At 39.9% G+C, this 1,153,433-nt stretch overlaps 1 protein-coding gene, 2 non-coding genes and 3 pseudogenes across 5 annotated transcripts; 5 read left to right on the top strand and 1 right to left on the bottom strand.

The window, feature by feature from the left end:
- Window positions 1-399,116: 399,116 nt before the first annotated feature.
- UNC5D (unc-5 netrin receptor D) lies at window positions 399,117-1,002,481 on the top strand. Of its 3 annotated transcripts, XM_060001379.1 has the most exons (17): window positions 399,117-399,515; window positions 731,792-732,010; window positions 745,755-745,898; window positions 777,650-777,753; window positions 880,797-880,977; window positions 881,816-881,983; window positions 883,756-883,920; window positions 901,817-901,849; window positions 919,221-919,406; window positions 923,480-923,857; window positions 928,936-929,020; window positions 952,077-952,245; window positions 953,901-954,128; window positions 962,874-963,023; window positions 970,251-970,415; window positions 983,815-983,993; window positions 996,196-1,002,481. In XM_060001379.1, the coding sequence occupies exons 1-17, from the start codon at window positions 399,413-399,415 to the stop codon at window positions 996,398-996,400; spliced, it is 2,862 nt and encodes a 953-aa protein (XP_059857362.1). In that variant the 5' UTR covers window positions 399,117-399,412; the 3' UTR covers window positions 996,401-1,002,481. The 3 variants fall into 3 exon arrangements, with proteins under 3 accessions (XP_059857362.1, XP_059857363.1, XP_059857364.1); XM_060001380.1 differs by lacking the exon at window positions 901,817-901,849; XM_060001381.1 differs by lacking the exons at window positions 883,756-883,920; window positions 901,817-901,849.
- Window positions 608,292-608,386, top strand: LOC132417776 (U6 spliceosomal RNA; annotated as a pseudogene).
- Window positions 619,670-619,798, top strand: LOC132417784 (small nucleolar RNA SNORA18). The gene has a single exon (XR_009517934.1). It is a non-coding gene; the product is annotated as a small nucleolar RNA SNORA18 (small nucleolar RNA).
- LOC132417709 (transcription factor BTF3 pseudogene) lies at window positions 696,872-697,510 on the top strand (annotated as a pseudogene).
- Window positions 787,519-787,591, bottom strand: TRNAE-CUC (transfer RNA glutamic acid (anticodon CUC)). Its single transcript has one exon. It is a non-coding gene; the product is annotated as a tRNA-Glu (tRNA).
- Window positions 793,410-794,024, top strand: LOC132417708 (C-Jun-amino-terminal kinase-interacting protein 3 pseudogene; annotated as a pseudogene).
- Window positions 1,002,482-1,153,433: the final 150,952 nt, after the last annotated feature.

Genomic DNA, 1,153,433 nt, shown 5'->3' with positions numbered 1-1,153,433 from the left:
AAGCACTCTGAAAGGCATTTGGAGAGTATACCGGAAGTTTTTGCTTACTTGAATTCAACTGAAGAGAAAAGGAGAAGTTTTCAGATGGTGTCCGTCAGGCCAGCCTTTCTGGGCACCTTTAGCCTGATTATCAGCTCTGGGTAGGCAGGATGTATGGAAACAGAAAAGTCAGATTACATCCGGGGGTCTGTCTTACTGTGTTTACCCTCCTTACAACTCTCTCTCAGCGCCCTTTTGTCTCTGTGTCTGGAAGTGAAAATGGCACATCAACCTCTACAGAATTACTGGCAATAAGTTGGATGACGCACTAGGCAGACGTCTAAGGTGACCCCCGATGATCTCTGCTTCCTGGTAATGAGTGTGGGCTGGACTAAGTAACCTTCTTCTAACAAATACAGTACAACAGAAGTGGCAAAAGTGACTTCTGAGATTAGGTTGTAAAAGCCTGTTACTTCCGGACTTCCCTGGTGGCGCAGTGGTTGAGAGTCCGCCTGCCGATGCAGGCGACACGGGTTCGTGCCCGGGTCGGGGAATTCCCACATGCTGCGGAGCGGTTAGGCCCGTGATCCATGGCCGCTGAGCCTGCGCGTCCAGAGCCTGTGGTCCGCAACGGGAGAGGCCACAGCAGTGAGGGGCCTGCGTACCGCAAAAAAAAAAAAACCCTGTTACTTCCATTTGCTTACTCTCTCCGGCTCTTCTCGCTTGCTCTGATGAAGAAAGCTGCAGTCTCGTGAGCTGCCCTATGGAGGGGTCCACTTGGGAGGGACCTGAGACTGGTCTCCAGGCAACAGCCAGTGAAAACAGAGGCTGTAGTCCAACTGCAACAACCATATGAAGGAGCATGGACCCTCCCCAGTTGATCTTTGCAGTGACCGCTCAACCAGATGTCATCTTGATCACGGCCTGTAAAGTCCCTGAACGGAGGACCCACCTAAGCTATGTTGGAGTCCTGACCCATAGAAACTATAACAAAATAAAGGTTGTTGTTTTAAGCCACTGAGTTGTAGGATAATGTGCTACTTGTATGGACTTTGCCTTAGGCGATTAATGAGCTTCCTCCAATTAGTTTGTAAATCTCTTTTCGGAAACTGAAGTAGGCACAACACAATCCTTAGGTGTGAAAGATGTTTTTGCCAGTCTTCCACAAGGCATTTGCGAAGGAGAGGATGTGGAAGAAGTATTTGTCTTTAGTTTCCACCTCTACTACTGGGCGTGATGGGAAATATATAGGTGGTTTTTGTCTCAGGTTCCTGGCAAATAGCTCCTAATCCTAAAACACATATATACAATGGAATATTACTCAGCCATAAAAAGAAACGAAATTGAGCTATTTGTAAAGAGGTCGATAGACCTAGAGTCTGTCATACAGAGTGAAGTAAGTCAGAAAGAGAAAAACAAATACCGTATGCTAACACATATATATGGAATTTAAGAAAAAGAAATGTCATGAAGAAACTGGGGGTAAGACAGGAATAAAGACACAGACCTACTAGAGAATGGACTTGAGGATATGGGGAGGGGGAAGGGTAAGCTGTGACAAAGCGAGAGAGTGGCATGGACATATATACACTACCAAACGTAAGGTAGATAGCTAGTGGGAAGCAGCTGCATAGCACAGGGAGATCAGCTCGGTGCTTTGTGACCGCCTGGAGGGGTGGGAGGGAGGGAGATGCAAGAGGGAAGAGATATGGGAACATATGTATATGTATAACTGATTCACTTTGTTATAAAGCAGAAACTAACACACCATTGTAAAGCAATTATACGCCAATAAAGATGTGAAACAAACAAACAAACAAAACCTTTGGAATTTCCTCAGTCATAGGAGGGATAGAAGCAACTTTTGTTATTCATAACAAACAACTTTCAACCATACCAGAGTTTATGCTAATGAGATGACTCTTACCAGGGTCCCAAGATAGCTTCAGGATGGAGCAGGTCACCAGAAAAAAACCAACCCTGATTAAAAGAACTTTCAGCCCCACCGCCTGACCTCTGAGAAGGAAAGAGTAGCTGAAGACTGAGTTCAATCCCCAATGGCCACTAATGTAATCAATCATGCCTACATAATGAAACCTCCATAAAACCCCTTAAATGACCGGGTTCGGAAAGCCTTCGGGTTGGTGAGCACAGTGGGGTGCCTGGAGGGTGGCACAGCCAGAGAGGACAGGGAAGCACCCTTCCCTCACCCCCAACTCCCCATCTTGCCCGACGCATTTCTTTCATTTGGCTGTTTTTGAGTTGTATTGTATCCTTTAGAATAAACTAGTATTAATAATTAAAGTTCTTTCTTGAGTTCTATGAATTCCACAACAAAGACAAGCCACCACAATGAGAAGCCCGCAGACCACACAAAGTGCAGCCCCCGCTCACCACAACTAGAGAAAGCCCGTGTGCAGCAACAAACACCCAATGTGGCCAAAAATTGATTAATTAATTAATTAATTAAAAACAAAAAAGGGGAAAAAATCTTAAAAATAAAAAGAATTTACCCACCCCTATATAAACTGACAACCCCATACCCTGGGGCCACTCTCACCTTCTGAGATGGCCCACATCTGCCTGTGGAGTGTGTTTCTCTCTAAATAAATCCACTTCTTACTTATCAATTAGTCTCTCACTGAATTCTTTCTGTCATGAGACATCAGGAACCTGAGCTTCCTTAAGTCCTGAGAACAGGTGTGTGATCTCAGTTAAAAGGCCATGGGTTCAAGGCCCCATCTGAGTTGCACAATTTCAATGGGAAACCCCACATTTGTAGTCAGCTGAGCAGAAGTGTGGGGTAGCCTGGGCAACCCATTTGTGGCTGGTATCTGAAGTAGGGCAGCCTGGTGGGACAGAGGGGTATGAGGTAACTCTGATAGGATCAGAGTTGAATTGAATTTTTGGATACCTAGATGAGGCCGGAGAATTGGAGAATTGGCTGTTGATGTTGGAAAAGACACCAAGGAGGATACAAACTTCAAAACTGCCTACTGTGTGGAACTGGGCAAACCACAAAATTGTTCTTAACCTCAATTTCCTCATTTATGAGCTGTGCATAATTAAAGTTCTTTCCTGAGTTCTATGAATCCTTTGCAAGGTTATTGTACAACTCAGAAAAGTTATATAGCAAACTCAAATAAACCTTGACTTTCACACGTAGTCAATAAATTGTAGCTGTAATTTTTTTTTTTTATCATTTTCGGTATTCTCGTTTCCAAGTGTGTGTTTTCCAGTTTCCTTTATTTACTGAGGGACTTTGTGTTATTACCAATAAAATAAGTATATCATGAGAAAATATTTCTAAAATCCCTTCACACTATTTTTCTTTATTTGGGTAAATGATTTAGTGAACGATAATTAAATGCCAGGAAATGAATTATACATGAGTTACCAATGTTTGATAGTGTTTTGTAAATAAGGTAAATGAGTCCAGGGAGAGGTAGAGACTATTGATGTTTCCATAAAATTTCCATAGGGTCTCTGGGAGGTGACTATATTATTCACTGAAAATTCATGAGCATAAATAGTGACTGTGGAAGACTTCCCAGACTCTCCAGTATAACAACATCTGCCTTATTTTCTATCCTAATACTTAGGTTTATTTTCTTATAATTAGCATTGTTTAATATTATTTGCTTATCTTTTTATTTCTTTGCTTAATGTCTATTTCCTCACTATCAGTATGTAAGTTTTACAAAAGCATGAATGCTATCTTTTATGTCCATCACTCTGTAAGTACCACCCAGAACAATGTCCAGGTGACATTTCTAAATCCAGTGGTCTAGACAAGAGTGAGACTGAGGAATGCAGCCAGCCTGATCACGCTGAATCCAAAGCCCATGCTTTGCCCACCGTTCTAAAGCCACTTAGCGACCGCTTATCAGAAAGATGAACAGAAACAACTCTGCTACCCAGATCCAAGACACCCCAAGTTTTACCTCTGCAACCACTTCTATATCTGCCACCAGATAATTCCTAAAGTGTCCCATTATTATCCACTGAAAGCGGGCACTACATTTTTTTCAAGTTTTTCTTTTTTAGGGAGTATTGGTGTAATTTCATATTTATGCCTTCTTTACCAACTATATTCAATTTAACACAGTTACTGTACGTTTTTACTCCTTCTCTAGATCTGGTTGAGACAGAAGGGTTTTCTCTAATTACTTTATATATTAGAGTTTATGTTTCATTCTGGAACTGCCTGGAGATTCACTGGCGCTTAGGTACAATACAAATGTTAGTCGTTATCGTGATAAAAACCTCAATAAACACTTAAGCAATGTAACATTATGATTTGGGGAGTTTATGAAAGAATCTGAAATAATTCAAATCATGAAAGATTCCATTATTAGAGGTTGCTGGGCTGGTATCAGTAATACATAGTGCCTCATTCATTTTTACCCTAGCTGTCCTGCCACGTAACTCTATTTTACAGGCAAAAGCAATTAAAGTCACCGTTTTGGAACTTAGTTCATCTTCTTCGCCATTCCTCCTTCTGATCTTCTCTCTCATCCAATCTGTCATTAGCACACACAGTGTTCCGGCCTTGAGCTGGCCTCAGCAGAGCTGAAGAAAGAGAAAAATAATTTCTAGGAAAGAGGAAGACGTATCACAGAATGTGCAGGGCTTCGCATGAGGATTCAAGGGCCCTAGAGGCTGCCTGTGCTTTCTGGTACTTGATGGTGTGTGTAGCAGCAAATTAACCACAAGTATAAGTGTGCATATCCTCGTAAGGGCCAAGATCAACAGAGAAGTAGAAATCTGGCCTGTGGTCAAAGGAGGGAACCTTATGAAATGCTGGAAAAGACTACTTCCAGCTCTCAATAAATGCTGACAGCCTGGGCACAGGCAAATGGAAAGGAAGGTCTTTCAAGGCTATATCGTGGCTTTTTCTGAAGTATACAGAGTGATACTTTGCACACACACAGAGAGATAGGCTTCTACAGCAAGAACCCTGTAATGCTGAAGTGATCATTGGAGGGGAGAACTTGGTATAACTCATTTGAGCCCCAGAATCTTAACTCTAATAGGTAAGTTCTAATAAGTCAAGCTAACTAGCTATACATTCAATACCTAGAGGGAGTGATCTTGTTTAAAATTTATTCTCGGGGGGGACTTTCAAGATAGCAGAGTAGTAAGACGTGGAGAACACCTTCCTCCCCACAAAAAACTGCTACAGAACACCTACTGAACACTGGCAGAAGACCTCAGACTTCCCAAAAGGCAAGAAACTCCCCACGTACCTGGGTAAGGCAAAGGAAGAAAGGAAAAACAATACAATAAAATGGCCTAATACAATAAAATATCTTTGATTTCCCCATGTAGCTAAGTACTCCACAGTTGATTCATTGTTCTGTTAAAATTCCTTTATTTTTTTATGAAGGTTTCAAGGAATTATTTTTTGCCCATTCTAAATGTAATAAAATCTTTTACATGTGCTCCTTGTAGACAACCCTCAGAGGGGGATTCTTATGTGTTAGTGTCACCTTGGGATTAAGATAGGCACATCACCACTGTTGACCTTGATCTCCCCACCTGTGAGAAAAGCATGGATTCTATGATATCCTCAGGTCCTTTCTAATCTAGCATTATGCGGTGCTAGAAAATTGAAAGATTCTTGAAATCTAATGATGGGGTCATCCAGGTGGTAGGATGAGGAGAAACCCCACCACCACCCACCACGGTTTGGGTGGAAGAGAATTCGTCTTCTGTCTAGAAGCAATGACCTACAGGTTTTTTTGTTTTGTTTTGTTTTGTTTTGTTTGTTTGTTTTTTGCAGTACCCGGGCCTCTCACTGTTGTGGCCTCTCCCGTTGCGGAGCACAGGCTCCAGACGCGCAGGCTCAGCGGCCATGGCTCACGGGCCCAGCCGCTCCGCGGCACGTGGGATCTTCCTGGACCAGGGCACAAACCCGTGTCCCCTGTATCGGCAGGCGGACTCTCAACCACTGCGCTACCAGGGAATCCCCATGACCTACAGTTTTGATATGTGTATGAAGGTTGTGTATTCCTAGGTAGAATACCTAGGTACCTAGGATTACCTAGATGCTGTGGAGTAGAGATTCTTTTTCTATTTTATTTTTGCTTGGGTCTTAGTGTTGGAGGAAGGGTACAGAAAAAGAAAATCCCCACATTGTTGAGAGGCATATACTTAGAACTCACTCCTGTTTTTCCAAATGTCCTGAAATTCATGTCATATGTATGAAGAAAAAGTTCGATACCAGTTTCCTTTGATACTTAAATGCAAAATCCTGAGATACTGCCTTCAGGGCAATAGAAAACAGTTAAGTTTTATGTGCAGACAGTCAGAGTTGAAGCTCTAGATATTTACAGAGATATAAAAGGTCCATGACTTTACTTTTCTAATATTGCAGTTGCTGACTTTATGCATGAATAAACTCTTAATTACAGTTTTGAAAATACTTTTATCATCTTGTCAATGCTATTTAAAGCAGTGAATGCTTTCTCAGTAAAAGTTTTTTTTTAAAGCTCTGCCTGTGTGCTGCATGCATTTCTTTTCACACCTGTGTCTGTCATCTACCTTCCCTCTTTCATGCTTTGAATAGTTCTCTCTCTCTCTCTCTCTCTCTCTCTCTCGTACCTTCTGTGTATTGTATTAATATCTGTCACTTACTCGCCTCTTTTATCCTTTTTATCTCCATCTTCTCGGTTCCTCTGTGGGCTGAACTTTAAATTATTTTTCCTCTTTTATTTTCCTCACTCTGCTGTGTCTGTCTGACGCTTTCCTCTCACAGCGCGGTAATGTATCTATTGTTCCTTGCAGAACCCTTCTTGTTGCCATGTTCCTTTATTTTCCAATAATCTTTATTAGATCTATTACTTTGTAATTTTTTTCAATTCTTTTTAATCCCCTTTTATGCAAATTCTTTTCTATTTAACATCCTTAGTTTGCCTGTCTCTGATCTTCCTTTGACAATTTTATTACAGTTTCCTCTCATCTTTCCTTTTTTTTCTTGATGTCTCTGAAATAGGATCTCCCTACTTTCTTTTTACTGTTCTTATGATTCTACCCCTCTGTCCCATCCCCCATTCTTGACCTTAGAGTTTTAAATAATTTATTCTCTTAGCTAATTTCTGTCTCTTCTACCTTCCTGGGGGTTTTTAATGGTTTTTTGGTTTTGGTTTTGGTGTTTTTGGAATCCATCCCTCCAAAAGAATTGGTTCCCCAGAATGGCTCTCTTAGTTATTTAAAGGAGGATCAAACTGATACCCCTCAGCACCTAAAGCAACAAGCGAGGCCTGAGAGATGACAAATTGAGAGTCAGAGCTGGGGGCCACCTATGGGTTGAAAGAAGTTCAAGTTAGGTTAAGGTATAGGATTTTATACGTCACTTGTACCGTATACATTCAATGTTTTTCTGTGTTGGCCCAAGAAAATATAGCTGCCTGGTAGGTTCCTGGTGTCTTTTACTTTCTCTCTCTCCACTAGAAATTAAAGTCCAAGTTTCTGAGTTAGACATAAGGCCTGTACTTAAAATGAAGACAGTCCTTTCTTTGACCTCTGTATGAGCTAACTTGGGATGGGAAAAAAAAAATAGGAATAGACAAGTTGTTACATTCTGGCTTTTTCATCTATCCTTTTAAGGGTTGGCTGCTGCTTCTGTGTGATGTAAAATAAATATAAAGACAACTCATCCCCTCCTGTGACAGAATGCTCCCTGAATAATGCATAACTGTTCAATGGTAGTTGATGAGTGAGTATCCTCCACGTAAAGTATTTACCATTTTCCTCACCACTTCTCGATGCAAAGTATTAATGTACTTTAGAACGGAATGCCCAGGAAAGGGCACCACCCCTGGGTCCTAGGGGCCAGGAAGCTGATCCAGCTGCTGTTAGATATGAGTGTTGGATAGAAACGACAGGAAACCTTTATTGTTGATGGTAAGGTAGCTCCTAAGCCTCCGCGCAGGGCACTTGCCACTTCAAGCGTAGCAGCCTGTTTTGAGTCTGATAACCTGAGTTTCTGCCTGAATTATGAACCGGGGACTCTTGGGTGACACCTGTCATTTCTCTCTCCTAAGTTTTCTCATCTATAAGATGAACTGGTTGCACTCAGTGAAATCTAAAATCCCTTTTAGCTCTTCTCCCTGTCATAATGTTTCAGATTCCACCATTAAACATTGCTTTCTTTTGGTTTTTAAGGCTTTCAGGTTTTTAAGGATTGCCATTAAAGTGCATACCTTGGGGGAGGAATAACACGTTAGAGTGTTTTTAGCCCATATATTTGAGGTGGTTTGCTTGATATCCTAAGGGGAGGGTCATTTGGGAATATGCCATGCATTGATCCACCAGAAAAAAGGAGGGCTACTAGAATCAGCCAGAGGCACAAATGGGGTGACAGAGCACCAATGACACACAAAAAGAATAACCAAATGCTAGTTTATTTTACATATATTTCTTAATTTCTACAGACAATCTGGGAAGTAGTCATTACCAAACCCATTTTTCTTATGGAAACAACTGAAGTTCAAAGATATGCAATGATTTACCTACAGTCACATGGGGAAGAAGGAAAGCATGGGACCCAAGGTTCTAGGTCACCAGAGTCCATGCCCACATTTTTCCCACCAAAGTGCGTTGCTTTTTGTTTTGCTGCTTATTTTTCACAATGTTACCTAAAATGAGTTCTAAAAACATAAAAGTACTACACATGGATTATCACATTTAGCCCTAACTAGTAGATCTCTTTATTTTCCCCAATTTTTGATGAAGATCCGGAAGTTTAAATATTTAGTTGTCTGACTAACAACTCTTAAGGGAGAGATAAAGTGGGAACATATGCATACATGGAAAGTATGTTTTGTTTATTTTTCTTTGGCTGTGTTGGGTCTTCGTTGCTGCCCAAGGGCTTTCTCTAGTTGCGGAGGGCAGGGGTTACTCTTCGTTGTGGTGCTCGGGTTTCTCATTGTGGTGGCTTCCCTTGTTGCGGAATACGGGCTCTAGGCGCATGGGCTTCAGTAGCTGTGGCGTGCAGGCTTCATTAGTTGTGGTGCATGGGCTTAGTTGCTCTGCAGTATGCGGGATCTCCCAGGACCAGGGATGGAACCTGTGTCCCCTGCATTGGCAGGTGGATTCTTAACCACTGAGCCACCAGGGAAGCCTGGAAAGTATCTTTTGTAGCTTATAACAAAGACCCTAGTTTAGTACCACACTGAATCACCACTGCCAAAAATGCTTTCCTTCCATCTCTACGAAGTTTATATCGCATTACTAATTTTTAATCCTCCAAATTTAATAAATTAATTGTGTTAATTGTTCTTCTTGTGTAGAATGGTACAAATAATTTATCTCCTTCCCATCCTTTTTTTTTTTTTTTTTTTTTTTTTTTGCGGTACGCGGGCCTCTCACTGTTGTGGCCTCTCCCGTCGCGGAACACAGGCTCCGGACGCACAGGCTCAGCGGCCATGGCTCACGGGCCCAGCCGCTCAGCAGCATGTGGGATCTTCCCAGACCGGGGCACGAACCCCTGTCCCCTGCATCAGCTGGCGGACTCTCAACCACTGCGCCACCAGGGAAGCCCCCCATCCTTTTTTTTTTTAATCAACAAACTAATTCCTTGTGGACTTCTCACTGTTGTGGCCTCTCCCATTGCGGAGCACAGGCTCTGGATGCGCAGGCTCAGCGGCCATGGCTCACGGGCCCAGCCGCTTCGCGGCACGTGGGATCTTCCTGGACCGGGGCACGAACCCATGTCCCCTGCATCGGCAGGCGGACTCTCAACCACTGCGCCACCAGGGAAGCCCTCGTGCCTCTTTTAATTCAAACTGCTCTAGTCTTTGATCTGAAAGTCAGGTTACGCATACTGATTGGTTCATTTTGAATTTTATCAATTTAAAATTTAAACAGATACTTTTTCAAATGTCACATTAAATTTCAATTCTTCTAATACTTGTTGATGAATACCTGATCCGTCTCTGGAGCTACAATTTTTATAAAAATTTGTTTGCTTTTAATACCACCAGATGTAGTACACATAAAACTAACATAACATTATAGTATGTCAACTATATTTCGATAAAAATATCTAGTTTTTCCCATACTATGTCGTCTTTCTGAGACCTATTTTCTGTGACTATAAGACAGAGGAGTTGTGCTAGTCTTTAAGATGCTCTCCAGCTCCAAAATGGCATGCTTCTTACCAAGCCAAAGCTACCATTAGTTTATTTATTTGAAAGATATTCATTGAGAGCCTATGGTATGCCAAATACTGTATAACGCATTTTAAACACAGTCATTAATTAGCTCTCGTGTTCAGGAACTGAGAGTCTGCTGGAGAGCTCATTGCTGTAGAATAACAGTCTATTTATGTTTGTATGTTTCTTTACATAAGAAACATACAATGTTTAATGTGTTTAATGTGTTTAATGTACCTTTTCTACGTCCCCTCCCTTGCCTCTCACATTATTCATCCCATAGGATAAGGCATCCCTGCTGTTCTTCTTTCCTATCATCAATGGATTTTAAATCTGTCCAGCTTTCAGAGTTTTCCAGCTCTTCCATTCCATACATGAAACCATAGTTAGAGGTAGACTTTATCACAAATTGAGTAGGTACCTGACTTCCTAATATGATTTGAGGGGCTTTCTGCTTGAATTTTATTTATATTATTCTTAAAGTGCTTAAAGAAATATAGAGATAACAGAGGTTTCAGTTTGAGAGAAGATAAGCTAGGGGAAAAGTAACAGATAAGAGTTGTAGTGATGAATGAGGTGTTCTGGTATGACAGACATGCCCATTCAAGGTCTTTGGTTTATCCCAATTATTTCTAAGCCCATCACGCTTTTGAGTTAAGTCTGATAGCCATAATAAATTTGGATGTAGTTGTCTGTTAGCTTAGAAATCTATTAATGCCTTGGACAAGAAAGTGGAGAGTCCTGTTCTACCATGATCATTATGTTCACATTGGGGCACCGATTTTTTAGCGTGATAAAAAATAGAGGCCATTTAAAATAGAAGATCTGAATACTGGACAAGTTCAAAGGAACACATATGAGATGCAATAGTTGGAATGAATTGTAGTTGTGTCATTTTTAAGGATTGTTATTTTAAAAAATACATTTCTATATAGTCTTAAATATTAGAACAAAATATTAATGGGGATCTGTATTAACTCTTTCTCCCATTTTAAAATATATTTTTTTCTTTTTTCAACAGCTTTATTCATATGCAATCCATAGAATTCACTCATATAAAAAAATGGGAGTAAACGTAGGCAAATTATGTATTGAATAAGGGGTTAATATCTAAATATATAAAGAATTCATACAAGTCAATAGAAAAACATCCAGTTACAAAATGGGCAGAGGATCTGAATAGACATTTTTCCAAAGATGACATACAAATGGTCAGCATATATATGAAACATCACTAATTATCGGGGAAATGCAAATCAAAACCACAATGAAATATCACCTTACACCTATTAGGATAGTAAATTGTCAAATTCTCCCTTCATTTTTGTAAGGCTTTTGCTTCATGTATTTTGATGTTTTGTTATTTGGTGCCAACCTGTTTGTAATTGTTCTATCTTTCCGGGTTGATCCTTTTACTATTATAAATATCCCTATTTATCTCAAGTTACAGTCTTTGTTTTAAAGTCTATTTCATGCTAGTATAACCACTTCTTTCTGTGGTAACTGTTTGCATGGTATAATTTTTCTGCCTTTTTACATTCATCTACTTTTATCTTTGAATCTAAAGCATGATAACATATAGTTGGATTATTTTTTAGTCCAGTCTGAAAAACTCTGACTTTTGAATGAAATTTGTTTAATTCATTCAAACTTCATGTTATTTTTTATATAAAATTGACCCTTGAACAACACAGGGGCGAGGGGTGCTAACCCCTCAACGCAGTTGAAAATTCATGTATGTCTTTTGACGCCCTCGAAACTTAATTACTAATGGACTACTATTGACCAGAATCCTTACCAATACCGTAAACAGTTGATTAACACATTTTGTATGTTATATGTATACGGTATTCTTACAATAAACTAAAAAAAAAAGGAAAATGTTAAGAAAATCATAAGGAAGAGAAAATACATTTACAGTACTGTACTGTATTTAACAATACCATAAGTTTACATATTCCATTTACAGGATTTACAATATTGTCTTACACAGTACAAAACACTGTGGATGTTGTATGTACTATTAACATTAGACACCAAAGATGAAAAAATAATTTGAAAAAGAAATTCATATATATTTACAGTTATAATAACTCATGCATTGGTAACAAAGGAGCAGCGATATGATTGCTTCATGGTAACCTAGTATTATTAATACAACTGACATGATCGTTTCATGGTAACCTAATGAATGAATCATAAAATTTTTATGGCATACAATATTATAATCATATTTATAATACAGTACTAGAAACACTGTTATCTTGTTTCTAAAAACCACTTACCTGTGGTTATAGGCTGATACACAGTTTCTCCAATTACAAGAGAGAAAGACATACTATACAGTAATGTAATTCTTTGAAAGCAAAATTATAAAACAGTAAGAAAACTAACAAATTATTAATTTTATCTGAAATATGACTCATTCCCATTTAAGGATAGAATATCCACTTCAATACAATTCTTGCATGTAATGTTCTACATTATGAATACGTAGGTAACGATGATGGTGACACAAAAATGTCCCATACAGTTCTTGCCATACAGTTATTAGGTTTTCACAGGAAAACACACACATACGCAACAGACAAGTTTCTTAACTGTATGGCATGATTGTTGTTTACTATCTATTTAAGTGGAACTGGATCGTCCAAAAGGTCTTCACTGTCATCATCTTCACGTTGAGTAGACTCAGAAGAAAGAGGCGGAGGAGGGCTTGGTCTTGCGTCTCAGAGGTGACAGAGGCAGAATAGCTGAACCAGGTGGTGGGAGGCAGGAGAGGTTGGCACACTCAGTGCAACTTCATGGAAATATATTGTAATTTCTTCCTGATGTTTTTGTCTTTTCATTTCCCTAAACATGTTTCTCTAGAGTACTAATCCTTCTTCCATCATTTGCTTTCGTTTCGGCCCACATCATAGAAGGGTCCATGTTGTAAAAGAAATCGAAAGCAGTCTTGAATAACCGGAGCGCTTCTGCTAGATTTTCTAACGTTAGTTTGTTTGCTGGTACTGCTTCTTCTATATCTTCTTCCTCATTGTCTGGCACTCATTTGGAAGCACTCAGTTTGTTGCAGTCATATTCTGTTAATTCCTTGGGTGTGGTGTCTATTAGTCCTTGAATTTCTCTAAGATCCATATCTTGAAACCCTTCACTCCCCATCTTTTTTGCCATATCCACAATCTCTTTTATGATTTTCTTGATTGACGTTATCATAAATCCCGCGAAGTCATGCACAACATCTGGACACATTTTACTCCAGCAGGAATTTATTGTTTCAGGCTTGATGGCTTTCACAGCATTTTCTTTAACAACAATGGCATCTTCAATGGTGTAATCCTTCTAGACTTTCACGACGTTCTCTCCATCAGGATTCTCTTCCATAACATCGACATTTCTTTCCATAGAGTACTGTGTATAATGAGTCTTAAAAGTCCTTATGATGCCCTGATCTAGAGACTGAATTAAAAACGTTGTGTTTGGGGTAAGAACACCACTTTGGCGCCTTTGGTGTTGAACTCATGGGGTTCTGGGGAGCCAGGGGCATTGTTCAATATTGAAAGAACTTTAAAAGGCAGTCCTTCACCAACAAGGTGCTTCTGACTTCAGAGACAAAGCATCAATGGAAACAATCCATCTTGTACAAACAAAAGGCTGACAGCTGCTGTTTCTATTATTCTCTTCAAGGCTCAGGGGTTAGCAGCTTTTTAGATAAGGACAGTCTTGATTGTAAACCCGACTGAATTTATACAAAACAGTAGAGTTAGTCTATCCCTTCTAGTCTTAAACCCTGGTGCTCGCTTCTCGTCCTTACTAATAAATGTTCTTTGTGGCATTTTTTTTTTCCAGAATAGGGCACTTTCATCTGCATTAAAAACATGTTTAAGCAGATATCCTTTCTCTTCAAAGATTTTCTTAATGATATCTGTGAATTCCTCTGCTGTCTCTTGGCTGGCAGTAACTTCTTCTTCTGTTATCTTGACATTTTTTTGAAGCCAAACCTCTGTCTAAAATTATCAAACCATACTTTGCTGCCACTAAATTCTCTAGCTGTACACCCTTCACCTTTCCTTTGCTTTAAGTTGTCATACAATGACTTCACTTTTTCTTGAATAATGTTGGAGTCTATAGGTATGCCTTTCTTATAGCAACCTTGCAGCCACATACAAGCTGCATTTTCAATATGAGATAAAAAAAAAAGTCATCCACAAAAAGTGTCTTCTGGTGTAGCTGCAGGGACAGCTTCACAAATTTTTTCTTTTTCTTTTTCTTTTTTACAATGTCTCATGCTGGATTTATCTTGAAATGGTGGGCAACAGCAACTGCAGACCTCAGTCTATGGTGCATATCAAGCCATTCTACTTTTTCTTGTAATGTCATGACTTTTCTCTGCTTCTTGGGAGCATTTTCAACATTACTAGTGGCACTCTGTATGAGTTCAGTGGATTTATTCAAGGTTTACCGTATTGCACTCAACAGAATAAAAAATACAGGAGAGCCATGAGAGATCACTTTTTGCTGTGATGCTCTTTACTGGAAAGATGAACTGCTCATGTTGAGAGATGTTTAGTGTCACATGGCACTGTACATGAATATTCAGAGCACTTGTGGTCACCCAATAGCAACCGGTGGCTATGAAATTATTTCAGTAGTACGGTATGTACTACAGTTAGTTTTATACAGTTATAATATAATACGGCACCTTCATGTTTGTTTACATTACCCTGGACTGTGATCTGTGTTTGTAAGTTTTGATACATTTTAACTTTTTATTATGGATTTGTGTATATTTTATGGTAGTAAGTGATACAATAGATGGGTATCTACATATATTTTATGCATTCAGAACACACCTTTTTCTTAATTTTTAAATTTTTTTGATATTTCTAGGCTACATGATCTGTCTATGAGTTTTTTCCAACTTCACAAACCTCCAAAAATTTTTTTCTGACATATTTATTGAAAAAGACCTGTGTATATGTGGACCTGTGTTGTTCCAGGGTCAACTGTACTTAGATTTATATCTGCCATTTCACTTTTTTCTTTATGCATGTCTCATGTCTATTTTGTTCCTCTCTTCCACCTTCTTATTTTCTTTGACATTAAGCAAATATTTTCTAGTGAAGCATTAAATTTCTGATTTTTTTTGCACTTTTTTAATTTAGTTTTTTAGTGGTTACTTTACAGCTTGTAACACACATCATAACTAATCAGAATCAACTACAAGTTTATACTAGCTTAACTTCAGTAAGATATATAAACACTACTCCTGTATAGCTCTATCATTTTCCCTCTCTTTGTGGTATGATTTTATGCATATCTCATCTACTAATGTTACAAATCCCAAAATACATTATTATAATTATTACTTCACATAGTTTTCTGTCTTTTAAAGCAGCTGAGAGAAGAAAAGAGATCAAGTATACGTTTATAGGTTTTGATGTATTAATCTTCTTTTTTAACATTTCTGATGGATTCAAGTTACTATCGTTGTCACTTCCTTCCAGCACAACTTTGCTTTTCTTCATTAATTACAGTTTTCTTTAGTTCTTTAAACATATTTATAACAGCTACCTTGAAGTCTTTTTCTCTGAAATCCAACATCTGGTCACTTTCACAGACAGTTTCTGTTGCATACTTTTTTCTTTCTTTTTCTTTTTTTCCTTATAAATGGGTCATACTTTCCTGTTTCTTTGCATGTGTCATTATTCTGTTGTTGGAAATTGGACATTTTAGATAAGAGAGTGTAGCAATTTGGGGTACCGTTTCCCCTTCTAGGGCTTGTTATTGTTACTTGCTTACTTATTTCTTTAGTTATTAGTTATATTACTTCAGTGACATACATTTCTTTCTTTCGGTGTTTAGCTTCTGATAGGGTACCCAGGGAGACTCAGCTTTGTATATGCACCAGAGCCTCCAGAGGCCACCTTAGCCAACACTTGCTTTCACCTTGGTGAGATCCTACGCTACAAACCCAGCCAAGCTCACTCAGACTTCTTTATCTATACAACTGTCAGTTAGTAAAAGAGTTTTGTTTAAACTACTACATTTGTGGTAATTTGTTACGCATTAATAGAAGACTAATACAATGGTTAACCAGTGTGCAATATTATCCCACTCTAATCCATTCTCCAGAGAATCTTTTCTAAAACGGAAATCAGATTGTCATTCTTCTTTGCTTCCCGGTAACTTCAGAAGAAAATTTAAACTTAGCATAGTGTCCAAAGCTTTACCTAAATATATCTCCTGTGCTGAAATCAAATGGTGAATTTGTACCCCTTTAATAAGCTGGGCTCAGGCTTCCCTGGTGGCGCAGTGGTTGGGAGTCCGCCTGCCGATGCAGGGGACACGTGTTCGTGCCCCGGTCCGGGAAGATCCCACATGCTGCGGAGCGGCTGGGCTTGTGAGCCATGGCTGCTGAGCCTGCGCGTCCAGAGCCTGTGCTCCGCGACGGGAGAGGCCACAACAGTGAGAGGCCCGCGTATCGCAAAAAAAAAAAAAAAAATGCTGGGCTCTCCTTCACCTCCGTGTGATTTCACAAAACACCCTGGTCCCTCATGCCCCATTTAAAATGAAATCTGAACTCTTTACTCCTGTCATTTTTTATCTACACAACCTGGTCCTCCTTTCTTTATTTCCCTGGTTTTATCTATAGTTAACACTGTCCTCTTGCTTACTACACTCCAGTCACATGTGTTCTCTTCGTACATACAGCCTTTGGACTTTCTCTTTTCTCTGCCTTAAATGTTCTTTTCCAGCTCATTGCTTGGCTCGATAATTCTTATCATTCAGATCTTAGCTTAAATGTCACATCTTCAGAAATGCCCTTCCCGACCACTTATTCTAAAAGAGTCTACAAGTCACTCTCACAATACCCCATTTTATTTTAATCACACACATATCTATATCAATTCATCAGAAAGATAGAGCAATTACAAACATGAAGGCACCTAATATTTGTTATTGTTTGCATCAAAATATATGAAGCAAAAGTCTTAGAGAAGGGAAGGGAAGAAACTGACTATTTTCCATTCTAACAGGAGTGAGGTAATATCTCATTGTCATGTGTTTTCTTGGTTATTTATTTGCATTGCCACTCCCCACATACACTAAAATACTAGTTCTATAAAGCAGATAACTAGATCACCTTTTTAACTGCATCTTCATTTTTTAGAAAAAGGCACACAATTAGCACTCAATGTTTGAATGAAATAATAACCTCATCAGTGTGGGTGCAAGGTCGTTAAATATGATTGCACAGTGCACAACTGACTCAACCATCCACAGGAGGCAGCCACTGAGGGATAAAGCACAAAAAACACATTATGCTATGATTTAATCTTCATAAGAGAGTTATAGAGTTATAAGGGGTAAGTGGGAAGTTTTTATTTAAACCAATTTCCCCCAGTACTCAAGATTACATGATGTATTACCTTGGCAAAAGTCTTGATCACTCTAATATCAGAACTGTGGCAAGTATTATATCTGCAGAAAGGCAGGTCAGGGGATAGCGGTTGATTTATTCAGTAGGAGAATATAATTACACTAATTATTGTTTTATAATAAATTCGCAGTGATCAAATTCTGTAATGAAGCTGTCCAGCACTTTTAGCCTGGGAACCAGCAGGCTGAAATTCACTGGGCAATTTATAAAACAGACCTATTAAGGAGTATATTTTTCTAAAACCTTACCTGGCCAAGTTGGCATAGGATTCTTTATTAAAAACAAGTATGAATTAGTCAAATCATACAATGTGAACTCTAAAACAAATGAAATTCCAATAGTCATAGAATACTGATTGCCAAGAAAACCCATATTCAAAAAGAAAAGATATTTAATGAATCGGGAGTTTGAGATTCATTGGCAAAGGAATGAAAGATTTTCTATGGAAAATATTTTGGAGATATATGTCAGCAAAAATGTAACTAACCTCAATTGCCATTGAATAATATTTTCTAGAAGAAGGCATCTCGAGACCTGGTATTCAGCAATCATTGTTGCCTGCATAGTTTTGTACAAATCGATTAAATTCTACAAGCCTTAATTTTTACTGCTAAACAGAGATAAAATAGCAATAACAACAGCAATGTGCCTTTCCATCACATACGGCAGTTTGGGGCTCAACTGCAAAAACTATATGATATAATTTCATAAACTGCAAGGCAATATTAAAAGTGAGCTATGCATTTTAGTAACAATGATACTAGATTTGCTAGGCATTGAATACTCAAATACATAGCAACACTCCAACTCACCTATTTTTTATTTTCACAGCACAAATTGCTATGACCATTGAATAAAAATTAAATAGAATAAGAGATACATTAGCAATATGCTGAACCTGCTGACTTTCTTCTTGTACACCCCAGGAACACTGAGGCCCTGGGATCAAAAAGGCCAAGGTGAATTTCTATAGCTAGGTTCACATAGCAGATCTCAAGGTTGTAATCGTTCACACCCCCATGTTCAAATTTCAAGAGTACTGTGTGACTTAAGACTTCCTTCCTGCCCCTGAAAGGGTCTCTAGTCATAAGCTTATATGTGTCCTGTGGCCTTGTGCTTTTCCTCTCTCCATGCCCCCTCCATATGGCATTTCTGTTGCTGCGTTAAGTCCCTGGGGGCTTCAGCATCAGCAGTCACAGCTGGCAGGAGTGATTTCTATAAAACATTTCAGGGTGAAAGGGGCTTCATCCCCCTACGGTGCTATCACTATCAGTCATCTCAGCAGTAGCAGAGTTGAGCCTCCTTCCAGTGTGACAGCAGCTGCAAACTGCTGATATCCTCTTGATATGGATTTCTTGACTGATAACCTAGAATAAAATGTATATTGCTTTGTAAAAAATACATGCAGAAAAGCTTCTTACTTGAAGGATTAAAAGTAAAATCAGTTTTTGTTCTAATTTCCTTCTGTTCTATTGGAACAGCAGAAATACAGACTTATTTTGACTATCCTTCTGCTCAAGGCAATGGTATTTTTATACTAAACAAAAGAGGGGATTTACTGCAAATATCCAGGCCTCGACTCAGGAACCAGGGCTACAAGTCAGCTACAGGAAAATTGGATTTTGTTACGAGATGCAACTCTAGATATTTTTTCCTTAATTGACTCAGTGACTGCAGAAAAGTTCATTTACTGTAATCAATATTACTTTACATTGTGCCTCAATCAAAAACTACTTTCTGTGGTCAATAGCAATTAGACAGGTGTTCAGAAGTAATGAAACTCAAGATTTATACCTGCCGTTCTTCTCAAAAAAAAAAAAAAAAAGCTAGGGAAACAGATAATTGCATTATATTGAATTCGCCACCTTGCAGGGAAGATCTAGAATGGGCTTTGGAAGAAAGTCAGAAATATCACAGGTCAGGAAGCTGAGATGAAAAATCTTGCTAAACTTTTATTTCTGATGTCTTTCTAAGTTAACTGAGATCTAATAAACAACAGGAAAAACTCTGAAGCAGAAAACCCACAAAGGACACAAGAGGGATATAAAGTGTTGCATCATAGGAATGTTCAAAGAAGCAGAATAATTTCACTGGAGAAGAAATTTATAGACAGTTGTCTTTGGTGTTAATGAAGAGCAATGGTTGGTGAACATTGCAAAGACAATAAGGATGAAAAGAAATCAGAGCGGGAGGCATACTAAACAGAAATGATGAGACATGAATGAGCACCTGTAAAGAACTGAATGGTTTGCCTGAATCAACTCACTTTGCCCCCAACAAGGTATTTTTTTTTTTTAGACAGAAGTGGATAGCTGGGAGCAGAAGACATACCCATGTGAGATCGGAATCCACAGCAGGTAGTGAAAAGCCCACCGGACGCTGGACTCGAACCGAAGACCCTGAGATCAAGGGTCTCATGCCTTACTGACTGAGCTAGCCAGGCAGCCACTACCTGAACGAACATAGGAAAGTATTTACCTTCTGCCAGAGTGTGTTAACCCAACTCTTCTCATCATACAATAGCTGAAACATCTGCTACTTGGTTTTCTATTTTTTTGCTTTGATTTTTTTTTAACCTTATTAAATGGTTTGGACCAATATTTCCAGGAGGACAAAATTGCAGTGACACAGAAAGAAAGGTCACTAAGTGTGGTTTGAATCAAGATGGGATGAGTTAAGTCAAACTGGGGGTAGGACTGGCACTGGAAGCCAGGGAAGCTGTAGCAATGGTGCCTGTGTGGCTCTAGCAGAGAGAGGTAGAGGCTGAGGAAGAGGCTTCTTACAACAAAAGAAGCTACAGTGGGTGAAGGCAGTCAACAGGTACTACAAACTTCCACTTATAAGATAAATAAGTACCAGAGATGTAATGTACAACATGATGACTATAGTTAACCCTGCTCTACGTTATATATGAACATTGTTGAGAGTAAATCCTAAGAGTTCTCATCACACAAAAGAATTATTTCTTTAATGTTGTATCTACATGAGATGATGGAGCTTCACTAAACTTACTGTGATAATCATTTCTTGATGTACGTAAGTCAAATCATTATGCTGTATACCTTAAACTTATACAGAGCTGTATGTCAATTATATCTAAATAAAAGTGGAAGAAAAAAAAGAAGCTACATTTGATCAAAGCAAATTTAAAAATGAAACAATGTGATGAAATCTAAGATACTGAAGGGGAACAGAATAGGCCACCCCGAAATGTGCCACTTTGGCCTGTGGATTGTTTTGAGCTGAAGGCAATCGAGACCCAGCAGACGCAGGAAGAACTTTTACCTCTCCCTTAACTCCCTAAAATAATTTAGCTAGGGAGATAGGGGGCCTGGCTCAGAAAGAGGGCTGTTACCAGAGATAACCTTTTAATTTGAAAGACTTACCTGCATGGCAGGGCAAACATCTAATGACCAAACATTTGCTCTTCTTATCATCCCGTGAATTCTCTTTCTCTCCTTTGAAGCTCCAGCTCCAATCCCATTCCTTAGCTCAGGATGGCATATAAACCCCAATTGCCTGACGTGCCCTTGAGTCCCATAGTTTTATGATTCTCCTAAACATATGAAATTAAACGTGTTTTTCTCCTATTAATCTGTCTTCCATAAATTTAATTATTAAACCAGACAAAGAACTTAGAAGGGTAGAAGGAATATTTTTTCCCCCTATAATACAAGGACACAGCAGTTAATAAAGTAGCAAGATCCTAGAACTGGCAATCTAGATGAAGTCTGGTAGGAAGGATGCTTATAACCCAAGTTACTGCAGGACACCAAGCCTTGGGAAACACAAAAAGAGACATACTTGTACCACAACCATTGTAACTTCCTGATTTTTCTGGAGATTTTGCTCTCTCAAAAATAGCAATTTCTCCAGAATAAAAAAAAAATCTAGAAACACCAATCTCATATTTTTGCTTTCTGGTTTGAAGAAGTTATTGAACTGTATTACAGATGCCTACAAATATTCATGAACAGACTCTCCTTTCATTGCTCAGGTGACTCAACTTTCTTTGACCATCTTGTCTTTTGGCTTCTATCCTTCTCATCTCTCTTTATCCACTTTCCTCAAGACACTCAGAAGAATCTTTTGATAAATGGAGTTAATTGAGTAATATCATTTTCCTAACTCAACCCTTTCAATAACTTCCTGTTATGCTCTGAATACATTCAAAACTTCTAATGGCCTGGAAGGGACCTGCAAGATACGCCCCCCTCACCTCTATAGCTGTATCCTGTGTTACTCTCCCCAGCTGGTGATGGTCAGTACCCCAAGCACCTCTTCACCTGAGGAACCTAATATCTCTTTCTCCCTTCCTCTCCCTTCAGTTGAGAACTTTCCCTCATGCCTAAGGTTTTGAAACTGATTTTTCTTACGGGATGATGTATGGACGTTTGTCCTGGAGAGAGAGAGGGAATTAGCCAGAAGTCCTGATGATCTCCCATCATATTCTTTTATTATATTTAAAAGGGGTCTTCCCTGGTGGCACAGTGGTTGAGAGTCCGCCTGCCGATGCAAGGGACATGGGTTTGTGCCCCGGTCTGGGAAGATCCCACATGCCACAGAGCGCATGGGCCCGGGAGCCATGGCTGCTGAGCCTGCGCATCCGGAGCCTGTGCTCCGCAATGGGAGAGGCCACAACAGTGAGAGGCCTGCGTACCGCAAAAAAAAAAAAGGAAAAAAAAAAAAAAAAAGGCATTGATGGGCATTTCACCTTAATTCTTAGTGGTGTGGACTCAGGAATGAGCAACACAGGGAATTATAGGAAGACCTGAGGGGAAGGAAAGAAGGGAGACAGATGGAAAACCAACTATTAGATGAATAATGCTAAGTATAGAAAATTATCAGGGATTCAGGCTAAGGAAAGAGCCTGTTGTCTACAGGAGAAACCTAAGGAAGGAATAGATATGAAATTACAAAAGGAAAGTACCAATGGACCTAAAATGTCAAATAGGAATTATTGAACATGATACAGTCACAGAGAGCCTGGCAATGTAAACAACGGAGTGAGAATAAATATTGAGAAATACAGTTTATATTTTGAGTTGATTTGTATAAGAATAGGAGAATGAGAAAAAAACAAATTTGAATCTTTCAAAAATTATGATTCTTAAAATGTTGACCTGATATAAAATTAGCATAGAGGCCAAGATGTCATTGGTCCAAAACTCAGCTGCATTAACATTCTTCCTATATCCCAAAGGGGCTAAATAGACATTAGTACCTCAGACCGATTTGCTTTCCTTCACTTGGTCTATTTACTTTCTGCAATGCAGTGCCTTTTATGAATGATCTTTTGTCAAAAAATATGCTCTAGGTACAATGCACACACATGTTGTTGAAAACAGGACTGGGCTTTTACTGTTCTAGCTTCATTCAGGCATCTAGTACAAGTCTGCTGTTATCTTAAGCTGTATTGTGTCCCTACCTTCTCACTTAACAATGACACAAAGATGCAATTTATAACCATCTGATAGGAGGGGTATTTATCTCTTGTGAGGACATACAGAAGTGTAGGAGGCACAAATGGGGTTTGCAGCACTTGTCACAGTCCGTTGGAAGTTGAAGATGAATCAACAACAAAGAGGACATTTTAAATTATCATTTTGATTTCAATTTGCTGCTATACCCACAAGTACAAGAGCAAATAAATGATCATTCTATAACAGGAAAAACCACCCATCCTTTACACCAACCAAAAGGGCTGTAATAATTACAGGGAACTTAAGTGGGGTGAAATTGTGAACTAAAAACCAGAATAAGCAGCAATAATACTCTGAATCCAAAACGGAGCTCAGAAGACTTTTTATTTTGCTTTATTTTGCTTTATTCTGCTACTGAACCATGAACCAAACAAAAGTTTTAGGGTTTTGTTTCTTTGTTTTTAATGTTTTAGAGAAACAAGATGAACAAAATAGAATATATATATATGTACACTATATATAGTTTCTATGTATATAATATATAGTCATATATAGTTTCTAAAATGATTCACTTTGAACAAAACTAGAATATTAAAATATTAACTAAAGTAGCATAATATTTTCATTTCAGTAGTTCCAATTATATACTATATAACCAGGATATATATCCCTAAACATATATGTGTAGATATCTGTGTGTGAATGGTGTGTACATGTGTGTATACATACCACATGAGTATTAGCTATTTGAGGATTAATTTGGGGGGAGTACAGATTGTCCATATTTTTCTCTTTTTAAAACAACATAATGCCATAACATGTATAAACAGTTTCTTTTTTTAATCAGATACTTCTTTTTATTTGGCTTTCATTCGTAGCATCTAATTTTCACATTTGGCACATGGAAGACACACCTACAGTGCAAAAGAGGCACATTTTCTGGCTTCTTTCTGAACAGTTTTGCAGGGGCACAGTTAAAGAGCTGAGAGAACAAAAGCACTCTGACTTGATGGAGGTGGATTTGTTGTAGCCAACTCTTGGTTCAGCCATTAAACTTGAGCTTGAAGTCAATGCCTCTTCCTTCTCCCCTGCCCCCATCCCCCATGTAAGGCCAATTCGGCCTTAACCTTGTTTTAAAAGGGTTAAAAGCATTCCATCCATCCCAGAACAAGTAGGTTAATTTCACCGAGGAATAATTTTCAGTGTTTTGTGTGGGTCAGTTTGCGTGGTGTGCTGAGTCAGCAAAACTCTTAAATGGAGAATAAAATGAGGTTTTAAACAAAACAAAACAAAAAAACTGGTAAGAGTGTAGAACTTTCTATCTGCTTTCATTCGCCACCTCTGCATTGAACAGCACAGCCTCTTAGAGGTGGCAAGGTGACAAAGGCCTTGGAGGATGGCAAAGAAAAGCCCAGCTTGCCATTCTTAGCCTTGGACTCCATGCCTTTGAACACAGTGTCACAAAAAACTAAAAAGAAAAGGTCATTAGAGATTCTGCCCCCTTCTTCCTGTGTTTCCTTTTGATTATTTAACTGAATCTATCCAAGTAAAGCTGATCCAGGGAGATCTCCGCTCGCCGGCTCACCCGCATCCTCGCCCTCTGCACCGTATCGCTGTTGTGCTTGGCTGCGCCTCGTCCGCAAAGCCGCCCCGAAAACGGCTGGGTTTGGCCGCGCGCAGGCCTCCCGGCTTCCGTCACCGCAGGGAAGCGGCCCCTCCGACGCCCCGTAGAGCGCCGTCAGCTTCCGGTCCGTCCGGAAGTCTAAGTTCTGGTCGGAGTCTGACGTGGCAGACTTCAGGGAGCTCCGCGACCCGTCCGAACCGAACCACTCCCCTTGAAAATGTAAGTGTGCAGACGGTCGAAGGGCGGGGCCTGCCGGTCCAAGGCGTTCTCATAGATCTTGGCCGGCTCGTAGCCGTGGAGATTCTGTGAACGGACGTCTGAGGTAGCAGGAGAGACTGTCGGTCTCGGGCCGCGTGTCCGGCCGCGTCTTGGGGGCGCCGCCTGCCTGCGCCTCCCTGGTCTTCCACGTGGCTGCAGTGTCGGTGGCCGCGGTGTCGAAGGCCTCGGTGTCCTCCTCGCCGCCGCCCTCGTCGTCGATTTCTCGGTGGATCTAAGTAGTTTCTTAAAGGGCCTGGTACATGTAGGTCCTGAATTCATGGTAGTTCTTTTCCCCTTTGTTTTTTTTAACCTTTTTTTTTTTTTTTTTTACATAAGGTACTTGCTGTTATACATTTTAAATATAGCAGTGTGTACATGTCAATCCCAAACTCCCACTCTGTCCCTCCCCCCACCCATCCCGCCTGGTAACCAGTCTGTTTCTGTTTGGGAAACAAGTTCATTTGTAGCACTTTTTCTTTTTTAGATTCTGCATATAAGCAACGTCATATATTTGTCTTTGTCTGACTTACTTCACTTAGTGTAATAACCTCGAGGTCCCTTCATCAACAGATGAATGGACAAAGATGTGTACATATATACAAAGGAATATTACTCTGCCTTAAAAAGAATGAAATAATGCCATTTGCAGCAACGTGGATGGACCTGGAGATTCTTTTCCACTTTGGATAATGGTTAAGAAAGGAATCTTTTAAAAGATTATTTTGGCTAATTCTGTGGGCATAACAGTTTTGTCATGTTAGGTAATAGAAACCTCTAAGTAAAGCACTTCCTTGGCTCTTTACAACAAACTGGTTAAATTGGCAGAGTGTAATTCCTAATTTAGAAGAGAAAGAAGGAAAACCTAGTAAAAATAACTTGTCTGAATGCGCACAGTTAAATAGCAGTGAAGGTGGTAGGGGTCAAAATTTCTACCCAGGAATTCTGACTCCTGTTATGGGTTGAATTGGGTCTTCCCCCAAAGTTTTGTTGAAGTCTTACTGCCAGGATTTCAGGCTGTGACTCTCTCAAGAAATAGGGTGGTTGAAGATGTAATTGGTTAAGACGAAGTCATACTATAGTAGGATGAGCCTTCAACCCGGCGTGACTGGTGTCCTCAAAAAGAGGGTAGAGACACACAAGGACAAAGTGTCTCTGTGACAAAATATTGGAATGATGCATCCTCAAGCAGGGAACTTCAGGGTTGGCAGGAAACACCAGAAGCCAGAAGCAGCAAAGATGGAGTCACCCTCTACAGGTTTCAGAGGAAGCAGGGAGCTCTCGACACCTTGATTTCAGAGTTTTGGCCTCCAGAACTGTGTGGTTTTCCAAAGGACATGATATTTAATCCAGAACCTTAAGAAAGAATAAGGATGTTGCAGGTGAAGTAAGTTTAAAGTCAGATTACTGTTTTATTTCTGTTGTTGGAGATGAAGTTGGTAGTGATGGTGATGTTTGAATAGCAATAAGCTCAACAGGGTTACGTTAAATTATGGAGTGTATTCTAAGGATACATGTGAGAATAAGTAAACAAGGATCTCAGCCATATGGCTGAGGCTGGAGAGAACCTAGGCAAAGCCAAATATCCAGGCAGAGGAGGAGTGGGAACCAAGCAAAACTAAGGCCCCTGAGCTTGGACAAGGGAGGTCATTTATAGTTCACAGCAGATCTAGGAATCTTGGAAGCAAAACTTCTGAGGTTTCACTCTACTTTTCTACCATTAATTCAAATCTGCCTCTGTGTCCACTTACTTTTCTGTTAATAATTTGCTAATTTCTCCCCATATTTTCTAGCACAAACTCCAAGAAGGGAATCAGATTGGCTCACCTCATAATCATCATTTACATTTGGGCAGTATTTTTCCCACCAAGCCATGTCATAGGCTACTGGTCATCCTGTTCCATCTTTCCAAGTCTGTCCCTCAGGAGGAGATAACAGGTGGGACAACCCTAGGAGAGGCTGTATAGGGACATTTGTAATAACAGTTGTGAAGGGCTTTCCAAAGGACATTTGTAATAACACTTGTGAAGGGCTTTCCGTGTCTATCTAAGGAATTCTAATTTTATTATTTGGATTGTAATTAAAAGATGCTTTTACACAGGGAAGTGTCATGATTAGCTTTGCTTTTTAGCAAGACGTTTTAGAAGAAAAGACAAATGCAGTGAGAGCAGTGGATAAGATGTTAGTGAGAAGCTTTGCAAGGGTCCAAGGTAGTTAAGGGCAGAGGCATAACTAGAACCCAGGGTTTTTCTACCTTCTGCTTCTTGGTGGTTTCACATAGAAAGTTGACTCAAATATCTTGCACACAGATCACTTGAGATAGTCTGCCTTGATCTTTGCTTTTTATCCAGCTTTATTTAGCAACAGTTCAGTAGAAGGGGTGTGTGGACTTAGGGTTCTGGACAGTGATATACCATGCCTCTACACTGGGGGAAAAACCACAAATCATGCTGTTCTACCCATGATTTTAACAGCTTGAGTTATATAAATGCTTTTTGCTTCAGAAAAGCAAAGCATCAACCAGAACACCTTCCATGAAATGGCACTGTAAAAAGATTAAGGATGGAGAGATCCATTTTGCTTTAGGTAAAAGAAAACCTCGCATATTTATTATTGCCATCCTCCTTCTGCTTTACTTTTCTTCTTTTAATTAAGTTACAACTTTGTTTGAGTTCCAAGGATTCTAATCACGTCATTATCAAGCCACTTTAGAGAGGGAGGGAGGTTTGACAGGAGTGTGTCTGAGTCCCCACATACAATAGACACAGAGCAGAAAACAAAGACTAATGTCACTCAGCCATCTTCTGTCTTACATTTCAAACGGTTGTTCTAAACCAAAAAAATATAAATATTCCTGAGCAGTGGGAAAAGCAGAGCAGGCTGTTGTTTGTTTCCACTTTGTATCTCTCAGTGAGTTTCCTAATAGTGCCTTTGACAAGTAATACGCTTTTCCACTTGTGATCAAAATCCTTAAAGAATAGGCAGCTCTTCTCTCCTTTATCAGCTTGCTCTATCACTGCTGCCCCAGGAGATTTTTTTGTTTTTATTCCCAAATAAAATCATCTAGGGCCACAACTGAAAGGAAGATGTTTTATAATGCGTAATTACACCAAGATCATTTCATTAACCCTTCATTGCCCTCAAATCTGATTTAACCTTCCCCAAAAAGAGCATAATTGGAAATACCGGAAATCTGTCACAGCAAATGACAGAGCTGGAAGAGTTATGCTTGCATGGTGTGTGATGGAAAAATGCACCTTGAGGGGCACTGCCTGACCTTTTCAAGAAATCAGCAGTTGCAATTATGTACTGGAAACACACTGAGTTTCCAAAGGAGGAAGAGATGGGGATAGCATATTACAGTCCAATGCACTTCTCCATTTACATGGAACATGTTGTGTAGTTCGTAAGAGCAAGTCAGGTGGAAAGCCTGGATTCAGATTTTGCAAGTTGTCTATGCCATTCCAAGTTCTCCTGTGATAATGGAGGTTATGCTAGTTACTAATCCGTAAAGGATTGTGAAGATGTGATGCAGTAGTGTACATAAAACTCTAAGCAAAGGGGTTGGCACATAGTAGACCCCTAAGAAACATTAGCTTTTCAAGGTAAGATAGATAAGCCACTTCCCTTGAACTAAAGGAATTGGTCATCTAATGTAAAACATAAAGATTCTGGGAGATAATACTGGTTTTGATTAATTTGGTTAGTTGATTTTGATTCCAGGTAAATTTGGAAACAATTGTTTCCTCAATCACTGTCCATTTGGTTGTAATATTACAGAACTATTCCTAGCCTCTGTTGTCCTCTGAAGTAAGAATACATTATTATTATTGTCCATTGCATGTTGGGACGTGAGTAAAAGAGATGATGCTTGTCTCATTCAATTTTAGAATTCATCAACCATGGAAAGAAGTTTAGCATATTGGGAAAACCTGTTCATAGTAGTCAGATAGATTTTGGTCTAACATTATTTGTTTAGTAATATTAACGTATGTACTTTCTATTTGTCTTTTTTAAATCCATTGTCAGATGGGTTTTATTTATTTTTATTTTTTGGCCGCTCTGTGCGGCATGCAGGATCTAGTTCCCCAAGTGGGGATCTAACCTGCACCCCCTGCGGTGGAAGCGCAGAGTCTTAACCACTGGACCACCAGGGAAGTCCCTGTCTTACTTTTTTTTTCCCCCGGTACGCGGGCCTCTCACTGTTGTGGCCTTTCCTGTTGCGGAACACAGGCTCTGGACGCGCAGGCTCAGCGGCCATGGGACCTAGCCGCTCCGCGGCATGTGGGATCCTCCTGGACCGGGGCACAAACCCGTGTCCCCTGCATCGGCAGGCGGACTCTCAACCACTGCACCACTAGGGAAGCCCCCCGTCTCACTTTCTTCATTCTTTCCTACAACAGTTATTAATGTGCTGAGTACTTAATGGTGATTTTTTTTTTCATTCCATTATTCCTGCTTTTTAGTTGGAATTTTACTATGAGGAAGAGCTGTTCTTTCTTCCTTATTTATTTATTCATTTATTTACTTACATCAGTATGGATTCATGTATCTTTAGTTTATTCTGTGGGTTATAATCCTTTACTACTATTATTTATTTTGTTGCTCAGATTGTCCAAGAGTTGGCCTTTGGGAGTACATCCTTAGCCCCTGTACTATTTGAACATGATCCTATCTTCTTTTGAACCTTAATTTACTTCCTGGCACCACAAAGAATTATCCCAAGCTCTGTTTGTATTTTCTGCCCCAGCCTTGGAATCAGCTATTTCTCCAAGGAGCCCTGGTTCCTTTTATTGAAGAATGGAATTTAGAAGTCAAGATCTGGATGCAAGGTGTGCTAATTGCTATCACGACATCGTTGCTTCTAGGTCCTTTCAGACAGGGCTAGGAAATTCTACCTATAAATTCCTACATTCACAGATCTACATTTTTATATCTATCCGTCTGTATATATATCTAGAAAAACACAAATTCATGCTGATTCCTGTTGTTCTCTAAATTAGGAATTCTAATCCAGTACCACAGAGTTCAATCTAACATTCCTCCTTTCCTTATTCATAACTCCTTTTTCCAACAATGAGAAATGTGACTCTCGTTACTTACAATATATTTACTTATTTGTTCACTCTTTGTATGTGCACAAAGTTGTTTCAGAATTGCTTAACCATACTCCTGTGAAAACCAAACTTACGAAATGGAGGACCGCGAAATAGAGGACAATACCTGTGGATAGTTCTTTTTGTCTTTTTGCCTTACAAAACATATAATCAAAAAGTTATATTCCAGTTATTTAAAGTTATTTAAATTAGTTATTTTCTTCCCTCACTGATTTCAATTGACTTATATCACTTATTGGTACTACAGTTGGATTCATTTGTTTCTATTCCCTTTTGGATTCCCCCAGCAATTCAGTTGATTTCATTGATTCATTCATTCTTTCATTTTAGGTAGAGTCTAAAGGTCAGAACTGTAACAAAAGCTATCCTCAGAGAGGTGTTCTCCTCCCTCATCTTATTATCTCATTCCCATTCTCACAGTGTTTTCACCCCAATCCCACTTTTCCCCTTTAAGTAACCAGTCTCATTCGTTTCTAGTTTATCCTTCCCATATTTTTGCACAAATAACCAGACATATATAGTTTCTTATATCCCTTTTTTTTCTTACATAAAAGTAGCAAACTGTAGACACTTGTATGTGCTTTTTTGTTTTCACTTAACAATATATCCAAGAAATTTCCCCGTATCACTTTATAGAGATCTTTCTCATTTTTGGTAGCTGCATAGTTCTATATTGTGAGGATATACCATAGTTTATTCAGTCCCTCTTCTGTGCATGGGCATTGGGGATATTTCCAATATTTTGCCTTTAATAAAGAATGCTGCAATTAATAACCTTGTGCAGATGTATATTTGTATGTTGAAGGTATTATATGTTTATAGTTTCTGGTGCATAGTAAATGTTAGTTGCCAATCCTTCCAAGCATGAGAGGGCCTGAGCTACGTTCTAGGAGGTTGTTATTGGCTGTTCTTATCCAGTGTATAAAGAGGAAAAAAAGAAATGTCCCAGGTTGAGGAAGCTTGGAAAACAGGAGACAGTACAAAAGACAAAATCTACTGGGGAGAAATAGGAGAGTTAAACTTAATGTGACATAAAGAATCTGCAAATCTAGTTGAACCAAGGTGTTTGGGAAGAAGAAAATCAGAAGAAAGAGTCTGAGGCCACAGTGAGTGGAATCCTTTACAGGGAATGGAGAGCAAAGTATTGTTAAAGCCACAAAGGAAGTAAATGACTCATTGCAGAAGGCCTGGCAAGTGTGCTCTTTTTGGGGAGAAAAAAAATTCTCCAAGCTATTATTGATGGAAATGTAATAGAGGCTACAGGAAGTGAAATGATGACTTGCTCTCTTTTGACATTTCTTGTAAATGAATCTAGGGCTTCCTGAACCACGTCCCTCCATTTGAGAATTCTCCCCTAAGACAATTCTCCAATTTTTATAACTTCAAATTGATGCATATTTAAAAAAATTAATTTCTGGCTCTGTGACTGTTCTTTTATCTTTATCCTGGTTTGCCTTAAGCCAAAAAGATATTACAAAGGAAAAGAGAAAATTGTTGAAGTTCTCCCACTAGGTGAAAGAGGTGTTTGAGGCACCAATAAATACATTCATCCTTATTGTCCAAATTCTAAAATAATTGAAAGAACAGTGTAGACATCAGAGAGATAGAAGGCAAAACAGCAGCTTTCATACAAACAAAACAAAAAACGAAGTAAACAAAAAAAATCAGTTTGGAGAATGTGATTTAATATCTGTGATACAATGATCTTGTTAATGCTACGTCTCCATCACAGGAGAAACAGGAAAATCAAAGGCTTCCCTTGTGGGGGGGTCTGTCTAGCAGAAAATAGAAGCTTCCTGCCAACAGGTTCAGTCCGAAAGTGGAAAGCAGGAGGGGTGGAACTGGGCACATTCAAGTACACTTTCCAAATTCATCCATCAAATAAGTTATTTCTGTTAACATGTGCAGACTGATTAAAGATGGGGGAAGAGGCTAGGGCCCCTCTCTGTGTATAAATTAATAGTGAGGAATGGTTGTTCTTCTCTAATACTGCAGATGCATCCACACCACTGGAAAATAACTCCCAATATACACACTTGCGAAGGTGAGATAGCAGAGCTACTTTTATACTCCAGGTGCATTTTTCAAAGCCACACTTTTGCCTTCTGATGTGGCCATATGTTAAGACTCTGGGTTTTATTATATATATTTTGGTGGATCAGCACCCTGCTGGGTCCTGACCTTAGAGGAATGCTTGGTGGCAAAGCCCTTAGCAAGGGTCCTGAGGCTCCTAATCGATGATAATTAAATGCTCCAGACTCCTACTGCTTTTGTCTCTTATTTTGGGGGTTTTTATTTCTTTAAAAAAATTTTTTTTAGAGTCTGATGCTGCTTTTACATCTTGAACTAATTATTCTTCCAAAGCTCCTTGATTTGTTTGTCTCATGCAGGGAGAGATAGGTACGAGAGTTAATTAAATATCCTCTCATCAGACAGCTGATGAAATCTTCAGTGCCCCTGGTTCTGGTGTGTGTGTGTGGCTGTATGTGTTTATGTTCTTAACTTACTCTTCTGTGAGGAGACTGAAAGGCAGTATCGGTCTCCTTATTTATTTTAATAGCTGGGTGGACTTTGCTTTGGAAAAGATCAGACTACGGCGTCACAGAAGCAAGGTAGCAGCAGGAGTCTAGGTGGGTTATTTAGCTGACAGTGCTCGTAAGTAATTGGGACTGTGTCATAGCCAAAACCTCTTTCCTTGGCTCTGCACTAGACACTGAACCCCCAGATCTATTTCATTGTGTCCTTCGTGCTGATAGGGATGGATACAGCCCATTGCCTGTAAGGATATAGGAGGCTGTTGGAGAGAATTGTGTTACTACAAGAAGAACAAGATTATTACAAGAGCAGATATCTGGGTGAGGGACAGGGAGTGAGTGATTGGGATACTGGCAGGGCTTAAATGTCATCTGGGAAGAGAGAGCACTTTTTTTTTTTCAACTTTATGTGCAACGAAGAATCATTTCTAGGCTTTTTATATCTGTGGTCACAGATACTGTTTCTTTTAGTTAGTTTGTTTATTTTAAAATGAATACATATGTTGTCTTTGGGTAGAGGATAGGTGAGAGGAAGAAATATCAGATATAAGAGTCTTTGAAATTTATCTCTAGTACTATTTAAGAGACAAGCTGGTTTCTGGGAAGTTAAGTCATGGTTTATCACAGATAGCCAGAAGATATATATAAGCTATGTGCATTTATTTTTTTTTTAACAGAAGGAAATAATCTCTTTATTTTAAATAAATTTATTTATTTTATTTATTTATTTTTGGCTGCATTGGGTCTTCGTTGCTGTGTGCAGGCTTTCTCTAGTTGTGGTGAGCGGGGGCTACTCTTCCTTGCGTTGTGGTGCGTGGGCCTCTCATTGTGATGGCTTCTCTTGTTGTGGAGCACGGGCTCTAGGCACACAGGCTTCTGTAGTTGTGGCTCGCAGGCTATAGAGCGCAGGCTCAGTAGTTGTGGCACACGGGCTCAGTTGCTCTGCAGCATGTGGGATCTTCCTGGACCAGGGCTGGAACCCATGACCCCTGCATTGGCAGGTGGATTTTTTTTTTTTGATACACAGGTTTTTTTTGGGTTTTTTTGTTTTTGTTTTTTTTTGCAGTATGTGGGCCTCTCACTGTTGTGGCCTCTCCCATTGCGGAGCACAGGCTCCGGACTCGCAGGCTCAGCGGCCATGGCTCATGGGCCCAGCCGCTCCGTGGCATGTGGGATCTTCCTGGACCGGGGCACGAACCCGTGTTCCCTGCATCGGCAGGCGGACTCTCAACCACTGTGCCACCAGGGAAGCCTCTAGATACACAGTTTTTAATCATAATTTTTACCCTTTTAACAGGATAGCATGAGTATAAATGCTTCAGAAACATCATTTTAATAGATTTACAATAGGCTCATATGCTATAAATTATTTAACCATTTTCCCTTTGGTGAGTCTTTCTTTTTTTTAATTTATTTTTTTATATAGCAGGTTCTTATTAGTTATCCATTTCATACATATCAGTGTATACATGTCAATCCCAATCTCCCAGTTCATCCCACCACAGAAGGATATAATTTCTTAAAATAAGTTATTTATTTCCCATTTTGAAATATCCAGAAAAAGTGCCACACATTTCTTCATTTGAATAATGAGGAAGATTTTTTTTCCACATAATAAAAAAAATAACCAAATCCTTGGAAGGGGCATGGCTGCCTTGTCTGGCGTCGCATCCCTAATTCATGCAAAGGTATTTTGGGTTCATCATCCACGTGTCTTGAAAAATATCTACCTATACTTCCTCTCAAGGAGCATATTTCGGGGGACTTCCCTGGTGGTGCAGTGCTTACGAATCCGCCTGCCAATGCAGGGGACACGGGTTTGATCCTTGGTCTAGGAAGATCCCACATGCTGCAGAGCAACTAAGCCCATGTGCCGCAACTACTGAGCCCCACATGCTGCAACTACTGAAGCCTGTGTGCCTAGAGCCTGCGCACTGCAACAAAGAATAGCCCCCGCTCACCGTAGCTAGAGAAAGCCTGTGTGCAGTAACAAAGACCCAATGCAACCAAAGATAGATAAATAAATAAATAAATAAATAAGGAGCATATTTCTCTAAAACCAGATTTCAGACCCTTCATCAATTAACTAAAAGACCACTAGCATCACAGAGTTTTCCATATTCATTCCAGCTACAAGCCAGCTTTTCTTGAACTCCTTTACTCTGTGGCCTCACCTCATTTATAATACTTTTCAGACATTGTCTTTAATAGCTATTTTGTTCTGCTCCCTATTTTCTTTAGTACGTATATTTCTTACAAGACGGGACTGTGTCTTAAGTGGGCTGATGTATGAAGTCAGCATTCATTCAACAAGGCCCTGATCTCATGGAACTTATTTCTAATTGGAGATGGGGGTAGGGAAGATAGAAAAATTAGCACGTACATAACTGTATGAACACACAGTAATAATTTCTGAAAAAAATAAAACAGTAAGATGGTATAGAGTGAGCTAAGGAGGGGGGTTCTATGCAAGCAGAAGTAGGCAGTAGGTAGGTTGAATAGTCAGGGAAGACCTCTCTGTTCTGCAAACTGAAAAGAAGCCTGAATGAAAAGACAGGACAGAAGGTGCCAGTATCTGGGATCAGGTGGTTTTAGGGAAAAGAAATAGAATGAGCAAGACTCTTAGACAGTCATGAGCTTGGAATGCACAGCAAAGGGGAAAAAAAGCTGGTGTGTGTAGAAGGAGAGTGGAAAATGGAAGAAGTTGCAGGTGAAGTTGGAAGGGCCATCAGGATCAAATCCTGTAAGATCTTGTGGGCTCTGAAAAGGAGACTCTTAGGCCCAAGGGTTAAACAGACTGATTTTCATTATTAGAGGTCATTCTAGATGCCATGTAGGTCAGGATTGTGAGGGAGCCACAAAACAGGAGGAAGACCAGTTAGGAGGATAAAGCATTAGTCCAGGTGAGAATGGATGGGGCTTGGACTGGGGTGGACTGTAGCATTTAGTGCTGAGCTTTGTTGAGCAATAGTAAGTTTATGGGTGATTAAATAAATGAATTGAAAAGGAAGATTTTCCTGGAGTGAGAATATCTCCGTTTTGGAAACCTCCTTTCAAAAATCAGAAAAAATCTGAGGCAATCCTAACTCAAACCCTTACCCTAACCCAAACCCTAACCCTAATATAAACTAAAGGGATTATACTGGGAAAAGCCTTATTCTCCTTTGGACATTTTGATATAGGTTTGATAAAATTGTACATTTTTAGAGATGGACCAAAGACTCGAATTTATTAGAGCAGAAAGCACAAACTCGACGTCTAAACTAGTACTCCCCCAATAAGGGGCTCTCCTCTCTTTTTGTCTGAGCAGAACTGAATCAGTTATTGGGAATCTAGGCAGATGCAGTGCTAAATAAATTAGGCCAAAAATTATAGGAATCGAGAGAATTTATGTCTCATTATCCTATAGTGCCCCTAATTATATCAGTTGTAGACCCTTGAAATACCCACCTCAGTACTCTAGGAGGATTCTGTTAACCCTGTTTCCTTGAAATTTTGTGCCCCCTTGAAAATCATTTCTCTGTTTGCTCATGAATTTTGCCTCCGCAAATCAAGTGAAACATTCAGAAAAGCATAGATGGAGCCTTATATTATCAATATATTCTCAGTGCCTATGAAGTCATGTATGTAGCTAGTGTTCAGTAAATGTTTGGGGTGCTACTAATGCGAAAATCATTCCACCACCCCTAAAATGATCTCTGTACTTTGATATGGGGGTGGGGGGGATTTACCTGATGAAGAAATTCTTACCAGGTAATCTCAAGTCACACCCAGGTGGGTAGTTCTCCCTAGAGGATTATGACAGCGCCCTCCTGCTCAGGAATCTTGACCCTGGCCCATTGATCTTATTTACATTGAGGGTTTTTTTTTTAATTTTAATTTTTTTTTTGTTTATTTATTTTTGGCTGTGTTGGGTCTTCATTTCTGTGTGAGGGCTTTCTTTAGTTGTGGCGAGCTGGGGCCACTCTTCATCGCGGTGCACAGGCCTCTCACTGTAGCTGCCTCTCTTGTTGCGGAGCACAGGCTCCAGACGCGCAAGCTCAGTAGTTGTGGCTCATGGGCCCAGTTGCCCCGTGGCATGTGGGATCTTCCCAGACCAGGGCTCGAACCCGTGTCCACTTCATTGGCAGGCAGATTCTCAACCACTGCGCCACCAGGGAAGCCCCTACATTGAGGTTTTTGACAATCCCTTCTCTGTCCAAGGGCAGTGACAACCTGGTATGCTAATAGCTGGTTCTTTCTTGTGCCTGCAGTACTCTTCAATCTTAAGAAAAAAGATGCCATGTCAATAAAATACATTTTTATTTCTTTTGCATTATCCAGTGAGAATAAGATGAGCTAAGCCACTTAACTGCCTTGAGGCTGTGGCACTTTGCGGCTCTGCCCACTCCCTTAGCCTGAGCTAAACGCGCAGTGACCTCAAGGTGAAGATTTTCATTGGCCCTTCCTAAATCCCTAACACTCCATTCCTCCAGCATCTTAAATGTTTGCTTTGTGAATAGAAATGTCAGAAGGTTTATTTATAAATTGGTATCCCTAAAGTGACCCAGCAGAAAAATTTAGGCCCAAAAAAATTTATTTATTGAGGAATGGTTCATAAGCTCTGAATTAGCTGGAGGGGTGTGGGTAAAAGTAAAAGATGATCATGGTTTCCTAAAAGGTATTGCCCTCCACCCTCTGTGTCGCCTTGTCAGACGTGCTGGCCCCTGCTTTGAGCTGGAGGATGAGCTGCCCGTTAACTCTGCTTTGGGACAGTTTGACGAGAGTCAGCACAGAGATGGAGATTTTTAAAGATGTTTTATTAATGTGTCCCTTGACTGTTCATTTGCTAAGGGTTTACACATGCTTTGTCAATTATTAATGGTTTTGATACCTAGCTTTAAGGGAAAAAAATCCTTAAAGTTGGGAAGGATATGGGCATTGAATAATTCACACCCAGTGCCATTTCTACTAAACTAATGCCGTTTAACAGGTAAGGCCAGAGTAATCTGGATTAAATTTGTTTATCTCTGGGTTTGTTACCTTTCCATTTCTTTAAATAGGGACTATACCTTCAAAAACAAGGCATGTCATCTAGTTGTTAAAATTGGAACCTGGGAGCCAGGACTTTAATGGTTTCAAGCTTATGTTTCTCCTGACCTTGGGTAACAGTTGGAAAGTCATTTAATAGGTCTCTCTTCTTGACATTTTCAAATTTCTCTGGCTTTATTCTGCTACTCATTTCTAGATGAATTATTGAAGATGAATTTAACCAGCCACCATTAGTTTGCACTTTTCTCACTCTTCACATACCACTTTTGGCCTGTTTTTTTTTCTCCTTGCAAAGATTGAAAGCATGACTAGTTCCACATTCTCTCAGTAGAGGCTTTTTCTGATTTCGCACTTCTTCACACTTCCATTTTGTTGCTTTTATCCAAATGCAGTCAGAAATCAAAGGGCATTTTGCATTCTCTGTGTGCGTGTGTGTGTGTGTGTGTGTGTGTGTGTGTGTGTAAATGTATGGATTTTTCAAGGTCAAGAAGCACAATGCGTTTTCAGGTACATCACCTTCAAGATAGTAGGCATTTAGAGTGGGAAAGTATTTAGGATGAGCATCCTGCAGTGAATCAAGATGAAACCTCTTGGTCAGAGCCACTTCTCTGAGTTGTGGATATAAGCCTGGGAAAACTAACTTGGCTATAGAACTTGGTCTAGGCAAGCACATCTGGGAAGCCGTGCTTATTTTTGTAAATAAAGTTTTAAAGTTTTATTGGAACACATTCAAGCCTATTTGTTTATGTATTGTTTTTGGCTGCTTTCATAATATATTTCCAGATGGATAGTTGCAACAGAAGTCATGTGACCAGCAAAACTGAATATACATATTCTCTTGATTTTTATGGAAAAAGTTTGCTGACTTCTGCTATAAATTACTCTGCAAAAATAGAGCATGTAAAGTGCCCTGTATTGTGTGTAGGGGTAGTTGTGCTGAGGAAGGGGTAAGTAGTAGTTTTCTTGTGCTGAGAAAGGGGTAAGTGGTAGTTTTCTATCCCTAATCCCCTGTATGCCTTTCTAATACGTGCTTCTGTGACCCTTAAACAATGTTTGCTTTATAGTCAAATAAAGACATTACAATGGCTCAACCATGTTTGATTCCACTGTAGTTCTCTACTTTCTGTATCTGGACATCTTTTAATTAGTGAGTATGTTGAAAGATGACAATGGTAAGACAATATGGGATCTTTCAGAAGCCTATAAGAACCACAATGGAAATAATAATAGCAATAATAAAAAAAACCTACAAAATTACCTGTGCGCTGGGCTCTATCCTAAATGCTTTAACATAAATTGTTCAAAACTTAAAATAACGTTATGAGTGGTTACTTTTATTATCATCACCACCATTTTATAGATATAGACAGAGGGGTTAAGTAATGAGTCCAAGCTCAAGAAGCCAGTGAGTGACAGAGCTGGGATTTATTTTTATTTTATTTTTATAAATTTATTATTTATTTTAGTTTCAGTTATGTTGAGTCTTCATTGCTGCACGCAGGCTTTCTCTAGTTGCAGCGAGCAGGGGCTGCTCTTTGTTGTGGTGCGTGGGCTTCTCATTGCGGTGACTTCTCTTGTTGCGGAGCACGGGCTCTAGGTGCACGGGCTACAGTAGTTGTGACACCTGGGCTCAGTAGTTGTGGCTCGCGGGCTCTAGAGCACAGGCTCAGTAGTTGTGGCACATGGGCTTAGTTGCTCCACGGCATGTGGGATCTTCCCGGACCAGGGCTCGAACCCGTGTCTCCTGCATTGGCAGGCGGACTCTCAACCACGGCGCCACCAGGGAAGCCCCAGAGCTGGGATTTAAATCCAGGTAGTCTGCCTCCGAAGGTTCTGTTCATATCCCCTATAAAATGTACTTAAGCGTTTGAAGTCTGTGATATCCAGAAGTATCATGAAATAGTATGTTCTAATGATGGACATGTTGTAGCTAATAGGAAGTAGAACATACCAAATGAGAATTACCATGCTAAACTATCTTTATGTCAATAATAGAATTAACCCCAAAACTCTACCAACTATCTAAACTAATGATTTAAGAGGTATATCTAGAGTTCACAGCTCTGAATTATAAAAATCAGCTGCTTACTTGGCAAAGAGTGAAGGCTTGGCTAATAAAAGGTTTCTAAGAAGAAAAATAAAGCCTTAAAATAGGGAACATGCTGAATGTTTTTTATCGAATTCCCTTAATACAGTTGGGTAGAAGGAAATATATATGGACAGATGACTAAATGGCTGATTAGTTATGTGACATAAGATGGAGAAGGCTGTCCTGGAAATTTACAAGCATATCCCAGATCAAGGCATTGGGCTAGTTCATGACTTGGTTCTTGCAGTATTCTTGTCAAGTCTCTTTTTTTCTAGTCTTATTTACATTGAAACAAATGATGTACGTGCATCAGTTTCCCTGAAGCCCTCTCAGAAATGTCTGTCACAAAGCAGTTGCCAAACTTTTCTTTCCAGTCTCTGATTTTAATTGGTTCACCTCTTGTCACTGAGAAATCACTTTGTTTGGAATTTTCAAGATACCTTTTATTCAGCTCACACAAATACATTAATGTGTTTTGTGCTATGGCGGCAACATAAAATAAAACTTTTTTCTTGCTGTTCTGAAATTACCAGCTTAGTACTGAGAATAATGATGTGCCTTTAAAATGCCTGCAGTTAAAAAAGGAAATGCTTTCTGGATGAATTGAATTCTTATTTGTTTTTACTCCTGTGATCTTTAGCGTTCCCCACTCCCATGTCATCACTGAATTATAAAAGCGTCAGAAATAATTCCCTAAGTACTGTTCCAGGCCCCTTCCTGCATTCAGAAAGCACTTCATGTAAACTGTCTTGGAGAGATCCATTCATTCTTTTATTCTTTCAGTAGTTATTGAATGCTTGCCGTGCACCGAAAACCTTCTCCAGCCCAGGTGACACAAAGATGAAAAGACAGTGCCTCTTCCCTTGATGAGCTCTCTGTCTGGAAGAGAAGACATATACAAAGAAAACAAAGACAGACGTACATTATGATGAGTACTTGCCTACATAGTAGCTGGGGAAACTCTCAGAGGACACAGTAGTCTATTTTGCCTCAGGGAGGGAGAAGCACCCTCACCAGGGAGCTGATATTTAAAGATGCCCAAGTAAGGCCACTCACAAGTCTCTTTTAATTTAAAATGATAGATTTAAAATCAAATGAGGAAATAGTTAAAATTATTTTTAAATTTAAAAAATTAAAAATATACATTTAAGAAAAGGTTGGCTAAATTAATGACATCTACATCCTTGACGTTCACTGGAGAGTGGGCCCCATAATGAAGCAGATTCATTTTCGCTAGCAAAGGACTTATATCTTTTTTTAAAAAAAGTTACTTTGAAATCAGGGTTTTGTCCCAAATTAACTTTATATTCTCTCTCTCACATGAACTCTGAAAGATGTGGATTGGATCTCAGCTGTCCAGTCTGTTTATCCCTGGATTCCCAACTCTTCTTTATTACTACAGCTTTAAAAATCAATCCTGATATCTGGTAAGGCAAGAACGCTCCCCATTTCTTCAGAAGTTCCGGGCTCTTCTTGGCCTTTGTTCTTGCAAATGAATTTTATGATTGTATTACATTGTCCATATCAATTCCATAAAATACTTTGGGGAATTATTTGGAATTGGATTGAATGCATAGGTAAACTTAGTTAGAATTTATGCTATCACAGTCTTCTCCATGAAAATGATATACATTTCCATTCATTTAGATCTTTTAAAATATCTCTTAATACAATTTGTACTTCTCTTCCTTCTTCTTCTTTCCTCTTGCTGTCTCCTCTGTAGAATTCTCAAAGTAACCTCAAGACACCAGAGATATTGCAACCACATCAACACACCTGTTCTCCCAGGGCCCAGATTTCTAAAAATGTCTAAATCCAGTTTAAGTTCAATGCCTTATTATTTTCCTCTGAAGCCTTTGCTGGTAAATTTTATCCCACTGTGATCACTTTCTTGCTCTTTTTCCCTTCCACACATATTTTTGCTGGACCTCAGTCTGCAATTGTAATAAGGCCTTTTCACTGGTCTTTGGTTGTGTGTTCTTCTGTTGTTTTCTCCTCCTCATAAGAGCCTATGACTGCTCTACTTTGTCATTCCTCCACTGGATTTAGTAAAGGGCTTGACATGAGTTAGGCTGGCGTTCAAAATTGTTTATTAAAGGAACAAAAAGCTTCAGCAAATGGTTCTTTTATCCAGAGTCTTTCATTTTTAGAGTCAACCCCACTTGGTGATGGATCATGAGAAAAGAAAGCTTTCCCCTTGTCACTTTACTTCTTTCAGACTTGTCAACATGGCTTTCTTCACACTGAAGAAAAATAATGTATCACTTAGTATCAAACTATTTGCTTTTCAAATTGAATATCTTAGAATAATAAATCATAAGAGAAAGGCCATGAATCAAAAATGCCACCTGAACACATCCTGTGTTTTTTTTCCCTCAGTACAGCCCAAAGTGTCTGCTCCGTTAGAATGAATCATCAGATAATCAACACAAAAGGCCTCATTTCAGTTCATTATTCACAGCGAAAGGCTGGCTTTGAGCCCTGATACACTTCAGAACTTTGGTTTACAGAGATAATAAAAACATTCAAAGATATGTGACGCCAACCTGAGTGTTTCCATCTCTGTAGACACGGCATGAGTCCAACGCGGGCCTTAGCCTCGAGGGGCAGCCTTTTCCTCAGCACACACCCTGTAAACAGCCTCCTTCCCTGGCAGTGTCTCCTGACCGTGGTCATCCTGAGCCTTGGTTAAGCGGCAGCGCTCCCTACTCAGATGTTCTTTATTCACCCCTCTGTCAGACCAAATAAACACTTTTTTAAAGATCCCAATCCCACTCTGAAGAAAGGGGGCAGATTTATTTGGTCATATATTCATTTGGCACACATTATTGAAGGTCCACTGTGTCTGGGACAGTGTGCTTGGTGTGGAGGGAAGAGGGGCGGACCAGACCAGATGTTCCCACAACTTATACTGAAGATGAAAAGTAAGAGGAAGGACATCTTTATGCACATAGATGGTAAAATGCAGACACAAGAGATGTCACAAAGCAGTACAGAGGGTTGCTGCCTGAACAGACCCTCAGAGCAGTATGTACTCAGAGGGTAACAAAAAGTGGAGAATAGGTTGGTGTTATTCGGGGTTGGGGTTGGGGAATGGGATTGATTGTAAAGGATGGAAATGTTCTATATCTTGATTGTAGTGGTGGTTACATGACAGTATACATTAGTCAAGTCTTAGATTTGTATGCTTAAAATAGGTTAATTTTATTGGATGTAAATTATACCTCAATAAAGCTAATTAAACATTAAAAAAGTGCTCTGAAAGCAAGGGGTTGGGAAGAAGGACATTGTCTTCGTAGACAGGAGACCTCTATTCTATTACCTGCATATGTAACAACGTTCTTCAAGGCTTTGAGATCAATACTGCCGTCATCCCATCAGAGTCAGAAGTCTACTGGCCTTTAAGCCCAGTGTCCATTCACATCAAAGTGACTGCAGAAATAGCGTGCGCTGTCCCCTCCTCCCTGTTTTTATAAGGTATTCTCATTAGCCCTCTTCCCAGTGATCATCTCCATATTTCTCTGAAGCCCTCCCCCATCCTGTCCTCCAGCAAACCTCCCAAACTCTCCCTCTGTGAAATTGCAGCTCATTGACCAACAAACTCTTCTCAATTTTTAAACTTCTTTTCTCATTACTTCAGCTGACACCTGCCAATCTTTTGAGGGTCCTACTTCCTTTGTACCCTCTGAGGTGGTGGCTGTTTATTTTCTCAAATCTCCTATCTTCAAACTAGAGATGGAACTAGAGTCATCCTTGCTACCTGTTGCTGCTTTCAGATCATTATCCTACCAGTATAATTTTAACAGCCTATCCCTTTGAGGCCCATGACATTCAGTTATGTCATCCTTTTCTGCTCTCCACTATTATCATTTATCATGCCTCAGATAACTCCTTGCCATTCATCAAAAACTTTGGTACCTGGGACAAGCTTCCTCCCTACTTCAAGGGCTGCTCTCAGTTGGAACAACATTAACATCCATTTCCCTGACTCATCCAAACATGCCTCTCACTTCCTCACCTCATTTCCAAGGACATTCTCCCCCCTGCCTTGGCTCTTTCATTATTGATAACTGCTCCACCTCCCAAACTTCAGTTTAAACATCTCATCAACCACAGCCTTTTTCGTTATCCAGGTTGCTTCTTTTGTAACTATCACTACCACTCACTTTGAAAAATTATCTTTCTGGTTTAGTCTTAGAAAGATTTCTAGTTTCCTTCTACTGTCTAGGCTTCCCCTCTTCCTCGGTAACAGAATACTTGTATGTTGTCTTGGTACATGGACATCTGGAGGAAATACCAAATTTAATCTTATTCTCTGACCAACCAACAGTCCCAAGAGGGGGTGGGCTGAATTTCTTTACCTTGAAATGGAAAATGCCAGGAGTTGCCAGGCTGGGAAATCTTAGGATCTGAATTAGGATGTTGGAGAGTGAGCAGCAAACACCCAGTGTTCTCTCAGCACAATCTCAATCAGTCTAATACCAGGAGATATCCCAGCCCCTGCAGATGTCCTGGGAGTTCCAGACAGAGGATCCAGGATCATCCCTGTCTATATTTGATCAGGAGTGAACAACCACTGTGTAGTGGAAAAGTGCAGCCAGGACTTGGAAAGATGTAGCTGGACCCTTGGAACTACCAGCATGATGGTTAGGTCATTTCCTTAACCTTGAAATAATGGCTCTCCACATTTTGTACAATTGAAATTTTTGGACTCTGTGCATTGGATTGTGGTAGAGTTTTCTGAAATCATGCTTTGTTTCCATTACCCTTTGACCCTCTGTAATCTGGTTTTACTGTCTCACTTCATTGAAACTGTTTTTGTCAAGGTAACTGATGTTAACCATAGTGCTGAATTGACTGTACAAATTATTTGTCTTTATTTTACTTGACCTGCATTCAGCATACCTGACCACATCCCCTTTTTTTCTAACACTCTCTTAACTTGGATTCCATGACAACATCCTCTATTTGCTTTTTCCCTTACCTTTAGGGCCATTCTTTCTCAAATTTCTTTGATGTCTTAGCTTCTTCCATCTGACCTCTTCACTACTGAAGCCCTTCAGGGCTCCATCCTAAATCATTCTCTGTGTCTAGACGATCTCATTCACTTCCATGGACTTAAGCGGCATATTGATGTTGATTATTCTCAAATTTATATTTCTACTGTACAGTTCTCTTTTGCATTTTAAGATTGCATATCCAATGGCCATCTGCGCCTGATTTTCTCAAATTTTATTAGAACAAAATTTTGTTATAATCAGTCTTGTTTTCCCACTCTTCCTACGTGACCCCAGAAATAACCCCCATTTCTAAATTTTCCATCTAAGCACTCTCGAAGGGTGCTATATTCAGAAACTAAGGAATCATCCTTGATTCTTTTCTCTCCCATTGCCCTCTCTTTAGTCCATTTTTATTTCCTGTTAATTATGTAAGTTATATTTCAGAGTCATCCGCTTCCTCTGTTTGCAAAATTATGCCCTCAGACCACCACCATCTCTTACCTGGACTACTGCAGTCAACTACTACTGACTGGTCTCTCAGTGACTCCCATTTCCCTCCACCTCTTCTCCACATATTGGGAAAAGGGATCCTCTTAGGGGTAAATTAAATAATGTTTTCCTGCACGAAATCCCTCAGTGGCTTCCCTTTTAACTCAGAAGAAAACCCAATTTTTTAATCCATCCTTGCATGATATGGCCTCAGAACCAAACCACTGTCCCCATTTCTCACTGAAAGTTGGCCCCACCAGTTTTGTCTAAGCTCCTCTGACGTGCAAGGCCTTTGTTATCTCAGAACTTTTGAATTTGCTCTTCTTCCTCTGAGATGATTTCCCTCTGTTCTCCTTTCTGTAGGTCTCAGCATAAATGCCACCTCGTCTCAAGGAAGACTTCCTTGATCATACTAATTAAAATTGATCCCTCCGAGGATTTTTGTACCTCAGCCTTTCATGGGTTTCCTTATTAGCAATTGGTATCATATGGAAATGTTTATATTTGCTTATTTGAGTGCATGGACTTAACTGTTACCTGTCAGTATCCTTAACATTATCACAGTGCCTGGTACATAGTGGACATTCACTATGGGTACATAGACCTTTTCTAAAAAGGAGTTATCAGAAGGAGCATTCATGGAGGAAAAACTTATAATTTTACTTGGCAGTTTCTGGTATATGTTAAGGACTCAATAAATGTTAACTATTAGCCACTGTTACTGTATTTGTAATTTAAGCCTCACTTATAAATTAATCTAGCTCCTCCCCAGGTGACAGATCCAGCCTCAGCTAAGGTCCAAACTGTCTCAACTCTCTCATTATCAAACCATAGAACTCTCAAGCTGTAGTATGCATCAGAATCACATGGGGAGACTGTTCAACATGCGCGTTCCTGGGATGCATCCCCAGAGATTCCTTCATAGTAAGTCTGGGGAAAAACCCAGAAACATGTGCTTATAATGAACACTCCAGGCTATTATTTATGAAGATGGGGGTTCCAGGACCTCATCTGGGGATACGTTGGCATGGGATCCATCTGTTTCTTCCTTGCAGATAGCTAATCTTGTAGGATTGAGAAGAAATGTATTTTGCTGGTTGGATTTTTAGAACAAACAAACAGGAAGGAGGTTTGTTAAAGAGAAACTTTTAAAGAAATGTATTAAAAGAGGATTTGTCCTAGAGGGCCATTAGATAGGGAAACTCACTGGGGAAAGTCATTGAGCATCAGAGCCTTAGAGCTTTGTCAGAACAAACTAACACACGCCCTTACTCCCTCACACTCACACACACTCTCTCTCTCTCTCTCTCTCTCTCTTTCTTTCTGTTTCTATCTCTGTCCCTCTATAATCTCTCTCCCAGTTTTTGGTCGCTCATGGATCTTTCTACTCATATTTGGGCGGGTGCAAAATAACTACATCAGTAACACCATCACCAAACACAAAAATCTATAAAGCTTTGAAAGATAGCTGAAGGGATCCTTAGTTCTTCTGTTGAGGCTAAGTCTGCTATATAGGGTTCTTAGTCCTGGTGGGAGCAGCAGCTATAGAAATCATGAATATGCTACATGGCAGATTGATCTTGCTAACGTCCAGAATGTCTGTTTAACTGTTCTATCAATGCAGTCTGTATTCTGCCAGTTACTTCTCTGCACTTCTGGTAAATAGAGCCAAGTAAATGACAATGGAGAAAAATAATTCTCATATTGATATATCAAAATATTTTCTTACAAACATATTTCTTACAAAAACCTGTTTAAATCATAACGTTTTGTTATGTGAATCAGTGCCTTTTCTCCTCAAGGTCATTTTCTTCTATTTATCCACAGACAAATTAAATTGAATAATTAGGGTTGAATGTCATTTTTCTGGATTGACTTTATTAAAAAAAAAGATCAGATTTTTTGAGCATTTCTCCATGTGGTTGGGTGTCAAAATACTAAACCTTTAATTTGAAACTGGACTAATACAGGAAATCCTTTGTTCTCTAGGTCTTTCTTAAAAAAGGAGATGTACATGTTGATACATCTTTAATAATCACACATTGCCTATTATCACAAAGGTGTTTGTGGGGGACAGTAGCAGCCCATCAAATTCTAACCTTACACTTTCAGTATGAATTTCTGCCATCTCTTGTGTGTGATAGTGATGAATGCTTTCGTTTTAAGTGCAATAGAATAAGCATCCTCAGTAAAGATCAGAGTTTCTTTGTTCTGTTTACATCAAATCTTCCCTCAATTGTTGCCATTTATCTGCCAGTGTAATTGCAGATGATACCCTGTGTCTGGATGCCACAGAATCAAAAATGATTTAGCAGAAGCAGTTGCTACCTATCCTTACTTACCTTGCTAGAAAGTTGACAATAAATTGAGAAGAGGGCACTCAAGTGAAAGTACTTCAAAGAAGGTGTACTCTGAGGGGTGTCAACCTTTATTGCCTGCAGTAAGTACTGGAGGACTCGAGTCCCTCAACAATTTATCCTCAAATTATCTTCCTAATGTCCTCACTACTGACATTTCCCATAGATCTATGACTCAAAACACATCAGCCTAACCTGTCCCTGATGGTACTGAGCCACTGGGTCGTTGCAGTGCAGCTAACCAATGCTTTAATGGTGTAATTGTTTAGTTGATGAATATTTATTGGCTCCATCATGTTCCAAGTATTATGCTAAGCACCGGAGATACAAGAATGAATAAGACATCTGTGATCACTACTGCATGAACTTTTCAGTCTAGTAGAAATGAGACAGTAATTAAACAATGAATTATAATAAATTCTGAAAACACTATGTAGTGAGCATATAAGAAAGAATTAGAAAATGAAAAGGGCAATCTCCTTTATCTACTGGATTAGTATAGGCATTCTGAGGGGAGTGATGTGAAGTTTGAAGCTGGATTGGGGAATTGGGAAAAGAAAGAAGTATCAGAACCTTAGGAAGAGAAAACCACATATTCAAGTGACCTAAGATGAAAAGGATAGCACATTTGAATATCTAAAAGAAGCATAATATACGTAGAGCCTAGAATTTCAGAGAGCATGGAGCTTGATAAGAGACTCTGGAGATGGTTGTGAGCTAAATGATGGAGGAATGACTCAAGAAGTTTGGGTTACATACCAAGAGCAATGGACAGTAGAAGGTTTTTAAGCAGGACAAGTGAAATCATTGTATCTTTGCTGTTAAAAGGTTCACTCTGAGAAGAACCTAGGGGATGACTAGGAAGAGAAAAACTAAAGAGGAGAGAGGAGAAGTATGCTTGATATGTGAAGCTTAGCAATTTAGAGTATGTTAGACATTTAATTTCCCAGGATAATTGGAGGGAGGACTTGGCATGGAGGGAGAGAGACAGTGAACCAGCAACTAAATTCTTAATGGGTGAGATAGCAAATGATAGCAGTGAGGAGTAGCAGTAGAAGATTCAGTATATCGCCCATTCTTCTGAGCTGCCAGAATCACATTTTTTCACAGAAATGGCAGAAGCACATGAGAGCTGTCTCTAATGCAGAAATACATTTCATGCCTTTGCTTGGATCATGACTTACAACACCTTTTAGCCAGATCAAGTCCATGGCACATCTCACCATCAATGATACAGGAAAGTATACTTCACCCACAGGGTGGGTAGGACTATTTGCTGAATCCAAACCCCAATAGGGATTATATTCCTCAAATTAAAAGTCATGGTAACCTGCAGGACTCTGAGATTGCTTTGTGAGAACTGGGAAGGAAACTGCCTGGCATACATTGGTGTCCAGTAAATATTTGTTGAACTACTGAATTTTTTTCCTACCCTCACTGTATATACAACCTGTGATACTCAGTTGGATTTTAGAGATTTGCTAGACTTTGATCCAGTTGAGATTTCCAGATTCTGTATCCATTTCACTCTCTCATCTTAGGCAAGTTCAGAAATGCTTCTCCTCATTGATCTTGCAGTCAGGTTACAGATCGCAGACACATTATTTCTTAGAGAATGTTTGGGGGTTCTGTGATATATATTATGTAAGCTATTCCAAATATTCAGTTTTAGCTTCTAATCAGACCTCAGCAATCATTGTGTGGAAAATATCACCTGTTAAATTACTAATTTTTGATTTTAAGTAAAAACCACTTTCCACTTCAGGGAGTACAGTTAACTTTCCAACCTTTCAGGCATCAATTTTTGTAACACATGAGTCCCAAATTCAAAATCTTTGGCTTTGAAGCTTCATATTTTTTTATAAATATAAATAAGTTCTTGTGAAGTATTAGTGCATCCTCTCCAAGCCACAAGGAAAGAAAGGTTGTAATGAATAAATGAATGAATAAAGAGACTCAAAATATCTTTAAAACCATAATGAAAGAGCACATTCTAAAAGCAATAATCAGAAAATTAAATTACTAGTAATACATCATATTGATAAATATTTGTTCACTGATTTACTCATATTTTTCACATTTGGGGGGGTAAATGTCTATATATTCTGTGCCAGGGAAAATAATAGTGAAGATTAATATTGTACTTAGTATGTATCAGACACTCTTCTAAATGTGTTACGTATATTTTGTAACAACCTTAGGGGTCGATTCTATTATTATCCCCATTTTACAGATGAAAACATGGAGGCACAGAGGATAAGTACCTTACTGAAAGTCACAAAGCTAGTTAAGTGTCAGTGAGTGGAATTTGAACTCAGGCTTTCTAGGTCCCCCAGTCTATGCTCTTAACCATTAAGTGACCACATCAACTTGGAAGATGCACACTTCTTTAGGAAGGCATCATAGCATAGTGATTAAGGATATTGGTTTTAGAACAAACAGGTTTCAATTAAAATCCCATTTCTACTCTTTATTAGCTCTGTACCTTCAGCAGTTTTCTCACATCTTTAAACTTCAGTGTTGTTTGTTTTTTGCGGTACACGGGCCTCTCACTGTTGCGGCCTCTCCAGTTGCGGCGCACAGGCTCCAGACGCGCAGGCTCAGCGGCCATGGCTCACGGGCCTAGCTGCTCCGCGGCACGTGGAATCTTCCCGGACCGGGGCACGAACCCACGTCCCCTGCATCGGCAGGCGGACTCTCAACCACTGCGCCACCAGGGAAGCCCTAAACCGCAGTTTTTTCTGTGTGTCAATGAAGAGTATATTTACTTAGAAGGGTTATTAATGAGATAAGAAAGTATTGGCATATAATAAACTAGGATTATTAATACTATTTTGTCTGAGTACCCAGGGAAATTAAATGACTTGCCCAAGGTCATATATCTAGTTATGGAAAAGTAAAGTCTAATCTATGGATTTCTTGGTTCAAAGTCCAAAACCTTACACTCTGGCAATGGCCACTCCCCAGGGATTTCTTACATTACTTGATAAGGTGAGATGATCCAGAAAGGAAACATGTCCCCTAACAATGTGGTTACAAACTACACAGCGTGGCCAGGCTTTACAAACATGTTACATCACTTCCATCAGCCTGCATGCTATTGTCATCCTGTTTTCTTCAACAAATCAGAAACAATAAGTAACAGGATATTCACAACAAAGCCCGTTTTCTTCATGAGGATTTTCCAATAAAAATTTGAGGCTGCAGTTAAGTTTACATCATCAATATCTCCATCCCCATACTTAGTGCTGCTCTATTTCTCACTCTACACCCTAACATTTATCATCACTCGGTTAAGAAGTTCACACATTTATAGATTTCTATACCTGAGCATTCAACTGCTAGTTTCTTGCATAATATAAGGTTATGTCAAGAATGTTTAAAAATCTACTTGTTCCCAAATCATCAAGTTATCTTTTACCCTTCTAAGTCTAATAGGAAGAGATGTACATATAAGGGACATATTCTATTTGCCTGGTATTTTGGATGTTTTAAAGCTATTCATAGACATTGTAGCACATAAGCTGTTCTGTGTCCTTCATATATATTACATTAATAAAATTATTTAGGTTGCATTTAATTTCTAGGAATTCAATTAATGCAGTCACACTCAAAGTGGTTTTAAATGTCTTTGTGGTCTGCATAGCATTCTTCCAGGAAGGCCCTAAACGTTGTTCGTTCAAGTCAGTTTTGATGACCCCCTGTGCTTTCTGCAGATATTTTCTTTACATTCTCCAAGTCTGATTTGATTTAGCCCCATAGCTTTATAACTGTCCCTGAAACACATGGGGTATAACTATAATCGATGATTCAGCAGATTTCCATCACATAAAAATCAAATTTCCGGTGGCACCACTTACTCTTTATTGTGCTGAGATCAATAGTTGGAGGGACCCTTAACCCAGCCGTGTACCTGTCTACCCAACATGTACTCGTAATATCAGTCTATAAATTCAATAGAAATATTAGGTTACAGGGGCATTCATGCTCAGAATAGCAAGATTTCTTGAGTTTTCAGTGTGCTTCAGACAAATTGCGCTACTAACTAACCACGGTTTTCCAGAGTGAAAGCACACCACAGGGCAGGACTCTGAGCTGCTCAACTGTGTGTGGTGAGTAGCGAGGCAGAGTGAGTTCTAGGATATTTTTAGGATTTATAAGAAGTCAGTCCTTCCATCTACTTGGTTGATTATAAGAACTGACATCCTTGGATACGTTCATATTTCTTTTTTGCTGGACTTTTTCAAATAACTCGAGACCCTTCTTTTTCTGGGTCAGAGTGGGAGTTCTTAGCATCATTCCATAGAGAGTTGCTCCTCACTGAATACATATTCAAAGCTACTTATTCACCTAGTCCTGCTTTTCTTCTTGTCCATGCCTTTCTTTTATATTTATAGTAAATGCAACTATACATCTTTTTAATGTCACACCTAAACTCTAATAAAATATTTAATTGGACAAGAGGCATTGACACAAGCTTTCAAAACACACAACGTTCAGAAGCACCTTTGAAACGATTCTTAAACCAAGAGTGAAGCACTTTTAAATAGGTTTCTCTAGTAGATTTTAATGCTTTCTAGTTTACATTGTTTTAAAAAGCATGAAATAAAACAGACACTATTTTCTTATACTTTGCTCAAGCTAGCTCATCGGTAACTGATCTAAATCTAAGCTGTTACCTCCTCCCACACAAAAGTTGACTTTGAATGGGTTTTTTTTTTTTTTTGAGGTAAGAAACTTATAACAAAATATAATTAATTGTATATTAGTAATTACATAATTATTACAATTCTTATTTTTAATATAACTGACTAAGGGCTTAAGAAGATCCTCTTACCAGCTAGAGGAAAATTCACAGACTACTGTTCTTCTATCTTCATCTATATATATATTTTTTTAAATTTATTATTTATTTATTTATTTAGTTTCTGCTTTATAACAAAGTGAATCAGTTATACATATACATATGTTCCCATATCTCTTCCTTCTTGTGTCTCCCTCCCACCCTCCCTATCCCACCCCTCTAGGTGGTCACAAAGCACCGAGCTGGTCTCCCTGTGCTATGCGGCTGCTTCCCACTAGCTATCTATTTTACGTTTGGAAGTGTGTATATATGTCCATGCCACTCTCTCACAGCTTACCCTTCCCTCTCCCCATATCCTCAAGTCCATTCTCTAGTAGGTCTGTGTCTTTATTCCCATCTTGTCCCTAGGTTCTTCATAACCTTTTTTTTTTTTCCTTAGGTTCCATATATATGTGTTAGCATACAACAAAAAATCTAGAAACAATAAATGCTGGAGAGGGTGTGGAGAAAAGGGAACACTCTTGTACTGTTGGTGGGAATGTAAATTGATACAGCCACTATGGAGAACAGTATGGAGGTTCCTTAAAAAACTACAACTAGAACTACCATACGACCCAGCAATCCCCACTACTGGGCATATACCCTGAGAAAACCATAATCCAAAGAATCATGTACCACAATGTTCATTGCAGCTCTATTTACAATAGCCAGGACATGGAAGCAACCTAAGTGTCCATCAACAGATGAATGGATAAAGAAGATGTGGCACACATGTACAATGGAATATTACTCAGCCATAAAAAGAAACGAAATTGAGTTATTTGTAGTGAGGTGGATGGACCTAGAGTCTGTCATACAGAGTGAAGTAAGTCAGAAAGAGAAAAACAAATACCATATGAATGGGCTTTTGCTGAGTTGTATCCCAACTAAGATTCCACCATAAGACTTTGCTATTTTAAGGCAGGAAAATTAGTTTGAAAAGTGAGCTATCTTTTGTTTACCAAAAAGATTTGATGAGTTATTTTGCTGTTAAATTTCAGAGAATAGACAGGAGGAGTAAGACAAAGAGAAAGCTATATTGCTATGCATAATAAAATAAAGAAAACAATGGAGTTTCTAGGGGTAGCTTGGGAAGACAGGATGGGAGGGCCCAGGGATGGGGAGCAGAAAAGACATGAAAACAGTGACAGAGACCAGGGGTGGTCCTACAGCAGGAGACCTGGTGTCTGAAGGGATAAAGCCGTCAGGAGATGATGGTAAAGATGCCTGAACATTTTATGAGAAGAGGCATGCTAATGTTCGGGTTCAAGTATTGATTCCACTGTGATTCTGTGTAATCCCATTCACTCTCTTGAACTTTATCAAAAAGTCTGCTGCACACAACTGCTTTATGTGAGTGGCATTTTTTTTAAGTTAAGAAAACAGTATTTGTACCAAAGTGTGGCTTACAGAAGAGCTAAGGGGTGTGGAAGTATATTTATACTTCCATATCTTAATACATATAGAAATAGATACAGGTATGTATATATCTTAAAAATCTAGATTATTTGGTGTCTTCTAGCTTATTTTTTTAAGATTTGGAGATTTTTATGTGTCAAGCATTGAAATGAGTCTTTCCACATTGAAGGATCACTGCCTTGAGGTAGAACAGAAACAATTCAAGAAAGGCATGGCATGATGTTCCTAAGTGTCAGAGCAGGAGCGCAGTTCTCACTCCTCCACGAACACTGTATGATTATGAGATGGAAGAAGAATGTGATAGGGGTGACTTCATTTATATGAGCCCATGGCTTGCCTTTGTTTCTTTTTGAGAAGTGATCAGTATCTTAACAAATTTTTCACAACAAATGTACACATCAACTGAAAAATGTTTCTATCAGAACATCCCTAAAGCAGAATCAGGGGTGACCACCTAAATGAATATTGTGACCAGGAAGGTCGAATGGTACATTTTAGTTTATTTTAACTTCTGTTTGGAGAACCTACTGTTTAATCTTTCTCACGATCAACTAGACGTCTGTCCCCCACCTCCAGTAACATAAAACCTCAGACACACACTTTACATGCAGTAAGATATTTAGGAATGTGTGAAGGAGAACATGGATACCAAAGACGTTCCACCATTTCTTTATGGTGAAATTTGGGGCAGATCAGTTAACATATCTGAAACCTCCATTTCCCATGTGGAAAACAATAGAATAATCATACCCAGGAATGTTTTGTGAAGTACATTTCAAGTCTCTGTTTAGGTTATGCTTGCTATTGTCCCATCAGCCAAAGTAAGTCACAAGGCCAGCCCAGAGTCAGGGCAGGAGGCCATATCGAAGGGCATGGACAGAGGGAGGCCATCTTTGCAAGATTACCACACTTTTTCTTAAGATTGGGAGAAGGAAGATGTCCTTCCTGGTTCCAGACGGCCTGACAACATTCTCAAAGAAAGAAAATCTTGCTGTTTCTCACCTCACCTCTCGTGTTCGCTGAGTATTTGATTCAGTGCTATTCTTCCATTGACAGTCTTCTACACAGCCTCCTTTTGACAAGGACTTGTATATCTCTGACTCCTGGCATAGTGCTGGGCAGGTAGCAAATTCTCAATAAATAGTTTTGAATGAAGAAAAGAATGTTTTGTGAGAGTTAAAGTGTAACATTTTAAAAGTGCTTTTTAACAAATAGGTAAAGGGCTTAGAATGCCTGTTAGTTTTTAGCCTTCTGGGCTACCTCTCGCAGGCTGCTGCCTCTTCTTCCCTAGCACACTATGGCTTCTGCCATTTGTAATCATCAGCAAAGCCAAACTGCCTCATAGGCTAGATACATTTTTATTGCTCCAAGTCAGGAGTCTTGCTGGTGACTGCATTGAGAGAGATTTTTGGCCCTGCTTAACTGTAGCAATTACATTCAGAAGAATGGAAGGGCTGAAAGCCAGTGTGTCAGCCAAGCAAATGCTACAAATGCCTGCCTCTTTTAAAAAGAGTTAAAAGCTGTATTTTGAAAGGAAATACACACACACACACACACACACACACACACACACACACACACACACACACACACACACACACACACACACACACACACACACACACACCCTAGTACAACACACCTCCGCTACCACCACGAAAGCATTAGCCGTTTGCTTCCCAAAGCCAAAATAAACTATTTACATTTTACTCTCATTTTTGCTTTCTTGGGACATTTTTCTAGAGGAGGTAAATGTATCTAATTTCCTACCTAACCCATATAACTCATGATTCACTCCTCCTCTTCAGTGACTGTCAAAGAATAGATAACTTCATTGAGAATTTTGCGTCTTGGCTGTGCCAACTCGCAATTATTGTCCTCAATTTACAGCCCCAGAGAAATAGCTCCCTCAATGCTCTATGAGTGTTGAGTGCAAAATGCTGCTACAAGACTCCTGAGTCCAGGAGATTAATCGTCATTTCACATTGCCTTCCAAGTTCTTCATTATTAACATTACACATATTAGTTATGCATATTAATACAGCTATACATATTAACATATTATTTATACATATTTTTAACCTTATTTAGTACACTGCTGTGTGACAGGCAGTGCTCTTAGTTCTTTAGATATATCATTTAATTTGATCCTTTAAATCATACAATGAGGTTGGAAATGCTTTATTATTCCCAACTTACAGATGAGAAGACTGAAGCATGGATGGGGTGGTAACTTGCTAAAGATCTGTCATGAAATTGGAGAGACAGGATGCACATTCAGACCTCTAATCCTGCACCCCACACCTCGTCCCCGGGGCCACACTCAGGATTGAGAACCACTGAAACGTGGTCACAGGCTACCTTTTCTTTCTTTCGTTTTAATTGAAGTATAGTTGATCTATAATATTATATAAGTTACTGGTATACAGTATAGTGATTCACAGTTTTTAAAGGTTATACTCCATTTGTAGTTACTATAAAATATTGGCTGTATTCTCTGTGTTGTATAATATATGCTTGTAGCTTATTTTATACTTAACAGTCTGTACCTCTTAATCCCCTATATTGCCCCTCCCTGCTTCCCTTTCCCCACTGGTAACCACTAGTTTAATCTCTGTATCTGTGAGTATGCTTCTTTTTGTTATATTCACTAATCTGTTGTGTTTTTTAGATTTCACATATAAGTGATATCATACTGTAATTGTCTTTCTCTGTCTGACTTCTATTTCACTTAGCATAATGCCGTTTCAACCCCATGCATGGTGCATTGTCACCCCACTAGACTGCCCGCTGTTTGGGATGTGTACGTACTCTGTGTTTCCCCAAGCACTGGTCGCCAAACCTGGGATTTTCATCTCCTTCCCTCTTCCCTGTGCTCACCTGGAGAAACTCCATCCCCAAGGCGTCCAGTGTCAATTTCATCCTGTGGATTTCTGTGCCCACCTCCCGTCCCTAGACAACATTTAATTATCTCCACAGCACTATGATCTGTCTTCCATCATGCCAGAGTTTATATGTCACTGTTAACTGTTTACTGTTGTTTCTTTCCTTCTAGCTCTTTAAAGCAGGGATGGTATTGGAGGAGGTCACTGAGAGGCTGTGACTACAGGTTGACTCTTGAGCTGGACCTGGGCAGTTAGGTCTCCTCACCTGGAATGTGCATCCCACCTACTGTTCCCACGCTAGGAACCATGTTCAAGGATGCAGCTTTGAGAGAGCATGTGTTGTTGAGACCATCTGGACACTATATGTGACTTAACCCCTTTAAGGCCTCTGCAGAAACTCTCTTAAGATTCTGGAGGTCAGTACAGAGACCTGCTCGTCTTGTGGTGCCCAAGACAAGCCTTGTATGAAAATTCCCTTGCTTAGTAAACCTGCCGCCCACCAATCTGAGTGGCTTGCCTCTTTCTTTGATCTCTCCATGCTCTCCGAGTATGAGGACCAGTTTCAGATTTCACCCAGGGACGCTCCCAGGTTTCAAACGAACAGATGGCATTTTATTGTTCTGCATTCTCTGTCTATCGAAGTGACTGGCCTATAGCAGATACACATGCATTTAATTATATTTTGAATTGATTTGATACAACTGCTTTAGCTGTCCTTTTGATTCTGTACCCAGTAAGGATTAGAACTAAATAAAATCAGAGACCCTTTCACCTAATTTTGCTCTCATTGGACATTTTTAAGTGAGTCAATCAGAGGTTTAGTCCTTTTTCAGAATGTTTCAGTCTGTGATTTTTGTTTCTGTGAGGTAATTTTAGTCCAATAAAAATAGCTGTTAGGTGTGTCAGGTCACTCTATGAATGTGGTGGCCAGGGTTTGCAGTTTGCTTTGTTTCTGCCCTCTGACATTTCTCTAGCTCTCATTTCCTTTCCATTAATTGTTGGCTTACAGGCCTTTTATAAATTACTTTTAGCTATTAGTGAGATTTACCTGTTCTTCTTGAAAGTACCATGTGTTCAGATGAAGGCACCCATTTTAGAATCATCTTGTATAAAATCTTATACTTTTTTGTATGATAATATTAGTTTTTTCATGAGTTCTAAAATTTCTCTCTTAATATTGTTTCATTGTAAGAAGTCAAGAGAGATCAAATATGATGTTTGATGTGATAAAATGTAACTTAATATACTAGTCCTGCAACAGTCTTTCAAGTTGATGTCCGAAGCTTTTCCAGGCCCCTTAAAGAATAGAGAGGGGAGGTGGGAAATGGGAGCCCTGCCCTCCTCACAAGCACATACAAAGGCCAAGTGGAGCAGTAGTGCCCACCCTCTGGAATTTTGCCATAAGGCCATTGCTTGCAGGTCTTGGTTTTCTACTCCTTGATGCTCCCTACAGCATCTTGTGTCTCTCTGTTGGCTTGGCTTCCACCTCTGTGTCTACTCTCCGGGGATGATCAGCATCTGGTTATTGTTCTCAGTAGGCTGTGATTGTACCTGCTGCTTCAACTCTCTTCCAGAGTCTTCCCTTATTTCTGTTCCTCTGAACTTTGCCACCCCTACTATCCACCTCGAGTCCCATTCTTTCCCAGACCCACACAATTCACTCCCGTTTAGATCCTTTCACTCCCAGAGCTGCCCACATCTAGATTGTCTCACATGGTGCACAGGTCTTTACCTTTGTATTAATTTCTCATCCTCAGAGTACGGCAGTAGAGGAGAAATGACTATATTTATATTTTTTCCTTAGATGGCATAATAGAAATGTTTTTAACATCTTTATTGGAGTATAATTGCTTTACAATGGTGTGTTAGTTTCTTCTGTATAACAAAGTGAATCAGCTGTACATATACATATATCTCCAGGCATAATAAAAATATTACTGAAATATATTATAACTTGTTTGTGGTCCAGTTTCTGTTCTTAGTGAGCTGTGTAACATTAGGCAAACAATCGATGAGGAGTCTGCATCAGAATAACCTGTACAACCTTTTCAATACACAAATTCTTGTGTTCAGTCGTGGACCTATTGAATCTGAATCTCAGGAATGTGCATATTTCAGATCTACATGATGGTCTTGATTTTGTTATCTCAGATTTCCATCCAGGAATAAAATTTTTGTATATCAAAACTGTTTATCTTTAAGAATTCAGGAGAATGAGACAGAAATATTAAACACTTGAATTTATCTAAACACAAATAATTTTTTCTTTAATGTTTATTCTACTTAGCCTTGTTTTAGCATATAGTTTCAGGCGATTATCATGACCCAGGCTGCATTTTTAGTTTTTATTATTTTATTTTGTTTTATTTTATTTTTTTGAATTTTTGAATTTTATTTTACTTATTTTTTTATACAGCAGGTTCTTATTAGTTACCTATTTTACACATATTAGTGTTTATATGTCAATCCAAATCTCCTAATTCATCCCACTGCCACCCCCACCCACTGCTGCTTTCCCCCCTTGGTGTCCATACGTTTGTTCTCTATGTCTTGTCTCAACATCTGCCCTGCAAACCGGTTCATCTGTACCATTTGTCTAGGTTCCACATATATGCATTAGTATACGATATTTGTTTTTCACTTTCTGACTTACTTCACTCTGTATGACAGTCTCTAGATCCATCCATGTCTCTACAAATGACCCGATTTCGTTCCTTTTTATGCCTGAGTAATATTCCATTATATATATATGTACCACAACTTCTTTATCCATTTGTCTGTCGATAGGCATTTAGGTTGCTTCCACAACCTGGCTATTGTCAGCAGTGCTGCAGTGAACATTGGGGTGCATGTCTCTTTCTGAATTATGGTTTTCTCTGGGTATATGTGCAATAGTGGGATTGCTGGGTCATATGGTAATTCTGTTTTTAGTTTGTTAAGGAACCTCCATAGTGGCTGTATCAATTTACATTCCCATCAACAGTGCAAGAGAGTTCCCTTTTCTCCACACCCTCTCAAATATTTGTTGTTTGTAGATTTTTTGATGATGTCCGTTCTAACTGGTGTGAGGTGATACCTCATTGTAGTTTTGATTTGCATTTCTCTAATAGTGATTTTGAGCAGCTGTTCATGTGCCTCTTGGCCATCTGTATGTCTTCTTTGGAGAAATGTCTATTTAGGTCTTCTGCCCATTTTTGGATTGGGTTGTTTTTTTAATATTGAGCTGTTTATATATTTTGGAGATTAATCCTTTGTCTGTTGATTCGTTTGCAAATACTTTCTCCCATTTTGAGGATTGTCTTTTCATCTTGTTTATGGTTTCCTTTCCTGTGCAAAAGCTTTTAAGTTTCATTAGGTCCCATTTGTTTATTTTTGTTTTTATTTCCATTACTCTAGGAGGTGGATCAAAAAAGATCTTGCTGTGATTTATGTCAGAGTGTTCTTCCTATGTTTTCCTCTAAGAGTTTCATAGTGTCCGGTCTTACATTTAGGTCTCTAATCCATTTTGAGTTTATTTTAGTGTATGGTGTTAGGGAGTATTCTAATTTCATTCTTTTACATCTAGCTGTCCAGTTCTCCCAGCACCACTTATTGAAGAGACTGTCTTTTCTCCATTGTATATCCTTGCCTCCTTTGTCATAGATTAGTTGACTGTAGATGCATGGGTTTATCTTTGGGCTTTCTACCTTGTTCCATTGATCTATATTTCTGTTTTTGTGCCAGTACCATATTGTCTTGATTACTGTAGCTTTGTAATATAGTGTGAAGTCAGGGAGCCTGATTCCCCCACCTCCGTTTTTTTCCCTCAAGACTGCTTTGGCTATTCAGGGTCTTTTTTGTGTCTCCATACAAATTTTAAGATTGTTTGTTCTACTTCCGTGAAAAATGCTATTGGTAATTTGATAGGGATTGCATTGAATCTGTAGATTGCTTTGGGTAGTATAGTCATTTTCGTAATATTGATTCTTCCAATCCAAGAACATGGTATATCTCTCCATCTGTTGGTATCATCTTTAATTTCTTTCATCAGTGTCTTACAGTTTTCTGCATACAGGTCTTTTGTCTCCCTAGGTAGGTTTATTCCTAGGTATTTTATTCTTTTTGTTGCAATGGTAAATGGGAGTGTTTCCTTAATTTCTCTTTCAGATTTTTCATCATTAGTGTATAGGAATGCAAGAGATTTCTGTGCATTAATTTTGTGTCCTGCAACTTTACCAAATTCATTGATTAGCTCTAGTAGTTTTCTGGTGGCATCTTTAGGATTCTCTATGTATAATATCATGTCATCTGCAAACAGTGACAGCTTTACTTCTTCTTTTCCAATTTTATTCCTTTTATTTCCTTTTCTTCTCTGATTGCTGTGGCTAGGACTTCCAAATCTATGTTGAATAATAGTGGTGAGAGTGGACATCCTTGTTTCTGATCTTAGAGGAAGTGCTTTCAGTTTTTCACCATTGAGACTGATGTTTGCTGTGGGTTTGTTGTATATGCCCTTTATTATGTTGAGGTAGAGTCCCTCTATGCCCACTTTCTAGAGAATTCTTATCATATAAGGGTGTTGAATTTTGTCAAAAGCTTTTTCTGCATCTATTGAGATGGTTATATGTTTTTTATTCTTCAGTTTGTTTATATGGTGTATCACATTGATTGATTTGTGTATATTGAAGAATCCTTGCATCCCTATGATAAATCCCACTTCATCATTGTGTATGATCCTTTTAATGTGTTGTTGGATTCTGTTTGCTAGTATTCTGTTGAGGATCTTTGCATCTATATTCATCAGTGATATTGGTCTGTAATTTTTTTTGTAATATCTTTGTCTGATTTTGGTATCAGGGTGATGGTGTCCTCATAGAATGAGTTTGGGAGTGTTCCTTTCTCTGCAGTTTTTTGGACGAGTTTGAGAAGGATGGGTGTTAGCTCTTCTCTAAATGTTGGATAAATTCACCTGTGAAGCCATCTGGTCCTGGACTTTTGTTTGTTGGAAGATTTTTAATCACAGTTTCAATTTCAATACTTGTGGTTGGTCTGTTCATATTTTCTATTTCCTCCTGGTTCAGTCTTGGAAAGTTATACCTTTCTAAGAATTTGTCCATTTCTTCCAGGTTGTCCATTTTGTTGGCATAGAGTTGCTTGTAGTAGTCTCTTAGGATGCTTTGCATTTCTGTGATGTCTGTTGTAACTTCTCCTTTTTCATTTCTAATTTTATTGATTTGAGTCCTCTCCCTCTTTTTCTTGATGAGTCTGGCTACTGGCTTATCAATTTTGTTTATCTTCTCAAAGAACCAGTTTTTAGTTTTATTGATCTTCGCTATTGTTTTCTTTGTTTCTATTTCATTTATTTCTGCTCTCATCTTTATGATTTCTTTCCTTCTGCTGACTTTGGGTTTTGTTTGTTCTTCTTTCTCTAGTTTCTTCAGGTGTAAGGTTAGATTGTTTATTTGAGATTTTTCTTGTTTCTTGAGGTAGGCTTGTATAGCTGTAAACTTCCCTCTTAGAACTGCTTTTGCTGCATCCCGTAGGTTTTAGATCGTCGTGTTTTCATTGTCGCTTGTCTCTAGGTAGTTTTTGATTTCCTCTTTGATTTCTTCAGTGATCTCTTGGTTATTTAATAATGTATCGTTTAGCCTCTGTGTGTTTGTGTTTTTTACGTTTTTTTTCCATGTAATTGATTTCTAATCTTATAGCATTGTGGTCAGAAAAGATGCTTGATATAATTTCAGTTTTCATAAATTTACTGAGGCTTGTTTGTGACCCAAGATGTGATCTATCCTGGAGCATGTTCCGTGTGCACTTGAGAAGAAAATGTAACCTGCTGTTTTTGGATGGAGTGTCCTGTAAATATCAATTAAATCTCTCTGGTCTGTTGTGTCATTTAAAGCTTGTGTTTCCTTAGTAATTTTCTGTTTGGATGATCTGTCCATTGGTGTAAGTGAGGTGTTCCAAGTCCCCCAGTATTACTGTGTTACTGTGGATTTCCTCTTTTATAGCTGTTAGCAGTTGCCTTATGTATTGAGGTGCTCCTATGTTGGATGCTTATATATTTATAATTGTTATATCTTCTTGGATTGATCCCTTGATCATTAGGTAGTGTCCTTCCTTGTCTCTTGTAACATTTTTTATTTTAAAGTCTATTTTATCTGATATGAGAATTGCTACTCAAGCTTTCTTTTGATTTCCATTTGCATGGAATATTATTTTCCATCCCCTTACTTTCAGTCTGTTTGTGTCCCTAGGTCTGAAGTGGGTCTGCTGTAGACAGCATATATATGGGTCTTGTTTTTGTATCCGTTCAGCAAGCCTGTGTCTTTTGGTTGGAGCATTTTAATCCATTCACGTTTAAGGTAATTATCGATATGTATGTTCCTATTACTATTTTCTTAATTGTTTTGGGTTTGTTTTTGTATGTCCTTTTCTTCTCTTGTGTTTCCCACTTAGAGAAGTTCCTTTAGCATTTGTTGTAGCTGGTTTGGTAGTGCTGAATTCTCATAGCTTTTGCTTGTCTGTAAAGCTTTTGATTTCTCAATCGAATCTGAATGAGATTCTTGCTGGGTAGAGTAATCTTGGTTATAGCTTCTTCTCTTTCATCACTTTGAGTATATCATGCCACTCCCTTCTGGCTTGTAGCGTTTCTGCTGAGAAATCAGCTGTTAACCTTATGGGAGTTCCCGTTGTATGTTATTTGTCGTTTTTCCCTTGCTGCTTATAATAATTTTTCTTAGTCTTTAATTTTTGCCAATTTGATTACTATGTGTCTCAGTGTGTTTCTTCTTGGGTTTATCCTGTATGGGACTCTCTGCACTTCCTGGACTTGGGTGGCTGTTTCCTTTCCCATGTTAGGGAAGTTTTCGACTATAATCTCTTCACATATTTTCTCGGGTCCTTTCTCTTCTCCTTCTGGGACCCCTGTAATGTGAATGTTGTTGCATTTAATGTTGTCCCAGAGGTCTCTTAGGCTGTCTTCATTTCTTTTCATTCGTTTTTCTTTATTCTGTTCTGCAGCAGTGAATTCCACCATTCTGTCTTCCACGTAACTTATCCGTTCTTCTGCCTCAGTTATTCTGCTATTGATTCCTTCTAGTGTATTTTTCATTTCAGTTATTGTATTGTTCATCTCTCTTTGTTTGTTCTTTAATTCTTCCAGGTCTTTGTTAAACATTTCTTGCATCTTCTCAATCTTTGCCTGCATTCTTTTTCCGAGGTCCTGGATCATTTTCACTATCATTATTCTGAATTCTTCTTCTGGAAGGTTACCTCTCTTCACTTCATTTAGTTGTTTTTCTTGGGTTTTATCTTGTTCCTTCATCTGTTACATAGCCCTCTGCCTTTTCATCTTGTGTATCTCTCTGTGAATGTGGTTTTTTTTCCATAGGCTGCAGGATTGTAGTTCTTGCTTCTGCTGTCTGCCCTCTGATGGGTGAGGCTATCTAAGGGGCTTGTGCAAGTTTCCTGATGGTAGGGACTGGTGGTGGGTAGAGCTGGCTGTTGTTCTGGTGTGCAGAGCTCAGTAAAACTTTAATCCACTTGTGTGCTGATGGGTGGGGCTGGGTCCCCTCCCTGTTGGTTGTTTGGCCTGAGGTGACCCAACACTGGAGACTACCCGGGCTCTTTGGTGGGGCTAATGGTGGACTCTGGGAGGGCTCACGCCAAGAACTTCCCATAAATTCTGTTGCCAGTGTCCTTGTCCTCACGGTGAGACAGAGCCACCCCCCACCTCTGCAGGAGACCCTCCAACACTAGTAGGTAGGTCTGATTCAGTCTCTGTGGGGTCACTGCTACTTCTCCTGGGTCCCAATGCACACACTACTTTGTGTGTGCCCTCCAAGAGTGGAGTCCTTGTTTCCCCCAGTCCTGCCCAAGTCCTGCAGTCAAATCCCACTAGCCTTCAAAGTCTGATTCTCTAGGAATTCCTCCTCCCGTTGCCGGACCCCCAGGTTCGGAAGCCTGATGTGGGGCTCAGAACCTTCACTCCAGTGGGTGGACTTCTGTGGTGTAAGTGTTCTCCGATTTGTGAGTCACTTACCCAGCAGTTATGGGATTTGATTTTATTGTGATTGCGCCCCTCCAACTGTCTCATTGTGGCTTCTCCTTTGTCTTTGGATGTAGGGTATCTTTTTTGGTGAGTTCCAATGTCTTCCCGTTGCTGATTGTTCCTCAGTTAGTTGATTCCGGTGTTCTCGCAAGAGGGAGTGAGAGCACGTCCTTGTACTCCGCCATCTTGAATCAATCCTCCATTTTTATTTTTTAAATAAAATGCACAGAATTTGAGTCATATGGAAGATTAACCACAAATAGTACTTTTAAAATTCTGAGTCGCTGTTGCACAGATTTCTCAAAATCTCTGAAAGTCATTGTTAATTGTCATTCATGATAATTAACGTCACATAATATGACTTCTGAGGAACTGATTTTCCCATAAAAGACCAATGGGATTGCACCTAACATCATGCCTTATACATGCAATAATTATTGTCCCGTGACAATATAGTCTGTACTTTGGAGCATGAAAATTCTAAATAGAAAAAAAATCACTGGTGCCAGTTGAGCTGCTTGCTGGAGGTGAAAAGATAGCATTAAAGGGAAAGGAGAAGAATTAATTTATAACATAGCAGGGGAAGTTGTATCAAGCATTGGCTTCTGCTTAACAGGGTAGATTTTTTCACTTTATAGCCATGTTGAAAACCTTTTCTTCCTCCAAAAAGTCAGGGCAATTTACACAGTCTCTTCAACCACCACATCCAAAGGCAGAGCAGAGAGAGTTTTCATTTGAGGGTAACTGTTGACAGTCGCCTTGTAGTGAAGGCTGAATGAAACAGAGCTTTTAACGTAAAATAGGAAATCAGAAGAGAGATAAATAGGGCTATGAATTTACAGCTGATGAAGAATATCTGTCTTGAAATCCTGGTATTTTTGCAGTTGTAGAGAGAGACTGAGAATTCTACTCATTATTTTAAAAGCCACAATCATGAAAAAAGTCCATTTTGGCCAAGATTAAGAACAGCACAGACAATTAACACATGGCATGGAATCAGAATATAAGGTCTGGAGTGTGCTAAAGCAAAGAGAATTCATTACAGACATCCCTGACTGTAGATTTACCGTGTTCTTAGTAGGCAGGAGTCAACACCAACGTTGCACACTGTACATATAGTGTGCATTCATTTTCTCTCTCTGCATATTTAAGTTAATCGTTTGGTAAACTCCATGTTACTAATTTCATGATGTTTTTCAATCAGTTTTTTCAATCAATTTGGTTGTTTTCTGTATCCAATTTGAGTAAGAGAAGCATTTAAAAGATTGTTCTACTCAACTGGGTGGACCTAATTAGCCATTAAGTAGAACAGAGAATTTAAAAGTTCCAACATTTGGGCTTCTCTGGTGGCGCAGTGGTTAAGAATCCACCTGCCAGTGCAGGAGGCATGGGTTCGAGCCCTGGTCCGGTAAAATCCCACATGCTGCGGAGCAGCTAAGCCCACATGCCACAGCTACTGAGCCGCGCGTAGAACCTGTGCTCCGAAACAAGAGAAGCCACTGCAAGGAGAAGTCTGTGCACTGCGACGAAGAGTAGCCCCTGCTTGCGGCAACTAGAGAAAGCCTGTGTGCAGCAACGAAGACTCAATGCATCCCAAAAGAAAAATAAATAAATGTATTTAAAAAAAAAGTTCCAGCATTTACAGAATGGTGATTGAGCGTTGTCAAGCTTTGCTTTGCTTTCTTTTGGGGAGGGTAAGTTCTCCAAGAAGGTGAAGTCTTTTTTTTTTTTTTTTTTTTTAAGCACGTGGGCTCAGTAGTTGTGGCTCACGGGCTCTAGAGCACAGGCTCAGTAGTTGTGGTGCACGGACTTAGTTGCTCCGTGGCATGTGGGATCTTCCCAGACCAGGGCTCAAACCTGTGTCCCCTGCATTGGCAGGCGGATTCTTAACCACTGCACCACAAGGAAAGCCCCCCGTGAAGTCTTAAATGAGAAATAAAGTCAAGTTTCTTTCTATAAATCTGTTCCATCTTCTCTCATTTCCTGTTCCCCACTAATCACCTCACTTGCTTTCTTCCTCTCTTCCTTAATTCCTTCCTTCTCTTCTTCCCTTTTCACTTTCTATACCCTTCCATTCCACTTTCTATACCCTTCCATTCCTACCATAAACATATCTTGAGTAGCAAACACAGTGCATATTTTACTTTCCTTTATTTTCCTCTGTGCCTAATGAAAAATGCCCCAGAGGATCATTCTCACTGGGTTCCTGCTACAGAGTCAAGTCTTGCAGCCCTGAAATGGTGCATAGCTTTTCTGAGTTGGGCACACACAGCAGCACTAAAATAACAGGATACTCAAACAATGCTGTCTTGTGAACTGAAGTGTGGCAGCTGCAAGTAAGAAGGGTGAAGAAACACTTTAAAGATGTACCAAAGCATGGAGATAAGCAATCTGGCATAGCAGGAGCTCCTAGGTAACAGCTGAAGAAGACAGAGAGAATGGCCTGGTATTTAGAAATTGAAAACTAAATTTTACCTGAATATGAGGATACTGCAACTACCTAGGATTGATGTTTTTCTTAAGGTGGAATGCTTTCTTAATTGTCGATATGTTTAGCCATACCAGGATTGCCATAAGTAGTGTTAATCTTGAAAAAAGTCCAACAATTAGAAAGGTAGCTAAGTATATTACCCAAGTGACTTAATAAAAAGTATGAGCTACAGTGCTGTGGAAAATGGAGAAGCAGCTGACTAATCCTATGAAGAGTACTTTCATTTTTTTATTTGTTACATAGGATACGCCAGGCTGTACCTGACATTCAATTACTGATAGATTGATGACTGATCAATAGATCAAAAGGTAGGTATGGGAGGAACATATGTAGAAAACTGGGGATTATAGCCAGGTATTCTGAAAATTCAGGCAGAGTGATGGGCTCTCCATTGCAATGTACTTGGAGGAAAGTTTTGTAGAGGATAAGAAAGTACACGGGGGCTTACCTGGTGGAGCAGTGGTTAAGAATCTGCCTGCCAATGCAAGGGACTTGGGTTCTATCCCTGGTCCAGGAAGATCCCACATGCTGTGGAGGAGCTAAGCCCGTGCGCCACAACTACTGAGCCAGCTCTCTAGAGTCCACGAGCCACAACTACTGAATCTGCATGCCACTACTGAAGCCCGCATGCCTAGAGCCTGTGCTCTGCAACAAGAGAAGCCACTGCAATGAGAAGCCCACACACCACAACAAAGAGTAGCTCCCGCTCGCAGCAACTAGAGAAAGCACACGTGCAGCAACGAAGACCCAACACGGCCAAAAATAAAAATAAATAAAATAAATAATAAATAAATTTATTTATTTAAAAAAAAGAATTTAAATTATTTAAAAAAAAAGAAAGTACATGGAACTCAGGGTCAGCCAATGAATTTGTGTCATATCTAAGGGCAGACAACCTGGAGCATCATAGTATGTGGTATATGTTGACTTGCTTTATAAAGCACAGTTAGAGGAGTTTGAACAACTTCCTTACAGCTTCTTTATCTCTGAAGAGGTGTGAAATATTATTGCCTTCACATGAGTGTTCCTTAGAGACAGTATTCTCTCTCTCCCTTATGTGTTTGAGTAGATGATGGATACCAAGAATTCTTTTTTCTTTAACTGTAGTATAGAACAAGAGTATAAAACAACACGTTTTAAAGAACAAGGACGTTTACCATATCACCTCAATAACATGGTCATAGTGGATACAATTAGTAATCCCCTAACGTTATCTCTATTCTGCCCATATTCAAATTCCTTTCATTGTTCACAAAATGTCTTTGCAGTCAGGTGTCCAAACCAGAATCAATCCAGGGCCAAACATCACATATGATTACACATCCTATCATTGTCTCTTGCTTTAGAAGAGCGTTTTTGTTTGTTTTCTTTCCTTCTTCAACAGCAGAGTCTTACTGAAAAAACAAAACCCTACTCTGTTATCCTGCAGAGGACTTTCTTTCTTTCTGGATTTGGCTCTTTATTTTCTCCTAGTGTCATTTTTTTCTCATTTCTCTGTTTTCTGAATTTCCAATATTTTGGAAATTAGCTCTAAACCTTGAGTTAAAATTAAGCATTAATAATTAGAATGTCCAGCACATTAAATAAATCACGTTTTGTATCATAACAACACTATGAGGGGGATCCTTATTGCCCCCTATTTTTAGCTGAGAAAAGTGTGGTTCAGATAAAGTAATTTGCCTATCTCCTACGCTTAGGAATTGTACAATTTTATTGAGGTACAATGGAAATATAATAAAATATAAGGTACATATTAAAAGTGTACAACGTGATACATTTTAACATATGCCCACATTCATGATACCACCACCACAAGCAAAGTGACAAACATTTTCATAACCCCCCAAAGTTTCCTCATGCCGTTTTTGTAATCCAGCCCTTCCTCACCACTGTTTCCAGGTAATCACTGGCCTTTCTGTCATTATGAACCTGTTTTTGTTTTAAAGAATATTCTATGAATAGAATAATTTAGTAAGTAGTCTTTCTGACTGCTTTAATCTACTGAACATAATTTTTGCGAGTCATCCATTTTTTTTAATAACCATGATTTGTACCTCTTTTATTGCTGAGTAGTCTTCCACTGTATGAATACACCACAATTGGTTTAATCATTTCAGGTTTTGGCTGTAGATAAAGATGCTATAAGCATTTGTGTATAAGTCTTTTTGTGAAAAAATGTGTTCATTTCTCTTGGGTAAATACTTAAGAGTGGAATTATCTTGATCGTATGATAGGTTTGTGGTTTAACTTTTAAAGAAACAGTCAAACTGTCTTCCTAAGTGGTTGACCATTTTACTTTCTCAGTAGTCATGTTGAAGAGTTTCAGTTATATCATACTCTTTTCAACACTTGATGTTCTGTCTTTTTAATTTTAGCTATTCTAATGGGAGTGTAGTAGAATATAATTGTGTTTCAATTTGCATTTTTTTTGCTAACTAAAGATGTTAAGCATTTTCCTGTGTGTTTATTACTCATTCATATATCTTCTTTTGTTAAGCATCTGTTCAAATCTTTTGCCTATTTTTTTTGCCTATTTTTTTTTTTTCGGTACGCGGACCTCTCACTGTTGTGGCCTCTCCAGCTGCGGAGCACAGGCTCCGGACGCACAGGCCCAGCGGCCACGGCTCACGGGCCCAGCCGCTCCACGGCATGTGGGATCCTCCCGGACGGGGGCACGAACCCGTGTCCCCTGCATCGGCAGGCAGACCCTCAACCAGCACACCACCAGGGAAGCCCTTTTTTTGCCTATTTTTAAAATGAGTTGTCTGTCTTATTGAATTCAAAGAGTTTTAAATATTATATATTATATATATATATATATATCTCCTTTATCTGAAATATATGTGGTAAATGTTTTCTCCCAGTCTATGTCTTTTGTTTGGGTTTTTTAAATGATGTCTTTTAAATAGCAAACATTTCTAATTTTAATTTTGATCCAAAATGTCAAGTTTTTCTTTTACGATTCATACTTCTGTGTTTTATTTAATAAATCTTTTTCTGCCACAAGGCCATAACAGATTTTCTCTTATGTTTTCCTCTAGTAGTTTTATAGTTTTAGGTTTCTCATTTAGGCCTATGATCCATTTTAAATTCATCTTTGTGTATGAGGTGGTATAAGGTATACTTTTTTTTCCGTATGGATATCAAATTGATCCAGCACCACTTACTGAAAACACTTTCCTTTCTCTCACTGAATCATGTTTGCAGTTTGTCCAAAAATATGTTGACCATATACGTTTGGGTATGTTTCTGGAGTATCTATTGTTCATTGGATCTACATGTCTATCTTTTTGCCAAAACCAAACTATCTTGATTATTTATTGTAGCTTCATGGTATAAGTGTTGAAATTAGGTAGAATGAGAATTCCAATTTTGTTATTCTTTTTAAAAATTCTTTGGCTATTCTAGGCCTTTTGCATTTTCTTATAAATATTAAGCTTGTCGATTTCTACAGAAGTGTCCACTAGGATTTGTTTGGGATTTGCATTGAAAGTCCTGGCTTTTTAAGCAGTCCTATCAATCCCTGACAGGTAAACAAGTTTCTTATACTTAAGTTTTGCATGAACTCCGACTTACACTGAGACATGGCTTTGAAAGCCTCTGGCAAATGCTGGCCCTAGCAGGTGGAGGCACAGGCTTTAGCTGTCAGTGTTTAGCTGCAAACTCACTAGGATACATTTTCAACTACTTTGAAACTCTGGCAGTTAAAGTCACTTCTTTAAAGGAGAGAGTGATACATTGGAAGTTAAGATCATTATCACTGCACATTAATTTTTTTTTTTTTTGGTATAAATCCACTTCTTCAAGACTTTAAGAACTCAGTTTTCATAATTATTCAATAAATATAAACTGAAAGAAATAATTCCACCAGAATCCCAGAAGTGGAAATAGCATTACAATGCTAATATAGTCAGTAGGAGGCCGCAGTAATCCAGATTATCATACATAACTGTCTCATGGAAACTAATTTGACTTTTATTGTGCTGCTAAATGAAATTATTACATGATCTATAGATTATTGAGCCCTGCGGCAGTGCTGGAAGATGAGGCACCGTGCTGCATCTTTTACTTTGATGGTTGCAAGGTTTTTAAAACACTTTACACATTGAGTGAGTAAAGAAGACTATAGTGCTCAGAAACAACACAGTGACTAAATAAATTACTTGCCAGAAACCATAAGTATGGCAGAAATAATGTAGCAAACAAAGCATTTTCTCATTAACCATGTGCGTCCAGTGAAGTCAAGGCTTTGAAAAGAACTTGCACGTGAGAGCTAAATATCTTTGTTTTCTTCCTGCCTCTCTGATTACTCTCTTTATGCTTCATAGAAAATTCTGCTTCCTCTACCCAGGCATTGAATAATGTGTTGTCTTAAAGTTCAGAATCTCCCCTTCCTTTCACTCTACAATACCACTTAGGAATTTTATCCTACCCTGTGCTTTTAAGTAGTATTAATATGCCAGTGACCTTCAGCCCAGGCCTCCCTTCTGAGCTCCAGAACCTTGTGTATAACTAACTGCTTACCCAGGACCTCTACCTGGATACCTTAAATATACTTTACATACAACATAATCAAAACTGATTCTATGATGCACTGTCCATGTACAGGGGGAAAACATCTGGTTCTTGTTCAGTGCCTTTGATCTCAGTAGAATAGCATTATCATTCACCCAGTTATATAAACCAGACTCCTTGGGGCAAAACTTGACTCTCCCTCTTCACCAACCTACATTTCCCTTCATTGCCACGGTCCCTTCAGAGCCTTTTTTTACTGTGAATATCTTTCAAATTCCATGCCTTCTTTCCATCTTAATGGTTGCTAACATAGCCCAAGCTACCATCTTCTCTCACCTGGAGTCCTATAATAGCCTATTACTGGGTCCTCCAAATCTATAATTTTTTTTCCAAAATGAAGCTACATTGAGTATATGACTGTGTTCCCTCAAGCCGTTCCTGTCAAAAACGTTTAGTGTTTCCCACTCCTCTAAGGATAAGGAAAACAAAGTCTTTATGGGACTGTGGCCCAGCTCCTGACCATCGTTGACTACTCTTTCTCCATATTCTTTGCCTCACTCTCTGGAATCTTGCCACACTAGCCCTTTTGAAATTCCTCCAATGTGCCACATTCCCTCTGTAACAGGAACTTGACTTGTGCAGGTCCCTATGTGTGCATACCCTTCCTTTGTTATTAAATAAATTCATAATCACCCCAGACCTCTACTCAGATACCACTTCCTGAGACAAGCTTTTCCTGACCCACAGGCTAAACTAGATTCCTTTTCTTCAAAGCACCCATCTCCTTTTTACATGTACACTTCGGCCTTCTCACATGTTACTTCGGTCTGTGCCTGTCTCATCTCCACTGCCTCACAAGGTCGGATTTTCCATGAAACTTGGACAGAGTCTGTTGGGAACTTCCCTTTAGTAAGAACTCAACATATATTTTTGTTATTGTTGAATGGATGGAAGTGTGAATGGATGGATGGATAGGAAAACTTAAAGAATATAACATCAGATTCAAAATATGAACAATAAACTAGAACATACATTTTTTATATTTTCTTTATTTTTCATGTTTCTTATTTCAATCAAGCAACATCTTTTAGTGACTTTTTGGTCTCTTAATTTTTTTCTAGTTAAGAAAAAAAGTGAACTTTTTGATTTTTTTTTCTTTTACCTTAATCATTGGGCTTTTTATATAAATTCAGTATTCTGGAATAACCTTTCATCTCCCAAACCACCTACTTTTCAATTCAAAATTTATAATATCCCACAGCAGGGAAGAAACCTTATTATTTAGTCTAACGAGAATAGTTTCCTTTTACTCAAATCTTTGATGTTCAGTAATGGCCATGCTCTTGAAAAGGGAATTGTGATAATTTATTTTAATTCATTTTAATAAATATCACACGCCTACCATGTGTCACAGGGCTTGATTGTGAGAATATGGAAATGAACAGGACCAGATACTTGTTCTGGTATGAAGTTAACAGAAAAGCTGGTGGTCTAGAGATAACAGTTATGTTTGGAGTTATGATAATCATTTATTGTAACATTTAGTTACTTTGTTGCTTGAGTTTCCTGGCCTTTCAAAACACTTAATTCAATAAATAATATTGACCAAGAGTGGCCCCTTGTTAGGACCGTTCACACTCCCAATAATGATTTTTTTAATAAATTTGGGAGTCCTCAGAAACAGACAAATAGACAAATGGTTATACATGACTAGAGGAAGAGAAACATGACTTTAATTAATGAACATTTCTAGTAGTCAGTCACTCTTTATGATAAGTCTTTAACCTAAAGTCTGTATCACAGCCACAAAATCTTAAAAATAATAATAATTTATGTTACTATTATTATTATAAAGAACCCTGGGAGGGACAGAAAATATAAATAATATCCATAATACCCTAAGCATGAAACATAGTGTCTATCTGTACGTTCAAGCAAATTAAATTTTAGCAAGACTAGGAAATTAAAGAACAAATAGTTTAAAAATATCAGTATCAGAAGGCTTGAAATACATTACCTATTGAATGTCTCTTTCTCCTAACATTTGCTTCTTGAACACCATATTCCTTAAAGCAGTGATTCCTGTTTCTCCAGTTTTTACCCATTATTACTTTTAATATTGACTGAGACCTTGGTATATGCGAGAGAGAGACTACACTAAGAACTTTCTATAAATCATCTCATTTAACTCTACAGAAAACTAATGAGCCAGACAGTTATTATCCCATTTCATTAATGAAGAAAATTGAGGTGCAGATAAATTTAAAAACTTTTCTAGATCATATAGCTAGTAAGCGATAGAGCCAAGATTTAAAACCATGCTGACTCCAGTGCCCTTAGTCATTTTAGTATACTCTCCTCCAACAAAATGTTCTCAAACTGAATTAAAATTCAAAGAAGTGAATAAAGCACGGATTTTAGAAGGAGGGAGACATGTGGCTTAAGAATCAAATGATAGATTTCAAAATCTGAAATGTTGGAGGAATCACTGCCTTCCTCCTTCCCCATGAAAAGCGAATGGCCATCTTGGTAAGATCAAAATGAACAGTCTCTATTTTAAATGGCTCAGTGGATCAGAAGCCTCCAACTGGGTTTTAGTACTTTTTCTATTTCTTATGGTTTTCTTTCCCAAAGATCTAACTGAATTTGTGGGGAGAATAAATCAAACTTTATGGGCCTTCCCTATTTCTTGGGAGGTTTTTTTTGGTTGTTTTTTTGTTTGTTTGTTTTTGTTTGCTTTATAAAAATGTTTGCTACCTTTAGCTATAAATCTAAAATTGAAATCTTGCAACGGAGTCAGAGGCAAGCATCTTGAGTGGGTGGAGTTGCACAGGGCTGAAAACTATAAAATGGAGTAAATCACAGACCAAAGAGTGTGAACTTTAACAGCTTGGTTGGGCCTGTATTCAAGGGCAAATTCACATGTCACAGAGAGTGTTTTCATCACTCAGAGAGGCAGTTCTGAAAAGGACAGCTTGCTAGAAATGAGGAGGGGTAGGTGAGACCCAGGTCATCTGCTACAGTTAACTACTTACTCATTGTAGCTACCTCAGGGGCATGCGCTAAGGTTTTCAGATTAACCAATTTTGACTTTCCCTTTTTATTTCGTTATGGTCAACAGTGAACTCTGGTCCTTATCAGGCATGGTGGAACATGCTAATTGAAGATTAACCTAACTAACCTATCCAGGCATCTGTGTGAGTAATCTTAACTACTTGCTCATTTTTGGCAAAGCACCAAGCGTGCACACACACACACACACACACACACACACACACACACACACAGGTGTACTTTCTACTGTGGTCCTCTTGGGAGTTGGGGACTGCAATTTGAGGGAGGAAGGGAGAGAGTGACACGTGGTATTTACAGTGCAGCATATGTATAACTTCATATTAAATATTTGGCTTCCTCTTTTAAAAATGTCCTTTATTGACCTCACTATGGGGACACTTTGATAACACATTAAGTCCCAGACTCACTCTATCCCATCATTGTTCTCTTTCTGTTTCTCCTCTGCCCTTTCTTCTTTCTCCTTTTCCTCTCCCTCTCAGGAGCCAGAAAAACAAAACCAGAAACAAACACTAGGAAGGAAAAGGGAGGGGGGATGGATGGAAGGAGAGAACAGAGAGAGGGAGGATAAGTATACAAATGGACAATGGCCAGACCTTATATAAAAATAGACTTCTGACCCACAACTTGCAACAACCTGCCCAGAAACCAAACTCCTCATCCACAAGAACCAGCTCAGGATGCTAACCTGCTACAAGTAAGACTTACAGGAAGTAGGATTGCTATCTCTAGTAACAATCCAGGAAGCTAACCAGTAATTTCTCTAATGATCCACCCCAAATGACCAGGGTTTGGTTAATAACTGACAGCTTCTGTCATTTTTGTCCTCACTTCCAACTTAGCACCAACCAGCGAAAGTCAAATATGCACCCCTACCAACTGCATAGGATGCCCTACTTCTAGTTGGTCCACCTAGTTTCCTCATGCCGACAGCCTCCAATTGTAGCATACCTGAGCCCTTCGCTTCCTTCCACTGTAAAGCTCTCCCACTCCTCTGCCTGCCCTTGAGTCTCTGCCAAATGCAAGTGACAGTGTCTGGCTCCCTTGCTGTAGCAGCTCTGAATAAATAGCCTCTGCTTTTCTCATTTCGTTATAGTCTTTGTTTATTTCCACAGAGAAAAGAAAGAAAGGGAGAAAGGAAAAGAAAGAAAATTCAAAAATCCCATTACTGTTAACTTTTTATTTAAACTTTCTACATATCCAAAAAAATTATGAATTTATTGTGGGTGAGAATTATATTTCATATATATATATCTGCATCCCTCAACATTCCTAGCTAAAGGTTGTTTTTTTTTTTTTTGCGGTACACGGGCCTCTCACTGTTGCGGCCTCTCCCGTTGCGGAGCACAGGCTCCGGACACGCAGGCTCAGTGGCCATGGCTCATGGGCCCAGCCGCTCTGCGGCATGTGGGATCCTCCCGGACCGGGGCACGAACCCGTGTCCCCTGCATCGGCAGGCGGACTCTCAACCACTGCGCCAGCAGGGAAGCCCCTAGCTAAAGGTTTTTAATGTAGTAGATGATAACTTTTTAAATTTATTACTAAATGAAATGAAGCAGCATAGTAATGTGCAGACCAAAAGAACCTTCTAGGAACTTTGATGTGACTTCCATTTCAAATGGGAGAGCTGAATCACAAAAATATAAAGTTGGAGCTCAAAACACACAGCTAAACAGTAACTTTTTAAAACTCCTGGATTTTGTTTTTTTCCTACTACATCATGCTTTTTTCTGCACTTAATCTCTGACCATACATATAGAAATTATATTAAAGGATGTATCTATATCTTTATCTCTCATATGTATCAATTAATTCTTTCATAAAATGAATGATTCTTTCAAAAATCACACCCCAGTTTATATATTTGATCTAAAAAGTAATATTTTAGACGTTATGATTTATTTTAAATAGGATAGCTTTTTTGACTCCATGGTTAAACTCCTGTTTCACTCCAAATTCTACTGAAATAACAATGATGATGGTAGTAATAATAATAACACTTTATTATATAACTATAGTATTACTTTTATTCTTTATACTTCTAGTATATAAAAGTATTAAAAGGGAATAACACCACAAGAGTGCTGAAAGTAGTAGAAAAAACGAAGTGTTTGGGCAGGAGATTTTGACCCATTTGTATAAGACAGAAAGCTAATGGGACCAAGTAGAAAATTCCTGAGCATACCAAAGAGCTTTTGTTTATAAAGTTATATTTATTTATCTATATCTTATTAGAAATTAACAGTGAAAGAAATAAATATTATTGATTTATTTTAAAATGGCAATCATAAGGCCATTAAATTAACATGGAGAGTAACTCTGAAAAATAACGAAAAAACAATGAAAAGAATGACACTGGTTTTACATTTTTGTAAATCTCTTTTATGGCCTAAATAGAAGACAACCAGATTCTCATATTTGCTTCTGAATTTAATCTGTTAGGACTTGGGTGTTTTTGGTTGCTATATATGCAGAAAATCTGCCCTCACACAGACACGCAACTGGAGAAGGGAGGAGTAATTTAATAGCCATTTTAGATCATTGTAGATCGTCTTCTTTGGTACTACATCAAAATAATTGTAAAAGTCGAGCATGGGGACCACTGCTATGGATCTACCTCAGAATGTCTAGATTCTTTACAAAGCTTTCTTGCAATCAATTGTGAATGAATAAAAATAAGAAAACTAATGACACTCATGTTAACATGTGTAATGGTATAAAGTGTTTCTATAACTCACTGTAAAATGCATCAACAAAATAAGATGGACTGCTGTAGAGCGAGAAGGATGGTTGGTGGATGTATTTAATAAGTTGAGTAAAATGTGAATTGTAAAATCTAGTAGAGAGTACATGGATGTTCATCCTACAAGCCTTTCAACTTCTCAATATATTTAAAATTTTTTCATTAATAAAATGTTGGGAAATTTTTTGAAAAGTTGCACACAAATAAAAAACATAGTAAAAATAAAATAAATGAAATAAAAATCACCCTGTCCTTGCTATTGACAGAGTCTTACTTTAGTGTCAGCTGTAGGCTCTCTTTTCAACAAAAGGCTCAAAAACTGCCTCTCTTTGGGTTGGCAAAGGAGCAATTTCAGTTCTGAGCAAAGATCTGAGAGGAGGAAAACAGACCTTTCAAAGGCTGGCTCCCTTTTCCAGTGGTGATTTTGCTACAGGGACTTTTTCAACATTTCCATTTTAGAAACTTGCCTTAGAGGTTCTTACAGTTTGCCTCCAAAATTGATTCTTGGTCTAAACACTACATAAAGTTCTTTGGCCTCAGGGAATAAATATTTAATTTTTCTATAAAATTGAACATACCTATTTGATCTTTGTTGTCACTATTGTTGTTTTTATGAGAAACCTTAAAATTTAAGACCTGCTTATGAAACAATTACAAAGAGACCTCTATAGGATCTCAGGTTTGGGGGCCAAGAGGGAGGTGTTAGAAATTGGTGTCAGCAACAAAAAGTAGATTATTCAGAAACGTTAAAGGTCATCACGTGGATTCACGTCAAGATATTCCTTCTGCTTTCAATTCTTGATTTCCACTACTAGCACTGAGAGACCTTAGGCAAACCATTCCACCAAGAGTAACTGAAACTTCCCTGCATTTTGTATCTAGTTTTCCAGAAAGGCTAAATAAGAAGAAAGGAAATGAATGTAATCATTTTCCAAGTATCCTCCATATTTTAGGGTTCAAACATCCAGGGATTCTCCTCAGGGCTGTACCTGGGTAAGGACTTCATATATTTTTTTTCTTCAGTCCTGCTCGCTCTGACATCTATTTTCACAAAATGAGAAGAGAAATGTGGGTTCTAGATACGCCACAGTTTTACTATGGCCAGCATTCTTTGTACCCACTAAGCAAGACCACAGTAAAAAATCCTGCAACACCTCAGCCTTTATCACTGTCCTCATTCAGAGAACTGGGTGCTGAGAGATTTGTTGTCGTTCCTTTTGTCTCTTAACAAGTATAAAGTTACAAAACAGCTCAACAGCTCTTCAACTTTTCCCTTAGTAGTGGAGATCTAAAGTTTTATCTGTTAAGATTAAAATTAAAATTTAGGAAATGCAGCCAGAACCTGCCAAATGATGAGTTTGGCTTTCCTAAGCAGTGCTAAAATATGAGATACATGTTTTGATCTAAGAGAGACTTGGCAGACCCTTTACTTCACTCCAGATATTGTGGACAAGAGTGACTCAGTATCAGGACTAAAGGATCTCAGAAGCTAATAGCTTGTTAATACCCAAAGCTCCTCACAAGCCTGTGCAAATCTCCTCAATTAACCTCCATCTTAAAACCCAAAAAGTAAATAGATAAGTAAATAAAAACCAACTGAACAGCATCTCCAAGGCATTAAGGAAACAAATGCAACATGTCATTTTGTTTTATAAAAAAATTGGGAGGGGGAAGAGGGGGGAAAGGGAAAAGGTTTAGACAAGGGTATGGATGGGGAGAGAGGTTTAAGGGTGTTAAGTCAGTAATGTGTATCAACTTACATCAAGAACCTTATTTATGTTTTCTGTTATAGATCTCACTGATCCCATAGCATAAGGATCCAGTCCACTGTGGCCCTATTGAATGTGTAATGCCTAGTGTTTATTTCACCCTTGCTATAGGATGGGTTGGATTGAGTATCCAGGGAACAGAAATTCCTTGAAGATTTTGTCTCACATTCTAACTGAGATCATATCACTTCTCATGGTTTCTCAGTTTTGGTATCTACCAAGTGGAAGGAGCAAGATTCTCAGATTTAATGCAGAGTTCCAATACTTTGTGAAAGCTTTTGGAACAGGCTTTGGACAGACACTCATGAGGTTTAGTTTTGCCTGTAACACTATCTCATTTGTCTAGAGTAGAGTTTTTCCCTTCCTGGGTAAAAATTCCAAAATTGGTAAGATGGGAAACTCAATAATGAACTATAAAGTTCTATCCTCTCTCTTCAGAAAGGATGTTATAAAGGGACTGGGAGGGATGATGATGGTGTCAGCTAACATTGATCAGACACTAATTATATTTGAACACTACCTTAAATATTTTACAAATAATATTTCACTTCATTCTCACAGAATCCCTATAGATGAGAAATCTAAGGCATATTCTTACATTGGAGAGACGGGGGTATTACAGGACTTTGACTGATTCTTACAAATCTAATATTTTTTTTACCTCCTTCACCCCAGATCTATTGAGATGTCAAAATACGTCAATGTATATAAAAATTCTTTAGAAATTGTAAAACAAAATGTAAATGTGAATTACTATTTGAATCACCAGTCAGCACTGCATGCAAAATCTGGGGCCAGCCATCTGCCTCTTTCCCTGATACATTTCAATCTTGATTTCATCCGCTCTCTAGTCATTTGAACTATTCTCTCACTTCTTTCCTTTCATCTATCTTTTTTATTTCATTCTGTTCCAACAAAACCTTAGACATTGCTTGGACCCACCACTGAAACTATATTTAATTTCCAGTTGTAAACAAAGTGTAAGTACATTGTCACAGATTATTTCCCATTATAATGGGATGAGTTTTTCAACAATAAAAATAGCAGCTTTTACCAGCTGTCTCGTGTGTCTGCCTGCAAAAAGTTTATTTGGGAGGACTCTTAGGAAAAACAACCATGGAAGAAAAGGGTAGGAAGCAGAATTGGTCAGAGGGAGAAGTTGAACTGCAATGTAGACTTGATAGAAGTGGCAACCAACTCTGCAGAGAATTCTGAAGCTGCAGAGCTGTTCCAAGTTGATGTGAGAGGGCCAGTCGGTTCTCCTCGCACACAGATCAGTCATTTATGTGGGCAGTCCCTCAGGAGGGGTAGGATAATTGGCTCTTTTCAGCAGAGGCAAGCCCCAAACCGAGCTGACTCCTGAGAGCTGGCTCTCCCAGCAGCTGTGCTCAAACATGCATTTCTAAAGAAGAGTTAGATCCGACCACACATTGCAGGGTACCCCACCTAGATTTAGAGGGATACACAGATTCACCTCAGAGCAAATCTTTGTTTAGAGAGCAGTCCTTGAGTAACCCCCTTTAGTTATACAAATGTAATTTTAGTAGTCACCCACTGCCCTGGAAATGGGCAAGAGGACCTTTTGTGACCTGGAAGGCCTCTTTTCCAAATATACTTTGATAAGCAAAACTGGTCACTGATAAATTTGCTAAAGACTATACTGGAGGGAAAAATTAGAGACCCCGACCTCTTCCCTTTTGAGATTTAATACTATAAGGAGACAATCTTCTGTCTACTCTGATACTCCTAATTGAGATTTGTCAGCAGGAAAGAACCAGCAAGAAAACTAAGGGATAACTTAGCTGGACAGATATAGGAAACTGGCCCAATAACCCAAGGGTTTCTTGGACTCTGAAAGGTCGTACTCAAGATGAGGTAGACACATTTTCTCTTGTTAATCTGTCTTTTGTTATAGGAGCCCCAGCCAAGAATTTAGAAGGGTAGAAGGAAAATTATTTTTTCCTCCCTTACAAGTGCAAAAGCTGAGAATGCGATTAGGAAATAAAATTGGCTGCTACTTAGCAAATGTAAGTGTGCAGCATCACTGCAAATGTACAGATGTCTGGACTAATAAAGCCAACGCAGCAGTGGGCACGGATGCTTAGAACTAGATGAGACTTCTTTTCACTAGTGATATTGCCTTGACAGTTCAAATATTCATTTAATAAATATTTATTGAGTGACTACAGTGTAATGAGATCTCATCTCATCTCCAGGCACTGGGGATATAGCAACAAACAAAACAGACATAATCTCTGCCTTTAAGGAGCTTAAATTCTAGTAGCAGAGGCATAAAATAAACAAGCAACTAAGGAAATTCGATAATTTAAGATGGGATCAAAATGAGGAAAATAAAGCAGAATAGTAGTATAGAGAGTGGATGGAGAATGCTGGCTCCTGACAAGGACTGTCGTCCCCACGGAGATTCTTGGATTATTTGTGATGATGGAAAGCATTAGGAGACAGGTGCTGAATATTCCCTTATTTATACTAGGAGGTGGTATTTTAAGTAATTAATTGGAAAAACTAAAAGTGACCTTACTTGTACCCCAAATGGTGAAGCCGACATAGCTCTTACACCAACAAAAAACTATGAGCTGGAGGGCTTGAGTCTCTGAGAAACATAGTTTCTCAGTTAAGAGGTCCAACTACATCTTCCCTGCTTCCTTTCTCACTCCAAACTTAGATTAATATACCTAGGAGAAATGATACTGAACCACTGAATATTTTATAGACCCGTGAAGGTTAGTCATTATGTATGTTCCTGGATGTGCCTTATTCACAGCCATTTGCAGCTAATTATGAAAGAGCCTTAGAGCTCGGTCTGTGGTGGATGGGAGGTGGGGAAATGGAGGGAGCCTTTAATTGCAATTGAGAGCAAACCTTGAAAATATATATATAAATATTTCAGAAGACAGGATTAGAAGAAATATCTTCTATAGCGTGAGTCCAATCTCATAGAACATCTAGCATAATCATTTGTATATAATAGGTACTCAATGACCATTTGTTGAGCAAAGACTTAAAAGCCAAGAATAAGCAATAAATATCATGGGGTTCTACCCTGTGAATTATTGTTTCCTGATTTTCCATCCAGGAAGCATATGTTCTTGACAGACTCTGCTTTCAGTTTCTCTCATATCCTTTCCCGTTTGGTCTTTCATTGCTTACTATATAGCTCCTCCTTAGATGGAAAAAGAAAACTTGTATCTCTCTTTTTTGCGGGGGAGTTGTTATGGTAGGTTCAGACATATAAGAAACTGATATAACAAAATAAAATGAGGGGTTGATTTTTATCTGTCTTGCTTTAGCAATATAATTTCAAGGTGGCCCAAGCAATATAATTCGAAGAGAAAAAATTGCTTCAAATTATGCTGTTTCAAGCTGACTTAAACTGCATTCCATGGTTAGCTAGTTGCTATATGGAAGTAAATACTTTGTAGTTACTTTAATCTTCTTGCTGTGTCTTCATGCAAGAGAAGAGATAATTTATCAAGCTATGGAATATCATCAAAAAAGATCCAGGAAAGTTATATCTTGTCTTTAGGAAAAGTGGTACTTTATGTTAGTGTTTTACAACTACTTTTAGATCATTCTTTCCTTGCCTGAGACCTGACCAGAAGTGTTGGAGTCCTTTATCAGTGTAACTTTTTCTTTCCCTCAGGTAATTTTCCATCCAACGCTTTGTCCAACCGACTGGCAGTGTTCCCATTATCCAGCGAAAAAGACATTTGTGTTGGAAACTGGCTTTATGATGGGTATCTATCTATATTCCAGAGAATGTCAATCAGTCTATTTCTCATGAAATTGACAAGCTGGAAGGAAGCTCATCTTTCTAGGGTTTGCATAATTATCATGGCCCTTTCATGATTGCAGGGAATAATTTGTTATTGTAGGGAGGAAACATTTTTCTTCTCCACCCTCTTAGGGTCCCTGGCTGGGTGTGAAAATTAAACTGACAGACAGATTGACAGGAGAAAACCATACAAATTTATTTAATATAAGCTTTACGTGACACAGGAGCCTTCATAAGGAAATGAAGACTTGAAGAAATGGTTAATCCCAAGTATTTTCATGCTAGGTTTGATGAAGAGTGGACAGTCATGGAGAAAGGTGATAGGTCAAAGGGTATGGAGTGAGTATAATAAACCAAGGGAAACAGTAAGGCCTGTTTGTTCAAATTATGCTCTGTGGCCCTTTGTCTTTGGGAATAAGGATGTTCCTTTCCTCCAGATGTAGGGAGGGTGCTGCTTACATGAGGGTTTATGACCAGTTTCAGGGGAGAAGGGTAGAGGAAAAGTCAGACTAACCTTCCTGCTTCTGCTGTTTTTTCAAACTCTTTCAGCTTAAAATATTCAGTATGCAAAGTTACCATATTTTGGAGTAGTTTGTCCTGAACCCCATCACTATCTTTGTGTTAATATATGCCCCTAAAAGCATCCCCTTCTAAGGGTAGCCATGAATAGAATTGACCTCAGAAGTCAAGAACATGAAATTGTAATTAAAATGCAGATGGGTTCACAGCATAGACTTGTGATCGTACACAAAAGTTTGTAGGCTAACTTCCCAGTTGATGGTATGCTTTCTGAGCTCAGTCAAGAAATCTGAGGATGTGGAAGCTAGTGTTTTGGATTTGTTGTTGTTATTTTTTGAGAGAGAAGCTTTGTGTAGGTAGAGTTGAAAATGATCCTGAGACATGTTTCTTTAGATCATATGTTCTCAAAAGAGGTAATATCACTCCCTGAGGGACAAAAATTGATTCTTGTGTGGTGAAGAAAGTTACATCTATGTAATGTCGACCAGAAAAACACAGAAGGCTGCAAATCAGAAAAGAGTTTATTTGGGGTCTTAGGTATTGCAATTCAGGAGACACAGTAAAACTCAAAGAGTGTTCCAAGGAAGAGAAAAATTCAGGGATTTACAAAGGCAAAAGCACAAGTTGTTAAAGTTGTCTGGTAGGAATTATGATTGCCTCTGATGCAAGAAAGGAAATATTTGTCCTTAAGGGATAGGCTGACAGGAGTTATTTTAGGATAAGGGTCTGATAAGTATCTTGAATTTCTGGAACACTGGGCAGATGTTTTTGGATGCCTGCGTTAAGACAATAAGCGGTCAAAGTTCAGATGCTCTCCAGGCTGAGACGTGCATAAGTCCCCCTGCCTCAATGGCCCCCCAGCTCCATTTTGGGGAGCTCTCCCTGCAAACTGGGCCCCATTTTGATTTTCCTTTTACACTGTATACACACATATCCATATATATGTATACACACACCTATACATATACATATATATTTATATATGAGTACCTTTTTTCACCACAAAGGAATCAATTTTTGTTGATACACATATAAAATAGTATATATTATATGTATATGTATATATGTTATATGCTATAGTGTATCTGTAGTAGTAAAATTTCATAGAGGGTGCAATTAGGAAAAAGTTATCCAAAAACGTTCCATAGGGGGAAAATAAAGTTTCAAAAGGGGGGAAAGGGGTTGAGAAACACTGAAAATGAGAAAGAGTGTTTAAAAGAACCGAATTAAAATCGAGAAGGGATGAACCTGGTATCAGACAAGACAAGACATTGTTTGTCTAGGGAGTGAAAATAATGGAACATCTTCAGTTTAGGGACATAAGTAGGACAGACTAGCAGGTTAAACCAGTAACTCCAAAACTTAAGGTTAGAGATGGACCCTGCCAACAGAAAAAGGAGTGAAAGCCAAGAGGGCTCATTTAATGAATTAAGCCTATGCCAAATTAATAAATAACATGAAATTACATTTTAAAATTATTTCAGTTCTAGGTAATGTGTTCTCTAAAGTACCTCCCCACTCTTGTGACAATAAGTTGTGCATTTAAATTGACCAAGAATGCTGGACTTTAGGGGATGACGGGACAGAAAAGAATATAATGTAGTCAGAGCTAGGTTCCTAGATGTGAGACTTGTGCAATAAAGGGGAGCAGAATTTGCCCACAAATATGCCTCTTTGGTGTAAGGCTGACTATTTTTAAGAAACAGCAGAAGCAGGAGAAGCTCTGAAAACTGAGTAGGAGTTAGCCTTTTGTAAGAGACATTGACATTTATAAGGGAAATCTCCATTTGTAAGGGTGTCCCCTCTCTGTACCTGGAAGAGGAGGATGACTAAATCTCTGGAAACTCTTATTGTTGGAGAAGGTAAGGACTTAAATATGCATAACGAGTTTGCCCTTGTTTTTTATACTTTTCCTCGTCACCTCCCATAACTGGATACCACCCACCTCCCCACCCCCCCCACCCCCAGCACACACACCTCTTCTTTTATCTTTCTTTAGCTGTAGATGGTGTTTAAGGTGGTGGCTGGAACCATTTCAGAGTTACTTAGTTTTACAGGGTATCTCCCATGTATATAGGTGGTATACATATTATTGTTTGTTTTTCTCGGGTTAATCTGTTCTTTATTATGGAAGGGGGAGGTCTCAGGCAAGCACCTAGAAGGGTAGAGGAAAAATTATGTTTTCTCCCCAACAGCAGTCACACGGGGGCCCATGCTTAGAAGGACCCTGTCTTTGGTTGATGACTCTTCTGTCTTGAAATTCTTAATAATTTTGAACAAGGGGACTTATATCTTCATTTTGCACCAGGTCTTACAAATTATGTAGCTGATACTGAGTGTAGTGATAAAATAAGGGTGATCCCAGAGGAACAGGTAGGTCTAGTCTTTGGAGGAGACATTTCTCTTTCCCGATATAATTTCTCAATATGTTACAAGAAGAAAGCTTCCCAAGGGAAGCAGTGGGCCAGTGCTTCCTATTCGGGTGCTCTAGGGGCAATGCATCACTGAACATTCACAGAAGCAAGATGCTACCCTATCTTCAAATGCCAAAATATTATCGCACTTTTGGAAGAGCAGTGCTGCCACCAACTTGAGCCTCACACTGTGTCTAGACTGTGGCCGGTTTCCACCACCTTTATTACATTGGCCATGAAGAGTTGCTGGGGTTGACTTAAAAAAATATATATGCACAGTGTGAGAGTTGTGAGTTAAGTTTTATTTGGGGCAAAATAAGGACTGCATTCCGGGAGACAGCATCTCAGATAACGCTGAGAAACTGCTCGGAGGAGGCGAGGGGAGGAGCCGGGATATAGAGGAGTTTTGCCGCAAAGGATAGGTAACTGGGAACATCAAAAGATTATTGTTAAATATAGAAAACCAGGTATCTCAAGTTAAGGAATTTAGCACTTCTCTTTGTATGGGAAGATGCAAGAGTCTGGGCTCACTGAAATCATTCCTTTGATATGCACCTTAGCCATCTGGGGCCTGTATTTTCACATCCTGAGTTTCCTCTGTGCTCACCGCAGGGAGTGGCTGCAGTCTGATGGTGGCAGATGGCAGGTGTTCTTTACAGCCCGGAGTTTCCTCAGGGCTGACCAGCTTACGTTGGAGGGCTGCAATCATTGGTGACTGTGACATCCTTTGTTTATTGATATGGCAGGAAATATTCCATTTATAAATATTCCGTTTATCACTGGATAGAAGTTAAAGGAAATAATCTACTAAATCAAATACAGCATATGCTCAGTTGGCCTTATTCTTTGCATCTTCAATCACATGAGGTTATATTTTGAAACCAAGGGACAGTCATCAATTAGAATCTTTGAGCTATAACTTGCTTAGCAAATAATATTCTATAACCTGCCTTCACCAATCAAGCTTGCCTTAATTGTTCTGCAAATTACATACCCGCCTTAATCGTTCTGCAAATTACATACCCTCCAAGTGTCACATAACTTAGACAATATGTCACAAGACTCCTTTAACGGCCCCTCTGTAGCTAAGACCTTTGATATGAGTCGCTATACTAACAGTTGCTGAAATTGTTTTTCAGGAACTTAGAGTCAGCTCTTGTCCAGTTCGAGTTCAAGCCAGTTAATTAATTTATTTATTTAAATTTATTTTATTTATTTATTTTTGGCTGCATTGGGTCTTTGTTGCTGCACGCGGGCTTTCTCTAGTTGCGGTGAGTGGGAGCTACTCTTCGTTGCGGTACGCGGGCTTCTCATTTCGGTGGCTTCTCTTGTTGCGGAGCACGGTCTCTAGGCACGCGGGCTTCAGTAGTTATGGCACGCGGGCTCAGTAGTTGTGGCTCACGGGCTCTAGAGCGCAGGCTCAGTTGTGGTGCACGGGCTTAGTTGCTCCACGGCATGTGGGATCTTCCCGGACCAGGGCTCGAACCCGTGTCTCCTTCATTGGCAGGCGGATTATTAACCACTGCACCACCAGGGAAGTCCCTCAAGCCAGTTTATAGACCGGGTGGAACCACCACCCCTCTAACGGGCCTGGGCAGGTGTCCGATGGATGACCTTTTGTTGTCAGAGGGACAAAAACCCCAACCTCAGATCATGCTAATGCCGCCATTTTCTGAACATGCCTCCCATGAAGAAGCATGTAACTCAGAGCACCAATTACTCACCTTTTTCCTGCCTCCGATCACCTTCCCCTGCACTTCCGACCGCCCTATACTCTTTACTCATAAATATCTGAAGCTCCTTGCCTTTGGGCAGGCGGATCTGAGACTTGTTCTCCTGTCTCCTTGCTTGGCTGCCTTATGAATAAACCCTTTCTCTGTTGCAAACCTCGATGTCTCAGCTTTTGGATTGCTGCCTGTTGGGCAAACAAACCTGGTTTGGTAACAATTTTATTGTTGCTATCATAAATAAATAAATTCCATGAAAGTAAGGCTATTCCAAAAACTTCACTCCCGCCAATTCTAAAATTCTATCATGTTATGATATAAAGAATGGGAGAAATTATGGATAATTATGAGAGATTTGCTTCAGCCAGTGTGAGAGATACAAATGAAGATTTGTGGGTGGGCTAAGAAGAAGTTTTTGCCTGAAATGTTTTGAAAACTGTCTGCAAAATCAAGCTGGAGCAGCTGTTTGCAAGACAATTGTATTTCAGAAGTGGAGGAACTTTTCATTGCTGGAAGTGTAACCCTGGCAGTGGCAGGGATGAATGCTCACAGAAAATGTTCTCTTTCCTTCCATGTGAATGCTTCCTGTCCTGAGGCCTCTCAAGAGTAGAAACAAGATCCTTTTCCTGGCATCAGCCCTATTGAAAGATGTCAGCAGGGAGTTAGGAAAGAGGCGCTCAGCCAGTGGAGCTGTCATTCTCCCTCAGGGAGCCTGCAGCTCTTTGCAGGTGATAAGAAGAAGGTGTGATTCTCACATTTAATGAAATCCCTGAGATTTGAGGCTTTCGGTTAACATCTGGCTGTGATAGAGAACCTCTTGGCGGGCTGTATTCCTACTGCTGGCTGGCTGAATGGGTCATGCAGACTTCCTGCCCTCCTTTCCAGTCAAGGTAGCATCAGCGAATGGTTCAGTTCCAATCGCCGCAGCAGGGGCAGAGCAGGCAGAGGGAGCCACTCAAAGTGCGGGAGACTCTCCTGTCAGCGGCTCCTGCCGTCCTCAGCCTGTGCCCTCTAATCAGGTAGCTGTTCAGTTATATGCAAGGAACCCTAGCTGAGCAGTTAAAAAAGCAAACACTTCCCGAGAGCGACATGGCCGGGAAAATTGATAAATTTACCTTTGCTTGTGACTCAAGACATAGTGTAAGCTGTTTAAATGTTACGTTGGAGCCTGCCTTAGTTGAGCTTTGAAGAGGGCTTACCCTTCCCACACAGAAGGGGCTGAAATCTACAAAGGACTGTGGGAAATTCCAGTCAACAATCCTCACAGCTCTCTCACCCTCTCATTTTCCACTCCCAGTAAAAATTGTATCTTTCTGGTACTGATGGCAGATAACATTGCAGTTGCTCTGATTGGCCCGTCTTCCTGTAATATTGCATACCCCACCATATCTCTTTTTTTCCCTTTAGTAATTGGGGTTGCTGTGATTGCAGTACTGATAACAAGGAGGGTTATTTCCATGGTCTTTCTTCTGTTCTCAGTCCTTTTCCTCTCCCCTCTTCTGTCTGATTTCTGTCCACTTCAGATGGCCCTCAGGCTTTTCAAAACAAGAATGTCAAAAAGAAACTGCAAGCGGGACACAGAGGGACAGAAGGGAGCCTGAGATTGCCATCCTCTTACTGGCAGTGGCTGTGCATTGAAGTAGTGATGGATCTCTGAGAATAGTTTTTCCTACCAGTGGAGCTGGTATAGATATACTTTCATAAAGAAATGCTGTTATATTGTATCAGATCTTTAAAATAATAGTTAGCTTTGACTTAAGAGATATCATGTGCAAAACCATATTCTTAGGAAAGAACCAAAGATGTGTATAAATATTGTACAGCAAGGGAATATAGCCAATGTTTTATAATAACTTTAAATGGAGGACAATCTATAAAAATATTGAATCACTGTGTTGTACACCTAAAACTCATATAATGTTTTAAATCAACTACACTTCAATTTTAAAAAAAGGTGTGTGTAAAATACTACATCTTGGGAATCTGAAAACTTTGAAAAATATAAGTGTCATGTGTAAAGGTAAAAAAATAGGGTACAACCTAAGTATTAACTAATAGCATTGGCTAAATAAATCATGATATGTTCATGCCGTGGATTACTAATGGGGTCATTAAAAAGAATTATGTAGATGTATAGTTATTAATATTGGATACAGTATGCTGAAGTTATACATATACATGTAAGAAATTATATATATACATATATGCTACCTTTAGATGGTAGATTAATGAATAAGAGAAGAGAAGGGTCTTCCTCCCTTGAGGCCACCCTTTTAGCTCTGTTACGGGATCCTATGCCTTCATGAAGCTTCTTGCATTAATATCTCTCAGAAACTCCTATACCCAAGATCCCCGTTCTTTACTTGCTGACACACAATAATCATGAAGTGACTGGAAAAAAATGTGGACTAATTACCTTACCTCTAGCCCTCATATTCTCCTTTGTATAATGAGGGGGTTTGACCAGGTGATTTTTCAAAATCTTTCTTCCTCTAATAGCCTATGATTCTATATGTCATAATTATTAATGAATGACCCTGCCGCAGTTTTGTTTTGTCTTTTGGTCACTGAGACAGGCATATGATGAATCTATTTTTGGTGAAAGGCTGTCAGCAGCCCTCAAATCACAGGGTACAGGTAGTGCCCTCCCACCTAGTCAGCCCACACCCAGAACTAACCTTGCCTGTGTAGGGAAGAGAGAGCAACCCCAGCAAACAGGTATCTTGAAATCCAGAAACTGTTTATATATAGCATACATAGAGAGTGTTTCTTTGATATTTAGATGATTATGAGCCGAGTTAAAAGGTATCATCAACTCTATCTCATTGGTGGCAGCCCAAAAGTTTGCTTCTCTTCCAGACAGAGGGAGGCATGAAGCCCAGGGAAAGGTTAACCAACGTGTACAGGGTGTGTGGTGGACATGTATCTGTATCTGCATGTGTGTGTGAGAACTATGTTGTCTTTGCCCAGATACACTGCGCTCACCTTTCCTTCAGAAAAGCTTTCGTTCTCTGGAATTCAATGCTTACATTCCCCGTCTCAAGAAATACAAGGTTTCCCCTTTCTCAACCATAAACATTATTTCCTTCAGAAATTACGCTTTGTTGATGTCATGGCCCACTCTGAGCTCCATAGGTGATGCCGCAAGAATAGTCAGAGCTTTAGTTATTGTTCCACCTTGAGGCATTGGCTCCCCTCTTTCTCCAGCTGTTTTGGCTTTCTAGTAGATTGTAGGTGATAGAATAGACTTTCAGGTAAGCAAATTGCAGAGACTTTTATCTGTGAAAAAAAAGTGATGGGCTTTTTATTATTTTCAATTTCCTCCAAATCTCCAAATATTTATTTCTCTAATGACTTTCTGTATTTTTCTTTTCAAACGGGAGGGGGGAAAAAGTGTTCTTTTTTTGTTTTGTTTTTAATCTTTTTTTTAAACCACCAAGTCTACCTATTTTTTTGGCTAGAAGGCAGTGACCGTCCACATACTAATATAAATGTTAATTCTCATTTCTTTAACACTTTACCCAGTTGGAAAATAGACAGTCTGGAAACATGCTTTACTCCTCCCCCTAGACTAGGGAGACGTGGCTAAATTTTCTTCAATACTTTAAAGTTCTGTAACTATTTTTGTTGTTGTTGTTTTGGTTTGGTTTGTTTCTCTCTAGAAACCAAGCATTTTTTCCTTCCCTAAACACTTAATATATATGATCAGAGTTAAACTGTTTTTAGCAAAGATTTACATTACTTACTAATTCACATGTGCCAAGCTCATGGTTAACAAGCTCTTTCATCATTCAGTCCATGAGTAGGCCACTGATCATTCAACTTCTGAGCAGACCTAGTCTTAGACATCTGTTACCCACGGCCTTGAGCTATAACAGCTAAGACACAATAGTATTTAAATTAGCACAACCTATAAGATCTCATGTAAAATGTACCATTTGAGGTAAGCCCTGAGTCCATATTCAAAGACCATCACAGATCTAGAAATAAAGTTTTTTAAAAGCGTAGCTCTTGAGTAGCTTATAAATTGAATGCAGAAATGCAGATGTCAGTGAACATAAATAAATGTATAAGTAATACAAAAACATTAACCTTCTGTTATCTAGTACTGTTTAAAATGGAATATTCTGGTTAAATGCTGATATTTACCAAAGAATTATCTTTCACTGGCTTCTAAACAATAACTTCAAAATCCATTCTCTTAATTATTAAGCTATTTGACATTATTATAAACATGATAGTACTGTATACCTTCTGAAATGCCAGTTAAAAGAAAGTTATGAGTAGCAGAATATCAGATAATCAAGATTATAGGTTTTGGTATAGAATCATTTAAAGCTGTGCTAAGCCTTATATGAGGAGTTTATATGTATAATTACGCTTGTATCTATATATAAATATGTTCACCAACATACATGCAAATACACTTGTAAAATGGCAACCATATGGTATGTTTGTATATATGTCAGTACAGGAAATTAGTCCTTTCAAAGTACTACAGCTGCTTTCTTTCCACAAAAGTGTATCATCTCTGTGACACGTTGACTTATCTTCAGTTTGGTGTTGCAATGTTTCTGACAACTCTATTCCTTTACTGTGGTTCTTTCCCAGTTACCATGTTGTACTGTGTTTCTTGAGTCTGAAAAATTAGTAGTTGCCTTTCCTACATGAATGTCATACTACTCCCCTTTATTTTTCGTGTCATTCTTGACATAATTATATTGTGATAAGCACCTGAGATATATAACCATTAATCATTAAAATAATATGCTAATTTCAGTTGATATAGAAATTCAGAAAACTCTTAATCCATTTTCTCTGTAGTATAGGACTTTAATGACCATGAAGTGGTCTTATAGTTGTGGATATAAATAAGTGCCCTGAACTTCCAATATTCTGTGCATTATCACCTTGAATGTCTGTGGAAAACTATCATTCTCTGCACTGCAGTGCCTGACAATAATATATTAAACGGCTGCTATTATATAGATACAATGAGTATCTCTTTTCCATCATCAAAAAAGAGCTCTGAAATATTATTTGTAGCTTCTCATATATCTTGATAACTTACAAAGATGAATAAACTTATTCAGGGTGTTTTGGTTTCAGTCTGAACCAGGTCCAGGAGGTAATTGGTCAGAGAGTGAGAAGCTGGCGTCACTGGTTTTGGCATATTATTACTTTAGTGCCTGAGCTCTAATGAATGCCATTCAAGGAGGCCAGATGCATCAGCCGAGGAAAGAGTCTGAAGAGGGACATTATTATCATTGATATTCATTGCTGATGTTGATGCAATTATTATGAGGAATAAGGAAATCTGCCAAGTGTGTGGTGAGATCACAAACCGCCATCTACTACAAGAGAAAATGTCTTAACAACGAAAAAAAATTAGGAAAAGGATTTTCCTTTTTCTCTGGAAAAGAATAGAGTCTCATCCAAAGGCAGAACTAATAATATAGAGTCAATATGAATGAAACAAACACATTGGTTGAATGGTGGTGAGCATACTTTTGGAGAAAATGACATAACCCAGGATTATAAAATAACAATGCATACTTATAATAGGTTTCTTTCCCTTTCTTATGGAATAAAACTCAGATCCACAAGGCTAAACCATATAATTCAAAGAATACTATTAGGAGAGGGCATTGGCTTCTGGATTCCAAAACCAAAATTCTGATGAAGAAAACTTCTGATTATGATGATGATGGCTGGGAGGCTGGAACCTATAATGTAAAGAAGAAAATATTTTCATTCGTTTCATTTTTTTCAATCATTTTGTATGTAAAAGGATACAGCAAGTTTGTTCCTGGAGCATGGTTAGTCCTTTAAAATGGTAATACATGGGGCTTCCCTGGTGGCGCAGTGGTTGAGAGTCCACCTGACAATGCAGGGGACACGGGTTCGTGCCCCGGTCTGGGAAGATCCCACATGCCCCGGAGCAGCTGGGCCCGTGAGCCATGGCCGCCGAGCCTGTGCGTCCAGAGCCTGTGCTCCAAAACGGGAGAGACCACAACAGTGAGAGGCCCGCGTACCGGAAAAAAAAAAAAAAAAAAAAAAAATGGTAATACATGAAGAAGCAAACTTAGGTGACATTCTTATCCTTTACTACCTGTGCAACAGGTGGTTTCATTAAAATTTGAATTTGGCATTGCTTTGTCTTCACTGTCCTATGTTTACTTGGCAATTTTCTAGTTTTCTCTATCCCCAGGGGAAACTACTAGGTCTCCTGTTGAGTTCATTAGGATTGCCCAGTAAATTAAAATGTAGGAGACAGTTTGAAAGGAACAAAAGAACACTATTTGTTAATGAAGCATCTTACCTGAACAAGTTTTTACTAATCAGCCTAGGGAAAACAAAGCTATGTTTAACAAAAAGTGCCCATGCAGGAGAAGGGAAAGAATCACTGATTATGTAAGTGAGAAAGTGGCTGATATTCAGCCTAACCAGCGGGGATGGCACTTCAGCTGCATTTGTGTAGGTATCCCTGGCATATTTGGTGGACTGCAGTGTCACTGTAGCCTAGTCCATGAGGAGGTGTTATTCAGTCTGCTTAAATGCAGACTTACTGAGACATATTAGGGAAAGCGGATTTTAAGGAACCATCTTTTAGTGGTGACCAAGGGCAAAGTGAGGGGGTTGCATACTCACATGGATCTTAGTTCAGTCTTTCCTCATTTTTTACATGTAATACTGCATCAGCCATCTAATCAGTATCTGATGTTCCTGCCTCCTAGCTGTAGGCTCCCACCCCATGCAAACTCCTCAGAGTGATTGTCTTAAAAGTCTGCTCGTGTCACTCATCTGCTGAAAAACCTTCAGTTTCCCATAACCTAAAGGATAAAGATCAAAATCCTCAGTCAGTCAGAGAAATCCCTGTTAGACTTGGCACCAGATGACCTTTTCAGTTTTATCTCCTGCTGCTCTTTACCTAGTGCACAGTTGAGCATCATCTGTACCAAACCTCCTTAATTCTCCAAACTTGCCATACCTCATCCTACATCAGGTCATTGTACATGCAGTTCATCTGTCTGTGATGACCATTATATTATAAACCTCCCCACCTCTTTTATCACTGGTGAGCAATTACCCTTCCTTTAAGACTGGGATCCAATACCGTCTTTTCTATGTATAGATATATGTATTGTCAACTGGGAAAAAATTGCACAACATAAGAGCTGTGAGCTGAGTTTATTCACTGTCTTACTGAGGACTGTATCCTGGAGACAGCCCCTCAGATAACTCTAAGTAACTGCTCTGAAGAGGTGGGGGGAGAGGTCAGTACATGTGATTTTGGCAAAGGGGTACCTGGACTCAAGCACACATCTCAGTAGAAGGTTACTGCTAGTCATGAGGAACAATATCTCAGTTTATCATTTTAGTGCTTTTCTAAATACAGGAAGATGCTAGAATCTGGGTTCATAAAAAATTTCTCCTGGAATATTTCTAACCATCTGAGGACTTGTTGTGCCTGTTTTCCCAGAGCACAGAGTACCTCATTCCTGATCTTCACCCTGAATTCCTTTCAGGGTATATTGTACATTAGTGACTGCAGCGGCTGACTCAATCCTTGTAGGAGAAGATAACGGGCAACATTCTTTGTTTTACATCTGTATATATACATATGTGTATACGTATATACACAGAGAGAGAGAGAGAGAGACAGTCCTCATTTTGAACAATAGTGCAGGACCATAAGATGACGGTGCAAGCTAAAACAAAACAACGTTATCTTACTAATCTGTGGGAAAAATTATAATTGTTTCATGAACTTTGAAATTTTTTTTGTCAAAACATTAAAACGCCTCAGTGTCAGTTATAAATGTATAGAGAAGTAAAAAAAAATAAAACATATGTATTTAACACACTATGATTAAAAACATTAGAAATTGAACTTGAAAATATTTTCTTTGTAAAGAAGGTAACAGTGCTTTCCTCCTCCTTCTCATGCTGTAACTTTCAGTACAGAGCAAGCATGTTTTCTATGCCTTGGCAAGTTGTCATATCCTTTCTAATTTGGGATCAGCTTCCAACATTTTGTTCTTTGAACTTTCAAGGTCATGAAGTACCTCAAAGGTTCTCTTTAACAGGAAGTTTCTTTGCCAGGGAGGGTCACTTGCTCTGGTATATCTTCATCCTTTTTGTTACAATCTCTTTTCTCATTTATGTCGGCAAGTTTGCCTTTATTGAGTTCTTCTGGCTACATAGCTAGGGTCGCTCAAATGGCAGCCGTGTCAACATTCCCTCAGCCAGCTATTTCTTCTGTAATTCTATTTAACTTCAATTCAGTTGTCACTTCCAATGTCATCACTTTTTATTTCTTTGTTGAGATTTTATCTTTGTTAGCCACTTTCCTCTTTTAATTACTCATACTTATAAAATAACACGTGGATTTATAACTAGGAGACAAAAAACAACACAACTGCACACTTTTTTGTCTGTGCCTAAGGGTGCACAGTGAGGAGTCACTGACAGAACGTAAAAAGAATTGATGCCTTAGTCACTGACCATGATCACATCTTCACATCTGTTATCTACATTATGATTTGTGAATGGAAGAGCTAGCAGTGGAGTTTGTACTTTTTGCAATTACTCATAGTTAATATACTGTGGAAGTTAAATTTAAACCGTGTTGTTGAGGGAGTAGTGTTATTTGAGTAAACTATGTATCATGGTAACTAAAATTCCCATATATTGGAATGGTGCAAAGCAAGGACTGCCTCTGTGTGTATGTGTGTGTGTGTGTGAGAGAGAGAGAGAGAGAAAGAAAGAGAGAATTTATTTGCACTCTATCTTTCCATCTATAATGTAAATCCCTGTGTATCAGACACCTCTTATGTATCACTTCTGAGGTTTTTGGCTACTTCCTTTACGCCAGCTGGTCTGTGACTGATTTCAAATGAAAAAATTCAGTTGTGCCTAGCCTTATGCTCACATCAGGCACTTCTCACCCCAAGTTTTCCTGTTTATATGGAGGTATGAGATGTCAGAGGATCTGCTTGATACCTATACACGTGCACCCCAGTAGGTGAACCATAGAGAAATTTTTATTTCTTCCTTTAATTTAGATACACTGTTTTCAGACTCAGGAATTTGTGTAGCCTCACAGGTCATTCTTGTAAGATCAAGCAATCTCTTGTGCTGAACCAAAGGCCAAGATTTGGTTCTGAGTCTTCAAATGTTAACACACATGGATCTGGGAACCATGAGAAATAACATTGCCCTTTCACCATCATCTCAGAGACCTACTTCTAGAACTTTGCTTGCTGTCTTAACAAACTTGGCTTCTGCTAGGTTACAATTTCTCATTCCAAAAAGAGGAATAATTCTTTTCAGAGTAGGGTAAGTATTCCAATGAACTGGATTGTACCACTACCATGTGGTTACTTTGGGCTGTTCATGCCAAAAGATCAATAGGCAAGGGAAGTGTTTAATGTACTCATGGGGTAATGAACCCAGAAAAATTAAAAACATATATCGAATTGGAACTAACTACTGTAGGAAATTAGGAGTATATTTGGATCTTGGGATTTACTGAGAAACATCTCATGATGTTTTCCTGACCGCTAATAACAATAGAGAATTACTGGAACCATGACCCAAGAAAAACAAGTCTATAAGGGCTGAGACCCTTTAGGGATGTGATTTTGGTCATTCCACTAGGCAAGTTACCAGAACAGTCAAAGCACAAAATGCTGGCAAAGGTTGAATACCCATTTTTTGGAGGGTATAGGAGGGAGGATGAAAATCAGCTACATCCTCAGAACAAATTGCAACAGCAGAGAGTACAGCTTGTTTAGAGAAACTTCTTGCACCACCCTCCTTGAGAAAAAGTTGAGGATTATCTTTTTCTCTTGAAAATGGAGGCCACTATTGTAGAGTGTAAGCCAGACGGATTGCTCTTCTGTACCATCAGTTGTGGTAGCCTGCTCAATGATGTACCAGTCATATTGGCTCCTTCCTGCCCTATTTCACAAGTTTTCCCCTTATTTGGTGGGATATTGTGCTTCCTGATAAAGTAAGGGTGTGTGATTTTTTTGGTTTCTAGCTCTGCTTGCTGGGGAGACCTGGTTAAGATACCCTATAAGGCAGAGAATGTGCTTCCTTGGCGTTTCTTGCCTTTTAGTATGTATTTAGTGCCTACCTATGAGGTGCCAGCTACTGTAGTAAGTATTTAAGCTATGAAAACATACAGACACAGTCCCTTCCTTGAAGGAGGTACAATTCAGTGGGGAGCTGGGGGGATTTGGTATAAGAGGAAATAGAAAGTAAGAACTATCCAAGTTTGCCTGGCAGTCAGTGAAGACTTAGAGATAAAGTAATCCTGCAGGTGAAATTTGAGGATGACTAGCAGATTTCCAAGCAGACAAGATGGATGAAGTTCTTCCAGGCAGAAAGAGTAGAGCTGCAAAGGCATGAAGGCATGCTAGAACATGGCATATTCAGAATAGCCAGTAACTCAGAAAGACTGGCCTGTGTGAAGGATAAAGGTGAGAACTGAGATAATCCAGCAGTGGGGGCCTTGGGTTATGCAAAGAAATTAAAACATTATCACATGAGCAATAGGTGGCCATTAAGAAATTTTCATCAGGAGACCAACACAAACTGATTTTCTAGTTTGAAGGGTTGTTGGAAGGTAGGGAGAAGGATGGATTGGAAGTAGGAATCAATTGTAATTGTCTAGCTAAGCGATCATGAAAAGCCTAAAGTAGGCAGTGCCAGTGGGTAAGAAGAATGAAGATGTTGAAGAGATTTTCAAAAGGTAAAACCAATAGTGCTTGTTAATGTTTGGGATGGTAGGAAAGGGGATAAAGAAGAAGAAATAATCTACGATGATTTCCACCTTTATGGCTTAAGCAATACACCGAATTATAAAATTCCCAAAAAGAACTAAGTTATTCTACCCTCGAGATCTAGCAGCAGTGTTTGGCAAGGAATTGATGTTTGGTAAATTTTAAATTGATTTCTAAATGATCCAGCTTCCTCTAGTACTACTGCCTATCCTACCAACCCTGCAAGCTGATTCCCATTGAGAAAGTCGTCATGAACTAATATTGGTTTTTTAAGGAATAATTTAAATGTTTCTCTCTTAAATAAAAGTGATTAAAAATGTTCAGCAATAAGTAAGTAAAATGTTTTGACTGTATTCAGGCCTTGAAGCTTAGTTTCCACATTGAGGAGTTGCGTGTTCGGCCATCTGGATTTTCCACATGGATCCATTTGAAAAGGAAACTCCAAAGGTTTATAACGCTAAATTAACTTGTTTGAAGGGCCAAGCAACATATTTCCTTCTTCTTGACTATCTTGACAGCTTACTTCTTTGCATTTCATCTGTGCACATATTTGGGGAGAAATACATCTTTCAGTGTGATACCCGACAGCCATATTATTTAAGATTCAAAGTGTTTTGCCTCCTGAGAATGCAAGTCACATTTGTTAATTTTGATTTATAGCTAATGTTTGGTACTCCTCTCATGATTTTCACTTAACACACTTAATGAGCATCAGTTCTCACAGTGCCCCATATGTAGTCTGAAAATGTTATTTACAGCCTCTCGAGGAGGGAAATGTCACAACAAGAACTTAGATCTCAGCAGGCAGCAGAATAAGGCAGACTGGGATGAGCTGGGATCCAGGAACTTCACATATGCAATTTCAGTGGGTCACATGCTCAGAGATGAACCTTCCTATAGACAGGATGTGTCTATTTAGCCAGAAAGGATTAGTATAATTACAAAGTTTCAAAATCCCAAATGTCACATGCAATCAAAATGCCATGTTGATGTCTTACAGATTGGGAAGTTAAAGGGCATTTGAATTTAACAAGTAGGTCATGGGTGATCACCACACAGATATTTTTAATAGGTTACAGAGGAAGAGGCCAGAGTGCAATAGATTGAGGTAAGAATAAAAGTGAAAGAGGATGGACAGTGGTTGTAACTTCTCTTATAAGAACTTAGTGGTAAAGGATAGAAGAGACATAAGACTGGATTTTGATTATGAGATTAAGGCAATGGTGGAAAGGTAGGGTTTAACACTGTTTTTGTAATGGGAAATTCTTGAATCAGTTTCTTAGTTTGAAAGGAAAAGAGCCAGTAAAGAGAGAAAGTTCAAAGAACAAAGAGAGAAGGGGATTTGAATAGTGCTGGAGAAATGAGGAAAAATTAAGTCACGTAAAGGGAAAATAACTGCTTGTGTTTACCTATAATATTGAAGCAGGGCTGTGGCTTATTAGGTTACACATGACTAAGGAAACCGACTTCAAAGGAGATTTATGGTGAAGCTAATATATATTATCTTCAGGAACTTTGACTTGGCACGGGCTTCTCCTATTAGAGGGACCCTAATAATGTTATGCTTGGTCATATGTGTTTGTACAATTTCAAAAACATATGATATTTTATAAGTAACTGGTAAAGACTACTATGTGTTTCTACTCCAGCTTCATTCTCATCATGCCTCTCCTTGTCTCGGGTGGCCAAAGAATGGCTATGGGCATTTAAGGGATCTATCTAAGTGGAGTTTAATTTAGTTTGCTTTTAGTGAGATAGAGATGTGGCTTATAAGATGTGGCTTACTCCCATGTACAAATTAATTTTTGTCCATCATTTCAACATAGAAATGTCCTCTAGGAATATTCTTATCATCCACTTGTCTGTTCACTGGGAACCATCACATTCAAGTGCATGACCACAGGTTGTCCAGCCACATAAAGGTAACACTATGTGTCTGGTGTACCAAAAGATGTGGACAATAGAGCAAAAACAAAATGAGAAATGCATGAAGCCAGAAGTCAATCTTTGGCAAAATTCTCCAAACTATACAGCTTATTTATGAAAAAAAAAAACTCAAAAGAAGTTCTAAAAGTTGACAGTATTTTAAAAGTTTTATATGACTTTATTAATGAGTTGTAAAGCTGATACTTTTTTAAACTATCAGTCATTAAAACATAACAAGTTTAGTCAGTCATAGCCAATTCAGTTACCTTTTTTTCTGTAGGAAATTGTATTTTAAAACCCTTATAAGAAGGGGCTTTCAAAGAGTGTGTAGCTAAAACATGTAGAATAAAAAGGAGTTTAGAAGTGTCAAGCAGTTAATTAGTAAAGATTATGCTGTTTTTCTGAATTTTCTGATGATTGTGCTATTTATCATATTTTAAATATATAATTTATTGCCATAGCTTTCTCTTTATAAATATTCGTTTTTGCACTCAATTTTGTATTTGTAACTTTGTAGTCTTTTTTCTCAGAGAGGGCTCCCCAAATTGTACACATTTTGGGTTGCACAGAACCTGGATCTACTGTGGCATGGGGGCTGAGTGTCCAGCTAGGAGTCAGGGGACTCCAAATTTGAGAATAGAAGGGATAAGAGGGAGCCTGGTGGTTCACTACAGAAAGTGGAAACCTGGGTAATATTTGTAGAGCATTGCAACTTTCCAGACACTATGGTAGACACTTCGTTCATGTTAATTCATTTAGTCCTCTCAATACTAATATCTGACCCCTAGTGAGCATTTACCCACTTACCATATGGCAGGAACTATTCTATGCATTTTACATACATTAACCCGTTCAGCCGTCACAACAAGCCTAGGAGATGAGTGCTGTTATTATTCCTCATTTTACTGGTGGGGAAGTTGGAAGGACTCTAATCAGTAGTAGAGCCATGATCATGCCTGGGCTCTTTGTCTTCAAAACTACAACCTTAGCCTCTATCGTATGCTTGTGACGTAAGTAAATTTTTTTTTTTTCCTCTGTTAACTCTAAGGACATACAAGATCAGATAATTGAAATAACTTGTTCAAGGTCACATAGTCCGTGATGGAACTAAGATTTGAAATTCTTTTGAGTGGTTTCAGAACCAATACACGTTTCTGCTGCACCAAACTGTCGCTCATTAAGACTAGTTATTCTATGTTGTGTACTCAACAGAAAATCTCCAAATATGGAAATTCGGAAAGAGCCCTTTTCTTGTCTGGTACTCAGTCCTCAGACTGCAGCTGGTTGAGGAGGTTTGAGAGGAAATCCTGAAGCATTTGGTCTGTGCCTGGTAGGACAGTGCTCTTGGGCGAGACAGAGAAGGTCAACTAGATCAGAACTGCCAGTAGACATAACAGAAAAGCAAGCAGAGGATTAAGAGAGGAGTCAGTACAGGTTACGGCTCAGTGCAGGTGTGGTTTCACAAATGCTAAGTGACCCGTTATCTGACTACCAGAAAATAGTGCCATAGATGAATTCTTGTCACCTTTATTTTCAAAATTACTTTCTGTTTTGGGAGGATTCTTTTGTTTGCTTTTTTTTAACTCAGAGAGAAGTCCGTCTCATTATATTTGTCATTGCAAATCACTTAGTAAACTATTAAGTGTCTGTGACATGACACAAAATGACAAAGTCAATTCTTGTTCCTTGAGCTTTTATCACACAGGACAGCCAGCGCTGGCTAAGGCAAACGGGAGAAAGAATTTTTAAAGTATATTTGTCATGAGTTATCAATAAAATGTATTCATTGCTGTGGCCATACTAATTTGGTATAAATTAACTAGATTGTAAATCACCTAGGAATTGTATTCTAGTTCTGGGAACAGACATCCATAAATATAAATTCTGAACAAGCACAAGTGCTCATGACATGACATAGAAAGTCAGAAAATGGAGTTAACTAACAATGACACTTAATCTAGTTCTGGATAATAGTGATTTTGAAAAAAATAGAGCAAAATGAGACTAATATTATCAAGAAAGGGGTAAAGTGAAAACAAAATGATATGATGGAAGACCGAGGGAACAGAGGTTTGCTTTTGTTGGAGACTGTGGTGAGTGATATTTGATAGGTAGGTTGGGTCTAGATTGTCAAGACCAAACTGAGGAATCTGGACTGCATAAAACAGAGAACTATCAAACTTAAAAGAGGTCAATTGCTGAGTGAAGTCTGTTGTTTTGGGAAAATTGATTAGGTGTCAATATGCAGAATTATTTGGGAAGTTCAAGAGTTCCAGAAGAGAGATTGAATGCAGGGAAATCTTATAAGATATTAAAAATTTCCAACAGGCGATGTTCAGAAGCAGAAGTAAGGTGAGAAGTACTGGAATTCACATGTTTTAAAGATGAGACAGGACTTGATGACTCTACAACATAGCTGGTTGTGTGAAGAAGGATGAAAGCATTTACTAGGTAGATGCTATGTGGGCAGGATATGGTGTCCTACAAGTAGTGAGAGACAGAGACGGAGGGCAGGAGGGAGGAAGGGAGGGAGGAGACTTAATGTAGTGAATTTCGGTGTTCATGGTAGAGATTGGCTATCTGTGGATGTAAAAGAAGAGACTGTCTGCAAACGTGTATCCTGTATGCTTAGGACACTCAAATCTCTAAAACATTATCCACCTCCCTTTATTCTGTACCCAAGCTCACCAATCAAATTTCTAATTGTTTATTTGGTTTCCCATATATATGTGTGTGTATACACACACACACATACACACACACACACACACATATATCAGGAAAGTACTCTAGAAAGTACTTTCCCCATGGTACAAGAAGCCTTGGCATTCTGGTTTACACATATGTTCCCTGTAGATTCGATTAGATGCATGTGTCTCACTGGGTCTGATTAACTCTGGGGCTTGGACAAGATAGAGGTTCTGAGACCAGTTCTGCGCTGTGCCCAATTAACCAAGATCACGCTTCCTTTTAGGGTCTGCCTTGGTGCTAGTTACACTAACTTTGCAGTTTCCTTATGTGATACGCATTTCACAGTGCTCCAAACTGCAATCCTCTACAGAGACAGGACTATCCCTATTCTAAGATGTAACTTCTCTGTTTCATCCTTGGAGGCTCATTCAAGGAATTGAAATTTCACATAAATGAATTGATATGATTTGATCATTTTGGAAGGTATGAAAGAGAAAATTATCCTGACATATGCTCACATTTTGATTGTGATTAAGTAGTCATAAGTGGATGTCACTTTTCAAAGAGGAAGTCTAACAGAATAACTGAAAGAGTCCCAAGGTCTCAGTTCACGCGGTCTTGGGTGACCCTTACTGAACTACCACATCTTCCTTGTCTTCCAGACGATAAAGCAGTTGTGAGAAGTCATCAAATATGTTCCTATTGATTTAAGTTTCCCTTATGAAAGGTGCTTGCATAAGGAAAACAAATACTATAAGAAACATTTTATGATTATAGACACGTTCCTAAATGACCTACAGGTTTATAGTTTAATGAAGTACAAACGAACATACTTTGGACTTTAATCCAATATGCAGCAGACCATTAATCTATGACCATATAAAAGGCTAAACATTTCTTTTTCTTTTTTTCTCTCCTTTTCCTTTCCTTTCCTTTCTTTCTCTCTCTTTCTTTATTTCTTGCTTTCTCTGTGTTGGAGTCTATGATGTGCTTCATCATTTCTGTATCTCGATTACATTTTAAAATAAGAATCAGAAATCCCATATGATCTATGAACGTAGAGAAGATAAGATAGAAAAGAAAGGGTAGGAATGTCTGTACATATTTGTGAGATTAAAAAGAAAACAGAACAGTGTATCTGAGGAATATAGGCAATATTTTAAAAAACCCAAGATGTAACCAGATTTCCATTCAATCTAGCATCTTTGCAAATACTTTGCATCTAATAACAGCAGAAATGGGAGTGTATTACATCAAAATGACATATAGAAGGGGCTCACCCAGCTAGCAGACAGAGGCTCTTAGTGCTTGGGATGGTGTTATTTAATGTGTTTATGACTATTGCTTAAGCATGTTCAGAATTTTATATACAGAGATATGAATGGTACTTACTGTATCTCAGTATAACCACATCTGCATAAAAGGCATATGGAGATGAATTCCCTCTGTACACTTTACCCCAAATTACCAGTGTTAATGATGTCCAGAAATTTTATTGGAAAAACAAATACTGGATATAAAAGCAAAGGTGTAGTTTTCAGGAAGATTGATCCTCAGATTTATTAGTAAGGAATATTTCCAATAAATGTCTTATTAATTGCCAATTGATGACCTCATGATGAAACATGCTTCTAACATGGCTTCATTTCTCCCAGGCATCAAATGGATATAAAGATCCGTTCCCATGAAATGGGTCAGTTCGAAGTAGGAACAGAGTAGAAGAAATTCCCACTCTTCAATTTAGCCAGCAAAGCCAAGAAGGGACTCAAGTGAAGAATGAATTCCAGGGAAAGCTAGGTGACCACATACTTAATGGCAGAATGCTGAGAGATTTTCTAAAGTATATTATAAACACAAGTAATTCTTACCTGTGTAAATGGCTAGGTGGGCGTACCCACAAACTCCTTGGACTGTGTGGAACGGTTTCATTTCTCAGTATTTCTTAGCTTCTGAATTTAGTAGGTTCCCTGTTTTGCCATAACTCTTTTTCCCATGGCAGCAATTTTCATGTCTTTATAGCATTTTTATGACCCATTGAAAAGCCTCTTGGCACGATGTTTGGCAGTGTTTCACCTCAGATGCTGCCACAAAAGAATTCACAACAGTAGGGAGCAGAGCTTCATCAAGGAATCCAACCTACACTTGCCCCAGCTATAATGGATGTCAGCCCCCAGGTATCTCCCATTACCCTACAACTAACTCAGTTCTACTCAGTTCCCCAAATCGATGAGAGCTAACTCTGGACAGAAATCAGGAGAGCCTTTCTCATGAGTAGGTGAGTCCATAGCTTTAAGCCTCTATGTGAGGGCACCCATATGAGAACCAAACTGCTGTGTTAAGTCCCGATCAATCTAATTTGTCCTCTTACATAGTTTCAGTGGAAAATTTAGTTCCCTACCAAGGCTAGAACCTTGGAGTAAACTGTAGATCAGTTGACTGAGGAACTTAACTTCCTACTCATTTCTTTCCATCTAGTTTATACCAGTGTCGAATGCCCCATATTCTGGATCTGAGCCCTGTAGTCTCAGAGGGCGAATGGAGCCCCGCTGGAACGTATCCAAATGCTGATGCCCATCCCTAAGACTGCGGAGACACTGCTGATGCTATCTGCACCCCATGCTGACTCAGTCCTGATTTCCACCCCCTACCCTTCATCCTCACCTCTGGCTAACAACAGCAGGATAAGCAAGAACAGATTCATTAGCTTGCACTTGGACTACTGATGTGGATTTCTGAGCCTTCCTTATGAGACACCCAGTACCCTCAGTCTTAGCACACCCCAAATATCATGCCCAGAGCATTACCCTGTTTGGCCGCTCAGGCAGCTGGAAGAGAAAGGTAGACCCATTTTTCAAGAGGAGAAGGAGGCCATAGGGAACAAAAGTCCAAGGCATCTCTAACAAATGGGGAGCTGGAATAGGGGAAATAATTCTGCTTTCTCCATCCAGCCCCATTATCTAAAAGGGCCTAAATAGTATTGGTCTATTAAGAAGGAAGGAAGGGAGGGAGGGAGAAGGAATGATACTAGTAAACCAACAGATTAATTCAAAGCCTAGATAAGAAGCAGAGTAGATATGGAGAGCTCCATTTTCCCTTCATCCCTCCTCATTTCTTACTATTTAGTTGACTGTAAATTGGAAGTTGGGAGTGAATCTCTTGCTTTTGAACCTGATGTAGTCTGAGTTAAAATCAACCTGAGAAGCCTGCTAAGTCTAGCCAAAGTTGAGTCAACATTTATCCTGAGGATGCCAAGGAGATTGTATTGTTCTACTTTTTCAGATTCCTCCTCTTTCTCCCCCAACACTGTGCTTTAGTTATACCAAACCATTTTCTTTGTGTGTTCCCTACAGTCTATTTTATATCTCTGTGCTGTTTAATGATAATGTTCTCTATCCCTAAAATTCTCTAGCCTTCTTCCTATGCAGGGAGCTTGGATTGATTTTCCAAAGCCAACATTAGATGTCACTTCCTCTCTGAGGCATTTTTTAAGGCACCCATCCCTGTTTCTGTTGGCAGAGTGAACCATCTTCCCCTCAGAGTGTGGTACCAATTGGTATTATTTCACAGTATGGTGGGAGAGGGAAATATACAAGTGAATAAGTAGATTGCAGTTGGTAAAGTAGATATAAATGGTAATCAATAATTATAATAGATTATGGTGATTGTAAAAATACAGTACAAATATAGATGAGGTGGTGATTGATGGGTCATATTCAAAAGTATTATTAAATCAATGAGCATTTTTCTGGATGACATTTTCATATGGCTTTCCCAAAGGCTCTAACCATACTTCACTTCACTTAACATTTTTGTAGTTGTTGTCTTGAATGAGGTAGATCTCATGCTTATTTTGATTCCCCAATCCATTAAGATTGCTAATGCAGTGGATAACAAAATAAAAATTCAAAAATGTTTCAACAGACTGGATTTGGTGGATGAAATTTAACTTGTGGAATGGGCGCTGGGTCTTCTCATACACTATTGATGAAATTGGAAATTGACTGATACAGTTTTTTTGGAAACTTGGCAACACATATCAAAAACATAAATGTAACCTTTAAACCAGACATTTCACATCTAGGGATATTTTCAAAGAAATAACCAGACATGCTGTTTAATTTTTGTGTTTTATATACTCGAATGTTCATTACATTCTTTGAAATAATAAAAATGAGAAATTGAGCACATCAGTCATATAGCTACATATACATACATACATACATATAGAATGTATGTCAAAAACAACACACTTCAAAAATCACATTAAATGCAACTAGAGATGATCATACTAAGTGATGTAAGTCAGAAAGAGAAAGACAAATACCATATGATATTACTTATATGTGGAATCTAGAATATGACACAAATGAACCTATCTATGAAACAGAAACAGAATGAGGGACAGAGAGAATAAACTGGTGGTTGCCAAAGGAGGGGTGGGTGGGAGAGGATAGTAATGGGAGTTCGGGATTAGCAGATGCAAACTGGTATATATAGAATGGATAAACAACAAGGTCCTACTGTATAGCACAGGGAACTATATTCAATATCCTGTGATAAACCATAATGGAAAAGAATATGGAAAAGAATGTATATATATGTATAACTGAGTCACTTTGCTGTACAGTAGTAATTAACACATTGTAATTCAACTATACTTCAATAAAAAATAAATCTGAAAAATCACATTATAAATAGTATGTAATTACAAGATAAATAATATTGTGCAAAACTGAAAGACAAAAGCAAAATACAAGATCATTTGAACAGCATTGTATAAAGTCACATTACAAATGCATATACAACTCAGAGGTCTTTCAGGAGCACACTGACTCTCAGAGAACCATTAAGGCTTGATTTCCATCCTTTAGTCATGATTTCTGCTCATTCCCAAGGGCTCAAGCACTCCTGATCCAGTACCTAAATTTATGGATGATGTCTTTTTCAGGCTTCATCACCTTGGGTAAAATGTTCCCCCCTTTTATCAGTTTCCATAAAATATCCACTCACACTAAGCAATGGATGAATTCTTATTGAATTCACTGAAGATAAGAGGCTGGGGGTTACAGGGAGGAGCTACACCGCAGTACCCTTGAGTTTCCACCACTTCTTTTGGCCTCCACACTTCCTACTCATCCACCCTTTCCCCTCCTCTCACCCCTGGTCCTCACTCCCTCCCTCTTGGTGCCTTGGTGTCATTTGATAACCAGGCCCTGCCTAGGGATCAACTTCTGCCTCAAGGATCAACAAATACAGTGTTGGGGAGGAAAAAAACTTCCCTCTACCCTTCAGGTTCTTCTGGCTGGTCTAAGAATTAAATTGATATAAAACAGATTAACAGGAGAAAATCAAATTTCATTACGTACGTACAAGAATCCCGCATACATGAGAGGGTTAGAGACAGGTAAAATGAGGTTTGTATGCTATCCTGAGCTAAGGGATGGACTAGGGCCCTGGGGCTTCCAAGGACAGGAGGGTCATTCACAGGACAATAAGAAGAAGAGCAGAAGTTGGAGATTAGATGTTGTTTGCCCTACCATAGAGATGGAGCCACTTACATAAAATTTTTCTCTGATAATAACTCTTCTCTGGGGAAAATCCCCAATTTAAATTCTTCTAGGTAGCTAAGAGAGGGCAGTAGTTTCTCTTGAACCTGCAGGGTCTCGATTGCCTTTCGCTCAAAGTAATCCTAATCCTCATGCAAAAGTGCCACATTTAAGGGGAGGCTCATTCTGAACGCCTGCAACAGTTATATGTATGTTGGCTGTTACAGTGATAATATTCCCAACTAATTATATATATTTGTATAGATGAAAGCATGGGGGTCTACCAAAATATTAATAGCAGTTAATTCTTGGTGGTAGAAATGAAAGTGATTTTTATTGTTATTCTGTAATTCTTAAACTTTTAAAACTGAACAAGTGCTACTTTTTATTACAAAGAAAAAAGTATTTTTTTTTAAGTGGAATTGTTTGTTTCATGATATAGTGAATTCTCCAAAATTAGAGACGAGACCATAGTTTGGGGGACTATTTTAGAGGTAATATTATAGGAGGATCCTTCTAAGTATACAATTTTATGATTCAGGGGTGTTGTTAAGATAAAATGATATAATGAAAATGAGAGTACTTTGAAAAGTATGAATCTCCATAAAAATACGCTATTATTTTGATGTTTTGTAGTGTAGTGATAAGTACAATTGCTGGCACTGAATAGGATCTAAACTTCTAGAATAGGATGGAACAGATGATTTTAGGGTAGACATATGCTATAGTTGTTCAAATCCCAAAATTCACGTTTGAAAAGACATCCTATCTCTTCATTTCTTTCCTTCCCTTAATTCCTGAGTCTCTCCTTTATTTTACCTAGGGCAATAGGAAGGAAAGAAGGAACAAAGTTTTACTTCATTATCATGGTAAATGTAAGAATTTAAATAAGTAACTGTTGTCCTATGATGTTATGTTTACACCTATAAAACACAGATATCTAATCCTTTTTTATGTCTTCCGGAATTTTTAATCCAATCCTGTAATTGTTCACAGCAGTCAATAAAAAGCAAGCTGATTCATGAATAAAAATTAAAGAAAGCAAAGTTCATAGGTAGGAAGATTGGTAAATATTTGGGGTTAGAAAAATAGTCAGGTCTTTTCCGAATGGTCTAAGGAGGGTTAAAATCAAACAAACGTATTCCTTGCTTGTTGGACCTGAAAGTATCAGGAAAACTTTTCAGTCATGATGGGCTCTTGCTTGTTTTGTTTCATTTTGTTTTATTTTTTGCTTGTTTTAAATTTTGCTTGTTTTCATTTTTTTTAATTTTTGCTTGTTTTAAATTTTGCTTTATTTTATTTTGTCTTTTACAGTTGTCTAAGAAAGTTTAAACAGGGGTTAGGATGTAGGAAAAAAATTTTAAAAACCTTTAGAAATATGAGGTCCTTGTCATCATTTTCAATGAGTGTCATCCATGAATATAAAGCATACTTGAAGCTCCATGAAACCTTAGCATTAAGATTATGGCACATGTTATTGGCCTTTCCTAGGTTCTGAAACTAGAAATTCATCTGCCTCTAACCTTTCCACCCAAGTCGACTTCATATATAAGTAAAGAGCAAGTTGAAATTACAGGGAGCTGTAAAGAAATGGAAGTTCTCTGCTTTCTTCTTTGAAAACCAATATTAAAATATATGAGGTGCAATTGTCAAACTAAAAAATTGTCATATGGTTCATAAGGAATGAGTGGCCGGCAGGCTGGCCTGACTGATCCCTTACATTACTGATTTTTAATGGGTCTTTGGGAAAGAAGATGGTGATTTCCCATCCAAGTCAGACAGCAATGAAGGCGGGGGCTGGCGGGCAGAGGGAGGCAGAATGGCCAGAAACTGAGCACAAAGGGACGAGGATGCCACCCAGCACGGTATGTTCAGATGTTAAATTTTTCAGTAAACAGCTTGTAAATTAAATCCCAAAGGACTCAATTTCCCCTCCTCCCATGCTTTCTCTCTCCCACCTGCCCCCCTCTTATCATCTCCCCAGGGAGGACCAAGCATACATGTCAGGCATCCTTTTAACTTGTCAGGGACTTAACTCTAGCTGAGGCAGCCAGATACTACAGCTAAGTGGATTTATACATTTGAGGGTGACTATCTGCTCTGTTCTCTGAGCTATGGCATTGATGTCTAATTTGTTGCTTACCTGTCACAGCGGCATTGATTATTGTAACCAGTCTGTGAAGGAGGCAGGGGTTTGGGGCAAACATGAGATGCTGTCCCCCTCATTTGGCCAGGGGACTGCTTCTCCCTGAAAGGTCCTGGACCAGCATCTGCTTGATCTGTGTGATAGGGATAGAGTAAATATGTAGACAGGGACGGAGTATGTGCTGAACTTGGGAAGGGAGCAAAAGGGATATGAAATTGTGCTCCTGTTCTTCAAAACTCCCAACTCCGCTTCTATGAGCATCGCGAGCAATAATGTTTGAGGCTTTCACTTGCTGGTTGCCTTTTACTGGACACTGTTCACTGACTTCATTCATTCATCCAACGTTTATTGAGATTGTTTATAGGTTTCTAGCAACTGTCCTTTAAGACCTTGATTCTTACCAACATGAAATCTGAACTGAACAAATTCCTATGGATCTGTACATCTAGATCCCAGGGGAGAGGGAAAGGGGTTATTCTGCTGGAATTGGGCATCGTGGAGGTAAATTGTTGGAGAGTCTCCTTATACAAAGACCCGATAAACCTAATGCGAGGGCTTCCCTGGGGGCGCAGTGGTTAAGAATCCGCCTGCCAATGCAGGGGACACAGGTTCGAGCCCTGGTCCGGGAAGATCCCACATGCCGCGGAGCAACTAAGCCTGTGCGCCACAACTACTGAGCCTGCGCTCTAGAGCCCGCGAGCCACAACTACTGAGCCCACGTGCCACAACTGCTGAAGCCGACGTGCCTAGAGCCCGTGCTCTGCAATGAGAGAAGCCACCACAGTGAGAAGCCCACGTACCACAACGAAGAGTAGCCCCTGCTCGCCGCAACTAGAGAAAGCCCGCGTGCAGCAATGAAGACCCAATGCAGCCAAAAATAAAATAAAATAAAATTTAAAAAACAAAAACCTAATGCGAGAAACAGTTAAGGTATATGGTGGTAAATGGCCAATGCCAGAGTTAGAGCAGTGGAATAACCGTATGTAGTAATAGTCCTTTAAACTCTGGGGAAGTTTATTAGTAGAGAGAATCACTTCAAAGGAAAATAAAGTTGGTGTGTATCTTATGATCTTGAATATCTTAAGAGCTTGTGATCTTATCGTAAATATCAGTATAAGAAATGATTTGACAGGCCAGGAGGATGCCTTCACCAACTTGCTGTGTCCTCTCCTCCTGTTTCCCGTGCCCTGTCTCCACTGGTTCAATCTGGAGGAATAAACCAGACTGTGTCATTCCTCCCACGGTCACGTGCTCCTGGGAGCAGGCCGTGCTGGGGCCTGTGTGATGTTAATTAAAGCATTTTGTGACCTAGTCCTTCAGGGAAGACATGCACAGGTGCTGTCTCAATAAACTGAACAAGCAGTATTAAATAACAGAAGTAATACCGTGAGTGATTTTAAAACAAGCAATGGACGTCCAAGCCCCTACTGTTTGCGGTTTAATAAGTAATCCTAACACAGAGGGGATAGAGTCCTTCTCCATTCCATCATGGTGACTGTTGAAGTGAGACTAGACATTAGTAACTAGAGCAACACTGGAGGTGACACATGAAATGATACCTACAACCCCTAAACTCAACTTCAGGACCAGCTGAGAGTAACAGGCCCTACAACAGGGAGCAGGAGAGTACCCCGTTGGGCAGAGAACGCTTCACAGAGATCGTAGCTCAGGACGGCAACAGGGCTCAAGTCTTTTCCTGTAAAGGAGTGTTTCTCAGCCCTGGCTGTGGGGTAGAATCACCTAGGGAACTTTTTTAAAAACACTGATGCCTGACTCCTACCCTCAGGGATCCAGATTCAAATGGTCTGGCATGAAACCTTGTGATCAGTGATTAGGATCCTTAGGAGGTCTAATATGCAGCAGGGGTTAAGAACCACTGCCATACAGAAAAGGAGGGACAGGATAGGCTGATTCAAACAGCTAAGCCATTACGCCCTGGAGCTAAAGACTAAGGCTCTGATGAGCCACACCCACTCATTTGAGGGTACTCCTCCAGGTAGCTGTGGCTTGAGAAATGTAATTTACACGTAAAAGATCAAACAGATACACATAGTGTGTCTCCAGCAAGTATGTTGGCTGAAATCAAATCATGTTTGTCCTATAACCCAAAACAAGTCTTAGGAGATACCTATATATATCTATATGATTAATACAATGTATAAATGTATATAACAAGTAATAACGTTATGAATATATGTATATTCTTGAAACATTCTTAGTAAATTCATCAATAAATTGCCTATTTCTTTGCAATAAGGCTAAAACATTCATGATAAAGAAAGATTTCAAGAGAATTTTTAACAGCAAGTGAGAGTCTGTGAGTAAAGAAACAGAAAATATTTCGGACACAGGGCACAGACGTCTGATAATGAGGGTCTGAATGACTAAAGAAAATATTTAATAGTTTGTTTTCAAATTAATCTTTTGGAAATAATCTCTCTTGCAAGGTGATTTTTTTCACCATTTATTTAGAACCTGTGTATCTCTTAAGATGATGCCTCATTTGTAAGGTGGAAAACACAAAAACCGCAAACAAGTATAACATGGAACCCCTCTGTAGGGTTAAATTAATACTTTTCGTTCTTTTTTTACATTAATTTATTTTATCATTATCAAGAATTGAAAATTATTGAGCCTTCTCTGCACATGCAGGATCACCCTAAGTATAGTCAAAATTCTGTCTCTTTTCTGTTATTTGATCTCTAAAATAACTTCTAAAAGATGGTTGGGAATCCATTCAGAATCAAAGTCAGGATGGGCAGTGTTACAATAAAGAAAACTTGGTTGTGGTTACCAAAGGGGAAGGGTGTGGGGGAGGGATAAATTAGGAGGTTGGGATTAACATACACACACTACTATATATAAAATAATCAACAAGGACCTACTGTATAGCACAGGGAACTCTACTCATAGTCTGTAATAACCTAGATGGGAAAAGAATCTGAAAAAGAATGGATATATGTATATGTATAACTAAATCACTTTGCTGTACACCTGAGACTAACACAACACTGTAAATCAACTTCACTCCAATATAAAATTAAAATTTTTAAAAAATAAAATAGGGCTTCCCTGGTGGCTCAGTGGTTGAGAGTCTACCTGCCGGTGCAGGGGACATGGGTTCGTGCCCCGGTCCGGGAGGATCCCACATGCTGCGGAGCGGCTGGGCCCGTAAGCCATGGCCGCTGAGCCTGCGCGTCCGGAGCCTGCACTCTGCAATGGGAGAGGCCACAACAGTGAGAGGCCCGCGTACCGCAAAAAAAATAAATAAATAAAAAATAAAATAAAATAAAGACAACTTGGCAGTATCTATGATTGAAGTCTGCTTGTTGTGTCACATATTACCTTCACAGTGTCCGTGTGAGGTTTACATGAACTTCAGTGTTCCTGTTTCAAAGAAAGAAAAACTAAAGATGCACAGTAGATCAAGAATAAGACATTCACACGTTGGCTTTCATGTGAATGTTGCTGTTGAATTTAGATGACTGTTAGATAACAGAAAGACCCATCAAAGGAGCCATCTGGAAGGAGATGTGCTTACCACCCGTCTGATTTGACCATGTTAACTTCAGGGTCCTCATCTCAAACACGGTAATAGTGCCTATTTTACAGCATTGTTGTGAAGTTTTAGTGAGATAAGAATGTTAAGTGTGGAGTATAATAAGTGCTCAATAAATGGAAGTTACTATCAATCTTAATAATTGTATTTTTTGTTATCAACAGGATCCAGTTGATGTTCAAATTGACAGGCTCCTGGATCAGAACTAACCTTTAAATGGTAGCAATAAAAGAAGCTTTGTGAAGGTAGGTGCCATATTTTTTATTGTGAATGATTGAATGGATTATAATATATTTTCTGCTGGAGAGGGCAATTCTTTCAGTTTCCACATAAGCTTATCTGGAGGTTGGAATATGAGAGACAAAGAGGAAGCTGCTGTTATGATAGCATGGTGGCTGTCCTGGGAACTAGAGCCTTGAGGAGAGGGGCAGAATCAGAGAGTTAGTGCTAGGAAGTTTCTTAAAGATCTTCTGGTACGGACATCTTCATTATTTTTTAAACAGATGAAAACTCTGAATCTGAGCTAAAAAATGTACCTAAAATCCTAGTGCTATTTCATGGTATAGACAGGGTTAGAACCCAGATCTCTAGATTTTTTCCATCATTCATTCAACTAAATCATTCTTTTCTTTTTATAAATTTTTGTCTATAATTAATTGCTTTCCAAGCTTAGCATTTCTAGGTTAAATTATTTACAGTCTTGCAGCTTTACTTTCTGTCTTTAATATACCTTATCTATCCTATGAAAACTTGGGTCCTCTCTGTGGGTATCAGTTTATCACCACAAGAGGTGCTGAGATAATAGGATCAAACCAGTCCCACTAAAAGAAATATGGAATGGGGAGACCTCATGTCCTTGGTATGAAACTTCCAGGTAATATTTTAATTGTAAATTCCAATGAAATTACATTATATATTTTCATATACAAGAGGACATTGGGAAACACCTAGACCAGATATGCTTAGAGGTTTCAGTGTGTCTATTCACTATCCAACACCAAGGATATAAGAGATTATAATTTTGATTTAATGTGAAAATGGAAAGTGGTAGATAGGTAGACTACAAATCAAGTACCATTTATTTAGGAAATTTATTTATTTAGGAAATGAAGAAAAATTTAATACACTATGATATTCATTGACAGCTTACAAATTAATTTTCCAAATCCAATATCATCTGTTCCTCAGTTCCATTAAGGTAGGCAGTGCAATTTTCGTCAGAGAAGTTCAGTGATTTACCTAAAGTAACACAGCTCCAAGCTAGGACTCTAGCACCTTAAGAGTGGTTTGACTCCAGCACAGTGTTCTTGCTAACATACTACTACGTAAGTGCTCCAAAATTGTTTGGAGCACTTTGATTTCTGTAATAAAAATGAAATTTAAAAAAATGAAATAAGTGTAGCGCTTTGAGGTTTTAAGAAATGATTTCCTTTTGCACTTTCAACAGAAACTGTGTAGGCAGAGTGCAAAGAGGAAACCAAAACTGGAAAAAGAATCTTAAAAGGTCGAATGGTTTGATAGGGCAGCCAAGGAAGCCATCTCAATTTTAGTATGTTCTTGATATATGGATCTAAACACAATCTGAAAAGACTAACCTAATATATTTTTGACCCAGAGTTGACCCAAACCCAATCTTAACTTGCAAAAGGAGGAAAGCTGAAGTTGAAGGTTTGAGGCCATCAATCTTGTGGCATATCTTAGGTGGAAAACATCAGCAAACTAGCCAAGAAAAGGATTACTGACCAAAAGTGAAGGAAAACAGCTAACAGGTAGGAGACGTACATAAAAGAGTGTGAGTTTAAATATAATGAAGATCCTTTACATTGGAAAAATTCTCTGTATATGAACTGTGTTTACATGCACACACACAGTAATATCTTTTTTTTTCCAACCAAGATAGTCTGAAATTTACATGGAAAACCAGTGCAGGAAACACTGGAAGATGGAAAACAATGGAATATTGAGGAATGGCCTACCTTCTCTCATAAGGAATCTAAAAATACAAAATGTAACTGCCTGTATTCTTCAGCGTTCTCCAGAGAAACAGAACTAAACGGATGTGTGTACGTAAAACTATATTACATATATACACATATACCTATATCTATATATAGAGAGAGATTGATTTTTTTATTGGGGTTATAATTAACATATAACATTATATTAGTTTCAGGTGTACAACACGAGTCAATATTTGTATATATTGTATATATTTGTATATATTGTTAATAAATCTAATTAACATCCAGCCACACCTAGTTACAAATTGTTTTTCCTTGTGATGATTAACTTTCAAGATTTCCTCTCTTAGAAATATACAATAGAGTATTATTAACTATAGTCACCATGCTGTACGTTACATCCCCAGGACTTATGTGAGATTGATTCGTTATAAGGAATTGGCTGACTGGCTCATGCAACTGCGGAGGCTAACAAATCCCAAGATCTGTAAGGTGAGTTGCCAAACTGGAGACTCAGAAGAGTTGATGGTTTATTTTGAGTGCTTGGGGGAGGGTCAGCCTTTTGGTTCTATTCTGGCCTTCAGCTGACTTGAAAGGCCCACCCACAGTAGGGAGGGTAATCTGCTTCACTCAGTTCACCAACTTAAATGCTAATTCATCCAAAAACACCCTCCAGAAACACCAAGTGGAATGTGGACCTTCAGTGTTATTTCCTTTTGGAAAAAAAATGTTCATAACAATAATGTGGCAAAAATACTTATATGATGCCCTTAAGTCAAGTGTCTTTGCAAAGGACAAGGACATCCAAGAAGAGAAATCCAAAACTAAGTTTAGGTTACATGAAAAACCAAACAGGTACGTAATCCAGTTGTCTTGAACTGAGAGTAAAAGAAACACAGAGTAGACTTTTTACTCCTGCCGTGGCTTGGGGCATATATATGGGAGGGTTTGTATTGCCATAGAAATATATGTGAGTGTATCAAAATTGACTCTTGCATTTTTTCTTGATTATTCCTCCACTGGCAGATGAGGCACACATAAAGTAGAATCAAGGCTTTCTTTACCTTTAGAATAGTTCTGACGATTGCCGTTTTCTTGGGAAAAGCACTGAAAAGCATTGTCTGTAATTAGCACTTTTTAAAAGAAGCTGAGCAGGTAAAAATCAAAACAAACAAAAATGTAAGAAGGCTTTAGAAGTAGTTACCTAAGTGTGATTTTCAAGAGCTCATTTTTAGGGCTTCCCTGGTGGCGCAGTGGTTGAGAGTCTGCCTGCCGATGCAGGGGACACAGGTTCGTGCCCCGGTCTGGGAAGATCCCACATGCCGCGGAGCGGCTGGGCCCGTGAAAAAAAAAAAAAAAGCTCATATTTAAACTCCTGACACAATACACGTAAGAGTTTTCTGATATTTTCTCCTATGTATTAATGCAGTCAGAAACTGAATATGCTTTACCATCAAATTCCTAAAATGAATACAATAATATATAGGTACATTTCAAAACACTTTCAGATCCATTAATGTATTTGATTCTTACAAAATGGCTCTGATGTTGATAGAATAAGTGTCTTATCTCCAATTTACAGATAAAAAAACTGAGACACAGTTCTGGATAATGTATTTCTTAATGTTACACAAAAACAGAGTGGCAGGCAGATCTAAAAAGGGATTAGACTTTCTAACTTTCCTACCACAATCCCATAAATAACTCCATGGTTTTCACGTGATTTCTGTATAGATCATTCTGAGGGTTTTTTTTTTGTTTTATAAGAGGAGGTGATATATTTTTTCCCCCTTCTGATTTTGCATGGGCTGAACAACTCAATTATATCTGGATCACAGGGATCTACCATTTTGTAGCTGTCTGGCATCCTCTTGTCCCCCCCATGCCTGAGAGGAAAGCCTGATGCATTAGCTCTGCTCTTTCCTTCTGTTGCTTAAGCAATGAAGAAAACATTACCCTAACCACACTCAGTGTGTGCTATCTCCAGGCACAGCTGTTGTGTAGTCTTTCCAAGCTCAGCCATTAAGGAGTCTTACCAATGACAGAGCCCAGTGAGAGCTGCAACGCCAGACACTTGCCCTCTAATAACATACATTTCTGCTTTCCTAGCTAATTCCCGGGAAAGAGAGCCTGTCGGGCAAGGTTTCACAGTCCATAGCTCTCCTTTTATTGTCACTTTCCCTCCTCCCTTTGAGGGGCAGTTTGTGAGCCAACTCCCAAGCATAGCCCATGGAGCAAAACATTAAGCATGGCTTGGAGTCAGCCTCTTTATCATATGAGCCCATAGAGTTTGAGCAAAAGCAAGCCTCAAAGAGACAGATCTGCTTTGGCAACTGGCGCACCAGTGAAGATGACCGTAGGAGAAGCAATTGGTATCGGAGGCTAAAAATGGCAAACGGTTATGGCTGCCGCGGAATACAACAGTGTCAAGGTGTCTCCTCCTGCCTAGTAAAGTAATTGGAACTGATTGTTCCTGGGCTTTGAAGATCATGCTACCTACCTGCTATGGGTAGGAATGGAGTTTTCTGGAAGTGGGAATCGGTGATGAGATTATGAGATATTTATTAAAAACTTGGTTTACAAAACACACTCACTTCTATGAACTTCTTTGAAGATATAATGGCAAAAATATGGGTTTTCAGTCAGAGATCTCAATTCAAATCCCAGCTCTGCTCTTTACTAGTTGTGTTACCTAGAACTAATTATTAATGCTCTTTTAACACAAAAGTTTCTCTGTCTATAAACTGGAGGATAATCATGCCCACCTTCCTAAAGTCATTGTTTGGATTAAAATCCATATGTAATTTAAGTGTTATATCTAAATCCCACGCTTATTAGAATATAGAGCTTCTCATTAAATGGCGACTCTTATGACTTAGCAAGAGCCATGTGATTTAGGATGATTGTCATTTTATCAGTGAGAAGATGGAGGCTCAGATTTCAGTGATTTGCCCAGGATCCAGAGCTGGAAGAAAAAAAAACCAAGACCCAAACACATCACTCAAATATATAAACAATTAGTTCCATCTCTCCAGAACTCAGAAATTGGACAAATAACCAAAAATTTTTAAAAGCCTCCAGTTCTTTGCCTTGGCTTTTTTCTCTGAATTGCATGAGATTTTAGTCCTTAATTGAATGTGCTTACTATTAAAGAGGTATCAATACATTGGAGGGATGATGATGTAATTGGCCATGAGTAGTAGAAGAAGGAAGGGGAGGGGGGATGACATAGGAATCAAATATATCCTGCACTCACTTAAATTATTTCATAGAACAAGCTTAAGATAAATGAATAGAGACATAGTTCTTAGATTGAGAAAAAGTATAAGGAAGGACTGAACACATCATCTATAGAGAGGGGGTGTGGACATAATATGTGGTTCATCTACCTGAATCAGGAGGAGAAGAATTATATGGAAAAGGGTTAGAAATAGTTATTCACCTCTGTACCTTAGACCTAGTTAGCTTTTGTACAGCCTTGTTACCATCCATTGACAAGCTGAGATAGGACAGACTGTAATTAAACTATTAAACTCTTGTGATACACTTTTTGAATGGTTAGATCCCTTGAGCATATCAGAAGTCTCTTTCTGGAGAGAATCACTGCGGGATCCATTAGGCTGACAGAACCTTTTTCCTAGATTCCGCCCTCCTGAGTTCTTGTCATGGCTGAACTACCTTGCCACAGCCTTGTCCCCTTAGTGTCCGAGGACAATAGGAGCCTCACAATGTACCAGACTCTGTTTAAAGCACTTTAGATTCTCAGATAATCCTAGGTGGTAATACTAATGATATCCCATAATGAAACAATAAAAGTGGAGCACAGAGAAGTTAAGCAATTTGCCTAGTGTCTCACCACCAGAAAACAATGGAATTGGCACTTGAACTCATGAACTCTACCTCTAAGGCACGTGCTTATACCCAGGACAATGTATCTCATGCCAGTTCTTCTCGTACTATCTATGGTCAGAGGTTTATTTTGTTTTATAACATATTGTGAGCAAATACTTTTATAAACTACACTAAAAATCAGTAGAAAAATGAAGTTAAAAGATATCCAGACTGGAACTCAAATTCTTAAATTACCATTAGATTCAACATGCATGCAGTTACTCTGTAAATTGCTATAAAAATTTCTAAGTGCTTTCTCAATGCTTACTGTCACTTTCTTTATGTACCATGGACCATTAGTGCCCTCCCCTCCCCCCCCCGAAAAAAAAACCCAACACACTTTGAGTGGCACTGCTGTAGGCTTAGGGGACAGGGGATGGGCATATTTTGTATCACTGAAATGAGTGAAGTTGGCAACAAGGTCAACTCTGAAGCCACAAACCCCTAGGCCTGTGTTCTCTAATCACCTAAGTTAACCAGTCATCTACCCTGATTGAGAAATTACAGATGGAGGGGCCCTTCAGAATGGAAATTAGGACTTACCCCATGCCATACTGAAGGGAGCTGAATGGTCCATGCATTAACTTACAAAACAACTCTTGAAAAATTTCTTTCTTTAAGAACTAGCAATCTTCTTTCCCCCAATTGCTCTTGTATCTTAATATGAATTTCCTATTTCCTTATGTTTTCTCATGGCCAAAAGTGTTTGACACATTTCCTGAAAAATGAAAGATATCCAATCAATGTTTGTGATTGAAAATTCACATTTATTTCAATAAATACTATTTATATTAAAACTCCAGGGAAGAATGATACCATATGTATACTACACAAGTCTGAAATGATGACACACTCCCTATCTGGAGCTGTAGTACTAAAAGGAAAATATTATAGACAAACATTTTTTTCATTATTGAAGTATAATTGACCTACAGTACTGTGTTAGTTCCAGGTACACAACAAAGTGACTCAATATTTCTACACTTTACAAAATGATCACCACTATAGACAAACATTTAAAGTGACAATTTATTCAAATGAAGTTGGGGGGAGTAAGAAGAAAAGAGTTAAATTCAAAAGTGTTTACTACTTTGCATTATGAAAGAATTCACATATTTTAATATTCATGCTATAAACCTAATGTTCTTGTTATTATAACTTGGAGGCTTTAAGCCGTGCATGATTGCTCACATAATAAAGACTGCCTTCATAATAAAGTTTTGTATAAATGTCTTTAAATCAAGAGCACCACGTTTCATGTTAGTCTTCAAAAATACAATTAGTCATTATTTTTCTAACAATTCATAAATGTGACTCACATAATGAGAGCATGCAGTTCGTCACTTGTGGAGACCAATAAATCAATCTCAGCACCTATTAAATACTGAAAGCTTTCCTAGGTACGACTGGGTAGGGATGGTAAGCGGTTAAAAAAGGAATATAAAATTGAATTCTGCTCAAGTAGGGTATAGGTTAGTTGGGAACACATGAAACAATGAGGCAGTAGTCATCCTCTCTTTGTAGAGTGGGGCTCTGTTCCAACGCCGGCACCCACCCATCCTGAAAGCAGACAATGAGAGAAGAATGCCTAGGCTTCATTAAATGTTACATCACTCAGTCCAGGCCACAAGGCTTGAGGCGATGGAGCATAAGCAAATGCTGCATTACCATTGTCAGTATCTCTTCTGTTTCTTAACTATCGGAGTTTTAAACTTATCAGAAATTTTAGAGATCTTTAGCCTAACTTCCCTCCCAGAGAAGACAGGACTTTGAAGCAGCTTCTGGAAGGTAAGGTACATTGACCCCTCTTCTCCCTCTTCCTTGCTTTTCCTGCTAATATAAGCTGACCGGCAGAGTTTAGGAAACCTTTGGGTCTATAAAACACTGCAGTCTACATTGCCCTCTCCCACCCACACCAGATTCAAACCATAAAATTCACCTCCTTTTAGAGTTAGACTTTAACCTAGTCTATGTATCAGAGTCATAACAGTCTCACCCTATTTCTCATAACCACTAAAACAATTGGGGACTTGCCTGGTGGTCCAGTGGTTAAGAGTGTGCTTCCAATGCAGGGAGCCTAGGTTTGATCCCTGGTCAAGGAACTAGATCCCGTATGCCTCAACTAACGGTCCCACATGCCACACTGAAAGATTACATGTGCCGCAGCTAAGACCTGGCACAGCCAAATAAATGAATGAATATTAAAAAAAAAAAATTGAAAAAACTCACGGTTTCTTGGAACAATAGGCACTTTTTTTTGGCTGCGTTGGGTCTTTGTTGCTGCACACAGGCTTTCTCTACTTGCGGCAAGCAGGAGCTACTCTTTGTTGTGGTGCACGGGCTTCTCATTGTGGTGGCTTCTCTTGTTGCAGAGCACGGGCTCTAGTTTATCTCACAACAGGCACACTTTAATGGTGGGCATACTTTGAAGAAGAGAGGAGAAATACTCCTACTGATAAAGCTGGTTGGGAGATGAATTATCCAGTAGGCTAGGCTATTCTGTTAAATACTCAAACTCCCAAGTCTTAAAGAGTGTGCGCGAAAGTAGCTTACTTTTCCCTTCTGTGAAGTTAAGTGTGAAACCTGGCAATTCCCTGCCAAGTAGCGACTCTGGGATTTGGGATCTTTCCACTTTATGGCACTGTTAGCACCCAGGGGAGACTTCCTCAGGGTCCAGGAAAAACTTAAGACCTCATGACTTAAGGCATCCTTGAATGTAATGAATTAACTTCTCTCCTATGCACCTAGAATACATCTACTAACTAGAATACATCTACTAAATAACCATCCTGGGAATAACTAAGGAAATAGTCACACAAATAATTTTCTGTGGATTTAACTTGCTCATGAAGCCGAATCCAGCCTCTGTACCCTGACACTGAATTAATTTTCAGAGACAAGAGTTTTGGATGAAGTAGGAAAGAATAGCTTATTGCTTTGCCAGGTAAAAGGGGCCACAGCAGGCTAATGCCCTCAAAACTGTGTCCTGACCTGGAGAGGGTAGTGAGGAGTTTTATAGTAACGGTTCAAAGAGGGCGTGATCAGCTCGTGGACGTTCTTCTGATTGGCTGGTGGTGAGGTAAGTGGGAGTCGGCATCCTCAACCTGGTTCCAACCCATCTGGGGTCTCTGTGTTTGTGGGCAGCACACAGTTAACTTCTCCCACCTGGTGGGAGATTCAGTATCTGCAAAACAGCTCAAGATATTGTGTGTATCCCTTGAGGGGGAACCAGGACCCTGCCCCAAGGCTGCACTATTGTTTCTTGACTCTTCCTCCCTTGTATCTGCATCCCCTCCCTTCCCTAATTAGCAACTGTTTGAACCTGCTCCTTGTAACTGAGGAAAGATCCCGGAGGCTGAATGAAGCCTATTTCCCGCAATCAAGAAACGGGGACGCAGAAAGGCTTTTGTGCCCAGGAGCCCCACAGGGCCCTGCTCAGTGTCAGTACCATTGCACCATAGGAGGTGCTCTAGCAGCTCGAAGCCTTAAGTAGCCGTGACAGTAGAGGTGCCAGCCCAGAGTCTTAACAGAAGAGAGGGGACACCAGACAGGAAGAGTAGGGTCCTCCAGACCAGGGTTTGGGTGTAGGCACTTGGTCTGGTCTGGTCTGGGTTCAGGCAGACCATAGCAGAAAGGAGAGAGCTGCTCCCTTCTGTGACACATTATACAGTATCTTCCCCTGCATCACAGTTCTCCCAAGTGCTCTTTCCACTTCCCAGAACCTTTGGTAAAAGGTTTTGTTTATCCCTTCTCAGTCGATGAAATTTCATTGTCCCACTAAAGCATCTAATTCCCCAAGGGAGCCTTTCCTCCAAGCTTTAGTGCACTCTGGTTAACTCCCCAAACCCTCAATCTCAGGTGCCAGCCATGTGCTACTAACCACTGAACAGAGACTTCCCAGAGCAACACAGAATAGGTTTTTATTGCTCCACACCTCCCACCCCTTCCCCAAGAAAGAAAAAAAAAATTCTACATCTTTACTGCTAAAAGGCTGAAAAGATTGGAGAGGTTAGAGACAGAAAGATCACCTCACCTTACTGGATTTATCTTGCACTTTTTTGTCCTCTAAGAGTTCCAGTTACTCTGTAGTCATGGATTTAGTTAACATTTAAAATGCCCCTTTGTTGTCATGTATACACTACTATGTATAAAATAGATAACTAATGAGAAACTACTGTATAGCACGGGGAACTCCACTCAGTGCTCTGTGGTGACTAAATGGGAAGGAAATCTATAAAAGAGGAGGTATATGTATAACTGATTCACTTTGCTGCACAGCACAAGCTAACACAACATCGTAAAAGCAACTATACTTCAATAAAAATTAATAAAAAATAAAGTGTCCCCTTTGACAGGAGAATGAAGTCGATGAAGAAATTTATAATCCACCTTCCATGGAGGAAAGATGACGTGGACCCAGTTTTAGAGAGCAGGCATCCTCCTGGACACATTCAGGTATGTTTCTGCCTGGGAGACAAATATGAGAGTCCTTTGCCTATGACAGCTGCTACTTCCTCAATGGACCATTCTTTCCCCTTCTCTTATAAAAGTGTACCCATCCTTCAGGACTCAAGGCAAATGCCTCCTCCACCTTCTCCCCCCATCCTCTTGCAACTTTCATGGCACTTAACTCTTTCTTCAAGCAGACTTGAGCCCCTACCACCTTAGGAAGCCTTCAGGAATAACATTTGTGTCTGATTCATTTCTGTACACTTTGTAGGGACTGGCACAAATTGAAAGCTTAATAAATATTTTGAGATGATTCAAGCCCGTGTCAGCCTGAAATGAGAGTGAGCAATCAGATCCACAACATAGATGTATCGCAGGAGAAAAGGTGAATTTGAAAAAGACAGTTCTAGGACGTACATGAAATTCAAATGGAATTATATATCTTGATCCTTACTGTGAATGCTTTTTTTCCCAAAGAGAAAAGTTACACGTTTCTACAGTAATATATTTGCTTAAGTATCAAAATGTATAGAGAAGTATTTATTTTTATCTCCTGGTCCATAACGTATCCAAAATATCTTACTAGTCCTATTCTATAGATTATTAGTAATAGCTGAGGGCCTTCACTACAGTGGGTACCTAAGGATTATCAAGTGGATGAATCTAGACACAGGTAAGAGATAGGATGATGGTACACATGATCTTCCAGGTGTGCGTTTAAAGCCAAGTCTTTTCCTCCACATTTACAAATGTCACAACAAAATTTTACTGACTCCTGACTAGATGCAGGTATTTGATGATAAACAGTTCAGGATTCACGATGATGAATAAGCCCTACTTTAAAGATCTTCTATTCTATTGAAGAGTGAACAAATAGAAAAATAATAACAATGTACAGTGGGATATAATACATTTCATATGAATCATTGAAACAAAATAATTGAGGGGTCAAAGGAGAAATCACATCTGTTCGGATGAATCAGATAAAAGATCATAGAGGTGGCTTTTGAGAAAGACCTTGAAACAATAGAATTTGATGGCAAAGTAAAGTGATTAGAAATAGGAAACAGTTAACAAAGGGACCAGCAACAGAGAATTCAGGCACGTGATGAAAGGGTTTTCATCCTCCCAAGGAATTTTTGTGGCAAAAGAATGTCATTTTGTTGAATATACTTGGATGGGTGGTTTTTCCTCAACTTTATTCGGATATTATTTTCTTTAATTGACTCAGTGTAAGTGAGACTGTGTGAGGGATGTTGTGTGTGTGTGTGCACGCGCACACACGCGTGTTCCTGTGGGTAGGTATGAGCTGAATTGCAGTGCCTTTTATGATTTTAATCTAAGAGCAACTCTGCCCAAGAATCACTGGCTTCAGGAACATGACTGTGTGTTTGCTTCCTTTGCTAGTTTCCACCATCTCTATCTTGATATTTTCCTTCTCCTTGAAAAACGATTGTTGTCTCTGCCTCTTATTTCTCTGCAATTTGGGAGGTTAACATCTGTTTGGTTTCTCCCAAACTTCACTTCCAGCCTTTCCTTTGGATTTTCACTCTTCATCTTATCTCCCTACATTCACTGTCATCCTGAACTGGGAAACCAGGAATGCAGTTATCACACAAAAATCAAATACCAGTTGATGTGGCAAAAGATAACTTTTGGCACGTGTAAATTGGGGGACTAAATTTATTTTCTTGATTGAATGGAAAAATTTCCTGTATCAAACATTTTTATTATACAACTAGATGTATCTTCCACACATAAGCAAAACTTTCCTGTGCTGACCCTGTTATATTTAAGATATGGAACAAAAATAAACTAACAGATAATAATTTGTGCTTTGGAAGTATAAACGGAACCATAGTTTGTTATTATTTCCCAGTTTATTCTCAGTTCTCTAATCTCTGGTAGTATAAATACGGATGCATTATGAAATCATTCCTAATAAACTGTGATATGTTTTAAATCCATACCAGTCCTGCCCTCTGTCACAGCTGTGCTTTTTAGCATGCATAAAAGAAAAAAAAATCAATGTTTGATTCATTCCTGTTTGGTCTCTTTTGCAGCCTGAACTTACATATTAATTAATCATGATGATGATGGTACATTATACTTATTTTAAAATACAGAAAACACAGCAACCAGCTACAGGAATTCTTCTACAGGAATTTCTTCTGCAACTGCTCCTTCCCTCAGGCCATATAGCCTACTGCCTCACCATCTGTTACCATCCCTTTTCTTCATTGCCTCATTCCCCTGTCCTTTTTCCAGCCTCCTCTGCCTTCATTCTTTGCCAGGCATTTAACATGAGGCCCTCACAAAGAAAACAAGTTTAAGAGAGAAGGAGATAAATCCTGCAGTTTCATAAAGGTGGTGGTGGTTTGCTGCACTTAGGTAAAAAAATTAATTTTCTCTGTGCACTCACACCACTGTTGTCTGTTTTAGCAGATAAGCTTCTTGTGAGCAGGGACCATGTTTTTCTTAATTAGGTATAGACTTCTTAAAAGCTTTTCATCCTGGACCAAGGTCTCAAGGTCCCTGTTGGTGCTCAATAAATATTAAACACAGACAGTCATTGTCTAATGGCATTTATTAAACTTCGCTTTGCACATATTTCTGTTCAGAGAAAGGTTCAGCAGCCAAAAGTCCTGCCTGCTAGGAATTTATGCTGAAAAACAGACAGCACTGATGCAGCATGGCATTAAACCAATAAAATGAAGGAAACATTTTACATTGTGTTTATATACACAAATAACTGACAGAGTTTTCTCAAGTAAATATTCATATTCTTTGTTTTGATTGGCTTTCAATCAAATCAGCTATCATTTGAGTGCTGAGTCTCAAGTCCTCTGTCAAGTTCAGAGAAATATGGAACAGACTCCTTCCATAAGAGACATCACAACTTATTCATAATTACTTAAATTTCTATATTTATAAATAAGTTAACCGCTTGCATAAATGCTCTGACATGATGTAGTAAAAATCACTTGAGTAGATGGTTTAAGTGGGGGCTAGGGTTTGAGTATTCTAAGGAAGTGTCCGGTGGATTTCTGCAGCTGTCCCTTATTAGACCTAAACATATTTTTAAAAAATATGAGTTATAATTCCTCTAATCTGTAACTGAGAATGTCAGTCAGATATCTACCATCTCTCCACCACCATCTATAGCATCCTTTTAAACCATAACTATCAAAGAAGGTAATTCCTGATCATTTTCTTTAAAAGATAGAAAGTATACCTTGATATGGCCCAGACTGGCATTCGATCCTGAGATGACTTTGGCACTTTATGAATGAAAAAACTGTTTACGTGGTACCATAGCCTTTAAATCATTCAGTAACCAAAAAGTCACTAATATATTAACAGCAACTCATATCCAAAAAACATTTCCTATTGGGTAATGATCATATATATATATATATATATATATATATATATATATATGTATATATGATAAGTGAGGGCATCTTGCTCAGATATTTTTCTAAGGCTTTAATGTATTCATTGATTCCTAGAAATTAACAAAAAGCATTCACTCATTTATTCACCTATTCAGTTATTTCTTGAATACAGATTATATGCCATGCACTGTCCTTTGTACTATGTATACATTATTGAGCAAAACAGACACAATTTTTACCCTTATGAAGCTTTCATTCTAATTAGAGAAGCAAATGAAGCAGGAAAGGGGTGATAAGGAAGCTGGAACTGGGATTGCAATTTTAAAGAGAGTGTCAGAGAAGGCCCCACTGAGAAAGTGACATCTGAGCATTGATTTGAAGACAGGGAGCTAGCCACATGAGTATTTGAGAGAAAAATGTTCCAGGATGAGGCAAATGCATGTGGTAGGGGACCCTGCCTGGCGCATTTGAAGGACTCACTGCAAGAAACCAGTGAGACCAGAACAGAGTAAGTACAAGTATAAATAGCAGGAGTCTATAGAAGGGGTTAGCAATATGAGGGGGGAGGGAAGGATGTGAAAGGATGGGTACACGTTCCATAACCTCCGCAGGACTTTGGCTTTTACTCTGGTGGAAGGGGAAGCCTTTGGAAGGTTTTGATTAGAGGTGGGATATAAGCTGACTTGGGTTTTAACACAGTCACTCAGGCTGTTTTGATATTGACATGAACAAGGGTAGGGACGGTGGAGGTAGTAAGAGGTAAGGACTATTTGTATCTACTTTCCAGGTAGAGCTAATAGTATTTGCTTATGAGAGGGAGAGAGAGAGTCATCAAGGATGACTGCACATTTTGTGTTGCAGAGAACTAGAAGAATGAATTGCCATTCAGTGAAATGGGGCAGACGGAGAGGGGCGGTCTTTGATGGGAAGTTCAGGGCCTCCGTATTGGATATAATCAACTTGAGATGCCTAGTATACGTCACAAAGAAGATGCCCAGTAGACAGGTGGACATCTGAGTCCGGAGTTCAGGGAGGAGGTACAGCCTGGAAATATAAACTTGGGTGCTAGTAGCATACGTATGACATTTAAGGCCATGAGGTTTGACGAAATCACCAGAGGAGCAGGTATCAACAGAGAGTACGTTCATCATTCTAAAAATGTATGTGGTTGAATAACATATTACTTAGACTAAACTCAATTTCCTCAACTAGTACAGAAGCTGACTTCTACAAATTATAACACGTTATAGTCTGATCTATTTTAAGTATTGGCAGTTTACTATCAAAATTATTTATACAATTATTTTGTTTTATGGCATTTTCTTTATTTGGGGGGAAATTCTACAATATTTTTGAGGTAGGCACACAAAGTTTTAGTCTAAAAAAAATGAGACATTAACATGAAGTTTCAAATTAAACACCAAAATTAGAGAAGGCCCTCATTGCATCTGGAAGGCACATGATAACTTTAATCATCCTCAGAAAAAGCTCCATCATATTTTCTACAGGCAAATTAAGATATAAAAGTAGATGTACGGTTAGATTTTGTAATAGGTATGGGTTGACCAGAAAGTTAAATAAAGCAGCAGCTAACTGGTTGGAAAAATGGTTCCTTAACTCTAGCTGACATGTCACCCTAAATTGCTAAGGTGTCTCTGTGGAATTTCATCCTTATTTGAATCATGCAGTCTCCCTGTAGAGAGTCCCTTTAATTAAAACCTATTTTATTTAAGTAACTGGAGAGAAATCCTGGGGATGGAGGCAACAGAATGAAAGTTCTTTCTTTGTTACACATGTGCTTCTATGAGCAAGTGCATTACATCTAGCACTTCCTGGCTCACACGTGCAGATTTTTTTTAGGCACAACAGCATCTCATCTGTAAGATGTTCAAAGACAATATCTTCCATCAACAACCAGCATTTTGGATACTTTTTTGAGTTATAGTGGGTGAAATTAATTATTTTCTAGAAAACTCTTAGATTTCCCTGCTGGTAATCACTTTGACATTTCTTTTTTCACCACTCTCTGAAACCAAAGCTAGAACAGCTTTTTAAAATGAAAAGGTGTGAAGTTTTATCCAGAAAGGCTTGCACACAGAGTGTGAGTTCAGTTACAGAGTGATTATGCAGACGGCAGCAGGAGTATAGATCCTTTTCCATTTCCCAAGCTGAAAGCAAACAGAATTTGTTCTCACTGATACTGCTAAAGACTACAGTAAAATCAATAAGATCATTTGAGAAGCAGCAGTGTGTGCTAGAATGAGCACAATATTTGAAGGGGAAAAATGAGAATTAAATTCTGAGTGGCTTTCTTACCTCTTACGTGCCTGAACATGCCTCCTCATTTGGAAGCCAAAAGGGCTGTTGGTAAGCTTAAAGAAAGGATTACGCGAAAGTGCTCCTTATGGGGTAGGCAGTCACTATATTACTCCCTCAATTTACAACATATTTTATTAAAATTTTAACATTCTTAAAAGAAGAACATCTTGATAGAACTGTTGTTTGTATTTATAAACTTATACAAGGATAGAATGTATCTATTTACCTAATGATCATCTTACTGTAATATTTGCACTAATAGTACCGAAGAATTACTGAGTTTTACATTTGGATTTCTACATTTAGCTTAAAATGTTTTCAGAGAAATGGCACATTGGATGTGCCAGTGATGCTGCATTAAAATGAAAAGTCATTGTATATGCAAACGAGCAGAGAAACAGATCTTCATGGCATAAATTCATGATATAAAAGTGTACCTGACAGGAAAAACAAAGGGAAGATACCCACAAGTAGGCAAAACTCTATGCCCTTGTCATTGAGACACATGCAAAAAGATTGCCTGTCCCGGGACTTCCCTGGTGGCACAGCGGTTAAGAATCCGCCTGCTAATGCAGGGGACACGGGTTCGAGCCCTGGTCCGGAAGATCCCACGTGGCGCGGAGCAACTAAGCCTGTGTGCCACAACTACTGAGCCTGCGCTCTAGAGCCCACGAGCCACAACTACTGAAGCCCGTGTGCCTCGAGCCCGTGCTCCGCAACAAGAGAAGCCACTGCAATAATAAGCCCGCACACTGCAATGAAGAGTAGCCCCTGCTTGCCACAACTAGAGAAAGACCCCGTGCAGCAACGAAGACCCAACAAAGCCAAAAATAAATAAATAAATGTGTATTTAAAAAAAAAGATTGCCTGTCCCATGTCAGGCAAAACAATTAAAAGCTATAGAAATTACCAAATGTCTTGGAGTAGACCAAAGAATTTTTAGGAGAGGTTATATGAACAAGTCATGACTCATGAAAAATTATCACTTGACTGCTGAACAACATCTGTCTTCAGATGCTTTCCAGCTGACTTTCAAGAGTGTTTAAATTCTATAAATGTTTACTTCAATCAAGGCAAAAACAAAACTAATTTGACACTAAGTCTTGAGGTATCCCATCAGGACTAAAGGTTGTCTAGAAATGAAGGCCTGTGATAAGTAAAGTACCCTATTAATACTCTTCTTTCTTGCAAAGGACCAAATGTAATTAAAGTCTGAATATGAAGAGATCTGAGACACAAGTTTGTTGTGCCCCTGTGGGAGGAAGTAAAATATAATTGCATTGGTAAATGCATATACTATTTTTGTTGGTTGACTATAAAAAAAATGGCGAAGTTTCTTCAACAGACAAATGTTATGATGGTGTCAAACGTGATAATTTAAAAATTAATTAAAAGGCTTCTATTTGGAATGGTAAAAATTTAGATTTAAAGAATATTTTTCTTTCTAAATGGTTAAGTATTCTGAATACAGTTTATTATTATAATTTTATTTAGAAGCTATTTCTGTGAGGTAGGTAAAAGTATGTCATATTATTTTATAGGTAGGAAAGTGGACACAGAGGTGTTCCATGGCTTTGTTCGTGTGTTAGTTATCTGTCACATAACAAATCATCCCAAAGTGTACCAGCTTAAAGCAACACATATTTATTATCTCACAGAGCTTTTAAGGGCCAGGAATCTGAGCATGGTTTAGCTGGGTGATTCTGGTTCATAGTTTCTCATGAAGTTGTAGCAAGCTGTTGGCCAAGAGTGCTGTCTCTGAAGACTTGACTGAGGCCACACAATTGACTTTCAAGCCCACTCACATGCCCATGTGACTGTTAGCAAAAGGCACCAGTTCTTTCCCACGTGGGCTTCTCCAAAACACTGCAACACAATATGGCTTCCCCCAGAGCAAGTGAGAGAGACAGAGCGGTCAAAACAGAAACTGTGATGTCTTTTATAATCTCAGAAATGACATACCATCACTTTTTCCTTATTGTATTGCTCACACAGGCCTAATCTGGTAGAATGTAAGAGGGGACTATACCAAGCAGTTGACCACTAAGAGGCAGGACCATCTCTGGGGCCATCTTGGAGAATGGTCTCCACAGTTATGGTACCATGACTGGTGACAAAGCTAGTTCCAGTGCTGCCAATCTTACTCTAAGGTGTTAGAAGAAAATAATTCTATTTAGAAACTAAATAACTGCCCTGCATCCTAGAAGGTTAAAAGATTTGGAATCAGTTTATTTCTTTTTTCATGGCAATAGAGTTAATAACTTGATAATATTCACCAAGAGTTTTCTGAAAGAATGATATGATAATTCAAGCCATGTGGATGTCCATGTGCATGCAAATTGGGGACAGGTCAGACAGTGCTTGTCAAATCACGCTAAGCTGAAAGCATGCTCACTAACTCCTCCTAGCCTTGCAGTGCAGGGCAGGAGGTAGAGGGAGAGCCCTAGAATTGCTGGCATGGAGGATGCTAAATGGATTCAGAAAGTCCATTTCCAGCCTGTGATTTTATGAGCTCCAAACTATATAATACCTAGAGAAAATTCTGGTGGGCAGTTGTCTAATTTGCAGAGAAACTTGCAGAATAATATGAATATCTACAGCTTAGAGTAAAAGGTCTCAGGAGCAACAGCTACTAAAAATAGCAGTGTATTTATAAGAATTCTTAATGGCATCTGGTCCTCCATGCTATTAGACTCCTTCAAGAACTTCTCTCTGGCTCTTACAGCTCCTGGCATATTTTGGCCTCAATTTATTCAGGATAAATTTCCTAAGGATTCTTCTTTTATATCTTAAATTGTTTCATCAATTCATAGTGAAAACATGTGCCTTAACTAGTGCATAGGACCTATTATATTTGGCTGTAATCTCATATTTCATCAACTCTATCAAACCACTTGGATTTTAGAGCATCTGTATCAGAGAATTTTTGTTTGGGGTCCGTGGACTACTGTGGGGTTATTAGAGAAATACTATGGGTCCATGGTGCCCCCACCCCCCCAAAACATATACATTCTCTCAAGTATTTTTGACACTGCCTCCAGTTAAAATACCACTTTATCAAGGCTTGTAAACCTTCACAAGAGTTGTCCCCCTAATCTAGCAAACCTCCTTATGGTACACATTTTTAATGCCAGTGGGATTAAAGAGAATCTAATCAGATGGACTTGGTCCAACTAAATTTACAAGTTATTCCTTCCTCTTAAAATTCCATTGAAAAGGCAGAATAAATGAAAATATAAGAATAAACTCACAGTAACATTGGAAGAATGAAAGAATGCTACCCCCAGGCTGAAAGAGTGATTTCTGAAAGATATAAATATATTACGTAAAATTCAACAGAAAGGAGGAACTTACAAACATATACAAATGAACAGAAGATTCTCCAAAATAAGGTGAGTCTTCCTGGCAGAAACTTGTAATAAGGACTTAGTTACTGGAATCCAGTTCAAAGAATGGGCCATGGGCTAGTAGGCTGGTGTGTTAATCAGCTTTTGCTGTGGCAACAAACACATCCCAAATCTCATTGGCTTGCAACAGTTAACACCAGTTTCTTTCTCTTGTATATGAAGGTTGGCTAGGGAATCTTAGCTTAGTATGTGGGTCAGGTTCAAGTCCTCTCTAAACACTTTTAAATTCCAGGACCCAGGCCGGAGCGCATCATGTATGAATACATAGCACATCCCATCCGGGGTGTCCTATTTTCATGACCAAAGAATAGAGCACAACAAGGTGAGTGCAGACATGTGATACCTCCAAAGCTTGTGCTAAGAACTGGGACACATTCCATTTATCAAAGATAGTCACAAGACCAAGCCTCAAATCAGTGGGATGGGAAATATACTCCAATCCACACAAGATAGGAAGAAAACAGTGTAAGTAGTTGAATAATAAAATCTACCACAGTCTTCCCCTTTAGTCACAAATAGTCCCTTGATTCAAAATATAAAATGCATTCACCTTATCCTCAATAAAGAAACTCCAAAATTCTACTCGAACATGCCATCAGGCTCGAAATCCAGGACCTCAGGATAGTCCTTTTATTGGTTCCAGATATAGGTCCTCTTGATCCAGAGACCTCTGACCTAAAATGTCAAGTTATCTGCTCTCATAGCAAACAGCATACAATGTTGGAACAGGAACAAGATAACCACAAGAGCCATTCATATTCAGAAGGGTAAGAATGGGAGGCACGTAGTATTCACTGATCCACAGTAATTCTGAAATCTAGCAGGACAAACTTTGCAAGTTTCCCCTTTCAGCTGGTAGAGCACTGACTGGACACCATTCTTACTCCCTGGGAGTGACGATTATTCCGTTCTGCTCCATTAGCTCTTGACTCTGCCCTTGGAAATTTCTTCCATTTTCATTTTTCTCCCTGGACACATCTGAAAAGGGCATCAGAGAATATTATGTCTACTGTGGCTGAACATCATCTCAGCCTGCTTTCTTCTGGTCTGAAATTTGAGTGCCCAAGGGTCATTTTACATCTCAAAGAGTCATGGTACCTTTTAGTCCAGATTGGAAATGCATTTATCAAATCTTGTTGTTTTTGTTTGTTTTTGGTTGGTTGGTTTGGTTGGGTTTGGCTTATTCTTACCTATTTTATTTCATCAGCTCCATATGCAAATGTCCTTAACAAGAATTCTTTGCAAAATATGACTCTGAGTTTCTGATATGACTTTGAGTTTCTTGGGTGTCTGTGGGAACGTGGTCTAAAAACCCATTATGAGTCACTTTGACCAGCTGAAAGGATAATCTTGGGTCAGATTAATCCAATCTGTGGGTCCTTTAAAAGATGCTACTGTCATGCCCTTGTTATTTCTTTGCTCTCAGCTCCAGTGTTGAACTTGATCTCACTAGATCTTTCTCAGTCAAGATGTTCTCAATTTGATCTTTGAGTGGTTGACCAGGAGAGGTAATTGTATCATTCAGCCCTGCAAGTGACAACATTTATAGATTTTCTCTCTTTCTTCTCACTCCTAATTTCAAACAGGTTAAACCTTTTTTGTTTGTTTGTTTTCCTTTGAGTTAATATCATTTTCTTACCCTACCAGTAACAATCAACTCATCTACCAACATTCTCCCTTCCTACTGCATCAACCAAAGACGGGAGTTCATCAGATATTTTGAGTACGTTAAAGATACTGCAACAGGCAGTTAAATCAATTGTCTGTCTCTATAATAGCATGGATTGGTTTTTTTCCCCAACTTTCTATAATAGTTTCCTTGCCATTCACTGTTGTGCCCTAAAGCCAATGACATATATTTTAGTTTAGTTTTATTGGTGTTTGCTGTTGTTAACAGCATCACCCCATTCCTCGTACCAAATTTCATATTAGTTAACTTTGTTACAGTACACACAATCAGTGCCTTACAGTAACATACATTTACTTCATGCTCATAGATCTGCAGTGGCTTTTTTCTAAGCTTTGGGGTGGGGAGGGAGGAGTTCAGGTCTGTTATATATGCTTGTTTTCCAAGATCCAGGCTAAAGGAGCAGCATTTGCCTGGGGCATTCTCTTCTCATGCTTGAATGGGGGAGTAAAAGAGCATAAGCAAACAGCGCAGATACATTTAGAAGGCCTCTGTACCAATGCGACATATCTTTGCAATAGCCAAAGATGTGGCCAAGCCCAACATTACTAGGGTAGGTGAGTATAATTCTCCCACAGTTAGGGTAAGACAGAAATGGATAGATACTAAATAATATTTCAGTTTGCCATACCCAGGCAGTAATTAATAGCCGTTGTTGAGAAATTGTGTCAAGGATGCATTTTCATATTTGTACCAGTATTGCCCTTAGGATAAAACTACAAGTCAAGTTTACTTCTCACAAAATAATTAGGAATTCTGCCAGGAGGCTCTCAAAGCAGGTTCTAGTGCTGTAGAATTAGAATATTGTCCTGCATAAATTATAGGGACAGGAAAATCCTACACTGGGAAACCCACGCAGACCACAAAGTAGGATTCATAAATGAGACAAGAGAGGGTCAGTCCTTATCAATACAGGAGACTTTTTCATTTGACCAAAAAAAAAAAAGTTAAAATTTTTTTTTTAATTTGAAAGAATGTGGGCATAATACACTTTACAATTCTCCCCAGTAGCCAATAATCCTTACTATATAAGATGCTCAACATCACTGGTCATCAGGGAAAGAAAGACAGATGTTGTATGTTTTCACTTATATGTGGAATCTGAAGAATAAAAGAAACAACTAAACAAAACAGAAAGAAACTCACAGATGCCAAGAACAGACTCGTGGTTGCCAGAGGGGAGAGGGGTAAGGGGAGGGGCAAAATGAGTGAGGGGGATTAAGAGGTATAAAGTACTAGATATAAAGTATTAGATAAATTACAAGGATATAATATACAGCACAGGGAATATAGCCAGTACTTTATAATAACTTTATATGGAATATAAACTACAAAAAGATGAAATTACTGTGTTGTAAACCTGAAACTAATATAAGTCAACTAAACTTCAGTTTTAAAAAATCAGCTTAGAATATTCACTTTACCTACTTGGCCTCTAAAGGCAATGTACTTTCTCCAATTCTGCAAGGACAGTCTGTCTGACACAAATCTCCTCACTCTGCCCTCCATTATGCCAGAGGCAAAGACCACATAACTGGAATCCTTGTTGACCGCCACAAAAACTGAGATTTTCCCCAAAGTTGAGGAAATTCTCTCTAGTGACAAAAATTGGTCAAACATAGGGACTTCCCTGGCAGTCCAGTGGTTAAGAGTTCACCTTCCATTGCAGGGGGTGTGGGTTCAATCCCTGGTCAGGGAACTAAGATCTCACATGCCTTGCAGCCAAAATGCCAGAACATAAAAAAAACAAAAAACAAAAAACAAGCAATATTGTAACAAATTCAATTTTAAAAAGACTTAAGAAAAAATTGGTCAGACAACCTCACTCACAAAAAGTTTGAGAAAAAAATTATTATGAATATAGAGCTTAGAAATTAATACACAAGAAATAGTCATTAAGGAAACAGTTATCCTGTTAAGAAACATTTTAAGTTATTGCATTGTATTTTACACATATATATTACATTATATTATTATATTACATTTAAGTTTTAAATATAAACTAAGTAGACCTTTAATTCTTAGATAGAAGGTAATGTAATAAGAAGAAAAGGAAAGAGAAAAGGAGTGAGAGAGGAGAGGGAGAAAGGGTGGAAATGCTGTGAAAGCAGTAATCAATTATTAGAAATGAAATTCTGAAATGATGCTGCAACAATAAAATAAATAGAACTAACTAGCAGAAGGGTCACAGGTTAGAAACATTGAAATATGTAAATTTGAGTTAGTTTGCAGAAAGATCGAGCCAAAGTTTTCTTTCAGATTGCCAAGACAAGAGTAAAAAATAAAAATTCTGAGATTTAAAAAAAATTCAGAGGTATGGAGTAACTGTGTTGAACATTCAATAACCACTGAAAAGGGAAGATGTTTGCAATATTTGGCAAACCATATGGCAAAGGTACCAGACAATCATAACAGATACCAGGCCAGTCAGAATGGAAGTCACCTTATACATCACGCTGAGACTTAGCCCACAATTAGCACAGCCTTAATAGGAGACCCTGGAGTAGAAAACAGAAAGAGCAAATGGGTAAACATACTCAAAGTTCTTAGAAAATAAAATTTTAATTTAGTAAGGAATAAATTGGCTTCAGAGTTCTATACTGCAGTGTGCTTGCTGGAATACAATATATCAATATTGTGAAAATTCTGAAGAAGAGGAAGAATGGTGATGATTATGATGATAATTACTATTCCTTATAAGTATTTTATTCCTTAATTCTGTACTCATGCAATACCTCCAGTTACTTGCATCTTCAAGATGCAAGTAATATAATCCTAAAATTATGTTACAGATAATCTTAGGATTTTCACAAGGAAGCCCTTGGTGTTTCCTAATACTGAATTTTCTTTCTCTCCTGCCCCTCAGATAGATCCAGCTGGCCTTCCTGTCTGGCATTTGATTCTTTTCTTGGCCCTAAGCACCGTCTCATGTTGCTCTGTGGGGTGATAATCACATCCTGTTCCCATTGTAGCCCATGCCAGGCTCTCAGAATATCACAGTAATTGAAAAACCCTAATTTGAAACTTGTGGCAGAGAGGAATTTGCTGTTTCCTTGTGATCAGAAATTAAGACACTTTCTTCTTAAGATACATAATGTCAAGCAAGTAGGAGATGATTCATTAAACCATGTTCAGAAAAACCCAAACCATCAAACCAACTTCTCCCATCATAAACACCAGAAGTTTCTTTCTTAGACTTCATATTGTTTACAACTTCATTTTCACAGCAGAAGATAAGGGAACCATGTGATTCAATAGACAGAGCCTCTCCTTTCAAACAATAAAGACCTAAATTTGAGCATGACTTTCTTCATTTACAGGTTGTATAACTTAAAAATTGTATTAACGTCTCAGAGTTTGTCTCCTTCACGTATAAAATGTGACTAACTGCTAACTTGCAGAATTGCTGGAAGAATATATAAAAACAATACCTGGTACTTTAAAAAATCACATCTGTTTTTACTTTTTTAATTATTATTTTACTCCCAAAGGACTCTGATTTTCCATACAATTAGCATAGTTATAGAGGAAGCTTTCTACAGAAGGGAATGCCTTTCCTGTTTTGGCAGCCTGGTCAACAGATTTGTGAACTGAGTGATGGGCCAATTTGTTGCCTGGATGAATTATACTCAAATAACTTCACTACATCTCCCCAGAGGACTGTTGATAAGGTTACAAGCTCATCAAGATCCTGCCCTGTGTAATAGAAGCTAATTGGATTTGAACTGTGGTCCCTTAAAGCAAAAACCAGGCTGCCAGGGGTCTCACAAAGCTGATTGGAGTTCTGCCCTCCTTTGCCCTCTGCTACCTTCTACTTTTGACAACTTAAGGTGGCACGAAATGTTTCTGGGCATCTAATGCTTTGGGGGCTGTGATCAAGTCTGGGAAAGAAATTTGTCAAGTGGCAAGTTTTCTCCCTCCTAGGAATTAGCATTCTCACTTGCCCCCTAGTGCCATATCAAATGTATATAGAGGTGTTAAAGATGGGGCTGAGACCACACCATGCCTTCTGTGTAGTTTCTGCTAACTCTGATTCTAACATTAGACTTTGAATAGGGAGCTTGTTAGAGTAGTTGCTTACCTTGGTAAATAAATGTTAATTAATAAAATATTACCTAGAAAAAACTTGCATGCATCATGTTTCATAAACACTTCCTGTTTTGTTTCTTCATGAAATGGTGGGGAACAATTACTTCCATTTTTCTTTTTGAGGAAAGGTATATTGTGTGTGTTTCTGTTCATTCCTTAAATTGTTTCACATGGAGCACCTCTTCTTGGCGCCAACTTTCCAGGGTGACCTCTTGCTGTAAGTCATGCAGGAGCGGTGGTGCTGGTAGAGTACAGTCTGCCCAGCAGGATTTGTCTCATGCAGCCTTGGGTTTCCAGGGGGTTATTCTAATCATATCTATTTTCTGTAAGCTCTTTAATCAGCCCTTAATCCTCCCTCCTTCCTTTGCCAGAGCTAATTAAATCCTTTATGGGAGTGGGCAGTCTCCATGATGTCTGCAGGATGGGACCCTTGGGAATTAGGCCTGGGCTCTTCTGGTGGTGATGACCAGAGAGCCCAGTGCAGAGGTGGTGAAGACTGTTTCATTGATCCCAGCAGGATGGCTGAGCTACCATAATCTTTTGAGAAGGTGTGTGATTTCTCCATCAGGAAAAAGGGTCCTTTCTGGAAGAGTATTCAATACTGGGAGTTACACAGGAAGCAGGGAAGGACTCAGACGTCTAGCCTGAAGATCTCTGAAATCTTGCTTAGTGAAAGGGATACTGATGGTGGTGTACCCAGATCACCTCCACATCTGTCACCACAACTGGAAGGTGTTGATGACATCATTCACACTAAAATGATGTACAGGGCTTTGGTTCTTTCAGTGATCACCCACACATTCATCCTCTCATTCTTCAGACTTCTTATATAACAATTACAATCCATCCAGCAATTAATCATGTGCTTCCTGATGGCATTTCTTATTTCACTGGCTTGAAGTATTATTTAGTTATTGGCATGTATCTGAATGGTTATTGGCATGAATCTCTCATTTCTCAGTAACCAGGTCATTTATTTTCTTCCTTACATTGTTTTGCTAATTACATATAATTTCTCAAGATCTCTATAGGTGGGAGGAATGTTTCCTAACTAGAAAATCCCAATGAGTTGCAATTCAGATTGCCAGGACATCAGTTCCATTCCTCTGCCATTCATGTATCAGATGGACTTCTTTTTTCTTTTTTAGTTATTTTTAAATTGAAGTATAGTTGATTTACAGTGTTGTGTTATTTTCTGCTGTACAGCAAAATGATTCAGTTATACACGTATACATTCTTTTTATATTCTTTCCCATTATGGTTTATCACAGCATATTGAATATAGTTCCCTGTGCTATACAGTAGGACCTTGTTGTTTATCCATTCTATATATAATAGTTTGCATCTGCTAACCCCAAACTCCCAATCCATCCCTCCCCTTGGCAACCACGAATCTGTGCGAATGAACTTTTATTAAAGTAGGTTTACTTTTTTCACAAAGTTCCTACAGTATACTAGGCTAGGCTGTAAGGATGCTCTTATTTAAAAGGATTTGACTTTTCAGTAGAACAGAGCAGTGCCATCCAGTAGAACTTCCTGTGACAATGGAAATGTTCTATAATCCATATTGTCCAATTAGGTAGCAATGAATCCATTACAATTGGGTACTTGAAATGTGGCCAGTGTGACTGAGGAACAAACTATCCAATTTTGTTTCATTTTAATTAATTTAAATTTAAATAGCTCTAGTATAGTGGCCTCTAAAACCTACCATTAATTCCTCCCCATCAAAAAAAATAAGAATTGCAGAATGCAGTTTTGCTTGCAAATAAAAACGAGGTCTCCATCTTTTTTATCCCCACTTGGAATTTACAACATAAACAGAAAAAGAAGTCATGAGGAGAAGGGAGCCCAAACCAAGACCATTCTGGAGTTGTAGAGCCTGCTAGAAAAGGGGGAGCCCTGACTGTAAACAGCTAATGAACTAGCACAGAATCCCACAGTGTGTGAGAGGTGGGGAGATGAAAGAACACAGATTGAGTTGTTCAGCGGTGCGGAGCGCCTGTCTAGAAAATAATTTAACCTTTGATCGTTCACTCTAGGGAACAGGGAAGAATGGATTTTACTTTACAAAGAGAAGTGCTTTCTTATAATGGATCTCCATGTAGAAATGGATAAACTAGTAGCTTTTAACTAGATAGCAGATAAATGGAAATGATTATAGAAAGCCACGCAAATTAGGCAGTAACGATGACATCCCCACAGACACCTTTGCACATACATTACCGCCTGAGACAGCTCTGCTCGTTTATTACCGTCTTATTTGTATGTCTCTCCTCTCAGGATAAGTCACACAGGATGCTTATGTTAAAGAAGCAGGGCGAGATGATCTGGAGAACTTCGGGGCTCCTGCTGTTCACACTGTAGCACAGAACAGGCACTGCGGTGGGCTTCCTGCAGGCAGGCTGGGGACAGCTAGTCAGTCATGCCTCTCAGAGAAGTTCCTGTTGGCAGGAGTTGAGGAAGCTGACAGATTACTCTCCTGCTTGGGTGCTCCCTTTCTGTCATCTCTCTGCTCCTCTAGGATTGGGGTTTTGCCCAGCTTGTGGCTGATGAATTAGAATCTTACGTTGTACTCTGGGTCTCTGCAAAGATGAAGGCATTGATGATGGGGATGACTTAAATTGTAAAGCTCAGAAATTCAGGTACGGAATCAGCATTGTGAAACTGTACACATTACCAAATGTAAAAACAGAAGTCAAACACAACAGTGAATGAAGTAGTACAAAAAAACCCCTACAGTTGTTCCTACAACATTAATGGGTAATGTTGACGCTTCCCTGAGCACATGAAGAGAAGCACTTTGGGGAAATTTTACTCAGGTTTCAGTTCTCAAAAGACAGGTAGCCTATTTTGCACTAAACCATCTAAACGTATTGTAATGTAATTAGAGCTGTTCAGAGTTCTAGGGAACAGTCTGTCAGTTCTTCCTGGATTTCATTTTTAATTTGCTTCGGGAGCATAGGACCTATTTCAGAGTCTATTTAAATAGAGACAATTTTGCACAGGTAGAAATGTAAATATCCCTCCAGGGCTAAGTGGTGATGCTAAAATAAGCTGCCACAGGTATTTGCCAGCTAGTTTGAGCTATACACTTGAGAAAATCTGTTCTCTGGGGATACCATTTTGAATCTTGTAATTGCCTAGTAATTTTTCCTCATTCCTAAATATGCTTTCAGTTCTGTTATTTTTAAATTTGTATAATTTTGGAGCTTTTGACTAAGCAGTTCCATTCCCAGGTATATACTCAACAGATATGTGTGTGTGTGTGTGTGTGTGTGTGTGTGTGTGTGTGTGTGTGTGTCCTCACCAAAAGACATGTACAAGAATGTTCATATGAGCACCATTTGGAAACAGCCCAAATATCTACCAGAAGTAGAATAGACAGTACATTGTGTGGTATAATGATATAAAGGAATACTACACAGCAATGGAAAAGAACAATTATGGCTTCACACAAATAGATGAATAGCATTATATCACTAATATAATGTTGACAAAGGGAACAAATACAAAATAATATGTATTAATGATATATATGTCATTATATATATCTTAAAAACAGACAATTTTTGGAGTTTCAAGTCAGGATAGTACAAGGGGACACAAGGAACTGTTTGAAGTTGTAAGGTGTTGGGAATATTTTATTTCTTGATCTATGGGTGTGTTTGGTTTAGAAAATTTCATTGAACTGTATACTTAAAACTTATGCAACTATACTATCTGATAATTATACTCAATAAAAACATAGGAAAATAAAACAAGCTTGTTCTACATTTTAATTTTTTACTAAAAAAGAAATAAACTCATTTTAGGTTCTCATTGTTTTACTGAAGTTCAAGTGATATAAAAGCTTCTTTTATATAATTTATTAAAATTTTATTAGTATAAAACAAAAACAAAATTGAATAAATCATAAACATGAAGTTTAATAAATTTTTAAATAAGATAATCCCGTGTAACCAGAACCTGTGTTTAAAAATAAAACAAACAAAAAATAGTGTAATTTTATACCATTGAGAAATACCCTATCCTTCCTTAAATATGGCTCTATGATAATTAATGAATAATACAGGGTGCTTATTTTATCATATTCATTGGTTCACAATCTTTGACTGTGGGTCCATATGAAAGGGTAGTCAAAATGAAGAAGAAATAAAATATAAATTTAGTTTTGCTTTTTATGATTAGATATATGTCAATAATTAATATTTCAAGCTGATGAATTTGGTTTTAAAAAACTGCAAAAATAGAAACTGTCTATTATGCTCACTGCCTGGACATTTCAGTAATCTCAATCATTTTTGTCTTGTATGTATAACAGTGAACTTCACTGAACTTTATTCATTAGAGATTTGTGTCCTGCATCAAACTGCCTGGCTCTGTCATTCACTAGATAAATGATTAGTGTATCACATAGCCTTTGTATGTTTTAATTTCATGAAGCAAAATGATGTCTGACATCTATTTTGTTTGGTATTATAAGACTCTGCCTCTTATCTGTCTAACTTCTCTTTCCGAATAATTAGTTTATTCAACAATTTGTGAATGCCTATTTTACTCTTAGCACTATGATAACAAAAACACATATATAATGTAATTTTTCCCAAAGAGTTTATGTGAGTTAGGCAAAAAAATAGACATGTGATAAACATTAATATAAATCAACAAAGATTTCACAAGCAGTATATGAATGAGGTCGGAAAAGTACAAATTCCAAAGACAGGATGCCCAACGCTAAGACGATTATCTCCTTGACTGGAAAAATATTGCTAAAGCAAAAAGAGCAAGGTTCTCCATGAGATGATCTTTTCTTCAGGATTCTGTAAAGAGTTCCCATCATTAAATGGGTTCAATTAATAATACTCTAGTAATCATTTTAAAGTAAGTTTCTTGGTCCAAACAATATGCAAAACAAGAGTAAAATAAAACCCCCAAAATGTGTTTTATACAAATTATAAGTGAAGCCAGCTTCAACTCTTCACTGCTTAACTGAGCTGGAATTGTGTTTCTTTTATATTCCTGCACTTAACTTCAATTCAGGTGTTATGCTTTGGTTTCATATAGGAGACACCAACTCTTACTCTTTTAAGAAAAGAAAAAACACAAGTTTTCTTCTCACAGCAGAAGAAGCACAAGTTATCAACACATACATGAAAAACCTGGCTACTTACTATTAAAATTAAAAATAAAGCAAATATAAGACTGTTTGATTCCCTGGAATCTAGAGCAGATCTGGGTATATACAGTGTTTATGCAATAACTGTTCCATTAATGAGTATTACTGAATGAGTAAATGAATGACATAATTCCACTCTCAGTCATAAAATGGGCAGAGAATAAATTTTCATAAGTAATATTTCAAATTTGTGGTGGGAGGATAAATAGGTACAACTTTTCAGAGAAACAATTTGGAAAAATGTACTAAAAACTTTAAGAAGTTCAACTATTCATTTTTTAATAGTTTCTCTATGAAATTAGTGTTTAAAAGTAAACAAAACTGTACATAAAGATTTACATACAAGGATATTCACTTTTGTGTTATTGATAATAGTAATAAATTGAAGATAATTTAAATGTTGAGAGATTTGGGGATGAAGATATTAAATACACAGGATAAAATATTATGCAGCTATTAAAATGTTATCAAATTATATATTTCACAGTATAATTATTAGTAGAATAATGTTTACAGTGTAATATTTAGCAGGATACAAATCCAGGTATAAATATTATCCTAATTCTATAATATAGACACAGATACACTCAAAAATTAGTAGAAAAATATATCAGTTATTAAACAGTGGTTATTTATGAATATCTAGGCTTAACTTGGCTATTATTCCCTTCTTATTTTCTATATTTTTAATAATGTGCATATATTAAAAATTAACAAAACAACGTATTTTACTTCATTCTATTTGCTTTCAAATTTCAGAACTTAAACTGACTTTACAGTTTTTCTTTCACATCTTTCGTATCATACCCTTTGTTTCTGATAAACTGATCTATGCTTGTATTCTGTTCTTTAAAAGGAACAATTTAGGAAGATCATCTCCAATATTCTAAGGCACAAAAAAATAAGTCACAGTTATCTCTTTAATGAATTCTGTTCCTATTCATCAGTATCCGTAACTGAGCTATGCCTTGGATCCTCAATAACTGACTTATCCATTGACAACTGGTCGATCCCTTTGATCTCCATGTATCACCAGCTGCTGAATTGCTATGCCCAGGACCCCCTATTCATTACTAACATCCTTCCATAATGTCACCCACAACACACAACCACACTTCCTCAGAGTTGACACATATACTCTCTAGAAACCATGTTCTACCTGCTGGAATGGCTGTTAGAACCGAGACCATCTCTCAGCATCTCTCCCACTATGGAGCATAGCGATAGCTCTGCATTCTGTTGCTCCCAGGATGCTCCAGACAGCTGCAATGGACAAAGCAATGGTAAACATGGCTTGAGACTGAGAAGGCTCTGAAAAGTCACAATTCTTTTTATTAAATTTGAGCTTGGGTAAAGATCATTTTTTCTTTTAAAAAAATGTGGACATTTAATAATTTTCTATAGCAGTGTGCTCTATGAGCCCTTTACAAAGTAAAGTAATAACTTTGACTTTGGATTCAGACTGTCTACGTCTGAATCCCAGCTCTACCAGTCACCATTTGAGTAATGTCTTGAGCGATTAATTTAACCATCCAGTGTCTCTGTTTTCCCGTTAGTGCTATGGACATAATCAACGCTAACTACTTCATTGGGTTGTTAAAAGGATAAAAGACATTATTATATGTAAACTGCTCTGAACAGTACATGGGAAGTAGTGAATATCACAGGAGCTGTAGCTCTTCAACAGATAGAATTACACAGCCCTGCTTCAGTACAACTCCATAGCTTTAAATAATGATTTTAAAAAAATGAGGCGTAAAGGAGCTTTGAATAATGTCAAGTTATCAGAAAAAGACTGAATAGGAATGTGCTACTATTGGAGAAGTTAGAACCCTGGAATAACATGGGTTGTAGGCAATCTCCAGAAAGGGAAGAATCATTATTGAGTGTCTCAACTAGTAAATGAGGGTATTTTCCTGATCTGTGTTCTCATTTCAGCTACGATGAAATGATTGTATTCTCTACTCTCCAACAGGAGGGTCTTATTATGGGCTTGATAACCTGGAAACTGGTTGAGATCGTGGGGCTTTAGAGACCTTAACAGCGAAGAGGCTTTTGATTCACAAACTCCGGGAAGGTCTTTGAGTTATACCCAAAGCAGCCACAGGTGGTGATAAATGAAGTTGTGACTCAAGAGTGGTGAAATTACCATTGTGCAAAATGGTAATTCACTTCTGTTCTTCCCTCAGCTCAAGTACTGCTGCTCCCAACATGGAGATATTACTGAGACTGATTCACACTTCCCCTAACTTTTCCTTCTTCCACTGCTTGTTCTGTAACCTGTAAGCAATGTATTTCTCAATTCCTGGCTTTTATTAAATCCATCATCCTTTAATTCAGTTTATTTTGCTCATCACCTGCTACAATATCACTGATATTCAGTGGCAATTTGAATAGAGGTAAAATAATTTTCCTATGCAGATTTTACCTGATAAAGCAATAACAAAAATTCTTCTCTTAGTTTCAGCCTATAGGGACACTATTAGTTATGGCCTACTGCAAGGAAAAAATAAAACGAAGACTCTAAAAACTAAACATCTGGTAATTCTGACATTTTTATGAATTATAAGGCAGTTTGCTTATTTTTTGAAGTAAGATGAAAAATGCAAGACAATGGGATAGAAATTCCCTGAATGTGTATATCAGTGGACCCCAGATACCAGTAGTTTGAGGAACTGAGAAAGAGTTGGCTATATTAGAGTCAAAGCATTGAAAAGGCAAACTGGAGAAAAGGCTCCTGTAAATCATCCTTTTCTCTTTTTTTCTTTACATTACTCACAAATTTAGGATGAATTCTCACATTCAGTCTCTCACTTTTTTCCTGTTCTTTCAAATAGTGCTTTCAAAGAAGAGCATTTTTAAGAATATGCAATGGAGAAAAGATAGCCTCTTCAATAAGTAGTGCTGGGAAAACTGGACAGCTACATGTAAAAGAATGAAATTAGAACACTCCCTAACACCATGCACAAAAACTCAAAGTGGATTAAAGACCTAAATGTAAGGCCAGACACTATCAAACTCTTAGAGGAAAACATAGGCAGAACACTCTATGACATAAATCACAGCAAGAGCCTTTTAGACCCACCTCTTAGAGAAATGGAAATAAAACCAAAAATAAACATGGGACCTAATGAAACTTAAAAGCTTTTGCACAGCAAAGGAAACCATAAACAAGACGAAAAGACAACCCTCAGAATTGGAGAAAATATTTGCAAACGAAGCAACTGACAAAGGATTAATCTCCAAAATTTACAAGTAGATCATGCAGCTCAATATCAAAAAAACAACCCAATCCAAAAATGGGCAGAAAACCTAAATAGACATTTTTCCAAAGAAGATAGATTGCCAACAAACACATGAAAGAATGTTCAACATCACTGGTCATTAGAGAAATACAAATCAAAACTACAATGAGATGTCATGTCACACCAGTCAGAATGGCCATCAAAAAATCTACAATAAATGCTGGAGAGGGTGTGGAGAAAAGGGAACCCTCTTGCACTGTTGGTGGGAATGTAAATTGATACAGCCACTATGGAGAACAGTTTGGAGGTTCCTTAAAAAACCAAAAATAGAACTACCATACAACCCAACAATCCCACTACTGGGCATATACCCTGAGAAAACCATAATTCAAAAAGAGTCATGTACTACAATGTTTATTGCAGCTCTATTTACAATAGCCAGGACATGGAAGCAACCTGAGTGTCCATTGACAGATGAATGGATAAAGAAGATGTGGCACATATATACAATGGAATATTACTCCGCCACAAAAACAAACGAAATTGAGTTATTTGTAGTGAGGTGGATGGACCTAGAGCCTGTCATACAGAGTGAAGTAAGTCAGAAAGAGAAAAATACCATATGCTAACATATATATGGAATCTTAAAAAAAAATGGTTCTGAAGAACCTAGGGGCAGGACAGGAATAAAGATGCAGATGTAGAGAATGGGCTTGAGGACACGGGGAGGGGGAAGGGCAAGATGGGACGAAGTGAGAGAGTGTCATGGACATATATACACTACCAAATGTAAAATAGATAGTGGGAAGCAGCCACATAGCACAGGGAGATCAGCTCAGTGCTTTGTGTCCACCTAGAGGGGTGAGATAGCGAGGGTGGGAGGGAGACGCAAGAGAGAGATACGGGGATATATGTATATGTATAGCTGATTCACTATGTTATAAAGCAGAAACTAACACACCATTGTAAAGCAATTATACTCCAATAAAGATGTGAAAAAAAATTTTTTTTTTAATAGGAGAATTTCTGGTACATTAAAGATGGCCGTTCATACTTTGCTACACCTCCCATTAAGAGGTAGAATCTAACTCCTCTCCCGTTGAGTCTGGCTGCTCTCCTTAGTGACTTGGCTGACCAATAATAATTCCAGTTTTTCTGAAATTAGGTCCCCTTCAAAAAAGCCCTGTGGTTTTCACCCAGGCCTGGGAACATTCCCGCTTGGACCCCTGAGTCAGCTTTTCTGGCCTCAAGCCATTGGATCAGCCATTCCAAGGCCCCAGAAACCACGAAACAGAGGTGAGTCAGCACACGTCTTGACCAAATTACAGATCTGTAAGAAACATAAAGCCCCATTGTTCTCTTAAACCATCAAGTTTCAAGATTGTTTGTTATACAGCGTTAGATAACATGAACGTGATTAAATGGTGTATTACCAACTAGCTTGGTCAAGAAACAGGGACACATCTGGGGCATGTACTGCACGCCAGTGGCAATGACCTGAATAATATAGGGACAGTATTTTTTTTTGATTGAAGTATACTTGATTTACAATATTAATTAGTTAATATTAGGTGTACAACATAGTGATGCAACATATTTTATAGATTATACTCCACTTAAAGTTATTACAAAATAATGGCTATATTAGTATGTGCTATACAATATATCCTTGTTGCTTATCTATAGGGGTATGGGGTCTCGAGGGATGGTATTTTTGAAGCAGTAAAGTGAAAGGGACATTCCAGCTTAGGTCAAACATTCCTTTATAATGAAATTCTTTATTTGGAGCAGACTGCAGAATAATAAGAGTTGCACATACAGCTCAGGTTGTCTTTCGCTAGATGCATATTTCCAGGGTGATCTGCAGTTAAGTGATTCTACCAGGGGCTGATTATGAGTTTCACAGCGAAGCTGGTCTCTAAAATGATGGTCAAGGTTTGGTGTCTGCATTCTTCAGCCATTCATCGAGTTACAGAATTAGCTTTTTTCTTTGTTAATAAGACTTTGTTTATATTTTATTTTATTTTTACAGTAAGCAGGTATTCTAGACCTCAATGCCTAATAACATATTTTAAATCCTCATTACCTTCCTGTCATCTTTACTACATAGCAAGGAGTTCTGTTTTATTTTTTCTCCCTACAGGTTTTTTTCATTCCCATATTGACTTTTGCTTTGAATATATTTTTTTCAACCTTTTATTCACAATCCTTGGCTAAAATAACAAAATCCCAGCAGCTAGTAGTAACTGCTTACCAACAATTCCTTTAAAAATATTTTTATTATAAAAGTCCGCTCTGATTCATTTATTGGGATTAAATCAACATTATCTCCCTTTCCCTTATTTAGAAATGAGATATTCAAGAATATGGAAAAATGCTGTTAGATAAAAAGAAAAAATAGGACTGTCTAGTGTATACTATATGATCCTAGTTGGAATACAGACACACATAAATATATACCAACACAGTGGAAAAAATTTGCCAATCATTTTTTTTTAACATTTTGAGTAGTGAGCTTAACTGTAACTTTTTAATTTTCTCTTTCAAGATATAGATTTTTAAAAATTTCTTTAGTTAACTTTTATAATTTGGAAAAAAACATTTTTCTTTTCATTTCATTTGGCATACATAAAATAATGAGTAATACTTGTGTAATTCCTTACAGTTACAGAACACTTTCACATAATTTCATGCACACAGTCCTCACAAGAATCCTGTGAGATAAAATACTAGAATCTTTGGATGTGGTTTTTCTGGTCCTCTCACTTCAGCTCTCTGGCATAAGTTTTAGATTGACTTTCCATTTTACCGATAAAGGAAACGGGGCTCAGAAATGCCTTCTATAAAGTCCCACAGCTTGGAAGTGGCAGACACCAAAAACTAATGCACACCTCATTCCAAAAGCAGGATTGCAGTATTCTACTGCACTGTCTCCCTGCCTGCAGCTCATGCCTGTGTTCTCTGCGGCTGCATTTCCTTGTCTCTTTTGGGAGACGTCTTGCCGTTCCTCTCTGAGGCATTCATTTGTCCAGATCAGTTTTCCTTGACACCACGTGCTCTGAATGTCCGATTCTGGCAGCTTGGAGGTCGTTCCACCATTCCCCATACTCCAGCTCTGGCTCACACACTCACTCCAGATCTCAGCCTCATCCTAACTACTGTAACAGTAGTTAGGTCCATGCTGTGAAAGACTGGCCCTGCTGGCTGAAGACGTTCCTGCAACTTACAGATTTGAGTTGTATCACGTCAAATGAGAACTATGGACCCGCTTCCCATTTTTGTGAAAGCTTCATGGGCCCTTTACCAGAAAACTCTAAATAATTGAGTAACACCTTGTTAATTCTATATTAAGGGAGCTATGAAAAAAAGAACTTTAAGTATATATTATCAGATATTTTATTTAAAAGCAGTAAGACGTTTAAGTCATCTAGGGAGAAATAGCTACTTCAAATTCATGCTGTTTTGAATAAAACTATATCAATTTAACAAGATTTCACTACACCAAGAAATGCTGTTAGTACATTGTTGCATACATTATGGGAAGGTGTATGGAATTATGTCAGCTCAGGCTACATTTTCATTTTTGTGTTAATCAAAGGTTCTGTGACATTTGCCATCACTTGATAAGTTTTGGGGGTTCTTCCCCCCCACACCCCAAGCTAGGCCTCCCTTACTTTGTGTTTCTGTTTCCCTACTTGCTGTCTGTCCTAAATGTGATCCTTAAGCCAGTCTACACTGCATAACACCACATACCACAGCCCGTGAAGGCAAATTGAAAAGTTACTTGGAATCACAGCAGTTGTCTTGGAAAGCCCACTTCAAAGATTCCTCCCACTGATGAAGAAATCTGGAGCTCTGAAACACTCTGCATTGCTCTTCTGCATTCCCTGCATCTTAAATTTGACGTCTCGGGTTGGTCTATCCAGTGCCCAACCCTTGAATTCCTCCTGGGCACTTTGACTTATACATACCTCGTTCCCTCTTTGTCTTATGTTGTCACCTGCTATCTTGGAGGGAGGAGATGAGACGGATACATCTGCTCAAGCTTCATGAAACCACACCTCTACCCTGGCACTCAGGCTTCTAACCCTGTGAGATTGACTGTGGTCCCTCCATATCCCACCTTCCCATGGAGCATTGAAATGTCTGTAGTCCAAGTGGGGCCATGGAGTGATTTTTGGGGCCTGGGGTACTGGATCAAATCCTACAAGTAAGTTCTCCCATGGAGGAAGGGGAGGAAGTGGCTGATGGCCTTGAGAATTTAACCACATTCCTCCAGTACATTGGATTTCCACACTTTACAGCTTATGATACTCTCCCTCATTGATCAGATGAGTATTCCTGTCATGTGGGAAGCATTGGTGATCTGTTTTATAGATGGAAAAAATTGAAATTTTGAAGTTTGGCTTACCTAAGGCCCAATGGATATTCATAGAGTCAAAATGTCTTGAAGGCTGTCTTTACACTGTTGCAAACTTTTGGACTTAGGCTTTAGGGTCTGGGCTAGGGTTAAGATAGAGCCCAAATATCAAGATTCCTGAATCCAGACTTCCTGTGAAAGAAGGTGAAAGACAAAAAAAAAAAAAGATCTGAACCAGTGGGTGTGTTACTGAAAGCACATGCCATTTCAGAAGGGAGGAATCATGCAGTAAATCAGAAACAAGAGCAGAAAAAAAAAAGAAAGAAAAAGAAACAAGAACAAAGAAGGAGAGTTCATGCAGATGATCATACAGGAATGAGCTGAATAGATGGGAGGTTAGGAACACAAGACAAAGATGGAAATGAAGTAGGCAGAAAATATTAACGTGCAATATGTTTTGTTAAAGAATGAAGGGAGACCAGTCTTCAATTTTGGGTGCTTGCTGTGAACTTCACTCTGTGGTCAGTGTTGGTACAGTTTCTTGGGCTGGAGAACTATCCAAGACGCTGCAATCACTGTGATGCAGTTCTCTCCCCAGCTTCACTTTGTTTCTTAGCTTGAGGCTCCTCTGCTTTTTCACTCCTTGTCATTTATACTTCTGTGTTTTCTCTTTACCACTTGATGGTTTCTGGAGACTAAGATTTATGAGACTTTTGACAAGAAAAACAATGACAATTCTGAGTCTAAAGCCCGTTTATTGGTCTTGTTTAAATTTTTGAAGTACAGGCTGACAGAACACCACCTGACACTCCTTGAGACCAAATCCTAATACATGACAATAAGGACTTGCTAAAATTTTAGACTTCCTTCTCCACTCCCCTTATGAATACCTATCAACTATCTGAAGGGTCTCTCATCAAGCTCAGTGAGTTTGTTCAGTTTATTATAACCATTTATCTGCTAACCCTTCACCATTATAACTCATAGGTGATTTTACAAAGAGACCCAGTTTTCTTGTTTTTGTCCGATTCTTTCCTACCACTTTGGTGCCACTGACCGCAGGAGTGCCAAAAGATCAATTGTTGATGATTCAGAAAAAAGCCGTGGACTTGCACAGTCCTCAGAGCTCTATGGCTTCAACTGTGCATGACTTTAGGTATTTGTCTCAATCCAAAGTATTATAGACAGCTATTGATTTTGCTTGGCCACAGGGCCATGGACAACGTGAATAACTCCAATGTCCACATCATGCCTCAACTGCTTCTTAACCAAGAACTCACTCCAAGCTCCTCCCACACAGATGTTTCCCACCTGAGTAGCAAACACTTGCCCCACTCCAGAGTTTCTCTTTTACTCTCACACTGCTATTACACTCACAGCACTTTTGACACCAGATGTGTGGATTTTCCCCCCTGCACAAAACAGTTCTGCAATGCCAGCTGGTATACTATGATTTAACTAAATTCTGACACTGTCTACCTGGATATAGTGTCAGATCCCACAGGTGAACGGCTCAGTGCCACAAGCCTGCCCCCTCCCACTTCAGATGCCAGTCGTAAGTTTAGGTTGTTACTTGTGCTTCAGACTGATGGGCTATAAACCAGGGGTTCCCACTACCCCCTCTTCTAGGTTCAGTTGATTTGCTAGAGGGTCTCACAGAACTCAGGAAAACAGTTGACTTACTGTTTGCCAGTTTTATAAAAATATATGATAAAGGATACAGATGAATATGTAGATGTAAGAGATGTGTAGGACAGGCATGTGGGAAGGGGCACAGAGCTTCCATGCTCTCTCTGGGCGTCCCCATCCCCATGTGTTCAGTGACACGGAAACTCTTGCAGCTCCATTCTTTGGGATTTTTATAGGGGCTTCATCACATAGGCATGACTGATTATTAACTCCATTTGTCCTCCCTCTCCCCTCTCTGGAGGATGGGAGGTGGGACCTAAAATTCCAAGCTTCTGATCACGGCTGGGTGTTTCTGGTGACCAACCCCCACCCAGGAACCCCTCCAGAGTCACCTTATTAGAACAAAAGGCATTCCTATCACCCAGGAAATTCCAAGGGTGTCAGTTTGGTGTCAGGAACTGGGATCAAAGACCAAATATTAGAACAAAAGATGTTCCTAGTTCTTTAATCACTTAGGAAATTACAAGAGTTTTAAGAGTTCTGTGCCAGAACAGAGGAGATACAGATATATTTTTTAATCATCTCACACTTCCTTCATGGAAGAGCCCCTCTGCCTCACCTTCTGGTGGAAGTATCGGCGGGTATAACCAGAGCTTGAAAGGAAGCTACAAAAATAACTCTAGGGCTTCCCTGGTGGCGCGGTGGTTGAGAGTCCGCCTGCCGATGCAGGGGACACGGGTTCGTGCCCCGGTCCGGGAAGATCCCACATGCCGCGGAGCGGCTGGGCCCGTGAGCCATGGCCGCTGAGCCTGCGCGTCTGGAGCCTGTGCTCCGCAACGGGAGAGGCCACAACAGTGAGAGGCCCGCGTACAGCAAAAAAAAAAAAAAATATATATATATATATATATATATAAAATGAGCAAAATTCCTGGAAAATTTATGATCACTAATTCTTCCCTAAATGATGATGAGCTTAACCAAACATACATATAAAACTCTACATATTCAGATGCATATGTCACGGAAGTTGGTGCTATTTTTCTCCTCATTTTACCCCTTGATTTACTGTGGTCTCTGATTTGGCGGATTTGGACTGCAATCATCTATACATAAGTGTCTGGTTTACTTTCACCGATGTATCCAAAAGTGTAACGTTTGTTTCATCTTTTACTTTTGCAAACAAAACCTCTCAAATTTACTGCAGGGATTTACTGTATTTTTTCTGCCCTTTGTTTCTGTATTTTTCCTTCTATCCTGGCTGGTTAGAATTGGCAGCTGCTTTGCCCATTCCCGGGAGAAAATCCTGCAAAGCTAATGATGCTGGTAGGGGTTCCATTCATTGCAGGAAAATGTCAAACAAGGTACTTAGGAAGTGGAATTGGCTAGAGAATGTGGCTGTACCTTATTATTTAGAGTGGAGAGGGAAAGGTAGGTCTGTCAATTCTTTGCATTTAAATGTCATTCTTGTCTGTTTCATAGAGTTTTATGTCAGATTGAATATAACTGAGATTCAGCTAGTATGAATAAATGGAGCTACTTCTGCTACTAAGTACCTTTTTCCCTCTTGTTTTAGGAGGTTATATGAAAATCTGGGCAGTCTGATGTGAAATCAAAGTGTTTTTATGCCTTATACACACACACACACACACACACACACATACACAGAATCACAAACTCCATGTACTCTTGTGTCACTAACTGTATGATTTATGTGAGAATCAAATTGTGGGTACTGCCCTATAAGTATTCATCCAGAAGACATGCTTTTATCCACCATATCATCTTACACTGAAGAGTCTTTCTTCTGTCTTCTCATCTTCCTCCTTGTTATCTCCCTTCACCTATAGAAAATGTCCATCAATATAGTCACTGTCTTTTTTTTAACATATGAAGATAATGAATCTAGTTGGTCCTTGATGTGGAGTGAATCTTGTTACCCCAAACAGCATATGTTGAAGCCCAAGCCCCATTGTGACTTTGGAGATAGGACCTTTAAGGAATTAATTAAGGTTAAATGAGGTCATAGGGTGGGGCCCTAATTCAATAAGACTAGTGTCCTTGTAAGAATAGGAAGAGATAGCAGAGATTTCTCACTCTCAGCATGCACAGAAGAATGGCCATGTGAGGACACAGCAAGAAGGCCGCTATCTACAAGCCAGGAAGATAGGTCCCACTAGAGATCAACTCTGCTGGCACCTTGATCTTGGACTTCAAGGCTCCAGAACTGTGAGAAATATATTTCTATTGTTTAAGCCACCCAATCTGTGACATTCCGTATGGCAATTTAAACAAATGAATATAGTGCTCAATAGAATTGGTGTTCTAAATTATCTTCTCTCTTCTTGGAGATGAATATATTTCATGTAAACGGACTCTCTCATAGAGAGTCCTCTTAGAATTATTTTCAAATGTTTTTATATTTTTAAACTCGATTTTCAGAATACTAGTCTTACAGAAATTGCAAAAATAGGACACAGAATTTCTGTATAACTCTTCACCCAGCATCTCCTAAGGTTTACGTCATATATAACCATAGTATAATTATTGAATCCAGAAAATTAACATTGGGATATATGGGTTATTAGTAAATAATCTATAGACTCTGTTCTGGTTTCACCAGTTTTTCAACTAATGTTTATTTCATAGTTCTGATTCTAATTCAGGATTCCATATTGTATTTCATTATTATGTCCCCTTTTCCTCCAATTTGTGACAGTTCCAGGTACTTGACACATTTGAAGAATACTGGTCAGTTGTCTTCTACAATATTTTAAAATTTAGATTTCCCTATTGTCTCAGGATTTGATTGAGGTTCTGCATTTTTGGCAAAAATAGCACAGAAATGATGCTGTGGGCTTCTCACTTTATAACAGGGGGCACATGATGTTGATACGTCTTGTTATTGGTGATGTTGATTTTGACCACCTTGTTAAGGTAGTATCTGTCACGTATCTCCACTTTACAGTTACCGTTTTTCCTTTAAAACTGCTAAGTGTCTTGTGGGGAGATACTCTGAGATTATGAAAATGTCCTTTTTTCTCATATTTTTGTCCACTAATCCATCAGTGATTCTTGTCTGCAACTGTTATGACTGTTTTCCTAGTGATAATTTTTCATTTCCATTATTCTTCCACATTGTATAATTGGAATTTTTCTAGAGAAGGGGCTTTCCCTTCTCTCTAAATTACTTATTCATTCAATTATTTATTTATATCAGTACGGTCTCATGAATATTTCCTTTATTCTTTGTGTTATAATCAGTTAGTGTCATATTTTGTCATTGTTCAAGTTGTCACACATTTGGCCATTGAAGGATCCTTCAGGTGCCTCCTTAATTTAAAAATACTTTATTGCTAAAAAGTGCTAACCTTCTTGTGAGCTTTCAGTGAGTTGTAATCTTTTTGCTGGTGGAGTCTTGTGTCAGTGTTGATGGCGGCTGACTGATCAGGGTGGTGGGTACTGAAGGTTAGGGTGGCCATGGCAGTTTCTTTAAATAAGAGAGCAGTGAAGTTGGCCACATCTTCAGACTCCACTTCTAACTCTAGTTCTCTTGCTATTTCCACCACATCTGCAGTTTTTTCTTCCACTAAAGACTTGAACCCTTCAAAATCCATGAAGTTCGGAATCAGCTTCTTCCAAACTCCTCTTAATGTTTGTCCTCTTCCCATGAATCACGAATGTCCTTCGTGGCATCTGGAATGGTGATTCCTTTTCAGAATATTTTCAATTCACTTTGCCCAGATTCATCAGAGGAATCACTATCTATGGCAGCTATGGCCTTAGGAAATATATTTCTTAAATGATAAGACTTGAAAGTTGAAATTAGTCCTTGATCAATGGGCTGCAGAATGAATGTTGTGCTAGCAGCATGAAAACATTAATGTCCTTGAACATCTCCATCAGAGCTCTTGGGTGACCATGTGTATTGTCAGTAAGCAGAAATATTTTGGAAGTGATCTTTTCTGAGCAGTAGGTTTCTACAGTTGGCTTAACAGTAAACCATGTTGTAAACAGATGTGCTGTCATCTAGGCTTTATTGTTCCACTTATAGAGCACAAATAGAATAGATTTAGCATCATTCCTAAGGGCGCTAGGATTTTCAGAATGGTAAATGAGCACTGGCTTCAACTTAAAGTTGCCAGCTGCATTAGCTCCTAACAAGAGAGTCAGCCAGTTTTGTTTGTTTGTCTGTTTTTGTTTTTGTTTTTTGCTGTACTCAGGCCTCTACTGTTGTGGCCTTTCCCGTTGCGGAGCACAGGCTCCGGACGCACAAGCTCAGCGGCCATGGCTCACGGGCCTAGCCACTCTGCGGCATGTGGGATTTTCCCGGACCGGGGCACGAACCCATGTCCCCTGCATTGGCAGGCAGACTCTCAACCACTGTGCCACCAGGGAAGCCCCTCAGCCAGTTTTTTGAAGCTTTGAAGTCAGACATTAACTTCTCCTCTCTAGCTATGAAAGTCCTAGATGGCATCTTCTTCCAACAGAAGGCTGTTTCATTTACATTGAAAATCTGATGTTCATTGTAGCCACCTTCATTAATTATCTCAGCTAGATCTTCTGGATAACTTGCTGCAGCTTCTACATCAGTGCTTGCTGCTTCATTTTGCACTTTATATTATGGAGATGGCTTCTTTCCTTAAACCTCATGAACCAACTTCTGCTAGCTTCAAACTTTTCTTCTGGGGCGTCCTCACCTCCCTCAGCCTTCATAGAACTGAAGAAAGTTAGGACCTTGCTCTGGATTAGGTTTTGGCTTTAAGAAATGTTGTAGCTGATTTGATCTTCTATCCAGACCACTCAAATTTTCTCCGTATCATCAGTAAGGCTGTTTTGCTTTTTTTTTTTTTTATCGTTTGTGTGTTCACAGGAGGAGCACTTTTAATTTCCTTCAAGAACTTTTCCGTTGCTTTTATAACTTGGTTAGCAAGAGACCTAGCTTTTGGCCTATCTCAGCTTTGGACATGTCTTCTTCACTAAACTTAATCATTTCTAGATTTTGATTTAAAGTGAGAGATGTACAATTCTTCCTTTCACTTGCACACTTAGAGGCCATTGTAGGATTATTAATTGACCTAATTTCAATATTGTGTCTTAGGCAATACAGAGGCTGAAGGACATGGAGAGAGATAGGGGAAAGGCCAGCTGGTGGAGCAATCAGAACACACATAACATTTATCATTTAAGTTCATAATCTTGTACGGGCATGATTCCTGGCACCTCAAAACAACTACAGTAGTAACATCAAAGATCACAGATCACCATAACAAATGCAATAATAAAAAAAAAGTTTGAAATATTGTGACAGTTATCAAAATGTGACATAGAAACACAAAGTGAGCAAATGCTGCTGGGAAAAAAAAATGGTGCCATAGACTTGCCGGATGCAGAGTTGCCACAAACCCTCAATTTGTAAAGAATGCAACATCTGCAAAATACAGTAAAGTAAAGTGCAATAACACGAGGCCTGCCTGTTTATTCACATACACAGAGATACGGCCTTGTCCATTTTCTCATCTGTAACTTCTTTTTCCAACTTTGAGAAACGTGGCTTTCATTACCTACTATATATTTACTTATCTTCTCAATCCTAATATATACATAAATTAGTTTTAGAGCCATATCCCCATGAAAATCAGATTTACTAACAAGAATGCCATGTCAGTGTACAGTTCTTTTTGTTGTAATCTTTATAGCATATAATCACAGTCTTCTTTTCCAAAGTTATGTAGGTCAGTTCTTCTCTTTCCCTTGCCTTTCAATGTAATTACCTTATTCAAGTTATTCAGGCATAACACAGTCAAAGTCATTTGTTACAGTTTGAATTCCATTTGGGATCTCCCCAGCATCCTGGTTGGTTTCGATTATTTATTTATTTTGGAGGAAGGGGATCCCATCACCAAATTCTGATGTGGTGGTAGTAAGGCAGAGGAAGCCTCCCCTCAGATCTAGCAGCAGCTCTTGGACAGCAGCTGGATGTCCTACAGTGTAACTCAGCTCTGACACTGTCTACCTCGGGGTAGCATCAGATACCCCAGTTTAAGGACTCAGTCCTACAAGACTGCCCCCCACACAGTTCAGACACCAATCTCAAGTCTAGGCTGTTACCTATACTTCTGACCAACTGGCTATAAATCAGAGATTCCCAGGACCCCCTTCTTAGGTTCAATTAATTTGCTAGACTGGCTCACAGAGCTCAGGAAACCTGTTTACTCATTATGTTATCAATTTATTACAAAGGATTTTAAAGGATGCAAATCAAGAACCAGATGAAGAGATACATAGGGCAAGGTATAGGAAAAGAATACAGAGCTTCATTGCCCTCTCTGAGAGCAGCACTCTTCCCAAATCTGAGTGTTCATCAGCCCAGAAGCTTTTCAAACCTCGTCCTTTTGGGGTTTTGTGGAGGCTTCATTATGTAGGCATGATTGACTAAATCATTGGCCACTGGCGATCAGTTCAACCTCTAGCCCCTTTTTCCTCCCCAGAGGTGGGGTTGGAGGCGAGGACTGAAAGTTGCAACCTTCTAATCACAAGGTTGGTTCTCCTGGCAACCAGCCCCCATCCTTAGGCACTTTCCAAAAGTCACCTCATTAACACAACAAAAGGCACTTTTATGGCTCTTATCACTTAGGAAATTTCAAGGGTTTTCAGAGCTCTGTCAGAAACTACACGAAGACCAAATTTTATATATATGTATATCTTATTATAAATCACATGGAGTGTGTTAAACTTTACCAGAAACAAACCAAAAAGTATATTTAAACAAGTTTCACTCTCTCCTCATCCCTTCTACCCTATTACCATCCTCCCATTTTTTCTCACCCACTCTTGTTAGGTAACTTGTCTCATTAGTTTCTGGTTTATTCATTCTCCTTTTTTTTTTTTTTTTTTTTTTTTGCATAAGTTAGCAGATACACTCATGGTTTCTTAAATCTCTTTCTTACATAAAGAATAGTATACTTTAGATTATCTTTTATAATAAAGAATAGTATACTTTAGATTATCTTTTATAATTAAGTCGCATATATTTTGATGAGAAAACAGGGTACATTCCCCCAGTCGTGTAAATGACTAGAGCTTATAAAACAGGACACTAATACCCTGGACTTTGAGGCCAGAAGGACCTAGTTTTGAACCCAAGTTCAATCAAGTACTAATTGTGGTCTTAGAAAGCTAACATATCTAGATATTAATTCCTTTGTCTATAAAATAGAGATGATATTAGTATCCACATTACAAGTCTGCTTAAGGATTAAATAAGCATTACATCTAAAGCTCTCAACATAGTGCTTGACATTGGGTGAAGTACTCAAGAAATGTTAGAAGTATAGTAATATTAGTGTATTAGTACAGTAAGTATGAATTTGTAATTAGCTAATTGCTTATGGCTAGAAATTTTTTTCTGTCATAATTTCTTTCTTTAAATGAAGACCATCAGTAACTTTGCACACAGATTTTTCCCTAGAGAATTATAAAAGAGTTGATAATACTATTAATTTGGAAGAAAATCATCAACTCTGCCCTGCTAAAATTGCAGTATTTTTTAAAAGTTCAAATATCCTATTTGTACTAATCTTAATCTCTTTAAGTTTGTACTATAAGAGTCCTAACGCCTCTCTGCACCAACTTCCTGTGCTATTTGTGACAATGGAATTTGTAAAAGACAAGATCTTTATGATTAATATAATTTTTGTACTGGAAAAGGTAATGGTGAAAGTAGTTAATCTGTTGTAGGTATGCTGTTGCAGTAATTTTGATATGTTATCATATTTAAATATGAATTTAAAGTCTGTGGATCTTTTGCAAACTGAGCAGTACTGGTTTGAAAGAATCGCACCCTGTGTTGACAGATTTTTAATTTATTAACATTTATTAAGTCCCTGGTATGGGTCATGCCTACATTAGGTGCTGGAGGTAAAACAACAAAAAAGAGGTAGTTCTTCCTTCAAAGACCTCACAGTCTAGTCAGTTCCCAGAAGTTATTTGAGTTGGTGGGAAAGTGTGTGAAAATTGGGCTTCACATCTTAGATCTTTTTTGACGCAGCCAGAATCTGTTTGGACCGTTCAGAATGAGTTGGGGCCATTCAGAATGAATTTAACCCGTTATAATGCATTAGAATAATCTTTTCAATCCTCCTTCATTCTATGAATATGTATTGAGTGACTATTTAGATGGAAGGCACTGTTCTAGATGCAGGATCTACTGCAGTGAAGTCCTCATTCTCAGGGAGCTAGACGAAGAAGGCAGCTTGGCCATCTATCAATGCAAATCAGTCAAGTGATCATAAATACTAGGGACAAAGTAGATGAAGCATATGGAAAATGGATGAGCTTGACATTTTGTTCAAATTGGTTAGGAAAGGCCTCTCTAATAACGGAATATCTGACCAAAGATTTAAGAAATGGGGAGTGTATGCTATGTGGTAATCTGGAGGAAGAGGTTCCCTGAAGCAAATTCAGAGGTCCAGAGTTGGAAGTGTGCCAGACATATTTCATAATGAGCAGAAAGTCAGTAGGGAGAGAGAAAGGAAATGAGAGTGAGAGAAATAACGACAGTACGGTAGTGAAGGCCAATTTCCTATAGGAGAAGCTATCGGAGGAATTTGAGCAGATAAATGGCATGATCTGCCTTACAATTGTAAAAAATTAATCAACAGAAACCTTAATTATTGGTAAATAGAGTTGGGAGACCAGAAGGGGGAGCTCTCAGTAGCAGAGCCCAACAGGAAGAGGAAAGACTCTGCTTCTTTCCTGGCAGAAACTCAGCTAATGAAAAGCCATGGACTTTGTTTACTATAACCCTCCCGACTTCTTTTTCCTCTCTTTAAAAATGTTCTCCTTCCCTTGCTGTATGGAGACTTAACCATGGCTCGCCATGTTGCAGACCCTGAATTGCAATTCTCTGCTGATCTCTAAGAAATCCATCTTTGCTGGAGAAATATCTGGCAGTCTGTTTGCTTCAGGTCAACACAGTTTAGAAGGATCCCGTTGGTCCTTGTGCTGAGAGTAGGCTGTCAGGGCACATGGGTGAAAGTGGGGAAATCTGTTGGAGAAGAGATCCAGCAACTGAAATCCAGTTGAGAAGTAGAGTCTCAGACGAATGTGGGTGCAGTGGAGTGTTGAGGTGGTGGTGTTCTTAAAGTATTTTGAACTTATATTCATTAAGGATGAATCCAAAGTTTGGACCTTAGCTTCCATAAAAATCAAGTCTGAATCATTAATTATCCATTAAGGGCCCTATGTGGAAGCCATTCTCTCATTCCTTGTGGAGAAGCTGTATTCCATTTCATGAGAGAAAAAAAAAAAGATGAGCTTAAATTAAACCACAGGGAAATGTACAATGTTTCAAATGGACAGAGGCCCATCCCCTGAAGTGCTTGTGTATCACCTCGCATAGGAGGGCTGAGAAATCGCGCGGTCTCATTCACTTGCATAGAGGCATCCAGAGCTGCAGGGACATTTTTTGATGCTCAGGAATGGGGAAAAAGCTGAGGCTAGTTCAGTGCCGTGAAGTCCAGTTCAAACCTGAGTCGGTGTGTCCACATCCTCTATAAGCTGATCCACAGACCGTGTCCTCTTCAGGGCCAGAAATATGCTCTACCCTCTAACCACTTTAAAATTTTTACTTTATTGGACTCCATATCTTGGGATTTATTTGCAGCTTAAGAATTACCGTGCCTGAAATTGTCAGGCATTTACCCCCAAATGAGCTGGGGTCTAATGTCCATGAGATTATAGCACTTTTTTTCCTTCTAATTATAGAGAAGAAAGGCGCTTTTTATACCCAGATAGCTTGTCACATTCTAGAAAAATCAGATGTTTCTTCGCCAAGGGTGGAGAAATACTAGGCATATAATGTTCTATTTTACTTCTGGCTGTGAAAGTTTCCTGTATTCTTTTGATTTTTGAAGGCCATGGTGGATTTATTTATTGTTAGGAACTGTTTTGTTTTGGTTTTTTATTTGAGCCTCAGATATTGTATTTTTCTTTTCCCTCCACAGTGTCAGGTTGCCTATGTTTATCTTAGAAAAATAATAGGACTGACTTGAGAAAATGAATTTATGTTGGCTTGGCCCCTACTGCACTGCCATATGCATTTTAAATGACCCAGAGGAATTACCTGTATTAATAAAAATGAATTATTAATTGGGTCTTATAATTTAATTGTTGAGGGCTGATTCCTTTATTTTAGAAAGAGATTTCATTTAGCACTATACTAATCTCTATTTCAAACCCTGCTTTTGGAGAAGGCCGCTCTAGTTGCAAATCTTACAGCAGAACCAAAGGAGGAAGCAATAGATTCAAAGGAGAATGGGTTTATCCATCTAATGTGACACCTGAGCTATGTTTTGGAAAGCAGAGAGCAACCCTAAACGTTATTCCTGGCCATTTTGGCAATGAACCCTACTGGTGTAAACCTGATGAGCTTCTTAGGGTCTAATGGAAATGATTGTGCTTATTTACACATGGGCTTTATTTGTTCATTAAAAGCTGCAGGTAAGCAGTGCTCCCACAAGGATTTGGGGCTGGATTCACAAGAGACCATATGCGCTCCTTCTGTTTCCAGGAGTGATTCAGTTAATTCAGCGCAGTTGAATCCAGTGATGTTTCAGGCGAGAGCATTGGAAAGAGTCCTGGAGTTAAGAGTGAGGAAACATAAATTAAATGGTATGACAAGTGTCAGGGCACCACCAATTTTCTGAACTTCAGTTTCCTGAGGCTGAAAAAAAGAGCGGGGGCGTTGGAGTAGGTACATTTTAAAACAATTTCCAAATATGAGCTGGAAAACATCTTTGTAATGTTTTTGTCCTTCAGGAGGCCATCAACATTTAAATGACTGTGTTAGTAATGAAAAAAAAAAAGATTATTCATGGCCCAGTGATCATGCACACATCTGTGGCCACTTTCCCCTTCAGTGTGATGTAGGGAAGGTTGTGTAATGTGTTGAGGACCAATGTCAGCCCTCCAGCTTTCCACCACATCTGAACTGGGACATGGTTAGCAGCTGCTAGGGATCTAGTCCCCCGAACTTACACCAGGAGGGTGCATTACCTGTGTCTGATTTATATTTGACTCAGGAGCAAATGCCTTTTAACTCTAGGCCCTAATAATTTAAAACAAGCTCTGAAGCCATTTCTTGGAATAGGATGAAAGTGGGCAGTTAGAATAATCTGTGTGAATCTCCTTCTGGGAAAAAAAGAAAGAATGAAAACATGCTTACTTCAAATTGTATCATCTAGGAGCATAAATCCTAGATTTATGGGAACCCTTTCGATACTAAGAGATTTCTTTTATAATTTTAATGCTGCGGCTTTGTGGGGTTTGAAATGATTCCATAATCATTGGAGAACTCCCCCCAAGCCCTAGTTATAACTGGGGTTCGTCTGTTGATGTTAGGAAAGTTAAAGGGGTAGCTGACTAACAGTTCTTTAACACCTAACCACATAGCAAACATTGTTCTGGTTCTTTTATATAATCATTCCTGGAACTGTTATGTGCCAGGAACTGTAATAATAATAGCAAACATAGACGTGGCACTCTCTACGTCAAGTGTAAAAAGTGCTTTATATATAATAGTTTACTCCTCACTGTAAGGGAGGTATTATTATCACCACTTACAGATGAGAAAACTGAGGCATCAGATAACTTTTCCAAGGTCACACAAGCTGATTTTTGAAACCAGCAACCTAGCACTGTAGTCTCTGCACTTGACTGGGCAAACAGCATATGTGTTAGTTTCCTCAATCCTTACAGCATCCTAATTTAGCAGTACTTATCATTCTCCTTTTCATATGAAGAAATAGAGGAACAGAGAGGTTAAGTAACGTGAACACAGTTACATAGACAGTGATTCAGCCAGGTCTATAAAGTGCTTGATTTTTTTACTACTGCATCCAAAAAAAAAACAGAAGTATGCTTAGTTTTTTTTTGTTTGCTTGTTTTTCGTTATTGTTGTTGTTCCTGGAATTTGATGGCTACGATTTCAGAATATGTATTTCTAAATAGAATTTCAAAGAGGGGAGTAAATGAGAGTCATGAATTTCTGAGCATTAGAGATATGGCCAACAATAGAAAAAAAATCTCAAGGTTATCAGAGCTTTGTAAGTAATAGTTCAGGCCCTGAAGTCAAACAGCTCTGGATGAATTCAGCTCCATCGCTGATGAGTATGGACTCTTGGGTGAGTGACTTACACTATGGAAATTCTAAAAATACTTGAATACAGGTCAAGTTAGCAATTCAGGAGCCAAGAGAAATGGAGATCTAGTTACAGGAGTCAGAGTGTAAGGTGAGGATTTGGTCTAAAATCCATATTGGAAGGCCTGGTGCTTAAATGTTACTGAAAAAGGAAAGAGGATATTAGACTAAGGTTGGCTCGACACTGAACTGAGTCACTTCAGTTTTTCACTAGGGCTCCCTAAGGCCATCCCTAGCTTTGGACACATTTGAATCAAGAGCTCATAGTCAGAGATACCTGGTATTAACATTATGGCTCCAACATTGAGAAGAGGACAGAGAACCAATTAGATATCAAGTCCCCCCATAACAAAGAGGGAAATGCACTGAGGTTGGCTCTGGAGTGGTGTTTAACCATGCTTCTTTTTATAGTTTGCTTGTCTGTTTGCTAATACTTTTACCTTCCTAGCTAGAAAACTGGAGCAGGTAAATAACTGCCTATTTTCCCCACTGGAAGCAAATAATCACCGAAGATTGGCCTTGTCTCACAAATCCTTTCTCATAAGCATTCATCATACTGAGAAGTACCAAACAGTTAGCTACTTATACCTTTCCACCCCAGAATGAATGTTCATATGCCCATAATCAGATTAAGGAAGGTCTAGGTCAATCACAGAGTGTTAATCTAGGGCCCTCCTCATAGTAATAACATGAAGCTCTATCTATCATTTGTTCCTCTAAGATCTTCAACTTGCTGAGAATCCCATGGAAACATTGGTGGAAGCTAGACCACCACCACCAGAAAAGAAAAGGTATGAAATTCAAAATGTATATGTGTATATCAATGACCAGCAAGTAGCAATTGCCGTTTGATAGATACACTGGCGTTCAAACAAATAAATGATCATGAAAGACAAATACACCGTCGGAGAGTGGGCTTTCTGCAACTCAAGGCAACTCACTTGCTCACCAGCCTCAAGGCAGAAACTGATTCGTTTTATTCTTTCCTAACTTTTTCTCTAAATTGAGTAAAACCTGATTGTCAACTGTGATATGTCCACGACATGCCTCAGCAAGAAAGATAAGTTCACCCCTCTGTTTCTACACTGCTCTGAAGTTTTGGGCTTATCCACTGACACTTAGCAGGAAACAGAGGTGATAGGCTGGCTGCTTGGTGGTACTGAGACACATCCAAATATGGAGACTCATGGGGACCATCCCCCAACCTGCACCACATGACAATCAAAATGCTTGGAAATAACGTGACGTGGGCTGTTCCATCGTGTTTGCTGGGAACAGAGACCAACTCAATGTGAGAGCAACTTGGCTTACCCTAATAGGAGTTACAGAGTAATTAAATTCTTCCACATCACATGTAAGTATAATGTGTTAATAAAAAAGTAATCACACCTCCATTGTTTCTGCAGGTTCAGCTTAATTACATGGCAGTTAGAACTCTCTCTCCTTATTCATACTCAGCGAGGACTCCCTTTACCATCTGCTGATATTTAATTAATATACATTCAACACCCTGCTCTATTATTAAATGTAATGACTTCCTCTGAGCTCTAAATTCAGAGCAACATGAATGGAAGATGTAATGAAAGAAAATAGCATCTGCTTCCCTTATTAAAATACTATATACATATTTATCTACACATTATTTAATCCAATTTAGGAAAGATATTTTTCAGCTCTAAGCATGCAAGGACTCTTGGAAGCTTCAGGAGTTCATGGATTACTGAGAGCCAAGATAGAATTTTCTTGGTTAGCAGAGTTATGTGATTTGAAAGTAGTCCCCTGTTGACCCTATTGCAAAAGCTTGGAAATTTGAAGAATTGGTCGATGATTAGAAGAAAAACAGGGCTTCCCTGGTGGCACAGTGGTTAAGAATCCACCTGCCAATGCAGGGGACACTGGTTCAAGCCCTGGTCCAGGAAGATCCCACATGCCATGGAGCAACTAAGCCCGTGCGCCACAACTACTGAGCCTGCACTCTAGAGCCAGCAAGCCACAACCACTGAGCCCACGCACTGCATCTTCTGAAGCCTGGGCGCTCTAGAGCCTGTGCTCCGCAACGAGAGAAGCCACTGCAATGAGAAGCCTGCGCAACACAACAAAGACCCAACACAGCCAAAAACAATAAATAAAAATAAATAAATTTATATTAAAAAAAGAAGGAAAACAGTGTGTGTTTCTTCCTAGCTAATATTTTCAGTAAATGTTTAATACTAAAATGCCATCATGTATAGACTTCAGAGGTAAAAGAATGATGACAGGGCTTAGAGAATACAGCTGCCCCCGTTACAGAAATTTAGGTGATGTCAAGGCTTCCAGCTTAACTTATATGTACTTGGCATTATAAACCAAAGAGTATTAAACTTGCAAGTTTCTAAATGTTATGAATGGGGAAACAGACTCAGGTATTGACATGCCTAAGATTAGAACATCGCAAAAAATGGAAACCCAAGCCAATGATGTAGGAGGTGGGGCAGTTGGGGTGGTCTGCCTCCTGCCCCAGGGGCAGGCAACGAGGAAATAGTGTGTGGTCTAAAGAGAAAGTATAAACAATTATAAAACTAATTAAAAGTCAGTCTGCTTTTTATGAACACCATGCAGTGGCAATCTCGTGATAAAATATCAGTACCTCTCCCCGAGGGGTGGACTGCTCCTCCCAAATCCCCCTCACGTCCCGTTGATAAACCACTGCCCAAGCTCCGAATTCAATAATCCAGTCACACTTTACAACCCTGTGCCATCTGATCTCAACTCACTTTCTGAGAAAGGTTTATACTGACAATATTTCAAATGGGAGGCAGAAATCCATTTTAGTTATATCTGAGCTAATCCAAATACTGCAGATACCAGATCCTGCTTTGAGGAATTCTGGCATGATACCACTGTCTCTGAAAATACAACTCTCAACGAACCTCCCTGCTTACTGAGATACTAAGAAGTAGGAGGGGGACTTGTATCAGGAATCCCTGCTCTGAACTGTGCATTCCTAACAACTGAAAAACCCTCCTGTCACAGTAGCAAGAGAAAGCATTCATATTTGAACTTAACATGTGCCCAAATGGCAATAGCCTGGATGGTTTTGGGGGACAATGAGAGGCAACAATGAGAGATGGGCTTGGTTAGCATGCGGTAGACCCTCCCTTAGGGGTCAAGGATGGTCTCCTGGTTTGTATGCACCCTCACAGCCCTGTTCAACAGGTCTTGGGGCTCCCATCGTCTGTGATGTGGGCAACACACCCTATAATGCCTTATACTAAGGTTCACTGTTTCCCTGTTGAGCTCACAAGGTGATGAGTCCTGGTAATTCTTCTTCTTTATGCCCCTAGTACTATGTTCAGTGTCTTTCATGTAAGTAACTCTAAGTTCATGTGTATTAAATTGAAATTATTAATTCAGGACCCCTCTTCTACCAGGTGTTAAAGAAAACGTTAATTGGGATTAAATTGTTTGTATAAGGTCCCATGGCAAAAGAGCAAAAGTCTTCCTTTGTACCTCTGAGATTCTCTTTCCAATGTTCAAACAGTATCCATCTCTCTAGTTCAGTGAGGGTTAAAGATTCGATTTTTTTCTCTCAGGGACTATCTTTCAAGAACTCCCTCTTCCCTGCATCTCCAGCAAAATCAAAATCCCCTTAGGATGAGTAATTTAAAATATATGGTGCCTATAAATCCCAGTTACCTTTGCAGAGATGCTAAACGGAAGATGCTTTCTTCATCATGGTAGGTGAAGCAACCTGTCTGTCATTATTGACAAAAAGGAGCCAGCCAAAGATATCCTTGGGACCAGCTATGTCCTGCTCCACGGGACATGCTCAGTGAACTTTCTGTCCCTGACAGCCAGTGCATGCCCAGAAGTCATACAAATGCCTGAGTCAAGGTATTGTTATCATTTCGGGGGTGCTTTTACGTTTTATTCAGTTATTTTATTTAAATGATTGGAGGGGAAATACAAAAGGAGGAAAAAACCCAAAGGAAACATTTAACTATAGTTTCTGATCATAGATAACAGCTCTAGGCGGGCCCTTTTCTGTGTTTGATTTTCTTTTAATTAACTTACTTACTTTTGGCTGCGTTGGGTCTCCGTTGCTGCATGCTGGCTCTCTGTAGCTGCGGCGACCTGGGGCCACTCTTTGCTGCGGTGTGCGGGGGCCTCCCATTGTTGGGTCTCTCCCGCTGCGGAGCATGGGCTCCAGACACGCGGGCTTCAACAGTTGTGGCTCACGGGCTCTAGAGCGCAGGCTCAGTAGCTGTGGCTCATCGGCCCAGCCGCTCTGCGGCATGTGGGATCCCCCCGGACCAGGGCTCGAACCCACGTCCCCTGCATTGGCAGGCGGACTCTTAACCACTGCGCCACCAGGGAAGCACTGTGTTTGATTTTACAAGGGTGAAATTGAATGCATTCACTCTTCCATCCTCAGAGGGCTATCAGCAGTCTCACCCTGCTGCCTGCACAGTGATCGTTTTCAGAACAGAGAAGACCAGACACTGGTGTGGTCCAGCCTGGGGTGCTCCCACTGTGATGAGGTGATGGCATTTTTTGAGGCTGGATATAGTTATTGCCTTGCCCTATGTTTTTCTACCTGTATGTACATGGCTGACCTCTAAAGAGTGTGTCCTGTTAACTTCTAAGGTTAACATTTTCTCTTTCTTTAGTAAAATTTCTTACCTCTTACAGTAGCATTCAAACTTTTGAAACATAACCTAGAGTAGGAAATACATTTTACATCGCAATCCTGTAAATACAGTAGATTTTTTTGCATTTAAGTACGTATCAGTGAAACAAATGTTTTATAAAACAATACTGAACCATATCGTGAGACATTTTTAATGTCCTATCCATTTTCTTTTCTTTCTTCCCCTTTTCTCTCTTTTCTTTCTTTCAGTCCTTTCTTTTTAACATGGCATGACCAACTAATGAGTCCCACTTCTTAGCCTGAGAAGCACTGCCTTATGCCACATTAGCAAAATTATTCCTGGATATAACAATCCGTTTTATAACTGGAACTGATTATCTTTTCAATAAAGAAAATAAACGTAGCCATCATTTTGGACTGTTTTCGGATGGCTCTTGTCAAATATATTTCTGTGGCCAAAAGATCAATACAGTTTTTACACCAGACGAGAATATGGGTCATAAAACAAGAAAAAAATTTACGAAGTACTGGTTAGGTCACACTTGGGCTAGTATGTGTACTTCTGGTTAAACTACGTCAAGAAAGAGAATGAAACGAGAGAGAGATTCCAGGGAAGGCAAATGACAGGGCTGAAGTCCCCTGAGATTCAGGGTAAAGGACATTGTGAACACAGAAGCTTCCTGCAAAGGGTCCGATTTGCATCTGCCTTGTGACATCATCACTCTGCTTTGCATGCAGCAGTGAGCCTGGGATTCTTCTTTTTTTCTTTTTTTAACATCTTTATTGGAGTATAATTACTTCACAATGTTGTGTTAGTTTCTGCTGTATAATAAAGTGAATCAGCTGTACGTACACATATATCCCCATATCCCCTCCCTCTTGTGTCTCCCTCCCACCCTCCCTATCCCACCACTCTAGATGGTCACAAGAGCCTGGGATTATTTTAATCTGATTTTTTTTCAGATTGATATCAAAGAGTTGCTTTGGAAATGAGTGAGTTCTTTTTTTGGACCTAAACAGTATGAATATATCTATATCCTTCAACTATGCAACCATGTTGCTGCCTTTAAATTCCAGGACTTGTCTTCTCAATATTTCTGTCCTGAGAATGGTGTCCTTGGCATCTCATGATAGGGTTGCAAGTGAAGAGACCTCACAAAGAGGTTCACTTACTTTATTAAACACCTTCAGGTGCCCAGAGACAAAGATAAAGACAGATCCACTATTTAGATATGCAGTGTGTAAGCCATGAGCCATTTTAGAAACCACACAATTCTTCCCCCTTCTTAACTCTCATTTTTCATGACTTGAGCAAGGGTACCAAACATATTTTGTCAACATTAAGATTCAAATTCAGTTTCACTGGTTCTTAAGCCAGTCTGTGTTTGTTTTCATTTTTTGTTTGTTTTTGTTGTTTTATTAAACCACTACATCTGATACCTCAAATGTGACCAGAGAATACTGCTATGGACTGGATGTATGTGCCATCCCAAAATTAATACCTGGAAGCCTTAATCTCCTATGTGATGGTGTTTGTAGGTAAGGTCTTTCACAGTTAATTGGGTTTAGACAAAGTCCTCAAGGTGGAGCCCCCCCCCCCCATGATGGGATCAGTGCCCTGATAACGAGATGAAGGAATCAAAACTCTCTCTCTATCATATGAGCCTCATGTGAGCAAGAAGGCTGCTGTCTACAAGCCAGGAAGTGGGCTCTCACCAGACACTGAATCTATTGGCTCTTTGATCTTAGATGTCCCAGACTCCAGACTTTGGGGAATCAATGTTTGTTGCTTAAGCCACCCAGTCTATGGTATTTTTTCTATAGTAGCCTGAACTACTGAATAAGACAAATATTGTTTTAATTTAATCACTAGCTGGAGAAGAGGAAAAATATCACTTCACCCTCCATAGATTGCTTTCACTTCTTTGTCTTATTCCCTGATTCCAATCTCTGCAACAAAACACCAGCAAGTCAAACACATGGATATGAGCAGGGCCATCTGACTGCTGCCCAGCACAGGCAGGCAGAGGCAAAGCAGGACAAGATTATGTCTGAGATCTCTTGCCATCTACCATCAAAATGATCATTGTGGGCTTGAGCAAATATTTGGGTCAAGGTAATTGTCTGGAGAATTTATTAATTGCACTGGTTAATGGATAATTATCAAACCATGCCCAGATGCTCTCTCCTTCCTTTTGTCCCCCACTGGTACACATAATACAGCAACAATTTTTCCATTTAATATACTAATAGGTTTGCCTTATCTTGTGTTTCGCTGGGAATTTGTTTAACCAAGACTTCACTGATGTGAACTGTTGTTTAAATTGAAAAATCTCAGTGCCTTCCCCAATGACCTTGATACAAATCTTATCTGTGCATGAAAGTGACAAAAACATATCTTTTTGTTGAGGCAGTGAGGGGATGAGCTAAGCTACATAGAGAAGTTACTTTAAATCTAGGACTGGAAATAAAGAGAAGGCTTGGTCCTTTCTTAGGGTTTACCTGATTCTCGACACAAACTTGATATGAATGTGTGACCCTGTCACTTCCCTCTGGAACTGTGTCAGCAGTTTGAAGGGGAAGGGCACCATACTTTTGTAGGAAAAGGTGTAGGTTTGACATTCAGGTTTAAGAAGGGAGAAGATGGTGGAGTCTGGAGAATTTTTATGTAGGCCTTGAAACTGTTCATTTCTTATTGGATCAACTACGCCTTTATAGGAGCATTTCTGATGCATTTTATGAGTTAGTAGACTCTGTTTTGTGGTAGCCTGAGTTAAGCATCAGGATAATGAAAGGATATATTCAGAAGGGCCATTGGCAATGTCACCGGGTGGACGTGCGTTGTAACAAAATAGCTTCCACTGAAGGCCCGGACCAGCGATCTTGGTTCCATGATAGTAAGCAAAGAATTGCAAGCTACCACGTTAAGCTTAAGCACATTAAGCTTAAGCACAAAGCAAAGCTTATTTAAGCATAGGTACGCTCTCAGAGAGGGAGAAGGAGAGCGGGCTGTTTCTGAGAGCGGGCTGTTTCAGTGAAGTGAAGCAGGCCCAAAGCAAAGTTTATCAAAGCAAAGGTACACTCTCAGAGACACAGTGGGCTGTTTCTGCGAATTGAAAGCAGCATTCCTGTACAGGCTTAAGGGCGCTTTTAAGGAGCATTTTGCAGGGAGGTGGGGGGAGGAGTGAGAGGTGATCATTATTTGATCAGCAGTCCCTGAGCTCTGTAACAAGTTTACTGCTGCGCATGCTGTCACCCTTGAATTGCTAAGAAACGCCCACTGGGGGGGTGGGGGGCAAAACCACCTATGGATTTTATTATATGAGTTTGGGTTTACTGTAGGTTATACGCCTCTCTGATAAGGGCATGCGCAGTCCTGGGAAGTCCCCTCGTGTTACTGTGCCCCTCTTTACCACCCACCACATGACCATACTTTCACCCGTTCTGGGCGGGGTCAAGGGAGAGTCCCCAGGAGGCTCTGGGTGTGTGACTTTATTTCTTCTAGTCTTTCTCGCCACTCTCACCTCCTTGCTGCTCAAGTCTGGGAGGGTCCCCAGATGGTTGGGTGTGTGACTTGATTTCTTGTTTTTCTCACCACTGTCACCTCCTTGCTGCTAGTGCCTGACTAACTACCTGACAAAACTGAGCAGGACCCTGTGGGGCTCCTGGGCACAAAAGCCTTTCTGTGTCCCCCATTTCTTTCTTTCTTTTTCTTTCTTTCTTTCTCCCTTCCATCCTTCCTTCCTTCCTTCCTTCCTTCCTTCCTTCCTTCCTTCCTTCCTTCCTTCCTTTCTATGTACTGGAGTATAATTGCTTTACAATGGTGTGTTAGTTTCTGCTTTATAACAAAGTGAATCAGATCTACATAAACATATGTCCCCATATCTCTTCCTTCCTGCGTCTCCCTCCCTCCCACCCTCCCTATCCCACCCCTCTAGGTGGTCACAAAGAACCGAGCTGATCTCCCTGTGCTATGCGGCTATTTCCCACTAGCTATCTATTTTACGTTTGGTAGTGTATATATGTACATGCTACACTCTCACTTTCTCCCATCTTACCCTTCCCCCTCCCCGTGTCCTCAAGTGCATTGTCTACGTCTGCGTCTTGATTCCTTTCTTGCCCCTAGATCCTTCATGGATCTAGGGAGGTTGTGCATTTCTAAGAATTTGTCCGTTTCTCCCAGGTTGTCCATTTTATTGGCATGGAGTTGCTTGTAGTAATCTCTCATGATCCTTTGTGTTTCTGCAGTGTCAGTTGTTACTTCTCCTTTTTCATTTCTAATTCTATTGATTTGAGTCTTCTCCCTTTTTTTCTTGATGAGACTGGCTAATGCTTTATCAATTTTGTTTATCTTCTCAAAGAACCAGCTTTTAGTGGTTTTGACCTTTGCTATCGTTTCCTTCATTTCTTTTTAATTTCTTTTTAATTTATTTCTGATCTGATCTTTATAATTTCTTTCCTTCTGCTAACTTTGGGGTTTTTTTTTGTTCTTCTTTCTCTAATTGTTTTAGTTGTAAGGTTAGGTTGTTTATTTGAGATGTTTCTTATTTGTTAAGGTAAGATTGTATTGATATAAACTTCCCTCTTAGAACTGCTTTTGCTGCACCCCATAGGTTTTGGGTCGTCTTGTTTTCGTTGTCATTTGTTTCTAGGTATTTTTTGATTTCCTCTTTCACTTCTTCAGTGATCTCTTAGTTATTAAGTAGTGTATTGTTTAGCCTCCATTTGTTTGTATTTTTTACAGATTTTTCCTTTAATTGATATCTAGTCTCATAGCGTTATGGTCGGAAAAGATACTTGATACAATTTCAATTTTCTTAAATTTACCAAGGCTTGATTTGTGACCCAAGATATGATCTATCCTGGAGAATGTTCCATGAGCACTTGAGAAGAATGTGTATTCTGTTGTTTTTGGATGGAATGTCCTATAAATATCAATAAAGTCCATCTTGCTTAATGTGTCATTTAAAGCTTGTGTTTCCTTATTTATGACCATTTTGGATGATCTGTCCATTGGTGAAAGCAGGGTGTTAAAGTACCCTACTTTTGTCGTATTACTGTCGATTTCCCCTTTTATGGCTGTTAGTATTTGCCTTATGTATTGAGGTGCTCCTATGTTGGGTGCATAAATATTTACAATTGTTATATCTTTGTCGTGGATTGATCCCTTGATCATTATGTAGTGTCCTTCTTTGTCTTTTGTAATAGTCTTTGTTTTAAAGTCTATTTTGTCTGATATGAGAATTGCTACTCCAACTTTCTTTTGATTTCCATTTGCATGGAATATCTTTTTCCATCCCCTCACCTTCAGTCTGTATGTGTCCCTAAGTCTGAAGTGGGTCTCTTGTAGACAGCATATATATGGGTCTTGTTTTTGTATCCATTCAGCCAGGCTACGTCTTTTGGTTGGAGCATTTATTCCATTTACATTTAAGGTAATTATCGATAGGTAGGTTCCTATTACCATTTTCTTAATTGTTTTGGGTTTGTTATTGTAAGTCTTTTTCTTCTCTTGTGCTTCCTGCCTAGAGAAGTTCCTTTAGCATTTGTTGTAAAGCTGGTTTGGTGATGTTGAATTCTCTTAGCTTTTGCTTGTCTGTAAAGGTTTTAATTTCTCCATCAAATCTGAATGAGATCCTTGCTGGGTAATATTGGTTGTAAGTTTTTCTCCTTCATCACTTTAAATATGTCCTGCCACTCCCTTCTGGCTTGCAGAGTTTCTGCTGAAAGATCAGCTGTTAACCTTATGGGGATTCCCTTGTGTGTTATTTGTTGTTTTTCCCTTGCTGCTCTTAATATGTTTTCTTTGTAGTTAATATTTGATAGTTTGATTAATATGTGTCTTGGCATGTTTCTCCTTGGATTTATCCTGTATGGGACTCTCTGTGCTTCGTGGACTTAATTGACTATTTCCTTTCCCATATTAGGGAAGTTTTCAGCTGTACTCTCTTCAAATATTTTCTCAGTCCATTTCTTTTTCTCTTCTTCTTCTGGGACCCCTATAGTTCGAATGTTGGTGCATTTAATGTTGTCCCAGAGGTCTCTGAGACTGTCCTCAATTCATTTCAGTCTTTTTTCTTTATTCTGCTCTGCGGTAGTTATTTCCACTATTTTATCTTCCAGGTCAGTTATCCGTTCTTCTGCCTCAGTTATTCTGCTATTGATCCTTTCTAGAGAATTTTTAATTTCATTTATTGTGGTGTTCATCACTGTTTGTTTGCCCTTTAGTTCTTCTAGGTGCTTGTCAAACGTTTCTTGTATTTTCTCCATTCTATTTCCAAGATTTTGGATCATCTTTACTATCATTATTCTGAATTGTTTTTCAGGTAGACTGCTTATTTCTTCTTCATTTGTTAGGTCTGGTTGGTTTTTATCTTGCTCCTTCACCTGTGGTGTGTTTCTCTGTTTTCTCATTTTGCTTATCTTACTGTGTTTGGGGTCTCCTTTTCGCAGGCTGCTGATTCGTAGTTCCCGTTGTTTTTAGTGTCTGTCCCCAGTGGCTAAGGTTGGTTCAGTGGGTTGTGTAGGCTTCCTGGTGGAGGGGACTAGTGCCTGTGTTCTGGTGGATGAGGCTGGATCTTGTCTTTCTGGTGGGCAGGTCCATGTCTGCTGGTGTGTTTTGGGGGGTGTCTGTGGCCTTATTATGATTTTAGGCAGCCTGTCTGCTAATGGATAGGGTTGTGTTCCTGTCTTGATAGTTGTTTGGCATGGGGTGTCCAGCACTGTAGCTTGCTGGTCATTGAGTGGAGCTGGGTCTTGGCATTGAGATGCAGATCTCTGGGAGATTTTCATTGTTTGATATTACGTGGCGCTGGGAGGTTTCTTGTTGACCAGTGTCCTGAACTTGGCTCTCCCACCTTAGAGGCACAGCTCTGATACCTGGCTGGAGCACCAAGAGCCTGTCATCCACACGGCTCAGAATAAAAGGAAGAAAAGAAAGAAAGAAAGAAAGAAAAAGATAAAATAAAATGAAATAAAATAAAGTTATTAAAATAAAAAATATTTATTAAAAAAAATGTTAAGTAATGAAAGAAAAAAAGAAGAGAGCAATCAAACCAAAAAACAAATCCAGTGATAACAAGTGCTAAAAACTATACTAAAAAAAAAAAACAAAAAAAACGGACAGACAGAACCCTAGGAGAAATGGTAAAAGCAAAGCTATACAGACAAAATCACACACAGATGCATACACATACACACTCACAAAAACAGAAAAAGGGAAAAAATATGTATATATCGTTGCTCCCAAAGTCCATCTTGTCAATTTGGCATGATTCATCGTCTCTTCAGGTATTCCAGCGATGCAGGGTACATCAAGTTGATTGTAGAGATTTAATCCTCTGCTCCCGAGGCTGCTGGGGGAGATTTCCCTTTCTCTTCTTTGTTCGCACAGCTCCCGGGGTTCAGCTTTGGATTTTGGACCCGCCTCTGCGTGTAGGTTGCCTGAGGGCGTCTGTTCTTCACTCAGGACGGGGTTAAAGGATCAGCTGATTCGGGGGCTCTGGCTCACTCAGGCCGGGGGGAGGGAAGGGTACAGAATGCGGGGCGAGCCTGTAGCGGCAGAGGCCGGCGTGACGTTGCACCACCCTGGGCCGCGCTGTGTGTTCTCCCGGGGAAGTTGTCCTTGGATCACAGGACCCTGGCAGTGGTGGGCTGCACAGGCTCCCGAGAGGGGAGGTGTGGAGAGTGACCTGTGCTCGCACACAGGCTTCTTGGTGGCGGCAGCAGCAGCCTTAGCATCTCATGCCCGTTTCTGGGGTCCGTGCTGATAGCCGCAGCTCGCGCCCGTCTCTAGAGCTCCTTTAAGCGGCGCTCTTAATCCCCTCTCCTTACACACTGTGAAACAAAGAGGCAAGAAAAAGTCTCTTGCCTCTTTGCCAGCTCCAGACTTTTTCCCGGACTCTGTCTTGGCTAGCTGTGGTGCACTAGCTCCCTTCAGGCTGTGTTCACGCAGCCAACCCCAGTCCTCTCCCTGGGATCCGACCTCCGAAGCCTGAGCCTCAGCTTCCAGCCCCACCCGCCCCGGCAGGTGAGCAGACAAGCCTCTCGGGCTGGTGAGTGCCAGTCGGCACCGATCCTCTGTGTGGGAATCTCTCCACTTTGCCCTCCGCACCCCTGTTGCTGTGCTCTCCTCCGTGGCTCCGAAACTTCCCGCATCCACCACCCGCAGTCTCTGCCCGTGAAGGGGCTTCTAGTGTGTGGAAACCTTTCCTCCTTCACAGCTCCCTCACACTGGTGCAGGTCCCATCCCCATTCTTTTGTCTCTGTTTTTTCTTTTGCCCTGCCCAGGTACATGGGGGAGTTTCTTGCCTTTTGGGAGGTCTGAGGTCTTCTGCCAGCGTTCAGTAGATGTTCTGTAGGAGTTGTTCCACGTGTAGATGTATTTCTGGTGTATCTGTGGGGAGGAAGGTGATCTCCGAGTCTTACTCTTCCACCATCTTGAAGCTCCTCCTCTGTTCCCCTTTTCTTGATTGCAGGAAATAGGCTTCATTCAGCCTCCATGCCCTTCCCTGAGCTCCAATGGGCAGGTTCAAACAGTTGCTAGTTAGGGAAGGGAGGGGATGATGCAGAGACAATGGAGGAGCAGTCAAGAAACAATAGTGCAGCCTTGGGGCAGGTCCTGGTTCTCCCTCAAGGGATACAGACAAGAACATCTTTGAGCTGTTTTGCAGATACTGAATCCCCCACCAGGTGGGAGAAGTTAACTGTGTGCTGCCCACAAGCACAGAGACCCCAGATGGGTTGGAACCAGAAGGTTGAGGATGCCGACTCCCACTTACCTCACCACCAGCCAATCAGAAGAACGTAGGAGCTGATCACGCCCTCTTTGAACCATTACTATAAAACTCCTCACTACCCTCTCCAGGTCAGGACACAGTTTTGAGGGCATTAGGCTGCTGTGGCCCCCTTTGCCTGGCAAAGCAACAAAGCTGTTCTTTTCTACTTCACCCAGACTCTGCCTCAGAGATTTAATTCGGTGTCAGGGTACAGAGGCTAGATTCAGCTTCGCCATCTTGTTCAGTTAAACAGAAGTTCCAAGTATTAAATTTCTTAGTATCAATTAACACAACACCCTAGGCCGAAACACATCACACAGATGAGTATTTGTTCTGAAGGAGAAGACATTCCTTCAGTTTAAGAAAATGCCTGGCCATGTCATAACTTGTTTTCCATTGTTATGTTAATGTTTTTCCTTATTATATGTAATTGGAGAAATGGTAAGGCCCCCCCAGTGTGGAGAAAGAGAACCGCCGTGCCTGTGTCAGTATGTGTTTGTGTGAGCGAGTGTGCGTGAGGGTAAGAGAGGGAGAGAAGGAGGAATGGTATGGTTGGATATTAAAGGGTATACACGGCCACATTTCTAGACCACAGGATATCTACAATTGGATGAGAAATGCTCCTCAGAGAACTACAGCTGCTTCACAGGAATGCCACTTGCTGCTAGACGCACCTGGAGCACACCATTTCCTGACAAATCATTTCACAGAAGCCTATTCCCTAGGTGGGCTAGTAAGAGTAGATTACTAGAACTTAAAAAAAAAAAAAAGAGAGAAAGATCATATGATATATTTTAGGGTCTTACACAGTCTCTCAGCCTCATAAAGATAAAATATAAAAATTTTTTTAAATTTAAAACGTTTGATCTCTCCGACTCAGGAAATGTAGTGCCATGTATAGGTAGTTTGCCTCATTCACATGGAGTGGGCTGGGCTGGGAATAAGAAATTCATTATTATGAGATACTTTGAGATGTCTTTAATCTGTTAAAAAAAAAAAGTACACACACATGTATACTGTTGTTTTGCTGTACTTCTTTTCAGCAGCCAAGTCATCCCCAAGAGGGTTGGCTCACTGGTTTATTTCTATGTACGTGGATGAAATTTATCTATGTATAAGAGAATATAGTCGCTGACCTTTACATGGTATAAGGAAACAGTGTGAATCTTAGTTCCTAATCACTCACCCTTCAGCTAGTCTTCAGCCCGCAAGGCATTGGTAAAACACCAGCCAAAGGAAAGGAAATTTTAAGAAGTCAGGTAAGGGAATGACAGTAACTAAAGACACCAGGTGTGTATTGGCAAAGTTAAGGGATTTCACACACAGCTGTTCATGGTGGCAGAATTAAATGCTCTTACAGCTTCAGAGCCTTGTCTTTGCTGAATTTCCTTCCATTTTTTTGCCTCCTGAGATTCAATTCATAGCCTGTCAGCATAACATTGTTTTTAAGTTATCATGAGAAATGGTAAAGCTCTTTTGAAGGAATCAGTATTAAAGAAGATGGTCTTGACTCAGACATAGAGAGAATGAAGGCGAGTAAATCCCACACATCTTCCCGGGGCTCAGGACTGAAGTAGGTGCAGACATGATGTCCACTCTGGAGAGTCACAATCCTCATGACAGGGACGCGAAGTGAGGGAGTGAAACAGTGGCAAAACAGCCACGTTAATCAGACACGTATTGTTTGGTTTACTAGCGTTATCTTTAACCCACACAATAATCTTTGCAAGTAAATATTCCACCCATTGTGCACGTGACTAACCTGAGGCTTTGAGAGGTTACTTTACCTTCTCAGGGTCACCCAGTTTGTGAATAATGGCAGAGTCGGGATTTGGTCAGTGGTTAATTGATTCTAAATTTCCCCCTAACTTCACCAAGCCTCTCAGAGGTCAAGCTTGAGCGGGGAGCTGTTTTCATCTCAAGTCATTTGGCAAGAGCTTTCCTCCTAGTACCTAGTGTGTGCTGACCTAGTGTAGGAAAGTGTGCTGAGTATTATGGGCTCACCGTACCAGCACATAGTCATGGAAGAGAAAGAAACAGACAGCCCAAGGAAATTGTAATATGTATACAGTAGACACACACACACGCACAAGAAAAAAAAAGCCAGCGGACGAACAGGAAGGAAATTAACTCTGCTTTGGATGATTAAGAACACTCATGAGAAAGGTTTAAATTTAGTTATACCTTGAAGGTTAGCCACACACGGGAAGAGGAACATTATGGCTGAAACAGGTGAAGATGAACGCTGAGCGAAAGTGTAGGGTAAAGTCTGGGAGTTCATGACTCAGCTGGATGAAAGAGTACATAAGGATGAAAGGATACTAATTCCAAAATTAGGAAATTTATAGTTGATTCTGCATACAAAGGGGGCATTTGAATTTTTCTTAAAAAATATGGTATGATTGTTTTACAGATTATGAAGATAATCTGGCCCCAGGTTGCAGAAGGTAGAATTTAATAAAAGTCTTTAGGCTCTGGGGGGAGTACGTAGAGTGTGATAGAAATAAGAATATCTGGAAAAAATATTTCTGTCTGAAAGCACAGATTTGAAAAGAGTAGCTGAGGGTGCAGCCCAGGAGCTTGACCCTAAGTGCTAATAAATAATGACCCCAGGTGACACCAATTCAGTTAGCGTCTCCATTCCTTGCTCTGAAAAGGTGCTCAGTGTTACAAGAGGAATGGATTGGATGTACCTGCTCCAGAGAGTGAAGAATAAACATTGCCCCCACTAAGCAAGCTGTGGATAAGCCTTAAGGGCAGTGAACTTCCTGACAAGAGTCTGGAGAACAGTGAAGTGGAGCCTTAGCTCTTAACTGCTAAGGTAAGCTTTGGGCTGACATCCTCTTATAAAAGGTGAGAATCTGGAAAAGACACATCCATACTCTTAAGCGCTCTCTCTCTTGCTTCACAGAGACCTCCTAAACACACTCGGCACAAAGACCACCATTCTCTCTGAAAAGTAGCTTCCTGTGGCCACAGTCAAACACCAGATAAACTGCATATTTGCCTCTAAATCCTATGACTATGATCATTTAGGTCTGAAACTATTTAAAGCAGACAAACCCACGTGCTGCATCATTATTCTTATTTTTTTCGATAAAGCTCCCAGGGATGCAGGTGGCTATACCAAGAAGCTAATGAGTATTAAGTCTCACTGCTCCTGATTTGCAGGATCCTTTAAGGCTCTAGAAAGAGCCTGAAAACGTGTAAAGCCTGTGGAATTTGCTGGCCTTTTTTATTCTGAATTGTAATTTGTTGCGACTTTTTTTTCTTGTCTAAGTAAACGTTCACACTTACACCTAATTTTTTATACTATTTTATAAAGAGGGCCTCCCCAAATATTATAAGCTGCCCCTCCATGGTTTCTTTACCTTGGGCCATATAACTTCCTGATGTACTCTCTAAGCTATATTGGTTGAAAATATAAGCCTAGCTAACGAAATGAATTCACTCACTAAATACAATTACAGTTTTTCCCTGCTATTGGAAGGCAGAGTGTTCCTATGAAACCTCTCCTAAGCTGAAATGGTGCAAAGTAAAGAAGCAATTACCTTAGGACACGTCTTGCTAATGACACACAAAATAAATCAAGACAAAGCACAGATGCCCACAGACACCTTTCAAAGCTACGGCGGCTGGATGCTGGGATGCTGAGTGTAGTTCCCTGGGAAGGAGCTTGGTGAGGCCACCCTCCCTACCTGGGGTGCCCGCTGCCTCTGTATAACAAGTTTGCCGCAAAACAAATACTGAACGCTATTTTCAATTTTCACCTTTTTTCATAAAAGCGCAAATCCTCTTCTGATTTCTTTCAGTTAGAGAAAACAGGTACTGATGCTGGTCTTTGGTGAAAGCAAAGTGGTGAAAAGTGAACTTTCGAAAAGAGAAGGAAACCTATATTGATTTCCAGTCACTTGAATATCAGGGATCATATACCCATCATTAAATTGGTTTGTAATATTTATTTTGCAGCCATTTGTGTCAGCAGTTGACAAAAAAAGCCAGTTGTCTGTTAAGGCCAATCCCTCCTGACAAAAATCTGTATAATCTGCATAGAAGAGAAGGTAACATCTTTTTCTTCTCTGTGGTAAGTGACGTACACCCATGTTTTTTTTCCTTTGAGTTTTTTTTTTTTTACATCTTTATTGGTGTATAATTGCTTTACAATGGTGTGTTAGTTTCTGCTGTATAACAAAGTGAATCAGCTACATGCATACATATATTCCTATATCCCCACCCTGGCTTGAGCCTCCCTCCCACCCTCCCCATCCCACCCCTCTAGGTGGTCACAAAGCACTGAGCTGATCTCCCTGTGCTATGCAGCTGCTTCCCACTAGCTATCTATTCTACATCTGGTAGTGTATATATGTCATGCCACTCTCTCACTTCGTCTCAGCTTCCCCTTCCCCACGCTGTGCCCTCAAGCCCGTTCTCTACGTCTGTGTCGACATACATCCATTTTATTCAAGAGCGATTTCTAGTTATTGAGGAACAGATTAAAGAATGGAGGTGCAAAACACATCTCCATTTTTTTAATTGCTAAATATTGAATGGTTATCTGATATAGCTCGTCTAATATTATGATAAAGGTTTTGTATGAACAATGATAATTCGTAACTAGAGTTTATATTGAGCTGCAGCAGTTTACCTGGCAACAATTGATGTCAACAGAGACGAAGAAAGTGGAAATGTCAGTAACAGCTATAGCCTGGTTTCTTCCAGCGGATTTCTACGTAGGGTGATAAATAGTGCCATTACTTGGGGGTCAACAGCAATATAACTGTACATCAAGCTTGTTTCCCTCTTGTGCAGAATATCAGCCTTAGAATGAACAACGCAAGGATCAGTAAGAGAATTGGCAAATGTTTTATATGGAATACTTAACGAGCTATGGCAGCCAATTAGGAGGAATAAGGTTGGCTTATTACAAAATTGATAAATTCTTATTTAAAAACAAAATTGATAAGTTCTACAATGGATTCTAGCAAACCAGATGATGTTTGTGGAGTTTTTTAAGGTAAATAAATTGGCGAGGATGTGTGTCCATCAACCGTGAAGAGTGGTATTTAGACAGGTGTAAGAGCAGGAAATCAACTCCATATTTTTTTTAAGTTTGTTGAGTTTTCTTCCAATCATGTAAATAAACAAATACTGTCAGCACCTAGTCAGAAGGTGGCTTTAGCTTTATGAAGTTCGGGGCAGTCGGCCTGCTTTGTGAAGCTTGGGAAAACCATCTCCTCTGTGTCACTAGGATCTGTACTTTTACATCACTCCCATCCCAGATCTGTTGTCCAACCAAAGTCTTGGATTTTACTGCATATTGTGATTGCACCTGAGGTTTTATGTTTTTGAGATTTACAATAAAATTTAAGTAGAATAAAAATCCTAGAGGCGTTCTTAGTATTTTGCAGTGTTAATATATTTTTTTTTTTTTTCTTTTTTTTTCTGGTATGCGGGCCTCTCACTGTTGTGGCCTCTCCCGTTGCGGAGCACAGGCTCCGGACGCGCAGGCTCAGCGGCCATGGCTCACAGGCCCAGCCGCTCCGCGACATGTGGGATCCTCCCTGACCGGGGCATGAACCCGCGTCCCCTGCATCGGCAGGCGGACTCTCAACCACTGCGCCACCAGGGAAGCCCAATATATATTGTTTTATTTTATTACCTGCTAGTTCTTAAACTTAACTCTGTCTAGAACAAAAGTCTCCTGTTGACTGATGTGTTCTGAGGACAGGACTGATGTTAGAGCATCAGCAATCTGTTGATAATGAGTTGGAAGGGAAACCTTGTTTTCAAGGGCCAGAATACCAAATGAGATTTACTGCATTTTTCCTGATTATAAAAGCACTGTGTTCCTCTTAAAAACATGTGGTTTTTTTACTGTAATTGTCCATATTCCTACTTCACAGTTAACTTCAGATTCTGATTCAGTAGGTATGGGATGGGACCGGGACGTCTGTGATTTTAATAAATTCTCCAGGTGATCCTGATCTATACCAATTTTGAGAACCAATTATGAATTACACATGCTGTCTTGTTTTTGTTATATCATTGTTAACAAAGTTGTTACATTGTTAACAAAATATTTTATGAGTGTGTATTTCTTTCATTAATACCTCTTTGAAAGTATGATTTTCGATGGTCTCATGGTTTCCCATCATAGAAATGGACCGTAGGGAATTCCCTGGCGGTCCAGTGGTTAGAACTCCATGGTTCCACTGAAGGGGGCATGGGTTCAATCCCTGGTTAGGTCACTAAGATCCCGCATGCCAGGTGGCCGCAGCCAAAAGAAATGGGCCATAAAGTTTAAAATTTTTTTTAATTTTTAATTTATATATTTATTCTAATTTAACTCTTACAAATTATGTAGAAGGAAACATTTCTATATTATAAACATTTCAAACCTTCTGATAAATTTCTTCAGATAGATTTTTAGAAGTAATATTAGTAGACCAAAAGATGTGCATTCTTTAAGTGTTTAAAATTTATTTTATTTATTTTTGGCTGCTTTGGGTCTTCATTGCGGTGTGTGGGCTTTCTCTAGTTGCAGCGAGCAGAGGCTCCTCTTCGTTGTGGTGTGCGGGTTTCTCATTGCAGTGGCTTCTCTTGTCGCGGATCACGGTCTCTAGGCATGTGGGCTCAGTAGTTGTGGCTCACGGGCTCTAGAGCACTGGCTCAGTAGTTGCGGCGCACGGGCTTAGTTGCTCTGCGGCATGTGGGATCTTTCCGGACCAGGGCTGAAACCCGTGTCCCCTGCATTGGCAGGCGGATTCTTAACCACTGTGCCACCACGGAAGCCCTAAGGCTTAAAAGAATGTTGCTATTTTCCAAAAAAGTTACAATAATTTATACTGGTAGCTATAATATTGCTCTTGTGACCTTACTCCACCAGTTTTAAATGTTATAATTATTTTTATCACTGCTAATTTGACAGCTGAAAACCATTATCTCCTTGTATTCTTAATTTGCATGTGTTTGAGTATAGAGAGGTTAAACTTTTTTTTTTCTATGTTTATGGGCTCTTGGTCGTCTTTCTTTAGTGGATTGTCTATTCATATCCTTTTTCAAGGCAGAGTTAAAGGTCCTCGGTTAACCACAGAACAGGGAAAGAGTTTGAAATTCCCCCAGGACATCTGAATCTTCTCCTTCCTCTAACCTCTCAAGTCTTAACTAATGAGCGCTGATGGATTCCAGGCAGCCATACCAACGTTACAACTTAACGGGTGGTCTCTAATCCAGACTATTTGTTCTCAGGGTGAAGGAAGACCTGGGAGGGGGGCGGGGATCTCCTCCCACTGTCAATACCCTTCCCTTGACCTCAAGTTGCCATAGGCAGGAGGGAAGTCAGGGCCGCCTGGCTCTGTGCAGGGCTCCGTTCAGTCTCCTGGGACACTCCCTGCCCCCGCCGCCACCAGAAGAGGAACCCCTTCAGTCCCTCTGACCCTGTCTGCTACCATCACCCACTGCTACCAAGAAACTCAGCACTCATAGCTTTTCGCTCACGCTCTGGACTCTGGTCCCGCAACATCCCCAAATCTGAACGCATCTTCCACCCTCTCTCAATGCCTGCCACCTTTCCACGGTGCCCTCTGAAACTCAGGATCCCTCATCAGCTACATCTCCTTTATTTTCAGACCCTTCTCTGAATGCCTCGGTTCCATATTGTTCTTTTTGGCTCAGGGAGGAGAGTGCTGTTTGTCTCCGGCAGCTCTCTCTGCTGGCAGCTGGTCTGTCTCCCACCCATTTTCTCACCCTGGGCTAGGATGTGTACTTGTGTCCTCCTTGCCCTTCAAGATCTTCTCGGGCCATAGTCCTCCAGATGCTGTAAAGGCTTTTAGCTTTGAAGCTAATGCGAACTCTGCTGGTCTCCATGCCTCCTAGTTGAGGTCACCTCTACACCCCAGTTTTCTCACTCTCATTCCCTGACTCTTTCAGCTCATGGCTCATGCTGTCAACCACTAGTCACAGGACGATTTTGGGTGATTTTTAATAGCCTCAATTCTGACCCTTCAAAATCTTTATTGTCTCAGACCCTGACCTTCCTCTCTTCTAGTGACCTTGCACTTCACCCAACCTCAGCCACTTTCTCAGATAGTTATACCTTATATCTTGACTTTACCAATCACCACACTCCCTCCATCTCCTCAGTTTCAAGCATCCCACCTTCTGATTTCCACATTCTGTCTTTTGAGCTCACTTCATCTAAGCACCCTGACTCTTATAATTCTTTGACCCTACTGGGATCTTCAGTCCATTGAACGTATTAAATTTTCACAGCAACCCATTCCTTTAATGTCATTGGTTCCTTCCTTACCCAGCTTAAATTCCATGTTCCATGCATGTGTCCTTAACTCCCTTCTTGTTTCTACTCACTTGTTTCTACTCCCCGGCAAAATCCCAAACCTGGCTAAGTGCAGCCATCAGGCTAATCATTTGCAGCATCCGCCCAGCTGATGAGCCTCGGAGGAAACACGTCCATGCCGAGCTGTCTCACTTTGAACTTGTCCATGTGTTCAGCTCAGTAGTTGTATTATATTTCTGGTCCATGGATTCTCCCCTTTCCTGGGACCATTGGTATCTTCTCTTTCTACAAGCATTTAAAACATTCTCAATCTTTGCTCATGACTTTGATTTTTATTTTTCTGAGGAAATAGAAACAATGAGAAAATAACATCTACTTCATTTCACTTACCTTAATCTGTGCCTGCCTACTCTGCCTTCACTCTTGTTACTATACATGGACGATTGCATTAATGAATTCTTCATCCCTCCCTCTAGACATCTTATTTGATGGTTCCTGTCACTAAGAAGTGAAATGTATTTCCTCACCTTTTGACTCTGGGTTTGACATTGTGACTTGCTTTGGCTGATTGAATGAAGAAAAAGTGACAGTGCCAGTTCCAAGCTTAGGTTGCAAGTGGCCTTAAACTTTTCCACTGGTGTTTGTATGCCTCAGCCATTACCGTGGGCCCAGGCTCCAGAATGGGAAACGTCAATTAGACCTGAGCCCAATCCGTGAAGACAAAGCTGATTCACCAAACTCCAGCATAGAAATGTTTTTGAATACTTAACTTATGTACATCTAGTACCACTAAATTGTATTCATCACTGAGTACATATTTACTTTTTTAATTAATTTTATTTTGAGATCATCATAGATTCACATACAGTTATGAGAAATAGTACAGAGAGTTTCTATGTACCCTTTACCCAGTTCTTCCCAGTTGAAATATTTGGCAAAACTAAATTATAGTATCACAGTTAGGATATTGGCATTGATCCAGTCAACGTACAGAACATTTCCATCATCACAGGGAGCCCTCACACTGCCCTCAGTAGTGCATTCTTTTTCATTGCTGAGTAGTCTTCCATGGTCTGGCTGTACCACAGTTTGTTTGACCAGTTGCCTACTGAAGGACATGTGGGTTGTTTCCAGTTTACAGCTGTTATGAACAAAGCTGCTGTAAACATTTGTGTACAGGATTTGGTGTGAACATAACTTTTCATTTCTCTGGGATAAATGCATAGGAGTGCCATTGCTGAGTGGTATGGGAATTCCATATTTAGTTTTTTGAAGAAACTTCCAAACTGCTTTCCTGAGTGGCTGCACCATTTTTTTAAATTTTTTTTTTACTGAAGTATAGTTGATTTACAAAGTTGTGTTAGTTTGAGGTGTACAGCAAAGTGATTCAGCCATAAACACACACACACACACACACGTTTTTTAGATTCTTTTCTGTTATAGACTATTATAAAACATTGAGTATAGTTCCCTGTGCTATACAGTAGGTCCTTGTTGGCTATCTATTTTATACATAGTAGTGTCTTTATGTCAATCCCAAACTCCTAATTTATCTCCCTCTCCTCCCCACAACATAACCATAAATTTGTCCTCTATGTCTGAGGGTCTATCTCTGTTCTGTATACAAGTTCATCGGCATCTTTTTTTTTTTTTTTTTAGATTCCACATATAAGCAATATTGTACGATATTTGTCTTTCTCTGTCTGCCTTACTTCTGAGTGGCTGCACCATTTTACATTCCCACCAGCAATGTATGAATGATCCAGTTTCTCTGCATCCTTGCCGGCATTTGGTGTTATCATTTCTTAATTTTAGCTTTTCTGATGAGTGATATCTCATCGTGGTTTAATTTGTATTTCCCTAATGACTTATGATACTGAAGTTCATGACTGACTTTGATGAGAGATTTTATATTGAAAGCATATCTGTAACTCTCAAATAATGGCTTTTGGGAAATTTACCACTTCTCCTCATCAATCCCCAGTGGCTTCCAAAGCAGAAGTTATTAACTCTACCATGGATTATGTTGGCTAAGTAGTAAAAGATTATCAAAAATCATATGTTTCACCAGTGCTAAGATCCTTAAAAGAATAATATAACTGTTATGAAAAAATCACCTCTTCATTTGTAGGAAACCAGTTAAGGAAGGGATGAACAGATTCAGGTCATATGACATGGGCCATTCAATGGTAGGATCCTTAAGGATGACAGAGATGTCATAGTTTTTTTTCCCTTGATAGCCGATGAGATAATAAATTCTAAAGTCAGGAGAGCAGAATATTAACTGTTCTAAAATCTCACCTCTTGGACACAAATAATATCAGATTTATTGAGAAAATGACACCTATAGATCTTTATCTTTCATCTCTCAACCAGTCATCATCTGAGAGAGATAATAAATGCTCTAGGGAGTCTCCTAAATTTTAGAAAATAGAGCTCTTGGGCTTGCTCTGCATCTTAGGTCTTTGAAACCAGCTATTCCCAGCAGAGTACATTGCTCCATCTCTATCTCTGTTCATCTGACCCAAAGTGGGTTTAATACTGGAAATGGGGAAGATTATAGGGTTGTGGTCTGGGTTTGGGTCTTCCAGGTAAGTCAGCCAAAAAAAGTTTTATTCTTAGGGATTATGAGCACACCAAAACTCATGTAGGCACTGGAGGGATCAGTGGCGGGAAGCAACATCCCTTGGGTAAATCATATGTACTGATGTGAAAAGAGAAGGCTCAGCCTCCAGCTCTCTTGATTTTCTGTGTAAGCTGTGTGACTAACTCAGCCTAACCAGTGAAACACCTCTAAGGGAGCCTTGAGAAACAGTTCAGAGGAAATCACAGGTTCAGATTCTCATTTATGCCACCTCACCTTCAGCCATCCTCCTGGCCAGTCATTATAAAAACAAATTTAAAAATAAGAATAAATCTTAAAGGAGAAAGACTTACTTTTTTACTCTTTAAGAATAATGACTGTATGGTAAATGGTCCAGTGGAAATTAAAACTGAAATACTGAGAGTATAAAAAGAATCAAGTCAAAGTTAAAAATAAAAAAATTCAAATTCCAATAAAATTAAAAGGTTAAAAGTTAAAAATAATAAGATAAAATAGATGAGATGTAAAATAAAAGATAAAGAGCAAGAAGCCAATGAGATAAAAGAAACACATGAAAGTCAAGAAAATAAAAAAATTAAGATAAGAGGCTAAAGTCCAAGAGATAAAAAGTTAAATATGTAAAAGAAAAATGGATTAAGGATGGAGAATAGAATGAGGAACTTAAAATGTAAAGTTGAAAAATGTGAAACTGAAAAAGAAGCATTAGGAGGAAAATGTTTTTAAAGGAAAATGGAAAAGAGGGCTTGAATATTAGAGAAACAGGCAATTTTAAAAGCTTGAGAAAATCCTCCATCCGTTGACCAGGAGCAAGAATTTGCTGTAACTTATTTCTTAGGGGTATTGTAGCTTTCCTCTTCGTCCAGTGAAATTTGTCCTTTGAAGTAGTAGTTCTGCTCAGGAACTCTACATAGAGAGAACTTTTCAGTCAAGTAGCTTTCATGGTAGGGCCTGGGTCTCATTTGTGTAAATTAGGATCGAGCCCCAGGTTGATACCAGCAGCATCCAGTTTGGCCTTTGAAAAATTCTAGGGGAAAAAAAAATGTGACACATAGAATCAATACTCATCACATACATTTGCCCTTTGTGTAGATTTGGAAAGCACCCCCCCCCCATTTATTATTTCCTTTTGACATTTACACCAACTTCATGAGGTGAGCAGAGATCATCTGCACCTTCAGGAAGAAACAGGTTCCTAGAGATTGGAGGTTCACAGAGCTGACAAGCGTGGAGTAGAGAGCATTACACTCTGAGGAAAGAGCACTGTTCTTCTGAAACCAAGAGGTAAAACCACATGTTTACACACTCCTAAAACAGTAGGCAGAACCAAGGGTGGATAAGGGAAAAGCTTTCAGAATTTTGCAAAGAAGCCCATTTGCTTGACCTGTGCTGAAGGACCTCTGTGAATTGCCGTAGTAAGAAGGAAGTCTCTATAAGGGCCTCGATGCCATTTCGATATAATCCCTTTCCTGTTTTCTGCCTGTCCTGCCATATGCAGTCTATCCCACAGCCATTTGCGTGGCCACCTAGTGACCTTGCCATGGCAGGAAAGAAATGAGAAATTTTGAGGACGGCTGCACTCCCTGGATTTTCATGGCCTTGGCATAAAAATATTTAGTGCAGGTGCTGTCTGAGCAGTGAACTGGTGAGGAAGGGTTGCAGAGAACTGTGAGCCTCAAAAGTCACCCTTCTGCCTACAAGGGGCTGCCCCCAGCCTCGGGGCCGTAGGAGTCTGTAAATACCAAGACCAGTAGAAGGGGAACTATTGTTTCCTGTCATCATTAGAGAATTTCCACCTTTGGGTGGGGGCATGGGGAGTGGGGGGGAGTGCTTTTCCAGATCTCAGTATAAAAAAAGAGTGGTGTTTTTGTTTTGGATTTTTGCTTTCTGCTGACCCTTGAAGGAGAGCACTTTATAATCAAGGATTAACATGAATTTGGATGCCTCTTTGAGTTTAAAAGAAGCATCCTTGTGTGTTGATAAAGCAGGATATTTGACGTTGGAACATCTCTGAAAGGAGTGGGCAAGGACAACCCTTTCCTCTCTGCTCTCTTCTTCCTGCAATTCTGAATGTCCTTAATATGCTTCCTTGATTTTCCTTGCTCTTGAGCTGTTGAAAGATAAAAGCAACTAGGCATGAAAGGGAAAATTTAACAAGGGCAACAAAATAAAGAGAGCAAGACATAGGTAATAGAGGAAGAATCATAAGACATTTTTATAGAGAGAGCCAAAGCTTTCTAAGAATAATAAGTAAACCGTGAATGTCATAGAAAAATCTGAAAAATTTCTCCTTTAGCTCCTGTGTTATGGAGTCATGTTTCTTCTCTGCTCTGATTTTCATGCCCTTTTCCCTCTCTTCCTTCATTTTCTAAAATGTTCTTGACTTTTTATTTTTTATTTATTTTTATCTTTTATTGAAGTATAGTTGATTTACAATATTGTGTTAGTTTCAGGTGTACAGCAAAGTGATTTAGTTTAAAATAATATATATTTTTTATTTTTTTCCATTATAGTTTATTACAAGATATTGAACACAGCTCCCTGTGCTATACAGTAAATCCTCATTTTTTATCTATTTTATATATAGTAGTATGTATCTGTTAATCCTATACTCCCAATTTTCCCTTCACCTCCTTGCCCTTTGGTAACTATAAGTTTGTTTTCTATGTCTGTCAGTCTGTTTCTGTCTTGTAAATAAGTTCATTTGTGCTATTTTTAGATTCCACATATAAGTGATATCATATGATATTTGTCTTTCTCTGTCTGACTTAACTTCACTTAGTATGATAATGTCTAGGTCCATCCATTTTCCTGACTTCTGAAAAAGCTGAACTCAAAGGCTTCATTCTAGCATCTTCACCTCCAGGTAGAAACAGCGTGATGACTATCCATTCATTCGTTTGTCTCTTGTTTGACAAATATTATTGAGTTCCTTTTATGTGCCAGGCACTGTACTAGGCACTGAGAGTGTTAATTACAATAAAGGCTTAAACTGAATATCTGCTATGTGCAAAAATATATACAAGTATTATAGAAAAATAGCCTGGACCTTCTTAAAGAAATGCTGACCCAAACTTGCTTCACTAAGACATTAATTTCCAGGGCAATCAGTTGGCTGCAAAGTTGCTTCAAGTACCATCCCCCTTCCCTGGACTCATGTTTTTCATTTGCAGGAAGGAAAAGTGGCTGATACTTCTTGTTTATCACTTTGTGCCAATTTCTTATTCACCCAAATATCGGCTCTATTGGCAGAAAAGTTATGCCTGGCATCTGTTCTGTATCTAATGTCAAAATATTAATGACGCCTTCATTTAAAGCAGAAGACAATGCATAGAAAGGGGTAACCATGTGAAGCAGCTCAAGATTTACATACAGCTAAGATCGGTAAACAAAAATAATTTCTTAAAATCTTCTTCAGTGTCTTTAATGAAACCCATCCTGCTACTGGACCCCATTATAAAGGCTTGGAATGAAGATTAGAAGTCATTACGTTGTGAGGTATTTTGACAGCAGAAAATGTGTCGTGGCTGTTTGAGCCTGGAATAAGCAGCAAGTGCTAATAAGAAACCCAAAGGAAACCCGTGGAACCACCACGTCTCAGAAGACGTCAGCAAAGAACACCGAGGGATGCAGAGACCCAGCAAGGTGACGGATGCCTCCAGAGATGTAGGGAGGACCGCGTGTGCGAGAGAAGACCAAAGGCCATTCTCCCCACGGTTTCCCCTGCATTTGGTCTCCATAATGGGAAGGGATGTGGAGTTGGTAGAGAATTTACATGCTGAGTTGCCTAATGGGAGCCTTAGTTACTATGACTTAACAAGATTATTTTTCTCAAGAGTAAGATGCGATCATGTAAAATATAGAGAAAGCTACAATGTTTTGTACATGAGGGTCATTGTGTTTCAAAGACTCTGGTCTCCATACATTGACCTTCCTGGCCCTAACTGGGATGCTTTTGAGGAAGGAGAGTTACAAATGTAGATTTGGTGCCAGTTGAGCTGTTACCAGAATGCCAGAGAAGAAAACAGACCAATGAGTTATGTCTACTTTAGAATGAACTTAACTTTACCCTTCAAAAGGCATTCTAATCATGTCTTCTTGGTGAGAATCTGGGCTCACACTGTGAACACATGGCAGGAAAGCCAATGTTAGAGGGAATAATTTTTTTCCTTTATAACTCAAATAAAAGACTGATCAAATTCTCTCATATGTGAAATATACTTTTGTCTTCTACTCCTAATCTCAGCACTCCAAAAATAAAAGTCAAAATTAATAAAGAAAATAAGTTTGTTCTAATAAGTATATCACCTTTATACCCTGTATTGAAGCAAAGGCAACTGATGTATCACCTAAGAATTAAAGGAGGAAAGAAAAAGGTTCATAATAGTGTTTCTCACCAACTTAGAAAAAAAAAATGTAATGGCATTGGAAATACATTCTGGCCTAATCAGGAAACTTTCGTAGTTCTTTCAGTTGTTCTTCAGTCAAGTGTTCATTACAAGGACAGTATCTGGAGGTTTAATTAGGGGAGGAGCTCCGCATGGGACATTTGTGTCTTAGTTGGATGCAAAATCTCATCTGATTTCCAACATTGTTTGATAATAAATATTTAATAGGAAGACATGCAGAGATGGAAAGTGCTCAACTCAGAGGAAGATGTAGCACACCAGGCCAGTGGTTAAACCAAATTACTACATTTTGCAACTGGAAGCAGCAGATTTATAAACGAACCGATAGAAAAATTGAACCACCTCCTAAAAAGCATTGAGTCTGGATGGTGTTAATCCATCTGTCGGCCTCAATTATTTTCACATGTATTTCCATTTCATCATGTGTTTTCGTTTAACTGTATATTTTCATTTAAACATGTATAAACATTTTATTTAAATATACATAACATTAAGGGAGAAAATTTATAAGTCCAGGTAATAGGGCTCAGAGAAAAGTGATCTTTAGAAGGGCTGTGTCTCACTTCACCACAAGTAAAAACCCCTGAAATGATTGTCTAGTTGGGTCTACACTGTAAATCATACAGGATGAACCCTCCATCAGGGATGAACAAGCTCTTGGTGAGTTTCCTGCTCGTTTTCAAAATCTTTTCAAATGCTGGTATCACCTGTTTCCCTGAATCTCTTCATCATTGCTCATTCAGAAATTTGAAGGTAAGGATTCAGGATGTAACAGGGTTTCCAGAGGATTTAGTTATCATTTGATAAGATGACAATGAAATAAATTAATAAATAAAGGAGAGATCTGGAAAGCTGTTTGCAAACTGATTTTCCTGCAATTTGAGTTCGCTTTTAAATACACCTAAGGAACTTTTGCCTAAAAGGCAGCCCTGTGTTGAATCCTATAAAAAGCAAAGATTGCCTTGTATTTGTTTTGTATGCCAGATTTCTACCCATTGAATTCCCTAGAGAATGGAAATCATAAATAAATACCAATTATAAAACTCATTATGAAGTTTTTAAGTGATTCAGGCTATTCCTTTTCCTTCTAGCTTTCTTTCATCCCTCTGCTCTGTCTCTCCACACCTTTCTCCTTAAAAGGAGACTAAGTCTGATCTCTTGGGGCCATTATTTTTTCTGAAGACAAAAGAAAAAGCTGCATCCATCCTCCTTCCCATTCCATCCCCCACCTCCTTTTTGTCCATACCCCATGAGGGACCTAATTGTCCAACATGGACCAGATATAAATATACTAAAGGTAGATTCATGGGAGGTGGCCTCTTTCCACTTAAAATTCTGAAGCTACATACGTATCCTGGCAGGGTCTTATGAAATAGAATAGCTTCGATTCATTTAAATTAAAATCCTTCTCTTTTCCTCCTGTTAAAAAAAAAAGTCACTCAATTCAAGTGACATTTTGCTCATAGTGATCATATCATTCAGTGAATATTTAAACCTCTGTAAGCTATGACACTATTCTTTTTAGTTTTAAATACTGATTTATTGAGCAGTAGGTACACACATTAAATATGCATTGAAAGATGCAATACTTTTCAAAGCATCTAAATAATGAAAGGGAAAAGGAACAATAAGAATAACAATAACTAACATTTATTAAAAGAAAACTCTGTGTCAGATACTGTTGTAAGTACTTTACATGTATTAACTCAATTAATATTCACAACAGTCCTATGAGATGAGTCCTGGTATCCCCATTTAACACAGAAGGAAACTCAGAGAGATTGAGTTTCTTGCCTAGGGACCCACGAACAGGAAAAAGCCAGCATTTGAACCTTGATAGTCTTCAGAGCCTGTGTTCTTAATGAAATGAGGAAATGAAAACACGTGTTAAAAGGAAAACAGGAACGCTATCCGGAGGTGGTGTAGTGATCAAGAGAGTAAGAGACGCACAGTTACCCACCTTTTGATGACTGAAGAAGAGACGGCCAGGAATAAATATCATCCAGCACGCAAGAGTCTCCCTCAGGTCTCTTCCAGACCAAGTGGAGCCTGGGGCTGCGGAGCGCAGGTGCTAAGACATGATTCCAAAATCCAAGGATAAGAAAAGGAATGGAGAGTAAAACAAGATAGCTTCCTGGGGTAAAAATGAGCTTAGGGAGAGAAGAGTCCATTTTATCCGAGAGTCACATCCATAAAGAGCCTTTCAAAGGGGTAGAAGGGTAGGTGCAAAGCTATGAGATCTGGAAGATTCTAGAGAGGAAAAAGAATACAATGCCTGGGAATCTTTAAAATGTGCCTTTAAGTGAGAGAAACGGCCTCTTCCACAGGGAACACTTACTTTAATGGGGAGGATTAGGGAAAAGTGGCATTAAGTTGAAGAGCCAGTTTCAGCTGTTTTCACAATTGACTGCTACCAAGATTCAGCCTCAACTACTCTCAGAGCAATCTATCAATAAATAGGTTGTTTCTCTACCATCTATTCTCAATAAAGCCAGAGTAATCCTAATGACATATAAATGGAAACATGTGACTTTTCTGCTCAAACTCTTCCATTGACTTCCCATCTGCTGCTGGAAACAAAATCCAAACCTTTGCCATAGCCCGCAGGCCCTTCCACACTGGTCCCCACTCACTGTGCTCTGGCCTCCTAGCTGTTCTTCAGTTCTGCTAAGTGATCCATCTGCCTCAGGGCCTTTGCACCTTCTGTACCAATCACCTGGAATTCTAGTACCTGAAACATCAGTAAGTTTCCTTTCGTCTCTTCTTTATGTCTCTGTTCAAATGGCTTTCTCTTTTGAGGCCTCCCACAGAAGGCACTCTATATATTGTCTCTTTGCACAAGAATGCAAGCTTCATAATGCAGGCATTTTGCGTTCTTCGTTGCTGTATCCCTAGCACATAAAATAGCACTGGATCCACAGCAGACATTCAGTAGTAATTGTTGAATGAATAAATGCAATCGACAGTGCTGAGAATTTTGAGTAATGATAATGAGATTGAAAGGTAGGAAAAAGTCCTTGTTTTATTAGAGACAGTAGCATTTAGTCCTCAGCCATGTTTTGTTTTATCCACAGAACAATTTTTCAACAATATAAGCCAATATTTAAATATCAAGAGAGTTCACATAAGAATCCAGAATTGTGGCCCTTGCCAAAAAGTGAAACGATTTGGCATCCACTGGACCTGTATTCCCGTATTTCGACAATTGTCCAAACTTGAATAGCGGCTGCCCTTTCAAGGCCGCCTTCTTCAGTTGGCACACATACCCTACAACTATCTCCCCAGCATTGCAGCCAAGTGTTACTTGCCATTTATGATTTTTATTGTAATGTTGGATGGATTATGGGAGAGAAATATTTCTCTGTATCCATGTCTCTGTCAACACCAGGGAAACAAAAGAGCCACATGATTCAAGAAAAATGGGAGAGAGTTTATCTCTTTGTAGAAGTGGAGACAGTCCTATGTGTTAAAATGCCAACATTAGGCCACCTGTGCCATGTATTTTACCTGTCTGGCCCCTGTAATCACTTGAATTTGCCACACCTGTGCTCTACACAAACTGAGACAAGGAAAACAGTAAGCTGGGTCTAGCAGGCCTTTTGATTGGGCTTCATGGTCTTAGGGTAAGGAATTGTGACTCAGTATGTGTGTCTACTTGTGTGCTTTTGCGTTCAGTTTTTGTTTGTTTTATTTTTGCCTGCATTTCCTAGAAAAGTTTCTTTGGGAAAATCACAGTAATGCTAATTATTACTCTATTTAACAGATAAGAAAATTGAGACATAGATAGGAAAATTGAGACACAGATAGGAAAACTATCTTGCCAATAACATCAGAGCCAGTAAATGGAAGAGCCAGACTCTGTCTGGCCCTAAAATTCACGCTTTTAACCATCTCACTGCACTGCCTTCACCGTAACACTACAGAGAGTCTCACAACCCCCTCACTGTTGACCTTTGTGGGTGGAGGTGCTGTCCTGTGCATTGGAGGATGTATAGCAGAATCCTTGGCCTCTACCCACTGGTTGCCAGTAGCACTCGCCCTCCACCCATGTGACACAACCAAAATTTCTCCAGACATAGCTGAATGTTTTCTGAAGGACAAAGTGGCCTTGGTTGAAAACCACTTCACTAAAGGGAAGCTAAGGTTTGCTTGTCCCTCCTTGGTCACGCTAGTTAGGAGGCTCAGAGAGGCAAAAGAAAAGGTGGCAGCAACATTTTGAACTTGAAAGTTTAGATACAAAAGAAAACTGTAGATACAGCCCCAAATGTGGCATGTAAAGAATGAACCATGAGACGGAGAGAGATGTATGGGCACTAGTGATCGTCAGTCCCTCCTCATCATGAACTTCCCCCTCTTGAGCAACCTTGGTATAATCAAAAGTAAAGGCGCAACTAGAGATTCCCATACTAAGACAAATAAGTCAGAAAGAGAAAGACAAATACCGTATGATATCACTTACATGTGGAATCTAAAATATGACACAAATGAACCTATCTATGAAACAGAAACAGACTCATAGACATAGAGAACAGACTTGTGGTTGCCAAGGAGGGGATGAGGGAAGGATGGATTGGGAGTTTGGGGTTAGCAGATGCAAACTATTACATATAGAATGGATAAACAAGGTCCTACTGTATAGCACAGGGAACTGTATTCACATTCCTGGGATAAACCATAATGGAAAAGAATATTAAAAAAGAATGTATATATGTGTATAACTGAGTCAGTTTGCTGTACAGCAGAAATTAACACAACATTGTAAGTCAGCTATACTTCAATTAAAAAGAAAAGTAAAGGCACTCACAGTACTGATCTTTGCTGATTTCAGTGTGAGCAATGGGCAAAGATAAATTGGAAAGTTAAAAGAGCCAAAAAAGAATAGAAATACTAAAATAGCCTAGTATTGCACCCGGCACCTAATTAATTTCTTAAACATAGGTATTAATTGATAAGCTGATTGGTTTGAATTTTAAATCAAATGAAACATGCATTTCAAAATTTCACTTTATGAGATAAATGTGTTTTTCTTCTGTTAAAGTACAAAATGGCATAAGAGTGGAATTATGATCTTCCCTGCTCAGCTTTGCTTTAGTACTACTGCTACTCTTGCTAAGTGCCTCTACTCACAACTGTCATTGTCTGTGCCCTTCGCTATGGAATGGGTGCACCATGGTTTAGAAGGGTTTGCCTCAGTAATATCTCAAGGCAATAAGTGTTATTTCAGTTTGATTGAGCAATGATGCCTTCTGGATTTAGTTATAAGATTTAGATTCCATAGTATATTTATATTTCATAAAAGTAAATATGTGTTGAAATACCTAAAGGAAATGTCTAGCTATAAAATAAGAAAACAATTGATAGAAAAAAAGTGAAATATGGCTAAAGCTCCTTTTGTGGTGTGTATTGGAGCATGCCTTCCCTTTACTGAGGGAAGAATAATAGCATGTGAGTGGCTTAGCAAAATAATATTTATCCCTGGAGAAGTCTTTGACAGGTAGGCTGTGTGCACAATGCCAGTGGGAGGCATGATGTCCTACATAAGATCCTTGCTTACAAGTCACAGAGCCCACCTCAGACTGGATTATTTTTTTTTGGCTGTGCCGCGTTGCACATGGGATCTTAGTTCCCCAGCCAGGGATCAAACCCATGCCCCCTGCCTTGGAAGCATGGAGTCTTAACCACTGGACTGCCAGGGAAGCCCCCAAACTGGCTTATTCATAAAGGAAATCTATTAGAAAGAGTCTCAGGGGCCACACAAAATCCAAGGACATTATTAATATTCAGGACTCAGGAAGATGGGAACCAGAGCAGCCTGGGAATCTTAACAGCAGGAGTTCACGAACCTTCCCTGAATTTGTGCTGTTTCCACTGTTCGCTGTCAGTTCCCAGCTCTGAGAATCTTGTTGGCCTTTCTTAGGTCAGGTTCCAGTCCCTGGTGAAAGCAAATGTGTCCAAGCGGTCAGAATCCCATGGTAGGAAGATGCTGTGAGGGGCACATATCTTGCGGGGAGGATGGGCAGTTCTCAATGAATAAAGCCTAAGCAGTCATGCCAGTAGGTGTCTGGGATTATGTTTCTGAGATGGAGAAAAAACAAGTGTAATACAGCAGTAATAGGACTTCAGAAATCATGGGAGTACAGCATAGTGGTAAACAGCATGGTCTCCAAAACAAGTGAGGTTCAAATTCTTGCTCTGCTGCACCCTAACTGTGACCTGGAGCAAGCACGTAACTTCTCTGTGCCTCAGTTTCTCCATCTGTAAAAGGAAGCTGGTAATAATCTGGCTTACAGAGTTATTGTGAAGGTTAAGTAAGTTAATAAATCTAAAATATTTAGATAGTGGCTGACTCATAATCAATGCTAGATAAATGTTAGCTCATACTAAGATGTTGACAGCGTAACCCAGATGTGGCTGGTGACCTGGGTAGCCTTGGCTCTTGACTTAGCCCAACTTGAACCCAAACTTTGCATGCCCCCCCTGAAAATTTCCAACTCCAATATATTAGTGTGGTGTGGGGGGAGAGGGAGAGGATGGATAAATGGATAAATAGATAGAGAGACAGACAGACAGACAGATAGGTAGATAAAGCTTTCATGGGCAGGCAAAGAGAAAGGTTTTCATGTATATCAAAATTTAATAAAATATCTCTGATCTTTCCTTAAATTCCTCTACTGCTGCATGTTTCTTCTTTTTCCCCATGCAGACTTTGAAGACCGCTCTAATGGCTCCAACAAGTCAACCTGACTCCAAATTGGCACTCTACTGAGGAGGTAAAAAAAAAGTGCTGCAGTTAAGCAAACTTACACTCCACGCCAAGGGGCCTCTCCGAGGACCCATACACGAATCATGCAGGCCCCGTCCTGTGCTGGATGCAGTGAGAGGGAAAGAGCAGGAAACTGAAGCAGAGGGATTACACTGCTAAGAAATCTAGGTTTTACGCCAAGTTTTTAAAATTTCAAAAGTGGAGATATAGAAATATCATTTGAAACAGGGCGTAGGTCAGATAGAGAAACAGTATTTTAACTTATCAAAGGCAAAACAAGGGCAACAGGCCTGAACTAAGGAGAGTGCTAGTCAGATGATCTCATTTTAATGGAAACGTAAAGCATGCGGTGGGGAATACTAGTGGAACTGTGTGTGGAGGACCACAGGGGACGCCAGGATGCCCTGCAGGGTGGGCTCAAGGGAGCCAGGAAAGTGTATGGCCCGTAAGGCTTTGGCAAATTACTTGATTCTCTTCCATCATAGTTTTTTTCATCTGTAAAGTTGGGATAAAAATAACACATACCTCGTACGGTTGTTTTGTGCATTTAAATAATGTCGTATATGTGCAGTACTTAGAACAGTGCCTGTACCTCACAAGAGCAAGCTATCACTAAAATGACTGATTATATTGACTGACTGACCTTGAGGATTGATACTATTATCATGATGCGTTGTGATTAAGTTGTCTTTCCATGAGGCAGAAGATGTGATGGGGAGGGGGACGTTGAGAGGGGGGATTCTGGTATAAAATTCCAAAATGGTTTAAACAATGGGCACTTTTACCTGATATTTGAAGTTATGAAATTACATACTTGTATATTGTTTTTTACCTGTGACTGCAACAAACTATCCTAAAGTAATTTTTCACCCTAGAGGATGAGGGGATGAAAAGGAAGTAAAAGACGTAGGTCACGATCCAGTAAACTGTGGTTTGAAAAGAAGAGTCCCCTCACTTACCTGCTCGTGCCCACTGCTCTCACTGTGCTGGGAGCCCTGACCTCAAACTCTGTCGCAAAATCACGTGTGGGACCTGGCGCAGGTGAGTCACAGGTTGTAGCCGCACCTGACGCCTCCCACGCATAGTCCTCAGGCTTCATCATCATCATGATCCACTACCTAGTTGAGTGCACAGCTCCAGGCATACTTCTTTAAGAAAAGACTAGATACTACCGACGGCATTTCATCCTCTTAACCTTGTGAAGGATGTATTGTCATCCACCTTTACCAACAATGAAGCTGAAGCCCAGAGAGCTACGTACTTGTGCTGTGTTCTAGTGCTGTGCAGCTGAGCACATACCGTACAGCTGAGCAGTAGAAACAGGGTTTCAGCTCTGACCTTTCTTCTGCTGTAATATGCTGCAACAGTTTTTTTTTTCTGGAAGAAAACAAACAAACAGAAAACGCTCCTACTGCCTCTCATGACAGGAAGAAGTCATTAGACAGATATGCCTGTTCCTACAACAACCTCATACCTATTTGCCTTTCAAACTTCCTTTCCCACCTGTTTCTTACACTTGTTTTATCTCCATCCAAGTCAGCCTGCTCTTCCTGAGTTCCTGAAATTGCTGCCTGTTTTGCCTTTGCTCTTGTTTCCACTGCCTGGAACAACTCCTCACGTCCACGTTTCTTCTCCATGCAGGCTTATCTGACCTCCAAAATGGAAGTGACTTTTTTTTCCTCCTTCTTAACCAGTAGAGTATATTCTTTGTGCCTCTGTTAAAGCATCTTTAATTTCTTAATTATGAAATGATGATTGATGTGACTGTTTTATCCCTGGAAACTTCTTAAGAGAAGGGAACCACATCTTCTACATCTCTGTGGTGCTTCAGATGTATAGTTTCTGCAGCCTCTAACCAATGGTCTGAAACGTGGGGCATCCTTGGTCACCATGAACTGAGAGAATGAGTACAGGAGGTCACTTTCAGAGGTGGTCTGGTAGAAGAGTGAAGTGCTCAGTTGTGGCACCACCTGGGTTACAGTACTTTCACAGGACTAGATAATGTCCTTCGGGTATGGTGTGTGATTTGAGCCAACATGTAGCTAGGATGCATGAGTCTGGGAACCCAAGGGTGGAAATGAGAATGGATTGTCTCACTATGACGTATAGTGACCCAGTAAAAGTTTTTTGCTTCTCATCTGCCAAACTGGGTTCCTTTTGATTAGAGGTCTTAGTTTCCAAAACTGTTAAGCTTCCAGGTGACACAGTCAGTAAGAGTTTCATTGACCTAAAAATTGAGACTGACAGCTGGTCACTTTGGATGCCTCAAACAAACAAAGGAGTTTATATGTTGGCTGGGTGACTAATCCTGATTTTCAAGGGGAAACAGAGCTAGTATTACTCAGTGGGGCATAAAGGAGCATGCCTGGGATCCAAGGGATTCTCTGGGGAACCTCTTGGTATCCCCATATTCCATAGTAAACATTACTGAGAAACTGAATAACAAAATACAAGCAAAACTACTGAAAGCACAGATCCGTGAGGATAAGAACCATACATCTGGGGTACTGGCTGAGTGCAAAGGAAAAATGAAATGAGCAATGGAGGAAGAAAGTTACACGTTGAAGTTATAGCCTATGGCCAGTTTCAAAAATGAGAACTGGATTACTTATGCATATTTTTCATTGTTTTTTGTATATATAACAGCATTTATTTTTTCCTTCTCCAATTCACTTTCTATCTAAGATGTGTTAATACTGGTTAACTCTATAACTCAGTGTTTAAGTTAAAGGATATCAAAAGGATTGTGACTTATTAGAAGAGTGATAAATATCACCCAGGGTAAATAAAGTAGCAGCCACAACGTGATGTCTCCATTTTTGTGAGAAGATGAGGGTGTGTTTGGTTGTAGTCAGAAGAGCTACATCATGTCAGCCAGATGTTGTTCTGGTCTTTCTTCAGAAGTTAAACATGGGTGACAGGGCTATTATGGATGCGAAGTTGACAAAAGAGTGGACTGTGCTAGACTGTTAGATGCCAGCCTTTCACTAGCCCCTCCATGCAATGTCCATGAGAACAGGTTTCACAAACGTCCAGCTGCAGACAGCTTCTTGAGGAAGGGCCCCTGCTGTGTGCTCTGAGATTCATCGCCACGTTTTCATTGAGACCACACTTGCCATGAGCTACTTCCAGTCAGTCAGTGACTGAGTGTGACAGGGATATAAGGTAGACGTCTTTCTGGGAGACCTGGGATTCCTCTAGTGACCTCCTTTGGCTTGGAGACTCTCTGACACCTTGGCGAACCTTCATTAGACTGCACAGTGGCCTATGTCATTTCCACTCAACTTTCCTTCCCTCTTTATATACTAATCATAATAGCATCATGGTCTGACATCTCTCCCGGCTTTCCCTAGCTCCCAATTCATTTTTCTCTGACAGGCATTTCCCCTAATAAAAACTGCACATTTAACTCCATCTTGGAGTCAACTGCATGGAGGACCTGTACTAACACACCCCTACTCTAAGGCTGCCTCTGTAATGCGGAGTGGAAGCCAGGAGCTACATTCCAAGATACTCCTTTCCTGTGTGGCTTTGGGATAGAGTTTACCTATAAAAGTCACTTGCATGACATTCAGAAGGCAGAATGGAGGAGTCATCATTATCCTTTGGGACTCACTGTGAGCAAATGTAGTGGTTTCTCTGATTTCTCTGTGAGCTATCTCTTTACTACAGTAAGCTGGAAAAATATCTTTCCCAAAGACTAAAAACTTGCAGTGGTTTATCACAGTGCTTTTGAAAAACACCCACTCTCATGTTTCTAGTTTCTAGTTTTCAATGACTCTTTTCCCAATCTTCTAACTGCAGCCTTCCAGAATGTCATTGTTCGAGATGTGTAAACCCTAACTCCTATAGTGAACCCTTTTATTCCAGGAATATTTGAAATAGCTCAATTTTCCTAACCATATCCAAACCGATACGAGAAGAAATTGAGGCTTAATGATGCTTAAAATACATGTCCCCTCACGGGCCCCACCAGTATTTGAACATGAAACATGCTCAATAACTACCAATTAAAAGAATGAAGAGAGTGGTTCACATTTATCCCGTTTTAAAACTAGGTAAAATACCAAGATACTTGACCTTTTGGGTTTCTCTTGCCCTGTTCCACCATCTCTATAGACTTTTCTAGTTGTACTCCTACCCCCTCTCCTACCCATCTAGTTTTTATCCCACTCTTTCCCGCTCCCCTCACTCACATTGGAACCACAAGCATTCACTGGAACCCTTCCATTCTGGAGTGGACCACAACCTCCCGTTGGCTCATTTTGGCTTCTCTATTAATGATCTACTATTTCCATAGAAAATACCATGCATTCTCACACAGAGGCCAGTATGATCTTTCCAAATAACAAATCTGATTACGTCCAGTTCCATGCTTAACATGCTTAAATGTCTTCCCCTTGCTTTTAGAATCCAGTCCAATCCAATCCAATCCAGAATCCTTGCATTGCCTTTCATGGTCCTGTATGAAATTTCTCTTCTCATTTAAAACACTTTCCCCCTTGCTCTCTATGCTTTCACTACTCCAGCCTTTTTTTTGATTTCTCTAATATATATCAAGTTACTTTCCATTTCACATCTTTTTTTTTTTTTTTTTTACATTATGTCACTCTCCCTGAAATACTTTCCTCCTGAAAAACACTCACTGGCATGTGCGTGCATGACACACACATCTTTCACTTTACTAATCTTAGTCATGCGGCAGGTTTCAGTTTAAAGCTCACTTTATTAGAAAAAGACTTCTCTGACACCCTGTGTAGGTCAAGTCTTGTGTTACACATTCTCAGAAGGGCTTCTCCGGTAAAACACTCATCACAATTGTATTTAGTTCATTTTTCTGAGATGTTTTACCTCTTTCCCTTTTTACATTTAAAAGTTCTGTGGGAAGAGACCGCTACTCTTATATTTGCCATCATATTCGTGCATGTTAGGCATTTAGTAAATATTTTTGAATAGATACATATTCTTCATGTCAACAGGCAAAGTTCACAATCTGTGTTTTGTCAGTATGCCTATTTTCTGTGTTGGGGACCAAGAGTGAACTAGTGACAGTTCGTCATCTTCAAGACAGATTATTGGAATTGGAGAGAATGTTAACACTCTTTATTTTATTTAATTATTATTTAACCCATCCTTATTTCACTAGAAATCACTATAACTTACTGGTTTATCAAGAGCCCAGATCATACAAGATAGAGTGACAAAATCATAAGACAAATAAAGGATGTTAATATCCCTAGATAACTTAACCCAATGTTATTTGGAAAAAAACCACTTTATGTTCATAAAAGCAAATAAAGTTTTAAAACGAAGAGATAAAATTAGTAGTCTATATTGAATTTATTATAAACTTCCTATAAGAAGAGCACCACCTATAAATAAGTTCTGATGAAACAATATTCGAAGAATTGCCCAGATTTGTCTTAGGCCACTAGCATAGCATCATCAGACAAAAAAATGTGCCCCTCCAAATTATCCTCCAGATGCATATTTGCCTCTTTAATATTTTATGAAACAAGCATACATACCCATTAAGACAAGACCCATTAAGACGAGACTTTCTTGTCTTAAGACAAGACTCTCACTCTTCCTACTGACTTTGAGATGAGCCGTTTTATTGTGTACAAAGAAAAATACCACATATATTCCATTACTAATTTTGAGAAAGAGGCAGTATCTGGGAAAAAAACAATATTTCTGGCTATACTGAAAATCCAAACAAGCAAAAAGTCACCCTTGGAAACCTCCATGGCTGGTAAATGGATTGTATTTATGTTTCATGCTTCATTTTTTTTCCCTCTCAACTGAAACTTTAAGAGTTTCTCCAAACAATCTGACCTATTTGTCTAACAACACTTCAGTGGTTATATATCATTCTTTTGGACCTTGACCTTAGAGAAATCTTTTCTTTTCCCTTAATCTTTTTTTTTTTTTAACTTTTCACTTCAAAGTAGGTTAATATCACTGGAGAATGCTGTTCAAGCTTAACACTAAGATAGACTCTAACAAGCTTGGTGAATCATATTACATGCAGTCCTGGGCATCCACTACTTTTGGATGAATAAAGCCAGAACTCAGATGCCTGGAAAGCTAGGAACTGCTGCATTCACATCCTCCAGGATCGTAACTCCGGAGCATGATCCCTTCACTGGGAAGATTGCAGTGACTCTTAGTGCCACCATCAAGGGCTTCAGAGGTTTAGAAGTAGGTGGTTTCTGCCTCATTTAACTCACCTGTTTGCCAGGTACAAATCTCAGATGCACCATAAAGAGTGACTATAGATTGTTATGAATTTAATCGGGTGGTGATCTGTGGGGGCTATAGTTTCAGAGGTGGGCTCTACTAGCTCAAATCAACCCAGCTCCTGGTACTGGATAATGCAGGTATTGACTCAACAAATGCTTTCTTTTCAGTCCACATCAACAAAGATAATCAAAAGCAGCTTGCCTTCAGAAGGCAAAGACTGCAGTTCAGCTTCATAGCTATGCTCAGAGATAATGAACTCTTCAGTCAATTGTCTGGAGGACCTTGAAAATCTTGATATCCCATAGGAGGCTGTACTGGTTCATTACATTAAGGGTAATTTTCCTAAATTGTCCTAGTTATTTCTAGCCATTGTTGTAAATGCTTAAGTAACACACATTCACATCAGAAGGCAAAAACTAAACCCCAAAAGTGCAGGACCTGCCACATTGTCGAAGTTTCCAATGGCCCACTAAGAGGGGGCAGGTCAGTTGGCCCCTTTTAAAGTGGGAGACAAGTCTCTACCCATGTACTACCCATCCAATACACAATACAAAGAGGCACAAAATTTGGGGGCGTCTCTTTGGATTCTGGGAGGTAACATATGCCACATTTGGATGTGTTGTGCTGTCCATTTTGTGAGTGACTTAAAAGTCTACCTAGTTTGAATGGAGTCTGGAGGAAGCGGAGGCTCTGTACCAAGAGCAGGCTGCAGTGCAGTTTGCCCTGCCACTTCTCATGATCCAGGAGACCCAATGGTGCTGGAAGTTATCTGTGGAACAGCAGTGACTTACAGAGCTTCTGGCAGAACTTCCTAGGGTTTTGGAGTAAAACAATGCTTGATCCTACAGATATATCTTCTTTTGTTAAGCAAATTTTAGGTTACTATTGAGCCTTGGTAGAGACTAAACACCTGACCATGAGGACAACTAGTAACTTTGCAACCCAAACTGGGCATTATTTGATACACTGAATCATAAAATCGGATGGTGAAGCTGTTTTCAAATGGAAAATCTAAGAAGCCCCCAAAGTTACAAATCTAAGAAGCTCCCAAAGGTCCCACCTGATAAAGTTGCATTATCAGGTGATCAGATTTCCTAAGTATTCTCTGTTACCACCTCTCCCTCAGCCCACACATATGATCAGTTAACAGAGGAGGAAAAAAACATGGTCCTGGTTTATGAACAGGTATGAATAGTATGCTGGTACCAGTAGAAGTGGATAGTTGGTGAATTACAGCCTTACTGAACATTGGCTCTGAAAAAACAATGCTGAAAGGAAATCCTCCCAGTATAAAGAACTTCAAGCAGAACGATCTGGTTGTCCACTTTCATTGAAGAAGATTTGATCTGAGGTATAGATAAACATTGATTGATGGACAGTGGCTAATTTAGTGGTCAGGGACTTGGAACAAGACTGAAAGATGGATGATATGGGAGACTTGAGGAGACGTATGTAGTTGGGTTTCTTAGAATGGGAAGAGTATGTAAAGATATTAGTAAATGCCCACCAGAAGGCATCTGTTTCAGAGGAGGTGGACAAAATGGCCCATTTGCTAAATGTCAGTCAGCCTCTTTCCCTAATGACCCCTTTTTGCTCAAGGCATCTATTTTAAAAGTGGTCATGACGACAGAGATGGAGACTAATCTTGAGCTCAACAACACAGACTTTGTTTTACTAGCGTTGATCACATTATGGCCATTTAGTGAGTGCCCCAGTTTGAGTGCCCGAACTGCTAACAGTAGAATCCAACACTAAGCCTCAGTAGAGCATTATTACCTAGGAAAAGCAGACATCTACCTGGTGGCAGATTGATTACATTCGATCTTTTCCCATCATGGAATAGGCAGTTATTTATTCCTAATAGGATCCAGGGTTAGAGAGTTGTTTTACAAGGCACCGCATATGCCTTACATATGTGGGCTATATATATATATATATATGTCTACCCACTGGCAAAGTGAATTAGTCCTGGAATTGAGGGCTGCGGATGGAAGAGGTCACTCTCACGATAACACCTCACACTGAAAAGATTTCTATTTCCCTTACCCATTAGCTTGTGGACAGTGGCTTTGGAGAGTCTAGTACTCAAGAAAGAAGTGTTCCACTGGGGAATACAGTTATCTTTCTGTTAAACTGAAGCTGAGGCTGGCCCCTGGCCATTTGGGAATTCTCGTGCTGCTTAACCAATAGGCAGAAAAGATAATCATTCAACCAAAAGGTATAAAAGTCTGTGATGATTCATCCACATTACTAAAAGAGAAATTGATAAATCAGGGACTTCACTGAAATGTAGCAAATTAATTTAGATTCCTCTTAATCAAGGAGGTCAATCAGTAGACAGTGAGGCACTAATAAAATCAGGATCACCAAGGACTCAGTTGCTGTGCAAATTATGCTTTGGTTCATTCCACCCAGTAAAGAACTTCCTCCAAAGGAAGTGTTAGCAGAGAGCAAGAGGATTATGAAATGGATGACAGAAAAAGAAAACTTTGATTTTTAATTTAGGCATTATGAACAGCTATGGAGCAGAGATTGTTGCAGCTATATAGTATTTTAATTAATTGCTTTTTCAATAACTCCTCTTTTCCCCATTTTTTACATAATACAGAATGTATTAGTGAGGGCTAATATTTGGGGCTTCATGTGGAAATATGACTGAAATTACACCACTCTGTGATATAGGATCGCCGATGGGACTCTGTCCCCTCTGTGGGGGACACACATTGTTATCTATATAAAGAAACAAGAATAGATTCTGAGGGGAAAAAAATGAATGGACTACCCCACATACTCTCAATTTCTACCACATTCATCCCCACCAGTTTCACCCTTCATCTTCTCTACCCTGTTTTTTTGCTCAAGAAGGCTAGACTCTATGGACTGCCTGAACCCTTTTGCCTCTGCTTGCGTTCAACCAAGGATAGGCAACTATGGGACATCATAAGGCAGAAGATTTATGCCCTTGGACCTTTGCCTGTCAAGCCAGGATTGGTAGAAGCTCCATTCCTCAGCTGAGGGTCATATCTCTTTAGCAAGCTTCTCCTACAGTTATATCTTTCTGGTGGCTTCAGTAACCATTCCCTTCCCATAACCCTTTAGGTGGGGTGATAACTACTTTATCATCTCCTGATAGTTTCCAGTAACCTTGTCAACATCTTTGCAAACAGTTCCTTCCTTAAATTATCTTCAATTATACCTTCTAAATGTGCCATTTATTTTCTGCTGTGACTCTGACTTGAACAAATTCCGTGCTCCCTCAATTCTGGAATTCTTTGTTTCTTTTCAGTTCTTCTCTCTTACCTCCAGGGTTTACTTAGGCTTTTGATCTTGCCTGGAAGATTATCCTCCAACCATACTATTAAATGTACTGTAATAGTGTATCCATCCCCAAACTTTAAGCTCAGTATGTACAATGAATACATCCTTCCTACCCTCCTCTAACCCCCAGCACCTGTCATAGAGCTTGGCATATGATAGGTATTTAATCAGTACCTGGAATAAATGATCCATGCTCTCAACATTTCCATCCAGAAAAATGTTACCTTTGAACTTTTTTTTTCATAAAAGGGTTTTGCATAGCAGAAGATTGACAATTCATTTACATTCTCTGTCCTGCTTTCATTCAGCATATTCCCGCATTTTCTCAATTAAATTCAAATTACCCCATTTGCTCCAGAGGTAAATGCTTCTTTATTTTCATGACCAACAGAAGCTTACAGGATAAATAGAATACATGATGATACATGGAATACAAACCAGAATCTAAAGCTTTTGCGCTCCCAAATTAAAAGATAAAAAGCGATACATTGACTTAGGTTTCAACTGCAACATGTAAAGAGCTTGGAAGTTGTCACTCCCCTCTTTACAAGAAAAACTGAACAAACTAAAAATCAGTGAATTTTCTTGGACCCATCAGAGAACTGAGTTTACAGGACAGATTTCCAGGGTGAAATCTGGAGAGATGGGGAAGGCAAGAGGGTCTCTGCTTACCTAGAGCAGAGGTCATTGGAGTCAAAACCTTGTCGAAACATTTAAAGCCAGAACCTCCTGGGTGCTGCACTCTTAAGGGACCCCACCCCCACCCCAGACTTCTGTGGGTTTTACCTCCAGGAGCCTACTAGCTTCTCAAGGTGAAGATGCAAGAAAGATACTCTTGCCATGCCAGGGGCAGAGTAGTCATTGTGAAACATACCTAAGAGTGTTCTCTAACAAAGCCTACTCTCCAGTGAAAAAGACTTCAGCAAAGCCTTATCCAAAATGAGGGAAGGGACTGTTGCCACTCCAGGACCTCTAGCTTTCCTGTCTCATCTAAGGGGAACAAAGCTACAAAAATGAAGAAATACTTAAGGAGGTCACAGCCCAGAGACCCAGGTCCTTGAAAGACTGAGATTAAATTATAAAATTGTAAAATGCTTTCTCTTTGCTACTTACCACCACACTCCATCATGATAAAAACTCTCAGCAAACTAGCAATAGAAGGAAACTTCCTCAAGTTGATAAAGAACATCCACAAAAAACCTACATCTAACCTCATCCTTAATGGTGAGATAAGAAAAAGAAATCAAGGATTCACAGATTGACAAGGAAGAAATAAAACTATCTTTGTTCCCAGATGACAGGATTGTTGATGTAGAAAATCCCAAAGAGTCAACAAGAATACTCCTGGCGCTTAATAAGCAAGTAGAGCGAGGTTGCAGGGTGCAGTGTTGATTAATACTTAAGTCAATTGCTTTACTGTATACCACCAATAAACAATTCGATTTTTTTTTTTTTTTTTTTTTTGGCTGCACTGGGTCTTCGTTGCTGCACACCAGCTTTCTCTTCTTGCGGCGAGCAGGAGCTACTCTTCGTTGCATTGCGCGGGCTTCTCATTGTGATGGCTTCTCTTGTTGCAGAGCACGGGCTCTAGGTGCATGGGCTTCAGTAGTTGTGTCATGTGGGCTCAGTAGTTGTGGCTCGCAGGCTCTAGAGCACGGGCTCTAGATCGCAGGCTCAGTAGTTGTGGTGCACGGACTTAGTTGCTCTGCCGCATGTGGGATCTTCCCGGACCAGGGCTCGAACCTGTGTTGCCTGCATTGGCAGGCAGAGTCTTAACCACTGCACCACCAGGGAAGCCTAACGATTAGATTTTTAAATAAAAGAAAAATACCATTTATAAAGCACCCAAAAAATTAAATTGTTAAGTACAAATCTAACAAAATATGTAGAGGATCTGTATGTAGAAAACTACAAAACTGTGATGGGAAAAAAATCAAAGACTATCTGATAATAAATGGCGAGATATTTTGTGTTCATATTGGAAGACTCAGTATTATTAGGATCTTGATTTTTCCCAACTTGATCCAGAGATTTAATGCAATCCCAAACAAAGTCCCTATATTTTACAAATATTAACATAAACTGATTTTGCATTTATGTGGAAAAGCAGGTGACCTAGAATAGCCAACACAATATTGAAGAAGACATAGTTGGAGAACTCACACTGTCTTTAAGAATTAACCATAAAAGTAGAGTAATCAACAGAGTATAATATTAGTGAAAGAACAGACATACAGAGCAATGGAACAGGATAGAGATCCAGTTGAATATAGTCAAACTAATGTTTGACAAAGGAGCATGGGACAGTCAATGGAGAAAGGAGAGTTTTTTCAACAAATTATGCTGGAAAAACTGGATGCCCAAATATAAAAGAAAAAAAATAGCCTAAAGAAATATCTTACACCTTTCACAAAAATTAACTCAAAATGGATCATAGGCTTAAATATAAAATGCAATATTATATAATCTCTAAAAGAAAACACAGGAGAATATTTAAGTGACCTTAGAATTGGCAATGAGTTTTTAGGTACAACACAAAAAATGAGATTGAAGAAAAAGTAAGTGGGACTTTATTAAAATAAAAAGAAAACTTTTGCTGTGTGAAAGACACTGTTAAGAGAATAAAAAGATGAGCCACTGACTGGCAGAAAATATTTGCAAGACACGTATGTAACAAAGGACTGTTATCCAAAATATAGAAAGACCTCATAAAACTCAACAGTAAGAAAACAAACAGCCCAATTAAAAAATGGGCAAAAGTCCTGAGCAGAGACATCACCAAAGAAGATATACAGTTGGAAAATAAACATATGAAAAGAAGTTCATCATCATTTTCATTAGGGAATTGCAAATTAAAACAGCAAATGAAATACCGCTAATACCTACTAGAATGGCTAAAATTTTTCAAAAAAAAATTTTTTTAAAGGACAGTACCAAATGTTGGCAAGGATGTGGAGCAACGGTAATTCTCAGTCACTACTCGTGGAAATGCAAAATGGTACGATCACTTTCGACGATAGTTTGATAATTTCTTACAAAGCTAAACATAATCTTACTATACAGTCCCACAATCAGGCTCCTAGATATTTACCGAACTGATCAGAACTGATGTCCACGCTAAAACCTGTGCTTGAATGTTTATAGCAGCTTTATTTGTAATTACCAAAAACTGGAAGCAACCAAAATGTGCTTCCATATGTGTATAGATAAGCAAACTGTGATATATATCTATATAATTGAATATTATTCAGCAATAATAAAAAATGAACTATCAAGCCACAAAAAGACATGAATGAATCTTAAGTACATACTATTAAGTGAAAGAAGCTAGTGTGAAAAGCTACATGTTGTATAACTCCAATTATTTGACATTCTGGAAAAGGCAAACCAAAAAAGGATGCAAAAACAATAAAAAAGATCAGTGGTTCCAGAGATTTGGGAACAGGGGAGAGAAAGTTCAATAAGTGAAACATGGGAATTTTTAGGGTGGAGAAACTATCCTGTGTGATACTGTAATGGTGAATACATGGCAATATACATCTGTCACAACCCGTAGAACTTTACAGGATTTAATGGATGCAACTTACATAAACAACATTTAGGAGGTCAGGAGAATCCCAGGATGGAATGCAGAAAGTGACAAAACAATCTAACACTATTACAAATGTATAAAACAACTTCATTATAGGGGATGGGGGAAAATTGCTGATTTAACTAACTTTGGAAATGAGTGGAATCTGTTAAGCTAAAGGCAAAAGAAACTCTACATAAGAATTGTGTTCTAGTTGATAAAATTGTCCCACAGGGATATGGACTAATAATTCTGATACTTCTTCTTGTATACTAGAATTGAACAAATAAGTAAATGGGCAATGAATAATGGAAGCCAGGTTTCTCATTGCTTGAGAAGTGATGACAGGTAAGGAAGGGGAGGAGACTGGAATGATTCATGTGAAAATGGATTTGAATTGGAGATATCAGTATGCACTCATGTTTAGCTTAATATAGATACAGATTGTTACATATAGAAATATTTTTAGATATGTGTCTAGACATGGGTTAGCATACACACATATATTCCCTTGCTCTATCAGTTAAGAGGACCTGGAAGCAAGGAGACACCAGCAGCAGCGAGCACTCCTAATACCTTGACCTTGGTTTCTAATACCATTCTCCATTAAAGGAATGAGGGCAACTTTGAGAAATGACTGAATCTAGAACTAGGCTAGGAAATAAACAAGATGAGCCCAGAGTATCATGAAGTGACCAAAAATAAGGAACTGTTAAAAACAAACAAACTAACTAAAAACCAAAAACACAAGGGATATGGGAAAGGGAAGTAGTGGCCAACTGATAGAGCTCCCAATGGCCAAAGCTGGAACAATTTGAGTAACAAAATAATTGAGAAGCATTGGATTATAACCAAAAGTATAAAATCAAGACCCATGGGTGCATACAGATTTAGCTAAATGATAAATTGAACAAATAAGTAAATGAGGCGAAAGAATTCCAAATAATTTATGTAGATACTCTGCCCTCAAGGAAGTGGAGTATAATTCTCCTTAAATTTAGGTTGCATATGGTGACATCGTTTTAAAGAACACCATATGGAAAGTGGGGGTGGGAGTAGGACATTAACTTTACAGTGAAGAAAGCTGATGAACACTACCTCAGCCCGGTGATCAAGGTTCACATCAACAGTGATGTCATGTTGCTGTGTGTACCCTTGATGTGATGTGATGAAAATGACACTTTAGTTCTGTGGTCTTCCTCTCAAGAACCTATACCCAAGTCTAATGAGACAAATTCCAGACAAATCTCAGCTGAGGTACATTCTACAAAATACCTGATCAATCCTTCTCCAAGCTATCAAGATTGTCAAAAACAAGGAAGTCTGAAAAACTCTCACAAGACAGGAAGACATGATGACCAAATAGAATGTGGTATACTGGTTGGAATCCTGGAACGAAAGAGGACATTCAGATAAGACTAAAGAAATCTGAATAATGTATGGACTTTGGTTAATTAATGCAAAGCAAGCAAATGATTAATCTTATCAAAAAATGTTATAGTAAATTCCACTTTTAAGTCTTTATTCATGTAATCTCCCAAGGTGAATGCTATAGCCTCCTCCCTTGCTTGTTTGAATTCATTCATTCTTCGAAGTTAAGCTACCTTTTCCACCGATCCTGGGACTACTATTCTAAATTCCAGTGATCTCTCCCACTAAAGGCTTAGTGTGAGAGTAGGTGTCATACAATGTAGCCCTTATTTATATGTTATGACTTTCCTCCTTATTCTCTTTGTATCCTTAGCTTCTTGAATGATCTCAAGGTAAGCAGATATGTCTTTGTAAACTTCCTTTATATGGTAATCAACTTTGAGTATAATTCTAGGCTTAATGTATGTGGCAGTTAAATTTTAAAAATCATAAGTGATGTGCCCCGAGATGTGTTTTCAGGCCCAAGAGTATGTCTATCACTAGTACCAGTTTCTGGAGTGTATAACCAATTACAATCGTGACATTTATAGGAATGGCAAAGGCTAACTGATCTTTTTTTCCAAAGGGACTCCAAACTCCCTAATGACTAAAATATAAAATCCCAACTCTTCAATTCCTTCACAAAGTGAATTCTGCCAACAGCTTCAGTCTTATCCCCTGATGTTCTTGCATCCCAAATAGGAGAAATAATTCAGTTTATTTGGGGGAAAAGGGGCGGGGTATGGATTTCCATGCTCTTCCCTACTTCTCCATATTTAGAAGTGCTCAAAGCACTTCAGCCGGTCACTCCTAACACCCCAGCTAGTAAGACTTAGGTACTTTTCCCCTGTTCTTCCGTATCATTTCAAAGTATTGAATCGCATTATTTAAATGTAACTGTTGCAATACTGTATTGAAGTAATTATGTTTACTTATCCATCTTTGTGACCATACTGTGAGACTCACAGTAATAAGGGCTGTATTTTCTTCATCTTTATAGCTACCATAATTCATAGTGTAGTTGGCACTTAATATGTCTTCAAATGAAAACTTATTGAGTAAATGAATGAATGAATATGAATACAGTGTGAAAGAAAAGAAAGTGCTCTAGCAGGTGTGATTCTCAATGGCCTAAAAATCCACAGAAAGTTAGCATCATTGATATTATTTCCTGCAATATTCCAGAAAATGCAAACTCTTGTAAGAAATGCCTTGTAGAAGCACCCACTGACCACCTCGGTGAAGGGTCTGAAGCTTTAAAGCACATATTCTATGTATGCTAAGCTGTAGATATGACCCTTTATTACTTTATATTGTGTATTCCTTATTATTTTATACTTTATATGGATACTTTATATTCTATAACTCACCTATACTGTTTACTATAAACCTGTCCTATTCCTGGCACAAATCTTGAACCAACTGTCTTTCAGTTGCAAGCTCCCTTTGAAATTTCTCTATAAGAATTTGAACTACCCAAGAATGTGGCCCCATCTTCTGTAAGTTTCCAACCAAGCAAATGGAATTTGTAAGCACATTGGTCAAGTGGGTGATCCAAGCCAAGGCAGACACATCAGTAGATCGTCGCTTTAAGATGTGAACTGGTGTCATAGAATGATAAGGCTGGAAGTAGTTTCCCTTCATTCATTTAGCACACATTTAGAAAGCACACCTACTGTGTGCAGGTGTAATGCTGGGCTCTGGGACATTATGGCTCCAGACTTTCATTTTATGCAAGTGAAGAAAGAGGTCTAGATGGGTGAGTCAGTTCTCCTCAGTCACTAAGCTAATTATCACCAGAGTAAAGATGAGAAGTTAGGTCTCCGAGATAACCCCTTCATTACATTGTCGAGCTGTGAAGAGTCTGGTGAAATTTTCTAAAAGGAAAAGTTTACCCTTTCCAGAGCATCCTCAGTACTAAAATTCCACCATCCATTCCTTCTGGGCCCTTCTCTTTCAAATTCTCCTGTGAGAAGTAAGATACTAGTATTAAAATCTGTAGTACTATAGAATAAATTATTTTTTAAGTGTGGAAAAAATGGGAGCGGCATGGAAATTCTAGGCACCTAGCAGGGAAATAGATAATAAAAAGCAAGAATAAGGAGCAAGAAGGAAGGAAAAATCTAGGTGATGCCCCGAGGCACACAGATGCCAGCTACCTCACGACTTCACCTCAGGCCAACGTGGCCTGTTTCAGAGTGGAGTAATTAGCTTGCTGAAGTCTGAGCCCTTGGTTCCTCTGCCAGAAGTTCTCCCTGTGGTTTATGAACATCCTTCTGCCCATGAGTAGGCAGACCTACTGAAAAATCACCATGACACAGAAGTTTGCTGCTGATTAACACAGTGACTGCAGGAGTGTCCACTCTGGAGCCCAAAGAACAAAGAGTTTCCAGTGTTGATTGCAATGCTCTTCCCTGTTTTGGGTCAGAAACATCAGCAGGAAGAAAGGGCACTTAAGAAAGGATTTTTTTTTTAATTGTTAAGACCAGAAGAAATTCTAACAAGAGCACAAGCTCTCTCATAAGAGACAGCCCCAGAATGGCTTAGCTTGGCTGCCTGAATTTTTCACCCATAAATTGATTAGGAACACTAGGTTAGACCCTGGGTGAAAGTAGAAAAGAATCATTCTGGACAGCCCAAAGGGAAAGCTTAATAAGGCCATGCCTGGGCAGGTGGCCAGTTGGGTGAGTGCATGCTGTTTAGAAAAGAATATCAAAGAGAAGGGACCAGGAAGGCTGATGCGTTGCATCTAAGTAAGAAACCATTTTCCTCCAAGTTTCGTATAAATTCCAGCCAGTGAAATCTAGGACCACAGATGACGAGAGTAAACCTATTCATTCTGCTTATGGAAGATCCCATGAGCATCACTGCATGCAGCTGCTGCTGCCAATGACCCTCTAATTGAATCATTTGGTTGCAGAAAAGGCACCCTCCGTGTGAGGACTTTGACAAGTCGATCTTGTGCGTGCCTGGCCTGCCATTCTCACTCAGAGTCCCCGTTTCATCACCACTAACAGCTCCTCAGAAAGAGTCTAGATACATTTACAAACTCTGTCTCAAAGAGGACAAAAAGAAAGATGGATTTGGGTACATTTTGGTGCCATTTCATTTAGAATTGAGAACTTGTGTCTCTCAAGGGAGAATCACTTGTCAAAAAGGAGAGAAGATGTAGTCTTTGGAGTCTGTGTTTGCTGGGGGATTTCATCAGAAATATAATGCCAGACAACTCTGATATACAAAGCTGCAAGGTGTTTGGTATTCTGCTGGTGCTAAACTTATACTTCCTTTCTTTTGCCTGTTTCTTTCTTTCTTTTGGCTTTTAACTGTGGAAGAATTCAAACATAAATGTAAAGAAAAGAGTGCATATGGGTACATTCAGGTACCCATCACTGAGATGCAAAATAACAATTATCTGCCAATCTTGTTTCATCTCAGCCTCTTGTAGTTCCACTGTGTTATTTTAAAGCAAATCTCAGACATCATATCATTTTGTCATGAATAGGCCAGTGTGCCTTGCCTTTGTATAACCTGTATTTCTTGAGATGTATTTAACTGGTACAGAATAAGTCGGGGGGCTCTGCTGGAGATTAGATGCTGCATTCTTAGCACACCCTCTTCTCTGTGCCAAGAATGCTTTCCTCCACTGACGATGAAATCTAAGAGTGTCTGATTTGGGAGCTCAGGAGGTACAATTAGAGACAAGAGACATGGTGATGGTATGGTAACTGTTTTTTGCCTGGCCCCTCGGGCTGAGTTTAATCTCTATGATTTGGAAAAGGACAGAAAGCAGATGGAACAATTTCCACGTAAGGCTGAGAGTCTGAGTGTGGGGTTAGGGCTAGTGTCTGGAGGAGTCGTTTTCGGAAACTTTGAGAACACTGATCAAAATAAATACAGTTTAGGAGCCCATGTGTGAGATGGGGGTTGGCAGAAAGTCACTCTTCTGCCTTCTGCATGGAACTCAGCAACACTCTGACATGGCGAGGTTTATAGAGTGATTGGAAATAACTTCATTGGCAGAGTCTTAGGCATTTACACGAGGGGCAATTTCAGCTCTGGCAAGAGCAAATTCCCACCGTACATTCATTGATTGTTTCTTTTATTTATTCAAAAATGTATTAAGCCTGTACTGTGTGCTAGCTATTGCTCATGTTACTGGGATCAATAACAGAGATCAAGATAAGAAAAATTTGCTCACATTTTAGAGGGAAAAAGAAACGATATGCCCTAAATATACAATGTAATGTCAAGGTAGATAAATATGATAACAAGGAAAGTAAACCAAATGAAAAGGAGACTAACTTCAGGGCTGTCTTTTACACACATGGGCATGGAAGGCCTCTATGAGGAGATAACTTCTGAAAAGAAATCTGAATAAATTATGCGGACAAGACGTGACAGGTGTGGGTGAAGGAAGGCTGGGTTAAAGGAACAACAATTGCAGATTCTCTGAGATTTAAATAAGGTGGACATGTCTAAGAAGACAAGGCCAGTGTGACTATAGTGTGGTGATCAAGGGGACAGGAAAGCAAGAGGCAGTCGGATCAACCTCATAGGGCTCTGGAGAATGAGTTTGTTTGCTTGTGTTCTTTGCAGGGCCTCTGCGTTGCTTAATGACAGAGGCATGAGTTTGGGCTGTGGGCCTGAGGCTAAACATTTAAAACAAGGGAATAACAAGATCTGTTTAGATTTTATTTTTAAGGACCCTGGCTTCTATGTAGGCAAGGGATTGCAAGCAATACAATGAAAGCAGAGACCTTATAAGAAGCCATTGGAGTAATCTGGCAATGGATGACGAGGTTAAGCCTAACAAAGAGATAGTGAGATGTGATTGGATTTAAGCTACATTATCACATAAAGCTAATAGGACTTGCTGATGGATCAGATGGATGTGGGTGTGAGGTAAAGAGACTCAAGTATTTGGGGACCAGGCAATGAGATGTATGTTGGTACCTTTACCAAGGTGGAAAAGAGTAGATCTGGAGTGGTGTAGACACCTTTAGTTGCTAATAAGCCATATTTGCTCCTTGTTCTCTTTCTTCTGCATCATCAATTTGTCCTTTTTTACTGGTCATTCCTGGAAGTAAAGAAATGTACAGTAACATTTCCCGTATGCTATCTACTGCTTCGACCTCCCTGGATTTGCAGGGTCTGGCCCTGATGGGCTGTGTTTCCTGCTGGGTTTGGCCAATGAGAGAAAATGGGTGGAAGAGTGGAGGACAAGAGGAATGAAAACCAAGATGCTTCTCCCAGGCCCTCTGTCTCAGGTGGCATCACTGGTAGAATCAAGGACTGATCCCTTTGGCGCTTTGACTCTACTTAGAGTTTAGAAGTTCAAGAGGATCCAGAAAAAGGGACTAAGGTGGAGTGACCAATAGAAAAAGAGGAACCCCATAAACCAAGTGATAAAAGCCTTTCAAAAAGAGAGAGTAATCAACTTTTGTCCAGTGCTGCTGAGAAGTCAAGTGACATGTGACAGAGTATCTATTACATTTCGTAATTGATTCTATGAGAAGAACAGCTTGGTTGGATTGAAGATAAAAGATTGATCAGGAAAGATTAAGGCAAAATATGAGAAGAGGAAATAAAAACAAATATTGATGAATTGTAATGGGAATAAGGAAATGTGATTGCAGCTTGAGAGGAATGTAGTGTTTGGGGCAGAATGTTCTAAAGATGGGAGATATAGCCATCAGAGGCCATCCAGTAAAAAGGAATCTCTCTAAGTATTTAAAATAAAGGTAATTTAACCAGAGCTGAGATGAGACACCAACAGGGGCAGATGAAGGAGCCCAGGATTAGCACCTGTAGGCCACCAATTCCTTCTGGCCAAAGGAACAATGTTGTGTGGGGGGAAGATGTTACTAGAGTCCAAAATTTAGGATCACCTGCAGAAGGTGAGGTCACATGTCCATTTGAAGCTGGAGCCAAGGAGAAAGTTCAGCTTCCATCAGAGATGTTCCCCATTCAATATTCTTCTTCCTCATGGCTCAACATTGACTTGGAAAATCTTACAGTGTGCAGTGATTCTCAACAATGTCTATTCATACGAATCATCTGGGGAGCCTTTAAGACACACCAGTGCCCAGACTATACCTCAGACTGATTACATCAGAATCTATGTGGTGGGGAGCAAAGCTTTGGTATTTTTTATTTTATTTTATTTATTTTTTTAAATTTATTTTTATTTAATTAATTTAGTTTTGGCTGCGTTTGGTCTTCGTTGCTGCGGGTGGGCTTTTCTCTTGTTGCGGCGAGTGGGGGCTACCCTTCGTTGCGGTGCACGGGCTTCTCATTGTGGTGGCTGCTCTTGTTGTGGAGCATGGGCTCTAGGTGCGCGGGGTTCAGTAGCTGTGGCACGCAGGCTTCAGTAGTTGTGGCTCATGGGCTCTAGAGCGCAGGCTCAGTAGTTGTGGCACACGGGCTCAGTTGCTCCACGGCATGTGGGATCTTCCCGGACCAGGGCTCGAAAGCATGTACCCTGCATTGGCAGGCGGATTCTTAACCACTCTGCCACCAGGGAAGTCCCGCTTTGGTATTTTTTAAAAGATCCCCAAGAATTCTAACGTATAACCAGATTTGACAACCACCGCTCAAAATTCCACATGGTAAAACAGTACCGAATGCTTCCTTGTGGGAAACTGCCTCCAGTGCTTGCATCCAGATCTGAGGAATCCATCGTAGCAACGAATGGTGAAAGCCCCAAACCTCTCTGTTGAATTAATTTCCTTAATGAAATAGGCTGCCTGGAAGCTCCATCCCTTTAATGCTGTTTTGAAGTTATGAGAGCAAAAGATGAAAAGCCCAGAAGCAACATTCTGTGTTTCCTTTCACCAGAACAGAATAATTAAGCAGTGTGGTTACCCACATGGCACTGAGAGATACATTTTCCAGGATGCTATAGGTCACAGCTGATAGAGGTTTGTGCTAGCCACGTGGAGGGAGGAATTAATACATCTGATCTCTTCAAACCACTAAAATGCCTTTCAAAGTGGGTCCTGTTTGTGCTTCTCTAATTTGGAATATATTATGTACCTCATAATTAGGGCTTCTCTCCTTCTTGGAGCCTGAAACGTTTGTCACTTTTAGAGAATCAAAATCTTGAGTCTGTGGATCAGAAATAAGCTCCTGGCCTTTTACTGAGAATCCTGCATTTTGGGTAAGTAATTTCCCCAAGCAGCTGGGATTTAGTCAGTGTTCTTAGTTATAATTAAATGATAAATCTTCACGTGGAAGGCATCCAACAGCAAGTACTACGTCAGTTCCATCAAAGTGGAATAGATCACAAATACATTTACCTAGGAAAATGATTCCACTTTGGAAAACTATACTCTCTTGTCAGAAGCCAGATGACAAGCCTGTGAATAGTCAGTAACAAAAGGTGCTTTAGTGGCTCGTGATGCATCTTTCACACTCTGCATCCATGCAGTTTTCTGGAAATGATGAGTGCCTCCCTCTCTGCCTGACATTTCCTTATTGGCATCAGCATCCCCAATGTCCAGATAGGCTTAACGCTCAGCATTAATTTAGGGATGCTGTACTGCTCAGCTGGGGCGTGAAGCACATCCCAGGCAGCTCTTCCTGTGGCACTCAGATCATTCTACCTTTCAGGACTGCTACTTTCAGATCTCTTCACTAAACAAACATTTATTAAATACCTACTGGGACTGGGCTTGTACTAGGCAATGTGGGAAGTACAACCCTGACTATGACACTTTTGAGTCATTTGTGCAGTCAGGCATTGAGAGTTCATTAAGATGAGGGGAAGCGAAGAGCTTGGAGTTGGTAATTCAAATTGTGTTTTCCAAATTAAAAATTATATGGCTCTCTTTACATATGTGTGTATACATTTATATTTCTATGTTTATATATAGTATAATTCATGTTTATATCTCACGTGTCCTAGCACACGGCACTATAACTATGAAGAATTCAGTAAGCTTTTGTTAACAATGCATTGCATGAATGAGATAATTATGATTATTGAAAATGCATGGCATAAAAATTTTAAATGCTAACGCATAAATTTATTATTGTATGAAGAACATTATTATAAATTATTTAATCCTCATGATAACCATTGGAGTTAAGTATTATTATTATTTTCACTTTTCAGATAAAAAACAGGAAACACGTAGAGATCAAGGAACTCAGGTTAAGCACACACAGCAGGGAAGCGGCAGAGATAGGGTGCATGTTCAGGCTCTCTGGTGTCAGTTTTACACCAATAAAACTACAGTCTAGAGAAGTGTGGTAAGTTAGGGTTTGACGTGTGCTAGGATTATTTGCAGAGGTAAAGCAACATGGGGTCCTGGAAGGGACTTTGTCTTTGGTCTGATATAGCCAGCTCCACATTTGATAGCTCTGTGACCCTGGGCAAGTTCATGGACCTATCTGAGCCTCAATTTCCTGATCAAAATTATAAGTGCATCTATCTTGTTAGTGAACAGAGTCTGGAATCATACTGTCTAACTGCATAACTGAGCAAGCTACATAACCTCTCTGTGCCTTAATTTCCTTGTTTGTAAAAGGGGCATAGGAATTGCAACTATCTCATATCCTCATTATTGTTATCAGGGAAACATGTATTTATGTATGAAATGCTTTGAATAACACCTGACACCCAGTATGTGCTAAATCTGTCAGTTATTATTATATTGCTCTAGATATTACTACTATTATATGGCTCTAAATAGTAAATATTTTTATTGCTACCTAAGGCCAGCCTTTCCACTTTGCAATAAACTCTCTCACCTACTCAAGTGTTCATTCCCAGAATTCCTCCCTCTTTGTCCTATACCATCCTCTCTACTGGATCATTCCAATCAGTATTCAAACATAATTTCTCCCATATAAAAATGTAACTCTTTATCCTCTTTCCATCCCAGCTGTCAGGCCCTTGTTTCTGCTCTTTGTTATAGCAACATTCCTTTTAAAAGGTGTTATTGCCAGTTTTTCTCCTCTCAGTCTTTTTATTTTTAATTCTTTTGTGGTATATACAACATAAAATGTATCAACTTAATCATCTTTATTTGTACACGTCAGTGGCATTAAGTACATACATATTGTTGTGCAGCCATCATCACCATCCATCTCCAGATCTCTTTTCATCTTTCAAAATTGAAACTCTATACCCAGTAAGTAATAACTCCCCTGTTTACCACTCCCCCTGGCCGCGGCAGCTCCCATTCTACATGCTGTCTTTATGATGTTGGCTACTCTAGTTGTGACTGGCTTATTTCACTTAGAATATTGTCCTCGTTCCTCCATTTGCCAGCTTCATATATTTTGGTGGTCTGCTATTAGGTGCATAAATATTTATAATTGTTATATCATCTTGCTGTACTAAACCTTTTAATAATATATAAAGTCTTTCTTTTCCACTTGAAAGTTTGATTATAATGTGTCTGGGTAATGGTCTCTTTAAGTTCATCCTACTTGGAATTCATTGAGCTTCTTCAATGTATATTCATGCATCCAATTTGTGGATGTATATTTAGGTATTTCATCAAACTTGGGAAGTTTATGACTATTCTTCAAATAATCTCTTTACTCCTTTTCTCCCTTCTCCTTCGGGGACTCCCACAATGTATACGTTAGTTTCCTCGATGGTGTCCCACAGGTCCTTAGGCTGTGTTCACTTTTTTTTCTTCTTTTTTTTCTGTTCCTCGGACTCAGTAGTTTAAATTGTACTATTTTCAAGTTCACTGATTCTTTCTTCTGCCTGCTCAAATCTGTCTTTATATCCTTTTAGTAAATTTTTTATTTCAGTTATAATTTTCAACCCCAGAATTTCTTTTTGGTTTCTTTCTAGGTTTTCTAATTCATCATTGATATTTGCATTTGTTCTTATATTGTTTTCATGACTTTCTACACAACTTTCTTCAGTTCTTTGAGCATCTTTAAGAAAATTGCCATCTGGTCTTACTCTGGGACAGTTTCTGTTGGCTTATTTTTTTCTTTTGAATGGGCCATACTTTCCTGATTTTGTTTTTGGTACGGCTTGTGATTTTTTTGTTGAAAATTTGACATTCATATATAATGATATGATAACTCTGGAAATAATATTCTCCCCATTTTCTGGGGTTTGCTGTTTTTTGGTTTTGTTTTGTTTTGTTTTAATTTTAGGCTGTCTACATGCTGAGGATCAGCCTGAGGTGTAAACTTAAGGCCTTCTCAGGTCTCTTCTGATTCTATGCCTTCCCCTGAGCATGTATGGTGACTTCCTAATTTCCCCTATATATATGGTTGCTTTTGAATGTACTAGCCTTTAATATCTGGTTCCAAAAAGGAGAAAAAGAGTAAATGATGAAGAGACAAAAAACGCACACTAGCCCTTTAATTCCACTGGAAGTCACTTTAGCTGGAAAAGGAGGGGCTTGCAACAAGGTTGGGAGAACAAAAATATCTGCTCACCTCATTGTCTGCACCTCTGTGATCAGAAGCAGTCAGAACATGGATCCCCAATACTGGAGGACAGGGTCCTTATTGCCCACCCTGGCTCTCTCAAGCTTTGTGCAAGCTTCTCCAGGAACAAGTGCACAGCTGCCTGTCACAGGGCAGCAAGTAATGAGCTAAACACTAAAATTGACCAAAATTAACTGCAGTTTACTGTCTAAGCCTTACCCTGCAAGTTGTAAGCCTTCAGTAGAGTTCCAATATAGTTACATCAGACAGATTCTGCCAATGCAATTGTTGTTTCCATTCTCTTCTTTTTAAAAGTCAGGTTCAGGGGTGGGATAGGGAGGGTGGGAGGGAGGGAGACACAAGAGGGAAGACATATGGGAACATATGTATATGTATAACTGATTCACTTTGTTATAAAGCAGAAACTAACACACCATTGTAAAGCAATTATACCCCAATAAAGATGTTAAAAAAAATTAAAAAAAAAAATAAAAGTCAGGTTCATTGATGTATAATTCATTAACATAAAAATTTTCCCACTTTTAGGTACACAATTCTGTGAATTTGAGCAAATGCATAGCTGAGTAATGACTATCATATTCAAAACATAAAAAATTTTCACCATCCCAAATGTTCCCTTCAGCCCATTTTCAGTCAATTCCCTCACACACTCTTAGTCCCAGAAAATCACTGATCTTTTCTTCTGTCCTTTTTGATTTTTTCAGGTTGTAATATAACTAGAAACAAGCAGTAGGTAACCTTTTGAATCTGACTTTTGTCACTTAAAATAATGCAAATGGGATTGCTGAGTACTAATATAGTGTGATATTCTATTGTATGAGTGTACCACAGATTGTTTACCATACACAAAATGATAAATATTTGAGTTATTTCTAGCTTGAGGTAATTATAAATAAAGCTGCTATAATCTTTCATGTAGAAGATTGTGTGTGAACATAAATTCTCATTTTTTCTTGGGATTAGGAATGGGGTTGATGAGTAGTATAGTAAGTATTTGATTAACTTTAGAAGTTTTCTGCAGTCCCTTTTCCATTTTGCTTACCTAACAACAGTGTATGAGTCCCAGTTTCTCTCTTTCTTCACCAGCACTTGATATTGTCCATTTTTTAAAAAAGCATTCTAAGAGGAAAGGACTAGTGCAATAGGCTGAATGTCTGTGCCCCCCCACCCCCTGCCCCAATTTCCTATATTGAAATTCAAGCTTCTCATGATGGTATCAGAAGATGGGGACTTTGAGAAGTAATAAGATCATAAAAGTGGAGCTCTCAGGAATGGAATTAATTTCCTTATAAAAGAGACCCCAGAGAGCTTCCTTGTCCTCCCACCATGGGGAGACACAGCAAGGAGATGACCATCCATGAACCAGGAAGTGGACTCTCACCAGATATCTAATCTGCTGGCACCTTGATCTTGGACCTTACAGCCTCTAAAACTGTGAGAATAGGGACTTCCCTGGTGGTACAGTGGTTAGGAATTTGCCTGCCAATGCAGGGGACAAGGGTTCGAGCCCTGGTCCGGGAAGATCCCACACGCCACAGAGCAACTAAGCCTACGAGCCACAACTACTGAGCCTGCGCTCTAGAGCCTGCGAGCCACAACTACTGAGCCCATGTGCCACAACTACTGAAGTCCGTGCGCCTAGAGCCCATGCTCTGCAACAAGAGAAGCCACCGCAATGAGAAGCCCACGCACCGCAACAAAGAGTAGCCCCCGCTCACTGCAACTAGAGAAAGGCTGCACACAACAACAAAGACCCAACACCACCAAAAATAAATAATAAATTAATTTTAAAATTAAAAAATAAAACTGTGAGAATAAATGTTTGTTTTTCAGGCCACCCAGTCTACTGGTATTTTTGTTACAGCAACCCGAATGAGCTCAGAAAGAAAAGAGGAGAGCTACAGAGATAGCCTCCATCTTCTTAGAGAATACTTAAGTAATCCTAAACAGAATGTCAGTGAAAACATGGATGATAAAGGTCTTTCTGATGAGGTACCAGTCAAAAATGATGAACATGCTATTGGACACTGGAGGAAGGATGATCCTTATGATAAAGTAGTAAATAGTTTTGCTGAATTGTGTTCATGTTCTACTATTTTGTGCGAGCGAGGAAGTTGGATATTAGCTGCAGGAAGCCAGCAGCTATTCTCCAAGACAACAGAAGAATTCCCAGAAGGCAATTCAGAGATCAATAGGCCCATCACAGGTCCAGAGTGCAAGGCCTAGAGCCATTTCAAAGGAGGGACAGCTGGCAATTGTGGACCTGAATATAGGCTGCCCAGTGCCACCTCCCATCATGGGCCACTCTCTACCCACTACAGTGCCACTCTGTATAGGGGTGATGTCGCCACCTTTGTAGGCCTGGAAGGCAGAGCATTGAGCCAAAGAGGATTAATCTTGAGCCTTAAGGTTTAAGGTATTATTCTCCCACTTAGGTTCTGGACTTATCTGGGACCTGCCTTTCCTTTCTTCTTTGGTATTTCTCTTTATGGAAATGGGAATGTCTTTCCTATGCTTGTCTCACCATTGTATTTAAGGAGCACGTAACATGTTTGGTTTACAGGTTCAGTGTTGGAGAATTATTTGCCTCGGAATGAATCATTCCTTGGGTCTCATGCTTATCTGATTTCGATATCTAGCTGAGACTTTGAACTAAGACTGGAATGAGTTATGACTTTTAGTGTATTGTGCGTGTGAGAAGGACATGAATTTGGGGGATCAGGGGCAGAATGCTATACACTGAATGTTTGTGTACTTCCAAAATTCATGTTGAAATCCTAACCCCCAATTTGATAGTGTTAGGAGATGGGACCTTTGGAGGGGTAATTAGGTCTTGAAGGTAGAGCCCTCATGAACTGGATTAGTGTCCTTATATAGGAGACCCCCCAAATTTCCCTCTCCCTTGTGCCATGTGAAGACAAAGCAAGAAGATAGTTGTCATTGAGATAGAAAGTGGGCTTGCACCAGACACCAAATCTGCCAGTGTTTTGATCTTGGACTTTCCAGCCTCCATAACTGTGAGAAATAAACATCTGTTTTTCAGACCACCCAGTCTGTGGTATTTTTCTCATAGCAACCTGAACTGACCAAGACAAGCGGTACCACTTTGTAGTTTAAATATGTATTTCCTTGATTAATGATGTTGAACACCTTTTCATGTGTTTATTTGCCTTTTGAATATTTTCTTTGGTGAAGTGTATATTAAAACTTTTTGGCTATTTTTATTGGGTTTATTATTAATGAGTTGTAAGAGGTCTTTGTATATTTGGGACAGTAGCCCTTTAGCAGATAGGTATTTTGCAGATATTTTCTCCCAGACTTGTGTTTTCATTTTCTTAATGTCTTTTGAAAAGCAGAAGTTTTAATTTTGATCAAGTCCAATTTATTAATTTTTTCTTTTATGATTCATGATATTCCTATTTTATTTGAGATTTTTTTCCCTAAACCAAAATAACAATGTTCTTCTGTGTTTCCTTCTAGAAATTTTAACATGTTAAGTTTTATATTTAGATCTGTGATACATTTAAAATTCATTTTTGTTTATGTTGTGAGATTTGGGTGATTCCTTCACATATGGATGTCCAATTATTCCAGCACCAATGTTGTCATATAACACAACATATTCTTGGGAGTAATATCCCATTGTATTTATAGGTCTTGCCTACACTAGAAGTGTGGGATTATACAAGGGTGTAGGTGATTGGAGGTCCTCTTAGAATTCTGCCTACCACAGTACCCTTGCCAAAACTCAGTGATTATATAAGTTTGGATCAACTGCTGAATAATTGTGTTGTATTAATCTATATGTCTATATTTTCACCAATACCATGCTGATTGTAGCTTTCTGAAAAGCCTTGATATCAAGTAGTATATGAGTCCTCCATTTTTTTCTTCTTTTTAAAACAATTATTTCCTGATATTCTAGCTCCTTTGCTTTTCCATATAAGAAAATATTAGAATCAATTTGTCACTTTCTGCAAAAGAAACGTGCTGAGATTGTGTAAATTTATAGATGAATTTGGGGATAGTTGACATTATAACAATGCTGAGCCTTCTGATCCATTAGGATAGTATACCTCTCCATTTATTTAGATCTCATTTAAGTCCTCTCAGCAATGCTTTGTAGTTTTCAACTACAAACCTTGCACATAATTTACTAGATTCATCTCTTAGCATTTAATGTTTTTTAGTGGTATTGTAATAATAATTTTTTAATTTCCAGTTTTTATTGCTTAATGCATAAAAATGCAAGTGATTTTTATACATTAGTCTACAATCCTGCAACTTTGAAACATTTACTGACTAGTAGGTTTTGGTGCATATTTGGGGATAGTTTTTTTTTTAATTTATCATCTGTATGGCCTTTATTTCTCTTTCTTACCAATACTGTGCTGGATATGACCTCCAATGTAATGTAGAATAGGATTGCTGAAGGCATCCTTGTTGTACCCAGTGTTAAGGGAAAAGCATTGAATCTTACACTATTAAGAATTCACCTATAGGGACTTCCCTAGTGGTCCGGTGTTTAAGACTGCACTTCCACTACAGGGGGTGCGGGTTCGATCCCTGGTTTGGAAACTAAGATCCCATATGCCTGCCGCACAGTGCGGGCAAAAAAAAAGAATTTACCTATAGATTTTTCATGAGGAAGTTATCTTTACTTCCTAGTTTTCTGAGACCTGTTATCTTTTTAATTTGTTTGTTAGTTTGTTTATTTATTTATTTATTTGGCTGCACTGAGTCTTAGCTGCGCACGCAGGATCTTCATTGCTGCTTGCAGGATCTTTAGTTGCAGCATGCAGAATCTTTAGTTGCAGCGTGCGGGAGCTTTAGTTGCGGCATGTGGAATCGTTAGTTGCGACATGTGAACTCTTAGTTGTGGTATGTGAGATCCAGTTTCCTGACCAGGGATCAAACCTGGGCCCCCTGCATTGGGGGTGTGGAGTCTTAGCCACTGGACCACCAGGGAAGTCCCAAGATCTGTTATCTTGAATGAATGTTGTTTTGTTAAATGCTTTTTTTCCCTTGCATTCACTGACATGATCATATTAATTTTCTTCTCCAGCCTGTCAATAAAGTGAATTATATCCATTGATTTTCAAATGTTGAATCATCTTTGCCATCCTAGGGTAAACCCCAATTGGTCATAATATATTATCCTTTCTATATATTGCTGGATTCCATGGCTAATATTTTGTTGAGAATTTTTGTGTTTATGTTTTAGAGGGAAATTGAGTTGTAGTTTTCTTTTCTTTTAATGTTTTTGTCTAGTTTTGACATTAGGGAAATGGTGGCCTCATAAAATGAGTTCTGATGTGTTCCATTTTCTTCCGTTGTGTGGAAGAAATTATATAAAATTGATATTATTTACTTCCTAAAAGTTTACTGGAATTTATGAATGAAACCATCAGGATCTGGAGTTTAAATTGTTTCAATTATCTAAATAGATATATGACTGTTCTTTTCTATATTACTTCTTAGGTGAGTTGGGCAATTTGTATCTTTCCTGATTTATTCATCTAAATTGTTAAATATATTGGCATAAAATATTTGTAATTTTCCCTTTTTAGCCCTTTAATGTCTGTTGAACCTCTAGTATGCTTCTCCTTTTATTTCTAATATTGCTAATTAATGTTCCTCCACTCTTTTTTAGAAGATTCTAAATTTTATTGCTCTTTACCATTATTGATCATTGTTTCATTGATTATAATCAATTATATGGTTGCAATTGCTTTCCTATTTGTTCCATTGATTCCTTGTTCCTTTTTCTTCTTTTTCTATTTGCTTTTGAATTAATTGTTTTTATGATTCTATCTTAACTCCACTATTAGCATATTAGGTATACATCTTTCCAAAAATATTGTAGTTGGTTACCCTTACAGTTATAACATACAGCTTTAGTTTATCACAGTTTACCTTCATATAATATTATACCACTTCATGTAGAGTGTAAGAGTCTTAAATCAGTGTAATTATAATTCCTCTTTCTCTTGGTTTTTGCTATTGTTGTCATACATTTTGCTTTTACATATGTTGTAAACCCCAAGATATGTCATTACTGTTTCTGTTTTCGTCAGTTGTATTTTCAAGTAATTAAAGATAAGGAACAAAATGACTCTTTAAAGTTACCTTTATTTTTGTTATTTATAGGTTTTCTAGATCCATGTTCCTGTCTAGTATCATATATCTACTACCTGAAGAACTTCCTTTAATATTTCTTATAGTACAGATATATCTCCTACTTTTTTTTTCTAATAGTCTTTTACTATCACTTTACAAATACTTTATCCCTGGTATAAAATTATATGCTGACACTTTTTCAGTCTTTTTAAATATGTCACTCCACTGTCTTGCTTAAAAAGATTTTGATCTGAAGTCTACTGTAATGTTTATCTTTGTTCATTTGTATCTTTATGAATTTTTCTATAGCTTTGCTTTTCAGAAATTGGAAAATGGGTATATCTAATTACATATGTGTGCATTTTGGTTGTTTTTTTATTTATTTTTATTTTTTTATTATTATTATTTTTTGTGTGTGTGGTACACGGGTCTCTCACTGTTGTGGCCTCTCCTGTTGCGGAGCACAGGCTCCGGACGCGCAGGCTCAGCGGCCATGGCTCATGGGCTAACCGCTCCGCGGCATGTGGGATCTTCCTGGACCGGGGCACAAACCCGCATCCCCTGCATCGGCAGGCGGACTCTCAACCACTGCACCACCAGGGAAGCTCCGCATTTTGGTTTTTTGTTCTTTGTTTTGTACTCCGTTTGGGGATCTCCACTCTTCGTTCAGTGGTTTGATGTCTTTTATTATCTTTGGAAAATTCCCATCCTTTATTTCTTCAAATACTTATTCTTTTCTGTTATCTCTCTCTTCTGAGATTCCAAGCATTATTATGTTAGATAACTTGCTACTAGTTAGATCTCTTGGGTGCTCAGTTATGTTTTTTCTCTTTCTGCGATTTGAGTGATTTCTATTGATCTATTTTTAACTTCGCTAATTGTCAGCTATGCCAAGTCTACTAATCAGCACTTTGAAAGAATTCTTACTTCTGATATCATTCTTAATTTCTACACTTTTCATTTATCTCTTTCCTATAGTATATGTCTCTGCTAAAATTCCTCATCTGTTTATGAATATTGTTCATATTTTCTACTAGATAGACACTTTAAGATATTAGTCACAGTTATTTTTTTAAATTGCTGTCTTTTTTTTTTTTTTTTTTTTTTTTTGCAGTACGCGGGCCTCTCACTGTTGTGGCCTCTCCTGTTGCGGAGCACAGGCTCTGGACGCACAGACTCAGTGGCCATGGCTCATGGGCCTAGCCGCTCCACAGCATGTGGGATCTTCCTGGACCGGGGCATGAACCCATATCGCCTGCATCGGCAGGCGGACTCTCAACCACTGCACCACCAGGGAAGCCCAAATTGCTGTCTTATAGTTCCAAAATCTGAAACAACTCTGAGTCTGGTTCTGTTGATTGCTTTTTATCTTGACAGTGCATTGTGTCTTGTTTTGTTTTGCTTTTTTGTGTGTGTGTCATAATTTTTTATTGAATCTTAGGCATTTTATGTAGAGCAGTAGATACAGGGATAAATAATATTTATGCCTGAAAGTAGGATTGTTTGTTTCTCTATTAGGCCATTAGAGAAAAGGGTGAGTCAATCTAGTCAGGAATTGATCTGTTTGGGTTTCGTTGTTGCTATGGTTACCCTAAGTGTACCATTAGCTCAAATCCCTCTAATTAAGGACTGTCACTGACTTCTGCTGAGAGTCTGGCCCAGGGTACTGAAGAGTTCTTCTCCGTGTTCCCAATTAGCCCAAATATTTGGCCTTCCTTTCATGACTGGATAACAGGGGGACTCTCTCCACACTCTTCCCCCACCTTAGTGGGGCAGGTGCTTTCTGACTGTCACTCTATGCTTCCTATACATGAGGCAGGGACAGGGAAGATGCTTTGTTGTTCTGTTGTAGGCAGGTCTTCTAATAATGGGCCTCAGATATAGAGCTTTCTTAGGATTTCTGTTTCTCCTCCATGTGACAGCCAAATTTGCCCTATGTCTGTGATGGATCTTATGCAAAAGAGTTTCTTGCTTCTATCTCAGTAGTAGGAAACCTCCAGTATAGGTTCTTGAACTAAAACTCGTTACTGTTCTTCCTTCAGAAATAGAGGAATTTTTCTTCTATTCATTCCTCAGAAAAATAGGATTCACCGCCTCTTCCCAGGAACCTTAAAGCATTTATACTTTGTATGAGAAAAGGGATTCTAACCACTTTAATTATTGCAACTAAATTATCATCATCCGTTGCCTGGCTTACTGTAAGAATTTTTTCACCAGTCATCTTCATTCCACTTTTGCCCCAGTACATTGTCATCATGGCATTAAGAGTGAATTTTGAAAATACAGGTCGGATCATGTCACTTTCCTACCCCAAACCCTCCAATGATCCCTATTTAAGTCAGAATGAAAACCAAAAGGATTACAACAAACTACAAGCTCTTTCTCTGCACCTCCCTTTTTTTAACGTCATCTTTTACTGCTTTCCCCCTCACTCCCTGAGATGAATAATAATCTAGCCTACTAAAATAACAAACTTCAGCTGCATTTGCCCCTTCACTGTTCTTCAAAAATGCCAGGCATATTCCCACCTCAGGGCCTTTGCACTGGATTTTCCTTTTCACTGGAACTCTCTTCTCCGAGATATCTATAGAGCTCACTCCTTCACCTTCAAATATTAGCTCAAATGTCAGCTTTTCAAAATAATAACCCACCCACTTCCAGTAAGCACTCTTTGTCCTTCTTACTTTGCTTAATTTTCCTTCATAGTACTTTCTCCCAGAGTATATAATTATCACCTCTACCATAGTACATATTTTACTTATTTACTCTGCTTATTGTTATCATTCCTCCCATTAAAGAAGAAAACAAGAATTTTTGTCTCTCTTTTTCATTGCTCTATCCCCAGTGCTTCAAAAAGCATCTAGCAAATAGTAAACAGTCATTAAATATTTCTTGAATGAGTTGTCAATTCAGAGTTGATTGTATGAATTAAATTAGTAACATGTAAAACACCTGATATTCAAGAGGATCTCAGTAAATACTTTTCATGAGTACAACAAGCAGTGATGGGCACATATTATAAATATTCTATAATGAATTAGTGTACATTTAAAATTTTTAAACTTTATATTTCCTATTCTAAGTGGAAAAAATGAGAAAGTACATATTTAAAAACTAAATCCCCATAAGTGAGAAGGTCAAGGTAGTAGAGGACAATGTGCATTTTACAATTTTTGTGAAGTTTTTAAAGTATGAATAGAGTATTTCTCTCAAAGACACAAAACTATGTGTAAAAGTAGTTGTCTATAAAAGGGACCCTAGAGCACCAGTGAGGATCAGCATTATATAAGGACTTATTTTCCAGTGAATATACTTTGTTCCTGTTGATTTTTTAAAAATCATATGCATGTATAGCCTATTAAAAGTAAATAAAATCCATTAATTACACTTACAGATGAATTTGAATTCTCCAGAGACACAGGGGAAAAAAGTGTGTGTGTGTGTGTGTGTGTGTGTGTGTGTGTGTGTGTAGAGAGAGAGAGAGCAAGAGAATTACTATAAGGAATCAACTCACATGATTATAGAAGCTGGCAAGTCTAAACCTGCAATGTAGCCCAGCAGGCTGCAACTCCAGAGGAATTGATGATGCAGGTGAAATCCAAAGGCTATCTGTTGGAGAATTTCTTATTGCTTGGAGAGGCCAGTCTTTTGTTCTATTCAGGTCTTCAACTGATTAGATGAGGTCCACCCAGATTTTGAAGGGCAATCTGCTTATTCAAAGTTAACCAATTTAAATGTTAAATTCATCCTAAAATACTCCTCCATGTTGACACATAAAATTAACCATCATAATAGGTATTTGCCCAAGACGAATTAAACACACATCCAAAAAATGTCTTGTACAAAAATTCATAGCAGTTTTTATTAATAAATTTATTTAATTAATTTATTTATGTACTTTGGCTGCATTGGGTCTTCATTGCTGCATGCAGGCTTTCTCTAGTTGCAGCAAGCAGGGGCTACTCTTCATTGCGGTGCACGGGCTTCTCATCGCAGTGGCTTCTCTTGTTTTGGAGCATGGGCTCTAGGCATGCAGGCTTCAGGAGTTGCGGCAGGCGGGCTCAGTAGTTGTGGCTAATGGGCTTAGTTGCTCCACGGCATGTGGGATCTTCCCAGACCAGGGCTCAAACCCATGTCCCCTGCGTTGGCAGGTCGATTCTTAACCACTGGGCTACCAGGGAAGCCCTCATAGTTTTATTCAGAATAGACAAGTCCATCAGTAAGAGAATGGATAAATAGTCATATACTTATAAAGTAAAATACTACTCATGTATAAAAAGGAATAATTTCCTGATACACTCCAACATAGATTAATCTCGAAAGCATTAATCTGAATGAAGAAAGAGTTACATAAAACAACATACAGTACGTCCCCTCCATACAAACAAGTTCCATTCCGAGAGCGCATTCAGAAGTCCAATTTGTTCGTAAATCCAACAAAGTTAGCCTAGGCACCCAACTAACACAATTGGCTATATACTGCTGCTGCTTTTACGCTTGCTTCCAGACATCCTAGGCTTGAAATAAAGGTACTGTACTATTGTACTCTATACAGTAAAGTACACAAAAGCACAACCACTTGTAGAGGATGCACACACGTGACAGTGTACGCCAGACACGTGATATGATTGGATGTGCGAATGCACGCTCGTGTGTTTGAAAGTTTGCAACTTGAAGGTTTGTATGTAGGGAACTTACTGTATAAGGTGTAATTCAATTTATATAAAGTTCTAGAACAGGCAAAACTAATCTATAGTGGAAAAAATCAGAATGGTGGTGAATCTAGGGGCAGGTATCGATGAGGAAAAAGCATGAAGAAACTTTCCAGGGTATTAGAGATGTTCTGTATCTTAAGAGGGATTTGGTTTTCACAGATATATGCAGATGCCAGACCTATCAAATGGTACACTAAAAATTTTTGCATATACTTAATAAAAATTTTAACTTACAATAAACAAATGCTGAATACTATTTTATAGTGTGTATGCTCAAGTGTTTAGAGGTACTTAATTCAGCATGCATATTATGAAATAGAGTTTAGTATTTGTTTATAGTCTACAACCTACTTTAAAATGCATCAGAAACTTAAGTGGATTTGTGGATAAACAATGAGAAAGAGATAGTTGTGTGAGAAAGAAAGCATAGTAAAGTTAATCATGTAAGCCATGTGGTAGATATATGGGTATTCATTGTACACTTCTATGTTTTTCTATGTTTGAAACTTTTTCTAATAAAATGTTGGGAAAAAAGAAAACATAAATAAAAATTTTTAGAAGTTATCTCTCAATACATTCAGCATACTTGACCCCTTTTTGGTAAAAATGAAAACACACTTTTCTAATTAATTTACATTTAAATAGAAAATCTCTACAGAGAAAAGCTATAATAAATTTTTCATGTACCTCTTTCAATTCCATTTCTTAATGTAGAGCAGAAGCAAACTATAATAAAAACTAAAGCATTGCTTGTGAGGAAATCCACGTGATTATTCCCTTCAACCAGGCATGAAAGGGAGAATTTTAAAAGAAGGTTCATGAAGCTTTTATCTCCCTGCCTAAAATGTATTGTTACTATTGCTGTTGCTGTTAGAACTCTAGACCTAGGAGCCATGGCACATTATACTGAAGCTTTGATAACAAAGCATCCTTTGCATCAGTAGAATTCTCTAGGTGAAGGGCTCAGAGTTCTTCAGGTAGAAGAGGAGTGATACCTATCAACCCTTTGGTCTTATCCCTGATAGGAAAATGAAGGTCTGACTTCTACCAGAAGTTTAATAGCAACTTGTACCAACCAGGCAGTGATTTTGCAAACTAAGTTTTTGGGAAAATAAATAGTAAAATTTCTTCTAACTTTGCAATGGCAATTTCAGATATGAAATAAAAACATTGCCTATGTCAGAATGACTTAAACTATGTTAATAACTGTACTAATTATGGTGAACTTGACCATAGACACTCCCTATTATCATCAAACAAGGACTCGATTATCTCTTCTAAATTGGAAGCCTTCTGGAACCCCTTCCCATTTTTGCTTCTCTGTTATTCCACTTCCATGGTGTCCTCAGTGAAATACACACACACACTAATGCACACAGACATAGCCTGGTAATGTTGAAGAAGTATTTTCCAATAATAATACATCAGTGCCCTTTCATTCACCTAGTGCCTTACATTTCAATATGGTTTAGTAATTTAAAGCCCACTAAGACTCAGTAAGGTAATGTCTGCAGCACTAGTTCTCAAATACTTGTTCAAATAGAGCTGCATGAAAATCACCTAGGAGGCTTATTTTAAAAGCAGGTTTATGGAACCTGCACTATTCAAACAGAATTCTGTGTGATGGTGCCCAGAATCTTTTATATAGATACAGGTATAGATATTTTCAGTCAACAAAATTTAAGAATCACAGTGTTCATACCAATTATGCTTATTCTTGGCATGAGAATCTTGATTGCAATTATGAGCTGGGGTCCAGCTAGTTGAGGTAGCTGTTCATAAGAACACGTGTGGACCTTTTTTTTTTTTTTAAAACCTGTGGACCTTTTGAACTTGGGAGTTAAAAAGAAACAAAAGGATTAATTGAAAATGCCTTCATGTCCACGATGGAATAACTTTAGAATATATGTGTATGGATAAGAAAGAGATAGAAGTGAAGATGTTGAAATAGACAATAATTAGAGTGATATTTAACATGGTTCTGGTTGTAAGACCTAATCCCTTCTTTCTAGAAATTACTAATAATCCTAACCAAATGAGTCTAAAATATATCTTTGCTTGGTCATCTTCTTTCTTTTCTTTCTTTGTCATCCTGGGTCACTCTTCTTTATCTCTGATTTTCAGTGCAATGGTGGCTTCATTACGGCAGCTATGACATTTCAAAGTTGGGAGACAATTCTCCATTTGTTTCTCATATTTCTGCCTGTCTTCTAAGCAGAGGCACTGGCTGCCTTTGTTCTGAGCTATATTTTCAAGGCTGTGTGCATGCAAACAGCCTTGGAAGATAGAGATGGTGTCTTCCTTCAGAGCAACAGGAGGGTTGGCTTAATGGTCAGTATAAAGATTCAGGTTTTCTAAGCCCAAGGGTTCTCTCCTGTAATACAGCCGATCACATGTACAGGCATCACCTGTCCCTCTTCACATCACCTTGGGGAATTGGGGCTTGGGACTCCAGTGTAAGAAAAGACTGATTCTCTGGCTACTGTAAGTAATTATTTGTCCTTTGTGTCTAATCTAGAGGTTGTGTATCTTCTGTCAGCATCCTCTTCCATAATCTATGGTGGGGTAATTTACTAGCTTGAAGGTAAAGTAAAATCCCAGAGGCTTTACAGTTTTGATAGTTAATTGCATAACGTTTTCGATTTCTCTCTACTTCCTAAAAGTTCAGACTAAGCAACAAGTCCTCGAAAACTTTGTGCAGTTCTAATTATCTCTGTTGGTAATATAAGATTTCAGGAGGTTTTTTCATCTTCAAAGCAACACTGAAAACACTTCCACACACAGGATCACTCTTTTTACCAGGTCTACACTGGCCTACATTGTCTCTCTTGAGAATTCTGAAATGCATTCTTCTGGAGGGAAGGGTTGGCATTTTACCCCACAATGGCCTCTGCATATGCAGCAGCTTCCCAGTTGAATCTGAACGAAAACATACTCTCCCATTGATTTTATGATTGATTTTCTCAATGTCTCTCATCAACTTCACCACAGCTGCCTAGGCAGTTGTAGAGGAAGGAGGATGGTAGTGATTCCTTACCAATTACATCTCTATGGTCATATATAGACTTCAAATTATTTTACTTTATTTCGTTTTATGTGAGCATAGTATTATAGACTTAAATAATTTTAAAGATCAAAAAGGTCTTAGAAGTCATCTCTATGCAACCTCCCACACAAAGCAGATACACAAGTGTAAGCAGACGTTGCTTAGTAACCTACAGTGATGGGAGCTGATGGAATTCACAGTCAATGCTTATCATGATAGAGTTTATTTAATATTTAGAAATGTCTGCTTATACAATCATAAATCAGTTATCTTAATCATCTCTAACCATTAGTCCTAGACCCATCCCCTGGAGCCACCACTGACTTTATCTGTCCTCTCTCAGATATCATAAGCGATCTCCTCCCCAAACTAAACTTAGCAAATTACCACAATTATGTTTTAAATGGCATGGCTTCAAAATCTTTGGATATTCTGGCAAAATCCATACTAAAATGCATTCATATGTGCTTTTCCACACAACAACCTAATGGTAAAACTCAACACTGTATTGGTCTTTTCTGTGCAGATGCATCATATTGTTGATTTATATTATATTGACAGTTAACTGGAAGCATCAGGTCTTTTTCATATGAATTCCTGACAAATCAGGTTCATCACATTTTAAATTCCAGCAATTGATTTTTTCCTTTTATCTAAAGTAATCTATATGCACTGTGCTAAATTAGTTTGGTGGATTTTAATCCATTGCCGTCCTCTTAGGATTCTTTTTGACTTTTTTCTGCAATCAAAACCATTGGTAACTTTTCCAAGATTCATCATTTAAAAACCGTGAAACAAATGCCTTTATCCTTTATTTAAGTTATTGATTAAAACATCAGATAGAACAGGACCAGTAACAGAACTCTGTGATCTTTAACTTTAGCACCCTCTCATAATTGACATAATTCTAAAGATCTGTATTTTTTATGTGTGATTATTTAAAAGGCTTTAAATTTACCTTACTATATTGTCAGCTAGGATTCATATATTATTCCCAAAGTTACAATGACTTGAGAAAATTTAATGTGTCTTGCTGAAATTTGAAAAAAAATTTTGATTAAGCTTTTGTTATAAAATGCATAACTATTTATTGTAGAAAATTTCAAAATCACACAGAAAATTTAGAGAGTTCAGTTGACCCTAGTGTGAGGGTGACTGTCAAAATCAGAATTGGTGCACATAGCTTGCAAAAAAACATACATATAAACAGAGAAGTGAAGATGAAAACACACAGAACACACATCTTTAGTACTATTAAAAAACAGATAATCCTACAAGCTTTAAATCACCTGTACCTAGAGAAATCAACCTTACAGGCCAACATAGCTACTATTAGACTTCTCACTGTCACTTCAAGACATTGTGTGTGCACAGTAGGGCTAAGTCTGAGGAGAACACATGGAAAATGGGAAAAGAGAAAAGGAGACACAGACAAAGCCAACATAAAATCACCAAAGAAAAATCCAACACTGAACACAGGTCTGAAACCTAATTGTTGTAAGTACTAGGTGCGAGTAAAGGATTCAAAAATATATAGGTGGCGGTCTTGTACAGACATTATTTCTGGGGGAGAAGAAGATAATTAGAAAGGGAGAGACATTCTTTTAACTTGTAGTTGTGGAGGCAGAGAAGCAATTAAGAGAAAACATTGGGCTCTTGAAAAAATAAAAATAAACAACAAGACATAAGAATTATTTCCTCCCACTATCATCACCAACATTAAAGATATACATTAAAAGAAGTAACTTCATTAAATTAACAAAAAATGTACTTTTGAAATAGAAACTTTGTTTATGAAATGGATTGAATAAAATTAGCCTATTTCCATATAAAGCTCCTGTAAGATAAAGACAGAAAACGATAAATGGTATATGTGATAAAAATTCCCCTAAAAGAACCAACCGTGAAGCGGAAAAAACTATAAGACAACAATCAACTGAATAAAATATCCTAAAACAAGTGTTTGAAGATAACATTTATATAACAAATGCAAAATTTAAGAACAAAAATAGATAGGACAGCAAGAAAGGAAGTAAGAGTTGATTGAAATCAGGAAAGAAATTGAAGAAAAGGTCATAAAGGAAGATTAAGGGAAAAGATAATTAAGTGAGAATGGATGAAAATGTAACAAGGGGAATTGAATAGGGACAGATTAACAAACAAAACAACAAGAAAAAGAAAAAAAAGAGAAAGAAAGTGATTAAAATGGAATATAGGCAAAGAAGATCTAACATAAAAATAAATAAAACCCCTGAAGACGATTATCAAACAATGTAATGTAATGGACCTTGTATATAAAACTATAATCCAGAGAGTTCTGCTTTTGGCCACATGAAGTAAACAAGGTCCAGGCTTATATTCCTGTCTCAACAACTAGAAAACTGGAGAAAAATTATGTAACCTGTTTTTCAACATTGAAGATTACACAGTGAAGGACTGCGGTCCATGAGAGAAGAAAAGCAAATGCAGTGAGCCGTATGATTAACCTTATGATTAGACGTGTTGGGATGTTTCTAGTAGAGTGCTATGGCCTCAGCTGAGCTGAGGCGGCAGAGATTTTAACACTTGCCTAATTTCTTGGCTGACCACAAATTTAGGAGACACGCCCAAGATCACCAAAGGAACCTAGCTTAAAAGCAGCAGATGGGAGTTTTAGGAGCAACACTGAGATACCCACTTTTTCATGTCAGGAAGTCATTTTTTCAGTTTGAATCCAAGCAGGTTAACCAACACTCTTCAGAAAGACACAACGGAATCCATAGTCACTGTAACATATTATCTATAATGTGTGCTTAACAAGAAAAAGCTACAACACATGCGAAAAAATCAAACTAAGAAAACAAAAGACTAGGAAAGAAAAAGGGAAAGTGTGACCCCATACACAGGAAAAGGGAGTCACTTCAAGCATATTCTATGCAGGAGCAGCTGTTGGATGTAGCCGACAAAGACTTCAAATCATCTATTATAAATATGTTCAATGAATTAAAAGAAAAACGTTCAAAGAGAGGAAAAATTATAAAAGTGAGTGAACAAATAAGGAATATAAATAGAGAAACAAAAACTTCAACAAAATGCATATTATGTAACTGAAAGCTACAATAACAAAGTTAAAACCCAGTAGATGGAGAGTAACAGTTGATTGGTGCACTTGATCTTGAGATATGCGAAAGCAATAAAAGAGTGAAGTTTTAACTTAAGAAAAGATATTTACGTCAATGGAAAAGAAAAGGGGGTCCAGAAGTAAACCCATAGATTTATGAGCAATTGATTTTTAAATTTTTTATTTATTTTTTGCAGCCAAAATAAATAAATAATTAATTAAAAAAATTTTAAAAGAACAATTGAGTTTTGACAAAGGCACACAGGTATTTCCAAGAGGGAAAGAATTAACTTTCCAGCCAGTAGTGCTTGGACCACTTGATATCCATCAGTAAAATAGTAGATCTCAAGCTTTACCTCGTATCATACACAATATTCATTCAAAATAATGCATAATAGATGCATAGACCTATTATAAAGATTAAAACTATAAAAATTCTAGAAGATAGTATGGAAGACAATCTTTGTGATCTTGGGTTAGGCAGGATTCAGATTCTTTAGACAAGACCTAGAAAACTAGAAGCATAAAACAAAATAAAAAGTAGATAAAGTGAACTTCATCAAATTTTAAAATGCCTTTCAAAAGATACTTCTAGGGAAAACTAATAGGCTGCCACACACGGGGAGAAAATATTCACAATACATACATCTGATAAAGGAGTTGTATGGAGAAAACATTAAAAACGTTTACAATTCAATAACATGAAGACAAACAGCTTCCAAAAACCTGGCAAAAGATTTGAACAGAAACTTTACAAAAGAAGCTATATGAGTATCCAGTAATCACAAAAATAGGTGTTCAATATCATTAGTCATCAGGGAAATGCAAATTAGAGCAACGATTAAATACCACTACATGCCCACTAGAATGGCTAAAATAAAAAACGAACAACAAAAAAGTGAAACTACAAAGTATTGACAAGCAGGTAGAGCGCCCAGAACACCAACACACTGTTGGTGGTGACGTGAAATGGTTCAGAAACTTTGCAAAACAGTAGGGTAGTTTCTTATAAAATTAAATGTACATGTACACTTATGTGATGTGGCAATTTCACTCCTATTTACACAAGAGAAGCAAAAATGTATGTTCACACAAAGACTTGTACACAAATGTTCATATACGGCTTATTCTTAATAGCTCAAAAGTGAATCAACACAAATGTGTGTCAATGGGTAAACTCATAAACAAATAGTGATATATACATACAGCAGCATGCTACTCATCAATAAAAAGGAATAAACTAGTGACACATGCAGTAGTATGGATAAATTCCAAAATGATGCTGAGAAAGGGAAGCAAGACAAAACCGAAGCCAGACATATTATAGTTCATAATGTGTGATTGCATTTGTGTGAATTCTAGAAAAGCCTAATCTGTAGTGATAGGAATCAAATCTGTGCTTCCTTAGAGCCAAGAAATGGATTTTGGAGGTAGTGCAAGTGTATTGGAGGAAAGGCATTGAATAAAAGGGGTCTCAAGGGAACTTCCTTGAGTTATGAAAAAGTCCTGTATCTTGATTGTCATGGTGGCTACATGGGTTATATAAGCATACATTTAACCAAAGTCATCAAGCTCTACATTTAAAATGGTTGACTCAATGTATGTTAATTACATATTAGTAAAACCGAATCAGGAAAAAAAAATTGTAATCAAAGAAAACTCGAAATAAAAGAAGAACTGCATCTACCTAATAAAAAGATCCACTGGGTCCCTCTGGAATAATCGACTTGAAATTCTGACTCTACAACATACACTTCTAAAGCTATTCCAAGTTAAAGATTAAGACAAAAATTCTCAGAACGTAGATACTAAAAGATCAAAGTAAGAAAATAATATTGGCATCAGACCTTTCAAAGTCAGCATACAAAGCGAGGCAAGAATGCAGCAGCAGTTTTAAGAAACTCAAGAAAAGAAGGTATGATCCAAGGATAGTATATTCAACTAAGCTACTGTTCAGCTGTCAAGACCACAGGTAATAAGTTTACACCTGAAAAGACTCAGGCTGTTCTCATGAGTCTTTCTGGAGGAAGCTGCCAGGGAATGGTCTTCATCCAACTAAGAGATAATGTGAAATTTTTGGTGAAAGGACTGATGGTGAGCATTCAGTATGTTTACTTATAGATATAAGACTAAAACAAAGATGAAGAAAAGGTTGAAAGAGTAGTGTGTAAGTATGATCTCACAAAGTACAAAGAATTCAACTTTTAAAATGGAGGAAAAAAGGGGATTAAAAATGGGAAAGTAAAATAAGTTCATTTATTGTTCAAGTGGGAAAAAAAAGATAATCATTTAAAACTGACAAACCAACTAATAAAAGGGAAAGTAAAAAAGGGGGATTAGGGTGCTTACCAAAGGAAAATATAAAAAGACATTTTCTAGGACAAACAAAACAAAATAAAACCCATTTTTTTTTAAAAAAAAGCAAAGAAATTTGTGTGGAAAAAAACACACTTATTTTAACTTCCCAGAAATAGTCAATGTTAACTAAAATCCTTTCCAGTCTCTCCCTCCCAACCCTGTCTCTCTCCTTCTCTTTCTCCCATCCATTCCTTCTCTCTCCAGGTGTATTTTCTGGAAACTTGGACTGTCGGATTGTATTTTCATTTAATATTTCATCATGAGCATTATCCATGCCAACAAACGTTCACCAAAAACTATGACTTTTAATAGATTCGTATATATTTCATGTAATGATTGAATTAATACATGTTTTCTTCTGAAATCTTGCTGGCTCATTCTGTATTTATTATCAAGCACACGTCCATTTATTCAACATGTTTATAAGCTGTCTATTGTGTGTAATACATCTGTGGGCAGGATGAAAGTATTCTCTGCCCTCCCTAGGAGGGCAGTTAAATAATTATATGTGTGATTAATTTTAATAATGTTGAAGTTCAGAGAGATAAAGGAGTGTAGTTTAAGAGAATTTATCTCAATCTTGAGATAAACTCGAGGTCTGGTTTAGGCATCACTGTGGAAGGAAGTGAAGTTTAAAATGAAGCATAGCAATGTGAAGTGGGCCTGGGATCAGGAGATGGGGACCGTTTAGTTATACTTTCTCATCATCTCCATTTTTCTGTCACTTCTAAAGGTAACATCTTTCTTTGACTTTTTTCCTCTCTCTAAATAGACTGTATCCTTACTTTTTAATTCCAGAAGACTTTAAGTTTTTATAAAACATGTTGAACCTATTTTTTTCCCTCTAATTATGGTGCCTTAACTCTTCCTAACTCTTCTTTTTGTTAAGATGAGAAAGTACTTTTTCCTTCCTTCTCTGTTGCCCCGTCTTTATCAAATTTGTTGCTGTTTTGAACTGATTCAGATTTTATGAATTATAATGTATTTTTCATCATATATATTCTTTAAAGAATTAGCTTAGACATTTGCTATATTTTATAAACATTTTAATGACTGTTAACTCTATGTGTAAATGATTGTTGAGATATTTTATACCACGACTTGTCCATTTTTGAGTTTCTTATCTTGACTAGTTTCTTTTTGGTGGACTGGAATGTTTCAAATGTTCATTCTTCCAGAAAAGTGAGATCCTTGTTGATATTTACATATATCTTGTGCTTAACTTTTTTTTTTTTTTTTTTTTTTTTTGCGGTACACGGGCCTCTTACTGTTGTGGCCTCTCCCGTTGCGGAGCACAGGCTCTGGATGCGCAGGCTCAGTGGCCAGGGCTCACGGGCCCAGCCGCTCCGCGGCATGTGGGATCTTCCCGGACCGGGGCATGAACCTATGTCCCCTGCATCGGCAGACGGACTCTCGACCACTGCGCCACCAGGGAAGCCCGTGCTTAACATTTTTAAGGGAGATTAGAGCAATTTAATCAACAAAGAATTCACTATGTTTGGGCAAGATTTATTCTTAAAAAATAAAATGCTGATCATTAAGAATCAGTTTAAATTCCATTTAAAGTCCAGAATAGGCAAATGTATAGAGACAGAGAATAGATCAGTGGTTGCCTGGGGCTCTGGGGCTGAGGAGATCAGATGTGAGGCTAAGTGATACGGTGTGGAGTTTCCTTTGGGGATAAGAAAAATGTTATAAAATACATTGTAGCAATGGAGGCACAACTTTATAAAGACATCAAGTCATTAAATTATACAGTTTAAATGGGTTAATTATGTGGTTTGTGAATTATATCTCAATAAAGCTGTAAAAACTGAATGAGCTTATTATTTTCACTGTTCGGTTGTCTATATGCTGAAATTCCTCTTCTTTTCCTGAAACCGGAGGCATCACCTGATCACCTCCAGGCTTTTGGCATCTCTTCTCTTTGCCATGGTTTCAAACTCAAAGTGTGAACTAGATAAAAATCGCAGCGTCATAAGCATTTCACGCAGACCCAGCTGGATATAATACTATGGAGTTAAAAATCATTTCTAATATTGACTCTTAGTTCTACTTTGCTTTTATTTGTCTCACTGAAGTCTGATGTTATGCCCTACACACTTTCACCCCTTAGCCAAATAAGCTATTATGAATGGATCTTATCAACTAATTCATGTTCTTGTATAAAGCCTTCCTTATGCTATGACCCCTAGGAAACATCACGTTCTGCAGAAACTTCATCACAATGGCAAAAACCTCAAGCAAAAGAGCAAAAGTTCTAATGGTGGAATTTAAGGCAATGGAAGAGATTGGAGAAGCATTTGTCAATGTAAAGAGATTTTCAAGTACCCTGAAATCAGGACACGTGTGGGGGGGCTGGTCATGCCTCCCTCTGAGGCTGGCTCTTGAGTGCCCCTGGTTTACACTTCCATCCTCTGCATTATAATTCTGGGGCCATTAAGGCTGGCATTTCTCCAAGAAGTTCCTCTTGCCTAACCTGGGTAGGTTTAATGACACTTTCACATTTAGTTTGCTTTTTTCTCTCCCTCATAGATGAAAGACGTTTAAGGCCACTGTTATGAGGAAAGTAATAAGTTCAAATAATTATTTTTTTCATTTATGTTACTTTATTCAAACCTTTTATGAACTTTGGCAATTTTTCTTCTCTTCATCTAAAATAATGCTGAAGATACTTAAAATTTCAGACAAGACATTTGTGAAGCCTTAGAAAAAGCAATAAGAAAAACACAACCAGAGAAAACATGCTTTTAAAAGCTTACCTATATTCTTCTGGGAATTTTTTGTAGTGACTAGAGAGGGAGAACAAAACGCCATACGGGGATGTTTTTAAATTAACTCAGCACCACTCAGGAGTATCTGGAGGTCTGTGGAATGAAACCAGCATGGATGACCCTTACCAGTGACCATCAGCTAAAAGAGAAATGTAGCATCCTTGGGAGCCAAAAGAATGAAGATAGATAGACCGTAGGGCTTTAGAAGAGATTTCCAAGACCCCACCATCCACTGCTCCCCCCACCCCCAATTCAATAATAATTGATAAAGCCCTCACTGGCAATAGTCAGATCCTTTTTTGGAGAAAGATGCTACTTCAATCCCAGGTAATCTGCTGCTGTTTCACACACTATCAGTTAAATCTTTAGCTATTTTTTTTGGACTATCTTAACGTTCCTCTGCTCAGTATAACCTCCCTTCTTTCTCTTGTGTACAGTGGAAATGAAAGTTTATCATCTTTTTCTGGGTTTCAGTGTTGTTCACTGTGGATTTTCAAATTAAATACTGTATTTTCCTTTATCTGCTTTGTCATTTTTGTAGGTGGGTCATCAGAAACTTCCCTTAGAATTTTATCTCTAACTCAAGCTGCACAGTTTAAAACTTTCTGTCCTCTCCCGGCAGCAAATACTGTGACAGGGTGATCTCCCAGAACGTCTGTGGTTATACACCCTCACTCACATCAGGCTTACTGTTTAATGGACCCTTTGCATTTCTGGTTCACATTAGGCTAACAGTCTACCATGCCGCCTCAGTCTTTCTCCCTTTCATTTACACATAACTCTTCCTGTTTTGATGATTTTTGGTTTGACCTCATAAGAAGAAACCTTTCTAGGGAACCCTCTCCTACAGTGTTGGTGGGAATGTAAATTGGTGCAGCCTCTATGGAAAACAGTATGGAGGTTCATCAAAAAACTAAAAATAGGGCTCCCCTGGTGGCGCAGTGGTTGAGAGTCCGCCTGCCGATGCAGGGGACACGGGTTCGTGCCTTGGTCCGGGAAGATCCCACATGCCGCGGAGCGGCTGGGCCCGTGAGCCATGGCCACCGAGCCTGCGCGTCCAGAGCCTGTGCTCCGCAACGGGAGAGGCCACAACAGTGAGAGGCCCGTGTACTGCAAAAAATAATAATAATAATTTAAAAAATAAAAAAATAAAAATAGAGTTGCCATATGATTCAGCAATCCCATTCCTGGGCATATATCCTGACAAAATTATAATTCAAAAAGACACATGCACCCCAGTGTTCATTGCAGCACTATTTACAATAGGCAAGACATGGAAGCAACCTAAATGTCCATCAACATATGAATGGAGAAAGAAGATGTGGTACATATATACAATGGAATACCACTCAGCCATAAAAAAGAACGAAATAATGCCATTCGCAGCAACATGGATGGACCTAGAGATTATCATGCTGAGTGACGTAAGTCAGAAAGAGAAAGACAAATACCATATGATATCTCATATATGTGGAATCTAAAATATGATGCAAATGAACTTGTCTATGAAATAGAAAGAGACTCACAGACATAGAGACCACACTTGTGGTTGCCAAGGGGGAGAGAGTGTTGGGGAGGGATGAAGTGGGAGTTTGGGGTTAGCAAATGCAAGCTATTATATATAGAATGGATAAACAACAAGGTCCTACTGTATAGCACAGGGGACTATATTCAATGTCCTATGATAAACCATAAGGGAAAAGAATATTAAAAAGAATATACATATAATATATATGACTGAATATATTATATATATAACTGAATCACTTTGCTGTATAGCAGAAATTAACACAACATTGTAAATCAACTATACTTCAGTTAAAAAAAATAATAATAACAAAGAAAGTCCCTTGGCCATAGGACTTTCCTACCGTAATAAAAAATTATTCACAAGAAATTTTTGAAAAGAAAAAAAAGAAGAACCTTTTCTTCGTTTCCCCTGCCCTTTTGCAGCTTCTCAGAGAGGCACAAGTGTCAGCTGTTGAGGCAGTTTTTAATTATTGACTCATCAGCCTTGGCCTTCCCCAGGGAAAAGGAATCTGCTTTTTCACATTTGTGTTATTGAGGGCAGTGTCTAAGATATGATAAATAAATAACAGCGCGTGATGAATGTCTGATCCTCTGTAGGCCACAAGAGAAAACTTCTGTCAAAGCAGCCATGCTTCTTTCTCCTTTTAACAAGGCATCCTCACTGAAGCAGCCACAGCTGCTGCTGTGGAACAATAAGCAAGTGCTTCAAGCACCCATTTTTCCTATGTTTGGAAAAAAAAGGCGGCAGCCTTCATAAATCCTAAATTGTGGGGCTTGTCTGTTTTCATCCTTTCTCTGGTTCATTTTAAAGGAAGAACAGAAGTGAGATTTCCTCTCTGGAGACCTAGATGCCTGTCCTTGATTCATCATTGTGGGACTTTTAGCAACCCACTGTCTTTCTGATCTTCAGTTTCCTTTAACTACAAAATAGGAATATTACTTTACTCTGCTTACACTGCATCAGTGTTATGAGACCCTGATGAAATGATATGCATGGAATATGTAAAAATATGAATGTTTATTGGCATCATTATTAGGAGGTGTTTTTCTCTTTCACTCATTCTTTCATTTGACAGGTGTTTAAGGTCTATGAAAGCTGGGTTTTTGTTTTGCTCACTGCCATATCCCGGTACCTAAGACACCATGTGACACATGGTGAACACTCATTAAATATTCAAGAAATAAATGGATGAAGGAATGAAGAAATGAGCTAAGCGTCCACCGTGTAGTTTCTGAGCCCAATACTGGCTAATATAAAAGTGAATAAAACAGGCATGACCTCTTTAAAAGTACCCCCTCTCCTTCATGATTAATGATTTTGCCTCCCAATTTAGCCTCTCTTCTCCATTCATAATCTCATTTCCACTTTCCTTTTATCTTCTCTGACTTGCTTTGTTTCCTCCCACGATTTTATCTTGGCATTTCTGAAAAATGTTGATTTAAAGTTTAGAAAGCTGTTTAATTCAGTGTGAAATTTGATTTTAGTTTTTGATGCAATCTAATTTTTCTAGTTAAATGTATTTAATTTATGTATATATTATCAAAACATTTTTATTTTATATTTTTGTTCTCTGTTATAAAAAGTCGTAAAGATTTCTACATGGAAAAAAAAAACAGGCATGACCTCTGCCCTTATGGAATTTATTCAATGATTTATCCTTAAGTATGATGTTAGTTGTGGGCTTTTTATAGATGCCCTTTGTCAGAATGAGGAAGCGTTCTTCTATTTCCAGTTTGCCAAAGGTTTTTACTGGAATGAGTGATGGCTTGTGCCAAAGACTTCTCTGCATCTAATGAGATGGCAATGTGAGTTTTCTTTATTCTGTTAATATGTCAAATTACATTCATTGTTTTGGTTTTTTTTTATTTCTTGATGTATAGTTGATTTACAATATTGTGCTAGTTTCAGGTGTACAGCAAAGTGATTCAGTTATACATATATATTTTTTTTCTTTTTCAAATTCTTTTTCATTATAGGTTATTACAAGATATTGAATATCATTTCCTGTGCTTTATAGTAAATCCGTGTTGTTTATCTATTTTATATATGGTAGTGTGCATCTATTAATCCCATACTCCCAATTTATCCCTCCCCCTTTCCCCTTTTCTAACCATAGGTTTGTTTTCTATATCTATGAATCTGGTTTTTTTTGTAAATAAGTTCATTTGTACTATTTTTTAGATTCCACATGTAAGTGGCATCTTACAATATTTGTCTTTGTCTGACTTACTTCACTTAGTGTGACAATCTCTAGGTCCATCCATGTTGCTGCAAATGGCTTTATTTCATTCTTTTTTATGGCTGAATAGTATTCCCAATTTTGCTTTTCTGGAGTAAGCCCCACTTGTTCGTAAAATATTATCATTTTATATGTTGCTGGATTTTATTTGCAAATACATATTTTTAAAGTTTGGCATCTGTGTTCATGAGACATATTTGTGTGTAACATATTTATTGCCAGAATATCTTTGTCAGGCTTTGAAATCAGTATTTTGCTATCCTAATAAAACAACTTGGTATGTATTTCCTTCCCTCCTTTCTCAAAATATTTGTGTAGGATTAATAGTATTACCTTCTTACATGTTTGGTAAAATTCATCACTGAAGCAATATGGTCCTGAAATTTTCTTCATGGGAGGATTTTTGATAAATAACTAAAGTATTTTAATGAGTATATGACTCTCAGATTTTATCTTTATCACTTTGCGTAGGTTTTAAATCTCAAGGGAATTTATCCATTTTGTCCAAGTTGTCAAATTTGGTGGCATAAAATTGTTCATAACATTCCCTTAATACCATTTAATATCTGTACATCTATTCTGATATACCATTTTTCATTGCTGATACAATATTGATAATTTATGTCTCTCCTCTCTTTGAAAAAATGCCTATTCAGGTCTTCTGCCCATTTTTTAATCAAATTATTTGTTTTGATATTGAATTATATGAGTTCTTTATATATTTTGGATATTAACCCCTTATCAGATATATCATTTGCAAATATCTCTCCCAATCAGTGGTTTGCCTTTTAGTTTTGTTGATGGTTTCCTTTGCTGTTCAAAAACTTTTTAGTTTGATGCGGTCCCATTTGTTTATTTTTGCTTTGTTGTTGTTGCTGATGAAACAGATCCTATAGATATATGATGCTAAGACTGATGTTAAAGAGCATACTATGCTTTTTTCTAGGAGTTTTATTGTTTCAAGTCTTACATTTAAGTCTTTAATCCATTTTGACTTTATTTTTGTACAGTTTTTGAGAAAATGATCTAGTTTTATTCTTTTACATGTAGCTGTCCAGTTTTCCCAACACCACTTGTTGAAGAGACTGTATTTTCTCCATTGTTTATTCTTGCCTCCTTTGTTGTAGATTAATTGACCAGAAGTGTGTGGGTTTCTTTCTGGGTTCTCTTTTATGTTTCATTGATCTATGTGTTTGTTTTTGTGCCAGCACTGTACTTTTTGATTATTATAGCTTTAAGTTATAGTTTGAAGTTAGAGAGTGTGCTGCTGGTGCCAGCAGCGGTTTCTGCTTGTGACTCCCTTTTCCAGTAAGGTGTTATTCTCTGTATTTTCCTGTTTGTCTCACCAGTGTGGGGCCAGTGGTTTGCCCTGTGTTCTCATTTCACTTATGGAGCCTAGAAGAGCTGTTGAGTTTTGTAGTCTGTTCAGCTTTTTACTTGCTGTTAGAAAGGAGTGGCAACTTTCAAGCTCCTTATATGTGGAACCAGAAACCATGACTCATAATTTTCTTAATGCATCATCCCTGCTCACATACACACATTCTGTCATCCTGTTAACCCCAAATCCATTTCAGCTATCATTTCTGTTCCCATTTACAAGAAAACGTGTTTAAAGTAACATATGCATTGCCTTCAAATTAGGTTCCTTTCTTTTCCCTTGTGTCCACTCCAATAGAGTTTTTGCCTATAACACTTTACTGAAATTGCTCTTATCCAATTCACATAAGCACTCCACGTTGGTAAACCTACTGGTCAATTATTAGTTATCTTACTTAATGTAACAGTAACGCTTAACATAATTATTTACTCCTTCCCCTTGGAACTATTTCCTTTACTTGAGTCTCAGGGTATCACACTCTCTTCTTTCTTCTCCTTCTCTGGTTGCTGCTTGTTCATTTCCTCATCTGGTTTTTCCTCATGTCCTTGTCTTCTAGGACTCAGTCTTTAGACCTCCACCCTTTTGTATTTACTCTTATTATTTAGTGATCTTATCAAAGAACCTAGCTTTAAATAGCAGCTCTATGCTGATGTCTCTCACATTTATACGTCAAGACTGGTCCTTTCTCATGAATTCCTATGTATTTACAACTCCCCAACTCTGTTATACTCAGCACATCCTTCAGGAAATAGACATTTCAAACTTAACCTAAACCAAACTGAATCTATGATTTTCCGCCCTAAACGTATTCCATCCAGTCTTCTCCATCTCAGTTAATGGCAAGTGCATGCATCTGGTTGCTTAGGGAAATCTGTCGGGAAATTGGTTAAGAAAGCTTCTTACTTCCACTAAATATATATTCAGAATCCTCTGTTATCAAAATCCCTACTATAACCTTCTTGCCCAAGCAGCCATTTTCTCTTCTGTGAATTATTGCCATAGTCTCATAACTTTTTCTATCTTTGCCAAACCTGAATCTACTCACAACATGCAACCAAGTAGGTCAGATCCTATTACTTCTCTGCACCAAACCTTCTAATGGCTTTTCTCCCAACTCAAAGTAAAGGTCAAAAAGCTTTCAAGAGCCTGGAAGGTCCAGCACAATCAGTCTCACCCATTATCTCTCAAATGTCATCTCCTGCTACCTCTGCTCACTTATTCTGTTCTAGCCACACTCACCTGCTTGCTTTTTATTTTTCCACATTTTATACACATTTAGGACTTTTGCATGCCATGTTTTTATTTCCTGAAATGCCTTCCTCAGATAGTTGTGTGCCTTGTTCCCTTTCCTCCATCAGATCTTTACTTAAATATATTATCAGTGAGGTCTCCCATGATCATCTTATAATTGGAATCTTCCAACTTCTCTAACTCCCTTCCCTTCCTTATTTTTCTTTTAAGAGTTTATCACCTCTCACCATGCTACATTTGTCTATTTATCAGTCTATCTATCTATCTTTCCATTTTTTGTTTCCCCCTCACTCAGCTCTATTTGTGGATAGATTTTTGCTTGTTCTATTTACACATTTAAAATTAATATACATTATGGCAAAGTATTACTTTCTGTATGCAATGGAAAATGGATCTGAAATGTAAATAATAAAATGGCCGTTGTTTGTTGAGGCTTTAGAATATGCCAGCCTCTAGATTAGGAGTTCTACATGTCCTCTCGCTCTCATTAAATCTTCACAACAATCCATTTGGGTAAAACTGGTCTTCCCCAATTTTTCAGGTGAGGACACTAAAGCAAGAGAGAAGAAATAAATTCCCCAAAGTCAAACAACATGTTGGCAATGTCAGTTAGTATCTCAGCCTAGGCATTCTGATTCTAGAGCCCGTACTCTTAGCCACCACACTAACATTTGATCAATAAAACTATAATTGTGCAGATTAAGACCTTCATAACTAATTAATTGATACCAATACACTCTTCTAGGTTTGTGAGATATAAAAAGATGATATAAATAAATTGTCTTTCAATTAACTTTTAAAGATGCCAATAAAATGGTTTTCTTGGGAATTCCCTGGTGGTCCAGTGGTTAGGACTCCACGCTTCCACTGTAGGGGGCACAGGTTCAATCCCTGATCGGAGACAGCACAACCAAAAAAAAAAAAAAAAAGTTGGTTATCTCTTTTTAAACACAAACTTTCTTTAAATATTTTTAATCAGGAAAATAAAAGCTTCTAAAATGTTTTTGAATTAAAAATATAGAACCATCATACTTTTCTTTGGTAGATGCCCCATTATGTATTATGCAGTTGATAAAGTAACATTTTTTCTGTCTTGGGTAGCTTCGAATTTATAGCTCTTAAAAACTGCTAAAAGGACACAACTAAAAATTTAATGGGCATTTCAGCTAAGTCTTTTTAAATTTTGTATTAGATTTCCCTTTAGCCTTGGGTAAAGCCATAAAAAAAATTGCCTGCTTAAAAATGTAATGATCACACAGGAACCTTCCTAAAGTCAGCATCAAATAGAATAAAGTATATTTTATTAATGATACAATTCACAAAATTACCAGCCCTGCCACTCTCTGCCCTCCGGGGACACCTCCTCCTCCTATTACATGTACACCAGTCACTGGTGTTTGTTCTGTGTAATTTAACTTTCTGATTGCCTTGAATGCTTAATGAACTAGATTAAGTGAAATGCTGATGAGAATTGTTGAATTCTGTTGGCAAAGCGGACCACTGAAATCCTTGTCTTGAGACAGAGCCCAAGGAATGCAAAGTCCTGATTTGAGGAACTAGAATCAAGAAGGGACATGAGGGCTTCCCTGGTGGCGCAGTGGTTGAGAGTCCGCCTGCCGATGCAGGGAACACGGGTTCGTGCCCCGGTGTGGGAAGATCCCACATGCCGCGGAGCGGCTGGGCCTGTGAGCCATGGCCACTGAGCCTGCGCGTCTGGAGCCTGTGCTCCACAACGGGAGAAGCCACAACAGTGAGAGGCCCACGTACCGCAAAAAAAAAAAAAAAAAAAAAAAAAAAGGACATGAGAACTGTTTGTTTTCACTTCTGAAGTGAAGTTTCATGAATGAATGGAGTCAATTTTCAAAGATCCAGTTAGGCCTGGGAATCTGGGCTCCTCTCATGGAATGATGGCCCTGTCTCTACTTAAATGCCTTTTTCTTCCTCAAAATGTAAGTCTAGGATGCATACTAAATTATAATTATAGCCTCTTCCCTCCTGCCTCAATTTGATTGGTTTATTCTTGTCTCAAAACTATGTAAGTTTCTTCCTCAAATTTGTCTCAAAGAAGGAGGAAGTGTATCTCCCTGGGAGAGACTACACAATGATGTAATAACTAAGAAATACCAAGTACTACTTGATATGTTCAACCTTGAGAATTGAGATGCAAAAGATAAAGCCAGGGCAATTTATAATAACAGTTTTCCAATATCTAACATGGATTTCCCTATTGAACTAGAAGAAATGGTCAAAATGGCATGCTGATTGCTTGATAGTAAATTTCTTCTAGCTAACCAAACTTATGCAGAAAAATAATTAGATTTTTTTAAACTTATTTATTCCCCATTGAAAATATGACTCCACTCAGAGGACATAAGCCAATGAGGAGGTAAGTTCTTGTTTCTGAGGTGTCTTAGCATGGAAGAAGAAGCAAATTGTTTTCACAAAAAGGAGCTTTTTGTGTGTATGTGTATGTGATGGCTGCTAAGGGATGTACACAGCAGCAAATCCATACTTATACACTGGAGCTTGTGGGATTATCATTATTTCCATCCTGTTCAGAAGCTACCCTAAAGATCTAACTCTGCACAGAGCCAAACCACATGAGTTTCAGAAGGAGCTTTTAACAAGCATCACATCTGCTGTAAGATACATACTTCACTAGTGCAGAATGCCCTTACCCTGAGATAATTCTACCCCTGATACAGGGTGGGAAATTAGGGAGTGATTCACACTAATTTCAACTGTTCCTTTATTCTAATGTTCCCAATAAGGTGGCTCTTTCTTTCCTTTCATTTATGTTTTCAGTGTCTGGAGTTAAGAGTACTTAATTGGGCTGAATCATGTACTTGGGCTTTAAAAGAATTAAATAGGCTCTTTGTAAATTGCTCCAGCTGGCCCCAAAACCATTTTGAAACACTGCATTAGATAAAGCAACAATTAAATACATGTCAGGAGGCAAAATACAAGTAGAGAAAGACAGATTTTTCTACTCTACTTCTTTATGACCTCTGATAGAATTTTTTAACAAATTGTTTAATCTCCAGTACCTAAATATATATGTTCAGTAGAACATAAATTTGTTCAATAAATTAATTCAAAGGATGGAAGAAAATATCAAAAAATGCACATAAGAGAGAAGATAATCTTATGACTGTGTTTTGATTTTTTAATAATATTTTATTAATAGATGCAAAGAACTCTGATTATTCCAAAAAATTAGAGAGGATACAATTATCTGTACTTTATAAAGCTGTCTATTTTATAGTTGTGCTCAGTGTTTAAGAGCAATAAGATACAAAGTCATATTCAGTCATACTTATGATTCATATTCACTCAAGTTATTATCCTAAGCAATTCTTTATCACTAATACAAAGAAAGGTCCAGTTTCAAAGATGGGTGAAAGATGGCTGCAGGTGATTACTTATGATGGCAAGGTTGAAATGTTTTCTGAAAAGGTGAAGAAAAACTTAATGATAGGATGTCTAACATAGATGGAGGTAAACTTCAAGAAAAACCTTCACCTAGTTGCAGTTTCAGGAATAGTAGAGTAGTTTGTAACAATTGTAAAATGATATGTAACTATATATACATGAGTATATACACTCATACACATGTGCACATTCATATACATACATTTATTGGATCACACTGGGGAATGACCCAAAACAGGCGAACTTGAGAAGATTTAACCCTTGAAAGAAGTCTGAGAAGAGATTTCAGCTGATGCCCTTTGCATCAGGCAGCGTTTGGAGTTTGAATTGTGCCAAAAGGAGCTTAGAAAAGACCTCATAGTTATGTAGAAGCCCACTAGGTTCATATCTTAAGAGTAAACACTACATCCCAGGGCTAAGGATATACCTAAAAAGAATGGCAAAGCATTAGATCCCCCACACAAAGTATAACCCATCTGTCAAAAGCAGGTAATCAACCAGTAATTTCACTGCTACTAGAATAAAAATGACTACTTTTCAGAGGAAGATAACTGAATTCAGAGTCTCTACAGTGTATCATCAACAAAATTAAGTATTGACAAACCCACAGCCAACATCATTCTCAGTGGTGAAAAACTGAAAGCATTTCCACTAAGATCAGGCACAAGACAAGGTTGCCCACTCTCACCACTATTATTCAGCAGTTTTGGAAGTTTTAGCCACAGCAGTCAGAGAAGAAAAAGAAATAAAAGGAATCCAAATTGGAAAAAAAGAAGTAAAATTGTCACTGTTTGAAGATGACATGATACTATACATAGAGAATCCTAAAGATGCCACCAGAAAACTACTAGAACTAATCAATGAATTTGGTAAAGTTGCACGATACAAAATTAATGCACAGAAATCTCTTGCATTCCTATACACTAATGGTGAAAAATCTGAAAGAGAAATTAAAGAAACACTCCCATTTACCATTGCAACAAAAAGAATAAAATACCAGGAATAAACCTACCTAAGGAGACAAAAGACCTGTATGCAGAAAACTATAGGACACTGATGAAAGAAATTAAAGATGATACAAACAGATGGAGAGATATACCATGTTCTTGGGTTGGAAGAACCAACATTGTGAAAATGATTCTACTACCCAAAGCAATCTACAGATTCAATGCAATTCCTATGAAACTACCAGTGGCATTTTTCACAGAACTAGAGCAAAAAATTTCACAATTTGAATGGAAACACAAAAGACCCCAAATAGCCAAAGCAATTGTGAGAAAGAAAAACAAAGCTGGAGGAATCAGGCTCCCTGACTTCAGACTATACTACAAAGCAACAGTAATCAAGACAGTATGGTATTGGCACAAAAACAGAAATATAGATCAATGGAACAGGATAGGAAGTCCAGAGATAAACCCATGCACCTATGACCACCTTATCTTTGATAAAGGAAGCAAGAATATACAAAGGAGAAAAGACAGCCTCTTCAATAAGTGGTGCTGGGAAAACTGGACAGCTACACGTAAAGGAATGAAATTAGAACACTTCCTAACACAAAATAAACCCAAAATGGATTAAAAACCTAAATGTAAGGGCAGACACTATAAAACTCTTAGAGGAAAACATAGGCAGAACACTCTATGACATAAATCACAGCAAGATCCTTTTTGACCCACCTCTTAGAGAAATGGAAATAAAAATAAAAACAAGCAAATGGGACCTAATGAAACTTAAAAACTTTTGCATAGCAAAGGAAACCATAAACTAGATGAAAAGACAACCCTCAGAATGGGAGAAAATATTTGCAAGTGTATCAACTGACAGTGGATTAATTTTCAAAATATACAAGCGACTCATGCAGCTCAATATCAAAAACACAAACAACCCAAACCAAAAATGGGTGGAATACCTAAATAGACATTTCCCCAAAGAAGATATACAGATTGCCAACAAACACATGAAAGGCTCTTCAACATCACTAATCATTAGAGCAATGCAAATCAAAACCCAATGAGGTATCACCTCACACTGGTCAGAATGGCCATCATCAAAAAATCTAGAAACAGTAAATGCAGGAGGGGGTGTGGAGAAAAGGGAACCCTCCTGCACTGTTGGTGGGAATGTAAATTAATACAGCCACTGTGGAGAACAGTTTGGAGGTTCCTTAAAAAGCTAAAAATAGAACTACCATACAACTCAGCAATCCCACTACTGGGCATATACCCTGAGAAAACCATAATTCAAAAAGAGTCATGTACCACAATGTTCATTGCAGCTCTGTTTACAATAGCCAGGACATGGAAGCAACCTAAGTGTCCATCGACAGATGAATGGATAAAGAAGATGTGGCACACATATACAATGGAGTATTACTCAGCCATAAAATGAAATGAAATTGAGTTATTTGTAGTGAGGTAAATGGACCTAGAGTCTGTCATACAGATTGAAGTAAGTCAGAAAGAGAAAAACAAATACCATATGCTAACACATATGTATGGAATCCAAAAAACAAAAAAAAGTTTCTGAAAAACTTAGGGGCAGGAGAGGAATAACGACACAGACACAGAGAGTGGACTTGAGGACACGGGGAGGGGGAAGGGTAAGCTGGGACGAAGTGAGAGAGTAGCATGGACATATATACACTACCAAATGTAAAATAGATAGCTAGTGGGAAGCAGCCGCATAGCACAGGGAGATCAGCTGGGTGCTTTGTGACCACCTAGAGGGGTGGGATAGGGAGGGTGGGAGGGAGATGCAAGAGGGAGGGGATATGGTGATATATGTATATGTATAGCTGATTCACTTGTTATACAGCAGAAACTAACCCAACATTGTAAAGCAACTATAGTCCAATAAAGATGTTAAAAAAAAAAAGGGACTCTGAGGTGACATAGTTATTGGGTTTAGCACAAAAGTGTTTTAAAGAAGCTGTTATAATTGTATTAAAATGGTGTTAATAATGAGAGAGGCTATACATGTTTGGGACCAAGGGATAGACGGGAAGTCTCTCTACCTTCCTCTCAGTTTTGCTGTGAACCTAAACTGCTCTAAAATAAGTCTGTAAAAAATAAAATAAAATAGAAAGAATTACTAATGATGTTGGGTGAAGGTGACTTACTATAGTTATGTCCTTGAGGAGATGGAATAAATTCTAATCCTGAGAGTGCCCAGGATAGTAAATGAGGTAGCTGGACATTGTGGAAGCTTTATTCTGATTATTTCTATTTTCTAAGATAATTAGGAAATAAATTATGCACTGAGAGAATTTAAGAGAGAGGAGAAGCTATGAAACATTTTATAGGAGGGTGTTACTTTTTTCTAATACTCTAGTAATTATAATGAGCTATGTTGTGTATAGGAACTGTCTACCAAGCTAGCTGATTATCTGGTTATCTCAAAATATTTTCTCTGTTGCTAAGGTGACTCAAAGACTCAGTTTTGCCACTGTACCGTTTATGGAGAACAAAAAATATTTGTATCTCTGGCACCTATTTCAGTGTCTGGCACACAGTGGACATTTAAGCAATATTTACTAAATCAATAAATATTTTAGAACCTTACTGTATTTGTGTATATTGCTGATTTTTTACATATATATGTGTTGAATGTGTATCATGTTAGTCCTTGAACCCTTTCCAGCCCCAATTATCTACCTATATCCAGAATACTCTTCCTTCTAAAATTAAAAAAGAAATATACTGTCTTTTAGAGAGTGTTTAACAGCTCACACCCTGTAAATATTCAGATTTGGAAATAGTCTTTTCACTGATCTGTATCTTAGGGCAGATATTTCAACTGTTTCTAATGTACTGTCGGCACGAATAATTCTGACACGGAAGACAACACTGTTTGAAATCAGAGAAATTGTCATTAGAAATTACAGTCCTGGCCTCCCCTGGTGGCTCAGTGGTTAAGAATCCGTCTGCCAATGCAGGGGACACGGGTTCGAGCCCTGGTCTGGGAAGATCTCACATGCCGCAGAACAACTAAGCTCGTTTGCCACAACTACTGAGCCTGTGCTCTAGAGCCCACGAGCCACAACTACTGAGCCCATGTGCCGCAACTACTGAAGACCACACGCCTAGAGCCCGTGCTCCACAACAAGAGAAGCCACCACAATGAGAAGCCCGCGCACCACAACAAAGAATAGCCCCCGTTCGCCGCAACTAGAGAAAGCCTGCGTGCAGCACCGAAGACCCAATGCAGCCAAAAATTTAAAAAATAAATAAATAAATTTATAAAAAAGAGAAAGAATCAGGATTCCTATTTAAAAAGAAAAAAAAGAAAGAAATTACAGTCCTATTTGGAATGTTGTTTTAACAGTCACATGTCTTATGTCTGTACACTGGGATCACATGTTAAATAAAATATTATTGTCCAGATCAAAGTTAATATATAGTGGGCATTCGATAAATTGTAGCTAGGGAGCCCAGTACATATATATTATATTCCTAATTTTAAGTCAAGTTGATGTTGAAATTTGTCTAGTTGAAGACCACAAGTTACCTTGGGCTATATTTTGATCATGGAAGAATTAGTTGAATGGAATTCCATTATAATATAAATGTGAGACTCATAGGTACCCACGGACCCAGGGGAAAAGACTGTGATCAAAAGGTTTATGTAGGCTGAAGAAGGCCAGTCACATTCACTGGATGAGTTTTGAACGAGGAGACAAACTGAAAAACAACAGTGGGTGAGTGGACCCACCACTGAAAAACCAGTGAGGCTTCTGTAAGTGTTTGGAACAGAAAGAACAGCAGCATATCAGTGAAGGAGATAGCTGTAAACTGCTTGGCCCAGTACTTTACCGATTGGCAAGAGTATGAGAAGCAGCAGTAGAGGAAGCCCTCTAGGGGACTCATTATGCCTTTGTTATGATGCATAATGAGCAGACTAGGCCTCCATCATTTCACAGACAATTCTGCCCAACTGTCAAGTAGGCATTGAAGTCACTTTTAATTTGAAACTTTAAAATATATGTAACCTCTAAATGACAAGGTCGTACTGTATAGCACAGAGAACTATATTCGGTATCCTATGATAAACCATAATGGAAAAGAATATATTTTTTTAAATGTATAGGTATGTGTGTATGTATGTATATATATATGTATAACTGAATCACTTTGGTGTACACAACACAACATTGTAAATCAACTATACTTCAGTAAAAAATAAAGTTAAATTAAAAGTAACCTCATTTGATATTAACCAGCAAATTAGATCATAACAATTAGATTACTGTTACTAATAATAGTAAAACCAACAGCAGGTGACAGTTTCATAGAGGAACTCCAAGGGGAAAACAGAATGGGCCACTATTTCCATCTTATATGATTACCTTGAGTGCCAAGTGTTTCTCTGAAGCTTTTTTTATCTCAGGCATCCAACTAAGACCAAGTTTAATCTTCTAACTTCCAAATTCTGAACGCAAGTTCCTACTAGTTTTCAGTTAACTCTTCTTCCCTGCTTTTCCAGAATACTCCATGAGCAACAACAAAAAAGCAGCTGGGGATTTTTGCTCCCTTTTGGAAAAAATGCCAGCATGTCTTTCCTTCCTAGAAAAGCCATAAGCTCCTAGTGGGTAAGTACTATCTGATGCTTGATTTACGGTTCTCTGTAACATCCAACACAATGAGTAGATTTATAATTGATGGATTGGTTAGTTGTAAAAACACATTTTATAGTGGGCAGAGAACCCAGGAATGGAGAAAGCTCTCTGTCACAGCTGGAATTTCCAATATCCCTGCGGTGCTAAACATGAGTTCCCTGTTGCTTTACTTATCTGACATCTATTTCTCATCCGCCATCACCAACTGCTACCACTGGTGTTTTACTGTTTTTTACGTTGACTTTCTTTGCTGTCTCCCAACCCCCCCCAAAAAAAAATCACCCTGAAGACAATTTTGTGTTGCTTTTTGGTGTAAAATGCCAAGTCTGTAAAAATGTAGTTTATACAAAAACCAAAAGGGAAAACTAAAGGCAGTTGGCCTAAAAACTTCACTTGACATGTCCTAACATCACCTCTTTTGAACCTTTCTTCTTGCTTTTGTTATTCTGTTCTATGACAGCAGCTATATTTAGTACCTTGTGCTATCTCCATTCTTAAAAGTGAAGAAAATGTTAATTGTGTCAAAGGCTAAGCATCATTTAATTACCCTTTTTAAAGAATGTTAAAGGCATTGAAAATATTTAACCACCAGGTGAATTTCAGAAAAGTAGCAAGATTAGGCAGTACATTGTTCCAATTCAATGAGCAGCAGACTGGGTTTAAAGAATGTAAGTGAATGGAAGAGAAAATGTGATTAAAATGTCAGCCCTGCCAGTGGTCGATTACTTTTCCCAAAATATACTAATAGAGTTCCTCAAGCAGTTTATTGTGTCTCTTATCTCCACCATCACCTTTCTTTTTGGGGCAAGTAAGGCCTCCAATACAGTTTCCCAAATAGTTTCTCACTATTGAAACAGAGGTAAGTCTTCAAAAATTACGTAATTACGATTTGACAATGAAACACTTGAATGTTCCGTCCCGGTTTATCTTTCTAATAGGAATTTTAGCCCTAAGAGTTTTCAGCCACCTAATTCTCTGCCTCACATTCTTAATGGACTGAAAAAAATGGTGTGGGTGATTGGGTAAATGGGGTAGAAATGACTCAAAAGTGTTAGATCGATAGTAGGGTAGGGTAAAACTTGATATGCAGATTAAGTTCGAGGTTTGAAGAGCAGGTGCTCCCCATCATACCTCTTACTCTGAAGGAGCTCCTCTGATGTCAGGCCCCCCAGCATAACGCACTACCACCATCTGTGCTTTTCTAATTCACCGTCTCTAAGTTAGTACTTTGAAGTATTTGATTTAATTATCTATTCACTTCAACCACACATGTGTGTGTGTGTGTGTGTGTGTGTGTGTGTGTGTGTGTGTTGGGGAAAGAGGATTAAAAAAATGAAATAGCATATTGTCCTTTTCCTAAAAGGTTCAGTCTTCCTAAGACACATTTATATAAACAAACTAAAGCCTGCACCAAATGCACTGGAACATAGAAGAAATAATACCCAGCTCTACATGGGGAAACCAGCAAAAGCATCACAGACACAAAAAGTTTGAGTTTGATACAATAAATGATAAGTAAAACACCCCACTAGAGAGACCAGCAAGAACAAATGCACAACGGCATCAGAGTCAATGGTACAGCCAAGAAAACGCACCGAGTTGGGATGGTGGTAGTGCAGGGTACATGGGGGAAGGGCAGGGATTGCAACAATTGAAACTATTAAAAAATTAAGGTTGGGCACAGACCATGAGAAAAGATTGTTATCACTGATAGAAAGCTCCTGAAGAAGGATTTGGTAAAGAAAATTATGTAATTGCTTATTCTGATGGGCAAGTGTCGGTAAGATTAGAGTCAAGGAAACTAATTAGAAGGTCATCTCAAGGGTTCGAAAAAAAGAAGACAAAAACCTTTTGTGAAGTCAATAGCACTGGTTATGAAAAAGAGTAAACAGTTTGAGACATTTGAAATTGAAATTCACATAATAGAGTTGTACAGAAAGATGAAAAAGTGTAGTAGAGGGACTTCCTGGTTCTTGACTTGGGCTTCTGTATCAGTTACAGTGCCGTCAATAAAATTGAGAATATAGGAGGAGGAGCAAGCTTGAGTGAAAGAGATACTGTTCAGATTTGAACATGTTGATTTTGAGGTATTTGTGGGATTCCTCAGGCGTTGAACCTATCAGGCACTTAAGTATATGTTTGCAATTCAGGAAAGAGTTCTGGTCTGGAAACTTGGATGCAAGGATCATCAGCAGAGAGGCGTTAATGGAAGCTGTGTCTTGGTATGAGAAAGTATTCAGGATCCTTACCAACCCACCTCAACATACAATTCCAGAATCCCCTATCATTGTTTCTCTAAGCAATTCCTTTCCTACAGAGAGCATATTCTTGTCATTATCTTGACACAAACTGTATGCATTTTTACCCCCATGCCGTTGTTCATACTATTGGTAGTTCCTAAAAAGTCCTCTTCCTCCTTCTTGACTTTCAATATGCTATTTTTCCTTTAAAATAAACCCAAGTCTCTCTTAGTCTAGGAATCGTTTCATGGCTAATTTAGTTACACTAAATATTATCACTACTTGTTTTGAATTCCTAAAGGATATACTATCTGTCTCAACTATTAGTTACTTATATCCTGGTTAGTATTAATTTATAATTTTATAACAGTTTGTACAAATGTATAATTTAATGCACATATTCATAATATATGTGCAAGTATTTTTTATGTCTTTTGTAAGTTATTATTTTTGAAGACTATAGATTATACCCTATGAAGGTATACGTAATATACTATATCACATATGTCATAGGTATACCACAATTTTACTATCAGTCTTGTGATATACATATTATAATAATTATACTACTAATGCTGCTTACACAACCTCTTTAAAAAATGGTTGTAAGGGTCAAATGAAACAATTTGTAAAAAGTACTTCGTAATTGTGAAGAATTTTATAAATTTAAGAAAAATTATATTATTTAAATGATAAATATATGAGATTTATATACATTGTCACATCCTATATGCACAATGAATGATCATTAGAAATAAAAGTTTTGGATCAACTGATGTAATATTACAGACCAGACCTTGTGAAACATGGCTTCAGAGACTTAGACTGTTGGCCTTTAGAAGTAGGATCCTCATTTTGGGATGAGGGAAACTTTTGTATTCTGAACTAAATCAGAACAAAAGAAAAGAATTCCAGATTCTCAGTTGTTCTGGAGAATGTCATGTTAGTTATTTCCTCCTTGTACTCTTTTAGAATTACATTAAAAAAATAGTGTTCACTTATACACATTCTTTAGAAAATAGAAATGACCATAGTAAACAACTTTTTAAAATAAGAAGAAACTTGGAAATCCTCTCTACCTGTCTTGTAGACTTATAAAATTTTAGTAATAAAGACAGTGTAGGGCTTCCCTGGTGGTGCAGTGGTTAAGAATCCGCCTGCCAATGCAGGGGACATGGGTTTGAGCCCTGGTCTGGGAAGATCCCACATGCCATGGAGCAACTAAGCCCATGTGTCCCAACTACTGAGCCTGCGCTCTAGAGCCCGTGAGCCACAACTACTGAAGCCTACGCACCACAACTACTGAAGTCTGCGTGCATAGAGCCCGTGCTCTGCAACAAGAGAAGCCACTGCAATGAGAAGCCTGTGCACTGCAACAAAGAGTAGCCCCCGCTCGCCGCAACTAGAGAAAGCCCACGCACAGCAACAAAGACCCAACGCAGCCAAAAATAATAAGTAAGTAAAATAAATAAATTTTTAAAAAATTGTCAAGGTGAGGGAACACAGAAGACTTTGGTAAGGAATGCAGGAACAGTAAACCTTTGGAGAAAGCCAATTTTCAATGAAAATTAAGAGATAGAAAGAGCACTAATGGAAAAGTTTCAATCATAGGGAAATTTCATTGCTTAAAGTACCACAAGATTTCCCTATAGCACAACTAAAAGGAGCTAGGAGGAGAGATGGAAAATGTGGAGAGCTCTGAAGGCAGGAAGTCTAACCCGAAAAAAAAGTGGGAGTGGACAGGAAGGAAAGGATTTGCTCCTACAATAGTTAAGTATTGATAATTGGCATGAAGGAAGTGTTGTATAAGAACTAGATATCTTAGCTCTATTCAGCTCTTCTTTGCTAAATTCATTTCACATCACTACTCATAGATAATACTTTAATATTGAAAACTAAATCACTGAGGGTTGGTAGAGAAAAAAGATTATAAAGGAAAGTGAGGAAGAAATTTAGATTTCAACCAATTTTTACAATAAGGAAAATGAATTTAATGAAGTTAAATAACCTGTCTAAACTTCCTCAGCTTGGGAATAGAACTCATGTCTTTTAACTGTACTGCTCCTAATTAACTATCAATCAAAAGACTCATATTTTTGCCCCATCTGTGCTATGAGCTAGCTTTCTTTGATTTATTTTTAATCACTACATGCTTTTTTCCTTTTATTATTATTTTACATATAAGTCACACAGAAAGGCAGTGTTTGCCTCTCTCTGTGTCTCCTGGTGGTAGTGTAAATTCAACCTGGGAGCTTATGCTAGCAATACTGCGTGGAGTTTCATTTCTTTTCTCAAGTAGAACGGTGAGGTTAACCTTTGATTTTGAATTCAGTATTCTCACATTTCCACTAAATTTTTGATCAACACATTATTTTATTAAAATTGCAAACAGCTGTGGGGTTTTCTTTCTGGCCTGCTATTTTTCTTTTATTTCTCATATTCTTCCCCTGAGGAATAGCATGTAACACATTAATAGACTTTGCCACTGACAAATGTTGAAACTTAATAAAGTCAGTTCCTCTTTCTGGTCTGTAAGTCATTTACATGTGAAGTGAGGAAATTGTACTACACTATTCCTCAAGTCATAAAAGAAGATGTAAGAATTTGCTGTGAAAACCTTCATCTATCCTATTTACTGTTCCTTTTCCCCACCAAAGCTCAAAGTGTTAGATTTTCCCCAACTTCCAGGGATTCAGAATTCTGTTTAGTTCTGAAATGTATAGCAGACAGTGTCTACCCTAAGGTCATGCTGCAGTAACAAATAGCCCCCAAATTGCAATCTGTATCCAAAGGAGCACAACGTTTGAGTTATGCAGGATAAATAAGTCCTGCAGATCTAAAGTACAGCAATGTGACTATACAGTTGACAATACTGTATTGTATACCTGAAATTTAGTAAGAGAGTAGATCTAAAGTGTTCTTACCACAAAAGAAAAGAAAAAAAGTTGAAAAAAGGTCACTAAATGAGGTAATGGATATGTTAGTTTGTAGTTTGACAACATACATATATATCAAAACATCAGGTTGTATACCTCAAATGTATACCATTTTTACTTGTCAATTAAAGGTGAAGGTAAAGGTTACCATTCATACAACGTCCGCTGTGAGTCTGAATGAATTCCAAGTTAATTTTCTTCCACATGAAAACTCAGCATTCCAGTCTGTTCTAATCTCATGACACCTCCACAGCAGCACATGCTATCAAGATCTCTGGGTGAACTAGAGAGTCAAGCATTGAAAACAAAGTGCTTTGCAAGAAAGTGACATGTAGTGCTTTTGCTCACATTTTATAGGACAAACAAGTCCTATGGCCCTGCAGAAATTCAAGGGATAGGGAAATGCAACTCTCCTAATGTTTCCTGATGAAAGAATGGGCTAATGGGGGATAGTTGAAATACCCACATGAAATAGAAAAGTAGCATTTAAATTCCATTTTTCCCTAGTTTAAGTGCTCACAATAGCCAGTAATAATTCAATATTCTAGGTGTTCTTGTATTAACGTGCTATTAAAATGTTTATAGTAATATACAGGTACTCTTGTCTTAGTTTAAACACTAGCTTAAGGAAATTGGTTGCTTTCAAAATGGTTATAAACAAAAATTATTTGAGATTTATGAACTTTAAACCATTAGTGCCCATGAATTTAATTCTCTGTGTACATTTTCAAATTCTGGGTGTTTTATTATTTTCTGAGTTGGTTTTTTTTTTTAATAAATTTATTTATTTTATTTATTTATTTTTGGCTACGTTGGGTCTTCATTGCTGAGCGTGGGCATTCTCTAGTTGCGGTGAGCAGGAACTACTCTTTGCTGCAGTGTGCGGGCTTCTCATTGCGGTGGCTTGTCTTGTTGCAGAGCACGGGCTCTAGGTGCACGGGCTTCAATAGTTGTGGCACGTGGGCTCAGTAGCTGTGGCTCGTGGGCTCTAGAGCACAGGCTCAGTAGTTGTGGCGCACAGGCTTAGTTGCTTTACGGCATGTAGGATCTTCCTGGACCAGGGCTCAAACCCGTGTACCCTGCATTGGCAGGTGGATTCTTAACCACTGCGCCACCAGGGAAGCCCCTGAGTTGGGTTTTTCTGTTTGCTTTATTTGTCTTGTTTTGTTTTAGTCTGTAAAAATATGTAGGATCTAAAAGTCACTTATCCAATCTGGAAATCTTTTGTATTAAAATTATAATTATTGGGTGGCCAAAAGGTTCATTCGTTTTTTTCCGTAACATGGCTCTAGTAGCACTTAGTTGTCTTTAACTTCATTCAAAACAATTTTGTTAGATTGTATGTGACAGCTGTCATATCAGCGTGCATTAAAAAAAGACATCAAAATTGGTGAATTTTTATGTAGCCATTTTAATATTGAAGATGGAAGGAAAAAATCAACATTTTCAGCATATTATGCTTTATTATTTCAAGCAAGGTAAAAACGCAACTGAAACACAAAAAAAGATTTGTGCAGTATATGGAGAAGGTGCTGTGACTGATTGGACGTGTCAAAACTGGTTTGTGCAGTTTCATGCTGGAGATTTCCTGCTGGATGATGCTCCTAGTCTGGTAGACCAGTTGAAGTTGATAGCGATCAAATTTATGCAATAACTGAGAACAGTCAGTGTTATACCACGTGAGAGATAGCCGACATACTCAAAATATCCAAATCAAGCATTGAAAATCATTTGCACCAGCTTGGTTATGTAAATCACTTTGCTGTTTGGGTTCCACGTAAGTTAAGTGAGAAAACTTTCTTGACTATATTTCTGCATGCGATTCTCTACTGAAATGTAATGAAAACGTTCCATTTTTAAAACAAATTGTGACGGGTGATGAAAAGTGGATACTGTACAAAAATGTGGAACAGAAGAGATCATCGGGCAAGTGAAATGAACCAACCACACCAAAGTCCGGTCTTCATCTAAAGAAGATGATGTTGTGTATATGGTTGGATTGGAAGGGAGTCCTCTATTATGAACTCCTTCTGGAAAACCAAACGATTAATTCCAACAAGTACTGCTCCGAGTTAGACCAACTGAAAGTGGCACTTGACAAAAAGCGTCCAGAATTAGTCAACAGAAAATGCATAATCTTCCATCAGGATAATGCAAGACCACATGTTTCTTTGATGACCAGGCAAAAACTATTACAGCTTGGCTGGGAAGTTCTGATTCATCCGCCATATTCACCAGACATTGCACCTTCGGATTTCCATTTATTTCAGTCTTTACAAAATTCTCTTAATGGAAAAAATTTCAGTTCTCTGGAAGACTGTAAAAGGCACCTGGAACAGTTCTTTGCTCAAAAAGATAAAAAGTTTTGGGAAGATGGAATTATGAAGTTGCCTGAAAGATGGCAGAAGGTAGTGGAACAAAAGGGTGAATACGTTGTTTAATAAAGTTCTTGGTGAAAATGAAAAATGTGTCTTTTATTTTTATTTAAAAAACTGAAGGCATTTTTGGCCTACCCAGTACAATAATTTAAGGATGAAATTCTTAGCCTGTTTTTCCAGTCCTATATTAAAAGAAAATGTTCCTAGCAGTACTCTTCAAAAAGGGAATTAGGGGGCTTCCCTGGTGGCGCAGTGGTTGAGAGTCCGCCTGCCGATGCAGGGGACATGGGTTCGTGCCCCGGTCCGGGAGGATCCCGCATGCCGCGGAGCAGCTGGGCCCGTGAGCCGTGGCCGCTGAGCCTGCGCATCTGGAGCCTGTATTCCGCAATGGGAGAGGCCACAATGGTGAGAGGCCCGCGTACTGCAAAAACAAACAAACAAAAAGTAATTAAAAAGGAATTAGGAAGGAATTGCAAGATAAATATCACATGTGAAAAGTTTGGAGTTCTCACCACCTATGTGACAAAATTGCCCCAAATTTACTCAATTAGGCTGAAATGAAATAGGATGTCTGGATCTATGCTTTGGGATTTTCCTGAAGATGTATCTTACCACTGGCCTCTTTATTTTCCTTGATTTGCACTTTATCTATGGAGAGTGGAGCCCTAACCAGGAGCCTGCCAAGACACAATGGGTATTTTCCCAGAATGCTTCATGGTGAAGTTAGTAGACTAAACAATCAATTTATATGCCTTTCCCAGGCCCTTTCTCATATACTATGTTCCCACAATGATTGGTAAGTGGACAAGTGGGACTCATGATTCAGGTCCTTTACCCACAGTTGATTGGACCAGGCACAAGGAATCATGTGACCCCCCAAGAAAGTAAGAGGTAGAGTCTATGCCTTGGAGCTCCTGAGGGCTTTCCAAGTCTGGCTCAGGAATACCCTGAAAACCAACTATACTGCCATCTCTGGGTTCCTTAAGATATTGCTTTAACTTTGAAAAAAAAAATGTAGCTTTTCAGGTGTTTGTTTTGCTTAAAGTAGTTTCCATACCTTTATGTCCCTTTAAAACCAAATTATCCCTGATGAAGACACTAGGCATATGCCAGATAATAGCAGGTAACAATTTTGAGCACTTACTATGTTTCAGACACTATTCTAAGCACTTTATATCTATCAATTCTTCAATCCTCACCACTGCCTAAGAGAGTTGCTAGTATTATCCCAATTTACAAATAAAGAAACCAAGGCACAGGAAGGTTAAATCACCTGCCAAAATCACAGAGCTAATAAGTGGCACAGCCAGGATTCAAACCATTATTGAGTCCAAGTTTGTACTGCTCACCACACGACAGGCCAATAAATCGAGAGATGAGGTGTTGGGGCAGGGAATAGTGACTTTATTTGGAAAGCCAGCAGACCAAGATGATGGACTAGTGTCCCAAAGAGCCATCTCACCTGGGTTGGAATTCAGGCTTCTTTTATCCTAAAAGGGAAGGGGTGTGGCTGGTTGTTGTGAACTTCTTGGTGCTGGAATCCTGGTGCCGGAATCCTTTGTTTTTCCAGCTGTCCATGTGGCTCTGGTCACAATGTTCTATAAACCTCCAACAAGATAAATGTTATTCTCTGTTCTGCAACTTTTTAATCTCTGTATGAATGGAAAAGTGTTACACATTTAAAGGTCAGGGTCTTGAGAATGGGCTCTCCTGTATATTTCAGGCTACAGGCAACATTCTTTTACACAAAGTGCAGAGCCAGCATGACTCAGCACAGGCAAGAGAGCATAAGGGTTAGGGCTAAATGAATAGATCCAATATGGAGTCAGGCTTGTTCTTCTCTGTTACAAAACCTATGAAGTCTGATTCTAGAGCATGTGCTTTAGCCTTTGGAGGTAATAGCTCTTGGTGTCTCTCTGCTTGGGTTTATATTCACTAATGCCGAAAGCAGAATATGGTAGGTCTGAGAAGTTCCAAAGTAGAGAGCCTCCAGAATAAGACATCTGGGAAAGCATTGGGGTGATGGGAGAGTATGAGATCCGGCGATGCCAGGAACTAGCATACAGTGATCAGAACACTCCATTGAATGCCTGAGAAGTTTGCTGACATTCTTACTTGGAGCAATGGTGTGGAGTGGAGTATGAAAGCTGGGCCCGGTGGAGGTAAGAGCGTTGCTTTTGCTTTTGCTCTTGCCTTTTAGCGTCTCAAGAGTTTATAAATTAAGCCACCAGCTTATAAACATGAATCATTTGCTGAGTGACTAGGTTCTGCAAGGTTTTACTTTCCCCAGAACATAACTGATTCAAATGTTTTGAACTATATCCTTTCTATTGCTAATAAACTTTGAGTACTGACTGGCGAAGATTAAACAAATAAATAATAGAGAGGTTTTTTTTATAATTTTATAATCAGGTAACTCCAACAGTTGAATTAGTCTCCAGCACTTCATTACCAGACTCGGTACAGACTAAACATTGTGCTACCTAACAAATTTCTGCACAGATACTGCCACAAGTCATGCTTCTGATTTCCTCCCCCTTGACAAGAGACATCGGATATTTTGTGAAGTGGGGCTGATTTTTATCCCCTGCATTAAACAGAGCACCTTTTTTTTTTTTTTACCTCCATCATACTCCGTTCCTTCATGGGAAACACTCAGCATGACTCATGGTACCTGCCGGTGCTTATTACCTTGGGCTGTGTAAGAGGTAAAATAAAAATGATCAGATTTAAAGGGCCAGAAGTAATGAGAATGCGGAAAGAAAATCACCTGGAATAAATTGTTACATGAGGACATGGTAAATGCCCCGTAGCAAAGTGCTGAGGCTTGACAGTGCTTTCAGGCCCCCACTTCACGTGGAGGTAAAACAACATTTCTTGTATTCTAGGCAGTGGGAAACAAGTCAGTGACCCGGCAGGGAGAAATGCTTGTGATTGCTCCAATCCTTACATCTAGAAGTAATCTCGTCAGAATCATTGCAGGATATAGAGAATACCTTACTAGTAACAGGTGAACACAAAGTTTAGTACCCAGGTTGGGATAAAGGACATAATGTTGATGAATGTGTCTATAAGATGTTCACAAATGGAGGCCACTGAGAATACGATTCACTTTGCCTTTTACCAGTAAAGTCAACATGCTTTTTAAAAATTTGAAGACTGAAATTATGGACAAGCTTCTTGTGCAACATTGTGTCACCCTTTCCGTACCTTAGAGGTACGGACTCCATGAGTCTACACTTTGGGCTCTCATTTGAGAAGTTACAAAGTACTACAGCCCTTGTTGTGAGCCTTTAACTACTGCAGTAATGGCCCCTTTTCATCAACTTACGGGTTTTTTTTTTTATTTTTTGTGTTTTTGGGTTTTTTGGCAATTTTAGAGAATTATCCATCAATTTCATGGGGAAAAAGGAGATATTTCATATCAATCGGTTTTATAATCTACAATTTTCTTATCTGTTAGGCTCTTCTGTCATTGGTCTGACTAGGGATTCCCAAACATTAATGAATATGAAAATTACTTGGTGAGATAAAGCATTTATACAGATTCCTGGGATTGTCCCCAGTAGCTCTGGGTGAGGTCTTGAAAACTAATTTTTTTAACAATGACTCAGCTGATTCCTATGTAGGTGCTCCAAGGACCAGCCTTTGGGAAACATGCTCCCAGAATGACCCAGTTTGCAGGGCACGTTGCTTAGGAATAACCCTAGCCTGTACTCTGCCAAATACCAATGTGGGCTTAGGTTCCGAGAAGAGCTGGAGAACAAAAGAGGATGGAACATGAGAGACCACCACAGGCCCATGATGCCTCCATCTCCGTGCCGGGGCTGGCTGCCCTGCAGTGGGAAGTCTCATTTTTAATGAGTAGAGAGGGACTTAAAAGCAAGTTCCCAGGAAGGTGAAGTTTCCTAACATCTTAGATCTATCCATTCTAGTGGTCAAAATCTCACACATCTCCAATGAGATCACCAAGATTATTCAAGGTGATAAGATGAGCCATCTCCTGCTGGTGATCTGCAGACTCAAAACAGTACCCTTCTCCTCTCTATTTTTTTATGGCCTGAAAATCCCAGGGAAGAATGTCTCTCATTGATGCTGTTCTTTACTTAAGGTTACAAGGCATACCAACACATTTTGATATAGTTTTGTTGTCACTGCTATCAAGTCCCCCAAAGTTCCACTTTTGATCAGTAGAAGACCTAAATCCCAAGAGGAAACCAGTGATCGTTCAGTCAGTGGCCAAACAGCTGTATATCACATGGCTAACTTTGCTCCGTATGCCACGTACCCTATTTGTGATCAGAATTGCACCTTAGTGCATATGAAAAAAATAGACCTACTGCAAAAATCAAATCCAAAATTTGTATTTTGTAAACATTTTGTGGGGGAACTGTTACATTATGTACAGTATTTCACTTAAAAAAATTTAAAAATCTATTTTGCCAAACAATTTAATGAACCCCCCAGTATACACAGTCCACTAAACAAAGCCCTCTAATACTAGTATCTAAGGGAACCAAGTATGAAAGCCCAGTGGAATGAGGACCTTGTAATTCGTTAAATTCAACCCCCAACTGCCTGTGTGAATTAACAGGAAGATGTTTCCCTTCTTAATAACCACCAGCTCCTATATGTTCCTTTCCTCTGAAATCTAAAATAAAAATGGGAAATATTTTTGGCTCCTGAATTGATTAACTGCTTGACCAACATTTACAGAAGGTATCCGTTAGGACCTATGAGAGCAATTTCTTAAAATAATTACTTACAATTTGTCTTCTACTTGCCTAAAGTGATCCTTTCCCTTAAGTGCAGTGAGGTAACTGAATGTCAGGGCTATTTCTTTCATGGCCAACGACGAGCCTTGCTCTAAGGGCAGTGGCCTCGTCCATTTTAGGTGACATTCCCTGGTAACATGTCATGTCTGACACTTAAGCCTTTTACAACTCGGTGAAAATTCAGGCCGCTGCTGTTTTAATGCCTATGGGAGAATCAAATGTGCTCAAGAATGTAATCACTCCTTGTTAAGAGAAATCTTAGCCTTCAAGTAGCCTGTTTTTAATGTTTTTGGAAGCTCACAGCTGAGAGTAGATAAATCTGTCAGTATATTTCTCACGTTAAAGTTTAATTGTATTACTTTTGCAGAATAGTGGGCTAGTTCATGCAGATGACTTGCTTTTACACCAAATATGGGAATATGAGAAGAAGTCAAAGACACAAAAACAGAATCTTGGAAGAGTAAAGTATAATAGGGATTTAGAGACGATAGTGTGGAATCTCCTCATTTTACAGATGAGGAAAATGAGGTTCAGAGAAAAGTGTCCCTGCTCTCCAAATACACCACACTTTCCAGCGACTATTTGTCCTACCTCTACCTGGAACTTTCAGCTCTCGTTCTTCCATTTGATCAGCTTCTACATACTCTAAATTCTCAACTCAAGGCTGCAAGTCCATATCACTTTTTTCTTGTGATGTACGTCTACTGTAGTCTAATAATATTTTATTAAATAATTGTCTGCATGTTTATCTCTTTGGGGCAGTGTCTTAATTATCTTTTTATTCTCAGTTCCAACTACAATGGATTGTACAGAGAAGCTACTGAAAAGAAGTCATCTGAGTGACTTGCTTGAGGTCACACAAGTAGCCATTAAGAAGCACCACTGATTCATTGTGTATGTGTTAACTCTATTCTGCTAAGTACTATTTCTATTATACTTTGTTATATTGACTCAAAGATTGTAGAAGCATTGGCTATGTCTGTTATGTTTCTCATTTTATCAGGATACATCTGGAAAAGGTATAAAGTGTTGAAAAGACTTAGGTGCTTTTTTTTTTAATGACACTGGATCTCATCTTTATAGAAATGAGAAACAAACAGAACAAGATCTTGGAATTTAAACAGCATAGGATTAAAATTCTGGTTCTCCCACTATTTGTGGAATTATTCAGCTAATATGAACTGTCTGCCTGAGCTGCTGTTCAACTCATCTGGATCTCCCTTTCTAAAAGGGATATTGTAAAAGGTAAATGAGATTTATGGGATTATGTTTGTAAAGCATTGAAAAACAGTAGGCATTCTATAGAGGTTACTTCTCTCCTGTCTTCCCTCGTAATTTGACACTTTATTATTTCCAGGGATTTTTTTAATATACATTATCTCATTTGAGTCTTATTATAGCTCTGTGAGGTGGGCAAAATCGCATACGGTTACGCTCTAATTATAGACAAAGAAGATGACATATTTGGGATATGTTTCTGAGAAAATAAAATCAGGCATTTTTTGCATCAATCAACACAGTGTGTATCCAGCATCACAAATCAATGCTAAATCTTTCCACGTGCTAGAGCAGGGGTGCCCAACCCCCTGGGCCATGGACCAGTACCGGTACCCGGCCTGTTAGGAACCGGGCTGCACAGCAGGCAGTGAGCAGCCAGAGAGCAGAGCTTCATCTGCCGCTCCCCATCGCTCGCATTGCCGCCTGAACCATTCCCCGCACCCCGCTACCGGTCCGTATAAAACTTGTCTTCCACGAAACCGGTCCCTGGTGCCAAAAAGATTGGTGACTGCTGTGCTAGAGTATAAGATAAACACAAGCTCTCCTGTTCAGGGATACCTGTGCTTCCCTAGCAAATTCCAAGGGAATCCATGATGAGCCATGATGGGGTCTCAGAAATAACCACAATCCAATCTGACAAGAACTAATTTAAGTCAGGTATACTATTGATATAATAGGATTATGAAGAAATGCAACTGCAAAATATAAATGAAACAGAGGCGATTATTGTCATTAATTTGTAAACGAAGTATACAGAGATATCTTTCTTCATACCACTGAGATGCTTAAGGTTACCTACAGTCAATGTTTTCCCTGGGTAGGTCAATGTCTTTATTATATCCCGTCTTACTGATGGTTTCAAAAGCATGTGGATGGCTGGTGGCTCGGTCCATGAAGCTCTAGTCATCCCTTGTATAATATAGAAGACGGAAGTCAGATTGCTGAAGTACAGTGTTGCCTGTGATTCCTTTAAGCAAGGGTGGAAGGGTAGGGTGTGAATTTACATTCCCCTTTAAATAAGACATGCAGCTAGTAAGTGACCACAGGCCTTTAATTGAGCTGTTATGTAAGAGGGGATGTGAATAAATATATGTTTGCCTAAAGCTGGGACAGGACAGTGGCTGCAGTTTCATAGCCCAGTTGTCATGCATATATAGGGCACTCACATAGAATAGAGTGGACTCATACTGAGTGCATGAGGTGGACGCCATTGTCCACACCCTCACTGGCTGTGTGCAGCTCATCTCATTTCCAAGCATTCTCTATTTCAGCCAGATATGGTCAATAAACACATGAAGGTGATTCTAGAGTTGAACACATGGTGGCCCTCTGTTGGCCAAGCAGGATATTATATAAGGCTCCTGAATGTCCCTCTGTACACCTGCTCTTTGACTTTCCCCGGGCACTGCCAACAGGAAGAGTGCCCTAGTAAAATCTTTATTCTCTTTTAAGGTATAACATGGCTTTTCTTGTAACCCCTGGTTAAACTCTCTCCTCTTCAACTTCACCTTTCTTTGGATTACATCCTACAGTTCTTCTTTCCAAGTCCTGGAATAAAATATAATTGGCATTGAAAATATATTTATTTAGACATGGAGTTGGAAAGATGTGGTAACCTTTGAAATGATCCTGGAAATCCTGAAGTCTTCTGAATGTGCTCAGTTTCATAGAAACCAGCTAGTTACCATTTTTCTTTCATTGCCACTCTTCCGTGTATTGCCTGCACCCAGATACTTTTGGACATTTGGAGTAAAAACGGAAGAGTAGGTGACCAGGAGCTTCTGGCCTTGGGGAGATAGACATCTGATATTTGGAAAGGAATCATGAAAACAAATCAACTTAGAGGCATGACTTCGTCATATAATTTCTTTAAATAAACTTCTTCTTTTTTTTTTTTTGCGGTACGCGGGCCTCTCACTGCTGTGGCCTCTCCCGTTGCGGAGCACAGGCTCCGGATGCGCAGGCTCAGCGGCCATGGCTCACGGGCCCAGCCGCTCCACGGCACGTGGGAATCCTCCCGGACCGGAGCACGAACCCGCGTCCCCTGCATCGGCAGGCAGACCCTCAACCACTGCGCCACCAGGGAAGCCCAACTTCCTATTTTTTAATAGTTGTAGGTCTACAGAAAAATGGCTAAAATAATATAGTGAGTTCCCTTATACTCCACACCCGGTTTCCCCCATTATTAACATCTTACATCAGTGTGGCATATTTGTCACTCAAACCAATGTTGATACATTATTATTAAATAAATATTAATATAAATTATATTAAATCAATGTAAGTTTATTAATATTAAATATATATAATTATTAAGGTTTATACTTTATTAACATTTTCTCAGTTTTCCCTAATGTATTCTGTCCATTCAGTATCCTATCTAGGTTATCACGTTACATTTAGTAGTCCTGTCTCCTTAGGCTCCTCTTGGCTGGCACAGTTTCTCATATTTTTCTTTGTTTTTGATAACCTTGACCATTTGTAATTTGTAGGATGTCCATCAGTTGGGATTTGCCTAGTGTTTTTCTCATGGAGTTATTCGTTTGGAGGATAAGACCACTGGGGTAAATTGACATTTTCATCATATCATATCAAGGATAATACTGTCAACGTGACTTATCACTATTGATTTTGACCTTGATTACCTGGTTGAAGTAGTGATTGTCAGGTTTTCTACTGTAAAATTACTCTTTTTCACTCTTCCCATACTGCTTGCTTTAGAAACAAGTCACTATATGCAGCCCATATTTAAGGAATGGGGGGCTATGCTCCTCTCCCTGAGGGTTAAGTATTTGCATAAATTATTTTAAATTTTGCATGAGAGATTTTTTTATACTGCTCCATTTATTTATTTATTAAATCATGTCTTTTTAGCAGTATGGACTCGTGGATATTATGGGATATTTATGGAGCTTGAGATATTATCCAAAACTACTTTCTGCGTTTTGTTGCTCAATTGTTCTGGCTTTGGCCATTCCTCAGGTTTTAAAATAATATTTTCAGTAAATATTTACTGAACATCTATTATGTAGTCCCACTTATTTATTTTTGCTTTTGTTGCTTGTGCCTCTGATGTCATATCCAGAAAAACTTTTGCCAAGATCAACATCAAGGATATCTTTCCCTGTTTTCTTCTAGGAGTTATATGATTTCAGGTTTTATGTTTAAGTCTGTAATTCATTCCAATTTATTTTTTGCGAGTGATGTAAGATAGGGGTCCAATTTCATTCTTCTGCATGTGGTTATCCAGTTTTCCCAACACCATTTATTGAAGGGACTATCTTTTCTTCATTGAGTATTCTTGGCTCCCTTTTCAAAAAGTAATTGACCATATATGTGAGGGTTTATTTTTAGGCACTGGATTCTGTTCCATTGGTCTATGTGTCTATTTTTATGCCAGAACCATACTATTTTGGCTACTGTAACTTTGTAGTATGGTTTGAAATCAGGAAATGTGATGCCTCCAGGTTTGTGATTCTTTCTCAGGATTGCTTTAGCTATTCAGGGTCTTTTGTGGCTTAACACAAATTTGAGGAGTTTTTTCTGTTTTTTAAAAAATGCAATTGGAATTTTCTATGGATCACATTGATTCTATAGATGGTTTAGGGTACTATGGACATTTTAACAATAATCTTCTAATCCATGAACACAGGATATCTTTCCATTTGTTTGTGTCTTCTTCATTTTCTTTCAACAAAGTCTTGTAGTTTTTAGTGTACAGAGTTTTCACTTCCTTAGTTAAATTTATTCCTAAGTATGTTATTATCTTGTTGCTATTGTGAATGGAATTGTTTTCTTTCTTTATTTTTCAGATGTTTTGTTAACATATAGAAACACAACTGACTTCTGTATGTTGTTATTGTATACTACAACTTTACTAAATTTGTTGATTAGTTTTAACAGGGTTTTTTTTGTTTTGTTTTTGGTAGAGTCATGAGAATTTTCTATATATATCAACTGCAAACAAGAACAGTTTTACTTCTTCCTTTCCATTTTGGATGGCTTTTATTTCTTTTTTCTTGCCTGATTGCCCTAGCTAGGATTTTCGGTACTATGTTGAATAGAAGTGGTGAAAATGGGCACCCTTGTCTTGTTCCTGATCTTTGAGGAAAAGCTTTCAAGCTTTCACCATTGGCTGTGGGTTTATCATATCTGGCCTCTACTGTGTTCAGGTATGTTCCTTCTGTACTCAATTTGTTAAGCATTTTTATCACGAAAGGATGTTTTAGTTTGTCAGATGCTTTTTCTGCATCTATTAAGATGATCATATGATTTGTATCTTTTATTCTATTAATGTAGTGTGTCACATTTGTTGATTTGCATATGTTGAACCATGCTTGCATCCCAGGAATAAATCCCACTTGACCCTGATACCAAAGCCATATAAGGACACCACAAGTAAACTAAATTACAGAACAATAACCCTGATGAATATACATGTAAAAATTCCCAACAAAATATTAGCAAATTGAATTCAGTGATACATTAAAAGGATCATACACCATGAATATTTACTGTGCATAAAAAATATTTTAGGAGATAGAAGTCAAATGAAGTACAAATAATGAAGTAATAATTAATGAAATATTCAAGGAACTTGAATCAAGGAACTAGAATCAGTGAGAGAGAGGAAATAACACATAAATAACCTTCATGCAGGCAAGACAAAGGCAGACAATCCCAAGCTTGAATCCTAGATCTACAAATTATTAGCCTGTGTCACTGAGCGAGTCACTTAATCTTTCTGAAATTAGGAATATTCTGACAAAAACTTTACATTTTAGAAGATAAAATGTAAATCACTTTAAATTGAAAAGAAGGTAGTAGATCATTGTGGTTAAGAACTCAGCCTCCGGAACCCTACTGCCTTGGTTCATACTTTGCCTGTCCCACTACTAGTTCTGAGACAAGTTAGGCAACTTATGTAATTGAACAAGTTAGTTACTCTCCTAGTGCTCAGCTTTAATCACCTGTGAAATAGGAAAATGGGAAAAGCAGAAGATTGGGCAAGTTTGAGGGGTTACCAAGAACTTGGATTTATTTACTCTGAGTTTTTTATTCCTTTAAGAGGCAGTGGGGCTATTCCAAAGATAATTTATGACTGGAGATAATAGATGAAGGAGTGACAGGCATACAGGTGATATTGAGAGTCAGTATTAGGGATGGAGCAGAAGGTCAGATAAATAAGTGGGAACTAGAAAGAGCATACACTTCTAAGGCTCTGTAGCTCTGCCAACTGACCAATGGCTGCTTAAGCCCAACCAGGGTCAGATTCCACTTGTAGCATGAAATCTTTCCTTCTGTGACTCCAAAAGTAACAGTGCAGAAACAGCAAACAGGATGTAGGAAACTCTGTTTTTTGTGGTTTTTTTCAGCTACCAGATCACTGAATTAACATGAAATAGTTTTTGATTTAAATATCTGTCTTTCCACTGGAATCTAGGCTTCTTGAGGGCAAGGTTTGTATTGTCATCGCCCTAGCTTCCAGCACTGAGGAAAATAGACACAAAGTAAATATTTGTTTTAAAAAATGAAAGATCCATACAGGTTTCTTAGTGTTTGCTGAAATTTAACTTCCAGTGCATAGGTGTTCAGCAGTGGAAAAACACAAATGTTGACATCAAATGAATTCCATTTATTATTAAAAGAATCAGAGGTGTAGCATGAAATAGTCAAAAAACAAACTGCCTAGAAATGAGACATCATGCCTGTTTCTCTGGATTCCAGCCTCATCACCTGCTTGTCTTACAAGAGTTAGAACTCTTTGATCCTTGTTTAAGCCCAGTCCTGTCTGAAGTTCTAGGTGAGATGAATGTGATCCCTACTGGAGGGAATTTAAAGAGGCAGGAGTCAGATGACTCAGGTCACCTTTTCACCTGAGGACTAGAACTTCTCTGAACCTGATGCCTAACTTTCAAAATAGGACTTCTGCCTAGTTCTTGAAGCCCAAACCCCAACTCACTCTCTGGCTTTGGACACAGGGCCCCTGTTTTGTGGCGTATTCCTTACCCAGTTGTAAATTTACTTTAGGACCAGGACTGCTTCAATCCTGTAAATCTCTAGAACTGGCAACAACATGTTCAAGTCTTGTTGTCACCTTTGAAAAGTAGACTTGAGTCTGAGGTCTGCATGCCTACATTTCACGTCTTTGATGGTGACCAGTCATCTGTCAGGCAGCCCGTATCCACAGCCTATAGCCATCTGTCAGACAGGAGGCTACATCCAGCCTGTATCCACACGGACCACTCCACGATTCCCGGACACCAATTTTGGGTCTCAGTACACAAGTTTTACGTGCTCATTGTCTCTGATTACAATGTCCCACCTGGATGAGCTTCCTTAGACCTCATAGCCAGGGAAGCCTAATGTGCCTGCCCCATCATGGAGCTGCAGGTGTTATTTTATCCCTTCTCTTGCAGTTTGCTGTAGCCTGCTGCAAACCCCAGGAGGTCAAGATCCTGGCCCTAACACTCCCTGGCTTTGCAACACTGGACACAGAACCTCTCTCTCCTTTTTGCGCCTCATTTTACTCATCTCTAAAATGAAGCAGATGGACTGTTTTACCTTGAGTTTATCAGGCTTTAACCTTCTTGAGACTGTTTGTTCCAAAACACTGATTATATATTTTATTATTATATAGTTCCAAAACACTGATATAATATTAATACAAATAAGCCATCTTGACCTTCATCCCATCTTTCCTTGTGCTGCAGCTACTTCCTGTGCAGACCAGCACATCCACCCGAATCCTAAGTAGTCAAATTTGAAAAAGGTTCTTCGTTTCAAAAAGCCATTGGTTGACTGTGCATTCTGATATCGAATAGAAGTCTCTTCTCAAAACAGGAATTTGGCTGCCAAATAGACTTTCTTTCATTTATCATCTCCATTTAAAACTAGTCTCTTCTCCACCTCTCCACTGGAAAAAAGCTATTTTTTTCTATTCAAATATAATCTGAATCCTACTGCTAACTTCAAGGCAAGGTCTTTGTATCCACGAGAAACCAAATGTAGAGGTGAGAATCTTTCCACTACCAAGATTTCCCTTCTTTGCCACAGCATTGACTTTTTATATCTGAAGTGATTCAAAGGCCTAATAGGAAGTCAAAGTAGCAATAGAGACCATTCCTTTAGGAGAGTATTAATGTCAATCTTGACCAAAAAAAAAAAAAAGATTGATTTAAAATGCTAAAAACTATTCTGATATTTTTGCTATTATGAATCCCGTTCAAAATTTGAATACCATTAGCATGAACTTTTAGAGAGATGATCTTTTCATCAGCTCTCTAAAAAGAACTTTTAGAGAGTTCTTTTCAAGACCACATGGATTCTGCTTTATATTAAAATTTAGTTACATAAATTATTAAGAGGCTGAGGTAAATGACATTGTAAAAGGAAACTGAACTTGGTAACCTCATTTCCATGACCACATTTCTGAGAGGTTGAGCATATGTGGGGATTGTGGAATTGGGAATGATATGGCAGGGATTCTTCCCCTTTTTTTTGGTTTTTGTTTTATTTATTCTTTTTTTAAAAATATATAAATTTATTTATTTATTTTTGGCTGTGTTGGGTCTTCGTTGCTGCATAGGCTTTCTGTAGTTGTGGTGAGCAGGGGCTACTCTTCATTGTGGTGCACGGGCTTCTCATTGCAGTGGCTTCTCTTGTTGCGGAGCATGGGCTCTAGGCGTGTGGGCTTCAGCAGTTGTGGCACATGGGCTTCAGTATTTGTGGCTTATGGGCTCTAGAGCTCAGGCTCAGTAGTTGTGGTGCATGGGCTTAGTTGCTCCGTGGCTTGTGGGATCTTCCCAGACCAGGACTCGAACCCATGTCCCCTGCATCGGCAGGCGGATTCTTAACCACTGTGCCACCAAGGAAGTCCCTATTTATTCATTTTCTATAAACCTCCTTTTCCTTTTCCTCCTTTTCCTTTACCTCCTTTTCATCCTTCCTTTTTGTCTTCTCTTCCTCTTCCTTTTTCCCTTTCTTTATTTGTCCTGTCAAAATAAATGAAGACCATCAAATGAGAGAGTCAAAGGAGACCAATTCAGAGCTCGCTACAGCCAGGGAGTCAGCCACTGTCATTTGTGTTCTGACGGAAACTTAAAGGCAGGCAGAGAGAAGGAAAGTTTTATAGTGGGAAAGAGGGAAAGCTCAGGTGTGCCTGACTAGAGGCTGTTAGCATGGGAAGCTGTAGGCAGGCTAAGTAGAAGTGGGACATCTCATGTGATTGGTTATGGGTTTATATTTGACTTCCTCTGCTTGGTGCTAAGTTGGAACCAAAGACAAAAATTAGGGATGCTGTCAGTTATTAATCAATTCCTGGCCATTAAGAGACAATTGTTACGGAAGTTATTGTTCATTCTTTCCAGATTGTTACTAGAGATAGCAATCTGACTTTGTACCATTCTGACTTACAACAGGCTCGGTTCCTGGGCTGTTCATGATAGAGAGAGGGCCTGCTTTACTGAGCAAGTTGCTGTAGGTTGTGGGTCAGATTTCTGTTTTTCTATATGGTCTGGCTATTGTCCATTCATATATTGGGTTTCTCACTCCTCTTAACCTTTTCATCTCCTTCTCTCCAAATCTTTTTCTCATTTTTCCTTATTTCTTCTTAATATTTTTATTTATTTATTTTATTTGTATTATTTATTTTTTGGCTTCGTTGCTGCATGCGGGCTTTCTTTAGGCGAGCAGGGGCTACTCTTCGTTGTCGTTCACGGGCTTCTCATTGCGGTGGCTTCTCTTGTTGCGGAGCACGGGCTCTAGGCACGCGGGCTTCAGTGGTTGTGGTGCGCGGGCTCAGTAGTTGTGGCTTGTGGGCTCTAGAGCACAGGCTCAGTAGTTGTGGAAAACGAGCTTAGTTGCTCTGCGGCATGTGGGATCTTCCTGGACCAGGGCTCGAACCCGTGTCCGCTGCATTGGTAGGCGGATCCTTAACCACTGCACCACCAGGGAAGTCCCTCTTGATATTTGCCTTTTCTCGTTGCTCAATAAAGATTGGAAAAGAGGAATGTGAAATGTGGCCAAGGTTCAATGTGTAAGGAAATGTTTTCTTCATTCACATCAAACTCTCAATAACTCTTGTCTTAAATAAAGGATGGAGAATTGGGGAAATTTTGTGATCCAGAATGTGCAATAAAGTTTGTTCTCATGAACAAATATTAAATGCCATGTTATTATTTGGCTATGAACACACATAACATTGAAATGCTTCTCTGTATAAGTTTCCCAGAAAATAGAAACTTAAAATCTGAAAACATTACTTATTATCTTCTGGAAGTGATGTTGAAATGAACATACTTCAATTTCTCTGCTCTGGACTCGCGAACATATATGGAACCATTTTGAGATGAGTCAGCAGAAAAAATAACATAGCCTTCAATATATACCTCCAAAATATTTCACCTTTTTCATTTTAGAGACTCTGAATGGATCTTAAATGTGGCCATTTGGCCTAACAGTGCTTCCTGTTTGAGATGCATTCAAATAAAAAAGTAGGCTTTAAAGAAAGTAGGTGTTTGTTGTCCTCTTGGCATATTACTCACTGGAGCAGTAAACCTAAGTGAATCAGTGAGCATTACGAGAGAGAAACTCATTTAAATTAAGAGCTAGAACTGATATTTTTATAGGACACCTGTTCCTGTATGCTGCAGATCTATGATCAAAGTGCTAGGAATATAGACGATTTTCATATTCATTGCAGATTTGCTGAGTTTGTGGATCACACTTTATTATGTGAAATTTATTTTTAATGGAATTATTCCTCTCTTCTGGATTTGTAAAGCTAATTAGGCATTGATACCTTTAGCTGTGAACACCTGCAGTGTTTTCTGTGATCCACTCTTTACCTAGGGTAACACTGGGTCTTTCCAAGGGAAATGAATGTTGCCATATGTCTTCAAATCCAAAGAGAAGAGAGTCAGGTTAAGCACCAGATGACAGCAACCTCCTACTGAAAAAAACGTGCCCAAACCAGCATTTTTGAAGGTGATCCAGCTGTGCAAGCTGAACCATTGCTCACAGTAATTTTACTAATGCATTCCATTCTGAATTTTAAAAGCCTGGTGAGTCACGCTATATGGTCAACTGCTTACATTATTAAGCAGAACATAAATCCATTTACATACATTGGCATAATTCATTGCTGGATCAACCAAATTAACTCCTACTTTTGTAACCCTTCAGACTTCACATGGACAAAATACATGGTCCTTTAACCAATGAAATGTGCTGGCAAATATAGAATTAAAATGTCAGCTGTTTTAGTCCATCTTATATTTTGTCTATGTTGTTCTTCCATGAAAGTAGTTAACCAGTACAGGTGAATCTGAAGGAGAACAGAAGATTAGGTTAGGTTGTCTTATATGCTAAAATAATACCCATGTGAGGATACAGGACATTTTCCTGGCTTGACTTATCCAGAGAGTCAATTAATTTAAGAGAGGCAGAGAGTGGACTAAATGCTCTCTGGATAGTACATTGAGTCTACACCATTTCCAGCTTTATGAGAACCAGATTTATATGAGGTTTCTTAAAGTCCTTTATAAAGAAATAACAATGTTACTGTGTTTGAAAAGAGGAAGCAACTTCTGCTAGGTAGCAATAGTGTCTCTTCCTGTGGCCATTCTCTACAGTTATGACCATCACTTATCATTTATGGTGCCTGGCACTTTTTATCTTCAGAACATTTGAGGCATTTTATCAAATTTTCCACACATCACCAGGAGGCACAGCTGCCTATAACATTCTGGATATCACACTGTACTTTTGAAGATTATCTGGGGATTTTATTTATTGAGTCATTAATGATAGGAACAGAACATCTATATTTATGATCATCTCAGAAGAACACAGTCAGTCATTGGTGCAAGACTGGAAAGTATTTGCTTATAGTAATCTCCAAGGAAAAGATGTGATTCTTTCCTATGTTGCACGTAGACTTTGGTCATGCAGTACTTTCTCGTTTTGCCTTCTGTATACTTGCTCTGTAACCATATCATGTTATCATGCCGTGTCATCAAACATCAAGTATGATCTCTAAACATTTTACATGCATTGTTCATTAGATAATTGTCTCATACAAACAGCACAAATGATACAGTGTTAGATACTATTTATGCAGTTTTTGATCGTCTTAAAGTTAAAAGAATCTTGAGGAATCACCATACCACTTTCAAAGATGCTTGAATATCTCCAGCATTAGGTAACTCACTAACTTAAGCCAGTTTCTGAAGCTGTACAGGAACTAGAATATTAACATGCATGAAAAGGCTAGAAATAAAGCTTGGCCTTTTCAAGGTGGAAAGGTGAAACTGAGATTCCCATATAAAACCAGAACCTCTGTAGAACTACAGACTTAGCAAATAGGTACAATAGAAAAAAGTCTAGACATCACAATAGGAAGAATCACAGAAGTTTGTTTGGGGTCTTCTTTTGTTTGTTTACTTTATTATGGCCTACCTTCTGTTCTTGGAAAAGGTCCCTTTCACTAAGAATTTATAATGTGCATTTGAGGTTTAAATTTATCATACCTGAATGGTTAAGAACACCTATCCCCAAATTAATAAAAAATGTTAGGATAAAACACATAACCTCTCATAATATCAAAGGAAGCCACCTAGAAATTACCCCCCCAAATCTTAATAATTCATTTCATGAACCAAAATATAAAACATATAAGGAAATAATCTACTGTAAGTGAGAGAGAGAGAGCTTTTGAAAGTAAAGAACTCTAAGATCTTTGTATCTTCCTAGAGGAAAGTGAGGTATACGTGAACTGTTGAATCTGAAAGGTCAAGTATGTGTGTTAAAAATTTAAGGATATTTATTAAAAAAATAGAGACGGTATAATGTTAAATCAGTGGTGGTATGTGGGAAAAAGAAATAAACTCCAGAGGATAGGAAAAAAAAAGAGAAACAAGAAGCACCAAAAAGCAGGGAAAATAGCAACAAATAAGATGGAAGAAATAAATCCATGTATATTATAAAATCAGTATTGGAAATTACATTTCTAAGAAGATGGAGTATTTGTTTTCCCTATTCCTCCCACTAAGTACAATTTAAACTTGGACATTATAAATAAAAATTTTCATAAGAACACTCTGAAAGCTGGAGAGAAGGCAGATTGGCTGAGGATCTCAGAACATGAGGAACAGTTACAGTGATGACTTCCCTGAGTTTTCCTTTTTACTTTGCATAGTCCACTTTGCTTAGAGTTGAAGTAGATACCAACCTAGAAATACCACAAGTACAGAGAAAAGGAGCCCCCCAAAAGCCTGTTCTGTCTTCTCAAAGGACCAGGAGAGTGACAAGCTAGAAAGACAGAACATTGTTAGATAATAACCATTCTACTCCAGTCAAACACAACAGAAAAAACTGTGAGCAAACCCTCACCCACATCAGAAAAGGCCAAGATGGGAACCTAGTGCTCCATCCTCATGACACTGTAGGGAGGTGACATAATTGCCTATGTAGTGCCTCACGAGAAACTTAGCAAAATCTCCTAGAATTAATGTGAGCTCAGTAATTTTTCAGGATATAAGATAAACATACAATACCCAATTATATTTCCAGATCCTAGCAATGAACTTGTGGACACCAATATTATAAATCCAATATCACTTATAATCAGATATGAAATATAAGATATGAATATATATAAGAATAATATAAGAATAATTAATAATATAATATATATATTATATATTATATACATTATATATAATATATTATATATTATACATTATATTATATATGATATATATTATATATAATATATTTTATATTGTATAATATATTATATATCATATATAATGTATATGATATGTAATATATAATATATATTATATATAATGTATTACATATATTGTATATATTATATGATATATATTATATATAATATATATTAAATATATTATATAATATATTATATATAATGTATTACATATATTTTATATATTGTATATTATATATTATTATATAATATATTTTATATATAATGTATATAATACATATTATATATTATATTTTATATATTGTATATTATATATTATTATATAATATATAATATACTATAATATAATGAATAATATAAGATATGAAATAGCTAGGTGTAAACAAGGAGAAAATGGACATGATGAGTATTCTAAAAAAGTACCAAACACAGGTGAAAAAACTTAAAGATCTAAATAAATGGGGAGATATACCAGGTTCAGTGATTGGAAGCTCAACAACATAATGATGTTATTTCTCCCCAGATTGATATATAGGTATAACACAATGTGTATGAAAATCCCAGCAAATTGTTTTTGGAAATATAAACTGGATTATTCTAAAATTTAATGAAGATGCAAATAAACTAAAAATAATTTGGTAAAGAAGACCGAAGTAGGAGGAATCAACCTACCTGATTTCAAGATCTTTCAGATATTTATAATAATCCAGACTCTGTGGTATTGGTGGAAGGGCATAATCGACCAGTGGAACAAAATATAGAAGTCAGGAATAGACACACGCAAATATGCCCAAGTGATTTTTGAAAAAAGTGCAAAAACAGTTCAATGGAGGAAAGGTGGGCTCTTCAACCAATGGTGCTAAAGCAACTGGACATCCATAGACCAAAACACACACACACACACACACACACACACAACACCCTTGATCTAAATCTCACTCCTTATTTAAAAATTAATTTAAAAAATAAAAATTAACTCAAAATGGATCATGGACTTATATGTAAAATGTAAAATAAAACATTCTAGAAAAAATAGATATCCTTAATACTTAGAGCTAGGCAAAGAGTTCTTAAACTTGACATCACATGCCTGACAACAAAAGGAAAAAATTGACAAACTGGACTTCATCAAAATTTTTTTCTCTGTGAAAGATCCTGTTAAAAGGATTTTTTAAAAAGTTACAGGGGGGAATAGATATTTGCAAACCACACCTCTGGCACAGGATTGTTTCCTAAAATATATGAGTTCTCACAAGTCAACTATTTAAAACAAAAATCTATTTAGAAAATGGGCCAAAGCCCCTGAAGGGAAATTTCACTAAAGAATATATTTAAATGACAAATATGTATATGAAAATATGCAAATTTAAGCCATAATGAGATATCACTACACATCTATCAGAACATTTAATATATATATATTTTTTATATGCATATATACAATGACAGCACTATATGCTGGTGAGGATGCAGAGAAAGTAGATCACTCAACCGTTCTTGGTGGAAATGTAAAATGGTATAGCTAGTCTAGGAAATGGTTTGGAAGTTCCTTTTAAAAACTAAGCATTCAACTACTATATCCAGAAATTCCATTCCTAGGTATTTATTTCAGAGAAACGAAGATTTGTGTTCACACAAAAACCTATAGGTGAATGTTTGTAGCAGCTGTATTCATAGTAGCCAAAACCTGGAAACGTCCCTCAGTGGTTGAATACTTAAGCTGTTGTAATACATACACAATATCGAATACAACGCAGTAATTAAAAAGGAACAAGCTATTGACACACACAACCTGGATGCATCTCCACATAATTATGCATATGGAAACAAAATCTCAATGCTTACTTAGTTCCATTTATATAACATTCTTGGAATGACAAAATGATGGCTTTCTTACAGTTTATCTTTTCATGATATATCTTTCCCCATCATTTTATTTTCAACTTATGTGTGTATTTGTCCATTGAAACCTGGGTATTTTTCTATTGTTATGAAACTTTTGATCCTATTTACAACTTCTTCTTTATCTGGCTTTCTATGACACACTCTGGCAAGGAAAAGTGGGGTGGGACGGCACTGCATTGTTACTGCCAGATTGGATAAAAATCTGCATCCCTCTCTTGGCGTTCATTGACCTCTAACTGGGGGTGGAGGCTTCTCATTACTGCTGGGCAGGGCTGGGAGTTCCAGCTCCCTAGTACTCCGTTATTATACCACTCCTGCTGGGATGGAAGGGGTGCTTTATTTTTTTTTTAATATTTTAATTTTATTATAGTTGATTTACAATGTTGTGTTAGTTTCAGGTGTACAGCAGAGTGATTCAGTTATACATATACATACATTCATTCTTTTTCAGATTCTTTTCTCATGTAGGTTATCACAGAATATTGGGTAGAGTTCTCTGTGCTATACAGTAGGTCCCCGTCAGTCATCTATCCTATATATAGTAGTTTGTGTCCGTTCATCCCAAGCTCCTGATTTGTCCCTCCCGCTGACATTTCCCCTTTGGTAACCGTAAATTTGTTTTCGATATCTGTAAGTCTGCTTCTGTTTTGTAAATAAGTTCACTTGTATCTTTTTAAAATTAGATTCCACATAATAAGTGATATCACATGATATTTGTCTTTGTCTGACTTACTTCACTTAGTATGATAATCTCTTGGTCCATCCATGTTGCTGAAAATAGCATTATTTCATTCATTTTTATGGCTGAGTACTGTTTACAATAGCCAAGACACAGAAGCAAACTAAATGTCCATCAACAGGAATGGATAAAGAAGTTGTGGTGTGTATATACAATAGAATATTACTCAGCCATAAAAAAGGAGTGCTTTAATATTGCTCCCCATGTAGCTTCCACTGATACCACAAGGGGGTGACTTAGCTATCACTGAATGGTGGTGAAAGTCCTGAGTCTCCACTAGGACTCGTCTGATACCATCCCAGAAGGAATGAGTGGGGTTCCTTATTACTGCTGGGTGTGTAGGTGGGGGGAAATGTGAGACTTTCCATATGGTCTCAGGTGACACTGTGGGATGGCGGGGGGATAACATTACCATCTAGAGGGATAGTAGTCTCAGCTTGCTATTCAACACCACAGTGGTAAGGGGTTGGGGTGCCTCATTTTACCCTGGTGAGAGTGGAAGTCTAGGCTTCTGATTTGGCTGTTGTTGGATTGGATGGGGATGGAGTGTTCTCTGTGGTGTTTGGCTGGAGAAGAGTGATTATTGTCCACAATGTTTTCATCTTGTAGTAGTCCTTCTTTCCTGGACCTTTGGCTAGGGAAAGCAGACTTTGATTACTTCCAGTCTGGGATGTATGAGGCAAAATGAAAATCCAGGGAACTCACACATGTTCTTTCTCAAGTTGAGGACCCTAGACATTCTGCCTTCTTCTTTCCAGCCTATCAGAGTCTTCCTGTTTGTTTATACATACTCTCCAACATGTTTAGTTGTACTCAGTGGAAAGAATAGGGAAAAGTTCATCTACTCCATCTTCCTCAAAGTGGAAGTTTCCTAGTTTCCTTTTGAGTCTTCTTGCCCCAGGAATAAAATATATGTTTATAAAATATATTACGTATATAATATATTATATAGCCAAGAGAATTTAATAGTTGCACAGCAGCTTTATATGCTCTCATAGTTTGTTTACTAAACTTGGATTTCTGTTCTCCTGTTTCTACTATAGCATATTTAGTCCAGAAGAGCAATATCCAAAGTAGCGAAGGTTAGAGAAAAAAATTAAAGTTAAATTGTACTTTCTTTATCATACATCAACATTACATTATTGACAACTTCCCTCGCCCCTCTGGGCAGCAGGTTTATTCCTTTTTTGGTCTTATGGTTGTTAATGTAATTTTAAATACCTATACTTATTGTTAGAATTTTCAGAGGTTTGCATATTTTCATCCTACCTAGTATGATGCTTAATTTTTTAAAATAAGTTCTCATTTTGCAATACCATTTATTTAGTGTTCACTAAGTGTTTTACAGGTGACATGTTTTACTAAGTGACTCTACAATTATTAATTTTTAAATGATATGAAAATGGATTTTTTTCTTTTTTTTTTAACATCTTTATTGGAGTATAATTGCTTTACAATGGTGTGTTAGTTTCTGCTGTATAACAAAGTGAATCAGCTATACATATACATACATCCCCATATCCCCTCCCTCTTGCATCTCCCTCCCACCCTCCCTATCCCACCCCTCTAGGTGATCACAAAGCACCAAGCTGATCTCCCTGTGCTATGCGGCTGCTTCCCACTAGCTATCTATTTTACATTTGGTAGTGTATATATGTCAATGCCACTCTCTCACTTCATCCCAGCTAAGCCTTGCACCTCCCTGTGTCCTTAGGTCCACTCTCTCTGTCTGCGTCTTTACTCCTGTCCTGCTGCTAGGCTCTTCAGAACCAGAAAACGGATTTTAGAGTTACTTCTTCATAAAACATATTTATTCATAAATCATACTGATTACACAGAAAAATAAACAGACATGGCCTCTGCCTTCATGGATTTTGCAGTCTAGTAAGAGAGAGACTAATATGGAAGCAAACAAAAATATCCAGTAATTGCATGGTGGATGCTTATAAATGGCTTGGAAACATAAAACAGTGGAGAAAAATAGGGTAAATCAACCTAGGAGGGTCACCAAGGAAGGCTGTACTGAGGAGGAAAGACTCGAAGGAACAGAAAGAAGTCAGTTCTACAAAGAGTGAAATAAAGAGTGTTCTAGGCAATGAAGAGCAAAAGAGAAAGAAGACTACATCACCAACTGACACAAGAGGTATAGAGAATGGCCCTGTCACATTCTGAAAGTCCATTCCAGGGACCATTTTCCATTTGGCCTTCTTCAGCTTTTCAAGATGCTGCTTCTGCCTACCATCTGCTCGAGCAGAAGGTGGTCAAGCCTCAAGGACACTTGGCAACACCATTTCCCCTGACACTGCAGAAGCCTCTGGTCACTAGCTGACTACCCATTCCATCTGAATTCAAAAATCTAAAAACAATAATATTTTCTACTTCGTCCAGTCTCCAAAGCACAAGTCACAAGGGCAGGAACTAAATGAAAAGGAGCATTTTGATGAAACAATTGCAGGCTGGGAATAAAATGCCAGGGTTCCAATCCTAACTCTGCCATGCCTCATTTTTTATGTGTGTGGGCTATTGCCTTTACTTGAGAAGCTATTCTTTTCTCCCCTGAAGAATAAAAATCTTGGAGGTAGAAAAGACCTTAGAGATTCAGTGGCACAACTCTCTTAGCAGAAAACCGGGTATACACCAATTTCCAACCTCCACTCGCCAGTGATCCACTCACAGCTGTTATACATAAACCTGCCCTGTCTTAGCTGCCAGGAATTTAAACTAGAATAAACGCTAAGTAATCAGTCAACATGTGTGATACAGTATTTGTAAACATAATCTATATACATTTTTAAACACATGTACAAAAATAGTTGCATAAGTGTTTTGAGTTCCTCAGAATAACAACTATACGTATCCAAGGAAATGTTAATGTTACAGAAGATGAAGCCAAGCACTGTAAGTACTTTTCTACCTCCATAAGTATTCCTACCTCTGCTGAAGGCAGAGATGGTTAACTAGTAATTGCCTTGGGAAAATGAGACACATAGAGCATTTTCTTTTTCAGATAATTGTGAGCACCTTTCCAGAGAAGAATAAGACTTGACAAGTGGGAAAAGCATGGAAGAGATTTGTTTTTAAGTGATCCAAACACCAACTGTCAGCCTCAAAGGAAAAGAATATGCAAGAGAGAAATAAAAATAAATGATGAGTTAATTGGGACATTATTGGAAAGGGCACTGAGAATTTTAACTATGCCACTTATAAATTTTTCTCCTTCCCAGAATCAAGGCATAATCTATGGCCAAACATAGGAATCTAGCAAGAATTCAGATAGAATTCACATTTCTGAGATTTAAAAAAAATTTTCTACTTTGGCCATAAGTAATTTTAAATAAACATATTCTGAGTCCAGTGATATCCCCCACCTTGTTCATTGCCTAATGAGCTCACTTGACCTGACAATCCCCAGTCTACCTTTCCCAGGACCAACATCTTCCAAAGTATCTTCTGTGAGTTCCATTATAATTTCAAAATATATCTCAGAAAAAACGATTCCGTATTAAGTTAAATTTGAGAAATGTTGAATGAAACAAAGCTACATGTACATCTTCTTGAGAGCTCTACGAAAATGAGCTACATTTCCCACATCTGTTTGAGCAAAGAACACCTTTATGCACCAAGAGAGATACGAGTGTTCCTCAAAACATAACTAGGGAACCAAAATCCTAGGCACTCTAGTCAAGCTGCAATATCAAAGCATAATTCATGGAATCCTTGTGTGAAACAAAAAAGTATTGCTTTCATTTCTCCTTTCACATTGCAAAAATGCTCCACCAAATATGAGTCTGATATGATTTGTCACTTAGGGTGCATATCTTTGTGCAGAAACAAGAAGTGTGCATTCTTTTTGCCTCCTCGTCTGCCTCAAAGCTTGTATTGTACAACATGATTATGTAATCTTGCTTTCATATAGCCCAGAGCAGACACCACGAACCTCACCCTCAATACTCTTACCCTTGTTTTTCTTTCTTCTTTTATATACCATGTATCTTTTGCTAGTGATAAATGACAAATTCATGCTCACTGTGGGAAATTCACCAGAGTATAAGAACATTAAAATCATCTGATTTAATATTGTATAAAATTATCTACAAATGTATATTTAGTAATAAATGCTTGAGAATAGCCAAAAAATGATGATTCAAAAAAATGGAAAGATATCCCATGCTCTTGGATTGCAAGAATTAATATTGTGAAAATGGACATACTACCCAAAGCAGTCTACAAATTTAATGCAACTCCTATCAAAATACCCATAACATTTTTCACAGAACTAGAAAATGTAATCCTAAAATGTATATGGAACCACAAAAGACCCAGAATTGCCGAAGCAATCCTGAGGAAAAAAGAACAAAGCTGGAGGCATAACCCTTCCAGACTTCAGACAATACTACAAAGCTACAGTAATCAAAACAGCATGGTGTTGGCACAAAACCAGACATATGGATCAGTGGAACAGAATAGAGAGCCCGGAAATAAACCCACACACCGAGGCAAGAATATACAATGGGGAAAAGACAGTCTCTTCAGCAAGTCGTGTTGGGAAAGCTGGACAGCTGCATGTAAATCAATGAAGTTAGAGCACTCCCTCATACCATACACAAAAATAAACTCAAAATGGCTTAAAGACTTAAATATAAGACATGACACAATAAAACTAGAAGAGAACATAGGCAAAATATACTGTGACATGAATTGAAGCAATATTTCTTAGCTCAGTCTCCCAAGGCAATAATAATAATAATAAAAGCAAAAATAAACAAATGGGACCTAATCAAACTTAAAAAGCTTTTGCACAGCAAAGGAAACCATAAACAAGATGAAAAGACAACCCTCAGAATGGGAGAAAATATTTGCAAATGAAGCAACTGACAAAGGATTAATCGCCAAAATTTATAAGCAGCTCATGCAGCTCAATAACAAAAAAACAAACAACACAATCCAAAAATGGGCAGAAGACCTAAATAGATATTTCTCCAAAGAAGACACACAGATGGCCAAGAAGCACATGAAAAGCTGCTCAACATCACTAATTATTAGAGAAATGCAAATCGAAACTACAATGAGGTATCACCTCACACCAGTCAGAAGGGCTATCTAAAAAAGTCTATAAATAATAAATGCTGGATAGGGTGTGGAGAAAAGGGAACCCTCGTATACTGTTGGTGGGAATGTAAATTGGTGCAGCCACTATGGAGAACAGTATGGAGGTTCCTTAAAAAGGTAAAAATAGAGTTGCCGTATGATCCAGCAATCCCACTTCTGGGCGCATATCCAGACAAAAATATAATTCAAAAAGATACATGCACCCCAGTGTTCATAGCCGCACAATTTACAATAGCCAAAACATAGAAACAACCCAAGAGCCCATTAAGAGACAGTTGGCTTAAGAAAATACACACACACACACACACACACACCATGGAATATTACTAATCCATAAGAAATGAAATATTGCCATTTGCAGCAACAGTTATACTTAATCAAGTATATTATACTTAGCTAAGTAAGCCAGACAAAGACAAATATTACATGATATCACTTATATGTGGAATATAAAAAAATAACACAAATGAATCTATATACAAAACAGAAACAGACTCACAAAGAAAACAAACTTACGGTTACCCAGGGGGAGAGGGAGAGGGGTAGGGACAAACTGGGAGTATGGGATTAACAGATACTAACTGCTATATGTAAAATAGATAGGCAACAAGGATTTCCTGTATAGCACAGGGAATTATATTCAGTATCTTTTAACAACCTATAATGGAAAATAATCTGAAATGTATATATAAATCACTTTGCTGTACACCTAAAACTGACACAATATTGTAAACCAAATATTGTAAACTTAAATTAAAATTCAATAGGTAAATATTTGGCTTTGGAAAACCATGCAGATGACAAACAAAGTGCTTATAATTGTGATGCACAGGGATTCATTATGAATACAAGATAAATACAAGCAACTCTAGAGAAAAATTGGCAAAAATAGAAAAAGGCAATTCACAGGATAAAAATTCCAATGTGAATTCCAATTCACAGGATAAAAATTCCAATTTATAGATAAATTCAAATATAAAGTTATAACTTTATATTTTATGGTTACCTTGATTAGCACATATTTTTTAAAAAACTATTTATTGCTGGAAGAAATATGAGATTGAAACATTAGTTGATACTGTCATTGTAGAATGTGGAAAGAAATCTGGCAAGAGCAAGTAAAGTAAATATACACTATTTAATACTTAATTCCTGCTCCTGGTAATATTTCCCATTGAAAAAATATCCTCAGTGTGTACAAATGTATGCACGTAGATGATTATTGCAGAATTATTTGTGGAGACAAAAAACGAAATGAGTTTCTCCTCCATTGAGAAGAAGAAAGATGCGAAAAGCATGGATCCCACACTAGCAATGAGAAAAACCTGGATCAGCTAAAAAAGTCACAACTTTTCTTGACATCATCAGGGTAGCTTGAATAATCAGAGATGGACAGGCCCCTTCCAGGAGAGACAAGATAGGCAGACGGACTTGGTTGTGACAGAACAGAGCAAGAGGAGCTGGTTATTCAAGCTACTCAGATGGGTTCACCTAGAGGCTCTTTTTCATGGAACCTCATCAGATGCTTACAAGAAATATTGGTGACAGGACAGGAGAACAGACGCACCCCCCATACACAGTGCTTTTTAGGCAGGAGGAGATTAGGAGCCACAGAGGAAAAGGCACAGAGCCTCACCACCCCCAGTCCCCTACCACAGACATTTTTCTCATTTGAAACCAAAGCCTTAAGCTTCTAAGAAGGGCTGAAAAAATGCTGTTACCTGCAGGATGCACATCAAGACTCATGATGGCTGATGGAGAGATAGAAGGAAAAATAAAATAAAACAACCCTACTAAAAAGTAAAAAAGCAACATTGGGTCCTAGACCCTATATCAACGCCATGGGAGGTCACTTGCTACTGGGGAATAGGGTGGAAACTTTCCTCCAAACAATATTTTCCACAAAGAAGGCTTTGGTTGCCGTGGAGAGGAGAGACAAGAAGGCTGAGAAAGCCCTACCTTTAAGGCCTGCCTAAGAGTGAGGCTGGGCCAGAACCACCACCAGCAGCCTGGCAGAGCACTGAATAATAAGAACCATAGCCTAGCAGCGGCAGAGGGGAAAGAACTTGGAGCAGCCCTTCGTCTGTGCATGTGTGGACAGGCATGAAAGACTGAATGTAGGAATATAACACAAACACTAAGAAAAGCCCTCTGATGTAAACTTTTATATATAGGATGGATAAACAACAGGTCCTACTGTATAAGCACAGGGAACTATATTCAATATCCTGTGATAAACCATAATGGCAAAGAATATTAAAAAAAAGAATGTTTATATGTGTATAACTGAGTCACTTTGCTGTACAGGAGAGATTGGCCCAACATTGTAAATTAACTATACTTAAATTTAAAAAATAAAATTAAAAAATAACATAGGACTTCCCTGGTGGTCCAGTGGTAAAGAATCCGCCTTACAATGCAGGGGATGTGGGTTCAATCCCTGGTCAGGGAACTAAGATCCCACATGCCACGGGGCAACTAAGTGCGCGTGCCACAACTACCGAGCTCGCGTGCCTCAGCTAGAGAGCCTGTGTGCCACAAACTACAGGGCCCACGTGCTCTGGAACCCGTGCACCACAACTACAGAGCCCACATGCCCTGGAGCCTGTGCGCCACAACTAGAAAGCAAAAACCCGCACACCATGACTAGAGAGAAGCCTGTGCGCCCCAACGAAAGATCCCACGTGCCACAACTAAGACCCGACGTGGCCAAAAATAAATAAAATTAAATAATAAAAATAAAATGCACTTTAAAAAAAAAAGAAAGAAAAGCTGTCTGACATGACATCCCTCTCCCTAAACACAAGGGAACAGCAGATTAATGCTGGAATTTTTTTTTTGTTGTTAGCAGCTTTATTGAGATATAGCTCACACAACATGTAATTCATCAATTTAAAGTGTACAATTCATGATTTTTAGTACATTCACAGAGTTGTGCAGCCATCACCACAATTTTAGAAAATTATCACCACCCCCAAAAAAACTCTGTACCACATATATTATCCCCAATCCTTCTATTGCCCCCCTTTCCGGTTCTAAGGCAAGTAGACAGCTCTAGTCTACTCTCTGCCTCTGTAGATTTATCTGTTCTGGACATTTCCTATAAACGGAATCATATAATTTGTGACTGATTTCTTTCACTCAGCATAATGTTTTATGTTGTAGCATGTATCAGTACTTGCTATTTATGTCCAAATAATATACCACATTTTGTTTATTAATTTATCAGTTGGTGAACAGGTGAGTTGTTTCCACTTTGGGGCTATTAGGAATAATGCAGCTGTTCTTTTGTAGAGGTATACACTTAGGAGTGGAATAACTGGGTCAAACGATAATTCTCTGTTTAACTTTTTGAGGAACTGCCAAACTGTTTTCCAAAGTGGCTGCAGCATTTCCATTCCCACCAGCAGTGTATGAAAATTCTAACTTATCCACAAACTTGCCAAACCTTGTTATCTGTGTTTTAGGTTACAGCTATCCTAACTGATGAGAAATGGCGTCTCATCATGGTTTTGATTTGCATTTCTCTCATGGCTGATGATGTTGAATATCTTTACGTATGCTTATTGTCCATTTCTATGTCTTCATTGGAAAAAAAATGTCTGAATAGGTCTTTGCCCATCTTTAATGGGGTTATTTGCCTTTTTTATTATTGAATTGTAAGAGTATCTTGTATATTCTATATACAACACGGTTATCAGATATATGATTTGCAAACATTTTCTGCCACTCTATGGGTTATCTTTTCATTGTCTTTTGTTCCCAGGTTTCTTGAGATATAATTGACGTATCACATAAGTTTAAGGTGTACACTGTCATAATCTGATACATGTATACATTGTGCAAGGTTTACCAAAATAAACTTAGTTAACACATCTTCGCCTCACATAATTACAATTTTTTTGGTGGTGGTGTTATAGTGAGAACATTAAAGCTCTACTCACATAGCAACTTTCAACTATGCGATACAGTATTGTTCACTACAGTCACCATGCTGTACCTTATATCCCTGGAATTTACTCATATAACTGAAAGTTTGTACCCATACAAACATCTCCCCATTTCCCCCACTCCTTAGCCCCTGGAAACAATCATTATAGTCTCTATTTCTATGAGTTTGATGTTTTTAGATTCCACGTAAAAGCGAGGTCATACAATACTTACCTTTCTCTGTCTGACTTATTTCACTTAGCATAACATCCTCAAGGATCACCCGTGTTGTTGTAGATGGCAGGATTTCCTTCTTTATTATGGCTGAATAACACCGCATCACAGATAAATATAATTAGATGGGTAGGTAAGTAGGTAGGTAGGTAAATAGATAGATCATATTTTTTAACCCAAATGTCAGTGGACATTTAGGTTGCTTCCATGTCTTAGCTATTGTAAATAATGCTGCAATAAACATGGGGGTCTGGATATCTCTTTGAGACGGTAAATTTATTGTCTTTGAATGTATACCGAGAAATGGGTTTGCTGGGTCATATGTAATTCTAGTTTTAATTTTTTGAGGCGCCTCCATACTGTTTTCCATAGTGGCTGCACTCGTTTGCATTCCTGAGAGCAATGTCATGGTTTCCTTTTCTCTACAACCTCACCAACGTTTTTAATCTCACGTTTCTATGATGATAACCATTTTAACAGGTGTGAGGTAATAGCTTATTGTGGTTTTGATTCGCATTACCTGCACTGATTAGTGATTTTGAGTGCCTTTTCATGTACTTGTTGGCCAGTTGTATATCTATTTAAGTCCTCTGCCATGATTTAATCAGATTATCTGGGTTTTTTGCTATTGAGTTGTATGAGTTCCTTATACGTTTTAGATGTTAATGTTTATCAGATATATAGTCTACATATATTTTTTCCCCGCTTTGTAGGTTACATTTTCATTTCTTTGATGCAGAAAGTGTGCAGAAGCTTTTAAGTTTGATGTAGTTTTAAGTTTGTTGATTTTGCTTTTGTGGCTTGTGCTTTTGGTGTTATATCCAAAAAAAAAATTACAAAGACCAGTGTCAAATAGCTTTTTACATGTTTTCTTCTAGGAGTTTTATGGTTATGGGTTTTACATTCAAATCTTTAATCCATTGCAAATTCTTTTTTTTGAGTGGTGTAATATAGGGAGCCAATTTAATTATTTTGCATGTGAATATCCAGTTTTCCCAACACCATTTCTTAAAGAGACTATCCTTTCCCCATTGAGTATTCTTGGCTCCCTTGTCAAATATTAGTTGACCGTATATGTATGAGTTTATTTCTCACAACTCAATTCTGTTCTGTTGGTCTGTGTGTCCGTTTTTATGCCAGTAGCACACTGTTTCATTACTATAGCTTTGTAATATAGTTTAGAATCAGAAAGAGTGATACCTCTAGCTTTGTTCTTTCTCAGGATTGATTTATTTATTCAGGGTCTTTAATAATTCCATATGAATTTTAGGATTTTTTAAAAATTTCTGTAAAAAATGCCATTGGAATTTTGATAGGGATTGCCTTGAATGTATAGATGGCTTTGGGTAGTATGGACATTTTAACAATATTCATTCTTTGGATTCATGAGCATGGAATATCTTTCCATTCATTTGTGTCTTCTTCAGTATCTTTCATCAATGTTGTATAGTTTTCAGTGTGGTTTTTCTCATCTTTGGTTAAATTTATTCCTAAGTATTTATTTTTGATGCTATCATAAATGGATTTTTAAAAATTCTCTTTTTCAGACAGTTCATTGTTAGTGTATAGAAACACAGCTGATTTTGTTTGTTGATTTTGTATCTTTTTTTTTTTTTTTTTGCGGTATGCGGGCCTCTCACTGTTGTGGCCTTTCCCGTTGCAGAGCACAGGCTCTGGACGCGCAGGCTCAGCAGCCATGGCTCACGGGCCCAACCACTCCGTGGCATGTGGGATCTTCCCGGACCAGGGCACAAACCCGCATCCCCTGCATTGGCAGGCAGACTCTCAACCACTGTGCCACCAGGGAAACCCTTGATTTTGTATCTTGAAACTTTACTGAATTAATTTATTAGGTCTAACACTTTTTTGATGGAATCATTATGATTTTCTATATACAATGTTATATCACCAGCAAACAGACAACTTTATTTCTTCCTTTCCAATTTGGATGCCTTTTATTTCTTTTCCTTGCCTAATTCCTCCAGCTAGGACTTCCAGTACTATGTTGAATAGAAGTAGTAAGTGGGTACCGTTGTCTTGTTCTTGATCTTGGACGGAAAGCATTAAACTTTTCTCTGTTGAGTATGATGTTAGCTAAGTTTGCAACCTTTGTTGAGTTATGTTCCTTCTATACCCTCTTTATTTAGCATTTTTATCATGAAATAATGTTTTATTTTGTCAAATGCTTTTTCTGCATCTATTAAGATGATCTTATAATTTTTATCTTTCATGTGATATATTAATATGGTATATCACATTTGTTGATTTTCATATTTTGTAGCATCCTTGCATCTCAGGGATAAATTCCACTTGATCATGGTGTATTATCACTTTAATGTGCTGTTGAATTTGGTTTGCTAGTATTTTGTTAAGAACTTTTGCATCTGTGTTCATCAGGGATATTGACCTATATTTTCTTTTCTTATAGTATCTTATCTGGCTTTGATATCAGAGTAATGCTAACCTCATAAAATCAGTTTGTGAGTGGCCCCTTCTCTTCAATATTTTGGAATAGTTTGAGAAAAATTGGTGTTAATTCTTTAAATACCTCCTAGAATTCCCCAGTGAAGCCATCTCTTCCTGGGCTCTTCTTTGTTGAGAGTTCTTAAATTAATCATGCAACCATTTTACTAGTAATTTGTTTGTTCATGTTTTCTATTTCATGATTCAGACATGGTAGATTTTATGTTTTACAGAATTTATCCATTTCTTCTAGTTTGTCTAATTTGTTGTCATATAATTATAGTAATCTCTTATAATCCTTTGTATTTCTGTGATATCAGTTGTAATGTCTCCACTTTCATCTGTAATTTTATTTATTTCAGTCCTCTTTTTTTCTTGGTAAGTCTAGAAAAAGGTTTGCCTATTTTGTTTATCTTTTCAAAAAACTATGATTTTTGTTGAACTTTTCTATTGTTTTTTTTATTCTCTATTTCATTTATTTTCATTGTGATCTTTGTTATTTCCTTCCTTCTGCTAACTTTGGACTTAGTTTATTGTTTTTCTAGTTCCTTGAGGTGTAAAGTTAGATTGTTTATTTGAGATCTTTCCTTTTTTAATGTGGGCATTTATCATTCTAAACTTCCCTTTTAGCCCTGCTTTTGCTGCATCCCATAATTTGTTGTATGTTGTGTTTTCATTTTTATTTATTTCATGATTTTCTTCCTTTTGATTGTTTTTGACTCATTTGTTGTTCAGGACTGTGTTGTTTAATTTCCATATCTTTGTGAATTTTCCAGCTTTCTACCTGTTATTGATGTCTTGTTTCATACCATTGTGGTCAGATTTCTACCTAAGCATTTAAATTTGGAAGTCCTAATGTAAATGATATTGTGTTTTTATTTTTTAATTTTTTTACATATCTTTATTGGAGTATAATTGCTTTACATTGTTGTGTTAATATCTGCTGTATAACAAAGTGAATCAGCTATACGTATACTTATATCCCCATATCCCCACCCACCTGCATCTCCCTCCCACCCTCCCTATCCCTCCCTTCTAGATAGTCACAGAGCACCGGGCTGATCTCCCCGTGCTATGCAACTGCTTCCCACTAGCTATCTATTTTACATTTGGTAGTGTGTATATGTCAATGCTACTCTTTCACTTCATCCCAGCTTACCCTTCCCCTCCCTCATGTCCTTAAGTCCGTTCTCTATGTCTGCGTCTTTATTCCTGTCCTGCCCTAGGTTCTTCAGGACCATTTTTTTAAAGATTCCATATATATGTGTTAGCATATGGTATTTGTTTTTCCCTTTCTGACTTACTTCACTCTGTTTGATAGACTCTAGGTCCATCCACCTCACTACAAATAACTCAATTTCGTTTCCTTTTATGGCTGAGTAATATTCCATTGTATATATGTGACACATCTTCTTTATCCATTCATCTGTCGATGGACACTTAGGTTGCTTCCATGTCCTGGTTATTGTAATTAGTGCTGCAGTGAGCATTGTGGTACATGACTCTTTTTGAGTTATGGTTTTCTCAGGGTATATGCCCAGTAGTGGGATTGCTGGGTTGTATGGAAGTTCTATTTTTAGTTTTTTAAGGAACCTCCATACTGTTCTCCATAGTGGCTGTATCAATTTACATTCCCACCAACAGTGCAAGAGGGTTCCCTTTTCTCCACACCCTTTCCATTATTTATTATTTGTAGATTTTTTGATGATGGCCATTCTTACTGGTGTGAGGTGATACCTCATTGTGGTTTTGATTTGCATTTCTCTAACAGTTAGTGATGTTGAGCATCCTTTCACGTGTCTGTTGGCAATCTATATATCTTCTTTGGAGAAATGTCTATTTAGGTCTTCTGCACATTTTTGGGTTGGGTTTTTGTTTTTTGTTTTTTTGTCTTTTTTGATATTGAGCTTCATGAGCTACTTGTATATTTTGGAGATTAATCCTTTGTCAGTTGCTTCATTTGCAAACATTTTCTCCCATTCTGAGGGTTGTCTTTTCGTCTTGTTTATGGTTTCCTTTACTGTGCAAAAGCTTTTAAGTTTCATTAGGTCCCACTTGTCTAGGATCTTGCTGTGATTTATGTCATAGAGTGTTCTGCATATGTTTTCCTCTGTTTTACAGTGTCTGGCCTTACATTTAGGTCTTTAATCCATTTTGAGTTTATTATTGTGTATGGAGTTACCGAGTCTTATAATTTCATTCTTTTACATGTAGCTGTCCAGTTTTCCCAGCACCGTTTATTGAAGAGGCTGTCTTTTCTCCATTGTATATTCTTGCTTCCTTTATCAAAGATAAGATGACCATATGTGCATGGGTTGATCTCTGGGCTTTCTCTCCTGTTCCATTGATCTATATTTCTGTTTTTGTGCCAGTACCATACTGTCTTGATTACTGTAGCTTTGTAGTATAGTCTGAAGTCAGGGAGCCTGATTGCTCCAGCTCCGTTTTTCTTTCTCAAGGTTGCTTTGGCTATGCAAGGTGCTTGTGATTGGTCTGTTTATATTTTCTCTTTCTTCCTGGTTCAGTCTCAGAAGGTTGTGCTTATCTAAGAATTTGTCCATTTCTTCCAGGTTGTCCATTTGAGTCTTCTCCCCTTTTTTGATTTGAGTCTTCTCCTCTTTTTTCTTGATGAGTCTGGCTAATGGTTTATCAATTTTGTTTATCTTCTCAAAGAACCAACTTTTAGTTTTATTGATCTTTGCTATCATTTCCTTCATTTTTTTTTTCATTTATTTCTGGTCTGATCTTTATGATTTCTTTCCTTCTGCTAACTTTGAGGTTTTTTTGTTCTTCTTTCTCTAATTGCTTTAGGTGTAAGGTTAGGTTGTTTATTTGAGATTTTTCTTATTTCTTGAGGTAGGATTGTATTGCTATAAGCTTTCCTCTTAGAACTGCTTTTACTGCATTCCATAGGTTTTGGGTTGTCATGTTTTCATGGTCATTTTTTTCTGGGTATTTTTTGATTTCCTCTTTGATTTCTTCAGTGATCTCTTGGTTATTTAGTAGTGTATTGTTTAGCCTCCATGTATTTGTATTGTTTACCCTTTTTTTCCTGTAATTGATATCTAGTCTATAGCCTTGTGGTCAGAAAAGATACTTGATATGATTTCAGTTTTCTTAAATTTACCATGGCTTGATTTGTGACCCAAGATATGATCTATCCTGGAGAATGTTCCATGAGCACTTGAGAACAAAATGTATTCTGTAGTTTTTGGATGGAATGTCCTATAAATATCAATTAAATCCATCTTGTTTAATATGTCATTTAAATCTTGTGTTTCCTTATTTATTTAACTTTGATTGATCTGTCCATTGGTGAAAGTGGAGTGTTAAAGTTCCCTACTGTTATTGTGTTACTGTCGATTTCCCCTTTTATGGCTGTTAGCATTTGCCTTATGTATTGAGGTGCTCCTATGTTGGGTGCATAAATATTTACAATTGTTGTATCATCTTCTTGGATTGATCCCTTGATCATTATGTAGTGTCCTTCTTTGTCTCTTGTAATAGTCTTTATTTTAAAGTCTATATTGTCTGATATGAGAATTGCTACTCCAGCTTCCTTTTGATTTCCATTTGCATGGAATATCTTCCATCCCCTCACTTTCAGTCTTTACGTGTACCTAAGTCTGAAGTGGGTCTCTTGTAGACAGCATATATATGGTTCTTGTCTTTGCATCCATTCAGTCAGTCTATGTCTTTTGGTTGGAGCATTTAATCCATTTACATTTAAGGTAATTATTGATATGTATGTTCCTATTACCATTTTCTTAATTGTTTTGGGTTTTTTATTGTAGGTGTTTTACTTCTTTTGTGTTTCCTGCCTAGAGAAGTTCCTTTAGCATTTGTTGTAAAGCTGGTTTGGTGGTGCTGACTTCTCTTAGTTTTTGCTTGTCTGTAAAGGTTTTAATTTCTCCGTCATCTCTGAATGAGATCCTTGCTGGGTAGAGTAATCTTGGTTGTAGGTTTTTCCCTTTCATCACTTTCAATATGTCCTGCCACCTCCTTCTGGCTTTCAGATTTTCTGCTGAAAGATCAGCTGTTAAGCTTATGGGGATTCCCTTGTATGTTATTTGTTGCTTTTGCCTTGCTGCTTTTAATATTTTTTCTTTGTATTTAATTTTTGATAGTTTGATTAATATGTGTCTTGGTGTGTTTCTCCTTGGGTTTATCCTGTATGGGACTCTCTGCACTTCCTGGACTTGATTGACTATTTCCTTTCCCATGTTAGGGAAGTTTTCAACTATAATCTCTTCAAATATTTTCTGAGGCCCTTTCTTTTTCTCTTCTTCTTCTGAAACCCCTATAATTCAAATGTTGGTGCATTTAATTTTGTCACAGAGGTCTCTGAGACTGTCCTCAATTCTCTTCATTCTCTTTTCTTTATTCCTCTCTGTGGTAGTTATTTCTACTATTTTATCTTCCAGGTCACTTATCCATTCTTCTGCCTAAGTTATTCTGCTATTGATTCCTTCTAGAGAATTTTTAATTTCATTTATTGTGTTGTTCATCATTGTTTGTTTGCTCTTTAGTTCTTCTAGGTCCTTGTTAAACCTTTCTTGTATTTTCTCCATTCTGTTTCCAAGATTTTGGATCATCTTTACTATCATTACTCTGAATTCTTTTTCAGGTAGACTGCCTATTTCCTCTTCATTTGTTTGGTCTGGTGGGTTTTTACCTTGCTCCTTCATCTGCTGTGTATTTCTTTGTCTTCTCATTTTGCTTAACTTACTGTGTTTGGCATCTCCTTTTCGCAGGCTGTAGGTTCATAGTTCCTGTTGTTTTTGGTGTCTGCCCCCAGTGGGTAAGTTTAGTTCAATGGGTCGTGTAGGCTTCCTGGTGGAGGGGACTGGTGCCTGTGTTCTGGTAGATGAGGCTTTATCTTGTCTTTCTGGTGGGTAGGAACGCATCTGGTGGTGTGTTTTGGGGTGTCTGTGAACTTATTATGATTTTAGGCAGTCTCTCTGCTAATGGGTGGGGTTGTGTTCCTGTCTTGCTAGTTGTTTGGCATGGGGTGTCCAGCACTGGATCTTGCTGGTCGTTGAGTGGAGCTGGGTCTTAGCATTGAGACAGAGATGTCTGGGAGAGCTCTCGCCAATTGATATTATGTGGGGCCAGGAGGTCTCTGGTGGACCAGTGTCCTGAACTCGGCTCTCTCACCTCAGAGGCTCACACCTGATAGCCGGCTGGAGCATCAAGACCCATGCTCTGACCGTGCTGCTCCCGGAAGAAGTAATCCATGTTTCTGTTTTGCAGGCTGTCAAGGTAATGCTGAAAGCGAGTGTATGTATATGCATAGCAGTAAGCAAACTGCTAAATATCTTCTTCTCCATCAAAACAAAATGCAAAGGGCATCACATAATTCTTCCTATGGTCTGGGCAGCGGTAGTAGTAAACATTTTTACGTGGCAGTCTTTGCCTTTTTTTTCTTTTCCTTGTGCGTAGGCCAGTTTCACTCGCTCAGAAGGTGCCCAGTTCAGAGGCCTTGCACCCGGCCCTTCAGACCAGATTTCCTGGTGTTAAACAGCAGTGCAGATACCTCAGTTTGGTGGGCCTATGAAGAGCTCTGTGCACAACACTGCTATTCAAGTTGGCATAGTGGGGGCAGGCCCATGTGCAGAGATGCTGCCCTGGCACTGGATCTGGAGCGTGAGCAGCACAGCTGTGCCCAACCCCCCAGAACTCCCATAAATATTTTTAAAAACCAGTTTGTTCTCTGCTTTTCCGTTTTCGAGGTGGTTTCTCCACTGTGCCAGTCAGTCTGGGGGGCCAGGTGACACCGTGGCTGCTGGGGCTTCTGGGTTCCTCTGACCATCCGGCTCCTGCTCCGCCGCAGGAGCTGCTCCAGCAGCCGCAGGGCTTGCTTGGGAAGCTGAGGTGGTGGAGCGGTATTGTGTTTTAAATTTCTAATCCCACTTGTCCAAAATTGACTTTGTGTATTATCCTTGTATCCCGCAATCTTGCTATAATCACTTATTATTAGCAAGAGTTTTTTTTGTTGATTCTTTCAGATTTTAAACATAGATGATCGTGAAATCTGCAAACACAGTATTATTTTTTCCCTTCCAACATGTACCTCTTCCGATATTTGTCCTTTTGTTGTCTTGTTGCATTAACTGAGACTTCCAACACAGTGTTGAAAAGGAGTGGTGAGAGGTACATTCTTGCCTTGCTCCTGATCTTAGTGGAAAAGCTTCAAGTTTCTCACCACTAAGTATGATGTTAGCTGTCAGTATTTTGCATATATTCTTTATCAAACTGAGGAAGTTCTTCTCTATTCCTGGATTACTAAGAGTTTATCATGAGCAGGTGTTAGATTTTGTCAACTACATTTTCTGCATCTATTGATATGATTATGTGATTTTTCTTCTTTAGCCTATTGATGTGATGGATTACATTAATTGATTTTGGAATGTTGGAACACCCTTGCGTTCCTGGTATAAATCCCATATGTTCATGGTGTATCATTTGTTTTATACATTGTTGGATTTAATTTGCTAATATTTTGTTGTGAATTTTTCATCTATGTTTATGAGAGATATTGGTCCATAGTGTTCCTCTCTTGTAATGTCTTATTTGGTTTTGGTATTAGGGTAAATTTAACTCATAGGATGAATTAGGAACTGTTCTCTCTGCTTCTGTCTTCTGAAAGAGGTTGTAGACAATTGGTATAATTTCTTCCTTAAACGACTGGTAGAGTTCAACATTAAATCTATCAGCCTGCTGCCTTCTCCTTTGGAAGTTTAATTATAGACTCAGTTTCTTTAGTGGGTAGAGACCTATTCAGATTGTGTACTTCTTCTTGTGTTAGTTGTGACAGATTGTATCTCTCAAGGAATTCACCTAGGTTATCAAATTTGTGGGCATGGAGTTGTTCATAGTATACCTTTATTATCCTTTTAATATCCATGGGCTCTGTAGCGATATCTTTCTTTTCATTTCTGATATTAGTCATCTGTGTTCTCTCTCTTTTTTCCTAGTTAGCCTAACTTATCAATTTTATGGATATTTTTAAAGATCTAGCATATCAATTTTTATGGATCTTTTTAAAGATTGAGTTTTTGGTTTCATTCGTTTTCTCTGTTGGTTTCCTTTTTTTTTTTTTTTTTTTTTTTTCCCGGCACGCGGGCCTCTCACTGTTGTGGCCTCTCCCGTTGCGGAGCACAGGCTCCGGACGCACAGGCTCAGCGGCCATGGCTCACGGGCCCAGCCGCTCCGTGGCATGTGGGATCTTCCCGGACCGGGGCACAAACCCGTGTCCTCTGCATCGGCAGGCGGACTCTCAACCACTGCACCACCAGGGAAGCCCTGGTTTCCTATTTTTAATTTTGTTAATTTCTCCTTTCACTTTTACTATTTCTCTTCCTCTGCCTACTTTCGACTTAATTTGCTCTTCTTTTTCTAGTTTTCTAAGGTCAAAGCATAGATGTTTGATTTTAGACCTCTCTTCTTTTATAATATATGCACTCAATGCTATGAATTTGATTCTAAGCACTGCTTTCCCTGCATTTCACGAGTTTTGGTAAGCTGTGCTTTCATCTTCACTAAGTGAAGGTAAAGTTCAAAATAGTTTTGAATTTCCCTTGAAATTTCTTCTTTGGTATATGTGTTATTAAGGGGTGTGTTGTTTAATATTCATATATTTTCTGTTTGTTGTTCTTTTTTTTTTTTTGGTTTCTCCCTTTTTCTGTGTTTTAGTCGAGCATTTTGTGTGTCTCTCCTCTCTTAGCATATTATTCATACTTACTTTATTACTTTTTAAAGTATTTTTATATCTCCCTAGAGTTTGCAATATACATTTACAACTTATACAACTCCACTTTCAAATAATACTGTGTCACTTCATACATAGTGTTAAAATGATCCTAAATCCTCCCTACTGTTCCTGTATGATTGCTGTTATTAATTTCACTTATACATAAACATATTTATATACACACATGTACATACATATAATTAAATATATCATTGCTATTATTATTTTAAATAAATGGCTGTCTGTTAATCAAGAATAAAAAAAATAGAAGTTTTTATTTTACTTTTACTTATTCCTTCTTTGATGCTCTTGTTTTCTTTTTGTAGATCCAAGTATCTGACCTACATCATATTCCTTTGCTGTAAAGTGCAGTTGGCCCTTGAACAACAGGGGTTTGAACTGTGCAGGTCCACTTATATGCAGATTTTTTTTCAATAGTAAATATTATATTACTACATGATCTGTGGTAGGTTGAATCCTTAGATGTGGAACCTCAATACAGAGGAACCACAGATATGGAGGGCTGACTATAAGTTATACCTGGATTTTCAACTGCACGAAAGTTTGGCACCCTAACACCCATGTTATTCAAAAGTTAACTGTACTTTTAAAACATTTTTTGCAAGGCAGATCTACTAGCAACACAGTCCCTTAATTTTTTCTGAGAAAATCTCTATTTCTCTATCACTTTTGAGGGATAATTTTTGAGGGTACAGTATTCTAGGTTGGTGAGTTTCTTCCTCTCAATACTTCAGATATGTCACTCCACTCTCATCTTGTTTGCATGGTTCTTCAGGAGAAGTCAGATATAATTCTTATATTTTTTCCTCTATAATTGAAGTGGATTTTCTTTTCCTCTGACTTCTTTCAAGATTTTTTCTTTATCTTTTACCTTCTGTACTTTGAATATGGTAAGCCTAGGTGTATATTTTTCTGGCATTTACACTGCTTAGTGCTCTCTGAGTTTCCTGAATCTGTGGTTCAGTGTCTGACATTGATCTTGGAGAATTATCAGTTATTATTGTTTCAAATATTTCTTCTGTTTCTTTCTCTCTCTCTTTTCCTTCTGGTATTCTCATTAAGCAGGTTATACCTTTTGAAACCCATAGTTCTAGGATAGCCTGTTATGGCCTTTCAGTCTATTTTCTCTTTGCTTTTCAGTTTTTCAGAGTTGTATTGATATATCTGCAAGCTCAGAAATTCTTTCCTCAGCCATGTGCAGTCTACTAATAAGCCCATTAAAGTTAAGCATTCATTTCTGTTACAGGGCTTTTGATCTTCAGTATTTATTTTTTTAGTATTTAGTTTTCTTATAATTTTCACCTCTTTGCGTCCGTTTCCCATCTGTTCTTATATGCTGTCTCCTTTATGCATGAAAACCCCCAGCATTTTATTCATGGTTGTTTTAATTCCTTGTCTGACAATTCCAATATCCCTGCCATATCCAGGTTTGGTGTTGATGTTGGCCCTGTCTCTTTAAAATGTGGGTTTTTTTGCATTTCAGTATGTCTTATAATTTTTTTGATAGCCAGTTATGATGTACTGGGTAGAAGGAACTGTTGTGTTACATATAATTTGTAATATATATTACCACAATTTAAGAAAATAATGTGATATACCAAATACCAAATACTGTTGTATACTTTACATAGGTGAATTGCATGATATGTGAATTATATCCAAATAAAGCTGTTAAAAAATTAAAATGGCAAAATTATAGAGATGCAGAACAGATTAACGGTTATCAGGGGATAGTGATGAAGGGAGGGTGACTGTAAAAGGAAAGGCACAAGGGGTCCCTTTGTGGTGATGGAACGGTTCTGCATCTTGATCGTGATGGTGGTTACATGCATCTGCACATGGAATAAAACTGCACAGAACTACAGACACACACACACACACACACACACACACACACACACATATGCACAGACACAAATTTCCTGGTTTTAGTATTTTACTACAGTTATTTAAAAAAATAAGTACCATCTGGGGAAGCTAGATGAAGAATACACAGGACTATGTTTACAACTTCTTGTGGGTTTGTAACTCATAAACTAGGGGTGGGAATGGGGTGAGAGAAAAGGGAATAACTTAATCTATAAAAAAGAGAGAAATAAAAAGAAATAAAGAAATAGACTAGTATAGCACAGGGAACTCTACTCAATACTCTGTAATGACCTGTATGGGAAAAGAATCTAAAAAGGGTGGATATATGTATATGTATAACTGATTCACTTTGCTGTACACCCAAAACTAACACAACATTGTAAATCAACTACACTCCAATAAAATTTTTTTAAAAAGAAATAAACTAAAATACACAAAATAAGAAATGATACAGCAGAAATAAGCCAAAAAACAACATAGATTCAGGAAAAACTCAAATTCTGAGAGTTGTTTTTTCCATCTTAGGGAAGTGATTTTTGAGTGAGATTGATAATTGGAATTAGGGGTGTAATTTACTGATTAACATCTGAAATCTACACTTTCCTTCCATCAGAAGTTGCTACCTTCATGCAAGGCCCCATCATTTCTCACCTGAACATTGCAATAGCCTCCCAACTCACCTCTCTGATTCCATCTTACATTTCCCAATCACTCTTCCCACAACAGCCAGAGTAACCTTTTTAAAATGTCAATCCTGTCAGGTTGCTGAAAATGTCCCTTTCCTATATTAAAATACAAAAAAATGTAATTCTTTTGGGATACCTTCTATTTCCTATGGTTTACTTTTTACAATTAACTTTTTAAATTTTCATTTTTATATAAGTTATGGAGTTTATTTTTCTTCCAAACAATTAACTATTTGTCCTAGATTCAGTTATTAATTAAGACTTTCTAAACATCTTTATTTGTGATGTCAGTTTTATCATTCAATAAATCCAATATGCTCTTGCCTATTTCTGAGTTATTTACTTTGTTTAACTGGTCTTTCTGTTAATTCATGGGCCATTACCACATTATTCTATTGGTTTTTTTTTAAGTTATACTATATTGCAATACCTGGTAATATAAATCCCTCATTATGATTTTTAATATTCAGATTTTTGAATATTAATTTTGGAATAATGAACCAAAATTTTTGCAGGATTCTCATTTTATTTTCACAGAATTCTTTACTTATGCTTGCAAGTTCCAAAAAAGAACTTTTGTGATTTTCAATGCATTTGCATTTAAACACATAGAGTAAGTTGGCATCCTTAAAATATTCAGTTGTCTTGTGCAAGAATGAAATGAGCCTACTGGATTAATTCTCGATCATTTCAGTATCTGCACTGATGATACTTCCAGTATGAAGGCTCTCAGTTACTTAACCTTTTCTCCTCCAGTGATCTCATCTTCTCCCTGGCCTCATTCACCCACTACTATAGTCATATCCTAGGCCTCCTATGTCAATAACCACATCTCTCCTACATTCTCAATTTCAAGTACCACCTCCTACCTTTCCAGTTCACTGCATTTAGGACTCCAACTCCAAAGTCCTTAAGTCCTTAGAACGTATAATTGTTTCACTTTCCTCTCACGCTCCCTACATCCTTGCTGAATTTCTTAACACACCTTAGATACGATGGTCTCATTATATTAATGATTATTCTCTTCTATAGATACACTCAACTCAGTTGCTTTTCTCTCCATTGATCCTATTCACCTTGAAAACTTTAACCCTGAGTAAATTCATTTCCCCTCCAACTCATACCAGCACACATGCAGCAGAATGTGGCTGGAGAAAAGCATAAACCCTGCAATTATCCTCACTTTAGATTCATGACCATCCTCCTCAAAAGGGCCTTTAGTGCCCCTTGGCAATCCTACCGCATTTCCCTATTCCATTCTATCTCCAAATCACCTAGTAACTGTTTCTTACCTTTGTTACAGTCTCTAATCATCTTGCCCTTCCTCCTGATTTTCAACTGATGATTTTGCTTTTTTTTCCATTAAGAAAGTAGAAACAATTGAAAAAGGACTTTCACATGCTCCTGTCAGAGAACTTTCAATTCATCTGTGTTTGTGCCCATATTTCCATTCCATTTCTAGAGTTCAGCTGTTTGTGTGGTTTTCTAAGACCACACAATGGCAATATAAATCTAAATGTAAGCTGAATTCCATTCCCTCTTGCCTACCCAAAGACACTGCTTCAGTAAATGTCCCCTATCTTCCCCACATCACAAAATTTCCCCTCTCTATAGACTCATTCCAATCAGTATACAAACTTTTCCCATATTAAGAACATATTACGTTCTTTTATAACCTAAGGTTATGTGAAGGCCACTTTCACCAAACACCCCATTTATCAGCTCCTCTTTGTGACAAAGGAGTTGCCTGCATATATGATTGCCAATTCTCCTCCCACCCATTCTGTTTGGAACTACTCCAGTTATGCTTTAACCCCCACGTTCCAGCAAGAAAAGATCTTATCGATGTCACTGATGACCTCTATGTTGTCGTCTGCATCTGACTCAATGATTACATCCTCTGCTTTGATTCTTTTTTTTTTTTTTTTTAGGTTGGCTTGTTAGCACAGTTTCTTTCTTCCTCTCCACTGCCCTGCTTCAGTCTCCTCTGCTAGTTCTTCATCTTTCCTCTACCTGCTAATGTAAGACTGTCTTAAGTCCCCATCCTTGGTTCTCTTCTCTATCTGTGCTATCAACCTTGGTGATCTCTTCCAGTTCCAGAGATTTTTATTAGGTTGAATCATATGAAACTGCTATTATTTCCCATCAAAAAAATCATCAAGTCTTGTCAGTTGTGTATGGTTTAGCCTGTATTCCATCTATATGGTGCCACTCTCAATGCAGATGTGTCCTCTCCATCCCAATCAGTGTAGTTAGATGCTACTCAGCATGTCCCAAAGCTAACAGATATAACAAACCTTGAGTGTTTATAACTGACCTCCTGCTCATTTCCACCAAACCATTCCGTCTTCTGCATAGCCCATCTAAATTGATGGCAACTCCATCCTTCCAGTGACCCTAATCAAAAGTCTTTGAGTTCTTCCCTCTCTTTCTTTTTTTCCCCATATCCAGGCTGCCAAAAATCCCATTGGCTCTACCTTCAAAAATACATCTAGAATTTCAAGTCCCCTATTGCTCTCATCTTGAGACCAGTCACCATCATTCCTTTCCTGGCTTATTGCAGTTACTTCCTATGTCTCCCTGCTTCTACCTCTACCCTCTGTAAGACTCTATTCTCAGCACAGCAGCCACAGTCATCTTTTTAGAACATATGTCAGATTATCTCACTTCCCTTCTCAAAACCACCCATCTTCCCATGTCACTTAAAATAAAAGCTAAATTCAATGCACTGATCTTTAGAAAACCCTACCAACCTGGCTTCCTCTGACTTTATAACCTCACATTGCTCCCCCTCCCTCATGGGGCTCCAGCCTTGACATTCCTTCTGCTTGGAGTGCTCTCCCCCAGTCAGCCAAGTGGTGCGAACTCCTACACCCACCCTATATCCTGTCTCCATCATCGCATTCTCAGTGAGAGTTGCCTGAGAAACCAGCCCTTCCCACCCCCACTAAGGTGCTCCCAATCTCTGCAGTCCTGATGAATTTTTTTCATGATTCCTCAGCATTAATCACCTTAGAGCACACTACACAATTTACTTCTTTTTTATATTTATGGCTGATTTTTATCTGCTCCTGCAAAAATACAACCTCCAAGATTGTCTGCTTTGTTCATTGATTGAATTCTAGGTCCATAGAAGAGTGTCTGGTACATAGTAGGTAACAGATACTGGTTCACACCATAAGTGCTTTTATTCTTTAATTTTAAAAATATTACCTAAATATTAGAAAAATCCACACAATCTTAATTTCTTTATTGATTGAGCTGAACTATCTGCCGTATAAAATTGTTGCAGTTTTACTTCTCCAGTTAATAGCACCCAGATACTCTTCTCTTAAACTATACGCCATCTTCACGTTTCCCCCCACCCCCCTTATATCCACCACTTGCCATTCACGCTTCCTTGCTTTTCCCTTTGGACTCCAAAATGCTGTCCAACATCTCAGCCACTGATTGTGTTGCCATCCAAATTTAAACAGAAATATCACCATATTTACAGGCTTTAAAACCTCTGAGCCAATTCACAATATAAAGTTTCTTTAATAACCACAGGTTTCCTAAACCAGGTTTGCCAGAGATAAAATTTCTTTAACTGATTTTTTCCCCTCTCCTTAAACTTTTCAGCTAACGCACATCATGTGATGTACTGGAATATGAATCTGCCATCCCTCTTGATACATCCCAATTCCGTGTGTCAGCTGAATTCATTTTCAAAAGCCCTGCAGCTCCACAGAAGTGCAGCTTTTTAAAGTCACATAAAGATAATAAAAGATTGCAGGTTGGGCGTTAACTTTCTAAAACACCACAAGTAATGAAAGGACCTCCTCAACAGGAAGTGCTCTATACCCATCCCTTACAATGGCTCTAGAGTGATATCCATCTTGGACCTCTTCCATGTTCTGCTTCTACAACGAGCAACAATATTTATTTAAAGGGATCTCATATAGGCTGCAGTCCCACAGACAGGCCTCAAATCTGGCATAGAATGTAGCCTTCAAGTGTAACAAGAAACTCTTGTTCTCTTCTACTTTGAGTAACAGCATTCTCTCTCGTCACCCAAGCTGAGAGATATGTAATTGACAAATGTACCTTGCTATGTGTAATAGAAATAAATGGTGAAATCAGACATTATACCTTAAATGTTTATCTACTGGCACTGAATTTAGATACAGAAGTTAAGCATCACTTTGCCAAAGGGGGAAAAATCCTTAGAAGGAATTTTTTCGTCGTTTGATGTTTAATTTTATGTGTAAATTTGGCTACGTCATGGTACCCACATATTTGAGCAAACACTAGTCCAGATGTTACAGTGAAGGTATTTTTAGGTGAGATTGACATTTAAATCAATAGACTTTAAGCAGATTACCCTTCATAATATAGGTGGGCCTCATCTAATTAGTTGAGGACCTTAAGAGAAAAAAAGACTGTTGTCCCCAAGGAAGAGCAAATTCTGCCTTCTGTCTGCTTTCACCAGCAACATCAGCTCTTCCCTGGGTCTCCAGCCTGCTGGCCTGCCCTGAAGATTTTGGACTTGCCAGCCTCCACAATCGTGTGAGACTACTGGTTCTGCTTATCTGGAGAACCCTGACAAATACACATGATGTTTAAGACCACTAAGGAAAAAGTTCCAAATTAATAGGAAGGAACGTTAAAATTTGTTATTGTTTTCCATTCCCCTTTTTTCTTAAGGTGAACTAAATTTGGTATCAGTAAACCAAGAAGCTTATTTATTTGGTTATTTTTAAATATCAGTGCTTCTAAGAAGGAAAATATTTCCTAATTTTGAATTACAAAAGGGTAGTATATAACTCTTTCCATGGTGTTATATTTCATAGATTTAAAAGTTTCTCTTTACTGGTATAGGCTATTAAGTATCTTTTTATCAGAATAGTTATAAAGAACACAACCCTTGGTTGACAGTAGAAAACTTTTCTCAGTCAAAATGTTTGAGAAGTTGGGCTTAAAATTTATTCTCAAAAGGCCTTTTTTTTCCAAGTAACGTAAGAAAAATAGATAGTTTTATGTCAACACATGTTTAATGTGCTTGAACCGAAGGGGTGGGGAGAAGTGAACTGCTTATTTGGGTGAAATACTGTCTTTTACACCATTGGGGATCAAACTTGGCTATCCCCTGCTTTGCTGTCAGCCGAACTATAAAATAAAAAAATAATGTGTAAAATATTTTAAATTCCTTTTTGAGTCACAGTTTCACACAAAACACAACCCATCAGTATAGCATCATGGTTACAAAGGTCTGAGTTTGAATCCTAATTTTACCATTTCATAGCCGTGTAATGTGGGGCAAGTTTTAATATCTCTGGGCCTGTTTCTCATCCACAAAGAAAGAAAATAGTTGTATCTTTCCTTTTGCTGTTGTGTCACCTAAATCAATTTAATGCATGTAGAACCCTTAAGATGTAAGAAACTCTCAATCCATTTGGTCTTTATGTATAATTAGAGGTTCTAGTTTATATTTCTGATTTGTGTCTACACATAAAACTAGTTGAGACTAAGAGACACATCTGAGGCCAGTGTAACAACAGGAACTAGTTACTCATTATTTGGTTTCAAAACTTTTGTTCGCTACATATATTTGTGCTTTTCAGCTAATTGAAATATGAGCTCTGTGCGTCCATGCAACAGAGTTATCCCTGTTACGACCTCATCTGTGGACGCAGCCCTTCGATGGGAGGCCTCAGATTTTTGATGATGGTGGCAATCATCAGCTCTTCTAGATACTGGAGGCCCTTCTGAGAAATTTTCTGAAAACCATGCCCCTGGGCTTTAGTCTCATTTTCTGCTGTTTTAGCAACCACTTGTAGGCAAGTAATTTATCTTCAAATTCATTTCGGAAAACTTTTCCATGGATTATTTGAATTATTTTTCTTTGTTCCTCCACCTCCAGTCCCTCTCCTTTGTTGTATCCCTGATGAGTTGCGTTCTTCCTTTGCTGTAGATTACGTCTCTTTTTTGGTTTATGCCTTGACTTCAAAATGTCCTATTGTGTAGAAGAATGGGCATTAAATGCTTTACTGTCATTTTACTCTGATTTAACTTTAATTTTTCATTTTGTTGTGTTGTTTTCTCTTTTGTCTAGGGGCAGAAGATAAAACTAAAACCCACATTCAGATGCCATAATATGAGCATATAAAACATAATTATCCATTAAACAATTCCCTCGTAAATAAATTAATTGGATCTCAGTTCTTTTTTTTAGTCTATATTTTCTCTGTTGTCTTTTTAATTCATAAAATCAAACTAAATTTAGATCCTCCCCCACCTACAAGAGAAAAATAAACCTTCACCTCTTCCCCCACTTGTATCACTTTTACATAAGGTAGTTGCCATATGGACGTGTAAAAATCACATCTAAAATTATATGTATGCAGATGTTGCACAAATACTGGTTTTAGAGAAATAGATTTTTTTCTAAAAATCTGGAACACCAGACATGTTCCATCTTTATTTAATGGAACGGTCTAAACCTTGCGAAAATTATAACTGTCGTGATTGATTACATCGTTGATCAAACCAAAGCTATTCTGGCATTAACATCTGTTAATCAACCAGATGTTCTCTATGGTTTCAGTGCCTGAAGAAGGCTCTTTCCCTGCTAGTTAAGGACTAATGGGGAAGTGCTTTCTGCAAGGGACTCTTCTCGGTACTGAAGGAGAAACAATATAAATTCTAAAACTGCAAAAATGTGTGATGAGCCTCTTTTGATTTGTACTTGGTACACTGGAGTTGTACACAATCTGTGTTCCTCTTTGGGTTAATAAGTCTGACTCACTTTCTGACATCAATTCCAGTCTTATTTTAAGGGAGCGTATTTTGACTCCCTTTCAGTGAAACATCTGCAATCCACAAAAAAATAAGCTACTTGTAAATCAAAGATCTTTACCTGTTTTATAACTCAATCTCTTACTAACCCTTGGCTTGTCCAAGTACAATGTCAATGTGGAAATTTACCTACCAACAGTAATGCCAAACTCTCAGTGAGTAGTTCACAATCAGAATCTCTTTAGTTACATCAATGCCAAAATTTTAAAAACTTGCTCCCATTAACTTAGCCTTATTGCTTATATATACTTATAACTGAATCACTTTGTTATACACCAGAAACTAACACAACATTGTAAATCAACTATACCTCAATAAAAATTAAAACAAAAAAATAAAGAGAAAAGAAAGAAGGAAGAAAGGAAGGAAGGAAGGAGGGAAAGAAGGAAGGAAAACAATGGTCATAATCTTTATCTTATCCCTAAGGATGTCTTAAGTTGATTTAGGGCCCAGAGATTTCCCTAGGAAGTATGAGGTCAGAGGAAATTTTTAACTTTTCTTGCATCTCCCCTTACACTTCATTCCATCCCTAACATTTATATAAGTTATGTTTTAAATAAACCCAAAGAACATTAGAAGTTATAATAAGTTGCAGAACATTTTAGCTTTAGAGATCTAAAGGGAAAAGGGCCCAATATCAAGGCTTGGCCTTCAGGTTGTGGGAAAGCTAAGGAAATATTTGCACAGTTTTGAGCCCTGGCTTGTTTTAGCTGCAGTTAACAGATCAGCCTTGGCTCTCTCCTCTCCCCTCCATCTCCTTGCCCATCACTTGCATCTAATCCCTGTCCAGGTAACCCGGCCATAGCAAGGGAAAAGCAGGACTGATCACACCTACCCAGAACAGTGCTATTAATACCACAAGCAGCTGCGTGATGCCCTTCCCGTCACAACACTATTTTCCTTACATCATCTCGTTTTCATCCTCACAACAAACCTGTAACACAAGCATTATAGCATTGATTTCATAGCCCAGGGAACTAAGGTTCAGACTTGTCAAGTGAGTACCCAGTGCATACACGTTCTGTGCGGGAACTGGAATTCTAACTCGGTCTTCAATCTCCAGTTCGAGGAGTTCTTTGTCTCCAGAGTAAAGGATGTGGCTCACTGAAATGACAGTGAAGGGTCAGAAAGGATCAGGGTTGAACAAACTGCCATTTCTCCTTCCTCTGTATCACAAATTCTCTCCAGATAACGTACACAGACCCAGAGATACACACTCAAACACACTCACAAATCCTAGGTGCTGGATCTCAAAAGGGAGGAGGGCAGGACATCTCCAGAGACAGTAGCCTGGGTATGTGACAGTTGTCTCTTGTATCCATGGAGAATGAGGAACGGTGATGAATTTATGCCCACAAACAACCGTTCAAAAAAACAAAGAGTCAAAACCGTTCCTATTTGTGAGTGATCTTTGCTGGGTGGGACGATGACTGACTTTTCTGAAGCCACACACAGCGCTGAGCTGTATGCATGTGTGTTTCACCTTAGAAAAGTCACAGTGAGAATTCATAACAGCTTTCTTTACAGCGGGGATGGGGGGGAAGGGACTTTGATTTTACAACAGGGAGTTGGCCAGGCCGTGGCCGTTTCTGAGCTTCTCATGCATTATGCTAGTGACACAGTATTCCAGAGCCAGGAAAAGCTGGCTTTCCAGGTGAAAGTACCTGGGAGAGAAATGTTTTGCTTTCCCAGCTGAGGGAGTTTCCAGGTGCAGCCAAACCCAACCGGGACCATCTCTCTTCCTCTTTTTCACAAGCTGACAACAGACTCAGAAGGTATAAAGGAGAAAGGAACTCCACACCCTCATCTGGTCCATCCCACAGCTGAGAAGTAAAAAGAATTTCTTCTAGTTCACAATCAGGCCCCTATTCTTCTTCCAATCTTTTATCCATCATGCATAAGAATTCTCCAGCCAAGTTGCCGCATGAAAAAATCATTATTCTAACTCCCTTGAAACTTTAGAAGAAGCTGTTCTGGATGGATCCTACAGAAGTTTCCAAAGACAAGCTCAGCTAATTGTTGACACATGATACAGCCCATCCTGAGTCTAAATCCCTTTAAGAGTAATCCTTTTTTGGGCCTTTTCTTTTTTTTTTAAATCATTTTTTTAAACATTTATTTATTTATTATCTACGTATTTATTTGGCTGTGTCGAGCCTTAGTTGCAGCACGCAGGATTTTTTGTTGCAGCGTGACGGCTTCTCTAGTTGTGGTGTGGGCTCCAGAGCGCGTGGGCTTGATAGTTGCTGCGTGCGGGCTTAGTTGTCCCACCTCATGTGGGATATTAGTTCCCCGACCAGGGATCAAACCTGTGTCCTTTGCATTGGAAGGCGGATTCTTAACCACTTGACCACCAGGGAAGTCCCTGGGCCTTTTCTTTAAGTCTCCTAATATGTGGTCACTGGTAGGCTCTATAGCCTGGTGATTATAAAATGTGTTGGCTTGGGATGTAAGTTTGTGTTCGAATTCCAGCTCTGCTAGTTCTTAGCCTCATTTTATCCATGTTTAGTGGGGATCATAATAACTACCTTCTAGAGTGATTGTGAAGATGACAAGAGTAATATATGCAAAGCACTTATCATGTTCCCTAGCACTTAAATTTAATAAATAGTAACTATACAGATAGCATAGGAATGTATGTATACCACAGAGAAAATTAAGGAATACATCATGCATTTAATAAAATGAGCTAAAGAAAAAAATCCTTAAAAAAAGATTGGCACCACTGAACTCTAATTTTTTTAATGTCCTTCTGAAAAGCTTTAATAACTTTAGAAATCTGCATATAGCTATAATAGTTATCGTACTGTATTTCTAGTCCTCCTTACATCTCTTCAGTCTGCTCAGTCCTTATCCCGGACTCCCACTTAGCTCTGCTAATTGAACTTGCTAATGCTGTTGGCTCAGAGGAACAAGGTAGCAGCCAATGAGGACATGGAAGGCAAGGTTCTCTTCACATTGTCCTTTATCATTTAAAGAACTTGAGTGTCTTGTATACTCAATGCGCAATTCAGAGCAATGTCAGGTTGATTTCCCGAAGGATGGAATTCAGTGTTATAATCATCGCACACGGATTACAGCTTCACATACTTGAAAAAGAGAGCAAAGCTAGAATGTATTCCTTGTTTGAAGTTAATTAAAGTGGTAGTGAAACAGCCCATAAAACACTGTCTGTAGCCAACTAATTCTACTATAGTGAGGACGTTGATTTATCTTGCTGCTGGCGCATATATTTTTTTCAGTTCTCCTACTCAGATAAACAAGAGTGTCTTTTTTGTGTGTGAAAAATTACCAGGGATGCTTAAAAGTGGATATTTCAAGTGCTTCCTGCTGGTCTTTTACAGGGTGCCCATTTAAGGTTACAGAAAAAAGGAACAAAACTTTTTTCCCATTTTATTTCCTCTCTATTTTAGTAAGTCTTTGGCCTTTAAACGCTCACACAGTCATTTAGAGAACAAGATCATTCTCCATTGTTTTAAGGACATCTAGGAAACAAACTAGATGCAAGTTAGGCATTTATACAAGATAAATATGGAAAATAGATTTTTTTTCTATTTATCTACTTCTCTTTTCCTCCCTGCACCAAAAACAGAGTCCAGATAGATTATAAATCCTCATGAATTTTTTTGAGGGAATACACAAATTTCCATTCTTGTTTTCTAATCTGTTTAAGCCTACACATGTTCTTTTTTGTGTAATCAGTAAGAATCAAGCAACTCCTAGATACTACAAGCTGATTCTTCTTTTTCCAAAATTTCACATCAAAAACCTTCTCTGAATTCACTCTCTGTCATATGCATCCCAATGGCCTAACTGCTCTTCTTTTGTCTTACTAGCACTCACACTTAGAATTATTTACTAAATATCTGGCATTGTGCTCTGTGTTTTATAATCAATAACTTAAAAATCTTAAAACAAGGAGGTAAATTCTATCATTGTCATTTTTACTGAAGCATAGTTGATTTAAAATATTGTGTTAATTTTAGGTATACAACAAAGTGATTCAGTTATACACTTTTTAAAATTCTTTTCCATTATAGGTTATTACAAGCTGTTGAATATAGTTCCCTGTGCTATACAGTAAATCCTTGTTGTTTATTTTATATATGGTGGTATGTATCTGTTAGTCCCATACTCCTAATTTATCCCTCCCCCACTTGCCCCTTTGGTAACCGTAAGTTTGTTTTCTAAGTCTGTGAGTCTGTTTCTAAGTCTGTAAATTAGTTAATTTGTGCTATTTTTTAGATTCCACATATAAGTGATATCATATTTGTCTTTGTCTGACTTACTTCACTTAGTGTGAAAATCTTGAGGTCCATCATGTTGCTACAAATGGCATTATTTCATTCTTTTTTATGGCTGAGTAATATTCCATGGTGTGTATATGTGTGTGTGTGTGTGTATATATGACATCTTTATCCATCCGTCTGTTGATGGACATTCAGGTTGCTTCCATTTCTTGGCTGTTGTGAATAGTGCTGCTGTGAACAGAACTATCAGTATCATTTTACAGAAAAGAAATGAACTTTAGAGAATTTTAATGATTTGATCAAAGCTGCATCATAGGAATGAAACTAAGAAGAGTTCATTTCTTCACCTTCACAGTAATACCTTATTGCCTTCACTAACAATATGACTCATATTTGTGAAGAGAGAAGGAACTTGAAAAACACGGAGTCCAATTGCTTCATTTCACATATGGGAAGCCTAAGTGAGATTAAATGTTTAGCCCCAGGTTTCAAGGCTAAGCAGATCTGAATTAGAAATCTTAATCCAAACTCATCTATTGCTCTTTTCACATTTCTAGAATTTACAATCTACTATATAATTCAATTTGACAAGAAAATACTCCTTGCCAATGCTTATATTCATTGCTAATTGATTCCATCCTTTCCCTGTTTTCCTGTCCTTTTACCTCTCCTGCACTTCTCAGCAAATGTTTCTATCTTCACTCATCCTCATTTCTCCACCTTTCCTCTCCTCAGCCTCTCTCCTGAAGTACATGATGGTTTTCAAGTCCTCCTCCTCCTTGCCCTAGTCCGCTTTGGCTACCTTGACTGCCTTTTCTCCATATTTTCTCTCCACACACCTGACTGGTTTTTTCAGTCTCCTTTGCTTGCTTCCTCTCCTCGACCATGCCTTATCACGCATGGTCCCTAATGCTTCATCTAGGGTTTTCCCTTCTTTATCTCAATCACAACGTTGTTTATACCATCACCTATATACTCATGATTTCCACAACAGCAATTCCACCCTGATATTCAAACTCAAACTGAACACTCTCTGCAGAATATTTCAACCATCATGAAGTTACACATACAACACTAACTCAAGATGTCCAACTTTGAACTCACGTTCTTTGCTTCCCATCAGACTGGTTTTGTCATTTTCTTTTTTGGTTCATGGCATTACCATCCACTGACCATTTTAACAGAAACTGGCCAATTGTTCACCAGTATCCATGTCCTATTCCTTAATATCACACTGCTAGACTACATTTCCTGGCTCCCTTGTGGTTCAGTGGATCATGTGACTGAGACGTGTCTAATGGGATAGAAGTGGAACTGATGGCACCCTCTCTGGGCGTGATGCTAAACCTTGTGAAATAGTCCTTTCTGTCTTTGTCTCTTACCTCACCTGTTGGCGAGATGCAGAGGCTCTGGGGTAGGAATTCAAGATCCTACAGGGTCGTGGAGCTCACAATGGAAGGAGCCTGGGTCCCTGAGTTACCTCACAGAACAGAGCTGGTCAGTCCTCTGTCAGATCTCATTAGAATGTCACTGAGTGTAAAATACATCCTTGTTGTGTTCAGCCACAGTTTATTGGAGTTAGTTGTCACAGAAATTAGCTTACCCTGACCAACATTATCACCTACGTGAATAATGTTTTCACAAGTGACCCTCTTGTCTTTATTTTCTCTGCATACCCAGTCATTCACAATGCCCAGGATTCTCCCTGTGTATCTTTTTTTTTAATCTCTCCATTTTTACCACTCTTATCCCCATGTAATTGTACCCATTTAGTCTCATGTTTTCATAGCTTTTATTAGACCTAATGTAATTTATTCTCAATTATACTTTGCTTCAAATATCCTGTAAAATTCAGCCCTCTCTTCTGCTGCCTTACTTCTTAAGCACAGCCAATATCTAAAATATCAGTGCCTAGAATGATGTCATGGCCTGAGGATCATTGCTATGTGGGTAAAGTCCAAATTTCCTATTATGGTACCCAAGTCTCTCTCTCTCTTTTTTTTTTTTTTTTGCGGAACGCAGGCCTCTCACTGTTGTGGCCTCTCCCGTTGCGGAGCACAGGCTCCGGACACGCAGGCTCGGTGGCCATGGCTCACGGGCCCAGCCGCTCCGCGACATGTGGGATCTTCCCGGACCGGGACACGAACCCGTGTCTTCTGCATCGGCAGGCAGACTCTCAACCACTGTGCCACCAGGGAAGCCCCCCAAGTCTCTTTGACAATTTTCTTCTCTATACTTTTGCCACTCCAACGTTTCACATTTTACTCAAAACTATTCACTTCCTTCTTCCCTCACTTTACTTATTCTATTTATAAGTATATAATTATAATGGTAGAGAATTATATATTTTTTCTCTGCTGTAAAAATTCTACTTACTCTTCAAGGCCCAAAGACTTTGTGGTACTGTGGTAGTTTCTCTAATCCCAAGGTCAGACTTAATTTCTGTACCCTTTGTGTATATAACTATTCCATCACAGTGTTAACCTTGGCTCTAAAAACCCTTTGCCTCCTCATTATTTTGAGGGATTCTAAAAGCCAAGTATCAATGTCTTTTTCCAGTGTTTATTTCCTATTTCATGAGAGCAAGCTTTGTTCTTCAAGGAAGGAGCCAGTAAAGATTTGGCAAATGGGGACTTCCCTGGTGGCACAGTGGTTAAGAATCCGCCTGCCAATGCAGGGGACATGGTTTGAGCCCTGGTCCGGGAAGATCCCACATGCCACAGAGCAGCTAAACCCGTGTGCCACAACTACTGAGCCTGCGCTCTAGAGCCCACGAGCCACAACTACTGAGCCCGCATACCACAACTACTGAAGCTCGCGCACCTAGAGCCCGTGCTCTGCAACAAGAGAAGCCACCGCAATAAGCCCGCACACCACAACGAAGAGTAGCCCCTGCTCACCGCACCTAGAGAAAGCCTGTGCGCAGCAATGAAGACCCAGTGCAGCCAAAAATTAATTAATTAATTTTAAAAAAAAGATTTGGCAAATGACTGAGAAAATGAATGGAAGTACAAATGCAAGGGCAAACTATTTCATTTATGAAACATGTTGCTAGGTACTGGTGTTTAGATAAATGGCTCATGTCCACTCTGCTTTCAGATCAAAGTCTTACAGTTTCTCTCTCTATATTCCAGCTCATCAAAGGGTTGTTGTTGTTGTTTTCTCTGGTTGTTCATTTATCTCAACTCTTTGAAGAGGTTGGAGTTCAAAGCTGCCTTTTAACTTTTTCTTATATTTTATGACATATTTTAGGCTTTTCTTGGATTAAGAAGCATAAACCACTTACCCTAGAAAATGCATAAGAGATTCAAAGTAAGGTACCTCTGAAGAGTACACTTAAGAACTAAGAAAGGGTAGTAATATTACCATATAGTTATTTCAATTTATCTTTCAAAGCCCAAAGAATCCTTCTTTGCTTTTCCAGACCATTAGAGATCACTCCCTCTTATAAACTCATAGAAGATGGTATAGAACTGATTTACTAATTAATTAATCACTGCCTTATGTAATGTTCCATGTTGTAGCTTATGCTTCTCTTATTTAATTTTAATATACACACACCTTTATCTCTTTGCTGGATTTTAAAGTCTTTAGGCATAAAATATCCCTTGGAAATTAATGCTCTGTTTCATATTATCCAAATAATCACTCCAGTTTTGTTTTGACTTGTTTTAACCCTTAGAATACACAGTGAAATATTCATGCTTATTGTGTTTCATTTGGGGTAAGGGGTGCATTTCTTTTGCTTAATTTGTTTAATTTAACTGTAGATTATATATTCATCCTTTGCTGTCCCTTACTTTTGTGATGATGATCAAGGCACTTAAGTCCAGCAAGGCTCACCTGGTGTATTTTAATTGAACAGTGACTGTTTGGTGGGATGCTATTAAAAGGAATCATCTTGCCATTCACATCATTTTGCTCAGGACTTGAGTGTTGAAGCATACAAGGTTCTAGAATTGGTTCTGAGAAATGACAAGACAGAGAGGACAAGATTTACTCTGTGTTAATAACAATGGAGTTTAAATGCCAAGTCTGATTTTAACTCACAATCTTTACTCTTTCATGCCCTGGTATAGTTGCTATGGTTTCACCCATTTCATTGTTTGTGTTTACTATATATATACTGTTGGGAAGGAATTTGCTTCCTTCATGACTGTACACCCACTTCAGATTCTTAGATTCATATATTATTTCAAGGAGGAAGAACTGGAATCAAATGAGGGCCTGAGGCTGGATCCTTGAGGCTATTTAGTCAACATAAAAAAATGATCATGGGAGTCATGGTTATATGGCAGCAATAAACCTGCTCCAACTTAGGGTTTGAAAGCACATAAAAAAGAAATGGTGTCTCTGCGCCTAACCTTCAACCCTGACTGTATCCTGCTTGAAACCAAAATGACCCATCTGTCTCTCTTCACCTCTCATTTTGAATTTGGAGGGGAAAACAAGAGAAAGTGATCAATCAGTAGCAGAGGGTATAATTAAAGCTGTTCATAAGAAAAGTAGAACACGGGTGTTCTTTCATTTCTAGGAATCCTTCTTTCTCTTCTCCCCATAAGAACAACAACAACAAAAATTACAAGTGATTCCAATTACATTTGGAATGAAGAATTAAGGAAATATTGGTATTCAGTGTTCTTCTGAATTTCTGCGAAGTAGCTCGTTTCTACCATCAACATGGCCATAATGCCTTCCCAAGCAACCACCAAAGCAACCATTTAACAGACTGGCATCACCCTGCCCAGGATGCAGAGGATGGACGGTTTTATATCTTGAACGTCAGTGCAGCCCTCTCTCCAAGGCCTCTGAAACCCCTAAGCCAGAAAGTCTGCTTGTGGAATGGAATTCCTTAATCGAATATTCAAAGCTCATTACCTCTGAGGAGCTCCCAACTTCCTGCCCCACAGCCATCTGACAGATGGAAAAAGGAGAAAGCTCCTCCTGCTAGGGCTTCCAAGGGATGAAAATCTTTATTCATATTTGTTAGTAATGCGAGGTTGGAATCCTCAGACAGCATTTCCCTTCACTGAGTCCGCAAATCCCCTCCCTGTCCTTTTATGTGTAACAGAGTTAATTCCCAGAGCCAGCACTAAACTGACACGCGATGACAGATTCTCCCTCAGCTCAGTCTGGGGAACATGCAGCGTCAGGCTGAAAATGAAAGTCCCAGGTCCTTCTGCCTGTTCCCTCGCAGTGAGGAAACAATACAGGCCGAGCGGAATGAAATCTGCCTTGAGGTTGATTTGCACTGGTCCGTCCCCTGCCCGGCGTTACCGACAGGTGGCGCTGCTGCAAAGCGGATCAGTAGGCTGGGAGTGCCTGCAGGATTGTATCCAGCGGCTTTGGGGGCCGGGTGTCACCGCAGCAGACAGCAGAGGGGCCAGCCCTCGTTCTCTCACCAGAAATGATATTTACTCATCACTAGGCAAGTGATTCATTCACAAATTAAAATAGCATATTTGCACAGGACCCAAACTTTGACCTACATTTAAATAAATCTAGGCTTTTATTTAATCACTGTCAGATTATTTTCCTTAAATGAGCTTAACTCTAGTTTACCTCATTAAAATATTTTATATATTCATTACATTACAATTCCCTCGGTAAGCCCCGAGAGTATTGTTGTTGTCTGTTTTAATATATGAGAATCCAGACTTCATTTCCCGCCTTTTCTTCCCTTAACCTCGTGCTGTCTTTCTTGGCTTTGAGAGAAATAGTATCTAAGGGTGGCAGGGACCACGGACAAGAACAGAAGCTCTAACTTCAGAAATCTGTCCATCAGAGACAAGGAAGAAAATCAAAACTGGATCAAGAAGAGATATACACATATACACATATATATGTGTATGTGTATGTATTTATCTTCCCTACAGAATTCATCCATGTTTTATTCATTAATGTCTTTTCATATCTTGACTGAAGAAATGTAGTTATTTCATTGAAAGGATGTGCATGAAGATAAAGTGAGGTTAAAACAACAGCAACAAGTTGAAAATCACTCCTATCCATCTGAAATGAGTTGCTGATGAGCTAAAGAGACGCTGCAAGGAAATAAATGCTAAACAAGGCCAAGAGTCCTGCCCACCCTATGCCTGTCCATCTCTTCTTCACAGCTCTGGGGATCATTAGCCAGTGAGTGATTTCAGAGCTCAGCTTCCTGGAATTATGATGCCACAGAGAATGTAATAGGGAACTGTACAAACTCTTCCAAATTCACAAGACATTTCTGAATTTTTTGCTTCACAGAAAAATAACTCTAAGCCTTCTAAAACGGCTTCTGAACGTTTTTGCTCATAATTCTGGCAAAGCATCGATTTCCAGTGACACCCAACACAACTTCCCGCACAAATGATTCCCTTCCCCAAGAACCTACTAAACCGAATAGTCTCCGGAAGCCAGCTACATACTCCCTACCTGACTGAGAACCGGCAATTGTTAGTTTCCTGAGCTTAGAGGAACTGGGTAGCACGGTAGTAATCAGAATGTCTGCAGAGCAGACATCAGTAGCAATAGTCCATATTACAGTTACTGGAACTCAGTTGGTTTTAACTCCATGTTCATCACCAGTGAAGCTCATTTATCCCTGTCAAGCTCAGCCTTTCTAAGGGGGGGCTAACCCCCCAGAAACACATTTATCACACCCAGTGTTCAGTGCATCTAGAACCTTAGTTGGGCACCATCATAGATTTCTGGACATTCTCAAGTTATATTATTGGCCAAAGTTCCATGATTAACATTTTAAAATGTCTAGTTTCAGGAAGTTTGTCTCTTCCTAGGTTAGATAAATAATGCATTTCTACATAAGAGAAGTTTGATGGTATCAGGAAAACTGCTCTGACACCCTGGCCTCCATCCAAATGGAAAATTATTAAATCATAAATTTGATTTTATAAAAATCCATTTCTAAACCCCCTACAGCTAAACATTAAGTTCTTTCCTGCTTCCATGCACGATACTCCAAAGGATGTCTTTAAACTAATTCATAGTTTTCTTTTAAAAAAACATTGTATCATCCATTTCTAAAGACAAGAATACTCATAACCCAATTGAATTATTTTTCCTTAATAATACAAATAGTATTTAAGTCACCTTTCAGTCAATGCAGAGTCTGTCTTAGATGACAGTCGAGAAATTCCCTCTACTTCTGATATCCCTCCTCCTCTGGCCCTCTACTCTTTATTCTCCAAATTACATTTAAAAAACAGACAAATAAACATAAAACAGATGCTCAAGCCCACTTCAAGAGATCCTTGTTCACTTGCATGCAAAGAAGAGATTTTAGAGCCAGAGATCCAGTGAAAGATTTAGTTTATTGAATTTTCTTTGAACAGCACATTTCCAAAGCATCATGTCAGAACACCCATGACATATCCATTGGTCTCAGTGAATTTTTAAATTCTTAGTCAGTGGGGCAAATGAAATTTTAATTCTGTAATTCTTCAGAGTGGTTCATCTCAATCACAGAACAATCGTCTTAATAGTATTCATCACTCTCCAAAATTATTTATTTGTATACCCATTTATTTTTCTCTTCCAATTGAGTGACTCTTTATTAAAGTACACTGGAATACTGGTTGATCCATAGGGACTCAATAAGTAATTGTCATGAGTAAATAATGTCCCACACCTTCTGGTGTTACAGGTGGAAACAATATAAAAACTTAATTCTCCTTCATTCAGTGTTGGTAGGAATGCAGAGTGGTTTAGCCACTTTTGAGATCAGTTTGTTGGTTTCTTATGAAATTAAACATACCCTTACTGTATGACTCAGCATCTGTGGGACTCAGCAATCCCACTTCTAGTTCTTACCTAAATGAATTGAAAATTTACATTCACCAAAAAACTGCACAAAATGTTTATAGCCACTTTGTCCATAATTGCTGATAATTAGAGACAACCAAGATGTCCTTCAACAGGTGAATGCATAAGTGAACCATGGTGCATCCATACAATGGAATGTTATTCAGCAATAAAAAGGAATGAGTCATCGGGCTTCCCTGGTGGCGCAGTGGTTGAGAATCCGCCTGCTAATGCAGGGGACATGGGTTCGAGCCCTGGTCTGGGAAGATCCCACACGCCGCAGAGCAACTAGGCCCGTGAGCCACAACTGCTGAGCCTGCGCGTCTGGAGCCTGTGCGCCGCAGCAAGAGAGGCCGTGATAGTGAGAGGGCCCGCACACCACGATGAAGAGTGGCCCCCGCTTGCCACAACTAGAGAAAGCCCTCACACAGAAACGAAGATCCAACACAGCAAAAATTAATTAATAAACTGCAAAAAAAAAAAAACCCCACACACAAACCAACTACCAAATAAATAAAAGCTTCACAGTCATTTGTCCCTAAGTAAGCACCCCAACTTTGCTATATCCAACTTTTCTATATCCCTCAGTTAATATTTAAAAAAAAAAAAAGTAATGAGTCATTGATGAAACAAATTCATTTTTGCTAAGTATAGGAAACCAAAACAAAAGACTACATATACCCTGGTCCATTTATGTGACATTCTTGAGAAGGCAAAACTATAAGAGTGAAAAAGAGATAAGTATTTGTTTGAGGGATTTGAGGAGGGGGAGTGATTGACTCAGGGGAGACACAGAGGAAATCGTAGGGTGATAGAACAATTCTGTACGGTGCGGTGATGGGGTATACACGACTCTGTACCTTTGTCAAAACCCACAAAACTATACACCACAAGGAGTGAACTTCATTACACACAAATTAAAACAAACAAACAGAAAATGTTGGAGGATCCCAGATAAAATGCAGACTCGGACAAATGAATCTAACTGTATTACAAATATGGGAGAAAACCTCACTGGAGAGAATGGGGCAAAAAATGAGGTGACCTAAGTTAATGGAGTAAGCAGTGGTGACTAGAAAATAGGATACTAAAGACAAAAAAACCTATACCTAGGGCTTCCCTGGTGGGGCAATGGTTAAGAATCTGCCTGCCAACGCAGGGGACACAGGTTCGAACCCTGGTCTGGGAAGATCCCACGTGCTGCGGAGCAACTAAGCCCATGCGCCACAACTAGTGAGCCCACATGCCACAACTACTGAAGCCCATGCGCCTAGAGTCCGTGCTCTGCAACAAGAGAAGCCACCACAGTGAGAAACCCGCGCACCGCAACGAAGAGTAGCCCTCTCTCGCCGCAACTAGAAAAAGCCTGCGCACAGCAACAAAGACCCAATGCAGCCAAAAATAAATTAAATTTTAAAAACCCCAAAACCTATACCTAAACATTGTACTGTAGTTGGTAAGTGTGTTTTTCAGGGGTACAGGTTAGCAATTCTGAAACTGCTTTACATGTATACTAGAGTTGAACAAGTCAGTCAGTGGGTTGTGAATAGGGAGCCAGGTGTCTCACTGCTAAAGAGAGAAGTGACAAAAGCAAATGAAAGGTGGGCTTGAGTAAGAGCTGTAGTATCTGAGAGAGAAAGAGAGAAGAGAGGGGTGGTACTGAAATACAGAAGGAATATATAGTATCCATACATATATATTACCTAGTTCTCTGCAGTCAGAGCACCTAAAAGCAGTGACAGGCCAGCAGCAACAAGCACAACTGGTGCCCAAATCTTTGTTTCTAAAAGCCATTCATTGATAATAGAAACCAGGGCTCCTTGGGGAAATAGTTGATTCTAGGATCCAGGAAATACAAAATGACTCTGGAGCATCTTGAAGTGCCAGAAATTAAAGAAGTGCCCCCTCCCCAAAGCAGAGGCCTGTCGAAAAGACACATGAGCTTCCATGGCCAACACTGGAGCAGAATAAAGAGAGAGGGTGTTGGATTATAACATAAATAATAATATAAAAGTCCATGAAATTAAAGAAGTGCCCCCTCCCCAAAGCAGAGGCCTGTCGAAAAGACACATGAGCTTCCATGGCCAACACTGGAGCAGAATAAAGAGAGAGGGTGTTGGATTATAACATAAATAATAATATAAAAGTCCATGAAATTAAAGAAGTGCCCCCTCCCCAAAGCAGAGGCCTGTCGAAAAGACACATGAGCTTCCATGGCCAACACTGGAGCAGAATAAAGAGAGAGGGTGTTGGATTATAACACAACTAACAATATAAAAGTCCATGAAATTAAAGAAGTGCCCCCTCCCCAAGCAGAGGCCTGTCAGAAAGACACATGAGCTTCCATGGCCAACACTGGAGCAGAATAAAGAGAGAGGGTGTTGGATCATAACACAAATAACAATATAAAAGTCCATGAAATGATGATATAAATAGATGATTAAGTAAATGAATAAACGGGGACATGGGCAAATATTCCTTACAGAAGAATCCCAAATAATAAATATAGAAGGAATGAAGGAGATAGAAAAGCACCACTGGACCACCATAGTAATAATTGCTTCTTGAGGAATCCACTGATAGATGCTAAAATTTAGTGAGCAAAATGTGAAGGAGAAATAGGATAAATGAATAGCCTGAAAGCATCTCTCCCATAACTTATTAATTGCCATTGTGGTTTTTAATATGTTCCCAGAAAGTCTTTGGTATTCCTCCCTACAGGAGGTGGACCTTAATTCCCCTCTCCTGAAATGTGGACTGACCTTAGTGACTAGCTTCTAATGAATAGAATCTGAAAAGAAAAATAAAAAAATAACAGAAAAACGTGGTGGCAGACAATAGCTTAATAAAGTGTTTGAGGCTAACATCACCACTAATAAGTCACAATGATGTCATGTGCCCTCTGGTATAATGTGATAATTAAGGGCATTTCATCTCCTTAATATTTTTCCCCTGAATTTATAACCTCTCTCTAACCATGAGAAAACCCAAGACAAACACAAACAGAGGTACATTCTACAGAATACTTGTACAGCACCCTTCAAAAGTGGCAAGGTTACACACCAAAAAAAAAAAAAAAGAAACAGATTGGTGGAAATCAAGGCGATATGATGACTAAATGCAACGTGGGATCCTGGATTGGATCCTGGAACAGAAAAAGGTCATATTTTCATATTTGAAAAGCTGGAGAAATCCAAAGAAACTCTGCAGTTTGGCTAATAGTAGTATTGAACCAATGTGGATTTCTTAGTTTGGATAAACATGCCATGATTATATAGATGTTAACGTAAAGGGAAAATGGATGGAGGATATACAGGACTCTGTACTATATTTACAACACTGTAAATCTGAAATCATTTCAAAATAAAACTTCAGAAAGAAAACAAGTTAGCTAGTAACGTATGTCAAATGAGTAATAAAGACCAAAACTGATAAAGGATAGCGCTGTTGAGTATGGACCTTATCAACAAGGGAACAGATTAGAAATTGGGTGTTGGAGGAGTAGTTACGATTCAGAGATCTAGAAAGTAAGAGGAAGGTGTAACAACAGAATTGCAGCAGCAGAAGTTCACAGCTGGTTAAGAAAGTCCTGAGTGAACAAGTCCAGCTGAATCTTGGGCTGGAGAATAACGGAGGGCAGAGTTAGCAGGACTCTCTTATTGTATAAATAATGGCTTTGCAATGTAGGTACATGATTTAATTACTTGCAACATTTATTTTTTTAAATGAAAATATCTTTGCCTTTATTCCTAGATAAAAGGATGAGTTCGTTACTATCATCCAGACATTGTCTCATCAACTTGTGTGACTAGTAAAAGTGCGCCTGTGATGATTTGGTTTGGGGCATTTTTTTCAGCTGTCAGTTAACCTGTTACTGCCCCAGACAGTTGATGAAACATCTATTTGAGTCAGTGTCTCAGAGGGAGTTTAGGAGGAGACGTTAGGTCACGGCATCTGATTGAACTCTTATGAGTGGGTTAGAACACTGAGAAATGATGTAGGCTTCCTGGATCACTATTTTTTTTTTTTTTTTTTTCTTTAACAATTGTCAAAGTCTCTCCCAAGTGCTCCTGAGTCGCTATACTCAGATACTGGCTATTTCCCACCACAAGGCGGCCCCTATCCAAAAGTCTTGTCATCTTTGTGCTTGAGGGATTTGAGCCATCTTTACTGGAAATGTTAGTAGTGTTTCTATATGATTTAACATTTATTTTAGTTAAGGAGTCTGCCTGGAATGACTGTGGTATTGTGTATTGTCACATCCCCTATAATCCCCATCTAGAAAGCTTTCTATGGCATTCAACAGCCCTCTGTGGTCTTCATTGATGGGCAACATCTTTTCCACTTCATTTTATGGGAGACATTTTATGGGAGAAATACGAAGCCAAGTCCTCTAGGACGTCGGCATGCTATTTAGCTGAAGTTCGACTAATGATAGGAACTGCAGATGAAGCACCGAAGCTAATTCCCTTCACTCTCTTTGTTTCATTGACGATCATTAAATGCCACTGGCCATGTGTTTTGAAGTATCAATCCCGCCAGCCACACACACACCCCATAGATTCACACACATACTTAGCTTTCATTACAACAGAGAATCAAGCCTGGAAACAACGGTCTGCTTTGGGAGAGGAAAATTCTGTCTTTTCTGCTGGTAATGAAAAGTGTAAAAAGGTACCCATAAAAACCTCTGTCTCCTAGGAATTTATTGCTGCTCAATCCAAGATTTCTCTGATAACAAATTCTGGGTAGGGGTTAGGGGTCGCATGGCTGGAGGTGTCTTCATCCAATTCCATGCAAAATCTGGACAGCATGTGACACAGTAACCCTGGAAAGTGAGCATATATTTTGCACCTCCCGACAACATGATCAAACATAGATAACTCTTAATAATTCTCCTTTTGTTCTTAAAATTAATTATGGGCTGGTCCAGAGAGCACTGAGGATCAGCTCTTGCCTGACAAGAGTGTCTCACTGTAGAGGTTGGCAGGAAAGCATTTCCTAGGATACGAACTTAATTAAACTGAAAATATAGAATGTTGAGGTTAAAACCTTAGATTCACAGTGTGGTTTGATTCAGCGAGGAAAAAAAAGGGGGGAGAGCTTTAATTCAGGCAGAAGATGATGGTGCAAAAGACTGTGAATTTGATGGCAATGAGGGACCCCAGCCAGAGTCCCAGAGGCCAAGAGAAAGCCCAGGTAATTGTAATCAAGGGCTCTCACCATTTTTTCCCTACCTGCCTGGCACCTTGGCCATGGCCCAGAGGGGCTCCATTCATTTTATAGAGCAGTATGATGCTCATGCAGACTTCGACATCACTGTGGAAATTCAAAGGCTTCTTTGCAGAAGTGGTTTTCATCCCATGGACACCCCATACTCTGAAGGGAAAAAGGCCTGTGCCCCAGTCCTGATTTTTCCTGGCTCTGCCCTGCTTATGAATTTGCCTGCACTAATTCCCTTAGCTCTCCCCAAGCGCCCAAATCCTTTTTCCCTGGTGCGCGCGCGCGCACACAAACACACACACACACACAAAAAAACTCTTTGGAACTGAGTCCCTAAGAAAACGGAGACACAGGCCTCGTTTTTATGCACAGTGCCAAACAGGAGCGAAAGCTGTCTGCCCCTACTCATAAATTCTGTTTCATTGCAACAAGAAAGCCTGCTCTTTCTCTGGCTCTCTCGCACACACACTCACACACATCCACTCCCAGAAATGTTCCGACTTTCAGCACATGATCAATAGGAGGATACCCACTCAGGAAAGCTGCAGTTGCTGGTTGTATCTAGCAGGCGATGGAAACTGGCAAAGCTTCGTTCTGGAAGAGCCATCAGTGATCAGCATGAAGCCTGGTTTCAGTCCCCAAGAGAGAAAACATGTGAGTACTGACCAGGGTTAGTTGGTCCCCATGCGGTCACATCATCAGCCCAACTTGTCACAGGGTGTCCTGACGTGCTAGCTTGACATTAGATAAATAGATACACAGGATGAGAAATCGCGGAGGAAAATAACTGTACCCAGCAGAGAGGGACAGGGAGACATTTCTGGATCCCTAACCTTCTTTACTAAGAAAATCATTCTCTGGCATCCCCAAATGCCAAAGTGAAAGTCTGATAAGGTTAAGGGATTTGATTATCTCTAAAGAAAAAGATAGTCAAACAAAAAAATTGTTTAATAGGAAAACAATACCCTGGTCTTTTTCACACCTCAGATGAGGAACTCAAAAATCAATTTACAAAGAAAGTTCTTGCTTTTCTTGTGAATTAGGAACTCTGCAGATGAAAAATTCCTGTCTTTGACTTCAATTTCTGCCGCAAAACTGAGAAGCAGCTCAGTTGCTGTTCTCGAAAGCTCCCCCTGTCAAGTTGAGGGCATATGATGTCCAATTTGTTTTTTGATAAGATGGTATCTTCCTACCTCATGCATACCCCTTCCATTCTCCTGGGTGCCTCAGCAAATACATGCAAGACCATGCAAGCGGATTTTGTCATCTGTCTCTCTCTAAACATCATGCCCAAGGCCAACCTGAACAATTTTGAATATTCCTTAATGAAGTCATTTTCTTTGCTTAAAAAAAAGCAGTGTCAGGCTTTGAAATGCGATCGTTCTGTTATCTCGGCTCATTACAATTACCCTCTAAATAATAAGTAATTACCTTCTTTGAACCTTTAGTTCTATCTTGGGTTACAGCTAAAGGATTCAGGTCAGAGGAATGAGGGTTCTCATGTTCCATGAAGATATTTGTTCTCAAACATGTCTTTCAGTATGCAACCTCTCATCCTTTTCTGCTTTGTTTTCTGTACTTGGGTGATGTTCTCTTCACTAGCACTCTCATTTTCAAAGAATGGTGTTTGTTTTAAAATGAAAAAGGGACTTCCAGAAGGAGGAAGACACCAGTTTTTAAAAGGAAGAGAAGAGATACATACCCCACTCACACTCCATCGTGTTTTATTTTGCTTTTTCCTCATCATTGATCTCAAGTCAGTGGTGAGGACACTGAGGTACACAAAGTTTTATAATTCAGGCACAGCTCAGCTAAGAGGTGCAACTCCAATCTAAGCATCTGAGATTCTGACTTCCCTGTCCTACACTGTGAAGCTTCCCAAGGTCATGAAATGGGTGTGTGCGAACTAGCAGAAAAGATCTAGGATGTCTGAAACTAGGCATTTTTTATTTGCCTTCCTTTCCAATGAAATATTAAATCCTTAAAAACAGCATTTGAATTGTTTAAGCTTCAGTATTGAATATTAGTGTTGTAAGAGTTTTTGTTATTGTTTTTGTTTTTTTTGAACAGTAGTAAGAATCAGTTAATGTAAAATAATCTAAAATATTAGCAACAAGGACTTCCCTGGTGGTTCAGTGGGTAAGATTCCGTGCTCCCAGTGCAGGGGGCCCAGGTTCAATCCCTGGTCGGGGAACTAGATCCCATATGCATGCCACAACTAAGAGTTTGCATACCGCAAGGAAGATCCCACAGCTAAGACCCGGCCCAGCCAAAGTAAATAAATTAATTCATTAAATAAATATAAAATATTAGCAACAAGTAAATGTATGTTTTTTAATGCCAAGAAAAATAGAATTTCACCCTTTTAAGCATCTTCTGGATCTTTATAAAAAAGTGCCAAGAAAAGACAAATGGCAGTGCTGAAAGCCAGAAACGTAATAGAAAGAATCTGACCCTTTAATTACTCAAGCTAAGTGGAATTTAGAAGCACATCATGAATGATGAAAAATCTTCCTTTTCCTGTTGGGAAAAGAAATTTTATATTTTGTATTATTAACAACAGCAAGAAATATTTTTAAAATCTAAACTCTTTGTGTAAGGCATCTACAAATAGATCAAAAGGCAAAGAGTCACTTACTACCTACAAATATAAGAATAATCTCAGTATCTTTCCCTTAAAAGTCCAACTCATCCAACTTAATTTACTGACAGTGTGAATTAAAACTTCATTTATTGAGGAAGAAACCTCAGTAATTGTATACAATAAAATCTATACAATAATGAATACATAATATTTAACTGAATTCTCATTTATTATTTTTTAAATTATAATACTTGTCATAGAGAGTGAATATCAGAGTACTGTTACAAAAACCAGCTGAATATCATACCTGTGTGAGAAATAAACTATATAAAAAGAAAGGAAGTAGTAATATATTGCATATATCTGGTTATAATGTACGTGTATGTATATTGCTTCTATATCAGGGGTTGGTAAACTAAACTCAAGGGCTAAATCGTGCCCCACTGCTTGTTTTTGTCAATAAAGTTTTATTGGAACACAGCCCTGCTCATTTGTTTACATACTGTCTCTGGCTGCTTTCACGCCCACACAATGGCAGAATTGAGTAGTTGCAGCAGAAACAGTCTAGCCTGCAAAGCCTGAAATATTTATTTTGGGGCCCTTTACGGAAAATCCTTTGCCAGTCACTGATCTACATCTCATACATAACTACTTAGTTTTTGTGGAATTAATTTTCATTAAGGATCTTTCCTGGATTTACTGCAGTGACAAATTCTGAAGTTAATTGATGAACACATAAATTTATATACTTGGATAAACTCTGTGATTATGTTTCTGTTCAGCATGATAAAACTAAGTACATGTATAAACATGTATAAATATATAATATATACCGACATATATAAATCCTAGAAGTATACATAGAGATGTGTCATATAAGCAGATATTCACACATGCAGGCAAATGTTCATATAAACTCTCCAAAAGACTTGAAGTTGCTCTTTGCTACCTGTGAGGCCTTGGCCTTTCTTTTTTTTTTTTTGCGGTACGCGGGCCTCTGGCTGTTGTGGCCTCTCCCGTTGCAGAGCACAGGCTCCGGACGCGCAGGCTCAGCGGCCATGGCTCACAGGCCCAGCCGCTCCGCGGCATGTGGGATCTTCCCAGACCGGGACACGAACCCACGTCCCCTGCATCGGCAGGTGGACCCTCAACCACTGCACCACCAGGGAACCCCGCCTTGGCCTTTCTTGGCCTCAGTTTCCCCATTGGTAAAATGGTGATAATAATTGTTATATTATTGTGTACTAGCATAATATTACCATAATGATTAAAGAAATGAGTGCTGAACGGAGTGCCAAGCACAGAGTAAACACTTAATAAATGTAAGTTACTAATATTTGAAGTTGCTTTATTGACAATCCTTGCCCACAAGGAGGCACCTCTATCTCTGAGAGAAGCTATGTGACCTTTCATAAGGGAAGATTACAAGTCGTTATCAGAATGTTAGCTTTGCCATCAACCGTATGAAAACCAAAAGATGTGCCTTATCAAGGTGCCGACAGTCTGAACTCCAGATTCTTGTCAGAGCTTAATCTAGATTAGCTCTTCTTCTACTCATGCAAAAGGAAAACTCAGGATGATTGGAACATACCTAGGGCAGTATAAGGCAAACACTAACCGTCCATTCTTCTAGGCTTTTTAAAGTTTATTTAGCATCAAGTTTGCTAGTGAAGAGAAAACATCATCTAGGATATGTTTCCTTCACCTGGCATCAATTTATCAGGTGCTAGGGAGGACCGCTGGGGCATCACAAACAGTAGCCTAGCTCTATATGAAATTGCTGTAATTGGGCATTTTGTCCGTCCAATGTCATTTGGAGTCTGTTTTTTCCTTGTACCTCTTTCTCTCATCAGCTCCACCTGATTTTTGAGTTCCTGATGCCCGGTGTTAATTTCTTGGCTCTATCTCTGTTTTCTCTCTTATATGGCTTTTGTCACCTTCTATATATTTCATGATCTCAGTGTTCAACTCTGTTTTTCCTTCACCACAGGGAATGACTAAGATTAATTTGCTGCTTCTCCAGCAAAGCCCTCACCACCAGCTCCCACCAACCTTCATCCCTTTGCTGGTATCACACCAGATAGAATAAAATACTTTCACTGAATTAAAATCTAACCTTACATCCTTATTTTTGTTCAGGGTCACTATAAGAAATGCCTACATGAAGTATGTTTTTGCATCTTCTAACAAGTTTTCTTTTGAAGGATTCGTCCATTATTAATCAGGAACTCTGATGGCAGGATTTGTATTAGACTGTTTTGCACACAATTTAACGCCAGACACTTTCTCTTCTAAATAACTGAAATGTGTGGTTTTTTCAGACTATGAAGGCACTGTAAACTTTTCTTTCTATTAACTGTCTATCTGTTGGCTTAATAACTGGAAGCTCAGGCTAAATATGACATTTGAATGTAATTACTGCCTAATCGAAGTTTCTCTGAGAATTTTTGTGATTTTCTATGAAGTCACAGATCTCTTTTGGGAACCTAGGAGAAATATGAAAACAACCCCCCAAAATACAGTTTTTAAAAAATTTTGCATGCCATGATTTCTGAACAGAATCCTAGAATTAATCATTACACTTAAACTTTTAGTGAAGTGATGAAGGTATATCTGTGGCTATTAGCCATCCTGAATTTTCCTGGAATGTTAGTTGAACAGATTGTCCAAAACTTTGACAGTAGGAAGAGGGGAGGCATATACATTTACGAACAAACTAAGCACCATTTACAGAGTGGAGTTAGGTATTATTAAATACCATGGCTACTGAAGTTCCTCAAGGTGAGGCAGTTTCATTTCACTGTGACCAGGGATCTCTAGAAGCTATGGAATCTCTCAATTTTGAGCAGACACATTTTAATTGAGGTATAATTGACATATTACGTTATATTAGTTGCAGGTGTACCATATAATATTTCAACATTTGTGTATGTTGTGAAATGATCACCACGAAAAGACTAGTTAACATCCGTTGCCATATGTAGTTACAAATTTTTTATTGTGATGATGACTTTTAAGATCTACTCTCTACCAACTTTAAAATATGAAACCCAGTACAGCTATCCCCCTTATCATCCATGGTTTTGTTTTCCACTGCTTCAGTTTCCCATGGTCAACAGCAGTCCAAAAATATTAAATAGAAAATTCCAAAAAGAAACTCTTTGTAAGTTTTAATTTGTGCACAGTTCTGATAAAACCTCATGCCATCCTGTTAGTCACTTGATAGTCCTCTAGGTTATCAGATTGACTGTCGAGGTATCACAGTGCCTGTGCTCAAGTACCCATATTTTACTTACTAATAGCCCCAAAGTGCAAGCGTAAGGAGGCTGGCAATTCGAATATGCCCAAGAGAAGTCATATCTCTAATGATTAGTGATGTTGAGCATCCTTTCATGTGTTTGTTGGCAATCTGTATATCTTCTTTGGAGAAATGTCTATTTAGGTCTTCTGCCCATTTTTGGATTGTTTGTTTTTCTGATGTTGAGCTGCATGAGCTGCTTGTAAATTTTAGAGATTAATCCTTTGTCAGTTGCTTCATCTGCAAATATTTTCTCCCATTCTGAGGGTTGTCTTTTTGTCTTGTTTATGGTTTCCTTTGCTGTGCAAAAGCTTTTAAGTTTCATTAGGTCCCATTTGTTTATTTTTGTTTTTATTTCCATTTCTCTAGGAGGTGGATCAAAAAGGATCTTGCTGTGATTTATGTCATACAGTGTTCTGCCTATGTTTTCCTCTAAGAGATTAATAGTGTCCGGCCTTACATTTAGGCCTTTAATCCATTTTGAGTTTATTTTTGTGTATGGTGTTAGGGATGGACTTGAGGACACGGGGAGGGGGAAGGGTAAGCTGGGATGAAGTGAGAGTGGCATGGACTTATGTATACTACCAAAAGTAAAATAGATAGCTAGTGGGAAGCAGCCGCATAGCACAGGGAGATCAGCTCGGTGCTTTGTGTCCCCCTAGAGGGGTGGGATAGGGAGGGTGGGAGGGAGAAGCAAGAGGGAGGAGATGTGGGGGTATATGTATACGTATAGCTGATTCACTTTGTTATAAAGCAGAAACTAAAACACCATTGTAAAGCAATTATACTCCAATAAAGATGTTTTAAAAAAAAAGAGAAGTCATGAAGTGCTTCCTTTAAGTAAAAAGGTGAAAGTCCAGCTTTGCCTTCACACCTCAAACTGCAAAAGATACAGCCACAGTGCATGATAAATGTTTCGTTAGGATAGAAAAGACATTAAATATATACAATAAGATATTTTGAGAGAGAGAGACAACACTCACATAACTTTTAATATAGTATATTGTTACAATTATTCTGTTTCATTATTAGTTATTGTTGCTAATCTCTGTGCCTAATTTATAAATTAAACTTTATCATAAGTATGTATGCATGGAGAAAAACATATGTAGGGTTCACTACTATCCAAGGTTTCAGGCATCCACTGGGGTCATAGAATATATACCCCCATAGATGAGGGGGAACTACTGTATTTCTAACTATAGTTAATACTGTACATTACATTCCCGTGACTTATTTATTTTATAGCTGAAGTCAGTTCTTTTTGACTCCCTTCACCTATTTCACCTACCCACACCACCTCCCACCCCTGGCAACCCACCAGTCTCTTCTCTGTATCTATGGGCTTGGTCTACATATATATAAGACCATACAGTGTTTGTCTTTCTCTGTCTGACTTATTTCACTCAGCATAATGCCCTCAGGATCTATCCATGTTGTCACAAGAGGCAAGATTTCATTCTTTTTTATGGCTTAATAGTATTCCATTGTCTGTGTGTACATTTCACATCTTCTTTATCCATTCATCCATCAATGGACACTTAGGTTGTTTCGTTATCTTGGCTATAGTAAATAATGCTCTAGTGAACATTGGGGTGCATGTATCCTTTCAAATTAGTGTTTTTGCTTTCTTCAGATAAATACCCAGTAGTGGAATTGCTGGATCATGTATCTGGTAGTTCTAGTTTTAAATTTTGAGGCACCTCCATGCTGTTTTCCATAGCGGCTGCGCCAGTTTACATTCCCTTCTCTCCATATACTCACCAACACTTGTTACTTCTTGTCTTTTTGATGATAGCCATTCTAACAGGCATGAGGTGATAATCTCATTGTGGTTTTAATTTGCATTTCCCCGATAATTAGTGATGTTGAGCATCTTTTCATGTACCTGTTGGCCATCTGTAAGTGCTCTCTGAAAAATGTCTATTCAGATCCTTTGTCCATTTTTTAATCAGATTGTTTGGTTTTTTTGCTATTGAGTTGTATGAGCTCTTTATATATTTTGGATATTAGCCCCTTATCAGATATATGATTTGCAAATATTTTTTTCCCATTCCATAGGTTGCCTTTTCATTTTGTTAATTATTTCCTTCGATGTAGTTTCATTTGTTGATTTTCGCTTTTGTTGCCTTTGCTTTTGGAGTCAGACTCAAAAAATCATCACCAAGACTGATACATATTTTTTATCATGAGATTTTTCTGATTTTTTTATTCTTATGTTTCGTAGATGAATTGGTCATAGTATTAACATACCATACATTCTCAATAAGTAATCACAACTTTAAAATGTATGTGATTATGCCTCTACACGTGTTGAAAAAAAAGAAGCCCTTGGTGAAAATGCACGGAGAGAAAATCAAGCATTTCAAAATCTGTATATTGTTGTAGAGATCCATTGATATGGTATATTGGTATTTAGTTTAATAAAAATATAAAAGGGAAATAATAGTCCACCTGTAAATAGTGATTTTTGCATAAGGTAGGGGGCTAGATCTTGGGAAGTGCAAAACATGTAATAAGTAACACTTACTTAAAGGAAATCACCATCCTTTTTGTGGCTTAAAACAAACATTTATTATCGTCCCTCTAGGTTGTGGGAATTGACTGGGCCCACCTGGATGGTTTTTCTTTTGGTCTCCCATGCTGTTGCAGTCAGATGGCAACAAGGCTGGAGTCATCTGGAGGCTCTTTCCCTCATATGTCATGTCTGGGCTGGGTCGGCTGGAGTAGCTGGGGGCTGGCTGGGCATTTCTTCTCATTCTCATGCTCTCCCCATGCAGCCTTTCCACGTGGCTTCCTTCATTACATGGCAGTCTCAGCATAGCTGAACTTCTCACATGGCAACTGGCTTCCCCCAAGCAAGTGGACCAAGAGCTTAAAATCATTTTCAATGGATAAAATAAAATAAAATAATAGTTTAATGAACACTGATCCCCATGCCAGATACTATGAATATATTTTATTTCATTCTGATAACAACCCAGGAAAGTGAGTATCACTATTCCTATATTAAAGATGAGGGACTTCCCTGGTGGTCCAGTGGTAAAGACTCCACCTTACAATGCAGGGCATGCGGGTTTGATCCCTGGTCAGGAGACTAAGATCCTGCATGCCGCAGGGCAACTAAGGCCCGCGTGCCACAACTACAGAGCCCAGGCGCCCTGGAGCCTGTGCGTCACAACTAGAGAAGAGAAAACTCACACGCCACAACTAGAGAGAAGCCCATGCGCAACAACGGAGAGCCCGCGCGTGGACAAAAGAGTCCATGTGCCGCAACTAAGACCTGACACAGCCAAACTAAATAATAAAATCATTTAAAAAAATAAAAAATAAAGTAAAGATGAGGGAACTGAGGGTCCAAATTGGTACCTAATTGCACCACTCCACATAGCTGTAAAATGGGCGATCCAGGTTGCTTTATCCCATTCGAATCCAGATTTGCTGTCTCTAAAACCCGCACCCTTCCTCCTCGGCTAGCCACCTCTTATCAAACCGTGAAAAGTTAAATGGCAATACAAGAGACAAGTATCAGTTCAGTACACGGAATGTCATGAATCATATGGGATTAGTAGCCAAATTAAAGTATGGTCTGCAAGTTCTCTAGGACTTCAGCAGAGGCAAGATTCCCTGTGAAGTAGGATTTCTGAGGCGCTTTCCTTGAAGGGGTTAAGTGATCTAAGTGCTACAAAGTTTAGTCCACAAACTGAAGATAATTTGACAAGGTTTACATTTTATTTTCATCAGATATTTTTGCTTACCTCAAACATTCTGTAACTATTTTTCCCTTACATAGATATTAAAATTCCAGATCTGTAGAAGGCGGAGCAGATACGGTTTTCTTTAAGTGGCTTGGATAATAACTCTTGGTCATCTAGATATTTTTGCTGATTTCCTTTTTACTGTATTAGACTATAAGACCATTATTATTTAAGCCTAAAAGGGAGTCCAATCCACTAACTAAAGCAGGAAGAAAGGTCTATTTCATTAGAAGAGGCAGTTGTACTTTTCTTTATGGGAAGAATGATGATCATGATACTAAATTGATGGGATATTTTCTCTGCTGGTTGCAGACAGAGAGAGACTGGCCTTGTGAAATCCTAAAATGCACTTCACACTTCGCCTTATGCCCACTAAATATGTTACCACCAAGTTTAGAGCTTCGTGTCTATGTTGGCTCTTATCTCCTACTGTACCCCCATCCCAAGTGAGAGCCCCGTTGAGAGACTGTTCAAGCAAATACCGGTTCCAGAGAGGGAGAGAAATGACACATACCCAGATGGGACATGCAGGAGATTCATCTTCATGCTGATTAAATTGCCCAAATCAAGTCAAGTGGATCCCTGGCAAATTGGGCAGTGGAACCTTTTGTTGAGTTTGTAAGAGCTGACACCATTTGCTAGAGCTGGGGGAATCAAGTTGCCTGGATAAAGGCTACATACAAGTTGTCCCAATCATTTTATTTTTTCTCATTATTCTTTCTAATCCTAGGCTTACAAGTGTTTTAAGACTTCTGTGCCACCATCCAGAGTCTTTGGGTTTGGTAAAAAGCGGAATCCAATGAAACTATCAGGCATCTAGACTAAGACACTGGAGGCAGGGATGTAGACAAGACAACCAGATTCTTCTAGGCATCTAAGGTAGTGCCTGTACACATTGTATTTCCTTTAGAAACAATTACCTTCTGAATGTTTGCCTGCTGCACACTTTACACTCAAGTGATACCAAACTCTTGCAGTTGGCTTCATACCAAAGTTGGGCTCTGGAACTTGGTTCAGTTCTTTGCTCTGTCATCCTTCACTTCTCTTACTACTGCTTAGCTTCAAGTTCTAGCTCAAATATCTTCTCCTCCAGGAAAATTTCCAAAGCCCCATTCCATGTCATGAACATTTCTGTCATGTCCTGGAAATAGTCCGCTGGAGGCATCTGTATATCATGTCTGTCTCCATAAACTTATGGAGAATAAAGATCATTTCTTATTCATCTTTGCACCTCCGTGCCCAGCTCCATGCTTGACTTGTACTTGGACCTCAGTAGTATTTGTTGAAGTAAAGAATGGATGAGACAGGTACTCAACAAGGCAAACCAGGGAGCTGGATGTCCCAGGCACCAGCAGTGTCCTCTGCATCCCTTAGAAAGGGTCGCTTGTACAGGAATTTTGTTCAAATTAACTCCATGTTACCTCACAGAGGCATAACTCCAATTTTTAAGTTTCTAAAGTTCAAAATTGCTATGGAAAACACAATTGGAAGGTCCTAAAAATTAATTGACTCTATCCTGCTTCCCTTAGGAGTCATGGGAAGAGCCAAGAGGAAAGAGGTAGAAACTGATGTAACCAGAGGGGTTCAAATGGTCTCAGAGCTAGAGTGGGAGTTTCTGATTCTCCCCAGAGAGGCACTAAATCCAGGAAAGCAGACAGAATGGAGTGATACCAAAGTAAAGTGGTATGCTGTCCTGGCACAGGAGAAAAGGCAGCAAGCCAAAGGGGTCAAGCATAAATGGAAAGGAATTCAAGTTAATTTCCTAGAAGAACTGACACTATTTGAGACGTGGCTCTGGCTTGGACGTGCCAGATTTTCAATAGCCACAGGCTGAATGGATAGTAATGCTGACTGCCTGGCTGTGCTTTCCAGAGACGGCAGCATACGCTGGCTGGCTCCATGGCAGATCAGAAATGAGGAACCCTGCGATGTCAGCTGTGAATGATCCCAGCGCCCACCAGCAGATCACAAATTTATTTAAGACCAGCAGGAAGTGAAGTGGGTGTCATGGCCCCCTAAGGCTTTCTGATCAGCTTGGAAGCCAAGAAGGCAATGAGATACCATAGACAGTCTTCCAAAATCAGTGAACCTTTATTTGCATCTCCTTAGGAAATAGGAGGTGGTGCCGACATGGAAGGACAGGAGGTCATTTCCTTCACTGTCACACTGGAAAGCCCCTAGGAGCTTAGTCCCAGCCTTCCTTGCGCCAATGCTGCTATTGGAATTAGATCTTCTGCAAAAGGCTGCTTTTGCAAAAGATGCTACTAGTGTTTCCCCTTGAGTTTAAAGAAGAAAGAATCAAAGAATTGTTTCATCTTCCGTAGCCTCATCATCAGCGAATAGGATTCATGACCCTGGAGTGAGTGAGGTTTTAGTTTCTTCAGGTCAAATACTGTCCATGAGAACAAGGCATGGAGGTTGCCCTGAGCTATTTAGAGATTCTTGTGAACAGAAGTGATGAATTGCGGTTCCTAGCTGCATACTGAATGTTTCCTATTAGCTCACTATCCTTTGCAGTAAATCAGCTTACTCTCCATTACAATAGATGGCAATAGTGCATTACTTGTCAGCAACAAGCTGCCATAATAAGGCTCTTTCAGACAGCCTCTCAAATACAGATTGTGATGTCTGGAGGAATAGAGCTGCTTTTAAAAAATTATGAGCCATGGCTCTGTAATAAGGTCAGATCCAGTATTTCAACAGGAGGGTCCCTGAATTTTCTTACATCATGACAAGACATTTATTGCACAGAGTGTGATGAAAAGTCATTATTTAATTGAAAACTATTTATGAAATTGAGGTTCCATTAATTCAGCCACAAAAATATAGCCTCCAAGATGTTCAAAGCCTACAGAAGCCACAAATTATCTGGTGGACTCTAGAAACAGCCAGAAGGCTTGGATTCACAGCTTGCCTCTACAGCTTACCAGCTATGTGACCACAGGGAGGTTACTTAGACCCTGTCCTTATGTCCCAGGTCTAACGAAGGCGACAGTCATCCCTCCTATACGGAATACACGATTGTGGATTAAATGAGATAACATCTGTAATGTGCCTCAAAAACACCTATAACACAAGTATCTGATCAATGTTATATAGTATTATCTTATGCCCAATGTTTTTAAGTCTGCAACATTGTAGGGCCAGAAGTTCCGTTTAATTCAAGGGATCAGGGAATGCCTGTTCCTATCTCTTGCCCTTCCCCTCAAGCCAGTGTTGATCTGAATTCTCAGGAAATATTCCAGAGGGGTTGAATTTTGAGCTTCCCAAAGGAACAAATAAAGAGACCAAAGTCAGCTTGTCCCCACTGGGTTGGCATCTGACAAACATTTGAAATGTCTCTGAGGCATCACAGAGAACAGCTGAAAATCACATTGTCAGCCCGAAATGCATCAAAGCCGTCGCTGGCTTGAGCCACCCCCGGGAGCATCCCCATCCGGTGTCATTTGTGCAGGATCACGCTTGGCCCTGGCAGGATGGGGAGGAACTCACCATCCCATGTGGTGTCTAGTTTGTAGTAAGCACTTGACGAGAAAGAGATAATGACAGGAATAACCCTTCTTCACCCTCAAACAGGACCCCGTTAGGGACATCTTGTCACCATTGTCACCCCGACACAAATTCTGATATTACTTTGTGCTGTGGAAAACGTGAGGAAACTCATTGTGTAGCTAATGGGAGGCTATCTTGCCTTAGCAGTGAACATGAAGGATGTCCACTGTTGGTGACAAGCACACCGCCCCAGCTCTCTGTAGGTGTGTTGCTAATACGGAGAAAGAACTGATACATCCACTTCAAGTTATTTTGCTTGTGCTTAATTCCTCTTCTCTAGCCAGAAGCTTCCCTGTACCTTAGTATAATCCAGATTCAGTGGTACTCTTATTTTTCCACTCGGCTGGGTGATGGATGTGTCCCCCCCTATCAAAAAGTTCTCTGCAAACTTTGGGAGGAATTTCCATCTAGGAGAACCATGACTGGTCCCTCCCTGCTCTCTGGCTGTAAAAAGCCCCTCCTGTTACACGTCACATGAGCCTTGAATAAGTCAGCTTCTTTTTTTTTTAATTAGTTAATTTTATTTTATTTATTTTTAGCTGTGTTGGGTCTTCGTTGCTGCACGCGGGCTTCTCTCTAGTTGCGGCGAGCGGGGGCTACTCTTCATTGTGGTGCGGTGGCTTCTCTTGTTGCAGAGCACGGGCTCTAGGTGCATGGGATTCAGTAGTTGTGGCTCGTGGGCTCTAGAGCTCAGGCTCAGTAGTTGTGGCACACGGGCTTAGTTCCTCCACAGCATGTGGGATCTTCCTGGACCAGGGCTCAAACGTGTGTCCCCTGCACTGGCAGGCAGATTCTTAACCACTGCACCACCAGGGAAGCCCAAGTCAGCTTCTTAGTGACCAGGGTAGACAGGGTCTCTGGATCAGTGGTTTGTAAGAAATATAAAATTGCTTTCAGTTTCCTCATAGGTTTAAGGCTGTGCTATTTCTTTGCGGAAGAAAGCAGGTTAATGATGGAGGAGGCACGTTTCCAAACTCTTGAGAATTTTACAAAGGTCAGCCCAAAATGTAGCTTTTTCTTTCTCGTGATTTCTTAGCAAGTGTCAATATTCTGGTTAGCTAGGATGAAATAAAATGTTCATGCCTGATTCCTCCAAAGCAATGAGCAAGACCGAGTCCAGTAAAGTGTCTTCAAGCAGGACCAACACGTTCCACAATGTACGTGATGCGTGATGAACCACATCTTCTGTTGCTTTGACACTGATGTCTTTGGGTTGTACTTGGTAGTGTCTCCAGTTTGACACTCACACATTTTCCTGATAGCCTCCTCATTCTGCATAAAAGACTGGGTTAGTGGTAAAATGTTCTGAATCACAAAACCAGCTAAAAAAGTTCTGAGTTAGGTCTTTTGGCTTGTCACTTCAAATTGTTAGCCTACATGAACCCAATTCCATAAAAAACTGCCTGATGCATAGGTAACATATTATACTTTACATATGTTCTAAAGGGATCTAAAGACAAATCTTCTAAAGTCCTGAAAATAATAGCTGAGCCTTAGATGAGTAGGTAGTTATTGTTGACTAGTAAGAGACTGAGGTTCCATACTCTGCCTGTTATTCAGGTGTGTCCTGCCATCCACCCCTCAACTGACCCAACCCCTCTAAGCCTCCTTTCTCATCTTCAAATGAGAATAATAATATTCCTATCTCCTAGGGTTGTCATAATGATTAAATGAGCTAATCCACAAATGGCACTTACCCATGTGCCCACAACACAGTAAGCCCTAAGTGAGCGTTACCCGTGACAGTGGTGATGATTTCTATTTCACTTCGCACTTTACTACACATTTCCATTCGTCTGGGTCATTTTTGCAAGCTTAAATGGTTGATTTTCCATCAAAAGAAACACCAGGCTAGGTGAGTGGTGTGCTCTAGACCTGCAAGAGTGGTTTCCTTGCATCCAGTCAGCATGTGGTTCCTACAGGATAGGGCTCCTTACGTACTGCCCATCTTATGACACCATCAATATACTGTAAGTTTCAATATCTTGGACTGATGGGGCGAGTGAAGTCTTGCATTTCTATTCCCACTGGACTAACCGTAGCTGTCACAGGATGGTGGTTGAGAGTCTGTGCTCATGGGACTTCAATGAAACATTTCATTGTAGTAAAAACAAGCTGATTCAGACATAGTGGATGAAATCAGCTAGACTCAAACCTTGCATTGTATACCCACTCCTCCAACTTTATCCACCCAACAAGGCTTCGGTTGACAAAGGAAGACATTTTTCCTTTTCTCTCTTCACTTAACATCTCCTGACTCGCAATCTCCGTAATCATTAACACTTGAAGCGATCTCTTCCGCAGTTCAATGAGCCGCTTCTGTGAGAACTGTTGAGTCTCCTTCCACCCATCCCCAGAGGTGCTCTTCAGCCTGATTCTCCTTCCCAGGGCTGTTTTACTCTAAGTAGGCAGGGCACCCCCAGGTCACCTCTACTTTCACAGTTTTTTGGTTTTTGGCATTACTTTTTCTTTTTTTTTTTATTCAAACAGGAAGTCACAAAAATTATAATCATCCTCATCAGTTCACTCAGTCCCATGTAATTAATTTTTTTTATCTTGATCTTTTGTTAGCACTGTTACGAATTCATCAGTTTTCCATTAGAGTTCTGAAAATGCTTCTTCATTCAGTTCAGCAGTATAGTCAGTTACCAGAAACCTGTACTTGTCAGAGTCTTTTCCATGAATTCCTTGAAGATGAAACCCTTTTGCAGGAACATTTTTGCAAAAGCATCAGAGTACACCCAGAACTGTCTGTAAATGACAAAAGACTTAAAAATGACCATGGTTAAAGATTTGAGGAAAGTTCATAATAATGCAATTGACAAGGAAATTTAGTTATTTCTGAGATATACATTTTAAAATATTAACTAGAATTATGACTTATAACATTGTACCAGAACATATAAGATTTTTAGAAATTTCATGTAATGTCTGAAACATTTATATTAACATATCTCCATACAAATAACCCAAAGAAAGTTTAGTATTAGTTTTTTAAATTTTTTAATTTAATTTAATTTATTTTTTTATACATCAGGTTCTCATTAGCCATCAATTTTATACACATCAGTGTATACATGTCAATCCCAATCGCCCAATTCATCACACCACCATCCCCAGCCCGCCGCTGCTTTCCCCCCTTGGTGTCCATATGTTTGTTTCTACATCTGTGTCTCAACTTCTTCCCTGCAAACCAGTTCATCTGTACCATTTATCTAGGTTCCACATACATGCGTTAATTAATATACGATATTTGTTTTTCTTTATCTGACTTACTTCACTCTGTATGACAGTCTCTACATCCATCCACGTCTCAACAAATGACCCAATTTCGTTCCTTTTTATGGCTGAGTAATATTCCATCGTATATATGTACCACATCTTCTTTATCCATTCGTCTGTCAATGGGCAGTTAGGTTGCTTCCATGACCTGGCTATTGTAAATAGTGGTAAAGTGAACATTGGGGTGCATGTGTCTTTTTGAATTATGGTTTTCTCTGGGTATATGCCCAGTAGTGGGATGGCTGGGTAATATGGTAATTCTCTTTTTAGTTTTTTAAGGAACCTCCATACTGTTCTCCATAGTGGCTGTATCAATTCACATTCCCACCAACAGTGCAAGAGGGTTCCCTTTTCTCCACACCCTCTCCAGCATTTGTTGTTTGTAGATTTTCTGATGATGGCCATTCTAACTGGTGTGAGGTGATACCTCATTGTAGTTTCGATTTGCAATTCTCTAATAATTAGTGATGTTGAGCAGCTTTTCATGTGCTTCTTGGCCATCTGTGTGTCTTCTTTGGAGAAATGTCTATTTAGGTCTTCTGCCCATTTTTGGATTGGGTTGTTTGTTTTTTTGTTATTGAGCTGCATGAGCTGCTTATAAATTTTGGCGATTAATCCTTTGTCAGTTGCTTCATTTGCAAATATTTTCTCCCATTCTGAGGGTTGTCTTTTCATCTTGTTTATGGTTTCCTTTGCTGTGCAAAAGCTTTTAAGTTTCATTAGGTCCCATTTGTTTATTTTTGTTTTTATTTCCATTACTCTAGGAGGTGGATCAAAAAAGATCTTGCTGTGATATATGTCAAAGAGCGTTCTTCCTGTGTTTGCCTCTAAGAGTCTTACAGTGTCCAGTCTTACGTTTAGGTCTCGAATCCATTTTGAGTTTATTTTTGTGTATGGTGTTAGGGAGTGTTCTAATTTCATTCTTTTCCATAGCTGTCCAGTTTTCCCGGCACCACTTATTGAAGACACTGTCTTTTCTCCATTGTATATCCTTGCCTCCTTTGTCATAGATTAGTTGACCATAGGTGTGTGGGTTTATCTCTGGGCTTTCTATCTTGTTCCATTGATCTATGTTTCTGTTTTTGTGCCAGTACCATATTGTCTTGAATACTGTAGCTTTGTAGTGTAGTCTGAAGTCAGGGAGTCTGATTCCTCCCGCTCCGTGTTTTTCCCCTCAAGACTGCTTTGGCTATTCAGGGTCTTTTGTGTGTCCATACAGATTTTAAGATTTTTTATTCTAGTTCTGTAAAAAATGCCATGAGTAATTTGATAAGGATTGCATTGAATCTGTAGATTGCTTTGGGTAGTATAGTCATTTTCACAATATTGATTCTTCCAATCCAAGAACATGGTATATCTCTCCATCTGTTGGTGTCATCTTTAATTTCTTTCATCAGTGTCTTATAGTTTTCTGCATACAGGTCTTTTGTCTTCCTAGGTAGGTTTATTCTTAGGTATTTTATTCTTTTTGTTGCAGTGGTAAATAGGAGTGTTTCCTTAATTTCTCTTTCAGATTTTTCATCATTAGTGTATAGGAATACAAGAGATTTCTGTGCAGTTTTTTATATTGAACATGTAAATGCACTTAGTAATTTATTTATTTTTTTTACTACTTATTTTGCTCAGTCAACATTCCTTGTCTGAGGTACAAGTTGATAGATAATCCAAGGTTTAAGTGATTTTGAAATAATGAGGTTTCAGTTGGTTCCCTCTATGCAGGACAGCTTATACCACCATCAAGCGTTTTTCTTCATTTGTTTGTTTTCTCAATTCTATTAAGAGATCATGGATATATAACATTGCATAAGTTTAAGGTGTGCAACATAGTGATTTGATCCATGTATATATTAAGAAATGATCACCACAATAAGTTAGTTAACGTCTATCACCTCATATAGTTACAACTTTTTTTCTTGTGTAATGAAAACGTTTAAGATCTACAGTCTTTGCAAATTTCAAATATACAATACAGTATTGTTAGCTGTAAATCCATTCATATATGGCAAACTAATATTTGACAAGGGAGCCAAGAATAGTCAATGGAGAAAAGACAGTCTCCTCAATAGATGATGCTGGGAAAGTTGGATTTTCACATGAAAAAGAGTGAAACTAGGCTCCTATCTTACACAACTCACAGAAAATTAACTCAAAATTAAACATTTAAATGTAAGACCTGAAACTATAAAACTCCCAGGAGAAAACACAGGGAAAAACCTTCTTGACATCGGTCTTGGCAATGATACTTTTTATATATGACACCTAAAACACTTGAAACAAGAGCAAAAATAAAGAAGTTGGACTATTGTTTTATTAATAAAATAATAATGATGATAGCTAATGTTTATTTGTTCTTACTGTATGGTAATAATATGCTAATTGCTTAACATGTCTTATAACATTCAATCTTCACAATAGCAGAATGAAGTAGATGCTATTGTTATCCTCATTATGTAGATGAAAAAAGAATGAGGTTAAGAGGGTTGAATGACTTGCCAAGTGACAGACAAGAAGAGATGGTAAAGTCAGGATTTGAACCTCGGTGGGTCCAAATTCCAGTCTCTATATGTAACCACTATATTCAGATGATACACTGACCTCACATCTTTCTAGTTACACTTATCTTTTTCCATTACTTAATTTCCCTTCTCCGCATTGTAGAGAAGGACTGTGGTGGTTGTGATTCATTGTGGCATAAGGCATTCATGTATTGAACAAATATTTATTATGGCCCATGTGTGTGTAAAGGTGATTTCAGCTGGTAGAGAGGAAATAAAGTGGATACATGAAGAATTATTTTCTAAACTCTCCCAGATAATTTCTTTCTCCACATTTTACATGTTAAGTACAATTTCTCTATCCTGCTTTCTCCTATAGAGACTCTGCAGCTTTTTGTACTTAACAACTCCTATTTCACCCTATGCAGTGCTATGCAAAACAGTGTATAAGATATTTTAAAGACCACCTCAGGTAACTTTCCTGTAATGTTTAAATCTGAAATATTTTCCCCTAAACCCTCAATTTTTTTTTTTGCGGTACACTGGCCTCTCACTGTTGTGGCCTCTCCCGTTGCGGAGCACAGGCTCCAGACGCGCAGGCTCAGCGGCCATGGCTCACGGGCCCAGCCGCTCTGTGGCATGTGGGATCTTCCCGGACCGGGGCACGAACCCGTGTCCCCTGCATTGGCAGGCAGACTCTCAACCACTGCGCCACCAGGGAAGCCCTTAAACCCTCAATTTTCCATACAGTCAAGCTGCTAAATTGCCTCTCTGAGAGAAATAAATTACTCTGTTGATTTGATTTCCTTTGTTTTCTTAAGCAAGTATAAGATATTACCAATTTCTTTTTAATCCCACCACTATTGCCATGTCTCCCTCCTCCCTTCTAAAACTCTAGACAATTTTCAACATTAAATACTTGGCAGAAATTTTAACTTTTAACAAATGGGGAAAAGTTATGTGTTCTAATAATTTAATCAGCATCCTTAAGCCTCCTTAAGAACTTTCTAACCCAGGTTAAAATCAAAAGGGCAGCAACAAACAAACAATCACAACAGCCAGGAGTTGGCATCCTTGTCTTCCTTCTATGCTTCTGTGGCTATTGTTCGTCAAGCAGCTATTATAAGGCTGCCTTAAAGATATCCCTTAAGAACCAGAGACAGGTGTTTTTGGTTTTGTTTTTTTCTTTTTTTAACTTCTGTATGTGGTAATGAGTCAATATGAGAAAATATAGACCTTTGTGTTTTGAAAATGTATCATAGATGTGGCACTCCTTTCGGAAAAGATGCATTTGAACTCTTGCTTTCTGTAGATCAGAGTTACTCGCAATTAGAAGCAAGCAAGTAGTTAATGACCAGTTCCTTCCCTGAAACTGGATCATGACACAATTAAGTCAAGAGAATATCACGTAGGGATAATTTCTCTCAGTTACACAACAAGTAAAGTATTATAAGGATTTACGCTACTTCTTTAAATAACTGAATCCAATGATTCAAGAGCTTGAATTTGACTATGTGCTTGTGACTAGAATCCCAGCTCTGTACATACTCTGCTGACTATGCAGCACCTCCTATTATGTTCTGCTTTGGTCAGAAGTTTCTCTATAGAATTTGGTCCGATTTTGAATGTCTGTTCACCTTCATTTTAGAATATTCTGCTTATTCACTCTCGAGGTGGGTTTATGATTGAAGTATATGTTGGCGTTGATCTATGCAGTCTGATTTGGGCTGTTTCAGAACCTCAAAAGTAAGTATTTCATCAGTTTACATGAGATATATATTAGTGATTAAAAACATGTGCACTGGTGGACCTTCAAGATGGTGGAGGAGTAAGACGTGGACATCACTTTTTCCCCACAAATACATCAAAAATACATCTACATGTGGAACAACTCCTACAGAAAACATACTGAACACTGGTAGAAGACCTCAGATTTCCCAAAAAGCAAGAAAATCCCCACATACTCACCGTGTGGCTAACAGGGTCTTGGTGCTCCAGCAGGGTGTAAAGCCTGAGCCTCTGAGGTGAGAGAGCTGAGTTCAGGACATTGGACCACCAGAGACCTCCCAGCCACACGTAATATCAATCGGCGAGAGCTCTCCCAGAGATGTCCATCTCAATGCTAAGGCCCAGCTCCACTCAATGACCAGCAAGATCCAGTGCTGGACACCCCATACCAAACAACTAGCAAGAAAGGAACACAAACCCACCATTAGCAGAGAGGCTGCCTAAAATCATAATAAGATCACAGACACCCCAAAACACACTACTGGACGTAGTCCTGCCCACCAGAAAGACAAGAACCCGCCTCATCCACCAGAACACAGGCACCAGTCCCCTCCACCAGGAAGTCTACACAACCCACTGAACCAACCTTACCCACTGGGGGCAGACACAAAAACAACAGGAACTATGAACCTGCAGCCTGCAAAAAGGAGACCCCAAACACAGTAAGTTAAGCAAAGTGAGAAGACAGAGAAATATGCAGCAGATGAAGGAGCAAGGTAAAAACTCACCAGACCAAACAAATGAAGAGTAAATAGGCAGTCTACCTGAAAAATAATTTAGAGTAATGATAATAAAGATGATCTAAAATCCTGGAAATAAAATGCAGAAAATAAAAGAAACGTTTACCAAGGACCTAGAAGAACTAAAGAGCAAACAAACAATGATGAACAGCACAATAAATGAAATTAAAAATTCTCTAGAAGGAATCAATAGCAGAATGACTGACAGAAGAACAGATAAGTGACATGGAAGATAAAATAGTGGAAATAACTACCACATAGCAGAATAAAAAAGAAAAGAATAAAAAGAATTGAGGCCAGTCTCAAAGACTTCTGGGACAACATTAAACACACCAACATTCGAATTATAGGGGGCCCAGAATAAGAAGAGAAAAGGACAGGGACTGAGAAAGTATTTGAAGAGATTATATTGAAAACTTCCCAATTATGGGAAAGGAAAGATCAATCAAGTCCAGGACCAGGAAGCACAGAGAGTCCCATACAGGATAAATCCAAGGAGAAACATGCCAGGACATATATTAATCAAACTATCAAAAATTAAATGCAAAGAAAAAATATTAAAAGCAGCAAAGGAAAAGCAACAAATAACATACAAGGGAATCCCCATAAGCTTAACAGCTGATCTTTCAGCAGAAACTCTGTAAGCCAAAAGGGAGTGGCAGGACATATTGAAAGTGATGAAAGGGAAAAACCTACAACCAAGATTACTCTACCCAGCAAGGATCTCATTCAGATTTGATGGAGAAATTAAAACCTTTACAGACAAGCAAAAGCTAAGAGAAGTCAGCACCACCAAACCAGATTTACAGCAAATGCTAAAGGAACTTCTCTAGGCAGGAAACACAAGAGAAGGAAAAGACCTACAATAACGAACCCAAAACAATTAAGAAAATGGGAATAGGAACATACATATCAATAATTACCTTAAATGTAAATGGATTAAATGCTCCCACCAAAAGACACAGATTGGCAGAATGCATACAAAAACAAGACCCATATATATGCTGTCTACAAGAGACCCACTTCTGACCTAGGGACACATATAGACTGAAAGTGAGGGGATGGAAAAAGATATTCCATGCAAATGGAAACCAAAAGAAAGCTGGAGTAGCAATTCTCATATCAGACAAAATAGACTTTAAAATAAAGTCTATTAGAAGAGACAAAGAAGGACATAACATAATGATCAAGGGATCAATCCAAGAAGAAGATATAACAATTGTAAATATTTATGCACCCAACATAGGAGCACGTCCATACATAAGGCAAATACTAACAGCCATAAAAGGGGAAATTGACAGTAACACAATAACAGTAGAGGACTTTAACACCCCACTTTCACCAATGGACAGATCAACCAAAATGGTCATAAATAAGGAAACACAAGCTTTAAATGACACATTAAACAAGATGGACTTAATTGATATTTATAGGACATTCCATCCAAAAACAACAGAATACACTTTGTTCTCGAGTGCTCATGGAACATTCTCCAGGATAGACCATATCTTGAGTCAGAAATCAAGCCTTGGTAAATGTAAGAAAATTGAAATCGTATTATCTTTTCCAACCACAATGCTATGAGACTAGATTTCAATTACAGGAAAAAAACTGTAAAAAATACAAACCCATGGAGGCTAAAAAATATGCTACTAAATAACCAAGAGATCACTGAAGAAATCAAAAAATACCTAGACACAAATGACAATGGAAACAGGACGGCCCAAAACCTATGGGATGCAGCAAAAGCAGTTCTAAGAGGGAAGTTTATAGCAATAGAATCCTACCTCAAGAAACAAGAAACATCTCAAATAAACAACTTAACCTTACACTTAAAGCAATTAGAGGAAGAAGAATTAAAAAAACCCCAAAGTTACCAGAAGAAAAGAAATCATAAAGATCGGATCAGAAATAAATGAAAAAGAATGAAGGAAATGATAGCAAAGATCAATAAAACTAAAAGCTGGTTCTTTGAGAAGATAAACAAAATTGATAAACCACTAGCCAGACTCATCAAGAAGAAAAGGGAGAAGACTCAAATTAGCAGAACTAGAAATGAAAAAGAAGTAACAACTGACACTGCAGAAATAAAAAGGATCATGAGAAATTACTACAAACAACTATATGCCAAAAAAATGGACAACCTGTAAGAAATGGACAAATTCTTAGAAATGCACAACCTTCCGAGACTGAACCAGGAAGAAATAGAAAATATACACAGACCAATCACAAGCACTGAAATTGAAACTGTGATTTAAAATCTTCCAACAAACAAAAGCCCAGGACCTTCACAGGCAAATTCTATCTTCACAGGCTTCACAGGCGAATTCTACCAAACATTTAGAGAAGAGCTAACACCTATCCTTCTCAAACTCTTCCGAAATATAGCAGAGGGGGGGAATACTCCCAAACTCATTCTACGAGGCCACCATCACCCTGATACTAAAACCAAACAAAGATGTCACAAAAAAGAAAACTAGAGGCCAATATCACTGATAAACATAGATTCAAAAATCCTCAACAAATTACTAGCAAACAAAATCCAGCAGCTCATTAAAAGGGTCATACACCATGATCAAGTGGGGTTTATTCCAGGAATGCAAGGATTCTTCAATATGCACAAATCAATCAATGTGATACACCATATTAACAAATAGAAGGAGAAAAACCATATGATCATCTCAATAGATGCAGAAAAAGCTTTTGACAAAAGTCAACACCCATTATGATAAAAACTCTCCAGAAAGTAGGCAAAGAGGAAACTTACCTCAACATAATAAAGGCCATATATGACAAACCCAAAGCCAACATCATTCTCAGTGGTGAAAAACTGAAACCATTTCCAGTAAGATCAGGAATAAGACAAGGTTGCCCACTCTCACCACTATTATTCAACAAAGTTTCAGAAGTTTTAGCCACAGCAGTCAGAGAAGAAAAAGAAATAAAAGGAATCCAGTTGGAAAACAAGAAGTAAAACTGTCACTGTTTGCAGATGACATGACAATATACATAGAGAATCCTAAAGATGACACCAGAAAACTACTAGGGCTAATCAATGAATTTGGTAAAGTTGCAGGATACAAAATTAATGCAGAAAAATCTCTTGCATTCCTATACACTAACAATGAAAAATCTGAAAGAGAAATTAAGGAAACGCTCCCATTTACCGATGCAACAAAAAGAATAAAATACCTAGGAATACATCTACCTAAGGAGACTAAAGACCTGTATGCAGAAAACTGTAAGACATTGATGAAAGAAATTAAAGATGATGCAAACAGTTGGAGAGATATACCATGTTCTTGGATTGGAAGAATCAACATTTTGAAAATGACTATCCTACCCAAAGCAATCTACAAATTCAGTGCCATCCCTATGAAGCTACCAGTGGCATTTTTCACAGAACTAGAACAAAAAGTTTCACAATTTGTATGGAAACACATAAGACCCCACATAGCCAAAGCAATCTTGAAAAAGTAAAACAGAGCTAGAGGAATCAGGCTCCCTGACTTCAGACTATACTACAAAGCTCCAGTAATCAAGACAGTATGGTATTGGCAGAAAAACAGAAATATAGATCAGTGGAACAGGATAGAAACTGAGAAATAAACCCACGCACATATGGTCACCTTATCTTTGATAAAGGAGGCAAGAATATACAATGGAGAAAAGACTGCCTCTGTAATAAGTGGTGCTGGGAAAACTGGACAGCTACGTGTAAAAGAATGAAATTAGAGCACTCCCTAACACCATACACAAAAATGAACTCAAAATGGATTAAAGACCTAAATATAAGGAGAGAGAGTATAAAACTCTTAGAGGAAAACATAGGCAGAACACTCTTTGATATAAATCACAGCAAGATCCTTTTTGACCCACCTTGTAGAGAAATGGAAATAAAAACAAAAATAAACAAATGGGACCTAATGAAACTTAATTTTTTGCACAGCAAAGGAAACCATAAACAAGACGAAAAGACAGCCCTCAGAATGGGAGAAAATATTTGCAAACAGAGCAACTGACAAAGGATTAATCTCCAGCATATACAAGCAGCCCATGCAGCTCAATATTAAAGAAACAAACAACCCAATCCAAAAATGGGCAGAAGACCTAAATAGACATTTTTCCAAAGAAGATATACAGATTGCCAACAAACACATGAAAGGATGCTCAACATCACTAATCATTAGAGAAATGCAAATCAAAACTGCAATGAGGTATCACCTCACACCAGTCAGCCATCATCAAAAAATCTACAAACAATAAATGCTGGAGAGGTTGTGGAGAAAAGGGAACCCTCTTGCACTTCTGGTGGGCATGTAAATTGATACAGCCATTATGGAGGTTCCTTAAAAAACTAAAAATAGAACTATCATATGACCCAGCAATCTCACTACTGGGCTTATTCCCTGAGAAACCATAATTCAAAAAGGGTCATGAACCACAAAGTTAATTGCAGCACTATTTACAATAGCCAGGACATGGAAGCAACGTAAGTGTCCATCAACAGATGAATAGATAAAGAAGATGTGGCACATATATACAATGGAATAGTACCCAGCCATAAAAGGAAATGAAGTTGAGTTATTTGTAGTGACGTGGATGGACCTAGAGTCTGTCATACAGAGTGAAGTAAGTCAGAAAGAGAAAAACAAATATGCTAGCACATATATATGGAATCTTAAAAAAAAAAAAAATCGTTCTGAAGACCCTAGGGGCAGGACAGGAATAAAGACGCAGAGGTAGTGAATGGACTTGAGGACATGGGGAGTAGGAAGTGTAAGCTGGGACGAAGTGAGAGAGTGGCATGGACATATATACACTACCCAATGTAAAATATAAAGCTAGTGGAAAGCAGCCGCATAGCACAGGGAGATCAGCTTGGTGCTCTGTGACCAGTTAGAGGGGTGGAATAGGGAGGGTTGGAGGGAGACGCAGGAGGGAGGAGATATGGGAATATATGTATACAGTATAGCTGATTCACTTTGTTATAGAGCAGCAACTAACACAACAACGTAAAGCAATTGTACTCCAATAAAGATGTTTAAAAAAAAACAGAACATGTGCACTTCTGTGAATAAAAACAAAGATTAGTTGTAACAGAGAAGAGCAAACGTGTCTCATACAGGATCTGTTCCTTTAGTCCTAACCCTGTGCCCCTTGCCTGTGCTGAGTCATGCTGGCTCTGCACTTTTTGTAATAGAATGTTGCCCGTAGCCTGAAATATACAGGGTAGCCCATTCTCAAGGCTCTGCCTCACAGGCTTGACCCTTAAAGGTGTTAACACTTTTCCATTCACATAGAGATAAAAAGTTGCAGAACAGAAAACAGCAAGTGTTTTATTGGAGGCTTATAGGAACACTGTGATCAGACCTGCCTGGATAGCTGCAAAAGGATTCCAGCACCAAGAAGTTTGTAACAACCAGCCGCAACCCCTCCCCTTTTAGAATAAAAGAAGCCTGAATTTTATCTCGGGTAAGATGGTTCTTTGGGACACTAGTCCACTATCTTCTTGGTCTGCTAGCTTTCTGAATAAAGTCCCTATTCCTTGCCCCAGCACCCAGCCTCTCGATTTGTTGTGCTGTTGTGTGGGGAACAGTACCAGCTTGGACTTGGTAACATACTTAGAAATTTCCGATATAAACACACATGCGTTTATGTTACATACACAACCTAAACTTGAAATATGAACAAATTTCACTCTCTCACATACACACACACAAAATTTGGGTTTGTTCAGATTAAATTAGAAAGGACTAGAATATATTCTTCAAATAAAGTGATTCCTTCCAACCAAAATGTTTTCCCTGGTTTTTACATACCTGAAATGATCTTCATGTTGAGATAAATCAGAGCACTTAACTAAAGAATGAGTTGAACATTATTGGCCATAATGTCTTATGTAGAATTTTAGACTTTGGGTAGTATTTATGTGGATGCTCATAACTATGAAAAATAGCCAGAGAAGTTTATTTTTCTTTACATTACATCAAGCCTTTCTTCTTTATTACTATATAGGCTGAACAGAGCTGTGAATGACCTGTGATTGATGGAGAGAGCTTCAGGTGAAGGCTAAGGTGCCAGACAGTGGCAGACCTTGTAGTTACAGCCTTTTTGAGTACTATAGAACCTCTCACCACCAACACCTCCCCATGAACTTCTGCCATTCCTGTACCAATTCTTATCCCTGAGCCTTTCATCTTTCTTTTTTCTCCCAATCTTTTACTCCCAGTTGCTAAACATGGAAAGTCGTGAAATTTCCTTTTCTGTCATCTCCTCACTCATCTATCCAAGTTCACTTAGGTGCGTGGACTGCCCAGAAAAACTTTTATTTATCATTTGTTAACACCTTTAATATCTCACAGGAGGTGATTCTAAATCCTTTCTGTAGCCTTCGGATGCCCAGAGTCATCTCTCTATGCCTGACTCTCAAGAGGTGACCTTTTTGTTTGTTTGTTTTCTTCTTTACCTTGGTGAGAAATTCCACTGCATCTAGCATCAATTCCTAATCTCATTTCCACTTCACCTAACAACAGAGGCTTCCCACTATCTCAGTATCCTCCATCCCCATGGATGTTGCCCTAATCTCTCTTCCCTCCTGTCTTGGAGGACAAGACATCTTTGTGTGTATTATTGACACTGTAGTCTTTTGCATCTCTCAAGAACTTCTTTCTAGTTCTTTTAAAAACAATTTTAGTTTCTAGCTTTCCGTTGGCTTTTCTTTCCCTTTTGCTTTTTAGTGTGTTCAAGTCTCGTCACATAAAAATAACTAAAAACTAACAAATTAAAAACACAGTAGTATATACTGGTAAGAATTTAAATTAGAATCTCCCCCTTTCGTCTTGGAAACTACAGAAAGAAATGATGAAAGAAAAAGTGCCAGCAAAAAGGCTCACATACTCTAAAGTGAAACGAATATGGAAAGCCGATGGGGCAGGGTTGTAAGGCAGCTGGCATGGTATTTGGCGTCAAGAGTAGCAGTGAGCTGTGAAGGAAATGGTAAGGAATCTGAGTGTGGGATCCCCCAGAAAGCACTGGTAACAATCTACTTCCTGAAGAGAAAGGGCAGCATACGCTAAGGTACAACAGCTGAGAACAGAGCTGGGGATTATCCAGAAGCTTCAGAGATGGCAAGAAAAGTGACAGGGGAGGCTGGGACAAGCCATGGCTGATGTGAGAAAGTATTTTATGAAATATCCCTGAAATAAATCCCATGGAAAGAGCCACCTGTGAGCCCAGAGCTGGTAGCAGAAACCCTCCTGGACCAAATTAATTTTGGAAAAGGGTGGAGGCTTCTTGAGAAGTCACATAGAGAAACACAAGGAAATGTAATACTGGAGTCAACAGTCTGCATATCTAGCAGCACAAGATAAACCCTTGATTTGTAAGGATTTTTCCTTGCCCCACACATCCTCCGTCCCACCCGCCATGGAAAACTGCAAACAGCAGGTCCGGAAACATCTAATCCATTTATCCTTGAGTCGTAAAGGAACAGCGGCACAGAATCCATACAAAAATACTATTACAAAGGTGTAAAAAAGCAGTTAAGCTTTCCGACAAGAGAACAGTCACCAGAAAAATATTGCCAAGTTGCAGCTGAAGATCTAGCCAAAGATCCCACCATTAAAATGAGTTATGAAGCACTCACTGCAAGAAGGAAGACCACAAGGCAGAAAAATAAGGACGCAGGGGGAAATGGCCACATGACAGGGAGAGGTGAGCATGAGCTGATGGAACCCAGAGAAAAAAGAGAAGAATGACAAGAGGATCACGGAAACGAAGATTACTGGAAAGAGTGCAAGGAGAGTCGTGACTGTGGCTGTCAGTAGCCACTGAAGGGACAGAGTAAAAATGAGAAAATAAAAGAAAAAATGGATGGAGATAGAAGGGATACAGAGAAGAGAGGCAGAGGGTAGGCAACATAGTTATATTTGGAATTCTTTTTCTCAAATTGAGGTATAGTTGATTTACAATGTTGTGTTAGTTTCAGGTGTACAGCATAGTGATTCAGTTATACATATATATTGGAATTCTTAAAAACGAAAAAAAAGCAATGGCATGAAACAAATGTTTTAATATGTAATTCAAAAAAAACTTTTCTGAAAGTAGAGAAACTTTGAACCTACCTTTTGGTCCAAGAAAAAAACTGAACCAGAATAGTCAATTCTGTGATGCCTACTAGTAAAGTTTTTGAATGTTAACGATAATGAAAGAATTTTCCAGATACAGGACACCAAAAAAAAAATTTAATTCTAAGGAAAAAAAGTCCTTTATATAATTAAATTAACATCAGACTTCTCTCTCTACCATGATACCCAGTGCCAGAAAACAATGGTAGCCCCTGGAAAATATTAAAGGCAAACAGGGTATGAGTCAAAGATTTTCTATCTAGGCAAGCTATCCTTTAAGCATATAAAAGATTAAAAGCCACATACAATAACTACAAACTAACAGTTTAAAATGGAAAAATTCAGAGAATACTTTTTCCATAAGTTCTACTTGAAGAGAAAAATTATAGGAATTTTACTCAGTCTAGAAATGACTGGGGAAGGATTAGCAGCAGACTGGTGGTGAACAAAGACTCTGTTTTGCTACAATTAAAATTAAAACCAATGTGAGAATAATGGTAACAGAATAATTGGAAATACAAGATGGCTTGATAACATAGAAAACAGCTAACAAAAAGAAGAAAGTGAGGGGCTTCCCTGGTGGCGCAGTGGTTGAGAGTCTGCCTGTCGATGCAGGGGACACGGCTTCGTGCCCCGGTCGAGGAAGATCCCACATGCCGCGGAGCGGCTGGGCCCGTGAGCCATGGCCGCTGAGCCTGCGCGTCCGGAGCCTGTGCTCTGCAACGGGAGAGGCTACAACAGTGAGAGGCCCGCGTACCGCAGAAAAAGAAAAAAAAAAAAAAAGAAAGAAAGTGAGAGGTGCAAGTAAAAACTTGCAGATGCCTCATCGTCAGTAGCTGGGAGGCAAAAGATAGCCTTTAGAGCTGGCAAATCAAATAGTGGAAATATAAGCATACTTAAGGGTGCGTTGGTGAACATAAAGGGAAAATACTGTTGAGTCATTGGCGGGACAGGGAGCAGAAAGGAGGGACAGGAAGATGGATGAAGAACATAGGACGATATACATTCTCTAATGCACATACAAAGAAACTAAAATAATAGATACCAGGTATGATCATAGTGGTGATCATCTGAAAATGTGAACTTTTTAAATATTGAAGGATGTACAATTTTTAAAAATAAAAGTCAACATAGTAGAGTCGGCTCTCAGGAGAAACCGGTGAACCAGAGCCTAATCTTCTGGGGTAGTTATCAGAGCCTAATTGACCTGGGGGAAAGGAAATACCCAACTCCAGCCAACTCTCCCATCCTCCTCCACCCATGGGGAGAGAAAAAAACTGAGCAACACTTGTGAATTTCACAGTCTGGAGGGATAGATAGGGTCAGGAAAAGCCTGAAATCTCATCAAGGACCACAGAATACTTCTCCTTCCACCATACCTCACACCATGTGACTGAGAGCCTACTTACAGCAGTGAACACATATATTCATAGTTGCTTATATTTGCATAAAGAAAAATCAGTAAATATATTCAAGAAAATGATACATGTGGTTACCTGTTGGAGGCCAACAGGCAAAAACCAGAATAAATGGGGCTTTGCCTTAAAGGGAGACAGGACCCTTTTATATTGGTTTCATTTTTTTTTAAACCAAAATGAATGTCTTACCTGCAAAAAAAATGCATTTTTATTATTTAAAATAAAAGTTTAAAACATGTTAAATAGTTAGATATAAAATAAATTGCATTCTAAACGGGAAAATTTCATCAGGAAACTGTCCTTTTGGGACTTCCCTGGTGGTCCAGTGATTAGGACTGCACGCTTCCACTGCAGGGGGTGCGGGTTCCGTCCCTGGTGGGGGAACTAGGATCCCGCAAGCTGAGTGGTGCAGCCAAGTGGCCCAAAAAAACAAAAAAGGAAACTGTCCTTTGATCCTGTTGTGCCTTCATACTACCATCCTACTTCTTTTTCATATACACATGGACTCGTTAACAGAGTAATATTATTTCAATAAAAGCGAGTAAATTATATCAGCTTTTTTCTACTTCCTCACCATCTTCTGCTTACCACATTAATACTTGCAGTTGACTTCCCAGTGTCACCCATGATCTTATGTGGATGAAGCTATAAAAATTACTATCATTAATATACCTACTTTTACTTAACAGCTGTGTAAATGCTACAGCTACAGCAAATGCTGGTGAATTGAGAATGTTAGGGAAGCTTGCTATTTAGAGGAAACCAGAAATGAATCTTTTTCTTAGTACGTGATATTTAACTCCTCATTTATTTTTCTCATGTTGCAATTTTTGGTAGTTTCAGTGTTGTTAAAATAATGTTAGATGGAATGATTTTGATTTTTGAAATGAAATTTCAGGAAGACTATGACTTTTTGATTACATTATTTTAAAAAGATCTGTGACTGTAAGTAGGTGTGTATTTACACAAGGCTTCACAAAGTGTTCATACTCTAGTTCAAGGGCAGCAGTTCATGCATTACAATTCAGCCACCTCAATTACACACCACATAGTGTCCATTCATGGAAGCTCCTTCATCTTCCATCCCAGGGTCTCTTCTTAGACCTCCCCACCCATACACCCACCTGTTTTGAAAATGTTATTAAATCCACAAGCTCATTGGTATGTACTTGCTTCCTCTGGTTAATGTCAACTCCATTTTCCAGACTTAGTGTGCTGTAAAAGAATCTGAAATTGTATTTTGTCTAAGGTAATAGAGGAACACTCGTTTTCATGACACAATTGAAAGAAAATGGGTTTTAAAAGTAAAAAAAGAACATATAACCTGAAAAATGGCCTTTGTTTTCCTTTCTGTGCCAGAGCTTACTTCATTGTGTTAATTCCAGAGGGCCAGCAAAAGAAACTGACTTAAATTGAACAGTAATCCATAGTGAAATTGACTAATCCAGTTTCACTTATTACCAACTCTGTTAAATGCAAAAAGTAGTACATTGAATTGAAAATAACAAAAGAGTACATGGTGTTTCTAAATTGAAATTGCTAATACATCGGAAAGCCTAGGTCTTTTTGCTAGGGTGTGCATGTAGCAATAAGGGATGTGTGTGCAAATGGGAATTTTGCAGACTGTTCTTATAAAAACCTGTAGGAAACTCTATCAAAATTCAAAAGAGTAATCTTTATCTCAGGCAAATCAAAGAAGCATTTTTATCTGGCAAAACCAGGCACAAACAAAGACAAGCAAGTAAATAGCAATTAGGAATTTCATTAGAAAAAGCCATAAAACAATACAAATTGTTCACTATACTATGTAATGAACTTCAGCTTTGTGTTTACCAGACACCTCACATCCATACATTTCCTGCCCTTCACTGCACATCAGCTTCTTAGGTACAGACTCAATGCCAATTAAAGAATCATTCTCAAAGGTACAGAAGAGTATGTACAGTTTATCATTTATCTAAGGAGGAAGGGAATACAAATACTTGTGTGTGTGTGTGAATGTATATATCTGTGTAGGTATACACTATATACATATGTATATAATATATATATATATACACACACATATATATCTTTGCTTACATTGTTAAGGGTGCCTGCGGTAGGTAGGTGAGAATAAGGTAAAGGGAACACCAATTCAAGCTAAACTTCTTTGACTATCCCTTGTTTTAGAAATTAGACTTTGAAATCATGTACATGTATTACATAATTTAAAAAACAACCTTAGAAATAAACACTAAAGTGAAATAAAAAATAATTGTGTGATTCAAAGTTTGGCATAGCCAGTCAGAGAATAAATATTTCAAGGGACTTTATAATTTAGCCACACATCCATAGTGGAATAGATCCCAAAGAAAACAAATTGCAAAATAAAAAATGTGGTTGTTTTCAGTAACCATATCATGGTGGTAATGTTATATTATTCTTATGAGGCCTTTGTGTGTATAATGTGAGATAAAGCAAATGAGTAGTTAAGGCATTACTGAGAACTAAGGCATAACTGAGAACTAAGATTTGAAGCATGGGATAAATGAGATACTGATGTAAGTTCAATGATATTAAGTAAAATCTCTATAGTCTTGATTTTTTTTTTTTTTTTTTTTTTGCGGTACGCGGGCCTCTCACTGTTGTGGCCTCTCCCGTTGCGGAGCACAGGCTCCGGACGCGCAGGCTCAGCGGCCATGGCTCACAGGCCCAGCCGCTCCGCGGCATGTGGGATCTTCCCGGACCGGGGCACGAACCCGTGTCCCCTGCATCGGCAGGCGGACTCTCAACCACTGCGCCACCAAGGAAGCCCTATAGTCTTGATTTTTAATTGGAAAATCAGTATAAATTCAAAACGCATCTTATTATTTATTTATTTTTACTTTATTTTATTTTATTTTTTAACTTATTTTTGGCCGTGCCACGAGGCATGCGGGACCTTAGTTCCCTGACCAGGGATTGAACCCGTGCCCCCCCTGCAGTGGAAGAGCAGAGTCTTAACCACTGGATCACCAGGAAAGTCCCACATCTTACACTTTTTAATGTGTATTTTCTAGTTCTGCCCACTGGAAAGGCCTAAAAACAATGAATGACCAAATAGTGGATTAAAACCCCTACTGCCTAACTGTGGCCTTGACATACCAAAACCAATTGAAAAAAAGCCCGGACTTCTCATGGGCGGGAAAATATATCTTAGATACTTTTCAAAATAAACAAGGAGAGGGTACCTGGAAAAGTGGGGATAAAAGGAAACAAAATGAACATTTCTACACCAGAAAGCAAGGAAGCTATCAAATAGGACCATACTGGGTCAAAAAAGCTTAGGAGCCAACTTAAACAGGTACTCACGGGTCCAAGATGAGCCAATTTGAGCATCAGTAAAGATAATAATTGCAGTGGCTTGAAAAATATTAAACTATTTAAATCCATGAGTTTATAATGATGCAAAAAAAGTCATCACCTTTGGAAAATATTAAGACTAACTCATTACTTTGAAAACTCAGAGATAAAAGAAAATAACCAAGCATTTAACCCTTAAGAGCTATACCTTAGGGCAACCAAATAGTTGATGAAGACAAGTTTCTCTTTATAGAAGTATTCACAGTAATGATTGAAGAAAGAATGATAGAATTAGACTATTACCCTTCTATAACCTCTAATGAATTAATGCATCTAATTAATGATTTTCAGTAGCTACTACTATCATAACGGGAAGGAAAACTGGAAACTATACACCTTCTGTTGGAGGAATACACCACCACCTGTGTATAAATTGGCCTGGAAAAAAATCAAACTTGAATATGATAATTACCAATGTACATGAAATGCAGGGAACGACAGAGCATGTGAGTGTTATGGAGATGAACTCCACAGCACAGTCTGCAAGAAATTCTACTGGAAAAATGACACTTCTATAACAATAACAAAAAAAATGTAAAAACAAAGAGAAATGGAGGATGAATCTGTAATTAGAAGACACCTAAGACCAAGTTATTGCAATAACACAACATTGTAAATCAACTATACTCCAATAGAATTTAAAAAGCAATCTTTACACAGAACAAATTTATGGATACCAAGGGGGGAAGGAGGCTGGGATGAACTGGGAGATTGGGATTGACATATATATATATATAGTACTATGTATAAAATAGGTAACTAATGAGAATCTACCGTATAGCACAGGGAACTCTACTCGATGCTCTGTGGTGACCTAAATGGTAAGGAAATCTAAAAAAGAGGGGATATATGTATACTTACAGCTGATTCACTTTGCTGCACAGCAGAAACTAACACAACATTGTAAAGCAACTATACTCCAATAAAAATTTTAAAAATAAATAAAAAACAGAAAAAATAATCTCTACACAATCCAAGGAATGCATTTTGTATTAAAAACATGGTATTGGGACTTCCCTGGTGGACCAGTGGTTAAGAGTCCACCTTCCAATGCAGAGGATGTGGGTTCGATCCCTGGTCGGGGAACTAAGATCCCACATGCCGCAGGGCAATTAAGCCCACATGCTCTAGAGCCCGCACACTACAACTACTGAGCATGCACACCACCGCTAGCAAGAAGCCCACAAGCCGCAACGAAGATCCTGAGTGCCGCAAGTTAAGACCCGATGCAGTCAAATAAATAAATAAATATTTTTTAAGATAAAAATGTGGTATCAATTGAAATATGACTGGAGATATTTAGGGAGAAAATAAATTTAGTCTATTAAGAATTCTCATAGGATATCAAAATTATCAAACAAATCCATAAAAACATTTATGTGAAATTACATGTGCATATATAATAAACTCCAGAACATTTATAAATAAAATTTTTGAAGTTTGAAACACTTCAAAAAAAAAAAAAGGAAAGATGTTAACCAATCACAATGCATGGCTCTTGCTTGGATCCCAATTCAATAGGCAAAGAGTGAAAATAATATAGAATTCGTGAAATCTGTGTGAGGTATGGGCTGCTGACTCTGCCCCAGGAACTTTCCCTCAGTCTATCCAGGCGGTCAGAGGCAGTAGTTCTTACCTGGGTCTTCCTGAGTAAAAGACCAGACGTCCCAGGAGGTAACTGTGAGATGTGACAGAGGATAAATGCCTTGTTTCCTTGACCTGCTTTGGAACTGTTCTGACATTTGCCCCACACGTCTCCGAGGGTCTCCAGAGGAGTTGAATCCTTCCTTCACACAATAGTGCCTCTCCATTGACACACTCTTCCTCGACTTCTGTCCCCTCCACTTGCCCACTTCCTCCCACTGCTGTCACCCTCCAAAGTGACATCCAAGTCTTTGTCTCAGGGTCTGTTATTTTGGGGACTGCAGGCTAACACCCTGGGAATTTTATCATAATAACTTATTTTTTATTTGTCTGGAGGGTGATTATAGGGTTGATGCTATGCTTTTTAAAGGGGTCCTTTGAGAGATGCTCTTTAAGACATTTACAGATAAAAGTATATGATGCCTGGGGTTTGTTTCAAAATAATTTATGAGAGGGTTGCTGGGCAAGTGGGTGGAGCTATAGACATGCAAGATCGCCTCTGATTTGATAATTGGTGGAGTTATGTGATGGGTATGTGATGGGTTTATTACACTGTTATCACTAGGTTTTATAGGCGTTTAATATTTCACATAATAAAAAGCTTTATGAAATTACATCCACACTAAATGTATCTCTGGAGGGATTCAAAGAAAGTAGTAAAATTGTTTCCTCTGGTAAGGAGCAATAAGGGGGTAGGAAAATATGGTGGGAGGAAGGTTTTTCAATGTATAATTTTTTTAATCCTTTAAAGCTGGACTAAGAGAAAGTATTACATTTTCAAAAAATAGAAAAAAATGTTATATATAATAATAAAGCTGCAGCATTTAGAAGAGAAAGTAAAAAGCAGTTTGATTGATCACAGCAGTTTTCTGCAAAAAATCTTTCAAATGTAACCCATTGACCTAAACATAAGGACCAAAATCTTTTAACACATCCTAAAAGTCCCTACAGGATCTCATCCGTGTCCATCTCTCAAGTTTTAGCTCTTATAACTTGATCAACATGCCCCAAACATTTCTGTTTTTCATTTTTGTCAATCTCTTTCCCACCTCAAAACCTTAGCACAAGCAATTTCCTCTTCCTTAGGGAAGCAATTTCCAATCCCAGACTAAGTCCTCATTTCATATACATAAACAGTACCCTATGTCACAATTGTGATTTCATTATTTTTATGTTATATAATATGTACAGCCGCTATGATTTTAGTCCACAAATCCAGCTGTGTAAGAAACATACCTTTCTTTAATGTCTCTTTCTCCCCTGTTAGAACTTCATCTTAATGAGAACAGATGCTCTATCATGGTCCCTTTGGAAATTCCAGCACGTGGTGTGCACTCACTCAATATTTGTGGGGCAGAGAATGATGAATCGATGGATGGATCGATGGGTGGGTGGATGAATTGAAGAAAAAATAAGTAAATGAATGGATGCAACCATGAGCAGAATCTTTTGAATTCCAGCCATCAGTTTTGTTGCCCAAAGCTTTGAATTAACGCGTGGCTGATCTTTGTATTTCACTGTTTCTGAACCCCAATGAAAGCTTTGGTTGTATGCTATGAATAAGGAGGAGAATACTCTAATTGTAGCAGATACCTCTACACTGAGGCCCCTCCACCCCCATGCATCATAGTAAAAATCACTCACTGTCTCTTTTAAACTTTAATACAGCAGGCATTGCGGAGGGAACTCTGTCTCCTCCGCCATAATATGGGAATGTTAAAACTTCTTTACAATATTATTATCAGGGTCAATAAGTAATAATATATGTCAAAGTGCTTTGTACATATCAAGGATTTTAAAACCTAAGTTAGTCTGTACTAGTTCATTGTCCAGACTACCTAGAGGAAGCCCCGATTTTATTTTCAAATAATCTTATCTCTCGCATCACTAATGTATCTGTTCAAATTCACTCTGAGTTAGCAGGGACATGTAAGCACACAAAACCGGAAGTGGAACTGCCTGCAAGACCAATCAACTGAAAAAAAGAAATTGATTGAAAAATGTATTTAAATAAGCAGACTCTTCTCAGGCTTTCCTACTTGTGGATTCAGTTAAAGGGCTAACTCAAAAATCTCTAGTTTTTCTCAGGCTTATAAAACTCAATTTCTCAGTTTAAAAATATGTATATTTATGTGGCCATGAGATACCCCTTCATTTCTATGTGGAAAAGAGGAACAGTGTGCTCAGAAATGAAGGAACATTTTGAAACATAGGTCACCTAGTGGACCGATAAAAAGAAACCATTGATTTGCTGCCAGCAGGAGGATCTGTCCTACCTTCAGATAGTTAGGAGTTTTATATGTTACAGACTGATCAGGTGAAAGCAGGAACACGGAAGCAAGCATGTGATGTGTGAAAGAGGTAAATATTTCATTATCAGTTGGAAGTAGTTGATGGTATCAGGACCTGCTGTTTCAGATCAGCAAGGTCATGGGTGCTTTGCCCTAGTACTTGGACATTCTTCTCTCTGCTGGTGTTGAAAAGGGACAGCTCTTGCTCACACAGGAGTTTCAGCAAAAATGTTAACTCTTTACAGAAGCAAAACTATCACAAAAATCACAGAAGAAGCATGACTATTTTGAGCATTGCCTCTGATGCTGTTTGTACTGACGAAAATCAGTGAAAACAAGGTCTTTTAATTTGGGGGCAAAATCTTTGTGGCAAGTTCTTGATGCTACATGATGCTATATGCTCACGAAAGCTATTTTCTTTTAACAGGCCCTTAATCTGATTTTTTTTAAACCAGCTTAGCAGGTGCAAATTTATCCTCATATACTAAGCTGTATTTTAGGTTAATTTAAAAAAAATTTCTAAAGAGATTGAATGTGGTGATTCCCCTTTCAACTAGTTACAGTGACTCACAGAATCATTCTTTCTCCTTGTTGTATGGTGTTAACCCGTACATCTGACTCAGCTACAAAATCAGTTGATTCATCAAGCTGAATTATACTTTGAGATAATCTATAATCACTGTAAGAAGTTCTTGTTCATCTTAGGATGTTTATTTGGAGTACCTAACCCAGACTCTGTGCTTATGGTGTCACTAATATTTTGACTCTGGTTGCAATCTATTTTTGCTTACTTATTCAAGTAAGGATTTTGATCTTATGCTTAAAATGGCTTCTTAAAATTGAACAACCTTCAAGTCAGCAAATTCTCAATTCCTCAAGATCCTGCTAAGATTAAACCATGTTTTCTTGGATGTTAAGGTATCAAATTATGTCTGGTTTAACTCCTTGCCTTTTATTTGATTGTTCAGGAAGCATGAATAGTGTGAGATTGGTCTTTAAAAATTACCAGTTGCACAGGGTCCATTGTCATGGAATTCCATCCACCTCTATTATACCATGGAATAAGCACAGCGTCATTGTATTTGAGGTTCTTCAACAGGACACCACATATGGGAGAGATTTTTCTATGAGAACAACCTGAAACCAGCATTAACAAGGAGACGTGAACTAAATTCAGACAAGGCCCAGTTACTCCCACATCCCTAGAACACAGGCTGGAGAAAACCTCACCATAGCCAAAAGGCAGATCTTTTTAGCAGCAACACTACCATTCAACTCAGTTCAACTCCCCATCATACATGATCGTTTATCACACTGACAAGTTTTGCACCAGCAATTGTGATTGTTCACCAAAAAGTCATGCATACTCTTGAATTATTTTGTCAGAGCTTTGCTCTCAGGTCTTATTTGGATCATAATAATGGGATTGTGAAGGAGAATACACTCAAAATATCAGTTGCTACCAAGGCAGAAAGTCAGTGCTGAGTGAGGGTTTAGCTCATGGGACATGTCTTTACTCCTTATGCCTTTTTTAAAATTTTAAACATTTTTTTCTTTAAAATATTGATTTTTTTAATTTAAATTAAATTTTATTTAGAATATTTAAAAATTGCTTTACAGTGTTGTGTTAGTTTCAGGTGTACAGCACAGTGATTCAGTTATACATATACATGTATATATGTGTGTATATATATATATTTTTAACATCTTTATTGGAGTATAATTACTTTACAATGGTGTTAGTTTCTGCTGTATAACAAAGTAAATCAGCTATATGTATACATATATCCCCATATCCCCTCCCTCTTGCGTCTCCCTCCCACCCTCCCTATCCCACCCCTCCAGGTGGTCACAAAGCACCGAGCTGATCTCCCTGTGCTATGTGGCTGCTTCCCACTAGCTATCTATTTTACATTTGGTAGTGTATATATGTCCATGCCACTCTCTCACTTTGTCCCATCTCACCCTTCCCCCTCCCCGTGTCCTCAAGTCCATTCTCTATGTCTGCGTCTTTATTCCTGTCCTGCCCCTACGTTCTTCAGAACCATTTTTTTTTTTAAGATTCCATATATATGTGTTAGCATACGGTATTTGCTTTTTCTCTTTCTGACTTACTTCACTCTGTTTGACAGACTCTAGGTCCATCCACCTCACTACAAATAACTCAACTTCGTTTCTTTTTATGGCTGAGTACTATTCCATTGTATATGTGTGCCACATCTTCTTTACCTATTCGTCTGTTGGTAGACACTTAGGTTGCTTCCATGTCCTGGCTATTGTAAATAGTGCTGCAGTGAACATTGCGGTACATGACTTTTTTTGAATTATGTCAACAGTTATTTTAGATTAACCATTAAAATAAATCTTTCAAAAGAAAACAGTTCAACTGAGACTGATGACATTTGGGATGCCTTCAAAATATATATATATATACATTATTTGGTAATGTCGTAAGACCAGAATACTTTGATGGCTCAAATAACAGCAAAGAAAGGAAATCCATGAATTAAATGATTTGCCATTGTGAATGCCATTGTGAATTAAAACATTTGCCATTATATATTTTCCAAAGTACCTGGTGTAGAGGATGAGTCTATTGACCAGCCCTGATTATATAGTGGAAAGACCCTAAAATGAAGAGTGGCAGTTTATGATGTAACGATAACGTGTCAGAGACGTCTCTCAAGGGGCTCCCTCATCTTCAGTTCTATGCCTTCAAAACAACCACTGCCTACAGCATGGGGTTTACTATTCAGAATTCTCCAACGTACACACCACACACCACAATTCCACAGTGACGGGAAGGATTATTTATTTAGATATTCCTGTACATTGTAATAATTGAGGATTCTTGTCTGTCAGTTTCCTATGGGCTTGGAATTACAAAACAGCCAAATCATTTCAGGTCAAACCATTGAGAATATGTTCTTGAACCCATCCAGGCGAGACAAGATTCGATTAGCAGTGACAAAAATAAACTGCAGGTCATTCTTGTAGCCATGCTTTGAATTGAATGCTAAGTTCTTTCTGTCCAATGTAGCAAAATTATTATTTTTGTCACATGCTAGTTAGTAAGCAGTTAATGGAACTACTTACACATAACATGGTTTTTACAAAGCCAAGGCAGATTTTAGTTTCTGTGTCCTCAATTCACTTGTTCTAAAATTATGTCAATATTCAGAAATTTCCCAACAAGGACTTACTGTATAACATAGGGAACTCTGCTCAATATTCTGTAATAACCTAAGTGGGAAAAGAACTGGAAAAAGAATAGATACATGTATATGTATAACTGAATCACTTTCCTGTACACCTGAAGCTAACACAACATTGTTAATCAACTATGCTCCAAAATAAAATAAAATTTTAAAAAATATTCTCTAATTTTTTTTCTAATTTCTCTAATACCCTATATTTCTTTATGATCATGATCATTATCAAAGTTGTCATCATCACATTTATACAGACAACAGGGCCCACTCAGGAAGACACAGGCAAAGAAAAAAAATACTTGCAAAGAAGTACTTCCCTTTACAGCAGTGGAATCAAGGCGTTTTTTGTTTTTTTGGTTTTTTTTTTGCGGTACGCGGGCCTCTCACTGTTGTGGCCTCTCCCGTTGTGGAGCACAGGCTCCGGACGCGCAGGCTCAGCGGCCATGGCTCACGGGCCCAGCGGCTCCGCGGCATGTGGGATCCTCCCGGACCGGGGCACGAACCCGTGTCCCCTGCATCAGCAGGCGGACTCTCAACCACTGAGCCACCAGGGAAGCCCAAGGCATTATTTTTTTATCTCTAATAGAATGACCATAAGTCCAAGGACTGGTAATTTACCCAATGATACAGCCTCAAATATTTAAAAATTTGTTTGGCAATAGAATGATGTTGTTTACATAAAAAGAAATAAAATATAATTTTTCAAATGAGTTTTAATCAAAATGTTAACTACATATTAGACATAGTCTTTATTATTTTGTTTAATAATTGACCTCCAGAGTTCAAGATTCTTGCACTGGAATTTACCAGTGGACTGATGTCATGGGAGGTGTGCTGTGAATATTCATACTTTTTAAATACCTAGATAAATTGGCTCTATCAAAGCATGAAGCGCCTCTTTGCCCTGTCAGGAAAGATGTAGTTGGTTCTTAGGGCTTGTGAGGGGTACACTAGTTGTTGTACTAAAGACATAAAAATTATTTTAAAGTTTCACCTCCGTCTTTTAACCCATAGGAAAGAAATTCAGAGAAGGTGATTATTTATCCCCCCAAAATGGAATATGCCTACTATTCAAATTTATGAATTCATGGATTTTTGGGAACTGGAGCCTAATATATGTTTTATATTATTTTATGTAATATCCTATTACTAATCCTCCAGAACCTGGAGCATTGCACATATTATTAAAATACCAACTTGAATTACTTTCACTGGATAAGAAGCAAGAAACCATTGTATATTTTGAGGCCAGAAAGGAAGATTGTAATTGAGACTTTGATTTACCTGCCAGTTTGTAGGATACAGGAGGGCAGAGAGACATGGGCAAAATCATGCCGTAAAGACATGAGAGCTCAGCCTAGTTGTGTTGTCCAGGAAAATAAAAAACAAGAATGAAAAAAGACCCCGATAATTATTTGTGCATCTTTTATTGAAAATTAAAAAGGGAGTCTTTATTCAAGACATTAAACTATGGACAATTCGGAAATGTGTAAAATTAAAACACGTTCAGGATATAGGATATAGGACAGTGGTTAAGGATATGGACTCTGAAGTCAAGAAGATCACTTACTGTGTGGTTTAAGCTATTTACTGAGTTTTAAATTTTCATTACTAAACGTAAATTTCTGGAAATTCAACTTAATCCTTTTTTTTTATTTTTAATTTTATTTATCATTTATTTTTGGCTGCGTTGGGTCTTTGTTGCTGCACACGAGCGTTCTCTAGTTGCGGTGAGCGCGGGCTACTCTTCATTGCGGTGCGCGGGCTTCTCGTTGTGGTGACTTCTCTTGTTGCGGAGCATGGTCTCTAGGCACATGGGCTTCAGTAGTCGTTGTGGTTCACGGGCTCTAGAGCACAGGCTCAGTAGTTGTGGTGTATGGACTCAGTAGTTGTGGCACTCGGGCTCAGTAGTTGTGGTTCATGGGCTCTAGAGCACAGGTTCAGTAGTTGTGGCACGTGGACTTAGTTGCTCCGCGGCATGTGGGATCTTCCCGGACCAGGGCTCGAACCCGTGTCCCCTGCATTGGCAGGAGGATTCTTAACCACTGCACCACCAGGGAAGTCCCAACTTAGTCCTTTTAAATTTATAATTTACATAAGACAATATCCACTTATTTTAAATAAACAGTGCTTTTGAGGAAATGCATGACATGGTGTAATTATCATCACAGTTCAGTTGTAGGACAATTCTTATCACCTCAAAGTGTTACCACACACAGGTTTACAAGCAATTCTTGCTCCCACCCTTCCCTCCCCACCTCCAGCCCCAAGAAAACACTGAGAAAGCTACCTGCTACCTTTGAGTGAAATTGCTAGATTAGATGCTAAGTGTATGCTAAACTCTTGAGAAAACTGCCAAACGGTTTTCCAAAGTCACTGTATCCACCAGCAGTGTGTGAGGGTTCCAGTTGCGACATACTCTCACCAAAATTTGGTATCGGCCATCTTTTTTATTTTAGCCATTCTAGTCATTAGGTAGTGGTATCTCATTGTAACTTTAACTTGCATTTCCCTAATGACGAATAATGTTCAATACATTTCCATATGCTTATTGTTCATTCAGATATTTTCTTTGGTGAAAGACTGAACATGAAAATGGACCATGGCCTGACCACATATGACACCCTGACCCACAACTTCTGCAGCAACAAGTCCAGGAAAGGCAAAGAAAAACCTCTGCAGCAATTGGCTCAGAAAGGTCAGGAATTGGCCAATAATTGTCAGCTTTCCGTATTTTTGCCTCTGCTTTCAAATCAGGATCAGAGAAAGCCAGATATTCTCCCAAATCAATCACATTGGCTGCCCCATTTCAGTTAGCCCACCTCCAGCTTTTCTGTGCCAATACTCTCTCATTAAAGCATAGCTGAAACTTTTTCCTCTTTTTACTCTAAAAATTTCCCACTCCTTTGCCTGCATTTGAGTCTCTTCCAGACTCAAGGGATGGTGGCTGACACTCTTGCTATAGTAGGCTCTGAATAAATAGACTCTGTTCTATTTTGGGTTGTCTTCATTAACTTTTTTTAAAATTAATTTATTTTATTTTATTTTTATGTTTGTTTCTGTTTTTGTTTTTTTTGCAGTATGCGGGCCTCTCACTGCTGTGGCCTCTCCCGTTGCGGAGCCCAGGCTCCGGACGCGCAGGCTCAGCGGCCATGGCTCACGGGCCCAGCCGCTCCGCGGGATGTGGGATCTTCCTTGACCAGGGCTCGAACCCGTGTCCCCTGCATTGGCAGGCAGATTCTTAACCACTGCACCACCAGGAAAGTCCCTTAATTAACTTTTGAATTGGTGAAGTGACTAAATTTTTGTGCACTCTTGGGGACTTTTTGTCCTCTTATTATTAAGTTATAAGTGTTCTTTAATTATTCTGGATATGTCTATAATCAAATATATAATGTGCAAATAACTTACGCCCAGTCTGTAATTTATTTCATTTTCTAATGGTGTCTTTTGAAAAACATAAGTTTTAAATTTTGATGAAATCCAACTTTGGCAATTTTTATTTGTGGATGATGCTTTTGGTGTTATAGCATAGATTTCTTTACCTAACTCAAGGTCACAACGTTTTTTTCTATTTTCTTTTAGAAATTTTAGAGTTTCAACACTTACAGTTATTTCTATAATCCTTTTTTTTTTTTTTTTTTTTTGCGGTATGCAGGCCTCTCACTGTTGTGGCCTCTCTCGTTGCGGAGCACAGGTTCCGGACACACAGGCTCAGCGGCCGTGACTCACGGGCCCAGCCGCTCCGCGGCATGTGGAATCTTCCCAGACCGGGGCACAAACCCGTGTCCCCTGCATTGGCAGGCAGACTCGCAACCACTGCGCCACCAGGGAAGCCCTATAATCCATTTTGAGTCCAGTTTTATGTATGGTGTGAGGTGATAGACTAAGTTTTGTTTGTTTGTTACATGTGTATATCCTATCGTTAAAGCACCATTCGTTGAAATTATTATCTTTTCCTATGTGATTTTCTTGGTACCTTTGTCAAATATCAATTGATCAAAATTGATCAATTGATCAATTGGTATATACTTCTGGACTCTCTATTCTGTTCTGTATGTATGTCTACCTTTATGCCAGTATCATTGCCTTGAAAAGTAGCGTTATATTAACTTTTGAAATCCAGAAGTTTAAGTTCTCTCAATTTGTTCTTCTTTAAAAAAATTGTTTCATTTTTATGGGTTCTTTTACTTCCCATATATATTTTAGGATTAGCTTGCTAATTTCTACAAATAAACCTACTGGAATTTTTGTCGGGGGTGTGTTCGATATGTAGATTAACTTGGGGAGGATTCCGATTTTAGGTTGTTCACTGATTGTACAGCTGACCCTTGAATAACACAGGGCTTAGGGCCACCAACCCCTGTGCAGTCAAAAATCGATGAATAAGCTTTGACTCCCACAAAACTTAACTCTATTAGTAGCCTACTGCTTGCTGGAAGCCTTATTGATAATATAAACAGTAGATTATAGCATACTTTGTATGTTATATATATAATATAGTGTATTTTTACAATAAAGTAGAAAAAAGAAAATGTTATTAAGAAAATCGTAAAGAAGAGAAAATACATTTACAGTATTGTACTGTGTTTATTGATACTGTAAGTTTACATCCTCTGTTTATAAGATGAATCATCTGTCTGTCAGTGCCTACATGAATATTGTCTTATATGATACAAAACACTGTAGAGGTTAAATGTAATACTAATACAAAGACATCACAAATGAAAAGATAATGTGAAAAATTCATCTTTATTTATAACAACTTATGCATTGATACTGAAGAATCAGCACTATGGGAGCCTAGAGTAATCGATAAAACTGCTTCACAGTAGCCTAACATATACACTAATGGATGAATCGTTATAAAATTTTTATGGCATACAGTATTACAGTCATAATTGTAATACAGTATTGGAAACATTGTTATATTTTTATTGAAATACTTACCTGTAACGATAGTTACATGTTAAAGAAAGAAAGGCACACTGTACAATAATGTAATTTTTTGAAAGCAAAGTTATTAAAGACACTAACACATTATTAATTTTATATTAAATATCACTCACCTTATGACTAAGTAAGGATAGACAGGATAGTAGGATCTACATAAATTTTATGCATTCATGACATACCTTTCTCTTAATTTTTTTGATATTTCTAAGCCATGTGGTTCATCTGCAAGTTTTTTAAAATTATTGCAAATCTCAGAAAATTTTTTCAATATATTTATTAAAAAAATCAGCATATAAGTGGACCTGCACAGTTCAAACCCATGTTGTTCAGGGTCAACTATATATAGAAACACAATTCCCTTTTTGTTTATTGGTCTTGTATCCTGCAAACTTTCTACACTCATTTGTTAGTTCTAGCAGATGTTTTTTGTAAAATCCTTAGATTTTTGCATTCAAGATCATGCTATCTGAATGATTCATCCTTCCCAATCAGTATGCTTTCTTTTTTTTCTTTTTATTTCACTAATTGTAACCTTAATTACAATGATGAATAGAAATGGAAGAAGTAAATATCCTTACATTGTTCTTTATCTTAAACGGAAAGAGTTCATTCCTTTACTGTTAAGTATGATGGTATCTGTAGGTTTTTTTCTAGCTGTTCTCTAACAGTTTAAGTACCCTTTCATTCCTAAAGTGTTGAGATGTTTGATCATGAATGAATGTTGGACTTTTTTTTGTTTCTTTTTTTTAATTGTAGTAAAATATACAAAACATAAAATTTACCCTTTAGCCATTTTTAAATGTACATTTCAGTGGCATTAAGTACATTCATATTGTTATTAAACCATCACCATATGCATCTCCAAAATTTATTTTCCCAAATTACTCCTTTAAATTATTGATTCAATCTCTTACTAAATATAAATCTATCCAGGTTTTCTATTTCTTCATGATTCAGTCTTGGTAGATTGTGTTTTTCTAGGAATTTGTTTCATTTATGCTCATCTCGCATAAGTTTTTGTATATTGTGTTTTCATTTTCCTTTGTTTCAAGATATTTTCTAATTTCACTTATGATTTCTTTGATCCATTGTTTGTTTGAGTTGTTTAATTTACACATATTTGCAATTTTTGAGCTTTTCCTCTGCTATTGATGTCTAGTTCTATTATAATTAGAAATTATACTTTGTATGATCTTAATCTTTTTAAATTATAAAATTGTTTTGTGGCCTAACATATGGTCTATCCTGAAGAGTGTTCTATATGCACAGAGAAAACTGTACCTTCTGCTGTTGTTGGTTGGAGTATTCTGTATATGTTTGTTAGGTCCATTTGGTTTATTGTGTTCATCTCCTCTATTTCCTTATTTATTTTCTGTCTGATTGTTCTATCTGTTGTTGTAAATGGGGTGTTGAAGTCTCCTACTATTATTGTAGAGATGCATATTTCCCCATTACATTCTATTGATGTTTGCTTTGCATATTTTGGAGCTCTGCTGTTTGGTACATATATGTTAGTAATTGTTATATCTTCTTACTTAACTGATAACTTTTATCAATATATAATGTCCTTCTTTGTCTCTTGTAACAGATTTTGACTTAAAGCCTATCCTTTCTGATATTAGTTAGCCACCTCTACTCTCTTTTGGTTACTATTTGCATGAAGTTTCTTTTTGCATCCTTGCACTTTCAACTTATGTGTGTTGTTTAGGTATAAAATGAGTCTCTTGTAGACAATACATAGTTGGATTCTGTCTTTATGTCCATTCTATGTGTTTTGACTGGATAATTTAATTTATTTACATTTAAAGTAATTACTAATGAGGACTTATTTTTGACATTTTGTTATTTATTCTTTGTATGTCTTGTAGCTTTATTATCCCAACTATATTTCCAATGTTTGTTTTCAGTATAGTTTCTATTTCTCCTTTGGCATTCAGTTGCCTCTTTACTGAGTCAATTTATTCTATTTCAGTTAAATATTTAAAACACAGTTACCTTGTGTCCTTTGAATAATTTTATAAGCTGCTTTAAAAGCTTTTTCTGCTAAATCCAACCTCTTGGCCCACTCAGTCAGTTTCCATTGACTGTCTTTTTCCTTGAGTACAAGTCAAACTTTCCTGTTTTTCTTGGCATGGCTCATAATTTTTTTTTTTTTAATAAAAATGGGACATTTAACATAATATAGCAACATCCTAGGTTCTGTTCTGTTTTTTCTTTATTTTGTTTTGTTTTTAATATCTTGCCTAGACTTAAGCTGTGGAATCGGTCTCCTACTCAGTGCAAGTGATGTTTCTGCTTAGTTCTTTGATTTTTCCATTTTAGTTTTTAGCCTCGCTCTCTAGGGTTTGCTCTGGTGTTTACATAGCTTAGTGGTTAGCCAATAATTTGAGAAGAGCTTATATTCAAACACCTGAAGCCCATAAGGCTGCCATCCTAGGCAGTTAGATGTCTCTGTGGTTTGGGGAACACATTCATATTTAGAGCCTGTTCCCACATCTCCTTTGACTTTTACTTCTTGCTGCATTCTCTCAGGTCTACTTTGCTCCTGTATGTAGTTTCCCATTCAGCCAGGTAAATACAGAGAACGTAACTCAGCACTTCTGTGGTTCTCACCTTTCCAGAATCTCGCATTAATTTCTTCCTGATTGCCTGCTTGCCACACTGAGACCTCAATCTTGGGGTAGCATGGTTGCAGGTGTTTCCCATTCATTTCCTATTGAGTTTGCCAATTAAAGCTGGCAAAGCTACAAGATGTCACCTCTGCCCAAACTGAGTCTCCCGCTCGCAGCAAATCTGCTAGGATTTTTGGCCAGTTTTATGCTGGTAAAGCTACAGTTCTCATTTTTTAGGTAGGATTCACTGACACTCAATGCCTCCACAGGCCGAAGTTTGTCTTCTTTATCAACTTTGGAATAGTCTGAAACAGTTATTGTATTCTATAGCCCACCAAAGTAAGTTAGATAAAGCAGCATCTCTGTAGGTTTTCTTCTGTTTTGCTTCTTAATTTTTTTTTTTTTTTCATAAATTCTCCCCTGCAAACTTCTGTCTTCAGCTGCTTCTGGGGCAGCTGTATCAACCACAACACTTATGGAACAATTCCTGTCTACTAATTTTACGCTGGATTGTAGTCATACGGAGAAAAATATGACACACTCCTTGAAAGAGAATATCTTGTGACCCTCGTGAAGGAAATGATATATTTAGTTCTTTTTTTATATCTATTTAGTTGTTTTTGGTATACATCTTGTTTATTGCCCGTGTTTTCAGTTATTTTGCTTCACTAATACTACAGAAGCCTTGTTTAAATTTTATTTTAAAAATTGCAATATCTGAATTCCTTAGTAAAATGATTCTTTAGCTTGTTGATTCTGGTAATGCACTCTTATTGAGGCTCATTTCCAGGTATTTGTCTGGGTTTTATGGAGGAAAATCCCTGTGTTCAAGGGTTTGTTCTCCAAAGAGGACATTCTTTTCCTTTGCTATATAGCCCAGGACACTACCCATCTTGCACAAGTTAATTTCATAGTTTCGATTTTCTGTGACCACATAGGTAATATATTTTCGACCCTGAAACCTGTATTTGGAAAAGCCTCATGTAAAATTCTTAAAAACTTTTCTAACCTAGATCTTAGGCCAAGACAAATGAGTTTTCATGTGGCCTCTCTTTGTTAAGTGGATGTATTTCTGGTTCACATTTTCAGTTTTGTTGAAGTACTTTATGGGTCCCTGGTTTGTGTCCAGATCTCAAGTCTACTTCCTCCCCTTTTGAGGAACCAAGAGTTAGCCTCATGTCCCTAGAGTTAGCATTAAAATGCAATCCTATAGGCTGTAAACTTTGTTAAATTCCCCAGGACAACTCCAGCCTCAAAGTAAGCTTGTCTTTTCCAGGTCTATTTGTGGCCTGTGCATTTTCTCCGTAATTTGAAGGGAACTATGTATTATAGAGGAGTATATGTTATTTTATACAGCATTTCTAGTTTTTTGTTTGTTTTTCAGATGCCACAGGCAGAAATCTCTGTAGGGGTTTTGGTAATATTTAGAGTTTAGTTCTGGGATTTTCTAAGTAGGATATCATACACATATAAATAATGTTTGTTCACTACACTCCTTTCAGATAAGTATAATTTTAAAATAATGTATTGCAATGGTTGAATCATCCTGAACACTGTTAAATAATTAGAATGATAGCATTCTAGTTTATTCACAGTTTTAATGAGAACGACATGCACTTTGCTTTATAACTTTGGCTCTGGGTTTGGAATAGTCAATCAGAAGAGTGTCTTACTCTTTATAGTTTGATCATTTGTAGCCTGAATATATATGCAAAATGCATAGCTTAGCCTTGTCTACCTTAAAAGTGCTCAGAACACTTACATTAGCCTACAGTTGGGCAAAATCATCTAACACAAAGCTTATTTCCTAATGAAGTATTGACTATCTCATGTAATTGATTGACCACTGTATGGAAAGTGAAAAACAGAATGGCTGATGGGTCCAGAATGGTTGTGTGTTGGTTGTTCGCCCTCGTGACCATGTGGCTGACAGAACCTGTGGCTGCTGCCACTGCCCAGCATCACCAGAGAGCATCATATTGCATTCCAGTGGCCCCGGAAAAGATCAGAATTCAAAATTTGAAGTACAGTTTCTACTGAATGCATTTCACACTCTCACTCTCATAAAGTCAGAAAATCGTAAGTCAAACCATTGTAAATTGGGGACAATCTATATAAATAAATGAACTGGCACAACCAGCCAGATGCCCAGTGTGTGTGTATGTGTGTGAATGTGTGCGCGTGCGTGTGTGCGTATGTGCGCGTACATGTGTAATTTGCTTTATCTTCTCAACAGGAGTATATTGTCAGTGGCTGAGTGTAAAGGAGTCAAAGAAATTCTACATTTATTTTGTTTGGATTAGTTTCTTACATAAGCACTAATAACAATCATGGCCTTCTAGTGATCCCCAAAATCTACTCTGGAACTAGATTGTCTGTCTCTAGGGAAGCTGGTACTTGAATGGGGTTAAAGTCATCCTTATACCTGACAAGTTGAGTGGAATATGTGGTTGAATTAAACTGCAAATGGTACTCTCTTAAATTTTATTTTTGGTAAAATACTACTTAACATGTAAAGCAGATCTTTTCTCCTTCAAAATGCGTGACAGCCATTTACTAATGAATGCTTTTAAATCTACTGCCTGAGCCTTAAGATATAACAAATTATAAATTCATAGTTTTTTTTTCCCTGTAAAGATGGATAAAAGGAAGCAGGTATATGGTAGGATTTGGGTCGGGAAAGTCAAAGCTTTATTTGAAAATTGGAAACGACCCTGTTTGTTAAGCTAGCATTTTCTCTTTTTACAACTTTGATTGGAATCATGCAACAGTTACTTAAGTCCTGCTTTGAAGAATCCACAGGAGTTGTCATCCTCCTCTTAGTGACAGGGAGTCATTTATGATATCTTATTCCGGAAGAGAGATCAAGGGAACTGAAGGAAAAATGGAAATGAGAGAAGAAAATTAAAAAATAAAAAGAAAGAAAACTTATGCTGCTTATCCCTTTTGTTTTACTTCTCAGAGAAGCATTCTTTTCTTAGTGATTGGCATTTGCACGAGTGGCTTCTTATGGTTAAAGGCTCTTTGATAAACTCCTTCGATAGCATAATCCACCCCCTAAATGTATACACTACCATTCTGTTTGTCATACTTTTTTCCAGAGGCCAGACACCTGTTTCTTCTCTTGGTACTGGTACTCCAAACAGGCAATACAGGCCCTTCTGATCTCCAACTTTGACATACAGACTGCATCCATGTATTCCTTAGTCCTTGTTCTGCAGGAAAACAGGCAGCTTCAGTAAAAAGAAAGCCACTGGCTCTATTCATGTCTATAGACTGGAAACTGTGCATCTAACCCTACGTTTCCCCAGCAATTGGCTCTGGGTAGATTTTCCAGTTCCAGGAAAATGAAACAGCTCTGGATCTTGTAATACTAATGAGGAGATGGAGAGGTTGGAATACAAGTTTGTTCCACTTGCTGTATTTTTGATTCTTGATTCTATTCTTGACCAGAACCTACAGGGCAGTTATCTCCTCCTGCCTTCAGTCTTCTTCTATTTGGAGCGTGAAGGAAGAATGTCACCTGCCAGGTCAATAAATGAAGGACATTGCAGCCATCAAGCCATCAGCCACTGACTGTGCACCCTGAGGGGATTCAGGATGGAGAAAAGCAGGATACTGGCCCTAGATACTTAGGTGCATACCAAAGGAATGATTTCAATGAGCCCAGAATCTTGCATCTTCCCATACATAGAAAAGCGCTAAATTCATTAACTTGAGACCTCTGTTTTTTCTTTAATTAACAGTAATCTTTCGATGTTCCAGCTACCTGGTTTTTGTTGCAAAAACTCCTATATATCCTGGTTCTTCCCTTACCTCTTCGGAGCAGTCCAAGAGGCCGCCTCCCAAGCTTAAGTCCTCGACAAGACCGTTGAATAAAACATCATTCTCAACTTCTAGATTGTGCATTTTTTTCTGTTGACAGGAGATAGCTGTGTGGTTTATGTGTGGTGTAGTGATGGTGGCGTGGCAGTCATGTGACTTTGAACTATAAATTTACTTTAGTTATCTCGGGAAATCTCTTGCCTTGTTTTCTCTATTCACCAGCAGGCATAGTACCCACCAGAGTAGATCAAGAGGAACAAATGAAAACACATACCCCACAGAAGGTTTGGCAGCATCTTCCACTTGACGGTTAAGAATCACAGCATTTTCTCCCAATATGGAAAGATACCAGGCTGTCCCTGAGCTACCATAAAGTGCTGGGAGGAGTAAGTTGTCGCGTTTCTGATGCTCAGTGCCAAGGTCAGGTAAGTCAGGGGTTGCATGTTACACTGTCATCAGAGGCTACATCTTTTATGAGTTTACACATCTTGTCTTTTCTCATCCCAGTTTATTATTTTTTAAAGCACTAACACATTAATTTTACTGCCAAAGAATTGTGTTTCTTGTAATTATTTTTATTTATTTATTTAAAACCTAACTTTTTAAAAAAAAATTTGTAATTAATTTATTTTTGGTTGTGTTGGGTCTTCGTTGCTGCACGTGGGCTTTCTCTAGTTGCGTCAAGGCGGGGGCCACTCTTTGTTGCAGCGCGCGGACCCCTCATTGCTGTGGCCTCTCCTGTTGCGGAGCACCGGCTCCAGTTGCCCGGGCTTCAGCGTTGTGGCTCACGGGCTCCAGAGCGCAGGCTCGGTAGTTGTGGCGCACGGGCCGCGTCGCTCTGCGGCATGGGGGATCTTCCTGGACCAGGGCTCGAACCCGTGTCCCCTTGCATTGGCAGGCGGATTCTTAACCACTGCGCCACCACGGAAGTCCTTGTTATTATTTTTAAGTTCTTTCCTTTGTCTGTGTCAGCAGCTACAGCCGAAACTCCTAGACACCTGATTCCGGGAAGTAATTACCAGGGTAGAAAATGAGGAAGGCACACTTGCGGTGTCAGGAAAACTGTGTTTAGTTAGAGTCTTATTCTGGTGCCCGCTGTACTTTTTAAACAAATGTATTGGATTTCTGTACTTTATTGCTGCTCCATAGCCCAATATCCAAAATAGACTTCTCTAATATTGTGTGTGTGAGTTTCCTTAGCAAATGATCCCATATTACCTTTAACAGGGACGGTTGTTAACCTGGATTATTGTATCTGGATAAACATCACATTGGGAAGCACTCAAGGCTTTCCGGCTCTTAGCATCATTTTCTCCCCCTGTTCCAGCAGTTTCCTGAATTATGAGTGAGACCGTGAGCACATAGTGGTGAATTAAATTCTGCCTGCTTTCTGTAAGTTGCATGCCTTTCTGAAATGTGCTGCTCTGATTGAACGTGACCTTTCTGGGGTAATGATTGACACAGAGTATTTCCAATGGCAATATTGCTTGTAGACTCTCTCATTTAATTGGATTGCCAAGTTCACCAATTGAGGTTGCCAACTGTTGCTCTTTTGTCGGTTGATTTTTGGTCTTCACCTATTAATTATCATAATTGTATGATTAATAGAGACAGGGGCTTTTATCAGAAACATCCGGTAGTGGCAGAGCTAGAAATAGTTGGGTCTTCAGAATAGCAGTCAGGTGTCCGGAGGAGGAAAGCTACGAACGTGGGAAGATTGCCCCTCTATGGCGCATGCTTAGGAAAGGATCTATGTGCAGCCTACAAAGGCCCTAGAAACATTAAAAGAAAGATTCTTACAGTGGTTACAACTAAAACTACCTATTCAGTCCAGAAGGTTAGGTAAAAGTAAGATGTACAACTGTATGGTGGAGTTTTTCCCCTGCTCTTTCCCCCTAAGTCTTCACCCAATGTTTCTAAGCCTACTGCCTCTCCTTTGTAGCTACAGCTGTGTTCTATTCCCAGGGGTCTTGATCTCACTGACTTCTGACACCTGGCTTCAGATTTTTAAATAGGCACCTCCTGGGCCTAAAGAGAATTCAGTTCTGTTGTTAGGGAAGCCCCACAGTGTCTCCATACTTTCTGAAAGCTTCCTTGTCTAAGGTCCTTTCTCTCTGTTCTGAGTGTCTGTTTTGTCTTTAGTTATCTAGATTCAAACTACAATTGCTTTGCTCTGTTTTCATGAAGAATTCACTTGCCTCCATAGCCTTAATGATGATTTGGATCTCCCGGGAGAAAGGCCATGTGCTGGCAGGTGTGGCTTTCCACCCACTCCTTCACTCCTCTCCTTCCCCATCTCCTTGAACGACAAATTCTTTCCTCTTACTCTTGTAGAATATTTGTACCTCCTTTAATGTCCCTTGGAGTTTTACCACTTACACCAAACAGGGGGGCCAAATCATTTAACATATGTTTTCCAGGCAAATACACAGGTTTTCATAAGGAGTTATAGTAAACCACTTAAAAAATAATTCACTGGGGCTTCCCTGGTGGCGCAGTGGTTATGAGTCCGCCTGCCAATGCAGGGGACATGGGTTTGTGCCCCGGTCCGGGAAGATCCCACATGCCACAGAGCGGCTAGGCCCGTGAGCCATGGCCGCTGAGCCTGCGCGTCCGGAGCCTGTGCTCCACAACCGAAGAGGCCACAACAGTGAGAGGCCCGTGTACCGAAAAAAAAAAAAAAAAATTCACTGTATTTGGAAGGGCATATCTCACCGTGCAAAGTCTGTATCTCTCCTCCTCCAAATTAGACTCAAACATTTTCTATCTTTTGAGACTAGTTTGGTTGGAGATGATCAAAAGGCTATGAAAAAAGAAGGAAGTCCTACGATTTGCAACAATATGAATGGACCTTAAGGGCATTATGCTGAATGAAGTAAGTCAGACAAGAAAAAGTACCATATGTTCTCACTTATATGTGCAATCTAAAAGGAAAACAGAAACAACAAAACTAACCGAAGTCATATATACAGAGAACAGGTTGGTGGTTGCCAGGGGGAGGGGTGGGTGAAATAGGTGGAGGGGGTCAAAAGGTACAAACTTCCAGTTATGAAATACATAAGTCTTGGGGATGTATGTATGGCATGGTGACTATAGTTAATATACTATATTGTATATGTGAAGTTGCTGAAAGAGTAGATCTTAAAAGTTCTCATCACAAGAAAAAAATCGTAACTATGTAAGGTGACGGATGTAAACTAGACTTTCTGTGGTGATCATTTCACAATACACACAAATATCGAATCATTATGTTGTACACCTGAAACATATAATGTTATATGTCAATTATTTATGCAGTAAAAAAAGACAATGGACGTAGAAATGTTCTACCTCTTGATCTTAAAGTATCAATTGTTAGAAAACAGTCATAGTCAACTCAAGCAGCAAAGAATGGAGAAGAACATTTTACTAAGCCTATTCATTAAATTAATATTACTTGGTTATAGCTAATACTTATAGGTTGGCTATAATCCAAAATCATTTCTCTAGAACACAATGCATTTGTCACATAATTGTCCCAATTTCAGAAGAAGTGGCTTAATTTCCAACTTGGTTGTATTGAGCATTCAAAATTATAATGTGCTAAAGTTGAAAATGATGGATCTTATATAGGGTTGATCTTAAGCTCATCTAGTGAAACACTCCCATTTTACAGATGGAGAAACTGAGACTAGGAGCTGTTGACTTGCCCTAAGCCACACAGTCCCTGGCAGTGTCAGGGCCTAGCACCTGGTTTCCTGATTCTCAGGTCAGTTCTTCCAGGCTGCTCCTTGGCCAGAGACTATGATCCCAGGTAGTGACTACTCAATGTATGTCTCCAGATGGATATGGATATTTTTCCAAATGCAATGGAGTACAATTCCTGCATCTTTTAAAATAGCCAGAATTAGATTAATACAGGGTGTATTGATATGTGAAACACAGTTAGTACAAGACGTATAATGAATATGTGGTCTGTAATAGGTGTGGTAATACTGAAGACCGAACCTCTCCCAACCCAGTTGCTGAACAGTACTGAGGAGGACGAGGCAGAATGTCTCATCTCTGGAAAGCTCAGTGGAACGGACAGGACTTCAAACTTCATCTTGGGTTTAGAATTGTGCAAGCTGGTGCCTCATTCTTTTTTTTAAAATTAATTAATTAATTAATTTATTTATTTTTGGCTGTGTTGGGTCTTCGCTTCTGTGCGTGGGCTTTCTCTAGTTGCGGCGAGCGGGGGCCACGCTTCATCGCGGTGTGCGGGTCTCTCACTGTCGTGGCCTCTCCAGTTGCGGAGCACAAGCTCCAGATGTGCAGGCTCAGTAGTTGTGGCTCACGGGCCTAGTTGCTCCACGACATGTGGCATCTTCCCAGACCAGGGCTCGAACCCGTGTCCCCTGCATTGGCAGGCAGATTCTCAACCACTGTGCCACCAGGGAAGCCCCCCCTCTTTTAAAAAAATATTTATTTGGCTGTGCTGGGTCTTAGTTGCTGCACAGGGGATCTTCCTTGTGGTGTGCGGGATCTTTAGTTTCAGCATGCAGGCTCTTAGTTGTGTCATGCAGGCTCTAGTTCCCTGACCAGGGATCGAACCGGGCCCCCTGCACTGGGGGCACGGAATCTTAACTGCTGGACCACCACAGAAGTCCCTGGTGCCTCATTCTTAATGTTCAGCCCCTTGGTTATGTGACCTTGGGCGAATCACTTCTCTACTCAGCCTGACTCTCCTTATCTGCCCAACAGGGATAATAGTACCTGACTTCCTGGGTTCGCTTCTGCTCTAAAAAACAACAACAATTACATATAACAAATATTTCTATGCATAACAAAATATATATTTGTATATGTATATGTGTGTGCGTATGTATATATATCCCATTCCTTGAGCAGCGTATGTATTCAAAGGTTCTTAGTTTCCTTCCTTCTCTCTTAACTGTCATCACAATTTTACTTGACTTATTAATCTCACTTATTAACTTTATTAGCTCATCTATTTCCTAGATGTTTTTTCAAAATAAATTTGTTTTTACTTTTGCTCCCCTTTGGAGACAGTAGTAATACTTAAGTACTATTTTGGAGAAACACAGTAATTCCCTTTTCTTTCTTTTCTCTTTTTTTTCTTAAAGAAAATACTCATTTATGATATAACTGCCACATGGTCTTGAAGAATAAAGAAAGTCAGAGGATGAATGACTATTTTCCAGAGGACAGGTAAAGCATATTTGGTAGATTAATTCCCAGTTCACCTTCTCAGAGGAAAAGGACAAAACCCTCATTTACCAAGATTCTAAAGAGATTTTCAGGCGAGTCCCTAGCCCACCCCACATCAGTCTTTGCTTTGAAGCCTTCATTCCCCAGAGCTTGGTTTTCTTGACCAGGTCCCAAACCTTTTATTGAGGGTAAGAAGACCGGAGGAAGCAATTGCTGACAGTCACGTGTCTGGTGGCACTCAGGAGAGGGATGGCATATGTGCTTATCAGGGAATCAATCTTTCTGCCTATCATCCTCTTTTTCCTAGGAAGAAAGCGACTTAGCGCAATTACCTCATCCAGAACTATTACCTCACTTTAAACTGTTTATTCTCCAGAGAAACGAGTTTCGAGTCAGGTGGTTCTTTGACCAGAGAGAGGGACTTTTTGAAAGTACTGTATTGATATTGACTGTGGGCCGTGGGGAGGTGTTGGGAACGCTGTCTTTCTTTCAAACCAAGATTTCATTTTCTATTGGGGTCCACCAGGCAAAAGGGGACACATATTCTGACCAGCTGAGTTCTGGCATCATTCTGGGGGCTCGAATATGTTGCTCTATGGAGCCTTGAACTCAGGGCCAACCCCCCAAGTGTGTTCTTTGCTCTGAAACTGTGTGGCCCGAGGCAATCTCTCTTAAATGACTCCTTCTGCAAATGGGAGAGTAAGAGGCAACCGGGAGGTACTTTCAAAAGCAGGGAAATGAAGATTTGACAACCCATTCAAAACAAACCACACTTTTAAGAAAAGTCTTTCCTTCTCATGACAAAGGCCCAGCACGACTTCCTTTCCCAGATACTTAGGAGGAAGGCAATTGCCAGGGCCCAGATTTAAACGAAACAGGAGCCATCAGAAACGAAAGAGCTTTTCTGAAAATTTGGGCGCTTCCTGGGTGATTAGGACCACAGACAAGGGAATTGGGGAAAAAAAGAAAAAATAAAAATCGATCACATACCCCTCATGCACCCGTGACTTCCCCACCTCTTTATGTACATGCATGCACATTTAGCTTAGTGGCAATAATGGGTTTATTCCGGTGCTATTTTTTTCCCACTTGGCATTTGTCTTTTTTTTTTTTTTGAATTTTTCTGGAGTGGTGTCTGGTCTGATTTTAAAAAATGTAAGCAAGAGGGGCAGGGCTGTGAAAGAGCTCAAAGTTGAACGAAACAGTGGTTTGCAGGAAGCAGCAGACTCAGGCTGCCGAGATGCCCACATATTTCTGCGCTGGGTTCGCCTCCAACAGGCCCGCAGGCTTTGCTCCCATCTTGGGGCGAGCGTGACCTCCGCAAGCCCAGCGGCGGTCCTGCTCCCGAGCTCGCGGAGGCACCTGGGGTCGCGCGCAGCCGCCGCGGGGCTCACCTGCGCCTCCCTGCCGCCAGCCCCGCCCCGCCCCGCCCCGCGCCGCCCGCCCGCCCGCCGCCGCCGCCGCCGCCCCGCCCCGGCCCGGCTCATTGGTTGCCTCTCGGAGGGGAGGAGAAGGGGCGGCTTCTGGGAGGGGGGGTCTCATTAGCCTTGCGGGCTCCTTCCTCCGCTCCCTAGTCCGGAACCCGGCGGCGGCTGGAACACCGCGAGCGGGCAGTGCGGCAGGGACGGCGGGTGACTCGGGCAGTGACCGTGGCGGCAGCGGTCGCCCCGCCGTGGGAGGCTATGGGGACGCGCGCATCTTCTGGGTGCCCAGCGCGCGGCGGCTCGGAGCGCCCTGCCCTGCTGCTGTAGGGAGCGGCGGTGGAGCAGTCACTCGCCGAAGCCCCCCGGGACCCACTTGCTTTGGCCCCTGGCTCTCAGTGCCTTTCTCCCGGGCTGCCGGCGCGCAGAAGAGGATCCGTACTCCCGAGCGGGGCAAGCAGCATGCGGAGAGCGGCCGCCGCAAGAGGAGGCGCTGGAGGGGCGCGCCGGTGGCTCCCTTGGCTGGGGCTCTGCTTCTGGGCGGCGGGGGCTGCGGCTGCCCGAGGTAAGCGCGGGGTCTAGCGGGAGGCGGAGCCGGGGGCGAGGCGGCCGAGCGGGACCCGCACCTATGGCGTTGGCTTCCCAAGTTGCGCCCTGCACCTCTCCGCGCGCTGAGCGCAGCGGGGTGGGACTCGGGCGGAGGACCTCCGAGGGGACCACTGTCTCCCACCCCAAGTTCGCGATCAGCCGCAGCCCTACAGGTTGCTGGGACCGGGACCCCTACCCTTCTTTTCCTCTCGTCGTTTGCTGTATTTTCCGAGCCCTCCCCAATTGCTGCAGACTGGAGTCCCCACCTCTTCACTCCAATCTCGCTCCCCCCAGTCCTCTTCCTTCCGTGGCGAGATCGTTCACGGGTGGGCGCCCGTAGGGGTGTCCGAGAGTTCCTTGGGAGGGGCGCCGGGTGATGAGAGTCTCTGGAGGGTGCGCTTGAATGGAGAGGGCGCCTTTTCTCTGGGGGAGCAGCGCCCAGGCTGAAGTCCGCGAAGCTCGACACCTCTCGGGCGACAGCAGCCCGAGGTCCTGGGCAGCAGTGGGCTTGCTTTCGAGGAGGCCGCGGTGTGCGGGAGCTCGGGAGAGCGGCGTGCACCTTCCGCGTTTAACTACGCCGGCAGTGCCCCGCCGGGTTAGCAGTTGGCCCGAGGCCGCCCACCCGGCGCCTCCTCTCCCTGCCCGGTGCCGGCTCCAGTCCGGGAGCTCGTGAGCGCGGGGACCCCTGAGCGGCTGGGAAGCCGCAGCTTCTTTCCGACTTAGAAACGTAGACCCCATTTTTCCTGGATCCTCTGGACTCCGGCAGAGTGACATTCTGCACCTGGTTTCAGCTCCACCTTGAGCGAGGACTGGAAGCATGAACCTAAAACCGCGGACTTGCTTTGAAGCTGATCAGAGGCAGTTTTACACGTAGCTTGAGGACTGTGGCTTTACCCTTGAAATCATCCGGAAGCTCTTCCTTCCCGCTCTTTCTTTATTCCTAGGTGTCATCCATTAGGCTTAGAATTTGTAATTGCCTTAAATGATTTACCTAACGCTTGACTGGTGAGGGGTGAAACTGATCTGCCCACCTTACCTCTACCTTGAACGTATTGTGAGTAGCCGGGAGACAGGAAAGGGTGGAAAGGGTTGAGGACGATCACAGAAAAACCAGTGTAATCTCATTTTTATAAAAGCTAACGGTGTGTTAAAAGCAGTCGTGCTGTCTGGAATGAAGAATAAAAAAAAGAAAAAAGTGGATAGAGGTTTTTCCCTTTTATGATCCTGTTCAGTGACTATTTGCATTTCATTTCCTGAAAAGTTTTTGTTTTTTGTGTTTTTTTAAATGGAGCAGGCTTTTTAAAAAGCAGGAAAGGTTTAAAAATGAGCCTCAAGTGATTGCACACACTAGGTGATGGTGAAGCATAGTTCTTTTCCTCGCTGGGAGAAACACAAGCTTCAGCCATTTAATTTACTACAGAGAATGCCTCCTTGCAAAGTCAGCTCTGAGTTGTTTTTAATACACTATTAGGGGGGAAAGCGGGCCTTTTCTGAGTGTTGATGTAAATGTCTGAGTTTCCACTTGCTGTTCTATGCTGAATACCTAAGAGTGACTGACTCCACATACTGACCCTTGGAATTTGGTTGGTGGGGCTGTCTTGAAGCCAGCTTGAAACAAGAGGTGTGGACCTGCCAAAAGCCTCTTGGATGGAGTTTTGCTGGCTGTGAAACTAAGGCTAGCACCTCCTGTCTGCAAGCTGTTCTTCAAAGGACTCCTGGAAAACACACTGTACACTCCGCAGGCTTATTTACAACAAATGTCTTGCACAGATCATAGTAATGTTCAAGACACATGGAGTGGAGCAGTACATCTGACTAATATTTCCCTTGTGTTTTACTTTCTGGGGCAGAAAGCCTGTTACCTTTAGCACCTGTCAGAGATTCCCCAAGAAATGAGCAGTAAACAGGCTATAAAATCTGTGAAGCCACATAACCTGGCTTGGGACAGGTGGGTACAATTAGGGTTTTCAGAACAAAGGGCGCGTTTCAAAGTTATTTAAGTTCTCCCAGCTCAGGAAGGTGCCCCCTCATTAAAAGCAAGATGAGATGCACCCAGGGGACATGTTTGCTGAGTAGTTTTACCGCATTCTCTGGGGTTGGCTCTACAGTGTTCTTACTTATCCAAGTAAATAGTTTTTTTGTTCTACAAGCCTTTTCATGTTGATCTGAACCAAGGTACTCCGCCTTCCCGAAACAACAGGATAGACAGAACTATGCCATTTGCTTTGATTATATTAAGAAGATTGAACAATTCAGTAGCCATTTCTTTACAATTATCATTTATTTGTTTCCAAGATCATTGTACCAACTCCTTTTTTTCCCCTTTTCTTTCCCTCCATACCTAATGTAAAAACCCTCTGAAAATTGCAACGAGATTTCAGATGATTTTGGCTTTGAATGTCCTCAGCGAGGAAAATACACGGGGCAAGGGACTGCCTGCAGAAACTAGTAGTGGCCCAAGGAGCCATGTTCTGGTTCCCTCCTTTGTAAGCTAGACTTAATTCTTGAGATTTATGTACTTGATGGATAGCATACTTACTGTAAGGAAAGCGCTTGGGTACCATGATTACCGTATATTTTAACACTTTCCAAGTTAAAAGAAGGGGGTTTAAAAGTTATTCATGACCTGCCAAGTGCTAATTGAATCCACATCATGTCACACTGATTTGTTTTTGTTCTTTGAAAAAAGGGAGCGCTGCTGTGGATCCGGTTGTGATTCCTCTATTAGATACTGTACACAGATATCCCAGCCTGAAGGCAGGGAGGAAGATGATCTCAGCTGGGCTGAGCTTTCACACAAGTCCTCCTTTTAAAAATTTTCGCGGACAATGAAATCTTCCTTATGGTAACCATAGTGATGCATTAAGGGCAAGAGAAATACATCTGTTTTATAGGCACAGTAGGGTCGCATGGTTCACGCATACTTAAATCCATCTACCTACCTCGTTCCTGCAGTTTTATATCTATGTTCACTCTCTCCTTAACGAACATAATGACTGCCTCCACCACCCCGCATTCTGTTTCTTTTTCCTCCAGAATCTTCCCCTCCAAAGGGCTATAAGAAAAGAGCCTTTTCTTGTAATTTCTTGGTGGGTTTTCCTTTTTGTGACTCTTGGGTTGTACTCTTTGTTTGAGCAGTCCGGTGGTATCTTTTTTTCCTGCCTGACAAAGGGTTCTGCTCAAGAAATCTCTTAAGTATCTCAGCTGATAAGAAGAGATTCATTGTTCTTACCTGACCCTATAGTGGCAGCATCTGTCACCCTTTTTCATAATCTTACCAGGAAAAATAGTAATGTCAGCCTTCCATTCTTCCTCACTCTTTGAGTGACCCATCTGTGGGTCTCTGGTTCTTTAAGTGGTACCCCATAGGTTGGGGAAACCTATGGAACCCCAGGAATCCTCCGTGAGTTCCATCAAAACTCTATGACTGAGCGGGTCTCGTAGTTCTAGACCCCACTGTCTTAGTAGTTAGGGAAGAAGCACTTTTCTGTCCGTTGCCTCAATGGCTTGTAAATGTTTTATCATCCTCCTTCTACCAAATAAGGACCCAACTTGAAATACTGCCAACTTTCAAGGTTTAACAAGAAATTGGTTGTTCAGGAGATAATGACTATTTGATATCACTCCCTCGGGTCTTTCTTTCTTTTTAAAATATGGAGGCTGGGGACCCAGACCATACATGTTACAGTCTAATCCCGAAGACCAAGTGTATGAAGAAAGATTTATTCCATAACATTCTCTTAAGGAAGGTGGTGGTGGTGATGCAGGATGTCCTCTTAAGCGGCAGGCACAGATGTTCACAGAGAGCCCGGATGTGTCCCCCTCCTTGATTATACCTTTGCCATTAATTCTGATTGTCCCGTACACTGGGCAGTGCTCCTTGACCAGCCGTGTCATTGTCTTCTGTCCTCCTTATTCTGCCACCTTCATGAACTAACAGCATGACCGAATAACCAAGGGGGACTTACCTCTGTTGTTCTTGGCCGCATGCTCTAGGGAAAGACGCTTGTTTGCGCACCCAGTCATTCGCTTCATGGCCACCACTGGCATGAGACCTGTCATCGTGTTGCTGCCACTCTCTGTGTTATGCCTGTTCCTTAAGAGAAGGCATTTGTGCAGTCTTGCTTGACTATTAGATAATAATAGTAATGACTGTCTTTAGCAGGCGCCATTCATTACTCTAAAGAGTTTTACACACATTAACTTACATAATCCTTAAAGTAACTTAACATAACTTAAAATAACTCTTTGAGGTGAGCACTCTTATTATCCTCCTTTTGAAGATAGCAGAAGAGCTGCACAGAGAAGGTAAGTACCTCGCTCAAGGCCGCGGAGTTAGTATGTGGTGGCGCCTGGATTTGAACCTATACAATCCGACTCCAGAGCCCACGATAAAGACGCTTTTCTAAACTGTGCCGAAACAAAATGAGTCTGGTATTTTGGTGACATAAGTACTAAAATTATATCTCTATAACTCTGAGACTTGGAGGAGAATTTAGAGGAGCTTAAATAAATCTATAAATGTATTCAGATACGTCTCAGAGATTTATGTTGTGCGCAAACAGCCACCCTCTCACCATTCAGCTTAATATACTTTGGGATCAGATTCACACTTAAAATTCTGAGTGCCAGCTTCTAATATGATAGCTTGCTTTTCCCCCCCGGTTTTGAATTTCAGCACAAAATATTACTTTGAATACGCCATCCATGGAGTGGCAGAACCCGAGAGACTATTTGTTGCCTGTCTTGTATTTTTAGCCTTGTTTGCCGGGGAAATGTGAAGCATGAGATTTGAGAATAGATTGTTAACACCAGAGGCTGCTGTTTCTGCTGTTTTGGGTACTCCTCCTGCGGCTCTTGCAAGGCAGATGGCTAGATTCATTTCCAGAAAATAGATATTCGTTCTATTTTGCATTTCCACTTTGAAACGAACTTTTAATTGTTTGTACCACATTGCGGTGTATGCTCTTACTGTGAGCATACACATGCTGTGCGTAGATAGTTTTCAGAATTAGGCGGATGTTAATGTATTTCAGTTTGGACCCCATGAGAAATCCACTGCACACTCTCTTGTGCTTTTGGAGGATTTCTTTGGAAAGTGGGTTTGTGTGCAGGACAGTGTGGACCGCATATGTTGTTCTCAGCACCCCTGCCCCCTCTGGACTTCACTGGACTGAGAAATTAGGGGCAGAAGTATTCGGGTTGTGTTGATGGGGCTACAGTAGAAACCAAAACACGTAGTACTCTTCTCGGCTTACGTGGGACCACAACAGGATGTAAAATATTTCCTAATATTGTTTCCAAGAGGACAAGAGTACAGGGAGGCCTGCATTTTTCCTATATGATCAGTTTCTTCTGACAGTTTCCTTCCTAATTAAGAAAGCTGGAAGCCAAAAGCTGTCTTCCAAGTGAAGTCAGTAACAGCCTCACTTAATGCAGATACTGACTTTCTGCCCCTAAATTTCTGGTTCATAAAATGCAAAAGAGCCTTCCTCCCCAGAAAGGGAGACCTTGGCACTTAAGTGTATGTTTCCACTTGAACCTGGCCTTGTAAGGCTGGGAGGAATAATATGGGGTAATTTCACCACAACACCGAGGAACTTGGCTCAGGATGGACTTTACAAGATGCATTGTTTTGCTGATTGAATGGTGTAATTTCTCCCTCAGGTAAGTCCAAGGGAAAATGACATTGCAGACGTCCCAGAAGGTAAGTGATTGGCAGACACGCAAAGGAAGCAGGAGGTACTAGAGGCTAAAGTGAAGTCATCCTGACTACTTCAAGGGTCCAACCAACACTGGAATAACTACGCTTAATATCATTCATAGATTTTACTCACTTACTATAAAAGCAAATGTATTTACTAAATATTGGACTAGAAGATTTGCCTGTAAAGAAATTTGTGGCATGCCTTTTAGAGTTGTTTGCAGGTGATTGGTGGTTTCTGCCTCGTCACAGTACTTATTTAGTAGTTAGCATCTTTATTTGAATTTAATTTAATAAAAGCTACTGGAAGAGGAAGGGAAACCCAATGATCTTGGGTTATGAAAGCTAAGCTGGTAATATTTGAAACATACAAATCAGGGCTTTTCAGATGTTAATGTGCATTTGAATCACTGTAGATCTTGTTAAAATGCACATTCTGATTTGGTAAATCTGGGGAGGGGCCTGAGAGCCTGCATTTCTAACAAACTTCTAGATGACACCATCTGACCACACTTTGAGTAGCAGGGTCATGGATGACAATAATTCAAGTTTTGGGGGTTTGTTTTTGATTTTTAATATTGATTTTCACTTGGAAGCCAGTACGAAGTGGAATTCTATGTAACAATATTGTAAACGTGACAGAAGAATAGGCAAAGACAAATGTCACTTTTAACACACAAAAACCTAGAGCTACTCATAAAACAAATAGACATTCTGGGAGTACCATTCCGATGTAATATAGCGTCTTGCTTCCGGCATTCGTAAAGATGGATGCAGTATTTTCAAAGGCTTGGATTTTATTTTGAAGTAATTGAGGACTTACGTCTGCATCTACTTCATTTCTGTAAGAAAGAGGAAACTGAGTCCCCCAGAAGTTGAACAGTTTGCCCAAAGTCAGATTTTTGCTAAGCTTCTACCCCCTTTTATCTTCCTGTATCTCTTGCCTGGCGCTGCACTTAAAAACGATCCCGAGTTCAGGATATTGAGAGAGCGAGGCTACACTTAAGGAAGAGGTAGAACAAAAACAGTTGGTTAGAAACAAAAACAGAGGAATGTTCACATGGGATAGGGATGCTCGCCAAGGAGCTGGATCCTTGTTGTCTCAACATGGTGTGGGACTAGGTTGTGGGTCCTTCCTTGCTGCTGGACACTTATGTCTACTTGGCAATGCCCATCATGCTTACTGTTAACTTACCCAGCACCTGGAGGTGCTGGTCCCATAACACATGCTAAACAATCATTTTTACTCTAAGCTTATTGCGTTAAGGTATAAATAATATTGAGGATAACATTGCTAAAATTTACTCAATATGGTGCTGAAACATTCAGGAAAATTAGTTGCCAGAAGAAATTAAATAACTGTAAGAGGGTTTTACATTCCCGCCCCCCAACAGATTGAAAAGCCTACGTCCCTAGATAGATTATTCTACAAAGACGATTAAGTGTAAGATGTGACACTATCATGGATGGCTCTTTTGCATAATAATTCATTTGCATGGAATTCGACATTTTTCAGGTGCATTCACAGTTTGGATTGTTTTGGATTTTTACATTCACCCTGATGTTGAACAGAGGATGAAATTAAGGTTTAGAGGTTTTTTCAACCAAGGTTAGACAGAGAGCCACAACTAGTACTAGGACCAGCAGCTGAGTGTCCAGATGGCTTCTGGGCCTTTTTGACTATGAGGTCGTTCTATTTTATTACCAAATAGATTGGTTGCACTTAAGTTGGACCATACAACATTCTGCTCACATGGTATTTGAGACAGGGCATGGGTACATGAACACGTGTGACAGAGAAAGAAACGAGTGCAAAATTTCAGTGATACCGTGTTGGCTTCTGGGTTTATGTGGTGGTAGGTTTCTCATGGTTATGAACAGAAGTGGTGTCATCTGGAAGAGGGGATGGTAGGAAATGTGGCAGCAGTGGTTTGAGGCAAGTAAAATTGTGAGTATATGAAAAATGGTATACTGTGGTATGGCCTAAGGGGTATGGAAAAAGTTCTGAGGAATTTGCTGAGCTATAGTATTTTCTTTTTTTAAAAAAAAATTATTAAATTTATTTTATTTTTGGCTGCATTGGGTCTTCGTTACTGCACGGGCTTTCTCTAGTTGTAGCAAGCGGGGGCTACTCTTCATTGCGGTGCATGGGCTTCTCATTGCGGTGGCTTCTCTTGTTGCGGAGCACAGGCTCTAGGCGCATGGGCTTCATTAGTTGTAGCACGTGGGCTAAGTAGTTGTGGCTCACGGGCTCTAGAGCACAGGCTCAGTAGTTGTGGCGCACGGGCTTAGTTGCTCCGCGGCATGTGGGATCTTCCCGGACCAGGGCTCGAACCCGTGTCCCCTGCGTTGGCAGGCGGATTCTTAACCACTGTGCCACCAGGGGAGTCCCATGTTTTCTTAAAAACAACAAAGGATTTAAAATTTAGTTCATTAAATAAAAATCACAATTAGTTCTGCAGTTTTATTTTAAAGTTGTCATTACAGACACTCTTTAGAAATATGGTACTGGCTTCATAATCTGCATCACTTTCTAAATACTTTGTCTTTATTCTTTTTTTTTTTTAATTTATTTATTTATTTTTGGCTGCATTTGGTCTTCGTTGCTGCGTGTGGGCTTTCTCTAGTTGCAGCGAGCGGGGGCTACTCTTCGTTGCAGTGCATGGACTTCTCATTGCGGTGACTTCACTTGTTGTGGAGCACGGACTCTAGCCATGTGGGCTTCAGTAGTTGTGGCTCCCGGGCTCTAGAGCTCAGGCTCAGGAGTTGTGGTGCCCCGGCTTAGCTGCTCCGAGGCATGTGGGATCTTCCCGGACCAGGGCACGAACCCGTGTCCCCTGCATCGGCAGGCAGACTATCAACCACTGCGCCACCAGGGAAGCCCTGTCTTTATTCTTAACTTTGTGCTTTATTTTTTCTTCCTGTATGTAGTTGCGGAACAAGGTTAAAGTATTTTAATTGGTATTTGGAAGGTGTGTGGTGGCACAGTGCATTTGGAGTTGCGATAATAATTTTCATCAAAGTGTCTTTAAGAATTATCTAACCTATTTTAGAAAGAAATAGAAAAAAATACAGACCTCAAAATAAAGTTCTTTGCCAGAGAAATATGTGTGTTGTAGGCCTTTTGAAAGGAGCTGAGGAGATTGTAACTGTCCTTCATCCGAATAGGTGACCCCTGTATCTCTCTCAGCCTAGGGACCAGCAGCTACAGTGATTGCCGGCAGCTTGCATCAGGAAATTTCCAAAGTTGTCTCCCATAAAAAAAAAAAAAAAAAAAGCAAAGTCAGGAGGTTCACAGGTTTTGTCAGTGTGAGGTGTGTGGGTGGGATGTAAGTGTTTGGGGGTTTGCTTTAAAGAAAGAAAGGTTTTTAAAATGTTTGTCATTTTTTTCTCACCTTGGAGAAAACAAACAAACAAACAAAACAAACCCACCCACCCCAAATACAAAACTGAAAACTAAAACCCATTGGCTGTTTTCTCAAGTTTAGCAGACAGCTTGAAATGTACATCCGTCTCGGATAGCAATGTGAAAAGACAGCTCTCCCGTGTCATATCCTGCAGCAGACAACACCATTACTTGTGCAGCCAGTTACTAATAATTGTCAAGGGGATAAGTGCTTAATGCATGGATATCTGTGTGTATGTATTATGTATTAGTAGAATGTCATATATCATCATTATGGCAAACTTACATCATTAAACTTCCATGCTGTTAATTTAAATGCCATTAGTAACACTTAAACTCGAGACGGAGACACAGTTTTGACTTGAAAGTTAGCTTCTTAATTTGAGCGCTCCCGTTTCTCTTTCTCCCTGGTCTCTCCCATCTAACCCCCAACTCTCAGTCTGCTCTTGCTTCCTGTCTCCTCAAGTCAAAACGGCCTTCCCGTTCCAGCAGTGTGGTGGGCTGCAAAGTTCAAGGCTACATGGCCTCCAACATGTCACTTTTTTTCTGGTTCCTTTTATTTCTTAAATGAGAAGAAGTAACGCAATTATCGTGAAAGCTCCTTCCTGCTCTAACATTTTATGATGCTGTGTATCGTTTTCAGTACCCTTTATTCATGGTATTTTTTTTTAATCATTTCAGGAAGCATTTCTTGGCATTTTAAATAGGCATCAAAACCTTCGATAACAAATACTCTGAAAGTAGAATTTTCAGGACAAGTTTGTAGGACTTCAAGAATGATGCTGGTGAGCCTTGGCTTTAGCGTTTTTAAGAATGCATCTTCAATAAAAGAAGTGTAATTTTATGTATCGGTTTCTCTTAAATCAGTGGTTGTACACTAATGCATACGTATGCTGCTACAGCAGCAGAAGTGGGATGGATGGGAAAGGACCGCGGGGGCTGGAATCCTCCACGGCAGCCCAGTGTTGCCCAGTTGGGTGCGTGGGCCCATGGTTGCTCGATTGACTTTTTCTTTTTTAGCAGAAACCACCTCTATGCTATCTCATGGTAAATTTCCAGATTTGAACTCTTCTCACATCATTTTAATAAAACACCTTTAGTTTAAGCAAGAGTCACAAGATACAGCACTCAACCTTCCAGTGTGTCTCAAGTCAGTGACTTTTTCCACCTTTTGTTAAGAGATTTAAAGGATCAGGGAGTCAGTTGGTCCTCATTTTCAATCATTGTCTTTGAGCTCTGCCTATAAAGCTTTTTCTACCTTTGTGAAGGAGCACACTGTCTATTGTCTTCCCTTCCTCTCTTGTCCTCGTGATTTGATGACCATCTCTAGTGTTGTGTTTGGGTAGCTTTTTCTTTTTGTGTATGTATCGTAGTTTTGGGGTTTGCTGTTTCCATAAGGTTTGGTAGTCTATATAGGTACAAGGTTGTTTTAAGTTGCTGGTCTCTTTCCCGCCTAGAGAAGTTCCTTTAGCATTTGAGGAGCGTTGCCTAAAAGCGGAAGATCAAAAGATCAAAAGTATTTGAGTGGCCTTTTATTTAACATATGAAAAACACTAATTTGATCACTGAGTTTCTGTGTGCCTCTCTATCCCATTTGTAAAGAAGAATCATACAATTATATTGCTGGGAAGGGCCCTAAAATTTCTAGGCTGAAGCTCAAATCTCTACATGGGCAACAAAAGTCTAGAGAAGCAGCGTAGCTTGCTGGACTTGTAGGAGGTCATTTCTGTCAGTGTTTGCCCATGAACCCAGATCTTCATTTTTTCAATGTTGTTCTTGCCCCTTCTCCTTTTCAGGCCCATAATAACAAAAGCAATTGATAGAGGCACCAAGGAAATCAAAAGAATGATACCAGAAGACTAAAGCCTATTGATCATTTTACACTTCTGTTAGAGGATGCTTTCCTTTTATTTAAAATGTTTATATTTTTCTAAATACCTTTGAAATAGGATAGATTTTTCATCTTTGGCACTGTTCTGAATCGTACAGTGTTGGGGCTGTGATCTGAGGGGCTCAAGTTGGTTCATTGTAGCAGAGCTGATGGATATTGTATTACATTATTATCTATATTACATCATCTATATCTACATTATAGGTTTATTTTGTGTTTTTATGGAATTTACAGTGAGTCAAGCTTTTGTTCCAATTACTTACCCTCTGCATCCTTGGTAACAATTTTGTTCAGTATGAATCTACTAGCAGACCCTAAATACTTTCTAAATATAATTATTAAAAAAAATCTATACATAGGATGAAGATAGTCACTTCTCTTTTACTGGGATGTTAGTGCCATGAGTTAGAACAGGAAACCTTATGCTTCACCCAAGGAAATAACTTCAGAACGGTATTTGCCACACAACTCCTAATTCTTATCTGGATAAGTAAATTACTTCCAATTTCCATTTTTCCCTGTTTAAATCTGGATTTTCATGTGTGACGAGAAGGTCACACTTTCCAGCTGGAATGCTAGGTCTGTTGTGATGAGGCGGTTTTATTCAAATGGATACAGTAGTTGGCCACTTAGAGGACCAGTAGGTGGAGAAGGTTTTAAAGATGCGCAAGCAATTGACTTACGCTTCGCAGAAAACTTCTGATGTTGGCAGCAGCTTGCCAGTGATACCCTCAAAAGGCCGTGAATTTGCATCCAAAGAGAGTGAGGATCTAATTTGAAAAGCCTCCGTTGCTTCTTCTCATGCATTCTCTGTTGTTCTTTATTTTAAAGCTGAGTTCTGCATTTCTGACGGTCGTGATAACTTGTAAAATGCAATCGCTGTAGTTGAGCTGAAGCTTATAAACCCCGGTGACCCTGTAATGATGATTATTCACTTTGAAGCCACCTTACTGGGAAAGTGTTAGATGTGGAGGGTGTCAAAAACTTCAGATTCTTGGCGATTAGTTGTCAAAATATTCAGGGTTTGGTTATTTTTAGCAGTTATCAGTGAAAGATCTTGCTGCTGGAAATGGTGATTAGGTTTTAAAGCTACAAATTCCCGGTCATCACCCAAAGCCATTACTTTTTTTTTTCAAACTCACAGAAAGGCTGACATCTTTAGTATTGTTGCCCGGGGTTAGGTGAGAAGATCACACAGACAGGTGCTTTGAATATGTGTGGCCATCAGTTTTTTAAGTTTAAAATTGATGTTTAATATTTAAACAGTTTTATTGAAACATAGTAGATTGAAAAATGAGCACCAAAAGTTTAATGTAACCCCCATTTAGAGAAATACGTGTGTTTGTAATTTAAACTTTGAAGAGAAGCTGATGCCAAGAACAGAACAGTTAAGCCATCTCAGAATAGTTGAGCCCAAATGTCAGGGGACAGGATCCACTGATATATATATTTTTTAAGTTCCTCAGGTTATTCTTAGTTTGGGAATCAAAGCCTGAGAGCCGCTGGTGTAATGGGTGGATTGACTGTGAGCAAATGTAGAAACTGATCTTCTTTTTTGAGATTTAGAGACAGCAAAGTGTAAGGGATAAAGGTGACCACCCATGTTTCTCCCTTGCACACCCCTCCACGTTAGGCGTTATATTTCCATGTTGGATCTCCGATGACTTGGATGAGTGAAACTGGATAATGGCACTCAACATTTCAGTCTTTAGGAGCTAGACTTTTTCTGCTAGGATGGAAGAACTTAGATATTCATGAAAGAGATGTGATGAAATAAGAAACATTACATAATCATGGAGAAGAGTTTTAAGAACCCAAGGTTGGAGGTTGCACCATGTTTCCCTTCTGAACAAAAGCACAGGGGCCCACAAATGGACATTCCTATTAATTCTCATCTAATATGTCTTAGGTCCAGGATGTAAATGATAAGTGATCACATTTATGAGTGGGTTAATAACTTTGTACTGGTCTTGGTGTCGGAAGGATGAAAGCAGTATAGTTCCTTACAGTGTAGGGCAGGGCCCCAGTCAGCACATTGTTGTTGACTAAGGAGTTGGGCGGGGACAGCTGGTGCCTCTTTGCTGTTTTAGGAAATGTGGCATAGGAATTCCAAATAAAGCAAATGTTTCTAATATGTCTGTTCACAACTGCCAACGTTCCCTATTTGTCTGTGAAATCAAAAGCAAGACATTTTGTGACCAGTTGTTGCACATGAGTTTAGTTTAAAAAAATCAATTTAAAATGGATATCTGTGCCCTTACCACCATATTAATAAACCATTATCAACACAACTCATTTGTATGTCTCTCTTTAACTCCCATCCCTCTGGTTCTCCTTCAAAAGTAATATTGCTTGAATTTTGTGCTTATCGTTTCCTGGTCTTTAAAACTATTTTACACAAATACGTATGTACTCCTAAACAGCGTTCACTTTTGCTTCTTTTTGACATATATTATAGTTTTCAGCAATTGTTTTTTTCACCCAGTATTAGGTTTCAGCTATGTTATTGGATGTACTATTGTTGAATCACTTCCCTCCTGTACAATATTTGATGCTGTGACTAAACCATAATTGACTTATTTTACTCTCAGTGACATTTGCCTTGTTTTCAGGTTGTTTTTTTCTCTTATGAAAAGCGCTACTAGGAACATTCATGTACACGTCAATGGCACCCACTTTTCAAGTGTTTCTCGTACATCTGAGAGTAGATTACTAAGACCCAGAGCATGAACATGTTAAATTTTCCAGATAATGCCAAAGCATTTTTCAGCCGTATGAGTTCCCATCACTTCACATCAGCCAACATTTGATATTTCCAGGCCTAGAGATTTCTGCTTATTTAGTGGGTATAATATGATTATCTCCACATGGACTTAATTTCCATATCCCTGATTACTAATGAAATTAAACATTGTTTCATTTATTTCATTGCCATTTATATTTCTTCTACAAAACACCTACTCAAGTCTTCTGCTCATTTTTTCTATTTGTTAATAGAAAATAATTAATTATTAAATTAATAATTTATTGAATTATAGGGAGCTTTAAATACACATATGTGTATGTGTATATATATGTGTATGTGTATATATGTGTATATATATATTTTTTTAGTAAGCTTTAATGTGTTAATGTGTGATTGGAATTTCTTCCCTCAGTTTTTTTTTTAACTTAATGGTATTTTCTGATGACTTGAATTTTTAATGTTAAGTTCTCATGAACTCAAGTTTTAATTTCGATGTAATCAATGTTATCAATGGTTTTATGCTCTTTTGTGTCATGCTTAGGAAATCTTGCCTGAATCTCATGAACTATATTCTCCTGTATTTCTTATAAAATTTTCTAGTTTTGGTCTTTCGTATTTATGCCTTTAATCGACCTAGGATAGATTTTTTTTTTCCGTGTGGAGTTTGAGTTAGGGATTTAATTTCATTCTTTCATGTGAATAACCAGTTGTCACAGAACCATTGAGGGGTCTCCCTCCTTTTTCTAATGATCTGCAGTGCCACCTTTGTAACGTGCGAAGGTTTCATAGATGCACGGGGATTTTTTAGTCTGGTGTTAAGTGTTCTTGCAATAGTTCCAGCAAACCTTTCTGGTTTTATTTTTTACTGCTTTTTCATGTAGCCTCTACTCATCTGGACTCCATGCTGTGCCTCAAAATTGTCCCATGATTTCCTTTGTCTTGTGCATTTTGTGCATTTCTTATACCTCTCATATCCTGCCTTATGCTATTGTTTCAGGTATATTTATTTCTCTTTTGCTTCACGTTGTATATCGGTTTTTGAAAGCAGGCTTTATGTTTTGTTCATCTTTGATACTTTTGAGCAGAAACTGGTGCCTTTTACTGAATAGCTATATGATAAACCATTGACCTAAATTGGGGTTTGGAATTGAAAGGATCTTAGAAATTATCCAGCCAGTCTCACTGGATTTGCCCACCTATGATCATTGGGATTTGCAAAGTTTAAATGCAACGCCCAAGGTCATATACCCTGGTGGGTCCCTGACTTTTTTTCTTGAGCTTATTCCAGAACATCTTTCACTTCAGTTCTTTGCCCATAGAACTGATAATATCAGATGCTGTCCAGAAGTAGGAACTAACATGAAGATACTGGAAAACAGGTGAAGACACCCACGTGGCAGGTCCATGACCCCTTGGCTGGTTGAGTCAGACAGTGATGTTCGGACATGCACGGACACGATGTTCACATCACGTGGAAATATCGAGCATCACCCAAGCAGCTCTGCTGACTCACATCCCTGGGCCTTTGTTCACCCTTCGTGTTCAACAGAACTGTTCTTACGGACCACTGTCCATGAGTCTCTGTACTCCTAGAGGTAAATCTCTTCTTGTTGAATGCTGTTTCCATACTTTGACATCACTTCTGTTCCTGCACCAGTCAGACCATATTTTAATTCTTTTTTTATGTCTTTCACTCTTGATTTTTATCACCTGAGGTCAGAGACTATTTTCTATTCTACTCTGTCTCCTCAGCACCTAGCACAGGGTTATATCTGCTCTAAGTTAGGTTTTTAAGATGTTCTATATGTGAAAATCAAACAAGCAAAAAACCAAAGCCTTCAAGTGAGCTTACAAATAAGTCCTGTCATTCCACCATTTAGATGTGTAATCTGGATGAAATCATTGTGCTTCCCCCGCCTAATAAAATATAAAAACTATAGGAAGGATAACCCACTTCCACAGTATTAGCTGTTATCACAGTAGTCCAAATTAGCTAAAGAACTTGATACACATCTTCAAAGATTCCTTGTCAGGGAGATATTGCTGGGGAAAAAAAGCATGCTAGGTTTGTGATTGAATGAGGTTGTACAGTTGGGCATTTGTATAATCAGAAGAGAACTTCAAGGCCCTAGGTATTTGGACTGAGGGTCCAAAACAGGGATAATTATAGGAAAAAAAAATGAAGAGAAGAGGGCACCAACTACAGATAGCCCTTTGGCCCAATGACTGGTCCTGGCAAGCGCATCTTGGGATGATCACACTTTTGGAGTGAGCGTTCCAAAGGAGGAATAGCATGGGGGACTCTCAATGTTTATTTCACCTGACTGTTTACTGCTGGGAGCTTCTGGGCAGGAGAACGTCCAGAAGCTAAGTCAGGAGGCCAGCAGGGCTGACAGCAGAACTTCTTGGAGCGGATGCTTTCTTCTCCACTCTTTTACTCACATGTGGGCTGCATGGTTAGATGAACACAACTAACGAGCCCAGGGGAGCTTTATTTGCATCTACTCCAAATAGCTTTTTTGGATGGAAGTTTTTTTTCTGACATAAAAATATTATATGCTCATTGTAAGAAGTTTGAAAATACAGGAAGGTCTTTTTTGTTGCTGAGGCAAGGAATAGCGTATTCAGGAAGCCGACAGACTGAGAAGATGGCGGACTAGTGTCCCTAAAAGACCGTCTTCTGGGAAAGTTTTAAAGAGAACGGAAATCCCCAACAGATCATCCAGAAAGGTGCTTCCACCTCAGGGGAGTTCTCACGGTGCCTCTCGTTGTCAGCAGGTGTCTGCTGTCCCTCCTATCCTTCATCTTTTGGAAAGAGGAACAACCAGTTACCCAAGTACTAAACCAGATATTTTAATTCTGCTCTTCCTGTCTTTTCGGAATGTTCACTTCTTGGTAGCAGACTCTGAGTACCTCTGTGACATATCTTCAGTGCTTTGGAAAATGTGAAATGATCACATATTTGTTATTTTTCAACCACTGACCAAAGCTAGTGGACACACACCCTTTGTAGTGCCCAAGATCACGGGTAGCAGGCTCTTCAGAAGAGTTACATAGCAGAGCTTTGTGTTAACTGAGCCAACTGAATAAGATGCACAATTATTTTTATCCCTCAGTATGAGAAGGGCACGGATTGAAGCACTACTTTGACATTCAGAACAGAGTTTTAAAATTTCTTGTTTTTGTTTTTTTTTTGTTTTTAACTCTCCCAAGATAGCTTTGAAGGATGGTTTTCCTATTCTCTGTATGTTACCACATACTGGTTTTATCTCCGCGTCAGAATGAATCAAACCTTGGCCAATATGTGTTCTTCTGACTACTGTAGACGTGAATAAATAGGGATACGATTTTTAGAATATTTATTGTTCTTATGTGTATGGAGGTTGTCTCAGTTGTGCTAACGCCTTGTCTCTAGGGAGCCAAGGGCAACAATAGCATTACATAGACTCAAATTATATTCTGCATTTTTTTTTTCTTGGAGTTGGATAGAAACAAACAATTGTATGGAATTTTCCTAGGCAAAATTAATTAAGATTAGAGCAATTAGTCATTGCCAGGTCCCCTTCCACCTTCTTCTTACTCTAATTTGTTAATAAAATGCATCTGATATAATTAAGATGTAGAAAATTAAAATCAGAAGACCGTGTTTTATGGTACGCCATGACTTCACATGTTCTCAGTTCATCCATCCCTCCATCCCTACCCTATCTCCTGGTCAAAGTACTTACCTCCAAAGTGAAAACGTCGACAGTTCCTAACTTTCAAAAGTGTTTCCCCCTAGATGTGTGTATATGTAATGGTATCAGAGTTCTGTTGCTGGTAGTTGTTTTTGTAGTGAGTTGAATGTCTGTTTGTGTTTCCTCATAAAATACCTTGATGACAGGGGCTGCTAGTTTTCTGAATCTTTGAATACTTGTTGTTTGGCCCGTTTTAGTAATTCAGAGAATACATGAATAGATGAATGGATGAATCGTTACCAACTACAATGGGTATTTGTGTGTTGGATGAGCTCTGGCTTGATAATTATATGTGGTAATGGTAATGTTTGCTGCGTGCCATCCATCATGCTAGAGGCTTAACATACATGTGCTTTAATTTCTACAACAGTCCTCTAAAGTAGGTGTTATTACCTGCTTTAGAAATAAGGAAATTAAAAGTCAAATATACGTATCCAAGTCCATACTTCCAGTAAGTGGGAGAGTAGCGATTTGGGCCCAGGTCAGTTTTCATTCTAGCGTGTAGATTCTTTCCTACTATCATGTCAGTGTACCTTCTAACTTTTAAGATGTGGGGTGTGTGTGTGTGTGTGTGTGTGTGTGTGTGTAGTGTGTATACACACACACACACACTGGAATATTACTCAGCCATAAAAAAGGATGAAATATGCCATTTGCAGCAACATGGATGGACCTAGAAATGATTATACTAAGTGAAGTAAGTCAGAGAAAGATAAATATCATATGATATCACTTATGTGGAATCTAAAAAGTAATACAAATGAATCTATATACAAAACAAACAGAGTCACAGACATGCAAAACAAATTTATGATTACCAATGGAGAGAGGGAGGGAGGGATAAATTAGGAGTATGAGATTAACAGATACAAACTACTATACATAAAATAGATAAGCAACAGGGACATACTATAGAGCACAGAAAACTATATTCAGTATTTTGTAATAACCTATAATGGAAAATAATCTAAAAAAAATATGTATCCGAATCACTTTGCTGTACACCTGAAACTTTAACACAATATTGTAAATCAACTATACTTCAATAAAAAAGTATTACATGAGTAGTACAAGAAATACTATTTGTATCCCCCAAAGTAGATTTTTGTCATTATAACGCATTAAAATAAATTTTAAATTAAAAAATGATGCTCTCCAACTTGATAACAAAGAAGATGTACATGAATATCCAGGATTCTTTGGATATAATACTTCCCTTAGAGCCAGCTACGGTTGGTTTTCCAAAGTACTCTTCCCGAATCACTGTGCTGTACACCTGAAACTAACACGATATTGTAAATCAACTATACTTCCATAAACAACAACAACAAAGTAGGTTTCCAAGCCACTTCTTCGTCACCACATATGACAGGGGTTTCCTAAGCAAATGTGTGTTGAAATCCATCTTCTTGGTTCTGTCTTTGGCTCCTGTCTCTGGTATCAGCAGTTTATAGATTACGCTTTTTCCTAATGTGTTAATGTCCTTGAATATCAGTCTTGCTTTCACCTTTGATAGTTTAAACGGTGAGCCTGGAAATGACAGCATCTGGCTCTCTGGGGCCTGGCTGGATGACAGACCCACTCTGCTGGTCTTATACTGGTTGGGACTGGACCCTACCTCATATGGTCCTTGCTGTCCTCAGGGCCTATCTGTTGCTTCCTGTATATTGAAAGGAAAATTGCAGCAGTAAGACCCCTGCCGTGGATATGGTATTATGTATGACTGACCTTGCTTTGGGCAAAGAGTGTGCATGCGTTGATGTACAAACTAATAATAGTTGGCAATATTAATTATAGGCCAAATGATCACCTCAGGTAAAATTAGTAACCTGCGTTTCTAACGGGGCTTTCATTGCTGAGATTCACTAATAGAATTAACCCCATTGGTGTGTACTTGGGCAGGAGAACTAACATGTGTTCAGCACAGCCATGTATCGTGCTGGCCAGATTATAGGACCTTTTAAATTTAGTCCTCAAGGGGAACAAGTTGAGGTTATAGAGAAGGAAATAAAGTTGGAAGGCATTAACTAGCTTTTCTTGGGTCATTACAGATTCTAAGTGATGCATCTGAATATTTAAAAAAACTTCTTCCAAAAAACATTTGTTGAGTATATTTAAGGTGTACACATATTATTTTTGAAAGGGGCAATGAAGAATATAGTGGTAAAGCACAGTCTCTAGAATCAGACTGTCTGAGTTAGAATTCAGTTTTTAGCACTAATCAGCTGTGTGACCATAAGAAAATTGCTTAACCTTTCTGTGTGCCGTCTCTTCATCTGTAAAATGGGGATCAGTAATAGTACCTATTATCTAGGGGTATTGTGAGTAAATAGGGGTAAATCCATATATGCAAAGTACTTATTATAATTCTGATATGTAATATTTTATCTATATTTATTACTACTACTTCCGTGTTGAGTCACTGTGCAAGAAACTGGGGTCTAGAAATAAAAGCTCTTGTGATTGCCAGCAGGGACCTTACAGTCAAGTGAGGGAGATGCCGGAATAAACTCTACAAGGCATTGTGGGAAATGCAGGGAGTGAAACATCACAGGCGGCTCTGGCAGCATAGCCAAGAGCCCCCAAATCTTGGAAGAGGAAGTTTACCCAGAGGAAGCGATAACCAGGCTAGCTGAGGGATGAATTTTGAGTAGGAAGGTTTGGGAGACAGAGGGCATTCAATCAAGGCAGCGCAAATCAGGGCAAGATCCCTTCCACTAAGAAATGCCCTTCCCCGTGGCTGGCTAGGCATCTAACAGAAGATAAAACCTTGTATTCCATGGAGAAATGTCCTTGGAAGAGGGTTCTCTTGGCTTGTTCTGAGGTGTTAAGTTCTGAAATCCAATCCTTCCTATAAAGTAGTTTCTAATAGTAGGGTGGGGAGGGCAGAGAGAAGCAGCAGCCATGCATTAAAGGCAAGACTTCTGAAAGGAAGGAAGGAGGAGGCTCACACCAAGGATAAGTCAGTCATCAGGGAAGGGAGAGCTGGTGTTTGGTGGCGGCTGGCGGGTGGACAGGATGGGAGGGGTCGGGAGTGGACCTTGGTTTATTGTCCAGGGTGGAAATTAACGCAGGCTAGATGTTCATCATCCTCATAGTTTGGAAAAGAACTGGTTCCTTTGGAAACAGATACCATGAAGATTTGAGCGGCAGCCGATGCCTCGTGTTTTGTTTTCCAGCCGCGGACTCCAGGGTGCTATATATGTAACTCCAGACGCTGTAACTACTCCCCAGCACATGGGTTGTTCATTTTTACCTTTTCCAAGTGAACACTTTAGGCAGACTGATTTACTTTTTTTCCTCCTCTCTGAAATAGAGAAGTGCTCTTTAGTACTTTTACCCTTTGAAAATATAAAATCACTCAAGGGCTTTCATATTTCCAAAGGGCAGAAACAACTTCAGCGAGAGAGAAGAGTGCAAAAAGCCGACTGATTCTTTTTTTTTAAGTGCTATAATGAAAACATGTATAAGACATATCCTCCGGGTCTGTATGTACGGACACTGGTTTAAAAGGTGCCCAAGGTAGGGAGGGGAGAAGGCAGAGAAGGATGCATATTTGGAAAGTGATACGGCTTTCTCTGTTGCTGGGATTTTATTCTTTTCCTTTTTAACTTACTGGAGAAGAAACAATCCTTACCATTTTCCCCCAAGTGCATGCTAAGATATGCCTCAATATTTTAATTGAGAAAACGATGGCTTCCTTCTTTGACATTGATTTGCCAAATCTCTGACCCCTGAGGATGAACTCATAACCAACAAGAACTTGGCTGTGTTATTCCTGAGTGAGTTTTGCCTTCGGAGTGACAGGTATAGTTATGTCACCTCGAAGATGCAGAGAGAACAGTTAACCTGTCAGGTAAGAAACAAACAACCAAGCTACCAGCCAGGCCCATTGTCTTAGCCCTGCACCACACCTGCACACAGCAGACACCTCTGGAGAGGTCCAGCATTCAAAAGGGCCATATTTTATCCAATGAGGTGGTTACTATGAGGGGCCATAGAAATGATCTACTAACTCAGGCTTCATTGGCAGTCCTGGGTGATGGCATTCTGTGCTAGATGGGCCTCTCTGCCTCCCCAAAGCACAGGTAAAGTGTTATCGGCAGGCAGGATTTTACTTATTTATGTTTATCATTAAATGTAAACATGAACAATGGCGTATGGCGTTCGTGGCAGTTGTGATTCTCAAATGCCATTTGCCAGAGATGGTGTCTTCTGTTGGAGACCCCGAGGGTTACAGCATTAACCAGCAGGCTGAGGAATTGTCCCAGACTCTTGTTCTAAGAAGACACCCAGGACACTGCTGGCTGTTTCCAGGATGAGTTGGGTTGGGGGTTTGCTGGACTTTAAAGCCAATAAAGAAGATACTTTGCCATTTCAGTGACTCAGGGGTATCGTGATGATACTCTTTTTGTTTTTTTAAGTCAGCCTGCACTGCTGTAGTCCGGAGACAGGGAGACTCTTCTGAGTGGTAGAGTCCCACTCTTCCTTGACTTTACTGCAGAGGAGCGATTAATTGTGGAACTATGTGAGAGTTCATGAAGCTGCCTCAGATAGACTTGCCCATGAAAGCGCCATTAAAATTCATGCACAGTAGCAACTGTGAAGGAATACCTAAGACTCATAAATAAAGCAAACCTACCTTAATTTACGGCCAGGACCTTCTCTACCCGTTGAGCTCTTCAGAACTCTGCACAATTGATGTTTCTTTCCTCCAGTTATTTCAATAAAAAATGAACTCTATTTTATGCCACACAAGAATACTAATAGACCAGTGTTTTGCTGCTTATAAAGGCAAACTGTCACCTGTTAAAATATGTAACTGTCACAGAAAGATAAAAAAGGATCATTTAATAATGATGAACAATGTGCGTGTGGCATAAATAGAATCCGAAAGGTAAACAGCAGTTTATTATGCTAGAGCCAGCCGGAGCTGTTCCTCAGTGGAGGACCCGCCACTCATCCTCACGCACTTCCTTTTAAGGGAGATACAACCTGGCTTAACAATGATGCGTGCGTGCGTGCGTGTGTGTGTGTGTGTGTGTGTGTGTGTGTGTGTGTGTAATGGAGGCTCATTACTGGTTCAGAATCTGGATTGTTGCTCTCACCATGGAGGGAAAAATGGTTTTCAGACATTTTCTTAACTGATGAGGAAAATCTTAAGTGTTCTGTTGTTTTCTAGAGGCTGATAATAGGGAATATTTAGAAGTTTCATTTAGAAGTTCCTGTGCTGCTAGGTTTGGAAAGGAGGTTGTTTTTAATTAAGCTATTCAGCTGCTTTTATTTCACTGTTTGAAGCCAAATATATCCCTAGCAAGAGTATATCTGATGTGACTAAAGCCAGTGCTAGCAAAAGTAAAGGTGGGTTTATTGTAGCTGCCTGGGTTTCTTTTTTTTTTTTTTTAACATCTTTATTGGGGTATAATTGCTTTACAATGGTGTGTTAGTTTCTGCTTTATAACAAAGTGAATCAGTTATACATATACATATGTTCCCATATCCCATCCCTGTTGCATTTCCCTCCCTCCCACCGTCCCTATCCCACCCCTCTAGGTGGTCACAAAGCACCGAGCTGATCTCCCTGTGCTGCGCGGCTGCTTCCCACTAGCTATCTACCTTACGTTTGGTAGTGTATATATGTCCATGCCTCTCTCTCGCTTTGTCACAGCTCACCCTTCCCCCTCCCCATATCCTCAAGTCTGTTCTCTAGTAGGTCTGTGTCTTTATTCCTGTCTTACCCCTAGGTTCTTCATGACATTTTTCTTAAATTCCATATATATGTGTTAGCATATGGTATTTGCCTTTCTCTTTCTGACTTACTTCACTCTGTATGACAGACTCTAGGTCTATCCACCTCATTACAAATAGCTCAATTTCGCTGCCTGGGTTTCTTGATCTCTTTTTATTGACCTGTACGAATAATCCCTCCAAGGTACAGCATTGAAAACTCCAGAATTCTTTCATGATGTAAGGGGATGTTTACAGCCAGTGGACGGTATTAAAGTTGCATTCCTGGACACCGAATTTTAAGGGGCATCAAAAGCGTTCTTTGGTTTTGATGCAACAAACGAGATTATAATGTAACTTTTTAAAATTAATAAATTCTTCAGTTGTAGTCTATTAAACTTCAGGGAACCAAAAACCAGAACGGTAACCACAATAAGAGCTTCTTCTCTTCTGGAGTCATTTCTCCTTCCTGTTTCCAGGTAGCATGTATTTACATTGACTCATGTCTCGGTAATGACAATTATAGTCAGCTGAATAAATATTGAATGTTTTAAAGATTGTGTAAGTATTTGCCCAACAGACAGCCCTACCTTCTTAAATATTTGGCCTTTTATATTAGGTTCAATTTGAAATGATCTTTTTTAAAAGCTTACTCAACTATTGAACAGAGCCATACCAGCTTAAAAAAAGAAAGCCTTTCCAAGCACAGTTAAATGCAAAACATTGTATTCAGCAGGAAACAGATTTTCACCCAAATCAGAGCAGCTAAGACTCTGTTGAAAGAATTAAGAAGGGCTTCATTGGAAAGCCAGTGTGAGCTAGTTTCTGGGATTGGGAATGACGGTTGCTTTGCATCCCAGCCTCGCACCCAAATGTCCCCCTCACACTGAGGTTTCTTCTAGAAATTTCACTTCTCAGCACGATGTTTAAAATAACTCTTGTTCGCCAAAGTGATTTGTAGACTTAGCAGAACAATCATTTCATAAATTGAAGATGGAATCCTGAATATTAGGTACTGGAGTAAGATTTGTCTACCCTCCCATGTCCCATAGTCTAATTAATCTTCAGTACCAGGAATCTGTTTCTAAAACGCTCATTTTTATTATTCCCCCTAAATCGACAGCAGTTCTGTTGCCTTTTTGATAAAGTACAAACTCCTTGATGTGGCAGTGTGGCCTCAATCTACTCTTCCAGCTTCATTGCTCACCACTGCCCACAGGGTACTTTGCGTTCCAGCCACAAAAACATATCATGAACTTTTCACAGCTGTGCACCTTTGCATATGATTTTTTCCAGGACACGTTTGCCTGACCTCTCTATCAGCTTGATGAACTCCTACTTAGTCTTTAAGCCCATTTCAAAGGTAAGCACAACTGGCAATTCTAATAATTCTACTTCCTCTCTGAAGCCAGTCCTTAAAATAGGCATTGATGGTATTCAATGGCACTGAATAGATTGCCTCTTTCTGTAAGTTTTTTCTAAACTTCAAGGGATTGAGTTTTATTCATCTGTGTGTGGCCCGTCATAGCTACTTAATAAATTGTTATTTTTCTTTGTGTCGAAAAATGGACTCTTTCATTCAACCTAGTGGTGATGAAACTCCATGTCTGTGGCTTTGTATCTGAACATTACGCCTTTAGGCTTTGAAAGAGCATTTGAGTATTAAGCCTTGATCACGGGACAGTAAATTTAAGAATACGAACAGAACAAGTGAAGTGACGTTAGGAGTGAGAATTAGGTGGTTTATTTTTTTCGGTTCTTCACATTCTTCTGGACGATCATCCTTTGCCCACTTGCCTTGTGTCTGTCAGCAGATTTCCTAGCCTGTAACTCTCATTTGATAAATGAGAGTAAATAATATTATCCTTTCCTACTGTACCGGATGCAAATTCCAATGATAGAAAATTGACAGAAATTTAACTGAATGATGTTCACATGTGGGGTTTCTTGGCTATAATTAATACCAGTATTCATTTTAATACATTTCCCAGAAAAAAGCCGTGTTTTAATTTTTGAGACTGAGCTTACCTGGGTCATCCTCTGTTTGGTCCAGGAACAAACATAATCAAACTAGGTTATGTGATCTCTAAGATCTGGTGGCATTCTGGAGAGTGAAAGCATGGGCTCATTTATACCCAGCCACAGAATTATACAGACCGGATTTACAGCACACGCTGTAGCTTATCAATTCATTGATCTATTTGCTCAGCACTGCAGATGTTGTAAGTGCAAATAAATAGAGTGATAAAGTTCCTCCACATGCCTTTGAAGTGGGTTTTGCAATGTGATCTCTCGGGCTGCAGGAGCAAAATACCTTTTTCTGTGAACTGTTGCAGGTATACAGAATGACATAGAGAATACTAATCCATATATGTCTGTTCCAAGCTTCATCAAATATCTTACCTTTGCATCTAGAAATTAATTTTAAAAATTAAGTTTTTTTAAAATTTATAAAGCATAAATTGACCCTTTTGCCCACTCAGCCTATAAGCAGGACCATCCTGGGGTCAGGAGATAGCCTGGGAGAAGTGGGGCGACAAGGTCCAAAGGGCTTGCCCTGGATGGCTAAGTGATGTTCCGGTCTTAACTGATGTGCACAAAATGGGAAGACGGTTTGTAAATGTTCCTGTGTACAAATGGTACATTGGAAACAGTCCTAATAAGGCAACCACAGAGGAAACTCGAAGAAAATGGCAGAGATGTGCTTCTCCAGGTCTGAGTGCATACCTCCCCGTCATCCATATTGGGAGGAAAAACAATAACAGTCGCGTCAGGTTTGACAAAAAGTCGGCCAATCATTTTAAAGTGACCTTATTTTGACTCCAGTTCATAATAAATTCCACCCCTAGTTTGTAGTAAGACTACTACCTCATCATAGTAAGAAGCTGTTACCTAATCGTATCACCCAATCTATGTATGGAGCCATAATGACTAGCAAGACATGTTATGTTACGTCTTTTTCTTTCTTTTTCTTTTTTGAAAAGATGGTGTATCTTTTAGAGCAGGAGTGGCATGCATTTTCTGAATAAGGGCCAGATAGTAAAAAAATTTTAGGCTTTGCCATAGGCTTTAGGCCACAGCAGGCTGGATTTGAGCTGCAGTGTAGTTTGCTGACCCTTGTGTTAAAGATACATATAGAAATGCTTCTGGAAATGACATGATGTCTGGGATTAGCATTTATTTATTTATTTATTTATTTATTTTTAAACATCTTTATTGGGGTATAATTGCTTTACAATGGTGTGTTAGTTTCTGCTTTATAACAAAGTGAATCAGTTATACATATACATATGTTCCCATATGTCTTCCCTCTTGCGTCTCCCTCCCTCCCACCTTCCCTATCCCACCCCTCCAGGCTGTCACAAAGCACCGAGCCAATATCCCTGTGCCATGCGGCTGCTTGGGATTAGCATTTAAGTACCCTGGAAGTATGGGGAAAATGTATAGAGGTATGGATGAGGAAAGATGGGCCACGTGTTGATAATTGTGGGAGCTGGGTGATGGATGTATGAGGGTTAACTATGTATTTCTGACTGTATGTGTTTAAATTTTCCATAATAAAGTAAACCCCCAGAACATTATGATAGACCTCTCTTTTTTCTTCTTGGAATGTTTAAAATCAGGCTTCAGTGTAGTAGCTTATAAAATTTCACTGTTTTTGATGATAAATGCTTAGAAGCTTATTTGAGGGTTTTTGAGACAAAAGATAGTTTGCTATATACCACTGGAAGAAAAGTTTATTTCTCTTTTCCTTGGTAAAAATGGCCAAAATTATGTGCCCGAAACATTATGGCATTCAGTTGAAATGCATTCCTTTGTTTGCAAGTGCTTTTGTAAAACAGATCGTAAATACTGATGAAGACTTGAAGGAACAAGTATTAGAAGAAACTAGACCACATGGGAAGTTGGCCAAAGTGTTAGATAAAAGTACAGAAGTTTCAACATCTCAGAGCTAACGTTTGTTAGACTGTATTCCAGTAGCGAAATATATAGAGATCTATGCCAATTACTATTGTTGTATAATGAACCTCCCCAAATTTAGTGGCATAAGACAACCACCATTTTATTATGCTCTTGGATTCTGTGGGTCAAGAATTCAGTAGACGTAATGGGGGTGGCTTGTCCTCTGCTCCATGATGACTGGGGCTTCATCAGGGAAGGATTGAATGCCTGGAAGTGAGGAGAATGGATGGGGCTGGAATCATCCAGAGGTTTCTTCATTCACGTGCAGCACCTACACATAGCCTCTGAGTAGTTGAGCTTCTCGCAGCATGGCAGCCAGATTGTGAGAGACAACATCCCAGATGGGGCCTCTGCGGAGTGAGTGTTCCAAGAGAACAGACAGAAGTCATGACCTAACCTCAGAAGTCACTTCTGCCAGACTGTGTGGATGGAAGCCATCGAAATCCCGCCTAGATTAAAAAGGAGGGGGCATAGACCTCACCTCTAGATGGGAAGAGTGTTAGGGTATTAGGGGCCATGTATAAAACTGCCACAAGGACTGAATTTTTCCTTTGATGGCCCATTAAGGGAAAGTTGTAGGAGAAAAGATAAATTATCAACTGTAAAAAATAAATAAACCTACGTAAGTATAATCACTGCTGGTGGAGTAGCCACTTTGATGGGGCTAAAAAATTTTCTAGGGTAAGATTAATGAGAAAGCACCTCATGTGAAGTGTATTTCCCCATCATTCATGACTGAGCTCTTTACAAATGAAGAACCTTAAACTAGACACACTAAGAGTGGCATCTTGCCTTGATACGGCTTATTGACAAAAGAACAAGACTGTTAAATTGTAGAATCTTGACAATATTTTGTGCTGAGTTGGGAAGTGATGGTGTATTTTTTGAACCATATAGAGATTCTCTGGTTATTTAAGCAAAGTAATCTAAAGAGTTGTCAAGCTTGAAGATAAATACCACATATTTTTTCCAAAAAGAAGATTGTTCCAAGTTTGCTGACCTTTTCTGTGGTGACAAATGAGTGTCACCAGATTTTCAGCCAAGTTTTTGAAAAATTCCATTTGATGTTTTTCATCATTATAAAAATGAGTGAAAACAGAGGTGATTTTTTTGTTAAAAATTTTTTATATTGACGTATAGTTGATTTACAATGTTCTCTTAGTTTCAGGTGTATAGCAGAGTGATTCAGTTATACAAGCACACACATTCTTTTTCAGGCAGAGGTGATTTTTAAAATAAACTTCTACAACACACAGAACATTTAAAAATAAGATTTTGGAAGTGACTGTATTAATTTATGATTTGTTGTCAAATACAATTTGTGTTTCCTATAAATTCCTGTATCTATTCATTTAAAAAACTTAAAAGCAGGATTTTATAAACCTGCTTTGACGTTTTCCAAATGGTAACATGTTCAGTGGATTTCAAACTTCTGTTAAAAGTAAAAAATTTTAGTGTCTTTCAATTTATTTTAAGAACAATTGAATGACGTCAGTGAAAACGAAAATTTACTGGATGAAACTAACAAAGAAATGACCGAAAAACATGAATAGGACTGAACAGTGATTAAACGACCTGGTAAGTGTATGCAGAAACGTAACTCTTCTTTTTGGTCTCCTGTTTCCCTGGGAGATCTGTTGGAACTCCAGTGGCCGTCATCTAGCATTGGGATAAACAGAATTTAAATCCAGAGCCATGAATTCCTTCATCACCAAGTAAACTGAGCTAACCAAATTATTAAAAGCATATTCAATCACATTTCTCTAAAATTATTAGTAATTAATATTTTGTGAGATAAACATTTTTGTGCTCTTAATAAAATCACCTATGTCTTTAAATATTTACTTCCTGTTTTCTAATTATTTAAAATTTTCTGTTTTGGGATGTATTTTATAATATAATCCTAATGGCTAACTTTTATTTAGAATTTCCTAGGGTCTGGGCACTTTTTAAAATATACTGTTTATATGAACACGTTTAATCCTCGTTAACACCTGCTTGAAAAAGATGCTGTTATCTCTGTTTTATGGAAGAGGAGAATAGGCATAGAGAAGTATCTGATGCAAGGTCCCACAGCTAAGCTATGACGTATCACTGTAAATATTTCATAAATAAATAAATGTATATTTATTAGGGCATTAAAAATTGTTGTTGAGAATAGGTATGCAGAGATAAAGTTTGGCTACCACTGACCTAGAGCGTGATGTACAACCTTGGGCCTCTTTGCAGCATGGTTCCAGTCTCCAGTGACACTCTCCTCTGGTCTAGTCAAGCCCTAAGTGGCCCTGAATACCCATCTTCTTTCATGCCTCCTTATCGGGGATGTACTCGCTCCTATACTGGCCTTTCCAGTCTTACTTGTGCTCACTCATCCCTTTGTGCTCACTCATCCCTTGAGATCCAGCTCAAATGCCCGTTCTCCAGGATGTCCTTCTTGACTACCTCTGCAAAATTCACAGCTCTTACTGTTTACTGTTCCCACTTCTTTTATGTAGTGTCGGTGTATTCCTGTATTATTGTTTTTTTTGTTTGTTTTTTTTTGCGGTACGCGGGCCTCTCACTGCTGTGGCCTCTCCTGCGGAGCACAGGCTCCGGACGCGCAGGCCCAGCGGCCATGGCTCACGGGCCCAGCCACTCCGCGGCACGTGGGATCCTCCCGGACCGGGGCACGAACCCGCGTCCCCTGCATCGGCAGGCGGACTCCCAACCACTGCGCCACCAGGGAAGCCCTGTATTATTGTTTTTAAATTTTTAAGAGTGTGAGCTTATAAAGTCCAAGAACCATGTCTAATTCTAATCCTCACTGGTTGGCACAATGCCAGGCCCATTCTGTCACTGTTTTTACCGCTGCTGTGCTGCTGCTTTGACGCCCGCTGCCCGTTTATGCATCGGGCACCGTGTTCAGCTCTTGAGTAGATTATTTCATTTAATTTGAACAACAATCCAGTGAGGCAGATCTCGTGGGAGACGGAGTCACCCAGGTAGATGGGGAGATTCAAACATGGGTCAGTGACTGATGTGCAGGTTTGCATCCCCTGTGCTAGATAAAAGTCCCTCTTCAGGTCAGCTTTCGTAGCACCTTCCAACCACCAAAGTTTGAGAAATCTTTAGAGGTGCAGAAGAGGACTCTTAAGACTTGGGATTTGGATGGAAAGAGATACTCTATTCTATCATTTGACATTGAATGTTTTCTCTTCCGGATAAAGTAAGAATCTTAAGAGTGGGGAGCAAGAAATGAAACAGAGGCAATCCAAGATATGATACTTTTCTTTCCACCAGCCCTGGGATTTAGCTCAGTGTCCTTTGGTAAGAAAGTCTCCTTATTTTCCTCCTGTGATTTTCATCTCTCATTTTAATCAGTCGCCTACTGGATGCTTGAGTGTGGCCAGGTAAACTCATTATGTGATTGACAGTCCATTTCTCAGGCTTCAGATACAAGATCGCCTGTGGTTGTAGTGGTGCTGGGTGCCACTGAATTTGGTGCTGGGTGCCACCGTACCTGCTCCATCCAAAACACTGATTTAATTCACCCAGTGGCCATCCGTCTTTACAGGGACTCATTCTTTCCTCCTTTTCTCAGGAGACGAACTTTATGAATTTGCTGATTTTGGTTCTGGCTATATTGAGTTCCTTTTTGCCTTTTTCTTATAAATAGCCTGAATAATAACAACAATAATAATAACAGGCTGTCGTCTTAATTAGTTATGACACATTGATAGACTGTATGTAATTATCTTTAGAGGAGTGGGTGGTGTGGGTTAGTATATTCTTCAAATTAAAAGTAAAACCTTGTGTCTTGTCAGATCTCAAATTATAAGATCGAAGAGCTGCACTGTTCATTTATAGTTTTATGAACCTCTTAGCTTTGTACAAGTCTCCAGCAGACACCTGCTTCATGGCCATTTAAAACAGTGGCTCGTAACATACAGTAAATTTATAGGCAGTCATTTCTTGCCGTTGCCAACTTTTGGTACTGTACTTGTGACTGCAATAAAAAAAATCACTATTTATTTCATTAACTTTTAACATCAAAACGTACCCCTAAGGTACATTATGAAGCTACTACTGTACTACTGGGGACGGCCTCTTGCCATTTCTCATCAGAGCACATCTGTTTGGGCAAGCTTTGTTTTTGAAATACACAAATGTCACAATAAACACCACTGATCTTTTAAAAAAATTTTTATTTTATATTGGAGTATAGTTGATTTTACAATGTTGTGTTAGTTTCAGGTGTACAGCAAAGTGATTCAGTTATACATATACATATGTATATTCTTTTTCAGATTCTTTTCCCATATAGGTTATTACAGAGTATTGAGTAGAGTTCCCTGTGCTATACAGTAGGTCATTGTTGATTATCTATTTTATGTATAGAAGAAACACCACTGAGCTTTTAAGAGAGATTAATGACTTCTGTCCTGTACTTAGAGTGTAGGAAAGTCACTGTTCTTAAAGAGTGTGAAGCTGAATTTCAGATTCTGTCATTCAACAAAGATATGTATTGAGTGCCTGTAATTTGCTAGGTGCTGCTGTAGGCACTGGGATAAGCTGGACAGGTTTCTCCCCTCATGGGGTTTCCCTTTGCATGGATATGTTTAAAACGAGTTATAACTGTAAGGGTTGCTTTTTACACGCTTTCATGTCATCGCTATAGATAAGAATATTGTAACGAACATAATAAGAATGGAAGTTCTTTTTAGCTGCGTGTGCAGTGTAGCCGTGGTTAGGTGTGTCATATGGTCAGTCTACCTACCACTGAAATAAAAGTCCAGAACACACAGCAGCTGTGGAAGGAAGTTAGTGCTCTGCTGTTCTGGGAATCGTTGGATTTTCAGGAAAGAAGTGAGGTTGAATTGCTGAGTATTTGTGCAGCCCCAAACAAAACTGAAAATGATGTTTAAAAAAATAAATGTTACTTAAAGTGTGATTTCAATTGTTTAGCTGGGGAATGTGATTTTTTCTTCCATTTAAACATTTTTCCTTTTAAGTGACCATCATAGGTTGGATGCCCTGGGATGAAGCTTCTGGGGACCAGCTGTGGGGTGGGGGAGGGGAGTGGGAGTGGTGGAGGGAGAAATTGAAGGGCAATGTAGCTGTGACAGAGGCCTCACAGATTCCACGGAGCTCTGAGACTGGAATGGGCCCTCAGAATTGTCCCAGATTGAGGCCAGTGCCTACCACTTTAAATATACCCTTCTGTCCCTCTTCCGCCTCTGACAGTCACCAGATCTGGCCTGCCCATGGGGATGGGGGGTTACTTTGAATGAGTAAGACTTGAGTGAGAAATCAGCTCAGGAATGGTTTCCAAACCATGCACTAAGTGCCCTTGGCTCCCCGGTGGATTCACAGGGACTCTGCCTGAACTACAAGCTCAAGATAATTCACAGTTGCCACACGGCATTGCTATTTTCCCTTCAAGCCCAGGTTTTCAGCAATCAGTAGGAGAAAAAGCAAGTACCGTGTAAAAATCAGTGCAAAACAGAAAAGGAGGGTGGTGGTATCTAATCGTCCAGGACTTGAAATCGTAGTGCCCAATGGGTGCTAAGTGGACCTGAATACTTAGTAAGTTGTTTGACCTAGTTATAAACGGAAGGTCGGGTTTCTCTTTAATTTGACTGCCATGAAGCGCTCTCAGAAGTAATCATGCTTGAGGGACTTGGGCCGAGAGCAGTTGTTGGGAGAAAAGGGCTCAGCTGGAAGCTGTCAGCCACCAGTGCTCCTAGCTGGGAGAAAAAGTGTTTTGTCCTGAAGTTGGAACCTGGATGCAGCCCGTAGCGTTCATTACAGGGAATAAATACTGAGTAACTTTCCTGCCAGATACAAGTCTTAAAAGTCTGTAGACACCACATCAAACAAAATACCACTTCTTAAATTAATCTACTGGAGCCATTCAAAACAATCATGAAAGTGTGGAGATTCGTGTATTTGATGATCCTTTGGTTGCTGTCCATCATGTTAACACACACTTAACGGTGAGGAAACATGTAGGCGTTTCAAGATGGAATCAGGAGGTGTGACTAAGTGCTGAAGTTCCTGGCTGCAGCTTGTGTGTCGGATCTTGTTAGGATGAAAAAGCTTATAGCCAGGCTTCTTTTGGACTTAAGGAATCCAACTTCCCTTGATTGGGGTCTATCTGAATTCTGCTGTGAAGCACAGTGTTAAAGAGTTTCCTGTATGTTGGAAAGTTCCCCAAAATGTTGATTTCAGAACTATTTTTCCCCAGGGAAGTTAGAGGAAAAAAAAAATGGTGAAGACTCAGCAAAAACATAGACCAACTTAATTTTGATGTTTTACTTCCACATCATAACCCCTCCAGATAGGTAATATTTGAGAATTTTCCATGTGACTGTTGGGTACTTACTGGTTTATGTAAATCCAGTTGATTTTCCATTGTAATCTGGGGTCAGAAAACTCTTACCAAGTGACCACAGAGCCTGAAAAAGTTTGTTAAATTTAATATCTTCCACATAAATTTTATTTATAACTCTGGGAAAAACACAGGCCTTAACAACCCACAGCATTTCATGTTTTCATGGGTTTCCTGGTACCATTTTTATGCCTATTATGGACTTTTAATCAACTTATTGTCGTTTTTTTTAATGTACTCATGAAGGAGTATGCATTTGTCTACTTCAATTGACTGTGCGTAATTATGGTTTGAATGGAGCTCATTCTTACCATTGAGAACCCCAAATCTTGTCTCTTAAAGTTCAAAAGACCTTGCTCATTCCCAGCTGGCATTTAAAGAGTAAAATCTTTTCTTAGTCATCATAATATATAGGTTTCCTCCGATGATGGTGTGAATGTGAATTTTTTAAAGGAACTGTAAAAAATAAAAATAAAATAAAGACACCATGATGCAAAAGGACCACCAGAGTGAAAAGCTAAGAGCAAAATAGTTTCTTCAGATGATTTAGCAGATCTCTAAAGCAGGATTTGTCCTAAGACTCCATTGCCTAAGTTGAGCATAGCAGCGATCATGTCCTAAGAAACTATATTGTCTCACAAGGGAGAGAAAATGATTCTCTAGCCAAATTGAATTTGTAACCTGTTTACCCAGCAAATATTGGAAGAGGTCCAGCACCTCTGGGGTACAGCGTGTGCGTGTCCACGTGTGTACAGGGATGCACGTGTCCAGCTTAGATGACAGTAACAGGTGGATGCATGACAAGTGTTTTCATCAGCCTAGAAGAGAACCTCCAAATCTCATTGCTTTGTGAGACACCCCCATTTTGTCCTTTGGTGGCGGAGTTTGATACCAACTTTAATTCATTATATGTCCCCTAAAACAGGTGGGCCGAGCAGCAGCTCTGCCACTTCAAAGTTTGTTTGTGTCTGAAACATTGAATATGTATATGAACCAAAGGTAACCACCGCCAGAGGAAATTTTAGTAGGCAAAATGGCTTAATATAGTGTTAAAAGTAATGTATAGTTATCAATTCTAAAAACCTCTCTTTGATTATAATGAAATACGAAAATAAATCTGCATGCCTCCTCTTTTACTTTTCTCTCTCATTTTGCCTTTCAAATTTTTACCAAATTTCTCTTTATTCTCATCCTCCGGTTTCTGTTTTTCATGCCATGACTCTTCCCAAAGACCTAGGGTAGAAGAAATCTAATATTGTGGATCGAAAGTTCATAACATATGTCCCCATCTGTTATAAGTAAATTAGTGTGTCCTAATTTCAGGCAAAGTGCTTTGGAAAAATAGTTCCATAAATACAAATCAATATTATTGTGACAAATCAATGTGGCAAAACATGTCTTTCATACGGAAGGATGTGATCTGCATTTCTTTTCCCTGGGGCAATATAATTGAAAATTGGTATTCCTTCACTTAGTATATTTTAATTTTCTTTGTTCGTATTTCAGCTCCATGAAATTATGCCTATTTCACTTGTTTTCTTTATGTTTGGAGTCGGAGGTGACAAGAAGTGTGAGCTTTTGAGATATAATCTCATCTTCAACATTTACTCACTGTGTGACTTGGAGGAAATCACTGTGCCATGGTTTTCTCATCTGTAAAATGAGTATCATGATACTTATTTCCTAGGGCTTGAGATCGGATATAAAGTACCATCGATTTGCCTCTAACTGCAGTTTGGTTTGCATGTCCTACCTTTCACACATCTGTATCTATCAATCAATCTAGATTCCAGATAGTTTTCATTTGTAGTTTAAAATTTTTGTCACAGTACCCAGCCCTTTTGTAAGCAAAACAGTGCAGAATTTCTAAGGGATTAGGGGCAGTATGGCCAGAGAAATGGGATCTGTTCAAGGTCTGATTGTATTTTTGGAAGATGGGATAGATAGAGATATAATAAGATTTCCTTTGTGGTTTAATAGATGATCAATTCTTTGTTGATGGTTTCATGGAAATAAAAAAATACTGTCCGTATTTGTTATTGGCAGCTTATGAAGGTTTTCGTGTATATCCATCTAGTCACGCCTCTTAATAAATTTTTCAAGTTCTCTGGATAAGTTGTCAGAACAAGGGGTTATACTGATTTGCCCCCTAACAGCATAGTTACAATGGCAGTGAGCTTGCTCCCAGAACATTAAATTATTTTTCCCCCCCTCCGGGGATACATGCAGCCCCTGCCATCCTGAAACTTTAAATCGGGAGGGAGAGGTAGACAATAATCAAATATCACTGAAGCAAATGAAATCTGCAGTTTGCATGAGAGTTACAGCTGATGGGTAACTGTTTTTTTTGTTTTGTTTTGTTTTGTTTTTTGAATATTTGAATTTAATTTAATTTAATTTTTTTATACAGCAGGTCCTTATTAGTCATCAATTTTATACACATCAGTGTATACATGTCAATCCCAATCGCCCAATTCAGCACACCACCATCCCCACCCCCCTGCGGCTTTCCCCCCTTGGTGTCCATACATTTGTTCTCTACATCTGTGTCTCAACTTCTGCCCTGCAAACCGGTTCATCTGCACCGTTTTTCTAGCTTCCACATACATGCGTTAATATACGGTATTTGTTTTTCTCTTTCTGACTTACTTCACTCTGTATGACAGTCTCTAGATCCATCCACGTCACAACAAATGACTCAATTTCGTTCCTTTTTATGGCTAATATTCCATTGTATATAATGTACCACATCTTCTTTATCTATTCCTCTGTCGATGGGCATTTAGGTTGCTTCCATGACCTGGCTATTGTAAATAGTGGTAAAGTGAACATTGGGGTGCATGTGTCTTTTTGAATTATGGTTTTCTCTGGGTATATGCCCAGTAGTGGGATTGCTGGATAATATGGTAATTCTCTTTTTAGTTTTTTAAGGAACCTCCATACTGTTCTCCATAGTGGCTGTATCAATTTACATTCCCACCAACAGTGCAAGAGGGTTCCCTTTTCTCCACACCCTCTCCAGCATTTGTTGTTTGTAGGTTTTCTTATGATGGCCATTGTAACTGGTGTGAGATGATACCTCATTGAAGTTTTGATTTGCATTTCTCTAATGACTAGTGATGTTGAGCATTCTTTCATGTGTTTGTTGGCAGTGCTGTATATCTTCTTTGGAAAAACTGTCTATTTAGGTCTTCTGCCCATTTTTGGATTGGGTTGTTTGTTTCTTTAATACTGAACTGCATGAGCTGTTTATATATTTTGGAGATTAACCCTTTGTCCGTTGATTTGTTTGCAAATATTTTCTCCCATTCTGAGGGTTGTCTTTTCATCTTGTTTATGGTTTCCTTTGCTGTGCAAAAGCTTTTAAGTTTCATTAGGTCCCATTTGTTTATTTTTGTTTTTATTTCCATTACTCTAGGAGGTGGATCAAGAAAGATCTTGCTGTGATTTATGTCAAAGAGTGTTTTTCCTATGTTTTCCCCTAAGAGTCTTATAGTGTCCGGTCTTACGTTTAGGTCTCGAATCCATTTTGAGTTTATTTTTGTGTATGGTGTTAGGGAGTGTTCTAATTCCATTCTTTTCCATGTAGCTGTCCAGTTTTCCCGGCACCACTTATTGAAGAGACTGTCTTTTCAACATTGTATATCCTTGCCTCCTTTGTCATAGATTAGTTGACCATAGGTGCGTGGGTTTATCTCTGGGCTTTCTATCTTGTTCCATTGATCTATGTTTCTGTTTTTGTGCCCGTACCATATTGTCTTGAATACTGTAGCTTTGTAGTATAGTCTGAAGTCAGGGCGTCTGATTCCTCCCGCTCCGTGTTTTTCCCTCAAGACTGCTTTAGCTATTCGGGGTCTTTTTTGTGTTCATACAGATTTTAAGATTTTTTGTTCTAGTTCTGTAAAAAAGGCCATATGTAATTTGATAAGGATTGCATTGAATCTGTAGATTTCTTTGGGTAGTATAGTCATTTTCACAATATTGATTCTTCCAATCCAAGAACATGGTATATCTCTCCACCTGTTGGTATCATCTTTAATTTCTTTCATCAGTGTCTTATAGTTTTCTGCATACAGGTCTTTTGTCTCCCTAGGTATGTTTATTCCTAGGTATTTTATTCTTTTTGTTGCAGTGGTAAATGGGAGTGTTTCCTTAATTTGTCTTTCAGATTTTTCATCATTAGCGTATAGGAGTGCAAGAGATTTCTGTGCATTAATTATAAATTAATTATAATTAATTTATAATATAGGAATGTCCTATAAATATCAATTAAATCTATCTGGCCTGTTGTATCATTTAAAGCTTCTGTTTCCTTATTTATTTTCATTTTGGATGATCTGTCCATTGGTGTAAGTGAGGTGTTAAAGTCCCCCACTATTATTGTGTTACTGTCGATTTCCTCTTTTATAGCTGTTAGTAGTTGCCTTATGTATTGAGGTGCTCCTATGTTGGGTGCATATATATTTATAATTGTTATATCTTCTTCTTGGATTGATTCCTTGATCATTATGTAGTGTCCTTCCTTGTCTCTTGTAACATTCTTTATTTTAAAATCTATTTTATCTGATATGAGTATTGCTATTCCAGCTTTCTTTTGATTTCCATTTGCATGGAGTATCTTTTTCCATCCCTTCACTTTCAGTCTGTATGTGTCCCTAGGTCTGAAGTGGGTCTCTTGTAGACAGCATATATATGGGTCTTGTTTTTGTATCCATTCAGCAAGCCTTTGTCTTTTGATTGGAGCATTTAATCCATTCACATTTAAGGTAATTATCGATATGTATGTTCTTATGACCATTTTCTTAATTGTTTTGGGTTTGTTTTTTTTTCTTTTTTTAGGTCCTTTTCTTCTCTGTGTTTCCCACTTAGAGAAGTTCCGGTAGCATTTGTTGTAGAGCTGGTTTGGTGGTGCTGAATTCTCTTAGCTTTTGCTTGTCTGTAAAGCTTTTGATTTCTCCATCAAATCTGAATGAGATCCTTGCCAGGTAGAGTAATCTTGGCTGTAGGTTCTTCCCTTTCATCACTTTAAGTATATCATGCCACTCCCTTCTGGCTTGTAGAGTTTCTGCTGAGAAATCAGCTGTGAACCTTATGGGAGTTCTCTTGTATGTTATTTGTTGTTTTTCCCTTGCTGCTTTCAATAATTTTTCTTTGTCTTTAATTTTTGTCAATTTGATTACTATGTGTCTTGGCATGTTTCTCCTTAGGTTTATCCTGTATGGGACTCGCTGCGCTTCCTGGACTTTGGGTGGCTATTTCCTTTCCCGTGTTAGGGAAGTTTTCGGCTGTAAATCTCTTCAAATATTTTCTCTGGTCCTTTCTCTCTCTCTTCTTCTGGGACCCCTATAATATGAATGTTGTTGTGTTTAATGTTGTCCTGGAGGTCTCTTAGGCTGTCTTCATTTCTTTTCATTCTTTTTTCTTTGTTCTGTTCCACAGCAATGAATTCCACCATTCTGTCTTCCAGGTCACTTATCCGTTCTTCTACCTCAGTTATCCTGCTATTGATTCCTTCTGGTGTAGTGTTCATTTCAGTTATTGTATTGTTCATCTCTGTTTGTTTGTTCTTTAATTCTTCTAGGTCTTTGTTAAACATTTCTTGCATCTTCTCGATTTTTGCCTCCATCCTTTTTCCAAGGTCCTGGATCATCTTCACTATCATTATTCAGAATTCTATTTCTGGAAAGTTGCCTATCTCCACTTCATTTAGTTGTTTTTCTGGGGTTTTATCTTGTTCCTTCATCTGGTACATAGCCCTCTGCCTTTTCATCTTGTCTATCTTTCTGTGAATGTAGTTTTTGTTCCACAGGCTGCAGGATTGTAGTTCTTCTTTCTTCTGCCCTCTGGCGGATGAGGCTATCTCTAAATATTGATATATAGTAGAACAAAGGTTACGTATGTGGAAGGTTGCTTCAGGGCTGGGGGGCGAATTGCTTCTGGGCCAGCAAGATTTAACTGGAAGCTGATTGATTAAATTAACACAGGTAATAAATAACACATCAGAGTGACGGTCAGACTCCAATGCATAGACAAGTGAGGTCAAGAAGACCCACATGGTCCCTGGCAGTGCAAGCACTCTCCAAGCTAGGGTGAGCTTTGGCCAGTGGATTCAAATATTTTTGAGCCATTGGTGTAGCTCTGCATATTTTGAGATGGCCATATCCAGCCACTTTAAGCAGATGCCATTAAAGCTTTGATTTATCCAGCTTTTCCCACTTGTTTTGATCCCATACTCGCCAAGTAATTTTCTGAGTTCTGATATAACAAGGAGATGCTGGGTGAATTTTGCATGAGATCGTGCTTGAGCCAGTTATCTATCATTTTTAATTAATACATAAGCACTGGAGCTATTGGTTTGTCCATTGGCAGGAATATATCCTTAGGACTGTATTTTAAAGACTGGTCAATGGACTGTGTATTTTCAGAGATTTTTCTCAGTGAAGAAGCGTTTTCAATTATTTTCTGCTTTGGTAATTCTTTTTCCATGTCTGCTGTGGTCTCTGTCTGGTATTGCTATAATGCATATTGGCCGTCCTGTACCTGTTTGCTTTGTCATTTAGCTTTTCTGTTTTGATCTTCATCTCTTTACCCTTCCCCTTGAGTCTTGAGAGACCTTCCTTGAGCTTTTACTTAACTGATTTGATTTTTTCCGCAATCCTGACTGCTACTCACTGCCTTCATTGCTGTCTCTAATTATGTAGGCTGGGCTTTCTGTTTTTCCCCTGTTCTCGACTGCTTCTTTTCATGACCCTCTCCTGTCATTTCAGAGATGTGGTGTCCTTTTGAGTTCTACTAAGAGAATATATTTAAAAGAAGTTCTCCCATATCTTGTTGTAACTGTGTTTCTGAGGAAGACACACTTTGTTTCTTCAAAATTTTGCTTATGTACAAGTGGAAAGATCTATTCTTTTCAAAGGTTGGGCAATTGCAATGTGTTCTCTTAGAGACGGTATTGAATACTTTTCAGTTTCTCAGTCTCTTATGAAAGAAGAAGGGAAGTTTTCAGAGATTCAGCATCAGAGGCTGGGATGACCCAAACCAAAAGAAGTACCCCAGGCAGCTTGACCTATTTGCTAGTTTCTGTATTTCGAGTGGTCTGCAGGAATTCACTGGACTACTGCCTTCTTCCTTGGCCTCGTCTAGTTCTTCCAGTTAGCAGCCAGCCAGGACTGTACTCCATTCTTCATGCCCAGTGAAAGCCAGGTTTAGTCTAGCAGTGACTTCTGATCTCAGAGAGCCCTGCAGCTCCTTGTGTCCCCCAGATACACTGGGAAAGTCACTTGTGCCTCATACCACACCCACACTCATTATCCGCCCTGCCACTGTTACCTAATGGGCATTAGCAAAATTAATTTTCCAGGGTCATTTCTACAACCTTCCCAGGCATATTCCTTCCTTCACGTTTAAGATGTCTTCATCAGGTTGTGCTTTCCTTAATTTGGATCCGTCTGCATTATAGCTATGAAGTCCTTGAAGTTTCTGGTGTGAAAAATATAAGCAGATTATTCTTTATTTTTAAAAAATCCAGTTGATGGTCATTTCAGTGGGTGTGTGAATTAGGGGATGGAGTTTCATGGGTTCAAGGCTGTATATTACCTGGAGAACCAAATGTCTTTGGAAAAAATCCACTAAATTTTAAGGTTTTTTGTTGTTACTGTTAATTTTTATTTTATTGGAGTACAGTTGATTTACAATGTTGTGATTACAGCAAAGTGGTTCAGTTATACATATACATATATTCCTTTTCAGATTCTTTACCCATATAGGTTGTTACAGAATATTGTAATATGATACAAACGAATTTATTTATAAAACAGAAACAGACTCACAGATTTCGATAACAGACTTATGGTTACCAAAGGGGAAACTTGGGGAGGACGGAGGGATAAATTAGGAGCTTGAGATTAACATACACACACTGCTGTATGTAAAATAAATAAGCAACACGGACCTACTGTATAGCACAGGGAACTCAATAAATGTTAAGTTTTGTGCAATATGATAGGGTCCAGTTATTAGCACCAGTAGTGAGTGATTATCTGCCCTAAGAAAGATACAGGCTTTACAGCCTTGAAGAAATCCAATTTCTGCTCTATCCTGGGCTCCCTGCTGTGAGCCTGGGAGACTCTGCAGAGCCTAGCAGAATCCCTCACACCTTGCCGAGATACACCGAGGAAGAGGAGTAGCCCCTGAATTCTAATGATGCTGTGTGGATTCAATGCCTGTGTGCTCAGTCATTTTGTAAATAGCAACTCACGCTTACAGGCTTAAGGCATTATTTCCGCAAGAGGAAGGTAAATAAACTCAAGAGGAATATTTGGGACTTCACTCAGTTGTCCTTCCACTGACAACTTGGTGTGTTCGTATTTACCATGGGGAGAGATGGTGTTGGGAATGAGGGCCAGCTGTTTGTGAGATTTAATGATGAACTTGTAAACTATTCAGAGAACATAAACATAATATAAATTTTATGTGGGTGGCAAATTGCTCCCAAGCCGAATGACCCTTTGCAGTGAAGAGAAAATTTGTCAGCATTTTATTTTCGTTGTAGGTCACACTGGTGATGAATGGACATCGTTCCCAAATGTAAAATATGGAGGAATCAGTCCTCCATGGCCAGTAAGTAACCAGGCCTCCTGCCACAGTAAACCTCAAGGGATGATGGTGACTCTTCCTTCTTACCTTTATTCCAGCTACCTACACACACACACACACACACACACACACACACACACACACACACACACACACACACACACACACACACACACACACACACACACACAAATATGCTCTGATATTAAACACTCCTGAAATGACCATGCTTTGCTTCTGAAAGACATTGGCCTAGAGACAAGCCCAGGTGGTAGCTGTAGTGGGCTCTCCCATAGGCAAAAGATCCTCAGCTTCCCATTAGCTGCAGCAAATTGGAGTCAAAACAGAAACAGAAGACAGACTCTATACACTCTGCCTTGTAGAATCAAGAAAAATGCAGGATTCTGGGTACTGTTATAATGGAAATGGAACATTATCTTTTCAGTAGTTAAAGACTCAAACATACTACAGTCCTCCCTCAGTGTCCGTGGGGGATTGGTTCCAGGACCGCCATGGAGACCTATATCTGCGGATGCCCAAGTCCTTTATAATACAAAATGGCATCGCGCTGCGGCCCTTTGTAGCTGGGGGTTCTGTATCCGCGGTTGCTTGAAATGCGGATGCAGAAGCCGCAAGTGTAGGGGGCCGAAAGTACTGTGTATGAAGAAATGCTACCTTTTCTTTATAGAGGTTGAGCTGTACTTTATCTACTCTGCAAAATACCTGTGCTAGAGGATCTTTTGGGAAAGACTATAGAGAAGTCTTGATACTTAATCATTTAATGTTCATTGAGAGTCCGTGTCCCGTGTTATGTGTTAGATCCAGAGTTGACCTTACTAATAATACTTTTTTCCTGCATCTGCATCCATCTGTGAAATTGCATGTTCGCATGTGTGGGTGGAGGGATTGTTAATGTGAGAGTGTGGGCAGAGTAACAAGGAATGCGTCTCTCTAGTTGGTGACTCTCTTTACCCGCTGTCACGCAGAACAGAGTTCCTACTGGCTAGGCAGTACTTGAAACACGCCTATGCTTCTTATACAAATTATATCTTTAGAAATCTGCACATTCTAATTTAGCACTGCCCTTTCTTTTCTTTCCCATTGCATCTAGTGTTCTCTTGCCCAAAAGACTGCATTTAAGTGGACGTCTCTCCTTGGTGCTTTCCCCCATCAATCCATTCTGTCCTGGGTTGCCAGGTTAATCTTCCTAATGTTCAACCCGAATAATGTCTCTCCCTTCTTAGATTCCCTCTCCATTTCTCTGTTGCCTAACAAATAAAATTCCCAAATGATATTTATTTAAAGCATATGTGTGTCCTTCTTCCCCACTCATTATCTCTCTCAGCTGATTCTTTTTACCTGTCACTCCAGGCACAAAGCCTCCTGCCTCTGCTTCCCCAGCCAAAGCTCACTCAGCTCTTCAGCAGCTCTTTGCTTTGCCTCAGATCTCTGTTCTGTGATCATATTTCTGTGTATCCTTCTCCCTGTGGGCAAACTCCTCTCTATACTGAAGCCCTTGTTTCAAATCTTCCTTCCGACTCTTTGCCTTCATGAAAATTTACCCCCTTCCTGACACTGCTGCATTTCCTCGTTTTCTCGTGGCTGTCAGTGCCCTGATTGAAGGGAGGAGAGATCTTTCCATGGCCAGCTCCACAGCTGCTCTGGGGTACCGTTTATCAAAGACCCATCCCTCTGTCACTGTGTGTGAATGTTTCTTGCGCTAAGTGAGTAATTACAACTCTTTCCTTGGAATATTTTTCTTGGCCAAAGTTCTCTTATTTTTGAAACTCTCACGTTGCTATACCATCCAGCTAGAAGACACTCTTCCGAGTCATGTACAGGATTCTTTAGAGTGTTCCCCTGTGGGCATGCCTTCTAGCTGAGGTCTAGGATAACCCCATTCCACTGCCCCCTGTGACCTGCATCTAAATTATCACAGGAAATAAATCCTGCTGTGCCTTGATGCCTCTCAGTGGATTTTATTTTTCCATTTCTCGCCTACTTGCTTCATTTCGTTTGGTGAATGGTGTCATGATAGTATCTTAAATTTAGGTATCCTTCTCACTTTCATATTCTCCGTTTTATGAATTGCTCTTATATCACTTCTTGAATATCCGCATTTAGTGACCTGTCCCCTCACATGTGCTCCGTTATTCTTTTAGGTACTAAAATATTACATTATTTTCTATTAATATTCGCCTAAGCAGGATTCCAGTGTTAAACAAAAAAAAAACAGTTCTAAATCTCCAAAAGGCTCAGAGCAATTTGCAGAGGCAGGAATTTGGTCTCAATTTTCTTTTGCTTTCTTAAAATAAGTAGGAAACACAAACCTCGGCATAGTTGGTCTCTTTCTAAAATATCTCTTGAAATGGTGGCCAGTCTCTGAATATTGCTGCTGTCAGTGTTACTGCAGCACCCAAATCCCAGGACAGTGTGCTCTGGGCTTGCTGTTTACCAGCCCTTTTGAATAACCTTGGTGCATAATTTTCTTTCCTTTTTTAAAATATTTATTTATTTATTTATTTTTGGCTGTGTTGGATCTTCGTTGCTGTGTGCGGGCTTTCTCAAGTCGAGGTGAGCAGGGGTTACTCTTCACTGTGGTGCGTGGGCTTCTCATTGCGGTGGCTTCTCTTGTTGTGGAGCATGGGCTCTAGGCACGCGGGCTCAGTAGTTGCGGCTCACGGGCTCTAGAGCGCAGGCTCAGTAGTTGTGGCGCACGGGCTTAGTTGCTCCGTGGCATGTGGGATCTTCCTGGACCAGGGATCGAACCCATGTCCGCTGCATTGACAGGAGGATTCTTAACCACTGTGCCACCAGGGAAGTCCAATTTTCTTTCCTTTATACCTGTTTACTGCTAAAATTTAGTTGCAAATTATGTAAATGTAGTAAGTAGCCTCCTCTTATAGGAGCCAACAGCTCAAACTTGACTATACAACTCCATGACCCTCCTTGATACCAATTCTAATGACTTCCATTAAATGGATTATCAGACATTTTGGTTACATGTGAGGTTTCTTCAGCAGGGAGGAGGGGTTGTTGGGAGAGGGTAGGATTTCTCAATTTTTGTCCCATGTATATGATTTTGTGTAAAAACCTCTATGTTACTGAAGTTGATATACGAGAAAGTTTACAAAACTTGACTCAGCATCGTAATTTCTGAGGGAAAGATGCTCCCCATGTTCTTTTAAATGTGTTATTTCTGTACTGAACTTTATTTTGCTTAACGGGTCAGAAAAACAACAACAACATATTTCCTCCATGGCGTCTCATCCTGGAGTAATAGTTTTCATCAGCTAACATAAAATAAACTACTTGAAATAATCCTAATGGAAGTTTAAATATATTGATTATGGACTTTTATTTTGAAATTTAGAGTGAAGCACTTTATAAAGGATTCCCTTCTTTTTTGGCAAATCTTACTGTATGGAAACATTAGTATGTTAATCTTAGTAGACTTTCAGTCTTGATACATGCTTTCGATGTTTTACGAATTCTTAGGTTGACTAAAACTAATACTGTCACTTTCCATGTGGCCTACACGAACATTACTCATTTGATGATTTAATGTTCTTGGGAGGTTGTTTGGGGGAGGTTTTTCTCTTGAGGTTGGTTGTTAACGGCAGAGAATAAGAAAATGTATTTCACAAAGCTATGGAATAGTCTGCAGTTAAGAAAATATTAAGATAGAGTAGGTAAAACTAATTTGTGTTCCTTTTAACTACAAAATCTATTTACAAACAAAATTGAATTTCTAAATAAAAGTTCAAAATAGTTCAGTAAAAATGTTTCTGAAGATAGTTTTAATTTAACACATTAACGCGAAACTACCTCATCACGTGCAAGGGAGAATAACTTTTACATGAGAAGATATGTTCGTGTAATCTTTATTTTTTTAATAGAGCATTGTCTGTTCGCGGATCCATTGGACCCCCTTTGTCCCCAGTATACAAATATAAGGGTTGATTTCTAACTATTCATAATAAGTCAGTGTCTGCCCATCAGCATTTAGTAGTCTGTTTCTCTGTAATACGGTCTGGGATGTAAGATGAAACATTCAAGAAACTCTGTTCCTGAGATGTGCCATGTCAAGTCACAAATGAGCCTGGGGCCAAGTTTTCAGGTGCGGGTTGAAATCATTTGGGGAGGTTTGATTACTGATTCCTAGGCCCTAGCTTCAGAGGTTTTTATTCAGTTATGCTAAAATGGGGCCCAGAATAAATATTTCTTAAGAGTTCCCCAGATAATTCTAGCAGAACCAAGGTTGAGAACTACTTATATTAAGAATCATTCAAGTACCAAGACTCTTAAAAAAAAACCTGAAACCTTTTAACAGAAGTAATTTCTGTAGGTGTAGAAAGGAAGTCTTACTGGGGATGAATTCATTTTCAATTGAGAAAGGATTTAGTGACAGTACCAATAGAAACTTGGTATTGGCCAATTCTACGAATAAATAGAAAAAGACAAAGACCACAGGAAACTACATCAAACTATATTATGCTTGTGTGTACTTTTTGCTGAAATAATCATACTGAGTTTAGAAATTATACGTACAAAACTATGACAGACTTACAGAAGGTATAAGGAGCTTTTATTAAACTAATAGCAAATATTTATCTCTTTAAAATGTAGTTTACAAAACCTTCTTTTAACTAATTTTTAAAAATTCACTGCTTTGGTGGTAGAGATTTTCTTTGCACAAAAATAGCAAAAATACCACCTTTCTTTGCCACCACGAGCATCGTCCGTCTAAACTTTAGGGTTAATGCAGTGAGTTGGAGGTAGATGACCTTCTGGCAGTTTCAGTTACCTTTACCAGTTATCTCTGGTAAGCAAGCAGTTTATTTATTTATTTTCGATGTAGCAGTAGAAAACGTCTGGGAAAATTATTTAAAAATATGTGTATTTTCTATAGTAAAACATTTCTAGCTCTGAGTTACATACCACACAGTTATTTTAATCAGTTTGCCTCCCCTGACCCGGATCGCATTTTTCCTTTTTGATACCTTCCTGAGCAGTGAGTTTAAAATAGACCCATTCTGGTTGGCTTTGAGATAGTTATTAACAGCTGAGTGATACACTCACTAAACAGTGACCTTCACGTTTCTGATTTTTTTTTTTACATTTTTGCTCTCATGTAACGGCACTAATTGTATAATCATAAGACTTTCACCTCTGTGCCTACAAGCCCCAAACTGTACCCAGGCAGACATGAAACTGTTTGACAGTGTTGATAGCCTCATTGTCAGGTTCAAGGATGAGGAAAATGCCTGTGGGTTTCGTTCAAGGATGAGGAAAAGTGGGTTTCCCAGCTCCTTCTCTGCAGGAAAAGGCCAATTTATCTTTAGGCAAATACCTTTCCCTGGGCCTTCCTAGGGGGATTATAGCATTCATCCTAGGACATTCTGTAGCATAGGGAAGATAACCATTATTGTTTGGCTCTAGAAGTAGTTACTGGTTTCACATGAAGCTTTGAGTAAGTTATGTGTTCGTAGTGTTCTATGACTCTGTAAATAATATTAAAATTTCTCCATAGGAGCTGATAGATGAATCTGAGTGAGCCTCTGGGTAGCATTCACTTTGCTATTATATGAAATGAAGGAGAAAAAAAAAGATCAAGCTAGTTGATCAATTATATTTATTTAGGAACCTGGAGTAAGCAATTTGTTCTTTTGCTCCCAATGACAGAATGGTAAAGAAAATCACTGTTCCCCATCAAAGTAAGCTTCTTATTGAGGAAACCTTCCTGGGAAAAACCCAGCAGAAGTTACCACACTGAGGACTGGTGGAATCACAGATCTATTCCTTCATCCATGAATTTGGCAGTGAGGCTTCCGGCATTGTCCAGAAGTTTCACATCTGCCTACCTGCAGTTTGGAGTTTGTAGACCACAGAGGTAAAAGTCTTGTGATTATGCAGTTAGGAACTTTTACATGACAGTATATATTGGGGTGGCCAAAAAGTTCGTTCAGGTTTTCTGTAACATGGAAAACCCGAACGAACTTTTTGGCCAACCCAATACTTAAAAAATAACGTTAGAAACATAAGTCACAATTTAGTGAGCATGTCATTTTTTTAGGAAAAAATTCAAAGTGATAACTATTCATGGGGCCCCAAAGTTTTATATAAAGATGAAAAAGCTGTTTGGGAGTTACGAATTCCTGTAGCCTTCTGTTAAATCTGTTTTGACAATTGTTAAAAGTCATTATAATCAGAAAAAGGGCTGCATTTCACTGTCTGTCAAATATAACCCACATAGAGGACTTGAAGAAAGTGTGACAATAAGGTGTGTCAAAGGAATTGGAAGAAATCACCAAAGATCAGCTACTTCTGGCTACCCTTGGGGAGAGGTTTTAGAATAACGCCCCCCAAACCAGTGCTGAGGACCCTAAGTGGAAACTAAGCTGCTCAGAATGATCATAAGCTGAGAGCAAAGAGAGTGAAGGAATTTGAAACCACTTCTTTACTGTTGTACAAGTCAGTCTACCAACTATTCTAAAAATAAGTACCATGGAGGAAACATCTCTACAAGTTCACGTGGCATCCTTGGTGGCCTGAGGCTCATTTGTAGCCCCAGATGGGCATATCTGGTGGCCTTGGAGCTGCTGGTGGGAAAACAGACCGGCTTTTGCAGCAGAAAAATCATTGAGCTGGGAAACTGAAGAGTTGGCTCTGGACCCAACTTCACTTGTCCCTGTGGTTGGCTCTTAGACACTTGGGTGACTTCCGGGCTGTTTTCTTTTTTATGCTTTAATGAGGTGGGCGGTGGATCGTGTGACCTTTAAGGCCATCCGACCTCTGATAGGCCTTGATTCTAAATTCCGTTTCTTCCATTCCATTCTTCCATCTCTACCTTTTGTGTCGCTGAACTTCAGCTAATCAGTTAGAGGTGTAGCTCACATTTGTTGTAATGATGGGGTTCAATTTGAAGTCTAACTGGGTACTTATTTTATACTTAATGTATTAAATATTATATTAATATACTGTAATACAGATATTCAGTATTATATTTAATATAGTAAATAATAAACATGTATAACACTACATTATTTATGATACATTATATTTATAATATAAATATTTTTAATATATACATAGGTATACATATATAAAATCTAAAATCAGTACTCAGACTTTAAATTAAACCTCATCTCTATGTATCACTTTTATATTTGGTTAGCTGAAGTTTAACAACACAAGAAGTATATATATAAAACATTATAATACTATAAATATTTATTATGTAACCTATTTAATTATATAATTATGTTATAATATAGTAAATATTTATATATAGTATAATATATAATAAATATAAGTATGTAATTAAATATACATAATACATAAATAAATCAAATATCTATATTGTATATAGTTATATATGTATATAAAATATGTCATAAAACCAAATTTATTCTTCATGTTCCAAGGAGAAATATGTACTTACTTGAAATGATGGCTGTTAGTTATGGAAAGATTTGTGCAGCCATGTCAAAAAGGATACATTTTCCCTAAAACATTTATCCACTGGTTTTCTTTTAGTTCCTGAGGCCATCAGTTGTCTTCTGCATTTTGGCTACCTAATTGAAGTTAGGCTTTTTCTAAGCAGTGAAGATTCATTAAATTGTAAGTTGGCCAGTTTCTTGGGAGATTTTGGAAAGTCAAAATAGTTGGAAGGATTTTAACAACTCTCAAGCCCCAAACCCCTTTATGATTGATACAAGTTGATTTTTCTCATATTCTTTTCCTGATTTGTCTTATTTCCTCCCTTCGCTAATTTTCCATTTCTGAAGAAGGAAATAAAGTGTCCGAATTGCATGCAGGGCATTTAAACAGAATTTGTTCTGCATCTCTAATTACCTTTATCTATTATGTTAGGATTTTACTCACTTTGCCAAATTGCATTGCTACAAAGCCCATTAGGGATTTTAAAAACCAGGATTGGTGCATGCTGCATATTCAGAACTTTAGTTATTAATTCAGTTCTAGCGGAAAAATGTTCTAATTATGGTAGCATTGCAATGTTGGACATTGGTCAAAGCTTTCAGAGATGGTTATAAACAACTTGAATTTATTTTAAAATGAATGAGTTGATTATATTCTAGAGTCAAAAATAAGTATGACACACCACTCCCTCATACCCCACACAGTATACTGTAATACCCATTTTTTTAAGTCTATGGGAATTTGGCAAATAATGTCATACCAATTTGTGATATTCAAAGTCAGCCACATAATAATAATGATATTAGTAAATTCCTTAGAGTTGAGACTCCTATAGTGAAACTAGTTCAGTTAAAAACACAAAAATATTTTATAGGTCATGGGAAAAACAGATGTCTAGGTGATGACCATCCCTGGGAAGCTAATGTTCGTCTCCATTCAGTTGAATCAACAGGGTTGACCCCAGACAGAGTTGTGAAGTATATCAGTAACTGCTTCTATCTGACCACTTCTTTTATGCCTCCGACAAAAATAAATGTTTTATCTCTCTCACTTTCCTTCTGTACTTAGAAAATATTCTCATAACTAATCATACAGATAATTTTTGGCTGTTGGATTAATTTTTAAGAAAACAATTTATTCTCAGTTGTGGCTTAACCAGCCTTTCCATTTTTCAATAAATTGTAGGCATCTAGATAGCAGAAAATAATTTGAGTAGGAGGGTGGAGGTGCCTCTGAAATGATGTTGTGTCCGGTTACTGGGACCTTCCTTTTCAGTGATTTGCGTAGCGGAGGATAGAAGGAGTTAAATACTGGAATCATATCTCTCTAGGAGATGGTTCCCCTTAATAGGCTGGCTGAGGCCACCTTGGGTGATTGAAGAGCCAGAGGAACCTAGAATTCACTCCAGCAAGTCCCCTGTCCTCCCACTAAGGACATAGTCCCAGACTGTCCTCCCCAAGGCCTAATCTCACCTCCCTTCGTAACTAGAGGACTTATTGATGAGGGACATAGAGAAGTCCCAATCCTTGTTGCTTTAGCGGTTAATAACTGTGACAGGTGTGAATTGTGTTCCCTAGTATTCTGCTGTAAGATGTCTTTAGTTTTTCTAATTTTGCATCAGCAGATGCTGAGTACTAAGACCCTGGATTTATTCAAGTTTGGAGGGGTCCCATGCCTTCCGTTGGGAGAGTTCAGAAACTGGCGAGCTTCCTTGGTGTCTGGAACAGAGTGTAGATGAGCCTGGTCTTTAGTTGATGGGGTTCCCCCTTAGCTGTACAGTCAGCACTGGTTACTGGTGTTCTTTCCGGTCAGTCTCAGAGATGTTGCTCGCAGGGCTGCCTTTCACATGGGTCTTCTCTGCAATCCATAGGGCCCTCCTCTGCTGTTCTGGAAAGTGCAGTTCTAGGGAGCAGATACGCCACTGTCTAGAGCCGTTTCTCTTTGATGGGGGCTCTGCATATAAGCAGGGTCCAGGCTCTGTAACAGAAACACGCGCACATCCCCCAGCTCCTTCCTAATCTCAGGAAAGCCAACCTTTTCTTCCAGGTTGAGCCCCTCTGGCCATCTCCCACCCTTAGACATTCCCTACCCAACTCGCCCCTAAACTTGGCTCCATGGCCTCTTTGTGTATTAAAAAAAAAAAAACCCCAAAAAACAAAAACCCACAACTGTTAGTTCTCACTTGGGAACAGAGAAGGTCCATTTCTCCTAGATCCAAAGGCTTGGGTATTCTCTTGAGAGTGTGTGTTGGAGACAAGGGCATCGGGAGGGGTCCTGTGGCACCACAACAGAACACACATTAATATCTCAGTAGATGACACTGTTCCCGAACTCTTTGTCAGAGTGAATATTAATTGCTTAGACCAGTACAGAATGGCCATCATTAAAAAGTCTGCAAATAATAAATGTTGGGGAGGGAGTGGAGAAAGGCGAACCCTCCTACACTGTTGGTGGGAATGTAAATTGGTGCAGCCACTGTGGAAAAGAGTAGGGAGGTTCCTCAAAAAACTAAAAATAGAGTTTCTGTATGATCCAGCAATCCCACTACTGGGCGTAAACCCAGACAAAAACTGTAATTTGAAAAGGTACATGCATGCCTATGTTCACAGCAGCACTATTTACTATAGCTAAGACATAGAAACAACCTAAATGTCCATGGACAGATGAATGGTTAAAGAAGATGTGGTATATGTATACAATGGAATGCTACTCAGCCATGAAAAACAATGAAATAATGCCACTTGCAGCAACATGGATGGACCTAGAGATTATCATACTGAGCGAAGTAAGTCAGAAAGAGAAAGACAAATACCGTATGATATCACTTACATGTGGGATCTAAAATATGACACAAATGTACTTATCTCTACGAAACAGAAACAAACTCACTGACATAGAGAACAGACTTGTGGTTGCCAAGGTGGGGGTGGGGCAGGGATGGAGTGGGAGTTTGGGGTTAGCAGATGCAAACTAGTATATATAGGATGGATAAACGACAGGGTCCTACTGTAGAGCACAGGGAACTGTATTCAACATCCTGTGATAAACCATAATGGAAAAGAATATGAAAAAGAATAAATGTATAACCGGGTCACTTTGCCCTATAGCAGAAATTAAACACAACATTGTAAATCAACTACAATAACATTTTTCAAAATGGCTTAGACCTGTAATATTTTTGATTGTCCTGGTTTCTTTGAATGCTTTGAGGAGGTAATGAGAAATGCTGACAAAATATATGTACGTGGAGTTGGGGTTCAGACCTGTGCATTCAGCAGCAGCAAGGGTTGCAGAATATCCTAATGAAAATAAAGCAAAGAAAATAGAGCAAATTCCCAGATGTTGTCAGGAGGAAGTCTTGGAAGGACTTGGCAACACTGGATGTAAGTATCAGTGTTCACTCTTCCAGAGTGAAGGTGTTAAGAGAAGTGGTACTTGAACATTGATAAAAACCATTAGGCTAGAAGAGCTATGAGAAAGAGAAGGATGCTTTTGAATAAAGAGCAATGTTATTTGCGTGTCTTGTTTATTCATTTTTATCCATTTGAAAACTTGTACACCTGCCATATTGGCCCTTCTGGGTTGAGGAAGATATTGTCCCCACTGTCAAAGTGTGCAAAGAAGCCAGATTTGCCCAGAGCCAATCATAACATAGTGGGTTCAGTGCAGTCAAGATGGTGTGAATACAATAGCCAAGACCTGGAAACAACCTAAATGTACATCAACAGATGAATGGCTAAAGAAGATATGGTACATACATACAATGGAATACTACTCAGCCATAAAAAAGAATGAAATAATGTCATTTGCAGCTACATGCATGGACCTAGAGATTCTTATACTAAGTGAAGTAAGTCAGATAAAGACAAATATCATATGATAGCACTTATATGTGGAATCTAAAATATGACACAAATGAACTTATTTACAAAACAAATCGACTCACAGACATGGAGAACAGACGTGTGGTTGCCAAGGGGTAAGGGGAGTAGGGGAGGGATGGATGGGGAGTTTGGGATGAGCAGGTGCAAACTATTATTTATAGAATGGATAAACAACAAGGTCCTACTGTATAGCACAGGGAACTATATTCAATATCCTGTTATAAACCATAGTGGAAAAGAACATAGGGGTTTCCCTGATGATGCAGTGGTTAAGAATCTGCCTGCCAATGCAGGGGACACGGGTTCGAGCCCTCGTCTGGGAAGATCCCACATGCCGCGGAGCAGCTAAGCCCATGTGCCACAACTACTGAGCCTGTGCTCTAGAGACCATGAGGCACAACTACTGAGCCTGCATGCCACAACTATTGAAGCCTACGTGCCTAGAACCCGTGCTCCGCAACAAGAGAAGCCACTGCAATGAGAAGCCCCTGCTCGCCACAACTAGAGAAACCCCTCGCACAGCAACAAAGGCCCAACGCAGCCAAAAATAAATTTATGGAAAAAAAGAATATGAAAAAATGTATGTGTAACTGTATCACTTTGCTGTACAGCAGAAATTAACACATCGTAAATCAACTATACTTCAATAAAATAAATTAAAAATTTAAAAGAGATGGTGGGAATAAAGAATTCCTAGAACACTACGGGGTGTGTTAAATGTAAAACTTTTGAGGAAGCAGGGTTAACATTTCAGCTTGAAGGGTGAATGGAACTAAGGCATATCAGCTAAGTGGTATGGGTGAAAGCCTGGAATTGCAAGTGAAAAAAAGAGTATGGGCAAAGCTATGAAATTGTGAACTGATCATGGAATGTTTGAGGAATGGCAAGTCCCTTGATGGAATGAGCATCAAGAGAAAGTTGCTGAAGATGAGGCTAGTCTCAGAGCTCTCTGGAGGGAGCCTTGTAGGTACTTCCAAAAGCGTGGGAGCTTCATTTCACAGACAGTAGGGAATTATCTATTATTTTTAAGCTGGAAAGACCTCTGTATCAGTACTTCTTTCTTTCCTCCCTCCCTTTCTTCCTTCTAGATGATTTATGTACTTTGTGGAGTATGTGATAGAAGGAGAATAAAAAGTATATGGAGCCTGGCACTGTCACACATTGCTGCTGGGAATGCAAACTGGTATGGCCCTTCTGGAGATGAAGTTGGTAATTCAGGATCCCACTTCCAGGAATTTATGCAAAAGGTCCACCTCCAACAATGTGAAGACACATAGGAATAAGATTATTTATTGCAGTATTGTTTGTAAGCGCAAAATACTGGGCACAACCTAAATTTCCACAGAGGAGCATGATTGAATAAACTATATTACAGCCACACAATGGAGTGCAGTGCAGCTGTAAAAAAGAATGAGGATGATTTCTGTGAACTGATTGCTATTGAGTAATTCCCAGGATATACTGTTAAATAGAAAGTCAAAATACAAAGGTCATCTATGTGGAATCTTTCATTCAAGAAAAAAAGAATACTGAAAACGATGCATGCATGTATCTGCCAATTTGTGCCAAAGAAATATAGGAAGGATAAATCAGAAACCAATGAGATGAATTTCCTGTAGGAGGGGGTAAGGGAAGAGTAGAAAGAAGGGAACAGGAATGGGGTAACAGAAATGAGGAAATGACACTCGTCTGATTATATTTTTAGTTTGGTTCTGCCTTTTAGAACCAGAGTAATGTTTCATATGTTAAAAAATAATTAAAATTAACCAGGGTGTGGGTGGAACCCAAAGGGGATACAAGCAATAGTAAATGAACCTAACCATCATAAATGACTTAAACAGCCACCTGAAGGAAAAACAACTAACCTGTGTAACTGTGGAGAACAGCATTTTGACTGGATGCTGTAAGACTAAAGTCGAAAGAAGTGTACACAAAGGTTATGCTCCATTTAGTGAATTTGTTTCCCATAGAGGTATGGTTAGCGATTGTGAAACTGCTTTGAGTATTCTAGGCCTGAAAAAATAGGTGACTATTTTGTAGATACTGGAGAGCTGGATTGTTCAGTATTGCAAAAAAGTTACAAATAAGAAAAGGACAAAGGATAGAATAAATGCTGTGGTATTGGATTGGAATTGGAGGTATCAAAATGAGCACATTTTGGGGGATGGGAGGGTAAAAGAGATGATAAATTTTAATGTCATCCATATCAATTAAAATCAAGGAAAAATTAGTGGTTTTTAATATATGTGCAGATAGATACACACTGAAACATAGATATGTGTGTGTGTGTATGTGCATAGGTATATTTACTTGCTCTGTTCGTTGAGAGGGACAGACAGAAGCAGTACCGCCGGCTAGCAGTGAGCACACTCAGCACCTAGATCTTGGTTGCTAAATACCATTTTTCAATAAAAGAAACTAAATCCCAGAACTGGAGAAATGACCCTGGAATATCTTATAGTGCCAGAAAGTAAGGAATTTTCAAAGAAAAGGCATATGTTGAAAAGACACAGATGCCAACCCGAAAGAACTCCCAATGGCCAAAGCCATAACAACTTCAGCAAATAAATGAACAATGACAATATTACATTATAACCCATAGGATAAATATCCCCAGGTCCATACTGATACAAATATAACAAATATTTAAAAAAAGAAAAATGGGGGAGAAGGGACTTTTTCAGAGAATTCCATTTAATAAATATAGAAAGAATGAGGGAAATAGAAAATTGTCACTGGGCACACAACACAGTAATAATGGATGCAGCTTGGATCCAAGATTGGTGGGTGAAAATTTGAGTCAAAACAGGATATTTGCAGTATATCAGAGTATCTCCTTCAGGGTATTCATTGTGTTACAAATGGAAAAATAGAAAACTTACAGTGGAGAAATCCTGAAGGTACCACTTTCATGAAGTGATTAAAGTTAATATCAGCAGTAATAAGACATTAGCATCATGTATGCCTTGATATCCCTTGCACTGAAAAGGGCCCAACATCATTTTTGTGCCATTCTTGCCCAAAATATGTAACCTCAAATCTAATCATAACATTCACAAAATTACTGACCAATTTTGTTTTTCGGATTTTTTTTTTTTTGCAAAAGTGTCAAGGTGATGAAGTGTAAGGGAAGCCTGAGAACTGTCTTAGGCTGTAGGAGACTAAGGAGTCATGACAACTCAGTGCAATGGGGGATCCTGAACTGGTTTCTAGACAGCAAGAGGACATCATGGGGATCCCGGGTGCAATTCTAATGAGACCTGTAGTTGAGTGACTAGTGTTGTACCAGTGTTGATGTCTTGGCTTTCATAATTGTGTAATGATTTTGTAAGATATTAACACTAGGGAAAGATGAGTGAGGAGTGTAGAAGAGCCCTCAGTGCAATGTAAGCTTAAATTATTAGAGAGAGAGAGAGAGAGAGATGGAGCCTGAGTGGTAAGTTGAGAAATTCAGCAATGGTGAGAAACCCATGAGTTTGAGAGACACAAAATGTGCCTGATTAAGTGTATGGGGTGAGAGATAATCGGGGCTGGGGTCAGAGGAAAGGGTAGAATTTGACTCTAGTTAACCCAGTTTGGATAAATTCAGCAGCTCACCCTTCTATTTGAAATATTTATTTGCCATTGAGCGGCTCAGCAGTGCCATTGGGTTTCAAAGAATGAGAGAAGTCCTGACTCTCCAGTGGAGATGGGCTGGAAAATCCTGTCTTGGGAGAAATTCAGTCTCTCCACTATTTCCTTTTCTTAGGATTCTGGATGTTTCTTGTGTTATAAAAGGGGAAAGTTAACCCAAATGCAACTGAAATGTGGCGCAACCAAATGACCTTATTACCAGATGGAAAAACGGCAGGGCGCTCTCTCTACATATTTTCTTTTCCTTGGGTGCTGTGTGCCACCCGGACTTTTAGAGGATTTTCAGAAGTTGCTTTAAAGAACCTTTTTTTTTTTTTTTTAACATCTTAATTGGAGTATAATTGCTTTACAATGGTGTGTTAGTTTCTGCTTTATAACAAAGTGAATCAGCTATACATATACATATATCCCCATATCTCTTCCCTCTTACATCTCCCTCCCTCCCACCCTCCCTATCCCACCCCTCTAGGTGGTCACAAAGCACCGAGCTGATCTCCCTGTGCTATGCGGCTGCTTCCCACTAGCTAGCTGTTTTACGTTCCGTAGTGTATATATGTCCATGCCACTCTCTCACTTTGTCCCAGCTTACCCTTCCCCCTCCCCGTGTCCTCAAGTCCATTCTCTAGTAGGTCTGCGTCTTTATTCCCGTCCTGCCCCTAGGTTCTTCATGAACATTTTTTTTTAAGATTCCATATATATGTGTTAGCATACAGTATTTGTTTTTCTCTTTCTCACTTACTTTGAAAACAGGCAGAACACTCTATGACATAAATCACAGCAAGATCCTTTTTGACCCACCTCCTAGAGAGATGGAAATAAAAACAAAAATAAACAAATAGGACCTAATGAAACTTCAAAGCTTTTGCACAGCAAAGGCAACCATAAACAAGACCAAAAGACAACCCTCAGAATGGGAGAAAATATTTGCAAATGAAGCAACTGACGAAGGATTAATCTCCAAAATGTACAAGCAGCTCAAGCAGCTCAATATCCAAAAAACAACCCAATCCAAAAATGGGCAGAAGACCTAAATAGACATTTCTCCAAAGAAGACATAGAGACTGCCAACAGACACATGAAAGGATGCTCAACATCACTAATCATTAGAGAAATGCATAAAGAACCTTCTTTTCATGACCAGATATAATAGTGGTAGCTCTACGTATATGAGTATGTGTAAGAGAGAGAGACAGAGACAGAATACACAGAGTAGAACAGAGAGTGGAAATTTTCAAGGGATGCTATGTGAAGGCAGGAGGGAAGATGAGATAATTTTTTTTAATTCTTTTACTTCTTTGGAGAACACACATTAGGCATTCATGAAGATCTTATATTGCCAAATATTAAAGAGAAAAAAATAATGGTCTAGGGAATTCAGAAAATCTGATAGTTTATTAAGATTTTAAGGTGTAAGTATTGTTCAAGGGACTTCCCTGGTGGTCCAGTGGTTAAGAATTTGCCTTCCAATGCAGGGGACACGGGTTTGATCCCTGGTTGAGGAACTAAAATCCTACATGCCGCGGAGCAACTAAGCCCGTGCGCTCTAGAGCCCACACTCCGCAGCTAGAGAGAAACCCGCGCGCCACAGCTAAGACCCAACGCAGCCATAAATAAATATATAAAAAAATATTAAAAAAAAATGTTCAGGGGCTTCCCTGGTGGCGCAGTGGTTGAGAGTCCGTCTGCCGATGCAGGGGACACAGGTTCGTGCCCCGGTCCGGGAAGATCCCACATGCCGCGGAGCGGCTGGGCCCGTGAGCCATGGCCGCTGAGCCTACGTGTCCGGAGCCTGTGCTCCGCAACGGGAGAGGTCACAACAGTGAGAGGCCCGTGTACCGCAAAAAAAAAAAAAAAAAAAAAAAAAGTTAAAAGTAAGTAAGCCTTCTTCTATACTGGGTAGTAGAATTAATAAAAATTACCGTTTGCTGAGTGGTATGCCAGACGCTAAGGAATATGATTTATTTATGTGCATTTTACTTTTACAAAACCCTACAGTGTAGTTCTTTACTATTTGACGGATAAGGAATCTAAGGTTTGAAGCAGCATTGCCCAATAGGAACATAATGCAAGCCACGCATGTAAGCCACGCATGTAATTAAAAGTATGTAACTTTTAATTAATTAGTTTATTTATTTGGGGCTGTGTTGGGGCTTCTTTTCTGTGCGAGGGCTTTCTCTAGTTGAGGCGAGCGGGGGCCACTCTTCATCGCGGTGCGCGGGCTTCTCACTGTCGCGGCCTCTCTTGTTGCGGAGCACAGGCTCCAGACGCGCAGGCTCAGTAGCTGTGGCGCACGGGCTTAGTTGTTCCGCGGCATGTGGGATCTTCCCAGACCAGGGCTCGAACCCGTGTCCCCTGCATTTGCAGGCAGATTCTCAACCACTGTGCCACCAGGGAAGCCCCACATATGTAACTTTTAATTTTTAGTAGCCATGTTAAAACAGGTAAAAAGAAACAGGTGAAAATTACTTTTAGTAATATGTATTATTTAACTCCAATTCATCCAAAATATTATTTCAATATGTAATCAATATACATTATTAATGAAATATGTTTTACATTTTTTATACTAAGTGTTTAAATTGGAACCTATTTTTACAGAGAACACATCTCAATTTGGATGCTAGATTTTCATTGGAAATACTTGGTCTGTATTTAGATTTCATGAAATGTACAAATTTACATACCCAAGTTGTTCCAACGTGCTTAAAAGTTGTTTCAATAATTGAATTGAGTATCTGCTTTTAAATTTAAATTTTAATTAATTAAAATGAAATAAAACTCACAGTTCAGCCCCTGAGTCACGCTTGTCACTTTTCAAGAGCTCAGGAGTAACCTGTGACTGACCGGTGGCTATCATAGGGTATGGTGCAAGTTTAGAGAATTAAACTTAATTACCCCCGGCCTGAGAGCCCCTAAGTGCTGGAAATGACATTTCAATCTGAGTTAACACGACTCAGAATTCTGTGATCTTAACTCTGACTTCCAGTATGAAAATGTGGTTGCTTCGAATGAATTAGTTGAATGCATGTCTCCTCTGCTTTTTGATAATTGTACTTAAGCTGATGGGCCTGAATGCCTAAAATCAGTTGTCTCCGGTGAGGCAGCTTGTTTGTAAGCCTGAGAAAAAGCTGGCCTTGAGAGCAGCGTATACACTTCACAGGCCAAAATGCTAATGTATTTCTTAGTTATTCTCAGTCATTGCCACAGTGAAATGGGGATGGGAATGCCAATGGTCAGCTGAAGCCGTTTTACTCTGAGGCTGTTTCTGTTTGTACCAGCATTCTCTAGTTGTACTTCATTAACAGTCTGAATTGTTTGTCCTTGTCATAGTGCTTTTAATTTTGTTTTGTACATTTTGGGGCTCTCTCATGTTAAAAAAAACAAAAGCCATTAGACTGCTCTTCTCAAGGGACTCACATTGATCTCCCCAAAGAGGGGTTTTGGCTTCTAAAACAAGAGAAATCTAGACAGAATCCTTTGATTGGCAGGGAACATTGCCATGGCTTAATTTTTTTTTTTTTCTCCTTCAGCATCACTAGAGAATCGTTTTGATGTTTTCATATTTTTCACTAATAATATATTAAGAAAACCGTAAACACACTGATTTCGTTTCTTAATGCTGGCCTGGTCCAGACATGGTTCCCAGGTAAGACGCTTGCTTGTTAGTGATTTGCATTTTTCAGAGCCCGTTTTCCTCTACTTAGGAAAAATAAAATGTGCTGGGCAGTATCTGTCAATGAAAGCAGAAAACCCTGTTTCTTGACTTTGACCATTCTTTCTTAGATGGTGGTTAATTGTTTTTGTACAGAGGGAAGGAAAAGAGTAAAAGAAGAGAAATTGACACGCCGGCAATTTTAGTTAATTTCATAATAACTTAACCTATGTCAGACAAAGTAAAATGAGTCACAAGGTAAAAGGAAATGACTTTTTAATGAAAATTGTTCAGACGTGTCATTTACACTGTGTGTGTATGTGTCTGTGCCTGTTTCAGAGAGAAAAGCTGTTAAAGAGAAAAAAAAGTGAATATTAAAAGGCTATAGTAATCTTGTAAGCCAGTGTTTTTATTTTTCTGTTTAGCTTTCTATATGAAGTGTTGGAAGCATATTATGTGGGATAAAATAATTGTTCTCTCCCTGAACTATAGTCACAGTGTGACCTATTGGGTTTGCTCCATTTACTGTGTCTGCAGCATAATTATGAAGACTTAGCTGCTCTCCTAAATAGTTGCAGATGTGGGAGAAAAATAAATTACTTTTGTATGCTAACCCTGGAAGTCGTGCTGTTGTAATATAATCGGCCATGAACAAAAGGACGTTATTATATTCATTTATATTAGTTTGAAAGCCACAGAAATGTATTATTTTAGGCTGAAGAATTGAGGCAGGGCCATTGATGATTTTTTTTTCCCCCGGTCATCCGGCTTTCCTCTGAAGGTCCTCTTCATGAAATGTGATAATTTCAGCCTTTTCATTTTACTTGAGATATAAGCACATCATGATAGCTGTCATCAAATATTTGAAGATGTATGGAAGAGGGGTTATATTTGGTCTATATGACTTCAGGTGGGGAGAAATAGGATCAGTGGCTGGAAGTGACAAGATAGATTTCAGCTGAACATAAGGAAGAAATGATCTTGGACAGAATTATCTAAAAGAGAAGAGAATTCCTCGAGAGATGGTGAGTTTCTAGAGTCTTACGTCCTACTTGTAGGTCCCTTCCTGGAGACGCTCCAGAGTCAGGTCGGTGGATTTTTAAAAAAGCAAACAAAAAAAGCATCTGAAGTCCTTTTCCTTCCAACCCAGAGACCCATGAAGTCAGAACACTAGAAGGAGCCTGGATTTGTAGCAAAATGTTATAGAATTGTGAGTGAGCCACCTAGGTGTCATGATTTGGGAAAATTTGGGAAAATTCCTCCTGCCACGATTTCTGAATTTATATGTATGGAGACGATGATGATACTTACCCCCTTTACATGCACAAATATGATTAGGTTAATATGGCTTTCTGTGCGATGTATTGATCTATTTACTGAACTTTAAATAAGTAAATCCTACTTCAACATACAGATAATTAACTGTTTCATTCTTTACTGGAAATGAAGAATAATAGTAAGTTGATTTAATTTACATGGAGTAGTGAATGCATGATGCAAGTTAGGCAAAAAATATATATAAAATTATGAACTTCGGAACGGGTGACAGATTTTTTACATTTTTTTTTTCCATTTGTGAGATGACTTACAAATGTTCTTACCTAGGGATCACCCTATGACTTTCTTGCTTAAAAATAACCCCTGAATTTTTACTCAGTTTCTCAAGGTTACTAGTTATATTGTTAGATTTGAAATAAAAAATTTTAAGCATAATTTTAGTTATTTCTTCAAGGGAGAGATACTGTAAGTGGTGAGGTTTTACCTACATACCAAGAAAAATATTTATTCACACAGGAACACACACACACACACACACACACAGAACAGGGCAGGGGGAGAACTATTCCTTCTGAGGGATTATTTTTAGTGAGCTTTCTTCATTATTTAGGTTTTTAAGTTCTTATTGAAATGTTAGTAACGCTTGTTACTAACCAGCCTGGTAACTTTTATGAACTACCTTTGGAAGGGAGTTAGATTTATATAGGGCGATTGGAGGAAGGAGACCTTCTGTAATACATCATCACCGTAATGAATTATCTCTGAAATTTGACATTGAGGTATTTCCACAGACCGTATCTGCTTAAGTTGGAATATGCTTCTGGGATCAATAGACGTTGTTCCAAGGCTAAAGTTCCATCATTTATGTTTCGAATGGTTTCAAATTGTTTAATTGAGAATTTGAAAACAGTATTGATCACATTCATTCTGCTGTTGTCACTTTTGTTGTTTTTTGTTATTTGACATTTCCAGTTGAAAGACAATTTGGCAAATCGCAAATTTTGTTAGCAAAAGGTATTCATGGTTGGGAAAATAAAAATGATGGTTAACACCATAGCATAGAATTCAAGCCCAGGACTTATCTTGAGGTGAATGATGTCCTTTGCATTGACTCGTTACTACTAAGTGATTACAGATCATCTGGACAAGATTCCTTATCTGCCTGCTGTTCTTTGATGTAGATTCTGCTCTTTCCCAGGGGACTCAGGTGAGGAGGCATCATTCATCTAAGCTGTAGGTATTCTTCAGTATTCCATGAGATGGTTGTGACCCTGCCATTTGCCTGGTACTAGTCACTAATGGGACAGTCAGGAGACCTAAAAGTTCTTCTTTGGTGAAGTGAGGAGAGGTTCAAGAGAGTGAGAAGAAGGGATGAGTAGGGGGAAGGGAAGTCCCCAGTAGTGTAAAATCATGTAAATTGGCTTAGATTAAAATGAGAGAGTTTGAAATAGAAGGAAAAGGCAATGCACCATCATCTGCCATGTACCTGGTTTAATTAACCTTGCATTTCCACTTGTGCAGTCTTTTGGGGGAGGTGCAGAGAGAATGCTCTGGGATAAAATTGACCTTGCTTTCCTCCACATGCATATGGAAATGTCAGGCAGGGGCTTTACAATTAATATTGATTCCGTGTCAGAAGCACAACACTGATTGCGATGGAAAAGCCTGGCGGGGGGGCGGGGGGGGGGGGGGGGGGAAGCAGGGGCGGGGGACCTCCTGAAGCTTTCATTTGGGATGTGTAGAAGTGCAAGCCCGCGTTATTGACTTTGGTGGAGATATCGAGGGTGTTTGCTGAGGCCTGTGATTACTGACTTCTCATTTGCTATGGCGGCAGCTCCTTTGTACCACTTCCATTATGCCTTAGATATTTCTTACTCAGAAAGAAGGCCTTGTTTGAGATGGAAGCAATAGAGTTACCTGCCTTAAGCCTTTTTTACATAACAATGGAGAACATGCATCTCTAAATATCAGCTTAGAGAGAGGGCAGCTTCATTCCAGCACGTGACTTTTGAGTATCATGGGTCTCTATCAAAAGGACATTTTGTCAGCAAGTAATTAACAAAGCCTTCCGTTGAGTAGACAGGCAGGACCAAATTCTTATTGGTTAATATAATGCTATATTCTCACCTGGGACCACCTTTTGTGACATGAATCCAAGGACATTCTTAAAATGAAACTATAGACATGTTTTATGGCCAAATAGTCCTGGGTTAACAACTACCATAGGGAAGTCCAATTAGCAAATTTATTCATTTGGGCCCTATTTACGCTTCTGCTGTCAAGTCTAATTACTTCTTTCGAAATAAAAACTTTGGCCTTCACTAGGGTCTCTGGTGCCTGTCAGTGAACGATCATCTGTTTGCATCTCCTCAACTGTATTTGCATTTCACAGGTCTGCCATCTGGTCGTAGGAACCAAAACTCCAGCAATATTTATACATACAAAATGACAATTCCTGAGAAGGGATGGTTTCAACTTAAGTGAACGCATCGTTAAAGTTGATACTAGAATTACACACAGAAGCCATGATTTGCCAATCAATAACAATTATTCCATGCCATGGATGTTTCATCTTTATCAGGAAAGAGCCATTATGCTATAAAACTTACAGGGCATGAAAACTGTGCTTTTCGTGCTTGGAGGGGGAAAAAGAGGAGGGAGAGAGCCAGGCTGGATAGATGACAGCCCCCAGCAACACAGGGGTACTGATGGCAAGACAACCGTGTCTGTGTATCAGTTGTTTTATGCTTTGTGCTTCCGGAACAAGTGCTCTCCACAAGGACACTGGGCGAGAGCTGGTCCCTGCTCAGCTGGGCTCTCTCTCCTTCCTCAACAGGGAACAATTCTGGGACATTCGAATGCTTGGAAAGTTCCCCCACAGTTTTTGGTCTTAGCAAGCAATAATGTCTGCCAGTGAACCGAGCTCTGTTTCAGCCTATAGATTTAGAAACTTGAGGCATGACTCAAATTGATGACCTTGCTACCCAAAGTCATATTTTCAGGTTAGAAGGAGCTGCGGTGAAAAGCCCTGCACACTCGTGTTGCAGATGAGACACTGAGTGCAGAGGAGTGAAGCTGAGCGTTAGATGGTGTGGTCACAGTTTCATTTGCTTGGGGACAAAGCCCAGAATCATTGCATGTCCCGTCTTTCCCCCGTAGCGCATTCAGGTTCTTCTTAGCCTTTGTGGGTCTTGGACTACATTAAACGGGAAATATGCATCTGGAAAAATAACTTTTCTTTGTCAGTATAAATATTGTTTAAGCGTGAATCCCCTTTGGAACAAACCAAGAACACTAAAACATAAATACTAATCCGAAAGTTTGATTGTGGATACTTATTAATAGTAGCTTTCAAAAATTATTTGTTCGGCAGTATGGAGGTTCCTTAAAAAACTAAAAATAGAACTACCACACGACCCAGCAATCCCACTACTGGGCATATACATTGAGAAAACCGTAATTCAAAAAGAGTCATGTACCACAGTGTTCATTGCAGCTCTATTTACAATAGCCAGGATGTGAAAGCAACCTAAGTGTCCATCGACAGATGAATGGATAAAGAAGATGTGGCACATATATACAATGGAATATTACTCAGCCATAAAAAGAAATGAAACTGAGTTATTTGTAGTGAGGTGGATGGACCTAGAGACTGTCATACAGAGTGAAGTAAGTCAGAAAGAGAAAAACAAATACCAAATGCTAACACATATATATGGAATAAAAATTAAAAAAAAAGGTTCTGAAGAACCTAGGGGCAGGACAGGAATAAAGATGCAGACGTAGAGAATGGACTTGAGAACATGGGGAGGGGGAAAGGTAAGCTGAGACGAAGTGAGAGAGTGGCATGGACTTATATATATATTACCAAATGTAGAACACATAGCTAGTGGGAAGCAGCTGCATAGCACAGGGAGATCAGCTCGGTGCTTTGTGACCACCTAGAGGGGTGGGATAGGGAGGGTGGGAAGGAGGGAGATGCAAGAGGGAAGAGATATGGGAACATATGTATATCTGATTCACTTTGTTATAAAGCATGAAACTAACACACCATTGTAAAGCAATTACACTCCAATAAAGATGTTAAAAAAATTTATTCGGCGGACTTCCCTGGTGGTCCAGTGGTAAAGAATCTGCCTTCCAATGCAGGGGATGCGGGTTTGATCCCTGGTAGGGGAACTAAGATCCCACATGCCTTGGGGCAACTAAGCCCACGCGCCACAGCTACTGAGCTCACTCGCCTCAACTAGAGAGAGAAAACCCACACGCCGCAACTAGAGAGAAGCCCACACAACCCCAACTAGAGAGAAACCTGAGCAGACCGCACGCCATAACGAAAGATCCCGCATGCCTCAACAAAGGTCCCGTGTGCCACAACTAAGACCCAACGCAGCCAAAAAAAAAAAAAAAAGGAAAATAAATATTTTTTTAAAATTATTTGTTCGGGACTGAAATAAGCAGAATTCCTATAAGTCATTTGTCTCACATTTTTGTCAATAGAACATACTGTTTTTACCTAATAATTTAGAATGTTCTTTGACTTTAAAAGACATAGGCCTCTTCTATGGACCTTATTGAAGATACAGATTCTTCAATAAGACTATGGTTATAATCCCCAGAGATGGCTTTTGAGCAGTTCTGGGGCCCAAGAAGTTGCATGTTCAAAGATTCCAGGTGGTTCGGTTACAGATCATCAGAAGACATTTTGGTCCTCATCAACGAAGTGTGCTGATTTTGAATTCTGATTAATTTTAATTTAGTCATTGTTTTTTGAGAAATTATATATTAAAGGTATTGTCTTTGAATGAACTGTACATAGGTGTTTCTGTAGTTTGGGTGCTATTGAAGATTTGTCATGTCTCTGCCTCTATTTTGATGACTTGATTTTTATACTTAGACATGTTATTCACATATTTCTTGGAAGTTACAAGTGTCTTTTTTTTAGAAGGACCACAATGCCATAGCCGTTAATACTTAACTTTTAAATTTTGGTTATGCTCTAGTATATAATCCATTGTGAAAGTAAAATTCTGTTTTACATCTTTTTAAAGAAGTCTCAGTAAATACATAAAATAAACAAAAGGTGAGTAATAGAGGGGGAGCTATACTTAAATTACATGAAATTATTAGGCCTTCAAGAATTTACTGCTAATTTGCAAACTCTACGGCAAAAGAGAATTATGTAGGTAGCAGAACAGCATTCTTCACAGAGTTTTAATAATAATTTAGATAAAGAGTGAATAAGACACTAAGGGGGAAGGAGAAAAAGGGAAAGGAAGGGAAAAAACTATTAAATAATTATATACTGCAAATATATTTGCATAGAAGCTTGGCTCTCACTGTATATGGAGTATGTCATGAATATGTTGCTGATTTAATTCACTAAACGTTGACAAGTATCTACCGTGAATGGGACAAACTACCACGGATGTATTAGATTGCTAGAGGTACCATAACAAAATACCGCGGCTGGGTGGCTTAAACAATAGAACTTTATTTTCTCCAAGTTTTGGATGCCCGGCAGGTCAAGGTCAAGATGCCTTCAGGGTTGGTTGTCCTGTGGCTTCTGTCCTTGACTTGCAGATGGATGTTTTCTCACTGTATCATCGCATGACCTTTCCTCTGGGGGCCCACCCACCAGTCCGCCTCCGTAAGTCTCTGTGAATTCTAATCTTCTTCGAAGGTCCAGACAGGTCGGAGTAAGATACCATCCTTATGACCTCATTTAACCTTAATTACCTCTTGAAAGGCCCTGTCTCTCAGTCATATTGGGGGTTAGAAATTCAACATGAGTTTTTGGGGGTACACAATTTATTCTGTGACAAAGGGTACAAAGGTAAGAGTAAGACAGAGGTACAGATACATAATTTAATGGGCTAACTGGACTAAAGGCCATGTCCATTCTAGCAAATAATGTGAAAAATAGAGCCTTTGAAAGCCTGGGGAAGAATGATAGGACCCAGGGAGAAATGCTTCACGGTGGAGATTATGTTTGCTACAGATCTGTGGAGCTGAACCCAATTACGGGAAAGGAGGGGAGAGGTGGGGAATTGAGGCAGGATGCATGGCATACAGAAGTGAGCATGCAACCATATGTAGAGGGAAGTAGTGGCTCATGAGACTGGAAAGGTTATTTCAGAGAATATTAGAAAAGTTGTCAATTCTCTGCGCAGGAGTTTGGACCATGGATGTTTGTATTCTTTTTGTTCATTGAATGGTAGGTCCTACAGTGATGATAGTCAAAAGTTCCAACTCAGATGCTGGGCAGGCCAAGGTTTTGTATGATCTTGCTTGGACAGGTTACCGAACCTCAGGAAACTTTTGCTTCCTCATCTCTAAAACAGAGATAACACTCTCCCCTTCTTCACTGGACTGTTGAGAGAACTGAATAAGGTAATGCACACGAAGTGCTTGCTATACTGCAGACTTTCAACCTGTGCTAGAGTGGACAGTATTTATTTCATTCCTCAAATAACTCAGCAGATGTGTAGTATGGATTTGGTGCTGGAGCTGGGGTTTAATAGTATCAAAATGATGAAAATTGTAAAGAATTTAAAATAATAAACAACAAGGTCCTGTTGTATAGCACAGGGAATTATATTCAATATTCTGTGATAAACCATAATGGAAAAGAATATGAAAAAGAATATACATGTATGTATAACTGAAATTCTTTGCTGTATAGCAGAAATGAACACAACATTGGAAATCAACTATACTTCAATAAAATTGAAAAAATAAAATAGAATACATTGTCATACCGTCAGCACCAACCTGCATGGCAAGTAGTTTGAGGAATTGGGGGGAGGAAAAAATAGTGGGAGTGCTGGAGGCAAAGAACAGATCAAAGCTATTTGAAAAGTACAAGAAAGAGAACCTTCTGTTAGGTCCTCCAGAATTAGTGGGAAATGTTTTATTTCTTTTTTTTTCCCTTTTAAAAAAAATTTATTTATTTAATTTATTTGTTTTTGGCTGCGGTGGGTCTTCGTTGCTGTGCACGGGCTTTCTCTAGTTGCAGCGAGCTGGGGCTACTCTTCGTTGCGGTGCACGGGCTTCTCATTGCGGTGGCTTCTCTTTGTTGCGGAGCACAGGCTCTAGGCGCGCAGGCTTCAGTAGTTGTGGCACATGGGCTCAGTAGTTGTGGCTCACGGGCTTAGTTGCTCCACAGCATGTAGGATCTTCCCGGACCAGGGCTCAAACCTGTGTCCCCTGCATTGGCAGGCAGATTCTTAACCACTGCACCAACCAGGAAGTCCCAGTGGGATATGTTTTAACCTGTCGTAGCTACACTCCTTGTATCAGCACTCCAGACTCCATGTCAGCATCATCTATTTCCATCTGTTTCCTAGAGCTTTTTTTTTTTTTTTTTTTAAATTCCCTCATTCTTTTTAAAATTCTGGGCTTTTATGCTAGTCCTGTACTCCATTCAATCAGTATTTCCTCCTCGGAGGTAAAGTCGTGTTTCCCAAGCTAACATTGTTTTTCAATTAATTAAAGTCAGTTAAGAACAATTTAATTGAACGCTGTCACCAGCACCATAAATCACTGTGATGCTTTGCTTTTAGCAACCTGCTTCTGAAAGCACCTCTCGTGGCAAGAGCTGACACAGTTTATAGTCATATCCCAAATGTTTAACCAGGATGACATAATTGTCAAATCTGTAATTGTGCTTTTACTGCCTGCAGCGTTCACTACTACTGGAAAATGTCAGGAATGACTACTGCAGGCACGTGGAACGTTTAGGTCCAGGTCTAGAAGCAATCCCCTGCTGAGATTTAAAAGCATCGTGACGCCTTGGTGTCTTTAAAGTTGAATGCCCTGAGTATCAGGAAGTGTCTTTCGGTGTGTTCACCTGGCATTTCAAGTTTGGGAAGAGTGCAGGGGAGTCCAGCCCTGTCAGTGCGACGAAGAATTATTAGGTGTGGAAATTGGATACAAGGATCTTTTGAACGGAGTAAGGATGGGTTTGTCATACTGGGTCATATTTCGGAATGAATTTTGACATGTTCAGTAGGCTTCATAACACATGATTAGCATCTCAGACTACTTTATGGACTCTGGTGACCCTCTGCGTTAGCAGGGACATCAGATCAGAGCACAGATTCACGGATGTCAGGGGAAGTGTTGAATTGGTGTTGAATTTTCTTCTGTTTTAGCGTTGAGCGTTTCAATTCAGGGCCGTATTCCATGATATAAACTCCCACTAAATTGTCACCATTGTTTAGCCTTTATTTACTCTTTTGCTTTATAACCTAAATTGTCAAATCAGTAGCCCGCACTGCGGCCAACTTCCTCCCCCCACCAGCAGCATCCCTAGCTATAGCAACATGCACTCACTTGGCAACTCTGTGTCAGATGACAAGAGGGTTCTGTCAGACACCTGGGTAACCACATTAAAATCATTCAGCAGGTCCTTTGAAAGGAACAATCGGTTCAAATTCAATGGAAATTTCCACTTAAAGGAGTACAGCCGTCACCACCGGAATAGATATGAGTCCACATTTATTTGATTAGAGCTCACCCATGATATGTCTGTCATTAGTATGAACTGTGCATTTCTTAAACTACAAGGAGTGCAAGCTCCTGTAAATTGCAAATACGATGCATCCATTCAAATATTTATCTGGAAAGATATAGTTCATGGAAATCGTTTCTTTGACATTGAGCATAATGCTCTTTAATATCCTGGTGACTTGTTCCTGTGATCTTGCATTTGACCGTGCCGAACTGACACACAGAAAACATTTGAGCAGATTAGAGACCGCTCGTCAACTGTTCTCTTCTCTGGAGCCGTGTCGCATGTGATAGAAAATTACTATGATTATCCCGTTCCACGTGGAAGTTTTGTGATTATTCGCGGAAAGGAAACCGAAGAACCTTTCAAGCCAGAGGTGGGCAGATTCTCTTATTGGTCTTCCACTGACATTTCTTCCAAATGGAAGAATGCAGATGGGAGGCTCGACTGATTACACCAGAGACTTACTTGAGTTGTCTCTCTTTGTTGCCCCCTACAGTAGTTAAAAGGATGGATGCAGGATAGGGCTACCCTGGTCCAGATCCTGGCTCTACCACTTAGGAGCTCAGTGACTTTGGCAAGTTACAACCTTTTTATACCTCCATCTTCATCTGTTGCATAGACATAATAATAGTACACCCCTCATAGGATTGTTTTGCAGATTGAATGGGTTTATGTACCTAATAAGCTCAGAGCAGTGCCTGGCACATAGTAAGAGCTGAGTAAACTTTAGTGTAATTTTTTTTTTTTAATATCTTTATTGGAGCATAATTGCTTTACAGTGGTGTGTTAGTTTCTGCTTTATAACACAGAGAATCAGCTATACATATACATATATCCCCATATCTCCTCCCTCTTACGTCTCCCTCCCGCCCTCCCTATCCCACCCTTCTAGGTGGTCAGAAAGTACCGAGCTCATCTCCCTGTGCTATGTTAGCTATTATTATTATTATAACTTTTGTTAATATGAATTGATGTGTGGAAGTTAAGTACTGTTAAAATGTTTCTCTTGAGCACGAGAAAGGTATCAGGAGAATGGAAATGCTTTAATTTTCTAAATTGATGGAACATTTGGATTCCGAAAATAATAGATCGTTACAGTTTCTCCTTTGAAGAATTTTGGTCAAAATTACTCAACAGATGGCTTTTGAGCGCTCAGAAGAAACTGTGATGGTCACTAACCATCACGATGTGTTAATTAAAAGCAAGTCATTCCGAACTAGCCTGATCTCATTTTTTGGAAAGAGTTACTGGGTTGTTGGAATAAGAGATGCCTTATCTGGATCTCTGCAAGGTATGTGGATTCTTTCATTATGTACTTTGATCAAAATGAAGAAACATAAGCTTAATCAAGTGGAGTTACTGTTTCATCGGTTGAATACCACAAGAGTGACTTATTCTCGTGAGAGGTCTCTCAGAGCTTAAAAAAGTACGGTTGTTTTGTCTGCTTCCATTCAACATTTGTATCCATGGTTTCCGAGAAGACTTGGAAAATATGCATGATGTGTGAATGATACACATTTTGGAGAGGTAGTTAATGTTGGTGACAAATGTAAGTTTCATAACAGATATACACTATTATATGTAAAATAGATAGACATCAAAGACCTACTGTATAGCTCAGGGAACTATATTCAGTATCTTGTAATAACCTATAATGGAAAAGAATCTGAAAAACGAGATATATAGATACAGATATAGATATATAGATATATGTATGTATGTATAACTGAATCACTTTGCTGTACACCTGGAACTAATACAACATTGTAAATCAACCGTACTTAAATTTAAAAAATATATATAAGTTTCAAAAATATAGTAAGAACAATGGTTGAAACAAGTGAGGCCACATTTAATAGGAATACAGTGTATGTCAAATCACATTAGTGTATTTTTAAAAACTCACAGTAGTAAAGTGGACTAGGTTTAACGAAAGTTTATTTAAACACATTTTGAACCTTGAAACAGTTTTCTTTTGGAGAGTCACCTCTGATGGGTTAGATAAGGTTGACTTAAGCACTATGCTAAGGAAGACTCAAAAGTAAAGTAGTAGTTAACACCCAGTAGTGACATAGCCCCTACCCTTAAGGAGCTTGTAAACTAGTGTCGGTGATAAATCTATGAGTGAGGGATAGCTGTACACTGTGGAAACAGTAACAACAGAGTAAGCACAGAGTTCTTGAGAATTCACAGAAGGGACATTTTTTTTTCCTGTTTAATGCCTTTTTAAAAACTGAAGTATAGTTCTTTTTCAGATTCTTTTCCATTGTAGGTTATTAGAAGATATTGAGTATAGTTCCCTGTGCTGCACCGTAGGTCCTTGTTTACCTATTTTATATATAGTACTGTGTATAGGTTAATCCCAAACTCCTAACTTATCCCTCTCCCCCTCCATTTGGTAACCATAAGTTTGTTTTCTATGTCTGTGAGTATATTTCTATTTTGTAAATAAGTTCATTTGTGTCAGGTGTTCAATTTGTATTGAACACCACGTAATGGTGACAGGAAATGATTCTCAAAAAAGGCTATAGTTTAAGCTAAGAGGATTAGGAGTTTGCCATGTGAGGGTAGGGACAGTGGTATTCCAGGCTGATAAATTGTGGATGGGGATGTGAGAACGTGTGTATTTCACAATTGTCTGTACCAGTGATGCAAGTGACAATGGCAAGTGAGGCAGAGACCACTGAGTTCTAATAGCTCATGTTCATATATGCCTGACTGAAACTTTTATAAGTGCTTTACATATATTAACTCATTTAATACTGTTGTATCCATTGGCTTTTGCTTATATTTTTATTTTTTAGTTTTATTCTTTTTTTGCGGTACGCGGGCCTCTCACTGTCGTGGCCTCTCCTGTTGCGGAGCACAGGCTCCGGACGCGCAGGCTCAGCGGCCATGGCTCACGGGCCCAGTCGCTCCGCGGCATGTGGGATCCTCCCGGACCGGGGCACGAACCCGTGTCCCCTGCATCGGCAGGCGGACTCTCAACCACTGCGCCACCAGGGAAGCCCAGCTTTTGCTTATTTAACAACCGGTAACTTAGTGGTTTATGTTAATAACAATCCTTTACTGTTCCTTATGAGTCTAGGAGTCAGAAAGGTAATTCTGTTGCAATGGACCAGGCTTGGACCATCTTGACTGGATTTTCTCATTCATTTGTGCTCAGCTGGTGGTTCATCTAGTGTAGATGGTCTAGAATGGTCTCACTCACATGTTTGGCGTGTGTTTTGCTTTTGGCTGGGGCGGTGGAGATGACGTGGCCCTGTGTCTGGTCATTCAGCACGTCAGCCAGGCTTGTTCACGTGACTGTCCCAGGGACTCACAATTAGCAAGAGGACAAATCTCGGTGTTCAAGCACATGCCAAGCCTCTGCTAAGGTCCAAAGGAAGTCACATGGCCAGAGAGATGTAAGTGAGATATAAGTGACTGAACATCTTGAGAAGAGTGAAAATATGTGTGACCAAGTTTGTCATCTGTACAACTTAAAAAATCTCAGTGAGGTACAGGGAGATTTAACTTGGTCAAGGTCTGGGTATGAATGGCAGGCGGGTCTGGGATTTTGCAAGGAGACAGTCTGATTCAGGAGTCTGATTCTTACCCATTCTGCTCTGCTGGTTCCTTGGGGCAGACCGTAAGATAGGTACAGACCATGAGAAACGCTGTGTGCCATTGCAGGAAGCTGGGATTTTATCCTGAAGGCACTGGAGAGCCATTGAAGAATGATGATCAGAAGATTGACACGATCAGCTTTACTGCTTAGGAAGCTCACTTGAACTGCATGATGGAGAATAAATTATAGGAGGGTAATATTGGAAATTGACTGATAGAACACTGCTCTAAGGTAGTGGTAGTTGAATAGCTATATAATTTTATCTAAACTAAGGAAACATTAAATTTTTTTCATACAAATATGACACTATTGACTGGGTGTCAGTAGCTTGGGGAAACTAGAATTTTGAGCTTGTAACACATTTAGGGAAGTACAATTTCTTTATCATTTGTTAGTCAGTAATGAGTAATAGAGGCAGATGATTTTAGTTGATATAAATAAATGATTGGACTTGACAGTAGAGGTGTGAAAGGGATTTTAATGAATACATTTGCTAATTGGCATTGTAAAGATGCCTGTCCCCATTCTGTCTCCTTAAGTGAGATGTATAGATGGTACTTATTCAGTGAACACAAAACTCCTCTGTGATTGTCTGTCTGCGAAACTACCTCACAAGGTGTGAAACAAATATTTCTACAGAATACTGACTGACTCAGCAGCTTAGAAAAATCAGATACGTTGCCCTAACTATTTGAGAATGGAAGGAGGACTCTGTTATCTTATTTGATTTAGCGATTTCTGGCCTCTTGGTTTCTGGAATGGTTCGTGTGAGCCTGAATGAGAATGATTACAGATTTAATCGAGAGTATAATTATTTAGGTTAAGTTTTTATCGAGGCTGCAGTTCGCTGTGATGAGTAAGTAAGGCCACAGATAATGCAGAAACTGTGGAGATGAGTTTTCCTCATTGCTTACAATACTTTGCATTTTTAGGAAATATACTGTCAGATGGGTTGGCGACGTTACGGGCCACCAGAGGACATTCATGTAATCAGTGAGAGCAGCCATGACAGCCGAAAAGCTAATCTTTGAAAGAAAGTCAAATCATACAACATAAAATAATTGTTCTGACTTTTAGAGGACAAGCTCATATCTAAACTTATAGTGAGAGAATATTAGAGCTTGCAAAGTCCTTAGACAGCATATATTTCACTTCCTCCATTTTATGGATAAAGACATGAAGCTCAGAAGAGTTAAGTCACATTTCTAAGCTTATGTAGCTAATTAACAGCAGAGTTGGGAAAATAACCCAACTTTCTAGTTCCCGTCTAATGCGTCGTCCGTCATCATTTGCTATTTCAGTGGTGCGTAATAGTTATGAGTAATTCATCCCCAGATAGTATGTGTCAGAAGGGGGTTGGTGTACTTGTTACTACTGTAATTAAAAAAAAAACAAACCTGTCCATCCACTGATAGAGAACATCTCTTGAATTGCTCCATGGGGCCCGAAGATGTTTGCAAGTACGGGGTTTTTGGTTGTTCTGGTCACCAGCTAATGACCAGCTGACTCCACTGGCTACAAAGGACCCTATAACAATATCTTGGTAAATTTATCATGGTCAAAGGTATAACTTTTAGCTTACCAGCCAAAAATTAAATAATAACAATATCAGGATGAACACAACTGAGGATGCTGAATCACGTTAAAGTACTTGAAGGAGACTAACAGAGTGAACGCAGAGTGCCCATCAGTCAACGATGAGAAGCACGGTGAGCAATCTGTCAAAGTAGACGTTCCCTTCCACCTATTGTGTGCTCTTCTGCTTCCCCTGAGCTGGGAAAACCAGGTTACTTGGTGAGCTCGGAGTTAGACTGAGGGTAGGTGTTGATAATGGACAGATATTTCATGGTTCCAAGCTAATGTTGCCTATCGTGTCCATGTTCGCTGTAGGAACGCCTCCTGCTGGGACAAGGCAGCTTAGCTTTGGGGTGTGTGTGACACAACTTCTGGTCAATAGGAGGACAGGCACTGCCGAAGCTTGTTCTGGTGGCTCTCTTTCCTTTTACTCAACTTCTGACTGTCCTCTCTTGTGGTTGATACTCTGTCCACATCCCGACCACCATATATATTAATACATTTTCAAGTCTTGTTGGGCAGAAGAGAGTCTCTCTCTGAAAGGGGATTTTACATATCTCTGGTCTAATTTTACTATTTCACTCGCAGAAGACAGCCTAGTTCCCTTTATTTCACAGTTCTTAGAAGATATCACATCACCTCACTGTCATTTCCATGTCCTGTGTCCAGCCTGTAGGTTGGAGTCCAAATTCTACATCTGTGTCAGAATACTTTGACAGGGTTTAGATGGACTGATCTATAAAGAGCAGGTTTTTTTTCCTGGTGCCCAGTAAAGAACCAGAAATACTAGTTGTCTTTCACCCGTTAATAGTAACGAGACAGACGGATTAGGTCACTTGTAAGCAGTAGAAGAAGTGAGCGCATGAGAAATGCATGAATCCCTAAGGTAGAATCAGAAAGGATAGGCTTGGAAATCAGATTCAGGGTTTGAAGTGAGCCTCACTTCTTACCAGCTGTGGGATCTGGGGCAGGTCTTTTTGCGAATGGTTCTGTTTTATCACCCATTACATTTTAACGATACCTGCCTTTTAGGGTTGTTTTAGGATTTAAAGCAGTTTTGTACCTTTAATGCTTTATTGATGTGACTACCACATAGGTGTTTAGTAATTATGTGTTTTCTCTTCCATCTGAGAACTGGAGATTGTCCGTATTTAAAGATGCAGAAAGTCACTTCTCATTGGATTACACTTTATTATCCTAAGCAAGTCGTAATAGCCTGAACACAGTCAGGCTGGGCCCCACTGTGGCATATTCTCAGTAAGAACACAGATTTGACCAGTGACCTTTGGATACCAAAGCAGCAAATGTGTGGGTTTACGGAAGAGCTGTCACCTATTCATTCAGAGTGTACCCGAGTGTGTATCCTTAGAACGCACAAAAATGAATACTCCCTCAGGAGGTTCATGTAACAGAAAATCTAGCCAAGTCCATAGAATCTTAGAGAAGGATCTCACCAGCGTTCACCAAACAAGGCATCTACTCTTCCTTCAGGTCTTTGGAAAAAGAAAAAGGGATTCTGGGCTCTCCCATGGTAGCATTTCATAATCATGACTCGTCTGCATGCCATGCTTTAGCTGATAAAGCATCTTCGAGCTCGGCTGCACTAGTATGGTAACAGAGTCTGGATTTTCTCCCCGTATGAGGGGTACAACCACATTTTAGCTGCCTATTAAAATATACCCTTCAGGCCAACTTAACTTCTCATTTATGGAAACATGGGGTATATCTCCCTTTGCTGTGTGTGAGGCTGTCTGAATCCTTGATCCAGTGTGCACTTGGGTAAAGGTCAGATGAATCTGTATTCCTTAATAGGATTGTCTCTTTCCCTATGACTTAATAGGTTCTTGTCTCTCTGAAATGTGTTCTTTGGTGAAGATCATTCCACTATCGCTTACTTTCCACGAGCTTCTGCCTTTTTTCTCTTTTAAAATAGTGTTTTGCTAAGGGAATCACTAGACTGAAATACATTGATTTCCATTTCCATAGCGAGGAAGGCAGAAAAGAACGAGACGCTATTTTGGCTGTAAGTTTCTGACGTGATCAAAACTCTGTAAAGTGACCACATACAAAATGTTCCATCACAGTTGTCATGTTCTCCCGGGAAATAGCAGCAGCATCTGAAGACCAAAGAGAAGTGAGGACTGTATATTCTCGGCAGCACAGTTTGCTTTGGGAAGTGGGCTATAGTGATAGCAGGTCTTACGCCAAACTGTGTTCAGTACATGAATGTTTGTTAGCAGGTTACCCAAACTGCCGTACTGCCTTTCCATAAGCTCACGCAGAACCTGATTCTGTCCTCGTGACTGCAACGGGCATTGTACCTGAAAGGTGAACTCTGTAGCAGGTTCAAGAATATGCTGACCCACTATTCACAATAGCCAAGACAAGGAAACAGCCTAAATCTACATCGACAGATGAATGGATAAAGAAGATGTGGTGTATAATACAGTGAAATACCACTCAGCCTAAAATGAATGAAATAATACCATTTGCAGCAACACGGATGGACCTAGAGATGTTCATACTAAGTGAAGTAAATCAGAAAGAGAAAGGCGAATACCATATGATATCACTGATATGTGGAATCTAAAATATGACACAAATGAACTTATCTACGAAACAGAAACAGACTTACAGACATAGAGAACAGACTTGTGGTTGCCAAGGAGGGAGTAGGGAGTGGGGGAGGAATGGATTGGGAGTTTGGGATTAACAGATGCAAACTATTATATAGAGGGGCTTCCGTGGTGGCGCAGTGGTTGAGAGTCCGCCTGCCGATGCAGGAGACACGGGTTCGTGCCCTGGTCTGGGAAGATCCCACATGCCGCGGAGCGGCTGGGCCTGTGAGCCATGGCCGCTGAGCCTGCGCGTCCGGAGCCTGTGCTCCGCAATGGGAGTGGCCACAACAGTGAGAGGCCCATGTACTGCAAAAAAAACACCAAAACTGTTATATATAGAATGGATAAACAACAAGGTCCTACTGTATAGCACAGGGAACTATATTCAGTATCCTATGATAAAGCATAACGGAAAAGAATATGAAAAAGTATGTAAATATGTACATATAACTGAGTCACTTTGTTGTACAGTAGACATTAACACAACACTGTAAATCAACTATACTTCTATAAAATAAATTTTAAAAAAAGAATATGCTGATCCTAAGACCAGCCAACTGCAAAGGCAGATCAGGGGCCAAAGTCTCCCGTGAAGCTGGGGGTCCCTGGATGACCAGGGTTTCAGATTGGAAGTGCTGCCTAGAAGTTATTAGAAAGCTGCTGCTTTCAGTGTCTTTTAAATTTATTTTATTTTTGGCTGCGTTGGGTCTTTGTTGCTGCACGTGGGCTTTCCCTAGTTGTGGCGAGCGGGGGCTACTCTTCGTTGTGGTGCCTGGGCCTCTTACTGAGGTGGCTTCTCTTGTTGCGGAGCACGGGATCTAAGCATGCAGGCTTCAGTAGCTGTGGCACGAGGGCTCAGTAGTTGTGGCTCACGGGCTCCAGAGCGCAGGCTCAGTAGTTGTGGCGCACGAGCTTAGTTGCTCCGCTGCATGTGGGATCTTCCCGGACCAGGGCTCGAACCTGTGTCGCCTGCATTGGCAGGTGGATTCTTAACCACTGCGCCACCAGGGAAGCCCTGCTTTCTGTGCCTCGGTCACCTCTTCTTTCACCATCCCTTATGCTGATGAACAAACATCGTGGTCCAGGTTAAGAAAGTCTTTTGAACTGCTCAGTGGATATTTTTATCCCCATTTTATAGACAAACCTAAAACCCACAGTACCTATTTCACAAGTTTCTTATGAGAAATATGTTAGGAACGTGTATGTGAAACCCTCAGCCCAGCACCGTAAACATCACAGATGTAACTTTTATTATCCTATATATGAACAAGAATCGGTTGTTGGAGGACAAATATTTTTAATGACAACTATGAATGAAGTGCGTAATATCATTATAGGAGCAGATTCTGGTGTTAAGAGTTATGCATATTGAAGGGGTTATTTATTTACTACTTGGTCAAGGGTTTCTTTTTTCTTTAAAGATGGCACATATTAATATTTATTACCCGCTCATTTCGTAGACATGCTAAATTGCAAAAAATTAATGGTTCTTATTCCTCACGTAAAGAATTGAAAACAGATAGGGGTTTTCTTTTTTCCTTCCTTTCCTTCCTTCCGTCTTCCCTTCCTGCCTCACTGCCACCCTCTCTCTCTCTGTTTCTTTCTTTCTTTTCCTTGAAGTTAGAAAACTGTTCTTCTACAAGACTACCCCTTTAAATTGACTAAGACACAAACATGTGTAAATCTTCATTTTACAAACTCACCTTCTTAGTTTCTTGCGATTTGCATCTGCTTTGGATACATCCCTTTCCTCCTGGTCTGATACTCCCTGTGTCAATCTGTTGCTTTCACATAATATTTTTGGATTCCCCCTGGGGACTAAATGAAACATTATGCTTTAATCCCTTCTCTGATCCTGCCTTCTCTAGAGGATTTAATCATGATGGGAACAGGCAATAAGTGTATGCGAACGTCCCTCATTTGCAATGCATGTTGTGTCTGCCTCTTTAAATAAAGTAAAGGTTAATATGTTGATTTCCTATTTATAGGTAACTTAATGCTTCTAATTTTTTCTAATCATGGCACAAGGTTTTGGCTCAGTACTATGACTTCTTAAATGATCTTTCTAAATCGCTGTAATGATATGATGAGTTTACTACTCTCCCAAGAGGTTGGATTGACAGGTTTAAAGAGAGCAATCATATAGTACTTTTTTTTTTTGCCACCTAGTATCTAGTTGTAGCGGCAAGTCTTTCCATTAAGCAAGCTGTGTTTCTAAATCATTTATCTTCACGCTTTTTTATTTCAGCCCAGACATCTCTGCTTTGGCAATCCAGATTTAACAGTAGGGCTAATATGACCTTCACATATATCAGAACAGAATCAGACAATATTAAACCTGAAAGCTGAACTGATACTCTCCATCAGAGGAAGTGGATATTAATTCATTACATGATTTCCATTTCTGACATTAAAAAAAACAACTTGACATTTTACTGTTTTCTCTTTCTACTTTCCTTTTTTACATGGATTACAGTTTAGAAAAGCCTTTCTTCAGTCGGTATGAGACCTGGGACCATCTTGAGGATGTAATCAGTACTAAACCTAGCCTCCACAGACTATACATGGTCTCTGAAGGGGAATGGGCTGCCTAATTTGGCTTTATGTTTTTGTTGACTCTCCTTGACACACCTTTCCTCGGAGTCACTTGGTTTCTAGGGAAATGCTGTGTACCACCTTTAATGAGTTTCAAAATCACCTGCGTGCTCACCTTCCACTCTGTCCTTTATCATCTTTGAGTGATTCCAGAGACTACAGACTCTGAAAAATAGACATTTCTTCCAAGTAGAAACAAGTCTGAAGGTTCATTCATTTGTCCAACAAATATTACATTATCAGCTCTTTGTGGTAAGCATTCTGCTAGGCGCTGGAACGGAACTGGAAGTATTACTCCTGTTAACTCCAGACACATATGTGGTGCCTATGGTGTATGGAGCACAGCTCTAAGCATCTTTCCACATATTAATATAGTTTTCTTTGGAACATCCGTATGGGACAGGTACTCTTATTATTCCCATATTAGCGATGAATAAATTGAAGCCCAGAAAATTTGTTACTTGTCCAAAGTACTCCTAAGTGGTGAAGCTGAATCTTACCCAAGCAGTATATCTTCAGAATCTTCTTTCAAACTCAATATGCATTTAACCACTTGTACAAAGATGATTGACAGCAAAGTCATCGGCTTCCTCAGGCTCGCAGATTGTCAACTTGTCCATTTTTGTTAGGCAAAGTCCCTGTTCAGTCTCTCAAGAGCATGTCATGTGCACACAGGTTCTGGGTAAACATGAGAATAATGATGAGTCATTCCATCATTTATTCATTTAATGGATGTTTATTGAGTACTTACTATGTACCAGGTACAGTACAAGACACTTGGAGACAAAAAGAGGAATAATAAAAATTCTTTTCCCAATTTCCTGTGCCATTTAAGTTGTCCCTTACATCATTTTCATCTTTTGTTTGCCTGCTGTTTTCAAGTATTTAAAATGGGTAATGTAGATATTAGACAAGCACTTCATAAATTCTAAACTGCTATGCAAATTTTCACTTTTATTTTTATCATTGCTTGTTATATTGAACAACAATATAACGTATAATATGTGCCCTAAGAGGTAACTTCAGCCATTTGTTAATTTCATTTATATTCCAGCCGAATAATTCAACTTGGTGTTTGTGGTTACTGAGTAAAAGACACATAGTCAATTAAAATTTCAAAACTAATATTCAGCATGTGATGGCCGAGTTGCTAAATGAAAATGAATATGATATGATGAAGGGAAGCTGCAAATTTACTTTGGTTTTTCTATCAAATTAGAAACTTGCTTGTTACAGAAAATGAATGCTAATTAGTGCTCTGTGCTGCAGAAGGCATCCTGTACTTGTCCCAGGACAGTGTTTGTTAAGCAGTCTCATTTCTTTAAGGTCTTGGCCCCTTTTTTCTGGCACTGACATGAGAAAACGGCAGGGGAGGACCAGTGTCGTGTGCCGGGCACTGTGTTGAGTGATACCACCCATCACCTCTTTTATGGGCATCTGATATAGTCATATTTCTTGAAGTAGAAGCAAACCTCAGGAAGACTGTAGGTTGTTCCCAGCCAATGAAAAGTTGAAAGTGATAAAGACCAAGAGATGGGAGACTCTTGGATTCAGGCCTAAAGCAAGTACGTAGAATCCAGGAGGGAAATGACAAAGCAGTCTTGTCAGCCTTTGAGGTTAATGGTAAAGCAACTAATTCTTCAAACACATACATTTAAAGCACGTACATTAAAAGGCTGGAGGTTGGAGATGAAAAAAAATCTTTTCTAGTGATTGTTTTAAAAGGACCTTACCTTGATAATGCTCCTCAGATGCTTCTAGGTTGAAAATCTGAGCCCACCAGTGAAAATTCAACGAGAATATCCGTGGTTTTGTAACAAAGGGAGACAGATACAAGCACCAGGACAAGGAATACAGGCAGAAAAGTAAGACTGAAAAAACTTAGAATAACCTGGCAAGCAGGTGGTGGCAGAGAGAGGATTGAACTTGAGTGTGTGTTAAGTGAGCAGGCATGGGGTGTGTAAGTCAGCACGGTTCTGCTCCACACTGGAACGCACGTGCAACAATGCATTTCATTCTGGGTACCATGTTAAAAACAGAATCAACTAGAACAACATGTTCAAGGAGAGTCACCACTAGCATTAAGGAATTTGGAACCAAGAAACTGTTCAAGAAAGGCATCATGGCCTTTCACGCATCTGAGAGACTGACTTTCATGTGGAAGGAGGAGAAAAAGAAAAGTAAGGGCATCTGTTTAATGTCCTCTGTGTTCTGGTCCCTGGACTAGATACTAAAATACTGCAGTTAATCTTCACCCCCTCAAATCGTAGCTTGGTGGTTCGGTATATAGTCAAAGAGAATGATGCTTGTCGAGTCTGGGTGTTACGCACAAACTTATGCAGCAAGTATTGGGTCGGCCAAAAAGTTTGTTCGGTTTCAAGTAAAAATAAAAGACATTTTTCATTTTCACCAAGTACTTTATTGAACAACACATTCGTTAACCAAACGAACGTTTTTTGGCCAACCCAATGCCATGGTATTACTGGGATCCCAAGTTGGATCTTTTGGTCATCAAAGTCCATATTCCTTTTCCTCCACTTTGTTCTGTCCTGAAGGGTTAGAAATGAGACCAATGAGTACAGACTTTAACAGTGATTTACATTCAGTATAATGAATGCTTTTCTGCTATATTCTTTTACGGTAGAATAGGTTTTTGTAGGAGAAAGGAGGTATTCAGGCCTCAACAGGGTGTCCCCTTGACTGAAATGTTGTAGGGTGATTGTGGATGTCCTTTAAGATTCTTTCCAACCCTGAAAGCATGTGTGTCTTGATTTTATGAATAAACCGATAGAATATCAGAGTGTAGTGACATATCCCTCATATCCCTAAAGAGGGAAAGTCAAGTGGCGGGGGTGAGAAACCAGAAGACTCCCTTAAAAGGCAAGGCAGGGAGAGCTCAGCTGGTCGTTAAGACGCAGGAGAGCCCGTGGGACCGCAAAGATCAGGGTTTCAAGTGGAAAAGAAATAAGATAGAAGCCATCAGCACCCTTAGAACATTGATCCTGAGGTGAGGTTCTGCAGAATCAGCCCCCCCGCCCCCCACCCCAGTGACAGGCACCATAGTGGGGCGTGTGTGATACAGGACCCTGGCTGATGGCCAGGCTCTAAACGTGTCCAGCTCCCAGAAGTAGCATCATTTTAATTTGTTTTTAAGGTTCAGCTGCAGTAGAGTTGTAATGAACATTGCCCCCAATTGGATTGACTTGTGGAGGGGGAAATTTCTCTGAATGAGAGGAAATGGTCAGATATGTATTTCTAAGAAGGGCAAAGCCACGAAGGTGCATTATCCCGGTGCCTCAGCAGAGAGATCAACGGGGGGAATGGCCGTGAAAATTAGACGACCACTGAGTTCTGAAACATACAGCCGTAATGATATTTTCTAAAGCACGTTTTCCAAAGGATGTTTCAGTGCTGAGCATACTTGAAACTATGTAAGTCATATCAGTTAAGTTTTTCATGGACCAAATGGCCTTTCCAGGTGACCACAAGGATGCTCTTGGCTCTGGAATGCACTTTCTGCACGTGTGCTTCCCATGTGGGGCATGTTTGCGGACCCATCTCCTGCCGGTGACCTGGACATACAACTGGCATCAGTTCATCCCAACATCCCAAGATCGAAGAGAGAATTCCCAACTTATGGAAATTGCCACATAGGCTGTGTCTGGCAGGAAGACCGTTTCCCTTCATCCAGACCTCTGTGATGGCAAGCGGGGCTTGGCAGGGCTCCTTTGCCAGGGCGAGTGTCCGAACTCCGTCGTCTGCATTTACTCTCCGTGTGTCTCCTTTAAGCAGAGGCTTATCTTTTGGAGGAGGAACCTGGGAAGTTGATTACTTACCTGCTTAATTGACTGCCACTGCTCTTTCTGAGTTTGGCAAGCTCCTCGGTTTGAGAGCTGTGATTCTCTTCCAATCCACAATGATAGATTGAAGGTGACAGCCCGAGTTAAAGTCCTAAGCTCCCAGCTGGTCAGTGGATTTCACAAGTACAATGTTGCAAGAGTCATTTACCAGAAGTGTGAACCCAGAGATTTGGATGTTTGAGGTGACAGCTGTTAGACACACTACTTAGAGAAATAACTCACGGAAGATTAGGATAAGAAGGTCTTTGGTTTTTCGTCTGTGTGACTGGGAAATCAGGGTAAGGAAAGGTCTCCATGGACATTTCTACTGTTTCAGTGCCAGGAAAGATGTGGGTGACCTCAAGTCTCAGCTGATAGAACCTTCATATAGTGTATGTAGTATGTATTTGTAAATAAATTTAAAACCCTGGAAAAGATACCCTGGAAATCATTTTTTTTTTTAACAGAGATTTACTTTTGTGTACGTACCTAGTGCTGTTATTAGCCGTGGGAAGATAATCCCTGTACAAAGTCACAGGTAGTAGTGGGCCCAGTTCTTTTAGTCACAGACTGTAGACTCCCTGACAATTTTGTGCTTTAGACAACGAATACGTTTATCCTCCACAGGGAAGTAAAAGGAAATCATCGTTTGCAACGCTGTTTGTTTTTGTATTGTCAAGTCTAAACACTGGCATTCAGCAAGACATTCACTCACTTCCTGGCAGGGACCGAGGTTCACCTGATTCTTGTGAGCTAATACCTTCAGTCAGGACAAAGGTTCAAGTGCTTTCTTTTCTTCCCACTGTAAATAATTATCCAAATTCCGTTTCAAAAATATGTCAACAGATCTCTTTTCTTGTAAACTCTAGCTGGTATTGGGCCTCCTAATGTAATATAGTAATTCCCGAGGCAGACAGGACTCGGATTTCAGAGAAAATTTTAATGTGCTAATTCACACATCACATATAAATTTGAAAAAGTTAGATTGGCCCAATGTGAAAACTCCTTCTTCTGAGGCAGGCCGTCTATATCAGGAGCTGCCTTTTACTCTTGGAGGCTGCAGGGGTATCCTTCTGCATGTGACCCTTGAAGTGAATTGGTTCTTTCATAATACATTTTGGAAGGATTCTATTTCTGTTTCTTCCCCAGTCACACACCCACATCCTTTTTACACTGTCTTTCTCTGTCTTTTTTGCATCTCCTTGCCCCAAATCCCTGCTTTAAAGCACACACTCCTGCCCTGGCCTCTTATCTCAACTGTGTTTTCTGAGATACTGATGAGTGAGTTGGTAGCGTTCCTTTACTCATAAGGTCATCTATTTCTCCAGGTTTTCTTTTTTAATTTTGTGGGTAATAGACTTTTTTTTTAATCTCTTTTGTGTATTACATCCTCTAATCATCACTGGTCCCCATACAGTAGATATGATTCCTGTCTTGTACAGGAAAGTGCACTCAGAGAGGTTAAGTAATTTGCTCAAAATCGGAGCCAAAATTTGATTTTGGAATTGTTCACGTCCCAAGTCCTATTTTTTGTATTCAATGCTGTAGTCTCCAGTGCTTTGGCCCCTTTTCCATCATATAGGAAGATGGCATATTTCTGATCCAAAAAAAAAAAAAGTTAGGACTCTTTCAGCATATAAAAGTTGTATAGGTAGAGAATATTCCCAATTTCCTGGTTTTTATTGGGGTGATTTATATCTGAAAAAAAAAAGAAAAGAAACATGAGATGCCAATCCTAAAAACATTAAATTAGATTGGAGTTCTAATAAGACCAGAGAATAAATCACCAGGAAAATGCTGAACATCATATTAAATTCTGTTAATAATGGCCGACGTCTTGCCTGTTATTATTATTGTTTTTTAATGTTTACTGCATTTTTTTTTTTGGCTGTGCCACACAGCACGAGGGATCTTAGTTCCCCGACCAGGAGTCAGATCTGTGCACCCTGAAGTGGAAGTGCGGAGTCTAGCCCACCAGACCGCCAGGGAAGTCCCTTGCCCGTTATTTTAGTTGTGTTTCGATATTTCTTCCTCCCTGACTCCTTCCCCTGTATTAGGCCATGATCGGGTTTGCTGTAAAACTGAATCAGTAAAAAATAAAATAAAGTAAAATTAAATAAAATAAAAAAGTTATAAAAACAAAAAGTCTGTACCTGAGGCCCAGCCCAGCTTGCCCAAGGGTGGCATTTCCATCAACAGAATCGGTGGCTCTGTGCCCTTCATACAGGCCTCCAGGATTGCACTGAACTCAGTCCATCATTATTCACTGTTTCCCTGCATGTCTCTAGATTTGAATTTCTAGCACTTGAGCAGGTATGAGCAATGCTTTCTTCAACTTGCCATCATCATCATCATCATAATGAATCCTTAGTAAATTCCAGGCACTGGGCTGAGCACTTTAGTTACATTATCTCATTAAAGTGTTCACACTTACGAAGGAGAGAACTAAATCCCATTTGGAAATTTAGTAAGTCGTCTGGGCTTCCACAGCTGCTAAGTCATTTGTTCAAAGGCACAGAGATAGCAAGGAGTGAAGTCAGATTTAAACCTTTAGTTTTTCTGACTCCATCGGCCAAGTCCTTAACCCTGGTTCATACTCGATTTCCATGATCGAATGCAGTATTTGTCACATACGGATTGCTCAACAAATGCTTCTCGTGTTGAAAAGTAAGAGAGAGGCTGTAAGCTCCTGAAACACTACACGAGACTTATAATTAGTGGATGAAGGATTGAGTTAGATGGATACCGCGTTTAGCTTCGCGACCTCAACAGTTCACATCCACTGTCTGGACTGTTTTTTCTTCATCTGTAAAATGAGAGGGAAAGGGTTAAATGAGCCCTAAGATCTCCTCTAAACTCTGGTGAATAAAACCACAAGTGGTGACTAGCAAATAATTCAGAGCCGCTCGCTGATGCACCAGTTACTGGGCGAATAGCTATTGCGTTATTGCAGTTGCTCTTCAGTTCAGCTGTAGTGGTATAATTCCATTTAGATCCGATCTAGATATGTTTTCGCAGGGCCTCTTTCATTTTTCAGACTGTTTGAAAAACAAAATACATTTAGGCTTCTAACCCGGAGTTTGGAAATCTGAAATATACATAAGATGGTATGAAGGAGGCTGACTTTGATTACCATAGAGTGGCCTAGCTGGGGGCTGCAATAAATAAACCTATAACATTGAACTTGATCTGAACCATGGCAGGCCTCCTTAATGCACAGATGCTTTGGCTTGCAAGTGGATTCTTACACTGTATTATACAAAATGTGGATAAAGTGATAAGTGAGTTTAAAAATAATTGTATAGCGGGCTTCCCTGGTGGTGCAGTGGTTGAGAGTCCGCCTGCCGATGCAGGGGACACGGGTTCATGCCCCGGTCCGGGAAGATCCCACATGCCGCGGAGCGGCTGGGTTCGTGAGCCATGGCCGCTGAGCCTGCGCGTCCGGAGCCTGTGCTCCGCAACGGGAGAGGCCACAACGGTGAGAGGCCCGCGTAACGCAAAAAAAAAAAAAAAAAAAAGATTGTATAAAGTGAAGTGCACTGTCGCGTGGGAAAGTGTTTAGCCCCAGGGAGACCAGAAATGTAAGGCAACCTCATTTCCTTTCTTTTAAGGACTTTCTGGGTTGCTTAGGCTTGCCATGGTTGGGTGGGTTGGTTTGTTGTTTGCCAAGTTAAGATCATCCTTGTCTTGATATTTTTTTTCTTTTCTGAGGAATTGTTACCCAAAAGGGATTTTTAAAGAGAAACTGAGAAAGAGCCAGAAAAAGAGAAGGACCAGAGACAAAGAAAGACGTGTGTGTGTGTGTGTGTGTGTGTGTGTGTGTGTGTGTATGAGAGAGATTAATTCGGAAGCCTATATAGGTGTTTGAAACAGTTTAAAGACACAGGGCAGTTATACTAGGGAGGCCTTTGAGTCCAATGATCCAAAAAAATTAAAACAAAAGTGCAGTTGCCTCCTCTAGCAGTTTACAGACCTCCCCCCAAAGCACTGACATTACCCCTCCCCCAGCCCCCATGGCATGACTATTCGCAGATTCCTATGCTCCCTGCATATGGTGGAATGCTTCATCCACGCAGGACCTTCGGACTGATGCAGCAGGCGAACGCTGTGTCCACTTGTCTTATCTCTATCTCTCCTGTCGTTTGCGTTGCTTGTCTGCTGGTTCAGGAGTTAAGCAGAGAGAAAAAGCAGCGTGAGCTTGCATTACCAGTCGGGTCCGCTAGCCTTTGAACGTTGACCAACTTTAACATATACATCCTTCTCATGTTTCCTTTGTATTGGGAACCAGTTCTTGTCAAGAAGGATGATGAAAGTGCAGTGAACACAGTCAAACTGCTTGACATAAAATAAGTCTGGCCTACGGATTCAGCCTTACCTCCTGCTTCTATCACTACGACCTGTAGGATATTTGCCAAATGCTTCTACTCTGTGCCTCAACTGAAAATAGGAAACCAACAGTTCCTTTGCCCAGATCTCAGGAAAGGTGGTGGTAACAGGTGTAGAAGGTATAGTTCCTGGCATAAAGCACGTGTTCAGTATTTGATGGTCATTATGATTTTGATTGCTCTTGTTTTCTCTCTTGCCTGAAGGTAGTAAACTTTTCTTCTCCTGTAAGTATGCTGTCCATTGACCCATCTAATATGTGGTCAGGCTTCAGCATGACTTGGCGAGTGCCCTCTATGGAGGATAAAATCATAAGCTTTCTGATTCAGGCCAAAAGTTGCTAAAATTAGAGTGGATGCTAGGCGTATACTAACCTAGCAGTGTTTTGAAATAATAATGTTAGATCAACGTTTAGCTTTCAGTCTGAATCCACTTTGGAGGCTTTTAGTATTCTGCTTTAATGCAGCACAGCGGGTTTATTAAAAGCTCAAGTTCAAAGTTCTTGGTCTGATATTCTCAAATGCAAATCTTCAGGTTCAAGTGAGGATATTGGCCTTAACAACCACAGTGAGAAGCTATCTCTTTCCTTTGTTTCTTAGGAATACCTTGCGAAGGATTGTTCGAAATGCAAAGATTTCATCTGAGCTCCTGTTGGATTTTGACAGCTCTTTTATTTTTGCTGCTACAGTTAAATATGTTGAATTCTGGTGGTCAGAACATTGTTATAAAGAGGGTCTTGTGGTTTTAAAACATAAAATATTGTTATTTGTCTTCCTCTGGCTTCACTTGGTATGATAATCCCTAGGTCCATCTATAGGGCTGCAAATGGCGTTATTTCATTCTTTTTTAAAACATAAAATATTGGTAATTAAACAATATAATTATACCCAATCAACTGTCAATTATATAGAGGCAGATTAGTCATGGTTAAGACCAAACAGGTTCTAGACAGTTTATTTCTGGGCCAAGGCATTTGATGATGGGGCCACGGGTGATTAGTGCCAAATGCTCCCCTCTGCCCACCCTCACACGTTAACTGCAGTGGTGTCAGAAGGTGCGGGGGGAGTCTAGTTTGAGGTCTGGGCAGTTGGAGTGTGGAGATCATGAAGAGAAAGGGTCCTCAGTTCAGCATTAACCGAGCTGACACAGGCACCCTCGGAGCTCCCAGCCCTGGTTCTGCTTCTGAGTGGGGTTCATACACAGTCCTGATCAACTGCTGACTGCATAATTTTCCAGTCAGCCGGGCAGAGGAAATGTCCCAAGTCTCTGATGCCCTTATGAATAAGCTGCTCTGAGATCAGAGGTGGGTTTTTCCATGTAGCGAAAGACATGTAAGCTTTAAAGCTCTTCCTTGTATGCGCCGCCTTCCAAATTCTGATTTGTGTCTTTTAGGTCTCTCAGAAACCGGAAAATTAGTATTTGTTTCAATCGTGACTTCAGGGTAAATCTTTTCCTACAAAACTAAAATTAGAACAGGAATAAAGACACAGATGTAGAGAATGGACTTGAGGACATGGGGAGGGGGAAGGGGAAGCTGGGACGAAGTGAGAGAGTGGCACGGACATATATACACTACCCAATGTAAAACAGATAGCTAGTGGGAAGCAGCTGCATAGCACAGGGAGATCAGCTCGGTGCTCTGTGTCCACCTAGAGGGGTGGGATAGGGAGGGTGGGAGGAGGGAGATGCAAGAGGGAGGAGATATGGGGATGTATGTATACGTATAGCTGATTCACTTTGTTATAAAGCAGAAACTAACAAAAAAAATATTTGGAGACTTGGAAAAATTATATATGTATTTGAACTTAAAAAAAAAAGAACATGGCATGTTTTACTGGAATGTTTTAAAATGTTAATACTATAACTTGTATCACTAAATTACCAATTACCCAGCGTTCAGATCTCAGAAAATTTGGGAGTGTCTCAGACTCAGCTCTAAGTGCTCTAAGTGAATTAACCGTCAGTGTCAATAAAAATTTCTCTAACAGAGCATTTTCCTCCATAGAAAAGGTGTAGCAGAAGCCCTCTTTCAGCACAGAACCTTTTTGATATTTTTTTACTTAATTTTATATGCAGTGTATGCTTGCCACTTTCATTTAACTTCACAGCCCGAGGGGTTAGAATAGCAGACAGTGAAGAAAATAGATTAAAAGAATAAGTAAAAAAAAAAAAAAAAGAGTCTTACCTAAACAAGCAAAAAGTAACTGGTAAGATCAGAGACAGCTGGGAAAAGACAGAAGCCGCTTCAATGGAAACAGCAGGAAAGTGGGACCATTCACTGTAGGGGAACAGGGATCAAAACCAAATTTGTCCTTCAGGATTCAATTTGCAGGGAGGTAACAAAATCACTAATTAGAACAATAGGCGTCAATTAGCCCTTTATAGTTTATAGACTAAAATAAGTGATGTTGCACTAAAGTAAAGCTGAATTAAAGTCAATATTCTTTTTCTAAGTAGGACATTTTATAATATCTGAGGCCATATACTCTGGTGGTTAAGGGCACAGACTTTGGAGTTAGACTGCCTATATTTTAAAACTTAGGTATAATTAATGTACAGTGACGTGCACATCTTTAAAGTGTCCACTTTGATGAATTTTGACCTATATGGTCACACGTGAAACCATCACCACGGTAAAGATAATGAACATAACCATCACCCCCGAACATTTCCTCATGCCGCTTACGAATCCATCTCTCCCTCTTCTGCGTTCCCTTTCCAAGCAATCTTGGATCTGCTTTGTGTTAATATAGATTAGTTTGCATTTTCTAGAAATGTATATACATGGAATCATACCGTATGTGTTTTTTGTTTGTCAGAATTCTTTCACTCATCTTGATTGATTTGAGATTTTTTCCATGTTGTGTGTATCAGTGTTTGTTGCTTTTATCAATGAGTAAGTATCTCCTTGTGTGTCTTTGTGACAGTGTTTATCCATTCACCCCGTTGATAGACATATGGATTGTTTCCATGTTTTGGCTATTACAAGTGAAACTGTTAAGAACTTACCCGTGTGGGTCTTCATGTGTACATGCTTTCAGTTTCTTGGGTAAATATGTCAGAGTGGAATGGCTGGGTTATATGTTTGATGTATGGTGACTACTTGGAGTTAAATCTCCGTTGTACCATCAACTACCTTATGACATTGTGTTAGTCACTTAACCTGTTAGATGGTAACTAGGGCACAAATTTGTTGGAAGAATTCAATGATATGATTCATGCAAAGCACTTGGCACTGTGCCTCGCCTGTCGTAAGCATTTACAGTCTTAAATAATTATTTTTTTAAACTTTAACAATTTAAAAACTTTATAAGATTTCAGTCCTGAAATACGTTTTTCTTCTCAGGAAAGTTTGTCCATGTGTAAAGTGATTATTCCATCATGCTGCATCATAGTGGGTCTAACTATATTTCAAAGCTATATTTGCTTAGAACATGAAGTATGTGCATGGTTACCAGCTAACAACATACAGAGAATGATAGGCAATCGACCTTTGAAGTGACAGGTTGAAATGAGAAATTTCAGTTTCTAAAAGACTATTATATATGGAGAGTCAATGATAAAAGAACTAAGATAAAGAAAATGCAATTCTGAAGCTTCTTCTTTAGTGTGTAGCAAATTGAGGAGTGATCTCTAGATTGAGGGCTAAGACCATTTTCCTTATCAGCTATGTTGCTTTGGGGACATCATTTAACCTCTCTGCCACTTAGAAGAATGAGCCTCCAGCTCAAAAATCTATGATTCTGTGACATATGATGTCACAAGATACCTCCTTAACCATTCTGGCACTCCCTAAAATCTAAATATCGAGTTGAATCACTGTTAATTATGCCCATGGAGACGTTTACGATTGCTACGGAGGCGCGTAGTATTTTAATGCATTTATGCAGGAGTCTTCACTGGTCTCCAGATTCCGTGCTGTTATCTTTTTGGTCTGAATGCTGAGGACCAGCCAAATATCCCAAGTGATGTAGCCGAGCTCTCAGGTTATAGAGAGGGTCAGAGCTGGGTAGCCGCCGCCCCGCTCCATGTCTGCTTGGAAATAGACTGGACCTGGGTAGTAGGGAGACCTCCTTCTTTCCTTCCAGGAGTACTTGAAGAAAGGACTCTTTCCTGAGCATGTGGTTTTTCAGACACAAAGGCCAGATAGATTCAAGGACATGGTGATATTTCTTTGACTTTATTTTTAGTTCTACTATTGTTTTGGATATTCTTTTCTTTTCAGCACTGCCTTATGTGAAATTAACTTCAGTGCTGCCCTGAAATTGACACCTGCTTTCCGTCTTTTCAGCTAACAGCTGGATGGACGGATGCCTGGGAGCCATTGCCGTTCAGTAACCCCCCGGAACTACTTTGTCAGGACGATCACATGCATTTTTCATATTTATTTATTTATTTATGTATGTATGTGTTTAGCTGTTTTTCCGTAATATTCGAAATGCTGACCCCATCATAGGAGAGTAATGATTTAGAAATACTGCAGTGGTTATAAATTCTGATACAGCACATCACGGGCTTCAACTGCTGCGTGATCTTAATGTTGTCTTTTTTAGACTTACACTTGAGGAGACGTCAGTGTCTTTAATAAATTTCAATCTCCCTGCCCCCTCATTTCAACATCACCACCTAGTAGTAAGCAGGAGAGGATTTTTGTTGTTGTTGTTTTTGTTTTGTTTTGTTTTTGCGGTACGCGGGCCTCTCACTGTTGTGGCCTCTCCCGTTGCGGAGCACAGGCTCCGGACGCGCAGGCTCAGCGGCCATGGCTCACGGGCCCAGCCGCTCCGCGGCATGTGGGATCTTCCTGGACCGGGGCACGAACCCGTGTCCCCTGCATCGGCAGGCGGACTGTCAACCACTGCGCCACCAGCGAAGCCCCAGGAGAGGATTTTTGATTGGAGTTTCCAAGGTTGATGCTAATAACTCTTCAATTAAAATTTGGTTATTTTCTTGGAGGAATCCTCAGAGGCAGGAGCAGCTTATTTGGCAGTACCTTATTTAGATCTTGCTTTTAAACAGAATGCTTTCTTTCCACTTTTTTTTTTTTTTTTTTTTGCCGTACACGGGCCTCTAACTGTTGTGGCTTCTCCCATTGTGGAGCCCAGGCTCCGTACGCGCAGGCTCCGGACGCGCAGGCTCAGCGGCCATGGCTCACGGGCCCAGCCCCTCCGTGGCATGTGGGATCTTCCCGGACTGGGGCACGAACCCGTGTCCCCTGCGTCGGCAGGCGGACTCTCAATCACTGCGCCACCAGGGAAGCCCTCCACTTTTTTTTTATATATATAAATTTATTTTTATTTTTGGCTGCATTGGGTCTTTGTTGCTGCACGTGGGCTTTCTCTAGTTGCGGTGAGCGGGGACTACTCTTCGTTGTGGTGCGCGGTCTTCTCATTGTGCTGGCCTCTCTTGTTTTGCAGAGCATGGGCTCGAGGCTTGCGGGCTTCAGTACTTGTGGCACGTGGACTCAGTAGTTGTGGCTCGCGGGCTCTAGAGCGCAGGCTTGGTAGTTGGGGCACACAGGCTTAGTTGCTCCGTGGCATGTGGGATCTTCCCAGACCAGGGCTCAAACCCGTGTCCCCTGCATCAGCAGGTGGATTCTTCACTGCTGTGCCACCAGGGAAGTCCTTTCTTTCCATTCTGACATAAGGAAGTAATGTTTTGGGTCACTACTGACATTTTATTTAGGCGTTTAGCCTATTCAGTGGGTCTGCTGGGATGAAGCATGTGTATTTACTTCAGTTTTCAATCATCAAGGAAGCAGTCTGCTTTTTCTACTGAGTTAAGAGAATCTGCCCCAATCTGTAGGCAGTTCCTCTTAGCATTCTGGTGCGGTACACAGCACACATTGAATTTTACTCCCTTCAGTAAGCCGCTAGAATGGTTTCTCTCAGACAAACTCAACTTGCAGTTGTCTTTGTTGGAAAAACTGTGAAAGGCTCATTCTATGCAAATATGGAAAAACTATTATGTTTCTATATTCTGGGGGGGGAAAAAAAAGCAAATCAGGGCTTCCCTGGTGGCGCAGTGGTTGAGAGTCTGCCTGCCGATGCAGGGGACATGGGTTCGTGCCCCGGTCCGGGAAGATCCCACATGCCGCGGAGCGGCTGGGCCCGTGAGCCATGGCCGCTGAGCCTGCACGTCCGGAGCCTGTGCTCCGCGGCGGGAGAGGCCGCGAAAGTGAGAGGCCCGCGTACTGCAAAAAAAAAAAGCAAATCAGATAGCCAAGAAAGTCAATTGTTGGTCTAATTTCAACATTTCCCAAGTGGTAATCATATTTTTAGTTATTACTGTCAAAGTTCTAAATTATTAAAAGTTTGTGTTTGTGATTATTTTTCACTCCTGCGTTATCCAAATTGACTGGCCTGCGGTAAAAGTTTAATTTGCCTTTTGCTGTCTCATTGCTTTAAAATGTTTGCAGAATGCAAATGATTATATTCAAATTATTGTGCAGCATTCATAATTGGAGTTCTAGTTCAGTGTTTTAAAAGGAAACTTGAGAGGAAACCTCCCAACATTCATCCCTTTGTTCTTGAATCTCTATATTTTTCCATTTAATTTCTGAAGAGTTAAATGATCATGTAACACAGAAGTAATATATTCTCCTTCAGAATGTAGAAATTGCTCTGGAATATATTCTCACAGGATAGGCTGCCAAAGGCCAGTCTTCCAAAGGGGAAATTTGCCCACATTTTCAAATTTACTATTCTTTAGGTTTTTTCTTTTTTTTTTTTTAATGCTTAGCAACTAATATCAATTCACAGGCGTGACTTTGTGTTTAAAATGTAGTGATATCTTCAGCAATATTCATTTTAATCCAGTTTGGCTTTTTGTTTGCTTGTAAAACTAGAGAAGCCAGTGAGATGATCTCCCAAAGAACAACATTTGATTCCCTAGGACAGATTTAAGAACCGGATCATCTGAGCTAAAGAGCAGTGGGTGTGTAACTCGTATTCAGAGTTTCCAGCAACCCTGGAGATTTTCTGTTAGAGACCAGCTTACTGGAGACGCATTGCAGTGTTAGCTTTGGGCCAATGGGGCTGAGGAAAAGTTCTGGAGGAAAAGAGGTTCTCTTCCCATCTCTGACTTCAATACGATTTTATTCCTGGCTCATTTAGAAAAGACATTGCAGTTTCCTCACTGCTTTCATGCCTGCTATTCACCCTCCTCTGGCCTCTGCTCCAGTCCTTTGTCTCCATGCCCCAGCCCTGTCCTGCCTTGTTAAATGCACTGTGACCTACTTCTGCCCCAAGTCCCATTACCCACCTTCACAGGATCAAGCCCTTGAAAGCCACCAGACAGGCATCCCATTCTAGGCTCCCTTGATAGAAGTCTGTATGTACCTTGGGGTTGCTGTTTTCACTCTTTTAGGGCTTTTTACTGAACATCATTTTGTAAGGGATGCTTTCATGCCTAAAATGGCTTTCTGATAAACTAGTTGTAAGGGAAAAGAAAGAGAACATAGGAAGAGACAAGATCCATGTAATAGTGTCATAGAGTGAAAAGCATTTTGCCATTTGGCCCTAACTCTACCTTTGAGCTCCAGAGTGCTGTGCGGTGGTATAAAGGAATTTGCTTACTTTTCCTCCCTCCCTCCCTTCTTCTTTCCTGCCTTCAGTAGTTATTGAGAGCCAGCTGTGTCCTTAATAGTGTGCTAGATCAACGAGTAAAAAGACAAGAAAACATTTATTTCCTCAATACCACCCATTACTAGGAGTTAATAAAATAGTGTGACAGAAAGAGATATAAGCAAAACATTACTGTAAGGTGCGACCAGTTTTCATATCATGAGGCTGTGTACACAGTGGTACTTTGAGTAAGAGATGACGGTGGGACTCCCAGTTTCCTCTCCTTCTGTTTATTATCCATGCTTGCAGTGAAGTCTGCACAGAGAACGTGGTGTTTGATTTGGGATTTGAAGAATGGGTAGGAATTCTCCGGGGCATCAAGAGGTGAAAGAGAATTCCAGGAAGAAGGAACAAAACGTGCATAGAAATGAAATCCTAAAAGTTCATGGAAGGTTTAATTATACACTGTTGGTTCAGCTACTATTGAGAACAATATGGAGGTTCCTTAAAAAACTGAAAATAGAGTTACCTTTTGGTGCTGCAATCTCACTCCTGGGCATATATCCAGAGAAAACCATAATGCGAAAGGATACATGCACCCCAGTATTTATTGCGGCACTATTTACAATAGGCAAGACATGGAAGCAGCCTAAGTGTCCATCAACAGATGAAGGGATAAAGAAGATGTATGTGTATATACAATGGACTTATTACTCAGCCGTAAAAAACAATGAAATAATGCCATCTGCAGTGACATGGATGGACCCAGAGATTATCATACTAAGTGAAGTAAGTCAGACAGAGAAAGACAAATGCCATATGATATCACTTACATGTGGAATCTAAAAAGATGATACAAATGAACTTATTTACAAAAGGAAATAGACTCAGACATAGAAAACAAACTTATGGCTACCAAAAGGGAAGAGGGGGAGAGACGAATTGGGAGTGAGGGCTTAACAGATACATACTACTATATATAAAATAGATAAACAACAGGGATCTACTGTATAGTACAGGGAGCTATATTCAATATCTTATAATAACCTATAATGGAAAAAAATCTAAAAAAGAATGTGTATATATATATATATATATATATACACACACACACACACATATATACGTATATATATATATGTATATATAACTATCACTGTGCTGTACACCTGAAACTAACACAACATTGTAAATCAACTATACTTCAATTTCTAAAAAGTACATGGAGGGTGTAGGAAACCTGGGGTAGTTGTGAGCTGCTGGAGCAGAGAGTGGGTGACAGATGGAAGAATGTGTCTAGACAGGAAGACAGGGACAGATCATGGGGAGGGAATTTTCAAACCTCCATTCCCACAAAATACACACAAAGCACTTTATCACGATAGTACAGATACTTCTCTGTGTGATAGCAGCGATACGTTTCTAAATAAAAATATTCTTGGGAATGCCTTGGTGCTGGATACCCTGTACAAGATCATGGACAAATACAGCAAACTGTTGAATGACAGATACAGCAAGTAGCAAATTGTTGTGTATGGACCAAAGTAATTTTCACTCCGTGGGTTTTCTTTTAGTAACTACTTGCTTTACAAGTAGTTGCTTTACTCGCAGTGTGGTCACTCGTTTGGTATGTTTGAGGGTTTCCATGGGCATTATAATATGCGGGTAGAAACACTAAGGCAGTAAGTAGATGGGCCTGGAGAAAGTGAAGAGCCCTGGGTGGTCACTGCGATGATCTGGGATCTTCCATTTGCAGCTTACAGAGAATTAATCTCTCCTTCGTCTCTGGTACCCAGGTCCCGTCTTCACAATGTGTTTGATCATTTGGGATGTATAATTGGGAGAAAAAACTGAATTTGTATTTTTGTGTGCTGTGTGTGGATAACAAGTAGCACTCTGATTTGGTGACCCCAGAGTTGAGGTTTATATAATAGCCACACGAGGAAACAAAGATTTGTTGACTTATTACCAGCCTTGAAACTCAGGGGCCAAAAATTTCCAGTCAGATGTTAGGTGGGTGTAAAGTATTTTGGTCAAAACTTTGCTCTTTGACACTTACTGTCCTAAGAGTAAAGTATAGTTTCAGGGGAAGAGAATGACTTTCTGAATCTAATATTCTAAGTTTAAAAATGGTTGATTTCAGAACCTAGGAACATACCCTGACTTGTGACTACTGTAATAGGGGTTATCTGTAATTAGTCGCCTGTTATAACTATGTTGACACAAAGTAATCACAAAGATAGCAATTTTCAGGAACAATCAGAGCAAAATCCTTAAAATTTTCTACTGTATACATCATATTGGAATGATTCCTATTTTTTCCATTATAATCTAGTCATGATTTTATAAGTACTAAACGCTAATTATGACAAATATTGGACATGTGTCACCCACTTTTTTTTTCTTTAACATCTTTATTGGAGTATAATTGCTTTACAATGGTGTGTTAGTTTCTGCTGTATAACAAAGTGAATCAGCTATATGTATACATATATCCCCATATCCCTTCCCTCTTGCATCTCCCTCCCGTCCTCCCTATCCCACCCCTCTAGGTGGTCACAAAGCACCGAGCTGATCTCCCTGTGCTATGCAGCTGCTTCCCACTAGCTATCTGTTTTACGTTTGGTAGTGTATATATGTCCATGTCACTCTCTCCCTTTGTCCAGGCTTACCCTTCCCCCTCCCTGTGTCCTCAAGTCCATTCTTTATGTCTGCGTCTTTATTCCCATCCTGCCCCTAGGTTCTTCAGAACCATTTTTATTTTTAGATTCCATATATATGTGTAAGCATACGGTATTTGTTTTTCTCTTTCTGACTTACTTCACTCTGTATGACAGACTCTAGGTCCATCTACCTCACTAAAAATAACTCAATTTCGTTTCTTTTTATGGGTGAGTAATATTCCATTGTATATATGTGCCACATCTTCTTTATCCATTCATCTGTCAGTGGACACTTAGGTTGCTTCCATGTCCTGGCTCTTGTAAAGAGGCGTCACCCACTTTTGATATCTGCCTAAGGTGAGGGTTACTTACACACCTATTTTCTTTCAGTAGAGTTGCATGTTATATGGATTTTAATTCTTACTTGATCTGTTACCCAGATAGCCTTCCACGTAGAAAGATAGTAAACAGAGCGGCCAAACCCAAAATGGGGCAGTGGGGGTGATGAGGGAGAAACCTTCATTTTTAGAGGAGACACATTTAAAGCTGATTGAACTAACAGCCATTGTATTTATTTCTTCCTCTTCTTTTGACCCATTTAAAAACATTTTGGGCCTGTCATCTTGATATAACCTTTACACAAGTACTCAGAATAAAGTTGAGATGCTTAATAATCATGCAAATTAGGCAGAACAGACACATCTTTGATAGGAGAATTAATAGCAAAGCTTGTCATTAACAAGTGGCCAGTGATGTGACAAATACTTTGTGTAAATGGAATTAATAGTGAAACATGCAGCAGCCAGCTTTTATTCTAAAAATGAGAATATCATAGTTAACTCAGCTTTATGAGACAAATGCATATTAAAAAGAAGTTGTATTGATGTCTTATGCAATAGCATGCAGTTTCTTTCCAATTTTTTATATTTGGGGAGAATATATTTGCAGTCGAACACTGCAGTTTTACAGTAGCCTAAATATTTTCTGTAGAATATAGGTTTTATTTTCTTCTTTTTTTCCCCATATTCAAGACTCTTGGCTATCAATCTTCATTCTGAAAAATTTAACTTGGCACTGATGCATTGAAGTGATTTTTGTCCCAGGTTATTTGCAATCCAAACAAATCCATTCATGGAAGTTTTAGGGCTCAGTGGAGCTCACAGATAGGAGTCTTATAAATGATATAAAATGCAACCATCCAGATCTATGAGTTCTGACCTTTCCCTGTGACCTCAGAATCCCAAGTAGATTCGATCTTGTCTTGTGGACAGACAGAAAGAAGGAAAGATGCTCTTGTATCCCAGTACTCATTCTTATTCATTGTATGAGGCCTGATGCTCTGTTGAGTGACCACACACTGGCTTTATAAAATTGCTTGCCATGTTGCCTTCTGAATCAAAAAGTGTTGAATCCACAGCATTGTAAATCAACTATACTTGAATAAAATTTAAAAAAAGAAAAAAGATGTTGAATATCTTCTGTGATATATGCAGAAAAACAGGAACCGTCAGGAAAATTGTAACCCAGTACCTGCAGATAATGGGCGTTGTGGGTAAGAGAAACAACACCCCCAAACCATCCACAGGTTTGGTTTGTCAAATAGAAGAAGAAATTGAGGGGTTGAGGGCTGCTCTGCAAAATCCATCGTTTACTAAGAAATACAGAAGATGTCTAGAGCAGTGTTTTTTAACAGTGTTTTTTAAAGTGATGTAAACCATCATCCTAAGGAAAACACAGGATACTTGGCAAAAACAAGTATTGTAACACAGTCTCTGGGGAGACTGCGTGTCATATACTCGCCATTTAGATTCTGTAACTGTTAATATTTGCCAGGTTTCCTTTATATCTGTGTGTGTCTGATATAGAGGGGATGCTTCAAAGTAAGCTGCAGACAGTATGACACTTCACCTCTGTACAGGACCATCTTTTTTTTTTTTTTAATTTTATTTTATTTTTTATACAGCAGGTTCTTATTAGTTATCTATTCTGTACATATTAGTGTATGTATATTGTACAGGACCATCTAGCAACATTTTATTGCATACATTAGAAACCAGTCCTCCAGGCAGTGGTTCCCACATTGTAAGATGCATCAGAGTTGCCTGGAGGTCTTGTTAAAGCACAGACTCTGGCCCCACCCCTGGAATTTCTGATCCAGTACCTCTGGGTGAGGCCAATGAGTGTTTGCTTTGAACAAGCTCCAGGTGATGCTGATGGTTCTGGTCTGGGGACCACACCTGGAGAAGAGAATCGCTTGTTGTAGTGTGTTGAGATACAAATTGTTGTTTTTATTTAAGAGTCCAAAAATCCTGTTTCTTTTCCAGTCTATCAAGTTTCTCCTCTTTTTCTTTCCTGCCTCAAGTTTCTCTAACTGAATGAGAAGGGGGGAGGGTCACACTTTCAGTTACACTCTAAGTTTTTATTCCCATCAAATGTGTTCCTTCTCTTGTTGCTTCCTAAGGTCATCAGATGAGAACCAAATATCCTGGATGACAACACCAATTAAGACCAAGTACAGTGGGTAATATTCTGGTTCTTCTCCGAAGGCTTGTGTTCTAAGGGCCTGAGATGTAGGACCCAGTTGTGTTGGGTGAGATTAGTGTTAGAACACTTCTTTTTCAGTTTGAGTGCTACTATGGGGATGGGATAGCAAAGGAGGGAACTTTGAGGACAGTGTATGGCATTGTTACTATGTAGCTGATACATCATCATCTCCAAAGAAATGGGAGACTATGCCCTGCAACCTGCTCACGGGGGCATTCTCTGGTGACCTTACTGGACCTGAGGGGCAGATATGCTGGAAATGGAAATGCCAGAGTTAGTGAATAAGTATTCCGAGACAGGGAGAGCTCTGAGAGCACCTGACAGCCTCTCCCACGGGTCTCTGGCAGGACTGGGCCCCAGGGTCAGGGTAACGTGCTCAGGTATGTTCCGTGTGTAGACTTCCTTCCCTTCCCTGTATCTCTTTGCTCACGCTATACCTGCAGGTGTTGACATCGTCCATTCACGGCCCATTACTTCCTAGCAATATGTCTCAGAGAAACCAACTTTCACTTAAATCCCTGTCTCATGGGTTGCATTGCGTGGCGGGAGGAAAGACAACCAGTGCAGCTGAAACTTGAGTACCACTGGGAAACTCAAGTGAACATCCATCCAGGGAGCACTTATATAACAACTCGGGCTTTTAGTAACTTTTTGTCAAGTGTATTTATTTTATTAGTGATGAGTGTTCTTGCAGAAGAATTAGACAGTTCAGGTCACCCAAACCTAAATGTTCAAGTTATCTAGCATCTAGAGGTAAACGTAGGGTAAAATCTTGCACCAACACGCATCCTTAGCCATGACTCACAGGGTCCATCCAGGTTCAGAGTAGCATTGTATTGAAGAGAACACATCCATCAATGGAGAGGAAATTCAGAGTAGCACAGATTCTTTAATTTCTTGGAGTATTTAAAGGTTAAGTGTGTGAAGCATGGTCATTTACCTCTAACATATTATAGGTGTCTCCTGTTCACACCCATCAAATACTGGGGCAGCTCCTGCATCTTTTTTTTTTTAAATACAACTTCTCCCCAAATAAAACTCCCCACCCATATCAGATGGGTATCATTTATCCTCCACTTCCTTCCTTTTTCTTCCTAAGTTACAGGATATTAGAAACCTAAAAGCAACCTGACTCTCTGGGTCCCTCCTTAGAAGGCTTAGGAGAGAAAGAATGCAGGAACTGGTCCCCGGCCTCCCTTAGCAGGTTGGGGGAAGGCAGATCTAAAGACATTAATAAATAATGTGTGTCCTATTGCACAGATATTTTTACCATGCCTTATTTTTCTTTGACAGCTTTTTTTTCGCTTAGCAACACATATACTTTGCTCTTTAATAATTATGTATGCACAGTCATGATTACTTTTGGATTTCATAGATTCAATTCAAGAGTATAATTTATTTGCCTAGTCCGCTATTCCTGAATATATATGGTATTTCCACTTTTTCTCCTGTTATACGTTGCTGTGTGTATATATTTATGTACTAACTTGCTACTTTCCTTAGGATCGTTCACAGAAGTGGAATTACTAGGTTGGAGATAGCAATTTTCAAATCTTCTGATATATGTTGCTGTCTTATCTTCCAGCAATATATGGGTATAGTGATTTTGCCAGGACTTCAAAAACCCAAGAGGTCGTTATCCTATTTTAATCTTTGTCAATTTATAGGCAAATAACAAATAAATACATCAATAGCATCTTGTGAAACATCTGGTTTCTTTTTTTGTTAATTAAATGTTATTGAGGTAACATTGGTTTATAACATTATGTGGGTTTCATGTGTACAACCTTGTATTTCTACTTCTGTATTCACTACAGCATGTTCACCACCAAAAATTTAGTTTCCATCTGTCATCATATGGTTGATCCCCTTTACCCATTTTGTTCTCCCTCCCTGCCAACCCCAGCACTTTGGTAACCACTACTCTGTTCTCTGTATCTACATGTCTATTTTTGTTTGGTTCTGTTTGTTTATTTAGTTAGTTTTTTATATTCTACATATGAGTGAAATCATACAGTATTTATCTTTCTGACTTATTTCTCTTAGCATAATAATCTCTTGCTATTATCACAGATAGCAAGATTTCATCTTTTTTATGGCTGAATAGTATTTCTCTGAGTGTGTGTGTGTGTGTGTGTGCGTGTGTGTATCATCTTTATCCATTCATCCATTGATGGGCACTTAGATTGCTTCCATATCTTGGCTATTGTAAATAATGGTGCAGTGAACACAGGAGTGCATATTTTTTTTAATGTGTTTTCATATTTTTTGGATAAATACCCAGAAGTGGGGGATAGCTGGATCATCTTTTCATGTGCCTGTTGGCCATCTGTGTGTCTTCTTTGGAAAAATGTGTGCTCAGGTCCTCTGCCCACTTTTCAGTCAGGTTGTTTGTTTTGCTGTTGTTGTTGTTGAGTCGTGTGAGTTCATTATATCTTTTGGTTATTAACCCCTTTGGATGTTAACCCCAGATATATGACTTGCAAATATCTTCTCTCATTTGGTAGGTTTCTTTGTTTTGTTGATGGTTTCCTTTGCTGTGCAGAAGCTTTTTAATTTGATGTAGTCCCATTTATTTATTTTGCTTTTGTTTCCTTTGCCTGAGGAGACATATCTAGAAACATATTGCTAAGACCTGTGTCAAAGAGCATACTGACTGTGTTTTCTTCTAAGAATTTTATGGTTTCAGGTTGTACATTCAAGTCTTTAATCTATATTGAGTTGATTTTTTGTGTGTGTTTGGTTAGAGATAGTGGCATAGTTTCATTCTTTTGCACGTAGCTCTCCAGTTTTCCCAGCACCACTTATTGAAGAGACTATCCTTTCTCCATTTTATGTTCTTTGTTGTAAATCAATTGTCTGTACATATGTGGGTTTATTTCTGGACCCTCAGTTCTGCTCACTTGATCTAAGTATCCATTTTTCCACCACTACTACACTGTTTTGATTACTATGGCTTTGTAATATAGTTTGAAGTCAGGGAATGTGATACCTCCAGCTTTGTTCCTTTTTCACAAGATTGCTTTGGCTATTTGGAATATATTGTGATTCCATATAAATTTTAGAATTTTTTTGTTCTATTTCTGTAAAAAATGTCCTTTGGATTTTAATAGAAATTGCATTGAATCTGTAGATTGTTTTAGGTAATGTGGATATTTTATCAATGTTAATTCTTCCAATCCATGAGCACAGACTATCTTTGCATTTATTTGTGTCTTATTCAGTTTTTTCCCACAGTGTCTTACAGTTTTCAGTGTACAAGTCTTTCACCTCCTTCATTAGATTTATTCCCAGGTATTTTATTCCTTTATTTTCGAGTTGAAAATGGTATTGTTTTCTTAGTTTCTTTTTCTGCTATCTCACTGTTAGCATATAAAAATGCAACAGATTTCTGTATGTTGATTTTATACCTTGAAATTTTACTGCATTTGTCTATTATTTCTATTAGTGCTTTGATGGAGTCTTTAGGGTTTTCTGTACATAAAATCATGTCATCTGCAAATAGTGACAGTTTTACTTCTTCTTTCCAATTTAATGCCTTTTATTTCTTTTTCCTGCTTAATTGCTCTGGCTAGGACTTCTAATACGGTGTTGAATAAGAGTGGTGAGAGTGGGCATCCTTGTCTTGTTCCTAATTTTAGAGTGCTAGCCTTCAGTTTTTCACCACTGAGTGGGAAAATCTGGTTTCTTTAATCACTCTTAATATTGGTAGGGGTTTTTTTGTTTTGTATGTTACAAAATCCTCTTTTCATTCCATAAACTGCTTTTCATTCTGAAGTTTACTTTTTTCATTGAGGTTTTAGTCTCGATGTTTTGCAGGAGCGTTTGATAGATAAAATATGTTAGCCATTTGTCTGGGAAATATTTCCCAGGGTAGTGTTTTCTTTGTAAAACATTAAGCTGTTACATTGGCTACTTGCAGAATTACAGTCTTAATTAACAAATTAAAAATGTTCTTCGCTAAATGATTCCCTTTTACCTTGTGGCTGCTACAGGCCTCACTTCTTTAAGTCACAGCACATGTGGTACCATCTCACCTGGGGTGGCCCTTTTTCACAGCCTCAGAAACAAGAAACCACTTTATATAATTCTGTAGCATTGCTGTGTTGAATATAAATGAATGTGTTTGCAAATTCCACTTAAGGATTGCATTTATCATTCTCATGGCTTAAAGTTACTAGGCTGCACAAGAATTTCATGAAGGATCCATCTGAAGGGTATATGAGATTGCCTATCCAAAGTGGTGTTACTGACAAATGCTGGAGAATTTGAGAGAAGGCTGTGACCAGGGTCAGCCTGAGCAGTTGCTGCTTGTGGGAGGCCCTGACTTGAAATGGCTCTGTTGTGATTTCAACAGGCAGAGAGAGAGAAAAAGACATTGTGGGTCTTGCTCTATTCTTGTAGAAGCAAGAAAAGCCTCTTCCAACACAGAGCAAGTAAATAAAAATAAATGGTAATGTCAGTACCCGGGCCAGCTGCGCACCCACAATTGAATTGCCCAGTAGCAAGATTCTGCTGCTTGTGTAAGCCCAGATGACCTTCTGGACTACTCTCTACACGCCAAGCACACAGTGGCCTTGAGTCTTGGATCAAACTTGGCAGTAAAATTACATGATCTCCATGCTTCTGCTTGGAGAGAATTTTGTTCTGTTCTGTATCTTTATTTCAGGTTCACATGCGTGGGCTCAAATAGTCACACTGTGTAACTATAGAAGACTGTAAATGATATTCCTTGATATGCTGAATAGCTGTGCAGGAATATAAATGATATTTATGGGGAAGTTGGGAGTGCTTTAAATATTGTGAAAATGCTGACTTTGACACATAGGGGATAATGATGCAGAAACAGTAGGCTCTTTGTAAACTGTTTAATGGCAACAATTTTCTAAATCAAAGCAATCTACACTTCCCCATTTACAATTTTATCTCTGACTACTACAGTCTCATAAAGAGGTTTAGTACACAAAATCTTTTGCTTTTCTGAATGGTTATCCAGTACTCTGATGCTTCAAACTGTTTATATTTTATCTTTTAAAACCTAGAAATGTTTCATGGGGGGTTGGTAGGGCATGTCATTTTGGCTGAAGTATGGTATTGTTAATAGATACAAAATTTAAGAGGTACAAGTATTAAACATGTGAGATGGTTTCCTTCTATAGTGTTTTATATCCTAGATAAATATTAATACTTATATAAATGGGTTTGTGTGCTTGCATAGAAATAATATAGTGGTAATGTACACATGTCTCTATTGAGTAATGGGTGTGCAGTGGTAAATGCCAGAAGGATTACACTGTGCAACTCAACTTTGTTTAATTTTTCAAATATGGCAAAGTTTAATCTGTATATTAACTTCTGTATTTGCTAAATTATAGACATTTACTTTTTTTTTTTTTTTTTTTGCGGTGCGCGGGCCTCTCACTGTTGTGGCCTCTCCCGTTGCGGAGCACGGGCTCCGGACGCACAGGTCCAGCGGCCGTGGCTCACGGGCGCTGCTCTGCGGCATGTGGGATCCTCCCGGACTGAGGCACGAAGCCGTGTCCCCTTGCATCGGCAAGCGGACTCTCAACCACTGCGCCACCAGGGAAGCCCAGACATTTACCTTTCAATGCACATTTTTCTCCATGTGTGAGCTGAAAATAATTCTTGTAATCTAATTATATTTGACTGTAGACAGTGCTGTTTACATTTCTTAATGCCTATGTTTATTTCTGACCTGCTATATCTTCATTTAATGAGTTTCTCTAGAATTTCCAGTGAACCCCCTTTGCTTGCATCAGATGAAAAAATAAGTTAATAAGAAGAACAGAAGTATTAGAGAAAAATACCTGCGAGAAAACACTTGAATGTTTCTAAAGGGACTTAGAAAGAAGTTTCCTACTGTGTTTTCTTTTTTTCGTATGGAACATTTTTAGAAGTGAAGATTCTGCTGTATTCTGCTCTGAGTACATTTGAATCACACATCTCGATGTTAGTAAGTTTTCTCTGATTCCACTTTTCATTTTTATTTACAGGAAGAGATTTCTTTTATTCGGCAGAGTAATTTTCATAATCTCTGATGGTGTAAGGCATGGGAGGAAAAGTACACCTAGGTTTGTGCTCAGAAACACAATATCCCAACTTTATGTGTCTCTGGGACTTTACAGTAAACTTTTATTTTAAATGTTTTTCTGTGTGCTCACAAGAATTTAGAGGATATGAAACACATACTACATTTTTTTTACCCTCAAACACTGAATAAAAACTCATGCATGGAAGTGCCTAATAAAATGTATAAAGTCCAAAGGAAGGAAGAGGAATTTTATGAATCTGGTACAGACCTGACAGAAAAAATTAGGTTAAAAAGCAGAACAATCCCTTTGTGGGGAGCATCACTAACCAGTGGAAAGATGGAGAAGATTTGCACATTTAATTTCTGGTGGACTTGACTGTGTATAACTTTTGGTTCATGATGTCTATTTTCTCTGGAGGATTTCCACGTCAGTTTTATCATGTTGGAATTCTTAAAAGAAAAAAAATTCTCTAAATTGAAAAAATCTTTGGCTTTACCTGATTCTCTCTTTCTACTTTGCATATTCTCCTGGGGAAAAAGTGGAAATGAACTCTAGCTTGGGGTATGGGAGGTAAAAACTGTCAGTGGAAGCCATGATATTATCATTATTTAGACTAATAGGAAATGACAGGAACTGTGTAGAAATAATCATTGTCTTTGTGAGAAGTTGCAAATCAGATTAGAGACTTTCAATCATAGTGACTAATTAAATATATATTTATATAGAGAGTAATGAAAACTCATTAGGGCTGCAAAGATTTTTTTTCATAAATATGTTTGAGGAGTCAATTTAAACATTGGTGATATATGGAATTTCAAAGTGTATTTTCCTCGTTAATCATATGTGCTGTTTTACTGCTTTTTTTTTAGTATATAGTTTCAGGATCAATGTATGGATTGTAATTGGAGCAGGGTTAATTGTCAGAAAGAAAATGGAGGGAAAATATAGAATAGGGGAATTTTCACAGAACATCTTAACTTCAGGGAAAATATAAAACCATGAAATGAAAAGAGTCATATATAATTACAAATATATGTAAAATTTGTATAGATATTTGTATATATGTACAGTTTTATATGTATAAATATTTTATTACATTTTCATATAACCAAGAATTTTTAAGCATAAATATTCATCATTTGATACAATAAAAAATCAGATAAAAATTTGTATAGTGGTCTTCAATGTACCATGGAATCAGTGGCTCATCTGGACAGTAGATAATGGAGGGTCACCATTCTAAATATTTATTTCTTTATTAGCTATCGTGAGAGGGCAGAAAGACTTCACTACTCCTTCATTTACCCAGTTTTATGATTTCCAATGATTCCATGTGTCAGATGTTGGCATTCACAGCAATGATTTTGTCTTTGTGTTTGTTTCTGTAAAACCACACTGGACCTCTTCAGAGTAACACAGCACATCACTGCAGACCAGAAAATCCATGCATTCGAGCACAATAGCCGTTTTTCTTTATGTTAATTGAAGCTTGATAGAAGTTGAACTAAAATGAGGCAAATATAAGAGAGGGATGCTCACCACCATTAAAAGGAGAGTGAAGAACAACTTAATGTTTTGGAAAATGTCCTTTGAGGGTTGTGGCGTGAGTGTGGTCAACAGATCGCACCAGTTGACAATTTAAAATAATGAACTCATTGGACCAGAAGTAGGTTCTTTGTGCGAAGAGCCGAAACAGAGGCTGACCCCTTGAGCAGCAGCTGTGGTAACTCAGGAGACAGTAACCTACCTACCTATGGAGTAGTTTTTTTAGGGCATATATTCAGCCAGTCTCCTTTAGAGGATTTGTAACCCATATATTTTTGAGATATTTTGAGAAGGAGATTGCTTAAATTGTGTGATGGAAATGTGGCATGCACCCAGTCGTCTTTAGTCTTCTCAGTTAAATCCGAAAAACATGTGGTCACTTTCATTGCAACTGCCATGCGTTCTCTGGGATGAAGTGAGAGTTCTCGTATGAATATTGATGAAAGTTTTTGTTAGAGTCATCATCATCGGTATCATTTTTTCCCCAAGTATGCTTAGAGCTCATTCTCCTAAACCTGTGACATGATGTTTAGGATTTGGTTGGAAGGTATATGAGTGCCATCATGCATTGTTCATGCTCCAACACATTCCTCCTCGCTAAGTTCACCGCTAGGAGCCTTGACATGGTCGTAAGTAGCAAAGAGAGAAGGCGACCTGGCCTCAAGGTCAGTGCTCCCAGCACTTTATCATGGCCTTCCTAATTTGTGATTTGTGTATGGTGAATTTCACTCTGTAGCACTCTCTAGAATTCAATTTAAATTTATAATGTATAGCCAAAGAGGTCACATGATGGGAGACCAAGGGTGTTGACTAAAGACTAATGAAAGTCTAACATGAGCAGAGCTAAGGATAACCTGGGAACTAAATGCAAAGGACAAATATTAATATTTTATCTTTCTTTATTTGGAGTTCTTCAGATTACAAAAGTGGTACCTCCTTGTCTGGTCAAATGAAACAAGACGATGGAAAGATGTATAAAGGCAAAGCTGATTATCTTCCTTTCCTCCTGACTTTATCCTAATTTCCCCACCTGATAAAAGCAGTATTGACAGCTCAGTGTCTATCTTTTTTTTTTTTTTGTTATTTAACATCTTTATTGGAGTATAATTGCTTTACAATACTGTGTTAGTTTCTGCTGTATAACAAAGTGAATCAGATATATATGTATACATATATCCCCATATCCCCTCACTCTTGAATCTCCCTCCTGCCCTTCTTATCCCACCCCTCTAGGTGGTCACAATGCAACGAGCTGACTTCCCTGTACTATTCAGCTGCTTCCCACTAGCTAGCTGTTTTACATTTGGTAGTGTATATATGTCCATGCCACGCTCTCACTTTGGCCCACCTAAAATTCCCCCTCCCTGTGTCCTCAAGTTCATTCTCTACATCTGCATCTTTTTTTTTAATTTTTGAATTTTATTTCATTTATTTTTTTATACAGCATGTTCTTATTAGTTATCTATTTTATACATATTAGTGTTTATATGTCAATCCCAATCTCCCAGTTCATCCCACCACCATCCCCACCCCCCCGCATATGTTTGTTCTCTACATCTGTGGCTATTGTAAATAGTGCTGCAATGAACATTGGGGTGCATGTGTCTTTTTGAATTATGGTTTCCTCTGGGTATATGCCCAGTAGTGGGATTCCCGGGTTATATGGTAATTCTATTTTCAGTTTTTTAAGGAACCTCCATACTGTTCTCCATAGTGGCTGTATCAATTTACATTCCCACCAACAGTGCAGGAGGGTTCCCTTTTCTCCACACCCTCTCCAGCATTTGTTGTTTGTAGATTTTCTGATGATGCCCATTCTAACTGGTGTGAGGTGATACCTCATTGTAGTTTTGATTTGCATTTCTCTAATAATTAGTGATGTTGAGCAGCTTTTCATGTGCTTCTTGGCCATCTGTATGTCTTCTTTGGAGAAATGTCTATTTAGGTCTTCTGCCCATTTTTGGACTGGGTTGTTCGTTGTTTTGATATTGAGCTGCATGATCTGCTTGTAAATTTTGGAGCTTAATCCTTCGTCAGTTGCTTCATGTGCAAATATTTTCTCCCATTCTGAGGGTTGTCTTTTCATCTTGTTTGTAGTTTCCTTTGCTTTGCAAAAGCTTTTAAGTTTCATTAGGTCCCATTTGTTTTTGTTTTTATTTCCATTACTCTAGGAGGTGGATCAAAAAGATCTTGCTGTGATTTATGTCAAAGAGTGTTCTTCCTATGTTTTCCTCTAAGAGTCTTATACTGTCTGGTCTTATATTTAGGTCTCGAATCCATTTTGAGTTTATTTTTGTGTGTGGTGTTAGGGAGTGTTCTAATTTCATTCTTTCACATGTAGCTGTCCAGTTTTCCCAGCACCAGTTATTGAAGAGACTGTCTTTTCTCCATTTTATATGCTTGCCTCTTTGTCATAGATTAGTTGACCATAGGTGCATGGGTTTATCTCTGGGCTTTCTATCCTGTTCCAGTGATCTATATTTCTCTTTTTGTGCTAATACCGTATTGTCTTGATTACTGTAGCTTTGTAGTATAGTCTGAAGTCAGGGAGCCTGATTCCTCCAGGACCGTTTTTTTTCCCTCAAGACTGCTTTGGCTATTCGGGGTCTTTTGTGTCTCCATACAAATTTTAAGATTTTTTGTTCTAGTTTTGTAAAAAATGCCATTGGTAATTTGATAGGGATTGCATTGAATCTGTAGATTGCTTTGGGTACTATACTCATTTTCACAATGTTCATTCTTCCAATCCAAGAGCATGGTATATCTCTCCGTCTGTTTGTATCATCTTAAATTTCTTTCATCAGTGTCTTATAGTTTTCTGCATATAGGTCGTTTGTCTCCCTAGGGAGGTTTATTCCTAGATATTTTATTCTTTTTGTCGCAGTGGTAAATGGGAGTGTTTCCTTAATTTCTCTTTCAGATTTTTCATTATTAGTGTATAGGAATGCAAGAGATTTCTGTGCATTAATTTTGTATCCTGCAACTTTACCAGATTCATTGATTAGCTCTAGTAGTTTTCTGGTGGCATCTTTAGGATTCTCTATGTATAGTATTTCATCTGAAAACAGTGACAGTTTTACTTCTTTTTTTCCAATTTGTATTCCTTTTATTTCTTTTTCTTCTCTGATTGCCATGGCTAGGACTTCCAAAACTATGTTGAATAATAGTGGCGAGAGTGGACATCCTTGTTTTGTTCCTGATCTTAGAGGAAATGCTTTTAGTTTTTCACCATTGAGAATGATGTTTGCTGTGGGTTTGTCATATGTGGCCTTTATTATGTTGAGGTAGGTTCCCTCTGTGCCCACTTTCTGGAGAGTTTTTATCATAAATTGGTGTTGAATTTTGTCAAAAGCTTTTTCTGAATCTATAGAGATGATCATATGGTTTTTATTCTTCAATTTGTTAATATGGTGTATCACATTATTGATTTGTGTATATTGAAGATATACACAAGTGGGATAAATCCCACTTGATCATGGAGTATGATCCATTTAATTTGTTGTTGGATTCTGTTTGCTAGTATTTTGTTGAGGATTTTTGCATCTATATTCATCAGTGATATTGGCCTGTAATTTTCTTTTTTTTTTTTGTAGTATCTTTGTGTGCTTTGGTATCAGGGTGATGGTGGCCTCATAGAATGAGTTTGGGAGTGTTCCTTCCTCTACAATTTTTTGGAAGAGTTTGAGAAGGATAGGTGTTAGCTCTTCTCTAAATGTTTGATAGAAATCACCTGTGAAGCCATCTGGTCCTGGACTTTTGTCTTTTGGAAGATTTTTAATCACAGTTTGAATTTGAAATCTTGTGATTGTTCTGTTCGTATTTTCTATTTCTTCCTGGTTCAGTCTTGGAAGGCTATACCTCTCTAAGAATTTGTCCATACACATTCTCTTGTATATTATTTGTTGCTTTTCCCTTGCTGCTTTTAATATTTTTTTTTGTATTTAATTTTTGATAGTTTATTTAATACGTGTCTCGGCATGTTTCTCCTTGGATTTATCCTGTATGAGACTCTCTGTGCTTCCCAGACTTAATTGACTATTCCTTTCCCATGTTAGGGAACTTTTCAACTATAATCTCTTCAAATATTTTCTCAGACCCTTTCTTTTTCTCTTCTTCTTCTGGGACCCCTATAATCGAACATTGAGGAGTTTACTGTTGTCCCCAAGGTCTCTGAGACTGTCCTCAATTCTTTTCATTCTTTTTTCTTTATTCTGCTCTGCAGTAGTCATTTCCACTATTTTATCTTCCAGGTCACTTATCCATCCTTCTGTCTCAGTTATTCTGCTATTGATCCCTTCTAGTGAATTTTTAATTTCATTTATTGTGTTGTTCATCATTGTTTGTTTGCTCTTTAGTTCTTCTAGGTCCTTGTTAAACATTTCATGTATTTTCTGCATTCCTTTTCCAAGATTTTGGATCATCTTTACTATCATTACTCTGAATTCTTTTTCAGGTAGAATGCCTATTTTTCATCTGTTTTGTCTGGTGGGGTTCTACCTTGATCTTTCATCTGCTGCGTATTTCTCTGTCTTCTCACCTTGCTTAACTTATTGTGTTTGGAGTCTCCTTTTCTCAGCCTGCAGGTTTGTAGTTCCTGTTGTTTTTGGTGTCTGCCCCCAGTGGGTAGGGTTGGTTCAGTGGGTTGTGTAGACTTCCTGGTGGAGGGGACTGGTGTCTGTGTTCTCGTGGGTGGGACTGGATCTTGTCTTTCTGGTCGGCAGGGCCACATCCGGTGGTGTGTTTTGGGGTGTCTGTGAACTTAGTATGATTTTAGGCAGCCTCTCTGCTAATGGGTGGTGCTGTGATCCAGTCTTGCTAGTTGTTTGGCATGGGGCGCCCAGTACTGGAGCTTGCTGGTCGTTGAGTGGTGCTGGGTCTTAGCATCAAGACAGAGATCTCTGGGAGAGCTCTTGCCGATTGATATTACATGGGGCCAGGAGGTCTCTGGTGGTCCAGTGTCCTGAACTCAGCTGTCCCGCCTCAGGCTCAGGCCTGACACCAGGACGGGGCACCAAGACTCTGTCAGCACACGGCTTGCAGTGCGAAGCCGGCTTTGTGCTTCCCTCTCTCCTTCTTCAAGGCTGCTGGGGCTGCAGCAGCCATGCTATCCTCCACCGCTGCCTCTTAAGAGCCACATGGCTCCAGAGGGGAGGGCACAAGGGGTGGGGGTGTGCGGAGGGATGGACCTGGGTGCCAAGCCCTGTGTAGCAGGAAGCGGCGACACCTGGGTCACGATGCCTCTAGATTTCGCTCTCTGTTTTTCAAAATATAACTTAAACCCCCTTATTTCCCCTCCCGCCCAGACCTCCTGCGACGGTTACTGGCAGGTGGCTCACGCGTGCGCTGGCCGGACTGGCCGAGTGCCTCCTGAGCATCCCCTGGCCTCACCCCTATCTTTTTTTTCATTTTATTTTTGGCCGCGCCACACTTCACGCAGGATCTTAGTTCCCCGACCTGGGATCGAACCCATGCCCTCTGCAATGGAAGTGTGGAGTCTTAATCACTGGCCCACTAGGGAAGTCCCAGTGTCTATCTTTACACCTTTTAAAATTGCTTATACAAATATATTAAAGCAGATGTAATCCCCATATCATTGGTGGTGTTTTACCAAAATAAAAATCATTCTGTTCACATTAATTTGCTTTTTTGACTAAAGAAATATATCATGGAGTGAACAAATTGTGAGTACAAGGCATGCAGTCAGGGGAGCAAGTTTGGGAGTGTCTGGAATATTGTAACGCACAGTTGGGAGAGAAGCAAGTTCAATGATTACAAAGGCTATTGCATGCTCTAGGATAAGATAGATGTACCAAATACTAATTAATCAGTAAAGATTAGTTTCTTTATTTCTAGCATTCATAGATACAGACATGCTAGTTGGAGCTTTAGATTAGCCTGGGAAAATCACTGTGGAGTTACCACACTGAGAAGTTCTCATCTATCGATGAGAAAAGGAACTTTAAGACGGCAATGAAATGCTCTTTCTCTGTGATCAGAATGACAAACATAAAAAATTCTGATAATTCCAAAAATTGGATAGGATGTAAAGAAGAGTAACACATGTGCTGCTAGCTATAAAAATAGGAAAATATTTTTTTCATTATCTAATAAAGTTGAAGGTTATGTGTATCCAAATCCCGCATATTCGTTCTAGAAATGTACTTGAGAACAAACGTTCTCAAATAGTTTTGTCTCAGGATCCTTTTAGAGTCTTAAAATGTATTGAGAACCCCAGAGAGCTTTTGTTTCTGTAGGTTTTATCTGTGGATCTTTACCAGTATGACCAATCTTTACCAATTTACCCATCTTTTCCAATATAAATTTTAGACCATTTTCAGGTATTTATTATTATGCTTAGAATAACAAAAATGTACCCAGTACGTAAACAGCATATTTTTATGACAAAGAGCTATGCTTTGCAAAACAAAAACTTACTAAAAAACATGATGTTGCTTTTTAATTTTTGCAAATCTTTTTAACGTTTGGCCAAATAGGAAACAACTCATATCTGCTTCTGGATTCAATCTGTTGTGCTATGTGGTTTTGGTCCCAGTATATGAGGAAAGTCTAGCTCCACAGTGATGTATATTTGACAAAGGAAGGAGTGGGTTTTTTTGTGTTTTTTTGTGGTAAGCGGCCACTGTTGTGGCCTCTCCCATTGTGGAGCACAGGCTCCGGACGCGCTGGCTCGGCAGCCATGGCTCACGGGCCCAGCCACTCCACGGCATGTGGGATCTTCCCGGACCGGGGCACGAACCCGTGTCCCCTGCATCGGCAGGCGGACTCTCAACCACTGCGCCACCAGGGAAGCCCTCAGGAAGGAGTGTTTTAATAGCCTTTTTAGATATTTATGGACATTCTTTTTGATACTACGTGCAACTTGACATGTGCTAGTTTTGTAAAGTTTAGCGGCAATGTAAAACAATGTCAAAGAACATTTATACTGTTTCTATTCTGGTAGCTTGCATTTTGGTTGGGTGTTCATCCACAATAATCTTGTGATATCATGCAACAGTTAATTAGAAAATATTGATTCACCGAGTTCTGCAGATCTTCCAAATGTGGATGCATTCATAATGCAGTAGAAAAATCGTGGGATAGGGAGGGTGGGAGATGAGGCTCAAGAGGGTCGGGTTATGGGGATATGTGTAAACATACAGCTGATTCACTTTGCTATACAGTGGAAACTAACACAACATTGTAAAGCAATTATACTCCAGTAAAGATGAAAAAAAAAATTGAGAAGTGAAGGAGTAAAAGAAAAAAAAATTCTAACAGTAAAGATGAATCTATGTTACATCCAGTTTCAATACAAATCATAAAAATTAAAAAAAATTGCTTTCATTCATATTACTACTAATTTCATCTGAACAGTCTTTGAGTATTAGGAAGCTATAAATTCACAGTGGCAGATAAAAGTTTTCAACAATTCTAATTTTCAAACGAAAGCACAAATTTCGTTATTGGCAATGAGTACTGTCAGTTTTTTAGTTTTGTTTGAAATGATAATCTCACTGTTTATTTTCGAGAAAATTTCTGCTAAATACTCAAATTTGAATAATAGTTTTTTTCAGTCTTTCTTCTAGTGTAACAGTGTTCCATGAAAAAAAAGTTAGTTTAGTTTATAACTCAGTTACACAAGGGCTCTTCTACTTCAGTATGCAAGAGGAGCGCTGTATGCGTAATATCTGTTATTTAAAAAGCATGGACTGAAGAATGGAGACCTAATAAAATAAACGGTTTTTACTGCTTCATCGAAGTCCTCAGGCTGACACTTCTTTTTTTTTTCTGTTGCAAGTGTGTGGCAGTAAAAGATGCAGTAGAGTATGGTGCCGATGTATCAGTTTTGCCCGCAGTTTACTCACCATTGTTACACCATCAGTTGAATGTCAATGCAGTGAAAAAAGAAAATCACACTTTAGTAGTATTAGTAGACGAGAGTTTTCTTCCTGGTCCTGTGGTTGTGGGGAAGTCTCAGGGTTCTGTGGATCACATTTTGAGAATAATTATCTTAGAAAAACTTGCATGTGTTCACCATATTATAGGTACAAGTATGTTTTCGTTTGTGTGTAATACAAAAATACTTGGAAGTAATTCCAGTGCCTGTTAACTTGAGGATGGAGAAATACACTGCAGCGCACAGGCATACCTCACTGTATCACACTCCAATTTATTGTGCATTGTATATAATGCATTTTTTTTCATTGAAGGTTTGTGACACCCTTGCATCAAGCGAGCCTGTTGACGTCATTTTTCCAACAGCCTTTGCTCACTTTGTGCCTCTGTGTCCCATTTTTGGTAATTCTCATTAGATTTCAAACTTTTGTATTATTATTCTGTTTGTTATGGTAATCTGTGATCAGTGATCTTTGATATTACTATTGTCATTGTTTGGGGGACCCACAAACCACACCCATATGAGAGGCCACACTTGATTGATGAATGTTGTTTGTCTTCTTACTGCTCCACTGACTGGCTTTTCCCCTCTTCCCTTCTCCTCCAGCCTCTCTTTTCTGGGAGGTGGAAAAATATTAAAATTAGACCAATTCATAACCCTTCAGTGGCCTCTAAGTGTTCAGATGAAAGGAAGAGTCCCATGTCTCTCACTTTAAATTAAAAGCTACAAATGATGAAGCCTAGTAAGGAAGGCAAGATAGACGGAAAGCTAAACCTCTTGTACCCGTTAGCCAAGTTGTAAATGCAAAGGAAAAGTTCTGGAAGGAAATTAAATGTGCTACTCCAATGAACACACAAATGATAAGAAAGGAGAACAGCCTTATTGCTGATATGGAGAAAGTTTGATTGTTCTGGTTAGAAGATCAAACCAGCTACAACACTGCCTTAAGCCAAAGTCTAATCAAGAGCAAGACCCTGTCTTCAATTCTGTGAAGGCTGAGAGAGACAAGGAAGCTGCAGAAGACAAGTTGGAAGCTGGCAGCAGTTGGTTTGTGAGGTTTAAGGAAAGAGGTTTAAGGAAAGAAGCCATATTCATAACATAAAAGTGCAAGGTGAAGCAGCAAATGCTGATGTAGAAGCTGCAGAAAGTTATCCAGAAAATCTAGCCAAGATCATTCATGACAGTGATACACTAAACAACAGGTTTTCAATATAGATCAAACAGCCTTCTGTTGGAAGAAGATGCCATCTAGGACTCATAGCTAGAGAGGAAAAGTCAATGCCTGGCTTCAAAGCTTCAAAGGACAGGCTGAGTCTCTTATTAGGGGCTAATGTATTTGGTGACTTCAAGTTGAAGCCAGTGCTCATTTACCGTTCTTAAAATCCTATGGCCTTTAAGAAAGATGTTCAATCTACTCTGCCTGTGCTCTATAAATGGAACAGCAAAGACGGGATGACAGCACACCTGTATACAACATGATTTACTGAATATTTTAAGCCCACTGTGGAGACCTACTGCTCAGAAGAAAAGCTTTCTTTCAGAATATTACTGCTCATTGACAAAGCATATGGTCATCCAAGAGCTCTGATGGAAATGTACAAGAAGATTAACGTTGCTTTCATGCCTGCTAACACAGCATCATTTTGTAGCCAATGGATCCAGGAGAAATTTTGACTTTCAAGTCTTACCATTGAAGAAACAAGTTTTGTAAAACTATTGCTGCCAGAGATAGTGATTCCTCTGATGGTTCTGGGCAAAATAAAGTAAAAATCATCTGGAAAGTATTCAACATTCTAGGTGCCATTAAGAACATTTGTGATTAGATATGGGGATGTATGTATATGTATAGCTGACTCACTTTGTTAAAAAGCAGAAACTAACACACCATTATAAAGCAATTATACTCCAATAAAGATGTTTTAAAAAAAACATTTGTGATTCATGGGAAGAGGTAAAAATATCAACATTAACAGGAGTTTGGAAGAAGGTGATTCGAACCCTCATGAGTAACTTTGAGGGGTTCAGGACTTCACTGGAGGAGGTAACTGCAGATGTGAGGGAAACAGCAGGAGAACTAGAATTCGAAGTGGAGCCTGAAGATGGGACTGAATTGCTGCAATCTCACGATAAAGCCTTGAAGGATGAGGAATTGCTTCTTATGGATGAGCAAAGAAAGTGGTTTCTTGAAAGGGACTCTACTCAGGCTGAAGACGCTGTGAAGATTGTTGGAAAAACACCAGGGATTGGGAATATTATACAGGCTTAGTTGATAAAGCAGCAGTAGGGTTTGAGAGGATTAACTTCAACTCTGAAAGATGTTCCACTGTGGGTAAAATACTGTCAAACAGCATTGCCTGCTCCAGAGAAATTTTTTATCCAAGAGTCAATCAGTGTGCAAACATCACTGTTGTCTCACTTTAAGGAATTGCCACAGCTTCTTCAAAATGCTGCAGCCAGCAACATCGAGGTAGGACCCTCCACCAGCCAAAAAAAGATTATGACTTGCTGAAGATTTAGATGATGGTTAGCCTTTTTAAGATTTAAAGTATTTTAAAGTAAGGTATGTACATTTTTTGGACATAATGTTATTTCACACTTAATAGAGTACAGTATACTGTGAACATAACTTTTACATGCACTTGGAAACCAAAAAACTGTGTGGCTCACTTTATTGCCGTATTTGCTTTACGATGGTGATCTGGAACTGAACCTACAATACCTCCAAGGTATTCCTTTGGTCACACAATGGGGTTCTATCTCAAGATCATAATGTTAGATGAAAAAAGAAAAATGAAACAATTACGGCACACTACTAAATATGCCTCTTCTAAAATATGATCTCTGTGAAATCGAGTGTCTTTGTGTATTTAATTCACGTTTGGATTGTAAATAAATACAAATTCCTAGCAAATAATAGGCACTCAATAAGTACTTTTTAAAATGAGATTTTTTTTTTTTTTTTTTTTTTTTGGCTGTACGTGGGCCTGTCACTGCTGTGGCCTCTCCTGTTGCGGAGCACAGGCTCCGGACGCGCAGGCTCAGTGGCCATGGCTCATGGGCCCAGCCGCTCCGCGGCATGTGGGATCTTCCCGGACCGGGGCACGAACCCGTGTCCCCTGCATTGGCAGGCAGACTCTCAACCACTGTGCCACCAGGGAAGCCCTAAATGAGAAACTTTAATTAATAAAATCCAAGACTGTGCAAAACGCAACAATATAATGTTTAGAGAACAATAATGGAATAATAAGCTCCTTCACCACTTGTGGTTTCAAAACTTATTTCTAGCTTTAAAATGGACCCCAAAAGTGAGCTTACATTTTCCAAGTAACTATTTTTGGCATAATTACTTAAAAACAGTCAAATTTCCTATCCTCCATCTTCATTCTAAGTCTTTCTTTTTTTTTTTAACATCTTTATTGGAGTATAATTGCTTTACAATGGTGTGTTAGTTTCTGCTGTATAACATAGTGAATCAGCTATACGTATACATATATCACCATATCTCCTCCCTCTTATGTCTCCCTCCCAACCTCCCTATCCCACCCCTCTAGGTGGACAAAAAGCACCGAGCTGATCTCCCTGTGCTATGCAGCTGCTTCCCACTAGCTATCTATTTTGCATTTGGTAGTGTATATATGCCCATGCCACTCTCTCACTTCATCCCAGCTTACACTTCCCCCTCCCCGTGTCCTCTTGTCCATTCTCTACGTCTGCATCTTTATTCCTGTCCTGCCTCTAGGTTCTTCAGAACCATTTTTTTTTTAAGATTCCATATATATGTGTTAGCATTCGGTATTTTTTTTTCTCTTTCTGACTTACTTCACTCTGTATGACAGATTCTAGGTCCATCCACCTCACTACAAATAACTCAATTTTGTTTCTTTTTATGGCTGAGTAATATTCCATTGTATATATGTGCCACATCTTCTTTATCCATTCATCTGTCAGTGGATAATTAGGTCACTTACATGTCCTGGCTACTGTAAATAGAGCTGCAATGAGCACTGTGGTACATGACTCTTTTTGAATCATAGTTTTCTCAGGGTATATGCCCACTAGTGGGATTGCTGGGTCATATGGTAGTTCTATTTTTAGTTTTTTACGGAACTTCCATACTGATCTCCATAGTGGATGTACCAATTCACATTCCCACCAACAGTGCAAGAGGGTTCCCTTTTCTCCACACCCTCTCCAGCCTTTATTGTTTGTAGATTTATTGATGATGGCCATTCTGACCGGTGTGAGGTGATACCTCATTGTAGTTTTGATTTGCATTTCTCTAATGATTAGTGATGTTGACCATCCTTTCATGTGTTTGTTGGCAATCTGTATATCTTCCTTGGAGAAATGTCTGTTTAGGTCTTCTGCCCATTTTGGGATTGGGTTGTTTTTTTTTTTTGGATATTGAGCTGCATGAACTGCTTGTATATTTTGGAGATTAATCTGTTGTCAGTTTCTTCTTTTGCAAACATTTTCTCCCATTCTTAGCATTGTCTTTTCATCTTGTTTATGGTTTCCTTTGCTGTGCAAAAGCTTTTAAGTTTCATTAGGTCCCATTTGTTTATTTTTGTTTTTATTTCCATTTCTCTAGGAGGTGGGTCAAGACGGAACTTGCTGTGATTTATGTCAAAGAGTGTTCTTCCTATGTTTTCCTCTAAGAGTTTTACACTGTCTGTCCTTACATTTAGGTCTTTAATCCATTTTTAGTTTATTTTTGTGTATGGTGTTAGGGAGTGTTCTAATTTCATTCTTTTACATGCATCTGTCCAGTTTTCCCAGCACCACTTATTGAAGAGGCTGTACTTTCTCCACTGTACATTCCTGCCTCCTTTATCAAAGATAAGGTGACCATATGTGCGTGGGTTTACCTCTGGGTTTTCTATCCTGTTCCATTGATCTATATTTCTGTTTTTGTGCCAGTACTATATTGTCTTGATTACTGTAGCTTTGTAGTATAGTCTGAAATCAGGGAGTCTGATTCCTCCAGCTCTGTTTTTTCCCCTCAAGACTGCTTTGGCTCTTCAGGGTCCTTTGTGTCTCCATACAGATTTTACGAGTTTTGTCCTAGTTTTGTAAAAAATGCCATTGGTAGTTTGATAGGGATTGCATTTAATCTGTAGATTGCTTTGGGTAGTATAGTAATTTTCACAATATTGATTCTTCCAGTCCAAGAACGTGGTATATATCTCTCCGTCTGTTTGTATCATCTTAAATTTCTTTCGTCAGTGTCTTACAGTTTTCTGCAGACAGGTCTTTTGTCTCCCTGGGTAGGTTTATTCCTAGGTATTTTATTCTTTCTGTTGCAGTGGTAAATTGGAGTATTTCCTTAATTTCTCTTTCAGATTCTTCATCATTAGTGTATAGGAAGTGTGCAAGTACTCTTAACAGAGACCCCAATTCCAAATCCCCGAGACTCATTTTTTCCCAAAAGATTATTGAAAATCCTTTTTTCCTTTTCTTTTTCTTGCCCACCAAGTCCCCACATGGCTCATGAAGCATTTACACAGTTATAAACTTTGAAAAGTTATAAGTGATCTTATAGAAGATTTTCTAAAATATCCCTGATAGTGATATTTAAAGCACCTGAACTCATAGTATTAAATATATCTATACAGTTTGATTGCATTTTATAAAGGTAGACAAGTTCACGTATGCCCGTGTATGTATTGTTAAGTCTCATATATTATTGAAAATGGCACCATCAGGGTAGCATCTTCCTTGATAAATTGTAGTCAGAGCCATCCTACCTCTGGTGTTTTTCAAGATTATAGAAGCAAAGAACTGATCTTCTGCTCATGGAGAATGAAACTCATTATCCCCTAGAAAATATGGCGTTAAATAATATCATGTTCAAAAGAGAAAACTTAGTAATCTCATTGCTCCCAGGGAGCATTCATTCAGCTGTTGCCTAATATGAGAAGTTGTTTGTGTTAGTGGAAGTATAAATGATAAGGCTTTAATTTTATTTTTAATATTATTGAGAAAAAAAATTCAAGTTGAAATATGGAAGTGCCATTTTTCCCCTTTTAAGATTTAGAGCCTTAGAAGTTCGACCAAAACTGGTGCTTAGGGCTTCCCTGGTGGCGCAGTGGTTAAGAATCTGCCTGCCAGTGCAGGGGACACGGGTTCTAGCCCTGGTCAGGGAAGATCCCACATGCTGCAGAGCAACTAAGCCCATGAGCCAAAACTACTGAGCCTGCGCTCTAGAGCCCACGAGCCACAACTGCTGAGCCCATGCGCCACATCTACTGAAGCCCGCACACTCTAGGGCCCGTGCTGTGCAACAAGAGAAGCCACCGCGCACCGCCACGAAGAGTAGCCCCTGCTGGCGGCAACTAGAGGAAGCCCGCACACAGCAACAAAGACCCAGCACAGCCAACACTAATAAATAAATAAAAATAATAAATAAAAATAAATAAATTAAAAAAACCCTGGTGCTTATATCCTTTATTTATTTTTTAAATTTATGTTTGGCTGCGCTGGGTCTTCGTTGCTGCACGCGGGCTTTCTCTAATTTCAGTGAGTGGGGGCTACTCTTTGTTGTGGTGCACGGTCTTCTCTTTGCAGTGGCTTCTCTTGTTGCGGAGCACAGGCTCTGGGCACGTGGGCTTCAGTAGTTGTGGCTCGCGGGCTCTAGAGTGTATGCAGGTTTATTAGTTGTGGCGCATGGGCTTAGTTGCTCCGTGGCATGTGAGATCTTCCTGGTCCAGGGCTCGAACCCTTGTTGCCTGCACTGGCAGGCAGGTTCTTAAGCACTGCACTGCCAGGGAAGTCCTTGGTGCTTATATCCTTGAAGTGTAACTTTCTTATAACCGAAAGTTTATATACTTTAATTTACATATCCCTATCTCCCCTCATACCAGCCCCTTACAACCACCAGTCTGTTTTCTGTTTCTGTGAAATCAACTTTAAAAAAATATTCTTTGTGTGATGATAACATACATTATATGTCTTTCTCTTTCTGGCTTATTTCAGTTAGAATAATGCCCTCCAGGTTCTTCCATGTTGTTGCAGATGACAGGATTTCCTTATTTTTAATGGCTGAATCATTCCACATGTGTGTATGTGTGTAGATATATGTGTGTGTATATCACATTTTCTTTATCCATTCATCCCTCGAGGGAAATTTAGTTTATTACCGTATCTTGGCTATTGTGAGTAATGCTGCATTGTGCATGGGATTGCAGATATCTCTTGAGATACTGATTTCATTCCCTTTGGATATATGCCCAGAAATGGAATTGCTGGGTCCTATGGTAGTTCTATTTTTAACTGTTTGAGGAACCATTGTACTGTTTTCCACAGTGGCTACACCAATTTACATTTCCTGTAACAGTGAACAGTGTTTCTCTTTTATCCGCATCCTTGCCAAAACGTACTACTTCAAGTCTTGTTCTTATTTTATTTTATTTTGTTTTGTTTTATTTTATTTATATATTTGGCCACATTGGGTCTTAGTTGCGGTGTTTGGGCTGTTTCTTGTGGCACACGGGCTTCTCTCTAGTTGTGGCGTGCAGGCTGAGTAGTTGTGGCGTGCAGGCTTAGTTTTCCTGTGGCATGTGGGATCTTAGTCCCCTGACCAGGGATCAGATCTGCATCATCTGCATTGGAAGGGGGATTCTTAAACACTGGACCACCAGGGAAGTCCCTCAAGTCTTGTTGATAATAGCCATCCTAAAAGATGTGAGGTGATATCTCATTGTGGTTTTGGTAATATTTTAAATTTTTTTAAGATATGTATTGTCACCTAACCTATGATCTATCTCGGAGAATGTTCTGTGTGTGTTTGAGAAGAATGTGTGTTCTGCTGCTATGGGATAGAATGTTCTGTATATATCTGTTAGGCATATTCGGTTGAAAGTGTAGCTCAAGTCCATTATTTCTTTATTGATTTTCTGTCTGCCTGATTTATCCATTGTTGAAAGTGGGGTATTGAAGTCCCCTGTTATTGCATTGCTGTCTGTTTCTACCTTCAGATCTGTTAATAATAGTTTAATACGTTTAGGTGCTCCGATATTGGGTTTGTATATATTTACACTTGTTATGCCCTCTTAATAACTTGACCCCTTTATAATTGTATAATGACCTTCTTTTTCATTTATTACAGTTTACTGCTGCTAAATTTGCTTCTAGCCTTATCAGGGTTCCCTTGTATGTGATTAATATTTTTTTCTTGCTTGTTTTTGAAATTCTGTTTTTGTCTTTGATTTTTGAGAGTTTGATTATAATGTGTTTGTGAAGATCTCTTTGGGTTGGACCTATGTGGAGATCTTTGAGCCTTGTGTTATCTGTATGGCTGTGTATTTCCACAGTTTTGGTAAGCTTTCAGCTCTTATTCCTTTAAATAAGTTTTCATTTCCTTTCTCCTCCTTCTTCTCCTTTCTGGGACTCCCATAATGCTAATATTGTTTTCTTTGATGATATCCCATAATTCATGTCAATTTTCCTAACTCTTTCATTCTTATTTATTTTCTCTTTGCTGAATGATGTTGAGAGATATGTATTCAAGTTCTCAGATTTTCTTTTCTTCTGCTTGATTAAGCCTGCTTTTGAAGCTCTCTATTGCATTTTTCATTTTATTCATTATATTCTTCAGTTCTATAGTTTCTGTTTGGTATTTTTTTTTTAATCATTTATGTCTCTTTGTTGAACTTCTCACAATTTTTTTCTGAGTTCTTGGCTTTGCATTCATGCCTGTGCATTTAAAGGAACAGTTAGCTCTTCCAGCCTTTTTTGGATTGGCTTTGGTGGGGAAAGACTTTTCCTTAAGTTGGGTACAAAGGCACTAGCTGGCTGGGGTTCAGTGTCTCTCGTGTCTGGGAGACCACAGAGGCATAGTCTCTGAGTGTCTCCATCAGCTGAGATCATCTTCTGATAAAACTACAGGAGTTTTCTGTGGTGAAGACTGCAGAGGTTCTCTGAGGGGCAGTGGCAGCTAGAGCTATTGTCCTCCTCAGAGGTGAAGGCTGCTGGGCTCTTTTTGTTCTACATTTTTATTTGGGGAGGATATTTTATTTGAGGTTATCTCCCTTGTCCCCAGGTCTGGTGTGCTGGCTGTCAGTGAAGCAGCAGAGCTGGGATCCTGGGATCAGGTGCTTTTAGAGCTACCAGAGCACCTGGGTCCTGGGACAGAGATACACTTTTTATGGTGGTGGTGTTGGTATCTGAGGTGCAGGCCTGTGCCTATCTCCTGTGGAGCCAGGACCTGCATCTCCAGGGCTCAGGGCAGTAACTTGGGCCGTGTGTGTGTGTGTGTGTGTGTGTGTTGGGGAGACTGGCAGTAGCACAGGCCTTGGGGTGACAGGGTACAGCATCGGCTTTGGTTCAGGGGCAGGGTCTAGTAGTAGGCTCTGGGAATGGTGGGTCAGAGTCCCAGTTCTGGCCCCCCAGGGGGTAGTTGGAGACAGCAGCAGCTTGGCTCTGATGATTGCGGGTCAGTGCCATGACTTAGAAGCCTGGGGGCGGGCACAGAGCTACTGCAGCACAGCCCAGTGATGGCAGGACAAAGCCAGGAGTTAGAACCAAGGGTGGGTTGCAGAGCAGCCTTAGTGCCCCACCCCCTACCTGTGAAATGACAAGTCAGAGCCACGCCTTATAACCCTTGGGTTGGGGCACAGAACTGCAGCAGCACAGCCCAAGGATGGCAGGGCAAAGCTGTGATTTAGGATGCACAGTGGGCAGTCACAGAACAGTAGCACGGACCTGGTGATGGCCCATGAAAGCCTCACGTCAGGACCCAGAGATGGGGTTAGAGCAGCAGCAGCTCAGTCCCAGTGACGGTGGGTCAAAGCAGCCAGTGACTTAGGACCTGGGGTCTGCAACCATGACCCTAAATGCATAAGCATCAGCAGTGCAGGCCTGGTTATTGGGAGTCAAAGCCCAGCTGAGCCCCAGAGAGCAGGTCCAGAGCAGCAGCAGCTCTGGTCCCGGGAGGAGACACATTTTTGTGGACTCCAGGTGGCTCTGTCAGCTGGGTTCAGTGCTAGTTAAGACCGTGGGGTCCTTGGTAGCAAAGGCTGCAAATATTCATGACCTCCTTTTCCCTGTGGGGTGAAACCCCTCTGAGTGGATCCCTCCTGGTGCTAAGCTGCTCTGGATTCGGGGATGGGGTGATGCATGTAAAATGCTTCCTATACTTTTCTGTGCAGCAATCCTTGAGTTTTGAGCTCTGCAGGGTTTTGATTGCTTTTTGCTGTAGTCCAGAGCCTTCCTAGAGCTACTTTCATTGATTTGTAGTTGTTTGTTTATTGTTTTTGTGGAGAGATGAGCGTTGGGATCCTCTAGCCCTCCACCTTGCTGACATCACCTTCTTAATAGTTTTAGAAGTAAAAAACTGTCAACATCAAAAATTATAAGTAAAATTTTATTGTCTAGTGAAAGCCAAGAAATTGTCCCTGTTGTTTTCTTTAAATTGCACTATAATTACATTGATTCAGATGTTGCTGGAAATAAATAATTCACTAATAAGGATCCTCGAAGACATTTTTATCCTATAAAGATTTTCTCAATGGTGATAGCTCTTAATGACACTTGACTAATATCTTTTTGCAGGATACTGGACCCATTACAGCAAAATAGATCAACAAAGTAGTCTTTGCAACTATGCCCCTAAATGCATAAGCCATTGGGGAAAAGTTTAAGAAATTCAACTGCCTTAAGAAAATTTTCATGGCGAAACCTCGATGATCAAATTCAAAAGATTATTTGGGAAAATGATTTTCAGAGCTCCAGCAGAGCCAAAGTGATAATTTCTTTAAAGTAAAGAATTCCTAGAAATCAATAGGAAAAGGGCCAATAACTCATTAGAAAAGTAGGCAAAAACTGTGAGCCAATGATTCACAGAATAGGAAGCACAAATGGCTCTTAAACATAATACATAAAAGAATTATAAAATAAAACACACCAAAACCCAGTTTTTCACCTATCAAATTAGCAAAAATCTAAATGGTATTAATAATACTGTTGTCATATCTGTGGATAAAATCAACCATTGCCTTTGGTATTGTAACTTTATACAGTCCCTATGTAGGCAAAATTGAGAGGAATTATCTAAATTATAAATACCCTCTTACCCAGAACTTTTACATCCTAGAAATGTTAGATGTCATGTGTGCAAGCAAATGATGGTTAGTCATCACAGCATTGCTGGTAAGAAGCAAAGACTGCAGGCATCCTAATGTTCACGCATAGGGTGCGGATTAAATATAGAGCAGTATACTAGGTATTACTCTAAAAATGAACATGATACCTCTTTATGTATTAACTCTGAAAAATCTCCGGAATATATATTGGGAATAGGAAGGTGCAGGACAGTGCGTAATGATTGTGTAGAGTAGGGGGAAAATTACACACATCTGCACATCCCTACTCATGTGCATAAAATTTTTAAATAAAGTGTACAGATATATACAGATATATGTGGCATGTATTTAAGTACAGTTATATAAAAACATATGTACTTTCATTGAATAAAATATTTCTAGAAATGTTACAGGAAACTGAATATACTTGTCATCTCCAGGGAGGAGTACTGAGTGGCTAAAGGTAGGGTTGGGAGGGTGACTTTTCTCTCCATTCTCTTTACAAAGTTTGGAGTTTGGATAATGTAAATATATTACTTAGCCAGAAAACAAATGAAATGTATATTTTAAATACCATATAAATAAAATATTAATGTGATTCCGCAGCTTGTTCCGGGTATGTTTGGTAATTATTTTCAAAGTTGTGTTGAATACAGGAAAATTTATTGGAATCACAGAGCACTATTAGTTTTTCTTTTTTAAAGTCTGAATCGTGTTTTACACTGCAGATAGAATAAAATAAGTGAGTCATGTCTTTCGGTGTCGATATATTTATTCTTTTTTTTTCCTCCTCTTATTTTTTCTCCTGATATATTAGGCAAAGCAGGAACAATACTCAAATACATGAGTGACAGCTTGTCACTGGAAAAGTTCATTGTGGGAATTTTTATGAGTTTATGACATCTTTGTTAATGAGCACTTAAAATTAACATCTTACAAGATGTTAACAGAGGGATGTAGTGAACTCCAGTGCAACTTGAGCTATTTCATATGCACGTGTTTTCAAGGTAACGGAGGATTTCCTTTCTGTTATGCAAAATTTGTTTTATTTCGCTTAGTCTGTATAGTAACTCCCATCACCGGCCTGGTCACTTTTTATCCTGCCAGTACGCTTTCACCAAGGTGAAGGAGAGGTTCTCTCGAGACCATAGAGGCAGTTTTTTACTTAGGATCCTAAAATGGTGGTTTTGTTTTCTTAGTTCACTTATAATTTCCTCCCAATTATTCTTTACTACATAACAAACTACCTCGAAGCTAAATCGTTTTATGTAGCTCATGATTTTCTGGGTAAGGATGGTAGGGAGTGTAGTTTGGTTTGGATCCAGAGCTGGGGCTGGTAGGTCCATTTCTAAGATGGTTTCCTCACTCAGGTGCGTGGCATCTCAATTCTCTGTGGCTTCTCTCCCCACACAGCATGTTGTCTGGGGCCTTTCTTCGTGGCTCGTGATGCCCACAGTACGGTGGTATCAGGAGCGTCACTTTTCTTCTCTGGCAGCTGGTTTCCAAGAGACAGAACTGAGAGCTGCCTGTCTCTTTAGGGCTGGACTGGAAAAAGGCGTTGAGTCACTTCTGCTAAATTGTTAGCCAATGAGGTCACAGAGTCTACTCAGATTCAAGGGGAGGGAACATGGACCCAAGCTCTAGATAGGAGGTGCATCAAAGAATTTGAGGTCAATTCCTTATTTTTGAAAAACTTGGACAAGATCCTGAGGACTCTGTTGGGAACTTATTGAATGAGATCATTTGGCTCAAACCCCAAAGTGTGCCTTCTTTCCTCCTTAACCTGAGCTTCTGGGCCAAGTCAAAGCAATTTAACTTTCTTTATCTCGTTAGGAAATACCTGCCCAGATGGGGACTCTGAACATTGAGTCAGCCTCTGTTCTTCTTCTTCATCCCAGCAGCATGTAACCTGACCCTCAGTCGCAAAGCTCTGATTCTTCTTTCCTGATAAAAAGCCTTTTAAAAACAGCTTTCTTCGTCTTCCATTTTGATATGGTAAAGCAGATTGAAGTAGCCCCTGAGAACCTTGTAATGCAGTGTCCCCATCAACAGGACCAGGAGGCTTGTTTCCAATTCCTTAACAATCTTGTTGGGGCTGCCCTGGTGGCGCAGTGGTTAAGAATCTGCCTGCCAGTGCAGGGGACACGGGTTCGAGCCCTGGCCCAGGAAGATCCCACATGTCGCAGAGTAACTAAGCCCGTGCGCCACAACTACTGGGCCTGTGCTCTAGAGCCCGCGAGCCACAGCTACTGAGACCACATGCCACAACTACTGAAACCCACATGCCTAGAGCCCGTGCTCCCAACAAGAGAAGCCACCGCAATGAGAAGCCCACGCACCACAATGAAGAGTAGCCCCCGCTCGCCGTAACCAGAGAAAGCCCGCGCACAGCAACGAAGACCCAACACAGCCCAAAATAAAAATAAATAATAAAATACATAAATTTATTTTTTAAAAAAATCTTGTTATTTAATCAGTGTATGGGTATGCTTTGTATCTTATTTGTGTCTGTTTCCCCAGCACCACGCAGCTCTTAAGAATATGGTCAGTGCTGGCTATATTAGCTATGGAAATGAACGGTGATAGACAATTATTCTTTCTTTTTTTTTTTTTTTTTTTTTTTTGCGGTACGTGGGCCTCTCACTGCTGTGGCCTCTCCCGTTGCGGAGCACAGGCTCCGGACGCGCAAGCTCAGCGGCCATGGCTCACGGGCCCAGCCGCTCTGCGGCATGTGGGATCTTCCCGGACCGGGGCACGAACCCGTGTCCCCTGCATCGGCAGGCGGACTCTCAACCACTGCGCCACCAGGGAAGCCCAATTATTCTTTCTTTAACCTCCTATGATCCTAACCCACCCTTTTGTCCCTTTCCCTTTTACTATGCCCCACCTGTATTTTGGCTACCTTTATATCTTATCTAGTTCATCCAAAGTCTCCCAATCGATTTCCCCGATACCAGTCTTGCTTCCCTTCTATTCTTCCCTTCTCGGTGCAGCCGAGGTGAGCATCTGGATGTGAAAGTCTCACGAGGTGATCTCTCTGCTTGGATTTCTGTAATGGCTCTGTTGCCGCAATAGCAAAGTCACATAACTGACAAGCCTCTGAGTGATTGTCCCCTGCTTTCCTCGGACCTCACTGTGACCCAGTTCCCCTTCTCACCTGATGTTCCACCTACAGGGGCTCCTTTTGGCCCTCTAGTACGCTCTGCTTATCCTTAACGGCAAGGCTTTCCCCATGATGATGTTCTGCTCACATCCCTCTCCCCTTCCCGTTTTCCTTCTGTCCCCTCTACAATTTCCTAAGTTCCGAGTTCAAGGACAGTTCTTCCAAAGGCCTTACCTGACCCGCCAAAGCTGGGTTAATTCCACTTCTGTGCACTCCTTTTCTGCCCCCTTATTTTCCCCACAATAGATATCATTCCATGTTACTATATTCGCTTTGTTCACTCACTCATCTATATCTTCTCTTAGTCTGGGAGCTTGGGGGGATAGAGACTGAGTTTTTTGAGTGTTATTGCCGATGCCTAGAACAGTGCCTGGTGCATCCTGAGCCCCACATAAAGATCAGTTGTGCGAATAAGTACATCTGATGGCAGATATGCTGTGGGTCTTTGAGGAAAGCAATTTAGCTCATTATCTTGACAACATGATTTTTGCAGACCAGAAGCTAGCTAGCTGTTTTTTCCCTCCCCTCCGCTTCTCTTTCTTCTCTCTCTCTCTCTCTCCCCTCCCTTCCTTTCCTTTCCTTTCCTTCCCTTCCCTTTCCTTTCCTTTCCTTTCCTTTCCTTTCCTTTCCTTTCCTTTCCTTTCCTTTCCTTTCCTTTTCCCTCTCTCCCTCCCTCCCTCTCCCTCTCTCTCTTTCTTTTATTCTTCCTTCCCTCCCTTCTTTCCATCCTTCCTTCCTTCCTTCCATCCATCCATCCATGTTTTAATCTACATGATTGAAATTTTCATATGACTGACTTCCAGATGAATGGGATGTTACTGTAATTTGTAACAACACCTTTTCATATTTATGTCAAAGTTAAGCACTGGGAAATTTTTCTCTGGACCCAGATCTTTGCTTACCATCCAGATATTTTAGAACATTATTTTTCTTCTGTTCTGTACCTGCTATGTCATGTATTTAAGTAAGAATTCAGTATCCATCTCTTCTTCAAGAAGTGTTTTAACCCTGAATCATTCCATTTCAACTATCATTTTCTTATGAAACATTCTTAAGTTTGTGATACACACAGTTATGTCCAGTGACAGTCATTCTTGCTTTCCTTTTTACATAATAAAATTTTAGGAGCTGGCAGGACATCTATCTTTTGGTATTTCTGTGGCGCTGGTAATACCTTAAGCCTTTATTGGGTTAAGTGGAAACTGGATTTTTACAGGAATCAGTCAAAAACTAACCTATATTAAATCATGATTTCTTATGAATATGTAAGATACACTTGCAAAATGGACTTAGGGATTATAAGTCTCTTTAAGCAGAAACTGTATTTCTTTTTGAATGCACATATTTTCCTTTGGTTTTACATCCTTGCTTTTACACGGTCTGAACACGTCTGGGACCCTTTGTGGGGGGGGGTTGTTTGTTTTTTTCTTCATGCACTTGGGCTATCAGTGCTCTCAAAACAGAAATTCTTTACATAGCTACCAACTTCCATATTTTTGCCAACTCATAGAATAAGGAGAATCCTTCGTTACTCCTTTAGATTACACATCCCATTGCATGTATCTTTATTTGTGGACATTTACAACATTATTGAAGTCCTTGTAGGTCAGATGGCAGTCATCTGTAAACCCTATTCTTTGATATGAGTTGTTCTGGTGAATTGAATATCCTGATTAATGAAGGTACCATTTATACCATACGTGGATCATCAGGTTTAAAAAAATACAGTACAATATCACTAGGTCTCTCCTTTCTTTTCATTCCTACATTATGACCCTTAAATCTTCTGGTCCCTCAGCATTGAGTTCACTAGCTTATTCAAAGTATGCCCTACATTACATTCATTAAGTGGATGTGCTTCTGGGATCTTCCGTGATGATTCAGAGAGCAGTATGGGTTTTAAAATTATGAATACCAATTATCATTATATCATAAAAGCTTGGAAGTGAGGGTTAGTGGAGAGTTTCTGTACATTAGCTGACTCTCTGATCACTTTCCTTTTTTTTTTTTCTGAATTAGTTGAAATTATTCTGGTTCGTATGCAAACTCAAATAATACTGCACTAGAAATCTGATTTGTTCTAGTGGTTTTTTTTCTTTGTTTGTTTCCATGTCCCTGCACCATTCCCAGATTCTTGCCCTGTCCTTGAAGGTTCTTTCTGCTGCCCGTTTTTCAAGCCGGGTCAGTGGCTAAGCTTATCTCGTCAGGTCCCTACATCAGCGTTGTTTCCTGTTTCCTCTGACATGTAAATGTATATATCCCTTCCAAACAGTAGTAACATGTTGCATTCCTGTAATTCACACCAGAAGCTTTCTCTTCTGTAGGAAGTGTTTTAATTAGAGGATCTCTGTACCCTAAATTTTGTCGAATGCATCTTCCTGTAAAGCAACTTTTGTGAACTTCATTAAATCAGAGTTAGGGAAGATGTGGTCTCTGATCTTGGGCTTTGCTGAACTGCTGATTGGCTTGGTGTGCTTCTTGGCGTTTTCTGTGGAATGCTGAGTGTGTTGGAGGATTCTGTAATCTGTCTTGTTTAGTGCACTGTCGATAGGTTACCGGTCATTACTCAGAAAGGAAATTGTCCTCTCTGTTCCACATATCTGAATTTTAACTGCAGGTCTGTTAGAAGTCAAGTACGTGCATTTCTGAATTCAATCTATAATTCCTGCTCTCTGAGTACATATTTCAGGAGTATGGAAGACTGTGTGGGCATGGTGGTAGATATAAACTGTGGCTATATTCATAGGAATATATATTCCAAGCACTGATATAAAATTGACAGTAGAGTTTTTAAAAAGCTCCAACTGTAGGTACTGACAGTAGTTTAAAACTCCTACTGTGTTCTGGTTGGTCTCCCCAGATGGGAGACTTGTGATTGGGATACGGTGGCCGAATTGCTGTTGCTTCAGACAGCTTTATTTTTATACAAGTTGCTTTAAAAATATTTTAAAATATATACACTCTCAAACATCAAAAACACATTTGGACTCTTTTTTTCCAAAAAGAAAATAAATTTAATGGATGCCCAAATATCTGAAGACTAACATGTTTGTGCCAGGATTGTGATAATGGTATGTGGACAGTGGAGGAGTTTCAGGGTGGTTGCAAATATTAAACGAGCTTCAGTCCTCTACATGATGAAATGGAAAGAGTATTGGACCAGGAGTTAGAATACCTGGGTTCTGGTTTGGGCTCTGCTTGAGTCTCCCTCACTTCCTTTTCTTTTTTTATTGCTTTAAATTGTTTTATTGAAGTTTAGTTGATTTACAGTTTCGTGTTAGTTTCAGGGTGTACAGCAGAGTGATTCGATTACGTGTGTGTGTATATATATCCTTTGTCAGATTCTTTTCCACGGTAGGTTATTATAAGATATTGAATATAGTTCCCTGTGCTCTACAGTAGGTCCTTGTTGGTTATCTGTTTTATATATACTAGTGAGTATATTTCAATCCCAATCTCCCAATTTATCCCTACTCCCTTCCCCTCTGGTAACCATAAGTTTCTTTTCTATGTCTGTGGGTCAGTTTCTGTTTTGTAAATAAGTTCATTTGTATATTTTTCTCACTTCCTTTTCTTATGCACATGTTCTCACCTCTCACTGCTTCTATCTCCTTTGTGGTCCGAAGTAGCTAGACTTGAAGATATGAAATCTCATGGCCACCCTTGATTTTAATGTGGACAGTAAGCAATTGAGGCAATAAATAGGGCAATTGGACCTTATGTTATCAGACTGTGTAAGCTCTAGGGAACAACAAACATTCAGGACAGAAGTCACAAGGAATTAGCCACTTATTCCAGTGTCTTCAAGACGCCAACTCTGAATGTTAAGAAATCAGCATAATGGACTGATTCCTTTCAGCTGGGATATTGACTGTCATTGATACCAGGAGCAGAGCACGCATACAAATGCAGAGACGTGAGAAGGTCAGTAGATTGCGGCCTTACAGCACCTGTGCAGGAGGTCATTTGGGTTCTCAGAATCACTTGTGCAAGGTTCTTTCCTTTGACAGAGCTGGAATTTTCCAATCTTGACCAGCATTCCCATTAATATGAGTCTTAGTAACAGTTTTAACTGGCCATCTATTTTAGTCATTATTTTTCTTGGTTAAGTCAGACCTGGGATATCATTCTACATAGAACAATCTAAATTAGTAAAAGGTACTTCCAAAAATATATGAGCTTATCATATGGAGTGAAGTAAGTCAGACAGAGAAGGACAGATACTGTATGATGTCACTTATATGTGGAATCTAAAAAAATGATACAAGTGAACTTATTTCCAAAACAGAAAGAGACTGAGAGACACAACACAAATTTATGGTTACCAAAGGGGATAGCAGGTCGGGGCAGGGGATAAATTAGGAGTTTGGGATTAACATATATACACTACTATATATAAAATAGGTAAACATCAGGGGCCTACTGTAGAGCACAGGGAACTATACTCAATACCTTGTAATAACCTATAATGGAAAAAATCTGAAAAAGAATATATATATATATATATATAACTGAATCACTTTTCTGTACACTTGAAACTAGCACAACATTGTAAATTAACTATACTTCAATTAAAACAGAAGCAAAAAAAAAAAGTGTTGCTGACCATATACTGAGTACGTGTTATATATTGTATTTCATTCAAAGGCATACATTTTAATCTCTCTGAATTTGAAGTGTTTATAATTGATGACATTTTCCAATTAAAATGGGCAAAACGTTTTCTTTTAGGGGAAAATAAAATACTGGTGCGTCTTGCAATCAATGATATCTACGATTTCATGGATTATAGCAGCAGTCCCCAACCTTTTTGGCATCAGGGACTGGTTTTGTAGAAGACAGTTTTTCCATGGACAGATGGACATGATGGCAGGGGGGGTGGGGGGGAGGGGGGGAGGGGGAGGGGGGATGGTTCAGGCGGTAACGTGAGCGATGGGGAGCGGCAGATGAAGCTTCGCTCACTTGCCCACTGCTCACCTCCTGCTGTGCAGCCCGGATCCTAACAGGCCACGGACTGGTGGGTTGGGGACCCCTGGATTATGGTATTAACCTTTATCCTCAGCCATGATATCAGTCCCTTTATTCAAGCAATATTCATAAGAAGGTAGAGACAGAAAACCTCCATTAATATGTTTGAGATGCTGGGCATGGAGGAATTTCGCTAAAAATAACCCTTTTACAAGTTGCAGTTGAGTGCTATCTGAGGTTGGTCCTCTGTAGTCCTTGTTTGCTTACTTTACTATCTACTAAAACGGTTTTTTTTAATGGAATTAGAAATCTCCAAGTAAATGGATTTTCCTTTTTGCAAATACACTTCTTTACAAGAAAATAGGTGTAAAGCACTTAGCCCAGAAACGGACACAGAATAAATGGCAACCATAAAGTGCCTTCTGGAAAAGAGCATTTTCTGGCTAAGTGCATGGATTTTGCATTTCCATATTTAGTCCTCTCTGAGGGTAGCCACCAGAGGCAATGAAGGGCCAAACTTCAATGGATTAAGCCGTGGAAGAATCCATCTTATAAACGACTGGACTGCTCTGATGGTGGAAATAACTAAGCTCTAAGGTATACATTATTTTTGAATTTTTCATTTTGAAACATTTTCAGACTCACAAGACAGTGGCAAAAACAAGTTTCCTATAAATCCTTCTCTCAGATTCCTCAAACTAACATTTTTAAGAAAAACAGGGCAATTATCAAAATCATGAAATTAGCCTTGATCCAATATTATTTCCTTCTTTTCAAAAAAATGTATTTACTTATTTACTTTAACGATGTTTTTATTGAAGTATAGTTAATTTACAATGTTGTGCTGCTTTCAGGTGTACAGCAAAGTGATTTGGTTATACATACATGTATAAATATCTATTCTTTTCCAGATACTTTTCCATTATAGATTATTACAAGATGTTGAATATAGTTCCCTGTGCCGTACAGTAGGTCCTTGTTTATTTTATAGATCCAATATTCTTTTCTAATCCAGAGTTTAGCATATTTTTTCAATAAGGGGCCAAAGAATAAATATTTTTGGCTGTGTTGCCTATAAGGTCTCTGCAGCTACTACTCATCTTTGCCACTGGGCAAGGGCAGCCGTAGACTATACTTAAATGAATGGTAATGAACGTGTTTCAAAAGGTTTAATCCTAACCTTTTGCAAAAATTTGACAGTTTTCCCACGAATGACCTTTCTGTGGTCCAGAGTCCAATCCCAGATCAGGTGTTGCATCTAACTATTAAATCTCTTGGTCGCCTTAAATTTGAATAGTTTCTCAATCTGTTTTTATATTTAGTGACCTCAGAACTAGCATATTGGCCAGTACTTTTGTAGTTTAGATGTCAATTTGGGCTTCTGTGGTATTTCTTCATGGTCATATTCGGATTGTACTTTTCCTTTTTTTCCGGCTGTGCCTCTCGGCTTGAAGGATCTTAGTTCCCCAACCAGGGACTAAACCCGGACCCCCTGCAGTGGAAGAGCCGAGTCCTAGCCACTGAACCACCAGGGAATTTCCAGATTGTACCTTTTTTTTTTTTTAACATCTTTATTGGAGTATAATTGCTTTGCAATGGTGTGTTCGTTTCTGCTTTATAACAAAGTGAATCAGTTATGCATATACATATATTCCCATATCTCTTGCCTCTTGCGTCTCCCTCCCTTCCACCTTCCCTATCTCACCTCTTGAGGTGGTAACAAAGCACCGAGCTGATCACCCTGTGCTATGTGGTTGCTTCCCACTAGCTATCTATTTTACATTTGGTAGTGTATATATGTCCATGCCACTCTCTCACTTTGTCCTGGCTTACCCTTCCCCCTCCTCATATCCTCAAGTCCATTCTCTAGTAGGTCTGCGTCTTTATTCCCGTCTTGCCCCTAGGTTCTTCATGACCATTTTTTTTTTAGATTCCATATATATGTGTTAGCATTCGGTATTTCTTTTTCTCTTTCTGACTTACTTCACTCTGTTTGACATACTCTAGCTCCATCCACCTCACTACAAATAACTCAGTTTCGTTTCTTTTTATGTCTGAGTAATATGCCACTGTATATATTTGCCACATCTTCTTTATCCATTCATCTGTTGATGGACACTTAGGTTGCTTCCATGTCCTGGCTATTGTAAATAAAGCTGCACTGAACATTGTGGTACATGACTCTTTTTGAACTATGGTTTTCTCAGGGTATATGCCCAGTAGTGGGATTGCTGGGTCGTATGGTAGTTCTATTTTTAGTTTTTTAAGGAACCTCCATACTGTTCTCCATAGTGGCTGTATCAATTTACATTCCCAGCAACAGTGCAAGAGGGTTCCCTTTTCTCCACACCCTCTCAATTATTGTTTGTAGATTTTTTGATGATGGCCATTCTGACTGGTGTTGCATGACATCTCATTGTACTTTTGATTTGCATTTCTCTAATGATTAATGACGTTGAGCATTCTTTCATGTGTTTGTTGGCAGTCTGTATATCTTTTTTGGAGAAATGTCTGTTTAGGTCTCCTGCCCATTTTTGGATTGGGTTGTTTATTTTTTCAATATTGAGCTGCATGAGCTACTTGTAAATTTTGGAGATTAATCCTTTGTCAGTTGCTTCATTTGCAAATATTTTCTACCATTCTGAGGGTTGTCTTTTCATCTTGTTTATGGTTTCCTTTGCTGTGCAAAAGCTTTTAAGTTTCATTAGGTCCCATTTGGTTATTTTTTTTAATTTCCATTTCTCTAAGAGGTGGATCAAAAAGAATCTTGCTGTGATTTATGTCATAGAGTGTTCTGCCTATGTTTTCCTCTAAGAGTTTGATAGTGTCTGTCCTTACATTTAGGTCTTTAATCCATTTTGAGTTTATTTTTGTGTATGGTGTTAGGGAGTGTTCTAATTTCATTCTTCTCCATGTAGCTGTCCAGTTTTCCCAGCACCACTTATTGAAGAGGCTGTCTTTTCTCTACTGTATATTCTTGCCTCCTTTATTAAAGAAAAGGTGACCATATATGTGTGGGTTAATTTCTGGGCTTTCTATCCTGTTCCATTAATCTAGACTTCTCTTTTTGTGCCAGTACCATACTGTCTTGATTACTGTAGCTTTGTAGTATAGTCTGAAATCAGGGAGCCTGATTCCTCCAGCTCCGTTTTTCTTTCTCAAGATTGCTTTGGCTATTCGGGGTCTTTTGTGTTTCCATACAAATTGTGAAATTTTTTGTTATAGTTCTGTGAAAAATGCCATTGGTAATTTGATAGGAATTACACTGAATCTGTAGATTGCTTTGGGTAGTATAGTCATTTTCACAATGTTGATTCTTCCAATCCAAGAACATGGTATGTCTCTCCATCTATTTATATCATCTTTAATTTTTTTCATCAGTCTTATAACTTTCTGCATACAGGTCTTTTGTCTCCCTAGTTAGGTTTATTCCTAGATATTTAATTCTTTTTGTTGGTAAATGGGAGTGTTTTCTTCATTTCACTTTCAGATTTTTCATCATTAGTATATAGGAATGCCAGAGATTTCTGTGCATTAATTTTGTATCCTGCTACTTTACCAAATTCATTGATTAGCTCTAGTAGTTTTCTGGTAGCATCTTTAGGATTCTCTCTGTATAGGTATTTGCAGTGACATCTTTACTTCTTCTTTTCCAATTTGTATTCCTTTTATTTCTTTTTTTCTCTGATTGCTGTGGCTAAAAGTTCCAAAAGAATGTTGAATAATAGTGGTGAGAGTGGGCAGCTTTGTCTTGTTCCTGATCTTAGTGGAAATGGTTTCAGTTTTTCACCATTGAGAATGATGTTGGCTGTGGGTTTGTTATATATGGCCTTTATTATGTTGAAGTAAGTTCCCTCTATGCCTACTTTCTGGAGAGTTTTTATCATAAATGGGTGTTGAATTTTGTCAGAAACTTTCTCTGCATCTATTGAGATGATCATATGGTTTTTCTCCTTCAATTTGTTAATATGGTGTATCACATTGATTGATTTGCATATATTGGAGAATCCCTGCATTCCTGGGATAAACCCCACTTGATAATGGTGTATGATCCTTTTAATGTGCTGTTGGTTTCTGTTTGCTAGTATTTTGTTGAGCATTTTTGCATCTATGTTCATCAGTGATATTGACCTGTAGTTTTTTTTTTTTTGGCATCTTTCTCTGGTTTTGTTATCAGGGTGATGGTGGCCTCGTAGAATGAGTTTGGGAGTGTTCCTCCCTCTGCTAAATTTTGGAAGAGTTTGAGAAGGATAGGTGTTGGCTCTCCTCTAAATGTTTAATAGAATTCACCTCTGAAGTCATCTGGTCCTGGACTTTTGTTTGTTGGAAGTTTTTTTTTTTTTTTTTTTTGCGGTACGATGGCCTCTCATTGTTGTGGCCTCTCCCGTTGCACAGCACAGGTTCCGGATGCGCAGGCTTAGCAGCCATGGCTCACGGGACCAGCTGCTCCGCGGCATGTGGGATCTTCCCGGACCGGGGCACGAACCTGTGTCCCCTGCATCGGCAGGCGGATTCTCAACCACTGCGCCACCAGGGAAGCCCTGTTGGAAGATTTTTAATCCAAGTTTCAGTTTCAGTGCTTGTGATTGGTCTGTTCATATTCTCTATTTCTTACTGGTTTAGTCTCAGAAGGCTGTGCATTTCTAAGAATTTGTCCATTTCTTCCAGGTTGTCCATTTTATTGGCATAGAGTTTTTGTAGTAATCTCTCATGATCCTTTGTATTGCTGCAGTGTCAGTTATTACTTCTCGTTTTTCATTTCTAATTCTATTGATTTGAGTCTTCTCTCTTTTTTTCTTGATGAGTCTGGCTAATGGTTTATCAATTTTGTTTATCATCTCAAACAACCAGCTTTTAATTTTCTTGATTTTGCTATTGTTTCCTTCATTTCTTTTTCATTTATTTTTGATCTGATCTTTATTATTTCTTTCCTTCTGCTAACTTTGGGGGTTTTTTGTTCTTCTTTCTCTAATTGCTTTAGGTGTTAGGTTAGGTTGTTTATTTGAGATGTTTCTTGAAGTAGGATTGTATTGCAATAAACTTCCCTCGTAGAACTGCTTTTAATGCATCCCATAGGTTTTGGGTCATTGTCTTTTCATCGTCATTTTTTTCTAGGTATTTTTTGGTTTCCCCTTGGTTTCTTCAGTGATCTTTTCGTTATTTAGTAGTGTATTGTTTAGCCTCCATGTGTTTGTATTTTTTACAGATTTTTTCCTATAATTGATATCTAGTCTCATAGTGTTGTGGTCAGAAAAGATACTTGGTACGATTTCAATTTTCTTAAATTTACCAGGCTTGATTTGTGACCCAAGATATGATCTATCCTGGAGAATGTTCCATGAGCACTTGAGAAGAAAGTGTATTCTGTTGTTTTTGGATGGAATGTCCTTTAAATATCAATTTAGTCCATCTTGTTTAATGTATCATTTAAAGCTTGTGTTTCCTTATTTATTTTCATTTTGGATGATCTGTCCATTGGTGAAAGTGGGGTGTTGACGTCCCCTTCTGTGATTGTGTTGCTGTCGATTTCCCCTTTATGACTGTTAGTATTGCCTTATCTGTTGAGGTGCTCCTGTGTTTGGTGCATAAATATTTACAATTGTTATATCTTCTTCTTGGATTGATCCCTTGATCATTATGTAGTGTCCTTCTTTGTCTCTTGTAATAGTCTTTGTTTTAAAGTCTATTTTTTCTGATACGAGAATTGCTACTCCAGCTTTCTTTTGATTTCCATTTGCATGGAATATCTTTTTCCATCCCCTCACTTTCCATCTGTATGTGTCCGTAGGTCTGAAGTGGGTCTCTTGTAGACAGCATATATACAGGTCTTGTTTTTGTATCCATTCAGGCAGTGTATATCTTTTGGTTAGAGCCTTTAATCCATTTACATTTAAGGTAATTATCAATATATATGTTTCTGTTATCATTTTCTTAGTTGTTTTGGGTTTGTTATTGTAGGCCTTTTCCTTCTCTTGTGTTTCCTGCCTAGAGAAGTTCCTGTAGCATTTGTTGTAAAGCTTGTTTGGTGGTGCTGAATTCTCTTAGCTTTTGCTTGTCTGTAAAGGTTTTAATTTCTCCGTCAAATCTGTATGAGATCCTTGCTGGGTAGAGTAATCTTGGTTGTAGGTTTTTCCCTTTCATCACTTTGAATATGTCCTGCCACTCCCTTCTGGCTTGCAGAGTTTCTGCTGAAACATCAGCTCTTAACCTTATGGGGATTCCCTTGTATGTTATTTGTTGTTTTTCCGTTGCTACTTTTAATATTTTTTCTTTGTAGTTAATATTTGATAGTTTGACTAATATGTGTCTTGGCGTGTTTCTCCTTGAATTTATCGTATATGGGAGTCTCTCTGCTTCCTGGACTTGATTAACTATTTCCTTTCCCATATTAGGGAAGTTTTCAAGTATAATCTTTTCAAATATTTTCTTAGTCCCTTTCTTTTTCTCTTCTTCTTCTGGAAACCCTATAATTCTAATGTTGGTGCATTTAATGTTGTCCCAGAGGTCTCTGAGACTGTCCTCAATTCTTTTCATTCTTTTTTTCTTTATTCTGCTATGTGGTAGTTATTTCCACTATTTTATCTTTCAGGTCACTTATCTGTTCTTCTGCCTCAGTTATTCTGCTATTGATCCCTTCTACAGAAGTTTTAATTTCATTTATTTTGTTGTTCATCAGTGTTTGTGTGCTCTTTAGTTCTTCTAGGTCCTTGTTAAACGTTTGTTGTATTTTCTCCACTCTGTTTCCAAGATTTTGGATCATCTTTACTATCATTGTTCTGAATTCATTTTTAGGTAGACTGCCTATTTCTTCTTCATTTTATAGGTCCAGTGGGTTTTTACCTTGCTCCTTAATCTGCTGTGTATTTCTCTGTCTTCTCATTTTGCTTAACTTACTGTGTTTGTGGTCTCCTTTTCTCACGCTTTAGGTTCGTAGTTCCCATTATTTTTCGTGTCTGCCCCCAGTCCCTAAGGTTAGTTCAGTGCGTTGTGTAGGCTTCCTGGTGTAGGGGACTAGTGCCTGTGTTCTGGTGGATGAGGCTGGATCTTGCCTTTCTGGTGGGAAGGTCTACGTCTGGTGGTGTGTTTTGGGGCATCTATGGCCTTATTATGATTTTAGGCAGCCTCCCTGCTAATGGATTGGGTTGTGTTCCTGTCTTGCTAGTTGGTTGGCATAGGGTGTCCTGCACTGTAGCTTGCTGGTCGTTGAGTGGAGCTGGGAATTGGCATTGTGATGGAGATCTCTGGGAGGTTTTCGCTGTTTGATATTACGTGGAGCTGGGAGGTCTCTTGTTGACCAGTGTCCTGAACTTGGCTCTCCCACCTCAGAGGCACAGCCTTGATGCCTGGCTGGAGCACCAAGAGCCTGTCATCCACACGGCTCAGAATAAAAGGGAGAAAAGAAAGAAAAAGAAAGAAAGAAAGAAAGAAAGAGAGAGAGAGAGGGATGGAGGGAGGGAGAGAGAGGAAGGAAGGAAGGAAGGGAAAGAGAGAGAGGAAGAAAGAAAGAAGAAAGAAAGTAGATAAAATAAAAGTTATTAAAATAAAAACTAATTATTAAAAAAAATTTAAGTAATTAAAAAAAAAAAAAAGAAAGAAGAGAGCACCCAAACCAAAAAACAAATCCACCAATGATAACAAGTGCTGAAAAGTATACTAAAAAAGAAAAGAAAAACGGACAGACAGAACCCTAGGACAAATGATAAAAGCAGAGCTATACAGACAAAGTCTCACACAGAAGCATACACATACACACAAAAGGAGAAAAAGGGAAATATATATATATATATATATATATATATATCATTGCTCCCAAACTACACTTCCTCAATTTGGGATGATTATTTGTCTAGTCAGGTATTCCACAGATGCAGGGTACATCAAGTTGATTGTGGAGCTTTAATCCGCTGCTTCTGAGGCTGCTGGGAGAAATTTCCTTTTCTCTTCTTTGTTCTCACAGCTCCAGGGGTTCAGCTTTGGATTTGGCCCCGCCTCTGCGTGTAGGTCGCCTGAGGGCGTCTGTTCTTTGTTCAGATAGGACGGGGTTAAAGGAGCCGCTGATTCGGGGGCTCTGGCTCACTCAGGCTGTGGGGAGGGAGGGGCACGGAGTCCAGGGCGAGCCTGCGGCGGCAGAGGCCGGCGTGACGTTGCACCAGCCTGAGGCGCGCCGTGCATTCTCCTGGTGAAGTTGTCCCTGGATCCCGGGACCCTGGTAGTGACGGGCTGCACAGGCTCCCCGGAAGGGGGGTGTGGAGAGTGACCTGTGCTCGCACACAGGCTTCTCGGTGGCGGCAGCAGCGGCCTTAGCGTCTCATGCCTGTCTCTGGGGTCCGCGCTAATAGCCGCGGCTCGCACCCGTCTCTGGAGCTCCTTTAAGCAGCGCTCTTAATCCCCTCTCCTCGTGCACCAGGAAACAAAGAGGGAAGGAAAAGTCTCTTGCCTCTTCGGCAGCTCCAGACTTTTTCCCGGACTCCCTCCCGGCTAGCCGTGGTGCGCTAGCCCCTTTTGGATGTGTTCACGCTCCCAACCCCAGTCCTCTCCCTGTGATCCGACCGAAGCCCGAGCCTCAGCTCCCAGCCCCGCCCGCCTACCCTGGCGGGGGAGCAGACAAGCCTCTCGGCCTGGTGAGTGCCGGTCGGCACCAATCCTCTGTGCCGGAATCTTTCCACTTTGCCCTCCGCACCCCTGTGGCTGCGCTCTCCTCTGCAGCTCCAAAGCCTTCCCCCCCTCCGCCACCCTCAGTCTCTGCCCGCGAAGGGGCTTCCTAGTGTGTGGAACCTTTCCTCCTTCACAGCTCCCTCCCACTGGTGCAGGTCCCGTCCCTATTCTTTTGTCTCTGGTTTTTTTTTGTGTTTTTTTTTTTGCCCTACCCAGGTACGTGGGGTGTTCCTTGCCTTTTGGGAGGTCTGAGGTCTTCTGCCAGCGTTCAGTAGGTGTTCTGTAGGAGCTGTTCCACGTGTATATGTCTTTCTGATGTATTTGTGGGGAGGAAGGTGATCTCCACGTCTTACTCTTCCGTCATCTTGAAGCTCCTGCTCTGTACCATTTTTAAGAGCAACACAGAGATGATATTGTGACCTCTGTGCGTTATGTCAGGAGGCATGTTATATCCATTTTTTCCATTATTGGTGATGCTAACATGGGTCGTTTGGTTATTAGCATGTTATCTGCCACATTTTTCCCCTTTAAGATTATTCTTCTTCCAACTGTAATTTAATTGTTACTATTTTTACCTTTGTAATTATCATACTTTGAGACTATCTACTCATACTTCTGCCCATCAGTTTTAGTGTTCATTAGTGTTCATTAATGATTCTTTCCCTAACCAGTTAATAATCTGTTGTGTCCCATATGGTGACACTTTAGTTCCATTATTCCATCTACATTTATCGGTTAAAATTTTACAGTAAAGATTTGCTTTTTCCTTATTCCTTATTTGTTTGTTATTTATATTAATATGAGCTCATGGATTCTTATTTTATACTTTGGGCTAAGTTCCATTGCTGTCATGATTTATGTTGGTTTTCAAAACTACCCCCAGTTTGGCTTCTGGGAGGCCCCTGAAGCTAGTTGTGTATCGTTTTGAACGTCCCTGTCATTTCTTTAAGTGCTTTCTTATACTGCACCTCAAGATGCTCCTGGCTCATCTTGTGCCTTGCGCGTCGCAGTCCTGGAATCAGGACATTTTATCACAGAGTTCCGGTTCCCTTTATTAAAGAATCATCTTCAGAAACCGTGAGCAAAAGAGTTACGCAGTGTATTGTCCTGGAGCGCCATTGGCTCCAAGCCCTCTCAGTGAACAGAGCAAGACAGTGTATGCACAAAGTGTACACACACACACACAAACACACAAACACACATTTGTATCTATGTATCTGTGTATATTACAACCCAAGAGTATACCAATGCCTCTAGTATCCATCCAACATAACAGAATTCAACCTTTCCCTATTCCTTATTTTGTAACAATCTTCTTTTCCAGTGAGAAAGCTGGCTCTCATTATCCATGATATATTTAATTTTTTGTTCAATCCTAGAATAACACAAGGTACGTTTGAAATTGCTAACCTATACTCCTGTGAAAACAAACCTATTATTTTTGTGCAATTCTTTGGCTCAAAAAAAAAATTATTGGAAATTCCCTGGTGGTCCAGTGGTTAGGACTTGGCGCTTTCACTGCCAAGGGCGTGGGTTCGATCCCTGGTTGGGGGACTAAGGTCCCACAAGCCATGTGACGTGGCCAAAAAAAAAAATTTAGTGAAGTACAGTTGATTTACAATGTTGTGTTTACTTTCTGCTGTACAGCAAAGTGACTCAGTTATACATATATATTCTCTTTCATATTCTTTTCCATTATGGTTTATCTCAGGATATTGATTATAGTTCCCTGTGCTGTACAGTAGGACCTTGTTGTTTATCCATTCTGTATATGATAGTTTTGCATCTGCTATCCCCAAACTCCCAATTCACCCCTCCCCACCCCTCCTCCCCCTTGGTAACCACAACTCTCTTCTCTATATCTGTGGGTCTGTTTTTGTTTCATAGGTATGTTCTTTTGTGTCATATTTTAGATTCCACACATAAGCGATATCATATGGTATTTGTCTTTCGCCTTCTGACTTAGTCCACTTAGTATGATAATCTCTAGGTCTATCCGTGTTGCTGCAAATGGCATTATGTCATTTTTTTTAATGGCTGAGTACTATTCCATTGTATAATATACAACATCTTCTTTATCCATTCATCTGTCGTTGGACGTTTAGGTTGTTTCCATGTCTAGGCAATTGTAAATAGCACTGCTATGAACATTGCAGTTCATGTATCTTTTTGAGTTATAGTTTCGTCTGGGTATATGCCCAGGAGTAGGATTGCTGGATAATGTGGCAACTCTATTGTTAGTTTTTTGCGGAATCTCCGTACTGTTTTCCGTAGTAGCTTTTTGTGCAATTCCTTTTGTCTTGAGCCTTGGATTATATAGTCAATATATTCACTCCTAGGTTGCTTAGGTTATGCTTAAGTGTGGTTATGCTATTCATTTATTATAAAGTTAGTTTCATTTGTTAATGTCTGTCCACCATTCTCCCATATTTATTTTAGTTATTTGTTCCGTAATACATGAAACATTGTCATAGTTCTAAAGTCAGAAGTGTACGAAAAGTTATGCTCAGAGAAATGTCCTTCCCCTATTCCTTGCACCTCAATCCCACTTACTCATTTCTTTCCATTCTATTCCCACTTATTATTCCTTTGGTGTAACTTAACTCATTAGTTCCTTGCATAGCCTCATATCCTTCCTATGTTTCATTGTATACAGTTGAGCAGATATGTGGATATTTTCATACATTCTTCTATACATTCTTCTATATCCAGCAATAGGAAATGCACACTTATGTATGTATGTATGTATATATGTATATATAGTTTTTTGTGTGTGCAGCATTGTTTGTGATTGCAAAAGAACGGAAACAAGCTCCACGTGTACACAGAGGAGAGAGACAGAATTAACTGTTGTACATTGTACATGCACACAGTGAAACGCTGTGTAACTGTAACAAAAATGAAGATGATCTCTGTGAACTGATTTGGAGATAATTCTAAGACACATTGTTAACTGAAAAAAAAAAAACATAAGGAATAGCTTAAGAGTGGGCCCCAGCAGGAACCCCCTAGAGCACTTGTGTCTCCAACACAGTTCTTTCCCTACCACTTTTTGTACCCAAATTTTCCCCTTGGAGGATTCTCTCTTTAGCTTGTAGTTTTCATACAAAAAAAAAAAAAAAAAAGCAAATGTGAGGGATGAAGCGATGACACAGTAACACAGTTACCAGTCACTCACAGTTGAGGAGATAGAGGGTTTGAGAACTGCCTTGGTCAAAGATGGAAGGAAAAACTCCTACAGGTACCAGGCACTGGAGAAATGGGGAATGGGATCCCTGGAGGGGAATAGAATCCTGGTAGTAAGTGTTGACAGTTTTTCTTTCTAGACGCCAGCTAGGTTTAGTCTTAGGCAATGCTTTGCATGTACTCTACTGGGAAAAATAAGAGTTTAATGAACACTTAACTGTGCAGATGCCCTAACCTAAAACTAGTTGGTATTAATTAGGCAATGAAAGAACTATCCTCAGTTGTTTGGGGAAGAAAATATCAACATAACAAAATGTAATTAAATCTTTAGCCATAATAAGCCACTGAAACAAAAATTGTATCATTTCACACTTTATTGACTACCGCCAAAATGTCATGATTTTAGGTAGAGTGGGGAGGAGAGAGAGGAAAGCAGAGGGGAATCTTATATGGGCTCCTGGGGCGCTTGACCAAAACGTACTCATGCTTGGAATTGAATCCCATTTTAATTAACGAATTGCATTTTTTCCCCCTAAAGCAGGCAGACACCGTGGAGTGTGTAAGGATATGCATATTGGTATACAGTGGACCCTGCATATCTGCGGGCTCCATGTCCATGGGTTCCTCATCCGTGGATACAGACGGCCAGCTGTATACTTTTCTCACTCTTCATTCCTCTTACCTTTGCCCCTTCTTTGATAGAGATGCTAATGAACTTCTTCCAGTTTTCCCTAATGTTCCACCTCCCTATAGGCTCGAGCTCATGGCACTTTACCTGTTTCCCTCCCCCCAATACACACACAATCACCCTTATCTTGGCTAATTCTTTTCAGTCTTCAGCTCTCAGTTAGATGTCATTTCTCAGGTAATTTTTCCCTGACCATCCAGAATTGGTGAGGTTTTTCTTTTATGTATTATTTTGTCTGTGCATCTAGAAATCTTACTGGTTTGCTTACATAAGTGTTCATTTACCCTTCCTCTAAGGTCTTTGAATAATAAAGCTAGTCTGTCATCGACCTCTGATTATATCCCCCTAGAGCAGTATTTACCACCCATGACATATTTACTAAGTGAATGGATCCATCCGTGGTCCAGCAATCCAGGATGCGAGGTAATGTAAAACCTGGGTTCTCCTCCCGCTGAGTTGTTTAGAGGCTATAAATATAATTGGAAATGCATTGAAAAACAGTTAATAAAAGACAACAGGGTTATTAAAGTGTGATTACCATCATTTAGGATATAGTACATATTCTACTTTATCTCTTGATAGACAGCTTCGTAAAAAGCGTCATCACCTAAGATTAATGGAAATTATTTTCTTAGCTCATGTCATAATAGAGATCATCAGCCTGGTGCAGTCTTCTTTTGCACAACTCCAAGTGGGATATAATAAAATAATGTGAAATGTGGAACTATTTGACATGTCTGTAGTGGTTATAATTTAGTTAGCAGAAGTAACAACAGGGTGCAGATCTATTGACTTAATGATACTAGTAATTTTTTTATTGTAGAACTTCTTAGAGCCTGTCATATACTACTCTTCACTGTGAATCTTGCAGAGGATATATTATACAGCATTTCCAAAATGATTATGGAGTAGTTTTTCTTTCTCCCCATAAATGAACATGTTCTAGAATTAGTGATTATTGGGACTTCCCTGGCGGTCCAGTGCTTAAGACTCCATGCTCTCAATGCAGGGGGTACAGTTTGGATCCCTGTTTGGGGAACTAAGATCCCACATGCTGCATGGCACAGCCAAAAAAAAAAATGGAATTAGTGATTATTACTATCTGTCTATCTATATCTATCATCTGTCAACTGATCATCCATCTACCCACCTACCTACCTATTGAGAGAATGATTATTGAGTTCTTACCTCTTCCTCTCTCTCCCCCTGCTTTTATGCCATTCCACAATTCCTTTCTGCCATTATACTTTTTTTGTTTGTTTTTCTAACTTCTCATTTCTTCCCTATATAAAAAAAGAAATATTTCAGATACACTCCACTTTCACTACAGCAGGAACCTCGCCCTCCCCAGCTGATAACCTGATTATAAGTAAATCATGTTGGGGGTCCATGTGTGTGGGAATATGCCCCTACACTTTCCCAGAGGGGAGAAACATTCATAATTATTAGGAACATAATAGAACTAATGAATATGCATATCTCAACTATAAACTCTAAAATACTTCAGTTCTGATTCTATAACAGTATAAAAGAGCAAATAGAAAAATAGTGAAGTCAAAAATGAAAGCAAAAAATATGACATTAGTCAGACATATCCATAAAACAAAATAGGCAAGAAGTGTGAATTTATACTGGTGGTACTTTGGGCTGTGGAAGCCTTGAAGTTCGCTCTCACAGGCTTGTCCGACCAAATGAGCCAAAGCAGTTAATCATTCTGTTGTGTGGCGTGCGGTGTGGGACAGAACAAAAAGATTGGCGGTTCACGAGTCATTTACAGTCATTTCCCTCAGTATGTGCACATGGCCTTCCCTCCATGTGCACATACTGAGGGAAGGCCATGTGAGGAAGCAGCAAGAAGGTGGCCTTCTGCAAACTAGGAAGAGAGCCCTCACCAGCACTTGACTGTGCTGGTAACCTGGTCATAGACACGGACGTCTGGTCTCCAGATCTGTGAGAAAATAAATCTCTTGTCATTTAAACCACCTGGCCCATGGTATTTTGTTACAGCAGCTAGAGCTGAGTGAGGCAGTATTATACAATATACTGTATAATATATTATAGTATAAAAAAATCATATGTTTAAGATATATCTTAGTCCTACTTTAAACGTGTTTTATGTAATGATGTAGGGATATAAAGTTCAGAAAAGCGGTGTTGGCAATTAGCATGTAGTAATGACGAGACCCATCTCTCCCGTTGTCTCTTTCCCTAGAGGGTGATGTCTTAAACGTCAAGAGTCATGTGTAATTCAGGATTCCCATGCTTTTTATCTTTGTGTTCTCAGCAGCTAGATAACACTGAGTGGGTGCAGAAGACGTCGTAAGTTGAGCGATACTTTGAATTACATTTGACCCTTGGACATTGCTGGGGTTAGGGCCCCCGACCCCCATGCAGTCAAAAATCCATCTATAACTTCACAGTCAGCCCTCTGTCCGAGCTTCCTCCATATCTGGCTCTGTTCCATATCCTTGGATTCAACCAACCACAGATTGTGTAGTAGTATAGTATGTATCAATACTTATTGAAAAAAGAAATCCATGTATAATTGGACCCATGCATTTCAAACCTGTATTGTTCAAGGGTCAGCTAGTTTTATCTAAATTAACAGGTAGAATGGTATTCCCTAAATAGTAAGGCTTTAGGACCTTTGAAATAGAATTCAAGTGTATACACACTTCAGGTGATAGCACTTTTATAGTTAAGTGGAAAACCCTAATACGGGATATTTGTGAAGGGGGTTGGGCAGGTACTTTTGTTCCCTCGGATTTTTCTTGCCTCTGTCAGAGAAGGCTTTATCCACATTAAGGGTATAAATTTAATTTCTCAAATGTTTCCACGTCTTGGCATGGTCAGGTAGTACTGAGAGTTTGTCTGGTTGGCTATGTCCATGTATAGGTGTGTCCTGGAGAGCTTTTCTTTCTCTTCTGGTTTGTTTTCATTGTTTGCAAACAGCTCCCCTGGCAATAGGCATGATAGTTGCTGTGGGATGGTATATAGACAATTCCAATTTTTCCCTGTATAATTGTCTTCTTTATTTTCCCTCAGAATAGAGTATAATGAGCAGACCTATGTCTCTGGAGCTTTTGTTTAGTAAAGATTTTATTGGACTTTGCTTATCATGCTTTCCCTGTATGTTCAATAATTATATTGTCAGTGGTATAAGGACACAGTTTCTGGGTGGCAATTTTCTATCTTTTTGCTTTACATTTGGAATCTCTCTTCTTCCTACTTTTTTGTTTCCCATTCTTAGGAGTATTCCAGGTATGTTTCCCTTTCTTCATTTTTTCTTATAACTTGAGACCAATTTAATGATAAACTTTTTTTTTCTTTTTTTTTTTTGTGGTACGCGGGCCTCTCACTGTCGTGGACTCTCCCGTTGCGGAGCACAGGCTCCGGACGCGCAGGCTCAGAGGCCGTGGCTCACGGGCCCAGCCGCTCCGCGGCATGTGGGATCTTCCCGGACTGGGGCACGAACCCGCGTTCCCTGCATCGGCAGGCGGACTCTCAACCCCTGCGCCACCAGGGAAGCCCCTCATGATAAACTTTTAATCCAGAGTTTCTAAGAAGCTAACACACCTTCGGAGGGAGAAAACTGTTTATAGTTAAATCGTATCTGTGGTCTTCCTAAAATGACCTAGCAAAATATGACTCTGTGATAATCTATAGTGCAGTATAAATGCTGTGTATTAACCATGGCCATTCATGTCCAAGGTAGGTTTTCAAATGGAAAATTAAAAAAAAAAGCTTGGATTTCTGTTATGACATATGGCAATGCTAAGATAAAGAAAAAATATAGTTTGTAGTAACAGATGGATTCGAACCACACTTGGATCTGCTGAATACTTTTTAATATTTAATTTACGATGAATCTTTAATATAACATTTAACTGAGTGTTCTGTCACGTTCTTTTTAAATGTATGAAGCCTTTTCAATGTAATCGTGTCTAGAAAATTTCATAAGAATATTGAGTGTTTAAAATTAAAACTGTCTTCGAAGGAAAAAAAAACAGTAGTTTTTCCTGAGATTTTTTATAGTTCCCTTTTATTTGTGCTGTGTAGACTGTTGTATATATTTTTTAACAGTCTGTCAGCTTCTTCTTTATTTTCTGTTTGCTGAAAAAAATGGAGCCAAATAATGAAAGGAACTTTTGGCCAAGAAAATGAAACATACACGAAAGCCATGCTGAGGCCATTGAATCCATTCTGTTTGTTGTTACGGAACCATACTACAATAGTTTGCTAACAGTACTAGAAATTATGGTGGTAGTATAATCATGGTTGCTGTCTCATGGAGATAATCTGAATAAATACATCACTACGTAAGTGGTGAAACAGCCTAGTCAATCACATCTAAAGAAACCCAAGGAAAAAGTCTGTAGAGTTACTTATAATGTAGTTGTTAAAACATTTCATACAAGGTTCATTTTTAATTTTTTTTCCAAAAGTGTATTAGACAGTAAAGATGAAAATGGTAGCAATTAACATGTGTTCTGATTTATACCTCATGTTACTTTCCATTGGATTGTTACATCTTGATCATGACTGTAACACCTTGGTCCCATTAATGTGGAAGAGAGGAATGTAAAGCTGTGTTCCAGGCCAATACTTATTAAACTGTTTCTTCCCTTGCATTTGATGATACTCTCTATAGGGGCAAGTGTTAGGTTGATATTATCTTTTTAAAAAAATTTAGGAGATGTTAAAGACATGCAGAGTTTATTGAAGATTATATTTGAAAATCAAGCCTTTGTTTAGTAAATACCTGTTATAAGAGGGAATAACACTGATTGAAGGTCTATCCATTTCTGGTTTGGTGAGAGGAACTTGAATCTAGTTACAGAGTGCTGTCTTGATAGCTGTTGTCACTTCAGGCAAAGCAATTCTTTCTTTTTTTACTTATTTATTTGGCTAGTTGCTCTGCAGCATGTGGGATCTTCCCGGACCAGGGATCAAACCCATGTCCCCTGCATTGGCAGGTGGATTCTTAACCACTGAACCACCAGAGAAGTCCCTGTCGTCACTTCGGAAGACTCATACCGGAAAGAAAAATTGGTCCAGGTCATAATTCTTGAAGTCTGTATCTCTGGATATTTCTTATATATCCTTTTATAATTCTAGGTCCTTGAGGTATTTTTATTCATAGTTTTTTTTGCCTCACTGTGTATAATGGTGAATATTTCTGGATAGTGTCTGTTTCACTCTCCCCCCTTCCCAGACCATTTGATAATGACATGATAACATGTATTATTTAATTTGGTGCACCACTAGTTTTTGGCTGTTTGATACCATGTTAATCTTGTACATTTTTCGGGGTTAATATACTTTTACAGGGAAGCAGATGGGCTTTTCTACCATAGCCATTGTTTGATATTTGCAGCTGAAACTTCCAAATGAAAAGGAATAAGCCCCTGAGTTCATAATGGGTCAGATGAGCTGAGTGTTTTAATTCCCGCATCCCACTCATCTTTCCTTTAGTTGAATAGTCTCTTTCACCACCCCAGTGAGTGCCAAAAGATGTTTAGTCCCAGAGCCCATGGTTTGCTTTATTTTATGTGCCAGGTAAACAGAATCTCAGTTCTCTCTGCCTGGTCCACTCCCTTTCTCTCACATTGGCTAACTTAGATATCCTTCCAGAAGGATATCTTTTCCTTTTGTATTTCTTCAGTGGCTTCATATGTAACAAAGAATAATTTCACTAGTACCCAGCCTGTCCTGATTCTGAGGGACATCAAATCGCAGTGCTGCATCTCAGGACAGGTTTACTTTTTAAACAAATAAGAGTGCAAAGTGTCATGAATTGTGTGTTATTTGTGCCCCACTGTTTAGTGACATTACCACACCATATGGTGCTACACTGAATGATTCCAAACATACTGGGAAATGTTACCTACTCCACAGTACAATAGGCATTTCTTTAAAAAACTACATATAGCAATAAAGCCTGGACATACTTATCCTTTTCCTGTCAGGCATATTCTTTTTTTTAAAAATATAAGTTTATTTATTTATTTATTTTTGGCTTTATTGGGTCTTCGTTGCTATGCACGGGCTTTCTCTAGTTGTGGCAAGCGGGGGCTACTCTTCGTTGTGGTGCGCGGGCTTCTCATTGCGGTGGCTTCTCTTGTTGCAGAGCACAGGCTCTAGAGCGCAGGCTCAGTAGTTGTGGTGCGCGGGCTTAGTTGCTCCATGGCACGTGGGATCTTCCCGGACCAGGGATCGAACGCGTGTCCCTTGCGTTGGCAGGCAGATTCTTAACCACTGGGCCACCAGGGTAGTCCCAGGCATATTCTTATAACACGGCTTTTATTTTCTAGTTAATAAGCATCCTTTACTATGAAGCTGCACACTTGTCCTGCTTGCACTGGGCTATACACCTGAGCTGGTGAAGGTTTAATTCCTCTCTCTAGTGCAAGAAAGCCAACAGTTCATGCAGCCGAGGGGCCCACTGATAAGGCAGATGTGGTTATTTTGAACGTACCCTGTCTTGAGAATGTATCAGCAGTACATTGAGTTGGCTTATCCCAGGAGGGGTTTTGAGAGTTGAGAGAGAAGAGGCCAGAATCAACTATTGGCAGCTGTATATTATTTGAAAGTTTAAATCCCAGAGTTAACTCAGAATGCATGTGTCTAAACTCCTCTTCATTTTTTTGGATATCATTATAGGGAAAAAATTAACATGGATGAATACATCAGTACAGACCCATCTTTATCTCATTTGAGCGCCAGGGTTCTGGAAACCAAACTGATTTTCCTTTCTTCGGCATGCTTTATTTTCCAAAATGGGTTGGGAGTTATTTTGTCTTAAGGGAAGGGATAAGCAAGTATGTGAATGATATAGATTTACAAAGCCGATTTTTTTTTATACGATGGATTAGCTTCAAACAATACTATGAAATTTGCAGAGAAATCGTGGGTTTTTTTGGTGACATGCTCGTCGTTTTATGTACGTATTCGATGTGTACTGATGATATTGCATTTCACTCGGAGAAATTACCACCATGCCTGTACTTGGCTTTTAACATAAACCATTCCTTTGCTGTTTAATAGAAGAAGTAATTCACTTAAATGATAACAGAAGTATGTGTTTTAAATAGAGTTTGTCTGGTTTTCTGAGCCAGGTGTCCAAAGAGGGGGATGTAATGTTAGGGGTTGAAAGTTGCACTGGTCAAAAGAAGTTGGAGGAAAGACATACAAGTGAGAATGATTTTGTGAAGGGTATTCCCCCATTTCCAGTTGAAAACAGTCTTCTGAGGGGTTACAAGAAGGTAGTATACAGCTTAGAGAAGGCACAAAGCTTTTATGTATAAAGAAGGGACTAAGTATGGTAGAGCTAGGTTGGGCCTATAAAGAGACCAAACTAAAAGATGCTATTAAAAATTAGGGAATTCCCTGGCAGTCCAGTGGTTAAGACTCCGAGCTTCCACTGCAGGAGGTGTGGGTTCAGTCCCTCCTTGGTCGGGAAACTAAGATTCTGTAAGCCGCATGGCACTGCCAAAAACAAAATTAGCAACCTTGGTCCCTCTCCACTTCCTTCCACCCACATTCACATCCCTGTTGAACATCAGCAAACTCCCAAGTGCTTTCTGTTACTGTCTCAAAAGGACACACTGAATTCTCATTTCAGTTATACTTAATTTTCCTCTACCTTCTAACAGAGATTACAGATGTACCTCTGGGATCTTCATTGGTTCAGACCCTCTGTGAAGGAAGTGGCATTGGTGACAATTTCGGATAGCAGAATTTAAAAACACATTTTTATTGCTGTGTAATACATTGCAAATTAAATGCTCCCTGTTTTGTCTGAGATTCTTTGAGGCTCTGTTTTAATACGGAGGTAAGACGTGTTTTACTTAGCTTAGCAGATCACATTTTCGCATAGAAATTAACCTAAGAAGAATGAGAGAATTTGTTTTACCCTAAGGAGCTAATTGTTCTTTTTATAAACTTTTATAACCTTTTTATTGTTTATTTTCGTAGTTGAGTTTTGTTTTTTTTAATCGTGTATTATAAAGATGGAATTCAGCTAAGGATTGTACCTAAATTATTAGAGACTGTCATGAACAGTTGAAACTAGTGAGGTTGTCTTATGGAGGAAATAGGTTAACTACAATCTAGAATGAAAAAAATAATATTTATTTATACATCAGTCTATGCCATCTCTCCCACCTGGAGAGGTGAGGGGAATCAAAGCTCTGTAAGTTTACTTTCAGTGTAAGACTGTCCACGGAGGAACCACAAAGTATTTAAAGTGAATGGTGTCTGTTGCCGACACTTTGTTAAAGGGACCGCGATGATTAGTATGAGTCACTGAAGTATGCCTTACTCATGTCTCATACCTTGATAATTGCCACACTTGCTGGGTGCTGGTGAAGGAGAGGGATGAAGAAGAAAGTGTTTGTGATGAATTCCACTATAGAAATTAGAGATGGTCAAGAAACCCTCCTCCCACAGTTGAGCTCTTATCTAAGAAAAAAGGCAACGTGCACACACAAAATAAAAGTTACAGTTGAGACCACGTGCAGTGATGGCAAACCAATCCTCATACAATAACAATAATAACAAATAAGATTAATGGCAGCGACTTTACAATCTATATTTAATTTTAACCGTGGGAATTCCATTTGCTAGAAATCACCAACATTTTAGAGAAAGCAATAGAATAAAGAAAAAGGTCATGGAGAATTTTCTTCTCTAATCCAAACTATTGATTCATCTGAATTTCATGGAGTCGGCAGTTCCTAAAGCTATAGAGAAATGGCTGGGTAATTGAATTTGTCCCATTTGTTAAATTGCATTTTTGAAAAGAGGAATTATATTTTTAATCCCTTGAGAGTAGGAGCCCAGGGCGGTATTTGAAATCCCAAATGCCGATTACTTTTAGATTCTCTTACCGTATGAAAATTTCAAACCACCTCTTTATACCCTCCCACCTCCTGAAGCTCAGAAGAAATGTGGGACATTATCAGAAGTTCGTTTGTGCCAACTATCGTCTGTATCTCGTTATGCTGAAAAAGTTCTTGGATTGTGTAATTTTTTAATCACAAAAAATATGACCACTTTCTGTCTTCAGTAAGATGGAGGTTACAAAAATGAATTAAAATGTGCTTGAGTGGCGCTGAAGTAGCATAAGCAAAGCATGCTGAGTACCACCTTCTTGGGGGACTCTGATTTGGTGTGATCCATGGTACTGTGCACTTTCTCCGGACACTAGGAAACATGTAGATGCCAGTGATTGAGGTGAAGACGGGCACATGTGAATTTTAAGCCTCTCCTGAAAGCCCTCTGCTGAAAAGGCTTTGCTTATCATAACTTCTGAGAATAGGCCAGAGAGAGTTTCTGCAGAATGAAGTATTAGGTGAAGAAAATGACATTGGCCTGTGAGATGTCCTTTGCGAGACAGAACAAACGTAGGGCACCGTAGTAAGTGAGTAAGACCCAAGGGATGGTGGCTGGTGAGCTTCGTTGGGAAGAATGTTGGACTAAGAAGCTCAAGTGAGATGTGTGTGAGGGAGCATGGCTCTTTGGAGGGGAAGGAGGGAAGGCAGATGCTCTTTTGCAAGTTCATGCCATTGATACAAAGAGAGACAGTTGATGGAAATAGATGAGAAGACTCTTCTGGTTCTTCTTGAAAGTCACGATCCAACCAGGTTACGGAGTTTATTCAAAACCTTTTCTACAGTGTGGTCCCAACCTGCTTCTACAGTATCCAGTTGCTCTCCAATGTATCTGTGCTCTGTAACCAGCCACCCTCCTCCTCCACCTCTGTTCCATCAGCCAGGAACAATCGCTCCCAACCCACCGTCAATGCCTGTACTTACCATCTTCTATGGGCAGTTAAAACCATATTTCTCTCATAAAAATGTCCCAACTGCCTCATAATGCTAGTCCTCTTTTCTACATGGCCTTTGGTAAACTGGGGTTGCCATCCATCGTGTCCTTACCTCTCCTAATATATTTATTTTATGTGCGTGTCGTCTTCTTTGGCGAGATGTGAGGCTCTTCCGTAAAATCATGACACGCCGTATCATTTGTCTTCTTCTCAGATCACATGCTGCCTGGAACTTTGTTGTCCAGCACATATGTTTTGTTCGGCCACACGGATCACTGCAAACCTTGATCACAATACTACCATCCTTATGTGGGGCACAGGAGTCCTTTTAGGTTTGTTAGGGAGATGCTTTCTGCTAGAACTTTGCCCTGACTCTGGTGTGGAGTGACTATTGTCCTGTGCTGGGGAGCACAGGTGTCCTATTTGCATTTGAAATCTTCTGGGAACAGCTTCCTGCAGAGCACAGCGGGAGCACGAGGGCAGAGAGCGAGTGGTGTGCCTCTGTGGCTCCTGGCTTTGGGGTTATTAAAGCAGAGTGTTGCTGTAATTGCAGCACAATGGGAAAGCTCCCCATGTCACCTTCCTGGCTGCTGACCCCAGCCTCCTGCTGGGCAGCCTCCAAACACATTAATAAACCTCTGTGGGACCACAGGGACAGCTGGAGTGCCTTTGATTCATCTGCCCTTGTTCCTCTGGTTTATCTGTGTTTACATAGAAAGGTGGTGATATTTACTAGCAGAGTCTCCAGGTGAGCCATGGGGGAGACATTCCATATCTGTGATCTCTGAGACACAGCGGGTCACTTTTCTGAAGGATTTAGCAAAAGGGTCACATCTGGCCTTTTTTAAAATGTGCTCTTCTTCTGAGCCCATCCGTTTGCTCTGAGCTTACAGTTTTCCTGTGAGAGAAGTCATCCGTTTCTATTACATATATTTGTGTTTTCCTTTTTATGCGGTGCATCCTTTATTTTCTTACCATATTGCAAACACTCCACTGTCATCAGGGCTCTTGCTGCCTCTGTGCCATCCTCCGCAGAACTCCTTGTGTAATACTTGGTGTGTAGTGATGAGGTGATCACGAATCACTTCCAGCAGCTGCTGTCTCCTCACTCACCTCCTGTTTATCTCTACCGCCAAACTTCTAGTGTTTTTTAAAAACTTTACTGTGAGGTTAAACAGGCTGCCTTCCTAATCCTGTCCCCTGTCTCCTCGCCTGTGATGTCTTGTGACAGCCCTCTCCACAAGGGCGTGCACACGTGGTCCTTAAATACACCTCCTTAAATGCAGATAGAATGACCTGTGTGAATGCCGTTTTCTGCCCAAACAGGGAATTTTACCTCGTGACTCACTTTTCACTTGGTCTCAACCGTCCAGGTCTCTTGTAGTATTTCCCTGAAGCATCCAGCCTCTTGCATGGGTTCCAGGCAGAGCAAAAGGATTTGAGGAAACTGGCACAGTTCTTTTTTTTTTTAACGTCTTTATTGAAGTATAATTGCTTTACAATGGTGTGTTAGTTTCTGCTTTATAACAATCAGCTATACATATACATATATCTCCATAGCTCCTCCCTCTTGTGTCTCACTCCCACCCTCCCTATCCCACCCCTCTAGGTGGACACAAAGCACCGAGCTGATCTCCCTGTGCTATGCGGCTGCTTCCCACTAGCTATCTATTTTGCATCTGGTAGTGTGTATAAGTCCATGCCACTCTCTCACTTTGTCCCAGCTTACCCTTCCCCCTCCCCATATCCTCAAGTCCATTCTCTAGTAGGTCTGCGTCTTTATTCCTGCCTTACCCCTAGGTTCTTCATGACTTTTTTTTTTTTTAGATTCCATATATATGTGTTAACATGTGGTATGTGTTTTTCTCTTTCTGACTTACTTCACTCTGTATGACAGACTCTAGGTCCATCCACCTCACTACAAATAACTCAATTTTGTTTCTTTTTATGGCTGAGTAATATTCCATTGTATATATGTGCCACGTCTTCTTTATCCATTCCTCTGTCGATGGACACTTAGGTTGCTTCCATGTCCTGTCTATTGTAAATAGAGCTGTAATGCACATTGTGGTACATGACTCTTTTTGAATTCTGGTTTTCTCAGGGTATATGCCCAGTACTGGGATTGCTGGGTCGTATGGTTAGTGCTATTTTTGGCATAGTTCTGAAGAGCAAGGCAAGCTTTGCATTTCATGTCAGGCTGAAAAGGATGGGAAACATCCCATTGGAAGCAGAGGCTCCTGTACTTCAGAATCACTCGGCAGGCCCCGGGTGTGCTCTTTGTCTCAGGTTCCCTGGCCTGCCGACCCCATGACCCAGGCTGTCTGAGGCTGACTCCTGCTCGTACCCTTGAACTCCAAGCCCCAGATAGTGTCGAAAGGTTCGTCCCCTCCAGTTTGCCCCATATCCAAACCCTGTCCTACCCTGTAAGGGTGCACATTCAAAGTCTCCTGCTAAAAGTGGGGAGCATCCTCCCCCAACCTCAGTGTCCAGCCCCTGTTTTGGGCTGCACCTGCCTGATCCCGGCCTGGTTTCTGGTTCCCAGCGCTCTGGAAAGCCCTGTGACCACCCAGGACACGGTGCTTATACCATTAGTCCCTAAGTTTTTCTCACTTTATTTATTTATTTTGTTTTACTGAAGTATAGTTGATTTACAGTGTTGTGTTAATTTCTGCTGTACAGCAAAGTGATTCAGCTACACACACACACACACACACACACACACCACATATATTCTTTTTCATATTCTTTCCCACTGTGGTTCATCACAGGATATCGAATATAGTTCCCTCCTTGTTTATCCGTTCTCTATATAATAGTTTGCGTCTGCTAATCCCAGACTCCCCATCCATCCCGCCCCCATCTCCCCTGCCTCTTGGCAACCACAAGTCTGTTGCTAAGTCCCTAAGTTTTTGAACTCATTCTTCTACATGGGCTAGTGGGAGTGATGGAGAGCGCTGAGCAGTCTGGGTATTTCTGTTCCACACCTGGCTTTTCAAGGTGCTGAGGATGGTAGAGCCCTGTGGAAGGAAGGCTGAGGAATGGCTCAGGTGTAGCCTGGAATTGTAGCTCTGGGCTGGGGGCTTCCGACCGCGGTCCCAGTCAAATCGCCTTCCCATCATTGTGCCTCACTGGCATCGCTAAAGAGCAAAGGGCCAAGCCCCTGATGGTGTCAGGTTGCAGGTGTGGAGCTGCTCTTTGGATTTGGGGGAAAGCCCTGGAAAAGGGATAGAAGACATTTCTCTATTTTAGAGCTCTTATTTTAGTGCTCCCTTCCATGTCAAGGAGAATAGATGTTTCTTTTGATTTCCTATATTGCTGATTGTGGAAATGGGAGTGATAACATTTGAGCTGTAGTCTCTCGAGCAGAGGAAAGAATAGAAGTCATCTAATTCAGCCTGCTCATTTGACAGGAGATAACCGAAGCCTGTGATGGTTTACGTGCCTGCCAAGGTCACACAGCCGCTCGGTGAGGGCGCTTGACTGCCTCTCCAGTGTCCTTCCCATTGAGAGTGACACTGCCCAGTTTGTTTAGCTCCATTTCAGCTTATCTCCCACCAACCCCATGAAACAATCCACCTTCCTCTTTTCCCCTTTGTGTAAATGGCGTCACACCAATTCCTTAGGCCCCCAGGATGGGCATCTTAACCTCATTATCCTTTCTCTTCACACCGTCCGTCACTAAGCCTGGTGGATTCCACCATCTCTGGATCTGATGTTACCTGTTCTGTTCCTTTCCTTCTCTTTGTATTCTTTGTGCTTGGCACTTCTGTCTGCCTGACCCTTTCCCGCCATTGCCCCCAGTGGGTTTTCCTGACTTCCTGGGGGGCATCCTGCCCTAACATCTGTCTGCCAGACCCACCTCCGATTGCATGGCTGCAATCCTATCTATCTTCTGCATCCCCGGCCATCTGAGTGTCCCTGGACTCCCTGTTGCCTTAGAATCTCCATCTGAGATCCCAAGTTAGGGAAGCCAGCGACTCAGTGAGGAGAAAACAAACACTGCGGCTCACCTTTACACGAAGGCTCTGTGAGGAGAGACGCAGGGCATATCGGGGCTTCATAAGGTTAAGGCTTCCTCTTCTAGTAGCCTGAACAATGTACACTTTGACATGTTGTATACTTGTCTATATTTATATATACACACACACATAAATATGTCTGAATATATTTGCATATATTATAATATGGGGGCTTCCCTGGTGGCGCAGTGGTTGAGAGTCCGCCTGCTGATGCAGGGGACGCGGGTTCGTGCCCCGGTCCGGGAAGATCCCACATGCCGCGGAGCGGCTGGGCCCGTGAGCCATGGCCACTGAGCCTGCGCGTCCGGAGCCTGTGCTCCGCAACAGGAGAGGCCACAACAGTGAGAGGCCCGCGTACCGCAAAAAAAAAAAAAAAAAGTTAAAAAATATAATATGGGGCACACGAACATTCCATCCTGTCTGAAAGAATGATGTTGCTTTCTAAGGCGTGATCTTTTATTTAGGGGAATGTTGAAAGCTTTTCGGGAGGAATACCACTGAAGGATTCCTTGGGTATGATTTTTTATTAATGTTGATTATACTTTTTAATTATAATTTCATGCTTGTAAGAATCTGGCTTCTAGATTAGAAAGTTGAAAGGGAGGCTTATTTGAACTTGAGCTCATAAAGCAGAGACAGCAAAAAGTTTACTGTAAAATTACAAATTAGATGAGGAAGGAAGATTTGGGATCTTATGCAATTAGGAGTGATGTACACTGACAGTTACAGCAATATGTCAGTTCATCTGTGTTTGTTGTGTGGAAACTGATAGTACGTCTATATTTGTGTCAAAGTTCTTAAACCTATAGCAGTTTTCATGACCATTTTCAAGAGAAATAAAAAAGTCCTGAAGATTATTGATTTGTCTAACATTATGTATGCCATCGCCTTGCTCTAGACCTTACCTTCTAATCAACCAAAACATGTTCACTGGATAATGAGTAGAGGAAGGTATTGTGTTAAACTCTGTGGACAGACACAAAGAGCTGTGTGTACATGAAAAAAAAATTCTGCCAGAGAAATTATTGATCTAGTTAAATAGAGTACCTTATAGGTATTCAAGTCAGTATGATAATCAGCATTAAAAATCAGCTTCCTGAATGTTCCAAAGGAGTGGAAGAGAAAACTTCTAGGAATGAGAATGAGATCTGTGTGGGTTGACTGGGGTGATCCTGAAAGATTTTACGGAGCAAATGACACTTAAATTTTGCCTTTAGAGTCCAAATAATTTATCTTGTTCTTTTTACCTCTGCCTGTTGCAGGGCCCTGAATCCTAGGTGACTTATAACTGCAGACTTAGGAGCTGGGCCAGCGGTGCCAGCTCTGTTAACAGATGTCTCCCAGCTATTTGCCCCACACAAGCCCTTCACTCAGTGCTTCGTGAGATCCTCACCTAATCACCAGCTCTGCTACCCTATCTTCCACCAGACTCAGCTCTGGGCCATTTGGATGTTTTTTAACTATTATTACTTAGAGTGAGTAATTTAATTCCAGAGATGATGATCTATATTCTTTTAAGTTTCAGTAAGTAGTCATTAGAATGCTTAATCTCAGGCATCTTTTTTTTTCCTCCAGTCTGGAGCAGTGCCATGCGTTTAGATAGCGCTTATTAAATTTTTAGCCCTGCCAAGCCACTACGATAACATGAAATATTGAAGTTTTGCTCCTTTGATTTTAGCCTAAAGCCTTATCACAAAGCATATAGTCACCCTGTGCTTTGCACACTCGCCTGGGCTTGATTTGACAGAACCGTTGATTCCTTTTCATGCTTTCTTGTCACAGATTTCTGCTGCTTTTGTTTTGTGCCGGAGTTTTCATTTCATATTAAATCTTCATTAACTTAAAAGGTGAGTGGATGTCGTTCAGCCACACCTGCAGGACCACCTGTTTGAAGGTTGGATGTGATATCAAAAATGAATGTTGTAGCGCTTTGAAGGGATTCATTTGCCTTTGGGATTTTAATAGAACTTTGTAATTATGGATTATTTCAGTACAAATATATATATATATATATATTTTCTTTTTTTTGGTACGCGGACCTCTCACTGTTGTGGGCTCTCCCGTTGCGGAGCACAGGCTCCAGACGCGCAGGCTCAACGGCCATGGCTCACGGGCCCAGCCGCCCCACGGCATGTGGGATCTTCCCGGACCGGGGCACGAACCCGTGTCCCCTGCATCGGCAGGCGGACCCTAAACCACTGCGCCACCAGGGAAGCCCTTGCAAATACGTTTTTAAGTAACAAGTTCCTGCAAATCTTGACACCATACGCCCAACATAAAGCAATCTCAAATAACCTTGAGGAGTTCTTCACAGCTCTGCAGAGGCTAAGATAAAAATCTGTCAAGGTGAATTAAAAGGCATCTAGAAGCTTCGAATATAAGGTTCTGTGTTTTCCCCTACAGGAAGTTGATGGCATTTTTTGATATGTAACTCAGGCCAGACAGCTGTATTTCTTATTCTCCTTTACACGTCTGTGATGTCCTTAAAGAGAAGAGAAAAGAACATTGGCGAGACTTCCAGAATTGCCTCAAGTCACTTCTTCTAAGAGAAGACAGAACTTGTTCGGGGTCCTTAGCTTACACAATTATGAACAGAGATGCCCCTTTTTGTTTTTTGATTTTGAAAAAGTAACGTTTCCTTTTGTTGATTTGAGATTTTGCGGGATCTATTATTTACTTAAAAATATACAGTTTTTTATTCAACTTAGAGTTTACTGGCTAAAGTACTTTATCTTTTGTGTTGTCTTGAGACTGAGCTTTGATATTTTATTGGTAATAATTCTAAAAGATGAATGAGAATTGCAAAGGAATTTTTTGCTTTGTAGATTTATAGTGATGGTGACTGGACTTGGTTCCTACTGTCACATCTCAGAAAGGACATTCACACCTGCCAGCTTAAACATTGCTTGTTTACAGAGCCCAGTATACTGGGGAGGTTGTCTGTGCCCCTGTGCTATGACTGTGACTGTGAAGCTCTTGTGAAAGTTTGTGTCTCACTTTTATATCCTTGATCATAACCACTCTCTTAGTTTATAGATATTATAGACATTTTGTTAATACTTACATCATCTCCTTTTGACTGAACGTGCCAGGAATTTCGTGCCATAAGACTGCACAGGCCCAGTCAGTTCAGATTTGGATGGAACCTCGCTTAAAATATTCCCCATTGGGAAGTACCGGAGAAGAACATGCATTTCGTGGTGGTTTGATAGCCCGTTATAATTTAAAGAACACTTTCATATCAATGATCGGATTTAAGCAATTCAGTAAGAGGGCAGTTTATTATCATAATGATTTTCTGGACAAGGACCTTCATCACAGTGACCTGACCAGCAGTTCACCCCCCGGAGAACCAGAGCCCAGGCTGGGACCCCCATGCCTTTTAACTTAGGACTAGTGTTGCTTTCACTAATCTGCACCATTTCCTGCAACGCCTGTCACAAACAAGGGTTCCAGTTAAATGTCCTAGTTAAGGGTGGGGAAAATCTGTATACATATTATAGTAATTAGATATTGCCTTTGAAGAGCCTGCAGTCATATAGAGGGGATGAAAATTGTAGGGCAGGTTGAGAAGTGCTATTAGAATTAGATAATTTTATACCCATTCCTTTGAGTTCATAGAGGGAGAACTGACGTATGTTACCTGAGAGGTTTCCGGGAGAAAAGATCTTTCCATAGGAACTAAAGGATAAATAAGTAGGTAAAGGACATCTCAGGAAGGGGGATGGTGTGGGCAAAAACATTGGCGGCATGGGAGAGTGTAGCCTGTGGCTGATTGTAGGGAGAAGTAGAAACTGAGGCTGAACAGGTGGGATTTAAAATAAATTATAGACTAAAGCTTAGCTTCTGAGTTATGACCTTGTTTTGTACTTGAAATATTCTTAATTTTTTTTGTTTTTTAATTTTTTACAGTAGCTCCTTGTTGGTTATCTGTTTTAAATATAGCAGTGTATACATGTCAATCCCAAATGTCCTGATTTTTTCATAAAGCTAAGTCCATCAAATATACGTGTGTGCATGACAGCAAAAGCACCCAACAACAAGAAAAATGTTGTCTTAGAAAATTATGGGTGTGTTTATAAATTAGCGCTGTTTCCCACAGTGTTTAGAATAGGCTGGGCACATAGAATAGGGATTCAGTGAATACTTGATTAGACACACAGGTATACCGTCAGTGTAGGGGCATCTGCATCTGTACATTGAGACACGCCTTGCTTGTGTCCCAGTCTCTCTCCTTCCTCGCCATTTAGTTAGCTTGGAAGCATTTTGTGTCTTTCAAGTCCATGGTGGCAGAATCAACTCTCTAAAAGCCCCTTCTGTTGTCAATGCCCATTTATTTGGTGGAATTTTGCTTTCCAACAAGTCTGCTTGTTCCTTAAGTGCTTTGGGACTGCCTCATGAAATGCAGGGCTCTTCATCAAAGTTACAGATGGTGGCCATTGCACAAACCCAAACTGGGACAAGGGGAAGAAAGAGGTGAGCCATTGACCCACATTTACAGATCATGCAATTAATTATCAGGTAAAAGGGACACTTTATTTCTTTCCGATTTTTTAACTCGACAGGTGCTTGGAGATATTTGCGCCCCCAAAGGAAGGTTTTTCTCTACCTACCATAAATGTAGCCCTGGAGTTTGGTCTGACTGGAGTTTACATTTTTTTAGGTCTGTGGGGTTTATAGTTTGGCAGCAGCTAGACCAGTCTAGATGCCCCAGAAGGCACGGGGCTTATCTTTGGAACCTGTGGGAAAGAATGGTAAATTACATGGGAGCCCTTTGGGAGAGGCACTGAAGCTGAGGTGGTGAAAAGAGCCATGTGTTGAAGATGCGCCCCAAGCGGTCTCCTGAGAACGCCGGTGTAAGATCAGAGGAGACCTTGGGTAGCAGCCACGGCTCAGCACACTGTTTCCCTAGTGAAATTGGGTTTGCCAGTGCTGTGGAATCATAGAAATTAAGATGGGAAGGGTCTGTGCAGTCTCATCCTCACCTTCCCTGCCTGCCAGCCTAGGGAATTGCTTCTGACACTCGAGCCTCTAGTTCTTTGTCCAGTCCACTTTTAAACAATGCAAGTGATAAGGTATCGATCTTCCCTGGTTCTGAATTTCTTTTGATTTGCTCAAGCTGTCATTCTGCACACAAACTCTTGTAGCTCCGCACCGCCTGAAACCTACATGCCACTTCCCGGCGGGGACGGTTACTCTATTAGACAGGGTCACCCTAGTTGCTTTGTGCTCACATCCTTTTGTCTTCCTGTTCTCAACAAAGACAACAACAGTAGGTACCCTTTTCAGCTTTCGTGTTCCATTGGTCTTATCTTACCTTTTTACCAATACTGCATTCTCTTGATTACTGTCCTTTTATAGTAAGTCTTGAAACTGGGTTGGTTGTCCTCCGGCTTTGTTCTTTTTCAGAATTGTTGACTATTTAGTGCCTTTGCCTTTCCATACAAATTTAAATTCAGTGTGTCAATATTGACAAAAAAGTTGCTGGGATTGGGATTTTGTTGAATTAAATACAAAGGGATGGTCTTCTTTCTAGATGAAAATTTTTCTCATGTTTCACAAGAATTTCTGACATCTCTAACCATATGCAAGCAACAATTTTGTATTTGGTTGTAGTAGATGGCCTCAGTTTCCCCTTCTAACCATGATTCAATGATGTCTATAATTGGTTTATTTTATTAATTTAGTTCTCAGGCATGTCTGGTAGCATAGAACAATTGTTGTATGTACTCAGAGTTATAAAAGGGATTATTCTGTATTTGAAATGTCAACATTCAGGCCTAATATGACTTTTTTAACTTCTTTCTCGCTGGTTTTTCCTTTTTTAGCAAAAATTTCTAAGTGGAAAAAGAAGAAGAAAGTTAGCTATCACTGATTTTCAAGCCATTTAACCCAAACTCTCTAAGAGCATCATGTGTTCAAATTTAAAGATGGACTTTCCAACAGAAATTATTACAATCGTTAGCTAAAAGCAGAAATTGGGTATATCTTTCTTTAGACACACACACACACACACACACACACACACACACGATTTAAATAGGGAAATCACTCAGCTCTGAGAGCCAGTAAATTAATTGCTTGCCTTTCTAACCATAGTTCCTCATTGTATTTTAACTGGAAGATTGAGTGATTTCTTCTGTTAATTATTTTTTTTTTTGTAAAAGGAGACAGTGCTGTGAAAGGGAAATCGACAAAAAGCCTGAGGAGGGAAAAAAATCGTCTAGGTTATAATTTTTAAGAGCTCTCGCTGTATTTTTAACCAAACTCTGGCTGCATCGAATCTGTGACGTATGAAAAATTTTTTGGATTCCCCTCATTTATCGTGTTTGAGCAGTAAAGAAAATATAATTGAAGAAATGGCATTGAAGAGTATCCTGGGTTGTTTGTTATCAAAAGTGACACGCGGGAGGCTTTCCACGTGAAATTTAAACATAAGAAGTGGCTAAATCTGTGACTGTGGAGAAGGGACAATTTGAGTTTCTTTTCTTATTTTTGAAAGTTCTGGTAGAAAATGATACGGGCAGGGCTTACTTTTTTTTTCCCCCCTTTAACACTGAGACTCTGCTAAAGGAGATGATGAGGGGGAGTCACACTGACAGTGAGAAGTCACTTGTAAAATGTGATTATTGTAATTTGCAAAACGATAGCAAGAAAGAACCTGCCCCTCCCCCATAGCGGGGGAGAATGACGCAGAAGGATGTATGAGAACCTCGGGCCTGAGCAGTTTTCAGAGATATGTCCCTTCTCTGAAATTACCTTCTTTGCCTGCTCAAAATGCTTGTATTTGGGACTTGGGTAGTGGCACAGTGGTTGAGAATCCGCCTGCCATTGCAGGGGACACGGGTTCAAGCCCTAGTCTGGGAAGATCCCACATGCCGTGGAGCAAGTAAGCCCGTGCACCACAACAATTGAGCCTGTGCTCTAGAGCCCGCGAGCCACAACTACTGAGCCCGCACGCCACAACTACGGAAGCCCGCACGCCTAGAGCCCGTGCTCTGCAACAAGAGAAGCCACCGCAATGAGAAACCCACGCGCAGCAACAAAGAGTAGCCCCCGCTCGCCACAACTAGAGAAACCCCGCACGCAGCAACTAAGACCCAATAACGAAGATCCAGTGCAGCCAAAAATAAATAAATAAATTTATTTAAAAAAAAAAAAGAGCTTCTATTTGCTAATGCGGCTAAGTTCTTCAATATTAAGTAAATAATTTCAGTAAATAAAAAACAGTAGAGAGAAAAGCGGAATTGAGATTCAGTGTGAAGACCCTGGAGCTGATTCTCTAGCTAGGCCACATGGTGGCTGTGCAAGTCTGGATAACTTCCTCAGCATCTCTGATCTTTAGTGTGTTCGTGGGCAGGATGAGGATGATGCAGTGATCATTAGATGATCCATCTCAGTAGATTTTCTGAGTACATATATTTAGAGAGGGTGACTGGGACCTAGTCAGTATGCAATAGAAGTCAGCTATTATTTTCATTATGACTAACACTAAAAATAATTTCTGAAGGGGTGTTCTATGTATTGGGGAATATAATAGTGTGTAAATGAATGCTACCTGAGTTCTTTTCTGAAAGCAGGCTGTGAAGGGATAAGTAGTTGGAAAGAGAAAGAATACCAGATTTCCAAAAGAGTAGCACACAAAAGTATGAGGAAAGGGCCAAGAGTGAGTAAGGAATAATACTGACAAGGAAATTCTTAAGTCCTGTTCAGGAATCAGCTTTCTCTTAAGAGGGAAGGAAGATTTGGAAATGGAGACTAATTGACAACTCTTTAAATTGTCTCCTTTTCCCTAAGATGCTGAGCACTGAATCTTCTGTCCGCCGTACTTTGAGCAGGTGTTTCCTCGTTTGCACAGCCTCAAAGGTTTAAATCAATGTCCTACAGCCTTGGAAGAGTAGCCCAAATAAAAGGGTTGTAAGATCAAATAGGTCCCTGGCAAGTGCATGGCGTGACTTTAGTGTTTCGGTGGGAGTTAGTACTCATACCAATCTGTATGCATGCTTTTAGTGAATTCAGTTAAACACAGACATTCTTCCTATGTGTAATCCCCATGCTCAGCGCTGTAGATACAAAGATACGTGAAAATTAGCCCATGCTATCAAGATTCTAACATGTTATTTTCTGCAGTGGCTGTTCTCTTTTGTTTGTTTGTCTGATTTTATGAATTGAGAGTGACTGATTTGTTCCAGAATGTGTTTGAATAAATTATCTTTGGTGGTAAAATTTGGGCATTGCTAAGAGAGTCAACATTTAGAAGTGAAAACACACTCTTATGTTGAAAACCTCAGGTTTCCCAGCTGAGTAAAAATGAGTAAGACGCTTTTCTTTTTTAACATCTTTATTGGAGTATAATTACTTTACATTGTTGTGTTAGTTTCTGCTGTATAACAAAGTGAATCAGCTATATGTATACATAAATCCCCATATCCCCTCCCTCTTGTGTCTCCCTCCCACCCTCCCCATCCCACCCCTCTAGGTGGTCACAAAGCACCGAGCTGATCTCCCTGTGCTACGCAGCTGCTTCCCACTAGCTATCTATTTTACATTTGGTAGTGTATATATGTCCATGCCACTCTCTCACTTCGGCCCAGCTTCCCCTTCCCCCTCCCCGTGTCCTCAAGTCCATTCTCTACGGAATAACACACTTTTAAAAATAGATGTCAGCATCTCTTGGGGTGACTAGTGTGATTCCTCTCACTGAATCCATTCATAGTTTATTTTGGTTGCTTTTTATGTTTTTTCATGAACTCCAGAGTTGATAAGTAGACAGAGGAACATTTGGAGTGTGTGTGTGTGTGTGTGTGTGTGTGTGTGTGTGTGAGTGATTATTTCTTAACTGGGTGGAAATAAGATTCTTTAAACTTTTACCTGTGGTTTTCAACAGTAACGACGCATCAGAATCACCTGTGTGGAATTTTCTTTACAAATACAGAAACTCGGGGTCCATCATGGAGATTCTGACTTTGTAGGTCATGTTCTGCCGGTGTCTAATGCTAGGATTGAGTGGCCCTGCCTTTTTTTTTTTTTTTTTTTTTGATTCCTGTTACTTATGGCTTTTTCAAGCTGTAAGAGAAAAGAACTAGGGCTTTGCTATCAAATTTTAATGTGCATGCAAATCACCTGGGCATCTTGTTAGAACGGGGTAAGGCCTAGAGCTCTGCATTTCTAAGATGTTGGAGGTGATGCAGATGCTGTAGGTTCTTTTTTTTTTAACATCTTTATTGGGGTATAATTGCTTTACAATGGTGTGTTAGTTTCTGCTTTATAACAAAGTGAATCAGTTATACATATACATATGTTCCCATATCTCTTCCCTTGCTGTAGGTTCTTGACCCACATTTTGAGTAGAAAAGAACTGGGTCAAGATTTGCACTGTGGATACAATACCATGACTGTAATTAGGAGAATCTGATGCCCACTGTTTAACCTGCAAAAACCCCCATGTTCTTCCCCTGCCTATTTTATAATAAACAGAAAGGAATATTATGACTTGCTAAATGAGTTGCCCTTTCTTCCTTTACAAGATGAAATATATATATTACCAAGCCTGAAAACTACTTTGTGGTATAGAAAGGATTTTGCAACCACGGTTCACCTCCTTAATGTAATTCTAGAAGTTAATGTTCTGACTGATAAGAAAAAAATCAGTCTTTTAGGGCGATATATAGAAACAATGAGAAGTTAAAGGAAATGAGAAAGAATATGTATGTGGCTGTCTAGATACAGTTATAATCATCATTGCCTGTTAAAGGAAGGTACTTAGTTGTTATACCTACCTATTAAGAGCATTAACTTAAAGTAGGTTTGAAAAACTCACCATACATAGTAAATCCTCCATAACTGTAGTTATTGCCAATATTACTATTGTTGTGGCTAGCGTTGTCATCAGTGATGGCAGTGCTCATTTTACATAAGATCCTTTTAAGAGAACTCTCTTGGTGTTGGGTACGATATAAGGAAAAAATAATTCCGAAGAGAAGAATTCTGAGAATCAGAATCTTAAAGGGATAGGATCAAAGTGAAATATATAAAACCTTTAAAAAAAAAAAAAAGCAAAAGTGCTCTTTTTGTTAAGTAAACACGCAAAAGAAATATTTTTCCTGTTCGTTGATAACACTCTGGCACATTATTAATCTTAGCAAAGTCTCTCTAAATGTACTGATGCATGTATTCCATTTTCAAATATCTCGTTAGTTCCTCCTTATTGATTAAATGGTTATGTTTTCTAGGGAAAATCAAGTTCCAACTGACAGATAACTTGGATGTAATGGATGATAAGTCTTCTTCGTTGTCATCTGAACTGGTTAAACTAATGCATTAACCTCCTCTCCTTATTGTTATGAGAGAGTTTAAAAAAAAAACAGCACAAGAACAAAAACTAAATTCCATATGCAGAAACACAATTGCTTTTAGCCACAATGTCCAACTGCTTTAAGACATTTGATGAGTCTTTTTGCTTTGTGAGAAATTGGAGTTTATATGGATTCAGTCTCTGTCCACTCATCTGTCACTGGCAACCAGGCACAGACTGGAGGGAATTAAAGCTGGGAGAGTGGCATTAAGCATGTCATATGCTTTAGGCATAGTTGGAACCGTCTTGATAAAGACATTTTTGACGAAACTGGACCTCGTTCTGTTGAGGTTCATTCAACCTTAGTGTTGTAAAATACAAGGTTATGAAGGGGAGGAAAAAGCCATCTCATATGCTCCCCCAGGTGGATTCACGGCAGTTTTCTTCTCATCATTCCTCAGCTCCAGATCCATTCTATCCAACACAGGCCAACCAAATTATTCTTTGGAAATGGTCTTGTCCCAATATGAGAAACAAATACATCCAGAATTTGAGTGTATAATTAAAAAAATACAGCAACACACAAATGAAAAAATGTGATATTTAATCAATGTACATTTTCATCTCTGGAATTCCATTGTTAAATTTCCCCTCTCAGCTTAGTAGGAGTCTAAAGTGTACTCTAGATCCACGTGTCTTTGCCTTTATAGCCATATAAAGATATTTCCAGGTATACCCATGAAAGAAATAGCCCATCTGTGTGTATCCTTCTCCAAAATAGGAAAATCTGTTGATTAAGCAAAATAAGTTTTGTAGACTTATTGTAGTAAAGAAGAATACCTACTTGGGGAGTACCCTTGCAAGAGGGGGAAGGTGATGGAGAATATTTGTAAGATAGAAGACCTAGTTAGGTGGGTGAGTTTGAGGTAGGTCTTGCAAGGTGAGGAACTGGTCAGGATTGGGCAGTTCTGGGTGTATAAACTGGTCTGGAGGGCACAGTGAGATCAGGGTGTGAGTATTGGTGAACAAGTCTTGCTGTTGAGTCACGTATTTTACATAGTTTACAATCTTATTTTCCAGAAACAAAAACAAAAAAAGCATTTCCTTTTGACTGGTTCCAGTGTTCATTACCATAGGAACTGGAGTATGTCATGGTTTCAGTTCTCAAACTTAATGATGGAGAAATGATATGTATTAGTGTCTTACTGCTGCTGTAACAAACTACCACAATCTTAGTGGCTTAAAAAATACAGGTTTATTAGTTTACCATTCTGAAGGTGGGAATTCTAATATGGGTCTTACTAGGCTCAATTCATGGAATCAGAAGGGCTATATTTTCTTTCTGGAGGTTCTCCAGGGAGAATCTGTTTCATTGAAATTTCCAGCTTCTAGAGGTTGCCCACAAACCTTCCCAAGTGGCCCCTTCCTCCATCTTCAGTCAGCAAAGTTTCATCTTTCTGACCCTTCTTCTCAAAGTTATTGATATATCTCCATCTTGCTCTTTAAGGACGTTTTGATTGCATTGCGTCCACTCAGATAATGCAAGATCTTCCTCCTACTGCACGGTCACATCTGCAAAGTCCCTTTTGCCATGAAAGGTAACATATTCCCTGGTTCTGAGGATTAGTATGAGGACATCTTGAGGAGTAGAGAGGCTGCGTTATTTGGCCTACCACATGGGAGATAGATTCCACAGAAATTGGTAAACTGTGTCCTCTTGCAGCCTTTGGCTACCAGAGTTACCTCATGGTACAGATAATTCTTTAGTAATTCTTGAAGCATTTATTTACATTCATAAAAAGCAAGAATTGTAGAGCTTCTCCTTGTAATAAGATGGATGTCAATGAGATCTATTTGATAACATTTATATATTTTGTTCTTTAAAAAAAATTTTGTGTTGTTTTGTTTTTCTTGAGGAAACTACTGTTCTTTGTATACTAGTTAGCTCCAACAGGACACTTAAGGTGATTATACAAATATAATAAATATCGAATACCTATTCCTGCTTTTTATCCTCTGTAATCTAATGACTCCCTTGACACAGTACTATTTCAGATCATCTTCAGTGAGGAGTGACTTGCATTTAGCTTTTTATATCACACCGTCATATAGATCATTCTCAGCAATGTTTTATGTAAATTAGGAATCTTTTCTGTCACATTGCAAATAGTACTCACCAAATTAAAGACCTCTACAGTGTAGTCTTTGCATAATATGAAAAGCACCAATGAAATGCATGGATTTGAGTGCCTGACTTTAATTACTGAAAATGAAGAGCACCTGTGATTCAAGGGAGACATGCCCCCCCCCCTTTCATTACCATAGGGTCTTTCAGACGTGGATGCTATTTTCACCTCAAACCACCTCGTGACAATTTTGTAGCTCTGATGGGAAGTACTTAAGGGAAGGGGAAAGAAATTGAATTGTAACTGTCCAAAGAGGCATTTTTCTAGTTTTATAGAAGTTTTGCATTAGATTGGAATAATCCACTGTAGAACTTAAACAAAGTTGATCTCAGCTTTCAACTTTCATATGGCTAAAGGAATAAATATATATCTGGTTTAGGAATTTCTTTTCCTTCCCTCTTTTTCCTTCTCCTCCTCCCTTTCTTTCTTCGTGTTCTCCCTCCTCCATTTCTCCTTTCTTCTCTCTCTTTCTCATTGTTTTCTCTCTTTTTCTTCTTAGCCCTAGATGTTTAAGTGATGTAGGTATATTTTAAGCAAACCACCTGACCATTCTGTCATGGAACTAATGAGGTTTGTCACAGGACTAGTTAGTTCTCCCTATCCAGAAGAAAATTCTATGTATAAGAATATTTATTTTATGATTCTTTACATGATGAAAAATTGGACATTACCTAAATACTCACCAAATAGAGTTAAATAATTTATGAAAGCAGTGCAATGTAGTCACTATATGCTGACATGGAAAGTTATAGAACAGTAGAATCGGATTTGTGGTGGATTTATGTTTCTTCTTCTGGGAACTATTTACAGAGTTTGTACACTAACACAAACAGTTTGTCCACTAATGACAAGTGACTTCTCTGTATATACAGATTATTTGAAATAATATTCAAAAAACCATGTATCTCTGTGCTGAGAAGAAGAATACGGAATGATATATTAAAAACTAAGAATAGTATTGAAGTAGTTTTGGGGGTTTTATTTCCTACTTTTTATACATCTGGATAACTTGAAATTTATGAACAGCATTTATTTTTACTGTCTAAAGGAAATGAAAATTAAGGAGACTGAATTTATGGTTTATAAGGTACACCTCAATAAAGCTGTTTAAAGCAAAAACATAAAAGCAAAAAGTATGATGAGATCCTACACCAAAAAAAAAAAAAAAGACAAACTAATGCCAGCTTCTGTGTCATCCATAGATTATGAACATTAAGGAAATAGAAGAATTTTTATGTGAGTATGAAGAGGTATTATTTCTCCCATTGCAAGAAATCTTGTCATTATAATTATCAGGTCACTGTAGTAATGAGAAATGCACAGGGGCCAATCTCTATTTAGATCAAGAGTAATGTAAGTTGGGTAAGTATTCTTTCTGTATCTCCAAAATCTAGGTGAGAACCTGGCACTTGGATGAATAGGTGGATGGAGAAATGGGAGTACCTCAGCCTACCCTCAGCTTTCTTTGGCAAAATATTCATTTGTGTTCCCCTTCAAGTGCTTTAGGTATTCATATTTATAAACAAAAACAAAATCCCCAAAATATACAGCTATTCTTCTTTCTTCATAGAACTACTGGGAAATTACATGGATAATATTTTTGAGTGCTTTGGGAACCTCAAATCAGAAGGGAGACCTTTTATTCAAAGCAGTGGTGGTCCTATGTGAAAATCTTACAGAACAGGGACTATTTCTATTTTTACTGCTTTCTGCTAATATCTAGCACTCTCACTTGAATACTTGGACAGTTCATAATACTACTTAATTATGAAAATGCAGTAAATATTGTTTTTCCCTAAAGATATGGCTATCAGTAATAGAGGATTTAACCCAATAAAGTATTGGCATATCTGATAGAGTAAAAGACAGCATTCATTTGACCAGCCTTTTCAAGATCATGTAAAAGAAAAAAGAAAAAAAAAAGAGGAAAAAAGAAAGGTGGCCAGGAGAGATTAGGTAGTCAAGGCTATAAGATAATTATCTTTTTTTTAACATCTTATTGGAGTATAATTGCTTTATAATGGTGTGTTAGTTTCTGCTGTATAACAAAGTGAATCAGCTATATGTATACGTACATCCCCATAACCCCTCCTTCTTGCGTCTCCCTCCCACCCTCCCTATCCCACTCCTCTAAGTGGACACAAAGCACCGAGCTCATCTCCCTGTGCTATGTGACTGCTTCCCACTAGCTATCTGTTTTACATTTAGTAGTGTATATATGTCCGTGACAATCTGGGATAAACCCCTCTTGATCATGGTGTATGATCCTTTTAATGTGCTGTTGGTTTCTGTTTGCTAGTATTTTGTTGAGGATTTTTGCATCTGTGTTCATCAGTGATATTGCCCTGTAGTTTTCTTTGTCTGTGACATTTTGTCTGATTTTGGTATCAGGGTGATGGTGGCCTCGTAGAATGAATTTGGGAGTGTTCCTCCCTCTGCTATATTTTGGAAGAGTTTGAGAAGGATAGGTGTTAGCTCTTCTCTAAATGTTTGATAGAATTCGCCTGTGAAGCCATCTGGTCCTGGGCTTTTGTTTGTTGGAAGATTTTTAATCCCAATTTCAATTTCAGTGCTTTTGATTGGTCTGTTTATATTTTCTATTTCTTCCTGGTTCAGTTTCAGAAGGTTGTGCTTTTCTAAGAATTTGTCCATTTCTTCCAGGTTGTCTGTTTTATTGCCATATAGTTGCTTGTAGTAATCTCTCATGATCCTTTGTCTTTCTGCAGTGTCAGTTGTTACGTCTCCTGTTTCATTTCTAATTGTCTCCCTCTTTTTCTTGATGAGTCTGGCTAATGGTTTATCAGTTTTGTTTATCTTCTGAAAGAACCAGCTTTTAGTTTTATTGATCTTTGCTATTCTTTCCTTCTCTTCTTTTTCATTTATTTCTGACCTGATATTTATGATTTCTTTCCTTCTGCTAACTTTGGGGTTTTTTTGTTCTTCTTTCTCTAACTGCTTTAGGTGTAAGGTTAGGTTGTTTATTTGAGATGTTTCTTGTTTCTTGAAGTAGGATTGTATTGCTATAAACTTCCCTCTTAGAACTTCTTTTGCTGCATCCCATAGGTTTTGGGTCATCGTCTTTTCATTGTCATTTGTTTCTAGGTATTTTTTGATTTCCTTTTTGATTTCTTCAGTGATCTCTTGGTTATTTAGTAGTGTATTGTTTAGGCTCCATGTGTTTGTATTTTTTACACAGTTCTTCCTGTAACTGATATCTAGTCTCATAGTGAGTGCTGTGGTTGGAAAAGATACGTGATACAATTTCAATTTTCTTAAATTTACCAAGGCTTGATTTGTGACCCAAGATATGATCTATCCTGGAGAATGTTCCATGAGCACTTGAGAAGAAAGTGTATTCTGTTGTTTTTGGATGGAATGTCCTATAAATATCAATTAAGTCCATCTTTTTTAATGTATCATTTAAAGCTTGTGTTTCCTTATTTATTTTCATTTTGGTTGATCTGTCTATTGGTGAAAGTCCCTACTGTTATTGTGTTACTGTTGATTTTCCCTTTTATGGCTGTTAGCATTTGCCTTATATATTGAGGTGCTCCTATGTTGGGTGCATAAATATTTACAATTGTTATATCTTCTTCTTGGATTGATCCCTTGATCATTATGTAGTGTCCTTCTTTGTCTCTTGGAATAGTCTTTTTTTAAAAAATAAATTTATTTATTTATTTGTGGCTGCGTTGGGTCTTCATTGCTGTGTGTGGGCTTTAGTTGTGTCGAGCATGGGCTACTCTTCGTTGCACTGCTCTGGCTTCTCGTTGTGGTGGCTTCTCTTGTTGTGGAGCCTGTGACTTTAGGTGTGTGGGCTTCAGTAGTTGTGGCTTGCAGGCTTAGTTGCTTCGTGGTATGTGGGATCTTCCCGGACCAGGGCTGGAACCTGTGGCCCCTGCATTGGCAGGCAGATTCTCAACCACTGTGCCACCAGGGAAGCCCTCTTGGAATAATCTTTATTTTAAAGTCTATTTTGTCTGATGAGTATTGCTACTCCAGCTTTCTTTTGATTTCCATTTGTATTGAATATCTTTTTCCATCCCCTCACTTTCAGTCTGTATGTGTCCCTGGGTCTTAAGTGGGTCTCTTGTAGACAGCATATATATGAGTCTTGTTTTTGTATCCATTCAGCCAGTCTATGTCTTTTGGTTGGAACATTTAATCCATTTACATTTAAGGTAATTATTGATATGTATGTTCCTATTCCCATTTTCTTAATTGTTTTGGGTTTGTTATTGTAGGTCTTTTCCTTCTCTTGTGTTTCCTGCCTAGAGAAGTTCCTTTAGCATTTGTTGTAAAGCTGTTTTGGTGGTGCTGAATTCTCTTAGCTTTTGCTTGTCTGTAAAGATTTTCATTTCTCTGTTGAATCTGTATGAGATCCTTGCTGGATAGAGTAATCTTGTTTGTAGGTTTTTCCCTTTCATCACTTTAAATATGTCCTACCACTCCCTTCTGGCTTGCAGAGTTTCTGCTGGAAGATCAGCTGTTAACCTTATGGGTATTCCCTTGTATGTTATTTGTTGCTTTTCCCTTGCTGCTTTTAATATATTTTCTTTGTAGTTAATTTTTGATAGCTTGATTAATATGTGTCTTGGCATGTTTCTCCTTGGATTTATCCTGTATGAGACTCTCTGTGCATCCTGGACTTGATGGACTATTTCCTTTCCTATATTTGAGAAGTTTTCAAGTATAATCTCTTCAAATATTTTCTCAGGTCTTTCTTTTTCTGGGACCCCTATAATTCAAATGTTGGTGCGTTTAATGTTGTCCAAGATTTCTCTGAGACTGTCCTCAATTCTTTTCATTCTTTTTTATTTATTTTGCTCTGCAGTACTTATTTCCACTATTGTATCATCCAGGTCACTTATCCGTTCTTATGCTTCAGTTATTCTGCTATTGATTCCTTCTAGAGAATTTTTAATTTTATTTATTATGTTCATCATTGTTTGTTTGCTCTTTAGTTCTTCTAGGTTCTTATTAAATGTTTCTTGTATTTTCTCTATTCTATTTCTAAGATTGGGGATCATCTTTACTATCATTACCCTGAATTGTTTTTCATGTAGACTGCCTATTTCCTCTTCATTTGTTTGGTCTGCTGGGTTTTTACCTTCCTCCTTCATCTGCTGTGTATTTCTCTGTCTTCTCATTTTGCTTAACTTACTGTGTTTGGGGTCTCCTTTTAGCAGGCTGCAGGTTCATAGTTCCCGTTGTTTTTGGTGTCTGCCCCCATTGGGTAAGCTTGGTTCAGTGGGTTGTGTAGGCTTCCCGGTGGAGGGGACTAGTGCCTGTATTCTGTTGAATGAGGCTGGATCTTGTCTTTCTGGTGGGCAGGAGCACGTCTGGTGGTGTGTTTTGGGGTGTTTGTGACCTTAGTATGATTTTTGGCAGCCTCTCTGTTAATGGATGGGGTTGTGTTCACGTCTTTCTAGTTATTTGGCATGGGGTGTCCATCACTGTAGCTTGCCTGTTGTTGAGTTCAGCTGGTCTTAGCGTTAAGATGGAGATCTCTGGGAGAGCTTTCTCCATTTGATACTATGAGGGGCTGGGAGGTCTCTGGTGGACCAGTGTACTGAACTCAGCTCCCCCATCTCAGAGGCTCAGGCCTGATGCCCGGCTGGAGCACGAAGACCCTGTCAGCCACATGGCTGCTAGTGTTGGAAGGTCTCCTGAGGAGGCAGGGAGTGGCTGTGGCTCACCGCGGGGACGGGGACGCTGGCATCGGAAATTCTGGAAGTGCTCCTTGGCATGAGCCCTCCCGGTGTCTCAAGATAATTACCTTAAAGTTTTTGTGGACTCTCGTTTGCTTTTGTTGCTGGAATTGTTATTTCATATTTAAAGAAGATTTTCTGTGAAGAATGTATTTTTATACTTGATCCTAGAGAGTAAATCGTTTCAAATGGTCAGAGAGGTTGTGAATAATCAACACAGCGTCCGCCAGATCTGCACAGTGTTCACATCTCTGTGTTCAGTGCTTCCTTTCAGAATAGGTAGGTGATGGCTAATTCTGTTTTACCACAAGGTAAGAAAGCACCTTTTAGTCAGAAAAAAAAAAATCCACAAACACTTCCTCAGCCTCTGACGTTATTTTCCTCTGACGTCTGCAAGTACCCAGTCTCTCCCTTCTGTCACTTCTGTGTGGCCCACAGCTGAAGAATTTAAACTTGACTCTTCAGCTCCGTGGAGTGGCCAAGGCACAGGAACACTGGGAAATTTACTCTGAATGACAAGAATATATTGTTACCGGTTATTTCTTTCCTTGGTATGATGACTTTATCTCCCTGAGGAAGGGAAAGAAAGCCCCAGAACATAAGCCATGTGAACGCCTGTTTGGAGAGCATGTAGCTTTGATAGTCATTAGATGAAGTGGTCCCTGCAGTCATATCCGTGAAGTATTCATCCTGTATTATCCACTCTCCCTTCTTTGATCTGCTGTTATACGGTAAGTCCCCTACATACGAACCTTCAAGTTGTGGACTTTCAAAGATGCAAATGTGCTTTCACATGTCCAGTCACATAAGTTAGTTCACGTGTCAGTTGTACATTGTCACATGCGTGCAACCTCTGCAAGTGGTTGTGCTTTTGTGTACTTTACTGTACAGTACTATATAGAGTCCAGTAATACAGAATCTTTATTTCAAGCCCAGGGTGTCCAGAAGCAAGCATAAAGGCAGCGGTAGATAGCCGATTGTGTTACTTGGGTACCGAGGCTAACGTTGTTGGACTTACAGACAAATTGGACTTATGAACACGCTCTTGTATGTAGGGGACTTACTGTATTTTAGTCTACATTTTGGCATTTGATCATTGTGCCAGGGGTCCACCCTCCCTAGGAGGATGCACAGGACTGAGCCTATGGTTGTACTCATGGCTGTGATGTATTACAGTGAAATGTACAGAGTGAAACTGGCAAAGGGAAAGGGGCGTGGTGGAGTCCAGGGCCACCAGACACCAGCATTCAAGATCCTCTCCCAGTGGGGTCACAGAGGAGGCACTTAATCCCTCCAGAAACAAATTGTGACAACACGTGTGAGGTGTTACTGCTCAGGGAGGCTCATTGGAGACTCAGTGCCCAGGGTTTTCACTGGAGGCTGGTAAGGTGGGCACCTTCTGCCTGGCATGAACCAAGATTCCAGACTCCCATAAGGAAAGTAGATGTTCAACATAAACCATGTTGTTTATGTTAACAGTCTAGTCCAAGTGAGCCATTGTATCAGTTCTGGCAGTGTCGGAAACCCTCTTAAAATCCAGGTTCCCAGAGGCCAGTTAAAGGCCAACTTTGTAAACATGCCTTTTAAAGGATGAGTAATCTGGCCTGCGAGGTGAACCCTTTTCTGCACAATCTATGTGTTAATAATATACAATCTTTTCAACTTGTGTACCAAGTGGCAACTGTATATCAAGTTGCCACCTGGTACACAGCAGGCACTTCTTGAAAACTCAGGTGATACCTAACATCTTGCCGAAACTAACAGTTGCTTTCCTTGCCTGCTCCCTTGTCCCAACACACAATCATCTAAAAGACAACCAGGGTTCACCCAGCTCTGTTCTCTCCCTGCCCTGTCCTAGTTCATGCCGCTCTCATCTCTAGATGACACTGCCATGGTAACCTCCGAACTGCCTTCTCTGTTCAGTGTTTGCCCTCTGCTAATCCACACGCCACAGGGCAGCCTGAGACTGTTTCTTAAAACTGGAGGGTGTTACTTCTTTACTTAAAATTCTTCCTTGACTTCACATTGTTCTTAAGATGAACTCCTGTGTCTGGAATATGACATCCACGAGTCCCCACTCATCCAGCTCCATCTGGAACCGTTCCGTCTGTTATTTTGCAGCTGTGTGGGTCCTTTCTGATTTTATCAAATTCACTGAGCTCTCTCCACCCTCAGGCTCTGAACAAGCTCATTCAGACCCCAGGAACACCAGTGTTTCTTTCTTATTGTTAGGCTAACACCTATTAATTATTCGGAGCTTACTTTCAAAGGAGGACAGCCACATAATTTATCATCCAAACCAGGACACTTTGTAGTGTGAAAAGGGGTGTTACTTATAATTATTTGTGGTCCACAGGTGTAACCTTGGAGATGTAACCATCCTGCTGATCAGTACCTCCCCGGAGGGTCCTTTCTCGACCACATCTTTTTAAATTGGATCACCGTCTCTATAACAACCTGCCACTTTCTTTCCTACTGCTCATCTCATAATCACTAATTTTATACTAATTTATGTGATTATTTGTTTCATATCTTTTACCCCATAATGCTATGAAGTTTCACAAGTTCATGGACAATATAGCCAGCATTTGGCAGGGCCAGTAGACATTTTATAAATAGTCCCTAAATTCATAATTACATAATAGCAGTGCATCCCATCAGGCATTTTTTGATCTGTCTCTGATTCATTCTACTTGCTTTATTTTTTCCCGTCACTGTTGTTGTATTTGGGAAGCTCTTCGTTAAATTCTTGGGTTTCTCTTTCAGTTGCTGCCTTACTGAATGTATAAAGAATTAATTTGGTTATGTGTTGGAATGTTTCACTTGTGCAAAAACTCTCAGGCGTATTGGTTTGCTAGTGATTTGTGTGTTTTTTAAATTAAAAGGGCATGCTGCGAATTTCATTTCATTCATTTTTTTTAAAAAACAGGAGTACTATTTAATAAAAAAAAAAAAAACAGTTCTCTTTATATCAATTAATTCATTTCACCCTGTAGGAATGAATTTGCTCTGATCTCCTGGAAGCGGTCAAGCACAAAATAGGTTTCTATGAACAAAGCAATATACTCCAGATGCTAGGAAGACCCTCTGGCATTTCCAGCCCTTCGGGGGGTGAGCCAGACAATGGCTTCTTTTTCTTCAAAGGCCTTAATAGTCAAATAGGTCTTACAAGTTGTGGGTTAAACTAAAAATTTGGCTCAACTACTATCGACCTTCTGTTATGATACCATATTCTCTAGAGAGTGAGATCTTCTATTTTGGTTCAGATTCAACCCACACTGAAGGGTTCGCCCATCAGTTTTCAAGCCACGTATTTTCCACTATCTTTGGAAATTTGTTTAGACACTGATTTCCACATCTGGGCATCACAAATTTACATGCATACGGATGTCAAAAGTTAGTATACTTAACATCTGTGTCCCATTAAAAGATAAGAAATGAATGAGAATTGGAACTGAGACTGCTTTAACTACAGAATAAAGGCTTTTCATTGATCCTAATTCAATATAACGATTTAAATTTTAATCATCAAAGCGGGGTGTAGACACAGTCGATTGCTTACCCACTAGGGTTCCTCTTTGCCAGCAGAGCTCTTCTTAACTCTAGGGCTGAAAGGTGCGACACTTACTTCTTTTGAAGTCCCAGCAGCCAGGAGCACCTCATTTCTGTTTGCATATCTCCCATTAAGCCTTTCCACCATCAAAGATTTTCTTTAAAATAAGTTGCAAGAGGGGCAGAGGCATTGCTCGTTCCAACCTCATTCTTCTCTTTTCCTACCCTGAAAGGTGGTACAGCAGACATTGGGCGAGAAGGGAGAGATGTCTTACTAAATCCCTGTGCAGGCTAAGATCATCACCTGAGTTCATATTCTAGAAGAAATTAAAGAGAAAACATGCCTGATGTTTATGAGCCTTCTAGCATACTTCCTTGAATGAAGATAGATGGCAAAGACCCTCTTAGAAGCCTTCGAAAGAAACCAGCAAAGCTGGCATTATCCTCTGCAAATACTGCCATCTTTATGTTTACTTTCAATTGCGGGACTGTCCTCTTAGTGAAATGCGAGAAATACTGATTTTTTTTTTTTTATTGCGTTACGCGGACCTCCCACTGCGTGGCCTCTCCCGTCGCGTAGCACAGGCTCCGGACACGCAGGTTCAGCAGCCATGGCTCACGGGCCCAGCCGCTCCGCGGCATGTGGGATCTTCCCGGACCGGGGCACGAACCCGTGTCCCCTGCATCGGCAGGCGGACTCTCAACCACTGCGCCACCAGGGAAGCCCGAGAAATATTGATCTTAATTTTGCCTTGTCAATTATGGATTTGACCTGGACAATTTTTCCTCAGTTGCATACCTGTGCACTCTCTGATTGGTCTTTGTATGATTGCATTTCTGCCCCATTATTCTCCTTCCAGGTGGGTCATTGAAAGGCCCCTGCATTTCTGAATGTTAAAATATAACCTGCAAGAAGTTTGGTCTGGTGATGTCGTGTTGAGTGGCTTAGAGAAAACTGAATCTTTATCTGATGGGTCTGTCATTATCTCCTATCCTTCTAAGTTGGAATTTGAAATTTATGCAAACTCTCTGTTCTCATGAGACCCTAAGAGGTTGGTTTTCGTGGGCCATCCACCAACTTGACCTTTGCATTTGCCTGGTAATGGCTGCCATCTTCAACTCTCCAAATGGAGGCTACATTAGGATTCCCCATCAGGACCCTGTATGATTACCCTTCCTTTCTCCCTAGTACTTACACTTCTATCTTTGTTATAATTACCCCTTCTTTGCCCCCAAATAATAGTGAGAGGTTGAGAACTATGACCCATAAGGCATTGGGGGCAGTTTGACGCCCTTCAAGTTATCCCACCCTGTTCTTTGTTCACTTAGGGATTCTCCATGTGTGTATCCCCCTTGGATTTTAAGGGTCCAGTGCTCAATTCTAGTGCCACCCTTGGAAAGCCACACCCATGTGGGCATTTATTTTGCCTCATAGATCTGTTCTTTGCTTCCAGTGTCATCGTCAGATCCTGCAGGGTCATTGAACACTGGCATTATCAGATCCTCAGAGGCAGGGGATACATGAGTTAACATTTGTAAAGTTTTTGCTGTCGCTGCTCCCTGTCGCCTGTATTTATTAATCAGGCCGGGCCATCACATTGCACTGTGTAAATCAAGGAAGTGAAAGCGTAAGCCATTTGTAATGCTCTCCCCTGTTGCCGAAGCCTGTTGGTCAGCCACCCCTTGTCACCGTGTCACGTTCGTACAAGCTGCATTCAGGTCACCTCCTCAGCAAAGACGCTGTGTGTTAACACCTTTGGGCTGCTGCCCGTTCTGGGCAGTGAGGACAGCTGGAGGAGGGAGCTTCTGGATTCAGCCTGTAGCTTCCTCCTTCTTGCCATTCCAAGAGCTGTCTTGTTGCATCTACTGTGGCTGCCAATAAACTAAATACTGGAAACAGTCTTGAGAGGTACTGGAAGCAGAAGAAATACTGAAGCAGTATGAATGCTTCAGTGCCTTGAGTTCAGCTACAGTAAGAACATTCTGCTGCTTCTGTGGAAGATGATCTAAGAAAGGGTAGTCCTCACCATCTTCAACCATCCTCAGAATGACTGGACCAAGCTAAATCGGGATGGTCACTTCTGGTGGGGCAGCATACCCTGTTCTGGGACAGTGCTTCCCGGACCATCTCGCCCTCTGTTCCCTCCTCTGGCTTGTCTCCGTTCCTCCCACCGGATCTTATCTCATGCCAGCTCTCTGGTTCGCTTGCGTGGAGATTGCCGTGTGGGTGTTGCCGTGTGCTGCCGGCACTTGTTCTGCTGGATGAGGTCCTGCAGATGGTGTTCCCTCCTCCAGGCGTGGCCCCCTCGGGCCTGAGACAGCCTGGGAGAGGTCGTGAAGTCCCTATAGCCTCTCTCATGTTGAAAACAGAAAGACAATCATTCAGATAAATGGTAACTTTGGGTAGGTCTATTAGAAAACACAAGGGTTTGTGGAGGGGGCGTGGAAGAGAGGGTTTGTCCAGCAGGGTTAGAAATTTCTGGAGGAATCGGCCTCTTCATGCTTGGGGAAGGGGCCAGGAGAGCCGTTCAAGATTGAGTCCCCTATGTGAGGTACGCCCTACCATCCTGATGCCCAGCAGTGGGTTTGAGAAGGAAGAGGAGAAATAGATGCTAGTTATAAAGGGAACAGCAGGCTTCTGGGGTGCTTGGACTTGGGAGAAAACTGGGGTTCAATGTTGTCTTTTGCTCCTCAAACTGTGACCTGAGAAGAGCAGTTGTCATTGCTGTCATCATCATTCTTAGAAATGCAGATTCTTATACTCTATCCCAGAACTGTATCAAATTAGAATGTGCATTAAAAATATTTTATTGAAGTATAGTTGATTTACAATGTTGTGTTAGATTCAGGTATACAGCAAAGTGACTCAGTTATGCATATATACGTATCCTTTTTTTTTTTTTAATTTAGAATCTGCATTTTAGCAAGATTTCCCAGATGACTCTTAGACACTTCCAAATTTGATACACACTGGTCTTTACTAATAGTGGCTAAAGTGACTTTATATGTTAAGCTCTTGTGCCCATATTCTTATCTACAAAATGGGAAATGTAGTAGCTGCTTTACCACTGTTGTAAATATTTTTAAGATAAAGAACTTATACAACCAGAAGCATTTTTAAAAGCAATATTTGAACAGCAGGCTGTCAAGAGCTCAGAGACTTCCTACAAGGAATCTCATTTTCAACCCCGGCGGCAATTCCAACCCAAGAGATGGTAGCTGATTTCACCCAGATGATGGAGAAAAGAGGAATCGTTAGAAGTCAAGGTTGGGAGTGAGTGGGTGGTGTACATAATAGAAATCAGGCAGTATATGGTGAGAGTATATAGGCTCCCAACGAAAATATACCCTAGACCCTAATTCGTATGTTGCGTCGTTCTGAAATTCTAGCGATCCAATGAACCAAATCTCAGAGATGCTTGTGGATTCACGCTGAGTGTGGAGTTTGAGCCGCTGACTTTAAATTGCATAGAAAGCTGACCTGGCGATGACTGTATATATTTTATGATAATTGGAAATAACCAATGTTAGATGTGCAAAAAGTTTAAAAAAGATTCCCCCCACGTTCTTTACTTCTATAAAGATGCATGTTCACTTTGGTAATGAAGGTTCCCCTAATGTTAAACTGTTTTCAGGAGCTGACATTCTCTGTTCACAACTTCTTTCATAGGTCCTGAAATCACAATATCACAGTTGATTCATCTTCTAATTTTCAGCCTCATTTCTAGTTACAACTCTGACCAGCTTTTAGCACTGCTTTCCTGTAGGAAAATATTACATGTGACTGTATCTTTCCTTTTGGTGTACTGAACTGGAGTATATAAAAATAATATCCGTATGAATATAATTTGCTGAATTTAGAATTCTGACATACGTAACTCAGAGATGTAGCTGTATTCTAGGTTTGCAGATTTAAATGGACTAAAAAGACAAATGCAAAATTAAATGTTTCTGAGCATTCTATATTTATTAATAGAGCATTCATTTAGTTTAATTATGGAGTACAAATTAATTCAGTGAGGGTTTACCTCTCCTTCCATTTTACTATATTTTAGGCTTGTTAGTAAAATAGTGCCTCCAATAAGAGTAGGGGTAACAAACTTTGATCCTCCAGATTATAATTACCTTTCATTTCTTTAAAAAAAGCGATCATCATATAAGTGAAGTAAGCCAGACAGACAATCATATGATATCGCTTGTATGTGGGACCTAAAAAAATGATACACATGAACTTTTTTACAAAACAGAAATAGACACACAGACGTAGAGAACAAATTTATGGTTACCAAAGGGGAAAGAGGGGGAGTATCAATTAGGAGTTTGGGATTAATAGATACACACTACTATATATAAAATAGATAAACGACAAGGACCCACTGAATATAGCACAGGGAGCTATACTCAATATTTTGTATTAACGTATATGGGAAAATAATCTGAAAAAAATATATATGTATGTATATGTATGTGTGTGTGTGTGTGTGTGTGTGTGTGTGTGTGTATATATATATATAAACTGAACCACTTTGCTGTACCCCAGAAACTAACACAACATTGTAAATCAACTGTATCTCAATTTAAAAAATAAACAACAACCAAAAAATAAAAAAACACTGAATCTTCAACAGTGTAAGTTGAAGGCTATACAAAAGATGACAATAGTTGGTAAACCTTAATTATTTTTACATTGCGTACTGGGGTATTGATAAGTTACATATGTTCTTAAGAATTGTGAGAAATACTTATTTTCAAGGATATCTTTACTGTGATAAAACTTAGCTGTCTTAATTTTCCAAGACAGTTCCAGTCCTTCGAGCTGGTCCTGAAAGATCAGTGTAGAGTCACTTGGCATAAAAAAGTTTTAAGTGTGAAGGACACTCCTAGCCTCAGCTTCTGAGACTGTGTTTCGCAGCGTGCATTTGGTGCTGGGTGAGGAGAGAGAGGCTGGCAGGAGAAATGAGCAGGAAGTGCTTCAGTCCCCTTGAAGCGTTTTGTCAGGACTTTGATAGGATTTCAGAACTTGAGATGACCTTCTAGATTTAGGAAACTGAATGGTAAGGAAAACAAATGTCTTGTCTACACTGGTCGGTGGCAGTTAGGATCCTAGTCTTCTAGTGTGTTAGTCTTGTGTTCCAATATTATTTTCATAGCACTGCAAAATTACACATCCACCATTACATGGAACATATGGTATATTTTATGTACTGTTTGTGTATGTGTATGAATTAACATGTATATATGGATGTATGTGTATATATATGTAAAAAGCATATATATAAGTTAAAAACATTTCCTAGTAATATCTTTCAGCATAAACTTTTTTGTTTTGTTTTGTTTTGTTTTTGCGGTACGCGGGCCTCTCACCGTTGTGGCCTCTCCCGTTGCAGAGCACAGGCTCCGGACGCGCAGGCTCAGCGGCCATGGCTCACGGGCCCAGCCGCTCCGTGGCATGTGGGATCTTCCCGGACCGAGGCACGAACCCGCGTCCCCTGCATCGGCAGGCGGACTCTCAACCACTGCGCCACCAGGGAAGCCCCGAGCATAAACTATTTTTGATTGTCCAGTGGGATACTTTCAGACACACACAAACACACACAAACCATTACGCTGAATTGATCACTTTCTGAGAAAAATCCCAAGGCCACCTGATAGAAATACAGGTTTTAAAATGGAACACTAAACTATAATTATGCCTCCACTTTTAGGTCATTTGGCATCTACTCTCTGGCTGGGAAAGTTTGTGATCATTCATATCATTTTAACAAACTTTTAATGAAAATATTTAAAAAATTGTTATTTGGAAAGAAACCAACAGAATCTATTTTAAGCGTGTTCACATGTAATGATTTGGGTTCTTTTTAGTTAATTAATTAATTAATTAATTTTTGGCCATGTTGGGTCTTCGTTGCTGCCCACGGGCTTTCTCTAGTTGCGTGAACAGGGGCTACTCTTCGTTGTGGTGCGTGGGCTTCTAGTTGTGGTGGCTTCTCTTGTTGCAGAGCACGGCCCCTAGAGTGTGTGGGCTTCAGTAGTTGTGGCACACGGTGCAGTAGTTGTGGCGGGCTCACGGGCTCTGGAGCGCAGGCTCAGTAGTTGTGGCGCACGGGCTCTAGAGCGCAGGCGCAGTAGTTGTGGCGCACGGGCTTAGTTGTTCCACGGCATGTGGGATCTTCCTGGGCCGGGGATCGAGCCTGTTTCCCCTGCATTGGCAGGCAGATTCTTAACCACTGTGCCACCAGGGAAGTCATGTAATGATTTGTTTTCAGTGTTTTTCTAATTCACTCAGCCTTTAAGCATTAAAGAGCTATTTTGTTCTCCTTCCTTCTTTGTAATTGCTTGTGTTCCTGAAAATTCTTTCATGTATTTAAAAAAATATGCCATGTATAAATGACAATTTAGGAGTAAGCATTCTTATTTTAATAATGATAGAGTCATACCTCATCAGGCAAAAATGACAGAGTGTAAAAGTTCATTACAGTAACCAACAACCTTTGTGTATGTGTGTATGTATGTGTGTGTGTGTGCGCCTGCGTGTATCTGTGTCATTGGTCACATTGTGTTAATCTACAGTTACACTGGGAGTTAGCCCCAATGATACTGCTTTCTGACAGTGTTTGGCTGTTCATTTACATGGCTGTCAGTGGTATCTTGGAGTAGAAAGAGGGGGTCTTATTTCATCGGGGCACCTGTTTTCCCAATGAAATCTTACCCAGACGTGCAGTCAAAACAGGTAAAAAGCAGAGCTGCTCAGGCTGAACTAGACTCTGCAGAGATATTTGAAAGCCTCATAGAATGACTGCAGTGAGGAGAAAACTGAGCCTCAAAGAGATTATGTAACTTGCCCAAGGTCACACAACAGATTGTTTTAGAAGCTTAAATAGAGTTGCCATCTCCTGATTCTTAGGACAAAGCTCCAAATGACTGCCTTTTTAGATTTTACTCAAACTGGATTATATGTTTCTATGGAAACTGTTTTTTACTTCCTTTGTCCGCTATAGTGAGACATGTGACTGGACTTGATCTTAGCTTCAGTATTTGATTCGAGAGGAGGATGTCTTGAGGCCCCTCCCCCATAGCGAAGAAGCCCTCATTGATGGCTAAGTCTCCATGATTAGTATTTTATTATTTTATGTTATTCCTGTGATCCAGGTGGAAAATACTGACAGGCTTGGGAGAGAGATTACTGAAAACTAGGTGTCAGAATAGTTTAAAGACCCTTCCTGGTATAGGACAGGGCTTTTCCAGCCGGGACCCCTGGCACCCTGGGCAGCAGTGCTGGTGCCTCAGGGCTTCCAAAGTTTGTTTTTACCTTTTACTAAAAGGTCTCCTGCTATCTCTGAATGGATGAAAGGTCATTTTAAGATTTACCAGTTAAGCTATTTAAACTGCTTGCATTTGTGATTCTTCAATCACAACTGAAAAAAAATGCACAACCTACAAGTTGAGAATCGTGTTTTATTCGGCAGACTTTCTGAGGGCTTAAGCCCCGGAGGCAGCCTCTCATATCGCTCTGAGGGACTGCTCCCAAGAGGAAAGGGATGTAGAGGATATAGAGGGCCCAGGACATATAGGAGTTTCTGCAACAAAAACCAGGTAGTTGGAACATCAAAGATTATTGTTAATTAAAGAAAACCAGACATCTCAAGTTAACGAATTTAGCTCTTCTCTATGTATGGGAAGATGCAAGAGTCTGGGCTCATTGAAATCATTGCTTTGATATGCACCATAGCTCTCTAGGGCCAGTATCCTGCTTTTCTCCATCCTGAATCCCCTCAGGGTGCACCGTTGGAAGCAGCTGCAGAGGCTGACAGCTTAGTGGCAGGCAGCCTGTTTGTCTCCCTCCTGAGTTCCCTCAGGGCTCACCGTCAGGGGCAGCTGTAGCAGCTGATGGCTTGATGGCCGCGACATCCTTTGCTGACATGGCAGGTGGCACTCCTTGCCACAGTGTAAATTGGACTTTCTTGATATTTTGTGAAGAAACAAAAGAACTACAGACATACATTGGATAAGTCTTCCATAAAACTGCAAATACCATTCCTGATTTCAGAGAAGCAGTATCATCTCTTTCTTTTCCGACCACGAAATATTTCTTACGGAGCAGAGGCTTTGTGAATGCCATTTTCTAATGCGCAGTACTGGGTACGTAGTAGACAGTGATCAAGTTTTTGATGAATTGAATGACTTGAGTGAATGAAATAGTTCTCATTTAGATCTCAGGTCAGATGCTACCTGTTTAGAGAAGTTCTCCCTGGCCACCTTACCTTGTAAACACAGCCGCTGTCACTATTCCATTAACCAACTTTATTTTCTTTAAATCTCATCTTAGAAATAGCACTGGCATTGTAGTGCTATTTATTTATTTATATTTATAATTATATTAAATAATACTAATATTTAATATATTAAAATTAATAAACTTAATAATAAAATATTAATGTTCAATATATTAAATAATAATAAATTATATTATAATTTATAATAGACAATATTTATTTATTATATCTCTTCCTCCTCTAGAATGTTTATAATTTATAATTATATTAAATAATATTAATATTTAATATATTAAAATAAATAAATAATAAAATGATATCAATATTTAATATATTAAATAATAATAAATTATATTATAATTTATAATAGACAGTATTTATGTATTGTCTCTCTTCCTCCTCTAGAATGTAGAGGGCGGGAGCTGTGTTTGTTTTGTTTACCAGTGTGTATCCGTAGTACCTGGAACAGTCCTTGGCGTGGTGTGTTAAAGTGTGTGCCACAGGTGCTCCTTGACTGAATGAGTCTAATGATTCTTACCTGCTTGGAATGATTCTACTCAAAATGAAAGAATAGATCACAGGTCACCTTATGTCCTGTCCTATCCCTGTGACACTAGGAAAGTATTAAAGAGAGGGAAGGGGGTGGTCTTTCACAATCCCAGAACATCTTTTATTGAAAAAACTTTGTCATGTGCTGTAGTTTACCTCTGTTTTTCCTGATGGTTTTTATACCTCTGTTACTTTATTGGTGTCTAAACAGCCTCTGATAAATGTCAGTGTTCTATTTTATATCTACTTCAGTATAAATGCTTCAATATTGAATGCAGTATTGGCTCCTAGGGTTCCCTGAGCTCCTGCCGTGTCTTATTTTTAGAACTCTCCAGTGGGCACCAGTGAGGAATATCCTTAAATTGCCCACACTGACAGTAATAGGGACAAAGTGTTTGGCTCAGATGGGTGGTACTGCCTCTTCTGATCGGATCTTATGCTAAAATTATAAGCACTATTGCGTTAAGTGAAAACAAAATGATTTGGCAGAAACATCAGAGATGTTCCCTTGGGCTAAGGATGCTCCCTGTTTTCAATGCCTACATCCTCTGCTTTTTGTATGCAATAACAGAGAAAACATGAACCAAAAATCAGAAAGATCTGACGTCTAATCCCAAACACCAAGGGTTCTTTATGACCCCAGGCAGGATACTTAACCTCTCCCTGCCATGGTTTTATCATCTTTAATATGGCAAAAAGACATCTTTTTTTTTTCCAGAATAGACATCCTAAAATAATGAATCAATCCATGCAAATAAAGCACTCTGAGCCTTTTAGAAAGGACAGTCTCACAGTAAGACAAGACATTGGTAGAATGCCATTCAGTTCTGATGAGCCTTTCCTACTGCGTAGACTGCTTGTTGTCAGGTTTTGGAACCTGTCCTGGTGTATCCCTTCCTGTTTATCATGCACAACTAGTTAGATGTTTGTTCCAACTCCCATGTCTAGTAATGCAGAAATAGAACCAAACCCTGACTCCACTGAGAGCTGCAGAAAACTCTTTTAAGAAGAAGGCAGGTATGCGGTCTACAGAGAGAGAGCTTTTTAACTCACATATGGGTCTCGCTGGATTCCTTTTCAGCACAGAAAATGACCTGGTTCTGTTGAATTTCACTGTCAAGGTAGTTTCTTGTTTACACTGAGCAGCTGCAAAGTCACTGGGTAGTGGATTAGTGCCAGGAGCTGCATACAGAGTTTGCCAGTACTGGTTTGTGTATTTCGAGGAGCAACCGTGAATTAGTCTGTGCAGTCAGTGCAAAACAAATCTACATTAGTCGCGTTCCATATCCCTGCCTCCTAGATTTCTGGATATTCCTCTTAGGTTTCCTAATTAGGGGCTGTGATTTTTTTTCCCCCTCTTCTTTGCAGTCTTAGGCGAATTGAAGATGGATGTCTGGAGACTAGAATTTTAACAGACTTTGCCAAGAAAAAAAAACTCAAGCCATTCAGCTGTTTGTTCCTTTCCCTCTTAAACTCATTAAGAATGTAGCCAGGGCTTCCCTGGTGGCGCAGTGGTTGAGAGTCCGCCTGCCGATGCAGGGGACACGGGTTCGTGCCCCGGTCCGGGAAGATCCCACATGTCGCGGAGCGGCTGGGCCCGTGAGCCATGGCTGCTGAGCCTGCGCGTCCGGAGCCTGTGCTCCGTAACGGGAGAGGCCGCAACGGTGAGACGCCCGCGTACCGCAAAAAAAAAAAAAAAAGAATGTAGCCAGAAGCCTTATGCTACCAAGAGCCTTTGACTGTACCATTCTAAGTGTAAGAATAGCAGCTATCAAGGTACTGATAACAGGCATTAAATGGGCTGGTGATGTTGATGATGATGATGATGATGATGATGATTACCCTTTGACTTTCTGCCATCATCTAAGTCACATGACAAAATGCAACGGTAGACAATCCGATCTTGATGAAAGGGTCTCCGTACCCAGGGAACTTGTAATTGTGTGCAAAGCCCAAAATACTTATTTCAAGTTCTTCAAATCATCCATTCAACGTAAAGAATGGCTAAGATCTTTTCAAATACTCTATGAAAGTAGTGAGGCCGGCCTAAGAAATCACAAAAAGTGGAACCACTTTAATCCATCTCTTAAGCTGGGAGCAGAGAGTTCTTTTCTTTGTCTTCCTAGTAGAAAAGGTCTATGCATTTTTTGAAGTATAGAATCTCATAGAGTATAAACTTTACATCAGTGGGTCTTAATGCTGTTTTCCCATTAGACTCATCTGGAGAGCTTTAAAAATTACCTGAGTCCCATAGCCATCCTCAGGTTCCTGATTGCAGTGTGTTGTTTGTTTGTAAAGCTCTTCAAGTTGTTTTAAAGCACTGTTAAGGTTGAGAATCACCTGTTGTGGCATTAATTGATCCTACCAGCTCAGTTTCCCTTTAGCTCTATTATATTAATCTTACTGGAAGGTCTGCAGTAAAGATTCCAATGGAAATCCAAGAACCTTTGATGAAATTGTGATTCTGAGTTACTCAATGGCGGTAACTGTGTCTTACGTCTTCTTCGTGTCCTCTTGAATATTTATGTTGTGTGTTATAGGGGAGGAAACATTTTTCCTCTATCCTTCTAACTTCTTTTGGCAGGTGTAATAATTAAATTGATTTAAGACAGATTAGCAGGAGAAAGACAAATATAATTACATATGTATAGGAGCTCCATAAGAATCTGAGACCTACAGGCAGTCCTGGCAGTTGAGGCTTATATGCCATCCTGAGCTAAGGAGAAGTGGGCAGGGGTTTGGGCCTTCAGAGGGGGAGGAAGGCAATTCACATGGAGATGCAGATGTTTGCCATGCCCTGTAGAGACCGTGGGACTCGGAGCAATTTGAACAAACAGGCCCTGTGAGCTCTACTGATGTACCACACCTAGCTCACAGTCTTTGTAGTTATCACTGGTGATAACTCTCTTCCTGGACCAGTTCCCCTGTCTAAACTCTTTTAGGCAGTTAAGGGGAGGCAAAAAGCTCTTCCTGAGTCTTCTGAGCCTTAATTGTCTTCAAGTCAAAATAATCCACATGCCAAAGTGGCACTTTTGGGGGAAGCTTATTCTGAACCCCTTCCATTTCTTAGTACAGGACTTTAGTTGTCATTAAAGTTTAGAATTTATGGTGATGACTTTGTTGTCATGTAGCTATAGCACATGATATCTGCATATATTCTCCAAGTGTAGCCTTCTTTTTCTACCTTTGATATATTCTATATCCTTCTTACAGTCTTCATTTGTCATATTTAAAAAATCTTCTAGCCTAGCTGTGAATCTGATGGAGGTCTTCCAACTCCTTATTTACCAACCTAAAACTCTAGAATGAAAACAAACACTATGAGTTACTATCATTCAGATTTCTTTTTTAAAAAGGGATTTAAGAACCCAAACTTTAAAATGACCCTAATTGCAGAGGAAGTTGAGCTTCTTGAAAAATAATACATTGTTTTGTTTGTCCCATCTTACCAAAGACATGCAAGCTCTGACCTGGATGGAGACCTGCAAACTCTTACTTTTGAAGAAATTCTCTTGTCCATCACACTGGTTGTTTCATTTATTCCTAGTTTTCCTCCAACTCCTTAAGGGTCAGTTTTCCAAATCATAATAAACTTGATCTCTTTTTCAGTCTCAGTAGTGAACATGGAAACATGTGCTGGGCCCTGAACAGGAAGACTCATTATTTTTCTCTCTCTCTTGTCACTTATTAGAAAATGCCTTCTAATAAAGTGCCACAGTGCAGTTTATGCAACTCAACTAGGACTGTGAATCCAATTTAAGCCAGGAATTTCTTCGAGGAACATATGGCTAGGCCTCATCTCAGACCAACGAAATCAAAATTTTGTTTGGGGAAGGGAAGGTCTGGGATTCAGATGAGTGTATTAAAACAAAATTATATGAGATGTTCTGCTTAGAAAAATTTTGCTTCTCCCAATATCATTTCAAAAATTATTTTAGATTTTCTGCTGATAGTTTTACAGTTTGTTTTCGTTTCTAAGTCTGTAATTGGTCTTGACATAATTGTATAGGTTTACGGTCTGACAAACTTCAGGATATTGCTTTATTTTTCTTCTAAATGGATAGTCAAGTGACTCAATATTACTAGGTGATTCTGATGTGAAATCAGGGTTGAAAAGTAAATTCCCTCTTTAACCATGCAATCCATCTGACTTATTTATTTTTTCCTTTTAATTTTATTTATGTATTAAATAGGCAACAAATGCATATCATGAATTATTTAAAGTCTATTCAAGGTTAGCAGAGAGGAGAAAGGCTCCCTCTCTCCTGTTCCCCGGCCACTTAGTTTTCCCTAACCTCCCAAAGCAATCACTGTTCGCTTTCTTGAATATTCTTCGTCTGACTCCTTTTCGGCTAGGCAGCTATATACTTCTCTTACCTGTTGATCATGGAGAACGCATGCAGCACCCTCTCACTTGCTACTGGAGAATTATCTAGGTTGTTATTTTGAATTTCCAATCATCAGCTGTTTGTGCTACTCCCCAGATTTTTGTGTCCACTTTTAGTTATACCATTTCAGCATTAAGTATTTCAGAAGATACATCACTAGTCACGAAGGCCATGATAGCTCTCCCTCTATGCCCCCCACTTTCTTAATCTCAACTGTGTAAGCAAGGACTTCCTTGGTGGCCCAGTGGTTAAGACTCCACGCTTCCACTGCAGGGGGTGTGGGTTCGATCCCTGGTCAAGGAACTGAGAACCTGCATGCCACATAGAGCGGCCAAAAAAAACCCCCCAAAAAAGCCAGCCATCCCCAGGTTTAAGAAAGCTTCAACTATTCCACCCATATTTATAAAGAAGAAAAAAAAACCCAAATCAACTGTGTAAGCTACATCAAATTTGGAATTGTTTAATGGATCAAAGTGAACAGCAATGGAATAGGAAGACAACTGAGCTTATGTTAAAAGATTTGGGTTTGATTTCCTCTGGGAATGCATCTTGCAAACTGCAAAGTACTTAACAAAGTGGAGTTTTGTTACCGCCACTGCTGTTGCCATCACCCTTATATGATGTGAGATTCCAGGGTACCAAGAAGGCTCAGGCATAACCATAGGAAGATTGATTTGGTCTAGGGGTTGCACCTGCTGGCTCCATCATTAAATTAATCACTAAATCAGAAAAGCAGAACCAGATTTTAGGACAGAAAGGAACTGCAGAGAGTAAGATAAAAAAGCAGACAGCCCAGCCAAAGAAAAATTATCTTCGTATCATACTCTACTGACTTTTTTGTTTGCGCTTAAAAATGACTAATTGAGAGCACATTTGAACCTGGCATTTGCTTTAATCAGTGTTTCATAAGCAAGTTGATCTATAAAGGCCTGGACAATGTAAATACAAAAAATGAGCAGTTAGCCGTAAGAGGGAAAGTTGATGATGGCCCTCCAAATTTCTAATTAGGATAAATGCCTCAAGAAAATACAGGTGGCCTCACTGGGTTTAGCTTTGTGTTTTAGCAAGTATTTGAGTTTATGACCTTTCGTTTCTCGTAATAAGAATCAGGTCCGAAGTAACTCTTGTGAGTTTCCAACTGGGAGAGAAGAAAATGTGCATGGCCTTATTTAATGATGACCTGCCATATACAGGTTTGTCTCAGCTGTACGCAAACTTCATCTGAAAGGCAGCAGATGAATATATAACAATGATTGTACAGGTTTTAGAGTGAGTTTAAAAAAAATTATTAAAGTATAGTTGCTTTACAGTATTGTGTTAATTTCAGGTGTACAACATAGCGATTCAGTATTTTTGTTGATTATATTCCATTATAGGGTGTTACAAGATAATGGGTATAATTCCCTATGTGATACAGTAACTCCTTATTGCTTCTCTATTTTATGTATAGTAGTTTGTATCTGTTCATCCCATACCCCTGATTTCTCCCTCTGACTTCTTTCTCCCCATTGGTAACCAGTTTGTATTCTATGTCTGTGAGTCACATTGGTGCAGCCATCGTGGAAAACAGTGTGTGGAGGCTCCTGTAAAAACTAAAAATGGAACCACCATATGACCCGGCAACTCCACCCCTGGGTATATATCTGGAAAAAATAAAAATACTAATTTGAAAAGATAGACGCACCCCCATGTTCATAGCAGCACTATTGACAATAGCCAAGATATGGAAGCAACCCAAGTGCCCATCAACAGAAGATGTGGTATATAACTGTATAGTTTTTAAAGTCCACGATTATCGAGATGGAACTTGACCATTTGAGGGTTCTTTAAAATGAACTGTTTGAAGGTAGGATCTGCGACTGGGAGTTAATATCCAGAACTCGGCAGACGTGCCAGCTGATTTTGACATCAGATTCAGTGGGGCAAAATGCGTTTGGGGGGGCTTCCCTGGTGGCGCAGTGGTTGAGAGTCCACCTGCCGATGCAGGGGATGCGGGTTCGTGCCCCGGTCCGGGAGGATCCCACATGCCGCGGAGCGGCTGGGCCCGTGAGCCATGGCCGCTGGGCCTGCGCGTCCAGAGCCTGTGCTGCGCGATGGGAGGGGCCACAGCAGTGAGAGGCCCGCGTACCGCAAAAAAAATGAGTTTGGGGATTTGTATTAGGTTTGGATATACATTTTAAGTAGGATTGATGTGGCTCAGGAGTCGACTGTACAAATGATTTATTTTCACCAACAGAAACATTTGGGAAAAAAAAGGTGTGCAGGAAAGCAATATAACATGGAATGAATCAACCCTTCTTATTTTGCTTGAAGTAACAAGTCAAACATAGAGATTTTTTTTTTAAATGACATGAGTCTAAGTGTTACCCAAATAAATTTCCTCTTTTAAACATGCTAATGCCTTTTCATTTGCTTATTTATTATGACATATGTTCACCTCTTGGTTATTGAATTTCCCTGTTGAAATGGAAACTGTCTCTTCATTTTAAAAGTGATTTTTGCCAAAGAGACATCCCAGGCATGTTTCTGCTTCTATATTTCTAAGCCATCCAACAAAAGAATCATTATCCCAGAGTCACAGATGTGAGAATGTCCAAGGCAGCGTATTTGTGTCGCGCTGTATGGGACTTCTGACTCTGACTGTTGGATTTTAACTATGCGCATTTCCAACTCCACTGAACACCACTTAGGTGAGCTAGTGTCAGTCAGGTGAGCGCATTCATTTCTTTTTGAAAGCCCTGAGCTTTCCTCTTTCCAGGTGCCGAGCCTGCTACAGAGTTGAGTGCTGAGTTTTGAGAACAGAGTTGGGGATCAAACCACTTTAAAGCTAATTGCTGTTACATATTATTTTTATTTAATTAAAAAAAAAAAAAAGTCTGTCCTGTTCCTTTTGCCTCTCCCTGCCCAGGGCCCCATCAGTGGTGTTCAGAACTAATCTCAGAGGTTTATCGTAGTCACCTCGGCCTCCCTTGGTTTGCTAACTGCAATCTCGCAGCCTCCGGGGAGCAGTTGTTCTCAGAGATTCAACCCGTTCCCTCCCAGGGCTGGAGAGTCGCTGCCAGCATTTCATTTCATTTTTGTTCCATCTGCAGGGGCTAGAAGCTGGTTTCATACTTGACATGTAAAGGCATTTGGGGCATATTGTTCATTTCAATATACATTAATGATGATTTGAAAGCCTGTATTGCAGTCCGGCTTTTCCACGTGCTGTAGACCCCCATTACAGGCTGATTGAACACAGAAGTACTTGTGTTGAATTGGACAGATGCTAGAAGCATATTGTCTCCTGTCTTCAAAATATCTGTCAGAATGCCATTCACAGTCTGGTCAGGATTCCTGATTGTGAGGCCGACAAACAAACCAAAAAAGTCAAGAAAAAGTGGAAACCGATTGGAAGGAAAGCCCCGCCCCATTGCCATTCCATATCTCATTAATAGTATCAGGTTCTACATAAAGCTAACATGGTAAATAGGCTTAGTCTCACCAGCAGACTCTGGAATATGCAACTCTTCCCTCTGTCTCTACAGTGTCTTAAAAGTGGTGTTCAAAACTGTTGAACACACATTCCTAGAACTTCCGTGGTTGAGTCAAGGAAGTATTTGGAAGGTTGGAGGGATGAAGGTGCACAGGTGTTAATATTTTCGTATTTTTTCTTTTGTTGTATTTTATTTATTTAATTTTTTATTAATTTTTATTGGAGTATAGTTGCTTTAGGATGTTGAGTTAGTTTCTGCTGTACAGCAAAGTGAATCATACCCACTATATATAGTGGATATACATATATCCACTCTTCTGTAGATTTCCTTCCTATTTAGGTCACCACAGAGCACTGAGTAGAGCTCCTTGTGCTATACAGTAGGTTCTCGTTAGTTATCTATTTTTTTTTAACATCTTTATTGGGGTATAATTGCTTTACAATGGTGTGTTAGTTTCTGCTTTATAACAAAGTGGATCAGTTATACATATACATATGTTCCCATATCTCTTCCCTCTTGCGTCTCCCTCCCTCCCACCCTCCCTATCCCACCCCTCCAGGCGGTCACAAAGCACCGAGCCGATATCCCTGTGCCATGCGGCTGCTTCCCACTAGCTATCTACCTTACGTTTGTTAGTGTGTATATGTCCATGACTCTCTCTCGCCCTGTCACAGCTCACCCTTCCCCCTCCCCATATCCTCAAGTCCGTTCTCCAGTAAGTTATCTATTTTGTATATAGTAGTATATATATTTCAGTCCCAATCTTCCAATACATTCCCCCCCTCCTTCCCCCCTTGGTAACCGTAAGTTTGTTTTCTGCATCTGTGACTCTGTTTGTGCTTTGCAAATAAGTTTTGTGTGGACACAGTCTGAAAACCCATGGGATGGTTACTGACTTCTGCTAGGCATTGGAACTTTGAAAATCTGAATCATCCCCTGTTTGGGTGCAGTGGGAGAAGCAGCCAGAAATCTTCAAGAATCACTCGTTAGTAGAAGAATTCACAGCTCTGCATGGTTCCCAAAATACAGCCTTGAGTAAAACAACAAACTGGCTCATTAGCACCTACTTTTAAACCCTTGCAGTTAAGCGGCATCACTGCCTTGCAGTGAGGATGATACAAATCACCTGTGGATTTCTGTGTAGCCGGGACGCTCCAATGTCACAAGTCATGCCAATTAAACAGCTGACTGGACTTCCTGCCGGGAGGAATCTTTTGCATCTTTGTGGCCAGCTAATGAAGGATCATTTGAGCAACTGTTTTTTTCCTTTTCCTCTTTTTTTTTTCTATAAGAAAAGAATTTGAAATTAAAGAACCCCCTTGTAGAAGCTGTGCAGTTTTTATTAATATGTGTATAATTTACTAGCGTTCACAAACCTGGTGAGTAACTCACACATATCCTCTTGGCTGGAGATTGAAGAACAAGATCTGACCTCCTAGGAAACTTCTCATTAGAATCAACTGACACAGCATCTTCTCTTCCTATTTCTTTCGCCTGCACTTAGGCCCTTCTGGCTGTTCAGAAAGCTAGTTGCCAATATGGTACTGTACCAGCTGCCTCGTGGTATATCTTAAAGCAAGATGTGAAAATGGAACCCAGGATGAAGTGTCTGTTGGCTCCATCAATTTGAGTACAATTAGTCTGGAGTCGGTAGAAGCCACAACTCAAGAATAGACTAGCAGGGGCTTCCCTGGTGGCGCAGTGGTTGAGAGTCCACCTGCCGATGCAGGGGACACGGGTTCGTGACCCGGTCCGGGAGGATCCCACGTGCCGCGGAGCGGCTGGGCCCATGAGCCATGGCCGCTGAGCCTGCGCGTCCGGAGCCTGTGCTCCGCAACGGGAGAGGCCATAGCAGTGAGAGGCCCGCGTACCGCAAAAAGAAAAAAAGAATAGACTAGCATATGTATTTGTGAAGACACCAGTTCCCCCCTTGGGGAGCAGGGTGTACTTCTTGTCCTCCCCTTCCTTCTGTAATAGCCTACAGTTTAGGGTGTAAGTGAGTGGAAAAGTCATACTGATGCCATATTAATTAGATCCATTAATACCGTGGGTTTTTCCGGAGAGGCTGCTATTTCAGTACATTGGAAGGAAGGGTGTTATTTCTCTCACACCTTAGTATAGAAAGGGTAGACCCGAGAGAGCTATAAAAATCACCATTATATAAAGTGTCTGACAAGTCAAGTAGGATACAGGTCAGAAATGATGTGTGACTCCTTTGTTCTGGAATTACCCGAGACTGACTTAAGTTATAACTTGGTCGCTGCTATCTTTCTTTGCAAGGCTGGGTCTAGGACATTGTGAAGGTATAAAGTGTCCCCTTTTCCCACCTATGTTGTGTCCCTCTTCACCCCCCATCTAGGGACTATTTGCCGCCAAGCGCTACTTCACACACACACACACACACACACACACACACACACCGGGCAAAGTTTGCTCTCAGGAAAGGTTATGACATTAATCTGAGTATGCGTCAGTGTTTTCTTCTCTCAGAAGCACGGTAGGAGTAGGTGAGAGAGCCGTGGCCTTTGGGGACCAAGCATGGCCTCTCGGTACATCTGAAATGCCACAAGCTGAAATGCAGTATCCTCCGCCCCTCTGTACTGGGAGGAGAGACTTGCCCCCGATCTGCCAGCCTTGCCTGGAGAGTCAGCTGTGATATTGGCCTCAAGACCTCACCTAATAACTGTACTGGAAAGGGGAGAAGAGAATTCCTAGTATTGGGGAATAAATAGGGTTTAGGAAGGAAGGCACTTTGTTGACAAATATACGTCAGATCCCTACTGAAGCAATTCGCAGAATGAGTACATCTCCTGCTTTTAGAGACTTTTAAATTATGCTTTCAGACTGGGAATTTTTTGTCATTTATCCATTTGTTACTTGCCAGCAGCTCTGTATACAAACTAGTGTTGTAATTTATACGCTTCAATATTGATTGAGTTATTCGTTTCTTATAAGCGTGTATTTTTACAGCCAAAAAGATTTATCAGATATACACATATATGTATATAACCCTGCCCTTCGGTTTTAGATCACTTTTGACTAAACTTTTCTTTATACCATCATTTAGCTTTTAAAATGGTGAAAAAGAAGATTGAAACTTGGCCTATATATATCTCTCTCTACCTATCTCTCTATCTGTAGTGGGCCTTTCTGAATAAAGAAATTTTCATTGAAGACCCCTGGAAGATACAAGATAAAAATCAAACTTTGAACAGGGTAATGTACCTTCTGCCTTCTTCATGTCCATTAAAAGAACACTTTTTCAACATTGACTTTCTGGTTGTTTTACCTTTGCAGTGGTTACTTGTGTGTGGTTGAGTGTATAGGCACCAGGATTGTCGGAGCTGTTTCGAGTATAGCGACCCATGCCCTTACACTCTCCAGGTTACCGCCAGTTACAACAGATCTCAATATGGCCCCTTTCCCGTGAGTGTGTGACACACAGCGATGGCTGCAGTTGGGCCGCTGTTATTAGAACTCTGTGGAAACGGCAGAACAGAGGAATAGCTCAGAAACACGTGTCATGCTTAGAAAGAACTTGGAGCGGACTGAGTTTCATCAGGAGACCATTCTCTCAGTTACTCTTTGTTTTGCTGAACAGAGGGTGTTCGAAGTGGTCCTGATGTGAGCGGGGGCTTGACTGTTCTCTAAAGAACCAATCTTCCATTGTTAGTGACGGTCTAGCAACTTAGTTGCCATGTCTAGTGGGAGACCACTCATTGGACTCTAGCACTCACAAATGGAAGAATCGCCTCCATGATATACAGTGACAGATGCTCCCACGAATGTTGCCATTCTGCTTCCCTATAAATTTCAGTATATAGGCACACAGATAATTATTTGTTCATATTTGACTAAAACCAATGCTAATTTTGTGTGCATATAAATTTGGAGGCGGCTTGACATCACTTGGAATAATAATAATAGGGAGAAGAGCCCTGTTATTTACTGAGTGGATACTATGTGCCAGATGCTTTATACAGATGATCGCATTTAATTTGCATAACTACATGAGTTACATGGCGTTTTCTCTCTTTTGAAGTTTGGGAACCGAGACTGAGAAGCAGTGATGTATGATTTACTTGTTTACCTCCAGTGTCCATGCTCCTTCATGTCTGCTGTGCTGTGATCCTAGGAAATTAAAGTGGTGAAGAGTGCAAATGTCTTATTTGAGGCTCCCAAATAAATATCCCACGAGGTGGACACAAAGCTTCCATGTTTCAGTGGCTTGCTTTGGATTAGACGGTTACTATTTGAATGGCTGCTGCTGCAATCCAGGTCTTGTCACTCTTCCTTCAGTACTGACCTCCAGGACTTCTCTGACGGTCTGGTGGTTAAGACTGTGCTTCCACTGCAGGGGGCACAGGTTCAATCCCTGGTCGGGGATGTAAGATCCCGCATGCTGTGACACGGCCAAAAAAAACAAAAAAACAAAAAACTGACCTCCATCAAGTGGAAATAAATGACACTTTTGCTTCTGAGAAGCAGCCGCAGTGTGACTTAGCCAGTGGTTTGGTGGTTTGGTCACTTTTACGGCAGGAGGTAATTCCACCTGCATGGAGACCTGTGCTTATAGTTCAGTTGGTGATGCAAGAACATATAACGTGGTTGTACTGAGCAGGGCACCACCTCAGATTGTACTGATACACACACACACACACACATACACACACACACACACTCACACACGAACCACTGTCACTGCTCGTGTGTCTAAGTACATTCACAGGAGCCAGGCTGGTCATGTCGTGCCCTACAGATGCCATTATCACAGCAGCCCCCTGACCTTCCCTCTTTAACATTTCTTCTCTCTGAAATGTCCTCTCTCCCCGTCTTGTCACTGCTCCTACTCTAGATGACAGAGATCATCTCTTACACATACGAGCAGAGGTCTTCTTCATTCAGGTTAGAAACCATATGACTTATTTCTTTCCTTCTGTTGATTAGTAGACCCATGGGCATAGAAATTGACTCAAATTGTCAATGATTGGGCACAGTACCTAGGAAGGTGACAAGTACTTGAGTTAACACCACTTTAGGCAAGTAGCGGTTGATCTCCAGATTAGTAATTATGACTAATTTTTAATAGGTGCCCTATTTTGAAGATACAGCCATTGGAAAATATCTCCTGAAGGATGGAAAACTAGGTAGCATCTTTTCTACAGAAGTATGAAGGGTGACTGCTGTTGGCTTTAATTGAAACTAAAGAGCTCGAGCTGGAGTCAGTTAGGATGTAAGATAGCAGCGAGGGGTTTATAAACTGAAAGAAGTTAATAAAGAGGATAGTAGTTCTGGGTGAGCTTGAGTGATTTCCTTTGGTTGAGCTTTTGTATGGATAACGTGGCAAGTGAGACAGTGGATGGCAAAGCACACACTTTGAAAATGCAAAAGTCTATAGGAATGTAAGAGATAATTACTACGGCACCTATATAATTAGGTAATTAATACAGTACCAGTGTCATATATGTAATTTTTAATTTTTTATTTACCCCATTAAAAAATAAAAAGGAACAAGAGGAAGTAATTTTAATGATATATTTTATTTGACAGGATATATCCAAAATATTATTATCACTTCAACATGCAATCAATCTTTTACAATCTCTTTAGTACTAAGTTTGGGGATTCCGGTGTGTCTTTCACATGTACAGCACATTTCAGTTTGGATTAACATGTTTCAAAGGCTCAGTAACTCACGTGTCTACCACATTGGACCTGTCAGACCTAGGGTATCTGTCTAGGAATGAGATACAAACCCCGGGATTCTTGTGTGAGCTGCAAAATCACCTATAAAGCTTTTACAAAATAAGCTTTCCTAGACCCCATTTGTAGAGGCTTTGACTTGGTAAGCCTGGGGTGAGGTCTCAGCATCTGTTTACGAAGTTCTGTGCGTGGTTTTGGCAGTGACTTTCAGGTTCAGCTTCGCACATGAGCCTCCTGAGGGGGGCTTAGTCCTCACGCCTCTCCCCCACTCTAACTGCTCTTTTTTTTTTTAACTCAGCAGATAACAAATTTGTTTTTATATTAAGCAAGGGATTGACGTATTAGCTGCTGTAACTTAAACAGTGAATTTTCTAGGGGTGCTAACTTTTTCTCTCCGTTTAACCCTTGGTTGTGGGATAGTGGTTAGTAGGGCTATTTTTGGGGGGGTGGGCTGCACCCTGAGGCATGTGGAATCTTAGTTCCCCGACCAGGGATCGAACCCGCGCCCCCTGCAATGGAAGTGCGGAGTCTTAACCACTGGACTGCCAGGGAAGTCCCAAGGGGCTATTTGTTTAGAGTGTGGGTGGTCAAGTACAGAGTTGAAACTGCCCCTCTTCTAGCAGAGGTGAGTGCCGGGGAAGTTGTCTTCACTCTGTCTTCTGCCCCCTTGGGTGCCCATTACTTGTTTAACTCTCTGTGTCGCAACAGTCAGTAAAAAGGCAGAAATCTGGGAAGGTTCTGTTTCAGCCCCTGGCTAAATGCATTATTCTTTTAGCTACGCTTTTAAGCTTCTTGGTGCTTCTGTTTCTCCAGCCACAAAATGTGGTAAATGCTGATGTATATACACTCGAAGACCCCCAGGTTAAAACACTGCTGTGCTCTGTATACCATGTCACCTCAGGATTATGGTAAGCTACCCAGCATGCCCGTGAGTTAAGTAAGTGTTTATAGAAATTTGAACAAGGCTGTGCTTGAGAAGGTCAGATTGACTTGCTCAAGGACAGTGCGTTTCTCTAGGCTCTGATTCTTCTGCCTCAGAACCAGTTGAATTCCTCCTGTTGACTACTTTTCTTGTCATCGGCTTCCTTTTCTTCTACCCCTTCCCCTGCTCCCCACTTCAGAGAGATTAGATGGGCAGGCTGTGTGCTAGTGAAGATTTGCTTTCTGGTGACATTACCATGACCTGTTTTCTAACCCTCTCAGGGTTGGAAGAGACCTCAAACCCATTTAGTTAACCTCTAATATGATTTTTGCACATCCTTTTGAATATCCTGACATTTAATCCTCTAGTTTATTTTTTAGCAACACCAGTGATAGGAATTTCACCACCTCCTAAGCCAGTCCATTTCATGTCTAAATGGCTCATTTCCCCCTTTAATTTAACTGAAATGTTTATTTCTGTAACTTCTACCCTTTGAAGCATCTAAACATGACAACCCTTCAGGTATTTGAAAATAAGGATTTTGGCCATGACACTCCCACCTCCATCAATACATTCCACCTGCTTTTTCTTTTTAGATTGAGTGATTCTGAGTTCTTTCAAGTTCTTTCATGTTCCTCAGAAAACATGGTTCTAAGTTTCTTTACTTTCCTCTGAATGGACTTCAAGGACTATATATTAAATGTGATACTTTAATTAGCATGGCCCCTGTGCAAGTGTGACACGCAAATTCGCGGAGCGTTCCATATTTTTAAAACATAAACAAGACGAAAAGACAACCCTCTGAATGGGAGAAAATATTTGCAAATGAAGCAACTGACAAAGGATAAATCTCCAAAATTTACAAGCAGCTCATGCAGCTCAATATCATAAAAACAAACAACCCAATCCAAAAATGGGCAGAAGATCTAAATAGACATTTCTCCAAAGAAGATATACAGATTGCCAACAGACACATGAAAGGATGCTCAACATCACTAATCATTAGAGAAATGCAAATCAAAACTGCAATGAGGTGTCACCTCACACCAGTCAGAATGGCCATCATTAAAAATCTACAAACGATAAATGCTGGAGAGGGTGTGGAGAAAAGGGAACCCTCCTGCACTGTTGGTGGGAATGTAAATTGATACAGCCACTATGGAGAACAGTATGGAGGTTCCTTAAAAAACTAAAAATAGAACTTCCATATGACCCAGCAATCCCACTACTGGGCATATACCCTGAGAAAACCATAATTCAAAAAGAGTCATGTACCACAATGTTCACTGCAGCTCTATTTACAATAGTCAGGACATGGAAGCAACCTAAGTGTCCACTGACAGATGAAAAGATAAAGAAGATGTGGCACATATATACAATGGAATATTACTCAGCCATAAAAAGAAATGAAATTGTTATTTGTAGTGAGGTGGATGGACCCAGAGACTGTAAGACAGAGTGAAGTAAGTCAGAAAAACAAATACTGTATGCTAACACATATATATAGAATCTAAAAAAAAATGGTTCTGAAGAACCTAGGGGCAGGATAGGAATAAAGACGCAGACGTAGAGAATGGACTTGAGGACACTGGGAGGGGGAAGGGTTAAAAAAAAATGTGATACTTTATAATCTGACCAGCACAGATTCACAAAATATGGATGAAATAAGGAAAATAAAGGAGCAACGGAAACCTCTGTGAAGGTTTTCTTTTCTCCTCTGAGTGATCGTAGAATTCACAATGTAGAAAATAATCGTGCAGAAAACTTCTTGTATTACTTTTGTGAAACCAAGTAGGAGAACACTGGGATCTTTCCTTTGCTAAATATTGCTTTCTGGTATTACACTAGCAGACTTGTTTTCAGGTTAACTTAATATAATAAGTAAACGATCCTCTGAAGGTCTTCTATAAGCATCCTTATGCTTGTATTCTTACCTTGAAGGCATCTATCTCTTTCTTGTACAGGGAGCAGACTTAAAACTATTAAAAAGTGGTATTTTTAACTTCTGAGTCTTGTTGCCCCTGCATGCCCCTTTTTAGTGTTTGAAATTAAACAGCAGGGAGATTTCGGCTGAATGGTCCAGACCATTATAGTGAGCTAGACCTCTGAGATGCATTCCGCTGTGCAGAGCCAACAGACTACTTAATCCACATCATTGCCTGGCCTCTAGGGTGCGCACCCAATGGAAGGCATTTATTTACCAAATTAAAAGCACAGCAAGTAAAAGCCAAGGTATTGTGCAAGCCCATTTATCGACTCTTACTCTGCTACTGTTTACTAAATTTCTCAGTGATGGAACATGATGGACGAGTTGATTCTTACAGTCACGTGGCTCCACTAAAGATGAAATACATCTTCCCTGCTTTATTCTTCTTGCACTGACAAAGCAGCTTATGGTAGAAATTGGCGGTTATCCAGCTCCAGCTGGAGAGAGTATGTAGATTTCAAGGTTTGTTTTTGTTCTTGTTTTTTCATTTTTGAATTATTCTGTCAAGTCCGCTAGATGCAACTACATATAAAGAGATGCTGGCATGCTTGGGATTCAGTGCCCGGTTCTCTCGTCTGCTTACCTAAGTCCCTTCTTTCTCTTCTAGTGGATGTTCGTATATACACAGGTGAGTACACACATACGTGTACATGCATGGGTGAACATGGATCTCTAAAAACCCACCTGTGGCTACCTCGGGTAGCATCCACCCAGCCAGTAAACAGAATGAGAAGTCCAGGGATTTTTCAGACTACCTCTGTATTGTGTGTTAAATTCTACTTGCTGAAATGCTTTTATCATCAAAGAACCTCTCATCTTTTTTAGCAGGATGGATGACAAACAGAGCTGGATATCTTTGTCTGCCATCAACCCTGAGAGACAAAGGGATTTATGCTGCTCTTTTTTAAAAAAAAAAATTATTTTATTCAAGTATAGTTGATTTACAATGTTGTGTTAACTTCTGCTGTACAGCACAGTGATTCAGTTCATTATGGTTTCTCACAGGATAGTGAATATAGTTCCCTGTGCTGTACAGTAGGACCTTGTTGTTTATCTATTCTCTGTATAATAGTTTGCACCTGCTAATCCCAGACTCCCACTCCATCCCTCCCCCACCCCCCTCCCCCTTGGCATATGCTGCTCTTTGAAGAGTGGGATATTAGATATAATAGTGATGAAATGTGGGTAGACAGGGGAGAAACTGTTTATGTCATTATTTCATTTAGGATCTTCCTGCACTATGCTTTCCTAACCCCTGCCCTTTCTTGTATACTGACCAGGCTGGATTAATTTATTCTTGGTTCTCTTTGACAATTTTGCCCTCACTGATAATCTCTAGTATGAAGTCAAATTGATCAAACCAGTGTTTTCTCTGGAATGCTCATTCAGAAGTGACAGGCTTCTGGGATACATTTGCCCTTTCCTGCTAATAAAATTGCAAGGCACTCTATGCTAGGGCAACTTAAAACCTATGCATCTAAAACTCATGAGTACCCTGGGTCTGGTGAGTGTATCATGGAATTGTAGTTTACAAACACTTGCAACAGCCAACTTGTTTTTCAAACTAAATCTTTTCTGGAAGCTCAATATTGGATATAGATAAATGAAGTGTAGTTCTCAGGTGGAACTGAGGATGGGTAGTTCAGAATCCCATGGCATGATATGCTGAGAAACTTGCTTATATGGTTTCCTCCTCATTCACTGACACTAGACTGAGGGACCCAAAGGTATGTCACATCATATTTTTAATCCTACTTCTTGCAGAATAATGGATGGTGCTTCTTCCTGGCACGTTTGCGCCCCACTTAGGACACATTTTCTGTTGTTCAATATAAGGAAAACACGCTGGTGTTCAGAAACTATGACATACACACACATATAGACCACACACACACACACACACACACACACACACACACAGAGTAAATTTTTGTTGGATATCCATGTATCTCATTGGATGCCTGAGGTCAGTTAACAAGTTATTGTTGAAACCTTGATCATCAAGGACTCAGCTATCAGTTTTCTAACATCGCTTAACTTGGGCAACACAAAACAAAACAAAAATCTGGAGTAGTGAGGAAGTAGCTCACTCATGAAAAACAACAACTGCAGAAACCAACCCTCACTGGGGAGATAGTGGCTACTCTCCTGACTATTTTAACTTTTTGTTAAAGGCTTTAGTGCCGTCAGATAAGCAGTACATAATCACTGGAAAAGTAGGCAGTTTACAAAGGAGTCTAATATGGTAATTGATTAGTCACTGAGAGAATGGGAGATGTTGCTAAACTGTAGCAAATCCATCTCTTTGCCCCAGTTTGCTAGTTAAATGGAAAATATGGCAGCAATGAAAGTGAAATCTGTTGGCTATTTGATGCTTCATTTACCTTGTATAAAACACACATCATAGATGATTGTCAGCATGAATATGGACTGTGTTTTTCAAAAGCTACGTATCCCCCTTTCTTCTTTGGTGATGCAGAATAGGGTGTAGTGGGGGTTAGTGGCATTAAGAGGTCAAAAAGTGTTGTACCAGAGATTTTTAACTGTAGATTTTTCATAATAAATAAACTGAGGTTATAAATTGAGCAATTAATTAGATTTTTCTCCATGTAACCAGTTCTTCCTATATAAATACTTCAGTGGATAGAGTATTACTAACTTAGTGTTTTGCCTCTGCAGTGATGACCAAGGTGAATTTATTCAAGCCCAATTGTTATTTACAATGTCAATGTCAAAATTTTTAGATACTTTTGCCACAGTATCTCTAATGTATTGAATTTTAACCTTTCCTGAGTTTATTTTACTGTGACATTGTGATTTTTTATTATTTAACCTTTCAGGTTGAAAATATTCCTTGGAGAAGTGATTTTCATAAGCTTATTCTACACGTTATAAAATAAAAATTTCCCCCCATTTTGTCAATGTTATCACAGTATAATTTACGTACAATAAACTATATCTATTTAAAGAGTACTCTTTGATGAGTTTTGATACCACCACAATCAAGTAAAGAACATTTCCATCACCTCCGAAAGTTTCTTGATATCACTTTTTGGTCTATTCCAATCCCAGCCCCAGCCTATGACAACTACTGATCTTATTTTTTGTCACTACAGAACCTAATATTTTGTTTGAATTTGCTTTAAAACTACCTTTTAAAATGTCAAGACCTAGTTTTTGTGCTGTTGGCAAACAATGGTAGAAAGAAAAATATAGTAAAAATTATATTGTTTGGCTTTTCATTTGGGAGGTATAAAGCCTCTGTAAATATAATGGATTATTTGTGAAGACGTGCTTGAAGATAACACCCTAAAATCTCTATTATGTCATCATCTAGAAATAACACACAAACATTACAAATTTATACCAAATTTATACCAAATTTATACTTTATGAATAAAGTACAAGACTCCTAAACATCAGATATTGAAAACAGGTTTACACTATTTTGAGACTGTGGTACATAGTTAAGTTTCACTTTACATTTTTATAATGTTCGTTTGGTTTCCAAACTTAATACAATGCAATATTTAATTTAAAAATCATTTATAAGTTGTGCTTTATCTCAAATAATAATAGTCATAATAAATTATGCTTAAAATAAAGTGGCACGGACCACTTGTTAAATAGAAGAAAGTAATTTTCTGTGCAAGTTACGATTAACTTTAAATACATAGAGTATTAAAAGGAACTTTATGATAAAATATTTAAAAACATATTGATTGTATCTTAAACTGTCTTCCTTATTATGTCACAGAGGAATGATTAAGAGCATAGGTTCTGGGGCTTCCCTGGTGGCGCAGTGGTTGACAGTCCGTCTGCCGATGCAGGGGATGCGGGTTCATGCCCTGATCCGGGAAGATCCCACATGCCGCGGAGCAGCTGGGCCCGTGAGCCATGGCTGCTGAGCCTGCGCGTCCGGAGCCTGTGCTCCGTAACGGGAGAGGCCACAACAGTGAGGGGCCCGCGTACTGGAAAAAAAAAAAAAAAGAGCATAGGCTCTGGAGTTAGGATATCTGGCTTGGAATCCTGGATCTGCGGTGTACCAGGTGTGTGATCTTGGGCAAGTCATTTAATTTCAGTACCCTTATCTATAAAATAGGGAAAGTAATGCCAGCCTACATCATAGTGTTGTTGGGAGGAGTAAACAAGTTTAGCCATGTAAAATGTTTAAAATAGGATCAGACATACAGGAAGACGTCTATTATTATTATCCCTCCCCAAAACAGTTAATTCTCCCAGTTTTGAAAAAATAATATATTATTATGTCACAGTTCAACATTTCAGAAAAATTTGGGAAACACTCCACTGGGAGATTTCTCATTTTCATTCTCTTATGAAATATTTCCTCTCTTTCTGGCCCTATGGTACTGTCCCAGATGCTGAAAAGTCCCAGTCCCTTTTTGCTATACTACCCTTTATACTGAATACTTTAATTCTAACTAGAATCCCTTGGGTTACAGCATCCTGAGGTTGGTGCATAATTCTATGAAATTAACGTCTGCTTGGTAGTAGAAAAGCAAGGAAAAATTGTCTGATGATGGAAAGACGTGGGAAAATGGGTCACTTGTCAGTTAAATAACAAGCCATCTCTCATCTCACTTGCAGTGAAACCACATTTTGTGTATTTTTCATATTTACATGAGAGTAAAGGTTCCCAATGTTTTAGCTTAATTTGCCAAATAGTTGGCTGTCCTGCCTAAGTACTTTTGATCTGCAATCACTTTCAAGGCCAAGGCAGCTTTGTCTAGTGCCAGGAACAATTAATTTCTCACGACTCTAATAAAGAATGTTTCACTTGGTTGCACACGTAAATAGTGAGTTTGTAGTCAAATAAACAAACACACAAACAGAAAGGATATTCACAAATTACTTGTGAGATTTCTGGAGGTCAGTGTCCATGTCTTATACATTATTATATCCTTGACAATCAACAGTGTTGGCACGTATGAGGCACATAAACTCTTGAGTAATTGAATTGACTTACTTGATTTCCAAGGCTGTCTGAAAGCTGAAACTTATCTTCATTGACTATCTTTTTCACATGAAAATTTGGATGATAAATTTCTACTGGTACGTCAAATTTCTCTAAAAATAGCAATAAGCAAATTGTAGGATGGATAATCTAATGTAGTGATGAGGGCTAGAGATGAGATTGTTCCACTTGGTCAGTAATATTCACAGGTAGCTTGGAATCTCCTCTTTCATCTCAAAATGTATATATTCTTAGTCCATTTGTTAAGGATATAACATAGAGCCTTAAATTATATATATTTTCCATATGGATTTTCTAAAATTTCTTTCTTGGTTTATGATGTGAATGATAGACAAGAAGAAAAACTCACCAGTTAACTCCTAAAGAAGGAAATAGTCGTTTATACATGTTTAAATGTGTAAATTCTATCAATCCCTCTCAACAAAAATATAATCATAAAAGTTTACTCAACTCTGTTGTGAAAGACTAGTGTTAAAAAATAGTTGTGTAATGGGGCACATATGCTGAGTTTATTATTTCAAGTGTCCTAAAGGCAGTGGTGCCAGATTTAATATGAGGCTCCTCCAAAGATGCTAATTCCTATTAGGAGAATTTTGTATATTCTAATTTTGTTTCCCTCCAGATTTCTACTTATTGTACTAAAAACAAGATAATTCCAAAAAGAAAAATAATAGTTGTGTATTTTATTAGCATAGGATATGAACAGAAATTTAATTGGTTTATAAACCATCAGTATTCAGATGCCATAAGGATAAAGAAAATCCTAAAACTGTTTATATTGTAATATAAAATCATTCTTGGGTTCATGTTAATGAAGAGAACCATTTTCACTGACAATCACCCTATATTCTAATTTATATCAGTGAAACTTTATCAGTTAAATTTTATTTAACAGGTTTTTTTTTCTGACTTCTAGTCTGTTTTGTTTGCAGTATATTCTATTATTCTCACTTTATTTAGAAGATAATTTACCTTTTAAACTAGCATTTTTTTTTTTTCTTTTGCGGTACGCGGGCCTCTCACTGTTGTGGCCTCTCCCGTTGCGGAGCACAGGCTCCGGACGCGCAGGCTCAGTGGCCATGGCTCACGGGCCCAGCCGCTCCGCGGCATGTGGGCTCTTCCCGGACCGGGGCACGAACCCGTGTCCCCTGCATCGGCAGGCGGACTCTCAACTACCGCGCCACCAGGGAAGCCCTTAAACTAGCATTTTTTTTTTTTCATTAAGGATTTAAAATACGTCTTTGGATAAAACACTAAAATCTACTACCTGACTTGAGAAAGGAAGAATTTTAACTTTTATTGCAAAGCCTAATAATGACTGTTATGAAATTTTAGGATTTCATAGTAAGTTAAATCTAAACAATGTCATACGGATTTTTGTATATTAGCTGACTCATAATACTGAAATATAGAAATGAATTTAATAACATTTTAGTGAAAATATAGCAAGTTCTAATAAGGATCAGTGGTTTAATTTTGATTTTAAAAGCCATCAGTTGTTGCCTTAGAATTGTTCCAAAATGAAAATATCTTTACTGGGGGCAGGGGAATTGTGGAAGATTAAAGGGAACGGTTTTAAAATTATTTTAATTTTAAGTGATAGCTGTGTAACAATGTCATCTCTTAACTTCGTAAATGAAAATATAGAACAGTTGCTTTTAGCTTTTTTAGATAATTTTGGTGTTTTTGAGAAGGAAGTGTTTCCCAGAAATAAAATTATCATTTTCGTTCCTCCTCTTCAATTCCCCCTGCCCCTCACCCCTTGCATAATTGTGATTCTCCTGCTGTAAATCTTGGGTGATTATCTAACTTAGAAGTGACTCATATACCATTTATTAGGAACCATGTATTTTTTAAAATTAATTTTTATTGGAGTATAGTTGAGTTACAATGTTGTATTCGTTTCAGGCGTACAGCAAAGTGAATCAGTTATACATACACATATATCCACTCTGTTTTAGATTCTATTTCCATATAGGTCACTACAGAGTATTGAGTAGACTTCCCTGTGCTATACTATAGGTTCTTATTAGTCATCTATTTTAGATATAGTAGTGTGTGTATGTCAATCCCAATCTCCCAATTTATCCCTTACCCCCTTGGTAACTATAAGTTTGTTTTTTACACCTGTGACTCTATTTCTATTTTGTAAATAGGTTCATTTGTACCATATTTTTAGATTCCACATATAAGCCATATCATATGATATTTGCCTTTCTCTGTCTGACTTAACTTCACTCAGTATGACTGTCTCTAGGTCCATCCATGTTGCTGCAAATGGCATTATTTCATTATTTTTTATGACTTAGTATATAGCCATATATACTCCATTGTATATATATACCCCATCTTGTTTATCCATTCTTCCATCGATGGACATTTAGGTTTCTTCCGTGTCCTGGCTATTGTAAATAGTGCTGCAATGAACATTGGGGTACATGTATTTTTTTCAGATTATGGTTTTCTCCAGATATATGCCCAGGAGTAAGATTGCTGGATCATGTGGTAGCTCTGTTTTTAGTTTTTAAGGAACCTCCATACTGTTCTCCATGATGGCTGTACCAATTTACATTCCCACCAACAGTGTAGGAGGGTTCTCTTTTCTCCATACCCTCTCCAGCATTTATTGTTTGTAGATTTTTTGATGATGGCCGTTCTAACCAGTGTGAGGTGGTACCTCATTGTAGTAATTATCTACTACAGTGCCACATTTAACTTAGAAGTGGCTCATACACCCATTCATTAGGAACCATGTATTTTTAATGATATACCAAAATTCGAAAGCAAGTTAGGTACCTGAGAACTGTCATAAAAGTTCTTTACTAGATCAATTTCCAACAAATAAAAAAGCCTATAATTTATGTTACAGAGTTAAAATATTTTCTCTGGCAAATGTTAGACCAAGAGCAATGATGCTGTCAATTATTAATGAAAGGATGGGAATCAGCCCTTGGTCTCTTCAAGTTGTGTGTGTGTGTGCATGCACCTGTGTGTGTTCACGTGTGTGTGTGATTTTTGTTCGGTCTTTCAGTACCCTTCATTATTCTTTTACATTAGCTAGTGCTAAACTTATTTTAAAAAATATCAATGACCTTTAAAACTGGAAAGACTGTGGAGTATTATTTTTGAAGGAGGTTCAGTAATTTGGGTCAAAAAATGCTTTTTACTTGATTTTATGGGGGCATCTCCAGACCATTTTATCTTAATTTTGTTTTGGATATCTTAAACATGATAAACAGATAAATTAAAAAAAACTCATTAACAATTGAATATGATCCAGATGCTAATACAGACAGTAAGGACTACATTTCACTTCAGGAATAAGAGGAGTGGGAATGGTATAACTTTGCAGTAGTAAAAACGTATTTTCTGACTTTACTCTTAAGTTTTAGTCCTTTCTTTCACGCATTTCTGGGGAAAACTGGAAAAATAAATTGCCTTACAATGACTTAGGAAGAATGGCCTTGGAAATTGTGACAACACAGTTGTGTGTTGTGTGAGATCCATGTGTGATGACCATAATACAACTGAATGTGTCATTATAATGTTTCTAAGCCTATGAAACAGTAAAAAAAAAATCTGTACAAGGGGAAACAAACTTTTTTGAAGATAAAGTGAAAATACGTCTTAAGGGCCAAATAAATTTAAAATCCAATCAAATGATATATCTAAGACAGCTGTGAGTGGGGAGATACTGTAAAACTTGAATTTCAGGTGTTGGAACTTGCCTCTTTGGGGTTATAAAGTCATAGACGTGGAAAGTATAAAGTGTTCAGAGTTCCTCTGAGGGTGTCAACAGTGCAGTCAGCCTCTTAGCTTGAATTTCTGGTCATTTTGAGAGCTGTAGAACACTGGGAAGTCAACTCCAAGGTTACATTGTGGGGACTGAAATAATTATTTCCTTGGGAGTAAGCATTTGTCAAACGCTTAGAAAGTTTTATCATGAAGTAAAAGAGGTATTTATCTCATTGTATTAATATTTATATAAAAAAGGATTTGTAAAAAATTGTACCTACAATATTTAACATTTGGATTATTATAAAAAATAGATTAGCCTGTGACTTTAATTCTAACTTAATTATTCAAAATTTTAATTTTAATAATTAATTTAGAACCATGATTTTTTTATGACTAATAATTTATTTATTGGAGTGTAATTGCTCTACAGTGGTGTGTTAGCTTCTGCATTATAATAAAGTGAATCAGCTATACATATACACACATCCCCATATCTCTTCCTTCTTGTGTCTCCCTCCCACCCTCCCCATCCCACCCCTATAGGTGGTCACAGAGCACCAAGCTGATCTCCCTGTGCTATGCAGCTGCTTCCCACTAGCTAGCTATTTTACATTTGAGAACCATGATTTTAAATTGAGTCTTAGTAAGCTTGTAAACATTATCAGAGTGCTTAATATATAAATGTTTTATTTCTTCACATTATAATTTAAATATATTTGATGTTAACAGTAATTTAAGTGCTCACTAAGGTCTATCTGTAACACTATTAAGGTATTCAAAATATTAAATATATAAATAAAGTTTCAAATGTTTGAAGATGTTTAAATCTATGGTGAATATAAACATTATCCAGAGCACCATTAAAGGTAATATGTTCTTTTGTTTTTTTTTTGCGGTACGCGGGCCTCTCACCGTTGTGGCCTCTCCCGTTACGGAGCACAGGTTCCGGACGCGCAGGCTCAGCGGCCATGGCTCACGGGCCCAGCCGCCCCACAGCATGTGGGATCTTCCCGGACCGGGGCACGAACCCGTGTCCCCTGCATCGGCAGGCGGACTCTTAACCACTGCGCCACCAGGGAAGCCCTGTCTTATTTGAAATTTATTGTGCTTCTTAGAACTGAGTTTTGGTGTCTTTTAGCAATTCTTGGAAAATGCCAGCCATTATTTGTTTGAAGGGTTCCTCTGCCCCTTTATTTCTACAATCATCTCCTTCTGGAACTCCAAGTTTTATATGTTAGACCTTCACACACTATCTTTCATGTCTTCTAACCTTAGCTTGTTTTCCATATCTTTGTCAGGACTTCCTATTGGATTGTTTCTTAAGAATTATCTTGTCGAGGTCTATCCTGATGGGTCTTTTTCTGTAAACCTACATTGTGGGAAATGCCTCAGAGTAACTGCGTACTTTCCTTTACTCATGGAACCACCTGTTAGATCTGTGGGAAAGAAGTACAAGACAGAGCTGCTAAGTAAACTATGAAAAACCTAACAGTCAAACTTTTTTTTATCGTAGGTATTGGCATATCCCAATAATCTGTACTCTTCTAGGGTGTGATGGCTTAGGAGTGAATATGATTTGATTGAATCTTATACATTTTCAGAGGATGTCAAATTCAGAACCAGGCAGATCCATCTCCCGACCCTAAACATGGTCCTAAAGTAAATCGCTTGAGGAAATTGGATCCCGAAGGTTACAGGTGGGGAATTTTGAAGTGTGTCTATATTCCATTGGAGATCAAAGAAACCTAACTAAAAGAATTGTGGGCTGACTCACATGACAACTTCTTTTTGAAAGGGCTATTTTATCTTGAAGGTTATGAGTTTGGAGGAACTAAGGTGATTGGCAGTGGAAAGAATCAGAACATTTGAAATTCCTTAAAAATTTATTGACTTAAATAATTTTGTCTGTGTTACACATAATTAAAAAAAAAAAAAAAACCTTTACACTTTGTGCAGAAAGTCAGTGTACATTTTTGGCTCAGAGTTTCTCTAATGTTTTCTGTGGAAGGAATAATACCATTTATCAGTTAAAAAAAAAAGAATTATTAGTCCATTAATTTTCTCTTCAGCTGTGTCTAATCCATTATAAATTCATCCACTGGATTTTCCATTTCAATTATTATGTATATTTTTCCTGGAACTTCCTTCTGGTTCTTTGATAAATCTGTATTAAAAAATAGAGTTCTGTACTCATATTTTCAAACCTTTCTTTTTTTATTGAGGTATAATTGACATATAACATTGTATTATTTCCAGGTGTACAACATAATGATTCAATATTTGTATATACTGTGAAGTGATCATCACAATAAGTCTTGATAACATTTGTTGACATACATAGTTACAAATATTTTTTCTTCTAATGAGTACTTTTAAGATCTCCCCTCTTAGCAACTTTCAGATATGCACTATAGTATTATTAACTATAGTCACCATCCTGCACATTACATCCCCATGACTTAATTATTTTATAACTGGAAATTTGTACCTTTTGGCCCCTTTCACCCATTTCTCCCATCCTCTGTCTCCTACCACTGGCAACCACCAATCTGTTCTCTGTATGTATGGGTTCCTTCTGTTGTTTTCATTGCTGTTGTTTAATTCCACATATAGTTGAGATCATACAGCATTTGTCTTTCTCTTTCAGACTTATTTCACTTAGTATAATGCCTTCAAGGTATATATATGTATATCTCACAGCCATTCATCCATCATCAGACACTTAGATTGTTTCCATACCTTGGCTATTGAAAAAATGCACCCAGAAATGGAATTACTGGACCATATGGTAGTTCTATTTTTAATTTCTTGAGGAACCTTCATACTGTTTTCCATAGTGGCTGCACCAATTTACATTCCCACCAACAGTACATAAAGGTTCCCTTTTGTGTTTTTACTTCTTTGCTGACACTTGTTATTTCTTGTCTTTTCAATGGTAGCCATTCTAACAAGTGTGAGGTGATATCTCATTGTGATATTGATTTGCATTTCCCTGATGACTAGTGATGTTGAGCATCTTTTCATATACCTGTTTCCCATCTATATGTCTTCTTTGGTAAAATGTCTCTTCAGATATTTTGCCCATTTTTAAAAAATTGGATTTTTTGTTCATTTGTTTGTTTTTGCTATTGCACTGTATTGAGTTCTTTATATGTTTTTGGGTATTAACCCTTTATCAGATATATGATTTTGCAAATAGTTTTTCCAACTCAGGAGATTGCCTTTTCATTTTATTATTTCCTTTGCTGTGTAGAAGCTTTTTAGACTGATGTAGTCCCACTTGTTTATTTCTGCTGTTGTTGTCTTTGGTTTTGGAGTCAGATTCAAAAACTCATTGCCAAGACTAATGTCAAGGATCCTACATTCAAGTCTTCAATCCTTAATTTTTGTGCATGGTATATGATAGTCTACTTTCATAATTTTGCATGTGGCTGTCCAGTTTTCCCAGCACCTTTTATTGAAGAGACTATCCCTTCTTCATTGTATATCCTTGCTTCCTTTGTCATAAATTAATTGGCCACAGATGTGTGGGTTTGTTTTATTTGGGGAATCTCTTTTCTGTTTCATTGATCTATAGGTCTGATTTTTATGCTAATACCATACTGTTTTGATTACTGTAGCTTTGTAATGTAGTTTGAAATTAGGGTGCGTGATGCCACCAGCTTTGTTCTTCTTTCTCAAGATTCCTTTGGCTATTGGGATATTTTGTGGTTCCATACAAACTTTAGGATTGTTCATTATATTTCTATGAAAGATGCTATTGGAATTTTGGTAGGAATTGAATTAAATCTGTGGATTGCTTTGGGTGATATGGACATTTTAACACAATTAATTCTTCCAGTCCATGAGCACAGACTACATATTTATTTATTTGTGTCTTCTTTAGTTTCCTTCATCAGTGTAAGTTTTCAGTGTACGGGCCTTTTACCTCCTTGGTTAAATTTATTCCTAGGTATGTTATTCTTTTTGGTGAAATTGTAAATGGGTTTGTTTCCTTAATTTCTCTTTCTGGTAGTTTGTTGTTAGTGTGTAGAAATGCAACAGATTTTTGTGTATTAATTTTTGTATCCTTCAATTTGAATGAATTCATTTATTAGTACTAACAGTCTTTTGGTAAAACTTTTTTTTTTTTTTGAAATACAGTTTATTTACACTGTTGTGTTAGTTTCTGATATACAGCAAAGTGATTCATTTAAATATGTATTCTTTTTCATATTCCTTTCCATTTAGGTTGCTACAAGATATTGAATGTAGTTCCCTGTGCTATACAGTAGGACTTTGTTGTTTATTCATTTTATATATAGTAGTTTGTATCTACTAATCCCAAACTCTGAATTTATCCCCCCGTCCTTTCCCCTTTGGTAACCACAAGTTTGTTTTCTATGTCTTCGAGTCTGTTTCTGTTTTGTAATTAAGTTGATTTGTGTCATATTTTAGATTCTACATATAAGTAATAGCATATGATATTTGGCTCTGTCTTATTTATTTCACTTAGTATGATCATCTCTAGGTCCATGCATGTTGCTGCAAATGGCACTATTTTATTCTTTTTTTATGGCTGAATAATACATAAACACACACACACACACACCACGTCTTCTTTATCCATTCATCTGTAGATGGACACTTCACTTAGGTTGTTTCCATGTTTTGGCTATTGTAAATAGTGCTGCTATGAACATAGGGGTGCATGTATCTTTTCAAATTAGAGTTTTCTCCAGATATATGTACAGGAGTAGAATTGCTGGATCATATGGTAGCTCTATTTTCAGTTTTTTGAGGAACCTCCATACTGTTTTCCATAGTGGCTGCAAGTGAAACTATTTTAAAATACATGTTTAATAGCAATACTTGAATGTTGTTCTGTTTACTACTGTCAGTTACTATAACAGAACTTCATTAAGAATATTTCCTTTTCATGCTTGGTTATTCTTAGTGACAAAGCATGCCCTCGTGGTCTTAGGATGGATATTGGATATATCATTTTCATTATGAAAATCTAAACATATGGCATGACTGTTAGGTGTTTCCTTGAAAACTGTCACATTTTGCTACTATCAGTGGCTTCTTGATGTGTTAATGTATTACATTCCCTCTTCAGCATTGAAGAAATAGATGATACATCTGTAAGATATAGCTGCAGTGGACAAAAAAGTAATCCTTTTGATCTGTGTAGAATGATCAACTAAGTTCTTTTCTGGCAATAGACAGACAAACAGATATTCTTCCCCAGATCTATCAGTGTTAAGGGAACTAGCACAACATTGATAGATGATTGCCTGATGAATACCCATTAAATGCTCTAGACCATTAAGTGTACTAATATCTGTCCCAGGATTGGACTGAACCAACATTCACATACCTGAATGGTACGTTGTTAGCTTCCTGTAAAATCACTCACACTTTCCTCTCTTCTGAATTATGCTTTGGAGGGTGCCATTAGCCAATATCAAAAGATGCTATAAGAAAGAGACCTGTAGAAAAATTTCAAGCCTACTGTAAAGATGTTGTTATGATCTTTGTTCGTGGGATTGCAGTGCCCCTTTTATGAATTCCCTTAAGGAGAAATGGTTTGCTGCTTTCTGAACTTTAGTATCAGGAACAGTTGGGTTTCTTCTGAGCAGTTGATTTTTTTATCTTCTTATGGATCCTTGGTTTGTAAACTTATTATCTTTCTTTCACGGGGAGGCCAGAATACTGAATCATATGTTAACTTATTTGATATTATAGTTATATCTGGCTCCTTTTAAGTCCTTACTTTATTTTTCAGTATTTTTTTCTCATTTCTTCAGCTTTATGTTTTCTTGGTATATTTTGTTTTATTTTTTAATTGAAGTATAGTTGATTTACAACGTTGTGCTAGTTTCCAGTGTACAGCAAAGTGATTCAGTTATTCTTTTTCAGATTCTTTTCCCTTATAGGTTATTACAAAATACTAATTATAGTTCCCTGTGCTATCTAGGCAAAGATATACGGTGACCTTATATATAGGAAACCCTAAATGCCTTTTTACTCACATATGCTATCAAGTATCTATATGTATGTGTGTGTGTGTGTGTGTGTATATATATATATATATATATATATATATATATTTGTTTTCTTAAAAAAATTTTTTTTGCTGAGACTATTTAACATAAGACAGACAAACCACCTTTACTGGGAGATTTGCTTTTAACCTGGCTTTTGCATAATTTGCCTTTGGCAAAGTCTTCAGCAAGTAGCAAGATTTAAAGTACAGGGTTGAAGTTCAGGTTAAAACTCTAGTAAGTTAATGATCAAGAACGTACAAGGTAGAGAATCAGAGATAGAGAATTTGGGTTATCAGTTTATCCAAGTGTAGGGAACATTTAACAGACGTACATATACCAGAATTAGGGCATGAGGTTATAATCAGATATTGGGAAATTCTGAGGTCAGGTCTGGCTTTAGAGAAGGTGGGGCTAAGCTTGTATTTGGGGGTAAAGAGAGCTCCATTTAGGGAGAAAAGGAGACAGAGGCTGGAAATCTGAAGAGGTAAATGAGTCAGCCCAGGTGCAAGGACTGATTTTGCCATGCTGAGTGACCACGGGCAAGTGAATTAAACCATCTGAGACCTCTTTCTAGTTTGGGTAATGTAGATAATAATACCTACCTCACAGATTGCTTTAAAGACATGAAAAGTACTTAAAATAGCGTCTGCTCTCCAGCAGGCTTTCAATAAATAGTGATTGTCATCGTGTCCCAGTGCAGCGGCTGCATTCTGCACGCTGATCCCACCGTGTGCCGCTGTGAATAAAATAGCACGAGGGTGTAGCCTTTTCTTAATTTGCAGGGAACCCAATTTGGTTGGGATATTCTCAATTGGCAGCTTCCCTGAGATCGATGTTTTCACCCTTTGGTGTTTACTGCTTCCTGCCTGCCAGTGGGCGGCAATAGATGACAAAACAAATGAATGAACAGTATCAATATTTCTTGCTTTTCTTCCCAAATCAACACATTCCAAGTGTTTCACTGATTGGGTAAGTTTAGGAATCAATGTCTGGTTTAGAACCCTGTATCCATGACGTAATGCTGCTTGTTTTAGCAGAAGTCTCTTGGGGCCATGGGAAAGCATCTTCCTAAATTCTCAGGTTCGTTTTTTGCTACCTGCACTAGGAGTGGTTGGACAGAAGTATATCTGAGATCCCTGTCATTCCCAGGAAGGGTGTCATTTGCTAGCTCTGGCAAGTATCTTTTCCTAGGACACTTTGCTATGCTGCAAAAAGAAATCTATAACTGTACTGAACTCCTCCCTAAGTCAAAGTGTCAGAAATCTCTCAGGCTGTCATAATTTACCTTTTAAAGGTAAATAAAAGGAGATAGGGCAATTATTTTCAGTTGGAAGAAGATAGATCCAATTGTATGATACAAGGATGTAAAGGTCACAAAGCAGGTATTTGCAGATCGAGTACTCTTTCCCCAACCTGCTCACTCATTCTCACTGTTTTCTTACCACAGTTGTCCCCAAGTTCAACTCTGTCACTCTGGTGACCTGTATTGCTAAGCAGTAGCAACAGACCCCAGAGGCCTCTAACTAACTCCATCTTTTCATCTTGGAGAAATGTTTCTTGATAGGTAAGAAACTAAGCACCGCCGTCTGGGCTTATCTGAGATCCTAAAAGCCCTCTGAATGTGTGTTGCTGACCTCATTTTGAAGTCCCTGTTGCATCTTTGGAGCACATCACAGGTACATAAATCACCCTTAGAAAGTACATTCTTCCAAACTCTGTCAGCCTATGTCTCTCAGAAAATACATTCACTTTGGGCAGCTTTTTATGAAGCCTGCTTTATGAAAATTAATAATAATAATAAAAGAGGAATTTAAAGATTTTTGTACACTCTGTTGGGTTTTTTTTTGGAATTTTTAGCTGCCATCCAGGCACACAAATAGTCTAGTGACTGCTTCTGTTGGTACCTTCACGATGCATTCAAGCCTTTTGTTAAACTTGAACCACACTGAACTTCGAAGCCCTTTGAATCTCACCTCCTCCACACAGCCTTCCTTGGCTACTCTTGTCCTGTTTAAAGACAAGGAATATTAACGCTTGTGGAGGTGGTATGCAAATGTTACTTGCTGTTGCCAATTTTTATCTTCCCTAAACAGCTCCGCCACATAAAACATGCATCACAAATTAATTTGTATATATTCCTTGATTAATGGGTGCTATTTTCATCTTCCTAATATTGTTCCTGATCTGTGCGTTTTCTAATATGTTGTTCAGTGATTCATACATGGTGATCTTATCTCCATGGCTAAACTATAAATGTTCTCAAATGAGGGCAAGGACCAGATTTTATCTGCTCCCTTAACTAATGTTTAATAAGGGTCTGCTGTTTCGATGTTTTCTAAAATGTTGGCTGGGGAAAGATGGCGGGTCTTCAGGACATGCAATTTCCTGTTGGTATAACTAACTTCCCACTCTCTTCCATGAGCATTGGGGTTTCTTGTACAAGAATATCTTTGTCTTGTTAATCACTTTATTGAGGTATGATTGACATGTAAAAAGTAGTATATATTTAATGTGTACAGGTTGATGTGTTTGGGGATAAGTATATACCTGTGGAACCATCACTGACATCAATGCCATAGACATATCCGTTGCTAGTAAATGTTTCCTTGCATCCGTTTATTATGATTGTTTTATGTGTGTGAGTGTGTGTGTGTGTGAAACTTGATGTAAGGTTACCTCCCTGGCAAATGGTGAGTATACAGTACAGTATTGTTAGCTATAGGCACTATGCTGTATAGTAGCTATCCCTGATTTATTGATCTTGCATAACTGTAACTTTGTACGCTTTGATCATCGTCTTCCCATTTCCCCCTGTGAGAAACTATTTTAGATTTCACATATAAGTGAGATCATGCAGTATTTGTCTTTCTATGTCTAGCTCACCTCACATAACATAATGTCCTCCAGGTTCATCCATGATGTTGCAAATGGCAGGATTTCCTTCTTTTTTAAGGCTGGATATTGTATACGTGCGCCACATTTTCTATACCCATCCATCCTTCAGTGGGCATATAGGCTGATTACATATCTTGGCTATGGTGAATACAGAGCAATGAACATGAGAGGGTAGATCTCTCTTTAAGATCCTAATTTCAATTCCTTTGGATAAATACCTGTAAGTGAGATTGCTGGATGGTATGGTAGTGCCAGCTTTAATTTTTTGAGGAACCACCACACTAATTTCCACAATAGCTTTACCAATTTACATTCCTACCAACAGTGTACAAGGGTTCACTTTTCTCCACATCTGGCCCGTACTTCTTATGTTTTTATTTTTTTTAAATAGCTATCCTCATAGGTGTGAAGTGATATCTCATTGTGGTTTTGATTTGCCTTTCTCTGGTGATTAATGACATTGAGTACCCTTTCATATACCTGTTGTCCACTTGTATGTCTTCTTTGGAGAAATGTTTATTCAGATCCTCTATCCGTTTGTTAATTGGGTTATTGGTTTTGTTTTGTTTTTGTGCAGTTGAGTTGTATGAATTCTTTACATATTTTGGATGCTAACCCCTTATCGGATATATGGTTTGCACATATTTTCTCCCATTACATAGCTTAGCTTTTAATTTAGTTATTTCCTTTGCTATGCAATAGCTTTTTAATTTGATATAGCCCCACACTTTTATTTTTGTTTCTGTTGTGTGTACTTTTGGTGCTACGTCCAAAAAATTATTGCCAAGACCAATGTCAAGGAGCTTTTTCCTTATGTTTTCTTCTAGGGGTTTTACATTTTCAAATGTTACATTTAAGTCTTTAATCCACTTTGAGTTGATCTTTTTCTGTATGGAATAAGGTAGGGGTCCAGTTTTATTCTTTTGCCTATGGATATGCAGTTTAAGCAAAAACATTTGTTGAAGAGACTGTCCTTTCCCCATTGTATATTTTGGTGCCTCTGAAGAAATTTAATTGACCATAGAAGCATGAGTTTATTTCTGGGCTCTCTGTTGTGTTTCATTGGTCATTGGGCTATTTTTATTCCAGTACCATAATGTTTGGATTACTGTAACTTTGTAATGTAATTTCAAATCAGGAAATGTGATGCCTCCAGCTCTTTCATTCTTGCTCAAGATCGTGTTGGCTATTTGGGGTCTTTTGTAGTTCCATAGGAGTTTTAGGATTGTTTTTCTCTTTCTGTGAAAAATGCCATCGAAATTTTGATGGAAATTGCATTGAATCTGTGAAACATTTGGGCAATGTGGACATTTTAAGAATATTAATTCTTCCAATCCAGAAACACAAGATATCAAAAAACCAAAAACCCAGTTTAAAAAAATGGGCAGAAAAGCTAAATAGACATTTCTCCCAAGAAGACATACAGATGGCTACAAGCACATGAAAAGATGCTCAACAACATTAGAGAAATGCAAATCAAAACTACAGTGAGGTATCTCCTCACACTGGTCAGAATGGCCATCATCAAAAAGTCTACAAAATAATAAATGCCAGAGAGGGTGTGGAGAAAAGGGAACCCTCCTACACTGTTGATGGAAATGTAAACTGGTGTAGCCACTATGGAGGACAGTATGGAGGATCCTTAAAAAACTAAAAACAGAGCTACCACATGATCCAGCAATCCTACTCCTGGGCATGTATCCAGAAAAGACAAAAACTCTAATTTGAAAAGATACATGCACCCCAGTGTTCATAGCAGCACTGTTTACAATAGCCAAGTCATGGAAGCAACCTAAATTTCCATCGACAGATGAATGGGTGAAGAAGCTGTGGTATATATATAATGGAATATTACTCAGCCATAAAAAAGAATGAAATAATGCCATTTGCAGCAACATGGATGGACCTAGAGATTCTCATACTATGTGAAGTCAAACAAAGACAAATATCCCATGATATCACTTACATGTGGAATCTTTAAAAACTGATACAAATGAACTTATTTACAAAACAGAGATAGAGTCACAGAGATAGAAAACAAACTTATGGTTACCAAAGGGGAAAGAGGAGGAGAGGGATAAATTAGGAGTTTGGGATTAACAAATACACACTAATATATATAAAATAGGTAAACGACAAAGACTCTATAGTACAGGGAGGTATATTCAATATCTTGTAATAACCTATAATGGAAAATAATCTGGAAAAGAATTTGTACATGTATCACTGAATCACTTTGCTGTACACCTGAAACTAACATAGCATTGTAAATCAACTATACTTCAATAAAAAATGGATGAAGAAAACCAGAAAAAAAATAAAGAAGGGAGCAACAAACAGGAAGGAGAAATTCTTCAAGAGCTTTGGTCAAGAACCCTGCCACGTGCCAGTAAACTTGTGATTCTAGGACCTGTTTGATTTACAGAATGATAACAAACTAATTTTTTAGTATTGTCTATTACCAGGTACATAATATCACCTGGCGTCCTTACAGTCCTATATATATCCTGTAGGTCCTGTATCTCCCAGTAAAATATAAAGTTATTTTTGTCGTTAATTATTTTTCCTCCTATTTTTTGTAAATTGACTTAACCAAATTTGGCTGTTCATAATCGTTAGGTTTTTTCTGGTACTGGTTATTATTGTTTTGAAATATCAGGAACCTGCCGTCATTATAGGTAGGTGAGGGTTATATATATCTTTCTGCATAACCTTACTGCCACATACAAAGTTATATTTTGGACCAAATCTTGTTACAAACGCACATATTTTTTAGAAGGAAAGTATGAAATTAATCATAATCATGTTACATCAATAATAATATCCAGTGCTCTGTTCTTGTATAAGTTCTATCCACAGCTTGCATAAAAAATGCACACATTTTTGTTGTGTTTTAAAAACACAACAGTTATTCTAGAGACAAGGGTTCTTTAATTTTATAATTGGCCTTGGTTACCAGAATCTTATGAAATAGGGACTAGATTCAAGACTTTTTAAAAACCAAAGTTCAGGTCCCGTTTCAAAGGAAGTCTTCGTACAACTTATTCATGCAAGAATATATATAAAATTTCTAGCCTATCCACACTATTTGAGGACCACAACATTGGCCAATGAATACCCACTTCAAAAATAGTTTATGATGTTTAATAAAACCTATTTTGCTGGTCAGAGATAAAAAGTGTTCGCAGTAGCTACTGTAACCTTTAGATTATATGAGAGCCAACACAATTTAGGCAAGTAACTATCTTTGATTGTAAATTAAAACTTTATTAAACATTCAGACACACACACACACTCACACCCCACACTATGATTAAGTATTTTAAAGTGTATTATAGACATCACAACACCATTTTATAACAGAAACCATTAGGCTCAGAGAGGTTAAGCAATTCGCCTCTGGATTTACAACTGTTAATTGGGAAAGGAGAGAAGTGACCCATGGCTTTGGACTCCATATGCATACATATTCTTTATACCATACTGTACATCTTGGGCTTATTTTCTCTGGGTGCTAAAACCCAAAATCTCTGTTTATTTGACTCAGAACGACCCACTACCTGTTACCAAGATGGAAATTCTAAGAACACTTGTAAAATATGTCCCTACTGCATCTGCGTTCTTGGGGCACGTAGAGACTTCTGTATTAGTGAGTCAGTTCGCTGTGTATGACAATGAGGTACACTATCTAGGGGAAGCACATGGAGAAGTTTCAGCAGGGGGTGCAGTTTCAACAGATTACTAAATTACTGCTGGCAGGGGAAGCAAGCCACAGAAGCTGGCAGACTCAGGCTGGAATAAATGGGAAAAAGTAAGATGAGATGGGAGCATAAAAGCTCACAGCCAGACATGTTCTGACTCCATCATGATGCAGGTTTGTACAAATGATGGCGAATTTAGTTCTTTGGTGATTCTCAAAATATAGATTCTGGATTCCCATGAGAACGTGGTAAATAGCTAGTTCTAACCAAGAAAGCAAGCAATGCATTCATTCTGCTCGCGATCTTTGCCTGCTGATGGTAATAGCTTCACACTAGAAATAATTCTCATTTCTAACAAATTTTGGTTAAAAACTACACTTTTTTAATGAATTGGTGCTTTCGGAAGTATTACCTTGAGGTTTGATGGTTGTCATAAAGTTAAGACCTGGAATGTAATACAGAATTCGATTTGCATATAAAAGTCTCTATGTAAATGTATCTGAAGGGGCTATATTAGAAGCTGATCATCTTTCATCATGGGGAGAGAAAGTGGAGTTGTATGCTATTTGTAGTTTCTCTTAGAATAGAGATATAAGAAAGGGTACGGCAGAAATTAAACACAACATTTTAAATCAACTATACTTCAATAAAATTTTTAAAAAGTTGTCACGCCAGAGAAAAAGGATCACTTTCGTCACTGCTTCTAATGTGGAAATTGATGGTATTTAGTGTTGTATGTATTTTTCCTCACTCATTTTTTTAAACACACATATTTTGTTGAAAAAAGTTAAATTATTTGATATAGCCTAATAAAATAATTTGAATTGTTATTATCTCTTATCCAGTGTTCAAAGGCATTTGAGAGGACCTTTTCTTAACCCACCTCTGAATGTGCATCCTCTTGACAGAAGGTGACTGAGTTTGGAGGCATTACTGGAAGAAACATCAACTTCCCCATTCTCCTTTCTGCCGTACTTAAGTGCAGATGCGTTCCAGTGCTCGCTGTTACGCTTAGTTTCATACCCTTTGCATATTCTGCTAGTTCTTCCTACTGAACCAAGTGATAACCTCTTTGGGGGACTTAGCTAATTTTAGTTTGGAAGCACATTCAATCTGAGATTGCTTGAAACATTGAAAGAATGCTTACCTCCTGGAAAGTAATCAGTCTGTTATAGTAGATTTCCCCCCAGTCTTTGTGGAAGGGCCTGATTTTCTTTTCCCCTTTCAAGTAACACATAGAATGCGTATTTTTCCCAATTTATTCATTTCTAAACTCAAATAAGAGGGGGAGAAACTCTTGCCTTAAATAATCCCAGCCTTTGGAAGATCAATGACAACAGAAATTTAGAATTATATGTATATAAAATATAAATTTCTGACCTGGTCCACCCTGAACCTAGGTCTCTGACTCCCAAGTTTCTATTCTTTTGTAGGGGAGAAAATCTTTTCCTTTTTTCTCTTGTAGGTTCTTTGGCTGGTCCAATGATGAAACTGACTTAAGGCAGATTAATAGGAGAAAAATTTAATTTGTATGTGTGGGAGCTCATAGATATAGGAGACTCAAAGAAGTGATCAAAGCAGGCAGCTTTTATACCTGTTTTAGACAGATAAGCAATACATTTCTGAAGAATTGACAAGACAAAAAAGTGTGGGTTTGGGGTAGTAAATTAGTAAAGAAGTGGACTTCCCTGGTGGCGTCCAGGAAGATCCCACATGCCGTGAAGCAACTAAGCCCGTGCCCCACAAGTACTGAGCCTGTGCTCTAGAGCCCGTGAGCCACAACTGCTGAGCCTGTGAGCCACAACTACTGAGCCCGCGTGACACAACTACTGAAGCTTACACGCCTAGAGCCCATGCTCTGCAACAAGAGAAGCCACCTCAATGAGAAGCCCGCGCACCACAACGAAGAGTAGCCCCCGCTCGCCGCAACTAGTGAAAAGCCCGCGCGCAGCAACAAAGACACAACGCAGCCAAAATTAAATAAATAAATAAATTTTAAAATTTTTAAAAATTAGTAAAGAAGTAACAAGGTTTGTTTATACAGCGTTCTCTATGAACGGCACCTGCCTTCAGGGGGGTAGAGGAGGGTCAGAGTGACCTTCTTGCATCAGCTGTTTCTTAAGTAGTAACTCTGTTTTGAAATAATCAGTATGCCAAAGCGGCATATTTTAGGATGGCCTGCCCTGAACCCCATCACTTTGAATACAGCATGCTTTTTCCTAAGACTATATCAGAATCCCAAGTCCCCACAGTAATACAAACCTCATAAAAACTATCCTTTTTGACTATAGGAAAAAGAAGGAATTTTTATTTGGTGATTTTGGAGGGTACTATAGCTAGAACTCTCATTTATGCCTTTTATGCCTTTTGACCCATTGTAACAATTCATATTACCTCCCTATGCTCATTTTTTTTTTTTTTTTTTCCCGGTACGTGGTACTCTCAACTGCTGTGGCCTCTCCCGTTGCGGAGCACAGGCTCCGGACGCGCAGGCTCAGTGGCCATGGCTCACAGGCGCAGCCACTCTGCGGCATGTGGGATCCTCCCGGACTGGGGCACGAACCCGCGTCCCCTGCATCGGCAGGCGGACTCTCAACCACTGCACCACCAGGGAAGCCCCCTATGGTCACTTTTTAAGTGTCCCAATTGGTATGAGAAATTATGAAGTCATCCTAGGTATGGGTGATGTTTTCATCCTGGGGTAACACTGTATCATTTAAATTATTTACGTTTCTCCTGACCCAGTGACTTGTATATCAGTCCTTAAACGTTTCTCCCGTTGACTTCAGAGCACAGCTCCCCAGCTTCCTATCCCTTGTGCCACCGTGCAGTACTTCATAGATCAGTACTCCACTGGCCTTCCCTCCGACCTTATTCACTACCTGCCCTTCAGTAAACATAATTCTTTTGAAGATTCTGAATGACTTTATGGCAAGTACTTACAAAAGAATTGAAAAAAAAAAGGAGTTATTAATCAATATGAGTAAGTTCCAAAATGTGATAGAAATTTTAAAACTGTTACTTGACATTGTTAGTGAAATAGGAAGTGATAGATTTGCATTCCTTCTAAAACAATGCATATAACATTTACTCTGTAATAAATGCTATTCTGAGTTCCCTTACGTCTGTTAATTCATTCTACTTATAAATGAATGCTAGAAATCTTAGAAATCTTATCACAGTTCTAAGGGGTAGGTACTGTTACGTACCCTCTCTATTTTCGTTTTACAGATGAAGAAACTGAAGTTCAGGGATTAAGTACTTTACACACTTAGGAAGCATCAAGGCTGGGATTTAACCCTAAACAGTCTGGCTCAGAAGTCCATGATCTTGTCTGTTACGCAGTAATTTAAAGCGTGGTCCAGGAACATCAGTGTCACTTCAGGAGCTGCTAAATCAGAAACTCTTTGGGTGCGGCCCAGTGGCAAACCCTACTGGTTATTCAGATGCCCCCTAACGTTCGCCTTCTTTTAGAGTCTTTCATTGATTGATCTCTCTGATCTCTCAATTATTTTTACTTTGCTTTTTAACAACAATAACAAAAAGTCTTAACAGTTCTGTAATTGAGAGTTAATTTAGAAAATTTGGAAAATACATCAAAGCGTAAAAACATTGAAATCTAAGCAGTAATAATTACTGTGTTTACAGCTTTATAATATGCTTACACTCATGTAGAATACTGTGAGCATTTTTTTCAGTCATTGATAATTCTAAAATACCATTATAAATGATTCCTTGCATTTTCAATATGCAGAAATTTTACTTGTATGTGTTTGTTTTTAGGTTCTTACATTTTTGAGGATGTTTTTATTGGCATGTAATTCACATATCATATTACTTTGTCTTTACACTAAAGAGTCTACAACTCAAAATCAGATAAGCATTCACTTAGATTTTCGAGTAGCTGCTTCATGAATTGGATGGTTATATTTAGTTCTTTAACTCCCATAGAATTTTTCATTTTGATATTAGATATAGAAGGTCAAATTTTGAAAAAGTAAAACAAAACAAAAAAACCAGTAATTACATTAACCCGATGTCATCAGTTGAGGAATTCTTTTTTTCTTTAAATTCTTTAAAGGTCCTTGGCAAAATAACTGGATTGGCTCAGTAAATATTTGTGGAATTCTTGAATAAATGAATGAGTCTCATTCGACCTCTCTGAATTTCAAGAATTTCTTATCTTTTTAAATGAAGATTTCTATTTCTTACCTCATTTCCTATCTTTGTAAAGTCTGAGGTAGGATATTAGTTGATGACTGAAAATGGTTAAACTTACACTGGAAGCCCAGTTAGTTCTTCATATCTAATGCCTTCTTGCCCAAGACAGTGAATGGATGGTCCATTTTGGCTAGATCACTTCTTCCCTGACAGAACTGCCATTGCCTACAAGGTTTACCTTGAGGGTAGATGGGAATTACTATCAGTGTACTGTTCTGCAGTTCATGCTTTCACGAGCATGGGTCTCTTTTATCTTTACACAGAGACATTGGGGCTGGATTGATAACACTTAGCATCATCACCATCACCTGCACTGTCATTATTATTACCAATATCCTTAGAGCTAAGAATGAACATTATGGTGTGATTACTTTGTGCCAGCCAGGTAATTCTAAGTGCTCTATATATAATAGCTCATTGAATATATATATATATATAAGTGCTCTATATATAATAGCTCATTGAATATATATATATATATATATATATAAACTCTATGAAGTAAATACTCTTTATTTTTCACAATAGCAAAGAGGTGGAGAAAATTGCCTAAGGTCACATGACAAACAAGTGGAGATGCTAAGTGTTTAGTAGATATAAGTATCTAGTAAATGCTTATCGCAAAATGTACTAAATGCTTGTTGAATTGATGAACTTTTATATATGAAGACTGTGGCATTCAGAGGGGTTATGTGCTTTGCCCAAGGACAAATCACTAGCTGTTGGTTGAGAGCTTCAAGTCCAACCAAGAAGTTCAGATTATAAAATTCTTATCAGCTGCATAAAGGTATGGGTCTAGGAGAGCAGAGGTGTGAGAGTCCAGGCTTTGGAGCTGTTGTTTGAGTCCTTCTACTAACATGTATTCCTTTTTGATCTTCAAGTCATTTCTTCAAGTCTTTCTAAGCTTGTTACCTCATCTGTAAAATGGAGAAAATACTAATATTTTTTCTGGAGATATCGTAAGGCTTACGTGACATTTAAAGTGGCTACAAATGTGTCTTGTAGGCAATAATACCCAGTAAATGGGCATTTGCAATTAAAACAGTAGATGGTTCAGGTGAGCTAACCTGTGGATGCTGACATAGCAGGGAGAGAGAAAATTATCCTAGAGGATTATTATTCACTCCCTCCACTCCATCTAGTGTTGAGATTTTCAGAAAATCTAGCTCCAAGTGTTTTCTCTGATGCTATAGTTACAGTCTTAAACTAGTCACAGGAGAACTTCAGAAGATAGGGAAATTCAACAATATTCTACCAGGAAATAATACTCCTCTGTCTGAAAGTTTCTGAAGTGTTCCCTTTAAACGTCCTCTCATATTTGAAAGTCTTTGCCAACATTCTCCAAAATCTCCCCCTCCTGCTACCTCCCCTTTTGCTTGTTTCAGAATTTTTCAGGTATAGCAGCAATGCTTTTTGTTATCAATTTAGCAAATTAGTTGAACCTAGGGAATGTGTTGGGGGGAACCTCTGATTTATCATCATTTCATCAGGAGCACAGGGAACAACGTGGACTTGTGATGGCCCTCCGACTTGGAGGCATCCTTGTGGGACTGAGCCCTTACCCTGTGGGATTTGATGCTGTCTCGGGGTAGGTAGTTGTCAGAACTGTGGGACACCCAGCTGGTGTTGGAGAATTGCTTGGTGGTGTGGGGAGAAATCCATAGGGATCGACATTGGTCCTGGAATCTTTTATCTTTCTTCTCCACAAAGCTTCTTTAGACCATGTTGACTCATACTGATTTCTTCCTTATGAAATACTCTAGTCTGGATGTTACTCTGTTTTTCTCTAGAACTATTTAGTGACACCTTTTTGTTAAGTTTCTATTATACTAGACACAGTACCTCAGCTAAAATTTAAGCTCCTCGAGGGCAGAAAATGGAAATGTTTAGCACTTGGTAAGGTGTGTTGTTGATTAGTGCTGAGTGAATCTGGATTGATGAAATGCACACTAATGCACTTCGATGGATCGCTAAACATTTCATCCTTGTTATTTCTGGTGACCATTAGTTTACATGTCCTGTGCCTTGCCCAAAACAGCTTAGTACTATCCTCTATAAATAAAGAAAATAATCGTCTATAAGATAGCCGACCATATACTTATCTGGGTTTTCCTATTCTGGGCTTACTCTTACCTGTTTATAATATCAATATCTATAATAATATCTCGGTTGGTTCTTTAGCTTAGAATTTAGGAAGGCAAAAATGCTTTTGAGTATGTCTAATGATAAAGTAATGATTCTTATGATGGCTTATGACACAGGTACTATACATTCTCTAGTGAGAGCTATATAATGATATCAAATATCCTTACAAACAAATGAAGATTAACTATAGTCGTTTCTGAAAGCAATCTGCTTTTCCTCAGTAAGACTCTAGTAATAATCTGTATAACCTAGGTGACTAAGTAAATAGTTCATTTATTAGCAGATCCTTGCTAAACACTTTCTAGGCACTAGGCGTGATTTTAAGTTCCTTAGATGCATTCAGACCGTAGTCTTTACCATGGTCCAAAGCAGTAGGCATTATTATCTCAATTTTATAAATGAAGTTACGGGGTACAGAGAGGCAAAGTGCTATGCCGAGGTCACATAGGCGGTTGAGCTAAGATTCCAACCCCAAGAGAAACCTTCTGGAGTTTTCATCTCTTAACACTTTTTTTTTTTTTTTAGATGGGCTGGGGTGTTATTTTATTTTTTTAAGTTTTATTGAAGTGTTGTTGATTTACAGTGTTGTGTTAATTTCTTCTGTACAGCAAAGTGACTCAGTTATATGTATATACATATTGTTTTTCATAGTCTTTCATATAGTTTGTTACAGGATATTGAATATAGTTCCCTGTGCTATACAGTAGGACCTGGTTGTTTATCCACTCTCACACCCTTAAACAGTACGCTGCTTTGTAACTTTGGTCCTCCCCTCTTCTCGTCTGGGTGTCCTAAAGGATCTGGGCCCTGCTACGATGCTCCTTTCCTGTTATTACTGAACGTAGGTCACTGTAAGTCTGCCGTTGTTGCTGGAACTCTCTAGGTCCATCACTGAGTGTTCTGTACCGTTGGTCTTTCTGGTAGCTGAGTTCTCTCTGCAAATTCACATCGCTCTACGCACTGTGAGATTGAGAGAAGAAATCTGAAGTTCCTTTAAATAAGGGACAGCCATTTCCTGCTTGGAGGCAAACCGAAACTAGAGCTTTCTTTTGTGAAGCCCCTCACACTTCCTGTGAACCCTTCTCTCTCCTTCCTCCCCACTCCCAGGCAGTGAGCACTAGTTTAACACCTTTGTTTAATTCAAGATTATATACGTTACTTCTCCCTATATGGTAAGCTGTTTATTGACAAGGCGGTACCTACCCAATTGAAAGTGCAGTGTTCAGTGCCTGGCACATAGCAACCACTAAATATTTAATGAATTAGTGTGTGAATCGATGCTCTGAGCCACTAGTGCATCATACAATTTTGTTAATTGCTTCGAGTTTCAGTGTGTGTGAGTGTGTGTGTGTGTGTGTGTGTAGAGAAGAGAATTCTAGTTTCCTTCATTAACCGTTTTCAAGCTCCTAATCCACATGCTGCTATCCTAGTTACCACCCAAAGTTAGCTGAAGAGACACATACTAGTAGCTTTCTTTGAATTCTTTAGGATTTAAGGCACAAAAAACAGTGTTGCTGATGAAGTTGTATAAAACATGCAGACAACGAAGGGCATTACATAGAAAAATTAATGGATATTACTGACTGCCATTCTGTGAGCCACAGGTATTTATTGTCCAGATGGACTTATGTGAAAGGTTTCTAATGGAAAGATAACTTATGACTTATGGCCTCTTCAGATGGAGGCATTAGTATTCTGATCCAAGAGTTTCAGAGGCATTCGTTTCCTTTGAATATTTTCATATTTTTTACCACTGGGGCCTTTAGTATTGGAACAAATTGATGTCTAGGGTCCAAAAAAGCTGTTTAGTGTGTGATAGTGGAAAATTAAATAATGCATTTGTCCTGCAGGCTGCTGGCTCTCACACTTTGGCAGAATCAGAAAAGCCACAGCCACTTTTTTGAATGCTGGATGTCTTCATTGGAAAGTGAGGAAATCTATTTAATTACTGACCTCAAATGAAGGGCATGAGGATGAAGTTGCAGTTTTCTACTTGAATTTCTGTTCTCGTGTCCAGTAACATTTACTGGTACTGGGAACAGTGAATTATCATCCCAGAATTCCAGAGGTCTTTTTGAGTCATCACCAGTGTTGCCCATTCTACGTCCTGTCTCCATCAAAATGGAGATTTGAGATTTATAAAGCAAATGTACTGTATCTTGAGGGTCTTGAAAAATGGGAGCATTACAGAGGCAAAGTTAACTTGGAAGTGTGTGGCATTGCCCGTGAAAGTTCCAATTTCTGGCAACCTCTAGTCCCAGCAATCTGATTTAGTCTGATATAATCTGATAATTGTAATTTGAGAGACGTATGGGGACCATCTTGACTAAAGAGTCCCAAGAACAGTTAAGAGAGGAACAAATCAAATAAGAGAATAATTGTTTCTTTAGTATTTAGTTGTAAAATTCTATTCGCGGAACGGAGAAAAAAGAGGATAAAGTCCTCTGGCATTTTCTCAGTTAATTTCTTCTCCTAATTGTGGTTTGACCTAGTTCTTTTTTTGTCTGTGTTCCCTCCTTGCAGGGCTCTGCTGCTTTGCATCCCGAGGGGGTAGCACATTCAGGACTCTGCTTTCCAACATGTGTTTCTAAAAGGCAGAGTGAGACATCTGCCACCCGCCTACTCTCCTGCCTACCAGGACATTCCTCATCCTCCTTTAGCTGGAGCGTAAAATTAACCTCCTGCCCACACTCAGTACAAAGGGCTGGCTTTGATTTTTGTAAGCCATCTTTTTCTCCCCTCGCCCCCCCCACCCCCCGCCATTTCTCCTTATAGCAGAAAGATACAGAATCAGAGAAACAGATGAAAGCATAAAAGAACATTGTGAATACGGAAACTGTTTCCTTATAATTGCATAGCACATTTAACTGCACGTGATATACTTGGATCTTGGAGTCTTGGGTTTATGACCTACTGTGTGATCCACCAAGCAACAAACCCTCCCTCTTTTGTCTCCATTTTTCATGTTAGATAGAACAGGGGTGGGAAGGAGTAGCCATAGTTGTTCTTGAACCTTTCCAGCCTGGACAGGCAGGGTTCTAGATTTTAAAAGAGGTTGCACATAGGATCACACAAGAGAATCAGCAAGTAGAGGCATTCTCTTCCCCCAACTCAAAGATTCAGGTGAAGGGGATCAGAATAGGCCACCCACAAATATGCCGCTGAGCTGAAGGCAGTTGAGAAGAAGAGAACGCGAGAAGAGCTTTGTGCCCTCCCCCTGTCTACCTAAAAGCAGAGCATCGATTTCCCTGTGTGAAGGTGTCCTCCTCCCGTCTCCCAAACCAGGAGGACAGTCACCATCATCAACCAGAGATGGAAAGTCAACCCTGAGAGAAGTCTGCACAGACGTTATTTGAATAATTATTATCTTGCAGTAGCTTCCTTATAGACTTACCTTTCCACAGTTTACTGCATCTAGAAGCTCACTCAAACCCCTTTTCCTTTGTCTAGTCACTTCCCACGCAATTTATCACCCTTTGTTAAAATGGTATATAAGCTCTCAAGTCTAACAGCTTCTTTGAGTTTTCACTTCTTTTCTGTGAATCTCCCATCACATAAAATTTTAAAACATCAGTAAGATTTGTTGGCCTTCTGTCCTGTTAATCTGGCTTTTTGTCAGTTTAATACACTGATCCCAGTTTAGGATTTAAAAGTGTATAGGGAAAGTTCTATGTCTCCTGCCCTGGGGAAGAATCGTCTGTCCTTTCTGGCAGCTTCTCTTTTCTGACCCAGGAAACCTTCTCGAGCTCATTGATGAGTCTGAGTCTCAAATGAAAAATACCCCCACATCATGGATTTCATCCTTTCATTCAACATTTATTGAGCACCTTTATAAACAAGGCTTACTTCTTACTCTCATGTAGTTGACAAGGTAGCAGAGGCAAAATTTTAGGGTGTATAGAGACTTTAGACTTGCTCCAGTGAAAATTACTATGTAGACAGAAGGTACAGTGCTGTCCATCAACCTACCATCTACCTATCTATCGATGTATCTGTCAGTATGCATCTCATCCTGCTTTCAGATATAAAGTAACTGTATTTTATAAAGTAGTAATAAATGCATGACCTTCCTATAATTTTATTCCCTAAAATAAAGCTTTTACACTAGAAATGGACATTCTAATATCATGTACAAAATACAGGGTGGCTTTTGTGAAGGAAGTACACAAAACAGCCAGGTATTTAGAGACTGAATTTCCTAGCAGTTAAGGTAAATCCCCAGTGGCCTGCATAGTTTAGATATGGTTTTATTTTAAGAAAGAGAATCCATTTATTAAAATAGGCAATCAGGATTCCACATTCTGGAAGGAATTTGATTAGAAAATTACCTAGTATTATAATTCAATGGATCTTCTTGTTTTTTTTTTCCCTCCTATTTAGAACCTGGGTAACTAGACTGTTGTTCTCTTTCGGTTGGTGGTTTTCAAACGTGAGTGTGTATCAAAAACACCTGGAGGGTTTGTTGAACATAGATTGCTGGGTCCCATCCCAGCCTTTCTGATTCTGTAGGTCTAGGACGGAGCCAAGTATTTGCATTTCTGGGTGATGCTGAGGCTGCTGATGAAGGGCGCACGCTTGGAGATCCACTACTCAAGGACACAAGGAGTCACAACAATGAGATAAGTTTGGGTGAGATTAGCTCCTGTTTGTGGATCCCTATGGGGTTTAGCATTTAGTTGCAGATCTTCACTTTTACCTGAAACTTAGCATCATGTTCTTAAAGCACTCTAAGAATGGAGGGGTAATGCTCTCTCAGAAAACTTTCAGTGTGTCTTGTGACAGGATCACTTTTCTTAAAAGTACCGACACCCATGTGCCAGATGAGGCAGAACCTGCCTAACCACAGTGGGCTACCAGAAAAAGAGTTATTGCTGTAATTGACCTCAGCTCTCAGAATGTTTGTTATGAGTTGTTAAATTCATTAGCGCCTTGCTTCATTCCGTAGGAATCTGGACCTTCATGGTGCACTCCTTAGTGATGTTCTCTGGCTTGTTAGCAAAGGACAATGGGAAACATCGCTTATTGGGCGACCACTCACTGGGGGTATTGCAAGATCACACCCACTAGACATATATCTCATTGTCAGCGTCCTTAGGAGCTATAATTTGTGTAATGCCTGAAACGCCGCTACCTGTTTTACTTGTAGTGCGTTTAGACAAGGGTTTGGGTTATGGCTCAGAGTTATTCATGTATGTTCTTGAGGAAGTTTTTTCTTATTTTCTCTGACTGCGCCTCATTTTCCTCCTCTCTTAAGGGGATAGTAATGCCTACCCTTAATTAGGGTTGCTCTGAAGATTAAATGGTATAGCTTGTAAAATGGCAAGTAATAAAAACTTAATTCTTCCCTTTTCTCTTTTCATCATTTGCCTAATAAATTTTTTTAAATGAATTGATGTTTCCTGATTCTAGTCATAATTGGAAAGATTCTTGAGTCTCGTGGTGTCTCAGTTTTCTTCCAGCCTGAGACCGGAGGCCATTCCAGTTTAAGAATTGGTAAACTTCCAATTCTGACTTTTGACCTCTTCCTCCTTTGTTTTTCCTTTTCTGTCCTAACAGGATGGCAGTGGCCAGGGTCTAACTGTTGATTCTTATCATACTATTTATCATCCCCGAGGTAACAAGTTTGAATATACCTTCACAGTTCTGATAGGTACGGATAGCTTATCAGGTTCTATTGGAAAGAACCAAGCATTCCCCATTTAAATGAGTCTTTCAAGCTGTTTGAATATATCCATCCTTTTGGTTTGGGTGCTACCTGCAGGCAGGAATTGGGGCCTGATTCTCAGTGGGTAAATTGGAGATGGAATGGTGTCTAGCGTCCCAAGTCCATGGGGAAGGGACACGTCTGCCATTTTAATAAGTTTCCTGGGTACTTATCTTTCGAGTCCCTTAGGAGCCCAATGGAAAATGAATCGGTGTGAGAACACTGACGGGGTCTTATTTACTTTCTTACTCTCGGTGCTTAACCCAGTGTCTGCACGGTGCGGGCTCAGTCATTACTTTTGAATGAAGGAGCTTATTAAAATATCAATGTTCTTGGAATTTTTACACAATCCCAAGACATCCAGGAATCTCATGAAAGAAAAATGGCAAGCGGTTTTTCCAAGGACCTATTCAAATTGGCAGCAAAGCACGGAGCATCCTGTAGAGACCTTGTGAAGCCTTATTCGTTGATGAGCTCTACGGTGAACTGGGCATTCAGCCTTACGGGGATTGCTAAAGAGCATTGCTGCCTGCTCTGCGCCTTCACAATGTGGCTGCAGGAGAGTCCCCACTCGTGCAGAACAAAATGTCAGCAAGAGCAGGGCCTTGGAGAGTGCCCAGTGCAACCCCTTCGTTGTACGGAAGAGGAAGCTCACTGCCCTCATGGGGAGACCATTTTCTGGCATAGGAACGCCCACCGATATCTTTCCCTACCTTGTAATGAACCCAGAAATGAGTTCTGTCATTGAGCACAACTGATCATCGGGTTAGGTTCCGCAAGAAACACATGGTGGATAGCCACCAACTGATGGTGGCTATCCACCCTGTCAGTTAGTTGCTTGCTGCAGAGGGCACACCATGAGCGGTCGTTGTATAGCGCTGTCATTTCCTGAAGCCACCAGCACTGACCTGTTGGCCATGGGATTCGGTCCCTCTTCACTCCAACACGGAATCTTTAGTAGAGTTTAAAGGAAGACAAGAGAACAAGGCTGGCATGGAAAGCCCTTGCTTTATGGCACTAAGGAAAACTATGATGCCCATCTTAAAGACTTAAGACACTTCCAGATGTATGAAAACAGGTGCACCAAGAGCAGAGCCCAGGGATGCTGGGATGGTTGGTATTCATCCCGGGTCAGAGGTGTGCTCCAAGAGGAAAGCAGTGGGATGAAACAGTACGAGCAGCCTTTTTAAAGCCAAGGTACCTAATGCAAGCTTCAGACTCTATTGGGTTTTACTGTTATGTCTTACTCTTATCCAAATAAGTAGCACTTTCATCATCTAAGTACAAAAACTTTTCTCCCTTCTGTTTTCAGTACTTGTTTCCCCCCCCCCCTTTGGCCTCCTCTCCCATGCATGTGTGGGGAAAACATTTCAGTAAGTCCGTGAGCTGGTAGAGTATCTCAGTTGAAGTCATTGCTTGATGTATTAAATAATTCATTTTTTCTAGCTCTTTTGCAGGGTGGTATGAGGAGTGGTGAGGGTACATTGGAGAGGCTAATTCTTCATCTGGTTCCCTATGAATGACAGCCTTTGGTTCTTTATGCGCACGAGACACTGTTCCATTCATTCCTTTGGGGCATCTTCCTTGGTTAGTTGAGGCTGGAGGATTTCAGGCAGCAATGCTGAGCCTCGAACCAGAGATGATAGTGTTGCCAATAACAAGGAGAAGCAGGGTAATAACATTTCAATTTTTAAATTCTTGGTCCCATTATTCTTTCATGCTGAAATGTTATTGAAGTATAACTGCTTGTTGAACACACATTAATTCTGGAATTTGTGGTGAATCCAATCACACGTAGCTGAATTTGCCGGGCTCGCTGCACAAGCCTTTTGACATTTGAGGCCAAATGTTCAAATCACAAAACTGAAGGTCGTGGCATGTATTAGACAGGGAGGAATTAAGAAGACGCATGGTCCCCACAATCTCTACCAGAGTCTTTACAAAACTGTCACCGTCACCAATGCATTATTTATCAGATTAGGTGAAGGAAATGTTATCTTTTTTTTTTTTTTTAAACAGGGCTTATTAATGGGGGAGCATGGTGTCCACATATACTGTCAAATGGGAAAGCATCTTATTTCAAACCTAGACTCTTCCTGTTGCACTAATGAGCCTTCTGTTTTGATTTCTAACACACTGTTGCAGATATTTTTAGCTTGACTTTATGCCATTGGACAGTCTTTCTGTAACTGACAAACATTTGCATGAACGGAGGTCTCGCTAGGTATTTTTAGACCTGCCATGGCCTTTAGACAAGTGTAACTAAATGGGAGAGTTCTTTGTTGTAGGGTTCAGCTCCGTAGCTCATCAGCATTGCCGATGGTGAGAGTAACTAGTAATACCACCCAGCTTATCTGAGCAAGAGAGCTGGTTTCTGAATAGTTTGAAAGTTTGGAGCGAAGGGATAGGAAAAATAAGCTCATTTTTACATATACAAACTGCGAATTTACAAAACTTGGATTATCAAATTGTTTTTACTCCCAGAAAAGTTAAAAAATTCTGAATTGGGCAGTGAGATGGTAAATGCTGGCTCTGCCGCTTTCTGAGCAAAAGAGGGGGAAGTATCCCCTTTTTCAAAATATTCCTGAGGCTTGCTTTCCCTAAAGAAGGTTATAATCGCCCCAGGGAGACTGTCTTGACGGCTTGAGAGATACCAGATTCAAGATTTCTCATGGAAATGTCGGTTAAAACAAACTCCCCATCAGGAAATAGTCCAGATGCTGCAGCATGAAATGCAAAAGCCTGGATTTGTTCACTTGAAATGACACTAGGACCACAAAACCTCTGAAACACACATGGCTTCATCATATTACTCCAAATCCCCTGGGTAGATAAGGTTGAAACCAAGGAAATACAATGGCTACAATGCTGCGCCACAGTGCCAATTAATTTTCATTCATTGATCTTTGAGGCTATGTTTTATTTATCACACCTGCATCCTCCCCCTCTTTGTTTAGCCTGTGATTCAGAATCCTTTCAAGGTCTGCAAGCTGCTCAAAGCCTTTGCTCCCATATTGGAGACGATTTTTTTCCTTATCGGTCTCTTTCCGGCTGTTTTCCTCCCTTTCTTGCTCTGCTCCGCGTCTGTGCCCTTCAGGCTAATTTGGATCACCCTTCCCTTTCCTTCAGCGCAGTTGGAAGGCTCATTTGTCCTCACTCGCCATCAGCAGCAGTGAGTCAAACTATTTATATTTTCCAGACTTTGTCCACCCAGTGGTCTGTTTATTTGGAAAGCAAAACAGGAAGTGTGGTCAGGATGAGTTTCATTATTGGTTCCTGAGCAGATCTTTGCCTTATTATTATTCCACTTTTGCCTTTAGGTACCAGTAAAGCAAGCAGATGGGCTCTCTATGCTTGGGAGTTGCCGGACGTGACACTGCGGTTTGAGTGTGAGCTGTGGTGGTTCTGAGAACAAGACCGCCCCCCCCCTCCTCCAGCAGAGGCTACTGTATTGTTGACTTGGTTGATGTGATGAGTTAGTGACCTGGGTAGTTAGTGCAAAGTCACGGTGCCTTCATTACACTCTTCGACAGGAGTGGTGATGGGCCAGTTGGGTTGAGAGTAGACGTTTAATGCAGGAGATCTGTGGGCAAATTCATAGTCCACCGTTTCTGTAGATAAGCTGAGGCCTTTGAATTCCAGAGTTCTCGATCGGTGGATTTATATCTCACGCTTCCATGTTGCTTTACGTTTTTACGTTTTCTCTTACTTCTGTGCTACACCCCGATGAAGAGGAATGAATGCTTAGCATTGTGTCTGGAAAGATTCCATGAGCTGAAGCAAAGCAGAGCTGTGTGAGGCGATGGCACGCCCATCCATCACCTGGAGGAGGTGAAAAACTCCCATATACAGGACCATTAATAGGTCGTAACACATAGTGATAGCAGTTCCATTCCTGCTGGAGAAGACCCGCATACATCCCGCCCTTTGGACGTTGTTTACACATGTTGTTTAGTATTGTAGGAGCAAACAAGAGAACAGAAAGTTGTTACGAGCACATCTTGGAGAGATACAGTCACTACATAAACGAACGAATCTTGCCTCATTGGCCCTCACGGCAACCCCCGTAAGCAGGTGCTGGGAAGTCTGCTTCTCGCGGGAGTAGGAGAAACATCTTGCTTAAGGTCATAACTATGGTTCTGTGATAAGAATTGAAATTAGACCTGGTTGCCTTTTGTAGAAGACTATAAATATTACCAGCTATGGATAAGCTAACAAATTGCTCAGCAGGCCAGACACAAACCTTCAGATGCTTCGAAGGAGCTGGCAGGGATTTCAAAGGTTCTTTAATCCAGACCTTTCATAATACATGAGGAAACAGACTCTCCGGGTAGTTCATGGTGTCTGGGTAAGATTTTTGGTGTCCTTAAACATGGCTTTAATGCTTAGAAAGATTATTTAAGGGCTACTTTCATTTTGAATAGTAATATTCAACTTATTAAAATTACAAATTTAAAAACTGAGTTCTTTCTTAAGTCTTTAAATTCAATTTACAAATCTCATTATTCTTTTACTAAATCCAGCAACTTTCGCAATTGCTTTGAAAGGGTTTCTTTTTTTACAACCTAGTTACTGAAATCAACTTATTTTAAACTGCACTTATAAATTTAATATATTTGATTTTCTTTTTAAGTACTTAAATTGTCTAACAAATAAACTTCCCCACGTGCTTAAATAACACTTGTAAATCTCATAAGTTAAAGTTTTAAATATGGTAGTTCTTAATTCTTCTGCGTGTTACAATATTACTTGTAGCTTTAGAAAAACTTTCATAGTGCTACCGGCTTAAATTTAGTTTTAAAAGTTACTCAGTTATGAACCATTTAAAACTTAAAGATCATAAAGAGGGTGTCGTGTATATTCTACAATGTTGAATTCTCAAACGATACAAATGGTGTATTTAAAATACCAATTATACACAGAATATTCTTAAATTTAACATGTTTAGTAACGAGACCTGCCTTAGAGGACTGTTGGGTGAATTAAATCCATTAGAATGGAAGCTTTAACAAAGTTAGCAATTTTGTCTGTTTGGTTATTGATATACTCTCAGCACCTAGAAAGGTGCCTGGATATTATCTATGCTCAAAACAATTCGTTGCACTAAGTACACAGCGCTTCACACAGTGACTGGAATGTAGAAAATGTCCAATAAACGTTGGCTGCCATTATGCTTTGGTGACAACTTCCCCTAGTCACTTGCAGATTCTTAATTTTGTACTGATTTATTCGGAAATTGTTGACTAATGATTCCCATGCCAGTAGTTTCATACCTGTACTTATCTGTGATGTTACTTTCATCCCAAGAAAAGCCTTGGGGAAGCTGCATGACTCCAGCGCTTGGGTGCCCACAGCTTATTTCTAATTTTCTGGGTTTGGAGGTCTTTTCTCTTATCTTGCTCAGCACATGCGCACTTCTCAGTTTTCCCTGTTGTTTTTTTCTTTAAGTGATCTTGTTCTTGAGCCTTCCTTGACTGTTTCTTAGCCTTTTTCCTGTGTTTTTTCTTTGTGCACCCTTTAAGTGGAGGTAGTCTTTGAAGATCCGTTTCTGTCTATTTCTGTTCATCATCTAGCCTTCCCGGCCGATCTCCCTGGCGTCTATAGCGTTAAGTAAACCTCCCTTTATCCCTACCTCTGACCGTCTCCTAAGTCACAGACCCTCCACCTAAGAAATACCTACTATGTTCAAACTCTGACAACAGAATAATATTTTTCTCACATGTGAAATTTGAGTGATGTTATTAGACTCCTCCATTCTCCCCTCCAGAACCCGGATTATAGTCAAAATCTTGTCCTTCCTTCAGTGTTTTTCACATCTGATGCTTCCTTCACACAATCAGTGTCAGCTGAGACCTGTATCAGGAACCACCTGGGCTCTCTGACCTCATCTAGCTGGTCTGCCCAGCACCGGTAGATACCGCCTTTGACCCCTCGTCCATACTGCTGCTAGGGTTATATTCTTCAGAGCAAGCTCAAATCATATTTCTCCATGCTCAAAAGCCGCTGAGGAGGCACAGTTCTCACATTTCCTGTTGTATCTTCCCTTTCATCCTTCCTTTGTTTCTTATGTTTTATCCTCCTTTTTGTTTCCAGTCTACCCTCCCCCACCATTGTCTTATTAAGTTCTTCTCCCACTGTGATCAGGTAGAATAATACCCTTCCCCCTCCTCCCGCTAGGTCCTAATTGCTGGAACCTGTGGATATGTTAAGGTATATGGAAAAGGGGAGCTAAGGTGGCAGGTAAAAATCGAAGATGCTAATCAGCTGACCTTAAATTAGGGCGAGGATCCCGGAGGGCTCAGGTGGGCCCAGTGTAATCACGTGTCTTTAAAAATGGAAGAGGGGAGGCGGAAGAGGAGGGTCGGGGTGGGTGTGGTTACGGGAGGAGATCCCGGTGAGGTGGACGTGAGATGGACCCGGCCTGCTGTTACCGGCTTTGAAGACGGAGGAAGGGGCCTTAAGACAAGAGGTGTGAGTAGCCTTTTGAATCTGGAAATCACAAGGAAACGGACTCTCCCCCAGAGCCTCTAGAAGGGAAGGCAAGCCTTGCTGGCGCTTGGCTTTAACCTAGTGAGACCCATGTCAGACTTCTTAATTAGAGAACTGTAAGATAATGAGTGTGTGTTTTAAGCCACTGAGTTTATAGTAATTTGTTAACAGCAGCAGTAGGAAGCTAATACACCCACCTTCATGCTTTTACTCAAGCTGATCGTAATGTCGGGAATGAGTTGCTGCTTCACACCGACTTACTGAAGTCTGATAAAGACTTCAAGTTCTAGTATAAATCTCACCTGCTCGAAACTGCCCTTGTAGTCAAAATTCATCCCTCTAACCCTGCTTGTTTAAAACCTTATGTCCTGTATCAGCACTTTTCCTCTTTTATTAGATATGTGTGTCTCCCTCTTTGAACTTGGATTGCGAGTGTTCAGAATAAGACCCATATATTTCTTTCTGTCCCCCCCATAAAAGCTTCACATTCAAGTCAGTACTTCTTGAATCAGACTGTAAAAATGCAACACATTGGAAATGGTGCTAAATACGAGTCCTAAATGCCCACAAGATGGAGATATTCCCTTAACAAAAATTTTCATTATCCCATGAGATCATTTCTCTTTGACCCCTTTCAAAACCAGAAATTCAGTCCTTTTTAGCTGGAATTTCAATCCTGTATTGACAGTCACAATTTAGGATTTTTAGAAAGTTTATATACCGAAAATGTCCTCGACCATTTTAAAATGAGGGTCGGTATGGACATACATTAAAACTAAGAAAACTCTTTGCCTAACAGGACTTCTGTAAACAGCGTGACCACACGTTCACAGGTGCAGTGGGTTATTGTGTCTTATGGAGCATAGCTGTATTATAGTGGTTTTCTGTGTTTCCTTTAACGAGAGGTCAGGAGGAAATGCGGAAATTGTCTTGCTTACTGCCATCGAATGTCACCTTTTCAATTGGAATACAAATTAAAGTCAAGGATGCTCTCTCCTAGAGATTCTTGGACAAGGGGTGAAATTCCAGGTTGCGTGAACATGTAGGACTGGAATAAAATTAGCATGTGAAGCCACTTACGGTGTCTTCTGAAGCTTCTTCTGACAAGCAGCTTTTGAATATGTTAAGTGCAGACGTTCATGTGCTCTCATCAGTTTTTCAGATACCTTCCTTAAAAATTGCCCCTAACTCAAGCGCTAGTTGTCTTTCCATTAGGTAATGGATGGCTGGTCTCTGATACCTGAGAACCCAGCTGAGACTACCTGTTCTTTCCAGTACTAACTTGGTCAGGGAAATGTGGTCTGGGAAGATAAAGAAGGGGAGGGGTGTGGACACACGGAGTTAGTTTCTTTCAAACTGGGTGGATTGACAGTTTGAAAGAACAGGTTAAGCTATGAAGGCAGGGTAGAAGATAACTTAATTCAGCTGAACCACATGGGATTGCTAGGTCCGTCCCCTTAGGTAAGTAGCATTAATGTTCCGAGTCATCTAGGGCCATTTTATATCTGAAAGCATCCCAGCCATATTGACACTGACGGGTCAAAAAAAAAAATCACGCTGTTTGAGTAACCTATCAATAACCTTATCAAAATATTTAAAGAACTTCATATAGATAACAGAGAAAATTCATCTCCTTCAGTGTGGCCTTTTAGGGTAAAGGTAGAACGTAGGGGCAGGTGTTGTGAGGAGGAAGAATTCATTCACTGTCACAAAGCGTTATCTTACAAGAGCTGTGTAATGATGGAATAAGCTTCTGATAACCAAAGCCTTTCCCCCAAAAGCCGGGTGGTTCCTTTTTAGCAAAACCTTGGGTGGGAAGTGGTATCGGATGACCTTTGTTCTTTTTCTACCAAATCTAAAATTCTGTGATGCTATCAAAAGGACACACATTCACACAGAGACTTCATGAATTTGTAAGCTTCTTTAAAAGAAATCCAGAAATGTGCCTACTTACTCCTTAAGGATAATAACCCTAATTTAAATTAGTCTTAGAGCAGACTTTACCTGCTGTTGATTTTAATCAGAAATTCCTTAGGATCAAAATCAAGATGGCGCTCTTAACTCAATAGTTGATGAAACTAAACCTGGAGGCACAGAGTTTGGCAACGCTAGAGTGGTGAATAATCATTGAGAACACGTGAAAACGAACCCTCAGATAAATGGAAACAGGAAAAACGAGTTGTTTAAGTTGGATATTAAGTGCTGAGCTCTCTTTTGCACAGCTGTGATTCCCCATGTTGGTAGTGCTATTGTCTGTGGCCTCTCCTTTGTAGAGGGATTGTATTGATGGAAGTCAAGATTCTTCATTCCTTCAAGTTACCTCACCACCCAGAATGGTTTCCAGCACTATTGGCTTCTCATCTGGCCAGTGGCAGCAAATTGCTCTGGGCCTTCTAATCTTGCAAAGTGACTAGAGTCCCATTTTGCTGTCATTCCCAAGGAACAACGCACAGTTTCTGAACACCTCCTGGCAAAGTAGGTATAATTTCCACGGGATAGTGCCGAGGACTTTTTAATTAGGTTTCTTCTCTTCAGCACGCTGTATTCACGGGAGGGCTAGAAGAAAAGTGAGGGGGTAGGAGTGCTTGGGAAATGGGAGAGCCATTGTTAATTGGAGTTAGAAATGGGCGAAAAGTAGTCAAAGGGGCCTCTGCAGAGAGAAAAAGAAAATATGCATGCCGTGTGCAAGGTGGGAGTTGTAGAGGGTGGTAGCTGATTATCTCATATTATCTATTATTACACCTTTCTCAGCAAGTTAAAAATGCTCTAGTGATGTGATGGGAGCTGATGGGAGCTATTAACCTATTCTGATCACAGAGAAAACAGGTTTTATGAACATTCAATTTCAGACTGGCGTACGTAAAAACTTCTAATTATCAGGGTAATATAGACTTGGTGAACGTTTGGAGCCAACCAGATTCGACTTCAACTTAGGCGATTCATTTAGGCTCCATGAAGCTCATTTTCTTCATCTTTGAAGTAGGAATAATATCTGCCTAATTGTATTATCTTGCAAGTTAGAGTCAGGGAAATCATGCGTAGAAAGCAGTTGGGCTAGTATCTATTCATAGGTGGTATTCAAAGAATGTGATTAAAGAGTGTTTTCAGGACCTAAGCTAAGGAACCTATAAGTTCCCAAAAACAGTGTCACCTTTTACTGGAACAGCCCATATTGACCGTATAAATATATTTGGGGGTGGGGGGAACTATGCAGCCTTGATTTAATAACTCGGAGTAACTCAACTTCAGATTCCCTGTTTATCATTTCTATACCTTAATTTGCCTACCATTCCAGGAGCTTGATAGCATTCACTACTCCCTTATCTGGCAGAGAAGCCAGAAATGTAGATGTCATGAGTCTGCATAATAGTTCCATTCAACTGAAGAAGGGCATTTAAAGGAAACTATAATGCATTCTCCCAAGAAGACCTGAGTGATCAATATAAGGTTTTCAGCTCAAAATCAGATCTCCCAACCCCATTATTACACTTATGCCTGACATACATCAGTTTTTGCACCTTAAGAAGAAATCTCAAAATATGATGGGAGAGATTTAGGAATATGCAGAGGCATTTTCTTGGGGAATGGGAATGAAGGAAAGAATGTTGGACCTTCCTGCCCTTCTTGAATGAGTGATGGCTACATAACTGCTCACCCACTCCTTCCTTGTCTTCCGGGTACCATTGACGAAGGATGTTGTAAAGAGTGTTGAGCAGATCACTGGTCTCAGTAGCTACGTTCTGGATTTGATTTTAAAATGACTTTCCAGCAGAATATTAAGTAACATCATGAACAAATAATCAGCCAGGAGCTAAGGACAAAACGGTAAATACATGTAGCTAGTAATCGAGAAGACAAACTTCTAATAATTATAACTGAGACATGTATTAATGTAGGCCTGCACAAAATGGTTTAGAGACACCACAAGGTGGTGTGCAGGATCTTACGGAAAGACTCTACTCTTTTAAATATGCTTTTGGGACCAAAACATATCTATGTAATTCTTTTCATAAATACAACGGACATTTTTTAAGCATCTTTTCTTCTGGTTATGGCACTCTGGGAAATCAACTGTGACTCTCATTCAGGAGGTTATGGTTTAGCTGGGTAAGGAAGACAGACAGACGTATATTTAGTGTAAAGACTTAGTGGGGGTTGGTACGGCGTTGGCTGAAGCACAACTTGGCAGCTTTGAGAACAATTCCCCCGCCCTGCCCCCTCAAGGACTTTTATCTTCTGTGTGTCGTTAAAATGTGCTTCCATAGAGATTATCTCACTTAAGTTTGCAACAACTCTTTGAGTTCTCATTTCACAACTACAGAAACTGACTCAAAGATTTCAAGAATACCCTTAAGTTCACACTGCCAGGTGATAGAGGTCCCAGCACTTGAACCTGGATTTCCCGTTTCTAGTAGCATGGAGCCCATTCCTTGATCACAGCTGTCTACCCAACTCACACCCCTCCTTCGGAGTCCTTGCTTGAGAAGGACTATTTGGTGACCTTCCTCTGCATCTAAAGGTGATAATGTTTAGACACTAACACCCTCATCACCTCAGTTATTTCAAACCCTCAATATCCAAGGAATGACGTTTCAAGAGATTCCTTAAGTTAACAAATCTTTCTTGATTTGTTTTATGCTGTAGTAGATTTGATTAAAATGTTTCACCAGGAATAGAGAATTCAGGAAGTAGGCAAAGCACCTCCTTGCCATCCCCATCCCTGCACCTGGAAGGCATTGCATAAAATTCATCATATTTTAGTTAAGAAAGCATTCAATGAAAGCTCTTATAATTAAAATGAATTGCAACCCAACCTTGCAACCCAACATAAAAAACATTGGGGAAGACACTACATAGTTTTTTAACTGTATTAATTCAAGTTCCCTAGTGGACCTTAAAGCAATTCATACCAGAAGAAGCATAGCAAAAACATCCTACTGATGCTTTTATCCTATAGTGCCATATTACATCTTTCTGTTGCTAGTAGTATCCCTGTTTCCTCCATCCAGTATTCTGGGATCTAGGGATGTTATTGGAGATGCAGTAGACAACCGCTTTTTTGTTTTACTTAATAAATTAAACAGACATTTACTGGTGGACACATTTTGGCCTGATGGCTATGGTGCACTGCAGTGTTGGAGTATTTAAAGATCCAATGAGTTATCAGAAGAGGAAGCTGCCACTACACTGAAATATATTGAAGCCTTATGGTAGATCACGGCCAACCATTTGATGGCTCTATAAATTAAAACAAGCAGACACTTCCGTGTTTGCTTTGTGGTTCGGTGCTGGACGAGGAGAGCTGTCGGATTTTCATAGTCTCTGTCTTTGAGGAGTTAAGGCAACAAGAGCAAAGTGTAAGGAGACCGTAAGACAGACCTCAAGTATATAGTGTTTAAATGAAGTTTTCCACTGAAGCAGAAACTAGGGATCGCATCTACTATAAGGAAGCAAGACGAGTCTTGAGATTTGTGTAATTAGACCAGAGGGTCACCTCAAGGAACACTTCACTATTCCCACAGGTTGGGAGAAGCCTCACAGTGAAGGAGAGGGGATGTCGGTGTTGTGTAGGCCTTGGGGGCGTGGTTGGGGTTGGGGGGTGCCAGTGCAGGAGTGAGCAGTAGTTTATTTTTTAAACATTTATTTTATTGAAGTATAGTTGACTTACAATGTTGTTATTTTCTGCTGTCCAGCAAAGTGATTCAGTTACACGTATACATACATTCTTTTTCATATTCTTTTCCATTAGGATTTATCACAGGATATGGAATATAGTTCCCTGTGCTGTACAGTAGGACCTTGTTTATCCATTCTGTATACAACAGTTGGGTAGCAGTAGTTTATTTTTTTAAAATTTATTGATGTATAGTTGACTTACAGTGTTACGTTAATTTTCTTCTGTACAGCAAAGTGATTCAGTTATACATCTATATTTTTCATATTTTCCATTATGGTTTATTACAGGATAGTGAATATAGTTCCCTGTGCTGTACAGTAGGACCTTGTGGTTAATCCATTCTATATATAACAGTTGAGCAGCAGTAGTTTCAAACCTGCACTAATAAGAGAGAGAGAGAGAGTGCATTTGGTGAGCATCGGACCAGGAGAGCAGTCCACAAATGAGGGAATATGAATAATTCCTGGAGACATGAGTAGGATGGCAGGATTGGCAGTAAGTTGATACGTGGTCTTAAGTTGCGATGAATGGAGTGGGAAGAAGCTAGAAAAAGAACTATTTAGAAAAAAAAAAACCAACTTTGAGAAAAGTGTGAAGCTTTTGATCTGAATATAGAATGCCCTGGTAAGCACCTTATGAACTGTAACTTGTGTTTTTAATGGAAACTAAGACATAGTCCAACAAGAGTGATAAGCCTGCTTATGGGAAGGGATGTGGAAAATAGACCATTCTGGGAAAATTAAAATAGAGCGTGTGTTCTCCATCACCCCTTGGTAAACAAAAGAGGGAGAAAATGTTCTTGGCTCAAATTTTGCAACAAGATTCCTCTTGAAGCAAAAAAGTAGGAAAAGTGACTTGCTTAAAGTAACAAGTATTTAGTTGCCAAGATAAGTATAGATCCCAAGTTTCCTCTCACCCTGGATCTTTCCATGATAAGTTACCTACCGTGACGTGAAACTCTGAGTAGAGATTTGAGAAAGAATGAAAGATAGTAAATAATGACACCGGGATGGAAGGCATGGCATAAAGGTGGAGTGTTGGAAGACAACTTTTCCACGCAGGTTCAATGGCACAGGTGTGTGAGTAGCAAACAGAAATAAGAGGTGAAACTGAGTTGTCCTCCTGTCACGCTGACAGAGCAATGAGCCAGGCAAAACAGGATGTGGAAATAATATTCAAGTTGTCCGTTGTAGAATGTAGTGTTTCGTTCAGTGTGATTGCCCTGACAGTTGGTGACAGAGCCTCCAAGAAACGAATGTGCTGATGACCTCGATTACAAGGAAAAAGGTCAATCTCAACTGACAACATGGGAAGAATAAGAGGGTGTAGGATCTGGAAATAGGCCTATCTGGTTCACCTGTGGGGGGTCGGGAAGAAAAGGAAGATGAAAGGAAATGCCCGGCTAGAAAGGTGTCTTATAAACTATGGAATCCAGATTTATTCTAGAAGGTAAATTCCATGAAAACAGGGATTTTTGTAAGCTTCAGTCACTGCTATATCAGCAAACTTTAGACTAGTACCTGGCCTAGGGCAAGCGTTCAATGTTTGTTGAATGTTTAGATGGATGGTTGGATGGACGATGAGAAGATGGGTGGGTGATAAGCCTATTCCTCAGATTCTTACTGTTTCCCAACCATTGCACAATGAGGGGCGCTCATCCAGAAGTTGAAAGAGTTCCCTTCCCAAGCTCAAGAGCCCTCTACAGCTCTAAGAATGATGTGAAGGACATCTGAGCTTTTTAAGTCAGCATTCTCAGCTAAGGACCCCGATTGGTGGAGATGAGAAACCACCAGGATAACAATTAGATTCCATTCGCTTTGGAGTATTAAGAGCCTGCCATGTGAGCAAACAACTGACAGTGTAACGGTGGTGTTTTGGGGGTGTGTGTGTGTACTTGGACTGTAGGAGATTGACCTTCAGGTGCAAATCCATGTGATCTGTTCATCAGAGATGTGACCACTTGGGATTTTTCCTTTTATGTTCTACTCACCCCTTTCCTGATTGTTTACCGCAGTTCTTTTCTACTTTCTGGTCCTTAGTACGTGCATAAACAAGAATTTCTTTCTGTTTGGCATTGTTTTGGTTGGTTTGGATTTTTTAAACAATTTTCAACTTACCTACACCTCATTAGAGCACCGGAAGAGAATGTTTCCTAGCTCCCAAAAGAGAGATGACAACTGTTGAGATGTGGGTTATGGGAATATGGATAAAAGATCCTTCCAGATATGATGTATATGCTACTATTATATGCAAATAATTACTGCTCTCTTAGGGTTCGTGCACATTGAATAGTCCATGTGCTTCCTTATTTTTACTGGTCTCTCTTGCAGTTAGGGTAAAGCCATGGGACTAATTCTGGCCCCTGAACATAAATATGATACCTTATTTCTGGGTCAAGGTAGTTAAAAGCCAGTGGGATGCCTTCTCACTTTCCCTGCCTCAGCAAACTTGAAGGCCACCTGTTGAGATGGTGGCCTCACAAGATGGCAGGATTATGGGTCCCCGAGTCCTGGATGGAGGCCCACCCCCACTGACCTGCTTTGGATTTTCTGTGAGCAAGGAATAGCCCTTGATTGTCGGAGGTCCCTGAGATTTCATGGTTTGTTGCAGTAGCTAAGACAAACTATCCGGACTAATAAAGTTTTTGTTTTTAATTAGTTAATTTATTTTTGGCTGCGTTGGGTCCTCGTTGCTGCCTGTGGGCCCCCTCCAGTTGCAGCGAGCGGGGGCCACCCCCTATTGCAGCGCACGGGCCTCTCACCGCAGTGGCCTCTCCCACCGCAGAGCACGGGCTCTAGAGCGCAGGCTCAGTAGTTGCGGCTCATGGGTTTAGTTGCTCCACGGCATGTGGGATCTTCCTGGACCAGGGCTCGAACCCGCGTCCCCTGCATTGGCAGGCGGACTCGCAACCACTGCACCACCAGGGAAGCCCAATAAAATTTTATATAAGGCTTTAGTGAACTAAACTGCTTTACAGTGGTGGAAAGGAGGCCCACCAGAAGGATGAATCATAAAAATCTTCATAGGTGGTTGGAGTTGATAATCTGAGCCCCAGTGGGTGACGTCATTCATTATGTGAATTACTTAAATCATGGGGGATTAAACTGTAGGGAAGAAACGGACTGAGGTCAGCGTCCCCCCCAGCCCCCAGCGGAGTTTGGGAGGCTGAATCTGGACTTTCAACATTTGGAGGAATAAGAAAGGATATCTAGGAGTAAGGAGTAGAGTGTGTGTGTGTGGTTGGATTTGCTTTCGTTTTATGTTTCCTAAGCATTCATAAAAATGTTAAATAGAGGAGTTTAACTCAGGAGTCTCCCCTTGATGCTAACAGTGACCATCAGAATGAGAGCACCCCGGGACTTCCCTGGCGGTCCAGTGGTGAAGACTCAGCACTTCCATTGCTGGGGGCGCGGGTTCGATCCCTGGTCGGGGAACTAAGATGCCCCATGCCGCAGGGCACGGCCAAAATAAAAATAGCACCCTGATGAGATAAGACAAAACAGGGTGAGTCTGGGATGGCTGCACACCTAGTTTTCTCCATGGCCTGTTCCTATTTGCTAGGCGTGCACACACAGCAGTCACATGCATGCCCCAAAGGTGACATAAGAGCAGTGACCACAGCCACCCAGAGCCTGGCCACCTCCCTCCCTGCGTTGCCTTTGTCCCAGGACTCGAACGTCGTGCTCGTCTGTGCTTCTGTTCTTGGTGTGTGGGGCCTCGAGCCTCTTAAAGAGCTGCAGGCTTCTCGTGACTCTAGCTTTGAACAGCCCTCCCCAAAGGACCCAGCCGTAGCCCAGGCCTGACCCCCTCTGAACAGGGGTGTGGGAGAAGCGGGGGAGGCACGTTGGGCACCTTCTTCTGGAATTACAGAACCTTCTGTTTTGCATTTTGTTTTAACAGGGAGGTGGGGACAAATTGGTCTAGGTCCTAATTTCTTGTTCTTCAGGGTTTTAAAAAACTGGCATAGATTCATGCTGTTGACACTGTACTTAGGACCAGACCCATCCTCATTTCTGTTGTGAGCACATGTAGGGGGTTTGCAACCCATGTTATGCTTGGAGAGGTAGCCTTTGTTTCCACTGTGGAGCGTGTGCTGAGCACCAGTTGGCAGGTTCTAGCAACATCATTTTCACCTTGTTTATAGAGCACGCACTGGATGCTTGGCCTGAAATAAGTGTATTCCTGGATTGGAAGCTGTTTGAAGGCAGTGTTTTTCATCGGTGACTCCATCATCAGGCAGCATCTTACACACAGAGACCTCAATTAACATCTCTCCTGTTGGATTTAAAGTAGTGATGCTGTTACCAACCATGTTTCTTGGCCTCCTTAATCAATAGAAATGGGTCAGAGGCCAGACGAGAAATCAGCCGAGGCTTCACTGGGGCCCCTGCTGCAGCAGTGGGAGGAGGAACAAATAACAGGTTCCCTTGCTTGCTTGCTCCCCAAGGGGGTGAGCTGATGACTTAAATGGGGTGAGGGTAAGGATGCGTCCAGGGGTGGGGCTGGAGGGGGGGCCTAGGTGTTTTGCCCACCCCTTTGCTGGTATTGAGTGCAGGGGGCATGCACAGTGCCCTGCTTTTGCTCCAGACTTTTGTTCTTCAGAAGTGGCAGTTGGGCTTTTTGGTCTCTTTGTATCTTTTCCAGAATTTGCCCCAACTGTGCATGCACACAGTTATTTTCAGCCCCTCACCGTTTCTTTGTATTTTGTTGCATGAGGAGATGTTTGTCCAGGTGCAGGCATTGCAGCGCTGCAGCTGAGGGTCCCACGTCCCAGCCTGTCTCAATGCTGTGAGAGCTGGAGTGGTTCTTCCTGGCTCAGGGCTGCGTGCTGTCTCTTGCTGTTGCCTCAGGAGCAGTGTTGCTGCAGTCCCCTTTAGACAAGCGTCCAAATGACTCTGCTGCAGACACAACTGTTGAGAACCAGGGAGTTGGGACGTGGGCCTTGGCAGGCATACTGGGATCCACATATCCCATCCTCGAGGAAGTGATGCCTGAGCTCTAGTCCTGGCTCGGCCGCGACATCAACTAGACAACTCACCTCTCTGGGTATTAGTTTATTCATCTAGCTATTAACATGTCTTACGAAATGCTTACAGAATTTTCTTCCAACTCGAAAATTGGATGACTATCTGATCTTTCATTTATATCAGTATTTTCCCAGGAATGTAACTCGGGGAGTGTGTATGAAGACAGATGGGAGAGAGGGTATTTCCTGTGACAGAACTTGAACACGCTCTGGTCTTAACTTGGAACCTCGTGACACAGGCTCAGAGCCATGTCTGTCCTCAGCACCACCACTGACAAGTGTCTGTCTTCCCTTAGTTTGTTACCAAGCCAAGTTTCCGTTCTGTTTTCTCCCGCCCTGCCTTCTTCAAGACCTCTCGTTCTAGCTGAGCCTCATGTGAAATTCATGCCTTCTCCCGAAAATTAGGACAGGCTCCATTGATAGAAGTTCTTTCCTGTTTATTTTTCTCCACAGACTCAGGCTGGAAAAATAAATGAAGGCTTATACGTATGTATCTTTTCATTTCTTTCAAGCTTCACAGCCCAGGGTCTGGATGCTTTGATCACCCATTCTGGCATTAATATTGACTTCCATTCTGCTCCCCTTTTGTTATTTTTCCTCCCTTACTGCTAGAATTAGGCCCATCTCTCTGAAGTCTGCATCTCATTCCTTCTGTGATCGTTCTAGGAGGGCATTCATTTGAATGGTTATCAACATGCATTTCGTTGACCAGGCAGCCCTCTTGTGGGTCCTTCTGGTTTACCTGAAGTGCTGCAAGACCCTCCTAGTCTTCTAAGATAATTTTCTTTGTACTTTAAAAGGTATTTGTGGGCTTCCCTGGTGGCGCAGTGGTTGAGAGTCCGCCTGCCGATGCAGGGGACGTGGGTTCGTGCCCCGGTCTGGGAAGATCCCACATGCCGCGGAGTGCCTGGGCCCGTGAGCCATGGCCGCTGAGCCTGCGCGTCCGGAGCCTGTGCGCCGCAACGGGAGAGGCCACAGCAGTGAGAGGCCCGCGTACCGCAAAAAAAAAAAAAAAAAAGGATATTTGTCTGTGTTTGTGATTGTTTTCACTTAATTTTGAAGTTATTTGGGGGCCTAATTTTGTTAAATCTTAGAATGTAGCCTTTTACTTTTTCTCTTTGATAGGTTTAAGAGTTTCCTTTTCACTTTCCATAATAATTATTCCTACTGTATATATTGCTTCCGTAAACTGAGACTCATCGTATTTTTATCTTTTTTGTCTTTTTTCCTGTTTCTCATCCATTCCATAACATTTGGGTATTTACCTGCATAATTTCAAAGTCTGTATCACATCATTGAAAATCAGCTGCTTTTCTTTCTTCACAGATGATTTTTATGATGCTCATTGTTTAAAGATGCCGCTGCTAATGATGTCGCTTTTTGTGCAGAAAGAATTATTCTTGAATTTGTGTTTTCGGGGGGGGGGGGAATTTGAATGGAGCTGTAAACAGGGTATTCTGATGCCCAATCAAAGATAGTCATGGGTGGCTATTAAGCAACAGGGAAAGAAAAAGAATAGTAAAAACTAAAAACTAGCTATATTCACAGTGGACCAGAAATTCAATATCTTATTGTTCCTCTGTACTTTTTACCAAACATCTATTTATCAACACTCAGTGGTAACATCTGGATACACAGTGCAGCTTATAAAAATCATTACTCCACTATGTCCTGAATGTTTGCTGGTGACCACACAGACGGAAGTGATTAACCACTTCTATTGTTTCTATTTATATTTCTATTCCCCCAAACTAGTGGTTTAAGTAGGAAGATAATCTTTGAACATGACCATTGATAAACGTAAATATTCATAAGGAATTTTGAATTCTCTGCCACAGAGCTGACATCAGTAATGAAGATGGATAAAGGGCCTTATTTAATCAACAGATAATTCCATTTTAAGAAGGACCTGGACGCAGATTTCATAATTCATGCACTTAGCAGTGCTCTTCCTCGCCATGGCCCTTAGATACTGACACATCTAAGGGCAATATTGAGAATCTCTAGTTTGGAGTTTTTCTTATTATAATAATCAACACAGACGGGTTCACCACTTAAAGTGTTTGAATTTTTATTTAGCTCATTGCACAATGTGATAGAAACTGAGTGAGCCGCCATGAGAAAGCCAACACAGGGGCCTTAGTTTACGTGCTGAGATACAGGCTTTAGTCGACAGCCTAAAAGTACAACCTGTATCCACATAACAGTCCACAGGTTAGAAGCACAAATATGAAAGCCCCCTTTCCTTTAGCAGCTTCTACAAAAAGTGACTTGTTAGCATAAAATTGTTGCAACATTGTACTTTAATGTTCTGATACAAATATATAAGCGAACTTAGCCCTCAACATCGGTTCTTAGTAAGATTCTTATTACAAAGGCCTGTGGTCCCCATCCCTCACTGCTTGCCGCTAAGGTTATTTGTCCATAAGGGAATCACACTTAAAGCAAAAGACCGAGCTTGACTTAATAGGCATATATCTGTCTCTGAAAGGATAGACCGAGTTCTGATCCTTAGTTTGGCTTTATTTTCAGTGTTTTTGAATAAGCAGCTCTGAAGCTGTACTGGTATTGTGATGTGTTAATAACATTAAACATTTCTGATCAAGTGTGAGTGAGGTATCTGAGGAAGCAAAAAGTCAAGTACAACCCTTTTTTTTTTAACCTGCTTTTAATGAGATCATTAGGGAGTTAAGGCTCTGTTGGTTGAATTACACTGCAGTCTTCACTCTTAGCTATTGAGTTTATTTAAATTACATCTCAAACTAGTCATTGTAGAAGAGGGTTTTGGAGAATGTTCGCAGTGAAATAAAGGGCAAGTCTTTGAAGAGCATAATGTCTTTTTAGAATGAGAGACTTGGAGAAATGGTATTTGTGTTTGTAGCTCAGAAAGAGGAATGTTGTTGATAGAAACACCTTCAGTACTGGGCTGCTGCATTTTCTATCAAACTCAGACTGTTTGCTCTTAGAGGCTTCGAAAACCTTTCCTTGTGCCTTCTGATGATGAGGATACAAACACACAAACCAGTAAGCCCGCTTAGCCTCAAACCTGGGACAGAAAGTCGCCTGGGATTTCTAATAAATTAGTTGCTAGTCTTTGAGAGGCTTTGATTCTTAAGGTATTTTGTTAGAGAAGGAATACAAAGGAATTGAAATCAGCTGATTACTGGGGCCGACGTGTCAATTCCAGGGCTCTGGAAGCCTCCATTAACAACATATGCATTAAAATGCGGCGAATCCATTCCTCTGTCCTCTGGAAGGCACTAATCACTGACTCACCTGTACCATGTAGTTTCCTAAAGGTGATCCCTGACAAACTATTACTGTCTCTTCTAAGTTATCAGTTAAATGCTAAAAGTCTATTCAAGATCATTTCAGCTTCCAGTATGGTATTGTGTTTTATTTCAATAATAAATTAATGATTTAAATGTAGAATGTTGAACCCATGGTCTTCATAGACAAGAGGTTTCTTTATATTTGTGCTTGAGGGTATGTGATTGCACTATCAAAACAATGTTCTTCCAAAGAATAGGGAAACCAAAGTTATAAATAGCAGTACACATGTTGTCACTTAAAAAATAAATTCTAAGTTAGGGAAAAATCAAAACTAAAGAAAGCAGCCCTGAGGCATTTTGGAATCTCTAGAAGAAGAAAGGCTTTGTTTTGTTCAAGTCGTCAGCTAGACGAAGAACTCAGGCTAGATTTTGCGAATTATTTTGTTTAGGCATTACAGGGGTCTGATTGATCCTTGTTCTTTGGAGTTCCTGAGGAAACTTGAAGAGGTTTCTTGGTAGCGAGAAAGAAGGACAAAATCTTCACATTGTTCGGTTCTTTCAGTTCGGGGTGGTATAGTAAAGCAAAACAGATCATTATTAAACGATATTTTTTTGTCAGCCTCGTAGATCTGGGGGTCTGTTCTAGAATGCTAGGATACATTGCTGATTAGATAGACACAGATGTCCGTTCCTGTAGGGCTTACATTCAAGCAGAGGCAGGGCAGAAAACATATAATAAACCTCATAACTAAGTGAATTACAGAGAACTCCAGAGGTGGTAAGTGCTATTAAAAAAAAAAAAAAAAAGACGGCAAGGTGAAGGAGATCGGGAGACGCTGCCATTTATTTAGAGTAGATAGGGTGGCCCTTATTGAGAAGATAATCTTTGAACCTGAAAGGGGAAGTCAGCAATGTGGATATCAAATAACACTTAAGGAGAAGCTCAAGCAGAACCTCTACAGTAGAAGTAAGTGGGGAGAGTTCAAGTAGGGGGAATATATGGGAATGAGGAGTTGAGGGTTTTGAACAGAGTATGAAATGATGTGCTTTACCTTTTCAAACCATCGCTCTGGCTTCTGTCAGACTGCTGGAGCCCAAGGGAGAAAGCAGTGGGACTAGTTATGAGGCTATTACAATGATTTGTCCAGGCAAGAAATTATGAGTGCTTTGATCAGAGTAGGAGCAGTGGACGCGGTAAGAAACAGATCCAATTTGGATATACCTTGAAGGGAAAGCCCACAGGATTTCCTGATAATTGGATTTGAGATGTGAGAAAAAAGTCTACCAACAGTGACTCCAGACAGCTTTTTTAAATTTAATTTTTATTTTATATTGGAGTATAGCTGATTAACAGTGTTGTGTTAGTTTCAGGTGTACAGCAAAGTGATTCAGTCATACAGATACATACATCCACTCTTTTTTAGATTCTATTCCCATATAGGTCATTACAGAATATTGAGTAGAGTTTCCTGTGCTATACAGTAGGTCCTTGTTGATTACCTATTTTATATGTAGTAGCGTGTATGTGTTAATCCCAAACTCCTAATTTATCCCTCCCTCCCTGCCCCCCTCTCCTGCCATTTTCCCTTTTGGTAACCATAAATTCATTTTTGAAGCCTGTAAGTCTGTTTCTGCTTTGTAAATAAGTTCATTTTTATCAAGTTGGATGCGGGATCTTGTATCATCTTGGGTTAGGGATTTCAGTTGTGGATATGTTTAAGGTGACGACTAGACTTCCAGATGGAGAGATGCCATGTGGGGATGTGGAGTTATGTCAGAATATCTGTAATTTTGGTGACTGGAGAGCCCGAGAAGTTAATAAGATCTGTGACGAAGTTTCTTAGCTGGTTGTGTGGATTAAATAATCTTTGTCGAAAAGCTGTGCACACACTTTGTCGGGCAAACATATCCTACCAGAAAAGGGGATTGACCTTTAACATTGAATAAAGCGCTCGCAGCCCATCTGACGGGCAGAGGATTAGGAAGCAGAAGGCATGGAGTAATATGGTTCCTGGTATCAGCGCTGAGGCATTGTGTGTGTGCTCTTAACGCCACAATCAGCGTAATGAAAACTACCATGAAAACATAAACATTAAAACAAAATCCCCATCTTATACAGTAGATTTGTACTAGCCCTTCAAGCCCTACATACTTAACACTTGATGACATATTTGTTTGTCTGCATAATGTAATAGTAAATTCTAGAATAAATACTCAACTCTTCACTGCCCATATATCCTTGTCGATCTCTGAATTCAGGTATAAAATAAGGAATAGCTTTTTGAAAAGTGTATTATTGAAAAAGTGTTAAAATAATGGATTTTCACCACCTTCTTAAAAACAAAAAAAGGTTTCATTAAAAAATGCTACCTTCGGTCTTCCCTGGTGGCGCAGTGGTTGAGAGTCCGCCCGCCGATGCAGGGGACACGGGTTCGTGCCCCGGTCCAGGAAGATCCCACATGCCGTGGAGCGGCTGGGCCCGTGAGCCATGGCCACTGAGCCTGCACGTCCGGAGCCTGTGCTCTGCAACAGGAGAAGCCACAACAGTGAGAGGCCCGTGTACTGCCAAAAAAAAAAAAAATGCTACCTTGTTATCCTCCATATGCATATGTAATAATTGGGCTTTATGTTAATATGGATAGAATTTTGTTTGTGGGTTTTTTTTTAAATTTTAGAATATACTAGAGTCTTTCTGTTCGGTTGGGGTTTGGTTTGGTTTTAAATATCCCATTCCAGCACCCTCCAGTTTCCAAGATAACCAGTGTTAACAATCTGATGTTTAGCCCATCACACCTTGTATGTATAGTGTTGGGTATATGTGAAAGAGTAAGTCAAAAGAATTTCCTGAAAAATTGGATTTAAATATGTAGGTAGGTAGAGTATATATAAAACCTGTGGTTTTAGGGTCATACTATCTAAATTTCTCTGTAGCTAGACTGAATAGCGAATTTCTCTCCAGGCCTCTAGATATAGATGTAATCACTGTTTTTAATACCCAATATTCCGTATTATTTACTGTTTTAACTGTTCCTCTATGGATGGACAGTCCAGATTTTTTTGGTCATGACTGTAGTGTTCATAAAGCACTTTATGCAGCGTCTGACACAAAGTAAGCACGCAGTAAATATTAGCTGGTGGGATCGTTAGCCAAGTTGACACAGTAAGTGCTGGAGCCGTGGTCTGAACAGTTTCCATCTTCGAAGCCTGTGGTCTAACATTGTTACTACACACCTCTCCACCTGCTGCCTCTCTCTCCTTGCCTCCTTGTTTTGTAACAGCTGTAGCATTTACTGAGTTCCAAACTCGCCCTTGGATTGGAGAGCAACATCTTACCTTATGGTGGATATTTCCATATGCACAGTATTCACACTAAACTTATGATTTCAAGATCAAACTTGAGCTTTTCCTCCAAAGCTAGTTCTCCCCAACATTGTAAGATTCCATCCATCTTTCCAATATACCTCTCCTCATTTATGCCCAGAACTTGACTATCATCCTGTACCTTTTGACCCCTTCACCTCCACATCCAGTTCATCACAAGACTATGTGGATTAGATTCCTTCCATGTCCCTCAAATCCTTTTTTCCCTATTCATCCTCACTTCTAGCATCCTCGTTAAAATATGTATGACTTCAAACCTAATTCCGTGCTTTTGTCTTTATCCCATCCAATATATCCTACCGTCTACCAAATTAAGCAGTTAGAACATGCTGTATATATGTCGCTTTGTACCTAAAACAAGCCAAAATGCATCTTTTAATCTACAGATGAAAAGTCACTGAATCCTGATGTTGTAGGAGGAAGCGACATTCTTTCAAGGCATCTTCTCTCTAGCATCTCAGGTGGCCGTGGTCTTTGAGCTGCGGTTTTGATATTAGAGGATATTAGAGATATTAGAGGATATTAGAGATATTAGAGGAATCTGCACTTCTTCCCAAGGGAGAGGTTTAACTTTTTAGATAATTCAGATTATGAGCATCTTCTTCCTAACCTTGAGTTAATGCCTTTGGTTGCTTTCCCCACATTTTTTCTGAATTGTGCCTTTTAAAGTTCCAGAATAAGTCAAATTTCTCTAAAATATAACTTTCAGATCCATAAAGAGCTCTGCTACATCGCCATCCCATTCCTAGATGGGACTGCTGACTTTTTTGTTGCTGGTATAACGAGCTTTCTAGTTTGCCAGTTCTGGGCACACTAAAAATCCTCTTAAAATATGGACCTTAGGATTGAAAACAGTTGTCTAAATGAGGCCTAAGAAAAAATTCATTAATTCAGCAGTATTTTTTTTAAGAACTTACTTGGTGCAGATTCAATACTATGTACTAGATAATGAAATAGAGAAACTAACCTTATGAAAGGAGAGACCACAGATGCAAACATCAAATCTAAAAATGAATGTCATTTGCAAAGTGACTACATTGGTAAATGCAGAATTCCAATTTTTTAGGGCTGCCGTCCAATCCTACAAGAATTAGGAAAGTTGCTGCTCATCTGGAGTTGTGGATCTTGGTGGACAGGCCTGTAAATATCGGATTCATGAGTTGACAGTCCAAGGTGATACAGATCTCCTTGAAGGTTTGTGAACTAATCAGTTTCCAAAAGACCCTTCCCAAGTTCAGAAAGACATCTCACCCCCGACTACTAGTGCTGTTTACTGAGGGTGGCCAAATGAGAAGCATTTGTTTACCTGCTAAGTTTACCTGCCATAAAGGGATCAAGATAGTCAATCTTTATAATCCTCAATCAGTGGGTGTGTGTATGTGTGCCTGTCAGACGTAGGTCCTAGTCTTATGTCACACACCAGGCTGGTCTTCCTGAATCATAGATTGGATTGGGTCACTCCTAAGGCAGCATTTGTTGAGGGAGTTTGGCTTGAAAGGTGGAAACTTATCTAAGAACTAGTGCATTTTACTTACCTCCTAATAGCAATATATAGCGTATGGTTCTTCCACCAATGTTTAACTCCCTACCGACAGAGTGACCCAATGAACGTTTATCCCTCCATTAATTGTAATAGGTCAGTTGGCACAAAGAAAAATTAAGGTTTTTTGTTTTGTTTTTTTTTGTTTTTTTTTTTTTAACCTACCTCCAACCTCCATGGTCTCAGGAGATACTGATTCATAAACACCATTCACAGGAGCAGTGGTTAAATCAATATATTAGCCTAGGATGCGTCTCAAGAACAGATAAAAACGTTTTAATTAATTTTGTCTTTAGGCAGTCACTTCCGCTGGTTTTCTGACATCAGAGGCTCAGAATGTGGTTAAGACAGGGCAGCTGGAGTAGAGATTCTAGGCAGGAAATTTGCACTGCCTCCAGATGAGGGGAGGTGGAGCGGGGCTTGCGAACTAGCCAATCGATCGCTACCTCCAGAGACCGGGCTTCAATTTACGCTATAATCTTATCTAGATAATGACCCTTAAGGGAAAGCTTTTCCTTGAGTTCCTTTATCTCTGCCTGTAATGAATTAAGCATATTTATATTCAATCACCAGGACATCAGTGTCAAGCTCCTTGTCAAAAGCCTGCTAAGAAGGGAGAAGGAAAAGAAAAATAAAGGAAAAACCCTGCAACCCCACAGAACTGCTCTGCTCTTGTCAAAACATTCCCACTGAGCCAAAACTTGGGGTTGCTTCTGCTCACTGCCTGGGCTTCCACTGGGGCTGGCCGACTGGCTCTTCAAGTCAGAAGCTCTAGTTGCCCTCGTTTTCTCTTTTCTTCACTCTACCCCAATCTATCAGTAAGTTTTATCACTTATGCTCCAAAATATATTTCTATTACCTTTTTATTTCTTCATCTTTACTACTGATTTCCTGTGCTGGGCACCATCTCTTCTTTCCTGTCATTGAAGCAGCTTCCTAACTGGTCTCCCTCTTTTCACCTGGGCACCATTGAGGGCCATTCTTCACCCAGTAGAAAAGTGATCTTCTTAGAAGGTAAATGGGGTTGTATCACTCCCTGCTTAGACCCTGTGAGGGCTTCTCCTGACCTTACAGTGAAAGGCATACCCTGTCCCTCCAGGGCTGCATGATTGGGCTTCTAGGATACTAATATGGCCCCTTCTTGAGTCACTCCTCTTCCCTGATTATCACTCTAGTTTTTCATTGCTTTGGACACACTTACCTGTCTCCAGCCTCAGGACCAGTGTGCCCTTTCCTCTGCTTTGAATATTTTCCCCTCGACTGTGTATAACAATCTCCCTCTTCCCTGTCTTTCAGGTCTCACTTGAAAGACCACCTATTCAGAGAGGCAGCCTTAACCTTCCTATTTAAAATAGGTCCTCCCAACATTCTTTACCTTGTTTGCATCTCTCTACCCTGTTTCCTTCACACCATTCATTGCAAACTAATTATTGTTTCTTTATCTACTTTTGTTTCAGTCCTCCCCCCCCCCAATAGGATATGTATATGTATTTCGTGAGATCAGGGACCAAGTCAGTCTTAATCATCGCTTTCCCAATAAAATTAAATGTTTATGGATAGACTTTTCAGTGGTAGAGATTTTCTATGCTCTTATCTACAGGTGGAGCCAGAGAGAAGAATGAATTTAATGGTACCTCCCACGAGAAGGCAGGGCAGTTCGTTTCCTGCCTCAGAATCTATGGCAGAATCCTAGTACAGCTTCTTAAGCAGATGCCACATGTTGCGTGTTTGATCCCAGCCTGTTTTATGGGTACACGGTGCCAGTAAGGCAGCGGTCCCCAACCTTTTTGGCACCAGGGACTGTTTCATGGAAGACAATTTTTCCACGGATGGGGTGCGGGGGACGGTTCAGGCGGTAACACGAGCCATGGGGAGCAGCAGGTGAAGGCTCTGCTCACTCGCCCGCCGCTCACCTCCTCTAGGTTCCTAACAGGCCACACGGGTCTGCAGCCCGGGGATTGGGCCCCCCTGCAGTAAGGCATGATTTGGGCAAGGATCCTAGAGATCTTAAGGTCTCCCCTTGACTTAACTGACATGGAGTTTAGTGTTACAAGGAGGAGAGCTAACATGTATCAGGTACCAGGTACATACTGTGTGCCTGACACCATGCTAAGCACTTTCAATCGCTTGCTTAACACTTACAACAACCCTATGAGTTCCTTGGACAACTTGCTCAATGTTAATATAGCTAACAAACCCTGGATTAAAACCAGGTGGTCTGATTCCAATTCTCCATATCTTAACAGCACTCATTAATGTATTTGCCTTAAAGGAAGAGACTCCTCTTTTAAATTGTTTTGTTTTTACTTGAAGCAAGGATGTTAGGATTGTAGCACTCTAAGTCACCAACATAATACTTTATGTGATTTCATTGGATCACTTTCTGATACGACAGGAAAAACCCATAAATTCACGAGAGAAAAACCCTGAGAAGCTGAATGTACAGAAAACAGAGTAGGCAGGAGGATAGTTAGTGATGTAATAAATAAAGACTGATACCATCTATTTTGCTATTTGCCTTAAAGTTCATCCTGGTGCTGATGGTCATAAACAATAGTAATCTCTCCTACAACCCTAGGACTGAGCCAGTACCTGTTTCTAGAATACCTTCAGGATAACCTTACTGAGAGATGGACAAATGGATTATTGATATATTTAAGAGAAATATATTCTAATCTCAGAATTTAGAGTTAGAAAGAAATCTTGTGGTTTACCATATTCTGACTGTGGGTTACACGCCGACTTGATGTGAAGAGTATCATTTAATTTCTATAACATAAGGCAAATAATTACTCCATTCTATGGTAAGGTACTCTGCATAGAAAGCTTCAGGTAATTTTATATTTTAGATCCTGCATTAATGTCCAGTATGTTGACCCACTTCCCTTGCTGCTTTGTGGTACCACCCACCCAAATAGCGCTCATCTCCCAAGTAGCGTGGATGGTATGAGCCGTGAAAATAACGATGTCTTTGAATTCAGACAGACTTTGCTCATCAATCTTGATTCCCCCTTTTCCTAGTAATGAGAACCTGAGTACAGTTTTGGTTTTGCTGTGGTCTGGTTTTCTGATCTGTAAAGTGGACATGATCAGAATCTGAGTTGCTCCAAGAATCCGATGAAATAATATATGTAAAAACCATAGTAGACACGGGAGATGATCAAACGATGGCTGCTCTCCATGGGCCCCGTTGTTGGCATTGATGTCGCAGGTATGAGCTGCACATGACCTGCCCCAGCTCTGGTGCCACCATGGTGCTGATTTCACTCAGGACTGTGTGTACCTTGGCGATTGCACGGGGAACTAGCTGTTTCTCAATGCTTTAAATGTCATACTGCTTTTTTAATTTTTTTGAGGCAGTAATTTACCTTTGACAGTGATGGGTTATTATTCAGCTTTGATTCATAGCAGGGTTGCCATATTCAATGAGGAGAGGTGCCGTTTTAAATATGGGAAATATTTTCAGTAGTTTCCTAATTAGCATGAGCAGATAGAAAAACCATTTGCTGAGCTCTGTGAGGGGCACATTCTAATTCCTGTTATGCATACGTCAGAATGAATTCCTTCTGCTGTAGTGATTCATCCAGGGCATGCTGTTTCACGGGACCCATCCCCTAAACACAAACTCAAGTGCACGGAGTGGGGGGCAGGGAGCCAGAAGAGGTTCAGTCCCTGTTTTGATGCTGATTCAGAGCGGGACCCAAGGAGACGTGGACACATCAGAACTCTCACTCGGAGCTTCTCCTCGTGATAAATATGAGAATGGTCTTTGACCTTTCCTACTCCATGGGAAACGTAAGAGGATTTGAATCTGAAAAAAAAATTCAAACTTAGAGTTGAGGTACAACAACAGAATGATTATTAACTTGGTTTTGTTTTAATCGTCATCATTGACTGGTTTGTTGCATGAGATCAAAGCCAGCAGTAGTCAGAATGCCTATGCTTTGTCACCAAGGAATCAGGTAAGGATATGTGATTGAATAATGTCTGTCTTTAAAACTAGAAAAAAAAATGCAAAATGAGTACCTACTTCAGTGAATTTAGTATCGTTATTGTCAATATGAAAGTGTCATGCATGTCCAGTTTCTAACTCATGGAGATTCCCCAAAATGTCTGAAGAGGCTACCCTCAGTATTAGCATCGTAGAGATGGATGAAGCCTTATCTTCTAATGCACCCTTTGAGCAGTTAAGGAAATCCAAGCTGAATGATGTGAAGGGACTTTCTGTGGGTTATAGAACTAGTTGCTTTTTTTTTGCGGTACGCGGGCCTGTCACCGTTGCGGCCTCTCCCGTTGCAGAGCACAGGTTCCGGACGCGCAGGCTCAGCGGCCATGGCTCACGGGCCCAGCCGCTCCGCGGCATGTGGGATCCTCCCGGACCGGGGCACGAACCCGCGTCCCCTGCATCAGCAGGCGGACTCTCAACCACTGCGCCACCAGGGAAGCCCGAACTAGTTGCTTTTGAGGTTGGATACTTTGTCTTAATATTGCTAGCCCAGGACTCTTGCAGAGAACAGTGACAGAATCCCAGGCCGTACTATCCAACCCCAGGTCACAGTGTTAGAGCTAAGGTTCAGCAGATGGTTTTTATTATGCTCGATGACTAAGCAGTTAAAGTCCAGTTACTCTTCTTAGAAGGTAGAGATTATCAGAGTCTTTGGAACCTCACCATCATTGCTGATCTCATCATGGATCACAGCACTGCACCCGACACCTATGCCTTATAAAATTGAAATGATACTTGGTGTCATGGGTAGTTTTATGTGTTAACATAGCTGGACCGTGGTGCCCAGATATTTGGTCAATCATTTTTCTGGATGTTTCTGTGATTTTGTTTACTTGTTTAATGAAATGAACATTTAAATCGATAGACTTTGAATGACGGATATTACCCTCATAATGTAGGTGGGCTTCATTCAGTCAGTTGAAGGCTTTAATAGAATAAACACTAACCTCCCCTGAGCGAGAAAGAATTCTGCCAGCAGACCGCCTTCGGACCCAAACTGCAATTTGTCCCTGGATCTTCCGTCTGCTCGCTCTCCTTGCAGACCTGGGAAAACCAGCAGAGACCACATATACATCCTGTCGATCCTGTTCCTTACAGAACCCTGATTAATAGAGACTGTGATACTGGGAAGGTAGGGTTCTGCAGTACCAAATGCCTAAAAATGCGGAAGTGTCTTTGGAACTGGGCAGTGGGTCGAGGCTGGAAGAGTTTTTGAGGTACATGTTAGAAGAAGCCTAGACTGTCTTGGAGAGACTCTTGGTAGAAATGGGGACATTAAAGGGAAGGATGACTCCAGTGGTGATTCCTCACTTTAATGAGTGAGGACTCAGAAATGAGGTACATGCTATTGAAGGAAAGGAAGTCCTGGTTATAAAATTGCACAGAACTTGGCTGAATTGTGTTCTCGTGTTTTGTGGAAGGCAGGATTTGTACATGTTGTTGGGGATTAGTTGAGGACATTTCTAAGCAAAGCATTGAAGGTATGACTTGGTTTCTCCCTACTTCTTAGGGTAAAATGCCAGAGTAGAGAAATTAAAGAAAGAATTGGTGGGACTTCCCTGGTGGTACAGTGGTTAAGAATCCGCCTGCCAATACGGCGGACACGGGTTCGAGCCCTGGTCCAGGAAGATCCCACATGCCATGGAGCAACTAAGCCCATGCGCCACAACTACTGAGCCTGCTCTCTAGAGCCCATGAGCCGCAACTGCTCAGCCCGCGTGCCACAACTACTGAAGACTGTGTGCCTAGAGCCCATACTCTGCAACAAGAGAAGCCACCACAATGAGAAGGCCGTGCACCGCAATGAAAAGTAGCCCCCGCTCGCCGCAACTAGAGAAAGCCTGCATGCAGCAACTAAGACCCAACAATGAAGACCCAATGCAGCCAAAAATAAATAAATAAATAGATTTAAAAAAAAAAGAATTGGGAAGCAAGAAGAAACCAGGACTTGGATACTCATAAAATCCTCAGCCTATCCGTGTTGGGGAAAAAATGAGAAAGCATTTTCTGAAGAGAACACCAAGGGGGTGGCTGGGCAGTCATTTGATAAAGAGATTACATGTGCAACTCATAGATCCAGCTGGCCATGTCAGCAGAAGTTAGGAATAGAGATGGGGTTGGACCAGCAGAAATACAGCCAGCTTGGGCTACAGGGGACAGACATGGGATAAAAATGAAGGAAGACTTGTCAGATTTCTGAGTCTTTACTGGATGAACAAGAGCTGTCTGGCAGTGACCATGTCTTGTCCTTCAAGAAAAGGGAAGGATGGATGACTCCAAAGGTGATTCAGAGTGGCAGAGGTGCCACCGCCACTGTGGGCTCAGATGACACAGGCCCAGGGAGTGAGTCTGTCCCCTCCTTGGTTTCAGAAGGCAGGGCTACTGCCTATGTTTACTGGGACAGGGTCAACCCTGTCAACCCAGTGAACCTGGGAGGTGGGGCTGCTATCTTGGTGGACCCAGACCAAAAACATCCAACCAAAGAGGATTATTCTCAAGCCTTAAAAATCTAATGGAATTTGCCCTGGTAGGTTTCAGACTTGCTTGGGGACCCGTGATTTTTTTTTCTCCCTCTTTTCCTTTTTCTCCCTTTTGAAAAGGAAATGTCTATCTTATGCCTGTCTCACCATTGTGTTTTGGAAACAGATAATGTGTCTGGTTTCAGAGGTTCATAGCTGTAGGGGAATTTTGCCTTAGGAGGAATTAAACCTCAAGTTGTACCCGCATTTGATTCAGATGATATTAGAGTCTTACATATGATGCCCATCCCATATCGGATGGTTTAAAACTTTAGGAGTTGTTCAGGTGGGCATGAATTTATTTTGCACACGAAAACATGCATTTTGGAGGGCCAGAGGGCAAAGTGTTATGAGCCGAATTGTGTCCCTCCAAAATTCATGTATTAAAATCCTGGCCCCCAGTACCTCAGAATGTAACTATATTTGAAGCTAGGACCTTTAGAGAGGTTAAGTTAAAATGAGGCCGTTAGAATGGGCCCCAATCCTATCTGAATGGTGACTTTATAAGAATAGGAAGTTTGGACAGTAGACACCAGGGGTGTGCAGTACAGAGGGAAGACCATGTAATGATACAGTGAGAAGGTGGCCATCTGCAAGCCAAGGAGAGAGGCCTCAGGAGAAAGCAAACCTGTTGATACCATGATCTTGGTCTGGAATTTTGTTATGGCAGCCGTAGGAATCTAATACACTTGGGAACTTTTCCAGTTATATAATTCTGAACTGTTCACTTATTAAAGAGTCAGTTGTATCTTTGATGTCTGCTTCCACAAACATGATGCTTTGAGTTACTGCAAAAGTTAAACATTGCAATCCAGGGTATTCCATCTACTCTGGAATCATGAGACATCACCTGAGGTGTGTGCGTGAAAGATTTATGCTCAGTTAAAATTACGTGCAGCTTTGATTGTTTTTATGTTTTTTGTTGTTGTTGAAGATCATTTTTGAGTTTCCACAATTAGTAAATATTGTCCATTTAAAAGATCACTATTCATGCAAGCTTCGACTTGACTTAAATATAACCCCAGGGGAAAGGATCCATTATAAGGATGTTATAGTATGTTTTATTAAAATTGTGAGTTGGTTGTTATTGTAACCAGAGATTTCCGTACTTAGCAATTCTATGTTCTCCCTTTTGGCAGCCACCAGAAACATGAGTATAGAAATCCCTTATTCGTTTGCTTTATTAAGGATTTGGAGGCTCGTGGAAGAGAAATATCTAGATGACCGAAGTTTCCTTTGTACCAAAACTGAAACACCAGATAATCTTGGATAGAGATGTCTTTAAAGCACATTATATGAATCCTTAGCTTGGTATATCAGAGAGTGGCCCTGCATTAGACGTTTTGGGTGATTTAGGGTTTCATTATGAACATTATTCTGCTGGCCTCTGGAAGAGAGGGGGGCCCTCAGGAGACATTAAAAGGTTTAGCCCTGCTTGTCATTTCATGAAAAGGCTTCACGTGGCTCTCTGTACCTGGAGTTCTTAGGAACAGTTTTATCACTTTTATTATTTTTTTAACAAAAATTTTGTTAACTTTTTGGCTGTTTCTTTTCCTTTCTGTTCACTCACCTGTAGCATTCCTTTTCCCCATTCCTTACTTGATTTTTTTAATCACTGGGTGCTTAAATAGTTGAATTAGCTATAGTTGCTTGCAAACTAAGCACATGTAGGCTGCGGTGATAGCCTGATTCTTAGTTCATGAATTTTGCAGCATTAATAGTAGTTTTTAAGAGGTTATCAGTGCTTTCCATTTGCTTGTTTACATTCAGATAGTTGAGACTGCTGAGTGAACTTTAGGTAAAGAAAGTATCTTTATAATAGGTATCATCAAGCAAGGACACCTTTCTGGAAAGTATCTCTTTATGATGTTTGAAGCCTTTGTGATAGTGAAATAGAGATGCATGCTCTCTTTTAGAGAAGGTATGATCATTTATTTACCATGTGTAATTTTTCAAAATAAACATTAACTGACTTAGGGAGATACTATTAATGACCATTATTATGACAGACTTGGCTTTAAACAGTCGGCTTGGGCTTGATAAATTGTTTCACTTAAACAGGAGATGTCATCATTTAAAGATACCTCCACTCTAGATCATTCCATCACAGTGTCCTTCCATTTTAATTAATTTTTAAAAACTAGATGTTTTATAGATGTTTGTTTCCATAAAATAAGGAACCCCAGCATTCTCATCCTTGGTGGCTAGTAACATAACATACTCAAAATGTACTCCAAGAAGGCAACACTTTAGAAATTATTTCCTTGTGGGAGGAGATCCACAACTCCGTTATTTCTGTTTTGAAGCCTCTAGGAGTGGTATTTGGAGATTGACAAAATGGTTACAGAAATGAGGTTTGGCTGCTTGCCACTCAAAAGCCAGTCATGGAGGGGCAAGTGTTGGTAGAAAGGACAGATGCTTTATTCAGAAAAGCCGGCAACCTGGGGAGAAGGTGGACTCTTGTCCAGAGACCAACTCTGAAGATTCTGCTCTAGCCATGACAGTCTTTAAAGGGAAAAAGGGGAAATGATCTCAGTTCATCATTAAGGTAGGAGGTCAGATTCTTCATCATTTTTCCATTGCATGCAGACTCCTGGCTTCTCCTGATCTTTCTATGGATGCTGTCTTGCCCGTGTGGTCCACCTGCAAATTTGCTAAGGGGAAAGTTGGGGGTAGAGAAGCAGTCATTCTTTAACTACTTATTCTTCATTCTTACTCCTTCTAATCCAGGAAATGGATCAACAAGTTGGGCAAGGCATTGCGTACATTCAGTAAAGCAAAGATCAGGAGTTAGGTTAAATGTTACCTAGTGATCTCATCTTTATGACTAAGGTTTAAGGGCAACAGAAATAGACAAACAGGAAAGGGAAAAAAGCGCTTCCAAAATGTTACTTTGTGACATATGTATCCTTTGGTCTCATTTCCCACCCCACCCCCCCAGCTTGTCATATGCTTCTAGTATTTAAACTCCTTTTTCTTATTTATTCTACACTCAGACTTCTATTTGCCAGACACTGACTACGTACATTACTCTCATTAGCTTATGTGGGAATACTTATTAATCAAGTCCCTTGTTCCTTAGCTTTTTAAAAAAACCCGTTTCCTTCTCATCGCTCTTGTAATGCTTTAATGGGACAAGAGTGCCCATCAGCTTCCTTTTGGTAGATGGCTTTGCATGAAGCAAGTACTAGATAAACAATAATTAAATCTTCTCAAATATTTTGATAGCTAATTTTCTTTAATTTCCATTGTTTCCTGAATGCTGCACTTTTCTTTCTTGGCTTTCTAGAGTCTGAATATAAGTTTACACTTTCTTGTCATTGTTAAAGAAAGAGCTTCAAGTTTAGGTCAAAGGAAACAGATTGCTATGTTATTACTCTGCTTCAGAGCTTAGATTTCTTTTTCTGATCTTTCATCTTTTTTAACTGACAAGATGTAAGGTAAAAGAAATGAACTTGTCAGGGTGCAAAGGAGGGAAATATAAAGGGACTACTAGCATTTTCATCCTTAATCTAAGAAAAGCTAGAGTTGGCCATCAGTGGATGAGAACTTGGGGTCCCAGAAGCTGTCATATGCGTGACTGAAAATTTGCTTTTATCTATACTCGAATTTCATTAACAATTAAGATATGCGTCAAGGAATCCTGTGACAAAAAGAAAAGGCAGTTCACTTTGTAGTTAGGCGTCTGTTCCTAGTCTTGAAAATAGGAATCCTGTTATCTGTCTCTCTGAGAGGGAGTGTCTAGGTTGTGTGTTGTATGAAATGTTGTGTCACAGTGGGTCTGGAAGCCAAATGCTTTAAAACCCACTAGAATTTCCTTACGTTGTTGGTCCTATGTTTACAGTTACTGAATTTGCTTTTCCAGTTGGCAAATAATTTCAAGGTATCTTTAGGTTGTTTGAATCACAAAACAAGAATTAGACAAACCAACAAAATTCCAAACCCACAAATGGCATTAAAACAAAAAGAGTTGTGGGTGTTATTAAATTTTTTCTTTCTTATTAATACTGAGATTTTGGTATTTTTTAATTCAACAGAATATTAAGTTATATTAAGTTTGTAGAACTCTTTAGAAGGGTTTTAATGGAGACTTATTTTCTTTCTTTAACTGATAAACTTTCTACCATATTTCCGTGAATAGGAGACCCTGCATTTCTAGGTTTTACTAGTTTATACTGGGAAAAAAGTTACTGAAAACGATAGGTGAATTTTTTCTTAAGCAAAAGGAATATACATGAAAATATTTAGAAATTAACTTGATTTTTAATTATTTTGCTTTTAAATAACTGACATTTGAATACTTTGAAAGATGATTTAAGTCACTTTTTACTAGTAGATGGGTCCCTTTAGTAAAATGGATGGCAAGTAGAGTCAAGTTCTCAAAGTGACCTTTCTCACCTTCTCTTTCCTGTCTGTTCTAAACGCTTAAAGTGTCCCTGTAGTTGGTTTTCCCTCTCCTGAACTCTCAACATATATACAGACTACCTTCTCTGTGAGATGATTGGTCCTTAGTATTATACAGTTAAATATAAAATTATGTGGTTTCCAGTAATACAGAATCTAATTAAATGTTTCTCTTCAGAACAGCTCCTAAGAGTTGAGTTCAGTATGTTTCTAAAGAAAATGAAATAATGTATATTAAACATGCTGTTATACTCTAACAATATCTTGCATTACTGTGAACTTCTTTGACATGCTAGGTGTGTTTACCTAGCATGGGTAAATGATATTGATAATATATTTTTCCTAAACTCCTAGAAACTTACCCTACAATATTTTGGTTACTGTTCCGAAAATCCTATGAGAGCGCCAAGTGTTATGTTTATTTTAGGGAGAATATCTGTAATCTCTGGAAAGAATTGATTTCCTACGAATTGAATCCTAGGAATTACAGGTAGATAGTGACCGTGGTCAAAAGCGGTATTCTCCATTCACTATTTGCTATTCAAACTGTTTGTACACACTGGCAGAATTCTAATTTCTAAAGTGAGCCTCGCATAAGTTGAGTCAAATGCTTGGAATATTTATTTAGATGTAATTGTCCAGAATGATACTGACAAATCAGAATTTTGTCCCCATCTACAACATCAAAATTTGTTACATTTTTGTGATTTTAGTTCATCTTTCACATGTATTTTTTTAAAGGAACTTTGCTTTGTCCTGTTTTCATTGTACTTTTTAATGATTTTATTTTAAAAAGTCTCTGATAGAAGAATCTTAGAAACATAGTTTTGGCACTTTTCCTACCCAGCATCTCAGGTTTCTTTCTCTGTCTGGTCTCTTAAGGGCTCCTGGTTTTGGATTAGGGGGTGGTGCTCCAGGAAGGGGCCCAGTGAGCCTCAGAGTTCTGCCCAGGGCATAAAAAGAGTGTCTGAGCTGGGACCAGACGCCTGACAGCTAGCCTTATTGCCAAGTGATGTTTGGGAGCTTATTTTTAATCACAGGGAAAAGAGAGGCTGAGGAATCTGGCCTTGCCGGAGGTGCTGTCATACAGAAGCTCCAGGAGAAGTCAGTGTATGTAGAGATAAGGAAAGGATGTCAAAACACTTTTTTCCTAGCAGACTTTGAGGAGTGTGAAATTTCTCTTTGGCTGGCAGAGGCTCATTCTATTAAATAGAAGAAAAGCCATGATTTAGAGACAAGCTTTAAAAGTAATTTCTGCCTGATATTTACGTGCTTGGTCCTATCTCCATTTGCCTGCTACTCTCTGGGCCTCTGGGCCCAACTAGCTTGTTCATTTCAGTCCTCGGTTTACCTGGGTTCAGTGAAGATCTGGAAACTAGATTATTTCTCAGGTGTATTAAGGATTGTGTGTGTATGAAAATATCATTGAAATACTAAAAGTAATAGCCATGTCCTACCCGTTGACTGTCTTAAAGGAATTATATATTAATAAAAGTTGTTGATATTAACTATTACTATCAGAGAAGCTATTCTTTGAACTAATTGTTTACATCCAAGTATTAGTCTAGGTGCTAAAGATACGATGGTGACCACAAGGGCAAATACGTATGTACTCCATGCTCTGATGCAAATTCCATGGGTGGAAAAAGGGGCAGGTATTAACCCAAATTGTCACAGTGGTGAATGTTTAATTACAAACTGGAATTGGTTTTCTTTTTGTTTTTTAATTTTTTATTGAAGTATAGTTGATTTACAATCTTGTGTTTCAGGTGTATAGCAAAGTGATTCAGTTATACTTACATACATATCTCTTTTTTTCAGATTCTTTTCCTTTATGGGTTATTACAAAATATTGAGTCTAGTTGCCTGCACTGTATAGTAGGTCCTTGTTGGTTATTTTATATACAGTAGTGTGTATATGTTAATACCAAACTCCTAATTTGTCCCTCCTCCCCTTTCCCCTTTGGTAACCATAAATTTGTTTTCTATGTCTGTGCGTCTATTTCTGTTTTGTAAATAAGTTCATTGGTAGCATTTTTTATATTCCACATATAAGTGACATATTTGTCTTTCTCTGACTTCACTTAATATGATATCTCTAGGTTTATCCATGTTGCTGCCAATGGGCTTATTTCATTCTTTTTTTATGGCTGAGTAATACGGGGATTAGTTTTCTGAAGACAAGAAACATGGTTCTATGAGGGCAGTAACCAATGGTTAATTTCCCTCAGGCTAATTCTTGGGCTGCTGCCCAGAGAAGGGGGAGTTGGAATTGAGCAGGTGAAGGAGGGGTGGAAGAACACTGCAGATAAAAACATGTAGCTGACCCAGCAGGGTGTGGGGAGGAGAGACTGGGGTGAAAGGCTGGAGAGGGGTCAGCTGGCCAGTCACACTGGGTCTTTCGGGTCACTTGAGGCGTGTGGTCTTTATCTAAGGACTTCTGGGAGTCAATAAAGGATTTCTAAGCAGAAAAGATCTTTCTGGCTGAAGTGTGGAGAACACTTTGTTATGGGTGCCAGAACTGAAGGGAGACTCTGGTGAAAAGTCCATTGCAATAGTTAGGGAAAAGGTGATGCTCATTTAGGTTAGAGCACGATAGAGAGAAATGAATGAATTGAGTAATATTTTAGTAGTCTAATGGGTGGAACCTAGGAATAGGTTGAACATGGAGGTAAGAGAGAAAAGGGGGGACAGGCAAATATAATTCCTACTTATGTAATTTTTAAAAACTGTTTTATGGAGGTACAATTTACATCTCACAAAGTTGATTCTTTTTTTTTTTTTTTTTTTTTTTTTTTGCGGTATGCGGGCCTCTCACTGCTGTGGCCTCTCCCGTTGCGGAGCGCAGGCTCAGCAGCCATGGCTCACGGGCCCAGCCGCTCCGCAGCATGTGGGATCTTCCCGGACCGGGGCACGAACCCGTGTCCCCTGCATCGGCAGGCGGACTCTCAACCACTGCGCCACCAGGGAAGCCCAGTTGATTCATTTTTAAGTGTACAAGTCGATAAAATTTAGTGTATTTTTAGAGTTGCACTGCCAACATCAGTCTAATTCTAAAACATTTCCGTCACCCTAAAAAGAATCTTTATGACCATTTTTAGTCACTCCCCTTTCCCATCTCTGGCCCTAGGCAACAGCTCATCTACTTTTTGATCTCTATAGATTTGCCTTTTATGGGCATTTCGTATAAATGGAATCATAGAATCTGTTCTTTTTTCTCTGGCTTTTTTCACTCACCAGACTATTTGAGGTGCATCCGTATTGTAGCTGACCTACCCAGTTTGAAACCTGGTGGGACCTTTCCTTTAGAGGGGCGGCACCAGAGGTAAGGCAGGGTTGGCAATGAGGAAGGGAGAAATGAGGGAGGTCTTGGACATGTCAAGTGTCAGGTGCCTTTTTTGTTAATTGAAGCTCAGAACATGGATAGAAAGAACACAAGAAAAAAACGTGACCTAGGACTGGACCTTGGGGTGTTCCAACATTTTAATAATCGAGTCAGGGATGGATTTGAAGGAAACCATGAAGAAACATCGTTTGAGATTAAGGACAAACAAGAGCAAAATAACATCTCAAGAACAAGGGAGTTGTTAAATGTGTCAGATGTTATAAATTAAGTTGGAGGCCGAAAATGTCCATTGGAGCTATCGTCCTGGAAACCGTTGGTGATGTTGGTGGGATCTGTGTTGGTTGACTGTTTCTGGACTGAGTAGGTTACAGATTGAGCATCAAGGAACTGTGAATGTAGGTCACTCTCGTGAAGGAGAAGAAAGATAGTGGAGTGTAGATCTTATACTGTTTTTGATTAACATGATAGAGATTTAATCACAGCTAAATCTTGACCAGAAGGATCACTACAGGGAAATGGGAAAGCTGTATACTGTAGGAAAGAGAGGAAAACGTGATTAGGCGAGCATCCTGGAAAAGCAGGAGGGATAGGATCAAATGCACCCTTGGAGGAAGAAGAAGATGGACCCCTTCCAGTATCCCGGGAAGAAAATGGGGCGAGATGTGAGCAGATATATGTTTGGTTTCAGGACTTGTGTTTCAGCCATGTTGGCGCACATCGTATTGTTGTGGCTGGTCTGTTCCTCTTAAGGTGGTTGGCTGGATTTAGTCATCAGGCATGACCACAGAGTCGTAGTTGAGTGTACATAGATGCTCCGCAAACCCAGCTTCATTAGCTTGAAACTCACAGCCACGTAAGGAAGTGTGTGAATCACACCATCGTTGGCAAAAATTTAGTTTTTACGAACTTACCCTCTATATTCTCATTACTTTCATCCACATGCTCTTATTTCCCTGGGTAGATCCTCTCCACGCCCCCCCGCCCCCCACAGTAGCTTCCAAGCATTGAGCAATTTTCTGAGACTTCCTTGCTTGGAAACAAGAACTCCACCAGCTTAGTCTAAAGCAGGATGTGTATAACACTGCTGTAAGCACTTCGAATGTTTGAATCAGCATTTGGCTTCCTCAAATCCCCTTACTTTAATCACAACAATTGATCTACAAATCAAGTTGAGGGAAGAGCTTGGGGATTGGTTCAGACCAACAGCTTCGGTAAATGAAGTGTTTCTTTAGCAAAGAATCAACACCACACAGCACAGGTGCAATTATGATCAGGGCAGGATTCACTTTCATTCAATATTGTCCTCCTGCCAGTTTGCAAGTCCGTATATTAGCAGACAGTTCAGACCAGAGGCCTGATAAGCACCTATCTTAAGTCTATAGTTGCATTTGGGAGGAATCTTGGTTTCAGTTATCCTTTGTGAAAGTTGGGTATTAGCCTTGATGTTGGTTAATTCTCCCCCATGGAAGTTTCTTTCTTTGATTTATGATAACTGACCAAAGGGATAAGTTTTGCCACTAAAGAAACCACATGTGATTCGGTGACTACACTGAGTTTAGTGGTTGGCAAAACTTTGTTCTCTGGGGTGAAGACTTTTAAATAAATGTTGTAAGTATATTTTAATTATATCTGTTCCGGCACCGTCTAGCCAGAGGAAGCAATTTTTCAGGAGCCCATTTCATCTCCCTTGAAAGTTTTGGTTTTAATGTTGAAAAGCTTTTAAGAAGAATAGCTTGGAGGGAGGAACGGAGCAAAGCAGAAGCTGCAGGAGCCTATACGCTGTTTATAAGCAGCATGTAAAAGGCCTTTTTTTGTTCTCAAGCAGCAGGGCGTTATTAATACGTAACAGTGAATACCCTATATTGCTTCTCAGCTATTACTCATTAGTGGGAACATTGCATGATATTGAAAGAAAAATGTGAATCATGGCAACTCAAAGATCTCATTTTCTCATCCCCCTCCCTCCATGTTTCATTAATGTCCATGCTGCAAATGCAAAACATCTGATATTCTAACTGAATTTTTGTGCAAGTGAAAATATCCAATTGGGAAGGCGTGAACGTTATCTTGCACCGCTCAAACCCAAGACAGCATTAAACAACAGATTAGTGCATCACCTTCCATTTTAAAACCAGGTGGCCCTCTGTATCCGTGGTTGGTTGAATCCGTGGACGTGGGTCCTGTGAATACAGAGCGCTGACACTGGGGCTCAAGCCTCTGGATCTTTGTATCCATAGTGGGTCCTGGAATCCATCCCCCGCAGGTCCCGAGGGTTGACTATAATTGATTTCATGTTTTGGTGGCATTAAGCTATGTATTCGAATAGTATGACTTAGTTTTCAAGGATATTTGTCTTTCTCTCTTCTGTTGACTTGTTAGGCTTGTAAGACGTGAAATGCTTCTATTATGTTTCTAGTCAAGCTGTGTATATGCATGAACCAATGACTTAACTACTCCACTGTGAAGTCGTCTCGGGCATCTTTTTTTTTAACATCTTTATTGGAGTATAATTGCCTTACAGTGGTGTGTTAGTTTCTGCTTTATACAAAGTGAATCAGCTATACATATATGTGTATCCCCATATTTCCTCCCTCTTGCATCTCCCTCCCTCCCACCCTCCCCATCCCACCCCTCTAGGTGGTTACAAAGCACCGAGCTGATCTCCCTGTGCTATGTGGCTGCTTCCCACTAGCTATTTTACATTTGGTAGTGTATATATGTCCATGCCACTCTCTCACTTCGTCCCAGCTTACCCTTCCCCCTCCCTTTGTCCTCAAGTCCATTCTCTATGTCTGGGTCTTTATGCCTGTCCTGCCCCTAGGCTCTTCAGAACCATTTTATTTTTTAGATTCCATATATATGTGTTAGCGTATGGTATTTAATTTTCTCTTTCTGACTTACTTCACACCGTATGATAGTCTCCGGGTCCATCCACCTCACTACAGATAACTCAATTTGGTTTCTTTTTATGGCTGAGTAATATTCCATTGTATGTATGTGCCACTGAACTTCCCATTATACTACTCATCAAATCCTACTGAGTGTCTCCACCTTGCCTGCTAGGCTAGGAGCCTCTTGAGGGCCGGGGGTTATCCTCAGGCTTCCTACAAAGCCCGCATACCACAGCTGCTCAGTTAAAGGATTGGGGATTGATTGAATGCATGCATGTGAATGAAATTAAAGCAAACGATTGGGCAAGATCATTGTGAAATTGACCAGATATTGTCTACTTTGGGGAGTGGAGATGGGTAAATATGACCTTTTAAAAATGGGTTCGTTAAAAATAAAACCAAAAACCCTATAATAGGGGTTCATAAAACTGTTATAAAAACTGGTGGGGCCGGGGGAGTAGTGAGAAGGATCCCTTTAGTCGTTTAGAGGACCGCGATGCTTGGTGCCTCCGTGGGTGCTTTGCCATAAGCTCGGTGACGTCAGGGAACATGTCTGATTTGCGCACCAGTGCCTAGCACATTAGCGGGTATATGGTAGGCGCTCAGTAAATGTGATGTCTGACGACCGGAAGCAGGAAGACAGTCAGGCATGAAAGTGCTCTGCGGAAAAGTTTACAGGGTTCACAAAATGTGATTACCAAGGCAGACAGAATAAGTCCGTGTGTATAGAGGGGCTTAGGGTCAGAAATAAATTCGAAGAACTCCATCACTTCTGGGTGCTGCCTGACAAAGGCTAAAAGCGCTGCCCTCCCTGGCTAGCCTGCAGGCTGCTTGTCCCCTAGATGTTGCTTTTGTGCTGATGGCTGCTTGCATTTAGGTGTCTGTACGAGAGATCTTAGGCTAAGGAGAGTAGAGCTCTCAAAAGCAGATCACAATGGGCTGAGCTAGGTAGCAGGGGCTGAGTGTTGTGAGGGAGAGAGAAATGAACTCCCTTTGGGGGGAACCGCTCAAGTTACCCAGAACCAAAGCTTCACTGCGTCTGTCTTGGTTTTTGAAGTCTCTGTGCAAGGGCAGACAGAAGACAAAAAGGAAGGGAAAAAGAAACGTTTAGTCACCTCTTTTCTCATTCAGAATTAAACAATTTGGATTAAATTACCCCCATTCTTACCATCATTAGAACTATTTGAATGAATGTAGAATTCCCCTGAGCTTATGGCCTTCCTGCTTTGGTATTTTACCTATGAGCAAACACCATCTTGTGCTTTATTTGATGTCTTAACAAATAAAACCTTGTGTTTGAGGGACTGACTCATGTTATTGATGCGATTTCCTTTCTTAACCTTGGCATTGAATAAGCGTGGGAGACGTGATTATTTGTTATAACTTGCATTCTACTTAATATTTAAAATTTGTTTTGTAAATATATAGGTAGGTAAAATATGGATTTAGATACAAAAGAGACTGCAGTGGAATAATGCTTTCTTCTCAGCTGGTGAGAGAGACAGCTACTACTGGTGTTTTATGAGCTTATTAATCCTCACTGGTGGATATAAATGTGTTGGTCTCACACAGCCAATTATAAACATGTTTTCTGGGACGTTCCCCCTCTTCATTTCTGCAGAGCCTCACTGAGGTAAGGACATCATGGCATAGCTTACCTAAAGCGCAGAGAGAACAAGATAACGAGTCCCAGGGTGGGGTGAACTTGGAGATAAGGGCAGCCCATAAAGTTATCCTTCCTACGAGCCAAAGTCATCTTTGTTTTCATTTTATTTTTGGCCACGCCTCACGGCATGTGCGGTCTTAGTTCCCCGACCAGGGATTGAACCCGTGCCCCCTGCGGTGGGAGCTCGGAGTCCTAACCACACTGGACTGCCAGGGAAATCCCCAAAGTCCTTTTTCATATAAAGACTAGGTACTGTTCAGATCTAAGCAGAATTGTCACATACGCATGTGAGCAGGGACAAATTTCAGGACTGCCCTTACCAGCTTGGATCAAAGTGAAAGCTCCCTGAGCTTCAGTGATCATAATATTTAGTAACGAGCCTTCTTTCACATATACGGTTGACCCTTGAACAATGTGAGGGTTAGGGGTGTCCCCCCTCCACACAGTCAAAAATCTCCACATAACATATAGTCAGCCCTGGGCATCTGCGGATTCAACCGACCGCGACTTGTGTAGATTTGTAGTATTTACAACTGAAAAAAATCTGCCTGTAAGTGGACCTTCTCAGTTCATACCCGTGTTTTTCAAGGGTCAGCTGTAGTATCAAGAACTCCATGAGGTAGATACCTCTCTTTTCATTTTTCTTTTTTTTTTTTTTTAACAGATGAGGAAACTGCTTAAACTTCTCAAAGTGGATCTATAGGCCGTTCGCATATTACTTCGGAGTTTGGTAGATAGACAAAATGTCATGCCTTTCCCCAGAATGGTTTCATCAGAACCTGCATTTTAACAGCATCCCCAGGTGATTTGCAGCAGTGCCCAAATTCACACAGCTTAATAACATGGCAAAGCCAGGACTCAAACAGAGGTAGAGCTGGCATCAGAATCTGCCCTTGGGTGAAATGACTTGCCCAAGATCAGAGTTGGCAAATGTCAGAGATAGAATTTGACCTCAGCTCAAGAATTTGTGTACTTCACTCTCTCTGTTAGAGTTGTATTCTCTTATGCTACTCATTATTCTTAATAAGTTTCTCCATAAGTTTTTGTTAATTAGAATGCTTAAAGGCTGTGCTGGAAGTTTTCCTAATAGAAAGGGAGTTAGAATTTTAATTTCCACTCCCACCCCTAGTGTCCCTCCCTCTGAATCATCATTACAGAAGAGTGTATATTAAAAATGCCTCCTTGTTTGGCGCTATCTTAAGATCTAAAGAAAGAGAGTGGGACAGTGAAAAGAACATTAAATATAGCTACCTGTCACATGCATGCTAGCTGTGTGCCCGGCAGAGTGTTCATTAATATTGAACACATATGACTTAAATTCAAGAAACAGTATTTCCTACTTTACAGTTTTATCTCTTGTGATTTTTAACACATGGAACCGTTGCCATGTTCGGCTGATCTTAATTAGCTTTAGTTCTCGAAAGATGGATAAGAGGCAGAAAGATAACAGATATGAGGGTCTCCTAGGCTGGGGAGGGTATGAGGTCAAGTTTAGAGGGAGGTTGGGTCACACATTGACAGAAGTTTCTGGCTGGAAGGAAGCAATGGTTATTGATACATTTTCACTTAGTTCTGGTGTTACGACACTGTTGTTAAAGGGCATTGGCTGTGGACCCAGACACCTGAGTCAAAGCCTGGGTTAGCCATGACCAGCTGTGCAGCCTTGGGCAACTTACATAACCTTTCTGTTTTGACCTTTGGCATATGGAGCGCTAACAGGAAGGTAGCACTGTAAGGGTGATTAAAAGAGCTGATATACATCCTTGCTTGGGCATTGCCTATCATAGATGATCTATCAATGCTAGCTGTTAGTTTTCAAGCCACCTTGGGAATACCAAGAAGTATTACATATAGTTGCTGTAAAACTATATAGCTAAGGACTCTGGTCATGGTGGTTTTGTTATGGCTCTTCCTCCCTGACAGGAAAGCGGAATCCACCTTCCCCCCACCATTCAGCAACCTGTTTCCCTCCTCAAGTGCCCTCTGCAGATAGAGGAACAACTAAGCCAGACTCACAGAGGCCACTAAGAGATAAAAGAGTCATTGTTCTAGACTGGGTAGGGATGGGATTATATGAACGTATTCAGGATTCAATTACTTGGGAATGATTGGATCTAAGGATGTCAGAAAATTAGGGGAATATTTAGAAGACAAAAAGGAAAATGGGTCCTAGTGCCATTGAATGGCCAGAAGCTACTCTGCTAAGCTGGCTTGAAGAGACTAAATCAGTTGTTCAAAAAATAATTTTAAAAAATCAATGAAAAAATTGAGAGTCCGAGTGGCATGTAACATTGGAAGCTCCAGAGAGAAGAAAAGCCAGCATTGAGAATCAGGTGTAAGTCCGGGCTCATTTGTGACCAGTTTGATGTTGGGGGTGTAGACCATCAAGAAACCACTGGGAGGTTTGTGGTGAGGGTCAGTGCAAAAAATAAACTCAGATACTGGAGGATGAGATGAAGCAAATTACAGTGGGTGAGGAGGTTGCTGATACTGTCGGAAGCATATGAAACACGTCATCATTAGTACAAAATTACCAGCATATTTAAGTTCCTCCAACTTTGCATTAGAGGTTGTCTAGATGACTTTATTTTAAAGCTAAGCCTATTATCCCCCTCTGAGATAATGCATGTAAGGAAGGAAGGAGATTTTGCACAGTGGTTGGCTCTGACCCAGATCGCCTGGGCTCAAATGCCTCCTTTTCTGCTCCCCGCTAGGTGAATTGAGCAGGTAACTTAACCTCTCTGTGCTGTTTCCTAGCAGCCTGAAAGGATTGTTGTGATCATCAAATAAGCTAATGTACTGACATGTTTCAAATAATACTTGACATTGAGACATTTGTTGTTCGATATTGTCAGCTAATATGCTTTCTGCCAACTTCAAGTGGTAGGAAAAAGCCCTGACTCAGATGATCTAAATTATAAGAATTTTATTATTCGATGCAACAGAAGTGATTGATTCAGCCATTCATTGAGGATGTCAGAAAACCAGGTACTCTGGAACATTATAATCCTCAGTGAGTTAGCTGAATTGTATACTCAGGCTGACTCCACTCATGGTAACAAGATAACTGTAGCCGTTCCAGCCATCGCATCCAGACACAACATCGTCTAGTAGAAGAAAGGTCCTTTCTGTGTGAGTGTATCATTTTAAGTCTCAAAGTCCCCTAGCATACTGTCATTCACATCTTAATGGTCGAAATTGTTTCCCATGCCTATTACTGGTAAGGCAAATGGAATTGGAATTATCCTGATGGGCATAAAACATTGCAGAGCCTTGCAAAGGAGAGTGGTAGACGGCATTCCTCCTCAAAAAGAGGAAGGAGCTCGTAAGCAGTGGTATCCACTAGAGATGTAGGTAGAACTATTCAGCATTGGAGACAAAGAGTCTGAAGTTTGAAGATGTAAATAGTTTGCCTAAGGGACTTCCTTGGCAGTCCAGTGGTTAAGACTCAGAGCTTCCACTTCAGGGGGCACGGGTTCGATCCTGGTGGAGGAACTAAGATCCCGCATGCCTCACAGCTTTAAAAAAAAAAAAAAAAAAAGCTTGCCTAAGGCCACACGGTTAGGAAATGATGGGCCAGTTGTTGATTCTAGAGCTCACAAAGTACAGATTATAACTTACAACCTAATTCAGAGACCTGTTTGCTTTGGGTAGGACTCCTATCTGTTGAGTCTGAGAGTGCCAGTGAAGTCATTGCAGGGGATATTATCAGAGGGGGATTCGGAACAGGGCAGCTGTGGTCCAGCACAGGCTAATGACTCTGTAGGCATTCAAGGACTGTGAGATGGAAGGGACCTGCGGATCCCCAGTGGGACAGGCATGATTTTGTGAATCGGCATTGTTGGAAGAGGACTGTCAAGCTCCAGGAGTAGATGAGGGGCTGCATGGCTTTAACTGATTTATTTAATATTGTCCTGAGTTTTCAGAATCATGTTTTTCAGGTTAACCCATCCCTTTTGAAGGTGTTTTTGGAGGGCTGAACCTTTTGGGCACCTCTCCATCGGGACCTCCCTTCCCATCAGCCCCTGTTGACGGACCTACAGTGTGGGTGAAATGCCACCTTTATTGGTGCCGTTAGATGCAGTCTGTCCTTGTCTGTGTAAGAATGGCTTTGTGAACAAGGTTCTGGAGGACGGTGACAGCAGTCTGGCAGATGGAGAAATTGTCATGGGTCTCAGTTATTGATAAAACACAAATCGAGAAGAAAAATACAGAGGAACCTTTCCTTTGGAACTGAGTAGGTTGCAAGGGCTCTGGTTTGATGGAAAAATGCTGAAGTTGAAGCCAGAAGCCCTTGTTCTTGTCACTCACTGGTCCTGAGATGGCAAATTGGGCACTAAAATTTTCTTAGTGAAATGAACTTTATAATGACATCTCCCGGGGCTGTTATAAGAAACCAGTGGGTTAACACAGGTGGGAATGGGGAATGCTTTAAAAACTTGAAACTCCCATCTGGAAACTTCTTGACACCCTGATACTGTTTCCTCACTGTGTGGACTGCAGTGCATTTGTAATGCAGTGACCTTGGAGGGTCTTTAGTTTGTTCTGTTTAAAGTTAATGGTTATTTTCATATGCAGCTGGGAAGAGAAGTTGAAACTCTGACCGAGGTATAGATCGTTTCAGTTTTTAAAATTATCTTCATCTGCTTAGGGCCTGACATTCTGACTTGACCAGGGAGCGTCAGGAGTTTTCTAATGAGAAAGATTGTCACTCACTGGACGCTGAAAAGAAATACAAAGACGGGGAGTTTCTACCGAACCACTGCCTTTGAGTCTTCTCTTGTAATTACCAAACAGGCAAGTCAAGAGTGAGCCCTCCAGAAAGACAAATTGCACATTTTTTTTTGAAGTCCCGCTGGGAAGTAGAAAATGGTTCTATGTCTTTTCCAACTTCCTCTCAAAAAGAGGATTTCAGAGCAGGAAATGGCATAAAACAAATTCTGATAGACTGCCAGGTGGCACCATGGCAGGGGCTCTGCCTCTCAGAATGGCAGCCAAGCACTAAGCCCCTTAATTACACACACTGATGATAAGCTTAGGCTGAGCAGAGAGGGAGAGCGTTGGAAAAGCAAGATGTGGGGCTTTGTCTGTAGTCTAGCAATGAATCGGAGGTATATGGCAGAATTCTGCCACCTTCAGAAAATGAAATAGAGCAGTACGCATGCCTCAGATTTGATTTTTGTAAGCATATTTTTAACTGTTAAATAGTTTGAATTAATAATAGCTAATGTCTGAAATACAGAATTAGTTACTTAGATTCTTGCCACCGTTCCTTAAGGTAGATACCATCAACTCCATCTTAATAGGAGGAGGATATGATGCCTCAGGGAGGCTAAGGGACTAAAATTGTGCAAGTTCAGGTGGTGTCTGGTTGATGACACGTGCTCTTTCCTCCTATTTAATACTGTGTCGTAGGATAAAGGTCTATACGCGGAAATTACGTAGACACGGGGAAGTAGTGTAGGCTGGAGTGTGGGGGCAGGAGGGAGTAATCAATATCCCAGGAGGAGCACAGCTTCATTTCTTGTGGATTGATCAAGGAAAATATATTCCTTATTGCGTCAAAGTAGTAGGAACAAGGGCAAGTGGCTTTCATGGGAAACAGGGTGATGCACCAGGGCCAGGAAGTGGGAAGGGAGGTCCAGGAAAGGGTGCAGATGAGTAGGGCCCTGCTGTTAGAAAGGGAACACGGTGCCAAATACAGAGCCTGTGTAAAGATCTGTAGCTTGGCTAGCTTGCTAGGGGAATTAAGAATTTTTAATTTAACTTTATTTTTTTATAAGAGTACGGTTGGTTTACAATGTTGTGTTAGTTTCAGGTGTACAGCAGAGTGATTCAGTTATACATATATTCATTCTTTTTGAGATTCTTTTCTCATATAGGTTATCACAACAGAGTATTCAGTCAGTAGAGTTCCCTGTGCTATACAGCAGGTCCATGTTGGTTATCTATCTTATATGTAGTAGTGTGTGTAAGTTAATCCCAAGCTCCTGATGTATCCCCCACCCCATGTTTCCCCTTTGGCAACCACAAGTTTGTAATATCTGTAAGTCTGTTTTCTGCGTTGCAAATAAGTTCATTTGTGTCATTTTTAAAACTTAGATTCCACGTATAAGTGATATCATATGATATTTGTCTTTATCTGACTGACTTCACTTAGTATGAAAATCTCTGGGTCCATCCATGTTGCTGCAAATGGCATTATTTCGTTCTTTTTTATGGCTGAGTAATATTCCATTGTATATAATTGAGGCAGGTGTGGCTCTTGGAGACCCTGGGACATAGCACATGTGGAATTTCTTCCCTTGTATTCTTCCCCCGGGCTGGTCACTTTCCCCAACCTTTCTCATCAGCTCCTGAGTTGAAATGGGCATCATTGGTTGAGTGCTTGTGTGTGTGCACACCTGTGACCAGTTAGCAGCTCCTGGCTCTGACTCCTTTAGGGAAAATAAAGCCTCATTGTTGAGGCTGTGACAAATAGCCTCTTACAACCTCTGCCCCGTGTGGTTGCCCGGAGCCCAATAGCTTCACCAGTGAACTCAAACACAGACAGTTTGCCCAGCATCTTGGCTTGGCAAGACAAGTCAGGTTTGCAGTCTACTGATTGGAACCCAGTTCCTTGTTTTTTTCAGGAGGTGATTTTTGCACTGTTTTTGGGTCTGTGTGGTTCACAGAGGTCCTGCAAAACTTCCTCCTGATCACCTGGCCTGCTCTTGCCACTCTCAAGGACTTAACGGGAATATTGATGTATACCGAAGATGATACACATACATCAATGTCTGGTATTTATGTAATGTCACACTTAAATTATTAATTCATTCTTGACAGGGACAAATGTACAGTAAAATTTACCAATTGGGACTAATTGATAGAAAGGCCAATTATATAGTGAAGTCTCTATTCACTGGAATCCGACTAGCAAGACCTCAATTCATCAATTGTTGAGTCTTCATGTGTAAGAGAATTCACAGCTCTTAGGAAAATCAAGCTTTCAGGGACTTTTCCTCTCAGAAGTGATTTCTAGATTATTCCTTAGGGTCAATATATGAGCAGCGCCTCTTTCACGGAACTCTGATCTTTTTCGGTAACCAGGCTTCAGGAGGTGCTGTAAAACCCTGAGATGCCAAGAAAATAGATGAGTCTTGTGTAATTCTAATTGACATGATTTCTGGCTAATTCTCATTGTCCCAGTGTGCAGAATGATGATCATAACAAGAGCAGAAACACTGATTTCAATACCCTGAATACAATAATAAGCATTTTATATGGTTTAAATTCTAGTTTTCACAACCACCGTAGGGAGGAAGTTCTAGGTTTACCCCTATTTTGCATATAAGAAAATGGAGGTTTAGGTGTTAAATAAATTACTGAAGGTCTCACAGTGATATGGGGTTATCTGAATCCAGGCTGTCTGACTCCAGAGCTGATTAAGCTTAACCACTGCCAGAGTCTTCTGGGCCTCTGACTCTTAGAAGGAAAAGGAGACTGAGAGGCAATGATTGCCTCCTCATCTGATGTGCTTTGGCAGAAGATGGACAATATGTTGATAGAAGTTCAAGCATCTGAAGGATGTTGAGATAAGGTTATAGTTAAATTTCATTCCAACTCTGAGATGCTGTAATTCTAACCGGAAATCACACCTGACCAGAACACCTCACCCCCATACAATCTCAACTATTATCTTTGTACTATGGTAAGGCAAGTTACAAACATATAGCATAAATTAAAAAGACATTTGATAACTTCCTCAATTCATAGCCATGCAAATAGAGTTGAATTCTCTGAATAGATTACTAAGTGGATTTACTTAGCCCTCATGTAGAGTGGAGGCTTCTGAAGTCCTTGAAAGATAGTTTTTAAACTAGTTTCAACAGTTTCTTCCTCCAGTCTTAATTACATTTTTAAAATTTACTTGGCAAACTCTCCTGTTATAGAAAATTTAGAGGTGTATCTGTATAAAGTATCATCATTTCTAATTAGGGTATAAATTAGGGATACTCTACTGCAGAATGTGTATGTCTACTAAGTTATTGAATGTGAGAGCAGATTGCAGATGTGTTTGCACTGTATCTCAATTCACCATGTATTCTGAGGACTCGTTACTCAGACACACAGAAAAAATGAATAAGGGAAGGAAGTCTGTCTCTCCACATATTAAAATATTAAAAGAGTAATTGGGCCTGAGGTCACTTCGTTACCTGGCTGCATTAACCTTGGTTCTTAGAAAGTTTTACCATTATCTATTTTAAAAAACTAATTGAATTTACTAAGAACTTAAATTACATTTCTTCCCTTGCAGTTTATGCGGTAGGATTCTTATAATCTGACCAAGAGCAATTTCTTGAACTTTGGAGGGTATTACAATCTTTTTTTTAAAATTTAATTTAATTTTTTATACAGCAGGTTCTTTTTTGGGGGGGAGATTTTTTATTCCGACAGAAAGTCACAAAAATTATAATCATCCTCATCAGTTCACTCACTCCCATGTAAGCAGGTTCTTATTAGTTATCCATTTTATACATATCAGTGTATACATGTCAATCCCAATCTCCCACCACCAACACCCCCCCGCCACTTCCCCCCCTTGGTGTCCATACGTTTGTCTGTGTCTCTATTTCTGCCTTGCAAACCGGTACATCTGTACCATTTTCCTAGATTCCACATATATACATTAATATACAATATTTGTTTTTCTGACTTGCTTCACTCTGTATGACAGTCTCTAGGTCCATCCACGTCTCTACAAATGACCCAATTTTGTTCCTTTTTATGGCTGAGTAATATTCCACTGTATATATGTACCACATCTTCTTTATCCATTTGTCTGTTGATGGGCATTTAGGTATTACAATCTTGAGGAGAAACAGTGGCAAATTATTTTAGTTTCTTTCTTATAGTGACTCATTTAAGGTGGGGACTGTCAACCTTTTTCTACCCTTTGTTGTCTTCCACTTCACAAACCTGGATGATTAAGAACTACTGTTTTTTCTTAGTACCTGCTTTTCCCCATATTTCCCTTTATCATTCAGGATAGAATAGCTTTCTAGAGCTGTTTGGAAATCATCCTTAGCATCCTTAGCAGATCCTTATATCAGCTTTCATGACTCAATAAGCAGAACGTATAAGGTTTGCAGCCTTACTGAGCCAGAGTCTCGTCCAGGTACTTGCGATTTGCTAGTGACCTAGAGACAGGTCCCTACCTTTGTGTACCTGACATCCTAGTAGAGAAGCAGGAATAGACTATGCTTTATAAATAAGAAAAGTGATCTAGAAACTTAGAAGGTGAAAATGCTATGGAAAAAGAAAAAGTCAGGCCATGAGGGAGTGAAGAGGGACATGGGTTTCAGGGTTAAACAGGGTCATCAGGGTTGGCCTCAGAGAAAAGGTAACATCTGAGCCGATGTAGGGAAAGTAACTAGCCGCCATCTTGCGTCCCCGCGTGTGTGCCTTATCTCAGCTGGTCTGCCCGAGACCCCCTGAGCGCCAACCCTAGTCCCCCGCGTGGCCCCATTTCCGCTCCAACAAGGTACAAAAAGGCTCTGGACACCGGCATGGGAGGAGGATGGGAACGGGGGCGGGAAGTGCCCGGAAGGAGCGAGACAGGGCAGGAGAGGAAGGCGATGCTACGGACAGGCGCACCCACTCAGGCTGACTCTCGGGATCGAGGTCAGGCCAGGGGTGGCCGCCCTGGGGGCCAGGCGATGCCGTCTCGTCTCTTCTTCCACCTCGCGGCGGAACCCGAGGACAGGAGCCTCAGAGGAAAGAAACGATCATGCTCCAGGAGAAACTCGCCAAACTGCAGGCACAAGTGCGCGTGGGTGGGAAAGGAACAGCTCGCAGAAAGAAGGTGGTTCATAGAACAGCCACAGCAGAGGACAGAAAACTTCAGTCCTCTTTAAAGAAGTTAGGGGTAAACAATATCTCTGGTATTGAAGGGGTTGCGTGTGTTCACAAACCAAGGAACAGGGATCCACTTTAACAACCCTGAAGTTCAGGCATCTCTGGCAGCAAACACTTTCACCTGCACAGGCCATGCTGAGACAAAGCAGCTGACAGAAGTGCTACCCAGCATCTTAAACCAGCTTGGCGCAGACAGTCTGACCAGTTTAAGGAGACTGGCTGGAGCTCTGCCCAAACAGTCTCTGGATGGAAAGGCACCGCTTGCTACTGGAGAGGAGGAGGTTGATGAAGGTCCAGATCTCGTGGAGAATTTTGATGAGGCTTCCAAGAACGAAGCAGACAATCGAGTCAGCTTCTGAAGGGGATAAATCTTGAAGTTACTGGGACCTGCTGTTTTGTATTGTGACTGCTTTTTAAAATTTTGTTTACGGATCTGATAAAATCTAGATCTCTAATATTTTTAAGCCCAAGCCCCTGGACACTGCCGTTCTTTTCAGTTTTTGCTTATATACAATTCATTCTTCGCCACTAATTAATTAAGGTGAAGAAGCCTGGGAATAAAGTTTGAAACAAAGGTTAATGAAGTTCTTTGCCTAGTTTTGTTTTTTTTTTTTTTTTTTTTAAAAAAAAGGGAAAGTGAGATCATGATGATGACTCCTCTGTCTGGAAATGTCAGAGGTTCGTAATCTCGCTGAAACTCAAAAGTCCAGGGACCTAAAAGGGACTGCATGTGTGCTGTCCCCATCCCTTCCTTATTCTCATCTCCTTCTCCTCTCTACCCTTTGCCACCTCCCCACCCTCCCCCATACATACCTCTCTCCACATTTGCTTCCTATGGTTTGTCTAGTATTAAAGGCACACTCTCACCTCAGGACCTTTGCATGTACTATTCCCTGTGCTTGAAATGTTCTTTCCTAGATATGCATTGCCTTCTTACCTCCTTTGCCATCCTAAGCCCTTCTAGCCACACTGTCATCAATTGTAATTCCCTCTTTACCCAGCAATCTTTTCCCTGCTCTATTTTTTCTACAGAACTTTGTCATCATCTAACATGCTATATATTTTTAAAGATGTTGAAAATGTGTATATTGTCTGTCTCTCCCTGCCCTAAAAACGTCAACTACTTGAAGGGGAGGGATTTTGTTTCCTGATACTCAGTATTTCACTCCTGGCATGGTGCATGAAGCAGAGAAGGCATCAGAGAAATTGTCCTTGAGCCACTGAACGGTGTTGTGTATAATGGTTACTTACCTGTTAAATAGGTTCTTTTAAAACCTCTGAAAAGAGTTTGCTTTTTAAAACTAGATAATGCATGCAACTGGTCATTTTGTTTACATCATTCACTTAACATTTTTAAGCATTGCAAAAATACACTTCACCGATGGATTGCGTAAAATTCCATTTGAGGAAATTGGAATCAATTGCTTATTACAAACACAAGCCACATAAATAAGAAATCTATTGGTGAAAAGGGTGTGGGGGTAGGAAGAGCCTCCAAATTAAAGTAGATTGAATTAATTTGTTCAGTATTAATTTGTTCAGTATGGTGTTAATAGAACCCTCATTCCCCACCTGTCCTTCAACTGGATCCGTCACGCATCTCAGCAGCCAGGTGACCTAATAAGTGTAAACCCCACACAGGAAAGAACGGTTGAACAATTCATGTGCAAAACTGAGGACCTGGAGTGCTGGTGTGCAATCCTCTCTCCATCATTAACATGCTGCAGACCTTTTAGCTTCCCCTGCCATCACCTACCCACCTGCCAAGCACTTAGGGAGTGAGCAAACGAGGGCTTTCGAGAGAAACCTTGAAGAGACATTATCAGAACACCAGAGTGATCCAGCTGTGCGTCACAGAGCAGATGGAACTTGTTGCAACCAACCAAGAAGAGTCAAACCCGACATCCATTTCCGGGCTGGCGTGTGCACAGTATCCTAATCTGAGCAGATAAGCTCCTGTCGCTGGGAACAAGGTAGTGGTAGAAAATGGTCTTTTGGTTCTTGCATCCCGACCTGGGAGATGCTACTAACCAAGTACAGCTTTTAACGTGCCTTTACTTTGTTTGAATGGAACATTTCTTTGGCTTTAAAAGTCTGAAAGTATTTTCTTCTTCTTTAGTGGCCATTCAGACACAAAGCGAAATCAACATTTTAACATTCAGATAAGCAAGGAGTTCGTTTGGAGTTCGTTTACAGTTCGAGATTTGGAGGACGCTGCTTTTGTGTGAGAATATTTGAAATTTCCACAAGTTATTGCACATTCATTCCTGGAGTTTTCATTGCAGAAAATTGCCAGAAGGAATGGATTTTGTCTTCTTCAGCTGGCAGAACAATTTTCCACCTGTCGCCCAAATATTTGATGAGAAGGATTATGTTGCCGCCTCTGAAAGTTTATACTGTGGATCCTTCGGAAGTGAGAAGGTCTAATGAAACTACTACCCTGATATCAGAGTCCAGCTTGCTAAAGCGTCTGTGAAGTTGTGGATGGATTTCTGATGGTTAGGGCAATTTCTGAAAGACTAGCTTCAATGATGCGCACACACACACACTCTCAACTGGCTGCGTGGCAAATGATGTATTTCATTTTTTTTTTTTTTTGCTGTAACAATATTCTTGTATTCAGCAGAACTCTTGTGTGGCCTTGCCAAAGATCTGCATTAATTGCCTGAAATTATTGTTGTTCATCTTCCTGGTAAATGGAACCAAGAAGGAGCACCGGTCCATGGCTATAGATGAAATTGTCATTTGATTTCAGGTTCGAGTAACGTATTGTCTCCGTTGAGTTTTACACTCCTCTGTTGTTGGATAGGTATATTCGGCATAGGCAGTACAATCAGCAGAAACAGATTTCAAAATTCCGTGCGTAATGGCAGCAACCTTTTAAGCTGTCAGAATAAATATAAAACTGTTTTTCCCTTGTTTCTTCCAACACTTTATGGACTTCATAAGTAATAATATTGCGGCTGTCAGAAGAATTTTTCTGGAGCATAGATTTTACTGTGCCATGTCAGGACTCCACAGTTGCCACAGAGGGAAGGCTAAAATTCTTGGGCTGGCATTCCTGTCCCTGGTTAATGAGGCTCTGACTTAGCTGTTTTCACTTATTTTTTATGCTCCCATGTACCTTACAAGTGAGTGAAACTGAACTATTATTTCCTACGCATTCTTTGTAGATTTCCTAATCCCCATACTTTTGTCTGTGCTGTTTCTCATCTTTATCAAATTCAAATTTTACCTACCCCTCATTACCTAACTCAAATTCTACTCTCCCCAAAAAGCCTTCCAAAAACTATGCAGCTGCAGATAATATATTACTTTCTGAACTCGGACCACTTCATAGACATGGTTTATGAAATCTTTCCATTTGTTTTTCATTCCTATCAGTTGCATACAAATCTCGAATAAGATAGATTCCATCGTTAAAAGCATTTTGTTGTGTTGTTAACGTGAACATGATAGCCTTGCTCCAAACGGAATTGCGTGTTTCTCTTAAAGTCTGCTCGGGTTTGTACTGGATGTTGGTACAGTTGACACTTGAATCACACAGGTTTGAACTGCGTGTGTCCACTTATACACAAAGTTTTTTTCGATATTAAATGCTGCAGTGCCACGTGATCTGTGGTTGTCTGAGTTGGCAGGTGTAGAAACTGCAGATACAGAGGCAGTGCTTCAGTGGGAGGCGGACGCAAATTATACCTGGATTTTCAATTTCACAGAGAGTGGGCGCCCCTAGCCCCCATGTTGTTCAGGGTTCAGCTGTACCTCTCACAGCTCATTAGTGTCAGCTGACTGGTCATTTGGCGTTTTGCCACCCCAACAGAGCTTCACCAATCTGCAAAAAGCCACTGTGTTGATCATAATCTTTCCCATATGATATTTTCAACTGATGGGAACAGCGGCGTTCACACCAGGAACACCCGACACAGAACCGAAAAGCTGATCGTAAATCAACCCTTCAGCTCTCTTCCTCGCTCTGTCTCTGCTGCTCCCCCACCCCCCAGATGCACCTACCCAGACCTTCCCCTTCAGGCTCAGCCCCTGCAGGGGCTGCTTCCTCCTCCCTCTATCTGGGCACAAATCCTTGAGGATACCTTTACTTTGTGCATCCCAAGAAGAGCTGTGCCATCCTGTGTAAGCGGCGGCGTGTAAGTGTATAAAGAGTCCCAGGTTGGACGTGCCACATCTTTTTCGAGTGTGAATTTTACTTGAAGATATGAGGTCATTATTTTTTTGCTTTGGTTTTATTCACGAGTTGTATTATAAAGCAAAACTCAAAATTTGGCTGAATTTTACGATGCAGTAGATACCGGAGAGATGTCTTGTTCACGGTCCTGCTATTATTTTCGCCGAGACTCTTTAGAGATCTACATTCAGTCTTCTCTGCCAGCAGGATGATTTCAGTACAATAATTGAAGACTGTGATGTCATCTAGCCTCTTTAGTTGATTGATTTTTGTCCCCTCTCTTTGCCTTATTTTCTTCTTTAAAAAAATTTATTTTATTTCTTTTTGGCTGTGTTGGGTCTTCGTTGCTGAGTGCAGGCTTCCTCTAGTTGCGGCGGGTGAGCTGGGATTCTCTTTGTTGCGGTGCGCAGGTTTCTCTTGTTGCGGAGCACGGGCTCTAGGTGTGTGTACGGGCTTCAGTAGTTGTGGCTCATGGGCTTAGCTGCTCCACGGCACGTGGGATCTTCCCGGACCAGGGATCGAACCGCGTTGGCAGGTGGATTCTTAACCACTGTGCCACCAGGGAAGTCCCTTTGCCTTATTTTCTAAGATTTTTTCTTTACTTCTCCCCCAAACCAACGGTTCTGCCCCAGCGTCATAAATGTGCCTACCTTTAACTTCTCTGTTTGAGGCAGCAGAAGGCTAATAGAGCGTCTAGATTGTCATGCAGTTTGGATCAAAGAATTTGGGACCCAGATTTATGGATGGAAAAGAGTGGAAAGGGTAGGACCTGGTTCTTGCTGGTGTCATGGCAGTTCTGTAATAAAGCAGATCTTAACATGGGGGACAATAGGGATTTTTTTTTTTGCTTCCATTCTCTTTTAAAGAGAGGGAAGTAAGATCGGGAAGGTACACTTACTTGTTTGTGTATGGATCTGTGCTTCTCTACAGCTGGGAGAGATTAAGAGAGGGGCTACCATTCGCTGAATTTTTTTTTTTTTTTTTAACATCTTTATTGGAGTATAATTGCTTTACAATGGTATGTTAGTTTCAGCTTCACAACAAAATGAATCAGGTATATATATACATATATTCCCATATCTCTTCCCGCTTGCGTCTCCCTCCCTCCCACCCTCCCTATCCCACCCCTCCAGGCGGTCACAAAGCACCGAGCTGATCTCCCTGTGCTATGCGGCTGCTTCCCACTAGCTATCTACCTTACGTTTGGTAGTGTATATATGTCCATGCCTCTTTATCGCTTTGTCACCGTTTACCCTTCCCCCTCCCCATCGCCTCAAGTCCATTCTCTAGTAAGTCTGTGTCTTTATTCCTGTTTCACCCCTAGGTTTTTCATGACATTTTTTTTTTCTTAAATTCCATATATATGTGTTAGCATATGGTATTTGTCTCTCTCTTTCTGACTTACTTCACTCTGTATGACAGACTCTAGGTCTATCCACCTCATTACAAATAGCTCAATTTCGTCTCTTTTTATGGCTGAGTAATATTCCATTGTATATATGTGCCACATCTTCTTTATCCATTCATCCGATGATGGACACTTAGGTTGTTTCCATCTCTGGGCTATTGTAAATAGAGCTGCAATGAACATTTTGGTACATGACTCTTTTTGAATTATGGTTTTCTCAGGGTATATGCCCAGTAGTGGGATTGCTGGGTCGTATGGTAGTTCTATTTGTAGCTTTTTAAGGAACCTCCATACTGTTCTCCACAGTGGCTGTATCAATTTACATTCCCACCAACAGTGTAGGAGGGTTCCCTTTTCTCCACACCCTCTCCAGCATTTATTGTTTCTAGATTTTTTGATGATGGCCACATCCGCTGAGTTTTAACCTAGGGTCCTAGATGCTGTAGATTTGTAGAGCAGTTGGGGGTGTGCACTGCTTTCAACAGGTCACAAAGCATAATGCAAAGTGTGCCTTTACTCACAATGCATTTTTCTGCTTTCGGCTGGAATTTTTGAAATTTGGTAGAATTATATTGGTAATGATGGATTAATCAGAGATTCTGACTGTTGTCTCTGAGAATTTTTAAAAATACAGAAAAAGCAAACACTTGTACACCCATCTTTCACCCTGCTGTTTCTTAATTATTAATCATAAGTAGTAGTATTTTCCATATCTGCTTGATAGATTTTTTTTAACAAGAGGAATAAGTAGTATGGATAAAATTAAAGTGTTTTTCTTCCAAACCCCCTTCCGTCTTCTTTCCCTTCACCATCTTTCCAAGAGCAGCTTCTCTCAATAATTGAATAGCCTTCTATTTTATTTTCATATTTTAGCATACATTTATATACTTGTGAGTACATAATTTTCATTGCATTGCTTTATGACTATAATTTATAAAAATTTACAGAAATGGAATCCTACAGAATATATCCTTCTGTAACATGTTTCATTCTTTTCTCCTCTCATGTAACATAAATTGAGACGTATCCATGTTGGTAGATCGATTGATGGTCCCTGCTGACTACAGTATAGTAGTTTATTCCATGAATACGCCTTATTTAATTTGTTCTACTCTCATTAGATATATTTTATTTTTTTTCTAGAAAGCATCTAGAGCATACTTAATGTGTGCTTATCTGGGCTCATGTCCTGATGGAAGTTTCTATATTTCTTTAATTACTAAAAAGCAGTGGGGGAAATTATTTAACAAATGTCGTTTGCTAGGCAGAATCCTTTAAATCGTGGACTCCAAAGGAAGAACTAGTCAAAGGATTTGGATGCCATTGATGTAATTCACCTCTCTGCCCATGAACAGGGCTCAATTTAAGTCCTCTTACAGATTTTCTCTCTACTCTACCCTTTGAAAAAATACCAAGAGTATGGGTCCACAAATCCCTTTGGTTACATATTTTAGTTTCTCCAAACACTAGAGTTCAGAAGTTTTTCGTAGCATTTGACCTACATTCCTACTTCTGTCATTGAAGCCCCATTTCCTCTTGCTTTCTCCAGAAGTACTGAAGACCAGGTACTTAACTCCAGTCTTAAAATAACCCTTTCTATCCCAATATGCTGATTTGAAGTTCTTTTTTCCCTTAGCCTGCAGGAATGTGGTCTCTTTAAATCCTTCTCCTAGGATTTCTTCCCCTAGATCATTTGGGTAGTTCTAATGCAGGCCTTTTTTAGATTTATTTATATCTTTAGTTTTATAGTGCTTAAAGCTAAAAAAAAAAAAAAAACTTATGATGGCCTTGAACAGGACTGATGGGATCACCTCATAGCTTTTATATGTGACTTCTGTGTTTATACTTATGTATATATGTATTTGTCTCCTTATTCAGGAAATGATATATTGTGTTCCTTCTGCTTAGCAAGCCTTACACATTTACAACACACATATACTCACACACACCCCCACACACACACCCACACACTCTTTCATAGTACTGCATGGCTAGATTATACTTAGCATGTGGCCTATTAGGTTGGCCAGTTATGCCTTTTGATATGTTGCACAAAGACAGTTGTTACAGTTTTTACTATTTAGGCATTTTAGTTGATTAAAAAAAGAAAGGGGGGGTGACTAGAGCATGCCAGAAAATGTATAAAGAAAATTCATAGCAGGATTGTTTTCAATAGCAAAACAAAACAAAGTAAAATGGCCATTAACAGGAGAATGGATAAGGAAATCATGATGTAGCCACACAATGGAATACTTCCATGAAATGTACGAACCTCAACCACATACGCTGGCAATGATGAATTTTAAAAACAATGTTGAGGGCAAAAAACAATCAGAAGAATAAGAATGGCCAATAAACGTATGAAAAGTGGCCAGAAGCATTAGCCCTTAGGGAACTACACATCACAACCATGAGAAACTACTTCATGTTAACACTAGGATGCCTGTATTCAAAAAGAAAGATAATAACAAAGCTGTATTCAATAACAAAGATAATAAGAACAAGAGGATATGGAGAAATTTGAATCTTTATACATTGTTGGCAGAAACGTAAAATTATACAGCCATTGTGGAAAAGAGTTGGTTGTTCAGAGTTAAGCGTAGGGTAACCATACAACTCACCAGTTTTACTCCTAGATATACCCGAAAGAAATGAGAACATATGTCCGTGCAAAATCTTGTTTATAAATGTCCGTAGAAACATTATTTACAGTATGAAAATGTCCCAGATATCCATCAGCTGATGAATGGATAAACTATGGTTTATCCATGCAATGGAATATTCCTTGATAATAAGGAAGGAAGTCTAGAGATACGCTACATGGATGAACCTTCCACGCAACACAAACGATCACATACTGTATAATTCAATTTATGTAAAATGTCCAGAATAGGCAAACTTAGAGAAAAATTGGATTAATGATTGCCAGGAGCTGGGGTCAGGGGAAGAGGAGGAGTAGCTGTTAATGGGTACAAGATTTCTTTGTGGGGGGTGATAAAAATAGTCCAAGCTTAGATTGTAGTGATAGTTACACAAATCTGTGATTTTACTGAGACCACTGAATTGTATACTTCAAGTGGTGGATTTTATGGAAGGGGAATTCTATCTCAAAGATTTTTTTTTAATCAGAAGAATGAGTATACTCTTGCAATTTTATAAAGTTCGGAACCAGTCAACTAAACAATACGTTGTCGAGGGTTGTATACCCATATGGTAAAAACATAAACAGAAAGGGGGAAATTATCTGAAAAAAGAAAGGAAAAAACCCAACAGCACAGAATGGTGGTTGTTAGCACTGAGCTTCAGATGGTATCACAGCAGAAAATTACAGAGCCATGGTGTTGGGAATATTCTGTTTTCTTAGGTTGGATCGTGTGTTCCTTTTACTGTCATGCTTCATTTCTGATGTTTCCATATATTTTAATCAGTGTGTACTACTAAAAATTTTATCTGCATCAAGTACTTTATAGTAAAATTCTGAATGCATCCTTCTCTGCCTTATGAAGAACCTATATTGTTCCACTAATGTGGAACGTGTGCTCTGTTTATACTGTTTCCGTTCCCTCAGAGAGATAGTAGGGAGGGCCTGTGGGTGGGCGTCCAGTAGACGTGGCCCATTGCTTAGCTGGTACATTAATGAGCTTTTGGTTGTACAAATCTGAATTGTTACGTATTAAAAAATGGAGGGAATGCAAGTTTTTCCTAAAAGTCAGTTTTGTTGTTGTTTTGCCCTTTAAGAAGGAATAGGCAGGGGAGGAATAGGTGAGGGTAAGAAGTGAGAGAAAAATGACAAAATTACCTGGGGGAGTAGACAAGTTATTTTCATGAAAATGGAAATCTGATACCCAATTTATATTATGTTTTCCTGAAATTTAAATGCCATCCAGCTCTGGGGACATTAATATTATCCTGCTGTCTAACAAAGACTTTGTGTAAGTAAACTTGATTGAGCATTTATTTTTAATGTTTTGATGGTTTTTTATTGATATAATTTACATATAACATTATATTTCAGTTGTACAACTTAATAACTTTATATTTGTATCTACTGCAAAATGATCACCATAAGTCTAGTTAACATCCATCACCATCATAGTTACAAATATTTTTTCTTGTGATGAGAACTTTTAAGGTTTGCTGTCTTAGCAACTTGGAAATGTGCAATGCAGTGTCATTAACTGTAGTCACCATGTGGTACGTTACATCCCCATTGTTCATTTTATAAGTAGAAGTTTGTACCTTTTGACCCCCTTCATCCATTTCACCCATCTTCTACCTCCTGCCTCTGGCAAACCCCAATGTGTTCTCTGTATCTGTGAGCTCAGTTTTTTGTTTGTTTGCTTTGGTTTTTAGATTCAGCATACAAGGGAGATCCTAGAGTATTTGTCTTTCTCTGTCTGACTTATTTTCACTTAGCATAATACCCTTAAATTTCATCCATGTTGTCATAAATGGCAAGAGATTCTTCTCCGTTTTGGCTGAATAATATTCCATTGTATACGTATATGCCACATTTTCTTTGTCTATCTGGCTATCAAGGGACACTTAGGTTGTTTTCATATATTGGCTATTTTAAATAATGCTTTAATGAAAAATATATTTTTTTGAGTTAGTGTTTTTGTTCTCTTCTGATAAATACCCAGATATTGCTGGATCTATTTTAAAGTTTTGAGAAAACTCCATACTGTTTTCCATAGTGGCTGCACCAATTTACATTCCCACCAACAGTGCACAAGAGTTGCCTTTTCTCCACACCCTCAACACTTGCTATTTGCTCTCTTTTTGATGATAGCCATTCTAACAGGCATGAGGTGATGTCTCGTTGTGGCTTTGATTTGCATTTCCCTGATGATTAGTGATGTTGAGCACCTTGTCATGTACCTGTTGATCATCTCTGTGTCTTCTTTGTAAAAATGTCTGTTCAGGTCCTCTGCCCATTATAAATAGGATTTTTTTTTTTTTTTTTTTGCTATTGAGTTGCATGTGTTCTTTGTATATCTTGAATGTTAGCCGTTTATCAGATATATGATTTGCAAGTATTTTTTTTATTTGGTAGGTTACTTTTTCATTTTGTGGATGGTATCTTTTGCTGTGCAGATTTTTTTTTTCTTTTTTAAGAAATCATGGAAAAGAGCTGTTTTAGGACTGATTATGTTAAGAGGAATGGCATCAATGACATAGAGATTTAGCTGATAAACTAATTTAGGGAGGGGGGAAAAAGAGCTAAGAAAATGCTCAGTCTCCCCGACTTCTCCCATAGGTTCCTTACAGATATTAGCAGTAGTTGATCTTAATTTGTGATTTCCAACCCCACGAATGCACTCAGTTTGGTAGGTGAGAACCTCGTTTGAAATCCCTTTTGAATCTTAAAAAATAGTAGTGTATCCCTGGGTTACATGACTACCCTTCCATCTGAAACATCCCTATTGACCTCTTTTATACGTCTTTCTGTTTTTATATGCCCTCTTTTCAAAATTGTAAAAGTTGCGTGACATTTTTAGTGGCTGCTCTAAGGTTGTGACACACTTATCTAAATTGCATCTCATCGGCACTTTAATGAACAAACTCTTTATTAACCCAGCCTTAATCGAAATGTTTTTAAAAATTAGAGCAGTGATCAACCATCAGGCTCTGTGTGCTTAGCTCAGATGTTAAAACTTCAGGTCCCCTGAGGAACATTTCACATGATTGTTGGAGTATCCAAAGTCTTAAATCCATTCTCCATGTTCCCCATCCCCCAAGACACTGTACCCAACACCCCCACTAACCCTAATATCCTCATATAATATCTGCTAATTCTGATAATTAACATTTTAAAATGTTTATTTTGTTCTGTGGCTATTTTTGGAATAAATGCCGTGATAATGCTCTAGCTAACTGGCATGGTACTTGGATGCCTGAAATCAGATTCAAGGAATCACTTCTCTAATCAGTTTTGCACCCACTTGGCAATAATCTGATCCAAACTCAACTCTCCTAGTCTTTGATGAGCTCTCATGTGGAGCCAACTCTCAATTCCCTCAAAGAGAGACGTTTCAGTCGCCCTTTTTCTGATCAGTGGAGCCCTCATAGAACTCCAAGAGTTTTCGAAGATGATTACAATGAGCACGGCGATTGCAACCAATTCCTAACATGCCTTGGGATATTTTTACCCTGCAAGCTGTTTATGCAAAGAGAGGAAGTTTCAACTAGAAGGAATGAAATAGTTTAAGGCATCTTTGGGTTTAAATGTCACATTTTTTCACTTGAATCTCAGTATTCCGTGGTAGAAAGAGCTCTGTTTCTTCAGAGAGGTGTTTCCAGTCCCCTAATCTTGACTCTGCCATTAACCAGATTTGTCAACTTGGACAAGTTACTTAGATTCCACGATTGGCACTTTTCTCGTCTGTAAAGTATGAGTTAAAATGGATGATTTCTAGAATGCCTGCTAGCATTAACACGCAGTGTTCACAAAGATAGATTTAGACCACTCTGCCCCTTTCTGCTTTTTCTATAACAAAGACACCCCAACTATCCATCTAAAGCTTTTTTCTTAAGGACATGTGTTTTCAAAAACACAGCACGATGTTGACTTTGACCTTTGCTCTAAATACTTACAGAAACCTGGTTAAGAGCATTTACCAAGTAATGATTCTTTGCTGTCTACCAGCTTATGATAGTAAAGTATATTAAACAGATCTAGAAAGAGTTCCTTGTTTATTTACTTTTGTGATTTAAGACCTATTTTTACTCATAATTATAATGGCATCGTTCTTTTGGCTTATCTAGAGCATTAATTCACAATCAAGAAAAGCAGCCGTGAAGAAATGTATCACGTCTGTGTCAACAGATAATTATGTATCAATAGATGATTTTTAAGAACTGACAGATCTGATTATTGGAGGGTCCCATGGATAAAATCAAGTTGGAGTTTCAGAGCAACTTCAAAGAACTTCTAAAATTAAAAATGTACTCTTTCAGCTCTTTAACTTGTTTTAATTGGGCAGAGAGGCAATGTGTTACTTCCAAAGTTTTTAGTCATAGTAAAATCCAGTTCAGCTATTAAAAAAGAAAATCTTTTCTCTCCTGCCCTAGAATGTTCATAGTCTCTACAAATATGGTCTTACTTTGTGTGTGTCCCAAATATAAGTGGCATAATTATCTCCGTATTTGGCTCATTAAACATTACATTCTTCTGTGAATCACTGCAGCGTGACAATGCCCCAGCCATGAAATAGTTGCCTGTGAGACAAAGGGAAAAAGCACGATTCTGTTCTAGTAGTTTTACCTTTAAGTCTATTGTTGTCATTTGAGAACATTGCTTTGATGTATAACTAATCTCACTGAAATCTAGTGTCTTCCACTGACTAATAGAAAACCAATAATCCGCATTTATGGCAAGCCCAGACCTTCAACCAAACCTGGGGTCCACGTTGATCTTGAAGGTTCGTGTTGTTCCCTGCAGTCATAGGGAGAGTAGTACATTCTTCAGAAAGCGGTTCCTTGAGTCCTTGGACACCAGAGTTATAATAAGAGCGGGAACTTGTCTCATCCATCTCGCCATGTTCTGTAACACAAGACACGGCCTCAGAAGCATTTATTACTTTGGAAGCCAAGTGGACTCCTGGGTAGAGGAATACACCACCTGAGTTGTTGAGCTTGTCACAGCTCTTTCATCTGGGATTTGTGTGGGGTAGGATGGGGACCTCAGGGTGGAAGGCGAGATGAGTGAGTTATTTTGGTTTTCTGGAATGTTAACATCTTAATCTCTGCAGAATTATTTCTAAGAATTTTAAATGTTGAGAGATGAAGAATTTATTTTGTCTTCGCATATGAAGAAGATATTTCTACTTTCTGCCATGCAGGAAGTGGGAATTAACCAGGAAAGATAAATGCTTACCTTAAATACGTTGATATTTTACTGAGTACTCAAATGTCCCTCCCCCACTTTTTTAATGACCTGCGAATGCCCAGTTTGCTCCAGTTAAGTGTTTGCATGTTGTGATGTATCTCATCTTTCAATACGCTCCGTGTCTGCCTCCGTCCTATAACCATGTGGCCAGGCACACTAGCTTTCTCCCTGGCTCGGTCTTCAGTCTGAAGAGTAATTCATTACTTTTATTCACCATCAGTCAAAAGTTTGTATACCTTCACTTTCATCACAGTTTATTCTGGGTTTCTCTTTGTAACGGGAAGTCACTTGGAGAAAAACTTAAAGAATAAGAAACACCTTGTAAATTGCACTCTGAGACCTTGAGTAGTCAACAATTATAGGCTCCTTGGTTACTTTTTTTTCTCTTTGTTCCAAATTGAGACTTTTAGGATCTTCTCTTTTCCCTTTAAGGACCTCCAGAGCTATTCTGTTGTCGTGCCAGTGGCTGTTGCATAGAGCCGATGACCAAGGAGGTGGTGTTTTGATTTGAATCCCTCCTATGTGGTGAAAATCACTGTACTGCAGTGGCTCCTTCCCAAAAGATGGACAATGTCCAGTGAGGTTTACTGGATTTCTGGAATCAACTAGTCATTTTTAGAGTTGACGTTATCATCCATTCAGTGGAAAGAATCATTTCCACGTAGGTTTCATGATGCCACATTCCCCACCCCTAAAACTTTGTACACAACCCCCCACTAACCCAAATAACCTTATATACTTCGAATTCTAAAAATTAGCATTTAAAAATATTTTGCTCTGAGACTCAGTCAGATTTGCTTTTTCAGTTTTGCATCCTAGGAATTAGATATTAGTGAGGAAATGGTACCATAGCACTCACCTAGGGTTTTTTCCAATGAGCAACTTGTAATGTCGCTTGTTAGCTTCCTCCGGCATTGCTGTGCTTTGGGTACATCGTACTGTCAACTTGAAGCACTGTCTTAACACTGATTTTTAATGTCTTGACATTGTTGTCTTCCGATAGAGGTACTAAGTGTGCTTTATTTCTGTTTTGCAGTTATGTTGAATCCTAACCCTAATCGACTGTAAACACCTTTGAGAGCCTTTGGGTTGACGGTGCTAGAGTTTTTTTTATTGAAGTCTAGTTGATTTACAGTGTTGTGTTAATTTCTGCTGTACAGTAAAGTGATCCAGTTATACATACGTATACATTCTTTTTCATGTTCTTTTCCATTATGGTTTGTCGCAGGATATTGAATATAGTTCTCTGTGCTATACAGTAGGACCTTGTTGTTTATCCATCCTACATACAATAGTTTGTATCTGCTAACCCCAAACTCCCACTCCCTCCCTCTGCCATCTCCCCTTCCCTTTGGCAACCATAAGTCTGTTCTCTATGTCTGTGAGCTTGTTTTAATGGATGTTAGGGCTACAAAAAACATAGAGATAGGAGGAAAAAAATGATAGTGCAGTGATGTTATTGACCAGGGTTCTTGGCCCTCTTTAATCAATAGAAACTGATCAGAGGCCAGACAAGAAATTCAGGCAATGCTTTATTGAGGCTTCTGCTGTAGCAGGGGGGAGTGAAAACAAGCAACAGGTTCCCTTGCTCCGTCCCTGAGAGGGGCAAGCTGGTTCCTTATCTGGGGTGAGGGTAGGGATGTATCCAGGGGTCAGGCGGGAGGAGTGGCTTACGTGGCTTGCCCACCCCTTTGGGGGTGTTGAGTGCAGGAGGCATGCACAGTACACTGCTTTTGCTACAGACACCCTGTTTTTGCTCCTGGCTCTTCAGAAGTGGTAGTTGGGTTTTTGGCCTTTTTGTATCTTGTTGTCTATAGTTTGCCCCAACTGTGCATGCACACAGTTATTTTTAGTCCCTTAGAGTTTCTTTGTATTTTGACGCTAGCGGAGATATTTGTCCAGGTGCAAGCACTGCAGCAAAGGGTCCTGGGTACCGGTCTGTCTCAACATATCAATACCCATTCTTTCCTCTCCCTTCCTATCCCAACTTACCTAACGAGAACATTGTGTTCCGCCCTGGACTGCCCACTGCTGCTCTGGAAGTCACCTCTAAATGTTGGGGAATGTCTCATTCCTTCTACAGCACGTGGCCGCATTTAATTGATGGTTTAATATCTGCCGCCAAAGTACCGACTCTAGTGTTGGTTGTTTCTTTTAGTTTTAAAACTTGTTCCGTAGTAGCCCAGGTCATCTCTGCTCTCCTCACCCAGACCCTAGGTACCAAGAAAGCTACGTGCTTGCTATAGGCTCTAGGTACCTGCAAGCTATCCACCTACTGATGACAAACAGCAAACAGGAACGGCCTAACAATATTCACATGATTGATTCATAGTCATTTATGCATGGAGGAGGAAGCTGAGACAGCTAAATTAAATCACATAAAGCAATTAAACTTCTCTGTTAGAGTGTTCTTTTTCTCCCATTCTTCTTGCTGACAGCATGCATACCAGGCTTCACCCTGGTGCAATTAAGCTGATTAGGTGATACTAAGCTGCTCAAGTATGTAGTAGGCTTTTTTGTTGTTGCTTTTTTTCCCCCCTGAAATTCCTTAAGTCGGATGTCAGGTTCTCAAGGTACAACTTCAGGTCTTCTAAATGTGTCCAAACGCATTCCAGCAAAGACGAGTGACCTTAATCTTCCAAGAACATCCAGGTCCCCAGTATTGGCCACTGGGTTTCCATCTTAGATAGAGCATGGTAAGGAAAAGGTACGTAAAATTTTCAGACATTTCTTGAAGTGCTGCTGAATAGACGGGGTTCTTGCTCTGACGGTTTCTTCTTCGCAAACAAAATAATCTTCACGATGAAAATCTACTACTTTTTCATCCTCTGCCCATCCATCCATCCCTTAGTTTATGTTTAATAATTATAGTAGTGTGCTAACAATAATTTGTTATTTATTGATTGCCTAATATGCCATATAATATCCTAATAGGCTTATAATACTATATTATTCTCTTTCTACATGAAATAATATGAAGGATAAAGTAGCTTAGAGTTAGATTCAAATCCAGGTTTTCTTCCTAATGAATTATATGATCTTAGGCCAGATATCTAACTCCGAAGCCCACATCAGTTTCCTTGCATCAGGCTGCCCCTTGATAAAAGTTATCAGGAGGAACAATATTTTGTGCTTCAATACAACTTGGTATAAATCTGTTTCTGACGGTGTCTAGCAGCTTGTCTAAGGAGGATGAAAAAAGTAAGCCCCCTCTATTGTACAAGTTCCACCTCCCAATCAGATAACTGTCACATCAGATCAGGATGCAGCTTCTGTTGTTGGTCACTAGTGCCATGTGGTGTATTGTCAGCCTTTGCTGAATCCCACATCCCAGCAGGCTCAACTAAATCTGTGTATTAGGAAAAATAACAAAGGAATTAAAGGCTTTTACATGAGCATCAAAATCTCATCCTCCTATCAACGTCTTAGGTGATTTCCAGAAGAAGGACTTTGTTGTACAAAGAAGGTCATCTCATTAAGAAATGGAAGACAAATCCTGTTCCTTTTGCTGTTCTTTATGAATCTTGCACATAAAATACTGATTTTTTTTTTAAGATGTCAGTTTTTTTCCTGCATAAGACCTTTTTTTTTTTTGGTCTAGAGCTAGCCGTTCTTGTCAATGTTGTTGATTTTGGAGTAGTGAAACTGATCTCTTCATTGCTGTAACTCTAGATTGGAGATGAATAAAGGAATTAATGGATTGGAGGAAATAACATAAAAAGTAAGGTGTTTGGTGTTGCTTAGCACTTGATACTAAAACAGTAGAAGCTATACAGTTTTTAGATTCAAGTTGTTTTACTTTTAGAGATTATACAGTTAAACTTCCTAAAAATCTATAAAACATAAAATGGTAAAAAAATGAATATGCAATTCATAAAAAGTAAATGAAAATAGTTGAATATTCTTTAATAGTCAAGTTTGCTAGTGATCAGAAAGTATATTTTAAACAATATTTGTTTTACCCATCAATTAACAAATATCCCCCAAACACGTTTTGGTGGTGAGGATGAAAATTGGTAAACTCCTATAATGCTGGTGGTAATGTCAGTTTGCATTGTCCTTTTTTTTTTTTTTTTTTTTTTTTTTTTTTTTTTTTTTTTTTGCGGTACGCGGGCCTCTCACTGTTGTGGCCTCTCCCGTTGCAGAGCACAGGCTCCGGACGCGCAGGCTCAGCGGCCATGGCTCACGGGCCCAGCCGCTCCGCGGCACGTGGGATCCTCCCGGACCGGGGCACAAACCCGCGTCCCCTGCATCGGCAGGCAGACTCCCAACCACTGCGTCACCAGGGAAGCCCTGCATTGTCCTTTAGAAAATAAATTTAGTCACACGTGATATGCACTTAGTACACATTTATTTCAAAGATAATGGTCAAAAGTTTCATCACAGTTTCATTTATCTATGTAATTATTTAGAATATCACACTCTTTGCCTTCATGGAACTTAAAATCGAGAGGAAGGTGAACTGATATATATGAAAAACTATGTATTAGTACAAAGCATTATGGAAGGACCAAGAAAAGGAAGGTAACACAGAATTTTTGTTGTTCCAGAAGGGCTTCATATATGATGTGCCAACTAAGCTGGGCCCTGAGGATAAGAACGGGCTATTAAGCAAAAGAGGGCCAAAACAGTACTTTGGACAGAAGGGAAAACTTGGATGCCAGTCCCAGATGAAGAGCATTTGACCCCTGAAAGAACTGAGCAACAGTCCCTCTAGCCCCCTTGTGGTGAAGTGATTTGGCAGGAAGCTAGAGACGTAAGCACAGACCAGATCATGAAAGGTCTTGCTTGAAAGCCATGTCAGAAAATAGGAATCTTATCCAAAGGATTTGGAGGGTTTTTACGACAGAATGACATGTTTGAATTTGGATTTGGCAAAGCTCATTCTGCGTGTAGGGTGGATTGAAGGAGGGCAATCAAGAATGTTGATGACGACAGGACCAGTTGTAGTCATTGAGGGGAATGATGGTGGTGGCCAGCGTAATGGGAATAGGGATGAAGAGCTGGTCTTGAATTTAGGAGACAGAACCAACAGAGCTTAGTGTTAAATTGGATGTGGGAGGGTGAGCAAAGGAAAAGTAGGCGACCTCCAGGTTCTAGCTTGGGGGACTTAGTGAATATTAGGACTATTCTTTGACTTAGGGCATATGGTCCAAATAGTAGGTATGAGGGGCTAAGCCCTAAGTTCTGTTTTAGGCATAAGAAGTCTGTGAGATCTATGGGGACATTTAGGTGAATATATTAGGAGGCAATTTAATGTACAGGTTTGAAGCTGCAGAGAGAACTGCTAAAGATATATATTCATGTGTAATCAGGATATAGATGATAAGTGGAGAATTAAAATATCAATGCTATAAACCTAACATTTGGAAACAACGAAATGTTAAAAAGTAAGGAACTACCAAGAACAAAACTGACATATCTACTCTCAGTCATTAAGAATTGGTTTAATGAAAAGTTAATAATACCATGAGATACTATGAGACAAAATGAGATACTATCTTGAAGTATACATACATATATATATATATATCCTATTCACAGAAAGCCAAAATATTAAATATACATCTGAAAAAGAAAGATGAGAGAATGAAAGATACCTAATTATTAATAGTATTAGTCTTTGGGAACTTGGTAACTATGGATAACAATGTTTTTTTAAAATACATATATTATTTGTACTTTTCTATAATGTAGCATTGTATAATAAGCCATGATTTTCAATAGAAAGTACATCATAAAATGTTAGATTTTTTTGCATTGTATTTGATTTTACAAGAATATTTGCAAGTTACAGTGTCATCATAAAAGAGATTTTACAAGATTGTTTGCTCGGTAGAATTTCTCAGTAGACATTGATACAAAATGTAGTTGTAAATTTAATCATGTGTGTCCCACCCAGACAAAAGCAGCATATATAATGGGGAAAATACTCTAGTAGATGTCAGTAGAGAGATTTCAACCAAGTCTGCTCCATAGAGCTCTTTAGCAAGTTGTTGAACCTCTGAGGGCCTCGCTTGCTTCTAGGATAAGAGAATTGGCCCAGATTTTATCGAAGATGAACTCCCACTCTATTTTGCCTGAGTCAAGGTCACATAGAAAAAGTTGTATCAAACCATGTTCCCGTTAAGTCAGCCCATATTTATTCAGATATATGACTAAATGGTCACAGTCTGAGTGTTTGTTTAAATGTGACCTGACATCTAATGGAAGTGTATTTATTTCGGAGAGAATTTAGTGTCTGTTCCTTATGTTTTTGTTTCCCCTCTTTTGTTGCTCGTTTTTGTCATGAAAAGATTGAAAGTCCCTGCTGTGTTAACGTGTAGAACATAAAACGCCAACCTCTTCCTGAAAGGTAATTTTCCAAGAATGAAAAATATGAGAATGGTGTTGGATTGTTTGGTTTTCTGTCATTCAGTGTTGCGTTAAAACAACCATTCTTCCATAACCATGAATGGCCTCACTCTTAAACTGTCAGTTACAAGTGAAAAGTGATAACACGCTGAAAGCAAAGCCTTTCCCAATTCCCACTAGGTTTTCAGATGAATTTGAAACCTAATCAATGGCCCACACTCATACTTAAATGTATCCATTATGGGGGGAAAACTTAAACAATTTTTAAGCTCCATCTTGAACACCGTTTTCAATAAAATATTACCCTTTTAATTTTACATTTTAAAATGAATAATTTTTATCAACCTTACAGTCTAATTTTTTCCATTTCCCCCCCTAGGGACATATTTATTTGTTTTTGTCCTGATTGATTAATTTCAATATACTAGAAGTTAGACACCATGAAGTAAAATCTAGATGTTGCCATAGTTTAGTTTACAGAGCCTTTTATATGCCTTCACTGGAATAGAAAAGTGTGTGTGTGTGTGTGTGTGTGTGTGTGTGTGTGTGTGTGTGTGTGTGTTCTGATTCAAACTGTTTATTTAAGAACACATTTTAAAATGTTGAAAAAGCAAAACAATAAAAATTTAAATCATCAGTAATCCCACCACACATAGAAAACCATTGGGCTAAATTTGGCCTCTTACTTTAGAATCCCTTTGGACAAACTGTTATTACGGGAACAGGCGTCTCATGCTGAATCTGATTGCACGTTGCTTGTTTCCACTAAGGGACAAGGCACCATCAGAACTAGTATAAAATCTCTGGCTTTGACCCAATTTCAGAATTCAGTTTTGCAGATGACTCAAGCAAGAGCTGAAATAGTGGATGATTTAAAAAACCCAAACAACAAAACAACTTCCCCTGTGGTCTTGGGAGAAATGTCAATTGTGTTAGTGCGGCTAAAAGAAAATAACTCCTTCTTCCATATGAGAACAAACATCGTTTCTTCCTCATTGAAAGCATGCACATGGAATTACTTTAAACTGGCCTTAGGGCTCATGCTATAAACCAAGACATCCGTCTTTCTTTGATATGCTGATTACTCTGTGTCTACGTCTCAGAAAACTTAAAGGAAGGTGCATAGAAATAAGAGATGTTAGAGCCAAGTAGGTCCAATAGTTTAGTACAAATGTCAAAGTCAACTCTTCCAACTGTGAGTTATAAGGAAAATGATATTTAACTCTGCATAACTCTTCAACTGCCATTCCATGCACTCATGGCAGACGTGTGCACGTACAATGACCTCAGTTGGAATGCCTTCCCCAAGTGTTCTCCTTTTCAACTCCTACACCTGAACTATGCTGAAATGTAACCCTCCGCAAGATGCCTGCCACAGACCATCCCAAGGAAAGTTAGGCTTTCTCTCCTCTGTGCCCTGTGACATTTTGTTTATACTTCCAGTATACTGGTAGCATGCTTGTCATTGTTCTGTAATTATTTGTCTCTAATTTAATCTGAGAACTCCTTGAGGAAATTAACTATGTCTTAGTGTTTGTTGTTGTTGGTTTTTTGGCTGTGCTGTATGGGATGCCGGATCTTAGTTCCCTGACCCAGGGATCGAACCCGTGCCCCCTGCAGTGGAAGTGTGGAGTCTTAACCACTAGACCACCAGGGAAGTCCCCTCAGTTATCTTTCAACTCAATGTCCAGTACCTAGAACACGGTCTAACCTGAGTGCATATGTACCCATATGTCAATTTAATAAAAAGATTGACTATATTAAGGTAAATTGTGATAAGCTGGGGAATGATGAATGTGCTTTTATAAGCTCTACTGAATTCTGAAGTTTCTTGTGTGAGGAACTAAGAAGGTCTCTTCAGATTCCTTTGAATGCATTGAAGTGTTGTTTACCATCTACTCTGCAGAATTTAAGATCTGCTCAATGGAACAATATCTTAGACCATGCATGAGAATGACACAGGTGACATGAACTATGCACATGCAGTGATATAAAGCATTTCCATTTTTATTAGAGGTTGGGAAGAAGGCAGATAATTTCTGAGTTTAAAAAAAGGTTTTATTGGGGCCTAGGGGAAGAGTCTGGGTTTCATAAATCGCATTAAATATTTGGTATGTAAAATTCCGGCTGTTCTGCATTAAATGGATACAGTGCATCCCCCATCTAATTAAGTAACCGTTTGGAGACAAGTCATACTTACATAAACAAAAGCAGAGAACCCAGCTCTATTGTGTTGTCTTAGATTATGTAACTTGGTTTCCCTGGTATGGCTTTCTGCTCTGACTTGGATATTGCCGTAGACCAAGTACGCTCCCAGACATTGAATGGAATTTAAAGAGCTATTTCTAAGGTGACTTGCTTCATTTAAATATTGCAGTGAGGGGGGCCCTGGAATACTATGCAGTTTCCTACATTTAATAACTGCTTGCCTGTTAAAGCCAGTAGTTTTGGGATGGGGCCAACAGGAAATCCATTGTGTATTATTACACTGCTTTGCAGGATAACCATGAGGCTGGCGTATGGTTTAACCATTCACTACGTGTTTACTGAATAGATAAGTGCCTCACAGCATGTTTTCCGAGTTTTTGACCTAACACGATTGCTCTAACATACATATGGGTAGCAAAGAGTAAAGATAGTTTATAAACAGTTCATATCATGAGGGCACTGGGATGAAAATAATAACCATCACAAAAATTGAAATATAAATTTGAGGGTAATAAGTTTTAGAATGGAAATCTAGATCATAATTATAATTCTCTCTCCTTTGTTTGCAGTTCTTTATCTAGGCAATGATGCTGATGGCATTGGTAGTGGTGGCAAATTAAATTTATGTAACATTTTATAATTTACTATATTTTTTATATATATTATCTCACTTTACCATCACAAAATACTAATACATTTTTATCACCCCTTTTATGGATGAGAAAAATGGAACCTCAGTATTAAGTTACCCAAGGTAATAGAGTTGAACCAGACTTTATTTTATTTATTTATTTATTTTGCGGTACGTGGGCCTCTCACTGCTGTGGCCTCTCCCGTTGCGGAGCACAGGCTCCGGATGTGCAGGCTCAGCGGCCGTGGCTCACGGGCCCAGCCGCTCCGCGGCATGTGGGATCTTCCCGGACTGGGGCACGAACCCATGTCCCCTGCATCGGCAGGCGGACTCCCAACCACTGTGCCACCAGGGAAGCCCTGAACCAGACTTTAAATCAGGTTACTTGATCCTAGAGTTCTCTGGTTTTACCGGATTTAGACTTTGCTTTATGGCCGGGTCATTGCTTGGACTTGGGAACAAATCTGCATGTTTTGTACCAGTGAGAAGATAAGAGTACTTTGGAGATAGAAGAGAAAAAAAGAAATGAAATGTATTTCAAAGTACTCTTGGCAAAAAAGTATGAAAAGAATTTAGAATTCCTCAAAGTCTGTTGAAGGTCAACATCATTTATACTCTAACCTCATGGAGTGCCAGCATCCTTCACTGATGGTCCAAGGGTTTGTGACTCCCAATTTGAAATGACTTTGGGCTCCAGAGTACCCAGTCCCATTACAAATTTCAGACAGTCCAACATTGGCAGTTTTATATGGTTAAAAACATGATGGAATGAAAAAGCCCCAGTTCCAGTCCCTTTATTTTTGCTGAACTGTGTCCTTGTATTTTATATTCCTTGTATTTTTTTTATATATATATATATATATATATATATATATAATTCCTTGTATTTTATATATATATTCCTTGTATTTTAATTGGAGTTTTAGTGGTTAAATATTCCTGCTTAAAAGAGATGAAACTATTTCTAAGTGCAATGTTGAAAAATCCTTCTCATTATTTTATTCTCAAACAGGCTTATTCTTTGACTTCTTTTTCTGTTCCTGACTTTAGAAAGGATGCCTAGTCAGTTGAATATAATTAGTTGAGTACTTGCTGTGCGATTCTCTCCAAAATATTTTCTCAAGACCCTCTCTAGGTGTGTCCATCACACACCCATGCTGACCTGGAATTACAGTCCAGCCAAAGGGATCACTGAGCGATCTTTAAGATGAATATTAGACTTATCTTGTGGTTCCTCGCCACTCTTTTGGTTTTATGAACTGCACATAATTGCCATGAGACAGGCACTCACTAAATGACCCTATTGCGCTTCTAAGGGTCCATTCACTTGAACTGAAATGGAATTGTGAGGTGTTTCAGTCAGATCTGTGTTCAGATTCTTACTAAGCTACATAACGTTAGACAAGACACGTAACCGAAGTGTTTTCTCAAATGCAGAAGGGGGTCCTCGCTGTCCCCACCTCGGAGTGATAGTGTCAAACTTAAGTGACTTAATCCATGTAGAAGCCTCATTACCATAACCTGTAACCATTCAGTAAGTGGCAGCTCTTATTTTTCTCTCTGCTAACGTAGTTTCCATGTTTTTTCAGCTTCCCCAAAACTACTTAACACTGAGTGCATTGGGATTTAATAGTGAAGCTTGGCGCTCTGTCTTTAAGAAGGTAGATCTGGGGCTTCCCTGGTGGCGCAGTGGTTGAGAGTCCACCTGCCGATGCAGGGGACACGGGTTCGTGCCCCGGTCCGGGAAGATCCCACATGCCGCAGAGCGGCTGGGCCTGTGAGCCATGGCCACTGAGCCTGCGCGTCCGGAGCCTGTGCTCCGCGATGGGAGAGGCCACAACAGTGAGAGGCCCGCATACCACAAAAAAAAAAAAACAACATAGATCTGGTGTATCAGTGAGGAGTATTTTCTGCAAAAACAGAAAACCTGATTTAAAAATAACAGGAGATATATGCCTCCTGGTGTGTGTTCAGCCTCTTTGTTGTCAGAGCTGGTATCTCTGTGTCCTTCTTCAACTTTTCCTTGTGATCTTCCCCAGTTAAGACAGAAACAAAAAAATACGTCGATACCCACCACATTTATTCCTTTTATCAGGAAAATAAAAGCTATCTCAGAAAGTTCTGTTTATCACGCATTTGCCATCGAGGGGTGTCACGTGGCCATTCCCACCTGCGAAAAGTAAACTCAGTCCGTGACTTTTCATGCCTCTACCAGGTGGGAGAAGGCAGTTGGCAGGTCAGTCAGCAGCATTTCTCACACCAGGTTTAAAACTATAATCTGAATTATAGAGCAGTGGCCAATGTATTGCGATTACAAGTAGATTTACCTTGAAGCCCAAAATACCCATGCAGTCTTCCATAAAACCATTTATTAAAGTAAGTCATCACCACTACCCCACACCCCAATCCCCTCCAAAGGATGGGATTTGTCAGCAACTTTTAAAAAAAAATTTTATTGAAGTATAGTTGATTTATAATGCTATGTTAATTTCTGCTGTACAGAAAAGTGATCGGTACACGTATATATTTTTCATATTCTTTTCGATTACGGTTGTCATCAAATTTTTAAAAAAAAATTTTTTTTATACACTAGGTTCTTATTAGTTATCCATTTTATACATGTTAGTGTATACATGTCAATCCCAATCTCCCAATTGATCCCACCATCCCCACCCCCAGCCACTTTCCCCCCTTGGTATCCATACGTTTGTTCTCTACATCTGGGTCTCTATTTCTGCCCTGCAAACCGGTTCATCTGTACCATTTTTCTAGGTTCCACATATATGCATTAATATACGGTATTTGTTTTTCTCGTTCTGACTTACTTCACTCTGTATGACAGTCTCTAGATAGATCCACGTCTCTACAAATGACCCAATTTCGTTCCTTTTTATGGCTGAGTAATATTCCATTGTATATATGTACCACATCTTCTTTATCCATTCATCTGTCAGTGGGCATTTAGGTTGCTTCCATGATGTGGCTATTGTAAAGGGTGCTGCAGTGAACATTGGGGTGCATGTGTCCTTTTGAATTATGGTTTTCTCTGGGTATATGCCCAGTAGTGGGATTGCTGGGTCATCCGGTAGTTCTCTTTTTAGTTTTATAAGGAACCTCCATACCGTTCTCCATAGTGGCTGTATCAATTTACATTCCCACCAACAGTGCAAGAGGGTTCCCCTTTCTCCACACCCTCTCCAGCATTTGCTGTTTGCAGATTTTCTGATGATGCCCATTCTAACTGGTGTGAGGTGATACCTCATTGTAGGTTTTTTTTCAATTTTTTTTTTTCAATTTTTTTTTTTTTTTTGCTGTACATGGGCCTCTCACTGTTGTGGCCTCTCCTGTTGCGGAGCACAGGCTCCGGACGCGCAGGCTCAGCGGCCATGGCTCACGGGCCCAGCCGCTCCGCGACATGTGGGATCTTCCCGGACCGGAGCACGAACCCGTGTCCCCTGCATCGGCAGGCGGACTCTCAACCACTGCGACACCAGGGAAGCCCCCTCATTGTAGTTTTGATTTGCATTTCTCTAATAATTAGTGATGTTGAGCAGCTTTTCATGTGCTTCTTGGCCATCTGTATGTCTTCTTTGGAGAAATGTCTATTTAGGTCTTCTGCCCATATTTGGATGGGGTTGTTTGTTTATTTAATATTGAGCTACATGAGCTGTTTATATTTTTTGGAGATTAATCCTTTGTCCGTTAATTCGTTTGCAAATATTTTCTCCCATTCTGAGGGTTGTCTTTTCATCTTGTTTGTAGTTTCCTTTGCTTTGCAAAAGCTTTTAAGTTTCATTAGGTCCCATTTGTTTATTTTAGTTTTTATTTCCATTACTCTAGGAGGTGGATCAAAAAAGATCTTGCTGTGATTTATGTCAGAGTGTTCTTCCTATGTTTTCCTCTAAGAATTTTATAGTGTCCGGTCTTACATGTAGGTCTCGAATCCATTTGGAGTTGATTTTTGTGTATGGTGTTAGAGAGTGTTCTAATTTCATTCTTTTACATGTAGCTGTCCAATTTTCCCAGCACCACTTATTGAAGAGGCTGTCTTTTCTCCATTGTATATCCTTGCCTCCTTTGTCATAGATTAGTTGACCATAGGTGCGTGGGTTTATCTCTGGGCTTTCTGTCCTGTTCCATTGATCTATATTTCTGTTTTTGTGCCAGTACCATATTGTCTTGATCACTGTAGCTTTTTAGTATAGTCTGAAGTCAGGGAGCCTGATTCCTCCAGCTCCGTTTTTTGTTCTCAAGATTGCTTTGGCTATTCGGGGTCTTTGGCGTTGCCGTACAAATTGTGAAATTTTTTGTTCTAGTTCTGTGAAAACTGCCATTGGTAGTTTGATAGGGATTGCACTGAATCTGTAGATTTCTTTGGGTAGTATAGTCATTTTCACAATGTTGTTGCTTCCAGTCCAAGAACATGGTATATCTCTCCATCTATTTGTATCATTTTTAATTTCTTTCATCAGTGTCTTACAGTTTTCTGCATACAGGTCTTTTGTCTCCCTAGGTAGGTTTATTCCTAGGTATTTTATTCTTTTTGTTGCAATGGTAAATGGGAGTGTTTCCTTAATTTCTCTTTCAGAGTTTTCATCATTAGCGTATAGGAATGCAAGAGATTTCTGTGCATTAATTTTGTATCCTGCAACTTTACCAAATTCATTGATTAGCTCTAGTAGTTTTCTGGTGGCATCTTTAGGATTCTCTATGTATAGTGTCATGTCATCTGCAAACAGTGACAGTTTTACTTCTTCTTTTCCAATTTGTATTCCTTTTATTTCTTTTTTTCTCTGATTGCCATGGCTAGGACTTACAAAGCTATGTTGAATAATAGTGGTGAGAGGGGACATCCTTGTCTTGTTCCAGATCTTAGAGGAAATGCTTTCAGTTTTTCACCATTGAGAATGATGTTTGCTGTCGGTTTGTCGTATGTGGCCTTTATTATGTTGAGGTAGGTTCCCTCTATGCCCACTTTCTGGAGAGTTTTTAATCATAAATGGGTGTTGAATTTTGTCAAAAGCTTTTTCTGAATCTATAGAGATGATCATATGGTTTTTATTCTTCAATTTGTTAATATGGTGTATCACTGATTGATTTGCATATATCGAAGAATCCTTGCATCCCTGGGATAAATCCCACTTGATCATGGTGTATAATCCTTTTGATGTGTTGTTGGATTCTGTTTGCTAGTATTTTGTTGAGGATTTTTGCGTGTATATTCATCAGTGATATTGGTCTGTAATTTTCTTTTTTTGTAGTATGTTTGTCTGCTTTTGGTATCAGGGTGATGGTGGCCTCATAGAATGAGTTTGGGAGTGATCCTTTTTCTGCAGTTTTTTGGAAGAGTTTTAGAAGGATGTGTGTTAGCTCTTCTCGAAAATTTTGAAGGACTTTACCTGTGAAGCCATCTTGTCCAGATTTTTGGTTGTTGGAAGATTTTTAATCACAGTTTCAATTTCATTACTTGTGATTTGTCTGTTCATTTTTTCTATTTTTTCCTGGTTCAGTCTTGGAAGGTTATACCTTTCTAAGAATTTGTCCATTTCTTCCAGGTTGTCCATTTTATTGGCATAGAGTTGCTTGTAGTGGTCTCTTAGGATGCTTTGTAGTTCTGTGGTGTCTGTTGTAAGTTCTCCTTTTCATTTCTAATTCTATTGATTTGAGCCCTCTCCCTCTTTTTCTTGATGAGTCTGGCTAATGGTCTATCAATTCTGTTTATCATCTCAAAGAACCAGCTTTTAGCTTATTGCTCTTTGCTATTATTTTCTTTGTTTCTATTTCATTTATTTCTGCTCTGATCTTTATGATTTCTTTCCTTCTGCTCACTTTGGGTTTTGTTTGTTCTTCTTTCTCTAGTTCCTTTAAGTGTAAGGTTAGATTGTTTGAGATTTTTCTTGTTTCTTGAGGTAGGCTTATATTGCTGTAAACCTCCCTCTTAGAACTGCTTTTGCTGCGTCCCATAGGTTTTGGATCGTCGTGTTTTCATTGTCATTTGTCTCTAGGTATTTTTGATTTCCCTTTTGATTTCTTCAGTGATCTCTTGGTTATTTACTAATGTAATGTTTAGCCTCCGTTTTTTGGCGCTTTTTACATTTTTCTCCCTGTAATTGATTTCTAATCTCATAGTGTTGTGGCCAGAAAAGATGCTTGATATGATTTCAGTTTTCTTAAATTTACTGAGACTTGATTTGTGACCCAAGAAGTGATCTATCCTGGAGAATGTTCTGTGTGCACTAGAGAAGAAAGTGTAATCTGCTGTTTTTGGATGGAATGTCCTATGAATAGCAATTAAATCTATCTGGTCTATTGTGTCATTTAAAGCTTGTTTCCTTACTAAGTTTCTGTTTGGATGATCTGTCCATTGGTGTAGTGAGGTGTTAAAGTCTCCCACTATTATTGTGTTACTGTCGATTTTCTCTTACAGCTGTTAGCAGTTGCCTTATGATTGATGTGCTCCTATGTTGGGTGCATATATATTTATAATTGTTATATCTTCTTCTTGGATTGGTCCCTTGATCATTATGTAGTGTCCTTCCTTGTCTCTTGTAACATTCTTTATTTTAAAGTCTATTTTATCTGATATGTGTGTTACTACTCCAGGTTTCTTTTGATTTCCATTAGCGTGGAATATCTTTTTCTGTCCCCTCACTTTCAGTCTGTATGTGTCTCTAGGCCTGAAGTGGGTCTCTTGTAGACAGCATATATGTGGGTCTTGTTTTTGTATCCATTCAGCGAGCCTGTGTCTTTTGGTTGGAACATTTAATCTATTCACATTTAAGGTAATTATCGATATGTATGTTCCTATTACCATATTCTTAACTGACTTGGGTTTGTTTTTGTAGGTCCTTTTCTTCTCTTGTGTTTCCCACTTAGAGAAGTTCCTCTAGCATTTGTTGTAGAGCTGGTTTGGTGGTGCTGAATTTTCTTAGCTTTTACTTGTCTGTAAAGCTTTTGATTTCTCCATCAAATCTGAATGAGAATCCTGCTGGGTAGAGTAGTCTTGTTTGTACGTTCTTCACTTTCATCATTTTAAATATGTCATGCCACTCCCTTCTGGCTCATAGAGTTTCTGCTGAGAAATCAGCTGTTAACCTTATGGGAGTTGTCTCGTATATTATTTGGCATTTTTCCCTTGTTGCTTTCAATAATTTTTCTTTGTCTTTAGTTCTTGCCAATTTGACTACTGTGTGTCTTGGCGTGTTTGTCCTTGGGTTTATCCTGTATGGGACTCTCTGTGTTTCCTGGACTTGGGTGGCTATTTCCTTTCCCATGTTGGGGAAGTTTTCGACTCTAATCTCTTCAAATATTTTCTTGGGTCCTTTCTCTTCTCCTTCTGGGACCCCTATAATGCGAATGTTGTTGCATTTAATGTTGTCCCAGAGATCTCTTAGGCTGTCTTCATTTCTTTTCATTCTTTTTTCTTTATTCTGTTCTGCAGCAGTAAATTCCACCATTCTGTCTTCCGCGTAACTTATCCGTTCTTCTGCCTCAGTTATTCTGCTATTGATTCCTTCTAGTGTATTTTTCATTTCAATTATTGTATTGTTCATCTCTCTTTGTTCTTTAATTCTCCTAGGTCTTTGTTATACATTTCTTGCATCTTCTCGATCTTTGCCTCCATTCTTTTTCCGAGGTCCTGGATCATCTTCACTATCATTTTTCTAAATTCTTTTTCTGGCAGGTTGCCTATCTCCGCTTCATTTAGTTGTTTTTATGGGGTTTTATCTTGTTCCTTCATCTGATCCGTAGCCCTCTGCCTTTTCATCTTGTCTTTCTGTGAACGTGGTTTTTGTTCCACAGGCTGCAGGATTGTAGTTCTTCTTGCTTCTGCTGTCTGCTCTCTGGTGGATGAGGCTGTCTAAGAGGCTTGTGCATGTTTCCTAATGGGAGGGACTAGTGGTGGGTAGAGCTGGCTGTTGCTCTGGTGGGCCAAGCTCAGTAAAACTTTAATGTGCTTGTCTGCTGATGGGTGAGGCTGGGTTTCCTCCCTGTTGGTTGTTTGGCCCGAGGCGACCCAGCACTGGAGCCTACCCAGGCTCTTTGGTGGGGCTAATGGCGGACTCTGGGAGGGCTCACGCCAAGGAGTACTTCCCAGAACTTCTGCTGCCAGTGTCTTTGTCCTCACGGTGAGACACAGCCATGCCCCCCCTCTGCAGGAGACCCTCCAGCACTAGCAGATAGGTCTGGTTCAGTGTCTTATGGGGTCACTGCTGCTTCCCCTGGGTCCCTATGCGCATACTACTTTGTGTGTGCCCTCCAAGAGTGGAGTCTCTGTTTCCCACAGTCCTGTCATACTCCTGCAGTCAAATCCCGCTAGCCCTCAAAGTCTGATTCTCTAGGAATTCCTCCTCCCGTTGCCAGACCCGCAGGTTGGGAAGCCTGACGTGGGGCTCAGAACCTTCCCTCCAGTGGATGGACTTCTGTGGTTTGTGTTCTCCAGTTTGTGAGTCACCCACCCAGCAGTTAGGGCATTTGATTTTTGTGTGATTGCGCCCCTCCTACCGTCTCATTGTGGCTTCTCCTTTGTCTTTGGACGTGGGGTATCTTTTTTGGTGAGTTCCAGTGTCTTCCTGTTGATGATTGTTCAGCAGTTGGTTGTGATTCCAGTGCTCTCGCCAGAGGCAGTGAGAGCACGTCCTTCTCCTCCTCGATCTCGAACCAGTGAATCTGGTTGTCAGCAACTTCTACGCCCCAGCTTGGAACTTCTGTTGGCAACTTCCCAGCCTGATGGGTTAAGAAGGGGCTACTTTCCTGGGGTAGCAGCCTTTTTGTTGCAAGGGAGGCATGTAAAGGGCAGGGCACTGCTATACCAGCAATTCAGGTCTGAGCCTGGTGAGGATCCTGGGGAGGGGAAGCGGGGAGAGGGATCTGTATATGGCAAACAGCACTCCTAACACTTCACTATACATACAAAGCAAACAACAACAACAAAAGGAAAATATGTAACTTTTTTGTTTTCACTTACTGTATTTCATTTCTTAGGATGCAAACAAATGGTAATACATATAGAAATGTATACCCACAGTGTCTCACCTTTCCACTCTTACCCTCATAAATTGATTTTTTTTTGTTATTTTTTGCTTTCCTGGACCCTGACCTGTTTCCTATACATACATGATATTAACATGGCCTCAGTAATAGTTAAGATAGAATGTTACATTCTGCCTTTTCTTCTTCCTTTGAACATTGATTGATTCTTTTGTAAATTGCTTTTCATTTTGTTTTAAATTGAAGTATAGTTAATTTACAATGGTGTGTTAGTTTCAAATGTGTAGCAAAGTGATTCAATTATACATATATATTTTTTTGTTTTGTTTTGCTATGTACCTAGATTCCTTTCCATTATAGGCTATTACAAGTTATTGAGTATAGTTCTCTGTGCTGTACTGTAGGTCCTTGTTGCTTACCTATTTTATATACAGTAGTGTATATATGTTAATCCCAAACTCCTGATTTATCTCCCCTCACCCCATATTCCCTTTGGTAACCATAACTTTGTTTCCTGTGTCAGTGAGTCTTTCTGTTTTGTTAGATTGACTGATTCTTAATGCAGGGCCTCGAGGTCGCCGGGACGGTTACAGCCAATTTTCCCGTTCCACTCTCCTGCTCTCTGTTTTAGATGAAGACTCAACTTGTTATTTTATCTGATGGGGTTTTACTAAAATAGCAGGAAGGTAACCTAATTGCTTTCAGATCTCTCTGTTTTGTGACTCAGATGGTTAAAACTTGATTTATCTTATCATCCAATACCTTTGTATGTCATTTTACTTAAAGTGGTTAAATGTGGTCTCACTATTTAGTTACAGATTGTTTTTTTGTGACCCACACCCCATGTCAGTAGTTACTTCTGACATTTAGGCATTGTTACTAATTAAGCAAAAACACCTCATACAGCATTTAGCACTTACACCCCTGTTCACTCAGGCTACCACCATGGGGGTCTGCATATATTCTTTATCAGGTGACCCTTTTCTGCAACAGTGAATTACTTTGGACAGAACTCAAGCCCCTGATGGGAGTGTGAGCTGTTTGATGCCCACATAAAGTCTTCTAATACCTTTGTCATTTCCTCTAATGCATGGATTTACAGAAGCCTGAGGGACTTGGTATTTATTGAAGATGGAAATTGCTGTGAGCAGTCAGTAACAGAATGAATTAATATATGATACATATTATGAAGTCCATTGTAAATATAATTTAAAACATTAAAAAGCACCTCTCAGATTCTATCCTGAAACCCTTCTTATTCCATGTGATATGTACACATTTTATTTTTGAGGGAGTTTATCTAACTTTTATAACTTAAACTGTTTGCTCTCTTATTATTTGGAATATTTGTGTTATGATGCTTTTTTGGCGTGCCTTTGCTTTTCTATTAACATGAGTTAACTTTTCTATTACAAATGCACTTGTAGCTTATAAATATCAAACTCTTTAATATGTGAGGCATTGCCCCCCCCCCCCCCAAGTTGATACATTTAATGAAAAAAAAAGTTTGGAGAATCAAACTATTGTGTTTAATTCATTTCAGTGGCATGACATAGTGCTTATGTATTCCCGTTGGCGAGCAGTCTTTTTCATAACTCAGTGTCTTTTATTTTCTTCCTTACGCAAACATATAATTATAGGCAGTCATTCCTCCTGTGTCCTAGTTCCCCCCCTTTTACATTTACTAATTCTCTCTACAGGTTCTTACAGCAGGACATTCCCCCTAATATCGTGAATATGTTTATCCTTGACAGTGCTTACTCATTTAGGTTATTGACTTGAGTGGGAATAATAAGAGGCTCTGTTTGTTCAGAATTGCATTGATGCCACCCAGAAAGCCGGGTTAGGACACAGGATGCACCTGGTCTCCAGGCTCTCTCCTGTTGAGCTAGATTGTTGTTCCAGTGGTTTCATTCGGTCCCTTTCTGCAGCTTAGCCCTAAAGACTGATTTGCTTTGAATGGGAGTAATCCTCTCTGGGGCATAGCTGATCTGGTTATTGAAATCTTTGCTTGCTTTGTTCTTTGGAATGGCCACGGGAAGGCACAAGATAGGGTTTCTCTTGGTTATGCTCCCCATTGCTCAGCAGTTACATCTTTCTTCCCTTGACTTTGTGCTAGTTTCCTGGGACTTAAGTCCTTGCTAAATGGAGTGAAGAGACAATGAAGCCAGGTCTTGGCTTATGCTTTTTCCTTTTCATATTGTTTCTCTCCACTCGTCAGTTCCCTGTACTTGGGGAGACTCACATCTGTTTCTTCCCTTTGAACAGATGTAACTATAGATATTAAACTAAAAACTTATAGCTTGTAGTGATTTGTTTTAGTTCTTAACCTTAAAAGTGAGGTAGCTTTTGGGGTCAGGAGTGCTGGGTGTAAAGAATGATGGTCAAAGACAAGCAGAAGAAATGTGTATTCCTTTTAGAAGGTTTAGTAAATTTGGGGAAGAAACGCTATCCAAAGTAGAATACCAGACAATCTCCAAAGTTTCATAGGTAAAGAAAGTGGACAGTTTGGAATCTTTGGGACATGTCTTATGATCGACCATCCTCCACCAACGTCACCATTATTTACACTTATTTATGGGAAAACCAAATCTATTCCCTCCATTATTTCAAAGTTTTGAGGCAGCTTGGGCCCCTCATTGAACACTTTGCCAGACTGAATCTTAAGATTTAGCCTGTCACCCCGCAGATGTTTATCTCAGGTCTTTCAGCAAAGGCAGATTCAAAACTGTAGTTTGAGAGGGTCTCTTATTCATTGTTTTCACTCGTCCGGTAATACTGAGTGTGTGTCTAAAGGTACCGTATCATGCTAATTCAGTCTCTAGAAGATAATTCATCTGCACAGGCCTTACAAGCATGCTGTGTTAGGATACAGAGTTTTCCAGCACAGATCATTAAAGCAGGTTGTTCTTTTTGGCCTGATGTACGTGCTGCCAGTGTAGACTGTGTTCTGATATCTTCTTCAATTTCACAGGAACTGACAATGGCGAAGTCCTCCCTGAATCCATCCCATCAGCTCCTGGGACGCTGCCTCATTTCATAGAGGAGCCAGGCGATGCTTATATCATCAAGAGCAACCCCATTGCACTGAGGTGCAAAGCAAGGCCAGCCATGCAGATATTCTTCAAATGCAATGGCGAGTGGGTCCATCAAAATGAGCATGTCTCTGAGGAGAGTCTGGATGAGAGTTCAGGTAAGAACAGGAAGCAATCAGAACCACCTACGGCAGCTTCTCAGATTCTCACATTGTTATATGAGTGCTTAAGCCACCCCCATTACCTCATTTGAATGAGGTCATAGTAACATCATCTTTGGAATATCATGTACAGTCATATCTTTACATGACTCCACAGCTCCCTTGCCTAGTGTACTCCAGTATGGTAGAGTTTTTTATTTTCCTGCTCTATATAACTTTAAGACCTAATTTTGTATGGAAGTTAATATTCTCATTGGAAATAAAACCAGGCATTCACTGTTTTCATTTTTCTGAATTCTAAATACTTTTTCAAGACAGAAATCCTTCACCAAACACCTTTTTTTTTTTTTTTTTTTTTTTTTTTTGGTACGTGGGCCTCTCACTGTTGTGGCCTCTCCCATTGCGGAGCGGGCCTCTCACTGCTGTGACCTCTCTCGTTGTGGAGCACAGGCTCCAGATGCGCAGGCTCAGCGGCCATGGCTCACGGGCCCAGCTGCTCTGCAGCACGTGGGATCCTCCCGGACCGGGGCACGAACCCGTGTCCCCTGCATCGGCAGGCGGACTCTCAACCACTGCGCCACCAGGGAAGCCCCACCAAACACCTTTTTAAGCAGCATAAATTCAGTTTCTCTCATATTTCCTCCTGGATATTATTTTTGTGTGCTTCATTCTCCACAGTTGGTGGTTTCTGTGTCGTCTTTAAGTTCTTTTGATTACCGTGTAGTCATAGAGCCCAAATTAGAAGACCAAATTCGGATAGGCTCTCCAGTATAAAAGAATTTCAGGACTATCGTTATTGGCTTGGCTACTTTGGCTGATGAGGAGTTATGAGAATAGTGATCACACTAGCTAATGTTTGTTGAGCACTTACTATATACCAGGCCTTATCTAAGCATTTGATAGACATTATCTTACTGTCTTTTCAATAGCTCTCTGGGGTAAATAATGCTGTCACTGCGTTCTTATAGATAAGGAAACTGAGGCTCAAAGAAATTAAGTAAACTATGGGCTTGTGCTGGATCTGAAAGTAAGATCATTTGACTCAACTTTAAAAATTTATAACTTTTATATTTTAACATGTAACAGAAAGAGTATATGCTTTTGAACTTTGTCTCCTCAGACTAACTGAAAATTTAGCCTCATCCTAAGTCCAGTCTGGTGTCACCCTAGGTTATTGATGTTATTAGTTCTGAACTTATTCACTAGATGTCAGATTCTGAATAAATCAAAAAGCCTGAGTATAATTAAGAAGTTTCAAGGTGGCTTAATTTATTAACTGTATACCAGTGCTGTTCAATACACTAGGCTAGGCCTTTCAGAGTATTCCAAGAAGGGTAAGAGGCAAACACTGATCTCTAGACCTTCATAGCAACTAATAGGTATAAGACCAATACGCCTGTAAGTGCAGTACAAATGAAGTTATGATAAATGTCTGAAGAGAGGTAGATGGCACTAGGGAGGATTTTTTAAAAAAACATGTCTAACTAGGGCTCTCAGGAAAAGTGTGGAAGCTATGGTATTTGAAAGGGACATTGATGAATATGTAATTCAGTTAGGCATAATTGATGCTAAACCCTATGGGGGAGTGAGGAGTCTCAATGGGCAACATTAGCAATTGAAAGGTCAACATTAGCAAATGAAAGGAAGCTGAGTGTATGTTCCACACAGCTTGGTTTGCTTGAAATATGAAATAGATGTAGGAGACAGCAGCTGATAGCTGGAAAACAGCTCAATCAGTGGCATAAAAGACCTCAAATACCAGAGCAAGGAGTCTTTTAATTAATTTTATGGATATTTTGCTAATGGTGGGGGTTGATTATATCGACACATGGGAATGAAGTGGCTTTGAAGCTATGCTTCAGAAGATGAATCTAGCAGAGGCCTTTGGAATGGTAAGGAGAAGTAGGAATGGGGAAGTTAGGAGGCTGGGATAATTCAGTTGAGAAAGTAAGGTCTGCTTCTGGAGCAATGGCCACAGAAATAAGAACTAGATACCTGATGTGAGAAACACTTCAACAAATCAGACTTAATAGCTGAATGAATAAATGAATGAATGGAGAAATAAAAACTAATCTTTTAACGGAAGCTAAAGGGTAGTCATCACAGTAGCAAGGAGAAAAGTCTAAGATCATTGTTTGGACAAACTGCACTTGAAATACTTATGGGGTATAATGAAGAGATATAGATCTGGAACTTGGTAGAGTTCAGAGATAGAAAAGTAGATTAGGTAATCATCAATAAAGAATGAAGCCATGGATGTGGAGGAGTTGTCAAGAGAGAGTGGGTAATATGACAAGAAAATGGAGGTAGAGGCACACCTCCCTCAGGGTCAGGAAGGAGACACGTCAGCAGCCAGCAAAGAAGTGAGCAGGGTATGCTGCGTTCCAAAGCAAAAGGAGAAAATCATTTCATAAAGATCTTCAGGAATTACCCTGGCTCTACTTAGGAATCAATGAAGAAGGAGGCAGAGAACTAAACACATATATCAGCAGTGCTAAGCATTATGCAGTTCTGAGCTGATTCGTGTTTGTAGTATGAACGCATCAAAAGGTAGAGAAGCACCTAAAATCTTACCACAGTTCCCTATCCGTTCCACTTTGGAACTAGTATGAGGAAAAAACCGAAAGTGCTTGTTTTAGAGATGCTGTTCTTCAGACCAAAAGCATGCTTAGAACTTAGGAATCTAAGTGTGCGAATGGGAAGGGATCTCAGTGGTAAACCTAACAGCCGTATTTTATTCATGAAATAAAAGGTTCCAGGAGATACAAGTATTCATGGTATAGTTCTTTCTAGAACCCAAGTCTCCTGATCTTCACTTTAGATACATTTCCTTGACACTGTAAGCCACCTTTACATACTTATTCCTGCGGTCTCCTTCCCAGTCAAAATATTGACACATTCCCTTACTGACATAAGGGTGGGTTTCAGCACCTGGCTCAGTATTTCCTGTCATGAATCTGTTCAGTGTTTAATTTCCCAAGTATATAATCCAATACTGTTCCATTGGAGTTTCTTTATTCCTGACCATTTCAGCCATCTCTCTAAGGGCCAATCCCTTATTCTATGTTGTGTTTCTGGCCCTGTTAAAGTTTATAACAACCAAAGGTATGGAGACATTTCCAGGATTCCAGGTATAGTTTCCTTCTTTAAAGAGGAATTTGGCAAAATCAAAGCAAAGGAAGAGGACAAATTGAATCTTGGTGCCAGGAAACTTTCTGCTTCTGTGCTCCCAAGGTTGGGATTTTGGAGAGATCTAGGTGGATTGACCTGGTGTTGGAGAGTTAAGTCACAAACAATAGCTATCTCACTTACCTTGGCATGCAGTCTTCCAAGAAGACACTTGGCGTTTTGGAAGAGAGCAGCAAAGGGAACAGCGTTTCCCATAGGAACAAAACCCTATAGAACAATGGTAGAATATGAAAGGTTTATGTCTCGTATTCAGTTAGTCCAACCAGAGAGGGACTCAAATACTAGTGGCTCCATGGGGCTGTGTGTTTTATCCTCAGACATTGCTGCCCTAGATTTTGCCCAGTAATGAACTTAAAATAGCAGAACCCCTTAGGGTAAACTGCTCCAAATAAAAGATAGGAAGAACATTGAAAAATGATCAACTATTTTTTTATACCACTGCTAGAAAATCCTATATCCGTTCTCATTTAAAGACCTCTTGATAAGTATTGCAGGCCAATTTAACACTCTCCCCTCTTGTCATTTCACAACATTCTGTTTTGTTATTGCTTCTCCCTTTTAATTCCCTTAGCATTGCTGGGCAGCTCCATGTCTTGCAGATAGCAGCGTTGATTACATTCTCTGCCTCCATGAAAAAGACTTCCCTCTTGGCTTCCTTTAAAAAAATAAAATAAGACCAATAAAAGTCTCAACTTTCAAAGGAACTGGGAAGAACAAAAAAAACATGAACGACAAAATCTGAAGAGATTATACACCGATTTAAAAAATAACCTGTTGAGAAAGAATTTTAACAGCTACTTTTTGGAAAAGAATTTAATAAGCACAACCATTTCTTCCAAGTCATTTTGACTGAATCAATAGGAAATGTCTCTCCCTAAAACTGTTTTTCTTCTGTGTGGTTAATGAAAATCACTGTCTACCACACACTGCAATTATGTTTCCTAAGCTCTGCAGTAATAGTGGAAAAGTGGAAACTGGAGCAAGATGAGTGGAGATATTAGACCCAAAACTAATGCATAAGTGTAATTAAGGTTGGAGACGAAATGGCCTCAGGTATTGAAAAATAGATGCATTACTTCCCCTGGGTTCTTCAGCGTGGAGCTGGAGCATAGGGATTGACTACCTTTACAGCCTTAATGGCTTTTGATGGGGTCTGAAAAATAATTCCTGCCAGTCCAGTGGGAGGGAATGATACCGAGAGACCAAGGATAATGGGACCACGTTTGACCAGAGATAGAGAATGCTCCATGCTCTTTTAAGAAGTTGAAAGTAACTGCTTCAATATCTTTGGCCAACGTGGTCTCTATTTCTAAAATCCTAGAGAACTTTGATTCTTTTTACTTAGAGGTTTTCTTTCTTCACAGAACTAATGGGAAATGCATAGGACCTGGGAGTGCTGGGAGTCGACACAGAATCTTTTGTATTTCCAAATTGGAGCAATAAATCCTTTCAGTTGTTAAAGGCTGCACACTGCCTTTGGTCTTTCTGGCAATTTGGCCCCGTCCTCTAACAGTTCAAATAAGAAGAAAAAGGATTGTATGTTTTCATGCAATTTAGCTTGGAAAACCCAGAGCTAGAGTTCTTTCCTGCAGAAAGCACAATTTATTTGACGTGAGTTACTGTGTTTGCACAGACACGGCTATACCTCTTAGTAATGTACACTTTTAGTTCTCTGCACAAGCCGAGCGATCCTCTTCCATTTGTTCTGCCTCATTTCATTTGGAAATATGGGAAGTCTTCTTCCTTGTATTTTTCTTCTGTTAGCATCTGGAGTTGAGAGGCAATCCCAATTCAGGAATCATGCCCCTGAGAAAGGAAAGGGGTGGATTGTTCAATAATGCACAAATGCGCGCGCGCACGCGCGCGCGCGCACACACACACACACACACACACACACACACACAGAGAGAGAGAGAGAGAGAAAAACAGCAACCAGCAAAACCCATCCTTGACAATCAGGATAATGTAGCCTGTGGGAAGCTTGAGTTATCAATAAGCTAAACCACTTCTTTACTGTTCAAGAAAAACGGAGTTCCCTGAACAAGCCTCCATGGTTTTTATTCTACCTCGGAGATACCAAAGTCTTAATGAGCGAAATAACGCGTATTTCAATGTGTTATGGGAAAAGTCTCAACTCCAGTAGACTAATTTTTCTTCTTAAAGAATATCATTTCAGGGATTTCATTGTGTGTGATTTCCTTAAACAACTGGAGTCACTCTCTGGGAAGAAAAGGTTAATGGATTGTGTTGAGAAAAGGGAAAAGAGTAGAATAAAAAATGTATTAAATCTTTAAAGTTTGTATCTAAGAACTTCGCTCTGCTGGTGATGGGGATGTGAATATCGTATCCTCCAGAAAACCATTAATTTGAAGTTACCTCCAAAGATTCACAAATCACCGAGGTGCATTTGGGAAGCATATATTTGAGACCACAGAACACAGCAGTAATCCATCTCTGAAGTGTTCCATTTGACAGTTTGTGGGTTTAAAACCCACAACTATAGAAACATTCTCCGACCCCACCCCAGATTTCATCCTGTTCATCACTCTGCTGCTCAGAGGACTGACATATTCTAAAAAGGTTTTCAGGAAAATATTATGAATTCCTTCCAAAAACTTGTGACAGAGCATGAAGACCTTGTGTCTAATTTAAGCCTTTCCTACAAAAAGAGACCGTTTACTATCATTTCATTCATAGCAGAGATAGAAGGCAGCTAACCATTTATGCAATTTAATAACTTCCTAATATTGGCCAGAGATTTGTTCTAAACCCTAAACTCTTAAAGAGTGTCTTTGGACTTTTTTATAGTCTTCTGTGTTCATACAACATTTTAAATGTTTTTTTTTTCTAATTTTAAGTGGGAATTATAAGGATATTTAAAAAAAAAATGGTCTGGTGATTAAGAGTATGGATATTAGTGCAAGATCATACCTCCATTTTTTTTTTTTTTTTTTTTTGCGGTATGCGGGCCTCTCACTGTTGTGGCCTCTCCCGTTGCAGAGCACAGGCTCCGGATGCGCAGGCTTAGCGGCCATGGCTCACGGGCCCAGCCGCTCTGCGGCATGTGGGATCTTCCCGGACCGGGGCACGAACCCATGTCCCCTGCATCGGCAGGCGGACTCCCAACCATTGGGAAGCCCGATACCTCCATTTTTGAGATCTGGCTCTCCATTTACAGACTTTTTAAAGGTAGATAGTTCCTTAGCATCCTTTCACCTCGGTTTTCCCATGTATAAAATGGCAGTTACAAGTATATCTACCCCATGGAACTGTAGCAGGGGTCGTAGAACCTAATATATATGACATACCTTGCTCAGGGTCTGGTGTATAGCAAGTACACTATCAAGGTTAGCCTTCAAAATGATAAATATAAAACTGCAATTTTTTTTACATGAGGTAAGTGGCTGGTGATTTTGCTTCCAAAAACAAATAGAAAATTATGAACGTAATTACAGTTCCAGAAAGATAAAGGGGCTAGTCCTATTAACAGGTAAATCATTGTCTTTCATAGAATGACATTTTATTTGCCTGTGGTTCACTCCCTCAGTTTACATTTCGTCTTTGTTATTCTCGGAGCCCCTGGTATTGCCATGGGAGATAGAATTGGTAGGATGTATGCCCTGATCTCGGGATGATCTACTAACAGGAAGTAGTTTTAGTGGCTGCAGGAATGGAAAGCCATTGATTGGGGCAGCAGGGTTGGAAATCATGAGTGTGGTTCCCACAAGTTGTGTGAGGTCTGAGTGAGTCATTCAGGGGATGCTGTCCTCTAACTGACCCTCCCCTCTCCACTTCTGCCTTTTGAGTTGCCCTTCTCTCTGTTATCAGACAACACTACCGAGTTAATTTGCTTTTCTCTGCCAGACATCTCTGTGCTGATTAATTTTAATCTCCAGTGAGGACGAAACTGGAGAGCTTGGGTGTATTCTTAGTTTCTGTACTTAAGACTGAACTTGCAGTGCTTCTGAGGAATATGTGGGGTGCTTATTATCCAGGGGAAACTAAAGAGTATTCATTAGGCATTGTGCCCGTTCAAAGGAGGACTATTTTTTTTAATCAAAATACATTTGAATCTTGTTGCTAGGATGAAGTGGCAAACGACATTTAGCCCTAATTAAGCATCTGCCAGTAAAATGGAATATGGTTCTGCCTTTTAATTATCTACATTTAATTTGCTACTTTCAGTAGCATGTTGGCTTGAAGACATCTAAGCTTCCCCCAAGAAATGGAGGCACAGTTCCCTGAACAGTTTTCTTGTATCTCAAAGTTTTAAAACTCCAAATAGGGATCAGATTCATGTGTCTTCACCAGAGCCTTGCCCTAGACACTGAGATAAATATTGGGTGAGGACAGAGCCTTCAGGTCAAAGGTAGGATGGCAACCGTTCCCAGAAGCTTTTGGTGATGCTGTGGAGAGGTTAGAAGCCCCTCTTGTGTGATCTTGTAGCAGTCTGTGCTTCTGTCATAGCGACTGTCACATCACATTGGCACAGGTTGAAGTGTCTCCTCATCTAGCCTGCAAGATCCTTGAGGACAGGAATCTTGATCATTTACTTTGTCACAGTATCTTCAACACCTGGCAAAATGGCAAGCACATATGAGGCACTCAGTACAACTTTTTGAAAATAATATATGTTGTAAACTGTATGACATCTTTGATCTATTTCCTATTGATACGGAACCTGCAGCAAAATAATAATTATAATAATAGCGTGGTTTTAAGATGAAATAAGATAAGGTATGTGATGACATTAATAAAAGTAAAGGGCTATACAAATGGTATAATAATCAGTAATGATAATATGTTATTCAAAATATGGGGAAACTTATTGTTCAAGCTTATTTTCTAGGCTCTAAACCTGGGCTAGTAAGAGACAAATGAAAAACATCTCCTTATGTAAGTGGTGGACTCACTTCTTCCAGCTGAGTGGACTGTTTTCCATCTTCTTAGGAAACAGTGGAGTAAGGTGGGCCTATCTCAGAGCCAAACCCAGGCATCAGTGGTACTGAGATACCTAAGGAGATGACGGTCTATTAGAGAAGGCTCTTAAATAGGAGATGGTTGCTTTTTTTTTTTTTTTTTTTTTTGCGGTACGCGGGCCTCTCACTGCTGTGGCGTCTCCCGTTGCGGAGCACAGGCGCCGGACACACAGGCTCAGCGGCCATGGCTCACGGGCCCAGCTGCTCCGTGGCATGTGGGATCCTCCCAGACCGGGGCACGAACCCGCTTTCCCTTCATCGGCAGGTGGACTCTCAACCACTGCGCCACCAGGGAAGCGCGGAGATGGTTGCTTTTCGTGGGCTGTTTGATTTTTTTTTCTCTCTCCTCAAATTGAGCAAGGCCCCATGCTACTCATGAAGTTGTATTAGAATAGTTCTTTGGGGCTTTGTCTGTGGAAGCTAATTACATAGACCTATTCTCTGAGTTAATCCCCAATCATGAAACATCACAGTGCAAAAAAAAACCAGGCACGGAGTGGGTATAACACTGGGCTAAAATGGTCCGGGGAGACAGGCACAGCGACTAGCATGAGGAAACAATTCACCAGAGCCTAGTCTGCTAGCCTCTTACTGCTTAGGTGTAGTTTGGGAATATGACAAGAGGAAGAGGGATTCTCATCTTTTTTCTTGAATCTAGTTATTTACTTTAGTAAGCCGAGTATCCTACTACAGAGAACTTCCAAAGATTGGACATCCAGTTGTGCTGAGTGGTGCATCTGAGAGCTGGTGGGCAGCAGTGACCACGGCAGGATGTCGCTGATGAGCCTTGTTGAAGTGTGATAATGGGCAGTAGATCAAAGGCAGGGGGACAGCTGTTAGTAGGCACTGTCTGCAGCTGGCATGGTGCTGGATATTCAGTTCTACTCCAGAACTCTTTTCTTTTCTACAGAATAAGTTAGGACTAGAACTAGAGCCCTTTTATTAGACGTTGACCAGAAATAAATAATTTTCATCCTTTTTCTCTCTCCATTTCTTCCCTCCTTTCTTCCATATTTCTCTTCTTTGAACAGTGAAACATACACCTTCAATTAGTTTGAAAATTCCCTTTTATTCTCCCGACAGGATTAGACCTGCTAAGAGTAACTAGTGTTTCCTATCTGATAAATAAGGGGATTATAGCAATAACTGCTGTCAGCATTTTTCTCATTTAAACAAATAAAGCTGACAGATGATGAAGTTCTGTGCTGCTCTGTTATGTTTAGTACATGCAGAGCAATTATTCATCCGTTGCCAACATTCGTCTCTCTACAACTCAACCATCCGCAGCGTAGAAAGCTTATTAGCATTTCAGTTCCAGAGTCATATTTTTATCTTCTGTAGGACTCTCCTCCATAACAAAGGCTGATGGTTATAATCGCACAATAATTTAAAGGGTTGGACTTTTCCGTGCCCATTAGTTACACAAGTTATCGGGTACAATGCTAGTCTTATTTATGAGTTGCCATCTTCTATTTGCCTGGGATTTTTGTTCCCCTGTAGCATTTCCTGTGAATAAGTTAGCTGCCGTCTCTTCAGATGGAGAAATAGATGGTTATCTCTGTAACACTGTTGGATGAACTTCAGTGCAGGAGCGTGGGGGGAGCTGTCCTGAAATAGAGCCGTTTTAAATGGATGTTTCTCAGGTGTGGTTTCTCGTGTGTATATACACACACGCGTACATTTTTACATATGTATATATATATTTATGCATATATATAATACATCACTAGAGAGAGCAATAGTGAAGATTTGCAAGAGAATATACTATTTAAAATTTTTATTTTAATCAATAGTTATTTGTTACAGTGGAGAAAAGTATCATAGAGACAAAATATTTATGATTTCCCAAAGGTTTTCCTAGCGGGGATGGTTTGACAAGGCTAAAGACCTCACGTTAGAAGAAAAAGGCCTACTCCAGAGAGACACTGTACTAGTGGGGACGGTGGTGGCGGGGGTAGTGAAGTCACTTGTGACCTTTTAAAGAAACCTGATACGCTGATGCTACCCGAAGCGAAATACACTGTGTTTGGATAATACTTGGTTGATAATTCATTCTGCTTCTCCAAACCCATGGGGAACCTCTGTGAGGGACTTGAGACTGAGCCATCGTAATGCTGAAATCGTGACTTAAGCATTTTCCTTTCAGCTGTGTTTAGTCTGAATGAGAGGTTGCCAGACTTCCTGACATGAATGGGGTGAGATCAATTTTGACCTTCGTGGTGGGGGTCTGTGGCCTACTGTTACACTTTCCAAAACAATTGTGTGATTGTCCATGTATAATAACCATGTTTTCAAGTGTTTGTATTTGATGCTCTGACATCTTAGGGTCTTGCTGACCCTGGAGAGACTGCCCTGCCCAGGGCGGGCTAATTCCTAGACATAGCAAACAACTGGCCCAAGAGCGTGCCTTTCATATGCAAACCAACCGATCCAGAGCTTTATCCCCAACCCCTTCTTTTATCAAGCCCTTACACTGCTGACCCATACCCCCCTGCCCTAACCCAGTACCAGACAAGTAGGGACAGCTCTTCTGTCCCGGAGCCCACTGAAATGATGCAAACGTGCCAACTCTAAATCTTTTTCCCCTGCCTCTCTGATTCCTTTCCGTGGAAACCACAATAAAGGCTCTTGCCCACATTCCCCCCTGACCCTGGTGCTTCCCTGTGTGGCCCCGGGTGCTTTGCCTCTTGTTTCTAGGGATCTGTGAGTGTAAACTTATTCTTTCCTGATGCGCATTTCTGTTTGAGTGTCCTACCTTAGCTCATTAAAACAGGCCCCATGTACCCCTTAAAACACCATGATGCCTAGATTAAATCATAGCATATTTTAAGGTTTGGATGGGGAACTCTCTGCTTTATAAATATGATGATCTTGAACCATTTTGAGATGGTGATTCTCTTCATTTGCAGCCTAGAGAAAGCTGATGGGTTTAGATATTATAAGATGGAGAAAGTAAAAAAATAATGCATATACACACACATATATATACACATATATACACACATGTATAAGTTGTGTGTGTATGTATATATATATATGTATAAATTCCACATGAGCTTGAACACATTTCTGACCTTCTAAGCGTATCATGCTTCTTCAGTGAGACCTGATTCCCACATGATTGGCGTATTTTGCTTCATAGGTCTCCGCATCACATGACAGGGGAGCTCAGACGTATCAAAGTTACTCCACCTGGAACCTGGATGTGCTGATTTAGGGTTTTCTCTCCTCTCTTGCACTATGCAAAGTAGATCCTCCACCATTTGTCTCAAATCAAAGCTGTGAAATATAAACCAAGTCCTCTTGTCTACAGCCTAGCTCCTTATTTTTGTTTATGCAGCCTAACTTTAAAAAGTCCAGTATGGGTGTCGCGCTCCCGTCTGCTTTCTGTCCTCACCAACTTTTTTGTAATCTGACTTCCGTTTCCCTTTCCCTTCACCTGCCAGCTCCACCTTCTCCAGGTCCTCTCATTCTCTTTTATTTAAGTGCAAATTTAAAAAAGCAGCCGCAACAATACAATAAAAGCCCCTCTAAGGCTTCTTTCCTATCCCACGTAGGAGGTGACTTTCAGGACTCTTACGTCTCTGACAGGTAAAAGGCATGCTTCTGCATTCTGCAGAAACAGAAGAAATGGGAATTATCAGCTGTCATCAGGATGATTTTCTATACGCGGTACCTCCTACAAATTTAGAAAGTCTAACTCAGATTGTGTACATGGTGATTGATGTGGCCATAAAACTCTCATCACACACTATAAATAACATGTTATTGATTGGGTAGAGGGGAATGTTTCCCAAGCCTGACTAATCCACCTCCGTTCTTGTTTTTTAAATCCTACCAGCACCCAGGATATAATCACATTCCACCTCCTCCACCAACAGTCCCTGGCTCCTTTTGACTATACTGATGGTTCTGTCCCCTGAATTCCTTTTGAACGTAAAGGAAAAATCCTAGTCATGCACCTCATTTTTTCCTTAAATGTTCCATGTATTAGTCTTATTTCCATAATTATGTATAAGTACTTAAAGTACGAGGACAGAGTCGAATTTTTATGAGGGACCTGTGCAAAGTGCTGGTTTGGGTGTAAAACAGATCTAGCTTCAAACCCTGGATCTTCCATTTATAGGCTGTGTGATGATTGACAAATGACTCTCTAAGTCAGTTCTCTCTTCCATAAAGTGGGGGTGCAGTAGCCTCTGCTACATTAGGGCACTGCGGAAATGCAAAGAGTGAATAGGCTAAAGGCTTATGATGCTGGGCACTTAGTGGAGCTCAGTAAGCATCGCCTCCTTCTCCCATGCTGCCTGTCTCAGAGCAGGGCACAGCCTCAGCAGATGCCCATTAGCTGGAGAGAGCATGCCGATTATAAAGGCTGCTCCCCTGTTTGTGATGATTTAACTGATGGTGTCGAGGAGGGCGTCCTTTGCTCCTTGGCACTTGCTCTGAGGTGGCTATCCTTCCCAAAGAAAGAAAGGCTGATAGTCTATGGCTGGAGGTTTGGAAGAAACTCCCTCTTCAGAAACACCAGGCAAATTTTTTAACTATTAGATGGGAATGCAAAGATATAGTGATTAAACTAAGACGTTGACCTTGGCAATTTTTATCTCATTTCCCAGGTGTAGCCTTAACCCCGCTGTCTGTGAAAGCCTCTCTTTTCTTCACCTCCTCATTCTGTTGCTCCAGGGACCTTCCAGGGTTTTCAAGGCTTCAAGACCAATTTAGTTCAACTTGTCTGCATCCCATTTGTTGTCTGGAGTTCTGGCTTTTCCTTGGATTCCCAGCCGTTCACCCGTCCCATGCATGTTCGCTGTCTTCTCGTTATTCTAAGCCACACGTCCAGAGTGACCCTCTCCTGCTGCCATACCCAGGGGTGGGAACACTTCGAAGCACTTGGAACTATGTCCCTGGGGTTGGTTTGTTGAGGACTGTTTAGCCTCTGGAATCCCAGAAATTAATTTGGTGCTACTTTCTTCATGGTAGATGTTACACCAAGAAAGACAAAGAGGGGGGGAAGCGGTGGGGAGGGATAAATTGGAAGATTGGGATTGACATATACATGCTACTATATATAAATAGATAACTAATAAGAACCTACTGTAGAGCCCAGGGAACTCTTCTCCGTACTCTGTAATGACCTATATGGGAAACAAATTTTAAAAAGAGTGGATGTATGTACGTGTATACCTGATTCACTTTGCTGTACAGCAGAAACTAACACAACGTTGTAAATCAACTATACTCCAATAAAAATTTAAGAAAAAACAAACAAAAAAAGAACAATAAATATTTCTAAGAGCTAAAAAAGAAGACAGAAAAAGCATGGTGTCAAGGTACTGTGAAAATGATTCTATTGTATGGGAACCACATTGGCTGATGATACTTTACACTTGTTCTTTCCAGCCTACTCAGCCGTTGGAATTTAATTAGTAGTAATATATTATTGTCAAAGTAATTAAAACTTCACCTTGATTAAAAACAGAATGGTTTAATTAACAGGAAGAGGTTGGGCTGGCCTTAACTTTCCGTTTGAGAAATACACCAGCCTCAGTGGATTGGTTCTATCTCCTCTGCAGGCCTGAAGGTCCGGGAGGTGTTTATCAACGTCACCAGGCAGCAGGTAGAGGACTTCCATGGGCCCGAGGACTATTGGTGCCAGTGTGTGGCGTGGAGCCACCTGGGGACCTCCAAGAGCAGGAAGGCCTCCGTGCGCATAGCCTGTGAGTATACTCTCGGTGACCTTCTTGTCGTGTAGGAGCACAGACTAGCCTTCCATAGAGCTGAAGAGCATTTGGACAGGCCAGGTGCTTCTGCAGAACAGGGATGAGAGGAGAGCAAGACACCATCAGAACTGTCTCCACCTCTACTCAATTCACTCTTTTAAAATTGTATTTTAAATGTTTGATAATTTCCCCTAGAAGACAATCAGCAAATCAGTTGGGCTAAGAGATTCTGCCTAGGTTGCCAGAATGCAGGTGCCTCCACAATACCGGGAAAAATGGTTTCCGAAAAAGAAAAAAAAAACCCACGCAAATGGATTCTGCTGTTCGTCATGAATGACACAGTTCAAGGGGCATTGATGAGAGAAGTTGAGCGATGACGGTTTACTTCGCCAGCAAATCTGTGAAAATAAGACATTAAAGATTAAGGGAGTTTTATAGCCTCCTGTTAAACTCTTTCCTCTGAATCTTAAAACATGGAAATGGGCTTTAAAACTGCATTTTTTTGACCCAAGTAGGACTGAAAAAAAGATGCTTGAGGAAAAAAAAAAAAAAAAAAAGAAAGAAGATTGCCTTTCAGGAGAGTCTAAGATTTCTTTATCATGTTTCAGCATCAGCGTTTTGATCATCTCAAACATGTTTAGAAATACACCAACTTCCTTTCTCCTCCTTAAACGTATCTTACCCACCCCATGGGTCCCCATAAAATCTCCTTTGTGAGCCCAGGAGTGTTACCCCTCCCCCAGCAAAGAGATGGCGGGCAGAGATGGTTATTGTCTCCTTTTTTTTAATGCTGCTTTTGAGAGTGCCGTGAAGACAAGAATACGGGACAAGGGGGATTTATTTAAGGACTCGAGGAATTCTTTGTAGCAGATGTTGATGGTTTAGGGATTAAGAATAGGAGTGAATTGCTCTTTGCAGAGACGTTTATGTTTCTTGGGAAATGAAATCTCCTTGTCAGCATAGGCATTTCACCTTCATTATCCTGGTGATCTGGGAGGCTGTTGCCTGGGCCCTAGGAGACCAAGGAGGACCTTGCAAGCTGCGCTCTTGTTGTAAGAGCCATGGGAAATATTTTTCCTATTGTTATTTTAGTTAATTTTAGCCCACGGATACTTTCTGACAGGTCAGTTGAGAAAGGGAATGTGTTTGATTTTATTCTTCCTTAACAAGTCCAGCTTTGTGCTCCTGGCATGGCCTCGCCTAGGCTAGCCGAGGTATTGTATTGTAACATCTTATGGAAAAACCTCAACGAACTTTTTGGCCAACCCAGTATTTGATCCTGGTCAGGGTGAGGCAGGTTATCCTCCGGATCCTGAAGAAAGGAGAAGCCAAACCGCGCAGGGAATTTCAACACAAGTTCCCTGGATTTCCTTGTCAGTGTCACTTTCCCCTTTCTCTTTTTCCTCTGCTTCTTTGAGCCCCACGTGACCTATTCTATGAATTCCTATAAATAGCATCTCATTAATCCGTCCGTCTCCAATCTCTTGTCATCTCCATACTTGCTCACTTCATTCCTGACTGTCACGTGCCTGCTAGAAACCTCCAGAGATTTTCCCCCTGCTTATAAAGTTTGGCAAAGAATGGCTCAGACCCAGTTTGTTAATTTCCCATAGGCTTTGATCGTGTACAGTCTGCTTCATCCTTCTAAACACTTTAATGTTCTGTGTTTCACCCTCACTTCTCTGCCGTGGGCCTTTGGTCCTAGAGTTTCCAGTTGGATGAATGTGTACCCTGGTGGCTGAGAACCCAGATACTGAAGTCCTGTTGGTTTCCAGTTCCTAAATCCACTACTACTTAGTGTTGTGATGATGGACAATCGATTCATCTCTGTGTCTTAATATTATGATAAAAGAGTACTGACTTCATAGTTACTGGAAGAGTCAGAAGTATTGATAACTACAAAGTGTTTGAAACCACACCTAACACGGTGTTAACTCTTATCAGTCATTAGCTATTATTTTATGACATAGTTGATCCTCTGTAGCCTGAACATCATTCACCAGTAAGTGTGTTAATACTTAAACTAATTGAACTGAATTACATTTCTAGTGCCTTAGTGACTTTTCTGTGGCTCATGGCTATATAGACTCTCAAACTCCATTCTAAGCCAGCCCTAGGTATCCAACTCTCCCAAGTATGATAGGATCCCAGAATGTTTTTTAAAAAATGGAAAACACTTTTCTATCACTTCCTACTTTTTTAGAGTCAGCTGATACTTTTGTGGTACTAATCTTGCAAACCTCTTCAGGGCTTAAAAAAATCATTTTGTCATTCTTATGTATGCTATGCATATCTGAATATGATAAAGATCTGGTTTTTAAGTAAAAAAAAAAAGAATATCCTTAAAGCCTGTATTATGCAGTTAGCTTAATATAAGCTCTAATATTTACAATATATTTTTAATCTCTTTCTATGTAGCAAGTGACAGATTATTTAAAATTATTTATGCAAGTCAAGACATGATTTGTCATTAAATATTGCATTGGACTTGGAGACCAGTATACATTAAAATGTACACTGAATTTTAACTATGTTTATTGGCATTGAAAATGGAGGGGAAAAGCTGCCTTTAGGACCTTGCTTGGAAGTCTTTTGATTTGCTTGCAGGAGGGAAAAAAAACACCACTTATTTTTGTATAACTTTCATGTTTTATTTAAATAAGAGATTTCTCGCTGCTATTTGCAAGCACTTCCCAGCAAATAACACATTGCCCATGAGGATAGTTTTTATTCCCAATAAATGAAAAGCCAAATTGGACATAATTGTCACGATATTTCTACTTTTTAAGATTGGTTTTTGAAGTGCTAAAGACATCTTCATGTGCCAAATAAGGATTTTGATATGTGAATGTAGCTTACGAATCTGACAGTTGTCTTGAGGGGACTTTGCAAAATTAGTATCATTTTTATATGATTCATTAAATTATTGTAGTTCAACATCAGAGCTCCTTATGCTTCCTGCATTTAACCAATGATCCATTAAGAATTTAACAGTTTCAGAAATGCAGTGGGCAAAACCTTCATGGCATCTGGGCCATCAGCTGAGGGATGTCTTGTCATGATCACGTTAGCTTATCTCTATAAAAACACCAGGAAGCTCGCTGGCAAGGTATCGCTTAGAGATCATTCGATTTTAAAGGGAAACAATATAGACACAATTATTTTATTTATGTCACTCATATTTTTATTGAAATGGACCCACCTGGGGTATCAGTTAACTATGCAGATTCCTGGCTTCTACCTCAGACCTGAGGAAGGACCAGGGAAGCTGTGTTTGTATGAAGTTATCCAGGTGAGTCTATGATCAGGTATCTTTGGGACAGCTTGGTCAGGAACAGTGTTTCTCAAATTTTAACACGTATGCAAGTCAACTGGGTTCCTATTGAAATGTAGATGATTCAGTTGACATGATTTGGTATGTCCAGTCCAAGGTCCGAGGTTCTATCATGTCTAAGGGTTCCCATAGGATGCTGATGCTGCCAGTTGTGGACCCTGCTTTGAGTAGCAAGACCCTTAGAACACCTTTAGGAAGCACTATTTGGGAAATACGGATTTAACCCATAGCTCCAATGTCATCATTAATAGCTGAGAAAGTGATATTCAGAACGGTTAGGTGGCTTGACCAGAGGTCACCCGGCAGACACGGAACCAGATCTTATATTCATCCATTCACCCTCCCTGGGTGCTCTTGCTACCAAGCCGTGTTGATTGCTTTCTATTAAATGGGAGTTTGAGAACCATCATAGAAGGATAAGTTCATGTGCCTTTGAGCATTTCCTTGAGGAAAGCAGTGATTGCTTTCCTATTCTGTTTCTGAAGAAATTGAGTTCCTCCACATGGTCAAGTTATTATATATATACACATATACATACACACATGTATAATACATATGTATAATATATATACTTTATATGTATGTTATTATATATTATGTATATAATATATATTTTTATATATAAATCATGACTCATTGCTGCCTTAGTGGTTACAAAAAAACCAGTACAGATTTTGTTGTAGTAGCCAAAGTGCCTGTCATCTTAAACCATTTTCTTTTCCTTAATAATTCCACCCTGTGTCTGCTGGCTGCCCATCCGATCACCTGGGGCTGGAAATAGCTGAGGCTCCATTTCAAAGTGATTTTCTGGAGGGAAAATAAATAAATAAAGCAACCCACATTCACCCCCACCAGGTTGGCAGAAGTCCATCTGCAGCGAGTGGCTCCCACTGGCCTCCTCTCGTTTGTCTGATTCGATCACGCTGGAGGAAGTCGGGCTGCTCTGGCATCTGTTATTTCTGCCCCTGGACAGTTGTCAAAGGAGGAATATTCAGTTATTCGTAGTTTTTTATTCTCATGGGTGAACATTTGGCTGCTTAGCTGTTGCCGTTTTTCCCTCTTCTTCATCTGCGTTCAGAATGTTTGGCCTCTATCATCACCCCTTGGTCGGGCAAACTCTTCTTTTTTTTTAAATAAATTTATTTATTTATTCATTTATTTATGGCTGTGTTAGGTCTTCGTTGCTGTGCACAGGCTTCTCATTGTCGTGGCTTCTCTTGTTGTGGAGCATGGGCTCTAGGTGCACGAGCTTCAGTAGTTGTGACACGAGGGCTCAGTAGTTGTGGCTTGTGGGCTCTAGAGCGCAGGCTCAGTAGTTTTGGCACACAGGCTTAGTTGCTCTGCGGCATGTGGGATCTTCCCGGACCAGGGCTCGAACCCGTGTCCCCTGCATTGGCAGGCGGATTCTTAACCACTGAGTGACCAGGGAAGTCCCCGGCACACTCTTCTTAACACCTGAGCCTTTTCTTCAATATGGGAGTTGGGGTTGGGGGGATGAGGGAAACCTTGGCCTGTTATAGTCACATAGCAAGTTGGCCACTTGGGATAAAACGCAGCAGGAACCCATTGTTCTGCTGATTTTTTAAGAAAAGGAATCTATAAAACATGCATCCTGAATATAATTTAAATAGATGGCTTATTTGAGAGACTTCTAAAATATCTATACAGTCGTGCCAAGAACGAGTGAAGAACTTAGAGAATCTCATTTAAAAGCTATGAAACTCCCTACCTAATTACAGGCCCATAGCGAAAACAGTATTATTTTAATTTGCTTTGGTGGGGGAGGGCGGTATCTTTTTTGAGAACTTAGAGGAGATATCCAACTAGACCTCAGTTATGGATCTTGGCTTCATGGCTTTGATAAATAATTTCACCTGTTAAAAACTGTCCATAACCCCCTCTTGATAGCAAAAATAAATATAAAAACACACATCGGCATGTGTGTCTGGTGTTCAGTCAGCCTTAACCTCTGTTTTTCGTCTTATTACCCATTATATCCATACAAGCGTACGGGGCTCCAGCTGAGTTAGGACAGCTTAGATTCTGAGACATAGACTTTTCTTTTTCCTTGATGTGCTCATATCCTTTCTTCTTCCTGGAGTGTATTCCCAGCCGCATCTCGCACTCCTGCCTTTGTCCACCTAATTCCTACATCCAAGGTCTGTTGTGGATACCGTGTCCTTTATGAAACGTAGTTTAGCAAATCCCTTAATACTAATTGACCTCAGCAGCCTGACATACCAACTGAGCCCTTAAAAAAGGGTCCCCTCCAGCATCTGCAGCTTCAAAATTGATAAAACCTAAATATCCATCTTCGAACTCTCCTAGCATTTTTTTTAGCCCTTCTCCCATGGTACTTATTATCATTTTCCCAGAATCATGGTTATCGTGAAGTTGTTTGTGGATTGATTTTCCCTTGTTCGATGGTAACCTGCTGTAAGATTCCGTTGCATTGCTCTCATTGTCTTGACCTCTGAGCCTAGTGGGGAGCCTTATCTGTTACCTTTGTATTATAGATGTTTGTTTGGTTTGAAAGGCAACCCTATCAATGCTGGATATGGTTCTGTGAAAGGGCATTTGTGAGCTGTGTGTCATGATGGTGCCATGGGACTAACACGGCAACTGGTTTTAGCCAATCCATAGCTCACAAGGATGCTGTTCTTATAAGGACCGTCTTTGTCCTCCCTGGCTTGCGAAGTACTCCTAATGTTTACTGCAGTAAAGAAGAGGTCTAAAGGGAATCGGGAGTAGGTGAGTCATCACAGCCCTGCGACGTGCAGCATGTGGCCCCCAAGGCGTCCAGCTTTATCTGCACTTTTCCCTTCCTTCCTTTTCAGAACATGGAATTTGTTCAGAGGTTATGGAAAACATGTTATGACCAATTCTCAGCACCGGCTAGCAATCGCACAAAAGTTTAAAATCCTCCTTCCTCTTCTCTTGGAAGAATGTGGCCAGAGTGAAGAGAAAATACTATCTACTTGGCCAAAGGTTGATCTTTCTTCCCTTTGGACTGAAATTAACTTCTATGAATATTACTGAAAGATCTGAGAGTCCAGGCCTCCTGATGGAGTTGCACACTACACAGGAGCATCTAGCCAAGGAAGGGGATTGGTGTTGAAATGCAGCCTGCATTCCACTAGGCAGGACTGCCCCCCAGAGCATGGCTACAACCACATGAGGGTAGGGACTGGTTTTTCTTGCTGCTGCTTTATAGCCAAGACCTGTGTTCTCACAGGTGTCCAGTTTACAGAAAGGTGCCACATAGGCTGGTGGCAGCAGAACTGGGTACAAAATTTGTGGTACTGAGTGCAAAATGAAAACCGTAATTCGAAGACACATGAACCCCAGTGTTTATTGCAGCACTATTTACAATAGCCAGGTCATGGAAACAACCTAAATGTCCATTGACAGATGAATGGATAAAGACGATGTAGTACATATATACAATGGAATATTACTCAGCCATGAAAAGGAATGAAATTGGGTCATTTGTAGAGATGTGGATGGACCTAGAATCTGTCATACAGAGTGACGTAAGTCAGAAAGAGAAAAACACATACCGTATATTAACACGTATATATGTGGAATCTAGAAAAATAGTACAGATGAACCTATTTCCAGGGCAGGAAGAGAGATCCAGATGTAGAGAACGGACATGTGGACATAGGAGGGGAAGGGGAGGGTGGGATGAATTGGGAGATTAGGTTTGGTATAAATACACTAGTATGTGTAAAACAGATAGCTAGTGGAAACCTGCAGGATAGCACAGGGAGCTCAGCTCTGTGCTCTGTGATGACCTAGATGGGCGGGGTGGGGGGGGAGGAGGGAGGTCCAAGAGGGAGGGGCTAGATGTATACATATAGCTGATTCACTTCATTGTACGGCAGAAACTAACGCAATACTGTAAAGCAATTATACTCCAATCGAAAAAAAGAAAAGAAAATGTGGGTCCCCTTGTTCAAAAATTAAGCATTTCAAGACATCAGTATTAGACCATTAAATCAAGCATGGGGCCCCATTTGACTATACTGGTCCCACACCCATGAAGGTGGCCATAATGGCAGTAATGGTGATGATTCAAGAAATCACTTTATATGTGTAACGCTATTATACAAAGGAAATAATTGGCCTAGAAAGGCTAGAGACGTATTCAAACTGATTCCACGTGGAATTAGAGACAAGATTATTCTGTTTTTCCTCCAAAGCCAGAGGCAGCATCACGGGAGGTAAGTTTTAAGATGGCATATTTGGGGTAACTAGAAATGCCCATTATGGAACATTATTTCTATGGCCCCATTCTCCTTCAGTCTGTACAGAGGCAAGCGAGGGATGTATGTCTGGTGGCAGTGATACTGAAGGAGGAATTACTGCATTGGGTGAGTAGGTGACTAATAGGGTTTTCTTTAAAAAGTTATTTTGACATAATTCAGACTTGCAAAAAAAATTGCAATATAGTACCAAAAAATTCCCTTCAGGCCTTTGCTGACAATCTTCAAATGTTAACCTTTGACCATATTCACTTTGGCATCGTCTCTTTCTGTGTTTATCAGTATATGTATTTGTATGTAGACAATTACGGTTTATTTTTTGACTTGTTTAAGATTAATTTGCAGACATGATGCTTCCTTTCCCCTAAATACTTTATGGTGTATGTTTTTAAAAAACATATCTTCTGACATGACTGTAGTATATTTACCAAGAAATTAACATTGATACAATTCTATTATCCAATCTAAAGACCTTATTCATCTTTCATCAACTGTTCAGTAAAGTCCTTTATAACAGTAACAAATCCTAGATCATGGCTTACATTCAGTTGAGAGATCTCTTCAGCCTTCTTTAATCCAAATAATTGCTTGGTCTTCCCTTATTGTTCATTACACTGAATTTTTCAAGTGTAAAGTCAGTTATTTTATATAATATTCCTCAAATTGAACATGTAAACAGGAAATAGCAGTCACCTAGAAGGGACTGCCACTGGTCAAAGAGATCATCGTAATGGTTGTAACTCATTAAATAAGAATCCATGAATCTACACTGGTATATTTTTTAAATGAATATAAAAATAAATGGAGGGAAAGAGGCAGCTCTTCCTTACAATAAATGAATAAATGTAGAAGGAATGATGGAAATGGAAAATTATTTAGCATGTATCGTAAAGTTAATTAAGATAAGTGTAATTGGATGCTAAAACCAGTGGCTGAATGTTTTAGGAGTAACAGGATGTTTACAGGATTGCAAAGTATCTCTCCACAAGATACTGATGAATTACAAAGAGGGAGTTAGTAATTTAGCAGTAGAGAATCCTGCCATATACCACCTTAATCAAGTGGTCACAGTTGACATCACCAGCAATGGGACAAATCCACAAATTACTCCTGATGGGATAGAATGAGAAGATAGCGTCACTTCAGTGATATTCCTCCCGAATATAGTTCGTCTGTATTTAACCACAGGAAAACATTGGACAAACCTAAAATGAGGAACATTTTACATAATTGGTCATTTTTTAACTACACACGTCTTTCACAATGCCAGCCTGGGGCTGGGGTGTTCTGTGGATATAAGAATCCACAAGATAGACAAGCTACATCTTTTTGAAAGTCAGTGGTATTCCCTTTGAGGTCAGTAAAATATAAACATGAACACAATTATGGAAAAAAACTTTCTTGAATTGTGAAGATGCAACTTGAAACGTCCAAGCCATTCTGTGCATGCCACATCTTTTTAGGCTCCATCTATAAATGCCTTGGGGATATGAATTTATCCTCCTCTGCCAGTGGGGGCGCTTCAGTCGAAAGTATGAGTAACACTGAAGTATAAGAGATTGTGATTCTATGAACAGAGTAGGGTTATTTCTATGGAATTGGTATAAATTATGCTACTTTTGCCTAACGTGTACACAGTTGAGTACATCAGCCTTAAAGATGAGAACTGCTGGGTAGTAGTGCGTTACTTTACAACGTGTCCTGCAGTCAGTGATGAAAAAGTTCTCCAAATAATATTCCTTCATGTTATTGATTGCCAACTATTAGTTACTGAGAAGAATTTGTAGAAATATGGCCACCCCCTTTTTAGGAAATCTCAGTTTATTCAATCTGCCATTCTTGTGAAATAAACCTTAAACTTCCTGGAAAATGGCCATTTCTCTAAAAACCTCAGTGGAAGTTTAATAGGAAGAGGATATAGATTTTACTTCAATTCAGCTCTCATTTTCTCCACCGAAGAAATCTTCTGACAGATAATACGAGCAGACGATAAGCAAACAAAACAAAACGAAAAAACACAAAACTGAAATACAACGTGTCTTTGAGGACGTTTTTAGCCTAGTGATATTATTCTTAACTTAATATCCCTCTACCAGGATAAGTAAGGACAAGGGTGTGCATTCTAGAAACTTCTTAAGTGTCAAAGAAATGCTAACTAAGGTGTGTAAGTGCCGGACAGCCATGAATAATTGTCTACATGTTCTAGATAGCATAGCAATAAATAAAATCCCATCCTTTCTTTTGAAGAGTTTATACTCTCGCGAGAGGATAGACTTAATCAAACGTGTTTTCGAGGGAGCACGGTTAGATAAGCACAGTCTGTTTCAGGAGCTCACCAGAGGTTCAACTTGTGGATCCTAAAGGTCTGTGGTATACTTCCTGAGCTAATTCCTTAGGAAGAAGGAGGGTTAACTTAAAGACCCCATGTTCAGGTTAAAGGGAGAGTTTGAGTTGCAAGCACAGAAAGATGGAACAGAATGGAAAAACTACATGGAACTATGTGGGAAAACAAGGAGATGGAGCTACCCAGGGAGAAGTAGGTCAGATTATAGAGGGTGTTTGAATTCTCTGCTAAGGTTTAGATTTATTCAGGATGTAGTCTAGGGCCACTGAAGTGTCATAGCAGGGTGGTGACATGGTCGTATCTTCAGACCCTCACCCCACCTTCCCATTCAGCCACAGAGATTTAAAGGCAAGTAAAACTGAAGGCAAGGAAGCTTCATGCCAACCTGTGAAGCTGCTGACGGGGCTTGAACTTCTGCTGGGATGGTATATGTTAAAGGGGAAGGGGCAAATTGGAGATTCCAGGAAGGTGAAACTACCAAGACTGTGTGGCTTCTTGCATGCAGAGGTGAGGAGAAGTGAGGTAGGAATTGAGGAATTACCCCACGTTTGGGGCTTTCTTGATTTGGGGCTAAAGTGACTGAATTAATGGTGATTCCATTAAATGAGGTTATGATTAGAGTAGAAGAAACTAGTGTGCAAAACAAGATACTGAGTTCGGTTTTTGATCATGTTATGTGGGAACTACCCATGGAACATTCAGCGAACTCTTTTCATCATGCAGTTGTGTTTATGAGCCTAAAGCCCAGGGATCAGCATCAAACATTAGAATTGGGGCTTCCCTGGTGGCGCAGTGGTTGAGAGTCCGCCTGCTGATGCAGGGGATGCGGGTTCGTGCCCCGGTCCGGGAAGATCCCACATGCCGCGGAGCGGCTGGGCCCGTGAGCCATGGCCGCTGAGCCTGCGCGTCCGGAGCCTGTGCTCTGCAACGGGAGAGGCCACAACAGTGAGAGGCCCGCGTACCGCAAAACAAAAACAAACAAAAAAAGGTCATTGGCAAGTAGGTGCCCATTAGGATAATAGATCTCCATCAGGAAGATAGGAGGATTTTATCTGAAATACTTAAAATGGTGTCAACTGAAAAAAATACACAACCTAAAAGTTGAGAGTTACGTTTTATTCAGCAGACTTTCTAAGGACTTTAGATAAATGCTGAAAAAAGTGTTCTGAAGAGCCAAGGGGGAAGCCAGGATATGTAGAAGTTTTTGCAACAAAAGACCAGGTAGTCGGAACATCAAAGGATTACTGTTAATAAAAAAAAACCCAGATATTTCAGGTTAAGGAATTCAGCGCTTTTCTATGTATGGGAAGATGCAAGAGTCTGGGCTGACTGAAATCATTCCTTTGCTATGCACCTCGGCCCTCTGGGCCCAGTATCCTGTGTTTTCTCATCCTGAGTTTCCTCAGGTGCACTATTGTGGGTGGCTACAGCGGCTGACGGCCAGATGTGCTTGGCAGTGGGCAGCCCATTTGTCTCCATCCCTCAGGGCTCACAGTCCGGGCAGCTGTAATGTGATGGCTTGATGGCTGTAACAACCTTTGTTTACTGATACGGCAGGCAATATTTTATTTCTCAGTGGTTTTCCACACTACATTTTTTCTATCCAACCCCCAGCACCCAAACTGCTGGGGAAGAGAGAGCAACAGACCATGAGTAGAATTCTGCATGTGGTTAAGGGGTGGACAGAGGGGAGCCATTAAGAAAATAAAGGAGAAAAAAATGGAAGAGGGACTGGGAGATTGAAGAGAGTGGAGATTTGTTTGAAGGAATAAATGGTCCATGGTGTCAGTGTGATCACCAGGTTAAAGTAAGAAGTGAGAAGAGTGGACTGATTTGCTTCCACTGACCGGAGCAAAGCAGTGTAATGAGGGGGTGATAGGAGGTAATGGTAGGTCTAGGAATCAGTGGAAGATGAGAAAACAGAGATGGTACGGACACCCCTTTCCAAAAATTTGACAGAAGACAAAAAGTCTAGAGCACTAGCTGGAGTTAACCATTTAGGGAATGGATGGTATTTTAATACAAGCATGACAATTAGATGGGCTCATTTTTTTAAATGTGAAGGAATAGGAGCAGCAGAAAGAGTGAACAAGTAAAGGTCAGAAGAGCTGGGTTTGAGTTCTGGGCTCAACTAACTGTTACTGACCAGGGTTCTCGGCCTCCTCAATCAATAGAAATTGATCAGAGGCCAGACAAGAAATTCAGGCAAGGCTTTACTGGCGCCCCTGCTGCAGCAGTGGGGAGCAAAGGTAAGCGACACGCTCCCTTGCTTATTCTCACCAAGGCGGGGGGCGGCGAGCTGGTTCCTTATATGGGGTGAGGGTAGGGGTGGCTTAGTTGGTTTGCCCACCCCTTTGGCGATGTTGAGTGCAGGGGGCATGCGCAGTACCCTGCGTTTGATCCCACCCCTCTGCTTTTGCTCCCGGCTCTTCAGAAGTGGCAGTTGGGTTTTTTTGCTCTTTTTGTATCTTGTTGTCCATAATTTGCCTCAACTGCACGTGCACATGGTTATTTTTAGTCCCGTATAGTTTCTTTGTATTTTGTTGGTGGAGGAGCTATTTGTCCAGGTGCGGGCACTGCAGCAAAGCCCGTCTCATAATCAGCTTTGTATTCTGTAATAGTGTTTCCTAAAACTCGCAGCACATGTGAAGCACACCAGGCGCTCTTTAAAAATTAAGGTTACTGGGTTTTGCTCAAGACCTGTGGAATCATAATGTCTGGGAGTGGGGTCCAGGGATGCTTTTGTGATTTTGCTGTCTTCTGTTTCTTCTCCTTCCCACTGTCCACAATTCCGTTTTCTCTGCAGATTCCTCCTTCTCTTCCCATTTCTAAATATTGCAATACCCTAGGTCTCTCCTTCACGCACAGGTTCTCCCCAGGTGAAATCTCTTACTCCGTGGCTCAAATACTGGCTATATACCGATTATTCTCAACTTTGACCTTGTACCTCATCTCCGGATGACTTTATTCACTGCCTACCTGATATATCCACTTGAATATCTAGTAGGCATCTCAAACATAATATGTCCCAAAGAGAACTCTCTTGGTTTTCACCCCAGCAGCACTGCTGCAAACCTGTGTTTATTCCCGCCTTTCCCAATTCAGTAATGGTACCTCAGGGCTCATGACAAGACATAGGTGTCATCCTTGACTCCTCTGTTTCTTTCAGTCACATCCCATCCAGCAACAAGTCCTGCCCCGTCTATCTCCAAAACACATCCTGAATTTGCCCACTTCCCTCCATCTGGTTTTTTTCTCTGCTGTGATAATCTCCTCACTGCTTCCACTCTTGCCATCTTAAAATCCATTCTCCAAACAGCAGCCAGAAAGGTTACTTAAGAAACAAAAGACAAATCAGATCCTGCTATTCTCTTGGCTGAATTTCTCCCATTGGATTTCCGAACTCCATGATATTGGCCCCATAGGAATAACCAGCCCCCTCTTACCTTCCCTTGCACCAGAATGCTACCCTTCACTGTGTCAGCCCTGGTGACTTCTTTTATTACTCAGGTATCCCTGGTTGTCACTGCCTCAGAGCCTGTGCCGTTCTCTTTTCCTGGAAAGCATCCTCCAGACCTCGGAGTGGTTGGAGTGATCTCTTAGATTCTTCCTGTTCTGGCAAGATTGATTTAAAAGGCCAGGCAAAATGCCGTTCACCTTTCTTCCAGCCACTTGCCATGGGGGCCGAGCCGTAGGCTGAGTGTTAGCTGGTTAGTGGCATATTCCAGCCTTTACATGCTCAAGACACGTGGCCATGTCTTGTCCTGATCGACCTTCCTGGCCTCAAGGAGACCTGGGGTGAGGGGAGAATCAAAAAGCTAACAATGCAGGATAAAAGATATTTCTTCCTGCTGCTAGGTTGGCTTTTTCTTTTTCACTCTTTCTCCCTGAATTACAATGAGATGGTGGCTGTTGAAAGCTTAAGGTTATGTTTAGGTCATTTCTTTTTAAACTTATTTCTAGTTCACACGCCTCTAATTTCCTGGGGAGGGCTGGGCGGACACCAGAATGAAAGTCCAGAATGATTCTTCGCGTCTGTGTTCTTAAAATTGTTCTACTGAGCGTGTAGTTTGTTGGTATTCAAGTCTTCTTCAGGATGCTAAGCTGAAGATAAGCTCTAGGGCTGCTTGTGGGGACGTGGGGTTTAGGCAACACCATAGATGGGGAATCCTGACAGTAGAAATGTAAGGAGTGTGACTTTTCTATATACTTGTTGAGAACTGAGTAGACTAGTCTAGTCAATGGCTCCTCGGACTGCACTCCTTTTTTTTCTCTCCATCAAAAGCACTTTGGTTCAAGACTTGTGGTTGCCAAGGGGAAGGGGGGAGGGGAGAGATGGATTGGGAGTTTGGGGTCAACAAGGTCCTACTGTATAGCACGGGAAAGTATATTCAGTATCCTGTGGTAAACCATAATGGAAAAGAGCTTTTAAAAGAATATATATGTATTTATAAGTGAATCACTATGCTGTACAGCAGAAATTAACACAACATTGTAAATCAGCTATACTTCAGTTAAAAAGCACTTTGGGGGACTTCCCTGGTGGTCCAGTGGTTAAGACTCTGTGCTTCCCCTGCAGGGGGCACGGGTTCTATCCGTGGTCGGGGAACTGAGGTCCCATATGCTGTGCGGTGCGGCCAAAGAAAACAAAAACACAAACAAAACAAAAAAAGTCCTTTGGTTCAGTGGCTCTTTCTGAGTTCACCTAAAACTCAGTTTTCCTGTTAGAATCACAAGTAGAACAGTAGTATTCTCAAACATACAGAATATGGAACTTCTGAGTATTTTATTTCCATAGCTTTCAGTGGAATGTGATGTAAAGATACAGAACGTGAGTTATTAACTTTATTTTAATATGATTTAATACCGTGAAAACAAGGTAGCAGAGAATTCCTATATTTTCACCTAATAATTTTTGTCAAGATGTGCTATTTAGGTCATGCTTCAGCCGTTCTTTACGTACTGACATAGCCAAACCAATATCAATACACAGGAAGAGCCTTTTACGGAACTTGGAGATAAAGCAACCTTCGAAATCTTTCTGCAGGCATGGTTTCGTTACGGAGTCCCCACCCATAGTCCCTGCTGGGGGAAGTGGTGCTGAGTGCCTTCTTAAGCATAGGTGGCCATGCCGTGTACCACATACGGCTACTGGCATGTCCACCGGACCAGGCACGCACACCGAGGCGGGTTAGCTGCTCGTGAGTGTAGACTCAGTGAGACTTGCCCAGGAAGGGTGAAGTGATTGTGTACTTGTGGATTCTTGCTCTTCTGAGTATGGCTTGATCCTAAAAGAGAATCAGTAGCTGATAGAGGCACCAGGAAAGTAAAGACACAAAGAAGCAGGCAGTAGTGCCCATGAGATATCAGAAGACATGAGTAAATGCAAGTAACGGATAAGCAGAGGCCATTAAGACAGAACAGAGTGAGAGGCAATTGGTTAGGAGGGACACAAGTGACAGAAGCAACGTGTGTGCTAAAAGGACGATGAAATAACCCACTTCAAAGAATTACATTGGCTCTCTTGACCCCCTTGCTTGGCCATGTTCCAGTCTCTTTAAGATCTACTTACTTTGTGATCCTTACTGTTTCCTCCAAGCCTGGCGTGCGGCCTTTCTTGGTTTCTAATCAATCCTGGCCTCAGAATTAGGATTGTTTTCCGAATGTTCAGTTCATCCTCAAATTTTGATGGAATCTGAATGAATTTTTGCGTGTCCTTATACACAAAAGAAGAAACAAATACAATGGAATGTATTCAGTTGGGAATGACTCGATACAGAGCAGGTGAAATTAGTCCTCAAAGCATTTTGTGAAACTGCAGCTGTTTCTTGCCACCGTCCTGTGTGTCCCTGCTGCTGGATGCTGTCTTCCCAACCACTGCTGCCTGACAAACTATGCTACTTGTTGTGAAAGGGATAATGATACCCCGTGCTAGTTATGAAATGATTTATTGATGACAGCAATTTAACAGCAGAGGAATGGCCGAGCACAGAGGATCTAAGAAAGCCCCAGTATTATTCTGTGGCTCACAGAGACAGCCTTGAGGAGACTCTGCACAACAGGATCCACCTGGCGTCATCCAAACTCCTTGATGTCCCAATAAACAGAGCCTGCGTGTTGCCTTGCACCCAAGTGGAGTCAGAGGGAACATGGAAAGGCTCACGCAATCCAGCTATGATCAAAGGTGCCCCTCCTTCACTGTTGCTGCTAGATTTCCTCAGCAGGAGTTAAGGCTACAGTATTCAGAAATCTTAAGAAAGGGGAATCTACAGAGGGATTGGTTCAGGATTGTGGGGTAGAAAGACGTGCATTCACTCCCTCTTGCGAGAGCACCGGAATCACAACTAACTGCTGAACAATCATCGACAGGAAGACACCGGAACTCACCAAAAAAGTTATCCCACATCCAAAGACAAAGGAGGAGCCTCAGTGAGACGGTAGGAGGGGCGCAATCACAGTAAAATTAAATCCCATAACCACTGGGTGGGTGACTCACAAACTGGAGAACAGTTATACCACAGAAGTCCACCCACTGGAGAGAAGGTTCTGAGCCCCACATCAAGCTTCCTAACCTGGGGGTCTGCCAACAGAAGGAGGAATTCCCAGAGAATCAGACTTTGAAGGCTAGTGGGATTTGATTTCAGGACTTTGACAGGACTGTGGGAAACAGAGACTCCACTCTTGGAGGGCACACAAAAAGTAGTGTGTGCATTGGGACCCAGGGGAAGGAGCAGTGACCCCATAGGAGACTGAACCAGACCTACCTGCTAGTGTTGGAGGGTCTCCTGCAGAGGCGGGGGGTGGCTGTGTCTCAGCGTGAGGACAAGGACACTGGCAGCAGAAGTTCTGGGAAGTACTCCTTGGCGTGAGCCCTCCCAGAGTTCGCCATTAGCCCCACCAAAGAGTCTGGGTAGGCTCCAGTGCTGGGTCACCTCAGGGCAAACAACCAACAGGGAGGGAACCAAACCCCACCCATCAGCAGACAAGTAGATTAAAGAATGAATTTCAGAGTGTTTCCTGCTCTGCAATTTTTTGGAAGAGTTTGAGAAGGATGGGTATTAGCTCTTCTCGAAAATGTTGATAGAATTCACCTGTGAAGCCAACTGGTCCTGGACTTTTGTTTGTTGGAAGATTTATAATCACAGTTTCAATTTCATTACTTGTGATTGGTCTGTTCACATTTTCTATTTCTTCCTGCTTCAGTCTTGGAAGGTTATACCTTTCTAAGAATTTGTCCATTTCTTTCAGGTTGTCCATTTTATTGGCATAGAGTTGCTTATAGTAGTCTCTAACGATGCTTTGTATTTCTACAGTGTCCATTGTAACTTCTCCTTTTTCATTTCTAATTCTATTGATTTGAGTCCTCTCCCTCTTTTTCTTGATGAGCCTGGCTAAAGTTTTATCAATTTTGTTTATCTTCTCAAAGAACCAGCTTTTAGTTTTATTGATCTTTGCTGTTGTTTTCTTTGTTTCTATTTCATTTATTTCTCCTCTGATCTTTATGATTTCTTCTACTAACTTTGGGTTTTGTTTCTTCTTCTTTCTCTAGTTCCTTTAAGTGTAAGGTTAGATTGTTAGAGATTTTTCTTGTTTCTTGAGGTAGGATTGTATTGCTATAAACTTCCCTTTTAGAACTGCTTTTGCTGCATCCCATAGGTTTTGGATCATCGTGTTTTCTTTGTCATTTTTCTCTAGGGATTTCTTTATTTCCTCTTTGATTTCTTCAGTGATCTCTTGGTTATTTAGTAACATACTGTTTAGCCTCCATGTGTTTGTGTCTCTTACATTTTTTCCGCTGTAATTGATTTCTAATCTCATAGCGTTGTGGTCAGAAAAGATGGTTGATATGATTTCAATTTTCTTAAATTTACTGAGACTTGATTTGTGACCCAAGATGTGGTCTATCCTGGAGAATGTTCCATGAGCACTTGAGAAGAAAGTGTAATCTGATGTTTTTGGATGGAATGCCCTATAAATATCAATTAAATCTACCTGGTCTATTGTGTCATTTAAAGCTTGTGTTTCCTTATGAATTTTCTGTCTGGATGATCTGTCCATTGGTATAAGTGAGGTGTTAAATGCACCCACTATTATTGTGTTAATGTTGATTTCCTCTTTTATAGCTGTTAGCATTTGCCTTATGTATTGGGGTGTTCCTATGTTGGGTGCATATATATTTATAACTGTTTTATCTTCTTCTTGGATCGATCCCTTGATCATTATGTGGTGTCATTCCTTGTCTCTTGTAACATTCTTTAAAGTCTATTTAATCTGAGTATTGCTACTCCAGCTTTCTTTTGATTTCCATTTGCAAGGAACATCTTTTTCCACCCCCTCACGTTCTGTCTGTATGTGTCCCTAGGTCTGAAGTGGGTCCCTTGTAGACAGCATATATATGGGTCTTGTTTTTATATCCATTCAGGGAGCCTGTGTCTTTTGGTTGGAGAATTTAGTCCATTCAAATTTAAAGTAATCATTGATATGTATGTTCCTATTATCATTTTCTTAATTGTTTTGGGTTTGTTTTGTAAATCCTTTTCTTCTCTTGTGTTTCCCACTTAGAAAAGTTCCTTTAGCATTTGGTGTAGAACTGGTTTGGTGGTGCTGAATTCTTATAGCTTTTGCTTGTCTGTAAAGGTTTTGATTTCTCCATCAAATCTGAATGAGATTCTTGCTGGGTAGTGTAATCTTGGTTGTAGGTTCTTCCCTTTCATCACTGTAAGCATATCGTGCCACTCCCTTCTAGCTTGTAGAGTTTCTGCTGAGAAATCAGCTGTTAACCTTATGGGAGTTCTCTTATATGTTACTTGTTGTTTTTCCCTTGTTGCCTTCAGTAATTTTTCTTTGTCTTTAATTGTTGTCAATTTGATTACTATGTGTCTCGGCATGTTTCTCCTTGGGTTTATCCTGTATGGGACTACAGTAATCAAGGCAGAATGGTACTGGCACAAAAACAGAAATATAGGTCAATGGAACAGGATAGAAAGGCCAGAGATAAACCCATGCACCTATGGTCAACTAATCTATGACGAAGGAGGCAAGGATATACAATGGAGAAGAGACAGTCTCTTCAGTAACTGGTGCCGGGAAAACTTGACAGTTACATGTAAAAGAATGAAATTAGAACACTCCCTAATACTGTACACAAAAATAAACTCAAAGTGGATTAAAGAACTCCATGTAAGGGCAGACAGTATAAAATTCTTAGAGGAAAACATAGGCAGAACACTCTGACAGAAATCACAGCAAGATCCTTTTTGCCCCATCTACTAGAGAAATGAAAATGAAAACAAAAATAAACAAATGGGACCTAATGAAACTTAAAAAGCTTTTGCACAGCCAAGGAAACCATAAACAAGATGAAATGATAACCCTCAGAATGGGAGAAACTATTTGCAAACAAAGCAACTGATAAAGGATTAATCTACAAAATATACAAGCAGCTCATGCAGCTCAATATCAAAAAAACAAACAACCCAATCCAAAAGTGGGCAGAAGACATAAATAGACATCTCTCCAAAGAAGATATACGGATTACCAACAAACACATGAAAGGTTGCTCAACATCACTAATCATTAGAGAAATGCAAATCAAAACTACAATGAGGTATCACCTCACACCAGTTAGAATGGGCATCATCAGAAAATCTACAAACAATAAATGCTGGAGAGGGTGTGGAGAAAGGGGAACCCTCTTTCACTGTTGATGGGAATGTAAATTGATACAGCCACTATGGACAACAGTATGGAGGTTCCTTAAGAAACTAAAATTAGAATTACCCTATTACCCAGCAATACCACTACTGGGCATATACCCAGAGAAAACCATAATTCAAAAAGACACATGCACCCCAGTGTTCATTGCAGCACTATTTACAGTAGCCAGGTCATGGAAACAACCTAAATGCCCGTCAAAAGAGTAATAGATAAAGAAGATGTGGTACATGTATACAATGGAATATTACTCAGCTATAAAAAGGAACAGAATTGGGTCCTTTGTAGAGATGTGAATGGCCTAGAGAGTGTCACACAGAATGAAGTAAGTCAGAAAGAAAAACAAGTATTGTATGTTAGCGCATATATGTGGAATTTATAAAAATGGAACGGATGAACTGGTTTACCAGGGGGAAATAGAGACACAGATGTAGAGAATAAATGTATGGACACCAAGAGGGGAATACGGTGGGAGGCGGGTGGTGGTGGGATGAATTGGGGGATGGGGGTTGACATACATACACTAATATGTATAAAATAGATAACTTACAAGAATTTGCTGCATAAAATTAAAAAAAAAAACAACTGGGATTCTCCGAATCCAGAAGAAAAAAAATCTACATGTGGAATTGTCCTTTATTCCTTCAAAGAGACAGCAACATCTGCACTGGAGGATCCACAGCAAAGCCACGAAGTGAGAGCTGCGAGCAGCCTGGCGTCAACAGGGATTAGTGGGTCAAGCAATGGGCAGAATTCATAGACGTAAGCGAGGCAGAGGTTTTAAGCCAGGCTGGCAAGAGAAGCATTGGTAAATGCACCAAATACGAGGAGGTTATCACCAAGGAGAGCACTGACCTGACAGAAAGCCTTTTTTATGTGTCCTTTGGGAACTAAAGTTAGGAGCTGAGTCCTCAGGTTCTAACCATCTGGGGCTGGAGGATTTAGGCAGAACCAAACGGGGGCACCAAGCCTTGACTTCCGTTTTGTGGGCATCCAGCTGTTCTGCATTTGAACCAGCGCTTTTATTACAACAAGTGATCTGTATTTGGCCGAGTTACAAATTCCTTTTATGTATGAAAAATGTGGTCTGTTGTTCCTTTAGTAATATGTGGCTGGGAAGGATCTGACCCTGATTTGAATACCAGTGTATTTGAGCACTAGTGGTACGTTGTGCCGTCCTCTTGCAATCTTAACAAATGACTATGACTATGAAAAAAAAAATGACTATGATTTTTCACTGGCTGATTTGGTTTGAATGAGTAAATTATTTTTATTTCATTGCGTTAACTGCCAGAACATTGAATGAGCCGATAACTCCCTGGTGTTTCTGAGCTGCAAAGAACTATTATTTGGAATTGAATTGCTATTGATTTTCTTGTGCTACAATGACTTTTCTAACATAGTAGCATGAAAGGAAAATGAGAAAAAGGCCAAAGAGGGAATAGGGTGAGGAAAGGGAGGCTGCTGCTTCCCCATGGCCCGGCCCCAGATGGACTACTTATTGGCAGGTGCTGCTTCTGGTTGGTCCTTTTGCCGATTATATGATTTACAGATTAGCCAAATACCTGGCTTCAACACCTTCCCCTCCTCTTGCCATCTGCTTTGTTTCTAGTCGTCATGTGCCTCGTTGGCATTCTGCTGTGGAACTGAACAGGGGGGACAGGGTGAAGAGGGAGCAGAAGCAAACAGGATAATTCTCCAAATTGGTCAGTGTTGATGACTGTTAGTATCATTCATACTAGCAATGAAGATGAGAATGAATAAGTGTTACTTTAACATCGCTGTAGTACATTTATCTATTGGTGTTTTTGCTTCTCCTAGTCAGTTTAACTATTGGAGACTTAGTTGTATATTAGTTTCTTATAATCGTTCAGATGAGCTGAAATGGAAACTCACTGATTTATTCATTCTTTCAATGAATATTTATTAAGTGACTACTGTATACCTTTCCAGGTACTAGAGGAAAGGCAAGGAACAAAACAGATGAAAGATTTTTTTCTCATGTGCAGAGATTTCCCATACGTAAAATCAAAGAAGACTATCTTAGCACTTACTAAAGATTGAAAAATATAGTTCTTCTTGCTTCCTTTAATAGACATCGTAGGAGTGAAGCTTGATATAATAAAATAAAACAAAATGTACTTCTTCCCTGGCTTCTGATTCAGTTTCGTCTAGTTGAGAGAATCTTGACAACTTGTAGGAAAAGGGTTTTTTTGGGGGACATTATTTTTTCTGGCTATAAAAGTAATCCACATTCATCACAGAAAATTTTAGAAAATACAGAAACAGATGCAGAAGATACTGAATATACCCATATTCATACAGTAGCAAATCTTTGAAATGTTGAGTGATTTCTCTTTAGGGCTTTTCCTATGACATATGTATAGTAATCCCATACCAGTTGCTATTTAAAAATTTTTAAATCTTCAATCTTGATGTGTATGTATGCAGTTTGGTTCAGTTCCCTTATACAAAATAATGTGAAATTATTATTTTTCTTCTTTCCATAGACCACGTGAGCATAAGTGAGATCGGAAGGTGGAAATCTATTTATATTCCACCCTCTCAATATATATGAATAGAAGACCAAGGCTAATAAAAGAGTGTCCTTATGTGATGTGATAACTTATGGAAAGAGAGGTAGCTAGGCAAGCATTTTGCATAGACTTAGAAGAAAGAAACGAGAGCCTCTATAGGCAAAAAAAAAAAAAATTTTTTTTAAGCCAGTAAAAGCCCGATTGAAACAGTAAATGAGGTATAGAGAGATAAAGATTCTTATCAAGTCAAGGTGCTAATAAGTGGCAGACCAAGAATTCAAACAAATACGGGCATACCTCATTTTATTGTGGTTCGCTTTATTGCATATACTGCGTTTTTTTACAAATTGAAGGTTTCTGGCAACCCTGTGTTGAGCAAGTGTCATTTTTCCAGCAGCATTTTCTCGCTTTGTGTCTCTGTGTCACATTTTGGAAATTCTCACAGTATTTCAAACTTTTTCATTATATTCATTATGGTAATCTGTGTAGTGATCTTTGATGTCACTATTGTAATTGTCTTGGGGTGCCATGAAGCACGCCCATGTAAAATGCTGAACTTAATCCGTAAATTTTGTATGTGTTCTCACTGCTCCACCAACCAGCTGTTCCCCTCTCTCTCTTCCTCTGCTTGAGTCTCCCTATTCCCTGAGACACAATGATATTGAAATTAGGCCAATTAAAAACCCTACCATGGCCTCTAAGTGTGCAAGTGAAAGGAAGAGTTGCACATAACTCACTTTAAATCAAGAGCTAGAAATGATTAAGCTTAGTGAGGAAGGCATGCTGAAAGCTGAGATAAGCCAAAAGCTAGACCTTTTGCATTAAACAGTTAGCCAAGTCGTGGATGCAAAGGAAAAGTTCTGGAAGGAAGTTAAAACCACTTCAATGAAAACACAAATGATAAGAAGCAAAACAGCCTTGTGACTGATGTGGAGAAAGTTCGAATGGTGCGGATAGAAGATCAAACCAGACGTAACATTCCCTTAAGTCTAAGCCTAATCCAGAGCAAGACCCTACCTCTGTTCAATTCTGTGAAGCCTGAGAGAGGCAAGGAAGCTGCAGAAGAAAAGTTTGAAGTAGCAGAGGTTCATTCATGAGGTATAAGCAAAGAAGCGCATTTTCAGAACATAGGTGAGCAGCGAGTGCTGAGGGAGAAGCTGCAGCAGGTTATCCAGAAGATCTAGCTGAGATAATTAATGAGGGAGGCTGTGCTAAACAACAGATCTTCAGTGTAGACGAAACAGCCTTCTGGTTGATTTGAAAATTTTCAGTGTAGACGAAACAGCCTTCTAGTGGATTTGAAAATTTTAAGTGCTTTTTATTGTCCACCGCCAGATTTTCTTCTTAAATCATAACTCAAATACTTAATTCATTACTTTGTCTTCTCATTAGTTAGTTTATGTAAAAATGTAATGTTTTCAGAAAGGATATGTGGCTGCCTACAATCTCTTGAAATTATCATGTCTGAGACTATATTATTATTAGTTTGCTCATGAATAATAACTTATTTGGGAATGGAAAATTAGTACCCATACTTTTTCACTAAAAAACAAAAACATAGATTTGGTTACATAATTATACTCTGGTATTGGCTAATACAGGGAAAAGTTTCAGTTGTAGCCTGCTTTTTGTTTCATTGTCAGTCCTTTATTTCAGATTTTATTTCTTCATCGAGCTTTACGGAGAAGATATATTTGACAAATACCATTGTGTAACTTTAAGGACCACAGTGTGATGATTTGATATGTATTTATATTGAGGAATGAGGACCACACTGATGTTAATTAACAACACCCATCACCTCACACAGTTTTATATGTATAGTAGTGAGAACATTTAAAATTTGCTCTCAATAAATTTCACATATGCAATACAGTACTGTTAACTATATCCACTGTGCTGTACGTTAGGTCCCCAGAACTTATTCATCTTATGACTTGAAGTTTTATCCTTTAACCACCATCTTCCATTTCCCTCAACCCCTGGCAACCAACAATCTACTCCTTGTTTCTTTGAGTTGAGCCTTTTTAGATTTCGCGTATGTGGAATCATACATTATATGCTTCATCTATGTGAGATCATGCAGTATTTGTCTTTCTCTGATTTATTTCACTTAGCGTGTGTGTGTGCATGTGTGTATCATAGTTTATTCATCTGTTCATCCATCTGTGGACACTTAGGTCATTTCCATATCATTGTAAGTAATGCTATGAACACGGGGGTGTAGATATCTCTTCTAGATAGTGATTTTGTTTCCTTTGGATATATATGCAGGAATGGGATTGCTGGATCATATCGTTGTTACTTTTTTTTTAATTTTAGGAACTTCCATACTGCTTTCCACAGTGGCTGCCCCAATTTACATTCCCACCAACAGTGCACAAGAGTTCCCTTTTCTCTACATCCTCATCAAAACTTAACTCTTATCCTTTTGATATTGGCCATTCTAACAGGAGTGAGGTGATATCTCACTGTGGATTTGATTTTTGCATTTCTTTGACGATTAGTGATGTTGAACACCTCATGTACCTATTGGCCATTTGTATATCTTCTCTGGAAAGATGTCTATTCAAGTCCTTTGCCCATTTTTTAAATTGGATTATTTGAATTTTTTTTGCTGCTGAGTTTAATGAGTTCCTTATATATTTTGTATAGTAACACCTTATCATATAAATGGTTTCAAAATATTTTCTCCCGTTCCTTAGGTTGGCATTCACTTTGTTGATCATTTCTTTTGCTGCACAGAAACTTTTTAATTTGTTATAGTCTTACTTGTTTATTTTTTTCTTTTGTTGCTTGTGCTTTTGGTGTTATATCCGAAAAAATTATTGTCAAGAAGCTTCTTCTTTTTCCTTTGTTTTCCTCTAGGAGTTTCACAGTTTCAGGCTTTATATTTAAATCTTTGATTCATTTCAAGTTAACTTTTCTGTGTGGTGTAAGGGAAGAGTTCTTCTCTTTCACATTTCACTCTTTCACATGTACATATATCCAGTTTGTCCAGCACCACTATTGAAGAGACCGTCCTTTCCCCGTTTGGTATACTTGTATCCCTTGTCAAATACTGAACCATACATATGAGGTTTTATTTCTGGGTTCTCGATTCTGTTTCATTGATCTATTTGTCTGTATTTATACCTATACCATACTGTTTTGATTACTACTGCTTTATGGTATAGTGTGAAATCAGGAAATGCAGTGCCTCCTGCTTTGTTCTTTTTCAGGATTGTTTTGGCTCTTCAGGGTCTTTTGTGGTTCCATGCTGAGTTTAGGAGTTTTGTTCTGTTTCTGTGAAAATGACATTGGGATTCTGATAGGGATTGCATTGAATTGGCTTTGGACAATATGGACATTTTAACAATATTAATTCTTTCAATATGTGAAATTTTTAGTTACTTCTGTTTATTTACTGTAAAATACTTGTAAAATTATTTTTACAATTTTTAAAAATTTTGTTAATTCAAACTTTCAACTATGATATATCCAGGAACTTTTTTTTCTTTTCAAAATTATTTTGCCTTGTGTGCAATGAGCTCTTTTGTAAACTGAAGTTGGTTTGTTTTCAACCTTGGAGAAGACATGGTTACCATTATTATATTAATTATCATTTATTTTCTTTGGGCTTGTTGTCTCCTTCTAAATTTTCAATGATATTTAAATCATATTTCTCTATCTCAACATTATCTTTTGTTATTTATTTCACCTTTTTCTTCTGGTAAATTCATTACCATTTTATCATTTTCCTCTTAGCTCATTTATTCAACTTGTGTTTATTAAGAACCTTCCCTGTATCAGCTGGTTAGTAGGCACTGGGACTATAAGGGTGAACATCTCAGACATAAAGCCCACATTCATTGCACTGATGATCTAGTGAGGAAAACAGATATGGAGTAAGCAATTATTAGAGCCCTACTAGAGGACATATCTTTTTTTTTTTTATAAATTTATTTTATTACTTACTTATTTATTTTTGGCTGCATTGGGTCTTTGTTGCCGTGCGTGGGCTTTCTCTAGTTGCGGCGAGCAGGGGCTACTCTTCGTTGTGGTGCGCGGGCTTCTCGTTGCAGTGGTTTCACTTGTTGCAGAGCACAGGCTCTAGGCGCACGGGCTTCAGTAGTTGTGGCATGTGGGCTCATTAGTTGTGGCTCAGGGGCTCTAGAGCGCAGGCTCAGTAGTTGTGGTGCATGGGCTTAGTTGCTCAGCCACATGTGGGACCTTCCCGGACCAGGGCTCGAACCCGTGTCCCCTGCATTGGCAGGCGGATTCTTAACCATTGCGCCACCAGGGAAGTCCCTAGAGCACGTTTCTTAAACTGGGTTTTGCTGGATGCTAAGCCATTGCCTTCTATCTCAAAAACCACTGGTTTGTAATTTGTGAAGCTAAGGCTGGGACCTCCTTGCCAGATCCCGGCTCCCTGTAAGGTTCCACCAATTAGGGGGTGCCACAGGAGACTGGACAGTGAAATAGGGAGGAAGGCTGCTTCTTTCTGTTCATTTTCTGTCTTTGTCACCATCTTCCCAGCAGAGTTGCTTTATGTTAGAAGTGGCAGTTTCTTGTTTCGCACTTATTTTCAGTACTTCCAGATCCAGCTTTATTATGCTCTCCCGCTCCATCCCCTTCCCCCAAGAGATGCCAGCCCCAGTCTGGTGGACAGTCTTTCTTCAGAGGTCTAGGTCTTGATGCCTTGGGTCCCTCTTCCAAGTTCCTGAGGTGCGAGCACCAAAACCCAGTGCCCTCTCCTTGGAGAACTGAGCCGCCTCTAAGCTTCAAAGTTCTATAACCCCAGCCTCTTCCCTTTGCTCCCCCATTCCCCATCCTTAGGGTGGGACCAGATCCTAGCAGTTCCCCCTTTTGCCTTTTTAGTCCTTCAATTTTTACATTAATATTTTCTGTTAAAACATCTGGTATGCTTTGTTTTCCTGCCTGGATCCTGACTGATAAATCTGTCTTCTGTTTCGCTAGTTCAGTTTTCAGCAGTCTTCAGTATGCTGTCTACTATCTCCATGATATATACATATATATATATATACACACATACATACACACACACACATATATATACACACACACACACATATATATACACACACACATATATATACACACATATATACACACATATATACACACACATATATACACACGTATACACACACATATATACACACACACACATACACATGTATACACACACGTATATACACATATGTACACATATATATACACACACATACACACATATATATACACACACATATATACACATATATACACACACATATATATACACACATATATATACACACACATATATACACACACATATATATATACACGTATATACACACACATATATATACACACATATATATACACACACATATATACATATATATATATTTCTAATTCAGCAGTTATGTTGTTTTTTCCTTCCTGCATAGTGGCAGTTTTCTTGATCTCAGATGTTATCCTATTTATAAATCCCTACTCTAGATTCTCAGTTACTATTTCCTTTTGATTTTAAAGAACTTAAATTAGAAGTTATCTAAAAATGCCTCTTGTTTCCAGTCTTAGAGGAAGCCATTTAATTTCAGTTCTGTGGTTTGTCTCCTTCATTTGTAGCATAATTCTTTTTATATGGCTGGGGATGTTTTTCCTACTATTAGAAGTTACACAGGTTCCTATCTGAATCTTTCAAGCCTTGGAACTAACATAGGCGATAAAAGTATCTAGTTTGCCAATTCAGAAACTAATTAGGTTGGGAATTCCCTGGTGGTCTGGTGGTTAGGACTCTGCACTTCCAGTGCCAGGGGCCCGGGTTCAATCCCTGGTCAGGGAACTAAGATCCCGCAAGTCGTGCAGCGTGGCCAAAAAAAAAAAAAGAGGGAGAGAAACTAATCAGGTTGGGTAACCTATCGTGAGAATCGTAGGTAGAATGGAAAGCATTTCCTTCTATGTCTAAGAATTTATTTCCGTAATTTTTACTATTTTCAGTAGCTTTCTGGAATTTGTCTGGTGTGTTTGTCCTCCTTGGGAATCAAAAATGCTAGTGTTCCTGCCACTAGTGTTAGGCACAGGCCAGGACTCAGTGTCACTTGGGTTTCTCATTTGGTGTGATATCTAGTGTGTGGGGCTGCTATGATGAGTTGGATCCATATATATGACACCCCAGTTGTTGCCTGACCCCCTACTCTCCTGCCTTTAATCTTTGTATCTCCACATTTAGAAGTGTCCATATACTTCTTGTTGGAACCCTTCAAATGGTGATGGCAAATGTCAGTTGGGAAGATCAAGAAGTTGTGTGGGTCCTTTCTTCAATCTGATCCTGGCAGTATGACATCTACTAGAAATTTCTCAAAGCTTCTTGTTTATAGACCATACCCTTTCCTACATCCCAGTGTCAGTACGGGGTTTTCCTTCTTTATATACATATTTGCTTAGCTAGTTCATTGAGTAGGTGGGAATGGGGAGGAAAAACGACTTCACGCTAGTTTTTCATCAGCCAATGTAGTTACTGTAGGGGAGTGTGGAAGTACCCGAAAACTATACCTTTTCCATTTCTGGTGAGCCAAGAAAGGAAACAGAAGGTAAAATAGAAATAGTATAAGACAAAATAGAAATTCACGCTAGTCATTTTCTGTGCTTCATTTGGGTGAATGCAGATTATTTGGTGTTATCAAAACTGCAGTCATCATGTAGCAACACTGGATAAGACTTCCTTTAGAAAACAAAGCAATCAAAGAAAAGAAAAACGTGGCAAACAAACCAAACAAAATTAACCACAAAAACACAACCCTTTCTTTCCATTAACAAACTGATGTGTCATGTAAGAGTCGCTCACACTCTCCAATAGATTCATTTCAATATAGAGTCATCCCCCTTATCCGTGGTTTCAGTTACCCATGGTCAACCTTACTCTGAAAATATTAAATGGAAAATTCCAGAAATAATTCATAAGTTTTAAGTCACATGCCATTCTGAGAAGCATGATGAAATCTCATGCCATCCAACTGCATCCTGCCCAGGACAAGAATCATCCCTTTGTCCACAGTAAACCGCCCATTCATCTCTAAGTAACCATCTCGGTTATCACATTAACTGTCCTGGTATCACAGTACTTGAGTTTAAGTAACCCTTCTTTTAATTGATAATGGCCCCAAAGTGCAAGGGTGGTAATGCTGGAAATTCGTATATGTCAAACAGGTGCTGAAAAGTGCTTTCTTTAAGTGAAAATTCTTGACTTAAAAAAGAAAGAAAAAATTTTATGCTGAGGTTGCTAAGATCTATAGTAAGCACAAATCTTGTATCCGTGAAATTGTGAGAAGGAAAATGAAATTCATGCTCGTTTTGCCGTCATACCCCATAATGGCCAGAACACATGATGAGTACTTCGTTAAGGTGGAAAAGCATTAAATTTGTACAACAAGATATTTTGAGAGAGAGATTACATTCACATAACTTTTATTACAGTATATTGTTTTGTTTTGTTTTGTTTTGTTGCGGTACGCAGGCCTCTCACTGTTGTGGCCTCTGCCGTTGCGGAGCACAGGCTCTGGACGCACAGGCTCAGCGGCCATGGCTCACGGGCCCAGCCGCTCCGCGGCATGTGGGATCTTCCCGGACCGGGGCACGAACCCGTGTCCCCTGCATCGGCAGGCAGACTCTCAACCACTGCGCCACCAGGGAAGCCCCTACAGTATATTGTTTTAATTGTTCTATTTTATTATTAGTATTGTTGATCTCTTACTGTGCCTAATTTATAAATTGAACTTTATCATAGGAATAAACAGTATATATAGGATTTGGTACTATCTGTGGTTTCAGGCTTCCACTGGGGTTCTTGGAATGTATCCTCCATGGATAAAGGGGGGTTACTATAGTCCTGAAGACTATATTGGTCATACAGAAAGGGGATTTCTGACTCAAGGATCCCTTGGGGGAGAGCAAAGGAGAATTTGTGTTCACGTTTTGCAGGAAATGTGAGATTTTTCATTCTGGGGGTTATTCACATTTTCATCACTTGTAATTTTGTCATCAGTCTTGTGAACTTCCTCACACTTGAGAGTCAGAAATTCTGAATCGTAAAGGCTGTGGCAGTTTACAGATCTCCAGTAGAAGGAAGCTTGGCTTTCCAATTTGGGGGACAGCAGAGAAATGGGAAAATAGATCCTGCCGCCTGCCTACAGTGTGAGTCCTTGTAAGATCCTTTGCTTCCAGGATACTCCCGAAGATCTCCGAATAGACAGCAGTACTGACAGAAGACGTCAGTTGCCTCTGGGAGGGAAAACATTAATAGTAAAATTCTGAAGGAAGTGAATACATGGATCGCTGTTCTTTTTAATCATGGCGTGTTTTTGACTTGCTAAAAGCAAGTTTAATGTATTTATACAATTTATAAAGATGTAACTGAGTCTGAAGCTGTGCTCTTTCCAGAGGACATATTTCACGTTATTGTAAGCACTAAAGAAAATTAAATCAATAAATCCGCAGCCTGTAATTTGAGATCCTCGATTGAAGAAAAATACGTTGTCCGGGAGGGAGGGGGAAATCTTCGAAAGACTTGTAAAACTGTCTTCGCTCCACCAGCCCAGGCCTTCAAGTGCCAGTGGGAATTAAGCTCGTGCTGTAAAATTATAGAAGTGTTGTTATGGCACCTCAAAAAGAAGCAAAGGCCAACTCCCACTCTTGCTAATGAAGCATATGCTTAAGTGGAAAGCTGTGCCAATGATGCTCTTTCTCTCTTTCGAACTGGCCCTGTATCCTTTTCCCGGAGAAAGCTTTGCTGGTGAGCAGTCAGGTACTGATGTCCAGACACTTGGTGAATTTTTCCCCATCACTGGCACTAATACTCTCCGTGACCACTGGCAAGCCAATTAACCTCTCCAAGTGTCACCCTTCCGTGTGTAAAAGGTTAATGGTGCAGCTTGTTTGCAAAGAGCCTGGAGCCTTCCATGAAACGCACTGCATGGATACCCAGCATTGCCGTTGGACTGGAGGGTGTTGTGTTTTTTACTTATATGTTTGGTTGGATAGGTTATAGATTTTGTTGTGGTTGAACGTTGCCTCTTCTCCCTGGTTACAAATAAAAGACTAATAGGTAATCTCACTCTATTACCATCTTCTAGAGCTCCCTAGAGGGTTAAGGGAATGGCAGAGGTTACAGGTTAATAATGCATTCTTTAGTTAATAAAAAAAAAAAAATCACGTGCATCTCAACTGCATAATAGCTGTGGATGGCAAGTTATTAGGCCAAGTGATGTATCAGATACTAAGTAGGTAATGCTGGCAAAGACTCATGAAATAATGAGGTTTTTCCTTTTCCTGCTCCCCCAGTAAATCTTTTATCCTTCGCCTCAGTATAGAACATTAGGGACAGTTTTGTTAAGATTTCTTTCTTAACAAAGATGCTTGTGAATATTTAGGAACCCCTGAAACCAGTGACTTGTGTGTGTATCTAGGTTGTGACGTTCAGCTCACTATTTTATAATCTCTGGAGCAAATGTGGATCCTACTGGCCCCAGAGCAAAGTGTCACATCTTTCACGTTCTTTGCAGATTTACGGAAAAACTTCGAGCAAGACCCGCAGGGAAGGGAGGTTCCCATCGAAGGCATGATCGTGCTGCACTGCCGCCCGCCTGAGGGAGTTCCTGCTGCCGAGGTAAGACCAGGCCTGTTCCCGAGAGGGAGGGCCCGAGTCCTGTGTGCTACAGGTGATGAAAGCCAGCCTGGGTATGGCCTTGTTGCTGCCTGGCCCCAGCTGCTAAAGATGGTGAAGAGACTGTCGGAAATAAGTTGGAAGAGGCAATTGTGTCTCCTCTAATTTCTTGTCGGCACAGGCTCTTGCTAGGCAGCCCGGGTAGGATGTGTTCCGTGCCTTTGCTTTTCGGGACCTCAGTGGGACAGGCAGCATCTTCTGTGTCCTCCATCTGACCTTGGCTTCTGGATCAATCTAATAGGCAAATTCATGTGAAAAAGTGCAGAGAGAAGGAGGTCAGGCCCTAGTGCCACGTTTCATGGGTGTCTGCACTTACTCATCCTTTATTTGCTTACGGGACAAACGTTCCAGGAGTGTTTGTTGTGTTTTAGGTGCTGCGCTGGCATGAGGGATACGAGAAGTGTTGAAGCCACAGGTCTCTGATCAGTTATCCGTTGTTCACAGTGAGGCAGCAGGAATCCAGAGTCACTGTGGTTTTTGCTCCTTGTTTTCTAGAAACTTCTATCATAGGGTTAGAATATAATTATTAGTCATAACACATTGTGGTAGTAGAGATGGTGTCCTTTCAGTCACTATTAAAAGAGGTTCTCATGGATTAGTAATATGGTTATTAAGGCAGTATTGTGCGGGGGTACTCAGAAGTATAAAGAATGCTTGGTAGAATCCTGTGTTTATAAATGTAGGTCTGAGTCAAGCAGTCCATAGGCCAGCTGTGGCTTCTCTCTGGGAAGCTAGGAAACTGGCCGAAGAGCCGTCGTTTAGTCACTGAGAAGTAGAGATATTTAAAAAACAAAAAACAACACAAAAGGATCCTTTGCCTCGCCTTTTAGCAAACATTGCTATGGGATTGTGCATTTGGAAGGACAAAGGAGTGGAAAGTATCAAAGGGAATGAGAAAACATACACACTTGCCAATCTAGACAGGAAGCCTGCAGGGTGGACACTATTCAAAACTCAAATGCTTCCCTGAAATGAAGTAAACGGACTTGAAAATTAAAGTGAACATTCCATGCCTGATGTGAAATGATGAGAAAGGAAAATGCTTATTTTTAGATTTGTATTGGGTTGGCCAAAAAGTTCGTTTGGGTTCTTCTGTATGGAGAGTGTGCCCTGGATTCCTGAGCAGGGGGACAGGCAGCAGGGCGTTAGTGCCCAGGTGAATGTCAATCTCGTTGAGGATGCCCCATGTGCTCCTGGGAGTCTGACTTGGGTACCAGCAGTTTGCTGTAGTCACCACCATCTCTCATAACCAGGCTTCCTTCCAGGCCTGGGCTGGGTCACTCTGTCAACTTTGCCAGCATCAGAGAGGAGTGAAGACGGAAGGAAGGTCATGGTTTTTATTAGCTGTCCTGTGGGAACCGAACATTCTCTAGATGTCTAGAAATTAATTTTTACAACTGGAGGAGAACTTAGATATTGCCCTGGCACAGCCTTTGCACTTTAGAGGCAAGAAAACTGATGCTCAGACCCAAGCCCCACCAAAGGTCTTGCACCTGTTTAAGTGATAACTGTTCGGTCTTCCAAAAGATCCCCAGAGCACTCAGAGTAAGAGTCTATTTTATTTTGGCAACTTATGTGGTCCAGCATAACCTAGCCTGCTTTTGCCTCTGACCTCATCTTCTGCTCCTTCGCTTCTGACCCTGCTATAGCCACACTGGCCTCCTCACTCTTCCTCAGCTGCACCAGCCATGCAACTGCCCCAGGGCCTTTGCACATGCTGGCCCCTCTGCTAGAACACTCTTCCCCAGTTATTATATCGATTCATCCCTTCCTTCAGGGCTTGCTTAGGTATCACCTGCTCAGTGAGGCCTGCTCAGGGCACTCTGATGAAAATGTCACTTCCCTATCCTATGTGTGTACTTTCAAGCCCCTTTCTCTGCTTTATATTAACTCAGCTCTTAGCACAAACATACTGTATTCATTTGGCTTATTTTCCGTCTATTAGAACTTATGCTCCATGCGGGGAATTTTGTTCATTTTTTATTGCTGTATCCCCAGAACATAAAACAGTGCTTTTCACATCCAGGTGTTCAATAAATATCTGTTGAATATGAATGAAAAATTGTTTCCTGCCTTTATTCCTGAATATTTGCGCTTGTACCAGGACTAGCCCCAGACTAAACTGTGAAATCCACTAGACTCTTGTTTTTCTCCTATTCTGGTACTAGAAAATGGGTAAGACCTTCTTCACTCGGTCTTTGAAGACATAAGTAGAAACAAAGAACAAAGGAGAGAAGGGTAGAGAATGTGCAGTCTGGAAAAGTATATAGAATAATAGCCAAAGGGGAAAATAAAACTTGGTGTGTACATGCGTGCAGGAGTGTGTACACAGGCATGCACACCCACACACGCACATTGAAGCATCTTCCCAGAGGCTGCAAGGATTTAGGAATTCTAAGGACTCTGAGGCTCTCTGGGGCCATGGTCGGGAGGGAGGAGCCCTGTGTGGAAAGGGGTTAGCCTCTAGGAAGTAAGCAGCCTTCCTAGCTGTTCACCTACCTGGGAAAAGCTGAACTTGGGTTGAAGCTGACGCAGCTCTTTGGACATCCCTCTGAAGGTTTCTTGCCCCAGCACCCTGTTCTTGAAGGCAAATGAGTCGTGCCTGTTGGCTCAATTCATTTTCCGTCTTTATTTGCTTCTCATCTGCTTTTCAGCTGTAACCACGGGAGCAGATCAGGATGTGAAAAGCTTCCGATAGTAGACACATTACTACAGACAGTTCACATGGTATTCTTGTCTCTGTATCTCCATGTGTCTGAATTTTCCTCTTCTTATAAGGACATGAATTATTGGATTAGGGCCGACCTCAGCCCAGTAAGGCCTCGTGTTAATGTTCTGGGTCACAGTACACCCTTTTCCGAGTAAGGTCACGTGCACAGTGTACGTGTGGACATGAAATTTGGAAGGGGGCCACTCTTGAACTCAGTCCGCTCCCCATTCCCCTTTTGACATCACATCACTCTTATTTTTAGGCATGTAGATGTCATTAGAAATAAATTTCAGAGCCAGGCTGGCTGAAAGTCGATAGAGGGCCATTTCAAGGAGCAGCTGTGGCTGGAGGATGGTTTAAAACAGAAATTCTGAGCTGAGGTGGGAGGTGGAGGAGAAAGCTTTGTTTTCTACATTTTGTATTATAGATGAAAATAGAGAGTGTTTCAGCTACACTGTGGATTAATGGCTATCGTGGGCCCCTAACAAGCTTTTTATAGCATTATCTTAAGGCGGGAAAGCAGCTGGGTTCCAAACACTTGAGTTACTTTGAAATTTCACTTATTTGTGAGTTGGATACTACCTATATCTGTGCACCAGTATTTACAGCTGTTTTAGTTTCAGCAATAGCTTACACACTAGTTATTACCACCAACATCCGTGTTTTTGTTGAAGGGAAGGCAGACCCAGAGAAGAAAGCTGTGAGAGAGACAGACACAGAGAGGGAAGGAAGGTGAAAATGTTCATACCTTCCACGGTCGGGGTCTCGCAGGGTGGAGATGTCTGCCAGTGCCTGTCGTGGGGTCTTCAGGTCTCAAAGAGTGTTTTTGTGCTTACTGACCTCATAGTCGTGTGAGGAACCTACAGTAATGACTCTTCGGAATGGCGGAAACTGGGAACTGTGCTTGGAAATTGATTAGTTGTGAAATTGTCACTGTGAAATAGCATCAGTCAGAGTTATCTTCCCTGAGCAGACGGTGTTCCACCATCTCCACTGCACCACTGGTTCCCTTCCTGCCCACCTCCTGTGGGACCCAAGGGGTCATCAGTAGAAGGAGTTGTGGCTGGCAGGGCTACTGATGTACCAGCTGTACCTGCAGTGGCATAGGAGGTGGAGGTCTCCTACTTGGCACATTGAAAGGAACCTCGGGGGCAAGTCTTACTTTCACAAGACATACACGATTGCCTTCTCTCTGCAAGGTAGAACTTACTTGGCAATTAACTAACTCCATCTATATGACCAGAGAAGGTAGTTTGTATAAGAACAGAAAGAGCTACCATTTATGGAGTCTCTCCGTGGGCCAGGCACTGTGTTTAGCAGTTTCTCTATGTTATTTCATTTAATTTGCAGAAGACTGCTGTGAGATGCTAGAAAGCTATTGGTACTTTTCGTCCATCTTACAGAACTTGTCCAAGCTCCCAGATCACCAAGAAGCCAATTGAACCTTAAAGCTCAGATCTTTCTTTTCTTTGATAGTTTATGTTTCTTTTTAGTGAGATGGTGGGTTTAGTTGGTTTCCCCCAAAGCCTTTATGAAGCTTGGGAGCCCCTAGGCCAGTGATGGCATACCTGCTTGTTCTGCTGCCTGACATTCCACCCACCCTTAGACATAGAGTTTTTTGTTTAAAATCTCTTCTAGCTAATTTGCTAATCCTAAATCTGCTATAAATGCTGTGTTTCTTTGTTTGAAATAGGTAATCTGGTGATAAAACTAAGAACAGAACACTGAGAGAAAATAGAGGCTTTGGGAGCTGAGGAAACAAGCAGCCTGGAGCAGGGCCGCTGTGGAGTCTCTGTGCTCCCAAGGACCAGGAACCTGGGTTGGATGCTGTCTTAGCGAATGAGAAGTACTGAATGTCTGCAGTTCCAGAGAGGGTGCCTTGGAGGGGAAGAAAAGGGGGCATATGAAGGGGAGAGGATAAGGGTAATCTCTACTCTCATTACAGTTTTCCCCACATTTGGCCATGGCCCCGACAGATCTCCTTGTCGTAAAGGGCCCCGGATATATTCTGATGAGCACATACTCATGTCTGTATCCCAGGGCTCTCTCTCCTGGGATACAGCCATGGCGTCTGGAAATGGTCGAAAGGGAACTGAGGATTGTTAGTGGGGCATCGCGGGGGGAAAGTATGAACTTCAGAGTCGAACGGACTGGGGTTCAACACTGACTAGCACTTCCTAACTTCTAGGACCTACAGCAGTACTAGCCACCCTGAACCTCAGAGTCCTCATCTGAAAATAGGAAAAGTACTTTTCCTGTAGGATTGCTCAAAGAAGAAGGAAACCCGAGAATTTGCAGAGCATCTAACACAGTTTCTAATACTAAATAAATAGTAGAGATTATTGTGACTTCTTTTCTTCCTCCTTTTCTAAAGCATCATGAGCCTTTGATTCTCAGAGGAAGATGTAGGGCTCCGTATGGTTGGGGATTCAGATTAAAGCCGAAAATGCTTGCAATTTCTAACACATTCTGAGCCCCATGAAGAAGGTTGCTGCTAAGACCATCCCTTGTCACCGTGGGCTCCCCAGCCTGTGCCCTTTGTTCTTGCCTTTGAAGCTCATCAGAGGTTGAAGGCACTGTGAAGTTTCCTGCTTTCCTCTCTTGTAATCTTGTGCGTGGAGGAAATAAAAGGTTATTTATAGAAGCTGGTGACTATCAATGTTTTTCACCTTGCTTATCCCATGAAAGAGTCTTATGAATGGCATTATTGTTATACTTAAAACACTTTTGAAAAATGGTATAGGAACTCGGAGGTTCTCACCAGACTCATATAGACACAGGTTTGATGAAATAATTGGTCGTACACTTTTCCTAAAATACCTGAAATGTGAACGGATGATAATTCAAGCTTTTCTAAATGCTGTGAGCGCATCCTGTCACTAGATGTATTCGAACGTATTCGTCACTACAGTTGCTTTTAACCTTAACCTTGGGGCAGTTCTAACTAAAGATGGAAGCTTTTTAGTGTTTGACACCATTGTTTAGCTAAAACCAATTTGCTCTTTTCAAAACAATTCATTATCCCACGCTGCACTTTTTTATACTCCCCAGTTAAATGGAAAATCTATCTTTCATAAAAGTTAGAAATTATGTCCAATGAAAATCCGACATTTTAATGCTTTTCCACAGATTAAAATTGTAGAGTTCTCAATAAACCCTGATTTACTGATGTTGGTTGTAAAATGGTTATGCTGTTAATAAAGTCTGTAAATCTTAACAGGTTATGTTTGCCTTGGACAATAAAACTTGCCCTAAAGGCTTAGTATCTAAGACTAATTCTGCACACATCAAGGGAAACAGCCTCCTCAAAATCATTCAGTGTCTGAGAATTAAAGCCCAAAGCCAAGCAACTGACAGATTCTAGCCTTGAGGCACTGCATGCCGGGCAATCTTCTTGTTTTTATCTCTTGAAGGAGTCAAGACGGTGCTGGAATTAGAAAGGTCAAGAAGGTCAAGGGCCATGTCTTGGCTATTGTGAATAGTGCTGCTGTGAATATACGGGTGCATGTTATTTTCTTGCATTATAGTTTTCTCCAGATATGTACCCAGGAGTGAGAGTGCTGGATCATGTGGCAACTCTGTTTTTAGTTTTTTGAGGAACCTCCATACTATTTTCCATAGTGAATGGATAAAGAAATTGTGGTACATATATACAATGGAACACTACTCAGCCGTAAAAAAGAATGAAATAATGCCATTTGCAGCAACATGAGATTATCATACTAAGTGAAGTAAGTCAGATGGAGAAAGACAAATTCCATACGGTATCACTTACATATGGAATCGAAAAGATGACACAAATGAAGTTATCTACGAAACAGAAACAGACTCACAAACATGGAGAACAGACTTGTGGTTGCCAGGGGGGAGGGGTGGGGGAGGAATGGATTGGGAGTTTGGGGTTAGCAGATGCAAACTATTATATAGAGAATGGGTAAACTACAAGGTCCTACTGTAGAGCACAGGGAACTATATTCAATATCCTGTGATAAACCATGATGGAAAAGAATACGAAAAAAGAATGTGTATATATGTATAACTGAATCACTTTGCTCTACAGCAGCAATTAACAACATTGTAAATCAACTATACTTCAGTGTAAAAAAGTAATTTAAAAAAAAGGTCAAGAGCCTTAGTCAATGTAGTGTGAGCTTGGAGAAGGTTCCCTTCTCTCTGCTGGCCACCAAGTGGGCTTTGGCATTCTTGTGTAAAAAGGGGAGGTCCCAGGAGCGGAATGAAAAAATGTATTTTCTGTTTTATAAAGTGTGTCAGAATCACACACGTGTTAGAAGCCAAATTACTGGGGGTGGGGGAAGTTTAAGGGAAGATGATCATTCTCCTTCCGGATGCCCACGTGGAAATGAAAGTTTGTTAAAGGAGCTCTGTTAGTCTTGGTAGACTTGGTGGACGTTTGTCCTAGTTTCTGATGTTTAGGCAATTTCTTTTTAAGTCTTACCTCCCTAAGGTAAAAGCTGAAAAACGAATTTTCTAGTCGTCTTTGTGGTTCGGCCCACTCATCAGGTGTTCTCACCCAAGATGGGCTGGAGAAACGAGCAATGTGAGGTGGTACCTGTACGGAAATGCTTCTCTGGAAGGGATGGTGGTGGCGGAGATGCCCAGCTCCTAGGGGCAGCCAGAAGAACTGCCATCTCTCTCTCCCAGGTCTCACGGTTGCGAGCCCTGTCAGCGTCATGGTTTTTGAACTGTGAGGGTGTTGCTAGGCGACCGTCCCTTTCCCTACGATGTGGTTGGTCGTTGTTCCTGGCTACTTGGCAGTCCGGTTGGGCTTTTTGGCCCTCCTGGAGGTTCCGGGCGCTGCTAATCTTCTTTAATAAAGTCTTTTCCTGACTAAACAAGCCAGAGCAGAGTTCGTTGCTAGCAATCAAGAATCCTGAGCATGACAGGGCTAGCGCCCTGTCTTACTCTTTCAAGGATGCCTTTGACGAATATCTGAGAGTGGCCATTGGAACCAAGCGAGTCACTGTAAGCTAAAGGCTGTCTGTGGGCTGTGATCTCTCTCTGTTTTTTTTTTAATCTATAAAATAAGGAGAGGGGCTAGAATCCCCCTAAGGTCCCTTTCGTATCTCTCATTATTCCTGATGTATGAACAGTAGGATCTGCATTATATCTCTGACTTGTTTTTTTTAATAAACTTATTAATTAATTTATTTATTTTTGGCTGTGTTGGGTCTTCGTTTCTGTGTGAGGGCTTTCTCTAGTTGCGGCAAGTGGGGCCACTCTTCATTGCAGTGCACGGGCCTCTCACTGTCGCGGCCTCTCTTGTTACGGAGCACAGGCTCCAGACGCGCAGGCTCAGTAGTTGTGGCTCACGGGCCTAGTTGCTCCGCTGCATGTGGGATCTTCCCAGACCAGAACCCGAACCCGTGTCCCCTGCATCGGCAGGCGGACTCTCAACCACTGCGCCACCAGGGAAGCCCCCTGACTTGTTTTAATAATTCTGCGAGACTGGTGCCAGAGAGTTTTCAAGTCAGAAGCCTTTTCCCCTTCTTCCCTGTGAGGGTATTCTTAAAGGTTCGTTTGTTTCAAATGTGTTCATCACCATAAAACCCAGGAGAGCATCTTATGACATTGAACTATTTCATACAAGAGTCACTAGACTATTATGTTTAACCTCAAGCAAACAGACTATGAAATGAGGACTGTATTTAAAAAGCAGACTCTTAATAATCCACTGGAGAAATGTTGAGATGCCCAAGTTCTGAAGCGGTGGACCTCAGGTATAAATAATTAATTTGGTACAGCCAAAGCAGAGAGCGAATGTCTAATAGTCCAGATAAACTTTGCTTTGAGGAGACTGACAGTGAAGACCTTTACAGAAAGTGACATTTGATTGGAATGTATAATATTGTAACAGAAACCTAATGGACTCTTAGAAAAGGGAATGTTGAATTGTTTAAATGCTAGTAATTAAGTGCCCGTAAATTACTTCTCTAAAAACATTCCTGCAAAAAGAAATTTGCTATCTTAAGAGAGATGGGAAAATGAGGTTAATATAAGTTATTTAAAAAGTGAATGTCTACAGCCCAAATACCCTCATCATTAATACTGGTCCTTAAGTAAATCTTATTAATGGACCAACTTTTACCACATCCTGATCTGAGAAGCTCTGGTTCCTTACCGAGGAAGAAAAGAAGCCATCTAAAGCTCCTGATTCGTATTTATTTTCTTTTTTCTTCTCGTTCTGTATTCCTGGAGTGGGGGGGGGGGGCGAAACATGGAAGATAGAATTACATTTTTCAAAGCCAAGGGTAGAGACACACAATGAGGTGACAAAGGTAATGTAGTTACTGGTCTTGCCGCCTCTTAACTTTTTTTTCCTACGTTCTTCTAGGTCAGCTTCACACGCTCAGCTTGCTTTCTTTCCAAGCACTACTCTCTGGCCGTATTATTTACGGTCCTATCTCTGTGTCCGCGTAACCATTTCTCTTTGGAAGGTCCTTGACATCCTCCGTCTGTCAGTCATTTTCACAGTCTGGGAGGATCTGTACTAACCCAGCCAATCTCTGATTTCCTTCCTGGCCGTCCCAGGTGACACTCATTTTTCTTTCTTAGAAATACCTAATTTAATTGGTGTGGCCTGCTCAAGTAAGGACCGCAGTTTCTCCCTTTCTCTAAACACTTTTATTTTTTTATTTTTAAATTTTTATTGGATATAGTTGATTTACAATGTTGTTAGTTTCAGGTGTACAGCAAAGTGAATCAGTTATACATATACATATATCCACCCTTTTTTAGATTCTTTTCCCATATAGGTCATTACAGAGTATTGAGTAACATTCCCTGTGCTATACAGCAGGTCCTTATTAGTTATCTATTTTATATATAAATAGTAGTGTAGGTATGTCAATCCCAGTCTCCCAATTTATCCCTCACCCACCTTATCCCCTGATAACCGTAAGTTTGTCTTCTATATCTGTAACTCTGTTTCTAATATTATTTTATTTTTTTGCCATGCCACACAATTTGTGGGATTTTAATTCCCCGACCAGGGATTAAACCTGGGCCCTCTGCAGTGAGAGTGCAGAGTCCTGACCACTGGACCACAAGGGAATTCCCTAAACTCTTTCTTTCTTTCTCTTTTTCTCTTTCTCTGTCTCTCTCTTTTTCTCTTTCTCCCTTTTTCTCTCTGTCTCTCTCTCCCTCTCTCCCTCTCTCCCTCTCTCCCTCTCTCCCTCTCTCCCTCTCTCCCTCTCTCCCTCTCTCCCTCTCTCCCTCTCTCCCCCTCTCCCCCTCTCCCCCTCTCCCCCTCTCCCCTCTCCCCCTCTCCCCCTCCCTCCCTCCCTCCCTCCCTCTCTCTCTCTCTCTCTCCCTCCCTCCCTCTCTCCCTCTCCCCTTCTCTCCCTCTCCCTCCCTCCTTTCTTTCCTTCCTTCTTTCCTGTGTTGCGTCTTAGTTGCTGCGCGGGCTTTCTCTAATTGCAGCGAGCGGCGGCTACTCTTCATTGTGGTGCACGGGCTTCTCATTGCAGTGGCTTCTCTTTGTTGCAGAGCATGGGCTCTAGGCGCGCGGGCTCAGTAGTTGTGGCTCATGGGCTCTAGAGCTTAGGCTCAGTAGTTGTGGTGCACGGGCTTAGTTGCTCTGCAGCATGTGGGATCTTCCCGGAGCAGGGCTCAAACCCATGTCCCCTGCATTGGCAGGCGGATTCTTAACCACTGCACCACCAGGGAAGCCCCTTCCAAAACACTTTTATAGCGTAATGCTATGAGCACTTTTTTTGTTTGTTTTCATTTTTTTCCCCCCTACCTCTTGTATTTAAATTCTATGACTGTACGTCGTATTTCCTCAAGCTAATTCCCTTCAGGATAGGAAATGCAAATGATACCTTTCAGTATCCTTTTCCACCCCATCCCTCCCACCTCCCACCTTAGCAGATAACACCTAGGCTTCTGGGAATAGTCTGGAAGCCTCTACGTCTTAGTGGTATACATAACAATAAACTGTTAAATTCAAATGATCACTTTCAAATTTACAAAGATTTTCATATATATTGACTCATTTGGTCCTTAAAGCTACCATGTGTGGGTAGCCAAATATAGCAGCATCTCTGTTTTACAGCATCATTGATTCCATCTATAACTTCATGGAGAAACTACTCTGTTGCTAACATTTCATTGCATTTGCACTCCATGCCAGGCACTGTTCACTGAACTCTCACAGCAACTTTCTGAGGTAGGTGACAATTACACGCCAGTTTTATAAATAAGGAAACTGAGGCACAGAATAATTAAGCAGCTTACTCAAGGGCACAGTTACTGAATGATTAAGCCAATCGTTGAATCCAGACAGCCTGGCTTCTGAGCCTGTTCTCTTAAACTCGACCTGATGAAGCTTCTTTATGTGTTGGACGTTGTATGCTGAGCACAAGCTGAGTAAGATAAGAAGCCCGTCCTTTGCTCGCCCACCATCTTATTTCATGCATATGCAACTAAGAGTATGGACACAAGATAATGGCATAAGTGAAGGCATATGTGTATATGCACACACGCAAGCCTACTGCTTTTCCTCAATTTCTTTTTTTAAACTTATTTCATTGAAGTATAGTTGATTTATAATGTAGTGTTACCTTCTGCCGTATAGCACAATGATTCCGTTATACATATATATATACACACACGTTCTTTTTCATATTCCTTTCCATTATGGCTTTTCACAGGTTATTGAACAGTGTTTACTGTGCTATACAGTAGGACCTTGTTGTTTATCCATCCTATATATAATAGTTTGTATCTTCTAACCCCAGACTCCCAATCCATCTATCCCCCGCCCCTCTCCCCCCTTGGCAGCCACAAGTCTGTTCTCTATGTCTGTGAGTCTGTTTCTGTTTCGTAGATAAGTTCATCTGTGTCATATTTTAGATTCCACGTCTAAGTGATCTCATACGGTTTCCTCCCTTTCTTTACTCTTGGCTGTGATTCCAGGGCTGAGCCTAACTGTTCCCCAATTGCAATGAAACCCCATCATTCGCTGGCCTTGGAATCTGCCTTGTTTTCAAGTCCCAGAGATGCACTGGCAGAGTTGCTTCGTGCCAGTGACCACTTTGAACAAACTTTGATGGGATGCAGAATATCTCTTTATCCTCCGCCCTCTCTTCCCCTCCTCTTTTTTTTCCTCCGGCAGAAAATTACATGCTTTATCCTTTCAAAATATAAAATTTTTGTATTGTGCTTAAGGTCTCTCAAATTGGGAGCACAAACAAACAGATCAAGAGGGAAGGCAGTGTGGAGGAAAATACGAGAAGGTCAGCAGTCAATCAATCAGTAGTAAACATCGAAAGAAAAACACATAAGAAAAGGAAATGCGTAATTTCTGAGTTAACATAGCGAAGGTGTAGAACGATTCCTCTGTCCTGTGCCGCCTTACACAGTTCAGCAGCCAGAAACAGGCTTTATGTCCTGAATCACGCAGACGTAAAAGCTTCCACATAAAGAGCTGCCGTTCTGTAATTCAGCAGTAACGCTCCATGGGCGTGAATCAAGAACTCCGTCCTGACCCTGCTGAGGGAGCGTGGATTTTAATGCTTCTCTGAAGCACACCACATGCCATCCTGATACACTTAGCAAATGTAGACTGCCTTTGTTTTTTAGGCAGAACTTATTCAAATAGAAACCACCAACCAGTGCCATCACAGCTTCTCCTGGTGATCCTCTGCTGTGATTCCCAGATTCTGCTGGCTACCTGTCTGGTCTCTTGGGGAAGAAATGCCGCCTTCTCTAATGCCTTTTGTTTTTAGTTAACTTTGGGCAACTGAAAGGTACACCAGCACCCTGCATGATTTTTCACGTAACTGCTAGTCAAATAGAGTGTGCCCGTTTCTCCTTCGTGGGGTCATTAGAGACCCGCAGAATAAGCACCTGCCTCCGGGTACTGTGGAGATACGCCCAGCTCATCTTATGACAAGTTAGCTTCAGATCCAGAATTTGTGTCTGTTTCAAGAACCCTAGATGGCCTCTTTCATCGCCCTGTACAGCTCTCACGCTTCTTCACTCTGTAAAATCTTAAGAAGCTGTGATCTTCCCACGGAGCCACCTGAGATTCAGCGCAGTAAGTACATTGAGTGCAAGAGCGACTCCATGAAACTCCCAGAGCTTTAGCTGGTGCAAGTCACAGTGGCTTCCACACCCTAAAGGACAGGCCTGCCACTCTAGCTTAGCATAGCTCACATCTGCATAGAACTCCAATTCACTTGCCTCTGTCAGTTAAGCTTCCGAGAAAAAACATCCCGCTGTGGTGACTTTTGATTTAAATATAATGGAGTCTGCCTTGGCTAGGGCTTAACGGAATTGGAACTGTTCTTTTAATTGTTGATTCAGTCTTGCCTTACAGACCTGACTGTCAGTCATCCCAACAGATTCTCTGTCTAGATGTGCTCGTTCATCATGTGTGAGAGCTGTCATCCTCCGTGCACCACCAGCACTGGCCCCTGCTAGTTACAAGTGATGGTCTAAACATCGATTTCTGTGTGCAGGAAGTGTCAGATGGCTGATTGGTGTGCCAGCTCCACAGTAGCATTCGGGGATCACCTCTGGGAGGCAGCTGTGCCACAGCAGGGGAACAGAAGAGCAGATCTGCCTAATGCCACCCCAGCTGGACAGGAGCAGTCACTGGTACCTAAGTTCTGTATGAGGCTAGGTGGTCCGTTTGACCTTTCCTTGTCATCTGTGTACTGCTTGAAATACCTTAGCTACCATATCTGTGTATGTTTGGAAGGAGTAGAGTATTACGTGGGAATGAACGTCATGCATTTGCCCGGAAAAATGTGCCTCCTTGATAGGCAGGGAACTCACATTCTCCTTTTTAATTAACTCATTCAAATAATCATTGATAGGAATTGGCGCTGTAGAGGGGTGATGGTAATGGCAGATAAAGAAAAAAGATAACAAAGCTAATGGGGAGAAAAGACCTCCAAGCAGATGGGAGCTGACAAATGCTGGATTGTGTGTATAGGTCATTTCACTCAGAGCCACGATGTTAGAATCCTCACGAATGGCCGTGGTTGTTAGCTGCCCTACACGTGAGGACCACGTGCCAGGCCCTCTGCTAGGCACTTGCCATGTGTCGTCCTAGTTCATTCTCACAGCTGAGTTAGGTACTGTTATCATTTTCACTTTACAGATGTGGAGATTGAGGCTTAAATTAAGTAACTTCCCCAAAGTTCCCGTGAGAGTGAGGGGCCTTAGTTCTCTTCGATTTCAAAGCCCACATCTTTAGACAACCCTATAGTGTCTTGCTGTTTAACCCTGTGCCCAGTAAGCGAGGAAGTAGTGATTCCAGCAGAGCTGTATCTGATTCCCATGTTGGATTCTTTGTGTTACATCACACGACCATCCCATTGGTGCTGGGTCAGTTGTAACTGACACCAGAGCGTGATTTAAAGACAGCTCATGGACAGGTCTCTTGCTTGGTCTAATACAGCTTTAATCTGTCACTACTTCAATAGATGGCTTCTTTGCCTCAAGGCATACCCAGGAATGAGGCACAGTCTCTATTCCTGACAAGCCCAAGCATCCAATAAATGAAATGAATGTGTAAATAACTATCTAAAACAGAGTGTGCTACCTCTAATAATAGAACATTAATAAAATAGGAGGGACATGATTATTTCTTTTGGCCAGAGTGGTCAACCAAGACCCTGCCGAATGTACTTCCCATAGAGGTTTTTTTGTTTTTGGGTTTTTTTACATCTTTATTGGAGTATAATTGCTTTACAGTGGTGTGTTAGTTTCTGCTTCATAACAAAGTGAATCAGTTATACATATACATATGTTCCCATACCTCTTCCCTCTTGCGTCTCCCTCCCTCCCACCCTCCCTATCCCACCCCTCCAGGCGGTCACAAAGCACCGAGCTGATCACCCTGTGCTATGCGGCTGCTTCCCACTAGCTATCTACCTTACGTTTGGTAGTGTATATATGTCCATGCCTCTCTTTCGCTTTGTCACGGCTTACCCTTTCCCCTCCCCATATCCTCAAGTCCATTCTTCAGTAGGTCTGTGTCTTTATTCCTGTCTTACCCCTAGATTCTTCTTGACATTTTTCTTTTTCTTAAATTCCATATATATGCGTTAGCATATGGTATTTGTCTTTCTCTTTCTGACTTACTTCACTCTGTATGACAGACTCTAGGTCCATCCACCTCATTACAAATAGCTCAATTTCTCCCATAGAGGTTTTGAAGGATGAATAAGAGGTCACCATGGTAGAAAGTTACACAGAAAGCTCAAGGTGCAGGATCAGCTTGATTAAAAGCAGGCAGGTATCAAACAGCATGGTTGGCCAGGAAGCACAGTTAGTTTCTTTTTGAGAGACCCTAAAGGACACGGGGAAGAATCACTGAAGTGAAGACTGATGGAAAGTCTTGTTGGCCATCTAAAAAACTTTGATTTTTCTTCTTTTTTAAATTTTTAAAAAAATCTATTGAAGTATAGTTGATTTACAATATTGTATTAGTTTCCAAAATGCAAAATGATTTAGTTATACCTATATGTGTGTATATATGTATATTCACTTTTTCCCATTCCTTTCCATTATAGTTTATTACAAGGTATTGAATATAGTTCCCTGTGCTGTAGAGTAAATCTTTGTTGTTTAGAAAAACTTGGCCTATTTGCTCGCAGGGGATAGGGAGCCAGTGAAGGATTCGAATCAGAGAAGTGAGATGCCAGATTTATGTGTCTGTCTGTATTTTTCCATGTCCGTATATATTTTAGTTCAAGGACCCAATAGTTAGGTGGCAACAAGGAAGCGTGTAGGAAGTTGTAAATGTGTGTGTCTCTGTGTCATCATGGGAAGTGACTTTATGAAAATTCTGTATTTGTAAATAAGTAACTTCAAACTTGCAGAAAAGTCTCAAGAATGAGACCAAGATCGGTATCCGCTGGCGGCGGCGGTGGCCGCGATGATGGAGATCCAGACGGACAAGGGCGGCGCCGTGGTCGTGTACCAGGGCGACTACTGCTCTGGCTCGGTGCTGTCGGAGCGGGTGTCCATCTACCGCGAGTCCGAGCGCCTCATCCACTGCTGCACCGAGGAGGTGGTCAAGGAGCTGATGCCACTCGTGGTCAGCGTCCTCGAGCACTTGGACTCGGCGCTCAGCAAGAAGCAGAGGAGCACGAGGCGGCGCTGGAGCCGCTGTGCGAGGACGAGCCTCTGCTCACCCAGTAGTAGCCGGAGAAGGTGCTGCGCAAGCAGGCCGAGGAGAAGTTTATCGAGTGTGAAAATGCCTTGGAACAAGAGAAGGAAGAGCTACAAATCCAGGTGGAACACTGCAAATTTCAGACCCCGCCAGCCGGAATTGAAGGCCAGAAACTCTGCAGATCAGATTTCCCGGCTGGAGGAGCCAGCGTCAGAGATGCAGGAGGAGTGCAACGCCCTGCACCAGCGGCACACCGAGGTGATCCAGACCTACGGGGAGCACATCGGGAGGTCCGAGATGCGGCAGGTCGCGGGGAGCAGCCAGACCGAGAGCACCCTGCCGGGGAGGAGGTAGAGCAGGAAGCCGGACGCCAGCGCCTGGTGCCCTCCCCCTAGAGGAGCCATGGTCCCCGGGCGTCAGGTCGGAGTGTGTGGCTTGAGTCGGGCTGTGTGGTGAGGACGGCGCCGAGCAGGTGGGGGGCTGGGATGGGCCTGCTGCGGGTCCGCAGGCCGACACGGAGACCCAGGGAAAACCGCGTCGTCCATCCCAATACCTGCAAGTTCCGTGTTTCTGAATCTGCCTACTCTGTAACTTTATTTGTAGCCTCAGAATCACCACTCACGGTCCAGGGGCTGGTCAGTGGGGACTGGATGGAACCCAGCTCTGGCCCCTGTCCTCTAAGACATGGTACATACTTGCGGCGCCTCGTTTTCTGTTTTGTAAAATAAAGGAAACAGAATGTACCAGGATGAGTGAGGAATGAAGATTCTAATCTGCGTGAGATGCGTACGTACCTGTGTACCTGTTTCTTCTATGATGAGCAAACGCCGTGTTTGCGGTGACTTTGTAGAATACAACCAGCTGGACTCGCGAGGATCGACTCTAGGCGGTGGGGAGGTCCGCACACCTCGGTGACCAGCAGACGCGCCCCGCCGTGCTGGTTTTATTCGGGGAGCAGAGAGAAGCCTGCAGAGGCCAGGTTTCTGCTCCATCTTCAGTCAGGATAAAACTGCACCTCTGTACCCCGGGAGCGGACTGGCGGAGATCTTCTCCAGGGCGTCGCGTGGGAGGCCACGCCTCCATCAGGCTGGAGGAGGGAGGAGGCGCTTGAGGCCGGAACCCCAGGGCCCAATGGATGGAGCTCGTCTTTCGTGCCTCTGCGGCTGCGGCCCCTTATTCCTGCCGCGAACACACGAAGCCCCGGGTCTGGTCACGAAAAGGCTCTGTTTTCTCTGCACCTGTCTCCTTGGTGGGTGATGTCTGCAAACAAGGAGATTCAGGCCCTTCCATGCTGGGCATCCTCTGCTACTCACTGGGCCATGGTGGGCGGAGCTGTGGAGTCTTCCTTTGAAAACGGAAAGTGTAGTATGTCAGCGGAGGCCTAGCAGGGCCTAGGAAGGGCGGTCATCCAGGGGACCACTGGCATGTTTTTAGGCAGTCTCGCTGCGTCCAGTGGGGAGTAGGGGATACAGCCGTTGTGGACACTTTCTTTCTGTAAATGCGTGCGCCCCAGGAAAGGGTATCAGGGGGTCCTTAGCCCCCCCCTCCCGCCGCCCCAGCTCTGTGAGAATTAAGTGAGGGAATGTGGATCAAAGAGGGCGTTAAACTACAAAACCCATGGCAGATGTCGTTTCTGGGTCTGTTTTATCTGAAGGTAGGAAATACCCGTCTTCAGGCCACCGTTTCCCGACACACTATGAAAGCCTCCCTCCTGGCCCTCAGGAGTCACCAAGGGAATTTCCAAGGAACTGCACCGAACGCCAGCGTGGAATCGGGAGCTCCTCGTGTTGTTTTGGGGCTGCAGAGGCTGGCTGTTCGGGCATTACCTAGAGTTTGGGCTCCGGCCCAGGTTCCCGCCCAGCCTTGTGTCCCCATGTGATCCTCTTCAGGGCGTCCCCGAGGCCGAGGTGTGCGTGGCTGTGTGTCCATCCTCCTGTGCCTTGGCAGTGAAGAGCCGCCTTCCTGTGTGCGTGTGTTGCAGGGAATGTGGCCGGCACAGTGCTTGTTTGGGAAGCAGAGAGGCAGGGCCGCGTCTGGGCTGCCTCCATCGCTCTGCCAACTGTCTGGCGACATTTAACCTCACAGTGGTGCCCAGAATGGCTTGCCCTGTGGTTGCTGCCACAGCGTATGAGACTCTGGGCTTCTGCTGGCCCTGCTGCCGCCCCTGCCCCCCCAACCTGGACACTGGGCTGTGATGGAGATGTTCCCAGGGCCCAGTTCCCAGGGCATGTCTGACTGCCCCAGGCCCACTTCCAGGTGAACGGACGTGGACGGCAGCCACGCCTCCCATGTCCAGAGGGCATGGTGGTGGAAGAAGGGAGCACGGGCCTGCTCTCGCTGCACCGGGCGTCGGCCTCTGTAGGGCTCAGAGGGTGCAGATGTCCCACTGTGGCCTGTGCTGCTGCAGCAGGTGAAGGGGAAGGCCCCGTGCTGCCCTTCTGGCCTGCTGTTCTCTGGGGTGTACCCTGCCTGCCACAGCTACGATCATTTGGGCACAGACATGTGTCTGCCTATCTCCTTAGTTCAGACTCTCCAGCTCCCCAAGGAGGCTCGTCCTTAGTGCTGGGGAGCCGCTGAGCCCACACAGGCAGAGTTTTCCTTCAGTCCTGGCTTGGTTTCGTGAATTTGTCTGTCTTTAGAATAAAACTGGTGGTGAGGGCTTCCCTGGTGATGCAGTGGTTAAGAATCCGCCTGCCAATGCAGGGGATACGGGTTCAAGCCCTGGTCCAGGAAGATCCCACATGCTGCAGAGCAGCTAAGCCCATGTGCCACAACTACTGAGCCTAAGCTCTAGAGCCCATGCGCCACAACTACTGAAGCCCGCGCGCCTAGAGCCCGTGCTCCGCAACAAGAGAAGCCACTGCAATGAGGCCTGCGCACCGCAGCGAAGAGTAGTTCCCGCTCGTCGCAACTAGAGAAAAGCCCACGCACAGCAACGAAGACTCAACGCAGCCAAAAGTAAATAAAATTTAAAAAAATGATAGACTGATTCATCAAGGAGTTACATGTGTTGGGTGGACATGACCTGGGCTCTGAAGGACGTGATGAATCCATGTAAGAAGAGCTGGATAAAGAGAAAACCAGTGTGAGCAACAGAGTGAGTCAGGCAGACAGAAGTTCTGTTCCCAAAAGAGGTGGTCCTAGTCTACACTCCGCCTCTACTTCTCAAGTGGCCCAACTTGCCTCACATGAAAAAATAAGCCACATTGCACAGCTGTAGACGGCATCTGTGGCCTTGAACCAGTGGGTCAAAGATGCATGCCATGGATGAATCACGTGAGACCTCCACCCTGCTGAGGAAGTGGCCTCCAAGTAGGAAGTCTGCTGAACTGTATCGGAACGCTGACAGAGACACAGTGGGGGTGTTGGGGGGACAACCTATTCTTGGAGCTTGTACCTCATTCTCCACCAGGGCAAACCCAAGATGGGCATGCTTATTCCACAGCTTCACTTGACGGGACTGTCACATGTTGAAGTGGTAGACCTGGCTTCTAGACCCCTTTCTCTACCTCATAATTGGAAAAGCTAAATCCCTTGTTTTGTTTTGCTTTAATGACATCATTACCTTTTCTACTTGAAAAGACAGGGGGCTGGAAAAAAGCAATCTTTGGGGGGGGCCTTAAAATCCAAGGGAGGCATTATTTACTAAATCACATTATTTGAGAACATGGACCTTGGAATCATGAGTCAGGTAGAGTTCAATCTAAGCCCCTCCTTTTATTCGCTGTCTGATCTTGGGCTAATTCTGTAACATTTCTGAACTTCAGGGTCCTCATGAACAAAATGGGATACTAATGTCTCATAGGGACGCTGTGAAGATTGATTCAAATGAGATCACGTGGTTATAACATTTACCTGAGTTCCTACCACGTAGCATAGTAAATGGTTATTGTTAATAGTAGTCGTGTTAGATAGATAATAAAATCCATTAACACTTTATTGCTTTATTTTTACTGTTTCTCCATAGTGTATGATTGGGGAACCAGATCTGCCTCTGTGATGTTCTCACATTGTTAATATGTTGTTGATGTGAGGTCGTGTTGAGGTTTACATCCACTCTTCTCTCTTCCTGAACCATGTGGTCCCACTTCGTTCCCACCCGGCTTAACCTGTTCTCATCCTGTTTCCATCCAGGCTAATGCCTTCTTGCCAGGCGATCATGATCTCCCTCGGTTTTAAGGATGTAGAGACTGTGGGAGTCATGTGTTCTCAGTGACAAATTCATTTATTTTCAAAGTAAAACAGTGCGACGTGTGAACAACTTGATTTTGTCGTTGGAAGTGCTCTGTACCAGTCAAGGTGGGAGATCAGGATCAATATGAGGAAGGGATCTGAGCTCCAAGTGGTAGAGTCAGCAAAAAGGATAAAGTGTCACCCTGCCTCTCGGATGGTAATTTCTCACTGTCTCATCTGTGATGGCCAGCGTTGTGTTTGCCACAGCAGCTGTCAGACAAACCAAGCCTGGGAAGCATTTGGTCAATACATCTCGTGCATCAAACTCTGAGTCATTTTTATGTTTGTTTGTTCCCCTTATTACTTTCTCTGGCTGAGTAAAATCTCTATTACTTTGGGCTCAGGAACAGAGAATGTGCTGTGAACACCCGAGGCGCACATTCTATTTTATTCTTATTCTTTTTTGTGATGACTTCATTATTCCCTTATGTGTGAGTTTTTCCCCAGATTGTTTTTCTCCCTTTTGCTTTCTTCAGTGCCCTCTTCTTTTGGCTTCCCCATGTATTTAGTCCAGCTGCATGGCAGTGAGCTGGTGCCACGGCTTGGCTTTGCTCCTTCAGTGCAGTCAGTGGCTCCCGGACTTCTGCATTTCACAGACCAATCAAATTAATCCCCTCCCCTCCCTGTAAGAGGATGGGCTAGCCGAGTGTTGCCAACTTTTTTGTTTTTTTCAAGGAAGGACATTAAGACATAAGAGCCATTTTCCATAAATATTATTTCATTCAGAAAAGGGCATTTAACAACATAAAATCACAGAATTATACATTTATTTTTCTTCATTGAAGTATAGTTGATGTACAATGTTGTGTTAGTTTCTGGTGTACAGCAAAGTGATTTAGATATACATATATATATATACATATTCTTTTCTATTATGGTTTATTACAGGATATTGAATATAGTTCCCTGTGCTATGCAAGTAGGTCCTTGTTTTTCTATGTTATATGTAGTAGTGTGTATCTGCTAATCCCAAACTCCTGACTTATCCCTCCCTCAACCCCTTTCCCCTTTGGTAACCTTAAATTGGTTTTCTATGTCTGTGAGTCTGTTTCTGTTTTGTAAAGAAGTTCCTTTGTATCATTCTCTTAGAGTCCTCATATAAGGGATATCATATGAGATTTGTCTTTCTCAGACTTACTTCGCTTAGTAGGATCATTTCTAGGTCCATCCACGTTGCTGCAAGTGGCATTATTTCATTCAGAGTTATACATTTTAAATTAGCTTTATAATGAATTTTACTGTTTTCCTTTTTCCTCTACAAGACTGAAAGCAAAGTCACTGTAGTCCATGCATCTTGTGAATGAGGGATACAAGGCTCCTGTCACCTTCCCTCGGACAACGCTGGTGGATTAGAGTTAAGAATAGTGCTCAAGGCTATCTATAGTGGAAGGAACCATCAAAGATCTCTTTAGTTCTTTAATCAGTTCCTCTGCGTTATTCTTATTTTCAGGAATACCTTTCTTCACATTTTGTCCACGTGTTTGCCATGAAATCAGTACTGCCCAAAAGAGAAATGAGCTTACATTTCCGTTAGAAGCTACAGTCGTGAGTAAAACATCAAACTTTGTGTAGAGATTTGCTAGAACATGGAGAAACAGCCAGACCTTGTGTTGCCCACTAGCTCTCCATGAGCGAACAGGATGGGCCTTGAAAATTGCTATCGTATATCATCCATTCACAGCATGCATGCACCAATGATGATGGTTTTAGTTTTGTATTTGATTTGTACCTTCCTGCGCAAAAGCCCTGGGTTCTGGAATCAACAGCGAGGAATTCAAACCCTGCATCTGTCGATCACTGGCTGTGTGATCTTGGACGACTTCCTCCTCCGCTGATTTTCTCACTTATAAAAACAAAAGAGTTGCTAATAATGCCCACCTCCAGGTAGTCCCAAGATTTAAATGAAAGGAGGTGGTAAGAATGACTGGTACAGTGCTTGGCACAAAGCCTTTGGGGATACAGAGATGCTCCCTTATCCTTTTTCACTGCAACCCCGTTTAAAAGGGAAAACCTAAACAGGGCGTCTCAGAACCGTTCATGGTCTCTCTCTAAATTAACTAATTGCTATGGTTCTTCCCTCTCCTCCATCAGCCACCTGTTTTGGGTCGTGTTCTATATACGTATTTGCCTACATACACCTCCTTGTTAATTTATTCTTTAAAATAGGGCCTTTTTCAATTACAGGGATATTAATTATTATCACCCTTAATTATTGTAATCTGCTGCAGTCTTATTTTGAGTGTGCATGCGTGTGTGTGTGTTTTAACCCAGTAGTCCGTGAACTTCAGCAGCCTAAGGTAGCCTTTTTTTTTTTTTTTTTTTTTGCGGTACGCGGGCCTCTCACTGTTGTGGCCTCTCCTGTTGCGGAGCACAGGCTCCGGATGCGCAGGCTCAGCGGCCATGGCTCACGGGCCCAGCCGCTCCGCGGCACGTGGGATCTTCCTGGACTGGGGCACGAACCCATGACCCCTGCATCGGCAGGTGGACTCTCAACCACCAGGGAAGCCCTATGGTAGCTTTTTATCTGCTTTCCAATAACACTGTTTCATTTCCAGCCCTCACAGGGCATTCCACGGGGATGAGCTCTACAGCTGCTTTCTGACAAACATAAACCTCCTTTGATTTTTGAGTGTTCTGCAGAGGTTGGTACAGTATTCTAAAATACCTTTAAAAGTCTATCATTTGAAAAAAAATGTTAGAAGTGTGCCTTATAGGTGCTCGTTTATCAAATGTTGAACACAGGGTCTGGCACTTAGATGGTCTCCCCTTGATGTTCCCGTGGATATCTACATAAACTGTTACGGTTTATTTACTACTATAGCTTTTAATAGAAATGTAGAATAATTTCTCTTCTGGGCAGTACCGAATTTCATTGCAAACCCATCAACAAAATGTGAAATTCCCATAAAAGCCAAGTTGCAAGGATCGCCAAAGCTGGGAGAGTCGTTGCTGCCTGTTGTAGATGGGCTAGTCTGTTTACGGTTCTTGTACACATACTGTAAGATATAATGTGGCAGGATTGCTATATTGTAATAAAACAATGTGGTGCTCCCGGAAGGAAAAAATGGGGTTGGTGAATTACAGCAGTCGTTGTACCTTGTTCCCCGTTATTGAAAATGTAGTATGATTATTAAATGCATGCCGTGTGCATTTTACACTTCGTGATACGTCTAGGTTTTTATGTGTGCCTGGAATATCAATATTTGCTTTACTTTACTTTCAGGGAACGTTAGTTACAAATACAATAAGCGTGTTTCATTTTTCATTGAGGACACACTGGCTTCAGTTTTCAAGGCGGAGTGTGCAATCGATGCCGATGATTATTGATCTAGAAACTCTGTTGAAAGTAAGCAAGACTGGGTTGGTGATAAGCAAACACAGACACTGCTGCTGCTCTTGCTGAGATGCCTGAAAGCGGAGTGAGTAGCAGTAAATAAGAGTTTAATTAAATTGCTCCTTGGCGGAGAGTGGGACTATTTCTCGGCTTTGGTTTAGAACCCACGGGTTCTCTTTTTCCTTTTGTTGTATGTCTGGCCTTCTCATCAACACTAATGGGAACTGTATGCAGTAAAGGGGCAGCTGACCCCATGTCCCACAGTGTCAGTAAAATACCACATGGATTTTTCCCCCTTGGGCTACTCAGATTTTTTTTAAATGCAAAAAAAGAATTAAATCTCAATGTATAGGAAAATCTCAAGTTATAAATTCTATGTGGTACTCTCAGAGTATCTTATAAATGCTAAAATAATAATCATCATATCTTAGAAACTCATAAAAGATCCATACGGGTTTTGTATAGGACTTTGTTTCAGATTGTAATTATAACCAAAAGATTAAAATATAGCCTCCCCTTGGAATTTAACTGTGATGAGCTATATGCATAGACGTGATGATGGTGCTTGGTGAACCATGCTCCTGGGCTAGAAATGAATGAAAATGATTAATTCGATGCTGTAAGGTATTGCGTTGATAGCAGGGCACACGTAGCCTTCAGCACATTTGGGTTCAAAGCCATATGAAAGATTACAAGTGCTTGAAAATGATTAAAGCAGAGCTAGCAAGGTACGATTTCCACTTGCTGTGTTGCTGTTACCTTCCCTAGAGCACAGACTGGGAATATGTATCATCCAGGCAGCCTCCGTGCTCTAGCAAAAGGGACGTTGCATTATTTCTCTGTACTAGTTCAAACATATTTTGGATGATACTATCAGGCAAACCTGTGTGTCCATGTAGGGACCAAATCTGCTTATGAAACTGCTTTGCTAGTTTGTAATTGCTCTTGTTTTCTGCCAGACATTGCATTTGTCTGTTGGTACTGGAGGTTATTTTCACTTAGTAAAACTCTAGACTGGCTCTGACCACACTGCAGAACACTTAGTACTCATAACCTAGTATGCGCTAACTCTGCTAGTCTGTAGAGACCAATGCCTCTTTCCTACCGACACCTCAGCACCCCTCTACTAAGGAATGGTTAGAGAGGTGACCGTTTCGTTCATCTTTCCAAATTAAACACAGATGTCAACAAAATATATTCAGGGATTTTTCTTTTTTCTTTTTTATTGAAGTATAGTTGATTTACAATGTTGTGTTAGTTTCAGGTGTACAGCAAAGTGATTCAGTTATACATATACCCATTCTTTTTCAGATTATTTTCCATCATAGGTTTTTACAAAATATTGAGTAGTGTTCCCTGTGCTATATGGTAGGTCCTTGTTGATTATTTTATATATAGTAGTGCATGTATGTTAATCCCAAACTCCTAATTTATCCTTCCCCTTATTCAGGGATTTTTTTTTTTTTTTTTTTTTTTTTTTTTTTTTTTGGCCCCGCTGAGCGGCTTGTGGGATCTTAGTTCCTCAACCAGGGGTTGAACCCGGGCCCATGGCAGTGAAAGTGCTGAGTCCTAATCACTGGACCGCCAGGGAATTCCCCAGGGATTTTTAAACAGAAAACAGAAACAAGTGAAAAAAAGCTCTTCATACAGTCCATCATATTAGCCTCTTCCCCAATTTTTCTTACCAGTTTTGTACACACCCCCGGAATAAAACCCAGTGACCTTTAAGATGGAGTTCTAAACATTAACGTTCAGACGTAATCACCTGGTTTAATTAATCTAGTAATTTCTGCCCTAATTTGTTCGATTCATCATCTTGTGAAGACAGAGGAGCTGGGGGCGGGCGTTGGGGGGAGACGCTTAGTACATTCAGGGCACCTTTATTATATTGATTTGTCACCATTCCCTTCATAGCAAAGCATGCAGTCTTTTCCCCTGGTGAATAATTTATAGTCTGTGGGTCTTCTGTCTGAGAATGCAGCCATCTTTACTTAGCAAAATCTAGCCCTCCTGTTTCTGTGGGCAGTAACCCAGGATTTTCAAGTAGTCATCATGGCAGAAAATTCCAAATGCCATTGCCATTCTCTAGTTGATAGCACTTTATTTTAAAAAAAAAAAAAAAAAAAAAAAAAGGCTCTCTTTTTGTACTTACTGCACTGTCTTTTCTTGTTGTGGTTGGAAGAAAGGTGTGAGTCTGGTGTCTAGGTGACAGGCAATACTGCATTTTATAGACTTTGAGATGCCATCAACTGTAAGAAGAGCAATGACTTTGTATACCCCTGAAAGCCAGTGTTTAATTTTAGGATGTTATCAACTATAAACACAACCAGATTTCCAAGATGTCAGTGTGCAAAGTGTGCTTGTATATTTTAGAATCAGAGAAATATTTCTGTCCTTCTTTCTTTGCTTCTCCTTGGTATTATACTTTAGAAACTTGCCAACGCACAAACAATTGTCTTTTAAAAAGATACTCTGAACTTAATGTTTTCAGAAATGGATTACGTATTAAATGACTGTGTCCTACAGAACCCTAGAGTGATAGGTTTTATAGGTTCAAACAGAAGTTAGGTTTATGAAGGGGATAAAGAACAAGCTTGTTATCATAAGCGCTCTGAGGAGCTGGCTTAATGCTGTGTTACAGTGTGAGACTCACTCTTGATGATATAATAATTAGAGATTTCCCACAGGGTGGCCCCTTCTAGAAAATATCTGTATACATCATAGAATTAGCGAATGTTAAATCTGGATAGGATCATAATGATTAGCCAGACTTGTCCAACCCCTTGTTTATACAGATGAGGAAATCAACCTCAGAATGCAAACACAGTCACATTCCAGGCTGGTGCTCCATCATCGCTGTGGACATTCTTGTGGATTTCTTTGGTGCAGAAATGGGGAGGAGACCCAGGGTACAGTTTACATCCAAAGATTCTATCCTCTTGCCTTTTGTATTTGCCATTTTTCTCCCAAACTGCCAGTGCTGTTTCAATAGCAAACCTATATTTTCCCCTAAATGATGGTGGCAATGTTTTCTGTTGTTTTAAATCAAAGAGTGAAAAGCTACCTAAATATGGGCCCTTTTTCAATCACTCGGTCATCTCATAATTAGGAAGGGGTATGTTTTAGTTTCACAAAAGTACGTACAAATTTTAGCACACAGCTGTAACTTCTGTGCTGTAATGTGTTGTCTGTTTATCAGTCTTAAGTTCCCCTCCGAGTCATGAAAGTGTTGAGATCATTATAAATGAGGTCATCTGTATGATGCCTAGACCCAGAATTATTTTAACTTGGGGGTAGCCATAAGATTTTGGTTTTCCCAGCTTTTTTGATTTCCCTTTCTTATTGAATTATTTGAACCCTTTCTTACCTGGCAACTTTTTTTTTTAATACCTTGAAAATAAGAAATATATAATATAGTTACATGTGCAAAAGGCTTTAATTTTGTCTTTTATTTTCTGGATTTAAGTTGATGAATCCAATGAAGTAAATGTCATGAGTTGCTTCCCTGACAGCAGAACTCTGGACCTTTTATACTGGACTTTATCTACTTATAGGAAAGGTGGTTATGATACTGGAATTCGTGGTAAAGCTATTTCAGCGACTTGGAGCATGTACAAACACTCTTGCATTCACTGATCTATACTTCCCCCCCCCCCCCCGCTTGCAATTACTTTGTATGATCAGTATATGATCAGGGATTAATAGGCCCTCATTTGAATTCTGAGCAGTCCTGATCTCAGAAAATAAGGCTAGCATTAGGGATAGTTTACTATTCCTCTGACGCTGGCTGAGTCATCCAGCCTGGTTATACCAGGAGCAGAGAAAAAGCCAAAGCTAAGTCTTATTAGCCCTGAAGAAGCAACAGAGTCCTCTGTTTCTGTGTCATCAAGCCAGAAATATTGTGGCAGTTAAGTGTGTTGAGAATGGTCTGGCTCTCCCTAGGGACTGCCTTGCAAACTCTTGTCTTGTAGAATTTCCCAGGATTTTCTCTGGAATTTTAGGACTGTACCTTCTGATCCAATTTCACTTTCATCTAGTGATTCTTAGAGAGAGAGGAGAAAAAAAAAAGGGCTAGTTAAATCTTCCCCATCTGATTCTGTTAACTGGTTTAAAGTGCTACCAAAGATACGATTAAATCAGAGCCAGAATAGTTTACAAGGGAGAAAAAAATCTGCCAGAATGTTGCCAACTTCATCCCTGCTGTAAGCCAGGCTTCTCCCAAGGGCATAATTTTGGGTCTCAAGGATTCAAGACAGCACCTGGATATCTCTGCTCGGCGATCCTCATTTGTGAATGACAGCAGTTTCTCTGGATGGTGGGTCTCTGATCTCTGCTTCGTGAAAAGGCAGACGATTTGATCTGGAAGGAAGGAGCCTCGGAAACCATTTGACCTGACTGCCTCACTTTAGGGACGGTGACATGAGATCCAGAGACGCCTATGCTTTACTCAAAGTCACACAGCTAGTCGGTGTGACGGCAGCCGCTTCACACACCTCTTCTGGCTCTCGGTCAAGTCTTCGATCACCTGCACCACTCGCGGCTGGACGGCTCCACTCTACACTGTTGGAAAGTTGTTGACCCGGTGGCCGCAGATCGTTAGGTGTTCAGCCTCGTTCGACTTTGTCACCCCAGCACGTGTACGGACCAGGGGAATTCAAGTTGATGGAAGCAGAAGAGTGCTCAAGCTGTTCACTTCCGTGACCAGTAGTCTGAACGGGGCAGAGGAAGAGGAACTTCCTCTGATTTTGCTTAGAGCTCTTCGTGCCTTCACCTGTAGTATGAGGATATGACGACGATCACCCTTAGTCCTGCCCTTATATGATTACGTGCAGGGATTATCTGTAGTTGCGATAGAGCTTTGGGATCCACGGTCCCTCACTCTTGGACTTTCTTCAGAGGGTGTTTAACATGACTAACTTATTTTCCTATGTCATATGATTTTATATTAGCCAGAAAAAGAATTCCTCTGCATCATGTATCCAGTCCTCTAAGGACGAGATGAGTTCCTAACTGGGGTCCGTGTAGGCATCTGCACTCTGCACGTGTCTGCATCACCCACTGTTCCGTCAGGCTCATCATCAAAGCCTTGCTTCCCAGACTCCAGCACAGAAATCAGTTGCGTTGCCACAGAGCAATCAGGGCCTCCTTGCACTTAAAACCAAGACCCAGCTGAAACCAGATGACTGACTGATATCTGCATACGGGAGATGCAACCAGTGGCAAATCTATAAACCTGCCCTGGATCTGTGTTCATAGTGGACAGAAAAGTTTTCTGTTTTTCTCCTATTTGCGGTGAGCTTCAGTCTCTTTTCCACTCATGCTTTCTTCTCAGTATGTGAATGAGGAAAGCCAACATTATTTGGGAAACAAACCTCTTTAACATGGCATTGATTCCCTCCAAAACTTGGAGCTGAAAGACCAGCTACTTTTATTTTGTTTGTTATATGGAATGACATAGACATAGAAATGGGTTCTCTTTTTTTTTTTGGTACGCGGGCCTCTCACTGTTGTGGCCTCTCCCGCTGCGGAGCACAGGCTCCGGACGCGCAGGCTCAGTGGCCATGGCTCATGGGCCCAGCCGCTCCGTGGCATGTGGGATCCTCCCGGACCGGGGCACGAACCCGTGTCTCCTGCATCGGCAGGCGGACTCTCAACCACTGCGCCACCAAGGAAGCCCCTAGAAATGGGCTCTTTGTGACCTCAGTGGTTATGAAGGCTGAAGAAGGGGGCCTTCGATCCCTGAAGGCTGAGTGTCATTTGACTTCACATCCACTGGTGGTCCTCATTCTGTCCGGGTCACCTTTATCCAAGGAAATACGAGAACCTGCCACCAGCCGCGGCCTCCTCCCTGTGCTGCTATGGCTGCCACATTCAGAGGTAGGAGGGGACATGGAATTCTTCTCTGAAGATCACATCCCTGATCCTCTTTCACTGCAGTCCCGTCCACTGCAGGACAGTGCACAAGGAGGTCAGCGCAAAGTCACACCTCGCCTTTATGCTGGTGTCCTCAGACTCACTGTGGGCATTCTGCCCCTCCCAGCTGTTAGCCACCTTCAGGCCAGAAAGGCTCAGATGGGTCTAGGCTGCCGCCTCCTCTCCCGCCACGTGTGTGAGGTCTCGCCTGCTCCAGGAACCCTCCTAGTTCTCAGCTACTGATTGTGGTTCCTTTCGAGCCCCTTTCCTAGTCCAAAACTAACCCTTGACGTCCCACATCTCGACAAACTGCCTGTCGATGGATTCTCACCTCCTTTGTTTGGACTCTAGCTTTAAAAAAAAATATTTTTTATACAATTTTTTTTTTTTTAAAGAAGATGTTGGGGGTAGGAGTTCATTAATTAATTAATTTATTTTTGCTCTGTTGGGTCTTCGTTTCTGTGCGAGGGCTTTCTCTAGTTGTGGCAAGCAGGGGCCACTCTTCATCGTGGTGCGCGGGCCTCTCACTATTGCGGGCTCTCCCGTTTTGCAGAGCACAGGCTCCAGACGCGCACGCTCAGTAGTTGTGGCTCACGAGCCCAGCCGCTCCGCGGCATGTGGGATCTTCCCGGACCGGGGCACGAACCCGTGTCCCCTGCATCGGCAGGTGGACTCCCAACCACTGCGCCACCAGGGAAGCTCCTATTTTTGTACAATTTTTAAAGGTTACTTTCCATTTATAGTTATTACAGAATATTGGCTCTATTCCCCGTGTTGTACAATACATCCTTGAGCCTGTCTTACCCCCAATAGTTTGTGCCTCCCACTCCGCCACCCCTGTGCTGCTCCCCCACTGCTGGCAACCACTAGTTTGTTCTCTGCGAGTCTGCGTCTTGTTGTTACATTCACTAGCTTGTTGTACTTTTTAGATTCCACATATAAGTGATATCATACAGTATTTGCCTTTCTCTGACTTATTTCACTTACCTAATGCCCACCAAGTCCATCCATGTTGCTGCAAATGGCAAAATTTCATTCTGTTTTACGGCCGAGTGGTACTCCATGATGTGTGTGTGTGTGTGTGTGTGTGTGTGTGTGTGTGTGTGTGTGTGTGTGTGTGTGTGTGTATCTCACATCCTCTTTATCCATTCATCTGTTGTTAGGTGCTTAGGTTACTTCCATATCTTGGCTATTGTAAATGGTGCTGCTATGAACACAGGGGTGCATGTATCTTTTCAAATTAGTGTTTTTGTTTTTGTTTTGTTTTTTTGGATATATACCCAGGGGTGGAATTGCTGGGTCATATGGTAGTTTCCAAGTAGGAAACTATTTTTAGTTTTGTGAGAAACCTCTATACTGCTCTCCACAGTGGCTGCACCAGTAGCCTCTAGCTTTAATAATCGGCTCCCTCCTTACAGAAGAGAAGTTGGTTCTCAGGTGCCAACTTGCAGTTCGGATAGTCTGGGTCCCAGTTAATTCCCACGGAGTCTGGGGTCTCCTCTGCAGGGTTCTCCACCTCCCTCCAATAGTACCGTTGACAGTAGAGCCTGCAGCCCTGCTGCCTGCCGTATTCTTTGGCATTCTCTGCTCCCCTGGGGACATGACTCAGTGTGCAAAACGTTGGAATCCCAACTCCCCAGTGTTCAGGTAGACCAGTTGTCTATCTTTACATGCTTGTTAACTTGCTGCCCGATTCAAAATCTAAATATTCTCTTGTCGGTGGTCCCCCGTGTCCCACCTTTTTCTGATTTACAGAGACTTTTTCTAGACCACCGTCAGTAATTTTAGGTGCACATATCCCTTCTAGTCCAATACTAAGCAATTTATTTTATGCTTTTTTTGTTCCTTGAGATGAAGAATTATTTTCTGTTTCGATCCCAGGTATAGCCTTTAAAATATCTAGTCAGAATGGCTAGACCTACATTTTCTGGTGTCCAGTACACACTTCCAGGCACACGGAGGCCCAGAGCAGTGAGTGCAGGCAGCAATGTAGTGTCACAGAGCCTGGGTTAGGCACGAGGCAGGGTCACTTACCCACGGGTAGGAATCCACAGGAACGATCACGTGGAAGGTAGAATCTTGACAAGAAGCCAGATCAAAGCCCGGTGTTTGGTCCAAACCAGTCACCCATTGGAATGTACAGAGAAGAACACAGGCTTTGTAGTTCAAACAAACAAAACCCTGGACTTCATTTTAACTGTACCACTCATTGACCTATGTGACCTTAAGATTTCTGAATCTCAGTCCAGATAACATCTATCGCCCTATGTTGTTGTTAAAATTTTAAATCAGGATTGTTTGGAAAATGGTTTATAAACTCATAAGTGAGACTAAAACAAAAAACTAAACAACATTCACCATTTTGTTTGTGTTGTGCTCTTAAGCATTTTTCCAGAATCACAGAGAATTTCCATTCAATCAAGGCCTATGTACACGGTGCTCATTTTCCCCAAGAAGCAAGAAGCCTGCATATTTTTACTTCAGTGTTAAACTGTAAACTAAACTAGGCAACACACAAAGGAGTAGCAAAGGTTACAGAACAGAGACACTGCAAAACACATCCTTACTAATGGGATCGCTAAAATGAGAATGATTTCCATCCCAAGGTCCTCTGGCACTGACTAGAGAGCTCCTGGTAGAGCCGTGTGAATTCATTTCCTGGGCCTTGGGTGACCTAAATGGATCTATTTGAGAGAATTTAGAGCATTAGAAGAAGTATACTGAGTTCCAGGGTACAGAGAGACAAGTTATTTAGTTTTGAAAGATTACACTTTATGATGCAGGGAAAAAAACAGATGACGTGACGGCATATATTGATTTCAAAATGCCTTTTGTGCAATTATAAGGTAAATAAAGGAACAATTCTTATGGGTTATTTTTTTTCCCTCTCTGGATTTTTCTACAAAGTTACACAAAACACGTACAGACTTCTTAGAAGAGTCCACTAGCGTTTTATTTTTTTTCCCTACTGTCCTTGGGCACCATAATCTACATTCCATTGTGTGGAGTATTTACCTCCTCATTCACTTCTTCCTCCTGAATCTCCCTCCCGACCTCAGTCCCAGGGTGTATTGGCACCCAGGTGTGTCCTTTGGGTTCCAGCGATGCAGCTATAGAGTGATACCTCCGTTGCTATCACCCACCACATCCACACACAAAAAAATATTTTGACTTTGATGCACATTTTATCCTAATGCATTAAGTGTGTGGCTTCCACTTTACCTGTCACTCATCTAGGGTCTACTCACCTACCCAGGAGACAAGCTCTAGCTCTGAGGTGGTTCAGCTCTTAATAAGAAGTCAAGCAGAAGTTATAATAACTCATTGCCTTGGCTGCTTGGAAAACATGATAATGCCCCTTAGTTGTAAGAAATCATTTTAACAACACTGACTGTTGGCAGTTTATTGATGAAGGCTATGTAAAAACTGCAATAAATAGCACATGATGCATGTAGTAAAGGGTTCTTCTGTGTGGCATTTATCTATTTGTAATTTATACCCTGCTTACATTCACAGAAGGATTTGAGCTGGCTGATAATAAAAGATGCATATACAGTAAGAGTGTTATGTATGTAGAAATGGGAGATCAAGAGTCATATGGAAAGAGAGAGGAAAAGAGTTATGCTTGTAGTGTTTTCCTCCTCATCAAGGCGATAGACGTAGGCTATGGTCTTAGGTTCCCTCTCTCAGACTCACTGAGATGCCCTGAAGAGGAGACATGCAATTCATTCCTCACGGAAATAAACCCAGTAAAATTATATGGTGGACACAGGGAAGGAAATTATATTTAGAAAGAAGAGAGTAGAAATCTTTCTTTTTTTCTTTCTTCTTTTTTTGTCATTTATATTGTATTACTGGTCTTTTAATGGGAAGGGATCATGAGCTTTCTCAAAGCCGGCTTAGTGGGAGTGTCAGAAAGAAAATGTGGATTAAATTGCTCAGACTAAGAAACCTCTCATACAGATTTAAGGAGTTCGATTGAAGCTAATTATACATCCATGACATTTTATTTACCACGGCATAAGAAATCATCCATTTCCTTCCTCCCCGAACCAGTGCTATTCTACACAGCTAGCAAATTAATTTGAGAACCAATGCTTCATCTGAGACAGGGTGATGAAGGATATATAGGAATCAGTTTGGTGGCAGATGTCTAAACAATGCCTGATTAGATGAAATGTGTTTTCCTTCAAATGTATTAGCATAAAGTGTCGTATAGCCTCAGAAGTCAAAAACATCCAGGTAGTTATAAGAGCTAATGAGTGACAGAATATTTCCAGGGTCCTTTCATTATAAGCATGAATGATTACTTAGTGTGGGGTGAACAACCAGATTAATTTTTTTATATTTTTATTTATTTTTTTAAACAGCAGGTTCTTATTATCCATTTTATACATATTAGTGTATATATGTATGTCCCAATTCATCACACCACCCCTCCCCCACCACTTTCCCCCCTTGGTCTCCATACGTTTGTTCTCTACATCTGTATCTCTATTTCTGCCCTGCAAACCGGTTTATCTGTACCATTTTTCTAGGGTCCACATATATGCGTTAATATACGATATTTGTTTTTCTCTTTCTGACTTACTTCATTCTGTATGACAGTCTCTAGATCCATCCACATCTCTACAAATGACCCAATTTCGTTCCGTTTTATGGCTGAGTAATATAACACTGTATATATGTACCACATCTTCTTTATCCATTCGTCTGTGGATGACCATTTAATTGCTTCATGACCTGGCTACTGTAAATAGTGCTGCAGTGAACAATGGGGTGCATGTGTCTTTTTGAATTATGGTTTTCTCTGGGTATATGCCCAGTATTGGGACCGCTGGGTCATATGGTAGTTCTGTTTTTAGTTTTTTAAAGAATCTCCATAGTGTTCTCCATAGCTGTTGCATCAATTAACATTCCCACCAACAGTGCAAGAGGGTTCCCCTTTCTCCACACCCTCTCCAGCATTTACTGTTTGTAGATTTTCTGATGATGCCCATTCTAACTGGTGTGAGGTGATACCTCATTGTAGTTTTGATTTGCATTTCTCTAATAATTAGTGATGTTGAGCAGTTTTCATGTGCTTCTTGGCCATCTGTATGTCTTCTTTGGAGAAATGTCTATTTAGGTCTCCCGCCCATTTGTGGATTGGGTTGTTTGTTTTTTTAGTATTGAGCTGCATGAGTGGTTTATATATTTCGGAGATCAGTCCTTTGTCCACTGATTCGTTTGCAAATATTTTCTCCCATTCTGAGGGTTGTCTTTTCATCTTGTTTGTAGTTTCCTTTGCTTTGCAAAAGGTTTTATGTTTCATTAGGTCCCATTAGTTTATTTTAGTTTTTATTTCCATTACTCTAGGAGGTGGATCAAAAAAGATTTTGCTGTGATTTATGTCAAAGAGTGTTCTTCCTATGTTTTCCTCTAAGAGTTGTATAGTGTCCGGTATTACCTTTAGGTCTCTAATCCATTTTGAGTTTATTTTTGTGTATGGTGTTAGGGAGTGTTCTAATTTCATTCTTTTCCATGTAGCTGTCCAGTTTTCCCAGCACCACTTATTGAAGAGACTGTCTTTTTTCCATTGTATATCCTTGCCTCCTTTGTCATAGATTAGTTGACCATAGATGCATGGGTTTATCTCTGAGCTTTCTATCCTGTTCCATTGATCTGTATTTCTGTTTTTGTGCCAGTACCATATTATCTTGATTACTATACCTTTTTAGTATAGTCTGAAGTCAGGGAGACTAATTCCTCCAGCTCCGTTTTTTTTCCCTCAAGACCGCTTTTGCTATTTGGGGTCTTTTGTGTCTCCATACAAGTTTTAAGATTTTTTTTGTTCTAGTTCTGTAAAAAATGCCATTGGTAATTTGATAGGGATTGCATTGAATGTGTAGATTGCTTTGGGTAGTATAGTCATTTTCACAATATTGATTCTTCCAATCCAAGAACATGGTGTATCTCTCCATCTGTTTGTATCATCTTTAATTTCTTTCAGCAGTGTCTTATAGTTCTTTACATACAAGTCTTTTGTCTCCCTAGGTAGGTTTATTCCTAGGTATTTTATTCTTTTTGTTGCAATGGTAAATGGGAGTGTTTCCTTAATTTCTCTTTCAGATTGTTCATCATTAGTGTATAGGAATGCAGGAGAATTCTGTGCATTAATTTTGTATCCTGCAACTTTACCAAATTCATTGATTAGCTCTAGGGGTTTTCTGGTGGCATCTTTAGGATTCTCTCTGTATAGTATCATGTCATCTGCAAACAGTGACAGTTTTCTTTTCCGATTTGGATTCCTTTTATTTCTTTTTCTTCTCTGATTGCCGTGGCTAGGGCTTCCAAAATAACATTGAATAATAGTGGTGAAAATGGACATCTTTGTCTTGTTCCTGATATTAGAGGAAATGCTTTCAGTTTTTCACCATTGAGAATGATGTTTGCTGTTGGTTTGTCGTATATGGCCTTTATTATGTTGAGGTAGGTCCCTCTGCCCGCTTTCTGGAGAGTTTTTATCATAAATGGGTGTTGAATTTTGTCAAAAGCTTTTTCTGCACCTATGTAGATGATCACATAGTTCTTAGTCTTCAATTTGTTAATATGGTGTATCACTGATTGATTTGCGTATATTGAAGAATCCTTGCATCCCTGGGATAAATCCCGCTTGATCGTGGTGTATTATCCTTTTTATGTGTTGTTAGATTCTGTTTCCTAGTATTTTGTTGAGGATTTTTGCATCTATATTCATCAGTGATACTGGTCTGTAATTTCATTTTCTTTTGTGGTATCTTTGTCTGGTTTTGGTATCAGGGTGATGGTGGCCTTATAGAATGAGTTAGGGAGTGTTCCTTCCTCTGCAGTTTTTTGGGAGAGTTTGAGAAGGATGGGTATTAGCTCTTCTCGAAAATTTTGATAGAATTCACCTGTGAAGCCATCTGGTCCCGGACTTTTGTTTGTTGGAAGATTTTTAATCACAGTTTCAATTTCATGACTTGTGATTGGTCTGTTGATATTTTCTATTTCTTCGTGGTGCAGTCTTGGAAGGTTATACCTTTCTAAGAATTTGTCCATTTCTTTCAGGTTGTCCATTTTATTGGCATAGAGTTGCTTGTAGTAGTCTCTTAGGATGCTTTGTATTTCTGTGGGGTCTGTTGCAACTTCTCCTTTTTCATTTTGAATTTTATTGATTTGAGTGTTCTCCCTCTTTTTCTTGATGCGTCTGGCTAAAGGTTTATCAATTTTGTTTATCTTCTCAAAGAACCAGCTTTTAGTTTTATTGATCTTTGCTATTGTTTTCTTTGTTTCTATTTCATTTATTTCTGCTCTGCTCTTTATGATTCCTTTCCTTCTAACTTTGTGGTGTTTTTGTTCTTCTTTCTCTAGTTCCTTTAGGTGTAAGGTTAGGCTGTTTATTTGAGATGTTTGTTGTTTCTTGAGATAGGATTGTATTGCTCTAAACTTCCCTCTTAGAGCTGCTTTTGCTGCATCCCATAGGTTTTGGATCATCGTGTTTTCATTGTCATTTGTCTCTAGGTATTTTTTGATTTCCTCTTTGATTTCTTCAGTGATCTCTTGGTTATTTAGTAACGTATTATTTAGCCTCCATGTGTTTGTGTTTTTTACGTTTTTTCCCCCTGTAATTGATTTCTAATCATATAGCCTTGTGGTCAGAAAAGATGGTTGATATGATTTCAGTTTTCTTAAATTTACTGATGCTTGATTTGTGGCCCAAGATGTGATCTGTCCTGGAGAGTATTCCATGTGCACTTGAGAAGAAAGTGTAATCTGCTGTTTTTGGATGGAATATCCTTTAAATATATCAATTAAATCTACCTGGTCTATTGTGTCATTTAAAGCTTGTGTTTCCTTATTAATTTTCTGTTTGGATGATCTGTCCATTGGTGTAAGTGAGGTGTTAAATTCCCCCAGTATTATTGTGTTACTGTCGATTTCCTCTTTTATAGCTGTTAGCATTTGCCGTATGCATTGAGGTGCTTCTATATTGGGTGCATATATATTTTTAATTCTTATATCATCTTCTTGGATTGATTCCTTGATCATTATGTAGTGTCCTTCCTTGTCCCTTGTAACAATCTTTATTTTAAAATCTATTTTATCTGATATGAGTATTGCTACTCCAGCTCTCTTCTGATTTCCATTTGCATGGAACACCTTTTTCCATCCCCTCACTTTCAATCTGTATGTGTCTCTAGGTCTGAAGTGGGTCTCTTGTAGACAGCAAATATATGGGTCTTGTTTTTGTATCCATTCAGCAAGCCTGTGTATTTTGGTTGGAGCATTTAATCCATTCATGTTTAAGGTAATTATTGATATGTATGTTCCTATTACCATTTTCTTAATTGTTTTGGGTTTGTTTTTGTAAGTCCTCTTCTTCTCTTGTGTTTCCCACTTAGAGAAGTTCCTTTAGCATTTGTTGTAGAGCTGGTTTGGTGGTGCTGAATTCTCTTAGCTTTTGCTTGTCTGTAAAGCTTTTGATTTCTCCATCAAATCTGAATGAGGTCCTTGCTGGGTAGAGTAATTTGGTTGTAGGTTTTTCCCTTTCATCACTTTAAATATGTCATGCCACTCCCTTCTGGCTTGTAGAGTTTCTGCTGAGAAATCAGCCGTTAACCTTATGGGAGTTCCCTTGTATGTTTTTTGTTGTTTTTCCCTCGCTGCTTTCAGTAATTTTTCTTTGTCTTTAATTTTTACCAGTTCGGATACTATGTGTCTCGGCGTGTTTCTCCTTGGTTTATCCTGTATGGAACACTCTGCACTTCCAGGACTTGGGTGGCTATTTCCTTTTCCATGTTAGGGAAGTTTTCGACTATAATCTCCTCAAATATTTTCTCTCTCTTCTCCTTCTGGTACCCCTATAATGCGAATGTTGTTGTGTTTAGTGTTGTCCCAGAGGTCTCTTAGCCTGTCTTCATTTCTTTTCATTCTTTTTTCTTTATTCTGTTCCGCAGCAGTGAATTCCACCATTCTGTCTTCCAGGTCACTTCTCCGTTCTTCTTCTGGAATACTGCCTATATCCACTTCATTTAGTCGTTTTTCTGGTGTTTTATCTTGTTCCTTCCTCTGGTGCATAGCCCTCTGCCTTTTCGTCTTGTCTGTCTTTCTGTGAATGTGGTTTTTGTACCACAGGCTGCAGGATTGTAGTTCTTCTTGCTTCTGCTCGAAGACAGTAGAAATCTTGGATGATCGTATTTTTGACTGAGAAGAGGTGTATAGCAGGAAGACCACAGAATAAGCAAAACTCTATAGTGATTAGATTTTTCCTAGTCATTTAGAGTTCTGATTACCTGCTGCCCAATTCTAATCACACTTGCCTGGCTTTATGCAGGAGCTATTGATCTACACTCATTTGTGTAAATCGATTTCGGGGGTGGAGGACATGGAAAGCAGGGTGTAAAAATAGATTTTATACCTACCGTACAAAAAACACATGAAAGAATGCTCAACGTCATTAATCATTAGAGAAATGCAAATCAAAACTACAATGAGATATCATCTCACACTGGTCAGAATGGCCATAATAAAAAAAAATCTACAAACAATAAATGCTGGAGAGGGTGTGGAGAAAAAGGAACACTCTTGCACTGTTGGTGGGAATGTAAATTGATACAGCCACTATGGAGAACAGTATGGAGGTTGCTTAAAAAACTACAAATAGAACTACCATATGACCCAGCAATCCCACTCCTGGGCATATACCCTGAGAAAACCATAATTCAAAAAGAGTCATGTACCACAGTGTTCACTGCAGCTCTATTGACAATAGCCAGGACATGGAAGCAACCTAAGTGTCCATCAACAAATGAATGGATCAAGAAGATGTGGCACATATATACAATGGAATATTACTCAGCCATGAAAAGAAACGAAATAGAGTTATTTGTAGTGAGGTGGGTGGACCTAGAGTCTGTCATACAGAGTGAAGTAAGTCAGAAAGAGAAAAACAAATACCGTATGCTAACACATATATATGGAATCTAAGAAAAAAAAATGTCATGAAGAGCCTAGGGGTAAGACGGGAATAAAGACAAAGACTTACTAGAGCATGGACTTGAGGATATGGGGAGGGGGAAGGGTAAGCTGTGACGAAGTGAGAGAGTGGCATGGACATATATACACTACCAATCGTAGGGTGGATAGCTAGTGGGAAGCAGCTGCATGGCACAGGGAGATCAGCTCGGTGCTTTGTGACCAGCTAGAGGGCTGGGATAGGGAGGGTGGGAGGGAGGGAGATGCCAGAGGGAAGAGATATGGGAACATATGTGTATGTATAACTGATTCACTTTGTTGTAAAGCAGAAACTAACACACCATTGTAAAGCAATCATACGCCAATAAAGATGTTAAATAAATAAATAAAAATAAATAGTTTTTAGTAACTGAGCATCTGTCACAAAGGAGATGGTGAAGGACGTAAAATTAAACAAATAAAGGGTACAGTGTTTTTTCTGTGTGTGATTTGATATCACCTTTTATTTTTTAATTTAATTTTTTATTTTACATTGGAGTATAGTTGACTTACAAAGTTGTGATAGTTTCAGGTGTACAGCAAAGTGATTCAGTTATACATATATCCATTCTTTTTCAGATTCTTTTCCCTTATAATTTGTTACAGAATATTGAGTAGAGTTTCCTGTGCGATACGGTAGGTCCTTGTTGTTTATTTTATATATAGTAGTGTGTATATGTTAATCCAAACTCCTAATTTATCCCTTCCCCTCACCTTTCCCCTTTGGTAACCATAAGTTTGTTTTTTAAGCTGTGGATCTGTTTCTGTTTTGTAAATAAGTTCATTTGTATCAAGGATACATTCTTTTGACTTAGGCTGGGTTTCCCAAACCTCAGCACTATTGTTTTTTGGGTTTTTTTCTGCGGAACACGGGCCTCTCACTGTTGTGGCCTCTCCCGTTGCGGAGCACAGGCTCTGGACGCGCAGGCTCAGCGGCCATGGCTCACGGGCCCAGCCGCTCCGCGACATGTGGGATCTTCACGGACCAGGGCACGAACCCGTGTCCCCTGCATCGGCAGGCTGACTCTCAACCACTGCGCCACCAGGGAAGCCCCCAGCACTATTGAAATTTGCAGCCCAGTGATTTTTTTCAGCAGGGGGATTTGTAGGAAGGTTAGTAGCATCCCTGGGCTCCACCCACTCAATGTCAGTAGAAAACCCCCTCCCACCTCAGTTGAGCCAATCAGAAATGATTCCAGATGTTGACAAATGTCTCCCCTTAATTGGTGGGCAACATTGCCCCCAGGATAACCATTGATTTAGGTAAAGACGTATACAGAGACTGCCCCATAGACAGGTGACACCACAGAATCCTTCCCTGGCTCTCGCATTCCCAGTGAGGGAATTACACTGCCAAGGAAAGTGCCTCAAGGTGTGGAGATTCCCATTGGCTCCCCGAGTAGGATATCCTTTCCTCCTGTTCTCAGGAGGTCTTTGTGTATCTTGCCCATCCAAACGTTTTGGAGACCCCCGCTGCACTCCCGCTAACTCAGCAAGGAACCCCAGTACCATTGAAAATAACCCTGGCCACCATCCTGTGTGTTTACTCTTGACAGTCGACAAATCACAAGTCATTTTCACAGACTCTATTCCCTAGTGGGAACAGTTCTACATGTCTGCCTGAGGTCTGTTCCTGTAGTCATTCTGATTTCCTATGGGGAAAGCTCTAATAAATCTTCTCCCATTCAACTAATAAGGAAGAAATGTTTGAAACATAGAAGGTTAGATTATAATATGATCATGCCCAAGCATATCAAATAATGAATTGCTTAGTTTTGTAAGTAAAGGTCCAATAACTAGTTTCCTAACATGGTTCCTAATTTGTAGCACTCTTTGTTTTTATGTGAAGTCCATAAACAGAATTGTACTCTGAAGGAGTTTACCTGTTTCGTCTTATTTGTTATAATCACACATTTTCTATAAGATTGAATCACAAACGTATTCTAGCTCAACTCGGGTTCAGTCGTCACAACAAACATTGTTTTATTTAGATGTCATGTGGAGGTCAAGTTTCCCAGGTACATAGAATAAATGAGTTTGTATGTAGTTTTGCCTCACCTTTTGTCTAAAATCCCCAAAGCACTTTGTGGAATAGCCCTTTTATCTCTGTAATACATCTGTAAAATTGAGAGGGAGCCGGTGATACTGAGCCCATTTTATAGATGAATGTGACCAATGGGATTAGGGTTTCCACTTTCATAGTCCTCTCTAATTGGTCTGGGGCAGTCTAGGATTGGGCAGTACCAGTATATTAAACTCTGATGATGAAATAAACACACACAGATCCTATCTTAACAGGAGAATTCAGCTTACTCTGTTGGCACTGGTGTATCTTGATGCTAATTGGAGTTTTTCACAGGTTTAAATCAAAAGGGTGCGGGGAAATGGTGTGCTCTATTTCCCTGGAGAGAGCTTCTTCACTCTTGCCTGGTAATGAGGATGCTATTGAGAGACACTCACCCTCTGATATTATTCAAGAGCTGCTTTTTGAACTGGAGTTTACTGGCCCTGCTCTTTATGCCTCATGCACCAACCAACCAACGTACAAAATGGTGGCTGAAGTCCCTTCATTATGTTTCTGATTTGGGACCAGCTGTCACTCATGGTCTTTGCCATCTAGTGTGACTCTGAGACAGTGTTCTCTAGGTCTTGAGATGGATGGGAAGGAACAAATGAAAAAGCCTGTGGTACATCCTTGAACAGACTCTTTCCTTCATATATTTTTATTCCAAGAACTACATGTGTACCAATGTGAGGTTTTGCAAACTTTGTTCATCTTTAAGAAAAGGTAGTTATTTGCTTTTTTATCCATAACAGTGAAAGAAGATATTTCACCTAACTTCCTGCACATATTTTTGTTGTAAGACCAAATGCTTGTTCTATAGCAATTAAACCATAAGGCAGAGTAGCTTAAATGGTAGTTCTTTGAGAAAGTTGCTAATGGGAATCAGCTAATGTAGGTACAGTGTGTGCATGTTGTTTAGGTACAGAAAGAGTGCCCTCAGTAAGGATTCAATGCCAGCAAATGGTATCCAGCACATAATAAATACTCAATTTGACTAAATGAATGACAACTACAAAGATGGACTATATCCTCTGTATTATTTTTTAACATCTTTATTGCAGTGTAATTGCTTTACTATGTTGTCTTAGTTCCTGCTGTATAACAAAGTGAATCAGCTACACGTATACATATATCCCCATATCTCTTCCCTCTTGCGTCTCCCTCCCACCGTCCCTATCCACCCCTCTAGGTGGACACAGAGCACCGAGCTGATCTTCCTGTGCTATGCGGCTGCTTCCCACTAGCTATCTGTTTTACATTTGGTAGTGTATATATGTCCATGCCACTCTCTCACTTCGTCCCAGCTTACCCTTGCCCCTCCCTGTGTCCTCAAGTCCATTCTCTATGTCTGCGTCTTTATTCCTGTCCTGCCCCTAGGTTCATCAGAACCTTTTTTTTTTCAAATTCCATATATATGTGTTAACATACAGTATTTGTCTTTCTCTTTCTGACTTACTTCACTCTGTATGACAGACTCTAGGTCTATCCACCCCACTACAAATAACTCAATTTCGTTTCCTTTTATGGCTGAGTAATATTCCATTGTACATATGTGCCACATCTTCTTGATCCATTCATCTGTCAGTGGACACTTAGGTTGCTTCCATGCAGTGGCTATTGTAAATACAGCTGCAATGAACATTGTGGTACATTTCTCGTTTTGAATTATGGTTTTCTCAGGGTATATGCCCAGTGGTAGGATGGCTGGGTCGTATGGTAGTTCTATTTTTAGTTTTTTAAGGAACCTCCATACTGTTCTCCAGAGTGGCTGTATCAATTTACATTCCCACCAACAGTGCAAGAGGGTTCCCTTTTCTCCACACCATCTCCAGCATTTATTGTTTGTAGATATTTTTGATGATGGCCATTCTGACCAGTGTGAGGTGATACCTCATTGTAGTTTTGATTTGCATTTCTCTAATGATTAATGATGTTCAACATCCTTTCATGTGTTTGTTGGCAGCCTGTATATCTTCTTTGGAGAAATGTCTATTTAGGTCTTCTGCGCATATTTAGATTGGGTTGTTCGTTTTTTCGATATTGAGTTACATGAGCTGCTTGTATATTTTGGAGATTAATCCTTTGTCAGTTGCTTCGTTTGGGAATATTTTCTCCCATTCTGAGGGTTGTCTTCTTGTCTTCTTTATGGTTTCCTTTGCTGTGCAAAAGCTTTTACGTTTCATTAGGTCCCATTTGTTTATTTTTATTTCCATTTCTCTAGGAGATGTATCAAAAAGGATCTTGCTGTGATTTATGTCATACAGTGTTCTGCCTATGCTTTCCTCTCAGAGATTTATAGTGTCTGGCCTTACATTTAGGTCTTTAATTCATTTGGAGTTTATTTTTGTGTATGGTGTTAGGGAGTGTTCTAATTTCATTCTTTTACATGTAGCTGTCCAGTTTTCCCAGCACCACTTATTAAAGAGGCTGCCTTTTCTCCATTGTATATTCCTGCCTCCTTTATCAAAGATAAGGTGACCATATGTGCATGGGTTTATGTCTGGGCTTTCTATCCTGTTCCATTGGTCTATATTTCTGTTTTTTATGCCAGTACCATACTGTCTTGATTACTGTAGCTTTGTAGTATAGTCGGAGGTCCAGGAGCCTGATTCCTCCAGTTCCATTTTTCTTTCTCAAGATTTATTGCGCTATTCCGGGTCTTTTGTGTTTCCATACAAATTGTGAAATTTTCTGTTCTAGTTCTGTGAAAAATGCCATTGGTAGTTTGATAGGGATTGCACTGAATCTGTAAATTGCATTGGGTGGTATGGTCATTTTCACAATATTGATTCTTCTAATCCAAGAACATGGTATATCTCTCCATCTGTTTGAATCATCTTTAATTTCTTTCATCAGTGTCTTATAGTTTTCTGCATACAGGTCTTTTGTCTCCTTAGGTAGGTTTATTCCTAGGTATTTTGTTCCTTTTGTTGCAGTGGTAAATGGGAGTGTTTCCTTAATTTCTCTTTCAGATTTTTCATCATTAGCGTATAGGAATGCAAGAGATTTCTGTGCATTAATTTTGTATCCTGCTACTTTACCAGATTCATTGATTAGTCCTAGTAGTTTTCTGGTAGCATCTTTAGGATTCTCTATGTATAGTATCATGTCATCGGCAAACAGTGACAGTTTTACTTTTTTTCCAATATGGATTCCTTTTATTTCTTTTTCTTCTCTGACTGCTGTGGCTAAAATTTTCAAAACTATGTTGAATAATAGTGGTGAGAGTGGGCAACCTTGTCTCGTTCCTGATCTTAGTGGAAATGGTTTCAGTTTTTCACCATTGAGAATGATGTTGGCTGTGGGTTTGTCATATATGGCCTTTATTATGTTGAAGTAAGTTTCCACTATGCCTACTTTCTGGAGGGTTTTTATCATAAATGGGTGTTGAATTTTGTCAAAAGCTTTTTCTGCATCTATTGAGATGATCATATAGTTTTTCTCCTTCAGTTTGTTAGTATACTGTATCACATTGATTCATTTGTGTATACTGAAAGATCCTTGCATTCCTGGGATAAACCCCACTTGATCATGGTGTATGATCAATTTAATTTGCTGTTGGATTCTGTCTGCTAGTATTTTGTTGAGGATTTTTGCATCTACATTCATCAGTGATATTGGACTGTAGTTTTCTTTTTTTGCGCCATCTCTGTCTGGTTTTGTTATCAGGGTGATGGTGGCCTCGTAGAATGAGTTTGGGAGTGCTCCTCCCTCTGCTATATTTTGGAAGAATTTGAGAAGGATAGGTGTTAGCTCTTCTCTAAATGTCTGATAGAATTCGCCTGTGAATCCATCTCGTCTAGGGCTTTTGTTTGTTGAAAGGTTTTTATTCACAGTTTCAATTTCAATCCTTGTGATTGGTCTGTTTATATTTTCTATTTTCCTGGTTCAGTCTCGAAAAGTTGTGCTTTTCTAAAAATTTGTCCATTTATTCCAGGTAGTACATTTTATTCGCATATAGTTGCTTGTCTCATGCTCCTTTGTATTTCTCCAGTGTCACTTGTTTCTTCTTCTTTTTTCATTTCTAATTCTTTTGATTTGAGTCTTCTCCCTTTTTATCTTGATGACTCCTGCTAATGGTTTATCAATTTTGTTTATTTTCTGAAAGAACCATCTTTCCATTTTATTGATCTTTGCTATTGTTTCCTTCATTTATTTCTTATCTCATATGATTGCTTTCCTTCTGCTTATGCTGGGGTTTCTTTGTACTTCTTGCTCTAATTGCTTTAGGTGTAAGGTTAGGTTGTTTATTTGAAGTGTTTCTTGTTTCTTGAGGTAGGATTGTGTTGCTATAAAGTTCCCTCTTAGAATTGCTTTTGCTGCATCCCATAGGTTTTGGGTCATCGTGTTTTCATGGTCATTTTTTTCTAGGAATTTTTTGATTTCCTCTTTGATTTCTTCAGTGATCTCTTGGTTATTTAGTAGCATACTGTTTAGCATCCATGTGTTTTGTATTTTTTTTACAGGTTTGTCCTGTAATTGATATCTAGTGTCATAGCACTGTGATCAGAAAAGATACTTGATATGATTTCAGTTTTCTTAAATTTACCAAGGCTTAATCTGTGACCCAAGATATGATCTATCCTGGAGAATGTTCCATGAGCACTTGAGAAGAAGTGTATTCTCTTTTTTTGGATGGAATGTCCTATAAATATCAATTAAGTCCATCTTGTTTGATGTGTCATTTAAGACTTGTGTTTTCTTATTTATTTTCATTTTGGATGATCTGTCCACTGGTGAAAGTGGGGTGTCAAAGTCCCCTACTTTTATTGTGTTACTGTCGATTTCCCCTTTTATGGCTGTTAGTATTTGCCTTATGTATTGAGGTGCTCCTATGTTGGGTGCATAAATATTTACAATTGTTATATCTTCTTGGATTGATCCCTTGATCATTATGTAGTGTCCTTCTTTGTCTCTTGTAATAGTCTTTATTTTAAAGTCTATTTTGTCTGATATGAGAATTGCTACTCCAGCTTCCTTTAGATTTCCATTTGCATGGAATATCTTTTTCCATCCCCTCACTTTCAGTCTGTATGTGTCCCAAGGTCTGAAGTGGGTCTCTTGTAGATAGCATATATATGGGTCTTGTTTTTGTATCCATTCAGCCAGTCTGTGTCTTTTGGTTGGAGCATTTAATCCATTTACATTTAAGGTAATTATCAATATGTATGTTTCTATTATCATTTTCTTAATTATTTTGGGTTTGTTATTGTAGGTCTTTTCCTTCTCTTGTGTTTCCTGCCTAGAGAAGTTCCTTTAGCATTTGTTGTAAAGCTGGTTTGGTGGTGCTGGCTTCTCTTAGCTTTTCCTTGTCTGTAAAGGTTTTAATTTTTCTGTCAAATCTGAATGAGATCCCTACTGGGTAGAGTAATCTTGGTTGTAGCTTTTTCCCTTTCATCACTTTAAATATGTCCTCTCACTCCCTTCTGGCTTGCAGAGTTTCTGCTGAAAGTTCTGCTGTTAACCTCATGGGGATTCCCTTCTATGTTATTTGTTGCTTTTCTCTTGCTGCTTTTAATATTTTTTCTTTGTATTTAGTTTTTGATAGTTTGATTAATATGTGTTTTGGCGTGTTTCTCCTTGGATTTATCCTGTATGGGACTCTGCGCTTCCTGGACTTGATTATTTGCTTCCCCATATTAGGGAAGTTTCCAACTGTAATCTCTTCAAATATTTTCTCTGATCCTTTCTTTTTCTCTTCTTCTTCTGGGACCTCTATATTTCAACTGTTGGTTCATTTAATGTTGTCCCAGAGGTCTCTGAGACTGTCCTCAGTTCTTTTCATTCTTTTTTCTTTATTCTGCTCTGCAGTAGTTATTTCCCTTATTTTATTTTCCAGGTCGCTTATCCATTCTTCTGCCTCAGTCATTTTGCTATTGATTCCTTCTAGAGAATTTTTAATTTCATTTATTGTGTTGTTCATTTTCTGTTTTCTCTTTAGTTCTTCTAGGTCCTTGTTAAACTATTTTTTTGTATTTCCTCCATACTATTTCCAAGATTTTGCATCATCTTTATTATCATTATTCTGAATTCTTTTTCTGGTAGACTGCCTATTTCCTCTTCATTTGTTTGGTCTGGTGAGTTTTTACCTTGCTCCTTCATCTGCTGCATATTTCTCTGTCTTCTCACTTAACTTACTGTGTTTGGGGTCTCCTTTTTGCAGGCTGCAGGTTTGTAGTTCCCGTTGTTTTTGGTGTCTACCCCCAGTGGTTAGGGTGATTCAGTGGCTTGTGTAGGCTTCCTGGTGGAGGGGATTGGTGCCTGTGTACTGGTGGGTGGGGCTGGATCTTGTCTTTCTGGTGGGCAGGGCCACGTCCGGTGGTGTGTTTTGGGGTGTCTGTGAAATTAGTATGATTTTAGGCAGCCTCTCTGCTAATGGGTGGGGTTTTGTTCCTGTCTTGCTGGTTGTTTGGCGTGGGGCATCCAGCACTGGAGCTTGCTGGCCCTTGCTTGGAGCTGGGTCTTAGCTTTGAGACAGAGGTCTTTGGGAGAGCTCTCGTCAATTGATTTTACGTGGGGCCGGAAGTCTCTGGTGGACCAATGTCCTGAAGTTGGCTCTCACATCTCAGCGGCTCAGGCCTGACCCTTGGCCCTAGCACCAAGACCCTGTCAGCCCCATGGCACAAAAGAAAAGGGAGGAGAAAAAAAAAAGAAAGTAACATAAAACCAAATAAAGTTATTAAAGTAAATTAAATTATTAAATAAAAAAATTAAAAAGTAATAAAAAAAGAGAACACCCAAACCAGTAAACACATCAACCAATGATAGCAAGTGCTAAGAACTATACTTAAAAAAACCCAAAAAAACCTGATAGAAACCTCTGACAAGTGGTAAAAGCAAGCCTGTACAGAGATCACACAAAGAAGCATACGCATACCCATTCACAAAAAGAGGAAAAGGAAAAAAAAAAAAAAAAAAAAAAAAAAAATATATATATATATATATATATATCAAACAAAAGGAAGAGAGCAATCAAATCAGTAAACAAATCTACCAATTATAATAAGCTCTAAACACTAAAGTAAGATAAACATAAAACCAGAAACAAATTAGATGCAGAAAGCAAACCCCAAGTCTACAGGTGCTCCCAAAGTCCACCGCCTCAATTTTGGGATGATTTGTTGTCTCTTCAGGTATTCCAGAGATGCAGGGTACGTCACGTTGATTGTGGACATTTAATCCGCTGCTCTTGAGTCTGCACGGAGAAATATCCCTTTCTCTTCTTTTTTCGCACAGCTCCTGGGGTTCAGCTTTGGATTTGGACCCACCTCTGCATGTAGGTCGCCTGAGGGCGCCTGTTCCCCGCCCAGACAGGTCGGGGTTAAAGTAGCAGCTGATTTAGGGGGCTCTGGTTCACTCAGGCCCGGGGTAGGGAGGGGTACGGATGCGGGGTGAGCCTGCGGTGGCAGAGGCCAGCATGACATTGCACCAGCCTGAGGCGCTCCGTGTGTTCTCCCAGAGAAGTTGTCCCTGGATCACAGGGCCTTGGCGGTGGCGGGCGGCACAGGTCAGGCATGTTTTTAAATCTGTAATCTACTAAACAGAAAATATGCAATAGGTCAGAATTTAGAAAAAATGCCAGTTAAGGTGACAAGTCTGAAAACATCTGAGCTTCCAGAAATTTTAGATTTTGGAAGACACAGTTATTTGGAATGAGCAGAATTGTTAGTTTCAACTTTGACTGCTGTATCCTTCTAGGGCCTCTTTCTCCAGGTAGGTCTGTGATAATGGAAGATGCCTAAGGTCTTTAACACCAGGCCTTCTTACTCATATAGAGTGGCTCATGACAGCTTTATGTAATCCTCTCAAGATCAAAGTCCAGAATCTGAATTTAAGCTACTCAGTCCATAGAGCAAAAGCAGTTTGACCTCATATTAATTTCCAGTTACTTTCTTGTGGGCACATGAACTCTTAAAGGGTTACATGCTTTTACTCCACAGCCCTGAGGGCAGACATCATAATTAGATCAGAATATAAAAATTAAAAGCCAGGGGGTGAATGAATCCTCAATTTTGTGTAACTGAGGAACTTTGAGAGCTGGAAAATATTTGGCCTAGCTTGGGTTTAACCTCATTACATACAAAATAGGAATTAAAGTATAAGTGAGAACTGGGCTTGTATAATTGCTATAGGACTATTTTCAATTTCTTTATTTTTTTTGAATTTTATGAATTCTATGTGATATCTTAAATATTTTTCAAGAGAAAGTGCACTGGGGCTTCCCTGGTGGCGCAGTGGTTGAGAGTCTGCCTGCCGATGCAGGGGACACGGGTTTGTGCCCCGGTCCGGGAAGATCCCACATGCCGCGGAGCGGCTGGGCCCGTGAGCCATGGCCGCTGAGCCTGCGCGTCTGGAGCCTGTGCTCCGCAACAGGAGAGGCCACAACAGTGAGAGGCCCGCGTACCGCAAAAAAAAAAAAAAAAGGAAGTGCACCATGTGCGTAGTTTTAGAAGTCAAAAGATTTTATATGACTTAAATGAGAAAGACTAATTTCCCTCCCCAACTCCTCCCTACTTTTGAGTTTAACTTCTAGGATTTATATCAGTAGGTAAAATTAATGTGCTTTTCTGGGTATCAGTTGGATTTTAGATTATAGTACTTATTTGTTTCTCGCTACTGAGGAGGAGGATTTAGTATCATACTATGCCTCAGCAACACGTTTCTCAATCACCAGCCTACCCGTGTAATAAATATATTACGCATTTGATTAAATTAATATTCAAGGTTTACAGTATTGGAAATATTTAGCACTGTTTGCACTTAAGTTACTTAATTTGCTGTGATTACTTTTCTTTCCTGATGCTTTCTTCCCCCTGGAGTTAATAATGCCATTCATTTTTGATGCAGGCAATTTTTCTTCCAAATTCAGTTCCAGAAGAAACGTAAACCTCTCAATAGGTACAAATGAATTACGTTATGTAAGGATTCAGAACGAGTCTCCCCTAAATGTGGCCCTTTTGTAAGAGGATTATTTTGGGCTAAAGGCAGTGAAGATCCTGTGGGTTCGAGAGAAACTACAGGCTGTCCCTTAATTACCTAGAATTATTTAAAGTTGGGATTTTTCTCCAAGAAAGACTTATTACCAGAGATAGATTTTATCTAAGTGGCTCCACCTCTGTTGCAGGGCAGATATCTAATTACCATACATCTGCTGTTCTTCTTACTGTCCTGTGAACGATCCTTCTGTCCTTGGAAGCCCCAGGCCCCTAGTCCATTCCTTAGCTCAGAATGGCATACAGACTTCATTTTACCCTTCTGTCTTTGAACCTCTCATGTATGTGGGATTCCCAGACTTAGACAATGAAATTTTATTTTCTCCTGTTAATCTGTCTCATGTCAATTTCATTCTTTGACCAGCCAGAAGAATCTAGAAGGGTGGAGGGAAGTTTTCTTCCTTCCTGACAGTAACCTACAGTTCCATTTTCTTCTTTGAGACATTCTTTCTGGATCTCCCTCTCCCTAAGTTCTAGTCAGGGCTATACCTGCCTCAGGGCCTGCTGCACAGACGATTTCCTGAGTCACGGTGTTTGGATTTCATTCACCGTAATTCTCAGAATTCAATTTACCTCTCTCTTATACTGGATCCAGTACGTGTTTGAAAATTTTTTATTTCCCCTTATACTTGAAGTTTGCTTTGGGTACACAGTTCAACGTGGGAAGGGCATATTTATCATGATACCTACAGCATCTTTCCTGAATCTGACCTATAGGAGACTTAACAAATGTTAGTAGGAAAAATGGAATAAACCAGAGTAGGTATAACTCATATACCCTCTATTGCTTTTACCTTGTCTTAACGAAAATACATTTCCATATTAAGAGTGCTCATTTCACAAACTCACAGACATAGAGAACAGACTTGTGGCTGCCGAAAGGAGGGTGGTGGGGAAGGGATGGATTGGGACTTTGGGATTAACAGATACAAACTATAATATATAGAATGGATAAACAACAAGGTCCTACTGTATAGCACAGGGAACTATATTCAATACCCTGGGATAAATTGTAATGGAAAAGAATATGAAAGAGAATGTGTATATATGTATAACTGAATCACTTTGCTGTGCAGCAGAAATTAACGAAACACTGTAAATCAACTATACTTCAATAAAATAATTTAAAAAAAAAAGATTGTTCATTTCATTACTCTTTACCTCCTCATGGTACTGTGACTGAGGCTAGTCTCAGGATACATTACATTAAGTTTTCATCCTTTCCTTATTAGAGGACAGAGAACAAACTGTAAAAAAAATAAAGATAGGGACCTTCAAGAAGGCGGAGGAGTAAGATGTGGAGATCATCTTCCTCCATCACATCACAAATACAGCTACATGTGGAACAACTCCTACAGAACACCTACTGAACACTGGCAGAAGACCTCAGACTTTGCAAAAGGCAAGAAAATCCCCACGTACCTGGGTAGGGCAAAAGAAAATAAAACAGAGACAAAAGAATAGGGACAGGACCTGCACCTCTGGGAGGGAGCTGTGAAGGAGGAAAAGTTTCCACACACTAGGAAACCCCTTCACTGGCGGAGATCGGGGGTGGGCAGGGGGAAAGCTTTGGAGCCGCAGAGGAGAGCGCAGCAACAGGAGTGCGGAGGGCAAAGCGGAGAGATTCCCGCACAGAGGATCGGTGCCGACCTGCACCCACCAGCCCGAGAGGCTTTGCTCACCCACCGGGGCAGGCGGGGGCTGGGAGCTGAGGCTTGGGCTTCAGAGGTCAGGCCCCAGGGAGAGGACTGGGGTCGGCTGTGTGAACACAGCCTGAAGGGGGCTAGTGCACCACAGCTAGCCGCGAGGAAGTCCGGGAAGAAGTCTGGACCTGCCTAAGAGGCAAGAGACCAGTGTTTCAGGGTGCATGAGGAAAGAGGAATCGGAGCACCACCTAAACAAGCTCCAGAAGCGGGTGTGAGCCATGGCTATCAGCTCGGACCCCAGAGATGGGCATGAAATGCTAATGCTGATGCTGCAGCCACCAAGAAACCTGTGTGCAAGCACAGGTCTCTGTCCACACCTCCCCCCGCAGGAGCCTGTGCAGCCCACCACTGCCAGGGTCCCGTGATCCAGGGACAACTTCCCCTGGAGAACACATGGTGTGCCTCAGGCTGGTGTAACATCATGCTGGCTTCTGCCGCCGCAGGCTCGCCCCACATTCCAAGTATAACTGCCATGCCCCTCCCTCCCCCCAGCCTGAGTGAGCAAGAGCCCCCTAATCAGTCACTGCTTTAAACCTGTCCTGTCTCGGTGGGAACAGATGCCTGAGGGTGACCTCCACGCAGTGGCAGGGTCAAAACCAAAGCTGAACCCGTGAGCTGTGGGAACAAACAATAGAAAGGGAAATTTCTCCCAGCAGCCTGAGGAGCAGTGGATTAAATCCCCACAATCAACATGAGGTACGCTGCATTGTGGAATACCTGAATAGACAACGAATCAACCCACAGTTGAGCTGGTGGACTTTGGGAGCAACTGTACACTTGGCGTTTCTTCCCTGCGACTGACTTGTTTCTGATTTTTATCTTGGTATAGTTTTTAGCACTTGTTATCATCAATGGATTTGTTCCTTGGTTTGGTTGCTCTCTTCTTTTTTTTAAATACTATCTAATTTTTTATTTTAATAATTAACATTTTTTGTATTAATTTAATTCTTGTACTTATATATATATTTATTTTTAATTATTATTTTTCGTTCTTTTTTTCTTCCTTTTCTTCTGAGCTGTGTGGCTGACAGGGTCTTGTGCTCCGGCCGGGTGTCAGGCCTGAGCCTATGAGGTGGCAGAGCCAAGTTCAGGACACTGGTCCACCAGAGACCTCCAGGCCCCATGTAATATCACTCGGCGAGAGCTCTCCTAGAGCTTTCCCAGAGATCAAAGCTAAGACCCAGCACCAAGCAACAGCCAACAAGCTCCAGTGCTGGATGCCGCATGCCAAACAGCTAGCAAGACAGGAACACAACCCCACCCATTAGCAGAGAGGCTGCCTAAAATCATACTAATTTCACAGACACCCCAAAACACACCACCGGATGTGGACCTGCCCACCAGAAAGACAAGATCCAGCCCCACCCACCAGTACACAGGCACCAGTCCCCTCCACCAGGAAGTCTACACAAGCCACTGAATCAACCTAACCACTGGGGGTAGACACCAAAAACAACGGGAGCTACAAACCTGCAACCTGCAAAAAAAGGAGACTCCGAACACAGTAAGTTAAGCAAAGGGAGAAGACAGAGAAATATGCAGCAGATGAAGGAGCAAGGTAGAACCCCACCAGACAAAACAGATGAAAAATAGGCATTCTACCTGAAAAAGAATTCAGAGTAATGATAATAAAGATGATGCAAAATCTTGGAAATAGTATGGAGGAAATACAAAAAAATAGTTTAACAAGGACCTAGAAGAACTAAAGAGAAAACAGAAAATGAACAACACAATAAATGAAATTAAAAATTCTCTAGAAGGAATCAATAGCAAAATAACTGAGGCAGAAGAATGGATAAGCGACCTGGAAAATAAAATAAGGGAAATAACTACTGCAGAGCAGAATAAAGAAAAAAGAATGAAAAGAACTGAGGACAGTCTCAGAGACCTCTGGGACAACATTAAACGAACCAACAGTTGAATTATAGGGGTCCCAGAAGAAGAAGAGAAAAAGAAAGGATCAGAGAAAATATTTGAAGAGATTACAGTTGGAAACTTCCCTAATATGGGGAAGCAAATAATCAAGTCCAGGAAGCACAGAGTCCCATACAGGATAAATCCAAGGAGAAACACGCCAAAACACATATTAATCAAACTATCAAAAACTAAATACAAAGAAAAAATATTAAAAGCAGCAAGAGAAAAGCAACAAATAACATAGAAGGGAATCCCTATGAGGTTAACAGCGGAACTTTTAGTAGAAACTCTGCAAGCCAGAAGGGAGTGAGAGGACATATTTAAAGTGATGAAAGGGAAAAAGCTACAACCAAGATTACTCTACCCAGTAAGGATCTCATTCAGATTCGACAGAGAAATTAAAACCTTTACAGACAAGGAAAAGCTAAGAGAAGTCAGCACCACCAAACCAGCTTTACAACAAATGCTAAAGGAACTTCTCTAGGCAGGAACACAAGAGAAGGAAAAGACCTACAATAACAAACACAAAATAATTAAGAAAATGATAATAGGAACATACATATTGATAATTACCTTAAATGTAAATGGATTAAATGCTCCAGCCAAAAGACATAGGCTGGCTGAATGGATACAAAAACAAGACCCATATATATGCTATCTACAAGACACCCACTTCAGACTTCAGGACACATACAGACTGAAAGTGAGGGGATGGAAAAAGATATTCCTTGCAAATGGAAATCAAAAGAAAGCAATTCCCATATCAGACAAAATAGACTTTAAAATAAAGACTATTCCAAGAGACAAAGAAGGACACTACAAAATGATCATGGAATCAATCCAAGAAGAAGATATAACAGTTGTAAATATTTATGCACCCAGCATAGGAGCACCTCAATACATAAAGCAAATGCTAACAGCCATAAAAGGGGAAATCGACAGTAACACAATAAACGTAGGGGACGTTAACATCCCACTTTCACCAATGGACAGATCATCCAAAATGAAAATAAATAAGGAAGCACAAACCTTAAATGACACATCAGGGCTTCCCTGGTGGCGCAGATGTTGAGAGTCCACCTGCCGATGCAGGGGACACGGGTTCGTGCCCCGGTCCGGGATGATCCCACATGCCGCAGAGCAGCTGGGCCCTTGAGCCATGGTCGCTGAGCCTGCGCATCCGGAGCCTGTGCTCCGCAATGGGAGCGGCCACAACAGTGAGAGGCCCACGTACCCGTCCCAGGAAAACTTGAAGAGGGACCCACTGGCACACACGGAGAATCCCCAAAGCCATACTTAGAAGGAAAAAAAAAAAAATGACACATCAAACAAGATGGACTTAATATTTATAGGACATTCCATCCAAAAACAACAGAATACACTTCGTTCTCAAGTTCTCATGGAACATTCTCCAGGATAGGTCGTATCTTGGGTCTGAAATCATGTCTTAGTAAATTTAAGAAAACTGAAATCATATGAAGTATCTTTTCCGACCACAGCACTATGAGACTAGATATCAATTACAGGAAAACAACTGTAAAAAAGACACAAACACATGGAGGCTAAACAATATGCTACTAAATATCCAAGAGATCACTGGAGAAATCTAAGAGGAAATCAAAAAATACCTAGAAAAAAATGACCATGAAAACACGATGACCCAAAACCTATGGGATGCAGCAAAAGCAGTTCTAAGAGGGAAGTTTATAGCAATACAATCCTACCTCAAGAAACAAGAAAAATCTCAAATAAACAACCTAACCTTACACCTAAAGCAGTTAGAGGAAGAAGAACAAAAAAATGCCGAAGTCAGCAGACGGAACGAAATCATAAAGATCAGATCAGAAATAAATGAAAAACAAATGAAGGAAACAATAGCAAAGATCAATAAAACTAAAAGATGGTTCTTTCAGAAGATAAACAAAATTGATAAACCATTAGCTAGAGTCATCAAGAAAAAAAGGGAGAAGACAATTCAATAGAATTAGAAATGAAAAAGGAGAAGTAACAACTGACACTGCAGAAATACAGAGGATCATAAGAGATTACTACAAGCAACTATATGCCAAAAGTGGACAACCTGGCAAAAATGGACATATTCTTAGAAAAGCGCAACCTTCCGAGACTGAATCAGGAAGAAACAGAAAATATATACAGACCAATCACGAGCACTGAAATTGAAACTGTGATTAAAAATCTTCCAACAAACGAAAGCCCAGGACCACATGCCTTCACAAGTGAATTCTATCAAACATTTAGAGAAGTTCTAATACCTATCCGTCTCAAACTCTTCCAAAATATAGCAGAGGGAGGAGCACTCCCAAACTCATTCTACAGGGCCACCATCACTGTGATACCAAAACCAGACAAAAGATGTCACAAGAAAAGAAAACTACAGGCCAATATCACTGATGAACATAGATGCAAAAATCCTCGACAGACTACTAGCAAACACAATCCAACAGCACACTGAAAGGACCATATACCATGATCAAGTGGGGTTTATCCCAGGAATGCAAGGATTCTTCAATATACACATATCAATCAATGTGGTACACCATATTAACAAGTTGAAGGATAAAAACCATATAATCATCTCAATAGATGCAGCAAAAGCTTTTGACAAAATTCAACACCCACTTATTATTAAAAACTCTCCAGAAAATAGGCATAGTGAGAACTTACCTCAACATAATAAAGGCCCTATATGACAAACCCACAGCCAACATCATTCTCAATGGTGAAAAACTGAAACCATTTCCACTAAGATCAGGAACAAGACAAGGTTGCCCACTCTCACCACTATTATTCAACATAGTTCTGAAAGTTTTAGCCACAGCAATCAGAGAAGAAAAAGAAATAAAAGGAATCCAAATTGGAAAAGAAGAAATAAAACTGTCACTCTTTTCTGATGACATGATACTATATATAGAGTATCCTAAAGATGCTACCAGAAAACTATGAGGACTAATCAATGAATTTGGTAAAGTAGCAGGATACAAAATTAATGCACAGAAATCTCTTGCATTCCTATACATCATTTCATACAATGATGAAAAATCTGAAAACTTAAGGAAACGCTCCCATTTACCATTGCAACAAAAAGAATAAAATACCTAGGGATAAACCTACCTAAGGAGACAAAAGTCCTGTATGCAGAAAACTATAAGACATTGATGAAAGAAATTAAGGATGTTACAAACAGATAGAGATACCATGTTCTTGAACTGGAAGAATCAACATTGTGAAAATGGCTATACTACCCAAAGCAATCTACAGATTCAATGCAATCCCTATCAAACTACCAATGGCATTTTTCACAGAAGTAGAACAAAAAATTTCATAATTTGTATGGAAACACAAAGGACCCCAAATAGCCAAAGCAATCTTGAGAAAGAAAAATGGAGCTGGAGGAATCAGGCTCCCTGACTTCAAACTATACTACAACGCTACAGTAATCAAGGCAGTATGGTACTGGCACAAAAACAGAGATCAATGGAACAGGGTAGAAAGCCCAAACATAAACCCATGTACATAGGGTCACATTATCTTTGATAAAGGAGGCAAGAATATACAATGGAGAAAAGACAGCCTCTTCAATAAGTGGTGCTGGGAAAACTGGACAGCTACATGTAAAAGAATGAAATTAGAACACTCCCTAACACCGTACACAAAAGTAAATTCCAAATGGATTAGAGACCTAAGTGTTAGAACACTCTTATGACATAAATCACAGCAAGATCCTTTTTGACCAATCTCCTAGAGAAATGGAAATAAAAACAAAAATTAACAAATGGGACCTAATGAAACTTAAAAGCTTTTGCACAGCAAAGGAAGCCATAAACAGGATGAAAAGACAGCCCTCAGAATGGGAGAAAATATTCGCAAATGAAGCAACTGACAAAGGATTAATCTCTAAAATATACAGGCAGCTCATGCAGCTCAATATCAAGAAAATCAAACAACCCAATCCAAAAATGGGCAGAAGATCTAAATAGACATTTCTCCAAAGAAGATATACAGATTGTCAAGAAACATATGAAAGGATGCTCAACATCATTAATCATTAGAGAAATGCAAATCAAAACTACAATGCAGTATCACCTCACACCGTCAGAATGGCCATCATCAAAAAAATCTACAAACAATAAATGCTGGAGAGGGTGTGGAGAAAAGGGAACCCCCTTGCACTGTTGGTGGGAATGTAAACTGATACAGCCACTATGGAGAACAGTATGGAGGTTCCTTAAAAAACTAAAAATAGAACTATCGTATGACCCAGCAATCCCACTACGAGGCATATACCCTGAGAAAACCATAATTCAGAAAGAGTCATGTACCACAATGTTCACTGCAGCACTATTTAAAATAACCAGGACATGGAAGCAACCTATGTGTCCATCGACAGAAGAATGGACCAAGAAGATGTGGCACATATATACAATGGAATATTACTCAGCCATAAAAAGAAACGAAATAGAGTTATTTGTAGTGAGGTGGATGGACCTAGAGTCTGTCATACAGAGTGAAGTAAGTCAGAAAGAGAAAAACAAATACCGTATGCTAACACGTGTATATGGAATCTAAAAAAAAGGTTCTAATGAACCTAGCGGCAGGACAGGAATAAAGATGCAGATGTAGAGAATAGATTTGAGGACACGGGGAGTGGGAAGGGTAAGGTGCAACAAAGTGAGAGAATAGCAGTGACATATGTACACTACCAAATGTAAACTAGATAGCTAGTGGGGAGCATCTGCATAGCACAGGGAGATCAGCTCGGTGCTTTGTGACCATCTAGAGGGGTGGGATAGGGAGTGTGGAAGGGAGATGCCAGAGGGAGGGGATATGCAAATATATGTATCCTATAGCTGATTCACTTTGTTATATAGCATAAATTAACACACCATTGTAAAGCAATTATACTCCAATAAAGATGTAAAAAAAAAAATATATATATATATATATATATATATGTATGCCTGAGTCCCCCTGTATGAGTAAAGGAATATTTTCTATAGAATAGATGTTTTTAGAATTTTTTTTCTCTGTTAGTCGTCTTTAGTCCTTTATGCCTCTGACCACCCCCGCTTTGGCTCGTTCTCTCTCTAATAATTCTTGGAACTGTAATTTTAACCACCTAGAGCATGTCTTTGTTTGGGTTTCTTTTTCCTTGTAAGATGGCCTTTTTGAGATATGAAAGTGGATTAGATTTGGGCCCAGTCAAAGCCTGGAGCTGTAAGTTGTTTAATATAGACATTCACAAAGTATTGTTTAGGGTTTAGAAAGTTTCTTAAAGAGAAAAGTATCACACACTTCTAGAAAAATATATACATATATATACACACGCATACAACTGACACATGTATCTATATTAACATATATGACTAATGAGCAGAATTTTTTGTATTTATCTCCTCATCTGATATGAAAGCAATGTCTACTAAGCAATATTTTATAGCTGCTAATATTTTCTAATCATGCTTTTTTTTCGGTTTTGGGCCAGCAGATTTGTGGCAATATGACGTACCTTATAACTGGGGTGGTGGGCCCGGAAACAAGAGAATATAACATTTGGGAAGTCAGAGGTCACTGGGATGGTGGGCCTCATCAGATCTTTGCCAACTTTTAATTTTTATTTTATTTTTTAAACAAAGTTATTTATTTTTTTATTTATTTATGTATGGCTGCGTTGCGTATTCGTTGCTGCGTGCGGGCTTTCTGTAGTTGCGTCGAGCAGGGGCTACTCTTCATTGTGGTGTGAGGGCTTCTCATTTCGGTGGCTTCTCTTGTTGTGTAGCTCGGGCTCTAAGTGCATGGGCTTTAGTAGTTGTGGCATGTGGGCTCAGTAGTTGTGGCTTGCGGGCTCTAGAGCGCAGGCTCAGTAGTTGTGGCACACGGGCTTAGTTGCTCTGAGGCATGTGCTATCTCCCTGGACCGGTGCTCGAACCCGTGTCCCCTGCATTGGCAGGCGGATTCTTAACCACTCGACACCAGGGAAGCCCTTTGCCAACTTTTTAAGTCAGTGGCTTGCAGGAGTGTAATTATGTCTCCCTTGGTGAGAACACATATAGCTTTCATTTTAAAAGATATGCTAGCCTTCATTAGAGAGTGTCATACATTATCATTTGTAATATCTTATGACAGTATAACCCATTCTGTATTATTTCGTAGGTAGAAAGGAAAGGAGAAGCTAGGACTCAAATTCTTGTGTGCCATTCACAGAGCCTGTGCAAAAACAGTGCTATTTTCAAGGCTACTTGGGAAAATTGGAATGGGACCTCTAAGGCGATAGACCTTGAAAACGGTATCATTTATCTGAAACTCTGGGCTAACAGATCTCAGCTCCAAGATTTTCATAATTAAACATAAAGGGCTGGCACAATCTCATAGGGAGCTTATTTCTGCAGGTCCTTTCTCAGATACATATGGTGGCATCATCTCACATTTTAATACCCTGATAATCCTCTCAAACACTCCAAGGCCTGTGGTCAGCAAAGAGCTGGGGCATCTCTGTAAAGCCCACTCCCATTAGTTTATATTTGCTGTCTGAGACTTTTACCTTTCCCCTGACTCCCTGGCCTCAGAATGACTTCTCTGGCCGAGATTCTGACCCTGCTACTCCTGGAGCTGATTTTAGCCTTGCAGAGCTACAGAAACGGCCGATCTCAGCATGATAGGCTCACATTAAAATAGCAAGCATTAACATGAGTGCTGAGGCCTTGCCTTGTTTTATGGCCGTTAAATTAAACACGTGATCTGTGGGACCCGTGCGTTACTGAAAGCAGTTTTAGAACCCGGGACCGGGGATCAAGAGATTTTTATTTTACTGTATCTTTGCTCTTTGCCCATATTTTGCTAATGGTATAGATCATACTCTTGAGTTTTCACAGTTCTATTATACAAAAGCAGTAGGAACAACATGACAACAGCATTGTCTTTAGAGATTTTTCTGCCTTCTCACTTACTCCCGGTCTTTCAGTGGACACATCTTAGTTGTCCACCTAGATTGACACTCAGGCTTTAACCAGTAGGCTTGTACTTTCCCTGATAAGCCAAGGGCCCTGGCTAACAGTGTTCCTCTGGACCCCAAGTCATCAAATCCATCAGGAAAGGAGGCATATCAACAGATTGCTTTCCTAGCTGGGCTCCTGGCTAATCTCAAAGCATTTGCTAAATTTAATTAGTACATACTCTGCAGATTACTGGGAAGTACTGGTTTTTGGCACGTACAGATTTAATTTTAATGAGGTATTAAGCACCTATAAGACATCTTAATGATGAACTAAGCTCACAGAAGATACATCTTTGCATAATTACCAATGACTTTTCCCCCTATCGTTAGTTACAAGGAATTGTTGTTGTTGTTGTTTTTTCCCCTTCTCCCGCCCCAAATCTGGTAAAATACGTGTCCTTTGTTGAATTAGCGTAACACCCACTGAGTGGTTCAATATCTCAGTTTGAGGAAGACACTACAAAGTAATACTTAATGGAAGAGACTCAGTGCTTCTGGTCATGCTGCTAATTCTTGGCTATGGGAAAGTGCAAGTTTTTAGTCTCCGTAATTCAGGGTTTCTCAAGCTCAGTGCTATTGACATTTGAGGTCACATCAGTCTGTTTGTCGGGGGCTTTCCCTGTGCACAGTAGAATGTTTAATAGCACCCCTGGCTTCTGTCCAGTAGATGGCACTAGTACCTCCCCCCGGCTGAGACAGCTAACAATGTCTCCAGACATTACCAAGTCCCATGGCGGGGCTGGGGAAACAGTTACCCATCAGTTGAGAAACAGTGCCCTAATTCTGTCCTTTTCTCCTGACTCTCCTTCATAGAGACCATATCTGTTTTCAAAGCTCTACAGTTGAGTTTTTTGAAGCAGATTGGTCCTTGTATAGCTTCAAACTCATTGAATGGTTCCTACTTGTCTAAAAACGTTTTGGAATGCTGATGGGTAAGGAAGGAGAATGGGAACGAGAACGAGGTCTGGAGAGACTGTTTTACCATTTTAATTTAGCTGCATCAGCAAAATTGAAATATGATAAGGAATAAACCCCTGGTCTTTATCAGGCTAATAATATCCTAAGACCTTCATCATTCCCCAACCTCAAACACAGCCCGTCATTTTCCTCATGGTACCTACAGGAAACAAGGGGGACCAATGAAGCTGTCCCAGGTGTTGGGCCATCTGCTATGTTTGTCACCAGTTGAAAGATCCACTCCTGCCCACAGCTTCACGATGCACATTTCAAATTAGAAACTGCAGTGCATCATGGGAATTTGTAATCGCTAACAAATCGTCACACATCCAAGCTCTGCAGGGATGAAACTGAGGTTGGTATAGCATCAGGGGTTTTGATCTCCTGATGCTTCTCTGTAAGAATAGGAAAGAAAAGTTGAGATGCAAATGGTTAATAGAGAAAGGGGCGATGGGGTTTCTCTTGGGTCTATTGAAGACAGATCTATGGCCATCCTCTGAGCATTTAAAGAAAACCCTTATTTCTCATCAGCACCTTTGATGTCAGTAACCCATCCACAGGGGACCAAAAACTTTGTCTTCACCATAGCTGTGTTGATTTATGCTGATTCACCATCCTCTTTCTCCCTCCTTCCATCCCCCTAGTTATTTATATGACCTTGAGAATTAAAGTTGATTATGGGCTTCAGAATGGAAGGCTTCTCAATCACCCTCAGCTCCTGGGTCCACAACCTAGAACCATTTTGAGCGTTTTTAAAGCTCTCTGGGCTAATTTATCACACTGAGAATGACTCAGTGAGCACTCAGTGGGTACATGCTGTCCCCCTCACTCAGGTGGTCCACCCGGTACCAGCCTATTTCTGCCCTCGTTAATGAAGACCATCTGAGATTCTAGTTCAAGAAAGCATAGCATTTTCCCCCTTCCTGTGGAAGTTCTTCTTGGATCATCTTGAAGGGTTATGGTTAATCACATGTGTGCCTAGCTAGCAGAAATGCATGCAAACCACAAGATTCCTTGAACCCACTTGTAACATTTCTCCATCAAAACAAATATATTTAAGTGAATTCTCACTCGCTTCTAGTACTATTCCTCTTCTTTTCAGTTTGTGTAATCTAAAGGAGGTGAAATCACTCAGTCAGATGTTCTACACCGGGAATTTCCCTTGACATAGACACATGTCAAGCAGAGAGACTTGGAACAGTAACTAGTGGAATTCTGGACATGGTTTCTTTTTAGAATAGCTGATGTAAATATAATAATACCTTGGGACTCTAAACAAAGGTCTTTGGAGCTAAAAAAAGGTCCATTCCATGGATCTGTTTGAACAATTTAAGAATCCGAGCAATCAGACAATCAGAGAGTGACTTTTGGGCAGGGTATGTACAATATCCCCTAGCTGTGTTCAATGCCTCCCACATCTAGTTTCTTGAGAGTTCTGTCCTTCTCTCTCTCACACACACACACTGCAACCTACTCACCGCCCCAACTCTTCATTCTACACAAATCTGATTTTACTTTCTTAATATAAATGTCTCTTGCAGGCACTTTGGAATCCTTGGACAAGCTTGCCTGCGCTAGCTACATAGAGGAATTTCCGCTTGGTGGGTGACAGAGCCCATATTTGAGCTTAATTTACTGTTTTGGAGGAAGCTGAAGCAGCACTTGGTCTCCCTAATTAATCAATTATTGAATCCATTGGGCATGCATAGAGTTCTGTGGAAAAGATGCGTGCATGCTGCCTGCTTGCAGTTTTAGCCTCCAGGTGACCCTTTAACAGAACAGTGAAAGAAACTGGAGGAAGAAACACATGCAAATCGTTAGATTCCTTGAACCCATGTGCAACATTTCTCCATACCAAAAAAAAAAAAAAAAAGGGTGAACTCTTGCTTGTTTTAGTATTCCCAGCCTTCTGTTAGCATATGTCACCTAAGGAGGAATGTTTTTCCTGGGCAGGAATCCTGGAGTCTTATTACTTGTGAATGAGGGTCTCTGAACTAGGACACCTCCAAGTACATATGGGTGTTCTTTGGAAAATTCATAATGACAGGCAGAGGAATGACATTATTCTCTTGAGACTTTTGTTTTCTGCCCTCCTAGACTCTTGCTGGTCAAGGTCAAGACAGATGAGACATTGATAAGTCTTAGACCCAACTCCCTTTTGTCTTTAGCCCACTGGTCCTTGATAAGAGTGAAGTCTGTGTTCTTTCGGGCTTGAATTCCTTAAAATCATTTTACTTTTTAGAGTTTTCTTTTAAGAATATCTGGATATGTGTGTGTGTCTATTTCCTTGACTGAAGGATTCCCAAGTTAAACCAATAGTATTTTCTCTCTGTTGAGTTCAGTAAAGACTATTGACCCATGTAACGTAAATGACGTGAGAACATGTGGGGAAAAAAAAGATTAGAGTAATATTAAGATTAAGATTAGAGTAATATTAAGTAAAGTTTTTATTGAAGGCAGGGCATTGGCTTACAATTTAGCAAATTTAACACTTTCTGAGCACTTACTACCTGTCAGGTATCATGTTGGGTTTGGAAAAGGTAGCTGAAACAATCTATGCTTTAAACTCAGATAATTAGGGGATAAGTGAAGTTGAGAAATAGTTTGAATCAAGAAAGACTCTGGAATGAAGCACCGAGAGAGCATTGGAAGAACATTGGAAGGTGGCCAGGAGCCAACTAAAATCAGCTCACCATTGTCGTCTCTGTTTTTTCCTGATGTCATCTTTAGTTTGGACAGTATTACTAATACACTGCTTCAACCCAGTCATTGAAATAATCAGGACTGTAAAACTATGGTCACCTGTCTCATGACTGATATTTGTCAGTAATGCACTGGGAGGGGGGAATTCAATGATGGTATTTAGTACTTTAAGACTAATACTACTATATGTACATATACCTCCTCTGCTGCTGCAGGAGGAGGTATACCTGTACATATAAATGAGTTTGTGTATCTGTCACAAAAGATAGATAGCATAGACAGCAAAGTTATAACCGTGGTTATCATTGAAGGGATCATTGATGATGATTATTTGTCCTTTATTTTCTACATTTTCTTTTACAGTAAACGTGTTACCAGTGAAAAATAGTATGAATTTTAAAGTAATAACTCTGACTTGATACATATACTTAACATAACAATATAAATGTATTTGCTTAGGTGAAAATGGAATACTACCATTGCTGTACTGAATTTTTTCTAGCACAGAGAGCCAAGGCTTGCTTCTCGTTAGTATTCATCCAGCCCTACCATCTAAATGTAACACATTTGTTAACCAATAATTGTATTTCTTCAAACATGGATATAGCATTGAGTTCAAACACTTATTACCAGTGCAAACAGGAGGATGATTTATTAGCAGATCTTAATGATGTTTCTATCTGTCTCACTTCACCTGCATCTTATAAACAAACAACAAATGTACCCTTTGAAAGTAACTGTTTATCAAGAGAAAATGTCTGATATCTGTGCCTTCCTGGTTAGCTATAACTCGAAACATAATCACACGTAGACTCTATTGCTTTTATATACCGTGAAGAAATATTCAAGTTGCTGCTGTAATCAAAAATAAGGACCACATAAGCCAGCGGTAAAAAACAATTTATTTCTTGAGACCACGGTACATTTATCAAGGTGCTTCATTATCATTAAAAATCCTGGTTTTGAGCTCCTGTGTGGGGTGTGTGTGTATGTGTGTGTGAGAGAGAGAGCGCGTGCAAGAGCTTGTGTTTGTGTACATTCAATGATGTGTCTTTACATCCAACATTATACATTACATTTTTTTTCTAAATTTTATTCAGTCTTTTTAATACTTCAGTTTCATGTTAGGGGAAAGGAGATCTGCAAGGAGAAGTTTACTGGTTTATAGCATGAGTTTTCTATGATTATTGTCTGGATCCTAATGTTTGAAATGAGTGCTGTAGAGACAGATGCCCCCTTTGTAGATTATACAAAAATACAGTTGCCACATTCTTATCTACAGGTGTCATTTGGCCTGGTTTATCTATTGGCAACGTGCAGGCGCTTCCTGGTTAATTGGAAATGAAAGCGAACTAGAAATAATTATAGACAATGGGTTTGGAATTCTTTTATCTTTTGCTCTAGATTCAAGAAATCTGCTTACCTAAGCATTGTGGAAAGGAAGGCTTCGTGTTTCTCTACATCTTTACTTCCCAAGTTAACAAGATAAAGCAGTATCCCGGAGACAACTCGGATAATTTGTTGTTCTCATTCCCATGAACTGTATAGTCAAGGGATCCAGAGTTTCTGCCATGGTCGGGTCATTTATTTCTTACTAGAAAATAATTGAAGTCACCTGATACGTATGTTGTACATCAGTTCAGAGTGTATCACATACACCTACTGAACCATCTGGAGTCCCTTCTGCCAACAGTGAATCCTAGGACAGCATCTACAGAAAGGAAAGAATGAGTGAGTGTTCCAACTAAAAAAAAAAAAAGTCGAATAGCTCTTCTTTATAGACTGTGGTCTTCCATTAGCTGTTTGATCTCATCTTTAAAGTACAAAGTTATTATTTAGTGATGTGGCCTAAATCTAGAACTTGAACCCTTTACCCTGAAATAACATTTTAGGATTGTTAACCATCATTAACAGGTGGGACACGGGTACCTGTTCCCACAATATCCTCATAGGTCTGAATTCTTAAGGGAAATTAAAGATCCCCGGCTCCTTCTGAAGTCAGTAGTGAGAGAAGCTTCAGAGAACAAGAGTCAAGATAACTTGCGGCAATATTCAAGTCAGGATCTAATAATGTAAAGTTATGTCACTGACAGATTGAGTTCATTATATTTTGGCATGATGTGGTGCTGAGGAAGTCTACTGAACACTGAACAAGGCGAACAATGCCTCTCTAGCTAATAGATTATAATCTAAATACCGAACACAAATTTCAACGTTCACAGAAAGTCCAAGCAACTCTCTAGGATCTCATAAGGCAATGCAATGTCAAGAACAAGAATTATCAGAAGGGGGTGATTTTGCATTTTTATCACATAAGTTTTAGCTTATCTTTGAGATTACGTTCTTAGAGACAGAACAAAGGAAAGGGAACTTGTCATATTTTCATAATCACATTTAGGCATCAGATTTTTAGAATTGTTGGATGAGACTATTTCTGGAATGGGGACAAGTTCTCAAAATAATATAGAACTTTGTAGTTAACAGGGAAAAGAAGTTGCAAACCTGCAACTCAGACCATGAAGACTGAGATTTGAAAAAGCAACCACTGAACCCATACCTAAAAATTCCATAGCACCAGGCATTTAGAATAGAGACTAGTTGATGATTAAGACTCTAGCTTCTGCTCCATTACTGACTTGATGTGAATCTTGTCACTTAGCCCATCTTATGGTTTTCTCTTTGAGGGAATGTTAACTTACAGTGGGTGTCCAGATCTTCCGTTACCTTAGATGAAGCAGTTTCTAATGTGGTAGATTGTTGAGAGCAGGAGTATTTTTATTCCTCCTTAATCATCACGACCCTGGATTACAAAGAGGAGGCACTGTAGAAAAAAATGGTTCTGTTTTGATGCAGTACCGGGCTGGCAGTTGCGGCAAAGAAGCCAGAGAACTTGAATTTGCATTGCTTAGTACTCATGAGCATCTTTGCAAATCATGATTTTTAATGAGAATGAGATACCTTGTCAAGAAATAGGCTTTTAAAAAAATCTGTTCCTTTAAATCCCTTCAAGATCTTATATTCTCATCCTGTCGGGTTTTTGGCTCTGTGGTCAAGTGACAGGTCTGCTCATAGAACCTTCCTTATCTATCAGGGATAGTGGGGTGTCCCTGTGGTCTGGCCCCTGTTGTATTTACTGTTCCACACAACAGAGTCAGTGTGTGGGTTTTTTTTTTTAATTCCTTCCTTTCTTCCTACCTTCCTTCCCTCCTTCCCTCCCTTCCTTCCGTCTTTGTTGTTGCGCGCGGGCTTTCTCTAGTTGTGGCGAGCATGGGCTACTCTTTGTTGCGGTGTGTGGGCTTCTCATTGTGGTGGCTTCTCTTGTTGTGGAGCACGAGCTCTAGGCATGCGGGCTTCGGTAATTGTGGCACGCAGGCTCAGTAGTTGTGGCGCAAGGGCTTAGTTGCTCCGCGGCATGTGGGATCTTCCCGGACCAGGGATCAAACCCGTGTACCCTGCATTGGCAGGCAGGTTCTTAACCACTGTGCCACCAGGGAAGTCCCAGTGTGGTTTAAAGGATGGCCCTGGGTGGGGAGTAAAGATACACAATCTTTATGTTTCTGGTGCCTACATATAAGGTGGGCCAATCCAGGTAGGATTTTCCATGGAAACGGTGTATGTGAATAGGACTTCCCAGTTGCCAGGCCAGAGCAGGAAGGTTGTGTGTAAATAGAGGGGACCAAAGAAGAAGAAAAGCATGGCTGGAGAGACCCAAGGTTAGAAGCTAAGAGTCACCATGCAAGATGCACAAAGGACGAGAAGGATGGAAGCAGGAAATGGGAAAAAAAAGGGAAGAGAACAAGGCCAGGAACAGAAGTGGAAGCTAGGTTTGGAGAGGATGAAACCAGACGGTTTGAGAAATCAAATTCTAGTTATGTGGCATGAATTAGGATATGCTTTACTTGAGAACTAGAAAAGAGTGTATATAACTTACAGTTTTAGCTTTAAATAAGAATAAGAAAATTCACCAAAACAGTTTAAAATATGAAACACTGCTGGGTGGACCCCGCCTACCCACCTTAGTCCCTGTCTCTCCCTGCTAAAGATCATTTCGATTTTGAAATTTGCGCTACTCATTCCTTTACTTTTCTTTTTTTTTTTTTCTGTTTTACCTGGAAGATACATCCCTAAATGATGTGTTATTTAGTTGTGTCTAGTTTTGAATATTATGTAAGTGAAATAGTACTCTTCTATGTCTTATCTAATGTAATTTTAAGTGATTGAGATGCACCCAAGTTGATGTGTGTAATTCTGGTTCATTCATGCTCACGGCTGGGTACGGTTTTCCTATGTGAATATGTCACAGTTTATTTAGTCATTCTCCTACTTAAGGACCTTTGGATCGTATCCAGGTTTGAGATACATGCAAACAATGCTGTTATTCCCACTCTTGACAGACTTCCTGTCCAGATGTGCTGGAGTTTCTCTAAGGTACGGAGGTAAGATTAGGCTGGATAATACAGTTTGTGCATATCCACCTTTGCCATGCAATGCCAAATTATTTTTAAGAGTGGTTATATAAAAGTAAACTCTCAGCAGCTCTGCGTGATCTTTGTGGCTCCACATACCCGGCAGACACCTCCTATTTTCAAACCTTCCATGTTTTGCCAGCAAGCGGGAGGGTAAACTGGTCTTTTATAGAAGTTAAACATGCTTGCATTTATTTAAAGAGTCAACTAGTTTAAGAAAGCTTGCTATAGGGCTTCCCAGGTGGTGCAGTGGTTGAGAGTCTGCTTGCCGATGCAGAGGACACGGGTTCGTGCCCCGGTCCGGGAGGATCCCACATGCCGCGGAGCGGCTGGGCCCGTGAGCCATGGCCGCTGAGCCTGCGCGTCCGGAGCCTGTGCTCCGCAACGGGAGAGGCCACAACAGTGAGAGGCGTTGACTACTTATAACCATTTTAGATTTTTTTTTTTTTTTTTTTTTGCTATTTCCATCCATGTTTCGGTTGCTGTCTTGATTTCTCACGTGGAGATACTGCTTACTGTATTACTCATAGAAAAGGAGGATCTCCCTTTCTCTTTCCTTTTGACCCTCGTTAAGTACTTTCCAGCCCCAATCTAGTTACAGTATACTTTTTGTTAGATCATCTTATGATGGATATGAGTAGGAATATATAAAATCTATTCACAAATGTGCAAGTTATAGCATGATTACTTTTATTACACAATATTCTGTTTTCCCTGGAGAGTAATTAGATTTTTTTTTCATTTTCTTAATTTTCTATGTGGTTATCAGCTATTCACACACCCCAATTTTTGCCAGGTATGAAAATCTTCTCTTTATATATTCAAGAATATTGGGTATTGAATGTTTAGTGAATGTTACTATCTTGAAGAAATCTTTTCTCTAGCCTTATGTGCTTTTAACCGGAGTGATCTCTTTCTGGGCTAGACTTTCTTCTTATGGTCTCCTATGACTCTGAATTGAATTTCATCACTGACTGTTTTTAAGATCTTCTTATTGTCTTTGGTATTCATTTTCACTGTGAGGATTTCTTTTGATTTATCCTGTTTGGAATCCATTGAATTTCTTGAGTACGAGGGTTGGTATCATTCATTAATTTAATGAACTTTAACTATTATTTTTTCAATGTTACCAGTCCAATATTTTATATGTTCTCTGTTAGAACTTACATTAGCGCTACATTAGGTCCGTGCTTCTCATATTTAGCCTACAAAAAAAGTTAGCTGGATGACTGGTATGGAACAAATTCCTACCACGTGGTAGGTTTGCGTTGTGTCTTGAGAATGTGCCGGTAAGGATGCTATCAGTCTTTGGACCACACTTGGAACAAACTCTGTTAGAACCTCTCACTCTCTTTCCCCATGCCTCTTAACCACTTTATCATATATGCCATTTTTTCTCTCTCAGTGCTACTACTTTGCATGTCATTTCTGGATACGCATGTATCAGTTTACAAAGTTTTTCTCCAACTATGTCAATTTTATATTTTGAGTTTTATTCATTTACTTTAAATTTGAATAATTTTCACTTCTATAAATTCCATTTGTTTCTATTTCAGTGTTTTCTGATCGATTCTGATAGACTCATTTTCATGTGTTATACATTCATATAATTTTTATTTGAAGTACACACTCTGTACTTGTGAATTACGTATCATCAGTCTTGTGAATCTGATACTTCTTTTTTTGTTGTTTCTGCAGATTGATTCATAGGACTTGTTTGCTCATGTGCTCTAGAGGTATTTTTTATGATGAGCTTGTGTTTGTGGGATTTCATCAAAAGGAATTCTTTGTGACCTATGCTTGGAATATGTTTCTCTAGATAGGATTTGGAGATTGTTTTTGCTACGTACTTCAAGACACTGCTTATTTGATACTTAAATTTTTTCTTGAGATTTTTCTTATATGGATCCCGGCCTCACTCTTTGGAAAATGGACCTTGGGTGAGGAACTCTCAAGAGAGGCTTTTATTTTCCCTGTTCCGCTCAATGTCAATTCCAAGAAAAGCCAAGTTTTCTGTGGACTGCACTGTTTTCTAGTGCATCTTCTCTGAGTTGTTGCCCTCTGTGGCTACCGTCTTTGTGCAGGGTCTCTGATGACCTCCTGTTCTACTTAGATGTCAGGATTTTTCCCTGTCCTGTGTGTGTCTCTCACTACCCCAGGGATTGGAAGGCATACTGATGCAAAATGCCTACTCCTAGGCTCACTTACCCAGAAAACATCTTGAGATGTCTGGCCTCTAATTTTTACCTTACTTTATCACCAGTCTAGCCATGCTTTTAAAGAGGTTTTTTTTTCCACATGCTACCAAGCATGTTATTCTGTGCTAGTAAGAATGTCTTTGCACATCTGCTCTGTCTAATTTACAGAAACAGAATTTCCAAACTTTTTTTTGGGGGGGGCAGGGGTGGGGGACAGAGCTTGGTATATCTTTCCATGGTGTGAGTAGCTAACTTAAGTTAATATACGAGGCCAGAAATTACAGATCGATTGTGTGATTTCAAGTAACTTATGTCACTCCTTTGCCCCTGGGTTTCTCAGATCAAAAGCAAGGGAGTTGAGCTACATCAACTCTAAGTCTCTTCCATGTCTAAAATCCTATGATTTGACAGTGGTAAAAATGATGCACAAAATCTACTTTGTTATGTCCTGTGACATTCAACAGAAACTAGTGGCCATATAGAATATGCTTGCTCATAAAATTAACCTCTTCAGTTTTTTTTTTCTAAAAAGAAAAATGGTAATAATTCTACAAAAGTTTCTTCCAGCCTGCTTCCTATAGCCATTTTTTAGGAGTTCATTGGATCATAAATTGTTTCACATGGACCCTAAAAATGTTCAAGCTACCATTCTCTCCATAATTAAGTTTTTCATATTCTTGCGGTTTTAGCCAATTATCACATGGATATTAGCCAAAAATATTGTCATCTTCTCTTATTGAGATGAAAGTCTCCTGGTTACGTAACCAAGTCTTCATTGTTTTCTCAGTCGGTGATATTGGGTGAGTGCCCATTTCTTTAAGGTATTTAATTGGTATCTAAGGAGTCATGCCTAGAGATGATAGACTTTATAACTCTCTCATTCTTTGTGTATTCCAGCTGCTCTATTAGAATGACATTGATCGTTTCTGTACTTATTCTTAAAAAGAAGCCTCGTGGTCATCATTTTACTAATAACTACTTCATAATAAAGATAGGTATTAGGGATCCCCAGAGATCGATTTTATTCCTTTAAGAAGTTTCTAATTTAGTCGAGGAGACAGAATTTATGAAAAAGTATTAACAATAGAAGACAGAAGATGCTAAGGCCCAGTTTGGGGTGTAGGACAGGAAGTGCTCTAGAAATTTTGAGGAGGAAGATAAAATAGTCTGATACAGATGAATAAATCATCATGAGGAAAAACAGTCCCTCTTGCCAGTTTTGTACAAACAAGAGAAGAAAACGTGCCAACAACCAAATTATAATAAACAGCTATAACATGTAGGCTTTTGTCTGGAATTTACAGATTTTGCTGGGTGTAACTTTATATTCTAAGTTTGAATATTTAAAGCTGGGCCCAACTTCAGTCATATATTTATACGAAATGTTATCTGAGTTTGTGTGCGAATAATACTCAGCTCAGGCACTGTTGATATTAACCCTTTCTTTGTTCAACAGGAAGAACAGTTACTCTTTTAAGTTATATTTAGGTGACCCAAGTGTAAGCCTCCTCAGTGAATCACCTTCTTCTTTACCTGTTAGAGCCAGGATCTGTCTCCTGAGCCAGCTGCCTCTCAGCTGATGTGAGGGTGCAGTGCGTTCCTGCTGCCTGCTCCCCTCTCAGTACAGATCTCTGCTTGCTTTGCCCCCGGCCTCCTGAACCCGTCACAGTACGGTCAACTTCAGGCCAAGGGATGTGTGATTAGCAGGACACGCTTGATTTCATTATCTCCAGCCTTTCCTCCTCCCAGTAGCACCAGCCAAAGCTAAAAGGTGTATCAGGTTTTCCTGAGACATCGAAGGTTAACGCAAAGGGAATTCTAGCATAGAAGCGAAACATCAAATACAGTAGATGACATAGGGCTTTCCTCATCTTGCAAGAGAAAAGGATTGAGTTAACCCCATCACAGGGTTTCCCCTCTGGAACATACCCTGCTTCCTGTCTTTCCTTGTTCTCCTCCCTCTCTCTCCATAGAGAGACCATCAAGTCAGACCTCAGAGAGTCAGTTTCCTTGAACTTTTGTCATGCAAGCCTTAACCATCTTCGGGGAGCTGCACCCCAAAGCTCCACCACTGTAGCCTTGAGCCCTAGTTCGGAGTCTGCCTCCCACCCGCTAGTTTTTAATCACGGCAGTGCAGGTACCAAGAACAGTACATTCCCCGAAGTCTGGGTTCTTCACTCTGGACTGCACACAGGGAAGCCTTAGCAGCATAGCTCAGAGTGGAATGGGTGTCACGGTTTGTCCATTTCGGTAAAAAGTAAAGTGCACATATGCCTCCTCATTCTTTCTAGTTTACAGAAGCCTTTTAATAATAGAACAAACAGGCAGACACACAGACACACACACACACACACACACACACACACACATGCTCCTCCCAAAACAAGTATTACTTTTAAGATCGGTTAGTCTAGAACCACATTCAGCCCTTTACCATATTATATATATATATATTTTTAATTGAAGTACAGTTGATTTACAGTATTGTGTTTGTTTCAGTTATACAGCAAAGTAATTTGGTTATACATATATATGTATATGTCTATATTATTTTGTTTCTGACTCTTTTCCATTGTAGGTTATTACAAGATTTTGAATATAGCTCCCTGTGCTATACAGTAGGTCCTTGTTGTTTTTCTGTTTTACATATTGTAGTGTGCATCTGTTAATCCCATACTCCCGATTTATCCCTCCCCCCTTTCCCTTTTGGTAACCATAAGTTTGCTTTCTGTGTTTATGTTTATTTCTCTTTTGTAAGTAAGTTCATTTGTACTATTTTTTAGATTCCACACATAAGTGATATCATGTAATATTTGTCTTTCTCTGTCTGACTTACTTCACTCAGTATGATCATCTCTCGGTCCATCCGTGTTGCTGCAACAGGCATTATTTCATTCTTTTTTATGGTTGAGTAATATTCTGTCGTGTATATGTGTGTATACACACAATGGAATATTACTCAGCCATAAAAAGGAATGAAATAATGCCGTGTGTGTGTGTGTGTGTGTGTGTGTGTGTGTGTGTGTATACACACAGCACAGATGATACTGTAGTTTTAAAAAATAATAGCATCAGTTGCTCTTTGACACCCATTCTCTGTCTATACAAAGATCTGGCTGAAAGTTTGAAATTGCTGGGAATTTTGTGTTGTTCTCATGCATCTCAGGCTGGATTAGATTCTCAGGTACAGTAGGTACTTACACTAATCTCCATATGCAAAAGAGGGGCAGTACAAAGGTTTATGGTTCTTATCCAAGAAACCTGAAGGGCTAAGTAATAGTTACACGTTATAATTCTTGAACATCTCCAGCATTTTGCCTGAGATTGTGATCACTTTTTACAGTACTTTAAAATTAGCAGAATTTCTACAAATTTGACATCAAGAGAGGGGAATTGTTCATCTGTAAAGAATTATTAACTCAACCAGGCAGACTACTATGACTTCATATGTAAAATGGAAATTTAAATGAACTTGGGAAAGTCAGGCAGCAAGCCGAGGACGGTTGCTCTGTAATTTGTTACCATCGAAGACATAATGACTACATACGTGTGACATAAGAAGGCATCTTAACATTATGTGTGAGTTGGCAAATGTGTTGTTTTTTTTTTAACATCCTTCTAATCCTTAATAGAATTCACATCTTCTTAGGTTGACTTTATTTCTCTTTGGAGCTGAAACATGACATGACCTCAATAGACTAATGATTTTTTAAGGGTTAAAATATTACAAAAAGGAGACACTATTTTGTCTGTCTAGGAAATTATTAGTTTTAAAACTTTTTTAAATGTTTAAAATGTTAACTAGAAGTATATTACGTCCATCCTTATAGAGGTATTTTATAAGTGATGTCTATTCATTATAGATGTATCAGCATACACATACCAGCATTTAGAAAATCACTTTAACTGGGATTAAAACTAGGGTCTTTTTTTTCTCCAAATGTATTACATCATCTTTGGAGCTAGAGAACATATCTTTTGCTCTTTCCCATCCCGTTTAACACTGGACCAAGTATAGGACACACTTGTAGATGCTCTCTAAATAGATATGTTGGTGGTCTGAGAGTGCCCAGATGTTACATGATGTTATAAAAAAGGAATAGCTGATGTGATTAGATGGGGGGAAAATTAGGAAGTGACCTTTTGGAAAGACTCATGAGTGAAATGTTTTTTAAATGTCTGATTGCATGGAAAAATGGAAGTCAGGGTGATAGCCCATGTGGCAGTAGAACCGGGGGCATCGACAAGAGAATAAGGAGTGGAATGGTACCGTGGCATCATCTGAATGGCTAAAATTATACTATGCATTTTTATCACACTTTGTTGCTTTTCTTTTTTCTTCCTTGGGCCTTAGTAACAGAAGTAGAAGCTGATTTATGAGTTGAGAGTCAGTAAGAGTGTCAGATTTCTATAATAAGATTATACATTAAATGTAAGGAAGGGAAAATATGCTTACCCAAACCAAACAACAGCACTGTGATTAAATGACTCAAATCCCGCGATGGATTTGTTTAGACAGTACAGCGGGTAAAGTGACCTCCTCTCCTCCTAGGTTTGTGGTCAGTTCTGTGAAATGAAGATGTATGTCCGTTATTATTCCAGTGACATAGCAATATGATCATAGAAGCAAAGAGGAACAAGATGGAAGTAGTAAACCGAGTGACGTGCTGTGGGTACTGTGGAGGTTTGTATAGATTAATCACCTGTGTTCTGTTTTATGGTGACTGCTGACTTCCTCAAAGCAGTTTGGTCGTGCGCCTCTGTTTATTCATGAGTTTGGAGTTCAAGGTACATTTTTGCAAGCGTGTGCGTGCACAGGTGCCTGCACACCCACATATACATATGCAGAAGCTTGAGCTCATGCTTTATCTTGAAGGTGATGACAGTTTAAATGGGTATTGGCCTCACCACAACTACAAGTTCAACAAGAATAGGTTCTGCATGGTACCTCCATGTTGCTGGAGCAACGGAGGGAGTTTTGTGAAAGGTCTTAGTAGTAACTGGACTTCTAAAGGGTCAATACTTGAAAACTTTGGTAAATCCCAGCTCTAATAAAACGTTGGTAAATCCCACCACACCACCCATTCTTGAAAAGGATAAAAATAGAGTTAGGAAGTCAGCCCTGTGGAAAATATCACGAATGAAGAAAACCATTTATGGGGGAATGAGTTAAAGGAGAATTCATTTCCCAAAATGTCCATCCATTTCCACCTCGCCTTCATTTTCCCATCCTTGCCTGAAATTTCACTATTAGAGAGTCGTTTCTTAGATTAAACTTTTTGTTGCAATTAAAATGCAAATATTTGGGGGTATGTCATTTATGCACTTTCCAAATAATTATCTTCAGTTTGGGATTAAAATATACACACTACTATATATAAAATAGGTGATTAACAAGGACCTACTGTGTAACATGGGGAACTGTACACAATATCTTGTAATAACATAATGGAAAAGAATATAAAAAAGAAATTTATATATATATATAAAAAACTGAATCACTTTGCTGTACACCTGAAATTAACACAACATTGTAAATTAATTATACATCAATAAAAATTTTTTTTAAATAATTATTTTCAGATCCTATCTCTGTGGGCAGAACATGATGAAATGGAACAATTAAGGAGCATAAAAAGAGAGAAAGGATGAAACAGTGAATCCAGAACAAAAGGTTTTATCTGTGTTTTAGTTTTGCCTAGAGCTGGCTGTGTGAAAGGAAGTTAGCCTGATGAATGTGATTTTCTCTTGGTAGCTTCCTGCACTCACTTCTAGTTGCTCCGCTGCTGTTTCCTACTTTAATATTCATGCATTGGAGGTCTGAGATCTGTAACCGAGACGTCATGGTACTTAGCATTGCCACGTACAGATACTTTTAAGAGCAACTTCATTAAAGATCATTTTCTCCCGGAGCATTCTGTGCTCTACAGTGGTGGTTATCACCCAGCGTTTAGTTTTGATCCCTGTAATGTATGCAGAGTCAAAGACACCCTTCATCACTCTGCTTCTGTTGCGAGTTAGTTTATGTTGTAAAACGGGAAATGGGAAAGAAGGGAAGCAGAGTTGGGTATATACAGTAATCTATTGAGATAAAGTAACACCATGGGACTAGAGGATTAGAGAGGAGGGGTGGGAATAGATGGATTCTCTCTCCCCAGGGCTGTCTATTTACAGCAAATTCTGGCTAACAATAACCTACCGCCTACTGCCCACCGCCCAACTCTGCGGGTTCTAATTTCTCTTATTCCATGAATTGACTTTGGACCAAGCCACCATTCCCCTCCCCCATACAATTCTAGGCCTAAGGTGTGTATTTAGGAGTTCTGATCACTTGGTGACTAAGGATGACTTGTAAATCCTCTGACACTCCTCTCAGGTTAAATACTGCAAGGCATGGCGTTATACACATAGAGTTGCCTCAGGCAAGAAATGTTTATGAGCATCATTGGTGTAGGGAGGAGCTTATCTGAATGATTCTGTCGTTCATTTCTAATGGTTGAAATACTGAGACCTCTTTTGGTGAGAATAGAGAAAACTCAGGATCTTAAATCTAAATTTTGGGTTAGGCTTGCCAGTTCTCATGTCTTCTTTGTTTCTGGTTTAATTTTTAGTTTCAAACACTTTTTAATTTAATTTTTAAAATATTGTTTGAGTTTAATTTTTTATTGAATATAGTTGATTTACAATGTTATGTTAATTTCTGCAACTAGAGATTATCGTACTAAGTGAAGTAAGTCAAAAAGACAGATACCATATGATATCACTTATATGTGGAATCTAAAGTATGCAACTGAACCTATCTATGAAACAGAAACAGAATCACAGACATAAAGAACAGACTGGTAGTTGCCAAGGGAAGAGTGGGGTGGGGGAGGGATGGAGTGGGAGCTTGGCGTTAGCAGATGTAAGCTTTTACATATAGTTTAATTTTTTATTGAAGTATAGTTGATTTACAGTGTTGTGTTGGTTTCAGGTATGCAGCAAAGTGACTCAGTTATACCTACATATGTATCTATTTTTTTCAGATTCTTTCCCTGTGGGTTACAAAATATTGAGTATAGTTCCCTATGCTATACAGTAGGTCATTGTTGGTCGTTTATTTATAGGTAGTAGTGTGTATCTGTTAATCCCAAACTCCGAATTTATCACTGTTCTAGTTTAATTTTTAAGTTCCTTGTTTCTGGTTTAAATCCCCAAGGAGGTATTTGTGGCTAGGAAGGAAAGGGTTGGGAATGGGCCCTGAATGGCTGCCTATGAAGGAAAGAAACCACTGAAAGAGAGATTCTCCTAGCGTAACCTTTGTATCTGCAATGACTAGCTTTCCTTCCTGCCCGTATACAGCTTTTTTTTTTTTTTTTTTTTGCAGTACGCGGGCCTCTCACTGCTGTGGCCTCTCCCGTTGCGGAGCACAGGCTCAGTGGCCATGGCTCACGGGCCCAGCCACTCCACGGCATGTGGGATCTTCCTGGACCGGGGCACGAACCCGTGTCCTCTGCATCGGCAGGCGGACTCTCAACCACTGCGCCACCAGGGAAGCCCCCGTATACAGCTTTTGACGTAATGCTCAGGACCCTACCCCCACTTGTAGGTTGATCTTTATGTCAGGTTCTAGAACCAATCCTCACAGATAGCCAATAGGCGCATGAAAGGATGCTCAGCATTACTAATTATTAGAGAAATGCAAATCAAAACCACAAGGAGTAGTTCTCATTGTTCTCTCACACCGGTCAGAATGGCCATCATCAAAAAGTCTACAAATAATAAATGCCAGAGAGAGTGTGGAGAGAAGGGAACCCTCCTACACTGTGGGTGGGAATGTAAATTGGTGCAGTCACTATGGAGAACAGTAGGGAGGTTCCTCAGAAAACTAAAAATAAAGTTACCATATGGGGGCTTCCCTGGTGGCGCAGTGGTTGAGAGTCCGCCTGCCGATGCAGGGGACACGGGTTCGTGCCCCAGTCCGGGAAGATCCCACATGCCGCGAAGCGGCTGGGCCCGTGAGCCATGGCCGCTGAGCCTGTGCGTCTGGAGCCTGTGCTCCGCAACGGGAGAGGCCACAACAGTGAGAGGCCTGCGTACCACGAAAAAAAAAAAAAAAAAGTTACCATATGATCCAGCAGTCCCACTCCTGGGCATATATCCAGACAAAACTGTAATTCAAAAAGATACATGCACCCCTATGTTCATAGCAGCACTATTTACAATAGCCAAGACATGGAAACAACCTAAATGTCCACTGACAGATGAATGGAAAAAGAAGATGTGGTATATGTGTGTGTGTATACACACACAATGGAATATTACTCAGCTATGAAAAAGAATGAAATAATGCCATTTGCAGCTACATGGATGGACCTAGAGATTATCTTATTAAGCAAAGTTAAGTCGGAAAGAGAAAGACAAATACCATATGATATCACTTATGTGGAATCTAAAATATGAAACAAATGAACTTATCTATGAAACAGAAACAGACTCACAGACATAAAGAACAGACTTGTGGTTGCCAGGGGGGAAGGGGCAGGGGAGGGTTGGATGGGGAATTTGGGATTAGCAGATGCAAACTATTATATATAGGATGGATAAACAACAAGGTCCTACTGTAGAGCACAGGGAACTGTATTCCATAGCCTAAGATAAACCATACTGGAAAAGAAAAAGAAAAAAAGCAATCCTCTGCCAGGTTGGGGAGCTCTGAGGAGCCCTGGCCAATCCACGAGACACACAGGGCACATCAGCCTTCCCGCCAGCCCAGAGTAGAGCTTATCTCCACTTCTCTGTTCCTGTCTTACCACAGTGACTACTAGCCTGTAACCACCCTCAGTCCCAAGTAAGGTACATGTAATTTAATAAGCAAACATTCAAACCAGTATCTGTATTTTGTTAATGATTTTCTCACTCTGGAAGCTTCTAGTCTGGGACTCCTGAGTGCCCCCCCTGCAATGAAACCTGAGGCTGTTCTGACTGAGGGAGAGGGGCAGTCACTCATTTCCATCTGTATGTGCTTTCTTTCCTCTTCTCCACATTCTGTGGCTGAGGACCTAGCATCATTCTGTCAGCATTATCTTCTCCTAGGAAAAAGGACAATGGGTTGCAGAACACATTTTCTGCTGCCAGGCCTGAGGATCCTCATAGACCTGTATCAGTTCCAGCACTTTCTCTGTATGAACTTTCTAGGAGGCGTGCTTCCTCGTATCTCTTGCTTTTAGCAGAGCCAAAAGGGAACAAAACAAAAGCTTAAAAAAAAACCTTGAAAACAACTTGTGGGGCTTCCCTGGTGGCCAAGTGGTTGAGAGTCCGCCTGCCGATGCAGGGGACGCGGGTTCGTGCCCCGGTCCGGGAAGATCCCACATGCCGCGGAGCGGCTGGGCCCATGAGCCATGGCCGCTGAGTCTGCGCGTCCGGAGCCTGTGCTCTGCAATGGGAGAGGCCGCAACAGTGAGAGGCCCGCGTAAAAAACTTGTGCACTGTAGTTTAGACTGATGTAAGTGAAATCTGGTTCTATGATAAGATGTGGTCCAGCAGTTAGAGTTACAGAGTAGCCTGGTGGAGTGAAGGCAGGCCCTGTGCTTTATTGAACCTGCAGTAGTTCCTAAAGCACGTGATGCCCTCTGTTGATACTGCATTACCGCCAAGGTTGATAGGGATTGCAGATGTGAGGATGAGAAAATGAACAGCTGCCCTCGGTCTGTGATTTGTGTAAAAAATTATGAGCCTTTAAGAGATGAGTCTTGCTTTAAAGCAAAATAAATACAGAGAAAGGGAAAGGGTCGTATAGCTCCAGGGTCCTGAGGTGGGGATAGGAGGAACCCAGAGCAGGTTACCCCAAGCCCTCCCTTTATAAATCCATCACACCCCTGCTCACATTTTCACACAAGCAAATCCAGACTAAAAAAGAACAGCCCTAAAAAGGAAAAGAAGTCATAAACGGTCAGTCTGCAGCCACAAGTTTGCTGGAAGAGGAGAGGTTGTTACCAGGCATCTCCTTTCGGGTGTCCTTAAGGGGATTTACTTATTACCAACCAGTGTGCACATCAATGAATAAGATGGGCCTGAGCTAATTGACGTGTACTGATACAGAGCTCAGGGCGGAGGAAAACAGCTGACACATTCCTTGTGTTTAGACGGCCGGAGCCTGGTAGAAAATGATTGATCTTTTTAGCACCTCCTGGCCAAACAGCCATCCTGTCCTTACTCCAGTTCATTGTAGTCTGAAGACAGATGTAGTCAGCTTGCACTCTTGCTGGTCTTAAGCACTAACATTGGTACTGTTAATTGCAGTGGTAGCTGTAATGTATTTGGTGGTTTGAGCCTTTTGGCCTAAAGGTAAAGTGAATATTCATGACAAGCTAAAAATCCACAGGAAAATGAGGAAGGTACCCCTTTCGGGAGTCACATCTGTATCTGCCTAGACCACTCGGGTGCCAGTGATGGTGGCAGTGGCTGTCAAGAGGGCGGTATGTAGGGCTGAGGATGAATATGTGTAGATGTGGGAGAGAGACAGAGATGGGGGGGGAGACGGTGTTTTTCAAAATGGGGAAAAGAATTTGATGATAATTGTCCAGTCGAATGCCCTCATTTCAATCCTAGGTACTATGTACTTTGTAAAATGATTAAAAGAAGTACGGAGCGGTTATTTGGCTGTGTCCTACTTACATTAGAAAATGCAGATGAGAAGTGGTTGGTTGAAAAATAAAGGGTAAAGAACCTTGTACTTTTTAGTTTTTTAACAAGAGGATGATTTATAAACTGAAAAGAACAGGTTCTAAGAAAATGCCGTGTGACCACCAGCTAGCTGTTGACCTTTTTTATATTAAACGGGTTCCAGTTTTATCTTGTGTCCAGAGATTGATGGACTGCTGTCTTCAAGGAGTGCTGGTATTCTGGATCTGGGTGCGATATATCTTCACTCAAGAATTGTAACGTTATTTTATAGTTTGACCTATGAAGTCATCACTACCAACCTGAAGCCCACAAACAAACCTTGTTTTCATTGATGAGGACTCAACAGTGCCTGGTATAAAATGTACTTTAGGGCTTCCCTGGTGGCGCAGTGGTTGGGAGTCCGCCTGCCGGTGCAGGGGACGCGGGTTCGTGCCCCGGTCCGGGAAGATCCCACGTGCCGCGGAGCGGCTGGGCCCGTGGGCCATGGCCGCTGAGCCTGCGCGTCCGGAGCCTGTGCTCCGCGGCAGGAGAGGCCACAGTGGTGAGAGGCCCGTATACTGCAAAAAAAAAAAAAAAAAAAAAAAAAAGTACTTTATCCTCAAATCAGAGACACCGGTGGTTGCATGTTTTGGGGATGTCTGTTTCACTGGATGGGTCCATTTGCTTAAGTCAGTGATCAGTTCTTTAAAGCGTCCCACAGCACCTTAAGGATAACATGTACAAAACAGATACTTGACCTTAAAACTCTGGGACCCCTTGTCTTACTTAAGGGTACCAGTTGCCCAAGCTGGGAACTTGAGTTCCCAGTGAGTTATGCATGTTTCCTCAGTTCCTTGATTCACGTTTCCTCTCATTTTCAGTTACGGGTACTTATTAATTCTATTCATTCTGCTTTATGTCTTCTCTATCTTTACTTCACTGCCTTATTCATCATTTCTCCTGCTTAGTGGAGCAATGACTTTCCATCTTTCTTAGTGGAGTAATGACTTTCTAATCCCCAGTGTCACCTGGCACCTTCCACATGGATGCCAGAATGATTTTTCTTCAGCAAAACTCCTTTAATTAAAATCTATTGCTTAGCCATAAAAAAGAAGGAAACAATGCCATTCGCAGCAACATGGATGGACCTAGAGGTGATCATACTAAGTGAAGTAAGTCAGACAAAGACAATATCTTATGATATTACTCATATGTGGAATCTAATTTTAAACAATGATACAAATGAACTTATTTACAAAACAGAAAAAGACTTACAGATATTGAAAACAAACTTATGGTTACCAAAGGGGACACGTGGCTGGTAGGGAAGGGGGGATAAATCAGGAGCTTGCGATGAACATACACACATTACTATATATAATGTAGATAACCAACAAGGACCTACTGTATAGCACAGGGAACTCTACTCAATATTCTTTGATAGCCTGTAAGAGAAAGGAATCTTAAAAAGAATGAATATACGTATATGTATAACTGAATCACTTTGCTGTACACCGGAAACTAACACAACATTGTAAATCAATTATACTCTAATAAAATTAAAATTTAAAAAGCAACAATTGGAAAAAAGAATCCGTCAGTGGCCGCTCAGTGCCTGAAGGTTAAGTTCAGCCTCTCTGAGTGGCATGCAGGGCCCATGTTCAACCTGCATTTGTTCTGGTCTCATGTTTTTGAACTGTTGACTCTGCATCCTGAGTGAAACCACGTGAGATGATGTGTTCCTGGAATCTGCGACCACATTACATTAATTTCTTTCCTCACCCTTCCACAAAAATCCTTTTGTTCAGGTTCACTTTCAAACTCCCAATATCCCCATGAGGCAGAGGAAAGAAGGTACCTTTCCTTCTCATTTTACAGAGTAAGAATACAGCATTAACTCCATGCTGACATAATCATAGGTACTACACAGAACCAGCTCTCGATAATACTTATGTAGATTATAGAATTTTTGAATGATTGGTGGAGAAAGTGTGATGTATGCTTTTACCATCTAGCAGACTACTGGTCTTCTGCAGCTTACATTCAGCTGATTTTTTAAAATTTATTTTATTGAAGTATAGTTGATTTACAATGTGTTCATTTCTGGTGTACAGCAAAGTTATTCAGTTATACATATATAGGCATTTTTCATATTCTTTCCATTATGATTTTTAAAATTATTTATTTATTTATTTGGCTGCATCGGGCCTTAGTTGCGGCATGCGGGATCTTTTGTTGCGGCACACAGGCCCTTCATTGTGGCACGTGGGCTCTAGAGCACGCAGGTTCAGTAGTTGCGGTGTGCAGGCTCTCTAGTTGTGGCTCACAGGCTCTAGAGTGCACAGGCTCAGTAGTTGCGGCGCACGGGCTTAGTTGCCCCACGGCATGTGAGATCTTATTTCCTCAACCAGGGATCGAATCCACGTCCCCTGCATTGGAAGGTGGATTCTTAACCACTGGACTAACAGGGAACTCGCTCCATTATGATTTGTCACAGGATGTTGAACAGTGTTCCCTGTGCTGTACAATAGGATCTTGTTGTTTATGCATTCTATATATAATAGTTTGCATCTGCTAACCCCAAACTCCCACTCTATCCCTCCCTCAGCCCCCTCCCCGTTGGCAACCGCAAGTCTGTTCTCTAAGTCTGTGAGTCTGTTTCTGCTTTGTAGATCAGTTCATTTGTGCCGTATTTTAGATTCCACATATAAGTGATATCATGATATTTGTCTTTGTCTGACTTACTTCACTTAGCATGATAATCTCGAGGTCCATCCAATGTTGCTGCAAATGGCATTATTTTCTTTTTTATGGCTGAGTAGTATTCCATGGTATATATGTACCACATCTTCTTTATCCATTCATCTGTTGATGGACATTTAGGTTGTTTCCATGTCTTGGCTATTGTGAGTAGTGCTGCTGTGAACATAGGGGTGCATGTATCTTTTTGAATTATAGTTTTGGATATATGCCCAGGAGTGGGATTGCTGGATCACATGGCAGCTCTATTTTTAGTTTTTTGAGGAACCTCTATACTGTTTTCCATAGTGACTGCACCAATTTACAGCTGATTTTTTAATGAACTGTATACCCATTTAAGATACACATATGTACATTTATTTTTCCCAAAATAAATAATCAAATATTTAATTCCCAAGTAGGTTGTACTTTCTTTTTTGACAATTTCGATCATGGTTTTCCTTTGTTGAATGTGTTAATAGGATCAACTCTCCAAGTGTTCGGAAATAAATCTAGAATCACCACCTCTTTCCCAACACAGTTTATGGTACACTAGGACTTGCAGAGTAATTTTGGTTTTTGGTAAACATATGTCCATGAAGCAATAAGTAAGATGGACAGATGGATTTTTTAAGGCAAATAAACTGCTAAATATGTTATATACAGGCATTGTAAGGTGATAGAACAATGAAAGATAGGAGTGGAGAGGATTGCAGGCTAATCTCTACATTGTGTAGGAAACAAGTGTCTCCCCTAGTGATATTAATGGAATATTGTAAGCTCATTTTAGTACCAAAATTTAAATTAAAAAGGGAGGAAGGGGTTATGGAGTAAAACCTTTTAAAAAATCTCATTTTCAGCAAGTTTGAAAAAAAGTCACGAAGGCAATTTAGTTTATTTTTTAAACATTCCCTGTAGTGTTATGAAGACCAAACAACAGCTTTGAGCTAGTTCATAAAAACCAGCATGCACAGACAAGGAGGATAAACTGGATAGAAAATAAATAGGAAACTGTCCAATTTAATTGACCAGGCTGATTAAAACAAGAAACGTAAACACCATCCCCAAATGAGAAAATGTTGGATGTACAAAGTCACTTCTCTTTAGATTCCTCTTGGAATGTTTGTAATCCATGAAACTACTTATGTTATTTAAAAAATAAAACAAATGAAAAACTCACTTTTGTTAATGAAATTGTATAGTCAACTGAAGTTAAGTATGACATATGAAAGTAACAATTTCATTTAAATTTCCCTCCATGGATTTGGAGGTTAGAGTTTTAACACAGTGACTTATTATCTGTGATCTGCACAGTGTGAGATTATGCAGAAGTTAAGGAGTTGTCTAAAATAGCCGGGTAAAGACAGATGTGAAGATAGAATACGATATGGGACAGTCACTTAGTCTGCTAGCCATCTAGAAATGGATTGTTTTTCTAGTTAATGTATTAGTTTAGGAAAAGAAAGATGAAATTTAAGACAATTTGTTTCATCTCTCAGAGACCAGGAGTATTAGAAACCTTTTGAGGACAAATATTTGTTTGTTTAATGAAAATAGCCTTTTTTTTCCCCTGCTTAAAAACATAATATAGATGGTAGAAAATAGGGTAATGTACATCATGGTTCAGTTAACAAACAACCTGGAAATCTCAGTGGCTTTAAAACAACAATTTTTTTTCTCTGTCACCTTACGTGTCCATCACACCTCAGCTGGGTGCTCATGGACACTCCTACTGCAGTTCCAAGGTTAACGGGGTAGCCATTCTTCAAAACCCTATGAGCTGTTGTGGCAGAGGGAAAAGGAGGAAAGACGAGAGCATCTCAATGCAGGAAATTAAATACTCAGGCCTGGAACTGACAAAGTCACTTCTACTGACAACTCATTGGCCCAGAACTAGTCACATAACCCCACCAAACCCAGAAGGATTCTGGAAGTACAGCCATACTTGTAAAGGAGATGGCCAGATATATTTGGTGAATGGCTCATACTGAAAATTAAATCAATCTAGGAATCTGTAAAAAAGAAAATTTTGATCACTGAAAATTCCAGTACCCAAATAACAGTTGGTGAACTGCCTTCAAGATAGTTATGAGTGTCTTTGAATGTAGACACTAGAGATAATAAAAATATAGTTTTATGATCTGCTTTTAACACTCAATTATGTCTCCTGGAACTGCATCATTCTTTTGATGGTTGCATAGTATTCCACTTAGTAAATGTGCATAATTGATTTAATCTGTTAATGAACGTTTAGGTTGTTTACAGGTTCTTCATTATTATAAACAAGACTGTAATTAACATCTTAGTGCATATCTCTGGATTTTTACTGATGATTATTCAACTGCAACCAGTGGAAATTTACATTAGATGATATCAGTGTTTTCAGTTTGGGTAAAGATTGCAACATTGTCCCACAAAAGGATTTACTAATTGTACTAATTTTTACTGTAACCCTAAAGTCACTGAAAACATCTATTTCTTTACACTTTTGTCAAACCTATATAGTTTCACTATTTGCCAAAGTAATAGGCTAACAGTAATATCTCATTTTCATATTCATTATTAGAGCAGTTGAAAAACTTTTCATATGTTAGTCCTCCATTTGTATTTTTCTCCTCTAAATAATCTGCTTGAGTACGCAGCTCATTTTCTGTTGCAATGCTGGTTTTCTGTTGATTTTATCATGATCTTTATATATTAGAAACCAGGCTGGTATTCATTCAGTACATTCTGGTAGAACATAATAACCAACATCCATTTCTATTGCATGGGCATCATGCTGCATAAGTTGCAAAATGTATTTACTATCTCCCTTGATTTTAGTATAATAGTACTTTGTCAATACTTTGTCATATGTTGCAAACGTTTTTTTATGTTTATCCATGTGTATGGCATCTTTTTGGTATATTGAACTTTTACACTTTAATAGTCTTTATGGCTTTGGCTTTTATATCATGCAAGAAATCCTTCTCCACTGTAAAATTACAAAAATATTCACCCATGCTTTTTCATGGTACTTTTGTGTCTTCATTTATTGTATTTTTAATATTTTATATGCCTGAGGTTTGTTTTGCTGTAAGGAGTGAGCTAGAGATACCACTTTATTTTTCAAGTGGCCAATTAACTTTGGGGAAGTTTCAGTGAATATCGAGGAAACTGAACAGAGGGGGACAGTGTAGGTTTATTATTATTATTTACATTAAAAGTAACAAAGACAAGTGGAGTCCTTTTATTAACATGCTGTAGAAGGAGCTTCATGTTGAAATGGAGCCTGGGACTTGACATACACTCACCTTTTACTTCAGTGGTAATTTTAAGTCCATAAAATATTTTTCTCTCTCGACTTCCATGACACATACATTTCTACTTTCTCTTACCTCAATGTCATCAATGTATTTCTGCAGCCTCTTTTTCCCTTTTCTGCTACTTGTCTTCAGTGTTGTATCTTAAACTTTTTTTTTCATCTTTCTGCATGATTTCATATATGCTTATAGCTTTGGATACAAATTATCCTGAAGACTGGAGTAAGTATGCCCCAAAAGTTGTTGACTATGTAAGTCTGGAGCTGAAGAGAGACCTGGGTTGAAGTTGTTTATTTCAGTTACTATATACATCTTAAGTTTAACTAAAGGCGTCACTGAGTTAATTATTCGAGTACTTAGCCTGTTTTGCGGTTGCCATGTTTATTTGATTTTTCTTTCTCACTTTCTTTTGACTTCAGAATGTTCTTTTTATATTAGGGACCAAGGGGATATTCAGTCAGCAAATATAAGTACACCATCCAAAAATGACCTTTTTATCTGGTGTTCTCTATATCAGTTACCCAATTCAGATATATGGGTGCCAAATTTTGATTGCCTTCTCTTGAAATATTTTATCAAATCAACCACAAATTTCTATTCATTCTATTTTACCCCTTAACTTATTGTTAAGACTCTTTATTGTACAGACATACCTGATGTTATTGAGCTTCACCTTATTGCAGATAATGTGTGTTTTGTTTTGTTTCATTTTTCTTTTTGCAAATTGCATGTTTGTGGAAATCCTGTGTCATCAGATGATGGTTAGCACTTTTTAGCAATAAAATATTTTTTGACTAAGGTGTGTACATTGTTTTCTTAGACATAATGCTGTTGCACACTTAATAGACTACAGTATAATGTTAACATAACTTTGACACGCACCGGGAAACCAAAAAATGTGTGTGATTTGCTTTATTGTGAAATTTGCTTTATTCTGGTAGTCTGGAACCAAACCCTCAACATATTCAAGGTATGCCTGTATACCCATTATAATTTCCAGTTCATCCCACCACAATCACTCCCCAGGGTTATGGTCACAGCCGCCTAGTGATCTTTCTGCTCCTCACTTTGCCTGCCCCGCCCCACCCCATATATTCTATACATCGTATCCAGAGTCGTCTTTTTAATGTGAAATTATTATGTCAACAACCATCCAATCTTTTTCAGTGAATCCCTATTTTCAGATGATGAGATTCATATATTTTAATGTCAAATAGGTAAGGAAATCATCTATCACTTTCTGAATTCTGCAAGAAAAAATTCCAAAGCCACTTCCACCTGTCGAACTTGAAGCATCTATGAAGCTTACAAAAATAAATGCTGAGTAGATGTCTAAATATAAGAGGCTGTAACTCAAGAAGGTCAGTGAACTAAAGATAATTTGGGAATGTTCTTGGGCCCCCCAAAAACACTTCATGTTTGGATAGAGAAGATGCCAACACAGAGACAGAGCAGGGGTGACCTGAGGCTACAAAGAGAGAACACGTGGCATCATCAAAACCAATGGAAGACACAATTCAAGAATGGTTCTCATTACCCCTGAGAGTCAAAGAAGAATACAGAACAGTTTGCACTGAATGTAGCAACATGGGGAACATCGGTGACGTCAGCAAGAGCAATTTCAGTGAGTTGGTGGGGTGGAAGCCCGATTGAAATGTAATGATAAGGAGTAATTGCTAAAGAATTCAAGAGAGACGGCTGAAATGCAAGGAAAGGAAGGGTTTTGTGTTTGCTCACTTGTTTAAGGTGGCAGAATTTTGAGCATGTTCAAATATTTCAGCTCTTTCGTGCTAGTTATTTTCCTAACTGTAAAGACGTAGTTAACAATGGCCACCTCACCAAGTGGTTTAAGGTGTGAAAGAGCCTAGAATAGCCTCTGACATGTGGCAGTCTCTCTTCCCTTCTCCTCCTCTTCCCCTGCTTCAGCTCCGGTGGGCCTATCATCCTGTGTAAGAGTAAAACCCACTGCATTTAGTTACAGTAGAAATTCTTTTTTGTCTTTCTTACTAATCTGCAACCTCTTGACTATCTCTTTTTCTTTAATTTTTTTATTGAAGTATAGTTGATTTACAAGGGTATGCTAGTTTCAGGTGTACTACAGAGTGATTCAGGGACACGTGTGTGTGTATATTCTTTTTCAGATTCTTTTCCATTATATGTTATTACAAGATATTGAATATAGTTCCCTGTGCTATACAGTAGGTCCTTGTTGGTTATCTGTTTTATATATAGTAGTGTGTTAATCTGTTAATCCCAAACTTCTAATTTATCCCTCCCACCACCCATTTCCCTTTTGGTAACTGTAACTTTGTTTTCTATGTCTGTGAGTCTATTTCTGTTTTGTAAATAAGTTCATTTGTATCATTTTTTTAGATTCCACAAATAAGTGATATCATGATATTTTTCTTTATCTGACTTCACTCAGTATGATAATCTCTAGGTCCATCCATGTTGCTGCAAATGACATTATTTCATTCTTTTTTATGGCTGAGTAATATTCCTCTCTAGTGTGTGTCTTCCTAAGTGCTGGGCACATTCTAGTATATATAAGCATAATCTTAACTGATTAAATTGAATTGCCTTTTCAGCTTTAAAATTAGGAGACTAAATTTGTTGCCTTCTGTACAAAATATGTTTGACTCTCCTGTACTCCTTCCAGGTTGGCAATGATTAATTAACAAGGCAGCAGGTTCTATTTATAACAGGAAAGCAACATGAAAACAACAGGGATAGTGGTGGGCTTACCTTTGCAAAACAGCAGCATTACATTTTTGCACAAAGAACTTTTGTTTGGAGCAGGTAATGACAGGCTTACTCACAGTTTTATTCCTAATCAACATTTTGGAGAGAACACAAGGGGTGATGTGAATTACTGTCTAAAATATAAAAGCACTGTCTGAACCACTGATCTAGAGAAATCGTCCATACAAGACTTCAGAGTTTGAATTTGGCTCTTTTGCACTTCAGTTATTATACTAAGCACGACTTTTTTTTTTTTTTGTACAGCATGTATTTTTTCCTCTTTCATGGTGGCTTTGTGTGTCTGTCAGCTAAAAGGAGACTTGCATGGAGTATACCGTCATCAAAGGGATGAAAGGTGAATGAGCATAGAGCCTTTTTTTTTAAGCACCATTAACTCACTGGCATATACCTGGGCTGTAGATGCACTTTGCTGATTTCATTTTGAAAATGCTGTAAGCTGGGCTCTGATAATTGCCTTCTGTAATTGGAACAAATTTACGATTATGCTAATTCATTCTCAGCCACCCAATATATGGAAGCTGAGCTCATGCATGTCTGTCCCTGCATTTCCTTTGTAGATCATTACATGATTAGCCTTTCAATGTAGCTGATAGAAACATTTTTATTCTGAACAGATCTGGTTTCTCCAATGGTTTGCATGTATGCACGTGTCAGTGGTATGTTTGCATTTCTTTATCGAATGTAACTCAAGATACCAGCTTTTAAAACCAGTTATAATATGAACATTTTGAGTCTTTAATCCTTACTAAGATGGCTATTTTCTCAACACTTGAGTATATGTTACCTGGTTGTAAGGAACAGAAAAAGGGAACTGTTAATTAATATCCCCTCACTACCACTTTAAAACCTGATTTACATACCAGCAATTACGGGAGGAAATGTGAACGCAGAAACTATTTTGAGTCTCTCTGAAAGCCAGCTCTTTGTAATGTTGTTAAAGAGTTCTTCCCATCCTAAAATAATCCCTTAAAATGAAGAGGCACAAGATACTATGTTTTAGGTCACTCCTTGGGATATCCAATCCAATTCAAAGCCTGGGAAGCTTTGGAAGCATCTCCTAGGGGTTGCTTTATCAAATATTCAAAAACCAGCATTCCTTTTCCCGTAGCAGATGGGAATGAGCAAAGGTAGAATTAGCAAAGAGGAAGATCCATTGCACTAGGGAAAGCACAGCTGAAAAATTGATGGTGGCAGACACCCTCCCTTACGGATCATCCTTTGATTGCAAATCTCTCCCCATTTTTATATTTATGCTTCATCTGTTCAGTGTTGTCTTTTCCCTCTCATCATCATTCTTGTAACTGCTTTACGTTAATGTAAACGTGTCTCATTTTTCACTCATGACAATGTTACAGTTTCAGTAAACAGTTGATCAGGGTGTTTACTTTCCGAGACCATTTACCTGTCAAAATGAATTAAAACAAACAAAAAAATGAGGCTGCACCTGGCTTTCATAACTGAAATGGGGAAGTCAAAGGACAGCACTGATCTGACAAGAGGCATACAGTGTCGGAACATAAAGTTCCATAATCAGAATTCAGGCTTCTACAAAGGAACTTGTCTGTCATTTCATTCAGCATCAGTGAGTGTGATTCTGTCTGTGATCATTAGGTTTCTCTCGTGTGCCTGGTTCTGCAGCTGTGGCTTCACAATTAAGCTGAATTTTTGCTTCCTTTTGTGATGCATTATCAGATAAGTGGAGCTAAATGGCCGCAACCGCGGTATAGGTGGCTTTGAAGTCAAGCTGTCCAGTCTGGAAAGAAAAGGAAGACAAAAGGAGAAACACGAGAGTAGTGTTACAAGTAACTTGAAGGAAGTATTATCAAGGAGAGCAGAGAGGACAGATGACATCTAATCTGAAAGTAGCAAAACAAGTGATGGCCTAAACTAACATGAGAAGGTAATTGGCTCCGTTCTGAGTAGAGGCATGTCCCTCTATTGCGATAGTTAAGTCCCAGTTAAGACTTGCTCTAGAATGCCGAGCCGAATCATGGGAAAGATTAAGGAGCGGCCGGCCCTTCGTGGGGTCAGTAAGAGACAAGAAAATGGCTGATGTTTTGTGGCAGGAAAATGATTTGAACGCTACCGGTTCTAGTTCTACCGTTTTCCGAGTATGTCACCTTAGGTGAATCATGTAATCTGTAAAATGGGAAGGATAAGATTTTCTTTGCCTGTCTTGGGGTTGTTGTGAGGATCAAATGAGATAAAGTATTGTATAGCAGTGTGTTCATCTGAGAGTGGAAAGACAGTGATCAGTATCTCTGTGGGTCCCTTTGCCTTTTCTTCGTGGTCACAAGATGCCCGCCCTAGCTTCACAATCACATCCATGCCCAACCAGGTAAAAGGCCAGAAACACCTATCCCTTTTCTCAGGAAGGCAAATGATTTCCTGTAAGTCACCCAATAGACTTAGATACAATTGGCCTTCTTGAGTATTTAGTATTTTAAGACTACAGGCTGTCATCACAAAGATTTCAGGGACTACTTGTTCCATTCATTTCTGCCCATTGCTCAAAAGCAAAATCAAACACCAGATAACTTGGTGAGGGCTACCATAACCTCTAATGAGCTATACAGGGACAGATATTAAGTTTGAATAATTTTTTGATGTTAAAATAGTTCTGGTCACATTCTGAACATGCTGACACGCTAATATAATATAACCAAAATGTGTGCATTCAAATGAGAGCTGGCCTTTCAATCAACCCTCTGGGAGACAATATACTTATTCAACAATGTTGCTTTTGTCAAGATATTTTTTGCACCCCGTCCTTAGGAATGATTGTAAAATCCCCAAATACGTTTTCAAAATTATGTTTAATGTAATTTTGCAAATGGCACAGAGTCATTCCACCCAAATCTGGCAAATGATACGGATGACTGAACACAGTGGTTAAAAGCAAGACTTAGAGGAACTTCCCTGGCGGTCCAGTGGTTAAGACTGCGCTTCCAAGGCAGGGGGTGCGGGTTCCATCGCTGGTCAGGGAACTAAGATCCCACATGCCGTGATGTTTGGCCAAAAAAAAAAAAAAAGCAAGACTTGGAGTTGAAGCTTGGATTCAAATTCTGGCTCTACCATTAACTATATATAATATATGACTTTGGCAAAGTACTTAACATCTTTGTTTTTTTATTTGCAAAATGGGGGTAATGAAAATGGTGTCGACCTCATAGAGACATTTTAAGAGTGAAATTAATTAACAGATGTACAGTGTTTAAAAGAGTACTTGGCCCATAGTGAGTATACAAGAAATGCTAGGTCTCATTTTTTAGGCTGGGAAATACTCATTTGATCAAAATTCATGATGTGGCTTTAAGTAAATAAGAAACATTGGTTAGACTCATGTCCTAGGGTGTGGAAGTCAGGGGCTTCCCCAGGGTCCTATGGAGCCCCATCTTTGCTTCTGCCTGGTCCCCTCCTACCCACCCCTGTGTCCTTGTGTACCATCTCTGGTTAGTCCCCAACAGCTAGAATGCATGCTACAGCCTTCTCTTGTTTTCCCGCAGAAATCCAATCACACTTGTTATTTGGTAAGGTGGTAACTTTACAAAAAAGTTTGAGAGGTTCTGTAGAGAATGACCACCTTGTGAATGGTGACTTTCCAGTGTTTCCCTAGCTCGACCTCTCTCGTACACCTTCGTGTAGCCCTGTCTCTCCACCCTGTCCTATCAGACAAGGTTGCCTTCCCAAGCCATTCTTCGTTGTAGTGAGGAGAAAAAGCATTTATTACTCTTACATAGCTCATATCTTGAGCAAATACATGAAATTCAACATGAGACCCTTTTTAGCCATTATGAAATATTAGTGGTTCCCAGATTATAGTTAAGAACAACTACGCTAAAAATGTCTCTCTTCTAGATCATATCTATGCTTGATCCTGGAATTTAAAGCAAAGAATAGTATCCCCTCCCTTGGTCCAACCCCTAAAATGCAGTTTGAAGTTGTATTGTATGTGTGTATGTATATCGCACCAGTCTCTAAAGTTGCAGGTATATCAATTTGGGCTAAAAAATTTATTCAACAGGTGTCATTGCATATCCTCAGAAGAAGGTTCTGTGCAAGATACAGGAACATTTTAAAATACTGTTTTTGTTCTTAAGGAGCTTGCCACTGAGTTGTGCAAGAAGAAAATGACCCCAAGCAATGAGTAGATGAATTGAAAAGCTTCTAAAGTCAGAAATCTGAGGTTACATCTTTAATATATATGAGCAACTCAATTTTATATTTCATCTAGCAAATCCCAAGAGGACTGGAATTGGGGGTGGGGGAGATAAGAACACTTGTTAGATGATACCAACAAATGGCCCCCATTAGCATTTTCTGTGGGATAGGAGGGGAGAGAGAGTTCCAGCTTGATAGTATCTAGAATTCAAAAGACAACAGGCTTGGGATCCTGTATGGGAAGAGAGCTGGCCTATTAAAGTGGCTTTCTCTTTCTCATCTAGCTTTTACATTCCTAAATGATTAATAACAGCACTCACCTTCTCATGCTCTTATGGAATATTAAGAACAAGAACAGGAGCATTAGAACCTGACATGTGTCTGATGGAAATAAACCTTTAGGTGTAGAGTTTATGTGTATACCTGCACAGGACGTCTTTGACAAAAGGTCAGAAGAAGCGAAATGTCAGGACTCATGCAGAGATTTTCAAATGTAACCCATGTCTCAGATAAGATAATCTCCCATGAAGCATCGCTCTTCCAGAGGAGGCTGCCTCCCATCCAATTACACCATGCTGCCTATTGTTGAGGAAACCTACAGGGTCGTCAATTACATACCTTCTGTCCCCAGCTAACCAGAATGACTGATCAGGAACCTGCTGCTGGGCATGAAATCTAATTGTCTTTGATGGTCTGCTTTTCCAGATTTGTTTATAAACTGGAAAAATCTACAAATTGCAGACCATCTGCACATAACACTATGCTAATGAACTCATGCATCCTGAAAATCCATTAGCTCATTACCTCTAAGTAGCTGGTTTCTTCCCACACTCCTAACTGGGATTATCCATCTAAACGAAATAAGTAGAAACCAGATGAAGAATTCTTTTCCTCTCAGGGCGTGAATGCCTCCCATGACATCCCAGAAAGTTAAGCTTCTCTGTCAAAGAGATGACCTGTTAGTATGAGGTCATTTGGATCAGTGATAAAAAAAATTGTCCTTTGGCCTCAGGTGATCACTGTATCATCCCATAATGCTAATTTGAAAATGTGAATTGCTTTTGTTAAGAGCTTAACAAAACAGGGGGCTTAACAACACAGGGGGCTTTCCTGTGTTGACAACCTCTTATAAAATCATTTCTGAACTCAGTATTCATGCCCGTATGATACTTGTAGGATACTGTATATAAGTTCAAAAATTCTTAGGTGCTTGACATGAGAAAGCATTGAGAATGGGCCCTGATACATATGAACCGGAACATTCTAGGATGATGGGGGAAGTGGACTTACCCCGAAAGGAATTAACTTCAGTGAAGGACATTGAGCTCCTCTTTGTGATAACGCTCACAAAGGGCCAGAAAGCTGGTGTGTTGGAGTGTCTAGAGAAGAGGGAGTTCACAGATATGTTTTGTTTGACCCTCACAATATATTTTGTAACGTATGAGCCATCACGTTAGAATCAAGAAATAGTGCATGAAAATACACAGCCGTGGCTTCTCAAGAAAGATGGAAGGATCTGGTTACACTAGTCACAGGAGTGTGAACCCAACTGGTGACTGCATATTTATTTGCACACACCATGGAATCTACGTTTTTGTCATTATCAGCACCAGGTCACCTTACATCCTGATACTGAAGCTGCATACTCCGTAAATGTGAAGACCACTGTGATACGTTAAAAGCAACAGAAATTTTAAAGCAAAAATGAGTTCACGGTCATTTTTCCTTACACAATCATTAATTTTTAAAAATACTCGTGTCTCTATCTAAAGTGGGGAAACAAAAGGAGAAAGAAAGTAACATTTTTTAAGAAAAATGAACGTGAGCTCATTCCTTCCTGGGCACGAAGAATAGCCCCTTGTCTTTAGTATGTAAGCAACGCACGTGGATGTTTGCCCCCAGCTCCACTTCAGTAGTTTACGTTACCTCCCTGGCCCCTAGGAACATTCGAGTTTGCAACTGCTGCTGTAGGAATGCTTTTTTTCTATTATTTATTAAACTATTCTACATTAGGAGCACTTAGCTCATCAAAAATGTTTTAACATTTCTCTAAGTGACAAAAGCATAAATCGAAGAGCAATTTGTCACTTTTATAAGCCCAGAAAATACCAAACTGATTTTCTCATAAAGATCCTGCCATCCGTTAAATGGATAAACTGTTAGTTTACAAATAAAAAACAGCCCCGCAGTTAGGTGTCTCCTAATGTGCCGATTGTTTATAGACATAATTGGGTTGATGGACCTGAGCCATGACAGCGTGAACACCAAGTAGACCAGAAGGTGTATGTACCTGGGATACCTCATTCATCCTGTATTGATGGTTTTCAAGCTATGATCTGGGGAGACCAGGTAGCACACCGTTGTACGTGTTCATAGTACACGTGTAGGTGGGTGGCGGTAGATTGTATGGCAGGGTCAACTTATATGATGGTACAGGTGCGCTGAACATCTCCATTGGGCATGATTGACATAGACAGGGAAGGATGTGAATTACCTCTCCTGGAATTTTACAAACAGTGGCCCTGGGTGTGGGCCATTGCAGCTTAGGGCCCCTCATTTCTGTAATTCCAATACCCTCACTTCTGCACCTGTTGTAAGAGCTTTCCTTATTTATCTGTTTTTCACTTGGGGCTTTCTGAAAAGCTTTATTTTTATTTATTTATTTAATTTATTCATTGAAGTATAGTTGATTTATAATGTGTTAGTTTCAGGTATACAGCAAAGTGATTCAGATATATATATATTCTTTTTTAGATTCTTTTCCCTTATAGGTTATTACAAAATATTGAGTAGAGTTCCCTGTGCTACACGGTAGGTCCTTGTTAGTTATCTATTTTATATATATAGTAGTGTGTATCTGTTAATCCCAAACTCTTAATTTATTGCTCTCCCACCCTTTCCCCTTTGGTAAACATAAGTCTGTTTTCTGTGTCTGTAGGTCTGTTTCTGCTTTGTATGTAAGTTCATTTGTATCATTTTTTTACATTCCATATATAAGCGATATCATATGATACATATCGTATATATCCTATGATCACATAAGCTTTAAATTGAGGAAACAGTCTATGGTTAAATATAAATTTGAATACCACTGTGCTACATAAGTAAAGGAGTTTTTTTAAGCTAAAGTGATTTTTTTCGGATTACTAAATACTTCTTCCTTGAATGTTCCACAGTTAACCACCAAGAAGAAAAACAACAGTTACCCCAAGTCTTCTCTTAAAAACCTCTGCAAACATATTGCATTTTCTTCCAACCATTTTTTAAGTGTATGTAAGCTTGTGATTTCTTTTTTTTGTTGCTTTTACAAATTTATGATAACAATGAACATAGTTTTGCATTTTGACTCTTCCATATATTATGAGCATTTTCAGTGCTTTCACTAGTGGAAATCAAGACTTTTAGTGCTATATAATATTATATTTTATTACTGAATCATTTATTTAAACAAAGGTCTGTTATTTGGCCTGTAGCTTTGGCATACTTTTTTTTTTCTTTCATTCTTTTTTGCTACAAAAAATAGTTTATTTTGTTTAAATCCTTGTTTGTAGCCCTAATAATTTCCTTTGGTAAATTCCTGGGATCACAATTACAAGAACAGAAGGCTTTTACTATCTTTAAGCCTATTAGATGGAGATAATATTAGGAAGAAAATTAAAGCAGGACACCGGGAGTGAAAGGGCATTGCTATACTAGAAAGGATTGTTAGACAAGACCTCTCTAAGGAGGAAATATTTGATTAGAGACCTGAATGAAAAGTAGGGTTGAACCGTAGGGATACTTGCAGGAAAGGCCTTCCGGGTGGAGGGATCAGCAGGTGTTAAGGTCCTGAGGTTGGAACTGGCTTTGAGTTTTCTCGAACAGGAAGGAGACCAGTAGGGCTGGAGTAGACTGTGCAGAGGTTACGTAGGGAATCTAAGGTGGGGAATTAACTCTGGGCCAGACCAAGATGGGCTTTGTTAGCCACGGTAAGGATGTGCAATTCTGTTCTTAGTGGGGTTCAAGGCTGTTGAAGGATTTGGACCCAGAAAGTGATACTACCTGATCCCTTTGTGGAGAATCAACTGTAGAGGCAGGAATGGAAACACCAGACAGACCAGGTAGTTAAGAGGCTACTAGTGTCGTCCCAGAAAGGAGATAATCGTAGAGCAGCAATAACAGAAATGCCCCATGCTCTTTAAGTTCAGCAAAAAAAATAATAATAATAATACTATATATATGTGTGTGTCTGTGTATGCTTGTGTAACTTTAATCTTTGCTCTTTGGGTAGAAAAATGTCATTTATTGTTGTTCAATTTTTTTATTAGTGGTATAGAATATTCGATTGTTTAATTAGCATGTGTTTTCTCTGTCTTATCTTGGATGGCATTTTATCATCAACTGATACAAGAGCTTGAGTGATTCAGATCAGTATCCCTCAGATCATCATATTATTATTGTTTGTTTGTTTGCCGTATTCGGACCTCTCACTGCTGTGGCCTCTCCCATTGCGGAGCACAGGCTCCGGATGCGCAGGCTCAACGGCCATGGCTCATGGGCCCAGCCGCTCCGCGGCATGTGGGATCCTCCCGGACCTAGGGCACGAATCTGCGTCCCCTGCACCGGCAGACGGACTCTCAACCACTGTGCCACCAGGGAAGCCCTATTATTGTTTTATATATCAAATTTCTGGCAAATATCTTCCTAGTTTGTTGCCCACTTAATTTTGTGTATGATGTATTTTTGTATAAGTTTTCAATTTGAAACCAGACCTCTACTTGATGATTGTGGCTTTAATTTTCTCTGGGCCAAGATTTGTTTAGGAAAGCTTTCTTTGATTTCCAGCTGCTGGGACTCCTTTTCTGTTTCCTGGGTCACTGCCCCCAGGGCTCTTTCTGGTTATTTCCTCACTAGGAATTATTTACTTATGGACCATGGCCAGACTTTCCCGACTTCCTGACCAGCTGTTTTGGGGGAAAGTATGGAAAAAGAAGATGACTTGAGGTGGAGACAGGAAAGAACGGCTTTGTAGGTGCTAGAAGTAACAAGGATAGGAAATTACAATCAGAAAGTCAGGCAATTTACACTCAGAATTTCTGGACCAGGAGGAGAGTGGAGTGGAACTGAAGCTCCTCAGACTTACTTTAAGCTGACCAATTTGTTCTTTCCAGTGACACAACAGTGATGGTGGTTTAAAAAATCCAATCCTGGCCTTCCCTGGTGGCGCAGTGGTTGAGAGTCCGCCTGCCGATGCGGGGGACGCGGGTTTGTGCCCTGGTCCGGGAAGATCCCACATGCCGCGGAGCGGCTGGGCCCATGAGCCATGGCCACTGAGCCTGCGCGTCCAGAGCCTGTGCTCCGCAACGGGAGAGGCCACAGCAGTGAGAGGCCCACGTACCGCAAAAAAAAAAAAAAAAAAAAAAAATCCAATCCTATTGGCTTTACAGTGTTTCATCCCAAATATTGGTGACAGCTCTTATTTTCTGGTGGTGATGTGGATTTAACTTCTTTGTTTCCATCTTGTCCATTAAAAGTAAGATCCATGAAAAAAGAGGCTATGCTGGTTTTGTTTGTCTGACTTTACTCAACTCTCAGGACAACCTCCAATGTTCAGTAAAGGTTGGAATATTTGTCAGATGAATGAATGAGTGGTTGGAAAATATGCAGTGTTAGTGGGGAGTGAAGGATATTTTGTCATGGGCCGGTGGTCAGATGTGTTTTAAAATTGGCTCCACTGTCCTGCTTTGTTAAACAGAGCAGTGCTTTTGGGCTCTGGGTCATCACTAGTTCTTAACCCACCAGGCTGGCACGTGGTGATGCCTTGAGGAGCTCCTGGGGTGGGTAGCCAGGCTTGCTTCCTTACTTTGTGGTCCTGTGCCATGTTACTTTTTCAGCTCTTCTTCATGTTTTACAGCAATTCTCAGACCTCTTTTGGCTATTTTGGCATCATTTTCTCTTCTAAAAATCGACCTCAGATTATCTAGGTTACATTTTGGATGGCTGATGACTTTTGGTATTCTATACTCTCATTAATGGGATGGTACTTGGGATAAATATTGAAGGATCATTATAGGTTTTCTTCTGATAAATAAATCTCTTTTTTTAAAAAAATTTTTTTTAAATTTATTTTTGGTTGTTTTCAGTCTTCGTTGCTGCACTCAGGCTTTCTCTAGCTGTGGTAAGCGGGGGCTACTCTTCGTTGCGGTGTGTGGGCTTCTCATTGCAGTGGCTTCTCTTGTTGTAGAGCTTGGGCTCTAGGCGTGCAGGCTTCAGTAGTTGCGGCACGCAGCCTCAGTAGTTGTGGCTTGCGGGCTCTAGAGCACAGGCTCAGGAGTTGTGGCGCATGGGCTTTGTTGCTCCGCAGCATGTGGGATCTTCCCAGACCAGGGCTCGAACCTGTGTCTCCTGCATTCGCAGGCAGATTGTTAACCACTACACTACCAGGGAAGTCCCCAATAAATCCCTTTTTATAGAAGCCAAAAATATTTATTAGACCAAATTGCTGTCTAACAGACGTTACTTGATGATTGGCAACAAATTAGAAGTCTTTAGATACAAACATGAAACGAGCCAACTAAAGCCAACTTTCAACTATCTATGCTAGTGGGGGGCAGGGAGGGTATGGTGAAAAGAACCCAGATGCATGTGCTTCCACATGGTGTCTTTTTGTTGTAGTCATTGCCGTTGCTTTTTGTGTTGAATTACCATTTTTTTGGTTGTTTTTTTTTTTTTTTGCGGTACGCGGGCCTCTCACTGTTGTGGCCTCTCCCATTGCGGAGCACAGGCTCCGGATGTGCAGTCTCAGCGGCCATGGCTCACGGGCCCAGCCGCTCCGCGGCATGTGGGATCTTCCCGGACTGGGGCACGAACCCGTGTCCCCTGCATCAGCAGGCGGACTCTCAACCACTGTGCCACCAGGGAAGCCCTGAATTACCGTTTTGATGTGTCTGTTAAATTCCTGTGTATAACACATACTGATAACTAGAGCTAAATGGTTATTGTCAAACAAGAGCTGCGTCTGGTGCTACCGAGATGGCATGAGAGAGTGGAGACGTTGTTTAGATGGGGTAGCAAAGGACAAAATGGGGAAGGAAGGCAGTTAGGTCTGGGAAGACTGGTCTGCTTGATGAAATAAGAGAGGTAGGGTTGGTGCAGCCCAGCTGTGGGGAGGATGAGAATCCAGGGAGTAGAAGGTCTCATCTGGGTCTTCCTCAGGTGTCCAAGGAAAGAGAACTTTGGACCAAGGATAGGATTAGGGTGGAGATGGAAAGAGGGAAATAGGTTCTCTAGGAGCAAGCTAGAGAAAACAAACCAAAGATGGGACTAGCCTACGCTCAGAGGATGTGAAAAGTGAGCTCCTTTGGAAGGGAGACAGGCTTAGATGTCTGGGGTGCCTGATCCGACCTAAATGTCTGCTGAATCCCTGAAGTAGTAACATAAATGATCACCGAAGAAACATATCCCCAAAAGCAGGGAATATTGAAATCTGAGTTTCATTTATGTGCCTATGATTACCCAAATCTGTGTTACAGTGGCCTTTAGACACCATCGCACCTTTGTTAAAATGTGTTCAAATGGAAACATATTGACTTCAAACCCTGTCTGACAACATAATATCCTCTCCGCACAAATTACAAAGTCTACATATAGGTGTTGATTTTTCTGAGCTCCATTTTGGGCCAGTTATTAAAATATCATCATCATCGTCGTCAGAGTTGTAACACAATGAAATATAATGAAATGACCTAATTACAGTCTTTCCTCTCTCCCACTGCAGTTTTAGAAAATAGGTCAAAGTCAATAGGATATTTACGTTCTCTTCCAGCCTCCAGTTTAGTAGCTTGAGTGTTCATGTCCTGAGAATACAAAAAAGGATGGGATATGGAATAAAGATTTTTAAAAATCATTGTTGCTACTCTGAATGTTAGGTACAGCTCTCTCCCATATGCCCTAACTGCTCATCTTCCAACTCCAGGAAAGTTCTTTTTTTTTAATGACTTATGAACATTGCTGTCTTCTGATAGGTGGAATGGCTGAAAAACGAGGAGCCCATTGACTCTGAACAAGATGAGAACATTGACACCAGGGCAGACCACAACCTCATCATCCGGCAGGCACGGCTCTCGGACTCCGGAAATTATACATGCATGGCGGCCAACATCGTAGCCAAGAGGAGGAGCCTGTCAGCCACAGTGGTGGTTTATGGTAAGACCAACCCAAAGGCCAGGAATGGATAGAGAGGACAGAAAGCAAAGAGGTAGAGGGAGGTGCATTTCATTAAAGCTTTCAATGTTTAGAACGGAAAGGACTTTGGGGGTTATCCATTATAGCGTTCTCTCCTGCCTCACCCCTTTGACAGGTGGAGGCAGATGCCTGTTTCTCTTTCATCCAGAATTGGACTTCTGGAGATAGTCAGTGACATTTTCGATCTCTTTTCAAAATAATTTAAAAAGTTGTTTGTTTTCTTTCATTGTGTTTATATTTGAAACGAAATGAGGTGGGCAACTTCTGCTTCCCACTCTTCGCAAACCCAACATCCACCCCCCCCCCCCGCATCTTCCCCAGACCTGCTGTCGGCACCTCCTCTCCTGGCATATGAAATCCACCAAAAACAAACATGACTATTTGCTGAATATCTCAGGTATTGTATAAATGAAATTCCCAGCTATTGAAGTAAAGGCACTCCCTTCCACAATAGAAGAGCCCTGGGATTTATTTTTGAAGCATTTAAAGTTAATAGAAATTCAAATGCTGACATTTTCTTCTTATACTCCGGATTTTCAAGTGCTTTAGAGATACATTGATGGTTCATCATTTCCTTGCAATGCAAATTCTCTGTATCCCTCCTGTATCAGAAGAGTAGATTGAGGGGTGGAGACTAGATCAGCCCTACTGTTGCCTCACGATGGGGCAGCCGGGGAGGGTCCCCGCCAGTCTCTTGGTACTCAACTCACAACACAACTCACAAGTGGCTTGCACATAGTAGGCAATCAGTAAATACCTCTTTCCTTTTTTTTCTCCCCTCCCCATTTTTCTCTCTCAGTGAATGGAGGCTGGTCTTCCTGGACAGAGTGGTCAGCCTGCAATGTTCGCTGTGGTAGAGGATGGCAGAAACGCTCCCGGACCTGCACCAACCCAGCTCCTCTCAATGGTGGAGCCTTTTGTGAGGGAATGTCAGTGCAGAAAATAACCTGCACCTCTCTTTGTCCTGGTGAGATATACGTAGATTCCCTTTTCCCTTCGGATCCACCAACATTATTGGGCTGGTATGAAGCTCTCAGTAGAACCTTCCTTTCCAAAGTTACCATCTTCCAAGTTCTTCGAGTGGAGCCTTTGTCCAAAGTGCTAATGTGGAACTCATTGTAATAGCAAGAACATGGGTGAAATACCTCTGTTTGGGGGCATAATTTTTTTCTTAATACTCAGATGACCCTAGACACTCACCATCAATAAGCCAAATGTTTTGACGTATTTTTATACTACCAGTGTTTGATTGGGCTAAGCCATCCCCTTCTCTCCTCGGGTTCTCCCATTTTGTAGCATTCATCTGTATAATAGGGATTAAGTGAGGTGTCTGTGAGCACAAAACAGGTACCAAATCCTTGACCTTTTATCATCAGTCACCAATCAACTAACCTCATCAGTTTTACCTTTGTATTTATTGGCAATATAATTGGCAGAGATTGTATCACAGCAGTTTCCATTTCGAATGTGGGCTCTGCTTGCCTTCCTCTCTGAGTAGAGAGAGGCTTCCTTTACCAAATATGGCTTTTGTGAGTTCTTTTGCTCATCTTACTGGCTCTCACCCAATTTATACAATGAGGAGTAGCTGAGATGGAAGATGACTTTCTGAATGAGAAGCATATCCTCCCACTGAGAAATCAATTGATCCTGGGTCTCACATGCATGGTCAACCATTAGCTCCAAGGACACTGGACCAGAGACTCGTGTCTTTAAAATTGCGAGTCTAGTTCCACTCAAAGCTAAGGCCAGGCTCTCACCAGCAGCATATGCTTGGAGCTTTGTTTTGAATTTGCATTCAGTATACATTTATTGAGTGCTTACTATGTGCCGGGTACTGTGCAAGATACATGTATACATGTAATGTCGTTTAGCTCTGTGTTGTGATTTTTATGACCCCCAGTTGACAGAAATAGTGAAGTCAGGCTAAGTGCTTACTTAGGGTGCTTCACCCAGAAGTTGACAGAACCAAGATAAGGACTCAGACATTTTGCTTCAAGTTCAGTATTTGTATTTTACCCTGCTCTTGCCTAGCTACTCTAGATTAAAAATGGCAGTGTCTTCAGTAACCCACATAAGCATGGTTGGCCTTTTCCTGGGAGATAGTGGGACACTTATCTCCAACAGCTGCCATAATCTCTAGGGTGGTTTTCTAGGAGAATTAGATTCAGTTTGTTCGTTTCTACGTACAGCGGCAATGCACGACCCAAGAAATTCTATTTGTGTAAGTCTTGGCGTCTTGGGGTTTGGCTGACCTGTTTCAGTTTAATACTGTCAGTATATATGGGTTTAAGTTTTTCTTATTGAGGGGCTTTTAGGACTTGAAGAGCATTTATTCTGCTCTCTGTTCTAAACCATGAACCCACAAGGAAGCGGTGATTACCAGTGGTTCCTGCACATAGTGTATCTGTCCATCTAAGGTGCATTTGGGCATGAAAGATGGGGAAAGAATGGATAATAACATTATTAGCTAACCCAAGGGCATGGGTAATTCAAATATTTGCCCAAATTCAGTAAATTGGTCTCATCCTGAAATAGCAAGAGAATTACGCCACTGCTTTTGTTAGCCTGTCTCTTTAGGAAAGAAACCACGGAGAGAAGATAAACACATATATTATTTTGTTTTTGTGGTGGTGGTGACGGTTTAAAATCCAGCTCTAAGAACAACAGCGGCCCTGGGGTGAGTCTCCCAACAGCTGCCAGATTCATTCTAACGATGGTTCCCTCTGTTTCCCTTTGAAGTGGACGGGAGCTGGGAGGTGTGGGGAGAGTGGTCAGTCTGCAGCCCAGAGTGCGAGCATCTGCGGATCCGCGAGTGCACAGCCCCAGCCCCAAGAAATGGGGGCAAATTCTGCGAAGGCCTAAGCCAGGAATCCGAGAACTGCACAGATGGTCTCTGCATCCTAGGTAACACCTTCTGTTGCACGTCTTCTGTGTCTGTCCAGCATAGGAAAAGAAATGCCATGACCGTTAATTCGGTGAAATAAGTTCACAGAAAACAAAATCTCCCAGAGCAAAGAGAATATGGGTGAAAAGTGTCGAACAGTAGACAAAGAGATGTTTAGTAGAGGTGGGGTCATTTTAAACATCGTTATCACTGTCAGTTCCACAAATGCTATGTTTATGATGGACGTAACCGGATATGATCTGAAGATACATGATGAAAGAAAATGAGTTAGGCTTTTGAGCTTAGCAAGTCTTTTCTTTTAGGGGCCAGCATTTTTTGGTTTGGTGAAATTCTGATACAGATCACCATATGCTTGTATTTCTCCCAGGAATTTTACAGCACTATCAAGTGTTTCGTGGTCCTCAGGGACCATGGTTCTGGAACAAAGGGACGTGTTGTGACTGTTGCCTTACAGATGGGGGGAAAATATGGCCCTGAGGAGGTGGGTGGGTTTTGTATCAAATTGGTCTGGCAAGGCAGGAAATAGAATGCTCATTTCAGAACTCCCAAGCCTTTGCTTTATTCCCGAGATTACATTACAGCCATCTTCAAGTGACTGTCTGCCTGGTTATGAAAGTATGGGAGGGTCAAATAGAGCCACATAGAGATTGGTTTTAATTTGGTGCTGTCCTATACTAGCTTCGTGGTCTTGGGCAAGTCATTTAGCTGCTTAACTTCTCTGACTGTAAGTCCCAAAAAAGTACCTATTGTTGGTTATCGTCAAGGCTCAGTGATAAAATAATGTATTTGTATATTTCATGGAACAGAATAGGTGCTCAGTAAATATCAGTTCCTTCTCTACTTGCCCACTCAGATGTGCTAAGGTGTATTTGATTTTTCTTAGATCCTTCAAAAACAGGAGATTCAAGGCATACCTATTCTCTAGAACCAGGTTGCCTTCTTGGAAAACATCCAGCAAAAAAGAAACAGTGTAGTTCAATAGTGTGTCATCTTTTCAGGAATATATGTCCTTTTTATTTGGGAAGATTATGGTATGAAGGAAACATCTAAGTTGCATTTTTTTTTCTGTATCAATATGACTAGCTGTGCTTGAAAGCAAGCCTCTACAAACAGTCGTATTTTCAAAATAAGTCTAAATGGTTAATACATTGAAACATTGAAAGAAGCACTTTCTCATAGCCCATAGTTCCTTTGTTTGCTGGTACTACTGCTGAGTAGCCTGCGTGTGTCAGATACAATACAAGGGTCTGTAACTAAAGGGAACTTACCCACCAGTCTCAGTGATGAAAGGGCCTGCTCTCGAATAAATACATCCCGTCCCCTTCCTAAATGTAAGGAAACATTTTTTTAAAATCAGCTGTATTGATGTCTAAGTTACATATGATACAGTCCACCCATTTTAATTGTGCAGTTGGATGAATTCTGACAAACATGTACGGTTGTATACACCATCACAAATAAGTCAGAGAACATTTCCATTAATCCCCAAAGTCTCCTCATGTTCTTTTGCAGTCAGTCCTTTCCTCCTACCCCAACCACCTTCTACTTTCTTTCACTTGACATAATGCTTTTGACGTTCCTCCATGCTGTTACCTCTATCAGTAATTAGTTCTTTCTTATTCTTAAGTAGTACTCCATTTGATGGATCTACCACAATTTGTTTATCCTTTCATGAGCTGACGGACATAGGGTTGTTACCATTTGGGGGCTACCATGAACAAAGCTTCTATGAACCCTTGTGTACAGATCTTTGTGTGGACATGTATTTTCGTTTCTTTTGGGTAAATACCTAGAAGTGGGATTGGTGGGTCATATCATAATTAGATATTTAACTTTATAAGAAACTTTCCACAGTAGCTGTAATCATTTCAATTTTTACCACTAAGATGTAACTGTGCTAATTGTTCCACATCTTTGCCAACACTTGGTATTGGTCTTTTTAAAGTAAGTCATTCTAATGAGTAAGTACATTTGTGATTTTAATTTGCATTTCTGTAATGGCTAACGATATTGAGCAAATTTTCATTTGTTTATTGGTCATTCATCTATGTTTTTTGATGAAGTGTCTATTCCAGTCTTTTCAAATGTAAGGAAACAACACAAATTCATTAGCAAGAAGTTTAAGGAAATGTGTCTCTGGCCACCCTTGACTACCACCAGATTTATCTGAAATATACCTTTAAGGTATGACTATTTTTAACATGTTTGTAAACATATTCTTCCATTGATTAGGACTGTAGTTAGGACTCTAATCTCATATATCTTCTAAAAAGCTGTTGACAGTATAACTATGTGGCTACTGATTATAGTTTAGATGATCATTAGACACTTTTGAAATATTAGAAATAAGAAAGTACTGGTTGAATTTTAGATGACCATATAATAACCTTTCCTAACAACCAGCAACTGAGCTTGAGCTTGGGGAAAATTCTATGAATGTCAAGCTTCAACCTTGGTTGACTGACACTTAGAGTTACTGATTGAAGACAGACAATGGTTAGCTCCTAATGTGAGAAAGAATTGTTATCAAATATGTAAATATTATTCATTTGCACTTGTAATATATGGTTATTTTTTAGTTGAGTAAGAGTTATGTTTAGGGCTAAAAGGAATTACCAGCACTAAGAGGATAGTGACCAGTCTAGATCCCAATTTTAAAATCTGAGATATTGTATTCATCAGGGTTCTCCAGAGAAACAGAACCAATAGGATACGTATGTAAGATACAGGCTATAAACATACGCACATACATACATATGTAAAGAGATTTATTATGAGAAATTGGTTCATGTTATTATAGAGGCTGGCAAGTCCAGAATCTGCAGAACCAATGTCCCAGTTCAAGTCCAAAGGCTGGCAGGCTGCTATAGAGCCAGGAAGAGCCAATGGCCCAGTTCAGAGGCTTTCAGGCAGAAGTCTCTCGTACTTGGGAAGGATCAGGACTTCAGCTGATTAGATGTGACCCACCCACATTATAGAGGGCAATCTGCTTTTCTCAGCCTGTCCATTTCAGTGTTGGTCTCATCTGAAAACACCCTCACAGACTAATGTCTGACCAAATATTTGGGCACCTCATGGCCCAGTTGTGTTGGCACATAAAATTCACCATCATAAACGCATATGTACTTGGGAAGTCCCAAAGCATAGTTCTTTCCTTGGAGCCAGTCAAGCCGAGGTTCAGGAAATTGCTTTAATTACTGAATGAAACCCTTCTTTGGACATTGGCCATGTGTGGTTTTAGTCTCACATGTGCAGTTTAGTGGATATGCTGTTTACATTTTCCAACAGTGGAAATCAAACGGGTAGGGAAACAGTGAGGTTTAGAATATGTTCAGCACTGAAGGTTGAGAGCTCTGTTAAATCCCCTCCTGAGTTTAAAATGCTGTGTACGCCTTTCCTTTCTGTTCAATCTATTCGTTCCCCTATTCCCTTTCCTACTTAAGCATGAGTTTTTCTAGCATTCTTTGCCTCTGTAATATGCATATTAAGATGTCTGTCAGACATGATCAGAGACTCTTGATGGCTACAATGACTAAGCTTCGTGATGGAAAAAGAGTGAAGCCTGTGAAATCATAGAGGTGAATGAGATGTATTTATACATCAGTGGGAAAGGGGTATGTTTCTAAGAGCCCAACACTGGGACGTATTCTGCCCTTTTAGACAGAGAGTGGCTAGTCACGTCAACAAAAATGAATAGCATTTTACTATCTCTGCGGGAATCAATGAACAGCAGTCTAGTTAGATGATGCCAACATCACTCTATGCTTCTAGCTGGTACTTCGCCAGGGTGCTCTTGGTGAAACTAGCTGTGCTCTCAGGATAGAGATCCAGTGAAGGTTTGGTTTGATTAAAATAGCATTTGGCAACAGCTCTATGGAGCAGTCGCTTCCTGAAAGATCTAGGTCATGTTCCAATTTGGGGATTTCCTTCTTTTAAATTTTCTTCCCTTTATGCCAGATACGACCCTAAAGCAAGTCCTCAATTCCCAACTTCTCTTGGCAGTTACACAATGACATTGCTCGGCTGTTGGATGACCTACAGTTCTTTGCTTTTATTTAGCTCTCAACAAAGCATCTGGATTCCTTTTGTTGTCCCTGAGGGCTGCATTCCTCCTAGAGATGGAGCTGCCAGCTCTGAGTGATCACTTTAATATTGGGGTATGGTTGTTGCTAGGTCGGTTGTGACTAGCACAGGACCTTAGTGTTATGCTGTCACAGATGGCCACACCTAAATGCCCTCAACAAGGAAAGAGATGCCCCAAGACCGGGGAGTGTAAGATTAAGCAGTTGGTACCAATAGCAGTGAGTCCGAGGTTCCAAATGACAAGCATAAACTAAACATCCAGGGCCTTTACGCTAGAACAGTTCTTTTCGAGGAAGATAATTACATGGGATGACCGTCGAGAGACAAGAACTCGTGGATCCATGTTTTTTAAGCATTAACGTCAAAATCAGGTAGTTTTCTGACCGCTGTCCTTCCTACTTGCTGAACTTAGCTGCTTCTGTGCCGGAGGATCACAGAAATGTCCGTGTAAATGACATGTACGTTCCTCATTGGCAGGAACAGAAGGGTGAAAATAGTGGGGTGTTTAGTTTGAGTCTGAGAAGTAAGGGGAGCCTGCTCCCTCTCCTTTTTATTCCAGCAGATGAAAAACTAAGGGCTTTGGCTTCAGAGGATTGAGTGAATCTGCTTCAGAGGGGATTAGTGCCCAGATGTGCAGTGAGAACGAAGCCAGAGAAATGTCACAGGGACCCAAAAGAGAGAGGAAATCTTCAAGGCTGAGCTACCTGATAGCTAATCAGTCCTTCTTGTCAGGATGTGAGCTAGGTCATTTCAACATTGACAGTTCAGAAATGGAAAGATCAGTTACATCGTGCTTTGTTTTCATTTCTCCTGCGTTACACTGATAAGAAAAGTTGGAGGTGACAGTTTGGAAACCCCATCAAGGATAAAGATGTCTATACAATAGCAGGTTCAAATAAACATCCCCAAGCTACATCTCATAATCTAACCACATTGTCTGTTGAACTATCTACTTAAGTGACCTAAAGGAAGCACCTGAAAAGGTGAGCCTGTAATCACATCAGAGTACAGGTTGCCTTGGAAGCATTTTCTCATTGTTATCCATTACAGTAATTACCTGGGTCCCTTCCCTGTATTTCTTTAGGGCACTGAATAAGAGAATATTCACTCCAGAGTTAGCTAAGTGCATCCGAAACAACTCTTACTTTTTGCTAGTGGTTTACAGAATATTTGTTTCATATATAAGATTATAACATGGATGTCCCTTTACCAAAACGAAAACCGTCATGTCCTTTCTTTGGGCAGAGAGTCAGGAATCATGTTGGACTCTTCTAAAAACTTTTTGTTGGATAAGGTCATATTTCAGGGCCTGCCGCACTACATAATTGGTTAATTATAGCACAGTGAAATTCTATATAGCAAAGAAATAAAAATGGCATCAGCAAGATAACATGCTAGCACAATGCATTAAGTTGTCATGAAGTTTCCTACTGCTTGTTAATTCTCCCAAGTAGTTTTAATGTTAAAAACCCATTTCCATTCCATTTGTAGTACATAGTAGGTATTCCTTTTTCCATGAAGATTTTCCCTAGAAATACCCAATAGCTGCCTTTCTGCATAACAAACAATTGATTAATTCAGAGTTGCCTTTATGTAGACAGCATAGAAAATGTGGATATAATATTGCAGACCCACAGGAGTGATAAGAATGTAGATTTGGACATATGTGGTGTCATTAGCAACTTAGCCACAATCTCTCTCCCATGCCCCAATAATACTTTCCCGTTATGAGACCCAATAAGAAGATCAGTGAATAACACGCTTTAACGAGACAGAGTGAAGTGGCTCATAACAGAAGTTTCCGTTGTGCTTAATTAAAAAAGAAAATAGAGATAGCTCAATACTCATATGTCTTAGTGAAAGCATTTTTTTTAAATTCTACAAGGCTAAAACTTTTACTTTTGTGCCTTGTGGTAAGAGGATTTGAACTCTGGTGCCACATCCTGTGTGGAATTGAGCATAAAAAGGAAAAAGAATGAGCCACATACGGCAAATTACCATAAAATGTCTCCGCTTTGTTATCCACCCTCTGTGGACTTTTCTGCATTTATGCCTTGTTAACAAGAAGATAAAGACAGCTGATTGTCTTTTTGAGCATCATCCCCCTTCCAAGTAAGGACTGACCTTCATCCATTGGCCCATTGATGATTGATATGTATTTAGTAAACCACTGAAAATCTATGGCCTCAGGCATAGAAAATAAATTTATGGTTACCAAAGAGGAAAGTGGGGTGGGGGATAAGTGAGGAGTTTGGGATTCACATACACACACTACTGTATATAAAATAAGTAAATAACAAGGACTTACTGAATAGCACAGAGAACTATACTCAATATTCTGTAATAACCTAAAAGGGAAAAGAATCTGAAAAAGAATATATATAACTGAATCAGTTTGCTGTACACCTGAAACTAACACAACATTGTAAACCAACTATACTTCAATTTAAAAAAAATCTGTGGCCTTTCTTTTCAACCAGCTCTGAAACAAGGACTTAAGATGCCCTTTTTTTTTTTTTTTTTTTTTTTTTTTTTTTTTTTTTTGCGGTACACGGGCCTCTCACTGTTGTGGCCTCTCCCGTTGCGGAGCACAGACTCCGGACGCTCAGGCCCAGCGGCCATGGCTCACGGGCCCAGCCACTCCGCGGCATGTGGGATCCTCCCGGACAGGGGCACGACCCCGCGTCCCCTGCATCGGCAGGCGGACTCTCAACCACTGCGCCACCAGGGAAGCCCTAAGATGCCTTTTGTGATACAGGAAATTTTCCCTCTGTCATCATCATCTCTTTATTTCTTCCCAGACATGTGCCACATGTACGTAGTCATGACAGAGTAACCTACATAAAAATTTCCTTCTCAGCTAATAGAAACCAATGCAATTATTCTGTTTCTTTCTTCTTCTTTTTCCTATTCCTATCAACTCCCCCTGACCCACTACCACCATATTTCCATATGAACGTTTACACTGGGCTTACATTCTTTTAGTGGAATTGGACAGGAAGTGCTGTCATACTCCAGAAACATGTCTGGAAGATTATTTATCTCTGAGGCATCTTGTTAACTTTGTTCATTTTATGAGAGGAATTGAAATAAAACATCTCTCCTGTAAATAGGAAGGACTCTAACATTAAATTTGGGCAGCTGGAGAACAGGATACATAACTCCATATCACATTACTTAGAGAGGGTACACACAGTACACACGTCACATTAGAGAGAGAGGAAGAAGACTAAAACAAAACCAAACAAAACAGAACAACCCCAAGAAAACCAGATAGACAAATAAGAACAGATCCCCGTGACAGTGTAAACTGGAGACAGAAACCCCAGTAGAAAGCTTAAAAACATTTCTTAAGGACGGGAAATTTTAGCCACAGGGCCAGATGGTTGATGGGAATACAAATTCATTACAAAGAAAAGAGAAATATTTTGTAGATGGCATCCCCAAGAAGCACAGGGAAGGCACTGGCTCCTAACTGGGGATCGCGAGAAGGTACAGAGGTTGAGTTTCCATGAGGGCTGGCCCAGGATGGGCCTGGGTTGAGCTGGCATTGAGAGCAAAGGCTGAATGGCCTTCCAGCGTCCTCTGTGATTCTGAGTTGAGATGTTATTCTCTTTCTGAAAAATTAGAAATGGACATGAACCTAGAATTGAGAGAAATGAATGAGCTGAGCCTATAGGATTTGAACATTTATCCTATAGGTAACAGGTTGAAGAATCCGGGCTCTGGCGTCAGATTGCTTGAGTTTGAATTTCGGTTGCAATGCTATGAGCAAATTTCTTCATTTCTCTATGCCTAAATTTATTCCTCTATAAAAGAAAAGTTATAATAGTGTCTATTACAAAGGGTTCGTTTTGAGGAGGAAATGACCTAAACCATGCAAAGCATTTGACATCTGTAGTGAGCACTCCATTTGTGTAAATAATAATAATAATGTGTGTGTGTTCTAGTAAAGGGATTCCTGTGGCAGAAAAAGTGTGTTTTCCATGTTCTGTGGAAGAATTGACAAGTGACACTTTAGATATTTTGTTAAAACATTTCGTAATATATCTGACTAATACAGTGTCTAATGAAATAAAATGTGCTTCACATTAAAATCTATGGGACACAAATTGTGTTCTTTGTATGAACCAGTTCTGAGGGGTAATTTGAGACATACCGTTAGTTGGAGGAACACGGTTTACAAGGACCCTAACAACTCATGAGGATTCTTCAACTTGGTGTCAGACCAAAGTGTCAATATCCTTTCCCAGAAACGTCTGAGAAGTAGCTGAGAGAACAGCTCTTGATTTTCCAGTCTTCCTTTGCAGGGGGGATTTAGTTATGAGGAGGAGACAGACCAGGTGATCTCTGAGGTCCCAACAAGTCCTAAAATTCTATGATTGTAACAACTAATTAAAAATAACTCAAGGGGAAGGCCCAGGAGAGAAGCCTGGATGGTCCCCAAGTGAGAAAATCATTCTTCATTATACTGAGAGCTTCCCTCGTGTTATGAAATACACATGTTCTAACAATTGTGTTAGAAAATAAATTTTCATAAAGCAAATTCTAATTTGTCAACACACATTTAATGATCCTTTGTCACTGGTGGGGGGAAAATCCCCCACACGCACTGCTAGACCATAACACAATCTCCACATCCCAGGATTATCGTCCTGGTGCCGGCTCTTCTGGATCAATGGTATCTGTTACATGTCAACACTTCCATCATTCAACATTCCCACATCCCCAGATTAGCGATTTGGGCATTATTTTTTGTATTTTTAAAAGCTATCTAATAGATTTGGTCAGTAACTAATGATATCCAGAGTCAGGAAGTTTCCAAAATTTAGGCTTTCTGTCCTATAAAACAGACTCTCCCCATTTCAGCAGTTCTGTGTATTCCAGATCCTACCTCTGCAGTCTATTTAATCAGGACTCCACAAAACCCTGGGTAAGAAATATGAGTCTGGATTAGAGAAAGATTTAATGTCTGAGATCATAGAGTGGACCAGCCGTAAAAGAAACGGCAAGAACCCAACCAGGGAAGTGATTTAAAACAGAGTAATCTACTCCTGTAAAGGATTCAGTGCTCTCTGGGGTGTGCTGAACAAAGTGAATTAATAGAGGTGGAGGAAACGTCTTTGTTTCGATTCTATATTTTCTCCTTACGTTACAAATCAAATACGTGTGTATCTTCAAGAGCATTGAGACATGTGATCCAGAAAGCGAAGATGATATGAACATCACCAGCATACATTATCCTTAGCCCTGGCCTTGTCCTTTTTCCAGAGAAGTGTCAGCATCCTCCTAAAAGCCCCGGCCTTGCATACCTGTGTTTGGGAGAGGACGACATTAGTGTGCAGTGGAATAGAAAATTGCCGTGATCATTTAGAAAGAGATCATGGGGTAGGGAAAAGGGTTCTGCACCGGGAGTAAGGAGTCCTAGGGCTTAGTTCAGTTGTTTTGTTACTAGCATGTGACCTTGACAGATCTCTCACCATCCCTTGCCTTCTGTCCATAACTATCAAATGGGGGCGGGATACGGGGTGCTGGGTGATCTCTAAGCTTCATCTCAGTATAAAAACTTGAAGTCATCATGATTTTACAGATACTTGTCTTTTAGCCAGCTTTGAGGAGATATTCTAGTTCAGTCACACCTAAAATTCACCGTTTGGATGATGAATATGCAGGGTGATAGGGGGACATCTTTTAGATCTGAAACAAAGGTAACCCCCTCCCCTACCCAGCAAAGCCGGTTGCCAGCCACCCCTAAGAACTGAGTCATCAAAGCAGGCCTCTAGCATCTGCTCCATTCCCTTCATTGAGAAGCTACAATGTCCTAGGAATTCATACAGAAATTAGGAAATTTAGGGACCCTGACTTTGTAATGATCGTGATTGAAAGCACATACAAGGCTGAGTAGCACTCATCTGTTCAACAAATATTTATTGAGTACCTACCATATTCCACTTACTGTTCCAGGCACTGAGAATAGATGAAAAACACAGATATAGACTCTACATGCCTGAGGCCTGAGGAAGCTTAGAATAAAACTACAAGTCAAAGATTCACAATTCACAGTTTCTTTTTCAGCATTTTTTTTTTTTTGATAAGACAGGACTGATGGCCTGTGTATATCAGTTGCTAAGTATTTCTTTAGCAGTCAGTGAATAGTCATCATAACACCCTCCCCAGTCTCACCACCCCCACCCCCAATCCATTCCCTACCCACACCTCCCTGTGACCCAGCAACTAAAGGGACCGCCCTGGACACAGCAGAAAGTCACCATGACCCTATGTCAGGGCTGGTGCTCACACTGACAGGAGGCTTCTAAACTATTTTTAAATAATTTGAATATCACTCCTCCCTTAAGGTAAGGCAAGTGATCGTGATGACGTTTATCAATAGATTATTCCCTTAAGCTTGAATTATAGACCCTGAACATTTATGGTTAGTTTTGAGTGAGTGTGTATGTCTGTATACACATACATACATTTTCCTGTTGTGGATAGAAGGGAGGGAATCCAAGCAAAACAATTTACAGCATAGAAGAATCTGAATATGCATCTTCCCTCGGAGCAGAATTGGAAACAGCGCATTTTATCACTTTGAGGCCAATTGCCGATAAGAAAGTCTTTGCAGACAGATGCTTAAACATCTTTGCTGTAACCCCAAAGCATACTGTACCCTGTATATCCATCATAAAAACAAACTAACCCACAGTGAATCGGTGGGAATGGACAAAGGTGGTAAGAAATCTAGACATTGAAGTGATTGAGTTCAAAAATGAAATATGCAAATGCCCCTTGGGAGTATGGTCATTGTGGATACTTATTCATCTGAGTTTAGGAAATACAAAAGACATTCCTATAAGAGACGTCAAATTTGAAAGAAGGAAGAGGGAAGACGACATCATCTCATGCACACAAATTGTGTGATTTGACTGAGGGGCCATTGTGGAAGGTCTTTGTCATCATAAGTCGTATCCATGAGCTGTCTCTTGTAGTACCCATCTGATTTCCCCTAATTAATACGATGGGATCTTGAACAGTTCTTTGGTAGAACATATTAATACAGCTGATCTTCATTTACTGATGTATATCTCAGATCTTACGGGGTTTTATTCAGGTGGAGGGTTTTGCTATTCAGTCCTGGAATTTCTCTAATTACCCAGATATCTCTGAGGAAACCAGTGATTCCTCTAACAGACGTAACCAACTGGAAAACCCTGGGAGGAATCTCTCAAAACCTCCTGTTCTCTGTACTTGTCCTGCATGGATGGATGTGCTCAGAGTGCATTTTTTAAATTTTTATTTTATGTTGGAGCATAGTTGATTAACAATGTTGTGTTAGTTTCAGGTGTACAGCAAAGTGATTCAGTTATACATGTATCTATTCTTTTTCAAATTCTTTTCCCATGGGGAGGGGTAAATTGGGAGTGTGGGATTGACATATACACACCACCATATTTAAAATGGGTAGCCAACGAGAACCTACTGTAGAGCACAGGAAACTCTGCTCAGTGCATTTTAAAAGGGGCAGTAGATCTTACGATGGTCTATACAGGCTGGGAAGTGGGGAGAGGAAGCAAGAGTTGAATTAACTCAGTAACTTGGGGTAAATACGGTCTCTGAAGAGTCATTTCTGAGCAGGATCTTTAAATTTAAAAAAAAAAAAAAACCCGAAAGAAAAACGCAATGCAGAAATTAACAACTGAAAAGAGTGAAAAAACGAGAGATGCGCTGTGTTTTCCATCGCCGGAAGAATTTCATGGTTTTTACAAGAGCTGGTGGTTGTGTTCCTGCATGTCCTACAGCCGTAGTGAGCTCTCACCAACCACAGGAGAACAGAATAGAATCCCTGCTTGTCATCTTCAGTGTCTGCCTGACACGTTCAATCACGGTGGTGTGGCCAGTGAAAGCAGACCTCGTGTTTATCTAGTTATCTGCGAGTGCTAATACAGAGCAGGTCCACCAGATCCTGGGATTTCCTGCAGCTTTGGAGAGCGTTCAGAGGGCTTCTTAATTATTTCTGGTTATGGGAGAAGAGGGAAAGCATGAGTAAATGAAACACACTGATAATCAATAACTTCAACTTTTTTTCTCCCAATCAGTAAATAATCAAGCAAATAGCTTTTAATTTCACTTCTCCTGCTACTTTTTTTCTTGCCATGATCCTCTGTTGCAGTGCCAGTTATTTGTGAGCTCATCATTTAAATATGATCTTCATGTTAGGAGCCCATAACTAGTGGTGATGACAAAAGTATAAAATCAGTCAGATGAACACTTACAAAGTAATATATTTTGAAAGAAATTGCATAGTATTTTAGCGAGTATAAGTAAGATAAACTGTCTAGAGAAGGGGGAGATTTCTTCCAACAGAGTAGTAATCACCAAAGATTTCATGAGGGAATCAGAAATTGATCTAGGCATTGGAGAGAGGACATTTTTATATCGGAGGCTTGGAGGGAGGAGGGTGTCCTTGGAGAGGAAACAGCTTGGGCAAAAGCACTGAGAGTTCACGGATTGATCAGACTAGAATATGGATTTTTGCTGAGGTGCAGCGGAAACTGAGTCACATTTGATGTGGTGGGACCAGTTAATAGAAGACCATAAAGGTAGACAGAGAAATTGGCCATGACATGGAGGCTGTGGAATCATGGTAGATTCCTACGTAATGATGCTAGAGAATTCTTCCAGCAAACAAGGAACTAGCCAGAGAGAATGGGCAGAGAAGACTGAATCTGCCACACAGTTCAGAATCAGCTCCTAAATAATTTGTGATTACAAAGACTGTGGAGGGTAAATGAAAATAAAACTGAATTCAAGACATATATTTTGGGGGGAGGTGAAAAAGGTTCCAAAGCATATGATCTATGAAGAAGGAAATAATGAAAATGGTCTTTGGAGATGAAAACATGGGACGTGTCTGGTTTAGTGAAAAGAAGGGTGATCGTGAACTCTAATGACATGTGTCAACTGCTGCCCGGCAGGAGAGAGCTGTTCCGGCTACTGTCCTGGTGGGCATTTAGTCCACACGGAGTGGCTTGATGCCTGGGTCTCAGGAAACATATATGTGTGGTATCCAAAACCCATAGAAGCCGGTTTCAAATAATCGCAAGGCACGGGTTTTGAGGGCAGCCCCTTGCCCAGTCTGTGGGTTGGAGATTGAATCCATCCATCCACATGTGTCGTCTTGCAACGTTTCTGTAGTGTAGTTGTCAGCACGTTCGCCTTACACATGTGTCATCTCTCCTTATTCTGGCTCACTCAGATCCGTGGGATGTGGGCTGCATGCAGCTGGCCACAGTTTTTCCCTGGCAGAGAAAGGATAAGGCTGGATGAGGGTGGGTGGGAAGGTAGGAATGCAGCTATAAATAGCTTCTAAGAACAATGGAAATGCTTTGGGAGCATGCCATGTAAAAAGGAAGCCAAAATTTAAAGAGAGGTGGAAAAGAAATGAATCACCACCAAAAATAAAAACGTAGATTGTGGGCTTCCCTGGTGGCGCAGTGGTTGAGAGTCCGCCTGCCGATGCAGGGGACACGGGTTCGTGCCCCAGTCTGGGAGGATCCCACATGCCGCGGAGCGGCTGGGCCCGTGAGCCATGGCCACTGAGCCTGCGCGTCCGGAGCCTGTGCTCCACAAGGGGAGAGGCCACAACAGTGAGAGGCCCACGTACCACAAAAAAAAAAAAGGGTAGATTGTCCTCTCTCTCCCTCTCCCTCCCTCCCTCTCTCTCTCTCTCTCTCTCTCTCTCTCTCTCTCTCTCTCTCTCTCTCCCCCTCTCTCTCTCCCTCTGCCTGTCTCTCTCTCTCTCCCCCCCTTCTCTTCCCTTGCCTCATATATAAGTATATATACCTCTATGCACACACTCACCACACGCACGGCAGACACAAAGCAATATTTGCAATACAGCACTGAGACAAAAGCAGATTGCCGAACAGTATATAAAAGACAATTCCATGTTTTTGTAGGTAAAAATGATCAATTACTGTCAATTTCATGTAGTTTCCTGCTAATATGTGTGTAAGCATATATGTGTGCACGTAACCTTATATGTATATAAAATCACAGAGGAAAAAAGCCTAGACTTGTATATATAACAACATAATAGTGGTTATCTCTTGGTGGTGGAATTATGGGGGGTGGTTTGCACTTATCTGTATTTTTTTGATATGGTAAGTGTAAATAATAAAACTGATTTTTTAAAGAAAACAATTTAAAACACTATTAAAAATAAAATTTAAAAAACACTTGCACATCTTTAGCCTGTAAATACACAAAATCACTATAGGACTGAGTTATAATTACCATCAATTTCTATTTACCCAGAAGGTACCTCTTGGTGTATAAGTTAGACCCTGGGAAAACCTGTGATTTTCCCAAACTACAGCTCAGCTGCCACTGGCTCAGAATTACATTTCTCTTCCTGCAAGAGAAAATGGGCCCTTCTGTACACTCCAGCTACCCCAAAGCCTCTTGGGAGGCAGAGAGGAACTGGAGTTGAGTACACAGAACCCCAGATTTGTTGCCAGGAAGTGGCGGTGCCCTCAGTAATCACAAAAACACAAACCCCTATTAGGAGTTCTTGGAGAGGGGCCTAAGCATGGGTATTTTTTTTAAAAAAAAAATCTCCCCAGGTCATTTGAATATGCAGCCCATGTGAAGAACCATGGCCCTAATGAATTAATTTACTAAGGGGCCATTTGAACATGGCCTTGGAGATAGGTAAAAATAAAACAGAGAGGATTTGGTTGACCAAGGCCAGTGACTGCATGGCCCTGAGCCTTGTGAGAAAATGATTATGCAAACAGAATAAAAGAACGTGAACTGTGGGTGGGCCATTCTTGCAAAACATAGCGAGGTTGGTGGTAGCCCTCTCTTGAGCTCACGGTAGAACAATCTCTAATCAGACATTTCAAGCTGGGAAAAATGGTCTCTGAGAGCAGCTTGCTGACAAGATACTGCTTTTCAGAAAATACAGCAGAACTCAATGTTGATGCCGATGCCAGGGGACTAAATCTCTTGGGCACCAGAGACTTCCAGCCTTTTCTGTGAGACGATGCAGGCTAATACACGTGCTGGATCTCAGCATAACACACGCGATGGTAGAGGAGCGGCCCTTTGAATAATTTTGACTCTGCTTTCAGAATTCATTTCAGGTGGATTTCTGTGGAACGTCTTTGGTAGTTATTCTAAAGATTTATAGGAGTGAAAGCAGGGTAGCACAGGGGTCTTCCTTACATGGCAGGAAAGGGAAGTTTCGATTTGCCCTTGGTGTCAGCAAGCAGAGGACAGGATTACGCACATGTTTCTTAACTCCCGTTCAAGGACCCCTGAAATTCACTAGAGTTTCCGATTTGGAGCTGTGCCTTGTCTCCACGCAGTAGCACGTGAGTCACTGTTGTCCTCTGAACAAGTATGATGATCATATTCATAACATGTTCAAGTTTTTATTCATCAGCTGCTATGTATTGATGGCTGAACATGTGCTAGCCTGAGGCTGCATGACTTCATGGTTATCATGTTTAACCCCCCGGGACCAAGCTTCAAGGCCATTTTTATTCCCATTTTACTGTGGGGAACACTGAGGTCACAGAGATAGATGAAGACGATCCAAGATTTAAATCCATTTCTGATCCTGAGAGTCTGCACTAATCCGTGTCAGTAATGACGACGCCGGAGCTGGGTGTCATCAGGTCAGAGCGGAGGATGCTCTCTTCTGCTGCTCTGTGCCTCCATGTGGCCCCCGCCCTCTATCTGGGGACTTTAGCCCTGGGATTTTCAGCTCCGTTCACTCTGTCTTTTTTTCAGAGCTGTACCGGGTAGAACTCTACTACCCCAGTTTTTTTCACATCTTGGCTATATTCGATTTGTTTTTCTGAGGAGTAGTTATACGTCTCACCTGTTTTTAATGGAGTTTCATTTTGCTACCTGGCATAATCTTCGTTCCTGTGGTTTAGAAGGAAGAAAATATTGTTAAGCTCAGCCAGAGTTCTAAACAGATGTTCTGCATGTCTCTTTGTGTTGTCCTAGCAATGCATCACTCTCAGATGTCTTAGCCTTGGCCTGCCAGCATGGCTCTGCCCATGCCAATGCTTAGAGCATACGATAAGCAAAAACTGAAGTCGGGTTAAAACCACCAAAGTCGTTTTGTTCTAGTTCTTCAGTGCATTAGCATCTGGACTTCGGGCGGGACCACCTGCTCTAAGGAAACTAGTATGGCATTGAATCTGTGCAGTAAGGGAAATGCAAGGTTTTGGTTTTAAGAAACCTGACTGTAAGAATCTGAATATGATCCTATCAACTTGAACACATTATTCTATTTTATGAGGATTTCTTTTTTAAAGAAAGATTTGTCAGATATTAACTGTTAACTTCCCCTCATTGTAAAAAAAACAATGGTGGCCCCTTTGCAAAAGTGTGATCTACACACAACTTTTATAAGCTACTTCCATCACAAATCAGATGGTAGAACACACAAGAGTTGTATCTGGAGCACACGGCAAGGGTTTTCTGTCAAAATCAGTATTAAGTGCAGGGAGTGGGTTAGGCTAAGAGATATTCCGTGAGGGATTCGGAACCTAGCTGTGTCTGTCTGCCTGCGAGGGGTTATGGTGCAGTCAGCCAGGTAATATTTATGAAGTTCTCCAATGTGTACTGTGCGAGATTTGCTTCAGTTAAAAACATAATCCAAAATGACAGGATCTCACCCCGCTTGGCTCGCCTTCAGGCAAAGAAAGGAAGGAGGCTACACAAGGTGACTTTTCAAGGTCCCCTGCCTTATGGGAGTCTGTGAATGCTTAGCAACAGCCCCCGTGCTTGTAGTCAGACTGTTCCATCTACACCCTAAGAAGCCGCGAATGAGAGGGATGGTGCACCCTGCAAATCCTCTGGAATTTGACACGGTGTCAGACCTGGTCTTCCCAGGTTTCTGCGTGGTGGTGGAGTTGTGTTGGCCTGGGATGGGACCAGGGGCAGGAGGAAAGGTTAGTGGAGGGACTGTGGTGTAAGACAAAGCAAGCCACAGGCACCACGTCTCCAAGTGATTTGCAAGATGATTGCAAAATATTAGGTGATGAAAGATGGCAGGGGATGGTGGATGAACGGCCAGCCATGAAGAGGATGGATAAGAATGTCTGACTTGCTTTCGAAAAGACCAAGTGTCTTTTCTCTGTATCCATCTCATCTGACCGCTGCCCTTCTCAATAGCATGATTAAAAAGGACACCTTTCCATTAAGAGAGATCATCCACATTTTAACAGATGATCAAGATCTGAAACAAAAAAGTGTGATTTCTTCAAAATAAACCTTCAACACGCTCACAATACCGTAGCACCTATACCCAACGAGAACGGAAGAAAAGCAGAGTTTGGAACATTTTATCCAGACCGTGATAACTGCAAACCAATGCAGGATCCCTTTAAATATTTATTCATGGTTCATTTTTCTATCATCATATATAGTGAGATAGCATCCCTTACCTGAGCAGTCTTCTGGCTGTATATAAAAAACGGACAGGCGGCAAGCTCACTGCTCTCATCATGCCGATAAGAATCTAACAGATGCAAGAGAAAGAAACCAGTAAGCCTGAGGGATTTTTTTTTTTGAAGGAATGAAGCAGTTATCCTAGAAAAATATTGCAAAAGAGAAAAATTTTAAAAATTAGAATGAAAAGGATAAATATGAATAACATAACCCGTATTGTCTGCAGAAAGAGAGAAAATGTTTCCTTTATGGAGGTAGACGTGAAGGGATATAGGAAATATATCTGTTCCGTGTAAATTATTAAATGCAACTTTCTTTTCTTCTCTTTCTTTCTTTTAGATAAAAAACCTCTTCATGAAATAAAACCCCAAAGTAAGTTATTCTTCCTCTTGTGAATATCACTTATTCTCATATTTTTGCTGTTGTATTTGTTTAGGAGCCAAAGAGAATTGAAGTTCCTTCGAAAGATCCAGGGCTTTCGGGGGGCTTCTCATTGGGTTTGGAGTCACATATCAGAGGTTTAAATGGAACAGAAATATGCACACCCCCTCCCCTCCTTCAGAGTAAAAGTAAACCTCTCCTCTTGATTCCGCCTGCCGAGAGCAGTCCATTTACCTGCAAATGTCATCTAGGACTCTTATTTCTGAGGAGATTTATCTCATTAAAATTAATAACTATTTGTCAGTACAGGCTTTCATGAGAGCAGCCTTGGGCAATAGCCTGATTACAAGACTCTCCACCTAGGAAGGGGCAGGGGGTGCCTAAGAGAAGAACCCTGAAATCCATGGCAACTGGGTAGACGAAGAACCAGTATTCCACAGTGAAAAGGCCAGGAATTGAACCTGCTGGGTGGGTGCTGGCTCGACGTCTCTGTCCCCTGGCTTGCTTCCTGGAGACGCCTTTGCATTCTCTCCATCTTACGCATCCGGTAGATTTGGGGGACGGAGCACAGCTTGAATGATTGGCAGCTCGGCATTCAACCCCAGGGTGCTCAGCCCCGGCTGAAACTGAGGGCCACCGGCGGCCGTTTATAAATCCCGATTCCCAGGCTGTACCCCAGTGAAATCAAAATGGGAAGAGGGGATTTAGAACACAGGAATCCCTAGTATCAAAAGCTCCTCAGGTGATTTCCATGTGCAGCTTGGATTGAGAACTATTTTTCTTAGAAAAATAGTTCTCGAGGGGCTTCCCTGGTGGCGCAGTGGTTGAGAGTCCGCCTGCCGATGCAGGGGACACGGGTTCGTGCCCGGGTCCGGGAAGATCCCACAGGCTGCGGAGCGAGTAGGCCCGTGAGCCGTGGACGCTGAGCCTGTGCGTCCGGAGCCTGTGCTCCGTAATGGGAGAGGCCACAACAGTGAGAGGCCCGCGTACTGCAAAAAAAAAAAAAATAGTTCTCGAAACTTAGATAAGCGACCCCATGCATCAGAATCTTGAGTTATGGTGGGAGCTTGTTAAATATGCCCCCCCTCAGAATAGAACAAATTAATTTGAACACCCAGTGCAGGGGCAGCTCCTGAGAATCTACATTTTAATATGTTCCCCCAATGATTCTCAGAAATGTGTAAAGTATACCACGGTATCATATAGACGTCAGAGTCCATATAGAAGGGCATCTGCATTGCAGCTCTTAGCAATGGTAGAAAGAGACAGCTCCCTAGCCAGTTTGGTTTGTAAAGCTTGTGAAAGACGTTCTTGACCAGTATCTCCTATTTGGGTCGGAAATGAATGGCTTTTGATCTTTTAAATCCTAGGGTATTAAAATTCAAATAGCATGGGAGAGTTAACAGCTTCGATCAACCACCTTCTTTGAAAGAATTAAGACCCTGTGAAAATAGACAGAAATCGGTGCCTTGGGATGGGGGTCAGGTGACATGAGAGAAAGATGCAGTAAAGCTGTGATGTTCATACTTCAGATGTTGCTTCAGGCAGGCTTGAGATAGAAAGATGCCGTAACTTCTGGAGCCTGAGAACTTTACAGAACAACAGAAACAAACCTTCTTGTTTTCCCTGCTGTCTGCTGCCCATAAAGTCGTTATTGGGACTTAGGCAGTAGCCCTCCGGAGTCATGCATGCTGAATTTGGAACTCATGGGAAGACTGAAGGTGGGGAAGCCTGATGGGGGGGTGTGCGTGTGCGCACGCATGTGAGGGTGGAGGAGAAAAGGGGGCACTGGGTGTTCAGCTTGTGTCTGGGCCAAGGCCTCAGAGGGACTGCTGGAGTAAGTGGTCCCCCAGGGCTTCCTGGTCACAGAGCCTTCACCCTCCGCTGGCCCCCGTGTGCCGCCCAAGCAAGATTATGGGTATCCATGTGGCGGCCAATGGGAGAGTTCCTCAGAAATGCATGTGTGTTTTTGAACATTAATTCCACGCTCAGTTTGTGAGTCCTGTGCCATTCTAATTTGGGTGCAAATTTGGGTACATTCCAGCCATAAGCCCCACCGTGGCTAGTTCTGGCCCTCGGGGACTCGTGAATGAGGTTTTGCTTGGGGTTCTCGCTCCTCTACACCATGCCTAATTGCTGGATACTGCCACGGAATCGCTTAAACTGTTTTAATTTGTGATTTCCTAAAAATAAAACCTTAACAGAATCGATGTGATTGCAAAAGGCTCCCAGAGGCATCGGCTCCGGGTTCTGGAGGCTGCACGGTTAGGAGTGCGTTATATGAAGGCGGGCTGCGGTGGTTCGTTGAAAGAGAGGGGCTTCGCTGAAGATTCCGTGAATCATCACTGATGCAAAATCAAAGTCAATTATGAAGATAATTGAGAAGCAACCTGTTCCTATATATAGCTGTGCACATGAGCCTCTGCCAGGCTGGTTGGATGGAAGCCATCCCTCGGAGCCTCCCGGGCAGATCCGTGTGAGGCGGGCTGAGGATCCGGCTTTGAGTTGCGGGGAGGTGTGAAAAGAAAGTGAAATCTTAAGATGCCTGTTGGCAAATCTTAATGACAAACGGGGGGAAATATGTGCACAGCATCGCTCCTGAAAGCACTTATTGTAAATGAGATAATTTAATCAATTACGTTTCCTAATGTACTAAACCGAATGTTTCATTTTCTGCTTCTGCACGTCTTAAATTATCTTCAGGTGTTTTCGGAGATTTAATCATAGTTAATAGAAACTTCATTACCAGCAAATGTGCTTTCAATAAATGTTGTGTAACAATGTCAGGAAGTGCAGTAAAATATAGTAGGTTCTGAATGGCAAACATGTGCCCCCAGAGTCAGGCTGGAAGATGGATGGTCATGTGCAGGCAGACTCCTGGCTTGGGGATGAGGCTATCTGAGGGGCTGTGAGCCCCCAAGGAGCGACTGCTTCAGTAAGTGCACCTTAGGGATGAAAAGGCTTCAGCTTCCCCCTAGAAAATAACTCAGAACATATTCTTTCTCCATCTCCTTTCCACGTAGCTGTTTTGTGACTAGTAGAAACGCACGCTACACAGGAATCCCATTAATCGTTCTAGAGTCAGTTACCTCCAGGACTTCGCCAGTTGAATGTCTCCCAATAACCTGAATCTCAGCTTTTTCAAAATTGAATGTGTCCTTTTCTGTCCCTGTTTTTAACCCAGGCCTCTTCCCATCTTCTCTAGTTCAGTGAATACTATGCCTTTAACTCAGCTGGGTCCCACACTTGGACAGCCTCCTAGACCCCTGTCTTTTTCCTCTCCCTTCTCCAGCTCAGTATCCAATGAATCACTACCGTCTAACCGTTCTGCCACCTACATAGATCAAGTTCACCGACTTTCTCCATTTTCCCTCTTGCGCATCCATCCCTCCTTTCATTCAGCAGCTATTCATCAAGTGCTTCCCATGGGTTAGGACATGTTCTAGGTGGTGGAGAATCAACACTTGAGCCAGACAGATACAGTTTCTGCTCCCACAAAGCTTACAGTGAGGGGAGATGGAAAAAACCAGAAAATAAGAGTGCTCAGTGCTGTGGAGGTGGTGACGTGTTGTGAAGAGGAATAAAGCAGGATAAGGGGCTCAGGCGGGGATGGAGGGAGTGTTGCTTTTTTGTACAAGGTGTTCAGAGAAGGTCTCTAATAAAATCACATTTAAGAAGAGACCTGAAAGAAAACAAGGACAAACATTCTAGATATCTGAGAGGAGAACATTCCAGGCCAAGGGGACAGCAGGATGCCAAGGCTGTGTGGCGGGAGCTTGTATCCGAGGAACAATTAGGGCAGGTATCTGGAGCAGAGCGGCAAAGGGAAGAGTCATAATAGCTCAGGTCAAAGAAGTGGGGCACAGGGAAAAGCTGCCACGTGTATCATAGGCCATTGTAACGACTTTGACCTTTCATGTGAGCGAGATGGAACGCCATTGAGGGTGTTTATTCACAGTGAATAGTTTCAAGGATAAACTCTACCTGCTGTGTTGAGTGTAAACATACAGGGAACCAGAGCAGAAGCAAGAAAATCTGTTACAATGATCTATTGTAACAATAATCTATTAAAATAATCTAGGCTGTTACAATACCCAGGCTGTTATAATAACCTAGATTCAAGATGACTGTGGCTTGGGCCAGACAGAATGCATTGGAAATTGTAGAAACGGGCCATAATCCATGATAGATATCTTTTGAAGGCAGAGTCAAAAGGATTTGCTGGTGGATTGGATATAGAGTTTGAGAGAAGGAAAAGCATTAGGGATGATTCCAGAATTTGGGCTACGCAACTAGAAGGATGGACTTGCCATCACCGATCTGGGGAGAACTTGGTTTACCACATCTGGAGGGAGACTCAAGGGTTCAGTCTTATAAATGCTAGATTTGAGATACTTCTTAAACATCTAAATGGAGAGGTTAAACAGGCAGCTGAATATATGAGTCTGGAGGTCAGAGGAGAGTCCTGGCTGGTGACATAAATCTGGGGCTTGTCACTGTCCAGATGATACTTAAAGCCATTAGGCTGAATGAGATCACCAAATAATGAGTGTGAATAGAGAAGGTATCTGAGGACTCAGTGCTGGAGGACATCAACATTTAGACGTAGAGAAGGTCAGAAGTCACTGCAGAGGAGACAGAAAAGTAACAGCCAGTTGTAGTAAGAGAAAAACCAAGTGAAAAGAAAAGGGTATCCCAGACAAAAATGTTTTAAAGTTCAGGCCACCTTTCTTCCTAACCAGGATTTCTACCATTGCTTCCTATATCCAGTCTTGGCTGACATCAATTTATCTGATCTTTTGAAAACATCAGTTCTGGTCACATGACCTCTGTGTTCAAGCCTTTTCGTTAGCTGACCATTATTTTTAAGATAAAGTCCAAAGTACTTAATGTTTATGATCTGGTCTGAGATGGCTTTTCTTAAGCGTATCAGCTTCTCTCAAGCCCCTGAACCATTAGGTATTTTCCTTCCTACCCTCTCACCGTTTCTCGTATTCTTCAGCCAAACAAAGATTCTTAGTTGTCTGAATACCCTGGGCCCATGTTGGCATAAAGTTCCTTATACGTTCTGTTACTTCTGCCAGAAAACTTTCTCTCCCCCTAATCTTAACCTGTTGAATTTGTCCTTCCTCCAAGTTTTGGCTTGGGTCTCACTTCTGCAAAGCATTCACCATCTTCCCCCCAGCCCCCAAGTCTGAGTTAGTTACTCCTGTAATTGGCTCAGTATCAAGCAGTTTCCCTATTTCTACACCATATGTTCATTGCCTTTATCCCAGGCTGGATTCCCTCTCTGCTAGACATAATTCCTGCCATCTGGTAGATGGTATAGGATCTTGTTCACCCTTATGCTTGTGGCGTTTACCACTGTGCCTAGCATGTATTAGATGTTCAATTCATACTTGTTATTATGGTCTTACATCTTCCTGCTAACTCTGCACGGAGCCTTTTATTGTTAAGGTGAAAATAAAGACTTTGCTTCTTTATATTTATTTTAACTCATTCATGTAGTAGATATTTATTGCACAATTATTCTATATAAATAGTCCTGGCCCGGTGACGTGTGAAGGAAACAGTAAGAAAGGCTTCTTCCCCACAACTTCAATACAGGGTAGAAGATAATAAAGGATTTGAGAAGAGGGGGAAGTAAGGAGATAGTTTTTAATAATCATCTATTCTGTGCCAGGTAGTTTTTAATAATCATCTCTTCTGTGCCAGGTGCTAGGTTAAAGTCCAACCTGGCTGCTTCCCAGAATCATTTCTATCAAAGAATGACCCAAACGTGTCCTTACGTCTGAAAATTAGGTATTTCTCGTCTCCTTACTAACGCTCCCTTCTGCGTCTTTTCCCCAAGTACACTGCTTTCATCCATAGTGGAACGATGTGGGTTCTGGGAATACACATTCTTTATGATCCTCATAGGGTTAGGGAACTCCTCAGAAGATGCACAGTCTGCACTGGTAATTTGGACCATTCTCTTTCAGGCTATGTAGACCTGAATGGTACCTTGAACCCATAGAACGATCTGCGACTTTGAACCATAATATCTTTAAGTTCTCAATAGACTTCTAGATTCTTCTAAACTAACATGAGGCAACTGGCATCAGTGCTAATCTTCTAGCCATGATGTAAAGCACATTTTTTTTCTATTTTACCCAGCATTTTTCTTCATCTCCTGCTGATTATTTTCCATTACATAAACAGCACTTCCCACAAATTGCGTGACTTGCTTTGTCCTTCAGAATCACTCCTACTGCGAATCAATTCAACCCATGCATATGTGCAACATTTATCATTTTCTTACTACTTTCAATCTTTTTATTACCTAATTTTTATTCCATTGTAAGTGTATACCTTTTCTTATTACCATTTTCAAGAATATCATTGACCTTACTGGACGTGATGGGATTTCGTTCATTCAATACTTCGGAACTAAGCACAGACACAGTGAATAAGTGACGGACCAATATGTCCATCAGCATCAGAGGAACCCAGGGTACTCACTAAAAATGTGAATTCACAGGCCCCATCTTTCCACGTGTTAGTGTATTCAAAGTTAGAGCTTATATCTTTAATTTCCAGAATAGAAAATGAAAGTGAAGTCATTTTCTCAAGGACAGGAGTTCAAATCCTGCTTTTTGACTCTATTTCTCATTTTACCTTGGTCTTCGTATCTGACGGGAAAAAACACAGTTCTTTTTGCAGTCTGAAGGTAGACTTACCAGATAAAATACAGAACCCTTAGTTACATTTGAATTTCAGATCAACATTGAATACATTTTAGCATAAGCATGTCCCAAATATGGCATGAGAAATACTTCTACTAAAGTTATTCACTCTTGATCTGAAATTCAAATTTAACTATATCGTATTTGTATTTGCTTGATCTGGCAACTTAGAAGGAAGAATAAAACACGTGAATGTGCATTATCAAGAAATATTTTGGGGGCTTCCCTGGTGGCGCAGTGGTTGAGAATCCGCCTACCAATCCAGGGAACACGGGTTCGAGCCCTGGTCCGGGAAGGTCCCACATGCCGCGGAGCAACTAAGCCCATGCACCACAACTACTGAGCCTGCGCTCTAGAGCCCGCGAGCCACAACTACTGAAGCCCGTGCGCCTAGAGCCCGTGCTCCTTGATAAGAGAAGCCACTGCAATGAGAAGCCCGCGCACCGCAACGAAGAGTAGCCACCACTCACCACAACTAGAGAAAGCCCGCTTGCGGCAACGAAGACCCAACACAGCCAAAAATAAATAAATTAGTTAATTGATTAATTAATTAAAGGAAATATTTTTTATAGAATAGATTATCTTTACTGTCAATCTTGGAAGGACGGTTAGAATTAAAACAAATATTAGAGGAGAGAGCCTTTCAGTGAAAGCAAAAAGTCTGAACAAAAAGAAGTCTACTGAAGTACAAGTTCTACTTGAAAAAAGTGGATATGGGCAGACCTCATTTTATTGTGTTTTGCTTTCTTGAGCTTCACAGATACTGCTTTATTATTTTTTTTTCTTTTTACAAATTGAAGGTTTGTGGCCACCTTGTGTTGTCAGATGATGGCTACCATGTTTTAGCAATAAAGTATTTTCTAGTTAAGGTATATCCATTGCTTTGTTCAGACATAATACTATTGCATGCTTAACAGACTACAGTGTAGTGTAAACATAACTTTTAACTGGAAAAGCAAACAATTTGTGTGACTCACTTTATTACGATATTTGCTTTATTGTAGTGGTATCTTTGAGTTATGCCTGTAGCCAGATTTAGCCAAAGAGTAGGGTCCCTATGGATGAGAAATGGGCAAAAGCAGTTGAAAAATAGAATGGGGCAGAGCAGAAAGTGTCTTGAGCTGTAAGGAAAGTCCCTGTTGGAGTGAACTCAACACCTACTAGAGAGTTATTGAAAGGTCAGTGCCAGAACCGTGTTTGGAGAGAGTAATCCATGTGTAAAGTGGTTCAGAGTGAACGAAGACTGGGGCCTCGGTACCAGGTAAGATGAGACTGTGCAATATGGGTGCCTCCTGTTGAAACAGAGATGTGAGAGGCACTGGGGATCCGATCAGTAAGGCGTGTCAGTGGTCTGGGGAAGGGGTCGATGGAAAGAAGAGGAAAGATGACTCTCCGTCTCAAGCCTGGTCTCTGGTGATGTCATTACTAGAGAAAGGGAATTCAAGAAAAGAAAGTATCTGAAGAGCTAAGAATGGTGAATTCATCAGTCAGATGACAAATTTGAGATGTTAGCGCAACACCTAGTTGCGTGATGGTATTATCCATCGAGCCGGAGGAAATGTTGGATGAGGTCTTCACATACGCGATGAGGCAGGAGATCTTGGTTTGAGACTGTTTGTCATCGGAGGAATAGTTAGCGCTGTCTGCGTGTGAGTGATGATCCGATTAGATGAGCAAGAGGGGCCAAGAACTGAGCTTTAAAGATCTTTTATAGAACTTTGAGAAGGAAGGGTAGTTCCTAAACAATAAGAAAAGAGATGTTAGGAGAATCAAATTTAAGGGACTTTTTCTTTCCCCTAGAGGGAGGGTTGGCTATTCTTGTGTTTCTACTGCAGAGCAGTGGAAAAGAATAAGAAAAAGAACATTACTACTAATGGAGTGTTTGAGACCAGTCTTCAAGAGGAAACAGTGGTTTGTGCAAGAGCCAGACTCTAAAAGGGTAAGAGAACAACCAAATAAGACAGAAATAGTGAACGAGTTACACCATTATACAGCCTGGCAATGGGCTTAGACACGTGTAAAAAGAAGTGAAGCAGGTCTGTAGGTTCTGATAGAGGAAAGATCTACAAGATACTGTACATGGTGGGGGCAAAGAGCAACATACAGGAAAGGAAATATAATTTAGAAATATAAGGATAATAGAATTTTTCGAGTAAAAATGGTAAAAAAAAAAAAAAAAAAAAAGGAAATTTACTTTTTTTTCCCTGAAAGATCTCAAAGAAAGATACTATCAAGAATGGTTACTTTTATTTTTTTCAATTTTATTTATTTTTTTTATTGGAGTATAGTTCATTTACAATGTTGTATTAATTTCAGGTAGACAGCAAAGTGATTCAGTTATATATACATATATATCGGGTTTTTTTCATATTCTTTTCCCTTATAGGTTATTACAAAATATTGAGTAGAGTTCCCTGTGCTATACAGTAGGTCCTTGTTGGTTATCTGTTTTATATGTAGTAGTGTGTATATGTTAATCCCAAACTGCTAATTTATCCCTCCTCCCCTTCCCCCCTTTGGTAACCATAAATTTGTTTTCTATGTCTGTGGGTTTATTTCTCTTTGGTATATAAGTTCATGTGTATCCTTTTTTTTTTTTAGATTCCACATATAAGTGATATCATATAGTATTATATGTCTTTCTCTGTCTGGCTTAGTTGGAGGATAAATTTTCTCTTGGTGTAGTGTAAATTTTTATAGTTCCTAAAACATTTTCTCATCATATGCATGTATTCTATTTATTCTTTTGTTTCAGCAGGACAGAGGTTAAGTGGTTAGGGAAATTATGGAACATGGATCACGAAAGGTTTAATGTTAAGAACAAATGCTTTGGGCTTCCCTGGTGGCGCAGTGGTTGAGAGTCCGCCTGCCGATGCAGGGGACACGGGTTCGTGCCCCGGTCTGGGAGGATCCCACATGCCGCGGAGCAGCTGGGCCCGTGAGCCATGGCCGCTGAGCCTGCGCATCCGGAGCCTGTGCTCCGCAACGGGAGAGGCCACAGCGGTGAGAGGCCCGCGTACCGCAAAAAAAAAAAAAAAAAAAAAAAAAAAGCTTTAAGTTCTTTTCAACAAAGAGCTAAGGATTTCGTGGATGTGAAAAGATACTGCATCTTTGCAAGGTTTATCAGAGAGTCGGGAGAAGGATTTGGGCGGGAGGTGATTAGGGAGACCAGGCTGTGTCTGCAGGCAGAAGGCAAGGCTCATGTGTGGAGGCAGAGTTGAAAGATGCAAGGCCGAAAGGGAATAATGAACGAAGCCAGGCCCCCGCGGACGCAGGAGAGGGCGGATCGGAGCTGGCCTGACACAGAGGAGCAGCTGTTCAGGGAACAGGGAAAAGGAAAGGAAAAATGTGGGAAGGAGCAGAGGAATTCTGAGTTGTGGAGGAGGAACTCACATAGGAGGGCCTCTGTTTTTTCAACTAGAAAAGGGGCTAGTGAGAAGCAGCGGTGTTGAAGAAAGGAAACAAAGTTCAGAGTAACTGTGTTGATGAAAAGCGTTATTTGGTCATAGGACATGAAGACAATAATTATTCGGCTGCAAGGAAGGCCCCGGTGAGTTTGCAAAGCATTGGATTTTTGGTGATACCCACCAGTCTAGTTGGTGAGTTTCTCCAGCGGGGCAGGTTGACCTCAGTGCAGGGAGCCACCCTAATGGTTAAGCTATTTGGGAGTGAAGCCAGATGGGTGTCCAAATGCTGCCTTGGCCATTTTCTCATGGCAAAGCCTTGAGCAAGTCTCTATCTTATCTGCACCTAAGTCATCATCGTGAAAGAGGAAATATAATACCTACCTCAATAGACTTGGTTGTGAGGATGAGAATGTGATCACACCTGTAGCTCTCAGAGAAGCAAACACAAGCTTAGTGCTCCTTTACTGGGTTACCCTTGCCAGCAAGAGGTATTGTTGCCGAAATTCGGCCTGTGTACACTGGTGCCGGATGAAATCTCAGAGACAGAGTTGGGGATGAAATAGAAAGAGCGAGCCTTGTTGCTTTGGCAGGCAAAGGGGACCACAACGGGCTAACACCCTCAAGCCTGTGTGTCCTGCCCTGGAGGGGGCAGTGAGGAGTTTTATAGTAATGGTTCAAGGAGCAGGGCGTGATCAGCTCATGGACGTCCTTCGGATCGGCTGGTGGTGAGGTCATTGGGAGTCGGCATTATCAACCTTCTGGTTTCAACCGGTCTAGGGTCTGTGTTCTTGTGGGCAGCAGTCTTCATCTGGTGGCGGTCTACTTCCTATAAAAGCAATTTAGGAATGTGTGTCAGGCCTTTATCTGTATCTTTCAGGGAACTGGGAGTTCTGCTATGTGGCAGAATTATCATCTAAATTGTTACCAGTTCCCCAGCCCAACAGCTAGTCTTTATTTCTACATCTTAACGTTGCCCAATCATTAACTTTGGAGTCGAACTTTTACTTCAGAAGACGAGGACACAGGGGCTGGTACACGGTTTCAGTATCAGGCAGTGTGACCAGGACAGAGGTTAACAGCTGAATAGAGAATGAGCCAGAGAATCGGTTCTGGAGCCAACTGCCTGGGATTGAATCCCAGCTCTGCTACTTATGAATTGTGAGGCTTTGGGCAAGGCAAGTGATTTTCTGGCCTCAGTTTACACATTTAAATGGGCACATTTTTACAAGGTTGTTGGAAGGATTAAAATGAGTTAATAAGCGTAAAGTAGTAGAACAGTGCCTTGCACGTAGTAGGTGCTGTTTAAGAATGTGCTGCTGTTGTTATTAATGACAACAATACCGAGGTTTTGGAGGATGGCAAGTTGGAAAAGCGAGATGGTGATTGGTGACGGGATTTTGAGAGTCCAAGCAATGCAGGTATAATCGGAATTGCTTACCATGGTTGACCATAGCTGACCATTTAAAAGCTATTTTCTGATGTGTTAAAGAAAAAAATGGTGCTTCTCAATGACAGCAAGTATAAACAACTCGAACAATAACTTCTGTTATGTTTCCGCGTGCAGTTAAATACTTGGGTACATCACTCTGTATCTACGTAGCACTGCCTGTGCTGGGATGAGGTGGGACTGGTCCAGAGATGGCTGTTTCCCGGGAGCCCAGCACAGCAGCTGGTTCTTTAGCCTCCTATTTATTTTGCCTCTCTCAGCCCTCTCTTTGTGAATATTTGTGTTAATTCCTTAGTAATTCACTGCCTCACATGTATACCAATTCAAGTTGCTGAGGTGTTTTTTTCCCTGAAACGGGAGCAGTGGTCATTTTATAATATCTAATGAGATAAAACAGAATCGCTTTTTTTTTTTTTTTTTTGCGGTACGCGGGCCTCTCACTGTTGTGGCCTCTCCCGTTGCGGAGCACAGGCTCCGGACGCGCAGGCTCAGCGGCCATGGATCACGGGCCCAGCCGCTCCACGGCATGTGGGATCTTCCCGGATTGGGGCACGAACCTGTGTCCCCTGCATCGGCAGGCGGACTCTCAACCACTGCGCCACCAGGGAAGCCCTAGCATATTGTTTTTAACTTTTTATTTTACATTGGAGTATAGTTGATTAACAATGTTGTGATAGTTTCAGGTGTACAGCAAAGTGATTCAGTTATACATATACATGGATCTATTCTTTTTCAAATTCTTTTCCCATTTAGGTTGTTACAGAATATTGAGCAGAGTTCCCTGTGCTATACAGTAGGTCGTTGTTGGTTATCCATTTTAAATATAGCAGTGTGTACATGTCAGTCCCCAACTCCGTAACTATATGTCTTGAAAGGCATTTTGTTGTGCTCCTTTGTTCATTTGATGTACCTATCTGATCCTGTGAAATAGATTCTAATCTGATACGTAGTTAACCTCATAACATGGGAATTGAGCTAAATTTCCATAACTAAGTGGCATTAATATGTTCTTCCAGTGAGAGTCCTGTGGAGAGGGGAAGGCAAGCTAAGTAAAGAGCCCTTCGCTTTATTCCTTTGGGGACATAAGTCACTGAATGACTAGGTGTGATTATAACTCATGAAGACAGGAACTTGCTAATACCCAGTCCTTGAACTCTGAAGTTCGAAGGGGCTTTGAAAGGTCACTTAGCCTTTCTCGCCAACTTTGCCCAAAAATGAAATAACCGCAGGCTACTGTCAAGTGACGCCGGTTCTGAGAGCCTGTGAAAGGAGATTTCATAAGCTCCCTCAGAAATACAGCGTGGCTTTTTTTAACCCTCCTTGTAGAAAAGGTCATTTTAATATCTAAGCAGAGTCCCAAGTGCTGTAACAAAAGGCCATGTCCTCCTTTTCAGCCCTTGTTAGAGCTGGTGGAGAGCTCGTTACTAGCTTCATCGTAAAATGAAGGTTCACTGGGCACCTACTGTGGCCTCTTCTTAGAGCAACGCTTCACGCGTGAAAGAGCCCCGCACAGGCCACTTTCTAGTTCTCCTTTCTCCAGGCCAAATGGACCCGTAAACATTTCCTTTCCAGGGTCCTAGTTTCCAACTATTAATCTTTGTAGCCTTTCTCTGTAGATGCTTCAACACTCCTTCCAGCAATGAACAGATTCCTCTGTAGTTTCTGACTAACTTGGAATATAAGAGATTTCCCAGTCCTTGTTTTTTTCTTTTTGTTTTCTTTAGCCTATAGATTACACACAAGTTTTTCTACCACACGTTGTCTCCTTCTGAGCTTGGCCTAAAACTTTCGCAACTCTCGGAGAGAGGAAAATAGGGATGAAGACACAGGAAAGACATCAATCACACGTTGATAGGGAAACAGAAATTCAGAGAAGAGTACCCTATGCCCACAAAATACCCTGATCGGTCAGGGGGTATCAAGGCTTTTGTTCAAAATCACTTGGAGGAAACAAACCAGCACCACATGAGTGTGAGAGCAAGCAGACAGGTATAGACATGTATGTGTGTGGACGTAAAGGAAAAAGAGGGTCTCTGGGGCAAGGCTTCTACAATCCACCTCAGACCGGGATCTCTTTCCTACTTTTCTTCCCGCAGTCTGAGACCAGGCAAGCGATCAACAAACAGTCGCACAATGATTCGACGCAAGTTTCTGTGGGAAATGATAGAGTTAGAACTGCTTGTGAAGAACTTAAAGCAGTTATACAGAATGCGCTGGCAGTCAGATCATTAACCATCAGAAGATCCAAAAAGAGTTCTAGGGACCGTAAGTGATAGAAGAGTTTAGAAAACCATGGGTTGGCAGGGTTGGCTGGATTGGCCAGGACAGAGTCACTTTCTTGGAGGACGAGGCCCTGTGCTGGCACCTGACAGATGGGTAGATAGAGATGGGTAGGGCCTAGATGCCTAGTGGTATGGGGGGTACAGGGCAATGACCCGTCATTATAATCTGAAAGGTGAATGGGGCTTTTCGCTAGCAGAGGTCCACCTAGCCGGTAGGTTAATGACCGTTGAATCTGGGGTGTAGGCAGTGTGGAGCGCAGGAGCGCAGGGCTGGACGTAGAGAAAGCTTTCCAGTCCTGGGAAGAGGCTGCATCTTGTGGGCGTGTGACTGGAGCAGCTCCCCTGGGAAGGAGCCAGCAGTGGCTTCTGATGTTCTGACGAGAGCTGAGTGTGTGCTCATGTGCACACGTACGCGCACGCACTCACTCTTGGGGTGATTCTGCAGTGGCACCCCTCCAAGTGCCCATGTGCTCACAGACACCCACACCCAGCCCTCCCCTTCTCCCATGAGACTGTGGTGAAAAACATGGAACTAAACCTCAGGTTCTCCTGGGGCCTGTCCTGCACACACATGAAAAGGGAATCAATTACGCTTGTGAGCACACAGGAACCCTTATAGGGAAACCCACTCTACTGTCCTGGAGAAATAGATTAGAAAATGGTGGGGCAGAGGGAGAAAAGAAAAGAAGAAAGAATGAGGTGAAGTGAAAGCAGATAGATAGAGAAGAGAAAAAAAAAAAAAGAGGAGAAAGAAGCAGGGTGACCCAACTTTAGAAGAATTTGAGCTATAAGGATGACTGATTACATCTTTTTAGACGCACACACGTGGCTTTGAGGACTTGTGTCTACCTCTGTAGCTGCACCTGGATACCAGGGTCCCATCACCACCTTGTCTTTTACCAGTTTTAAACAAGAAACAACTGAGAATATGGACCCCATGTTAATTCACCCCTGTATCATTTCCGCTGCGTGGTTGAGCTTCCACAAGTGTATGCTGACTGAATGAAATTATTAGGTCCTGAACCTTCGAATTCCCCGGACAGATTGTTCTTGTAAAATAAATCCCCCTTTGCTTATCGTTCTGTAGGAGTCCACGGACTTCTGCTTTTAGATCAGACTGTCCCGCCAAGTGCCAGGGGGAGCCTCATGAGGAAGCAGTGCTCTCTGAACAAACCTCTCTCCCTTCTTTCCCTGCCCTATCCCCAAAGTCCCCATATTCATTTTTAAAAATTCTGTAATTCAGTATTTCATTCTCTTAAGTCAAATACACTCTGCACATATTCCTGGAAGAGGAAACACAATGAGCTATATCCAACATCCATACCTCCGTCTGAAGGCATAAGTAGGGTCCTTTCCTAAAGCAGGACTTGTATCCGGAGGGCAGAGAATTCTGGTTACCTAGGTAGCAAGAGGGTGGACACATAAAGAACAAGATAGGAATCCAGGGGAACAAAGACAGCTTGTTCCTGCTACTTAGTTTTGTTTCAGGATTTCATGTCCAGTGATGTCCATTTTCAGCAGAAGTACTTTCACCCTGGTCATCCTCCGGCTCCTGGTCCTATTTTAGTACCTGGGAAGCTAAAGATGCCTTTGTGTCTACTTCGCCGACTCTGCAAGACAGCAGCTGCGTTCAGTCCACTGTCAGACTCTTGCTCTGTGTGCTCAGTTGCCGAGCAGGTGTCTTCTCCCCAGATACACCTTTTAAGATGGTGGTGTCATCAGTCAGCAGCGCCCAAGGACCTGGAGGGGAGGGGTGGGGGAAGGCTAATTGGTTCCAATCCAAAGTTCTCTCACTGCTCCTGGTACCCTGGCTTGCTGCACCTGTTGTGTTCTGTGTCCTCTCCCTGCTCTAACGATTCCCTCCAAGGAACTTAATTGAGTAGAGGGAGGGTGAGACTGTAAGTGGGGTGAGAGCTGCCGTCCTTTCTCCCCACAACGTAGGTAGACATTTGGGGTTGGTATCGATCATCATCCCCATGGTTCTGAGTGTCTAGGGGAGACCACCACCAATGCCCCATCCCTCTCCCTCTCCCATTTGGTCCATCATGAAGTTGAACTAAAGCCTAAATCACACCCTGTTTCTCCATACCTCCCAGGCTGTTGTGGTTACGAAAAGTGTCTGATAATCCTCTGACCTTTCAGTTACTGTTCTTCGGGATGACTGTGTTCTTCTCCTCACGAATTATTTTTATGTGTTGACCGCCCTGTTACTGAACCGGTTCTGCTTGATTTCCTTGTTCCCTCTTTAATTTGGTCGCACCTTCTTTTATAGTCCACTAACTTCGTTGAAAATAAATGGACTTGTATGGTTAGTATTACTCAGTCAGTAACGTAAGTACCGTATTAGGGTGCAGTGAATGCAGAGTGAGTGCTGTGCAATTACAAGGTAAATATATGATGGGTTTATTTTATCTGCTAAGCCCAAAAGGGGTGACATAGTAATTATTTTTGGACCTGTTAAGTATACCTACTGCATAATCTGAAGGGAAATCAATCATGTAGTTAGTACTTGCCACCTTCCATTTTTACACGTTTTTAAGATTATGTGGTCTTGGGTAAATGTCATGCTGAGTTGCAGTAGCCGTTATGAATCTCTTCCGGAATGAACCACACCCAGTGTACAGCTAGCAAAAGGGTTGGGAAGCAGCTACAGCTTACCTTGGGGTATGGGGAGACACCCCCAATCTAAATTCAAACTAACGCTTTTATTTTTGCTTTGCCCATGCATTCAATAGGATGGAGTAGGAGAGGTATGGGAGAAACAGCATGTGTCCTCTTAGAGACCAGTCCTCTTCCACAAAAAAAAGCATTAGAGTCGAGCATTTAATCGGTACCAGAAAACATTTACCGTGGACATAAGAGCGCCTGGGACCAAACCCTTTTCATATCTCACAACAGAAAGTCGCTCATAATGATTGTAAACACCCTGATGTCTGTCACTATTCTAATGAACTGAGTGACGTGCCAAAGCTCAAGTTCATACTTGTGAGCTCTGGTCTCCTCTCTCGACTCATAGACTATGCATAACCCTCTCACCCTAGACCGCTCTCTGTGAATGCATGCGCCCCAGGTCATAGACAAGCAGAGCAATTCACCTGTATTTTGTCATTGTACGTGGGTCTCGTGTCTTCCAACAAAAATAAAATATAAAAAAATACTTGGCAGGGCAATAGGACGTCCTAAAACAAGCAAATTAAGGAGTTGCCTGTTTTTCCTTGAAAAATATATTCTTTGCAAAATTGATTCTGTTCCAGATTCCATCATGAGGTGAGCTACCTTAATGCAGTTACGTTATTTGACGAGCATCCCTTTGATTTATACAAGGTCTTCTAGAAACATGATTATTGTGTGAAAGAGAGTCCAGCTCGCAGCTAGCTACATTTGTCATTTCGTCTGATCAGTATCTCCCAAAATTCCGATCGCATTTCATTCTGTGTCCCGGGGTGGGTCTTTGGCCCTGTGCCCATGTTGGCCATTTAGAATTTCTCTTGTGTCTTTCAGGCATCGAGAATGCCAGCGACATCGCTTTGTACTCAGGCTTGGGCGCTGCGGTCGTGGCCGTCACAGTCCTGGTCGTCGGCATCACGCTTTACAGACGGAGCCAGAGTGACTACGGCGTGGACGTCATCGACTCTTCTGCATTGACAGGTGGCTTCCAGACCTTCAACTTCAAAACAGTCCGTCAAGGTCAGCGGCATAGGGCCCCCCAACACTGCGTCCCCAGGACCATAGACTACATTCACGCAAGACCCTGGCGCTCTTTGGTCCTGTGTGAGGGTAGCTCTTGGCACTGGGAGCCGCTACCAAATTGTCTTCACTCCTCCAGGTTCGATGGAGGAGTGTGCCTGAGACCTTGGCTGCTGTGAGGATCAATGGGTCTCGATTTACTCCTACCGACATTTTATATGAGGCATCTCATTTAAATCTTTGATATGTAGTGAGCCTAACAAGTTATTTTATCTCAGATCACCCAACTTTCTATTTTAACCAGCCTGCTTTGGGGATGCATATTTAGTTAACTAAAGTACTGCTTATTCAAGGCTAAGGGCCAACGACTATACCAGACATATTTATTACACCACTTATTAGGTGGAGTTATTTTTGTGGCTTCTATTTTAAAGAAGTAAAAGGATTTTCAAGGATCTCTGATGGGCCAGTTAGGCAGGGAAAAAATGAAATTCCCAGCCTCAATGACTCTGCTGTTGCCAAGTTAAGGCGGTCTTCTGTTGTGGGGAAAGAAAATGTATCATGTCAAACTACAGCAATATTCATTTTTAAAACACAGAGTCATTTAATTCTCTTATCCGAACCACTCTATTCCTGATTGGGAGATGGGGGTGAGACGGATGGCTTATTTTACAAAATGAAATTGTCTCGCTTCCATAGATGAAGTTTTCTACCTTGACCCTCGTGGTCAACATTGTCCCTTTTATCTCTGTTTACTGCTTGTCAGTAGCACCTGCAGCACACGACAAGAAGTCTCACTGCTTGGCAGTGATGGAGTAGGGACAGGATGGCGAAGCAGGAACCCAAGCAGACTAGAAATTGGGAGATGGCCGGGAGAGACAGGATGCGTGTCTGCTTACCACTCACCTCTGGCACCTCGGCTTCAGGTCTGGGTGTGAGTCTGAGTCTGGTTGACCTCAGATGAGAACACATCCCCTCAATGTGGTTATAGAGCTTAGTATATAGGAGTTAATTAGAAATACATCCAGTGAAGAACTGATCTTTTAAAAAATTTATTTTATTTTTATTTTGGGCTGCGTTGGGTCTTTGTTGCTGCGCGTGGGCTTTCTCTCGTTGCAGTGAGCGGGGGCTACTCTTCGTTGCGGTGCGCGGGCTTCTCATTGCAGTGGCTTCTCTTATCGAGGAGCACGGGCTCTAGGCACGCGGGCTTCAGTAGTTGTGGCATGCAGGCTCAGTTGTGGCTCGCGGGCTCTAGAGTGCATGCTCAGTAGTTGTGGCACGCGGGCTCTAGAGTGCACGCTCAGTAGTTGTGGCGCACGGGCTTAGTTGCTCTGCGGCATGTGGGATCTTCCCGGACCAGGGCTCGAACCCATGTCCCCTGCATTGGCAGGTGGATTCTTAACCACTGCGCCACCAGGGAAGCCCAAGAGCTGATCTTTGTAGTGTGTAAGAAACTAGAACTGTACTTCCATCAAATCATGAGATATCAATGTCTTTGACCCTAACACTTGAAAAATAGAGACTATGCAATAGTGTAAGAGGCAGCTTTGTGCACGACTTCAGGGGCTTTGAAATCAGATAGACTTGAATCCAGAATTGCTGTAGGACCTAGTTAATCAATTATTCTCTCTCAGCCTCAATTCTTATAGCTATAAAGGGGGAATACTAACATCTGTCTCAGGGGGTTCTTGTAAGGATGAAACCACCTGGAAGAACATGGGACATAAACCCTTGGCTTATGGAAGGGACTCAGTAAATGCAGTGAGTATCGTTCTAGAAGCCAGTTGTTTCCTCTTACCTTGGTACAGGACACCAGTGAGTTCCATAGAGCACCAGGCAGCATGTGAGAGGAGTGGGTCCCTGACCTGAACATTTGGGGAAGGCTGACTTGCACAAGTTGAAACACATCTCGTTAGGGTGACGCTTCTCAGGATGTACTTGCACTGTGAATTTCTAGGAGAGGATGTAACCTTTCCAAAGCCACTTTACCATTTTCTTTGACCAAGAATTCACAAAACTAGTGATACAAGCAGAAACCCTTTATTAAAATTCTACTCTCCCCCATATTCACGGTGAGGCTACACCGTACACTGCTGCTCTGTTGTCTTAGTGACATCCCTTCTTGAACAAATATGGATGGAGCCCCAGCAAGGTGAACTGTGAGGCTTAAATAGATTGGCATACGCAGAGCAGATCAGGGACCTCGAAGGACAGCCAGAGAAGAACCTGGGGTCACTGGGGGATTGTCCCCGATCAAACTTGAATCAAGTTGGCTGCCAACTTTTCTTCAACCGTGGACTCTGTCATATGTATATATTATGGTAATCAAGCATTTTAGACTTGAGTCTAACTCTAGGAAATGTTTTTTGCTTCTTGGCTTTACTCTTAAAAGTAGCCAGGGGGCTTCCCTGGTGGCGCAGTGGTTGAGAGTCCGCCTGCCGATGCAGGGGACGCGGGTTCATGCCCCGGTCCGGGAAGATCCCACATGCCGCGGAGCGGCTGGGCCTGTGAGCCATGGCCGCTGAGCCTGCACGTCCGGAGCCTGTGCTCCGCAACGGGAGAGGCCACAGCAGTGAGAGGCCTGCATACCATGTTAAAAAAAAAAAAAAAAAAAGTAGCCAACTCCAGAAGGTAAGACAAAACAGCCATGAGACTCAGAGATACGCTTTTTCAGGTATCTGGTGTCTGGCTCCAAACTCTTTGCAGATGTGAGAGGGTTCTTCAATCCCGCTTCTTGCCCAGGAAAACCATAACCCAGGGTAAGGCTGGTACCTGTAGAGTTCAATGCAGTTCTGTTACAAACCTCAGCTCCTTATTATGTCTGTGTCTTAGCACAAGAGCCTCAAACATGAAAAAAATGCCTCATCAAGGTGCCTTTCGATCTATAAGGTCATTTCATCTCATTTTAAACCTCCTCTCTGATTCTGGATTCCTAGAGCATCAGAACAAGGAGGTGGGAGAAGTCAGGGTTATAGATTTCCTGCTGGCATTGTTACAAATTATGAAAATGGAAAAACAAGAGGCTAATACACTATGGCCTGCAATTGCAACATTTTCAAAAATATCATACTTGAAACCGTTTTGTCAAGCCCCAGAGGAAAAGGGTTTAATATGGTTTGGGTTTCAATTTGAGATATCACATTGACGGACTAATATGGGTGGGAGGTTTGGAACTGAGGGTTATTTTGTTATTTACTAATAAATGAAATTACTTCATCACAAGAAAATGTCACAGCATTTCTTTTTTTATACTTGGCAAAAAAAAAAAAAATATTGGTAAGTCCCAATAGATGAGAAGGTCCAATTTCTCATGTTTTTGTAAGGATTATTTTTCTCCATTTGTTTTGAGTCAGAAAGGAAGCCGTTCTAAGATGCTCCCCGTGTGGAATCTGAGTCTCCTATCCCTGTGTGGTACCCTCTTTGCCTCTCAGAGTGACATACATACTCTTAGAGCCAACTGGCTACTCAGACATGGAGCAGTTTGAGAAGTCTCCTGACCCTTTTGCTCCGAGGACACATCATGTCCTCCCTCAGCCCCAGAAACTACCCAGAATCCCACGTGAGATGTGCCGGCACCCACCCCACCTCGGTTATAAACAGCAGCCCCTCGTCACCATGCTGTGTCATCTCTTGCCATTTAAAATGAACAGATGTTACTTTTGCTCCAAACTGGCTTCCCAAACAGCTTTTTTTCCTTTTTTATTTTTTGGAAGCTTCTCTTTGCCAGTTAAAATAATCCCATAAACCATCATACCTGAGTGAGTTGCCTGGTGGAGTGCCAGAAATACTTGTTTTGAAAAGACGATAGCATGTAAAGAACTCTGGAAAGTGATGCATTTGGTCAGTGGCATTCAGGCAATTGACTGTGAAAGCCAGAGCTCCTGATTCCAAGGCTCTGGGCACTCATGATCAGCCCGTTAGAGGTGCTTTAGATGCCCAGGGTGGGTCTGAAGGGCTAGGCTTGACCGGAGCAGCTGGCGAGCCTTTGTTGTGCAGTTAGGAGAAGCAGATGTGAAGTCCTAACTGTGATGCTTTCCGGTTTCTGAGTGACAGATCAATTCTTCTTTAACCAGGTAACTCCCTGCTCTTGAATTCCTCCATGCAACCAGACCTAACAGTAAGCCGAACATACAGTGGGCCCATCTGTCTACAGGACCCCCTGGACAAGGAACTCATGACGGAGTCCTCACTCTTTAACCCTCTGTCGGACATCAAAGTCAAAGTGCAGAGCTCATTCATGGTTTCCCTGGGAGTGTCTGAGAGAGCTGAGTACCACGGCAAGAATCATTCCGGGACTTTTCCCCATGGAAACAACCGCAGCTTCACTACCGTGCATCCCAGAAATAAAACACCCTACATCCAAAATCTGTCATCACTTCCTACAAGGACAGAACTGAGGACCACTGGTGTCTTTGGCCATTTAGGAGGACGCTTAGTAATGCCAAATACAGGTGGGTGGTAAGTGTGCGTTTGTGTATTTTCTCACGTTTGTTTGAACGTGTTATATTTACATAATGATGTCCCGTAAGTTTCATTTATAAGATGTTGACTGTTCCCATGTCAGAGTGACAGACACCGTGGCTCCATAAGTTGGCTTGATTTACATGGCGAACCAGAACCAGCACTGAGATTAGATTTTGCCATCTTCATCTCAGCATGGACCGTACACTCCATCAGATGCTCTGTTAGGGCTGACAGCCATATTGGCTCAAAAGCTTCGGGTGGTTCCCAGAGTTTAAGCCCCCTTGAAATATAGTTCCTAGAACATGATCAGGAAGCACTGAAAACATTCTTTGACATGACTGAAAAATACCATTTTTATAGCAAATTATGGTTTACGCTCTAGTCGATAATTTACTGCAATGACACTCAACCTTCCTCAGTAACTGACCTAATCAACACCATCGGTGTCTGCCAGCCTTACTGTAATGTTGCTTTATGATGCGCAGTGATGAGGGTTCCTTATGGCGTTGCTCTTTTGAATTCAAACTTCAGATCCATGGCCATATAGTTCTCAAGAGTGTTTTCTTCCTTTGGGTTGGAAGATTTTCTTGATGTTTTGACAAGGTGTACAGCCCAGGTCACTTTGAAAATGACACCGTACCTATAGATTAGTCTTCAGAGTTGCCATCTAAGACCTAACTAACTGGATGGAGGAAGAGAGCCATCTCTCCTCCAATTTCTGAGCAACGAGATTTAGGGAGTGCTCTGAATCATCCCTGTTGGCTGAGAGGAAAGGGAATATATCAGATCTGCAAGTGTTAAAGAACTGGCTAGCGTTGAGTCAGGACCAGCAGGGCCTTGGCAGATTTCTCTGTAGGGTAGAACTAACCCACCTAAAATATCAAACATCTTCTCTTATACAATGAACTCTGTAGTAGAACTAGTCTGATGCTACCATTCCACTAACTGACCCTCTAAGTAGTTTAGTGACTTGCGCCTGCAATTTGTTTCAAGCTGATGATTGTTTGGTTTTCCTATATCAATCGCTTCCTTAAAAACTTCATTTCAGGCAAATAGCCCTCCAGTACAGCCCCAATGATGATTTTGTTTCTAAACTTCCAGTTCTCTAAATCTTCCTCGGTCAGTGTTCTCAGATGTGGTAAGGAAAGTTGTCTAAGTATGTCTGAGTGTCAATGTGTGATGCCTTCCGCCTGGTGAGATTTGCCAGATAGGAGCTTGATGGGACATGAGTAGGCGGCCGTATTAACAGACACTGTTCTTGTAAGCATCTGTAAATTGCAAGTGTGGGATCTGAAAAAGATACGAACCCTGCCCTTTCAAAAAGAAGAGTATATACATACACATCAGAACTATATGAAGTTGCATGTTGAGTTTGAATACTTTGATTTCCACTTTCTTACGTAGTGCTTGGCACTCAGGTGCCTCTCAGTAGTTACTGGTTAAATAGATTGGCCCACTCTTCTGTCTTCCCATCCTTGTGTGTCTGTGTGTGTACATTTCCACACACATGGAGGAAGTGCCAAGATCAACCCATTTATTGGCCACGTTTGTTTAACGTTCATCAAAGAATGTGAGATGAAATCGCGATGAAACAGATTTTTTTCTTGTTTCCCTTCTGACTTGAGAGGCACTTGGGTGGAAAACTCAAAGTTCTGATAGCGTCTTCTATGATTCCCAAACGGTTCCTCTGTGAAGGTGCATTTTCAGAGCTCTGAACAAGAAGCCCTAGATAAGACTGAAGCTGTTCACTGGGAATGAGTTTGAGGAAAAATAAGTGTAGGGAATTGAAACATATGCTCTGTTATTTGCAGAACATAAATGTAAAATATGCCCTGGGGAGCTAAAGTATAAAGAAGCAAGGCACAGAAATTAAATTGTTGGAATGTCATCCATCCCAAATTATTGTGGGGTGCCTGGCAGTGGTCCCCACACTCTCAGAACGATTATGCAAAACATGAACTAAAAAACTCAGGTGGTTCTGTTGTCCTATCAAATAAAAGGCTGTCAGGGTAGCAGGTGGAGTTTGGAGGCAAGTATATTTTTCTTTAATCAGAGAGAACTCATGAATGCCATGTTGAAAATAGATACGTCTTTAGGGGACCACAGGCATAAAGATTTGCAGAGCCATTCACTCTTCATAAGGGGTAACTTGCCACAAGCAGTACCAACCTCCCATGACCTTTGCCTCTGTGACTATCTGCAGTTGCCGTATACAATTTACATGTTTGGATGGGGGGACGGAAGTATGTTTAAAGGATAATCATGCAGAATTGTTTAAAGCTCCAATGATCCCGTACATTCAGGTTGAATTTAGGAGTATTATGAATAATGTTTCATTGTAAACACAAGAATTAAGCCGACTTCAAAGGAATGTGATAGGCTCTGCTCTACAAACAGCCCTTTCTCAAAAGTCCACACGCACCTTTATTCTGACTCGATCTGGGAATTGATTGTCAGGCCCTGATGGTCTGCAGAAGACAGACAGCATGTCTCAAAGCCTGGCTTTATTTTTCCCCCCCTCAAAATATTGAATCCTGTTCATATAGTCATGATTTCTTTTTTGAGCGCTTACTCTCTGCCAGGCATTGTGCTATAGAAAAGACAAACTAATCAACATGTCAGAAGGCAAATAAATGATCATTTGGGCTGGCGATCAAACTGACTTCTAAAGGGCATGAGGGAACTTTCGGAGGCAGTGGAAATGTTCTGTATCTTGATCTCGGTGGTTACATGAGACTATACATTTGCCCCAAAACTCATCAATTCGTATACCTAACATGGGTCCATTTTTAAGCATGTGAATTATACCCCAGATCAAGGGAAAAAAAGGAAAAGAAAAATGGGAAACGGGAGCACAACAAAACTCTTATTCTGGGTTAATTGCCTAAGATGGCATTACTTCTTGATGATAACCTCCTGTGCTATTCTGTGTCTAAAAAATAGGGTCTAAATGTCTCCGTTGTCATCATAGTCTAGAAGAGAGGCAACAGAGAGAAACTGCGATGCCAAACTAAATACACAGTGTCTAGTGTGTGTGTTCAAGTTGACATACACACACACTGAATATCCTGCATTACAACTTCTGCTCCCCAGCAGGGAAGGATGTAATGGAGACCACGTCATTTGGCAACTACACGTAAGGAAGAATGGGCCATTAAAGGAGGGGCCTGATCAGAGGCCACTAAGTATGACAATTACAGTCCTCCTACTATTGCCATAAATGAATACCCTCGCTGAAAAGCTGTAAGCAAGATTTAAATGGGCCTCATTCTTAGTATTAGTGAAGGATACTGATGGTAACTAGCGTCTTACTGAATAACGTTCATAAATGTGAATCACAAATAACTTGTTCTGCCGAGTCTTGCATTCCTTGATTCTATAGCAGCTAACAGGCACCTAGAAGGGTATCGGTAAAGCCTGCCATCTCTAGGTTTAAATTATCATCAGCAACCCGAAAGCTTCCTGGGTGATTACATTAGCTCTAATGAAAGGAGAAAAGGTGAGTGCTGCATTATTCAAAGGATAGGAGACTACCCTGAGATTTTATTTTGTAAAGATCTTACTGTGTCTCTATTTCATTTCTTTTTATAAACAAGAAGGTACATTAAAGAGAACCTCTGCCTGCTCTAGACTCTTCCCTCTTGGCCGAAGTGAAAATATTTAGTTCACAGCATTCAGGAGGAAAGAGGGGACTTTTCAAATGCAGTGTGATGTGCCCTCCTGTGCCCCCCTTCCCTTCATTATATGATTTTACTGAAGTAAGGCTACTGAGTTTTTTTCAGTTTGACCTTGAATGAATATGGCTAAGTCACCTTTACCCTTTTCTAGCTTCTGTTTGCAAATATGGGGCCAAATAGTGGCTACACAACAACGTATAAGTTCCTAAGCTTATCCATGCTTTTTCCTTCTCCAGTTTTCTTGACAAAATGCACTACTCCATCACCTCCCTAAACTGACTTCAAGATGCGCCATTTAGAAGACAGTTACACACCAGGCTCTAGCAAAATGTTAGATGGCTCACGCATCATCCCAGATACCTTTTCAGGAAATGAATGGATAGAGACAGAGAAGTACCTTTTGAAATTTTAGAGTCGATTAACTGATAAACTCATATATTCTCAGATATGTTTGATAGTGCCAGGTCTCAGGACACCAAATCTTATAAGAGAATTTTTTAAATGCTAGGAAGACTTTTTTTAACATATTTTATTGAAGTATAGTTGACTTACAATGTTGTGTTAACTTCTGCTGTACAGCAAAGTGATTCAGATAAAGCATAATGGAAAAGAATATAAATATGTATATCACAGGAGATTGAATATAGTTCCCTGTGCTATACAGTAGGGCCTTGTTGTTTATCCATTCCATATGTAATAATTTACATCTGCTAACCCCAAACTCCCAATCCATCCCTCCCCAACCTCAAGTCTGGTTCTCTGTCTGTGAATCTCTTTCCTAGGTTCATTTGTGTTGTATTTTAGATTCCATATATAAGTTAGAGCATATATTTGTGTTTGTCAGACTTACTTTCCTTAGTATGATAATCTCTAGGTCCATCCATGTTGCTGCAAATGGCGTTATTTCCTTCTTTATGGCAGAGTAATATTCCATTGTATATATGTACCACATCTTCTTTATCCATTCCTCTGTCGATGGACATCTAGGTTGTTTCTATGTCTTGGCTATTGTAAGTAGTGCTGCTGTGAACACTGGGGTGCATATATCTTTTCAAATTAGAGTTTTGTCCAGATATATGCCGAGGAATGGGATTGCTGGATCACATGGCAACTCTAGTTTTAGTTTTCTGAGGAACCTCCATATTGTTTTCCACAATAGCTCCACCAATTTACATGAGGAAGACTTTAAATAAAAATCTAATTTGAGTACACAGTTGACTAATATGCAGTTCTTTATGTCACTTTAGGAAACAATGTCTGCCAGGATTGGAATTTCATAAAGTGCTGTGAGGTGGTCCCTCTTTGAGAGCAGCTGTAAGCTGTTCAGCTGAGGTGCTTCAGGATAATTGGAGAATCTACAAATGATTTCTTGGCTTTTTCTGTTTCAGGGGTGAGTTTACTGATACCACATAGTGCCATCCCGGAGGAGAATTCTTGGGAGATTTACATGTCCATCAACCAAGGTGAACCCAGGTAAGAGACAGAGAAGGATGGCATATTAATGAGATCTTAAGTATGAAATGGAACCTCTGCAGAAAATCTGAAGTTATTAAGATAATGTGACATGGTGGTGTGAGCTACTTGACTATATAGAGGCGAAAAGTAGTTGCAAAACTGTTGGCTGTCCATTTTGTAGGCAGCTAACCCAAGTCACCAACATCTAGACGGCAGACACTGAAACAGTAAGTCCACAGGCAAGGCATAATCAGGGTCTCTCCACAAACAGTGACTGGGTCACAGAGCCTTCCTCTCAAAAGAAGAAAATATCATCCCTGGAGGTACCCTTTGGTGCCACACGTTATGAAAATGCAGAGAATAACTGACCTGTGACCTTTTAATATCAACAGAAGACCTGCCCTAAAGCCGAGAGATAATTTCTTAGGCAATATTCCTCAAAGAAAAAAATAGTCTATACTTCAATAGCTTTCAGGTCTGACAAATTTCAGCAGCATTAAATTCAATTACATGAACAAATACAAATCTTGCCACATACTCTTAATGAAAGTAGTTGGTTATCTTCCTAGTGCAACTATAATATTTGTAGAAACGCTGCCTGCCTCCACACAAGATAAACCAAACTCCTCTTGAGAAAGCAATTTCTCTTATAAACTGGGTCTGTATACCTCTGGCATTTTCAGTCATAACATCTTGGTTATTTTAGAATAGATCTTGTCATTCTTAGCAAAAAATAAAAATAAAAAATACACACATGAAGGAAAAACACTGAAAGGAAAAACAGAGAAACAGATGGTTTGAACAGACTTTGATAGCTATCTCCATAAGAGGATTTGTTGGTAACCAGTGGTTTTAACTTTCTGCTCTACGGTGCTTGAGAAAAAATGGAAGAAAAGGCTCCGCTAGTTGGTTGCTGGGGAGACTTTCAGAGGACTTGCACATAAGCTGTGCTATGTCGGGCTCTTATGTTATTTCCTCAGGTCTGTAGACCTAGGTCCTTTACCTGAAAACATGCCGGTGTTTAAATGTCTCCACTTGGCAAAAAGGGCAAGAGGTTTTATTCAGAATCTCAACTAAGCAGCCCTAAAAATGGAGTTCTCTGGATGAGAGTCACCTCGTTTTTCTCTCTATGGTGGATTTATTTAAGCGACTGTACCTGTCCAAAATTGAGGTCATGGTCAATTATACATATGCTCTTAAATGCATCACCCTTCAAAAATCAAGTTTGAGGCAGAATCCAGTCAACCTTGCCTGAAAATCATGGCCTCCTGCGAACCCTCCTCCCCGCTGCATCCTGTTCCCTTAGTGGTTTAGAGGTAACGAGTCCACGGAGCCTGTGTTCAGCTCCTTCCTCTCAAACCCAGCCTCAGGGTCTTTCACCTCATTATGCAAGAACCAGCCTAGGGCTCATCCACATTTTCAAAGGCACCTAATGCACAGCTCACCTCAATCCCCATCTCTTACTAGAACTTTCTTTTTAGGAGGTCAGAGCTAGAATGTGTCCAAAGGCATCAAACATACAGGGACTTACATTAAATGGCTCAAAAATGAGGGAAATATGACTTGGGACATCCTGCAGTTGAAAAATAAGGAAGAGAAATACATAAAAACTCACCAGAGCTCCAAGACTCTGAAAGACGGCTTTGGCCTCCTGGGATCACCCCCTGCTAAGCTTTGTAAGTTCCATGTTAATCAGTTTGGTTTATCCATCTGTATCTGAGGCGCAGGTTCATTGCTGCTGTTCAGGAAGGTGGATGGAAACAAGAAGAGTTCATCCAAGACTTCAGATCTATGAAGTAAGCGTGTAGTTCTCTGCTTAACAGAGGATGAAATAAAATTGCAGAATGCACACATTTTTTTCCATGTTGCTGAAACCTTCCCAGATGTTCCTACTTCACACCACCAGACTACAGCCCACTTCGCTTCCTCGGCTAGTCTCACTCCTTTTGGAGGAGCTCCAAACTGCATACTTACAAAAACACTAAAAATAGTAAATGCCTTTTAGTTACTTTTTCTAAAGCTCAGGTACATTTGTTTTTCCATCCTTGCCAGGAGGCTGCTTGCATCCGAGTTCTGCTTTTAGTCCTGTGATGAATCAGAAGAAGACAACTGATATAGCTCTTCAGTGTCAACTTTTCTTTGTAAGGCCACTTGTAAACCCACGTTCATCTCATGCTCTCTGTTATTCTGAACTTGTGTCCAGATTAAGGCGCATTTCCTCAAAGTTCGTGGAGCTGGTACGGCACTGCTCTGGCTCTTTCACCTTTTCCTCTAGAGCCATCTGAGTTCCCTCCCTCTCGGGTCACAGGTGTGAGAACTGGGTTTTCTGAGTCCATCACCTCCACACACACAGAATCACAGCGGGATTCTCTGAACCCCATCTTTATGCTGTGTTGAAAGGCTTTTCCGTTTTGCTGTTGATGATTTATTTCTGTTGCTCCTTTCTGAGTTACACACCCCTCGTGTAGCAGGGTGATGATTTAGTGGAACCATAATGGATATCAAGGATCCAAACTCTGTACCAGATTTCCAGGGGTATGGGTGTGTGGCGTTAACCACAGACTCAAAACAAGCCCCCGTATTCAAATAGTCTCAGATGGATATATTTAATATTCTGGTAAGTTTCAACGGAGGTTGTTCATTGTTTGAATTGAATGTGCTCTGTCTCTCTTGGGATGTCCTACTTGCATACGTGGCAAGTCTGTACTTTCCATTAGTGGAATGATGTCACTTTCCTCCCTCAATATCCCTGCTTTGTCTACGCTCTCAGACTTGAACAACCATCCTAATGAATCTTTTCTAACCTCCTCCAGCAATCTGGACTTTTGGTTGGTTATAATGCTGAGGGAATTAACTCTGTTGACTTTTTGTACATATATACACCTTAAATGGTTCGCTAGAAGGGGACTTCGCATCCTTGGAAAAGTAATTACTTACCTCTGTTTCAGTATAACTTGCAAAGGTGCTCTCATGTGCTTAACTCATTTAATCTCCCCAGTTATGTTCAAAAGAAGGGGATTTTGTCCCAATTTTTGAGATGAGAAAAAAAGATCTGAAAAATGAAGGTTCAAAGAAGTGAGGCTGCTTTGCGAGGGCCTGTTACTTACCGGTGAGCTGGGATTTGACTTCAGGATATCTGACTCCAATTCCGGTGCTCACGGACTAAAGGATGCCACCTCTCCTTGACGTCGGAGACTTTAGGGAAACAGCTTTCTGACGTTGCATGCCAAGGTTTGGCCGCTGTAAAGAGGCATCGCCTGGAATCGCTCTGTAAGAGCACCGAGAATTAGGCAGGACTGGACAAAGGTAACTGGCTGTTGTTATTACATCATCATAGTTGAGAGAAAAAGGTCTGGAAACAGGTGTCACCTCAGTGCTGAAACTTGGGCTAAGAGTGCGCACTCAGGCATCTGAGCTCTGGGTTCAGACTTAAGACTCGCTGGTTTTATTCATGTGACCTTAGGTAAGTTTATGAAGCTCCTTGACTCTGCGTCCTCATCTGAAAAACAATACTAGGTACCTACCTCATAGGGATGTTGTAGGATTGCATGACATACAGTGAGTGATACTACAATTTGAAAGATAAAATAAGAACACCTAATTGATACATTTAAATTTGATAAAGTATTCTACCTACAAGATTTCCTTTAATCTTATCCATCCTGCTGTGGTAAGTAATAATAATTACCCTAATTTTGTAGACTTGAAAATGAAGACCAAAAAGAAGTTAGGTTTGCCTAGGTGGTAGCAGGACCGGGCACCAAAACAAAAGTTTCTGCCTAATAATGTACTTTTAGACTATGTCACACTCCCCACTTTAAGGAATAATTAAGTGTATTATTCTTGAGTCCAGTAAGACATGTTTGATGAGAGATGGGGCTTATGCCTAATAATGGAAATACACCGTGAAACATACAGAATGGGGCCCAGATTTGGCGAAGACAGTAACTTTATACTTCAATGTGGAACGACACTGCAGTAGAGGATTTCACAGAAAACAATGGGAAAAATAGTGGAGGCCCTTAATCTGTTCTAAGGATAGATTCAGAGAGGCATAGTAGGGAAGGAAGGTGGCTAAAAGATCAGTAGAAATTCACCAGACAAAGAAAGGTATAAGGGTTATTAACTCAGTGATTTCCAGCTCCAGGATACATTTTCCAGTATTTATACAGTGTAAGGTAGGAAGGGGGTATAGAACAGTAGGTAAATCCAGGCTTTTTTATTTATTTTTTTTTTTTAAAATTTTTTTGCCGTACGCGGGCCTCTTACTGTTGTGGCCTCTCCCGTTGCAGAGCACAGGCTCTGGACGCGCAGGCTCAGCGGCCATGGCTCACGGGCCCAGCCGCTCCACGGCACGTGGGATCTTCCTGGACCGGGGCACAAACCCGCGTCCCCTGCATCGGCAGGCGGACTCTCAACCACTGCGCCACCAGGGAAGCCCCAGGCTTTTTTATTTTTAAGTGAGGTATAGTTGACTTAAAATGTTAGTTTCAGGTGTACAGCAAAGTGATTCAGTTATACATATATTTTTTCAGATTCTTTTCCATTATAGGTTATTACAGGATACTGAATGTAGCTCCCTTTGCTATACAGTAAATCCTTGTCGTTTATCTATTAATCCCTCCCCCTAGCTTTCCCCTTTGGTAACCGTAAGTTTGTTTTCTATGTCTGTGAGTCTGTTTCATAAATAAATCCGTTATTTTAGATTCCACATATAAGTGATATAATATTTGTCTTTGACTTCGCTCAGGATGATAATCTCTAGGTCCATCCATATTGCTACAAATGGTAATATTTCATTCTTTTTTATAGCTGAGGAATATTCCATTGTATATATATGTACTACATCTTCTTTATCCATCTGTCTATTGACGGACACTGGGTTGCTTCCATGTCTTGGATGTTGTAAATAGTGCTGCTATGAACATTGGGGTGTAGGTATGAAATCCAAGCATTTATTCTCTGCTTTGAAGTCACTCTGATGCCCGAATATTGCCTTAAGCAGCTTCCTTCCAACTCTGCCCCAGGCCCAGCCACCGACAGACAGAAGGGTTAAGTTTCAGGCACTGCTCCACTCACAAAATAGAGGATGCTTTGTGATGTCACAGAAGCTAGAGTAGCCTCACCGAAAGGCAATGGCATAAACTTGGAGCTGCCAGAAGTATTTGCTGGTGAGAGGCCCTTAGGATTCTCCTGGATCAAGTGTATTTAAGAAGCTCGGTCGATGCCACATGTGGCCACCTTTATCGAGGACGGCTTTGGAGGGTAGGAAACCAGCAGTGATCACTCTCAACAAGGCTGCCTCTTCCCAAACTTGAATTTGAAAGAATTTGGGTCTTTCTAACATTTCTTCAGGAGCTTTGGGGGGATGTGGATTTTTCATCCTCTCTAAACAGGTTTTGGTAACTTTTATTAAAAAAGGGTGTTTAGGGCTTCCCTGGTGGCGCAGTGGTTGAGAGTCCACCTGCCGATGCAGGGGACGCAGGTTCGTGCCCCGGTCCAGGAAGACACCACATGCCGCAGAGCGGCTGGGCCCGTGAGCCGTGGCCGCTGAGCCTGCGCGTCCGGAGCCTGTGCTCCGCAATGGGAGAAGCCACAACAGTGAGAGGCCCGCGTACCGCAAAAAAAAAAAAAAAAAAAAAAAGAGTGTTAAATAGAACTACCCTATGATCCAGCAATCCCACTCCTGGGCATATATTCAGAGAAAACCATAATTTGAAAAGATACATGCACCCCAGTGTTCATTGCAGTACAACATCCAAGACATGGAAACAACCTAAGTGTCAGAGGAATGGATAAAGATGTCATACATACACAATGGAATATTACTCAGCCATAAAAAAGAGTGAAATAATGCCATTTGCAGCAACATGGATGGATGATCATACCAAGTGAAGTAAGTCAGACAGAGAAAGACAAATACCTTATGATATCACTTATACGTGGAATCTTAAAAAAAAAGTTCATTTGTACCAGTTTTTTTAATCTACAAAAGAGAAACAGTCACAGATGTAGAAAACAAACTTATGGTCACCCAGAGGGGAAAGGGGGGGATAAATTGGGAGACTGGGATTGACATATACACACTACTATATATAAAATAGATTAACTATTAAGAAACTACTGTACAGCACAGGGAACTCTTCTCAGTACTCTGTAATGACCTATATGGGAAGAGTCTTAAAAAGAGTGGATAGATGTATAACTGATTTCACTTTACTGTACACCTGAAACAACATTGTAAATCAACTATACTCCAATAAAAATTTTTTTTTAAAATTAAGGTGTTTAAACAAGAGGATTAAAAAATCAATTGTCTCCTTTCAGAGATGTCCCCCACATACACCCCAATAAGAAGATGCTACGGATGTAGCACGATCATCCCACTCCCAGCTCTCGTTTTGTCCCCCCTTCCCACCCATGGTTGGTCAGTAGAGAAACGGACCAGAACATTACTGTATGGAGTTTTCTTCTGAGAGGCAATAAAATGAAACCAAAGACAAACATTCATTTCTTTTTCCAACTACACTGTCCTGTGGATATTCCTGGCCAAATGCTTAGACTAGAGTTGGAAATGTCATCTTACTGAAGCATTTACAAAAGGACACATATTTGGAATTTGGGCTCAACCTAGATGGAGTATTTCAACCACTGTTTTTCTCCTGTGCTTTTATTTTCTCTCAAATGGTATGGTCTTCCCACTGGGTACATCTTGGGGTGAGGATTTCTTGGGGTGAGGAGTGAGAAGGCAGACACGGTGGTGGTAGGAAACATTAACTTTTGGGGGGAGTGGTGCCTTGATGGTACAATAGCTTTGATAGCAAAGCATGAAATAAGACCAAATATAAGACTAGGAAGACAGAAAAAGTAGGCCTGAAATGGAAGGGAGTAGACAATTTCTTCTCTGGTAACAGGCTCACCATTCAGCACCGCACTGTAGCTACGTCTATGGAATGGCTTCATGTGGCCTTTCCTCCATGGTTGCAAGAATGACACACACACAAACAAAATTATAAACACACACTTGCTCACATACCGTGCCTGAGAGAGGATACAAGCACTGAGAAATGTCCTTAGGCTGTTTGGGAGGACCTCATTTCTAGAAGGCTAAAAAGAAAACAGATATGTATGGCCATTCTCCTTGTAAAAATGGTCTTCATGAAATGAATCTGTTTCTAGTAAACTACTCTTTATGTCAAAGCAGACATTTGAGGCCATTCTAAAAGCACCCAGCCCAGTAAAATATGAAACTGAGTTCATATTTTATGAATCAGAGCCTTCAAGGGCTCTGATTTCACAGAAGCTAAGAAACCCCTACCATCAGGCTACTGCAATTAATGTAGGGGTCCCAGTCAAAACCTTACCTCTTGAGCATAAAATGAGGGCACCTGCCTTTGGCTCTACCCTGACACCAGGTGACTGATCAGGACATTACTGCAGGGAGGAGACCTGGCCAAAACCCCTGGGATGATTTGCATCTCTGTTTGCCTTCTCCAGCTTGGAGGACTTACCCACTAGGTTACGTCTCAAGCCATCCTACAGCAGCTCAGGCAAAAACACAACAACAAAATACTACCCCTTCTCACTGCAAGAGTTATCAGCTCAGTTCGGTCAGTGACAAGGGCCAAATGTACTCAGTGCTGTGAACCAAGAAGAACAGGAGCCCTTATATGTAAGGAGGTTACTCTGGCCGAGGTGCTGGTTGGAGGACAGATTGTGTATATGTAGGAATATCGTGTCTGGAAGATCTCTCTAATTTCAGAGATTTCGCCAGGATAACGTCAAGTCTAATTTTCCCACCTCCCTGCGGAACCTGCAGAGAAGCATCATTTCATCAGAATGGGCACCACCACTCCCCCGCCCACCTACACATCATGCCTTATCCCTCCCTATCGATGTAAGAATTGCACGTGAAGAGAGAAAAAGAGAAGTCACATTTTGGAGAAGTATGGGGATCAAAGATGGCTGTCCCTCTGCTCGCCAAAGCCAAAGAGAGTAACCCCAGGAGAACTACTCATAAAATTCAGGTCATCTGCAGGAACTGGATATGGATACCTGATTTTCTCATTGCTTATCAGTTTGTTGACTTGTTCAATGCTTCCAGGGAAGAGGGAAAAAATAAAAAGCTTTGAGAAAGCCCAGGAGAGAGGGGGAAAGTGTGCTTCTGTAATTTCCAATTCCCCATATTCCCAAGAGGTAGAGAAGATGGGCCAGGAAGTGGGAGCCAGAGAGGTTAAGTGAGATGGAAAACAGGTTTGCCAGAGGCCACTTCCGGGGCTCAGAGAGCAGGTAAAGATGCTGCCAGCTGGGGGCTGGTTGGCAGGTGTACCTGAAACACACAGGGAACAACAGACGCCTAGGGGTAACTTTGCAATCCAGTCACCTGCACCCTCTGTCAGTGAGGCCTTTCGGAGTCATCACCTATTTATACTGAATTCATTAAGGATTATCTTAAGAAACTTAAGCCATCCAAGGAAAATACACCACAGTTAAGTAGGAGATGGTGTATACTTTCCTTTTCTCTACCATAATGCCACAGAGATAAGCTCGTGGAAGAGGGAATGCATGAGGGAGCAAGTTCTCTGCTTCAGACCCAGTAGCTAGAACCTTGTGTTCATGCAAATATGCATGAGTGTGTGGGCACAGATGTGTCCATGTGCATAGCTACTGGGGGTGTGGGTGGAATTTTGAATCAGATGTGAGATTAAAGTTTTTAAACGAACAAAAATCAGTCCCAAAAACAAACTATTTTAATAATTCGATGTTACTGAAAAGTTATGGACTCAAAATTAAATATCTTCAGGGTACCCTGCCACCATGGACAATTCCATGAAGCACAACTATTAGAGTGACTACTAGGGAAACTAGAGCCACTTCATACCATAATAGATGAAACCCTGAAAGCAAACCCAGTTAAATGAATGATGATGTTGCAGTGTGCTACATGTGGCGACAAAGATACCCGAATACTAACCAGGAGTGAAGGGATGAACCCTGGGTAAAGGCTCAGGGAAGGTTTCAGAGAGGAAGTGACAATTGACTTAAAACCTGACAGAGCGTAAAGGGCATTCCAATCAAAGGGAACAGAATGTGCAAAGGCACAGAGGTAGAAGTAACATCACATAGGGACTTTGCTGGTGTTCCCTAAGAATCCGCCTTCCAATGCAGGGGATGCGGGCTCAATCCCCTGGCCAGGGAACTAAGATCCCACATGCCCCAGGGCAACTAAGCCCGTGCGCCACAACTACAGACCCCACGCACTCTGGACCCCGCACACAACAGCTAGAGAGAGAGACCCCTGCGCGCCACAACAGAAGATACCGCATGCAGCAACTGACACCCAAGGCAGCCAGAAATAAATTAATTAAAAAATAAATAAGTAAAAAAATAAATAGCATCACGTATTTTGGAGCTAAGCAAATCAGAACAAAATACGAAAGGAAGAGTGATGAGGAATGCAGCTGAAAAAATAAAGGTTTGACCGTGTAGAGTGTTGTTTGCTGCCGCCTAGGGGAAACTGAAATGTACCTGATGGGTAGGGATTGCCGAGGCTGAAGATTCGGGAGAGCCGGTCATATTTACACTTGAGATGTACTATCTTCTGCTTCATCTCCACTGCCACTGGCCACGTTCAAGTCTTCATCATATTAGTCTCCTTCTGAGCACAGTGAAAAGATGCCTCATTTTGCCTAGCACAGATATTAATAGCCCTCCTTTTCACACTCAGAAGTATCTCAATTTGGACAGTAAATTATAGTCACTCTACTTTTGAGTGTCCTTGTCTCTAGGTGCGAACGTTTTAAATCCTTTCTCTAATCCCCACGTTGCTGTCAATGGGGATTTTTTTTTTTTTTTAAGTGAAGCAAGTGTTTATTAGGAGGAAAAAGAGTACAGTACGTGTGGATAGACACGGGCAGACTCAGGGAGAGAGAGAGAGAGAGAGAGCGAGAGCGAGAGCGAGAGCGAGAGCGAGAGCGAGAGCGAGAGAGAGAGAGAGAGAGAGAGAGAGAGAGAGAGAGAGGGGAGAGGGAGAGAGTGAGTCGCACCCTCATGGCAGTTTGAATCACTTTTATGGGGCATTTCTTCTGGATTTCCTTTGACCAATCATCTTGCTTTGCCAGGTTGTGATCAGGGTCTTCCCCTGTGTGCGTCCGCATCTCTTAGCCAAGATGGATTCTAGTGAAGAAGCCTACGGGTAGTTTTCATCACTTACTATGAGGTGGCACCCCTTCCCTTTTTGACCTCCAGGGAGCCTTTCTGCGCATGTGTAGTCAGGGAGGTCTCCTTGACTTCAAGAATGAGGAATATGTGGTCTCTTATCTTCTATCTGGGCAGGGCCCAGCCTCCTCCATCATCCTGCTTTTATGGAGTTTCTGCTATTATGGAGTTTCTGTCCACAAGGGAGAAACTATTCAGCCTGGGGTCCATCTACCTCCTGCCTCAAATCCCCCCTGAGAGACATGAACCCCAAGAAATCTTTATTGGGAGGAGGAAGGATAAAGGTCTGTCTTCTGTAGCTTCTTCAGGTTGCCAAGGGGCTTGTAGACCCTACCTAGTTGGGGGTCACGGAGCTCTCACCCAATGGGGAGCTTTGAGAGATAGACTTGGGGAGAAACTCGGCCAGGTCCGCTGGTGTGCGCATGCGTGTGTTAATGTGGGGTGAGCGAGATGAAGGACTTGGAGATAATTCCCAGAATTCTGGCTTGGAAACTGATGATTAATTAGTAGAGAGAGACTTGCCAGCTGAAGTCACCTGAGAGTTTGTGATAACAGCTGCTCTGGGAGCAGCTCTGGATTTCTTTCCAGGGAATAAGCACAGCTCTTTGACTCAACAAGAAAAGGGATAGGAAGAAAACTGATTAAAGAATAAATAAATAAAAGACAAAAATAATATGTAATATATTCAAGAAAGCAGACAACTGCTGAATTGAAATCCCACATTTGGCCCGAGCACGTGACAACAATGCTACTTACAGCAAAATGTGCCAGTATTGGGCATGGACCACGTTCGTATGCCTCACGCACAGGGGGGTCTCCTGCCTTCCTTTTGTTTTCTTTGCCTTCCTAGCTAGGTAAGACTCTGCCAATCCTGAAGTAAACTAATGACATACGTAACTTGTCAGGAAAGTAGTACAGACCTAGTCATTGACACTGCGTGAGAAATAAAGAATTATCAGAAATGAGATGATATAGCAGAGTGAGGACAACACAGGGATCCAGGAGGCTTGAGTTCCAATCCCCTTGGCCACGTCCAGCCTGGGTGGCTTTGAGCTAGTCACTTTCTTTCTCCAAGCCTCAATTTTATCATCTGTAAATTTTGTGTATTATTAACTGCATTCCAGGATTTCAGTGAGGACAGTAAAGTGACTTTAAATATGAGAAGTCCTGTGCAAACTACGTGCTACATTTTGATATTATTTTGTCTACCCTTTTTTTTCTAATTACAAAGATACAAAATCCATGGAATTTGCTTGAGCTCTGACTCAATGATACTGAGTCATTCCCATTTAACTACTAACACATGCCTAGACTCAGCAGAAAGTTTAATTCAGTGATAGCAAACATACTAAGTGTTCACTCTATAATCAAGAGCTTTGTCTTGAAGGCTTAAATACAAGACATGACACCATAAAACTCCTAGAAGAGAGTGTAGGAAAACATTCTCTGACATAAATCATACCACTGTTTTCTCAGGTCAGTCTCCCAAAGCAATAGAAATGAAAACAAAAATAAACAAATGGTACCTAATCAAGCTTACAAGCTTTTGCAGAGCAAAGGAAAGCATAAAAAAATTTTTTTAACTAAAAAAAAAACAAACGAAAAGACAACCTGTGGAATGTGAGAAAATATTTGCAAATGATGCAACTGACAAGGGCTTAATCTCCAAAATATACAAATAGCTCATACAACTCAACAACAACAAAAAAACCCCATCAAAAAATGACCTTAATAGATATTTCTCCTAAGACAACATACAGATGGCCAGTAGGCACATGAAAAGATGCTCAACATCACAATTATTCAAGAAATGCAAATCAAAACTACAGTGAGGGGCTTCCCTGGTGGCGCAGTGGTTGAGAGTCCGCCTGCCGATGCAGGGTTCACGGGTTCGCACCCTGGTCCTAGAAGATCCCACATGCCGCAGAGCGGCTGGGCCCGTGAGCCATGGCCGCTAAGCCTGCGCATCCGGAGCCTGTGCTCCACAACGGGAGAGGCCACAACAGTGAGAGGCCCACGTACAGCAAAAAAAAAAAAAAAAAAAAAATACAGTGAGGTACCACCTCACACCAGTCAGAATGGCCATCATTAAAAAGTCTACATGTAACAAATGCTAGAGAGGGTGTGGAGAAAAGGGCACCCTCCTACACTGTTAGTGGGAGTGTAAGTTGGTGCAGTCACTATGGAAAACAGTATGGAGGTTCCTCAGAAAACTAAAAATAGAGTTACCATATGACACAGCAATCCCACTCCTAGGCATATACCTAGACAAAAGTATAATTCGAAAAGATACATGCACTCTAATGTCCATAGCAGCACTACTTACAATAGCCAAGACACAGAAACAACTTAAATGTCTATTGACAGATATAAAGATGTGGTACATATATACAATGGAATACTACTCAGCCATAAAAAAGAATGAAATAATGCCATTTGCAGCGACATGGATGCAACTAGAGACGATCATACTAAGTGAAGTCAGAAAGACAAATACCATGTGATATCACTTATATGTGGAATCTAAAATATGGCACAAATGAACCTATCTACAAAACAGACTCACAGACATACAGAACAGACTTGTGGTTGTCAAGGGGGAGTGTTAGCGGGGAGGAATGCACTGGGAGTCTGGGGTTAGTAGATGCAAACTATTACATTTAGAATGGATAAACAACAAGGTCCTACTATATAGCCCAGGGAACTATATGCAGTCTCCTGGGATAAACCATAATGGAAAAGAATATTAAAAGAAAATGAATGTATATATGAGTATAAGTGAGTCACTTTGCTGTCCAGCAGAAATTAGCACAACATCGTACATCAACCATACTTCCATAAAAAATTAAATTACAAGTAAAATCAAGAGCCTTGTGATGATACAAAGGACATCCTGCATCAGTTCCTTTGTCTGCCTCTGTTTCTCATAACATTCTGGCCTATGATGGGTACTTTAGAGGTATATCCTATGGGTCCGAACAATGGACTCTGGGCGGGCTGGTATTTAGATTAGGAGATGAATGACCAGTCAGGCTGGGGTGGGTGCTTATGCCACCTTAAGCAAGCTTTGTCCCTGTCCACTTTGCCAGGCTTTCCGTGCTAGATAGTGATGGATATAAATGAACGAATTATCCCTGTCACTATTTCTGTTTAGCAGTCAGTCATGGATTTGAATTGGGTTTGTTGCTTTGAGTTTGAGAAATCTTTATTGGAAGAATCAAATTAGTGGCGTCTACCTATCCCTTTGAGGAGATTTGGCATTAATTAACTCTATAACAGGCATAGGGGACCACTGAGGAGGAGAGAGGCTCTGAAGTAACAAACAAAGGTACTACTTTTGCTAGCGAGAGGGAGTGCATTGCTGCCATTTGGGAAACACATTAATTCTTTCAGGCTGCCAGTGTCATGCAGTGTAATAAAAGGGGCAATTTATCAAATGGTACCTTAATGGCCTAGAAGGGTTAATGCAACTTTAGCTGAAGATTGTGCTCTTTTCCGCAGTAAAATCATAGTGGTTTCTTCACAAAGTCATTTAGGTTAGAATATAATGCCATTAGCCCCCAGAACGAGGAGGGGAAGAGAAAAATAGCGAACCAGGGAAAAGAAAAGGTGGGGGGAGATTCTCACTTTGTCATTTTATGATCTGCTCTTTTTGGAAAGGAGAATTTCTTCATATCAAGGCCTTTACCCATCCTTCTACCTCACACCACCCCCTTGGTCCCCAAACAAACACGCATAAATAAAAACTGCTGTCATTCTAATCAAAGTGCTTTCGAAGCCCATGTGAGCTCACAATGCGAAGTGATTAGAGTGGTCCAGAGGAGTCTTTAATTAAAGATGCCATTGACGAGATAACAATGGTTTGTGAACATGGTTAATAGGTCTGAAGGGAAGGGGCACCTTAATTCAATGAGAGGAAAATCATTGGTTCATGAGTTTGATTGTACATTGTAAAGGAACAGCACATACTATAATTATTTTTATTTTGTATGTGCCATCTCTTTTATTGCCCATGCTGGAAATAGAAATAACCTGTCCTATTAAGATATTTAATATATATCATCCTTTCCACTTCACTTAGTTATAGCCTAATAAAGATGCCGGGAGAAGATGCCAGCGCACACTGAGGCTGCCCGCCTTGCTTACTAAAACACGCCCTTTGAAAACCTGGGTGGTCAACCGCCTCACTCCCTTGGTTACGGTCTTTTTAACAACTTCCCAGGACCCCATAAAGTTATATGCAGATACGGAGCTTCACTCTGCATAGAAACTTCTGCAGCTGAAGTGTGAAGATAACCCAAAAGTCAACCGACGCCTCCAAGATCGTGTGGTGTCTGGGAGACGGCAGTAGGTCAGGAGGCAGCGACAGAGGGGTCTTTAGGTCCTAACTTTGAAGTGAAGAAGCCATGAAAGTCCCGGTGGTAGACAGAAGAGTGGCGCCCCAAGGATGTCCACATCCTAATACCCGGAACCTTACATAGTAGCAGGGACTTTGCAGATGTGATGAAGGTTAAGGACCTCGAGAAGGAGAGATTATCCTGGATGATGCAGGTAAGCCCACAGAAGGATCCTTATAAGAGGAAGGCGGGAATACCAGACACAGATAAGGAGACCATGTTATTACCGCTCACAGATGGAAGGAATGCAGGCAGCCTCTAGAAGCTGGAAGAGGCAGGGTAATGGATCCTTTCCTAGAACCTCCAGAAGGAACACAGCCCCACTGACACCTTCATTTTAGCTCTATGGGACTTCTACCTACAGTACTGTAACATTATGAATCTGGGCTGTTTTCATCCAGTAAGTCTATGGAACAGCAATAATAGGAAACCAACACAGGCCTCTGTGACCACTCTCCGCATCTCAAAGCCCTGTTTTCCTAAGGCTTTCTCCAAGGTCTATGAAAACAATCTTAGCAATTCTCATGCCAACATTACACCTTCGAAGTTCCAGGTTTGGAGACCATGTCCCAGGGAACATCCGTCTCTCCCACCGCCTGTCGCCCCCGCCCCACACAGACACACACCCCAGGACCACCACAGGACAGGAGATTCTCATCCCAGCTCTGTCACAAGTGGGTGTGACTTCGGCCACGTCCCTCCACCCCGCAGCATGCCCTTCTGTTTCCTCATCTGAATGGTGATGGTGTTGGCCTGATTACTCTTAGGTCCTTTCCCAGCCCCCGAAATGAAATGATTCTATGACACAGGACTCAGGTTCCTCCAGGGAAGCCTGTTTCGCCCATTCAAAATGCCAATGAGTAAACCACTTAGCAGATAATAAAAACTGTCATAGCAGCATGCCGCCTAGATCTTCTCCCCTCCCCGTCTTGCACTTTAAAGCACTCTCCCTGAGCCATCATTATTCCACTTCTCATAGTAAACAAAGCTAAAACGCCAACACTGCATGAAAGATGAGGTTTAAATTGTGTCTAGGAACTGGTGATTTACACATGATTTGCGATTCCTTTAGTATATTAATTGGTAAACACCCTGTGAAGTGTGTGTAAGCTAAAGCCCTGAACATCCGCAAACAGTTTAGTCTCTCAGTGTGGTGTTACTCAAACTTCAGCAAGGTCAAATCCTCATTCCAGCCTGTATGTAACTGCCCTCCCACCCCAAGCCCCTTGTGCCAACTCCCTTCCCGTGATCCTACTGCAGATGATACCAAGTGGGTGACACAGATCTTTAAACCCTTTAATAGCAGAGATGTATGCTTCCATCCTCCGTTAATTGGGCTTGTTGCTTATTGTAATCCACCCTTCTAACTGCCCCTCTCCCGCCCCAACGAATGGCATAGAATGGCTTGAAGAGCTGTAACGTTATTTCCAGTTACTGCTCATCAACCCCCCAACCTGAGAGCCTTCCGTATTAATACACGTGCTCCTTAGAGAGAGAGGATGTAGGGACAGTCCCTGTGCCTTTGCACTTTCAACCATAGTGGCATCATCCAAAGCCATAATCGGGAGCATTTCAACTTGACCGGCATCTGAATTCCATTTCAGAAGCCCACCCGACGTATATCTGACAGACCACCCAGCCCCAGCCGCGTGAGGCTCTGCTTCGGATATTTTCTCAAGAACCACACAACTTTGCTCACACGTTAGCGCCAGGGCTAACTTGCAAGCAACAAACGCAAGTGAAAAGCATGAGTTCCCGGCTCCTACCTCAGAAATACTGAATCCGAATCGTCATGGGTGGTATCCGCGAATATAACCGTAAACAAGCTACCCAAGGAGTTTGAAACCACGTTACAGTTTTAGGGCCACTTAAAGACTGAAAGAGGAATCAATTGTGATGAAGAGATTTTGCTCAACTTCGCTCTTTTCTCCTCTATTCTCCTGATCCCCTATTCTCCCTTTCCAGAAGTCTATTTTCTTAAATCATACATAGCAGTTACTAGAGAGAAATCCCCCAGGAAACCTAGTCATGCTATTGGGATGGACTGATGAGCCACGCTGCCTTCTAAAGGGCCCATATGTCCGAGAGAGTCTGTGATTATCGTTTCCTGGGACTGATCTCAAAGGTCTGGTCAGAGCTGCAGAGTGAGACAGGTATCTTGACTTGAGTAAAATGAGAAATCATAAACCGCAAACTGATTTTTATCCACAGCAAAGTTAGCACTCTAGGTCAGTGTACCAGGGTTTCAATGAAAAGAGAAAAAGAGAATAATAATAGTAAAACTGTGTCATCTCAGGCTCCAAACTGTAGGAGGCTGGAGCCAGCTTGCTTTCAGAGCTCCAATTTTAAAACTAAGTACGGCTTCCATCCATCGGCCTTTTATGTCTATTCCATTCAAATATGCTTTAATTATGGATCGACCCAGGGCCTGGCATAGTAAAACTATCATTACTCTCCTGCCCGCATTCCTGAGTGATGCTCTGGGAAGAGGTGATCAAACCTACGTTCATCTATAATACGGACCACGAGGAGGAAAGGAGGGAACGATAATTACCAAGCACAGCATGGCCGACGACAACAGTGAAAATCTCGTCTTTAAATATGGAGCTGATTGTTTTGCTTGAAGAGAGTGACACGCTACAAGCCTAGGGTCAGGTCAAGAGATACTGAGAGCAAAAGCAAAATGTGCCCAGATGCACCTCCAGACCTGCCGTGGTTAGCACTTGCCACCTTGTAGCTGACCTTCACCGTGACCTTATGTTGTGACCTTGGCACTGCAGAATGTGAGTCACGGTGTGCCAAGGTTTGGACCGTGACCTCACCACCACCAAGTGCAGAACGTTCATCACCTCCACCACACATTGTGTGCAGCTGTCAGCGACCCTGCTGACTTCATTTTAAGAGTTCCGGACAGATTCTCCCTGGGCCTCTCTTCATTCATTCATTCATTCATTTTTGTTTGTTTGTTTTGACGAAATTTTAAAACTTAAGGAACAGTGGCAAGAATAGTACAGGTTACTCTTGAACAAAACGGGTTTGAACTGGCTGGGTTCACTTTTTAATAGTAAACACTGCTACCTGTGCTTGGTTGGATCCACGCATGTGGAACCACGGATACGGTTTTCGACTGCACAGAGCGTTGGCGCCCCTAAACTCCCATGTGGTTCAAGGGTCAACTGTATAAAGAGTTCCCAGTTCTCCCACATCCAGATTCACAAATGTTAACGTTTTACTACATTTACCGTGTTCTACTCTTTCTCCGCATGTGCATGGAGAGAGACACGCACATATGGAGAGAGGAATTAATAAATACACATCCACATATATTTTTTTAACTGTTGTGAACAAGATGTCCCTTTTCCCCCTAGATACCTCAGTGTGTATATTCTAAACACAAACTCTTACATAAACACAGCACAATTATCACAATCAGGAAATTAACATCGATACAATACTATTATCTACTCTGCAGACTTGGTTCCTATATCACCTCTTATCTGAATAATGTCCTTTATGGCAAATGAAAATCCAGTTCCATTCACTTCGTTTTGTTGTCACATGCCTTTGGCCTCCTTTGATCTGGAGTAGTTCCTGAGTCTGTCTCTAGTGCATGATATTGACTACTTTTAAGAGTGCACATCAGCTATTTTGCAGAATGTCCCTCAGTTTGGGCTGGTATTTGTCTGATAATTCTCTTGATTAGATTCAGGTTATATATTATTGGCAGGAACGTTACAGAAGCGATGCTGAGTTCTTTTCACTTTTTCTTATTGGCAAGTATGTTCTGAAAATTCATCCCCTTACTGGCAAGATTAACTTTGATAACTTGGGTTAGGTGGCGTCTGCCAGGGTTCTCAAGTATAAAGTCATGTTTACCCTTTGTAATTATTAAGTGTGGGAAGATACTTTGAAACCACATAAATAGTTCTTTTCTTAAAAATTTCACCAATTATATTAGCATCCCGTTCATAATTCTTAACTGAGTCAGTTATTAATATGATTGGTTGTCAAATGATGACTTCCTACATTTCTTAGTTGGCTTCCTATTGTATGGAAGAGTTTTCCCTTCCCACTCATCCATTCATTTATATCTGTATCTTTCGTGGGTTCTTATGTTATTCAGTGGGTTATCGTCCTTTACCACCATTATTCACTTTGATGCTCAAGATGTTCTAGATTTGATCAGTGGAAACCACTGGCTCCTAAGCTTGCTTCAACAAATATTTGTGAGTGCTTGAGGCCTATATTAGGCACTGGGGTGCGGGAAATGGGTACAACAATGACCAAAACAGAAAAAAAAAATCCCTGGCCTCATAGAGCTTCAGTCTGTGGAAGAGAAAAATAAACAAATGGTATAGTGCATTGGAGGGCAATGAGTGTGAAGTCAAAGAAAAACAGGGCTTCCCTGGTGGCGCAGTGGTTGAGAGTCCGCCTGCCGATGCAGGGGACACGGGTTCGTGCCCCAGTCCGGGAATATCCCACATGCCGCAGAGCGGCTGGGCCTGTGAGCCACGGCCGCTGAGCCTGCGCGTCCAGAGCCTGTGCTCCGCAACGGGAGAGGCCACAACAGTGAGAGGCCCGCGTACCGCAGGAAAAAAAAAGAAAGAGGAAAAAGAAAAACAAAGATCAGCTTTTGATGTAGGAACGTTGCAGTTCCACAGCTTAGGCATAATTTGGGAACGCCTTGTTAGTAGGTGTCATTGCAGCAAAGGTCTGAAGGGCACGAGGGAGATAATCATGGGACGTCTGGAGGAAAATTCCAGAGTAGCAGAAACAGCTGCAGTTCCTCGAGGGGGAACAAGCTGGCATTTTTAGTGGGATTCCTCAACTCAATATCATGAGTTGAGGACAGACCATGGAAAGGAAGCATGAAAGCACTAGCAAGGTGCCTTCATTTCTTATAGTGCACATCCCTAAGGCACGTGCTGAGATAAGAACCATCTAGTGAATAAAGCGGCCATCTCAAAAACACAGTTGCTATAGAAATAAGACTCATAAAAAGGCAGGAGAGGTGGGAGTTCAGAATTGAGAAGCAGAACTTTTATGCATGGAGCACACACTAGGTGCTTTTTAGGCTTAACTTCGTTTAACTCTAGAACAATCTTAGAGTAGGTATTACGTTGCATGGGAGGCAAGTGAGGCGCCGAAAGGCTTTCCCTTCTGCCACCGTGTCTGGTTTTCATGCCACAGAAAAAGTCAGACGAGGGGTGTAATATCAGGGATGATGCCACAAAGAGCACAGTGAGGACACAAGAATGTTCTTTTCATCCACATTCTGTGTTCTCTGCGGCTCCTCTTGGTTTCCCCTGCCGGTAACTAAACAGGGTTAGTCACGTGGGGCTTTCTGTCTTGCCAGATTCCCAGGCAAGGTGCTCCCAGGCCCTTTACCAGCACCCTTTCCTGCCACGTATATTTATTTTGTGGTTGGGGGCATCAGAGCTGCAAAGCTGGCAGAATTTTCTCCAGAATTCTCAGCTGCACTGCGAGAGCAGAAGTTTGAATTCACAACCATGTTTCCATATACTTACTCAACAAGCCACCTGCTTACACAGACCTGGCTCTTAAATGATTGATCTTTTTGTATCCGTAAGCATTCGTAAACATGCACAGCATATATATGGAGAAAAAGGCCGGGGGTGGGGGGACACAATGAAAAAATTAAATAGCAGAAGTCTCACGCCAGCAGACTTTTCACACAGGAGGGTGTGTGATGCACTGACGTTGTTCATATCACGGTCCTGAAATCGCTGCTGTTATTAGTTCCCAGTTATTATTAGCTCACAGCAATTTTAGAAAAATGTGTTGCCTTTTTTCTTTTTTTAACACCTAGCAAGAGCAGGAATACTTCCTTGGCATATACTATGTAATGTGGGCAAACTTAAATGCCATCCATGCTTTCCTCCCAAATCTTTGGTTTTGCCCAATTAAAGCCTCCTCTCCTCAGCTATCTTGTCCCTAGATGTCCTAGGTCTGTATTCATGGCTACACTTGCACTACATCTCTTCCTCCATCTTCACTTGGGATGTCACAAGAGCCAGCAGTTCGACCAGCAATCTCCTAGTGCTAACAGAGAAGCAAAGTGCATCTGCTCACAGGGGTCAGGAGCCTGGAAGTCAGAAATCTGTGGTGATTCGGCTGCCATCCCTTTGATTGACTTTTCTGTGACCTTATATTGTTACCACCTGCCCACACAGGCGTGTGGAGAGCTTTAATCAATATCTGCAAATCTCCCTGATTGCCACAGATAGAAGGTGGCAGAAAAGGGCAAATTATTATTAATTGTCGGGGGAAAAAAATGGAGAGATTAAATTTTGTTCCTTCACCAGAGAGAGACCTACGTGCACGGACACCCTTTTCACAGTAGGAGGATTAGATATGTCTTCATTTACTTCCTTTGCACTTCCGGAAATGCCCAACGGCTGCTTAATGCAAAGCCCCATCCCAGTCCCCACGTAAGTTTCCATGGGCACCACCTCCGACTCCTAATGCTGCTTACATTATTACCGAAAGGAGCCCTGCTATTCACAGTGAGTGTGAGAGTTCACCTAATTAGCTACTTTCCATTCACGTGGCATTAAATAATTCCCCCAATTCCCATATGTTTGAATAATATGTTCAACAAGGGGGATCATTCTCTCAAAGCGATTAAATAGTTCTTTTAGGAGAGCTTGTCGTTGGTCACTCAGAAGCACCCCTGCAATCCCTGTCTGTGAAGGATGCAGGCGGCAATTACACAGAAAGCACTTAACCCTCTCCAGTGGCCGCTGGCAGGCATCCACACGCAAGCTGCCACCTCGTGCTGGGTACAGTTTACGCTGGAATTTTACATTTTTTTCAAACCTCAAGTATAGCGTTCTAGGCTGTTCATAGAGCATTTGTCATTGCTAATACAGGACTTTCCAAACCCACCCACCTCCCCGGCTTGCCTGCCCTGCTTCGACATATAAATGCATAAAAGACATTTTCAGTTTAGTCTGTGCTTTGCCTGTATGGGAAGAATTGGTAACTTTGGTTTGCCTATGTGGAAGGCTGAATTTTCAGAGGGCAGCTCCAGTGCTTCTTGGGGAGGGAGGAAGATGCTGTGATGGTGTTCAGGTCTAAATTAGATACAGTAGATACAAGATGCTCCTTCTAGCTTATAGGCCGTGCCTTTTATGGTAACAGTGAATTATAGATAATGAGCTAAAGTGTGGCCATGACCAACTGGAGAGGGAACAAGCAGTGTCCTGTCATCAGAAGCAATTCAGAAATTAACAACATGTTAGGCGTGCTCATAGAAAACCTGTTTGTTCACACAAGATCACAGACAAGGTAGTATCTTTCAGTACTGATTCCATCCTGCTCAAAGGGCTGCTTTTTTGACCAGGGATGACATTTCTTAAATGTCCTTCCTACGTGAGATGAGAGAAAGCTTAGGTAATAATACCAGTCCTAGCTCTCATGTTCCATTGTCCATCTGAGCGTCCTAAACTGCTTTATGGACTATATTCTATATCAGTATATTTCTTACAAGTGAAAATAAAGGGGGAAAAAATCAACTGGCTTGTTCAAAAACATATAAGCAGTTGGGGAAAGTGAGGAGACTTCTGGGTTCTCACTGATTGCTGTCCTGTGAACTTACCCCATTTACTCTTTGGGGCAGAGATTAAAAACAAAAGATGCAAAAATGGAAGAGGGAGGCATTCAGTAAGGTGGTATTTCCTTTTAGTTAAATTTCTTTGATCTGTTTCGTGGCTCTGCCTTCCTATTGTAAATTATTCACAATACAGAAAAATCTGAACACCAGGTTTAGGTAGAATGATTTTAAATTTAGAGCTAAAATAGGAAAGACATGAAACATCATATATATTTATGTATTTGATTATCCCGTTTATAACTGTCTACTGTGCTCTTGCTACATAACTTGTGTATTTGTGCATTGGCAGAAAATAAATGTTTTCAAAACCAGAAGAGACATACTCAATCCTGGTGCACTTGAAGTATTGCTTTGTTTACAAAAATAATTTGTTTTGTTGCTAAGTAGCATTAAACATATTTATAGAATGTGTTGTTGGGAGAAAGGAGTGTGATGATGGTAAGATTACCAGATCGGTCATTTCTATGAGGTCCTTGGCTTTGGTCATTGATAACGTTATCAGTGAGAATAAGGATTCAGCAGCCTGGTGTGTGACCCGCCGGCCAGGTCTTTGCTTTCTCCTGCTCTGCCCTGTATTTCTGAGGAAGCATTTGTCATTTTGTTTTTCAAAACCTAGATTTGAAATCTAGGCTCAACCTCAGCCTGTGTGCTTGAGCAGTTCAGGAGAGATGGCTGTGGTCTAGACGAGCCATCCTCCAGGAGGTGATGTTACTCAGGAGGGAGTCCCGGGAAAGGATTTTGCTAAACCTGCAACTAAATTCTCACTCAAATATGCCCCTCTCCTTTACATGCTTCTCTCTTCTATCCTTTCCCAACCGTACAGCCTCCAGTCAGATGGCTCTGAGGTGCTCCTGAGTCCGGAAGTCACCTGTGGTCCCCCCGACATGATTGTCACCACTCCCTTTGCCCTGACCATTCCACACTGTGCAGACGTCAGTTCTGAGCACTGGAATATCCATTTAAAGAAGAGGACCCAGCAGGGCAAGTGGGAGGTGAGACCTTTCTTTTTTAAAAAACGGGGTTTGGGTTCCACCCGTGGAATGGATTTAACTTTTACCCTCTCTTCACACAAGTCAGTTGTGAAATTTGTGAGCATTTACTTGTTTTTCAGAGGGTTGGTGGCAAGTGTTCACAGCATCCTCGAGGTATTGGCTAGTGTTTTGGGGCAGGGTGTGTGTGCGTGTGCATGTGTGTGTGTGAGAGAGAGAGAGAATATGGAAAAGAGAGGCCAGAGAGGATACAGAGCTTTCTCTTTGGGTTTTAGAATACAGTTGTAATTACCCTCATAGACATGTACCCTGTGTATCTGCCTTTGGTACATAAGGCTGTGACTCCCGCCTTTGTTCCCAGGCCATGTCCCTGTCTGAACTGACTTTCCTCTGTGGCTTCTGTGGGGTTAGGGAAGAGGCCCAGGGCAAGCAAGCTGGATTCATAAAAGGAATCACTCTGTTTTTGCCATCATAGGGATTGTAACAAATCTATGTTGAAGTATTCAGAAACAGAGTAGCTGCTAAATAGATGTTCATGAATTAATGAATGCATTGAAAATCATTCTATCTTGCCCTGTGTGTATGAGTACATGTAAGAAACAGTACAAGGAGAGAACAAAAGGGACAGAATGAGAATCCACAGAGGAGAGTAAGGACGAGGGAGACGGCCACGGCAAAGAAAGATGGCAGCGGGATGAGTATTCTTAGTGAAACCTCTGATGTGTCTGTCTGATTGGGATTCCTTGGTGTCTGAGGTCCGTTTGCATGAAAGCAGGTGAATTATCTTGCTGGAACACAATGACCTAGTCCAGCCCTGGGATCCTACCTCCCCAGTCGGTGCTTCAGGCAAAAGAAGTCAAAGGAAAATCATGTTTCTTGAGGAGAAGAAAATTCCCAGTTGCGTCAGTGGATGACATTTACCCTGCCCGGCTATGTCTTGAAACTCGTCGCTATTCTTATTGAAAGTGCATTCTGCTATTTATTCAGTTGTGATACAACCACAGGCAAATTTCCTGGGGTGTTAAGTTCCATGGGTTTCCTAAAGGGACCAGGTTTTTTTCTCTTTTCCATTACGTCTTGCTTTGCCTTGATTTTTACCATCTTTGTTTTTCTTCCCAGCACTTCCGCACTGTCATTTACATCCAGATGGTGTCAGATTCGTGCCCTATCACATGCCGCCCATACCTTCTCAGGGAGGGTGAAATATTCTGATACGTCTTATCCAAACCATTTATTGAATGGTCCCTCGTGAATGATTTTGATGGAATGAAAGAGGAAAAAATATTTGAAAGAAAATAAATATTACCTTAAGGATAGGGAAAGAGGTTTTCAGAAATAGACCTTTATAAAAACATAAAAGTTTGCTCGTTGATATTAATGTTCAGGGCTGTTTTTTGTTGTTGTTGTTTTTAATTTGGCCTTGAACAAATTAACTGAAAATTGGAGAACTTTGAAAGTGACGTTTGTTATAATCTACTAAATCGAATCCCAACACCCTGAATATAGCCATTCATTCAGTTCCTGATGTCAGCAGTTATTTTGAGAAAATGAGTTCAATAAAAATATTCTGAAAAAAAATGTTATGTCCTTGCAAAGTGACTGTTAAATCACATTTTATTTCCCAAGCTGAGAGAATTCAACAGACCTTTTCCCAACAGGAAGTGATGTCGGTGGAGGATGAATCCACATCCTGTTACTGCCTTTTGGACCCCTTTGCGTGCCACGTGCTCCTAGACAGCTTTGGGACATACGCCCTCACCGGAGAACCAATCACAGACTGTGCCGTGAAGCAGCTCAAGGTTGCGGTTTTTGGCTGCATGTCCTGTAACTCTCTGGACTACAACTTGAGGGTCTACTGTGTGGACAATACCCCTTGTGCATTTCAGGTCAGCCTTTTCTCTATAATTCTTCCTGTGGTGTCATGAAAGCGTGGGGTTTCCTGAAGATCGGTATCAATAGAGAATCTGACTGCAGAGGGTCTGGAAAATGAACCCACATCACTGGCTAGATGGGGAAACCTCTCTCGAAACAAGAGCTGTGTTACTATGTGTCCAACAATGTGCTGAGGGTACAAGATACTTGCCAGTCGAGAGAAGAGTTAAATTAACACATAAGGAACACTGTGTGCTAAACGAGAAAATTGACTAGAAGTATAGTTGAGATTCAGAAAACAGAGACCCAATTGCAAGAGAGGAATTGGAGAAGAGTTTTGGCGGACCCTCAGGGTACTTTCTTGCATGAATGAGATTTAAGAGCAAAAGAGGAAGGGATACCATGTCCAGAAAAGAGAATGGTGTGGACCACAGGAACAAGAGTTATTTGATGTACGGCGAGCAGTAAGAAAAGTGCTTGGTCACCTGAAGGTTGTAGTTGGGTAACAGCAATTATAAAGCATACCTCTCAGCAGGCTGTCACGTGACATCCTGGACACACAGTCTATTCATTTTTAGGGTTACTAGGGCAGAGATGGCTCCTTTCCATTTTTGGTCCTTTTAATCATGCATGATTCCTTTTAAATTAGCTACTCACAAAGACTGCAAGTTTATTAATAGCAGCAAAGATAATGCAGAAGTGCCTGTGTAAGCTCTGCCCTTATATAAATAGCTCTCCTGACACATCCCAGATGCCAGCTATTCCAGTTCTGGATCATTAAGTCCATGATGCAGAGCTTTTCCTCAGGAACTAGCTTTTAAGACACTGAGCTGGAAAACTCATATTTACCAACAGAAGAGATACAGTGACCTGAATCCTGAATATAAACCAATAAAGGTGACACAGTGCCAACCTATGTGCCCAGATCTTCCCTGACTACTTCTTCAGTAGCACAGGTCATTATAAAGGGCACGCTTCATACTTGGCTGTTCACAAAAGGGACCTTTTTCATAAGGGGGTGCCTCTCTGTAAAGAACTTCAGTGTAAGCAGTTAAACTTCATCCTAGGAATGGCATTTTAAACTCTTCATCTGCTTCTGAGACCCCCCAATCAGAGGATTTCTCCAAGATAAAATACCTGACAGACATTCAGTAATCAAAATAATTGACATATGATATCACTTGTATGTGGAATCTAAAAATATGACACAAATGAACCTATCTACGAAACAGAAACAGACTCACAGACTTGTGGTTGCCAAGAGGATGGGGGGAGGGAGGGAGTGGGAGTTTGGGATTAGCAGATGCAAACTATTATACATAGAATAAACAACAAGGTCCTACTGTATAGCACAGGGAACTATATTCAATATCCTGTGATAAACCATAATGGAAAAGAATATGAAAAACGTGTGTGTATATATATGTATATACAATCACTTTGCAGTACACGGTTTGCAAGGCAGCAGAAATAGAGACGCAGATGTAGAGAACAAATGTATGGACACCAAGCGGGGAGAGCAGGGTGTGGTGGTGGTGGTGGGATGAAGTGGGAGATGGGGATTGACATGTATACACTAATAGATAACTAATAAGAAAAAAAAGTTTGCGGTACAGCAGAAATTAACACAACACTGTAAATCAACTGTACTTCAGAAAGAAAATTGAGGTTCCTACCGCCACTGAATAGTTGTAAAATGCACCATCACACAAGTTGAATGTTTAGTAACTCGGACAGGTTTTGAAAGCTGAGTAAACATAGAGGGCGGGGAGGGTTTCCAATCTCCCGGGCTCATATGAGTAACCCACTGCTAACTAGGGTTACTGTTGAGGATCTGTTCATCACAACTGCCTTGGAAGTCAGCCATCATAACCAGTTTGGAATTTTCTTTGAATAACAGTCTCACTGCTGATGTATATACCAGTGAGTTAGACATTTGCCCAAGGAGTTTCTTCTAAGGGACTTGCAGATAATGTATTTTCATTCCCATTCACTGCTCTCAGATTCTAGAAGAGCTCAACTGTTAACAGCTGAATTGCAGTGGGAATCATGAAAGTGAGGCTCAAACCACAGCTTTTCAAACCACTACCATCCCTGTGGGTAGTAGACCCCTCTTAATCAATGCTCGAGAAACTGGTATGCTCCCTCGTATTGAATATAAATGTCTTTATTTCATCACTGAGAGAGATTTCTTAAAATTCTTTAATTTTGCTGTAGAGAAATGTTTTTTCCAGTGGAGATACCTTTGGCCCCATTGATCGGAATCTGATTACCTCCAGTGATTCTTTCCCTCTCCTATTATGTCAAATAAAGCTGATTTTAAAGTTGAGCTGGGTTATACTTGTTATTGACAGGATGTATGTGACAGCTGTCGTGAACAGCAAAGGGTATGCTTCTCCCCTGGGCTTCTGAGAGACCATCAGCCTTGCTTGAATAACTTTTCTGGCCCACAGAAAGATTAGAACATAACTTGTAGCTTTTCTGAACACAGCCGTTTACTCCGCGGTCTTAGTCTCTGAGTTTTGTGCAAGAAAGGAATCTTGCTTTCTGGATTTTTATCTTGCTAAAGTGAATGTGTTCAGGACCTCCTCCCCAGGTTCATTTAAACGTCCTTCATATCCCAAATCATCTATGTCATATTTTTTCATGGCTTCATATATGGTATTTAATTAGAGGGAAATATTATATAGTTACTAACCGACTAAAACAGTTCCACTTGAAGAAGCCGTAGCAACAGGACACTTTTGGAACCTCTAAAAGACTTCACACATTAATATCCGCTCCTCCCAACTTGTGTGGTGTGAGCTGAACATCTTGTATGCAGTGATGACTCACCTTCTTTAACTCAAATAGAACCCTAACTTCTTAATCAAAATTCATAGGTAGTTTTTTTTTCATGAAGCATTTCTGCAGAAATTGCCTACCCTGGAATTTGCCTCTGTTCTGTTATCACTGTAATGAAAATGTTCGTCATGATTTGGAAATAGAGACCAAGCGTGGCTGTGACAGTTGCTGTATTTATTGTAGTACATCTTTCATAGCTCAAAGTAATGATACCTATGAGCCCAGCTAGACCTGGGCTTGTAACCAAGAAGGAAGCCTGGTTAAAGGACATGGTTGCATTTTCACGCCATTTCCGTCTCCCTGGGAAACTATGTCCCCGCAAAAGCCCACCTTCTCACTGGAAGTGCTTGGAAGAAGGGCAGCTTCTAGACCCAACTCTCCTGTCCTCTTAGAACTAGGTGGGGACCTGGCAAGACAGTGGCCTCACCAAAAATATTCCTTTATAGGATTTTAGTAATCAAACAAACATTCTTCATTTTTTGCCATGCCCTCCTTTGCCTCCTGCAGGGCTGCTTCCCATTTGCTCTGGGGATGTTTCATCTGAATCCTAGTAGCAATTTCTTTGAATCACAAAAGCAAAATGCCTCATGCACCTTGGTAAGGCATAATTAATTTGGTGTCAGATTTTTGAAGCTATGTTCTAATAAATACATCTAAAACCATCTCAATGGAAAATTAAATCCGCTCAGATAGGCTTTTTTAAAAAAATACAAATGCCATCTGCCTTAAGGTGAGAAAGGGACCAATGACTTCTTGTCCTTCCTGTTCCTGTATTTCTGTAATAATTAGAGCTGCAATTTTATGTTTGTGTTTGACATTGGCACTTTTGATGAATTCAAACTAAAGGTTGAGGAACGGTGATATATTTTCAAAGTTGTAACATGTTAAGACCTAGGTTTTTGTTATTGTATTTTATTACATTCTCTCTCTCTCTCTCTCTCTCTCACACACACACACACACACACACACACACACACACACACACACACACACACAGTTCAAACAAACCTTAACATAGGGAAAGCAAGGAATTAAGCACTTGCCCTATCTTAGGGGGAAAAAAAAAACACAACTAATTTTTTTCTCAATTTCTCCCAGCACTGCTATTCAGTACCTCTGGGTCCTCATTACTTACTTGGCATTAATGGAGATTTAGAATCTAATTTCAGAGGATTTCCTCCAGATGTAGCTCTTGTGTTTATCAATAATACAACCTTGGAAAATATCATTCACGTAAAGCAGTTAAAGGAAAACACCACAGCGACATAACTTCTGTGTGTGTGTGTGTGTGTGTGTGTGTGCACGCACTTAAGTTCAACAGTTTTGTCTCATAAATATGTAAATTCAGCCTGCTTGTTTTAGTATCCCTGAAGCACACCTGAATGTCGCTGCCTGTCTCATTAAATCAACATAAATGGCTCAGTGAGGCACAAAGCACAAGTTTCTCCTGGCCACAACTCCTAGCCCTGGATGACTAGCAACCGCCAATGTGAAATGATGAAATAGAAGAGACAGAAAAACCACCAACCATAGCCTTTAGGTGCATCTTATATACAAGAAACCAGCCAGACCCTACTTTCTACTTTAATTAACACAGATATCAATTTAACAGTAGACTCAGAGGTTTGGCCAAGGGCCCTTATCACATAGGAGGCAGATAGGAAAAAGTCAAATGGATATCAGATTCCACTCTCAGGGTGATGCGTCCGTGTGAATGACTCCGAAGGAGCTCAGCAGGGTTGTTTGTACCACTGATTCCCAAACCTGGCTGGACATTGGCGTCATCTGAGAAGTATTTAAAAATACAATGTCTAGGCCCAGCCCCTGAGCGGAATACAATAGGTTTAAGGGGCGTAACTGGGAATTCTGCGTTAAGTACAATTTATCCTATTTGGAGAGGGATTTAAGCTTGCACTCTGAAGCCAGTTGTGCCTTTACAAATATATAAATACAGTGATGAGTTCATTATTGGGCTTCTTCATTTTAATAAGTAATTGGTTTGTTACAAAATAGCTATAATTGCTTAATATTTTGTACAAGGTTACAAGACACTGTTAATTGTATGTAGCTGGTTCAGTATGTGGAGATTAAAGTAATCAAAAAAACAAAAGTAAAAATAAATTATGGTTATATTTAAATTGGAGGCCCTAAAGCAGAAATCTTTAAGAGGTACCATTTTCGTCGGTGATAATTGTAAGTGGATATCCATTTAAAAAGTTCCTAATATCTTCAGGGATGGCTTAGATAGTATATATAACCACAGGGCAAAAACTTTTTAACTTTTTATTTTATATTGGAGTATAGCTGATTAACAGTTCTGTGATAGTTTCGGGTGCACAGCTAAGCGACTCAGCCATACATGTACATGTATCCGTTCTCCCCCAGACGCCCCTCCCATCCAGGCAGCCGCATAACAGTGAGCAGAGTTCCCTGTGCTCTAGAGTAGGTCCTTGTTGGTTATCCTTTTTAAATACAGCGGTGTGTACATGTCAATCCAAACTCCCTAACTATCCCTTCCCTCCACCCTTCCGCCCACCCCCCACTCCCCGGTAACCATAAATTCACTCTCGAAGTCTGTGAGTCCATTTCTGTTTTATAAATACATTCATTTGTATCATTTCTTTTTAGATTCCGCATATAAGTGATATCATACGATATTTCTCTTTCTCTGTCTGACTTACTCAGTATGACAATCTCTAAGTCCACCCACGTTGCTGCAAATGGCACTATTTCATTCTTTTTTATGGCTGAGTAATATTCCACTGTATATATGTACCACATCTTCTTTATCCATTCCTCTGTCAATGGACATTTAGGTTGCTTCCGTGTCCTGGCTATTGTAAATAGTGCTGCAGTGAACACTGGGGTGCATGTCTCCTTCTGGACCATGTTTTTCTCCAGATATATGCCCAGGAGTGGGATTGCTGGGTTATATGGTAGCTCAGTTTTTAGTTTTTTAAGGAACCTCCCATACTGTCCTCCACAGTGGCTGCACCAATTTACATTCCCACCAGCAGTGCAAGAGCGTTCCCTTTTCTCCACACCCTCTCCAGCACTTATTGAAAAACAGACTGACTTATGTCATCTTTACATATATCTCGCAGTAATGAAAAATTACTTATGAGACAGTGTTAATAGCAGTCTGACCTTCACATGACTCTTAAAAAAATCAAGCACAGTATAGGAAAATGCAGGGAAATCTAGTAGAAAAAATACTAGACCATGAACAGGTACTGATACAGCAGCTCTGTCACTAGCCATGTGGCTTCAGGCAAATCACTTTCTTGGGGGTAAGGGGGAGGGTCTCCATATTTTCCTCTGTAAATAATCAAGTTTTAAATCACTAACTACCTTAAGTTCCCTTCAAGTGTGATGATGCTATGTCATTTCTAAATATTAAAATAGACTAGCTCTACACCAAGTAATTCACCAAGTGAACAAGTCACTTCATCGCCTGACCTTGGTTTATTTCTCTGTACTTTCAGGCAAGTCAGATTTAAAGAACAGGGATACACTTCAGAGAGCCTACCCAGTCAAATATACTTTGACAAGTCAACATCGTTGTTATTCCATGGCTTTAATATGGTTTGAATAAGCCAATTTCTTATGTGTCCCTGTTTCTAACCTTGAATGGCAAAAAGCAGGTAGTATATTACCATGCTAATGATTTTGCTTGGCTGTGGGTAAACCCAAGTAAAGAACTGATGCCTAAAGATTAAGTGACTTGCCCAAGACCATGCAGAAATGTGATTAGAAGCCTGTGCTTCCATTTTTGGCTTACAAGATGAGTGCCCTCTTGAGTATATATAACCCTCAGAAAATTCTCCTACTCCCTGAAACCCAAACAACATTACTCTAAACAAAAATACAAGTCCCTAGCATGGTAAGGGAGAATTCGTGATTGGCCCCTGCCCTATAATATTCATCACCTCCAGCCATACACTTTCCACCCTAACCTTCTATCCCAGCTCTGTCTGGCCTCCGTGCCTTTGTGCAGAGCCCATTCCGTGTCTGGAATGCACTCTCCCTCCCTTTCCCATGAGTAGCCCCTATATTTACTTCCAGGCTCAGTTCAAATATCACTTCCTCTATTAATTTCCCAATTCATTTCCTGGCCTTTCTGCCCATCTGGGTTAGGCACCCTCTGTCTTGCCTTAACCTTTGGGAATATACATATTTGTAATAGTTAGACACTATATTATACTCATATGCTTGCTGTTCTGACCCTCTCTCTAGACTGTGCGCTCCTTGGTGTTTCATTTCTGTCCACCCAGTGCCCAGCTCAAGCACTGCTCCACTGGACACTCATTAAATCTCAAAAGAGGGAACAGACCAGGATCCGTAAAGACCTAAAGCCAGCGTCTGGCATTAACTCCCTTCCCTCCCACCCTGCCTCTTTCCTTCCACTGCTTGCAGCCCTCACTAGACACTGACCACTGTGTTATTATGTCCAACGCTTAGACCCACAAGGTAATGAATCATCTAGCACTGCCCTGTCCAGTGCAGTAATTGCCAACCATGTGTGCGTATCTACATTTGAATTAACTAAAATGAAAATCTTAGTTCCTTAGTCACTCTAACCACTCTGGCCAGTGGATACCATATTGGAAAGCACAGGTATGGACCACTTCCATCATCGCAGCGAGTTCAAGTGCTGACTCAGGGCCCCAAGGCACACCCCTTCCACACCCCAAGAGTTGGAGAAAATGACACTGGAATGGAATCGTTTAGTCCTGAGAAGAGACACTAGTAGCCTGTTAACAGTTTGTGTGTACATGAAGGATAAAAGCTGGAAAGCTGCCTCTTAGAAACATTTTCATTAATGTTAATCTATACATAGACAAGAGATGGGAAAGATAACTTCTGAAGCTGTTTTCACTCCCTGATAATTGAAATGTAAGTTTCATTGTATTTATAAACCTATTTGCTTGGCTTCTTACAACCTTTTTGAGACTCTGGGAAGATTATAGGACATCATTAAAGGATTTCAGTTTTCCTATTTATCCTAGCTCTGCAAGGAAATTATAAGTCAGTTAACGGTGATTTTTTTTAAATGGGGATTTAGGGAAATCTTTCATCTCCACTAACACTGAAAACCTCACCCCCTACAGTAGTTTGACATCTTATAGCACTCATGTCTGTTCTGTTATTTCACTTGTCTTATGGAGATGATTCTAAACGCCACAAATTTGAAACCAGTTAAATGGTTTGCTTAATAGAATGTATGTGAACTGTGTTTGTATGAGATATAAAGATTTGTCAGTGAAAGATAAAGGAGTATTTATCTCAGGAATTTGATTCCTTTTTTTTTCTGAGCTGAAACTGACTTGGCAACTTAGTTTTTCTTGGCCTTTTGGCATAACTTCTGTGAACATTACTACAAATAAACATGATACATGCATTTGCAACATTTATTTTGAGCTAGAGGATAAATATTGGATGATGCCTGTGTTAGTGACAAACAAGGGAACCAGAGCGGAGGAGGGGCTGTGTCTCCCTTTCTCACGAAATATGATGATGCGTTAGGTTAAGTACAAATACATCCCTTGATTATGGCGATATCAGGATGAAATTCACACAGTTCTGGAAACTCAACAGTATGACAGTTTGCTTGGGGCAAAGGAGGTCTTCCAGTTTTAAAGACAGGCAGGCTGTGTGTAAAAGCCTCAACAATACAGTAATGAAGAACAATTGTTTCTTTGTGTCCAGATCCTTATTTCTCAGCAGCCTGTATGTAGCCCCTTAGTCCTGACCTTGCAAGGATGGGGGTGGAGTATAAAAGTAGAGCGTGCTCATCACGCTGTTTGTCGATTCCTGGGAGACACATGAGAGGGAGTATACGAATCTGTGGAAGGAAAACGTGGAGGAAATTGGGTACTTTATTGTTGTGCTTCTTTCTTTTTCTTGCCCTCTAGGAAGTGGTTTCAGATGAAAGGCATCAAGGCGGACAACTCCTGGAAGAACCAAAGTTGCTGCATTTCAAAGGGAATACCTTTAGTCTTCAGATCTCTGTCCTTGATATCCCCCCATTCCTCTGGAGAATTAAACCATTCACTGCATGCCAGGTACTGGCCAAATGGGTTTCTGACAGAAATAGCTTTGCTTTAACCAGCAAGTAGATCACAAGCCCCGGTGAAGGTACTCTTGACTTTCCTCCTCCTTTAAAACTATGGATTTAGTTTCAAAACTGTCACAGACATGTAACAGTTTGGACTACACCCAGGGAATGAAACCTATTGTCATAAATCCATGGGTTTCTAACACGTGGGGGAAAAGGGGGCTTGTGTGTCAGGTAATGTGACATTTCTCTCTCCTGCTTAAATCACCACTCGGGATAGGTTGAAGGTGGTCATTTAACAACTTAGAGCAGGATGTTTGTGGGTTTGTTTTGATTCAGATCAGTTCATTATGAGACACCGTTTTAATCCTGTTCAAGTACAAATGAACCGGATGTCAGGGAGAAACCTTTTAAGGGTGATCATTTTGAGTTGTAGAGAGCTCTGGCCAACCAGATGGGAACCAGAGATTCTGTCCTGTGTATATGAAGTGCTTGCTACCAGATGAATTGAGCAAGATGGGAAGAAGAAATCACAAATTGAAAAACAAAGCAATGTCAATGCCTCTTAGAATCTTTTTATAACTATAAAAATATTTACGTATGATTGTTCACACACCTCATCATTAGAGACTTTAAAAAAAACTGCAGGATGACTTACGAGTCTCCTTGGATCATTTTTAGGGATTTTGAGTAGTTGCTTAGCACGAAAAGATATCAACTTGTGATCTTGTCACTGAATTCTATGAAAATTTCCAGTGATAAGTATCGTCATCAGAAGCAGCCAGCTGGTCTACCACCGTTTCTTAAGCTAGAGTCATCTGTGCTTCAAGTGACAGGACATTTCCCTCACTCTGGGTAAGCTTCTGGGAGATGCATATCGATCTGGACTCACAGGACGCTTTCAGACTTCTCTGTTCTTCCCATCAGCATAACCTGCAGAGCCTTGTGGTTCTTTGACCTTTCCAACTTTACAGCATTCATTTTCTAAAAACCATGCACAAGATATACTGGCTTGTCAGAATGGAAATAAGCCAAATCTCAAAGAGAAAAACCTCGACCATGCCCTGAGAGTTAGAAAAAAGTTGTACCACCAACACCTTACACTTCTAAACTTCAGAATTTTCAAATTGGTTCAGGCCATATTTTTATATTTACTTTTCAGATTTCTCATGACCTTGGGAATTGCCCCCTCTGTGTATAACTTTAGCACATTCAAAGCAACAAGAATCTCTCTCAGGGCCCTGTACAATTTTTTGGAAAACTTTACCATATTTTTTTTTTATGGAGATAGGTTTTCTATGAATAAGTGTATTATTTATGATGTTCTAGACCTAGGTGTCTCTGTTTCCCAGAAAGCAGTATTCAAAGTTTCTAGTCCAAATTGAACTTCAGGGTATTATTAAAACAAATCCTTGAGTCATGCAAATTCCTCTGTGTATTAATCTTTATTGATTTAAGGGCATCATTTCACTGGATCTGGTACAAGTGACTCAGTCCAAAGTAACTATTAAGTTTAATGCTTGGAGATAAAAAAAAAAAAATCAGAATGAAAGAACCATAACCTCTCAGTGGCACTTAAACAACAATTCCAACACCAGGGATTCCAAAGAGAGCCTCAGGTAGAAAAGGCTTGGTGGAGGTTAATGCCTGCCCACCCCAGAGGATGCAACAGGGACGGCCAAAGGCAAAGGGCACTGGCTAGCAAGAAAACCCAACCAGCTTTACTGCCAGGATGGGTTGGATTACATAGAGGTTGTGAACAACTAGAAGCATTTGCCTTCTGTAATTGAGCATCATTTGAAAGAGTCTTGGAAGGCTGAGAAACAATTTAATTTCCTCTGCACCAGGAGGCTTGCCACTGAGTTTTCATTTCCACTTCATTTTTCTTCCCCACAAATGGCTTTCTGCTCTATTCTTCCTTTCTCTTCACCACCCTTAGAACCAATTTCTTTGCTCCTGTGATCACTGAACCCCCAGCAGTACGCCTACATGTTGTGCTTGTCTTAATGGCCATGGTGTGTTTGCTCCAGGCATCAGATTCTCACACTCTGGGGAGGGTTTGTGTTCAGAATGCTTGAACTTCATGGAGAACATCATGTGCGCTGACAAACTCAGTGTGGATAATAGAGAATGGCTTTTTGTTAAGGCTTAGTGGATAAGAGCTCACAGAGCACTATTGTGGAGACAGAAAACCTCACTACTCCTGACATCATTGATAGGTCTCTCCTTCAACCGGTAAATGTCCCTGTCATCTTCCAAGTCAGTGGGTAGAAGACCTCTGGTACTCTTGTCTTCTTATTCCTCTCTCCCTTTCTCTAACTTCAAATCAGGAATCTGGGAATTGACATATTCCAGTTGGCACCCAAAGCTTACTCTCCTAAAAAAAAACCCTCCTTTTCTCTTCCGGGAAAGGTGGAATTTCTCAGGGAGGTATCTAGTGCATAGAATAGTTGCGCTCTCAGACACCAACCAAGAGATGTTTTTAGAATGATGTGAGTTCAAGACTGGGTCCAGAGCTATGTGATGAGAGCCTACATATTAGGACCAACTAGATTTTAAATCTTGTTGGTTTCGATTCTGGAGGACGACAGTTTATAAAATGCTAGGCTACAACCCTTATTGCTTGTGAAACCAGGTATGATGGGTGAAAGGGAAGGGTATGTGAGTTCTTAGGAGATCTGGTTACCATAGCCCCCACTAACCTTGATTCAAAGAAAAAAATGAAGCCCACAACACTAGTCCTTCCAAAATAAACAATTAATTATGCCCCCTTTTCTTAAGATTTTACCACAATTAGTAATATGCTGTTGTCCCCTTGGAAGACTTAGCAACCCTCCTTTAGAGGGAAATAACTCTGCTCTCAGTAGGTTACTGGGACCTGAGAGCTACTTAATCATTGTTTCCTTTACTCCTTGCTGCCTGTGGGGTGAAGAAGCTGTAGTAAACAGTATGCGATAAAATATTAATTTATTTTCTAAATCCTACAAAACACCAAGCCAGGCTGTCACCTCTGTAGGATAAAAGCAGCTTGTCTTACAGCATGCTACGTATCTTGGAGAACCCAGTGTCTGTCTCCTGCTAGGATATGATTTACATGGTCCCCATCTGCTAGGAAACTAATTATAATGGGACTCAAAATGAAAACATTTCCGGAATTCTTTAAACACCCAGAACTTTGCTACACTTTGTCCTCTTGTATTACTTTCCACATAATTCCTCCCAGCTCAGTGAGCAGCTTGGTGTTTTGCCTTTTTTTTTTTTTTGAATAAATGAAAGCAAAGGTGATTGCCCTGAAAACACACTAATCACAGTGCTTCTAATTCTGTTATTTTTCAGTGTTTTGTTGAGCACTACTGGTAGCTGCTACTCAACAATTAAAAGATATTCTTTGACACTGTCTCAATATCAGATTTTTAAAATGTTTTGATTGTGTGCAGTAGAATGGAAAGAGAAAAGAGAAGAATTTTTTTGTTTGCTGATTCTCACGTCTTTCTGCAAGAAAACATTATCTCTGTGGTGGGTTTTTCCAGTGTTCTCAGGAGAAAATATACAAAATTTAGCAAGGGACACCACAGAAGATACTTTTCAGTAAGTGGTCAGTGCCTTTTTTTTTTTTTTTTTTTAAGGAAGGTAAGCATTACCTAGGATTCAAAGCTACTGCAGAAAAAATGTAGGTTTAAGATCTGGACCTTGAATTCAGCTCTGTCTAGAGCCCTGAAGCGCAAACATTGATATTACACTGTAATGACTCAAATGTCAGATTTAGAAAACAAAAACCTCCTTAGTTAACTTAGTTAGGCAAAAACACCTGTGAACCGTAGCGCCCTCTGTTATAGTTACTTTCGTTGAAGGGGATGGTGCAGAGTAACTCTATCAAAACGTACTGGCTTGGGGAAGGGAGTGAGTTTGAGGGTCTGTACACTGAGACTGGAGAGAGTGAGGATGAGGTGATCGAGGATGGAAGAAGCCCTTGAAGGCCAGGCAAGGGACTGTGTTTGTTTTGTTTTGTTTTGTTGGCCGCACAGCATGTGGGATCTTAGTTCCCCTGCAGCAGAACCGCGAAGTCCTAACCACTGGGCCACCAGGGAAGTCCCAGGGGGCTGTATTTATCACGCAGGCATCCTGGGGCCATCCTGGTCCCCCAAGCAGAGGAATCATGTAATGAAAGCAGAGTTCCCAAGTGATGTGGTCACATCAGTGCCCCCCCCCCCCCGCCAACTCATGATTACAGGTAAAAGAGAGACCATAAGCTCTTCCCTAAAGAATACCAATCAACTGCTTCCTGTTTCCTCCCCAGTCAAGCCTCAACCCCCTCATTAACTCGTGTAGTAGAGACTGAAGATAGGAAGGTTGCTGAACACTTTACTCCCAGTTAGCTATGATGACATCAGAGAAGATTACGCGTGGAGATAGAAAAATTGGAGGAGAATGACGATGAGAGAGAGATGGTGATGATCCGTTTTCAAAAGGTAGACCTGTCTGAGAAGGGAAAGGCCAGCTAAAATTGTTGGTTGATTTGGGGTATAATGTTTATAATTGTTTATAATGTTTATAATTGATTAGGGGTATAATGTCAGTGATGGATGATAATGAAATAAAAACCAAAGATGTAGCTGTTGGAGTTCTCCACAGAGAAATGGGCAGTTGGGCGTACGTGAGCAGATGGGGTTTTGAAGAGTTCAGGAGACAGAGACACAAGAGGTGGAGGCTGAGATACGAAGTGAGGGTTACCCGTGGTTTACTAAACCATGGAGGAGCGCGAAAAGCGTCGGATTACACAATGAGGAGAAACGGCAGACCTTGTAAATACGTATTATTACTGTTTTCTCTGGTATAGGATTGGGGGCAGGTGAAAAGTCATTTTTGAGTGTTTTAGGGAATGACTTCCTCTAAAGGCTGCTGGGAGGCCACACCGATCCGAAGTGCCTTCTGCTGCTAGGAGAGAGAGGGAAGAGCTCATAAGAAAAACTCTCAGTTTAGGAAGAAAGTGGGCTGGACCTGTGCTGTCTTGCTGGTGGCATAAGCAAGCTGTGCGGCAGCCACGTGCTTCCTTAGTGACCATTAGCTTCACGCTTCTCCCAGAGTTGCCCCTGGATGAGAGCCTCTCTGTGGAACCCACTAGTGAACCTTCCAGCGCTGCCCAGCTCATCTTAGTTTCTAAGAGAACTTCTTCTAAGCCACTGGTGTTTCATTGGAGAATGGTTTGGGTCAAGAAAAGATATTTCAATCAAGGGGAAATGCAATCAAAGGATTTATGTGCTTAGAAAGCCTTTGGAAAGCCTAGGAGAGCCAAGGGCAGAGAAAGCCACTAGTGATATAAGGAAACCAGCAAGTTTGGTGATTTCAGGAAAACACAAGTCCCCTGAAGCAGATGGCTCTCAGAAGCCCCTGCAAACCTCACATGTGCTGTCAGCTGAACCCTTTGGGTTTGCTCGCTGCTGTCAGAGGAGCAGCGAGGAAGAGGCTTCTGCTCCCTCCTCTTCCTTCCAAGTTTGAAACAAGTACTTCTCACTGGCAGAACGGAAATGTGAACTCCCTGCTGGAGAGAGCTGTGAAATGTAGTTTTCAGGCTTCCAGCCCCTGCCATGTAGGGGAGAACTGAGGATGGTGGAGAGAGAGTTGCCTCCTATCAGCGCACATTCTGCACGGGGATAAAGTCGATGAAAGTCTGCAGTGGCAACATATAGACCTTCTCTGAGTCCCTGTCTCTACTTCTTGAGACAAAGATCCACTGCCTTTCCCTTGGTTCAGGTTTCAGAACAAACAAAACAAAGCACGACACCCTTACATTCCTTGCCGGGATGTGTGGTAGGGTTTAATGCGTGAGTTCGTTCCTTCATAATCCCTAAAGCTGGCTCTCTCGTACTCAAGTCTGCAACAATCTAAACTCCAACCCTCCCTGCTGGTCCCCCCCCCCCAGCAAGTATCCAAAATCAGGGTCTGTGAGACTTCCTATAGAGAAAATGAGGAAACCAACAAGTGTACAGATTGGAGCTCAGGGAAAACTAGGTAACTCATAGTTCCTCAAAGTGGGTAGATTGAATTCTAATCATGGCCTTTGGTCTTAAAACACCTGCTGAGTGCATCGCCAGTCACACTTCAGAGACTCAGACTTCCAGACTTGATACATCTTTTGCTGCTTTTCAGCGTCAGTATTGGGGAAAATTGTATTTGTAGCAACAGGTGAAAGAGCAAATGAATGGGATGCGGAAAAGAGAAAGAAGGGAGAATGAAGATTACTATAGGCTGGAAATATGAGGTCACTGCCAAGGACCACAGCCTGATCTGAGTAGGAATGAAAGACATTTTAGTACATGGAAGATTATCAGTGACTGACCTCTACTTCACATTAGTGTAAAGCCACGTGCCTGAGCCACTGGTGGCAAGCACCAGCTGGTCATGGGGAAAAGGGGAATGTGTATAGATTTTACAATTTCCCCCCTCATTTAGTGAAAATTGCTTTTGCCACTCAATTGTCTATAAATCCCTTGAAAGTGGGGACCAGACCTCAATTCTTACTGTTCTTTTCTTGTTTATCTAGTACAGTGTCTGGTTGTTAGTAGGCATTGTACACGTAACTGTAGAATGGATGAACTGAATGAATGAGGAGTTGGCAAACTACACCGTTCTGGGGTAGCCTGTTGTGTTTGTGTGTGTCTCTCTCGGGTGTGTGTGTATGTGTGTGTATGATTCTGCAGTAGGTATAATTTTTATGCTGGATACATTAGCAACATTATGTTTATACGATTTGGCATTTGTTTGTGGTATGGGCATAAGTTCTGGCCAGTCAGTTCTTCAGCATAATTTTCATTTAAGTGAGAAGATGTCATCCTACCCCGGGCTTAGGTAGGAGGATGGAGTAGGCATCTAATCCTAGGAATCTACCCATAGGAGTCTTTTAGAATATTTCTGTCATGGAAAGACACGACGATTAACTTTTGATGGTATTCTTTCTAACTGTGTGAGTCACCAAGTGAAAGCTGAGCTCTTGCAGTGTGGTTTTGGAATTCAAATGTTATCCATTGGAATTGACGTTAATTACTTTTGTGCTGCTCGGCATATGCTGGAACATGATTTCTACAATTCCACCGGAGTCGCTTAGGCAATTACCTCTCCTGCCATCACCGCCATCATCATCATCCTAATTACTGTGATTAGGTCCCTCCTGCTCTCTGCTCACTTCAGCCGGGCTCTGCACACCATTGCCCTCTTCTCTCCCCCGTCTCCCCCGCAGGAAGTCCCATTCTCCCGCGTGTGGTGCGGTAACCGGCAGCCCCTGCACTGTGCCTTCTCCCTGGAACGCTACACGCCCACCACCACCCAGCTGTCCTGCAAAATCTGCATTCGGCAGCTCAAAGGCCATGAACAGATCCTCCAAGTGCAGACGTCAATCCTTGAGGTGAGTCCTTGGTCTACAGGTCATCCGACCCCGTTTCTAAAGGACATTAAGGATTGTACACCTGTCTCGGTTGGGCTATACATATAGCGTGAAAGAGCTTCGAAAGGCACTCACTCTTTCAATCCTCATTACTGATAAGGGAAAGTTAACTTTTTCTCAGGCTGAGGATGGAACTGAGCTGCCCACTGGGGCGGGGAAACGCAACCCATCAGAGCATAGGCTCTGTGGAGGGACCTTTGGGGAAGGCATTTGTCCAGGGCTTTCTACACACAAAACTACAATCAATCTATCAGCTCATGGCAGACATGGAATATCAGCTGAGATTTATTATTGAACTGAGACACATACCCTAAGAAGACACGAGGTCACCAGTGGGATGCTTTTCTGCCAGTTCTGACTAGTTGTTCAGAAGTCAGTTGCCCAATCTGTGTTATTTCATTTTCAAGGCCTTGGTTCCTGACTGTCTTACAATTTCTCTTACCCTCCAGGATCAGGGTTTCTACACATCCTCATTTCCATTAAGCCTAGATTTCATCAATACAATAATATAAGGCAGAGTAGATAATAATCTCATTCTACACAGTAAGGACACAGCAGTGCAAAAGGACAGGACTTCCTCCAAGGTCATATAACTGAAGGGCAGGGTTAGAATGGGAGTCAGAGGAGAATTCACTTGGGAACTTTTGCAAAAAGATACCTGAAATGCCATGGCTTTGATTGGCCCTAAACCACTGAATGACTCCATGGCTCTGGACTTGAGTTTATCAAGTAGACAATGACATTCCCTCCTGAATGGTTATTTGAGGGTAGAGGGAGAGAGTAGCTGAGGGGGAGAATCAGGGGAGCTGGTAACGCACTGTTTAGCAATTCCAAGGTAATCCCTGGCTAGTTTAGAAAAACACACATACTGGATCGTTCACCTTAGAACGTGTATGTGTATATATACATATATATACATACACACACATATTCACGTATACATATATAAATAATATATAAGCTCAGCAGAAGGTTTAATGCATTTTGTATCCGTACAACTCAATTTCAGGTGCGGTTTTTTCCTCAAAACTTGTAGCCTTGGGCTTCCCTGGTGGCGCAGTGGTTGAGAGTCCGCCTGCCCATGCAGGGGACACGGGTTCGTGCCCCGGTCTGGGAAGATCCCACATGCCGCGGAGCGGCTGGGCCCGTGAGCCATGGCCGCTGAGCCTGCGCGTCCGGAGCCTGTGCTCCGCAACGGGAGAGGCCACAACAGTGAGAGGCCCACGTACCGCAAAACAAACAAACAAACAAAAACTTGTAGCCTACAAGCATTATCACTTCCCTCCTTTCTCATTGCAGTTCACTGTTTATGCAAAATGAGTGTGGCTAATTCCCCAAATAGTTTTCTCTAAAGTGCGGATGGCTTTCCAAAGAAGCGTATCTCAAAACTGATAGCTGTCTTAACTGACATGTTTCTACCATATTTGCGTTTGTTATTGCCAGTTAGCATTATGTGCTAACATAGTTCTGACAGGGAAGGTAGATCCAGAAACCTCAGGCAAGGTATTTTTAGAGTCTCTTTCTTGAACAGTCATGGCATATTTAAGACAATTTATTTCAAAGTAAAATACAAATTGTATGGGAGTTTTAAAATAAAAACAAAAAAGAAAATCTGAGAAGAGCTGCACTTCAGAAGGAAGAGTGAAAAGGCAGGACATAAAGAGTGAAAAGGCAGGACATAAAGATGCCTCTGATGAAAATTGCCCTAAATACCTGTCAACAGGTCGACAAAAGAATAATAATAAATAAATAAGGTTTTTACTATCTAAGGTACCCAGATATTGAGGATCAACTTCAGCTATTACAGGATATTTGTGTGAAAGGAATGTGATAAGGTTGACACATCCTGGCACCTTTGCTCCTTGCTTAATAAAGTGCATGGAAAGAAAATGAGCTAATAGGGGCTGCCCTGGTGGCGCAGTGGTTAAGAATATGCCTGCCAATGCAGGGGACACAGGTTCGAGCCCTGGTCTGGGAAGATCCCACATGCTGCGGAGCAACTAAGCCCATGCACCACAACTACTGAGCCTGTGCTCTAGAGCCCACGAGCCACAACTACTGAAGCCTGCACACCTAGAGCCCATGCTCCGCAACAAGAGAAGCCACCGCGATGAGAAGTCCGTGCACCGCAACGAAGAGTAGCCCCTGCTCACCACAACTAGAGAAAGCCCGCGCGCAGCAACGAAGACCCAACACAGCCAAAAATGAATTAATTTAAAAAAATAGAAAATGAGCTAATAAACATAATCTTCTTTACTCTCCAGTTCCTTTTCTAATGCTTAACAAAGTTTACGATCACTTTGGAAAGCCTTAAAGAACATGACATCACAGTACCTCTTGGTAAATGGAGGCAGAGTTAGCAGAATATTTAGACATTCAGTGGTGGACTACAGCAATCTAAGTTGTAGGCTACTGCATTTTAGAAGCTTTATTAACTTGTTTGATCCTGTAAGGATCATTTAATTGCTTTAAGTGTCCCTGCTGAAATTTGGCCCAGTGCATCCCCATTTCTTTGTACCAAACTCTATTTCTTAGGCAAATTTCGTTGGCCATCATTTTCTACATCAGAGGAAAATTAATAACTTTTGAAAGCCACTATGTTTCAGGCACCACTTCATGTGCTTTCACATATAACCATCACAGCTCTGTGGATTAGTATTATATCATCACAGTTTTACATGATGTAACAGTCTCAAGGAAGTCAACCTTCTTATCCAAGATCATAGAGCTAATAAGATGGGTAGCCAGAGTTCCCAGCTGAGATACTAAACTTTAAGACCAAAGTCTGGATTTCTATTCAATACCACTCCAGGAACCCAACCGAGGAGGTTTAATTTATTCGTCCTAACCATGGGCCTTGTCCATAACATAAGCCCTCTCTTTGGGGCCTTAGGCACTAGTGACAAACATCACAGCATCAGCAATTTTGCCTTTGAGTCTAAAAGTAGATGAAAATTGGGGAGCTCTTTCCTCAAGATTGCAGAAGGATGAGATGTACCTGTTTGTGTGTTGGGCTAGAATAAGTGTTCATTCTATACATCTTCACAAATAGAATTGATTCCCTACATGTAGATCTGCCTGCAAAAGGATGTCTTGATTGAACGATCACTCAAGGCCCTTCCAACCCTGGGATTGTTTCATTCCTGGGAAAAGCATATATCTGGTGATAAAAACCATCTTCTTCTCCCTAAAACTGACTTGGTTTTTATGGTAGACGTTTCGAGAAAATTGAAGATACATAAAGTTCTGAGAAATTGGGAATAGCTGGAGAGAAGAGGCAGGATATATTCAAGACATGGGTCTATATCAATTACTGAGTCAAGAATAATAGATCAGTTATTAAAGGTCATCATACTTCATGGCCACTACGCTGAAAGATTCTGCTTTAGGTGGTTTTAATAAGTTAATAATAAGGTGTCATTGATTAATAATAATAAAGAACTAAAATTTTTGAAACGTTCAATAGATATCTTTGAAATATGTAGTTTAATATCTCACCCACCAAAGAAAAAAGAATCCTCACATATCTGGGCTCAGAGCTCCCCCTTCCTACCTTACTTTAAAATGGATTGCCTTAGTCTCACTATATTTCGAGATTTTAGCAATGGAACCATGAGAGGTAAAATATGTATGTGTCTGTGTGTGTGTGTGTGTGTGTGTGTGTGTGTGTGTGTGTGTGTGTATATGAAATACAAAACATTGATTTTAAATTAATGTAGTGAGCACCCTCAGTGAAGGCATTTGGTTCTTTACGTTCAGCTCCACATCCATCATATTCCTTCATGCCTCTTATCTAAATGGTTTTCCAAATAATCATTCATATCCTTCTCAAATTTAAAAATTATTTCAGTGATCAAAGTAATATATCTTTTCTGTTCTTTAGAGTAGCCATTATTGCGTCAATCTTTGGAAGCAGGTTGGTTCTCCTTAAATTTAACCCAACTACATTACCTAATGATGATAGCCAATTGATACTCTATAAAGCGACAGTATTGTGGACTAAAGCTAAGTAAGTTTGCTAATATTGAGCAGAAGGGAAGAATCCCCAAGTCATTTACTTCCTTCATCCTTATGAATGTAATAATATTAAAGAATCTATCTTTTGGTAGAAACAACTTAAAATGGGAATCTTGCATGTTAAAATTTTCCCTTCAAGAAATTCTCTTATCTTTCTTCTAAAAGTGGTAGAAGTTGGGGGATGATGTGTCTGTTACAAAGTAGACAGAATACTTGGAATTCCTCACTGATTTACAGCTCCCACGTTAACCAGGTAGCAGCACCTTATCTCCTGTGTTCAGAGCATGAAAATCTCCTGTTCCTCTGCATATTTAATTTAAACAGTCAGAAGATGTGATGCATCCACTGGAGTCTTATTACTCGGCCCAGATGTCTTTTAGAATGTATCATAAACGTTATGTAAAGTGTCATCCTTACACATGGGAAATATTTAAATTTGGAAACTTTGTGAGGGACATGGGGGCCCATTTATTAAAGTGTAGTAAGTAGAAGAAATACATATTTTTACAAGTCAGTCTCATGTAATACTTTATTCACCTTTAAATCATACCACTCTGTCCATTTTTTTCTGAAGACTTTGTGTATCAGGGTGCTCTTTCTTCTGCCAACAGGGAAGACAGAGCTTGGTCGAATTGGTCAAATCATAGATGCCATGAGGGCATCTGTCTCTGTCTACTGCCATCTTTTCACATGGATACACTGTGTTTTCAGTTTCATTGGCAAGCCACCTTTTCACGTTAACACACTTTAGTGCCATTTTACAATGACAATTACCATGTTATCCTGTACAGAATTCCTTTTATTCTCTCTCTCAATGTTTTTTTACTATTCTTTTTAAGGACATTACCCTGCCTTAAGTCAGGAAAATTTTTAAAGAAATGATTCTTACTTGATTTGTATTTTTAAAGGTTAGAAGAAATTTTACATACCATGATGAAAAGTGACATGTCTTGTAACCTATCTTATGCAGTAATAAGCCTGAGGTGGTTTATTTTATGAACATCTTATATATCAGAAAAGCACTGGGCTCATTGGTTCAAGATGGCGGAGTAGACGGACAGGCGCTCACTCCCTCTTGCTAGAGCACTGGATTCACAACTAACTGCTGAACAATCATCAACAGGAAGACACTGGAACTCACCAAAAAAGATACCTCACATCCAAAGACAAAGGAGAAGCTGCAATGAGATGGTAGGAAGGGCGTAATCACAATAAAATCAAATCCCATAACCACTGGGTGGGTGACTCACAAACTGGAGAACAATTATACCACAGAAGTCCACCCACTGGAGTGAAGGTTCCGAGCCCCATGTCAGGCTTCCCAACCTGGGGGTCTGGTAACAGAAGGAGGAATTCCTAGAGAATCAGACTTGGAAGGCTAGAGAGATTTGATTGTAGGACTTCGACAGGACTGGGGGAAACAGAGACTCCAATCTTGGAGGACACACACAAAGTAGTATGTGCATCATGACACAGGGGAAGGAGCAGTGACCCCATAGGACACTGAACCAGACCTACCTGCTAGTGTTGGAGGGCCTCCTGCAGAGACGGGGGTGGGGGGTGGCTGTGTCTCACCATGAGGACAAGGACACTGGCAGGAGAAATTCTGGGAAGTACTCCTTGGCATGAGCCCTCCCAGATCCTGCTATTAGCCCCACCAAAGAGCCTGTAGCCTCCAGTGGGTTGCCTCAGGCCAAACAACCAACAGGGAGGGAACCCAGCCCCACTCAACAGCAGACAAATGGATTAAACTTTTACTGAGCTCTGGCCACCAGAACAACACCCAGGTCTACCCACCACCAGTCCCTCCCATCAGGAAGCTTGCACAAGTCTCTTAGATAGCCTCATCCACCAGAGGGCAGACAGCAGAAGCAAGAAGAACTACAATCCTGCAGCCTGTGGAAGGAAAACCACATTCACAGAAAGACAAAATGAAAAGACGGAGGACTATATACCAGATGAAGGAACAAGGTAAAACAATTAAATGAAGTGGAGATAGGCCACCTTCCAGAAAAAGAATTCAGAATAATGATAGTGAAGATGATACAGGACCTAGGAAAAAGAATGGAGGTAAAGATCGAGAAGATGCAAGAAATGTTTAACAAATATCTAGAAGAATTAAAGAACAAACAGAGATGAACAATACAATAACTGAAATGAAAAATACACTAGAAGGAATCAATAGCAGAATAACTGAGGTAGAAGAACGAATAAGTGACCTGGAAGACAGAATGGTGGAATTCACTGCACAGAACAAAATAAAGAAAAAAGAATGAAAAGAAATGAAGACAGCCTAAGAGACCTCTGAGAACATTAAACATGCCAACATTCGCATTATAGGGGTCACAGAATGAGGAGAGACAGAGGAAGGACCCGAGAAAATATTTGAAGAGATTATAGTCAAAAACTTCCCTAACATGGGAAAGGAAACAGCCACCCAAGTCCAGGAAGCGCAGAGAGTCCCAGGCAGGATAAACACAAGGACAAACACGCTGAGACACATAGTAATCAAATTGACAAAAATTAAAGACAAAGAAAAATTGAAACAAGGGGAAAATGACAACATACAAGGGAATTCCCATAAAGTTAACAGCTGATTTCTCAGCAGAAATTCTACAAGCCAGAAGGAAGTGGCACGATATATTTAAAGTGATGAAAGGGAAGAAACTACAAGCAAGATTACTCTACCCAGAAAGGATCTCATTCAGATCTGATAGAGAAATCAAAAGCTTTACAGACAAGCAAAACCTAAGAGAATTCAGCACCACCAAACCAGCTCTACAACAAATGCTAAAGGAACGTCTCTAAGTGGGAAACACAAGAGAAGAAAAGCACCTACAAAAACAAACGCAAAACAATTCAGAATACGGTAATAGGAACATACATATCGATAATTACCTTAAATGTAAATGGATTAAATGCTCCATCCAAAGGACACAGGCTCACTGAATGGATACAAAAACAAGACCCATATATATGCTGTCTACAAGAGACCCACTTCAGACCTAGGGACACATACAGACTGAAAGTGAGGGGATGGAAAAAAGATATTCCATGCAAATGGAAATCAAAAGAAAGCTGGAGTGGCAATACTCAGATAAAATAGACTTTAAAACATAGAATGTTACAAGAGACAAGAAGGACGCTACCTAATGATCAAGAGATCAATCCAAGAAGAAGATATAACAATTATAAATATATATGCATACAACATAGGAGCACATCAATACATAAGGCAACTGCTAACAGCTATAAAAGAGGAAATCGAGAGTAACACAATAATAGTGAGGGACATTAAGACCTCACTTATACCAATGGACAGATCATCGAGACAGAAAATTCATAAGGAACCACAAGCTTTAAATGACACAATAAACCAAGATAGATTTAATTGATAGGACATTTATAGGACGTTCCATCCAAAAACATTTATAGGACATTCCATCCAAAAACAGCAGATTACATTTCTTCTTAAGTGCACACAGAACATTCTCCAGGGTAGATCATACTGTGGGTCACAAAGCAAGCCTCAGTAAATTTAAGAAAACTGAAATCATATCAAGCATCTTTTCTGACCACAACACTATGAGATTAGAAATCAATTACAGGGTAAAACTATAAAAAACACAAACACATGGAGGCTAAACAATACATTACTAAATAACCAAGAGCTAACTGAAGAAATCATAGAGGAAATAAAAATATACCTACAGACAAATGACAATGAAAACACATTTTTGTTGGAATGCAGCAAAAACAGTTCTAACAGGGAACTTTATAGCACTACAATCCTACCTCAAGAAACAAGAAAAATCTCAAACAATCTAACCTTAGACCTAAAGGAACTAGAGAAAGAAGAACAAACAAAACCCAAAGTTAGTAGAAGGAAAGAAATCATAAAGATCAGAGCAGAAATAAATGAAATAGAAACAAAGAAAGCAATAGCAAAGGTCAATAAAACTAGAGACTGGTTCTTTGAGAAGATAAACAAAACTGGCAAACTATTAGCCAGACTCATCAAGAAAAAGAGGGAGAGGACTCAAATCAATAAAATTCGAAATGAAAAAGGAGAAGTTGCAACAGACCCCACAGAAACACAAACCATCCTAAGAGACTACTACAAGCAACTCTATGCCAATATAATGGACAACCTGGAAGAAATGGACAAATTCTTAGAAAGGTATAACCTTCCAAGACTGAAACAGGAAGAAAGAGAAAATATAAACAGACCAATCACAAGCACTGAAATTGAACTGTGCTTAAAAATCTTCCAACGAACAAAAGTCCAGGACCAGATGGCTTCACAGGTGAATTCTATCAAACATTTAGAGAAGAGCTAACACCCATCCTTCTCAAACTCTTCCAAAAAATTGCATAGGAAGGAACACTCCCAAACTCAATGATGCCACCATAACCCAGATACCAAAGCCAGACAGAGATACTACAATAAAAGAAAATTACAGGCCAATATCACTGATGTGTATAGATTCAAAAACCCTCAACAAAATACTAGCAAACAGAATCCAATCACACATTAAAAGGATCATACATCACGATCAAGTGGGATTTACCCCAGGGATGCAAAGATTCTTCAATATACGCAAATCAATTAATGTGATACACCATATTAACAAACTGAAGAATAAAAACCATATGATCATCTCAATAGATGCAGAAAAAGCTTTTGACAAAATTCAACACCCATTTTTGATAAAAAACGCTCCAGAAAGTGGGCATAGAGAGAACCTAGCTCAACATAATAGAGGCCATATACAACAAAGCCACAGCAAACATCATTCTCAATGGTGAAAAACTGAAAGCATTTCCTCTAATATCAGGAAAAAGACAAGGATGTCCACTCTCACCACTGTTATTCAACGTGGCTTTTGAGGTCTTAGCCATGGCAATCAGAGAAGAGAAAGAAATAAAAGGAATCCAAATCAGAAAAGAAGAAGTAAAACTGTCACTGTTTGCAGATGACATGATACTATACATAGAGAATCCTAAAAATGCTACCAGAAAACTACTAGAGCTAATCAATGAATTTGGTAAAGTTGCAGGATATAAAATTAATGCATAGTTATCTCTTGCATTTCTATACACTAACAACAAAAGATCAGAAAGAGAAATTAAGGAAACAATCCCATTCACCATTGCAACAAAAAAATAAAATACCTAGGAATAAACCTACCTAAGGAGGTAAAAGACTGTACTCAGAAAACTATAAGACACTGATGAAAGAAATCAAACATGACACAAACAGATGGAGAGATATACCATGTTCTTGGATTGGAAGAATCAATATTGTGAAATGACTATACTCCCAAAAGCAATCTACAGATTTAATTCAATCCCTATCAAATTACCAGTGGCATTTTTTACAGAACTAGAACAAAAAATCTTAAAATTTGTATGGAGACACAAAAGACCCCGAAGAGCCAAAGCAGTCTTCAGGGAAATAAATGGAGCTGGAGGAATCAGACTCCCTGACTTCAGATTATACTACAAAGCTACAGTAATCAAGACAATATGGTACTGGCACAAAAACAGAAAAATAGATCAATGGAACAGGATAGAAAGCCCAGAGATAAACCCACGCACCTGTGGTCAACTAATCTATGACAAAGGAGGCAAGGATATACAATGGAGAAAAGACAGTCTCTTCAGTAAGTGGTGCTGGGAAAACTGGATAGCTATATGTAAAAGAAAGAAATTAGAACACTCTCTAACACCATACACAAAAATAAAGTCAAAATGGATTGAAGACCTATATGTAAGACCAGACACTATAAAACTCTTAAGAGGAAAACATAGGAAGAACACTCTTTGACATAAATCACAGCAAGATCTTTTTGGACCCACCTCCTAGAGTAATGGAAATAAAAACAAAAATAACCAAATGGGACCTAATGAAACTTAAAAGCTTTTGCACAGCCAAGGAAACTATAAACAAAACGAAAAGACAACCCTCAGAATGGGAGAAAATATTTGCAAATGAATCAAAGGATTAATCCCCAAAATATATAAACAGCTCATGCAGCTCAATATTAAAAAAAAAACAACCCAGTCCAAAAATGGGCAGAAGACCTAAATAGACATTTCTCCAAAGAAGACATAGAGATGGACAAGAAACACATGAAAAGCTGCTGAACATCACTAATTACTAGAGAAATGCAAATCAAAACTACAATGAGGTATCACCTCACACCAGTTAGAATGGGCATCATCAGAAAATCTACAAACAACAAATGCTAGAGAGGGTGTGGAGAAAAGGGAACCCTCTTGCACTGTTGGTGGGAATGTAAATTGATACAGCCACTATGGAGAACAGTATGGAGGTTCCTTAAAAAACTTAAAAGAGAATTACCATATGACCCAGCAATCCCACTACTGGGCATATACTCAGTGAAAACCATAGTTCAAAAAGACACATGCACCCCAGCGTTCATTGCAGCACTATTTACAATAGTCAGGTCATGGAAGCAACCTAAATGCCCATCAACAGACGAATGGATAAAGATGTAGTACAAATATACAATGGAATATTATGCAGCCATAAAAAGGAACAAAATTGAGTTATTTGTAGTGAGGTGGATGGACCTAGAGACTGTCATACAGAGTGAAGTAAGTCAGAAAGAGAAAAACAAATACTGTATGCTAACACATATATGTGGAATCCAAAAAAAATGGTACAGATGAACTGGCTTGCAAGGTATAAACAGAGACACAGATGTAGAGAACGTATGGACACCAAGGGTGTAAAGTGGGGGGATGAATTGGGAGACTGGTGTTGACATATATACACTAATATGTATAAAATAGATAATAAGAACTTGCTGTATAAAATAATATATAAAATAAAGGCAAAAAAAAAAAAAAGAAAGGAATTGACTACTCTGCCCAAAATAACTGCTTATTACAGAACAATTTCTGTTCACTCAATAGCTACCTATGCTTCAAGGTCAACTCACATGCCTCCTCCATGAAGCTCTACTGCTCTTAATTCTTGAAATACAATGCCAATATCACTCAGAGAGCGTTTTTCTGAACCACCCTGCTCTGTGGATTTTTGGTACTTGTCTTGATGCAGGGTAATGTAGTGAAGTGAGTCCTGGTAAAGGTATTAGGGTATCGGAATTCTAGTTTTAGCTCTGACACCAATTACCTGGATAACTTCTACCAAAGTTTATACCCCTGTGGAGTCTATAAAAAATGTCAAAGACTGATTAGGAAATTGAGGCTGAGGGAAGTCCTGTAGCATCCAAGGTCACTGAGCTACGAAATGTGAACTTATACTCCAAAGCAAGACATTTCTGACTCTGAAAACCACACTTTTTCTGTTAGTCCATCCTAACCTCCAAAACTGGACGAATTTTGATGAGCGTTGTTCTACAATAGTCCAGGGAATAGAACTAAAACCAGTAAGTAGAATCTGTTTAATCTGATAACATGTACTTTGAAGTTCCAAGAGTAAGATATAACGTGCAGCATTTCTCAGAAAGTATTTGACCACATGACTGCTCTTTCTTGGAACATCTGAGATACCCTGTGGGAATACTGGGTTAAGGCATTGTGTGTTTCCAAAACATCCCCCCTTATGTAACTGTGTTAAATGCTTACAGAAAGACAAAACACATTATCATTCATTAATAAGATCTTTGTATGAACTAGTTTCCTCAATTAACAGATTTTTGAAGATGTAAGACACACCAAGTCTGAAGGCTTAAAGTTCCATGAGCCTGGACCCCAGCCAAGAAGGGCTTCCATGGCTATGGTGTCCACAGAAGGAGATGTGTAAAAGGTCAGAAAAACATCAGGGGAAGCTCACAGGGGCAGTTCAGGAAGGGCATGTGTTGACTTAAAGGACCGCCCAAGTCGACAAGTTCCTAATGCAAAGGATAGTTTCTTGGCGTTTAAACAGTGCTAACTAGTCCCTTAACCCGACCTCAGATTTGTGTTTTAATTTCCCTTTGCGTTAGTTTTCTTCTCATGCATAACAAATTACCACAAATCTATCAGAAAAAAACACCACCCGCTTACTGTCCCACCTTTTTTGAGGGCAGAAGCCTAGGCATGGCCTAACTGGGTTCTCTGATGAGGATCTCACAAGGCTGAGGTCAAGGTGGTGGTGGCAGCAGGACATTCTCATCTGGAGCTCAGAGGTCTGTCCCATTTATTAGGGTTGTTGACAAATTCAGGTCCTTGTGGCTGTAGGACTGAAGTCCCCAATGTCTTGCTGACTGTTGGATAGGGCTCACTCTCAGCTCCTAGAGGACACCCTCAGTTCCTAGCTTCAGCCCCTCCCACCCCCAACCACAGGCAGTTCACAGCGTGGCTGTTTGCTTTCTTTCAGGCCAGCAGGAGAGATACCTCCAGATAGGAGCTGCATCTTCTCTCTTTTAAGAGCCACTTGATTAGGTCAGGTCCACCCGGAAAAATCTCTCTTCGTCAATGCATAGTCAACTGATTAGGGACTTGCAGAATCCCTTTTGCCTTGTATCCCATCCTAATCACAGGAGTGATTCAGCTGCCTTTCAAGCCTTAAAATTCTGTTAGTCCATATAAACTTTCAGCAGCTATTCTGATATGATGGCTGGATGTGTGATTTCACATTGGATATGATGATCTAATTGTTATGATGCATAACTAATCCTCACTGGACAGCTCTTAAGTCAGAAGAGTGGGCAGACAGCAGGCAGAAGCTCTCCAGCCTGCAGCACTCCGCCGGCTAGTCCAGGTCTCGTCGCTGACTCGCGGCTACCTCCCATTTTACAAAAGCAATTTAATTCTGAAACAAAACCAAAATATTTCCTATAGAATCACACTTGAGGCCTGGGAGAAACACACACTTGAAAATGATCAACATACAATCAGGTCCCCTTTGTAGCTTTCCCGACACGTGGCTTCCCAGCCAGCTCCTTTGATCAGCGCATTCTTCTCTGATCAGCTCTGACTCTCAGAAGGTCTCCTTACAGTGAACTGAAATCTGTCATCTGGAAGCTTCTTCCTACTGATTCTAGATTTTTTTTTTCTTTTGAGAATTAAAAAAAATCTAATTCTGCTCTCACCTGACACCTCCTTGGATGTAGGAAGCTGAAGATTGTGACTTCCCTGAGTGGAAGAGGCTTTTGAAAGCTCCAGTACACGGTTTCCTAGGCTACTAGAGACATTATTTACTGTTTTAGAAGAAAGGGGAACTTGTCAGTGTATTTTATAGACTCCATCACAACAGGCAAGCATTTTTTGCATGTGTGTTAACACAACTTCTCTTAAAAAAAATAAAAGTGTTGACCAGTAAGGCTTCTACTTAGATCTGATCCTGCTTTCCTTATTTTGTTTATAGAATGAAAGAGAGACCATCACTTTCTTTGCACAAGAGGACAGCACTTTCCCTGCACAGACTGGCCCCAAAGCCTTCAAAATTCCCTACTCCATCAGACAGCGGATTTGTGCGACATTTGACACCCCCAACGCCAAAGGCAAAGACTGGCAGATGTTAGCACAGAAAAACAGCATCAACAGGTAACTGGGGGCAACTTCAAAAAGAGGATTTTACTAAAAGAGCTTGAAAACTAAAATGGGGCGGGTGTATCTATGTGGTTTCCAGACCCTGATATCTGTATGGATTTCTCTGGCTGTATTTCATGTGAAATCTGGACAGGGAAGTGGGAAAAGAACAAAAATATGACACAGTGTGTGGCCCTTCCTGCCACCCCACTCTGCCTTTGGGGACGTTACGGAAAAGTCCTACTTGAGTCCTGGTCCCATCTCCAGGTTTGCTACTTGGGCCACCATAATGGAGGTTTAGACTTGGTCATCTTGGTGCTGGTGAGGGGATCCCAGAGTCTTGAGACAGTGATGGAGAAACAAAGAAGCAAGTTTCTCACACCTCCTCCCTCCCATCGGGTAACCTTAAGTGTTATTTAACCCCTAATAAGGATATGCTCAGCCTGAAGAAGTGGGTGCGTGAATATAAAAAAGGAAGTTTGAGATGATACCTCTCAGGTCTGAAGGCGGAGGGCATTAAACAAGCAAAAGCAAAGGTCTGCTGCTTAAACCGACACTATTCATTGCTGGGCTACTGTTGTGGTTGAGTTGAAAGGAGAATAGAGAGATTCATAGTGGGCGCTCGTACTTTGATGAGAAAAAGCAAGGGTGATGCTATTCAGAGCAGCACTGACGGGGAGGCCAGTTAGGGCTCAGCTTGAGGGATGACTGGTGGGGAAAAGGCATTGACAAATAGGATCTCCTCTCTCACTAACCCACCCCGCAAACCCCAGAATGAAAAGAGAACACGTTTTCCCAGTACCCTTTTCCTTCCCTTTCCTTTGGTACGTTTTATGTCTTTTGAGACAAAGCCTTAGTTTTCTCACTGTTTGGCTTACTCTGTCATTTCCATTTTTTTTGTTCTTTGTTTTCACAGACATCCTACCTGACTCTTTCTTCTCTGAAAGGAAGGTAGATGTCTGCCAAGAAAGGATAGAGGGCTGCTCCCTGTTTCAAAAGGGATCCGGAAGCCGAGAACGAAGGGCCCAACTAGAAAGCAGTCAGACTCAGAGAGGAAAATCAAGAGAGAAGGCATGGCTGTAAGAGAAAATGGAATTTGCAGACAGGCAGGCCCAAAAAGAACACATTCTTGAAAAAGGCAGGTAGTGAAAATGAGAGAATACAAAAATGTCTGAGGGTATAGGGGAAAAAAAATTCAGTTGAATTTTTCCCAGCAGCTTTGATAAAGGATGAGATGTGTCATGTGTAACCCATGAACACCATGACTATGTCAGGTTCGCTTTCTGATCAACCTGGGGACAAGAATGAAAAACTAAGCCAGAGGACAGAATTTGGTCTAAAGAAAGGAAAGTGAACATTGGGCAGGGGACTCAGAAGCTCTGTTCTGGTTCTACAGCTAATACCAGTCTGCCCAAACACATCACTTACCATCCCTATGTTACTTTTTCTACAGATGCAATTCATAGAATTCAAACTACATTAACTCTCTAATCCAGTCTGGCCATAAGAGTTTATGATTTTTAATTCACCACTTGCAAGAAAGTAATTGCCACAGAGTATCTACCTACTCATGGCTGCTGGCCTTCATTTGCTAAAGAAGCGTGTGCACGTTCCTGCCTTGTTCATTTTATTCTCCACTTCCAGTAAACATATGAGAACTACACAGGCTGCCTCCAAAGCCATCAGTTTCTGACCTTGCACAGTAGGGAAAACGCATTTCAAACTGGGAGACTAAGGTTAGCATCCTTTTGTGTCTGGGCTCTAATGAGCAGTAAATAGCTACACAGGAGCACGCTTGTCCCCTCCAATGTCGGGGGTCAAAAAAGGCAACCATTGGATGTGCCTGTTTGCTTTTGCTTGCTTTTGTTTCTCCCTAAGACCCCTCTCTCCAGGAAAGCCTAAACGTCCTTAGTATACAAAATTCAAACAACCTACTTTATGGAAAGTTTCTAACATGGTTCTAAGAAAATGTCCATTTTAAATAAATGTTAGTTAGTCCCTTTGAAATGTTCACAATTAACAGCAAGTTAGAATAGCATGAATGCACGGAATCTTTGTATTTAAATAAGGTTTCATCTTTAACCCTTACTTAGTTACCATATTCACCTTCAGTGAATGGCATTTCCTTCCTCTTTACTCTCTAGCTTAACTCTCCAATAGGAAACTCATTATGGAGTGAGAACTATTCAAACTAGGGGTTAGCAGGCTTCTTTCTGTTAAAGAACCAGAGACGGTAAATAGTTTAGGCCATATATGATCTATTGCAACTACTCAGCAATTATTCAACTCTGCTTCTGCGGTGTGAGAGCAGCCCCAGGAAATACCTAAACAGGCGGGGCTGTGTCCCAATAAACATTATTTACAAAAGGAAGCAATGTATTTGGCCTACAGTACATCGTCTGCTGACCCCTCATCTAAACGAGTCTGCTCTCATTTAGTAAAACTTTCATAGGACCTATTGCTGCAGTTAGAGTTACACCTGCGGCTAAGCTAAGGCACAAGATAAGGCCCCTTTCTGCAAGCTGGTGTTGTTCCGGCAGAGATGGCCACGAAGATAGTCAGAGAAGCCAAAAGAGAAAGATGATGGAAAATCACCTCGCACCATGTCAGCTAATCCCCATTCTCATTTTGCAGAAATTGTCAAGTTCATTAAACGTTTCCACTACTGTAGCAGAAATGTATCTTCTCCTACATGGGAAGAAACATACGGGACAGAGATGAAGGAGATTTTAAATTAAATTGTCACAACTTATTGTGTAATCCCAAATCACTGGGCTTGCTCTCTTAGGGCTACAAATAATATCGTACTTATTATACTACATAATCATCAGTCACTAATGTGATCATTAATGTGTGGTACAACACAGAAATCTGACGTTGTCAATATGCCGGTATTATTGGGTAAGAAAGCTGTTGGATAGCTTGAGATTTCATCAACCCTGGGATCACGAGAGAAAGATGATCACAAAGCACAGAGTCGGTCTTCTATTAGGGAATTCACCTACCGTGATCTTGTGACAGCACCTTTACCTGACTCTCCCCTTCCCTTCAATTTCCAAAAGTGAAAAGCTAGTAAAGCAACAGCCCTCAAACCATGAAGGAAGCACTTTCAAAGGGAGTGGAAGGAAACATTCACTGTTATCGTGTTGCCAGTGGAAATGTTCTCCTTTCGGTAAATGCAAATGTCACTGATGATAATTTGCCTTTTTGCCTAACAAGTTTCTACTTAGATCTGAATAGGAGAGAAGATACATGAAATAGGAAGTTAAAGGCTTAGAATGTGAGACATGTCAGTGGGTGCACTTAAGGCAGCAACGCAGGTGGCTCTGCAACTTGCTTGGCATATCGATTATGATAAATAAGCCACACAGCCTAGCAAAGAATGTCATAGTTAACAGTTGCAATTACAGTTTCTGTGGGCAAACTGACGATTACTCAGAGTCCATGCTTGCTGCATTTTAGAGCTGAGATTGCACACTTATTCTACAGATCCAGCTGCAATAACTCTCCTCTTCAATGCTCTTGGTCACAGGTGATTGGTAGGTAGGTGGGACTAATAAAGAGTTGATCATGTAGGAGTAGATGGTGGGGAGCTTTGCTGAGAACTAAACAAATTAAATAATATCAGAAACTAACTGCTTCAGCTAGAAGTAATCTTCCATATCTAAACTTCCATAGCACTTTGTATTTTTATGATACTTTTTTATTTTTTAATTACAGTTAGACATACCTAGATAGTACTGTCTAGTTCGGGGAAATTCAAGAAATTTGTCTTGAATGAATGACATGAACTTTTTCTTTGGATAGTATACTTGACCTTAAAAACTTGCCTCCTGGGGCTTCCCTGGTGGCGCAGTGGTTGGGAGTCCGCCTGCCGATGCAGGGGACACGGGTTCGTGCCCCGGCCCGGGAGGATCCCACATGCCATGGAGCGGCTGGGCCCGTGAGCCATGGCCGCTGAGCCTGCACGTCCGGAGCCTGTGCTCCGCAACGGGAGAGGCCACGACGGTGAGAGGCCCGCGTACCACAAAACAAATAAACAAACCAACAAAAAACTTGCCTCCTAATAGAACTGAATTAAGTGTCAAAGGATTTTGCAAGTTGGTCTCAAAAGAGAGCAGGTTACATGGCTGACACTGTGGAGGGTTCCTATCCTTCGGCACCTGAAATTCTACTATTGAATCTTTCTTCTTTAAGGCCTCACGATTTTCATATTCCAGAAACCCTTGTGAAAACATAGCCAGCTTGACCAAGTTGCCGTGGGAACAGATGCTGGATAAAGTGCATGAGATACAAGAGGATGAGAAGGGAAGTGACCAAAATGGAAGAAAGGATTCCAAGATGGAAAGGAGCAGATGAACCACACCTTATTAACAGTTTCTCATAATAGTACGCTTGTTTGAAACTGCGTAAGCACTGCCAGAGAAACCTAGTTATTATTGGTCAGTTGGGTAAAACAGTTCAAATGTATTTTGGATGTTAATGTTTTTGGGTGATGCTAGAGAAATCATGAGCAAATGAAATTTCTCAAACTTCATGGCTCATCAGCAGTGCTGCAGTAACTTGTTTTTCCACCAAATCTTTTAACAGGGCCTCTAATGAGAAGCAGAATCTTCTCAGTTGAGGTCAAATCCTTTCATTCCCTCTGTCCACCCTCTTAATTGGATACACAGGAACAGTGAATGGCCAGAGGGCAGTGGGAAAGGACAGAGGAAGGTTGCAAGACAGTTTATTCATCTGTCTGGGTAACTCTTGAGAATTCACTAGAAGTGGAAGTCCCGGGGCCAGCTTTCTTTTGGGGTGAAGGAAGGAGGAGGAAAAAAGTGAGAGAAAGTGATTACAAAATATATACAGAATGCCTGCTTCACAGGCAGACCGCCAAGGGTGGTCACCCAGGGACCCGTGAGACTAGATATTTTCACTCTTGTGTTTTGGGATTTGCTAGGATTACACCAAATGAAGCTGTCTGGGCTCTGCAGACTAGAGGCTAGAAAACACATCCTAACCTTTAAATAATAAAAATGGATGTGAGGCTGCCATTTCCAAAAATCAATATTCATGACTCTTCTAAGGAGAATTAATGCACAGGAAGATAGCATTCATCACACAGATCCTTGGAGGCAAAATATGATAAAGCTCAAATCAGATTTTCTGGTTCTGGCCCAATGGACTTGTGCAGAGTCTGGATTTGAAGAGCCCTCAGTGTGAAGCCAGAGGGACCCAACACAGCCAAGTGGTGGGTGTTCAGGCTTCATTCCACTTAAGTTAGGGACTCATGAAACTGCCTACTAATATGAATCTGAAGACAGCCTAGGGCCAGTTTGGCCATGAACAAACTGTATATAGTTTATAAGTGGCAGGTGTTTCTCCTAAAGGCAATAAGGGAGAGAAGCTGTTTGTATCCCTCCAAGAGAACCAAAGTCGCGCTCCCACTCTAAGCTGCAGGGGTGGTGACAAGGGGCAAGTTTGCATTGGTCTTTAAAGGACTAGGTTTCCCTCCTTTAAGCTAATGTAGTTTTCAGATAAGATGGACATGCCCAAGCCCCTTTATAGTCAAAATAATCCCCTTCACGGGTCTGTCTCAGAGAGACCTGGAAAAGCTGACAAAGTCACAATCCCCGGATGTGATGTTTTCATAATTTGAGAAAATGAAATTATGGGAAGGATTTTGCCTAATTCATTAGAGAGTCCTTTGATAAAGTGCTTAACTATTTCTTTGCGATTATTTGTGAGGTTTTATTGAAACACACTGAGTATTTTGCAAAAGGAAAGATATCAATATTTCTCCCTTTCCCCCTTCAGGATTAGCACTCTGGTCTTTTCTCTTGGAACAAATAGTGGTCATTCTCCTTTACCCTCAGGATTCTTGAAAATGTCTCAACGTGATTGAAGAGGAACATTAAAGGAGACGTATTTTTCTATGCTATATCCCAATTCAAAGAAAAGTTGAGCTTTGATTTTGCAGTTTTCATTGCCTTTCATTGCCAAATATGAGAAACTGTCAGAGCCTTACCAGGAATGAAACTGGAGAATTGAAAACGAGAGTCTACAACTGGTTTTTATTCCTGTTTGGAAACCCACAGCGGGTTCTGAAGGCTCCAGGGCTAACATATATTTTCCAAAGAAGGAAGAATCCTTGCTGGTCCCTTTCAGGAGCCAGATAATGAAATAGGCAAAAGGAAGAACTATGAGGGGAATTTTATTGCCAAATTCATTGGTCCAAAAGAATTAATGTACCACCTTTGGGGCACAGCAGAGTGGAACTCAGCCTGGTTTCAACTGCCTGTATCTTTTCCTTTTGGGTTTCCCATACCAGCTTCCTTTCACTTGAAGGCACAGGGGGGCAATAGGCAGAGGTGACGTTATGGCAAGCATCTTTTGCTTAATCTTTAGGAAATGAAACAGACTTGCTTTATCCTGAAAGCTGCTCTCTGCTGTTGAGTACCCAGTGAGGATGAAGTTTGGGGATGAAAGCTTGAGGAATGGACCAAATGCTTATGCTGTGGTCCAGTTACCGCTGTCCAGTATAAATGGCTTTTCTCTTCTATTTGCATTTAAAGAACCATAGGGAGGGTTGGTTTTGGTCACATAAGAGGCTTTCATTAAATGAGACAATTACGATGATAGCGGGGATATTAATTTTTTTTTCATTATGACTATGTTTCAGTTCCCTATTTGGTACTATACAGTAGGACTATGCACCGTCCTTGTATTGATGTCTCCCAATTTATTATAGGCAGTTTAACTTAGTTTGCACCTTCTATGCTGCCAACCTACCAGGAAGATATTTTTCAAATATGCTTTTTTTTTTTAAAAAAAAAAGTTGACTTAGATATAAATGGCAACAGCTTATAGAATAGAAACATACTTGCTGCCTGAATGTTACAGGTGCAAGTGCTCCCTTGTACTTGGAAGTGCTGGGTGACATCCTAAATTCTGCATGAAAGTATGGCATGTACCTGGGATGAGGCGTCTTCTTGTGCTAAGGATGTTAGGCTGCAGTGCAGATGTGGTCCCCTGCTAGGTTTTATTACAGAGAAAATTCATTCTCACCATTAGTTACAAAGAAGAGCTTACAGCTTTCAAATAGGCATGTCAGCCCCCTGGTAGCATGGCTCTGAGTAACTAAGATAAAAGCTTTGTTATCTGGAATTCAGAATGAAAGGGAGTCCCTTATAGGCCACACATAGTCAGACAGAACTAAGACCCTAAGCAGGCAGACTCCAGCTTTAAGCTCTTCCTGCGTGCAGGTCCCCAGGGCTCCGATAGAGTCTCAGACCTATGCCCCGTCCTGTTACTGTTATCTAATCTTTTTGTTAACTGACTGAGGATTTAGATGTTACTATTCCCTAAGACATTTGTATTTGAATACTGCTTTCAAGTACTAAAGAAAGGGTGGTATCTTTCAATTCACACTGGCCACCTAGACACCTTTCCTTTCCATAACATGAGCCCTGCACTGCAACAGTATATAAGGACTTATATGGCAGAATTTTATCATGGTCCTCAATTCTCTCTTCCTCTTTGTACCCAAAAAAGAAAACAGATGGCACAATAACTATTTCCAGAAATTCTCGAAATAACCTAATTTTCGTTATTAGTTTAATGTGGCCATTCATTTGAAGATGTATTTTGAAAACTGAGATTCTATATAAAAATTTGGTGGTTGACCCATACAGACCATTATAAGTTGGCCTCTGTCTAGCTAGTGAAATTGCTAAAGATTCATGTTCCCAATTCTGCCCTGGCTTCCGCATAAAAGAATGGAATTTTAATTGGGCTGGGGGACAGCGCAGATAAGGAAGTCTCAGAAAGAAGAAATTAATCATAGTAATAAAACAACTCCTCAGGGGCTCAGGTGAATAGAAAGCATGTAGGCTCAAGAAAACGAAATTAAACTTAATTAACTATTACTACTCAGTGAATTTACACGGATAAATCTATTCAGCGGTCTTAGCATGTGGTTTTTTAGTTCATCTGGACTTTTTCAGTGAGCGTTCCAAAGAAAAAGATGGAGTCACTGAGTCTGCAGGACTTAGGACAAATAAACTGAAGACACAGGATGATTCTAAAGTAAATTCTTTAAATTTAGAGAGTAAATAACCTTATGTACACAGTATGCAGCATCTTTATGAACCACAAAAAAATAAATCTTATCTTTCAGAATTACCTCAGTCGATCAGAATTTGAAAAGGCTATGACAAAAGATTCAGTGCATAAAGAAGTAACACTATGAAGCGTCTAAGGCAAGCATAATAAACATCTACTTCTTTAAACATTTTCCAAAGAGAAAGGAAAAAATTGTTTTGTTTTGAGCCATCCACCGGAATTTCAAGATGACTGCTTTTGCCAAATGTTCTTTATTCATTTCAAAAAACATAATAATAATCAAAGACTCAGGAAATCAACTATTGCTATGAATTCTACTTTCTAGTATTAACAATGTTCCCTGAATTGTGGATGCATTTACCTGCTGGTGTCCAAATGCACCAGCATTATTATGAAGAGAAATGGGTCACACAGATTGGGATCAAAATAATTTCAAAAGGGAGGTATGGAGAGAACCAAATGGATATAGGGTATGCCAATTTTCAAAAAAATCATAATGCATTTGCACACATGTAAGCAGTAAAATAACCCAACTGTGTTTGAGAAATAGCCTATAGCATTAGCACTTTAGTGTCTTTTGTCTATTAATTCTTCTGGTGTAGACAAGTTAAGTGTAGTTTGATAGGATGTCTGTTTATCACAAAGCTGACTGAATCATTTTTAATAAGGCTGATATGCTCCTACGTGTATTTACTAACATTAAGTGGAATTTGGGATTTGTGTGTGTTGCCGAGTGTACTTGTATAAATTCAGAGCATCAATCTGGAACATGCTTTGGGGAGCACATTTCACTTGCTACAGTATGTTCAGAGAACCATGCCAAGGGAGAGTTCTATTTCTGCCTCTTTGATCATTTAGCTTCCTGTTGGCCTGGGTGCCTAGTCTACAAATCAGGGCGTTTGCAGGACTTCTCAGAACCAAGTGGCTGGCAAGAGTCATCCTCCAGCTCTTCTCTTCTTCTTCTAGGCAGGTGCACTTAAAACACCTTCACACTGCAACTGGATTCATGAATATTTTGAATAGCATGTTGGGACAAGGATTCATCACAACCTCCAAAACATAGTCTGTATGCCTCTCCTCAAGTTTTGTTTTTGCATTTTCATGCCCAGATCTTCTTCTCATGTCCTGAAATGTCAAAGCTCCCCAAATGATACCAAGGATAAAGGTCTCAGAGTGCTTGGGGCAGGACATGTAGCTTGAGGACCCAGCAACGTTCACCCTCTAGGTGCTTATTTTCAGATGCAGCACAAAATGAAAGTTCAATCTCATCTTCTCTGAAATTGCTAGTATGTCTGGAAATCTAGTTTGGGTTATAAGACAACATGGAACGTGGTCAGCACCATGACCTAGGTGCTAAATCTGGCCCAACACCTGCTTTTCTATAGCCCCAGAGCTAGAACGGTTTCAGGAGGATAAACAAAACAAGAGTGATATATGTGGTGTGACATGTGAAAAGTGTATGACATTCAAATTTCAGTGTCTCTAAATAAAGTTTTATTGGAACACAGACATGCACATTCACTTATGTATTGTCTATGGCCATTTCACACTACCATGGCAAAGTTGAGTAGCTGCTACAGAGACCAGATGTGGCCCCTACGGTCAAAAATACTTGCTGTCTGGAACTTTAAAGAAAGAGTTTGTCAACCCCTGGTATAGAATAAAGGGTAGCTTTGGGGTTAATAGGATCACAAGGATCTAGTCACTCCAACAGACACTAGTCCATTGTGGTTCAGTAGGAAATACAAAATATAAACCTTCAATACTATGAGAAATCTGTGCTTCTTTTTGTTGTGCTTGCCAGCATTATTTTTCTTTTGAAATGACCATGGAGAGCATAAAGAATTATTTCCCCACTCCAGGAAACAATGTGTGTCCATGGTCTATTCTCATAAATTACATGGAAAGACATTATCACACAGCCCACCCAGAATCCACTCACACAGCCTCTCAGTTTTTGCCTCTTTCTCAGCTATTCCTCCCGTTTGTATTCTGCCTGCACACTGGTTGGGGCGCACCGATCTATTTACAGACCAGGAGATACAGCAACGTCCCCCCAAAACAGCTCCCTACAGCTAAAAGGAAGTGGCAGCATTCAAAACAACGTTTTGAATAAAAGGAACGAGGATCTCTTCAACTACAGAAGCAACATTTGCTTTGCCATTTCTATTAGTGGAGAAATAAATAACCGTATTTGATTCGAAGGCCAGCTATGGAGAGGGCGGCGAAGGGGAGAAGGAAGGAAAGATAAAAGGAAAAGAAACTGGAGAGAATAGTTTTAAGCTGGCCTTCTCCCTCTCTCAATTAAAGATTCAGACGCAGTGGAAAGCATATATCATACCCTGATGTTTGTGCTATCTGGCAACCAACTAGCTTTAAGTAGTGTCGTAAGACCTTTGAATAAAATAGCACTTTATTCACTCAGAATTACTATGTGTGTATGTTGCTTGTGAATGATAACGTGCCCTTAAAAGCTTGTCTTCTCTTCCACTTGCTCTTGGCTACATGAGTCTGCTTTGTGATTATATGCCGAGTCTGGTGATACAAAGTTGTACCATCCTCAAAATGGGCAATTCTTGGTCGACTCTGGAAAACCTTTTCAACTCATCAGAATTTTACCAGAGGTGACATTTCTATCCCTGCTGCAAAAGTACCTGTGAAAAGCTGTGACCTTTTAATCCTTTGTGTTGTCTCAATCTTCATCAGAGCAAAGTTATTGTCCAAAGGGTTATCATTTGTTTTCACTGAAGATCCCATATCATCTGAAACAAGCTCCTAGCAATCAACTAGTCAGCTGATGGATATGGAATAAATACCTGTCATAGTATTATAAGTGCTGTTGTAGAATCAGAAAATGATTAGCTATGACCCTTCTCTTTCAGGTGTCTGCAGTCACACTGAGAAGGCAGAGGTCACACACATGGAATATATAAGCATTTTACTCACATGAAAATTTAAGCAGAAGCGTAAAAAGAGTTGAGAAAAGAAATAAATTACTTTGAGAGGACATGAGAATTATCTACAATCCAGGCATTGTAGGAGTATAGGATCTTGATAAACAGAGGGGAAAGAGGGAAAGTGGGCATTTCCTAGTGAACAGAATACACTAGATGAAAGCAAGAACAAAGTATTACCTAAGCCAGTGTTCATGGCTCAAAGGAGAAAAGAATATTGAGGGAAAATATATATATATATATATTACCAGAGCTAGTTTGATGCCAGACCAAGGCAGGCACTGAAAACAAGTGGAGTAGATATGATGGTTTATGAAATAGAATGCAAGGTATAGTAGAGAGTTTGGAGAAATAAAGAGCCGTAAGGCTTCTGCTAGAATTCAGTCGTAAAATGATAGAGCATAAATTAAATACAAATAGTATGAATGGAGAGGAAGAGTGAAGCTGATGAGTTTGTCAAAAAGAAACAAAGAGAAGACTCAGAAATAAATGTCCTAGTGTGAGAGATTAGAAGGATGGTTGTAATTACTGGGACATTTGTTATAGTTAGAATGGAGGCCAATGGATTCCTGATGCCCCGAGTCTGAGGAAGTGGAAAGCTATATCTAACTGGAGCAGTCCCAAGGTCGTTCAGAGATCTGTGACTAGCTCATTATTAACCTATAAAACAGGAGATGCCGACTTAGACACTGTCCACTTGGAGCTGATAAGTACTCCATTTAGTATACGAACCCAAGAAGACACAGATAAAATTTTCTCAGCCCTTAGGTTTACCATGAGAGACATAAAGAGGGGTCAGATATTTTGGAAAAAAAAAAGGAATGAGTTATATCATCACATAAGCTAATGAAGTAGAGCTTTACAAGAGGGTGTTCAAGAGAGAAACACACATACATGTAAACACACACAACTCAAGGAAAGTGAGGACTAAAAAAGACATGGAGGATTAAGAAGGTCATTGGTAACCCTCCAAAGTACAGTTTCAGTTTAGCGTTGGGATACAAACTGGACTGTCCCCAGACCTGCGTTCGTGGAGCTCTTTATTCCTATTTTAATAATATCTGTTCCAATTCATTTTTAATTCCCTTATAGTGATTTGTATTTGTTCCTTTATTTCTATTTTTGTCATTTCGTTTATTTAACTCTCTGTCCAGGAATTTATCTTATTTTGCTACACAAAGTAGCCCGTCTGCTGTCATTCTGAACCTGTGGGAAGCTCGTCATCAGCACGATGGTGACCTTGACTCCCTGGCCTGTGCCCTTGAAGAGATTGGGAGGACACACACGAAACTCTCGAACATTAAGGAATCCCAGCTGGATGAAGCCGACTTCAGCTACAGCAGGCAAAATGGACTCTAGTCCACTTCCTCTCATGAGAGAGTGATGGCCAACTTCGGGACATTTGCTTTACAGGGGGAAGAAAGAGGCGGTTTCTGCCCAGTGGCACTTGGGGAATTCAGCCTTCATTTACAATCAGTGAGCATCCCTGATTGAAGAAATTGCATTTTATATAGGTAAAATATGTTCATAGGGAAAAGTACAAGCTCTCTTAAATATATGTGTCTCCTCTGAAGCCACACTCAGGTTCACAGCTGAGGAACTTCTCAGATTTGGAGTGGCAAGGATAAAAGCGAGGGCGTATCTAGATAAAAGTAACTGTGGGAAAAGATGAGCTACAGCAAAGCTGGGAAGGCAGAGCTTCAATAAGTGCATGTTTTGCAACAGATTTTTAATGATGTGCCCCAAAGCACCAGCTGATTCTGGCACCAGATTGTCTGAGTTTTCTACCAACTGGCATCCGGGATGCCAGCAATCATTGTCAACTGGCTTTTAGAAGTGAAACACGGTTGCCAACCCATCTGCAGGACTTCAACAACGTCAAGGAGGGCATTTAGAATTTCGAATCTGAGTACACCACACCAGCACCAATTCCCTATCTATCCTAGCCACTTAATGGAAACAAGATCAAGAGGTAGAGAGATCACAAGCTAGCTCTAGCAGCGTACCTACCCCTCCTTCATTTTCTCCAAGGACCAAATCTATCCACATTCTTTCTTCCCCTTCCTTATGAATTACACTAGGGGGAAAGTTTCAAGGAGTATAGACTTTTCAATATGGAAATTTCTTATTTTCTAACTCAAAGCAGGACCATCTCTATTCCCGGCTAAGCCACTCAAATTGCAAGAACTATCAGAACACAGCTTATCATACAGATTCAGAGACAAGGGAGGTCAAATCAGGTCCAAGGAAACATGAACTGCAGATGCCTTAGGCCTCAACTAAGCTGTTATTCTAGGATGCAGATGTTGATTTAGTTCCCCAGCGCAGCTGTCACGAAGGGATTAGGGGGTTTACTGTCCTTCACAATCCACTTCTTGAATTTTCTAGCCTTTTGGTACTATGTTATCACAGAATCTCTCCATGGGGCTATAGGTCATCCTCCTTTTGCCTCTTGGGAAATTAGCCGATGGTCTTTGCTCTAAATGATATCCGAGTACATAGACCTGAGGGATACCTCTACCACAATGTCTGAGAAACCAAATGCATTGTTCAAGGAGTCTTCAAGCTCTGATAATTCAACCTCACCAAGCATGCTTTCTTTCCAGGACCATTAATATATTGTTTTACATTTTAAATGAGAGGCAGTGATACTGTGGAGAATTGAAATCTGCAGATAATACACAACCCCCATCTTAACACTTCACTCCATCTTTTTTCCTATTTAATCATTTTTGACAGGATGTCCTGGTAGACTACAGATGAACAGATTTACTCCTGAATATCTTCTGGTGGATGTTTTAATTAGCTGTCCAGAATCAGGACAACCAAAGTCAAGGACCTCGATTAACCACAAGGTTGATTAGCTACTTAGAGGTTGGCCCCATTAGAATAAATACAGTCAGGGAATGGGGGAGGTAGGGAGTACTTGGCAGTAGGGATGTGATCCACTTTTGAAACAATGTTTTTGTAGATCCCATGTTTAAAAAAATGTTGTGAATCTCCACCTAAGTGAAAAAGACTTAAAATAGGTTGAATTTATGACATCCTGGGTAAGGCATTGAAGAAGTAACTCTTGAATGTGTTGGCCATTCTCTCTAATGAATGTGTGGTATAGAAGGTCCCCTGTAATCGACGGAAGGCTTTGCTGCATGAAATTCAAAAAGCATCTTGCTTTTCTCAGGAACCAAAGGCATATTATACAGAACAAACAAGTCCTCTTAGAACTGTTGAGCGTATTTTCAAAATACCATAACTAGATCAGGAAAATACCCTTTTTGCTAGTATACTCAACTTGTTTATTCCTTCCAGGGAGCAAAAGACAGAAAGCATCAAAGTGTTAATCATCTAACATAATGATGGGATATAATTTCTGAGATAGAAGTGGAAGTAGATGGTCATCCACCCAAAATAAACCAGAGGGTTGATTGGCATGGGTGGTATGCAGAAAGAATCTGCATTAAACTGTTATAATGAATAGGAACTTATAGAAAGTACAGTGTAGAGCATATGTTGTTGTCCATCTTGGAGGATTTTTGTTTTAAACATCCTATCCTTTTTTCCTCTTCCCTTCTAATTGGCCTTATAATTGTTTTTATCTATTCTGTGAATCCACACAGATCTTTTTTAGATTTTTGATATATTTTTAATATTTTAAAACAGATGAAAAATGTTAAAGTTTCCCCTAGATTCTATCTAGATTATTTTAAGATAAGAATTTATTATCAATCCCTGACTGTCTAGAATTTCCTCCCATGTGTTTATTCTTTTTTTTTTTTTGGCCTGGGTTTTATAAATAAATGCACTTGATCACCATATCACTTTGAGTGATAAAGGAAGCATAGGAACATGAGTCATCTCGGATTTCAGCCCAAGGTTCAAATCCATCTTTCAGTCCATTGTTTCCTCTTTACATTTCTCCTACTTATTTCTGCTAGGACCATACGTAGGATTTCTGTAGGTTTTCTACAGTTTGAGATTCTATGGCCATTGCATGTCAGGATTATGCAGTATTTTACAAAAGGATTCCAAAGAGAACCCATGTTTTTGAGATTTACAGACCAAGGTGTGTGTGTGTGTGTGTGTGTGTGTGTGTGTGCGAGGGTGGAGGGCAGGGAGCATGAAACTGCAGATCAGATAGACTTAGCTGGCACTTGAACTTGCGGTTACTCACTGTAACCTAAACCCTGGTTCAATTTTAATATTTTCATATCACAACACAAATGCCTCTCTTGAAAGAGATTTACTTACTCATCAGCCCAAGCGCTTACTTTCGAAGTCTTATTGTCCTAGTGCAAAATGAAAAAAGAAATTAAAGGTGGTCTTTCATACTTGGTAGGTTACTTCAAATTTTTACAGAATAACCCACTTAATGCCAAATCTTTCAATCCTCAGAAGCATTTAAGTCTAATAGTCCTGCTTTAAACATGACTTAAAAGGATGCCACCAAAATGTTGCACTTCCCAGCTTAACCAGACTGCAGTCTCTAAAGTTAATTTATAGTTTTTACGGCGTCGCTTGTGCAGTCCTCCTAGTTTACATTAAAACTCCTTTAAGCCAAAAGGAAGCTCACGCTATGGATTTAAAGGCAAACTTCCCTTACCGGCGCAGGAAGTCTCATAAAATTCAGGTGTACTGCCACAAAAATTTTAAGGGTCTTTTTGTAAGAGATGAATAGGAATTGACAGAGTTCTCCTTAAGGAGGGGAACTTCTCTCTCTTTTTTTGTTATTTTTATCTTCAGCTGCAGGTGTTCTCCTTTGCCACACCCCTTGTCATTTTCCTTTCAGTTGACTTTGAGAGAGGATGTGAAATCCAATCACTAAAACAGGGTTCTCTTTGGATTAAAAGTTCTGGATTTATTGCAGCTGTTTCCCTTGATAGAAATTCTCAACATCTGGATTGATAAGCAAAGGCAGAATGTTAAAAAGATAGTTGGTTGAAGATGGTATTCTCCACTTGCCAAACGTCTGGCCAATCTACCTGTGAATTTCAAAACATTACAGAATCTTTTGATGTGCTTTTGGTTTTCCTTTTTGGCCATTTTCTCTTCAATTTCTTAGTCCCTCTGTAAAGGTGTTGAGTCAGATGTGTTGAAGGTGAAGGTCTCTCGAGGGTCTTTGTTCCAGAGCCCGGAAGGTCACAGGAACCGTGAAGGAGCTGAGAAACGTGCTTTTCCAGCCCACTGTGTGGCTCATTTTCATTAAGTTTCCTCATGAAACACTGCAGAGTTCTGAATCCTTGGTAACTCCCATTGACTGGACTAGGCGTGACATCTACAGCAAATGGGAGAACAAAATATACTGTCCTACAGATAGTGACACATTTTATTATCCCTCTGGTGTTAGTTACCATAGCACTGTATTTGCAAAATCGCTGCTTTAGCCAAACGCTGAATGGCCACCGTTTCCGCCGTTTCCACTGTTTCGTCTGCATAGAATTTTCCTGAACTACAAGCAAAAGTGTATTTCGTCAAATGTCACAAAGTGAAAATGTTACTAATCTTAGATGTGTTGCATATTTTGTGTTTTTACTTTCCAAACTCTTTCAAAAGCTGCAGTTATAAAGCTGTTTGGCTGTGTTGACAGCATGTGGTGTTTTTTGCAAAAGTAATTCTAGGAGAGCCAGTGTCTACCATGGACTTTTCACATCCCCAGCTCCGGTCTCATCAACAAAATCGAGATGACAATTTGTATGCTGTGATTTTTTTTCAAAAGAGAAAAGGGGATGGAAATCAGACCTGGCCGTTAGTCACTAGTGTGTAGTACTGTGATCTGAAGTAGGAAATTTAACTCACATAGAATAATTGTGGTTTTTGAAGCAGCTACTTTGATTTTTCCTTCTTCTGTGAAGATCATGGATTTGGAATGTCTTCACGAGGTGGATTTAAGACAGTAACACTAAGCTCTAAGTCTTAGAACCCACCCTCCATCTGAACCCAAAGATGAAAAAGGCAGTAAGCTTCAATGTTTAAGCCTAAGCTTAAAAATGTCCTCCCCCATCCCTATTATTGAGTTCAGCAAGAGGTACTTTTTTCTCCCCCAAAAAAAGTTGAATTAGAAAATACATAACTAAATTTGGTAATGTAGTTCTTTGCATGAATGGAAATGTGTGATAAATAATTTTACAAAAGGCATGATTACAGTGAAAATGTCCTTTTGCTTCAAACTGTGCTCACCCCAAAAGTATTTCCCTATCTCAAGCATTACTTACATCCAAAATGGACAAATTATACAATTCCATTAAAATTGGATATATAGGATAGAAACTTGACTGTGATTCTATTGAATCATGATATTTGAGGGGAGTTTGTAAGCAGGATATCATGCCTGCTGTCCCATTACTGGAACAGATATTGCAATCAGAAATAGATCTAATAATTCTAATATCCCTCCATTAGCAGCTCTGATGATACTGAAGGGAGATTCACCCCTTCCCAGGAGGCTTCCATTTAAGCCTTAACAGAGGGTGACTAAAATATTTCAATCAGAAACACCTTCCAAGGCCCGCCCTAGATGATGCTGGCCACTCCCATTCAAAACTTCTCTATAAGAAGGTGGGAAACACTCCATCTGTGGGAATTAATTTTCCAGTAAGGAAAACAGTTTTCTCCCTTTCTAAATTGGAATAAAGACTGACTTAACATTTCCCATTCTTCAGAATTGTATCTAATTGGTGCATGCAATCCAGTAAGTCTCGACCTAGAAATACTGCAAATATAAGCAGTTAGAGGAAAACTGGCTGATTCTCCTGACCCAAACTCAAAATATATATATATATATATATATATATATATATATATATGAGTAATGGTTTATCTCCATTTCTGTATGGAAGAATTTTAAAAAGACTTCATTTTGTTCTTTTTATTTTGGGAAAGTGTGTGTGTGTGTGTGTGTGTGTGTGTGTGTGTGTGTGTGTGTGTGTGTGTGTGTGTGTGTGTGTGTGTGTGTCTCGGGGATGGGGAGGGTAGCTCTTTCAAGTGACTCATATCTCAAACCCATTCCACTCTCAACTTTCATTTGATGTGTTCAAAGCCGAAAAAAAAAAAAAGCAGAACTGAATACTTAATTTGACATGAAGCTGAAGGAGTGAACAAGCCAGAGGAGAGAGTTTGAATAAAGCATGGCCTTGGCTTCATACCACACTTTTTGTGCCTTGTATTATCAATGTAAATTCTGAATGTTGTACAGTAAATACTTGGATGGACTTCTTAGAAAAGGCTGCACTGGCTTCTTTTTCAGCACATGTACATATCTATAAATATATATACATATATATTTGGTAATGCCAAACAGCTGTGTTATATTGTATTGAACAAAAATGGACGGTTTGGATGTTTTATGTAGAGTTTGCAAAAAACTGGATGATGACAGACTTTTCGAGATAAATGTACAGACATAAATTACTGCATATCAGTTATTTATGAATAAAGAGTCTTTTATTGACATTTTAGGATACTCCAAGAGTGGAACTTTGAACTGCCAATGAGGATCCCCTCTACACACCTCCTGCCACAGTCAGCCAGGGGCTGGAATGCCCTTCACATCAAGGTCAATTTCCTAATACCTGCTATATATTGAACCTAATTTCTCCTTCTGTCCTCAAGAAGGAGTTTAAAATGAGGCAAATGGAAGCAAAGATGAGATGATTTTTTTTTTTGAGATGATCTTCTAAATATTCCTACTCCACTCCAATGCACACACATACCACTATCCTTGGGATATAGTTTAATATACTCTGAGATACCCGCCGTACCATAACTGGGATACCATTCATCTTTTTCCTCAAAATGCCTGCATTATTTTTACAGACACTCTAGAAAGTGTTCTGCCTCTCCATGGGAAAAGGTTAAGAAAACAAGTACAGTGCTGCACATTTCAAATACATCTTCACAGACCGAATCTGTTTTGAATGGTTTTTAAAATGCCAGAAGTTCCCGAGAATTCAATCGTAACTACTTACAACTCGTTGGAGCCATTTTCAACAGTATGATTTACTAGAAGATGGTTTCTCATCTGCTTCAACTAGTTTGTTATCAATGAAAAGGTCAAAAGTTGGCTTAAACCAAGTGTTTTCCAAATTTGGTTTTTTAAACCATTTTCACAGAAAGGTAACAGTTTTTTTCCCCAAGTTGGTAATCTACAGAATAAAATATCATTCTCTACTCTAGATTCTGAACACCTTTATGTGTATGATCGATCTACTGGATATGATGGAGCTCTAAGAGGGGAGGAGTACAGGCAACATTTCCTCAGCTTTTGGGGGATCATCTGATGGGACTTAGGAATGGGTATGAATATTCACAGAGTGGCTGTGAGTGGTTTCAACTGTTCTTTCTGACCATTTTAAGGTAGGCAGCGCTTTCAAGCTGATTAAAATGTATTTAAGTTACTGATAGAATGTTAAGTGATTCTAATTAACTTACTAGGTAAATTAGTATGATGAGGCAGAACCACACCAAAAATTTCAGAATTACTTGTATCATTAGAGCAAATAAATCCAATTTGAGTTGGTCAGAACAAGTTTCAACTAGATGGAGGCTGTGGGCTGGCATACAGATCCGGATATAACTAGCTCATCCTGATGAAAACTTAACAGATCAGCTTCAACCTGTAATAAACTGTTCAAAATAATTTTTAAAAATTATAAAAATGTTTCATCTAGTTAAGAACTAATTCTGAGTGGATTTAAGCTACTTTGGGCTAATCTAGGTTTGTTTGATGTAGCCAATATTCATTTGCTAGAATTTGATCAAACTTACTCTGATAGGGGTTACTCATTCATTTAAAAAATATTTAGCATTTTCTATAGATAACAGAGTCCACGATCAAATTCTCACTCTACCAGTAGCATTTGATATCAAGCAAGACACTTGGCATTTCTACTTTATAATACAGGGATGATAATAGAAGTTTAGATTCTTTCCAAAGTCTGAATATTAAATGAGAGGAAAAAAATACATGTAAAGCCCTTAGCGCACTACATAATAGTAAGCAACCAATGAGAGTTAGGTTTTGTGTTATTTTAGAGAGGCAGTATGCATAGCAGTTAACAAAATGTTTTTGGGTTTTTTTTTTTTTTTTGTAGTACGCGGGCCTCTCACTGCTGTGGCCTCTCCCGTTGCGGAGCACAGGCTCCGGACGCGCAGGCTCAGCGGCCATGGCTCACGGGCCCTGCTGCTCCGCGGCACGTGGGATCTTCCCAGACCGGGGCACGACCCCGCGTCCCCTGCATCGGCAGGCGGACTCTCAACCACTGCGCCACTAGGGAAGCCCAACAAAATGTTTTTGAGATCAGCACAGTCTGGGGGAATAATCCGAATTCTGCCATTCTCTGGATACATGACCTTCATCAAGAAACTATCATTAAAAGGAGATGATCATATCAAGCTCATTGGACACAAAGTAAATGTTCAAGAAACAGTGTAGTGATAAAAGCATGTCCACCTGTCACTGGCGAGTTCGGGTTCTGAACAGAGATGCCCTAGAGTGTTCATTATATAGTTGTCCCTTGGTATCCACGGGGCTTGGTTCTAGGACCTCCAGAGATACCAAAAATTTGTGGATGATCAAGTCCCATATATAAGATGGCGTAGTACTTGCATAGAACCTACGAGCACTCTCCTGTATACTTTAAATCATTTCTAGCTTACTTATAATATCTATACAGTTGACCCTTGGACAATATGGGTTTGTACTGTGTGGCTCCCACTTAATTCACGGGGTTTTTTTCAGTAGTAAATGCTACAGTACTAGATGATCCGTGATTGGTTGAACCCGTGAATGCAGAAGAGCCATGGATGCAGAGGGCCAGCTATAAGTTAAACATTTTCAACTGAGCCCCTGAGCCTCTCATTATGCAAGGGTCAACTGCACAATGTAAATACTAGGTAAATAGTTGCTGGTGTGCAGCAAATTCAAGTTTTGGTTTTTGGAGCTTTTTTAATCCTTGATTGAGTGAATCCACAGTTGGGGAACCCACAGATACAGAGGACCAACTGCATAGACATAGTAAAGTAACAACAAGGGCCAAAGACGTACTCAACTTTAGTGTCGTTCTGATACCTGAAAGGTATTTAAGAAAAAAAAAAAAAAAACTATGTCTTAAACTATCCCTGAAGTAAGTTAAATGAAATTTGTTTTCAAATATAAACGTTAAGGCTTAATACAATGAGCTTAAAAAAAAAAAACTCTACTGAGGTCCCATTTTCCACCCATATAGAATGGTTTGAGGAGGGAAAGAATGAGGCAAATCCATATTAAAAGGGTAGCTTTCATGAAGACACGTAACATTTTGTTTAAAATGATAGAAATATGGCATAGAATAGATGCTCCATCAGTGAGATGACCCATTTTCTGGTTTTCAAACAACACAAGGGCCTTAAAAACATGACGGTGTTCACAATTTCAACATCAAAGAGTTACCTGGGCACTGTCACCTGTATGTGCCAACCCCTCTTCTACAAGTTGGGCATTCATACATGAAAGATGTTGACTCGACCTTCAAGAAGCTCACACTCTCTGATAATCCAGAAGATTATCATACCATCAGATGAAAGAGGTGAGTGTAGCTTGTTAAGGGAGAATGGGGGAGGAGACCAGGGTGTGTTGTACGAGGGAACATTCCATGGTCAAGTTGCCACGGGGCTAAGATTTAAAGATGGTGTATTAATATAGCTCTTTCAATAATACTTGATAAAATCCCTACAATTTGTGGCTTAAAAGAAACATTTCTCATTCTTCCAAGTTTATGTGTCAGCGGGGGGGTCCCACTGACCTGATCCCGGCTTGGCTGACCTCAGCTGGACTCATTCATGTATGTGCAGTTAGCAGGGAGGTTAGCTGGGCTGGCTCTTCCAGACTGGACTCCTGACATGTCTGGGCCTTGGCTAGAACAGAACCAACTAAACTCTGCTCCATGTGTCTCATGATCCAATAGGTGAGGCTGGCTATGTTCTCACAGTAAAGGCAGAGGGAGAGAAGCATGTCAAGTCTTCGGAGACCCCGTCTTGAAACACCACCATTTCTATAATATTCTCATGGCCAACATAACTCACAAGACCAGCCCATTCAAGAGATAGGGAAATAGAATCCACCTCTTGATGAGAAGTGCTGCAAAATCACAGTGCAAAGAGTGTGGATACAGAAAGGGGTGGAGAATTTGGGTCATGGTTTCAATTTCTTCATCAGAGATGAGTAAGAATTTGTCAGACAAAAAATAAAGGAGGGGGAAAAAAATAAAGGAGGGGAGACATGGAAGCAACCTAGATGTCCACTGACAGATGACTGGATAAAGAAGATGTGGTACATATATACAATGGAATGTTAGTCATTAAAAAGAATGAAATAATGCCATTTGCAGCAACATGGATAGACCTAGAGATTATCATACTAAGTGAAGTAAGCCAGAGAAAGACAAATATATGATATCACTTATATCAATATGTGGAATAAAAAAAATACAAATGAACTTATTCACAAAACACAAAGACTCACAGACATAGAAACCAAACTTATGGTTACCAAATGGGGAAGGCATGGGGGATGGGGGGTAAATTAGGAGGTGGGGACTAACATGCACATGACTACATATAAAATAATCAACAAGGACCTACTGTATAGCACAGGGAACTATACTCAATATTTTCTAATAACCTATAAGGTAAAAGAATCTGGAAAAAACTGTATATCTCAATCACTGTTGTACACCTGAAACTAACATGATATTGTAAATCGACCGTACTTCAATAAAAAATCATTAAAAAGATAAAGGAGGGAGAGCTTTCAAACAGGAAGATTAGCATTGATAAGTATATAATAAGCATGTTATTCAGGAGGCTGTCATACTGTTTTTCATGCCTCTAGTCCTCAGGACCCACTAGATTTTCTACAATAGCACTTTCCAAACTTCTATGCTGTTATTAGGTACTGACCCTATGGTTAGCCATGTTTGGGAAAAGCTGAGTTCATCACATTTAGATGTTTCTTTATTGTGAGACCTCTCAAAGGTTTTTGCCTAATAATAGTAATCAACACTCTCTGAATACTTTCAATGTGCTAGGCACTTTACATGGATTCATGCATTTAATCCTCTAGCAACCAATGAAGTTTTGTTCACATTTTGGAAGTAGGGAACTTGAAGAAAGAAGTTATGCTAATGTGCATTTTTAATCACTCAGCCAAGCCTACTGTCTACAACATTTTCCAAATATATATCACTACTAACTCCCATTTAATGAATATGTAGTAACATCTCACAGTTCACATTTTGGGATCCACTTTGCTAAAGAAATATAAGAAATAAATTGGGTCCTCCATCTTGAATTAATTTAGTCCAGATTATCTTTCATTTTTTCTCATCTATCAACCCATTTCTTTGCATTTTGCAAAATTTCTTATCTCCAAACATATGATAAACCCATGGCAACCTTTTTAACATTTTCATTCTTGCCTCTGAATGCTTGATTTAACTAAGTTCCTGTATAACTAATTAAAAATGCATCCTTAAAACTCATGGGGATGAGTTCTATTTTGTTCAATCTTATAAAGACCACTTTTAAAAGCTGGAGGCACCTTTACAAACAATGAAATGATTTGTATCAAATAACCTTGGTTTCTTTAAGCTCAGAGAAAAATTCAATCTACACTTCCTTTCAAAAAAGGTGTTTTTGGTGTCCAGCCATGGATGAGATGCTGTGAAGTTAAACGGACAGAGCCCAGAGTAGATTAAGAAGGCGCTAACGACACAACATTGTAAATCAACTATACTTCAATTTTTTTAAAAAGAGGCACTATCTGAAGAAAATTCTACTCCTAGCTCTCAGGCCTACCAGCGGAGTATCAGACAATTCACTTTACGTTTTGAGTCTCAATTTCCACATCTGTAAAATCAGCATCATGAATATCCTGTCCCACTTCCCATATATGTCTACAGCAGGGATCAAAAGAAATATCGCATGTGAAAAATAACTTTATATTCCAGTAAATGCTACGCAGGTATTTTAACAGAATGAGAACTGCACACTTACTGTCAATGATAAAAGATCTGAAATGAATGTTTTTAGACCAAATTATTGTTAGACATGCAGGTAAAAAATTCTAAGTGACCCATACTTGTTCCTTCATCTTTGCTGATACCTAGGGTTAAATAATTTGGTTAAAATGCCCAGAAAAACAGAGATGATCTCTTCTCCTAGCATCACTGCTCTCAAAATCCAAATACTTTGGGAAGGATTATCAATATGAATGTATTTTGACAACATCATAAGTGAAAAATTATATAAAATGCGAAGGTCAACTCTACATTTATTATCATCCCTGAAAGAGGTTAATACTTCTCTTCTGTCTTTTATGGGCACAAACTATCATTTCTTTTTATCATCCTTTACAATCTTGGCAAAAAAAGGAAACACAACTTACCATTAAATTGTGCCTTCTACTGGCTCACTGCTTTACCCAAATGTTGGGTTTATTGAAAAATATATATTTTAAAAATATTCAAGATATTTATTATTGCCAACTATCAGGGAAACACTATATTAGGCAGTGGACTACAACAATAAATAAAAGCTAAGTACCCCACTCTCACAGAGGTTTCATTCTTCTGGAGGGGGAGACAAAGAATAAAAACTAAATATAGAGTAAGTTACACATAGGAAAGAGGAATGGGATTTCTGGGGGTGAGATTCGAGTTGTATTTTTAAGTACGGTTGTCAGGCAGGGTCTCACTGAGAAGGCAACTTTTGACTAAAGAGCTGAAGGAGATGACAAGTGAATCAAGATCATCCCTGAGAGAAGAGGACTGAAGACAGGGGAAATGTCACTTCCAAAGTCCTGAGGTGGAAGTATGCTGGTCTATTCAAAGAACAGCAAGGAAGTCTGGGTGGCTTGGAGCAGTCTGAGTGAGAGTAGGAGGAGATGAGCTCAGAGAAGTCAGGGGGTGGATCACATATGATCCCACAAGGTTTGCGCTTGTAATCATGTGAAGTGAGAAGACACTCGAGGGATCTGAGCAGTGTTGGCGTGGCTTGAGAATACACTGTAGGGACGAAAAGGTAGATGCAAGACAATTACCACTTAGTTGAAGGATGGGGAGCGGAGATGATTGTGGATTGGTTCAAAGTGGTTGCTTAGGTGTGATGAGAAGAGTTTGAATTACAGATATATTCTGAAGGTACAGCTGGCAGCACGTGCTTATACAATGGATGGATGTTGGGAAAGAAAAGGAAGAAATCAATGATGACCCCAAGGTTTTGGTCTGAGTAACCATGTTAAAATGTACCTAGGGACATTTTAATACAAAAGTTTACAGGCAGTGAGTTTGGAACCAGGGTGCAACTTAAACTTGTCTTCTTCATCTAAGCAATTTAGTGGTATTTTTCAAAGCATGAGCCCTCTGAAGTAGACTCACTTAGAGTGTTTATTAAAAATGCAGGTTTCTGGGTCTTACACCTCAGATTGAATCTCACAATCACTTTAGAATGAATACTAGAGATTAATAATCATACTGATCTTGCATTTCCACAACCTTACCCGGAGATCTTTAGGAGCAATAAAATCTAAGAGCCACTGCATTAAAACAAATAGTATGGGTGCTCCTGGAAAGACTTACTCCACATTTCACCGTGAAGAAAGGATCCGTTATTTCTGCACTGAAGGATAGAAAATGATTGGCAGGCCGGTATCCCTTCTTTGTCACTGACATCAATAACTCAACATCTGAAGCCACTAGGGAAAAACAGAAGTCTCCTATCTCCATCCTTGTCTAAATCTAAGCAGTTGCCAATCCTGAATTTGAGGGTTGTTTTTCACAGTTAATATAAAGTGGTGAGCCTGTGGCGGGGGAGGGAGTCTGTTTCCATGTGTGAGGCTTCATCCATCACTGACAGGTACAATTCCCCTCCTTTTCCTTCTTTCCTATTTCCCCCCCATTTTCAGTATAATTAGACTCAGGGGGACTTGAGATTTGTCTTCAAATATTTGAAACTCTGTTATATGGAAGAGGGATTAGACTTGTTCTACCTGGTCCCAAGAGGTAGAAATAGGATAAATTCTGCAGAAAATACAGGGAGACTGTTTAAAATTATTATTCCTTTTAGGGATCATAATTTTCATAGAGCTGTTTAAACTTGGGATAAGCTTTTAAGGAATCTTTAAAGATTCTGGTCATTTTTTATTCATGACTTTCATTGAAACATGTAAACAGTGTCATGCTCTCTTTGTTGACACTTTTTTTGTTTGGGGTAAGTCCCTCCCTCCCAAGGCAACACTTGGATTTTTTTTCTCTTTTCCTTTAGATCGAGACTTTTGACTCCTCTCACTAACCAGATCTTCATTCTCTAGTCCAGGGATGAGCAAACCATTTTGGTAAATCAGAGGGTAAACATCAGGTTTTGTAGGCTACAAGGTCTCTGTTAAAACTTCTCAACTCTGCCACTGTAACAAGAAAACAGTCACAGACAATGTTTAAACAAGTGAGTGTGGCTGTGTTGCAATAAAACTTTATTTATGGACACTGAAACTTGATTTCCATATAATTTTTATGTATCACATAAGAATGATTTAAAAAATTTTTGCAACCATTTAAAAATTTTAAAACTATTCTTATGCTCAACATCACTAATTATTAGAAAAGTGCAAATCAAAACTACAGTGAGGTACCACCTCACACCAGTCAGAATGGCCATCATTAAAAAGCCTACAAATAACAAATGCTGGAGAGGGTGTGGAGAAAAGGGAACCCTCCCACACTGTTGGTGGGAATATAAGTTGGTGCAGCCACTGTGGAAAACAGTATGGAAGTTCCTCAAAAATCTAAAAATAGAGTTTCCACATGAGCCAGCAGTCCCATTCCTGGGCATATTATCTGGACAAAACACTCATTCAAAATGATACATGCACCCTTATATTCACAGCAGCACTATTTGCAATAGCTGAGACATGGAAACAACCTAAATGTCCGATAACAGAAGGATGGATAAAGAAGATGTGGTACATATATATATACAACGGAGTACTACCCAGCCATAAAAAAGAACAAAATGGGACTTCCCTGGTGGTCCAGTGGTAAAGAATCCATCTTCTAATTCAGGTTCTATCCCTGGTGGGGGAACTAAGATCCCACATGCTGCAGGGCAACTAAGCCCATGTGCCACAACTACTGAGCCTGCACACCCCAAATTACAGAGCCATGTGCTCTGGAGCACATGCACCACAACTAGAGAGAGAAAACCCACATGCCACAACTATAGAGAAGCCCGTGCACCACAATGAAGAGCCCATACGCTGCAGCAAAATATCCCGCGTGCTGCAATGAAGACCCGACGCAGCCAAAACTAAAAACGAATAAATAAAAATTTTTTTGAAGTTAAAAAAGAATGAAATAATGCCATTTGCAGCTACATGGATGGACCTAGAGATTATCATACTAAGTGAACTAAGTCAAACAGAGAAAGACAAATACCATGATATCACTTATATGTGGAATCTAAAATATTATACAAATAAACTTACCTACAAAACGGAAACAGACTCACAGACATAGAGAACAGACTTGTAGTTGCCAAAGGGGAGGGGAGGTAGGGGAGGAATGGACTGGGAGTTTGGGATTAGCAGATGTAAACTATTATATATAGGATGGATAAATAACAAGGTCCTACTATACAGAACAGGGAACTATATTCAATACCTGTGATAAAACATAATGGAAAAGAACATGAAAAAGAATGTATGTATATGTACATATATATAACTGAATCACTTTGCTGTATAGCACAAATTAACACAACATTGTAAACCAACTATACTTCAGTAAATAAATAAATAAATATGTAAGTAAAATGTTTAAACCTTAAAAAAATAAATAAAAAGGAAAGAAACTATTCTTAGCTCAAGTTGTACATAAGCAGGTAACCAGCTGGATTTGACCCAAGGGCTATAGTTTACACCTCCCGCCTTAGCTTCTCATTATAGACCCTAAGGAGGGACTACCTGTCGGAAGGACACAATCAGATGCATTGAGATCTGAAAGGAGAACCTACAGGCTGAGAATCTGCTGAGGCTGGGGGACAGGAGCAGTCCTAGGGTTCAGTCATAAGTCTTCATAGCTCCACGTTTTTATCTAAGTGGGTAGTTTTAAAAGTGGTTTCAGTTGAAGATATGATGATAGGTGTGCATGTTTCGAACACAATACCTGGAATAAAAGTCAGAAACTCAAGTACAGAAGTGGGAAGAAGAACTAAATCTGTTAACAAAACTTTGAGACTGATCAGACCTCTAGAGGGTTAGCAGGTCTACATTTGTCAGAGAGGCAGGCTTTGGGCTAACCTACTCTGCTATCTCCCTCACAATAAAGTTTGACTGCTCAGACACCACATTATTGCCTTGTAAAAACAGAGCATCTCCTATTATTATCCATTTCAGGCTTAAAGTATAATAGTAGATGAAAATAAACATTCTGGTAATAAGGTATGTTTAAAGATTATTTCCCAGACCATTTGGTAGCACTTATGTTATTACCGTCAAGGTAAGTCTCCAAAATGTAGTAACAAAGTATTGCAATAATGCTTACAAGATTTCCTCAAAGGGAGGTTCTGGAGACAGCTTTTCATTTTAGAGCAACTAGTAGAGGGGAAGTTCTGAGGTACTTATCTCTTCTTTAACCTGTTTCAACGTGTAAGGCTTCATCTATCACTGACATGAACCAATTCCCCTCCTTTTCTTTCTATTTTTTTTTATTTTCAAAATAATTAGATTCAAGGGGACTTGATATTTGTCTTCAAGTATTTCAAAGTCTGTCATATGGAACAGGGATTAGATTTGTTCTGCCTGGTCCCAAGTGGTAGAAATAGGACCAATTCTGCAGAAACTCCAGGGAGAGGTTTTTTTTGTTTGTTTGTTTGTTTGTTTTTAATTCCTTATAGTGAGCATAATTTTTACAGAGCTCTTTAGAACTAGGATAAACTCTCAGAATTTCAAGTCACTGAAAGTGTTCATACAGACATCAGACTACTACTTGGAGGGGATTTTGTGAAGAGAACTCAACTAAAATAGTTCTAAGATTTTGGGTCAATGAATTGTTAGCCAGATAATATGATAATAATAGCAGCTCCCTTATTTGACTACATAATATTGTAAAATACTGTACTGAAATCTACATACTTAGTTAATACTCACAATGACAGGATCTGCACTACTTAGTATTTGAACTTTATAAATGATACCAAAACCCATGAGGTTAAGTAACTTGCCCTAAATTACAGAGCTAGTAAACAAAAGATTTGTTTCCAGATCTACTTGACACCAAGGTCCAGGCTCTTAAAACTATGCTGCTGCTTTGTAGTGGTGGAATGCAATGAGCTTTAAGGACTTGATTTGTGCTGCCTGATAGCTTTTAATCTAAGATAAAAATAAAGGATACCGGGGACTTCCCTGGTGGTCCAGTGGTTACAACTTTGCTTTCCAACGCAGGGGGTGTGGGTTCGATCCCTGGTTGGGGACATAAGTTCCCACATGCCTCATGGCCAAAAAACCAAAACATTAAAAAAAAAAACCAAAATACCAAAAAAATATTGTAAGAAATTCATAAAAGACTTTAGAAATAGTCCACATCAGAGAACTACAGCACCCACCAGGTGCTGGTGGGGGACCTCGGACACCAAAGGGGATGAGAGGAACCCCCAAGCGACTGGGATGGGGGTTGAGCCTGAGTGCCTGTGGTGGGAGTGCCAAGTCCAAACTGCTGGACTAACAGAGAACCTCAACCCCAGGGAATATTAATCGGAGTGAGGTCTCCCAGAGGTTCTCATCGTGGCACCAAAACCCAGCTCTACCCAACTGCCTGAAAACTCCAGGGCTGGATGCTTCAGCCTAAACAACCAGTAAGACAGGAACACAGCCCCACTGATCAAAAAAAAAGACGACAGAAAATTATGTCACAGGTAAGGGAACCAGGCAAAAACCTAAAAGGCCAAGCAAATGAAGACAAAATAGGCAACCTACCTGAAAAAGAATTCAGAGTAATGATAGTAAAGATAATCCCAAATCTCGGAAAAAGAATGGAGGTATGTATCGAGAAAATAAAAGAAACGTTTGACAAAGATGTAGAAGAACTAAAGAACAAAGAAACAGTGATGAACAACACAGTAACTGAAATGAAAAATACTCTAGAAGGAATCAATAGCAGAATAACTGAGGCAGAAGAACGAATAAGTGACCTGGAAGATAGAATGGTGGAAATAATAGCCAAGCAGAATAAAGAAAAAGAATGAAAAGAAGTGAGGCCAGTCTGAGACCTCGAGGACAACAACTAAACGCACCAACATTTGAATTATACGGGTCCCACAAGAAGAGAAGAAAGAGAAAGGGACTGAAAAAATATTTGAAGAGATTATAGTTGAAAACTTCCCTAACATGGGAAAGGACAGAGTTACCCAAGTGCAGGAAGCACAGAGAGTCCCAAACAGGATAAACCCTAGGAGAAACACACCAAGACACATATTAATCAAACTAACAAAAATTAAATTCAAAGAAAAAATATTAAAAGCAGCAAGGAAAAAGCAACAAATAACATACAAGAGAATCCCCATAAGGCTATCAGCTAATTTTTCAGCAAAAACTCTGAAGGCCAGAAGGGAATGGCAGGATATATTTAAAGTGATGAAAGGGAATAAACTACAACCAAGATTACTCTACCCAGCAAGGATCTCATTCAGTATCAACAGAGAAATCAAAAGCTTTACAGACAAGCAAAAGCTAAGAGAATTCAGCACCACCAAACCAGCTTTACAACAAATGCTAAAGGAATTGTTCTAGGCAGGAAACACAAGAGAAGAAAAAGAACCACAAAAACAAACCCAAAACAATTAAGAAATGGTAATAGGAATATAAATATCAATAATTACCTTAAACGTGAATGGATTAAATGCTCACAGACTGGCTGAACGGATACAAAAGACACAGACTGGCTGAACAGATACAAAAATAAGACCCATATATATGCTGTCTACAAGAGACCCACTTCAGACCTAGGGACACAGACCGACTGAAAGTGAGGGGATGGAAAAAGATATTCCATGCAAATGGAAATCAAAAAAGATATCCAATGCAAATGTAAATCAAAAGAAAGCTGGAGTAGCAATACTCATATCAGACAAAACAGACTTTAAAATCAAGACTGTTACAAGAGATAAGGAAGGACACTACATAATGATAAAGGGGTCAATCCAAGAAGATATAACAATTATAAATACTTATGCACCCACACAGAAGCATGTCAATACATAAGGTAAATGCTAACAGCCATAAAAGGGGAAATCAACAGTAACACAGTAAGAGTGGGGGACATTAACACCCCACTTACACCAGTGGACAGATTATCCAGACAGAAAATAAATAAGGAAGCACAAGCTTTAAGTGACACTACAGACAAGATAAATTTAATTGATATTTATAAGACATTCTACCCAAAAGCAGCAGAATACACTTTCTTCTCAAGTGCACATGGAACATTCACCAGGATAGATCACATCTCGGGTCACAAACAATCCTCGGTAAATTTAAGAAAACTGAAATCATATCAAGCATCTTTTTCCAACCACAATGCTATGAGACTAGAAATCAATTACAGGAAAAAAACTAAAAAACACAAACACACGGAGGCTAAACAATACATTACTAAATAACCAAGAGATCACTGAATATATCAAAGAGGAAATTTAAAAAACCATAGAAACAGATGACACCAAAAGCACGATGACCCAAAACCTGTGGGATGCAACAAAAGCAGTTCTAAGAGGAAAGTTTATAGCAATTCAATCTCACCTCAAGAAACAAGAAAAACCTCAAACAATCTAACATTACACCTAAAGCAACTAGAGAGAGAAGAACAAAGAAAAACCAAAGTTAGTAGAAGGAAAGAAATATAAAGATCAGAGCAGAAATAAATGAAATAGAAACAAAGAAAACAATAGCAAAGAGCAATAAAACTAAAAGTTGGTTCTTTGAGAAGATAAACAAAATTGATAAACCTTTTACCAGATTCATCAAGAGGGAGAGGACTCAAATCAATAAAATTAGAAATGAAAAAGGAGAAGTAACAACTGACTCTGCAGAAATACAAAGGATCATGAGAGATTACTGCAGGCAACTATACGCCAATAAAATGGACAACCTGGAACAAATGGACAAATTCTTGGAAAGGTAAAACATTCCAGACTGAATCAGGAAGAAATAGAAAATACGAACAGACCAATCATAAGTAATGAAACTGAAACTGTGATTAAAAATCTTCCAACAAACAAAAGCCCAGGACCAGATGGCTTCACAGGTGAATTCTATCAAACATTTAGAGAAGAGCTAACACCCATCCTTCTCAAAGTCTTCCAAAATATAGCAGAGGGAGGAACACTCCCAAACTCATTCTACGAGGCCACCATCACCCTGATACCAAAACCAGACAAGACATATCACAAAAAAGGAAAATTACAGACCAATAACACTGATGAATATAGATGCAAAAATCCTCAACAAAATACTAGCAAACAGAATACAACAACACATTAAAAGGATGATACACCATGATCAAGTGGGATTTATCCTAGAGATACAAGGATTCTTCAATATACGCAAATCAAAACAATGTGAAACACTATATTAACAAACTGAAGAATAAAAACCATATGATCATCTCAACAGATGCAGAAAGCTTTTGACAAAATTCAGCACCCATTTATGATAAAAACTCTCCAGAAAGTGGGCATAGAGGGAACCTACCTCAACATAATAAAGGCCATATATGACAAAGCAAGCATCATCCTCAATGGTGAAAAACTGAAAGCATTTCCTCTAAGATCTGGAACTAGACAAGGATATCCACTCCCACCACTATTATTCAGAATAGTTTTGGAAGTCCTAGCCATGGTAATCAGACAAGAAATAAAAGGAACACAAATTGGAAAAGAAAAAGTAAAACTGTCACTGTTTGCAGATGACATGATATTACACATAGAAAATCCTAAAGATGCCACCAGAAAGCTACTAGAGCTAATCAATGAATTTGGTAAAGTTGCAGGATACAAAATTAATACAGAGAAATCACTTGCTTTACTATACACTAATAACTAAATATCAGAAAGAGAAATTAAGGAAACAATCCCATTCACCATTGCAACAAAAATAAAATATCTAGGAATAAACCTACCTAAAGAGGCAAAAGAACTGTACACAGAAAACTATAAAACACTGATGAAAGAAATCAAAGATGACACAAACAGATGGAGAAATATACTATGTTCTTGGATTGGAAGAAACAATATTGTGAAAACGACTATACTACCCAAAGCAAGCTACAGATTCAATGCAATCCCTATCAGATTACCAGTGGCATTTTCTTTCTTTCCTTTTTTTTTTTTTTTTTTTTTAACAGAACTAGAACAAAACATCTTAACATTTGTATGGAAACACAAAAGACCCTGAATAGCCAAAGCAGTCTTCAGGGAAATAAAAACAGACCTGGAGGAATCAGACTCCCTGACTTCAGATTATACTACAAAGCTACAGTAATCAAGACAATATGGTACTGGCACAAAAACAGAAATATAGATCAATGGTACAGGATAGAAAGCTCAGAGATAAACCCACGGACCTATGGTCACCTAATGTATGACAAAGGAGGCAAGAATATATAATGGAAAAAAGACAGCCTCTTCAATAAGTGGTGCTGGGAAAACTGGACAGCTACATATAGAAGAATGAAATTAGAACACGTAACCCCATACACAAAAATAAACTCAAAATGTATTGAAGACCTAAATGTAAAACCGGACACTATAAAACATAGGGAAAATACTCTTTGACATAAATCACAGCAAGATCTTTTTTGATCCACCTCCTAGAGAATGAAAATAAAAACAAAAATAAACCAATGAGAACTGAGACTTCCCTGGTGCCTCAGTGGTTAAGAATCTGCCTGCCAATGCAGGGGGCATGGGTTTGAGCCCTGGTCTGGGAAGATCCCACATGCCATGGAGCAACTAAGCCCATGAGCCACAACTACTGAGCCTGCGCTCTAGAGCCCATGAAAAACAACTACTGAGCCTATGTGCCACAGCTACTGAAGCCCACACACCTAGAGCCCATGCTCCACAAAAGAGAGAGGCCACCACATTGAGAAGCCTGCGCAATGCAATGAAGACCCAATGCAGCCAAAAATAAGTAAATTAATAAAAGACCAAAAAACCAAATGAGACCTAATTAAAAATGGGTGGAAGACCTAAATAGACATTTCTCCAAAGAAGATATACAGATGGCCAAGAGGCACATGAAAAGATGCTCAACATCACTAATTATTAGAGAAATGCAAATCAAAACTACAATGAGCTATCACCCCACACTGGTCAGAATAGCCATCGTCAAAAAATCTACAAAAAATAAATGCTGGAGCATGTGTGGAGAAAAGGGAACCCTCTTGCACTGTTGGTGGGAGTGTAAATTAATACAGCCACTATGGAGAACAGTATGGAGGGTCCTTAAAAAACTACAAATAGAACTACCATATGACCCAGCAATCCCACTACTGGGCATATACCCAGAGAAAACCATAATGCAAAAAGACACATTACCCCAATGTTTACTGCAGCATTATTTATAATAACCAAGTCATGGAAACAGCCTAAATGATCATCAACAGATGAATGGATAAAGAAGATGTGGTACATATATACAATGAAATATTACTCAGCCATAATAAAATAAATTGGGTCATTTGTAGAGATGTGGATGGATGTAGAGTCTGTTGTACAGAGTGAAGTAAGTCAGGAAAACAAATATTGTATATTAACGCATATATGTTGAATCTAGAAAAATAATACAGATGAACCTATTTCCAGGGCAGGAATAGAGACACAGATGTAGAGAAAAGACATGTGGACACAGAGTGGAAGGGGAGGGTGGTATGAATTTTACAATATGTAAAATAGATATCTAGTGGGAACCTGTGATATAGCACAGGGAGCTCAGCTCAGTGCTCTGTGATGACCTAGATGGGTGGGATGGGGAGCATGGGAGGGAGGTTCAAGAGGGAGGGTATGTATGTATACATATAGCTGATTTGCTTCATTGTACAGCAGAAACTAGCGCAACATTGTAAAACAATTATACTCCAACACAAAAAATGGTCGTCAAAAAAAAATTTTTTTAATAAATAAAGGATATAGAATATACCCACAGAATGCCTTACAGCTGTTAAAATGAGTGCATCAAAATGTATACATCACTAAAATGTGTTCAGTGAAAAAAATTTATGGAACAATAAATACAGCATGACACTACTTACACAGACTTTCAAACAAGCAAAATAAAATCACAGATTACTTAGGGGTATATACATGGACATTAAGATATAAACATGGACAGGAGTAAGTTATACCAAGTGAGTTTAGAGTATCTGCCTCTGAGGAGTGAGGGAAAAGACTGAAATTGAAGAATGTTAAGAGACTTTAACTATACATCTGTGTGATATTTTGGTTCTTTATAAATAAAAGAGGGAGAGAAAGGAGAGAACTCCAAAGCAAAGATGACTATGATAAGACTTTTCAAAGATGTGGATACGTATGTTATTTTCTATACTTTATCGATGCTTGAAATATTTAAATATATACATAATTATGACAAAATTAAAGCAGAATATCTATGTATCTATGTGGCAGACTAAATACATATTACTCTCCATCTCTCCTATCTCCAGTGCCTACAAAACTGACAGCAAAAGAATAAATAGGCTATAAACCCCCAAAGACAGGAAGAACAAGAAAAGATCAAAGAGCAGTAAAGAGAAATTACTCTGGGTAGAGGAGTGGTAATTGAAGTAGTCTATCTGAGAAGCTGAACTCTGCACCTATCAAGTAGGAGTCTACAATAATACATTTTAACTGTTGCCTCTGATTGCTGAGCATTTTTAAAGTCATTTATTTCATTAATTCAACAAATATTTAGTGAGTGCTTAATATGTGTCAAGTACTGTTCTAAGAGTATTGATACACAGTGAACAAAGAGTAAAAGTGGGGATGCAGAGTAATCAGCAAGCAGGATTGGCTTTAAACAACTCCTAAAACAGGATTGAACAATTGCAGGTTGACTCCTGGATACCTTCCCCATCACACCAGTTGGCTGCCTTGTGCCCACCACACAGAGGTTGCTTTTACTTTGAAGAAGCTGAAACAAACAAGCTTTAAAGAAAAGAGTTCATGTACAGCTACTGAAAGGAGTGTGCACCATGCTTAGAACAGTGAGAATGACAGTGACTATACTGAATAGTGAGACAGCCATATACCCCTCCCACTCCCCTCCTACAATACTTATATCACCCAGGCAGGAAATTGGTGGATTCCTTGCTGGGGAAATGGACAAGGCTGAGAGAAAGGAACATTAGATACTGACATTTGGAGGCCCTCAAACAAGACAGGCAGGGGCAACCTGATTACCCGGTCATGAAGCTTATCAGTTGACAAGCCCTGCCCATTCAGAAAGCTTTTGAGTAGGGTTTTGTGTGTTTGTGTGTGTGTGTGTGTCTGCCTCATTTTAAAATATGAACAGAAAATCACTGATGACCAGACATTTGATGAAAGCCTCAAGATACCAAAAGAGGAACACCAAAAGTCAAAGAGAGTATAGAATAACAATAAGAAAAGACAATCTATGGAGAAGAAAATCAAGACTAAAACTAAAAAGAAAACTTTAAAAATTATGACTAATCTTTATAGAGAAATAAGAAATGAAACTATGAAACATGAAAAAGATTCTATTAAAAAAGTAAGAGAAGAGTTCTGAGAATGAAAAATACACCAAAATTAAAATAATTCCATAGAAATATTTGTAGTTTCAACCTAATGGTTAAGAAAACATCAAATCTCGGAGGGAGTAAGGGAAGATGGCGGAAGAGTAAGACGCGGAGATCACCTTCCTCTCCACAGATACACCAGAAATACATGTACACGTGGAACAACTCCTGCAGAACACCTACTGAAGGCTGGCAGAAGACCTCAGACCTCCCAAAAGGCAAGAAACTCCCCACGTACCTGGGTAGGGCAAAAGGAAAAAAGAATAAACAGAGACAAAAGAATAGGGACGGCACCTGCACCAGTGGGAGGGAGCTGTGAAGGAGGAAAAGTTTCCACACACTAGGAAGCCCCTTCGCAGGCGGAGACTGCGGGAGGCGGAGGGGGGAGCTTCGAAGCCGCGGAGGAGTGCACAGCAACGGGCGCGGAGAGCAAAGCGGGGAGATTCCCGCACAGAGGATCGGTGCCGACCGGCACTCACCAGCCCGAGAGGCTTGTCTGCTCACCCGCCGGGACGGGCGGGGCTGCGAGCTGAGGCCCTGAGGCTAGGGTTTCGGTTTCGGACGGAGCGCAGGGAGAGGACTGGGGTTGGCGGCTTGAACATAGCCTGAAGGGGTTAGTGCACCACAGCTAGCCGGGAGGGAGTCCGGGGAAAAGCCTGCACCTGCCGAAGAGGCAAGAGACTTTTTCTTCCCTCTTTGTTTCCTGGTGCGTGAGGAGAGGGGTTTAAGAACGCTGCTTAAAGGAACTCCAGAGACGGGCGCGAGCCGCGGCTAAAAGCGCGAACCCCAGAGACGGGCGCGAGCCGCGGCTGAAAGCGCGGACCCCAGAGACGGGCGCGAGCCGCGGCTGAAAGCGCGGACCCCAGAGACGGGCGCGAGCCGCGGCTGAAAGCGCGGACCCCAGAGACGGGCGCGAGCCGCGGCTGAAAGCGCGGACCCCAGAGACGGGCGCGAGCCGCGGCTGAAAGCGCGGACCCCAGAGACGGGCGCGAGCCGCGGCTGAGGGCGCTGACTCCAGAGACGGGCGCAAGCCGCGGCTGGAGGCGCGGACCCCAAGGCGGGCGGGAGACGTTGGGGCTGCTGCTGCCGCCACCAAGGGGCCTGTGTGCGAGCGCAGGTCGCTCTCCACTCCCCTCTTCCGCGGAGCCTGTGCAGCCCGCCACTGCCGGGTTCCCGGGATCCGGGGACGACTTCCCCGGGAGAGCGCACGGCGGGCCTCGGGCTGGTGCAGAGTCACGCCGGACTTTGCCGCCGCAGGCCCGCCCCGCATTCCGTGCCCCTCCCTCCCCGCCGCCGGCCTCCGTACGCCAGAACCCCCGAATCAGCGGCTCCTTTAACCCCGTCCTGTCTGAGCAAAAAACAGACGCCCTCCAGCGACCTACACGCAGAGGCAGGGCCAAATCCAAAGCTGAGCCCCTGTGAGCTGTGAGAACAAAGAAGAGAAAGGGAAATCTCTCCCAGCAGCCTCAGAAGCAGCGGATTAAAGCTCCACAATCAACTTGATGTACCCTGCATCTGTGGAATACATGAATAGACAGCCAATCATCCCAAATTAAGGAGGTGGACTTTGGGAGCAAGATCTATGATTTTTCTCCCTATTCCTCTTTTTGTGAATGTGTATGTGTATGCTTCTGTGTGAGATCTTGTCTGTATAGTCTTGCTTCCACCATTTGTCCTAGGTTCTATCCGTCCATGGTTTTTTCTTAAAATTTTTTTTCTTAATAATCAATTTTAATTTTAAGAACGTTATTATACTTTACCTTCGTCCTTTCTTTCTTTCTTTCCTTCCTTCCTTCCCTCCTTTAGACAACGAATCATCCCAAATTGAGGAGGTGGTCTCTGACAGCAAGATTTATGATTTTTCCCCCTTTACCTCTTTTTGTGAGGGTGTATGTGTACGCTTCTGTGTAAGACTTTGTCTGTATAGCTTTGCTTCCAACATTTGTCCTAAGGTTCTATCCGTCCCTTTTTCTTTTTTTTTTCTAATTAAGAATTTTTTAATTCAATAACTTTATTATACTCTATTTTATTTTTACTGTATCTTCTTTCTGTTTTCCCTTCTTTCCCTCCTTCCTTCCTTCCTCCCTCCCTCCTTTCGTTCCTTCTTGCCTTCTTTCCTTCCTTGCTTCTTTCTTTCTTCCTTCCTTCCTTCCTTCCCTCCTTCCTTCCCTCCTTTAGACAACGAATCATCCCAAATTGAGGAGGTGGTCTCTGACAGCAAGATTTATGATTTTTCCCCCTTTACCTCTTTTTGTGAGGGTGTATGTGTACGCTTCTGTGTAAGCCTTTGTCTGTACAGCTTTGCTTCCAACATTTGTCCTAAGGTTCTATCCGTCCTTTTTTTTTTCTAATTAAGAATTTTTTAATTCAATAACTTTATTATACTTTATTTTATTTTTACTGTATCTTCTTTCTTTTTGTTTTTCCTTCTTTCCCTCCTTCCTTCCTCCCTCCCTCCCTCCTTTCGTTCCTTCTTGCCTTCTTTCCTTCTTTGCTTCTTTCTTTCTTTCTTCCTTCCTTCCTTCCTTCCTTCCTTCCTTCCCTCCTTTCCTTCTTTCTTTCCTCATACGTCTACTAATTCCCTCTACTTTTTCTCCCTTTTATTCTGAGCCGTGTGGATGAAAGGCTCTTGGTGCTCCAGCCAGGAGGCAGGGCTCTGCCTCTGAGGTAGGAGAGCCAACTTCAAGACACTGGTTCACAAGAGACCTCCCAGCTCCAGATAATATCAAACGGCGAAAATCTCCCAGAGACCTCCATCTTAACACCAGCACCCAGCTTCACTCAACGACCAGCAAGCCACAGTGCTGGACAACCTGTGCCAAACAACTAGCAAAACAGGAACACAACCCCACCCATTAGCAGAGAGGCTGCCTAAAATCATAATAAGGCCACAGACACCCCAAAACACACCACCAGACGTGAACCTGCCCACTAGAGAGACAAGATCCAGCCTCTTCCACCACAACACAGGCACTAGTCCCCTCCACCAGGAAGCCTACACAACCCACTGAACCAAGCTTAGCCACTGGAGACAGACATCAAAAACAGGAGGAACTACGAACCTGCAGCCTGCAAAAAGGAGACCCCAAACACAGTAAGATAAGCAAAATGAGAAAACAGAAAAACACACAGCAGATAAAGGAGCAAGATAAAAATGCACCAGACCTAACAAATGAAGAGGAAATAGGCAGTCTACCTGAAAAAGAATTCAGAATAATGATAGTAAGGTTGATCCGAAATCTTGGAGATAGAATGGACAATAGAATGGACAAAATGCAAGAATCAGTTAACAAGGACCTAGAAGAACTAAAGATGAAACAAGCAACGATGAACAACACAATAAATGAAATTAAAAATACTCTAGATGGGATCAATAGCAGAATAACTGAGGCAGAAGAACGGATAAGTGACCTGGAAGATAAAATAGTGGAAATAACTACTGCAGAGCAGAATAAAGAAAAAAGAATGAAAAGAACTGAGGACAGTCTCAGAGACCTCTGGGACAACATTAAACGCACCAACATTCGAATTATAGGGGTTCCAGAAGAAGAAGAGAAAAAGAAAGGGACTGAGAAAATATTTGAAGAGATTATAGTTGAAAACTTCCCTAATATGGGAAAGGAAATAGTTAATCAAGTCCAGGAAGCACAGAGAGTCCCATACAGGATAAATACAAGGAGAAATACGCCAAGACACATATTAATCAAACTGTCAAAAATTAAATACAAAGAAAGCATATTAAAAGCAGCAAGGGAAAAACAACAAATAACACATAAGGGAATCCCCATAAGGTTAACAGCTGATCTTTCAGCAGAAACCCTACAAGCCAGAAGGGAGTGGCAGGACATACTGAAAGTGATGAAGGAGAAAAACCTGCAACCAAGACTACTCTACCCAGCAAGGATCTCATTCAGATTTGATGGAGAAATTAAAACCTTTACAGACAAGCAAAAGCTGAGAGAGTTCAGCACCACCAAACCAGCTTTACAACAAATGCTAAAGGATCTTCTCTAGGCAAGAAACACAAGAGAAGGAAAAGACCTATAATAACGAACCCAAAACAATATAGAAAATGGGAATAGGAACATACATATCGATAATTACCTTAAATGTAAATGGACTAAATGCTCCCACCAAAAGACACAGATTAGCTGAATGGATACAAAAACAAGACCCTTACATATGCTGTCTACAAGAGACCCACTTCAGACCTAGAGACACATACAGACTAAAAGTAAGGGGATGGAAAAAGATATTCCATGCAAATGGAAACCAAAAGAAAGCTGGAGTAGCAATTCTCATATCAGACAAAATAGACTTTAAAATAAGGACTATTAAAAGAGACAAAGAAGGACACTACATAATGATCAAGGGATCGATCCAAGAAGAAGATATAACAATTGTAAATATTTATGCACCCAACATAGGAGCACCTCAATACATAAGGCAAATACTAACAGCCATAAAAGGGGAAATTGACAGTAACACATTCATAGTAGGGGACTTAAACACCCCACTTTCACCCATGGACAGATCATCCAAAATGAAAATAAATAAGGAAACACAAGCTTTAAATGATACATTAAACAAGATGGACTTAATTGATATTTATAGGACACTCCATCCAAAAACAACAGAATACACATTTTTCTCAAGTGCTCACGGAACATTCTCCAGGATAGATCATATCTTGGGTCACAAATCAAGCCTTGGCAAATTTAAGAAAATTGAAATTGTATCAAGTATCTTTTCTGACCACAACGCCATGAGACTAGATATCAATTACAGGAAAAGATCTGTAAAAAATACAAACACATGGAGGCTAAACAATACACTACTTAATAATGAAGTGACCACTGAAGAAATCAAAGAGGAAATCAAAAAATACCTAGAAACAAATGACAATGGAGACACAACGACCCAAAACCTGTGGGATGCAGCAAAAGCAGTTCTAAGGGGGAAGTTTATAGCAATACAAGCCCACCTTAAGAAGCAGGAAACATCTAGAATAAACAACCTAACCTTGCACCTCAAGCAATTAGAGAAAGAAGAACAAAAAAACCCCAAAGCTAGCAGAAGGAAAGAAATCATAAAAATCAGATCAGAAATAAATGAAAAAGAAATGAAGGAAACAATAGCAAAGATCAATGAAACTAAAAGCTGGTTCTTTGAGAAGATAAACAAAATAGATAAACCACTAGCCAGACTTATCAAGAAAAAAAGGGAGAAGACTCAAATCAATAGAATTAGAAATGAAAAAGGAGAGGTAACAACTGACACTGCAGAAATAAAAGAGATCATGAGAGATTACTACAAGCAACTCTATGCCAATAAAATGGACAATCTGGAAGAAATGGACAAATTCTTAGAAATGCACAACCTGCCAAGACTGAATCAGGAAGAAATAGAAAATATGAACAGACCAATCACAAGCACTGAAATTGAAACTGTGATTAAAAATCTTCCAACAAAGAAAAGCCCAGGACCAGATGGCTTCACAGGCGAATTCTATCAAACATTTAGAGAAGAGCTAACACCTATCCTTCTCAAACTCTTCCAAAATATAGCAGAGGAACACTCCCAAACTCATTCTACGAGGCCACCATCACCTTGATACCAAAACCAGGCAAGGATGTCACAAAGAAAGAAAACTACAGACCAATATCACTGATGAACATAGATGCAAAAATCCTCAACAAAATACTAGCAAACAGAATCCAACAGCACATTAAAAGGATCATACACCATGATCAGGTGGGGTTTGTTCCAGGAATGCAAGGATTCTTCAATATACGCAAATCTATCAATGTGATAAACCATATTAACAAACTGAAGGAGAAAAACCATATGATCATCTCAATAGATGCAGAGAAAGCTTTTGACAAAATTCAACACCCATTTATGATAAAAACCCTGCAGAAAGTAGGCATAGAGGGAACTTTCCTCAACATAATAAAGGCCATATACGACAAGCCCACAGCAAACATCATCCTCAATGGTGAAAAACTGAAAGCATTTCCACTAAGATCAGGAACAAGACAAGGGTGCCCACTCTCACCACTCTTATTCAACATAGTTTTGGAAGTTTTAGCCACAGCAATCAGAGAAGAGAAGGAAATAAAAGGAATACAAATCGGAAAAGAAGAAGTAAAGCTGTCACTGTGTGCAGATGACATGATCCTATACATAGAGAATCCTAAAGATGCTACCAGAAAACTACTAGAGCTAATCAATGAATTTGGTAAAGTAGCAGGATACAAAATTAATGCACAGAAATCTCTGGCATTCCTATATACTAATGATGAAAAATCTGAAAGTGAAATCAAGAAAACACTCCCATTTACCATTGCAACAAAAAGAATAAAATATCTAGGAATAAACCTACCTAAGGAAACAAAAGACCTGTATGCAGAAAACTATAAGACACTGATGAAAGAAATTAAAGATGATACAAATAGATGGAGACATATACCATGTTCTTGGATTGGAAGAATCAACATTGTGAAAATGACTCTACTACCCAAAGCAATCTATAGATTCAATGCAATCCCTATCAAACTACCATTGGCATTTTTCACAGAACTAGAACAAAAAATTTCGCAATTTGTATGGAAACACAAAAGACCCCGAATAGCCAAAGCAATCTTGAGAACAAAAAAAGGAACTGGAGGAATCAGGCTCCCTGACTTCAGACTATACTACAAAGCTACAGTTATCAAGACAGTATGGTACTGGCACAAAAACAGAAATATAGATCAATGGAACAGGATAGAAAGCCCAGAGATAAACCCATGGACATATGGACACCTTATCTTTGATAAAGGTGGCAGGAATGTACAGTGGAAAAAGGACAGCCTCTTCAATAAATGGTGCTGGGAAAACTGGACAGGTACATGTAAAAGAATGAAATTAGAACACTCCCTAACACCATACACAAAAATAAGCTCAAAATGGATTAAAGACCTAAATATAAGGCCAGAAACTATCAAACTCTTAGAGGAAAACATAGGCAGAACACTCTATGACATAAATCACAGCAAGATTCTTTCTGACCCACCCCCTAGAGTAATGGAAATAAAAACAAAAATAAACAAATGGGACCTAATGAAACTTCAAAGCTTTTGCACAGCAAAGGAAACCATAAACAAGACCAAAAGACAACCCTCAGAATGGGAGAAAATATTTGCAAATGAAGCAACTGACAAAGGATTAATCTCCAAAATTTACAAGCAGCTCATGCAGCTCAACAACAAAAAAACAAACAACCCAATCCAAAAATGCGCAGAAGACCTAAATAGACATTTCTCCAAAGAAGATATACAGACTGCCAACAAACACATGAAAGAATGCTCAACATCATTAATCATTAGAGAAATGCAAATCAAAACTACAATGAGATATCATCTCACACCAGTCAGAATGGCCGTCATCAATAAATCTAGAAACAATAAATGCTGGAGAGGGTGTGGAGAAAAGGAACCCTCTTGCACTGCTGGTGGGAATGTGAATTGGTTCAGCCACTATGGAGAACAGTATGGAGGTTCCTTAAAAAACTACAAATAGAACTACCATATGACCCAGCAATCCCACTACTGGGCATATACCCTGAGAAAACCGAAATTCAAAAAGAGTCATGTACCAAAATGTTCATCGCAGCTCTATTTACAATAGCCCGGAGATGGAAACAACCTAAGTGCCCATCATCGGATGAATGGATAAAGAAGATGTGGCACATATATACAATGGAATATTACTCAGCCATAAAAAGAAACGAAATTGAGCTATTTGTAATGAGGTGGATAGACCTAGAGTCTGTCATACACAGTGAAGTAAGTCAGAAAGAAAAAGACAAATACAGTATGCTAACACATATATATGGAATTTAAGAAAAAAAAAATGTCATGAAGAACCTAGGGGTAAGGCAGGAATAAAGACGCAGACCTCCTAGAGAACGGACTTGAGGTTATGGGGAGGGGGAAGGGTGAGCTGTGACGGGGCGAGAGAGAGTCATGGACATATACACACTAACAAACGTAGTAAGGTAGATAGCTAGTGGGAAGCAGCCGCATGGCACAGGGATATTGGCTCGGTGCTCTGTGACAGCCTGGAGGGGTGGGATAGGGAGGGTGGGAGGGAGGGAGACGCAAGAGGGAAGAGATATGGGAACATATGTATATGTATAACTGATTCACTTTGTTATAAAGCAGAAACTAACACACCATTGTAAAGTAATTATACCCCAATAAAGATGTTAAAAAAAAAAAAAAAAGAAAACATCAAATCTCAAACAAAACATATGAAATTAGACAAGAAATTAGAGATACATTAAGGAATTAAACTTAGAAATTAGTATTCAAAGAATAGCAATTCCAGAGAAAGCAGATAAAACATTAAAAAAGAACTGCCAAAGGAACAAAAGAGAAAAAACAACTCAGATTGCAGACCGTGAAATAAATTGAGAAGACTTGTGACATACTGTATAAAAGAAAAGATCCACAATTAGACATATTACTTTGAAATTTCACAACACCTGAAACAGAAGTTCTTAGATGTTCCCAGAGTAAAAAAAAAACACAAAAGGACATCAGAAAGGAATTCACTGGACTTCTCTATCATAAGGGAAATGATTTATAACCTGGAATTTTATACGTAGCCAAGCTATCAACAAATTAGAGGATATTCAATAAAAAATTTAAAATAAATAAATTAGAGTATAGAAAAAGACATTTTCAGACAGAAAATGTCTCAAAATTTTCCATTCTTAGGGAAATCCAGGGAGATATGCACATTGAAAACAAGAGAGAAAACTAGAAAGAGAAAAATCTGGAATCTAGAAAACAAAGGAGAAGTGAAAGAGATTCCCAGGATGATTAAACTTCTAGGATGACTGCTGTGCTTCAGACACATCACAAAGAATAAAATACCTAGGAATAAACCTACCTAAGGAGGCAAAGACCTGAACTCAGAAAACTATAAGACACTGATGAAAGAAACTGAAGATGATACAAACAGATGGAAAGATACACTGTGTTCTTGGATTGGAAGAATCAGTATTGTTAAAATGACCATACTACCCAAGGCAATCTACAGATTCACTGCAATCTCTATCAAAATACCAATGGCATTTTTCACAGAACTAGAACAAATAATTCTAAAATTTGTAATGGAATCACAAAAGACCCTGAATTGCCAAAGCAATCTTGACACAGAAGAACAGAGCTGGAGGTTATCATGCTCCCTGACTTCAGACTATACTAAAAAGCTACAGTAATCAAGCTACAGTACAGTACGGTACTGGCACAAAAACAGACACATAGATCAATGGAACAGACTAGAGAGCCCAGAAATAAACCCATGTACTTATCGTCAATTAATCTACAACAACAGAGGCAAGAATATATGGAGAAAAGAGTCTCTTCAGTAAGTGGTACTGGGAAAACTGGGCAGCTACATGGAAAAGAGTGAAATTAAACATTCTCTAACACCATATATAAAAATAAATTCAAAGTGGATTAAAGCCCTAAATGCAAGAAAAGGAGACCATAAAACTCCTAGGAGAAAAATAGGCAGAACACTCTTTGACATAAACCATTAGCAATATTTTTTAGGATCTGTCTCTAAGGCAAAGGAAACAAAAGCAAAAACAAGCAAATGGGACCTAATTAAACTTAAGAGCTTTTGCACAGCAAAGGAAATCATCAACAAAACAAAAAGACCGCCCACTGAATGAGAGAAAATATTTACAAATGTTATGACTGACAAGGGGTTAATATCAAAATATATAAACAACTCCTACAATTCAATTAAAAACAACAACAACAACAACCTGATTAAAACATGGGCAGAAGACCTGAATGGACATTTTTCCATAGAAGATGCATAAAAAGATGTTCAACACTGCTAATCATCAGAGAAATGCAAATCAGAACCACAATGAGATATCACCTCATACCTGTCAGAATGATTATCATCAAAAAGAACACAAATAACGAATGTTGGTGAGAATGTGGAGAAAAGGGAACCTTTGTACTCCATTGGTGGGAATGTAAATTGGTGAAACCACTACGGAAACCAGTATGGAGGTTCCTCAAAAAACTAAAAATAGAACTACCATATGATTGAGCAATTCCACCACTGGGTATATATCCAAATAAAACAAAAACACTAACTGGAAAAGATACATGCACCCCAATGTTCACAGCAACATTATTTACAATAGCCAAGACATGGAAGCAACCTAAGTGTCCATCTGCAGATGAATGGATAAAGAAGATGTAATATATATGTGTGCATATATATACACATACGCTACACACACACACACAACAGAATGTTACTCAGCCATAAAATAGAATGTTACTCAGCCATAAAAACTAATGAAATTTTGCCATTTGCAACAACATGAGTGGACCTGGAGGGTATTATGCTAAGTGAAGTGATTCAGACAGAGAGAGAGAAATACTGTATGTTATCACTTACACGTGGAATCTAAAAAGTAAAATGAATGAATATAGCAAAATAGAAAAATAGAAACAAATAGAAACAGACTTACAGATACAGAGAACAAACCTATGGTTAGCAGTGGGGAGAGGGAAGAGGGGAGGGGCAAGGTAGGGGTAGGGAATTAAGAGGTACAAACTAGCAGGTATAAAATAAATTTTAAGGGTATATTTATTGTTCAACACAGGGAATATAGTCAATATTTTACACATAACTTTAAATGGAGTATCATCTCTTTTGAATCACTATGCTGTACACCTAAAACTAGTGTCATATTGTAAATCAACTATATCTCAATTTTTAAAAAGTGGAGAGAAAATCTGTGGGTTCTAGAAGCAATAATTCCAGTAAGAAAACAAAACAGAAAAAATACCTAATATATTTGAATATATTCAGGGGACATCGTCAAATCTGTTAGAGACTGTAGGAATAGATTTGTAATCAATACAGAAAGAACTAAGAAAAATTAAATTGTGATAATGAGGGGATCTCAAGAAGGACTTACTCTCCAAGAAAGAAAATGTGATTGGGATGTACAACACTGTTCAGCTGTGAATGTTTCATAGTCTTAGTAATATAAACATATAATACTAATCTCACAAGAAAAATGTGATGTAAGTATATTAGAAGAAGAGAATAACTATATACAGAGAACAGTTTATGAGTGAATGGGATTGCATTGTATGTGCGTATCATTCTGTATGTGTGTGAGTGGGTGTGTTACGTATTTAAGAGAACTAGTTTCTCATGCTTCCTACTAGGCATTCAATGGAGAATATATACAGCTTTAAAACATTCAAGAAAGAATAGTATAGAAACAGTATTTGCAAATACAGAAGCAAATATAAAAGAATAGGGGGCTTCCCTGGTGGCACAGTGGTTAAGAATCCACCTGCTAATGCAGAGGACACGGGTTCGAGCCCTGGTCCGGGAAGATCCCACATGCCGCAGAGCAACAAAGCCCGTGCACCACAAGTACTGAGCCTGTGCTCTAGAGCCCGTGAGCCACAACTACTGAGCCCACGAGCCTAGAGCCTGTGCTCTGCAACAAGAGAAGCCACCGCAATGAGAAGCCACCGCAATGAGAAGCCCACACACCGCAAGGAAGAGTAGCCCCCACTCACCACAACTAGAGAAAGCCTACACGCAGCAACAAAGACCCAATGCAGCCTAAAATAAAAATAAATTTATTTTTTAAAATTTAAAAAAAGAATAGCTTAAAAAGTTGAATGGGGTTTCCTCAGGGTAGCGAGAATTAGGAGTGAATAGGATGGAAAAGAAAACTTATTTTTCAGTATATGTTTGGAAGTACTATTTAACATTTTTTAATTTATATTTATACTTTACTATGTAAAGAAAGAGGGGAAAAAAAGAAAAACAACTAATACATGACCAGACCATGACTAGACCAAATTTCCATGGCAAAGGCAATTCATGGTAACAGGAAAGAATGAGTGCCTAATTGAAGTAGAATGCCGCAATGTGTGTTTGTTCTCTTTAAAGACTGGGGGGGAAAGGAGCTTTCCAATTATGTCAATACACTTAATCTTGATTGAGCGAAGCAGAAACCAACAAGAGACCAAAGATTAACTGTGTGATCATCTTTACGCTGAGGTTTTAGATGCTTCTCCCACCACACTCAATGCCAAGCCCACTTTTACAGATGCAATTAAAATTAGAATTATCCCCAATCTACATGATGTTCTTAGGATTTGTTACATGTATTAAACCTGATTAAAAATATTCTAGGGGTAGATAGCTTTTTCTGACACACAGAAGATTCAACCCAAGTCAGATCAATGATGTAACATTACTTCTGGCTGTAGGAGCCGAGACAGGTAAGAGCTGGAATAGCAGCAAGAAAAATAAATTGCCTAAAAATCACATGGAGCTATAAACCAGAAACAAAAACAACCGAGTATCCCATCATACATCAAACATCTCTCTGTTCTGAATGATTTGAAAAAGGTATTTCAAGCCCCAGAAGGTGAATGCTCAGGTAGTCTAATCAAGAGACATGAGCTATACAAGAAATTGGATCATGCAGCAAAAATCACCTATATTCTTTCTACCTGTGCTAGGTTCTTTGTGAAATAGAGGAAATATAAGACATGGTGCTTGCCCTCAAGAAGCATGCAGTCTAACAGGGGAGACATGACTAGAATGTCTGAAATGTAAAGAAAGGATTTGGAAATTCTAATGAATAAGAGGTAACCAAATTCAAAGGCAAATGTGTCTGACACAGGACTCAGAGAAAGGGAATTAGGAGCAACAGGGTTCCTAGAAAAAGTGGCTTTGGGTGAGGCTTTGAGGAGGGGCTAGGGATTTGGGCTGGTAACCGGAAAAGGCTTGAATTATTTGTAGTTTAGAAACTGGAATTTGTAGTTCAGAAATTAGAAGCAACTACATTGTTTGTGGGGGGAGGCGGGGGAGAGATTGGGGAAAACAGAGAAGTGGTCAGAATCAAGTGTATCATGTTTACTTTTATCAATTTTCTCTAGATTTTGGATGTATTTCCCTTCCCTTTCTTTAGCTTTTAATTTGGGAGACAATGACCGCGTTAATTACCTAATACCCACCAGCTGCCACAAGGTTAACACTGCACTTGTCAATGTGGTTTTAGTTTTAACTTTCCTTTAGTGCAATGGTGATTTTTTTTTTAATATTAAAAGCATCTCCCCAGTAAAAATCACTGCTCATTGCAAATACGTTCGTTTCTCTGTATCCACAAGAGATTGGTTCCAGGAGCCCCCAGGTATACCAAAATCCACGAACGCTCAAGCCCCGTAGTTGGCCCTCTGTATCCACGAATTCTGCACCTGTGAATTCAACCGACCGTGGATGAAAATTTCCATCCACGGTCGGCTGAATCCGTGATTCAAAGCCCGCATATATAAAGGACCAACTGTATATTTATTGAAAAAAAATCCAAGTATGAGTGGAACCACACAGTTCAAACCTGTGTTGTTCAAGGGTCAACTGTACAGGCTTAAACACACCACTGAATGGTTCATCTAGGAGAAAGTTTGGGGTCAGAAAGTCAAGAATGCATTGAGAGTGTTCAGCCATTAATTTTAAACAAAATAGATGGAAACTAACCACAATGTGGGATTGTCACTTCTCCAAGGTCCAGCTATTTCCATTAGCAACATGTGTACTACCTCCCCTGGGCCTTTTGCGGGATCATTCTGTACAAGCTAGACCTTTGAGACCCTAGCAGGTGCGAATGGGCCATCATGACCTCTCCCAGAATCCAATCACTGTTCACATTTGCAGACAACTGGAAGAAATCATGGAGTCCTATAGAAGTAAATCACGCGTAGTTCTATTTTCAGATTAATCAGACAAGCTGAGTAAAGAGAGGAACGATAGCTCTTTCTCTGAACCATTTCAATCCACTTGTTCTTCGATTCTATGTGCTGTTGTTTAAACCATCTATATATTAGTTAAGAATGGGTGGCAGCTAAACAGGAAAACAAACGATACACTTCTACTGATCTGCTGCTAGTCTATAAATACAGATTCAGAGTTCTGCCCTCCGTCACACCCAATTTTATGATATTTGAAAAGAGATTTTAAGATATTTGCAAAGATTAGTCAAGTGATAAAAATAAAATGGCTTCATGGAACTCTCCTGATGGCTGGAAATAAGGGGCTCTGGAGAGAGGCATCCCACACTACCCCTTTCTTATTAACTGGGTGAGTATATCTTGACCCTATGAAACATTTGCCTGGAGTTTGTGGTCATTGTAACTTTTATTTTGACTTCCCTCAACTACACAGTCCCTCAAACTGCCTCTCGCTGTATCTCGGGTACTTTCATTCCTGTCTTTGCCCAGGTAAGGTTGATAATCTAATTTAGGTATGAGCCTTAGGGGTCTATTTAGGTTCTCAGATCTGCTTAAGGTACAGCCAGAGACATTAAGTGTTAATAAGTTTCAGGCAAGAAGGGGGAGGGGGTAAGGGAGGGAAGGAATGGGAGTTTGGGATTAGCAGATGCAAACTATTATATATAGGATGGATAAACAACAAGGTCCTACCGTATAGCACAGGGAACTATATTCAGTATTCTGTGAGAAACCATAATGGAAAAGAATATGAAAAAGAATATATATATATGTATAACTGAATCACTTTGCTGCACAGAAGAAATACAACATTGTAAATCAACTATATTTCAATAAAATTAAAAAGTTTCTGGCAAGAACTCCTACCTAAAAGGGGAAGTTGTATACATGGGGTTTCTTTCAATGCGAACCTGGAAATTCTTAGGATAATGATGATTGTTTTAATTACTAAATTTAGTAGTGGTAAAGGAAACCTGGGGTAGCAGGGGAACAAAGTAGATTTTCCAAAGAATTTAACACTGTCTGCTGCATGGTAGACAAAATCCAGCAGTACAAGATATCTGAGCAAGACACACCGTCCGAGAAGAAGCCCAATATTAAGCCGAGGACGATAATACACAAAATACACAAAATGCTGCAACGCCCGACAAGGAATATCCAACACGGAGGGATATTCAATTATGACACCAATTCCAGTGGGTGGGTTTTTCCTCACACCACCATGCAATCCTCTGACACCAGCTGGGTGTCCCGACAGTTTACCTCAAGGCTGAACCCACAGGTTAAGGGCTCAGTCTTACAAGACGCCCCACCTCCACCCTTGCAACCCGATACACACTTCAGATGCCAATCGCAAGCCCATGTTGTCACCTGGGCTTCTGACCAACTGGCTATAGGTTAGAGGTTCCCATGACCCACTCCTTGGGGTTTATTAAGTTGCCATATCATCTCACAGAACTTAGAGAAACATTTTTCGTACCTTATTTCTGTTACAAAGAGGGACAGTCCAGTGAAAGCGATGCACAGGGCAAGGTCTGCAGAAAGGGCGCAGAACTTCTGTGTTCTCTCTGAGCGAGCCACTCCACCTCCGCCTCCAAGTCTTCATCAACACAGATGCTCCTTTTTGGGTTTTTATGGACGCTTCAGTACGTAGTCACGATTGATGAAGTCATTGGCCAATAGTGATTGAACTCCGCCTCCAGTCCCTCCCACCCTTCCCCACCCCTCACCCCTGCCCCCAGGAGGTCGGGGACTGGGCTGATAATTCCAATGCTCTAATCACCTGGTAGGCTCCACTGATAACCAGCCCCCAGCCTTAGGTGCTTTCCAAAGATAGCCTCATTAACGTAACAAAAGGCACCTTATCACATTCATCATAGGAAATCTCAAAGGTTTTAGCAACTCTGTGCCAGAAACCAGGAGGAAGACCGAATATTGATATGTACTATTTTTATTTTAAATCACAATATCACAAGGAATACAGTAAGCAGATCCTCATTTCACCTTAGTAACAGCTTAACAGGACTAGATCAAAGCAGGGTAAAGTCAGTGCAAATGAAGAAGTATCGAGTTTTTAGACAGTGGGTTTGGAGGTGGATGGTCACCTAAAAACACCTTAACTGTGTTTTCGTTAGCTTTTGTAGAGCAAATATAAAGGGCCAACTGTATATTTATTGAAAAAAATCTGTATATTTATTGAAAAAAAATCCAAGTATGAGTGGAACCACACAGTTCAAACCTGTGTTGTTCAAGGGTCAACTGTACAGGCTTAAACACACCACTGAATGGTTCATCTAGGAGAAAGTTGGGGGTCAGAAAGTCAAGAATGCATTGAGAGTGTTCAGCCATTAATTTTAAACAAAATAGATGGAAACTAACCACAATGTGGGATTGTCACTTCTCCAAGGTCCAGCTATTTCCATTAGCAACATGTGTACTACCTCCCCTGGGCCTTTTGCGGGATCATTCTGTACAAGCTAGACCTTTGAGACCCTAGCAGGTGCGAATGGGCCATCATGACCTCTCCCAGAATCCAATCACTGTTCACATTTGCAGACAACTGGAAGAAATCATGGAGTCCTATAGAAGTAAATCACGCGTAGTTCTATTTTCAGATTAATCAGACAAGCTGAGTAAAGAGAGGAACGATAGCTCTTTCTCTGAACCATTTCAATCCACTTGTTCTTCGATTCTATGTGCTGTTGTTTAAACCATCTATATATTAGTTAAGAATGGGTGGCAGCTAAACAGGAAAACAAACGATACACTTCTACTGATCTGCTGCTAGTCTATAAATAATACAGATTCAGAGTTCTGCCCTCCGTCACACCCAATTTTATGATATTTGAAAAAAGAGATTTTAAGATATTTGCAAAGATTAGTCAAGTGATAAAAATAAAATGGCTTCATGGAACTCTCCTGATGGCTGGAAATAAGGGGCTCTGGAGAGAGGCATCCCACACTACCCCTTTCTTATTAACTGGGTGAGTATATCTTGACCCTATGAAACACTTGCCTGGAGTTTGTGGTCATTGTAACTTTTATTTTGACTTCCCTCAACTACACAGTCCCTCAAACTGCCTCTCGCTGTATCTCGGGTACTTTCATTCCTGTCTTTGCCCAGGTAAGGTTGATAAGCTAATTTAGGTATGAGCCTTAGGGGTCTATTTAGGTTCTCAGATCTGCTTAAGGTACAGCCAGAGACATTAAGTGTTAATAAGTTTCAGGCAAGAAGTGGGAGGGGGTAAGGGAGGGAAGGAATGGGAGTTTGGGATTAGCAGATGCAAACTATTATATATAGGATGGATAAACAACAAGGTCCTACTGTATAGCACAGGGAACTATATTCAGTATTCTGTGACAAACCATAATGGGAAAGAATATATATATGTATAACTGAATCACTTTGCTGTACAGAGGAAACACAACATTGTAAATCAACTATACTTCAATAAAATTAAAAAGTTTCTGGCAAGAACTCCTACCTAAAAGGGGAAGTTGTATACATGGGGTTTCTTTCAATGCGAACCTGGAAATTCTTAGGATAATGATGATTGTTTTAATTACTAAATTTAGTGGTAAAGGAAACCTGGGGTAGCAGGGGAACAAAGTAGATTTTCCAAAGAATTTAACACTGTCTGCTGCATGGTAGACAAAATCCAGCAGTACAAGATATCTGAGCAAGACACACCGTCCGAGAAGAAGCCCAATATTAAGCCGAGGACGATAATACACAAAATACACAAAATGCTGCAACGCCCGACAAGGAATATCCAACACGGAGGGATATTCAATTATGACACCAATTCCAGTGGGTGGGTTTTTCCTCACACCACCATGCAATCCTCTGACACCAGCTGGGTGTCCCGACAGTTTACCTCAAGGCTGAACCCACAGGTTAAGGGCTCAGTCTTACAAGACGCCCCATCTCCACCCTTGCAACCCGATACACACTTCAGATGCCAATCGCAAGCCCATATTGTCACCTGGGCTTCTGACCAACTGGCTATAGGTTAGAGGTTCCCATGACCCACTCCTTGGGGCTTATTAAGTTGCCAGATCATCTCACAGAACTTAGAGAAACATTTTTCGTACCTTATTTCTGTTACAAAGAGGGACAGTCCAATGAAAGCGATGCACAGGGCAAGGTCTGCAGAAAGGGCGCAGAACGTCTGTGTTCTCTCTGAGCGAGCCACTCCACCTCCGCCTCCAAGTCTTCATCAACACAGATGCTCCTTTTTGGGTTTTTATGGACGCTTCAGTACGTAGTCACGATTGATGAAGTCATTGGCCAATAGTGATTGAACTCCACCTCCAGTCCCTCCCACCCTTCCCCGCCCCTCACCCCTGCCCCCAGGAGGTCGGGGACTGGGCTGATAATTCCAATGCTCTAATCACCTGGTAGGCTCCACTGATAACCAGCCCCCAGCCTTAGGTGCTTTCCAAAGATAGCCTCATTAACGTAACAAAAGGCACCTTATCATATTCATCATAGGAAATTTCAAAGGTTTTAGCAGCTCTGTGCCAGAAACCAGGAGGAAGACCGAATATTGATATATACTATTTTTATTTTAAATCACAATATCACAAGGAATACAGTAAGCAGATCCTCATTTCACCTTAGTAACAGCTTAACAGGACTAGATCAAAGCAGGGTAAAGTCAGTGTAAATGAAGAAGTATCGAGTTTTTAGACAGTGGGTTTGGAGTTGGATGGTCACCTAAAAACACCTGAACTGTGTTTTCCTTAGCTTTTGTAGAGCAAATCCATGAAGATTAGATGACTGTGTCTCAAAAAAAGTGGAAAATCAAGACAAGGTTCAGGAAATCTAGCAGAGAAATTTGAACCTAAATAGCATTTTTAGTGGGGATGTTGCTTACAGAAATAGAGCAGGCAGGAAGAACTAGAAATTAGTTGTTTTAAGACCCTGGCTTTTGTAAGTGAAAAAAACCTCCATCTGAGTTCCCATCCCATCCCACTTACTAAATGTCTCACCTGGGGGAAGCTATTTAACCTTTCTAAAAGCCCTATTTCTCTTCTACAATTTGGGGAAAATAATAGTGCATGCCTCCATGAGGTTTTGTTTTATTTAAGGACCTGCTAAGAGGATGTATCTTGCCTTGCATAGCGTGCCTCGCATAGTGATAGGCATCCAGTAAGTACTCAATAAATGTTAGTTGTTATTACCATGAGGCCCACAGAATACCCAGGAATTGCACCGTGGTTGTCGTTCTCCTGTTTGGTGGCTCCAAGGTATAATTTAAAGACATTATTACCTCTATGACGTAGAGGCTGAGCTTTCTAACACAGTTATATTTTTAATAACATAAAATTGAGCATCATATTGGGGTGAAATTAGGGCTAAGGACAATTTTTGTCCCAAGTCTTGTATTGCGTGTAGAGATCATTATAGCTCCAAGCACGTCTCGCTGCTAGAGGCCATGGAACCTGGATTATTGTCATACCCATGTGCCCTGCCAACAATATAAGCTTATAAAATCTACTCACTCTCCTAGCACCTCAACTTCTCCATCAGCAAAATGGAAGTGTCAGGAGATCCACCTTGCTTATCGGACTGTTGTAAGGACTTGGTATTAACAATATATTTTTTAAAAGACCTGAAAACACATGGGCGACTGAGCACAGCTGCAAGTACTGGGATGGTATATAGAAAAATAAATAAATAAGTACACTTTATGGAATGCCTAGCATATATCAGATACTATGAAAAACATTTAGAGACATCATTGATATCCCCACCATCATCTGTGTAAGAGAACACTAAGAGGATCTGAGACAACCATATAATATACATAGAAGTTAATTTCTGTTTACTAAAAGAAATTCAGTATACATATAACACATGATAATAAAAAAAAAGGGGCTTCCCTGGTGGCGCAGTGGTTGAGAGTCTGCCTGCTCATGCAGGGGACACGGGTTCGTGCCCTGGTCCGGGAAGATCCCACATGCCGCGGAGCGGCTGGGCCCGTGAGCCATGGCCGTTGAGCCTGCAAGTCCGGAGCCTGTGCTCCGCAACGGGAGAGGCCACAACAGTGAGAGGCCCCCGTACCGCAAAAAAAAAAAAAAAAAAAAAAAAAGCATCTCTACAGACCTCATGAAACAGAATCATTTACACAGTCAGTATATTGTGTTTGGATTTCTCTCTCTTCAAAAAATGTCATTCTTCTGTCCCAGATGGTCGATGACACCTGAAATCTGATTTCCTAAGTGAGGCATTACCCCATTATTTTTACAATTAATACTGATACGTGATGAGTTGAGTTACGAGGTCAATTTCTTGGGTGTCCTCAATTTCAAGTTTTATTTTATATTTGGATAATTTCAGTCTATCAGGCTGTCTTCCTCTCTGCTCTATGTTTTTAAAGCTGTGTTGTCAGAGATTTTTAATGACTTGAAAACTATTCATGTAGTTCTGGAAAAAACAAAAGCAGGTTACAAATTCCTATTCCAGTGTTGCAGTAGACACACCGTTAAAAGACCAGGAGGGAAATTCCTCAACATGCTAATACCATTAATGGTGTCTTCTCTGGGTGGTGGGATCCTATTGATTTTTATATACTTCCTGACATTCTTCAATATTTTCCAAAATATTTACAAGAAATGTGCATTATTACCCAACCTTGAGCCTGTTATCAAAATTCTATGTTGCATGAAGTAACTGTCAAGCATGCCTTCAAGTTCGCCCTCACTGGTTACAATGAGTCTCTAAGAGATGGCCTTCACATGGGCCACTGAGCATAGCTACACAGGTTGTGTGCTGTGTAGTCTAGGCAGTGAACGATGCCCCAAAGCCATGCAACTTCATACACAACTATCCTGGTCTTTCAGGAAGTGTGGTTTCTGAAACCGAGCAGGACCCTGTGGGGCTCCAGGGCATGGAAGCCCTTCTGTGTCCCTCGTTCCTTGTTTGTAGGGAACAGGCTCCAGCCTCCATGACCTTCCCTGAGTTCTAAAGGGCAGATTTGAACAGTTGCTAATCAGGGAAGGGAGGGAATGCAGAGAAAAGGGAGAAGTAGCCAAGAAAGAATAGTGCAGCCTTGGGACAGGGTCCTGGTTCCACCGCAAGGGATACACATAACGATATCTTTGAGCTCTTTATAGATCGAAAACCCAACAAGTGGAAGATGTCAGCATTCTTCATTCCAGAGAAGCCCACCTGAGGCCAGATTAAAGGAACCAGAGAAGCTCATCAAGAGATTACCTGAAACCAAATTAAAGGAGTGCAGGCCCTGCACACACAATAATCTTATCAGCAGTTCTACCCTGGAACCGTTGCTATAAAACTCCTCACCAAATCCTCCCGGGTTAGGACACACAGTTTTCAAGGGCAGGAGCCTGCTGTGTTCCCATTTGCCTGGCAAAGCAATAGAGCTGTGCTTTTCTACTTCACCCAAAACTCTGCCTCTGAGATTTGATTTGGCACCAATGCACAGTGGCCCAGTTTTCAGCCTCATTTACGGCAAAGCATTACCTGGAAGTGTGTGGTTTTAAAAGTCAAGATCCTCTCGAGGTACATATCACAGATGAGTGGTTCACACATCCTTTAAACACCTCAAGCAGTTGGTGAACTAATATTAGTTGTGAAAATCATAGGACTGTTTAACTCTATAAACACTGAGAACCAATATATAACCAGAAAAAAAAAAAAGGCAGATGCCCTTTGTCAAACTAGAGAAAACTGAATAACACACAGTTCCAGGTGTAGGCCTATTGGCATTAGGTATGTGACACCTTTCCTTCATTATGAGTATAGGTCCAAGGCCCATGAACATCAGATACTTATATACTCACAATTGTAAGATTCCAAATATACCTTACTCCTTCCAGCATTTCTCCATTGATTTAAAACAAAAACAAAAAGGAAAAGGCAATGAAGGAGGGGTCTTATAAAACTTTTTTGTTTGACAACAGATGGTTTTAGTTGACCACCCAACTGACTCGGCTCTGTTCTTCCTTACCTGCAGGGCATCTGTTGCATCTGGGAGTTCCTCCTCCTTCCCCCGTATAACCCAAAGCTAATAACTGATCAGTCCAAGTTAATCATAGTATCTCATTTCTTTGCCAGCAACTGGTTTAAAGATGGGTAGCTGACCGGTTCTAGACACTATGATATGAGAAGAGAACTGCAAGGGGCTTTCTCGTTCCTCACTCCTAAAAAGAGACACAAGGAAAACACAATCCTTTTCCTTCCATTGGTCTGGATTTCTGGAACTATAGCATATTTTGTAAATGGAAACCCTTGCCTTCCCTGCCTTGAGGCCTTCCAAAAACATTTTAACCTAGTTTTTATCAAAATACATGTAGGTACTTGAAAAAGATCTGCAACAATTATTCTAATGATAAACAGAAGCTCCCTACACGCTCATTCCCACTCATTCATTCAGTGGACGCAGCTTCTTTAAACTCATTTAATTTTTCTTTACTTCCATGTTTCTAAATATTATTGTTATTTCTTCAATTTTCAGTTTTAGACATTTTAAAATTCCCTTGATGAAAGATGAGGATATAACTCTAACACCAAACTTCCACACAACTTTTACCACCACCTCTATTTTCCCAATATATTTATTAATTAAATAAGTATTTGGTGTTTACAGCTGAGCTGAGTAAGACAATATATTACATTGTCTTTTTATACCACTTGTTTTACCTGGAGTTCACAATCATCTTAGTTTTTTCCTTTGTGTAGTTTTGTTTTAAGATATATGTCACTGCTTTATCTCTAAGCTCTCTGCCAAAACTGGAAAACCTCTCAGTATAGTCAGACTCACAATCTATCAGCTCCATTTTTTTTTTTCATCCAGCATATCGATGTTGGCAAAGGAACTGATAGCCTCCATAGTGGAATTTGGAGGAATGGCAGCATGTCCCTCTTTGCACCCCTCTAGGTGCCTACCTTACTATCTTTATTGATATTTTGGATTTTACTTTCAACGCTTGCTTTCCTCCTATTAGCTGTTAAGTTCTCCTGATGACCTTCTTTGAAAATATGGGCACGTTTAATAGAAGAAACAATTTGAATAACCCACATGGTAGCATGACTGGATTATGCATACCTTTTCCTCTATGGCAGAGGAAGTGGGGAGGCATGGATAGGCTAAGAAAGGGGCCAGCAGCAATGGTACAGAAGGTAGCTCCTCACTTCAATACTTAAGGCAAATGCTAACAGCCATAAAAGGGGAAATCGACAGTAACATATTCATAGTAGGGGACTTTAACATCCCACTTTCACCAATGAACAGATCATCCAAAATGTAAATAAATAAGGAAACACCAGCTTTAAATGATACATTAAACAAGATGGACTTAATTGACATTTATAGAACATTTCAACCAAAAACAACAGAATACTCTTTCTTCTCAAGTGGTCATGGAACATTCTGCAGGATAGATCATACCTTGGGTCACAAATCAAGCCTTGGTAAATTTAAGAAAATTGAAATCATATCAAGTATCTTTTTCCGACCATAAGGCTATGAGACTAGACATCAATTACAAGAAAAAATCTGTAAAAAATAAAAACACATGGAAGCTAAACAACACACTACTAAATAACCAAGAGACCACAGAAGAAATCAAAAAATACCTAGAAACAAACGACAATGAAAACACAATGACTCAAAACCTATGGGACACAGCAAAAGCAGTTCTAAGAGGGAAGTTTATAGCAATACAATCCTACCTCAAGAAACAAGAAACATCTCGAATAAACAACCTAACCTTACACCTAAAGCAATTAGAGAAAGAAGAACAAACAAATCCCAAATTTAGCAGAAAGAAAGAAATCATAAAGATCAGATCAGAAATAAATGAAAAAGAAATGAAGGAAACAATAGCTAAGATCAATAAAACTAAAAGCTGGTTCTTTGAGAAGATAAACAAAATTAATAAACCATTAGACTCATCAAGAAAAAAAGGGAGAAGACTCAAATCAATAGAATTAGAAATGAAAAAGGAGAGGTAACAACTAACACTGCAGAAATACAAAGGATCATGAGAGATTACTACAAGCAACTATATGCCAATAAAATGAACAACCTAGAAAAAACAGACAAATTCTTAGAAAAGTACAACCTCCTGTGACTGAACCAGGAAGAAAGAGAAAATATAAACAGACCAATCACAAGCACTGAAATTGAACTGTGATTAAAAATCTTCCAACAGGGCTTCTCTGGTGGCACAGTGGTTGAGAGTCCACCTGCTGATGCAGGGGATGTGGGTCGTGCCCCGGTCTGGGAAGATCTCACGTGCCACGGAGCGGCTGGGCCCGTGAGCCATGGCCGCTGGGCCTACGCGTCCGGAGCCTGTGCTCCGCGACGGGAGAGGCCACAACAGTGAGAGGCCTGCGTACCACAAAAAAAAAAAAAAAAAAACTTCCAACAAACAAAAACCCAGGACCAGATGGCTTCACAGGTGAATTCTATCAAACATTTAGAGAAGAGCTAACACCTATCCTTCTCAAACTCTTCCAAAATATAGCAGATGGAGGAACACTCCCAAACTCATTCTGTGAGGCCACCATCATCCTGATACCAAAACCAGACAAAGATGTCACAAAGAAAGAAAACTACAGGCCAATGTCACTGATGAACATAGATGCAAAAATCCTCAACAAAATACTAGCAAACAGAATCCAACAGCACATTAAAAGGATCATACACCATGATCAAGTGGGGTTTATTCCAGGAATGCAAGGATTCTTCAATATACGCAAATCTATCAATGTGATAAACCATATTAACAAATTGAAGGAGAAAAACCATATGATCATCTCAATAGATGCAGAAAAAGCTTTTGACAAAATTCAACACCCGTTTATGATAAAAACTCTCCAGAAAGTAGGCACAGAGGGAACTTAACATAATAAAGGCCATATATGACAAACCCACAGCCAACATCATCCTCAATGGTGAAAAACTGAAACCATTTCCACAAAGATCAGGAACAAGACAAGGTTGCCCACTCTCACCACTATTATTCAACATAGTTTTGGAAGTTTTAGCTACAGCAATCAGAGAAGACAAAGAAATAGAAGGAATACAAATTGGAAAAGAAGAAGTAAAGCTGTCACTGTTTGCAGGTGACATGATGCTATACATAGAGAATCCCAAAGATGCTACCAGAAAATTACTAGAGCTAATCAATGAACTTGGTAAAGTAGCAGGATATAAAATTAAGGCACAGAAATCTCTTGCATTCCTATACACTAATGATGAAAAATCTGAAAGAGAAATTAAGGAAACAGTCTCCTTTACCACTGCAACAAAAAGAATACAATACCTAGGAATAAACCTACCTAAGGAGAAAAAAACCTGTATGGAGAAAACTATAGGACATTGATGATAGAAATTAAAGATGATACAAACAGATGGAGAGATATACCATGTTCTTGGATTGGAAGAATCAACACTGTGAAAATGACTATACTATCCAAAGCAATCTACAGATTCAGTGCAATCCCTATCAAACTACCAATGGCATTTTTCACAAAACTCGAACAGAAAATTTCGCAATTTGTATGGAAACACAAAAGACCCCAAATAGCAAAAGCAATATGGAGAAACAAAAACGGAGCTGGAAGAATCAGACTCCCTGACTTCAGACTATACTACAAAGCTACAGTAATCAAGACAGTATGGTACTGGCACAAAAACAGAAATATAGATCAATGGAACAGGATAGAAGGCCCAGAGATAAGCTCACACACATATGGTCACCTTCTCTTTGATAAAGGAGGCAAGAATATACAATGGAGAAAAGACAGCCTCTTCAATAAGTGGTGCTGGGAGAACTGGACAGCTACATGTAAAAGAATGAAATTAGAACACTCCCTATCACCATACACAAAAATAAACTCAAAATGGATTAAAGACCTAAATTTAAGGTCAGACACTATGAAACTCTTAGAGGAAAACACAGGCAGAACACTCTATGACATAAATCACAGCAAGATCCTTTTTGACTCACCTCCTAGAGAAAAGGAAATAAAAAGAAAATAAACAAATGGGACCTAAGGAAGCTTAAAAGCTTTTGCACAGCAAAGGAAACCATAAACAAGACCAAAAGACAACCCTCAGAATGGGAGAAAATATTTGCAAATGAAGCAACTGACAAAGGATTAATCTCCAAAATATACAGGCAGCTCATGCAGCTCAATATCAAGAAAACAAACAACCTAATCCAAAAATGGGGAGAAGACCTAAATAGACATTTCTCCAAAGAAGATATACAGATTGCCAACAAACACATGAAAGGATGCTCAACATCACTAATAATTAGAGAAATGCAAATCAAAACTAAAATGAGGTATCACCTCACACTGGTCAGAATGGCCATCATCAAAAAGTCTACAAACAATAAATGCTGGAGAGGGTGTGGAGAAAAGGGAACCCTCTTGCACTGCTGGTGGGAATGTGAATTGGTACAGCCATTATGGAGAATGGTATGGAGGTTCCTTAAAAAACTACAAATAGAACTACCATACAACGCAGCAACCTCACTACTGGGCATATACCCTGAGAAAACCATAATTCAAAGAGTCATGTACCACAATGTTCACTGCAGCTCTATTTCCAATAGCCAGGACATGGAAGCAACCTAAGTGTCCATTGACAGGTGAATGGATCAAGATGTGGCACGTATATACAATGGAATATTACTCAGCCATAAAAAGAAACGAAGTTGAGTTATTTGTAGTGAGGTGGATGGACCTAGAGTCTCTCATACAGAGTGAAGTAACTCAGAAAGAGAAAAATAAATACCATATGCTAACACATATATATGGAATCTAAGAAAAAAAAAAAGGTCGTGAAGAACCTAGGGGCAAGACGGGAATAAAGACACAGACCTACTAGAGAATGGACTTGAGGACACGGGGAGGGGGAAGGGTAAGCTGTGACAAAGTGAGAGAGTGGCATGGACCTATATACACTACCAAATGTAAAATAGATAGCTAGTGGGAAGCAGCCGCATAGCACAGGGAGATCAGCTTGGTGCTTTGTGACCACCTAGAAGGGTGGGATAGGGAGGGTGGGAGGGAGATGCAAGAGGGAGGAGCTATGGAGATATATGTGTATGTATAGCTGATTGTTATAAAGCAGAAACTAACACACCATTGTAAAGCAATTATACTCCAATAAAGATGTTAGAAAAAAAAAGGGAAGGTAGCTCCTCCTATTGCAGACTCGTCCTGCCCAGCTCTACCATAAGGCTCTATACGCGTGTTGAAGCACCAGGCAAAGGAGGGAGTATCAGTTTTAAGAGAGTAACATTTATGGCATCTCATCCTCTGGAAGGAACAATAAAATGGATTTTGACTTTAAAGGCCACAATTATTAGTCTCATCTCTCTTTGAAGATTTCTCTTCATGGGTGAATGTCAATGATGATTCATGCACACGTGCACACACATACACACAAATACACTCATGCATGCACACACAAACATACCTCTACACACACAGAGCCACCCAAAGAGAGGTGAAATAGACGTGGGGGCTTGATTGTGGCCCGCTGAGTAAGAACTCATGCTGTATCCTGTCTTTCTCCTTCTATGGCAGTGTTTCCAGTAGTGAGTTAGTAGAATGAAAAAGCTGAAAGTCTAACATTAAAACAGTTTTGCTTTCCTGGTATCCACCTAGGTACCTTCAGACATGTAAAACAAAGTTGGATCTTCAGGTGAAAACAAACAACCTGTATTTCCCTTGGTCACTTTGTTTTTGGTTAAATTTGACAAATTTGAGAATGCAACATCCCCAAAGTCAATATCGACATGACCATTAGGTTAAGGTTTAACATCACACAGCTAACATGATCACATTTCCCCTTGTTTATCTTGGATCTTAATATATCACTTAGTGACTGTCCAGATAAAACATTTAATTTCAGGGCTAGCTACTTCTAGACTCACTCGCTCTATTTGCTTTTCCTCTATGCCCTCTCCCCATCTAGTAATGCTTCCAGCTGGATACAGCTCAGTCTAGGATGTGCAAGAGTGTGGAGTTAAGGAAACATTCTCTTAAGCCTCACCCCTAAGAATAGCCACAACCCATGATTTGCCTGGGATCAAGGAGCCAATGGGTAAGGATGTAAACCCTGACCACAACTGGGATTCAGTGTAGTACAGATATTTATGAGAAATTAAATAGAGCCTGATAGAAACCAGATTGCAGGGAGGCACTACAGGGGTTTGAGGAAAAAAGCGTCAGCATAAAGAAGGAAGTAGCCTGGCCCAATAACGGGGGCACAACTTGGAGGGAAGAGTATTTCTGACTACACTACGTTGGAAAGCATCTCAATTCAGCGCCCTGAAGGTGACTCAGCTCCCTTGGGAGGAGAGGTCTCTGTGTTAAACTTCAGACTGTATCCCTTGCAGGTGGTGGCAAGCACCTGTGCTGGGAGATGCCCTACTGCTTAACCATCACCCACGTCCTCAGTAAAAATGACGATGCTAGAAAAGAAGGAAGTTGCCTGTAAGCCAGAAGGAGATGAACGTCAGACATGTGGAGAAAAGAGATAAAAATTCCAAACAGTAAAGAGGTGAGCACAGAAGGCCAGAGGTCTGTGAATAGGGAGTGTGAAGATGGCCGGGGGGATAGAAAGCCAGAAGACTGGCCCTGCCCGTTTTGAGCAGGTGTAGGTGGTATCACCTGGGGCAAGCACGAAAGCATAGTGGGCTCGCAAGAAGAGCAAGGTATAGTCCAGGGCCCCAATAAAGGTCAGATTCCATGTCCTGTTTACAACTGTCTTTGAACACCTGGAGAAATACAATGAGCAGCTATTCAGCAAGAGAAGATTATTAATATTATGGACGTAGGGTCTGATGACTACCGGAATCTGACTTAGGACCCATACGCCGGTGAGCTTAGGGGGCATTAAAGAGTTTTATCTATTACTTATACATACACACACACAAATAAATATATTACTTAGATATCATTTACAATAAAAACGACACAGTTTTATACATGAGCCTCAGCTATAACAAAGCCGAATGTTTGTTAAAAAGCAAAGAAATTTGAGAAATGTAACATGTGCACATAAATTTCAAATATATTATCTTTCTTTGACAAAGAACGTCCAGGAGGAAACAAAATGCATGTACTTGCTGAATGGAAAGTGATACTTTCCATTCAAATGATACTTGAATGGCAGTGATACGTTTTCTCTGGAAGCTTTCACATCGTATGGTTTTCATAGTTAATACTGAAATGGTTTGTCGGGGGCGGGGGGGCCGGAACCCTTGCAACACACCTGGGGTCAGATGGCTTTAGGACTCTCTGTCAAATAGCTCCCACCATATGCTGCTAGGGAAATGGTGTTATTTCCATTTCAATGAAGCGGATACAAAGAACTGGCAACCACAGTGAAAGCCTAAACAGCCTACAGTTCATTAGCTTCATATCATATTTGGGTCACACACATGAACTCCGGGGTCCCCTCCCGGTCACCGTCTTGAGATCCGAGGACGGCTAACGTTCCCACAGGGCTGTGTTCTGGCTACAATGCCACCCAGAACTAGAAAGAGCCAGGCATCCATTGTCTACTGCATCTCCCCTTTGTAATTGGGTATATCTTTTTTTTTTTTTTTTTTCTGGTACGCGGGCCTCTCACTGTTGTGGCCTCTCCCGTTGCGGAGCACAGGCTCCGGACGCGCAGGCTCAGCGGCCATGGCTCACGGGCCCAGCCGCTCCGCGGCATGTGGGATCTTCCCAGACCGGGACACAAACGCGTGTCCCCTGCATCGGCAGGCGGACTCTCAACCACTGCGCCACCAGGGAAGCCCCCTTTTTTTTTGTAATTGGGTATATCTTGAGGAAAGCTGGAAAGCCCAGGCGACAGCTTCCCCCTTCCCTTTTGGTGAGATAACCAGCTCATTAAATCTACATGTGAAGGGCATTTTATTATGAAGAGTCAAATCCAAAGATTTACTTGCCCATTTTTCACCTGCTTCTCCCCTCCTGCTTATTCCTTTGTGTTCACTAATGGCCTTTCTCCTGTCACGGGGTATAAAAATATCACTCCAAGGCTGCTCATTGGGCCTAAATCATTCAGCCGTTAGTGGTATCAGGGCGGGTGTCTGAACCACACCAGAGTCAGGAGGGCAGCTGTCCCACTCTCTACCTGATGTCACCGGGCTAAGGAATTCTGAGATTTTAATAAGATCATAAAGTAGAGTGACATGGACTGGCAGGATAGGCAGATTTCATTAGCATTCACAATGCCTGGGATAATAAATTAGAGCAATTGAGCAGAAATGGGCAATTTGATTATTCAACATTTTTCAACACCAGCCCAAGCAGCTGGACCTGCAGCCGTTCCGCTGACTTCTCCTCACGCAATCTGGCTGGCGGGCCACAGGGGAGTGCACAGCCATCACTTGCTCCCACCCAGACCCAGGGCGTGAGAGCCCTGGAGGCAGTCTTATGTGCCTGGTGAGCATAAATTGGTGATCCGGAGGCAGGAGTCTTCATATATCCTTGTAGTAGAGGTGGCAGACTTGAGCTGGCTGACTTTCTTTTATTGCAACAGGCCGATGCTGATTGAGGGAGCACTTGTGCAAAGAGAGAGGAGCCCCCAACACATAGCATGCTCTCTATCAACATGGTTTTCCTGTAGAAACTCTAATATAGTGTGAGACTAGCCTTTCGTTACTCTGGCTAAGGGGCCAAGGAGCAACGTTTCCAGAACTGTCATCAAATCACATTTATATTACAATTATAATCTAAAACTATAATATATATAATTTATATTATATTGTATGGGTTACAAACATTGTATATAAATTGGTGAGAAAAGACAGTATCATAAGCAGTTGTAGAATTTTATATTCAGTGAGACACAGGGTCATCTGAACCACTATACAATTCTTATTGTTCGTTTGTGCTTTCTTTTTAGTTGACAGTCTATTAAATATAATTTTTTTTTTTTTTTTTTTGGCTGAGAAGCATGGCATGTGGGATCTTCATTCCCCGACCAGGGATCGAACCCATGCCCCCTGCAGTGCAAGCACGGAGTCTTATCCACTGGATCGCCAGGGAAGTCCCCCCAAAATAATTTTCAGTTTAAACTGTTTGTTAATAAGAAGGTGAATGAAGAAGTTTATCAGAACTGATGAATGGCTTCCTTAGATATCTCCACAGGTGTTTTTGAGGAAGTTTGACAGTTATATTCAGAGCCCCATCATGTCTTTATGAGTATCTGACAAAGTTCTGTTTTGAGATCTTATTGTCTCTGTACTTTACTGAATCCTGCAGTAAAACTAGGTATTAGACATTGTGTTGGTTCTTCTGCTTTTGAACGGAATGCCCTTTGGTTTTCTTACTTTGTCATCTCATCTATGTTAGATACTTAGCCTCACACTCTGGTGTTATGGAGGGATCTCATACTGCTAGCTTAAATAGTAAAATATCTCCGAAGGGCTCAGTGCTGAAATTGATTCTGATGTCATAACTTTAAACACTTACCAATTCAACTACAGAGACTCTACGTGTTGATGTATAGTTGGGTATTATCATCATCCTTCAGTGCCTTTTGGGGTGAGGTATCAGTATATATATATATATTTGTGTATATGTGTGTATGGCATCTACATGCAAATTGACTTCACCTGTAGTATAGCTTAGTTGAGAAGCTACCCACTCATCCGATGACCATGCAAACACATTTTGGAACCCCTCTTCACAGATGTTTTAATAGTCATGTTATAAAAATTAGCATTATTACTGTAAGTTAGAGAACATGCTATTGTAACCAAATATATGTTTTCTATCTTTCTCCTCCTTTCCTTGTTTCTTTTCATTAATTCTGCTTCCTTTCACACTCAGTTCTTCAGCTGACAACCTAAAGAACTCACAGAAGGTGTATATTGGAGCAGAAAAAACACCAAGAGACGCAGGGCGAACCTAAGAAATGAGGCTGGGGAGTCGCAGACCCTGAGGGTCCTGCCTGGGGTTGTGAAATGGCAAACCTTACAGGGCAACAAATAGGCTCTGAAGTTTGGAGTCAAGTTCAAATTCTAACTGGAATACTCATAGGAGCATGACTCTTGACTAGCCTGACCTCTGAACAATAGTTGACTTATCTATAAAGTCGGGATAATAACTTAGTGACATCATGGGATTATTGTGAGAATGAATTATGTATAAAGCTCTTAAAATGGCCGGGAGTGGGATTTAGGCCTCTTGTCTCCTCTGTCTACACTAAGTCCCATAGTGGTCTTGGGTAGGCTCAGGACTTCAAATATCATCTGTAGGCTGATGAGTTCCAATTTCTCTCTCCAATACAGGGCTTGCCTCTGAACTTCAGACCTGCGTATTGAACAATAGACACCACCTCTTGGATGTTTAGCAGGCATGTAAAATTTCCCATATCCCAAACTGAGTTCTTTGTCTTTACCCCTTCATCAACTGCTTTCCTCTTGTGGTCAGCCTCATCTGGGGCAAGCCCGCCTTCCCATACCTCAGGCCTACATCCTTGGAGGCATCCTGGCCTCCTCACTTTCCCTCAAACTCCAGATCTAACTCATCTGTAATCAACGTGGGGTCCAACTTCAAAATAATTCCAGGGCTTCCCTGGTGGCGGAGTGGTTGAGAGTCTGCCTGTCGATGCAGGGGACACGGGTTCGTGCCCCGGTCTGGGAAGATCCCACATGCCGCGGAGCGGCTGGGTCCGTGAGCCATGGCTGCTGAGCCTGCGCGTCTGGAGCCTGTGCTCTGCAACGGGAGAGGCCACGACAGTGAGAGGCCTGCATACCACACACACACACACACACACACACACAAAATAATAATAATTCCAGAATCCCATTATTTCTCACTATCTCCTCTGCTAACCGTCAATTTGTCATAGTTGACATTTATAGGATACTTCCCCAAACTATAGAAGATGCTTTTCCATTGCTCCTGAAGCACTTACCAAAACAGACCATATACTGGAACGTAGAACACATCTCAGCCATCATTACCTTGTGCCTGAGGCACCAGCTAGCTTCCCTTTACTCCTCATGATGCACTATCTACCACCTTTCTGTCTTGTTACCCTGGAGGCAAATTGGTGGGGGTGATCAGGGGTCGACAAACCTTTTCTGTAAAGGCCTGGATGGTAAATGTTTAAGGCTTCACAGGCCAAACGGTCTCTGTTGCAACTACTCAGTGCTGCTGTTTTGCTCTGAAAGCAGCTGTAGATAATAAGAAAATGAATGAGCATGGCTGTGTTTCAATAAAACTTTCTTTATGAAAACTAGTAGTGGACCAGACTGGGCCAATGGTTGGGCTGTATCAAGGATTCCCCTGCCTAATGGATTCCATTGGTTTTGGTCAATGGGGAAACATTAGCAAGAAATGAGAGGGAGAGTGGAGAGAAGGTTGGCATCTGTATTCCACAGGCACCTGCAGGGTCACTGCAGCCTGGCTATATCCCTCAAGCAAAGGCTCAGCTGACATCAAGCATCTCACTCTAGGCATCGCTCTCCATCTCTGGGTCCTGGTGACAACTTTCTCCCTCATCCCTTCAAGCTGAGGGTGGTAATAGCAAATATTCTATTCCTTGTGGTTTCCCAACATGCAGTCCATTGTTCTGTAATTGTCCCTTTACTAAACTGTTCTTCAAATAACCCACTTGAGTGTGCCACAGCGTCCTCTGGGATCCTGACTGCTACGTGTAGATTATAGCAGTAGCCCTGTGCCCACCCTGCCTCCGTCACCCAGTCTATTTTTAGCACAGCAGCTACAATGATCCTGCTAAGATGGGCGGCATCCACTCATGTTACTCATCTGCTCCAACCTCCAGTGGCTCCTGTGTCCCTCAGAGTGAACACCAAAGGCCCTGCAGTGGTCTGTGAGACCTGCCCTCTGCTACCATCGGTCTCACCTCACTTCCTGCCGTCCTCCCCTCACTCCACCCCAGGCTCCTGAGCTTCCACAGGGACACTGCCACCCATCAGGCTTTCTCCTGTCATAGGGCCTTTGCACTGGTGATGCCTCCTGCCAGACGCTCTCCCAAATATCTACAGGGCTCCCGCCCTCGCCACTTGGCTTGCTCACCTTTACTCAAAATCAGATGAGGGGGCTTCCCTGGTGGCGCAGTGGTTGAGAGTCCGCCTGCCGATGCAGGGGACACGGGTTCGTGCCCCAGTCTGGGAAGATCCCACATGCCGCAGAGCAGCTGGGCCCGTGAGCCATGGCCGCTGAGCCTGCGCGTCCGGAGCCTGTGCACCTGTGCTCTGCAACCGGGAGAGGCCACAACAGTGAGAGGCCCGCATACCGCAAAAACAAACAAACAAACAAAAACCAGATGAGGTCCCCGCTTAAGACTTTATATCCCCCTTCCTCCTTCATTCCCAAGCCTGCTTTCCCAGCTATTTTATTTCATAGAACACTGGATTCTTTTTTTTTTTTTAGCAGAAGAATTTATTTTTTGAATTTTATTTTATTTATTTTTTTATACAGCAGGTTCTTATTAGTTATCCATTTTATACATATTAGTGTATATATGTCAATCCCAATCTCCCAGTTCATCCCACCACCACCCACCCCCCGCCACTTTCCCCCCCGGTGTCCATGCGTTTGTTCTGTACATCTGTAGAACACTGGATTCTAATGTACTATATAACTTACTATTGCCTATCATCTCTCTCCCCACCACAATTAAGCCCCATGAGGGCAGGGATTTTGGTCTCTGGATACCTACAACAGCACAGACATTCAGTACACGCTAATTGAATGAATAATAGTTCTTTATGAAAAGTACTCTGGACTTACAGTTGGGGAACCTGTTCTGGAATCCAATTGCTGCTTCATTTTTTAATCATTCCTTCCCTCCCTCCCTCCCGCACTCCCTTTCTCTCTGCGATGGCCCTTGAAATAAGTGTTTGTTTTGATAACGGCACAGAAAAATTAATAGAAATCTATACGTAACAAAATCAAACGCCACTCTCACCTGCTCAACCTTCCCATATTGATCTCAACATCCAAGGTTCCTTCCCAACCATTATGCAGATATGATCTTAAAATCATGAACATAACATAGATATGACGCTTATGTTTCACTTTTTGGCTTAGTTTTTCCACAGTGAAACTGGCTCCCCTCTCCCCCCACCCCAACCATTATGCTTCTTGAAAACTAAATGAACGGCATATATAATATGAAAAGAAAAATAAGAGATATTAAAATCTCACCACCTAAGGTACCACATCAGCATTTTGGTGATCATCCTTAGATGTATCTCTTTATGTATTTGTACATGTGTGTGTGTATGTGTATGTGTGTATATATATATATTATAATTTTTTTACAGAAAGAGGATAGCATGATAAATGCTATCTTTATCATTGGAGCTCTTTAAAAATAAATAAAAACGTGACTTCTCTAACCAGGGTATTAATCTGGTATATAATATAATAGTTTATCCATAACATTCTTCAGTTTGCTTCATTTTCAAGTTGAGATTCCAGTGCTTATTTGTGTTTTTCCTGAAGGAAGCAGTGCAATCTCTCTCAAACTCGAGTATTATGAACCTATTTTAAAGTAAAAATACAATTACTGTAAACCCTGAGTACTGACTTTAGTGATTTTGTTAAAATGTAACTTAATATATACTAATGTATAACTTTATGGGTTTCTTATGTTTACCACTCCCATGTAAAACCAAAGCAAGTTTATAAATTAAATATAGAAGCAACACTGTAAAATCGATAAAATTCAAATTAATAACATTAATTTAATATGATGCATGGTGCTATTTTGATGAAACTAAATCACTAACATTTGGTTTAATGATTGAATGACATGGCCTCAAGTTTGAGCCTAAACTTAATTCCTCTGAGTGTTTTTACTTCAGTAGTACAAAAAATGTTAATTTGTAATTGTGTTTTTACAAATGAGTATTAATACCTTTAAGGTATTGTTGGCTAGCTCAAGTTCATCAGACCACATACTTAAAACTTCCACCAATCAATTCAGGATTGCAAATTTTAATGAAATCTGATTTTGTAGAGTTGTCTTATTCGATTACATATCCCGGTAATCATAGCATTGCTGCATTATTGAAATCTACTTTCAAATAATCAATTTTTGCTAGGCATAAATAATCACCATTTCATTTTTACTACTACCTTACGTTACTGTGCTGATACACAGAGATGGGCATCTTTGCAGGATGTTGGCCATCCATCTGCCTGTGGTCCCCACAGCTTTGGTACAGCTTCAGGTGTATGAAGTTGCAAGGCTTGGGACGGCTCCATTTGTTCACTCCTTTTCCCTATTTAAATCAAAGTAAAATACTCATTTGTAAGGTGTTTCCTGACATTATTTGATTATCACTTGGCAGGAATATGCTCAGAAACTCAGACTTTGAAGTCACATGGTTATGTAGATGGACAAAGTGATGATAAAAGGGTCTATGTTTTTTCATGTAGATGATCACTATAACTAATCCCCAACTTAACAAATTTTATTAAAGATCTCACTGGCCTGAGGGAATAGGAGTCCTGTGCCCCAGATTAGAAGACATAGATATAATGGGGTTTTAGAACCTACATAGTTCTGGGCTTAAATGATAGCTTCACAACTTACAGGCTACGCACACATGGGTAATTTACTCAACCTTTCTGAACTCCATTTTTCTTTCTTGTAAAATGATGATCATTCTCACTGTTCACATGAGAAAATCAACACTGTGGAGTATGGTAAGGACTTAATGAATTGAAACAGACCAAGTCCCGGCCAGATCTAAGCATTATGAAACTCTCAGTTGCCATTACAAGCAGTGCAGCTGGCAGAGCCTCTCACCCCAGCGAAAAAGCCTCAACAGTTAGGTTTACCAAGTTCCTAAATCACTGCACTGAGTGGGCAATTATAGACTTAATCACCAGCCAGATATTAAGACCCACTTTTATAACCACAACATTACATGACTTTCCAACAAGCAAGGGGGTAATCTTTTTGCATAGGACCAGTCCCTGATTTAATAAAAGCATTTTTCTTATCTAAGGTTAAGACCCAAGCTCAGTCCAGAGTCAGCAGGACAGTTAAATAGGCATTCAAATGTGTTGCAACTCTCTTAAGGAGCAGTATTCAGGGCAGAGGAGGATACAAGGCAATTAGACAACTTTTGTGGATGATTAAATGTTCAAACATATGCTGTGAACAGCTTTCCATATCCGAAGGTAGTAAAAAATAAGGACTAGGGTTGATTGGGATGGCTTATACACACAGAAACATCTAAAGAGATTCTTTTAAATCTTTCAGTAGGTATTTATTCAGACCTCTTTTTTAATTCCAGGCTCTTGGAACTCCCTGGAGGAAATGGTAATATACTAGAGGGAAACATGCATAGACACATAAACTCAATACAATAGGCCATGTGCTTTCTTAGTGATATTTACCAAATGCTGTGAAGGGGTTGAGACTTAAAATACATCTTTACAGATGAAGCAGGCTTTCTTTTAATTTCTTCCCCTGTATACTTTGTGAAGCATAGTGCACTTACTACCTTCCTAGACCACTTGTGTTTTCTCTAGGGTCAAAAATAAGGTGGATAATTGCTTTCTGTAGGAGTCCACCTAGATGCCCCGTAGGATTTCCATGGAGACAGGGAATGATAAGTCCAAGAGCCATAGTGCCCTGGACCTAGCAAGGAGCTAGGGAAGCACCCACTCTCTTTTCCTACAAGACACCTGCAAATTTGCTTTTGTCTTAGAATGCATATGTCCTGAGTCAGTGCAGGGAATGAGCCAAGCATCGAGTCGGTGGATTTAAAAAAAAAAAAAAAAAGAAGGAGAATAAGAGAGCTGAATATAAATTGCCGGAGGAAGCTGGAGACCAAGAACTGACACTGACTGTTACCCGTGTAGTAGCAGGGCCTCTAAGCCTGGCACCAACTGCCAACAGTGTGCTGTAAGCCGGGGACTTGATCCAGTGCCAGGGCAGAGAAATACTCCTTTCTCTCCCCACTGGAGCTCTGGCCACCTACTGTCATTATTTCCATTATCTCTTCTTCCATGAAGCCACCTGGCCACTGCCGGCTCTTCTCAGCTGACTGTGTGGATTGTGTTTATTCAAAGTCTGTGTGTCTTGCTCTCCCTCAGTGTTCCCCCCCACTGGGCTGCACGGGACTGGGGAGCTTTATAACCTTCTTTTCAACAGCTGGCAGCTACAAATTAACTTTTTGACTTCATTGGGCTAATATGCTGCACTAGGCCCATTTTGGAGCACCTGAGGCCCTCCCCACCCCCTCCCTCTCCCCTCCAACCACCTTCTCTCATCAGTCAGGGGCTGAGGAGCAGGGAAGCAGCATGTGGAACATTCGGCAGGCCTGTTCAGAGCCCTAAGTGTGTTCGTCCATCCCTGCAGGACCACGGAGGGCTTGGACTGTTCCGATCAAGGCATCCCGTTTCTGCAGTCAGGGCTGGCGTGAATATGAGATGCCACCACAGTCGTAAGAAGAGTGAACGGGACCAGAGAGCTCAATCATCCCTCTGTCTTTGGCGCACGTGCCTCTCTTCAGCCAGCAACTTCCATCCTGGACAGTCTGATTCAGAGCTGCCTTTGGCACCGGTACCTTTGATTTTCTCCAGCATTTCCAGAAAGTCAGACCACTAGATGTTTTCATCCCCTCCCCATTTTCCCAGCAACCAGAAGACCGAAAGCTTTCACTTCACTTAACAGTCAGTGAGAAATGAAAAACAAAAAGCGAACAAACAAAAAAACCCCGAGGGTTTAGATCTTTCTTGAATCACACCTGATAGGGGCTCTTCGCTAGCTCCCTTCCAGCTGGATTTCCTTAAAGCCCCCCAAATAGTTCAACACGCTCTATAAAGTTGAACAAAGATCTTCCCACTATCCTGTCAGGCTCAAGTGCCAATTTTTTGCCCAGAGAGTTTCCCCCAGAGCGCGCTGAACCAGCACAAACACAACTCTTAAAATCTCTTTCGGATCCATGGTGCCTGCTTCCCACAGTTTCAGTGGTTAAAGCTCTTTTCAACCTATGGTTCTCCTGGAACCTCCCCTGCCTAAAAGCTTGTCCTGCAGAATGAGGCTGGGGAGATGGGAGAGGCAGATAAACAAGATTTGCTAGAACAAAAAAGCCAGAACATCCCTGACTTAAATCCTATAAGGAGAGTTACACTCTGTAACAGCAATTCAGATGCACTTTGTACATGGAGCAGTAGTGGAAATCGTTTCTTAGAGATAGAATTGGAGCACAGAAAGTGAACATCGATGCCAGAATCTTCAATTGGATATTTCTTGATTTTGTCCTTCTTAGGTTTTGTTTTCTGTAAGCTTTTATTTTTTATAGTTTGTAGTTCAGGCAACCATATGTCCTTATTTTCCTAGGACAATTCTTGTTTACATGTGTTATCCTGATATAATTTAGTAAAGCACTTTCTTCTATTTTCAAAAATATTCCAATCAGACCATACTAACTGAAGTAAGTCAGAAAGAGAAAGGAAAATACCATATGGTATTACTTATATGTGGAATCTAAAATATGACACAAATGAACTTATCTATGAAACAGACTCACAGACATAGAGAACAGATGTGGTTGCCAAGGGGTGGTGAGGGGGAGGTTTGGATTAGGAGTTTGGGATTAGCAGACGCAAACTAGTATATACAGGATGGATAAACAACAAGGTCCTACTGTAGAGCACAGAGAACTATATTCAATATCCTGTGATAAACCACATGGAAAAGAATATGAAAAAGGATCTATGTATATATATATATGTATATGTATAAATGAATCACTTTGTTGTACAGCAGAAATTAACACAACATTGTAAGTCAACTATAATAAAATATAAAAAAATATTCCAATCAAAATTAACATGACACTGTAAATCAATTATACTTGAATAAATTTAAAAATGTCCTAATCAGGATAATAAGTTATAAGGTCATTCTATTTGCTGTGAACTCTCCAATAACCACAGCTTTTCCTCTGTAACAAAACAGCTCTTTAACCTTGGACAAGCAAGCCAATTTCTTCCCCTGAGTTTAGGTCTCGCCTAAATTGCAATTTCTTTCTTTTCATTGTAAAATGAAATAACGCTTATGAAAATCTTCACAGAGGATCGTTGATAGGAACCTCAAGCATCATCTCCTGGATGCTCTATCGGTGAGTGCTGTTTGGGAGAGGATCACTACATGTCATGAGAAGGCGTTTGATGTTATAATCTAAGTAATGGAAGTCTTGAGAATGAGGGTCCTGGTTGCGAAGCTCCAGGGTCTGCCAGGAGCGAACTGCAAGCTCAAGTTACTGGGTGAAGGCACACACCCAGTGTGCAACGGAGGAAAGAACTGCCTAACGACCCAAGTGATTGGAGACACGATACCTACCCTGTGTGGCTGACACAATTGTTTACCCAAGAGCCACCTTCTCTTATTTTCTGCCAACAGACTCCTGTATTTTAAGATAGAAAGAGGCCCTCTATCCCAGTGGAAGTCAGCCCTCTTCCTAGTTCTGGGGATGAACCATGCTTGGTCTAACTCAGGCATGGCGATCCCATCCCCTGGTCCAGTGATCATCCTAGGTATGGGCTCAAGGTCCAGTTCTGGCCAACGAGACATAGAGTGTGGTATGGAAGATGCGGGGACTTCACTTTCAGGATAAAAAGACAGACCCTTTCTAGGAATAAGCCTTTCCCAGTTCCTATGTCCTGCCTTGACTATACTGTAGAAGGCGTTTGGTAGCTGTCATGCAGTCAAGAGACCACACACATGAGGCTGAGTAGCTAGAATGGTGAAAACAATCCCATTGCCCCTAGTGAAGTAACAATCAGCCCAGGCGTGTCTACCACTAGATCACTTAAAAGAGATCATATAGTATATGTACTGTTTGTTCCACTCTTAGACATACAACCAGAAGCATTCCCAAGTGCCACATCTCCATAAGGTGGAATTAGATCAATGAATCCAAAGACTATTTTAGAGTTTCTTTTTTTCAGTGTTTTCTTTCAACTGTCTTTTGTGATTAGTAGTTTGACTAAATATCATGCTTGGGTCATGTGAAGAAGAAAACATATCAGCTGTAGATGGGACTCATATCTTTATGTATTTCTACTTCTTTGCAAGAAGAAATGTGGAAATTATGGGGCAGCAAAAGCATGTTGTTCTCCAAAAGGAAGGGATTTTCAGACTCTCAATCAGTGCATGAATAAAATCCTGCTGTGATTAAACCATGAAATGTAACTCACTCAATTGGTCTGAACACTTTGAATTTGTAGTTTTGGATTTTGGCATCTTTTATGTTTCCAGATCACATGATATGTATATAAAAACGAAGAATTAAAAATAATAAAGATCTGAAAAACCACACTGGGCTTGTCAGCGGTGGTTCCATTTTTATGTGTCAGGATTAATATTTCACACATACCAGCTCATTAAAAAAAGTAATCTTGGAACACAGTGTCAGGTGGAGATATATTTTTTAAGATGAGCTAGAAATTATGCAGCCACAAAGCGCGTTCCCACTTATTATCTTGGCACTCACGTTATGCTGACCGGTTTGTCACCAAGTTGCGGGTGGTGGAGTAGAGAACCCCTTCCAGGCTGTCTCATGCATTGCTTTGCTCCATTTTCTCTCCAACTCATTTACTTGATGTTCATATTTATGCAAAAGAGGGTAATGAGGTAGCCAAAGGTTATAGGGGGCGCAAAGGGCTTTTAGATGATTAGAGCATTGGAAACTAGGGAGGCTAGCCTCAGGCTGCCTGAAATTGAAATTTGGGGCTAAATTAATGACTCAAACCGACATTTGCCATTTTACAGTAAGTCTGTATCCTCTAGGGTTGAAACTATGTAGTCTGACATAAAAGGATCACTAGATATGACAGAAAAAAATGTTTGAGACTATTCCATTGCAAGTATCACCTTTTGTTGGGGGGCAGAAAATAAGGGGTTGGTGAGACAACCACTATTCAAATTTTGCCCAGAATGTACTTGCATATTTCAGTCCACAGGATGTGTGTGCCCATGTGTTGTCTTAAAAAATTAATAATGATCTTGCACATATTTATATGTGCAAACAAACAGGCATCTGTTCTATAGTTACTCTCCAAATGATTCCCTGCAAAGTCAGTGTCAGCTAGGGTCTAGGTAAAGCTCAGGAGCAGAGCAAGATGCTGACTGGACTTATGACTGTGCTTTTCTTTTACTTTATTTCTTTGCATTTCAGGACGAGGAACATTGAGATAATTTCCCAAAGTCAGGTTAAAGATATGGTTGACTATTTACCTGTATTTTTCAGTTGTACATATGTTAAAGGAAGGCTCCCGGGGTGGGGGGGAATGTCAAAGAACGACAGTAAAAATGATACCTTGGAGACATAATAGATAGGCCCCTTGAAGACACTCGCTTACAGCTGTTCTGTAGACTGAAAGACATGGAGCTAGGTTAGCCTGAAACTAGAAAACAGAATCCTACATTTCTCCCAAACCATGTTTGCCTTTCCTGGATTGGATGATGGACTTGATCATGTTTCAAAATAGATATAACCTCTTAATAGGATGAAGAGAAGGGCACTAAACTGATTGGAAGAATTAAGAGGTTGCTATAAGATGGCCAAGGAAAATTCTTTGAACTGTATATTGTAGAAAGTCATGGCTAAAACATGACTGACTGGAGGTTGCACTGGGGATAAAAGCAGAGATTTAACAACATTTGCAATTTAAAGTACTCAAAATTGGACGAATCAAAGGATTCCTTTGTACAAATGAGGAAGACAGGATTTAAGTGATCTTTTTTCATGCCCTACAGAAAGTGCTCCAGAACCCTGATCCGCTGATGCAGGCTGCAGTGGGTTTTCACTTCCCAACAGTGCCTTGTGAGCTGGGATATGCGGTCAATGAATGAAATGGTCTGTAAGTTCTGTTCCAGCTGTTGTGATGGTACCATCTGATCATCTGTGATGGACACTGATGAGGGCCATCTCCATCCACTGATGATGCAGAGATGTGAGGTGGTCTATGTACTTTTTCAGCAAGAGGTGCTCTGTGATATCCTTTCTTCCAAGGATTTCTCTCAAGTCCAGAAATAGCACAGAGTGAAAGACAAGAGCTTTTCCTCTCCCCTAGCACAACCAAGACGCATAAAGGTGTTAAAAAAAAAAAAAAAGGATCTCCTTTATTTAAGTTAAAAAAAGTAGCTTTTGGTTACAGTTCCTATCGTACTTCTTCTCCAGTAAGGCAGTCAGAAGCTGAAGGGCAGGCATGCTGAGCTGTATAGCCGATGCCCATACAGTTTTGCCCTGATTTCTCCTCCCAATTTAATTTCCCACAGCTCAAACCCTGAGCCAAAGTGAACTGCATCTTTCTTGCCACAAGTGCCCATTGTCATGCTCTTCAAACCTCTCAGTCATTCCCTTTCTCTAACTTTCTTTTTTTACCATCAGGAAAAAATCTGGTCTCCGATTTCACAGAGAAAAAAACCACAGGTGTCACTTCAACTTACCGCTGGTGAAACCTCCAAACCCTATGTTCAGGTTCACCTTCTTTAGCTTTTCTGGGGGTTTTTTTGGGGTTTTTTTGCTTTTTAATCTAAGGTCATCCACGTTCTCCAGACACCATTCTCTTCTGCATTTTATGCAATAGTAACCTATGGGTACTAGCTCTTTCATTTGTATCTTAACTTTATCTTCTAGATCCCTGCTATCAGGATTAGAACACACTTAGATTTCATCCATTATAAAAAATCCCCTCCCTCAATCTCGCTCTCCTGATAAGCATGACATTCGTCTTACCTATAGTATACCTTTATGATTATAGGTAGATAATAATTATAAAATTAGTCATATAATGTTTCTCTTTTCTCGTAGTAAAAGTCTTATGGAGCAAAAGGACTGAGTTTGTTTAACTCAATACTGAATGTCCAGTGCCTAGCACAGTGTCTTACCTATTGCAGGGAGGTATTCAATAATTTTTTAACTGAAGTACAGCTGATTTATAATGTTGTTAATTTCTGCTGTATAGCAAAGTGATTCAGTTACACACATATATACATTCTTTTTCATATTCTTTTCCATGATTGTTTATCACAGGATATTGAATATAGTTCCCTGTGCTGTACAGTAGGACCTCGTTGTTTATCCATCCTGTATATAATAGTTTGCATCTGCTAACCCCAAACTCCCAAGCCATGCCCCCCTCCACCCAGGCAACCACAAGTCTGTTCTCTATGTCTGTGAGTCTGTTTCTGTTTTATAGATAATTTCATTTCTGTCATATTTTAGATTCCACGTATAAGTGATATCATATGGTATTTGTCTTTCTCTTTCTGACTTACTTGACTTAGTATGATAATCTCTAGGCTCATCCATGTTGCTGCAAATGGCATTACCTCATTCCTTTTTATGGCTGAGTAGTATTCCATTGCATATATTAACTGGAAAACAAGGTTTAAAAAAATGGAAATAAGTACATATCTATCAATAATAACCTTAAATGTCAATGGATTAAATGCTCCAATCAAAAGACATAGAGTGGCAGGTTGGATTAAAAGACAAGAACCTTTAATAATTTGTTGATGATTGATTAAGAATGAATAATATTTGCATATTATGAATGAATGAAGGAAAGTATGAATAATGCTCTCCCTTTGAGTCTTTCCTCCTATTGTTCCTTCTCTGTAATCAGAATGCCCTTCCCAGCGCCCTCATTTTCTTATCCAAATCTTACATAGCATCAGTTGATATTCAAATGAACTGTATCGAACTGCCCACCTTCTCCCACACCAGAGGATTCCTTGGTGTCTCCAAGTGAAAATAACTGCTTCCTCCTTAGAACTCTCATTATGAGAAACTTTTGGTGTCTTACACTCTAGTAACTTGAGTGCGTGACTCTTCTCCAGGAAAATGCTGAGTGCTTACTGAGGGTATGTTCCAGGAGAGTGATAGGCGAGTCCTCCACAAGAACACAGCTTTGTACAGGGAAAGGGCTCAAGAAGTGTCAAGCTAATCAAGTCATTCATTTGTTCATTCACTTAACTATTTATTGAGCTCCCAATAAGGCCCGGGCAACTCTTCTGGGAATAAAATGGTGTATAAGACACAGTCTCTATCTTTACAAATCTTAGAGTAAGTGACACAGAAGAATTAGCCGGCAATCGTGTTAGGGTGACAGGTTACGGTAAGGTGCAGCAAAGGGGCACCTATGGCAGGCTTATGGATTCAGGTAGGGCTTCTTAGAGAAAGGGGTACTTGAGCTGAGTCCTAAAAGATGAGTAGAAATTAGCCTAGGCTAAGGAAGCAGAAGGAAAATATTGTAAAAATGCTCAAAGGTGAGCCAGAGAATAGCAAACTCAAGGAACAGAAAGGGTCTGGTGTGGTGAAGAGTAACCGGGCAGCTGGAGGGGAAACCAGATCCACATCTTCAATTTAAAGGCAAAGGGGAACCACTGAATTGGAGAATTACATAACTGGGTTTATGTTTTAGAAAGTTCTCTCTGTTTTGTAAATAAGTTCATTTGCACCATTTTTTTTTAGATTCCAGATGTAAGTGATATCATGTAATATTTATTTCTCCTGTCTGACTTACTTCACCTAGTTTGATAATCTCCAGGTCCATCCATGTTGCTGCAAACAGGAATAGACTCACAGACTTAGAAAAAACTTCGGAGTTACCAAAGGGGAAAGGTCAGGGGAGGGATAAACTGGGAGTGTGGGATTGATATATACACACTGCTATATTTAAAATAGATAACCAACAAGGACCTACTGTATAGCACAGGGAACTCTGCTCAATATTCTGTAACAAGAATTTGAAAAAGAATAGACATGTAAAAAAAACAAAAAAATGAAGTCAATGAGACCATTCAAAAAAAAAAAAGAAAGTTCTCCCTGGCTGGAAAAATGAAAGCACAAATAAATGGAAAAAAGATGAGGATTTCCATGTAGAATGTGGAAGTTAAACTCCCTCACCTTGCACTTCTCCTTCTGTGTATACATTTTCTGGGATTTACCATTTGTCCTCTAGGTAAAGTGTACTGTGAATCTTGTCCTTTGGTCAATTTTTTCTATGAGACTTTAATAGTCTTCTCAGGTTGTTTAGAACTAATGAGGCAAATGTCCTCAAACAAGAAGCAATTTAAGAACATGCTGCTAATTTCAATGAGTTCTGTAAATGAACTAATTTAATACCAGTTGACCTTTTTATTTAGGGAGAATGATTTGTGGCTGTATTTTCATGATTTGTGCCTATAAGCCCTGGCAGTCTGCATGAGCACTCTAAGCCCAGGGGTAAACATTAATCATGGCACAAGGATGGTGTATTTTCAAGCAGAGCATAGCACATTTACTTCAGTGAGTGAGAGGAGGCTGTCTTTTAACAGGAAGGTTTTGACTGTGTTTTTTAAAATAGAAAGCCGTAGGGCTTCCCTGGTGAAGCAGTGGTTGAGAGTCCGCCTGCCGATGCAGGGGACACGGGTTCGTGCCCCGGTCCGGGAGGATCCCACATGCTGCGGAGCGGCTGGGCCCGTGAGCCATGGCCACTGAGCCTGCGCGTCCGGAGCCTGTGCTCCGCAACGGGAGAGGCCACAACCGTGAGAGGCCCGCGTACCACCAAAAAAAAAAAAAAAAAAGAAAGCCATAGAATAAAGAATACTCTCTGGGTAACCTCAGGGGATTGGTTCCTGGACCCCTATGGAGTATTTGCATATAACATGCACATTCTCTCTTATACTTTAAATCATCTGTCGATTACTTATAATACCTAATACAATGTAAATGCTATGTAAATAGCTGTCAGCATGCGGCAAATTCAAGTTTTGCTTTTTGGAACTTTCTGGAATTACTCTTTTTTTCCCCCACAAATGTTTTTGATCCCAGGTTTGGTTGAATCCACTGTACTTCTCTGGTGATAAAGAACAGGTAGACAAATGCTGAATGATAGTATAAAATTTTAAACATGTCCTAGAGATTTTGCTACTCTATCTTAAAAAAATTTTTTTAGGGACAAGGGCAAGATGGCGGAAGAGTAAAACACGATCACCTTCCTCCCCACAGATACACCAGAAATACATCTACACGTGGAACAACTCCTACAGAACACCTACTGAACGCTGGCAGAAGACCTCAGACCTCCCAAAAGGCAAGAAGCTCCCCACGTACCTGGGTAGGGCAAAAGAAAAAAGAATAAACAGAGACAAAAGGATAGGGACGGGACCTGCACCAGTGGGAGGGAGCTGTGGAGGAGGAAAGGGTTCCACACACTAGAAGCCCCTTTGCCGGCGGAGACGGGAAGTGGAGGGGCAGAGCTTCGGAGCCGCGGAGGAGAGCACAGCAACAGGGGTGCAGAGGGCAAAGCAGAGAGATTCCCGCACAGAGGATCGGTGCCGACCGGCACTCACCAGCCCGAGAGGCTTGTCTGCTCACCCGCTGGGGCGGGTGGGGCTGGGAGCTGAGGCTTGGGCTTCGGTCGGAGTTCAGGGAGAGGACTGGGGTTGGCGGTGTGAACACAGCCTGCAGGGGGTTAGTGCGCCACGGCTGGCCAGGAGGGAGTCCGGGGAAAAGTCTGCACCTGCCGAAGAGGCAAGAGACTTTTTCTTCCCTCTTTGTTTCCTGGTGTGCGAGGAGAGGGGATTAAGAGCACTGCTTAAAGGAGCTCCAGAGACGGGCGCGAGCCGCGGCTAAAAGTGCGGACCCCAGAAACGGGCATGAGACGCTAAGGCCGCTGCTGCCGCCACCAAGAAGCCTGTGTGCGAGCACAGGTCACTCTCCACACCCCGCTTCCGGGGAGCCTGTGCAGCCCGCAACTGCCAGGGTCCCGGGATCCAGGGACAACTTCCCCAGGAGAATGCATGGCGCGCCTCAGGCTGGTCCAACGTTATGCCGGCCCCTGCTGCCGCAGGCTCGCCCCGCACTCCATGCCCCTCCCTCCCCCCCCCCCCCCCCCCCGGCCGGAGTGAGCCAGAGCCCGCGAATCAGCGGCTCCTTTAACCCCGTCCTGTCTAAGCGAAGAACAGACGCCCTCCAGCGACCTACACGCAGAGGCGGGGCCAAATCCAAAGCTGAGCCCCGGGAGCTTTGAGAATAAAGAAGAGAAAGGGAAATCTCTCCCAGCAGCCTCAGAAGAGGCGGATTAAAGCTCCACAATCAACTTGATGTACCTGCACCTGTGGAATACATGAATAGACAACGAATCATCCCAAATTGAGGAGGTGGACTTTGAGAGCAAGATATACTTTTCCCCCTTTTCCTCTTTTTGTGAGTGTGTATGTGTATGCTTCTGTGTGAGATTTTGTCTGTATAGCTTTGCTTCCACCATTTGTCCTAGGGTTCTATCCATCAGTTTTTTTTAATAATTATTTTTTATTTTAATAACTTTATTATATTTTATCTTTATTTTATTTTACTTTATCTTCTTTCTTTCTTTCTTTTTTTCCTCCCTTCCCTCCTTCCTTCCTTCCTTCCTCCCTCCCTCCTTTCTTTCTTTCCTTCTTTGTTTCTTTCTTTCTACTTCTACTAATTTTTTCTTTCTACTTGTTCTCCCTTTTATTCTGAGCCGTGTGGATGAAAGGCTCTTGGTGCTCCAGCCAGGAGTCAGTGCTGTGCCTCTGAGGTGGGAGAGCCAACTTCAGGACACTGGTTCACAAGACACCTCCCAGCTCCACATAATATCAAATGGCGAAAATCTCCCAGAGATCTCCATCTCAACACTAGGACCCAGCTTCACTCAACGACCAGCAAGCTACAGTGCTGGACATCCTATGCCAAACAACTAGCAAGACAGGAACACAGCCCCACCCATTAGCAGAGAGGCTGCCTAAAATCATAATAAGTCCACAGACATCCCAAAACACACCACCAGACGTGGACCTGCCCACCAGAAAGACAAGATCCAGCCTCATCCACCAGAACACAGGCAATAGTCCCCTCCACCAGGAAGCCTACACAACCCACTGAACCAACCTTAGCCACTGGGGACAGACACCAAAAACAAGGGAACTACAAACCTGCAGCCTGCAAAAAGGAGACCCCAAACACAGTAAGATAAGCAAAATGAGAAGACAGAAAAACACACCGCAGATGAAGGAGCAAGATAAAAACCCACCAGACCTAACAAATGAAGAGGAAATAGGCAGTCTACCTGAAAAAGAATTCAGAATAATGATAGTAAAGACAATCCAAAATCTTGGAAATAGAATAGACAAAATGCAAGAAACACTTAACAAGGACCTAGAAGAACTAAAGATGAAAAAAGCAATGATGAACAACACAATAAATGAAATTAAAAATACTCTAGATGGGATCAATAGCAGAATAACTGAGGCAGAAGAACGGATAAGTGACCTGGAAGATAAAATAGTGGAAATAACTACTGCAGAGCAGAATAAAGAAAAAAAGAATGAAAAGAACTGAGGACAGTCTCAGAGACCTCTGGGACAACATTAAACGCACCAACATTCGAATTATACGGGTTCCAGAAGAGGAAGAGAAAAAGAAAGGGACTGAGAAGATATTTGAAGAGATTATAGTTGAAAACTTCCCTAATATGGGAAAGGAAATAGTTAATCAAGTCCAGGGAGCACAGAGAGTCCCATACAGGATAAATCCAAGGAGAAATACACCAAGACACATATTAATCAAACTGTCAAAAATTAAATACAAAGAAAACATATTAAAAGAAACAAGGGAAGAACAACAAATAACACACAAGGGAATCCCTGTAAGGTTAACAGCTGATCTTTCAGCAGAAACTCTGCAAGCCAGAAGGCACCGGCAGGACATATTTAAAGTGATGAAGGAGAAAAACCTGCAACCAAGATTACTCTACCCAGCAAGGATCTCATTCAGATTTGATGGAGAAATTAAAACCTTTACAGACAAACAAAAGCTGAGAGAGTTCAGCACCACCAAACCAGCTTTACAACAAATACTAAAGGAACTTCTCTAGGCAAGAAACACAAGAGAAGGAAAAGACCTACAATAATGAACCCAAAACAATTAAGAAAATGGGAATGGGAACATACATATCGATAATTACCTTAAATGTAAATGGACTAAATGCTCCCACCAAAAGACACAGATTGGCTGAATGGATACAAAAACAAGACCCATATATATGCTGTCTACAAGAGACCCACCTCAGACCTAGAGACACATACAGAGTGAAAGTAAGTTGATGGAAAAAGATATTCCATGGAAATGGAAACCAAAAGAAAGCTGGAGTAGCAATTCTCATATCAGACAAAATAGACTTTAAAATAAAGACTATTAGAAGAGACAAAGAAGGACACTACATAATGATCAAGGGATCAATCCAAGAAGAAGATATAACAATTGTAAATATTTATGCACCCAACATAGGAGCACCTCAATACATAAGGCAAATACTAACAGCTATAAAAGAGGAAATCAACAGTAACACAGTAATAGTGGGGGACATTAAGGCCTAACTTACACCAATGGACAGATCATCCGAACAGAAAATTAATAAGGAAACAGAAGCTTTAAATGACACAATAGACCACATAGATTTAATTGATATTTAAAGGACATTCCATCCAAAAACAGCAGATTACCCTTTCTTCTCAAGTGCGAATGGAACATTCTCCAAGATAGATCCACATCTTGGGTCACAACTCAAGCCTCAGTAAATTTAAGAAAATTGAAATATAACAAACATCTTTTCTGACCACAGCGCTATGAGATTAGAAATCAATTACAGGGAAAAAAACGTAACACACACAAACACACAGAGGCTAAACAATACATTACTAGATAACCAAGAGATCACTGAAGAAATCAAAGAGGAAATCAAAAAAATATCTGGAGACAAATGACAATGAAAACTCAATGATCCAAAACCTATTGGATGCAGCAAAAGCAGTTCTAAGAGGGGAATTTATAGCAATACCATTGTACCTCAAGAAACAAGAAAAATCTCAAATAAACGATCTAAACTTACACCTAAAGGAACTAGAGGAAGAAGGAGAAACAAAACCCAAAGTTAGTAGAAGCAATGAAATCACAAACAGCAGAGCAGAAATAAATGAAATAGAAACAAAGAAAGCAATAGCAAAGATCAATAAAACTAAAGCCTGGTTCTTTGAGAAGACAAACAAAATTGATAAACCTTTAGCCAGACTCAACAAAAAAAAAAAAGGGAGGAGACTCAAATCAATAAAATTAGAAATGAAAAAGGAGAAGTTACAATGGACAACACAGAAATACAAAGCATCCTAAGAGACTACTACAAGCAATTCTATGCCAATAAAATGGACAACCTGGAAGAAATGGACAAATTCTTGGAAAGGTATAACCTTCCAAGACTGAACCAGGAAGAAATAGAAAATATGAACAGACCAATCATAAGTAATGAAACTGAAACTGTGATTAAAAATCTTCCAACAAACAAAAGTCCAGGACCAGATGGCTTTACAGTGAATTCTACCAAACATTTAGAGAAAAGCTAACACCCATCCTTCTTAAACTGTTCTAAAAAGTTGCAGAGAAAGGAACACTCCCAAAATCATTCTAAAAGGCCACCATCACCCTGATGCCAAAACCAGACAAAGATAAGAAAATTACCAAAAAAGAAAATTACAGACCAATATCACTGATGAATATAGATGTAAAAATCCTCAACAAAATACTAGTGAGCAGAATCCAACAAAACATTAAGAATCATACACCATGATCAAGTGGGATTTACCCCAGGGATGCAAGCGTTCTTCAATATATGTAAATCAATCAATGTGATACACCCTATTAACAAACTGAAGAATAAAAACCATATGATCATCTCAGTAGATACAGAAAAAGCTTTTGACAAAATTCAGCACCGATTTATGATAAAAAACTCTCCAGAATGTGTTCACAGAGGGAACTTACCTCAACATTATAAAGGCCATATACAACAACCCCACAGCAAATGTCATTCTCAATGGTGAAAAACTGAAAGCATTTCCTCTAAGATCAGGAACAAGGCAAGGATGTCCACTCTTGCCACTGTTATTCAATGTAGTTTTGAAAGTCCTAGACATGGCAATCAGACAAGAAAGAAATAAAAGGAATACAAATTTGGAAAAGAAGTAAAACTGTCACTGTTTGCAGATGACATGATACTATACAGAGAGAAACCTAAAGATGCTACCAGAAAACTACTAGAGCTAATCAATGAATTTGGTAAAGTTGCAGGATACAAAATTAATGCACAGAAATCTCTTGCATTCCTATACACTAGCAACGAAAGACCAGAAAGAGAAATTAAGGAAACAATCCCATTCACCACTGCAACAAAAAGAATAAAATACCTAGGAATAAACCTACCTAAGGAGACAAAAGACCTATACTCAGAAAACTATAAGACACTGATGAAAGAAATCAAAGATGACACAAACAGTTGGAGAGATATACCATGTTCCAGGATTGGAAGAATCAACATTGTGAAAATGAGTATAGTACCCAAAGCAATCTACAGATTCAATGCAATCCCTATCAAATTACCAATAGCATTTTTTTACAGAACTAGAACAAAAAATCTTAAAATTTGTCTGGAGACACAAAAGACCCCAAATACCCAAAGAAATCTTGTGGGCAAAAAACAGAGCTGGAGGAATCAGACTCCCTGACTTCAGATTATACTACAAAGGTGCAGTAATTAAGACAATATGGTACTGGCACAAAAACAGAAACATAGCTCAATGGAACAGGATAGAAAGCCCAGAGATAAACCCATGCACGTATGGTCAACTAATCTATGACAAAGGAGGCAAGGATATACAATGGAGAAAAGACAGTCTCTTCAATAAGTGGTGCTGGGAAAACTGGACAGCTACATATAAAAGAAAGAAGTTAGAACACTCCCTAACAGCATAGACAAACATAATATCAAAATGGATTAAAGACCTGTATGTAAGGCCAGACACTATAAAACTCTTAGAGCAAAACATAGGAAGAACACTCTATGACATAAATCACAACAAGATCTTTTTTGATCCACCTTCTAGAGTAATGGAAATAAAAACAAAAATAATCAAATGGGACCTAATGAAACTTAAAATCTTTTGCACAGCAAAGGAAACTATAAACAAGATGAAATGACAACCCTCAGAATGGGAGAAACTATTTGCAAATGAATCAATGCACAAATGATTAATCTCCAAAGTATATAATCAGCTCATGCAACTCAATATTAAGAAAACAAACAACTCAATCCAAAAATGGGCAGAAGACCTAAATAGACGTTTCTCCAAAGAAGATATACAGGTGGCCAAGAAGCACATGAAAAGCTGCTCAACATCACTAATTATTAGCGAAATGCAAATCAAAACTACAATGAGGTATCACCTCACACCAGTTAGGATGGGCATCATCAGAAAATCTATAAACAACAAATGCTAGAGAGGGTGTGGAGAAAAGGGAGCCCTCTTGCACTGTTGGTGGGAATGTAAATTGAGACAGCCACTATGGAGAACAGTATGGAGAGTCCTTAAAATCTAATAAGAGGGGCTTCCCTGGTGGCGCAGTGGTTGAGAGTCTGCGGGTCGATGCAGGGGGCATGGGTTCGTGCCCCAGTCTGGGAGGATCCCACATGCTGTGGAGCGGCTGGGCCCATGAGCCACGGCCGCTGAGCCTGCACGTCTGGAGCCTGTGCTCTGCAATGGGAGAGGCCACAGAAGTATGAGGCCCGTGTACAGCAAAAACAAACAAACAAAAAACTAAAAAGAGAATTACCATATGACCCAGCAATTCCACTACTGGGCATATATCCTGAGAAAACCATAATTCAAAAAGGCACATGCACGCCAATGTTCATTGCAACACTATAATAGCCGGGTCATGGAAGTAACCTAAGTGCCCATTGACAGATGAATGGATAAAGAAGGTGTGGTACATATATACAATGGAGTATTACTCGGCCATAAAAAGGAACAAAATTGGGTCATTTGTAGAGACGTGGATGGACCTAGAGACTGTCATACAGAGTGAAGTAATTCAGAAAGAGAAACAAATATCGTATATTAACGTATATGTGTGGAATCTAGAAAAATGGTACAGACGAACTGGTTTGCCAGGCAGAAATAGAGACACAGATGTAGAGAAGAAATGTATGGACACCAAGGCGGGAAAGTGGTGGGGGCGGGGGTGGGTGGTGGTGGGATGAATTGGGAGATTGGGATTGACATGTATACTCTAATATGTATAAGACAGATAACTAATAAGAACCTGCTGTATTAAAAAAAAAAAGTCTGCTTTGTTCTGGGATCTTAACCTATTTTGCTTGAGGCCTGAGACTGATCTTTCTTTGAACGGTGATTTCAAAAAGAAGATAGAAAATGACATATTGGTGACTTTATTATTCTATTTTAATCCATTTTTTAAGATTTCCAAGGTTCAAGTAATTTTTATTCCCCCGAATTCTTTCTTTTTTCTTTTACTGACTTCTAGCTCTGAATTTGATTTCTGTGTATCTCATTGATCTATGTTAGTCATATAGAGTTATAGCCATTTTTTTATTTCCAAAGGAAATTATTATAACTATCAATGATGTACTAGAATTAGATCCATAAACTAATAGGCTGAGCTCTTTATGCAAAAGGAAACAACTTTATACAGTCTTTGCTTTTCTATAGTTTTAAATTTGGCTGATATACTTATCTAAGAATGCTTACAACACATTTATATATAGTATTTATTGCAGCAGCCTGTCTTTTTTTTTTTAACGTTGGGGATAAAATAAGTGAACACTTGGCTATGGAAGGCCATCTGGTGTCGATAGGGAGTAACTATGGGCTTATGTGGAAGCTTAGGAAATGTGTTTCCCACCTCATTCTGCTTTCGCGTGTGTGTTTTTTTGAGAAGGCTCTGCACATCCAGACAGGTCTGTACGCCTGCCTTTTCTTATCCCTGCAAACTGGGTGCAGTTATAGTACCTTTCTGATGTTGTTTTCATTATGTCATGGTATAATTTTTATAGGATTTAGATTTGACTTCAGAATATGTTTGAAGGACCGTTTTGCTATGGATATAACTGATAATTTGAGATTTTATTTATATTTTGACCATGTTACATAAAGTTCTGCCTCAGAAGATTCTAGCAGGTCGTTCCATTTTCCCACGGAGTCCTCTCGCTCTGCTCTTCTCTTCTGCTCCACTTTGTGCAGATCAGAAATATCTTGACCTCTCCCAACTTGTTTTGGAAAAATGTAAGGCCTATGTGCTTTAAAAAGAACACAGTGTCTGCTTTTCAAGTGATGGAAACATACAATTAAATATTCTAATGCAGTAATTGTGGGAGGTAAGTCGCAGGCACCAATATCATGGTTATTTTTCATATTTTAATATGGTCAATATGGTAGACACAGAACAGACAGAAGTCACCCTTTACCCTTGATAAAAAGTTTTAAAAATAAAAAAATTCAGAAATGGTAACGGTAGAACTTATCATAATTTATTGTTTAAAGTGGAAACAAATGGACTCATTCAGTTTCTCTCATCATCTCATTTGTTTGCTTAGACACCTAAAAGGACTCACTCAGGATAGACTTCTAAAAAGAAGTGACTTGGAATTTAAATGGACCTGAAATTAACGTTCTCTTTGGCAATTTCCTACTCTCTCGGGGTGTAATGAATGATGTTGTCCATGAGTCACTCAGTTTTGGGAAAAAACTTTTGTCACCTAACCTGTTCTTTTCAGCGCTTTATGGTTCAGGCTGATGAATACTGAAAAGATAATGGAGATGCCTAGTTATAAGAGACTGGATTTGAGGGCATCCCTCTTTGCTCTTTGTCCTCCCATGGAGAGTTCTGGAAACTTGAGTAGATCCATCTCCTGTGGATACTTTAAGGTGTAGGACAGAAAACATTAGTGAGAATCAAGGGCTTGACCTCTCCCTCTTTGGGTGATCTCGTTAAATTTCTTAATGCCTCAGATGTACCTATTAAGCAGGAGACAAAATGGGAAGTGAGAAAGTGATAAAAATATTTTTTAAAAAATTGTGGCTATTCTCTAATGGCTGATGCTGCTAGAAGTGAAGTATTTTGCTTCGAAAATGGATGGGATGCTTTCTGCCTTGCTGGAATCTCAGGAAGCATAATTCATTAGTGGTTTGAAAAGTGCTTTGAGCTAATGGAATGAAAGGCACTGGAGAAATTCATACTAATATTATTAAAAATGAAAAATTGCAACAGAGAAACTGATTTCCCCCAGAACACAGACATAAATATCGCATCTACTATTGCCCAGACAACAAGTTTGAGAAGGGAAAAAGCCAGTCTCTCATCTGGACATTTCATCCACGTCTTTAAATTACCAATTGGACTGATTTTATTTTCCTACCTAATTGTATAAGTTCAGTTCTTCTCTGAGAGCCTAGATTCTTGTTCCTATTTAGGGTACAATAGCATTTTTAGGTATTTCAATAGTGTATTGAAATCTATATATACTATTCGGTATAAATTCTTCATTTATACTACCTGGTTTTTTTTCCTCAGTGACTCTATCTTGACCTCTAAGGTCACATATATCCCTCCTACCGCTCCCCATACAACTCTTGAAAGTCATATTTCAAATCAATGCCTGTCTTCATCTTTAGAGACGGTTGCCTTCATTATACTGCTATAATAATTAAGATGGGACATACCGAAGTAAATTTAATGGATGGCAAGCATTTGTGCAGGTTTCTGAGAATATGAGGCATCTTATTGCTTTGTTCACATTTAGTTTTCCCACAGTAATGTTGGGCTGGGAATTAATGAACACAATTAGGGCTTTCTTTGATATGGTACACCTTTGAAACTCTTCATTATTCTGTTAACAGAACCTTGCTAATTTTCTACTAAATGAATGTACTCCTGCTGTAATGTAGATTATATTTTATAATGCAATTCAGTAGGTTTTCACTTTCCTCCCTTTGTTTGTTGATTTCAGTTTCTTTGTTCATGGTGTCATTCAGGTGCATAATAAACTAGAATAACTTTCAATACTCTTTTTAGGGAAGAAACATACTTTATCTTAATGATAATTGTTTATCACTGCATCTCCCTTTTAATATATCATCCAAATGCAAAGACCAAACAAATTAATAATAGGTACTTTAAAATGCACCTACTAAGGTCCTTTTGAAGTAGTACAGATGGTCCTGACCCTTCCCTTCCTTTGAAATTTATATTTCCTGTTCTCTGTCAAGACTTTGAACACAACTCATATTTTGTCGTTACGTTGTAATGCAATGGAAAGTGCTAGCAGCAGCCAGAGAAGGTGAACATCAGGAAATACAGACGTATATTGATGCTTCTAGCCTAACTACCAAATAACTCTACTTGAGGAACGGAAGGGAGCAAAGGTTAAGTGTTTGCGTTTCAATAATTTTTTTTTTTTTTGCGGTACGCGGGCCTCTCACTGCTGTGGCCTCTCCCGTTGCGGAGCACAGGCTCCGGACGCGCAGGCTCAGCGGCCATGGTTCATGCGCCCAGCCGCTCCGCGGCACGTGGGATCTTCCCGGACCGGGGCACGAACCCGTGTCCCCTGCATCGGCAGGCGGACTCTCAACCACTGCGCCACCAGGGAAGCCCTCAATAAATTTTAAACCTGGTGAACTACTCAGAGCCTTAATGCAAAAGCAGGGTTGGCTTGTGCTAATTCACAAATACGCATGTTAACAGCACTATTTTCTTATTATTTTCTTATATTTCTCAGCCGCAGAGAGAGAGAACCTCTTTCTCATTAATGGAAATGAAAATCAGAATTGAATTGAACTCAGGAAATGAATGACTGCTTAAGTTGTCCTTTTTAAGGGGATGCATTAAAGTCGACCCTTCAAAGAGATATTTCCTTTGCTCTTATCTCATTCTTGAATTTTAAAAAATTCTATTATTTACTCATTGCCATTTTCTTTTCTTCCTTATTTCTTCACTTGCCTTGTCCTCCTTCCTCTCTCACTCCCTCCTTTCTTCCTTCCATCTTTTCTTCTTGGGTGGGGAAAAAATAAAATACAACAAAATTACCTGCTACATGGGAATCCACATAAATGCTGAAGGTCAAAACTGCCAAGTTCAAACCTTGAGAATGCTTTGCAAGGTTTTCAAACCGCTCGATTTTGTGTGTGTGTGTGTGTGTGTGTGTGTGTGTGTGTGTGTGTCCATCCATTTTAGACAGCTTTAATGTCTCGGGATCTCCTTTGCCTAATCAAATTGGAGGTCGGTCTAATAGAAAAGTCCACAGAGGATTAAGTTTAATGCACTATAACAGGTAACTGAGATTTTGTTAGTGCACATTTTATAAATGTGACTCTTAATAAGGACCCAGAAAATTAGGTTTACAAGCATCTTGGAATGTTTCCTGTTGGGCTTTTTGCATCCTTCTTTTTATGCCGTGATCTCCAAAGAGATCATACGAATGTTGGAAATACCAAGTAAAGAATCAGAGAAAGGAGAAAATGAGAGAGGCTTTGAAGCCTCGTGTTGGCAAACCATTGTTTCAAGAGGCTGATGGTGAGATTAAATTGAATTGATTTACACGACAATTGGATACAGAGTACCAAGTAAAATGTCAAACGCAAAGGAAGAACTATAAAATCTGTAAGCGCAATAATTATGCAAAAAGTAGTAATGGTTTTCACAGCAAGGGGCTAAGTGTGTCTGATTTTAGCTTATTTACCTCTGAGGCAGAACAGAAATTAAGGACCAGTGAAGGAAGCACGTCACCTCATGTTGTATTTGATAACCCAAGAAACCTGCTACTACCAGTGAGGAAAGAAGCCAACAGGCTTTCCGGAACTACTTACAGTGACCACCCAATATGTTCAGAGTGTTACACTTTTCAGAGTACTTTCACTTCCATACTTTTAATTAATGTTCCCAATTACTTTGAAAAGCCGGTGATGCTGGTATCCCATTTTAAAAGAAGAGAATACTAACACACAGCAAAATCACCAAAACAAGAGCAATTTTTGTCCCCTTTACTAACACAAATGGGTAACTGTCTTACTCAACCTGTGTTCACTTAATGTTCATGAATTGGAAGTTTACGCCTCAGGCCATGGTGACCGCAAAAGGTTTCTGAGTAGAGAAATATCAAGATGAGAATTTGGGCTTAGGGAAATATCCCCAGTGGAGCTAATGGAGGAGATAGGGGTGGTCCCTGGGAGGGACAGGAGGCTGAGCTAGTGGGATTTTGCATGAAGACAAAAGGATGGTTGATTTTGACTTCAATTGAGAAAGCGCAGATGCACTGGAGAAGAACCTGCTTGGGATGAGGGAGGGCTTGGCACTGGGAAACGTAGGGGGAGCTCCCTCTAGGTTGGCAGAAACAGGTTGTTTAATTTTAGAGGCACCTCCATTTTTTCAAACTCATTTTCCATAAGTTCAGAAAATTAAATCTTACATGAGTAATTGTCATGATGGCATCTGAACTCTATTCCTCCAGAAACAAATCATCTTGGCAATGGAATAAATACTCTGATAAACTCTATTTTTACTAATTTGAAATCTGTGATCACTTGAAGAGGGTCTATTAGTTAGGAATTTCTGTACCATCTCTATTAGTTAGGAATTTCTGTACCATCTGTAGAAAATAATTACTCCTTACGCAGATTACTAATAAAGGCAGGCCAGCATTGTCCTTAAAAATATCTCAAGGAAATTGATTGTTTGCATGTATTCTGAAGCCACTAGAACAACAGTCACTGGCATGTGGTTAATATTAAAAAATACAGAAGTTTCATTAATATTACAACTAGAGTATTTCACAGCCTCCCGTTGGAAATAGTTTAATTATATACTACATTATACACATGTGCTTGAATAACGTGAACATTTTTGTTTTCTGGTTATTTCACTTCTGCCTAATTATTCTAAATTAATGTTCAGAATGTTTAGAGTTTACTGACACTGTAAATCTATAGATTAAATCCATAAAATATTTAAATTTTTCCTAACATTCCACGTACTCAAGGAGTCTTGTGTTTAAGTAAAGTTAAACAAGTTTAAACAAGTTCAGACTAACTGTGGAAAGTTTTCACTGATTTCAATTTGTCTGGATATGTTTTCTATTATGGGATGATACAGAAAGAAAGTAAAGCAAGCCGTTGATTTTCAAGGTTGTTGAAGTCACTTAAGCATGGCTAATTCTGCTCCCCAAATAAAAGGCAGTTCTTGTTGAACTCTAAGGCCTTGTGATTTGATCTACCATGGGACCTGGGGTTGGAGGGAGGGTCATGAGCTCACTCATTTATGAATGAATGACTTTCTGCTGGATTTCTGTTTGTACACATGTGAAATTAGATTGAAACAAACGTCAACCACTGTTTTGTTTGGCGATGCTTCCAGGGTATAGGGACTAATTTTATACATATGTTATAGAAAGGAGCTTGGAAGCCAGCTCTTTCTTCTAGTGATCCCCGAGGGGGGTGGCCCTAATTCACTATGCCCATCATGTACACATTCTTAATTGAACCGTCCGTGATCTCTGCTACTGTTGTATTGAATACACAATGCAGTTGGTTTCTGTTATAGCAATTTGGTCGCGGGAGGGGTGGGCCATTCTTTGTTAAAAAATAATCAAGTCACTTGATTCTTCATGTGCATAACCAGCTTTTTGATGGAATGTCATTTTGTTTTTAACATCTTTATTGGAGTATAATTGCTTTACAATGGTGTGTTAGTTTCTGCTTTATAACAGGGTGAATCACCTATACATATACATATATCCCCATAGCTCCTCCCTTTTGCATCTCCCTCCCACCTTCCCTATCCCACCCTTCTAGGTGGTCCCAAAGCACCTAGCTGATCTCCCTGTGCTATGCGGCTGCTTCCCACTAGCTATCTACCTTACGTTTGGTAGTGTATATATGTCCATGCCACTCTCTCACTTTGTCCCAACTTATCCTTCCCCCTCCCCGTGTCCTCAAGTCCATTCTCTATGTCTGCATCTTTATTCCTGTCCTGCCACTAGGTTCTTCAGAACCTTCATTTATTTATTTTTTTAGACTCCATATACATGTGTTAGCATACGATATTTGCTTTTCTCTTTCTGATTTACTTCACTCTGTATGACAGACTCTAGGTCCATCCACCTCACTCTAAATAACTCAATTTCGTTTCTTTTTATGGCTGAGTAATAACGAATGTCATTCTTATACGGTAGAAATATCCAAACATCTGCTTGCTAAGACATTGGAGAATAGCTTTATTTTCTCATATATTTATTTTAAGCTTTATTTTGGGCTGCCTCTTTTGGTCTGATGCTGACAGCGTGTGGCACATAGGAGCATGTGAATGTTCACATTCAGTGCCTGCTGTCCCTTGCAGAGGTAAAAATGGAATTATCCATTTCCTCTGGCTTAGCTTGTGCCTTATTTTAACTGTACCCAGGAATTTCTATGAAACCATGTCATGTTGTCAGAAATGGCCTCCCTATCGAACTCTGCCTTGTCAAAATAATTTTATCATTCATAAATATTTCAGTGAAAACCAAAGACTGCTCATAAATGATTGATTCTGTAGAGTTCACTGACCTTTCCTATGAAGCCTTTTATGAATATTAGAATAACCTATCCTAAATCTAACCATTAGTTGTTAATAATGGGCTGACTGAAACCGAGGTTTCTCTAGGTTTGAGAAATTATATAGGTAGTTATAATGATGTATTGAGATTAAGGAAGGTCATTACAGTTCAAAGCGCGTTCTCAAGCTGAGCACTATACTATACTGTATCCTGACTTCTAAATTAAATCAGGCAAACTTTGCACCTGGAAGTATTCTATATTATCTGGAGGGATCCAGTAGCAACAAGATAAAGAACACGTTAGAGGCTGGAAATTAACATGGATGGGTTATTTGTGTCATCTATTCAATCTTACCATTTCTTTTCTGTGTTGAAATATGGCATTATTATTTTAGGTGGGCATACAAAGTAATTATCACTTAAATAACCAAACACTATGTGCCCTGAGAGCTGAAACATTCTGGTATTAGACAGATCCAGTCATGGATATAGGGCTAAATTAGATTTTTAAGAAGGAGTCTGTTTTCTTGCTTTCATCATTGTAAGACAAGTAGATTAAAAACATGACTCTTTTTAGACTTTTCAAATTCTCGAAAAAAGCACATACTGCTTTTATGAAAAACAAAAGTTAAAAATAAAAGGAAGCAAAAGCAAAAACACAAAACAATTCCACCAGCCACAGTTTCCATTTCAAAGAGCATATTTCCTTTTAGCTTTTTCTGTACTTAATTTTTATAGTATGTTCAAGACAACAAGTATTTGAGGAACATGACTGTGTACTATGCCCTGAGAATAAAATATGCTAGTAAGACAGAGGCTCTGTTCCACAGAAACTTACAGTATAGTTAGGAAGACAAGTCATTCATTACCTTATAGAAGCAAAAAGGAAGCTATAAGTTCTGAATGGGAGGTAGAGACAGTACTGTCATGGGAAGGGTTTGAAGAAGATGAAGATGCTTGGCTGTGGTGGTGAGGAGACCCCTGATGGAAGCGGTAGGTCCCCTTCCACCCAGTGGCTCCCTAGATTAATGCGCAAGCTGCAGGATGTGTACATGACACGTCACAGGGCCCTCGAGTGCTACCATCAGAGAAATGACTTCCTCTACAGCAGATGCTCTCGGTGTTCCCGTTCATCCTTTTGTCCTCAACATTTCCATACAGGCTGGCTGACTTCTGAGGGTTAGTTTATAACGGTGATAACTAAGCACTAATGAATAACACCCTGTTTATTGGATGTGTCCTTCTCCTCTCTCATCTCCTTGTAACTTTATAATTTTTCCTGGAATAACCTCCCAGCTGAACAACTTCTACTTGAGTCTCTGACTACGGGTCTGCTCTGGGGAACCCAAAGACGACAATTTTACCAACTTCCTACCACCTACTTTTTTTTTGCCTTCTAAGCTTATTGTAGAAAATTCTAAAGATGCAGTGCAAGATCATTCAGTAATATCCCTGTCTGCTAAGTAAGCTTTCAGGGATTGAAAGCATGTTAGAGGTCACTGAATCCAATTACCTTCGAGCAGATGCCATTGGTACCCTGCCTGCATCTCCTTGGCCCACCCTAGAGGCAGTTCTCTTATGCTCAGATGATTTCTTGCTACTCTCTGGTGGTGGAAGTATGCTTGGTCCATATGGAATATGATGAAGTGTCCCAGGAGTAACTGGCAAGCAATAAGGGATGGGTGTTGATGAATAAATACCCTGGTGAATAATTCTGAGAAGTGATCATCTCAGAGGGTCTCCAGCAGGACTCGTCTCCAGTTTTCCACAGAGTTAATTACAGCTCATTGGTTAACACCCTTTTTCTTTTCTGAATCTCACTTTTTCACTCTTCACTGTGCTTCCTGGAGCCACAGCACTAATAAGCGACTTGTATTTAAGCCCTAGATCAGGGTGTGCTCTGGAGGCACTCAAACCTGGCCACCTCTCGTTATAGAAAAGAGGAAACTGATCATACAACTCAACAACAACAACAAACAATCCCATTGAAAAATGGGCAGAAGATCTAAATAGACGTCTCTCCAAAGAAGACATACAGATGGCCAACAGGCACATGAAAAGATGCTCAACGTCACCAATTATCAGAGAAATGCAAATCAAAACTACAATGAGGTACCACCTCACACCGGTCAGAATGGCCATTATTAAAAGTCTACAAATAACAAATGCTGGAGAGGGTGTGGAGAAAAGGGAACACTACCACATGGTGGGTGGGAATGTAAGTTGGTACAGCCACTATGGAAAACAGTATGGAGTTTCCTCAAAAATCTAAAAATAGAGTTGCCATAAGATCCAACAATCCTATGCCTGGGCATATATCCAGACAAAACACTAATTCGAAAAGATACATGCCCCCTATGTTCACAGCAGCACTATTCACAATAGCCAAGACATGGAAACGACCTAAATGTCCATGGACAGATGAATGGATAAAGATGTGGTACATATATACAATGGAATACTACTCAGCCATAAAAAAGAACGAAATAATGCCATTTGCAGCAACATGGTTGCAACTAGAGATTATCATACTAAGTGGAGTAAGTCAGAAAGAGAAAGACAAATGCCATATGATGTCACTTATATGTGGAATCTAAAATATAGCACAAATGAACTTATCTATAAAACAGATACAGACTCACAGACATAGAGAACAGACTTGTGGTTGCCAAGGGGGAGCAGGTTGGGAGAGGGATGGAGTGGGAGGCTAGAGTTAGCAGATGTAAGCTTTTATATATAGAATGGATAAACAACAAGGCCCTACTGTACAGCACAAGGAACTATATTCAATATCCTATGATAAACCATAATGGAAAAGAATATTAAAAAAGAATGTATATATATATATATGTATAACTGAATCAGTTTGCTGTATAGCAGAAATTAACACATTTTAAATCAATTATACTTCAATAAAAAATATTAAAACTAAAAAATCAAAAGAGGAAACTGAGACCAAGAGAGTAAAAGTCACTTGCCTATAGGTCTATGAAGTTTTGTTAGACAGTAGAGTTTATGGTACAAATGCAGTTTGTATCATGCTTTCCTATTTTCATAACACTTGAATTTAAGTAAACATATTGTAAAATAATTGTCCATGATGTAAAAGAATGACAATTTGCTTAACTAGTCCCTAATGTTGGGCATTTGGGTTCACGCATCTAATGAAAGAATCATGGAAACACAGAGGAAAAAAAAAATTGTTTTATCAGAGAAGCTCCTGATTCCACCTGAACTGAAGATATTTTCAGTTGCATTTATAAATGTCAAAGTCCACCCTCCTCTGCATGTATTTATGAATACCAGATGGGCTTTTTTTGAATGATAGCACAGTAAAACAACGGCAACCCGCTAAGGTCATTAAGGGAAGTCGGTGTGGAATTTATGACCAGTGGGCTGCCATTTATGCAACCAGCTAGGATCCATAAACTGCAAGATAATCTGACATGGATTTGATTTCTCATCTGAGTGAATGCATAGGAACCTCTATATCTGGACACACTAAGTGTTTTCCGAGCTGTTTTCCAATGCTGTCCATTTTTGTCCCATTGATTATCATTTCCACTGCATTATTCAGGGATAAAGTTAATTGCTAACTGCTAGGTTTCCTGAGCACAGTTAATGCACAAGCCTGTTTGCTGCGTGCCAGATGGCCCCAGTTACTTGGGGATGGACAGATATCGACAAAACAGAGTCTTTGGTACAAAATGATGCCACCAAATAGTTCTATATAATGGACATCTGAAGCTGGGGGACTTGGAGAAAAGACAAGCTTCCTAAGTAGTCGCAGATTCTTTCTTTCTTTGAAAAATAATCAGGCCTGCAAATACCTCATTCTTTAGCCCCCAAAGCTCTGCATAACAAAGGACAGATTTCTTGGATACCTTTAAAAACCGTGGGTCCTATTATCATGCCACTGTTAAGATCCTGGAGAATGAGGGGTAAAGGGGTGGTACCAGGGAGTTTGCAAAGTAGGGGAGGGTCAGAGTAATGGCAAGTGAACCCCTGAAGATATTTCTGTTCTCAGCCCCAGCAAATTTTGGTTTAGGGCACTCAGAGAGTGCACGCTCTTCTGAATCCTCCTCCCCTGGAATTAATAACTACTGAAGGTGCTTTTCCTCGTTTGGGTTGGGACACCTGCACCTTTCATCAGACATAGTGACTGAGGGGCACTCACTCGGCAGAGCTGTCAGAGTTCAAATACATCCAGACTTCTGCCAGTCGTGCTACGCAGGGATGCTGTGTTTGTCCAGAGGCTGTCACCTGAACAGTGTGCTTCTGTTGCTCCAGGTGGACGCACCATTGCAGAATAATTTTGAAGAGCTGGTTATTGATTTTTTCATATTTCAGAAAAAAGGAGGTGGAATGAAGTTGCTCTTCCTGCAAATGGCTGGATATTCAATGGTTTCTGTGAGTTAGCCCTGAACTCTATTAAAATCAGCAAATACCCTCTTGAGGATGTTAGGTTTCTCCTTGACATGAAAGCCCTGGAAGTTCAAGCAAACATCCAAGTATGTAAGCATGTTGCCTGGGAGGGGAACACATGAAACTCTGATGAACTGTTAACATGTGCAGTGCATGCAGATGAGATTATTACAATCATGTGAGAATTGCAGCAAGATGTTTGGGGAAGAGAGGGGAAGGGAAGCGGAAGACATGGCACGTTATAGCCAGCTCTGAGTAGTAGTGGGCGGTGGGGGGAGGGTGCCTTTCACCTGGTTGATGAGGTAGGGGCGGGCAGGAGGAGAAGGTCCCTAAGGGCACACTTTACTTCCTGCACGATACTACCTTTACAGGGACGATTCTGCATCACCAGCAGGGCTCTGTTTGGTGTCTTGAAAATTATAAACATGTCTACGAATATTGATGAAGAATGATGAAGCAGGTATAAAATGTTACAGGGTCTCTGGAGAAATTCAAAGAGCCATTTCTTGATCAGATTAGGAAAGAGAATGCCCATTAACATGACCATTTTGGAATTACCTTGTAGACAAAACATTAGCATTCAGTCCAAATTAAAGTTATATTTCTGCCTTTAGAATTTGAATAATCCTGTCAATTCGGGAAATAAAAGAAAATTTGTCATCTTTCAGCCACTCAGTAAAGAAAAGGTGATAGGTGTACCCTGTAATATCCTAACTTTCTTCTCAATAGTTCTGTTGAACTCAGCACTGGAAATCCACCAGCTACATTCAAAGGATTGACGACAGAGCATTCATTGCATCAATATAAGCCCAATAGTTTAAAAAGAAGGTTGAATTAAATGTCGCACAGGGCTTGTCAGTTCTGACACTTGACAACCTCATGGAATACAAACAGAAGGAGTGACTCTCCCTTTCTTTTCTATTCTGTCTCTCTCTCTGTCTTCTTGCTTCCTTTTTCTCCCTTCCTCCCCTCCCCCTCCCTCCTTCCCTTCTCTCGTCCCTTCCTTCCTTCCTCTCTTCTCTTCCTCCCTCCCTCCCTCCCTTCCTGCCTTTCAATGACAAGTTGTACCTTTTTATGACAAACTTTCCTTTCAGTTAAATGATTTTTTCTGCTTCCTCATACATACAACTTCTTTCTGGAGGAAGATGGCGGACAGAGGACTTGCGTGACAGTCAGAAATGACTGCTTAGAAGAACTGACTACTCTTCTGAATTCAGTCACACATGTAAGTATCGTACCTAACTTGACATAGTTTTAATGTTATCTTTAAAAATAAATCTCGTTCCAGAAAAAATTCACAGAGAAAAATCGATCTGCTGGGCCCGCAGATTTGACTGGAAAAGAAATAAACCTTGACCCTTAGGACAGGAGGTGATATTCTCCAAGCTTGACTAATGAGAGTTGAACCAGGCAAACAGTGTTTATTGTTCTGTGTGTATTTCAGCAGCCCTGAAAACCAGCAAGTGCTGCCTGTCGTGGCTTTGGTTGCAGAGAGGGCCAGTTAGTGCACGCTAGACACGATAACCCTGGGCTTTGCACACTGTTCTCTGCCATGTTACAGAAGCTGGTCATTCAGAAGTGGAAGTTTCTCCAACCAGGTGCCTCCCACATGACTGCCAGAGTTTTAAGTTTCCTATGAATGATCTCACGAATTTAAATATGGGGCAACATATAGTAGCGTATGAGACTAATTTCTGAAAAACTAAGTCCGTAGGTTTTATAACAACGGAGAGCTTCAGTTTCTTTCTTTTTCTTTTTCTTTTTAAAAATCTTAGTGCATAGTTGCTATTCTCGGACCCAGAGAAGTAGATTCTTGCTCTTCAGTATTATACTTACTCCAACTAAATAACTGTCAAAAGTGTGTTAGTTGGTCACGTTGAGGAACATTAGCTCTGACAATTGCAAACCATGTCCTAATGATTACGTTTACCCTGATGAGCTGGACACAGTATATAAATGCAGCCTTGCAGATGCTCAGAGAAAAGTCCTGGCCTTGAGATTCAATAATGAAGCACATTTCAGCCCATAACTGGTCAAAAGTCAGAGAATATATAAGCTGATGGAGAGTTCAATCTTTGGATTATGAGGCTTAAAAAATTACCTGCAGTTTTAATAGCACTCACATCTGTAGCACAAGTATTTAATTTCCACACTAATGGTGGAAAAGGCAAAATAAGGTTTATGAAGATATCCAGGAGAGTCAGTAATTTCTTAGATAGAAGAAACACACGTTTAGCTATAATGAAAAGCTTGAACCAGGTAACAGGGATTGGTTGTGAATACAGATCACATCTCCTGCAGCTAGCTGTTTTTTCTGGGAAGCTTAGAGAGGCAAGAAAGGGGAAATGAATTATTTTCCTTAGAGCTATATTGTTAAAAATTATTCTACCACTAAAAGAAGTTTCATTTTATGCCATTGTTAGTTTCCTTGAGGTCCGGAATTCTATTATGATGTTTGATACCATGCCATAAATATATTTATTAATGGTATATTTTGGGGGGAACAGAAAGGGAGATAATATTTACCGAATGTGCTGCCTGGGACTTTAAAAATAACAAATGAATTCTAACAGCAATACCTTAGAATTGGTATTACCGTCAGGGTCTTACAGATAGGGAGAAACTAAGGCTCAGAGAGGTTCATAAAGCTTCTATGTGGCGGAGCTAAGATGTAAAGCCCTGATGTCATTCCGTTTCACTGCAGGGAGAGAGCTAACTGACCATCCAGGATCCCTGAGGGGAGATGCAACTCCATAGCTTCATTTCTCTTGTGATTGTGCTGACAGTGAAAAAATGAGGATATGCTCTATAGCAAATGTGAGGGAAGAGAGAAACAGATCCAGAAGGCAGACATTCCTTGGCAACCTGTGAAACTACTAAAGATACAGGACTTCTATCCAGGAATCTCCAAGACAGACAAGGAGATGGTTAAATAACCAGGTGGATGATTGGGCCAGTCTTCCGGGTCAACAGATTGCTGTTGAGTTCAGTTGTGGGCACAGGATAGGACATCAAACCCTCCCAATGTGGTTCCACTTCCCCCAAATGGCTGTTTCAGTCCTTTGGTTCCAGAAGGCTCTGGGTCAGAAAGAAATAAAAAAAAATATCCCTGGAGTATGTTAAATGTGTTCAGAAGAAAGCAAGGAACTTGGATAGAGTTGAGGCCCCTGAGTATTTCCACTGGGGACAGTGGACAGACCAGAAAGATCTAAGGAAGTGGAAGTAAAGGGATTTCAGATACAAACCAATGTCACATTGTGTCCCTTGTTAAAATGGGCTACCAGATTATTTTAGAGAACAAAATAAGTGTATTTGAATGTGATTGCCTTTCCCAGTTGATTTCGTACATGTTATGGACATATTTTTTCAGCTCTCTGGTCTGACAGGAGTGAACAAATAAACAAACACCATCTTATTATGATGAAATTCTCTGAGCATGAGAAATTGTTGCCAAAACCTACAAAACGGTAAGGTCCATCAACCTCTTCTAGGCTGAATTGAGAAAACTTGGTGAAAGATCCAAACATTAGTGGTAGGTGACAGAATCTTTCTCGTTAGCCTTAGAAAAATAAGGAGAGCAAAGGAGATGGTACTGCTATCATGTTACAGATCATGTCTGACGTGGAGAATGCGGTCCCGTAATGCAGCCATTAAGCGCTAGGATCAGAGGCAAGGTTCATACATTCTGCAGAATGACTTAGTTCAGTCATTCAGAGTCAACCCATTCCCTTAAGACACAGAACAGCTGGCAAACGAAGGAAGCTCTTTGCTGCTGTCTTTGCCCGTAGCACTCGTGGTAATCTTGTCAACATGGTGAGTGTAACAAAGTGCATCTGCTTATTTTTGTTGTTTTCTAAAGGTGGGAGAAGAGATTTAACTTGAGATCCATTCTCACTTTTTTGCTCAGCCTGCAAATCTTTTCTGTAGTTCTCACATCAAGGTACTCATAGAAGGTCTTGAGCATCACCAATGTGCTAGGCAGAGAAATCAGGTCTCTCAGCAGAGAGAGAATTGGTGGAAAACAAACAAAATATGAACTTAGATTCCTTCAGATGGGCAAAGTAATTTCTTTTGGAATTTCTTTCTTTATATCACCTTTCCCTTTAAGTGTGTGTGTGCACATGGGGCGTGTGTGTGTGTATGTGTGTGTGTGCATGAGAGAGAGAGAGAGAGGCTATGTGTGTGTATTTAATCAAATGTTACAATAAAAAACTTAACTCCTCCCTGACCCCCTGCTCAGACTTCCAGTCAATTTCAAATGACATACCACTTCCCTCCAAATCACAGCTAGCTTCTGGCCCCCAAACTCTACAACAGACATGAAGGAAAGGAGAGCTGGATGAGAAAGAAAGCAGGAGGTAAGGACATTTTAATCTGTCAGCAGGAAGTTTTTGAAAAAAATCTAGAGTTAAGTGTAAGAAATGAAAAATGTTGTGCGAAAAGAAATAACCAAAATGAAAGGTAGGAGTAGGTATTTCCAACAGGGGCATATCCAAAAAGAAAGGGGTATGAATTCAGGGGCACTCAAGTGCCTTCCCAACTGAAAAGATGCCTACTGGCCTTTGCCAGAAAGAAATTAGAGGAAATCTGTATGAAAGTTCTGAACTGTTTTGACTATATCCCTGGACATCTGAGGGGGACACAAGCTCATAAGTAATGGTGACTCGTTATGACAGCAGTTCAAGTGTGTGGGTGTGACAGAGAGAGAGAGAGCGAGAGAGCGAGAAAGCGAGAGAGAGCGAGAGCGCGAGAGAGAGCGAGAGCAAGAGCGAGGGAGAGAGAGAGAGAGAGAGAGAGAGAGAGAGAGAGAGAAGGCACGCGCGTGCGCGAGCGGGGGGGGGGGGGGCGGGGAATAAAAGGGCTTAAAAGGACATCGCAGAATGCGTGCGGTTTGGAGATGCATGATGTGAAAATATTCCCTGGGTACCAATTGATGATTTTCCTTCTCAACCCCTTAGCAATGCAGATGGTCCTTGACTTTAGATGATTTGATGTAAAAATTTTCAACCCTATGATGGTACAAAAGCGATAGGCATTCAGTAGAAAGTGTACTTCGAATTTTGAATTTTGAGCTTTTCCTGGGCTGGCCATAGGCAGTATGATCCTCTCTGGTGATGCTGGGCAGGGCAGCAGCCTCAGCTCCCAGGCAGCCCCGCCATCGCAAAGGTGAGCAACTGACACACTCACAACCATTCCGCCCCTCTGTTTTTCACTTTCAGTACAGTATTCGATCTATTAGATGAGATATTCAACACTTCATTATAAAACTAGCTTTGTGTCAGATGATTTTGCCCAGCTCTAGGCTAATGTAAATGTTCTGAGCACATTTAAGGTAGGTGAGGCCAAGCTATGATGTTCGGTAAGTTAATGTGTATCAAATGCATTTTTGACTTGACAATATTTTCAACTTGCGATGAGTTTATTGGATCATAACGCCATCGTAAACCGAGGAAGATCTGTAATGATCAGCAGTTCTCAAACCCAGCAGCCATCAGAATCGTGGGGCAGGTTTGCTTCAACACAGATCGCTGGACTTTTCCCCAGGTTCCCAGAGCTTCTGATTCAGGAGGCCTGAGGTGAAGCCGGGAGTTTACATTTCCATCAAGTTCACAGGGTATGCTGATTCTGCAGGCTGATCTAATCCAAGTGCAGCATTACACTGTATGTATTTATTTTCTCTCCACTTTTTATGGATGAGGAAACAGAAGCCTCTGTGAAATAAGCAGCTCCAGGAGCTGTGATTCCAGTTCCAGGCTACGTGATGCAAGTCAAAGTGGTGTTTGGAAAGGAGATCTTTCTCAAGATTGGCCCTAGTAGGCCATTTACAGCTAACCAGAACTTGGGTCAAATGTATTCCAGGCCAGAGACATCGTCATCCCAGGATCTGATGAATAGGTCTTTCATATTGGTGTTTTTCACCGCAAATGGCTCTCTTTGGCATGCTGAGAAACTTGTTATATTAGCCAGTTTGTTCTTACATTTTAATCATTTAAAATAAAGGTTTAATTTTTTTCATTTTAAAACTAGTATTTGTGCCTGTTGAAAAAACAGTAGCCATGTAAAGAAGAAAATAACAACTTTTAGTTTTATCACCCAGAAATAATCATGGTCAATATTTTAAAGATTTTGAGGTTAAGTTTTTGTTTAACAGAGTTGTGTAAGTTTTTCTTTTTCCTCAAGTCTCTTTTTAAAAGCAGTTTTATTGATTCATATATTCATATGAGTATGTAATTCACATACCATTTAATTCACCCATTTAAAGTGTACAATTCAATGGCTTTTCACGTATCCACAGAGCTGTGGAAACATCACCACAATCAATTTGGGAACATTTTCTTCACCCCAAAAGAAGCTTCTCTTTAGCAGTCACTCCCATCCCCTCCCCTCTCCCACCCAATCCTCCAGCCATGGAAAACTACGAATACACTTTCCGTCTCCACAGATTTGCCTACTCTAGATGCTTTATAGAATGGAATCATATGATACATGTTCTTTTGTGACTGGCTTCTTTTACTTAACCTATATTTTTTCAAGGTTCGTCCATGTTGTAGCACATATCGGTACTTCACTTCTTCTCACTGTTGAATAATATTCCATTGTATGGATATACTATGTTTATCTATCCATCCATCAGCAGAACATTTGGGTTGTTTTCACCTCTTGAATATTATGAATAATGCCTTCAACACTTGTGTACAAGTTTTTGTGTGGATGTGTTTTCTATTCTCTTGGGTATATATATATATATATATATATATACACACACACACACACATACCTAGAAGTAGCATTCCTGTAGCTTATAGTTACTCTATTTTTAACTTTCTAAGGAGCTGTCAAACAACTTTCCAAAAGCTGTACCACTTTACATCCCTACAAGCCAGGTATGAGGGTTTTAATTTCTCCACATCCTTGCCAACGCTTGTTATCCAACTTTTTGATTGTAGACATCCTAGTGGATGTGAAGTGGTATCTCATGGTGGTTTTGATTTCTATTTCCCTAATAATTAATGATGTTAAGCATCAATTCATATACTTGTTGATTATTTATATAGCTTCTTTGCAGAAATGCCCATTCAGATCCTTTGCCTCTTTTAAAATTTGTTCGTGTATCATTTTGTGAATAAATTGTAGTTCTTTATATATTCTAGATACAATTCCCATGTCAGATAAATGATTTGCAAATATGTTCTCCCATTTTATGGGCTATCTTTTTACTTTCTTGAACATTGTCTCCACTTTCTTTGAAGCACAAATGTTTTTTATTTTGATGAAGTTCAAATAATTTATTTTCTTCTTTATTCACTTGTGCTTTTGGCGTCACATCTAAGAAGGCTTTGCCTAATCTAAGATCATGAAAACTGACTCCTGTGTGTTCTTCTAAAAGTTTCAAAGTTTTAGCTCTTACATTTTGGTCTATGATGCATTTTGAGTTAGTTTTTGCTTATGATGTAAGAAAAGGGTCCAACTTCATTCTTTTGTTTTTGTTTTTGTTTTTGCGGTACACGGGCCTCTCACTGTTGTGGCCTCTCCCGTTGCGGAGCACAGGCTCGGACGCGCAGGCTCAGCGGCCATGGCTCACGGGCCCAGCCACTCCACCGCACGCGGGATCCTCCCGGACCCTGGCACGAACCCGTGTCCCCTGCATCAGCAGGCGAACTCCCAACCACTGCGCCACCAGGGAAGCCCCAACTTCATTCTTTTGTATGTGGATATCCAGTTGGCCCAGCACACATTAAAAAACTGTTCTTTTCCCCATTGACTTGCATATAACTTTCTACCATGCATTTATATATGTGGAATTTTTCAGGACATTTCTCTATTGCTTTAGATATATTCCCTAATCTATTTTAAATGACAAGTTATTATCCCTTGGTAAATGTATCTTCCTACCTGCACTTAGGAATGAATTTAGGAAACGGCCCTTCCTACTGCCTGCACTGAACCAGATGTTCTATACTGACCATGTGACTTCACAGCCCTTGATCACATCTGCTTGACTGAGGTGTTGGGTTTATAGGGAGGTCTCCTCTCCACAAGTTCAGAATCATTGGAAAGACAGAAGCAGGTGAAGGCAGGTGTTAGCTTTATTACTGATAAGGTGATTAGAAAATGTGACTCTAGAACATTGGTCAAAATAGTTTTGTAACATTCCCTCCCACCCTTATCCAAAGTCTAGACTTGGGGGAAGCCAACCTGAGGGAAAGATTGGTTTCTATAGAGCGAGACATCTCACAGATCCACGGCGGAGAGAGAAGCAAAAGGGAGAGTCATCTGGTTCTTAAAGTCCCACTTGAGAAATAGAAACAAGTGAACATCACCTCCATGGGGAAAAATAACAAGAGGGAAGAGATCAGGACTGTAACTCCAGTGCACTGACTTTCAAATTTTAGCATGCATTAGAATCGACTGGAGGGACTGCTACTGCTATTTATTTTTATTTTGAAATAATTTTAGACTTAGAGAAAAGTTGAAAAAATAGTTCCCTTATACTCTCCGAGTTATCCCTGATCAAAGCACAATGATCAACACACAGAAACTAACACTGACATAATAATATTGCCAATATACAGACCTTATTCAAATCTCACCAATTTCCCCAATTACAGTCCTTTTTATTTTCCATTCCCAGGATATAATTCAATGTCTCACATTCGATTTAGTTGATATTCTCCTTAGTACCCCCAACTCTGTGAGAGTTCTTCATTCTTTCCCTAATTTTTATAAACTTGACACTTTTGAAGGGTACTGTTCAGATATTTTGTAGAATGTCCTTCACTCTGCAAATACAGATAGTTTTACTTGTAAACCCCCTTCCTTTATGCCTCTAACTGGTTTCCCTTGTCCAACTGAATTGGCTAATATCTCAAATACAACGTTGAATAACGGCAAGGGTAGCCTCCTTGACTTGTTTCTGACTCTAGTGGAAATGCCTCTAATGTTTGCTCATTAAGAAAGATACTGGCTTTAGGATGAGGTACACATATTTCATGATTTTTTGAAAGTAGCCTTCAACCCCTATTTTCTTGAATGTTTTTACCATGGATGGGTGTCAAATTCTGTAAAAGGAGGTTTTAGCATATGTGGAAATATGTAATTGTTTCCTTAGATATATTAATATATGATATCAATGGATTTCCTAATATTAAACCTAAATTGCATTCCTGGAATACATTCCACTTGGTAATAGTCTGTTAATTCTTATTGTGGTATTGAATTCTGTTTGTTAATATTTTACCTAGCAGTTTTGCAATAATATTCATAAATGATATTGGTCTTTTTCTTTTCTTTTATACTGTTTTTGTCAGGTTTAGGTATCAATATTATAGTTGCTTCATAAGAATAACTAGGGAGTTTTTCTTCACTTTGAATACACTTGAACTATATATGGAACACTGGAACTATCTGTTCTTTAAAGATTTGGTAAATTTCTAATATGAAATCATCTGAATCTGGTGTGGTTTTGGTAGCATAGTTTCTTAATAACTTTCTCTATTTTTTCCATGGAATTTAGTCTGGCTAATCTTTCTAATTCCAATGGGTTCAAATTTGGTAATCTGTATTTTCCTAAGAAATGATCTATTTCATCTAGGTTTTCAAATTTACTTGCAGAGGTGTCTGCACCTTATGAGTAGTATCTTACGAGTTTGTTTTAAAATTTCTCTGACTGTATCTCCAGTTCATTTTGTATTTTGCATACTGTGATTTCTCCCCTTTCTTTTCCTTCCAAGTTGGCTGGTAGTTTGACTATTATATTTTTTAAAAGGATTTTGATTTGTTAATTAGGTCTGTGGTTTTAGTTTTTTCTACCTCACTAATTGCTTTTATCTTTATTTCTTCTCTTGTTACTTCTTTTATTTTATTGTATATTTTTTCTAGTTTCTTGATCTTGGTAATTGGATTCTGAGGCAAATTAAAGTTTGAGGGACACTGAGCTAAAATAATAGAAGAGACTTAGCATGGAAGAGGATCTTCGTGGCCAACTAGATTCTAGAACCAAGCTAGAGCAATGGTTCTCAACCCAGTCTGTACATCACGACTACTGAGGAGAAGAATATCAAACACCAAAATTAGGCTTCAGCTCCAGAAATTCTGATTTGTTTGATGTGGGATGAGCCCCAGGAGTCAGGATCTTTAAGAAACCCCAGGTGATTCGTATTGAGACCCACAGGGTGTGAAACCATTTTATTATGCAACTGAAAAAGGGGATGCCCTGAGAAATTAAATTGCTTCCCAAGGTCACAGAGCTAATTTGAACTCCGACCCTCTTCTTAAGCCAGTCCTAAATCATGTTTATTTTGTTGTATTTTATTAATTAAGTTTTACAATCACTTCTCTTTGGGAGTGCAACAGAGCAAAAATATTCTAAATATTAAGTTGTCTAATATGTTTGCCCAAAGAATATCCAAATTTTTCTATATTAGGAGGTTATTGATATTTTGATTTTCATTTTATCAATGGTTATCCATATATCTTCTTACACACATACACCACCCAGCGTTCCAGTTTCCTATATAAACATGGGTATGCTGGCTTGTTCATATAGGACATCAAATACACTCCCTTATAAGCTAACATTTAATAGGATTATAGCAATGGGAAATTGGAAATAGCAATCCCCATGTGGACAAATTTCAAAGAAGTGTGTCTCAAAGGGAAATATGATAGACCTATGATCAGTGGGTCCTTAGCGTCTACTAGACACAACTCACTGATGAGTTTTGGAGTCACTTAATTAGCCAGGATAATTTTTTTAAAGTGAATTAATAGCTCTGAAGTTACTTTGCTCTAAAGGGAATTATAGGAAGACGTTGTAACCGCAGTCAGGTTAAACCATTACAGACACCGCTTCACAGAAACTTTAAGTGAAATCGACTGCGCCATTCAAGCTATGTTTATTCCTCAGAGGTGTTTTTAGGTTCCACAAATGCTTCAAATCTCCTTTTCTTCTTTACTTCAAACTATTTAAAAACTTGAATTAAAAAGAAAAAAATGTGCATGCAGATGTGTTATGTGAACATTAACTCATTGCAGATAAACAATGCATTAACTTGACTACCTATTGATTAGCTTTACAAGTATATATTATAAATTCGAATTTAATACTTGCAAATGTAAAAGGTACTCATAAATATGCTTTTATTTATTTATTTATTGGGAGTTTTTGTGTATTTTATTACAAATATGATTATATGTCTACAAATTTTGAGAATCACTGGACTAGAAAAAGATTAAGGGGCTTAAGAAGTATCAGAGCTACTGGCCACCATCTAAATAAATAGCCACTTGGAAAGAAAATATATTTTTAGGTGTTGAGGCATAAGGACATCCACTTATTTATTTGGATGGATTATTAGATGAACTTTACCATAAATGTATGTGTATGTTTGTGTATGTGTCTGTATGGGTGTGTGTGTATGTATATTTATTTGTGTGTGTGTGTGTGTGTGTGTGTGTGTGCACACACCATGGATTTTACAAAATTATCCAGGCTCTCTATTAGAATCAAATTCTGTAGATCATTTTCTCTTTTCCCTTTTATAGGATCCTGAGTTGCTGATAATTTTTTCCTCCCTAGAGTGGCCTATAATAAGGGATCGATTAAACTTAGAAAATGATCCCTTTACACAGTTTCTTTTCTTCACCATGTGTAATCTATATCCAAGGCCTGAAAGTAGGAATATGTTCATGAACAGTTAATCCATCATGGCAAATTTATGAATATTTAAGAAATGTTTCTGCTCTCTTATTTATCGTATCACAGATTTCAATGGCTATGATCTCCCACAGACTATGAAGAGAACTAGCCATTGCTTGGATGAACCAAGGTGTGCTTTAATAGGACTGAGTTCCATGTCAGAATTAAATGAAATAGGGACTTCCCTGGTGGCGCAGTGGTTAAGAATCTGCCTGCCAATTCAGGGGACACGTGTTCGAGCCCTGGTCCGGAAAGATCCCACATACCATGGAGCAACTAAGCCTGTGCACCACAACTACTGAGCCCACGTGTTACAACTACTGAAGCCCGTGCGCCTAAAGCCCTTGCTCCACAACACAAGAAGCCACCGCAATGAGAAGCCCATGCACCGCAATGAAGAGTAGCCCCCATGCAGCAACGAAGACCCAACTCAGCCAGAAGTAAATAAATAAAATAAATAAATTTTTCTTTTTAAAAAGAAGTAAATGAAATATACCTGACACTGTCTCTCACTTTTTATGTTTACCCCTGGCTCAGTTAGCACCACACTTAAAGGTTTATAACTTTCCCTTTCTTTCAGGCAACTTTTGTGCCAACAGTAAAGAGTCTGCTATGGGGAATGGTCCCTAACAGAAAGCCCTGCTCAGTACCCTTCTAAGCCATGAAAGATAGTGGCCAAGAGAAATTCTTCCAAAGAATAAAACTCAGGGTCACCAGGTTATTTCAACAAGAAGTTTGTGCTTTTCCTAGAAGGCAGGATATGGGACTAGATATTATTTCCCATGTTCCACTTTTCTATATTGGAGTTTTTAATGTGATGGTCCTACTTTTTCCATACCTTGTAAGTGGACAGTATTAAAGATAGCTGCAATTTTAGCTCAAAGACTGCAAAATCATGAGGAATGCATACAGATCTGATTAAGTTTGAAAATAGATGCAGAACTTATGTCCACATAAAATCCTGCATACAGATGTTTACAGAAACTTTATTCATAATTGCCTAAACTTGGATGCAAGATGTCCTTCAGTAGGCAAATGGGTAAACTGTGGCATGTCCAGACAATGGGATATCATTCAGTGCTAAAAAGAAATTAAATACTAAGGCATGAAAAGACATGGAGGAACTTTAAATGCATATTACTGAGTGAAAGAAGCCAGTCTGAAAAGATTACACACTGTATAATACAAACTATGTGACATTCTGGAGAAGGCAAAACTATGGAGACAGGGCTTCCCTGGTGGTGCAGTGGTTAAGAATCTGCCTGCCAATGCAGGGGACATGGGTTCGAGCCCTGGTCCGGGAGGATCCCACATGCTGAGGAGCAACTAAGCCCGTGTGCCACAACTACTGAGCCTGTGCTCTAGAGCCCGCGAGCCACAACTACTGAGCCCGCAAGCTACAACTACTGAAGCCTGTGTGCCTAGAGCCCGTGCTCCACAACAAGAGAAACCACTGCAATGAGAAGCCCGCGCACTGCAAAGAAGAGTAGCCCCCGCTCGCCACAACAAGAGAAAGCCTGCGCACAGAACGAAGACCCAACGCAGCCAAAACAAAACAAAACAAAACAAACTATGGAGACGATAAAAAGCAGTGGAGCACAGAGGATTTTTAAGGTAGTGGAAATACTTGTATGATATGATAGTGATAGATGCACGTCATTATACATTTTCCAAACCCACAGAATGTACAACACCAAGAATAAACCCTAAGATGAACTGTGAACTTTGGGTGATTATAATATGTCAACGTAGGTTCATCCTTTTAAAATGTACGATTATGTTGAGTGAGGTTGATAATGGAGGAGGCTATGTATGTTTGGGGGTGAATAATTTCCTCTCCATTTCATTGTAAACCTAAAACTACTCTAAAAAATAAAGTCAAAAAAATAATAAAGTCAAAGAACAGTAAACACACACACACACACACACACACACACACACACACCTTTCACAATCCCTCCTTTATCACCAAACAAACAAAAATCCACTAAAATATCTAACAGGAGAGGGGTAGTTAAACCAGGACACTTATAAAATGCCCAATGCTATAAAAAAATCTCCTGGTTTAGGCACTAAATAGGCTCTATTAGAGAAACTTAAAAGGAAAAATCAACTAAGTAGGATCTATAGCCCCATAGTTTATTGCCATTCTGAGAATGTATGTTTTTCATGTTTTTACAGTAAGAGCTTAAGAAAAATCCCACAAGCAGGAGGAAAACATTCTGAACTTTGGTACTCACTGTTCGTTGAAAGACAATTCTTTATAGGTCCTTCATATTTCTGTACATCTTGCAAAGTGACACATTGACCAGCCTTTGTTCAAATTATCTTTTAAAAGATGCATAGAGTTTCCCTGGTGGCGCAGTGGTTGAGAGTCCTCCTGCCGATGCAGGGGACATGGGTTCGTGCCCTGGTCCAGGAAGATCCCACGTGCCATGGAGCAGCTGGGCTCGTGAGCCATGGCTGCTGAGCCTGCGCGTCTGGAGCCTGTGCTCCGCAACGGGAGAGGCCACAACAGTGAGAGGCCCGCGTACAGCAAAAAATAAAAAATAAAAAATTAATAAATAAATAAATAAAAGATGCACAAACCCCTGTGTTCATAGCAGTACTATTTACAATAGCCAAGACATGGAAACAACCTAAAAGTCCATCAACAGATGACTGGATACAGAAGATGTGGCTTATATATATGATGGAATATTACTTAGCCATAAAAAAGAATGAAATAATGCCACTTGCAGCAACATGTATGGACCTAGAGATTACCATACTAAGTGAAGTCAGAAAGATAAAGATAAATACCATATGATATCACTTATATGTGGAATCTAAAATATGACACAAATGAACCTAACTATGAAACAAAAACAGAATCATGGACACAGAGAACAGACTGGTGGTTGCCAAGGGGGAGGGGCTGGGGGTTGGGGGAGGGATGGAGTGGGAGGCTGGGGTGAGCAGATGTCAGCTTTTATATAGAGAATGGCTAAATAACAAGGTCAAATCTGTCAAATCTGTAAAGACAAAAAGTAGGTGAGTGGTTGGCAGTGCTGGGAGTGGTGTTCGTGGTGGTAAATGGGTAGCGACTGATAATGGTTATGAGGATCCTTCTAGGGGTGAAGAAAATGGTTGAAAACTGATTGTGGCGATGGTTGCACAACTGTATGAAAATAAGAAAAACCATTGAATTGTATACTTTAAAAAGGTAAATTTTATGGCATGTGAATTATATCTCAATCAAAGTACTATGAAAAGGACAACAATTTTACCTATTTAAGAAGTAGAAAGTTACCCAGTACCCATAAAGCATAAAAGTGTTTGATAAATCTTTATACCTATTATCTAGTAAACAAACAAACAGAAAAGGTGCTATTATGAAAGTCAAGCCCAAGTCCACAAAAAATGTAAACCCTGTGGTCCTAGGCAGACAATAATGTGCCTATGGTTCCCAAAACGAATTTTATTTGTTTGAGCCACGAGAAGACGCCATATTGCTCAAAACTGAAAGTAAACACACCTTGTGATTGGTGCCACCTGACTCCTTCCTCCTCTTCTACTCCAACCTCAGCTGCTTTAAGAAGATGACCAGACTTTAAGAAGATGACCAGAGGTAGGGCTGAGGTCTCCCTGTCCCCAAAGACTACCAAAGGCCATATATACCAGAATAAACATGCTAGGGAACTCCTGGGAGGGAACGGACTTAAACTCCTACGGTTCTGTTGGATATAGGCATCCAGGTCTCCATCTTACTCAATCTTGCGAAGGGAGGGGGCACCTGAACTCCAACCACGGGTCTCAGTGGGAAAGAAAAGCCAGCATGACCTTGTGGGTGGGGCCTTGGGCACATTCAATGTACTGATGTTGTTTCTACATCTGATGTAAAGGAAGCATTAATGTGTCATATGCTTTTAATTCTGTCCCATAAATGCCAGACAGGATTATTCTGATCAGAAATTGTTGCATGTCGAGAGGTAATCATGCCTTTGGGGTCCTTAATTCTGAAGACCACTTTGAACTACAATTCTCTATGATTTAGGATTTTACCAGTTGGAGCCTTTGGCAAAGGGAGCCAGCCTCTACCTGGAAATGTTCCTTGGGATTTTATTATCTATCTACTTACATATCTATCTATTATTATTTTTGGCTGTGCCAGGTCTTAAGTTGTGGCATGCGGGAAGCTTTTTTTTTTTAGTTGCGGCACGCGGGATCGTTTTTATTTAGCTGCGGCATGCGGATTCTTAGTTGCAGCATACATGCAGGATCTAGTTCCCTGACCGGGGATTGAACCTGGGCCCCCTGCATTGGGAGCAGGAAGTCTTACCCACTGGACCACCAGGGAAGTCCCTCCCTGGGATTTTTTCCTTGCCTCCCTTTTGAAAAGCAGCTATTGACTTGCTGTTGGGCTTTCATCAACACTGAACCCTGAACTGGAGCAGGAATTGATACTCTGTTGCCTGATATTTCTATTTTGGGGTGGATCAATTCCTACTTACCGAGTGACAAGGTAGGAGGGCCCAACAAGGCTCTTTTCAATGGAAAATGGCATATTCAACAATGAAGAGGGCCTGGCTCCAGCAGTGTCTGCAAAAAAGTGACAGCTATTTCATTTGGGGGGAATGTCATTCCCAACTTCAACCTGTAGCAGAGTCACTGGCTCAGTGGAACCGTCGATTTCCAGAGGTTCTCCTGGATACTGGGAAGTGGTTATCGGGTGGTTTGGCCAAGCTGATATTCGATGGTGTCCACTCAGCTACACAGCAGTGAAAACGGATGCAGTTGTGCCAGTCAGTGAACAGAACACAGCCTTGTTCTCCTAGCTCTGGCCACAGCCTGCCTTCGTAAACTGTGGTATATTTTTACTCATTCTTGAGCTGCTGCCGAGAGTCTGGCTGTTTGGTCTGTCACGTAGAAAACCAAAGGCAGGCAGATTAAAGACAAACTTTGGGCAAATTAAAGGCACCCTTTGGAGCAGATTAAAGGTACTTTGGGGACTGCTGATTGAACCGTCTATGTCACTCACAAAGATGCGCATGGGAAGGGCTGTTCTCTGATGACACCAACTGTAATCTAGCTGCTCATGGAGCCTGAACTACACAAATCCACACATCTGCCTGGGTCCCTCATCACACCATACGCAGTGATGCACCAGTCTCCATAGACTGGGCACAAAGGACTTTACGTTGCTGATGCAGGTAACCACGTTGTGTACCAGTCCAGTCAGCTGACTCTGGCCATACTATGTGGACTCTGAAACTAATTGTGCCATCTTTTCAGCTTTCCAGATCATTTTTAGACTGAAAATGAGGTGCGTTGTTACACATTGCATTGCAACAACCCTTCATATATAGTATGGTATAGTAAGTATAGTATAGTATAGTAAGGTATAGTATAGTATAGTATAGTAAGGATAGTATAGTATAGTATAGTATAGTAAGGATATTTGATGGACTTCCCACATTGCTTGTCATACACATGCACCTACTATTACCAAGCTTGGAATGGCTCCTCAAAACTTGCCAGAAAAGGTGTTCTGAATCCACCCCCTTACCTGCTTTGCACCTTAGTAAGGCATTTGTTCCCCAAATGACTTCTCCTCAGAGAGAGTTCATCTTCTCTTAGCTGCTTCCTATGATTAGGATAAGAGGACTAGAAAATAATATAGACCTATTTTGTAAAGTTGGGATTCCTCCCTGACTATTCTTGGGCATGATGTTTTTCCTTTTCCCTGATGACAGCCCCAGGTCAGCCTGGTTGGCCCATATGCTGGATGACAGGCCAGCCTGAAGGGAACCTAGGAGATTGAAACTTAATTCTGGTTCAGGTTTTGGCGTCTCGTTTGACTGAGAGGGTCTAAGATCTGTAAAGATAAAACGTTACCTCTTGGTTGTGTGTACTGCTCACAGAATCCCTGATGGAGGCCCACGCGGGCCAAAACTGGGGGCATAATGAGTCTCTGTGAGATTTATAAAAATTCACTTTTCCCTCTTGCACTTGACTCTCCTAGACAAAAGTTCTGAGTGCAGGTGGGGACCAGGCCACATTTGTGGCAGTGGAATGAGAACAACAATCTCGGGGGTAGGGGTGGGGAGGGAAAACATTAGACCCTGGGAGATGTGATGGCGGGCAGATATTAATGACCTCTGTCTTCCAGAGTTACCATTGGAGACTTTCTCAAAAAAAAAAAAACAAACAAAAAAAACTACCCTGTTGCATCTCTCCCAAGCTATTGCAAGTACCATATATTTAACCCAGTGTTGGGTCTGCCATTCCCAACCAGACAGTCCTGACCATGATTTGATCACATTTCCTCTTAACCTTGCTGCCAAGCCTACTCGAAATAACAGGGGATGGTCCCAGGGTCCACCTGTCATCACCTTCTGATGTCTTCCCTACCCTGTTCTCCGTCATTCCATAGGGCAGGCAAATGCTACCCAGTGTGTGGTGTGGATAAACATGACAGATTGGCTGGATTGCTCTTTGGAGGCCCTCCAAGACAATTATTCCAACTGAGCTGGAAGACCCACGACCTGCCATCTGACTAGGAGGTCATACTGAAGGGACTGTCAACCTCTGCCATCAGACTTGTGGTTTCCACTTGGCAGGCCCTAGCAATTATAAATTCTTTCAAGTGGTACCATGGGTGACCTCAGAACTGTATTGTGAGAAAGCCTGACATTCATTGACTTGTTTCTCTCTAAAAACATAGTGACTTGTACTTTACAGGTGTTCATAACAGACCTTCAAGTATTTCAGGAAACACCAACAACAAATCATGTAGCCCCAGATGATGGCGAGATGCCTTTAAAATAAAGGTACCCTTAGATATTGGTGGGGAGACTTCCTGGAGGCATAACCGATTCATTATTTATGCTCACTCTGTAGACATTTATGCATATGATGTAGTTATTCATAGGATAGGCACCATGCGGTTAGAAAAGTTGGTAAGAAATTTGTCTCTGACATGGGCTGATGTCATCAACAATGAAAACTTTACCCTAGAAAGTATACATTTTACCCCAGTTCACTGGCCAGAGTTGATAAGATGATGCGGTTGCTCTAGTCTTCCTCCTTATGGGCCAAGGCACAGAGTCTGGGCAAATGTTCATACGTCCTGCTGTGCCTGGATGTCTCAGGTCAAGTGGAAACGTCAATATAGAAACGTAGAAAGAAAGAAAGCTACTTGACTTTCTAAAGTAGACCCTGGTGGCTTATATGGTGGGTTCAGCTGGCTGGATCTGGGATCCTGGGAGGAATAGTTGAGGTTACTATTGCAGGTTGGCCTTATCCTGCTGCCTGGAGTCCTGTTCACAGTTGCCGTTATTAAATGCTATATGATACAAATTGAATGGACTTTGCTCCAGACTCTGTTGGTCAGATTAATCAGAGTAGCATTGGCATGAGATACGCATGGCAAAGAAATGAGAAGCAGGGATGACATAGAAATGAGGGGTGGATATTGTTGGGAGACAATTCTCCATGGGTCTCTTGCACTTCTGCACAACTCAGGAAGCAAGTCCTTCATTCTAGATTTGCACAACAAACATTCTTGGAAGGTAGAGCTTGTATTCCCCTCCACAGCAAAGGACAGATTGAATTACAGTCTTGGAAGACAGTGATAGTGTCTCCCCCTGGAGCAAAGGGTATGTATGCATGCTTTCTGATCATTGTAGAAGACTCCAGTGCCCTAAGCCCAGGGTTCCTCTTTTGGAATGGAATCTACTGCATGTGATGGGTTCATCTGGCCTTCCTCCTGTCCCCGTGTCAGAGAACCAGCACAAATGCTAAAATGCTAATATTCTGGCACGTGCTGTTAGTAATAAATGTCCTTTGTCTCTGACACAAGACACTTATGTTTTCTATCAGCAAATCCACGAAAATGTGGCAGGTTAACTCGTTAGCTTGCGAGTACTATTTCTCAGTTCTTGATACTGTTCGGAGGAGTTCCATGCCAGAACTAGATCACACCCAAGACTTATGATACTAAAGATGCTAAGGCCTCTGCAGGTACTTCTCTTGCTGGGGTGGGAGGAACAGGAATTTTGGGGGGCAACATAGAGTGAACCTACAGAGCAAACAGGAAGTCCACTGTCCGCGTTGGGCTGGCACTAAGAAGACTGACGTTAGGTGACAGTGCGGGGGCGGGTGTGCTTGTGAAGATCATAATGCCAGAAAAAGTATGATGAAAACAGTTTGTTAAGGTACATTCATCCGTTAGCATTTTGTAAGATGGACTGTGAATCAGTGAAACAAATTCAGTTCGACAAATATATTGAACACCTACTAGGTGCGAAGCCACTATGCTGAGCTCTACAAATGACGCAGAGATGACTAAGAAGAGAAATGAGGCAGCTTATACTTTGGGTGGGAAACATTTTGTATCAAATCATATTGCAATTTGCATAAAGTAATTTAAATAAATTGTATAAGTGCTGTAAAAATAAAGAGGCGCCAAGTACTAAGGGATTAGACGTTTTGGAGGAAGGAAGTGAGGTGTGTGCATTGCTTTACTGTGGCTCCATCTGTGTGAGTTCCACATCTCTCGTTAGTCTGCACGCTTCCAACGAAAAGTTCATGAAGAAGCCTCTCTCTGAAGGAAGGTCAGAGCAGGGACCTTGAGAGAGCATTCATTACAGTATCTAAACACCAGCAGGCCTTCGTGGCACTGGCCTGGAGTTACCTAACTTAGGTCTTAGAGTTGGGATCCCTCATCGTTCATTGAGCAAAACATTATAAGAGATGGGGAGAGAGCAGAAGATGTTGGATTGAAGGAAAAGAGGAGGTATACAAAGAAAAAGCATCCTTCATCTTCTATGTACAGATCCCCTGTGCCTATTTATAGAAGTGGAGAGACCAAAACCTACACCCCTGCTTCCATCTCTACGATTACTCATAGCAACACAAAGGCATCTCAGAACGACTCTTTCACGGGCACACACCATGATGTTTTTTCTCCTCAAGCGCCTGTACACACAGATTGTGCCAAGTAAGCCTAGGATGCAGTGAGCTTTTTAACATTTTATACTTTTGAATAAAACACTTGAAGAGGGAGCTTTATTATCTGCTAGCAAATTTTAAACTCACAATTTATAGTTTTACTCCAGCAATAAACTCCTTTGGGACCACTTACAGGGTGGTTGTACAGATTAACCAGAGTTAATATATGTGAAAAACGCTTGGTAAACAGTAAAAGGGTAGACACATTTATAACTATATTTATGTATTTCTCTGATAATACATTTCTGTCTTAGAATATTTAGAAAAGAAAGGCAACTGGAAAAAACTGAAAATTATCCTTACAGATAATCATTGTTGACATTACTGTACATAGTTCAAATCCTTTTTCTAAAAATCATATATATTATTTGAGTCTACATTTTTTTTCACTTAACAATATATTGTAAACATTATATCATGTTCATAAGATTCCTCAGGATCATCATTTTTAATTATAAATTATCACATAGTGATCCATTTGGAGATAGCATTAATTTACTTAATTGTTTTTTGTTTAGGTAGTGTGAAAATTTTCTCTTAATGAGTTAACACCTTCCATATAATACAGCCATTCTACTCCTTAGATATTTACCCAAGATAAATGAAGCATCTGTCCATACAAAGACTTATATGTATACAAATATTCATAGCAGATTTATATGTAATATCCCAAACTGAACATAACCCAAATGCCCATCAACAGGAGAATAAACAAAATGTGGTATATATACATATACTGTGATACTACTTAGCAATAAAAAGGAAAGACCTACTGAAACATAAAACAACAAGGGAGAATCTCAAAATCATTGTGCAGACTGAAAGAATCCAGATACCAGATAACATGTGCTGTATGGTTTCATTTACGTTAAATTCTATAGACTACAAAGCACCCTACAGTGACAGCAGTTGCCTAAAGACAAGTATGGATTCCAAAGGGACATGAGAGGGCTTTTGGAGGTGATAGAAATATTCAGTATCTTGATTTTTCTGATTGTTTCATGGGTGGAAACATAAACTAAAATTCATTGAGTTGTACACTTTAATTATGTATTGTTTAGTGTACATATATAATACCACAGTAATTTTAAAACTCCACAATTAGGTGTGAATATAATGTGTTGATATGGCATGACCAACTGAATTCATAAATTGATTTTTGCAAAACTCTGTTTCCTTTAACATATTCCTAGAGGCTATCTTCTTGGGGGAAAAGTGGTATGAACTTTTTAGGGAGTTGAGCACATATTGTATAACTGCCCTTACTGTTTAGAGTCCCACTAGCAGTATACATGTATGCTTGTTTTCTGACAATTGGGAAGCTACTTTCATCTGGGCATCCTTTTATACCAGTGTGAGTTAAACTCACCTTACCTGTACAATTCTTTTCTGGGTAAATTAGTAGATAGAACAGAACCAATTAATTCCCAAATTGGACAGCATCTGGTTCTGGGAATTAGTGCTTATGGGATTGAAGATAAAAGAAAGGATTCATATGCAGGACTATCTATATTATTCATCATTGGTCAAAACCTACCAATTGGAATCTTCTTTGAGTTATCTAAATTGGTACTTAACACAAATTGCCTAGTCTCATGGGTAGGTCAGGAACTTGAACCCATCCACTAACACAGGAAGCTGGCATGGAAATTGGGACAGGAATTTCATTTGCACTTGGTCATATAATGAAGGGGAGAATCAAAACCTGGGCTTACGACCCAGTAGATCCCCATGCTCTTGAAACCCCATCTGGCCCTCCCCGTAGCTGACCTTACAAACATCACTACGTACGAGGAGCACTGAAATACCACTACCCTGTGGCAGTAGTCCTTTTTAAAAAATTCCTACAGAAAATATTTGTTATAAATTGTATGATTTAGTAGAGGGAACACAGATGTTGGAGCTGGTTTGGACTTGGGACAAGTTACTTCATTTCTCTGAGGCTGATTTGGGCAGTAAAATTTATCTTGAAAGGCTGTTGGGAGGAGAAATTAGAATATATATATGTAAATTTATACATGTAATAAATATATGTGCATATATACATATAATACAGATTATATGTATATATAATAAACAGATATGTATATATAAATATATAATTACTATACTATATATTTGTATATGTATATCTAATTTTATATGTATTTATATAATATATATGTATATATAAATTTACCACAATATCTAGGGCAATGTTAGGTAAATATTAGCTTCCTTCCCTATTAAAAAAATGTGAATGTGTATAAGTCCTGTCACCCAAAATAGATGGTTACTATCTCTAATACTGTCTAATCTGTGACTGGAAGGAAAACACGACACCTATAAAAGTGCTTCACAAACTAGAGTGCTGTGCGTATCTAAAATGCCACCCTTGTGTGTCCTTTTGCATCCTGTAACACCTGGATCAACATTAGCTCCCCAGAAACAAACAGAAAGTCTGTAGTGATTGATTGATAAAGAGCAAAGAGAGCAAGTACTCAAACAGTTCAATGAATGCCAGGATGCCAAACTACTTTTTTTTTTTTAATAACAGAAAAACGTGCTGTACCAACTATGTCCACTGGATAATTACCTTGAGGGTGCCAGGGCCGGCTGTTGGCAGTGGTTTAGAGTCGCTGTGAAAATTCTGGAATGGATCCAGGCAATTTTATTTAAGGAAGGAAGGTTGTTGGATGAAATATATTCACAAGAGCAGTGATGGCTATGGTTTCTAACAAAGGGGAGACTTCAAGAAAACCAGGCTTGAAATAAAGCATTTTCTTACCCTTGATAACGAGGTTTATGTTGATAGCCACTGCGAAGTTGGAACAGCTGACCTACTGTTAGCAAAATGCTTACATGGACTACAAGGCTGGGAAGAAAACCAGAGAGCCTGTTTCCTGAGGGGCGATGAGCAAGCCGGCACATGCTCTCCAAACCTTATGACAGCTTGGGAAATCTCTGAAGTTACCTTGTATTTTTGGAAAGTGAGAAGCCAAAAAAAAAAAAAAAAATCCTGGGAAGTCATCCAAGTTTTAAAAACATCTTTTCTCTTTGTGGTCCTCCTGCTGTGATTTCAACTCTCTGCAAAGAAGGACAATCAACAGTTATTTTTAGATATTTAACACACCATGAGATTGGTAATTAACCAAGGTGATGTTTCTGAGAATAGTTTGCTTCTATATACAAAGGTAATATTTGCATAAGGGTTTTTCTCCCCTACAGCAAATGATTGTTAGCTCATCGAAGACTTTAATCCCTGCCAGCCACTTACAAAGGTCAAGATTATCTGTCTTTCTCTAAATTGTTTCCCTTCCTTGTACCCGACCCCAAGTGGCAGAATGAAAGGGAAGGGATCAGAAATCTTCAGCAAATACAGTGGCTAAGGGTAGGTGTCCAAAAGCACCTGATCATTGCTTTCCTCTCTTGGAATAAAATGAAAGATGATGTAAATGTAAAAAACTAAGAAATACCTAGAGGAAAAAAGATAATAGTTGGTAAGACAGTTCTATTAGCAGGTAAAAGAAAAATAAGGTAATGTTATGGGCCATTACATCTAAGAACAATACAAAAGAAGGAGCTTTCAAGCAAGAAAATCGTGCCTATTTTATTCCAAACAAGCATATAGGAAATAACAAAGATGATTATCCCATGTTTAATAAACAGCGAGCTGATTCCTTGTTTCCATCCTCCTATAATCTTTTAAAATGTTTTTTTTCCCCCCATTGAAAGTGGGAGGTAGTCTCCCTACAGCTCTCCATGTTCCCTGCTGCAGCTACATCATTTTCTTATAATTGCAAGATCTGCTTCCGAGACATGAAGAGATGCCAGGACATTAGCACATTGTGAACATCTGACCTCTGATTTGAGGAAATGATGAAAAATTAATGGGTGCAGATGTGCCCATCCTGCAGTGGACAGATGCTCTCCTTACACACCATTTAGAATTCCCTGGTGTGTTTGACTACAGGATGACGAATACAACGGCTAAATGATATGAGGACCGACAAGAGTGTTAGGAAAATAAAAGTTTATGCCAGACGCTGGCCACGTTGCTCCCCACCAACTGGCACTGGTGTAACTAAAGCGCCCTGCTGGGATGGAGATGGCTAGTCTAGGGGCAGAGGTCCCACTCAAACTACCACCAACACTGTGGCTAATACCCAGGCCTCTGCAGTGGACAAGTCACCTTTGTATGTCTAGCCAGAGTCCAGGACAGGTGAACGTCACATAGTTATGTAATTAATTTGGTGACCTCTGGTTTCCTTCTGTGACATTTATCAAACAAGTTTTATAGTCAGACTAGGCTGTGCTTCTGGTACCCTATTTCCTAAATATTTTTCAGAAGATATTATGTAAGACACAGATATTATGTAATATATTTTTTCCAATCAACATGCATTAAAATAGGCTTTTTTTCTTGTATAACCTTTACAAATGAATTTATGTGAAAACAATTTCCAAGTGGGAAAAAGTCTTCTGTGAAAAGATTTGTACCCATTTGTTTAAACCCAAACCAACAAGAGTTTCAAAATAAGGTGTAACAGTGGAAACATTGTGTTACTGAAATATAGCTGACATACAACATTCCGTTAGCTTCAGGTGTATGACATAGTGAGTTGACATTTGCATGCATTGTGAAATGATCACCACAAGCCTAGGAACCAGCTGCCCCTGTACTAAGTTCTTACAACATAATTGACCATACTCCTCATGCTGCATTTTATCCCCATGGCTTATTTTATAACTGGGAGTTTGCACTACTTAATTTCCTTCATCTATTATTCCCCTCTCCCCACCTTCCTCTGCTCTGGCAGCCATCTGTTTGTTCTCTGTATTTATAAGTTGTGTTTTGTTGTTGTTTTTTTTTTTTTCGGTATGCGGGCCTCTCACTGTGCGGGCTCTCCCGTTGCGGAGCACAGGCTCAGGACGCGCAGGCTCAGCGGCCATGGCTCATAGGCCAAGCCGCTTCGTGGCATGTGGGATCCTCCCGGACTGGGACACGAACCCGTGTCCCCTGCATTGGCAGGCGGACTCTCAACCACTGCATCACCAGGGAAGCCCAGTCGTTGTTTTTTTTTAAAATAACATTGAAAATCTTTATTATTCAGTAAGTATTCGGTGAATACTTACTGTATGCCACAGAATGTATTCAGGAGAATAAGAGTTATGTATAATGTGCAACATCTAATATATAATGCATAATATAGTATATACAATATAGTTACGTGTTATTATCTAAACTTGTATTTTGGTGCATTTCATATATAGCTACTTTGGTGCATTCCATATATAGTTACTTATGTTCATATAGCTATATGCATGGTGTTTGTATGTTGTCTGGATCTTCAATCCCCAGTTATATAAGAGAATTTATGTTGCTACACATGAAGTACTCTGAAAGAGAAATTCAGATAATAATCACAGTAGGATTTCAGAAAAATGGAGAAAAATATGGTGAAACAAACAACCATGGCTTCATGGTAGAGGACAGGTAGAGGGATACAGGATTAAAGAGGGTGAGAGAAATGAGTAGGCTATGTGGAGACACAGCTCTGTATGTGAAGAAAGCTCTGTAATTAAGAATAGCCTCATATATGACAAACCCACAGCCAACATCATCCTCAATGGTGAAAAACTGAAACCATTTCCACTAAGATCAGGAACAAAACAAAGTTGCCCACTCTCACCACTATTATTCAACATAGTTTTGGAAGTTTTAGCCACAGCAATCAGAGAAGAAAAAGAAATAAAAGGAATCCAAATTAGAAAAGAAGAAGTAAAGCTGTCACTGTGTGCAGATGACATGATACTATACATAGAGAATCCTAAAGATGTTACCAGAAAACTACTAGAGCTAATCAATGAATCTGGTAAAGTAGCAGGATACAAAACTAATGCACAGAAATCTCTGGCATTCCTATACACGAATGATGAAAAATCTGAAAGTGAAATTAAGAAAACACTTCCATTTACCATTGCAACAAAAAGAATTAAATATCTAGGAATAAACCTACCTAAGGAGACAAAAGACCTGTATGCAGAAAATTATAAGACACTGATGAAAGAAATTAAAGATGATACAAATAGATGGAGAGATATACCATGTTCTTGGATTGGAAGAATCAACATTGTGAAAATGACTCTACTACCCAAAGCAATCTACAGATTCAATGCAATCCCTATCAAACTACCACTGGCATTTTTCACAGAACTAGAACAAAAAATTTCACAATTTGTATGGAAACACAAAAGACCCCGAATAGCCAAAGCAATCTTGAGAACAAAAAATGGAGCTGGAGGAATCAGGCTCCCTGACTTCAGATTATACTACAAAGCTACAGTAATCAAGACAGTATCGTACTGGCACAAAAACAGAAATATAGATCAATGGAATAGGATAGAAAGCCCAGAGATAAACCCACGCACGTATGGTCACCTTATGTTTGATAAAGGAGGCAAGACTATACAATGGAGAAAAGACAGCCTCTTCAATAAGTGGTGCTGGGAAAACTGGACAGGTACATGTAAGAGTATGAAATTAGAACACTCCCTAACACCATACACAAAAATAAACTCAAAATGAATTAAAGACCTAAATATAAGGCCTAAATGTTTTGTATATAGTAGGTGCTCAACAGACACTATCAAACTCTTAGAGGAAAACATAGGCAGAACACTCTATGCCATAAATCACAGCAAGATCCTTTTTGACCCACCTCCTAGAGAAATGGAAATAAAAACAAAAATAAACAAATGGGACCTAATGAAACTTAAAATCTTTTGCATAGCAAAGGAAACCATAAACAAGACCAAAAGACAACCCTCAGAATGGGAGAAAATATTTGCAAATGAAGCAACTGACAAGGGATTAATCTCCAAAATTTACAAGCAGCTCAATATCAAAAAAAAAAAAAAAAACAAACCCAATCCAAAAATGGGGAGAAGACCTAAATAGACATTTCTCCAAAGAAGATATACAGATTGCCAACAAACACATGAAAGAATGCTCAACATCATTAATCAATAGAGAAATGCAAATCAAAACTACAATGAGGTATCATCTCATAACGGTCAGAATGGCCATCACCAAAAAAATCTAGAAACAATAAATGCTGGAGAGGGTGTGGAGAAAAGGGAACACTCTTGCACTGCTGGTGGGAATGTAAACTGATACAGCCACTATGAAGAACAGTATGGAGGTTCCTTAAAAAACTAAAAATAGAACTACCATATGACCCAGCAATCCCACTACTGGATGTATACCCTGAGAAAACCAGAATTCAAAAAGAGTCATGTACCAAAATGTTCATTGCAGCTCTATTTACAATAGCCAGGACATGGAAGCAACCTAAGTGTCCATCAACAGATGAATGGATCAAGAAGATGTGGCACATATGTACAATGGAATATTACTCAGTCATAAAAAGAAACGAAATTGAGTTATTTGTAGTGAGGTGGGTGGACCTGGAGTCTGTCATACAGAGTGAAGTCAGAAAGAGAAAAACAAATACCGTATGCTAACACATATATATGGAATCTAAGAAAAAAAAAAAAAGGTCATGAAGAACCTAGGGGCAAGACAGGAATAAAGACACAGACCTTCTAGAGAATGGACTTGAGGATATGGGGAGGGGGAAGGGTAAGCTGTGACAAAGTGAGAGAGTGGCATGGACCTATATACACTACCAAACGTAAAATAGATAGCTAGTGGGAAGCAGCAGCATAGCACATGGAGATCAGCTAGGTGCTTTGTGACCACCTAGAGGGGTGGGATAGGGAGGGTGGGAGGGAGGGAGACGCAAGAGGGAAGAGATATGGGAACATATGTATATGTATAACTGATTCACTTTGTTATAAAGCAGAAACTAACACACCATTGTAAAGCAATTATACTCCAATAAAGATGTTTAAGAAAAAAAAGAATAGCCTCATGGCTGTTTGGAGGTCAGGGGGACATAATATCTCAGACAAGAAGAGGTCATTGGACATTTTGAACAGTGAAGTGAAATCACGAAGCAAGTCTTAAGGAATCGCTTCCCCAACTCAAACTTCAATCTGTTAGTGTCATATCAAGGGAAACACAGATTAAATGAAGCATAGGGAACAGTTTTGTTGTAGGCGGTCCTGGATATGATCTGTATCCTTGGGTGAAGCGGTGATTTGAGCCCATCTCCAAGTGGCTGAGCTTTGCATGCTGAGTTTGGATCAAGAACTCTACTGTTTCGTCCAAATGGAGCACTCGTACGGCAAGCTGGAGTACTTGAGATGTCTCAGAAGAGGTCACTTCAGCAAAACCAAAGCTTAGAAAATAGTAATGATATCTAAAGTTTAAATAAAGAAAGTAAACATTTGAAGAACAGAAGTCCTGCTATGGAGATAATAACAGTTTTTAGGTCCCCTACTAAAACTGAAAAACCCAGATAGATGCTTAAATTAAGCAATGAGGAAACTCAAGGTAAACTCAAGGTCACAAATAAAGACAGTTAAAACCTAGAATAGAAAAAAATAGTATTTGGAATCTGTTTCCTTTAAAATAGGACAGACATCTCTGTAACAGCAAAGACTTATGAGCCAAACTATCTGAAGAGAGAGAATTAGAATGAATTAAACACTGGAGATTCCTTCCAGAAATGAGATTCTTATGAGACAAAGGAATGAAGGCATCCAGGTAAGCCCATAATATAGTTACTTCCTACATTTCTTTTCCAATCACACTATCTGAAGGTTTCTCCCCCACCATTCCTCAATAACCCATAATACCCCTCTTCGTTTCTTTGACAGTCCGTAGGCTAATCTGAAATCATCTAGTTTATTTTGTTTAGTTAGTATTGTGCCTCTTCCCCCATAAGAATGTACAATCTGTGAGGGCAAAGACCTGGCTATTACCTACCCAGCATATAATGCCTTGTTTTGTGTATAGTAGGTGCTCAATAGATATTTGTGGAAAAATAGAACTACATATATTGTTGCTAAAGTGATGCGGAGAATGAGGCAGGATGGGATGAGAAAATAGTATCCTCTCTCTTAGTGTCTAAACTATTCACTTCAGAAAAGGCTTTCTGGAATTACTTCAATTTTCTGCTGCTCTTTGCAATGAGTTAGAGGGCAGAGCGGCAGCGAATTTTCCTCTGATTGAAAACTCAGGCACTGTACAGAGTAGCTCTTTCTCGGGTTTCTTGAAGATCATTAGGTACCTCCTGGTCTGATTCTTTTTGCTTGAGGACTTGGCCACCTTTCCTGAAATTATTATTTTCTTCTCTTCTATTATGCTTGTCCGATGTGGCACTTACACTTTAATGCCTTATAGATAAAATGGTCTCTGTCAGCCTGTACTTCTCATGCCTGGAGAAAGTTTTACTGCTTCATAAAATCCTGTAATGTCCCAGTGTTTAAAAAAGATCTATCACTCTATCAGTGGGTCTTTATGGGATCTGTGTACATTTTTTTTTTTTGCAATGCAAGGTTGGTTCCTGAAGCAAAAAAGGGGACAGAGATAAATGGATCTGTGCGTGCTAACGAATGTCAAGAATTCAGCTCAATTTTATACTGAGGTGGTATTAAATAGTGAAAGCAAATTGTAGAACATCTCACACGCAATAGCATTAAGCATCATGAAAGAACGGTAATAAAAGATTTTCCTTTCATAGGTGGCTACAGGAAGAGGACTATTGTTTTTTTTTTTTTACTGGTTTGGGCTAGAGAGTCTTGATGGTTGCTGTTTCAATTTTTTTCCCTCCTGACAGATGCTTAAAGGCCTGATGCTTGTGGAGTGTCGTTGGTGGACAGGGGATATTGGGCACAACGTGTTTCTACCACCTGTTCTGCACCAATCATCACTGCGTGGCCTATAAAATCTCTTAAAGGTATCGGTTCAAGGTGTAAGCTGGAGGAAGATCTGTCCCATTTCAGGCATGAAATATATCTCTCTGTTGTTTGAGGACCGCCTTAGCCACACATTGGCTGATATCTGTCAAGAGGTTTATGCCTCTGTGTGTGTGTGTGATCACTCACACAGACATGTGGCACCAGGGCTGTGTTTGTCCCCATGCAGGTGACCCAGAATGGCCTGGAGGAAATGTATGTTATCCAGGGTGCTGGAAGCTCTCAAGCTGCTTCTCCCCTCTGCGATGCTACTGAGCCACTTCTGGCTGTGTCATGGGTGAGTGTGGTAATTCAGTCCTGCATCATCCCAGCATTTGCAGTGAGGAGATGAACTCAGCATCACCTGCCCTGTGGCCAGGTGGTGGGAATGACCTGATTCCCTGTTGATGGACACTTGGGACAATTAGACTTGTAACTCCACTTCGCATCCCTCTACCAAATAGCTACTCCTCTCCTCATTCTTCTATCATGGGGCGCTAAACCTTGTGTTCAGAAGCTCTCAGGGAGTAAATGAGCATCTGATTCCACACGGCTGAACAATTTTTTGTGTCAGTTTCAGAAAGTATTTACTAAGCAATTTGTTTATGCTCTGTGCTTTGATAACAACTATGGCGCATAAACACATAGCAACAGTTACTGGAAATGGGACCTGATGCAGGGGTACTTGGGTAATTTAAATTAAATAATGCGAGCAGATAACACAGAAAGCTAGCAAACAGGAAGCAGACAGCTCTGCCACAGATATGCCCTTTATTTTATTTTTTTAACATCTTTATTGGAGTATAATTGCTTCCCAATGGTGTGCTAGTTTCTGCTTTATAACAAAGTGAATCAGCTATACATACACATATATCCCCATATCTCCTCCCTCTTGAGTCTCCCTCCCACCCTCCCTATCCCACCCCTCTAGGTGGTCACAGAGCACCGAGCTGATCTCCCTGTGCTATGTGGCTGCTTCCCACTAGCTATTCTACACTTGGTAGTGTATATATGTCCATGCCACTCTCTCATTTCATCCCAGATTACCCTTCCCCCTCCCTGTGTCCTCAAGTCCATTCTCTGCGTCTGCATCTTTATTCCTGTCCTGTCCCTAGGTTCTTCAAAACCATTTTTTTTTGATTTTATTTTTTTAGATTCCATATATATGTGTTAGCATACGGTATTTGTTTTTCTCTTTCTGACTTACTTCACTCTGTATGACATCCCACCTCACTATAAATAACTCAGTTTCGTTTCTTTTTATGGCTGAGTGATATGCCCTTTAAAGCTGATCCGTTGCACAAACTTTCTGCATCTCTGCAGCTGGTCAAGCGTATATTAAGCAAATGCACATAGAGTGCCTACTTCTTGTCCTACCCAGGATAGAGGATCAAAAACACAAATCATAAAACACAAAAACCTGCCAAAGAGTTTATTTTTGACTTCAAAGATGTGATTTTAAAAGGAAAGCAAAGGAATGGTCTGTTAGTGTTGAGATGGTCAGAAGCATCCCCCCCATTCCCATTACAACTCAACAAAGAATGCCTTCTTGAAAGGGCAGATGAAATACTATGAACAGTTAGAATCCAACAAATTGGACAACCTAGAAGAAATGGACAAATTTCTAGAAATACAATTTTTCAAGACCGAATCATGGATAAATAGACAATCTGAACAGACGGATCACTAGTAGTGAAATTGAATTTATAATTAAAAAACTCCCACCAAACAAAAGTGCAGGACCAGACAGCTTCACAGGGGAATTCTACCAAACATATAAAGTATAGCTAATACCTAGCTTTCTCAAACTATTCAGAAAAATTGAAGAGGATGGAACACTCCCGAATTCATTCTGAGTCCACCATTACCCTGATACCAAAAACCAGACAAAGTCACTACAGAAAAAGAAAATCATAGGCTGATAGCTCTGATAAATATAAATGCAGAAATCCTCAACAAAATATTAGTAAAATAAATTTAACACTATATAAAAAAGAACCATACACTATGATCAAGTGGGATTTACTCCAGGGATGCAAGGATGGTTCAATATTTGCAAACCAATCAATATGATATAGTATATTGATGAAAGGAAGGATTAAAATCACATGATCATTTTAATAGACACAGAAAAAGCATCTGATAAAATTCAATATCTACACATGATAAAAATGTTAATCGTAGTGGATACAGAGGGAACATATCGCAACATAATAAAGGCCATTTATTACAAACTCACACCTAATAACATTCTCTAATGCCACATACAAAAATAAACTAAAAATGGCTTAAATACCTAAACGTAAAGCCAGATACAATAAAACTCCTCAAGGAAAACACAGGAAGAACACTCTTTGACATAAATTGCAGCAATATTTTTTGGATCCATCTCCTAAAGTAAAGGAAATGAAAGCAAAAATAAACAAATGGGATCTGATTAAATGTAAAAGCTTTTGCATAGCAAAGGAAACCATCAACAAAATGAAAAGAAAACCTACTGAATGGGAGAAAATATTTGCAAATGATATGACCTATAAGTGGTTAATATCCAACATATATAAACAACTCATGCAACTCAACATAAAAAAAAACCCAATTAAAAAACAGGCAGAACTAAATAGACATTTTTTGCAAAGAGGACATGCAGATGGCCAACAGGCACATGAAAAGATGTTCAACACAGCTAATCATCAGGGAAATGCAAATCAAAACCACAATGAGATTTCTCACCCACATGTCAGAATGGCTATCATCAAAAAGAACACATAACAATGATGGCAAGGATACAGAGAAAACGGAACCCTCCTACACTGTTGGTGGGAATGTAAGTCAGTACAGCCACTTTGGAAAACAGTATGGAGTGTTCTCAAAAAACTAAAATAGAACTACCATATCACCCATCAATTACACTCCTTGGTATATATCTGAAAGAAACAAAACCACTAATTGAAAAGATACATGCACCCCAATGTTCATAGCAGCATTATTTACAATAGTCAAGATGCAGAAGCAAACTAAATGTCCATCAGCAGAAGAATGGATTAAGATGTGGTATATATATATATATACAATGGAATACTACATAGCCATAAAAAATGGGGGAATTTTGCCACTTGCAACAACATGGATGGACTTGGAGGGTATTATGTTAAGTGAAATAAGTCAGACAGAGAAAGACAAACACTATACAATACCACTTCTATGTGGAATCTAAAAATACAACAAACTAGTGAATATAACAAAAAAAGAAAGTGACTCACAGATATAGAGAACAAATTAGTGGTTACCAGTTGGGAAAGGGAAGGGTGGAGGGGCAATATAGGGGTAGAGGACTAAGAGGTACAAACTATTATGTAAAAAATGAGCTACAAGGATATGTTGTACAACACAGGGAATATAGCCAATATTCTATAATAACTATAAATGGAGTATAATCTGTACAAATCATGAGCCACTACATTGTACACCTGTAACTTATATAATATTGTACTTCAACTCTATTTCAATTAAGAAAAAGATAAAGGAAAAAAATGGGCAGAACACATGAATAGACATTTTTCCAAAGAAGAGATGCAGATGGCCAATTGGCACATGAAAAAATGCTCAACATTGCTAATCATCAGAGAATTGCAAATAAAGACCACAGTGAGGTATTACCTCATACCTGTCAGAAGGGCTATCATAAAAAAGTACCACAGGTAACAAATGTTGGCAAGGATGTAAAGAAAAGGGAACCTTTGCACACCATTGGTGGGAATGTAGATAAATTGGTGCATCCACTGTGGAAAACAGTATGGAGGTTCCTAAAAAAACCTAAAATTAGACCTACCGTATAATTGAGCAATTGCACTGCTGGGTATATATCCAAAGAAAAGGAAAACACTAATTTGAAAAAATACATGCATCCCAATGTTCATGGCAGCATTATTTACCAAAACCAAGATATAGAGGCAACCCAAGTGTCCATCAACATGTGAATAGATAAAGACTGTGGTATGTATACAATGGAATATTACTCAGCCATAAAAAAGAATGAAATTCAGCCCTTAGCAACAACATGGATGGACCTAGAGGGTGTTATGCTTAGTGAAATAAGTCAGATGGAAAAAGAAAAATTCTCTGTTATCACTTGTATGTGGAATCTAATAAATAAGACAAACAAATGTATATAATGAAACAGAGACAGACTCACAAATATAGAGACCCAACTAGTGGTTACCAGTGGGGAGGGGGAGGGGCTAAATATGGATACAAGATTAAAAGATACAAACTACTATTTAAAAAATAAATAAGCAACAGGATATATTGTGCAGCACAGGGATATATAGCCTTTTATTTATTTATTTATTTATTTATTTATTTATTTATTTATTTATTTATTTATTTTGTGGTACGCGGGCCTCTCACTGTTGTGGCCCCTCCCGCTGTGGAGCACAGGCTCCGGACGCGCAGGCTCAGCGGCCATGGCTCACGGGCCCAGCGGCTGTGCGGCATGTGGGATCTTCCCGATCGGGGCACGAACCCGTATCCCCTGCATCGGCAGGCGGACTCTCAACCACTGCGCCACCAGAGAAGCTCTAGCCTTTATTTTGTAATGACTTTAAATGAACTATAACCTATAAAAGTATTGAATCACTATGTTGTAAATCAGCTACCCTTAAATTAAAAGAAAAGGCAGATACTGGGGAAGGAGGAAGCAATGTTAAGGAGAGGATGTATGTGAGGAAGGACACAGATTCCAGTCACCACACAGCTGCCACACTCATTGTGTTGTGTGACCTTACTCATTAAGTCTTAGTTACCTCTTCTGGAAAAAAAGGGGTGTGTGTGTGTGTGTGTGTGTGTGTGTGTGTGTTGAGAGCTGGAGTGGGAAACGATAAGAGATGGTTATACAGTGTACTTCTCAGCGTTGCTGTATTAAGGAAGATGCTGTGTGTGCAAGGGCTTTGTAAACTGTATGCTTCCCACGTTAGTCATGAATCATTAGGCATGAGCAATGCCAACTCAAATGACAGGTGGGAGGTTGACTCAGGTGTAAGTGCTGCTCACAGAGAGTGTACTGAAGAGGACAATCTCCTTTCTGTGACCGTGGCTTGGGGGCTACTTGGTCTTGACGCCCTTTGCCCAGCGCTCTCCCTACTCTCCAAAGCACCTGCACAAAGCAGGGACCCAGTAAAAGGTAACATCTATTAGTATTTTAACTTTACCATTATTTTATTATTACTAATTTTAAGATTATATTAGTATTATTTTATTACTAATTTAATACTTAATATCCAGTAAATACCTCGGAACCCGTCAAAAGCAGTATCAGACCTCCAGCTGAGGGTCACTCTGAGGTGTTACAGAACCAATGACTTTGGAATGAAAGTATCAATTTACAGGCCAGCAGAGGCACAGTCCAACCATGAGGCATGCTGAAAACCTAAAAGCAAATACTGCTGTCTTTATACAATACCATCTGGGTATTGGCGAGGGCTTCTCCTCACCTGTGATTACAAGTTCAATTCTGATTGCTACATGTCAAAGAGGGTATGACACAGCTGGAGGGTCAGTCCTTGCTTAAGGACCAATAGTCACAGAGGAGGATCAGAAATCTGCAGTCTTAAGTGTGAGTCAATGAATGCTGAGCCTGGGTAGACCCTTTCCAGGGATGGCCCCTCCCACTCTTCCCCAGGGGAGGAGTCCAGTCTCTGTGCCTGGGTTTCTCTCCTGGCTCCAGGCTTGTATGCTGGTTCCCTTCAGTGGCTGGAGCCCAGCCCAGTGTTGTGACTTAGCTCCTCTCTCTCTTCTTCTTTACAGGAAGTAGATCCTGCTCATAGTATCTTAAACTCAGTTCAAAAAATGGAACCTTCAGGATTCAAAGAATTCTCCATGGTGATCCTGTTCTGCAAGGTGACCCTGTTCTAGATTCTGATTTTTTTCTTGAATTCTAGATTAGTAGGCACTGAAAAATGTGTTGCTTAAAAGCTCCATGAAAATGTCCTGCTTTTTCAAATATGGAAGTTTAATTTTCTTTTCTGTATAACTAAGAGGCTCAGTTATTGTAGATTTCCCCCAAACCAAGACTCTGCTAAAATAGTGATATTTAATAGCTAATTATTAGAGAAGTGCAAATCAAAACTACAATGGGATACCACCTCACACTGGTCAGAATGGCCATCATTAAAACGTCTACAAATAAATGCTGGAGAGTGTGTGGAGAAAAGAGAACCCTCCTACACTGCTGGTGGGAATGTAAGTTGGTGCAGCCACTGTGGAAAACAGTATGGAGGTTCCTCAGAAAACTAAAAATGGAATCCAGCAATCTCACTCTTAGGCATATATCCAGACAAAACTAGAATTAAAAAAATACATGCACCCCTATGTTCATAGCAGCACTATTTACAATAGCCAAGACATGGAAACAACCTAAAAGTCCATCGACAGAATGGATAAGGAAGATGTGGTACATATGTACAATGGAATATAACTCAGCCATAAAAAAGAACAAAATAATGCCATTTGCAGCAACATGGATGCAACTAGAGATTCTCATACTAAGTGAAGTAAGTCAGAAAGTGAAAGACAAATGTCACATGATGTCACTTATATGTGGAATCTAAAATATTATGCAAATGAACCTATCTATGAAACAGAAACAATCACGGACATAGAGAACAGACTGGTGGTTGCCAAGGGGGAGGGGTTGGGGATTGGGGGAGGGATGGAGTTGGAGGCTGGGGTTAGCAGATGTAAGCTTTTATATGCATAGGATGGATAAACGACAAGGTCCTACTGTATAGCACAGGGAACTATATTCGATATCCTATGATAAACCATAATGGAAAAGAATATTTAAAAAAGAATGTGTATGTATATATATGTTTAACTGAATCACTTTCCTGTACCGCAGTAATTAACACAACATTGTTAATCAACTATACTTGAATTTAAAAAAAAGATATGCTACAATAGTGATATCTAAGAATTCTGATCCAAAAGGAGAGACAGAAAATTGGTATCTGGGGGAGATCATGCTTTTGGGGAGACACTTATTAATGTAAGCTGAAGGATAAGGAGAAAAACTTACATTTAACTCCAATTCTCTTTCTGGTCCATTGGACTGGGTTGGGAGCTCCATGATTAAGAGACAAGGTCTGTTAATTGTAACACTATTTATGAGAACATGTTGGGTCTCTATTCTTAAGCAAAGCTGATTTAGGTACCAGGTGACAAAATGTAGCTCAGAGCTAGAAAGGAAGATGCTCCCTCTGCTTTCTACACAGAACCCAGCTCTGTTTTGGCTCCTGAGAAATGGCAGCTTTGGGACCCCTGAAGGCTGTACGCCTGTCTCATGTATTGGGATTCTCATGACAGTCAGTCTGAGCACTTGTGGCAGGGACACTTCATGGATGTGACAGCTGGGAGCCAGGGTACGTAAGGGCATATGTCATGTGATGCTTATAACCAAATGAATGATCTTTGGGTACATTTGAGGTACTGTTTGGGAAACTATTGGAAAACAAAACAAGACTAATGACACCAGAGGGGACAAATATCATTCTGTTGTATATTTGGAGGCTATTGAGCCCAAGAGAACTTGTGTTGCCCTAGAGCCACAGTTCCGCCACCTATTTGATGAAGAAGGATTGCTACTCTTTGGTAAATCCTGCTTCTCATTAAGTAGGACTTTTAGATTGTCAGGACCGGTTTTTATCTACCTGGAGCCTGCCTTGGACCTGCTGATAAGCACTTCTATGGGATTCATTCCTTGAACCATGAGTGAAATTAGTCCTTTTTCTGGGGTCAAAAACTATAGATTCACGATATGAAGAAATCTGATGAAATTTGACAAGAGTTCATAGGTCTGGGGGTTGCCGTGTGAAGGGAGATAGATGGTGAAGAGTCTTAGGTATAGAAAGACAAGGCACAAGGTGATATAATAACATATCTATAAAAAAGCAAAGTGCATGGATAAAATGGACATATGTCTACCAAAGCATAGGCTAAAAGAATTAAGGGGTATCGTTTAAAATTACAAAAACACAAATAAGAGAGAATAGTCAATGTACACCGTAGTGATTCAATATTTTTAAAGATTATACTCTATTTAAAGTTATGAAATATTGGTTATTTTCCCTGTGCTGTACAATATATCCTTGTGGCTTTTTTATTTTATACATAGTCATTTGTTTCATTCGCATTTGACATAAGAAGTGATAAATAATATGCCAAATTCTTTATAGAGCTTTTAGCCAGTATTATTTTTTGTCATTTTTGAAAATATAGTTAAAATTTTTTTAGGTAATGAGTGAGTGTAGATGTTTATGATCTGAGGATGTCCTTAACGGCTAAGGTTGATTCCATGGAAGATGACCATTTTCTCTCCACATTGTGCCTGACGCAATTGTCATAGACGTAATCTTAGTTGGATGAATCACAGAAAGAATCAGGGTTGGTCTTTACAATTTTTTAAACTGTTTTCTCAGAACCATCTTAATAACCCATAATCTTTCAAATGTCCAAAGGATTAACTTTTTTATGAATATAATTTGTTGAAGCAAACTAAAGCCCCATCTTGTTGAGCAAAACCACATTGGTTACATTAATTCATCCGGTTAATTCCTCAAATATGCTTCTAAATTTCCTAGAAATAAACACTTTTAGTGTATTCTTTTAAATGTTGGTATTTCAATCCAACAAACATCTGTTGAAGGAAAGAAGGAAGGAAGGAAGGAAGGAAGGAAGGAAGGAAGGAAGGAAGGAAGAAAGAAGGGAGGGGACAAACAGGCTAGATATTCTGTGCACCGTACAGATGCTGGGTGCTGGCAATATTTAATGAGAACAACCTTCACAACTTTCTATGTTTTTAGCAAAAGTCAATTTAGATGATAACCTTAAAAGTGAGCATCTGTCTATACTAGAAACATAATCTAATGTCAAGACAAGAAATACCAACAATGTTGGAGCAGTTAAGTTAGTGTCTAAAATGTTGTGATAAATACTGTATGATCTCACTTACATATGGAATCTCTAAAAACAAAAAACCCAAAACCAAGCTCATAGAGAACCAGATTGGTGGTTGCCAGGGACAGGGGGTTTCAGGCGGGCAAAATGGATGAAGGGGGTCAAAAGGTACAAACTTCCAATTATAAAATAAAAAGTCACGTGGCCATATAGTACAGCATATTTGGCTATAGTTAATAATATGGTATTATTGCATATTTGAAAGTTACTTAGATTTTAAAAGATCTCATCACAAGCAAAACATTTTTTTCGAACTATGTATGGTGACAAATGTTAACTAGACTTATGGTGGTCATTTCACACTGTGTACAAATATCAAATTATTATGTTGTACACCTGAAACTAACATAATGTTGTAAGTCAATTATGCCTCAATTAAAAACATAAACTTAGTGTCAATAAAAAATAAAATAAAATGTTGTGAATGCATTTCCTAGTTTAAAATATAATAGTAGGAAATGTATAGTTACAACTGAGACTAGCTTACATAAAAGGAAGTTCTGTCAAGTTTCTGGTAAAAACTAGTTATCCTGAATCCCATTTAAGATTAAGGAGGTCTCAGTACAGACACAGAGAACAAACACATAGCTACCAAGGGGGGGAAGGAGGGGTGGGATGAATTGGGAGATTGGGATTGACACATATACACTACTATGTATAAAATAGATAACTAATGAGAACCTACTCTATAGCACAGGGAACTGAGGTGACCTAAATGGGAAGGAAATCCAAAAAAGAGGGGATACATGTATACGTATAGCTGATTCACTTTGCTGTACAGCAAAAACTAACACAACATTGTAAATCAACTATACTCCCATAAAAATTAATTTAAAAAATATTCAGGAGGTCTCAGAATAACATATATTGGAATTTAATAAAATGAACTAGATCTTTAAATTAGATATTATATGATAAATAGTAAAATTATTATTAACACAAGAGGAAAATGGTGAAATGGAAAAGTGATCAGAGATAGGACTGTTGATTAACCATTCCTAGTGTCTTTGTGCTAGTTCCAATATGTAAATTATTGAAACAATAGCTCAGAATCCCCATTGTTTCTTAGGGTTGCACTGAACTTAGCCAAGGCAGGAGAAGGAAGAATTTCCCCAGGTAGCACTGTGCCTATAAGCTTGGAAGGAAATGGGAGAACCCTAGGGAGTATTTTCTAGGCAGACTGAATGGAGGGGAGTTTATACTGTTACCTCTAAGAGAAATTCCTAGAGCCTCTTCCAGCTCTAAAATTCTAAGTGGTAATAGCTGATGTTATCTTTTTTTTTTTTTTAACATTGGAAAAATGTACTTTCCTAAAATAAACAGCTGGTTGGGGAAAGAACTCCTTACCACCAGCTCAGTGCGTTTTCCACTCTACTCACTGCCATGTGGATGGACAAGATTTACTCACACATGCTGAAAAATATTGCTTGAGAGCCAACTTAAAATCCAGTTTAACTGGATTTTAAGTTAGCTGGTTAAGAAAAGTCAGTTTGGGGTCAGGTATGTCTCAGGAAAAGGAAATGTTGACACATCACACATGTACTCCACATCCTTTCAGAAGAAGGGTGGAGATGGATTCTGTGTAAACCAAGAGCCAGGGTGTCCTATTTTGATGTAAAGTCAGAATCTCTCTTATTCCTTCTTCCATTGCCACTCCAGAGGAAAAGTGGTGGTAGTCAGCACAGAGGTACGAATGCCTAGGCTTTTTTATTTATTTATTTATTTGCAGTACGCGGGCCTCTCACTGTTGTGGCCTCTCCCATCGCGGAGCACAGGCTCCGCACGCGCAGGTTCAGCGGCCATGGCTCACGGGTCCAGCCGTTCTGCGGCATGTGGGATCTTCCCAGACCGGGGCACGAACCCGCGTCCCTTGCATCGGCAGGCAGACTCTCAACCACTGCGCCACCAGGGAAGCCCATAGGCTTTTGATTTAGATGAACCTCCACAGGTTCAAACACCAAACTTCTTGCTAATGCGTAAGTGACTCTGAGTGATTTGCTTGACTTACTAAGGCCTCTGCTTGCATATCTCTAAATGAAGTTCACAGTCTCAGTCTCACAGGATTACTGCAAAGATTAAATAAAATAGCCTGTATGGTACACTGGGATAAATAACTGACTCATTAAGGAAATATTTAATAAATGAAAGCTTCTGTATCTTACTTTCTAATGTGAACCAAATATTAATTGCCTGGAGGATTTTTTTTTTTTTTTAACAGATGGATGAACTTCTTTTGGTTTTGTGAAAGGTTTATCATAGGGAGAAACCAATTTTAACACATGCATTCTTACACTCAACTGTTTGTACCAAAAACTAATTTATGAAAAGAACAGGGATGTCGATGGGACCCAGAGGATGCTTTCATCAGCTTTGTCACTAAGTGCACTGTGGACACAATCATGCCTCACTCAGCAGGGGCCCAGGACTCAGGCCAAAAAACACCCAACAAGTACCAGCACTGGCTGAAGAAGTTCAATCAACATTAATCTCTGAATATTACTTACAGAGTTTATGAGGAAGAAAATGTGATTAATCCACACAAAAAGAATTTTAAAAAACCCATTTCTCAACTGAAGGGGAAAATTCCTTTGAGCATAAACAGATTGCACTATTTATACATGAAATATTTTCTGCATCTATAAACTTACCATGCTCAAGTATTCTAATTAATCGTGGTGGTTGCCAGGGAAACCAAACTAGCTCAATTATAGGTCTGCAGGAATGTGCAGTGTATTTATGACTACGAAGCAGGTACTTTTCTGTGCAAAAACTAAAACTGAGCAGATGCTTAGAGATTTCAAATGTTCTAGAGAACACAGCATTATCAGGATGGATTTCCTTAACGAATGTCTTGATTTTCTTTCTTTGTAACAACTTGGTTTGGTGACATGGGCCAAGATGGGTCAAGAAGAATTAGGAACACGATCAACAGTAAAACCTAGGTAATGATTGAAATAGGAAGCTGTGATTCCTACTGAAAGAGAATCTTAATTCTATATACCATTTGTGTTTGACTACCTCATTAGCTAAATAACCGAGGTCTAAACAGTATAAGAGATAAGAGGGAAGCAGCTGGCAGTGAGAAAATAATTTAAAATATCCCATAGAACCAATAAATTTAAGTAACTGTTAGAGGAAATTGATGGCATTTGGCTAGAGGACCCAGGATTTCCTGCACTTTTCCTACTAACAACCTGTTTTCCCATGAAGATGCTGAAAAGGTGTATACAAAGAACTAGTGGAAAATGAAATAAATAGAAGGTGAGGGGGGAAGTTTAATCAGGTTTGAGAAAGTTTCTAACATGCCGTACTCATTAAGTCAAGTTGTTACAATTACTTAAATCTATTGTTTTATTTTTATAACTCAGATTCCCCGGTATTTCCTCACTACATTATTAAAATCTATAATTAGAGTTAAAAAAATCTGCAATTATGTAGTCATTGTCTAGGAACAGTATACTCTTATTTATCATGTAGACAATATATAATGTTTTTCTGAGGCCCAACCTGACCATCCACCCATCAATCCCATCCACCCATTTATTCAATTAAAAGTTACTTATTGAGTTCCTACTCTGTGCTCAGCTCTATGCTAGATCTTCAGTATACAATAATGAATAGAATTTCTATCCTTAGTGAGACAAATTATGAACTGATAATTATAGAAACAAATGTTTAATAAATTATAACTTTGTGAACTCTTGAAAAAACTTGACAGGAACTCAAAACTCAATCAACTATTCTATCTTCATAAAAAAATCTAGCCTCTGGGTGAATTGCCACTTTCATCATTAATTTCATTCATTATCTCTAGTAACACCCCTTGCTTTAAAGTCTACTTTTTTATACTATTGATCTGCTCTAGTTATCTTTTGGTTACTGTTATAATCTTTCTCTGTGTGTGTGTATATATACATATATATATATATATTTTTTTTTTTAATTTAAAGTGTGTCTCTGATAGGTAACATATGCTTGAATGTATTTAAGAATCTAGCTTGGGGGCTTCCCTGGTGGCGCAGTGGTTGAGAGTCCGCCTGCCGATGCAGGGGACACGGGTTCGTGCCCCGGTCCGGGAAGATCCCACATGCCGCGGAGCGGCTGGGCCCGTGAGCCATGGCCGCTGGGCCTGCGCGTCCGGAGCCTGTGCTCCGCAGCGGGAGAGGCCACAACAGTGAGAGGCCCGCGTACCGCAAAAAAAAAAAGAATCTAGCTTGGTAATTGTAGTTTTTAAATTGGATACTCATTCTATTTAAATTTAATTACTGATGAATTTGGTTTTAAATCTACCATTTTATCTGTTTTCTTTTATCCCACCCATCCTATTCCTTTCCTCTCCTTTTCATCTTTTTTTTGGATCAATTAGTATTCTTTTTATGATTCAATGTTCCCACTCTATTAGTTTGCAAGTTATGTTTTTAATTCTTCATTTTGTGTTATTGTAGAGATGACAGAATGAATGCATGGCTTATTTAATCTGGTATAAGTTGGAATATTTACCATTTTCCAGATGAGGCAGGAACCTAGGAACACTTAATTCTTTGCTCTTCTTAACTTTTGTGCAATTTTGTCATGTTTTGTATTTCACCTATATTCTACCCCAAAGACTGATCTCATAAAATCAGTATTTATGTATATTTATTCACATATTTACTCTTCCAGCTGCTCTTCATTTTTCCTGCATTTTCACATTTTCATTTGGGACTGTTTTCCTCTGGCCTGAAGTGGTCACTATAATAGGTTCTTTTCATGCAAGTCTACTGGTGAAAAACATCACCTGGTTTTGACTTCTGGTTATTTGAAAATTTTTTTGGGGTATTCATTCTTTAAGTATATTTTTATACTTTTACTGGATATAGAATTCTATGTTGATAGTTATTTTTTCCTCCATCCTTATAAAAACACTCCTTTCCATTGCTTTGCTTCTGCAAAGGATATATATCTTTTTGCCTTAGCTGCTTAAAAAATTTTCCCCTTTGTCTTTGCCCTTCAGGAATTTTACTACACTATGACCAGGTGTGGCTTTTTAAAATTAACCCACTTGGGGAGAGTAAAGAGTTTTTTGCTTTAGTGGCGTGATTTTTTAAAAATCAGTTTTGAAAAAATCTTGGTTGATAAATTGCTTTCTCCCTGCTTTCCTCTCTGATTACACATTTACCAAAGCTTTTCATTGTGTCACAAGTATCTTTTACATTCTTTTTTTTTTCTAGGTCCTTTTCTTGTTCTATCTTGAGTTCACTCTTCTTCTGCTGGGTCTAATCTATTTTAAACACATTTATTAAGTTCTAAATGTTATTTGTTTTTCAGATCTAGAATTTCTATGTGACTCCTCTTACAGATTCTAGTTTTCTGGTGAAATCTCCAACTTGTTTCCTATTATCTTGAACATATTAGTAACAGCTATTTTATATCTCACACCTGGTAACTATACTATCTGGATCACCTAAGAACCTGCTTGTATTGAATATTTTCTGACCTTGCTTTCAGTCATTTGGCACTTACTCCCGGCATGTCTAATAATTTTTGACTGAATGCCAGACATCATTATGAAAAACTGTGTGGATGTCTTGAGACTCTGGCTCGGGTCGTCCTTCTCCAGAGAAGACTTACTTTTGTTTTGGGGCAGGCAGTTTGAGTTTAGGACTGTGCTTTTTCAAGTTAATGTTTTAGAATTTGTGATACTTGGTCTGTTCAGGTGTTCTGGGTCTTAGCTAGCAGTCTGTGATATTTACCAGCCCTTCCACAAATTGGTAGGCTCTGAAATATATTTCTGTTACTCTGTTTCCATGAGACTTCCCAAAGTTCTGCTAAGTTTCCTAACCTCTTACCCACTGATATTTCCTTAGCTTCTTTGTCTTTTTGTCCTGGATCCCTGATAAATGCCCGAAAGAAATGAGAAGAAAATGGCTTTTCTCCGGAAGCCCATGCCTTCAGGTCCTGGCTGTCATGGTAATGCCATAAAGCCTTCAAACACAATTTTTAAAACTTGCCCGGTTTTTCTAGTTTTTATTAGACAGACGTTTGGTTTGCAACAAAATCTCCTACTACCAGAAGGGAAAATTCTTCATTACATTATTTCCATTTTCCTAACTTTCCACATTTAGTTAAGTTTCACTGACAGGTCAGGACCATATGCATTTTTTTCTAACTTCCCCTCTCCCCACTTTGTGTTCTTTACTTCAAGAGAAGCCATAACCTCTACTATGTTTTTGGTTTCATCAAGATTCATCATTCATTAATATGTCGGCAAAAATATTTTTGTCTTATGGGATCTCCCTGGTGGTCCAGTAGTTAAGACACCATGCTTCCAAGGCAAGGGGCGTGGGTTCAATCCCTGGTTGGGCAACTAAGATCCCACATGCCACGTGGCAAATAATAAATAAATAAAAGATCATCATAGATCACTCATATTAAGAAAAAGAAGATGAAGAATCTTATTAAGAATAAGAAAAATATGGACTTCCCTGGTGGTGCAGTGGTTAAGAATCCACCTGCCAATGCAGGGGACATGAGCTCTATCCCTGGTCTGGGAAGATCCCACATGCCGCGGAGCGACTAAGCCCGTGTGCCACAACTACTGAGCCTGCGTGCCACAACTGCTGAGGCCATGTGCCACACTACTGAAGCCAGCACGCCTAGAGCCCATGCTCCACAACAAGGGAAGCCACCACAACGAGAAGCCTGCGTACCGCAATGAACAGTAGCCCCTGCTCACCACAACTAGAGAAAGCTCGTGTGCAGCAATGAAGACCCAACACAGACAAAAATAAATAAATTAATTTTTTAAAAAAGAACAAGAAAAATAAAAAAAATAAAAAAGAATAAGACAAACAAAAAAATATTTGTCTTTATTCAGCACCTACTAAGGTAGCTTTTTGATAATCACCATAGTGAACTAGGTCATTGAACTGAAAAATAATGTTGATTCTAGCTTTTCCATGAACATCTCTTATTAAAGTCATTTGATAACTATTTGTTTCTCTTGAATCTTTAAGCTGCCTTTATACTGGAACATGTTAACTATATTTCTGCTCCCACCCAAGCAAATCACTGCAGACTATGGAAGGCCATTTTTTTTTTTTTTTTTTTTTTTTGCGGTACGTGGGCCTGTCACCGTTGTGGCCTCTCCCATTGCAGAGCACAGGCTCTGGACGCACAGGCTCAGCGGCCATGGCTCACGGGCCCAGCCGCTCTGCGGCATGTGGGATCTTCCCGGACAGGGGCACGAACCCGTGTCCCCTGCATCGGCAGGCGGACTCTCAACCACTGCGCCACCAGGGAAGCCCTGGAAGGCCATTCTTGACAAATGCAGGAACCTACCTAGTTGCAGGACAGTTTTCTATTGTGCAGATTCTTCACCTGAAAAACAAATTATTTGCTCAATAGGGAAAATTTTTTAAAAAATGAGTTTTAGCAACTTCTGTGGAGCTTGATTCTCTGCATCGTCCAGAAGGGTTTCTCTGGTGAATTATTCTAAAGGAAGAGAGAGAAAAATGAATCCTAGACATTGCCGGTATGCTGTGAGACAAGTGGAGTCCCTATGAGATGCTCCTTATTCAAGAATAGTATCCAGACAGGAGATTTCCTTCTGTGCAGCTTAACCAATCTGGCTTGACAGCACATCACACAGTGCCTCTGACAGCACCAAGGACTGGAAAATGGAATTGCAGCTATCAGGCATCGAGTTATGTTTTAACATTTAGTTATAAAGGCCGTGTCATGCCCTCAGAGATGAAGCCGGAGTATTAGGCCTGACATTTTGAATTTCAAATGCAAATTGGAAAATCCAACCCAAACTAGGAAAGGACAATGCATGTAAATGGACTAAGTTCAGGATTCTGAAATGGCTCCTGGGTTAGGCTAGTCAAGTCTCCCCAGGGTTCTTGTTTTACTCTATTGCTGCAGGTCTTAATAATAATACCCGAAGAGTACCACCTGAGTATCTTATTTCACAAAGATTAGTAATAAAATGTATCCATGTGATACAAGTCAATATTACGCCACACTAATCTAGTTTGTTTCACAAATAGATTATTACACAGATTTTTTAAAAAAACTTAATGGTATTCAAAACGTCCCAATAACGGCACCCATATTAAATAGATTTATATTTTTCAAAGACCTTAAGTTAGCTTTTTATCACCATTTTCCAGAGCAGTTAAGTGACTTGCTTCAAAGCACATTTTGAGGAAGTAATTAGGGCTGGAACCTGTCTGTCTGATTTCCATTTCACTGCTTTTGCTCCCACTTCCACCCACTGTATCCCACCTACAAAATAGTTACCATGAGAAATGGAGAGAACACATAGTTCTGTTGAAACATGAGTCCATTCTTTTTCCTCTAATCAACACAGGTGTGTGTGTTGGAGATACGCATGGGCTAAAAATGCATGGCTTTCACAGTGGGCCTTAGGCCCTAGAAACTTACTATGTTCTCAGTGTTGAAAAACACAGATTTGCAGTTCCTTTCCTTAAACCTTAAATACCTATAAGCCATTAAAGCCCTTGAATGGCTCCTCATTGTCTAGGTTAGAGCCCAACTTCCACAGCGCAGCTTACACCTGCCTGTCCCCTCTCTTCTCCCTTCTTGCAGTTCCTTGATTGTTCATGCTCTCTTCACATCTGGGTTTACAAATTTGCTGGCCCCTTTATTTAGAAAACTCTCCTTGTCTCCTGCCCTTTGCCTAATTCCTTCCATTCTTCTGGTTTGCAACAGTTGCCACTTCCTCTAAGAAACATTTTGTGTGTCCCAGATCTAAATGAGATTCACCTCCTATGTTTTCAAACACCCAGTATTTGTCTTGTCTAAGGCATCACAATAGGCATTGGAATTGCCTATTTTTTGTTCTTTATTATCCATTATTCTCTATGCACCGTGTGTGTAGGATCCACGTCTGTCTTGCTCTTCATTTTATTTCTGGCATTTAGCACCCTGCCTATCACATAGCAGACACTCCATATATCTGAAGAATGAATGAATAAAAATCATTCTGACACTTTGAGAAAGGCCTTCGATAGACAAAGACTTTCACAAGGACAAATATCACACTGATTTATTATCCATATGTACAACCGGGCTTCCCTGGTGGTGCAGTGGTTGAGAGTCCGCCTGCCGATGCAGGGGACACGGGTTCGTGCCCCTGTCCGGGAAGATCCCACATGCCGCGGAGCGGCTGGGCCCGTGAGCCATGGCCGCTGAGCCTGCGCGTCCGGAGCCTGTGCTCCGCAACGGGAGAGGCCACAACAGTGAGAGGCCCGCGTACCGCAAAAAAACAAAAACAAAAACAAAAACATAAACATATGTACAACCATTTTCTGTACATTATCTCTCATTTAATGATCTTTTTATGGAAAAAAATTAAAAAAACAATTATCTTGTGATAGATAGACTGTTTTATTGGCTAATATTCAGCGCCCCCTTTGAGGGTATTGCCCTAGTGCATTCACATATGGTCCTGTGAAATGAGAGCAGAAATGACAAGTATGACTTTGATGCAGTAGCTACAAAGCAATGCACGGTGGCTTGCCATGTAATTGATCATTGATATGTTTCAAAAAGAAGTTTCTTTTAACTGAAACCTCAGATACCATGGAACAAGCCCTAGCCAACTTGAACAGAGTGAGGAATAGAAATGTTTGTTATTTTAAACCACTGAGATGAGCATACTGCAGTCTATCCTGATTGCTGGAGATCCATTCAGCCTAGTTCAAACAAAGGGGAGTTCAGTGAAAGGATTCAACATGGAATCTTAGGCACGATCTAGATTAGAACCAAGACCACTTAGGTTTCACTGGAACAAGAAATGAAAATGTCAGAGACTGGTGCTATTTTATTCACAGCTTAGAAGCTGCCTCACATTTCTGCTTCTCAGTGCTTACATGCTACTTCTCTCTTCCTCCCTCAATAAACTTTCTATACGTAGCAATCATAAATTTGACCCAAATGAAGATGATCTCAAGCCTTCGTGTCCATATGATCTTCTAGCTTGGAACCCACTACCAACTGTCACCTCTCTCTGAGTCTCCTGGTTTATATTATTGAGAGAGAGATTTATGATTTTAGTGAATCTTTTTGAACCAGGTTACAAGCCAAATGTCACTGGCTGGTCAGGGTTACTGGCTATTAGTCTAAAACTTGTCCACCAGTCGTGTCTCTGTGTTGAGTGTGCTGGGGAGGGTGGTAGTAGTTCAGTAACAAGCCATGTGCTACAAAACCTAGTTGTTTGGGACAGCAAAGACTATGTGGTTGGGTTCTGTGTCTTAAAAAGTAGATAGGAAGAAGAAATGCCTTAAAATATGTCAATTTGCCACATTGGTTTTATGAAGAAAGTATTATTACTCTTATCAGTATACCAAACTTCAGATTATAAAACTAAGAACGGGAAGTTAATTTGGCTAAAATTGCACACTAATGAGTAAAGGGCAGAGTAGATTTAAATTTTAAATACTGGTATGTTTTGCCGGCCCCAAATTTCATGTTCTGCAATATAGTAAATCATCTCAAAGACTGGAACTGTCTCCATCAACGAAACAGGAATAAATAACTTTACAGAAAAAATAAAATAAACATTGTTTAAAGGTGTAACAGGTAGGATTATTGTTGAGGGGAAGGAGGGATAATTAATATATACCATAGGGGAGAAAGTGTTTCAAGGTTCCCCCAAAGGTTTTCTTCCTAACCCATTTTTCCAATATTTTATTGTAAAAAATTTCAATGTATAGAACTTGAGTGAATAGCCATATATCCACCTAGCTCTCAAAATTTATATTTTGCTATATTCTTGCTTTATCACATATTTATGTAGCCATCCATCAGTCTGTCTTTTTTTTTTTTTTAATTGGAGTACAGTTGCCAATCTATCGTATTTCTGATGCACTTCTAATTGACTTGCTTGGCCCCCGTCTTCAAAGATTTAATTAGTGTGTTGGGGTCTGGCAAAAATATTTTCTTACAAGCACTCTAAGTTACTCAAGATATATCCCATGACTACCAGCAGCATTGGCATCACCTGAAACCTTATTAGAAATTTGGAAACTTGGGACTTACGCTAGACCTACTAAACCATAATCTGCATTTTACTAAGATCCCCAGGTGATGTGTGTGCAGTCAATATTGAAAAAGACTGATACGGATGATTCCAACGAGCAATGAGGGTTGAGGAGCACTAAATTAGATCAGGAGTTTCATTATATGTTTCTTCCACTTACCAACACTATGATCTTAATTTGAATCTCGGGATTTTTATCTCTGGTATGGGGAGAACAATACTTTACTTTGCAGAGTGATAAAGGTCAGATGTGATCCTTAATGGAGCAGGTCCTAGACGTAAAAAACTTGCTGTTTCCATAGGCAAATGCATGTCTACATAGGCACACAAGCAGTGGCATCCAATTCAATAGCTCCCCAAAGTGGTCCTAAATTAGTCTTCTATTATTACCCAATTTTGTAGACAACAATGGAGAAAATAATCTGGCTAAGATTTACAGAGAACAGATGGAACAGGGTTTGAAGTAAGTTAGATACAAACCAATTAAAGGCCTGGATAGCTAGAAGCAGGAGTCTGGGCTGCAGGGAGAAAAGGGAGTTCTGAGGCTCAAAAAAGTGAGAAAGGATAAATTTCTTTGTCATTTACAGTTAAGATTTACTGGGATGGGGAAGGACAATACAGTAAAGTCACTGATTCAGAGAGGCCAAGAATTCATTGAAAGGGTAGAAAGTGACCTGGTGGTTTGGCAGTGGGTTTACTGGAAATTAGCCACCATTTATTAATGGGTAGTAGCCATCACACTGAGCACACGTTCTTTGCTGATAAAAAATGGTAGAGAGAGAATCACAGATCCAAAAAGAGGGGGCAAAAAGTAGCATGCTCGAGTTGTGAGAAAGAAATGAGAGAAAAGAGAAACAGAGATCCCCAGAGCTCAGGACATAAAGAAGAGTGAGCTACACTGCAGAGTAATGAAATTCAGAAGGAAAACAAAAGAGTCCTCTTGAGCATTTCCATGGCAAATGCATGCTTATCTGCACCCCCAGGTAGCACCACCACATTCAATAGCCCCAAACAAAATCCCTAGAGATCTCTAGACTTATTACTCAATTCTGTGTTACGCCAGTGCCCTTCAGGTCTAGAGAACTCACACTGCAGCCTCCAGAACTGGGTCGCAGTCCTTCCAGGGACTATTACTCTTACCTCACCTCCTAACCTCCTTGTTGTGTCAGTAATTACCCTTCCTTTGTATGTGTTTCTGTATGTTTCTCGCCTCCCTCTCTGTTAAGTTCCTTAAAGTAAAGGCACAATGAAGACAGAGGAAGCCTTTCACAGGTAGAAAGTCCCAATACAACATGACAGGAAGCTAAGGCCATTTACATCATACCTTCAATATCATGAGTGATGCCAAACCTTTGTTCTTTTTCTGTTCCACCTTCTTAGGGGCATTGTATACTGGTGTGGTTATGATGTCCTAAATATTTTAAGCACTTTCTCAAAAGTGTCACCTGATAAATACATTCTTTCTACCAGATGTTCCTCTTGCTCATCAGCAGTTATAGATTCTATTTTTAGCCAGGGCTGAGTTTTATCTTTCCAAGCAGGGCTGTTGCTTCAGTTGCTTTTACTTTGCTTCCATTTTTTTTAAAAAGGCTTATTTCAAAAAATTTCCAAAGAAGCTTTCAGCAAATTTCAATGCTATTTCTTCCTAGTCACCTAAATAGAATAGGCCAAAGAATGTAGCCTCTAGACATTCTTTTAAAGGTTAGTATTTGATTTGGGGAAAACAGTCTCAACAGTAGTGATTTCAAGTAAAATAATCCAAATCACCCAAGGACTGAGTATTTTTATTTCAAAAGGAAACAAATGACCAACAGGCAATGGGAAATGAAAGTCTGAGATGAAGTTTCTAGCATAAATGAAATTTACCTTGTATAGTAAATGTATGCTAATTTCAAAAGAATACTTTTGTTCTATCCCATCCTATAAAATATTGTGACAGAGGGTAAAAGCAGGTGTCCAGGACAGTTTCCATTTTCCTTTCCAGTTCATTTTCCAACCTTTCCTACCCTGCTCTGTGCTTGGGCACTGACTGTTTGGGGCTATATTAAGAGCCTTCCTGGTCCATGACCTGCAGTTGGGTTTGGCCAATGGACGGCATCAACAGGATACATGAGGTAAGAGGAAACAGAGGTCTGGGTGTTTATCTTCCAGGCTCCATTTCTACTGGGTCACCTCTGATTGGCTGCATCCCTCAACTGAAGTCCACAGCTCCTGCTGGGTAGACTTTTCTTACAGCTACTCTCTTCTTATTCTAGCATCTGATTCCTGCCCTTGCTCCTTTAGGTACAGAGATAACACCACCACCCCACAGTTCCTGGCTCTTGGGCATTTCACCATCCTTATTAGTCCCTTCCATGTTGTAAATACTCTCTTCTTTAAACTTACCTAAATTTCCCCATTTGAATTTTCCATATGCTTCCTGCTGGTGCCCTGACTGATACAGGAGAGTTTAGTTATATTCATTCATTCATTTACTCATTCATCTAATCCTTTATTGATTTATTTATTCAACACGTATTGAATGTCTACTGTGTGCTGTGTGTTCTATGCTATTCTGTGCCTTAGGAGTATAAACACTGTGCAAAAAACCCAGCAAGAAATCTCTGCCTTTACGGAGCTTAGGTCTAGTCAGGAGAGACAGACAATACCAAAAAGAAGTAGCTGAATTATGAAATGTTAGAAAGTGGAAAGTGTAATGAAGATAAAGGAGGGAAAAGGGTAGGAAGCGTGTGTGTAGGAAGAGACATGATGTGATTTTAGATAATGTGGTTAGGGAAGGTCTCACTGAGAAGGTGGCATTTGGGTAAAGATTTAGGAGAAGAGAAAAAAACCAAGGTAGATACGTGGGGGAAGCATTCTAGGCTGATTAAATAGAAGCTGCAAAGGCCTAGAGGCAGAGAATGCATGGATGTTTGAGGACAGTGTGGCTAGAATAAAATGAGAGGGAGGGAGAGTTCTGGGAGGTGATTTCAGAGAGCTAAGGCGTTTGCCAGAATGCACAGGGCAGATAAACCGTTAGAAGGACTGACCTTCACTGGAGTAAGTCAGGGAGCCTTTGGAAAGTACTGAGCAGAAGAATAATATATGAAACTTCTGTTTTAAGAGGATTACTTCAGAAGTTGTATTGAGAATAGGCTATAAAGGAGTGAGTGTGGGATCAGGGAGACCAATTAGGAGACCATTGTTGCCATAATCAAGTGGAGAGATTTCGTGGCTTGGAGCAGGGAGGTGGCAGAGGAGAGAAGTGGTCATCTTCTGAATACTCGAAAAAAAGCAATTGATAGATTTATTGTTAGATTGGATATAGTGTGTTATATAGACTGAACATTTGTGTCTCCCCAAAATTCATATTTTGAAATCCTAGCCCCCAATGTAATGGTGTTAGGAGGTGGGGCCTTTGGTAGGTGATTAAGTATGGAGGGTGGAGGCTTCATGAATGGGGTTAGTGCCCTTACCGAAGATACCCCTGAGAGCTCCCTGGCCCCTTCCACCATATGAGGACATAGCTAGAAGATGGTCTTCTGTGAACCAGGAAGCATGCTCTCACCAGACACCAAATCTATCATGACCTCGGAATTCTCAGCTACCAGAACTTTAAGAAATAAAATTCTGTTGTTTATAAGCCATTCAATCTATGGTAGTTTGTTATAGCAGCCCAAATGGACTAAGACAGTGCCTGAATGAGTGCATTCCAGAATAACTCCAGGGGTTTTAGACTAAGAAAATGGAAAGAGAGAACAGTCATTAACTGAGATGGAGAGACTGTAGAAGGAGAAGATTGGGGAATGAAGAGCTGGATTTTAGGTTTAGATATAATAAGTTTGAGATGTCTGTTACACATTCATGTGTAAATTTTGCAAAGGTTATTGGATATATGAGTGTGGAATCCAGAGGAAAGTGCTGGGTAAAAAGTATAGATATGGTTGTCCTTAGCTTTTATATTGTTTTGGGGGCCATACAAGTGAATTTATCAAAGGAGGAAGGGTCAATAAAAGAGAAGAAGTCAACAGAATGAATCACTGGGTACTCCAACAATAAGGCATTATGAAGATGAGGCGGAACTGGTAGAAGAGACTGAGAAAGTGTCCAATGAAGTAGAAGGAAATCCTGGCTCCTATGGAGTCTTAGAAGCCAAGTGAATACAGTGTTTCAAGAAAGAGTGATTAACTGTGTCAAATATTTCTTTTTTTAATTTTTAAAATTTTAAAATAGATATTTATTGGAGTATAATTGCTTCCCAATACCGTGTTACTTTCTGTTGCACAACAAAGTGAATCAGCCATATGCATACACATGCCCCCATATCCCCTCCCTCTTGAGCCTCCCTCCCACCCTCCCTATCCCATCCCTCTAGGTCATCGCAAAGCACTGAGCCGATCTCCCTGTGCTATGCTGCTGCTTCCCACCAGCCAACTATTTTACATTCGGTAGTGTATATATGTCGATGCTACTCTCACTTCGCCCCAGCTTCGCCCTCCTACCCTGTGTCCTCAAGTCCATTCTCTGTGTCTACCTCTTTATTCCTGCCCTGCAACTAGGTTCATCAGTACCATTTTTTTTTTTTTTTAGATTCCATATATATGCGTTAGCATATGGTGTTTTTCTCTTTCTGACTTACTTCACTCTGTATGACAGACTCTAGGTCCATCCACTTTTCTTGTATTACAAGACGAAGAATGAGAATTGTCTACCGGATTTAGTAACATGGTAGTCTTTGGTGACCTTGAAAAGAGTAGTTTCTCAGGAGTGGAGAAGGTACAAGCCTTACTGGAATGGGCTCAAGACTAAATGTAGATGGACCTAGAGTCTGTCATACAGAGCGAAGTTAAGTCAGAAAGAGAAAAACAAATATCGTATATTAACGCATGTATGTGGAATCTAGAAAAATGGTACAGATGAACCTATTTGCAGGGCAAGAATAAAGATGCAGACCTAGAGAATGGACATGTGGACACTGTGGGTGAGGGTGGGATGAGTTGGAAGTTTGGGATGGACGTATGTGCACTGCTGTGTATAAAACAACTAGCTAGTGGGAACCTGCTGTATAGCACAGGGAGCTCAGCTCGGGGCTCTGGTGACCTAGAGGGATGGGATGGGGGTGGGGGGGAGGACGGAGGTCAAGAAGGAGGGGATATATTTATACGTATAGCTGATTCACTTCGTTGTACAGCAGAAACTAACACAACAATGTAAAGCAACTATACCCCAATTAAAAAAAAAAAGACTCATTACAATATATGAGACTGTATTGCCAGTAGAAACTCTTGCTTTTCTGCTCATTTTGGCAATCCGGGACTGTGGCAGGGAACTATGGTTGGTCTCCAGTAGCTGAGGGCAGCCTCTGGTTGATAACAGAGCAAAGCTGAAGCTCTCAGTCCTACAGTTTCAAGGAAATAAATCCTGCCAACAACCTCAGTGCAGTCTGGAAGCTGATTCTTCTCTGGTCAAGCCAGGGGAGAGTGCTAGCCTTTAAAAGAAAGGAATGGGTCATGTTTGCAATCCCAGAATGTTCAGGGAAATCTGGACATTCAAAATTTTCAAATGCCCATATGTTCCCATCTCATCTCAGAGTCACATTATTTCCCAATCAAGGTCTTAACCTTGGTGTAGCAGACTTGCCAGGTTTCAGAATTAAACCTTATATGATACTCCACTACGAGTTAAGTCCTGGACCTGATCTTTTGCTTTCTTTTTTCTCCAGCTGCAGCAGATGAGAGATTCTTTGCATGTTGCCAAGGAAGCCTTCACTGTTTGCCTTAAATTGGTGGTTTATTACCCTTGGCCTTTCATTATCTTTCTACAATGCTGTAACAACCCCAACTAGCTGCTCTCCAATTCTATATTCTTATAATTAGTATTTCCTATAGCTCTCAAGTGCTTGAGAAATTTTGTCTTTCATGGCATTCTCTTCCATGGATATACCCTATCAAAGGTAGTTTAACAACTGCACCATGGCAACATGATCAGGACCCATAATAACTGCACTTTCTACCTGTGATGCTGTCCTTCATGCCAACTTGGAGACTGACGCTCCAATTCCAAGATCTGATATTTAGAATCTGCCCTCTAGCACCACTCCTCACACTAACTGTTTAAGTCTCCTTCCCTGCTAAACAGACTCTGAGATGAAGATGTGTGTGCAGGTGTTTTCTGGGGCAGCGATCTGGGGAATAAAACTGCATGGGGTAAAGGGAGTAGGATTAGGCAGAGGGTGAAGTTGAAATGCAAAGTGTTTGCAACAGAGCAGAGTCCTTAGCTGATCTCACTGGGACAACAGAGTTGGGATGGCCATTCAGAGATGAAAGACCATTCTGGGTCTTTGTATCCCTACATCCATCAGTCAGTCATTGGACATAAGACCCTGGGGACAAGGTGTAACATTGGGCAAGTCAGCTCCCTTTGGTAGAGGGCGATTCCTGCAGGGAGCAACTCAACTGTGGGCCAAGAACAGCCAGCAGTCTTAGCAGTTGGGTGACTGGATGCATGTGTCCTGAAGCAGGGATCTGGATGTGGCTCTACAGCGAGAAAAGGTGAAGCTAGAGAGGGTGAGGTAGCTCAGAGAGACCATGGAATTTAGACAGGTAATGAGAAGAAGAGGACATAAGAGGTGAAGAGGTGGTGGTTCACTGGATCGTAGGTCCTAAGGAGGTCCATGGATTGCTGGAGTCAGCAAATCAGAGGTAACAGACTAGAATAACAAAAGATGGCATTTGAAGTGTGGGATGTTTGCAATTGAGATTTTGAAAAGCTTCGTCCTCAGATCCTTACATGTCCATTTATTCTAAAGATTCAATCACTCAATCAGAAAGTCTCATCATATATCAAATTACTTGCCAAATGAAAGCTTTTCTACATATATCAGTGTACAATTCTATGAAGACTGTATGCATTGAAACACACCCACATATACAGTCTTAAGAGTGTGAAGGCTACAGTCATTTTTGCTCCAGTGCTGGTGACAAATTACATTGAAAAGTTTGGTGATAACTAGCTCAGCAGTTTTCAAATTATCTCAGTGGAAATAAATGGTGTTTTTGCATCAGAAGCAGCTATGACCATTTTCCCCTCAAATCTAGTTAAAAAATGGATATTAAAACACGAGTAACCAAATATTCTTCTTTGTCTGTCTTATGCTACAAAAGCCAATTCTCTTACTTCATGACCTCTGAAAGTCTTTTTTATCACAATTGAAATGCAGGGGTTCCTTGGCAAGGAATGCTTTAAAAAAAATTGAAGTATAGTTGATTTACAATGTTGTGTTAGCTTCAGGTGTACAGCAAAGTGATTCAGATATATATATATATGTGTGTGTGTGTGTGTATGTATGTATATTACAATTTTTCAGATTCTTTTCCCTTTTAGGTTATTACAAAACATTGAATACAGTTCCCTGTGCTATACAGTAGGTCCTTGTTGGTTATCTCTTTTATATATAGTAGTGTGTATATGTTAATCCCAAACTCCTAATTTATCCTCCTCCCCTTTTTTCTTTGGTAACCATAAGTTCATTTTCTATGTCTGTGGGTTTATTTCTGTTTTGTATATAAGTTCATTTGTATCAGTTTTTAGTTTTAGATTCCACATATAGGTAATATCATATGGTATTTTGTCTTTCTCTTTCTGGCTTACTTTACCTAGTGTGATAGTGTCTAGGTTTATGGCAAGGAAAGCTTTGAAAAAGAAACAGAAGTTTGTAGACTTCAAATACCAAAGAAAAGTTTGCAGACTTTTAAACTCCAATTAGAATATGCTTCATTGGGAACTTCAATTTTTCATTCATTTCCAGCAGAAACTCACTATCCTTCACTAAATTTTGAAGGCTGCCAGAATAATTCAGGATGAAATGGCTACTTGCACACAGACCTAAGGCAAAGATGTGAGCTTTAATCAAAATTAAAGATTGAAAAGGATATTTGAACTATTTCTGCCCAACGGGTAGATATTTCCTACAGTCCAATAAACTTTTATTAAAAAAAATTCTACCTCTAATTCTGTAGCTGTACTTACAGATGCAGACATACATTTGTATATGAACACTGTATTCTGGATAAAATCAGGTAAACCCCAACTGTTTGACTTTTTTCAGAGCCCTGTGAATGCTTTCCCTTAATATTCATGACTGATTTTTCCATTTGTGTTGAGGAAGTATTGTGTATCTCAAAACCAGGGTCCCAAATGGCATGACCAGGAAAAGCAGATAATCTCACAAATGTGTGTTAAATACCAGGTAGACAAGAGGGATAAAAAGAGAAAACCTTTATGTAAACACAAAGCCAATAATGAGAAGAAAGTAGAACAAATTAATGATATTAGATCTATTTTATCACCTACTTATCTGAAGACGCTGTTCTCATTCTACTGTTTTTTTTCATTCTAATCTTAATCCTTCTTTCACAAGTTTTTGAGACTACCTGACAAAAGATGGTTGAGTGGTTTGGATCAGTGTGAATATTCAATCAGATCACTTTAGAGCAGGCTTTAGGATGACCTTTGCCCCTTCCCTCCACCACATATGATAGATTGTTCTAAGGCTATTCCATGTTTTGAGTCGAATCTAATTAAGCCAGCGTACAAAATATAGTTTTCATGAAAAAACTGATGCACAATGGACAAAAAGAAACTACATATTGGTCTTGCTTTCATGGAAGAAAGATAAACTTGTGTCCCGTTCAGAAGCTCTAAAATCCTAAAGAATATTTTCTGTAGCTCCCCAGGAGAGGCTGGGATTGGGAAAAGTGTACAACTGTATTGTTCTGGTTATTTAAAAACTATCAAAAGGAAATATATTACATTATTGATATAATATTTGATAAGATTGGTGGTAGCTACATGGATTTTCATTATAATCTTCCTTTTTTTGTATCTTTGTAATATTTCATAATAAAATATTATAGAAGATGCTTATGGAAAGAATCATAATATTAAAGTTGAATTATACGGAATTCATTGTCTTCAATTGTGTTTGTCCCATGAAAAATAGCAATTTCCTATGGTTCAAGGTAATAACACAGACATTTGAAATAGCTTCTTCCTGTGACCACTCACGGAACACATTTTTCCTGATATTTAATATTTTAGTGTGGCCCGAAGAAGGAAAACGTGTTTACAAGGTAATAGATTATTTCAGAAATACAGTTTCTCTGGTGACAGTAATTATTTTGTAACCAGTAACGTCTAGTGCATCCGTATTATAGAAAATCTCAAAATATGTTGATTCAGTTCCTTAATATCAATGTAAAACATTAAGGGTGGTTATAATATGATGGCTGTCTAGGGTGAAATTAGGAATTTTTAGGCTATTCTAAACAGATCAAATTATTTGAAGTGCATGATAAATTGAATAATGGGTTTGTAAAGGTCCTAATTTCCAGAACCTGTGAACACGTTACCTTATGTGGCAAGACGGAATTTGCAGATGTGATTAAGGATCTTGAGATGGGAAAGTTATCTGGATTATCTGGGTGGGTCCAGGGTAATCACAAGGGCTTTTATAAGAAGAGGGAGGTGGGAGGGTCAGAGTCAGAGATGATTTTGCGGATGGAAGCAGAGGGAGAAAGTAGATGTGATGAGGAAAGCAGTGGTCAGAGTGATGTGGAGCTGTGAGGCCGAGACTAAGAAGAGTCTCTAGAAGCTGGAGAAGGCACGGAAATAGATTCTCTTCTAGAGCCTCCAGAAGGAACACATTCCTGCTGACCCATTTTAGATTTCTGGCCTCCGAAACTGTAAGAAAATACATTTGTGCTGTTTTAAACCACTAAATCTGTGGTAATTTGTTACAGCAGCAAGAGGAAACTAATGCGAAGTGTTTTTAAAAAAGAAGAATTTCTATTACCAATTTCCTTTACCTATTTAGTGCTCATGAGCTCAGTGGCATATACACATGCTGAAAAATCTATTTATATTTTTGTTAAACTCATTTCTGGAAGTATAGGTTTAAAGTTACCTCAAAGGCCTTTTGAATCAACAAACCTTTCAATGCTTGAATTTCTTCATCCTTATACATCGCTGATGATAGCAAATCCAAAATACTTGGGGAAATTTGCACAGATTTATGAAGAAAATCTTTCCCTCTATGGGTTTCTCCCATTGATCTTAGTTCTACCTTTGAGAAAAAGGCCAATTTATATTTCACAGTGTATTTCACTAAAATGTTTGAAGGCAGCTATTGGGCCCTTCTTCTCTGTAACATCACAAAAAATACGTGATTTTCTGGCTCAACAATCATTCCTCATTTTCCCCCGTTTTATTTAGATACTGGATTTCATCATATTCAGGAATTTCCTGGTCTCTGGAAACAAATCATGATTGTTCCAAGCTCGTCATGGTTGCTTTATTCTCTGGGTTCTAGGGGGGGTATCTACACATGTTCCGACAGTGGCACATACAGGGCATTCTGCTATTTTTTCCCAATTAAAAAATAAAGGCATATGAAGAGAAAGTCATTTTTCTGATTTGGACATGAGTATGTGAAGAGATAAAGTAGCAGCCACCTTGCAACCATGAGGGGCCAAACCACAGGATAAAAGGCAGAAAGTTGAGGATAATGGAGCAGAATTATAGAATGAATTTAGATCCCTGATAACATCATTTAAGAACTGAACCAATGCATGAAGTACCAACTTCTAGACTTGTTTTTGGAGATAATAAAGTACCATTTTTGTAGTCAGCCTGGACTGCTATGACAAAATACCACAGACAGTGTGGCTTAACAATAGAAACTTACTGTCACATAGTTCTGGAGGCTGGAAGTATGAAATCAGGGAGCCAGCATGGTCAGGCTCTGGTGTGGGTCCCTCTTCCTAGTTTGCAGATGGCCACCTCCTTGCTGTGTCCTTACATGGTGAAGAGAGGGTGAGCTCTGTTCTTTTTTCTTATAAGGACACTAATCCCATCATGGAGGCTCCATCCTCATGTCCTCGTCCAAACCTAATTACTTCCCAAAGGCCCAACCCCAAGTACCATCATGCTGGGGAAAAGGGGATAGGGCTTCAACATATAAATTTGGGGGATACAAACATTCAGTCATGACAATTCTTGAAGCTACTTTTAGTTGAGCATTCTGTTACTTTCAGCCAAAGGAATCCTAACTCTTACACTTCTCCTCCAGTTCCTTCAATATTCTCTATTTAAATTGGGTGCAAAACTTTTCACAGCCTTGGTTAATGTCCATTTGTTTTTCTTACATTTATCTGTATCTCTTTCTAAGAGTGAGGGCATGAGCAGAGGCCTCGGTCCAGGTTTAGTCTGACGAGACAGATGGTGAGATTATGTTATCAGTAACGTTAGATTTTATAGTTCTATTAATTCAGATTATGATTTCACAATTTTTTCAGTAGCCACAGCCTTTTGTTGACTCCAAATGAGTTCACCATCGATTCTCTAGCATTTGCTAAGCTATGTCTCATCTGTGATGTGATTATGCAGTCGGTTTCTGGGACCCAGGTATATGATCTTAGTTCTGTTGATTTTAGGCCTACTGGATCTTTTGAAGATTTATCTCATTTTTTATTGTGTTCTAATATTCTTGAATTTTGATTTAAATTATTCCAAATATACAAAATTTTTTTAAATTAATTAATTAATTTTTTGGCTGCATTGGGTCTTTATTGCCGCGCGGGCCCTCTCCAGTTGCAGCAAGTGGGGGCCACTCTTTGCTGTGGTGTGCGGGCCTCTCACTGCGGTGGCCTCTCCCATTGCGGACCACCAGCTCTAGGTGTGCGGGCTTCAGTAGTTGTGGCTTGTGGGCTCTAGGGCACAGGCTCAGTAGTTGTGGCGCATGGGCTTAGTTGCTCCGCGGCATGTGGGATCTTCCTGGAGCAGGGTTTGAACCCGTGTCCCCTGCAATGGCAGGGAGATTCTCAACCACTGCACCACCAGAGAAGCCAGTCTCAGATAATCCACAGATGTTAACTTTTTTTTTTGTTTTTTTTTTTTTGTTTGTTTTTTTTGCAGTGCGCGGGCCTCTCACTGCTGTGGCCTCTCCCGTTGTGGAGCACAGGCTCCAGATGCGCAGGCTCAGCGGCCATGGCTCATGGGCCCAGCCACTCCGCGGCATGTGGGATCTTCCCAGACCGGGGCACGAACCTGCGTCCCCTGCATCGGCAGGCGGACCCTCATCCACTGCGCCACCAGGGAAGCCCTAACTTTTTTTTTTAAATCAGGTCATTGTAGAAGACAGAGCCTGTCCGATTCCATGAGAAGTCCCCTTCAAGTCCATAACGGCTCAGTTATCCAATGGGTTACAGATGTAAACAGCTGCCCAAATATCCCTTTTAGGCTGTCATTACCTTTAAGGCAGGGACCAGAACTTATTCATCTTTGCCAGATGTTGGGAATGCAGAGCATCTGGTTCTCAGTAGGAACCAACAGAATGTTTAATGCTCTGGTCCTCCACCCTGCCAGTCTATTAGCACAGCCTGTGTAGCCTTTAAAAAATACCTGTGCCTCACCTTAGTCCAACTGAATCAGATTCTTTTAAGTGTTAGGCCCAGGTACTGATAATTTTAAAAAGCTCCTCAGGTAATTATAATGTATTCTTTTTTTTTTTTTTTCCTGTACGCGGGCCTCTCACTGTTGTGGCCTCTCCCGCTGCGGAGCACAGGCTCCGGACGCGCAGGCTCAGCGGCCATGGCTCACGGACCCAGCCGCTCCGCAGCATGTGGGATCCTCCCGGACTGGGGCACGAACCCACATCCCCTGCAGAGACAGGCGGCTTCTCAACCACTGTGCCACCAGGGAAGCCCTATAATGTATTCTTATAGTTCCAAACCACTGATTTATCGAATAATTATTGTGTGACTATGACTCAAATTCTTTTAACATGTCTATAAAGTTATCGTATGTTAAGTATACTTTTTGTGATTTTTCCTCCATCACATTTTGTTTTTATTTATAATGTATGTAAATGTCTGCCTCTCTTCTTACATGGTAAATTACTTAGGATCTCAGACCACAGTTTGTTCCCCGTTACAAAGAGTACAGTACCTTCCATGCAGTAGCTACTCAATAGAGGCTTAAATAGAATTAAAGAATGATGTTTACGAACAAATATTGGAAGTGATTTGCCTGTTCTTGGAAGAGGTCACTGATGCTGTACTGTTTTTATTTGGTTTTAGTGACAACACACTCCTTTTGGAATTTATTTCTTTGGTGGTTTTTTAGATGGCTTTCTATTAGAGTGTTTTGTTTTGTTTTGTTTTGTTTCTTGTTTGTTAGCTTGTGCTCCCAGCCTCTTGCTAAATTGATGGGGAGAGAACAGAAACTAGCCAGTATTTGGCAGAGCTATTTTGAAGACAGAGAATTTCACCATGTGTTTGTCATATGCATGTCTGGTGTTTATATAGTGGATATTCTATGTAAGAATTAAGATTATGTCCTTGATGTGAATCCTTCTTGGCCATGGAAATTGTGAATATCAGGGTGTTTGAAGGCATATAGGAAATTAAGAAATGCTACAGGAACGTATCAGAATGCTACAGTGATTTAGAATCGGGGAAGTCCAGAGTAAAATTTTTTCAGTAATTGAGTCATACATAGTTGATGCCCTGCTTGCTTTCTCTATTTTGTTATTACTGACCCAAACATCTGGTTATTATGCTTAGATGCTCTTGGATAACCTGACCACAAAATGTGGAGTAAAGAAAATTCTACATATTTCTGACAATCAGTTGAAAATTGCCCTCATGTTGGAACCAAATAAGTTTTCTATATAAAGGGCTTGCTTTGGTATCTACTGAAGAACGTGATATCATCAAGCTTGATCTCCTGGATTTATGTGTTGACAGGTTTTTATTTTACCTTAAAAGAGCAGAATAATAATGTTGGAAGACACCATTTAACCTCACTTATCCTCATTTTCCTGATTGAAATGAAGGAATTCAACTAGGTAAGTGACTTTCCAAGGTCATATACCTCCTTAAAAGCACTGTCAGTTAAATCTGCATTTTTATATAAATATTTTTCCATCTACATTATGTGGTTTGCTTTTAGAAAAGAGAACAGACCTTAAAAGGAGGCATATAATGCTCTGTTTAGTTTATGAAATCCTCTTACAATGCCATATTGAGATATCTATCTTTTCCTACTTTCCTTAGATTTGACATTTGATTAACTTTTGAAATTACTGAAAATTTCCTCATCCTCAGCATGAAAGTTTATATTATACAAAAGAAGTCACTCACATGGACAAGACTTTGTTTCTTCTATTTCTGGGGCTTCTATCAATACCAAAATTGTAGTGGTTTCTTGAATGGCATGCTTTGGGATCACAGGTTGTAACCAAAGCCACGACAGTCTTTTTTTTCATAAGGTTCATCGACAAAATAAACAGTCAAACAACTTTAAAAAAAAATCACTGTCAAGATGATATCTAGGGCCTCCCTGATGACACAGTGGTTAAGAATCCGCCTGTCAATGCAAGGGACACAGGTTCGAGCCCTAGTCTGGGAAGATCCCACATGCTGTGGAGGAACTAAGCCCGTGTGCCACAACTACTGAGCCTGCACTCTAGAGCCTGTGAGCTACAACTACTGAGCCCTCGTGCCACAACTACTGAAGCCTGCGTGCCTAGAGCCCGTGCTCCTCAAGAAGAGAAGCCACCGCAATGAGAAACCTGCGCACCGCAACAAAGGGTGGCCCCCGCTCACCGCAACTAGAGAAAGCCTGCGTGCAGCAACGAAGACCTAATGTAGCCAAAAAATAAATTAATTAATTAAAAAAATGATATCTGAGCTTTAATCAATCATAATAAGAAAAGCTGTAATTATTCAGTACAAAACACATATGCTGGATGAAATTTCCATGCCTCTTCCAAATGATATAATAGAAGTGAAACAATGAAACATCTGCTTTGAGTCAAAGTTATGTTTATTTTGAAGGCAGCATGATCCAGTAGAAAGACTGAGAAATTCAAAGCCAGATTGGACTTCAGGAATCCAACCTGCATACTGCCACTTTCCAGCTATATGACATTGGAATAGTTGCTTGATTTTTCCAAGATTCACTTTCTTCATCTGCTAACTGAGAATAATAATACCAGGGTTATATTTAAAGTTAAAAGAATATACAAAAAATACTATGCATGGGGCTTCCCTGGTGGTGCAGTGGTTGGGAGTCTGCCTGCCAATGCGGGGGACGCGGGTTAGTGCCCCAGTCCAGGAGGATCCCATGTGCCGCGGAGCGGCTGGGCCCGTGAGCCATGGTCGCTGAGCCTGCGCATCCAGAACCTGTGCTCCGCAACGGGAGAGGCCACAACAGTGAGAGGCCCGCGTACCGCCAAAAAAAAAAAAAAATAATACTATGCATGAAGAATTCACTCAATGTTTCCCCAGAGAGACTTGATAGATTCATATTGACTATGACCAACTTCCAGGAAACAGATTCTGATAAGATTCTATGCAGGTTCCATGAATGCCTTATATTCATCAGGCCCAAGAAGTAACTTGTTCAGCAAAACAGTGGTTTTTTTGTTGTCCATTCAGAAGTTCAAAGAACGAGTTGTTTTAGTTGCAACCTACTTATTTTTTGTACATGTCCATCTCATGTCACACATAGGCATGCTGACAGAACCAGCTTCTATGACTGAGAAAAGGCAGGGAAAGAAGTGGCTAGTGCTTTCCAAAACTTAGTTCCCTTTCCATGAAACTAGGCTGACTGAAAATGTACTTTACATTTCAGAAAGTAGAGAAGAAAGCATCTTAAGAATTAATGACATTTTCACAGTGACACCTAACTCAACCAATGTATTCACTAACTGCTTATGATGGAGTTACTTAAGTAATTTGAAAATGCACCGAGAGAGATCATCTGAATTCCCTAAGTGTTGGCTTAGTATCTAAGAAGATAGACATTGGCCCTAGAGCCATCTATGCTGGTGAAGAGATTCAGGACTCTAGGAAAGTTCAAGCCATGGACAAAAATTATAGTTACTATACACAGCAGAGGAAATCCTCATCTTCCTTATCTGACCTATTTTTTTTTTGGTTATGAAGAATATTACTAAAAAGGCCACATGCCAACAATTTCTGTTTCTGGTCAAGATATAGTGACAAGAATCAGATTTACCTCCTGCCTGAATCAACCAAAAAATGAACAAAATATATGAAACAACATGTAACGAAGTCCAGGGATGAGGTAAACTCTACAATTGTCCCAAATCATTGCCTAGAAAATGTTAACTCCATGCAAGCACAAATGTTAGAATTAACAGAAAAGAACATTAATGGCCAATTA

The sequence above is a fragment of the Delphinus delphis genome, chromosome 21 (assembly GCF_949987515.2).
Source record: "Delphinus delphis chromosome 21, mDelDel1.2, whole genome shotgun sequence".
Lineage (NCBI taxonomy): Eukaryota > Metazoa > Chordata > Mammalia > Artiodactyla > Delphinidae > Delphinus > Delphinus delphis.
This window is presented reverse-complemented; position numbering and strand designations above follow the sequence as displayed.

Excerpts from the sequence above, each read along its gene's own strand:
- UNC5D (XM_060001379.1), top strand. The coding sequence starts at position 399,413 with ATGCGGAGAGCGGCCGCCGCAAGAGGAGGCGCTGGAGGGGCGCGCCGG. Across the intron at positions 399,516-731,791 it reads GGGGGCTGCGGCTGCCCGAG|GAACTGACAATGGCGAAGTC; the intron begins GTAAGCGCGGGG and ends TCAATTTCACAG. Across the intron at positions 880,978-881,815 it reads AGCCACAGTGGTGGTTTATG|TGAATGGAGGCTGGTCTTCC; the intron begins GTAAGACCAACC and ends TTTCTCTCTCAG.